Source organism: Peromyscus californicus, unplaced genomic scaffold, assembly GCF_007827085.1.
Source record: "Peromyscus californicus insignis strain IS unplaced genomic scaffold, ASM782708v3 Scaffold_14__1_contigs__length_90479793_seg_2, whole genome shotgun sequence".
Classification (NCBI taxonomy): domain Eukaryota; kingdom Metazoa; phylum Chordata; class Mammalia; order Rodentia; family Cricetidae; genus Peromyscus; species Peromyscus californicus.
The window spans coordinates 43,412,145-44,551,219 of NW_026294436.1; the positions used below are offsets into that span (position 1 = coordinate 43,412,145).

The following is a 1,139,075-nucleotide window of genomic DNA, read 5'->3' on the forward strand; positions in this document are numbered from 1 at the left end:
TTGAGTGTAAAAGACACATTGTTCTGTTCTCTTACGAGCGAATCTGTCTTTTGCTAGTCTTGTTGCATTGTACTGTGACTATGACAAATATTTTCTCAGTGGTTTGCTCTTCTCTCTCCCCTGTCCCTATCTCCTATCTTCTGTCTCTGGCTCCTCCCTTCTCTTCCTTCAAGGTTAAAAGCGAGACCAGAAGGAAGGAAAGAGGGGCCAGAATGATGATTTTCCCATCTTGGCTAAGGTTATATGCAAGTATTCTCCCCCAGAAAGTCAGTCTTTGTTACAGAGAATGTCTTAGGTACATTCCACTGGTTCTTTTCCAGACTAAGACTAACAGTTATGAGGATCATTCATGGATTTTCCCCCTGAGAACCTGGTGGGATGCTTTCAAATAAGCCTGAAAGACTGTTAAATATTATACTGGAATCTCCAGATCATTTTTACTCTCATTCTAGGCCACACTCAACTCAACAATTCCCTAGAGGCACCATTCAAATGTCGCTATCCGTTTGTGGCTTCAGAAGCCTCTGTTCCATGTGAACAGATCTCGAATGAGCCTCTGAGAACCAGGCTGTCTGTCCAGATATGGGGGTGGCAGTTTTGTCCTCTAATGGGTCCCAGAAAAGTCATCATTATTTCAGTCTGTCCAACTTATACTTGTTACAAGCCCGAGTGTGACAGTTTCCCAGCTTTTTACATGTTGGTCCTGAATTGGCAGTTCGTATTGCTGCTTTTCTTGTGTTATTATCTTAACTCTCACAATAAGGTAGTTATCTTCATTAAAGGGAGTGTGGGGGAAGCTGCTAATTTATTATCTCTCATTGTCAAATCCAGTTTTTTAAGTTAGTGTGCCAAAGAAGAAAAGAGTAGATTTTGACAACACTTTCTTCTATAATCATTGGTTTTATCTTCAGAATGACTATACGGATATTGTAAAATGATCTTAATTTTATTTGTTCTTCTACAAGCCAAGGAAGTAACAATCCCCAATCCCTTTTGGGGTGTAGCTGAAAACCAGAAGGTAAGCAAAATGATCTTCCTTGTTACTATTTGTCTCTCTTAGTCAGGGTTTCTATTGCTGCGCTGAAACACCATGACCAAAAAGCAAATTGGGAAGGGAAGGGTTTATTTGGCTTCCACTTCCACAGCACTGAAGAAAGTCAGGATAGGAACTTAAACAGGGCAGGATCCTAGAGGCAAGAGCCGATGCAGAGGCCACAGAAGGGTATCGCTTACTGGCTTTTTCACCATGGCTTGCTCAGTCTGCTTTCTTATAGAACCCAGGCCCACAAGCCAGGGATGGCATCACCCACGATGGGTAAGGCCATCCCCCATCAATCACTAACTATGAAAATGCCCTTCAGGCTTGCCTACAGTCTGATCTTGTGGAGGCATTCTTTTTCTTAATTGAGGTTCCCGTCTCTCTAATGACTCTAGCTTGTGTCTAGTTGACCTAAAACTATCCAGCATAGTGTCACAAAATTCAGATAATCATTTTATTAAATTATAATATTCATGTAAACAACACTACATGGTATACACACATATATGTGTATACATATATATGTATATAATGAAATGTACCAACAGAAGTAACTAAGTCAACCATGAGTCCATCACCAATTGAAAGAGCTAGGACATTACTGATACTGAGGCTAGAGAGTGGAGAGTAGGGTGAGAAGTTAGGTCAGGAAGGCCTTACACAAAGTTTGCAGAATACCTCGCAACATATTTCCCTGTTGGCAAAGAGGAAGGCTAGAATCCCCCAGCCTCTGCTGATTACCAATGGACACTGGTCCAGATGCAGAGGCCCATTAGAGTGTCTGCTTGTGACCTGAGGCTCATTATAATGCTGAAACACACACCCCTGGATGGAAATTTAAGAAACTAATGAGACATGATGCATGAAGTTGTATGTAGAGCTACATGTAACATATCATGTACAAGCAAGCCTGCACTATGTAAAAGACCCTAGAGACCGTGCTATTTGGTATGAACACCTTTTTTTTTTTTTCTCCTTAAACAACCTTTGCCATTTGAACTCCTAAAGTTTCTGCCTGGTTCCTCCCTTGAAAGTATCTTTTTCTAGTAGACTGTCCCTACTTCTATCCACGGGCATATCCAATTCCTTACTCCAGGAAACAGGAAGCCCACTCCAGGTGCCTGCCAAATTGGGCTGTCCACCAACAGCAATATTTTCTTGCTACTTTCAATCTTCAAGCAGATTAGGCTCTCAGGGATAACTACTTTCCTGAATTTGGGGCATTCATTTTACTCATTCTTTGAAAACATTTTCTATACATATTTCCATAAATAATAAAATCTTGGGTTCTGTCGGTTTGTTTGTTTTACTATAAAAGGACACTATGCTGTAAATACTCCTCTGGGCTTTGAAGTTATATACTGTCTGCATGCCAGTATCCTTCTCTGCAAAATGAGGCCAACAGTGATCCTTACCTCACTACCTACCTTACTGTGTACTTCCTTCCTTCCTTCCTTCCTTCCTTCCTTCCTTCCTTCCTTCCTTCCTTCCTTTCTATTTTTCTTTTCTTTTTTTTTTCAGAGTGGTGGTTAGTGGTTAGGTAGTTTCTCTGTAAAGCCAAGGCTGGCCTTGTACTTATCATCGTATGACCTTAGCCTCCATTTTTCTGGGATTACACACATGTACCACTTCACCTAGCTCTCACTGTATCCTTCTAAGACACATTTGTAACCATTTGTAAACCAGTAAGATCAGTACCTGACACACAGATGGTACAATATATAGTCACTAAGGAAATATATATGTACATCTTTATTTATTTATGACATTGATGCAGTTAGAGTTCACAACATATGTTTTACATACACTATAGGTAACTTTTATCATTGATTAGTGTTTGAAAAATATCCAACTGTTTGTTGTCATAAGTAATGTTACTTTAAATATTTTCCTCATATATTATCATATAGTTGTGCAAAAAGTTTCTCCAGAGAAGTTATACCAAAGGGGGGAATTTCCACATCATGGAGTTGGAGCATATTAAGCTAGAGAAAAACAGCACAAAAGTGAATAGACATATTAGTACCCCATTAGCATCCGAGGTCTTCACATTCCACACCCTTGCTACCACTTGTTATTGTTAAACTCAGTAGTTTTTTATTTCTCCAGATGGGATAAAATATGATTGACTTCTGGAACTTCTAATGGTGCTGGGCATTTTCACATGGCTTTTTTCTTCTGTTTCTGCCATTTGCCTAATTTTTGTTTGGCTATTAATTTATGCCAGGGTTTTTTTTCCCCTCATATATCTGCATATTACCTTTTGCTTGAAATAGAAGCCTTTATGGAGTGAGCATGTTAATATTTTTACATGCTCCAAGATCTTTGCCCATTATCAAAGAAAACTTTTGTAGAACAAATTATCATATTTTAAAATATTTATTATTTTACTTATTTACTTATTTTAACCATCTGAATCAAATCATAGTTTTCCCTATGCACATTGGTTTAGAGACATCCTCTAAAAATAGTCAACCCATCAGTGACCACCCCTACAAAAAGCAGCATTTCTCTCTCACACGGCAGCTAAAAACATCCTGTAGCTCGTTGGGTAGGCATGGGGCCTTTGAGGCCCTCCCTGGTCCATGCTGGAATTTTTAACCTGTTTGCTCTTGTGCAGGTAATAACAGCTATTGTGAGTTTATGAGTGCATAAATACTGTCTTCCGTTATGTCCAGAAGACAGTACTCACCAGCACTCCTCCCCATCCTCTGGCTCTGACGTTCGTTCTGCCCCTTCTTTCCACACATTCCCAGGAGCCTTTGTGGGTGGAGTGGGTGGGGCAAGTTGAGACAGATGTCCCACCCATGACTGAGCAAGCATTCATAGTCACTTACTCTCAGCATTTTGAAAAGTTGTGAGTCTTTGCATTAACCACTGCCCACTGCAGTAAGAACCTACTGTGACTAAAGTTGAGCGCCGCACGAGAACATGTACATAAACACAAACATTTAGAGGGCGTGTTTGACAACATGGCCATTTAGAGAAAACAGCAGTAGGTTCCTCCTCAGGGCCTATGGTTTCACTAGCCATGGACTTTGACCGAGTTTACAGTGCCAGGCATAAATTCCCTCCTGTGGAGCAGGCCTCAAAGCCAATCAAGAGAGCATTTGGTTACCCCACCAACAGTCTTACCACTGCTGCACTGGTGGGCACCTCTTGCCTGGCATGTTAGTATTGCACCATGCTGGGTCCAGTGCCGGATGAGGCCGGTGATACTGTTTCTCTGCCAGCAGCCTGGGTTGTACTTTCAGCACTTTGAAAGCTAGCCAGCAGGAGTGAGTTTTCCATCCAGCCCAAGGATGATTTCTCTATATTCTGCATCCAAAGTGTGTGGTGGCTTTAGCAATAGTGTTTTGTTTTGTTTTTTTCATTTGGTTATTGTGAACAACCCTAACAATCTCCCCCTCAGTTCCTTGCTTTGGCTAAAAGAAGCAGGAAAATATGAGCATAGTAAGATGTGGCTATATGACTTTTCTCAGTTTAAAATATAATTTTTTTTAAAGTACTGATCTATTATTTTGGTTTCACTACTTTCATAGGTAAGCAAGTTGATTGAATTTCTTAGTTTATGACGCCTAATATTTGTACATATGTATATGGTACATGGTAATTTTTTAATTTTCTTTTTATTTATTCTTTGTGTCTTTCACATCATGCATCTTGATCCCATTCATTTCCCTGTCCCTTTATATCTGCCCTCTGCCCTTGCAATCCTCCCCCCACCCCAAATAAAATAAAATTCAAGAGAAAAAAAGATAAACAAAAAGGAAAAAAATCTTGTCATGGAAGCTGTAGTGTGACACAGTGAGTCACACAGTAAACCCTTTTATCCATATATCTTTATTTGCAAGTGTTCATTGCAGAGAGTCATTGGTCTGGTTTGAGGCCTCTGGTTTCTGCTACACTATCGATGTTGGGCCCTCACTGGGACTCCTCTTGGATATCCTGTTGTTGTCCTGTGTCATGGAGATCCTTCAGCTTTGGGTCTGCAGGACTGGCCCCTTCAGGTACTCCTATATAACATGTACATGGATGGGGGTGGATGTTGGGATGGGCCAACTCATAGCCCTTGTTCTGGGCCTGGGTAGTTGCAGGGTTGGTCAGCCCACCAGCTCTCCCCTGTGCTCACCACCAGGGGGAGCTCTCCAGCACTGCCCTGGCTAGTTCACCCCTTGCAGCAATGAGCAAGGGGTGGGGCCAGTTCTTCTGTTTTCATGCCCTCAGGCTCGGCTCTCCCAAACTTACACCATCAGGGCCAGCTCTACTGTGTTGCCCAAGTGAGGTGCAGGGGTCACTCTCCTGTGAGCTACAGCTGGTGAGGGGCAGGAAGAGCTCTCCTGCTCTTATGACCTCAGGGCCAAGTCTCCCACCAGTCACAGGCAGCAGCAGGTGGGGGGCATCTCCCCCCCTCCCCCGCACCACCACCACCACCACCACCACCACATCTCAGATGAGAGGCGGGCCAGATCTCCCATGCTCAAGTTCTCTGGGCCAGTTCACCTGTACCCCCATCAATAGGGTCAGCTCTGCTGTGCTGCCCAGGCAAGGTGCAGGGCACACTTTCTTGAGTGCTGTAGCTGGTAAGGGGGAGGGTCAGCTCCTTCATGAGCCATAGGTAGCAGGGGCAAGGGGTGGAGGGTGTCTTTCCCTTGCCCTCACCACTGCAGGGTTATATTGTGATACATGTATACATTGTGTAATAATGGAAATAAAATAATTAGCATATCTGTCTTCTAAGGTGATCTCTAAATCATTCTTTTTTTTTCCAGAAATAAAACTAACCTCTGTTTGACATCATATCTGTACACATCCCTGAACTGATTTTCCTAATACTTTGTGGAAATATTCTAATAACATGCTTAATTTCTTTAATGGTTATAAGTCTTCTAGGGTTAGTCTCAAGTTATGTTTTCTATGTTTTTGACTGACGTAGCTAATTTTGGGTTGTGAGCCTAGTCATCAATGGCTGAGCCTTCTCTCCAGCCCTAACTTAGCTAATTTTTCAAAGTGCTTGTTAAGTTGCCCACATCCCTATATGGCTGTCTTCTAGCACCCACACAGACTATTCCTGCTCCACAGTAACGGAGATATTATACCAGTTGGAGTAAGAATACACAATCAGTGGTAAGAATCGTGAAATGCAGGGTGTGTTAGTTACTTTTCTTGTTGTTATAATAAAACAGCGGACAGAGTAGGGACAGAAGAGAAGCAAGACTTACTTTTGCTAACCATTTGGGAAGATAAAGTCCATCTGTCGGGGAAAACTTGGCAACAGGTGCACGAGCTGGCTTATCATGTTGCTTCCGCAGTCAGGAAGCAGAGAGTGGCTAGGAAATGGGGTCATGTTACAAAACAAGGCTCACCTTTGATAATCTGCTTGCGGGAAGGCCTGACCTCCTAAAGGCTCTAGGCTTTCTGAAGGAGTGCCCAGCCAGAGTCCAAGACATCAAACACAGGAGCCTATGGGGAACGTTTCACATTCAAACCACAATACAGAGCATCATTCTTTTCCCCCAACTCATTAAAAATCACAATGTTTTCTATAAAGGTACAGAGTAAAATAATAGAGGATCAAAGATAGCATAACAGGAGAAAAGAATTTCTCAAGCATGTCAGCGTTTCTCTGTGGGCTTCACTGGTGCCTTGAAGTCATCCTGAAACTGTAGCCTAGTGAGAGACTTCTGTTTCATAGTTCTGAAGAAAGGTTAAATTGTACCTTTTTATTTGTTTAAGAAATAGAAAAATGCACAATGCCATTTATAAATATTTCTGTGCAAAGAAGCTATAACAGGAAATTTAATATTTTTCTGAAAATCTAAGAGATATTTTTTTCTCTTCTATAGAGATTCTGAATGTTTTTTTATTGAGACTTGTCCAACTACCTTTCTACCAGTTTTTCTTTCTTTCTTTTTCTTTTTTTTTTTAACAAGAGAGCAAACACCCTAAAATCTGGCCGCTCTAAATAACAACTAGTATTTAGTTCACAATTGGTCTGGGATCAGCTGGAGAATTCCCGCTGGTCTCAACTGGCCTCATTCTTGCATCTAGAGTCAGCTGGCAGTTAATGTTTCAGCTTTGCTCAGATTGTCTGCCAGTCAGCTGGCCGTTGGAGGGGTGGGAAGCCATTTGTCTCTTGTCATCCATCAGGTTATTGACCTCTTTCATGCGGGTTCAGTTTAGCCAAGGGCAGTAAGAAAGGAAGCTGACAAGGCTCTCAAAGCCAGAGATCAGAACTCATACTGCTTCACTTTTGGCCTACACAAGTCATAAGACCATCCAGGTTCATGAGTAGGGAAATACCAGTGTGGGAGCAGTTGTAAAGTCTCATGTCCAGCTTGTCAACCTAGCAACCCAGCAGTGGTCTTCAGTACATCAGAGCAAGAATCTGCAGACCATCTGCCTATTGTCTTGGAATTCCTTAGCAGGGATCTTCAGTATGGCCTCTTCTGGCCTTATAAACCTTGGATCATGGTGCCACACTGAGGCTGGCTGTGATGCCAGATGTAGGTGTATGAGGGAACATTCAGACAAGAGATCCTGATCTAGACTCCTAGACTGATGACTCCTCAAGACTTCCTCTTGATTATGAGATGCAATTTGATCTGGGGCTACTTATTCTCTCTGTAGTTTGTGAATGTTTCTGGGTCCAGGGGAGAGCCAAAGGGGTGTGCTCAATGCATGAGCTCATTTCTCTGAACAGTTGTTGCATGCCATATGGCATGGTGAGGGTAGTGATGGGGAGAGGGAGTGTGAGAACAGACCCTCGACATTTCCAGGCTTGCTTGCATTGTGCCTTTTCAGAGTTCTCTCCTTTTGCTGCTCTGAGTAGCACCACATGGTGGAAATTGCAACTTATCACTTTTTGGGGTGTGATAACAGAGTCTTGGTTCTTTGAATAGAACAGTTTAATGTTAATTTTCATTCCAAGAGGGACCGTGTATGTATAGATGAGTGTGTGTGTGTGTGTGTGTGTGTGTGTGTGTGTGTGTGTGATATTTATGGTGTGTGTGATATTTATGTGAGAACTGAACAAGAGAAAAGGAGTGAGCAAGAGATTGACTCATTCTTTAGGGTGGAAAGAAGAACCTGCACAAGAGAAATGAATTCCACTTATTCTAAATCTAAAGGGACAACGGTATAAAGGAATTGTCCTTTCAGAACAGGGAGATGCATCCTAATCTGCAGTTAGATACAAGGTAGGAATGTGAGGGGGGAGGGCTAGAACCAGATTAAAATTCAGTCCCACAGCACTCAGGGACTGGATGAGTAGCAGGGAATCGGAGAAGAGGCAGTCCAGATGTCTTCCAAATCCCCTCTCCTCCTGCTTAGCTCCCTTTGCTCATGCTGGCTTTGTCTTTCTCTCCAGCTGAGTTCCTGGGGGACCCTCTCTGCATTTTCTCGGGCAGTGCACCCCCACGTGGTGGCTGGGTCTCAGGTAGCATTGGGCAAGTGCTGTCTTGTTTCTTATTTCTCCCCAACCCCTTCAATCTCACTCTTTTTTGCTTCCCCATTCTGCCTACATTGTGATTTTTCCCCCTGTCTTCTATAACACACTTCTAAATAAGCAAACAACAAAGAGGAGACAGAAGAAGTAGCAAACACTAAGCAATATTTTTGACAGTTTTTCCCTCTTGTTGGAGCATTAAGAATCTCGCTCTGGGCAATTCTGTTGTCGATAATGTATAAAGCAAGTTACACAGGTATGATCCTTGGCTCTAGAAATTTGATTCTTTGGAGATATGTGCTCCTTGTGTCTCTGCTAAATTCAGAGTAGCTTATGGGCAGTGCTTTATATTAGATTGAACTATATGAAATTGCCGATGCTCGATCATCGTTGACCTACAAAAATAGCAATTTCATATGGCTCAATCTATATTTTAAGCTATCCCGCTGACAAATATTTTTAATCAATTACTTTTTGGGGTAAAAGAGGACATTCTGCTGAGTCTAGATTAATTCCCCTTTGTCCATCTCGTTTCTACTATTGCAACAGTTCCCCTTCCAGATGGCTTCCTTGCTTCTGTCTGAAACCCGTTTTCTCTCCAATCAAGTGGCTGCCCTCATTAAAGTCTTCAGTGACTTTGCAGGATAAAGATGACAGCGTTTAGCTTGGCACTCTGGGCTTTTCCTGAGTGAGGCCCTGGTTCTTTTCTCTGCCTCTCATGTTGTGCCCTATCCGTCTGCAGTCACAGTTCCTCAAGCCAGGCTTGGCACATTCTAACTTTACCTGTTCTTCCTTCTTACAGGAATGTTTGTTCTTCACTCTCTCCTAGAGACCTTCACGATCTGGGGGCATCTCAACTTTAAAGTCACCTATTTTTATATTGGTTTCCTTGCCTTAGCCCATGTATATGGTTTCCCTAGATTCTCATTCTGCAGTCACTGTACAATTAGGAGAGCATTTTCCTATTGTATTATACTGACTTGTGAGTGTAGACCTGTTGAGTTGGCTTTCCCTCATGGCAGCAAAATACCTGAAATGACTTGCTTCCATGGACTTTTGGTCCTATTGCTTTGGGTCTCTACCAGCATGATGCATTATGCTGTGTGATCAAGGAGGATGGCGACTGAGATGCAAAGAGAGAGGAGAGAGTTAGTGGTTTCTCAGCATTCCCTTCAACTCCCCCAGATGACTTAGAATCCCCCACCAGATTCTACCTCTGTTTCTCCTACCTTTTAGTAGTACTGTGGGCTACAGACCAAGCCTTTGACCATGGGCTATTGGAGGTCACTTATCCACCCCTACTTCAGTCTACTTTGATAGCTTTGACTTCTCTAGATCCTTGGCCTGGTTTTAATGTTCTTTGGATCCACAGCATTACCTGGACCATGGTAACTGCTCCATTGTGGTTGGTTCAAATGATTCTCTGCCTGCAAAATTCACCAACATTTTCTTTTCCTATGCAGGACAGAATAAGAAAATTCAGAGGTAAAGCAATTAAAGCTAATGAGCTTCCAAGTACTCCATTTAAGGTTGGGAGGCAGGGAGAATATACACAGCAGAGTTTGTTTCCCCAAGCACATTTGCTGTCCCAGCTGTGGTTAGTTATTTTACAAAATATCAATGTATCTTTAATTCAACTACCATGCATATTGTTCACTTATTTTAAATGGAATTGGACACCATTCAGATTTAATTTTGAAACACGTCCTAACCCACCTCAGTTTAAATGTCCACTAATCAAATTAATATAATCCTCACAGTACCCTGAGGGAGTTCAACTAGTCAAGAATTTCCTGATTTCTGTAGGTTATGTAGTGATATTGTACCCTAATAAACTTGCCTGAGGATCGGAGGACTAGAATAGACATAGAGGCAAGACAGTGGTGGCACACACCCTTAATCCTGTCACTAGGGAGGCAGAAATCTGTCTGGATCTCTCTGAATTCAAGGCCACACTAGAAACAGAGCCAGGCAGTGGTGGCACACACCTTTAATCCCAGTACTGGGAAGCACACACACTTTTAATCCCAGGAAATGACCACAGGTGTGAGGAAACGGGAACTAAGGCAGTTCACCTAAGACCCATTCAGGTGAAGACTCAGAGGCTTTCAGTCTGAGGATTCGTGGAGTTGGTGAGGTAATAGGTGTTGGCTGTGGCTTGTTCTGCTTCTCTGATCTTTCAGCTTTCACCCCAATATCTGGTACTGGGTTTTTATTATTAAAAGACCATTTAAGATTTGAAAAACATGATGAAATTCTCACTTAGTTCTAAGAGACTAAAGTTGTTCAATTGAAATTCTTAGGAAGCTCAGGCCCCAAATGCTAAATTTCAGGCATGAACACAGTTTTGTTGACTTCTCAGGTAAGGAAGTTAGGTCTGTTTTACAGTTGGAAGGGTTCAGCTGCAGGAGAGGCCTAATCCAAAACAATCCTAGATCAGCTTCCCAGGCCCCTGCAGAGAGTACTTGAGTAACTCTGGGAGTAGATGCAGAGCAGGGAGAGGGTGCAGTTTCTTACTCAGCAGCTTTTTCTGAGGAGGCTGGGAGCCTGTGGGCCACACACACAGCTGGAGATGGGAGCTGCTGCTTTAGGCAGACCTGCAAGCGGCCACCGCCGGGCAGTGTGCTGGTGAGCTATGGCTCTGAGAAAACGCCGCTCTCTTCTCCTTCAGTGGCTCTGAGGCTGGAAGTGGGACAAGTGTCCCTGAAGGGGACTTGGGTGACTGCTCATTTTGTTCAGTGTTTTCCCATTCAGCCCCCGGGGTTGTTTTGAAAACACTGTATTCACACCATCATTGGATGGACTTTCTTTCTCACTCTGCTCAGCATTTGCCTCCATTTGGCTTCTCCTTCAAGTCCTCTGGGATGTCTTTTGGGGAAAGAGAAAAGGAGAAGATATTCAAAGTTACACTGGAGATTTCAACAGACTGGTCTATTGGGTTTGCTAAAGCACCTGCTCATCAGATAAGGTTACTCACAACCTCCAGGACCTGTTTGTATTTTTTAAGTATGCTTAGTAAAGTACATATAAGAGTTATACATTCTAAGCTTGCAGATGAGTGTAGTGGCATGTACATTATTTCTAACTATATGGGAGAAGGATCATTTGTGCCTTGAAATTTGATGCTAGCCTGAATAACATAGACAGACCTTGTTTCTCTCAATAGGTAGATGGATGAATTGACGAATAGGTAGATAGAAGATGGATGGATAGATAGATATTGGAGTTATAGGGATGTAAATTAATATATTTTCATGGCTTAATTGTATTTCTACTCATGAGAAAATTTGCTCTTGGGAAATCCAGATGAACTTGGGATTTCTTCTCTTAATTTTCTCCTTCTGAATTCTAGTTCACAGAAGTTTATGCAGCACAAACACTCTACAAGCTGGGATGTCTGGTCTTCGATCTTTGCTTTATTCCCCTGGCAGCCATTGGGAAGTATGCATTTTTGTGTTGTCTATAGAGAGATTTCCACTCAAATCACTCTGCTTCCTGTAGAAATGGACAGGTTTGCTAGATGTGGTGGTTCACACCTGTAATCCCAGCACTCAGGAGGCAGCAAGAGGATCATTACAGTTTGGGAATAGTTTGGTCCACGTAGTGAATATAAGACCAGGTAGAGATATGTGGACCTTGTCTTACAAAAATGCTCCATGTTCCTTGCATCTCCTGTGACGTGAAAAAAAAAATCCTTATTTTCCCAAAGACATTTCAGAGATGGGCAAACAGGGCCTTTGGTTTTTTGGTATAATGCTCCTGCTGCTGCCTCACTGGTCCTTATCTGGTCCACAAGCATGGATCCTCTCTGGTCTTAGAGTCTTAAAGTTTTCTGGAATTTCCATTATGCTTCATCTTAGAACCTGATGGAGAGCATAGGTAGGAGAGGGACTTTTTCTCACAGAACTCTTGACATCTAAGCCCATTTCTTCTTCTTTGATCTTCCCTCACTCCAGCTGCTACAACCTTTACCTGTCTACTGCAGGGTGGTCTTTGCCTTCTTGCTTTCCCTGAGCCTGTGTTTATGGTGAATAAACTTTAGCTTCAGAATCTTTCAAAACTTTTGCTTTTGATACTCACAAAACAGAAAAACAAGATTTTGAAACACAAAAGATCAAAAGATTTCTTCTCCAACGATTTTCTCTGGAAATCATTTCAAGATGTTATTTTGAGACTCAAAAAAACAATACTGACCTTTCATGCTTTGCTATAATGATATTCCCATAAGGTAATTGAATATTTCTACTAAATGGGAGAGGAAAGGGCAAAGAAGTTCTTAGGACCAGGGAGGAAACCACAGTTAATGTCTCAAATTGTCATGTTGCTGTTCTCGTATTAGGTTCTCTTTACATGTTGATGACAGATACCATGAAAAATTCTCTTCTAGATTCCACTTCCAAAATGACCTAGCAAACATTCTTACTGTTCTAATCAGGTACCTTCAAGAGAATGGAGTCCTGGTTTACCACTTGTAAATTGTGGGTACTGATGATATAGATGTGATTCACACTGTAGTAGATTCCTTTAACCTAACCTCAAAGACGATGCTAGAAGAAGCCAATGTTTCAAAAGGCTCATCACAATCCCACTCCTCACAGGAGCTTCACCACACCCACATGTAAACCTGACACCCAGAGTTGTTTAGTCTCTGGATTCTGTTCATCTGAATGAGGATAAGCCCCAAATATGTAAAAATCCACCAGGAAGAAGTAGAAAATGTCATTTTATATTTGCATTAATTCATCACAAAAAGATATGGAATCATAATAAGGAAGGTGGAGACAGAATCCAATTATCAGTGGGAGGTTTCGTCAAATAAGAGGACCAAGGATGGGATGGCTATGCCAATGCAATTTAAAGGGAGGGTCAATACATAAAGGTCAATGAGCAAAATTTAGAAAGGGAAAGCCAGAATAGAAACTTCTCCACAAAAGTCAAGGGACACATTTTTGAGAAGGAAGAAATAGCTAACAGTGCTAAGTACCTTAGACATGTCAAGCAAGTGAATGAAAGATAGAGTTACCTTAATTAAAAAAAGTCGATGAGGCCGGGCGGTGGTGGCGCACGCCTTTAATCCCAGCACTCGGGAGGCAGAGCCAGGCGGATCTCTGTGAGTTCGAGGCCAGCCTGGTCTCCAAAACGAGTACCAGGAAAGGCGCAAAGCTACACAGAGAAACCCTGTCTCGAAAAACCAAAAAAAAAAAAAAAAAAAAAAAGTCGATGAAATGATTCCTAATGATATTCTGCTATACTCATAGACTAGACCCTAACATAATCATTATCAGAGAAGCTTCATCCAACAACTGATAGGAGCAGATGCAGAGACCCTCAGGCAAACGTTAGGTGGAGCTCAGAGAATACCGTGGAGATGGGGAGGAAGGACTGTAGGAGTCAGAGGGGGCAAGGACACCATAAGAACATAGCTCACAGAATCAACTAACCAGGGCTCATAGGGACTCACAGAGACTCAACCAACAATCAGGGAACCTGTATGGGTCTGACCTAGATCTTCTGCATATATGTTATGATTGTGTAGCTTGATGATCTTATGGGACTCCTAACAGTGGGAGTAGGCTGTCTCTGACTCTTTTGTCTGCCTTTGGGACCCTTTACCTCTTACTGGGTTGCCTTGTTCAGCCTTGATATGAGAGTATGTGCCTAATCTTATTGTAACATGTTATGCCATGTTTGGTTGATATCTCTGGGAGGACTGCTCTTTTCTGAAGGGAAACAGAGGAGGAGTGGATCTGGGAAGAGGGAAGATGGGGGAGAAGGGCTAAGAAGAGAGGAGGGAGGCCTGAGAAGAGAGGAGGGAGGGAAAGCTCTGATCAGGATGTAGTCTATGACAGAAGAATAAATAAATAAATAAAAATTTAGTAATAAATGAATAAATAAAAAAGAACAGTGTCATTAGAACAACGATGTAAAGAATGTCACTGAGTAGTGATGAGTAGTAAAGTCAACCTATCCCGAAGTATGCTATGTATATAACTGCTAAAAGCAATACATTTTGAAAAGAGAGTTATACATTTGTCTGTGTGCATAACTAGCAAATGTGTGCCAGGTTTTAATACAGGTTGCTCTCCACGGCTTTGCATTTCTTTGTTTCCTCCAGATAGTCAAATGATGGCTTTGTTATAGGGCCACTTTCAGGACTGCCCACAAGACCATGGCAGTAATTTTGAGGACCTGTCTGTATTTCTGACTTGAGTGCAAATTCCTATGGTCACTTTTAATTCTTTCTCAGATGGACATCGAGATTCTAATGATCTACGATGATTCTCTTTATTAGAGTCACTTCATTGAGAGTGAGCCCTAGAGTGAAGGTTCAAATTCATCTTTCCATGGGTGCACACATAGCCTTCAAACAACAGAAAGCTATTCTTCATGATGGTGGCTCTCACTGAAGGACTCCTCATGGCTAGGAGAAGTTGCAACCATTCTTTAAGCTATTTCAGGAAAAGGATAGACAGAGACAGCGCTGTGATTAAATAGTTTGAACAGTCAATATCCTAGTTTCAGTAATCACCTGGTGACCTAATAAAAAACCCGAAGCTGAGGCTTCATCAAGGCCAGTGGATCTCATGACAGGGTATGTATATGAAGTTTGAGCAAGTCATTAACTTGAACATGGGAGGAAATGTATGTTTGTGTTTTGTGTGTGTGTATGTGTGTATGTATAAACTTACTAAACTAACTGAGGTTTTATGGTGACATTATTTTTAGAAATTTTTGTTTTTATTCCCATTGGCCAAAATACTTTTTTAGGTCTTCTATAAAATATCCTGGGATTTGGGGTCATGTTTCTGGACACAAAGGAGGGCCCTAGACTAGAATCTAGATATAGACTTTTGTATCAGTGCTGGTGGTGATGCCTCCTCCACCTGGAAATTTTGAATCACACCCAGTATTGGTTTTGACCCCCATTTGTTTGTTGGTGTTTTGCCCTAAAAAAAAAAATCACCATAAAGTGAAGTTTTACCTCAAATTACAGAAGAAGAATACAAATCTGACAAAAAGTGGTTGTGATGTGCATATAACATTCTTTAGCACAAATGCTTACCAGAAGTGTCTTTTATTGGCCACAAAGCATTTGAAAAGTGCTTTACATTTTATCACAATGCAATAATCCCGCTTTAGCTTTTCTTTTAAAAAGTCTGGCATAGCTTTACCTCCACTTGAACATCAAATTTATGTGTGTATATCCACCCTCATGCACTCTTTTATCTGTCTGGGGTTCCCAGAAGGTTCTCAGAGTTCAGGAGTGTAAGTATTGTAGGAGAGCATCACTTGCCTGCACCTGGAGTTTGCAGGGTGCTCCCTCCTGCCAGCTGCTCCTCTGCCTCCCCAGCAGTGTGCATCCCACTATTGAAGCACTTCTCACCTCAACGTCTGGGATTTGCTGACACGCTTACCCATCCTCCACCCTGACTACAAGTTTCACAGGACTGGTGAGTGATTCTTAGCAATTTTCATTGTCACTTTCACAAGCACCGTGATGGCACATAGTAGGTATTCACTGGGTGCTTACACAAATTGGATTTCTCTTTGGTTGCTACTTTCCATTCACCTGTCATTGCCAGAAAGAAATGTAGTATGGTTGTGGGGTGGTCATGGTGGTGTGTCTCAGCAGGGAATAAGGGAGAAGTTAAGGGCAAAGAGAATAAAATTACTTGGTCGTCTTTATAAATTGAATTGAGAAGGACATGAACTTTCTCCCTACCCTGAACTCCCTCTGTTCTTGCTGCCTGTACCACTCCTTTTAGTACTTAATTAGCATGTTGCCTTAAATTAAAGTTGCCCAGGATCATAGAAGGGTCTAATCTGCATAGTTACCTCAGGAATTCTGTAATACCACTGCAGGTTACATGGGGCCCTGTTTTTATGAAGTCTTGTAAGTCATGCAGGAGGCATGGATCGAGCAGAGAAAGAGAGGTCATGACAAACTCTTCCCTCCAAATCTTTGGGAAGGATCTCACGATGTTTAATATGTGGCACAAATGAGGGGAAAGTCAATGGACAGACTCCATCACAGTTCAAGGAGCTGCTGGTCAAGGTTTCCTGTGCATTGCTCTGTAATTTCAATCATTCTTTGTTTCCCAGCCCATCTCTGCGATCAATGCACTTGTTAATAGTTAGCAAGCAGCCCGGCCATGACACTAGGTGGGAAACTCTCTTTCTTATCTGGGAAAGGTGAGGTGAATTATCAAAGAGTGAGAGATGAGGCCAGGGCCTTGGGGAAGGAGGCTAAAGTTTGGAGAAAACCTTTCTTCATTAACTACTTAAGTCATTCTTGTACTTAGAGGGAGTTAGACACAGTATGGCCTTTTATAGCCTGCAGCCCAGTTGAGTGCTAGTGAGTTTTGAGTTAAGGGAATTCTAGAGACAGTGTCAGTTGGAAATGGCCTTTACAATTAGGTGGCAGTTTGTACTTAATCAATTCCTGTAATAAGCCTATAAGCCTTAAAACACCAAGTGAAGACATATTTTCAGGTAGCCATTTCGGCTCCAACCCAAAGCCTTAGCATCTGTCTGCTGTGGTGTTGTTGTGGTGATTATTGTCATGATCTCCCCCTGCCTTTTTCTGAACAAGTCACCCCGCCACCTGAGATATATATATATATATATATATATATATATATATATATATATATTCCTAATATAAATGGATATCCATTAAACAGTTCTTTTAATGGATACGTATAATTAACATACAAAACATTACCCTGCACCCATTTGGCAAGACGGTTATTGTAATGCAAATTGTTGCCTGGCACATCCTTGTTCTGTTTGGGTTTGCTTAGAGCCCCTCTTTTTCTCCTGCTCCTTGCTTTCCTCAGTCAGGTAGGGAGGAGGGCAGGATGATTTTCTGTTAGTGATGAGCAGACGGTCTTCAGCTTTTGGTTATTTGCGCTGCTACTTTTCAACATCCACATGTGTAATCAGCTTTGGTTTTACATTTGCCCAGTGTGAAGCCCATACAGGGTGGAGATATTGTTCACTGTTGCTGGGTGCCTAGGATTGTACCCAGAATACTGTGTGCCTCCTGCACACTGATTGGATGTCAGACTGAATTCAAGATTGCAGCTCTTTGATCTGGCTCCTCAAGTGTGTTTCATCATAATTCACATTGGTTGGAATTTATATTCCATTTTAATACCTCAACTTTTCTGGTCTTAGTATAAAGAAGGAGTTAGAATGGCTCTTAATGATAATCTATATTAACTTGACACCCTCTAACACTGGACAGACACAGCTCAGTAAGGGCTTCTTGCCAGGCATCAGGACGGGTGGTTGGTTTCCATTCTCTACAGGACTGTCATGTCTGATTCCCCCCAACCCCCAAGCATCATTCCATCATTCCTTTACCCTGCCCCCCAGGCTGTGGAATCCTTCTTAATACAATTGCCTCTGTATTGGTAGCATGGTAAGTAATTACTAGTCACTTAGTATAGCCTAAGGATCAAATTAAATTTGGGTCTATAGGGGTGGGAATTTGAATAGAGAGTAACTGTTTGTTTAATTGATGGTCCAAGGACCCATTTGACATGAGATGGAGCTGCTCAGAGTCAAAGGTCCTTATGGCTGAAAGATGGTCACTATACCTGTGTTGGGAAGTGGAAGATTTAACGGGCTCCAACTTTAGAAATAAAAAGAAGGAACAGAAATCAAATGTAGTTTTCAAATACCATTTTAAAAGGAAACCATAACTGTAGCCTGGAGACCAATGCTGTGTAAACTTTGAAGGATTTCTTCAGGTTTGTAACTTCCCTGTATTTATTGTCACTGCTGGTTTGGGGGCTGATTTTTTTCCCCTGTAGTTATTAGCAATAAACCCTTAAAATGAAAGGCTTCATAGTTACCTTGGGAAAACAAAAAAGAAGAGAGAGAGCCAGGCAGACTGATTCCCATACCACTGTCGGAGTTTTGGGACAAAACCATGTAGGTGATCAATAAAGTGAAGAGAAAAGAAAAGGGATGAAGAGGAGGTAACTGAAAGCCTGAAAATAGGCTCTGGGCTGAGCCATAGGAGGGCCGGTTGGCTGACAGGTGCCCAAGCATGCTCCCTGAACTAGAGGAAAGAACAAAGCCACTTGGGGGGGCGGGGCGGGGCTGCAAAGCTTAAGGTGCATGCTAGGGAAGCCCAGACAGGGAAAAAGAAGAGACAGGCCAAGCAGCAGGGAGACCATAGCTCTTCCTGTTCTAAGGCTGCCTCCAGTGCAGCTCAAAGGAGCTGCTTTCCCCTGAGGGCCAAGGACCTCCTGGTTGGAAAGCGAGCTCTTGGTTTCAATTCCAGGCATGAGCTTGTCTTCTTGAAATTGAGTTTAGATCACGTTTTAGCAAATGTCCTCCTATAGAGAAAGGTCTTCATATTAAAAAATCAAGTTCACGGGAGACAAGCTTGGTATTTCTAGTGGCATTTCTACCTGTCTCGACCAGAGAGAATCTTTATTCCATTTTCCGTCACTGCCTCGCCGTATTTCCTCATGCAGTTCAAACTGTTGTTTTAAACCTATGCAGCTCAAGAGGAGTGAGGCCTAACTGTTCCCAGAGGTCACCCTTGGTATTCTTTGTCCCCAGCTGGGTGTATGCACAATTAACACTGATCAGAACTGGAAAGGAAGGCTGGGGCAATGTGTTTATGTGGGGAAAGGAGGCTTGGGATTGGAAGATGCAAAAGTCATTGCTCCAAAACTTTCCCTTTTCCATGTGTTCAAATCTTTCCTGGGCTACAGATACATTGTGACAGGGCAAGACAGTGCAGAGGTTCCTCCGTCTTGTATTCATGCTGAGGCCATTTTAGGTTTTATTAGAATTTGATTTCCTTAATGGAGAATCCTATGAAAAATCACCCAATTCTGTTCTAAAAATCTGAGGTCAAGATGCCCCAGCTAACTTAACATGGCTGCAGTTAAACTGTTTGCTTGTGCAAACCTCCCCTTCCAGCTAACTGCTTATCTTAGCTTTTGTTAAACTGCTTACTTGCACAAAAACCTCCCTTCCCCTGCAGCTGCAGAGGAGATACCAGGATGTGGTTGTTGCCTTTAAATTCCTCTTGCTCTAAATGCTTGGGACTATGCTTGGGTCCCTTATACCTGAGTGAAGTCCCCGTTGGCTGAAATGAAGACTTTCAGTTGGCCATAGACTGCCTGAGTGGTCATCTCTGGTGGGCTCTCTGAGACAATGTATCAGATATGGTGAGGCTTCTTAGATGGTGAGGCTGAAAGTCTGTTATTACCCTGAAAGCATTTACAATGGTTCTTTTAAAAAGAAAAGAAATAAAATATCAAATCAGATTTATACATATTACTTAAATGCTAAAATATGCTTAAATACCTATTTACTAAAAAATGCTACCTAAGTATGCATTTGGTACATGAAATAAGTATGCAAAATGAGATTTTTCTTCTTCAAGTTAATCACTAGACATTTTCACATTTGCCATTTTTTTTTTGTTTTTGTTTATGGGTTTTGTGGTTACTTTGATTAGTACAACCACATTTTAACCTTGGATAGGTTGGCATTTACAAGCTGGTAACCAATGATGAGTTTCAAGTATTCATATTTTCCAAACTTTGTGATGGTTCTTGTATTTCTGTGAAGTGTCATAAACTGACAGGGACTGTAAAAGCAAGGATGAGTGTAGTGGATGTCTTTCCATGAGTGACACTTTAAAAATCTAGATACTGCTGCAGTAGTCCACCTTACTTCTTCATATAGTTGTCTTGTGATAGTTGCTTGTAAAAATAACTGTTCCTGATAACATTGAGGATAATAGCATGGGACTCCATGAAAGAGGTAAGTGTTCAATGTCTCCATCCCTTCATATTCTAATTTAAACCTTGTAAGAGCAGCTAAGACATTTGCACACTGATTAAGTGGAAAGGCAGTGTTTTGAAATAAACCCTGTTTGGTACAGAGCAGGCTATGTGTGGGAGGGAGTGGGAGAGACCCATGGAGAGATAGAGGGACAGTCAGGCCAATTTAGCAGAGATGGAGCCATGGCAAATTTGATGAAGCCTCTCTTAGAAGTAATTGTTGCTGTCGCTATGGAGCCCTCTGGAAAAATAACCAGAAGCTTCAAGAGAAATGAATTTCCCTCTTAGGCCCCTAAGTGAAGAATCCTCAAAATGAAGTTTTCCCTTTTCATTGGTGGGGAAAGAGAAGAGAAATAGAAAAGGGTAGGGAGGGAAAGAGGGAGAGGAAGAAAGAAAGAGGTAGAGAGTCAGAAAGGAGGGAGGGAGAGAGAGAGAGACAGAGAGAGAGAGAGAAAAGATAGAGTATGGGCTGGAAAACATGAGTGAGGGAAATAGAAAAGAGAGGCTCTTTGGCTTTCTTCCCCTAGGAATCTTGAGTGTCGAGGCCCACGGGCTAGAAGGGTCTCCCACAAGAGTCAGTGGGCACAGGGAATAGACACTGGAACTCAGATGGCCATGTATCTGGAGTGATTGTCTTCTCATTTTCTACGTGAGCGAGAATAGAGCACAGGACATCAGTCACAGTCAGAAGTACCTGTGCACGCTGCCACTGCTGCCTTTCTTATCTCCCCACTCTTAGCTCCCACCTTCTCTAAAAAAAAGCAGGTGTGTAGGTACAACTAGAATTTTGACCCACTCCTTTGATGCTGTATAATTTATTATCTTGTGTGTGTGTGTGTGTGTGTGTGTGTGTGTGTGTGTGTGTGTGCATGCTCATTGTTTTCTTTATAAACTAGTCCTGTATCGTATCTCATCTAGGTATTACTATTTCTTTCTCATGTTGACTTTGAACATTTACAAGCTCTACACATTCACTTAGCAAGAATTTATTGAGCAAGGACTATGGTTTTACATTAAAGCCTGCTTGTAAATCCTCCTCACTGGGGCTGAATAGCTGCTTGCTTAGAATGTCACCTGTTCTCAGAGTGACACTTGGGCAGTGTCTGCACTGCCGAAGAGTCTGAGGACCTCAGATATGGATGGGTGGTTCAGCTGCAGTCTAAAGTAGAGGGAGATCTCCAGTTTAAAGTAGAGAGAGATCTCTTGTTCTTTGTTTTGTTTTGCTTCTGGGAAGGTCCGTGGGGCCTACAGTATGACCTGGGCATACAGCATAGAAGCTCTATGCTGCCCAGCTGGGTAGATGGGCTCAGGAGGGAGAGAGCAGTTCTGCCTCTTCTTGGCTATGGTGCTGCTACAGTAAGAGTCCGTGGGAATAGGAACGCTTTCTCAGGCAATGCTTTCTCTTGCCCCTTTCCTTCTGTGCCTCTGCCTGGGATCAAGACTATGCCCTCCCTTCTGATAAAGGTAGAAGGGACACAATACAAGTTCCCTTCCTCCCTACAGGAGGCCTCTGTCCACACTGTAGTGGGGGAGTTTGGGAATAATGAGCCTGTACTGTAGAAAGGAAAACAGATTGCTTATCTGTGACTATTTGAGGATCTTCCTTTTTAATCATTGCTTCATTAGTTACTCTGTCTTGCTGATCTTATATTTCAGTTTCTGGCAGGTTGATCAGGAGGCTGTAGCTAAATCATCCATTGTCTGTGGGACACTGGCCACCCTGGGAAGCATGGCTATGCGTGAGAGCTCTTTGGTGACACTGGTTACTTTTCTACCCAGGTTGCAGCAGCCTGAAGTCCCACAGCTGCTGGTTACCACGTACGCCTGCCTCCCTTGGTTTCATTCTCAGAATGTCACAGTGACCAGCTTGCAGGTGGCATCCTGCTATAGATGCTGGCACAGATTCTCAAACATTATGCAGCCAGTACTGATTTTCTCCATTATTTGTTGACAATAATAGTTGCTTTGAACTCTCTCTCCCTCCTCTCTCCCGCCTTCCCCATGCATTGCCCTCCTTCAGAATCACTCAGATTCAGGGATAAGAGAAAGAAGCCCTTCATTTTATGGCCAATCCCAGGATTCTTTTATTTGGACTAAATCCTGCCATAAGCAGCAAGAGCGCTATGGACCCTGTAAAACTCCTTCCTCACTCACTGTGTCTCCAGGCTCGCATGCCCTCCCCCATCTTCCCCACTTCATGCCAAACACAAGCACAGCTTTCTATTCCATCTCTTTTACTGAACCTGTTAAATATCAAAGCTGTAAGACTCTACCAAAGTCAAATCTTGTAGAGTGCCACCCGAGAGACTACCAATCTCTAAGCACCCCGTTGTCCTTGCCTTTCCTGTGGCAATTCATCAGGAAGCAGCTTATTTCATAGGAAATAGATGAGTTTTTAGCAGTGCTGCAAATAGCATTTGTTGTCTGTGGAAATATGATTCTGGGATAAAGTTGAAAAGAATTGCTTAGGTTTTAAGGGTCTTGGTGCACTGCAAAGAATGAATACAATTTCCTAGGAAAAATGGTCCAACCAAATGAGTACTATTTAAGTCCAGAGGGGAGTGCTGTAGCCATGTGCAAAGGATGTCACTTCCCCTGTAGGGTAGGAGGGTCAGGAGCTGTAGGTGACTGAGATACAAAGATGCTTTTCTTTTTTAAGCACTGGGGGTTGAACCTAGGGCCTTTCATATAGCAGGGGAACAGTTTACCGCTGAACTACACTCCAAACCCTCTTATTACTGTTGATTTTGAGAGTCTCATTAAGATGCTTAGGATGGCCTTATACTCTCTCTGTAGTCCACACAAACCTTGAACTTGAGATCTAGCCTCAGCCTCACATGTAGCTAGGATTACAGGCTTGTACCACCAAGTCAGACTATATAGTATTCATCTCAGTACCTGGAGGTGCTAAATGTAACTGACACCTACTGGGTAGCTGTTATATCATGCAATGTTCTAACTATTATCCATGCTTTGTATCTGATACAGCCGTGTCATAGGGAAATATCACCATTATCTTGCCTTGCTATTGTATGCTTCTTAAACAAAATAAGTTTCTCATCCCACATTATACAGCTGGCAAGTACCAGAGCCAAATTTTGAATCCAGATAATATAGTTTCAGATTTTTATTTTTAACCTATGCTAATTCAATTGAATAACAGTACTTTTAGTACTTTTTTCATTTTACAAATAAAATATATTGTACACATGTGAGCTATATGACATGATGTTATAAGATACATATATGTTAAAATGTTTACTATAGTGGAACAAAATAACATATCCATCATTTTTCATAATTGTTTTTCCCATGCACAGACTCTGTGAAGCAAGAGCAGTTAACACCTACTCAATCAATACAATTTCTAACTAGAAAACACCATACCAACTGTAGTCCTCACATTATATAGTATCATTATATGTGTGTTTTTTTAAATTGAAAATGGGTCCTTTTATTATTTTTTCTTTATTCTTGAGGATCTCATATATATATATATATATATATATATGTTTATAAATATAAATACACACACATATGGAAACATGATTATATTCAACTTCATTCCAATTACTTCAACTTCTTTAAATACTCTCCAACTTCATGTCTTCTGTTTTATTTTTATTTATTTTTAAAAAAGATTTTGTTTTTATTTATGTATATGGGTGTGTCTGTGTGGGGAATATATGCACCTAAGTGCAGTGGCCTCAGAGGCCAGAAGAGGGCACCAAATCACTGGAGCTGGAGTTACAGGCTATTTTGAGCCCTGTGACTTGGTATCTGAACTTGGGTCCTCTAGAAGAGCAGTATAAATCCTCAACTGCTGAACAGCTCTTCAGCCCTCATTTTTTCTTTATTTTTTGAATAATGATTTGGCGAAAGAAAAAAAAATCATTCAAAAATAAAACCAATTAAATTTCATATGATGATTGAGTGAAGGATACAGGGAATAAAGATGCAGGTATTATCATCAAAGACTTTGACTTCATAGTACCAGGGAATACCAGGGTGGGAATTTTATAAGATACTGGAAAGATACTAATACATTCCTGACACACACACACACACACACACACACACACACACCATTTCTAAGATGTCAGAATCTCAGAGTAGCATGCAGCTTCTCTATTCCAACAACCTTGAACTGGTAGTCCTGTTATCTGTGCTGTGCCTCATGGTTACCCTCCACGTGTTACCTTGGCTCCATGGTTTGTAATGCATGCTCCTCTTTGGTCTGCAGACTAAACTTTTAACATTGTTTAAGGATCACCACCTCTCTATCATTTTCTCCAATCCCTGCTTTAGCCTTTGGATTCATAAGTAGCTGTCCTTTCACATTCCACTTTGTATTCAGCTTTACCATTTCCTATATAACTATTTGTTTATCATCTATTTCCTCCACTCAGTACTGAGCTTTTTATAGGCAAGGTCATATTTCACTGGCCTATGTGTCCACAATGCCAAGTCGAGTCATAAGTCCTGGCACAGCTCAGATGCACACTGGTACTTAAGATGCACACTGGTACTTAGTGGAGCTCCATCAGATTGGATGCTGCCGCACTTTGCTCCAGTATTCCAGGAGCTTCATGGGTCTGTGAGTATACAATGGGGACAGAATAATTGCAGGAGATGGGATGCCTGTACCTCTTACATTCCCTGACCACAAATCACTTACTCCATGGTAAGGTCAACTTGATTTAAAGGTACAGGACTGAGGAAGAGCACGTCATGAACTTGACTACATGATTCTCTTAACCGGTGTCAGCCCATTGAACTCTCCCTTCGGTGTCAACTCTTTTGCCAGTAAAACAGCTTACTCAGCTATTCAGAGGGCTCTGACTTGATCAGAAAACACTGGCAACATTTTGGCTCCAATCTGACTTTAAGCCTGTTAGAGATAATGCATTTTCTCAGGATTAGGTGGTGCAGAGTGGTATTAGAGAACCATCAGTTATGTTCGTGTCTTGGCTAGTAACAGCCAGAACTGGGAGCGTGCCAGCTTTCACCTCATTGCTAACAGACTCCTTAATTAACCTGTTAAATCAAGTGCACAATTCACTGTTGTTTTAGGAATGAGATGTATAATATGTGTACACACCTTTTCTTCCTTCATGCTTTTTATTTATTCTTTTGTATTTGTTCAGGCTACTATGTAGACACATTCTCCTGAGTTGAACATTATGTATTTTCAAAAGAAGTGAGGATTCAAGAAACATCCAATGTGTGGCTTGGTTTCTTTCTATTTGTGTGTGTGTGTGTGTGTGTGTGTGTGTGTGTGTGTGTGTGTGTGTGTGTGTGTGTGCAGGTATGAAAATATGTGCATGTGGATGTGCACAGAGGCAAGAAATTAACCTTGGGAATCTTCCTCAATCACGCTGTACTTTAGTTTTTGAGACAGGGTTGCTCACTGAATCTAGAGCTCATTGATTTCTGGCAAGCCTTAGGGCACCTCTTATCTCTGCCCACCACCCCCCAGCACTGGTTATAGATGTATATTGTCATGCTTAGTTTATTTATTTATTTTTTATATCTGAGTGTGGGGCTTCCAAACTCAGGTCCTCATGCTTGTGTGCCAAGCACTTTGCTCTAGGGGGTCTTCTTCTCAGTGCAGGCCTGGTTTTCATTATTAGACTTAGTATTGCTGCGTTTACCCTGTGATAATTGACTCTGTTCTCCTCTTAATATTCAAACATGTAAACTTACTTAATCAAAATGTCTCCTTGTCATGTTGTTTCTCTCATAGTCTATTTGTCAAGTTAAAGGCTGGACTAGCCATTTGGAGGTGGTTTCCTTCGCAAGGAGTCTCAGTGAGCCTGGAAGCCAATATCTCTCACACCACCTTTTGAGTTATGCAAATGCATGCTTCCTGTTTGTCACACCTGAAATCAATTTTGTACCTGTTTTTACCCCACATTTTGCACACAGTGCCACAAATTGCTGCTCCTCAGGAGACTAAGCCAAGGACGTTGTGTTCTACTCTCATGATGAAATGCAGATTTCCCATTGAACCTAATCAACCTTCATTTCAAAAGGTTGATAAGGGGGATACTTAAAAAATGCAGTTGGTGAGATTTATGGCACTGAAAAGAGTCCATTTCCAGAATATTCTCTGATTCTAAAGCTATAGAATTTTTATTTCATTGTGTGTTAAATTACGTTTTCATTCACTTCAAGTCTTTGCTTCTCAATTTTGTGTCCCTTGAAGAAAGACAAGCGTGTTGACAGTCACACTGATCTCTGTAACATTCTGTCCCAGGCAGAAAAGATATACAGTCTTCAGCTGCTCTTTTTCCATCAGTTGATTTTTGTACTGGCTGATGTAGCTGCGAGTTTTGCATGAGAAAGCATGGTCTCTTTCTAGTCAGGAAAGAGAAATAACATGGTTTGAGTTACTAATCATATGCCAGAGGCTTCCTGGATTTTAATGTATGTCAGATCACTTCCCTATGACTTTACTGGTTGGATGCTTTTGTCGCTTTCCCACAAATAAGGATGTCAGGACTCAGGTTTATAGGCTCCCCTCACCAAACATGAAAGGCAAAACTGGCATTCAAACCTGGACTTATCTCACCCTAAATCAGTTGTATTTTCCTTACTTGACAAAGCTCTTCCTTATAAGTCTTCATCCGTATGGGCCATCCTACAGGACTTAGAATATCCAAGACTCTTGCCTGCTTATTCTTCATGTGCCCTCAGAATCCCTCTCAACATAACACCAAGAAGACATTGTCAGTACATGATTGGAAGTTAACTGTTTCCATCTCTAAATCTTATCCAAAGCCTTCAATCATGGGCTTTGTTGCTGTAGTGTGAGGTCAGCTAGGGAAGTAGCTTTACTGAAGCAAAGACACTCATACAGAAACCTAAAGTTTGAATTCCAGTGACCTTGAGAAGCAAGGCTTCTGTCTGAAGCAGGTGTTAGTAATAAAACCAAGAGACCCCCAAACTATCATTGTCATCCAGCTTGCTTGAGTTCCACCTGGGAAGAGGTTCATTAACTGTAGAACCATTCTGGAAGTGTATACCAACACGATTTCTTTCCTGCTCTGATTCATTCATTCTTTCAGGTCATTTGAAACAATATGTCAATGTCACTTAATGACCCATGCATAATTCCATGCTTGTTCTCATATACTTTCCTAATGGTTCTCAATATCATCATGCCTTTGGCTACCTGCTCACCACCCACTTTTATCTTTCTAGATCATAAGAATATTTCCTGTTCACCTTCCCCTCCATCAGTTCTAGCACCTTGATTATAAATTATGTGCATCAGGTCTTTACCATCAAGGTGAGACTTGGTTCAAGAGTCAGGATGTCTTGAACTACAAATGACATGCATAGCTTGGATCCTGAAATCAAACAGTGTGGTTTGTCGAAAATATGGACAGATAAAACTACCCAGTGCCTTTCTCCTTCATACACACAGTTCTACAATATTTGGCAATCCACATCTGTGGAACAAGGATGCTTATGTACTATCCACAACCCAGCATAGTTATTGTCATTGATAATGTTAACAGCAAGGATTTTTGGCTTTTCTGCAATAGAGGATAGATTTGGTGTGGTAAAGTTAAGGATGCATCTCTAGAACCAAGAAGACTTGATTTGTAAAGTAAAAGAAGAGGCAAATTGAAGTTACTGAGGCAAGAGAAGACCTAAGCATTAACATGGGAAGTGGTGAGCAGTTTGGGTATGGTGCAGAAGGTGCTTTGGAGTATAGACGTGTCTAAAAGGAACATTTAAGAGATTAGTCATGAGATGTCATTTATGATACTGCACTGTCCCTTGTTGATGCCAACCTTTGCATTGGAGAGATTGGATTTCTTTGATGGACTTTGAAGAGGTAATGATTTCTCCATTCAGGATGGTTGGGCAGAAACCATTGGGGTAGGTAGGTTACATACAAGGTCTGTAGGGTCTGGGAAGATGACATTGAACATTTTCCTCTATTGCTCTTCACCTTGTTTTTTGAAATAGTGTCTTTCACTAAGCCTAGAGCTCATTGGTCAGACAAGACTAGCTAGCTAGTTAGTGAGTTCTAGCAACCCTCCTGTCTTTACCCAGTGCTGGATCATAAGGACACACCCCTGTACTTGCCTTTTACATCCATTTTGGGGAACCAAACTCAAGGCCTCATACTGGTGTGGCAGGTCCCTTACCAAGTGAGTCACTTCACCAACTCCTTCTTTAGAGCATTAGATCTTCAGATGTCTAATGGTTTAAGGCAACTCAACTGAGACACGTGGATCTGGTATCATCTTACAGTAAACAAGCAACTTAGAATTCAACTAGTACTATTGGATCATACCAAGAGCATCAAACATTCAGAGACACACCAGCAGGAAGTGTACTATCCATGTGGTCTTTGTGTTAGTCATATCTAAAAGTCTATAGACCAAAACAAGGAAACCATTGCAACCTTAGTGGGTCTTGACTTGTTTTATGCGATGGCATGGACTTTAAAATGCTCACATGAAAGCCCACTCATGGCCAGCAACACATCAGATCTAGGAGAAACTAAAAATGTCTTGCAGTCCCCTTTCTCAAGGATATATGACTCTTCTCCACTGAGACATAGTGATGGCTTGCCTCTGCATCAGTCTTATTTGAGATCTCCTACTTGTACATTGTACATATTCAGAATCTTCTAGCTTGTCTTTTTCTACCAAGGCCTTCATATCCAGTCTCTGAAAGCACAACTAAGCATCAGATCCCTTTGGAGGGGGAGGTGCACAAGTGTGTGTCATCCCTGTACCTTTATGGCCTACTATTTATTTTCCTGTGGGGTACTTTAATCCCAGGGAGTCTGTCTTTTAAGGAGTTTACCCTTGAGCTCTCCCCACCCCCAAGGGAGAGCTACTCACTCCCCTTGCACTTGGGAGAGATGGCCCTACCCCTCACCAAGGGTGTGGGAAAGCTGCCCCAGTGGCATGGGCCTAGGAGAGCTGGCTCTTCCTCTCACCTGAGGATGTGGTCCCCGTGGCCCAGACTGGCCAGCTCAGCTACCACCCAGACCCACATCCTGGGCCTTGGGTTGGCCCACCCAAATATCTACCCCATCTATAACCTGCTGTAGTGAGTGAAGGGACTGGTTGGAGGAGGGACAGAGGAGTAGTGAGGTATTTTTTAAAAATTAATTTTGGAGGACATGCTATAGGGGTGAAGGGTGGATGTGGAGGGACTGAGAGGTGAGTGGACTGGGCTGCATGATGTGAAATCAATAAAAAATATAGTTTTTAAGAGAAAGGTTTACCCTTGATTTGATACCCTTGCTGCCAAGATCATTTGCCTCAGGAGACTGAAACAGAAGCCACAGTTAACACTTCTGAAGTCTTTTCCCCCCATCCCCCAAGCACATTTGCCATGCGATTCTGATTATCCCTCTGCTTTGGGATGCTCCCAGCACTGAGTAGCGTTTCTTCCTCCCGTATTTATTCCTCAGTCATGGATTCTGATGCTCACACTTCTCTACCCTTGCTTGTTCCTCCTTGACTTCCGGAAAGGCTTGGCTGAGATTATGACGTCAGCCACTTCCTTTAGTTCAGGCCTCTCCTTTTTCACCATGACCTTGTGAGGCTAGGAGTATTTGCTGGCTCCAGTGCTCCCCTTCCTCTCTCAGCTTTGGTTTCTGGTTGAGACATGGATGATACTCAAATATTTAGCCAACAATATTAGCAGAGTCACCAGTGAAATCCTGAGGCTGACTGTAAACAGGCAGATGGACATGGCAGTATGTATTGGTACTGAATGTCAGTCCAACCCCATTAGCTATTTAAAAAATTATGCTTGAATAAATTTTTTTTTGTAAAGCCCTTGTTGTGGGCCATGAAGCCAGGAAGTTCTAGTCAATAAGATAACTTATTGACCAGACAAATCTTCTTCAGTTTCTAAACCCTGAGTCGGTAAATCTTACCAATGAGTATTATAAGCACTGACCAACATCTAAATCAGGGCTGGACTCAACAGTTTTGCATTTTTCCTCCCAGGTTCTCATTAATATGATTTTTTTTTTTGATCCTCACAGTTTCCTGGAAGAAAAATTGTATAAACTTTCTGTGTCTTCAGTACTGACATTCCAATCAGCAGTGATTGCTGGAACTGGCTCATACTGGCTCACACAGGCCCAAAAGAGCTGACTGTCCACATCGCTTTTCAACTCCATGCTCAGTGTCGCCATATTGCAAATTGAAATCGCCCATAGGAGGACTACTGCTTGTAGAAATTAGCTAATGTTGTAAATTATTTTTCTACAGAATGTGATGTTCAGCATTAACTGACATTATACTATATCCTTAGTTACCATGCAACAGTCCCTAGTGGTCTGTGGCATTGATGCTGACCTCTATTAAATTTATCTATACCCCCTTTTCCTATTGAAACACTTTAGTTATTCTTTCTTGTTCTTTAGACATTAATTTCATTTTTATTGGTTCTTGAGAACTTATAATTCATGTAATATATAAATTGGCCATATTTACACCCTCATCTATTTCCTCCCAAATCAATCCCCCATTCCCTACCCACCCAAATTTGTGTCTTCTTTTTGAAAAATAATAAATAGATAAACGTCTAGAAGCGGCTTCCCACTAGTTCTTCTATGAGTAGACAATCTTCAACTTGAAAAGGAATAGTTGCCTGGATAGACTTTCTCCTAAGGGAACTCTAAACTCTCCCCTGCTTGCTTTGTGTGACTTCTTTCAATTGGAACAACACTATTGCATCTAGTACAATTAAAATCTTCCCTCCCCTCCCCTCCCCTCCCCTTCCTTTTCCTCCTCTTCCTTCCCCTCCTGTGCCCTCTTCTCCACTTTTTCCTTCTCTTCCCCCCACCCCTGCTATGACTCTAACTCAGTGGCCTGCACATGCTAAGCATATGTTATACTGAGTTATTCTCCCAGTACCCTGTCTTTTTTCACTTGCTTTTTTTTTGCCATTTAGCCCAAGGTCATCTTTTTTCCCATCTTTTTCTGTCTGTTGGCTCAAGAATTTGTGTTTACATTTTTATGGATGTAGGAAAAGATCTAAGGAATGCTTTTTTCTTCTACAATTTCCAAGATGGTCATAAGACAATGCACATAGTTTTAAGACAAATTCAGTTTCTTTTCTGAGAAAATCTGATTTACTTGGATGATTCCAGATACAGGCCTTTTTAGCTTTTGAGACTGTAATAATAATTATTGAGATTAAAAAATAAAATTCCGCCGGGCGGTGGTGGCGCACGCCTTTAATCCCAGCACTCGGGAGGCAGAGCCAGGCGGATCTCTGTGAGTTCGAGGCCAGCCTGGGCTACCAAGTGAGTTCCAGGAAAGGCACAAAGCTACACAGAGAAACCCTGTCTCGAAAAACCAAAAAAAAAAAAAAATAAAAAAAAAAAAAAAATAAAAAAATAAAATTCCTTAACCTAAGAAGATACCCTATCTTCTATATAATTATATAATTAGAGTTCAAAAGTCCTTTAGGAAAAAAACCCACCATTCTTCTGTGGGTGAATATCCTTTCCAGATCTTTAAAAACTTATAATTTTGTTCAAAACTTATATAATAAATCTGGAGCCAACTGAATATCATGACCCAGGAGTGACCACTAGAGTCATAACAGGGTGTACAATGTAGGAGCCCCCTCACCCTAACCCCCCAGTAAATAGCATTCAAAATCACAAGAAAGAATGGACTCTCAGAATGTAATTTTCTTTCCTTTTATTCTTGTCTTTGGTTTAATCTTAAATACCATGTCTATGAGGATTTCTCTGATTCACTTGGCAGAGGGCTTGGTCTTTTCCTATACTCCGTTTTCATTGTGTTTTATTGCATATGCATTGCTTAATGATGGTTTCATTCTCCTGCAACACTAAGAAATAATGTTCTTGGACTGGGATATCTATTATTCTTCAGATCTCTAGGACAAAGGACAATGTCTATTGCGTAATTAGAACTTAATAATGCTTGATTAGTGATAGCATGCAGTATTCTAAGATTTATCTAGTTTGGATTAAGCAGTTACTTTTTTAGTATGACCTGGTTATAGCACAATAAAAATATGCTGCCATTGAGATTAGTTATTCGGTTGTCTTGTTCTTAATGACCCACAAATCTTCTTTGTCTTTTACAAGTAAGGATATGATAGTGGAAATATGTAAAATAACATTTTGCGTAGGTGGTCCAGTATCTTTTTGGTATAACAGGGTATCTGTGTTCTATGGTCAATGAAACATGCCTAGAATTTGAAGCCAGAGACCTCAATGTCTACTGTTAGCTGTATCGATTAGCATTGGTGAGCCTCTGTTCCCTTATCTATAAAATGACTTGATATTATCCATGTCAAGGAATTGATTTGATGATCAAACTGGAAATCTTAGAAGTGTTCATTCTCTAGTAGTCAATGTTTTGTGAATGCTTTCTCCTTGAGTCATCTGGACCATCCTGGGACACAGAGGAACTCAGCACACATATTATGAATCAACTGCCATTTCTCCTGTGACATTTCAGGGAAGTCGTCCTTTTCATCACAGAAGATTTAGCCTAGAAATGGCCATGCTTCATGGCTCAGCTTAAAGTAAGTATTTTTCAAATATATTTTGAAAGTTTGAAGGCCTATGATCTCACTAGTTTCCCTACCTCTAAGTCAGACTGCAGATGCTTTTTCCCCTTCAAATTCCCCTCTCAAAGAAAATACTTCAATCTCGTTCATGTGATTGTATAACTCAGAAATGTCTAAAGTGATAAGCTTCAAACTTGGCAGTATTCTTATTCTAGGGAAGAAAGAAAAATCAAGGAAAGTTTGAAGGAGAAATGTTTTACTGTATTTTTTTTCTTGTAGGGCTGTTATTTACATATTTTCATTCTCCTTGGAAATAACATCATTTTATTACCTAAGAAGACTTCAATATCCTTGTCTTATTGATATATGGGAAAGAGAGACATATTCTTGTTCTAATCATGGATGGTATGTGAAGCTTGTTTGAGTTCCCTAAGCAAGAAATGCTTTTCATCTTCTCTTAGAGCAATCTTATAGTCTGTGCCCAAGTCTAATATTGAAGCCATAGTATGGTGAGTACAAGAGGTGATTTTCTTTAGGTTATCTCTATATACATAGCCTGCTTTTTACCACAAATTAAATTCTAATGTCAGGCCTCCCTTTATCTAAATGGCCTTGCTTTTGTAGAAAGACAAATGGTAGTTATTAACTAAATATTTATGAATGAATAAATGTTGGAGGAGAGTAGATGGAGGTTGCGCCTGTGGGCAGGGTGAATGAAATTAACAACAGGGCTCTACGGTAGAATAAAGAGGGTGAAGCAGCCTTTGGGTTTTTTGGTAAGTATGGAGGATTAAAATCAGAGCCTTGCACATGCTAGGGACCCCTATACCACTGATTCATATCCCTAGCCTTATTTTCACTTTTTATTTTGAAACGGGTTTGATGAGTTACCCTGACTGGCCTTGAACTTACTCTGTAGTCTAGGTCCTTGAACTTGAAATCCTCCTGCCTCAATCTCTTGAACATCTGAGTGTATAGACCTATGCCACCAAGAGTACTTAGCTGTTACAATTTCATTAACCCATTTTATACCTAAAGGAAAGTGCATAACTCAATCCATGTTCATAAAAAAAAAGGGTTTAAGAGGCCACCTCTGAAATTATAAGCAAGGGGCTGGAGAAGTGGCTCAGTGACTAAGAGTACTTATTGCACTTGCAAAGGACCCGCGTGAGTTTGGTTCCCAGCACTCATACCATATCCCAGCATCTTACAACTGCTTATAACCCAAGTGCCAGGGTAACTGATGTCCTCTGGACCTGAAGGAACTTGAATGGATGTCATACATATAAACACCACACACACACACACATACACACACACACACACACACACACACACACACACACACACACACACACACATGTGTGCGTGCAAAAAGTAAACAAATATCTTTTTTTTAATGGACAAGAAGAAAGAAATGTTGGTGAAGAGAAGGCTAGACAAAGCCCATTGAATGGTAAGATGAAGAACAGAGACATAGATGCCCAGAGGACTGCAGCCAAGAATGATAAACAGGAGTGTGCAGGCTTAGCTGGCTGAGCTCTCTTTCAGAATGACTTCAAAACCCTTTGGCAGGTTTTCTGACCATGACTGACCTTCATGTTCTGAACAGAGATGAGACAATGGCCCAGGCAATCATCATGCCCCAAGTTACTCTTTTTAGGTCTTTTTAATCAGGAGTGATTCATATCTCGGAGGGAGAGAGAGAGAGAGAGAGAGAGAGAGAGAGAGAGAGAGAGAGAGAGAGAGAGAGAGAGAGAGAGAGAGAGAGAGAGAGAGAAAGAGAGAGAGAGAGAGAGAGATTCCATAGCCATATCTCCTTGATCATACTCTAATCACATCTGAGTGCAAATGCTAATCAGAATCAGGTCTCCTTAGTGCTCACCTGGGACACTTAGACACACACACACACACACACACACACACACACACACACACACACACACATCTACATGCACATAGGAGGGAGAGAAAGTGAGAGGCAGAGAGGCACACACATTTATACATATAGAGGGGGAGAAAGAATAAAGAAGAGAGATTTCAAAAATAGATATAGCAGTGATATTGCCAAAGATATAACTTAACAAGTTATGGAATCTTAGAATTGTACATATAAAGAACTCATAGTTGAAAAAGAGTATTGGGTCCTTGAGCTGCAAGTAACTTGCTGAAGTTATCTGAGCAGTAAAAAATGTCTTAAAAGGCTGCAATGGCATCAGAGAAGACTGTGCTCTGGGGAGTCTGAGAACATCCATTCTCTGTGTTCCCAGATGGTGCTAGCAGTAGTGTCATCTTTGTTGGACCCACAGGAGCCTGCATCAGGAGGCTGCACTCTGACACCATTTACAAGACTCTGCCACTTTCTGGGAGCCCTTCCCTTTGTGTCTTCTCTCATTTCTTCTCCTGCTGTTTGGAAAGGTGACTAAGAGTGTAGATTCTGGTGTTAAATGATCTGGTTTCGCCCCCAGTGCTTTCCTTATTAGACATACACAGTATATATTAGCGATATAGCCTATCACTCCCCCTCCACGGGAGAAACACCCTGAATCAGTATACCGCCTCTTGAGTGGAGATTTTCTTGACAGACTACCAGCAGGACGATGGCCAGCATACAAATTACCCATCTTTGGGTGAGATTTCTGTGTCATATCGTCAGCTGACTGCTCTTCGTATATGGAACAACCAAGGGATATTTCTCTTAGAAGTCTGTGAACAATTTTTATTAGCAGGGATGGTTAATGTGGCAAGTTGTATGACTGACAGGCCTGTGTTAGAAAGGATTAGTATGAGAGGATGCCTTATCTAATTAACTAAATCCATCTATCATGCTGCTATTAAAATCTCTGACCCTTCTTTCTTCCTCATTTAACTCATGTAATTACTTCAATTACACATGTCTTCAATTATTATAATTAAGTATTTTTATTTAAGACATTCTTTGGTGGCCTGAGAGTGGCATGATGATGTCTAAGTTTCTGTCCTGTCTTAATATGACAGGTTTTTTTTTTTTTTATAGTGATTCCTGTTAGTTCTAAGGGCACAAAACTGTCTTCTATGTTTACTGCAGTGTTCCCTGAATGTGATATGCATGCAACGTTAATTAAATAAAGGAGTCTTGGAGGAGAGAAATGGCCAGGCACAGAGTGATAACTGGGCATATTCTTTACAGGTCTTCCTTCAATGTTTAATGCCTAATTTTCTACTGTTTTAAGAGATAATACCCATAGCTGAATTTTCTCTAGTGTGTATTTCTCACTGGATCACATGAAGCCCCTGGAGCTCAGAGCAATGAGCTAATCCAAACCTTGAATAGGTAAGGGTTGAGGGATAGAGGTGTGTATGCTGAAAGTTGGAGTAACATATTGTAGGTACTCTGAAAAACTATCACCAAAGTTGGTCTGCTGTTTCCATGGATACCATCTTGGGTGCTCTGAGCTATCATTCCACAGCGGACTGAATCATGCGGAATGGGCTCAAATCCTAGGTCTGCCTTCTATTGCTATATATCCTTGAGTACTAGCTATTTAAACTCCTAGAGCCTCAGTTTACTCATTTTGAAATCACACAGCAGAGTTGGTTTGAGGATAATAATATTAATGGTTACTATATAATAAACATTTTCCTTTCATTATTCAATGCTACTCATTAATTCTCTTCCAGTATTCTGAGAAATAGGTTTTATTATCCCCCATTTAACAATGAGAAAACCAAGATGTATAGAAGCTAATTTGTCACAGGTAATCCAACTTGTACCAAATATAGGTAAGATTCAAATTCAAATTTGCTTTGAATTTTATTCCTGGGCTAGACAATTTATATTTAAAAAAGCCTTGCACATAAGCCTTTATTAAATTAAGCTATCAAGATTCCTTCTAAGTGTACAACCCCCTTGGAACGTTCTCATTCTCCCTATTTTTCTCGTCAGAGAGCTTCAAAAAGCCCTCCTTTCCACCACCCTCTCACACACTCACAAACTGCAGGCCCTATTAAGTGAAGTATGACAGCAGCCAATAGAAACAGATGCTTTCCAGAGAGTGTCCAGAAAAAAAAATAGCCAGTTTCCTAAGTCTGGGGGTCATTCAGGAGTCAACACACACGATACAGCAGTATGCACAGATCTCCAACATCTGAGGTTCTTTGCTCACGTGAATGCAGAGAAGTGAAGCATAAGAATACTGTTCCTGGTTACCACTGTGCATCGAAACCACCTATTCAAGCACTCTGGGTTATAGATATGAGAGATGCTATACAGAACCAAATTTAATTACGTCCTCTGGATCAAAGAAGTAATTACCCCCGGGGGAATAAAACTATTATACAAGAAGAAAGGGAAGAAGAAGGCAAACATTGAGAGAGGAAATAATTATTGTGAAGGAGATAGGCTGGAGCATGTTCCCTGTGTAACTGAGGCAAAGCGGATATGAAAAGCCATGCTTGTGTGTAGTGTATGCATCCAGTAGTCCTTGGTGACTCGTGTGTTCAGCAGATGGGGTGCTTAAATGTCTGCTTCTCCTAGGTCTTTGCTTTTATAACCTGCTTTTACCAGACCTATTTAAGGAGTCCGAGATAGTATTGCTGGCAGGGGAGTGAAGCACAATAAACCTATATTTAAAAAAACAATCTTCATTATCTTAACTCTCATATGTATTTCCTTGAGTACTGAATCTGCAGTCAAAGGCCACCTGCAGCTTTCTCCTAACATCAAAAGGGGTTTTTGACAGGGGTTGAGTTTCTGAAGATACACTTAGATATTGGGATAAGAATGAGTGCAACCAGAGACCTGGACCTGGATCCATATTTGTAATATCCCAGCTTGGTGGCTTCTAGGCCTTGTGAGGAGCTGGGCTCTTTTTAACCTTCTAATATCCTAACTCAGGTTAGTCTTCTGTGTATTAGGAAATCTATGTCCCAGTTAGCCAGGTATATTGGGCAAATAATTGAGCAGGGAAGGGTTTCAGGTGAGGAAATCTTACCTAAGGTCTTGGCTTCCTCATCGACTTCCATGTTCTAGGTGTTCTTTTTCCTCTCTAGCATGAGCTCTGGGCTCCATGTGGATGTGGCGTGATTTTGTTAGAGACTGGACCATTCTGCTAGGTGATCGGAGTGCACACCACGGATGCTCCTTACTATCTCCCTCCTCTCCTTCTTCCTCTGCTTTTCCATCTACCTTATCTTTTCTTCCTTTTCCTCCTCTGTCTTTAATGTTCTTCTTGATGGCACTTTTTTTTTTTTTTTGTGGTGAAGGGTGTGTGTGTGGGGGGAAGGGGCACGGGGCAGGCTGTCACTCTAGCCAGGTTGACCTAGAGCTTAAGTGCTGAGATTACAGGCGTGAGCTGCCATGCCTGGCTTGCTAGCATTTTAGTTCTTGTCTGTTCTATTTTCTCCACTTCATTTTTCACTTACTTTGTTTGTCTTCCTGTGTATTTCAAACCTAACCAGCTTTTGCAGTTCTGTCCCCAAAGTGTCTTCTTTCTGCCAAACCAATATTTTCCCCCTTTTCTAAGTGATATTATTTGCTTATCACCTTTTCAAAAGAACTTGCATCTTTAATGGTTTTAAATGCCTCCAGAGGACAGAATGGAGGTAAAAAAGCTATACTTTTCAATATACAGATGGGCTGACAGGAGGGGAAATAGAGCACAAAAGACTTGCCCCAGGGCACCAGACAAATTAGTCTAGGCTACCAATAGCCTACTCATCTCTGGATGGCTCTGCTGGCCCCTTTCACCAGGAGACAATTTTGTTAATAGTCTGAAAATTTACATGAAGCTTTGAGTTTATGTATGTATTGTTTTGTTGCTCCTTACCCCCTATAAATCTTTAATTATTTTGCTTTTTGAAGGCAAAAATAAATATTGTCCAAAGCCTTTTGCTGTAGGTCCTTAGCCACTAACCCCGCTCAGTAGCACTATAGGGCTGGCAGCAGAGCTATCACTGGCCAGTGCTCTGCAAGCCAGCCCCAGGGAAAGCTTTGATTCTAAGAGAAGCTGAGAACCAGTGCTGAGAACCAGACACAATAGCCAAGGAAGGAGTAGGCACAAGGCACAGACCTCCTGAAAGGTGCTTTGAAGTGTGTTGTGACCAGAACTGGTATCGAGACAGGAGAAAGGCAGCATGGGTAGTGAAAGAAAACAAAGATGAGTGAGGCAGGATGACAGAGATTGTTGGATAAAGGGACCAAGCTTAGAGGTGGGATGGACTTAGAAATACACTGTCTAGTCCCCTTTCAAAGCAGCTCCTGTTGCTACAGCTCTAGGGAGTGCCATGTACAGTCTTCAGTTCTCAGCCTACTTACAGTATGTATCAACCATAGAGAGGACTTTGCCTGGAGCTTTGCCTTCCTGAGTGTCCCGCATTGACAGGCTCAGCTCCTTTAGGCCAGCACAGCCTCATTCTGTTGGAAGATTTTCAACTCAGAGTACTTTGTGAGTTTGCTGAGCTAGTATCTGTGCTTGTACTTTAACTCAACTTCTCCCACCCTACCTACCCATGTTTGCTTATTTTACTTTCCAAAAGGAATTCACTAGTGAGCATCTTCCTCACAATCCCCCAAACAGTCTGCTTCCTGGAGAACTCAGATGGTAGCAGCTAGCCCCAGGATTGGTCCAATAAAGCAGAAATTGAGGTGGAATTTTGGAGCAAGATTGCTTACCACCCAATAGTACCCTATATTCATCAGAGCACAAACAGTCACTACAACGAGCAAAAGTTTAGCTTTTATACCAGGGTTAGATGGTATACCAGAGGAAGAAGATCTCATATCTCATGATGCTACATAGGATGTGAGAAATATGAAATTATAACTGGCATGAAAGCAGGAATGACCATTTGAGAAGAGGAATGGAACTAAAAACAGAGGGGCGTGTAGTGGGTAGCCATTCTAGCTTTGATCTGGAAGTTCCAACCCCCAGGAACAGTGGAAGAACACAGTATGGGGAGGACAAGTCAGAACAAAGTAAAATGACAAACATGTCTAAACACATCATGGTGAGGACTGGGGAGTATAACATGAATCTTAAAAGGTCTTATTAATTAAAAAAAACTCAGGGCCAAATATTGGAGTGAAAGTTGAAAGATTAGAGAAACAGAACAAGTCAGTCACGTTCTTATCTCTACAAAATCCTTAGCCTCAAGACAGAGACTTCCTGTTTACTTATGCCTTATATACCTTTCTGTGCCCTGCCATCTTACTTCCTTCCTAGTGCTGGGATTAAAGGCATGTGCTACCACACCTGGCTCTATTTCCCATGTGGTCTTGAACTCACAGAGATCTGGATGGATCTCTGCCTCCCAAAGCTAAGATTAAAGGCGTGTGCTACCACTGCCTGACCTCTATGTTTAATACAGTGTTTGGCTTTGTCCTCTGGTCCCCAGGCGAGCTTTATTGGGGTGCACAATATATCACCACAGGGGAGGTATCTCAGTGGGTAAAGTGCTTGCTATGTTCAGTCCTTAGCACCCGTGTAACATATCTACAAGTTCAGGGTTAGATGAGGAGGTGAAGGAATAGTAGTATCCCTAGAGTTTTCTGGCCAGCCAGTGTAGCTGAATTAATGAGACTCTTTATCAAAAAATTAGGTTGAGAGAGATTGAGAAATACACTACTATCAACCTCCACACATACATGGATGTGCACCTGCACACACATGTATATACATGCTTAAATGCACACACACTCACACATATACATACATCTCACACATATGCAAATGTCATGATGAAACCCATTACTTTTTATTCTAATTAAAAAATATATCCAAAGTAAATATATACCAAGGAAGGGGAAATAGAACATAAGGTTATAAAGAGGTAAGTGGAAGCTAGAATAGGAGGATTAAATAGGTAGAGGAAATGCAAGAGCAGGGTAAAGGAGGGAATATATGGAGGGATAAGTAAAAGTGTGCAAAGGTGCTTTAAAAGCCTTATATAAACCAACTACTCTAGAATTTAAATGGAGTCACCATGTAGTTGGGGGAGACAGTGCCTTAACTAGACGTCTTATATCACCAAGTAAAATATCCAGTGCCAAGAATGGGCTACATCATATTTAGTCATTGGCCAAAGGGGGTCCCATAAAAAGTGTCCACAAACACCAAAGAATATTTCAAAGGCTATTGGTTGCATTCCAAAACCTAATGATAAGGCCCTATTGCCAAAGATACCACTTACTTGTCATTGAATCCATGACATAAACTGGTGCCCAGACAGAAGCTTCACACCTACTGACTAACATTAATGGTGCTGAAAAGTACTTTGCATACTACCAGAAGAGCAAAAAGAATTATCATTATCACAGCTACAAACCCTAAAACATACAACAGCAACTTGCCTTCAAGATATACTGGTGTAATAGTGGCACTAATGTTATAGGAATAACCAAACACTTTTTACTTGGATTTAAGACCCACTTCTTGAGATGGAACTCATATCTGATGCTGCTAAAGTGACCAAGAACTGGAAACTAGATAGGTCATTGCCCTAGGGAAAAACCTCCCAATGTATATATATTTTGTTAAAGGAACATAGCAATAAAATGACTCCTACTGACATAGCTATATCCATATAACAGAGCATTGCTCAACCCTCATCAGAGACGCTTCTTTCAGTAGATGGGAGTTAGCACAGAGACCCACAACTGAACAATGTGTAGAGACTTTGGCATGCTCAGTCCTAAATGGGATGTATTTATCAAAAACTCTCTCCTCAAGGCTCAGAGATCTATGCAGAAGAAGAAGCAGAAAGACTCTAAGAGCCAGAGGTGGTAGATGACTCCAAGGAAACAATGTTTTCTAGATCAACAAGGTTGATACTCATACAAGCTCATAGAGACTGTGATAGAACATACAAGATCTGCACAAATTCAACCCAGACAAAATTCCAGTACAGAGAAGGATAAGTGAACACAAAGTCCTACCCGATTTGTGGGTGGGACTAAGAAGCTATTTGCAATTTATACCTGCTGAGAAAAGGAAAACAATTTCTTTTTCTAATGTAGTGTCCCTGGATATGTCAACCACTCTCCAGGGCAGGTCTCATGCCCAGGAATAGTTGGCTTACATAAAACAGAAGACAGACAGGTACATAATGTAATTAGTAAGCAATTGCAGCACCAAGCATGAAATTCCAAAACCTTTTTGACAGACCATAAGGGACTCTCTTTTTTTTTTTTTTTTGGTTTTTCGAGACAGGGTTTCTCTGTGTAGCTTTGCGCCTTTTCTGGGACTCACTTGGTAGCCCAGGCTGGCCTTGAACTCACAGAGATCCACCTGGCTCTGCCTCCCGAGTGCTGGGATTAAAGGCGTGCGCCACCACCGCCCGGCGGGACTCTCTTCTTTATTGGTGAAAAAAAATTTTTTTTCGAGACAGGCTTCTTATGTAGTGGAAAGACAAAGAAAGCTGTCAGGAGTAAACCAGCACCTCATTGTGAAGTAACTGAGCTCCTAAGAAAATTGAATTCTCAAACATGGTAAGCTGCCATGCTAAGTTATGAACTCTGGTTAGAAAAGAACATACAAGATAAGGATATTTAGGTTGGCACCACCAGCAATCTTGTTTGGATTTCTAAATTCATATGAACTCTTTTGACCTATACAAGTGGCTCACCTTGTGAAAAGTTAGCATACCTACATTCTTGCTTGAAGGAAATGTAGCATTCTTTTCTGGAAAACAACGTGCACTACCCCCCATTCACCCTTACCCCTTAGTATAGCTTCCATCTTACCTCCTGGCTATTATCTATAATAATACCTCCTGACTTATATCTAATAGCCAGAAAGTATGATAGGTCTGAAAAGGAAGGAACAAGCCTGGTGGGCAGAAACGGGTATGCTGAATAAAGTAGAGAAGAGGATTATGGGACCAGTGGTGCTTCCTCATGGGGACTGAAATACATGGTTGGATAAGTGAAGTTTTCTTGAATTTGGAGTATTCTTTTGACATGTAGGATTTAATGCTATGGAAAAGAGCTCACAGATATAGCAGACTTGTTAAAAAAAAAGATGACTTCTGGAACTATAGAAAAGTAGTAACCCACAGTATAAAAGTGGAATGCCAAATTTTCCAAAAGAGGAGACAGAGGAAATCAGTAAGAAAAGACATGGAGAAGTAGATACACTGAACTAGACACTAGAAAGACAGTGTGAAGACAAAATCTTGATAATTATGTTCCACAAGAAAAACCAGACAACGTGGAATTTATCAAGCTGTAAAGTAAGGAAAGCTGATGAGAGAGGGTTGCCAGTATAAGAAGTTTGGGGATGGCTGTTGCTTACAGGTCAAGGATAGGTGAAACCATCACCAAACAAAACTCACTGATAGCATTGGCTTGCCAAAGCAATCAAGGCCAGGTGTCAGCACTTAACAGTCAGGTACATGTAATTTTTATAGAGAGCAGCAAGTTCAAGGAATGGCAGCCAAGAAGATTGATCTTCAGAGTTCTGAACTGTTAAGAGATTGATATTCTTAGGGGGTTAAATAGATGTGCATCCAACACAGGTATTTTTCAACCTGTGTCACCAGAAGGAATCTGGGATGGAGCAACAGGAGGCTGAAGCAGTCACCCTGGAAGACATTCATTGTTCTTCACTCACTTTCTGTTCCTTAGGGTTTTTTTTTTAAATCCATAAATTCTTCATTAAAGAAAAGACAGGGCCTTGGAGATGGTAAGAAAAACTCTGCAATGCCACACCCGAGATGCATAGTAATGAGTATTCCAGTCCATCCCCAAAATGTTTGGTGATCTTCTGAGGGATGGCGTGAGGAGGTTATGTCCAAATATTTCAAAGGATGCAGAACGCAATGTGATAGGACTAACACTGATACTAAAAGATGTGAAGTGTATTGGTCATCTCTCCACAAAGATGGAAATATACTGGGCTTGGGTAAAACTATAGATTCTGATGAAGTCTGGGTTGTAGGTCGTTTGGGTCTTTCCCACAAAATAGAAATGAGCTAGATATACTTGAAAATTGCTGTAACCTCTACATGGGGGTTTTGTTCTGTCAGGACAAAGCATCTGTTATAGTGGATGGAGTCAAATATAAGGGTCTGACTTTGTTGCATCCCAGAGGGGAGAACAGAATTAGTGCTTCTGTCATAGATCTAAAGGAGTCAGGAGTAGTGGTCCACATCATACCTCTATTTTCTTAAAGAAACCCACAATCATCTCATAAATCCCACCAGATTGTAATCCCTGTTGCATTTCTTATGTCTGATGAGGTATTTACTTCTCAATAAGGTTGGCATGGCTTTGAGTATGTGATTTGACAAATCTGTAGTTTCTTAGCTTTGCTTGAAGTAGGGTAGAAACGGTTTGCCCTGGTATGAATTTGACAATATATATTTTTATTTTCTATCTCCCCTATGGCTATACTAACTTTTCTGTCTGCTGTCATAATATAGTCCAAAGTGATCTAGGTCTTTTAAGTATATCAAAGAACATCAAGTTGATATACAAAATCAAAGATGCTAGACTAATTAAATTGAGAAAAATGAGAAGTGACTAGCATCTTTGAGGCCTTGGTAAAATACATGCTCTCAGGAGGGTAGAGAGAAACTCCATGAAGATGTGGGGGCCTACAATGTCAGTAAATCCACAGGAGTCAAATAGCCAGAGCATTTTAGAATATTACCTTCAAATTAAGGACACATTATTGCCTCTTCTTCTTACTTCCCAAAGAAGGAAGAGAAGATCTATAGCCCTTTCAGGACCTAGAAGCAGATTTTTTTTTTCATGTCTGAAATTACTACTTCATCTCGTATATCAAATGATACAAAAGACTGTCTGGTTTGAATGGAGTTTAGAGCAAAAAAATGACTCTAGCAGATTTAGTATGACATTTTGGTTATCTGAAAAGTAGGTCTTAGGTGATAGGTAATCTTACTAACTTGATCAGATTGAAAAGACCTAGGAGATTAGGAAAGCTTTCCTCTGAATGTGGTTGCAGAAGGAATTAGCTCAGAGGAGAAGACCCCTGCCTTGAATGTAATGACACTATTCCATAGGTGGTGAGGGGTGAGCTTGGCCAAAAGAAGGAAAGGAGGAAGCCTGTGTACTCAATCGCCCTCTCACTCTATTTCTTTGCTTCCTGCCCACCATTAGGTAAGCTGCTCTACTACTCTGCTCCTGCTTTGGCAACCTGAAACCTCTAAAACAGTGAGCCAAAACACTCTTGTCCTTGCTTAAGTTGATTTCTTAAGGTATATTGTCCCAGCCTCTGAAATTCTGATTCATGCATAAGTGTAGACAGTGGGAGATGAGAGCCTCTGAAGTTTATGGCAAGCACCAACAGGAGAATTACAAGGTACTTTGCATGTTGAGCAAGACCAAGCTACCTACAGTAAGAACTAAACTTTTTCTGAAGCAACATCTGACATACTATTGGAACCTTGTAGAGACAGAATTGGCAGAGATCATGAAAGCACCAGTGATCATACCTCTAGACCTCATAAGAATGTTGATTTAATTGGGCTCATAAAATTATTAAGGTTGGGCAGACTCATATGATGCCAAGTAAATCAAAGATAATAGGCATATATAAATAATTTGTACAGGAACCCATTTCTGTAGCATCAATCCCACCTCTCAGTTCATATATGTAGACTTTGGGATAGCCTTACATTCAGCATGTATAAGATTAAACTGAATTTGCTTTAATAAAGGATCTGCTCTTTGTGTAGGTATATGCTGAAAATGGATATCAGGAGCATTACATGGTCACACATAGGTAGACATAAAAGACTGCCAAGAAAAAACTTCTTAATAAGTAGAATTAATGCCAAATGTAATCATAAACTATGTGTTGAGAGAAAAGTATCATGAGGTTGATCTGTGCAGATTTATAGGGAAGAAAATTACCTGGAGGACTTGTTAAGTATCTAAATAATAATATAAAAAAGTGAAGATAGAGACCAAGAAAATGTGGAGTTGAGGTATATGGGTGAGTGTGTAAGAGTGTACACAAAATTTGAAGACTTTCTAAAAAACATTAAATGATGTTAATACTTAACAAAGTATACTCATAATGGAATAAGTTCTAAATAACCAACAAACAAAGATAATTTGGTGAACTGATGTCAAAAAAAACTGCTTCGACAGGTGAGTGCAGTGCTGACATAATGGCCACATAATGAAATCATGGTTGTAGAGCAGAACCATGCATGGACCTGAAAGTTTAAACACAGGCTCTCATTTTCCAAGGCAGATAGAGCTACTTCTATCAGAAGCTACTTACAATGAAACCAAGGCTTAGCAGCACTTCCTAAGAAAACCAATCACACATTTAGTGAACAATGGACTATACTGAATTCATTTTGTTCTGGATGGGTGAGTCAATCAGACAAGAGTAAACTTTCCTTTCTTGCCTTTAGGACCTCAGCAAATACCACTGTCAGAGGCTTTACAACATTTAATCCATTGGTATATGCTGTGGGATGTTCTGTATGGCAAATGTGTTGCTGATTGGTCAATAAATAAAACACTGATTGGCCATTGGCTAGGCAGGAAGTATAGGCGGGACAAGGAGGAGAATAAAACTGGGAAGTGGAAGGCTGAGTCAGAGAGACGCTGCCAGCCGCCATGATGAGAAACAGCATGCGAAGGTGCCGGTAAGTCACGAGCCACATGGCAAGGTATAGATTTATAAAAGTGGATTAATTTAAGCTGTAAGAACAGTTAGCAAGAAGTCTGCCACAGCCATACAGTTTGTAAGCAATATAAGTCTCTGTGTTTACTTGGTTGGGTCTGAGCAGTTGTGGGACTGGCGGGTGGCAGAGATTTATCCTGACTGTGGGCCAGGCCGGAAAACTCTAGCTACAGGTATAGATCTTACATATCATCATATCACAGCAGGGGGTCCACTATATAGTAATAGAGACCCTATATGGTATTCTGTTCCCTAGTAGTAAGATATGTGAGTTTGTGGATCAAACAGGGAAAGGAGGAACTTGCCATTTATCATCATTCTAGGATCTGTATGTTTAGAGATTTTTGTTCCTAGATGGGACAGACTTTCATCAAATGATCCAGAAAGAGTCCTGCTGAAATATAAATTATAGTTAACCATCTGGGGACATAGAAACCCTAGTGTCTATCAGCAGGCAAAGAGAAGCATGATCTTGGCAGTATTTACCAAAATTTACCTAAGAGGAAATTCCATTGCTCTTACCCAAATATTGTAATTATCACACAGGTAATCTGTTCGATTTCTCCTCTTTCTGTTGCCTAGTTGTGATAGCAAATGGAAAAGCACAGAGAGCAGTCTAAAGAGCATGTGACCAGGAACTCAAATCACTGAAGGATGAGGATCCATGTCACACCACCAGGCCATCACTGGGAACAGCAGAGAAACAGCCTAAGAGTGAAGGGAATCAAGAAAGAATTGTGTAGCAGGAAGGTAATTAGTATTAGCTGTGCTTGTGAGATCAGATGCAATTATTCCTGTAACTAGAGTGAGGTAGCAGGGTACCTCAGGTGTAAAATTTAGGTCGACACCATCATGAGCATATGTGTGCTGACTGTGCATTTGCATACTCTTAAAGTTGAATATATATACCTTTGGTGCAAGGAAAGTGATTATGGTCTGTAACTCTATAGAACTACTTTTCTTAAGAGTTCTTTAGTTATTCCTTTCTGTTTTTTCCCTCTCTTTCCTCTTCCACTCACTCCTTTCCACTGTATCTAGACTTATACACACACTTGTCCTAGAAGCAAGTTGACCTCCCAGCAGATGTATAGGGCAGGCTACCTTGTCATGAACTTGGGCACAGCTCTGAGCTAAGCCTGTTTATGGGTAGAAGCTGTTTTTCATGGGCAGATCATGGAGCTCAGGGCATGAGCCAAGAAAAACCTTTATTGGCATCCTTATGCAAAGAATTGCCAATCTCTCTCACTTCGTGAACGTTGCTTATAGAATAATTCTCACTAGACATGTGATTAGAGAACCTGGAATCTATCCCTATGCTACTTCTAACCAAACTTGGTCAGCTTTCTTCTTACATTTAAGGTTTTTCTTTTTCCATCTAAGCAAAATCTTTTGAAAATTGAACTGGGAAAAATGTAAAAATAATCTGAGTTGACATTTTACTTTTTATTACTTTTATCATTCCAGTAAAATTGAAGAACTTACATAAGCTCGAGTATTGTCAGGTATACAAGGAGATGAGAGTACCCATGTGGATTATCTCCTAGTGGTTGTTAGAGACAAGGAAAGGGAGACTTTCTTAAACAAAACCATTATATAATTAAAGCGCTTATCATTTTCGGCTATTCTCCCTTCATTTTAAAGATATTTTATATTAAATTTTCTCTTGAGTGGTGGGAGCCATGTGACTACATCAGGGGACAAGGCCTGAGGATAGCATGAACAGCTCTCCTTGTGGCAAAGCCCTGGAGACCCTGACCCACTTGGCAAAGACCTGTGGATAGTTCTCTGCATGACTCTGGGCATGAGCCTGGGAGCATATGTGGTACCTGCTCCCCTTGCTTTCACCACACTAGCCATACTGCTGGCCTGAATGCGTCACAGTAGGTCATGAAGTTTAATATGACATATTTGCATGACTGTTCTGGAAACAATGATTTTAACCATGAAAGTCTTTGAGAAATGTTATTAAATAGATGATATCAAGAGTTAATAGGAACAGTCTAGCAACAGGGAATGAAGCAGAATCATAGAAACCCACATCCCCTCATTTCTAATATCTGTGCCAATACCCCAAGAAGTTAAGGGAAAAGGACACGAGAATAAGCTTAACAGTGCCAACTATTAGGAGTAAGTTTCCAATTTATGTTGCTTACAGGATAAAAGGAAAAACCTGATATATCCCCAGAGGAGACAGAGTAGATAGGGAAAGAAGGGAAAAGAGGCAAGGAGAAAACTGGTAATTATTGTACTCATTTTTAGAAACTTAGGAAGTTAAAATTGATTGTAAAACTGTTCATGCAAACCATTAAAACAGTTGTATAAATAAAGACAGCCCAGGCTATCCAAGGCCATTTGTTTGAACAACAACAGGTGGTCACAATTTCTTCATGGCGCCGACTTCACACATCCATATCAGGTCATCGAACCCATCTGGAGCAAGGCTTACAGCACTTGAGGTTTTGGAAAAATGAGATTTTGAAAGGGAAAAATGGAAGAGACAATTTGAGGAAAGTCACTTGTCAGGGGCAGGTCTGGTTATGTGTCTAAGTTGAAGGTAGAATTTACTGGATGAACCTAAGAAGTGGAGAGTATTGGTAACTGATGGTGACAATAAATTAATCACCTTGTAGATTCCAAGAGAGAGCTCTGGACCACAGTACGAAAGGGGAGTCAAGTGCAGACAACTGTTTCTATTTATCTATTCCATCTGTTCATTAACCAGCATTTGCTTTGTGTGTAAGATGGGAGTGTTGAATACAATGCAGCCTTACGGACTGTAACAGACACTGGCCTCAGAGTACCCATTTCAGCACAATGTGGCAAAGTCATGGGCAGGAGAAGAGCACAGGGGAGGAGCATCTATATTGGATTAGGAAGCTCAAAAAAGGTTTCTTGGAAGAGGTGATGCTTGAGCTGAATATAAAAAGATGAGTAAGTCTTAGATGACATGGGGGTGGGAACAGCATTTTCCTGGAAGAAGGAACAAAATGTACAAGGCTTGGATGCCTCAAGCAGCTTGTCACATTTGAAGGAACCACAAGTAGTTTCTAATAACTGTTTCAAAGATATGTGGGAAGGTCTGGAATGTGAAGAAGAGAGCTGTGTAGTAGTGGAGAGGACAGAGAAATAGGGGAGGGTATCACCAAAATATGTGACCTTGATTCTGACAGCCCTGCCATAGTGACATGGCTGGGACTGCATTTTACAAACTGGACAGGATTGACAGAAAAGAGTGAAGCCTGGAGACAGGAAGCTCACTTGGAGTCGAGCAACAGCAACAGAGCATGAACTAAGGCGGTGACCTGGCCATAGGGATGTAGGGAGTAGAGCTAACAGAATCTGCAGAAATCAACAGCATGGAGCTCTGTGGCTGGGTCTGGGGAATACTGGGATGGCAAGCCAGAATGCCTCTCTCAGAAACTGAAAAACACAGATCATTTGGGTTTGGTCACTGGCTGCTTCTCCTTAACCTTTTCTGTCCCCAACTGGGAGTATAGCTAGCTATCTGCTAATAGCCCAACAGCTTTCAGGTTTGAGGAGGGACATCAAGCATCATGCCCAACTCCATTCGGTTAGAGGACCTTTCCCACCATCAATCATGCCCTGCCTGTTATTTCCTCAAAGCAGCGGAGCTCATTACATCAGCCTTTCAGAGGGTGGGGGTGTCATTGCCCACTTCCTCCGCAAGGTCCCTGATGCCTCACCATGCCTCTGCACCAAAACAATGAGTGGTGACCATGAACAGCCTTCTCTACAGGGTCTTCTGAAGCGTCTGCCCCACCCCTGCCCCCAGAGCACATGCCATCTTCTGTCGGAAGTGACAGATGATATTTTGGTCTTGGGATTTCCTCTTAGGAACGCGTCTGTCACCTCTCCACTGTGTGATGAATGCATTCTAAAGAGCTTAAAGGCTGTTTGACTGAGGCTGAGGCAGCTATTTTAGGTTGAGAATTACTGACATCCAGGAACAATTTTTAAATAGGATTAAAAAAAAAGAGAGAGAGCGTTAGAAAGAGTTGCCTTGTTCCCTTTAACATAGCAACACTTGTGTGCTGCCTGGTGAGCATGGGTGGCACGGCACACTTCAAGACCCACAGCGTGACCTGTGCTTGATTACAAAATAGCCACAATTTCCTCCCCTCTCAGTATCCACGTTCCTGTAATGTGGCTTTGCCGTTCTTTCCATCAAGAGAAGACTCTTTTTTTCTCAAGTCCTGAGGAAATGGAATTTGAAAGGGAATGTGTTATTGGGGAGAAATAGTGACTTACTTGGCACAGCATTTAGGGAAAGGTCGGGGTGGGAGTTCTCTGAGCCAGGAGCAGAATGCACTGGCTCAACCTCAGAGATAAGCAGTGTTGGCTGATAAAATGCTGGGGAAGGAAATTAATTTTTTTTTTTTTTTTACAATTCTTCCCCAGGACCCCTCAAAATCTGAACGTGGCTATCTCTGCCCATTGTTCCATCCATTCACTCTAATTTGTGTCTCTTAGGCATTGGGAAAGTTGAAGGAGGTTGACAGGCCATACATTTGAGTACAAGGTAGCAATCCTGGCTGAGGTTAGCTGACCCTGTTCTAGCCTAGGCTAAAAGAATGACCGGAAAAAAATGATGAGTGAAATAAATGGTTATGTTTTAAACCCACAGGTCTTAGGGTGTTTGATTATACAGCAAAACCTAACTGGTGTGTGATCCAAATTTGAGAAGTAATTATTTTGGTCTGTGTTTCCCTAAGAACTTGCTAAAATGTTCCCTAAAAGTCGCCCTGAAGGTGCCAACATTTAGAGTTAAAATGCTGCATGTGCCAGAGTGTAGGGAGAAAATGCTAGGATCATTGCAGAATGCAAAACACCACTAAGGGTATTTAGTTTTCTAAAGGTATGCAAGGAAGACTAACACCCCAATAACCTTTGGAATTTAGCAACTTACAAATGAAATTAAAGATATTTCTTTATTTTTTATTGCCCTAGCTGATAACTGATTTTGTGAGTTTTCTGTTTACTTTTTAGTAAAATGTTTTGCTCATAAAATCCCTTTTCTTAGCTTATTTATCCTAGAAAAAAAATGACCTGTTTCTTCTTAGTAATCTATAAATTCTATATACTTTACCAAGAAGTGAACCATGGTACCCGACACAGTGAGAAACTTCCAATAGTTATTTTCGAGAATAATAATGTAAAATATAAGAGTAAGATTTAATTAACTATTATTATAAATTTAGTATGCACCAGGCATCATCTCTGGGATCAATGCTTAAAATCATATTCAATCACTTTATGCACTTATATGAGAGGTAGAAACCTCTCTCATTAGTGATTCTACTCATGAGGCAACTGAAGATCAGTGACCTCCCTAGCGCCTAGGGCCCAAGAGGCAGCCATAGTGTTTGTATTAGTGTTTTATGCTCCCTGTCATTACATGCTGCACTGGACTTGGACAGAACCCATACCTTACCATGACTGATCTCAGAGCAGGTATTCAGTGTGTCTGAATTTCAGGGTTTTTATTTTTAATCTATAAAAGAGATGATGATAAAGACCTGCAAAGCCGAGAACTGGAAAATGTTGTGGCATGTTACTGTCATTATAAATATGGAAATTCTCTGAGAAAGTCAGAGAGTACTTAGTGCACGGTGAGAGGTTTGCTTTTGCTCTCACAGAGACCAGTGGGGCAAGAAGGGAGATCCTGCATCCCTGGGGATCCCAGCATTCTTCTCTCCATCCTAAACTTGGTGGATGTTGTATGAGGATGTATGTTGAGAACAGTTCTGGATTCTGACCCACTAGACTGAGCCCCAGCCACTCCCCACCTCAGCAGGAGATCTCTTACCTGTAAGTTCAGGGACACTGAGTGATCTGTTGCTATATTTTGAGAGATGCTTAAACAGCAACAGGATGTTCGGTGAAGGATAGGTGGTAAAATGTCTGTGAGACTAAATGGTAGTCATTGAGTGAGAAGGATTTGGAACCCCACCAATGAGGCAAATGCACAGAGCAGGCTACAAATGCTCCCTATTTACTTTCTACAGAATGCAAACCTGCTTCAGATTCACAAAGGATATGTTGAATGTTTAGAGGCAATGGTATTTCCCTTTTAAACTTGGCATTAGAATTTTCCCTTGAGTGGTTCCAAGTAGTCAAAACTGTGCTGATCTGTGATATGCAGGCACACATACAGACCCAACTACATAGGAACACACAGGGACAAATACACACCTACCCACCACAGAAGATGTGCTTAAACAGCATTCCCCTATATTTTAAATGTTTCACAAATGTTGAAGAAGGAAAGAAAAGTCAATAAATAATATAAGGTAAAATGAATCCTTAACCTTTTAAAAAGGAAGAAAGGAAGATGTGTAAAATGTTGGCATCAGGTGCAGGGCTATTGATGAGTGCTGCCTCTGTAGTCCCATAAATCCTAGGTAACAAGACACAGATTACCAGCCATAAAGCATTTCATTCTCACATGGTGTCATTTCCATAAATACAGTATATAAAGAATGCAATGATGAGTGCTAACTCAGGTCACTGGGGAAAAGGCAAGCATCCATAAAGGAGCTTTTGTTGTCAGAGTGAGGTTTTAAAGCTTGTCTCAAAAGATGTTCCAAACTGCTATAATTATATATATATATATATATATATGAATAATTGCTTTTCCTTAGCATTTCCCCATCAGCAGGAATAAAGACTGCTGATCCTTGAGTTCAAACAGGCACCAACTATTCCACTTTCCCCCTCTCTGCTTCTTAAATGATGTCACTGAGATGCTTTTTACAGGGCTCCATCTGGCTTTGCTGGTATGCAGTCAGACTTGCTGGATGATTTTAGTCCTGGTCACCAAAGCCACCATCAGGCTAGACTGGTTAACTGAGAAAACTTCCGTTCATGCTTCATGCCTTTGACTGAGAGTAGACTCTTTTCTCCTCTGAGGAAAAGTATGGCAGGTCTTCTAAGCGTGTCTCTCTCTCTCTCTCTCTCTCTCTCGCTCGCTCGCTTTCTCTCTTTCTGTGTGCATGCATGTGTGTGTGTGTGTGTGTGTGTGTGTGTGTGTGTGTGTGTGTGTGTATGACTATGTGTACATAAGAAGGCCAGAGTTTTGGTATTAAGTGTCTCCCTTGATTGCTCTGTTCTTCACTATTGTTTTTAAACAGGGTCTCTCACTGAACCTAAAGATCACTGCTAGATCACTGCTTGGCTGCTAGACTGGCTGGTGGATGAGCCCCAAGGATCCTCCTGTCACCTCTTCTCCAGCCAGCAGTGAGATTACAGGTACCCGTCTGGCTTTTTATGTTAGTCCTGGAGATCTGAACTCAGGTCCTCATGATTGTGTAGCAAGTCCTCTACTGATATCCTGTCTCCCCAGGCTCCTTCTGAATCCATCATTTCTGAGTGATTTTTACCATCTCCCCCACTCCACCTCAGAAAGCTCCTAGTAGTATCACAATCTCCCCGGTTTTGTGGAATAATTCTTATCCTTAACAACCTTCTGGTTTTTTCTAACCTGGAAATGTGAAGGGGTGCGGAAATAGTTCACTTGTCTTACTTCTAGGAGGCTGGGCTATCTGCTGAGCCCCATGGACAGCTGCAGAATTGAGCACAGGACACAAAGAAATTCTTTCTGAGGAACAGACACATTAAACAAACAAACAAACAAAAAACCCACACAGGGCTGCTCTTTATAGGGGGGACTCATACCTGTGGTTAGGGAGGTCACAGGCCCTAGGGGTAAACTGCTATTGTTATTTTGCTAAATGATCATGGTGTTAACCTGCCTTCTAATGTTTATACTTCCACCCATGGAGCTGACTTCTCTCAGTTGGGTTAGAGGTGCTTCTTTTTGAAATGGGGTAGTGGTTTGTGTGGAGACTCCTGACTGTTCAACGTGCTGAAAATAAGCATCCGTGAGCACTCAGCTATAGATGAGGCATCTGTCTTAACCCTGCACCATCACAAAGGCTCAGGGAAATTAGGAAATGGGGGCAGAAGGAATGGAGGAGCCAGAGGATAGGGAGAAGCACTATGAAGTGCGTGTCTACTGGACATGACCTGAAGAAGACTTTCACAGTTCAATACGGTTGATCGTTCCAGCATGGGTGGGGAAGGTCTACTGAGGACTTACGGATAGCAGGGCATCTCTTGGTAGTTGATGGCTGCTGTGGGAAAGTCACTTTTCTTTGGTGGTGTGGTAGATTGCTCAAGCACCAGTGGATAGTTCTGCACCCATGAGTACATAGGCAGCACTAATTAGATGCAGCAGATTATATAGTTTTAAAAAGAAAGACATGAAGCTAAGAAAGAGCTGTGTTTCATGGGTATTGGGGAGGAGTTGAAAGCAGTGAGTGGAGAGTGGATATGTCAAGGTACATTATATATGTGTATGGAGTTTCCGAATAATAAATAAATACATTTTTTTTAACAGATTACGGGGATACCTAGGCAGTAAGAATGCCAGTAAACTGGGATTATACAAATTCATTCATTCATTCATTCATTCATTCATTCATTCATTCACTCATTTACTCATTAGTTTAATGGGCACATATCCCAGGATCTATACGGGGCCCTTGTGATACCTCAAAAATAAAATATATCTCTGCCCTCAGTGAACTTCAAAAATCTGATAGTGACTTGGGATTTGATTACATCTGAGCTTTCTATGGCAATATTTCAGGGACTCATTAAGGCGAAGAAAACAGGAATTAGTTACTCGAAGGAGGACAGATAAAATGAAGGATTGGAAAATGAGGACTGTTGGGAAGAGTTAGAGGAAGCACTATTATTTAGCTCAGAAGGGAAAGGCTGATGTGTGATGATTTAATAAGAGTATTTAAGTGGAAAGAGGATGGACTCCATTATGGTTCTACCATCCATGAATTTATCTAAGATTCTTTCTGAGCCAAATTATCTTTTTTTAGTCTGTGCTAGCTCCTGGAATAACGAGTCTCTTATGTGGACTTCCTGCTGTGTTAAATAGCATCCTTTTTTGTTTGTTCTGAAAATTCTCCCTCTAATCATATAGGGACTCCTCCTAATTCTGAATTGCCAGGGTTCAGTAAGGTGGTTCTTATATTATATCCTCTACCTGCACCCCACATGACTTTTCAAGCTTCATTTTTATCCCCTATCAAGCCTACCTAGTTTTCTGTTCTTGCCTCATAGAGAGGACTGTCAAACTTGTTATCAAATTAACTACACATTTCCTGGAGATTTTCCTGCCTCCACTGTGTCTTTTAAGAGATGTGCAAAATACAACAAATCAATCAACCAACACACTGTATTTCAGTGATTCTAAACACACACTGCCTTGCATTTTAACATCTCTAAAATCAAGATACTTTACTGTATGCAAGGGTTTCAGCACCTCAGCTAAGTAAGGAGGGCAGTAACGAAAAACTGTTGACGTGACTGCTCCATGGTATGGTTGAGGCTTTTATTGTAGCTATGAGAGAGAGAACAACCAGGGGCGTTTGGAGGAGTCAGAAGAAAGGAAGAAAGTCGACTGAACTTGGCCAGTAGGTTGGACACAGCCAGGGTTATCTGTGAGAAAGGGAAGAGTAGCAGGGGAAAGAGAGTAGAGAAAATAGGGTGAGAATAGCAGGAGGAGGGAAGAGTGTGATTAGCTGGCTTACGAGAAGGGTAAGGAGCTATGGGGATGGAAGGCTATGAGCTGGTGGGAGTTTGGGGTGGAGGAGGTGAGAAGAGCTAGGATGTGAGAGTGGACTATGAAGTGTGTCCCAGGTTCTTGTGATACTTGAGGGAGTCTGGAGGCCACATGCCCTTTAATATGCTGATAGGAACCACAGGTAGCCACATGTCCCTTCTGCTCAAGGTAAGAGAAATGACTCCTTTCAGTAGATGGAAACTGGTTTCACAAGTTCCTGAGGAATGCTGGCTTTTATTTAGCCATCAGACATTCTCCTATGGATCAGGTTGAGCTCATTTCTGGATATTTGGACTGATTTTTTGGAGTTTGGAGGATAAGAATTTCCTTTGGACCTGACTGATTGGTCTCATGATCAACTATAATAAAACAATGTGTTAAAATTTAATTTGTAGTATTTTTTTTCTTTGAGTTATGGAAAGCAAATGATGTGTATTCACCCTTCACTTTCAACTTCTTAAAATCCTGTGCTAATGTATCATTGGTCTTCTCTGGGGAGCAGCAGTTGCCAAAGTGTAATGATGGTTTATGAAATGATTGTGTGGATAGGGTGGAGTTTAGCTAGTTACTCAACACTACCTTTTCAGGCCCTTTGTATCCACCAACATTTTTGCTGTGTGCTGTGGGATGTTCTGTATGGCAAATGTGTTGCTGATTTGTCAATAAATAAAACACTGATTGGCCATTGGCTAGGCAGGAAGTGTAGGTGGGACAAGGAGGAGAATAAAGCTGGGAAGTGGAAGGCTGAGTCAGAGAGACACTGCCAGCCGCCACGATGAGAAACAGCATGGGAAGATGCGGTAAGCCACGAGCCATGTGGCAAGGTATAGATTAATGGAAATGGATTAATTTAAGCTGTAAGAACAGTTAGCAAGAAGCCTGCCACGGCCATACAGTTTGTAACTGTGTTTACTTGGTTGGGTCTGAGCGGCTGTGGGACTGGCAGGTGAGAGAGATTTGTCCTGACTGTGGACCAAGCAGGAAAACTCTAGCTACAGCTGTGTTAGAGGCTTCTCTCATATTTATGGACCTTGTTATAATATCATTTACTTATCAGTGCTTAAATGGTACCCAAACCTGGGGAAGAAGCAGTTATTATCTGACTTTGTTTCCTAACATTGTTCCTTAGCCAAATCCTCTAATGCTCCCCCTACCTCCAATGACTGGAAAATTCAATGAAAAAGGGGAAAACTCTATCCCATAGTCACCACTGGGTTTGAGGACAAAGGCTAAGACCATGTAGGAATGTACTCTGGGAAAAGAAATCTTGGAAAACAGCGTGAAATCATTATTATTATCATGTTGACCATGCCTCTTGAAATCTAACCCATTCTAGGGAACTGATTTTCAATGACCACACAGCTCTGTAATCGGAGCTTAATTGGAGGCAGAGCCTTGTTCAGCAAGCTTCTCTGCATGATTCTTCTTTCCATGGCAGATTGTATTTTACTTTGCATAATGAGGCAATCTTTCTATTTACTGATTATTTCTTTATGTAACTTGAACACTGAAAGAGAGTCACTCCCAAGACCTCAAACAAACTAATGAACATACTCCCAACTCCTAATGTGCAAAGCACTTCAGATGCTTTGCTTGCTTTCAGATGGAAGGCTTGCAAAATGTATGTCAGAGGTCATGTTTTACCAGAAGGCAAAGTTTACAATCAAGGCATTTTAGTTAGAAAGCAGAGAAAAAAGAAAACAAGTAATGCCTTCATGACAGATGTCTTGAGGGTATGAAACAGGGTGTGAACTTCTTAGAGTTGATCTAATAATAGCACCATAAACATTTGCATCCGGCTTTACAATTTCCTCTATTTTCTACTATTTGCTTCTCATCAGCACTATGATATGATATGAAGAAGTAGAACAGGTACCATCTGATCTTGTGTATGAGAAAAGCAATAATTGGGGGCACTTGTTCAAAATCACCCACCGTTAATCATTGGCAGAGCCAAGAATTGACTCAGGTAAGGCAGCCATGACAGGCCTGGTGCTGCAATCTCAGCTGCTCTACTTGGAGGCTGAGGTACAAAGACTGCAGGTTCAAGACCAGTCTGGAAAACTTAATGAGACCTTTCTGCAAATTAAAACAGTGAAAGAGGGAAGGACACAGCCTGGTAGTAGAGCACTCACCTAGGATGTGAAAGCCTTAGGTTCAATCCCCAGCACCAAAACAAGTCAAACATCTTGCTCCAGTTTCTTCAGATTATCGGAACCATTCCATTTGTATTGGTAGCATGGGCAGGGTGGACTTGTCCACTTTGATGGGGAACTTGGCCATGCAGAAATCCAGCTTTTCCCTATGTAACATCTCCTTGTTAGCTTTTGTACAGACATTATCTTTACAGATACTTTTTGTTATTTGGGTCTGTCAGTCTCTGCTATAGAATATGAGGTACACTTTTTGATTTTATATACAGAGGCTCTAGCATGCATCTGGGCATATGTTGGCATCTATCACGTTCATCAAATGAATGGATGAATAATAAAAGGTGCTCTAAATGACTGAATTTTCCAATCAACACCAAAGTTAACAGCATGAATGGTTATAAGTGAGCCCATTTAACTATGGCTTTTATTTCCCAAATAAGCCTGTGTTCAAGGTATTCATGGCATTATGGAGTATCAACCAAGAGTCCTGAATTTTACTTCCAGGAATAGCCTATCATCTGCGCTTAATTATATATTTACTATATTATAAACTATGGTTATCTCATTACAACTGCAGGCAAATTAAAAGGAATGCCAAATAGTACACCAGGGACCACTATAGTGATATGGTCTAGACTTCAGAATAGCAGCGACCATATTTATACTCGCCTTTCTTGGCTCAAGTACTTTTGTAATTCTTAATATTAACCCAAAGAACGTTCTAATTTTTCCAAATGTATGTAAGTACCTTTGGGAATTGGGTAAAACAAAAAGAAATACTGCATTCAATGTAGCATGGACCTTGTATGTGCAACAAATCTGGATTCCTCATCTGTCCATAAACCATCAACTGTAATGTTCAGTAAAGCTCTAGGAAAAATCTCTAGCTTTTTTCCTCAATAGAGTCATGTCCCTCTTGGACCTTTCGGTCGATGTGCTTGTTGAATTGACACATAGCGTATGTTTTAGTTAGCACTGACACTGACGTAAGTCAATATTACTTATCACTGACCTTGATCAATCCCCAGGGTAAGAGCTGCATGCATTGGTTTCCAACAGGTTGGATAGATATTGGCAGTAAACAATAAATTATAAATACAGGTCACCTGTCAGACAAGCCTAAATTCAGGATATCCGAACCAATAATAACTCCCTGGCTCATCTTTCCAAACTACTCCCTTTTCCAAGTGCATTACTTCCTTTTTTAAAAAATAAATTTTGTATTAACTTAAGAAACCACTCTTAACTCCCATATCACTATGTGATCCCTAACGCAGAGACACTTTTGGAATGTACCAACTTGTTTCTGCTTAAAAAATAAGAACAAAACCAAAAAAAGCTCTCTGGCCATCAAGGTATGTGAATGCATATTCACTTATGTAATATGTTAATAATTAGCTGAGCCAATAGTTGAACCCAGGTATTTTGGTCAATAAAAATGAAAGAAAATTTAAAAATTTTTGTTGTAATAAACAGGAATGAGAGCATCAGCTGTCTTTAGCATCAGTGTGTTTGAGAGGATCAAGTTCATCTAATCTAGTCATCCCATATCTTCTGAAATGAGAGGAAAGGAAGACTCAGGGAAGTGGCAAGGTTCACCCAAGGTCATGTACTTTCTTAGACAGAAATAAATGGTATCATTTTAATGGTGGAATCAGTTCCATCTGCTGATGCTAGAAAAGAGGAATGGTTGCTGTTATGGTTGGTTTTCGTGTTGACTTGATACCAATTAGAATCATCTGAGCAGGATCCTCACCTGAAGAACTGTCCTGATCACTTTGATTGGTGAAGGAAGGTCCACCCCAATTGTGGGTGGCACCCTCAGGTGGCAGCCCAGAAAAACAGAAGGGGGGATTCCAGAAAGAAGATTGTCTGCTTTTCTGCTGGCTTGGCCACTCTCTCGCTAACTGAATGGATTTACCCTGGACTTGCTGCCACTTCTGAATCAGCACTTTGAAACTTCTATTTTAGAGTAGGGACTACTAGCTCTCTAGCTTCCAGTATCAGAATGGGACTATTGATGTACCCTGTCTTATGGACTGAGTAACTATGGGTCGCCACTCCCCCACCTCCAGTGAGAGTCAACTATTCTGGGACTACTTCAACTGTTGAGATACCCAGTCTAAAGTTCTGGGTTCTCGGAGTCTCAGATGTGATTTGGTTATCATTATTTTAAAGTGTACATAATAAATTTGTGTGTGTGTGTGTGTGTGTGTGTGTGTGTGTGTGTGTGTGTGTGTGTATTCATTCCCTTGGTTTTTTTCCTCTAGAGAACCTTACTAAAACAGCAGAGTTTGTGCTTGTTTAGTGGGGATAAGGATGATATTTCTAATGTATCTAAAGGTGCTTTCTGAGTAGTATATCCTCAAGTTTTGGAAGCTGTGGGTTTGATTGCAAATATACAGCTTTCTGGAAACAAGGTAACCCTTGGAATCCCTACAGGGTCCTTGTCATCATAGAACGTGGTTGTCTCAGTGTGTTGCTTTGAGATGGTGAAGGAGGAAATGGGAAAACTGAGAGAGCAAGATCTTGGTGCACCTAGAATGTCAATCATGAGGGGTAGCAGATACCCGCTCCTCATTCCAGCTTCTCAAGTCTAGAAGAAGAATCCCTCTGCTTTATCTCATCTAATGTCCGATCTTAGAATGGAATAGTTTAGAAGAAAACACTGGTTTGTCGTGTTTTAGGAAAGTCTTCTTTTATTTTAGGTTAATTTCAGATGCCTTACTTGCTAGTCAGTATTTTTTATTTCTAAAAGCAGGTAGTATCTGTGGTAGGAAAAACAGGGATGCATTTCCAACATAACTTGGTTAAGTCCTGGGGTACACTTGAGAATTTAATGAAAAAAATTGTTTGCTCTATTATTAAAAAGTTGCAATAAGGAAAAGGTGGTAATATTTATTGTATTCATATCATAGGTCATCAGAAAAATTAAATTCCTGTTTCTTAGTTAAAGATGACTCTAATTTTTAGCTTTGGGGTCAGGGCACAGGTAGAGTATGTGTGGAGGAGATACACAAGAAAATTGGAGAGATATTCTTAAAAACTTTGGTTCATAAATGCCTAGCTCTAGTTTTCTCATATTCCCTCAGAGAGTTTGCCTCCCGTACTTCATGCTTCTGGAATGTTAGTTGTCTGGTTCACATCCTAAGCCCCTTTATAGTGCAATGTGTCACTGGGCTGGGCTTTATTATCACTGACCCTCTGAAGTTCCTTTATATATGTCTAGTGAGTTGGAGCAAAATTATCTTTGAAGTGCTAGAACTTTGTGCAACCAAGCACTATGTAAGGCTTACTTTAAAAGAAAATCCTAGCCTGCTGCCTTCAATGCAGTGCCTCTTCAAACTGTAATTGCTCTGAGGACCCAAAAGCATGGCCATGTTGAAAGGTTAGTCTGTGTCTGTGACAGAGCCAAGTCTTCTGCCTCAAACTCACCAAGAATTTGCTAGGGGGTTTCAATTCTAGAGGTGAATGTCTAGTAAATGATGAATGTCTAGTGTATGATTACCCTTTACTCTGGAGGTTGAGACTGGTTAGCTTTTAGAGCATGGGCTGTCTTAGTAGACATCCTATATATACATACATACACATATATAGGTATATATGTTTTTGAGGGAAAGTACAGTGAAGTGTGTAAGGGCTTGAACACTGAAACATGATTGCCTGGGTAGGAAATATGAACCACTACCCATCAGGCCTCTGACCTTTGCACAGGTTGTTTGTATTGCAAACTTCTGATCTATTGTCCATATAAATGAACTAAAATATCACTACCTTATATTCTATGACTTAGAGGGATGTTGGAATAATTAAATGCATTAACTTTTGTAAAGTATTAGAGTAACACCTGGTACATCGTAAGTTTTACAAAATGTTACACTTACAATTAATAATAAGTAGCGAAAAATGTCCAATAGCAATCTTGAGAAGGGATCAAAACAAAAGAATTCCCATTCTTTGTCAGTATGAATCCTGCTGTATTAAGTACAGTGGAAAAACAATCATTGGTTCAGAAACCATTCCTTATGGTGTTACCTTATTTCTCGTGCCATCCAGTTTGTTATCTGTAGGATAAAGCAGTGACATCTATTTCATAGAGTTGTTATGAGCTTTAAATAACACCATTGTTTGGCTTCAATCTGTCTATCTAAAGTTCATGTGTTAGAAACTCAACCACCAAATTCATATGTTGATGATATTTGGAGTTGAGGCCTTGGAAAGAATTAGTATTAAAAACTCATAAGGGTGAGATCATGATGTTATTATTGGATTTATAAGAAGAGAGAAAGGAACAAAAGTTAGCATGCTTCTTTTGTCTCACCATGTGATATCCTCTCCAATGCTAGAATACAGAAAAAAGGCCCTCGCCAGATGCTGTCCCCACGTAGTTTCATGAGTCAGAACTCTAGCTTGAAAATCAACATATAGGCAGGCATCATCTATTACTTAGAAATTTTTCAGTCCCAGATATTTTGTTACAGTGATGTGAAAACACTAAGATAGTTATGCAGAAGAAATAGTGTACCTGATACACAGTAGCAGGGGAAGGGAGGGGAGAGGGATCAATGTCTTCGCCTCCTTTATATTGCTGTGAAAAAACATCATGACCAGGATATCTTATAAAAGGAAGCATGTCATTTGGGGGATCATAGCTCCAGAGGGTTAGAGTCCATGACCATCATGGCAAGGAGCATGGCAGCAGGCAGGTAGCCATGGCACTGCAGAAGTAGCAGAACATTTACATCTGATCTACAAGCATGAGGCAGAGAGGGAGCTAACTGGGAGTGACACGGGCTTTGGAAACTTCAAATTCCACTCCCAGTGGCACACCCCTCCAACAAGGCAGTAACTCTTAACCCTTCCCAAACAACTCCACCAACTGGGGGTCAACCACTCAAATATAGGAGCCAATGGGGGCCATAAAGTTTAAACCACCACAATCAATACATGTCACTGTCCTTCCCCTCCCATCCCCAGCCAATCGGAGTCAGCTGGAAAAGAATAAAACTTTCTGCATCAGAGTTTACAGAAAAACAAAGGAAATTCATTTAGTTAATAATCTGAGGAGTGTTTATTGAGAACCTATAGCATGCTAAACATTTGGAATAGCATGGAGAATGGCTCTGTGAAATAACCTTGCACTGTGTGGGAATAAAACAGCTTTAGGGGACAGAGACTCTTACTTGGTATTCCAGAAGATTGAGTAGGGAACATTGGCAGCTATTGTCTCTTGAAAGAGGAGATCCAAGGAAAAATTTTTTGAGAAGGAAGTTGCCATTGGCTGCTTCTCTCTGCTTGGGTTGATCTGCCAAGCCCCATCATGCCCCTGCACCCAAGCTGCTGGTTCACTCCCTATGAGGAAGTAGACATCCAAGGGAACTGCCTGCTCTGATTGGGCTAATTTCACTGCCCCATCTGTCTTCATGGCTCAAGATCTCACATGTAGTTCCAGAACCCTTCAGAACTCAATATTAAATAGTGCTTCTCACTAAGAACTTATTGGCTGATTTAGTGAAATTTGCAAAGGTGGCTGCCTGCCAATGTGCTTTTGTGCTGATCAGAATCACGAAGTTCTTCCCTTGGGAGCTTAAAGTTTTACCTTGCCAAAGCTACCCAAACCCAATGAAGAATTTATGGGGAAAACAACCTAATCTGTGCAAAGAAGACCTGTGGCAGAATTGAGGAAGTCTGTGCTTGGAACTGGGTGAAATCTGGAATCAGGAGAAGAAAGCGGTTATCTCCAGAGTCAGGAAGCTGTTGGTTTCATCCACTTACTGACTGTCTGACTTGGAGGATGCCATCAAACCGTTCTGTATCTTTGTTTCTCAAACTGCAACATAGCGAAAATAACATTAACAACTTCGCCTAACTGAGTCTAATTCAGGTTGTCCTGAAAGTGTTCTAGGAGAGAGAAAAGTGTTGCTCCAGGATCATGAAAGGTGTGACAAGTGAGAAAAGTGCTATAGGCATGAAAATGGCAAAAAAGAGAAAGAAAATATGTTGTGAGTTTACTGAGGATCACTGTGTGCCATGCCCTTTGCTGTGTGCAGGGGAAAGCAGAGATGGAGAGAAAACAGAAAAGAGAAAGTATTAATTGCATATGTGAGTGCCAGACATTTCCCACACATTACCTAATTAAATCTCGACAAAATCCTGAAGAGAAGGAAGCTTACATGCTCCGTGGTTTGCAACTGAAGAAACAAACGGAGACTCCAAAGGTTTATATAGACAATAAAAGATAGGCTTGAAACTCAAGTGTCATCTAGCCTATTCCCCAAACTAACTCTCCATCCCTTCTTCAAAAGAAGAACAAGACCAAACTTTCTTCCAAGAAGCTCACAGTTCAGGATGAGAGTGGGCCTCCATTATGTAGATGCTGTGGCTTTCATAATTATATACTCTACTATGAAAATAGAACTTTCTGTACTTCCTTCTATCTGAGTTTACCTCGATTTTCAAATCTTATGTTCCATCAGTGGGAAGAATTTTGATCACACCTATTTAAGGTAAACACAGTGACCTCTACCATCTTCCTGCTCCCGTTTCTTTGGATGAATATAGGTTCAAGAAGCTTTCCTGTCTCTGCCATCAACACTTTCTGGACTATTTCTCATCGTTCTGACCTGTTCTTTCCTGCAAACCCATACATCTTTTGTATCTTTCTACATATGACAGGGGCCAACTGAGTAACAAAGGCCAAGATTTTTTCTGTATTTCCTTATTGCTCCATTGTCTCTCTTCTATAAACCTGCTTTGCAGCTACTAGTGATTTTACTCCTTAAAAGGGTCCAGTGAAATGGATTCAGGGCTTCTCTCTCTCTCTCTCTCTCTCTCTCTCTCTCTCTCTCTCTCTCTCTCTCTCTCTCTCTCTTTCTCTCTTTTTCCGGTTTTTTGAGACAGGTTTCTCTGTGTAGCTTTGTGCCTTTCCTGGATCTCGCTCTGTAGACCAGGCTGGCCTCGAACTCACAGAGATCCACCTGCCTCTGCCTCCGAGTGCTGGGATTAAAGGCGTGCGCCACCACCACAGGGCTGCTCTCTTTAACACAATTTAGGAGGCAGTTGCTGACCAACTCTTTGTTGCACCCCAATAAAAAAAAGCATGCTTTAAAAATAAAGTTTTCCTTTTCTCCTTTTACTCACAGGCAGTCTAAGTTCTAAGCACTAAGGTAATTTTCTGGTATTTCATCTGTGTCTGTCATGTCTTTGCTTTTGCTCATCTTGCTGAGAAGAAATACGCCCACTTGTATGTCCACTGCTCTTGTGAAGATTTGCATAGTACCCAGATGGTCCTAGCTCTATCCTACCATCATAAGTCTCATTCATGACATTCTCTTGAATAGCATTTTCTCATTAGTCACCTAACACACTGAAGCTCTTCAGGACAAGATTAGATTAATAACAAAGACGGATATAAACTATCAGCCTGTAAACTATGGAGTTAACCTGAAGCCAGAGACCTCCCCATGCACTTCAGAGATTTATTTTAATGTCATATCACAGTTACTAAGCAGCATTAAGTTTTTTCCTTGGTTTCCTATAGAGTCTTCAAGTTAAGAGCTTTGGATGCCTGGCACATATCATTGCCAGATACTTGGTGAATGCCTAATATATGTCTATTTTAAAGCAATCTAGTAGGCAATGGTTTGGGGACATCTGCCTGTGACAGCCTTGCTGTGGCCAGTTTCCTCTGTGGCCTGAAGTGGGTCTGGATCTCTAAAGTCCCTATGGGTGGCTGATGCAAGCATCAGTAGTGATCAGGGGGATAAGGGGCTGAGTCAGTGGCAGGCTGTACAATACTTCTCCCTTGATAATGGGAAGGCAATGCCCATCTTGGATATGCCTCTGCTTCTACAAGCGGTGGGAATACATAACTCTTGAAACTATGGCTCAACAGATTTTCAAATCTTTTCTCAAGGACCTAAATATTGAGAAACCATTTGATATCTGCTGAAGTGCCTAGGAAGAATGTGGGTGAAGTAGAGTCACTTTTCATTAGGCTTAGATGGAAAGCCCGACCACAGGACATGGACCTGGTATCTCATGTAGTTATAGCAACACAGACTTATGGTGCAGTTAATACTCACAGGATACAATTTGGCTAATTGGAGATAAGAGAGAACAACTCACATAAATTATACCTTCTCTCCCTCCCATGAAGTGATTAAAAATACTGCTTCTTTCCAACAGCATGGCCTATGGGGAGACCTCCCTAACAAGCATCAAAACCCAATGATTCTCTTATTGTTTTTTTTTTGTTTGTTTGTTTGTTTTTCGAGACAGGGTTTCTCTGTATAGCTTTGCGCCTTTCCTGGAACTCACTTTGGAGATCAGGCTGGCCTCGAACTCACAGAGATCCACCTGCCTCTGCCTCCCGAGTGCTGGGATTAAAGGCGTGCGCCACCACCGCCCGGCCAATGATTCTCTTTAAGGCTGGAGATGAAGCAGAACCCAGCTTAGAGATTCACCACTTCATATATTGCTTTTTATTCCTTTGTTGCCTTATGCCATGTATTTTTTTTAGGTGATTTGGAGGTAAATGAGAGTATGACATGAGTTAGGGAGGAAAATCATTCATCAAAAAAGTTTCTCTTTGCAAAAGACAGAGACTGTTACAGAAAACCATACCTGATCAAAATATAGAGAACAAGTGATTCTGTGTATCCCCAACTGGTACATCGACTGTACATTTTCTGCACCTAAGGCTCAGAGAACATCATGGAAGATGTGAAAAAAAATACTGGCAACTGCTTGGGAGAGTCAGGCTGCATGCTTCCACTCACAGACCTTAAGGCGGTGTGGGCTGTACTGAGCAGTACGGAGACAGCTGCAGGATGTGGTGAAGAAGAAAAGGCTTCTTGGAGAGAGGCTCGAGTCGCCTGAAAAGCAAATAAGACTAACCCCATCTCCCTCTTCCTAGACATATACCCTTGGTTGTGTTCTGTGATGAACATTAAGAATTCATAGGTCCCTGGAGGCACCCTACCCTACCTTACAGAGCAGGAAGATCATGATCAAAATTCTGAATGCTTCGTGTTACCAAGGAAAAGAGTCAAGACTGCTGCAGGCTCAAATATAGTCTGAGCCTTTAAGAAGCCCTACAACTTAGCTGTGTTGGCTTCTACCCTCTGGACTCTGTGCTAGGACCCTGATGTATAGTTGTAGGACTGTGCTGCTAAGTGCTCCAGCATACCTTGCATAGCTCCTTTACCCAAACTCAGAGTGAGAAATACACACACACACACACACACACACACACACACACACACACACACACGCACATGCTGAGAGAGAGAGAGAGAGAGAGAGAGAGAGAGAGAGAGAGAGAGAGAGAGAGAGAGAGAAAGATTCTCTGTGGTGCTGGACGTCGTTTTCATCCCCAGTTGGGCAGCAGGTGCCATCCATGGAGCAGACTACCATGGATTCAGTGGGCCAGGATTCATCTCTATCTTTTTCCCCAGCTGCTGAAACACTTCTTTGTAAGTGTGGCCAAGAGGCTAGATTGTTGCTGGTATGCAAGATAATAGGTTTGGTTGATGATCTACCACTTGTCATGTGTGGGAATGGGGAGAAACAAGAGTAAGAACTTGTGACCAAGTAGACCCTGTCATCAGACAGTTCACAGTCTAGTGGTGAGGAATGTTACTAGAACTGTTAGGAGATATGGCTTGCAGTAGCCAGGTGTGGTTGTATGCACCTGTAATGCCAGCACTTGAAAAATGGAAGCATGAGGATTGTAATTTCACAAAGATAAGAGTCAGGGAAGAAGGGTTTTGTTAAGTCACTTTATGTTTATTGTAGTGTCTAGTGATAGAGATAATTATAATTTAGAGAATAATACATACTCACTCATCCTTTCCATTAACTGGACAACTATAAATATAATGTATCAAAGCCTTCCCACTTGCCACATGTAACCAGTATCTTTAATTCTGGAAAATCTTGCCTTTCCAAATACAGAAAGATGGTTGATAGAGTATGATAGCAATGACCTAAAGACAGACATTCCTAAACAATAGAATGATTGCTGTTGTGTGATTGGACTGTGCTTTTTTATTTTCATTTTGTCTGAGGTTCATTTAACTTCTTTAATCTGAAGATTTAGAGTCTTAATAAAATTGAGAGAATTAAAAAAGAAAATAAAACAATATAATAAATGACTTTATGAGCACTGAGCAGAACGCTTAAAAACTAAAGACAAAAGGCTCTCTGGGAGGAGGCCAGGAAGTGACTCCCACACTTTTCCCTTGAAAAGCTTGGTTTTGTTTTGCCCACAGCACAGTTCAGGGACAGAAGAAGAAAATCAAATGGGATCTTCACTGTGAACAGATGAAGCAAATAGTAACTATTAACTATGTCCTGAGAGTTTTGACATTCCCTCATCTCAGGGTATGGAGTGGAAATGTTGGTCCTGGTTAAGTTACCATTGTTTGGTCAACTGTGATTCCTGTACTGAAAGGTACCAGGAAGTGAGCATAAGTGACTATGCTTGCACATCCAACAAAATCCAGACATAATAACCAGAAAAGGAGATATGTTTCTCTTTGAGTCCCTGTGAGGTTGTGGGGATCTTAGGGCATGCTATTCCTACAACAGTTTTAGGAGTATTACTATACCCTTGCCACAAAGGAGACAGAGAAGGCTCAGAGAATTTGGAAACATGTTTAATTGGTAAGTGGCAGAGTATTGCACCTGAGGCCAGGCCTTCTAGGGTATGAGCATGCTGGGGAACAGACAGCACAGGCTTGAAGCTGGAGCTGGAAAGTCAACCTTGATGTTCACCAGCCCTAAAGGAAGCCCTGGCAGGGCCATGAACAAAGCAGACTTCCATATGCAGCATCAGGATCTGGGTATGGATGAAAGGAAAGGCAGCATTCAGGCTTTCAGCTTGGAAAGAGTGAGAGTGCTTCAGGGATCAGAGCATCCCATGATAATATCCACTGCTTAGAGGCTGGTCCTGAGACAGACAGGTCTTAAGCCTGGCTTGACGCTGCCTGCTTGGCATGAACGAGTAAACTGGGAGAGAAGATGAAGTTAGAGTCTACAGATGATTCTCCTCTATGAAGGACTCCTACTCTTGGAGATAACACAAAATAATTTGATAAAATGCTGCAGCTTTAACATTGGAAATGGAGATTTTGGTGGAAGCTTGTCTTCAAGACAAGAAACAGAGAAGTGGAGATCCAAGTTAGGACAAGACCCAGGAATCTACCTGAAGATAAGGTGATGAGAAGGAATTGGGTCAATGATTAACTTGGTCTGGACTTAGAGATTCAAGGGAGTGTTTAATATGATTGGGGTAAGAGTTATGATTTATCTATAGCTAATTGATAAAATGAACCATTTATACCCTGAACTTGTAAGTATTGGTACAATGTGTAAAAACCAGTAACTCATATTAGTTCTATAGCACTGGTGGCATGATCAGGTGACTCCTTAGGGTGGGGAGAGCATTGTGATGTGGATTTTTCACTGAAGAGATGCACCTATAGAAAGGACAAGGCGTTCAGATGCAGAAGTGAGTTCTGCCTTCATTCTTTGTTGCTAGCGTTTTGCTAGCATTGGGGAACCTGTCCTAGGAGAGTGACCTAGTTATAGAAATCAGTTCCCCAGTGCTTTCTGTGGCTGCTCTTGTGCTCTCCCACTTGAGAAATTAGATGATTCTACCTCTTCCTTTACCCAGTAAACAGATAAAATACAGGAAGGCCATTCATGACATCATTTTTAAAAGCCCGAGCATAGGAGTTCACAACAGGATGACCCGATGGCTTCCGCACTCAGCCACATTAGCATCTGTCTTCCTTTAATGGTGGCAAAGCCAACTCGTAAAGAACAATACATCGTGGCCTGAGGGTGGGATTTTCAATTTTCTATGAAACATCTAACTCTCATCCAACTATCAGTTTCTTCCTGTTCCCTGGGCTGGAGATATTGGCTGACTGGAGGAGCGGTGTACTCCCGGGGTGGTGTGTAGAGCCGCCGTGCCGCCTTATTGAGCACCAGCCAGAGCCACAAGTCCTCACTCTGGCTCTTTACACATCTACCACCAGCATCAGGTTATATTAACAGGGGAGACAGCTTCCTAATGAAATATGGCCCTTAACTTCCTTTTATATTTGGTAATATCCTGAACTCTTTATCCAAATGAAGCATAAAGCACTTACAACTGTGTTTTGCCATTGCACTGACCGAGGAATATATTCATTTGCAGTAACATGGGATTCAATGGAGTGGAAAATAAGCTCTGAAAATTGCTCTTGCCACGAAATTGTATCAATAAATAGGAAAAGCCCATTTAGATTTCACTGACCAATCTCCCCCCTGTGACAGAAATTAATATGGCCAAGTGGTGTGTACTGAGGGGAAGAAGCAGAAGATGCCAGGGGCAGAGCTAGTCCTACGTCAAGGCCTGTCTGGTAGAACTTATTCTACTGTTCATGGAGCGGGTGAAGCTGTCTTTGTGTGAGCATGGGTAGGGGTGCAGGGAGTGTGAGGGAGGGGGTGGTGACACAGGAGGGGAGCTAGAAAGACACATTGATAGGTCATGGCTAGGCTCTCACTGCTCTGTATCGAAGTTGGCGCAGACTGAAACCTTTCCCCAGAGGCATGCAGCCCAAGATAAAAATAAAAAGCAGGCTCATATTGTACTTTGAGTCAGTGTGGCTTCCGGCTGTTAATTTCAATATACAATGCCATATTCTCATAATAAAATTCCAACAGATATATCTGAAAATAAGCCTGTGGCTGATCTGTGGGTTTTTTCCCCTCCTGTGGAGACGAATAAAACATCAAGTTCAGGTGTAAAGTAGTCAATTATGATGTTAGAAATCTGTAGAAACTACAAAGACTTGTGATTTATGATATGGGAATAAAGTTAAGCTAAGAAACGGGGCTGATGGTTTGTGTGTGCATGGTTTCAGGCAAAGTGAATGATCTGTCTGAAATCAGTGGCCAAGTTTGTAAAATGGACATACTGTTTGGCTGTGACGCTTGAAACTCAGAATTGTTTTGAATCAAATGAGGCTGTGTGGGTGGAAGTAATTGTGATGACATATAATGTCTTAGGTACTATTATCATTCTCCACCATTAAGTGCTGATGGTGGGAACTACTGTGAAAGTACAATTTACTACCAGAACTGCTTCCTTGGGGCTGGAGATGTGGCTCAGTGGGTAAGAGCATCTGCTGCATAAGCAGGAGGACCTGTGTTCAGATCCTGGCACACATACAAAATGGCTGCCTGGCTATGTATGTCTGTAACCCCAGCAACGTGGGGCACAGGGATCACTGTGGGTTTCTGGCTATCAACTTAGATCCAGGTTCAGATGAGAGATCCTGATTCAAAGAAATAAGGTTATAAGTGATAAAGCAGAATATCTGACATATTTAAGAGCACGCACACACACACACACACACACACACACACACACACACACACACACACACACACACACAGAGGGGGTGGGATATGAGTAGCTGGAGTCAGGACATTACCTGCCATGATGTACTAGGAGCCTCTGGACAGTTGACTCTGCATGTCTCTTCTTCACATGGTCAAATGAAATGACTGCATTGGAGTATCTCTAAAATTCCCTTCCAGCATCAGGTTTTGTGTGTCTTTGATCAAGGAGGCACCATAATAAAAAACTAAGTTGTTAAGGATGAAAGAACACATTGCCATTTAAAAACAGAGAGATCACAATTCTCTTGTGACCCGATGGGAAAGGACAAGGTCATGGAGGCAATTTTGGAGCTATCTTCAGAGAGCAAGAATCCCTAAGGCAAACTCATCTTTAGCTGAAATCACAGCACTTGTGCTGTATCTGAAACCTTCCAATTTCTCCTTTTTATTTCCCTTTTGAATCATCTATTCAATGTCAACAAAGCTTGTTAGAGGTAGTGGAGTCCTCTCCTGTCCAGCTACCCATGGAGATTGACAGGTCTTGGCAAAGATGTAAAAGCTGGTTTTCACGTGCCTGCCGCCATCCTCAAAGAATTTGGTTATGTTACCTCATCCCCTTGCCAAAAGAGGTGCCTTGGGGGATCTTGTTTTTTTATTGTGGACATGCAGAATAACAGCCAGAAGAGGATCATCCCAGGCCTGTTACTTGTTAGCTGAGCTCCTCCCTTGCCTTCTAAATGTTTGTCAAGAGCCCCTAACAAGTGGTAGCTCCATGTGGTGCTCAGCGCTCCATCTTATCTCTGTGTGTGCTCCTGTCAAACTGCCCCTTCTGCCCTGCAGGGTTTCTGCTGCTCTCATTAGTCAGAGTCTAGCAGATGATCACACAGACTTGTAGCAGGTGGAACATGGAAGGGAACATTGACTTGTCATCAGTGTCCCATTAGCAATGAGGGTAAAAAAAGGGTCTGTCTGTGTTCTGTAGCTCCAATTAGTTGCCAATTATTCTCTTGGAAAAAGTACATATCTCTAATCAGACTTTGAGAGAACTTTATCAGTGCAGTCAGTAGTGTTCACCACAATCTGGTGGTCAATGCTGAGACTCCCAACTTCACTTGCCTTGACTAAGATGCTCATGGTATCTCTAGAAGCCAGGCAATACACTAAATCAATGAATGAAATATATGAAAATATTCTTTGTAGAAACCCAAATGGCACAGACTAAAGCCTATTTACCACTGCTCGCCATCCCATGACCCTTCCCCAGAGAAAATATTATCAATAAGTTTTGTTTATAATAGTATGTAATAGGCTGAAGAGTGGCAATTTGGCTGAGGAGTCCTTGGGTACTTCCCTGACAGATTCTCCAAGACACCCTACTACTACCATCCTCTGTCTTCCTCTTCAAATTGTAGAAAGAAGAAGTGATCTTTTTGTTTAGGGAAAGGGTACTGTGGTTTCTCCCTTCCTATCTCCTAGTCATCCAGAAGAGGTACTTCAGCTTAACCCAGTATTTCTCTTTGAATCTGAAATGTCCCCTACAGGCTCAGGTTTTAAATGCCCAGTTCTTAGTCTGTGGTGGTGTTTTGTAGGTTGTGGAGTCTTTAAGAGGTAGGGCTTGGCAGGGACACGTGACTAAGTAGCAACAGGCCTTTAGAAGTTGTATTCACTCCTCATTCCAGTTTCTTCTTTTTGACACTGTTCTCTCCAGTGTGATCGGCAGCCTGCATACACACACTTCCTCTATTCTCTGGCTGTCTGCCCTATGTTCCCCACTAAGGATCTGAATTTCCGAAACTGTGAGCCAAAGTACACCTTTGCTCCCTTAAGTTGTTCTATCAGGTGTTTGGTCACAGTGACACAAAAGTGCATAACCCGGCAAAATGAGGAAAACTCCAACAAAGCTATATTTATATTTTGGGGGTGTCTGCAAAGAGGGGGAGATGGGCTTGCAATGCAGAAGCTGAGCATCTGTTTAGGGAGTAGATTGCTTTACTTAGGGTGCATTTATCAGGATGAGAAATAGATAAAGAAGGTGGAAATAAACTATTAATGTAGGCTTGAGGAAAACAGTTGAGTTTTCTGTGTCTTTTTTTTTTTTTTTTTTTTTGGTTTTTCAAGACAGGGTTTCTCTGTGTAGCTTTGCGCCTTTCCTGGATCTCACTCTGTAGACCAGGCTGGCCTCGAACTCACAGAGATCCGCCTGGCTCTGCCTCCCGAGTGCTGGGATTAAAGGCGTGCGCCACCACCGCCCGGCGAGTTTTCTGTGTCTTACATGGACGTAAAAGAAGGTAGCTTGAGCATTCTTGACCAATATGGCTGAACTCCAGGAAAGGAGACTCTTCCCTCAAGAGAATGTGGTTAGGGACTAGAGAGCTGGATCAGCTATTAAGAGTATTAGCTGCTCTTCCTGAGGCCTGGGTTTGATTTCTAGCACTCACATGGCAGCTCACAATCCTTTGTAACTTTGCACTGCATGGTGCACACACATACATACAGACAAAATACCCATGCACATAAAAATAAATACCTTTAAAAATAGAGTGTGGTTTTGATACCCTAGTGAGGTGAATCAGAAGGAACCAAATCAGAGCCTTTCATCTAGTTGAGAAAGAACCTACAGAAGAAAGGAGCCTGCTCTCTATGTCACATCAAACACCCGAAAGTGCCAGCAAACAAACGGCCCTCTTAATTAGGGTTTTTATTGCTGTGAAAAGACACCATGACCATGGCAACTCTTATAAGGAAAGCATTTAATTGTAGGGGGGCTTGCTTGCAGTTTCAGAAGTTCAGTCCATTATAATGGCAGAGAGCATGGTGGCATGCAGGCAGACATGGTACTCGAGGATTAGCTGAGAGTCCTACATCTTGCACGCAACAGGAAGTCAACGGAGACACTGGACAGTATCCTGAGCATAGGAAGCCTCAAAGCCTGCCCCAACAATGACACACTTCCTCCAACAAGGCCATACCCATTCCAACAAAGCCACACCTCCTAATAACCACTACCTGTGAGATTATGGAGGCCAATTACATTCAAACTACCCCATGCCCCAACAGTGCTAGTGCTCCAACTCTACCCTTATTCCAGTGCAGTAGAAGCAAGAATAAACAGAGAGAAGAGAAATAGAATAGCAGCGCCATCTCCCTCCTCAGTTCAAACTCTTCCAGCTGTGGTGATGCTGAACTAGGTGAGAAGGGAGGTTATGAGACTGTTGACCTAACCTGGGATAAATGGATAGGGCCAACCTGAGGGTTTAATGTGTGAGAGAATGTTTGGAAAGCTGTGCCTACGCCCTTTCATCCATAAGGCCTTCGAAAGGGAAATTAAATCAATAAAGGCACTGAATGAAAAGAAGTCAATTCTATATTTGTATCCCAATGAGTCAGACTTTTCAATAAACTAGTTATGTAAAGAAATCTATAGTTCTGTTTGTGTTGTTAACATTAATAATGTCATAATGTGTATATTATACTGTAACTGTTCCATCTTAGGAATGCTTATATGCCACTACACTTGGATTTTATTCTTGTTTATAACTGCTGCATAGTCTTCCACAGTCCTGTGTTTCTAGAGCACATTTAACCATTTTGTGATGATATGTTTTGAGTCATTGCAGAATAGCATAGATTGGGAAAGGGCACACGGGATAGAGTATAGTTCAAAGGAGAGCAGTGGTCTCTGAACTGATTGTGAACTTGTCTAGGACTCTAAATCCAGTGGGCTTTCTTGAGCTGGGCTATAAGAATTTGGAGATCAGAGAAAGCTGCAAAAAATGGCTTACAACTGTCGTCCTCATGTTCTCCCTTACTGCTCTCCAAAGTGCTGTCTTACTGAGCTGGAAGCAAAGCCATAGTTTGGGGTCAGCCCTCTGTTTCCAGATTAAGGGCTGGAATCTGTTCATTCTATTTTCTAAATGTTGGTTCTATGATAGTTAAACATAATATCAGGAAAGTATATTGAAAATCTGAACTGGAGACAAACTGAAAGATTAATTAAAACAATCTACTGCCTTACCAGTTAGATGTAATATTTCATATGCATTTGTCAAATACATACATTTTGACTTCTAATTTATATTTTTAAAGCAATATATTCTCAGAAGAGCAGGATATTTTGCTAGTGATACTTTGCCTCATTGCCAGTAATTACGGAACAGATGTAAGGGCATCCAAACAAATGTATGCAGTATTAAACATACAATGCTGCATGCAGAATATATTAATAATTTCACATTCTGCAGGACTCTCATTATCATGGTCAAATATCCATAAACTCATCTCAGAGTTTAGTGAGCTAATTGAATGAATTCCATTAGTTTACTGTTCCTTTACCCCCCCACCCCCGCCGCCCCTGCCCAACTTTTGAAATCAAGAGCATTCACTCGAAGGAACTCTCTGGATGGTACTCTTCTTCATTTTCTCCCTAGAATAGAAAATCCTGACATTGTCCTTTCTCTCATTATGAGTTTGAAAAGATCTCAATGGTTTTCTTGTTGTAGTTGATATCTTGTTTTACCTGCTTTCCAAACTCTTACTATTTTAAAGACAGTTGTTGTGCATTCTCAGCTGGTTCCATACTCTGGGTTCTCTTGCCTTGGCATCTCAATATTGGGATTTACTGTAAACTTTTAGCAACAAGTACCTCACAGCTATCTCTAAGCATGGGCACAGGATGGCTATGGCAGCATCAGTGTGCATTCCTAGTCAAGGTTGGCAGAAATAGTCACTCTACACATGCCTTTCTGATTTCTATTTTAGGCTCTGTTTTCAGGCATCAATCAAGTGCCATGGGATGGTTACAGAGTACTATACATATTCCTAAATGGCCCAATTCCCCCTGAAAATTTAGCAGCCAGATGAACCACCTACCAGAGATTTTCGTTTTAACTCAGAAGAAAAGTAATGGCGAATCCCTTTATGTATTTGACACATTTTATTAGGGATATTTCTAGAATCACAGAACCAGATGCATAAGAAGCTAGGCCCACAGAGTGCAGCCCCTTGCCTCAACAGGTGATGTCCCAAATAAATGGTTCTCTTTTCTTACTGTTTGTTTCAATAATAGAAAGCCTGTTCCTCATTCTGAACAGTACTAATACTTAATAACCCTCACTGTCTGGGTATTTTTCATTTAACAACTCCAAGAATTAGAGTTGGAATCTGTATATCTCCACAGTCCCTGGTCAAGTTTTTTCATTGTTTAAGTGGCTTCATTTGCTACATTTGAAGGTGCTATATATTTTTTAGACAAATAAGTTTGTGCTTTTATCATTTTGGTGGGTGTTTCTGTCAGTGCTTTCTGTAGATACTCTCAACCAGATCTAGAATGACTCCACCCCACCTTTGCTGTGGGCAGAATGGGACAAATGTTAAGAGAACCTTTATGGTTTCCTAAGAATAGGTATGTACTGAAAAGATAGATAGCCTCCTATGTAGCTGAGAGACCCCCATTGAGTACATATCTGTGACAGGAATGGGTGGTGTTTGCTTTGAGGTCCTATTTGTGTCCAGGAGAAATCAAATATAAACTTGAGTACCTTCCACAGGGTGAAGTCAGGGGTTCTGGAAATCTGCTGATGACTTTGGCCCTGGAGATACTGTTTCCTTCATTGCTCCAAAGCAAGCAGGGCTTACTCTGTGGTTACATCCTTTGTGATTCCAGCCACTTAAAGCTCTTCAAATCAACAACACATTCTGGAGGGCATGTGTGACCTATTGGGATAGGCTAAAATTCTTGGACATTTTATTCCATGGTGTCCCCCGCCAGTTCAACTGCAAAAAAAAAAAATAAGAAAGAAAGAAAGAAAGAAATCCTAGGATTGATACATGATAGGAGATCTAGGAGATCAGGTGTAGAGTTTGAGAGTCAGATGGACAACCCAGATTCCAACTCTTTGTTAACATAGAAAAACATGTATGGCTAGCATCAAAGACATTTGACCCCTCAGTATATGTTTCAGCAAAAGACAATGAGCATATAACCAGGCATCTGAAGGTGGCTGAAAGATCAGAAAAGAGGGCTTAAGCTTTTTAGGAGAAGTGTTTTATTCTATAAATGATTAGAATTTTAGAAGTGTTTTTCTACTGAGCTGAATTCATGTGCTGCTCAAGTCAATCATAGTTAAGATTTGCACCTGCAATGTCCCTCAGAGGTTCTGAAGTCTTGTTCTACAGCTGGTGGCACCATTCCAGAAGGTTGTTGACCCTTCAAATATGAGACCTAGCTAGTAGAACTGGCAAGTAAAGTTGGTAACTAGAGGTAGGTCTCAAAGATAACATGCTTCTTGTTCTGCCTCTAGTTCTCTGCCTCTCAAGCCACCAAGATGTAAACTAGCTATACCCCAAACTTTTTGCCATCATAAACCAAGTTGCCCTAGTTGATAAGCATTTCCCCATCACAAAGAACAGTTCTTCTGACCTGTGAGCCAATGTGTATCTTTTCTTCCTTCTAGTAATAGTTCTATTGAGCATTTGATCACAGTGGCAAGAAAAGTAATTATACAGACACATTACCTGTTATCAAGAGCTTGGGCTTGCCAGAGAAGACCTCTACAATGTATGATAGGTGATGTTTGACAATGCTATGAGGAGATGATCCAAACCAGGTGCTAACTGAGTAGAAGATCCAGTTAGGGAACAGGGGAGAAAAAGGAGGGCCTGGGAAAGATGTCCAAGTAAGAGTGAGTAAGAGTGAGAACCTCTGCTAGGGAGCTTTACGTTGTCCCATATGGTGGAACGTGTTAGTTCAAGGCCATGATAGGATGTGAGGCTGGATGGTTATGACGAAGGTCAGTTCTATTACAGGTGAATGTGAAGCTGAAGGCAATAGGAAACTACTGCAGAACAAAGACATCATTGATGGGTTATTTGAAAAGTCATCTGGGTAGCAGAAAGAGAGGTGTGAAACAGAATGAAGATAAAGTTGAAGGCAGAGTGATAATCTGAAGGATTATTGAAGTAACTATGAAATAGGTTGAGTGGTATGAACCCAAATGGCAACATGAGAAACAGAAAGAGAGGGGAGAGTTTGAAGCACATTATGGAGGAAGAATATATACAGCCTCACTGCTGCAGTTTAGGAGGAAGGGATTTAGAAAGCAAGAGTGCCAAAGTTATGGCTATTGAGAGAGGTGTCCTGTACACATTACATTTGTATCTAGATTATTAACTTTGAGATGTTTCTATCTATATACACACACAACTCTCTCTCTCTCTCTCTCTCTCTCTCTCTCTCTCTCTCTCTCTCTCTCTCTCTCTCTCTTGTGGTTGATATATTGTGCACCCCAATAAATTTATCTGGGGGTCAAAGAACAGAACAGCCATAATATTAAACATAGAGGTTAGGCAGTGGTAGCACACACCTTTAATCCTAGCATTCCAGAGGCAGCGATCCATCTGGATCTCTGTGAATTCAAAGTCACACTGGAAACATCCAGGCATGATGATACATCCCTTTAATCCCAGTAAGTGATAGCAGGGAGCAAAAGGGCATATAAGGCATGAGGACCAGGAACTAGAGCCTGGTTAAGCTTTTAGGCTTCTAGCAGCAGTTCAGCTGAGATCCATTTGGGTGAGGACTCAGAGGCTTCCAGTCTGAGGAAACAGGATCAGCTGAGGAATTGGCAAGATGAGGTGGCTGTGGCTTGTGCTGTTTCTCTGATCTTTCAGCGTTCACCCAAATTCCTGGCACTGGGTTTGTTTTTATTAATAAGACCTTTTAAGATTTGTGCTTCTGTGTGTGTGTGTGTGTGTGTGTGTGTGTGTGTGTGTGTGCATGTGTGTGCATGTGTGTGTACGTGCATGTGTGTGTGCGTGCATGCATGTGTGTGTATGTATAAAAAATGAAAGTTGAGTAGAAAATATGCAGAGAAACATTTAATATATACATATTACCCTTCTTCCACCCTCCAGCACAGATCTTCAGGTTCTAAGTCTAATGTCCAGCATTTGTGATATCTTTCTCTCCTGGACATTGGTGGATAAACACCCTGATGTTGTTACTCTGCTTTCTGCCTAGCCTGGATATTATGCCATCTCTCTATAGCTACATCATCCATTATTGCAGCCTCGACAATACTTCACAATCCATTTTGTTTTCAGAAAAAAATGTAGACAAATATTCTTTTTCTGGCAGCATAAACACATGCCTTAATTTGGGTTTTAGAAATGCTCACATACCAAAGTAAAATGAGGTTAAAGAAAAGCCCTTTCGCTGTATGTTGATGCCTCTGATGTGGCTTCAACAAGTGACAATTCCCTGTCTGGGTAGCAAATGTGGAGGTGGATTATTTTGCCTTTAATTTAGTTCCTTGACTACCAGAGCTCGAGTCTGATATTGTTGTCATTGTGTTGGCTTCCGCAGAACAGTCTGTACGTCTGTTCATGCCTGACCACTTGTGAATTGTTGTGAGTGTTTTTAGGATGGGTGTGCAGAGAAGGGGGGGCTTTTAAAACTTGATTTTCTAAGGCCTGACAACAGGGTAAATATTTTTAGATTTTGAAGAAACACAATTCAGAGCAGCAAGTAAGTGTGTCTTAGCGTTCTGAGGCATCCGGATGCTCTAAATGAGGCTGTTCTCAAGTGGCATCTGTGCCTGCCTCTCCTCCATGTCCCTGGTCCCCTTGGAGACACTGAGAGGGAAGATGAGGTTGGAAACAAATTGCTTGAAAATTTCTTCTTTTCTGAAAGAAAAACAAAAGTAGTGCTAGCAGGCCTCCCATTTGCAGATGCTGCCTAGTTGAGTTAAAGAATATTCTGACTATGGATATGTGCATCCTGGGGACTACATTTTGTATTTCTAAAATAGGACTCTATGGAGAAGCTGCCATGCTTCCAAAAACCTATTAGAATGGATAGGATCCAATTTGTGACCAGTTTAATGTTGTTTTATTTTTCATCTAATTTGAGACTCTGTGGGGTACAGATGCCTACCTGTGCCATATGTGCATAACTCAGGTCATCTGCACACGTGTGTGTTTGTTTCGTTGCCTTCGCTAGTGAAGACTGGATATGGTTTTGTCTGCATAGGTGGAGATGAGCTGACAAGATAGAGTTGCTGATGCACCCTGGACTTTTGTGACCTACCTCTGGCAAGTTTGTCTTTAGGGATATAGCTAGTGTACTTGTAATAAATGCTGCCAGTCAGAGTACTGTATTGTTTTGAATACTTTTCATCGAGATGCCAAAAATGTCAGAAAAAGGCAAGACCCAAGGCTAGGACCTGGAACTCAGGAGAGATGTTGCTGACTGGAAGTAGGTGGGAGGAAAAGGCAAAAACAATTCCTCAGTAGATATATAACAGCCAAAATGAATGCTGGGTAAGACATGTGACCTAGAAAGGAAGAACCTATGAACTCATTTTGGAGTTCTGGGGTGGGTGGGTATTATAAACAGAAATTAAATAGCTTTAAAAATTACTAAAAATTTGTGTTAAAAAGTGCCTGGTTTTGTTTTGTGCCTGAGCAGTCCACTGCATAATTCAGTGGCATCTTTAAACCAAAGCATGAGCTGATTAATACGGAACCAGCAGCCTAGCATTCCTGATGGTGTAAGGAGAAGTGGAAGTGGCAGGCAGCTTGCCAGGCATTGCCATCGCCAGGGGCGTTGATGCTATGTATCTGCATAAATTTTTGTCTAAGTTGGGGTAGCAACAGGTAACCAGGGATCTGAAAGCTAAGAGCACTTTCAGTGAATCACTGTATTTTCTGACATCTTTCGTGCACACACATAGCCTGAGAAAGAATTTTTTACTTTAAGTTGTGATAGTCTCTCTGTCTCTCTCTCTCTGTGTTTCTCTCTCTCTCTCTCACACACACACTCACACTCACACACACACACACTCACTCACACATACACACATTCTCTCTCTCACACACATTCACACACACACACACACACACACACACACACACACACTCACGCACGCACGCACGCGCACACACACACACACACCTGAAACTCATCTGGTTTTGTTGACATGTCAACTTCCCTGATAGTAGTACCTTCCAGAATGCACAGGTGCTGGGAAATAGGACTTGAAAACAAGGAAAGCAGAGAGAGAACAAGCAGAAGGGTGTTGCGGGCTCCCTTCTTCCTTTACAGATGGGTCAGCAGAGACTCAAAGACAAGTCTGACAGCAACTATTTAAGTAGTCAATGCAAATGTGAATGGAGTCACTGAGCAGAAGTTAGAACAGGGGAGTTGACCAGTATTTGCCATGTAGTACTCTGTCTATGTGAGAGACTCCAGATCTACAGGAAGTGTTAGTTCTCAAAACTAAATTATAGATCTGAATGCGTCTTGGCTCCGAATAAGCCCAGCATAGAAGGGGGGAATTATTTTTGCATCATTTAGACACAATTCTCCACAGATTTCTTGTGTCTCACAAGAAAAAGCATTGTTGATCCTCCTGACCATCTCTTCGATGTGGTTTTTCTGTACTACAGAGCCACAAACTAAGTCTGTCAGTGTCCCGTGGCGCCTACATTTTTTTGAAGTGCTATCTTTTGAGAATTAGGCTCAAGGAACCTGTGTAAAAGAAGGGTTCTCTGACTATTATATAAACTCTGAAAAATAAATTGTCCCTGTTTCTGACCCCAAAATCCAATGTTTTTTTTCCCCCAGTGTCTATTAAATTGTGGAAGGCTCATTTGTTGTGAGCATGTGAATGGGGTGAAGTCCTAGACTCATTATACATCCAGGTTTAGAAAGTGACTTAACTTTGTGAATAGTGATTTGAATTTCTAAGAAAGCCTCAGAGTATTTTTTTCTCAAAACTAAAGGTGTGTTTCTGTGTCACATAATGGTCCAACTGGGAGATGCTTTTAAACATTTGTTTGCTCTCACAGGGATGAAGAGCCCCTTCATTAGGTTAATCAGGTAGATTAATGCAAATGGTAGATCTCATTAATGGTCTTGATGTTTTACCCCTTTGGTCAAGGGGACATTAAAAGATGTAACTCAAACAGAGCCTTGAAAATGCTTGGTTGATTGGGGTTTTGCTTGTTCTCTATACCATCACTACAAAAAGAGCAGCCCCTGGCCCTGACCATATTCAACTTAGGTCAGTGACAATCAGCTGGCCAGGCATGTTAGGGCACTAGGCAAAGACTACCCAGACACTTCTGTTCAGCCCAGTCTCAATCAACCAAACACAATCGTTTTGGCTGGATAACTGCATATTGATGTTTTATGCTCTTAAGTTTTGTTACACAGCAATTGATAACTGTGAGCTTCCCAATTGAATATGCAGATTTCTTTTCTTTCTTTTTTCATTCTTACAGACTGGATAGCAGGACACTTAAAGTCAGCGTCTATGCTTCCTGACTTCACTCCTAAGCCTTAGAGCTCTACTAACTCCAATTTCATGTACTCAAGCTAGAAGCTTGCCGCTGTCCTTCCTTACTGTTCTTGTCTCTTTCCATCTTCCATATGTTGGCCAATTTATTAAAGACTGATGAGCTCTCATTCACTGACTAAGTGCTAGGAATATACAGATGAAAAACTCATAGAGATATACATGCAAGAAAAAATTGAGGTAGATGTAAGTACTAGTGAATATGTATACAGACTGAGTAGAACACAAGTAGATACAGATTTACCTGGGAGGCAAAGGCACAGGAGCTCACTTTCAGAGATGGCTTTAGGAGTATTGATAGGCACTGCCACACATATCCCCAAGCTTCCTTGCTGGTGCATTCAACATGCTCTTTTATATCCAGGAAAGATATTTTTACTATGTTCTAACCTTGCTAGGCATGAAGGGCTCTAAATACTAATTAAATTCAGTCCTTTCAAGAATTTTATACATTGAGCTTAATTACAGTAACTTGACAATTTCCCTGTTTGTAGCACAGCTATTTCTGAGAGGAGGTTCACTCTAGCCTAACATCAATACTATGGTATTATTGTGATTGATATCATCTCCTTCTCTCCTTTCCTTTTTCCTGAAAGGTTAGGATTCAGTCTTTGCTCCATTCCCCAGGATCTATTTCTGGTTCTTTGGCAAAGGCCATATACACCCACAGGCATTTCCACTCACCTTCAGGGCCAAGCCCTCCTGAGGGGCAATGTGTTTTTGTAAGTGGCCCCCTTAGAGGAGATGCTCACCCTCTAACCCACCTGCTCACCCTTTGCTCTTCTATTTTCATGAGTGCCTCATTGAAGAACGGATGTGAAGGGGATTCTCATATCAGAAGCATGTTTGCAGGCCTGGCCTCACCAGCTACCAAATGTGATGATTGACTTGGTATTGGTGCTACTGTCATCCACAGGCACAAGATCTTCCTTAAGCCTAGTTTAGATGGTTAATGTGATCTCATGAAAGACATATCAGAAAATTGTAGGAATAGAGAGACATATGTATAGCAATTGCAAACCAGAACCTTTGTAAAAGAATTTGATTTTCATCAGAGGGACTGGGGGACAGAAATGATGCTGACTAGAAGGCAAATCAGAGAGATAACTTGAGAAGCTTTCAAAAACCGTGCAAAAGGAATAAGTAAAAAAATGAGAGTGAGGATGAGGGATACTGAAGACAAAAGCTTTACAGACAATTAAAAATTTCACTTTTTGAAAAGTATCCCCCAAGATGGTAGCCAGTTGGGAACAGAAGATTTATTGAAAATATCACTTGGTTTAAGAAAAGCTCTCATACTGCAGTGACCAAAATTTCTTGCTTTTATGGGGAGCATTAATAAAACGATACCTATACGTACATATAATCAGACATGACTTTTGAATTATAAAGTTTTTAGAAGATCCTGTGAGTCCCCTGACAGCAGGAGGAAAATGAAGAGCTTGTTTACAGAGACATTAATGTTAGAATAGTGACAAATTTATTTTATTTCCTTGACTAAGAAACACTAGAGGACAATAGAATTAGATCTGAATTTGTGTAACTGTAAAAGGAAAGGATCTTATCTCAAATTTTATACCCAACCTAGCAATTATTCATTCCATATATATATATATATATTTGTAGAATGAATGGATTAGTATATACTGAAACACTGATTTTGAAAAAATTAATTGAAGTCACTCTGCAATGGAATAAGAAGTTTTTAATGCTGACATGGCGAAAACGTTACTAAAACATATACAGAACTCCATGCATGGGTAGATTTCCCATTTATGTTTTTGATTATGGTTAAGTGATCCAAAAATCTATTGACATGTAGCAGTTTTTAATTTTATTGAAGAAGGTGTAAGGTAGAACTTAGAGCTGGGGAGCTATTCTCCCAGTACTCAAACATTAACATCTTCATGTATAGGGTTGTTTTTCTTCCCTGAAAACCTAATAAATTCTCCTAGAGTGATTAAACATGAAATTATTCATCAAAAGTGTCTATCATGTCAGAGAAAAATATTGATCAAATTCAAAAAGGCAATAAAATAATGCTGTGAGGTCATGGTCAGCAAACACACACCAGAAATGTGCATATTGTGTTACTATAAAATATTTACTGAGTATTCACCAGTGTATTGGTCTTGGTTCCAATCCTAAGAAAATAATGATTATGTGTGAAACAGGTATGATATCTGCACTTACATAATTTATGCAGCAATTAACTAAACAAGCAAATTATATAATTAACATTTGTGATGGTGCTTAGTTGAAGAATAAGAATACCACTTGCTTTGAAAAGATGCTAAAGACATATGCTCAAAAAAAAGATCATTTTCAAAATGATCTTGAAGGATGTGGCATCGGTATTAAGATACTTGAGGGTCTTTTATGTTATAAATATTAGGCATCATTTTGTTTATTATAGGAGAATATAGCACAGGTGGGTAAAGGATGGAGAAAGGAAAATCTGTGTTCCAGGTAAAGGTGCTGATATACATATGGCAGGCAGAATGGCACAGAAAAGGTGAGCTGAGATAGAGAACAGAGTGTTCTAGTCTTTGAGATAATGAGTGCGAGATGTCCATCTGACATTCAGAGATGTCAAGTAAGTAGTTGAGGGTGTAATTCCTAAGGCCAGCAAGGCCAAAGGCACAAGTCTAATGTGTACTGAAGAACCAGCAGCATAGAGATGACATTTAAAACAATGAAGATTGCAATGAAGATTGATGATATCAAGGGAGAGAGTATGGAGAGAGAAAACTATCAGAACTTAGTCCTGAGCACAATACATGAGGCAAACAGCAGGAGAACACACACACACATACACACACACACACACACACACACACACACACACACACACACACAGGCACACTAGAAACACTTTTAGACATGTATTTTAGCATTCATTCAAGTTCCCTTTTGCTTGCATTGTTACAGGTCAAGGCCCAGAATTTAGCAGGAACAAGTATTGGATTGCCATTCTGAGACTGTGGGACTTTTAAGGGCCTGACTAGGAAAGCATCAACTGTTCCCTGCGAGAGCCAGTACCTTGATTTAGTAACATCGTGGCAGGAGGACTTGGCTCTAAACTTACTCTGCCAGCCATGTTTATGGCTGATAAGTGAAACACCAAATCCATTTGTGATGTGAACAAGGAACTGAGATCTAAAACTCGAAACTGCAAATGTCTAACATGATGATTTACTAGAAAGGCATCCTGTATCAGCATTGTTAGTTGGAAAAGCATCAGATCCTCCTACGATGTGATTAGTGTTTTGGGGTCCATGGCTTCTGGTTGGCTACCATTGACTGACTGAAGCCCTGGGCTATAGTCAGTTTCCATGGAGCTTTCCTGCACCCTTGCAAAAGTCTAAAACATGTTTATTTCTTAACTCTCAATTGACCTTCTGATTCCAAAAGATGGTGCCTGTGAGCCATATGCTGTTCTCACAAACCAAAGTCATTTTAAGTCTAAGAGCTGTGAGATTAATCACTGCAATCACTTTAAGAAATGTGGGTGAACAGTTAGTAATGGTCAGTTGATTAACTAAATCCCTATAGGCAGGTCATTTTTACCCAAGGCATAGAAAGAAGTACATTTGTGGTAACAGCTGAAAAGGGCATAGTGTCCAGTGCAAACAGCATAAACCATGTTGCTGCAACAGACCACAGTTTGAAAACTACTAACAACATTTGAAGTCTTACTCTAAGTCCTCCCTTAGTGAGTCTTGAAGAAGAGAATCATCCGGTATGCTTGTTCAGGTTCTAGTTCTGTGATAATTTTGTCGGTGAGATAGATACTAAGTGTCATAACTCATTGGAATTTCCCAAAAGGCATGTGAGTACGAAAAGCATTAGTGTTATCAGGATACACAAATCAGCAGCCATTTTCTCCCAGCACACCTAGTACCAAACTATAAGCTCAAATCAGTGACATATTAGCTGAGAAGTCATCACTGGTAAGACACTCACCAATGAACTTAGAATGTCCTAGGTGACCGTTATTTTGGAAGTATTCAAATTCAATTGTCATATATTCATATTTGTTATTGCATACATTGCATTCTTTGAAATGGAAGGGTTTCTCTTTTTCCTGAACATTTCCTTGCTGATTCTCTCACAGTTGGGCTTTTCAGAAACCTTGTTGAACCCATCACATCTATCAGTTCTAAACCTAGAGTTCTGCCATCTTAAATTTCACATATTTACTCTCAAGCACAGTGGCATGGTACCAGTTACTGGAAACAGATGGGAAGATGCCTGAGCTCTGAAGTTCAGTAGCATATAGGACGACATAAAAGGAATATGGGTTTCCTTGAAGCACATGGCGACCTGGACTAACAGTAATTGATTAGGAAACAGCAAGGAATGTAGAGTGATATTTTTCACTGTTCTTGGCATAGGATGTAGACAGGATTTTTAAGGAACACAGATTCACTGTTCATAGTTCTAGAGGTTGGCAAGTCCAAGATCAAAGGGCTGGTGTACTCTTATTTGGTAAGTGCCTTTCTCCTGGCCAGAGGTGATGCCTTCTTGCAGTATTCTCACAACGTCAAAATAACAAATGAATTCTTTGAGGTTTCTTTTTTAAGGGCATGGTGAGCTCTCTTGATCTAATCATCTCTCCAAAGCCCCTCCTCCAAACAGCACCACATTGCAAGGTATACCTCAATATGTAAAGAAGACACAAATATTCCATCTATAACATCACCTCAAGGAGATTGAGAGGAGTACAAACCAGAGACCTGGATGAAGTCTGTCATAGGAAGAGCAGTTAGAGCCTCACAACAGAGGGTTGCAGAGGGTGAGTTTATAATTAAAACAAAGAGAAAAAATAAAGTCTACATTCTGTAAAGTGCACTCTACCCTCTCCTGTATTTATTTCCCAGAACATTAGCTAGTCTGGAGAAGAATTGGGTAGTCTTTCTTGGAGAATTAAATGAATTCAGAGAAAAGGCTTGCAAACAACATCCATTTGGAACTATGAAGTAAAAATTTACTAGCAAGTATTGCATACATCATTACATATTATGTATGTGTATATGTATCACATATACATATGCATTTTATAATTATACACATATGACTTGTGTGTGTGTGTGTGTGTGTGTGTGTGTGTGTGTGTGTGTGTGTGTGTTGGTTAATATTGATTGTCAACTTGATTTAGAATCACCATGAAAACGAGTCTCTAGACATGGCTTTGAAAATTTCTAGAGTGGATTAAATGAATTGGAAAGACCTATCCTAAATGGGGGTGGTGTCATTTCATGTGTTGGGGTTCCAAACTGAATACAAAGGGGAAAATTATCTGAGCCTCAGTGTTTCATGCTCTCTGCTTTCTAACTTCAGACACCAGGCTCCTGTTGCCATCCATGTCTTCCCATCCATGAATAACCATACCCTGGAACTGTGAGCCAAAAAAACTCTCCTGTCTTCCTCTCCCTCTCCCTCCCCCCCACCCCCCCACCCCAGAATGACCACAGCAGAGTTCAAGAGGATTCAGAAGTTCTGATAGAAATGCAAATACGATCAGTGTGGATAAGATGACACACTGAGACACTGAGATGAGCAGCAGGGGAAGCTGCTGCTGTCTCTGTCAGGCCACTGAGAGCACCAAGTCTGAGAGCAAAGTGCAGAGTTGAGTCCAGCTGCCAATGCAAAAGGGTGAGAGCAGTCCAGAATGAGTGGATAGATGGATGGATGGATGGATGGATGGATGGATGGATGGATGGATGACAGGTCCAGACAGGAAATCAAGAGGACAGAAAGAGAAGAATACAAGTAGGTCATATTGACAGTGTGATCTAAGCTGAGTAGGGCCTGGGACAGTTGGCAGTTCTCTGCCTGTCAGTTTTTGATGCACAGTCTGGTGGTCAGGCAACAGCTTGAGGTCATTGCCACTGCAGTGTTAGGTGGCCTTTTCTTTATGGGGCACAGATATGGGGGTTGTATCCTTTCCTTAGTCTGATGTCTGATAAGTTATCAGACCCAGTTTTCCTAGAATGATTTTTAATAAACCTATGTGTTCTATAGTCCTAATTTACTCCAATAAACTTATAAGATGGCATTCTCTCTATTTTCAGGAGTAAATTACCCATCAGTCTGTGCTGCGTGGCTGGTGCTACATAGATGGTGCCATTCACAAAGCCACTCATGTGCTGAGTCATCTTTCATCCTCAAAATGGAGTCAAAAGTTGTTTATAAAATGGGGTCTCTCACATATAAAGATTTGGCACTAGGTCCACAAATATGAGAACATTCAGTGTTTATCTTTCCAGATCTGGGTTACCCTCACTTAGTATAACATTTTCTGGCACGATTCACTTGGCTTCTAAGGAGAGAGAATCAGTCTTCTTCAGGGATAGCACCCCTGATATGTTATCCGTCCCTAATGGTCAAGTCTAAACACATAAGCAGATAGGAAACACTAAATGACTCAGCAGTGTGTGTGTGTGTGTGTGTGTGTGTGTGTGTGTGTGTGTGTGTGTGTGTGTGTGTGTGTGTGTGTTTGCATGCATATGTGTGTGGCTTAACACTAATAATTAAAAGAGAAGAGATCAAGAATCTGGTTAGGATGAGAGAGAGAGGCACAGGAGGAATTGGAGGTGGGAAAAGGATAGAAATTATGTACATAAATGCAGTATTCATGTATAAAGTTCTCCATAAATGTTTAAAATATTGAGTCTCTCAGGGCAAGATAAACCCTGAGAAACCACTGTTTTATACAATATGGAATAATTTAGGGTAGAGCATCACCTGGTCTTAACCCCCCAAGTGATTACAACAGCAATAAGGACTTCAGTAGATTTCTTGGAAGTCTGGAGCTCAGACACTAAACGGGTGAGACTGCGCCTTGACTCAACCAGAGCTGTTTAATTGTACACAAACTCTTCCCTGGTCAAACCTAAAGCTCATGTTGCACTCCAAAGACAGACTTGGAGTCACTGGACCCCTTTATTTGTTCCTGTTCCCATTGTAGTCACATTAAATAAGTCATCTCTCTCTGGTTTTCATAATTGTTCATGTCATTATTATTTGGCATATTAAAGATGAGTAGCCAAGTCTAGCTTATGGAGGCTTCCAAAGCCTAGGCTTATTCCCCAAATATGTCAACACAATTTTAGTTCATGAAAACAATTCCCTCAAGAGGTAGAGATAAGGATGAGAATGACATGGTAAATGGGGGATACATGGGTTTGATAATTTTAAAATGTTTTAAAATTCATATGTGCATATGAATACCTACTTGTCTGAAGGTAGACCACATATGTGTAAATGCCCATGGAAGTCAGAAGAAGGCATTGAATCCCCTGCAACTGGAGTTACAGAAGGTTGTGAGCTACCAGTGTGGGTCCTGGGACCTGAACCTGGGTCCTCTGCAAGAACAGCAAGAGCTCTAGGCTACTAAGTCATCTCTCCAGACCCTTAAGAAATATTTTAAGATTCTAGATTGCAGGAGAGATAAGGCATAAGGCAAACTTCAGTCTTTGAAAATACAAGGATTCTGGAAACCTCACACGTACCAGCAACATATATATTTTGCTTAGAAAGTTGGAGAATTTTTTTTCTGTTACTTTGAAAATTCATGAATGGGGATGTTTGTGTGTGTGTGTGTGTGTGTGTGTGTGTGTGTGTGTGTGTATGTGTGTGTGTATTACTTATATAACACAAAATCTATGTATATGAATGCTAAAAATACTTTTATCTATGAAACAGAATGGGTGATTTTGATCATTAGACTTTCTGTACATTTCAAATTTTACATAATACTTTAATTTAAAATCTAGAGGAAAGTGTTATCATTCTGTCCATTCATTGATGGATTGATTGATTATTTTCTTTCAGATAATGGATATTTCTGAAGGGACAGATAGTCTACCAAATGAATGGTACTTTAACTAAGTTGGCATAATTTAAAACACTTTGCCTTTTGGGGAATGATTTTTGCCTTGGGGGATGAATGGTTGAACAGAATCTTGAAAAAAAATCATGCTATGTCTTCCCTTCTCTCTGCATAGTGCCCTCTGCTTGCTAATCTTGGTTCTCTCAGCCTGCCTCTCACTGTTTCCCAGGCTTGTCTCTCACTCCCTCAGGCTATTTTCAGTTCACCTCCTCCCACTGCCTGATCTAGTTTCATGTAAAGAACATGATTTCTAAGAGCCCTACTTCATCTTTCCTGGTTTCGCTGTACACTGGCCTGAATGCACATTGTCAAGGAATTATGTTACACCAACTGGAATGAAGTAAGTTATGAAGGGATTATTCTCTGTCTGGATACTTGAAAAATTAAAAGTAAACTGACTGCATTGTTCCTTCTGTAGGACTCTGCCCCAGTGCACTGGGACTCTAGCTTAACTATGGATCTCTGGCACCCACACTGGGTCTAGAATGAAATGGTCATGGATTAGAAACTCAGAACCCAGCTAATTGAGCAGCTTCAGGGAGTATCCCCTAAGCTCCAGTGTTCTGATTTGTAACAAAGGGCAGTAATATACACCTCACTAACATAAAGACTAGAAAAATGCCGCCCCAAATAGAAGAGGCATCCAGAAAATAGATATTTCCATTACTTTTTTCCATCTTGAGCTTCCTACTTCTTTTCTTCTGGTTTATTTTCCTAACTAGGAAATTATAATGCTCTTGTTGCAACATGGAGACAGCTCGCCTTCATCTCCACAGCTGTATCTCCACAGCTGTATGTAGGCTACATTCAGACACCGGCAGAGACAGAAATGGACGATTTCAACCGCCAGGGAAGGACAGCTGAGAACTGCTCTCTTAAGGAAAGCTTTCTCAATTAAAATGAACAAAATATAACAACCCGCTTATCTCTTACACCTCCCTGCATGATCTTAGTCATTTATTCTGACCCAGGTACTCCGAGAGCTAATTTTGATGTTCAGCCTTGTTTAAACCTTAAACAACCTGCTGAGATATTATCATCCCCATATCACAGAGAAGAAAAAATGAAGCTCGGAGAGTTTGCTCAAGGTCAAAGTACTGGTAAGCTTTCGAAGCAAGACTTGAAACTAAAAGACATTTGGGGACTCTATGCCTGACGGATGCGGAGTCACTTCCTTCAGTTTGGCTGTGGATCTCGTCTCTGTTGTCAGTAGAGGTGCAATAAGAAGTGCAGTGTGACGACGCTAATTAATCCTAACATTGATATGCTTTAGTTATTAGCCTTGTCCTCTTTGAAAAGGATTTCCTTCTTTTTGTTTCTTTTCTGTTGCCTTCCCTTTTATGATTTGTAATTCACACAAAAGAATCAAAATCATTTCTTTTCTTATCAAGATGAGAGTGGAATAAAACTAGATATCAATAGCAACAGAAACTGCACAAATACTCAGAGAACTGAACAATGCATTCTTGAACTGACAGCGGGTCTTTGAAGAAATAAGGGACAGCGTTCATTTTCTTTCCTTAGGAAAACCACTCTCTTCCAGGGACTCCATAGCGATCACACTTTGCACTGACCCAGGTCGGCTATCTCTTTCCCCGCCTCCATTTTTGTTTCATTAGACCATCCTTAGACCTGTTGTTGCTTCATGCCTCAGCTGGCTACCCAGGCCATTTCCACCCCTTTGGGATACCACCATGACATGTGCCACAGACCAAGTCCAACCTCTCCTCAGCTCCTCACCAGTTCTGTTGCTATCTTTCTAAGCTGTTTCTCCCAACTCATCTCCATTCATTTGTGACTCCCCACTAACCACAGTCTTCTCTCTTCAAGAACCCCACAGCCACCATACTTGGTGGGGACCCATGTAGGCTACCTGTTTTCTCATTCCCCTCCTCCATTCTGGTTTCTCAAGGGTACACTCAATCTTGCCATCTCAACCCTTCCTTCAGCCCATCTCTAGTCTCTTGAGACTCACTGTCATCTGTGGCCAGACCCAGGATGCCCCTGATTCTGCCTTTGCCACCTTTTTGGAGCTGGACCTGAACTCTGCTTGGGAGATTTCCAGAGTCAGTCAGCTTGACCCACCTGTTAACATGTCTCTCATCCCACCAATTGCACCCATCTGGAACTGCTTAAAGTCTAAGCTCAAGGAAGAAATTGGGATCAGGAACCAGCCAGAGTATGAACACTGAAGCCTAAAATGGTACTGAGACTGAGAGCCACGCATCCCTCTGCTGACCCACAACCTGTCCACACAGCAATCAAAGAACCTGATAACCACCCAACTGAGCTAAGACCAGATATCCACACAAAGAAACACCACAGACGTGATCATTTCAGGTCCTAGATCCCAGTGCAAACCACAAATATGAACAACCAAAACAATATGTTTCCTCTAGGAACCAGTGTACCTGTTGTAATATTCTCCAAAAAAAGCAATTTACCTGAAGCACAAGAAAAGGACTTCAAAATAGCAATTAATGAACATGTGACTCAATGATGACCATGAAAACACATTTGAATGAAACAATAAAACAAGTCAGCATTTAGGCTGCAGTTATAGTACCTCAAAAAGGAAAGTATATAGCTGTGAGTGCTTACATTAAAAAATAAGAGACACTGAAATAAACAACCTAATGATGCAACTCAAGGCTTTAGAAAAAAAAGAAGTCAAACTCCAAAACAGATGGAAAGAAATAATAACAATGAAACAGAAATTAATAAAGTGGAGGCTAAAAGCCAATTAAACTTTAGATTCTACACACACACACACACACACACACACACACACACACACACACACACGAAAGTTATAACCAATATACCTAAAGAATATAGACATAAAAATTCTCAATAAACTACAAAGAACATCAATTTCACTGCAGGGACCCATGGATGCAACCCAATAAGTGTAAGACAGTACGTAAATAGACTTCAGGGCAGAAATCACATTACTTCTCAACAGGTACAGAAAAGACTTTTGAGAAAATGAAACATCCCTTCAGGATAAAAGCCCTGACAAAAATAGGAATATGAGGACCATTTATTAGCACAGTAAAGAATGCATATATACATGCATATATATATATATATATATATATATATATATATATATATATATATATCTCCAGCTTTATAATAAATAAGGAAAATCTAGAATAATTACCTCTGAAATCAATAATAGGACAAGGGTTCTCACTCTTGGTGCTCATATTCAATACAGTGCTCAAGATCTTAGAGACATACAAGTAAGAAATAAAAGGTAAACAAATAGGAAAGGAAAGGGATTTATCCTTATTCACAAATGACTAATATACATGCTTAGAAGACCTAAAGATTCATACTTGTTACTTTTCTCAATGCTTTGACAAAATGCCTAACCAAACCAATTTATGAAAAAAATGTTTTATTTTGACACATGGTTTAGGGAATACTGTTCATCATGTTGGAGAAGACCTAGGGTATGAAGTGAGTGGGTGGGCATATCGTATACACACTCAGGAAGCAGAGAGACTGAATACTAGGGTTCCACTTGCTATCTCCTTTCTTTTTATTCAGTTCAGGACCCAAGCCAAGGAGATAGTACTGCTCACATTCATAGAGGACCTTAAATTAATCCTCTCTTTATGTCCTCTCAAAGATATGCTCAGAATTGTGTCTATTCAATGATTAAAAATTAAGTCCAGCAGGTGGATCTCTGTGAGTTTGAGGCCAACCTGGGCTATAGAGTGAGTTCCAGGAAAGGATCCAAAGCTACACAGAGAATCCATGTCTCAAACAAACAAACAAACAAACAAAAAATCAGGTCCAATTGACAATAAAATCCACCCCTTGTCTACTTGACACCCTAACTATAACTTTTTACCCTTTATCATGTCCAAAGGCTTATATCCATCTCATGATGCAAAACTCATTTAGATCAACTTTAAGAGTTTTAATAATCACAGGAAAATAAATGTAATTAGATATAATTATATTGAGTGAAACAAGACTGACTCAGAAAGACAATGTGCTTTCTCTCATATGCAGAATCTTATTTAAATCTATACATTTAAATCTATCTAGTGGTTTATCTATTATCTATCTATCATCTATCTATATATCAATTTGTCCATCCATTTGTCATCTATCTGTAGAACATGAAAGGTAAAAGGGGATTATGAGGAGTCAGAAATGGTCTAAAGGAACAGAAAATGTAAAGAATTTTAGATAAATATATCTTTATTTTAGTGGATTGGATTTTCTGAGGATTAGTAAGGACTCATGTGTCTAGTGGGCTGTGTACAAGGTACTGAAGACAAATGATGAGCTCACAGCCTTTGGTGGAAAGAGGGATGTAAATGCATGGTGACCAGGTCTTGTGTGAAGGAAGCATTGAGGAATACTCTTTCTTCTCAGTTGAGAATAGGTGTACTAAGTGAAAAGGAGGCATTTAGCATCAAGTATAAAACCCATCTCAAATTGACTTAAATAGTCAGGAAATGTAATCTCACAAAACATGGTAAGTAGAAGTTACGGTATAGCCAGAGCTCCACTCATCCCACTCTGCTTCTCCCAGCTCTGTCCCTTTTAATGGGCTGAATGTGACCTCATCATCCCTGGTGGATGCAAGACAATGGCCAGTAGCATGTTTCTCCTCTCCTTTGCTGACAGACTTCTGACCTTCCTGGAGGCTATTTCTGTACTTGCTGATATCCAGGATTGATCTGAGACCTGAGTATACAATTAGAACATTTTTCAGGCCAGACCCACTGGCAATGGTTAACAGAGGAGAGGCCTCTCATCTTCTTTTGGCTCATGGTGTGGAGATGCAGGGACTGGGACATGCCTTCTTTGGTGGCCTTTTAGTTTTAAGAATTTGAATTCTTCTGGATCTTATTTCTCCCAGTCCAATAGATCACTAAGGCTTTTTTTTCCAACTCTAGGGTGGGAATCTGCTATATAGAGTGGCAGAGGTGTCCTCTCATGGCATAGCATCAGGGGTGGATGCTCTCCATTCCTCATTAATTCATCCTTTCTGATAGGTTGTTCCTGACAGCATCAAAACATGCTATGTAAGGCTGAAGTGATGGCTTAGCAGTTGAGAACACTTGCTGCTCTTCTAGAGGACTCTAGTTCAGTTCCTAGCACCCATGTCTGACAGCACACAAACCCACCTGTAACTCCAGCTTCAAAGAATCTGACACCCATGGTCTCCTTGGCCAACTGTACTCATATGCACATACCCAGACAGACGTACAGGCACACACATATACCACATCACACAATAAAAAGAATAAAAGTAAAGACCTCTTTGATCCCTTTTGTTCTTCAGTTACCATTACATTCCATGCTTTTCTCAATTAGTGGCCCAAACTGTCTCTGAGTCTCTCTTTAACTCTCTCTCCTCACAGTGTTGTATGGGAACCACCTTGACAAAAGCGTCAGCAGCTTCAACCTGGTAAACACAGTGTTCATTCCTCAATCCTCACTTTGTACTTTCTCAGATCATTTGACACGTTTGGTCAATCTCCCCTTTTGAGATCCTCATTCCCCCAGATATTTTCCTCTGTAACTAGATACTCCTTGATTTCATAGGCTATATCCACATCCTTTAACTTCCTTCTAAGATTGACGTGTCCCAGGTCACTATCCTTGAGTCTCTCTCCTTCTCATCTAGTTTCATAGCTTTACATTTCATTCAGATCCTGAGGACTCAAGACTGTCCTCTTGTAGTCCTGAGTATCATCCCTGTATATCCAGGGACTGACAAGATGCCCCTGTGTGGCTGCATGTTAGGCAACATGCATATTTACCATGGCTTTATCAAATGGAGCAGGGCATGCTCCAAGGTGTGTATTTGTTACTTTTAGCTGCAGACAGTTGCTCTAATCAAGACTTGGCACCACAGCTGGCTTCCTTGCAGAAAGGCCTTCCTCCAGAGGCAGCTACCACAAGCACTTCAGCTATCTTTAACTCTGATCAACACCAGACATTTTGCTAATTAGCATGCTGAATCAAAACTGGGTTTCCATTTGTGAAATTAGTGGCTTGTTAATCAGCATAATGGATGTTAGAAATGGGCTTTTGTAGATTGAATTAGAGGTAACTAAGATATGGAGAAAATGTTTTTAAGGATATTACCTGCTCATATAAAAATAGGATATAAGAATCCCTCAAGGCCTATGGGGTTGGTGTAGGGATAGTATGTACAGCTTGTTCTGTTAAAGAACCCTCTTTCTAGCCAGCAGAGCAAAGCACGTCTGGCTAGCTGATGCTGCTTTGGGGACATTACCTTCTGCTGAGTGCAGCGGTTGGCACACCTGGCAGTACTGTGATTTGGGACAACATCAAGCTTCCAGAGCAGGTGTACATACTGCCCTGTTCCTCTGTGTTAAAGACATTATCTCTACATGTTTTGTAAGATCCGATCTGAGATTTGCTGTCATTAAAACTTGGTAATGAGTTTGTCTGGACAGTAACTGATCCACAAACTTAACTCCTTCCATGACTACTGTGGATCACAATGAGCCTAAGAGCGGTGCACTGTCAAACGAGCTACATCAGCTTTCAGAACAGTTCAAGCCTAGCCAAAATAGAACTCTTTATTTCCCCCATCACCCCCACTTCCGGGAAACCACTTATTCAGGCCTAAGTGTGGAAGTTTGCTTGTGTCCCTCTCTACAGCCGATGTACCAACAGTTTTGATCCCACCTTCAAAGAGTGTCCTCCATCTGTGCCCTTCCCCCCTGCCCACAGTCCACCTTTCATCTCTACCACTACAATAGCCTCCTGGCTGACCCTCCTATTTCCAGGTGCCTCTGGGCCGGTTCCTACAAAGATGCCAGAGAAAGTCTGTCTGAAGTATCAATGAGATCATGCCATTCTCCTTCTTTAATCCCTACGACATTTTCTATCACATTTAGAGGAAAATTTCAACGCTGTGCGCCATCCTCTGCAGCCTCCTACACTTGAGCCCTGACAACCCTCCAACCTCATTGTCTCCTGTTCTCTCATCTCAGTCTTGTAGGTTTATCTTCTGTTGGTTCCACTTTTCCAAACCCTTTCTTGCCTAAGGGCCTTTCCGACTGCTGTTCTCTCATGAGGACTGCTCTCTCCCATAGCCATCATATCCATATCCTGCATGCATGTGCCCCAAGAGAGGACATTCCTTCTAGCCACCCAGTCTAAGGAGCCCTCACCACTGCCGTTCTTTGTCCTCTGACCTGTTTCATTTTTCATAGCATGTGTTTTTGTGGAATCACACCACACCATCTTTTTATCTATTAAATATATTGTGGTCCATTTGCATGAGCGAACAAGAGCTCTCTGAAGTTAGAGACTTTACATTTATTGTGGATTGTATATCTCCAGAGAGGACAATGGTGTTCAGTCTATAGTTAATAAAAACTCTTTGATCTTATAGGAAGAAAGGCTCCAGTGTTCCATTCCATTTCTGTTTCTCCTGGAAATACTGTTCAAGCGGAGTGTGATTAGAAAGGCCATGGGTGGGTGGGATGTCCCTGTATGGACTTCTTTTATGCCTTCTTTCAGTCAGACCCTGAAACAGGTGGTGAGAATGCTGCTATTGGCAAATGAGGCACGACACTTGTCCCCAAAGGTCTTATTTATAAACCAGTCTGAGCGACAAGGATTTAATAACAAACAAATCATCATTAATTGCAAGTAAGAAGAAACAATATATAGAAAGGCAGAGAATGGCAAGGAAAAACCAAGTATGGTGGCTTGTGCTTGTACTAGGAGACTGAGGCAGGAGGATTGCCATAAGTTTGAGGCCAGACTGGGTTATATAATAGTCTAGTCTAGTTTAGGCTACAAACTGGGACTTTTTCAAAAAATTAAACAAAACAAAGCAAAAATATTAAAATCGTCACATGTTACAACTTGTTCTGGAGGTGGGATAGAAAGAGGAAGGGGTATGAGTGAGGTCAGAGTGAATGTGAGAGACAGGTGGGATGTCAGAGAAATGGTGAACGTTTGAACTAATGTCCTAGCCGGTGAGAGGAAAAATGGAGCCAGATTGGTGCTGTATTTTGATGGTAAGGTGGGGCAAGGTGAGTACAGCCAGAGCTGGATACATGAAAGCCCTGATCATATGTGTGATTTTGTCATAAACATTGAGAAGAGGGAGAAATGAGACTGTCACCCCGGTTCCTGGCTTTTGTAGCCGGCAAGGGAGTCTCGTTGCTTCCTAAGATGAAGAGAATTGTGAACACCACAATTTCAAGAGAAAAATGTACTTCTGATTTCAATTCCTGCCCAATAGCTACCGAACACTACATTAAGTAGACAGTTGGGTGTGCAAGGCTACAGGCATGGCCAGTCTGGATTACATCGCCAAGTTGTGATATGTTAGACTAGACGGAAGGCGGAGCATGGCAAAGAGGGGTGGAAAACGTGAATTGAACGAGGCCCCGGGGAAGCCCAGGAGTTTGGCTCCATTAGAAACAGACAGGATAAAGGGCAATAAGAAAATGGTGAGAGAAGAGGAAACTCAGGACACTGTGGTGTCCTGGGGGCTGTGGAAGAAAGTGATTGGAGTAGAAAGTTTGTCGGTCCGCTGGCGAGGCACTCAGAAAGGTGAGGAAGGAACAGCATCAATTGCATCTGGCAACATGAGGTTGTTAACTTTGACAACGGCTGCTTCTGATGAGTGATGGTGGCGGAAGTCAAGCAGCACTGGCTGAAGAGTAAATTGGAAATGTGGAAAGTGGAGACAGTTTGTGTAGAAAAACCTTTTAGGAAATCTGACTGTGGAGAGGAGCGGAAAAATTGTTGCAATAACTGGAGGTTTGTATGGGGTCAAGGGAGAACTTACCAGATTTTTTTTTTTTTTTTTTTTTTTTTGCCGATGGGAGATTATAGAATTTATTTGATTCTGATGGGACTGTTTCAGCTGAGTGGGAGAGGATACAAAGAAGAGAAAGGAAGGGTTGACTTTAAAAATCCATAGACAAGGGGCTCCAAAGCAGAAGTGAAGATTGATCGGCAGTTGGTAGGTGAGGTTTTGTTCTATGGAACTTAGAGTAGAAAGATCACATATTTTTCCTGTTCTATTGTGGAGACCCTGCAGTTGATCTCTGTGTACTGATATGATGTATTGTATCATCCATGTAGAATTTGGAAAGAGATGGGCCAAACCATGCTTTGCCCTCTTCTCCCATCTCCTGACTGCATGCTGAGGGCATGTGAAGAAGCTGGTAAAGAGTGAAACTTTGGGGGTATCCATCTGACCTTTGTGAGCATGGGTATGTTGTGGAATATCACTTTAACTGTGTAGAGGTGTGTTACATTTGTTTATGTTGTATTTGTTCAACGATGTAAAGATATGTTGCTTTGCCTGCCTAAGGCACCTGACTGGTCTAATAAAAACCTGAATGGCCAATAGCTAGGCAGTAGAGGGATAGGCTGGGCTGGTGGGCAGAGAGAATAAGTAGGAGGAGGAATCTAGGCTTAAGAGAGAAGAGAAAAGAGAGGGAGAATAAGAGAGAAAAAGAGGAAGATGCCCAGGGCCAACCAGCCAGGCAGCCACAAGACAGACAGATATGGAGTAGGACATACAGAATGAAAGAAATGTAAAAATCCCTGAGGCAAAACATAAATAAAGAGAAATAGGTTAAATTAAGCTATAAGAGCTAGCAAGAAATAAGCCTAAGCTTAAGGCTGAGCATTCATAATTAATAATAAGTCTCCATGTCATGATTTGGGAGCTGGTTGGCAGTCCAAAGTACCCTGTTACACTGGTGTTTCCTCCTACCGAAAGCCCATGAGGAAGGGCTTTGATATGTATTCTCTGGACAACTGGAGAAATTGAGCCAGTGTCTACCAGCAGGGGCTGAAGATGTCTACAGAGCAAAAGCAAAGGGCTGGACAGCTCCACTGAAAGTGGCCTACATTCCCCAAATCTACAGCATCAGAATACTCTTTTCCTTGCAACTGTACCTCACAAAAGGTAAAGGATTTCAGGAATCTTAGAAGGAATTTTTCCAGTAGGATACTTGGGTGAGATGAAGTACTCCAAGTTCTGTTGCTACGTCAGGGAACCATAAGTGTCCTGAGGGAGAGGATGTGTCTCACATGGAGGAACAACTAGTGGGAAGCCTCCAGGTGAGACACAAGAAACAACTTACCAAGCAACCCAGCAGGGACGGAGCTGCTTCCTTCTGACACACAGGTATCCCAGGGACCTGGTCTAAACTCACCAGGCAAAGAATACAGTAGCCCTTTTCTCATCATTCTTACAAGCATGGCCATAGAGGTGGCCATGAGCATCATTGATATGGTGATCAAGGAATGGGCAGGTTGACTATCTCACCCTCCTTCTTCCTTAGACCTGGACCTTAGTGAGTAGCCATCTGGAGAGTGGGTAGAGGCTTGGGGCATTTACATTGGATAAGAGATGGACACTTGGATAAAAAGCTGGTTTTGACTCTTAAATATTTGAAAAGTCAGATTTTTTTTTCCAGAAATGCATGGGAGTAACAGAAAAAAATAACATTAAGAGCAAGAATTATCCCTTGGTGGGAAAAGCAGCACCATATAGAAAGTGTGAAAGGAAAAGGAGCCTTGGTGAAGAAGGATAAAGTTGCTTTCAGCCTGCTCTTTTCTCTTTCTGGCTTCTTCAATAAAGTGGTTACAGTTGCATTGGTTTCTGTCTTAAAAGTTTGTGATGTTTGCACTGATGTAGGCCAAATAAAACGTGTGTATGACAATTTCTAAGCACTGCTGTGCTTCCCATTCTATCAGAGTTTAGAGTGGGTTTACACACTTAAAAGCATCTAAAACCCTAGCAGGTAGCAAAAATGAATGAAGCAGGTCCCATACAATGCAACAAAAAGAATGAAGATCAGAGAATGAATGCCTCTGAAACAGTTTAGAAACCTGCCTGGGTCTAACAAGACAAGCATGCAGACTACCAGCCTTGGGCTTTTGTGTTAGTTCAATTCTCTCCCACCCTGGGCCACAGCAAGTCCATATCCCAGTAAGAGTGACCTTGGGACAAGGATAGAGGACAAGGCAGTGTCATGTGTCCCTACCTTATACTAATACCAAGTCAATGTCATTTTCTAAAATGGTGTCTATTTCAAAAAGTCAAGAATCTAATTCCAGTTGTTTTTATTTATTTGTTTGTTTGTTTGTTTGTTGTGTGTGTGTGTGTGTGTGTGTGTGTGTGTGTGTGTGTTCTTGTGTGTAAGTGTGGGCACACACAAAGCAAAGGCAGCATGTATGTGGAGATCAGAGGACAAACCCTGGTGCTGATCTTTGCCTTTCCCTTTGCTTGTTTGTTTCTCTTATTGTTTACTGCTGCAGATGCCAAGGTGTATACCTTCCTACTTCTGGGGATTCTCCTGTTTCCACCTCTGAACTCACCATAGATGCTCTAGGAGTATAGATGTGAGCTACTGTGTCTGATATTGCATGGGTTCTTAGTATCTGAACTCAGGTCCTCATGCTTGTGGGGTAAATCGTTTAGTCGCTGAGAAAACTCCCTGTCTCCATATCATTTATAAGTTTGCTCAGGACTCTTGTTACAAATAAAAATGCATTAACCCATCCTCTTATCATTAGCTAGTGAGTAGTTGAGGGAGGAAACAGAGTATGTCTCAAAAACTCCTTTTTTTTTCTGTCCTTTACCCAATCCTGATAATGAAAGCTAACACAAGCCACAGCTTTATCAAGGAAAACACATTTTTAAAGGCCTCAGTTCAACTCGTTAAATGTTTTCTGAGTGCTCACTACATGCAAAGAAATTGAGAAGGTCAGTTTTGACCAGAAGAAACTGTACACTCCAGTGTATAATCTTGTCATTTGGAATTATGCCTGAGTAGCAATATGTGAGCCTCAAGCAAAATATCTTGTCGGCAAAACAAGAGCTCCCTCAACCTAAAACAAAACATATGAGAGGAATGTAAAAGCAGAATTTCAGAATGAGAAGAGTCATATGCTAGAGAAAAAGAAATGTACTTGTATTCAAAAAATGTTCACTCTACAAATGATTCCATAAAGGAGAACTTGAGATTCATGTCTTTATGGTACATCTGAAAGCACTCCAGTATCTTATGCTGAAAGCATCCTGAAAGACCGTCCATTCCACATCCCATACATGAAGCAGGTGCCTTCTTTATGGTAGGTATCTGTTCATGTGGTTCATCCCTACTGAAGCTTGGACATGCATGACTCTTTCCGCTGGGTTATGCTGCTACAAGTTGTTATAGTCCAGATCCATTTTGGTGTTTAAAATCTCAAAAGCTCTGTACTACTAGGCAAAGTTTAATGCAGTAGTTAGATGAGACACAGGACTGTGTGTGTTCATAACTGGGAATTAACCATGGCTATAACAGGAGAAAAACAAGAGAAGCTGGAATATAATGGGAAAAAAAAAAACTCAACCAAAACTTGAAAGTGAGAGTTTGTTTATCGTAGCAAGGCCAAAGCCATCACTAATAGACTCACGTGGGTCTGAGGGTGGGATCTGACACAGATGACTGGAATGGAATCAAAGAGGGGAGAACATTCAAAATACAAGAAAAATTTCAGGAAAACCCAAGAATAAAGCAAGGCCCTCACCTTAAAGGAAGGAGTCTACAGATGTGTCTAAGACAAGAGGATGGAGGCCTGGAGCAGCTAATAACTATCTCTCTGTCTTTTCCTGGGTCTGGCCTGATCTGGCTCATTTGTCTTCTGGTCACCAGGGTTAGTTTTCAGCATTCAGAAGAGATATGCAGACCAAGATTATCCTGTCTTCCTGGAAGAGAGTAGGAGGCCCCATCAGCAATAGGAAAAAAATATATTTTTTAACATAATTTTGCTTAAATGAAAATATTTCCTCTTCTTTAAGGATGTTTTCCTTTGGTTTGCATTATATGGTCTTCTCTCGGTGTGTACAATTCCATCAGTCATACTTTAAGGAGTTCTGCTTCCTCTTCACGTTTCTACATGTTAGAAATCCCCAAGGCCCAGTGTGAGGTCTCTTTTATTTCCTCCCATTCTCCAACCAACACCTCTCACCCATCCATGTTCTAAGGATTGCTCTTCTCTTGTTTCTTCAGCCATGACCTCTTCCCTGAGACCTGGCTTCTTATGTCTAATTCCTGCACAGTATAACAACTTCTGGGTCTGAAATAAATCAAAACCATTACTCTTAACCTGTCTGCTATCCACCATCTGCTCTTGTACCTCCTGAGCATCTCCCCTCCTAATAGAGGGCAGCACCATACATTGAACATTCATGCCAAAAGTCATACTTAATTCTCCATTTCCCTGCTTCCTTATTATCCACATCATGAAATCTTGCCATTTCTATTTATGAAATGTTTCTGTATATGCTTTTTTTCATCTACAATGTTATCACTTTACTTCAAGATATAATCCTTTTCCCTTTGTGATTTTCCATAGTGTTAACACCTCACATTCCATTCATTATAGAATGATATCTCATTTAGGAGCTGGGGAGAAGGCTCTCTTGGAAAACGCTTGTCCTAGAGAAAGAGACAAGAGGATCCCTTACTAGGCACTCTAGCCAATCTGTGAGGCACAGGTTCAGTGAGAGACCTAGTCTCAAAAACCTAAGATGGAGAGCTTTTGAGAAAGACTCCTGACAACAACTGTTGGCTTCCATGTTCACACACACACACACACACACACACACACACACACACACACACACACTCTTACACATATGCACACATACACAATGTACACAAACATATACACATGATCACACACATTTACACATATGCACGCATACACAATGTACACAAACATATACACATGAACACACACACACCAGTATAATTTAGATAATTCACTACTAGAATAATTCCTGCTTCTTCAGAAATTACACAGCAGTCTCCAATAACACTTCAAAGGAGTAGGCCCCTGGAGGCCTTGTGTAAATTTACTCTGTGTACCTAGCCGACTTTATCTGGCATGGCCTTCCCCATTCAATTTCCTTAGGCCAGGGTTCTTGCCTTACCATCCCAGGTTCACACCTGAGTTTTGGACTCTTTGCTTCACTTTTACACTGCACAAAAGTCTCTTGCTTAGATTTTTCTTGTCATCTTTAGGAAGTCTTTCTGGTCCCCATTCTAAAGAGTTCCTGCTGCCTTTGCGTACGTCTCCTTGGTCTCTGGGACTTTTTCTGCCTCTTTATGCTCCTCTCAGTGCTCGTCAGTACATAAAGTCATTTGTCTTGTTGATTATCTGTCTCCCCATCACTAAAACATGAACTGGGAGAGAAGAGGGAGGGACCTTATCTATCTTGTGCTTCATCAGATCTCCCTATCTAGAACAAAAGCTGCTAAACATGGGCATTTAACAATTATTTATTGAGTAAAGCTGAACTCTATTTGCATATAATTTCTACTCATTGATCTACTGTGGTTGTGTTCAGTAAGTCTATTATTTCTTTGGTATAATGGTCCCTAAGATATATGGATGAAGTGACTATTACACCAGTGTGTGTGTGTGTGTGTGTGTGTGTGTGTGTGTGTGTGTGTGTGTGTGTGTGTGTACATGCATGTGTCTATCTACAAGTATTTAAATTAATTCTCCTATGAGATATTTCCCAGATTCTTCACTATCCAGGTCACCTGCCCCTGGATAAACTCCAAAAGAAGTTTCTGCAGAGTTAATTCTAATAGCGTCTAAAAATAAGTAGAATGTCACCAAAAGTAGGTAGTGGAAAAACTACTTTCGGGCTGAGATTAACAGCCAACTCCTGCCTTGGTCAGAAGTGTTTTAATGTATTTCAGAATTTAAGGAATCTTAAAAGATTTTCTTTTCTCTTCTAGAGCAAGTAGTTCTCCCATACCTGCCAAGCAATCACCTTAACTATGCATTATTTACTTCTTGCTTACTACTTCCTGGCTCTGATATAAGAGATGTGAGCAAGGAAATAGGGATTCTGCGTGTATCTCCAGTACTAGTTTCTCCTCCAAACTTTAGATGTATCAATTTTCTTTACTCAGTGCCTTCAGACTTATCTCCTAGTCATCTTGAGCTCAGCACATATCCCAAACTGGCCTTTCTTCCTTTTGTCCCCAAGATTCTCATGGTTCCAGTAACTGTAAATGATGCATGGTCTATCTGTCTATCCAAGCTCCCAGTCATTTTATTTTCCTTTACTCCAATGATCACTTTGGATCTGTCTCACCCTTCTCTCATGATGCCTGAACAAGTCCTGGCATTCCACCCTGATGGTTAGATAGATGCTTCTTCTCATGAGCCCTTTCTTGTTCACTTGGGAATGGAGTCTTCACAGTGTTAGCACAGGCTTTAAGAGCCTCTAGGCTGGAATCATAAACTGGGATTCTCACTCAACACCTTGCTCCTCTCTAATCCATTCAAGAATGCAGTCACTGGATGACTCCAGCAGCATCTACCCTTCCTCAACCCCACTAACACCACTGCTCCCTAGCACTGACCCCTAACACCACACACATTTGTCCTCTGTGTCTTTTCCTTTCTTTCTTCCTGCCCTTTCCTTCACAACTTTCTTCATGGAGCCAGTGTTCACTTTCAAGGCCTAGAGGGTCAGCAGTTTCTCAGGGAGGCTTTCTGAACCCTCTGCCTAGGCTAAAGAAACCTCATTTCTCCTACGATGGCTCCCTGTGTGGTTCCCTGTGTAAACACCCAACATCATTTCTTTAAATTACTTGTCTGCAAGCTTCTAAAACACAGAAAATATCTCTTTATTTTCCCACCGTCTCCTAGCTGTGAGCCAAGAGGGTAGCATGTTTTAGCTATTCCATAAATGTTTGCTAGTCTTCAAGACTCATTATCGAAGCTGAAAGTTCAATCTACATGTGGTGATAGATTGAATAATATCAAAATATTCCTATGTGACAACATGAAAATGCCTATACTTTCTTGTCATTAAGTTCCTGAAGTTTTAAATCTTGAGTTGAGAAACGTCTCTAGCATAATTTCTCATGTGCCCACAGCAATGTGCAGAGGACTTAGTGTGGACTGAACTGCAATTATATGCTAGCTCTCAACTGTTTACTCCATGGTTAAACAGATACTAAATAAGATAGATGATAATACAGGTCTCCCAGGCCAAGGTAAACTTCCCATAGTGTCACACCTATAGTTAGTAAGTAGCAGAGACTCCTTCGTGCTATTGCTACCATAGGATATCCACTTGGAAGCAAGACTTGGGTCTTATTTATCCCCCAAATTGCCAGGTTTTTTTTTTTTTTTTTTTTTTGCTACAGTGTCCCACATAGCATGTGGCCTCCATAGATGTACACTGAGTGGAATTGAGGCTACGAAGTAGAGAGAAGCTACTTTGAGATGCCACTTTTATTTGTGCTAACCATGGAAAAGTGGGTAATGACCATTTTTTTTCTCTTTACCGCGGAACTCTTGTCAAACGCCTCTTTAAAAAGCAAGTGAAGATAATTGCAAGTCAGCTGTAAGTGCTGCCAAGATAGGACCTCCAAGAAGAGTGGGAAGACAAATGATATGCAGACTGCTACTGCGCAGCGTCTCTGGGATTCAAAATAAAGATCCAATTTGAAATTAAGATGAGCAAAGCCATCAAACACCTATAGTCATAGCACAAAGTATTGTCATCAAAGTCCCGGGAGAGACGAAGACACTTCCTCCATTTTCAGCCTCCCTGCTTGTCCTGTCAGTCTCCAGCTCCCAAGCTCTGTCTTTCCTCGAGGATAGTCCCTAAGCAAAGCACAGTGTCTCCACTACACTTTGTGTTCCAGTGCTAATCTTTTCCAAGTCATTCATTCATTTGGTCAAAAGGTAGCCATCAAATGCAAAGCATAAATGCGAAGTTGAAAAATTTGTGGCCAGTAATCCTTAGGAACTTTCCCATGGATTGTTGACAAGCACCTAAAGCACACAATGAGGATGTTAATCTAGAAAACACGACAAGCAATTAAACTGGGGAGAAAGTGATTCTGAGTTCAGAAGTTCTCATTTTCCCATAGTCTGCAGAGTGCTCTAAAGACCTCTGGAAATTTTATGTGTAGAGAATGAGTTAATTTACTCTCACCTTTGAGTAAGAGAGTCTCCCCATATTTTAGAAGAGATTATTGTGGGAAATACAACATAGAAAGAATTCCGAAACAACTAAAACCACATTTCTATACATAGCAAAGACAACTTGTGAGCATATGCCTCTGAAGGACTTGGAAACCAGGCCCACCATTACAGCCTTGCTATTGAAGGCAAAAGGAGTTCTTTTATTCTTGCAGTAAAATTAAAAAGGAGCTTCATATGAAACCAGAAGGCTGATTTCATTGATCCCTGTTACCTAAATGCTGACATTAGACAATTACTTAACTTCTCCTAGCCCCAGGTTCTCATCTGTAAAATAGGATTCTAAAATGTATCTCATGAAGTAATTATGAAGATTGAACAAAGTAAAAAGAAATTGTTGTTGTTTAATGCTATAATGAGCTTGTTTTTGCTTCCCTAAATTCATGTGCCAGAGACCTAGTCCCCAGTATACCAGTGTTGAAAAGTGATGAGACCTCTAGGAGTCAATTAGGTCATTGCAGGTCTAACCTAACAAAAGCCTATGGTTTTTGGGGAGCTCTGACCTTCTGGGACTGGATTGGTTTCCAGGAGAGCAGGGGGCTATGAGACAGCACCTCCCTTTTCTTATTCCCTTTCTTCCTCATGTGAGAGCCGTCACTCTAGTCCACAGTCCTATCTTCAATATTATGACAGTATATAATACTCATAGGATGCAGCCGTCTGCTTGAACTTCCCAGTCTTCAGAACAGCAGCTAAGTTGAGCATTTCTTCTTTGACTATGGCCACTATGGCAATAAAAATTAAAGTTGAATTTAAAGGAAGAAAAGAAATAGTCCAATATCAAATATTCTGTTGTAGCCGTGTAAAATGGACTAAGACATTTGGTACCAAAAACTCATTCAGTCTGGTTATCAATAAAACTCATTAAGATGCAGTGTTCAGAGATCTTCAGCATTGTTATTATTGCCAATTACTGATGATTGCATTGTGGAATGGAGGAAAATATCTATAGATCCTCAGCACAACTGTTCACGTGAAAGGCAAGGAAAGACCTGTGCTGCCTAAGCCCCTAGGGCTTCTCATAGCAAACAGCAAAAACACCTACTACCCACAGCAAATATTCTGGGACCTACTTTGGAGCATAATTATTTTTTTATCATCATCCTCTTCCCTGCTCTGAAGCATGATCTCTAGAAGGTGAGGCTTCCCTTCACAGCACCACAGCCCCCAGTAGAGGTTACACATATGGACCCAACAGGCCATGGCAGCCTTCTCTCCAAACCTAAGTGTGTTATCCTAAGTCTGGACCCAGCAGAATGCTAATTAACAAGCAATCTGGGTTCCTATATACTTATTTTCCTTTAATTTTTAAATTTTATTTTTTCTCTGTCTCTCTGTCTCTCTGTCTGTCTCTGTCTCATTCTCTCTCTCTGGATCTGCCAAGCGACAAAAGGAACCCCTCTATCATCAATCTTTCCTATGGCTCCTTTGCAGTTTCCTGGATAATTTTCTGAACTCAGGCTGGTTTTCCTCAGGTCTCAGCTCCAGGCCTTTGGTTCCTCTATCCTAAGTGCAAACTGCACCAGAGCTGCTCTGATGCCTCTTCTTTCTGGAGAAGAGCTCTTGGAAGGCAGGGGAATTAGTTCTGCTGTATTCTACCATGATAACAGCTGCTACAGGGTGAGGGGGGGCAGCTCCTTTCCCCTCACTTTTGTTAAGATAGTGATTCCCAGTCCAGGAGTCACATTTGGAATCTCAAATGCCTTTTCCCAATCCCTTCCAATGAAATCTGAAATTGTGGGAACAGGGACAAAGCCCGAGTCTGCTAAAATCCCCAAGTGACCCTAATATATAGATCTGCAGCGTTTGTGCATATGTCCCCATTCCTCTTTGTCACACCCTTGTTCTAATGAGTTCTCAATAGCTGAGCCGTCTTCTCTGTCCCCTGCCTGGAACAGCTAGCCTGCAGGAAGCCTACTAGTCTGCTAGCTAGACCTTAGGAGAAGTGTCTGAGCTGTGTGTCCCACAGTCCTCAAGTGCTCTCTGTCTGGGTAAGGGAACATGTTTAATGCTAGATTTCATCCTTAAAAAAAAATTCTTACTGAAGCCAAACCTCATTCTCCAGTAGTTGTTTTCAATAAGCAAGTTGACATTTATATCTCCATAGACCTGACACCCCTCCAGTTGATTTAGAGTTTGGATAGAGGGAGACTTATTATCTTCCCCAAACTCAACAGCATCCTTCTTGTGTGCCCAGGCCATGAGAGGGGCTCAGTAAATATTTGTTGAGTAATGAATTCCCAATCCACTTCATAGAATACCTTTTCTCTACTGCAGCCTCTCTCTCTCCCTGTCTCTCTTCCTTCACGGGCTACAGATGGTTTAAGTGTTGCAGTCCTTGTGAAGACTGAAAAAGCAGCCAGACAGATGTGTTGTTCATAGCTCCCTAGCCAGGCATAACTAAACATTTACATTTATTACCAATTAGAGGGGAAACAGACTGTAGTTTTATGCACTGTATGTGGTTGGATATATTTCTTTTTGAGATCTCACTAAAATTTTCAAAATGTATCATTGGATCTCAGTCTCTCACCAGCTTGAATCTCATTGGAAATGTCACTTATATGGAGGGCTACCAGTGACAGGGTAGATTTCTTTGTCATTCTTCTGCCTAAGCCCAGAATACCATGAAGGTGGGGGAAAATGTCACAGAAGGGAAATGAACCAAGTGCAATTGATTTGAACCCACTTCTCTCAGACTTTTAGCACATGAAGGATTGATGGAGTCATGGAGGGCTTTGCTGAAGGCTAGGCACAAAGATCTGTGAAGCTGTTGATGGAACTAGGTATACGGCAATGCATGTGAACACAGAGCTTTATTTTGCGAGGTCCTCTTTTCCATCCAAAGTAAAGAAGAATGCATAAAGTTAGTTCTAAAGTGACTTTGAAATCACTGACCCTGCACAGCATCAGATGCATGCTTTTTCATTTGCTGAGTTTCAATCACTCTTCTATACATCTGCCATGTAAACACTGACTCAGATTTATCAAAACAACAAAGAAAATGACTGGCTGAGGTTTAGACAACCTGAGTCCTGGCCCCAGATCTTGATAACTCAGTATCTTCCCCTGTAGAATCAGACCTCAGCTTTCAGAAATCTTTGACAAAGAACAATGAAATTTAATTAATGATTTATATATTGTATAAGGATTTCATCACATGGTTATTTATAGTTGAAACTATTTCAAAGCAACCTGAATGCTGACAATAGGGTACAGATTGATTAGTACATTGTAGAAAAACTAGATGAATCATACATAACCATACAAAAATCACAGCTTGGGGGGCTGGAGAGATTGCTCAATCATTAAGAGTACTTGTTGCTCTTGCAGAGGACCCATGTTCAGTCTCTAACACTCACATGACTGACAGCCATCTATAACTTCAGTTCCAGGGGATCCAATGGCCCCTTCTGACCTTTGTGGTCACCAAGCACACACATGCAGGCAAAATACTCATATACATAAAAAAATCTAAACAGAAAATGTGATTTAATCACAATGCAGTACCACTTCTCACTCATCATAGTAGATGAAATGGGCATCTATAATGGATGAAAACAAGCCCAAGTTAACAAGTGGTTGTGAGGATGTGGAGGAATCAGAACCATCACACACTGTTTGTTTGGATGGAAATGACCCAGCAGCCATGGAACAGCTTGGTCGTGCCTCCAAATGTTAAACAGGGAACCACTGCAGGATTCTACAGCCCCACTCTGGGTACACACTCACACAGACTGAAAGCAGGCACTCAAACATGTTCATACTTAAAAAGGAAGAAACAGCCCCAAGTCCACTAATGGGTGATTAGAGAAAAATGGTGGTATACACAAATGATGGAGTGCTCTTCAGCCATAAAGAATCAAGTTCTAACACTTGCAACAATGAAGAAGAAGCTCAAAAAGCATGCTAAGATAGCATTATCAGGCACGAGAGACCACATATTCTGTGATTTCATCACATGAAATACGTAGAATAAGTAAATGCAGAGATAGGATACAAATTGGTCATTTCTATCTGCTCAGTGGTGGTGGGGGGTGGGGGAGAGAATGAAGAAAGTCTGCTGAATAGATTTTGGGTTTTCTCTGAAAGTTACAGAATTGTTTGAAACTGGATAAAGATGGAGGCTGACAAAATCATGAATATATTAACTGCAACTGAATTGGTCACTTTAAAATGATTAATCTGATGCTATGTGAATTTCAATTTACAGTCTTTTCTTCTGTGTGGTTTTTAAAGGCTATTTATCTAAATAAGAAATTTCACAACCTGTACCTATTGTTACAAGCTGAACTCACCTTATAATCTGAATTGTATAAAATAAAAATGTGTGGCATCATATGCACATTCATTCTTATGCACACATGTATGAATTATTTATATGCATATTCATCATCCTCCCTTCCGAAAACACTGAACAGAACTTCTGAACTCTTACAATGATGTTACAGATTGTGAAATTCCATGATTTTTTTTTAAGGAAACACAGGTTAATTTTATAATATCAGGGGTGAAATAATTCTATTAAATAATAGGCCATAAGGGATCATGAGATGCAGATTAAATCTATAGGGCAGGCATGGTAGAAATTATCAGACATCAGGTGGGCAATACCAGAGCATAGAGACTATACAGTCAAAGCAGTTGCACAGCCCTCATCACACTGCTCATAGGTGAAGACTGCAGCCAACACAGAGTCATCACCAAACTCCATAGCCAGCTCCGATGGCTCCTTGAAGAATGAGACCTCCACCACACCACTCTTGGTTCCTCTGCAGACTCTGTCCATAGTACCTGCACCCCACAATCTAACAAATGCCTCCATCCTAGCTGACTTCCTGCCAGTTAAAATTGAATTGCTCAGTTTTGCCCTTCTTTCTTTTTAAAAAACAACATTCTTCATTTCATGTATTCCAGCAAGTGGCTTCCTGAAATGATCGTCTCCCGTTTGGCCTAGAGAGGCCTGAAGGTTTTGCTCTCCTTGACTCTACTTCCTTCTCCCACTTTCCACTCAATCAGTCTGACTGACTGAAAAACTGAGAGTTTAGAAGGAGAGTTTGATTTAATGTCTACCAGTCTGATCATCTGAAACTTCAATCACAGATATCTTTTATTTGTTTTTTTTTTTTGTATTTTATTTTTTAAGCATTTTATCATCTTTGGGGATTGATTTGCAGCCTCTGCCTTCATGGATCAAGAATACCCATGCTTTTCCTCACTATTTAGATGAGCAGATATCAAAATGACCTGGGTAATTCAAACATGTGTGCTGAAAGGATCATGAGGGAATTATTTCCACTAGTAGAAAGTCCCCAAAATGTGGAGGGAGCATGCTTCTGGATCTATAAGAAGTGCAAAGCCTCATTCAAGGTTTCCAACAAAGAGAAGATTCATAAAGAAAATAAACTCAGGTGCTGTTTCAGAAAAACTGTGAGTCAAATGCACAAAGTCACCCTGAGCAGACGATGCAGAAGGGTGAACAACAGAATACATAGATGTGATAGGCATTAACTGTTCTCACACCCAGGAAGGAGGAGGTTCTGAGAAATTTCAGGGACAGAATTCAGGGACATGTGCAAGCTGAGTTTTAAGAGGATGAAAGGTGAGCCATCTTAATCTGAAATAAGCACAGGCTCTATAAAGATAAGACAAAGGAGCTGGTCCCCTCTATCACTAAGAAGACTGAGGATCACAGCTCTTACATCTTCCTATAGAAAAGCATGGAATGAGAAATGGAGATGTTATCACAAGCCTGACTTAGGTGTCAGCTTCCTGGGTACCAAACTCAAACAAATAAACCTACCGTTATTGACCTGGATATAGTTGCACCTCAAATGAGCTCCACACAGAAGGATAGCCTGTGCCCTGCAAATGTCTCAGTATGTGTATTTTCTAAAGCTGGGAGCCAGTGCTTCTGGGTTAAAAGCATGTCTGGGGATTTTAGAAAAGACTGCCTCCCTATCTAAGTCCTCCCTTGGGTGAAAGCTTTGTGTTGAATTGTAAAGCTCTGAGCCCTCAATTGATAACCTGACACACTGATTACTGTTTTTCTGTCTCTTTCTTTGAAAGGACACTAATCCAGCCTCAGGGGAAATAAACAGCCCTGGGATTAAAGAACAAAAAGATACTCCCTCCTCTACCTTGACCTAGATGTCCAGAGGAGGTCAGCATGTGTCAGGATGCTGCTGTGCATCTCTTAGCCAGCAGGGCAGAGCACTGGCATGATTTTCCTGGTCCCACTCCAAAGCTGTTAGTGCTCACATGCATTGTTTTCTCTGGAAATTTTTTTTTGCCCTAAAATAATACCTTACAGTTGTCTGAATTCAATTGTGCTTTCCTGTGTCCAGCTTTAAGTCATCAAAAAGGAAAATAATAATAATGATCCCTTGGATCCAACACATGGGACCTAATTAGCTGCTCTATTGGCAAGTTTAGTTTACCAAGAGAAAGATTTAATGCATTCTAACTGATGTTCGTCCAGCATCATTTCTATGTGCAGGTTTGCAAGCACCTGTAAGAATGGCATTTTGAGAGCTTTAAGCAACATGAATATGGGCCTGTATTGTCACTTGCAGCATAACAGATGGTCTGCTTTGGTTGCATTACTCATAAATCTTCACTGATATATGGAATATCATTATCAGGTAAGGAGAAAGGACTCAGCGTCAGTCATGACAGTCTGGAATGGACATTGCCTCTGTGTTAACAAAACCTCCTACTTCCCATTATTTCTCTCAGTTAATAATGCCAGGATGTATTCCTCTCATGTGTTGTCTTTACATTTCAAATAATTAGCTAAGGGTAAAGAACAAGAAAGATATGAGATATTTGCCTGTTTCAAAGAGTGTTGGTATGAGAGGACAAATAAGTCTGCCCCACATAGGAACATGACACTCCACCCCACTCTTCACACAGTATGTGTTCTGTTTTGTTCTTAGTAGTTAGAATTGGTTTAATTTAGAGCTAAACACACACTGTCCCATTATGAACACCATGACCAGTGTTCTTAGATGGTTGGCTGGAATAAGAATGATATCACTAGAAGAAATAGCTGCTGTCAAATCCAGTATTATAGAGAACTGAGATCTAATATTGATAGTGTAGGAGCACCAGGGTGCATTCTAAAGAATCAGAAAACTTTGAGTTCTGTAAATGATACAGAAGACAAAGTCAATAAACAACATTGGATATATGCCTGGAGTCAAGGTGCTCCTAGGCTACATCTCAAAAGAAGAAGAGGAGGAGGAGGAGGAGGAGGAGGAGGAGGAGGAGGAGGAGGAGGAGAAGCAAACAAGCAAGGAAGAAAGAAAGAAAGAAAGGTAAGAAAAAGAGGGAAAGAAAAGGGGAAAAGGAGAAAAGAGGGAAAATAAAAAATATAATTAAGTAGTGAATGGGTGGGTGGGGGGCAAGGTACACTGCGAGTTAATGAAATCAGTTTCCAGAAATTAATAGGAGCAAAATTCAGGAGTGAGAATCAGGAGACAGAATTGGGAGCATAAAGGACGAAAAACAACAGGGACTCTGGCAAACAGGAACAAAGAGCTCCAAATAGTTCTGCTCCACCATGTCTTCTTTGTGCAGAGCTGTTTTTGATAGGAATGATCCAATCTGGCTACTTCTAAGTTTTAAAATAATTTTTATTTATTCTTTGTTTCCTCCATGTATATAACACATTTTTTTTATCAGAATTATTCCCCACTTCCCCCTCTTATCCCCCACTAAGTCCCTCTGGAAACTCCTTCCCGTAACTCCTCATTCCTACTTCCATGCCTTTTATTTTTTAAACCCACTGAGCACTATTAGGGTTGCTGGCATGTGTATGAGTGTGGGTTATTTACTGGATCCTGAGCAACTTACCAGTGGCTACACTTGTGAAGAAAAAGAATTCCTTCTTCCTCAGCAGCCATGAGCTGCTAATAAGTCTTCATCCAGGGCTAGAGCTCATGCCCCTCTTCCATGTGGAAATGTTGATGGCTGGATCTTTTGTAGGTCATGTGTAGGTAACCACATCTTTTGTGAGTTCATGAATGCAGGGTCTCTATCATGTCAGAAGACAACATTTCATAATACTCCTCTTCTTTCTCCAGCTCATACAATCTTCTCCCCTCTCTTCTGCAGTGCTTCCTGAGGTGTGGTTGGGGAGGTGATATAGATAGCCTGTCTAGAGCTGAGCACTTATTGTCACTTGGCCTCAGCATTTTGACAAGTTGTGAGTCTCTACCTTAACTGATGCCCAGGGCAAAAAGAAGCTTCTATGACAATGGAGCACCAATCTATGGATATAAGCATAAATATTTAGAAGTCATAAGGCAGTTTGACAATATTTAGCAAAACAACAGTAGTAAGTTCCCCCCTAGGACCTATGATTTCTCCAGCTCTGGGCTTTGACTGTATTTACAAGATGAGGCATGAACTCCCTCCTGTAATTAGGTTTCAAATCCAACTAGAAAGTAGTCTATTATCCTCTATAACATTCATACCACTATTGCACCATTGCACACACCTTGCCTATCAGGCTGGTATGTAGAATACAACGCTGGGTAAGACCATTGATGACTCTTCTCCTTTAGTGGTCTACATAGCATCTTTCCATACTATGAAGCCAGGAGTGAGGAAGTTTTCAGGTCAGTTGTAATTTAATTTCTCTGTGTCCTACAACCAGGGTTTATAGTGTGTTTGGTAGTCAAAGTTTTCTAGAGGAAGAAAATTGATTGATTGAATACACACACACACACACACACACACACACACACACACACACACACACACACCTATCTATTATCTATATATTTCTATCTTCCATCTATCTATCTATCTATCTATCTATCTATCTATCTATCTATCTATCTATCTATCATCTATCTATATGGATTTATTATTTATTAAATATGGAATACAGTTGAAAAAGTCTGACAACAGCTGCCTCCTGTACCCAAAAGCCCAAGAACTCATTAGTTGTTCAGTCCATGAGGCTGGCTTCCAAAACAGTTTCAGTTTTGCACCAAATGTTTGGAAAGTTCTTGGAGAACCATTGGTACTTAATACACACTGAAAATCCAGAAAAGCTGGTTCTAATATCCCCAAAGGAATCAACAGCAGCCACAGGGTAAATTAACTTGACAACAAGAGGGTAAGTTATACAATCTTCCTTCTTTCCTGTCTTTTTTTAAAATCTAAGATGCTACCTCCAAATGATGTTCCAAACATTTGGGGTGGACTTTCTCACATCAGTTAAGGCAATCAGGAGAATCCCCATATACACATCCACAAGCCAACCTACTATAGAAAATTTCTCAATGAGGCTTCCTGTTAAAAGGATTCTAAGTCATAAAAATGGCAACTTCCACCCATGCAGGGTACCTCCATTCAAACACCATCTTTAAATTATATTTTTAATTAGCTTACAAAGTAGTGGGTTTTCATAAGGCTTCCTCTAATCCTTAGTTTTAGTTAATTATCTTCCATACCCCTCTCTTGGCCTATCTGTTATTTATTTGTAATTAGAGGTACTGTGGCTACACTTGGTCCTATGAGCTGTTTGGGAAGGTTGTGGAACCATTAAGAGGTAGTGTCTTATGGAAGAAGTGAGTCACTTGGGGTGGGCCTTGAGGACTTATAGCCTCTCCCACTTCTTCTTTCTCCTCCTGACAGCAGATGCCATGTGACTGGGTGACCCCTGCTCCCACTGCCATGCCTTCCTCAATAGACTGGTCCTCTTGAACTGTAAGCCAGAACAAACCTTCCTTTAACGTGATTTAGTTGGTCGTTTTGTTGCCATCATGGGGGAAAGTAACTGGTAAAAGGGGCAACAGTGAAAGTCACAGTAGGGGATCATGGAAGTCACCCCTCCTTCATGGTCCATATTGGATACCAGGCCCCAGCATTCTTTTACAGAGCTGATGAGCATCCTAGAGTGGAAACAGAGAAGAGGAGACATTATCAAAATTCTTGGTACCTGCAGGAACTGAGAGGGTTAATTATGTCTTACCCTTATCTAAAGGATCTATGTAGATAAACAGTCTTATTAAATAAGAAACACAGACCCAAATGAAGAGTTAAAAGCCCAAGAGGTCAGAGCAGTAGCTAAGAGCTGAGACTTAAAACCGCCTTCTTACCCTTCCTGCCGCTGCTGTCCCTCCTCTCAGCAAGAGACCTACTTCTTATGTATCTGTCTTTTTATTGACTTTCTGTTCTGACTTCTTGTTGGTTGTAAACCCAACCACATGACCTCCTCGTCACTGCCTGTCTATACAGACTTCCTGGTCTTCTACGATTGGTATTGAGATTAAAGGCGTGTCTCTCCATGCTGGCTGTATCCTTGAACACACAGAGATCTTTTGTGATCGGGATTAAAGGTGTGCGCCACCACCGCCCACCTTCTGCTATGGCTTGCTATTAGCTCTGACCCCCAGGCAACTTTATTTATTAACATACAAATAAAATTACACTTCAGTACAAATGAATTATCACCATATTTCCCCTTTTCTATTTAAATAAAAAGAAAAAAGGAAAAAAGTTATTACTAATATAAGAAAAACTATATACAAAAGTACAATAACTATATAATAAATACATAAACAATGTCTAGTCCTTTTCCCATCCTAGGTAGAGTGAAAACTGAGCCTGATATTGTGACAGAATTATCCATATACATTCTGCAGGGCCAATGTAGACACAGCAGCATATATCAGGAGATTTCGTCTGCACTGTCCAGAGGGAAGCGCTGTGGCCCTCACAGGCCAGTGTTCAGAAGCCAGTGTTCACTCTGTCTGTCAGACCTTCTCCTCTTATCTCTCTCCTGCACAGCCTTGCTCTTTCTGCTGAGTCTTCACCCTGTTTCTCAAAAACTCTAAGTTTATATTCGAGTTTGAGCTTTATCATAATCTTATATCTTTCATCTTCTATGTTTTAATCTTACCTTGATAGCTCTGATCATTTTGTTTTCTAATCAGTTCTATTCTTCTGCCTCCTTTTTCTTTATTCCTGCCTATTTCTGAAACGGTACTTGAGATGTTAAGCCCCTGTTTTAACCCTTTCCTTGTCCAGTTCTTCTTAGTATCTGCAACTCATTTTAAAGCTTTCTGGCTGTGTGTTTATTTTCAACTCTGTTATTATTTTTAAAAGCTCTCTTTGATCTCCTGCTGTCTTTTTGTGTTTTAGTTGTCTTGATATTTGATATGCTGTGTCATGACTGAACAGCATGGAATACTGGAGGAATGGATACATAGTACAGGGAGAACCTATCTCCAAAGGGAAAATAGAGGTCTTCTCACACCCAGCTGCCCTATCTATATATGTTTTCCATTTCTCTCAATGGATTCCTTAGCTGGGTTGAAGATGAGTTTGCAAAGAATCTTGCTCCAGGAGACTTGGGAAATGACTTATGGGTAGAATCTCCCAAGAACCTGCGTCTTGCTGTTGAGACAGCCTGGTTTATTTTAGTGAGTGTTAGTTGGGGCTTACACTTCATGCATATGTTTGGAAAAGCTGTCTTTTGAAATATACACTCTCCAAAGTTTACATTGGTCTGTGACCAAATCATCCATCCAGTGTTCTTCCCTGGGCAGGTTGAATAAGGAGCAAAGAGGTATATCCCAAGAAGTTCAGGAGTCTGGCAGGCAGAGTGGAGAGGGCTGGGGAAGGGATCTGGTAGCTATATTTCTTTGCTTCTCTCCTTCCTGGAGGGGCTTGTGGGAAGAACCTATCTGAATATAAATATTGCAACCCCTCCTCTTTCCTTGTCATAAGAACCAAGAGATGCTGTCTATAGTAGAGATGATTATAGATATAGTTTCTTAATGGGACCAAATATACTCCTAGAGAGGTTCTTTTTATTCAAGCTTTTTTTTCAGGTCTACACTCCTCCAAGAGGCCTGCCAGAAGCTGTTGTCTCTGGGTCCATTCTTTTTAGTATTTGATAGATTTCACAGCTTTCACTACCTCCCAATCTCCTGAAATCTACAGAGTGTAATAACAGTATGGTTGAGGGTAGAAAGTTTTAATTCTCTGCTTGAATATTCAAGGGCAAACAGGATGATTGAATCCCCTAACAAGTACACACTAGTACTACCTTCTTGTCACCTAAGTCAGTGGAAGAGTGACATACCCAACCTGAGGGATACTATTTTTCTTTTAGTTTGACAACTGCAACACATCAAAATGGGATTCTCTCTAGCAGCAGCTGGTGGAATTTTAGTATCCATTATATGCAGACTTTAGCTATTGAGGTACAAGGAGGCCATGCAATGTGTGAAGTTTAATGTCTGTCTTTTGGGAACATTATAATATAGCTAGTAATACAAGAACTATGAATAAAATAGTAACACGATTCACAAGATCCTTGCCTCCCAATACACCCCCACTCTCTCCTTCATTTCACTGAAGAACCACTCATCCTCAAGAAATGCTTCTAGGTGACTTTATCTCAAGGCAATCTGCCCTTCCTGGATTAACTGTCCCCTTCACTGAAGTTGCAGCCTTTCTTGGCCATCATTTTTGTCTTTTGCAATTGCTTCTTATTCTACTTCCCTCATTAGATATCAAACAATTGAAGAAGAGAAATGTGGTAAGTTCCCTGCTTTATTGCCAGAGAGAGGGCATGGATGCTTAACAAATCTTTAATTAATGGCTCAGTGCACAATAGAGCTAACATATGTTACATGCTAAAAGCATAAAAGCTAATTCTGGAGGCATTTAAGAGGAAATAATGTGAATGCTTCCTGACCATGCAGTAGAACTGTGAAACTGGCAACCTTAGGTATCTGGTTTATACACTTCTACATTTCTTTCAGTATTATGTCATCATGGAAAGTATGGGGTGTCTTGATCATAGGAAGTTGATATGGGCTCACTAATGTTCCTCTAAAAGAGGCAGTGCTGGAGTTCTCTCTCGTCTGTATCTCTGTCTTTCTGTCTCTGTCCCTGTCTCTCTCTCTCTTTCTGCATATCTGTGTGTCAGTGTGACAGTAGAAGTTGACCAGTTGACTGTTTTCAGCCCATCTCTACTGCCGTTTCCTGAGAGCAACTTCAGACAGCTGCCTATGAGCAACAGACAGGAGCTAATTATCACAAATCCCCAGTTTATGTCTGGTGAAAGAGCCCTGACATACCTTCAGATATGTGTGTGGAAATATTGAGTGTCAGTGACATAGAGAAACCTTCATAAACAAACACAGTACAAAAGAGAAACAATAAAAACAGTCAGTGGACAGGTAGTTCAGACTGTATAAACAGAACACACTGAAGGGAGAGAGAGAAGTGCCGAGAGGTAGCAGGACTCAGTGAGCCACGGTACTAGTCTATGCATATTGCTTTTTAAAATTTTTTTTTTTTTTTTTTTTTTTTTTTTTGGTTTTTCGAGACAGGGTTTCTCTGTGTAGCTTTGCGCCTTTCCTGGAACTCGCTTTGGAGACCAGGCTGGCCTCGAACTCACAGAGATCCGCCTGGCTCTGCCTCCCGAGTGCTGGGATTAAAGGCATGCGCCACCACCGCCCGGCTTTAAAATTTTTTTATTTAAGAAAAAAATTTCACTCATTCTGTGTATCAACTACAGATCCCCCTCCCAGCCTTCCTCCCACTCCCCCCACACCCCACCTAGTCCAGTTAAAGAGAGGGAAGAGAGAATACATGAGCATGAGCAAGGAGGGGGCAGGTCAAGATCATGATGGGGAAGTCCACAGAGACAACTGAACCAAGCTCATGGGAATTCACAAACTTTAGACCAACAGCTGTGGAACCTGCTTGGGACCGGACTAGGCCCTCTGCATACGGGAGACAGTTGTGCAGTTTGGTCTGTTTGAGGGGCCCCTGGCAATGGGATCAGGATCTATCCATGGTGCATGAGCTGGCTTTTTGGAGCCCATTACCTATGGTGGGACGCCTTGCTCAGCCTTGATGCAGTGGGGAGGGGCTTGGTCCTGCCTCAACTGAATGTACCAGGCTTTGTTGACTCCCCATGGGAACCCTTACCCTTTTGGAGGAGGGCATATTACTTTTTATGATGAACTATATTGAAACACATGCCATGTAGGTCCTTTGGAATCTAAAACAAGCACTGCTATAGTTTGGGTGTTGAATGTCTCCTAGAAGCCCAGTGTAGAAGGCTTTGTCTCCAGAGTGATGCCCCTGGGAAGTGGTCGAACCTTCAAGGGAAGAGGCACTGCAGGAGGTCAGTCCTTGTGCCACTGAGGACTTGCCCTTGAAGGCCTATCCTCTTCCTCTTTTTTTTTTTTTTTTTTTTAAGCTATGAGGTTACAAGTCTGCTTCACAGTATACTCTCTGCCATTGCTAACAGGCACCCTCTCACTGGCCAGTCATGAACAGGAAACTAAAACCATGGGCCAGCATAAACCTTCTCTCTTGATAAGTTAATTCTCTCAAGCATCGCATGGTAATGACAGATACCTGTCTAGCATTGGCACACAATATGCTTACCTCTGAAAAAGAACCCGTTTGTGAATTTTCCACATGGAAAAGGGACAACAGGAGCATCTGGTGGGGCTCATGCTGAAGAAGACCCCAGGCAGAGTCCCAAGTAGAAGGACGTTTTAGTGTGTGTGTGGTGAAAAGGATTGAATGACCGCTTCTTGCATGTCAGGCAGCTGCTCTGACACTGAGCTATCCCTCAGCGTAAGATCTGGGTTTTGAGGAAGGCTGGGGACTGTGATTCTGTGGAATTAGGGAAGAGCTCAGGGGGAAGGCAGCTGTACTGTTTCCATCCCAGACTCATCCCCTAGGGACCTTTAGGAGCCATCAGTAGAAGGGGCACAGAATAAAAGCAGTGCATATGGCCTCCCTCCCAGCTGCTGGACCTTGGGAGAAATCACTTTACTTCTACCTTAGCTTATTCATCTTAAGAGGCTATTCCAGCCCTAATTGGCCTATGATTTTCAATAGTACGTTGATAAGAAAATGTGTAATGGAAGACATAAATTAATGATATGCTAAATTATACTATTGATGGCAATAATAGTTGAGATTTGTACATCGCTTTATACTTCTCGAAGTGTTTTTGCATGCATTATTTAATTTGATCCTTACTAAAGCCACTGAGATAAATATAATTAATTTATTCATATTTTATGAATGAGGAAACAGCGACTTAGAGCCTTGTCCCGAAGCCAGCAGGGGAGTATGTGGCACAGCAAACACTCAGCCCTCCCCCAGCATTCTTGGCTTCTTCGCTATGTGAAGACTTAAGGACTCATTTACTTATTATCAGCTCTGAATTCTTGTTGTATCTGAGACAGGATTAGAGTTTCTGTTACTCAGCTATTATTGTTCAGGACATTTCTTTAGTATGCAGTCTGTGGTGATGTATTGTGTACCCTAATAAAATTTGCCTGAAGATCACAGAACAGAACAAGCTACTAGATTAAACATAGAGGCCAGGCAGTGGTGGCATACACTTTTAATCCTAGCACTCCAGATGGATCTCTGTGAGTTCAAAGCCACCCTGAGACTCGGTCTAGGAGAGAAAACAGAGCCAGGCAGTGGTAGCACACACCTTTAATCCTAGTACTGGGAAGCACACATGCCTTTAATCCCAGGAAGTAATGGCTGGGTAGAGAAAGGTATATAAGGCATGAGGAGACAGGAACTAAGGGCTTTTCAGCTGAGGAACCCCTTTCGGCTAGAGGCCTTTTGGCTAGAAAGTCTTTTCAGACTGAGGAGTTGGTGAGGTAAGAGATGGTGGCTGTGGCATGTTTTGTCTCTCAGCATTTACCCTAATATCTGGTGCTGAGATTTTTTGTTAAAAGACCTATTAGAATTCGTGTTACAGAGGTCTACTCCTTCATCCTATATTAATGATTGCTCACCCACCATGTGCAAGCATACAGCCAAGCACAGGGATGAATACCATATGGATTTTACTAAGAACACAGTGTAAAGAAGCAAGAACCATATACAACAGATTGGCCTGTGATGGTTACTCTCAGCTGTCAGTTTGATGAGATCTAGAATCTCATGGCACCATCCTCTGAGCCTCGAGGTCCTAGACTGAATAAGAAGGAGAAAGTGAACTGAGAACAGGCATCACAGCTCTTCCGGATTCCTGAGTGGAGATGTGATGTGACCAGGCTCTTCAACACCCCATTGCCTTGAGTCCCCCACCATCATGGACTATAACTTTGATCTATGAGGCAAAAGGAATCTGTACCCTTTATCACGGTTTCTTATCATAGCACCAGGAAAAGAAACTAACACTTGCCAAGTCCTATCTCTGAAGCATAAAGGCAGGGATATTGTGAAATCTTAAGTGTCTGAGGCTGGCATCAGCTCTTTCTATTCCCATATCTAACCTCTGTCAAGCAGGCCAAAGACAATCCTGAGCCAAAGGCTCTAGCTTCATGGCACCGTACCCTCAGAATCAGAACACACCCTCCCCTATCAGCATCTATGGTGACTTAACTTTCCTTTTCTGCTCATTCACTGATTGTGTACTGCATGCATTTTATACGCGTCTTCTGCTGAAGCACTGTAATGGATACACAATCTTATCAAGCGAGTACCACAGGCAACATTTGTTATTCATTTGCAGCACTAGATCTCAACATGGTAGGCAGTCAATAAACATTTGTTTGATTGATTAAGATTCCCAGATGGAGAACCCACATGGTTGGGAGGTACCAGAATGAATCTCCTACAAGTTCTTCCATTAAACAAGGAAAAGCAAATTTAAGAGCACTGTCAGTACTTCCTTAGTGTTTCCATTTGATAAATGCAGCCAGTCTTCAGGCTTACCCTGTGTCCCCTCAGTAACAGGATCTTATGGCTTTAGCAACTGTGTGCCAAATGTCCCTGCCCACTGTTCTTGGGGTAAACGGAATAATTTGACTCTTTAAAGTTGTTTTGTGCAATATATCTAGATCCAGTGGAGAAGATGTTAAGGTGTAATTTTTTTTTAAAAAGATAGACATTCATTGTCGTTATTTTTACCTGCATCCTGTTTCTGGCTGTACGACTTCCTTCTAAAGGGGCCTTGGCACATATGTTGCTTGTGAGTGCCAGTTTTCCCATCTGTAAAATAATCCCATCCTTGATCCTCCACTCACTGGGGTGTTTGGAAGCCCAGAGAGATAATGTCTGTGCTGTGCATGCTGCGTCTGGACAAAAAGCATTGTACAAATAAAGGCACTACCTCCTATTTATAGTGTACACAGTATCAGAAGTGTGTTTTATGCCCTGTCCCCTTTCTTGTCGCTCCTAACCCCAAAGTCTCCCCTCTACTTGGACCCAGAAGCACAATGGTTCAGATATACCTGTAGTTGGATTAATTGCCCAGACCCCTGTGAAATCTCATCTAGTTTTGCAGCCTGCCTGTCTTTTAGGGCTTTTGCAGGCTCTTCTCTTTATTGAGAAAAAGACATCACTCGGAATGGCAATTCGTGGGCTCTTTTATTAGGTCAGCCTTTTCCTGAAGGGTCTCCTTGTCCCTTAAGCCATCTCCTCATCTGAAACTCACTTCACACTGTGATAGCTGGATGCGGAGACTCTCTTGCTCAGTTGCCTTGGCAACAATTTCTGTTTGCTTAGAGTGAAGTTTACTGCTTGGTTGTCATTGTTTCCCCCGCTGCCTCGTAGTCTAAGAGAGGCGAATAAACTCTGAGGATGAGGCAAAAGAAAGGCAATGATCCAGATTGACGAGAGGAGAATGGGAACGGAGCATAGGAAACCTCTGGGAAGGTTGTTGTTGGGTCTTTGGGACCTACAAAACAAATATATACATTAAGAAAGCTCTGAAAATCTAGACACAATTCTTCTATAATGATTGACAGGCAAGTAAGTAGAGATGTTGGCATGACAAACCACTCCCTATGAGTGACACAGTACCCAAGGACTACCCAGGCTCCTGGTGTCTCCTTAGCTAGGCCAAACAGCCACATCCAGCCCATTTCCCTTATCCTCAGTGAACATAGATGTTATGTAGTCACTGACATTTTCAGAGGACTCACAGCACATTCTGGAACAAACTGTCCCATGTGTTGTATGTATCATGTATATCCTTAAAGAGTCAACATGATTCAAATGACTTTGTGTAATTATAGTATGCTTTTATTTCTGTTTTTTTCCCCCTTTGGGTTTGAAAGATTGAAGTGTTCTGACCTCTTTCAACTCCTAGGCCACAATTCCTATACATGTGACTGTTTGTTCTTTGTGTTGCATTCCAGTATAACTCTCACCCCACAGTAAGAGAACTACAGTGGGATGATTTTGTTGGCACCTCAACTGCATTTCTAAAAGATTACATCATAGTTTTCCTTTGCCACTTCATTCATCAAGTCTTTGTTGGACTCTGATTATTTTTTGAGTGTTGTGATAGACACTAGGGTTCACTAGTGAAGAAAGCAATAGGCAATTTCTGCCTCATGGATGCTGGCTTCTCTTTGTCCTGTGGTCAATGTAGTGCTTACATGAGTGCTTCTCCTATTAGCAGAAATGAGATGGAGGCTACAGTTACCACATTCAAGCTTTACTATAAATCACCCTACTGTCAGATAGGGCCTTTAGAAGCCATTATATTCAACCATTCATTTAAAGTGCCAGTTTTTCTTTTAAACTTTCCTTAAGGTAGTCACTACCTGCCATTGATTCTTCAGCTGTCCCTTGTGATCTAGCAACAGCTTTACTTCCAGAACATTCTTCAAATCTACCCACCCACGTCTCTCACCTGTCTCACTCCATAATGGTCTCTTAGCTGTTCTTTCCACTTCCATTCTTTTCCCCTTTTCTAATCCATTCTCCACTCTACTGACAGAGTGATCTTTTAAAAATGCAAATTGGATGATGTCTTCTCCACTTAACACCCTCCAAAGGCTACTCTGCACTTGGATTAAACTCATAACTCTCCACCCTCTCCTATAAATCCCTGACAAGTTTTAGGCCCCTCCCACCTCTCCGGCCTCACTCCTTGACATCACAGAGACAAAAACGTTTGCTTATTCCCATCAATACTCCAACTACCACAAGCACACTAAGAACTAAGCTCCTTGGTAACCACCCTTTGTCCATTTTGTTAGCTTTTTCTTATAAAAGTATCTTGCAGAGTAGGCATGTGTAATCATTAATTGAATTTTTAAAAACTAACAGAGGTCGGGGGATGTAATGGTAGAGCACTTATGTAGTTTGTGCAAAGTCCCGGGTTCAATTCACAGTGCAGACAAAAAAAAATAATCAGCATCCTCTACCTCCTTGAATGAAAATCATCTGTACTATGAAGGTCTCTATTATACGTAGTATTTTAAGCATTTGTTTACAGTCTTTTGATGTTGTGCAAGTTTTCCTTTCCCTTCATAACTACTCACTAGTCTTGGTTCCGTCTCGTGACATTGACCCATCTCCTCCTGTTGTAAGCTCTTCAGTGCTGCATGGAGCTCTTACATCTCACCACTTCTGTTTCTAGGCGAGAACACACAATTCGTTTAACCATTTGACCTATGCTGGTTTTCAAATACTTTTCTCTCTTGCTTTCTTCTCTCTCAAAAAAACTACCTGTTTATCTAATTTCCTCTTAAAACATAATGATTGGTTTAGTTATATATCACAGCCGGCTAGGAAAGACAGGATGGGTCAATTAACAGAAAACATTTGGCTGGTGAGAAGAAAACTTGATCCAATGTTATAAAATGTTCATTGACCCCTTACATGAAACTAGTTTAATGCCTGACCAATTAAACCTAATTAAAGGCTCTGTTTGGCCAAGCCAAGAACACCTTCCCCTGGAGTGTATGGAATGAACCCATGTACATATTAGTGAGAGGAGTTTGCAATGGAGTCTGTGTTCTTGACTGTTCCTAGTGTGAGCTGGTGCTCAATAAATATGGCATCAAAAATAATTATAATAAAATTATGCAAAAATATAAGATCAGGTAATTAATGAAGAAGTATTTGAACTGTCAGTCGTGTCTTGAGCCCTAAAGGGAAAAAATAATAACCTGACAATATAAGTGAAATATGAGATCAACCAATTAATTAGCAGAATAATTTAATCTGATGCTCTGAAAGTAGGCCAATTAAAATGCACTGTTGCTATTTAACATTGATTAAGCAAGGTGCTAGATTCTGAACACAGTTTGAAAATAGACCTTATCCCTACCCGCAGGGAACTTAAAGCTAATTTGAGCAGCTGGATATAAAAGGACAAAGGAACAGAAGGTGTGGTGTTGATTCCTTTTCTGAAGCTCCTCTCTGAGGGCCCAAAAAGAGTAGGGAAGGGCTGTTCCCACCAGCGCTCCATTCCAACAACCTTCTCAGCTCATTTGTGAGCCTTGTCTCTCTCAACTTTACTAGAGGAGGATGGGTCAAGTAAAGGGAGAAGAAATGACTAGAAAAAGAAAAAAAAACTTTCCTGAAATATGAACTTTTTTACATTTGAGCTACTTAATGGGAAGGAAAATCCCAGTTATCATTAGTATCATCAATAATTTGTTAGGAATAATTCATCATTTGCAAATGAAACAACAATAACAATAATAAACACAAAACCAAGCAAAGCTGTCTTGCTTTCTAGCACACTTAAGGGAATGCCTGTACCCACTCTCAAACTTAATGATGATATAAGGATAACTCTCAATGTAGCCCATTAGCTGCTCATTTGGCTTGAAGGAATTCTGACCCCAGACATAAATAATAATAATAATTTAAATGTAGTTATAGTTTCAAAAAATGTTCCTTAACCTCTCACCAGCCTTCTCCTTGTGAAATAATTAAGTTTTGTGGTCTCTGTTTCATTACCCATGTTCTCAGTGCTTCCTGGCTTTTTGATCAATGTGCTGATGCCTTTGCTCTGTCCCTGAAAAGAACCCATGTTCACTAGAGTGAAATGCAAGAGAGAGACCTCCCTTTTTCTTCTGGATTTGATGTAAGCTGTTGGGATGACTTTTGAGCTATGTGGCTAAAAGTTTGAGTAGGCTGCATTGAGATCTCCTTTCTCTGTTCTTCAAAGGGACCCTTAGAGCTCATAAAGAAGATGCTAGGGAGAACTGATTCTTCTCAGGCACCAAGACATTTCACAAGAGACTTTAAAGTCTTAGGACAGTTAAACATCATGCTTTCATTAGTACACTTGGTCGTATAAAAGGCCAAGTTAAGGATGGAGAGGTGGCTCAGGTTCAGTTCTCAGCACACACATGATGGCTTATAACTGTCTATAATTCTAGCTCCATGGGATTTGATGTTCTCTTCTGGCCTCTGCCAGCACCAGGGAAGATAAGATACATATACATACATGTAAGAAAATACTTGTATACATAAGAAAGAAAATAACTTTTTTTAAATGACAAAATAGATTATCATTTGTCAAAACATATTGTGGGATGTACTGACACACTAGTGCTGGGTTTGGTAGTACACACCTGTAATCACAACATTAGGGAGGTTGAGGCATGAAGATCCTGAATTTGAGAGGTTAGTCTGAGCTACATAGTAAGAGACTGTCTCACAAAACTAAATAGAGTAAAATAAAATACTACTTCTGTTAATAATAAAATAATAAATTATTGTGTGTAAGCTCAAAAACACTGTTAAACTCATCTACCAAAACTATTATTTACTTCAAAGCAACATACAGCAATATTTGTCTTCTACTTGTGTGTCCACGAGTCTAGGTTTAGAAATGTATTTGCCTAAACCAACGACCCATCCTGTAGTTTGACTTGATGATGGCACTAATAAAAACTATGAGTGTGGTTGTTCTCCTTCTCCATGGAGGATGCCTTCCTTCTCAGCCCCTCGGTGGATGCTTTAAACTGCACTCTAAATATACTCCAGTGCAGTGCTTTGCCTATTTGTCTTACAGCATCGCCACATTGTACAGAGGGAGCTCCTCTGTCCTTCCAGGGTTTATGTCCTAATATGACCTTTGCAGCTCTATTGTGTTTGATCACTATTCAGTAAAAGAAGAGTGGGTTTGAACATAAGCATTCCAATAGCCATAGTAATAGATCTGACTACCATAACTGAGAATAAGTGACTAAAGAGTAGGGAACCAGTACAGTGTGGACATGGTAGACAAAGGGATGAGTTATTTCCTAGACTGGTAAAGTGGGATGATGTGAGATTTTTATCATGTTGGTCATAACAACCCTAAATTGAAAATGTATTGTTTCTTTTACAAATGTTCCATTTAATATTTTCAGACCTTATTTGACTATGTATACTTAAAACCATGATTAAAGAGTATCACTGTAATTAAGCTCTTACAAAGCTAAATTTTTCCTATGTGCATTATTTCCTTTTATTGTTGTGACCAAATCCATGACAAGAGCAACTGAAAAGTGGCAGAATTGATTTTGGCTTTCAGTTGGAGGGGATACGGTCTATCATGGAGGGGAAGCATGGCAGCAAAAGCATGGAGCAGCTGGTCACATGGCATCTAAAATCAGGAAGCAGACAGGAATGAATGCTGGTGCTCAGATTGCTTCCTCCTCATCTTTAATTAATAGTGTATAGGCACAGGTGAAGAGATGCACACATGTGTGAACACGTGCATGTGGAGGTGAGAGGTAGATATTGGGAGTCTTTATTCACTGACTTATTTGTTGAGATAGGGTCTCTCCCTGAACCTGGAGCTCACCAATTCATCAAGACTAGCTTACCACCAAACCTTAGAAATCCAGCCATCTCTAATTGCCCAGCACTGAGATTAAGGTACTTTTTGTGTCCATTCCAGACATCCTTAACTCAGCTCTTCATACCTGCACAGCAGGTACATTGCTGGCTTCACCAGCCCCTTGTTTGCTCTGTTGTTTTACTCAGTCCTTTACCCCAGCCAATGAAGGTTGCCACTCACATTCAAGGTTGATCTCCTTTCCAGGGATGTATTTCCTGGGTGATTATGATCCAGCCAAGTTGACAATGAAAACAAACCATCACACCATGTGTTATTTCACGAAATGCTCACAATCTACAGGGTCGGCCTTAAATTTACACTTTATAGTGATAAATTGAACCCCAAAAATTAAGTAACAAAGTAATTGGCTCAGGTCTGTTATGAACTTGCTGGCATGGTTCCTCTATCCTCTACTGTCTCCTTGGTGATAATGTCAGGGTATAAAGACTACAATGGTTGCTTGGACATCTTCCTAAAGTCACATTAGTCCACATAGCCCTTGTGTGCATGGGCTTTATCTTTCTTTTCACATATTGTATGTATTTATGATGTTATAACAATTTGCTGAAACTTGGGTATTAGTATTTCCATGGTGACCACTCTTCCCTGTCTGTGCTCACATCTGCACTGTCGTAATCACCTAATTAACTGGGTTTACATATTTACCATTTTGTATTATTTTCCTTGTCAACTCAGTCTGAATAACAGTGTGTGTCCCCCACCTCTTCTGGGAAAGAAGAAATATAGGGAACAATGGAGTAGGGTTTTTTTTTTTTTTTTGACAGTTGCAATGTATCACTTTCTTTGTCCTGAGGGCTAAAACAATATTTGAAATTGCAGCAAATTGGGATCCCTGGGCCAAATCAATCTTTCTCTGTAGAGCCTTCTCCTGTTTCTTAGAATTCCTTAGGGTCTCTCATTATTTAGTGTTGCTAATACAATGCCTGGTTCCTTCAAACATATAGCAATCTCTCTTGAACTCAGATCCGTAGCCCAGCAATTGTGGACCAAACAGCATTAGGGAAACTTACGTTGGTTAAATTTTTATTTACCACTTCTGATTTTAATATTTACTACTTCAGTAGGAAGATCTAAGGAACAAATGACAAGGAACGTGAATGTAATGTTCTCTGTCCCTTGGGCTAGGATGACGACATTGTTTTGAGATGTTAGTGAGGAAGTAGTTTTGCATACACTGACCAAGACCTTTTCTCTTGGGTTTAAACTTGGTTCCTTTGGCCATTTTAACCTGGGATTTTTTAGGGTTTGAAGACAAGGCCTGCTTAATTATCATGGCACAGCTGGTTACCCACAAGAGTCAGGTCAGAAACATGTCCTACTGACTCCTGCTCATCCTCTCTTGTTCTTCTCAGTATACTTACGCTCTGAGCTAAATGACTGAGCTCAACAACTTTAAAATGTAATATTCTTTCTAACTCTATCTATTCCTAACCTAAACAAATACCAGAGGGAGATAGGTGATGATCTAGAACAGCTGGCACATCTGTCCACAGAGCAGTTGATAGACAACTCAAGAGGAAAGGGCACCTGGCTTGAGGAAGAGCCAGGTGCATCATGCTGACTGCCATGGGCACACTCCTCCATGGTCTGGAGAGTTTGATAGTCAATGAAGCAGAGCAACATGGGAATTACTTCAATTATTCAAATAGATGACCCATTTTAGAACCCCCTTTGTACACAGAGTCCCAGCATTCACAAAGCAGGTCAATTGTTTAAATGGCCAAATTTCACCTGGTCTCATTAACATTTATTCTTGAAATGCATCTTCACCCAACTAATAGAATAGCTTAGTCTCTGCAAATGGAATTTGCTCCAAATGTGTAAGAGCCTCTAAGTAGTTTAAAAAGTTTAAAAACCTTATATATAGACTGTTGATTAGAGGTTCTAAAAAGTATATGTCAGCAGAGAGGGCCAATAAAATGTAGATAGGACAATTGACTGCAGCCTGACTCTGTCATTGATTATAATAGCTGTCCCCTTGTCAAGTTGGAGGTGGTTGGAGAAAGCTGTGGTGTAGTCTAGATTCTTTGGTGTGATAGTAGAGAAGGGGAAGACTCTAAGCTATATCTTTATCACTAGAACAATACATGAGGTTTAATGATGCTTTTATTATTAAGGAAGGCTTCATTATTCAAAAACCACGCTTGACCGTGTATTTGGGCCTTGATGTGGTCATTTGTCTCTGACTTTCTCTTCACCTTTTCACTCCTTCTTTCTGTAGCACTCACCCACCCACCTTCACAGCTTTCGTCCTAAATGTAATTTCATGAACAAAATTTGAAAATAACATGAAAACTGTTGATTGCCAAAGAAGGCAATTGCCTCTGCTTCTCTTATCTTAGAGTTATATTAATAAAACACCAATGAGCTTTTTCATCTTAAATAACTAGTGAGGAATGTGCAGATGTAAAGAAATTGATTCCATATCAGATAAGAATTAAAAAATGATCATACTACTATTATATTAAAATGTATGTAGTTTAAATATATATATATATATATAACATATATGATGCTTTTTATTTAAATGTACATTGTTTGGGAAACTTAGCTACATACTTTAAAAAATTGGATGCTAACTTTTAAAAGGCCTATAATGATAGTTCCTATGGTACATTTCAGAAGGTTAATTTTCTCCACAGACTGTGGTAATTTTAACAAGAATATCCTAATATGACTCAGATGCTCACAGACAACTTCCATGTATTGAAAATTGGGTCTGAAATAGGATTCTGGACTGTCATTTTCATAAATTAAATTAATGCTGTGCATGTAGTTCTGTTTTTAATCATTTTAAATCTGAATGAATAATAGAACCCCACTGAAATTTTTTTTCAGGGAAAAGACATTGCTTATCTTCATCTGATTGCTGCACTCCAGCCCTCAGGCTTCATCCAGGCGTCCTATCTTGGCAGTAGCCATATTGCTGTTCTTCCATAATGCATTTTCCTAAAGACAACAAAACCAAGCATAGAGATGGGATACAGGCTGGATGTTGCCATGTGGAAACATGTAATTGTCTGGAAAGTCTCATCTTGTTTTTTAAAACATCATAATTATTCTTTATAAAATGTTGGAAGCTTGCTTTTATACATCTTTATTAATATTTGAACTTTTAATAGAGGTCAAATACTTATTTGTCAGGTTTGGGCTGAGATCAAAGAACTACTAAGGTGGAAGATGAGTATCTCATGTTCTCCAAGATAGAACTGCCATCAGTCCCTATGTAAATCAAACAAGGGTGAATATAAAGAAGATAATATATCTTGAAGAAGACATTTATACCAGGTGAACTTTGAAGTCTTTGCTTTAACTTCATAGACTATTATTTCATTAAATAAAATGGCCAGAGGGCCTATAAAGTATATACATTGTGTCATCACCTCCTCAGGTAGCCTTCGCTAGGGAAATTGAATTCTTCATACCTTCTGGGTACATGTGCTTTTAGATGTATGGCCTCAAACAACACAAAACAAATTTCTATATTATGTGCATATATAATGTACATACTACACACATTAAATCAAACTCATACTTCCTTGTAGACTTCACATGATTTCTGCTTGACTATTCAATACAATTACTCTGGTATATTTTAAACAAGGTGTTTTTCCCCTTTTCTATTTTGGAAGGTCATTTATTTGGTTAACATCTCAAATAGTTTTGAAGCTTGTATAAAGCCCAAGGATCCTGTTAGGTAGCTTGTCAGACATTAGCCGGCTTGGAGACTGTGTAGGATGGACATCTCCCTCATACTAAGCTTTGGACCTCACCTCCTGTTTCCCTGGTAACACACTAATTTTAAGGAAAGAGGAGGAACCACAATTTCCTCTTTTTAAGTGAAATATGATGATAAAGGATAAAGAGGAGATTGTATTTTCCTCTTCTTTAGATTTTCAAACACCATATGAAGGGGAGGAGGGTGAAGGTGGTAAAGCTTTGTTGAAAACCATGGAGGAAGGCTGTTGTTTCCTGGTGAATCACAGCTGTTTTATAAGTTAATTTTTTCTGCAACTCTTTTAATCTATTCTGCTACATGATTTTTGGTTCAAAGAATGGTACCTGAGTTGTAACTCTGGCCCTAGGAAGAGATAGGGCATTCTAAACTGCCCAAAATACTGTATAAGATTACAAAAAAAAATGTTATCTCTTCCCCTAAGACTTATTCCAAAGGCATCTGTCAATCAAGTGGATCATTGACTGTTCCTCAGGAAAGTTTCCAGTTCCAGAAACATGATGGAGGGCCAGGGATACTGCCTGTGGCTAAAGGTGCCACCAATCCTGACTACCTGAGGACTCACACAGTGGAAGGAGAGAACCAACTCATGGAAGTTTTCTTTCCTCTGACCTCCAAACATGCATCATGGCCTGCAAGTAAGCGCACACACACACACACACACACACACACACACACACACACACACACACACACACACACACCTACCACCATCACCATCATCATCCAACCAATAATTGTAATTCAGGAAAACCTTTCAAAAAGAAACATGGTACATCTGATGCTATGTTAAGAAGATGAGAAGAATAACTATTCCCTTGGATGTGTGTGAGATACACACATCCACCAGAAGCCCCTCACTTGACAGTGGCTTTCAGACCCTTGCTGCCACACCAGGCTGCTCCCTGATGTAGAAAGAATAACATTTCTTGCCCCACTTTCTGACTCCTTTTTTTTTTTTCATATACTGGCCCAAATCCTAAGCCTGCTTGACCTGATAACTCCAGGCACTTTCTCTCTCTTTCTTGGAAAACACACTCTCTCCCACCACATATAAGCAACTGTTACAGACTTCTGCTGCTTAGCCAGCCTGCTTTCTAGACCTCTACCCCAGAAAGCATGACTTTGTCTTCCTCTTATCCATCCTCTTCCTCTGGGCAGCTCTACAGTCTCCAACCAACTTGTTCTGTTGTTTGTTTTTGCTCAAACTCTAATGTAATTGCCTCTGTGTTTTCTTCTGTCTGTTTTAAATTATTCTATCTATAAGACTAAGAGCCTATAAAAGAGACCCTGTGTTCTATGGCAAAAGATTTTATACACTAAGCCTAAAGGTTTCCATTTCTTTCCTATTAGAGGAGAGAAGTATTAATTATACTGATTGAAGCTGATCACTTCCTTTATGCCTTCAATATTAGCCCTGGGGCCCAGATGACAGGACCGAATCTGGTGAAAATGTAAAGTGAGAACACGATGCTTTGAATACCTCTGAGAAGTCATTTCTCAGAGGCAATCACACTTAAAACGAGCATCATGGGTGAATTGGAATCAACTAGATGTGAAGAGGTAGATAGAGTTGGCATCTCCAATAGGGAAACAGCTTTGGCAAAAAGCCAACTTTCTCTAAGATACTGTTCTGTGAAATATCCATACTTCCCTCAAAGACATTAGAGACTATGTTATTTTTTTGCCTCTTTTAAAATTGGTTTTTAGCTAAAATATAATTACCATTACTTCCCCCCTTTACTTTCCATACTCCAACCCATCCCATGCCCCCTTCACCTCATTCCCTTTTAAATTGATAGGACTATTTTACTTTATTATTGTTGTATATAAATATATATATATATACACATATATTTATAAATATATGAATACAACCTACTGAGTCTATTTAGTATAGCTTTTGTGTATATGATGTCAAGGATGATAACTTTCTATCAGATAACCATCTCTGGGCAAGGCTAATTCTCCCTCTCTCTCAGAAGTCGCTAGTTGTCTATAATTCTTTGTCTACTGGTGGGATCCCATGAGATTTCCACCTTCTGTGTTAGCATGTCCAAGTCTTCTGTGAGACAGTATTTCTTTCAAATGATGGGGAAGCTACATTCATGATACCTTGACAGATTGGCTGCCTAAACAAGATCTGAACAGTGATAGTATGGTGTTAATTTTAAGTGACAACTGAACTGGGCTTAGGATATGCATGGTTGTGAGGCATCATTTCTGGTTATACAGGCTGTTTCTGAATGGGATTAGCATTTGAATCCATGGACTGAGTACAAAATACTAACTGTCACCCAATGCATATGGGCACTGTCAATTGCCTGAGAACCTGGACAGACCAGAAAGGCATGTAAAGGCAGAATCCTTCCTCCATTCTAGAGCTGGGACATTTTTCCTCTGTCCCTTGAGTATTAGCACTCCTGCCTTTGAACTCCAGGACTTGCAATAGTGGCCCCTCAGGTTCTCAGGCTTTTGATTTATAGAGCTGAGTTTCTCTATTTGCCCCCTGTGGTTCTTTGGCCTTTGGACTTGGACAGAGCTAAGTTCAATTCTGTTTCTCTCACCTGTAGGTGACATATTATGGGACTTTCTTGCTTCCATAATCACATAGGCTGGTTTTCCTGATGAGTCTTTTCTCCTATGTTTATACCTGTATCTATATCAATCTCTAGTGATATCTATGACTATTTGTCTATTAATATTTGTTAGAACATCCATATTCTTTTCTTTTTTTTTTTTTTTTTTTTTTTTTTTTTTTTTGGTTTTTCGAGACAGGGTTTCTCTGTGTAGCTTTGCGCCTGTCCTGGAACTCACTTGGTAGCCCAGGCTGGCCTCGAACTCACAGAGATCTACCTGGCTCTGCCTCCCGAGTGCTGGGATTAAAGGCGTGCGCCACCACCGCCCGGCCCCATATTCTTTTCAATTGGTGTTTTTTTTCCATCTGGAGAACTTTAATGACTTTGGAGATGTTGGACCAATTTTTTCTTCCTAACCTCTTAGTTGTCTCTTTCCCACCTATTATTTATTCTTGTAAGCCACATGAAATTGGATGGCACCCTCTAAGGTCAGTCTTCTCTCATTCTTCTCCTTCTTTTTCTGTTCTTTTCTATAACTCCCAGGGCTTTTCAAGGCTTCTTCCCATCACTCTGTGTAGAGCTCTCTCCTCAACCTCCAGGGTCAAACTCTCTTCTAAACTCAATGTTGTTTCCCCCTTTAAATCCACTAAACTAAATATATCAGTTCTTCCAAGAAATTGGCACTTTGTTCTGCTCCTTATTAAGGTTGATACCAAAAGAGTTTTCTTGAGGGTCTTAAAATTTATGACTATAAAGCCATGCTTGAATTTTTTCTCACTTAACGAATCTCACTGATTGTCTCTCCTGTAAATACCTTTTGTCTTTCACTTCATTTTCACCGAAATGGCTTTAGAGCTCGTCTCTCAACCCCTGTTTTCACCACCACAGACTAAAATTACAGAGCGCTCTTAGTCAACCTCAGTACTCCTCTTGGAAGACATAAAGACACACGTTATCTGACAAATAAGGTTCCTAATGTTCAACTTTACTGGAGGCCTCTTACCACCCACTTTTCCAGTGTTAAAACAGATACTTTTATATGCACTTTGCCCCATTACAGTAGATTCATCTGCTGCTTTCCACAGATCCTCATGACTTTTGTGTTCCTCTTCTTTGACTAGAAGCCATTGGCTGCTCATTAAAAAAAAAAAAAAAAAAAAAAAAAAAAATCAGACCTCACCCTTTAAAGTCTGTACCTCAGGCTATCCATCCTTTGCAGAACCTCATCTTGGGTGGAGCTCCCTCCTCCATCATTCTACCTTCAACTCTGCATGTTGTTGAAAAGGAATTTTCCCTCTTTTGAATTTACACTTAATTTTTTAATTAGCCAACTTTTCTGTATTTCTATTTATAATCCCATGTCACTTTATCCATAGCTCTTAGGGTAATTACTGCACTTTGCATTGATTCCAGGGATGTTTCTTCATAAATATCTGGTGGATGAGTGAGCACAGCCTTTATAGATTTTCTTCCTCTAACAAGTGTGCTTTCATATCTCAAAGTCAATTGAAAGAATATTACACATGGGCTGAATTTATGTTTGCTTGCAACAAGTTATTTTAAAAGATAATTTGAAAGGGTGCTTATTTTTAGTGTGGAATTGCAATTCATTATATAACTATAAAAAGATAAATTAAACTGAAGGGTAGGATCATTTTTACGATATCTTCTTGGGGGATATCTGAGTCAAAATTTTGTATAATCAAGCAAAGGATATACCATAGTCAACTCATAGCAATGACAACAACAATAATAATTTAATAATTGTCTATTATTAAATTGGGGACCAAAAATATCCCAGACACTATTTCATAGAATATATACAGTCATTCTACTCTCACATTTTACAGTTGCAAATTGAGGTTCAGAGAGATTAACTTCAATTATGTAAGCACTCAGGCTTAATATTTAAAAATCATGCTTCAATTTTATTTCTCTAGATCAGAATGTACTTGCTAAAGTATTTCCAGTTATTCACACTTTGTGTGATTCCAGGAGCCTTTATTCTTCCTCTTGAACCTATTTGACTTTTGGACTGCCCACAATTTGACCTGTTTGTACAATCACTATGGAGCCTCAATGGTCCCCTTCCCAGACTTTGTGATGTTAGTTCCCAGAGAGCCTGGCATTTAACCGACCAGCCAGGGACTTCCGTCATGATGATTCACTATAGGCTACTGCCTAGCACTGTCTTCATGGGAAAGTACTGTGCTCTGCCTGAACCCAGTGAACTAGGTGTGGCTTTATTGTTATTGTTAATGTTGATTGATACAATTTAGATGAAAGAAAACAGTTGTTAGAAATCTGTCATTGTGTAGGACAAAATGTCTGCATTTACCTGTTGTAATAATGGAAATACCATTAGATTCACTTCTTGAAATTAGGGAAGAATGTGAGGTGCTCAGGAGCCATGTGAATACTTAGTGTCACAGTTTCCACATTTGTGTGATGGGTGGGAGGGGCAATAACTCCTCTTCTAAAGAATAATGTGAGGGTTGGAGAATATCCATGCCCAACAGGGGTTATCATTCTTATAATTAATATCACAAGGAATTTCTTTTCTAGGTCAGAAAGAAGTCTCGTACTACTGTAAAACACTAGCACAACCTGGATGGCTTAAAACCACACAGCTGGTTCTCATCCAGTACCTACGCCGACAACGTCACACTGCCTCCTGCTCTTCTGTCTGCGTGATTGTCCTTCTTCCTTCTTACAGGGACACTTGCCCTTAGATGTAGGGCCCAGTGGGACAGGTCAGAATGTTCTCCTCACCTCAGTGTCCTTCACGCAACTACATCTGCAAAGAGTTTCTTTCAAACCAAAGGGCATTGACAGGCTCTGAAGATTATAGTTGTGGACATGTTTGGAGAAGAAGCAAAATTCAGCCCAAAACTGTCCTGAAAGGTTGAATAAGCTTTGTTTTGAGCAGGTAGAATGTACAAAGCTTCAAGAATTACTGGTGGGATTGTGCAGTAATGACACTGACAGCCAGGGGGCAGAATATGAAACAAAAATAGATTCCAAAGTCAGGAGGTAGGCTGAGGCACTTAGAGAAACTGCCTGAAATAATGGCAGAGGCAGGAGACAGGAATGTGGAAAGAACTAGGTTCTACAGACAGCGTTGTCCCAATTCACAGTGCGAGACAGCAAAGACTACCTCCCTATGACCTATACAGATAAAATACTGGACCAGCTCCCGGGCTTTAAATTGATTCTAGGACAAACACAGTCTATCCAAATGTTTCGTTTGTGTTTCTTTTTATTATTACTATTGTTTGTTTTTTGTTTTTCTTGGAGCCTGTCCTAGAACTCATTTTGTAGACCAGGCTGACCCTGAACTCATAGAGATCCACCTGCCTCTACTTCCCGAGTGCTGGGATTAAAGGCATGTGTCACTATCGCCTGGCATGTTTCTTTTTAAAAATGGCAAATATTTAAAAAATGGTAGACATCAGAAGTGAGTATATCCCTCCCTGAATATCAGATGCAGCGTGCACTGGGCACCTAGTGTCTTACGCTAACAGTGGGTTTTAGGGTGAGTGACCAACGTTGGTTGGCTACAAATCCCCCCAGGTCGCACATTCCCCACATCATCTATTGTGCTGTGGCCTGGAGGCTGGCTGTCAGCAGCCTTTTGTCATCCTCTTACATTGCAGACTCCAGTGGAAGAGAACTGTTTGTGCCCATGTTTCTGTGAGTAGCATAATCTAGGTAAATGACATTTCCTTCACCTGATTGGGTTTTCTCACTCACATGACTGGCTTGAGCCCTTAGAATTTGACTTTTGTGACCTTGAATCAAAAGTTTAAGATCTCTGCACATCACTGTGGGGCAGATTATCTAGCTGCCAGAAGGAAAGGGTTGGGGAGTGGTATATTGTAGACAGAAGTAACCTGGGTCTGCCAAAACTCTTCCTGTGCCCATCTCCGCACATGGAACCATTCAGTTCCTGAATGTGTTATAGGACTCCAGGATTTAGAAGGCAGGGTTCTGGCCACGCTTCTGCCTCTGCTCTCATCTTCTTCAGTCTCCGGATTTCCACCCTCATCTTTGTCTACACTGCTTCAAAACATTCCACCCTTCGGTTCCTGTCACCAGGGCCCCTTCCTACAGGATTTGGCAGTATCCCTGTAGTACTTATGTTGGCAGCTTCCTGTCCTCCCAGACTGTCCTGCTCTCTCCTGCATGATGTGATTTAGTTCCACAGAGCCCTTTAAGGAAAGAGAACTGCAAAGGAAGAGAACTAGGGAGCTAGCTGTCTTCAATCTGCTTCCTCTCATAAGGGGTCTATGCTATTATTTTTTTCTGTTGTGATATGACAGTAATGGCCCATCTGAGAAGACAGTCTCTCTCTCAGTTGGAGCTTCCTCTGACATAGGAGAGAGTCATGTGCTCATTGGTCAGGGCCAAATGTGCCTGTGTTCTCTTCAGGGAAGCTGCCCACACCAATCCCCGCTGGTCTCTGACCTTACTGTGATATATATGTACATTGCTCTCCTCCTGGGAGTCTCGAAGGGTGCAGAGTGATGCTGCCCATCTCTCCTCCCCAACAATTTTTAAACTACCAAGGATTTAAAGCTCACTTGGGAGATCGATGAGCTGGATGAAAAAATGATAGTAGAGGAATAAGGTCTCACACAAGCATAGGATGCAGCTCTTATTTGTACTTAGGTCTCTATTTATGTTTATTTCTTGGAGTTCCTATTGGGTATCAAGCTAAGAGACTTGGTTTGTTTGCTTTTTAAATATACAGTCTACTGAAATCGGTCTTCCTTTGTATCTTCAGCTTGTGAAGTTCAAGTCAACAAACAGCCGCGGGCATTTTTTGTGGTGCCTTGGTGGCACTCACATTGTTTTACAACAACAAAGCCTGGATTAATGCCTGTGTTACAGTGAGGTACACAGGAGTCCTGCACAGCTCTGAGAGTGGGACAGAGGGATGACACCCGCAGAAGAAGGCAGAAGTTGACGCAGGGAAGGGTGAGGCTGGCAGGAAATGATATTCCCTCTGGTGATGGTGTCACTCCTAAGGCTTTGAAAGATACTAAGGACAGGGACTTTGGCCCTCCTTACCCACCCCCATCTCTCTTTCCCTCTCTTATTTTCGACATGACAGTCTCCCTATGTAGCTGATCACGGGCCTTAAACCCGTGATCCTCTTGCCTAAGCTTCCAGTGGTTGGGAATACAAACCCAGGACACAATGCCTATCTCCAGATTCCTCCTTCAAGAAATGGTCATTTCAAATTATACCCTGTTGTTCCTGGTTTTCTTGTTCTAGTCTGCATGTTAGTGAGGCCACAATTAACCCAACTGCTTGAACCAGAAGTTCAGATCCCTCCCAGTGACTGCTGTCTTCCTGTCTCCCCTGCTCCTCTAGTCATTTTTAAGAGTCAACTCTGTCCCCACTTCTGCCTACCCTGGCCTGCTTGCTTTTTCACAGACTCTTCCTGACTCTTCTCTGTCTCTAGCATTTCTCCTGTACAGCTCCCCTTTTTTTTCTGCTACAGTTGCCAATCTGATCCCATTATGAATCTCTCTGCTATCTTCAAAAATGACTTCCCAGCTTCCTACCAATCAAAATCCCAGTCTTTAGCTTGCACAATATATATTGTATCGTAACCTTTTCTACTCTATGACGTGTACAGTAGTCCTCTGTATCCACAGCCTTGCTTTTTCATGAGTTCAGTTATCTGCTACAACACATGATCTAAAACATTAACAAAAATTTCCCTGAAAACAAAAATCTAAAAGTTCTAAATTATCCTGGAGGTGAAGCCTGGCCCCACCCCAGCCAGTCTCACCCACTTACTCTTTGTCCAGAGTATCCACCTTGTATATGTTATCTGCCCCATAGCAGTTGAATCACATCATCAACGTCCAAATGTCTGATTTTTATGAAGTCTCACCTAAGTCTTTCCACTTGGTCCAGTGCAGGGTACTGCCCCTTGCCACAGCATTCCCAGATTCCTGCTAGCTGTCAATTACCTGTGCATTAACTATTTGCATACAACTGGGAAAATGAAGGACGCGTCAAGAGCTCATTTATTTTGTTTTCTCTTGTGTTCAACAGGTTGCCTGGAGCATAGTAGGCTTTCATCAGATGTGCTCATTCATCAAGAAAATATTTCCATGTCTTCTGTGGTAGGTAATAATTAAGGCCCTGGGGTGTAGAAGTGAAAAATTATGGGCAAAAATTCTCTCCACTCTTGAAGCTTACATTGTGGCTAAGGAGCCAGAGAATAAATGAGTTAAAATGTAAGGAAATTTCCCATGCTACACAGTGATAAATGCCAAGAGAGAGACAGAAGTCCACCCAGAGGAAAGGGTTGCAGAATATGTATGGAATGAATGAGCTGTTTCTTACCCTAGGGGGCATTATAAAATTCTAGGACAAGAAAAAAGAGGCAAAGCCTTAAGGTGAATAAATTTCAGAGAAATCCAGAGATCTAGACCCTACACATTAAAATTTTAAATTCAGTTTTGATCCACTCAGTGATATGGCATCATAAAAACCTATAGTCTATGACCAAAAAGTCCAAGCAGATGTTTACCTATAAAAAAGAAATGATTTTGCAAACTGATTTCATTGTGAAATTCTTGCATCTTATACCTGACTATTGGCATCTGAACCTGCACGTCGCTTTCTGTCTGCAGGGCTACATGTTTTGTCAGCTTTATTCTACTCTTTCGTGAACCCTTGGGACCTATTCATTATAGAATCTTTCTCCTGCCTCAAAGTCCTATAATCTGTTGTAGGGGTGAAAAAAGTAACTCAGGACACAGGTAACATGGCTTGTGTTGTGATTTTTTCCAGCATCAAATACACAGAATCACATACCTTTATATATTCTATTCACATGAAAACATACTCCCATTTATTCATAAACACACACCACCCTCACTTTATTCACATGCATACACATGCTCACTCATACACACTCACATATTCACTTCTCACATACATACTGTGGTGGTTTGAAAGAGAATGGCCCCCAAAGGGAGTGACACTATTAAGAGTTGTGGCCTTGTTAGAGGAAACATGTCACTGTGAGGGCAGGCTTTGAGGTCTCTTTTGCTCAAGCTTCCCTTGGTGAGACAGTCAGTCGACTTCCTGTTCCTGCAAGATGTGGCACTCTCAGCTCCAGCACCATGTCTGCCTGCACACTGCCATGCTCCCTGTCATGATGATAATGAACTGAACCTCTAAAACTGTAAGCAAGCTGCCCCAAATAAATGTTTTCTTTGTAAGAGTTGTGTGGTCATGGTGTCTCTTCATAGGACCAGCAAACGCTAACTAAGACACATACACTCATTTACTCATACACACTGTCACCCCTTCCCTTCATTCACGTACATATGCACTCTCATTCATTCATACCTTCACATATACTAGTATTGCACACACACACACACACACACACACACACACACACACACACACACTTACATGATCTCACACACGCATGCTGTCATTCATTCCTTGAGCAATAAATACTCTTGCTTTGACTCATTTTATTCAACAACATACTCAGAGTCATCCATACTCCCAATAACATGCTCTCATAAATTTCATGTGCAACTTGCTTGTTCTCATACACAATAACACACTCTTCCAATAGTGCCTCACTGATACCTGGTTCTGTGGTCAGACCTTTCAGAAGAACAACTGAGGCAGCCCCATCACAAAGCCAGTCTTTGCAACCATACTATCCTTCCTTGGACATTCTCGAAGGTAGTAACTTAAGGACTGATCTTGTCTCAAAGGGCAATTTATACAAAGTCACTTTTTTGTTTGCATCTGCTTTTGTTGCTTAGAAATCCAAGCCTTCTTCCTGTGTGAGCAACTGTGATAGGTTAAATTTTGCCAGCCACCCCCACAAAACTCACATACAGAAGTCCTAAGCCTGAATACCTCCAAATGTGGCTTTCTTTGGAAACGGGACCCTTAGAGAGATAGTTAGGGTAAAATAAGCTCATATAGAGTCTAATTCAATAAGAGTATTGTTCCCATAAGAGACCAGATCCTGCATGAGAAGCTACAGACGGTTGATGACTTCTGAACATTTGGGTCAGTTTTCTTTAGGGGTGCAGCTTTAGGACCATGTCTGAGTGGATGGCCTTATACCCAGAAGTATGAGGGCAGCACAGATTATACTAAATGGGTTATTTCAAAAAAGTGGGTAGGGGGACAAAAAAATGTAAAATGGGAAATATGGTGAGTTGGTGGGAGTGGATCTGAGTTGAGTTGGGGGGGTGCTTATGGGTTAATATGACCAAAATACATTCTATGACATTCTCAAAAAATTAGTAAAAATAAACAAACAAATAAATAAAATAAATGAGAGATGGAGAGAGTTGGGAGGAGGACCAGGACATAAAGAACATGTAAACCAAGGAACAGGGAAGAGGCCTTAGGAAGAAACAAACCTTACTAACTCCTTCCATTTTGATTTCTTGCCTCCCAAATAGGAAGAACATTTATTTATTTTGTTACACACACACACACACACACACACACACACACACACACACACACACACACACAAAAGTCTGTGATACTTTGTTATGGCTGCCTGATACAGCTGCCTGATGGCATGGCATTTCTTTCTCTTTTCTTAACTGTGGCTACTTGCTCTGTTTCACAGACCTCTTTCTCCCCCTCTCTCAAAGTATCCCTGCATTCTGCAACTATGGTGTCTCACAGTCACAGAACCCCCAGACGAGTGGTTCATAGGACATCTTTCCACTGTGACACTATAAAGACTTGACTCTGGAGAAAGACTCTGCTCTCTTACCTAGGGATGGCTCTGTTCTTCTTGGGTGGAGTATTCATTTCCAGGGTCACTCCTTCCTGCCTAGTCTCTGACCGAGAGGGAGTGAGCAACTCTTCAAGTCTAAGAGGGCAAGAGCTTGTCTTTACTCCCTCCCCCACCCCCACCCCTTTTTAGGAAGGGTTTTGCTGTGTAGCCAAGGGTGGCTTGGAGCTCACAGTCCTCCTCCTTTAAGCCTCTGGAGTGCTGAAACCACTCCTGACAAGAGAGTAGTCTCCTCCTCCTCCTCCTCCTCCTCCTCCTCCTCCTCCTCCTCCTTCTCCTCAACCTCATCCTCATCTTTTATCCTCCTCTCCTTCTCCTCCCCCTCCCCTTCTCCTCCCTCTCATTCTTTGATGCTAGAGGTTGAACCCAAAGCCCTGCACATGCTAGTCAAGGTGTGAGCCTCACCTCCAACCCAAGAGTTTTCTTGGTCCGACCAAGTGTCTTGTCTTTGATTACCTACTGAATCTTCACATTGTTAGAGGTTCTATTGTCTGGTCAAGTGAAAAATGAAATTACTCCAAATCAGAGAATTAATTAAAATAATTCTTACTATCATCTCCAGGATCAAAATGGGTTTGATAGGTAAGATTGTTTTGCTCCCTCTGTGTGAAAGAGCCTTTTTTTCCCCCTTTCCATTATTTTTAAGCCTCAGTAAGTAGAAAAGTAGCAGGGCATTTCTGAAGAGGGCTGGGAAATTAAAAAAGAATGATAATTCATTATTCAATAATCAACTTCAACCGTGAAAGCAGCACATTCTGCAGAGAACACAGGGCTGTGGGGGAAACACAAAGTCAGGCCCTGCCTAGATCACACCCTCTAGGGTGAATCCTCTCCGCAGAGACCTTATTAAGAGGAGCAAGATGGGGAGCCAGCATGGGGTACCACTGTTTGCAGCCTCTCTACCTTTGTACAGCACATTAACATGCAGAGTCCTTGTTTTATAAGCCTGTGCTCTCATCCCTCCAAACCCTACTCCCAGATTAAAAATTACTGTATAATCATCTGCCTGGAGGTTCCAGAATGGGGGCCCTCTCTGCTGGGACCTTCAAGTGCGGAGAAGGATGATGTCTTTGCAAGAGGACAAACATGGTGTCGCTTCTATGTGTGGCTTGTCCTTCCCTTGTACTCTCCTAGTAGGTAGACTTCTAAAACTGTCCCCTAGAGTCCCAGCCCCTGCTGTACACACACCTCTCCCAGTTACCCTAGGGAACATTATGAGGGTACAGTTGTGAGGGGATTTTCTGAGCATAGTTGAGTCGGCCAAATCAGTTGACTTGAAGGGAATATCCTGGCTGGGACTGACCACGTCCAGTGAGCCTGTAATTGAGACTGGACTCTTTCAGAAGATTTCAAAGTGAGAGGGAATTGAGGCCATGGAACATCTCCATGACTGGCATAGAAGATAGAGATCTTATGTGACAAGAAATATGAGTGCTTCTAGGTTCTAATAGTTCCAACTATAGCCTGCAAGGGAGCAGGAATCTCAGTCCTTCACTATAAAGAACTGAATTCTGCCACAACCATATGGACACAGAAGAAATGCCTGCAATCTAGATATGAATGCAGGCTGCCCAATACCTTGATTTTGGCTTGAGAAACTGAAGAAAGAACCTATCTCTGACATGTCTGGACTTGGGCCTACAAAACTATAAACTGATGACCAGGTTTCTTTCCTATCCGTTGAAGTTATTTTCTGTTTTGCTATAGTAAGATGGCAAAGCTTTTATGGATCCCTATAGCAGTCTGCAGAAGAGCTGGGCCTTACACATAATCTGTATGGCAAAGTGTTTCCTGGTGTACAGTTTTCCTCTGATTGACCCATGTTGAAAGCCCCTCGAGGGCATGGACCATGATGCTTTAGCTTTGAAATGAAGTACTATGGAGTGGGTAAGGGCACTGGAGTCAAATGGCATATCTGCTACCTTGGGCACTGCCATCTGTAACTTCAGTTTCTCTGTTTCTATGATAAAGCTAATGATATCTATGTCTTGAAATTGTTATGAGCATTAAGTGAAGCAATCAATATAAAGAATTTGGTACTGTGCTCTGTCACGGAGTACATGATGAAACAATTAGTATTTTCTTCTAGTCCACAAATACAGTGAGCAGCTACTTTGTGTGACTTGTGCCTGGCTAGGTTCTTTATGATCTAAAGGCCAATCATATCTTACCATCTAGTTCTTAACACACCCTGGGTAATACTCTTTTCATAGAAAAGTTTGGGGCCTGAGTGGTGAGAAGCACTAAGAAGTGAACTCTGAGCATATCTGGGCTGCATCTGGGTTCCCCAAGAGGCACCATTGGAGAATGAAAACTTTTTCTGCAGCCCCAAATACATCACAGAAACTCTCGCTACAAGAACAGGACAGAAGTAAGAATCATTCCAGATCTTGTCTGCTAGTGTGAACCATGGGTGATTAACTAAAATACATGTCTGAGGCAGGTGGAGGAGCTGGTTGCTATACACTTCCTATGCACCCCATATTATGGCTCTGTCAAATTCTCTGTTGCTGTTCAGCAAAAAACATCTCAGAATGAAGACCCTCAGGTCATCAAGACAATCTCTGAATATTTTATTGGTCAGGAATTGGTGCTGCCATGACTGTTCATTCTGCTGTGTTATTCTTACTGACCTTGGTGGTCTCCAGACAGCAGATGGGCTGGTCTGGAAATGGCCAAGACAGCTTTGCTTCACAGTCTGTCAAAAGTCAAGGCTACAGCCCAAGGCTCCTAGACATAGTGTTCCAGGAGACAAGGAAATAAAAATGGTCAATTTGTACCTGGACCCTCAGACTAATTTAATACCATTTCCCTTGTAGTGTATGAGACAAAACAATTATAAAGCCCACACAATCAAGAAGAGGGGTTGCAGACCCAATTCTCAATACAGAAGAATGCTGTATCATGTGTAATATCCCCCAGAGGCTAAGCACTGTTGGGAAATATGGTTGTGCTTTGGAGTCTTCAATAGCTAAGGTCTCCAGTCCGGACAGTTTTGGGGTGTCCTAGCATAGGACAATGCACCTTTTCTGTAACAGCACCAGTTCATGCCTGTCACATATACTTCCTTGTTTTGCTTACAGCCCATTAAAAATTTTACCAAGAATTCTTAGCTTGTTGGGAGGTAGTTTGCCGACTCTTGCTCTCAAATAATCTTCCATGACACACTGCCTACTCAAACTGTGATTATCTTGACAGTTTCTAAACTCCAACCTGGAAAGGACAAGGAAGTTACCAACTGTAATCTAGCTGTTCAAATAGATGTAAAAACTGAGGATTGGAGAGATTAAGACAGAAGTACCATAGCTAGTTATTGGTAGGCCCAAAGAGACCTCTAGGCTTCTTTCTTTTAGCCTATCTAGTCTTCCCCAGGGAAGAGCGCACCAGCTGGTTATTCACTATCAAATGGTCAGTCCTGAAAGCATCCATATAAGTAGCATTAAACAGACTGAGCGTTATGTTATATTTATGTATGTATATGTGTGTGTGTGTGTGTGTGTGTGTGTGTGTGTGTGTGTGTGTGTGTATGTGTGTGTGTAGGTAACAACAATTAATGAATAAAAGAGGCCATGAATTTGAAATAGAAGAAGAAAGCATATATATATGAGAGGGTTTTGGAGTTAGGAAAGGGAAGAGAAAAATGATGTAATTATAATATCAAAAAATAAGTAAATAGCTTAAAAAAGACTGTATTTTGAAATGCTGTTTCTCTAGTTAGAAGTACTATCCAGTGTTTGGGAGAATGAGTAAGTCATAGCAGGGGTGAAATACGCTTGGCCCCTCAGACCTCAGAGCACACATACCCTAGGCTGGCTGCTGTCCATATTGTAGATGGAGACCAATCCTGCTGCAGAGCTGTTTGGTTCTGTTTCTGGTCGCTGGAAAAACCGAGTACAGTCTGTTGCTCCTACTAGGACAGGTTACCAGAGCAGCAAATACATGGACCTTGTAAGGAAGGAAAGAGAGGTGGGGGGGTTACACGTGGATGTGCACAAGATGAGCTGGGATGCCAGTGCTTCCTACTAGGAAAAGCAATCAGAGCAGAGGGCAGTGGGATCACTTGTCATCCTAGCAGGTGGTGTTATGTAAGGAAGATGCTCCCTTCACTGAGGTTCTCAGGGCGCCTCTTATAGACTAGTAGTTTCTTATATACCCCATGCTTTCTCACGTCTTCATACCTTTATGTATGCTGTGTACGTTATGCCTTCTGTCTGGGGTACCCTCTTCTTGAGAAGCTTTTCTGGAAACTTTAAACATGACCTGCTCTGAGAAGATTGCCCAGGAATGTGAAGACACATGATCCAGGCTTTCTTTTGCTCACTTAAAAATATTACATTCATTTATTAATTGGTGTATTTTTATTTACATGTGTGTGCCACAGTGTAAGTGTGGAAGTCAGAAGACAACTTGCAGAAATCAATTATTTGCTACTGCTGTATGGAACTCAATGGCTGAACTCAGGTCAGTCCTGCTTGGCAGCAAGCGTCTTTACCACTGAGTCATCTCACCTGCCCACTTACTTATTTTTTTATTGTATGTAAATAATATGGCCTCAAACTTCCTAGTGTACTTGCTACAAGTAGTACCTATTTCTTTTATACACCTCTTTTTAATGTGTATTATCCAACTGTGTTATAATAGTTTATTTTGATGTCAATTCCTTGCTAAATTGGAGGCTACCTGATAGCTCAGATTCCAAAGCACAACAGTGTAAATGTTTAAATAAATGTTTGAGAAGGAATACATGGATTCATGAAAGGGAATATGCCTGCAGTAATCTATAGTATGTTCTTTCTGAAATTGGTGCAGGTGCTGGATGATTTTAACTACAACGTTTTCTTTATTACTGGCTCTGGTGAATTGGGATTAATTCAAATAGTAACCAAAATGAACTAAAAATATTTTCTTTGGGGACTTAAATGGTAACAACATTTCTTTACAGAGTTGGTTAGGCATAATGCTGCACATGGCTCCTCCCAAAGCCTTTCTTTTAAACTGTTATTTGAGTTGTATTCATACCCACTCTATCCTCAGGGTCCTGACCATATATTCTGGCTCTTTATAAAGGAAAATATATAAAGTCAGCAGTTGGCTTTTAATAATTTGGTTCATAAAACATTTGAGAACCTTTGCTTAATATATAATTCATACTTGGGAAAAATATAATCACCAGCTCTGGCCAGGATTCTCTTGGATGTGCCTTGGCAGCCCCAGTTACTGTTCATGTGACAGTTATTTGGTTCATTGTAACTGACACTATCTCATCATAATCTCTTTCCACATATCAAATTTTTCATATTGATTTCTGACTTTGGTCCATGTAATGCAAGCTTTTAGTAAATCCGCTCTGACCTTTTTCCAATTGTGATGCAGAGCAGGACAGCATTGTGGTTTTTCCAATAGTTCTCCTAGAATTGACCAATTGCTTAATGCTGATATAGATTCTGGTCTCCCAGAGGAAAGAGTTTTCTAGGCAAAAGCAGGATGTGCTGCTTGTCTGTCAGCAGGGAGAAAGGGTATCTGGAAATGGGTACAGCCCTCCAGAGCTGCCCATCACTGCAGCCATGCTGGTATGGTTAAAATGGCTAGTTACAAGGAGAGTACAGGGCTTGTGTTGGTATCAAAGTGAAACCCCATAGGGTGTCCAAACTTTAAGCAGAGTTCAGAATCCCACTTCTGGTTTCTTTGCAGGCTCATTGGGCAAGGAGCATGGGTGATGTGTGGAAGGACTACAGCAGAGCAGAAAAGGAGACTTTGCATCTCTTATTTGCAGTGCATCCCTTTTGATGGTTCTGTAGCTTTGGTTATTTAAGATCTAGTCTACGTTCTCTACCTGTTGGATTCAACAGTGGGAGGAGGTTATCCATGGGATATGGCATTAAATGAATAGACGGCTGCATTTTGGCAAATGTTCTGGCTGTAGAAACCCAAGAATTTCCACTAGAAACAAAGAAGCAGCATGCATTCTCATAAGAGTCCTATAATAAAGACAATAGCCTGGAATAAGGGTAACATTTAGGTTTTCTGTTATACTTGGACTTCACATCCTGATTTGGGACATATTCCCTCCTGACTTGAATCTCAGTGCTCTCTGTAAATTAGGGGTAATATGACACTTTTCTTGGCCTCATATATGTCATTTAACTCTGGTAAATGTTACAGCTGATTGAAGTCAGGGTTGACTACAGGCAAAATTAGACCCCATGCTATGTTCCTAGTCCACACTCTTGGGAGTCTACTTTCAATGTCATCTCTGTTTGTAGGAAAAATTGGAAAATAGAGATGCAGCCAGGCTCTGAGCACTTTGCTTGGTTTGAATGTTCCCCACAATTTGTGTGTTTGAATCCTAAATGCAAAGAGGGGGTGGGGAGATGTTTAGGCTACAAAGGTTCTAGTCACAAGAAAGAAGTAACACAATTCTACAAAGGATTTGGGGGAGTGACTTCTCTTTCTTTCTCACTTCATTGCTATTGTCCCTTCTACCACGTGCTGATCACAGTAAGAAAGTTTTGTCCAGATAGTATCACTTTGATCTGAAGCTCCTCAGCCTCTAGAACTGTAAAGCAAAATTCACTTTTTTATTATGAATTGCCTAGTGTCATGCATTCTGTCACAGCAGTGCAAAGACAGGCTAAGAAATCTCCCACTTCCAGTAGATTTTGTGAGATTCTTCAACAGGGAATTGGCATGGGGAATGAAGTGTGGTGTAAAGATGATGTCCTAAGTATATACTTAAAAGTATGTCTCATCGGGCTAAAACCAGGCCCTAGGAAAAATATTTTAACCCAAAGACATAGCCTTTGTTATGACATCAAGGTATAAATCTGTTCCAGCTGTTTTACAGGCACCTGCAGGTTCCTGGGGGAAGAGTTCTGCTACTGTATCAAGAAATTTGGCCTGTTGGAAACTAATGTCAGTCTCTAGAGCCCCTCTTTGACCCCATCCATCTTCAAGTCAATATTTTACAGGTCCACTCTTCCTGCCAGATGTGTGCCAAAGCCAACCCATAGGTGGCCCTTCAGATACGTCAGCCTCTGCACCAGCTCTGAGGACACAAACTGGGTGGGTACTGGCAGACTGACTTCACCCACATGTCCACTCATCAAAAGCTCTGTTATTTCTTAACTCTTGTTGACATCTTTACAGGATGGATGGAGGCACTCCCCACCTCCAGAGAAACAGTAGATGTGATGGCTCAGATACTCCTGGAACATATCATCCATCGATTTTGTGTGTCATCCCCCCCCACCCCCAGCCACCGCCAAGCTCCTGGGACATCAGTGCTAGTACCATCTCTCCAGACTCAAGCGGGCACTTATCCAGGATAAATGGACACATCTCCACTCCATTCTTACTGGCAATCTCCACTCTCCCCATGGCTAATCCTGTTCATAGGGCCAGTGATAATAACCTATTTTTTCTCCTAGCAACTTGCCTTCTCCGCTTCCTCAAAAACAGATTCCAGAGGTCTCCAAAATGGCAGTTAGCCGAATGCTTCTTCACCCACACTTCCCACCAAGCATGAACCCACAGACTCCCGACTCCCCTTCCTCATGTCGTCCCATGCCAACAAGAAGTAGCCAGACTTGAATCAGTGCCCATATATCCAAGAAGGTTGGGATATTCTATTGGAAGCTCCACTCCAGCTCCTTCCTCTCTCTCCAAACCCTGGCCCTCAGAAAGACAACCAAGTGGCAGTTTCTCCCCCAGAGCTGCTCAAGACCATGCCTACAGGGTATTTAAGCTCTGGTCCATAGACCTGCCGTATAATTCTCCTCGTCCCTTATCCCAAGATCACCCAGGAGTGCTTTGCTGAGATTAAACCTGGTTCTTTACCTTTTAAATCAGCTTGATTTGTCTTACTACATTGGTGGAGAAACCTAGTACAGGGGATTAAATACTTATCACGCAGAGGTAGTAGTTAGTACACATGCTTTTTTCAAAAGCTCATGTCACTAACTCATGCTACTCCCTCTGCAGATTCCAAAAGGGTGGACTCTGGTTATATTGTAGGAAAATGAAAAGAAGCGTGACCAGTGACACTAGTTATATGAAGGCTTTTCTCCATACCACTCCCTTCACTGGGACTGTATAAACAGAAAACAAGAAGCAGTTTCTTTGATGAGGGTACCCAGAAAGGCTTTTCCTCTGTGGCATTTTCAAGAGGAAAGACGAGAGGCTATCACTCTACATAACAACAAACATGGTAACCATATTAAGTGGAAGTCAGGCAGGAAAGAACGGAAAGGAAGAAGCTAGAAAAGGCATGTGGGGAGGAACTGGTTGACAGTAGCTGTCTATAGTACTCTAGAGATCAAGGGGACAGGGATCTGAGAGTGAAGCACAACTTTAAGTTTATGCCTCTGTTGTTTATGAGCTGAGAGTTTTTCCATTTTAAATGCATATACATGTAGGGCCATGTGAAAATTCAGCAAAATTTTAATATCAATGTTGATAAATAAAGTTTTGTGTTGTATCAGATCCATGCCCACTGGTTTTCCCCTGTGGAGCCTTTCATGCTATAGTGGCAGACTGAGCAATTGCATCACAGACCATATGGTCCCCAGAGACAAAAATGTTTACTGTGTATCTACCCTTCACTAACAGATTATCTACTGACCTCTGCTCTAGACAGCATCCCAAACATTGCTGTGTAAATCCCACTTAGCTTCTTAAACTTCTCCCAAGAGAAAGCACTTAGCAACTGTTTAAAACAACTTCTCTTTTCTGGTATGCCTAGGGCCACAGATACAAAAACAGGTGGAGAAAGACCCTCCCTGTTATTTCTCCAGCTCTGTTTTGCCCCTCAGCCACCTGCACAATCCCCGAGCATCTTATTGCTCCTTTTGGAAGCCAGCCTATGAGTTGAACTCAACATACATGAGCATCCATTTGAGCAATCACATGGGGACTGCATCCAAATTTTTGAAATATCACAGAAAAAAATGTTATATATGGAAATATGTGTGAAATGTGTTACAATGATTTCCATATCTCTCAAACTATAAGCAGAGCACAGCCATGTTTAGATAATTGAATGGGTATTAATCACAGTGTGATAATAACAAATGTTTCATATCACATGGCTTAGATAGACTGGCTGATTAATTATACCAGTGGAATACTTCTTCTATCACTGCATTGATCATTACTGTAGTTAACATAGCACATACCTCAGGAAGCACATACTAGGAATTCATAGATGCATATTTTACTCAATGGTATTTTTTCAATCCTGTTAGCATTTGCAAAATGACTATTGGACAAGAAACTAACATTAGCCAGACTAGAATTATCTTTATTCCCACTACTTTCCACCAACTAGATCCATTTTAATAAGGATCCTGTGTGAGCTTACATGTACACACACACACACACACACACACACACACACACACACACACATTTTTTTTTTTTTGGCAGTTTGCTTACTTCTACATGACTGGCTGAATCCTGATGTATTCCCCAAGGAACTTGTTACATAATCCAAAGTCAGGTTTTTAACTCAGGGGAATCTAGTTCAGTTGGGAGGACAGAAATTGAAAAGTGAGACACAGCAATAAAATAGTTATAAGACTGCCTCAAGAAACTTCCTGCAGGGGAGTGTGGGGGTGAGCATCTGGCCACTGACAGAGGGAGAGGTGTGAGCATTGTAGAAGGTAGAATGTAGGAAAGGAGAGACACAAAAATGCTTTTCTTGCATGAGAAAGGAAGATCTAGCAGCTTCAAGGTCAGAGAGAAGAAATGGCAAATAAATGCATTTGGAAAGAATGTGCATGGGGCAAAGAAAGGGTGCGGTGTAGCTGTGATTTGACGAACCTGTGATAATTGTGCGACTCTGGTTTCTCTGGCAAGTTGGAGTCTGAGAGAACCATTGCAAACGAGAGTGTGCGCAAGAAGGTGGGTAGGCGGTAGAGAAAGAGCCTGTGAAGGAACATTCAAGCAAAGGCAAGAGATAGAGCTGGGTTTGTATGCATGTGCTGTGTGGGTGTTGTGAAGGGAAGAAAACAGAAGGACAGGGCAACTGGGAAGGCCCTAATTGCTTGCTGCCTGTTTCTGTAACCTGACCATAGCATCGTTTCCCCATCAGGCTTTTTAATGGGCCGTTGAGGTGAGTGCGTGGCTCTGTGCCATGTCAGGAGTGATGGTATTGAGGTGGACAGCCCTGGGGCTCCGCTTCTCCCCTGCAGTTCATCATGTCTGAATTAAAAAGGGAATTGTTTGGACAAGCCTGTTAAGTGGATGTTTTTCCAGCATTAGGAGGAGAGCTTAAGGAGATCCCATTGGATGGAAACGGCATCTAAACCACCTCAGGCTGTGCTGGGAGGAAAATTTATGTAACAACATTCACATAGCATCTCTCCTTTGCTTCTTTGGTTTCCTGCATTCAGATTGGTCCAAGGCATCTGCCCAAACCTCTGCCTTGGTTGAACTCACCCTGCATTCCTCCTAAATTGCCCACAGTGTGCAAAGCCCCCCTGGGCATCTAATCAGAAGGTTCTGAGTGAGCATATGTTAGTGTGTGTGTGTGTGTGTGTGTGTGTGTGTGTGTGTGTGTGTGTACACAAATGTTTATGATGAAAATAGAGAAGTCTAGTTAATGAGATTTCTTAGCAGCAATCACTATGAGAAAGACTTTAAGAAAAAGAATATGTTCTAGGTTTAAAAATGTTTCATTTTTTTTCTAGTGTATTTAGGAACTACACCAAACCACAGGAATCTCAGCTCCTGGCCTAGAGATTCCCAGTTATTCCATCTCCAGTCTGTTTCCAGCTGAAAGCACCAGCCAAAAGAGAAGCATGGGGACTTGGCTATGCTTCCGTTTCACAGGAAACGGAAATAAACATTGAAGGTCTGTGAACTAGGAAGGAAAGAAGGAAGCTAGGAAAGGAGGTAAGACTAAGTTTCTCAACTGAGTTGGGCAAACTCCTGAGAATCTTTAATGACCCCGAGCCATCATTTGTGAGTGCGTCTGCACAGCCCAGCAGCAGCGAGGCCACAGGCAGCTGGAGAGGAATCTGCTCCACCAGTAGAGAGTATAGGGCCAAGGAGGAGAGCAGTCATTGTCATGGCCAAAAGCATCCCTGGGTTCTGCCTGCTCCATTAACTCTGCAGAGGGAGGGCTGCTGCCTCAGCCAGTGCAGGTGTGAACACTCAAGTCATTGCTCGGAAAATTGGGCCCTGGAGGCAGGAGTTGCCAGCTGCTCAGTGATGGGCTCCAGTGCACTCCAAGTTCAGGCTATGCCCAGCATCTTTACCTGCTCCCCTTTCCAGCAGTGTGCTCAGCACCCCGCTGCTTCCCCCTCCTTCCAATGCTTTGCAGTTTCCCACGTAATTTGCTTGTAACAAGCCCCATAAAGTTTCATCGCGCTTGCTAGGACTGCAGACCAGACGGACAAGTGGAATGAGCTCGTGTTTCTAGCAGTGAGGCATTAGGGTTCATGTGCATCCCAGAGGGAGCTGCCTGCCTGGGCTTTCTCAGGAATGGGAGGCAATCTGACAACCTTCAGACTTTCAAAGTAACGTGATAGCGGTGGGCTATATTGTCTTGTTCTTTGAAGTCTTACGGCTCACTCATCACTGGTGTTCCCCAGCTCTCAGTCCTAGTGCTGATGAATCACCAGAAAATAAAACTCCTGTTGTCACCTTATCCTCTTGAACTGTTGGGTCCTCCTCTTCCATCACTCTCTACCCTCCAAATCCCCTGCATCCTTCCCTTACTATGTTCACAATCTACCACCCCTTTCTTCTTTTCCTAGACTCTTATATCTCTTCTCCCACCTCCAGCATCCTTTGCACTTTGCTGTGTCTCTGCCGTACGGCTTATTGACTTGGCATCTCAGTACATAGGCAGATGGACAGAGACCTGCGCAGCAGAGCAGGCAATTTCCCAAGGTGAACTAAAAAGCTTTGCTCTTGATTCTTCCCATCTACCCAAGGTACTTATCAACGTAATAAATATGTGCAGCTCCATTATGTACTAATGTCTCGTTAGCACTGGGGCTATCTCTACTGAATTTCTTGGACTTCCTTACCACAACCATGATATTATTACTTCTTTTGACAAATAGTATGATTGATAATTTCACTTGGTGGCTTATTATGTAATTCCTCGTATATTCTTTTGAGCAAATGCCTCTCTATTGCCTACCTTCTCTGAATTGGTCATTATGTTAAGTGTTTGGGCTTTTAAAACATCTCATAGAGATGACAAAATCTCCGAGCTAGCCAGGCCCACATATGCTCATTGGCCAGCCCCAGGTTGTAGAGTTGTGAATGGACAGGAAGCTCATTTTTTTTTAATTGTTAGAACTAAGGCTTTTCCCTTGACATCTGGGGCTGTCTCAAAGTTCTCTGAGCTTTGGATCACCTAGGAAATCTAGACATAATGAGGTCTGGGTTCCTTTTCCGATGGTTTTTATTCCACTGATACAGTATGGCTTGGGCTCAAGATATTTTAAAACTTCCCCCAAATCATTCTAAGACACAGCAAAGGAGGATTCTCCAGGGTTCTTGAAAACTGTCTTCTGCTGTTCTGGCGGTTGCTTAAACATAAAGGAACCCTGATTCCTCTGTAATTCTGAACAACTGGGTTGCCTACATTTTCAATATAATCTGTAAAGCTTGACATAATGCTGTAGGCACCATCATTAGTACTTAACATTGAATAACCACGAGTAAAATTACTCAGAGCACAGTGTCCGAAATTGATGTCCAGGAAGACTAGGATAGGAATCCCCTTGTCCTCAGCAGTGGGTTTGAGCCATTGTCTTAGACAATTCCTAAAGACTGGATGTGGCAGAACATCTCTCCTTTAAGTTTCCAGTGACCTCCTTATGGTATTTTATTTTTTAAGTTTTATTTTCTAAGAGATTCTCTGCCCTAGGAAATTTCTCTCTCCATTTTAAAACTGTCTACTTGGTAAACTACACATAGGTACTAGCTTGCTTTTCAGAAGCCATCTGTCCTTTCAAAGCCAAATCCTAGAAGTCAGACTTTGCCAAGCAGCAAGCACTCCTTTGCCATGTCCAACCTCCCAGTCTATAGGCTCATACAGCAGCTCTCACAGCTTTCAAAGGGAGATGCGCAGCCATACTCCCCATCCATGCGGTGGCTGATATTTGCTCGAATGGATGCAAAGCCTCTGTCTTAGTTACTTTTCTATTGCTATGATAAGACACAGTGACCAAAGCCACTTAGAAAATAAAGTGTTTAATTTGGGGGCTTATGGTTTCAGATGGTTAAAGTCCAAGATGGTGGAGCAAAGGCATGGGGGCAGGAACAGCTGAGAGCTCACATCTTGATCCACAGGTATGAGGCAGAGAAAGAATACTGGGAATGGTACAAGTCTTTGGTGCTATTCTTTTTAAACCTCAAAGCCATCCTGATTGACACACCTCCTCCAACAAGGCAATACTCACTAATACTTCCCAAACAGTTTTATCAACTGGGGACCAAGTATTCAAACATATGAGCCTACATTGGGGGCCATTTTCATTCAAACCACCACAGCATCATTGGTAAGCAAAGCATCTCACTCCAAATATCTTGGATGTCAGAAAATGTAAAGTATATGAGCCCCACCTTTCAAAATGCAGTTTTGAGAAAAAGAGAATAATTAAGTGTGTGGTACATACACTTTTGAAATTGACCATCCATTTAACCACCCATCCAATGAATCAGTCAGTTAACGTCTACTAAGTACTTTTGTGTATAGGCTGATACCAAGAACAGAGATAAGTAAAGCCTCTGCTTGCAGGAGATTTCAATATAATGGGGGAGAAAGACCAGCTGGATGAATGGGTGGATGGACACATAGATGAATGGATGGATGGAGGGATGGATGGGTGGGTGGGTGGAAAATAATCCATACCTGTATGGGCCATTGTAATAGAGTACAGAGGAGAGGTTTCCTCCCAGTTGAGGAATAAGAAAAGAGATGACTAGGAAGTGTTTTGGAAAGAAATTGAGGTGACAAGTTAGGTTTGAGGCAGGACTGGCCAGGCAGGTGGGTACAGGAGATGCTATAGTGCTCCTACAGACATGCAGGGGGTGCGTTGGCTGCAGAGTGGGAGTCAGAAAAAACTTCATGGAACACCCAGAGAGGCTTGGGTTTAAGTTTGATTATTTCTCTCAGCCCTTGTCTCAGGGAAGCGACCGTCCAGCTTTGCTGACGGTCTTCTACCACTAGCCATTTGGGCTATGAGGATGGCTTCAAAACAATGGTCCAGACTCTAAGCCAAATGCCAAGTAATATGTTTCTATCTCCTTTAAAAGCATTCCTGTGTTGAGGGTTCAAAGATGTTGCCCCATATTTTTGAACTTGCCAATAATAACGGTAATAATAATACAAGTTGAATGTTACATACTCTTAGATAGCTGTTGTTACAGACTCACAAATACATTTTGTAAACAAGAAGGACTGCCCAGAAAAAAAGTAGAAAGAAAAGAAAACCTGTGTTCCCAGAGGCACCTGCCACCTGCCTGATTGACTCTCTTTGGATGTCAGAGATGATTATGGATGAAATGCCCCATATGGATTACTCTTTAAAATCCCAAGTTCTTCTTCCACATGTCCCTGCATCTCCAACAGCCATTTATTTTCCCATGTCTCTTTGCCATATGGGTATAAAACCCACAGGAGAAGTGGGCTCAGAAAAGACCCCACAGAATATACCCTATTTGCTTTTTTGACATCATTACAGGCACCTCCGGAATTGCTGAGTTTTGTGTGCTGTAGGGCTCTGGATGCCCACAAAGCTGATTTGCAGAGGCTCTGGGAATGTTGTGGCTCTTACCACCCACCTAGGATTAGACATTGCTGCCTGACTTCAGGATGGTTCTTTATAATGAGCACTCTGTTGAGAATTTTGGCAAGGTAAAAACTTGCTTATTATTCTGCGTAAGTTTTTACTAACGTGCCTTATGCCAAATACAATGGAAACTTCAGCCTCCATCACAATATGACCATTTCCATGTAGGAGATGAAAAGGGTGACTGAGGAGCTTTAAAGTTTGTGAATGAGAAGAACCAGGTTCACGAAAAGTGGCAATGACCTCCCAGACTCCCACTTCTCAGGACGGCAGGTAGAAGCATCCTATTTTCACAGGTGGGATATAAAAATCAGACAATTTCAATCATTTGCCCAAGAGTACAGAGGTTGGTAGTGGTGGTATGGCTTGCCACAGGTCTGTGCATGGGGCAGCCTCCTAATTAATATCTGAGGATTTGAAATTCCATGCAAAAATCTAGCTGGGAAGAGAGAGGGCCTCTCCTGATTAATTTGGGAGAGTGATTGATGAGGGATGTAAAGTTTGATAAAGGGACTGTTCAGTCACATTTGCAATGTGCTTTTCTTCCATATGAAGCCTGTGCCATCTCTTATCTCATAGGCTGGAAGGACCAGCAAAGTGAGCAGGGCAGAGTTTTGTGGAATTTCTTTTTTTTTTTTTTTTAGGTTAGGAAGCTGCAGCTAGGCAAGTCTCTTTAATGAATTAGTGATAGACTACCGGAAGAACCTAGGCTCCTGGCATCTCCATCAAAAGCCTTAACACTACATTTGTGCTTTGCAAGAGTCGACATGCTGCAAAAGCAATACAGATTGCCAGATGCCACCCCAAATCTACCATGCCAACATTTCTGAAAATAGGCGATGGGAACTAGATTTTGTACAAAACTGTCAAGTGATTTTTTTTTTCCTGGCAGTGTTTGTGATCACTGGTACTAACTTTGTGTATGTGGGTACTTCGATTTTGTGGGTTACAGGACCCACTTCCCCCTCCACAAATTTTCTCTAGTAAACTGGTATCTTCCAGTCTAAAATAATGCTCTAGAAGAGAGAATTGAAAATGCCCCTCGCTTTTTTCTCAGTTCTTCCAAGCTTCATTGTTAGGGAGTCATTTTGGTATCCATTTATAGCTTTTCTTAACTTTGATTTTTATTTATTTTCTTATCTTTAGTTATAAGAACGTATTATCAGCACCTCTCATGTACTAACATTCCCTGTAATTGAAAGGACTTTTATTTTTCTTCAGAATCCTGTAGGTAGAATTCTCTGTTCTCTTAGCATCATCACCAGGAAATTATTTTAGACTCCAGCAGTTCAGAGCTATCGACCCCAAGGATAACGTCACAGAGAAGTTCCAAAGATTCACTTTTTCCCCAACATGACATATTTTGAGTAAATAGTGGTAAAGATTCACATTGATTTCGCTGAAGAATGGAAGCGTCTATTTTCAACTTTCTCCCACTGCCCTACAACACAAAAATATCCCCTAACCTGAGAGTCGGCAAGCAAATGCTTTTGAGATCACTGGTCAGGATACACTGAGTATGCTAGTCAGTGGCATCATCAGCCTCTTTACCGGTTGGTGAGTGGAGACAGCTGCTTGTTCTAAGGAGAAAAGTTTGGTAGAAACCTCTTGCTTCCCCCACCTTTAACCCTTGCAAGGACAGACAGCCAGCAAAAGGGAAGAAGCTGCTCTTCTTTCTCTGGTCTTTATCGCCTCCCCTCAAAACAAATGCACGAACGACCTATGACTTTCGGGATTTTTCCAAATCCCTGGGGTTACTTCATTTTTGGACTGAGGCAATGCTTCATCTGTATATTTTCTCATGAGAAAACATCATAGAAATGTTCTGGAAAAGTCCAAATGAAACAATTGGGGAGATGTGAGGAGGCTTAAGAGAAAGGGAAGGAGATCTTTGACAGGTCTCTCTCCAGACACCTGGCTGGGCATCTTAAAAAGTCTGTAAATACGTAGCTAGACTAGATTTAATCTCCAACCAAATTCAGTTTTAAAAATGGTCAACAAAATAAGTTATGGGTTAGTATTTATTAACTTTTGGTTACCTCTGCCTCTCTCTGTTTCTCTTCTTTCTTTATGGCAGAAAAAAAAAAAAACCTAAAAACCTACACACTTGGAAATGGAAAAATCAAAATCAAAATCCAATAAAATCACTGAGGAAGGAACTAAAATGAAGTCACTTCTTTTCCCAGCCCTACATAAGACCTTCCACAAGGTAGAAGGACTCAAAATGACCTCAGCCAGAGTACAGACAAGCCCTGATGTGAGCACATGGGATCAGCACACAGAGGAAGTGTCTGTGGGCAAGAAATATGTGCAGGCATGGTGTTTTCTGACTGGTGGATGACAAGTTTGTCTGGACAGATTGCTGTAGATGTGAATAAGTGCCACATACAATAGAAGGTTTTGTTGCTGCTGCTGTTGTTCTTTCTAAAAGATCATTTTCTTACCCCAGGGATTGGGGCTGCCAGTGCATAAAATCTACAAAGAAAAACAAGCCATGCCCGGGAAAGATATCAATGGCCATACCTTCCTCTGGCCAAGAATATGAGAGCTATAAAGGAAGACAAGGCAGAGACAGCCAAGGCTGTTCTCTCATGGCCAGAAAACAAGTATGGTTTGCAGATGCCTTGGCCAGTGGCAGGCACTGGCTCGGAACCACCTGTATCTGTTTTGCCCGCACACACTCTCTGATGGCAATAATCAAATATTTCTTCTTCCACCCTTCCCTGCCTTTGAGCATGTAGACCAGGAGAGGGTTTAGGCACAGTTACTTATTGAACAGAGCACATGTTCCACCTACCATAGCAAGCCTCCTGAACTTGAAGATGTCCAAATATACCTTCAACCTCAAAAGTCCTCTTTGCAAACTACGATTAAATTCTCTTGACAGAAAGAGCTGGGTAATTCAAAGGCGGTTTCTTCAAAATAAGATATCAATCAAAATCATCTAATCCACATTGCCTAGACTTTCAAATTGTATCTGGAAAACATAAGGAGAGTTTGTGGATTCCTTAGATTGCAAATTGATGAGATATGATTCTCTTTATCCTCAATGTATGTGCGTATACGCATGTTTTAACAGAAATATGCTCAGGAGGCCTCCACAAAGGCTGACTGAAGAACGAGACATCTTTCTCAGCTGTCTCATTTCCATTTGAGGCATTCCTGCTTTTGCCTCATCTTTCTTCTTTACCTTCCTCATTCTTGTTCAGAATCTCACTCTCCCTGCTCAGACCTGACCTTTTCCATTCCCAAGTATTGATCTCACAAAGATTAACATTTTACCTGGGTTTCTTCAAGCCTATCTTGAAATAAAGTGTTGATGGCTGTCAATGGCAGTTTGTGATGTCCTTTCCAGATGGCATTTGCTATTGAGTAGCTTTTGCAAATGTTTATAATCTGTAGGGACATCAGTTTGGGGTGCCAAGTGTGGGTCTAAGCTCCAAAGGGCCTAAACTCCAGTCATGGGTAAGAGGTCTTGTTTCTACCACTCCTGAATAACAAGAATGCTTGAGCAGAAAGTGGTTCCTGTGTGTCATCTTTTCTTTCAAACCCAGTTCATCAATTGTGCCAGTGGTAACAGAGCTATGAATTCAGCTCATCACTATAGAGAATCTAAAGACTGTATTCCATTTCCTCCAAAATTCCCTCTGGTTCCAATGAGGTAAAAGTGGATCTGGACAGTCACAAAACAGGACAGATCCCACAGTGTTGCCCAGGCCAGAAGAGGTGAGTGTGGATGGCTATTCTGGAAGGCTAAGTCTGAAGTTAGCAAGACAAAAGGAAGGCCATTCTTGGCATGGAAAATGTGCTGAGCACAAGAAGAAACCCCAGCTAATCTACAGTTGTTGCTGTGAGCCATCTCTAAGTCCTAAATGAAAGGCAGCCTTCTGAATGTTGGTTTTGCCCTCTTAAGGTCCTACAATTATGTGGGGGAAATGCAGCTTGCCTAGTCACAGGTCAGGGGACAGTGTTAGTGGCATTAAAACCTGGTCCTTAGGTACTTCACCTGTAAATCTGGCCAAAATGGAAAATGACATGTTTTCAAGCACTTGGCATGGCCATAGTCAAGTGCTTAATCCTTGGTGGGTCAGATACCTTTGTGTGGGAGACCTGCTCCCACCTCCCCGCCCTTCCAAGGGTGCTCTTGAGTAGGGAGAAGTGAGAAATATTTAGATAGAAATATAGGGGAGAGAGACGGGTAAAAATATAGGATAGCCTCCGGAGGGCCTGGGTCAAAACCCACCAGCCCCTTCTGTCTCTGCTAAAGGGCTTTTAAAGGAATGCCAAGGGGTGGATCCAAAGACCTCCCCCTTGCTAGATCAAAGCATCCCGCATAGCACAGTCAAGTGCAGACCCTTCCAAAGGCCTGGTGACCACACAGGCGCGTGGTCAATCCACCCCCTTATGCAGCCCTGCTGTGTAAAGCAAGCTCCGATCTCACTGGGAAACCTCTGTGGACCCGATACCTTTGCCTGTTTTACTCTTGGGTTTGTATTCATCTTGGGACAACCCTTCTCATCTGGTCGTCAGAAACCTGAGCAAAAACACCAAAGGATTTTGAGAAGTCTGCCACCACCACCTTAAACAATGCTGAAGTGGAACAGTGGCCATTGTGGTAACAATCTCAGAGTTTTTGGTGCTGTATGGCATTCACCGCTAAGCGTTTGGTACAGTATGGCATTGACAGTTAAGGGCTTGGTGCAGTATGGCATTCACAGCTGTATGTCAGCAGCAGTGGTGAACTGCCTGGCTAAAACTCGAGATCCAGCCCTCCACCACAGAATTTGGGTGAGTTAATACAATATCCTCACTCCTTACTTTTAATTTTTATTTTAAAACTAGAAGTGTTTGGGCTAGAGGATGGCTCAGTGGTTAAAAGCACTAGGTGCTCATCCAGAGGACCCAGGTTCAGTTACCAGCATCCAAATGGCAGTTTATACTATCTGTAACTCAGTCCCAGGGGATCCATCACCCCCGCTGGCCTTTGTGGGTACTGCATGTATATGGTGTAGATAATATTAACAGGCCAAACACCCGTACAGGTAAGATAAATAAGGGGAAAAAAATTAAAAATTAGGGATGATGGGGACGACACTGTTCTCATGTGGCTCTTGTAAGGAATAAATAAGATAATGCATGTTTTAAAAGTTAGAGAAGTGTTCAGGTATGGTTTAAACATATATTAAATATCAAGCCACTATGATGGTCATGGTCACTGTTCATCCAGGACAGATCTAAAAGGAAACTAGTTAAGTATCATAATTTTACCAAAAAAAAAAAAAAAAAAAAAAATCTGAATTCTCAAGAAGTCACTTTTTGGAGGTTACTCACTAGTAAGGTGGGTCTTTGTAACTCAGATGTCAACTCACGAAGGAAACATTCATGTTTCTTTGGCTTATTTTTGAGAAAACATCTCGTGTAACCCAGAATGGCTTTACACTCACCATGTAGCTGAGGCTAGCGTTAAACAGCTGACCTGCCTGTCTCTGCCACCCAACTACTAAGATTACAGTTACTTGCCACCCCCGCCCAGGAACATTCCCATTCCGGTGTTGTCTCCTCCATTAGCATAGCACGTTTACTCATATCAACTCCAAACAGTTTTCAGGCCCGCCTCGGGAGTGTGGGCATTCCACGGGGAACAATTCTTGGTGAGTCCCGGAAAGAGGTGCTTGTGTAATATGATGAGGAAAGGGCTCACGGAGGGCACTTCCCCACAGTGAGCTGATGAATGGGAGGCCCTCGGTGCGGTGGCAAAGCAACGTTCCATTATTAACTTGGTGGTGTGTTAAATTAGCCATTTTTATGAGCAGCAGAGGGAGTTCCTTCAGGGGTAGCCGCACTCACTGTGTTCTAGGAGCCCAGGTCCCAACAGACTGTAAAAGGATGCCTGTTCCTCTTTGCTGGTTGGGAGCTAGTGACTTCAGAGGCCCACACTAGGTTGGCTGCATTTCTTCTCCTCGGAATGATTCAGTCTGGCCTTTAGGAAACAATGTGTCCTTATCTCAAGTGACTCCAAACCTCTGGTTCCTTCTCCTTTTCTCCTCTTCCTTAATTAGCCCACCTTCTACTTGGAGGTATCCTCTTGGCTGGTGTGTGTGCCTGTGGGGACATCGATTCCTTTAGAAATGCTGCTTTCCTGAAGCAAGATGGAGAAAAATATTTCAGTGGAATTCCACTATGGGAGATCGGTGTGTGTTGTCTGATAAATCATTGAGCCTGGTAGATGGGGTGGGAAATTTATGTTATACTAAATAAAAGCCTGAGGTTAGGGACAGAAGGGCTTGGGAAAATAGAGAAATGAAAGAATAACTTTAGGGAATTCTCAAGGGGGACCATAGTGAAACTGAGAAGAGTTACAACTAGCAAGAGCACTTGATGTGCTCTGCTGTAAGGTGTGTGGTGAAAACTTTGTTTGCCTTGTGGCGCTTCAGTAAAATATAGTAACAGAACTTTCTTAAAAACAAACAAACAAAAACACCGAATGGTCCGGTACTGACCTATAATCTGGTGAACTCAAAAAGACATTCTGCAATGGTTGGGGAGGAAAAGGGGAGGAGCAAGATCAGACAAAGATGTGCTGAGGCCCCTGGACCATGCTACTTCCCTTCAGTATCTACAGTGTTTGACCCTTTGCCGGACTGGTCCATCCTTAAGCATTCCTAATTTCAGAAGCATTTCTCTCTTTTCCTTTGACTCCATAGGTGTTATGGACCCAGTCATGCTCACCAAGTTCGTAAGTTGATGCCTTCATGCCTAATGTGATGTCGTTTTGAGTTAGAATCCCTTCCGCGGTCGTTAAGTTATGTGAGTTCATAAGGGCGGAACCATAGTCAAACAGGACTAGGAGGTCTTCTGGGTCTTTACTCGTACACTGAAAAGCCAAGCAAACGAATCGAAATCCAGTGAAGACAACCTGTGGGCTAAGAAGGGAGGCCCTACTGTAAACTGCCATGCCACCCTGCTCTCACTGGGAACTTGACCTTCCTGACTCCAGAACAGCAAGGGTGCACAAGTCTGTGATCAAGCCACCCAGTCCGTGGTGTTTCCATCTTGATAGCCCACATAGTAAAGTGTACTGCCTCATTAAAGGAACTCCCTCTTCCTCACAGTCAGGCAGATGAATTTTTCCTGGATATTTTTTTAACATAAGAATTCTGTCTGAGCCAGTGCCCACTAGCACTCGGGAGAGACAATTCCTTATGTAAACATGCTTGACTCGTGGAGAGAGCTGGTTTGCAAGTGGACCCCACATTTGCACCTGACAGAGGGCAATGGTGGACAGCAACCAGAAGAGGACAGATGAATGTAGGCCCAGGCAGCCCCAAATCCACAGAGCAGACTTCAGGAAAGGAGGATGTTGAGGGAAAGGGTAGCAGTTGCTTTCTCATGCTCATGACATGTGATCCCCAGCAGTGGTTGAATTGTCGCGGTCTCAGGTTGCTGAACTGTTTTACAGATCTTCTTTGTTACTTGGAATCTTTCACATTCAGAGAGAGCGTGGTCTCTCCTCGAAGATCCTTCACCTGATTAAGCCAGGATAATCCATCCAGGATAATTTTTCTTTTGATTAGCTGAAAATCAACTGATTTGGAACTTAAATTACATCTGTAAAATCCTTCACAGTAGTGCCTTGGCTAGTGTTTGATTGGATAATTGAGAGGTGTACATATATGACAAATGGCCGAAAATCCTCTGGATACTCTAGCACTCCTAAATTCATCTCCTTCACAGTCCTTTCTAGACAGGGGCATACCAGAAGGGGAATCTGGGGATTATCATTGGGGCTAGTCAACTTGACATACCACAAAGCCATCACACCATCAGATACTTCTGCTTTACTGACATGGTTTTATTCCATAAACTATCTGGAGTTGGCCTGTCAAACGCAGAGCAACAATAACAACACTCCCCCATGACACCCATATGTGTCAGAAAATCAAATCCTCTTTTTCTGTCTATCTTTGTTCTTCATGGGCTCATGTTTATCCAGTCACTCTGTCAGTCTTTGGTTCTGGTCACTGGAATGTCTAGAAAAGTGGGAAGGATCAAACTTTTTCTGTGTCTTACTTCGTTTGCTGTGATTCTTTTAAGTGTACTCTGGAACTGAATCTTTGCTCGACCGTCCATGTGGGAAGCTGGGGAAATCTCTTACTTGTCCAAGGCTCGTGCAATAATTTCCCCCAAAGGCTTGCTCTATGGACTCAATGAGCACCTGTAAAACAACCTATGTTACCAGCATGTCAAAAGAGTTTGATAATTGATGGTACATTCTAAAAAGTAGGGTTACTTTTGTTTGTTTGTTTGTTTGTGTGGGTGTGGACAGGTGTGGATGGAGGTCAGAGGACGACTTGTGGGAGCCAGTTCTCTCTTTCCACCTGCTGTTCCCTGGAATTGAACTCAGGTCGTCAGGCTTGGCAGAAAGCACCTCTGCCCTCTCAGCCATCTTACCAGCCCAGGGATGCTACATTTAGATTGTTAACAACATCAATATCATTCCCAGCACTTTCTCAAGCTCCTTAAAGATAATTCCAGAAATAGTTCTTTGCCCAGATCCAGAGTTACCCCAAATTAGAATTTGTATCAACTGATGTGCTCTTCACCCCAAGTTTCCAGCTATTTTAAGACATTTATTGAGGGAGGCTTCTGATATCTGCTCTTCATCATTTTCTCAGAAAGATTGCCTACAGCATTAGCAGCAGTGATGATAAATATAACAATGGTAAAAAACCCACAAAACCTCAATGGGTGCTAAAGAAACCAATGACAATCTGAACAGCAGGAGAGAAAGTTTCTTCTTACCAATTAATGGGAAGCCAAGTCTAATTTGCCACCCGAATGGCACTTTTGAACCTGTCAGGGAAAAAGGAAACCAGTGGTGCTTCATCTTGTCACTAGTCTTCGTGGGGACCGCTCTGCAAAGCAAATGAAAATAGCATTCATTAAAGTAAAAAATAGAAAGCCCATGTCAGCTCCTATGTTCTTAAATGGAAATAGAGTCCATCACTGCCAGCAAGAGGTGGTTCAAAGGGCCTTAGACCTGTGCACTCTGCAGATGCTGGAGAGTGAATGTTTTCATAAACTCTTCTGAAAAGTTTATACTGGAGTGCATGGGTTCCTCCTGTGACTTATGAGTCAAGAGCTATTAAAGACATCAGAAGAGTTTGTCTACTTCAGAGTTTTAAGCCTGAGAAAATGCTCTAAATTTGCAGGTAAATTCCAAGTAAAGAACATAAAGGTTTCCAAGCAAGACTTTCTTAGATCATCTAGAATAGCAATAAAAATATTCATACAAGCACATTCCCTTGTAAATATACACACAGAATCAAAAACAGAACAAAACAACTATATAAACTCCGTTTTAAATTTTTTTTTAATTATTTTTATTTTTTTAAGTGTATGTATGTTTTCTCTGCTTGTACATCTGTGAACCATATGTGTGCCTGTCGTGCCTGCAGAAGCCACAAAAGGGAGTTTGGTCCTCTGCCAGCTGGAGTTACAGAAGGTTGTGGGCTGCCATTGAACTGGGAACCATGCTGGGAGTTGAGCCTGGAGACTCCGGAAGAGCAGTAAGTGCTCTTAATCGCTGCCTCATCCCTCCAGTCCCCACAAACTCCTGCCTGAGAAGGTTTAGTTGAAGTCCTTAATTGTTTCAGGTTTTACTTACTTTGGTACTTTGCTTACAATTAGGGATGTAGTCACTGGATGGCAGTGTGTAGTGGCTAATCACAAAGTTAGAGAACAGGTGGAAGCTAAAGGAAGTGCTACATATACCTGAGAGGCCAGCATGGCAGAGGCAGAGGCAGGAGGCTGACTGTGAGTTTGAGACCAACTTTGGCTGTATAGCAAGACCTAGTCTCAAATACACATAAAATCGACAGACAAACAGACAGAGAGGGTATCTCATTTATTCAACTTATATTTTGCAGAACTTCTCATGTGTCTAGAACATTCCAAGGTGAAACAACTTGCATACTAGAACTTTTGCCTTAAGTGAAAATAAACATCTTTATTGCCACTTTCATATAGAAACCTTATGCTATCAACTTCTAATTTATTGATGATGCTCCTAATCAGAAAGAACAAGCTCTTATAGATCGTTTCTCACAAATTATGGTAATCTAATTCTCATCTTATCCTCATTCCTTGATTAAAATTACCTCCTTCCTTTGTTGGGAACGTTGATCCCTTCAGTGTGTGCTCTCTAGTGCTGGGACATTGCTTCAGCCTGTTTGCCTCAGGAGCCCCTCTGGGGACTTTTCTGTGCTTCCAGGGACCCAGGGAATTGTTTGTTTTCATCCCAGTTATTAGCATTCTACTTGGAATTGTGAGCTGTGGGACTGGACCTGCCATATGTCCTCTCTGTCTCTGTCCTCTCTTATTTCACCTTCAGCGCCATCTCAGATGAGCAGATGAGATTAATTAACCAGAGGCAAGGGTAATTCTTGGGCACTGAAGTGCTGAGAAATCCTCTTATCTCTGTGGGGATATGTCTTTTGAGGTCCAGTCTTAGTTTCTTTTTCTTGTTGCTTTAAGAAAATGCCTTGACAGAAGCAATTAAAGAGGAAATGGTTGATTTCAGCTCCCAGGGTCCATCAGTGTGGGGAAGTCACCATGGCGGGAACTCAATACAGCTGATTCTATCCCATTCATAGCCAAGGAGCAGAGACTTTTCACGCAATCCAGGAGTCAGCCCATGAAATGGTGCCACCCACAATGCCTGATGGTCCCACCTCAATTTAAGATAATCAGGATAATCCTCCACAGGCATGCCCAGAGGCCTTTCTCCCAGGTGACTGTAGATTCTGTCAAGTCAACAACAGTAAAGCAACCTCTCCCAGGATTTCAGTTAAAGAGCCTTTCTGCTCTGAAAACACCTGGAGCACGTGGTTCAGCAAGTTCTATTCTGAGGCGCTGAAGAAAGCAGTTGAAGAAAGGAGCTGGGTCATTGAAGAAAGAGTCCCCGAGTCTTGCCTACACATCCAGTTGTTTGTTTCTGTAGACCCAACCTGGTTTTGAAATAATGGGGCAGCTTTCATTTGTCATTTAATTCTCTGGGTCCCACTCTGCTCATTCTGAAATCTCTGTCTTTCTCTGCTGCAGGCTAGGATGACACCAAAAGAGCGACCGTCACATGACAGAGCCTTGAGACCACATCCCTGGTATTTACAGGAGCAGTCTCTGCCAGCCTCTTATCTCCCTCCGCAGAAGTCCTTCAAGTTTCTGCCTTTCTGATCAATACTTTATTTGTGATCAGTGAATCAGGTTGCCTCTAGCAACAGTGTCTACTGAAGCATACCATTAGGCATGCCTTCTCCTTTTAAGAATTGTTTTCCATAGCCTGTGCCTGTTACCACACAACACTCCGTGGTAACATTAATACTAAGAGGCTTAATGGGTACTAATAAATGAGAGACTGAAAGTGATTTTGCCAGGTACAGTTGTCCCTAGAGAGACATTTTATTGAATCTAAGCATCTTTTATGGGATTAATTCTCTCTCTGTCTCTCACTCTCTATCTCTCTGTCTGTCTGTCTTTGTCTCTGTGTGTGTGTAAGTGTATGTATGTGTGTGTGCAAATGCATACATCATGGATTTAATACATGAGACAATATTTATATTGTCTCTTTCTTTCTGTAATGTATAACATAATTGAACCTGTGCTCAGTTTCTAAGATAGAAGAATAAAATTAAAATTAAGACAAAATAAGGGAAGATGGTCTAGTGTATTTGTCTTGCTACATTTTTTCCTTTCTTTAGAAGTGAGGTGCATACTAACTCAACAGTAGTTGGGGGTTTTCCTAGCCTACCTGGGCATCACTAGATATAACATATGGGTCCATATGTGTAGTAAGTCAGAATATTCCACACTTCCTGCGTAAGTCACTGGGCTTCCGAGGTCCATCAAAGGAAGTTAGTGTATGGAGTCTAGAAAATGCTACTCAATTCTCTTCAGAAAGAAAGGCCAAAGAAAATGTTTCAAAGGAAGTATTTTCTAATTTCAAACACTATTTATATTAGATAGCTGCTTTATTTAATTTTATTTTTAAAGGCCCTTTACATTTCTCTCTTACATAACATGAATATAATATGAGCATGTATTCATATGTATATAGCCATATCTTTATTGATGAAAGGATATGGATATATTCTGAGAAATTCATCCTTAGAAATTTATGCAACTTTGTCTCTATGTAAGCAAAGCAGAGTGTACCTACTCAAGCCTAGGAAGTATAGGTCAGTCGCTCGGTGTGCTCAAGAACGCAGTGAGCATAAGATGTAGGACAAGTTTGCAGACTGTTTACAGAAAATGTTTCCCATAGAAACAGTATGAGCTAAAACAATGATGGAAGTACAGTGCAGTAAGCACATAAACCAATGACACAGTCATTTGTTATCATCGGCAAGCAATATATACTGTACACAGCCATATACATGATGTTTTCACATAACTGGCAATGCAATAAGATTCTTATGTGAAAATCATTACAAACACCTGAGTAGTTATGTTACAATGTTATGATGGCTATGATATAACTAGGTGACAGATGTTTTTCAGCTCCTTTGTAATCTTACAGGGTCACCGTAATATATTTGGCCCATTGTTGACTAAAAAGTCATTATACAGTGAATGGCTGGATGTGTATGAATGAGGCATCAAGGCAAATCATCCATGCACTTCAGACACAATTTTAGAAAAGCTGAAGAATGAACTCCCTTTAGTTTTTGTCTGTTTTGTTTTGTCCAAGAGTAATGTTGAACTACCCAGGGGTCACACAAGGACAGGTGACTTGGACAGAGTGTAAACTTTCATAGCGTTTCTAAGGATTTGCCTTGTCTCTTGTACTTGTCCTAGCTAGAACATCTAAGACAGAGTATCATTGAAATGTACAACCTCTTGAAAGCCCTTGCTTACTGTGATGTAATTTTATTTATAAAACTCTGAGAAACAGCATAGAATATCATATGACTGTAGGTAAAAACTCCTGGGTGGCCAACCAGACAGATGAGGTTATTTCTAACAAAATATAAATGTAATGTTTTAATGGGTTCATGTAGTGTTTTCATGACTTTTAAAGTCCTTCAAGGTATATCGATATTAACTTTTTTTTTTTTTGGTGTTTCAAGACAGGGTTTCTCTGTGTAGCTTTGCGCCTTTCCTGGAACTCACTTGGTAGACCAGGCTGGCCTCGAACTCACAGAGATCCACCTGGCTCTGCCTCCCGAGTGCTGGGATTAAAGGCGTGCGCCACCACCGCCCGGCGATATTAACTTTTTAATGCAAAATAAAGTCACAAAAGAAAAATGCTAATGAAAAATGATTTCCATATTGGAGGAGTTAAGAGACAGTGGTATAGATACCCTTGAGACAAAAAGATAGTGAGTTATAAAAACTAAAATTGATTGTAGATTGGGAGTGAAAAGGAAGTAATAAAATGGGAATGACCTGAGATAGATTTGAATGGACAAGACTGGGAACTAAAATGGTCACTGGGTTATAATAGACACCAGATTCAGTCTGCACTGAAGGCTATTACAGGATAGAGATAGGAGCGAGATGAAGTAAGTGTGCAGGGGGCAAGCATACCTGCTAGCCTGCAAATGGGAAGGCCCAGGGCTGTAAATATACTGTGATCAGGAGCTAACTGGTCAACAAGGGAACTAGGGCAAAATCAGCCTTTAAAGGAGTAATATTAATCGAGCCACTAGCAACAAAGCTATCCCATGCTTTAAAACCAGAACGAATCTCCTTCAGTAGAAAAAAAATGTTAACTTCATAAGTTGATCAAAATGTTTATGGAGGACTTACTGTGTATAAGATAGTATTATAGGTGCTGGATGACTATATTATAGTCAGGAACATGACAAAATCCTTATCTCTAAATGACATTCATTGTAGAGGGAAATACTACCCACGACTATGATACAGTAAACAGAGAACTGTATACAAGGATATATACCATGAGTAATTGCATAAGGATAACAAGTGGAGGATATAATTGGGAAAATACAGCAGAGATGGGCCTTATCTAGAGGGAGTGGTCAGGAAAGACCTCCCTGCAGAGGTCATATATGAATTGGGGATAGGATGGTAAGGACACATTGCAGAACTTCAAGGCAGGGGATGAGATCTACGAAGGCCCAGTGAAGGCAGATGTGGTGGCCCTAGGGTGTGAAGCAGTTTGGCATGTTCTAGAAACTGCTCATAGATAGCCTATGTGGACATGCAAATCATACTGATGCAGTATGAAAGATAACCTACAGTCAGAGATCAAAATGTCTGCTTTATTGCTGAGAGTCAACACAAACCACATTAAAGGACATGACAGAAGTCTTTGGGCAAGTGGGTTTGCCTCCCCAATGGGAGCTACTTCTGAAGTTTGGCAGCCATATGGAGAGGCAGTGAATGAATCCTCTCAGTGAGCAAACTGCCACTCAAAAGGAAATAAAGAAGAGACTGATCCACATACACTTACCTCCTTACTTCCAATCGAACCTGAAGTTCCCCCATCATGGGAGTCATTCTACTCCCCCAGGAACCTTCATTGGGAAACTTGAGGCCAAGACAGAAGGTAACTCCAAAATAGCTCCTTGGGTTTGTGCCTGGTTATGTGTTAGAAAAGGAAAGATCAGAAAGAATAGGAAAGATACAGCAGAGGGATGGAAGCCACCTTGGCTTTGATGGGAGAAATCGCCTACAATCCTTACCAGCACTTTTCCCCTTTGGATAGTGTCTTCATTACTGTTCTATTGCTGTGAGGAGCCATCATGACCAAAGCAACCTACAGAAGAAGAATTTAATTGGGGGCTTGCTTACACTTTCAGAAGGTTAGTTCATGAACATCTTGGCCAAGAGTGTGGAGGCAGGCAGGCATGGTGCTGGAGCAATTGCTGAGAGATCCCATCTGACCTGTAGTTTTCAGGCAGGGGTGGGGCACAGGCTGGGCCTGGAGTGGGCTTTTGAAACCTTAATGCCCACCCCCAGTGACAAACATCCTCACACAAGGCCACACCTATTCCAACAAGGCTATATCTCCTAATTCTTCCCAAACAGTTTCATTAACTGTGGACCAAGAATTCAAACATATGAGGGCCTTTCTTATTCAGACCACTACAGATGGACACAACAAACCGTATCCACCACTCATCAGTGATTGTGACAGAGATGGATGAAGTAGGGTCTGGGTCACAGTTAGACCAAATTGGATTTACAAGGGGAAACATCATCCACTCAGGGTTTAAGCTAGTGTCTCAGCAACTCCCTAGCATTCCTGTCTTCCATGTCAGTATGCAAACCTCAGCAGCTGATTTCTGTATCTACACCTCACATCTGACTCCATTACAGAAATGAAGATTTTGTTGTTGACTTCCCGAATCATAAGATTGAGAATGAAGTAGTTGTGGAGTTCAGACCAATGAGAAAAGTTACTTCACCTCCATTTCACTCTGAACCTTCCCTAAATAGTGTTGCTGCTGGGAAATAGCCTACACAGGAAGGAAAACAGTCCTGTTTAGGCTGAAAACAGCCCCTCATCCTTTGGGAAAGCATCTAGGCTCAGTCTAGTTTACACACAAAGAAACCTTGCTTGTCCTGTCGTCTCCATCCTCCAAGATCTATTACAGTGGCTTTTTTTTTGGATTGTGGCCAGCAGAAGTGGGATCACTCAGGCCAGACAAGCTCCAGCCCACTGACAGCTGGGTTTCAGTCCAGGCAGTCTAGGTACCATTCTCTGATAAGTGGTTGGGACTAGATCCTATTCTAAAGGAGCTGAATTTGTCCAGTTACAAACAATTGTTCAGGGGTTGGAAAAATAGCTCAGTGGTTAAGAGCACTAGCTGCTCTTCCAGAGGACACACGTTCTATTCCCAACATCCACAGGGTGGTTCACAACTATCTGTAGCTCTAACCCCAGGGTATCGGACACCCTTTCCTGGCCTCCCTGGGGGATCTGATGCCCTCTTCTGGATCTGCCAGCACCAGGCACTCAGAACATCCATACACATAAAGCAAATGAATAAATGATTTTTAAAGCACTGTTTAGTATACACTAGCTAATGCCTTCAGAAGATAATTATAATTCTTTTAAAATTTATTTCAATTTTGACAGGGTTTGCATAGTTCAAGAGATTCAAAAAGTCCTATGTATTTTGCAATGAAACCCTTAATACTCTATCCCAAACCTAGGTTCATATTCCCCAGAGGCAATCATGTTCAATTATTTTAATCTTTCCTTTGGCAGTTACCTCAATAATTTTAAATAACATGCTTGCACAGCTAGTTTTTCAATTTTAGGCATAATCTATTGATTACCCTACTAGCATTTGGCCATCTGATACACACACACACACACACACACACACACACACACACACACACATTTTCCTAGTCTCATTAATCACAATTTCTTTGGGGGTGACTGTGCCTTGTTTTTGTTATTTTGAGAGTGAATGTAATATGCTTACACTGATGGGTCACGGGGAATACTGTTTTGTTTTTCTAATTCAATTTTTCCATAAAGTTAGTTAATAATTTGCCTATTATTCTTTTCCTTCAGCCAAGAAACTTTCTAAGTCACCTGCTCTATGTTCTCAGCATATCTATGTCTCATTATTCATTCATAATACTGTACAGATACGAAATGTTTTCACTCTAGAAACTGGGATCTAGGATTTTTTCCTTAATATTTTTCTCTCCATGTATTTTCTGGTACTTTTTTTGGGGGTGGGTGGGTGTATTGTTCCTTCATATATATACATGTACATACATATGTTCTTTCTTTTTATATATATACATATATATTCTTTCTTAGTTTCTCTCTGTCTGAACTACCTTCTCACTCTCTTTTTTCAGGAGGATGTCATGTGTAATTGCAGTTTTTACTCTGAATGTTTCCTTTTCATAGTCTCTTTATTCTGGAGAAGGAAGGCTTGCATGGTGGCTGAGGTACATTCTGAGGGAACAGCTTGCTTTGGTAGGGACTACAGCATCAATACCTATCTCTCTCTGTGACATTCAACATTATACTTACCCCTCTGGAGCTCAGTTTTCCAACTGTGAAATGGGGATAATCGCTGTGCTCAGTTCATGCAGGCTTCTTCTGTGGTCTCCAATATTTTGATAGCACTCGGGGCAGAGCCTTGCATGGAGGAGTGGGCAGCCACATTAGCTGTGGTTGTTATGTAGGCAATATCTTCTTTCATCTTTCTGAAGATGATAATTGCGGGAGTTTCTCTTGAAAATATTTTTCTCTTTTCTTCTTTGTCCCTGTACTTTGGTTGTCTGTAGTTAGCTGTCTGTTTGGGGCTCTTTGTTCCGTGCTAAAGGTTTCTTGAAATAATTCATGCTAGAGTAAACAGTGAAAACTTTTTTTGTTGTTGTTGTTTTATTTTGTTGGAGGAAGGTTCTCACTCACATTCCAGGCTGCTTTGAACTCCCTGCAGGGCTGAGGCTGACCGTGAACCTGATTCTGCTGCCCATAACTCCCAAGCACTGCCCCCTATACTCCTCCCGAGTATGGACCACATTAGGTAACAGTGAGAAGTTAAAATAATGACTGGATGCTCTGTGTTTGCCCCTGGTTTACTGACAAATAGTTTTACTCAGGGTATTTCGCTTTGCATTTTGGTGTAGTGTCTCAATATTTATTGTAAATTTACTGCCTATGGATCGAACCTAGTCACCAGAGTTCTCTCACACGGAGGAGTGGGGCAGGGGCGGGAGATCCTTTGATTCAGAACATCAACCCCCACACAAACCCTCTGTTCAGCAGATGCTACCACTGCTCAATCTAGAGTTCTTCAGACACTTTCTGTCTGACTTTCTACCAGGGTTGAGGCTGGCAGCCATGACGGGAGGGCCTGAGGACTTCTATGCTTCGTATACACATTTAACAGATCTCTTTTTCAACTCCATCTGCACTCTCTTATTTAGAGGTATTTGGAGTCTAAATTGCTCAGACTTTTCTGGGCTTCTGAGGTACAGACCTGCTTACTTCTGGACTTTTCCCACTTCAGGCTTCAGTTGCTAAGTTCATTTCAAACATGCTCATCTGCTTCTAGCACCAGAATTCTGTGTCTATATTCCTCTTTCATTTTTAATTTGTTCTTAAAAATTCCTACTCTTTTGTTGTTGTTGTTGTTGGTGGTGGTGGTGGTGGATGTTTTGCTACCCATGGTCTAGGCCAAGTGCTTCCAGATTCATATCCTTTTATTTAAAAATTGAATTAAAGACTCACACAGATTGCAAAGTAATAAGGAAACTTTATTCAAAGCAAAACAATAGCACAGATCAGAAACAAATACATCGTTAAAAAGACAGTGAGCCACATAAGTGAGACTATCCAGTGGCCCTGGTTATTGCTTGGGGCTCCCTTTAATGAGGTTCAAGAGAATGAGGAGTTTCATTCTAAGGATACACTCCTAACATGGGTGTACCCATGAAGTGTGAGTAGTTCTCTGTTTTGATTGATAAGTTGGAATATGTAAGATTTTGCTTACTGTGTTTGTTTCTTCCCATCATTCATCTGGTTTAATCATATATGTGCCAAATTATGCATAGGTATAAGAAGGCAAATAGGAGATTCTCCCCATAAATTCAGTCAGAGTACACAGTTTGCCTCATTGTTGATAAACAAATAAACAATTTCAGGTTGGACTGGCACATCTCTTTTCTTTTTGGGATATGTTCTGAGACATGTTTGAATAGAAATAAGGGTGTTGTAGATGTATCCAACCTTCTTATTAAATAAGAAACACAGAACCAATGCAAAGAAGAAAGCCAAGAGGTCAGAGCTAAGAGCTAAAACCTTACCCTTCCTCCTGCGGTGGTCCTACCTCTCCGAACCAGAACTACCCCTGTGTTAAAGTCTTTATATAGAGTTCCTGTCCTGCCTTCTCATTGGTTGTAAACCCAACCACATGACCGCCTCCTCACGGCCTGTCTGTATAGGCCTCCAGGTTTTCCATGATTGGTATTAAGATTAAAGGCATGTGTATCCAATAATGGCTGTATCCCTGAACACACAGAGACTTACCCAGCTCTGCCTACCAAGTGCTGGAATTACAAGCATACGCTACCACTGCCCTGCTTTCCTATGGCTTGCTAATAGCTCTGACCCCCAGGCAACTTTATTTATTAACATACAAATAACATTTTTTTTTTTTTTTTTTTTTTTTTTTGGTTTTTCGAGACAGGGTTTCTCTGTGTAGCTTTGTGCCTTTCCTGGAACTCACTTGGTAGTCCAGGCTGGCCTCGAACTCACAGAGATCCGCCTGGCTCTGCCTCCCGAGTGCTGGGATTAAAGGCGTGCGCCACCACCGCCCGGCCAAATAACATTTTAATACAAATAAAATATCACCATAGGGTGTTGTCAAAGAATTGGTAGAGGTGTGATTTTTTTGTTTGTTTGTTTAAATCAGGTATACATACAGCCTAATACGGGAAGGGGTCCAAGGTTGCTAACAGATTGCTAGATGCAGTGTTTGGTTGGAGAGAGCTGCATGCACATACTACAAGCAGGTGATGGTTTAGGTCGCTAAGTCATTGTCAGAAGAGAGTATGTATAGAGACGATGCCCAGTGGAGCTCCATGTTGCTAATTTATTCCCTATGCTTGTCAGTCTCTTTTTGTTTGTTTGTTTGTTTTAGTTTTTGAAGCAGGAGCTTGCTGTGTAGCCTAGGCTAGCCTAGAGCTCACTGGGTAGATCTCGCTAGTCTCAAGCTTTTAGCAGGCCTCCTGGGTCAGGATCTCACGTGCAGGAGTTCCAGGCATGTGCTACCATCCTCAGTTTTTGTTTGTTTGTGCAGTGCTGAGGACTCAACCCAAGGCCTCCTGGGTGCTAGGTAAGCATGTTACCGAGCCACACCCAGCTGCACATAGGCAGCTTTCAAAGAAATCCCTTGTTGTATTGGTTAGGTTTTGTTTGTTTGTTTTTCTGTTTGTTTCTGTCAACTTGACACAAACTTTGGGAAGAAGGAACCTTAACTGAAGAATTATCATATGCCTGTAGGTTCTGTGGGGTGTTTTTTTGATTAAAGGCTGGTGAGAGAGAGAGAGCACCACACACTATGGGTCTTGCCACTTCTTGGCAGGTGGCCTTCGGTGGTATAAAAAAGCAGGCTGAGCAAGCCATGGGGAACAAGCCAGTAAGAACCATCCCTCCATGGCCTCTGCTTCAGCCTCTGATTCCTGTTTCCTGCTGTGCTTGAGTTCCTGCCCTGACTTCCCTCAGTGATGGACTGTGACATGAAGTGTAAGCCAAAGAAACCCTTTCCTCCTCCAGGTTGCATTTGGTCAGAATGTTTTATCGCAGCCATAGAAAGCAAACTGGGACAGTTGTCGCTTTTAGAGTCTTGGGGAGGTGCAGGATGTGCAGGTGCCTTTAATCTGCCACAGTTTACAGCATACTTCTCTCTGCATTTCCAGTACTTCTGAGTTCTCTGTGTGGTGAACCATAGATAATGGAGACCACAACCCAGATAATTAATAAAGAGAAAATCCTCTGGCAGGGTCATCAGGGGCCCGAGCTTGGGGCTAGAGGAGCACTTCCTTGATCTACCAGCAGGCTCTTAGTGTGTGACTGGCAGCCAGCGAGGCTCAGATGAGCCGTGTATTTTTCCAAGATACCCATCCATGGGCTGAATACTGTTGGGAAGTTGAATGTTATTTCATTTTCTCCCAGGTGGAAAATTCACATCTTGATGCTTTGTTTGAAGTCCAGGCATTATAAACTACAAGGCTCTATTCACACACAGGGTATGGTTGTATTTTAGTTACTCCTCCTTTGTGGCTCCCACACATATCAGTGTCCATCTATGTCATAGTATCAAACAGATAAGGGCTGGTTTGTATTTTTCTGGCCTTCTTCCACAGCTTCTAGGCAGACGTATTGCCCATCCTTTGGTACTGAAAGGAATATTGGTAATGGCACATAGTAGGTGTTCACTAAAATGTTAACAGAAGACACAGTGCTACCTGGCACTGGGAATGAACTCACTATCTTGACCTTTTTAGTTGTTAATTGTAGCCAGCTACATGCCACTAAGAAAAGCTGCTTCTATAGTTGTGATGATCCATTCTTTACAGGTTCTGCACAGCCATAAGCTGACAATTGCTACATATATGCATACAATTGCCTTACACAACCACAGGCAGACCTGAGAAATGATGCCCCACTAAGCTAGATTCTAAGTCCTATTACCATCTCTTGGGCCATATGTTTAGCAACTTATATTTAATAAATAGAGCAGCAGAATCCGATTATACTGGGCCCGGTGATGGTTCAACTCGATTGCCAGGGAAATAGAGTTAGAATCCTGAATTGTTTTTTATGAATTGCAATGGGCAATTGGAATGCTTGTTCCATATGGCACTGACTCTGTCTGTGGGCTACACAGCCCATTCCCCTTCAGATGGTCCCATTTGGGGTCAGTGATGATTGCAGGGAACAATGTGTGGAGGCAGGTGATCCCCAAGGGGGTCCATTAGATTTCAATTCTTTCCCCTCGATTGCTGCCCCACTGCAGACCAATGGGCTCTGGCACTGTTGGGCTAGCATGCTCACATTTTTAATCGACACACTGGTGTTTACAGGGCTGCCTCTATCTAGGGCTTTTGAAAGGCAGAAACAATGGTTGGAAGAGAATAAATGCCTCATATAAAGGTTAGTGGAGATTGTTTTCATGCTTCCAGAGGCAGAGGTGGGTTCTTTTATCTGCACCAGTTCACCTGCTTCCAGCTGTCATGGTTGCGAGGAGCATCCTCAAAGCTACTGTGTGCCCAGCCAGGCGGGAGGGGCGGCCCTTTGCTCAGCTTTCAGAGTGACATTTCCCCTCATCTGGCCACCCTGTCAACCCCTGAAAATACCCAAGAATACATCCTCTTTCCTCTTCTCTGTTCCCTGGGTAGTGTTTGCCATCCTCTGCTCCAGTGAGAGTAGGAGGCCCCCTCTCTGATCAGTTCATGGAAATTATAGAAACTTACTTAAAGCCGTTCCTTGTGGCTCACAGGTTCAGCCATTAAAAAGCAGCTCCCAGACTCTGGAGAAGAAGGTGGCCTGTATAAGCCTGAGGTCACTGAAAAAATAGACTCCATTTAGATCCCCAGAACAGACACACACCTCGAGCAATGCCCCTTGCTAAGGCTTTTGTGAATGCTTTTAGAGTCTGTTACAGGGAGCCTGGCTTTGGCACATTATGAATATCAATAGCTTCCCATGGCATTCTTCCTATCATAAAGCAGCGTTCATACAATATTCACCAGTGTGGTGGAGACAATGAGTCGGCTCCCTCTGCGGCTCCTTTCCCTTTCTTGTCATGAGGAATCAGCTCAGTGAGGAGCGTGGGCAGCCTAGCTTGAAGTAATTACTCCAAAGACCCGGGCTCCTGAGCCGGCCCTCGATGTTTTGTGGTTTGGGGCGTGTGCGTCACTGTGTATATGCATCACGTGTCTTTCATGGGTTCCTTCTAGAAATGTACTTTCTATCATAGGGTTGTCTTTCTATGTCACTTTCTGAGTTTCTTTTCCAAGAATTTGTAGCCAGAATAACCTACGAAAGGACTTCTAAAATGTCATTGTGACCTCTTTGTTCAATTACTAGGACATAAGGTCTGTTGCTGTCCAGAGTAAAGCCACACACCACCCAGCTCGGATTGACAAATGCCTAGAAGTCACAGAGCCTTTTTATTTAAAGATGAAGTTAAACTTCTTTGCTTGAGTGGTAAACTCTTAATGGCCTACATAAGGCAAAGGGCAATAAAGAAGACCAAAAGCTACTCTCTAGCTGCCCATTCACGTGAAAGAGAGGTGTACGGCACTAATAATAACCATAACAACGAGTAGATATTAGGGAAGAGAGCCTGGAAATGGGGATTGTAATAGTATGTGCCTCTCCCATTACTGTACTTCCATGTATGGCTCCAGCAGAACAAGGTGCAACGTCCCCGCCTAGATGGGAAGGCTGCTTGGCCCTTGTTCCTCTCCTATGTGGTCCTCAATTCTACACAGCTGCATGGTGAAGGTGGAGCCTCATGACAGGTGAAAGGAGGGGCAGAAGTCTCCTTCCCATCAACTCTTCTTGTCTCTTGGACTAATGGATGCATTACACCACTACAGTCAGGAGGCCATTGTCCAGGTCTTGGTCATTTTACACGAGCCGTCTGATGTATAAACTTCGTGTCCAGATGCATCTTATTCCCTGCAGAGAAGCCTGGAGGCATTTTAGTATGATTTAGCATGAAAAGATTTACAGATATATTTGGTAACATGGCAGTGGCCAGGACTAGCCACTGGAATTCCTGTTGATCACCAAATCAACTCATCCTGTAAATACAAGCACAATTTTCCAGTTTCCTCTTATTTCCCTTCATTGTATGCTTTCCAGCTTTCTTCTTTTGTTATCCACTGATTTTAGGAAAATGTGTTTTAAATACCCTCTCTGGTCTCAGTGATGCTACAGCATTGCCAAGATCGGCTTCTGTTTGGTCAGAACATTAACAGAGAGCATCTTTGTCCCAAGACCAACAGCGACAGCCCTAATAATTAGTAAAAAATTTCCCTTAGGCATCATTTTTCAAAGAGGATACATGTAAGTGAATTCTGTTTTGCTGTTAATAAGTCTTATGAGGGAAATACACTTGTGGCCAAACAAGTTTGGGGAATATTATGTTAAACAACTTCATTGTGTCTATTCCTAACCTGACTTCTCAATCTCACTATTTTTCACTTCCTGTGTCTGCTGTATGAAATATCAACAAGCTCATTGCTTAATGTGGAGCTGGAAATATGGTTAAAAAGCTTGCCCAGAGTGCACAGAGCCCTAAGTTCAGTCCCCACCACCACATAAGCCAAGCATGGTAACACATGCCTGTAATACCAGTATATGGAATGATTAGGAGAACCAAAAGTTCAAGATCATTCTCAGCTACATGAGACTAGCTTGGGATACATGAAATATTGTCTCAAAAAATAATTATTTTCTCACCATCAGGAAGGTCAGGAGGTTGAAACCAGCTTCATGGTTTTAAGTCAAGGTGTAGGCAGGGCTATGCTCTCTCAAGGAGCTCCAGAGAGCAGTCCATTCTTTGTTTTTTCCAAAGGAGAGGTAGTTTTGGTAGGTGTCAGCATTTTATAACATAGGGCCACATCATACTGACCTTCAAGGCCAGCACCTTTCCAACCTCTCTCTGTTGCCTCTTCTCATAGCTTCCCTTCTATCTGTATGAAAGATCCTTCTGCACATGGTTTGGATCAGAAATGTCCATCAAGTATTGATTCCTTGATGTAGTGGTGTTCTGGGGTGATTGGATCATGAGGGCTCTCACTTCATTGCTGTGATAATCCACTGATGGATTAATGTCTGAATGGACCATCTGGAGGTGATGGAAGCTCTAAGGTGGTGGGGTCTAGTTGAAGGAACTAGGTCACTGGGGTCATGCTCAATGATGAATGGAGGTTGATCAATCCACCTGCCCTTCTCCACATGGATCTGGGTTTTATTGCACTAGTAAAAGTGATACTTTTCTCTACTCTGGAGATGATACTACCAAGCTAAAATATCAAAAACTGTCAGAAATCTCACAGGATCATTTACACTACCTTTAATAGGTGAAGTATCTCTAAGGAATAGTAAAAATAGGATAATATTACTATGTCAAAAAATTGGATTTGCTTTCTGGCTCCCCTACATGTAAAGTAAGTAACCCCAGAGAAATAATTTAACTTTTACAAGAATCAGTTTCCCCATTTATGAAACAAGATATCAAGGATGCCTACCTCATTGCATTGTATGAATGATGCCTGCAAAGTGCTTTATTAAATGGAGAACATTATACAACCAACAAATTGGTGACAGATGGGTGTCTTTCTATTGAAAATCAAGTTGTTCATGCTCGGAACGGCCCAGAGAAACACACTTGAGCTTTCTTTCCCTCTACTATGCTGCCAAGTAGAGGTGTAGCACGTATCCATGAAGGTGCAGTGGGTGAACTCTCCTTGTCCAGCTCTCTGCTCTTCTTCTGGTATCTTCTTCTCACAGTCATAAGATCTTGGGCTGGAAGAATCCTGATCATGTCATCTAGACCAGGTCTCAAGTGTCCATCTAAGGCATAGCAGAGGGCAGCCAACATACAAAGGAGCTGAGTATTCATCAAACATGGTTGCTGGGCACCACGCTGGGGCTTCAGTGAGTCTGAGGTGGCACTACGGAGTCTACATTTTAACAGGATTTTCGGGGTTGTGTTATATAGCCGGTCCCTATACTGATCTAATTTCTCCTATCATCTTACACAGAGCTAATCACAGTGCATCACACCAAATGTTCTTTTTTTATTAAAACAAAACAATAAAACTCCTGGAATTCTTCACTGGAGAAGTGCTAGGTAGGAGCAGGGTGGTTATCCAAGATGGCTGTGGTTTCGAGAATCTTGTTTGAACGTCCGCTGCTTATACAAATATTTATGATGCACATACTTCTAATTTGCCGGTGTTCTTTCTCAGGAGATCTCTTGTCTTCACAGCCCCTCTCATTTAAAAACCTCTTTTCCTCCTTTTTCCTGGAGTCAGTGGGGATTGGAATGGCTGCCCTTTCTGCCTTATTGTTGGCTTTTTTTTCCCAAAGACTGTCTCAAAAGCTAGAAGAAAGGTTTTTCTTCCCTTAAGTATGAAGCACTGAACATCTCAAAATCATAAACCATGCAGTGGGGAGGGGCCTTAGGGTCCCCAGCACTCAGAAGTCCATGACAGCATCACCTGCCTTCCTCAATTGCAAATAAACAAAACCAGAGTCAAAAAACTCGGAATGATTTTCTGAATCATAAGGTGCCAGTCTTCATCTCCCATCTCCTTATTCCTTAAGTAATGTTTATTCAGAAAATCTTATTTTGAAATAATAGATGTAGATATATATGAGAGCAATGTTTTCCTACTTCAAAAATACCACCCTTCAAATATTCATCTGGCTAGCCTGAGGAATGGCCTGGTTTTGCTTTTTTTTTTTTGGCAGAGCCCATAATTACTTATTGACATCTGATATTCACCAGTGTACACTTATAAATGAATATCACAAAGCTCCAAAGGAAGCCAGCCAATAAGTACTAAGTGGCAGATGAGTAAAATGTTTACTCTCCTTTTTTTCTAGCTGCATTAGACCTCACTCTTTTCAGAGCCTCTTGCCTGAGTCCTGCCTCTCCTGTCTCACTGCATTCCTTTGTCAGTGATGTTCTTTCTGGTCCTCTGTCTCCAGAAGTTCCCACCTTGGCTGGAAGATAGGTCCCTGGACAGTTCTGAAAGCTACTCTGTGCTCTTCAGGAGTGTGGGTATAGCTGCTAGGCATCCTGCTGCCCCCTGTCCTCTTGAATTCTACTCATGTTATCCAATAGTGCTGGTGACCTATAGCAAGTCACCTGCTGTGTGTGGTGGACTCATATCTCTGATCTGGAGTCAGGAAACAGAGCTGAACACAGAGTTTAAGTCTTCACTGAAAGCAAAGTTCTACCCTGTCTTTATATGCTCTCCCCCCACCCGCTCCTCTCAATAAAGTTCTTGCTTTCTTTAACTCATACTTGTTTGGAAGTCAAAGAAGGGATGCGCGGCATCAGGGAAGGCCTCAGAGACAGCATATGGGGACTCCTGTTCTCAGAGAGATTATGAGAATAGAATTGACCCAGTCTTCATGAGAGCAAGGAAGAGGCAGAAAGGGCAGGATGGCCTCACTGTGTGTGTGTGTGTGTGTGTGTGTGTGTGTGTGTGTGTGTGTGTGTGTGTGCGTGTGTGCGTGTGTGTGTGTGTGTGTGTGTGTGTGTGTGTGTGTGTGTGTGTGTTCCAAACACGCAGAAAGTACTTTATTTGATGAGGTTGGTGGTCGATTTTATTCTTTCTCTTTTAAATTTCTGATATTTTCAAGACCAATAAATATCATGAATTTTCATTGCTTTGACTAAGAATATAATCATCACACCGGCCCCTTATGCTGTGAGTGGCTGGTTGTGAAGCTCAGAGGACCCCAAGGTATTAACTGTTTGAGTGATAAGAGGACACTGATGAGATGCAGGACATTCTTATTTTCTCTTCTCTACTCCGTTTCTGCTCTATCATCCAGGTAGTCCAAACAACTTGAAAAGTAGTATAGTTATCTGGTGTACAAATATTCAATGCCTAGGTCTGTCTCCCTGTTAATTCAAATTGCTCTCCTGCCTCTCTTCCTCCCAGCCCACTGCCATCCCCCATTGCCTCTCTTACCCCAGGAGACCCTGGATTAGAGAGCTTTGTGCTCTATTTGCAAAACCCTGAATGTGGGACTAGCCCAGCAGATCTGACACTTGGTGTTTGTCCCTAGAGCATTCAAAGGACATTTGCATATTTCCTGAGGAGGAGAGGGAGAGGAAGTCTCCAGTGTCAGCCGCCAGTCACCTCCACCCTTCCAGGATAACTGGAGTGGAAGGACAAGCCTCATTGTGTCTCAGCTTCAGATTTATTCTGAAGCTGGGAAATAGGGGTGGAAGGGGGAAAGCACAGGGCAAAGGGAAGACAGATGAATGGCTAATGGAGGCTGAAGCCACGGATTGAGAGAGAGTCCACACCGAACAGACAGACCTATGGGTTGATAGATTGAAGCAAAGATGTAAATAGGATAGTTTATTGAAGCTGTTTAGAGTCTCTCCTTGTTATCTCTCCATCTCTTGATCTATCTGTCTTCAGCAGGGACCGGTGAGAAAGAAGATGGATAACATGATTAGGACAGATAGGCCTAAGCTGGGACCGACAGCTTCTGGCATGCCAGACTCCAGGACAGTCAGAGCCTTGGGATGAGGACACATGCCAGGCATTTCCCTGGGGGGATTTCCTGCCTTTCCTGCGCTCCCGATGAAAGCCTGACTGGTATCAGGACAGAGATGATTGCTCGGGCATCAGAGAGCCGGTTCACCTGCCTCCCTGCTCCAGACCCCGCCTCTAACCAGCTGCAGCTGTGGTTGTTCAGCTCCCCATCCCCCCACCAGGGGGACAGCTGCCAATCTGAGAAGGAAGGAAGCCGGGAGAGCAGGGCCTGGTGCTGGCATATATTTTTATCTCAAAGACTTGTTTTAAATTCTAGTCAGGCTTCCAGTCTTGCAACAACAACAGGAGAAAGGAAGAGAAGGGAGGGAGGGAGGGAGAGAGAGAGAGAGAGAGAGAGAGAGAGAGAGAGAGAGAGAGAGAGAGAATGTTCCTGCTGTTCTTGAAGGCTGTCAGCTGTCAGGTCTGCTTAACTGACAACCTAGTCTCCAGATCCAGGAAGCCCAAAAGGATGTGAGAGGCAGAGAAGAGGGTCGTCTTGGGTTGGGAGGTTGTGACTGGTTACTACGCAGCTACACAGGGGGCTGCCCTCGGGATCCCAGCTGGGTTTAGACCCTGGAATAATTCAGCACACTTAAGGGGGGGCATACAGGGTATGCTGGGGCACATCCTCTGGGTAATGACTCATCCATCCTGGGTAAGAAGGGGCAACAGGGTAGAAAGTCTGCCATGCCATAGGGAGGTCAGAGTGACCTCCTTCCTCCGCTGGAATTGGAGAAACTCCTTATGGTTAGGGGGATGAAGAGAGATGTTCAGAGGCTTCCTGAACTTGAGTCAGGTGCAGTGGAACAAGGGATCCTGGCATTATCGCTTCTGCACTAAGACTTTGCAGTAGACGGAGACTAGCTAGCAGTCCCTTCAAGGAACAGTGAGTCTCACTCCTTCCATCCACACATGTTGACTTCCATGACCCGTTCCTTTCTCTCTTTCTACCTTCCCCCTGCTAGTCTGAGATTCCCAAGTCTGCAATTCTTATGACTTTTAAAATAAATAACCTTGCAGGACAATTTTGAGCACAAGTGGGAAGACAGCTGAGCTTAAAAGACCAGCCGCCACTACTCATCATGTGACCTTGAATCCAGTTTTCATTCCTTCCTTTCATGTGATCTTGCCTACTCAATCTTATCTCTCAGAAAGGAACAAAATCTTGATTCCAGAGATCAAGCAGAGCAGTGCATATGGAACCTAGAACAAATTACCCTTCTTGATTTCCCTTTATGTCTTTAACAGCCAGGACATGAAAAGATAACGCTTGAGTAGGTAGTCAGCAATTCTCACACAGAAGGAAGTCCAGGAACGAGGAAGCAGGAAAGTTTCTGTTTGCTTACAGACCACCTGGGCCCTACCACAGAACTACAGACTCAGAACCCCTCCCATGGGATCTGGGAATATACCTAGTAGCTCATGTCTCAAAATTGGTAAATTTTTACCTAACTGGAAAGATAGAGAGCACATAATGCTTTGTGATATTTTCAGATGTAGGTTGTATATCATTACTGAACTCCTGGTGTATAAGAGTGTCTGACGATCCAGGAGCTGAAGCACAGGATAAACTGAGTGTTCCCTTGTGAGTGGCAATATCAGCTTGTAGAGAGTATGTGGGTGCTGAAGACTCACTAATGAATACAGCATCATTCTTACCCCAAAAACAATGGCACAGGGATCATTTTCAGACATCGCTAAGTGCAGCCACAGACTTCTAGGCAGGACATTTTGTAACATGGAAGACCATCCAAAGAAGCAGAGCCTGAAGAGATAGGGTGAGTGAGACAAGCCAGGCATTTAAGACACGTAATTCAAGTTGGTATACTCTCCTCCTTAAGCTTTGCCTCGTAGTTCCTGGCCTGCTTCACCTAGAACCTGCTGGGAGAAGACAGATAAGAGAAAGGATTAGGGCAGGCTTTCAAAAGTTATCAGGTCTGAAGAGGTAGACAGGAGGTGCTTCTGGGTAATTCTCGAGGAGAAAGGCATTTCCATGAGATGGGAAACATAATTGAAGCAGGAGAACTAGAAACAATGTGTGCTCCAAGAATCACCCACACTGAGAGATGCCAAGAGCATAAAATTAAAAGGAGAGGATTGGGAGGTGTGGGGCTACAAGGAAGGAAATCTAGAAGAGCTTACTAGACCTGTTAAAGACTCTGGAACTTGTTCAGCTGGCTATGGGAAAGAGGAAGGTGACATGGACAACCAGTGCTCCAAACAGAACATATTGGTCAATCCCTGGACACCAGAAAATCTAATTCATTAGACATCGTGATTCACAAATGCAAGATCTGTGTGTAATTTTACAATTTGTAGTAGCCCCATTAAAAAAGGAAGAAGGATAAAATAGTTTTAATGGTATAGTTTTTGTTGAATACAACATATCTAAAATGCCTGCATTAAAAACATTTTAAATGTAATCAATATAACATGTAGCTTACTTATTGTCCTAAATCTTTAAAATCTATTGTGTTATTTATGATTACAGCATATTTTAATTGATCTTGTCACACTCATAAGTACCCAGTGGCCACTTGTGGCTAACAGCTATGACAATGAACACTCCATGGGTAAAAGAGAGAATTCAGAGGCTAAAATGGAGGCTGGTATACATACATAAATATAAATGGGTATGGTGTGTGTGTGTGTGTGTGTGTGTGTGTGTAGGAAAGGTGGTAAATTTCTAATCCAGGGTGTTGGTAATGGGAATAAAGAGAAGATGATACATACGCAAACGTCCAAGAATTTCTTAGATTCTTCATGTGTGAGATCAATAGACAACATTTCCCTTCTTGGTTGATGTGATGTTTCTTCGAGCTCATGTATAGGATATAGCTAATCTAGGCTAGCTGGGGCTGAGCATTTTGCAGCATTCCCTCTATTACCCATGCTGTTTGCTCTCCTTAGACATAGCTTACAGTCAGCTAGGATGAGGTAGTGTTTACAATGCTGAGATGGCACAGTGCAAGGCACAGACGATGGGCACTAAAGGGAGTGACGGGACAGCAGGTCCACTGCACATGCCTGAGTGACTCTTTTGATGCCAGGCACGTGAGGGGAGATGAGTACCTGACTGCCATAGGGAATGAGAGACAGTGAGAGGAGTCAGTCAGGAGAGGCAGAACAGAAGAATTGCTGACATTACAGGCAGCAGCCACTCTGACTATCAGCAGCCAGCAGTTGGCAGCAGCTCCAGATGATTGAGAGTCGAACAGTTTAATTGTAGGAGCATGAACATGTTGTGCCAGGCTGCCATGGCTAAGTGCAAGGATGTCTTCCCAGAGCCCACATTCCTTGATGGGCCCCTCCACTTGGGGAGTGCCCCCAGTCAAACTCCAGTGTTTGGATCAACAATTTCTATGTTTCTTGGAAGAAAAAACACCTGTGCGTTTTCAAGCAGATACAGGATAGAGCTTTGCAGAGTGTGTCGCTTAAACTGAAGAGAGAGGCTAGGAGCAGATGGGGAGGATGGATAAGTCACCCTCTGCTCCATGCAAACCCTTGTGGAGGATGGCCAAAGAATAACACAGAAGCAACATATCTTACTTGAGTCAAGGGTCTCTGATCACAAGAAGTTCTGCCCACCTCTTATGCTCACTAAGGTGACTTTCAAATGGAAATTTGTTTATTTTTGAAATGATTATTCTGGATGGCTGAAGTCACTGCATAGGTGCTGAGAAGCTAACAGGGTAATCAAGTAATCAGCGCCTGGAGCTGGTGAGAAGCAGAGCACTCGCTGGGTCCCTTGGGTTTCCTCTGACTCATTCATTTGCTGCCTCTGTGTTAGTATAAGCCACGTGCTGCACCAGGCTGCACCAGACAATCCTGGCAATCCACAGGAGTGACATTACAAGTGATGGTTTACACCACAGTCTGAGTGTTACAAGGATAGCTCTCTTCCAAGCAGAGATCCAAGGACCTTTATGCTTTCAATATCATGCCTTTGACCTTGACTGACATTCATTTCTTAGCTCCTTCGTGTCTTCCCCAGGAGAGCAGAGAGGACAGCATGTATGAGCATCCATGATGTAGGTTTGGAAGGGTCTGGAAAAGCACATTTGCTCAATTCCTTTGTCCAGAGTTCAGGCACATGGTTCTAGTGTACTAATAGAGATTTAGTGTATGCCAAAGAGAAAGGGAGAGTGTTCTGTTGAACCGTTGTCACCATCGTTCTCTTATTTTCTTTCTCCCTAGTGAGAAGGGGACAGACTTTCTGTCTTATGACCTGAACCCGGAGGTGAAAGTGTCAGGAGACTACAAGAGAGGGCGACATTAATTAGCAGATAATGTCCAAAAGTCCCAAAGTGATTAATCATCAGGACAATGTCATAATCAAACTTGTAATGTCAAGACAAAATTTTTCTTCTCTTTACTACAGACAAATTTAACCAGTTCGCCTCGTCAATAGCAGGGACAACTTCCATACTGCCAACAGAGCAGATTCGAGATTAATCTTACCAACATTATTTGCTACCAGGTTGTCCCTTAGGGCCCCTACTTGCTAGTTAAGTTTAAGGTGCCATTTAAAGTGGTACCACAGTAGAAGAGTGCCTTGTTTTTGCTTTCAGAAGTGACCCTGAGTATCCAGGATAAGCAGTGTTATCTGCAAAGTTACGAAGACTCTAGTGTCTGAGGAACAATGAAGCACAGGCAGTGATATTGGTGGGAGGATGATAGAAATGGATGTTGTATTCACCACTCTGACAAATACCCGAAAAAAACTTCAAAAGGGAGAACAATCTTGTATCTGGCTTATAGTTTTAGAACTTCAATCCATAGTCCCTTGGCCCTATCTCTTTAGCAGGAGCAGCTGATGCTTCTTCCCTTGTGGCAGCCAGGATGCAGACCTGGGGGTGTGTAAGAGACAGAGAGAGAAAGAGGGGGGAGGAGGGAGAGAGAAGAGAAGGGAGAGAGAGAGAGAGAAAGAGAGAGAGAGAGAGAGAGAGAGAGAGAGAGAGAGAGAAGAGAGAGAGGAGAAAAAGGATACAGAATAAAATACTCTCTTCAAAGCCATTTCTTCCAATGACCTACTTCAGCCAGGCCCAAACACATTTATGAAGTTAGTGGCTTTATAATCCAAATACCTCTCAATGGTGCTACCCCTAGGGTAGCCTTCCATACATGAGCCTGTTGAGAACTACTTCATATCCAAACCACTTAACTCCACCACTGGCTTCCCAAATGCTAATGTTAATCTCATAATCCAACAATGTGTTCAGGCCACATGCTGATTAGGTTGTTTGTTTGTTTGTTTTTGCAACTGGAAACAAACTTGAGTCATCTGGGAAGAGTCAATCTCAACTGAGGAATTGCCTTCATCAGATTTCTCCATAGGCATGTCTGTGGGGCATTTTCTTGATTGCTGATTGATAGAGGAGGGTCTTGGCCACTGTGGGTGGTGCCATCCCCAGGCAAATGGGCCTGGGTTGTATAAGAATGGTAGCTGAGCAAGCTAAAGGTAGGAAACCAGTAAACAGCATTCCTCCAAAGTCCATGTTTCAGGTCTTGCCTTGAGTTCCTGCCTTGGCTTCTCTTGATTGCGGACTAACTTGTAGGCCAAGTAAACCTGTCCTCTCTACGCTGCTTTTGGTCACAGTGTTTTATTACAGTAACAAAGAAGCAAAGTAGAACAGTCCATTTCCAAGACCCTGTATTCCTAACAGTTCCAACGTTGTTCAAAATGTCAAGTTCAGAGTCTTTTCTGAGTGTCAATTCAAACCCTTACCTGTAAGCTAAAAAAGGCAGGGGTGTTAAAAAAAAAAAGAAGGAGGAATTGGAACAAAATAAGACTGAACCTAGGATGATAAGCATTAAATCTTGTAGTTTCTGCAAAATTTGGAGCTTCCAAAGGCTTGGGCAATCTCATCTCTATAGCCTTGCTGGTGTTGCCTACACACATTTTCTCTTCTGGGCTGCCTCTATTCATTGCTTGTGATTTTCTACGGCAGATGTTCACTCTTTTTGGTATCTCTAACTTCCCAGGGTCTCTGGTACAGCATCCATTTCAGCCTTAGCTTCATATACAACCTACTTGGGAACTGCTCACAGGGAATCTGATTCTATGATGTGTTAACTGATCTCCAAGGTCATCCATTAAAACTGGGTATACGCCTCTGCAGCCTTGTCTCTCTTGCATTCTCTGTGCTTGAGAACCTAGCAACACGTGTGTGATGGCAGGGTTTGCTAGCAGCTCATGTGGTAGCTGGACCCATTTTGGCCCCTGAAACAGTAGTCTCTGAGCATGAACAACTGGGTATGGCGAAATGAATCCTGGGAGCACAGGTATCCTTGTGGTGCTACCTCTCAAGGTAAAGTCCTCCAAATTAGTATATGCTTTTACATCCTGGAGCCTATGATGACAGAAGGGTCTGGACAATTTCTGAGATGCTCTCAAGTCATATTCCCTACTGTCCTATTTTCCAGGGAATGCCTTATCCCCAAACCACAACAGACAATATGATCCATGTGTCTGTGGCAGTGTGCCAAAGGGTGCCCTCTCCATGCTTGACCCAAGCATTCCCTAGCTTCCTGGAAGATGAGCTGTTTACAGTTCATACTAGCTTCTTACTAGAAATTGCCCTCAGTCACAGTGAGCTGGCTCTTCCAAAGGCATGGCTCCATTTAGGGAGGCAGCCCTTACCAAGGACTGCCTGACTGATGGTATGAAAGGCCTTCATCTCATTTTGGGGTAGCTCTAAAGAGTCGGCCATTCAGGCTCCATCACTGACCACAGAGTCAGTTTACATCTTAGTTTAAAAGCTCTGCACAAGTCAATTTCTCCTGTAACCTAAACCTATCCTCCATGTGAATTTCTTTGCATGCAATTTCCATTTAAGAATTTCTTGATGCAAAAAGTGACTTTACCAACCTCATCATTAAAGTGGAATTTTGTACATGTGTCTATAGCTGGCTCTCCAGCATTGCAAGCATCACTGCTACAGTAAGTGGAGGAGAGTAGCCTTTGCATTATATCAATGCAGTTGTTAAATGCTAGGACATTATTGTGCCATCGTTAACATTTTACCAATGGTAGACTGATATGGATTATCCACATAGATGGTCTGAAACAGTGCTACTTGTGCCTGAAAGGCATATAAGAAATGGGAATTATCAATATGGAGTTTGGTGACTTTGTGAGCACCAATGATTTGTAAAAGATAAACAATGGCAGACTCAGATGATTCATTCCCATTACAAGGAAAAAAATGTGAAATCCAAGAGGCTTCCTTAGCAGGATTTAAGGAAACTCTAATCTACTGCAGCCAAATATCAAAGTAACAGTGAGCTAGGCTCAGGACCTAATCAGTAGAGTAGTGGGCCTTCAGATAGGATTGTATGCTTGGCCTCAGTAAGCCTCTTCTGCCAGGTACAGAACCCTAATAGAAAAAGACAAGATTTGAAATGGGGTTGCAGCTAAGAGATTTAATTGGCTGGGCTTTCACAAGTCCCCTCCACATCCTCTCTTCATTGTTGGAAGACAGTGGTAAACCACTTAAAGAGAGTGCAGAAGCCACACACTTTCCAAGCCAACTTCTGCCAGCTTCAGAATCTACTTAGATGTACTTTGCTGATAGTTAGTCAACAAGAAAGGCCAAATCCCAGGACAACCAGTCTAGCAGTGTGCTGATTCTGCTGTGGAATGAGCAGTCAAATACCAAAGAACCTGCAGGGCAGAGATATTGCTAGAAGCTGGTAGTATATGAGACCAAATGGAGTGATGGAGCAGGATGGGCAGAACACTAGGTTAGATAGTTAGGAGTTTCTTTATATAAGAGTAATCTCTTTGGATATGATTTGATACCATAATCAAGAGTCAGGAGATGCTACCAACAAGTCACTGGAAGGTATCTCAGAATCTTCAAAATATAAAGCCACATGAAGATGTACCAGTACTGCCACAGATGATGGTGACAGCAGAGAGCAAAAGGCTCCAAGAAGTTGAGCATATGAAATGTAGGACTAGAAACTTCACCACTAAAGATATTCTATGACAGAGTCTGAGTAAAGGGCATTCCCAGTGTCAAAGCAATGTGGAATGCACTGGAGAGGGGGACCAGCTCACTGGTGACTGTTCTCTTCAGAACAGAGCTGATGACAGAAGAGACTGATAATAGCAATTAGCCTGATTTGGGAACCCTCAAAATGAAGATGTAAAGATATAGGTGGTGGCACTTAATGCTCAGGATCAACAGGATTGTGGCTGTGGCAATGAAGCACAGTAAGTACAGATATTAGAGTGCATGAGATCTCAAAGAACATTTAAATGGAGCTGGTGCAGTGGTCCCCGACTTCCAGAGGCATCATTGGAGTTTGTTGTTTTCAGAGAAGTATTAGATGAGTAGTCAAAGGGAATACTTTACAGTCTGCAGAAGCAAGAGATGTCAAGAGTATATGAGAAGTCTAAACGAATCTCTCAAATTAAAGTCCATATAACTTTGTAAGGTGTCCAGAATTGTGTCAGTTTTTACCCCTAGGACCCTGAAGGCAGAAGGAGACACTGATTCCAAATAAAAAGAAATTGTGCAAGTCTGAAGCAATTGTAGTCAGATGAAAGTCCTCCAGGCCTTCAAAAGGCACAGCCCTTTTCTTAAGTGATAGCATTTGGGAAAAGGAATGCCAAGACTTCTGGAGGGTTGTCGGACATTGTGACAGAATTGATGCTAATACTCAACAAGAGAGCCAATCTACATAATGTCCTATAAGAATAGGGCCGTGTAGGGCTAAGGCATAAATGTAAACCTAGAATCTTATATCTGCCCCACAGTACATTCACTATAATTATCCTATCTGATTGTTCTCCCATCTGATTAGCATAATTGAATACTTACTGGAATTTGGTGAAAATCTTCACATTTGTTCTTCACCCTGTATGGTAACGTAATATAGAGATGTCATGGAAGGCACTGAGTCTTTGCTCCTACTCAAGCTAAGATAGTAAATAAAAAGTCATACCTGATGTATTTTTTTTTAATCTAGGGAAATGGTGGAGATTGGTGCTGATTGCAAAGATGTAAGGAATGCAAAGGTGAAGTTCCATTAAAGCTGGACCATACAAAAAGGGAGTGAATCACAGCAGAATGACTCACTACTTGAATGAATAGTGGCCCTAATTTCAGCTTCTGTGCCAGATGTTTTCACTAAAACAGATTAACGACAGACTCCAGGACATACCAACAGGTAGGCTGCTGAACAAATCCATCTCCATCATATCAGAGAGAAGGACCAGAAGTACTTCACATCCAGGTGAACAGTAGAAGAGTACGCAGCTATGCGAACTGGAAAAGAGTATACAGCTGTTACGGTAACAGTTTTTTCCCAGCCATAACATTGCTGAAAAGGCAATAGAGAGCCTGACATTCCATAGCACATCACATTGGTCCATTACTGACAATGCCATGCTAAGGGGACCATAATAATAAGTTACAAATGTTATAAGTCTTACCAAAATGTATATTCTCTAGAAGGTGGACAAGGGCTCTTCAGAGTCTCAGCACACTAATGATTTTTTTTTAGGAGTGCTAGAGCAACCCAGCACATCCCTTCCAACATAAACCACACAGGATTGTATCATATATCTCCCAATATGGATACAATAGCACAAAATAACAGTATTTTCAGATTCTGGGAGCCATGCTGAATATTATGTGCTAGACAATACTACTGTAACTGTTTTCTAATTAACACAAAAAGCAGGAGGCTGTAAGAATGGGAGGGAAGAGCTCAGTAGAATGACCAGGCTGTGGTGAAGTGGTCAGAAACTTTAAGCCACATAACCCAGGAGAACCAATAGTACTGAAGGCATCTGTGTTCACCGTATTTCTCATTGCTGTGCCAATACTCCAGACAAAGCAGCTGAAGGAAGGATTTATTGTGGCTCACAGTTTGAAGGTTCTGAGCATTGTCATTGGGCAAACTTGGCAGGAGTGTGAGGAAGCTAGCAAGTCACATGGAAGCAGAGAGGTGAATGCTGCTGCTGCTGCTCTATCCGCTTTCTCCTCTTCGTTTACAGAACTCCAGCCCGTGTAATGGTACCACTCATAACAGGGGTGTGTTTTCCTGCCTCAGTTACACTTGTCTGGAAAAGCTTGCAAAGATATGCCTAGAGATTTGCATCTTAAGTGATTCTAAATAGCATCAGGTTTACAATCAACACCTCACAGCATCTATAGTACGAAAAGATAAGTTTACTAGTTTGTTGTTGCTATGATAAATGCCATGGCCAAGAGCAACTTATGGAGGAAAAGGTTTATGTCATCTTATGCTTTATGTCTATCATTGAGGAAAACCAAAGCAGAAATTCAAGGCAAGACCCTGTTGCTTGGAACTAAAATAGAGACCACAATGGAATGCTACTGACTCTCTTGCTTACTTAATTTTCTTATATAACCCAGGACCACCATAGTGCTTAAGAGTGGCATCACCCTCAGTGATCTGAGCCCTCCTCCATCAGTTAGCAATCAAGAAAATGCTCTATAGATATTTCCACTAGCCAGTCTGCTAGAGGCAATTTCTCAATTGAGTTCCCTCTTTTCAGGTGTGAAGTTGACAAGCAAGATTAGCCATGACAATAATGCGTAGAGTTTATGTAAAATCCAATAGAAGAATTTCAGCGTAGAGCATTTGTCTTCTGGAGAAACCCCAAGCTCATAACAGAGAATAATGATCCATCAACTCTTAATGTGCTACTGGACCTTGGCAAACACAGAGCTTCTGGATATGAAACCATAAGCAACCTGAACTGCCCATTATTTGATGAGTTAGGTAAAAGTTACCAAATTATGAAGTGCACCAATCCATTCTAACATAGGAATGGTACATCCAAGATTGGGTGCAGTCAGGGCTAGACAAGCAGGTAACACAGAATTCCATATTATCTGTCATTAAAGTATTAACATTTTTTCCTGTAGATCTAATCAACAGCTTAATGAGAAGACTTTAATGCCTAACAAACAGAGAAGTAAAATGGTCAAGCTTTATTTATAAGGTGGTTTTGATGGCTAGTGATAAGTGATAAAACTTCTTTCTATTGGTCAAAGGTCTTATGTGGGGTATAATTGGTCGTCCACTTTGTGTAGAAAGAGCAGTGACCCAAGATAAAAATATAAGTGAATTTATCACACTTGTTAATACCCTGGCTTGTTAAGGACCTGGAAGAAGAATGATTCAATGATCAAAACACAAGAAATTCTGGGAAAGAGGCTTGTGGATGGAACGATGAAGTGCATAGGAAATGTCAAGATGTTTGAATTACATGTTAATGCTACCAAAGAGCATTTTCATAGAAGAGGCATTAAACCAATAGCCAAAATGACTTGGTCAGGTAAAGAAAGCCAATCTTTTTCACTGGTCACCTTGGTACAAGGAATATGTAGACCAAATAACCACAAATGCAAATATGGAAGTTGAGAACGGGTCTTATTTACTAAAATTGATCTAATCACTGCTGCCCTACAGTGCAGTTCTTTGGAGACAGCTAAGAAAATTGAAGTCGTGCAAAACCTTTGAACAAGCACCATGCATTATTGAGTATTCTCACAATCTTCTACATTAATGCTTGAAAACTTTTTTGTGTGTGTTCATCCAATACTGGCAGTGATTTATTTTTAGATGACAATCTGACCCCATAGTAAAATAATTTTCTCCTAGTAAATACTTCTAGTAAAAGCCTAAGAATAAAGAACTCCTAAACTACTCTGACTCAAGGATAAAAGCACATTAGCTAAAAATTGAATACCACAAAATAAAGAGGAGGGGAACACTGGCATGTACAAATGTGATATTGAATATATAAAATTATAGCACATACATATCTAAATGAACAAGAAATAGCAACTTCAACAAGGTTGCTTGACATAGATCAGCATACAAGAGTCAACTATAGTTCTGTACACAAACAAAATACCTGAACTGCCTTAATATTTTATACAAACTGATAAACTGAACCTAAAATGTATTTTGAAGTGTAAGTGACCAAGAGAATATCTAAAACATCCTTATATGGAAAACAAAGTCAGAGTCTTTAAACTTCTATATTTTAGAATGTACTAGACTGCTACAACAGTAACGAGTGTTCTACTGGCCTGAAGATAGACACATAGATCGATGAAGTAGAATTTATTATCCAGAAGTCAAGCCATATATTTATGCTGAGTCACTTTTGACATATGTGCCAGAAAATTCCATAGGAAAATTTTAATAAATGACATTAAGAAAACTGTAAATCTGCAAGCAAATAATGAAGTTGACTCCTAGCTCACACTGTGCACTGAAAGTATCCACAAATAGATCAGAAGGTTAAAATGGACAGTTAAAACTATATTCTTGGGGAAAAAAAAAACATAGGCACGTATTTTTGTGACCATGGATAAGGAACACATTTTCAGATATGAAGACAAATAATAATTTGATTGATAGGTAAATGGATTCCATCAAAATTTAAGACATTTGTTCTCTAAATAGCAGCATTAAGAAAACAAAACTCCAATTCATTTAATGAGGGAAAATATTTGTTAATCATGTGTCTGATAAAGGAATCATATGTGGAGTATATAAAGAGCCCTTACAGCTCATCAAATTAAAATGTACTTAATTGCCTTTTAAAGATGGGAAAAATGTTTGAGTGGACATGTCTTCAAAGAAGAAATACAAATGGTCAGTGAACACACATACACTCAGCATCATTCGTCATCAAGGAAATGCAAGTGAAACCTACAAAGAGATACCTCTTAATATCCATTGAGATGGCTGTAATCACGATACAGAAGCATGGCTTAGAAGGGATGTGTTTTAAGACTGTGAAAGGGTACAGCTGCTTTGAAACACAGTCTTACAGTTCCTCAAATTGCTAAACATGGAGTTACCATGGTATATACTCAGAAGAGCTGAAATTGTATGTTGACACAAAAACATGTACACAATGTTCTGGCAGAATTATTTGTTAATAACCCAAAATGCAGAAAGAACCTAAATACCTATAATCTGATGAATGAGTAAACAAAAATTGCTATAACCATTTAATGGACTATTATTTGATCTTACAAAGGAGTGACATTCTGATATGTGTTACAACATAGATAAACCTTGAAATTACTGCATTAACTGAAAGAAATCAGCCATAAAAGACAACGTTTTGTGTGAGTCCATTTACATGAAATTTTCAAAATAGGTAATTCCATTCAGGTAAAAGATAGATTAAAGGTTAATTACCTAGGGTTGGGATTGAGCAGGAGTAGTGAGGGGCTGCTTATGTGTATTGGTTGATCTTAATCAACTTGGTTAAATTAAGAAATTAGATTAGTAAAGCTCGAGTGTGGGTATGTCTATAGGGAGCTTCCAGGGAATATTAATTGAAGGGGAGAGAACTAGCCTTAATTGTGAGGCAAGCCACCTGTCTTGGTGAGCTTTAACTGTCAATTTGACACAACCTAGAATTATCTGGGAGGAGAATTATGTAGATCAGACTGGCCTGTGGGACACATCTGTAAGGAGATTGTCTTGAATTTTAATTGATGTGGGAGGGCCAATCTGACTGTGGGTGGTACCATTCCCTAGGCAGATGGTCCTGAACTATATAAGAAAGGTAGGTAAACATTTGCTTTCAGCAAGCAAGCTACATCTTCCGTGGTTCCAGCTGTACTTCCTGAGCTGTGAACTGAGTTCCTTGGTCAAGTGGTAATGTTGTGTGGAATAGCAAGTGGGTATGCTCTGAGTTCCTGCCTTAAGAGTTCCTGTCTTGACTCCCCTGAAAGACGGACAGTGACCTGAAATTGTAAGTCAAATACATTTTTTTCTCCCTCAAGGCTGCTTTTGGTTGGGGTATTTGTCACACTCTCAGCTATGGAAGTAGAATAATACCCAGGAACAAAGGAGGAAGGCAGTGAATGCAAGCAACTCCTTTGCTACCATGGGGTGAGCTACTCTGGCCTGTCATGTCCCCCTTGCCATGATAAACAGAAAACTTTTAAACCTTGAGCCAAAATTAATCTTTCTTCTCAGCTGATTTGCTCCTAGTATGTGAATAACTGCGAAACATTGCAGTGTTCAGAGTTTCTTCCTTGGGGGATAGAAATGTTCTGGAAGTAGTTGGTGATGATCTGTGTGGCACGAATTGTTAGAAGGTCTTATTAATAAAAACAAACTTGGTAGCCAGATGTTGTGGTGAACGCTGAAAAGTCAGAGAAACAGAACAGGCCACAGCTGACCTCACCTTGCCAACTTCTCAGCCGCTCCTGTGCCCTCAAACTGGAAGCCTCTGAGTCCTCAGCCGAATGAATCTCAGCTGAACTGCTGCTCAAAAGCCTAAAAGCTTAAGCAGCTCTAGTTCCTGGTCCTCACGCCTTATATACCTTTCTGTTTTCTGCCATCACTTCCTGGGATTAAAGACATGAGTCACCATGCCTGGCTATTTCCAGTGTGGCTTTGAACTCACAGAGATCCGGATGGATCTCTGCCTCCCCAGTGATAGGATTAAAGGCGTGTGTGCTACCATTTTCTGGCCTTTATATCTAGTGGCTGTTCTGTTTTTTGGGGAACACAATATCACCACAGATCTATGCACACCTTTTAAAATAAAAACTACAAAACTACACACCTCAAGAGGATGAACTCCATGAGGTACATGTTAATGAAGTTGTCCCTTTAAAAAGAATGAAATGAAGATATGGGTTCAGGAGCTTAGTCATGGAATGTAAATTCTCAGCAGACTTTTCATTGTGTTCATGAATATTTTCCAAGGCATATGCTGCCCCCATTGCCTAGTACATTTCTCTCTACCTTTCTGTCTACTGTATCTTATGCTTCCACTATAACTAGAATATAAACTCTGCCTCCCTCCTGTCTGTATCTAGGAACCTTATGGCAGAACTGCACCCTGGTTCCCCATCAAATAATTCAGCCAGGAATTGACTACAATTTGGTGCTTGCGAAGAGTGCACTTAAGATGCATCATTGGAAGGAGGCAGTCTAATGGACATGTTAATTAGCCATTCTCTTAGGGACTCCAAGCTCCATCATTGAAATAAGTTATATCATCAGAACAATGTCCCTGGGCCACATGACCTAGCTGGGCACAGACATTTTGGTGATGATTTATGTTGTAATAGTATATTCTCTGCTTTTAAATGGCTAATCTGTGTCTTCTGAAAACTGTAATAGAAGAGGTTGTCCATTATATTACCCAATGACCTTTATGTAAAAACCCAGATGATAAACCCCTCTTTATTTCCAGGAAGAAGTTTGCTTAGCAAGTGAGTCACGTGAGTCTTCCCTCAATTTGTTTTGTCCTTCCCCCTTCCTTCCCTCCAATAATAGATACCATCTAACCCAATAAAAACAAACCAAATACGTTGGGCATGTATTGTGAGTCTGTCAATCATATTTCATGTCAGTTGACTGGCCATCGCCATATCCTATGAATACACAGTTATTGCCCTTCTTTTATTTCTGGACAAAGTGAGGCTGGAAGAGAATGAACGACATGTCCTGTCTTGCACACCTTGTACAAGGTGCAGCTGGAACTGTCTGACTCTGGAAAGCAAGGTTCGTCCAGCTTCTGCCTTCCTGGAGCTGTGAGTTTCTCCCCGTCTCCCCGAGTTTCAGTCCCTCAGTCATCTGCAGACCTTTTGAATTAAGGAAGTGTACACACTAAATCCATGTTTGCTTTATTTCCCACAGCTCCTAGCTGAAAATGCTCAATAAATAATTTTGATTGATTCGTTCTTCCAAGTTCTGAGAGCCTTGAAAGAATGACCCTTCATAAATCTTGGTCGTTGTTTCTATTAATGATGCAAGAGTGGTAATCGTGCAGGTTGGAGCTGAGAAGGACAGAACTGAAAGTAAGAATAATTCATTTCATATTTTAGATTAGGTGCGTAGAAGGCTCTGGGTGCATTCTAAGGTCTGGGGGCCTCTGGGTGCTCGCACACTGCTGGTGTGAGTTTAATCATCTCGTGTGATGTATGTTTCCACAGAGTGATGGGTACTCCCTGGCGCCCTCCTCAGCAGATTGGCTCTGATGGGCTTGGAGTAAAGGCCTTTACTCAGTCACCATGACTCAGCCAGTCCTCGGGGCTGCTTATCTGTAAACACACATTCATAAAGCAAGTCAGCTTGGAGACCTGAGAAGTTTCATTTATTAAAGTTTCCTTTCTTTTTTATCACCCCCCTCCCCTCTGTCTCCTATTGGTGTATATAGGTCAGACATCTAGCCCTTAAATGGAGGAGAAATGAAGGGCCAAGAGAGCACCAAGATTTTCATCTGTAAGCTCTCTGTCTCAGAGCCAGAAGTGATGGATCCTTTTATTAGTCCCTGTATTTCCCCAGAGGCTTCTGTTTTAAATTCCTGAATACAGCAGGGAAAGGAGACACGCTTTCTGAAAGCATCCTTGGAAGTGTGGTTCCTGGAGCAGCAGCAGCAGCAGCATTGCCCTGGGAGTTTGGTAAAAATGCAGTCGGGGCCCACATCTTGTGAATCGGAATTTTCAGGTGGTGGTGGTGGGTTTTTTGTAGTTGTTGTTTTGTTTGAGACAGGGTTTCTCTGTGTAATAGTCCTAGCTGTCCTGGAACTCACTTTGTAGACAGGCTGGCCTTGAACTCACTGAGATCCTCCTGCCTCTGCCTTCCGAGTGCTGGGATTAAAGGTGTGCGCCACCACTGCCCAGCTCATACCACTTGAGTGTTCCTTGGTGAATGGCAGTGTACCAATGTGGTCCCTTCAGCTGGTGCTCTGCTACTGTATTTTCTGGTTTGTACTTCTAAAATGGGATCAGGTAAAATATCTGGTGATCTGGGGCACTGTTCCTGTAGTTATTAGAAGCATCACAACTATTTTATGAGTATTTCCTTAAGGGGGTAGTTTTTACTTTTTCTGTGTTCCCACAGTTCTCCATACACTTCTACTGGAGAGTGAACCACTCTTGTCTGAGTGTCCTATACCAATCCCCCGCATGCTCCACCTGATAAACATGTTTGTAGGGTCTTGATATCCTGGCAATTAATTCAGGGAGAACCTGTCAGTAATGAATAGACTAGACAGGATGGTTATGATTGAATTTTGGTGACTTGGGGGGGCATGTGTATTCTGAAAGTTGAAGAGGGTAGAGCAACCGAATGTTGGAAGGTGTGGTGGTTTGAAAGAAAATGGCCCCCAAAGGGAGCGGCACTATTAAAGGATGTGGCCTTGTTGGAGGAAGTGTGTCACTGTGGGGGTGGGCTTTGAGGTTTCCTATGCTCAGGATACTACCCAGCGAGTCAGCTGACTTCTTGTTCCCTGCAAGCCAAGATGTAGTCAGCACCGTGTCTGCCTGCATGATGTCATGCTCCACACCATGATGATAATGGATTGAACCTCTGAAACTGTAAGCGAGCCACCCCAATTAAGTGTTTTCTTTATAAGAGTTGCCCTGGTCAGTCCCAGAGAAGGTAGGTAACAAGGAGGACCCTGAGAGGGATGCATGGATCGCCCTGGGAAGGAGAAATAGATGAGATATCCTGGGTAAACCAGGGGCAAGGAGTGGGGTAGAGAGGATCAGGATAAGAACATGAGGGATTGGGATGGCCGAGTTGGGGGAGGGAGAACAATGAAAGGAATTTCTTGATAGAGGGCCCATTATGGGGTTAGGGAGAAACGTGGTGCCAGGGAAACTCCCAGGAATCCACAAGGTTGACTCCAGCTAAGACTGCTGGCAATAGTGGAGAGGGTACCTGAACTGGTCCTCTCCTTTAATCACATTGGTGATTACCCTAATTGTCATTGAAGAACCTTTATCCAGTAACTGATGGAAGCAGATGCAGAGATCCACAGACAAGCCCTGGGCCAAGCTCTGAGATTCCTGTTGAAGAGAGGGAGGAGGGATTGTACCAGCAAGGGGGGGTAAAGGTCATAATGGGGAAACCCACAGAGATAGCTGACCCCAGCTCATGGGAGCTCTAGACTGCCAGCTAGGGAGCCTGCATAGGACCAACCTAGGCCCTCAGCATGTGGGTGACAGTTATGTAGCTTGGTCTGTTTGTGGGTCCCCTAGCAGTGACACCAGGATCTGTCCCTGGTGCATGAGCTGGCTTTTAGAACCTATTCCCTATGGTGGGATGCCTCGCTCAGCCTTGATGCAGGGGGCAGGAACTTGGTCCTGCCTCAACTTGATATGCCATGCTTTGTTGACTCCCATGGGAGGCCTTACCCTTTCTTAGCAGTGGGTGAGAGAGGGTAGAAAAGAGGTGTTGGGAGGGAATGGGAGGAAAAGAGGGAGGGGAAACTGTGGTTGGTATGTAAAATAAATTACAAAATTTAATAATAGAAAAAAAAAGTTGCTGTGGTCATGGTGTCTATTCTCATCAATAAAAACCCTAAATAAGGCAGGAGAATGTTCGGGTAAAGAAAGTAGAGATGAGGCAGTTGAGTTGTAGACAAGAAGATGAAGGTCATTCAGACTGTAAATGTGGGTCGCAAGACGCAAATGCAGGTTGGCTTGACTCATGGGCTCCACAGTTGGCTGTGCTCACCGCTCTTCACACTGTCCAAGGATAACTTAGAAGGACCCTCAGAACCCACACAGAAAATCCAACTCCCTCTTCCAAGGGGGAGCAAACTGAACCCCACAGATGTAGAAAATCTTAGCGTAGTCACATGACTGACTGGTGGCAGAACCACCATTAAAAGCCAGAAGATAGTATGTGTAGTCCAAACAGACTACCAAGATTTTCCAGCCCATCTTTATTCCTTTGCATGTCTAATGCCTCATCTAGAGAGAATCAAGCTGTGTCAGGAGTGCAGGCTGCTTTGGTGTCATGGATGAGACACACAAAAAAACTTGGTGCTTATTTTTTCTTTTTTATTAAAACCAGCCTGCACCAAGAAGAGACACTTCATGTCTCTTCTTGGCTACTGCCCAGATCCAGTCCACAGTGCTAGTGGCAAACAATGCTTCTAGCCTTCAGAAGAAAAACATTATGTAGGTACCAGAACACTTTAGTGATATTCAAAATACGTAATTGATAATCAAGGCTAATAGGGGCTCACAGAAACTGAAGCAACAAACATGGACTGTGTATGGGTTGGAGCTAGATCCTCTGCACATACATTATGGTTGTGCAGCTTTGTATTCCTGTGGGACTGGGAGTGGGAGAGTCTCTGATTCTTTTGCCTGCACCTGGGACCTTTTTCCTCCTACTGGGTTGCCATGTCCAGCCATGAAACGATGGTTTGTGCCTAGTCTTATTGTATCTTATAGGCCGTGTTTGGTGGATATCCATGGGAGGCCTGCTTTTTTTTTTTTAAGGAAAACAGAATAAATTGATCTGGAGGAGGGAGAGTTGCGGGGGGCAGAGACTGGGAGAAGTAGATGGAGGGAAAACTGCTGTCAGGATACAATGTATGAGAGAAGAATAAAGGTTTAAGAAATCTGTATTAGATAGTTTACAGAAAATATAACTATCCAGAAATTAGAGGCAAGATATTGTGATTAAACACAGTGAGCTGATATGGCCATTAGGAGACTAGCAAGGCCATTGCTCTGTCTGTGTCCTTCATGGAAACATTTCTACTCCATGCATAGTGCTTCCTAGGGATAAAAACCTATTATTTATTTCTAGACTCAACAACGGGGAATAACACTGGGGTACTTCCATCTCTTAGGGATCTTCTCCTTGGAATAGTGTTTTCCTTTGTCTGTTTCCACACTCCCAGGTCCTGAACTGGGTCTTCCTCACCCCTGAGTCTTGGATGTCATTTACTGGCAGAGAGAAGCCAAGAAGGGAAAGACGAGACAGCTGTGTCTAGCTCTGCTGACAGATACAAACCAGGCAGGCTCTTTACTCTCCCCAGTTCCCTTAGCCTCTTTCTCTTTATATCAGCAGTGAATATATTAGGCTCTCTAGTCTCTACAAAACTCCCCATTCCAAGAGCACAGTCCTCTATCTTTCCATTGCTTAATTTGTAAGACTTACTTCTCCCAAGGGATATTTTAGCTTCCATGCAGAACATAATGGCAAAAGAAGACTTCTCTTAAAATTCAGGACAAGCCCACCTGATGAAATTAGAGACTTTAGGGCAGAACACCATGGAGGCAAACTATTCTGTCTACTTGAAAGGCAGCTCTGCTTATCATGAACCACTATTTTCATACTTTTGAAAAGAAGCCAAGGACAGGATCTGAACGATATGTGATACGCAATATTGTGAGTTCGTTTATGTTTTAGGCAGTTCATCACTGAGTACATTTATGGAGTACAGCATTATATTATTAGCAGCAGGTATTAAATATATTATTTAGTATTAGAGGTATTAGTCTCCAGCATTAGGGAAGATTAGCATTTGATGTATTAGTTCTTTGAGGTTACCATTAAGACTTGAATTCCTGACTGTTATTACCCAGTGCATGGCAGTAACTGAATTGTGATTTAGCTCTAATTCCGCAATGAGTTCACCAGCATTGACAACCCAGTACTAATGAGTGACAATCCTTTATTTGCAAATGTGTCTGAGAATAGGTGGCTCACATGTTTGGTGATCATAGAATTTACAGGTGAAGACTTCAACATGGGCATCCCTTTCTTAATGAGTTTCACAGCCTCGTTTTATGAAAAACTCTATGTTTAACTAAGTTTCAACCCTTTAAAGCTCCCTCATAAACAGTGGTTCTCAACCTTCCAAATGTTGCAACCCATTAATACAGTTCCTCGTGGTGTGGTGACCCCCAACTATGGAATTATTTCATTGTTATTCCATATCTGTAAATTTGCTACTGTTGCGAATCATAATGTAAATATATGAGATGCAGGATATCTGATGTGTGACTCCCAAAGGAGTTGTGATCCACAGGTTGAGAACCACTGCTCATAAGCGACCTTGCCACTAACTATGCTCCTTCCTTATTTCTTTCTGGCTTCTAGGAGCAAAATCTTTGGTCTGCTGCTTTAACCCGAGCTCTTCTACACTAGGCACTCCATGGTATTCCATCACAGTCCCAAAACAAATGATTAGGTAAAGTATTAAAATGTCTGCTATATTTTGTGTTCATCCAGTCCTCTATCATTGTTTCTTGCACCTGAGATCAAAGGGGCACATACAGAACTTTTAGAAGCACTTGATACACTCACCTTCACAGTTTAAAGCTTCCAGCAGGCAAGGAATGACATCTCTGTAATAGGTAAATACGTTCCTAAAACCATAACATCTCACAGTATCAGACTTCTTAGAAATTCTCAAGATATCCTTCCTCTCTCAAATCAGAACATCCTTTCCAGCAACAATGTAGCCCATTTTGATCTCTGATTCAGGGGCATAGAGCTGAGGTTACCTAACCCTCAGCACAATGGTGGGATTGATCCAAGTGGAACCTGTATCTCTGTGTGCTGATTCACTTCCTACAGAGGCAATCACGTCCCGCTGCTAGGGCTCCACACTGCTAACTTTATGCACAGTGGATTCCCAATTTCTCTCTTCCCACTCTGAGTTTTGCTATGCACAGCGGCTGACAGTTTGCCACATAAAAAGTGTGCCCGCAATTTATGAGTGGAAGTTTCTGTCCACCCACTCCTACAGCATGTAGACAGGATCATTTGGAGAGCTAAAAGCAGACTCCACTGTCTGCCTTACACTTCTCAAAGCCCATCTTCAGCATATATCAAAGTCTTCCTGACATTTGCAACCCTCTTCTCACCCAGAGTACCCTCCTCTGGTACTTCTCAGTTCTCCCATTGATGAAGATATCATCTGTTCCTTCTATTTCCCACAGCCGAGAAGCTTGGTATAAACCCCACTTAGCAAGCAATGGTTTGAACTAGGACTAGCTAGCCTATAGCTGTCTTCACCCTCAATCCTCCCAGCACGCTGGATTTAAAGCCTTCAGGGTAACTCGGGGCACTTACCTGCCATGGATTTGTTGCTGTTGTAATTGATTAAATGTAACATCAAATTCTTCTATATACAACAATGAACATAAAAGACTTTTGGGTAGATGGGGCCATTCTATCATTGCCTCCCATTTCATTCTCTACAAACCAAGATGTACCATAGCTACAGATAAAGATATTTAGTATTCCTGTGAGTTGCTCTGAGTAAAAATAGGGCTGCCATACTTACATATTGCACTTAGAACATGAAGCATGTGGACAGAGAAGTGGTTGTCTATATAATATACTGTTAAGTGATCCCTCACTGAGGTGAGGAGCACTAAGCTGAGAAGCATGTCTTGTCTGTCTAGTATGTGGGTTGGGGAAGTGGCAGACAGACTAGAGGAGACCAATGTCACATTTGTATCTTCATCAAGTTCCTTAAAGGGTGATCCCAGACCATAATATGTAGAATATGGGAGAGTCTCCTGCTGCCCATAGGAGCACTGATAACAGAGGCCCTCTCAGCAGGTTTCGGGAGTAAGACTGCAGCTTCTGGTAAGACCTTCCAGTCCTCTGACATGATGACATGATGATGGGATATTCTGGTGCAGGGCCTGTGCTGGCTCTCAAGAGTTCTGCTCCATTTCCATTTAATGTTTCTCCCTTCCTCCTCCTCCTTCTTCTCTCTCTCTCTCTCTCTCATACACACACACACACACACACACACACACACACACACACACACACACACACTTCATACCTGAGTTAACACAGGCACAAATTAACACATACATACACTAATGAACTAGCCTCCCGCATCAATGTACATGATCTGCGGACACTCCTCTCAGACACAGGATGATGATAATAATAATAATAATAAACATTCAGACAACCCAAGGAACTATATTTCTCATTTCTCTCTCATTTTCCCACTAAAAAGGGTCTTTAAAATGCATTAAATCAAGTAAAATTTTACTCAGAGATTCATATGACTGGAGCAGATTGACAAGAAAAAACAATCACAAAATAAATATTTTTTGTTTTGTTGTTTTTTAGAAAAGAACATTTCCATATACACTGTCTCTAACTTGACAAAACTGCTTCCTTGGACAGACAAGTGCTGTGGGAAGAGGGCGCCGGATGAGCTGGGAGGGGCTCTTGGAACAAGTCAAAACTCGGAAACTGGGGAGGCCAAGGAGGTGTGAGGGGTCTGGCGGGGAGGGGGAAGTGAGGAGTGAGCAAAGAGGCTGTGGCCTGCCCTTCCTGTTGGCTCCTCCGCCATAGCACTGTGCACACTTTCTAAGGAAGTGGCACCGGAAGCCACCAGCCCATGGCCTCCAGGGTGCAGGGAGGCAGTGTACAAAAAGTAAGAACCGATGCAGGGAGTCACACGACGACAACATTTTAAGAAATCTGGTTAAAAAGAATACAAAAGTGACTCCACAGAGGGGAGGTCTCCCGCCCCTCCCACGTGTGTCCCCTCTTGCTATCCTGGATGACAAGAATCACTTCGAAGAATTTTCCCTCCTTTCTTTCCTGGTGTAGCTGGTTCTTTATCTCTTCCTTGCCTCTTCTTCAAATGCATTCATTTTTGAGAGCACCAACTTGACAGATCTGAGGCTGCTGAGCTGTGGCCTCCCTGTGAGTGGGGGCGAGGGGGGGATTGTATGCACTTGTGCATGTGTGCAGTGGCTGTTTCATTGTCTCTCGCCTGCTTCAGTCCAAGCCTTGAGCTCCCATCTCCCAGGTGCTGAAAGTCTCAGAGAAGCATCCTGTTGGCACTGAGGTGAGGGCTCCGATTATCTTTGCACCCTGAATGTGTGGATCAACTTTCTGACCAGTGCTGGGGTAGTTCCCCCATTAGCTACAGAGTTTTCCTGTCTCATACTCCACAGGATTTGGCAGCTTGGAATTGAAAGCTCTCAGGGAGGATTGGATCCTGCCCACCTCATTGTTGGCCAGCTTGAGCCTGTGCCGGAGCAAGCAGGAGAAAAGGTCAAGCCGGACTTTGCCAGGTGGAGAGAGTTGGTTCACCCGGTCTCTGAGTTCAATGAGTTGTAAGAGTGCAGAGTCCTGGGAACCTTGAGTATATGGGTAGTCCAACTGTAGAATTAAGTCTCGGATAGCATCCGGATCAAAGGGCAGGCTGTAGCCAAAGACCTGCAAGGTGTTGATTTTCATGTAGCCCAAATTCTTGGAGGGATCAGTCATCTCCAGGGGCTCATAGTAGATTGTCTCATTGGAGCTGTCATCTAGGGATTTGATTCGGCTCCTTAGGTAAACATGGACTGTCTCAAAAAAAGTCTTCCATCTGTTCCCCAAAGTGATAGTCCAGTTTTGGCACTGGGCAGCTGCATCCACGTTAGTCCTTTCCCAGTCAGGAAAGTTGCCCTCATTTACAGGCATGAACCAGCTCTCAGAGTGGCTGCCCCCGAAGGGGTTGACGTAGATGGCCATGACAGGCTCCAGGGTGCTGTTCTTAGTGAGGCAGATCTGCAAGGACAAGGCCAACATCACGTGCACCAGTCCAGGCTTGTACTTGTTGCTCTTCAGAGTGAGCAGCATCCGCTTCCTCCAGGAAGGGTCAAACCAGCTGCCCAGACGCATGTCATTGCTGATAAAGATAGAGTGCACCTCAATGCGGCTGTCTCGCTTCTGCAGCAGGTACTTCAGCTCCAAGTCCTGCAGGTCTGTCTCCAACCCTAGAAAATTCTCCAGAGACTCAGCTACCTCTGGCCGGCACAGTCCCTGGGCCAGCACATAGCCAGGGTTACAGCTCCCACAGCGAGTACTATTGTCTGAAGCACAGTGGGCACATGCAGACCCTTCACCCAAGGCACATGGGATGGGGCCCTGGCAGGAAGATTGGTCATAGGGACAGGTGCAGCTGTGGCTCTGTTCTAGGAAGGTCCCAGAAAGGGTGCTTTCTCCACAGTAGAGAAGGGATTGGATTCGGTTCCACCAGAAAGACAGGGATCTTGAAGAGATCAAACAAAGGAGTGAGAGTCAAAGGAAGCTGTAGGCCACTGTCCTCCCTAAGAGTATCAGGGAACTGACTAGCAGATGGGAGCTGGGGGAGGCAATAAAAAGATCAAAGCCACAAGTTGGCTGAGAGGTGAAAACCCTGGTGCTCCACTTTGGACCAACTGAGTTAAACCTGGAACTCTATCTAGTGGACCAACCAGAGAGATATGACATCAGGCTTGTTCTGGAAACAGCCAGGCTAAATTTCTTTCAAGTCATTCCTCTTTTCAAAACTGGAGGCTTTTCAATGTCTTGAATCAAATCTATCTTTTTAGCCTTCCCTATAGCATAGCTCTTTAAACAGTTCGTATTCTTGCCAACTTCATGCCCACCTAAGGGTCTTTCCTTATTTCCTGCTTTATCCGTCTTAGAGGAAGACATGGAATTTTTGGGGGCTTACTTAAACTTTGGATTTCAACTCTTAGCTACCTCATTAAAATCGGCTGTTTCCAGTGTCTCCTTCAAAGGACAACTCCAGTAACTGTCTCATCACTATGTTCTGGTTTAATCCATGGCAACTGTATGTGTATGAACTTACTATGGCTTTATGGAGCCCTTATTGATAGCTGGTTTCCCTGGGAGGGCAGTGGGAACAGGGATCCTGTGCTGTCCACTAACACATTCTTAGGGAGTGAGCTTGTTTCTCGTTCATGATGGCATTTAATAATTAGTTGCTAAAATAAAATGCACCATCTTACTAACCCTGCTGGTCTGTCTTCTCCACTCCTGCTTCCTGCCCTCCCTGAGTTAGTGACATGGCTGGGCTGCTGTGAGGGTAGCTACACTTCTCAGGGTATTTGTCTCACCTACACAGTCCAGGCTTTCCTTTCTTTTCCTGCACAAGCTGTCCAAGACTTCCTTTTCTTAGGAGGTTTTTCTCTCTAGCCTCGGCCTCTTAGGAACTATCCTTTCTTATGTTTTTGTTCTTTTTTTTTAAATGTATGTCCTTTTGATTGGTGTTCTGCCCCCATTAATTTCAGTGGCTAATACAATCAGGATTTAAAATTTTGTATGTCTTTACATGTTTGCTAAATCTCTCCTTGTCAATGGTATCCTCTATAGCTAAACAGCAGGGCACGGAATATAGATCTAATACAATTTTAATGGCTGCATGTATGAATGAGTGAATAAATAAGTGGATTCCTATCACAGTACACTCCCACCCCATTAAGAGAGTCTAGGCCTCAGCTTTCTTCCCTCCCGTGACTCAGACAAGGGATGAGAGTCACTTGTTGGAAACAATCTAGTGTGTTTATTTCCCATCATTGGCAATTTGTAGATGAACTTGAACTCAACCTTCTTCCTCACTAGAAGACTTAGAAAACTGGAAAAGGGCAAGTGAGAAATCTGGTGTTACTAGAATAGTATTTGAATATACTCTAATTTGCATAAAAGTAACACAAGGTTCCCTTAACTTCTTCATACACAATTGATGATTGAAAGGGACAAGTAAAGAGGCCAAGGTCACAGAAACAGAGTGACTGAACGTGTCAGCACTTTCTATTCTTCCATGTCGGCCATAGTGTCTTTGGCCTCAGCAGCTATGACCAGGAAGTGCTGGGCTCTGGATCCGAACCCTGGATGCTCACCTCTCCTTGGGTAGGCGGAAACGAGGCTGCCGATGGCAGCGTTTGCAGAGATTGAAGAGGCGGCGGACAATCCGGTGCATCTTCTTTAACAGGACTTTCAAGCTGCCCCCCAGCTGCTGGTAGCGGTGCTGGACGTTAGTGTCCATGATCCAGTACTGGGAGATGGCTGTGGAGTTCAGGAATCGGTCACTGGGTAGCCTCTTCAGCAGGGCCTGGAATTCTTCTGTGGGCAAAAATACAGGATCTGAGCAGAAGCTATGTAGAGTCCTGGGAATACAGATCGATGGTTCCTTAGACCCTAGGGCCCCTCACAGTCACTGCATAAGAAAGAGACTTCCCATCCGTTGTACTAGTTTTTTAAATTACATATGGCTTTATTGGAAATTTACATATCATAAAATGTAGCTGCAGGGTTCTTTTTTTTAGAATTCATTCATTTTTAGATTTTTACTTGTGTGTGTGTGTGTGTGTGTGTGTGTGTGTGTGTGTGTGTGTGTGTGTGTGTGTGTGTGTGTGTGTGCTGTGTGTAGGTGCCCATAGAGACCAGAAAAAGGGGCAGATCTCCTAGAGCTATAATTAGAGGTGGTTGTGAATGACCCAACATGGTTGCAAGGAGCCAAATTTAGGTTCTCTGGAAGAGCAAAACATGCTCTTAACCACTGGGCCAGCTCTCCAGCCCCTGCTTCTGAGGTTTTGTTGTTGTTGTTCTTATTCCACTAAATCTTCGATTTTTCAAAACTGATCTGTCTGTCATTCCTCAAATGCCTGGAAGTTCCGCTTTGACTAACAGCCGTGGGATGTGCCTTTTCCTTTTTCCTCTCCAGGTGACTTACTCCTAGAGCAATCTTTTTTTCTCTAGTAACATATCCTGAGTACTGTTTCCCACATCTACTCCGCCCAGTTCATCTCCTCCCTGCCCCCTCCTATCCTGATCCACTCCCTTTCTGTCTCTCTTTGACCAAATTTCTTCCACAATACTCAGAGCACTCACCAGTGAAAGAGGTATACAAGCTCAGTGACGGGCAAATGTGGGCACAGAGAAGGTAGTGTAGCCAGCTCAGAAATCTTAGAAACATTTAGTCCCTGAGCCTCACCTCTCCCTCCACAGCCTACTCTCTGATTCTCTAAGATACTCTTGCTCTCCTGGGCTCCTGGTCACATAGGCGTTCTACCCTGTATCTAATATAGAAGCAACATCATGAGTACTTCCAAGCTCCAAGTATGAGTTCTTTTGAATGTCCTGGGTATGGTATGCTTTCTGAACTCATGCCCAAGTCCCTCTTCTCTGCTTTGCCTTGGGACCTGCCACCACCTAATCACCAGAGGTCTGTGACATTCTCATTTATTCACTTGTAGTATCTCATAGTGGTAAAAAACTAAAGTTGTATTATAAAACATATCCTACTACTGCTAACCCAAAGCATGGGGTTGGGATCTGGAACTTGATTCTTTTAATAGCTCCTTGCACCAACCTGTTGCTATCACACTCTTTTAAAGATGAGGATATCATAGCATTGAGGAACTGCATGGTTTAAACCAAGGAGGGAAAGTTGGTCAGTATAGGGCAAGAAGCAAAACTAACCCCTCAGACTCCAGGACCTAAGATGGCATTGATAATTAGCTATGTCAACAACAAACAACAGTTGGTTTGGTTTCCACTGGGTAACAAATAGACCATTCTATATATATTTCATCTATTCAGCAAATATTTATCATGTGCAAGCATTATGCTAGACACCATGAAACCAGAAGCCAGCAGGACAATGATATGTATGTTCTCAATGATTTTTATCTCAGCTAATTAAGTCCTTAACACATATATCTAAAGTTAGGCACTATGGTTATTTGCATGAAGAAAAAAAACACTACTTAAGACTCTTGGTGACGATACAATTATTCTTTCCTTAGACGTTCAAAAAAAGTAAGTTGGGATCCAAGTCAGATTTGTTCTCATGTTCTGGCCCCTCACAGCCTCTACTCTTCAGTGGGGGGGACGGGACACTTGGGATAGTTGTCTTGCTTACCTGACTCTTCAAACTGCCTGTTGTGAGTGGTCCAGGAGTCTTGGATCTGCAGCAAGCTGTCCTCCATGGCCTGGATGTCAGCATCAGGACAGTTGCATTCTGGGAAAGTGGGACTGCACCTGCACCAGCAGTCATTCTCCCTGCAGACAAGCTCACCCTCAGAGCTGCATGTGATGTAGCTAAGTGCTGCAGCCACGAAACGCTCCCGCAGGTGTTCGGGGAGCAGCACCTGCAGGCCTGGGGAAAGGATGAATCAAAGAATCACTGAGCAGAACCAGTGGGACTCAGTTTCTCACACCCAAGGCTACAGGAATCCAAACAGGGTTTTGCTGACTGGGCCTGAGAATGGTCACCTCAGGGTCTGATCCTGCTGAGCTGGTTGGGAGAGAGAGCTTTTCTAGCCCCCCTGACAGATGGGGGAGGATCTGAATATGCAGAGGAGGAGCATCAAAGCCCAAGGCTTAGCCAGACTCCTCACATCAGCCAAATTGAGGGAGCGTGCATATCATAAGAACAGGCTTATTGACTACACATCAGCATTTCTAGGAGAGAAACAGGAAGGTGTTTCAGATAAAATTAGAGCTTAAGGCCCTCCCGGGGGAGATAGCAAGACTTGCTCTCCTCCACTAGCCATCCTCCTTATAGTTTCACCAAAGTTGGCAGTAGGCATGCTCGGACATTTACTAAATGCTATCCTTCCTGGGCCTCCCATGCCAGCCTGGATAGCTGAAAATGTTCTGGTTATGAGTTAGGGATAGGCACTATAGGTTTACAGTGGCCAGGTACTAAATCAAGTACTTTCTAGATATAGTTGGTAGTGACTCTTCAGGGTAATCTCCATCCCAGAAGTGGTAGTGCTGTTTTATTTTGTTCCCTAAAACAAGCTGGGTTCACATTCCTCATGTTGTTGATGATGGATTCTGATCCTCCTATCTCTGCTCCACCAAGTGCTGGGATTATCAGTGTGTGTCACCACGCCTAATTTCATATTGAGATTTTTTTTTTAATGAGAAAATAAAAGCCAAAGGCTACAGAGACCCCCTCAAGTCACAGCCCTGGTGTCAATCACCACCCTTATTTTACCAGGTGATACTGCATACTTGGGAATGGTTGCCTATCTCAGTATAGTTTAACTCTTGGTTTTTTGGTCGTTATTGATTTTATTTTTGTTGTTTTGTTTTGTTTTTGTTTTTTTGAGACAGGGTTTTTCTGTGTAGTCCTGGCTGTCTTAGAACTTGCTTTGTAGTCCAGGCTGGCAGAAATCCACCTGCCGTTGCCTCTTGAGTGCTGGGATTAGAGGCACATGCCACCACTGCCCAGCTAATTTAATTCTTAGGAAAATATGAATGTAGGATGGTACACTGGGCCTCACGATGCATCAGACCATCAGGCCTGGATAGGCACTGGCTTTAAGCCACAGGTAAGACGGCTGTTGGAAACTTACAAAGGATGGAGAAGAGATAGGGAGTATGGATGGATTGAGTGTGGTTCAGATCTTCAGGAGCTCTTCCAGTAGTGATATTGTTAGACCTTCTGCCAGGAGAGTGAGGCATTGGACCCCCAAATGTGAGGATCCTCTTTTCTCAAATGTAGGCTTTTCATTTCCACATCCATGATTTTGTCCTTGGCAGAAAAATCAAAGAGCTCACAATGTGCGTCCCAGGCTCAGCCGACCTCACACTACACCTTAGATTTGTCAGCAGCTACGATATTTTCTGTTCTCACTTGAGGTCTACCTCCGACTCTTACTGGCTCCTAAATTTCCCTTTCTTGACTCTGTGTCCACCATGGCACTTGAAAGTCCCTCCTCAAAACACACACCCTATCCACATACCTCCTTTCAACACTTATTCTCTTCAAGTAGTCTCCTTCCCTCTCCCATTGCCTCCCTCCTCTTCACCAGAACATTTCCCATTGCTATAAAGTAAGTGCCCTGAGCAATGTCTGCGTGAGTGATGGGCTATAAAATTAAATGGCATAAACTATTCCAAATGAACCACCAGACATTTTGAACTTCACTCACTGCTAATTTCCAGACACAAATCCAGCTTGTATAGGGACATAGGAGAAGAGAGATATTAATTGTATTGAGTATCTATTAGTAGGTTTTTTACTTCTCTTACTGTATATTTGTTAATTCCTAAAGCAATATTGGTTGCCTCTGGCTCAGATTGCTTGAAATTTGTAATCGTAGATCCTGGGTGAGGGCTATTGATTTTTCTGATGCTGGGATAGTAATATCTTAAACAGAGGCCAAGTCAGTTAGCTCTTAGAAAAAATGAACTTTTTTACTGAATCAGTTTGCATAGCTCTTCCCTTAAAACATTTGAGGTACAGATGGGATTAATTATTTCTACTTGTCCCCCATTCTTTGGGACTACAACAGTGGCTTTTTTCTTTTTCTTTCTCTGCTTTGTCCATTGTCTCCAGTCCAAATGTTCCTCATCATTCCTCTTGTATGCTGCTCCTGGCTTTGAATTTCTCATGGAAAACCAGACTGGGAATTGGAAAGCAAGAGTTCCTCTTCTGTTGTGGTTGCAGATCAGTAGACCCAAAGTTTGAGCTAGAGTGAGCTCTATTAGTGAGCCCACAATTACTATGCGAAGGCCACTCATTTCTTAGTGTGCCTTTGATAACCAAAGCAATCACTGGCTGAGTCCTGGGTTTACAAGGCTGTGTGTCTGATCCCTACAGGATAATAACACAGGTTTGGAAAAGAAACACAATGGAAGTATTTAGGTGTCAAGTGTCATGGGTGTGGGGCAAATCCTCAGAAGTCCCCCCCCCAAAAAAAAACCTGATGGAAATTTGCTACACGCAGGTCCTAAGATTTGTGAAGATTCTTGTCTTAAGGACTTAGCTGAGGCAGGTAAGCATAAACTTAATAACCTGGGACTGTACTTGTTAGGAGCTGTGTACACACTTCTATTCAAAATACAATTGGCAGCCTAGGTCTTTTACCTGCGTGTGCTTTACACACACACCCTACTCCAAGAAATGCACCTGGAAAGTGTTAGCACCATAGAACCCTCACCTGCAAAGAGCTGCGTGCGTGCACACCCTGCTCTGAACAATGGAGCACATTCTCTTCCTCTTGACAACCATCAAAGTTGCATTCTATTCAATTGTGGTCCACTATGTCTGGGTATGAAGTGGCGGGAACAATGTGGCCTAGACTAGGCTTGAGCATAGGTTCAATAAGGTAAAACTGGGTCCCCAAGTGAACTTTTAGGGAGAATCCATTACTTACCATCCTATGCCTATGCATAATTGGCACACATCTGGTTAAAATGACATGCATTATGGGAAGGAACATTCACAGTAGAAAAAAAATGGTTAAGGAACTGGATCTATATATCAAAGTATAGAACCATCCAAACTATGCCCCTAGTAACCAGCTCCTCCTCCTCCTCTTGAACACCATAAAAGGAAGGCCACACAATAATCTGGGTCCTTGAGCACCTTCACTTAGGTAGCCTGCTGCCAGTTCTGGTAATTTCTGATCTATACTGTTGATTTGCTTTGGATAAAGTTACTTTGCTCATTTTGTAAAACATGAGTCCTTATTTCAGTACCATAAACAAGAGACCAAGAGCCTGGACACACCTTTCCCAGACCCTGACCCGTGATAACATATTCAAATGAAAGAATCAAATCTTTCCTTTCTCTTTAGGGATTTAGGTTTTCCACCAGTATGAAACCTTGCAGCTCCTTACCCAGTAACTGAACTTTGTTCTCTGGACTCTGAACCAGGACAGAGCTGACCGAGTCCAGATTGTCATAGTTGCTGCAGCCCAGTGGCCCAGTCCTGGTCTCTGTGACCTAGAGAAAAAGAGATAAGCTATAGACTCAGAAAACAAGAGGAAGGTTTCTCTTTGCCTTTTTCTTCTAACCATCCACTTGGAGACTCTCTGTCCTTTCTCTGAGCAAAGAACTGCATTTGTCTACACTGGGAATGCAAAGTGACTTAGTTTGCATGTTCTGGGTCAGTGAACATCATTTCTATGTGGTTGGTGGCAGAAGTTGCATGTGACTGAGAGAGCCTTCCAGAGGGGAGCAAACAAAATGTGTAACCAGGAAGTTGAATATGGAGTGAGACCTTCAAGTTGGCAGACACCAACTTGAAGGAGGCAAAGGGCCAGAGATGGTCCCTGTTAGCATGTGAGTGAGCCAGCTGCATCCACTTGATGGGGTGCTCACAGGTTTTGGAGATCCTAACTATGAAAAGCACTAGAGAAATATGAGGAGTTAGGAGTATTATTATTAGTATTAAACATTTCAGTCCACCTCAGTGCCGAGATGTCCTTAGAGAAAATCAGCTATGGGATTACTGCATATTTTAGTTAGTATATTAAATATACATAAACTCTTACAGCCATGTAATATTCCAAACACCATATTTTAAAATATTATAAAGTTGGCCCATCAGTTTTCTCTGATGTTTAAAGTATAAGATGAAAAATGGGAGACTTGAAATTCACTGAAATAATTATGTAGTAAGAATGATGGGGACCTGAGGCCCTTTCTTCTCAGGAGCTCCAAAGTCCTTGCCAACAATCCATCAACCAATCAAGGAGTATTTATTGAGCAGCCCCTGTTCAATTCCACACAATTCATCAAACATTGATAGAGTGCCTTTCTGGAGTTCTTCCGGGGTTCTACTGGCACTGCTGACCTTCTCTTGTAGCTCCAGGCACCTGTGCTTTGCAGCAGTCACATGGGCTGCAGTTCCACATGCTTTCCTGTGAGTATTTGATCCTCACCTGGTTCCCATGCTAGAGTCTCTACAGAGGTAAGCTCCTATTTATTTTGCTTGCCATGATGTCAATAGCGGCTAGCGCAGAGTCTGGAACATCGTAAGTAAGCAGTGAACCTGAGAATGTATGAGTAATGTGTTCTAGTCTTTTCAGGGAGATAGGCACAATGATATATGAGCTATATAATGAGTCATTCAAGGAGGCAGGTAGATTACAGATGACTGATAGACATGTGAATTGTGACCAAAGAATATGTCACAGGAAACACATCCCTAGGCAGACGGAAAACAAAAAGAACAGGGGAAATACCACTGACGATTGGGTTCTTTAAAGATAAGTAGGAAGTAGACAGTAGAGGAGTTATGGGAAATATATTTTAAGAAGAAAATCTCAAAAAGAAAGACATTGGGATCTACAGCACATGCTCCAAAGTACATAGGTACAAGCCCGGCCCCTTAAGGAACCCCAAATGCAGGGGACATCACAGAGGGACTCCTGTTTACCTAGGCTTAGAAAATGAATCAAGAATAAAGTTGTCAAGTGGGAGATGGAATGATACCACAAACCCTGGGCAAGGAGTCAGGACTGATCCTGGGAGCTTAAAACAGCCCTGAAAAGTGAGTAAGGATTCAAGGGATTCAATCACTTTCTAGACAATATTCTGAAGAGATCAGTTCACCTAAAATGCTAGTGATTTGCCCTCCTCAGAAGGCTAATACTGGGTGTGTGTGTGGGGGGAATCTAATGATTGGAAATTAGTATTGCTATCCATTAGGTCTCCCAAGTCTCACTCAGTACCTGTGGCTCCTCCCAGCACTCCTCACCCCGCCCTCTACCCTAAACTTCTCCTTCTATGTAATTCAGCCATTGTGGCTATGCACCCTCTTGGTCCATGCATTCTCTTGGCCTCTCGTTCTCCTGGGATGCTCAGGGCCTCTTGGTCCTCAGCTTCCCCCACCCCCTTTCTCTCTTTCCCTTGCTCTCTCCTCCCCATGACCTGGTTCAGTCTGCTGGTCTGGTTCAATCTGGGCTCTTTCAGATGCCATTAGCTGTTTTTTTTTTTTTTTTTTTTTTTCCCTCATATCTACAATAAACCTTCTCCTCAAACACCCAAGAGCTGTCATGTCCTCAATTTTTCATTCATTATCTTTCTATAAGAGATTAAGAAAACAAGGTCGCCGGGCGGTGGTGGCACAGGCCTTTAATCCCAGCACTCGGGAGGCAGATCCAGGCGGATCTCTGTGAGTTCGAGGCCAGCCTGGACTACCAAGTGAGTTCCAGGAAAGGCGCAAAGCTACACAGAGAAACCCTGTCTCGAAAAACCAAAAAAAAAAAAAAGAAAAGAAAACAAGGTCTAGGTAAGTTAAATGACCAACTCCTTATCATATATATTGCATCCCAGGGGGCCAGGATGAATTCAATATAGTCTTGCATTGCTTTATTCAGTTAGTATCAACTCACAGATGAATGTGACAGTTCCTGCCTGTATGGCACTTGTAGACTGGTAGAAATATGTTTCTAGAATTCCAGTGTTCTTATGGATCTTCTTGGGCTGGCCTCTCTTCCCATGTGGACACTATGTACTGAATACTTCCGACTGAGCAAGTGGTTGGCTAGTGATCAGACTAGACTGGGAAGACAGAGCCAGGCTTACGTCAAGGCCAAGTCTCCTCTTTGTGTAATACTCCCCATAAGAAGAGCCATGGCCGAGAATTAGCACAATGTAGTGGAACCTGTGAGAATGGGCCGGGCTGAATGGCAGGTACAAGGCGGTATGCTACAGTATTGAGAAACTAGCTTGTTCTTACCTCAAGCTGGCCACCCAAATACTGCTAAGCGTTACTCTGGATTTTTCATCTACCCACTCCTGAGGTGATGACTCACCAACTAGCTTCAGGCAGAGAATGAGATAACAAGTCGTGTGCAGGGAAGGGCAGGTCAGGAAATAGCCACAATCGAGGCGTTCCCGTTCTTTCTCTGACCCCCAAGCCTTTTTCCACCTAGCACTCGTCCATCAACTTCCCACCATCATCCCAACATCTCCATAGTGAGGCTGGCTGTAATCTTGTCATTTTTTTTTTTTCTCTTTCTGCTTGTCCCAATGTCAGTTCCACGAGAAGACCATCAGTCAGGAAGGTCGCTGGGAAGAAGAGCTCCCCTTTGTTGATTGCGATGCAGGATGAGAATGAAGAGGAAATACCTTGGTATCGTACCCATGTCCTGATAGAGGGGAGAGTGGCAAGCCAGATCGTCATGAGGAAGGATTGCTCAGACTTCATTAGATACCAAAGTCATAATTACTTTTATTTCTACCTGTTCTGACACCGTCTCTCTCCTCCCTGGATAGATAATGAGATAGGAAGAAGAAAGGTGCCTGTGAGGGGTCTTACGTAGATACTGTCAGACACTGACTTGGGTAAACAGTACAGGCTGATATGTAGCCCTGCTCCTACCCATGTGGTGAAAGCCCCTGTCTCTGAAGGGCAAGTCAACACAGTCTTGAAGCTTTCTCTGTAAAGGGGCAGGCGGCTCTGGGAGATTATTAAAAGGGCCCATAGAGGTAACAGAAAGTGCAGTTCACTCAGGCACACACATTTCAAAAAGTGCCTCAGATAAGCTCTCAGAAGGGGAACATAATTGTGTGCTAATTGGTCTGTTGACAGAGACCATCCTGCCTTCAGAAAGCCCTGATGTATCTCAGGTTCATTAGCGCAGCCAATTTTCCATAATACCAGACTGTGCAAACCGTCATCCAGTGAGCCTACCCTACTCCCCCTGCTCTCACTTCCAGATTGCTACTGCCCTACCTGGGGGGATACCTACAATGCTAACAGCAGAGGAAAATGGGCTTCTAATGGTGAGCAATAGGGCTGAGCATGAAGAGCACAGTGAAGATGTGTGTGCTTAAAAAGGCTTCAAAGTGAATTGCAGGCCACAGGCTGCTGCAGCTTTACCAAGTGTGTTTTAAGGATGGGCTGTGAGAAACTCCCTTTTGCCTAGGGTCTGGCTGTCTTCTGACTGGCTCTGTTCAGTTAGCTCACGGCTTTTCAGTTCCTCCTTACCAAGTCTTTCCATGTCCTTCTAGAAAGAGGTGAATTAGTACTATGAAAATGGCCCTATCTCTTCCTCGTGGTGCTGATTCCTTCTAGGAAATTACAGGTAGATATATAGGCATATAAGCTTTCATACTTTGCATGGTTTTCCTGTAGATTGTATTATCTGGTGTCACCCCAACACAATAGCAGAGTAGACAGGGGTGGCAATCATTATCTTTATCAACATGTGGGATCTGAGTGCAGTAACCAATTGGTAGAGATGCCAGACTTATTATCCAGAAGGCTTCCAGAGAATTCATGAGGTGCATATGTCCTTTGGTTGCCACAAAGAAAGAGGTCCGGAGGAGCTAGGGGGAAGAGTGGCTGTGGTTAGGGCATAATGGGTTGAAGGACCTGGAAATATTTCCATGTTTTAAAAACAGGGATAGTCATATTAGCTGAAAGTCCTGGGTCCAGGTGAGTTAAGTGGTTGGTAGCTCAGATTATGGAGGAGACAAATGGAGTTCAATGACGCCTCAAGGTCATAGACACAGCAAGCTTCGGGGCTGAAACTGATTCCCAAGTATCCTAGCTCCACTTGGTTTGCTTCCCTCTAAACTGTGTAGCCCCATTTCACCTCCCAAGCATTTTATTGAACATCCTGCCACATGCCAGATGCTGTAAAGGGACTTGGAGCTATGTGCGTGCGGTGGAGTCCCTTCTGCTTTAAGGCCTACTGTCGCAGTGGGTGTGAGGAGGAGGGAAACAGGCATGCAAACAGCCCGAACAGAAACGTGACAAATCCTATCTCGAAAGCGTGTGCTGATCAGGGCAAGCCTTACAACACAGAGTAACGTTTACTGGTTCCCAAAGGAACAGACCAGAGGGAGCAGGGCACCCGTTTCTCTACATTAATGCAAAGAAGTTACTAAGGAAGAGTAAAACGGAACCACAGGTTTCCTTAGAGAAACAACACAGGCGGATGTGCTAGAGGACTTTTCTTTCATGAAGGAAGAGCAGGTGAGCAGAGCCCTCACCCTCACCCCATTCATCCCCACCCAGTGGTATAGTAATGAATGAGATGGAGCCCAGCAAGGCTACTGCTAAGGCATGCTCAGTAGAAAGAGGCAGATGGCAAGCGCTACTGCACAGAGGATTGTTAGCTCTAAGGATGTGCTGCAGGGTGCACCCTGGCTATTGGACTATCCTATATGGGTCTATGAGTGCTAATCATTTAGAGAGAAGAGGTGGAATCTGTTGACAGCAATACTGATCAAACTTAGCGGGTGAGCGGAGCCGTGAGAAGGGATTCCAACACAGCCCTTTGATCCTTAGTCTAGCAGAATGTCCTTGAAATCCATACACCTCACTAACAACTGGGAAGGGCAGAGATGGGAGAAAATATGAAACCATCCCTTTTTTATGCATGGTTTTCTTGAGTTGTATCCTATGGGGAGAACCCATTGTACTCCCAGAAAAAACCCCAGGGCCATTGGTGCAGAGGGGACAGGATATTCATTTTGCAGTCAATGTGTCCTTGGAAGAGTTCCAAAAGAAGGCTTCCAGGGATAGTTGTCCCTCCTCTGAGGAGACAGGCAGTGGCTGGAGCCCTGGGACCCTCCATAGGCATTATAAGAGATGTGGCTTTGAATACTTACTGTCTTTCACTCCTCCATCAACCCACTGCAGCAACTCTAGGGACACTGCTGGGCATATGAGCTGAAAGTCAACTCTAAACCAGTTATGTTTTCTGAAGATAACAGAGTTATGTGAAGACCCAAACTATAAAAGGATTTGATTGTTGATAATTATAAAATTCAGCTAATTAATACCTAAGGATTAAGCCCATTCTTCTAGACATCAGGAACTAGGATTTGACCGTGAATGGGGCTGTGGTCCTTGCACTGATGGCAGATAAAACAAAGATAACCTTCAGTCAGGGCCAGTGGCAGCTCTGCAGCAAAGAGACGCTATTTTAAGTCAAATAACAGGATTCAGAAAAGTCTGATAAACAGAGAAAAGAACTCTCAAACAAAAGAAGTTGGATTATAAAGAAGGCTAAGATTTTTTTTTTTAAAGTGGAAACAAGTATCCAAACAAGAATCCAAAGGAGTATGCTGAGAGTATGACCAACCTTTCTCAAGCCACAGACGTCTGGAATAAATTTAGTACCTGACCTTACAGAACTCTTAACAAACCATCTTTATACTCAAATGCCTTAAATAGACTGCTGGTTCTTTCAACTAAATGTATGCATAGGTATTTGTATGTGTGTTAGGCAGATTTATCTAACACGTGCAAAATGGTTCAGAGACAGACAGATAGACTTCATTCATTTGTTTGTTCCTTCCTTCCCTCATTATTTGACATTTGTTTACTCACTACCCACAATGTGACAAGCTTTGTACTCTTCTAGGAAATGAAGGCTGAGTGAGACACAGTTTCTCCTATAAGGATCTCTTAGTTTTCTGTGTAAATAATTATGTTAGGAGCACCTATAGCTCAAATAACAAGCTCAGTAATGGAGGAATGTGCCTGGAACATTGAGAAGGAGCATTTAACTATGCTAGGAGTCAGGAAAAGCTTCACAGGAGTCACTTTTCTGAACTGAGCAAAGAAGGGAAGGAAGAGCCACTTGGGTCAATAGCCAGGCATTGGGAATACAATAGAAAGCAAGTCCTGGGAAGTGAGATGAGAGGATTGAGTGTTCTAATAACATCTGGTATTTGGGTATGCCTAGCTTACATGATGTGACTGGAGGGTAAAAGTGGATGGATGGGCAAAGAGAAAACTGTTTGAGATGAAACTAGAAAGATAGCAGGGGCAGATGGTCGATGATTTTGTTTTGTTAAGAACAATCAGCCTTTTCAAGCTCCAACCGTGTTAGGCTCCGGGCAATCTGTACATTTTCTTGTTAAATATCACAGAATTTCCTCAAGGTTGAAAACTCTTCTAGTTATTTAATAATTTCAGAGAGGGGGGAAATGAAGTTTAAAGAAGTTTGGTAACTTGTTCAATACCCAATCCACACACAGTGGTAGGACTCGGGTTCTTGGAGTGGAGCCTTCTTTCTTTCTGTTGCATACCACGGGCACCCTGCTCGGGTCCACAGGCTTGCTCTGTGTACAGTCTAGAGCCTTGAAATTAGGAGATACCAGAGTGGGTGCTCATGCTCACAGTACCAATGTAGAATAAATCAGGGAGAAGAGCTGAGAGAGGAGGATACAAAAGCATTATGAAAGAAAATCAGGTATGCGTTGACAAGGATTTGGATTAGGGGAACAGAATGGGGATAAGGGGGATACAGGGGCAGGGAATAATGACAGTGATGGATCAGTGAATCTAAGTTAGGGGGTAGGGGAATGGACTACTAGAAGGTAATGAGATCTTTGAATTGCCTTTCATTTCCTAGTAAGAATTTTGTGCTTCCTCTCCAAGTTTGACACAGCTCATAGGAAACTGAAGGATGACGGGAAATTCTTCAAAGTTCTAATATCTCGGTAAAACTCTCTCCAGGCTACTTAAAGTCCCTTTCTATCACTTTGAGTTGCATTAGATACCAGCTTCATAAGTGAACCTTTTCATTCTGCTAATGGAAACCCATCCTCTTCTCCCAAATGCTCCCTTCAAACACTGTACCCCTGTAATCTGCTGCTTTTTCTTCAGTTAATTTCCACCATGCTCCCTGTATGTTAAGACTAGTCCTCAGCACCATCTCTATAACCACAAGCTCTTCTTAGGAGCCCACTTCACCTGTTTTGATTTAACTACAGCTTCACTTCCCCAGGGATGTCGTTTCCTCTGCTGCCTTCTCTAGCGGTGGCTGTTTCTTTCTCACATCTCATACACTTGAGCACGGAAATGAGGCAGATCCCTTACTGCAATTCTTCCTTATTGTCCAGCTGTCTCTGGCTCCTGGAAGCCAGAATCATCCAACAATATGCCCCACTATGCCTGCTTGATATTTATTTTCTTGTTACACTTCTTGGCTCACTGAGGATTTATAGTAGTGGACTTCTTATTGTTACCACCTGTACCATTCCTACTGACTTCATCCATACACATCATCATTTAACCTTTTCTCCTCTTAGATATTTGGCTGCCTTACCTTGCCTCCTCATAGTTTAATCTCAGCTTAGTCACCACACCCATGCTATGTCCTAGACTTTATTGCAAGCTGCATTTCCTCTATTACTGCAATAAAAAACATCATATCATACTTCCTTCAGTCTCTTTCCTATAACACATCAGGTCTCAACCTGGGCTTCGAACAACCCTTTCAATGGGGGTTGCGTATCAGATATCCCGCATATCAGATATTTACAATACAATTCATAACCATAACAAAACTACAGTTATGAAGTAGCAAGAAAAATGGTTAGGGGATCACCACGATATGAGGGATTGTGTTGAATGTTCACAGCATTAGGAAGGCTGAGAACTGCTTATCTGACTTAGACTTTCAAACTTCGGATTTGACCTACTTTTTATAATCCTTAACTTCTTTCTTTGAATGATTGAATTAGAATACTGAATCTACAGTGTATTCCTTGGTAGATAATCTTAACTCCTTTGCCTTTTTCCTTTGCCTTGTCCACACATGCACCTTGATTAAATCCAACTTTCCATCTAGTGCATGCCTGCTGGTATGTGGAACCATGGATAGAGCTGATAAAATGCACCCAACTAGAGTGGCTCATCTCATGCTGTGCTTGTGATGACTATCATGTGGGCCTCTAGTGCTGCCCTGAAGTCTACTAGGTGTTTCCACTCAAATGACACTCCTTCCTTCCCCCTGTCACACATTTTTCCACAACAGTTTCTTCTTCCTGTCAGCCAAGGCCTTTGCTTCTTGTTTAGCTGAGGATACAGAACCCAATCAGATAAAAACAAAACAAAACAAAACAAAAAACAAAAACGCTTCTTCTGACTACCACATTCCACCATTCTTCAATAGGTGTCCTTACACATTCTGCATTGCCCCCTGACACAAAGAAAGGAGTGATTCTGTGTAAGGTCCATTTTTTCATTCCCACATGAAATGACAACATTTTCATTTTAGGATCATGCCCCAGAGATGATCTCCTCTCTCTACTGCTTCATCACTCTAGTGCTTTCTACCAAATTATTTTTTCCTATGTACCAGTAAACTATAATAGCTTTCATTATGAAAAACAAAACAAAACAAAACACTTTCTGGATCCCACCTCACTCTCCAAAAAGTACCTATTCTTCTGATTTCCTTTACAACAGAAACATGGTTCCTAGTCACAACCAGTGCTAACTGCCCATGTGAACACGTGTCTGTGCCAGATCAGGACTCCTTTCCTCAAGCCTTGGTGTTTACGTCCAATATCCTATTAGATTCTTTTCCTTGGATGCCTGTCCTTTCTAACAGGAAGTCAACCCAACATGTCCATATCCCAAACCAAACTCTTCCATTGTTCTCCCTGGCTCTGTACTCCCAATGTTATTCTTTTCAGTAAGAGGAAACACTATTCATTTGATTGCTCACATCAAATATCTTGCATCTAATTTTTCTTTCTTTCTTCTAGTCCATTACCTCATCCTGTAGGTTCTACCTCCCTACCATCAAACTGCATGTGCCACCATCTTCATCTGAGACACCATAATGTCCCACTGTGCCCACCACACTGCCCTTGGGCACTACACTGGTCTCTAACACCACCCTTTCCTGTCTCCATAATCAATAATGTGCTAGTGATCTGGCCCCTCAACTTCCATAGCTTTGTTTCTCATTTTACTACTTTGCTGACTCCATACCAGCTACACTTCCTTCCTTGGTACTTGGGCCCATACTGAGCACAGTTCCCCCTTTAAGGCATTTGTGCTTGCTCTCTAGAATACTTTTGCTCAAGATACACAAACCACCCAACTCAAGAAGGCTCCTCCTTAAGTGACATTCCTTCAGCCCCATCACACTCTGTCCTCTTACTTGGTTTCATATCTCATATCATTCACCATCATCTCACATTATCTTTGCATTTATTTGCAGGTACACTATTTGAACACAAACTTCATGACTGTAGAGATTTTATGTTGTGTTCTTGGCATCTACAATAGTATCTGGTATGTGCTGAGTACTCAAGAAATACTGAGTTAACTGATGAGTAAACAAAATTCCCCAGATGATACAAAAGTAGAGCATAACCTGGATGTCTATAGACCACTTTAATTTTATACTTAGAATTTTAAAACCCCAGAATTCCCAAAAGTGTCATTAGTTGTCCATTAATCATAGGACCCTTAGTAGAAATGTTCTACAGGTTAATTAGAGCAGGGAGGTTGGAGAGTGTAGCTATTAAAGTCACAGTAACTATGGATCCCTTAAAACATGCATGAGATCATGAGATTCTGTCATGTTCCTGCTAGAACTCTTCCCTTGCCTGCTGTTAACCTTCCTTTCTGTGGCCAGGCTAACCAGCTCCAGCCTACTTCAGAACCTTATCTTGTATCATGTCTTCAGAGTGTATCTACCTCTCTTCCCTCACAGGACTCTTCTCTGGCTTCAATGGGCACTAAGCTACTTCCTGACTTGGGGCATTAGCACTTAGCATTGTTTTTCTTTTTTAACTGAAATGGCCTTCCATAGTTCTACACAATCAGGCTTGTCATCACTCAGGTCTTAGCCTCACAGGATAAACCTTAAAGTGCCCTTCTTGACCAATCTAGGTAATACTAGATGCTCCCTCCCCACTCCTACCCTAGAAAACGTATACCTTGTCTTTAAATGGCTATCTGGAATCATCTTCTTTGACTGAGTAGTTCAACCCCACTAGAATGCAGTCACACATATCTTTGACAACAGCAGATCCGTCTGCTGCCTAGACGTTCCTTCAGAGGATGGGTGGTGTAACCATTTGTAAGGACAAACTGAGATGACACCAGAAAGCAACTGTTTCCCTTTGCTCAGTGTGGCCTGGCTGACCTGGAGCTAACTGAGGCTTTGGCTTCCCCTGTACCTTAATAGCCCCTGTGGCTATCTGGATATGGTGCAGTCGGCGCAGTGTGCTTTCTCTGTCAATGAAGTAGGAAGCCGCCAGCTGGTGCAGGGTTTCCAGGGACACAGCGGAGCTGTTCCCACTGCCCCCAACTACAGGGGTACCTCCTGATGTTTCTGCCTTTCTGCTCAGTTTCCTCTTGTCCACAAAAATGGTCAGGGACTCTTCTCCTATAACAAAAACATGAACTCATTAGTGAGGTTGTCAGCTCCAAAATGCCCGGCCATTATGAACCTGTTGCCCTCCAGCAGGGCACACGGAGCTAAAAGAGAACACTGCCCCCGCTGTGGGCCTCTCCCCATCATTTCCACTTCGAGAGCTCTCTCCTCAGACTGTGCACAGGGTCACCAGCCTCCCTGCCTGGGAGGCCCTCCTTTCTCTAGCTCTTAAAGCTTCCCAAAGCTACCCCTCAGCAGCGTCTCCATTTAACATCCTCTATTGATCTCCAACGCAGGCAATCTGCCTCCAAGGGGGAGACACAATTCTCCCCTCTCAAGTTGTTTATGAGAAGCACATGGCTATTATTGCTTCCAGGGAAAGGGCAAAAGCTTTGAGGTTCTGCCTTTCCCCTCACCATCAAACACTCACCACCTACCACATGCCGGCAGCCGGCCCCAACCCTGGGGGAGCTGCGTTTTGTCCCCTGCACACTTAACTAAATGTTATGATAAACCCTGCTTTCTTCTTCCCGTAGCTGGGAGAACTCTGTATCTTCAGGTCTTGTGATTCTGTCCAGAATCTCCGGCTCCATTATGCACAGCCCGGTCCCCACCCCGATCCTACCAGAGGGAGGTCCACCAAGTTGTTGGAATTGTGGTTTGGCTGGTCACCAATCTTCACAGTGAGGAAGTGTGTGTGTGTGTGTGGGGGGGGGGGGGGGTCAGTGACTCAATGAACATCTATCTATTTCTGTGCCTGTAGATCTGACATTTGCAGCCACAGTCAGGATTAAGAAGTAGAGAAGTCCCTGGGTTAAATGGCTAGTCAAAACAAAAGTAGGAGCGCCCCCTGCTGGTATATACTTATAGAAACCGGTGTGTCTCCCCCCCCCCCACAACCTCCTTACCCCGCACCCCCCTCCTGTCATGCTGCCACTTTCAAGAGAATAGAAATATTCTAGGGTGGTTTCGGGTGCAGAGAGAATACACTGTTCTCTGATGCACTAAGAAGAAAATATTTCTTGGGCAATAATAAGCCAAAAAGGAAAAAAAAAAAAAAGATGCAGGGAGAATGGTATTCAACAGATCATAAAAGTTATTTTCAGCAATGAAACAACCAGTTGGCTGGGGCTGAGAAGGCTGCTTACCTCCGAGAGTGGCAGAAAGTAAGAAATGAGTGCCGTACTTTTTGATGAGGTTTTCAGTAACCTGTTGCAGGTTGGGTCTCCTTCCGAGGAGGCGGATGTTACGGACAAACTCTGGGGCGAGAGGCAGGGGCAAACTGAAGAAGTCTTTCCTTTCTAGGGCCAAGTTGTTCACTTTCCATCGGGCAAACTCCCTGCAGGGAAAGCCACTGTGTTTCAGAACGAGAAATGTGAAGCCTGAAATAGATAAGGTCATTCCTCTGCTTGAGGCCTCCTCTCCTCAAGTCCCCTTCTCACAGGGCGGAGATTTCCAGTCTGAAAAGCTGACCTCCACCAGAGCCTCTCCCACCCAGCTTTCCCATTGGACAGTGGTAGCTCAGTGTCTTCCCAAGGCAATCGCCATGCCTCACAGAGAAGCAGAAAAAGCACATGCTGGGCACTGGGCAGTGATTTGCAGAGTGCTGATCCAGTCACAGCTATCACACATCCGGTGAGTTACATCATCCATCTCAGCTTCAGTAGCTCATTGCTAAAAACCGGAAGGCCGGCCTAGAAAGAACATTGTTTTAACGTTTGGGGCTCAGATCCCTTTATACTCTTGGAGATAATTACATTCCCCTCCTTGTTTATGCGGTTCATATCGATTGATACCACATCAGAAATTAAAACGGAGAAGATTAAAGTTATCTATCCAATATTGCGTTTGAAATTAACAGTAATAAATGTATTACATATAGCCAAATCAAAGCATTTTATGACAACAACTATATATATGTACTGAAACAAAACAAATTTGACAAGAAGATCACATTGTTTTGTGACTTTGTAAATCTTTCATATCTGCTTAACAGGATATTTCAATCTCATATTTATTTCTGCATTCAGTGTGTCATCATAATTGTGGACTCTTATGCTTGGGTCCACACTAAAGAAATGGTCATTTCTTAAAAGTTAATTATATAGCATGATATTTGAAGCCATATCAATAAACTTTGTACTCTACTGCATTGAAATCCAAAGTTTTTTTTTTATCATGTTTTGAACAGATCTTTTTATCCCGCATAATTGTGCAACAGTATGCATTGGCCATCCTGGACATACCTGATTCCACTGAGAAACGCCACTCTTTTAACGTCCTGGTACGTCATTGTATAGTACTAAAATATCAGACTAGTAAATACCACCACCAACTGCATCAGAAATACCTTTAGATATCAAGACGCTGACTAGCTCATAATAATGCATATAACTTTCATATGAAAACTGAAATTTTATTTTTGGTAATAAATAACATGTTTTCCTAGTTTTTATTTTTGCTAATAAATACCATCAGTTTAAAAGCTAGCTTGCTTTTTTTTTTTTTTTTGAGAAAATGTCTGCCAAACACTTAAGTCTAAATAACTATAGGTTGTCTGCTGTTCTTGCTTTCAAGAAAAATAGGGTTCTAGGAAAAGAGTTGCTTACTCAGCTTGTAGCACAACCACATATGTATTTTCCCCTGCGATCACCATAGTTCTTTAGGAGACTCAGTCATGCTCTGTGTATGCTTCCCATTTCATCACATGGAACCATGTATCCAAGGTCAATATTTAAGGCTATTAATAAATTGTAATGTTTTAGGACAGTCTTAAGTGAGCCTGGCATATTCTCTCTCTCCCTCTTTCTGTTTGTGTTTAGTTCATTTGTAGTATGAACAACACATGATTACCAGATTTGATTTGGGATGAGTATTTTCATTCTAATTAACTTATCAGTTTTCTTTGCCTCCCCCCTCCCCACATAAACACTTTCAGTGCAAATGTCACATGGGTCCTGGAAGGAACCAGGAAGACTGTATTTTAAGCTGCCTGTTTCAAAAGATGTCGGGTTTCTTTACAGACACATCCAGGATTTCATTCTTCATGATTTGCTCCTCACTGACACATTTGGATCTCAAAGGAGAAAGATTTCCAGGTGGAATCTTTGTCTTGAGCTGAAATTTAAATAACTGTAGGAAATAAGCTTTTCACCCTCACCTCCACCCTGTATTACACTGGTAAAAACCAGTTTTCCTGTCTTGGGAAACAGTAAGATGTAAAGTCTTCAAAGATCCCTCACCTATCCCAATCCTGCTCATTGTGAAAGTGCATAACCTTGGTCTAACCTTCCCTTCAAAACCAAGGCATTCCAATGATGGAGCTGTAGAAACAAAATGAGTAAAAATAAATAAATGAAAACCTATGCCTAATCTAAGCCTACAGGAGTCTCCCCACTGCATCTAACTCAAAGGGCACAGATATAAAGGAGGAGCATATGTCAAACATCACTAGCCAAACAAAGGAAAATGGTGACTAGTAATTCACGGTTTCAACTTAGTCTTTCAAATTTTTCATCGTGTGGCTTTATTTATCGAACTAGGCAAGTTAATAATAATATATCATCAGTTATTTCTTTTGTGCAGGAAATGCTAAACTTTAATTAAAGTACAGGGTATTTGTCAAAAGCATTTGCTATCCCAAATCCCACTGCAGGGTAAAGAACAGTTGCCTGATCTCATTTGTAGATGGCTGGATGGGACCCAGTATCCTCTCATTGGCTGGAGGATAATTACACTGATGAATCATAAAACCAGATTACTAAAAACAGAAACAAAATATAATCAAAAGAAAAGCCCTAGGGTCATCAAACCCAGCCTCTCTGCCTTGGGATGAGCTTCACGTAGACTTCATTAACTAATACTTTGTAACATGTTCTCTTCTTGCATTCAAGGATGAAGAGGAGACATTCTTCCATCCTCCATCACTTCTTACAATGGCCTAAGCCTATCGCTTTCTTGGCCATCTCATTCAGAAGGTTTCCTTCCATCAGTCTCTCTCCCATTCATGCCCTCAGACTTATTACCACCTAATATCATCTATTTTCCCTCCTTCTCCTCCCATTAGAACATAAACTCTGCCAGGGTAGGATTTTCTTCCCTGCTATTAACTATCTCCTGCAGAAGAACCATATTAACCATTCTTACAACAGAACAACAGTAGATATTTAGCACGGTTTTGTTGAGTAATTGAAGGAGACATTCTCCGTACCCTTTAATGTCATAGTTTTCCCAATCCACTAGTTTTCAAATTAATGGAAAATTGATTTAAAAATGGTTATAGGAAAATAACCTAGGAAGCAACAACCAATTAGTGATTGATCTGACATGAAGTGAAATGTTTAAAATGTGTGTATATCAGGGAGTTCAGTTTTGTTTATAAAAGTATGAGCATAATTTTGTGCATTTAAAAAATATAACTCAAGCCAGGCATGGTGGCATGTATCTGTGATCTTAATACTTAGGATACAGAGGCAGGAAGATTGTTGTACCAGCATGGTCTACGTAGGCCAGTCAGGGTTACATAGCTAGACCCTGTCTCAAATAACTAGTAAAACACTGCCAGCAAATTCTTTTGCTTCCTCCTTTTATACTGTCTGGGTCCTCATACACTGCCTGCTGCAGACATGGACAACTTCTCATGCCTGTCTACTGTCTACATTCAAAGCCTGGTACATGACAAAAATCTCTCAGTTGAGACTACTGTGTTTTACACTCATATGTTAATGATCAATGGTTCTATTCCTCTACAATGAATCTGGTAATTTCTACCACTCAATGTGTTAAAGATTGACCAAAGAAGCAACAAGCTTAGAGTTCTGTACTTTTGCTCAGTTTGACAGTAGCCTTGGAAATTCTGTTTAATGCAAGTCAGTATCTAAAGAATATTCACTTAAGCGAAGAAACTGAAGCTCAGAAAGCAAAGTAATTGCCTAATGTCACACTACTGAAAAGCATGTGTTCTTTTGTGCTGTTAGAAGTGGGGCAAAGTTTGAGTATCATCTGCCAATCTTCTCCAGATCATGAGATACACTGAGGCAGAAGAATTGCCATGGATTCCAGGGCAGGATAAGCTACAGCATCAGAGACTGTCTCAAAAAGATGGGAAAAACAGAGGAGAAGGAAAGGGGAGAGAAGGGAGGGAAGGAGAAGAGAGGGGAGAAAAGGAGAGAGGGAGAAGAAAAGAAGGAAGGAAGCAAGGGGAAGAAATATTCTCTAGAGTCCTGGGTGAGGCTGCCCAGAGCAGGGTAAATCAGAGAAACAAGCCCTGACGCCTTAGCACTTGCCCTGCTGTTCTGAGGACTGAGGAAACCTTTGACATATCTGTGATCCATTTGTAGCACACTCAGCTTCCAGCATGCACCTTGACTGAGAAAACCGTGAAACAAAGTTGCCATAGTTTACCTAAAGAAATACAACCAGCTGGTAGCAGAACCTGAGCAAAAAGATAGCACACTGACCTTCTCCAGGGACATGGTGACAATAGTAAGAACTGAAACCCAGAAATGTTAAGGGACTGACTTGGATGGAGTCACACAATTAGAGGGAGGCCACACTTAAACCTCAGTGACAGTGGTTAAGGTCAACACTACACTGCTTTTGACAATCTTGTCTTCCTTTGTGTCCCTGAAGTATGTGCTCACGGTACTCCAATCCTTTGAGAAAGTTAGCTGTCTTCTAACAAAAGCAGAGTTGTTACGCAGAACATTCCATTTATTTAATTATCTACACAAAACATGAATACACTATATATTCAATATGGTGTACCGTTTATACTATGGCAAAAATCTTTTTTGGGTTAAAGTGGTTTCATGATGCTCCTTTGTAGGAGAAGAAATTGAGAAGGAAATCAAGTTCCTATGCAAAGCATCATGGGAAGAATCATAGACAAAGACCTGACATGAGTCCAAGCTCCATGGATGCTCAGGAAATCGTAACACAGAACAATACATGACCTAGAAGAGTGTACTATCTTAGAAAGCATTTTATGAGCAAATAATAAAAAATAATGGCTAATATTTAATGAATTCTTACCATGTGCTAAGCATTCCAAGTATCTTACAAGGGTTATCTATAAGATATCCTTATAAGGAGGAAAACAAACTTATTTTCATCCTGTGGATAATGAAATGGAGGCAGGATCTTTGTATTTACCCAGCTGGTAACAGCCCGGAGGTGGCAGAATTAGAGTTGAAACATTGCTTGTTTTGACAGGACTTTGACCACTGTGATGTAGTAAGTACCTCTGCCTGAGAAAAGGCAAAGGAGAGGTTCTAAAATTGTGAGGGGAAGTGTGGAGGGTGGAGAAGGAAGAGAGGTTTGCTGGAGAAATAATGCATAATGTGGAGCATTTCACCTGCGAAGCCCACTGGATGAAGAATTCATAGAATGGGCCCACATTTCCAAAACAGGAAAAGCAAACAAAAGCCGAACCTGCTCCTGTCATTGTGCTCTGATGTATTGCTATGTCTTGGATGTGGCTTGGACCCATGGGTTGTTTTTTTTTTTTTTTTTTTTTTTTTTTTTTTTTTGGTTTTTCGAGACAGGGTTTCTCTGTGTAGCTTTGCGCCTCTCCTGGATCTCACTCTGTGGACCAGGCTGGCCTCGAACTCACAGAGATCCGCCTGGCTCTGCCTCCCGAGTGCTGGGATTAAAGGCGTGCGCCACCACCGCCCGGCTGTTTTTTTTTTTTTTTTTTTTTTTTTTTTTTTTTTTTTTTAACTTGATAGTCACTATGACAATGTTAAGAGGTAGTGGGAACTTTAAGATGTTGGGGGGAATGGAGGAGGGAGGGAAGGAGGGAGGGAGGGAGAGAGAGAGAATGAATTAAAACAATTTTCATGGGATTGTGATTAGTTTTCTTGGGAAGTCTATTATACAAAAGAATGTTCCTAGTTCCTGCCCCTTGACTGTCCCTTCTTGTTTTGTTCAGCGATCTCTCCCTTCAGGATTAAGTTCCACCATGATGGCATCCACCATACAACACAGCCACGTGATTCCTTAGCAGAGGCAAACTGCCAACAGCACCAACAGCACCATACCCTTTACCCTCCCTAACTGTGAACTCTATTAGCCTCTTTCCTTTGTAAAGTACCCAGCTGCAGATATTTTGTTATAGTAATGGAATACTGGATATTACAGGCATCAGCTTAGAATTAGGTGGTAACTACAGGAAGGTTCAGATTCCAAGGCTTCAAAAAAAAAAAAAAAGCACACATGTCTACTCCAGTCAGCCTCTTCCCAGACCTTGGGGACCTTCACTGACACAGAATAATTGGGGAACATCTGTGAAGGGAGGAGGAGCCAGACAGTAGTACTATAGGTTCTATATGCACACTTAGATGTGGGTTCTTCCAGCATCTAAAAACCTCAGAAGACAATACTGGAAGGCAGCCTAAGCTTTTCAAAGAGTAAGTGTTCATTGCCGATTTTTTATTTAGCAGGTTTTTTTTCCCCAGTAATAAAATAATCAAGGCTTTTTTTCCCCAAGAAAAGAGTGTTTTCTATATATCAATTATATTAACACACAGTGCCTCAATTAAGCCATCATCTTTGTTTCAATTAAGCCATCAAGTAAATCTCCATTTCAATTTAGCCATTTCTCCTAAAATCTTCTCCAACTGTGTTTGTTACATAGTAAACAGTCTGAGAAAGCAAACATTTCAAACAGTACTGTAGTCCTATGGAAAGTTTTTTAGACCAGCAGAGGCCACTGCAGAAAAGGTTCCTGGGTTGAGTCAAAGGATGAACAGACTTCTGGAAGGTAGACTTCAAGAAAAAGGCATTCATATGCATTTCAAAAGGGTGCTTTGGTAGATGGCTATCATCAATAGAAGCTCACTGTATTTCCCATCTCCCTCTAGTGCAATCAGGGCTACCTCCACGTAAACAATATCTGTCAAAGGATCAATTAATGTAAACACAAAATCAATAACTATAACTAAGATAAAAAACCTAAGAAAGGTGAATTCCAGACAGGAAGATGGAATCCAGTGTGTCATAACAGACACACATACCATACACAGCCATGTATTCAGACATGCTTAGGTATAAAGAAAAAGAGAGGTATTCTAAAGCTATCGCTATTCTTTTTGTCACAAACTGCTTCACACTAATGATCTAGATTGTCAATAAATGATGGCTGCTTCTTCCAGTTGTACAATGATGATGGTACATGAGGTTAGGGAAAGTTGACTCACACTCATGCCAAACTTCAAACAACAGAAGCCTCAGCAGGGATTTAGACTGAGTCAGCTCTGCATTTGAAATCAAAGGGAGTCTTCATTGATAATGTTAAATGGCTACAGGTTGTTCTAATTCAAAAACTGTAAATAGAAAGTGTTGTCTCCAAGTCATCACTGCCCTACTGCATTGTGCCCTGTGTAACACAAGGTCAACAATAAATCTGCCAGCAAGAGCTTCCCTGCAGGGTCTCACAGCATCTGAAGATGAAAGACTCAGAAAGAGCACAGCTGGGGTCTTCTACCCAGGTGCTGTTTCCACTTAAGCACCACTTTTCAGGCTTGTAAACTGAGAACATTGATCCAGCCCCATGAAGAGCCATTAATTATGAAGGTTTCCTACCTGTGAAGTCCTAAGGGAGAGGCATTTAAAAATAGAATATGCTAGATAGATAGGTGGGTAGTAACATAGATAGGTAGGTAGGTAGGTAGATAGATATAGATAGATAGATAGATAGATAGATAGATAGATAGATAGATAGATAGATAATAGATGCATACATACTATGTACATGCATACAAATAAAAAGATGGTAGATGACAGATGGAAGATAGGCAGATGATAGATGATAGATAGATAGATAGATAGATAGATAGATAGATAGATAGATAGATAGATGTTTACAAGTTGAAATCTAGTAATAATGAATAGTTTAAACTGTGGGTAGCTGAGACTTTATGCTAAGAGTTAGATTTTTTCTGCTACTGATTTTCTAAAGAATCTTTGTCTTTCCACCTTTATTGGGAAACCATGTTCATCACATTACCAAGGTCAATGATCCAGTTGTCATATGGAAAGCCACATTTCACATATTCTCAGCTTGCAGCTCTCCACATGTGCATTCACCATGACACCCCTGAAGGCTTGGCAGCATCCTATCATAGAGTCACTGCACCCCTGTGTGCTAGGAGCCATTTGTTCCTCCTGAGTTAGACTCCGGGAACCATTGCTGCTTCCAGCACAGTCAACCGATCATCACCTGCTCACTCAGGCGGCAGTTCTCAGAATAGGACTGGGACTCCCTAAGAGGTGGGGGAAGTGTTAAGACAGCCATAGAGCCCAGGATGCCTAGCACCAAGCACCATCTTGCAGCTTGAAAATGGCCCACACAAGTGGGCTGATACAATAAGCACTATTGCTTGTTTCCATTTTGGATCCTTCTAGTCTATTTTCAGTAATCTCTCTTTTGGGAGGTATCACCCAACTTTGATGCTCAAAGGGACTGCTATGTTGCAAGGGACTAAACTATCATTCCCCAAGTGGTTGCTATGGAATGGACCATGGCCATAAGAAAAAATATGGCTGGATTTCCTTGCAAAATGAAGAAAGACACAGAATAGGTTGCTGAACAAACTATTTAAGAATTTGGAACAATGGACAGACCTTAAGCTAAAACCATGAATGATTTTGTCATCTTCCTTGACTTTTCTTATTCTACTTAAAGTGTCAACCAATGACCTTTCAAAACATTTCTCACACCTCAACCAGTTCTGGATAAATGTAAATATTGGTTTCTCTGAGCTCACCTTTTTCTTAAAGAGATGTTTCTCTGTCTGCTCAGCTTAAGGCTTGCTGATTAGACAAAAGAGACTCAGTGAGAACCACAGAGTGCTGCCTCACTGATGTTCCTAGGGTTTCTGCATAAGGCCTTCTCTTGTTCCATGTCTCTTCAATGTCCTACATACCCAGGGTTCAGTCTGCCACACGAAAACATTATCATTTTCTTTTTTCATAGGACCACAGTTGTGAGCTCAGAAAACTCACAGGAATGTGGGTTGTTTTTCTTCTTTTACTCTTTGGGGGCCCACCATCCAGATCTCAAGTAATCACACAGAGGCTTATTCTTTCTTATGAATGTCTGACTTTAGCTTGGCTTATTTCTAGCCAACTTTTCTTAACTTAAACTATCCCATCTACCTTTTGCCTCTGGGCTTTTATCTTTCTCTATTCTTTATACCTTTCTTTACTCCTTACTCTGTGGCTTGCTGGATAGCTGAGTGGCTGGCCCCTTCCTTTCTCACTCCTTCATCTCTCCTCCCAGATTTCTCCTCCTATTTATTCTCTCTTCCTGACAGCCCTGCCTGCTCTTTCTCCTCCCTAGCTATTGGCCATTTCAGTTCTTTATTAGATCAATCAGAAATGTTTTAAACAGGCAAGGTAACAGAGCTTCACAGAATTAAACAAATGCAACATAAAACAATGTAACACATCTTTGTACCATTAAACAAATATTCCACAGCATAAACAAATGTAGCACATCTTCAGCTAATATTCCACAACACGAATGGTAAAAGCCAACATGGACATTGGGGGATTCCAGCTGTTCACCTCAGCTAAGAGAAACTGAGCTAAGAGACTAAGCTAAGAGAGTTTCAGATTCTCAAGCTTGATATTTTAGGGGAATCAAGATCTATAAGTGTTTTGGCTTCTATACAGAATGAAGTATTTCTAGACATATCACATCATCAAAAGATTTCTATCTCAATAACAGATTACTATAATGTTCTTGGTTATTAGAGTTTCTACTGCTATAATGAATGAGACATGATTAATCCAAGTCATAAAAAGAAATGATAATAACAACCATAATTTCTTATATGGGTATAGTGAAATCTTTTAGTATTTTTTTTAACTGCAAACAATTTTCATGCATGTTTAGCTAATTTATTATAAGGACCTTGGAGGGGATATTATTAATCAACTATTAACCTTTTACAAGTTAACAAGTAAGGACACTGGATACTGAGAGAAGTGACTGGCCCCCAGTCTCAGTCGATTAGCAGTTGAGTTTGACTAGCTTCCAGGTCATGCTACTAATGATTTTATTTCTTTGTCTGGTAGCTGGGCTCAAACTCAGGTTCCAAAACCCACCTTTGTCATAATTCTTAGATAATTCTACTTTGTTCACTATTTTGGATAGGAGGAATCCCAGACAAGAAAGCTTTCATTTTGACATCAATGGGTTAAATATGATCTCAGCCCCTACAACCTTCAAGGTACAGAAGCAGACATGAGGGTAGTACTTCCTTGATGTCCTAGTGCTCTGTCCTTCTCATTGTCTGGAAGAACTCAAGAAGCCTGGCTTGGAGGTAATTTAGCAGCCTGCTGTGTTCTCAAACAACGGCCCGTAAACAATGATTGGCCAATTTCATTCTAATCTTTTCAATTTTGCTCTAATTAAAATCAAGCTGCAGCTTTCAAACAGTTTAATTAAGGCTGATTGGAAGAGGTGGGGAGGGGAGAGTCAAGCTTAGATGAGGAGGAAGAGATCACTGTTTGGTGAGTCACACTGCCCTGTAGAGCTTAGGACCGTGAAGAGGGCACCAGAAGTGACGCGTCTGTGGAATCAATGTGAAATGCAATAGACTCCTTGCAATGAAGACCAGAAGGAACTGAAAAGGATATTGAGTGCTTTCCAGGAACAGAAAGCCCATCTTTGCCTTGGCCACTCAGCCTGCTCTTCTAAAGCTCATCTGTTCATCGGTAGAGAAAATGACCCTCCTCACCATGGTTCACTTCCTGTCCTGCTTGTTTACTCAGCAAGCAGACAGTCCATGCTATCCTTCTCCCCTGTAGACTTTTTCCTAGGCTTTCCATTTGCCATTTTACTTCAAGATAATTCCCACAGGCTGTAGTTCCTTCCAATACTCTGAAGTTTGCTCATTTTGAAACGAGGTAGGCCATCTGCTATTTAGGTGTATTTGCTTTTTATACAGGATACTTTTCTTTGACCAAGTATTCTTAGTTCCTATAAGAATATCCACATCTCTAGTCTTTTATGTTCAACTTTCACTTCTTGCACTCAACCTTATCAATGCATTTCTTTCTAAACACCATTAGGTCGATGTGTTCCAAGATAGTGAGAGTGCATTGGAGACAAGTAACAGTACACTGACTCTGTCATTAGTTTCATCACCATTCTCATGATCTTCATGAACATTGTCACGGGTCCAATCTTCATTGGCCCTCTACGCCACCAGTAATGGGAATGGAAATTTTATATATTTTAAAACCTTCATGGAGATCTTACAAATGTCAGTGTGGTAGACTAACTCTTCAATCTTGCCTATTTTAGGTCCTTGATATATGGCTTAGTAGAATCACTCACTTACCAGAGTAGACCTTGTTTCTCAACCCTGTATATTCAGAAGGTGGTTATATTACTTTGCTTTGGACAGAGGAATGAAGGCAGAAATGACTTTGTGACAATTCCTGGAAGATTCCTCAAGAACCATCTTTAGAAATGATACGTTCACCTCTTTCCCAGCTGTTCCTCTCTCCCCTTGAGGAAACAAACAGCCTCAGGGTATTCTTCTAGTTCTGTTCTTTTAGCTTTGGCCCTAAAATAAATACCACTAAGAGACAGACCTGATGACCCCTTGCCCATCTTCAGCATGAGGCAAAGCTTTTGCAGCCACCCCAAACACATGAGAACAAATGACCATTTAAACCTACTGAATATTGTTCTATTTTATATGTGTAATTGTGGCAATTGTTAAATAATACATATCAAGTGTTGCAGTTCTATTTCATATCTGAGCTAGCAGATGTGAATTTAAGTATCTTTATCAAAGATACACAGTTTACCATGTGGTGAAGTCTGTTCTTTCGGCTCTCTACCTTCCTGTTATTCCTTCACTTGACTACTGTATTTTTTCTAAAGATAAAGCATTATTGTCTAATAATATAACTGAGAAATAAGTTCTACTCTTATAAGTGAGTGATTCTACTAGCCATATCATTTGTGTATAATTTCTAAAGATAAAGCATTATTGTGTAGCTGGTGATTTTGTGATCAGTCAGCACCCTACATCTCCTTAAAGGCCTAGCTTCTCTGTCACAAGACACACGGAAGGAAGGCCACCTATAGCCTATATTTCTGAAGCTGACACTCAACTTAAATTTAGGACTTTGCATCCCACTTTCTTACATTCCAGCCTTTGTGGCAGAGATTAGAAAGTTGTTCTGTAGGCTGTTTCCATTTTCTGTCTTGGACTCACAGATGGTCAGGCCTCCCTGCTCTCTACACCCACAAAACAACGTTCTCTTCATGTTTAGCCATGTAACAGAATTTTAGACAATAGAAGATGAGCACAGGCCTAGGGGTGAAACTCCCATCTGATTCTTCATGTGTTCTCTTTCCTCACCTACTAGGATCCAGAAGAGGGCTGGACTTCAGGCCTCAAGGGATGGCAAGTAACTTAGGTCAAGAGAGTCTCAGTCCAGAATGAAGTCCTGAAGCAATCTGTTTTAATCCTTCCCATGAATTATATTATAGAGTAAATGAACAGAAAAGGGCAGAACATCATGTTGCCAAGATTTGTGGGACTCTTTGTTTCAGCACTTAGCCTGCTCTAATACTATCTAAATTATATCAGTCCGATGTTCCAACCAGGTGAAATATTATTAGATCATATTGTCAACCTGGTAAGGGTGTGTTTTCGTGACTTGTATTGTGTGTGTAGTCTGCATGGTCAAACAGCTGTGCCTCTAATTCTCAGCTCACCTGCTCTCTCTTCTAGCTTTTTGGATATACATGGTAAATGGCATTGGTCTTGCGGCACTGATGTGTAGGCTATTGGATCTTGTTGGGGAAGGTCTCCACAGTGAGAGCACCATCTCTGTGAAGGATTTATTTTAAACTGTCCTATAACTATAAAATCAAAAGATTAACTCAGGCTATAGTTAAAGAGAGTAGCACATAGATTTTAAGTGCTAAATTTGATTTATACAGGATTTTCATGTAGTAAAACAAGTTTGATAGACTGAGACTACCTCTCCTCTCTTTGCTCTTTCATTTTCTCCACATTTTCTGAGTAAAGCTCCCCACATTTTCTCCTTACACATTTATCTAGATTTACCACTCTGATATTTTCCATATTTACCTCCTTCACAAAAAATACTAATCATCTATCTTGAAGTACAACAGATCTATTTTTAGTAATCTCCAAGTAATTAAAGTATTGTTGTTCTACCAATTTCACTGTTGAGGAAATGAAGTTCAGACATGCCAAAGTCACTTATACAATGCTACACATCTATCAGAACCACAGCAGAAATTCAGGCAGCCTATTTGAGAGCCTTGAGTTTCAACCACTTCTGTAGGCTCCATCTAATTCAGTCCTACACAATCCAACTGCTACTGAATGGTTTTGTCCTCTTATTCTGTCTTTCTATGGTGTAGGCATGGGACTGAGACAGGAAGGTGCTATAAGACATGTTCTTTGCCCAAAAGATCCCACAGAGAATTGACAAACAAAGATAAGTAAGAACACAAAATAATAAGTTCTGCTGTAGAAATAGAGGAAGGAGATGGGGACTCTTGGGAGATGTCACCAACCCTCTGGCAAGAGTCAAAGTGGATTTGTTTGGAGGGTATGTAGGAACTCAGCAGGAAGATATGGAAAGGACTTTGCGACAGAGACACTAAAGACATGCTGTCAAATGAGCCTCCTGTGCCCGGGCAGATTTCAAGCTGTTCATTAAGACTGAAGCAATGGGAAGGAGAACTTAGTGGCCTAAGTTCAGTACTCATTGACTATTGGTAGAAGTAGGGAATAGATGGATTTGGACAGGAATTTTATAAGGAAAGAGATTTGAGATTTATCCTTTGGGTCAGAGGGACCAACTGACAAGATAGTGTTCAGATGAAGACAAAAATACAAGTGGTCAATGCTGAATCCAGGAGAAGAGAGAAGGCTGGACTTGAAGCCATATGGTTTGGACGGGGATAAGGTTAGAGCAGAGGTGGCAGACTCAGCAGCAGCATGGCTGCTCCTATCAGGAACGACCACAGGAGACACAGGAGTGTCGTAGGACAAGTTTTGTTCTGGTCATCACTTTATCACTGAGATCAAGCCCAGGTATGCAAAGCCAGAGCAAACTAGAGGTGGGTGGGATTCTTGGAGAAGCTGGAAAACAAAAGTCAGAACATTTTCCTTACATTTAACTTGAATGAAAACTATCTAGATTTTTTCCTCATTTCTCTACACATTTCCAACTCTGGCAGCTGTGATGCTTCAGCTCCTAAGGTATGATCCTGTGTCCTGCTGTGTGCCTGTGACCTAGAGCCAGTGCTGCTCACCAGAGAATGCTTCAAAGAAGAAAGGCCGGGGGTGGGGTGGGTGGTGGTGGTGGTTAGAAGCTTGAAGATGGGCAACTGGTCTGTGACAGTTCTTAAGAACTCCGAAAGTGAGCAAACAAGGGTAGTCCCTGGGAACCAGAATTGGTTTAAGGAGAGAATCTTGTCAAAGTAAATTCCATTTGTTTCCTTTAGGAAGAAAGATAAAACTCAGAGAGTTGGGGTAAAATAAACAAGGACAGCTTAGGAGAGGATGCCTGTGGGGAGAGGGAGGAGAAGGCAGGAACCTATGGGTGAGTGCTAAGAGCTATAAGAAGCACAGAGTCGGAATGACATAGGCTTATGCCAGAGAAGAGAAGGCAGAGTCAAGAGCAGTCAGTGACATTAAAGGGAGCAAAACAGATTTCATTTCGGAAAAATCTTCATAGTACCTGAGAGCTGAGGCAGGAGGATGACCATGAGTTTGAGTTTGAGCCGTGGCTTCATTGTGAGTTCCACTCAGCCTGGGCTGCAGTGTGGGAATCTCTCTGAGAAAGATAAAAGAAGGAAGAGAAGAGAATAGAAAAAGAATGAGAGAGGCGGGGGGGGGGGGGGAGAGAGAGAGAGAGAGAGAGAGAGAGAGAGAGAGAGAGAGAGAGAGGGGGGGGGGAGAGAGAGAGAGAGAGGGAAAAGGAAGAAAGGAAGGGAGGAAAGAAGGATGGGAGGAGGGGAGAGAGATCATCATAGCTTTTTTAAGCTTCTGCTCAATGGAAATGGGCTTCGGTAAATCCCTGTTCTGGGAACTGCTCCAGCCAAGCCGTTTAAACCACCATTGTGAGACTGTAGGGCTGGTTGTCTGTGTTAGTTGGGAAATGAGTGATTTTGGAGTTTCCTTCTAATTTAGACATCCAAGTATTTCTTGTTTCTTATGATGTGCCATTTCATGTCATCAGACTTCCTTGCACACCCAGATACTGTCTGTGCACATTTGGCTCCTCGTCTCAGACTCATAAGCCCCATGGTCTTCCCATCTAAGCTTCTGCTCTGGCTGTGACATTAAGCACCAGAATGCAAATGGCTCTACTTTAGAGCTTGCAGAAACCAAAAAAACATATTGTCAGCTTCCAGTCACATTTTTTTTTTCCTATGAAGTCACACACGCACATGACTTTTTCATGAACCAGGCCGACTTTGAAAGATTCTCACAGCCTCCTTCCTTGCCGCTCCATGCCCCCTTAATCCAATTCATAATTTAGAACAGACACAGAACCAGCAAGTAAGAGCTTGGCTTCCCTGCCAAAGTTTACCTCTGTTACTAATAAACCAATGATGTAGCCCATGGCAAGGGATCATTAGGTGTTTACATGCCTCTGTGGATCCACAAGAAGTCATTCCCCAAAGAACCTTCTTTCCTGTCCTTCCTTCGTCACTAGCACGGTCCCAGGTGAGGCCCGAGCTCTCCTGACACACTGGGAAAATGAGAATTCTCCCAGGCCCCAGGGTTGTAATGAAAGTTCTGCCAGCATCATTTTCTTCCCCTCAGAGCCTCCTACCCAGGGAGTGGGACTTTGTGTCCACTCTGATTCACTGACATGAAAAACTTGTCCGCTTTTTGTGGGAGGTGGGGGTGAAGAGGTCTATCTCTGGTTTGGAGGAGAGCCTGGTAGGAGTAGGGTGACAGAATCATGGTGCATTGGTCAAGAAACAGAGGAAGAAATGGCTGGACAGCCCTGAGAGATTCCTTCTTTTCTTCCCTAAGCATGCCTTGGCTAGGCCAGCTCTAATCTCCCACAGCAATGCCTACAGATTATGAAATAGGCACAGGACTCCCAGCCTAGGTCCCTTTCACTCTCTCATCTGAGAGCACAGGGTAGTGTGGAAGTGATGTCAAACAGGACTGTCTGAACACATACAGAGAACCTTGTCTGTCCCTATTTCAAAACAACAAAACAACAATAACCTTTTAAATTCAAATTTGCAAAATTTCCCAAACAAACTTTTACAAACTTGCAGTATTGTTAGTTTCTTTTGGCTTTATGTAGCTATCCCTTGAAATATGAGATGTTTCCAAATGGACATGTATATTTGTAAGTCAGTGTCTACCTGCTTCTAAAAGCTAGGGCCAGGGATTTACTCAAATTTACTTAACATTGAATTTTTATAAGCCATTGCCAGGCAAGAAATAAGATCTTGTATCTGGGAAATGACATTAAGTGTCCCTCCAGTAGAGGATCCGGTTCACAGAAATCCGATTTACACTGTATCCTGTGTGGAAAAACACAGTGGTGCAAAGCCCACACATACAGAATGTGCTGTGGGTACACTGTTTCAGGAAAACCCAGAGCAGCTTCCTCTTGCCCAGGGTTCCCCAGAGCCCGAGTGCAGATGGGGAATTCTGGTGGAAAGTTAGGATTGTAGGAACGTGAGGTAGGACAAGCCACCTTTCAGCCCCTTGAGACCTGTCTTCTGTATGTCAGGAATCTACTGGGATGCTAAAAGGAAGAGAAAGTACATGTAGATACGGTGGGGGCATCATTTCTCTGGGAATATTAAATACCCCTAGCTCAGATTATTTTTTTTTAACTGAACAATAGTCATTGAATAGTCAGGCTTCCTATGTTGGGGGCTGAGTACTGAATCTTCCTCCTGGTTGTGAAAGGAGCCTTTAAAGTTCAAGATCTTCACCCATTACATGGATGTACAAAGAGCACACCCTCACAGAATTCTTATTAGAAAATTTCTAAGTAATGTAGTGTGTTGAATGTTGGACTGGGGCAATGACTTGGTGGATAAAAGTGCCTGCTGCACAGTGTGAGGAACTGAATTCAGATCTCAGCACCCACAGAGAAATTCAGGTGTGGCTGCATGTGGCTGTGACCCCAGAGCTGGAGGGTGATGAAAACAGGAGGATTGTTGAGGGTTATTAACCACCACCATCACCAAAAAACAGTCATTTCCAGGTACCATGGGGGATTGTATCTCAAAGAATGAGGTGGAGAGCAAAGAGGATGCTCAATAACTCTGGCCACTGTGCAAGGGCACAAGGGTGTGTAAGCCCACACACAATGTGTACACATACATACATGTACACCACACATATGCATACACAAATGTTGAATGTTTATATTAGCTCTTATTTATGAATACCATTAATATTAGTTAAGAGAGGATTCCTTGCTTTCCTTCTCTATGTTAAAAACGGTGCTAAGCTAGAGATAGCTCGGTGATCAAGAGCACTTTCTGCTCTTGCAGAAGGAATGAGTTCGGTTCCCAGCACCCTTGTTGGATGGCACACAACTACCTGTAACTGCTGTTCTAGGGGATCTATGTCCTCTTATGGCCTCCACAGGCACACATGTGTATACACATATGCACAAGAAGAGAGAAAGAGAGAGCGTGAGAGAGAGAGAGAGAGAGAGAGAGAGAGAGAGAGAGAGAGAGAGAGAGAGAGAGAGAGAGAGGAGACAGACACACACAGAGACAGACGGAGACAGAGACAGAGGCAGAGACTCATACATATGCCTTTAAATTAAAAACAGATCTTTTAAAAATTAGAAATGAAATAATTCAACCACTTCTGGTTGTCCTTGCAGAACCAGCAATTTTCCTTGCCCCTCACTCATTTCTTCTCACAGTAAGATCAGGAGACTGGAGACATTCTCTTCTTTGGGGTGATTCTTCAGTAGTGTAGGCTGTACAGTGAGAACTCTGCTCACCAAAACCTCTTGTCTCTGAGACACTCCTGCCTCAGATAGTAGACAACCCTCTGGCTCGCTCCTCCTCCTCATAGTCTGCTCACTTACCCTCCTACATATGTCATCCATGGAGACTGGCTCCCTTTCCCTGAAGACTGGGTCAACCTGTCAGCTGAATAAGTAAGTTCTACTTGTCTTTAGCTTGGGGCAGGGATGGGAAGGTAGGGTTGATCACGCTGATGTCCAAACCTTGATCTGCAAACTTGCCTTCACCACCTTGTTGTATGTTCGACTGTTTCTGATCCTGCAGAGGGAGCTGGGTAACTGGCATTGGAGTCAAACTCTTCTCACAGGGCCTTTTACTGCACCGCAGGCCTGGGCCACGCCGAATGACTGTCATTTATTGGCCTTCCTGGAGGGCTGATCCTGAGGGACCTGGACTGTCCCCCAGCATTTGTGGAGTTAGCTCACTGAGATACTAAATAGGTGCCCGATGTTCAAAGGCCTTGCTATGGGCCACTCACTGTTCTGAGCTCTGTGTACTGAAATAATTTTCTTGTGGGAGATGTGGGAAGCTCTGAGATGGGGGAAATGCAGCAGATGCTGAATAAAGAAGCAAAAAATGAGAATCTCTGACCCAGAAAAAGCTCATCTCTTGAAGAGATGAAAAAAAAAGAGAGAGAAAAAGAGCACATGACTGACTAGCCAGTATTCCTGTCTACTTGTGTTCTGTGTCGTGACAGTTTCTGGAGGCAGTCTTCCTCACTGCTCTAGAGTATCTGTAAGTAACAATTCATTCATGAATAAAATTAATTATTTCTCGAAGCAAAAATTAATCCTCTTTTTCTCTGCCTGACTGACTCAAGGTCTTTCTACTAAATCTTGTCTGAAAACATAAGTGGTCTTGCTCTCCCTCCTTGGCCACCTTGGAGGCTTCCCTTCTTACTAGTCCTTGATTTCCACCTTGTTTGAGACAGGGTCTCTTGTTGATTCCCACCATAGACACCAGGCTACCTGGTCCAGGAGTTCCTGAGGGTTTTCTTGGCTCTGACTCCCGTGGAAGCTTTGATATGACAGAAATACTCACTGAGCCCGGCCGGCTTTATGTGTGTTTTGGGGATTCACAGTCAGGAGGTCCTCATACTTGTATGGCAAACACTGTACCACAGAGCTCTCCTCCCAAATCTCCCTTCATTTCTTGTACATTTTAATTTTTATATTTTCTCTCTACCCTTGCAATCTTGACTCAACCTGGATATGACCCTAAATGGGGTAAGAGTCATTGTATTCCGGAGGAACTTGGAGCTAGCATTCTAACTCAGTATCCATGAACCAGATCTCTCTACTAGACATTTGGTGTTGTCTTCCTCCTAGATTCTGAGGAGCTACATCTCAATGTGTTTTCCAGTGTATATTCTGTTACTCAAACTGCTCCTGATTCTCTAGAAATCATTAGCACCCTATTTCTCTGTCTTTATATCCTGTTATAGTGCCCAGAATGCTTTTGACAAGAGACACGCTGTAAGTATGTGGGTAAAGACCTCATGAGCAAATGCATGATGTGATAAGATTGTGTTCATCCATGTTTTTAAGTATAAATGATGCTAAACTTGCATTTGAGCCACTAGCATTCTAGAACTTTAAAGACCTGCTTACTATTTTCTCACCAGGTAAGTACTGAAAGTCTATTTTTTTCAAAGTAGAAACAGGAAGAATTTCATTTGGTGTTAACTTCCTTGAACACACAAATACTTTTAGTTTGTTTAACGCACCCCCAGTGTTGTAAAATGGCATGTCCCTACTTCTGAGAAATCTTTAAAATTGCACCCTATAAGAAATCAGTGACTAAAAGATACCTTGGACAGTTTTGGAGCAAAAAGATAAGAAGAGGAAGAGGAGGGGCATAGTCTTACATTGTCTTAGACATGTCTTACATAGTTGCCACATGGAGTTGGCTGCCTGAGTCCTAATTACTTGAACTACTCCAGTGTCTGTAACCCTACACCACCAGCTGTCCCTGAGAGATCCTACAGCCACCCATCAGGGCTTGTCCAAGTCTTAAACTTTACCAGCCCCTAAACCTATGTGTGCCAGATAATTTAACACTTTCCCCAAATGAACTCACCTAGAAATTCAGTCCAGTCGAAAACTGTGTCCCCTTATTTCACGGTTTGTTATTTCATGAAATCCAGTGAAATACCAAGCAGAGATGTCTCTCAAAAAATGCATGTTGAAAATACCAGCTGCTCTCCTCCAAACTGTAGGGGTTGTGTCCTTTATAACCTTGCCCCAAGAGAACAGTACACATTTTCATTTACTCCTTTATAGACCTCAAATATCAGGACTTCGTATAGGTGTGCTGTGCAGGTGTGGTAGGTTTTCACAACAGCGGACAGGAGTTTGCATGAGGAGAAGGACATGGCAAGGCTCAACTTCTAGATATTTCTGGAATAAAATTTCTTGATATACCAAAATGCCTTATGTTGGGTCTATAAGCTAGATTAACATTTATGTGGGAGTGGCTATACAGTTAGCCAGCCACCTCACACTCTTAGTTAATGCAGCTTCTAAACCATTTTGTTCAGTCTTTCCCGTGTCCTCATTCCACTAATCTGTGACTATGACTGCAAACTCATCATTGCCATATGCCTCCAAGTGTGATCATCTTTGGATCACAACACAGTTGATAGATATCTCTCTCCATCTTCTGTCTTAACAAGCTCCATGTAACCAAAATGTAAGCCCAGTAGTGATTTTGGAGATCAACCAGTTTACTTCGGTTCTGGTCTTCCTCCAGAAATTTCTTTCTTGCCTATCAGTGCTCCTGAGAACCATGGCTCCTTTGTGGAGTCCTGCAGCGGCATGATAACACAAGCTTTCTCTATCTCAGTTGCTGTAAGGAAGGCCTAAGAAATCACTGGGATTTACCTAAGCAGACTGGGGTTGCCTTTGGTTGCCATTTATTTATGTGGATTGTGATCTCTTAATTGGAGATGGTGCCTCTCCCAGGGTTCGCTGTTTATCCAAATCAGTATTTGTTAGTCGGAGCGACGTGGTCTGGATGATAAATCAGCTCTGGTGCCCCCTCCTGTGATTGAATCCACAGCTGCTCTCTGCCTCCTCACCTCCCCATCTCCCAGGAGGTGCCCACAGGCTGCTCTGAGGCCCTGCAGCTTTTTCTGCTTTTAAAGTTTTCTCTGAGCTGCTGCAACTATTCTTATGAGTTCATGTGCCTTGGTACTAATAACTCCTAAATTTAACCTCCCTCGAATGCTATTCTCTTTCACTTGTAACAGTTTCTGTTCATACTCTCTATTGCAGATGCACTGTGAGGGATGCTGGCTTCCCATGATACCATTTCTCCTCATCCATCCCGGTCTTCCTTTTGCTGGGTTTTGTTTTGGGTGTAAGGTCTTTGTATGCAGGCCCAAACTGGCTTTAAACTTGTGATCCTCCTGCCTCAGCCTCATGATGCTGGGATGACAGGATGTGCCAGCAGGCCAGGCTCTGCACCATGCTCATTCTTGTTCTCGAAGCTCCACACACACTCTGAGTTGACCAGTGCAGTGCTCCTTAAACTTCAAGGCCATGGTAGCTCATCAGAGATCCTGTTCAAATGCCAAAGACTCTGATTCTGTGGGTCTGGGGAGAGACTTGAAGGTCTCTTTTTAACAAACTGTCAGGAGATGCCAATGGGTCTAATCCACAGACCACAAACTCAAGAATGTACATCAAGTACTTGGTCCTTCCTGCCACCTTCTTTATATGCGACTTATTAGCAGATCTCACTTTGCATCCTATCCAATTCCAAACAGATTGTGTTTTCTCAGGGTTACCACTGTGCTTCCTGCGGGAACCTCCTCTGTCTTGTTAACTGTGGCCAGTCATCACATGCTCAGCCTCTGCCTCTGTGTACCCTGCATGAACTTGGTTTGGAGCTGTTTTTGAGTTTTCCCAGAATACAATGTTCTCATCTGTCAATGCAATTATTTGTTTAATGGCTTGTTTTGTTTTCATCTCAGACTTCCAACATAACCTCAGACCATTCCTTTCCAAAAAAGAATTAGGTGTGCAACAGAGGTAGTGAGGCCAACATTCTGGGGTCACATCTGCCTTTGCTTTTCTCCCAACCATCAGAGTATATTCACTGTTCTGTAGGATTCCCAACTTTTCCAATTTTAATGTATTTTTTCCTAGTTTTAAGTGTTTTATCATAGTGGTTTGGATTTTTTCCAATCCCATGATTATCTCTCTATTAAAACTTTAATACAAAAAGAAATTAAAAAAAAAAAAAAAACCAGACTGCTCATTACTTTGATTTGTAGAAGAGAGAGAATGGAACATTACTGCTAGAGTGTTTCGAGAAACCATATTTACATTTGCATCATCTCAATTTAGGGGCCTGATGAGGGTGTGCGTTATGATGAAGATGCACTTAGCAGTCAAAGGGAGTGGCATGGCTAGAGTAATGAGCAGGAGACTTCAAGCCAGGAGTCCGAGGGCTATTTCTGGCTGTGCCTGGCTACCTCTCTGACCTTGAACAACTCTACCTCAGTGCCCAAGACCCTAATAGGCTCTATCTGACTTGTAGCATGGCTGTGAGAGGTTATTATAGTGGGTCTATGAAGTGAATCAAGGGTAAGGGCAGTTGAGGGTCACAAATGGAACTGGAGACAGGATCTGTGTTCCTACAGCTTCTTCTAAGTAGCCTGTTGAGAGATAGTGTCTAAGAGGTGAGCTGATGACTCAGATCATGTTTCTATGGGAGAAACAAATGCTGAGAGGTTAGTCAATGGGATTTTAAAGCTTTTAGGTAAAATGCCAAGACCATCTTATTGTTCATTGGGGCTTAACCAGACAAGAGAAGCTCTTTTCCTACCAGCACCACACCCAGGGATCAGGGAGCTTGCAGTGGTCAGCCTCAGAGGACATGCCCAAGGACTGCTGCTCTGCTACCCTTGGCTGCTGCAGGAGCAAGAACTAAGCCCGTGACACTTCAAATTATGCCCAAAGTCACCTTGCTCCCTTCAGTAGTCCTTGTGGCCAGTAAGAGCATATGTGAGAAGCATCAACTGTTCTTCACTTGAGATCCTCTCTCCATAAAGAGCCAGACTGAGGGGAAAAGATTAACATGCTTTAAAACAACAAACAAAGGAATTCTCCCAGTCTAAATAGTTTCTGTATGCTAAGCCCTCAGCTGACATCATAACAATCATAGCTTTGGTTCTTTTCTCATCTTACCAATTTTTCCCAGAATAATATTTACTGAGAACAATCTAATATCAATAATTAATATTTATTAAACACTAGTCCAAGTGCCTTGTATCAACTAACTCATTTAACTATGCATCAGTCTTGAGATGGGCACTGTTATTGTCTTTACTTTACAAATAAGGACAATGGGAAATAAGGCCATTAGGTAGTTTGCCAAACATTATACAGCTGGTAAACTTCAGTTCCACAACTAGAACCCAGGGCATCTTGCTCTAGAGTCTTAACCCTTAAGCACCTATACCTATAGAAAGCCAATGTAGGGGAATGAGCAGCTTTCTCTGGAAGTCCAAGGATGGAGAGACTGAAATTATTCTGGAAGGACTGGCTGTCTCCTCAAATTGAGAGTTCACTCTGGTGGTTAACTAAGGACACATGGGATCAGGTGGGTTAACAGTGGGACCTTGTTGTGAAAGCATCCGCAGCTAGATGAGAAGGAAGGTCTTTTTCTTGTGGTTGAGGGAGTTGTCAAGTAACTCTGCACCTTGTATCCCAACCCCCTAAGAAAATCTTATTCTTTGCTATCAATTGATTCTCTCTTTATAGAGAGAGCACATATGGATACCACCTGATTTCTGTGTACCAAAAATCTTCCTTAAAAAATAAAATGAAAGACTCATTCTTCTGGAGACACAATAGTTTTCCACAAAATCTTTCTGATATTCTCTGTCAGCTGATTTTTTTTTCAGCCCCTTTGCATAGAAGGGGAGAAATTTGGGTATGACTCAGTATATCTTTTATCATTTTCCTGTGGCCTGCTTTAGTCAGCATAAGCAAGGTCCTGATTTGCCAGACGCAATTGCCATGGGATCCAAAAAGAAAAGGGACATAAAAGAATTCCCAATGGGATAATATAGAGTCCTACCAATATCTATAAAGGCAACATTTTTGCTTAATCACTGAAGGCAAATCTCCCAGAAGGCTCCTGGAGCAGTGGTGTGTGACCATTCTCCTGTAGCCCCACCAGAGGCACAAATCAGAAGGCTGCCTTCCTTTCAGAATGACTGGTTACTGTTTCCCCAAGTACAGGGTCATGTGCAATAAGTGACCCCAGAAAAACTGAACAGCACAGTGTAAGAGCTTGTCACATTAAATGATCAGAAAGCCATGACTACCTGATAGAGGGTGGATGGTGCAGAGGAGATGCGGGACACCCGCCATTGGCCAGTTCTGAGCTGCCGCCCAGGCCTTAACTGGCTGCTAATATATCCAGACTTGGGTCTGGGGCTTAGTGAGGGGCAAAGAATCTACCAAGAAGAGAAAAAGGAAGCAAACAAACAATGACTTAGCTCCTCTCTTCCCCATGGCTCTTTGAAGTTCATAGTGATATTAGGATTCCTAGCTTGACTTTGATTCCAATATACTTAATACAAATTATTTTTCTGAAGACAGTGCTTCTGTGAGACTTGAAAATACCTAATCACAGAAGGTATTAAATCTCATTTTATTGGACTGGAAGAAGTCTCTCTTAAAATGGAAGTTTTGGTTTTTTTTGTAAGATGGGTAAAGATGACCCTGCATTTGCCTTATAGAAAGTTTGTGGGGACATGTGCCTAGACTCTTACGTACTCATTGAACGTTGAGCGGGTGTTAGTTTAGCCAGCTGACCCTAAGTTATTCACCCTTTCCCTGAGTGATTCGGTGTGAATCTCTGCTATGTTCTTAGAAGAAATACAAGGACTAATCCCATTTAAGCAGGGGTATGAGCTGTAGTCTGTGGTGGTACTGTGTTCCCCAAAATATTGTGCACCCTAATAAACTTATCTGGGGTCAGAGACAGAACAGCCACTAGATACAAAGGCTAGAAAATGGTGGCACTCACACCTTTAATCCTAGCATTCCAGAGGCAGAAATCCCTCTGGATCTCTGTGAATTCAAGTCCACATTGGAAACAGCCAGGCATGGTGACACACGTTTTTAATCCCAAGAAGTGAGCCTTTAATCCCAGGGAGTGATGGCAGAAAGCAGAAAGATATATAAGGCATGAGGACCAGAAACTAGAAGCATTTTGGCTGGTTAAGCTTTTAGGCTTTGAGCAGCACAGTTCCGCTGAGATTCATTCTGGATGAGGACTGAGAGGCTTCCAGTCTGAGGAAACAGGATCAGCTGAGGAATTGGTGAGGTGAGGTAGCTGTGGCTTGTTCTGCTTCTCTGATCTTCCAGCATTCACCCCAATACCTGGACTCAGGTTTGATTTTATTAATAAGACCTTCTAAGATTCCTGCTACAGTAGTCTCTTCCAGAAGTGGGCTGGGCTAAGCACAATGTATAAATATGGCCAGCGAGGGGCATGGGAAGGTCTTTGGTATACCAGCCTCTCAGCTGTCTGATCTTGTCCCGTCTGTCTGTACCCAAGTTTGAGAGTTGTAAACCTTGTGATGTGGGCTCCATAAGTGTCTGTTCTCTTCTCTTCCTACACCATAATCCTCCTAAACCTTGTTTCTGATATCTCTTATTAACATAAACAGGTTGCAAAGTTACTGTAAATATTAAAAAATCTCAGGAAAATGGTATCAAACACCTCTAATTCTATTCTACAAACTCAGACTCTGGCATCTGACGATTTGGAAGTTAAACCTGTATGTTTGTTGCAAGTTGTACAACTCCTCTGGACCTCAGTTCCCATAGCACTAAAATTTTGGGGAAGGCTTAAAAGAGGGAGATGACCTTCTTAATTTAGGGAAAGGGCTGAGATGAGGGCTGATGAGATGCTGCCGTCAACAGAGGCTCTGATGACTTGAGACCCATCCTGGATCACACAAGGTGGCTGAGTCCTGAGATAGCTGTCCTCTATCTGCACATGGGCACCATGGGGTATGTGAGGCTAACCACACAGACACAGACACACGCAAGCACGCAAGCACGCATGCACGCACGCACGCACGCACGCACGCACGCATGCACGCACAGAGAGTCATAAAAATATAAACAAATTCATTAAGTGAAATTTTAAGTGCTAAGTCTGGCGAGAGATCCAAAGACTTTAAGTATGCTCATAGAACTAGAAACGCATATGCCCAAAATGTGAACACATGTCTGGATGCTAAAGAATGAGTGATTTTTGTGTTTCTGCTTCCCTTTTTTGTTCTTCCATGTTTTCTTCCTATTATTCTGCATTAAAACTGATCTAGAAGCTGAGCATGGTGGCACATGCCTTTCATCCCAGCCCTCAGGAGGCAGAGTTCGAAGCCAGCCTGATCTGCAAAGCGAGTTCTGGGACAGCCAAGGCTGTTACCCAGAGAAACCCTGTCTCGAAAAACCAAACAACAACAACAAACTAATTTAGAAAATAAATGCTTTTAAATAGAGAAAAAAAAATCAGTAGAGCTCCCAGATGGCTAATCATGCTTTTAATGCTGACAGGACCAGCAAAGAGAAAATGAGAGAGATGGAGGAGGGGCAAGGATACCAAAGGACAGAGGGAAATTTGAAACCAGAGATGTGCTCATGTGAGCCCTAGCCTTGCCTGGTCAGTAGAATGAGGAGCTTCCCACTTTTGCTGTCTAGCACCCAGGAATATGTGCTATTCCCACATCTTACGGACCAACTAGACACACCCATTTGCCTTTCATATGGGTTATTCCAAGAGATGAGCCTCTTCCCATGGCCAAAGCTAGCTGAGCATTTGGTGCTTCAAGGGTGAAGGTCGGTGACCCTAACCCTGCAGGCTCCGCAGACCCCCGAGGCAATAGGGAAACTTCCCTCTCGTCATTTGCATGGCTAAGTAATTACAACTCATAAAAGTCCCTAACCCATTAGTTAAAACAGGGCCCAGCATTTGACTCTGACCTCCTACTGCAACCGGGGCCACATGCTGTCTGCATGCCGCCTGATTTGTCCTCAATTTATAAGCAGAACAATCTATAAATAGAAACCCTTTTGCTAAGTCCCCAGGAGGCATCAGCAGGTTTTCTAGTTTGTATGTGTTTTCTTTCTTAAAAAAAAAAAAAAAAAGCAAGCAGGCTTATTTACCTGCCCGATGTTTCCATATTTCACCTCTAGTTCACCTGGCATGCTGATCAGTTTGAGCTTCAGGCTTATCATACCAGCTGGACACTGCCTACCTAGGCTGTGCCCTGTCGGAGACTCCACTCACCTGTAGATCCTGTACCTGGTGGTGAACCCCTGGCGGTAACGCTCCATGAAATCAGCATACTCCTGGGCACGGTGGAAGGGGCCTCGGTCTGTGAGCAGCCAGTCCAGGGGAGCCTGGCCAGCCGAGGAGGCATGCTGCTCCGGGATCACAGCGGCCACTGTGGCAGAGACAGCCAGTACCCACCCGGGCACGCCTAGAGCCAGCAGGACTGCCCATGGGGCGGCCTCCGGCCAAAGCCCTCTAAACCGAGAGTTGCGCTGCCACCTCATGCTTCTTCCAGGCGGTTAGTGTCTTCATTCTCTCGCCACACTCTCCCGCTCTGTGCTGCTCCTCCAGGGCTCCAAACTAGAAAAGTACAAAGAGAAATGTGAGGTGAGTATCGGGTCGTTTCCCGTCGGAGAGCATCATACACAAGTGGACAGTGAAATCCCCCTAGTCATGAGGCAACGCAACTGAGGCCCCAAGACATGGAGCTGGGCATTCAGTTATGTATGGTTTTATTTCTTTAAACACAAACATATGAAGAAACACCATGATAGCATCTTACAGATGAGAAAAGGGGCCTCAGGTTAAGACAGTGACGTATGTCCTCACAGCTATGAAGAAGAAAGAACAAAGTTTAGGCTCAGGGAATATGAATCCCAGCTCCATTCCTACCTGGGCTCACTAAGCATCATCCGTCCCACAAACATGTTCACCTATTTCTATGATTGCCTAATAGATCGAGTGCTGCCTTCTGAAGCTTGGCACTGAGCTCGGAGCAGCCTTATGCTTCAGATGGAGAATTGTGTGAGAGAAAAGTATTGTCCCCCCTGTGTTGCTCTATGGCTGAGAAAACGTGAGCAGATCACTCTCCTGTCTGGATGCAGTAGCTAATACTTTCCTGAGGTTGAGCATCCAATCTCTTCTGTTATTAAAGGTGGTACAGGGATGAAGTTGGAATAGGGGATAAGAGGAGATCCCCACACAAGGAGTCCATGGGAATCCTCCTCTCCTCACCAGGCAAGAGAGCCCCACACCAGGTAAGAGAGCCCCACAGGGGCCACTCTTTATCTCTTTCTTCCATCCCTCTAGCTCAGCTACAGAGAGCATGGAGCATGCCTATAGACATCTTTCTTGAAGGAGTGAATGAGTACATTCCCTGCTTTCTCTGGGTTGGAGGGAAGGTGCCAGCAAAAAGGATTCTTCTGTCTTTCTCCATTCCTGGCTACCTTGTGACTCATCACAGGCCTCTGATTTCCAGGGCCTGCACTTTTTCTAAGGACAACTAGTCACCTTTATCAACCTCTAGATGCAAGGAATCATTCCGTACTATGGGGTTTCCTGGAACTGCTGCTGTTTCTCCAATCTTTAATTTCTAGCATGTGCTGTTAGAGCTCTGGGCATGTCCCCCGCCAACACCACTTCAGTCTGTGCCAGAACAACTTCCAACGCCCAGCACCTGTAATTCATGGTCTGACAATTGTCTCTGACTGCCAAAGCCAAGAGATAGGATGCCTGGGGGTGAGGCAGATGTGATAATTCTCTGAACTTTCACTCCCCTGCAAGGACAGGCAGAGAGGGCTTCAGTCCTTCATGCTTCCTTCCAGAGTCACCCGAGGGGCACTCTGGGATGTGTCAACTCACTAATCCCGAGAACCTAAAAGGGGCTGCTGGGCATAAGTGTGAATCCTGATTTCCCAGCTCCAAAGTTACACTGTGCCTAAGACACAGAGGCCTCAGCATTGGTATAGGATGCTTTTTAGAGTCCCTGTATGTAAGGATGGAAGGGCAGAAGGAAACCTGAGAATCTGGGAACTGAGACAGCCCTTCCTCTCCCTGGCAGTTAGGGATTTGGAGCTGGATGCTGAGAGATACTTAGAAGCTGCCCCCTATTATTAAAGTTTCTTATGTAGGCATTATAATTATAAAGTTATATTATGGTAGGAACCAGAGGAGTTGAGCTAGAAAAATAGCCACAATGTAAACCTCCATTTGTCTTCTTGCCAAAGAATGATGTACTGTTTGGAGAGCCAGAGTAGGAGTGAGAGAGACTGTCCCCACTTAACTAGCCAAGTTGGGGTGCTGCAAGAATACTAACACACCCATCCCTTCAGATTGTAAAACACGACAACTTTCTCATAATTATAATAGCGATGCTAGTTCACAAAATTGGACAGGTTGATCAATGAAGTAAAAGAGTTCAGTATTAACACTTACACAGCAGTTAGTATATAAAACCAAAGCCATCACAGACTAATTGGATAAAAATGGCATATTTTATACATAACATTGAGAACTTAGTTCCAGATGGATTAAAAAGTTAACTATAAAAAAGCAGAACCATAGAAGTAAAATCCCCAAGTGGTTTTTTTTTTTTTTTTAAATAAGCTTGCGTTACCAGGAAGAAAAGTGATTTAAAGAGGAATCATCCTTGCATGTGGAGGGAGTAGACAATTTTTATACTGAAACAATTTGATGAGGATTCCCAAAATATTTCTCATTTAATCATTCCCATATTCATCCATTGAAGAAACGTAAATGAGAGCTCATAAGTGCCAGACATTATGCTAAGAACTGACAATGCATGAGCAGGTGTTTATTGCCTTACCTGAAACTCTACCATTAGTGATTTCTTCCTTTTACAAAATATTGCTGTGCTTTCTAAAGACGAATTGATGGAGGAGTAGAAAGTTGGCTCGTTTGGGAAACTGTGGTTCCTTGACAGAGGAGGTCAACACAATACACACAGTAAGGTAGAAATCCACAACCATGGGTGGAAAGACACATGGGGACCATGGTTCTAAAGTGACTTCCCCAAAGCCCTATGTATTTCTGTGTATGCCTTATGTAATTCTGTTCCCTTGAGTGTGGGCAGGGCCTGTGAGCGAGAGGGTCTATCAGGCTCATTAGTTGACGCTGAGTTAAAAACTGAAGAATGTAGAGGTTGAAAGTCCAGACAGTCGCTTAGATGATGACGGACACAACGAAAGACTTGTGGATAACTTTGAACAATATCCTAAGTGGGTCCAACCTAGTTGGGTGAGTCTTTAGAATAAAATAGTGGCACAAGCTGCCAAAACCACAGCAATCAGACATGCTGTGAGCTGCCCATGACAGCCATATAGTAAGGAGCCAAAAGTGGCATCTAGACTTGAGAGCAACCTCCAGCCAGCAGCTAGGAAGAAAGTGGGAACTTCTGTCATACAACTGTAAGGACTTGGTGTCTCACAAAGATCTATTTCCATGTCTGGCACATGGATTTCAGACTGGTAAAACCTGGAGCAAAAGATCAACTACCTTATGCCCAGGCTCTTGAGTCACAAAGGCTGTGAGCCAGGACTGTAGAGACAGCCCAGACAGTGAAGGACTTATCTTGTAAGTACAAGGACCTGAGTGATGTCCTTACAACCCACTTAAAACAGCCACACAGAAGCCCCAGATGCTATGGTGTATGCTTGTGATCACAGCACTGGGAGACACACAGATCCCTGAGGCTAGCTGGCAGGACAGCCTAGCCATGTTATGAATTCCTATGAAAAACTTTGTCTCAAGAGAAAAGAAAAAGAAAGAATGAAAAAAGAGGTGGAGGGTGCCCGACCTCTGTCCTCTGTACGCGTGCACATTCACGCAGTGGTGTGAGATAACCAATTTGTAGTACTTTAGACGATGCAAAGTTGGTTACACAGCAATGGGAAAACAAAGCAAGCACAAGACGCTACTGCAACTTCCACTAGGCTGCCAAGGGTCCGGTGCTCCGTGCTCCCTGGAGGAAACCAAGGCATTGTTCTGTGGGAGAAGAGGCCACCAGGCAGTTTCTAGAACAGAGTAATATTGGTCGTCTCTCCCAACTCTGCCCTTACACTATACCCGCCCTTGCCAAGTACACAGATTCAGCTAAGGCCATGTGCATCCTATCGACTGTATCATTAGTTCTTAAGCATATGTGCTGCATCAAATTTCATGTACTTCATCAAGGAATCCCTGTGAGATTGTGATAGGATGTAGCCTGGTCTAGCCACGTGGCCTCTTGACAAGAATGGCCTCTGTGCATCCTATGCCATGGTAGCCACCACCTCACCACCACCACCTCACCTGCCACATGAGGGTTTCCTAAGGACAGGTGGGCAACTACTGGAAAAACTATTTAAGAATCAGACTATGTTAAGCATGCTTCTCGTCATCACTGTTTGTAATTATGCCTTTTCAGAGCTCACAATGAGTTGGAACCTGCCTGTTACAGGAATATCAGCTTTGGAATCAAATGATTTTGATTGCTGGCCCATGTCTGCTGAGCGCAGCAAGAATGCCTGAATTCAGGGCTCGCCGTTTCTCAGAAAAACCTGGCCTGGGAATTACACACTTTCCGCTTCAGTGGTTTTCCTGGGGGATCTGAAGACATTTTGACTAAAAAGTCTCTTTTTAAGAAAGAAGATCCTTAAGCAGGTTTCAAAACTTCCCAAAAAACAAAACAAAACCCTAGAACCTGTTTCTTCACACACACACACACACACACACACACACACACACACACACACACACACACACAAAGACAAGATAATTGCTGTGTTGACAGTTGTATGAAAATCGGGCTTTTGAAGGGTAACAGCTTTTTGACCACTCCCTGTTTATTCTTCACAATAATATCACTGGAAATTTTGTAACAGCAATCTATCAAGTAAATCTTGACTGTCTAAATTCTCAGTGTCTGAGGCACCATTAATAAATAGTAAAATGTAACAATTAGTGTCTTTCCTATCATACTTCAAGTTTTTGCCTGTCCAAAAGCTGACTGTCTGAGCAGGCCTCCATGTTACCTGTGAGGACGGTGACCCAGGGGCCATGCTGGCCCCTTCATGAAAAGTGTTATGGATTTACCTGAGAAAACTGAATAATTTCCTTTGTCCTGCACACCTAAGGCCATTGTCACTCAGACAGATAAATTAGCTTTGCTTCAAAGGTACAAGTTGAACAACTTTTCCTGGCTGAGTACATAAGCTCAAATCTGTCCTTTAAGCCATGAATTAGATGGGTCATATTTCTGTCACTAGAGAAAATCCGGTTTAAGATGAGGCCCCATGAGCAGTGGGCAGGACAATCCTCAAAATGTAAGAATCATGCCACCACCACTCTTCGGTTACTACCCAGTCGAGAAGGTTTGGGTCTCTTTCGAGTTATCTTGTTTTCAGTCACCATATCTGCTTGGCGTTTCAGAATAACATGCAATTGTGATTCGTGGCATATGTTGCTAATGTAAAGTCTTGGCAAATGACGTTGATACAGAAAATGAATGAAAATTAGTGTGGGGCTGGAGGTATCACTCGGTGACTGAGCACTGGCCTGGAATGTGTGAGGCTCTGTGTTAAATCCTCAGCACTAAAAAGTAAACAGAAAGACAATTGCTGAAGGGGAGGGGTTGCATCCTGAAGGGGCCAAGTGTGTGGCTAAGTCATAGGTAGAAGGGTAGTATTCTGATGAATAAAGCTGTTAGTGTTAAATATGTTAATAAATACCATACAAATTAGCTAATATGTGGGTGATAACTGCTGCTTATGAAGCATGAATAATAAAATTACCTCTTTAAACGGAGGAGACGAGTGAGGCTGAGAGGGGCTCAGTGCCCTGTAAAAGGAGGCACGCTTCAGTTGCAGATCCAAGTCTGCCTCACTGTAACGGCACCAGTCCCATGACTTACAGCTCCAGAGAGCAGTTGTTTGTCACTTACAAGATAGTACCCTAGGCAAGGCATTTTCCTGGGGGAGCCTCACTTTAGCCATCAGTAAAATGATTTAGGAGGAAAAGACGATCCCCATAATCCTGCTCAACGTGGAAGTTCCATAATTCTATGCAAATGGAGGGGACACACGCACAAGGGAGCCGTGTTGTAGAAAGAGTAAGGCAGAGAGAGATGAGGTATGAAGCAGAAGATTTTGCCAGCCAGAGCAGTGACATTTCATGAAGTGATTAGTCAGTGACATTAAGTAAGTTTTCAAGTCATTTAAGTGGTTAATTGGCCAACTCTATTGAGGAGTTGTTTTCTTGAATAAATCTGAGGGTGTCAGTGCTAAAAAAAAAAAAATCACGGAAGTGTTGTTTGTTCTTGTCATCCACCACATGTTGATGCAAAACCTGTTTATCCTAGAAAGGAAGGGTAGACAGAAGTGACAGGATACTCCTGCAGCCAGGGCTGGAGGTTGGGATACTATTGGCTCCCACCAAGGACTGGGTCCTTCCCTCTGGCTGACCATTGCTGTTTTCCACAGAGGTTCAGCACAGCCCATAAAGGACCCTTGGCTGCACTTCACAGCACTCCAGTAGCTCCCAGCATCCCCTCATTTGAACCCAGGCAGATGTGACGTGTCTGTTGCCTCTTTCCTCCTGGGCTCCATGACACAACCTCCAGCTTCAGCCCCAGGACTGGCATGAACCAGGGAAGCTGCCTACATCCCCCATTAGTCAGATGACAACTTCCACCATGAAGGTGAAGATATCCTCACTTCACAAAATCAGGTCAACAATATTAATAACTATTTATGCAGAGAGGAGCTAATCATAATTACTGTTTACTAAATGCTCTTACATTAATTTGAGACCTTTAAGGGGAGGCTGAGAGAGGCAAAGGGGCTGTCTGGAGGACACTCCACAGAAAGCAGAATCAAAACTCAAACCCCAGATATTGTGACTCGGAGGCCTCTAACTCACCTCTCCTTAGTCTGCCTCACCCCTGTCTATCAGCAGCCAATTGGTTATAAGCAACGTCTACACACAAGAACTATACTTAGGGATGGGGAAAATCTGGTAGACACAGCAGACTCAGCCCTTCGCTTCACTAGCCAGGAACAAAACACAGGACTTGAGGATTGTGCACTGAGCTTTATAAGTGATCCACATTCTCAACACTCACATACACAGATCGTTTCAGTGACATTAGTCCTTGTAGGCATCATCCTCTTGGGGCCCCGAATTTATAAACTTCTCTCTGTGTTGTTTATGAAGGACAGAGTCATCTGTCACTTACTAAGGCTTCGTACTCCTCTACTGGGAGTCCTTGTCACTTTCCTTGGGCCAGATTAGCTAAATGACAGGCTGACCTACAGCCTCACATGATAAAACTGGGGTCAGAGAGTGTAGACCAGGAAGGTTCCTGGGCACCACATCCTCTCCTGAGGTCAGGAAGGCTCACCACAAGTGAAGGCATCACTGCTGATTCAGGGGATCTTCTAATGAACAGATGTACATTTTGAGCCTTTAATCTCTGTGCAGAACCGTTTCCTTCCTCCTCATTTAGGAAACCCTAGAAGTTTCTATAACCCCCTACAAACCAATCTGCCCTCTTCTTAGAGGGTCTGAGACCATTCCAAAGAGGAGTGGCTTCCAGAGCAGACTTTGAGAAAATAGAAGCTGGTCATGGCTGCATGCACCTTCCTCCCCAGCACTTGGAAGGCAGAGGCAGAGGCAGACAGATCTCTGTGAATCCGAGGCCATTTCTGGTTTACATAGGGAGTTCCAGGCCACCCAGGACTACATAATAAAACCCTGTCTCAAAAGACAAAAAGGATTGTAATATAGCAATGATACTTCATAGGGTTATGGAGATTTGGAGCTCTTAAAAATATTGCCTCTGGTGAGAGTTGTAGTGGTGGTAGTGGGGGGCGCTCACTTATTTTTTCTATTGTATCACAAGTTGTTAGTATGAGAAACAGTCCATATTTACCCCCTTCACTAAATATGGCTTTATTGTTGTTGTTGTTCATTTGCTACTTTTCTGGTTGTTTACAAGTGAGGAGACAGTACAGTAGGTCTAAACTTTGTGTCTGCATGAGCAGTTAGCTGTCGCTCAGATTCAGAGGTGTCCCTCCCACACTGCATCACAGAGCTTAGAGCAGAGGCCTTGAGCCTCCATCCGGGGAAGTGTTGCCCTCATTCTGACATCCCTGGAATCTGAAACTCTAGCTCTGTGCCCTGCCCCTGTGCCACTGCTGCCTGACTTCCCTGTCAATAATTGTTCATCATGCCTCTCAGACCCATTTCCTCCAAGAAGTTTCTTCAAGTGAGACTCAGTGCAGACTGCACACATGCTTAGCCTTTCTTCTGATCCACTGACTCTAAGCAGCCATGGGTAGCTATCCTGTGTGTATAAGGAGGATGTGCACTCGGGAGGCAGAGCCAGGCGGATCTCTGTGAGTTCGAGGCCAGCCTGGGCTACCAAGTGAGTTCCAGGAAAGGCGCAAAGCTACACAGAGAAACCCTGTCTCGAAAAACCAAAAAAAAAAAAAAGGAGGATGTGAGGAGTGTGATGAGTGGACTAGAACTACGGAAGGAAGTGCAGAAGGGAGGGAAATACTCGTCATTTATAATACATAGTATTTTAGCATGGGAACCCCTTCACATGGTTCAGCTGATGAAAATCCTATGGCTACAGGAGTGGAAAGAGTACCTCAAGGCTGGACTGTTTAGGGAAAAAAAAAAAAACGCAGGGCGAATGTTGAAAGCAGAGCTTGTTCTGTTTCTGCCTCAACTATTGTTAGAGGCGAAGTGACGTCTTCAAAGTCTACAGCCTGTGCGTCTCAGAGCTGTTACTAGAATCCCTCCATGTATGTTCGTATGTTGTTACTACGGACCAGGCATGGATCTAAACATGTGTCCTCCATTAGCTCATCCAAAGCTCACAAATCCCTGTAAAGGTTAATGCTGGTTCAGATGATCTCTGACCTAACAAAGGCACAAATGGCCGTGTTTGACTTTCCCATGGTGCTGGGCAGCTGCAGTGAGGGGCAGCTTCCACTCAGATTTGTGTTCATGCGAGGGAACCACCCATACTCCACCCTGAACTTAGCTGGCAAGTTGTGACGTTCCTTTATTAGGTAATAATATATTACATTCATTTTCAACGATTTCAATTTATGGCAGGCTTATCTGAACATAATTCCATCAGAAGTGTTACATACATTTTACAGAGGAGAGAGAGAATTCAGAAGCCCAGTAATGTTCTCCTTAGAAAATCCTAGTGCTCTCTTCTCAGTGCCTACAGACATAAAAGTTACGGACTCCATACAGGTGCTGTAGATGCAGGAGGCCAGTCTAGACATCTGTAGGTCAATGTCACTTAAAACAGTGCTCCGAGCCAAGGGATAATCTAAACTCTGTAAGGACAAAAGCAAAGGAACCTACCACTGCTCTTCCAGCTTGGCTACAAGTCCTCAATACCTCCTGCTTCTTTGAAGCTGCTGACTTCTCTTCAGATTGCCTCTCTGCATGGCCTCTGAAAAGGCAGTGGTAATTCACATAGGCTTTCTCAAAAACAGTGGCTCTCAACCTTCCTACTGCTGCGACCCCTTAACACAGTTCCTCATGTTGTGGTGACTCCCAACCACAAAATTATTTCACTGTGACTTTATAACTCTAATTCTGCCACTGTTATGAATTGTTATATAGATATCTGATATGCAATGCAGGATGTCTGATATGTGACCCATGTGAGGGCCACGACCCATAGGCTGAGAACCACTGCTCAAAAACCTTAAGGTCAACCTTAAGCTGAAGAGATTGGGCAGAGGTTAAGAACTCTTGCTACTCTTGCAGTCTCCAGATCTGGGTCTCAGCACACCATATCAGGTGATTCATAATTAGGAACCCAATGCACTCTAGTCTCTATGGGCACTGAATATACATGGTGCACAGTAACTCATGCATGCACATACACATATACATATGCATTAATAAAAATAATAAACTTGTCTTTCATACTTATTTCCCTAAGCCCAAATGAGCCTGTACCCACACTTTCCTGTCTCCCTGCTTCAAGTCCAATCTCAGCAAGGCTATGCAAGGAACAAGGGGCTTAGAATTCTTGCTGGGACCTGTGTCTCCAGCTATAAGTTCCTCTACTTCACATGCAGACAGACAGTCCGCCAAGAACTACCTACGTCCAGCCTCATTCTGAGCTTCACTGGGGTTTGTCGTTCTATATTCTGGCCAAGAGTTTAGGCTTCCTGTTGTCAAAACTCCTAGAACAATGCCTTTTGACTCCTCCCTCTAGGCATGTCCAACTACCTTCCCTAGTATCTGGTGTGTCTTAGCCACTCCACACTGCTGTCAACAGCTGATTGCATATTTCTAGGAGAAGTCTTCTCTGCACCCCCACTCCCTGTGCTTCATTCCACAAGTGCAGATCCCATTGCTTAAGCCCAGCTTGATTTTCAGCAGAGCTTCTGTATACACATAGAGTAGTTGGAGGTCTGCAAAGCCAAAATCAACTCCAGCCAGGCACACAGAAACCTCTCATCACTCTGCAGGCTGCAGTACTGAGGTGGGGCTGACTATCAACTCTCCCTTCTGACCTTCAGTCCTCCATGCGTCTCTTGCTATTGGCTTTCCGCCAGGCCTGTCATTGACTCTGAACTCTTAGCCCAGGACCTGCCCTACTTGGGCCTTGGCACTGACCAGAATGTAAAATGATAATGCCCTGAGCTGTGCCAAACAACACAGAGCTCTGAGATGTTAGAGATGCAGATGTGACCAGCAAACACATTGTTTCCGGAACTGTGTTTGTAAATATATGAGTTGCCTGACAGCTTGCAGAATTAAATATAGATGCTACATCACAAACTCGAGCTAAAATAAACTATATGCTGCTCAATGAATGTCAATAAGTACACCGAGAAAGAATCATTATCTTTTGGTAGCGTAGTCCAAGAAACCCATGTCTAAGTCCTTTCCCTCTTCCTTCCACCTTCTCTTTTATTCCCCCACCCACCACCTCAGCCATAACTCTTCACTCTTGCCTTCCTGATTGGTTCTGGTGTAAGGGGAGCTGTGGAGTAGGATGAGGAGACAAGGGGAATGCAATCAGTAAGGTTGTTGCAGAAGAAGTGAATGTGGTAGCAGGAATGACCTTGGGGATTTTCTAGGAAGGCTAGGGCCTTGCAGTTAACCTACTCAAGCTTCTGGCCTTGAGGTACCAAGTCTATAGCAATGTCCTGCTTACCCCTCGTAATTTGCCAACACTTATTAATGGGAAGTAGGTCTATCCACGCAGCAGTGTGAGTCCCATCTTTAGTTCTGGAGCCAAATAACTCTGCTTCCCTTAGATTGGTATTTACAGACAACCAGACCTTGTGTAGGAGCCCACCTGTTAGATTGGGAATGATAAGTTAACCTGAAACTGCTGTTCATACACTAAAATCAGTACCCTAGAAGAATTTCCAGGAGGTCTCATTCAGTAGTCAGCTGCAAAGGTTTATTGCTGTGCAATCTTGGGTGTGGGTGAAAAAAACAAAAACAAACAAACAAGCAAAAGCCATTTCTTTGCCCAGATCCCAGAAGACATTGCTCTAAGCATTGGATCAAAGTGAAGAGTGTTTTCCACTTAAGACAGCTTCTCTATTGTCCTGAGGATTTGTGGCAGCCATTTTGAATTTATGTAATTACTATGTTATTTCTATCTTATTTGTTGTGTTGTCCCTCAGTTTCTTAAAAAATAATTCGTGCGCGCGCGAGCACACACACACACACACACACACACACACACACACACAGGAACATGCACACTCTGTGTGCATTTGAGAGTAGGTGCACACATGCTGTGATGCATGTGTGGTAGTGGAGGTCACAGGACACCTCTGGGGACTCAGTTCTCTCCTTCTACCATGGGTTGGTTCGCAGGATCAGATTCAGGTCACTAGACTTGAACAGCAGGTGGGTGGTTTTTTTTTTTTTTTTTTTTTTACCATCTGAGCCATCTCAGTTCTTTAACACCAAGTTCTTTTCCCATCAAAATGTGAAAGGAAGACTTAGATACACTGCAGTGATTTGGGCACTGCCTAGTGGCCCTTGAGCAAAACTGTTAAGAGTCCCCAATGGAGAACTGAAGTAATTCTAAAGAAATTTAACTGGGTTCTGACTCAGACTGCTACAGCTTCCCTAAACTGTTGTGACAAGTGAAACCCTTTGTAAAATGTGGCAGTCATCTTCCAATTTCCTTCCCTTTAGAGAAGTTAAAGAAATATCGACCATCCATCCAACTCATGTTTCTTTATTTATAATTATTTCTTTTATCTTTTGAGATTGTAAGTGCATCATTTCCCCTTTCCCCCTCCTCCCTCCAAGCCCTTCCATATAATCCCTCCTTGCTCTTTTTCAAATTCATGGCCTCTTTTCGCTCAACTGTTAAAGGCTAGGCTCAAAACCAAATGATAATAAATGTTTTTTTTAATGAAGAGCGTTCCACTTAGGGAGAACGTAAACTGAAAGGAGAGAGAGGCAGTACGGGCCAGGAGGCAATGCTTCCAGTTCTTTGAGAGAAGGCTGCCAGGCCCTCACTGTACTTTTCTCCTGTCAAGTCCTATTGCCCTGAATCCTGTCAGGAAGCTTTTACACTGAGGACTTGGACCTCTTACAACTCTGTGCTACCCAAGATGATCGGTTTCTGAATAAGAACTAAGATTATCTTCTGACTTATTGTTAGTTATTTCTGTGAGTTTTGCCCCAAATCTCCGAAGAACTTTCATGAAGTAACTGATTAGGAATTTTAAATGTACAAAGATCACACTTCTCAACTCTGTTGAAAACAGAGTTAATGTAAGCCAAAGCCAGTCAACCGCTTGCTCGGGTGGTTCTCAGTTGAGGAGCAGGGTGGGAGTTTCCGTTCCTAGGGGCCTTGTCTTAAGTCTGCAGACATTTTGTTGTTGTTGTTGTTGTTGGACTAGATGGAGAGTGTGGGCCACATGCAGTGGGTTAAAAACCCTCATTTATCTCAATGAATTCTAATGAGCCTGAACTGAAGTATTTCTGAAAAATGCAAGGCCAACTTTTAAAGGAACTTTATTCCTGCATGTCCAGATCCTACTTTTTTATTAATTTTCAGGTCCTACTTTCTAATATACATATATAATGGTGTCCGTGTCTCCAAATTCCATGTTTCTCCCATTGCTTCCTTAGAGGCCTCTAGTTACCTGCTCAAAAGGTCCTCAATATCAACCACAAAGATAATGGAAAAATTCTACTTACTGTGCACTTACTGTCCACTAGGAACTGTGTGAAGCAATTTCTTTTCATCAAGGTATGATTAACCCTTGGGGAGAGTGAGCTGCTAAGACAGTGAGACAAGTTTTGTTTTTTGTTTTTCTGGTTTTTTTTTTTACAACTTACTTCCCTCCCTTTATCTTTCTTATTATCTTAAGTCAGTGTATCATTGGGCTGTGTGAGGACAAGGACAGCTCATAAAGGATCTATCAAAAGCCACAAGAGTATGGTTGAGTGAGGCAGAAGCCCAGTGGAGATAGCAACCTTATTACATATGGTGGCGGTGGGCTGGGGGGGGTGGGGTGGGGTCAGGGGTTGGGGTGAAATCTAAAACAGCTTGTACCAATGATAATGTTAATTTCCTGGGTTTTATTTTGTCTTATTTTATCTTTGAGACACACTGGTCTCAAATTTGCTATGTAGTTGAGGATGACCTTGAACTTTTGACCCTCTTTGCCTCTGCTTCCTGGGTGCTGGGAATTTCCCAGTTTGGATTGTACCATGGTTGTACAATAGGGGAAGCTGGCGGGGCGGGGAGGGGGGCGGGAGCACAGGAGAGCCCTATGTTCTTTCTAACTTTTCAATAAGTATAAACATTTTCTAAAATGGATTTTTAAAGATTAAGGCATATGTCTACATATACACACATGCACATTTGTTTCTCCCCCTTAGAACTTCCTACCACACTCACCGGTTCTAAGCTCCTGGTTTCTAAGTGCTGGTCTCCACTAAAATGGATTAGAGGTCCTTAGAGAAGTGAATGGTTACAGAACACGGCAGTTAACATATAAGAGGAACCTACAACATCTTTGTATGACAGAAATGGTGGTACGCTGGTAAATTTTTAAACAACTGGATCTGGAGGGAAAAAGCTATTATAACATTTGCCAGTTTTCATGAGGTAAATACTCTTCCCATGCTTGATTCCAAGCTACCAACCAGATATGAATGGCTCACACATTTCCTGAAAAATTTACTACAAATTCTCTTAAGCTCTGGCTCCAGCACAGCAGTGAGAAACAAATTCTCAAAGAATAATGAGCACATGTCAAAAGAACACAGAACTACCTTGAGAAGTCTGACCTCCAGGACCTCCAGGACAAGAAGAGTAGGATGCACTCCTGTGAATGAGGTATAAGGCCACTCTACCTCTCAATCATCTACTCATCTATCTTGTCAGCCAGTTTATATGTATAGACACAGATAGGTAGGTAGGTGGGAGATAGGATAATAGCAGATGAAGAGGAGAAACATTTTTCTTACATAACTTGCCAACTAACAGACGAAGAAAAAGTGACGGATGTAGAAAATCACTTAGCAATCATCCCAGTGACCATCCATTCAAGCAAGAAACAGGTCAGTGCTAAGCCAAAGTAATAAAAGTTGATCAGGTTGATGGTGAGATGTCTCATAATTTCAAAGTATCTCCCTCAGAATCCATACGTCAGCCATGATCACACTCCAGGGGGCAAATTTAACATTATCAGTAGTAAGACAAACACCTTGAGCTGCCAGATAGGAGTCAGTGAGATCACAGAACTACCATGGCATATCCTGACTACAATACCTTTATGAGGAATGTTTACACACTGTTCATCTTGCTGCTTTAAGCATAGAGACTTTGAATGGAGGGTGGTTCCACATGAGTGAAGGGATCAAAGGTCCTGACTCCTGACCTTCCACATCCATTTACTAGGTTAGTCCTCCTCACCTCCCTTAAATCATGGTGACCTCTGCTTCAGAACTTAGGAAGATAAATGTGGTACACAGCAGGGTGTCATCACTAGGCAAAACTTATGACTGAGAAGCCTCAGACAAATTTTAATTAGTTAGTTATTTTTATTATACAGGTCAGAACCAGGGGACAGGAAACATTGTTTCACAAATCTCTGTGACTTTAAACAAGTCTGAATTATTTTCAATTCTTTACTGTATTGATAATAAGAAGATGCACAGATCTCTTCCAGCTATCTTCACATATCTGCATGTCAGAATGAACCAAAACATTCCTGCAGAAGACTGGGCACTCTATAAAGGAAAATATCATAAATGAATTTATGTGAATAATTGTTACCAAATGCTGAACTTGTGGCTATTTTCTGTGATTTCGTGTATTCCCACATTTTCAGAGAAAATGCATTATGTTTTGTGATCAGAAACAAAGGACTTTTTACTAATTAAGAAAATAAAGAAGAGATGAGGATTAGGAAAGCTTGCCAATCCTCATTTTGTAGTCTGTAGCACTCTTGGCAAGATGTGGGGCTAGCTGTTCACATTGGAGAGCCTTGGCCACCAACCTGAGCAACTGGTCAGATCCTCTTCCATCTCAACCATCATAGCAACCTCACACCTGTTTGCTCTGCTTGTATGAAGCAGATCTGGGTTTAGTGTAAACAAACAGAAATACTCCATCACACTCATTCACAAATGTCTCTCCCTCGGCTATCACTGGGCCCCCACAGCCTTGATGTTCTGCCAACTCTTCAGCCCTGTGCTTACTCAGTCCTTGGCCAGGAGGCCCATGGGGATACCCAGGCAGATCCTGGAAATGACACTGGTGAGTCAGCGGGACATGGCTTCTGTTTCCTTCATCCATCCTTACTCTGCCCTAATGAGCTGCCCGGAGGCTGGAACTGCCCTCCTGACATCCCAGCTGGCGTGCTGGGCCTTGGGAGCAATTACACATAGGCCTTCTGTGCTTGCTGTCTCCGGAAATTTCAATTAAAGATGCTCTCAATTCTTTACTTTTTTTTCAAATGTCTTCACTCAGAACGCTCATTTCTGTGACAGGGCCACAGCATAAGGGGATATAGTTTCCTTGCACAACACTAAAAGGTATCACTCACTGTAGTCTATGCGAATGGCATTTGGTATTGTTGAGATGAACAGGACCTTTAAGTGCATATAAGGGGCTCAGCTACTTCCTATCTTTTGTCTCCCAGTCCTGAAAATGGTAACACAGCTGTTTCTTGGTGAAGTGGTGCATTTGCAAAGAAAAGGAAACAAACACATGATAAAGAAATAATAAAGGTAAATTTGTCTGACCATGTACATATCTGGATGCCATTAGTACACCCAATATTAGAGTCCCCTGAGGTAGCAGTTTGCTGGGATTTGAACCTGTGATGGTATAATGTAATAGTGGAGGAGGGTCCTGAGAGTAATATATGGTGTCCTGACTTCAGCCATAAGGTGCCATTTCTTTGAAGAGCAGTTATCAACATTTGGTGGGCAAACTGTTAGCCACTGGAGGGAGAGAATGGGGAGGAGCACTTGAGTAGACTTCTTAAAATACCTTGTCTTCCATTCTCATTTGTTGGGTTCCCTCCCAATACAGAACCACCCCTCTCTCCCCCTAGTTACCTCTGGATATTGTTCTTGATTTACACTTCTAGTAGTCTCCGCCACCCATCCTGCAATCCACAAGCATCATGAAGCTTGACTTCAGCGAAATCAGCAGCAACTTTCTCCTCACCCAACCCAGGAGCTGTTTTACTATCTGTACATAGTGTTTACTGGGAAATACTACTTACTCACTTGGGAATTTGGGGCACTAGGCATCATTCTTATTGCTTTAAATACAGTGGATCTTTAATACAATCAAAGGCATTGTTTTCTGAAGTTGTTTTCTTTCTATGATGAAATTGAGCTGCTCGGGGGTAGGTTAGTTACTGTGGGTATCAGTACTTTATAACAAGTGTGGACAGACCACCTAGACCAAGAACCCAGGTTGTAGCCTTTATTCTCCTCAGTCCACTTCCCCCAAGTCACCCTATGTCTCTGCAGCTCTTGGTATGGCTGCACCCTCCAGGCTGAATGTTCTCTCCTCTTATTTCTGTAGCTCTGCTTTCTCTTGCCTCTCTCTCCAAATTCAGCATCCTGATCCACTTGATAGCCTTATGTCTGTATTGGAAGTCTGTTCTAAATTAGTCCTGGGAATACCCCTGAGGGAGCAGAGAAAGTGAAGCACCCTAGAAAAAAAAAGGAATGTTGCAGAGAAACATCCCAGGAACAGGGACACACTATCTGCAAGCAACCCCTGAGATTCTAGATGCATAGACCAGGAAGGTACCTTGTTTCAGAGTCCAGCATATGGTTATAAGGAGTCAGTTTATGTAGCCAATTGATAGTGGATTTGGGATTATATTCTGCGCATATCTTCTTCACTATAGCACAAGGTTTCTTGCTCAAACACCATTTGCTCAAAAAACAAATTCTGATTTCTAACAAATACCAAGGGAGACTTATCACTCACATAGAACTTCCACATGCCCACACTCATGTACCTATGCCTTACAGCCATGTTTATTTCCAGTAACTTCCCCGTTTCCCCTTAAATGCTTCTGCATTTACCCTCCACAATCACCTTCTTTAGGTTCGAGGGTATCTCACAGTCTGTCCACACACGCTATTGTTTTCTTCTAGTCCTTAGCCACTTGGGCTCTTGGTAACATCTCTCTTCTTTAGGGGCTATTTGCAGCAGGATATGAAGGCCATTAGTCAATCAATAACTCTTTATTTAGAAAAAGGGTGGGGAGGTAGAAACCTGGGGTTTTTAATTCAGATCTAGCAACTCCTGGGGCATTATTGGGAGCAGTCTAAAAATAAGCCTTTGAAAAGCATGATGCTGCAACTGTTGGAACTTTATAGCTTCCTACCCATAAACAAGAGCAGCTTGCTGCGGGTGGGAGCGTTCACTAAATTCTCCTTCTCCGTGGTTGTTGTGTCTTCCTCTAACTCTCTAACATCACAGGTATTAACTATTGCTTTGGGCTCTTTGTTTCTTTTGTTCCTGCCTCTTTTCTCTTTTCTCCACATGTCTCTTAGATATGGATTGAATTTCCAACCATCTGTGTGTTTCTATCTGTCACACCAAATATATCCATCAGTGTATGAAGCCCTGTATTAAGTCAATGCAGGCACACCGGGCACCTGTAATATACTTTTTTTTCTCATCTGTTTATAAAAATGTTCCCTCAAGTGTCAGCATATGCCCAAAGTCCTTTGTGCTTCCTGCCAACTTTGGAGGACTTTATCATTGCTATTTTACTACCCTTGGCCCAGTTGTCTCCACACAGACATTGACACTGCTCTTCTGGCAAGTGTTGTGAGTGAGGCAAGGGTTATGACAACATAGCTTTAAGGCCAATGCTATGGCATCTGAAATAATGTAGGCAAGATTCAGTCATATGACATCAGGATCCTGCCTCTCCCTTCACCCAGCAGGGCTACAGTTATTTTGACTGTGAACATGAAGATCTGGCTACAAAGATGGTTGCTGACTGGTACTAGGGAAGGAAAAACATTAATCACATGACTTTCTATTTTCAAAGCATCTACTATTCATCATAACCCATTGCTGTTTAACAAATCACCCCAAGCTCCAACAGCTGGAAACAATAGGAAAGCCTTACTATCTTTTTCAAACAATTTTTGGAGTGAGGACTTCAGGAGGTCCTGGTTCTAGGTCTGTCTTGGGATTGTAGTCATGATGGGGTGTAGCCATCTGAAGATTTGGTTGGGAAGGAAGGATTAATGGATGAGGTGGCATGGGGTGTGCTGGTGCCGTTTGTTGGTAGAAGGCCTCCGTTCCTCTTCACATGGACATTTCCATCGGGCAGCTTGAGGATTCTCAGAAAATGGAATCTGGTTTCCCTCAGAGCAACGTGTCACCAGAAGCAGCACTGTGGAAGCTGAGGCGATGTTTAGGATCTAGCCTTGAAGTCGTACTCCATCGTTTCTGTTCCAGTTATTGGAGACTTCTTTCTCTTTGACAGCTGTCTGTCTGCAAAGGATGGGCATTCTGCCTCCGCTCTGTTATCCAAAAAACAGCACAGAAAGCTCCACCTCTGCTGTGCCGTGAAAGGTCTGCAGGGTAGCAACAGGAAGCCTCATTTGTCTGGTCCTGATTCTGTTGTAGATCTAGGTCACATTCTGTGCTTGTTCTTTTTGGAGATGAAGCTCATCTTTACTTGTGTCTCATTTCTTGGGTGCATCTCCAATGTAGAGATAAAGAAAGGGGTGGTATTTGTTCACTTCCAGCATTGCAAAATCTATTTATATTTTATTAAGTGATCTTTATAATAGGGGAAAGTTCAAAATAGCCTAAATGTCAAATAATAGATGACTTGAGCACATTATAGTATAGTCATTCGATTCAGTGCAATGCAATCATTTAAAGGTATTTTATTCAAGAATAGTCAATGATACAGAAAATCATTGAGGATATATGAATTTAAAGATACAGGTTATAAAACAGCATGTGTGCTATTATTATATTAAAAGTAATGTGTATGTAACAAATCTCTCACCACTAAAAGCTGTAAGTATGTTTAGAAAAGTACTCTTTTCTAAAGAAAGAAACACACACACACACACACACACACACACACACACACACACTTATCACTTGTAATTTTTATGATTGGTAAGTATATGAAATAATTAAAATTCCCTTTATCTCACTTAATCTGTTTCCTTCAAATTTCCAATATTTCACAGTCATTACCTTTGTTATGAGAAAAAAATTCGACATCTTTGTCTGAGGTTCAATTAAAAGTAGCTGGAGCTTCCTAACATGCATTATTAGGGAGGGAATCACACATTTTAGCAATTTCAGCTCAACTGTATGAGTTCATTTCCCATCATTGACTATCATCTCTATTTTGAAATTTCTTTTCTCTGTCTTCTCACCCCATACTTGCTGGTGTATGTGGGGGTGGGGAGGGGGTAGGCAGGGTGTCTGGTTTCTCTATGGCTACTTCTTGTAGCCTCATACTATATCAAATCAATAAATGTTGCTCTTCCTCAAAATTCAGCTCTTGTCACTCACTGTGAATTCTATCCTTAGGAGACATCTCTCACATCTATGGCTTCAGAATGCAATTAGAGTATATAAACACATGCCTTTAGCCCTGGCCTTTACTCTGTACTCAAATGAATTATGTGTTACTTGATTGCATGCATGAAGTGGACATCTCAAAAACATCCTCAAATTTACCATATCCCAACTCAGCGTCATGACGTCAAGTGATTTCTTGTCATGGTGAGGGGCAAAATAATCTTCTGATCTTACGGCTCTCAATCTTATGAATAGATTTGAACTATTTAGAAAGATTTTCAAGTATATTCTTTCTTGGACCCTCCCCCCTCAAACATTGTGGGTTTAAACATCCAGGATCGGGGTCTGGACTAAGTAAGTATCTGTTTAAAGTTCCCCCAATGTTTCTTCACAACTGACAATGTTGAGTGCCACTGATCCACTTATTCAACAAAAACCCATTAGTATTTCTGATATCTCCCTCTTGCCTGCCCCTTAAGTGCAACTCATCACCAAGGTCCATCAATTTTTAACTCTAAAACGTTGCTCACACATGTCTACATGTCTATATATACTTGTTCTACCTTATGCTGAACTTTCATTTCTCATCAAGACTTTGAGTGTGTTCTCTGCTCATCAGATCTGATCATGTCATCCTCCTTGCCCCTTCCGCCATTGATTCACTCTGAGGTGACTCCCCCCCCGCCCTGCAAATGGATTGACCCCATTTTAATTCCCTATCCTTGAGTAACGCATAGGAACTGTAACTTGCTTCTAAACAATGCAATATGGCACAGATAACAGATGTCACTTACAATTACATTACATACCATAAGGCTCCCTTTTAGCAGACTGGAGAGACAGAGACTCTCTTGCTTGCCTTGAAAAAGACAACAACTCTGCACTGAGTATCTGTGCTGAAGGTGATATAACTTGTAATTGCAAGTGGGCTCTAGGACCCAAGGGAAGCCTCTGGCTGATATTCCGGAAGAAGATGGAACCCTCAGACCTGTAACTAAAGGTTATAAATTCTTTCAATAACCTGAAAGAGCTTGGACATGATTCTTCCCTAGCCTTTCAGGAGTGAATGAAACCCAGCCCATACTTTGATCGCAGCCAGCCCTGTGAATGCCTGAGCAAAGATCTAGCTAAACCATGTGTAGACTCCTGACCCGTAGAAACTACAAGATAATTAATGTGTCTTGGTTCAAGTCACTAGAAGTGTGGTGATCTGTTATGCAGCTATAAGAAGTACAATCCCCACACCTATCCATCATCTAATGACTTCCCACCACTGTATACACATTTATAAAAACCATTACAATGAATCCAGAGTTATGAATGGCCTCCCACTTGCTTACTTCTCCAGCCTGATGCACTCTGCCTTGCTCTGCAAACCACCCACACAGATCTTCTTTAAGGGCCTCAGTCCTGACATTATCAATGTTCAGTTGTGTCATTTGTCTCTTACTCAACCCACGGCTCTTAGTCCCATCATCACTTATTTAAGAAAGCCTCCCTTGAATCTCTCTGTCAGGGTTAAATTCTCAATTATAGCCTTTGACAATATATCTCTTTTACTCGTGGAGCTTGTTCATTATGATTTTGCATATCTGTTTGGATCATTGTTCTGTCAAAATCTGTCTTCCCTACTACTCTGTGAGTTGCATAGAGGCTGCAACTTTGAGTGCTTTGGCTCATCATTTTATTCTTAGCCCTTTAACTGTTAAATAGTACATAAGAGATGCTCTAAATATTCCTTAAATCAGTGGAAAATCAGTTAGGTGTCATTCCTACTTCTTAGTACATATAAACTGGATCCCATCCCATCCTAGGACATCCCAATTAGAACAAGGTTGTATGGTTGATCTCCAGTTCAGAATCAAGCATGGAGTACCCCACATAGTCTAGATGTCAGTAAATACTTCTCCCATCAGACATTCAACACTTCCTGCTCTTCAAGCAAAGCATTATATAGTGGCAATTAATGAGGCAATTTTACATAGTTTATCTGATAGTAAAAGGGGGTTTATTTTGAGTCAACTTATAAGGGGTTGCTACACAATCTAGGAGAGGTGAGGTGCAGTCCTTTGTGGTTCTCTGGAGAACTCTGACTTGGTCTGCAGTCCAGCATCTAGCATCCAGGATCATGAGATAGCCAAGAGAGTGGGCATGTACACATTTCAGTTCTCAAGGGGTCCTATTCTTGGCCATGCCTGGGTCCCCTGCTGCCTACCAGGGGTGGTGCTTCAGGGGTGAAGCACAGACAACCATCCCTACAGCATTGCTAGTGATTATCAGCTATATGTGAAATGGCACATTACTACCTAGGCTACCAAGAGAACAATACAAAATCTTTGACTTCCAAAGACAAGTAAATTCATCTCACAGCCTCATGGGGAAACTGGAGAAGCATTCTACTTTCTCTTTTATTAAATAAACAGTCCTTTATAATACAACTGATGAATGTGAAATTGCCTGAAGAATCCTATTCAAGCCTATCCTAATTAAAAGAGACAGTAGGAGAAAATAAACCCATAGCCATATATGTATCATCATGAGTTTAGCTTTCTGTTTCTCTTGGATATCCAAGTTCTAGTCAATGTGGCACTGTAAATATCCTTTTTATCTCATACTTATTCCAAAAATGTTGAGTAATTGCTATTTGTTAAGCACTAATTAACTATATCTTTAATTTTATAGTGCTTAAATTTTAGTGGCGAGTACACAGAGAAAATGTATCACTAACTGAATTTGAATGCATCCAGTGGGAACAAGTGCCATGAAAGGTAATGCAGGGTAGGGGGACAGATGTCAATGGTAGAGGGTGCTCAAATACAAGTTGGATTTGAGCAAAGACTTGAAGCAAGTGAGGTAGAGTCCCAAGAGGGCATTTGGAGGATCAGAGCATGGCAACTCAAGGTAGGACGGAATGCAAATGGAACTGGCTCTGCTTATCTCAAGAAGAGCAGAGACCAGAACACCGAGAGGGGGAGATGGGGTAGATGAGGTCATTTACTTAGTGGTGACCAGAATTTTTCAAGTGGTGACCCTGTAGGAATTTAAACTTTGTGACTAATCTCACTGTGACATTGTATAATAGAAGGCTGTCTCTGGCTGTTATTTTGAGAGCAGATTCTAAGATGTCTGAGGTGAAAATAGAAACCAGTTGCTGGTTCAGAACCCTGGGTCAGCTAAAAGATGATGGTGTCTGGAACTGGCATGGCATCTGGGAAGATGGTAAAAGGGATTCACCACAGATGTTACACATTGAGCCACTGGTATCACTGGCACAGTGCTGAGGGTATAGCCAAAGAAAGTGGTGAGGGCATGCTCTAGAGTTAGGTGAATTGTTTTTTTTTTTTTTTTAGTAGACAATTTTTTTTTTATCACCCTGCTTTTATAGGATATGAAAAACTTCTCAGGACATGCCTGAATCTTAAATTTCTCAACCTAAATACAATTTTAAAATTAGAATGCTAAGAAGTTCTTTTCAGCCTGCCAATGTTAGCTGCCTTTTACATCTCTACTGAAGAATTCGGGGCAGGGCTTCATCTGTACCATGCTGGACTCCACCTGAATACAAAGGAGATCCACATCAGATGCTGCGCATTACTAAATATGGGGATGAATCCTTAAAATAGGCTCCATTCCAGTCGGCCTGGGCACTTGGGGAAGAAGGACTCAGCCCATTGCATCCCATCTCTGAGGCTTGAGCCTCAGAAGTAGATGATGAAACAGGTGTAGATAAGCACTCTCTATGCCATCTAGTGCTGGGTAAAGTTGCCCTTAGTAAGTCACACTAAAAGTGCTCCATGCAGGTGACCAAAGTTGGAAACCAAACCTACCACTCTACTGCAAATAGGTCACTGATTTTCCTCAAATCTGACCTACAATTGTTCTCCCTAAGAGAATTAGCATGCTGCTGAGTGTAGAAGTTTCTGACTACAGTGTTGGGGAGCAATAAGGCAGAATAAGGTGACAGACCTTCAACTATTGCCCCCCCTCAGACACACACACACACACACACACACACACACACACACACACACACACACATCCTCTTCCTTCAGTGAGCAAAACATCTCTAAGGATTATTTTTTCCCTTTCCTAAAATATTACCCCAGGGACAAAAATAGAATGCAACATCTATGTGAAGCCTGTTCATATGTTTGTGTAACTATGAGGCTCTACTTCTTATCAGAATGAGTAGGGAGCTATCAGATAGAAGGCATGCCTCAGAGGACAGAAAGTAAAAATAAAAATAGCCTTTCGTTCTTTTGTCTTTCATAAACCAAGAGTCCTAATTGCCAAATTCAAAGGGCATCTTGCAAGCCAACCCCCATCTTCCAGCAGCATGTGATGCTGATGCAACTCTTTTTTTTTCCTGAAACATATTCTTTCACCCAACAACTGTGGAATTGTTAGGGATGGGGAGAGATGCCTCTTCCCATACACCCCCTTGTCCCAGCCACAGCACAAGAATGGTCTTGGTTCTATTGCTCCTTAAGAAGAAGTAAGACTTGAACATAGGTAGAGCCAGCAGTCTAGGTTTCCTTCAGTAAGGGAGAAAGCAAACACAGGAAGCAAATGCACACTCCATTGTGGAAGGGCAGACACAGCTGAGAGGCAATGGCAAAGGGCTGCCTCCAGTAGTTTAAAACACTCAATCACTGGTATTTTGGAATGGCGGCCCAAGCAGACCAATACACATTTTCCTTGATTCTTTTTAAGGGCAGCTTTGCACAGCAGGAGACCAGCAGAGAGGATGACTGTTTGACACTGATTGGTCATAACCCAAGGGTAGGAAGAGAGGACACAATGGGAGAGGGGAGAGAGAGAACATGGATCTATCAGAAGCACCGAGCAACTAGAATGGGGAAGGAGGAGGAAGGACATGTGAGATGAGAGAGTGAGACATGAACTAAAGCTACCTTTCACCATGGCTGTCATTTCTCCTACCCTTCCCCCACTGTTGCGATGTTCTCCTCCCTGGAATAGGTAGAAACGTTCTTTACCCCAAGTTCAGTCTGTTAGAGTTACATTCATTAGATACAGGGATAATTTTAGAGATGTAGCTACCCACAAAGTTGAGAAGCTTACCAGTGAGAAGGGCAAGGATTCCTTGCCCTTGATCTTTACTGGAAGCTCTGTGGGAGTTGGCCATAACCTGCTGCAACTGACATTGTTGTTTTTCCCAGACTCCCATCCTTCCTTTTATTCAGTCAGTTTGGCTATTTCACACTCAGTTGCAACAACTCTTTATTTACCCTCCTCCTAGCCCTAACATTTGTTTTAACCCTGACTCACATGTGTCAGGAAGACCTGGAGAGACCATGAAGGGTAAAAGAAATGCTTCCTTGGGATCCAGGACTCTTCAGTGTCCTTTCTCTGGCTAACCTTTGTCTGCCATCTGCTTTCCTCTGTCCATCAATCATTTGGACAGGACTAGACACTAGCCTGGCATATTCGGATTTTCTCCCTTCTTCTCAAGGTTTGTGAAATCACACAGTATTCTCTGTGACCTATTCAGCAGTTTCTCCCAGTTTTACATTTCAGACTGAGGGCTGTGCTCACATCTGAGCTCCAGAGCTGCATGCACATGAACCAGCATTATTGAATTTGCTGAAAAATTAAATAGCACCGCATGCTCATTGCAATAAGTAAAACAATACAGAGGCTTAGGGGAGCTGTAATTATTTCTTCTCTCCATCTCTGATTTCACTAGTCTGAATAAGGAATGTTAAGCATTTAATAAGTGTCTTTAAGCAACCTGTTCCATGCACAGGAATGCGGATGTCTGCCTACATATAATATATATGTAAACAAGCCTATGCAAATTTCCATAGGCATCACAGTCCCAATGCATCTTAGATTTAGAACCAAACTTCTGTTACTTTAGTTCATTTTCTTTGCTTTGAACCTGGGATCACACAACAGCTTGGTAACTTATCAGTCTGTCTTCTCCTAAACAATATCATTGTATTCATACCCAGCTTTTACCCCTTATAGCTGTTGTTCTAAAATGCAAATACGATCTGTTTAAAAATCTTCATTGGCTTCATTGGCTCTTCATCATTCATCCAAAAAAGTTTAGACCCTTTTTCTGTTCATAAAAGGGCTTCAAAATCTAACTTCAATGTCTCTAGCTTTAGTTCGTGTCTCACTCTCTCATCTCACATGTCCTTCCTCCTCCTTCCCCATCCTAGTCACTCAGTGCTTCTGATAGATTCATGTTCTCTCTCTCTCCTCTCTCCTATTGTGTCCTCTCTTTCTTCCCTTGGGTTATGGCCAATCAGTGTCAAACAATCATCCTCTCTGCTGGTCTCCTGCTGGGCAAAGCTGCCCTTAAAAGAATCAAGGAAAATGTGTATTGGTCTGCTCAGGCCATCATTCCAAAATACCATAAACTGGGTGGTTTAAACAATAGAAATTATTTTTTCATGCATCTCATGATGAAGAAGTTCAAGGTCAGGATGCACTTGGTTTCTGAGAGTTTACTATTTGCAGAGGGCCACACATGGTATCTCCTTCATATCACACAGAGGGGATAAAATTGATTACTGTTTCTCTGTCTCTCTATCTTTCTGTCTATCTATCTGTCTGTCTATCTATCTATCTATCTATCTATCTACCTACCTACCTATCATCTGCCTATCTACCTACCTATCATCTATCTATCTATCTATCCATCTATCTATCATCTATCTATCTATCTATCTATCTATCTATCTATCTATCATCTACCTACCTACCTATCATCTCTGTCTATCTATCTTCTATCTATCTCCTCTCTATTAGATCATGACTCCACCTTTCTGATCTCACCATTAATTACCTCCCAAAGATCCTGTCTTCAAATACCTCCTGTGATAGTTATAATGTCAACCTGACAGGATCTAGAATCATCTGAAAGACAAAAACCTTCCAGCACATCTGTGAAGGAACTCCTGCGCTGGGTTAATTGAGGTGGGAATACCTGCTCTAAACATAAGTGGCATCATTCCAGGGCTGGGGTCCCAGACCGTTTGAAAAGGAGAAAGTGGGCTGAGTGTCAGCATTTATTTCTGCTTCCAGACTGAGGGCATGATATGACCAGCTGCCTCACCTTCCTGTTGCCATGGCAGGCTGTACCTTCAAAAAGTGAGTCAAAGTTGCTTCCTTCCTCATGTTGTTTTCTGACAGATATTGTATCATATCAACAAGAAAAGTAGCTAATATACCTCCCATTGTAGGGTAGAGCTCCAACATATGAACTGGTGGGGGAAGGGGAGGAATTAGGTCAATTCATTTCTTCTTTATCAGGGTTCCTTCTCCTCTCCCAGCACAGACTTTAAGAATGGATACTTGTAGCAGGAATCTTAAAAGTTCTTATTAATAAAATCAAACCTAAGGCCAGGGGTGAATGCTGGAAGATCAGAGAAGTAGAACAAGCCACAGCTTCCTCACTACGGCTGATCCTGTTTCCTCAGACTGGAAGCTTCTGAGTCCTCATCCAAAATGAATCTCAGCTGAAATGCTGCTCAAAAGTCTGAAAGCTTAACCAGCCAAATGCTTTCTAGTTCCTGGTCTTCACGCCTTATATATCTTTCTGCCTTCTGCCAACACTCCCTGGGATTAAAGGCTCACGTTTTGGGATTAAAGGCGTGTGTCACCATACCTGGCTGTTTCCAATGTGGTCTTGAACTCACAGAGATCCGGAGGGATTTCTGCCTCTGGAATGCTAGGATCAAAGGTGTGTACTACCACTGCCTAACCTCTATGTTTAATATTGTGGCTGTTCTGTCTCTGACCCCAGGTAAGTTTATTAGTGTGCACAATATTTTGGGGAACACAATACCACTACGGATACTCCAAGGCTCATTACTCTGGTTTGAATCCTCCTTCCACTGTTTTTAGTCCTTGAGTGATTTTGAGCAGATCAGTCTAACAATTTGCTTCAGCTTTGCTTTTTGAGGGGATTTCAACCACGTGTACACGTCACAAGCAATCTATGGCCTTATTACAATTCTGAAACCTACTCAAAGGCTGCCGAGTCAACAAGTCTGGGTTGAGGCCTGAGAATTTGCGTATCATGCAAGTTCCCAGGTGGTGGTGATGCTGTTGTTAGAGTTACCCACATTCAGAGAACCTCTTTCCTATAAGTAGATAGGAAAACACTAGCATCTATTTTATACATTTATCATTGGAATGGTTACATGGGTGTTGGGGCACAGTGCTCAGGACAGGGGCTGAGCTATTAATAATTGTATAGTGAGTGTTGGGTGTTATTATTAGTCTCTTCTTGGAAAAATGTTATTCATTTATTATCACTTACCTTAATTTCCAGCTTTCTGCAGCAGGCTTCTGACATTTCCTGGGAGAGTTTTCAGCCTCTTTCCTACTGCCTCCTTACCCTATAAATCTTACCAGTATAGTCATAACTTTGCATCTTATGTGCACGTTTGCATGTTTAACTGGCTGAGCCATAGGAGGAAATCTCCGTTTTTTTGTATTATATTTATGGAGAGGGGGCAGTAGTGAATGGTTGCCCAGTGAACATATGTTGAATGAATGAATAAGAGTACATGCAGGACTGGCTAGACTCATACTGATACCATGACTGTCATTTGGATTTTACCTAAATTCTAACATAAGATTTTCCCTTTTAAATTATGCCAGTACATAGGCCTGTCCTTAGACTAATCAATGAAGAATCCTCATGCCCAGGGCAGGAGCACTAGAAGTATCAAAGTTCCTTGGGTGACTTTAAAATGTATGTGTGAGGGAATACTGAGCCAGGGAAATGCAATCCACTAAAATGTGCATCCCATTCTACTTTATCAGTTGTCTGCTCTTGACCATGAATTTGTTTCTCTTATCCCACTATAAATTGCCAGCTTTGAGCAGTTTTGAAAAGGGGTAAATAGAGAAATTAGCATTTGTAGAGCACTTTACAGTTTTCAAAGCACTTTCATACTCAGTGTGTCATCAAAATCTTAAAATAACCCAGTAAGGAAGGTATCATTCTTTACAGATGCTGTGAGGCAGCAGCTCAGAGAGGGGGTCCGCCCAGCCCTTTTAAAAGAAGCAACAAATCAGCAAAATGCCATCTGCCAGGTTTTTGTGCTCTGGCCTCTCCGTGTTGACAATGCTACCTATGGGTCGTGGGTGTTCTTCTAGGACGTGGTCCCGGGGTGTTTTCCTTCACTTGGCTCTTGGCATGCCTGGCTCCATGGCTGGTCAATGACTTCTGTTTTGCCCTTTGGCATCCAAGATTGGCTTGGCTCTTTGCCAGCTGCTTTTCAGGAACCGATTCCCTCCTGCCTTGTGGGTGTTGGTGTTGCTTTGATTTCATTTTAAGCTTAGAGGAATTAAATTACTTGCTTACAGCCACAAAGCCAGTGAATGGCAGGCCTGGGATTCAGACCCAGATGGAGAGAGAAACAACACAAGGGGACCAAATGCCTGAGACAGAGTGGGTGCAGCAGAGGAAGAAAGACACTGAAAAGGAAAGGAGAGCAAAGGACTCGCGTGTCACCCCTTTCAAGCCTGCCTGGGGCCACCGCTGAGTTGTGGGCATAATCAGAAACAGTACTTTAGGAACTGCTCTAGAATTGGAACATCCGAAAGGAAAATCATCCCACAGGTACACTGTTTTATTCTAAGGCTAAGGCAATGACCCAATAATACTTTTGAAAGTGCCTCCAAAACCAGAAGCATATTCCTGTAAATATAATTAATGATAGAAAATATTTGTCCTTTGAGGGAATAATTTATGTTTCGATTAAATATCACTTGGGATCAAGCATGATGAGTATAAAAGGGGACAGTGAAGATGAAAAGTGCTTTTTTAGGAATGCTTTGGGCTGTAGAGTCCTCAGGGGAGCCAAGTACGCCACTTTAAAATTGTATACCCACAGACCTGTCTATATTTCTTGCCATGTAGTGTATTATCATTTGGTGTTTGATGAAACGACTTGTTGAATAAGTAGAAATTGTTTTTATGATGCCCATAAGGTGAATGCTTAAAAACAAACATTAAAAAAAAGTTCAAAACTACTTTTTGAATGTCTTTCGAGAGAGTGTCAAGTCCTTCAATGGCACTAGAAACTATTGCAAGGCCGTGTGTTACCAGGTAGTGCAAAGCATTGTGTGTGTGATTTGCATGCGTACACACATATTCACATCACACAAGTACACACACAGCATTGTCACCTTGCACTTCTACATTTTCTGTCCATATGTAAATATGCGTGAGATACTCATACATGTAAAGAAAGAGAATTAAATCTTCTTAGTCATGGGTAGCTGTTCAGGAAAAAGAGAAAAATGAAGACTTATTGAAATCAAAAGGAGACAGCAAGAGATTAGAATCACTGAGGGGTTAAATACAAGGTTTTGCCTGCAAATTGCAAATGCAACTCATCCCCATTACTGACACTAGGCAGATGAGTGATTCTTGTCTTTTTTAGTAATCTCATCCATTAAAACCAAACGTGTCCTTTTGAGGCTGAGTCTAGGACATCACACAGTCCTAGATCTAGACTTGGGTTCTCAGAAACACCTTACTGGAGAGAAGAACATCTTTATCTATCCCCCTTTGAATTGTAGATGAAAAAATGTGAAAGTGAAATATCCTACTTATGAGAGGAACTGGGACTAATAACATCTCACAGAAAAGCATTTTGGTATTGAATGGAATAGAAAATGTGCTTTCCTACATCATACTTAAAAATGATTTTGGGAAAAACACACATACAAAAATAAACATTAAGCTTCTTGTGCTCTTGTACATTGAATGATGATAAAAGATAGAATCTGTCATTGTTACTACCTTCTGTGTGGTACAAGTGATAATATATATATGCAAACATCTTGTAAGAATCATTAGCATCTTCTTCAAGCATCAATATTTTTTTCTAGTCTTAATTCCAGCATATCCATGGTAATAGAAACAGGGAGAAGTTGAGAGACATGGCCTGGGAAACAAGAGAGATGGGTTCTAGTTGCAACTTTCACCAATAATTAACTGTGTGGCCCTGAGCAAGTCATTCCTCTAAGCAAATTACTCTCTGAACTTCAATTCAATAAAATGAAGCTGAGTGAAATGAGTAGATGATGATGTAGTATGAGTAGATGTAGGAGTAGATATCTCTGTCTAAAACCCATGAGCTATATACAGTTTCATCATGGGATGGGAAAGACAAGTGTAAAGCCACATGATTCTGCAAAAACCCATGGTGGGTCTTGGTGAGGGTACCTGTTGGACATAGTAGACTTTGCTCTGTTGAGTTCTAACTGGGGGATACTTTAGTGGGCATGGGTCAGGTTCAGAAAAGGGCACTCATTTATTTCCTTCCTTATGTGAGGAGAGACAAATAAAAATTATGTTGAATCACCCAACAAGGGGAAAGTAAGAATTTCATGCAATTATATGGTTCCTGTGAAGGTTCTCCTAATTGAATTACTACAGACGCCTGTTGGGCATTCCTGGCCATGTCCCCTGTAATTCCATTAGTGTTACCTCTGTGTATACTATAAATGCCATTAACATAAGGCTGATATTTGTTTTCAATAAGATAACACAGATGATTCTGTCTAATTGCCTTTCTAATCCCTCCCCCTCACAGACTGCGAAATGGCTTGAAATTGCTCAAATCCAGTCATTTATTACTGCTGATCAAAACTGCTTTGGAAACACTACAGAGCTATTGGGGAGATTCAGGCCCTTCCCCTCACCCATGCTATGGCTTCAGTCTGAGGTTGATAAAATGAATCAATGGTATTAAAATCTCCATCACTTAGACAAACAAAGGAATTCTTATGGTCCCATTTCTTATGGTCCTGCAGACACAGCATATTATGCTTCACAGCCCAAGAAATTTTCTACCTACAAGGGTTCTCTGCCTGTGTAGGTAGCAGTTTGTTATTGTTGGGCATTTGCATCCAGTGCAATAGGTTCACCCTACAGCTCACACAACCTGGCCCCTATCTTTGTCCAAACCTTAGTTTTCCTTGAGTTATTAAATCTGAGTATTTCTAGATCTAGTTTTGTGTGTTGGTTTGTTTTTCAGGGAATTTCCTGATCTACTTTGTGTTTTCAATTACTTGATAACTCATTCATTTTTGCATGTAGGCTGAGCATGGTAAACCCTGGTCTATTTTGCCCTTGTTCATTGCTGCAATGAGACATTCCTGGGAAGGCCTGGGTAGAATAAGTTTTAAGTGTTCCTCAAATTTCATTTATTCATGTTCTCATACTCCACTACAAATAACCCAAAGTTGAACATAAGGTCTGGCCATTGGTCAGTGGTAAGTAATATAAGTTGAAAATCAGTTGTGTAAGGGATATGAGTGATGTTATTAATAAGACTAGAGCTAATATTGGTTCTTTTCCTTTCCAGAAACCAACACATACACACAGAAAATGCAGCAATGTGGGTAGGGAAGGATAAGTCAGACCGAGTTTGGGAACAGAAAACTTTTACAGTTGGTTTCTCTAGTGTCACCTTTATTTCTGCAAATAATTTCCTTTCAGAACAATACAGAATTTCAAGGTCCATTCATCCACCACAGAAAAATCCATTCATCTACATAGAAGTGGACCTCCACCTATACACTGAGAAGTAGGAGCTGTCAACTAAAAAGTCAGTGTTCCTTGTCTACACTGCAAAAATCCATCTTCAGGGAATTTCAAATCAGAGCAGTCTTAACTTTAGGAGTTTGGTGAAGATTCTGAGGATTCAAAGACAGGAAGTAATGAGAGGAAATGAAGTTTCCAGGAGACTCCAATTATGTCTGCTCATAGTAGAGCAATTATTGGCATAACCGCTCTATTGTGAATATGAACTCCACGCTCAAAAGTTGTTTCCCATTATTTTCATTACTCCAATTGATTGATGCCACTTTAAAACCTATTTGAAAGAAATATGGCCTTTCACTGTAATCTTTTATTCTTTAATGTAAGGTTAAAGCATGATATGTATTATGGAAAATGCAAGAAGAATGGCATATTTAATTTCTATAACACAGCAAGTAATTTGATATTTGTAAATAGATCTGATCATTGAGCATATGCAGCTTAAAATGTGAGGCTGAAAGTTTTCAAAGGTTTGCTGTGCCCAGTGTGGGTGTTTTGTGTATATATGAGGGGTAAAAGACATATGAATCATATGATCAAGATTTTGAAAGGGACTGATAGCACATTGAGTCCTATGGTGCTATTGTATTTTTTTCTCATTGTTGTATCTCCAAGGATTGTATGTAGTCTTAAATAATACATTCCCCTGAAGACTAGAAGTAAGGAGCAGAGTTGGTCACTAAAAAGCCTTCCCAGCCCAAGCTTGGTGACCCTTAGAAAATTCATCCCAGAAATAATCTTTGGGCAAATTATCACCTATTCCCTCAAGACACAAGTTTTGATAGGGCCTTTTAGCATTAAGACTTGGGGATTTATAAAGCAATGTTTTGTGAGTGAGAAGCCAATGGACACAGCAATGCTTTCCTGAGCAGGACAGTGGTTTCTGGATCCTAATCAATGACACTCCCAGAACCTTTTGAAGGTGTTGAAGTGATTCTCTTGGCTTAAAAGGGGGATGGTAAGTTTTAATGCATTAATTTAAGAAGCTATACTAAGAACAACTAGTATTTCTGAGCCAGGCAACAATGTGATACGCAGAATTACTTCATTTAATCCTTACTATAACACACAAGGAAGACAGGATGACTATGTTCTGTACATGAGGAGCCTTCAATCTCTTAAAATGACTCAGCCATGATTACAGAGCTAGTGAAGTTCAGGCCTTAAACCAGGCCATCTGACCTTAGAGTCTGTTCTTGTTAACTGTAGCTTTTCATCTGTCCCTATGCCTAGATCAGGTGGCATTCTGAGACCCCAAAGTTTGCTTCCCATTCTGTGGAATGAAGGCCTACCAGAGAAGAGGAATTAACAGAAGGGTTCATTCTGCCTATACTTGCTTCAAATGGGGATCTCCATGACTTACTTTACCAACTCCCTCCAGGGGAGAAAGGAGAGGAGTGTGCCAAAGCCTGCCAACCTTGGCAGATGGGATGTAGGCTGTTTTGGAGACGGGAAGAGGGAGATTTTTGCTGGCTGACAAAGAACGAGAGAGAGAGAGAGAGAGAGAGAGAGAGAGAGAGAGAGAGAGAGAGAGAGAGAGAGAGAGAGAGAGAGAGAACTGTGACACAAGCAGAAAGAGCGGCACTTGAAATATATGCGGAAGAGAAAAAGAAGGAAGGACAGAGACTTCTCAGCGACAGATGGGTAAATAGACTTGAAAAGACATTTTCTAAATGTCACATCACTTCAGTCTAGTGAGGGAAGACACAACTGGAAAGGAGAGGAACAAGATCCTTTCCATGGCGCTTTTGCAGCTTGTCAATAGAAAGGTTTGAGAGCTGTTGAAGGGGCGGAGTTAAGGACTCTACCTAGTTTCTGAAGGGAACCTGCCTTGGCGGTGCTAATTTGGAGACAGCCTAGTAAAACACAAGGGATGAGGACGTTGTCAGTAGGCTTCAGCTTTACCAAGTCCTATCCATTGTCAACTGAGTTCCAAGAAAGAGGATAATAAGGCATGATGGGATTTCTGTTCAGTGGGATCTCATGTAACACCTGTTACCAAACTCTAAGGACAATCCCAAATCTCATCTGAGAGCACACTGGTGATATGATTAGTGTCCTACATAGTATTCTTTTTTATTTTCCCTTCACAAGCCTATCTTAAATTATTTATGCACATGACTTAATGTTAAGATGGTTTATTCATGAGTTTGCCTTAGGAGACAGGAGATAGACAACCTGCTTTTGTTAGGGTCTCTCTAGAGAGTGACAGCTGTACAATGTGTTACTCCATCAGGCTCTTTCAGGACAAAACATCTCAATGTAGAGAGGCCTCTGTTTAAAATAATGATCAGTGTTCCCTAGTTCCCAAGTGGAGAAGCATTTATATTGAAGTGATTGCTGGAGGTAAAAGATCAAAAGATTCCTCAGCATCAGACAGGGCAGGGCTGTGTGCAGGTGGAACGATTAGTATCTCTGATTGTTTGGCTCTGTAACTAGCCTGAAGGCAATTTACCATCCTAGAGATAATTTGCTGCTGTTGACCGTAGTTCTTCTGTGGAAGAGCATGTCAGCCAAATGAACCATTCTGTCACCTCCCCGTGACAGTCAAGACACATGGGCTTGGCCCGAGGAGAGATGTCCTGGAATCAATGCTGGGACATTGGTTACTGACGGATGCAGTGACCTGAAGGGCTTTGTTGATCAACAGAGTTCACATTTCAGTTGACTGACTAGCAAAATGTTTTTGATATCATTTAAAAAAATCCAAATTTTCCTTCTTATTAGCTTCTTTCCTAATGGTCTTCCATGATTTCTTTGGATTTGAGGTTAAATCTACCTAGAACTATGGTTTCTTTTAAAGCCAAGTTTCAACTGCAATTTAGAACTACATGAAGACATTTGAAACTTTTTGTGAGTGTTAGGGCTGTCTAGAAAGATCATTTGTGTCTCTCACTCACCTTCCCACATTTTGCCCTTCTTCATTTCTGCCAGAACCCTCTGGAACTGCAGATTTCTCCACAGTTAGTGTGCACTTTGACTTGGGTTAGCTTTGTTGAAAATATCAAGCAAGCACAGCATAAAGAAGGTGAGTGTTCTGTAAAAGCATATGTGAGTGGGTAAGTTTTACTCTAAATGTATATACTGTATTTTTTACTTTTAAATAATAATTTCCAGGAAATACAGGTGGATTTACCTCCCGTAAACAATGAGTGACTTCTTAACCTGCACACAGCACCAAGTCGGGATCTCTGTGAGCAAACAGAGATGGAAGATACAATGCGTGCTTTAAGCTCTCAAGGAGCTTGTAGTGAGATAGAAGGAGAAAACTTCAGAAGGTAAGAGGCAGTATATGAGAGAAATAGACATCACAGACCATCATGGGACAGTTATTAGACAAAATCCACCAATTTCCCACTGTGTGGAATGTGGACAAGGCTGCATTAGAGAATTGTTTGACTATGTGCATGGTTACTAGATGATTGGAAGGATCTATACTTGGCTGAGCTAGGGGGAGGTCTTTGCTCCACTCCTTGGCATTCCTATAAATAGCCCTTTAGAAGAGATAGAAGGGGCCTGTGGATAAGATCCAGGACCTCCCAAGGCTATACTGGGTTTGTTCCTCTCCCCTCTATCCTTCTATCTAACTATTTCTCACTTCAGCCCTCCTCAGGAATACCCTGGGGGAGTGGAATGTGGGAGTGGGTCTCCCACAGTGGAAATTCAGATATTCACATGATTTCCAAACTTCTAGTCTTTGTACAAATGTCACCATTTTGAGAAACAACCTGAATATAGTAAAAACTTACAGTCCTCTTTAGAGCTCCAGGCGTTTCTGCAATGTTGTTGCCATGTTACCTTCTAACAACAAAAAAAAAAACCTTATGTATTACATGTTCTGTTCATTGTCTGTCTTCCTACCACCATTAAAATATAAGCTTCAACAGGGCATGAATTTTATTTTCATCTTTTTTGTTCATTTCTATTTTCCTAGCTCCTGGAACCTCAAAGGAACTCAGTATGTATTTGTTGTTTTCATTATACAAACTTGGATTGAACAATATAGAATGAATATGGCTATAGAGCTGAATAAGTCATGGTACTTGCTGTAAGGAACTTAGCAAATGATACTAACTACAAAGACAGTAATAACTACAAGGGTCATAGTTATTATTAATCAAACATGATCTAATCATGGTGCTGCACTTGCCACACCATCTAATTTAATTGTCACAATAACCCTCAGAGGAAGATGTTGTATCCACTTTATTAATGAGATAATGAAATCTTAGAATATATATATATTATTGGTTCCAGGAAATATGTATTATATTTATCACATATATAATCTATAATGTATGTTATTGGTCCAAGGTAACAGAATGATAGTGCTTTGTTGGAACTTCAACTTAAGAGTCTATTACTCCAGGATCCAAGGACTGATTTCTAATCTTTTAAAATTATTTAACCAAACATATATTAAAATAACAAAATGATTCTGCTAATCCACAAACATCCATCACTCATCTTCAACCAACAGTGATAAATCCATGGCTAGCCCAGCACCCAGAGTCCACAGTCTTCACCATTTAAAATGATGAATTATGGAGAATAGAAAATTGACCTTCCACCAGCAGAAAGAAGATAGGGCCATGCATGGGAGAGGTTAGGGAGCTCTTGTGAGGCTGAAGTTTCTTTCCCCTCTTTGTAAGCTGATGCTTTATGTTTCATAGAAAGCTGAGAGGAACAGCAAGTTCTACCTTCACTTTTAACTGAGTTCGGCACGTGTAAGTGAGTTTTTATCCAAAGGGAGATAGAATGAGAACTCATCTGGGTAAATGTGCCTGTTTAATTTGAGACAGAAGAAGCTTCTGCTTGGTTTCTTTAATGTCAGGGGACTCAGAGACCAGAGAAACAAGTTCACGGTGGGAGACAAAGTAGCCAGGACAAGATCACATGTCTCTAGTTGGGCTTTAGGAGTTGATAACTGATGGTGAGTCAGCCAAGTGGATGTGCTGTAAACAGCTTCTGTTAAAGTATGGATTCAACGTCCTGAGTGTGAAACTGTTGACACAGAGGAACCACATCACTTGAGTGTAACCATGGTGTGCTAGGAAGCCTGATTCCCCAAAGACTCAAGTACAACTGTTGAAACCTTTCTCTGAAACCCCATCATTGGCAATTTATTTCTATTTGCCATGGAGGAATACCCCCTGAAGTGACTGAGAATGTAGTAGGCAACAAGGGCCAGGTTACTGTTTTTTTTTTTTTTTTTTTTTTATCAAGGTGTCAGCAGGATGGCCAGATCGTCAACCCAGTTTGGGATTTCATAGGCATAAGATTCTGTACCTAATTGCTCTCCATGAATCATTCTTGTCAGGTTGTTTTACTGAGCATATTTTGTGTTTAAGTGCAGCAAAATCTTTTTGGGTTTTGATAGTCATTATAATAATTTCTCTGAGGAATGAAGGGCCATGATCACAGATTTTCACCTACAGAAGTTTGTCCAGAAAGACTGAAGCATCATGGTTCCTGGATAAGTCAGGTCTACCAGGACCTGTCACTCCTTGCTGGCCATAATTTCCAGGATCTTGCTTCCAGAAGAGCTGCCTGATAAAGCAGTTAACAGGATAGGCTTTCCAGAGAGAGCTCCCCATGTTCAAGTCCCACTGTGCCATTTGGTAACTTCATGATCATTAGCATACTATTAACCATTCAGGGTCTTAGTCTCCTCTCAGTAAAATGGGGATAACAAGAGAGTCTGACTCATAAGATTGTTCTGAGAATAAAGTGAGTTAATACATAATTAAAAAGAGAGAATGGTGCCTGCAAATATCAAATGCTTAGCAAATGATGACTGCTTTCACAAACACTTCTCCAGACTGTAGGCTATCCTCCATGGCTAGTGAATCTCCCAACTCCGCACTCACTCCTTAAAGTAATTGGAGTAATACAGCTGGCTTGCAATACCACTCTTGTCCTGTAAGAGTTCCCTACTCCCTATGGGCGATACTTTCCATATCAAATTCCTCAACATTTAAGAGGTGTTCAGCAATAAAATAAATGAAAGTTTTAAGATATACATACATGTATACATATATGTATGAACTATTTAGCTAAACATGTTCCTTTCTCATGGACAGCAAACCTCTCAGTGTATTTGGGACATAATGATGTTCCTCCAACCTTTCTAATCATAGAATCCTTCCCCCTATTTGACAACTATTAACCAATTGAGGGACACTCAGTCTATTAACCAGAATCTGGGTACAATTTTATTCAGTTAGTCTAAAATGGTGTTTTTCAATGTGTAGTCTTTACATCATGTGCGTGTTAAAATGTAGCTTTCTACATTTCAGGTAAGACCTAGAGAATCAGAGTCCTTGGGGAAGGCACTGGAGATGCTGCATTTTAATAAGCTCCCCGGGTGCACATTAAAATTTGAGAGCCACTGCCTTACAGGAAAACCTTCCCAAATTTTACACTTCTATAAATTTGAGGTTCTGAATATTGAATACCCTCTGTAGAAAGGACGCTTGGTGACTTTTCAGCAAGTCATACTTTCATAAAAATGGGTGTGGTGAGATAAATAGTGAGATCTGTGCAGTGTTTGTTTTGTTCTGTTAATTTTGTGAATAAAGAAGTCTTCCCAGTGACTGACAGTGTGCCAGGAAGGAGGGGCTAAGCTGATAGACAAGCCTCAACTCCTGCCTTCAGAGTGCTTTGTCTGTGACTGAGAAGGGAGGCACACACTGCTTATCCCCCCCCCCCCCCCCCCCCGCCCTTTATATCACTGTGGGGCATCGACTGTAGTCACCTTCGTGATCAGGTCCACCAGAGGACAAGGGACTTATTCTGGAAGGCAAGATGAGTCAGGAAAAATTTCTCTTCTACTTGGTCTAGTCACAAATGAACCATCAAGACATTGGCCTTGTTTGTTTTATGGTATCCTGAGGAGGGAGAGAGGGTGTGGTGGAGGACCAGAGTAAAGAGGCACACAAAGCAAAGGATATAAGGGCAAAAGGAAAGAAAATGTAATAACTAATGAGTTGTGGGAAGAAGGAAACCCGAGTGCTGATTCTGTTCAGTTTAAGGTGAGAAATAACAGGATTAGAATGTCAAACTGCTGAGTCCTGAAGACTTGACCATAAACCTCTAAGCTCTCTGCCTTGTTTTTTTTTTTTTTTTTCTGCACTCACTAATTAAATCATGTCTTGAAATATATAAAACGAAATAAAATAAAATGCTTTGAGTCCAGCAGACCAGACTGCACAGCATCAGCCCATAAGGGGCTGGGCTTCTTCTAACTGATGCACAGATTTATGAAGAACTGCTTACAGGAGGACCTCACAGCATATTTAAAGTAGTGTCTAGGAGCCAAACACTACATGGTTCCAACAAGAGAAATGACCAGGAAAAGCTCAGAAACCCAAATCAGGGGTTATAGCCACTTTCACGTCCCTTGTCCCTTTCATCATTTGCACCCCCTTTCCAGCTAATAGCTTTAAGAACTGTTCAATGTCTGGCACAGAAAGCTTGCTGTGTAGGTAGCTTCCTCTCTCTACTCACTCAGTTTATGAAAATACAGTGTCTGTGTTCCACTCTTGGTAGATGGCATTTTTATAGCCAAATGTCTGACTCAAGCACCTGAGGCCACCATGAGTCCATTTTCTGCGTCCCTCCTCACTCTTAGGCAGGGCAAGTTTGCCATAAACTGAGAATTTAACTGATGAAAGTCCCAGCAGATATTCTGGCCCCGCGCTCTTCTGTTGTTTGACTGCGCAAAATCTATCATTCCTCTATATGCATATGGCATGTGTCAACTGTTTTAAAATTAGCCAATTTTCCTAAGCATAAAAATGGATTTTTGTCATATCACATGAACCATATATCACAAAAACAAACCAGGTTTTGTTATGGCCTTTTTTTCCCTTTCCAAAATGCATTAAGTCTTTCTAACTCACTGCCAAATCCATTTCACTCACTGCATTTGTGAGATACATTTAAAGAAACCAAGCAGAGGGCAAAAAAAAAAAAAAATCTCATACAGTGCCATCATCTGGAAAGAAATCCAGTTCATTACCAAACCAACCACGCCTAGGAGGCTGGACTGCTGGTGAATCTTCTGAGTGATCAATAAATACAGCATTTGCATGCTGCTCTGCACTGGAAGCTTAAGATAGGGGGGAAATCATAAAAATAAAAGTAAGATTAGGAACAGAACTGTCACAGAGTGGGCATTCTTCAAACACTAGCCATTATAGGTGGTAATTCTGCAATATTTCATGCCCCCAAGCAATCCTGGGCTGTGAATTTTGCTACATCCATTTTATAGTTGCATGCACTGAGGCTTGTGTGGTAAAGTAAGTGGGCAAGAACACATGCCCTAACAGGCTGCCAAAGATGTGTACTCCATTTAGTGGTACCTGAGCCTCTCCTCTCAATGACTAAGGTCTTTCCCATGAATTAATGAAAACTCATTAAGCATCTAGGTTTATATATATATATATATATATATATATATATATATATATATATATATATATCTCGAGACACCACCAGCTTTCTTCTTCTGATGAGGGTTATATAGATAGGTGTTATCTTTAAGGAGTGTGCACTGGAGAAGGCCTCTGTTGAACAATTCTTTGCAAGCTTCTATACAATGCCTTCTAATATTGCTAGAAGTGGCTGTTATCCAGGCCACTGTCTATTCTGCACATTGAGGGGCTTGTAATATTTCTGAAAAGGGGGAAACATGGGACTTCCACTTGGATTAAAATCCGTGAATTTCTCTCTTGAAATGCTCCAGTGTTAATTGGGAGGGCAGCACATTAAAACATTATTAGTCATTAATACTTCACTACAAATGAGTTGATCAGGATACTGCGAGGTGTGAAGGGGCCCCAGGGAAACTATCTTCTTGATGGAGGTGGTAGGGAATTGCCGAAAGTGGCAGCCTCCGGGTTGCCAAGGGGCTCAGCAGGGGCTGAAAGAGATGCTGCCTATTGGGCACAAAGAAGCGTGGCTCAGAGAAGGGACCGGACCTAATCGGCTTAGTTCTGGACAGGATTGCTTCTACAAACGTAGCCAGCCTTTCCCACTCCTCTATACCCACGCACACACACGCACGCATGTGTGCCAGGCTATGCCTTGGGAGCTTACCAGAAGTGCACTTCATATAAGGCCAGCCACCTCTAGACAAGAACCTTCTCAGCTTGGAGGCCAGGCGGGGGGGCTTGTAACACAGGCTTTTGCCTCTAGGGGTCTCCAGAGCCCGGAGGCTTCAGGAGGATGCTGACCTTATTCTGTGATTCCTGAGTCTCAAATCCCAAAGGGCAAAGATTGTGGAAGAGGCACGGAGCTCAGGAAGCCTCTGAGGACCTATCACCCACAGGAACGCTGCTCATCACCTGCGCCCGTTCCTTGTCTGATAACATATTTATAGTATGCTAAGTGGCCGGATACAGCGAAGGGGAGGCAGAAATGAGCGGCCCCTGCAGTTGTTATCTACCGCCTAGGCGTTTCTATACCTCAAGGGAATTGGGAGGATTTCTCTGGATCCACACCCCACACTCTCAAAGTAACTCAACTCTCAAGGCTGAAGCTTCACTGGAGTCTGTGCTCGCAGCCAGACAACCTCCAGCTCAGGATGTTACACCCTGCACAAAGCCCCCAAGTGAGGAATGGAGGTGGATACCCTCAAACCATGGCTGCCACTGAGCCTTGACCCTGATGAACAGGCTACTTCTGAGCTAGAGGATCAAGAACAGAAAGGCCAAGGAAGGGGACCCACAGCATGGGTCTGTGAGGACAGGAAAGCCTTGTGAAAACAAAGAGGTGAAGCCCAACCTCACAACTGAAGCATGTTGGTCTCCACTAAGAAACTTTGAGTGAGGTAGGCTAACATTGTTTCCATCTGATATAGAATCTTCAGGGGTTAGTCAGACTTAATCCACTCTACCCACCCTTAATATCCCAACACTACCAGGCATGGTGGGGGGTGCCAGGCATACCTTTAATCTTAGCACTTGGGGAAGCCAAGACTTGGGAGAATCTCTTTGAGACCCACCCTAGTCTACTTTACAAATTCCAAGTCAGGCCAGCCATTATTACACACTGAGACCTCGTCTAAAAACAAACAGAAATTCCCAGTACCATTATTCTCCCACTGGCGAGATCTCAGATCAGTGTCAAGCAACTCTCCTTACTCGATTCTTCTCATTTTCAAATTGAGAACAGTGAAATGCACTCCACAGGGGGAAGGGGATTGGAATAAAAGGAGATTGCACATGTATCGTAGTCAGTGTCTGGTACAGTTCCTGGCACACAGCAGGTGTTTATTCATAGACACTGAATTTCATGCATTTTCAATCATTGAGAATAAGGGAGAGCAGTAATTTGTCCTAGTCTCACTGAATGTCACAGATGTGTCTGAGTTGGCAAAGGTCTTACATTTTATGATCAATTTTAATATGTCACCTATTATTTTAAACAAATGGCAAGTCTTGCTTTTTGAAAGATTTCTATAGTGCATGCTTCTCAGTGTGTTTTTCAAGGAGCTTTTAAAACTCCAAGGAGGTGCCTTGGGCAGAACTCTTGACTGAGGAAAGAAGCGTGGGATGATCCAGCTCCAGGCACCTAGGTCTGTTCCAACTAGAGCCTTCCACATGTATTGGCTGTATTAGGATTCTAGATGAAGGTTTATTAATGACAGTCTCTTGCTTTCCCAAAAGGTTAAAAATCTTGTGTAGTTCAGGAAACCTTTCCTCCAAGCCTAAGGATACTCATCTCTAACTTTGTTTTCAAAGCCTTGATCTTTTGAAAAACTGTAACACACCTGTATTCAGAAATGGTGACACTTGAAATTTTCAGCCTGCTGTACTAATTGCATGGGATGTGTAAAGCTTTGCACTAGAAACTCTTTTGGGTTTTTGTCTGGGTTTCTGTTTTGGTTTGTTTTGCCTGCTTTTGCACCCCCAAGTGTTCCCATTTAGGTTGTATTTTTACCATACATCAGCCCTGGTGGCCTGCTCCTAGGAATCCTTTCAGAGTCTAAGAATGCATGTATCCCACTCATGAAACATCAGCTCGGATATTTGAGTAGCTCCTCTTACTGTGACCACTGAGTCACCCTTTTCCTAGGACACAACGTGGGACAAGGATATATTGCAGAGTCTAATGTTTGAGCAAATGGCTTTTGCATCTGATAGATTTAGGATCAAGAATTCTGCCTCATCCAAACTGGGAGGACTTGGATGGGTTATTTAATCTCTGGGAACTTCAACTGCCTTATCAGTAAACAGAAAATAACCCATTTGAGATGGTTTGTCACATGATTAGAGGAGAAAGTGCCTGGAAAGCAATAGATTGGGAGTTGGTACTTGGGAATGATTCTTAGGGAATACCTGATTCACTGCCCTCAACAGAAGGTGAAGGCAGTATCAGCTCTCATTGGCTATGTCTGGGTCCCAACTTTGCCCTCCGTGGAAGCTAGCATTTTGCAAGCACTCATATTTGGAGACACAGAAACAGCAGCGACCATTTTCTGAATGCCTATTTTGAGGCAAGTACTTTGTGGATATTTTTCATTCATTGTCTCTAATACTCAGGAGATGTTATCGTTTCCATTTTGTTAGATGGAGATACTTGTAGCTTCATAGAAGTTATGTAAACAAGTTGATGTCACACAGCTGGCCAGTAACCAAAACAGGACTGAAGCTGGTCTGACCCAGAACTTGGTGGCCTCTCTTCTCCTGATGGCTCTCAGAGCTTCCCATCGTGAAAGTCAGAAAACCTGGTGCAGTAATTAGAACCTGAGTAGGTCCTTTGCACTTTACTGGATTTGGTCTGCAAAATAGGAATGGGACTCACTTCATAAGTTAAGAATAAAAATTAAGTGAGATATTACAACCCAGAATGAGCCTAGTACATTTTTTTTTACCATTTTAAGATGTATCTTAAAATAGTTATGAACCTGTTCCAGCTAAGTTTTACCTGCTCTCCAAATCGTTTCTTAAACTTTTAGTTATAAAAATGTCCCAAGGGGGGGGCAAGCAAATACATTGATATATGATGTGGATGTACCTGAAGACAGAAATCATGACCAGGCTGGCATTCAGCAATCTGTGAACATCTCATAAGCTGCCTTCCCCTCTGCATGCCCCTCCTTGATCAAATTCCCATTTCTCCCTCTAGTCCAATTCACTTTTCATCTCGTTAAAAAATAATTTGCGTTTTCCCTTTTGTGCACACCTCTGGGTTGTCTCTACCCTTTGCTGTGCCCGTCACTTTACTAAGGTTCTGAATGACACTTGGTTCACAGGAGATAAGTAAAATAAAATGGTTCATCAAAGCCATGGTGCGTGTGTGCATGTGTGTGTGTGTGTGCGTGTGCGTGTTCATGTGTCCTTTCTTTCTACCCTTGTCAAGAGCAGCAAGCTGTACACCTTATGAGCCATGTCTTCACCCTGAAGAACAAGAGGAACCAATGGGCTGGTGGAGGGGAGGTTGGAAGCATCTGGACTATTGGCTACTCCCAAGACTCCCTAGACTGAATCTGGCGCTTCCAGGGTGAGGGTTGAACCACATCAACAGGAACTTCAGGTACCCTTGTGCCCTCTTTGGATGCCCAGATTCACCCCTATTCTCCATCCAGATGCATCCCTATCTACCTTTCTCGGACAAGTCACACCTCAAATTAAATGCTACCTCTTATAAAAGTCCTTCCCTGAACACTACCCAGTCATGCTCTCCTACAATATCCTATTTTTTTTTCTTTTCTATTATCACTATCTGAAATTGTCCCATTTATTTGCTTGCTTGTATGATTATTTTTGAAGACCATACTGAAACCTATGGACTCAGGACCTAAACTGTGTGGAATGCGAGCTCCCAGACATACTAGCTGTTGTGACTTTGAACTAGTAGTTTTTTTCCCCCTCTCTCTCTTAAACATATTTATTTGTATGTTTTATTTATGTGTATGCATGTGTTTGCCTTTGCACATGTGTGTCATGTGTGTGCAGATGCTCAGAGAGGCCAGAAGGTGGTGTTAGACCATCTAGAGCTGGAGTTACAAGCAATTGTGAGCTGCCCAACAAGGGTGCTGGGAACTGAGCTCAGGCCCTCTGGAAGAATAGCACACACTCTTGACCACAGAGCCGTCTCTCTAACCCTAGTTGTTTCACTTCTCTGAAATTCCAGTTAATCTTATATAAGATAGAAAGGATGAAGTTAGTGTATAGGATCACTATGATAAGTAAACGAATTGATGCATAGAAAGTCTTCAATGCAGGACCTGACACATAAATGCTATGAAAGTGTTAGCCATTATCAGCAATGGCCATAAGAGCCATAGTGCTACATTTTTCCCTCCAGAATGGAAGCGCCCAGATGACAAGGCTTTGGTGACTTCTGGCCTCTGCTCAATCTCTTATGCTAGGGAGCAGGGCTTGTTTTCCAATAACATGCTCCCTGTATTCAGTACTTCCTAAGAACTGTGTCTTAGAACCCAATCTCAACCCCACTGCTCGAACCACATAAACAAATCATTACGTTGTTGTGAATATAGTGAAGGAGAAGATTTGAGCAAGAAGTGTAGGAGTATAGAGAAAGAGGCAATTAATTCTGTCCCAGAGTCTCTGGGAAGCCTTCGCAGAGGAGATAATGTTTACAGAGTCTTGAATCTCAGTAACCCCTCAGGAAGCAGAGACTAGGACAGCAGAGGGAGGCCGCTGCCGGAAAACACTGTGGTACAGCTAAGGGCCAGAGGGCCAAGGCGTCACTGCAGGCTGTGGTGCAAAGGCTTGGGGACACACAGAGGCTGAGGACCAGCTCACGGAGGAGCTCTGTTTGTCAGGCTAAGAAATTTGGATTTCATTCTGATGCTCGTGGGGAGCCACAGGAGAATTGCAATGAGAGGCGAGGCATAATCAAATTTACCATTTTGAAATATCACTCTGACTGCAAGGAGGAAGCAGACCTGGCTAGCCCTCCAGGCAGGAAACAGGGAGAGCAAATGTAGGAAGGTCCAGGCAAGAAGATAGGAGTGTCTGACTTCAGAGAATGGAAGGGAGGGGGCAGTGACAAGGAGTGCAAGGCTTCTAGAAATCACTAGAAACACCTTTTCCAGGGTTGCTGATTGGTTGGATGAGAGTGGGGAACAGTGGGAGAGAAAGTAAAGGGCCAGTATAATTCATCTTTTTGGTTTTGTTTTGGTTTGGTTATCTGTTGTTGTTGTGTGTTGTAGGTACATGTTAGTGTAGGGGTATGCAGGCCCAAGTGTTCAGATGCAGAGGCCCAGAACAGGATGTCTAATATCTTCCTGGATGGCTCCCTGCCTTGCTGCCTTGAGACAGGGTCTCTCACTCAACCAGAAGCTTGTCACTTCCGATGGGCTGGCTGGTGTGTGAGCCCTCCATATCTGCCCGTTTCCATTTCCCAATACTGCATTGACAGACACTTGCATCGATGCTGGGTTGGTTTGGGCTGTTTGTTTTTCACATGGGTGCTGGGGATTTGAACTCAGGTCCCCAAGTCTGCAAAGCAAGCTCTCTTACCCAATGAAGCATCTCCCTAGCCTTTGTTTTGTGAAGCAGACAGAGTCTTGCTAGTCTTGGCTGGCCTGGAGCTCACTGTGTGGAAGAGGTTGGTCTTGGATTTTCATTGCCCCTTCTGCTTTCTCTTCCTCCCCAGTGCCAGGATTACAGATGTGTTCCATTAAGCCCAACCTCACATTTCTTTATCGTGTCTCTGGAGGTGTGATTGTGTCATTTGCTGAAGCAGGTATTGGGGGAAAGAAATGACTACGAGTCTAGTTTGGGATACTCAAACCATGAGGGTATCAATTTGGAGATCTTTAGCAGGAAATGGGCATAATATTTGCTGAATGTCTACAATGTACTGGAGCTATATTTGGTACTCTGCCCTATTTCTCATTGAGAACTCAGAGAGGGAACACAGTTGTGCTTATAGGTGCTGAGACAAGCCTGTGAGAGGTAGTAATGCCTCTTTCTCGTGGTTCATATTTAAGAACTGCAAGCAAGACTGAATGAATAGCATATAAAGAGGAGGATTAGAAAATAGAGTCATAAGGGTCATTTGGAGATAGATCTTGGCAAACACAGGGGGGAGATAATAATTGCCCCTCAGGAGTGTTGTGTGAATCAGGTGAAATACAGCTTGGGAAAATATTTTCAAAAATGATAGAAGGCTAAGTAAATATCACAAGTTCTAGGCATGTCCAAACCTTATCTTATTTTTCCCAAACCTTATCTTAATGACTAACAATAATAGCATAATAATGATGAAGGGGTTATAGTATTCCAATCTGCAAATAACAAATAAAATTTGATCCTCCTGTCTTCCCATTTTAATTGATAATTTGGTAAATAATCTTTAAAACATAGTGGTGGCTCTTCTTTCTCCCTTCCACACTAAAACATGTCTGTTTTGAAAACTGAAAAACTCATGGGAAGGGAGGTCATATGGTAGTAGAGATAAGAGAGAAGGGGATGCTTTGGAAGGGACCCTGAAGGTCACTCGCTCAGTTAGTTCTACCAACATCACTTTAAAAGAAAAAAGGAAGAAAAAGGAAAAATGAAAAAGAAAATGGGTGAAACCATGAGGCCTCTCCCCAACTCACTCTGGGCATATGAGCTGAGAGCTGCATTGATTCGTAAATGCTTCCAGTGGGCTGAGTCACAGTTAGCTAGGTCCCTCCTCAAATAAATATAGGCCATGTAAGCTATTTGTGTTCCTTGCTTTTAAATTTCAGAAATCCATGCCCAGAGGCTCCCTCTGGGCTGCTCTTGACCTCACCCTCCACATTCTCTTTTTATGTCTCTGGCTCCTCCTGTCTCAAGCTTCGCCCTTTTTTTCTGCCATTAACCAGCCACTTCTCTGCAGGCCCTGGCCAGCACAGTCTAAAAGAAAGGCAACGTCTGGTACCTGTCTTAAAAACTCAAAAAGGAATGAGCAGAACTAACAGGAGGCTATTTAACCCAGCATATCATTTTAATCTAAGATAGGTGTAAAACTAGTGATCCTCTTACATTGCTTTCATGTGTGCATGTGGGGTGTTGTTTTTTTTTTTTTTTTCCTTTGAAACAGCATCTCCTATATCCCTTGCAGGCCTCTTACTCTCTGTACAGTTGAGGACGACCTTGAACTTCTCTTCTTCCTGCCTCCACCTCCTAAGTAGTAGGATTACCAGGTGTGCATCACCATGCCTGGTTTATGTGATGCCAGAGATAAATACCAGGACTTTGGGCATGCCAGGCAAGCACTGTTATCAACTGACTTACACACCTAGTCCCTTATATAGTTTTTTAAAAAGTAAATCTTTCCAATCCAAGGTGCATTTTATGATCCCAACACACATTTCCAGAGCTCCTGGGCTACCTGTCGAGTTCGTGGGTAGATTTTGCTTGTAATAGTTCCTCACTTTACAAAGTCTGGCAACTCAGGTGTTGTAGCATTGCAAGTGAGTTTTAGAAAAATAAATAATGGGACTGGATTAGCCATTGAAGATCGCCGGCCGTGGTTCTACCTCCCTCTGCCTAACAGAGTGATAATTTAAAGGGGACCAACCTGCACCAGCATGTTCAGAGAAGGCTAGCCCTCTGCAGCCTGCATAACTGAGCCTTCTGACCCTTCCCTCTGAAACAGAGCAGGGTTTCCTCCAAAACTATGAACCACACAGCATGTGCCCCCAAATGGCAGTGGATGCTTCTGCAAGCAAAGAGAGAAGATGCCCCGCTCTCAGCCCAGCTACATGGTCATTAGCGCAAGGGTGCTGGTAGACACAAGGATGACAGCATAGTTAAGGGTAGGAGCTTCAAGAGAGAGTTAATGTCTCTGAAGATCTGGTCCCCGATTGCACTCTTGGGCCAAAGTCCAAAAAGAGACTGGGCTCCTGGAGAATTTCCTCCAGACCTCACACAAGTCACGGTGCGAATTGTGGCAAGTCATCCTCTTCTCATGCCCAGTGGAAGCATTCTGTATTCTAGGAATGGAGCCATTCATGCAGTAACATGCAGCCTGCATGATGCTTCGAACCAAGAGAAGACCAAGATCGCTATGCAGCCAGTCCTTTCACAGGACCTATGCTCTCCCTGATCTTTGCTCTGGGAGAGAGGCTGATTCCTGGAGCAAGTGTGCCTAGCTAGCTGGCTGGAGCCTTCTCCTGGTAGAAAGCAGCAGCCTTAGACTTCCCTTGGTGCTGCCCAGGCTGACACTATGCCTCTCCCCTTCCTTGCTCTGCTGAACAATCACAGTACCTCGTGGTACAGCTGCGGGCAGTACCACTCCCCACCCCCTCCTGCTTTTTTGTGGTCTCCTCCTTTGTGACTGCTACAGCATATGTTTTATTAAAAGAGGAAGAGAAGAGGAGACAAGAGGTTATGTACATGGGCATGCTCAAGAATCTTAAGACTGAAAAATCTGCTCAATGCTAAATGCCTAAGGGCTTTGGCATTTTGCCGGCTCCAAGTAAACCCCAAGAGGAACATTTGGGTGGAGAAATAGGAAATGGAGGAAAATCAAAGCTCTCTCTTAAGATGTTCTGATTCTAAAATATAAGAAGATTTTTCTCATGTTCTCTTGAAATTTGCCTGCTTTCCCCACATCCTTGTTCAAATTTTCGGATATGAAGTGGATAGGATCTCTGTCATTGAGTAATGTTTTTCCTGTTGTGTGTGGATTACACCTGAGAGTGGGTATTAGGCCAGGTAACTTTTTTGATGCCTAATGAGATGCCCAGTATTTCAGAGACCTGTGATTGGGGCTTGGACCAACTTCTTCTGGGCCATACATGTTTAATGTAGTTAACCCAGATATATAGGATTTCCAGGCTGCAAGAGAAGTGGCCCCAAAGAATCGTGCAAACCATGACATTTCCAGCGTGTGCCACAGCAAGTTTCTCTATCAACTGGAACCCTTCATCTCCTCTGCCTACCCAAAAAGATTCCACCCCAACTCTCAAAGCTCAATTCTAATTCTCCTTTCTTGGAATACTGATAGCTCTTATTATCAGTGCAGATCAATGGCCGATTAATAAGGTCAGCCTTTTGACTTCTCTTGTATTGAGCTTCTGTTTAGAACTTACACCATCCATTTACCTTTGCCCAGATATAGGCCTATTTTCCCAAGTAGACTACAAAATCATGGAGGACAAAGTTTTCTAAGTCTTTTGTCCCTCACTACCCTGACATACTGACAGAGGAGGAACCCCAGGTCACACCACAGCTTCTCAGTCTTGTAAAGTATAAAGTAACCAAGTCATCGCTGAGATGAAACTATGCCTTCGAAGAAGCCCATAGGGCTGAGGCTGGTGAAGGAGCAATAAGACCCAGACCCATCCATGACATCCCCTACTGTTGTGTGACCGAGGTAAGACAGATCCCCTCCTGGCATGCTTTGCTCTTCCCTTTCCAAAAAGGAGGCCGAAACCCTGTAGCTCTACATCTTGGGGTAACCAAAGACAAATGAGACAATAAACCATGTGAGGATTAATTAGAGGACTTCTGTAAATCCTCCCAGCTCTTTAGGAAAGGAGGCCTTTATAAAATGTATGCTAAGACTTAATATTTAAGGGAAAGAATTGAACCTCCAGAAATAACACCACACTGTGTTTGTTCAAACACCAGCCAGGAACCTGAACACTGAACATTCCAGTCAGCAGAAAGTGCCCACACAGTACCTCCAGTCCCTTCAGATTACCTCTTGTTTGTGAGTGGAGAGGGATTCTGGAGCACCCTCTCGGAGGGATAGGTCTTAGGTGGTGCTCCCTAGGTGCTAGCCTGTACCTTGGGGAAGGGGATCAGGAGGAGCTGATGACGCAGGGATGTTCTGTGCCCTCTGGCTCTGCTCAGTAAACAACCTGTCAGGAGGCCAGATAGGAACACTCAGAAGGGGATGATCTTGAAGTCCAAGAAGAGAAGAATGTTTCCCAACCTCAAAAACAGGCCAACATAAGGAGGGTAGGGTCTGTCTGTCCTCCCCAGCTCTTCCTTCCTCAATCTTTCTTGTTTTCACACTGTAGCACACAACACTCCATTCTGGGAGAGGAAAACCAGCTCTATTTTTTTTTTCAGTGAGGAGAGAGAAGTAAGAGTCAAGAATCCTTCTGTCTTCCCCATGGCTGCAGCCAAGCTGTCAACCCCTTTAAAACCAGCTGCTTCCCAGCAGTGAAGCCTCTGGTCTGATGTTTGCACTCTTACCCTCAAACACAGCATCCTGGCTCTGCATCTTTTCAAATCATATCCTTCCTCACAGAAGCAAAGCATGCACCTTTTCCCAGAGTAGGTAGCAGCTATGGTGCTGGTAAGATAGGATCACTATGGCAGCATTGCTTGGTCATGCTCTCAATGCTACACAGCAACTCAGTCCAGGTGAGAAGGAACTCCAGAGGGTCATGTCATAAACAAATAACGTGCATACAGCTGTGTGAAATCAAGAGGGAAAGCACAAACTCCAGCATCACTTTAGCTGTTGCCTGATGTCATCAGACTGCCCCCCAGGGGATTTAGTAGAATTCTTTAGCTGCCTGGTTAATACTGGCATTGCATATCTTTTAAGAGTATGGGCATGGGGTAAGGAAAGGAAAGGTAACAGCATGCACATGTTTAGAAAAAATGTGGGGGAGAAATAATTGACTCATAGTATACATTTAATTCTTCTGGTTGGCCTAGGCTAACATATCACCATCCCTGTTGAATAAGGTCTGGATTATCTTTAATAATTGTTATTCTCTTAGCACATTTGTTCCTTTTCAGGGCAACCTGCTCCCAGGACAGGGGAAAGCACACATATGGTTCTTTACAGAGAGGTCTTCCCAATCATGTTACAGTGCATCCAGTTGATTGTTAGTTAATATTTGGTTTGAGTCTATATACCCTGGATAAATATGTACCATGCAGAAGGACTGCTTGGTGAAGAGAGAACTCCTCTGGACTAGCACAGCAGTGCCTAAGTTCATCCTCCTACTGGGCCGGAACACTCCAGGCATCCATGGCGTGGGCAGGGGCTCGGCACCATGCTTAGTGTTTCTGTGAGCACCAGCTCCCTGCATACAGCTGTGAAAACACACACACACACACACACACACACACACACACACACACACACACACACCACAGGCAGCATTCAACTGTGTATGAACAAGGAGCCAATCTGATAGAGGGTATCAGCAGACCTTTCCCTTCAACACAGCAACATTCCCCTCTTAGTGTCTCCAATCAATTAGGGCTTCTGCTATACCACCCAAGAGAGACTATGGGGTTCACTCTTAGGAATTATTTTTGTCCCTGGTTCCATGTTCATAGAAGAAACAGACTGCCTTCTCAATCGTGCCACTGGGCTTTATGAACATGTGAACAGAGATGTATTGTGCAACACAATATCAGGTCTTTAGCCCCCCCGCCCCAAACACAGTGAACCTCGTGCAGTTCTCTCCAGCATCAGCTAGGCAAGCAAAAGTCCTTGTCATCCTTGGCAATTATGGAGCCCGAACGAATTTTCCAAAGCTAATGGGAGTTGCACTAACTTTGAGGACTTAAACCAGGCAAACACAATATAGGTCAGGCAGAGTGCCCAAGCTCTGTGACAGCCATGCGACACCAGGAGGCAAAACCAGAGTCAGCTCAAACCCAAAGTCCACTGCTAAGCTCCACCTGACAGAAACTAGGGGATGGAATGGGGATTATTCCTTTTGCTTGCAATTGCCAGGCATCAGACAAGGGGGTTGAATGAGGACTCATCAAAATTACAGCGAAAGGGGATACAGAAAACCCACAACCCCCTGCACTGTTACCTTGAATCCTTGCAAAAGCCCTTCTTGCTGTATCAGCTGCTCCCCAAACCACCAAGGACTGCGAGGAGACTCCTAAAAGATGCCCGATTTCTGTGCAACATCTCCAGTGGCAGCCTTCCAAAGTTTTTACTTCATGATTTCTTGTGGCTCTTTCTCCTTTGGGGAAATGCAAAAGCCTCCCCCTCAGCTGGAGAGAGGGAACGGATGTCTCTTTTCAAATTCTCCAATTCTGGGCTTTGCTGTTGCCGCCGCCGCGGCGGCAGCGGTCAGACCACTTGCCTGCTGCTGCCTTGCCGCTGAGCAGCGAGCATCCCAGGCACCCACAGCATCTGTGAAGTGGGATCAGCGCTAGGCTGGGTCGCACGCGGCGTGGGAGAGGTGAGCAAAGTGGGAAGCCAACTGAGGAGTCCCCTGTCCCTCAACCGATGTGAAACCAAGATCTTGCCTTTTTTTTTTTTCCAACTCTAAAGAGACTCACCCGCCCTGTCATCCGAAATCTGTGCCTTGCACATGGGCAGAAACCGTTCCTTAGGCGTCTGGGATCCTTCGGCTGCCTGAGGACCTGCCGGTGTCCTCGGAGCGCTCGGCAGGTGCATTTCCCAAGTCCTCCCGAATCCGCCGAGCTCAGCGGAGGAACTGCGGGATGAGTCGCGAGTCGCTCGGCAGGCAGGCGGATTCCATCCTAAGGCTGCAGCCCGGCGTGTCCCCACTCCGACTCCGCGCTCTGTGCCTAACCAGTGTCACCTGCAGACTCAGACACCAGATGAGTGTCTTAAGATAACAATGCTGCCCTGCCTGCCTCTCTGGTTCTTTCTTATGCACGTAGGTTGGCCGCCAATAGGACTCTGCGCCACACTCCACACAGGCGCCCATTGGCTGGGCTGCCTGGCAGGGGGCGGGTTCTGAGGCCTACCGGCAATCTCCTTTGGCTAGCTGGAAGGCAGGGGTACCAGCTCTGTTAACCCTCCCAGCTTTGCAGCAGCGACTTTTTTTTTTCTTTTTCTTTTTTTTCCTCTTCTTTCTTTCTTTCTCCGCACCGCCCCCCCCCCCCCCGGCGAGGATAAGGAAGCGCTGGATAAATTCGCTGCTGCGTGTGGGATTGGGAATGAGGGTTAGAGAATGTCAAAAGGCTGAGGAACAGGACGTAGACGGGGAACTAATTACATTTTCTTCAATCTTCTGAGTTACAATAATCATTTGTCCCAGCCCATTTTGTTTGCTTGCTTAACCAGAACTCCCAGAGATAGGGTCCCATTTGATCCATTTCCCTTCGAATTTGAGGTTTCATTTGGTTGGTCTGTGCTTTTTAAGCCTCCTGAATTACTTAATTAGAAGTGGGCCCCCAAGTGAGAAATAGCGCGCGCGCCTACACACACACACACACACACACACACACACACACACACACACACACACACACACGCACATCAGAGCTACATGGAAAAGGGGAAGGCAAAAGACCGCAGGAGCCCATAAGATGGCTTGGCAGCAGAGAGTCTTAGAATCGCTGGACAGCTAAATTGAGATACCTCACGCCCCCACACCAGAACTGTTGGGACAACAGCACAGAGGAGAACTTGAGGATTCTGGGGAGACAGTTAAAATGCTCTGCGTCCAAAACAGAGAATTGTTTTGCCTGTGATGTTTTTCTTCTGTGTATCTCCTTTCACTCCAGTGAGTGTCAGGAAGAGGGACTCTTTTTAAAGGAAGACTAGAGAAAGGAGAACAGGACCAGCCTTGTTTCTGTGAAGCAGGTGCTGTTGCTGAGCCTGTGAATCGGGGGTGGCGGGGTGGGTGGGTGGGGGGGCTGAGCAAGGGAGAAAGGGAGGGAAAGGAGGAAAGAATGAGGGATAAAAATATTAACTTTGAGTTGAAGGGTGTGAATAATATATTTTTGATATTCTAATAGAAGTGTGAAGCTGAGATACATTCTACTTACTGGTGAACTACACTAAATTTTGGTAAGAGCAGGGTAGAGAGTCATTGTTGAAGAAACATCCACTTCAATAGAAGAGCTGGAGGCTGAAACTGTGGGGGGACTCCCATGAAGTCATGTGATGAGGAGGGCTATACAGAGAAGAATAGTGAGAAAGAGAGAGAAGTGTCTGGATTGAGTTTCCTTGAGTTAAGAGCGACATTACAGATCACTTTGCAAAGAATTAGAAAAAAAGAAGAGCTCAGAGGTTTAATGTGTGCTAAAGCAGTATATATCTGGGCTAGCTAAGAAGTGACCAGTGACCGTTAGCCGGATGTTCTGAAAGGGTGAGGAAAGCTGAGAAACTGCATCTTGCCTACAAACCTTCATTCCTATCACTCCTGAATTCCACTTGTTTCCTCCTCTGCATCCTATTCAAGTTATTCCTTCTTCATGCTGCAGATGTCTAAGCTATAACACAAGCCAGAGAGTGGTGGTCCCATGGAGTCCCCAGATCTTCAACTAGGATAAAATACCTTGGTAAAACGCTGAGAATTTAACTGCTTCTGTACTGCAGAGGTGGGGTTGTCCCCAAGATTTCTAGAGACAGAGGCCCACTGAACCTGTCCCAAGTAAGAACACCTTGGAGGTCAGGGTTCTTGTGATATAACTTGAGGAAGTGAGAAAATGGCTGAATGGGTAGAACAGAGGTAACTCATGTCGATGGAAAGAACAAAGGGTCAGGATCTCTGGGGGGGGGGGTGGTGAAAGGGGGTGGCTGCTTACTGATATCGTGAAAATAAAGGAACTTCGCTGTTTTCTTCTGTGGTGTCTTAAACCACCCAATGGTATTTTAATGATGAAAAATATACATTAAAAACTCGACATGAGTTCATCAGATGAATGTGTATGCGTTGATGCAACCCCTGTTCACATTTCCAACATGATAAGAAGCAAATGATTGCTCCTTCTTAGTCAAAATCTTATACACACCCAAAGAGAACTGCTATTCTAATACCCATTCCCAAAGAATGTTACTTGCTCTTAAATTTTGAATATATAGAATATTAGTGGTCTGAGCTTTATTTATTTCATTCATTATTGTGTCTTTGAGGCAGGAAGCTGATGACTATCTGAGTTGGTTCCATGCTTTAATCTATTACTATTAGTGAAACTGCTCATAATGTTCCCATGTTTATCTGTTGGTGCACACACACTATCTCATTTCTTCTGGATAAACATCAAGTAATATAAATCACTGAATTTACTTTTTACACCTACAATGGAGAAATTTATGTGGCAATGATTCAAAAGTGTATTTTCTGTCTGAAGAAGTTATATGTGTAGTGACAACGCTGAGGGTTATCACCATTAAACAACAACTAAATGTCTGAATGTATTAGATCCTTTGCATATATAATCTCATTTCTTTTTCACAAACACCATACAAATTATGTATTGTTATTATTATTATTATTATTTGTGTATTACTGTTATTGTTTAAATACTACAAATAAAAACATTGATTACAAGAAAATGAATTTAGTATCTGCACTGAATATGTATATGCGTGTGTGTGTGTGTGTGTGTGTGTGTGTGTGTGTGTGTGTGTGTGTGCGTGTGTACATGCTCAGTGAATGAGCTAAGAGAACAGGAAGTGATGGAATTTCTCACTTCCACAGAAAGCTGGAAGTTTATCTGAGGAGTTTGGACAACTTGAGGAATGAACACTGTATATCATGTGAACAGAAGGGCATGGGAGGAGTGAAAATGGGAACGAGGCTTTACTTTCATTGGTGTGTATATGTGTGAACACATATTTGGGGGAGATGGTGATCAGGGAATGAGATACGGCACAGTGAACAAGCAATCTAGGCGGATAAATAATGTAAGAAATGACTAATTCATTAAATTTCCAAGCCACAGAAATTTGTAGAAAAGCTACAATAGAAGGAAGAAAGAGTTCATGAATTTCTGGTAACAGGGGTGCTTGGGTACAGAACTGGCTGATAAGGAAAGCAATCAAAAAGGTATTACAAGAGTCAAGAAAAGAGGCCACTGACATTTAAATATAGAACAGTGGACCTCAGGAGAAAAGTCAGACTTACAACTAACAAAACTTGGTATTTTGTAGTTTTAAATAGTACAAATATTTGCTTGTATGCTATCTATGGCATGGGATGTGGATAGAGATGCTTGAGCTTATTCTATTCATAAAAAAAAATAAAGATGAACATGGTTCAGATTCTCCTCCAAAGGAGAGTATGAAGGCAGGCCTTGAAACACATCTGTTGTTTTGCTACAGCACATTCCTTTTACACAAAAGTGATGACTGAGACACACCCACATCCCCTTATCCCACTTAAATGTAAAGTGTTGTGCAGGAGATACTGTCTGGTTTCTATGAATTGCAGTTTCTATCCTCATCACTATGTGTACGGGAAACAAGTGTCTTGGCAAAATGTGTTGTCCTTTTGTTCCCATAGCCTCTATTGTTAAACTCTTCTGTGGAAATTGGCAACATAAAAGGAATCAAGATGTCAACATCCAACACTCCCAACTATAACATTTTAAGAAGACTCCATCATGACTTATGGGGAGCCAATCTGACGGTGCTTCACGTGTGCTTTCTAACACAACACTTGATCTTTTCAAAATTAAGAAGACTTAAAATTATAGTAGATTACATACTATTTAAAAGTAAGAGGGTTATTCTTTCTGCCCATGCTCTGATGGATGCCCAGGAAAAAGCAGGTAGTTGGTATTTGCTGAATGAATTGCTGTCATCTATGAAATATTCTTTGTGCTTCAGTTGCACATGTTTTTTTTTTAGATTGATCTCATCAAGCACTTGACTGTTCTGTTGGTCTTAGTTTCTTCATCTGTTAAATAAGCCATTGGGCTAAGAGATGATCTAATAGTTGCATGCCATTTCTCACATGCCAGGGCTACTCAGTTTCATGGCCTCACTTTATTCCATGGCAAATCATTTTGTTTATCTATGTCTCATGCTTTTCTCTATACTGGAGAAGAGGAAAAGAGTTCATGAGGTCTTTACATCCTTTAGCACTCTTAGGGGAGCAATGAAGATGACTGGAAAGCCCACTAGCTGATATATCCCTTTTCAGTACTTCGCAATGATATGTGCTAATATACCTAGGCATTAATTTTCAGATATGTCAAGTTTAAGAAAAGAACATTCATCAGTTCTTTTCTTTTTCTTTTTTCCTTCCATTCCTTAAATGTGACCTTAAACATTGATGGGTCAACTAGATTGAACTATTCAATTAGATTAATTTTTTAGAATGCATAGCACATATTTTTGTCTTTTAAAGGGCACATATTTGCATTTGTCAATAAATTACACCGGGTAGATTGGGACAGCAATTATTTCAAAGCTGGGGTCCTAAATGAGAAGGTGGTGAATTCCATTTCTAGAGTAGGAACTGAGCTAAGCACAGTCTTCCAGCCCCTGGTGTTTGAATCAGCACTGAAGAGGGGATGCTGGAAGAGCATACTTCTGAAGTAAGTCATTGCTTATCATGTGGAAATTCAGGCAAATATCAGATGCCAGCATTCCCAAAATTTCACCTATCTTATACAGTTTATGGCATACAGCATTTAATGGCATCGACCTGCTCTAGTGGAAGGAGAATTTATATGAACTCTGGGTGGTGGTGCTGTTGCTCCTAAAAATACTTAGTAGGGGTGTGTGTGTGGGGGGGGACTAAACATTTACCCTGTTCTTTTCTTGACAGAGTTTGGAACAATCTTGATCACAACCTGTGATATTCTTTTATTACTTTCCCCCTGATTAGGACACCTGAGAAACTATGGTTCTCACATATCCTTTCTGCTCTATTCTATTTATTACTGGATTTTCTGAAATTAAATGCTTAACGTTTCTTTGAGACAAGTCTGGTTTCCCTATCAATCACAGGATCTTCTTCATCTTTTTATTGTTTATTGTATATAACATTTGTGACAGAAACGATATGCGTAAGTTGCAAGTGAAAGTTCTCTTTTGCTCCACATTGACTTCCTTCTTTGTTGTTCATCTTTTTTTCAATTGCTCTATCTATATCAATATTGCAAATGTTATCTTTAAATTTTCTGTAGAGTCCATATTGGGTCAAAATGTATACATGTGCATTTTTCTCAACACCTTCTTAATCCAACAAACAAATCCAACTAAGAAGTTGTTTTTTTCAAAGAAGAAGAAAAAGAAGAGGAGGAGGAGGAGGAGGAGGAGGAGGAGGAGGAGGAGGAGGAGGAGGAAGAAGAAGAAGAAGAAGAAGAAGAAGAAGAAGAAGAAGAGAAGCCACACACACAAAACCCAAAAAGACGATGTACATTTTTATCTAGAATGACACCCCTCGCCTCCCTCCACCTGCTTTGAAGAAGAGCTCTTTAAGGTGTGTGCCAGTGTATGCCTTTTCCCGAGCCATTTGGATGATGCTGCCACAGGAGATATTTTTGCATTACAAAGACGCAGTTCTAAAAATGCAGAGCAGGTAGTTAATAACTAAGAGCCTGGGGGATGGAAAGGAGGAGAGAGGCAGGAGCATCATCAGCCAGCTGGGGGCTGACCTGATTCCCTAGAATCCCCAGCCCTCTTCCTCTTTCCTCCCAACATCCTTCCTTCCCTTTTTCTCGTCCCCCACACCCCCCTTTTCCCTTTCCCAGATAAGCAGCTCCGGGAAACAAAGAGCTGGGCTCTCCAGACCTCAGCGCTGGAACCTAGGGCTCTCTGAGAAGCATCTCATTTCGGGGACCAGGGCTCTCGAGCTCTGTGTCCCCTCCCCAACCTCCCCCCGCCTCCCTAGCTTGCTCGCTGCTCCCTCCCTGCTCGCTGCCTCCCCCACCATAGCAGCGCTGGGAGGAAGGCGGCCAGGGCTCAAGATGGCTTTAGCCGGGCTCTGCGCCCTGTTCGCCTGCTGCTGGGGGCCCGCTGCGGTGCTGGCCACAGCTGCCGGCGACGTGGATCCATCCAAGGAGCTGGAGTGCAAGCTCAAGAGCATCACGGTGTCGGCGCTGCCCTTCCTGCGCGAGAACGACCTGAGCATCATGCACAGTCCCTCGGCCTCCGAACCCAAGCTCCTCTTCTCTGTGCGCAATGACTTCCCGGGAGAAATGGTCGTGGTGGACGACCTAGAGAACACGGAGCTACCCTACTTCGTGCTGGGTGAGTCCCTGGAGAGGTCGTAGAGGCCGGAGGAGGCGCTGGACGGGTGCCCCCACCCCCCACTCGGCCCGCTCCACACATCCACTTGCTGCCGCCACCTCCCCTCCCCCACACTATCTCCCTGGATCCGCCCCACTGCTGGACCTCTCTACACACCCACTTGCAGGCCAGGCCGGCACTTTGGCTTTAGTGCACCTGATGTCTCCCCAAATCCAATCAATCTAGGGACCCGACCCCCCTTCTCAGCTGCCTTGCCCCAAAGGAACAGGTTGCTGGAGTGTCTCTGAAACCTTCCTTAGCCTTGAGCTGGGAGTTTTCATTCAGGAACACATCTGAACAGCGTCAGTTTCCAGCCCAACTCTTACAGGCCTCTCTCTCTGCTTGCAAGCCACATGCTTAGCTCTTTGCTTCACACCTTTGGGCACCCATACCCACCCATCGCCATCCCCAGGCCTTAGGAACAGGAATTCTGTGGTCACCTTGCCAGTATGTGCATGCCTCACTGCAAGAGCTGATCATCACTCATCCAGAGCTCTGACACCCTTCCTTCCAAACAAGTTTCTTATGTGACTGGAGTTCATCTTGGGAAGTTGTACCTCCATGCCTAAAGCTAACAACCTCCTTATCCAGGTACCTCCACATCCCCATGATGCTTTAAAGTCTCTTGTTTAAGGAAATGGCCCAAATGCGTAGCTCAACTATTTCTTTTGCTCTCCTCTGCTCTCTAAACTTCCTTGGGTAGGTATAGATATTCATGCACACAGGATGGCCTCCCTGGGCAAGAGGCTTTTCTGCCCTTTGTTTGCATCTCTCTGATCCCTTTCTCATAATTTTCCAAGAGTCACAAAATTCCTTCAGATAATGAATCTTGTGTCACTTTGACTCTCCCCTTTTTGTTTTCATTACCAGAATCTCGTAACATCTCTCTACTTCTCCATCTGAAGCTCCACGTCTCTCCATATTGCCCACACCCAACTGTGCAGTCCGTTTCTCCAAAAGAGAATGGACATAGTCTCACAACATGCTTCACATATTCTGATTTTGTTCAGGAGAGAAGTTAAGGATAACCAGAATTCAGTCTCTAGGTTGAGAGAGAGAGAGAGAGAGAGAGAGAGAGAGAGAGAGAGAGAGAGAGAGAGAGAAAGAGAGAGAAAGAGAATGTCCAGGATACCACTACATTTACTTAACATCCTACAAACTCAAACTCAAGTTCACTTTACATGAATGTAGTTCCCTGCTGGCCATGTGTAGGTTGAAGCCACAGGTGAAATTATAACCTCTTTCCCTGGTCTTCTTTCACAAAGATGCATCTTTATACCAAGAACATTTAGGGAGTAGGTGAGTAAACCCCCATTCCTGAACCACAATGGAAAAGTAATTTTAAAAATTGCCTGGTCCTATGAAAAGTTCATTTACAGTTCCTGGTGTGCAACTCAGTTAAACCCATTGAAGCCAACCTACACACTTGAATGGATTGTTTTATTTTTTTGCAAGAAAAATACCAATAACATAATAAAGACTGGGGGCTGGCTAGAAATAGGAACGGTGTGGCTGTGCTACTCATTACAGCATATAATTTGTTGAGTTATTCAGTGGATGTAAAGTTCATGTTGAAGTCATGCTGATGTGCAAATACAATCTGTTCGTCATGCTTTGTAAGAATGAATGTGGAGAATTATATGTTTCTAAAGAGGCTGTTTGGAGTTCTGCATGCAGTATTTACTGTGCATAAAGGTGGACATATGTGGATAAAAAGGGGAGTTGGGCTTGCAGGTTCTGAGAACTCCACTTCTCTTTTTGAAGAATCCCAAGGCAGGACCATATAATGTGGTATACCTATATGAGCTAGATGTCCAAAGCTCAGATGTTCAATAATGGGTTTTCTGTGTCTTTGTACAAAACTGTCCACTGCAGCACCCTGTTGGGGTTGCTATGGTAACCTACTGCACTAAGGCATTTGCACAGAGGCACAGGCACTTTCACTTCAGAATCAGAAAGTGCATGATTGTTCTCCAATCTCTCAGTCACCAAAATATGCTCAGAAACAGTGATTTGCTAGTGTCTGTCCCTTTTGGCCTGGAATTCTCAAAGGAGCAGCATATAAGTGAGCAGAAAGGGAGAGGAGTCCAAGGATACTTGTTCTTAAAGTTAACTTTTGTGGTCCTGAATGCTACAACTCAAGACTCATAGTGAGGGATGTAATAATCTGTGATAGATCTCTTCTCACACTTCTCTGGAAGCAAACCAGCTACCAGTCAGTAGTTCTGGGAATTTATGAAGCTCATATTTCTTAGCTCTCTTTGCTACTATCAGGACTCAGAAGTTAACTAAAACATGCCTGACCCAGGTGCTTTCTAGTCAACAGGAACACAGATACTTGTGTGTTTGGGTGTTGACAAACAGGAATGCTGAAGAAAGAGATGCTTCTGTGAGATGAGCAGGCTCCATGGAGCACAGACTTAGCAGTGCCTTGGCCAAAATCAGGTCCTGTCACTCCTGGAAAAAACTGAGAATAAACAACAAAAACAAATGTTGGCTTTCTTTTGCTCTGAGGATCAAGTAAGATTTTTCTCATTCTAAGCAAGGGTCTTCAAAAGTGATCTTGCTGCCAACTTTTCAAGCGTCTTATCCTTTCAAATCAGCTTCAGTTTTCAGGATTCCTTTAAAATTTTTCACATGCCTCCTTCTCCCTAGAGGGCTCTTTATCCTTCCCTTGCCCACAGCTGTTCAGTTGTATGAATGTTACACCCATGTTATTTTTTTGTGAAGCCTACCCTAACACCTCCACAGACCACTGTCATCTGGAACACTTTTGTGTCTGTTTGCAAAGACTAGAAAGAATATATATATATCTATATATAAATATATAGATATATATATATATAAATATATAGATATATGAATGAAATAAAGGCTTATTTGACTTGGCTTTGTCTAGGAGAACTGAAGGTATTTGAGGTCATGTGGAAAGATTAAGATGATAATGGTGACTGTGAATACATGGATATAGGAATGGCCTGGCTATGTATGGAGATTAGCCTATCTTGACTAGTGTGGACCCTCAATATGGAAATGGTGGGAATTGCATGTGGTTCTGGAGAGTAGGTCAAGGCTCTCCACATGTCAGGCAGGGAGAGCTGACTAGACACAGAGAGCAGTGACAAGTGACATGTGGCTCCAGAGACTATCTCAGCTATCATCCCTGTCCATTTTACTTGTAAGATAGTCTCATGAGGTAGGGTAGAAGGAATCCTTGTCTCCTGTTCTGTTCTGTGAGGTGGAAGTTGCAGACTGTGGTACAAGGGTAAGATGGCACTTTAAGTTATGTCTTCTTTGACTATCCAAAGCTTTGAATTGGAAAGTTTATATTCTGATCCTGTCATCTTTAGCTTTCCTGCCTTTCCACAAATATGAATTTCATTGTGAATGATTGTCTTCTCTATGGTACTTGTCAGGCAACTCCAAGCTAGATAACACCTCTGCTTTCAGGTGTGTTGTGAAGAATTTTAAAGAATTGCAAAGCAACTATAATTTATAACTGAAAATATTTGGGTATATAAGCCATATTATCCTCTTGAGAGAATTCAAAGGTTTACTAAATTAATATCTCAACTAAAATTCTTTTCTCAGCTTTCATAATGGCAAATATTCCTGCTTTGGGGGCATATTTGATCATGGGGTAGAGTTAATGTGAAGAGGGACATCCAGCTTTTCTGTGCTGTGAATAGGATGTGTTTATCATTCCCAATAGCATCTGAAGAGGGTGTTCTTCTGCTTCAAACATAACTCTTGAGTCTTTGTATATATAGACCTCAGTGAAGAGATAGCTTATCCTTACACCTCAGTGTTTTGCATTAGCTGCTGTGGATTTAATGGAAGAAAGTACACCTAAGGATAAATTAGTTAACCTGTAGAGATATAGCAAGGGCCCACATACAAGATGCTGCCAAAAGTGTCTGGAGCAGTCCAGTGTGGTGGTTAAAAAAACAGGCTATGAAGGCAGATCTGATATCAGCCTCTGGCTTGCTACCCTTTCCATCAACAGAGAAGAATGAAGATCATTGGAGATAAATAAATTGCTCAAGGTCTCATTGTTAATAATGGATTGATCTGTCACTTAAACTTAGGACAGGTATGACATTTAGGCTTTTCTTTATGCCTTTTGCTGTATGCTTTAATATTTTTTCAAGATCTATCCTTTTATACAGTTAGATAATGGCTTTCTGGCAATGAATAGAATAGAAAAAATATACTCACCTGCTGTTTTATACAGAGAAATCCTTTGTGTGCAAATGTCTCTTGAACAGCTTTATCCATTTAGTGTTTCCTCACACAAGCCTTAATGCTGAAGGTGAACTCCATCAAGAAACACCCTAGAAGTTTTATTTGGTTATGAAAGATTTGGGAATTCTTATTCATATTCCTGTTCCTTTACTACTTGGAGGAATTTTATGGCATCCAGAGGCATGATGAACCTGCTGGGTGATGATGATGATAATAATATGTTCAATATTCTGAGTGGTGCCCCCCTAGAAATGCCAACTGAGAATATGAGGGGAAGGGGACAATGAGACCCTGCAGAAACACTGTGTGTGGCTCCTGTAGGAAACTTCTGATTTTTGTTATATGGTCTTGTGCTTAGAATCCACTGTCAGAGTCCAGTGAGCTCTCCTGTAGTGAGCAACTGGCTTCATATTCAACACTGAACAGCATTTTTTCCTTACAGGTGGGCTTTGAGCTAACATGAAACAATTGAAGTACTTCAGCATCCCCAACTTCATTTCACAGATCTCTCCATCTTCCATTAAAAAGGGATCTTTAAAATGTATTTCCTGTATTTCTCTTGCTCTTCTATACAATGAACTTTAGGTTAACAGTGAACACATTTAAACAGAGTGGCGACCTCATCTGAGACATAGTGGGATGAATGATGGCAATCTTAAGCTGGAGTTTTCAGCACTTAAACAACACATACAAGCAGAGCGTACTAATTTATAGCATTGAGAGGGTTATTATTTACTGTTTCTCCACAGAAATGTAGATTTTTACATCAAAGAAGTTTTGAATGCAGGAATGATGAATTTTATGATGCTTCAAGTGTTCTTCAAGATGTGCTGATACAGCTTAAATTCAAGACATTGGAGCTCATGAAAGAAAAATAAATACCAGCTTAATTTCTTTATTCCTCTTTGGAGGGAAGATTGAGGTCTTTTTTTATAGAGCAAAGACATACATCCATATGCATGTACACACACACACACACACACACACACACACACACACACACATCCATATGCATGTACACACCCACACACATATCCATATGCATGTACACACATACCCACATACACATCCATATGCATGTACACACACACTCCCTCCCTTACTTCCTCCTTTTTTTCTTTGGTTCCACCCTCCCTTTCCTAGCTTTAAATATAATTAAACTTAAATGGCTAGGAATAACTCAGATAAAAGCCAGTTTATGAGGACAGAATTTGGTACATTTTCAGCAAAGACATGTCAAATCTTAATTTCTTCACTTTTATAACACATTCAGATAGATGGCCACACACTATAGAGAAGCTCTATTTTAAGCAAGTTTGTCACCCAGGACAAGTTAGCTTATGACAATTTCTAATGCAATGACATCTATCACCATATTACTTTTATTACAAATATGATGTACTTTAAAACTTTTATAAGAAAATCAGAATATCTCCATGGACCTTCATGAGGATTCTTTTAAAGGAAGAAAACTCAGAAAAATTAAGTTGTTGCAGATGGAAATCTGAATTGATACCGTAACTTTTGTAAAAGCAGGCTTGAAAATGTGCCGACCCAAAGATCCAGCCATTTCACTTCTAGCTATGTATCACACAACAAAGAAAGTCTTCAGTGTATACACAGGAATATTTGTAACACTGCTGTTGGTAGTAGCAAAACCTGGACACACCATGAGGAGAAGACTGAAAATAAACACGGTGACACATCCACCTAGTATGACGTGATCTAGCCACCCTGTGTAGGGATAGGTACAGATGTGGCCAAATGTTTATGCAAAGAAAGGACACAAAAGACAAAGTGAAGAATGGAGTCACCTCTAGTAGAAAATGTCTTAATGAGCAGGGGAAGAAGAAAGGGGAGCTTGAAGATGATGACAGGACTTGATTTGGGTCTTTGTTGTTGTTGTTTAGTTTTGAAAAACATGCTTCATTGTTTAGAACAATTTTAGATTCATCAACACTCAAACCCTGCTCCTGTTACCCTTTACGTTAGTATGGTGTTTTTGTCACAGTTGAAGAACCAGCTTTTGCCTTTCCACTCACGGGCCTATCCACAGCATTACATTGCATTTAGTTGTCCTGTTTCCTCAGGCTTCTCTTGCCAATGATAGGTTCTCAGATTTGTTCTTAATGACCTTGACAGTTTGAAGAATATTGCTCAGCTGTTTGTAAAATGTTCTCCCATTGGGATTGGTCTGGTCTTTGCCCAGTAATTAGAAGAGATGTGGGGTTTGAGAATGAAGGTATATCTTGTCATTTTTATTATACAGCATCAACCTGGCTGCTCACAGGTACTGTTGATCTTACTGTCCAATGAGGTTGTGCTGTGAGGTCTCCTCTGCAGAGGTTCACTTTTCTCCCCATTCCATACTCTATACCAGCAGAATACATTGCTCACAGACCACACTAAGCTACCCATGGTCCACTTATTTTATAGGCTTAGTGTCTGCATAAATTATTTAAAATCATCCTATATGAGAGAATTGTATTTTCTGTTTATTTATTTATTTAATTATTCACTCATAACAAGTGCACTCATAAATATATATTTTATACTCTAGGAAAGAAAATTTATTTTATATTTGGAGTTTTGTTGTTTTGTTTTGTTTTGAGACAGGGTTTTTCTGTGTAGTTTTGGTGCCTGTCCTGGATCTCACTCTATAGACCAGGCTGGCCTTGAACTCACAGAGATCCGCCTAGCTCTGCCTCCTGAGTGCTGAGATTAAAGGCATGCACCGCCGCTGGCCGGCAAATATATTAGGGGTTTTAATTCAATACTGTTGTATTGATTTTATTGCTCCAATTGCTTGTTCTAGCTTTGCCTAACAGGAGCTCTTTCAGTAGGCTCCTGTGTATTTCACATGTCCCTATTGGTGTGGAGCTGTGTTTTGAAGTTTCTCACTTTTAGTCTATGTAAGTTCTTCTAGCTTAATTTATCCACATGTTACACGCTCCTACCTGAAATAGTTCTGTTTCTAAGGTGCACTGATTCCTTGTTGGAAAATGGTGTTAGAAACCAAGATCTAGGCACCAGGAATTATTTTATGCATTGAGTAGGTATTGTTGCTTCTACTCTGCAACTGTCAGAACAAAGGAACAAAATGTGTATGCTGACTCACACATACATGTATTCATAGGGTTTCTGCATCTGTAGGTATACTAAGTTAAGCATCAGTTAGCACTGAGGACTCTAACTCTATTCCACTCTCCATATTATTAATGCATTAGTGAGTCTTTACCTTACTAACCCTCCTGATTATCTCACTTCAACAATGAAAAACCTGGCCCTGATCATCTGCCATCCAGTTATTCAAAATTTCAATTCCAGTGTGCAGTTTATAGTGGTCATTAGAACTTGCTTATCCACACCCCTGTGGGAAATGACTTTAGCAGCTAGAGTACAGCTTTGGATACAGTTTCTTTTGCTTTAGTCATAAACACTACTCATTTCCAAATTTGCGTGGGTCAGCACTTACCCCTCGCTGCCTTTGGTGAGACTGCTCACATATCTCTATTAGAGTTAGCATTTTTTGTCACATTCTTCAGCCTATCTTAGGGTCCTCAAACGTCCTAGATGATTTCTTTTATTTTAATTTTCTGCCATTAGAGTTGGCTCTTTGCACTCTATGTTACATGTTTTGTTAAATGTGCATGTGTTGGTGCCTCTCATGTTTCCCTTATGTGGTAATATATCCATGGTTATGGGGTTATAAAGATTAATTTGGTTATCCTACAAAATATCTCAACCTTGCTTCTTCCCATACTTACTTCCTTACTCTCAGACTCTGGGTGGAAAAGACAGGCTCTTCAGTCGAATCCAGGTGTATTTGTCTTCCGTGTCTTTCTTTGTCTCATAATTTTTCTTTGCATGTTCAGGAAGTTATCTTGATTCCTAGAGGTGTTGATATGTTTGATACACATATTTATTATCCTGCCAGGATTCTTGCCCTGATCCTGTGTGCTTACAACAGGGCCAATCAGGCAGTACTATTGTCTCCCAGTTTTGCCAGGAAACATTTGTGAGCTTTTTTTTTTTTTTTTTTTTTTTTTTTTTTAATGGCACCCATTCCCTTGATGTCTACCAACAGCATCCTTCTTGTAGATTTGTACTATCTGGCCAAAGTGGCCAAAGGAACAAGTCCATATTTGCTGAACATCTTAATGAACAGACATTGAGTGTCTCCTTTTTAAAAAATGTCTTCAGTTTGTCGAGAAGGTGGCTCTGGCCACCTTGTGGGATCAAGGGATTTGATTCAGCTCCTCAAATCTGTGTGCAAGCACCTCTATCTGCAAAGTCACTTTGCTGTCCCACAACTATCACTTACATTTTTATTTATTTATGTATTTATTTATAGAATGAGACCCATGTAGTTTGGGATGGTCTTGAATTTCTTTTTTTAAATATTTTACTTTTATTCCTTTAATTAAATACACATTTAATATAATAATGTTAATACAAAAGCATACTTGCTTGGCTTTAGAAAGCACATGGTATTTCTTATGTGTCTAATGTAAGTTTAGCTTTGGCTCCAGGAGCAGAGAGCACACACAATCAATAGAGTTGAAGTAACAACTACCCCACAGCTCACTCTCCAGGAGTGACCAAGGATGGGTGAACAACACCATTGGTGCTATAATGAGACACAGATTCACAGGTCCATAGAGGTGTTCCTTCTCAGGGACTAAGGTCACAAATCACTGTCTTTGCATTTCTCTGAACTTTCACTTGTCTTAATATTTCAGTTAATGTTTGTGTCACTTTGTTAGGTTGTTTTGATTATACAATTCTTGCAAGAGGAAGACAAAATGAGAAGAAGTTAAATGACCTGAGATCACAGAGTTAGTAAGGTTTGTAGGTAGAATTAGACCCACATCCGCAGATCTTCATCCCACACTTATATTTGAAAGTGGCTGACACTAGCTTCATCATCAGATAGCACAGAGGTACTTTTTGAGTTGTTGTCTATTTAGAATTTATATGTCAAAAGTACAGAGTGTATATATTGTCACAGGGTTATAAGATGAATTAAATAAGCTAACAGAGAAGAGTAATTTGCCCAGACCTAGTCAATAACAATAGATCAGCATTAGTTCTCATATCTATGTCTTCTCCCTGAATTGCTTTATGGTTATAGAGCTCTGGGTGGGTGTGTGAACATACAGACCAAGTAACCAGATTAATAACATCTGGTATCAGTTAAGCACTTACTATCAAGGTTCTATGCTAGGTCTTGAACTTCTTATACTCCTGCATCTACTTCATAAGATCTTGGACTATGGGTGTGCTTGACCGCTCCCCTTTCTTTTATGTACTCAGCACTAGGTTTATTAAGATTTATTTGTGCTGTGATAGATGATTATAGACCACTTTGGTCTAATTAGTGCCTTCTGAAATAATGCTATTTTTTCTTATGTATGTTTTATCCAGTTTGGTAATTCCTAATAGCATGTACCTCTTAAGAACTTCAAATACAGGTAGCACAATACAGCGACTAAATTTTAATTTTTAACTTTTAATTAGTTAACTCTCAATCAGGTTAATACATATACAACCTACCATATCCAGCAATGCATATACAGAACACTGGCACCATCATTCAAAGGATTACAAATGCCCTAAAACACTCCATTGTGGATATTGACCATATTTTACCAGCTTCTTAAATGGCTGACACCCAGGTTGTCTCCTATTGCCCACCACTAGACACAGTGTTGCAATTATCATCTTTGGGCATATTTCCTTAAGCACTTTTGGGGAAATTTGTGTGTCTGGTATATATACCAGGAGGAGAATTTCTGGTTCATAAAGATGATAAATATTTAGCAAGTTTGCACTTTAGTGGTTTATATCAGTCTGTACTCTCCTCATCAATATGTGAAGGTTTCTATACACGTCCCCTCTCCAGTTGTCCTTACATAGTTCTGAAATAGTTGTCAGTCTATTAGACTGGCATCTCATTGCTAGTCGGTTTTGTATGTTGTCAGTATTCAGATACTTGGTAGAACGCTGCTTTGTCTATAATGTGAATTATAAACATTTTACAGGATGTTGCATATTTTGTCTTTGATTATATTCATTTTGTTTGTTTGTTTTTGTGGAGATCTCATACAGCCTAGGCTGGCCTTTACCTACCAAGTTCTGGATTGATAAATGTGCACCACCATTGCAGATCTTATTTGTTCATTTTGTTGCTGGGTTTTCAGAAAGATTTGAAATTTATAAAATTAAAGTCAATAATTATTTCTTTTGGAGTCTATTCTTTTTCAATGTCTTAGCTGAGAATGTTTTCTATAGGTTAAGATTATAAAATGATTCATAAGTTTTCTTTTAATACATAATGGTTATTCTTTACATTTAAATATTTAATGGATATTGAGCTTATTCTGGTATTTAGTAAGACATATAGCCTTGTTTGGATGTGCTATGTGAATTAATCCCTATTGTTACTCAGATGTCTGTACCATTCCTTAAACAACCACAGATTTCCTTCTGATATGAGATGCCACCTTTACTATGTACTCATTTGATAATATATTTAGGTCTGATTCTGAAATTAGGTTAAATTGAATAAAAGTTAGCATATTACAGAAGAGTTGATTGTTTTTCCCTTTATAAATATTGTTTTTATAATTAAATGTTTTTTAGTATTTATAGAGCTAATGATAGGATTTTTCTCCTTGGATTTATTTGAAAAGTGAATTATATACATAGATTTCCTCATTTTGAACTGCTTTTGCATTTCTAAAACAGTCTTCACCTGGTAGTAATTAATTGCTCCTTGAATATGAAATTGAATTTTGTTTGATAATATTTCATGGAGAGTACATCGCACCACTATTTCTAAGTGAAGCTATTCTTAGGTTTTCTGACTGTATAGCCTTTGTCAGAATTTAGTATCAATTTTACATTTGCTCCATAAAAGTAATTGCTTCTTTTTTCTAGAACAATTTAAACAGCATTGAAATGATCTATGGTGCCTAAATCACCGCCTGGTGATAGGATGATTATAATGACCAAATTGTGAATTAATGACTTTGTTGGTGAGATAATGAACATGTAAGTAAGAGGTCTAAGCCAAAGGATGCTGGGATATATGAATGGGTCATAGCACTTCTTGGTTTGGATGAGAAATTATTAGCTGTAGCTTAAGAAGCAAGCAGTAGAAAGGGCAAGTCCAAAAGTAGGTCAAAGGATGTAAATAGATACTTTGGTGCCCATGTTTAAAGTGACAACACATAGTTGAAGGGACATGAGATTAAACATGTACACCCTAGCAGTACCTAGTGAAATTTGTTTTTAACTGCTTCTAGACTGCGGTATGATTGACACTTTATCTAGTTTCCTGGTGACTCTATTTTCACTATAATCTCTTTGCACAGAGCATCTTCTGGTACACTGAAAGTCTGCACACTGTCTGTGGTCCTGACTCTGGCTTTGGATTGCCTGCTTTCCCCCGGAGAGCTACTTTCTCTACATACAAATTCTCTTTGACTTATTCTTTAACCCATTCATTTTCTCTTCTGCTCTTTTCTGTGTTCCCCCTTTTCTCCTTTCTAGTATTTCCTGGTTGCCTAATATAGTGAATCTTGATTTTTAAATTGGCCTAGGAAATTAATAAAGCACACCTGAGTGTGTCTGTGTGTTTTCAAATGCTCACAGGATCATGGATCTTAAGGGCTATGACCTAATTAATGGTTTACTTTTTTGATGGGTTCAGAATTTAGATAGACTTTCAGGAGATCGTGGAACTGTTAAAGGCGGGGTCTAGTTGGAAGAAGTGGTTTGGTGGAGGTATGCAGTTGAAGGCTATATTTTGGCCATTTCTCCTTCTTATTATTTATTCGTCTTTGATTCCTGGCTTACACAAGGTGAACAGCTTTCATCCACCATATTTTCCTCCCTGATGTTTCTACCTTGCCATGGTCCTAAAGTGATGGAGTGAACTTTGTATTTAAACCTCTAAAATTGTGGCTGAAATAAGTCCTTTTTCAACTTGTTTCTCTCATATATTTGTCACAGGACCAAAACTATGACCAGCACAGTGGCTTTTTTTTTTTTTTATTCTAGCACTGACCTGGGCATAATCTAATGGAACATCATGCCAAATGGTGAAATGTGTCTCCTCTGAAATGTATCCCATGCTCATAGGATGGATGGCAACTTCCTTTGCCACTCCATTGCATCTTCCATAGCATGTATTCTCAGCATCAAGACCATGTATGGGCTCCAGAGTTCACTGAATATAAAGTGAATATATGAATATAAATTCTAGACACAGAGTTACTTCTAAAGTGAGATTTTTAAATGGGAATGATAGGCTAGCTTTCTGGCAAAAAAAAGGAGTCTGTGTAAAAGTAACTCAGAAGAGAAAAGCAAGCTTATGGCCCCTCAGGTGACAGTTCTAGGGTCAGTGGTTAAGTTTGGCAGGATTTTCTGCTTTATTCAATTGTTTAGAAGCCTAAGGTCCTTCTGTCCTATTCCTCTGCTATTCTGCAGGCCAGAATCCTCTTCCATGGCAAGGCAATTCAAAAGGATGCATGAATTTCCTGGAAGGGGAGGAGCAGAAGTTTTCAGGATAACACTTTTTTTTTTTTTTAAATTTAAGGAAATGAGGAAATGCTGCACACATCCTTTATACTTCCATACCACACCTGGAAATGCAGTGTTATCTAGGTGGCCACATACTAGACTTAACTCAAGAAAATGAAGGAAAGAGATGTGGAAAGGAAGGCATATCTATCTATCTATCTATCTATCTATCTATATATATATATATATATAGATATATATATATAGATATAGATATATATAGATATATAGATATATCTATATATATTTGTAAACACTGCATATAAGGAAACCTCTGAAATAAAGAAGCATCCCTTGGCACACACGCAATTCTGCTATCCTTCCAAAACAACACTTATTTTGGGGAGTTCACCCCTTCAGTTCCGTCACCTCCTGCCTTCCTCCTGCTGCGTTTTTCCGCACGCAGGCTGCTCACCAGTGTGTTTGACACTGGTCCTAGTTTTTCTTTCATCTGTCTCTTGCCTTTAGACAAGCTGTATTAGCTGTGTTGACCCAGATTAACAAGTATTTTCTGAAAGGATAAGGTGGTAAATATTTTCAATCTTAGGCCACTTGGTCTCAACTACTTAATAGACCCTTATAATGGAAAGGCATCCATAGATACTAGGTAAATATAATAGGTAAATGAATGACTGTGGCTATGTTCCACTAAAATTTTATTTAGAGAAGCCAGTAAAAGATGAGCAGCCTTTCATATAAACAGTACATCTAATGTCCCACTTTATAATTCCCTGATACCCCCTGTGCCACAGTCCCACCTTCAGACTTGCATTCTGTACACAGATGACTGTGGTCCCACTCTTCTGCTCCCTACATGTGTCTAACTCTGATATTGTCCCTACTTGGCACAATTTCTATTCCAACCTTTCTCATGCTCTCCTTCCACTCTGCCCCTCATTTGGTTCTTGGAAATTCACCAGTTTATTGACCACCTTGTATTTTCCATGTGCATTAGAGTGCTCTGACACTATCATTTCTTAATGTACAGTTTATCATTATATTCAATTGTATTGTTTTTGTAACTATAGAGCATCCAGCGCTCAAATGAGCAGATGAAAATCGTCTCCCAAAATCTATGTGCATTTTCTTCTAAGTCCAGAGCAAATGCTGAGGTTTGTATATGAATGTTCTTATTTGTATGGATTCCAGGCACTATAATTATCTGAGTTTTGAACTCCATTTGTTCCTGAAAGTTGCTTATTAATTTTTTATTGACCTTGATGAACTTCCTCTCACATTTCCCTAAGTGACTATTTCAGACTTTTGGTTAAATAATAAAGTTTCACCTTAGTTCCTACATTTTTACACTTGCCAAAATCTTGTCTCGTAACTTACCTAAAGTTCTGAGGCTATTAGGCATAAATGACCTCTGATTTCTCTCCAACTCCAACCTCTAAACGTATACATTCTGCTTTCATTATTATTTTCCCTCCAATTTCTAATACTTTCTAAGCAGATATCGAATCCCAGATGTAACTCCTGATTCTGACAATATAATCAGAAATAAAGGAGACATAACCATGTCACAAAGGCAAGAATTCCATCTAGGCTCTCACTGTTTCTGCCATTCCTCTCTTCTAGATTTCCACTCTTTTGCCTCAGTCCCTCCTTTCATCTTACAAATATCCTCAAGTCCCTTTATTCACCAGCCTGTGTGTGCTCCAGCACCGGTCCCCTAATGTCAAATCCAGCTCAGTCCTTCTATCCTCCCTCATCTTAGTAGCCCTTCACGCTGTTGCCCTCCCTTGAAGTGACGAGTATGGGCTTCATTGTCAGACTGATAATAAGATAATTGCAACAGCTCCAGGCATCACATCATGTGGGACAATGTTCAGAGGAAGAGTCAAGATTGATTTTGGTCATTCTCTCGACAGAAAGGAGGCTGCATTTTCCCAGCAGACCCGGGAAGCCACTCCTTGCTACTTTTTGGTCTAGTAAATAGAACAGTACTGTCTTGTGCGTCCTTGGACCAGTTTCTGTTCAGAAAGATACAGTAGTTAGTTGGCTCTGAAGAAAAATCAGGATCCATTCTGGAGCTGAAGTTAAACTATGAGGTAAAGGAGCTACCTCAAGGTCACCCCTCCAACTCTCTGACTTCTACTGCCAAATAGTGACCTATTGATCACATTTGTGTCTGAACCTTGAATTGCTTTCATTCTTCTGTGTGTGTGTGTGTGTGTGTGTGTGTGTGTGTGTGTGTGTGCGCACATGTGTTTGTGGTGTGTGAGTGTGAATGTGAATGTGTGTGAGTGTGTGTGTGTGTGGTGTGTGCACATGTGTTTGTGGTATGTGAGTGGGAATGTGTGTGAGTGTGTGTGTGTGTGTGTGTGTGTGTGGTGTTTGCACATGTATGTGTGTGATGTGTTAGTGCACGTGCATGTATGTGTGTATTGTGTATCTTAGGTGCAAACTGTAGCTAGAGTTTTCCTGCCTGGCCCACAGTCAGGACAAATCTCTCACCCGCCAGTCCCACAGCTGCTCAGACCCAACAAAGTAAACACACAGAGACTTATATTACTTATAAACTGTATGGCCATGGCAGGCTTCTTGCTAACTGTTCTTATAGTTTAAATTAACCCATTTCTATTAATCTATAAGTTGCCACGTGGCTTGTGGCTTACTGGTATCTTTTACATGTTGCTTGTCATGGCAGCGTCTGGCAGCGTCTCCTCAGCCTTCCTGTTCCAAGCATTTTCTTCTCTCCCTGTCCTGCCTATACTTCCTGCCTGGCTACTGGCCAATCAGTGTTTTATTTATTAACCAATCAGAGCAACACATTTAACATACAGAACATCCCACAGCAGCAAACTCTTTCTTAAAAATTTCTGAGGGTTCCTTGCTCTTCATATCATTCCATGTACATCTCTTTAGTAATATTCTAATTCTAAAATTATTGTCTTCTCTGTTTGACCACTCCATGAAGCTTCAAACTCCTTCAAGGAAGATAGTTTCTTGCCAAGCACAATGGTTCATAACTATGGTGCCAGTGCTACTCAAGGGTTGATAGTTCCAGGCCACCCCTGGTTTCACAGTGAGATACTGTTTCAAGACAAACACCCCACCAAACACATTTTTAACAATCTCAGCACCCAGCTCCTAGCATGGTGCTTGTGTGGTCTGAGCTAGGTCGGCACATATGATCTTGGTTCCACTGATCGTCACCAGACTAACTCCAGAGAGGCCCTATGTCTAGCTCATGGATTCTGAAAGGAATGTACTAGCCTCCCAGGGGTCTGTATGACCCCTTTCAGAAACTCTTTGAAGTGAAATTGTTTTATCATGGTGTTAAGATATCACTGGTCTTTTTTTTTTTTTTTTTTTTTTTTTTTAAACTGGGTTGATATTTACATTGACTGATGTTGTTGGAACCCATGGGAAAAGCTGTAGACACCTTAACAGAAGTAAGAACAATCACATCATCTGTCATTGCAGCCATTGTGTTTTTCACCATACTCACGAGTTATGTTTATAGATCCAGTGCTTACTTAGGGATGATCGAAGTGAAACAGTATAAACAATTTGTTTGTTAAATATTGACCCTTGTGTACATGTCCTCTGGTAGCCTTAAAATGGGAAATGGATATTTGCTACAAGCTGCAGTGTGATTGTCTGAATCACTATCTAAGCTACATGCTTTGGTCTTATCATACAGTTTTTATTTGAAGGAAAAATGGGCAAAAAATTTGTAGCTTTTCAAATGTATTTAGCAAAGTTTTGCTGTGGGATGTTCTGTATGCTGTGAAAATGTGTTGCTATGATTGGTTGATAAATAAAGTGCTGATTGGCCAGTAGCCAGGCAGGAAGTATAGGTGGGACAAAGAGAGACGAGAAGGCTGGGAAGTGGAAGGCTGAGTGAGGAGACGCTGCCAGCCACCACCGTGACAAGCAACATGTGGAGATGCCGGTGAACCACAAGCTATGTGGCAAGGCATAGATTAATAGAAATGGGTTAATTTAAGATAAGAAAACTAAATAGCAAGAAGCCTGCCACGGCCATACAGTTTATAAGTAATATAAGCGTCTGAGTGATTATTTTATAAGTGGGCTGTGGGACTGCGGGGGCCTGGCGGGACCTGGAGAGAAACTCCAGCTACAAAGTTTTCCTTAAAAATAGATAAAAAGGAGCTTGGTTAAATAACAAACACTAATAGTTTAGTTACCAGGCTAAGATTCAAGCTTTCAAGTGAACCATTTAGAATATTATAAAAACTTGTAAAGGCCACAGTGACATCACAGACTCCCAACGCCAAAAGACTTTCCTGATGAAGCCAGAAATAATAGAGTGAGAATTTTTGAAGCTGTAGCATGAAATGGGCTGACATTCAGAAAAATCTATATAGTATGTTCTGCTCTTTTCCAAGTATTGCTTTGAAAGCATGCATGAATAAGGAAAGTATCTTCAGATTTCAAAATTGACAGTGGATTTTATAAAGTGTGTTTAGAAATTCAACTTCTGTTTTCTGCTCCCACATAGCCCCTCACCACAAAAAAATTATTTTTTGAGCTTTGATGAAGTTATCAATGAAAAATAAACCTAATCATTTATGATTTCATATCTGTTTTAAGCAGGATGATCTTTATAAAATTCAACCAGAATAACTTGGTGCTGTGTTTAGTGCAGAAGCTGGGATGGGAACTCAGCTGACTTCTATTAAGACACCATTTCAAGATTTAAAAACATATGTTTTCATGTCTCTATATATGAGCATGTGTGTTTGGGTGCCTGTGCAGGGCAGAAAAGGGTACCAGATTCTTAGAGTTGTAGTTGCATGTGGTTTTGAGGTGTTTGGTGTGGGTGCTGGGAACTGAAGTCTAGTTTTCTTCAAGAACATCAGGAGTTCCCTCTCCAACTCCTAAGACAGCACTTAAAAGCTTTGCAAAAGTATTTTAGAAACTGATATTTTAACCAGGTTTTGTTTTATAAATACAATTACCTTTCATAGACTCCATGGGTAATGTTGGCATATAGCAGGGTTGCTATTATTTTTTAAATTGAGCAGTGAATTTTTTTTAACATATCTCAGTTTGGGCTTCAGATATGGTACACTTTGGTAGACACAGCCCACGTGAACAGGCACTCCTTGTGGGCTCTGTAAGATTAGGACTGAAAAGGGTTGGGGAGACCAAGAATGTGAGAACTACTGACCCAGTGCACAATGTATCTCAACTGGGGCTGACTCTCAAGCTTCAGGAAGGAGCCACTGCCTTATCAGAATGCTATAGCCCTTGGCTTACATCTCTAGTGTCACACTTCCCACCAGGACATGCACCAGGACATGACTGTGTGTGTGTGTTGGCATTTCCTAGCCTCTGAACCTGGTGTTCATGCCTGATTGGTACATAGAATCTGGTCAATGAACGGAAGAAAGACCAACAGACTGACTGACTGAATGTCCATGATCTCATTCTACCTCTAGTTCTGATCCTTTTTTTATTACTGAAGTGTAATGAATTTTCTGTGGTTCCTTTGTGGGGACAGAGTTTATGTCTTCTACTGACTAGATTTGCCATGCTTAGCTTAACCTCTTTCAGCCATGTGAGAATGTCTGTGGGACAGGAAGGAATGGTGATTGGTTAAGAATCTCAGCATTGGGAACTTAAAGGGGCTGTCAGAGGTATTTTTGTTTAGCCACTTTCTTTGGGACTTCGGGCATATAGTGAGCCTGGAAGGCACACTGTTATGGTTACCTAAAGGTCACCAGGGAGACCAGTTGAGAGACTGACATTTAAAGCAACCTGGGCTTATTTCCCTGGGGCCCTGATATTAAAAGAGATGGTGGTGATTATTGTTCTAGAGCTACTGGAAGAGTTTGAGCTATGCTAGGACAGGCACTCAAAATCCCAGACATTTGTACCTTCATTGATCACCAGAGAAACAGTGGGAGAACAGATTCTTCCAGTGCTAAATGTTAAACAATCTAGAGAGTAATCTGTCTTAAGTGTTGGGCCAGAGCTAAGCAAACCTGGAGACTGGACACTTGAGGATCTAAGGACTTAAAGATGTAAGGTGTTCTGAAGACCCTAGCCAAAGATTCCGAAACTTTTGAATGGCATACCTTTAGAAGTGATGAATAAATGACAGGTTTCCTTATCCCATCAGTTATTCCTAGAATAGGTGGAGAAGAGATTCTTTGCAAGTTCCCAATCTGTAACATCCTCAGATGGTACAGCATAGCCTTTGGGAAATACTTTTCTAGTCTGGATCATTTCTGTGGGAAGAGGCTGAAATCTCCCTGAGCCCCATCATTTCCATATATGTAGTGAGATGTTACTCTACTTCTCCCAGCATTTGAAGACTGTCACTTCTTGACTGGATCAGATTGTGAGATATGGGGATTGGAGTCCAGTCCAGTGAGCCAGCTCTAAAAAAATATGGAGCTCCATTTCCTCCTAGTCACTAAACTTGTTTCTGAGTTAGCTTTATGCATTCAGGTAAGGTGACATAGAGATCACATCCCAGAATTTCCTACGATGTCGTCAGCACAAGGTAGAAACTGAAAACACGGTGTCGCAATGAGCATGCTTTTCATCAGGACTTGATAGGGTTCTAGGTAAACCGTATGGTAAATGAATGGAAATTTTTACCTGTTTGAACTTGTTCACTATTAGGATTGCCTAGTAACTGCATCTTATTATTTTGAAGTGATGTTAGGCTTTCAGAAAGCTGCAAAACACCACAGAGCATCTTTATATATACCTATGTGTCCTTCATCCACCTTCTCCTCTAACATCTTGCCTAGTTGTTTTATTATAATAAAACTAAGTTGACACAGATATGAAAATACTTTAAATGGCACTTGGAGTGTCTTTTAAAAAATATAACATTTAAACATATGTTAGAAAATATATTTTAGAAAAACAATAGGCCCAGTTACTGGTAAAGCTGAGACATAAGGATGATTTCTTTGAAGCCAGCCTGGACCACATATTAAGGACCCTGACTCCAATTGAATAACCATATCAAGCCTACCATTTCATTGATTTGTGTGTGTGTGTGTGTGTGTGTGTGTGTGTGTGTGTGTGTGTGTGTGAGAGAGAGAGAGAGAGAGAGAGAGAGAGAGAGAGAGAGAGAGAGAGAGAGAGAGAGAGAGAGAGAGAGATTGGAATTCAGTTTAAGAAAAAAATAACTTAAAATATATTTTAATGGAAATGACTAATATTCAACATGGCTAAATTAAATTATGAAAGTATTATTTGAATGACTGGTATCTTGGAATCTTTTGTTGAAAGAGATGTATGATTTAAATATTTGAAGAACTTACTTCCTAACCCCTTTCTACCTTGGAAGCAGCTCCTTACGATGGATGCTTCCAGGATGATGACTTCCCAGAACAGGTCTTTTGCTTCAGGCTACCACTTGTAAGTGATTTGCATTCTCCATCCAATAGGTGGATGGTGGTCAGGCCTAGAATAATATCCCTGCACACGGCCATAGCAAATCTGACTTCCCTGTAATTCTCACATTACAATGTAGATTGATGATTATGGTGCTGATGATGGAAGTTAATGTTCTTCCAAAGACTAGACATTGACAACAACTTGGAAATGTTCATACTAGAGGGAGATTTGAGAGGGAAATGTAAATTATCCAGTTAATGGATTTTCCCCAATATAAATGCAAAAACTGCTTTAGTCTCCAGGTCACCATGTAAATCATGCTGCTGCATGGCAGTTTTACGTCCTCTGAGTTCTGTGCAGAGATGATTACTGAGAACACTGGAGCAGGATAGCTGTGTGAGAGCTGTAGATACTCACAGGGGCATGCAGAAGGCTGGGAGGACTCCTGTGTAAGTTGGAAGGGAATTTGCTGACATCCGTCTTCTGAAGTTCACTGTTTCTGTTCCCTCAAGGAGTCAAAATCACTTTAAATAATTTGTGGCTCAGCCATGTGAGGTTCCCTGCCTCAGAAATCTTGATTCACTGCGTGTGTCCTCACTGTTAGTGAGTGTGAGCTTGGTGAGACAAAGGGCTTCAGTCTCCCCAGTTTGATCGCCTCTAGAGAAGTCAGGAACTTACTAGGCTAAATAATGACTTAAAGATAGAGCAAAAAAAAAAAAATGATTTTGGGTAGTGTGGAGTAGGCTATGGGGATTGTTATTTTCTCCTCTTTCCTTGGTGAATTCCCTGTACAACACAGCCTCATGGCAATCCTCCTGCCCCACTGCTTCCCAAGTGCTGGGATTACAGGCACGAACCATCACTCCCAGCATGGTTATTATTATTATTATTTTCTTCTTAACCAGTGTTTGTTAATGAAAGTATCTCAGCCCACCCAACTTTCAGATGCTCTTAGAGTTTTCCTTTTATGTTTTTATGAGGAATCTTGATTGTGAAGAGTGGCGACGATGTATGAGGGGACCTTTGGCCAGTAGCTGCAATTTGCCAATCTTCTCGTGTTCCTTGTTTATATTGCCTTGATGTCCAGATCAAGCTACAGCATCTGGTGTCCTGAATTACTTTGCTTAGGTCTTGAGGTACCCAGGAGTAGCAGGATAAGTACAGTTTGCTTTCTGTATTTGTGGCCTTCACATCTGAGGTTCAATCCTAGATTGAAAACATATTGAACACACATGCACATACATATCTGTATCGAACACGTATAGACATTTTTCTTTGTCCTAGTCTTTAAACAATATGATATAACAGATATTTTAATGCCACTTGTATTGTTTTAGGCATTATAAGAAATCCAGAATAATTTGAAGCATATAGGAGGGTATGGGCAAGTTATATACAAATGCTATATCACTTTTTTAAGGAACTGAGCAACTTCAGATTATTGTCTCTGCCATGGGTTCTGGTACCAACCTCCACAGATGCTGATGGGCAACTATATGCAATTTTATAAACATCAGACCCATAAACCATAGCTAACTCAGTGTTCTGCTCTGGCTTTGGCTTGTTTATTTTTTTATTCTTCTTCTATTTGTTGGATTTGCCTATCATGTAACAACTGCTGGTACTACAGGCATAATTTTTAAAGTATGTAATAGCAAAAATATGATAGCAATTTGATTACAGAGCTTCATGCCGACCATCTTGTGTAGAATTTGAAAATTTCCTGGCAATTTGCAATTATTATTTTTATTGCCTCAAATAACAGTAAGCACAGAATAAATATGGCCAAAGGAGCCATCTTAGAGGATATCTCCATAGCCATTACAGCTGGGGTTCATAGAATAATGGTAATAGCAGTTTTTATATTCTGGTAAAGACCAATGCCCCCTAGATGCATGAGGGGCATTCATTCCTCCTGAGAGAGAAGGAAGGATATGTAGGAAGTACTTTATTTCATGTGGACTTTAATCTGACACTTAAGTACCCCCTTGGGCAATTTCATATAGTCATATGAGAAAGTGTAGCATATAGCTATGCCTTGGTTTTTGTGCCAAGGTGGCATTTGCAAAAAACACTTATTGTTAAGATCAAGTGTACCTAATGAGTATCACTTTTCTCTTCTAACTGACTTCAGAACTAATGAAAAGGCAGTGCCATGAGCCAGCAGGTGGAAGTGAACGCACCGCATTTATCTGATAAAGCTATGCCAGGATACAAGGCTTCAATATGGCCAAAAAGCTTGCTTAACATTTTGTCAAAATAAAATTCACCCCTACAAGTGTCAGGCCTCCTTGGAAACAGAGCTGGTGCTAACCCTTTACAAAGTGCAGAGGCAGAACAGAGAAGTATATCCCTCAGGAGCATAGACACTGAAACAGAGAGAGGAGCAGGAGGGTGCAGCCAGGACTGACTCATCTTCTTCCCCACAGCCACCAGTCAGATAGAGTTCTCTTCTTCCCATGATGAGCGCAAAGGTACAGAAGTCTGTGGTGATAGTAAGACTTCCAGGATAAGGAAGGCTCCTCACAGCCTCACTGCTCCCCCCTCCATGTGCAGGGTCCTATGCTAAGTGCACTAGGTCCATTACTTGCAGAACCACTACTACAATATTAGGAAGTAAGTGGTCTTATTATTATTATTATTATTATTGTGTGAACTAAGGCTTATATGGTAAGTAGTTCCACGAAGAACACACAGCTAAGGAAATAGTGAACAAAACTCAACTTGAATCTGCCTGACCCCCAAACCTCTGGCGTCCAGAGAATAATGTGTGATCCTATAGGTCTTTGGCTTATTAGCCTTTATTTCTCTTTTCCAAGTGATTGGATGTAATGCCCTGTCTTTATTTCACCATCTCCTTAAGAGGAAGACCCATATTGGCTTAGATGAGCTAACTCACAAAGAATAGACAGTAAATTACACTTAACCAACACACACGGTAGTGTACCCAACTGAATCCAAATGTGGATGAAGGGATAATCACTTACCATGTAGATAACAGAATGTGCCCAGGGGTCTGTCCAAACTATCCTTATCTGTGAACTGCTAGGTGACAGGTTAGCTTTTTTTCTTTTTCTTTTTTTTTTTTTTTTTTTGGTTTTTCAAGACAGGGTTTCTCTGTGTAGCTTTGCACCTTTCATGGAACTCACTCTGTAGACCAGGCTGGCCTCAAACTCACAGAGATCCGCCTGCCTCTGGCTCTCGAGTGCTAGGATTAAAGGCGTGTGCCACTACTGCCCGGCTTTTTTAGCTTTATTTTCTATAAAGTGGTAAATCAAGTCATACACTTAGAAGATTATTTCACTCATGTATGTATCCATAAAACATTGTATGATGTCTACTGTGTTCCAGGAAAGTCAGAGATAAATTAGCGGGATGTTCTGATGGGACAGATGATATTGGTCATATGGTTCAGGACCACAGGTCCTACATGTACCCATAAATCAAAGTCAGCAAGATTATAATGTTTGGGGAGCAATGGAGGCTTTCAAGAAAAGCCAGTTTTCATCACTGTAACATTCTTATTATAAAAACACATCCACTGTAGCAGTATTATGATGCTAGACTCCGCTCATTCATCCATCCATCCATCCATACGTTCTTGTATACATTTGATTCTCTTGTTCAGCTGCTATGGGTCTGCATTTTAATATTCTCTTTGGTTGGAACCTATTGGACACATTTTTTGAGGTCAAAGTGGTGGTGTTTGGGGGATATTTTCACTCATTTCATAGTGAAATGACTTACCTTTTAGGTGATAAGTAACCGTAATAAAGTAGTAGACCTGCTGCTGGACTTCTACTGTAATCTTCCACTTATAAAACTAGGACAGTAATTGCATCAGATAAATCTTGAAGCCCACCAGCACTCTGCATTTGATCCTAAGAGACTTTGTGACTTCCAGTGCTCTCAGTCACTGCCATGGATCTCTGCTGTATTAGAACTCTGTGGCACCCAAGACATCTCTGACTTGAGCTTCTGCTCAGGACCTGTCTGCTCTGGTCCTGACTTGCTTCACATCATGTCACTCTTTCTGGATCCTACAAAGTTCACAGTGAGTCCTTCTCTTTCATAAAGTCCCTTCCACCATAATAACTGCCCAGTCTTATCTAGGTATTTGTCACCCCTAAAGCCCACAGTTCTTGTTATTGAATTTTCATAGTTTTATAATACTTAGTTATTCATTTTGTCCCGAACTATACACCCGTGTACAGTAGATACTGTTTCTTAGGTGTCTTTTCTAAGAGAACTTGCTCCTGCCAGAGCCTAGAACAGTATTGTGCTCATCCCAGAAACTCAGAGGATAGTCATAGAATAAATGAATGAGATTCACGAAATCCTGAGCTCTGTCTTGTTAACTTGTACCAGAAACAGCTTTTCAGTGGACTGTTCTTACCTCCCTTGCTTTTCTGCATAGCAGGGAGGAAAGAACAAGGGCTTTAGTGTCAGAGAATCTGCAACTTATTTTAAGCAGCCAGAGCCACCTAACTTCCATGCAAAGCATTCTAACTTGAGTTGCTTCGTCTGCAAAGGAGAGATAGCACTTTGCCCATAAGACTGCAGGAAATTGTCTTTGCAGGAAGCTGGCACAGAGTTTGGCAGCAAGAACATGCCCCTTCTTGCTCCTCTTGGCCTCCACTCAGGCTTCCTCCTCTTCTCTGTCTCCTCTCAGGTAGTTCCCAAGTGCCCTTTCCTTTGCAGTTCAGTGATATCCTGATTAATGAAGGCTTTCTAAGGAAGCCCAGCTTGGTGCAAACAAACTCACAAAAACCCCCTCTAAATCTTCTGAAGCAGAGCTGTCCGGGTGCATTAGCATGACAAAACCTCCTCAGGACACAGCTATTTGTCCCAGTCCAGTTGAAGGTGGAGCCATGTTGGCTCAGCAAAATGACCAACTGTTCTAAATATATCTGGGGCTGCAGCCTCTTCTCTCTGTAGCCTTGTCTTTTCATTGCCTTGCCTCAGCAACCAGAGATTCCTCAGTGGCTTCTCCTCCACCCTCACCACAAAAAACTCGAGGATCTCATCTCATGAATGTTCTTCCACTCACAGACTGTGGTTGAATGCGAATGAGTTTTAGCCTGTGTAGTACCCACCCAGCAGGTATATTTTAAGTCTTTTATTTCTGTGGTGAAATAAGAAGATTTATCCCGTGATAAGTGATATCAGCATAGGAAACAGAGATTTTATAGGGCAGGGAAATTCTACAGCCCCAACCTGTTCACTCTAAAGCTGACCTTGAATGGAAGCCAGATTTATTTAGCCTTTTTAAGGTGAGAGGGTATATTAGCTCAGAAGGGCCATCTCTCTCTTCCTTAATGGCTGGATTCCTTCCTGCCTTGGGAATTGTTGACCTGGGCTTTGTTTCTGAAGCTTGTTTTGGTTGCTGAGAGGTGAAATGACGACTACCTTGTCATCAGTAGCCCCTTGCAGCCTTTGGAGGACTCTAGTCTTGTCATTGGTACCTGGAAGGCACCTTCTTCCATCCTGAGTGCTGGTCTCTTAACCTCACTCTAAATTTTATCCTCATCATTTTCTGTTCTAAGATCCATAGATGCATGCTTTATGTTTTCCAATATACTAGATGCTGTTTTAGTTAGCATTTCATTTATAGACTTTCCATCCTATGAAAATCACCATAAATCATAGCAAACAGAAAGGTGTATTGGAGAGAACATTAGATGCAGGAGACTCAGGTTGGTTCAGTTTGATTGCACAGCAATCACTGGTCCTAAATATTTTCTAGACATAGTGATGGGTATTTGTTATCCAAAGACAAGCCTAAGCCTTCACTGACCTTGATGATTTGTGCTCCAACTCTGACTCGGGGTGACTGTGACTTTGGGCAAGTCCATTTGTCTCTATGGACTTTGGATATAATGATGACACTGGAATGGGTCTGTCTCATGCTGGCCATTTATGGATCTATGTTTGACAGTCTTGCCTCTAGGAACTAGTCTTTCAAAGTAACATTTTTGTTATATAATAATTGTACCTATCAGGTATCTCTGAACTATTTTTTCTCTTTTGTCTCATACCATTTCCATCTTAGTTCACAATGTCGATGGCTGAGAAAAGGCCTGTGATTTTTCCATCAGGGGTGACATTCTAAAAAGGACCTATGATCTTTAGTAAGAGATGCTGCTGTATTAGAGGAAGCCTGTTCCACTTGGTTTCTCCTCTTTGCGATCACAGTTCCTTCAGTTCTGCTTTGAGTCTTCCTTCTTCTTCACCAATCCCTTGATTTGCATAGACTATCAACATGTCTTTGTTTATTTCACCAACCCATGCAATTATCAGTATTTGTGTTGTGAAGCCAAATCCTTGTAGCTCCAGCATCAGAGCTTAGATCAACAATTCCCAGGAATGGAAGACCCAGTCTATGCTTTCCAAGTTGCCAATGCCAGTACATTCTAACTTGAGGGGCAGCAGGTTGTCAATGGGGTGACTTTTTTGCCGCCCACTCTACAAGCAAGGAGTGTTTAGCAATGGTTAGAGACATATATTGTCACAAGTGTCTAATAGCTAGACCAGCAACAAAATGAACATCCTCAAATGCTCAGTGGCCACAATAAAGAATGATTAGGTCCAAAGCGTGAAATAGTGCCGAGGCTGGGAAATCCTGGTCTAAGCATTTCTGATACCCTCAAAATAAAATCCTAAATGTTCCTATCCATGCTCACAGGATGCAGCATAGTGTTGTATGCCAAGTGAAGAAAGAGGTTATTCATTATGATTTGACTAACTTCTGGGTAGGTGAAGATAGCAATCATGGTTCAGAACAGAATTCAGTTGTGTTGACATCTCACAGGCAAATCTAAGAAAATGAACGGAGAGGTCTGATGGAATCTACAGTGCTAGTTTATATGATACTTTGATACAGATAATATTCTATGGGGCTATTTAGGCAAACGTCATAAAAAACTTAGGAGCTGGAAGCTCTCTAGTTGAGCTAAGTTCAAAATAGGTTGTTCCACATGAGAAGAGCCACAAAGACTCTGGCAATGACTCGTGAGGCCTTGTATGACGGGGCTGCCTTAGGAGACAAGACTGAGCAGGCATAACACTAAAAGAAGATGGAACTGAATTTGGTGGCAAACTTCAGCTCTGACACATCTTCTTAACGGCAATGGTGATGCTTTCTTTGGAAGCCACTGAGTCTCACAGTCATTTTGGTTTATTTTATAATTCTCAAGTTAGAGCTGGAAATTCTCCATAAACTTTGGATGAAATATTCTAGAACAATGCTTGTAAAACTTTAATGTGCTATGAGTCACCTGGAGAGACTGTAAAAGAAGTACAGTCTCCTTAGGTACTTATGGGTGGGGTACCAAGATATAACATTTCTGACAAGCTGTAGGTGTTAGCTATGCCCTTGGGCCATGAGCATATCTTGCATGACAAAGTTTTCGAATGTTTAAGCTGGAAAGGATTTTTAAGGTCATTTAACCCAAGTCTGTATTTCATAAAGGGTGAATTGAGACTCAGCTGCAGTTACATGCAAAACATGGTGAGTTGACAGCCAGGCTTGGTTCAGTCTCTACCACCTCCCCATCCTCTATACCCCTCCATATTGCTCCGTGGCTTTTGGGAGTTTACACAGTGTTGATGGCCCTTGACTGTAGTACTTTCGAATTTTGTAGCTGAAGCAGGCCCTTTTCTCAAAGCTCCTGTCATTTGAATGTCAATAGCTACTGTGTGTGAGATGGTTCCCTGCCGTGTGGTACCTTTAAGAAATGAACTTGAGTAATGCCTGAGGATTGACTGGGTGGACCAAAGGCTGCTGGAAACTGGAGTTGGGCTACTGGTAGGATAATCAGGTGCCATCTTTGTTTGATGAATGAACCCCTTTGAAAGGGTCTCTAATCTTGGTTACAAATGATCCCAACACCCTTCTATCTGGCTTAGTGCGCTCTTGATGGAAGGAGATACACAGAGTTAATGGAAACTCACATTCCTCACTGCTGAGAAACAAGGCAACAAAGCAATAGTGTCCTGTGGCAGGAAGCACATCTACCTGCCTCCCTGCAACCCTGTGTTTAGCAAAAGTTCTTAGAATCCCATGAGCAACACTTCTTCAGTATTGCATTTGAAGACTACAAGGAAAAGGTGGAGGGAAAAAGAGGAGACCTGTGCCTTCATTACCTCAACCTCTTCATTATTAATCTGCTCCAGTGCCTTCCCTGGCCTCTTGTTCCTCATCAGATTATTGTTATAACTAACTTCTTACAGGATGGTTATTAATGCATTCTTGCCACTTCTTTGCATTCTGCAGCAACAGTCAGCAAGGTTATTTTTTAAAACTTAGGGAGAAAAATCAATATTTTAAGCTATAAAGACCCATTGTTTTCCACTGGAGTTTTCTTTGAAGATTTGTGCAGTCTTGAGACAATAAATTTCCTTCATATCCCTTTAAAGCATTAAATAGGATAGCTCTTCCTCTCATTGTCCCTTGACAAAGAGAGAAAAAGCAATTTAGTGTTTGCCCAAGTCACTCCCGTGTGTGTGTGTGTGTGTGTGTGTGTGTGTGTGTGTGTGTGTGTGTGTGTATGTGTGTGTGTGTGTGTGTGTGTGTGTGTGTGTGTGTGTGTGTGTGTGTGTGTGGCAGAGGGGGTGAGATGCGGGGTGGGGGTGATGTTGGCTCATAGCCAGAACAAAAATCCAGACCCCTTGTGATTCTTCACTACCAAGGTGAAGTTGCTTCCAGTAGTGTATTAGGCAGAGCTCCAGGGGTGGGAGACCGGTGTGCTCTAACAAGATCAGCACTGGAAGAGCTGATTAGGCCCCTGTGATGGAGCAGGAGTGGATAATGAGTGGTGCAGAGGTCAGCTAGGTGCTGCTTCTTTGTGGGCCCGTGTTTCAGAAGCAAGAAGGCACTCAGTGAAATGAAAACGTAACCCACTTAGTGTTGATGAAATGACATTCTTAACGTTTGCAATCCATTACTAATCTGCGCATCTCAGACTCCTTGGAAGCACAGAGGCCAGCTGCGTACAAGGCATGATGAATTCTGCAGGTGTTAGCACAGCAGATTGCAACTTGGGGACCCAGAGATCTGTGCCCTCTCTCCTGCTACTGTTATGTAAAATAAATAAAGGTATCCAGCACGCACTCCTTGAGTGACTAATATGCACAATCCATGGTCCTAGGTAAAGAGGTTCTGTCTTCTTGACATCTGATGTAAACATTAGCTAAATAAATCAGAGTGTGAAGGAATGTAAGAGTCAAGGCAGGTGCAACCTCCTTCTTCTCACAGAGAGTTCTTAAGCACAGTCTTAAGCAATTTAGATCTGTCCATGGATCTTGCTTTTTTTTTTTCTACTTCGAAAATAAAAATGAGCCAGACTTTTACAAGAATAACCTATGAACTCTCCCATTCCCATCCTTTCTCATCTATTTGGACACAAGGAGAAATGCTTACCTACAAATTAGGTAGATGTTTAAGTGGGAAATCATTCCATTAGCTGGGCGGTAGGTAATATAATAGCTTTAGTCTTTGATTTGATGGCATTAAATATGCAAGCATTATTAATGAAAAGGTATGGCCCCATCTCTGCCCTATCATTATGCTTTGGGCATTTTAATCCATCACTAGAAGGAGAGATGGAAGAAACAAAGTGGGATACTGGAATGCCATTCAAGCCCACCTGGAACAGGGACTTTGCATGTAAAAGAAAATCATTTCAACTTTTTAAAAATAAAAATCTCAAGTTTTCTAAAGCAACATGATGCTGTGGAAAGAGAAAAGCTTGGGCAGCATGTGCAGACAGAACTTGCTGTGAGCTCCATCACAGGAGATTGGTACCCATTTGCTCTGAGCCCAATTTTTCTTTTGACCACTGGAAATTGAGAAAGAACAATCTCACAGTCATTGCTTAGTATTTCTTCTTATTCTGATTATCCTTAGGTTACTGCTTGCCGACATTCTCGCAGAAACCTTAATTGGACAGGATCCACTAGGATAAGTTGTAACATCTGAGCATGACTCTGGGGTGTTAGAACCACTCTAAATGCTGTCTTTGAAAGGCTAGCTGAAACCACTTCTCTTGGAGAATCTTACCTAAGCTAAGCCCTCCAGAAAGGGAGACTACTATCATAGGACTATCATCCTTCTCTTTTTATCCCCTTCTCACTCTGGGTATGAATATCCATTAACACCCATGATTCTGCTTGAGAACTGCATGAGCAAATGTGTGATTCCAGGTCTTCAGTGAACAGCTTTGTTAGCTTTACACCTGCTAAACACTGGCACTCTGCTGAGCAAACTGTAGAGCATAGATCAAGGCAGGTACTAGGTAGCTTGCAAGGTAGGTACTAGGTGGCTTGCAGAGGATTATAGTGGATTCCTTTTTGTCATGATCTTTAGAGCCATTGCCTGCTAGGGCCCAGCATGCACTCAGGCCTTGGTGGATTCAGGAATACTGTTTCCAGACTACTATTGGGGTGATATGTTGAAATTGTGATCTCAATGCACAAATGAGAGCCTGATGCTGATCTGCAAGTATTGTCTCCTGAGGGGTAGGCTTAGGAGATATCGGGGTCAGCATGAAACATGCAGGGGTTAACCCAACAATCAAAGTCGTATGAGTGAAGCCCCAGAATAGGGGAAGCCAACTACCATCACTCCTATCTGGTGACTTTGTTTGCTTCTTAGCCATCCTTCTTGGTAATTATTGAGTGCAAACAGACGATTAGAAGATACTGGTGGAGAACTTGAAAGTGAAAAGTAGGACCCCACCCCACCACCGTGTGTAGTGTATGCATTTGTATATATATGTTCATATGCAGTATGCATGTATGTTTATGTATGCGTACATGCTTGTGGAAGCCAGAGGTTAATGCCATATGTCTTTATCATTCTCTATCACATATGTATATATATGTACATATATATGTGTCTATATATATATAAATCTCTACATATATGTATGTATGATATAATAATATGCATACATCTTCTCATTGAACCTGGAACTCATCAATTCAGCAAAAGTCACTAGGCAGCAAGCTCTAGGAATCCTACTGTGTGCTCCCCTGGCACTAGCATTGAAGGCATTGCACACTCGGCTTTTACACGGCCCTAGTAACCTGAACCCAAGTGCTCATGCTTGTGAGGCTTTCCAGCTGAGCCATCTCCTCAGCCTGGGTCTTCTCAGCCAAGAGAAGAATCACATTATCTATTTACGGGAAAAGAGTTGATCAGGTTGGGGTTTGCTTTTAATTACATGATTTTAGAAATTCAGTACTCTCCTACCTCCTAAAACTATAAAGATGATGTGGAGTCACAGTATTTGTACAGAAAATATAGGGGAAATATTCGTAAAATATTTTTCTTCTTTTACTATCAGTTTTAACTACTTGACGTATTATGGTATACAAAGATTAAAATATTTTTTTCTCATTTCAAATATTAATGCGGGCAAATCTCCATATTATCAGGACCTAAAAATAATGTCCCTTTGTGAACTCTGGAAAAGTGGAGCACAGGTACACACAACTTACTGCTAACTTCTCAGGGCTGCACAGAGTTAGGAAGCAACATAGTCTCCCAGAACTTATGAAGAAAATTTGCTTCACTGTACCTGTCCAATAGAATGAACAAATTTCCTCCAACATGTGAATGTGATGTTGTACTTAATCCTGCCATTTCTATGTCTTAGCAATTGTACCCAATGCTGTTATGAACATCTTTGGTGCGAACTTTTTTTTTTCTCTGAAATATCTGATTGTTTTCTTAGGATAGATTCCCAGAAGTACACTTACATACTCAATTTTAAAAAGTTATGATCATTATTTAAGTTCTTGGAACATATGCCCAAATGGCTTTCCAGAAAGGTAGTTTTAATTTATATTTCCAGAGAATTAGATGAACACATTTGGCTACACCAAAGGCAGACAGGGAACAAGCGTGGTAGCAAGGACCATTTACACAGCTCCATCCACCTGGGAGGACAGACAAGAAGAGCTTCTGGTGACTTGAGGGGAGGTATTTTTAATAGGGTCTGAAAAGTGAAGTGTGTCATGCACTTTAATTAAAAAATCCACTAAGTGCAAACTGTATCTCAGAATATAGGAAAAAAGCTTTAGGAAACTGAAAAGTAAAGCTTTCTCCTACTCCAGGGACCCAACAACCAGCAACTGCAAATCTCAGAGAGAATGCTGCATGCCAAGAGCTAACAGTAACCTTGTCTGCCTTCACCACTCAATGTCAAGCACTTTAACATGGACCAGGCTCACACCAAACTCTCTAGGTGACAGTAATCCCTGATTTAATTACCCTTGGCAGCATGAGATGGGCCTTAACAAGCTAGGGTCCCTAATGAGCTGCGTCCCAGCATTTTTGAGCCTTGACTTGAAGGGTGTGGTCCTTACCTTGGCTAACTCTGTTAGGTACATAAACCCTGCTTCCAGCTCAGAGGCTGCAGTACAAATGACAGGGCAGCATCCTGTGACCTGCAGTGGGATATTTCTGAGTCGAGAGCTGACACTGAAAATTCTGGCACTACATCATTGCAAAGAAGGAACCATAGAGACAGTTGAAGAGTGCCAGCGTGTCCTGCCCCCATCTCTGTATAGAGTGATCATTCTGGGGACATGGACTATTTTTGTTGTGGTGGTTTGAAAGTCCCTTATTAGCATCTCCTATGGCTGGAGTGAGGATGTATTTTCAACTGCTATGGAGTTAGTTGAGGGCTTAACCTTTTAATGAAGGTTACACAGGACTATGACAGCAATGTCTGGTTTCACCTCATTTAACTGAGGCAAGATTGCTCCATTGAGAAATCAGCTTGAATGGAAGGAGGAGCCACAGAAAAAGAAGATGTCAAAGAAATTTGAAAAATCAAGTGTACAAACAAGTTTCACCCTGAATGAGATTTTATTCACAAGTTTTGTGACCTTGAGACAAAGCAATTCACTTTTATGAGCCTGTTTCCTCTTCTGTGAAATTCAATGGTGAGACCACAGGGTCCTTGTTACTATTCAAAGATGAGTGTACAAGGTGTTCCACCACAGGCAATGGGTTCCAAAAAGCTACCTTGCACAGCCTTGATGCAGGGGAAGGGGTCTAGACCTGCCTCAGCTGAATGTGCCAGGCTTTGCTGACTCCCCGTGGGAGGTCATACCTTTTCGGAGGAGGGAATGGGGGGTGGGCTGGGGGGAGGCTGGGGGGAGCAGGAGGAGGGATGAGTGGGGGAATCCGTGGTTGGTATGTGGAATGAATAAAAAAAATTCTTAATAAAAAAACCCAAGATGAATGTACAAGTAGAGGATGTAGCATAGCTAATGCATAATGCATCCTTGTGAATCAGGAATGCGCATGCTCTCTCTCTCTCTCTCTCTCTCTCTCTCTCTCTCTCTCTCTCTCTCTCTCTCTCCCCGCCCCCGCGCCCCCTCCGTCCCTCTCCCCTTCCCTATCTTGTTGTTGCTGTTTTTCTCTTTCTTTTTGTTCTGATTAGCTTTTCTCTGTGGAACATATAGTTTGACTGCTTCCAGACCTGGAAGGCCATTCCCCCCTTCCAACAACTACTTTCCATATTTGATGGCACCCTCTGGTCTTGCAAAACCCATTCGTTCTCAAGACCTATTTCTATATGTTCCACATCCAAAGTCCTTCAACTGATTTTTAGGTTGACTTTGCAACATTCTTTACCTCTCCGTGCCTGACAATGTCCTAGATTTGGGTTCCTTATTTAGAGGTCACTCCAACTTGTATGAATGCAAAGCGTATATATGTTTCAGACTTATATTCTTGACCCTCACACATGTTTGCTGCGAATCTCAACACTGCCTAAAACTATTTAGGTTTGTTACTATGTTATGATTAATCCTACTGGGTCTGGGAATGTATCTCATTCAACAGAGTGCATTCCTAGTGTGTATGATGTCTTGAGTTTGGCCCCCAGAATTACATAAACCTGCCATGGTGACTTGTGAGAGGTAGCCTGGGACACATGAGAATTCATTGAGAGAGAGAGAGAGAGAGAGAGAGAGAGAGAGAGAGAGAGAGAGAGAGAGAGAGAGATTAATTTCACTATTTCTGAAATGTGGCATGATCCCTGAGTTATCTGAAGATGATATCATCCTTCTTAGAGTTCCCTGACACCTCTGACAACTTTGACAATCAGAGGCTTATTCTGCTTTCTTCTTAGATTAGTCACACTTCCTTTTTGATTATTTATCATATCCACATTTCATGTCGTGGTCTCCTCTTATCCCCAGAGCAGAGGAGCATAGTTGCTCTAGCTGGAGGTCAGTGCCCATCACAGACATCCCTGGCTCTGTCTGCTAGTGCTGCCAATTTTCATTCATTCCATAGAATGATGCAACTCTACCTTAGGTACTCCCAAAGGGGACTAGTTTTCTGAACTGTTCAGATTCCAAGGACCACAAACTGCTGAAATTACAGGAAAGAGAGATGGATGGGAGGAGTGTCAACGTCTCTCAGCTGTTTCTTCTAGATTGTGACTTGGGAGTCATCTACAGAACCTCATGTTTGGTGTGTATACCCCTGAAGAGTCATGCACCAACTTCAAAGACAGAAATGGGTGTTAGATCTTCAAACCAAGGAAAAGAATATTTTTAGGACTGTGCACTTGCTTGAAAGTAACTCACTCTTCTTTAAAAACAATATTATGTGGACAATTTGAGGATAACAACCTTAACTCTAATAATTTTTGGGTTCCTAGAATTTTGAGTCATTTAAACCAACATTAAATATGGTTTGCAATCTTTGAACTTAGCCACTAAAAGCCTACTACAAGGCATAAGATATGTCAGGGGCATGAGGAGAGAATCTGGGGAGAGCATAGCCTACGGAGCTAAGGCATAATCTCCAAAGAGGCTTATGGAAAATAGAGAAATGGAGACTCTTTTGTTTTCATTTTTATCCAATTCTTCCAAGTTTTGAATCCTCTTTAGAAATATGTTATTTGCTAAAATTTATCTAGTAGCAGATAAAATAATAAAATTATAGAAGTAAAAACGTATCTTTCCCACAGGGTTGTAATTAAGAAAAAAAAGAATCCCCTGAAAAAAATTTGCTATTATATTGAAGCCTACATTTGAATTATTATTATTTTATTAGCATGTGGTGACTGCTTTACTAGGGCATTACAAGCTACTATTTGTAGAGAAATCGTATCTCTCTAGCATAAAGGTCATTTTCCCTTGGTGCATAAGTTGACATGAAAAATTGCATCTACAGCTAACATTTATGTTTTGAATCATATGCGTACAGGATGCTGTTGACCTGACAAACTGTTTAAATAAATCATCAAAATGGGATGCCATCCATCCAGCACTTTTGAAGGAACTTGAAGTAGAATTGTAAAACCATAGGCCAAACACATCAGACACCCCAGGCTTGAGAAACTCAGTCATTTGATTGCTTGTGCAAGTGTGCAAGGCAGCCAAGGGTACAGAATGGCTCTCTGGACCTTCAGATCACTAATCACTCTTCAGTCCTTCTGTTTCAGGAGAGAGGTGAAGCGTTTACAAAAAGAAGGGCATTTGAATGTATGCGCATATAAAACCATACCCAGAGTGGACGGATCAGATAGTGGTTAGAGTCTGGGCTTCATACCCAGACAGATACAAAGGACGAGGCATGCAAGGACTCCGTGGTCATGTGGAAAGCCTGAGTGAGGGGAGAGGGCTGGGAAACACTATGGCATAGATGATGAACTGGTTTAGATGTTGAAGAGAATAAATGGGTACTTCTTGGAATAAGAATCATTAACCATGAGGTCTTATAGAAATCACCACTTCATATATTTTTAATTTAACATTTTAATATTTCTGTAGGATAGAGAGAACATAATGAAATTTCTTTAGTGTGCAATTGACATTAAACTCTTTTACATACAGTCATATCAAGCCAATAGAAATAAATTTTGTAACTGATAGAGAAAGTTAGATGAGAGTTGAAGGATACCTTCCTTAAAAAATAAAATAAAATAAAACTTCCCTTTTTACAATCAGATAAGCACTAGTTTTTTTTTCTGTCTGTTACAGTATTTACTCACACCTTGAAATATCTCATGGTTTATGCTCTTTATTTGGCATGAAGTATATGATGGCCTGAGACTGTTATTTATCCTTTGCCATGTGTTGATACCTTGAATCATCAGTAACACTGACACATTCCTGTTGGAATTGCAAGAACCAGAGTCCACTAGCTTCTCAACCAAATTTTGGTGACATTTTGATGTTTATTTTAGTTCAGATTTCTCAGAAAACAGAACTTGAGGCAAGACTTCACTTTCATTGCTACAACCCCAAGAGTGAAGAGAAACGCGTCCATAAGGGAAGAGCAGAAGTGTCACAGGAGCATAGCTAACCACAATGGCCACTGCTTCCGGATAGCATCAAGAAGACTGAGTGGTCACTTGGCATGCACAGTTACTCTGAAACACAGTGATCTTTAGAGAGGACTCCTGAGAGCTTTGGAGTAAAGAGAATGACATCGCTGGTCCTCAGCTCCCCTCCCTTCTTCCTGTTTCCCTTTGGTCCTTCATTATCTCCTCTGCTCTTCTGGGTCATACCATCTTCCCCTGCAGGCCCACTCAACAAGTCAGATCTTAAGCCCTAAAGCACAGTGCCTTGTCTGATCTGAAGATTTCAAGAGATATCGAGATATAAGTGTGTTAGACTTGGCAATGTAGGGGGCCTGTCACTCCCACAGAAGTGAACATTCCTAGGTACAAATGCCATGCTGGTTCATGTCAAGCGAATGGGAGCAAATAGTCTCAGAGATGGGTGTTAGGCCAAGGGAATGAGATAAGGCGTATAAGTAAGATGTATCTGAAGAGATACTGTTGACAGTTATGGTGGTGATGGCAGTGATGATGACAATGATTAGAAACAAGCAAGGAAGTAAATAAACAAACAAACAAACAAACACACAAAAATTCTACCAGTAAGAAATAGAGCCGCAGAAAAGGCCAATAAGAATCCACAAATGGGGGCTAGGGATGTATGTAGATCAGGTGGTATAGTTCTTGCCTAGTGTACACTAAGCCCTAGGTTCAATCCCCAGGACCGCATAAACCAAGGTTTTCTCTAATTCCGGTGCTTGTGAGGTAGAGAGATGAGAAGATCAGAAACTCAAGGTCATGTCCATCTACATTATGAGTTTAAGGCCAGCCTAAGCCATATGAAACTTTGTCTAATAAAAAAAATTAACAGATGGGAGAAAATTTTAACATAAGGATTGGATATAGACTTGCTTATAATAGCTTGGAGTATTAGAAATAAAAGGCACACATTAAAGCTTGAAGTAAAGAATTAGTTTAGGAGAAATGAAAGGGGTCCTTATTACTAAATACAGCAGGTAATAAACACCTGAAACATTACCCTTAGAGGTGATACTGGCAGAAAATACAAATTGGTTGAAGATTAATTTAGATATATTATATTTCATGGAGCCACTATCAGCTGCCATGGGAAAACTAAGAGTATTTAGGGGACCAGCCCTGACCTTTTAAGATTGAGGTCACAAAAGACCACAATGTCTGGCAGGTATGTGCTTGGTGTCGTTTGCGGTGACTGAATGTTGCTCTGAATTGATCATTGGTCTGAGCCAATATAGAGTGTTTTTGCATTCTTGTATTTATCATTAACACCCAGAGTGCTTTCAGAGCCCCCCACCGACCTCCCAGGGAGGGAGGGAACTGTGAATGAGTCAGAATTATTGTCACCACTTCTAGGTAAGCACCTGGCATTCCTAGGAAGGGATGATGTTCACATTAGGGACCACTCTGCCTCTGTCAATATTCAGTCTGTTAGCATTTAATTCTCCTCTGCAAACCAGGGAGGAATTAAATGGGCAATCAATCCACTTGATCTCTGCCTAGTCATTTGAAACACAAATATAAAATACATTAGTTTCATCACACTCGTTCTGAACTCTAGTTCGTTGCCTAAATTAATCTCTGTACTTGGATTCTCTTCTCTGTGTTGTTTATCCAATCCATCCTCTGAAAGACTTAGGCCAATTCCCATTTCTCCATAAAATCTTCTCTACCCACTTCATTCTTTGTGGCCCTTTGCTTCTTTAAATCATTTGCCATTTATTGTTTTTGCCATAAATATTCAGCTGTGTGCTGTCTTGAATTGCTTGCTAATTACTTTGTACATAGATGATGTCATCCTAACTCAATTTAAAACCCTGTTAGGAACAGGAGTGAGATCTCACAGCCTGCTCACACTCTCTCAACATTCAGTACCATGGCAGGCAGGCACTAAGTTGATGCTTGCTGAACACATTCTGAGTAATAAGCTTACATGGGACAGGAGCACATGGGCTGGCATCACCCAGGCATGGCATAACAGGCAGTACTCTGTAGTTCCAAGTGAAAATGCTTCCTCGTTGCTTTTGGATAATGAAAGCACTCCTTAATTTTCACCGAGAGTAATAAAAGTTATTGCGCCTTTTAGTGGTGCTAACTTAACTCCCTCTCCTCCTCCTCCTCTATCTAAACACGCTGGTGAATCCTAAAGACCTCTTAATTGATAATAAAGAAAACTTAATCTCCCACCTGATTTTTAAAAAGGCAATTTGCCAGCCTTATCTTTTTCCTTTGTTCCTCTGGACAGTGGCTTCTATGGTAGCTGTTAGCGAAACGCTTAAGGCAATTTATATCAGATACAGAAATTCATCATTGGTAAGTCAATCCTAACTAAAACCAAGGTGATACTGTCTTTCCCCAAAGCAATATAGGGGCATGCTCACACCCTCACCAAAGCTTTACTAGGGCTTCAGGGGCCTTTTTCTTCTTTTCCCTGGTGATAAATTTGAGCGAGGGGCTCATGTGTAGTAGGGTAACACAAGCAAGTATCTGTGGGAGAATAACTGGAGTCCTTTAGTCTCACATACACTGCTGAACTTCTCTCAACCTCAGTTTCACTATCCTCCCAATACTTCTTGTAAGGATGAAATGAAATGAAAATATTAATGGATGAAGTATTTGGGCAGATGAGACTAGTAGGTGTTTTGTTGACAGGTTTAGAATCCTAGCCAGTATTCTGAATTGGGGGCCTTGCTTCAAACTCATATTTTTGTCTAGCATGGAGAGGATGCTGAATTAGCACTCAGTGCTTCTTAAAAGGAGAACCCTAGTCCTTATGGTAGGAAGAGACAGGGCCTCAGTGGGGAAGCAGCTCCCAAAGCCATTCAATATTCAGATGTGTGCCTGAAAGGCTTCCTCGAAAACCTCTCTGTCAGAGAACAAGATTAAATGTCCTTAAATCAAACCCTTTATACAGCAGACCTGGCCCCTCCTAGGCAAGATGGAAATAGACTTAGCATTCTGGTGTTTCATTCTCTTTCCTTGCCTTGCTGATGAGCCACTGAATTCTGCTTCCTGCCTGAGGTTAGCTCACTGTCGATCCTGAGACGTCCCAAAAGCTTGGACCTGCCAATTCCTTGCTGTGCCCTTGGCCAAGATGTAATCAGTTCATAGAGCCAGGGTGGAGACGATGCAGTTTGAAGTCACAGCTGCTGCTTGTAGAGAATGTCTTCTCTTAAAAACTGAGGAGGCCAGCACAAAGAAGGAAGATGCCTGTATGCCCCTAAGGACCATTAGGGGTAGAGTAGGGAGCTGGGGTAGCCAACTTGTTCTGTCCATAGTCTGCAATCACCATCTTTGGGACCTTCAGTTAAGCTTGTGTGCTTTGCAGACTTGGTTGCCTGCCTCATCTGTGCAAAGGGAAAAAAAAATGTACCTGTCCTGCCTCCTCCACAGGCTCTGATGAAGGACATTTTTTTTTTTTTTTTTTTTTTACAGAAAATGATTCATAAAATGTGTTAGGTAGTTATCAGGCTTCACTTGTCATCATGGGGGGAAATAGTTCTTAGTTTTGTTTTCCATTACTGTGATAAAGCACCTGACAAAAGCAACTTCAGTGAGGAAGGGTCTAATTGGCTCGCAGTTCTAGGCTGTAGTTCATCATTGCAAGGAAATCAAAGTAGCAGGAACTTGAAGCAGAAAGTCACATTATATTCACAACCAAGAGCAGGAAGCTAGAAACTAATACATGCATGCTAGTACTTAGCCCCTATCTCCACTCTTCTTCCATTCAGAATCCCTAGGAGTGGTGTTACCCACAGTTGGCATGTCTTCCAATCTCAATTAACATAATCAAGATTCCCCTCCCCCGCCACAGACGTGCCCACAGTCAGGCTTATCTACACAATTCTTCATCAAAAATCCCTTCCCTGGTGATTACCGATTGTATCAAGTAGACAATTATAAGGAGTCATCACAAGGTCCAGTAAGACGGCTCAGTTTTTAAAGATACTTGGTGCCATGCCTGAAGTTCAATGCCTGGTACCTTCATGGCGGAAGGAGAGAACTGGCTACTGTAATTTATTCTCTAACCTCTACATGCATGCTATGGCTTACAGACACAGGCCTGTGACCTGCATATGCCCAGAACACACACCTACCCACAAGTATAAAAGCCAGGGCCATAACAATGCTCAATGTTATTGCTATTACTCCATGATATCCCTCCCCCTTTTCAATGTGTGCATGCATGTGTGAGGGTATGCATGTATGTATGTGTATATATGGAAGCCAGATGTAAACCTTGGATGTTATCCTCAGAAACACTGTCCACCTCCTTTGAATCAGAGTTTCTTACTGGCCTGGAGCTCACCAGTCAGGATAGATTAGCTGATCATTGTACCTAGGGTTACTCCTGTCTTTGCCTCCTCAACACTGAGACTGCACGAGTGTGCTACTGACCTAGCCTTTTCTGTAAGTACTGGGGATCCAACTGAAGTCCTCAGCTTTTGGGGCAAGCAATATACTGACTAAGATTACTCCTCAGCCCTCTCAATTGTTTTAGATAAACGCCTTGAGGGTTTTCTTTTGGGGGGGGGGAGGGGGGGGAAGGGACAAATTTCACCCGTATTTCTTGCTGACAGATGGAATGACAGTGTGCTATGCACTAGGGGGCTTCGCCTGGGACCACTAGTGATGAACGCATTTTAGGCAACATGCATTGGTTTCCTTGGCCCCTCCCTGAACCTTCACAGAGGGATGTGTTTCTTCACTCTTCACTCCTGACTGACAAGTGACATTGTGGTTAAGCCTGCCTGTGGCTACCGAGAGGGAGGCAGAAGCAGCTGTGCTGGGCATTCCCTGGAGGGTTGAGAGATGCCCTTGCCTCGGAGCTGGGGACAGGTACTTCAGTCAGAATGATCCCTAGAGAGAAAAAGATTGAGGGCTCCAGAAGGGGCAGTGCAGGAGTGTTTTGATCCTAGCTCACCATCTCAGGTGCTCCTTTCTCTCAGTCTTTTCCATAATTTATTGCAAGCAGTTGAGGAGACCTTTTGGATCCTGAACATTTCTGCCTCCAGTTCTTTGAAATAGGGAGGATGGTTCCCGTCACCTCCCTTTCGGGAAGGCAGTGAATCTGATGAGTTAGGTAATGTCTGGGCAGAGTGCTGTCCACTGTGAGGTAAGGAGTATAGAGTGGCCAGTTGTAAAAAAAAAAAAAAAAAAAAAAAAGGGCAGTGACGTAAGGAGTTGGGCCTCCAGGGTGGGTGTTAGTTCCAGGCTCTGAGCTGGTTTTGGTCTGTGGACCGATGCTAGGTGGGAGAAGGAGGAGAGAACGGGAGACTGATCTTACTCCTTCACAATGGCTTGCATGGAGCACCTTTGACCTTGCAAGTTCAGACTCTGCCCTGCTGCCACATTCCAGCGGCAGTCAAATGCATTGTTTGAGTTATCGTGGCTCAGCTCCAGTGTCCCCAGGTAGGGCAGCTAATCGGGTTGATGGGAAGCGACGACAGTTCTACTCTCTGCATTTTGTTGTGGGTGGCATCACGTTCTGCCTCTTGAAGAGCAGGGAAGACATGGCTCATGTCCCTTCTGATCCACGTCTCTTGTCTGCTCCCTTCTCTGGTCATCCATGTTAACCTATTGGGCTTTCTCTCTGTCACTCAGTAGCATCGGGTTTACCCTCACTGTTATCTCGTTGCATCTCATTTTTAAACTACTTTGGCAAGAGGAGAATGGGGTTTGGTAACTAACAGAAGGGTTCCCATCGATCTCTCTTTTAGCCCCATCACCCCAAAGTGCTCCAGGTGGCCATAGCGCTTTCTCCTTTCAGCGTTTATGCCTTCTGCCTGAGCCAAGAGATGAAGCTGCCAGTTCTGCACTAAGTGGGTCAGGAGGGCTTCTCTTTTCCTGCGTTTCCTCTCACCCTACCTACCACAGCCCCTGAATGGCATAGTGCCATCAGCTCAGCTGCCATCAGTGTTCCTGCAGCTCAGGCTCTTGGTCCTGGGAACGTCTATCCTTGGCTACACCTCTCTCCTGCAGCACCACAAATCTAAGATACTTGAGAAGAATGTGATGAATACCCTCCATGGTGATAGGTCTTCAGCGAATCATGAAACTTAATGTGAGAGCCCATGGAAGCTTAGAGGGGGAGAAGAGAGAGGTGCTAGGAATGTGACTTTCAGGGGTTACCTCTTGTGTGCACCCGGATGCTTTACCCCTAATGTTTACTCTAAACCTCATAAGGTGCAAAGGGGACACATAGTCATTATCTCTGTCCTTCATTTAAACAGAGAAACCTTGGGTTCTAGGATTGCAACTTTCCTAACAACACACAGTCATCAACAGACAGCTGTTTGTTCTAAAGTCACTTCTTTCCCATGAGATGAGGTTGTTTATTTGTTTGTTTGTTTGGTGTGTGTGTGTGTGTGTGTGTGTGTGTGTGTGTGTGTGTGTGTGTGTGTGTGTTTGTGTGTGCCCACTCTCAAGCCACCTTAAAGTTGCTCTGGGCCCATCCATCCATTTTTCCCTTCCAAGAAAACAGAAAATGGACTCTGTGTCTCTTGTTCAAGGTCACAGAGCTGGTAAGAGGAGCAAGGCTTTTTTTTATTCATTTATGCTGTGCCCTTCCTATAAAGCAACCAATACTTCCTGTCAGTCAGCCTTTATAGGATGCTGATGTTTGGTGACACTACCTCTGAGATTTTTAAAATGTGAAGCCTTTAATTGCCATCACAGAGTACACATGTGCCTCACATGATGTTTATAACAAGAAAATAGCAGCGGAAGCAGCAACCGACCAAATAAAACCAAACCTGACTAGTGGAGTGTTTAATTCATGTCATGGTTTCCCTGAGCTGAAAATATTCCACACAGTCTAAGCCACACACAATGGCATGAACAGAGGAAACAGTGGTGTTGGATGAGCTGAGCTCAATTCAGAAGAGGGGAGGAAAAACATCGATACAGATTCCCACTGGAAGGAAGGATTATGGGCCAGAGATGTTTCCATGAGGCATGGCCTGAGTGTCGCTCTCTGGTGGGCACCCCCTTGCCTGAATGTGCCACCTCAGTTTTTCCCACAGAATTCCAGCATTAATAGAATAGGAAAGCTGAGGCAAATACCGGCTTTGTCAGGAAGACTGAAACAGAGGCTGTGTGAGTGAGATAGGAAGTGTGAGAACTCATTACAGAGGAAAGTGCAGTCTTTCTTCAATGGAGGGCCCTCCTTGTGTCTGGGAGTCATGAATATTGCATCAAAAGAATAAGCTTATTTAAGAGAAGGGAAAAGAAACGCGGAAGCTGGGAGAATTAAATAACTCCGGGGAACTAGCCTCAGGAAAGGCTTTTCAGTTGATTGTGGAAGTGAGCTACTGTCAGGTTCTGCCCTGGAATTTTAGCTTTGTGTGAATCAAGATCAAGAGAACCCTCTTGGGATGCCTGAGGTCAGGAGAAAGCCTTTAGTGGTGATATGGTAGGCAGGGGTCCCCCAACCCAGTGGGGCTTCTCCATCAACCTCCTTACTTTTAATTTTTTTATGGTGTTTTTATGTAAAAGCTTGCCAGTGACTCAGGGAAGTTGGGGAATGCTTTCAGGGGAGTATTGTTGCAGCTTAGCATTTTAATATGGGTTCTCTTTGAATTAAAATGGACCTTGGTCCTGATAAATCCATGCTAAGTTGGAAGTATCATAATTTGAAAATACATTTAATACTCTGTCAGAGCAGCATAGGCTAGCAACACAATGCACAGTCCCTTTCCCTACGTGGAGGGAGAATCTACTGTTTCTCTTCATAATCTAAGGGCTGAGTGACAGCTGTGACTCACTGCTGGAACAGCATCACAGAGAGTTTTGTACCATCTATCACTAGCCTAGGGAAAGATGAGAATTCAAAATCCGAAGTATCATTGCCGTTGACTACATATTGTCTTCACACTATTATAAAATGAAAAAAAAAATCACAAGTTGAGCTTCTGTAAATTGGGGACAATTTGTGTTTGAATGAAACATCAAGCAGTCACTTAACAAGCGTGTTTTTTAGGGCCTGTCTAGTGTGAGTTCATACCCAGGAGCTTCACAGTGGCTGCCAGCCATGTGCTACTTTGCTGTTGCTTTTTGTGCAGAGTGGAGCAAATAACCACCAGCAAAACGTTGCTGCTGAGAATGAGGAAGAAGCAGTTACCCGCATTCTTTATCAGGCCCTGACACAGACCCTTTGGGAATTATGTAACGTGACACTTGTCTTTCATGTGGGGATATTTGGGTGCTTGCAATCTTCTTCCCAAACCTACTTTTGCCAGACTAAGTGGATGCCTTTGCCTACATGCAGTCATCAAGGAGAGGGAGGATGCTATGATGGTTAATATGGACTGTCATCTTTAAAGGGCTAAGAATCAGCCAGTTGACAAACCTCTAGGCGCGTCTCTAAGGGAGTTTCTCCACTGAGTTAAGGTAGGAAGGCTCAACCTCACCGTTCCATGGGCTGCAGTCCTGGCTTGAATTAAAAAGAGAAAGTAAGGTGAGCACCAGTGTTCATCACTCCCTTCCTGCTGAATGGAGGCACAGTGTAGCTGCCTCATAACCCTACTACCACATTATCCCTGCCCCAATGGACAATACCCTAAAACTGTGAGCTAAATAAACCCTTCCTTCCATAAATTGCTTGTGTGTGTGTGTGGGGGGGGTAATTAAGGCAGCACCAAGAAAAATAAGTAATACATATGTTATCAGGATATACTTGGGGCAGTTTGTGTGATGCTGAGAATGAGGTAAAGAGGAGGAAAGACTAATGTCACCAGCAGAACCAAAACCAAACAACAAAAAAGGCAAAAATGGAAAGGAAGAGTGGCTTGGGAGGAAAGAAAGAAGGAGGAGGAACCAAAATATCCTCTAAGTTTCTGCAGCTTCTTTTGAGTTGAGCAAGTCTCTTTAGCCAGAGCCTCCATCCAGAACCTTGTTACCATGGCAACCTGCTTGCAGCCTACAAGGCTGTGACAGCCTACTCTGGAGTTAGTGCTGCTGAACCAGAAAATGTTACAGGAGAAGTTCAGTTTCCTGGATTATTAACATTGAAAATATACACATAGAGTTCAGGAGTAACCTGTGAATTCACTAGCAAATGTTTTTCTCCCTTGGTATTAAACATAGATTCTGTGCATTTATTAAGTATCTACCAGACATCAGCAATGTGTAGTTTCTGGGGATCCAGGAGTGCATATAACAGAGTCCTTGGCACTCATGAAGGTATGTCTGCAGTGGAGTTTTGATGAAATAACCCCAGGCAAAGGACCAAGGCCCCATACCCTCAGATCTCACTGCAGTGGATTTGTGCAGTGCAGTGAACACAGAGGAGGGTGTAGCTGACTCTCTTAGGGTATTAGGAAGTCTTCCCAGGAAAGATGACACTTGAGCACTAACAAAGACGAATGAGTAGGAGTTTTCAAGGTGGAGACTATAAGGAGAGAGATACCCCATTATGCATTTTGTTCCTGCTATGTTTGCGTTTTCTCTACCCAGCACACTTGGCTCTCTCTGCAGTCTTTACACCCGGTTCTTGAAGGCTCTGCCTTAAGTAGTACTCTGTTCACTTGATTTCAGGTTTGTGGACTGATAGCACTTGCCAAGCCTTAGTGGGCCTTGACCACTACACCTGCTTTGGAGCCAAATGCATTTCTAACATGGAGTGGAAATGTAATTTTTAACATGATGTTAGGGGCACCAGAGAGTGGTCAGAACTGATTTTTAAAGACAGCTTGTAATTAAATATTTTAAAAAAGACTCTTGTTTGGAATACTTCCTCCTTAAAAATTTCACACCATTCATCTGCCTTTCCATGAACTGACTTTTTAAAAGAGAGAGACACTTCCCCTGAACTCCCCGCTTCCATCATGCTCCAAAGGATGCAGTGATTTACATCCTGACACCAAGAATATAAAGATAAATGACTTCATTGAGAGCACTGGAGAGCAAGGCCCACCTCTGAAATGTTCCACAGAGCCCCCTAGGATCAATGCCAGTCATCTGTAAAATCTCCATGCATATTAATTGGTGATAATTGAAAAATAACACCCATCATCCTTAAAGAAGAAAATCGTTGAAACTGCGTGAGCACTTTTATGCAGACTATATTTTTATCACTTAGATCCACGAAATACTCAGACTGTCGACATCACAACCAACACCATTACTAATATAGTATTGATAAAGCTATAGATACTTAGTCATTCGTTCATTCATCCATTCATTCTTTCATTCATTCGACAGCTATATTGAACTGTGGTAGACATGAAGATAAAGAGCCAATTCTATTCTCGAGACTCTTATAAATGACTGTATACAGAAGAAAGGTCAGAGATGCATGGATAAGCATGACACAAAGCAGAGTGATTGTTGGGTTAACTGAACATGTGGTAGGGACACAGAGAAGAAGCCATTCAATGTGATGGGTGCCCGTGAAAGAAAAACCGTACAGAAGAAATAATGCATAGAATTAATAAATGCACAGAAGGAATACATTGCGTAGAATTTCAAAGAACAATAAGCTTTCCTCAGGTATAGAGGGAAGGACAAAGCAGACTAAGGCAACTGCTGGGACAAAGGCTGGGGTGGGGTGGGGTGCCTTAGAGAGGCCTGGGGAATGGTGAAGGTCCAGTGAGGGCTACAGCAGGCATTTATTTTGGGAGAATCTTAATGCCATGCTAAGCAATTTGCACTTTACTTGGAGCTGGGAGATGTTCAAAGTTGTTTAAAGAAGGAGTTGGTATGATTATGGTTACTTATTGTCTGCATGCTCCCACTAAAGTGTAATTTTTGTAGTTGGGGGTTTTTGCCTACTTCATTCACTTCTGTATCTCAGCTTACCCCAGTAACTAGCACACGGTAGATTTTAATAGATAACAACTGAATGGGATTCCAGTGGGGCTTTAGAGTCGATTTCCGGTGATGATGTGAGAGTAAGGAATCAGGAAGACTATCAAGGGAGAAAGCTATCACAGTAGCTCAAGAGATTGCCTGAAGGTGGAGGTAGAGGTGACTGAAGACAGGAAAAGAAGATGTATGGACAAAAGGACAGCAACGTGTGCTGGAGTGCCTAGGTCCCTGAGTATATATGGGCTGAGTTTCCAATATGCTACTTTTTCTCATGAAAGTGACAAGTCCCTGGCTGCCACGGACCCAAGACAGTGCCAAGGTGGAGCTGCCCCTTAGAGGGCGAAATAGAAGGGGTACTGAGAGGTCGAAGGTGGCTTTGCTTTGAGAAAGTCTAATTTGGGAAATTCATTTGGATACTTACTTAAAGGGGAAATTGAGGAGGTCTCCTTCCTGTGCTTCACTGAGATTGAAAGCCTGAGTTCAGGATGTGGGAGTTATTAGTAATCATTAAGATGAGGGGAGTGGGGGTGGGGTGAGTGTCCTGGGGGGGGGGTAAATGGCAAGAGTACAAGGTCAGAAGAGAGAATCTGGGTAAGGCATGCATTTAATGGTAAACAACACCGAAGCTCGAGAAATGATAGGTGCGCTGGCTAGTCTACATCAACTAGCTTTGGTCATGGTGTTTCAACATGGTAATAGTAACCATAACTAAGACAATAGGAAAATCAGGGTTAAAGTTGGTACCTCAGTGGATCAAAGGAGGAGTTTTCTCATTGAAGATCTTACCGGCAGGATTCAATTCAGTCAGAAGTAAGACAGGGTGAGGGCTGTGAGAACCACGGGGTTGGGAGGCATCTCTTACCAGTAGTGTCAGTGGAATGACAGAGGCAGAAAACATGAGAAGTTACAAGTGTTGGATGAGAGAAAAGAACATATTGTGGGCTATTTTACTTTTAAAGAAACCTGGAAAAGACAGAGGGAGAATTAACTCAAGGGAGATTACAGTTGAAAGGTATAAACTATTTCACATTTCGTGGGGGGAAAAAGTATGTTTGTGAGATAACAGGCAGTGATTGCACAAAGACTAATGATACACTCAGTTCTTCTGTACTAGAGAAAACAGCGTTTGATGATGAGAAAAGGGGTCCTAGATGAAACTCTCCCTTTTATCTGCATAAGATAATACATCCAGGAACATTTTATACACAGTGTCACACACGGTCAATCAAGATGGTATCCAGTCTCACTACCAATGACCATTCTTGCAGCTTCATTTTTGCCTGCTGTAATGCTATGGGGTCACAGAGGTAGCAAGAGTATGATATATATGCACCTGTTTCACCATTTGTCCTGGGGTGGCTGTGCAGCCCCAAGCAAGGTGAAGTCGTATCAGAAAGGGGGGGGGGGGTTCTAAAATTCATGTTTTATGAAAATGTTTGGGATCCTAGATGTTCAGGTCCATTAACAGGTGACTGGAACTTCTACATAGTTCTCCAGAATGTATTCATGAAAATTCATCGTATATACTGTTTACCATATTAAAAATGAGGTAAGTGTAGCAAAATGTTAAGGGGAAATCGAAGCTACACTCTCTGTGTAGTGCAGTGCAAGTTTTATAGATTAAAGGCCACACAGAGATACCCACATAGAAGAAAAGAAAGAATGCTGTGCCCCAGGAACTCTGAGAGTAGTTTCCTATGGTGGTAAGATTATAAAATATTGTGATTTGTTCTTTGATTTTCTACGTATTTGCCAAGTGTATATAATAATTCATATTATCTTCATCATCATAAAACAGTAAAATTGCCCATATATCTCTCATATTGGTCTTTCTAGTAAGTAGAGTTTGGGGGCCTACTTTTCTAACTCCTTGGTGGTGGAGTAGGGGTGGGGGCGTCTGTATTTGCAGCCAAATCCCAGAATTGCCTGTGAGAACCATTTTTTTTTTCTAGGTGCCTCCCTAAGCTGAGGCGGGTGATGGTGTGTCCCTCATCAGTTAGGCAAAGGAGGGATTGCCCTCTTTCTGCTCTTTCTCCTCTCCTTTCTCTTCTTTCCCTTCTTCCTGCTCTCACTGCCTCGGCTCCTGACTCCTGACCCTTTCCTCCTTCTTTCTCTGGCTGGCGTTGCTTCTCCTGATGCTCAATTGTGCCTTTGATGCATACTCACGGGAGGAAGGAAAGAAAGCTCTAGAGAAGTTCTGTGTATCATTAGTAAAAGGCACCAAGAACTAAGACAGGCAAAGCTGTTATTTTTGACTGTTCCAAATCTTGATTTGATCTTAAAATCCATTTTAAAACATTATATCTTTATGGTAATGAAAGTGTTGTGTATCTTGACCAGGGTGATGCATACACACACACACACACACACACACACACACACACACACACACTCACACACACAGAGAGAGAGAGACACACACACACACACACACAGAGAGAGAGAGAGAGAGAGAGAGAGAGAGAGAGAGAGAGAGAGAGAGAGAGAGAGAGAGAGAGAGAGAGAGAGGAGTCGTTAATAAAATGGGTGAGTTCTTGGTGTGTGTATCTCAGTTGTAATACTGGACTATAGTTTTACAAGATGGAGAAAGAAAACTGGGTAAAGGGTACTATACCCAGAAAACTGGGTAAAAGAATTCATGTTAATAAACTACTTCTGATAAATGCACATGAGTCCACTATACTTTTAAAACAAATGTTTAATTAAACACACACACACACCAAAAATCAAAACAAAAACAAAAACAAAAAACACGATCCATTCAGGTCATTTAAGAGCAATTGTCCATTTGGCTTTGATAGTAAAAATAAAGAATTTAAAAACATCTATCTATTAAGAAATTGTTATATATTAGGCACTATGTTAACTAGGTTCTTTGTACTTATTATTCCTTTTTAATCAATTTGTTGTCCTTATGATAGGTTTTATCATTACCCTTATTCGATAGACAAGGAAATGGAGGCTCAAAAAGTTAAAAAAAATTTACTGACACCCACCCAACTGGTAATTGTAGGATGAAGCTGAAGCCCAGGCAGCCTGACTCCAGAACATGCACATGTCAGCACATGATACTTCTGTGTGTTGTCACATGTCATGTTTGCCTTGAACGTATGTAGCTCTGATGGATACAGGTCTTTTTACTCCTCCTAGTTGTCATTAATCATATTGATCTTTAAAATTGTTTTAAATATGCTTTCTCTAGTTAATGAAGTGAATATCCTACTATGTAGAGATGGACATATTATTTTAGGAGGCCATGAGTACTTCATTAAATATAGTTTATGATTATAAATATACCATGTAGATATCTCTTAAGTCTATTCACATCTCACTGGCTTAATATTATTATTGTAGATAAACTCACCATTGTTATTACTATTTTCTTTTCTAAACTATAATTGTCCCTGCTTACATACTGTGTACATCTTCCTGTGAGTCATCTTTTACCTGCTCTGTATTTACAAGACTTACGCTCTTATTATGAGCAGTTGAACTTCCTTTTAGTGGGAGGCTCCTTCCCCACGCATTGTTTGTTGAAGTTAGGTAGGGCTTATCTACATGATCTATTCATCCAGAGCATGTGCTCTACCATTGGTGAATCTTGTGACCCAACTGAAACACAGAGAGGTCCGAGAACTACTAAGTTTACACAACTCGAGTTCTAGAACCAGGGGAGCAGGTGCGTGGGCATCATGTAGTGGGAACAGAGGAGAGACTGAAAAGATGAAGAGCAAAACAAGTGTGCTCCAGTCCTAGCGTGCCCAAAGGAAGCAAATGTTAACAAAGGAAGGCAAAGAGAATAACAAGAGTGAGGCCAGTGGGAAGACAACACTGGATGACACGTTCTCCATAGCTCTGGTCCTGTATGCTGCCCATGCTGCAGCTCTAGGATATGGACAGCAACACGTGCCGGCCGGTTGGCTTTGATTCCAGGTTGCTGGGAGACTTTAATCACATATCTTTGGATTTCTTAATAGAGGTGATATTTTTGGTTCTGGGGAGCAGTGTGGAAGCTGGAAAACACCTGAGATGTCTGTGTTCTGGATTGAAGCAAGCACAGTGGTTATGAGTTGCTGGCTCCCATGGTGAATTGACTGCCCTCATGCTGCTCCAAGCCTACACTCCTTGAGATACTGAGGCAGTTTGAAGGCAAGATGCTGAGCTCCTGCAGAGAGGGCTGGAGGGTCAGCAGGGCTGCTGACCTCATGCAGGACTGCTCGGCACATGCTAACATGTCTTTTCATGGAGGACTTTGTTCGGGGTTGGGAAAGAATTGGTTGGCTAGTTAAAGTTAGCGCTGCAAAGATGATCTTGCAGGCAAAATGAAAGAGAATCTTCACAACCTGTCACCGGGGAGAAAGGTCATTTCAGAGGGAGGAGCAGGAGATGATGTGGAAAGAAAATAATGAGAAGAGCACTGGCCATGATAACAGACTGACTCAAAGGAAGAAAAGAGAAAAAGATTGTTGGCTGCCCTGGGACTGTCTGAGCTGTGTGAAATGTACAGATAAAAGATAGCATGGGCATCTTATTAGAATTGGGGAGGTGTCTGCACTGCATGCTTCTCTTCCTTAACTCTCTTCTTAGACTAAACTCTTAAACTTGAGGGCTTTAGGGATGTGAGGAAAAGAAGAAAAAGAAGAAGAAGAAGAAGAAGAAGAAGAAGAAGAAGAAGAAGAAGAAGAAGAAGAAGAAGAAGAAGAGAGAGAGAGAGAGAGAGAGAGAGAGAGAGAGAGAGAGAGAGAGAGAGAGAGAGAGAGAGAGATGCCTATTTTAGAGGCAGCAAAATCCACACATTGTGGTAATATTGATTGGGAACAGGAAGCTCTATTTGAAATTGTTTCCCCCATCAGACATCATTACCCACTTTTGCCTGTGCGAGTGTCCCTGTCTTCTTGCTGCCTAGGTAGCAGCCACCCTACACAATATGGACTAGAATGCAGTGTCCTCATGGACCTCCTCCCTGGTCTCAACCAGGTGCTTGGAGGAGACATGGTAGGTAGGAGAGAGCAGTCCTGAAAACAGCTGGTGTGTGTGCTGTCAATGTACCCCCTCATTCTTTGATGAGATGAATTCTTTCCACAAAAGCCACTGTCAGCTGCAAAAACATGGTAACGAGTATTTTTTTTTCTGCTGAAATAAAGCAATTACTGCAGAGTACGCAAACACCTAAGTGACCCCAATGGCAACCAGAGCAATTTTCTCAGAAGCTGGTTTCCACTGAAATAGCACAGCATTCCCCAAAGCTGAATTACAGACCTACAGGCGGGTTTCTTGTCATCTAGAGAAGGAGGCTGTCTGATAACTTGGAGCAGGAGTGGAGGGGATCTGTGGGTAGGAAGATGGGGAAGGAGTGAGTCAAAGGCCAGATAGAGTACTGGAACATTACAAAGGATTCCAAAACACCTTTGCTTCAATCCCCTCCAAATGGCCAGCTCCTGCTCTTGCTGAGAACTGCTGAGCCCTATAGACTTCCTGAAAAGTGTGATCATGATCCCTTAAGGATATCTGTGACCTCTCTGGTCATAGGACAAAACAGATTTCCACCCTATAGAAAGTAGTTGTTTTGAAGTCCTTTGTGTGTCCAGCGCTTGTTCAAATGTTTGCAAAATTGAGATGGGGCTTGAGATAATATTCATGTGGTAGGTATGCCATGATGGCTACTCTTGACTGTCAACTTCCTTACACTTAGAAATGCCTAGGAGGGCTGGGGTTGTAGCTCAGTGAGTAGGTGCTCACCTATCATGCACAAAGCCCAGGCTTCAACCTCCAACACTAACTGCAACAACTAGACAAGGTGGCACTTGCCTGTAATCCCAGCCTTTAGTTGAGACAGAAAGATCAGAGGCTCAAGACCATCCAGTTCTACAGAGTGAGTTCAAGGCCAGCCTGAATTCCATGAGACCATATCTCAAAAGGAAAATCAAAACTAATGCCTGGGAGATTAATGAAGCACACCTTTGGGCTGTGACTGGGAGGGTGTCCTCAGTGACAGCTAGGTTCTGAGAATTCTGACCCTTTATGTATTCATAACATGACAGCTTTATTGGAAGACAGTAAATGCAGAGGATGGGACCTAGTTGGAGGAAGTAGATTACTAGGGGCACATCTTTGGTGGCCATATCATGCCTTGGTCTCTTCCCAGATCTCCTTTTCTGTAATTCCTGGCCATCACATCATAAACTGCCCTACCCTGTCCTTCCTGCCATGATGAATGGACACCTCTGAAACTCTGAGCCAAAATAAATAGTTGTTCCTTCCAAGTAATTTGTGCCACAGTTATCCAATGGTAACTAATGTATATACCAGGATTCCAAGATCAATCTAGACTTAAACCTTAGATCCATTACTTAGTAATGTCAATCAAAAATTCTCACTTTCCTGAGACTCAGTTTCTCTATTTTGACCTCATAAGATCATTGCTGAAATGAGAATTCCATTAGATAATGGACATCAAGGGCCAGGCAAAAAGAGAAGCTTAATAAATTTTAGTTTCTTTACCACTAAGTCATCTTGCTAGAGGACCTTTGAATAAAATACTCCACCCTGTCCCAAGAGAGCCAGCTTTTGTAGAAACCAGTGTTTTCAAGAGTTATTGAAGGGTTACACAGAATTCCACTTTGCTCAATCAACCTCACCTCTCTTAAACTCAACCAGGCTTTCAGAGCAATCTTTTTTTTAATCATGTCTACTTCATAATTAAAGGCAAGATACTGGCTTATTTCTTGGTCTGCTGAGCTCATATTAGGTATGCTGGAATCAGACCGTTTCCACTTTTTTTTTCTTCAAAACAGAACATGACCAACTCCCTGGACTGTGTGTTTGAAGGCCCCTGGATCCTGATTCCGGCTCTACTATTTACTAATGTGTGGTTGGAGGAGGGTAGTTGTACAACCTCTCTGACCCTTGGTTGTTTACTTGGAAAATGAAACTGATAAATCTGTCTTGTGAGTCACTAGGGATATTAAGTGAAAAGTATGAGGTTATGATGCATGTGCTAGGTGCTTCATACATACTTATTTGCTTCTCTCTTGCATCTAGAAAATAACTTCAAGCATTTCTTGGTATAATTAGATTAATATTTATTCTAGAATATCTTTGGATAATTCAGATTTGCATGGTTAAGACACACACATTATATTTGTCTTATACTCATTGACTTTAGAATTAAGGCTAATGTTATATCAGATACTCCAGCCAAGTATGCCAATGATATAAAGGTCTTCAAATGCATTTTAATGTGGTAACTGAAATGTTACCTACTTTTACACTTAGGAAGTCACTCTAACTTACACTTGTTTGATCTTTATGACTTCTTTCAAAGAACCCCTGGTAGATTTTCTTCTCTCTCTATGTCTTATTATGGCCTTTGGCCAAAAGTAATAAAATTCTGACCTAGTCGAATTCCTATTAATAATTCTTCCATATGTCACATGTAGTTAGTTTAGTTCATATTTATACATTACCTCTGAGTTTTCAAAAGAATATGCTTTAGTGAGAAGGGATCAAATACTACTGACTTTCTTAGAAGATTAAGTTAGGGCAGAATGTAAATGGGAGAGCAAACAACAAGTGGGTGAAAGAATAAGAAGCTAATATTTAGATATACAAGAGGAGGAAGGCCTGCAGCCTTGAGAGTCTTCACTGGGCTCTCTATTCTAACATATCACAAAAAGAGAGATGAGAGTTCTTCCCATTGCAGTAGTAACTCAGCAGAGACAACCTCACACTATTACGAGAGCCAAGAGAGATTGTCCCACCTGGCCTCTTCTTCTTGATGCATGCCTGCACCTCGTTCTACAGATGAGAACAATGTTAGAGAAGGAGACTCTGTGGTCTCTTGATTCCAGTCAGCATTCTAGTGTTTAACAATTTCTAATCAGAGGATGTGTCTTGAAATCTCATCTCAGCGCTGTTATTTCTTGTTCAACACTTAATTTTGTAGATATTACATTACCAAGGGCTGGATTTTAAATGAATCCTGGGGCATTCATGCAACTGATGTAGTGTGTTGTTCGCCTCTTTGAGTGTGTGTGGGGGGTGGTGTGAAAGTGTGATTTCTCTTTTTTTAAACCACTTTTAAGGTTTTATAAGATATGCCTCAAATATCTAACAGTTTGTCACAAAGTAACATCACTTATTTCATAAATCCTTTCCCAGTAAGCATTTATATTCATGTACTACTATTCCTTGGGCAAAAGTGTTTCCTACGTTTACCATCTAATTCCCACCTACTTTAAGTTGATTCTTTTTATTTGTCGTATCATGGTCGAAAGACCAATACTAATAATTGAATATGTTTCAGTTATCTCTATTCTTGATCTTAGTTTTTACCAAGTTGATGAGGCCTGACATCTGAACATGCACACATGCACACATGCACACACACACATGCAAATGCAAGCATATATATTTGTATGTATACAAGTATATGTGTATATACAATAAACACCTATATGTGTATGTCTGTTCTTTTTTCTTTCCCATCTGTTCTGTGGAAATGAATAACTACTACACACTCTATTGAACTCATTTCTATTTTTCTGTATGCTGTTCTGTCTTCCTTTTTTGTTTCATTTTCTTCCACAAAATTGGAGTTCTTTAGGGCTTGGACAAAAGCCCCTGCCTTTTATTCTGCCTGTTTTCTCTAGTCAATCTTATCAATTCCTTTGATTCTATTACTATCTAAATGCCTGCAACTGCTAAATGTACCTGAAATTCAGATGTTTTGTTGATCTTGGACACATATTTATATATGTGTTTTATATATGTGTTGTTCAGTATCATGGTACTATATTGGTTGCCCAGAGTCTGGGGAAGATACTACATCTGGTGTGGGATATCTGAGAGAAAAAAAATCTACGTACACTATGCTCTTATGTCTGTTAACCTTATTTCTCTAAGACAAAATTTTATCTATTCAGCTACAGCTCTGTCAGACATTCAGGACAAGAATAAATGTAGATACACCAAGCTCTTTATCCATCTACTATATTTCTCTGAGATGAAATCCTGTCTACATAGCTTCAGTTCCATCCTGACACTCAGTTCCTCTTTGTCCCCTCATTTACTGCCCTCTCATAGTCCTGCTAACGACTAAGCTCTTATGCTTCCAGCCTCATCTTCATCCTCTGTTTCTTTGCCCTCCATCTCTACTTGCTCTCTACTCTTGGCTCTGATGAATTCTACAAGAGTTCTGCCTTACCATCTACAAAATCTCTGTGTTCTTCCCTTCTCCCTGGTCATGCTATTCTGCCTCCTCTGTAGAACTCTGTTCCTTCTTTCCCTCATCAAGTTGGCTGGTTCTCTGCCTCCTCAGGAATGTTGATCTACCCTACCTTCCACCTTGATATGTAAAAATCTCTTTTGTTCTCAGTCAATTGCTCTGGACAGCCACTAGGCCTCAAGGCAAGGGCATGGTCTGACATTTTCTTCTCTTTTTTGTACCTTGGTTATTCCAACCATTATTCACAATGACCAAGAGTGGAAGAAGGAGCCCAAGTCCCCATCTTCTTAAGATGAACAGGCAAACAAAATGTGATTGTTACATACAATGGAATAGTATTCAATCTTAAGAAGAGAGTACTTCTGACACACACTGTGTATATGTCTGTGAAGATATGATGTCAAGTAAAGCAAACAAGTCCCTAGAGAACACAAACTATGAAATTCTACTTATATAAAGTAGGTTGGATAGAAAATGCATTGAATAAAATGTAGAATGTTGGTTGTTAGGGGAAAGAGTGTTTAATGGATACAGAGGGTCAGTTTGGGAAGATGAGACATATTCTAGTTGATAATGGTGATGGTTGTACAATGATGTGAATGTCCCGATTGCCACCAAATTGGACATAGCAGAAATCAGTGGCAAATTTTATGCTATGTACACTTTACTACAGTAAAAAAGAAAAGCTAGGGAATATGTTAAGAGATTGCACAGAATATAATCTGCCAAACCCAGAAAAGGAAACACTCAATGATAGGAATGCTCTGAAAGGTCAAAGGCCTGGAACAAGGCTACAGGAACAAAGAGACTTAAGAGATAAAAATGAATTTTAGAAAATAAATGAGAGATGCTACCTTTGACCCCAGTTCTCAAGTCAAAAGCCTCATTGTTGTATGTGAGCTTTTCTACCCTGTGTAGTCAGATATGTTTGAATGTTTACACTGCTAAAGGAACCCCCTGGGTCCTGATTTAGAAGAATAAGTTTGATAAGGGAGAAGCCATGTCTTCTGGCTGCAAGGAAGGTTTTACAAAGAAGGTAGGACTTTCTGAGGACTTTGAATGCTGGCTGGGTAAGGTAGAGTACTTGAGAATTGGTTGTTGGATATAAGACTGTATGAAGAGACCCAATGAGGTGTGGAGGGAATGGACTTGGTGGATGAGTAGTCATGGTAGGTGGGTAGCTGCAGGAAAACAACCTGTCTGATAGGTCTGGTCATGCTGACTACTCACCGCATTGGACCCTCTGGAGAGGCATGTGCCACAGGCCATCTGGTAAGGGCATTCTTTTGTTGTGTAGTTAAACTGCTGGGTATACATGAGATTGTGTGAGAAGAGAAAAGAGAAATGGTCAGACACATTCTGGAAGTTTCTAGAAATAGGAGTTTGCAAAGAGAAGGGAAAACTGAACAAACTGTTGACCATGAAACGAGCATAATTGAGAATTTTACTATTAAAAATAGAAAGAGCTGCTGAATCAGATAGCACAGGTTATAATGCCCCCTTTTAGGAAGCTGAGGCAGGAGGATTGCATGCTCAGTGTTAGCCTGGAGCTCTGAGTAAATTCAAGACCAGCCTCAACAGTTTGGTGAGCCCCTGCTTCAAAATTTGACAGAAGTCTGGAGATAGAGTTCACTGGTAGGGTGCTTGCCTAGCGCTCACAGTCCTGTATTCATTTCTCAATACTGCAAGCGAAACAAAACAAGTGATATATGATGATAGATAATCTGGATTGAAATTCAGTAGGGATCCCAATGTTGGAATTTAGGCTCACATAACCAATAAAAAGGGAACTTCAGGTTTAGAACATATTAGAATAGTCTCTTGGTCAAACTTATTGTAACTCTTTTGTGTGTGTGTGTGTGTGTGTGTGTGTGTGTGTGTGTGTGTGTGTGTGTGCGTTTCTTGGGTGTCTCCTCTCCAAAAACATGCTATTACATTTCACTCTCCTTTCATTCTTTGAACCTTTTTGTCTAAATCCATCAATCAGCATCCCTACAAATAGGTAATATACTCCTATTGTGTGTCATGGGGGAGTTTATGGAGGGATTATTAAAAAGGTATAGGAAATAACAGCACAATGTAAGGGATTAGGCAGAAGATGCTGCAGCCATCCTTAGGCCTGAGGGAGAAAAGGGGAGTAGTCACTGGAATATAAAGGAAGAAGGGGCTGTGTCCATCACTATGAGATATATCCAACCTGAGTCCTACCCACAAGAACTCCTACTCTGTTATTCAGTAACTCTCCTAAAACCTATTCAGAGTTAGGCAGGTACCCAGGGAGCTATGAAGAATTCATAGGCCAGCTTCCTTGAACTGATGTTAGATCTGGAGCAGCAAGTAGAATGCCCTTGGGGTTCCATGCAGGTCCCAGCTTGGCTGTTGCCACGTTCATCCTGAGCAGAATTGAAACTTTAACTTTCCATTTTCCTGATTTTATACTTAATATGCACTTATTCATTTAAATTTTTAAACAGAGTGTGTTTCATTGCTGGGCATGGCCTGCTTGTCTTAGCCTTAGCCATGGGTCATCTCTTAGAACCTCTCCATGAACAAACTCCTTCAGAAACAACCCATTCCCAATGCTGATTTGAGATCTGCAGCTCTGGGGAGATGCTTTACTTCTGACATGCTCCCAGGTGATGCCTATGCAGCTGGTCCAGGGGCTGCACTTGAAGAGCAAGGCCCTGAACTAGTTGAAAATGGTCATTAGATAAACTGCCAGCTGCCCCACATTAGATAGGTGAGGCCGTGGGAGAGCCCTGCTTTCTGCAGCAGGGCTGGCCATCTGCTACTTAATTATTTTTGGCTTCGCCATGAGATCCTAGAATTCAGGTGTGCTGTGTACTTCTCTGCGCCTCAAAATTTCTGCCTTCTATGTATGATTTCATGCTACTCTTCTCTCTGGACTTGTGAAGGAATGATGACTGCCAATTAGCATGATTATCTTCTAGGAACAGTATCCTCTACGTCCTGCTATCTGCCTCACTGTTACTGTCCTGTGTTTGAACATCATTTAGCTTGATGCTTACCTGAGCCAAACAACAAGCTGATGATGTTTTGGCCATCAGATCAGTGAGTTGCAGAAAGTGGGGAGTCTATAATCTTGGAGTGAGCTTCTCTTGAACAGAGTAGACTCACATTAGAGGAGTTCAATTAATGTATCAGTGTCCCTGTTGTTCAATAACAAAACTCTGGAATAACACAAAGTAAGTGACTATTTGACCAGGGATCTGACATCTGCAAATCATGGGGGAAGTCTACAGAAGGGAGGAGGAGCTTGCTTGTTCCTTGAAGCTGTGCCAGTCAGCTATGGCAGAACTCTGAAAGCCAGGGCCTGGGGACCTTACAGCTCAGCCTGGGAGAGAGACTGCCTTTGTGATGATCATAGATACCACTGCACATAGGGTCTATGGGCAGAGACCACAGTCTGGCCAGTGGGGTTGAGAATATTGGATGGTGAAGAAGAGAAGAAGAATGTAGCTGGTGAATTTTTGTCTTAAGGAGCTAAGAAGAACAACACTTAAGATTAGAGGAGTAGGAGAGATGGCTCAGTGGGTAAGAGGGCTTCTTGTTCAAGAATGAGGACCTGAGTTAGGATTCCAGTACCCACTTAAACCTGGTGTGCTTATGTGTGCTTCTAACCCCGGTGCTGCAGGAGATGGGTGCAGGAGGATCATGGGAATTTACTTGCTACCCCTAGCTCCAGGTTCAGTGAGTGACCCTGTCTCAAGGAATAAGGTAGAGAGCCATAGAACAGGATGCAGAACATCCTTCTCTGGCCTCTACTCCCCCACACAAGTGCAAATACCAGTAAAGACCTATGCGCGCGCACACACACACACACACACACACACACACACACACACACACACACACACACTCAGACACCCCTAAAAAGGAAGATAAAATGAAATAGTCCCTTTAACCTAAATAATACAAAAATCCTATTTATGGAGTGCTTACAATATGGCCAGTTCTCTCCACATATCCTTCAGATCATCACACCTTCTGTGAAAAATGGCATAATGATGAAGAGCACTGACTCTAAATAAGACTGTTTGGCTTAAATCTGGGTGTACAGATTCTGGAAACAGGGCCGGGAAGCTCTTGGTGGTACATTCTTTGTACAGTGAAGTGACTCAACAGTCTCATGGGGTGTCTTCACGAATAGAGTTGACAAATGAAAATTGCTGAGAACAATGCTAGAATATGCCACGTTTTCAATCACTGCTCACAATAATTATTATTATCATCTAATCAAGGTCTATTTCCTGCATAAATATGAGATTTACCCCACAAAGCTGTGTTGTTGTATCCAGCTTGGTGAAAATTTAGTTAACAATGGGATGACCGACTTCCTTATGCTGGGTGTATGTACATATCTTAACAGTACTGAAATACGTGCTGGATATTTTCCCATTATGTTCCCAGCATAATAAGCATCTGTCTTGAAAGGCATATGGGAAAAATGATCTAGGACTGTAAGGCAGAGTGATTCTTTCAGTACTCTGAGGGGAAAGCACAGTTAACGAGAAAAAAAATCCATGCTTTTAATGACACACCAAGACACTATGTTTGTGCACAATTCTCCTTAGAGAATGAGAAGAAACTAAGCCTTCTTAGGGAGCCATTTGTCCTTGAATCTGGAAGACATTTCAGGTGAGTTCTGTGAGTCTCAAAAGGTAATTATTACTGAGTATCCAGTGTTACATCAAGTATTGGCTAAATCCCATACAAGCATATTATTTAATCCTCTCTCAGTCTTTTGTGGTAGCTGAGTGTTGTCACATAATCCCCCATCAGTGAGGAAATGATGGGCCCAGCATTCCGAAGTGACTCACGTTTCAAGGGCAAATGGTGAAGCGGAGAGAGAACCATTGCTTTTCTCCCTAGCCAGTGCATCTCCATTTTGTCTGTGAGTCTGGGCTCAGCTAAGCAGTCATAGAATAATGCCATTGTGAAGAGAAGCTCATTGCCAAATGATACTTGATGAAAGGTTGTGGTGATCAAGAAGGGATAAAGATAATACCCAGGGAATTCCACCTGCACAGTTATAAGGCCTGGGTATCACCTCATCCAAATCTTTTCATCTGTAATATGAAGGAGGGTTTAGACCTCAAGGTCACCTGCACTTAGTGTCTAAGCCGAGACAAGAACCCCCTTCCAGACTAACATTCAAGTCTATTGCTTTCCCCAAAGTGTCATTGCTGTAGCTAGGACTGAAAGTCTATGGTAGTCTTTCAACAGGAAATAGTTAAACTGGGAAAATCATGCTTGATAATTATTGAAATCATTAATGGGTGCAGAGACACTGTTTGTTTGGTGAACATATGTGGAGAATATTAATCGCCAGCATATATTACTAGAACTCCTCCTTACAGACCTCTGCATCACAACATAAACATGCATAGCCCAAAAAAGCATGGTCTTGCCTTAATAGCATTATGAATAAATTATTAAGGCCTTTAATTTTCTGCAGGAATTTTTACTAGTTTTTTTAATCAATCCTTCTGTGGTCCTGTAATTAAAAAGAATGTGGCCGGGCGGTGGTGGCGCACGCCTTTAATCCCAGCACTCGGGAGGCAGAGCCAGGCGGATCTCTGTGAGTTCGAGGCCAGCCTGGGCTACCAAGTGAGTTCCAGGAGAGGCGCAAAGCTACACAGAGAAACCCTGTCTCGAAAAACCAAAAAAAAAAAAAAAAAAAAAAAAGAATGTGTAGCAGCTTTTCATCCAGAAAGTTAAGGAAATTAATAAAGAATGGTCACAATTTTAGACTAAAGTATATGTTCTGAGGACAGGGGTATAGCTTGGTTGGTAGAGTGTCTGTCTAATAGGCATGATGCCCTAGGTTTGATCTCTTGCCAATATAAAATCCACTGTGGCGGTATAAATCTGCAATCCCAGCACCCGAGAGGTAGAAACAGGAGGATCAAAAGTTTGAGAACATCCTGAGCTACGTGGTGAATTTGAGGACAGCCTGAGCTATATGTGACCTGCTTTAGAAATAGAGTAAGACAGAGGGACTAAGGGTAGAGAGGAAAGAATAAAGGAAGGGGAAAAAGTTCTGTTTATTGAGGGACTCCTGTTTTCTCAGAATGACTTTCAATGCAGCAAACGTTTCTATCTGTGTTGCTTCGTTATCTAACAAACTGCTGGGGCCACATGTGTTAGAACAACAGTGGGTACTGCCCATGCCGGGAAGAACCCTCTATCAGCCATATCTAACAGAACTCTGGTGCATGGTAGACCCTCCACAAATGCTTGTTGAGCGATGCTATGCTCAAGGACACACTCTGCAATTCCAAAGCAGCACCGTGGTTTGGATTTCCTATGGACTTGGCCCAAGGATCTGCTCAGAACTAGTATGCACTGTGAGTAACTGATGAGGGACAAGAGGACCCAGTTTAATGATCAAGGGCTCTCGTGTCAGCCAGACCTATATTTTAGTGATGGCTTTGTCTCCGGCTGTCTTAGGCAAGTTACTTTGTCACTGTGACCCTTGTTTCTTTAAAAATGATAATATGTGCTTTACAGGGTCTGGTTTGAGAAGTGTGTGATAAATATGTAAAACGACCTAACTCGGGGTCTGAGAGGCTGTCTTTATTATCCATTTCTGCTTGACACCAGATGGAAGCCTTGGAGTGGAGAGTCACAAGACTGTGTGCCAGCTATTAAGTTTGATTTATCTATTGTTTTTCTATATTTGCATAATCATTGGGTATCTTGGTAGCACGGTGTCTCTGATTCTCCATTCTCTGTTAAATTCAGTTTTAGGTCAGAGTCTCTCTGGCTGCTCTGTCACTACAGCCTCTCTCGAGTGTGGCTTTCAACAATTCTCCCCATGCTCCACTCTTCAAATCCTGTCAGAGAGACTCTGGAGGACAAATGTCTGTTTTGTCCCTGTGTGCACAAAATCAAGGCTGACTGTAGGTCTCCTTTACCTTGGCAAATTCACTGTAAGTTTTCTTTTCTTCTTAATTCTAGAGCCATTCAATGCCCAAATATAACATCACATTATCTGTTTGCCTTTGCATATCGTTATGGGTCAGAGAGTTATTCTCAGGCCTTCTCTGATAGGAGCTGTGAACAGGTGAGGCCTGCAAAGACCAAGGCCAGCTTTGTTCAGGATACTGATGATCACACGGGCCATCGATGTTTCATGGTGCTTTTTTACCAGTAAAGTTTTTAAAGACATGAGTGGGATCTTCTCATGAAGTCTCATGGCAGGTAGGTATTTTCTGTATTACGGGGAAACTGAGGGATGGGAAGCCAAATGCTTATTTTTAATTATTATTTTTATCTTATGTGTAGGGGTGTTTTGTCTATATGTATGTACATGCATCACATGCGTGCTTGGTGCCCTTGATGTTGGACCAAAGAGGTAATCAGACTTCCTGGGACTGGACTTACAGTTGGTTGTGAGCCACCAGGTGTGGGTACTAGAAATGAAACCCGGGTCCTCTGGAAAAACAGCCAGGGCTCTTGACTGCTGAGCCATCTCTCCAGCCCCTCAAACATTCAAGACACAGCAACAGCCATTGTTCTAGGTTCTAGGAATCATTCTAGTATGAATTCTGACCATCCAAAGTAGCACATGTGTTTTACAGTTTCTTTGATACCTTTTGGGAGCACAGATTGTTTGTTTTATTTTATTTTCTCCCTAACTAAATAAAGACTAGTTACATAGTGTTAAGAATGAAGAGTGGGGGCTTGAGAGGTGACTCACCTGCTTAGAATGATGCTTGCTCTTTCAGACGACCAGGGTTTGATTCTTCAGGGCTACTCACAACTATCTGTAACTTCAGACCCAGGGCATCTGATGCCTTTCTCTGGCCTCTGTGGACACCACACACATGTGGTGCACAGACATACATGCCAGCAAAATACCCATACACATAAAACAGATAATTAGAAAAAGAGAAGAGTGAAGAGTTATTCACCCTGTGTGGTGATATTTCGTTGTACCCTAATAAAATTTTCCTGAAGAGCAGAGGACAGAACAAGCCACTAGATTAAACATAGAGGCCAGGCAGTGGTGGCACACACTTTTAATCCTCTCACTCAGGAGGCAGAGATCCATCTGGATCTCTGTGAGTTCAAAGCCACCCTGGACGACATGAGATTGATTCAGTCTAGGAGAGAAACAGAGCCAGGCAGTGGTGGCACATGCCTTTAATCCCAGCACTTGAGATCTCATGACTTTGCTACCAGTATTTGGGAAGCACACAGGCCATTAATCCCAGCACTAGGAAGGTTGAGCAGAGAAAGGTATATAAGGTGTGAGGAGACAGGAACCAGAGACACTTTTGATTGAGGAGGTACTTTTGGCTGAATACTCAGAGGCTTTCAATCATAGGATTCGTGGAGATAGGATCTTGCCTTCCGTTCAGTCTGAGGATTTGGTAGTGGTGAGAAGTTTCTTTAGTGGCTTGTTCCTTTGTCTCTCTGGTCTTTCAGCATTTACCACAATATCTGGCCCAGGTTTTTTATTATAAGACCATTTAGGATTTGTGCAACACCCTTGGGTCTAAGAGAAGTCAGATATGTTAAAAGTAAACAACTATGGCCTGGTGTTGAAGGGCTTCCATAGAGCTCTCCTTAGAATATTGGCCTGAGTTGAGAACATGATCTGGTCCATTGATGACAAGTCTTTTACTTTTATACACACACTGGCTCAGCTGTTGAAAACTGTTGTTTGAGAAAGATGCTGTTTTGTTTTCTGTTGAGTAGGAAAACTCATAAAGTTTACTCATAAATAAAGTTGCAAAGAACCTGTTTTGGTGAATACCACTAACTTTGATAGGAAAGTGTGTGGCAGAGTTGAATAGCCCCCAACTCAGATTTCAATCCTTCTTCCCTTACTCAGTAACAGTATAACTTACTTAGTATAACTTATCCTGACTTTGTCTCTTGTTGCATAAACTGAGGCTACTAGTATATATCCCGGGAAACCATTGTGAAGATTATATAAATGTTTAACTGTGTATTAACTCTTAAGAGATATTTTAAAAGTCGATTCCCCTTCCTTTCTGCCTTTATTGAATCTCGAGGCAGATTTCTATGTTCTTTCAATAGACCTTACAAAGGACAAATACCAATTAGTCCATGGCCCCAAATGATGTATGTTCCTGAATGTCTCTGATTGCTCCTTATAATTAGTGGGACCTGTTTTAGGTACTGAACATTGCCAGCAATCAATTTGAAAATGACAGACATGAACCCACTCATTATCCTAATAGGTCCATTTTTAGTATATAAAAACTGAGACCCAATCTTGCCTTGGGGCACAAAGAAGTGAGCACCTTGGTTCCTGCATAAGAATGTGACATTAATACATTCTGTTCTCATTTATGGATTGGTGACCAGTTTCATAATCAAGGAGGACAGGAAAGGAAAAGCTGCCTATGGGGTTTTCAGTCTCTTCACCTTGGTGACAGGGTAGCTCTCCTACTAACTGATATCATTCCCTGTTATATTTCTATAGGAAACATTTTTAGGACTTCAATTTTTTAAAATGTCATGTGAAAACATTCATATAAATTCACACTTCATAAGCTTAGAGCTCAGTGGCTTTTACTAAAGGACTCAAGTCATGAAACCAAATCACTGGATCTAGTGAGATACCTGCCGACCTGAATTCCATGCCCAGAATGCAAATAAAGGTGGAAAGAGAGATCTAAGCAGCTTCACAAAGCTATCCTCTAATCTCTATATACATGCTTTCACATGCATGTCCACATGCACACATCATGCACACATCGTGCAAAGGACGATACATTTTCCTCCTCCTCCTTCTCCTCCTCCTCTTCCTCCTCCTCCTCCTCCTCCCCCTCCCCCTCCTCCTCCTCCTCCTCCCCCTCCTCCTCCTCCTCCTCTCCTTCTTCTTATCATTGTTTTAAGAAACAAGGGTATCAGTCTCTTTCCCCAAATCATTCTTGAGTTTTCTTCTAGGGACCACTTCCAAGGTACCCACTGACTAACTTTTACTACCGTGGATAATTTGATTAGGTTACAAGTTCATATTCAGTGCCAACTTTAGGGGGTTGGCTTCTTGGACCTCTGGCTTTTGTAGGACTGTGTTTGCTTCTGAGAATAGCTGTGCATGATCACTGTAGTGGTATCTCACTGTGTCCCCTATGACTGATGATCATTGTTTCCAACCTGGAGCTGTCATAACCAGTACTTCTGAGAATCTTTGAAAGTCTTTTGATTTAAAGTCTGAATACATTTAGTTAACTCTATACCAATAAGTGGTGTGTGGGGTTTGTGTGGAGACAAAGCTTTTCACAGACACTGCCATAAAACTCTCCAATTCTCAGACTTCACCATTTTAAATGAGAAAGTCCTGTTTGTAGTAACAACATGAAAGACCCCAAACTAAGTTTTCAACGGGAATTGACTCTTAAATTTAGACATGGAGGCACCTACTTCAAGTAGTCCTCTGTGTACCACTCAAATGGAGTTTCAATACCCACCTAGGTTCTATCCTTGTAGTTAGTATTCCTTAGCCAATGCTAGGACTTTTCTCTCCCAGACTCCTGAAGGCAAATTAACACCTATGGAAGTGTCAGCCTTTCTCTGGATGTCAAAGGCTCAGATTCTTCATTTTTGTGGTACAAAAATATCCATTTTTAAAAAATTGTCCAGCAGGGGATAAGGGTGACTGTGGAAGAATTCTTCTTATGCACAGTTTCTAAGCTACCTTTATCTTGCTTCTTCTGTTCTCAAAATGTATTACTAGGAGCTGTCACTTGCTTTAACTGTTTTAATGAGTGATATTTAGTTGCCCAAGGCTTATTTTAAACACAGTACATGGAGTAAATTTTTTAATGCAGAGAGAGATAGAAAGGAATGGATGTTCTGTCTTAACAAAGCACCACTGAATGCCAGCTAACTGACCTCATTTTTTCTGTTTCCAGTACAGTGAAATTTCATTATCGTCATCATCTGCCTTAACTAACTTTTATTATCTACCCATAAAGCACTGAAGGAGTCCACACCACAGTGCAGTGTAGTGGAACATGTGTTAGAATTAGAATTAGGTGCTTGGGAATGAGTCCTGCCTGATGATTAATTACTAACTCTGTGTATTAGTCAGGATTCTTTAGGAGAACAGAACTGATAGAATATATATATATACCTATCACTTATGTAGATCAGAGAGAGAGAGAGACAGAGACAGAGACACAGAGAGAGAGACATTCTAATAAATCCCATATTTAGATAAATCTCATATATATTTATTTATTTAAATAGCTTATAGACTGTGGTCTAGCTAGTCCAACAATGACTGTCTACCAATAGAAGTTCCAAGAATCCAGTAGTTGTTCAGTCCGCAAGGCTGGATATCTGCCTCAGCTGGTTTTCAGTATATGCCAGAATTCCCAAAAAGTAGGCTCTAATACCAGTGAAAGAGTGGACTTACCAGTGAGAGTGAGAACAAGGAGACAAAGAGAGCAAGCTTCTTTCTTCCATGTCCTTTATATAGGCTGCCAGCAGAAGGTGTGGCCCAGATTAAAGGTATATCTTCCCACCTCAAAAGATCCAGATTAAAAGTTGGTCTTCCCACTTCAAATGACTTAATCAAGAAAATAGTCCCTCACAGGTGTACCCAGCCACTTGGATTTTAGTTAATTTCAGATGTAGTCAAGTTGACAACCAAGAATAGTGATCACGCTCTTTATCCATGATGAGTTCAGTTTAGTTTAGTATTTATAACTTTACAAAGGAGAGGTTAAGTTTCTATTTTGATGTAAAAATCTTTTATTTTAAAATTTAAGCAGTTTAGACATGTCAAATAAGATTCATGTAATCAAATTTTCCTTGTATCTGAACATGTGATTCCCCCTTACAACTTATAAAGACAGATATAAATTTCTCTGAGTTTTATGACCTTCCTAAATAAACAAATGCGAATGTGCCTCCTAAGTGAATTAAGGCAAATGACAAAATGTCTCATACTTCCCTTGAGATTGGCCTTGCTCTATTTGTGAAAGGGAAAAGTGGAGGCATGGTAAGGAAAACCAGCTAGGCCAAAATATTGACTTTTAAAGACCTCAAATATATTCTTAGTTTTTCATTGTTAATATTAATGTTTATTCATTCAGAAAAAGCCATTAAGCAACCTCTATGTGTCAGGCACTTACATTAAGAAATACGGTAGCAGAAATCCTCAGAGTGACTGAAAACCTGTGGTTGTCACTGTGTCTAAAAGATACAACTGAACCAATATTGTATATGATTTTCCTTTTTCAAGCATCAACAAAAAAGGAAAATAGTATGTGTTCACTGTAGAAAATTTCAGACTTGATTTTTTAACAACCTGTAAAGATCATAAAATATAAACTAGAACTTTCAAGAAAGATTACATATTGATTTATTCTTTTGCCTGCCTGTTTTCCCAGGAATATAATTATATTGGAAAAACACTGGTAAGAAAGATGTTTTCAGAGGAAAAAGAGAGTACATAAAATCAGCTTTGGAGTTTCTCTGACATAACACTTCTTGTTTAATTTTTAATTATAGAAGCACAAGAGATTATATCAAATGTGCTGAAAATTGATGTTGCTTAATGAGAATGTATGTTCTTCCACAGTGAGCTGTATGATTCATAGATAAAGAAGGTCTTTTATGAAAGGGCAGTTGGTCCTACAGAGAGAGAAGCCTTCTGAGTTGAAGTGACTGCTACCAGTGGTTTTGATTTGTTGCCCAAAGTGCACTTACAACCTCATTTCTCATTCAGAGAAGTGATCTGGGTTCCTTGACCTCTAAGAACCTAAATCAGACTGGGTCACTTAAGTGATCAGGGATGAGTAGATAGGCAGTTAACAAGAGGTCATGGGAAGAATGCTCACCTTTACTTCCTTCAAGATCTATACAGGGATGACATTTCCTCATAGTGGGCCACGTGGAGCGAAGGAACGGAGAAGAATCCATTACAGGAGATTCCCAGCAATGATTTGATCTTAAATCACTGCTCTACCTTGTTCTCCTGTCTCTCTTCATTTCCTCTCTGGATCCCAGATTTTCCCCTTACTTCCTTTTTCCCAGACCCACTGCCTTATTCTTTAAGAACTGTCTCACACTTCCTGCCCAGTTTTGAAAAGCCACACCTACTGTGGATAGAGACTATGTATGTGACTGACCGCAGGGACTCCCCACAAGTCCCCGAGATGTAAATGTTCATAACTAAGAAGAGCTGACACACATCCTTGATACACTATGTCAGTCACTGTGTCATTTAATTTAATCTCCATATCAAACCTTTGTCATAAGTATATCTACTACTATGATGATTTTTTTTTTCTGCTCACAGCCTGCTGTCATGAACTACGTGAGGGTTTCCCACTTCTTGTTGTAAGTTACATGGTGGAAAGGGGGGAGGGCATCTTGTGTTAACCTTGTTCCCGTGTTCCCACCCTTGCAATTAAAATCTCCGACTGAAGTCCTGATACTACCATTGTTGAGTGAGTTTCAGTGTATGAATGAACTTGGGAGACATGAGCACCTACACCACTACAGTCTCTGTCTAGAAATGACCTGTAGAGGACCCAAATGTTGAAACCAGCTTTAGCTTTCTGGGATTCATTTGGTTAAATGGTCTCCAAATTGTCTTTCAAAGACAACATCTTTGAATATAAGAACATCTTAAGAATGTAAAAGGCCCTTTGTGGTGGACTAATCTTCAAGAAGGAACAAGGTATAAAAGCCCAGAGCTTTGTTCTTCTTCCAGAAGACTTGTTTTTTTTTTTTTTTTTGGGGGGGGGGCTATTTAGGTTCCCTTGTGATTCTCTACTAACTTCAAGACATACCACTATCCTAACGCTTCCCTGCCATGAACCTTTTTTTTTTTCCTGCAAAACAACAACAATAACAAAATCTTTAGGAATTTTGAAAAGGATCTAATCTACCATTTGGGGTAGTATAGCCATTTTAACAATGGAAAATCTTATGCTATATGTGCCTAGGCTCTTTCTCCATTTTGTCTTCAAAATATTACAAAGCTATAGTAATCAAAACAGTATGATGCAAGAAGATATGATATAGATCAATAGATCAGAAAAGGAAGGCCAGAAGTAAATTCATATTAGCTGATCAAATTTTTTCAACAAAGATGCCAGAAAGGTATAGGATAGTCAGATAATGGTGGTAGAAAACTGGATATACACTTGTAAATAGATTCTTAAGTTATATACAAAAATGAACTGAAGATAAGTTGAAAAGCAAATTGTAAGGCTTGCAACAAAATAACCTTCTGGTGGGGGATGGGCCAGAGGGGGAAACTTCATGCCGATGATGATAACTTCTTAGATATAACATCAAAAACTCAAACTAAACAGCTTATGTTCATCAAAGGAAAAATCAACAGTGTGAAGTTTATGGAATTGGGATACTTGTTGGTAAGCTACTAACTTGATAAAAGGCTACTGTAAAAATATTTCAGCATTTATATGTATATATACATATATATATGATATGTAAAGGGGTGTGTGCATGTGTGTGCGATAAGATTTCCTTATGTAGCACAAGCCTTGAACGTGTATCTTGAACTTCTGTGCTGAGGAGGTGGGGACAGGGAGATCCTGGGTCTTGCTGGCTGGCCAGTCTTTCTAAATTGGTGAATATTAGGTAAGGTACCCTGTCTCAAAAAAAAAATAAGAGTGATTGAAAAAGACAGCCAATATTGACCCCCAGCCTGCGTATACATGAATGTGTATCTCTCCACACACACATGCACAAAGTGGGAAGTAATGAAGAAGACACCCTACATTCATATATGGCATCTACCTGCATGAATACTAACACATATGGACATAAGAACAAGCACACATACATACATATACACAAGAAAATATGATCTAGTAATTCTATTTCTGGATGTTAATTTACTATTTCTTAACATTCATTTATCCTTTATGTTGGATGTTGAAGTGTGTGGAAGTCTCAGGTCAACCTGAGAGACCAGTTATCTTCTTCCACCATGTAAGTTCTGGGGACCCAACTCAGATCATCAGGCTGGGTAAGCTCGTTCACCTGCTCAATCATACTGCTGCACTATTTCTGGATATTTATTTTAAAAGTTGTAAATAGTTCCCTGAAAAAAATATCTGCACTCTCTTTTTCATTGTGTTGTTGTGTATAATGGCAAATCCAAGTAAGTGCTCACTGAATAGCAGTGGACAAAGAAAAATGTGGTCGATGAATGCAATGTGATATTATTTAGTCATGTGTCATAACATGGAGGAATCTTGAGGATCCTGCTAAAGGACTTTAAGTCAATCACAGAGGGCAAATACTGCATGAGTCTACTTATGTAACGTATCTAAAGTAGGTAAGTCACAGAAGCTGAAAGTGGAGTGATAGTTTTCTGAAGCTGGGAGAGAGACAAACAGAAAATTGCTCAGTGAATGCAAAGCCAACATCATGCAAGATGCAAAGGGACTGGAGGGTAATCTTCCATACAGCAATTGTACATACGGTTAAGAATTCTGTACAATAAGTTGGTAAGAAAGTAGAATACATGCTGTGTGGGGGGTTTTGTTACAATAAAAAAAGTGTGCCAGGCATGATGGTTCACACCTATAATCTCAACACTTTGGGAGGCAGAGACAGGGAGATCATGAGTTCTAGGTCAGCCTCAGCTACATCAGGAGACCTGTCTCAAAAACCAAACCAACCAAACAAACAAAAACAAACAAACAAACAAACAAAACAAAGAACAAAATAAAACCCCAAATCTGCAGCATTGAGAATTCGAGGAAAATCAGTCTTACGATTATGTAGATCTGGCCTGGGCAAGCCCAGGGCTGGCAGCTGGAGAATGAGCAATTGGATTATATTTGGGGATTGTTCAGGCATACAGGCATCTTCTCTTTATTTAAGATTGCCCTGTGCACATTTTTAGTGCATTGTGTCTCCCTAAGAGGCATCATGACACAGTGATTAAAGCCATAGTTTGGTATCAAATAGATCTGGGTTTGAGTCCTGGCTCCTCTGATTATGAATTGATAATTTTTTCTAGCTTTTCCAGGCTTTGATGGTCTCATTTTTGCAGTAAAGAAAAATATCCATCTCAACTGGAAAGATTAAATGGGATAACCTGTGTAGCAATCTTGGATGATAATGGTGATGGTTATTATTTATACATATGAAAGCAGTGCTAGTACTTGGGGCTGAAATGATTATGTTACAGGAGTTGCTTGTAATTTCAGGCAAGGACATTTCCATAAGACAACCTAGCTTGAGTATCAGTGTCAGTGCCAGTATTTGTATGTAGAGCTACATCAAAAGGTAAACCTTAAAATATAAACTTCAACTAAATGCAAAACTTAACAGTTGCAGGTACCCGTGTCTGTGTGTGTGCATGCGTGTGTGTGTGTGTGTGTGTGTGTGTGTGTGTGTGTGTGTGTGTGTGTGTGTGTGTTTGTGTGTGCGCATGCACACTGCTCCCCCATAATTCAAAATCATTTGTTTTATACAAATAAGAAAATACTAAACTTATGAAAAAGATTGAACTGTGTCCTTGACTTGGTTGACTTTTATTTAATCTTCAGAAGAAAATGTACTCCTCATGCCATTTTGTAACTCTTCCATGCCCTAGTCAAAAGTCGAAGGTCCCTTTGTAGTGCCTGTCGTAAGGGTTGTACAGGGTCTTTCCCTTGCCTCTATCATTGCTTTCTGGGCTGGCTCTTTGGCAAAGAGCAGTAGCACTTAGGACATTAGCTCTTTAGACAGTGGTTCTTTTCCTTCTGATCTACTAAATAAGAACAGTATAATTGCTTATGAAACTTGCAAGTCATAGAAGTTTGTAGCTCGAGTTTTCCTGCCTGGCCCACAGTCAGTATAAATCTCTCTCACCTGCCAGTCCCACAGCCGCTCAGACCCAACCAAGTAAACACAGAGACTTATATTGGTTACAAACTGTATGGCCGTGGCAGGCTTCTTGCTAACTGTTCTGACAGCTTAAATTAATCCATTTCTATTAATCTATACCTTGCCACATGGTTCATGGCTTACCGGCATTTTCACATGCTGTTTGTCATCGTGGTGGCTGGCAGTGTCTCTCTCACTCAGCCTTCCACTTCCCAGCTTTATTCTCCTCCTTGTCCCGCCTACACTTCCTGCCTAGCCAATGGCCAATCAGTGTTTTATTTATTGACTAATCAGCAACACATTTGCCATACAGAACATCCCACAGCAGAAGTTGGTAACAATAGTTTTGTTGGAAATAATAGATGATTTCATTCTTAAATCATCAGGAGAAGCCCTGCCTATGACATAAATGGCATTGTTTTGGTGACTCTAAGGTGACAGATGTCACATATAGTTTCTCGGCATTGAGGGTTAAAACAAATAACTTTTGGACTTTAGCAAGTTTGGCAAGGTCTTTCATAGTAGTATCCCAGACAGACACAATGGCAGGCAAAAGCAGCAGGTCTAGATAAGTAGATTCATAAGGGATTGCAATTTGAAAATGGATTCTACTTATATTTTTCATTTACTCAGTCAGTCAGTGAACAAATACTTAATCATACTTTAAGCATATGTCAGACCTTGTCGACTAGAAATGTACGAGTAACCAAAGAAGATGAAGCCGCTGCCTTCATGAGCTTCATAGTCTAGTGTCACACAGCTCTTTACTCAGCCCTGCTGGGTTCAACATCACTATGCCTGATTTCTGTAGCAGTTTATAAAGCCGCAGAAATAATGACAGTGTGCTATTAGCATAAGCACAGACATATACAAATGGAATAGAATTGGAAGTCCAGAAATAAACCTTACATTTATAGACAGTTCGTTTTTGACAGGAGTGCCAAGACAATTCAATGGGTGAAGAATAGTCTTTTCAAAAACTTGTTCTGGGACAACTACAAAATAGTCTACCATATACTAACCATGAAGTTGGATCCTTGCTTTATATGATGCATAAAAATAAATTTGAACAGATCAAATACCTATATACAAGAGATAAAATTATAAAAACTATCAGAAGAAAATATGGGTAAAATTTTCATGATCTTGGATTTGGCCATGAGTCCTGACTATGCCATCGAAAGTACAAACAAAAACAACAATAAATCCAAAAAGCACAGAATGCATTTTGTGTTGGCCAACTATTCCTGAGCATGCATCCTGCCTCGGGTTGTGGTTGTGCCACTCCATTGAAGAAAACTAATTTTCCTTCCCCAAGCATGAAGGGAATGGGAGCTGGGAGGAAGGAGTATTTTTTTAAATTTTATTTTAAAAATTGGGACAAAAACAAAATACACAAGTAACAAGAAAGGTCTAGACAAGTTTAGATTTCAACATTTGAGACATTTGTGTTTCAAAGACTACCACCAGGAAGTAAACATAAAACCCATGGAATATTAGAAAATATTTGTGAATCTTGTATCTATCTGATCAGGGGTTGGTGATATAAACAAAACATTCTTGCAATTTAATAACAAAAAGACAACTAATCCAATTAAAATTTGGGCAAAGATTTCAGTAACCATGTCTCAGTGGCAGAAAGTCAAATAATCAATAAGCACATAAAAAGATATTACAGGATTAATCTCAGAAAATGAAAACCCAAACCACTTCCCAGCTACCAGAGTTACTCCAATAAGAAATACAGACAGCCATAGGTCCTGTGGAAGATGAGCTGAACGAAAGTCCTCACACATGGGTAATGGAAAAACTGATTTGGAGAGCAGTCTGTCAGGTTTTCAAAAAGTTAAACAGAATGCTCACATGGCAAGCTATCTGGTACAGATATATTCCCCAAAGAACTAAAAACATTTGTTCACATGAAAAACATATATGGATTCATACATCTAGATCTAGACCTCTGACCTATATATGTGTATTTTACAAGTAGCAGCATTATTCTTCGTATAAGAAAGGGACACAATCTAAGCAACCATTAACAGTCAAAATATATTTAGAGTGTGCCATTATTACATCGAAAACCAAGTTCTAGTACATGCTGCAGAATGGATGTACCTTTAAAAACATTACACTAAATGAAAAGAAAACCAAGGGGCTACGTGTCATGTGATTATGAACCGTGCGTGCATAAAAGACAAACGTGCACACACAGAAAGTGAGTTAGTAGTTACCCAAGGATGGGTTGAGAGGAATGAAACTGTTAATGGGGATAAAGAAGAGAAAAATGGGAGGTTAACAGTGGGAGATTTGTACAACCTACAGAGAAACCAGAGCATTGTTCTGGAATTATACAGAAGTGACAGTTGCACCACGCTGTTTATCACCCAGTTGATTATACCTCTTATAACAGGAAATTGATAGCATGTGGTATGTCAATAAAAGGAGTGTGCATCAAACGCATAGGTGGCATGAAACTGGCAAAGGCAGTGTTTGCGTTGGATGCAAAGATGGAAGTCAGTGTGCAGAAGAAATTTGGCAGGTTGGAAAGATGGGTTGAATCTGACAGCATGAAATGTAGTCAGAATAAACATAGACTCCCAAAACTGCATTCAAGAAAAACAACTAATAACTACCCTGTAAAAATAGTTCCTGGCTTCAGTTTCCAGGGAGCCTGAAGAGAGTCAACAGCACATCACAGTCTGAAAGGTTAATGCAATGTTTGCAGCACTAGTAGAAGTAGAATTACTCCAATAAGGAATTAACAACAATTTAGGGAGGACTTAGTTGAGGGACACTCGGAATTATGAGGTCAATTCTAGTTGCTGTGTCGAGAAGCATCTAGATCAGTGGGTGAACCTAGTTCAAATGCATACTATGTTTGATTTTCTTTTAAGGTATATTTTTTCCCCTATTTGGGGGCATTTTTCTAGGGCACAGTCTTCCTCTCAGTTACTAGTCCTGTTACTCCTCTATGACCTCATTATAGTAGAACCAACTCACTCATGTGTGTTTTCTTCTTGCTGCTTATAAACGTTTAGTTTATTCCTTCCCCGCTGTCCCCCCACCAACTGCACCCTCTCTAGGAAGTGAAATCTTGTAAATGAATTGTTCAGGAGCTCCAAAGTGTGTGAAAGGATAAGGAACAATTGAATGAACTAGTTGTGTCTGGTCCTAGAAAGGTCTGAAGTCACAAGAGCTAACACCAAGTATTTGATGGTTCCCTGAAGCCTGGGAAAGGGATAATGAATATGAGATTTGGACATCGAGAACCCAGAGAAGGAGGTTCTGTGAGTCAATATGGAGAGGATTTCTACCTTGGTCTCCATGGCCCATCATCTTCTACCCAGGATGAAGAACCAGCTGAGTTTTGTTAGCACAGTGTTCATGGCCAGTTCTGTGGAATTAACACAAGGTGGATATAGTATATCTATGATCTTTCTAACATTTTCTAGTTTTGAGATTTCATCACAATCCTAACTATGTCAAGTGGTTTGGGTGGTCATTTATCCATTAGCTACAGCTACCCTAGCAGGGGCTGAACACATAATAACCTCCGGTAGATCTTGCCTTTTAGGATGCTTGCCTCTAAAAATGATACTAAGAATATCAGCAGCCAAGTGATATTTTTTAGAATTAATAATAAAAATTAACGATGCAGTGAACATTAGCTATTACTAGATATTTGATTAATGTTAGTGATCATTTATATTAGAGAAGAGAGCATGTAAATGTATACAGTAAACATCCATAGGAGATTACCAGAATTCTACTGTGTGTTTGTGTATATGTATATGTTACTAATTGTTGAATTTGTGAGCCCTATTGTCTTAGAAGATTATCATATGATGATTTGAGGATCATAGGCTAGAGGGTAGTTTAAGGCCAGACTGAGCTACATGAATAGATCCTGTCCATAAATATTGTTCTATTATTACATTTCTTAAAATAAGCATGTTGAAATTTTAGGAAAAAAAATATGTAATATAGCTCTTCACAGAATCATATCTCAATAAAGTGTAAGTTTTTTTCCAAGTAATTAAAGTGGTGTTTCTTTGCTGGTTGATATTACAAAACCACAAATTTATCCTTCTTACCTTCATGCTTTCTTACCATCACTGACAAGGACAGAGGCCACATTCAAGAAAGCTTGTGTCAAATGTCACAACTCTTCAAGCCCCTCCATATTTTCGGCTTATTCATCTGTTTCTCAAGATGAAGAGAAATGCCTCTGTTTTTACTTTTGTGAGATGAAGAACAAGAGAAAATTTGCTTGGGTGACAGGGATATGGCTAAGTTGGTAGAGTGTTTGCCTAGCATGACCTTGGGTTCAATCCCCATACCTCATAAAACTGGTTGTAATAGTACATGCTCATAATCCCATGGGGAGGTATGAGTGTCAGAAGTTCAAAGTCACCCATGGCTATATAGTGAGCCTGAGGCAAGTCTGGGCTATGTGAGACAGAGAGAGAGAAGGTGGGGAGAGAGGGAGGGACACAAAGACAGACGGGGGCGGGGTTGATACTTAGAGGTGAACAGTATTTGACTTTGGCAGCAGAAGTTGACCTTGTTCCTTGTCAGTGGCAGAAGTGGCAGGCAGACATCTCCATATGTTCTAGGAAGTAAGAAGCCTTCGGTTCTCTTCAGGTGCTTAAGCAGATTTCCCATCCAACTCTGTCAGATCCAAAGGGTTCAGATGCTTGGTCAAAATCCTGGCCTTTAGGCATATACTAAACTGAAACTGAGGCACGTGAGGTTGGCTTCTCATCACTCTTACCTGAGTAGATGATATAAAGAGATTAGGTGACGATACCACCTTAGAGGCACACAACTTCGTTAATCCAGAACTCTTTCCAAATACTCACCAAACCACAGGACCCAGAGCCCTGCTCTGCTGGTGCTGAAATGCAACCATCACCTGAAGGAAACAATACCCCATGTGAGCAAAACCACACTCAGAGACACCTGAAGTCCAAACTGCAGTGTGTGAGGTGAAAATGGAGGCTACCTCTAACAGCAGCAGCAGCAGCAGCAGCAGCAGCAGCAGCAGGGACACACTTTTGTCAGGAGAAATATAATTACCAGAGTAGGGGCTGGCCTCACAAGTGGGAATTAACACTCCCCAGTTCCTATAAACACCTTAGGCTCTCCAAATGCTTTCAGCAAGATTTTGAGTTTTATGTTTCCATCCAAAAGTTGGCTCAGTGTGAAGCATGGTTGAGGACTTGCAGACCACAGGGACACTGATTCATTGCAACAAGGAGAAAGGATTTACTAGTATTTCTGGAAAACCTAGGCAGCCTGAGGGCAGAGGTGGGGATTAGAGGAGATTCACAACGTATGAAGGTTGTAAAAGAGGCTGTGGTCACCTCTGAATAATAAATAATGTCCGGAGTCTTGCTGAAGGGGCAGAAATCAGCATATGGCTTGCAGAGTGCATTGCTGAGGATAGCTAGCTATTCATAGTCAGCATCACAGGTACGGACACTGCTTTTAGTTCCCAAGAGCTTTGCTGAAAGATGAGTTCTTTGTATAGTTATGGCTGCTGTGCAACTGTTATCAGGAGACTGAAAATGGAGGACAGGGAGCCTATGTAAATCACTTCTCCCTCCCTTGGTGCTGGGTTCTTCATAGGTGGCATGATGACACTGGACCAAGTAAAGATCTTTGCATATTATATTAGTCACTTTTTCATCACTCTGACCAAATATACAACAAGAAGCAACTTATGGGAATAAGGGTTTATGTTGGCTTTTGGTTTGAGGTTGTACAGACAGAGAGACATTGCCATCATGACAGAGTGTGGTGGGCATGACTGGTCATACTGCATCAGAAGAATCAAAGAAAGGTGAGTGTCATGCTTATCAGGCCTTCCCTTTTCTCCTTTTACTTACTCTGGACCACAGCCTATGAGATGGTGCCACCCACATTTAGGGTTGGTCTTCCAACTTAAGTTAAACTTCTTTGGAAATACCTTTCCAGACACACTCCATATGTCCCCAGGTAAAAATCCAGTCAAATTGATAATAAAGATTAACTTACACGAATTGTGTTCTCCAGGGTCCAAAGGATTCACCAATACTGTCCACTTGCCAGAAGGAATAGGAGAGGGTGGGAAATGATGGGACTTAAGGACCATTATCCCTGCTGGAATCAAAACAACTCTTCTTTTGTCTTTATCAACATAGTAAGCATTTCTCTAAGGTTTCTCTTGGGGATAGATGGAGGCTAGATTTTCTTGAGGATAGATAAGTTGAGGATAGATGCGTTTTAAGTTCTTTTGAACTATATTTTATGCCCTTGTAATAGCGTTCCAGCTAGACAAGTAGAAAACTCAGTGCATGCATATTAGTTACTATAAAGGTAGCTAACAACCATGTTCTTAAAATAATATGCTTTGTTCTTATTAAAATATTCTTCTGTAACTATATAAAATATCGAAATAAAATTTTTTAAAAAATTGAAATAATTCAGAATTCTACCTTTGAGTAGCATACTACAAGCATCAGCCACATGTTCTGCTATCTTCTATCCACATGATTTTATTTTTTAGCAAACTGAACTCATAGTTTACACATTTAAAAGTTTAAAAAATAGTTTTGACTTGACCAACTAAGTGGTACATCCCTCTAATTCCAGTACCTCTAATTCCAGGACCTTGGGTTGCAGGCCAGCCTGTAATATATGGTGAGACCCTGTCTGGAAACAAGCAAATGACTTAACTTTGCATTGTGAGTGCTTTGCCATGTTATTAAGTGTTCTTTGAAATTATGATGACTAATAGCTTATACTAACTATTCCATCATATGCCTACAGAATCAATTATCAATCTGTTCCATGCATCTAAATGAATTCCAACATTTGCTCATTCAACTTCAAGAGGAATATTCTTAGAATAATTCATCTCCATAGTATGTATGCGCCCCGTGTGTGTTTAAAGCTTAATTGTTGATATTGTTGTTGGATTAATTGGCTTGATGAGTTTTAGGGTGTTGTTGTTTTTCCTTCCTTTTCAAAACTTTGGTTTATGATCAAATCTAGTTGATAAGAGTAGAAAGAGAAGAAGTAGAGAGAGGGGCTGGCTAGATGGATTCAAAGCTACCAGATGGTGCCCAAAAAGGGACATGAAAGAAAGACAGATGCAGATAGACACAGAGACATGGAAGAGAGGGGATTCCTGCTGTTAGAAAAGATCAGGACCCTTTACAGTCCAATAATATTGAAGAAATCTTGTGTAATAACAAATTATTTAGTTAAAATTTTCATTTCTGAGAGCCATGAAATGCTGAAAATTGACTCTCTATCTCTACCTAGATAGCTAGATAGCTGGATGGAAGATAGATAGACAGATAGAAATAGATAGATAGATAGATAGATATAGGTATATATATATACATATAGATATAGATATAAATATAGATATATAGATATAGATATAGATATAGATATCCTCAAATAGTACTGTGAGTGGCTTGGATAAGAACTGCATGTGTGAAGTGTGGAAGTATACCTGAAGTTCTACTTGGTAGGTCAGGGAAGGAGAGTCACAAGTTCAAAGTCAGCCTATGAGAGAGAGAGAGAGAGAGAGAGAGAGAGAGAGAGAGAGAGAGAGAGAGAGAGAGAGAGAGAGAGAGAGAGAGAGAGAGAGAGAGAGAGAGAGAGAGAGAGAGAGAGAGAGAGAGAGAGATCCTGTCTCAAAAAAACAAAACAACATAGTAAAGAAAATCAGAACCTCATGAATAATAAATCTAACCCAATGGATTTGAACAAGTAGGGTCACTGAAGACGTAAGAAACGTTTGAAAACTGTGACCTTACTGTTGAAGAAAGAGAAGGAGAGAGCCAGGGAACCTCACATTTCTTTCATGCCTCCAGTATGTCTGGCACTGAGTGGCAGAGGCTCCTGGTCAGCCAGCTCTCACAGCTTTCCTGGGAGGCAGGGCTTTTCCTTTCTGCTTTCTCTGCACTTTGAAGGCTAGGAGTCTGAAGCTGAATCAGTTAAGTAATCCATCTAAGGATCATATGGCTATTAAGTGACAAAGTGGGATTCAGATTCATGCTGCATAGGTTCAGAAACTGTGATCTTATCAAAGGCTACGTGCTTCCACTCATCTGTATTTGAGTAAAAGGAGAGAGAAATGAGTTATTACCCAATAAGTGTGTGGTAAACCAGACAATAAGCAGAATACAAGGACCCTTGTCAGGTTTAAAAAGAGTAATGATGCCTCAGTCTCCAAGGCAGCATTTCATTTCTAAGGTCTACTCCAACACACATAACCAAGAACTTTTCCTTATTATCTCTGAGATGTCAAGAAGCATGAGAAATTCTTTTGTCCAAAAAAAGGCTCTATGAATAAGAGATGGAGGTCTAGAAATGATAATCAACTTGTTGAATTGTGGTGATATTGTGTCCCCCAACATATTGTGCACCCTAACTTATCTGGCATCAGAGAACAGAACAGCCATTAGATAGACATAGAGGCCAGGAAATAGTGACACACTTATTTTTAATCCTAGCATTCCAGAGGCAGAGATCCATCTGGATCTCTGTGAGTTCAAAGCTACACTGGAAACAGCCAGGCATGGCGACACACACCTTTAATCCTGGAAGTGATGGCAGGAAGCAGAAAGGTATATACAGTGCAAGGACCAGAAACTAGAGTCTCTTTTAAGCTTTTAGGCTTTTAACAGCAGTTCAGCTGCAATCCATTCGGATGAGGACTTGGAGGCTTCCAGTTTGAAGAAACAAGATTGGCTGAGAAGTTGGTGAGGTGAGGTTGGCTGTGGCTTGTTTTGTTTCTCTGATCTTTCAGCGTTCACCCCAATATCTGGCTCCAGGTTTGTTTTTATTAATAAGACCTTTTAAGATTCGTGTTACATTGAATATCGTATAGGTAGTTAGGAACAGTCATGCATTAAGAACCAGGATCATCTATACTCAAATAAGACACATATTTAAAACTTCTACCACACTCTTTGGCATAAACTCCCACCAGTCATTCAATAAATGCCATTCCACGTGCTGACCTTCTGTTATTCCTTCACCTCTCTGCATTCATCCCTCTGTTCATTCCTCCATTCATTTGCTGTGCTCAAGACACATTTTCAAGAAGCTCCCAACCCACTTAGACATTCACATTAACTTACAACAGTACTCTTCTGCCCACACACTATATTATCTGGGGCAGAAGCAAAGGCTAGTGGGCTTAGAATTGAATGCAAGGATGAAAACAGAAACTGAATTCACAGGCTCGAGTTTTGAACAGGTGGACAATTAATGAAAGGGGAAAAAAGGGAGAAAGATATAAGAGTTAAAATTGAGGTAGGATGTATTTTTGGAGAAGATGGCAGTGAGACTAACTTTTAGCATTATTTTATACCAAAGTGGAAGAAGCAGTGGAGAGGCCTGGATTAAAAGGCACCATAACAGTACAAATTCTTTGGAGGTGGCAAACAAGGAGAGCGTCAAGGGCACACAACACATGAGCTAAGTGTGGGCAAGAGCAGAGCCATTTCCTTCTGACACAGAAAGGATAGAAAAGGAAAAGCGAAGACATGAAGAGTCTTAAAATGCAGATATTAACAGAGCTCATCTTTTCTATAGGTGGAATTGGGTTGAGATAATAGATTTGATCCATGAAGACAGCACCTGGGAACAGAATGTGCAAATGGAGATTTTGGAAGAGGGAGAAAGTAGGGCTCATTGCAAGACACCTCTGGCTGAGGATTTCCACAAACCCTTGGTACTCTGTCTGGTGCGAGATGTAGGGACCAGGATTGTAGGGAAGCTTTATCTAGATCATGCTCTTGCCTTTGTTCAGTATGGCTGTTTGGCTTCCTTTCATCCCAGCTGGAGCTAGACCCCATGCATTTACAACCTGATGGGATTTCCTAAAGACAGCCACAATGAGAACTTAGCTTCCAGGCACTGGGGGCAGGAGCAGCATTGTGTTTAGAATCAGAGGCAATGTATGCAGTGTTCCAGAGGGAGGTGGGGCATTTGCAGGTGTTCTAAGAATTCTCAAAACTCAGCACTTTCCATCTTCACAGAAGGCAACACCAAAGGTATGGGCTTAAATGATGCAAGGGAAAACTAATTCTGAAAAAAAAAGATGACTATGTGAGTGAGTTAGTGTAAGTGTGTGCTGGAAAACAATTTAGAGGGGAGCGCAGAGAATCTGTCCTCAGAGTCCTCCAGTCTTTGTGGTGAGAGGCAGAAGTGCTTCCTGCAGGGTTTGATCCAGGTGGTGGGAGGATGTGCTTGTGTTCTATATTTAAACTATAGTCTTGGTGTCCTGACCTCAGGTGTTCCTCACTAAGCATAGTTGTCCACTTTGGGGGCAGGGCTGATAATGCAGGATTTGGGGGTAGTTTGTTGAAACCCACTGTCTTCCATGGGACAAACAGGAAGGTAAGGGATACCTCTTTCTTGCTTGATTCCTAAAGACTGGAAGGTACTTATTCCAGAGGTTAAAATCCTAATGCCTTGTCTCCATTTGGCACAGAGGATGCTCTAGTTGTTACACAGTTTCTTCCGATTTCTACTTCACCCTTGGAACCCTTGGTTTCTGATACCTAAAACCAACTCTTTCATTTTGAAAGATGAGATGAGGCATTTTTTTTCCTGAAAGCTCATGACTTGATTCCTATAGAGAGAAATTAATGATGCTTTGGAGCTTACAGATTCTCCCCCTTCAAAGTTGTTGAAAACTCTGAGGGCTGTCACATCCTCATATTGGGTAGTTTTAGGGAGAAGACAATAGCTGGCTAGTGTTGAATTTGTGTGTGATGAGCAGTGCATTTTATAGTCCGCCTAGACAACCAAAAACATATGGCCCTAGACTCACACAATAAGGAAAATATACTGATCCATGACTTGCTGCTGTCACCAGGTCACTAAACCTATTTCTCCAGATATAAAACGAGACTATCTTGCCTCTCGGTACAAATGTAATAAAATCTAGTAACGCTGCCATGAAAATAAGCACTGGCCCATAACCCAAGGGCTTAAGAAGTCAAGGCTAATGAGAAACTGGCAGTATACAGAAGCAAATTGAATTTCTTCTCCTTTATCTTGGGTTTAATACAAATTTAGATGTATTTTCACCGGAGACTATCCACATGTGGCTGATTGGAGGAGGGATGTAGAAAAGTAGGGAATATGCACTGATAAGTGGCATCCATGTAAAATGATAAAAAGGGATAGGGCCAATGAAAATGTTATGGTCCTAATAACTTCTGAGGTCTACTGGCAAGTAATGAGATACCAATACCTTAGGCACATTCTACAGCAGTAGAAGTCCCTCTGGCATTGAAAGGAAGCTAGGAGTATTTAATGCAAAGCCCTGGTGTTATTTTTCAGGTCTGTATCAGAAACATTTTCTCTGAACAACTGAGGTGTGGGAGGGAAGCCCTTGTTATGTGGCTCCTTTGAAGGTGTGAGAAAGGCCACGTCCTGGCACGGAGAGCGGCCCTGGTTCTCCTTTGCCTTTTCTTCTCCTGTAAAGTCTCCCTGCTGTACTCTTTGTGTGAGTGTCCTTATGACAGAAAGATCAAGGGGCCACTTCAGAGGAACTTAAGCTCCAAACTGCTTTTTCCAAAAATAATAAAGGTGGAAGAAAAGAGCTGTGCAAGTGAAAGCCCATACCAGATTTTTTTTTAAAGCATTGAATGAGACATTTTTAGGTGAATGGAACCATAAGAAAACAGAGTGCATCCTTTCCTTTAATCAAAGGATAAAATGAAGACCAGAGGAGCCTGTTCATAAAAGATCCTGTTGGTCCAGCTGTTATTCTTGGCCTCTAAATTTTACATAGTGCACATTTGTGGGCAAATTCATCTAGTCCCTTGGCTTCAACTCACATAACTTATGCACACCTCAAGATAAGAGTTTCACCATGCACTCTGATATATCCATTTAGATCCCCAGGGGAGAGTCTACCTTGAGGACCAACACGCAACTCAGTATCAACATATTCAAACTTCTACTTCTGAACCTGTGCTTCCTTGGTAGGTGGAAGGTAGAACTTATGCCCTTTTTCAGGTCAGATCCACATGCCTTCCCTTCCTGTCAGCACACATATCTTGACTTAATCTGCTGGTTCATCTCTTTCAAACACCTACCTTTACCCTCTACTTTCTATAGGCCAACACCATGCTCGATCTTAGCCTGACTCATTTGCACATTTGCACTCATATTTGGGGATATTTGTCACTGTGTTAAGGTGTGTCACTGTGATTGGAGTAGTAAAAAGCTGGACAGCCAATAGCTAGGCCGGAGGTATAGGCAGAACTTCCAGGCAGAGAGAGAGTGAGGAGGAAGAATCTAGGTGTGTGAAGAGACACAGAGAGGAAACAAGAGGTACAAGATTAAAGAGAGGTAATGCTACATGGTAGAATATAGATTAATAAAATAAAAATATGGGTTGATTTAAGTTATAAAAGCTAGTGGGACAAGCTTAAGCTAAGACCGAGCTTTCATAATTAATAATAAGTCCCCATGTCATTATTTGGGAGCTGGCTGGTGGGACAGAAAAAGGCTCATTACACACTCATTCATAACTTTTTCACGTACTTTACAAAAAAACCATTCCAGCCTCACTTTGAGTTTCCTTTCTTTAGGCACTAAAGTCAAGTTTCTTAGCACACATGGTCTCCTGTGTAATATGGCCTCCAGTGTGTATTCTGTCTTCACACAGCCTACCAAGTACTGTCTTGATGCTTCCAGAGGGCTTTGTTTTAACTTTAGCACAGTGGTTGTCCCTTAATCTGTTGCCATTTCAGCCAGCAATTGCGACTTCTTACCTGCCTGCTTCTCTGGCAGCAGCCCTGCTGCTCAGGCCACAGTCTGGTGGGAATTCTGTTCCCTCAGGCACTTGCTCTATCACTGCCACTAAAGGTAGATTTAACTAAATCTCTATCATTGTGTTTACAAGTAAGACTCAAGATTCAAAGGCTGGGGTGAAAACCTGCTAGCTCAGAGAGGTTTAGTAGCAATTAGCTAACCTTCTATCTTTGCTGGCATCTCCCCAAAAACATATCCTTCTGCTCCGCCGAAACAAAAACAGCCACATCACTCAAAACCCCTCCCTGTGACTTCTGGTGCATCTCTCTCTCTCTTCCAGATGCCCTCTGATGCTCTATGATTACTTTCTGTCAACCAGTTGTTAACCCAGCCTGCTAATCCAAGGTTAATTTTATAATGCAAGTGCAAACTTGGGGTTCACCCAATATTTCCCCCCTTTTGTCTAAATATAAAGGAAAGTTTTTAACTCTAGTAAGGATTACATTCACAATGTCCAGTCCATTTGTATTTGGCAAACACAGAAAAACTACTCTATTATCTATACTATCTTGGTGAGTCCAAAGTTTGGTACCTAACTCACTTTCGATCCTAATTTTTTTTTGGGGTTTTTTTTTTTTTTTTGAGACAGGGTTTCTCTGTGTAGCTTTGCACCTTTCTTGGAACTCACTTTGTAGACCAGGCTGGCAATGAACTCACAGAGATCCGCCTGGCTCTGCCTCCCAAGTGCTGGGATTAAAGGCGTGCACCATCACTGCCCAGCTCTATCGTAACTTTTATTACCAACCCAAAACCATCTTTTTTAGAATTCTAAAACATCTTCTTAAACAATTTAGTCTTTTATGTCCCTCAACATTATATGCTTTATACCTCTTCTGTGAGTTTCTCTTCTGAATTGGGTAACAAGGAAAACTATAACTGTAACTATCTCATATCCAACTCCATCACAGACCCAAGAAAGATATAATATTACCTGAATAAAAAGAGCAAACCACGCCGGGCGGTGGTGGCGCACGCCTTTAATCCCAGCACTCGGGAGGCAGAGCCAGGCGGATCTCTGTGAGTTCGAGGCCAGCCTGGGCTACCAAGTGAGTCCCAGGAAAGGCGCAAAGCTACACAGAGAAACCCTGTCTCGAAAAAACAAAAAAAAACAAAACAAAACAACAACAAAAAAGAGCAAACCACTTCCAAAAACTATAGAAATGATAAAAGCAGCTAGATAGTCACTCAAGGTTCCTCTGCAACATTGGAGTCCTATAGGCCTAGAATATCTGACAGATTTTTCTGTAAAGCAGAAATTTTGAAGTACTGTCCTTGTCTTGGCCAACTTCAGCAGTCACCTTCTTGTGTGTCCTACTCATCCAATTTGGACAGCATGCTGTCAGCTGTTGAGGCAAGGGTAGTTTCTTGCCTGGTGGCTAACTTTGCCACAATAAAAAAAAAAGCTCCAACCAGATGGTGGTGGTGCATGCCTTTAATCCCAGCACTCAGGAGGCAGAGCCAGGAGGATCTCCATGAGTTCGAGGCCAGCCTGGTCTACAGAGCGAGATCAAGGACAGGCACCAAAACTATGCAGAGAAACCCTGTCTCAAAAAACAAAACAAACAAACAAACAAAATCTCCATATGGAGGTTCTTTGATGCCCATCATCTTTTTGAAGTTAATTGGTGCTGCTGGAAGCAGATATGTCTCACTGTCATGAAAAGCCTTAGATTATTAAAACATCTTAAATGCCATATTCTGTAGGTTTCTGAAATGTTTGAGGACCACCTATCTATCTAAAATATATGTGCTGATCAATTTCATTATTACTTTGTGCTAGAGGGCCTGATAGGCCTGAATGGGAGCTGATATATGTTATACACAAAGGATGATTTCTTTTTCTGATTACTTATTGTAGTTAAACAAATAACAAAGTTAATTGTGAATCATCTGGAATAAGTTCAGCTGTTTCAATATGTAAAACAACTCTTTCTGCATATTGAGAGTCAGTAATTATATTAAGATATTCTGGAAAATCTAATAATAACATGAGAATAGCATATAATTCTGATTTCTGAATTGAATCATAAGGGCTTTGAGCCATTTTACTTAATTTTCCTGACTTATAACCTGCCTTTCCTGATTTATTTGTATCAGTATAGAATGTAGGGTCTCCAGAAATTGGTGTTCCCTTTATTATAGAAAGGAAAATCCAATAAATTCTTTTTATAAACTGAAGTCTTTTGCTTTTGAATGTTTGTTGCTAATCTCTCCCAAGAAATTACTGCAAGCTCTTTGCCAGTGTTCATTTTCTGCCCATAATGAGGCAGTTTCAGCATTAGTAAAGGGTACTACAATTTCTGCTAGGCCTACTCCTGCTAACTGATAAAGTCTCTATTTTCCTTTCAGAGTCAATTCAGAAAAGTTTTCTACACAGGTCTTCAATTTTTTACTCTGTTTATGTGGTTTAATAAAAAGTCCATTCCAAGATATTATCTTCTCTATGCATAAGAATTACTCTATGAGTAGAAGGTAAAATAACCAGAATACAATCAAACTCTGTATCTAAGTGATTCACATGTGCATCCTATAATTTCTTTTCTTCCAGAACCAATTCTCTCTCAGCCTCAGCTGATAGTTTTATTGAACTATTTAAGTCCTTATTACCTTGTAAGGTTTGAAATAAATTATTTAGTTCTTGAGTTGTTAATCCAGTTGTGTGTCACAGCCAGTTAATATCTCCCAGCAATGTTTGAAAATCATTGAGTTCATAATTGATCTCTCCTGATTTGTACTTTCTGTGGTTGAATTTTCTGTAAATTTATCTAATACCCTAAATAATATAACCTCCCCTTTGTGTTTTTTCAGGAACAATTTGTAATGCCCCACAAGGCAAAATGCTCTTTACTTCATCAAATGTTTTTTTCTAAAATATCTCTGTCTGATTCATCCAATTAAATATTATCCATATAATGGTAAATTATAGATTGAGTAAACTGTTTATGAATTAATTCTATTGCCATTGTACAAAATATTGACATAAGGTGGGGCTGTTTAATATTCCTTGCATAAGAATTTCCCAATGGTATGTTTTAACAGGGTGGGATTTTTTTTTAAGTAGTCACTGTGAAGGAAAATTTTTCTCTATCTTGTTCTTGTAGAGGTACAGTAAAAATCAGTCTTTTGAATCAATCACTGTAATAGACTATCTTTTAGGTAATAAAAGCAAGGGAATTCCAGGCTGTAAAGACCCTATTGGCTGAATCACCCTATTTACAGCTCTTAAATCTGTTACCATTTTCCATTTTCCAGATTTCTTTTAAATAACAAATCTAGGGGAGCTCCAAGGACTGGTCAGTTCTTCAATATGTTGAACATTTAACTGTTCCTGTATCAGCTGTTCTAATGCCTGTAACTTTTATGATATCAAAGGCCATTGTTCCACCCACACAGGTTTGATAGTTAACCATTTTAAAGATAGGTCTGTTGGTACCTTTGAAAGATTAGCAGCTGTTATGCCCTGTACCACCTGAACAGTCTGTAACTGTTCTTGATAATACCTTTTAATATTTTTCTCAGAAGCATACATTAGTTTACAGTTTGTTTCTGAGATTGGAGGAATGTTAATCTGTGTTTTCCATTGCTGCAACAAATCATGTCCCCATAAATTCATTTCTATGTTAGGCCCATAAGGTTTTTTTTCCTCTGGACCTATACACTTGACTCATTTTGCACTTTGTTTCACTGGAGATAAAGTTCCAATCCCTAGAAACTTAACATTTACCTCCTGAAGAAGTCAATCTGGATGCCAAGATTTTGGTGAGATTATTGTTACATCTGTACCTGTGTCTACCAAACCCTCAATTTCAATGCCTTTTATACTTTTAGTTTTGGTCTTTGATCATTTAGAGAAGCTTGCCCAAATACTTGTTTTATGGTCTCTTCTGAAAATTTTGTTTTATCTACTGGAGTTGTTATCTTAGTATTAGGTTCTTTAATTGCTCTGTGTAGAGGTTTCCCCAATGCTAACAGGGAATGATTGATCCAAATTTGACACTGGGGCCTGCAAGAAGCCTCCTAAGGCATTTCCCAATGACAAAAGATTACCTTTTCTTTCCCATGTTGAAATGCATTCATTGGTCCAATGCCAGCCTTTGCCATACTTCCTGTATATTCCAGAAAGCTGGGACTGTTTGTTTGGATTATCTCTAGAAAAAACATTATTTCTAGGAACACCTTGCTTACAATCCCTTTTCATATGATCCACTTTTTCCTAATTAAAACATCTGACCTTTTGATTTTTCTTAAAATTTTTAGAAATTACTTCTCCTATCCAAGTATTATCATTAGTGTGAGATCCAATATCAGCTGTATTTCAGATTCATTCATCTATAGGTGCTTATCTTGTATGTAAAGGCCTAATCGCCCCTTTGAATACTGAATTAACATTTTTAAAAGCCAAAGATTCAATTAATATTTGTCTCACTTCTGAATCTGATATTATTCTATTTATAGCTGAATTCAATCTTTGAAAAAAAAATCAGTGAAGGCTTCTTTGGGGCCTTGTATAATTTTAGTAAATGAGTCAGTCCTCTTTCCTGATTCTTCAACCCTGTCCCAAGCATTCAAAGCTGCTCTATGGAACAGAACCAAGATGTAATTGTCAAATATAGAATGTCTTTGCAAATCAGCATACTGGCCCTCACCGAGGAGCTGGTCTTGGGAAATTTCAATACCTCTAGTCCTACTTTATTGTTCTATGACACTAGCTTCCTCTCTCCACCATGTTTTCCACTGTAACCAAGGACCAGATTCCAATATTGCTGTAACTCAATCTTTCCAATTCTATAGAGTAATTCTATCCTAGTTGCCCATGAATTTAACATCTGCTTCACAAAGGGTGAATGGATACCATATGAAATTAATACTTCCTTAAATCTCTTCAAATCTAACATTTCTACAGGATTCCAATTAATATATGCATAGCCTTGGGGATGCCTATCACCTGGTAGTCATTCTTGTATAGTAACTGGATAAATTAGGTTGGTTTTCTAATAACCTTAGACCATGCCTCTTCAGTTTCATAATGTAGTGGTGTGGTAGGTTCTGCTCTAAATTCTTCTGTCTGTGTTAGAGTAATTTTCTTACTTTGTTAGTAGGTCTTTCTAAAGCTTGTATCTTATCAATAGTAAGTCTTTCTAAGGCTTGTATCTTATCAGTCAAATTATCATATTTGGCACATCTTTTTTTAAGGAAAAAATATTAATTACCAAACTGATAATAATTACAATTGACATTATGTCAATCACAACTAAGCCATTTATCCACTCATTAAAATTTTCCAATTTCAAACCATTTATAGTAGCACTATACAGGGTCCTAGTACACAGCATTGTGATGTTCCTATTCTTAATGTGGGATTTTTTTCTTTTTAATATTATTTAACTCTCTTCTAAAGGACTTCCCAAGTATCTCACCAAATCTGCTAACTTCTCAGTTTGTTGTTGGTGTCAGTGTCAACCTCAAGCCCCTCTGTTGTTGGTTGTTTTTATTTTTATTTTTTTTACTCTTTTCTCTTTAGTATTTGGGGGGCCCACCACCCAGCTCCCAAATAAATCACACAGAGTCTTATTCTTTTTTATAAATGCCCAGTCTTAGCTTGACATCTTTCTAGCCAGCTATTCTTAATGTAAATTATCCTGTCTATCTTTTGTCTCTGGGCTTTTACCTTTCTCTATTTCGGTATACCTTTCATTACTTCTTACTCCGTGGCTTGCTGTGTATTTGAGGGAGGGGCTGGCCCCTGATGTCCTCCTCTCCTTCTCCTCTTTTTGATCCTTGAATTATTTTTGTCTCTCTTTTTCTCCTATTTATTCTTTCCACCTGCCAGCCCCACCTATCCTTCCTCCTGCCTTGCTATTGGCCATTCAGTTCTTTATTAGACCAATCAGGTGTTTTAGACAGACAAAGGAACACAGCTGCACAGAGTTAAACAAATGCAACATAAAAGCATGCATCACATCTTTGCATCATTAAACAAATGTTCCACAGCATAAACAAATGTAACTCATCTTAAAAAAATATATTCCACAACACCCCTTCTGCAATTTCCAAGTGAAAGCCTGCTTTCTGGAGTCACAGCAAGTGGCAGCCAACTCTTGTGAGTGCTCATGTGGATAGGCTCAGGCAGCAACTGTGGCAGAGCCAGCTGTAGTGACCTCTCTGTCCATGTGGCCATGCTATGGGTTAAAGCACCAAATGTTGTTTTAACTTTAGCACAGTGGTTGAACCTTAATCTATTGCCATTTCAGCCAGCAATTGTGACTCCACGGTTACCTGCTTGCTTCTCTGGCAGCAGCCTGCCTACTCAGGCTGCAGTCTGGTGGAATTCTGTTCCCTCAAGCATGGGCTCTGTTGCTGCCACTAAAAATAGTTTTAACTATATCTCTATCATTCTGTTTACAAATAAGACTCAAGATTCAAAGGCTGGGGTGAAAACCTGCTTGCTCAGAGAGGTTATGTAGCAACTAGCTAACCTTCTCTCCTTGCTAGCATCTCCAAAAAGCACATCCTTCTGCTCCGCCAAAACAAAAACAGCCACACCACTCAAAATCCCTCACTAGTACTTCTGGTGCATCTCTCTGTCTCTTCCAGATGCTCTCTGATGTTCTATGATTAGTTTCTGTCAACTAGTTGCTACCTCAGCCTCCTGACATAAAGTTATTTTATTTTAATTAATTAATGCAATTGCAAACCTGGGGTTCACAGTGTGATCAAATATCCCCCAACAGAGGGGAGTACTACTCTTAATACATGGCTATGTGTCTTAGCCAAGAATGTGGCTAGAGTGCCTTCACCCACAATATACTAGTATGAACTGATTTTCTCCTCGCTTCTTGCAAATAACACATCTTTTTAAAGCCTTCTTGATGTCCTTTTCTTAGGAGAAATTGATCACCCTCCCCTTCTACTCTTCCTCCATTCTGTGCATTTATAATGAAGTTTTTTACTTGCTCACTTTTAAATATAAATTCTTTCTGGACAGACTTATCATGTCTGCAACTGTCAACTTTGGTATAAAATAGGATTCAAAAAGAAATATTTTTAAAGCAATGAATGAATGAATGAAAGTTCACACAGCACTTCAGTAGCCAAGCAAGAGCTCATCTCTGTTCCAACTCACATTTTTGCATCTTATGCTACCTGAGAAAGTCCATTTGTTACTGCCTTTTTTGTTTGTTTGTTTTTTAAAATATATCCTATTCTCAGAGTGAAATCTTAGCATTCATAAGAACATTAAGAGTAAGAATGGTACCCCAGTATGTAGAATTTATTATTTCTGTCTTCTGGCTCAATTATATTTAGTTTTCCAAAGACAAATACAGAAAAGAAACACACATATTGAATAATTGTTGTGTGCCTCAAACAGGGTCTCATTTTATTCTCATGAAGCCTTTTGAGGTGTGTGTCATTATCTATAGTTTACAAATGAAGCATCAGAGGCTCCCAGATTAGCTAAGTGGCCTAGACTCACAGGGCCAGCAAACACCAGGTTTCAGAATCTAACCACGTCTGTCTGACTCTTAAGCTTGTCCTCTTTCCCCTTCACTGAACTTCCTTCCTGGTTTCCCTAGGGACACAGAACAGAATTACGGACATAAAACTTCTCAAGAAATTTCACAAAAGACAGTAGTCTGTAACTTGGACTAAAAGAGGTAGAATCTGTGAACTCTAGCCTGAATCCTGAAGTGTGGTGTGGTTTTGAGGAAGAAAATTAACTTCTTTTTTTTTTCTTTTTATTACCAAATATGGCATGCTCAGGTTCTTTTCATAAATTAATGAAAAGTCACCATACTCAAGGCTGTGCCATTTGCTATAGAAATTACCATCTCTTAAAGTATGGTTAATTCTACAAGAAACAAGTATCAGTCTAAAGGAAATAAGGAAATTGGCCTAATCAAAATCAAACAGTTGGTAAATATTTGATTCTCATTTTATGTAAATTTAAAAAGTTTTTGCTGATGTGTTTAAGTCTATCTTCATGTTTAGTAGTAGCGAAAAAGCATTGAGGAATGAAGAGATGTTTTGGCGGTCCTGGGGGAGAGAGAGAGGAAGCATGAGTACAACATTTGATGAGCCAAATTGATTTTTCCCTTAGTTTAATAACTAAAAAAAAAAGACATCTTTTTGCTCGAGCATTGAATACATAGCTTTCAAGGCATTCGTTGGATTGCAGCAGTTACTGACTGTTGACAGAACTTAAAATTTGATGGTCCTTTATACGGCACAGAGCATCTAAAATTGAATACACTGGACACAACAATTGAAAAAAATATGCAAAGTAGAATAAAATCCTAGAACATACGAACTATATTGCCAGGGTTGGTTTCTTTTTGTTTGTTTGTTTTGTTTTTGTTGTTTGCTTTTCTTTTTTCCTGCATCTTAAGAAGCATTGCAACAGAAAGATACTTCGTTTAGGAATTCTTTCTCTTGATTGCTTCTGAGTGAATGCTTCATGTAACATTGAAGAAAATATTTGTTACATTTTAAAATATGACAACAATTAAACAGGGGTATGAAATTATACTATGGAACATCTGCAAAATGGTGAAAGAATCTCTAAGTCTTTTGTAGTACTTATGTCCTCAAGTTTAATGATGCCTGGGATATTGGATTAGATCTCCAGGTACCCTCAAACCATGCTTGATGAAGTAGCAGAAAAAAACATAGAGATGGGGGACATTGAAGGACACATGGGAGAGTGGAGATTGAGATTGACATTTTTTTCCCTTAAATTTGCAATGCTTCTTCCTAAGCAGAGTCCCAGATGTTTGAATTTTTAAAAAATTATAAAAAGAATTAACTTCAATACCTACTGGCTAAATTCTTAAAGGAGGAAATTTTGTTTAAAAACTTTTAGAATAACCCTTAGGATTGAGCAATGACAAATCTAAGAGACATGTAACATGGCCCAGGGCCTGACCTCACTGATGGCTCCACACCCTATGCCTTTTCCTGAGACCTGGGGAAGGGTCACCATTTTCTGTTCTCCAATACTCTCCCAGACATTCAATATAGTCCCTTGTTTTATGTGCAACCTAACCTCTGCACACCTAATATGATTTAGCCCTGCTTTCATTTCCTGAATCTTTGGGCTGTTTTTTCTTCCTGGATCTCATGTTCAATGCTGCCAGCTTCTCTGTCCCTGCAGGTGCAGACAAATTAGCATAAAGAGTAACTTGCAAAATTGAAGAACAGCAAATTTGATTTCAAAAGCCATTTCAGATTGAGGTCCATTTGGTGGCATTAGGAGCAAAACTAATAAACAAACCAGATTTTTTTTCCCCTACTCAAATTGATTTTTTTTTACATGACAGTATCCCTTTAGGAATAGAATATTTTATCAAGTTCTGATTTTAGCTGTCAGGTACCATGGTTTCTTTTGTCTCTTTTCTCATTATTGCTGACTGTTAAGTTGTATGGATTGGCAAAGGACAATCTTTTCTTTAATAATAAAAAAGAATGTTTTGGCTTTCCAGTATTATTACCGTCTGCTAGCTTTTATGACCTTACAGATGTGGCATATTGTGGTATGATATTTTCACTGACATGAGTCCCATTTTACAGATTGAAAAAATTGTAAAGGAACATCAGGGCCATACCTATACTTTAAAAGATACAACTGTAAATAGATCTGGAATCTGACTTTCTGTCTAACAATCTAAGCAAACTATTTAAGTAACTTACATAGAGTTACAAGTATTTATCAGTTATTTGGATTGGGAGATTCCTCTGCAAACTCAGAATTAAGAGGATTCTCCTGGGCTTGTGTTCAAAGGGCATTTCTCAGCTCTGTCCAGACAGTGCTGGGTAAGTGCTGGGCCTGTGTTAGGACTGTGCTGGACCTGTGTCTGGCCTGTGTTGGACCCATGCTGGGCCTGTGCTGGGTCCCTGCTAGACCTGTGCTAGGCCTGTGTTAGGCCTGTCTAGACCTGTGCTGGGTCCCTGCTGGGCTTTATTGATTCTATGCTGGGCCTATATTTGTCCTGTTTTGGGTTTGTCCTGGTATATACTGGGCATATGCTGGGCATGTACTGGATCTGTGCTGAACCTTTACTGGGTCTATACTGGGTAGGTACTGGGCCTTTGTTGAGCCTGTCCTGGGCCTGTGGTGGGCCTGTACTGGGCCTGTACTGGGCATGTAGTGGGAAATACTGTGCCTGTACTGGGGTTGTACTAGGCCTGTACTAAGGCTGTGCAGAGCCTGTGCTGGGCCTATACTGGACCTATACTGGGCCTGTGCTGGGCCTGTGTAGCAGTCTTTTTCTTGGGTGCAATCAACCAGCTCCCAAATCATGATACAGAGACTTATTATTAATTATGAGTGCTTGGCCTTATCTTATGCTTGTCCCAATAGCTCTTATAACATTCTTTAACATGTTTCTCTTTATCTACATTTTGTCTCGGGGCTTTTTTAACCTTTCTTTCATTCTGTATGTCCTACTCCATGTCTGTTTGTCTGGCAGCTGCCTGGCTGGCCCCAGATGTCTCTTTCTCTTTCTCTCTCATTCTCTTCTTCTCTCTTGAGCCTAAATTCTTCCACTTACTTATTCTCTCTGCCTGTAATCCCTGCCTATTCCTCTCCTGCCTAGCTATTGGCCATTCAGCTTTTTATTAGAACAATCAAGTGTCTTAGGCAGACAAAGCAACACATCTTTATATCATTAAACAAAGGCAGCATAAACAAATGTAACACATCTTTGCCTAGCTAAACAAATATTCCACAACATTTCCCCCTTTTTTTGTTTAAATAAAGAAAAACATGTTTAAACTTTAACAAAGTAAAACTACCTACAATGGAACAGTTATCAAGTAATAATTACATTTACAATATCCAGTCCAATTGTATTTGGCAAATTCAGAGAAAATACTGCATTATTTATCCTATCTTAGTGAGTCCAAAATTTTGTACCTAATTTACCATCAATTATAACTAAGGAAATCTGCCAATGTAACTAGCTAGACTTCAAATCCATCAAGGACCCCAGAAGGATATATTACCTGAGTAAACAGAAAATGTAGAACAAGCAATTTCCAAAACTATAGAAATGACAGAGACATCTGGCTGCCTGGACAGTCACCCAAGGTTTCTCTGTGATGTTGGGGCATCTATCTTCAGCCTCAGGCATGGAATATCCGGAAGACATTTTACGGAGCAGGAATTTTGAAGGACTGTCTCACCTTACCTTGGCAAAACTTGGCAGTCTTTTTCCTTTGTGTCCTGATTGTCCAGTTTGCACAGTGTAATTTCAGTAGTCAAGACAAAGACTGTTTCTTGCCCAAATGGCTAGCTTTTCCACATTGAAAGCAAACTCCATATGGAGTACTTCAATGCCCATCATCCTTTTATGAAGTAGATTGGTGCTACCAGGAGCAGATGTGTCTCACTGTCATGAAAAGCCGTATGTTTCAAAACATTTAATTGCTATATTTTGTAAGTCTTTGAAGAATTTGAAGATCACCTATCTATCTAAAATATATCTGTGTTTAATTTGAAAACATAACTAACATAACTATAAGTTTGATTACTATAATTGACTAAATACTAACCTGCATTTATTAATTATACTTTACATTTTTAAATGAGCTACATAAGCACAATACCCCAAACAACAGTACAAACATACATACAGCACAACAAAAATAACTTTAAATTTGTATCAATATACCAAAATCCACATCAACATAAAATATCTGAAGTTAATAGTTATCTTTTTACCCTATATTCCTACATCCCTACTTATGACAAAATCCATAATCCACTGAATGACCAAAAAACACCTACCCCACCTCTTGGGAATGCAGGTGCTGTGTTCTCTAGACTGCTTTTTGTTGTCTGAGGATGGCAGCGTCTTTATGAGACCCTGAGAAAACTGAGATAATGGTCAAGTCTTGAGAAAACTGGTTGGAACATTTGTCGTCTAGTCTCAGAACTGTTCCCATGCAGAGAGATCAGTATATACATCACCTGTCTTCTAGTTGTTCTTGTTTTTGTTTTCGGCTTGTCTCTGTATTTCTATAGCCAACATTTTCAGGAGGTCTCCCCCCATTCAAACCTGATCTCTATTAACCTTGAAGAAATCTTGTTTCCTGTAGAAACAAAAGCATAACCTCTTCCCCAATGCAATACATTTTCTGAATTCCACTTTAAAGTTAAAGCATCTCTAAAGTATCTAGAATTGTATAATTCAGCAATTTCCTTTATAATCTAGTGTCTCTCAACAGCTATTGTTTGCTTATCAGCATTCAAAAACTTCAAAGTCAACACACCATACAGAATCCAAACTCCCGATGTATTTCCCATCTTTATGTGGCTTATTCTTTTTATATTACTTTATTCTCTCTTTAAAGACTTTATTATTTAAAAGCTATTTACTTTTTTCTATAATTGTTTATACCCATTTTTTCTTAAGCCGATGCACATTTTAAACACAATGTAACCTGATTAGGAAGGGTCCCCCCCCACCCCAATCTGGACCTGTCTTTTCTTCAGGTCTCTAGCCTTTTCTGATCACATGAGCCAAACCTTAAACTGCTAAGCTATAGCCACTTAGCTCTTACAACTGGTTCTGCCTTGCTCAGGTCTGTGAAAGCCAAGCTTTATGACCCATGACCCTGGCTGTGAGTTGCATTCAATGGGAGGCTGCATCTAACTGCCCCAGCTCCAGGAATCTGGTGCCCTGAACTGTGGCAGGCATTTTTACTTAGCTTACTGTTTCTACTTAGTATACTGGCTACTCAAATGCTCACTGTATTGCAAAGCCTCTTAAAGGAGACACATCCATTTTTTCCTTTCTTTTTCTTTTCTCTCCCCCCCCCCCCCCCCCCCCCCCGGCCTTTTTTTCAGGCTCTATGTGGAAAAACTCAGGCCCCATGTTGGGCACCATTTGTAGCAGACTTTTTCTTGTGGGCCACCAACCAGCTCCCAAATCTTGACACAGAGACTTATTAATTATGAATGCTTGGCCTTAGCTTTTGCTTGTCCCACTAGCTCTTATAATTTATTTTAACCTGTTTCTCTTCATTTGCATTTTGCCTTGGAGCTTTTTTGTCTTTTTTCATTCTGTATATCCTACTCCATCTACTCCATGTTTATCTGTCTGGCAGCTGCCTGGCTAGCCCCAGGTGTCTCCCTCTCTTTCTTCCTCATTCTCTTCTCATTCATCTCAAGCCTAGATTCTTCTTACTACTTATTCCTTCTGCCTTCCAGTCCCAGATATTCCTCTACTGCCTAGATGTTGACCATTCAGCTTTTTAATAGACCAAACATGTGGCTTAGGCAGGCAAAGCAACACATCCTTACGTTATTAAACAAATGCAGCATAAACAAATGTAACACATCTTTGCCTAGTTAAACAAATACTCCACAACAGGCCTCTCCTGTGCTTGTGCTAGGCCTGTAATAGGCCTGTTTTGCACTTGCAGTGGGCCTATTCTAAGCCTTTACCAGGTCTGTCTATGCTGGGCCTGTCCCTGTGCAGAGCCTGTGCTGGTACTATGTTGGGCTTATGTCAGGCCTTTGCTAGGCTTGTATTGGGCCTGTACTGGACCTATGGTGGGCCTGTACTGTGCCTGTGCTTGGCCTGTTCTGGGTCTCTGCTGGGCCTATACTGGGTCTATGCTGGACCTGTATTCATTTTTTTTCTTGATCTGTATGGCCTGGTGGTGGCTGTTATTAACATATGTATTGAGGAGAACATTCCACATATTCAAAAGGGTCCATATTACACTGGGGTGGATCCTATGATTTCAAGGCAGCAACTCGTATGTGTTTCTGGTTGCTTAGAATCTTTGTGCAATGCACATATTCTGTTTGAGATGTTGAACACACAGGAATGAAGACACAGGTGCCAAGTGCCTGCTAAGTTTCCAAGCAGTGGGACTGTGAAGTGTAGTTGGTAGTTTTTGTTTTTGTTTTTGTCATGATTCTTTGGAGGCCCACCACCCAACTCTAAAATAAATGCTCAAACAGAGACTTATTCTTACTTATGAGTGCCCAGCTTTAGCTTGGCTTGTTTCTAGCCAGATTTTCTTAACTTAATTATCCCATCTCCCTTTTGACTCTGGGCTTTTATATTTCTCTATTCTATAGACCTTTCTTTACTTCTTACTCCATGACTTGCTGTGGCTAGCTGGGTGAATGGCCCCTGAAGTCCTCCTCTCCTTTTCTCTTGCTCCCTCTTCTCTCTTCTTCTATTTATACTCTCTGCATGCCAGTCCGCCTATCCTTCTCCTGCATAGCTATTGGCTGTGCAGCTCTTTATTAGGCCAATCAGGTGTTTTATAGGGCAAAGTAACAAATCTTTGCAGAGTTAAACAAATGCAACATAAAGGAATGCAACACATCTTTGCATCATTAAACAAATATTCCCCAGCACAAAAGAATGTAACAACTCTTGAACTAATATTCTACAATAGTGGAAGCTCTGTAACAGACCGTGGGGTAGTCCCTTGCTGAACTACTGTCCTCCAATCCTCCCACATACCCACTTCTCCTCTCTCTGCCTTCTTACTACCATTTCCCTTTATGCCCTGTGGTTTTTCTCTCCATCAGCACTCTTGCTTACTCATTTTTTTCTATTTCCTCATCTCTCCAGCTTTAAGTGGCCCTTATGGCCCAGACTCCCCATCTGTGCTTTTACTATGCATCTCTGTGAGCTCTGCTTCTGCTGATTTATGCTTGATTTGTTCCATATTCCCTATTTCAAATTCCTAAGAGTGAGAATCTGATTAGCTCATCTTTTTGTGCCCAGACATGCAGCAGGTCACGGCACCATCTGTAGTTAGGTTATCCTTGAGTGAGGCATCCACCACAGAGGGGTCAGAGAAAGGGCTCAGCAAAGACTGGCCATCAGAGGAGGGGACATCTCTCACTGCAAAGACATTGGACATGCATGAGAATAGACTCATCCAGTGCAGGATCCTACTTATCTTTTCCTAAAGCCTGCTAACCCTTCCCCATACTGAAGTCATCTGGCAGTCTACAAGGAATGACTGGAAATTAATTTCTAGGAACTGAAATGCTTCAAGGTCAGAAAAGGAAAAATCATTAAAGTGACCATGACTGCTGGATGCTGTGTTCAGAGCTTTGCATTTATTACTTCATTTCCTCCTCACAACCATCTTATAAAACAAATATTATAATCTTTAGTTGGTTTAAGCAACATAGAATGGCCAAGCAAAAACAATTTGAAGTAGAAACGTTGGTGTTTAAGGCAGGTCTTTCTTACTCTTACAAAGTATACTCCCCCGGCAACTATTATCTTATACTAACATTGTCTTCACCTGTGTGGAATTTGATTGGCATTGGAGTTGCAATGGTCTACCACTGCAAGACAGTGTTGGGATGGTAGGAATCATTTTGTGGTTGTAAAGGCTTATCCATGTGGCTGAAGTTTTCCTGTGTCCTGCCCAGTCTGGCAGCTGCTTAGATCCAAATAAACACATAGAGGATTTTATTAATTATAACTGCTCTGCCACTAGCTCAGACTTATTGCTGAGTAGCTCTTACATTTAAATTAACCCATAATTCTTATTTATGTTTAGCCACATGGCTTGGTACCTTTTCTCAGTTCTGCTTCATCATCTTGCTTCCTCTGTGTCTGGCTGGTGACTCCTGACTAAGCCTTCCTCTTCCCAGAATTCTCCTTGTCTGCTTATCCCACCTATACTTCCTGCCTGGCTACTGGCCAATCAACATTTTATTTATCAACCAATCAGAACAACACACATTCACAGCATACAGAATGACATTCCATAGCACTTCCCCTTTTCTGTTTAATCAAAAAAGAAGGTCTTAACTTTAACATAGTAAAATTATATATAACAAAAGAATTATCAAGCAAGAATTACAGTTACAGTATCTAGTCTGTTTATATTTGGTAAATTCAAAGAAAATATTCTATTTATCCTATATTTGTGAGTCTAAGGTTTTATATCTAACTTATCTTTTATCATAACCAAGGAAAATTGTAACTATTTAGTCTTCAACTACATGACAGACCCGAGAAGGAACATAATAATACCTGAGAAAACAGGAGATGGACACAAGCAACTTTTGGGAATCTTGCTAGAGTAGACAGAGACAGCTGCCTGCCTAGACAGTCTCCTGGAGTTTCTCAATATTGTTGGGGCATCCTTTTTCAGCCTAGAGTTTTTCAGTTACTTCTTGTGTCCTGTAGAATATCTGGCGCTCTCTTCTACAAAGCAGGAACCTGAAGAACCATTTCACTTTGCAAAGTTCAGTGGTCACCTTCCTATGGTTCCTGCATGTCCAGTTCATATAACATATTATCAACAGTTCAGGCAAGAGCAGTTTCTTGCCCAAAATGGCTATTTTTGCCAAGAAAATAAACTCCATATGGAGTGTCTTTGATGCCCATCTTCCTCTTTGAAGTAAATCAGTGCTGTCAGGAGCAGACGTGTACCATTGTCTAGGAAAATCTAACTTTTTAAAATGTTTTAAATGCCATATTCTGTAGGTCTTTGAAGTGTTTGAAGATTACCTACCTAATTGAAATATATCTATGTATACCTAGAAAACTTAACCAACATGACTATAAGTTTGATTATCATAGATGACTAATTATTAATATGTACTTTTTAAATTATACATTACAATTTCAAATGAATTGCACAAACAAAATACTTTGAACAAGAGTAGACATATGCATAAAGTATAATAAAATTAACTTTAAATTTATATCAATAAACTAAAATCCATAGCAATGTAAAACATCTTTAAACAAGTTGTTGCTCTTTAAAAGTAGATTCAATAAACTACCCTTTCATCCTATCATATCTATATCCTATATTTCTATATCATATCTACACCCATGGCAAAGGGCACTTCGATGTCAACATTATGGAGGTGTGGTGCCTCCATGAAGTGGCTGCATCCTTAGTTGAAGTGAACAATATTCCATTCAGAAGCCTTCCGTGACTTGTATTAACACAGATCCATCATTAATATGACAGATATGCACACCTGCAGACTTAATTGCTTCAATTTTCTCGAGTCACTGATAGGTTTATGGCCTGCCTCAATTCCAGTAAAACTAAAGCAATCTAGATTGAGGGCAGGTGGGGGGAATCTCACTCCAATCAATCTCCTGAGCAGAGTCAGTCTCCAGTCTGATGGCAGGCTTTCTTTCTAGACAGGATAATTAAAGTAGCAGAGCCAGCTACTTTTAAAATCCCTTCATCTTGGTTTTATCATCAGTAGCACAACCTAAGGAAACTTGAGACAGGAAGTAGCTTTCCCTCTCTCTTCCTTCCAGCAACTGGCCTTCTTCATGGAAAAGGTACACTGATTCTTTCTGGTTGCATCTCTCCAGACTGACACAGTGCACCCTTTGTGGGTTATTTCTGTGTGTGCATGAGAGAGAGAGAAAGAAGAGAGAGAGAGAGAGAGAGAGAGAGAGAGAGAGAGAGAGAGAGAGAGAGAGAGAGAGAGAGCGCTATTGCAGTTTGGGGATCTATCACTTAAGAAGGAAAGCCCCCCGCAAAAAAGGGAAAACTAATACTTATATTAGAAGCTTTATTCTCCCACATCTGGTAAATCCAACAATAACACAGAGTGGGCTGCTGGTTTTTCCTAAAATGTCTGAGGAAAGCCCTATCCAAGGAAGCAAAGCTTCCTGGGGAGTGTTTTAAATGAATGGACCCTTTTAGAACAGCATTTAAAATTACCAAGTACTTAAATCTATTAAGTTACTAGATTACTATACATGAAACAATGGGCATTAAGTAGAAATTAATTAACAACAGTGTTTATCACTTCTAGGCATGTAAGAAATCTTCTCAAGATATGAACAAATGATGCCAGTCATAACCTCTAACATTCTTTTATTTTTGTGAATAAGGGAAATGACAAAAGTAACTGATGGGATATATTTTCTCAATTTTTATTGAAGAATCCATGAAATTTTAACAATGGTGTTACCTTCTGACATTGAAGGATATATAGAAGTAATCATTAGTCCTAAGAATCTCCCAAATCAAACTATAAGATAAAATAGTTAAATTACTAGTGCTGCATAAAATCCACTCATGAATCTCAAAGGGTTTCAGAGGTGAATGTGGGAGAGGTAAAGAGTTCATCTTTTACAGCAGATGACCCTGCCTGCCTCTATTGGTAGCAGACCATTGAAATTGATAATGCAGTATGAAATCCATAAACACTTGAAACCCAATCAAGATGAGCATGAGTGCAAGGAATAGGGTTTGAAAGGGTGCTACTGGTGGGAATTTGTGTGTACCACACACACACTCATCAAAGGGGTCTACTTAGGTTTTCAAAATTATGCCTTTAAAATACCTCTTCCTTAAATAATAAGTTAGTGATTGTCTTAGTTTCTTTTCTCATTGCTCTGACAAGATACTCTACAAAAGCAACTTAGGGAAGAAGGTTTTACCTGGCTCATAGTTGGAGAATACAGTCCATTGTAGCAAGTCCTTTTTCATACCACCAGCTTCTCAATAATGACACAGAGAATTATTATTAATTATGAAAGCTTGGCCTTAACTTAGGTTTGTTCTCAATTAGCTCTTATAACTTAAATTAACCCATTTATATTAATCTACATTCTGCCACATGACATTACCTCGTATCCATACTGCCCATCCTGCTTCCTCTGTGTCTGGCTTGCCACTCTACCTTTCTTCTTCACAGAGTTCTCTCTGTCCCCGAATGTCCCACCTATCCTCTTCCTGCCTAACTATTGGCCATTCAGCTCCTTATTAAACTAATTATAAGGCACCTTGGAAAAGACACATCTTCACAGTGTAAACAAATATTCCACAACAGTCCATCATGGCCAGTCACAAGTATATGAGGCAGGCAGTCACATTGCATCTGCTCTGAAGACTCAGAGAGGGCAATGCTGGTACTCAGCTGTCTAAATGTCTTCCCATGTATTCTATCAGATGTTGCCACCAACCTTCACAGGGAGCCTTTCTTTCCTCGTGTAAACTCTTCTGGAAACCAGAGAATGTCTCTTAGGTAATGACAAATGCAGTTGGCAGTGGAGACTAACCATCACAATTCTGTATCTATTGGGCATGGTACTTCAGTTTTGAAAACAATTTAACTGCCAATCCTTAGCAATGACTTGATGATACTTTGTATATTAAAATGTCAAGTTTGTGGAGACAGAGTGTGAAACTATCAGACACATCTATCTATGCGAGAAGGAAGAGAATAGTAGGTGGTATTTCATGATTCTCTCATGTGATCATCATTAACGTAACACTCTCATGGACGAAGGCTTCCCGGAATATTGAAGTGAAAAAGCTCTCTGCCATACCACTGATGACTTGGGAACATTATCTAGAGTTCATTAAAACCAAGGTCTGAAAACATCAACTCAGTGTCCAAAAAGGGAAAACAAAATACCAGTATGAAGGATGTGGAAAACACAGTAGTATTCTGCATTTTAGAAACCATATTGACTGTTGGCTACCCCAGGAATAAAGCAAGTTATTCTTGTCAGCAATTTTAAGTGATAATATCACTGACTAATGTGACTAATATTTCTCATATTTATAAGCTTTTCTGTGTGCATATTCATTTACTAGCACTCTGAAGCATATTACTGCCATTCTTTAAAGATAGAGAAACTGAGGCATGATGACTTCAGAGATTCTACATGTAGAAGCCTTACCTCAGACTCTGCTTTTCCATTATTAGAATCCTTCCTACTTCTGCAGCTTCTACTTCTGCCTTCTTCTACTTCAGGGCTACATCTGACAAACAGATAAAGTGTGTAAAGCAAGCTGCTGCGGTCATAGGAAGCAGTTTAGCTCAATGGAACTTGAGCCCCAAATATAACTCACACTTCTAACAGCCAAGCATGGGCAACATCAATATGAACAGAAAGATTAAGAGGAGAATGTGACAGGGTTTATTACAGAAGGTGACCTTGCCCTCCCTGTGGTCAACTGATAGATGTCAAAACTCATTTGGAACCCAAGAAAGGTGGGTTTGGGGAAGATGAAAGGAAGTATACCTCCATTCAGCAGGTATTATTCTTAGGGAACTCATTTCCCAAGGTGGAGTATAATCAAGAGAGAGAGAGAGAGAGAGAGAGAGAGAGAGAGAGAGAGAGAGAGAGAGAGAGAGAGAGAGAGAGAGAGGTGTGGTAAACAAACCAAAAAGACACAGGGCACTTGATGAATGAAAGAGGCAGTGTTGCTGAGAAGCGGAGCTTGACCTCAGCTTCGAGGCTGAAATGAGGGAAGACAAGTACATGTAGAGGCAGAAAACTGCCTTCCCGCTCTGTGCCTTTTGTCCGTAGACTGGGAAGGAGACGGAGAAGCTGTCAATGCTGTATAGTTGCCCCTCAGTTCTCATCTCTGTGTCCTGTCTTGAACCTAATGATCCACTCATCTTAGCCGTCTTTCTTTTGTTCACTCTGTCTTATTTGATGAAATTTGCTGCTGTTTTCCTTTAAAGTGTACTCTTACACCATAGAAACAGAAAACTCGACACTTTGCGCTTTTAGCCTATCAAACTTAAATGGCATAGTTTTGAGAACAGCCTCAGATGAATGGAAAAGGGCGCTCAGGAAATGTTTATGGAAATGTAAGCATATTCAAACACACACACAGCAGATAGTGACCAGGACTATCTGGGGGTGGAAGAACAAAGTGTGTCTGAGAAACAGAGCCACTGCTGAATGCAGCATGGCACAAAGGCATCTGTGACAGTGGGAACCAGTTGGGTGAAGGCAAACTTCCTTTCATGTGCACTAAACTCATTCTTCTTGGATTTCAAATGTGGTTTTGAGTCTTATCAGCCAAATATTTGGAGAGCAATCTAACACGTACTTTATGCAATCAACAGGGGTCATATTGCTCTCTTGATATCCTTGTATCAGAGGCTCACTCGTATCTCCTCGATTAAAATACATCGTTCTTGTCATAGCCAGCATTTCCCACTGCCAGGTCCATAATGGTTATTTTATTGTGGAGTGCTTGGAGAAAGAGGTTGCTGAGATTAGGCTGTACCCACTCTAGGTTACTTCTCATTGTAGAAAACAGTGGCATTCTGGAGGAGCTTTGCCCTGAGAGACTCCATTTAAAAACATATTTATTCTTTATTCCTTGTACCTGTACAAATGGAAGTCAGAGGACAACTTTTGGGAGGTGATTTGCTCATTCCATCATGGTTGTTTCCGGGATAGAACTCAAGTAGCCAAGCTTGACAGTGGGTTAGTCACTCAGCCTTCTCACCCATTCAAGGCTTCATTCTTTTTACAGGGTGGGAGAAGGCTTTTATTATAGACACCAGAGAGAGAATATTCAGATGCCTTTGGGGGAAGTCCAAAGCAGCCACTGCTACCTCTCTGGGGCAGAGAGGAGAGGGGCAGACTGGCAAGAGCCAGAGCTGTCATCTCCAGGGAAGAGATAGAACAGCAGGAACAAGGACAAACCTTGTGGATTATAAAGAAAAACTGGTAACTGCAGGGTAAGGGAGGAAATCCTGTGAACTGGAACAACTGGGAAGTTTAGGATAGCAGAGGAGGGGACTTGTTGGCCTGTAGCTTTGGTTTGCACCATAGGTACCTGTCAGTAGGGGAGCTGATCTTCCTGACAGACAGAAACCCATTTCACAGGAATGATGGGAGTAAGCAGCAGCAGCAGCAGTCTGTCTGCTCGTGGGGCAAGCGCTCCAGCTGGGTTTTAAAGTATCTTATCTAAATACTCTGAGTGACTCTCCCTGCATCTGCATCCATCTCTTGCCTAGGCCTTGTAGTAAGGCATCTTTAGAACACTTTGGACTCTGCTCCAACCTTTTTAACCTTTGTAGTCATTCTGTAACCTACATGTATATGTTTATGTATAGAGAGATCTTTGCTGTGTGATATATAATGTGTGATCTGAGAGTTAACTTTAGTAGTTGAGATTGGAATATAGGAATCTGCCTTGGTCAGCTATGAAGGAACATTGAGACTACTGGTAAACCACAGCCAATTAAAAACATTGTAACTCAAAACTTTATTGTTACTCAATAGTTTCTGACTTGGAAATACGCAAAAGTGTCTGTGTGTGTTTCTGACATAGGGCCTCAGAATTAAAGCAGTAAACCTGGAAAGAGAACCAATAAGGAAGGGATGTGTGTCTTTGCCAGCTGAGCACCACCCCATTCACAGACCAGGTGGCCTTGAGTCCTTCTAAATCATCCCAGGAAATACTAGACATCCAGATCAAAGATTTCCATGGGGATATGTCTATCAGGTCATTTAGAGGTCATCTTGACCTTTTTCTCTAAGAGGCACTTACAGAAATCAGCCTGCAGAACTGGGCCAAGACAATGTCAAGAGTCTTTAGAACAGAAACTGGAAGCATGGACCAAGCAGATTTGATCCTCCACAGGGGCCAGGCATGGTGAAATTACATCAGATTGGCATGTCATTTGTATACTAGTTTGAATGGATTAATAGCAAAATTTCTATCCCAGCTCTGTAGCCTCAACCTTTCAAATGTTTGCCTGTGTGTTTACTATTGATGTATGTCTTCTGGATATCTAATTATTATTTTTTTTTCTGAAGTGCAAGAACCAAGCATATGGTTTCAAGGGTAAATATGCACTGTTTTGGTAGACAGTTCAATTGAATGGGTAAGGTGCTGTGCTGTGAGTGGGAAGACAAGATTCCAGTTCTGTTCATTCCATCTCATTAACTCTCTCCTTTGAAATGGTTGAGCCCCCTCTTTGGATTTCTGGTTTCTAGTTCTATGAAGCCCACCCCTCAGGGCTGATCAACTTATAAAGAGGGCCTTATAAGAAGGGCTTTGCAAATTACAAGACATGGAGCTGAGTCTTCATTGCTTTCCCTTGATCCTTCACTCTCTCAATGAATAAATAACACAATGATGGCACCTAATACAATGACAACATCTCATCTTAACTTTGGAGTAGCTTCGGTCCCAGGTGTCAAGACGGCAAGTGGAGATGATAGGAAGGTAACACTGGAGAACTGTGGAGTGAGAAGAGGCTTTCAAGCTAGTTTATCCCCACCTTTCCGTAGGAGACAATGGTGCAGAGAGGAGAGCCTTGAGAAGCAAATGTGCCCAAGCTGTGGGTACCAACAGGCGGCACTCATGCTCAGGGATGGAAGCTCACGTGACTGTGGGAATGAGATGGAATCCCTCATTTCCAAGGAGAAGATGAGAATGGAATGTCCCACTTGAGTGTAAAGGTTCTTGGGATTTACAGAAGGAGGAGATCAGGCCAATAAGTCTACAGAGTAGGACCTAGTGTAACACCGAAGAAGGCTCCACTGTTACTTTAATAGAGCCCCATTTTTTTGTCTGTTCCTACCACTGTCATGCTTCATTCATCTGGGTGGACATGCCCTTATTTTTATTTTATTTTATTTTGAGACAAGGTCTCACCATGTAGCTGTGGTTGGCCTAGATCTCACTATGCAGACCAGGTTAGCTTCAAAGTCACAGAGATCTGCCTGTCTCTGCCTGCCGAGAGCTGGGACTAAAAGCAGGCACATCTATACCCAGAAGGACCTGCACAACTTAATTCAGGACCATGCTGTCGAGTCCATGACTTTCAGTTCCCTGAAAGCTGATCTTACATGCCAGTCTTCAGTGGGTGCTGATACCAGAGCATCCCTAGGTGGAAGTCCAATCACTGGATCTTAAAGCAGTGATAGTATTATTTGACTTCTGTCAGACACACAGAAACAATGTTCACTTTGCTAAATAGCACTTCCGGGAATGCACCATTGTGACCCGGCCTATGTTCCCTGGCTGGAACTAAAGTTATTCATGGATTTACAGTTTTGGGATTTATTAAGACTGTGAAGACCCTAGGACCATTTGAAGGTACTGCTTGCCTAATTCTGTCAAAGCTTATTGCTCAATTTTAGTATTTATGTGAATGGCACCAATAATCACAACAACTATGATGATGCTGGTCTTTGTTGTCTGTTAAAATGCCAGAAATTGCTAAGCAACCAGTTTCTTGTATCCTGAAACTGGGATTTTTAAAGCAAGGACCAGAAGGTATGATATTGAACAGTGGCCTTAAGACCAAGAGACCTAGGTTTCCCTTTCTCCCCATTCTAGTGTGTACTAACTGAGTAATCCTGGTCAAGTAGGTTAACTTCTCTGGAACGCAAGTTCTTTAAGTGTAAAGTAGGGAGATAATAGTCCTACACTGAAGGGTCATTGAGGTTTAAGCACTTATGAATACTGAGAGCTGCTCAGCACAGCCAACACCTGAGAGGCAGTTCATCACTTGTGGAGTTGAGTCATGGACAGTCAGAACAGAACTCTAATTGAACAAAGACTAATTAGAAGTGGAAATGAATCAAGACAACTTAGGCAAGCAAGACACCTTTCTACACACTACTTACAGACAATTTTGCATCCTCAACTCCCTTTTTCCATGCACCTTTTTTATAAAAAAAAAGAGCTTTTCCCCCCCATTTATTTATTATCCCAGCTACAGTTTTTCTCCCCTTCTCCTCCCAGTCCTTCCCCCTAAACCCCCTTCTGTCCCCACCCCAATCCACTCTTCCATTTCTGTTCAGCCTAGGGCAGGTCTCCCATGGACATCAACAAGACATGGCGTATCAAGTTGCAGTAAGACTAAGCACCTCCCTATTTATTAAGGCTGGACAAGGCAACCTAGTGTGAGGAGTAGGATCCCAAAAGTCAGCAACAGAGTCAGAGACAGCCCCTGTTCCCACTGTTAGGAGTCCCACAAAAAGACCAAGCAACACAACTGTAACATATATGCAGAGTGCCTAGGTCAATCCCATGCAGGCTCCCTGGTTGTTTCTGGGAGCCCCTATGAGGCCAGGTTAGTTGATTCTTGTAGTGTCCTTGACCCCTCTGGCTCCTACAATCTTTTCTCGCCCTCCTCTGCAGGATTCCCTGAACTCCGCCTAGTGTTTGGTTGTGGGTCTGCATCTGTTTCCATCAGTTGCTGGATGAAACCTCTAGAGCAATAGAGACTCACAACTTTGAAACAATCCGTGATATGAGAATTACAGCAGACACTGAAGCCCTTGTTAGCAGATCAGCAGCATCAGAGAGAGGGCTTCCAGTCCACAGAGCTCTTGGTGGGGTCTAGTGGGGAGTTTCCTTATAATTACCTTGCAACAAGTGTTCTGGGTTTCTAAAACCCAGGTGTCCATATTGCTCCCAGTGCCACACAGCAGAGGAGCAAGCCCCCACCCCAAGACCTGTAAAGCTCAAATTAGAATTCCAGTGGAGAAAACCTCAGACTTCAAATGACTTATTCTTCCCACAATGTACGAAACGATCTATAAATACATATTTTAACATCATGGAATTTAAATATTATTACACATCTTACTTGATGTCAGATTTTGTTAAATGCATGTCGTTATCTCAATTTACAAAGGTCAGCCATGTGGCAGTGGAGAATAGAACTAGATGTAAGTTTTTTAAAAAAACCCTTTTACCAGTACATCTGCAGCTCAGATAACCCGGTCCTTTTCAAAGAGCTTTGGGCTTTTTTTTTTCTCCCTTTCAAATGAGACTTTAATGAGTATCATGTGGATAAACTCTCTGCCGAGGTTTGAAAAGATCCAGAGAAACACTGTGGTAGGAACAAGTAAACCATTTTGGATGAAATCACAAGCCATTTGAATGCTTCCCATCTCTCTGGTTGTGTCAGAACCTTTTGGCTGCATCTTTCCCCCCGACAGGAATGTTTTCGTCTCCACAGCTAGGTAAATAGAACGTGTGTGAGGTTGCTCGATTGCTATTCATGCCAGCACCGAGTAGCATAGAGTGACCTACTTCCAGCAGCATCCATAGAAAGCTTCATTGCTTCCCATGGAGGCTGATTTAAAAAGCCACCCTCAGCTTCCCACAGCTCCTACCCACAGCTGCCCTCTGAGTTTCTACTCTGTGGACTACCCAGGCCCCTATTTTCTTCTTTTTTTCATGCTTACTCCCTGTGCTGATTCATTTTATCCCACCTTTGTCCATTCCTGGAAAAGAAATGGGTGGGTGGGCAGCTTTAAAGGAAACTAACATCTTGGAATTTTGGAGTATAGCGTTTTCAGAGAATACCAGTTAGGGGTGTTAAGACAGGTCAGGTGATGTTTTAGCTAGACTCTCCTTATATATACCTAATGGACTGAAGGTTAGTAGTTGACTGGAAGCCGTTTGGAAGTATTTGTGTGTGAAAGAGTCCCCATAAGGGATCCTAGACTGAAATTAGACACTTCAGCCAACCCCTACTCTATAGAAAGATAGACTGAATGACACACAACTAAGCCGAAGGCCTAGAAGAAGGCCTAATTTAAAAATCTCTGGAGATTATTGTCCAGTTGACATGCAGAAATATGCTTAGCCTGCACCTGATTTGGGGTCTGACTATCATCAAGTGTCATGCTCGATTTTGTGACATCAATGAGAGGTCAGAACTAGAGAGATTTTGGAGACTTCCAACCCGTCCCTTGAGGACAAGGCATAGGAGTGCCAGAGAGGGCCACAGACTTCCTTCCATACCCCTGTTTAGTACTCTGTGTACCTTGTGATTCCACTTTTCATCACCAGGTCAGTGATGTACTGAGACCTTAGTTTATGTCATGCAGGGTGAATGCCCCAAAGCCGAGGACATAGACATTCAATCACCCTTCGTCAAGTCATGGGTGAATTCTCTACTCCAAATCTCAGCAAATCAAGAGGGTTCTGGTTACCCGAGAAGAGAAACTCCTGTGCTTCTGATGGTGGCTGTTTGGCGTTTTAAGCTGTCTTGATCTGCAGCTTTGCTCCTGATAGTTCTGTAGCCATCGATGAAGTTTGTTTGGATGAAGAGGACCAAGAACAGCATGGTAGAAAACAGCTCCATGGTGCCAGTGAGTTGAATGCAGAAACCACACTAAGAGCCACATTCCTAACTGGTCTATGAACGTCTTCACAAAAGAATTTTCTGGCTCTGCGATCTCACATTTTGTCCACTTAGCTAGGCATTAGCAGGCACACACTCCAGGCAATGCATCAGCACTCCTGGCATCGATGCTGGCTGAATTCAGGCCCAGCAGAGCGAGCTGTCTTCTATGGTTCTCACTCTGGGATGTGGGATCATTCCATTTCAGAACTCCAAAGCAGATGGGCCCTGTGGTGAGAGGTGCAGCGCCTCAGCCAACTCAGCCCAAGGCTGGTGTCTGGCTGGTCTCATTTCCTCACGTCTCTTAACTTTGTCCTTTCTCTCTACTTCCTTCTCCTCTGTCTGCCCGTCATCTTCCTTCACAGATGGCCAAGACACTAATGTGCTGCTGTCATTATGTTTATGAAACAAGTTGAGGTCTTTAGAGGCTGCTGTTCCTGAGACATTAAAGACTGGTGTCACGTTTGATACCAGGGTGGAGATTTGCAGGATAATTAGTGATCCCTGGCTGTTATTAACCCCTGACTTAAGCAGGTTATTTTCTTACAAAGGTGTTGAAAGTTAATACCACTGTTAATAGTTTCAGTCAGAAGACCATAATGAAACCATGTGGAAAACTAGACCCACCATCAATATCTTTCAAGCTCTGAAAGTAGGGAATGGAAATGGAAAGTTAAAAAAAATGAAAGAAGACTAAAATGAAGTAGATTAGTTCTGTCACAGGCCCAGCTTTTGCAACATTTTTGATAGTCACTCCCAGACAAGACACAATTGTTACACTTTGGTTTAGCTGGTTGGTCTAACCCTATTAATGATCTGAGTTCAATAATTCGTATTTTATTTTTATTTTATTTTAGTGTGTGTGTGTGTGTGTGTGTGTGTGTGTGTGTGTGTGTGTGTGTGTGTGTATACATATGTGGAGGTGAGACATTGGATTTTTTTTTTCCTATCAAACTCTGCCTATTCCCCGGAGACAGTCTTACTGACCTGAAGCAGAGTGGATTTTTTGTTGTTGTTTTGATGTTTGTTGTTGTTTGTTAGTTTTTTTGTTTGGCTGGGTTTTTTTTGTTTCTTTTGGGGGATGTTTTTGTTTGGTTGGTTTGTTTTGTTTTTTTGGTAGGTTGGTGGTGATTAAGCCTTTGTGATCCTACAGTTTCTATACTCCCCTAGTGCCAGGGTTACAGGCCTGTGCCCACGCTAACTTTTTATAGTGGTGCTGGGGATTTGAACTCAGCACCACTGTTGATGCTTACGCAGCAAGTGCTGGGACCTACTGCATCATCTTCCCCCCAAATCAATCTTTAATACACAAGGAAACTCACAATGGCCACTGGGATAGTGTATAGTGGAGGTGGAGTTCAGTTTTATTTTCAGAGATGTTCTCTTTTACATGAAATTATTCCACAAATAATATAAAGCTATTTATAATATCACACTTATAATTAAATAATATAAAGCTATTTATAATATCACACTTATAACCAATAAATCACAATAACTCAGAGATCCCCTTATTCTCTACCAGCAAGGACCCTGCTTAGTAGTGCATTTTACTGTTCCTTCAGTGGAGCTAACTCTTTTCTAACTCTGTTCTTGAGGGAGTCCCTCAGAAAGCATTTTAGATTTGGTTTGGAGAAAAGATTGTGTTCAGATGAAAATAAGTTTGAAAATCTAAGCAAGGCCTTTCAACGGGAAGAATGGCCACCAGAGGGTGTCAACATCAACCTTGGAAGATCACAGGATCAGTTCTGCAGGTACCCTCAGCATGAGGCCAAGCATGGACAAGTAAATGCTACCTCCTGCCTTGACCTGGGAAGCACAGTACCTCATTACTACTCAGCTGAACTCAGCTTGAAACTCGGGTTTGCTAGCAGTGAAAAGGGGTCCCAAGATGCCCAGACTCCTCTAACATACTCTAAGCAATTCACTGAATTAAATGATCCTTGAGAAGTTTCCCAATTAAATCCATACTCCAATTGGAATTGTCTAGTTCATTGAAGGAGGGCATGGCAGATCTGGTGCTTGGAAGGAAATTCTGATATTGACTTGATGTTTCTTAACAACTCAGATCAGATTCTCTCAGCATGAAGATATGCACAAATAAGGGAAAAGGCATGTGGATAGTAAGGGCATGTTGTAATTCAGGTAGAACAATTTTTGCAGCAAAGTTTTGAGTGTCCTGAAGTAACCCCACAAAGAGACTACAAACTCCCAGCCCACAAACTATCATTAGAACAATGACTAAGACTAATTAAAAGTGATATCATCTCACTCTATCTTTTCCAACCCAAGCTTTTCTCTTCTAGGATGTTCCCTGCCCAACGTCCCACCAGTGCGGCTCTCTGGGGCGTGAAACTCCAATGTTCTCTCTTAGAAACCAGATATATGCAACAGCATGATGAGGATCTTCCTCAATAGACTGGGGTAGAGCGTGAAGTTGGGTCTATATCTTGGAGTCTATGCCCATATCTTCTCAACCCAGGGTGGAACGTAGGTCAGACCCAAGAAGAGGTCTGACATTATCTGTGATGTCAAACTTATGCTTTCTGGAGACAGACCATATGATTATCAAAGTTACAAAGGAGTCTTGAAGTTCATCTGCATGATTGCGTCTTCCCAGAGATGAGGAAGGGAGATTATTCAAAGTTCCTCAGATCATGCCTAGGCCTCCTGAGTTCCACTTCTCTATTTAGTCACTGAAGAATGCAGAATCAGAGCTGCAGTGACACATAGATCTGGTATATCAGCCATTCTCATTCTGAGTCTTACTGATCATTAGCTTGGCTCATGCTTCTGCCTAATAGAATTGTGAATGACTTTCCCCTAGATGTGAACTCCTTAAGATAGCATTCAAGACTCTTACAAGTGCCATTTATCTGGATTCTGAGAGTAGGTCCTCTGTGGTTCTTCTACATATCCCACACCCCTGCAGCTTAACCAGACCTCCTGTGATTCTGACAATGTGCATCATCCTTCTGTTCCTTTGCACATACTATGGTCTTCAGCTGGGATTGTGTCTCCAGCATTTTCCACCATTTTACTACTTCCCATCAGTGTTTGCACAGCCAAGTTTCACCTGACACTCAGCATGGCTGTCACTTAGCCCTGGCCACATCTGAAGTTTCTTGCTCCATGAGAGTAGACGTGCATAGTTAATTTCCAACTGTGACAAACCTAGTGTGATCCTGGAATATTTGTTGTATATAAAAAGGAGCAGCACTCTGCTTTCTTTGTATTGCAGGGTTTGGGGAGGTACTAAAGATGTGAGGTTTGTAGAAGCAAGGCTAGACATGGGAAGAGCTGGGACAGCCCTCCCTTTCTGGAGACCTCAGCCCTACTGTGTGCTGAAAGGATCAGTGCTTGTGACAACTGTGGCACCCATAACATCTGGAAATAACCACAGAGGCCCTATTGGAATTTCTTTTTTTTTTCAGTAAATTGCTGTAAAGGTCCTGAGTGAGCCTCAGTGCCAATCCTCTGTGGCTTGGTTTGGAGTATCATTGTTATCACCTCCCCAATTTGATCCTTGGAGTCTCAGGACTGGCTTGAATTACAGTTCTTCTTATTGAGATAGTGGCATTCACACCAACATGTTTACATTAACATTCCAAGCTCAGGTCTCAGTCTTGTTGGTGAAGAAGTTGGCAGGGCATTTACTATGTCCTGTGTCGTCTTTCATCCGTTAATCAGGCCAGATATAGCATAAGTATAAATATGTTGTTAGTTTAGCATTTGAGCTCTTTTGTGTCAGATCCTATGAGGAGAGGGAAAAAAGCCAAGGAAGAAGCTATCATTGTGTAATTATCTTGAAACTAAGAATTGATGAATGCCCATGGCAGACATGATGCCCTCTTTCCTTCACCTCTTGCCCTCTACAGTTAGCCAAGTCTGTGCAGAATTACGATATCACCAATCACAGGGATGGCAATGAATAATCCACAGAAGGATTGAGAGAGTTAGCCTGGAAGCCACTGCCAGACTCTGTGTGCTAATCCCATTGCCCTGTAGAGCACTTTTTCAGGGTCCTCACGGCACCTCCTCTTTCCTTGGTACCTCCATGCCTAGTGCCGTGGAAAGCAACACCTGCCTCCTCATTGAAACATAGTAGTTGCTCATAGATAAAGTGAGCTGATGAAGATGTTCTAGAATTAGACAGTGGGTGATGGTTATACAACATGATGAATGCACAAAATCACACCAAATTAAAAGGTGACTTTATGGCATTTAGATTGCATTTCAATTTAAAAAATATGTCATGTGATACTAAGATCTGGAACAAAAGACTAGCTCATAAAAGCTAGCTCTAAGCTCATAAAAGACCACATGACCTTCTTACTTTAGCTCTCTCTCTCTCTCTCTCTCTCTCTCTCTCTCTCTCTCTCTCTCTCTCTCTTCTCTCCATATTCTGAGGTCATGCTGTCGGCTTTTGTGAAAAGAGTAGAGGGCATCTAATGGTTCATCTGCCCCTGTCCCTGTTCTGTGTCAGGTTCATTGACTTTGGTCCAGGCATTTCCCTGTCTTTGCTTGCATGGTTAAAGCAGAGGTAATGAGTCTGACCTGCTTGATGAAGATCTGCTGGGAAACAAAATCTAGTTTGTGAAGTAATTTAAAGGGACAGGTGCTATGTCCTTCTGAATAGTTACAGAAGGGGCTGAGTGGTACCCAGACATGTATGGAATAAATCTTAGACTGGGTGGAGATGGTTCTGAAAAGAAGCTGGGCTTGATTATGCCATCAAATCACTACTAGGAACTGGAATGCTGATGATTTTTATCTCTGCTGAGATGGATACAGAGTTTGGTTCCTAGTGCTGTGGTGGAACAAGGGCTTAGGAGGATGCATTTCCAGGGGAGGGTGCATTTTTAGGAGTCTTCTAGTATGTTGATGGATGAGAAGGTATGATGGGTGCCTGTAGGATATACAGCCATGTGCCCAGAAGATCCAGTAATTATTGGGCCTGCACTCAATTTGTTTGACTCCTGCTGCTTTAAATGCTTACCTTCAGACAGGTATCTAAGGATGTTTCCTCACTTCAGAATGTGGAAGACTCTTTAGAGGAATGGTGGATGTGGGAAGCCAGGGTCACCATTACATGAAGCAAATACAGAGGTGCCTTCTGAAAACCAGGTCTGAAATGCAAATCTTCCCTTCTCAGTCTCTTTACTTTCTGAAGCTCTCTGGATTCTAGGCCAATCACATGCAAGATCACAGATGATACACCAACCTAACAGATGACAGTACCTTGTAGGCAATAGAAAAGAAGGGCTAAGCATAAAAGGGGATACTTTGTTGGTGGCTCTGCCTCATAATCTCATGTTTACTCTTCTCCCTGGTGAATGTGATGTTCAATGAGTGAGGCCATCATACCAGTGTCTTTCAGGGTTAGGCCAATGACTTGTGTTCCATATAGAAGAACCTCAGTGACCTACAGAGAAGACCAATGGATATGTATGTCTGTTCCTCCATCTTATCCTCATTCGTTAGTTGCCTAATCATCCCTTTCCCTTCCCCACTTACCATGAAGCAACTATTTCCTCAGTGAAGACCACTTTCTTATGATCCTGTATGCTTTACTGAGGTCAGTTTCTCCTGTCACGGTCCTACAGGATTCATTATGCATATTCGGTCATGGTGGGCTGCTTTAAAACACTGTGAATGTCCCTGAGTGTCTAGCAGAGGGCCTGGTGCCCAGTGCATGCCCAGTGTGTGTCTATTAAATGAGTGGCTAAATCAATAAATAATATCAGCTCTTCCATAAATAGTGAAGGATAATTATAAATTCCATAAATATTGAAAATTGCTTTCCTCCTTGTGGTTGTGATGCTTGATGAGAATATATTCTAAATGTGTCTATTAAATCTTTTTTATATCTATGGAATTTTTTTTGGCTAAAGGTAATAAATTTTGAGAGAAAAAGCATGCCTTTTAAAAATGAAATTTTATAAAGTAATGATTTGTTAAAGTATGTATTGCAGAACACTGGTCCCCCTTTGAGGTTGTAATAGTTGTTAAAGGAAACATGGTATGAAGGCTAAACAAAGTCCTAGAAAAGATGGATTAATCAGTTTTCTCTGCTATGGAATGCCCCAGGACTCTGATGTGATATTGCTTAGGAATAAGGGAAAAGAGGGTATATCCCCAGGGTGTTTCTGCAGCAGCACCATAGCCTGTACTATAGTGCAAAAGGCAAAATTGTTTTTTGGGTATTTTTCTATTGATAATAGTCTAGCTCTTATCTAAATCCCTGAAAAACAAGTGAATCTTTATACCTGTGACCAGGGTCCAATTCACACCAATTTCTTCACACAACACATCTGCTTTGCAAAACTAAAAGAGGAAAGCAAAAAAGAATTAAAACATTTCTTTTCCTGTTATGACAAGTTATCAGACATCTCCAGTGGACTACGCAGTCCATGAGTATGGCTTCACAAACAGGCTGACAGCCCCCAATGGCTCTTCAGTAACCTCCCAGGACTGCTCCATAAATGCTGGTTCTCTGTACGGTAATTACCAACTCTCTCCTTGGTAGATTCACTGGCACCTAGGAGTAATTGCTGAGGAACTCATACGTTCAGATTTACAAGGTGCAAACAACCTTATATTTACCCCGGGGGGTTATCAGGTATTCAAACTGTACGATGTAAAGGGTGCTATGGATCACAGAACAAGAGGAGGAACTTGAATTTTCACCTCAGTATTTTTCTTACTAGGTGAGAGCCTGGCTCACTAGATTTATCATAGAAAGACCTGTGAGGGATAATTCTCCTCTTCTCTAGATCTGTTGTCTTTCTTGAGTTTTATAAGCAGCAATATGTCTGACCTAACTGTAGTCAGAATCCTTTGTTGTCTGCAGAAAGAATTGGCTTGTTGGTACTAGAAAACCAGAAATATGGAATCTTGGTCCAGTCCGAAATCTCACCCTGTGACTTCGGTGGTTTTCCTCTAGAGATCTCAGGGAACACGGAAGACATCCCTCTGGTGCGCTGGAGGCAGCAATGGCTGGAGAACGGTACTTTGCTTTTTCACATCCATCACCAAGATGGCGCTCCAAGTCTCCCTGGGCAAGACCCAACTGAAGAACCCCAACATGAGTCAGCAGAAGAGGAACTGAGGATCCTCCACATCTCAGTCATGGTAAGAGCAGGCTAGCCACAGCCTTCCAGCCTCACATAGCTCGTGTTTACCTTGATATTAAGAGCCTTGATGCCAGCACTATATTCGCCAGTTTTTTGCTGTGATAACAAAATATCTTAGGTGACTCCTTATGAAGAAGCCCACAGTTCTGGAGGTCAGGGGCAGGATATCTGTATCAGTTCCACTCTGGTGAGGACCCTCTCAGGTATATCACATCATGACAGATGGCTATGGCAGAGCCAGGTGTGGAAGAGGTCACATCCTAAACAGAAAGCCAGAGAGGTACTACAGTTCCCTCCCAGGGTATTCTGCTGATCAATCTAAGGACTTTCCAGAGGCTCCACCCCTTATAGGTTCTACACCACCTTCCAGTAGTGCCATTCTAGAGACCATGCTGACAACCTAAGAGCCTTTCAGGGAGAGGGGACATTTAATCCATTGCAATAGGCATAATAACTGTATAAAATCCAAATCCATGAAGATCACTGAACATGGTGATATGTAAACTTCTCATTTGTGGAGAATGCATCCACATGTGCTGTGAAAGTTGCAGCTATTTCTACAGCATCATTTCCCAACTATTCCTCCTAAGAACATACCCGGATGTAGAGTAGCTTTTTCAAATCTGAGGTAGTAACAGAATGTCTTAGAAAGGAATTATTCAGTTAATATATTGGAATATTTTAGAGTACTTACTCCATGAAGGTTTGTTGAATGACTGAATCTCCCATCTGCTTGCTACTACCAAATCTTGTGTCCTTTTCTCCCAACCAGGAAAAATCAGCACCCTGGTTTTCTCTTATCCCACAGCAAAGCCAATAGACGCTCTACAGCCCAGTTTTAAAACTTCACCATCATCATCCTATCTATATGGAAATCTGAAGCCTCAAGAACATGATAAATTTCTTCTTAAAGTTCTAGGAACCTATATTTAAGAATATCACTGAAAAATGAATGCTATAATGACATCTGTGAGGGGTGAGGGGTTTGGGGTAGTATTTTGTTTCCTGGTAAATACTTAGCGATAGAACAATGTATTCACATGGCTGATGCATTGCATATATTTGTGGAACAAATGTGTATATTTTCAGTGGAGACAGAAAATTCCTATTTCATTTGAAATTAATGTATTGGTGAGTCCATGAATTATCTATTTATAAGAACTCCTGAGAAGAGGTTGACACTTTACTGATTGCCCATGGGCTGAGTATATGGCCACCTCACTGTTAATATGTTCACACTGGCCCAGCCTAGGTCTTGGTCTAACTTTAATTCATTTCTTACTCTGGTATCATTACACATTATTTAGTTCTACCCAGCACCGTGTTAGCCTGACACAGTGCAGAGAGCAGGGTTATTTCTGCATATTTTGTTATTGATGTCACTCAGGAAGAAAACAGTGCATTTTATATAGCATGAAAATCTTCATTATCCAAAATTTAGGATGAAAACTTTCCCCATAAAACACCTGGCACATCTATATTAACTTAGTCATTAAAACAGGCACTTGCCTAGACCCAGTGCCTATACATCTGAATGAACCTTTGTACAAAAGTTAAAGTAGCCACGAAGCTTCACTTTGGAGTTTATACTTTCATCATCAATTATGTTTTTATGCACATATCCACCAGAAAACAAAGAAGAAATCCATGATAGAGTTAAAACTAGAAAAGCAAATAGCTTCATATCCTGTTTTTATAACTCATCAACCTGCGTTCTGTCCATCATAAGTTCTTTTCAATAAAGTGATTTTGATTTTTTGAAATATTGGTTTAAATTCACTCAAAATATAAACCTTTTGTTTCTTCTTCAGTCAGTGTCTTCATAGATAACTGGCATGATAGGTTACCTTCATGGACATAGGCACTTTGTTTAAACTACAGGATAGAGAAAGAGTTCTTGGACAGGAAATGAGAAGCTCCCATATCCAAGTAAGGCCATAAATGAAGTGGGGAAAGAAAACTGATCTGCTCACAATTAAAATTAATCAGTCCACCCACAGGGGACAGTACTTGTGGACCCTTAGTCAAGCTCTGTTCTGTCCCAGGGATGGTTACCTTCTTCAGTGTGGGTTATGACTTCCAGAGAGTGGTGAGATCAAGCAGGCAAATCCAGTTACCTGGGGCTAGCTCACCTTCACATTGATAATACTATTTTCTTCCAACAACCCATCTACCCCGACTTGTGTTCATAAGTGATTTTAGTTCTGTTTGCTGTTTGATTCAAAATCATCACAAAGGACTTGTCTTTGTTATACCAAAATCTGAAAAAATGCCAAGTAAAGAGAACCATATAAAACTCCAAGGATGAACATTGGGTGTGATTATGGCAGAACAACAGTCCCTGACTACCAGAGATTAAGGCAGAAGCTCTGTGAGAAGGGATATTTGGCAGGGGGAAAGGATATAGGGTAAAGAACTGGCCCTAGAAGCTGCGTCACATTAGTCAGTGCAGCAAGGACCTACCATCCATCTTTAGAATGAAGTGTTCTAGCAAGTTCTCCAGAATGCACACACATGTGTGTGCATGCATGTTCGTCAGTGGCTTTAAAGATAGAAAAATACTGATCAAGAATGCCACAGGGGGTTAGGTAATGCATTGTGCTAGGGCAAAACCTATGAGACACACTACACAGTTAATGTCTCTGCTGAGAGCCCCGAGTTGGGATTCTAGCTGACAGTGGAATGAAGAGGCAACAGCATCAGCCTCAGAGCTAGCTTTAGAATCTTTTTAATGGTAAGTTTCTAATTACCCAGCAATTTTCCAAATAAAATGGGTATTTCTTTTCAGCTTTCTTTTAGTTTACGATATTTCATTTTTAGCCAGGCTGCAGGAGGTAGAGGTTGAAAAGGTATATGCGAAGGATGAGGATGGCAAGTGATGTGTTGCCTCTATCTTGGCCTTCTGGATGTGGTCAGACCTCATCTCCATGAATACTTAGAAAGTCATTAACCTCAGCCAGCGAGTGGGATTTCAGAGTGAGCAGACCATAGCTGCCTTCCGGTCCATCCTTGTTGAAAATGGCTCATCAGTGGAGCCTGCAGCACACCTGTCCTGCTCACTCTTCTCCCATTCCCACTCCACACACCACACACCCACACATGCTACCTTGCCATCCTCAGGCTGCTTCTCCAGAAGCAGTTTCAAAGCCTGAACTTGAGGATCTGCCCTCAGCTCAGAAATCAAGCCTGAGGGTATCCTGTTTGAAGATGTCATTCTGAGAGTCTCTCATGGCCTCTTCTGAAGAGACTCGGGGATTGGTAGACTGTATTTGATTCACTTTTTACCATATCCTTTAGAGGTAATGTAGGCAGCTTATTTGAGGCATCTGGAGCAGCAGTCTGAAAAATGTCAGAAGATAGTAAAACCCTTTGACTAGTAGTAGTCTTGGGCAGTGATGTGCACATGCATGCTATCACCCCAGCTCTTATAAAATAACAATAGCAGGGCTATTTTTCTATGAACTCTAATGATCAATAATGATGCACTTGTCAGATAGGTTCAAAATAAAATCGTTTGAAAAAAAAACTTAAGATTATTATCAAAACATGAACATGACCCACTTTTTCTCTCCCACCAAGAAGTATATTCAAAAGCTTGAAAAGTAATCCTAAATATTTCCAGTGTGAGCAGAGAGAATGAACGGTATTGTGAAAACCTGGTTTACATTTCACCAATTTATTCACACTTTTCCTCAGGTGTGCTCCCTTCACACAGGGACTAGTGTTTATTTCATATTTTTCTTTCACTACATTTCTTTTTAAACACACCATGTGAGGAATGATAGAATGACTAATAAAGGCACCTTTTTGTATCCTTCTGAGGTGACAGGAAGAGAATGTGAAAGCTCTCTCTCCCACTGTGCCCTGTCCAAATCTGTCATCAGCAAAATCAGGGCCTTGTGCAAAACCAATACTCCAGCTGGGTGCTTGGCAATTTCAAACTTGGAAAAAGCTTTCTTTTTTTTTTTCAATCACATCCCAAAATTTTTGAATTAGTTTTTCAAAAGAGCCACCATTTCTTCCTTGCGTAAAATAATTGGATTTTCCTCCTGAAATCTTACGTTATTGCTTTGAGGGTCAAAGGATATATTTTAACCTCCTGCATGATTCAAACTGGCTGAAGAGATTTATTCCAAAATTTACAGCATAATTGACACTTAGAACCCTGACAGTACAGAAGCATATTCTTTTGCAAACTCCTGAACAAGTGATAGCAGAATTGATGAATCGAAACTGACTGTGAATCTTAAACCAAGAGTAAAAAACCTCTCAGCAACAAGGCAAATTGTTTATTCCACAGAAGACTAAATTTTGACACGATTTATATCAGATAGTCAGAAACTGTGCAAATTTAAATTTCTACATGGTACTTTTGCTAATTTACCATAGGATGCCCATTTTTCTCCTTCGAGTATGTAGGAAGAATCTAACAGTGCATAATAGAATGTAAATGTATTACCTCTGTAGTTCATGGTTGTAATTAAAGACAGCAATGTTAATAAGTTTCCTAAATGGACAGCAGCTAGCCTTCAGTTTTGTCTGTCTGTCTGTCTCGTTTTTATTGTAATAACTCCTACTGCTAGAGAATATCTTTTGCACATTAGCCTTCTTGGACACAATTTATAATTTTGTGGAGGGGATGTCTTTGAGTTTCTGTGTCCTTCTGAGTATTCTGTGGACAAGCCCATAAGTCAGGGCTAAGCGCTGTCCAGGACCACTGGCCCCAGGTGTGTAAAGCCAGCATCTTTAGGCACCTGCAGCCTCTGCCTGTCATAATTCCCATCCTTAAGCTCTCTGCTCCCGGGAGCTTCTTTTAACTTGAGGTGAAAAATTCTCTTTTGAGAAAAATGTAAATATCGAAACTTGAGGACAACAGAGACTACTGGTGCTGCTAGAAATTTCTAGAGTTTATTAAGAGGAGAAGGAAATTTAAGGAAGGTCCATTCCAGTTAGTCCAAGCCTTCCCGACGCCATCCGTGGGTGGATCCAGTTTACAGGGCTGCACAACAGCATTGTCCTGAAAGTCCTCATCCTCGCTCTTACTGTTCTTCTCAAGGTCAGTCCAGTTACTCAACCATCATGTATCACTTTGCTTGGAGCTGGATTTCATTCATTCCTAGAGCACAGGCACTTAGGACATAGGAGGGTGGTCTCAAACGTGGAAGTCATTGCTATCAGGACCCTCAGGTACTAAATAAGTGGGCATGAGAGACAGGACTGGGTGCTTTTTTTCAGAACCTTTTGCCTTCAGCAAATTTACTATAAAAATTCATTAGCAAATTCATGAATCAAGGTCATTTCTGCAGGTTTATGGTCAGCCAATATTATTTGTGTCACTCAAATCAGGAGGCCCTAATTTAGCAAGGCCGATCCTTTGATCTTCCAGAAGGAAATGGAAAAGCTTAGGTATGTGCTATACCGTCAGGAAGAAAAGGACTGGAATAATAAGTCAAAATCACAACGGTCAGATCCTGATTCATTTGATTGCCATTCAAGGCTTTTGTCATGTGACTGGGCTGACTGACTGGCCATATCTGCATCTGTCAATGGCATCACTAGTTGTTTTCCCTTCCGTTAACAAAATGGCAGGCAGTTTCTAAAGTAATCAACAAGCTCTCTAAAACAAATGTCTTTGCTCTGTTTGTTTGGAAGACGGTTATGCAAAAATCTAGTGGCACCAGGGTTCACAGAGAACGATGGATGCCCAGGCTTTAGTAGGGTTTGTCTTACAGACCTCCCTCACCTGTCACTGTGGAATGGCTTGTCGGCCTAGAAGCACTGGGCTCAAGTATGTGGAGTTCTTTTGCAGATTCAGTGGCTCATTCTGCCTGTCCCTACACAGGACCTTTCTGTGTCCCTGTACTGTCAGAGCTGGGCTACAGTATAAACCTGTTCTTGATTTAGAGCTGGAGACACAGGCTTCTAATGCTGATTTTACCACTTCAGGTAAAATTTACTGACCTTTCTGGAAGCTTCATTGTTTCATCTGTAAGATGAATGCGTTGGTGAGGCTTTCTAACGTTAGAGAATGGAGCTTCACTTAGGCTCTATCTGTGACAGAGTTTCGCTGCAGGACTTCATATGGAGATGTGAGAGACAACACTCTCCTGATTTTTTTTTAAAAAACTAGATTTTCAAAAGACAAATTTCCATGGAGGGAGGCTGGAAGGTTGCTTTCAGCTTCTGGGGTCACAGCCCGGCTCCTTCACACCCCTTTCTACTCTTTTGTTCTATGAGTTACTGTCTTTGTCAGGTCCACTCTCTGTTTCATTTTTCTACATTCTGATGATTTTATATGTTTGAAGTGTCCTTTACTCGTCAAGTCACCTCATTGGTGACCTCTCCAGTTTTTCCAACTTCATTCCCACTGTTTCTGTTTTTCTTTTCTCTAATTCTAGCTCCTGGGGGTGGGAGTAGGCAGATCTAACCAGTTATCATAGTTCCTCTTTGTTCGAAGGTTTCATGTCATGTTAACCCATAAGTAGATGTAAGCCTGATCTTCCCTGTTGGCTGTGGTTAAGGAGGAGTGGGTGTAGTGACACATTCCTGCTCCTGGCACAGCTTGGAACCATAAGTGTGTGTGTGTGTGTGTGTGTGTGTGTGTGTGTGTGTGTGTGTGTGTGTATGTGTGTGTGTAGAGGCTGAACAACAATGCTTTCACTGTTTATTTATTTGGCATGATAAGCACCCTAAGATCTAACTTGAAGAGCTGTGAGGGGAGGGAGTCAAAAGATAACAGAGGCACCATCAACCACCACTAACCATCATCATCACCACCACAGTCTTCAAAATCTGAATTTGCATTTGCTACATGCCAGGTATTATTTTAAGCGCTTTCCATGTGTAAATATTTATTTTCTATTCTTTTCACAACACAAATTTTAACTGTCTGGTTTACCAGAAGAGGTGAGTAAGGAATAGGCTGGTTAAGTGTCTTACCTGACTTCAACAGCTATTAATTTACTGATCCAGAGTTTGAATCTGGGTAGTTGGTAGAATCTAGGCTGTACATGAGCGCGTGCATGTCTTTGTTGGTGTGTGCATTTGTGTGTGTGGATTAAAGCATACACATAGACAGCATGCATGTGGAGGTGAGTAGACAACCTTAGCACCTTAGTGTTCACCATCCTCCTTGTTTGAGACAGAGTCTATTTTTTGTTTTTCTGCAGATATACAGGCTAGCAGGACCACATGCTTCTGGAAAGCCTTTGTCTTGGTCTCACATGATCCACTAGGAGCACAGACATTTGTGCTATGTACCCAACTTTTGCATGGAAACTGGGGATTCCAACTCAGGTCCTCATATTTGTGAGGCAGACACTTTTTACCCAAGGAACATATCACTAGCCTTAGAGTATATATTCGTAGAAGAATCCAATTCAGCTCTGTCCTAATGGAAGTGATCAAGTGATCAACCTGTATTTAGTACTTAAATGTGTTCATTATCAGCTTGTGTTGTTTTGTGGTCCTTTGTTACTCTGGCATATTGAGTCTATGAGCACTAGGACCCACTGGCATGGGAGAACACAGCTTTCTGAGGCTATACCAGGCAGCTGACCCCAGAAGCTCAGATTCTGTTCAGCTCCACTGAACCCACCTGCTAACCTTGGCTCCCACTGCACTGCCTCCCAGCTGGATTTGGGCTTCTTGGCAGGGAAAGAAGAGGTTAGTTGGGGAATTCCAACTCTGAAATTGTTAAAGTTGTGTAGCGATAGACTCAGGCATCTCCATATACATATAATTTCATACGTTTGTGGGGAAGTTTGGGGAATCAGAAAGATATCTTCCTACCCGTTGCTGACCTGCCATAGATTTAAACATATCATTGACTCATCTAATTTCAATACTGATTTTTTCACTTAATAATATTTTTGAGGCTTCAGACTTTTTTAGATACTAAGTAGATAGAAATTGAATGTGGCAAGGTCTTGCTTTCAAAGAACTTGAATCATTTTATTAATACTTGATGTTTGCGGGTGGCCCTTGGCAAAACTGACAGCCAAGTGAACTTTTCATTGTTTGTGTCTTCTTTCAGTTTTGCTGTATGTCCTAAACTTTAATGATACGCACCAGCTTCCCCATCTTTCCAGACACTAAGAAAAACAACAAACAGGCTGAATTTTCACAAAGATTTTGCTGCCTTTTAATCATCTGATGTGATATTCTATTCAGAAATTTAGCTCATTTGATGTAGAAACTGTATTTTTGAGTATTTAGTTTCCCCAAATCCCTGAAGATCCTTTTGAGAGCAGAAGTTGTAATCTTTATGGTGTTTAAGTCAATCTTCATGGACTGAAGCACTTACTGCTCTTCCAGAGGATCCCGGTTTGGTTCACACCATGCATATGGATACCTACAACCACCAATAACTTCAGTTCCAGGTGATCCAATGTTCTCTGCCTTTCTGGGGCACCTATATACCTATGCTGTACATAAACTCACCCAGGCACACACACATACTCATAAAGTAAGTAAACTTGAAAGCCAATGTTCAAAGTAATAAAGTTATTGCTTACTAAGCCCTTTTATCCCATCCACAGAACTCCACAAGATCATTTTTATGTCCAACACCAATAATTTTCTGTAGAAATTTTGTGAAATAGGTGAAAATGTCTCCATGTTCCCGATGTGAACACTGAGACTTAGGTAAAAGCCACATACACCATGAGAAGTGAAGCCAAGATCCAAGGCGCTTATATCCAGAGTCATTGTTGCTGCAAGATTCCTTGGGTGGGTAGCTTCAGGGTCACCTGGCATGTCCAGGTTTGCAAAGTGCAAGGTAGTCTTATTTCTTTTGGCTAGCACAGCAGAAATCCTATACTTGATGAAGATTAGGGTGATACATAAGGCACTGAGCAAATTGCCATCGTAGTATGATCTCTGAGTTGCTTCAAAAGGTGAAAAGCTGCTTCTGACAGTAAGATTCAGGCTTCAAACCAAGACTGAGGTTGGCTATGAGAAAACATTGGTCCTTGAGAAGCCTAAGGCTTGTAAGTTCTACAGCACTGGATTTCAGTGATGTAGTTTACTCCAAGGGCTTCACTATCGGAGAGGCTGATTCAAATCATAATTCTATTACTTGCTAGATTTTCTAGTGACATTGTTGAAATTGCTTTATCTCTTTAAACTCTCTTTAGGACAGGGATAGTAATAGATCTTTCTCAAGGGAGCTGTTGGATGATTACATAGGGGATTCTTATAAAGTACTTCCTACAGTACCAGGACTATTGGAAGTGCCCAGTAATCAGTTAGGTAAACTCTTGGCATACTGTGTAAACTGCCTGTAACAATTCTGTGTGCAAGTTGTTACCTAAGAGGCCACTACCTCAGGGAGCCTTAAATGCAGCTGAGTTCATAGCAACCCCCTCCAGAAATCCTGGAGGATCTGTGCTTAGGGAAAAGATTGAGGCAATTATGGCCATGAAAGCAACAGAATTGGTCTACTACAAACTATGGCATGTGTTCATGAACATCCAGGCCCTGATAGGCCTCCGTTTCATTGTTTACAAGGTTTCCTAGCAGGTATCCTATGGTTTATACTAATAATCCTATCTCCAACTTCTTGGTAACTACTTCATTAGTGTACTTGATTTTTAATCAAGCCAAGTGATGTCATTATGGGAATTCCTTTTCTGCCCAGGTATCCATGCATGCAAAGATTGTTATTCCTTCCACTCATAATCAGGAGAAGAAGACATAGAATGATGGGCAAAACTCATGGCTAACATTGTGGAAAAATTCACAGATTTTGATTCTTGATACTGTTGTCTCTCTCCAGAAAATACTGCTGCTTCATCTTACTTAGCCATCAATCAATCAATTTGAGGATTTTCTTACAAACTTGAAGTAGCCTTTAAATCTGAAATCCACACCTTTGGGCTCTCACTAGAGACATAATAGACTTGAATATAGAAAATGGAGCCAGCTATAAATCTACAGAGAGAACTCTTGCAGGGACAAATATTACCTAACTACGAGTCTGTAGAGGGCAGCTGGTAAGCCTTTTAAGCTTTGCAGGCATGTTAGCTCTGTTTCAACTGCTCAACTCTTGCCAAAGTACTTCCCAAACTATCATATGTAATATATAAATGTATTGGCATGACTATTTTCCAACAAAACTTTATTTACAAAAGCAAGCAGTGGGCCACATTAGGACTACAGGCTATATAGTGTGTGAGTTTGATCAAACAAGTTCTCATCTCGTCTTTAGAACCTTAAGAGACAAAAATCTAACAACCTGTGGGATAAGTGCTAAAGTCCCATCTTAAGTGTGAAAAATGACAACTCACTAGTTTAGTCAACTCCCCATAAATTTATTATAATTATTACTTAAGGCATAGATTATTCTTGTGAGAAACTGAAGGCCATGTAGTATTCATAAATTCAGATGAACTCCAAAGCACATTACGTATTCCTGTGAGATGTTGATGGGTTTAGTCAAGACACAATGTTGGTGAGAACAGTACAATAATGTAAGCAGGATATTCATTATATGACCAATACAATAATATAAGCAGGATATTCATTATGTTCTATTTTTCTTCTCTGTAAGGGTGATGGTTCCTGCTTGGTTTCAACTTTGGTGCACTCAGTTGACATTTATGAAATGTCAGGATATGTGAAAACACTCCTTTGTAGCAAAACACATAAGTGTATAACAATGAAAGTAGAACTGTGCCACCAAACACAGTGTAATGATGAAGTTGACTTATGTGGGGAATGGTACAGGATGCTTTCAAAACCTACTGGTTTCTTGCATCCCCGCTGAGGCTCAGGGTGAACAAAGGCTTTCACACCTTGCCTTATAACATCAACTTTTCAGTATCGGCTGACGTTCACTAGACTTCTTGCTTTTCCGAGAGGATGATGTCAGTAGCCCCTCCTGAAGTCATGGAGAGATCTGGTAAGGGCAGGTACTTTTAGCTGCTGCCATGCTATTTCTGATTCCTTCCATCCTGATACCTCTACCACTGCGAATGGCACCCTTGAATAGCCAGAGATGAGTCAAGTTGCTGACTAACTTGGGATGAATCAGATGTCGATTTGTTGATGTTGTACTGGGGCTGACAGAACAAAGCACTTCATTGAGTAGTATTTGGAACCTGCTAGTTCTCGTTGTCTTGGGGTCCCAGTGCCTGCATTTGGGACTTTTATAACTACTTGGTGTGGCCTGTTGTATAAATTCTGCTACCCAAATATCATAAAGAAGACAGAGCTAGATGAGAGGTGTGCATGGATGTGGTGCCAGATACAAAAGAATTTAGCATTCATTTTCATCTGGGCTGCATCTTATCTAAGGAAGCTGATGAAAGGCTTCGGGACTCAGGCATATGAATATGTGGGATTTGTAAGAGTGGACATGTCAGAATCTGGCATTTGCTGGCTTTAGACACATTCTTACAGAGTGACGTAAGCTGTCATATAGAACAAAACTGGAAGGATTCTGTATCCCAACAGTGATGTCAAGGCAGCCATCTTTTATTCACTTTCTTTTTTCTAAATGTCATACAGTTTACATATCCAAGTCACCAGCCCTGGATTTCAGATGGCCATGTTTGTCCTAGTCCTTCTCAGTGTTCTATGGCTGAGAGCCAAACATCAACATTTGAGGCCTACAACCATGTGAAGCCTGTTCCTTCTCCTTGGACTCCACCTAAGGTGGGGAGAGAGCAATATCACCCCATCCTGAGTGGGGTTATACTTTCAGCTTCTGCAGCAGAGTTACATGAATGTAGACCCAGCTCTTCTGGCATAGCCTGTATTAGACCTGAATGACCTCAGTGATAAGGAGAAACAGGTAGATGTGACAAGAAGCTTGAGGTTAAGATAAGATAATCCAACTCAGGGGCTAGAGTCCTCTTTTTTTCACCATCCCCCCCCCAAACTTTAGGCAGGCCCCTCTGAGTTTTCACTTGAAAATGTAAACTTTGACTGAAATAAACATTCTGAAAACTCGAAGTTTTTTTAATGCCATATTTTAATGTATTCTGTATTAGCATTTTCCAAGTATTTTAATTTAAATTGACTGATATTTCTAGCTTAAGTTTATTTCATTCTTTATCTGAGATGAAAATACCAAAAAAAGCACAGGTTTAATGGTCTAGTTAATAATTTCAATGCAGGCTAAAAATAATATTTCATAACACCAATGATGAAATTAAAATGTTTTTCACTTTTGCCAGATAATGCTGTACTAGGAACACACAGGCAGCCTTTGTGCTCTGCCTTGGGAATCTCAGGTTAGGTGACCTTGCTAGTAGCCTTGGGCTATCACATGCTGGTAGTATGAAAGTGAAGGACGTGTGGGACACAGAAGTCCCTGGTTGGCATACTTGAAAGTAATCTATGAAGAAACTTTCATTCCCTGCAGCAACATGGCTGTCCTTTTTTCCATTCATGAACATGAAGCAATAGTCTGTAGGGGAACAGCAAATGGCGGGGTTGTGCGGCTATGGGTTAGGTGGAATGGAAAACCTTCCATCTGGGAGGAAGGTACTTCTTTCCACTGTCTTGGGGAGAAGCTTGGTGACTGTGATTTTTTCCCCATTGCATAGTGGAGTCTCTTGGCGAGTGTCAGCTCCTCACAGTCCCTCAACTGTCTCCCTAGAAGTACCTCCAACTTTTCTGGCAGGAAGTACTCTGGATGGAGCAACCCCAGGACCCCACAAAGAAATGGGCTATGGGGAAAGCTCCTGGTCCCAGTGTTAGGGGACCAGGTAAACAGGGAAATCTCATGGGAGGTGGTGATCTTCAGAAGTAAAAGGGGATAATTTGGGAATGTGGACTCAGACTTGTGGAATAATGTACCTGGAAGGAAGCTTCCAGATACCCTATGGGGTTAGGGGGTGGCTCTGGTTTTCAGAGCGAATTCTGGAGAAGGCAGGCAAAGAAGGTCAGTCATGCATTCTAGGTGGGTGTAGTTTTCTCTCTGAGCAACAGGACATGGTATCTCTTCTTCCTACTCCTTGCCTCCACTCTGGTCTCCAGACATCGCAAGATTCTTTGCCTCTTTGATCAAACTTGATATTGCTGTTTATTTTCACCTCATGCCATATAATGGAAAAAGGAAGAAGAAGAAGAAGAAGAAGAAGAAGAAGAAGAAGAAGAAGAAGAAGAAGAAGAAGAAGAAGAAGAAGAAGAAGAAGAAGAGAGCCTTTAAGCTACTCTGAAGTACTCTAAGCATGTCCTAATGTCTGGTTTCTGCATTCAGAAATTTTTTGTAAGGACTATCTTACCAAGTTAGTATCATCCCAGGTGACTAGAGTTATAGAGAAAGAACAGCCCAAAAGAAAAAGACAGTTGTTTCATTTGAAAATCATCTACACAAATAAATAGTGCCTGTCCATTATTCAAGGACTACTTGCTATTTATGTTTTATCAACCAGGATTCCCCTTTCTGTGCTCACTGACTTCCTGACCACGTGCTCATCATAATGGAGCCTCCTGTACTGCCCACCTTTCACCAAGCTTATCATATTTTCCAGATGTCTCTAGAGAGAATCTAAAATCTCTCCCAGACCCCTCATCTTCCCCCACTAGGCCAAGGCAAGAGCATTTGTGTCCTTCCTCTGACCTGTTTTTAAAATGTCTCTCTCATCACCATCGGTTCATAAAACCCACCTCAAACTATGTTCTTTCTGCTCAGAAAGCTGAGGTCCCAGGTGCCCAACCTTTCACAGCCTGACAGCATCCTTCATACCCCCTTTTTACTCTTTGCCCTAGCCACCCTAAGCAGCTCACCCCTGCTTCCTGGACCCCCTGGCTGTTTAATACTTCCATGTTTTAACCAGCCATGCCCCTTGGCTCACAATGGTTTTGTTCCTGAGTGGGGTCACCTCTTCTCATTCTTTAAAATTCCTCTTCACCTCTTGACTCACTCTAGGAAACTGTCCCTAGCTCTCCTTTCCTCTGTGCTGTGTTCAGTCACTATACATTTCCTCACTGCCATTATCTGTGCGTGAAGATATCTCCCCTGAGAGGGCACCCCTCCCTGCGAGGCTTCATACATTCCTGTATCCTAATTGAGCACCCGGCCTCCTGGCAAGAGACCACAAAGGACTTTGGGAAAGAACACACAGTTGTGTGAGAAAGGCTGAGCAGGTCTGACAAATAGCTAAAATTCAGAGAAACTGGATTGCTGAATGACTCGGAGCTGGTGACCAGCCAGTGACTCCTCCTTCAGGGCACGTGTGGCTCCTTTTCTTCACTACATTCACGGGACTAGAACCTTAAGTAAAGACTGTTATTCACACCTGAAGTGGGTTGCCATGAGGCCATCATATCTCCTCCATATTGCACTTATAATGTATTTCATATGTAAATAAGCATATTGTTATCATCATAATTGAGTACATGAATAATTTGTTTCATATGATAGCTGCATACACATATTTTAGTTGATACAGAGAAAAGTGACTAAAAGATTTTTCAGAGTGATAATTCCAGTTCTGAGTTTCAGGAGGTATACTGTAAGTCCTGGGGTGAAACCGCATGATGTTATGTATTAAAGAGGCTCCCCCAGATTCTGGAAGTCTGGAGAGGTCCTTGTACAGCCTTTGGGAGAAAAGCAACTGTCCCTTGTTTTCTTGTCTTCTGTGGCTGTTTTCACACTTCTGCAGTCTACAGCCATGGTATCATGATACCTGCTATGTCCCCATCAATTGTTAAGATGTGGAAAGTGCATTTGAGCCTAATAATAAGTAAAGTGCTGGAATTTGTGACTGGCTTCCTTTTCCCATTAAAGCAGAGTCGAAGTTATAAATGACCTATAATAAGGCAGTTCCCACTCAACTCACATTCTGCTATGCTTTCTTGACTGAGAAAGAGAGAAAATATAGTGTTATAGCTGGTACAGAGTGCATGGAACCTTCAGTGTGGCTGTGAGGGCTACCTAGCTCATGACCCTCATCTGTCACAGTATAGTGGCAGAGAAAACTGCTGGTCCTGATAGCATTCGGTCCTCTGCAAGCCAGATTTACTCCCTCTGACTCCAGAATGGAGCTAGCAAGAATGCTTCTGTCCTCTCTCCAGTCACTGTAGAAACAGAAGCATGAGTGTATGTAATTTTACAGAAATAAATACACATGGTGTACAGATTTGAAAAATGAGAATTAGAGCTTCAGTTTCCAAGAAAAAGGTCCCTTTTTTTTTAACACTCTCCATTTTATAAAACATGTGATACAGGCTGCCATGGATAATTAGGTGCTAAATAGATGTTAAAAAATTTGATGACAAATTTCTTTGACCTCCCTGGTGATGAGACTATTCATACAGAGCCCCATGGACTGAGGCAGGAACAGTAAGATCTGACTATGAGTCAATTAATTTTACCAGGAAAAATTGTGTCGACTGAGCTGAGCCCTAAGCCATCTCACAACTTCTTGCTAAAGGCACCAAAATGCATGTGCCAGAGTGAGGTTGGAGAAAGAAAAGGTATGGTGCTTTCTGAAAACACAGCCCTCTTCCTGAACTGAACAGTGGATCCATGCACCTGCTGTTTGAACATGTTGTAGGTGAGAAAACTCTCACCCTCTTCTAGCTGGCTCCTTCCCAGGAGGAGGTGTAGCCCCCAGGAGGAGGTGTAGCCAAGTTTGTGGCCCAGTGAGCCAGCCCAAGGGCCAGCCAGCTCCTAGACACAGAGACAGGTGCCCAGATGAGCTGACAAATGGTGTGAGAGTAAAGCTGCTTGTGTTTCCTCAACCTCGCCGAGCCGGTGGGGATCAGTTATCCAACAGTTGTACTCATGAGGGGCCTGCTCTGTGCTGGACACTCTTTTAAAACAAGGGTTCTAGAAGGTATTTCAAATGTAGTTCCTGCAGGCTGGTCGAGTCAGCACTGGGATGTAAGGAACCCAAAATTATGGATTCAGGATTAATTAATACCAGAGTATACTTCAGGAGTTGGAAAATAACATTCCAAGGAGGAGAAGGACTTGTGCTTGGTCTTAGAAGAGTGGGAGGGGCTTAGACAAATAGGAGGGAAGGGTTTGGTTACAAAATCATGCTAGGAAATGTCAGGGCAGAGAAAGAGCCAAGGCTCAGAGATAGGCATATAGATATTGAGCCTAGACCCTATTATTCTCTGTCTCTCTCTCTGTCTCTCTCTCTGTCTCTCTCTCTGTCTCTCTCTCTGTCTCTCTGTCTCTCTCTCTCTCTCTCTCTCTCTCTCTGTTACACACACACACACATACACACACACACACACAGAGAGAGAGAGAGAGAGAGAGAGAGAGAGAGAGAGAGAGAGAGAGAGAGAGAGAATAGAGCATATTGTGTTAAGAATTAAAAAGAATAAGCCACAACTATTTTTTAAAAAAAGCAGGAAACTGAAGATTTATGAACAGTGTGATCTAAATTAAAATTAATTCATAATGACCCTACACATTGGCTGGGAATGGTGAGCCCAGGGTCGCCTGCCCCAGACACAGAATTAGACATTAGCCTGGCAGATGAGGTTGGTCTCATCAGTTGCCTTGGAAGCAAGAGTCTCTGCTGTTCTTTCTATCATGTGATCATCTCTGGCTGGATCAGGCTGACCCACAGATTTGCTCTGCATGATTGAGTCACTGATCAGTAAATTAAAATCTGACAAACAATGGCACAGTTGAGCCTTTTGTGACCTCCCATGAGGGAGAGGGGGAAGAACCAGGGCTCAGCTTCAAGCTTCCCTTTGCCCTGGCCCATCTTTAGCTGGTAAGCATCAGGCTTGTGCCCAAGGTCCTGATGTATGTAGCAGGCATCTGGCTGGGAACAAAGTGAGCCTCAGTCAGCTGGTGAAGAAAAGAAGCTTCTGTGACAAGCTCTCTACCTCACTCCATCACCGTCCCACCCCATCCTAAAAATCCAAGTACAAGAGAGGAAGCCTGAAAAGCAAAAGAACAAAGTTGGCAGCATGTGGCAGGGGTGGGTGGGACACCAGGGAAGGAGGAGGCATGGCAGGGCAGTTGGGGATTTAGTTTTTGTTGTTATTTTTTCACATTAATGATGAGAAGGATTTGAAGACTTGGTTAATGACTTTGCCAGCCCAAAAAAAAAAAAAATGTAATTAGCTGAGGAAAATACGCTGCTGATGTTGGAGCTGGTGGTTTAACGAAGCCTGCCCTAATGAGGGTGTCAGGCTCTCATTCCGATTGCCTTTACAAACCAGGCCTCTTCTCCAGAGTTTGTGCTTGATTAGCTCCAGAGAAAAACTGAACATAACACATTCTTTAAAGAGAGAAAAAGGAACCATGCCAGTTAGTGCATGGCCCTGGAGAGGCAGCTTTTCCTGTCAACCTTACCTCTTGCCTCCTCCTCTCATGCTTAGGACCTTTGGCAAGGAGCGAAGGCTTGGAAGGGATCTTGGCACAAAATTCTGAACGTGCTTGGGTATCAGCATCTCCCCTAAACCGTAAACTCCCTCTCTCCTACCTTTGTTGCAGTCTTCAGCTCTATTACACATCTTTCTTGGAAGCCAGGACTGAGCCACAGCTGGACTGTTAAGAGGTATATGACAGTAAATATTCATTGTTTTCTGTTGGGTTTGGATTGGAACTGGAGGCTCGTGATTAAAATTTAGAGTGTTCTGGGTCAAATGACTTACCAATTGGAAACACCTCAAAGCCAGCAGTTAATAGTTTGTGTTGGGAGTGAGCATGGTTATCAACTGGAACTGTACTGGTTAGTTTTTATTGTCAAGTTGACGCAACCCACAGTTACCCAAGAAGAAGGAATTTCCATTGAGGAATTGCCCAGACCAGATTGGCCTGGGCCATGTCTGTGAGAAATCATTGTGATTGCTGATTAAAATGGGAAGGCTCAGCCAACTGTGGGAGAAACTATTTCTCAAGCAGGTGGTCCTGGGCTGAATACACCAAGCTAACTAGCATCAAACCACAGAACAAGCCAGTAAGCATCATTTCTCAATGATATCTGCTCCAGTTCCCACCTGAGCTCTTGGCCTGACTTTTCTCCATGATAAACTGTGATCTGGAAGTGTGCACCAGGGTTCTTTAGGTCGTGGTCATGGTGCTTATCATAGCAAATGAAAGTAAACTATAAGAGGATTCTAATGCAAAATGTGACATTGAGGGTTTTGCTTTTATCTTCTGTGTCTTCATGTCTTGGTCAGAATTTGGGGGCTGGGGAGGGTGTCTGACAATAAATGTAATTCCTAGTTTCCATCCATCTCTATTGTGCTGTAATGCTATGTAACTGTTTACTGTTTCACATAGGTCTCTACTTGCAGGATAAGAATTTACAGACAATAAAAGAGTCTCAAGTCTTCGTGCATGTATATTATGCTCTCAAGGAAGTGGCTATGCCTTTCTATCCTTAGATTTTGAAGAAAGTTTATGGGAGGCCAGCTGGGAGACCAGCTTCTGCATTTCACCCTAGGGTACTTGAGGAGTGAAGGATAAGAGATTCAGATAGAAGGATGGAGGGGAGAGAGACAAGTAGAAACACAGGATAGCCTCGGGAGGGCCTGGATCATTATCCACCAGCCCCTTCTGTCTCTTCTAAAGGGCTATTTATAGGAATGCCAAGGGGTGGAGCAAAAGACCTCCCCCTTAGCTTAGCCAAGTGTAGACCCTTCCAATCACCTAGAAACTATGCACATGGTCCAGCAATCCTCTAATGCAGCCCTGCTGGGTAAAGCAAGTTCAGCTCTCACTAGGAAACTAGGGCTTCCACAAGAGTTTCTCTCTCTCTCTCTCTCTCTCTCTCTCTCTCTCTCTCTCTCTCTCTCTCTCTCTCTCCATGTATATACATATATATATATATATATATATATGTATGTATACACACACACGTGTGTGTGTGTGTGTGTGTGTGTGTGTGTGTGTGAGAGAGAGAGAGAGAGAGAGAGAGAGAGAGAGAGAGAGAGAGAGAGAGCATGGATGTGCACAGCATGGATACTGAGATCAGAAGACAACTTTGGGTGTTGATCCTTAAGTGCTTCTCTATTGGGTTTGAAACAGCAAGTCCCATTGGCCAGGAACTTCTCCATGGCACCAGGATAGCTGACATATGGGTTTCTTGGGATCTACCTGTCACACATGTGGGTTTCTTGGGGTCTATCTACCTGTCAGACATGTGGGTTTCTTGGGATCTATCTGACAGACATGTGGGTTTCTTGGGGTCTACCTGACAGACATGTGGGTTTCCAGGGATCCTGCTCTCTTCTTTAGCTGCCTTGCCATATCTGAGACTGTAGACATTACCTACTACATCCAGCTTTTTTTTTGGTGGGTTCTAGGCATCTGAATTTAAGTCCTATTGCTTGGGAAGTGAGCACTTTTCTGACTGAGCTATCTCCCCAGCCCACTGATCACGCATTGAAAACATCTGTCTCAGAACTCTTGACATCAATCTCCTCCCTCTATGTAAAGTGACTACTTTTGGCACAATTGAATTATTTCTCTAAGTTATGTATTTATTCAGCCCAATGATCAAACTTCACTGAAGGATACAGTGACATTTTGTGCAGGTAATATTGATAAAACCAAGTATTGCCATATGGAGATCCTAGCTTACATAGCCCCAAAGATTAGATGTCAAGACAAGATAGTCAAGGGCTCAATTTAGAGAGGATAAAGAGAGAATTGGATGACTAGGGCACTGGATATCATGGCAGGCCTTTGCTCTTCTACAAGGTCCTATAGCTATATGGCTAAGGTCAGTGGTTAGGTATTGATTTGACTTTGTATCTCTAGACAAACTTATAGAAATTACTTAACTCTTTTAATCTTCTGTTTCCTCATTTGAAAATAAAAGCAATAATTTTTAGTTATATTTGTGGGCAATATTCAATGAAATAGTGAGTGTATTAGGCATTGTGTCTGGCACATGGTAAGACTTTAACAAATACTGTAGTTACTATTAACTCCCCATCTCCATCATCAATAGTATGGGAAGACAACAGTATGTTCTTGTAATCACAAAGCAAAACAGAAGCCCAAAGAAGAAGGAAGTACACTCAGTAGAGTTGTAATAAAAAGATGACAAGTATAAGAAAGGGTTTGTCCTTGAGAATGTCATGAAATAACATCAGCTATGTAGACTCATCACTCTTCTATGTAATTGAAGAATCTTTAATGAGAGAAGAATAAGGGCAAAGGGATCTGAATATCTAATGAGGCCCTGGCACAGCAGACCTCATAGATCCATGATGATCAAGTTGTACCCTACATGTGGTTCATGAAAATGACCTAGGCTGTACCCCATGTTAAAGGCCTTCCACCTACACCTTGTCTAGCTTCTCTGAGAAGCACAGTTTTGAAGGGTCCACCTGATTTTTCATCTTAGAACAAAACAGATCTTTGAAGTTATAACTGGTTTATATAGTGACACTAAAGATTATAGACCAAATTCATGGAAATCTAACTTCTGTTCTCAGCTCATGGTGTCACAGGCTGTTTCCTTCTGAAGTCACTGAGATCCTCAGGTATGCTTCGCATATGGTCTGCCTCAATGACTGGGTTTTAAAGCTACTGATCATTTTTTCTCAGTCCAGCTGTTGCCCATAGAGCCACCAACTTTCTTAAGACTTCCTTTCTCCCCCTTGGCCTGAGCTGCCTCACTTTTGAAGAGACAGAAGAAAAATCTCAATTCCATCTGATTGAAAAAAAAGAAGAACTCCAATGGTCATTAGCAAAAAATATCCACTGCTTCTTCTGTTACTTGTTTAATAATTCCTTTAATGTTAGGTACTAATGGAGCAGATTATTATCATGATTTTATTTAATCAAGATCATCTACTGCATGAAACAAGGAGGAAAGAGGAAAGGAGCATAGCCAAGAATAGGCATTGGGCATTAGCCAGCTGGAGATGTTTATTTATTGGCTTCATGCTTGGCTAGTGAAGTTTTGAAGGGCTGGTGCTCATAGCCCAGGGAGAAAGCCTGTCTCACGCTGTTCTGCCCATGGGTTGCTGAGACAGCGACCTGGAGTGCTTTTGCTTCTATGTGGGTCCTTTAATCTCCCAGATTGGCTGTCATGCATAATACACACATTTATGCATGGGTGTGCACACATAGCCACACAAATGGGTTCTATGAAGATCTGTCCTTTTAATACCTGACACTGATTAGGGGTCGTGTCCATAATGGCTTCCTCAATTGCATCATCTCTCATAAAATTGTTGAGTTTAAATCCAGAGGGATGTCAGGACCTAAGCTCGGCCTGATTCCTCACTGCCCGTCTAGATATCTAGACCTGTCATTGGAATGAGGGAATCCACTGAGGTGGCCTTGGACCTAAAAACAAGAGCCATGGTAAACTACTGCTCTGCCATCCTGTTGCACTCAGTACCACTCACCTTAGCATTCTCATTAAGGCAAAGACAGGTAACTGGAGCTATTAAGGATCAGAGAGCAGTTTCATAAGGTATGCATCCCCTTGTGTCACAGTGTGGCAGTAAAGTCAGGGGTCTGAGTCAAGAAAACTCTCAAGAACCAAAAAAAAGGATTCTCTAAAAAAAGAATTCAAAGCAGGATACCCCTAAATAGCCCACCTGACTCCAGCACACTAGCCTCCAGCTACTGTCCCTGTTGGCTCCAGAATCTCATTAGATCAAACTCATGAGTCTCATAGAGGAGTTAAAGACAAACATTCCAGAGTCAAGAGGAAAGACAGTGATCAAAGCTAACTGTCTTGAAACTTTTAGACCTAAGAAAAAATAAAATGAAGGAAATAAGTCAGAAGCTATAATGTTGAGTTGCCTTAGAGAAAACCTGCTCATAATCTCACTGGATTGAAGGGGGCCTTAAGGGTCACCCTGCCTACCTAAAAAATCTCTTCATGTCAGAGTTGGTCTTTCGTTTATGGGTGGTTGCTATTCTCTATCTTGACCAGGCAAATAGCATTTTAATGAGGCAGGACCCTCAGAACATTCCATTTCTTCCCTGAGCACTGGCTACTTGGGACTAGAAGTGTGAGTAAGGGAATCTGGGGGTCTCAAGGCAGCCAGCAACAGCAAAAGCATACTCCATTTAGAGACTAGCCAGGTGTGGTGAGGCTTCCTCCTGCCAGTGAGTTGCACAATTCATGTCAGAGGACTCAGAACACATACTGAGGCCTCTTAATTAATATGGTGGCCCATGGCAACTGGAAAGCATTTCCAGAAGATTAAAAGCCCCAGAAAGGCCCCAAGAGAAGGCAGTGTTCCTAATAACTTATAAATTGAAGTTGCTACTTAATATGTTTAAAGTGTTTCACTTGTCTTCCACTCGGGAAGGAAATAGGCAAGGCATAATGGATTTCTACTCACCAACCACCACAGGAGAGAAAATCTGTCAGAGAAGATAACCAAGGGGGTTTCTTTCTAGTTTAGGTGGCTTCCTCTGTTCAGAAAAGGGATTCTCAAGGTCAAGAATATGTTACCACAATCTTAATGGCATAATTTGACTTCAAAGATCTGACTTACCTTTGGGAAGGGAGATGTCTGTCAGTGCTAAATGGAGTCGATGGTTGCTTCTGAACCAAATCCATTATGTCCTTGGTCTGTGGTTTTGGCTTAATGTTCAGGAAGACATTACTACGTTCTTTCTACCTTTACCCTACCAGCTTGGCATTGTTTCCAGTTTGGCATGGGTCATGATTACAATCGTCAACAATTGATGACAAGAATTGTACATTTCCTTTAGCTATCCCATGCTGTAGAGGCAGGCAAGTATTAGGTTCAATGAGGCCATGAAGTTTACAGAATGTTGCACAGTTGGGTAGAATTGTTATTTTATTGGTAACTATATTAGTTTATTTTCTTGTTGCTGTGGTCAAATGGCTGACAAGAAGCAACTAAAGGGAAGAAGGCTTAATTTTGGCTTAAATTTCAAGGGGTACAGCCTCCCATGGTAGAAAAGCCATGGCAGCAGAAGCTTGAAGCAAGTGGTCACATTGTATCAGGGGATGTGTGTCGGGGGGATGGGGGGAGAGTAGAGAGGGTGGGGGATATCATTGTTAGTACTTAGCTTGCATCCCCAGACCATAAGGTGGTTGCCATTCACATTCAGGTTTGGTCTTCCTTCCCCAGTTAAACCTTTCTCAAAACACCCGCATAGACACCCTCAGAGGTGTGTTTCCATGGTGATTCTAAACCCACTCAAGTTAACAAATTAGTTTCATCATCGTAGAGATCTTCACGCTAGTAATTTAGGCCAGTTTTCTAGTTGACTAACAAATCACAAGATCAGAAAGGTCTTGAAGCCATCTATCTATCTATCTATCTATCTATCTATCTATCTATCTATCTATCTATCTATCTATATATCTGTCTGTCTGTCTGTCTATCTATCTGTCTGTCTATCTATCTGTCTGTCTATCATCTATCTATCTATCAATCTATATTTATCTATCTATATCTATCTACCTATCAATCTATTTTCTATCTACATATCTATCTATGTATGTATCTATCTATCATCTGTCATATCATTTATTTGTCTATCATCTAACTATTCCATCTACTTATTATATGTCTGTCTGTCTGTCTATCATCTATGCCATTCATTCTTTATCCTTGGAAGTCTGATTCTGGATTTGAATGACTAGATGCCCCAAAAAAAGCCAAAGTCAGATATGAGTTATTGTTGTCTTATAAGAGTCTTGGCCTTGTCTTCAGGCACTGTTAAGGAAAAGTAGGAAACTAAATGTGCCTATTTAATTCTTAATTTTTTGTCACTATTGAATTCCTTTAGGGGTATAATTTGAATTCTGTGTGTCCAGTTGCCTCGAGGGATAATTAATGATGTCTCAGATTCATTCTCCTGTTACTCCTCCACTGAGCTTTGAAATGCTAGCTGATTGATTGGCCACAGTCTCTTGACAGATGGTCACTGGAAACAAAATCTCAGCTTTTCCACTTTTCTGCCAATGGTTCACACAGCCCAGGTGATGCCCTAAAACTTCTGTGACATTTAATAGATCCAGACTCTTTTATTCTATGATTTATTGATCGTGTGACACTGATCAGGGAAGGGTTTCACCAGCCCCCAGGTTACTAAGAGCCTCATTTCTTGTACAACATATCTTTACCCATTGCTGTTCCTTTTGTTCCAAAAAGCACTAGCTGTTTTTAGTACCAACAACCAGCCTGACTTTTATGCTTGCATTTACTTTGGTTAGTTTGATTTTGTTCCCTGACTAAAATGTAAACTCCATTAGATTAGAAGCCCTACCTGTGTTATTTCTTTAACAGTAATAACGGAAACCAGTAGAAACACACATCCCCAAAGCAGGTCTGGTAAACACTCATTGAATAGCTTAATAACAAATAAATGAGTCTCATAGGTAGTCAGCTTGTATGAATTTAGCTTGTAGGCACATAGATGTCTATATTGCATTGTACTCAAAGTTGATGAGCCCTGTCTTCCTCTCCTCTCTTCTCTCCCTCTCCTTCTCCCCTTCTCTCTCTGTCTCTCTGTCTCTGTCTCTGTCTCTCTCTTGATTTCTCTCTCTCTCTCTTTCACACGTGTGCTCGGCTCGCTCTCCTTCCTTTCACTTGTTCCTTCATTCTACAAGCAGTTATTGACTTTCTGCTTTATGCCAGGTACTAAAATCAACATTGGAGCTATAAGAGATATGTCAGACATGAGCATGACTTTCGTTAAGACTATACTCTATTAGAAGAGATGGAAAAGCCAGTTAAAGTCAAAAGTACTTGTGGTTAGTGTGGAAAGGTCTATGTACAGAACATTGAGGCTTGGAAGGATTCCATGGAAGCCAAGATGCTGAACCGACTTTGAAGAATCAGCTAAGTTGGGAGGCATGACGCAAGACCTAGGGTGAGAACCCGGGGGGCAGGGGAGGCTTCTGGTTAAAGCATGTGGTTAGGACGAACTCAAAACGGAGAGCTGACAAAAATTTTTCTGACCCTGGGTAATTACCATCAATGTTACAGAAAACACTGTTATAAAAATTATAAACTATACAAATTATCTGACAAACTTCATGTTTCTCAGGTGAGTACCATATATGTCAATTTCATTATAAAATAAAGGTTGTTTTCATTTGTTTGATCTCTATTAAAGCCAGTAGAAATGATTTATTGATTTTTAAAAGAAAAATGTGTTTTAAAATGCCACTTTTTTGCAAGGGATTTGTGAATAGTTGTGGAGTCTTCATATAGTTCCAGTACAATTGTATTTACAAAATGTTAACCATTTTGAGAAAAATCAATAAAATAGTCAGAAAACTCATGCAAAGATGAATAAGAGCAAAATAATGCTATACCATGAAGTTGGTTGTTACTTATTTTTAATGTTCACATTTTGCAACTTGTTGCTCATCACCTGAATATAGATGTATCTTAAAGTTTTGTTTTGGGTTTTCAATGCCATAAAACCTGGAGCTAAGACAAACACACTGTGACCAGAGCGATGCAGTCCAGAACACAAAGTTTGCCAACAACTCCTGCACTTGCCCTGAATCAGCCAGGTTGAACAGTGTGTTCTTGCCCAGACTGGAGGCAGGAGTCTGTCTGGACTCAGATGCCAGAGGGTGTTTGTTCCTCACAATAAACTTTTGTTTGCAGGAAGATAATAACCTTCTTCCTGCCTTTCTTCCTCACTTGGTCAGCAGGAAGTCCCCAGATGCCCTTGACCTAAGATCTGGGCCATTTTCATATGCCACCTCTTTTAGAGTCTTTGAAAGAAATATCCTAAGACATCTGTGACTTTCAGGTGTAAACTTTTCTATGAAGGTAGGAGAGCTAAAAATAATAGATATTCCAATGAACTGGGCTTGTATGAGAATATAATTGTAACTGAATATGCCAGTGGACTTTCAAGTTCTCACTGTAGAATGACAGTTTATTTAGCTTTCTAGACATATGCCTTATTCTAATATAACAATAAGTCTTTTTTATTATGAAGGGGCTTTACACTTCTACTTAGCAACTGACCATAGAATAAAGTACCTATGTACTTCAGAGGAATTTATACATAGTGAGCTTATTATTATCACAAAATCTCATTATTAGGTAACAATTGCATATAAATATTGCATAACACTACATCTTGCATATTATTGTTTACATAATCATCCACAATTAATTGATAAGTCACAGCAAAGTGTTGTGACATTTGTCACCAATTTGAATCATGGGAGCAAAGAATCCATATAGAAGAACTTGAGGTCTGAGAATCCTCTCCCCTATACTTGGGGCAAACTGCCCCTGGTGGCTGGAGCTTATTACTGGCAACTGGTTACTAGAGAGCTGAGGTCACCAGTAGTCACTGTCTCTCCGCAGAGGAGACATTCTACTGAAGCAAGATTAGAGATACTACATAGACAGGTTTAGACAGATTAAAACCTTGTTTTCTAGCGTTCTACATGTTATATGTTTTAGAGAAACAAACACAAGACATCTTTGGTTGAATGTCTGCGCTCTAGTATATGGTCAGTTAATTGTACATGAACCTAAAAAATGGCCTCATGAGAAAACTATTGAGAGGATCTGGCATCACCCCCTCAGCTCCTTCAATGTTTTGATTCTCTGGACGTTGGCTTTCTCATCAGATGAAGGGATCAGACCTAGAGATTTTCAGTGGGTCGCTAAGTGGAAAGACAACATTTATTTCTTTGTTAAAATTCAGCTAAATTTGACGATCTAATAGCATCTTGCTGGCATGTAGTGATACATACTATGAATAATGTTATTTAAACATGGAGAAAATAAAATGTGAGAGAGCTGAGAGTTTGTTGTTTATTTGTGTTTCTACCAACTAATCTTGGATCTGGGTTCTTAGTAGTTTCTTGGGAAACAGTCCTTTGTGACAATGTTCATCTGACCTCTGGCCAGCTAGATGTAGACGCTGGCTAGTTTCTTTTTTTCAATTTGTGAAGTAAGGATGGATCTAGGTACCCGCATGATCCCATTCTATCCTTTGGATTTGTGAGGAGTCAGAGAGAGCTTGAGTGTCTATGGGCAAGCTCATGATGACTAAAGAATAATGGTCTGTAAACTCTGAGGCTGCAGTCTGGGAAGATGGACTCTATGGATACCACAGTAGATAAAGAAAGAGCTTGCTGCACGAGCATGAAAACCTGAGTTCATCCCCAGCACCCACATAAAATTCAGGCACTGTGGTTCTCTACGGTGAAATTCTGTAACCCAACCCAGCACAGGACAGGGCAGAGACAGGTGCATCCTGGGGGTTAGCTGGCCAGTCTAGCAGAAACAGGAGCTTCAGGTCCAGTGACAGATCCTATCTCAAAAATAAGGTGACTACCAATAAAGGAAGACACCCAACATTGACTAATGGCCTCCGCACATGCATGCCCACCATTCATACACCCTGCTCCCACATACAAAAAACATAGGCTCTGAATTAGTCACTGGGGCTCTATCCCAATCCTTCTAATAACACGTGTGACCTTGAACAAATTATTTGACTTCTATGCCTCATTTTTTTCAAACAACAGTGGGGAAACTCTGCCTCTTAGAGTTAAAACTGTAGAGTATTTTGAACAACTGTCTGACACATAGCAAACACCCATTAATGAACAGCTGCTATTGTTTTATTTTTGTGTGATATGGGCAATGAATCTATGGGCTGGATTTTACTGTAACCCTGTTGTGACCATCTGTATGCATAATTAGTGAGGAAGGGTGGAGGGGCTCCGAAGGAACCCTGTGTGAGCGAGAAAGATGGTGTTTAAACCATTCCTCGGGGATTGATGTTTATGTCGCTCTTATGGCTCTTTAGGGAATAAAATTACCTCTGGCTTTCAGTGGCCTAATTCAATGTCTGACAACTTCTCTCGGTCGGGAAGTTATTCCTTCTGTGTGGCTTAATTACCTATTGTTACAGCTTCAGTTTGGGGTGAGAGAAAGGATAGCCCATCTGATTGTGCCATGAATATGATTGACGGCTCTGCTGAAAGCTACTGGTTCATACACAGATGCTTATTGTCTGTGGATTACTTCAGGACTTGGTTCTATATAGTTGAGTGCAGTGTCCTCCAGGCATGGTTCTACTGTGTCTGAGATTCCTTAGTATGGACTACAGAGCAGGTAGCAGTTAGAAGGACCTAGAATACTTGAACTTCTACCCTGCACAACCAGAACGTGTTTACTCTCTCGGTATTTGCAGGAGAGATTGCACCAGAAGAATGTATTCTCAAGATAAAGTAAGAAAAAATTTGCAAAGCAGAAAGTTGTGTCCCCAGAAAGCCTCATGTCTTGGTGTGTCACTTAGCAGCTGACTCTACGGCATGTTTCTCTACCTCCTCATGTGGCCTGTTTGAACATGGTCGTAGTGTGTTCATATGTATGCTTATATGCATATATGTATTCAGAAGGAGGGAAATGTAGGATAGCCAAGAAGATTTACTGGGAGACTGTATTCATAAATCCAGAACGTCATCATTGTGAAACTGGAAGAAGGGGGAGCTTTTAATTTGTTTGGGAGAATGTTCTTGAGCCATCTTCATGTGGGTGGGCCCAGTGGGAAACGATAGGGACTTTTTAGCTCTATCATATACAGTAGGTTGGCAGTGACTAGAGCTAAAGTCAGGAGGGGAGCCTTTTGGCACACCTTGGCCTAATGAAGTAGATTTGAAGAGCTGTTAACCAAAATAAAGGGATGAGCTTGACTGGGCACCCAAAGGTTTATGCCTGCGGAGTGCTGTAGAGGAGAGAGCATGGCAGACTCCCTTCACCTCTCCAAACCCTAGTGTGGCCTTGTCGCGATCACAAGCTTGTTCAACCACACTGAGCACTGTATGCTCATCTCCAGCAGACAGCTAGTGCTGTCCTGACTTGTAAGGACTGGCCTCTGAGGTAGTGACCTCTGGAATTTTGAAAGTTCATCAGGAAACTCCTCCACCAGCCTCACTCTAGGATATGGTATCAGCCCTTTCCTCCATGAAAGCAAAACAAAACTGTTCCTGCCACCCAAGACATGTGCTAAACAGTGGGATTTCTTCCCACAGTTGGTGCTCCACTCTGATGGATGTAAATGTGTCAATGGTTTTCCCTGATGGGCCAGTTATTCTGGTGGAGACAGTTAAGGACACTCTGAGCAGAATCTTGATGGTGTGTGCTGTATTTGTGCTGCACACATTAACATCATGACTTAGCCTAATTCTTAGCAACCACCATGAGCAGTTTAGTGGCGACTTCTCCTTTGTACAGACAAGAAATCTGAGTTTTAGAGTTGATAGGACTCATTGATTCATAGATCCAGTGTTAGGATCCATCTAAGATTGATTGTTTTGATATGAGATGAAACTTGATGCCACCCCAGGCTGGCCACTAAAAAGAAAGCCCCAAATCAGCCTTATGTGTAGCTCATTTACCTTAAAAAGCAAACCCTTTTCCCCACTTCTGCAACTGAAAACCCCAAATCACAATCTTCCCTAGCCTCTGTCTCAAATATTTGCTAAGCCAGAAGCAACTAGATTCCTTGAAATGATGCACTAAGCGCACATAGTTTCATTTCTCTCCCTTGTTGAACACCAGTGTCAACAGAGTGTCCCTTGGTTGCTGAGTGATGCTTACTACAAGTGCTCAGCACATTGGGTTGCATGAATTAATGAATGAGTGATGAATGGCGTTAGCAGATGAAGCAATGACACTGTAGAGCACTTATCTTTCTTTGTGCAAATACCTGATGTCCTGTCTTTCCAGGGTGGCATGATTGCTCTGTTGCTATCCATCTTGTGCCTGGTGATGATCCTGTACACTCGCAGGCGCTGGTGCAAACGTCGCCGGGTCCCCCAACCCCAGAAGAGTGCCAGTGCAGAGGCAGCCAATGAGATTCACTATATTCCATCTGTGCTGATTGGCGGCCATGGGCGAGAAAGCTTGCGCAATGCCCGTGTGCAGGGCCACAACTCCAGTGGCACCCTGAGCATCCGGGAGACGCCCATCCTGGATGGCTATGAGTATGACATCACAGACCTACGTCACCACCTGCAGAGAGAGTGTATGAATGGAGGGGAGGACTTTGCCAGTCAGGTCACCCGCACCTTGGACTCCCTACAGGGCTGCAATGAGAAGTCTGGGATGGACCTCACACCAGGTAAGAATGGGAGAAGGGATGGGCACATTTAGTCCTTGCTCAGATAGGCCAAATTGTAGCTAGCCAACAGCTGTTGTGTAGCAAAATGTATTGATGCCTTTCCTCAGGTGGGCAAAAATAACCTTTTTCGTGGACTCCATCCCAACTGAGGAGCTATTAGCAGTTAATGGCTCCTGGGAGAAGAAGAGTCAGTTTTCTTCATGAGTGTGAGCCCTGGTAGGTTGCTATGTTCCAGTGGACAGTCCTACACCCATGTAATACAGGCAAGCACCAACTGGACTTAGTCGGATATTAAAAAAAAATCTCTATGAAGAGGACATTAAGATGACATTAAGTGTGTGAGAGGATATAGGGGGAGTAAGAATGGGACATGAGGGGTGGGTTTGATCAAAATACATTATATACGTTTATGAGATTCTCAGACTTGACAAAAACAGCAACCTGTTTTCTGAGATAACTGGTTTTCTAATCCAAAGAATAAGAAGCACAGTATTAGTGTAAGTTGACTCCCTTTCCACTTCCACCCAGCACTGGGAGCAGAGAAATGCCTTTGCATGTAGTAGAAGTGGAGTTGAACCTTTTAGTGTATGCCAGGCAGCCCCCTAGGAAGTGAGGTTGTGGCTTGGGAAACCAACCTAGCTTGACTTCTTTGTGTGTCACGTATTTGCACAGGCAGCTCAGTTCTTTAGTGACATGGAGGGTCCTCAGCTACCCATTTTTTGTTCGGTTGGATTTTTGTTTTGTTTTGTTTTTCTCTCTGCCTCCTAAGGTGTGGGCCTTGTATCTTCTAATTACATCTCCTTGCCCCTGCTTCTGTGGTCTCTACACAGGATGCATTTTTTTTCAAAGAAAGTGGAAGAATGTAATCAAAGCATCAGCTCTTAGATGCTAGACATATCTATAGAGACAGTGGATAGAAGAGCCTTGGCTCCAATCCAGCAGAACAGGATCAGGGTCACAAACATGCAGAGAGGGAGGAGCTGCTCTTTTATCATAGCCCACCTCTCTCTCTTTTCAAACTGATATGAATAAGTACATCTTGAAAGGGAGCGCCTCAACAGTCATCCTTCAAGGCACTGCCCAGTACCTTCCTCTTTGAGGAAGACACATTTGATACTGCATACTGCTAAAGATGCACAGACTTTGGGTGAGGCTGCAAAGGTTAAAATCACACAGCGGGAAATGGAAATTCTATTTGGCATCTAGAAGACGACTTTTATCAGTAATCATTTCCTAATACGATTTCAAGTCTGAGAACCTCAAGGTCTGAGAACTTTGAAGTCTGAGAATAGGAAGGAGGATTCTCCAACATGTATCATATTCCCCATAGTGCTGGTCATAGTACCAAGGCCATGGAATAGATGTAGGGAACTTCGGGGTTCAAACCCAAACTCCTTTTAGGGAGCAGACAGATCACACAAATGAGTGCAGGAGCTAGGGTTCAGTCAACAGGCAATGGTGAAGGCTGTCATGAAAGAGAGGCCACCTTCTGTCTGAAGCACATAGATTCTATTTCTGCTAAAATCCTGTGCTGGCCAGAAGGAAAAAAACCTGCATTCTGCATTTAGCCAAAGGCTGGTAAGCAGTGACATTATCAATGCGGAATTAGCTAAATTGGATTTTCAATTGTAATCCTCTTACCTCACTCCTCCCGTAACTTTGTAGCCCCTAGAAAGCAGAGAGGAGTGTCATAGTTTCCACCAGCTTTTCACTTTATATGTTCCTCATTTCAATGCCCTGGACCCATCTACTCAGCTCATGTAGATTTTCTCACTTTCCTTCGTCTGTTCTCTTAAGTGTTCTTTTTTTTCCCTTTTGTCTCGACTTTTCCTTATATAGGAAGTGACAATGCCAAGCTGTCCCTGATGAACAAGTATAAAGATAATATCATAGCCACGAGCCCCGTGGATTCCAACCACCAGCAAGCCACTCTGCTCTCCCACACCTCCAGTAGCCAGAGAAAGAGGATCAGCAACAAAGCAAGAGGTAGCCATGTCTAGTTCTAAGTCTCGAAGATGGGTTCCAGAATGTGGGTAGAGGCAGGGTCATTAAACCAACTACACATGCTGTCATACAAAGCTACAAACGCATAGTCTTCTGGAGGCCAGATAAAAGCTATTCACCCCCAAATTTAAGAGTGATTAAGTACCTTCATGGACATGAATAGTTCCTAGGAACTAATTGAACAAGTGTGCAAAGATGTGTATAAATGGCTGTTTACCACATTTAAACAAGCTAAAAAATTGGAAATGGTTTAGATGCCTACCGACAGGGAATTGGTTAACTATCTGACACATCTGCTTAATGTCCAGTGACTTAGCATGCAGTCATTTAAAACGATCGTATAGATCTTTATTTGTTAATATGGAAGGTTGCCTGCCCGTCTATTCGGTGGGGAAAATGAGGTTATAATGAAGGTATGGCACAATTTCATTTTAAAGGGAGATTAAAAACCGTTTACCTGTTTCAGTATCAGAAAAGGACAGAGGGCATATACATCAAATGATCGAAGAATTTGTCTATGTTTTAGAGGGCTTGAAGGACATGTCCCCGCACATATGGCTATCTACCTTATTTATTCTTTTTGTATATATGTATATATTCTGGAATCAGTAAAAACTCAGAAATATAATGTCTTTCCTGCTCTGATGTAATTCTGGCCTCCTATTGACCTGAACGGAACATTTCCCTTGTTTTCTTCTCCACACCTGACTTCTGCTGACCTCTCTGACAAGCAGACATCAGACAAGTCCCTCATCATGGAGTCATTTTCTATATGGGGGACAGAGTGCTATCAAGTGCTCTCATAAATGTTTGCTTCTCCAACAAACCTAGAAAAGCCCTGGCCCCTCAGCTACCTCTCCCAGACTGCCCATCAGCCACTCTTATTTTTATTGATTTTCCAATTAGGCCTCACCCTATGATTCCATATCAGGTCAACTGAAAATGTCTACTCTGATTCTTTATTCATTTCAGCTGGTTCCGCCTTCTTGAACCCTGAAGGGGACTCTGGCACTGAGGCAGAAAATGACCCACAGCTGACCTTTTACACTGACCCCTCTCGGAGCCGGAGGCGCAGTCGAGGTAGGAATGATAGGAAGGAGTGTAAGCGTGGTGTCGGTGGGGAAGGTGGGGGCACAGAGGGCTCTGTGCACTGGAGTCAGCTTCACCAGGAAGAATGCTTGGACCGCAGCTGTTGCTTCCTCCCAGGAAGAAAGAAGAGCCTAGAGTTCAGTGAGAGCGAGAATCATCTCTCCCAGATAATGGCACTCTCAAACAAGTTTCCAAGTTGTTTGAAAGGCTGTTTCTTGGTCAGAAGACTCTCAATTCCCTTCTGGAAGACTCAGCAGTCATACTTTGCTATTCAGCCAAATGAAGTGGATGAAGTTGGTTAAATGAATAATATATATACTCCTCATCAACTCAGCTGCATTGGTCTTGGGGTTGAAGTAGGCTGGGATACGAGGGCGTAGCTGGTAAGTTATCTAGGAGTTGAGAATACGTAGTTTTCTTTGGCCTTTAAGTCTTGAGATCTGAGCCTCCAGACTCATTTCTCCTGGCACGGTTTAAGAAACTGATCTGTTCTTCGAATTGACACAGCTGTGCTTCGTGCAGCCTGTGTATGTACTGCTGCAGGCTCATCCTTAGTGACTTCAGATCCTGGTGCTGTAGGCACCACTGTCCACGATTTTCCTGGTGTTGCCATTACCTCTGAGGGAGCTCTCCAGCCAAACACCAATGACCTCCAGCATCGACTCACTGTGTGGTGCTGCGTAAGGACAGAGTTCCTCCTCTGAGCATTGGTTCCCATGCATGTTAAATGACTTACTAATAACTCATAATAAGGCTTCTGTGAGGATTACGTCCTTTATTTGTTTTGGCAACTGATAAAGTATAATCACCATTGCTACTTTCAGATCTTTCCCATTGTAGTCTGCAGTTTTTACAGAACCCCATCTTGGAATATGTTGAGCAGACACCCCTTGAGATACTGTGGAGGGCATATGAATGGGACAACTGTGTCATTCTGTATTCCAGTGTCTGTAGGCTTCCCGGTCTTTAGCATTTGAATTTTTCTTGCCATTGCTTTTTTTTTTTTTTTTTTTCTGAAGAGCCAGTGGAGCTCTTAATTGTCTAAATGTAAATGTTTCATTTTTCCTCAAGTGAGAATGTGGAGATGACAGTATCTCCCTCTCCCTTGATCCTCAAAACATTTTGTAAAACAGATACACAATCTAGGTTGTACCAAAGCAGGTTGTGTCTTGTTTTAATAAAGTCTTATTTGAGAAAACCTCTGTTAGTGAGTTAGTTGCTTTACAGCATAAAATTATTTGTTTCTTTAAATTACAAGCCCCTGAAATGCGTCAGCTGTCTACTGCTATTAACTAAACTGTAAATGGCTCAGGGGTGGAGCATTCCTAATTATTTTTTCAAAGTGCCTACTAAAGGATTTTGGCTATCATGTATGTGTGTAAGTGTCTGCTTAATTGGACTGGATACATCAATCAGATCAGCAAAAACATCTTACAACCTACCTCCAAGGGGTCAGCCTCCATGATAGGTAGTGGGAACATGAAAACATGGCACAATGATAAGGTTCCATCTAATAATATAAATAAATAAAACAAGTACTCAGAAGCGATAATACTTAATTCTACATGGCAGCAGTAGGAGGCAATAAAGAAGAATTAGAACTGAAGTATAGGCAATGTATAGAATGCCTTGAAAAAGAAGTCTTGGGTAAGAACATTTCAGTAGAGGAATGGAGTACATAAAAAGCTCTGAGGACTCCAAGAAATGTGGTTGTCAAGGAAGTGAGGGAGATGGCAGCTCTAGTCAGGATATAAACATAAATACACAGGGACAGGAGGGATGAAGCCAGAGAATAAGCTAACTACCAAGGCACAAACTTGCCATGCTGTTGCAATTGCACTTGCTTCTGTAAATAAACAGGAAACCACTGGAAAATTTGAAGGCAGGCAGGGATGCTAGATTGTGGGTTGATGATGCACACAGAGGAAAGGGACAAAAAAATATCAGTTTCGAGTTATTGCAATCCCAGGAGAGCAGTGGCAAGTGCCTGCAAACAGTGATGACATTGTGTGATAAGAGCTGTAGCAGCAGGGTGCAGTGAGGGCTAGAGGAACAAGGGGGAGTGAGAATCTGTTCTTGAAGGTTTCAGGAAGTATTTTCCAGAAGCTATTGTTTGAGCTGAATCTTGAAGAGTAGGTGTGGACCAGGATGACAAGGTGACAAAATGGCCTTCTGCGAGGGAGGAGATAATATGTGCAAAGTCACTGGCGTGGAAGCAATGGTCTCGTGAGAAAGCTGAAAAATCGTTTACTACAGAAAAGTCTACGGTGCATGTTTGTGGGTTATATAGGAAAGAAAGCTAAAAGATCAGCAGAATCCAGGAAGTACACGGTTGTGACTAGATAGGTCTTAGCTCTATTGTGTTAGCTCCTCAGTTGTGCTATGTGGAGGCCTCCTCTTGAGGCAGTAGAGATGCTAGCTGAGAGCCAAGGGGTGTGTCTGTGAGGGCGAGACTGGTATTCCCAGAGTCCTAATGTAAGATGAGAGAATGGAGGTGAAATTTTAAACAAAATGAAAACAAAGAAACAAACAAAAAAACAAGCCCACATAATTAAAGTCCTTGGTGGTAAGAAAGTGTGTCTTGTGAACAAGCCGGGAGAGAGCTGGACATAATGGAGTTGTTTGAATTGAGAAACTGTCCAATGACAGAACTATATCCTGGATAATGGAAATAGGACGGAAAGCTGGGTTTTGAGAAAGGTGACAGCTGTAGTTTGGCTTATGTGGTATTTTAGTGCCAGAAGGTGTTCTGTTGGGGGATCTGCTACAGAGGCTGGGCTGGGTTGATTTCTAAGTGTGAGGAAATGGACCAGTGTGAATAGTACCTCTCCTACTTGCAAGAACCAGAGGCAACTGGCAGCCTCTGCATCTCGTCCTCCTAACAACCCTCCCTACAGTCCCTCGGGAGACCCCACACACTGATAGGTGGGTGGTCATGGGCCCCGAACTCATCACTGTGTTTCCTGAGAGCAGTAGTTCCCAAAGCTCTATCCTTTATAGAGGGTTGGTCCTGGACGTACTCTGCAGCCTTTTATAACAGCTACTTCATGATGCCTCGATTGTTATTCAATGATATGAGCCATGTAGAACTCTGAGCACAGATGCCTGACACATAATGACCATTTTGTAAGTGTTAGCTGTCACAATTAGGGTCATCTCTTTGAGACTTATTTCCCTCTTCTGCAAAGTCGATAGTCACTCTGCAGGCTCACAGGTGTATTATGAACAGACAAGTATTTAAAAGGAAATAATGTACAGAGATGCTTAGCACAGTTTCCTCCCGTAACTGGACTTACATTACTATTAATAATAAATATTAACATAAATAAAATTCCAGAAGACCTATACGTTTTTTTGCCTTGCTTTCTTACCCTCCCACATGTATCCCGCCTCCATGTGAAAGATCCCTCTGCTTACCACCACTTCATCCAAAAGCAACAGGAAATTCAGCCCTCCAAATGAGCAAAGCAAGCTCTTCCTTTACCATTCCTTCCCAAGGTGTCTGAACTGAGGGGAGGATTCTGGTGTGACAGCCTCATCTGCTCACCCATAGGACAAGTGCAAGCTCTTTTAGTAGGGGAAGCTCCTCCTGAAAGCCTGGGTTTACATTGTGGGAGCATGGCCTTAGAGCGCCCTCTGCCAACAGTAATGGGACTGCATGATGGGGATTCAACAATTTTGCCTCCAAGAGTTTGGAACTCAGCTAGGGAAGGAGAGGGAGAGGTGTCCCCTTTGTGACCTCTTGTGAACGTGACCCAGTCAAACCTTAGAGAATCTGCACTCAGCTCACCACTACTGCCCTTGAGGGTCCCCAGCTGGCCAAGTTCACTTCTACTTCAACAGGTGATGTCCCCAGGGAGGCTTCCTGAGGTCGCATAGTAGAGATGTTTTCTGATCCCCATGGGTTAGGTCTGTCAGACACCTCCCTTGTTTGCCAGCAGAAGGCCAAGTCAGACAGTCAGTGCCTGGATTTTCACCACTGTGTCTTGTCTTTGCCTTGATTTCAGTGGGCTCGCCCCGAAGTCCTGTGAATAAGACCACCTTGACCCTGATCAGCATCACCAGCTGCGTGATTGGCCTCGTGTGCTCCTCTCATGTCAGCTGCCCTCTCGTCGTCAAAATCACCCTACACGTCCCTGAGCACCTGATCGCTGATGGTGAGCTCATTCTGCCAAGAATGTGGCTGCTTCTTCAGTGATAGGCAGTTTTCAGGCTGGGCAAAAAACAGAAAAGGCAAGGGTCACTATCGTGGGGAGGAGAGATGTGCCCAAAAAAGTAGGAAAGAGGTTACAGTTAGATTGTCCACAGATGATCTAAGAAATTGAGCTAATAATAAACTGGATGGATTATCTCCATTTCTCTATGACCATTCTCTGTTTGTAAATAAAAAATGCAAAGCACACAGGCTATAGGTGGGCGGACATCTTGGTCCTTTAGTATTTGAGGAAGGAAAAGCTAAACGGGACAGTAGAGGTGTTTAAGGATCAGCCATGGTTTGCCCAGGTGAGAGATTGCTAACTGTGTTAATTTGCCATAAACCTAGACCTCAAAAGCAATACTTTACTTTTATCCAGGAGAACCCCAATATAATGAGGGAGTACCAAAAGTACCGAGAGCCCATGAATCATTTAAGCCTACAGCACCTAATTGACTTGTAATGTCTGTTCTCTGGGTAGCTGCAAGGCTGGAAACAGGTGGGGAATGTTCACAGCATTAGGGGACCTGCTATTTCATGGCAAGCAAAGACAAGCAGTGAGTGGGTCCCTGTTACCTGAGCCAGTGCCAATGCCTTGTGGCTAGGTCTGATGGAGCCATGCCATGATCACCACAGAGCTATTCTGTCCCTCTCTCCCTTAGGAACACCCCAGCAATATGGAATATGGCAGGGCAGTAGAGGATGATATAGCTGGGAGGTTTAATGTTCCTGGCCTCACAGCAGTCATTGTGATCGCAGAATCTCCATCTGCCGATGCCTTGCACTAGTATTAATGGTCGGCTAGGACTGTGGAGTGTAATGATCCTGGATTAGGGTGTGCTCTGTCTCTGGTGACTTGTGCTCGTGTATTGTATGTGCATCCGCAGACATGTTTCTTCTCTGTCACCCTGTAGGTAGCCGCTTCATCCTTTTGGAGGGGAGCCAGCTGGATGCCAGTGACTGGCTGAACCCTGCCCAAGTGATTCTCTTCTCTCAGCAGAACTCCAGTGGGCCCTGGGCCATGGACCTCTGTGCCCGGCGGCTCCTGGACCCTTGTGAACACCAATGTGACCCCGAAACTGGTAGGCAGGAGCACCGGGAAGCGGGTAACTGTCAGAGAGAGCATGCCTTTTGCAATCACTCCCTTGAAATTCATATCATTTCTCCCAATTTCATTGTCCACTTTCCTTTTCAAGCATAGACCACCTATGGATATCACCATGTGGTTGAGCCACTGAGCATAAAAATATGCAATAGTCTGGCAGGAGCCTGGACAAGATCTTAATTGCAGCCTTACTCTGGAAAGGCCGGTTTGGAATAACCTCCATAGCCCATTTTGTCATTATCTAGCTACTGGGGCTAGCCATTTTATAATTGCAAAATTAATTCATGTTTATTATAAAAAATAGTATAGAGGAAAATGATAATCATCCATATTTCTGTCTCCTAGATAAATCACTCCAAAACTTTTTATGTCCTTTCTTTCCATTGCTAGTCTATGCATATTTTTTAAAAAGATTTCCTGGAAGCATAGGAAGTCTAGTTGAGTTTTCCTGAATTTGTTTCCTTAATATTCTATCATAAGAATTTTCCATACGCATAATCCTCAGTAACATTTTAATGGTCATTTGCTGTTGCATTGTACATCTGTATCATAGCTCATTTAAACAGTCTCATTACTTTGAATTTAGAAAGCTCTAAATTTTTTATTTTTATAGCTACTATTAAAACAAACCTCTCCACAAAGAAATGTAGGGCACATGGGAATTTATTTTTCTTCCGAATCTTAGAGATGGATCACTGCACAAAGGATGTAGACATGTTTAAGTGTGTTACTCCATCAAGCAAGACAAAGGTAGCTCCAAGTAAGGCCCAGATCCAGGTGGTGTGAAGCGGGGCTGCTGCCTTACCCCTAGAGCACTGAGTGCTCAGAAGCATGGGTTTCTATGCCAAATAAGTTTATATTTTGGTGGCAGGAAAAGTGTTTACTTTTCTTGTTATCATGGCAGACTATCTAACAGAAACAACTTAGAGAAAGGATCTATTTTGGCTCATGGTTAAAGGAAACACAGTCCATCATGACAGGGAAGGCATGGTATATGGGGTTTTACCTATGATGGTGGAAAGTGTTGGCATGGCTTATTATGTATTTATGACCAGGAACCAGAGGGCTCTAGCTGAAAGTAGAGCTAGCCTGGAACCTTTAAACCTTACCTCTACTCCTATGACCTTATACCTGCCAGCTAAACCTCATGTCCAAAAGTTTCCACAGCCTTCCACCAGCTGGGGACCAAGTATTCAAACACATAAGCCTATAGACAACATTTCACATTCAAGTCATAACAAGAGGGTCATATACAGTAACCTCTACACAAAGACCATTTTCAGGAGCTAGAGTACACGGGTGGAATCTTCCCAGAGAAGCTGAGTAGTACTATAGAATAAAGGAAGGAGTTGTGAACCAAACCCTCAAGATCTTTGTCCATCATGTGTAACTCCAAAGAGAGAGGCGGGGTCTCCAGCAAGGCCTTTTTACAGACGTGGCTTTGTGATATACAATGCGCATTTTGTTATACTTCAGTATTAAATCTCTTTAAGAAAGTAGCAGGTAACTGTGGCGTCTAAAGTTCATGTTCTTAGGTTTTAAACTTATTTTACGTGGGCCCGTGACAGAGATTCTAGGTCCCCATATGGAGGAGAAAGTACAGCACTTTCAACATCTGATGTCTAAGACGGTGCTTACTTGCTGCCCCTCCTACGCTGTCAGGCAAACACCAAACCAAACAGATGGGCTCTGCACCATGCCCAAAAGCTAGTGTGCTTGGAAGAAATTAAAAAGGGCTCATCTCCGAGGTGGGAACTCTCCATGTAGCAGAGCTGGTCTTTGATATCCTCGTTCTCCAGCTGGTTAGGATTAGGAGGATTTGGGACAATCTTAGCTGTTAACCTCACTTCTGAGAGCGACAAGATCTCCAGAGGATCTTACATGCTTCCTCTTTGTCTTGAAAGAAAATAAAGGGCTTACAATTACACATGGAAAGGAGAGGACTAGGTGTTCTACACTTGGGAGGGTTAGACATGAGCTGCCTTATTACTTTACTTAATGTTTGATTATCTGGGCCTGTTTTAACCAAAGTTCCATAGATACCTATAAAGAGAGTTTGTCTTTAACCTATCATGAAATCAGAGCAGAAATAAGGTTGTCAAAGGTAACATGATTTGTCCAGGTATGCCCAATCCAACACATTTGTCACTCAACTCTTTAGGAGGCAATCTGTACTGAGCATTCCTGTTGAGTGTGCCAAGAAGCTGGTTGTCTCTACAAAAGTCTTCTTGTCTACTATTCAGTCCCTTCCAGATGTCTAATTTCTAATCCTTCCTGCAAATGACTTTGGGAAGCCCCTCCCCTGCAAATGGTTTCCTGGTATCTATGATAACTAATGAATTTCCAACTAGAATGTCACAAGGGATACCAAAAATAAGAACCCAAGCCCTGCAACAGAACTAAGGTACATCTTCATTTGGTGTGGCAGCTGAGAAATGATGCTGTGGAGCCTTTCATTTTCATTAATGCTGGAATTGGAAACCCCCCCTCCCGTGCTGCTTCTCTCTGCACATGGATGATGTGGTCATCCCACACGCTCATCACTAAGAAACTTTATCGCCTCCCACACTCCATCCTAGAGTCTTTCTCCAAAGAGCTGAGTGTGGGAATTGGCTTCAAGTCAAGTCGACGTTATTTTTTGCAATCCTCCAGCTAGCTTACTTGGAAATGTCAGAGTGTTGGGACATGTGCTTTCCCAGTCGAGCTGAGGGGTCTGCCCATATGGATTCATAGGGCTGTGCAAATGCACTTGTGTATTTTTTCACGCAGACACACGTACCCATAAACACACAAGCACACAAACACAGATGCTCAGGCACTGAGAAGGAGCAGCCTTTGGTGCCTGGAGCACTCCTTAGGCAGCCTTCCTAAAAGTGTCCCAAAGCTATGTGTGTATTTACACATCATCTGCACAGGACTCCACAATACCAGGTGTAAGAGACAGAAACATGGACTCACTCCACCAGATGCCCACATCCTCTGTTCCACAGTCTATAGATGTGTGATGTTGCATGGTAAAAGAAAGTGAAATGGTGTCTAGAATTGAGGTTGCCTAACAACTATTGTTACAAAAGTAAGATTCTCCTAGATTATCTGGATGGCCCAAATTCAATGACAATACTTCTCAAATGTTGAAGGGAGAACAGGTCAAAGTACCACGATGAAAGCATGATTCATCATGGTATTGTATACTTTGAAGATGAAGGACCAGTCATGAACCAGGCGAGCAGGCAGCCTTCAACAGGGGGGAAAGTAAGGAAGCAGATTCTCACTTATAGCCTCTAGAAAGGAGCATAGCTCTGTAGAGACTTACTCTGTAGGCACTTTGATCCTAGCCCCATAGAATCCATATTGGTCTCCTCTGGCCTATAAAGGCATGACACAATGAATTGATATTGCTTTAGACACTTGAGTTTGAGATTGGCTACAAATACACCAAAGGACCAAAGAGCTAAAGGAGAGAAATGTATTGTATTCCCTCTTCCTATGCCACCATCATAATCTCAGGACTCCAAAAGATGTATGAGGTCCTATAAAGGAACCAGGGCTATAGGAAACTTGTTGGTTTATTTCAGTTCCAGTCTTCCCCTCTGCTTACATTTGGACATCATGTTACCTATGAGGAGTGTAGTTCAGAGACCAGCCTGGGCAATATTAAATTGTCACCAGTAAATGTTCTTATAATCATCTGAACTCCTCAGACCTTCTGGTTATGCGTGGGTATGCTTGAGAAAGGAGAGACAAGACATTTGTATTGCCACTTGCAGTCTCTGCCGAGCACTGTGATCGTCTTCTAGCAGGTATCAACTTGTGAGGAGTCAGTCCTAGTACCCGGCTATGGGAAGATTTAGGATGGTTTTAAGTTCAGACTGCTGATGACTTTGCCCAACAGACTGTGGTCGATCTCCCCACTGCTTTGTAATGACAGGTGGAAAATTTTGGCAAAACATCATGCTGGGTAGTGTTTATCAAGAGCTCATCATGTTATTATCACTGAGCTTAGACAATCAAAGCTCCCTCACAGCCCTACAAAGTAGACAGTATTTTTATTTCCACTTCAGAGAGATGTTGACAAACTGGCTTAACCACAGGCTAGTTAATAGTCCAGCTGGACTGTAAGCTCAGGATGCATGATATACCAAAATTCATATGTCTGGTCATTTTGTGATGTTTCTCCTCCTGTTGCCTTTCCGGAAGGAAACCTAGATGGTAAGCTTAGGATTATTCTCTTTCCTCATGGGTGGCTGTTGAAAGCCTCAGTTTCTGATGAGGCCTCTTGCCAACTGCCAATCTTCTTGTCTACGCTGCCAGACTGGCCACTCAGGATCATCTCTGGTTGAGTTGGGATAATCACAAAGCATTAAGGCTGTGTAGCTTAGTGTCTACTGGATCCTGCCATAGGCTGACTTTCCCTGTGATTTCTAAGGGGAACGCTTTGTGGTTGCTTGTTTTCATTTGTTTCTGGTGGCAGACTACCTAGTTGCACAGACTTTTCTCTCTACTCATTCCAAGCCTCTGTTCTGCCATATGAGCAGCAGCAGAGCCCTTAGACACCTGCTTCATTTCTCATTTCTCAGCCACATCAATTCTGGCCACAGCCTCCATTGACTTTTTCAAGCTATGCAGCTTTTTTTTTTTTTTGTCTGCAACGACCACAGGCTTCCATGAAAACTCAAACTTGAATGTTTTAATATCTATCTAGTATGTTCTTCCCCAAACCCTATTTTCCCAGATGTTTCTATGGCCAACACAAGCAGGTCAAAATGTATCAACCTGCTGAGGGGCATGGACCAGGTTTCTAGACACTTCAACCTCAACCTCTTTGCTTGCTCTGAGCCATTGCATGCCTCTCTCTCTGCACTCCATCTCTCTGTCTCTGTCATTGGGCATTTTTTTAACCCAGCTAATCAGGAGAGCTCAGTCCCTGTTTTGTTGCTGTAACCTAGATTGCATACTCACTCCCAATTCACTTCTGTAATTCCATTAAAGCCTTCTTCCTTCGGGGTGAACTTTAGCATGTTCCCTGGCTTCTCCTTCAGAGTTTCATGGGGATCATTCAACCTGGGCCTGCCTCTTTTCTGCTAACTCCCACTGGTAGGGAATTATTAGACAGTTTGGTGTTATCCACATCCAGACAAACATTTCTCTTTTTAGACAAGGGACAGCCAGTCCTCTTTAATAAAAGCCAACCACTACTTGAAGCAGTGTGATGACTCAGGTTTTACAATGAAACAAACTTTTGGTGAGCCCAGTCGAACCCAAGGAACCCTAGCTTCAAGGTCTTTCTTAATCCTTAGATGAGATTTGTGACTGTAGAATGGGAAGTGAGCAAATGTTCTGTCTATTCACTATGAAAGGTGACTTATCCTCAAGGTACCAAGCACAAGTAGGTATGGAGGTCGCTATCCCTTGCACCAACATCTTGCCGTGGGCTTTCTTCCCTAACAGTGTGATCCACAGAATAGCTCCTGCAGCAACTGTGACATGTTACACTTTCCAGGCTGGGCACTTCTCCGTGGCCATGACATGTCTTTCTGTTGGATTCCTATGTACACCACCACAGAGTCAGCGCCTCATGTGTTCTCTGCCATCTGTCACAGCAGATGCGGAGACTGTAACACTTCGGCTTAGGAGGGCATCCAACACCCTTGTGGGGTCTTTAAAATTCACAGCTAACAGTCGGAGTCTGTGCTTACACGAAACCCCTCTTAAAGTCAAGATTTAGCAGTTGGTTTCCATAGTAACTTTCCTCATCAAATCTGAACTCCTTACAGCATAGATGGCCAAACTGGTTTGAGGGGGAATAAAGAAGAGGGAAGTTTGGTGGATTCCAGAAATGAGGATCTGTTGAGAGGCAGATTTTGGATATCCCCAAACTCTAGCCTGGCATGTTTGAAAATTCCCGATTCTCTGACTTTGGGTGGCATATGCCATTATATGGGGAAAAGCTTTATCTGTTGCCAGCAGTGTGTCCCCACATGGTAATAAGTGATGGAAGCTTCATGTGGAGATAATGACCAGGAAGGCAATTTGAGAAGGTAAATGCATTGTACAAATGGTAGGTATTTACGTCATTAGGAAAATAGGTCTCTGCTTGAACTCAGAGTTGTTACTGAATTTATTTTTACATGTTTTGTGGTAACCAGATATCACATGTAGAAGAAGCTACTCTTTAATTGTTAATCCTTAGTCCTAGACAAGCTATCCAGCTGAGGCTATTCTTGTTTTGTGTTTTTTGTTTTTGAGTCAGAGTCTCAGATAGCCTAGGCTGGCCTTAAAGTCACTCTGTAGCTGAGGATGGATCTTGAGCTTTTGATCCTTCTGTTTCTACTTTTGCAGTGCTGGGATTACAGGCATTCTCTACCATGTCGAGTTTGTGTGGTGCCAGGGACGGAACACGAGGTCTTGTGCATGCTGAGCAAGTACTCTACCAATGAGCTACAGCCCCAGCTCAAGTTGAGACCACTCTAGGAATCAGAATGCTGTGCTTGACACTCTCCTATGATTACATCCTGTTTCTTAGCATCCTATTCATGTCTAATTGGTAACAAGGACAATCAGAAGAGTATATTTCCCACAGGAAAAGATATTTTTGAGCATTTAACTCATTATTTGGCTTAGATATCTTTGTATTTGGGAGTATTAATATCAATAAATTTTCTTTTTTTCCATTTTGTGTACTATGATATATCCTGTGTATGCACATCTATACAGGTATGTCTCTGGGTGTTCATGCAGAGTCTGGAGACCCACTTCAGCTGTCTTCTTTTATTGCTGTCTATACCTTTTTTCTTTTCATTGACACAGGGTCTCTAGCTTAATCTGGAGTTTATCCCTTCTGGGAGAGTTCTCTAATCTCACCTGTCTCCATCTCAAGAGCTAGGGTTACAAGTACACACTGCTATGGCTGACTTTTATAAGGATGCCGAGGATTCAAGGGCAGGTCCTTATACTTGAGCAATAAACACTGATAAGATAAAAAAAAAAAAAGGGTAGAAAGTGAATTGGGTACATTTTATACTCACCAAAATAGGCTAAGTAATGGAGTTTTTGTCTGAATCTGTCAAATGTTAATGAACTAGACATTATTAATGAATGTAATTCTTGACTGTATATATTGTATATCCTTATTGTACTTACTGTATGTAGTTTTTTATATTAGTTACAACGTTATTTTATAATTTTAGACAAAAAGGAGGAAATGTGGTTGATACATTGTGCACCCTAATAAAGCTTTCCTGGGGATCAAAGAACAGAACAGCCATGAGATTAGACATAGAGGCCAGAAAGTGGTGGCACATACAACTCTAATCCTATCACTTGGGAGGCAGAGATCCATCTAGATCTCTGTGAGTTCAAGGCCACACTGGAAACAGAGCCAGGCAGTGGGGACACACACCTTTAATCCCAGGACTTGAGATCTCATTACTTTGCTTGGGAAGGACACCAGCCTTTAATATCAGAAAGTGATGGCAAGAAGCAGCAAGATATATAAGGAGTGAGGACCAGGAACAAGAGACTTTTAAGCAGTTCAACTGGGAACCTCAGGGGTGAGGACTCAAAAGCTTTCAGTCTGAAGATTTATGGAAACAGGATTGGCTGAGGAGTTGTCAAAGTGAGGTTGGCTATGTCTTGTTCTGCTTCTCTGATCCCTAGGAAAGCTTTATTAGGGTGCATAATATATCAATCACCAAACACTTTACCACTGAGCCATATTCTCAGGTTAGACATTTTAATGATTTAACTTTAAACCATAATTTGATAGTTAATGTTGATTGTCAACTTTACAAGATCTAGAATCATGGAAGAAACAAGCCTCTGAGTATATCTAGAGGGGATTATTTAGATTGGGATAATTGAGGTGAGGAAACCTGTCCAATAATATAACAGGTACTGTTCCATGGGCTAGAGTCCTGGGTTGTATACAAAGGATAAAGCCAGCTGAGTACCGGCATTCATTGTCCTTTGCTTCTTGATTGTAGACACAAACTTCCTGCCACTGTGATGGACTGTACGGATGAACCAAAATCACCCACAAATTGCTTTGCCTACTATTTGTCACAACACAGGACAAGTCATTAATGGCCACAGTATCTATGGAAAGTCCACCTGCTTGAGGAGATCAACCTTATCCTTACCCTGTATACTTTATATTGTGCTTTCTTTGGAATTCTGAAGGCCTAAAGCCTTATTCTCCTTTTACTTTACCCTAGAACCTGCTTTTTAAATCTTATTTATCTTTCCTTTTATCAAAAAGTGGCCATCATTGGCAGATTTTACCACCAGCCACTTAATTTCAAACCCTATTTTCTGACATTCCACTTTAAATCTCCATGGTCATTTGTAGCTATAACCCAGTACCAGTGAAGGTAATAAATTTGGACCTAAAGTGGATTAGTAGGTTCCGATATAGCTTGTGATAGTAAAATCCGAATTTGCCATACAAAAAATAATGTACTGATCTCTAATACTCCTTAGATTTATCTAACACTAAGAAGTTACCCATTTCACTACCCCCACCATTACATTGAGTTCAGTGTTTTAGGATGGAGATTAAGTGACTATTATTTGGTACAGAAGCCCTGAGAGACAATCGCCTAGACGCAAATCTTTAAATTCATGAGCTAAATTCTTAAACAAAAACTGCCTTGCTCACACTCTTTACACTCTTCTCCTCTAACTATCAGATGCATTCTCTCCATTTTTATAAAGTTTTATCTTTATAAAGAGGAAATAACATTTAAAGCTGTTATTCTATTTATAACCATCTTAAGTTTCTCTCCCTTGGGAGAGAAATAAACTGGATGTGTATTGTCTCCTCAGGATTTGGCACCTTTGTAAATTTGTTATTTACTAATTTCAGGAAATCACACCTTGTTATTTCACTGGTTATAAATTAAATAACCAGCCATTGAAAGATGAAGAGCAAATGTTTTAGTGCAAAATGTTACAGTGGCTCAGAGACCAAGTAGCATCATATATGAAGGCAGCCACATTAGGAAGCAACAGCTACTGTCCTCAGGATTGGTGCTCAACAGAACAATGGGTGCTAATCCTTTAGAAAGTCTCAAGTTTGCGTTTGCGTCTTAACTGGATGAATGCTGTGCAACCCTGCCTTGGAAAGGGTGAAACCCACAAATAGGTAATCCTGTATGCAATCTCAGATGGTTATTGGACCTCTAAGTATGCAAAAATAAAACTAACAACAACAACAAACTCCCATAAAACTAATGATGAGGAAGAGCAGGAAGATTCTGAACAATGCAGGGTGTAGGTGATGCTGGTTTACTGGCTTTAAAAGATAATTAGATCTTTTCACTAGAAAATGTATTTCCTAAAAAACAGAAGAGAAGGTTGCAACCTCCCTTAAATGCTGTGGCAGTTCCGTGGACTTACAGCATGGCATGATGATAGTGTCTCAAGTGACAGAGTCATAAGTTCAAGTACTAACTGTCATTTTTAAGAAACTGACAGTTCTCATAACTTGTCCAAGTTTTGGCTTCCCTTATCAGCATAATATAGTAACAATACTTAGGTTTCAGATTCTTAGAAATGCTTGAATATTTTGCACGTGCAGACTTTAAACATTTACCCATCACTTGCTAATAATTGCCATGTTATTGAGAAAATGAACATAAAAATGTCCTCTTTCTCAAAGTCATCATGGTCTTTGTGCATACAATGCCTACACACTAAGTGTTTTGCAGATGTTAGGATCTCTCAATGTGTAAAATCTTCATGCACTGGAAAATGGGGAGATGCCTTCATGAGGACAGTGAAGAGGGCCATGTGTAACAACAGTGGGATATATTGTATCATTTATGCTATTAATGGAGTCAAGATTTAATCTATCATTTCACCTTAACTTTCTCAAATACTGACATGATAGTTGATGGACTTGTCTTTCTCTTTTCCCCCTACCCTGATCCTAAGGGGAATGTCTGTGCTACGAAGGCTACATGAAGGATCCTGTCCACAAGCACCTTTGCATTCGGAATGAATGGGGAACAAACCAGGGGTAAGTGAGATAACAAGTTGGCAGTTTCTATGTTACTGCTTTCTCATGCAGACATGATGGGAGCAACTGTGCAAAAGGAGTAGAATTCATGGGTGGTTGAATTCTGAGTAGTCTGTAGTAAAAATGTCACTGTGCCTTTCCATAGTCATGTCATGCCAATGACGTCCATGCCGTATTTTCCTCCATTTATGAGTCAGGAGATGATGCCTCTGACTTGCCGCCCTGCAGCCTCCAGCTGGGATCTGAAAATGAAGCTGCCTTTCTCTTCCTTTCCATTCCACCTCCATCCATGAGAATTTCCCAGGTGGTTTTGTTGGAGACATGTGAAACCACACAGATTCTGCTGTAGCTCTCTCGGAGTTTGATGAGTCCTTTGAGAGACTAACAGGCATCAAAACATGTTGCCACCAGCACTGTCAGTGGGTGTGACATACGAGACTCAGGGAAGTGCTCTGTGCTGAGGAAGAGTATCTGTGCCAGATCCCCAGTTACCATTTCTTTTCGTGACTTATTTTCTTGCAACTACATGTGACTGGGGGGAAAGTAGCTACTTTATCAATTGCTTATTATTATGTTCTTACATTTTTGAATGGTTTTATTGTAATAAAACATACATAACATAAATTTACCATGTGCATAGGTTTTGAGTCTATGATACAATTAAATGAAGTAATCATATATCATTAAGGAAACATCACCACTGTGTGTCTTGTATTGTGACTTTTAAAAACAATTTTTGTGTCTTGTTTTGAATTCTGAGAGCTTGCTTCCTGCATTGGGCAAATGGTGGGAAGGATCAATAAATGCTAGCTAATAATAGCAATCAATGGACTCGGGAGAATCAGAAGGAAATCAAAGCAAAACTTGTTGGTAAGTGATTTCCTAGACTGCAAAGTATATCTGTGTTTGCAGCCTGACAAAGTAAAAAAAAAAAATGTCATTTCTGACATTGACACAGAGATTCTCACTCCTGGGTCCATGATCAGCCCCCTCTACGTGATTCTGATGAGACCAAACTTAGACTATTCAGTGTAGTTCTGGACTTTCGAAGCAATAAATATGGTGACAAATGGGTGATAGTTTGGAGACGAGCAATAAAAATGATTGAGGAGCCCGAGGGAGTGATTTATGATAAGGGGAGAGAAGAACTCAACTCAGGTGACTTAGCCAGCTGATGACTAGTCAAGGTTTGATAGATGCCCATAGACATGGAAGAGGGCAAATGTTCTGGAACGGGTTGAAGTTGAGGGATAAGAACAAGAGTAAAGGAAGTTAGGAAACTGAAGTCTGAGTCACGGGTCAGAAAAGTTAGGGAAGTGAAAACACCATGAAACTCTTGTGTTGGTGAGAATGAAGAACGGCTTGATCTGAATGGACTTTGAGCTTTCCTCAGATAGGCAGTCCACAGATGTTAAAGAAAAGTGTTTGGTGAGGAGAGTAGAGGACTGGCTAATAGACGGCAGGTGAGGTGTGAATACAGAATGACATTCACTATTTAAGTTCCTCATTGTTCCCTGACTCTCACTGCTGCTGAGCTGTTTGCACAGTTGTGGTGGCGCCAGCCCTTTAGCTTAAGTGATGGCTGAGAGTCTCAGCTGACCACAATCCCTGTTGAGTAAAATGTTGTAAAAGGTGATGGATAACCACCTCTCTATCTCATAGCCTGCAATCTTGCCACTGAAGAAAACAACTACGAAATATCATTTCACGTTTGCTCTAAATGATCCAGCCTAGCCCTCTGTAGTGATTGGATTTGGTGGTTAATCGCTCAAGTCTCCACATCCCTCCTAGCCTTGCAGACATAGCGTGAGAGGATGGCCTGACTTCACTTGGTAATTGCAAAGCTTTTGTTATTCCCTATGGCTGGATGTAGAGACAGTCTTAGGATGCAGACAAGAGCCTCGGGGGAAATGTTAGAGGTCCCAGCACTGGTGTCATTTTGTCAAGATAGACCAAAGCTCTGAGCTGCAGACTGAGACCGACGAGAACATTAGCCCCAGGAAATAGACAAAGACACCTAATCTGTCATTTCCATCTCTAATTTCCATTATTCTGTGATCGTCACTGTCTATGAGGTCTCATTGTGGACACTAATAAAATCATAGAACAACTATTAGGAGGAGAGAGAGGAGCGAGTATCTTGTGGACATTGGAACAGGAATGATAAGCAGCTTGAGTTTATATTTATAAAACAATGCCAGACAAATGGATGCATTTTTCCTCCTGAAATAAAAAGATAAGTGAAAAGTAGAAGATGCAATGCATCATGATTTAAATCAGGGTACCGAACTAATGCCATGTTTCTTTAGATGATTTTCCCAAAATTAATGGAGATTGGTTTGACTGTAAAGAATGCCACTTGAATTGAAAACTGACAGATTTCTAAGTAATGATACATATTGGAGTGTTATGGAAAATCAATGGTAAACCTTATTTTCCTGGAATTTGTATTTAATGCTCTAGACAGTAAAGGTGAGCAGCCCATATATGGGGTACTGACATTTCCCTCCAAACATTCTGATATGGTCTACATTAAGACTGCAGTCGGTTCATTCCAGGCAGAAAAGCCAAGTCCAGGTCTGGTAATAGTTAAAATCTTTTGTGAGAAATTAAGATTGATATACCAAGAAAAAGCGACACAAAAGTATTTGGTGACTTTCAGACAAGGAAGAAAATTGATCAAAGACAGTCATACAGAAAGTTACAAATGGATGCTTCTGTGAGGCAGAGAAGTTGCATCTGAAACTTCATAGAGCTGCTGCCTGCCTCTAACTCATACAGTCGTGTGTGTGTGTGTGTGTGTGTGTGTGTGTGTGTGTGTGTGTGTGTGTGTGTGTGTGGTTTCTGCTTGTGTCTGTAATAAATATGTAGTGTCTGTATGATTGTACAGTGTGTGAGTATGTGTGCACGAATGAGACAGTTAGTTTATAGAACGGCTCTCTCACCACTCTTCTATCATTTGCTCTTCAATTCATTCATGTTTTAGGCAAATGTTCACCCCATTACTCTTTGGGTGAAGAACACACATAGCTGCTATGCCTAAGAACAAGGTGGAGTTTCTGTTCTGGGAGAACTAATAGTCCACATAGGAAGATGGGTACACAATGAGCAATTACAATGAGTTCTGAGACCTACCAAAAGAAAGATTTTGAGCAAAGGTCAGTACTTATGAGAGCATACTTAAGGGGTGGCTTAGGTAAGGCTGAGGAACTGGAAAAGAGTTTCATGGAGAAGACAGATTTTTTTTTTTTTAGCTGTTCTATTTAGCAGGTAGAGACATGAGGAGCATGGGTCTCCAGATAAGTAGCTCAATTTAGTTTACAAATGTTTTGCATAGGGCCAGAAGAAAAAGCTGAAATGGGTAGAAGCTAGCTCTCAAAGAAGGCTTGCTTACTGATGCTTTGAGTACTAAAACCCATTTACAGGACCCTAGAACTGTTAATAGAGGGTGGGTCCTTAAAGAAGTTTGTGTATCCTCTTCCTCCATAAGTAATTTGGGAACCCTCTATAATGAACTCAAGTAATTGTTCAAACACACACACACACACACACACACACACACACACACACACACACACACACACACACTCACATATGCAATGGAGTTTTCTAGATTTTATTTATCTAGATTCTTCAAGTAAAATATATTCCTGAAATTATCCTATAGACAAACAGGAAAGACTATCCAAGAATTAGAAAGCCTAAGTCTAAAGTCTATTAAAGACTTGCATTGCAGTAATTCTGGTGCCTCAGTCTTGCCAGCAATGCCCAGGAGAAAGCAAGCAAGTTGTGACACTCATGTATTGATCTGCACAGTAAAGCCAGCTGCTCCAACTCACACAGGGGAAGAGGTCCAGGTGAAAGATTAAAAAATAGTAGAATTCACTGCATAAGAAAAAAATTTTCACTAAAAATAAAAATTAGTTTCAGGACTATGTAAGGAAAGTTGTGGATGACAGATTTTTTAATGGGTCATTCAAAGAACATGGAATGTTTGAGGTTACCTCCTTGGCCTTTGATGCTGGCAACAAAATTGAGCATTCCCTATCCCTGACACTCTGTATTAGCCAATTGCCAGGGAGAGAGCCTGGAGTTGGAGTATCCTAACCAGTGCACGGACGGTTGCTGTGTCTTCTCTGTCTTTCCAGGTAATTCCTTACCCTCCCATCACTGGGGCTGCATGGCACAGCCAGCGCCCCTTAGAGTCTGCACTTGATATTTGTTTGCCAGAACAGCAAAGACAAATTGAAAATGTTCACAGATGAGAAATGAAAACAATAAATGAGGTTGGAAGAAGCAAGAGAGATTGATTTACACGAGAATATCAGAGGAGAAAAGAGACACCGAATTTATTTAGATACTTCGGAGTTATTAAGAAAGACCATAATAATGGCTTTTTGTTAAATTAAAAGTGTACTCAAGGGCCTCTAGATACATCTTTCAGAATACCACAATTAGATTAAATTCATGCTTTTGGAGACTCCTGGTAAATAATAGTCTGATTACTTATTCTGGCATCTCAGCTGCAGAGGGCAACACCAAGGAGATTCTCCAATAGAGAAATATAAACTATAACTGGGCTTCGACGCTGAAGGGTAAAGACAGAGTGATAACTCATGAGATGGGGTGAGGCCTGCTGAGAGAAATGAGCAGGTGTTTTCCTGAGAATTTAAAAGCTGTTGTCAGGAACAACCCTGCTCGCAGAGCGCCTCCTCTCCTCATGGCTGCCCAGGGAGATGACACCTTTCACAGGACATTCTCAGATACTGACTCACTAACTTATACATGCTCCACACTGCCTGAAGATGGCCTTGTCATTGTCCCAGGTGCTTAAGTTCTTCTGTTTCTACAACGTCTCCATTCTTATTTACCCAGTGGTTTAGGCAGGGAATCCAATCTGATATGGGTCAATGTCCCATACAAATCCATAAAATCCAGTGTGTGTGTGTGTGTGTGTGTGTGTGTGTGTGTGTGTGTGTGTGTGTGTGTGTGTATACTTGTATGGGTACATTGTATGTGCATATATACATGTGTGTACATGCATGTGAAGGCCAAAGATTGACATTAAGTTTCTTCCATAATTGCTTCTCCACATTATTGGTTGAGATAGGATCTCTCACTGGATGAAGGTCACCAACTGGCTTGCCACCAAGTCCTAGGGATCCATCCATCTCCACTTCCCCAAAGCTGGGATTACAGACGTGCTCCCTTTAGCTCAGCCTTTTCTATAGGTTCCAGGGAGCTGAACTCAGGTCCTCAAGCCACCGGTGAGTCATATCCTAAAGCGTTTGTCAAAACCTCTTCTATACAATAGGCCACTGTGTAGCTGTAAGTCCATCCGGGTTTGGGGCTAAGTCTGAACTTCTTTGACCAGCTATGAAACTCTTTGCAAATGACTTAGGTGCTGGGCGGTGGTGGCACATGCCTTTAATCCCAGCACTCTAGAGGCAGAGGCAGGAGGATCTTTGTGAGTTCGAGGCCAGCCTGGTCTACAGAGCGAGATCCAGAAAAGGTGCAAAGCTACACAGAGAAACCTTGTCTCGAAAAAACCAAAAAAAAAAAAAAAAAAAAAAAAAAAAAATGGAAATGACTTAGGTAAGAGTTATAGACCTCTGTAACACAACATGTCCTAAATTGGGGGAACCTATTTCTAGCTCACAGTCTGGCCTTTTTTACCCTACTCCCCTGCTTATTTCTGTCACTGAGGTCATTCACTTTCCCCCAACCCTCCAGATAAACCACACAGCAAGGCCACCAGCTGTGGCCTTATCTTCAGTAACCCCCCTCCGCCCCATCCACCTCATCTTCTGTGCCCAGTTCCTGTCACTGCCATGCCATTCACAAATGGGATTATCTTCCCATTAGCTCCTCACCCCCCATCTCTAATCGTTGTCCCTAATTCCTAACAGATTTCAATGAATTGATTTGCCCATTTATTTGTTTTTCTTTTTTGTCCCTTCCCCTCTCTTTTTGTTTGGCTTTGTCTTATCTCTCCCCTCTGTCTGCCCCTCTTCCTCCAGAGTCAAAAGCAATGTTGCTGTCATTTTCCTCCTGTTTCAGTGTGGGAACAGTAGAGGGAGGCTCTTGGAATGAAGCCCAATTCTCCTGGTCCTGTCTCTTCAGAAGCCGGCTGCAACCTGATTCCACTGCAAATCCACAGACCACCCCCTCCCTGAATGAGCAAGCCAGAACTTGAAACTGGCCTATACATGCCAGGATCTTCTCTAAGGTTTAGTCGGCCTCTTCCCAGACCCACCAGATGGTTTGGCAAACTCTGGACCTCACTCTTAGGGATTTTCTCAAGTGAAAACACATTTTATTTGACTAATTTCTATGAAAACTGTATGGCCAGTCACCTGACTGTATGGGAGGCACTTTGTCCTCTGCAGATAGACTCACCTAGCCTATGTTTTCCAAGGCATGACCCCTGTGTGACAAACAGTATGTGTGTCTAACCTGCACACAGGCCCTTGTTGAGCTACCGCTGATTCTTGGGTTATTTTGGATAAAACCCTTGACTCCCTTCTTAGGAGCAAAACTTCATAATCCTCTTGGTCACTTGTGGATGACCTAAGAGCAAGCTATGCCCAAGTGAGTTGCTCCTGCACACCAGTGCAGTCCATGGAGCAACAATTCATATGTTGTTTTGGAACCCCATTTCTGACTTTGTCATTTGGTGATTTCAATTTCATTGGACTTGGAGAGGGCCCTGAGTCTGTAGCATATCTCTGTTGTTTTGGTTTGGTTTTTAATAGGGATGTGGTGTGTGTGTGTGTGTGTGTGTGTGTGTGTGTGTGTGTGTGTGTGTGTGTGTGCACGCTCATGTATAAATATGGGTACACATGACTTTGTATATGGAGACCAGAGGACAACCTAGGGTGTCATCCTCAAGAATACAGTCCACCCCTTTGAGGCAAGATCTCTCATTGGCCTGGAACTCTCCAATTAGGCTAGACTGACTGGTCAGCAAACCCCAGGGATACTCTGGTCTCTGTTCTCCACGTGCTGGAATTACAAGCACGAGCCATCACAGCCAACATTTTCACGTGGCTTCTGGGAATCAAACTCAGATTCTCAAGCTTGCAAGGCTATACTTTATCAACTGTGAGTTGTCTGCTCAGCCTCTGATGCTGAGCTTGATGCTGTCCCTCAAATGACACGGAAGTACAGACAAACTTAAGAAAACTTCATAAGCAAACGGCTCCCAGGCCCTCTGGTGAACAGGGGCATCCTCTTACCAGTATTTCACTCTCTTCCAGAGAAAATAAGGGTGGGCTTATAGAATAGTGACTTAAAAGTCATTTTCATTTACTGATTGGGAAATGGAGAGCCACGGAGGTGGAAAAAAACTTATCTTAGACCACATAATTGGTGGCCAAGCAGTATAGTAACAACTGACTATTGGAGATAAATCAATTGGATAAATATTTAAGAGAGAGGAATGAAAAGTGTGTAATATTCTGAGAGTCAGTTATTAGCTCTAAGTGGGTGGCAGGCTTGCTTGTATTCATTCCCCTTCCCAGGGCAAGTAAACTAATCTTTATCACAGGCTCTCCCCATTTGAGTGACAGGCGTCCACCTACAGTGCTGCCCACCCTCCACAGGAGGGGTAACACTCTACCAGACTTCTGTCTCTGCCTAGTCCAGTCAAAGCACCATGAGACTTATTTTAAACAGTGCCGGAGGCGGGAATACTCATATTTCCTCCAACATGACCACCAGGGTGAAAAAAAATCAACCTCAATTTACCCTCCCATCTGCTCAAGAATGGAAGATAAATTGTTTCAATTTTATAGAAATGAATGTTTTATGTCTTGCCTATGCTTTCCAGAGAGTGTCCTGAATTCATATATTCTATTGAATGCATGGATGTTTTCCACTAAAAATGCTCCCTGCCCCCTCAGTTTCCTTGGGTTCCAGTTTCAGAATACTAGGCGGGTGAAAGCTGAGATTTTTCTACCCTTTGGGGATTTGAGCTATTTATCATTTTTTTAATCAATAGAAAAAGAAATTCACTCTTATGCTTATTATCTTATGCTTAGAGAAAACCACCATTACCATTTATGTGTATTTCCTCCAATTTCCTTTTCTGTGCATCAAAAGTTCTTGCTTCCACCTCCTTCCATCTGCATATATTTGTTTTTTTCTCATAGTTTAACAACGAATATGCCTAACCTTTATAATCACAAAAAGCAGGGAAGATACACAGCAGATCATTACAAGTATCCCTGCAGTGCATTATTTTTCTCAAAATTTTCCATATGGTAGTTAGTCTTGATGTCTAATGGAAAATTCTCAGTTTTAACCTGTTATTGTGAGCTAGAAGAAAGAAATGGTTTTTAAGTCTAGCATTCAGGCCAAGTCTTTAGTACACATACCTCTGTAAATCGGTATAATAACAGCAAGTAATGTCTTACACATTCACTATAATATTTAGTATAGTATTACAGTATCAGTGTCCCCAAATACTGAGCAATTCTTTATGCAATGCTGATTAAGTTTTATCATTCGTTGCATGTAAGACTGAATACCATGCTGAATAATTTTTACAACTGTATCACTATGAGATGCTGCAGAGATGGCTTAGTGGGGAAGAGCACTATCTTAGCAAGCACAAGAACCTGAGTTCAAATTCCAGCACTTATAAGACACCTGGGCATGGCTATGTGTGTCTAGCACTATGGAGAATACAAATTGTAATTGGACATTTCCTGTCCTAACTACCCATTCCCAAATAACCAACTCAGAGACCGAATATGAATTAAAAATGCTAGACCATAGCTCAGGCTTGTTACTAGCAAACTCTTACACTTAAATTAACCCATATTTCTATTTATGCTTTGGCATGTGGCTCATAGCTTGTTACCTCATTTTCTACACATCCTGCTTGCCCGGAGGCTGGCTAGCTTGTGTCTCCTGGACTTTCCTGACTTTTCCTTTCTTCCTCCCATCATTCTCTCTGTGTCAAGCTGTCTCACCCAATCTCTTCTTGCCCTACTATTGGCCAATCAGTTTTTTATTAATAATGAGCATAATCCACAGCTACAAACAGAATCTTTGAGGCTTACTGGCTGCCATACTATCTCTAGGTTCAGTGAGAGAGAGTAACAGAGCAGGACACAAACATCATTCTCTGGCCTCAATGAGCACCTGCACACATTCCTGTATATACAAAACATACACACACACACACACACACACACACACACACACACACACACACACACACCTTCCCAAAATAGGAATAAACTCTGTGTGTGTGTGTGTGTGTGTGTGTGTGTGTGTGTGTGTGTGTGTGTGTTATGTATCTTAACCAAAATCCTACAAACTGAGCGTTTTTTTTTTAAGAGATGGGCAATTAGTGATGTTTAAAACACCTACAATTTCTGTGAAAGCAATTTCCATAAAAGTAATCTTAAGGTTTATTCTTCCTAGACAAGTATTTTAGATTCTTGTTCAATCATTCATGCTATAATTATTTTCCTAAGCTTTAGATGTTATATATAATTTCAAAAATTAGAAAGTAAACATTTTGTCACAGCATAGCTAGTTTTGTGCTGAATCTTTTGTTTTGCTTCATATAAAGGAAGTGCATATGACAGAAAAAAAATCTTTAAAAAAACAAGAGCAGCAAAAATTAAAAGAATTCAGGTCACCTAAAGTTTCATCCCCTGCAGTAAAGCAGTAAATATGCACATGTGCACGCGCACACACACACACCACACACCTCAAAACATATGTGTGTGTGTGTGTGTGTATGTGTGTGTGTGTGTGTGTGTGTGTGTGTGTGTGTGTGTGTTATGATTTAAAACTCAGTAGTACATTGGTCAGCATCACAGAGGGATGAACAGAACTCCTTGAACTCTGATGCCAACATCTAGGTTGTTTTCATTATACCACAGTGGAGTTCAATAACTGGAATCACCTTTTCCTACCCAAGTAGTCTCCTTCCCACCTAGTGGCTACTTTTATTGTTTTATTAACAAATAAGAAATCAAGATTTAACTCCATTGGTGGTCTCAGAGCAACAATACAAACAAATCTCCTTCAACTCCTAGTTTATTAATCTTTCCACAGGGTTTCCCACACTGAGATTAGTGTGTTGGCTTAGGAAATTCAGCCAGTGACAAGCTTGCCACTCATGGTTGACTTTTGGATTTAAGACCTTTGCATTCTGTAGTGTCCAGACTTCTGTTGTAGATGACTGTAAAATGACAGCACAAACAGCTACACAAAACCCGAGGTTACATAAGCCCAATTAGCTCTATAGTTGCAAGTCTCCCATGAGGCTTCCAGGCGCTAGTTCTCAGAATGGCGTCATCCGTCCATCCATGCTGATGTACAGCAGGGACTCTTCACTCTATAACCATGTGAAAATACTGACTTTAAGAGGAGTCAGGGTTCATTACTGTGAGATGGTCACCAGATGGTCAACTCTGGGAAATGCCTGCCTGAAGTTGAGTTGACATTACCAGTGAACAATAATACTTCACATGCTTGCTATTAAAGCATTTCTGTCCTCTGCCCTCCAGGTCCAGAAGCAACACTTGTGATGATCAGATTCACAGTAACAAACTGGCCTCTACATGATCCTTTTAGTCAGCCTTCTAAGTGCTTGTATTCATTACTTTTCTTGTGGTGGTGGCAAAATATCGAACAGAAGCAACTCCAGAAAGGTTTATTTTGGTTCCCCATTGTAGTGGGGAACATAAGAGCATAAGGTGGCTGGTCACATTGCATCCACAGTTGGCAAGCAGAGAGAGAGGAATGCTTGTGCTCAGCTAGCTTTCTCTTGTTGAGGCATCTTGGGACCCCAGCCCATGGGACGGGACCACCCTCATCCAAGATGGTCTTCCCACCTCAGTTAACTAGGTCTCAAAATCCCTCAATTATATGTTCATCTGCTAGGTCATCCTAGATCGTGTGAAGTTGGCCGTCAATTTTACTAACACACCACTAGATGAGATTTAATTCTTACTTCCAAACTTTAAGGTAAGGTTTGTGTCCACATTTTACAGGCAAGAATATAAACTCTCATTCCCTACAGAAGACTGTGTTTGGTCAAGCACTTCAAGGGCAGTTGCTCCCCAGAGGCTCGAGATGAAAGCAGGGACGAGGCTGAAATTTAGCTTTAGATTTCTGAGGACAGAGACTTCAAGAGTTGAGACTAGTTTAAAACAGTAAGTATGTGTTCTGAGTTGAGAATCTTTCAGAATGGTGTAGCGTCCTACAGAGGATAACAAGTCACTAGAGGGACCTTGCTGGAGGCCTAAGCACAGTAAGTGCCATTGGCTTCTGCCCAATTCAGGTAAAATGGCACTTCAGCTAGATTTATACTGAGGGGCCCTAGGCTGTGATTGTCTGTGGGGACAGGCATTTGTTGCTGAGTATTTCTGTGCTATTGTTAGTGGAAAATCGTGGCCAGCATTCAGCCACAGTGACTCATCTTAGCAGAGTGCTTGCACCACATATAGCAGGACTCCATCCAGAGGTCCACAGTTGCCCACCTCCTGACACAAATAAGAGTGAATGGAGCACTTGGATAGGTCTTTGCTGTGGGCAAATTTCATAGCCCTTGCCCAGTGAGTCATGAGTGAGTAATATATTGTTCATATCTGAAAGACAGGCTTACCCATTTTACCCATGCTACCTGACTTAGGGACCAGGTCATCTGGGACATATTCAGAAGTTTTTCTCTCAGGCATAGTCTTGGATATTCTTAACAGATTCCACTCAATTTTGCTCAAATTATTTCCTGTTACCTAACAAACTGCACTACTTAGGTTAATGTTTACCCACCCATTTTATTATTTTACTTTAGGTGCTGGGCATTAAATTCAGAACCTCTCGCAGGCTAGGCAAGCACCCTACCACTGAGCACCATCCACAGCCCTCACCTGTTTACATTTAACCTTTATGAGACATAGTATAACATAATGGAAGAGGCAGAGTATGACAGACATAAGCTCAAATCTTTCTTTTACTTAAAAAGACCTTTGCTTTTGGCTAATGTTATGACTTTTACAAGCTTTGATTTCATTGTAATTAACAATAAAATAATAGTATCTGTTTAATAAAATTATCATAAGGATTATTGAGAAAACCTAAAGAAGATGTGTTGTATTCAGTGGTATTTTAAGCTTGTAAGTTCTGTATCAGTACACAGTGTGTGTCCTCACCAATCTTGTTTAGCATCAGTTGTGACCCAATTTGTCCTCCTATGATCTTTCACCAAATGGTGCAATTTTCATGTCAGTTTGGTAGGGGAGTCTAGCCGAACCTACCACCAGAATGTAAATTACACCACAGGAAAAGCAGTGTCGCCTGTGTCCTTTCACTCTCATATCTGCACATACTGTCAGCATCATAGTGGGAACTCAGTCAATATCTGTCAAATAAGTGAAAAGGTGTGCCCATCTTAAGAAATCCTTCCTGGGCTGGTGTCTGATTGAGGATTATCAAGTTTTCATGTGGTTTGGGAAAGACATAATCAGACCTCTGTTTTCTAAAGGTAGCTACAGGTCTTATATAAAACCTTATTAAATTTGAGCTTCTCTCATGGAAGTGGTGAGTCACATACCTAATTTTAGGCATGAGAGCAGGAGTGTATCAGCTGGATCACTGACAAATCTAGAAGCTTCGAGTCAGAAGTCCACCTCAAGGTCACATTATCCATTGTGCCACTCTGCATAGACGCCCCCCCCCCTTGCAGTCTATGGAGCAGATGGGCTTCCAAACACTGTTTGAACATTGTTAGTGACAGCCACAATGGGATTTGATGAGGCAGCTCACTCTACTGTTGCAATGTGGATTCTTAAACAGATCTTTGGGCTGAATAAAAATGTGTTTCCGCGTGACTTTCACCCGTGTGGTCAGTTCTGTCCTTTCGAAGAGGAGTGACTGCCTTCCTCCTGTGCCCCGCTGCTAATTGCTATGGTAGCTTGATGCAGATTACAAAACTGTGCTGAACGTTTGTACAGTGTAGGGTGGATGCCTGAGAAAAAATAACATCGTCAGGTGTGGGCTGACTGGATCTTAATTTTTCTGATGTTTCAGATCATTGTGTACAGATAAATGTTTCCAGACTTTTCCCCTCAAAATGCTTAAATCTTCCAACTATTCTCTCTCTTTCTCCCCTCCTGTGTGTGTGTGTGTGTGTGTGTGTGTGTGTGTGTGTGTGTGTGTACATGTGTGTGAAATGTATAAGGTATACATGTGTATGTGGAGGCTAGAGTTCTGAATCACATGTTTTCCTCAGTCATTCTCCACCTTAGTTTTTTGAGTCAGAGTCTCTCACTGAGCCTGAAGTTCACTAATTCTGCTAGGCTGAGTCGAGCTAGTGAACTTCAGGGATCTGCCTGTCTCTGCGTCACCTGGGATAAGGTTATAGATGTACACTGGCTTTAAAACAAATCAGTTAGATTAGTTAGCAGTATGTTTTTATTTTCTTTTTTAATTATAATTTTTAGCTTTTGAAATTATATTATAATTACAGTATCCCATCTTACATTTCCTATCCAACCCTTCCTATGTGACACCCCCCACCTTGCTCTCTCTCAAATTAATGAAATTCATGGTTTCTTTTTCTTTAATCAGCATATATAAATAAATATATATATATATATATATATATATATATATATATAGTTTATGTCTATCTGTTCCTAAATATATAAGTACAGCCCATATACTATTACTTATATGTATATATTTTTAGGACTGATAATTGGTATTGGATAACCAATAGAGGGATTCTTCCCAGAAGAAATGATTTCTCAGCATTCCTTCATTGCCTGGAGCTCTTTGTCTAGGCTTGAGGTCACCAATTGGGGTTTTCCTGCTAGGTCCTGGGAGTGTTTGGATTTGGAGAAAAAAAAAATCACATGATGAAAAGGTAGACTTTAACATGGAGAACTAAACTGCTTCAGACATCAGCAAAGTACATTTGAAGAAATCATTGCAGTGTCCCATGGTCCATACAAGTGAGGAAGAGAGACCACATGTCAGGTACATCCTTCTAAGTGATGAACTATTCTAGTTGTTATGTCTGACACCTAGTTTAGGCAGTAACAGGCCATGTTTACTAAGTGCTTTCTTGGTCACAGGCATTATTTAAAGTGCTTATGGATATGCACACCAGTTCCTCAGCAAATTTTGGGGGTGAGGAAGGCAGGACACAAGGGGACGCATACCTTCCATGAGATCCCACGGCAAGAGTAGAAGGAGGTGGGAGGACCTCAGAAGTCTGGTCACAGGCTCTCTGTGAGGTCTGGGGATGACTATGACCACCATAGAAGTATTCAGATAGGTCTCCCGAAGCAGTTCCCCTCAAAGTAGACCCAGCATCCTTTGCAGCCCTACGGAACCATGTGTTCATGCCAGACTTCTCTGGGACATTTCTTCACTTCTAGTTCCCTTATTCTACCTTTTTTTGCAAGGCCAGCCCAAATAACTGCTCCACCATAAAACCTTCCCAGATCCCCATTTGGAAGCTACCTCCAACTTTGGTTGATTCAGGCTTGTGACTTTCTTGTGCCACTTTGTGTCCTGTACTATCTTGTCTTGACACCCTGTTAATTAATAAGGCTTTTGGAACAAGGGTGCATTTTTGAGCATCTTTCTCAGCTATACACAATGGGTGTCCAATAAAAAATTAAATAATGGCTTCTAGTGAGTTTTCTAATATTATGAGATATGGAGTCACAGGATAGATGTTTATGTGAGGGTCATGAAGTGGGGACTGTCTTGACTTTGCTTGTAACACATCACTTCTACTAGGGATTTCTTCTTTGCTATCCACCCTTTAATGACCCAGAAGCCCTCTGTGATCTAGTTCATTTCAGAGACAGGAAGTTTTAGTTTCTATAGAACTGTGCCAGAGGAACCTAAGAGGTAAGACTCTACAGATCATCTGGGTCCAATTCCCGGCTCTACCCCTTGTTAACTACCTCCTTCCCTTGAGCAAATCCCTGAGCTCTCTGCATCTTCACTTCCTCTCCTATGAAGTAGAGTCATTCATTAATAGTAACTATTTCAGAGGCCCAGTTAGAAATGAAGTCATCACTCAGTCTTCACAGATGACTGGCTCCAGTAACCCCTCCTACACTCAAAATCCAGGAAGGTTTGTGCCCCTGTGACGTTTGCATTTGACCTATGAGCATCTTCCTGGATTCTTTAAATTACCCCTAGCTTACTTCTAGGAACCAAATACATTGTAAACACTCAGTAAACAGTTCTGTGCTGTGTCGCTCAGGAAACAATGAGAAGGAAATGTCTCCACGGGTTCAGTACAGGTGCAATTCTTCTCAGGTTGGAGAACCTGGAGGCTGGCTGTAAATGACAGAATCATGGAAGGCAAGGGCATAGGCTCCTGGAGATGGTTGGTAACACCAGTGAAAATACAATTAGACAGTTCTTTTTTTCAGAACAAAGGACTCTAGCTAGCAACAGACATAACACTTGCTAGGGAAACGGTTTTTAAGAAGAGAGGCCTTACTTCCACTGTTCAAAACCTTTGAACTCCAGCCACTGCTTAGCAGTCCACAGGCAGCCTGGGTTTTATTTAGTTTGGTTTTTGACTTTTGTTTTCCCCTCTGCTAGCTTCAAAGATACTCCTGTTCTTCAAAAGCCTTGTCTTACTCTTGCCCGAATTGTGCTTTGCACTGGGCAGGGGAGGGTGTTGTTGGACACAATATCCTAAACTTGGGCCTCTTGCCTAATTACACTGCAGTCAGATGTTCCACGGAAGCCCCCAGCATGGCAGATGCCCTCTTTGAAGTCATTAGTCTTCACAGCAGGGAAGGCGCATCATCAAAGACTCTGTTTCCCAGCACTCCCTGCTGCACCCTTGTGCACTAGAGGATTGGGGGAGGGGAAGGAGAGGAGCCTATACATGCATTAAGTCTACTGTTTTCTGGGTCCTGATTCACAAATCCTTTGAACTGAAGCTCAGGGAGAAGATGATGATGTTATCTCAGGATTTCTCCCCATCCTTGCTATCTTCAACCAATTTAGAAAATAAATTTACAATGGCCTGGAATATAAAATGTAGAGCATGATTGGAGTTTGAGTTGGTAACCTAAGGCACTATGAGATAGGGGTTAACAAGAAAAATAAATGTTTCTGAGGATATAGATACTGAAAATATAATTGATAATCACTATAAGCTGTAAAGCTGAAAAATAACTGCTCTCTCTCTCTCTCTCTCTCTCTCTCTGTGTGTGTGTGTGTGTGTGTGTGTGTGTGTGAATAAGAGGATTAGTAGGGCCCTAGTTTGCTTTTTGCTTTTGTCTTTGTTGTTATTGTGTTATTGTTGTTTTGTTTGTTCTTGTTCCTGGTGTTTTTCTTTTTTGGTTTGTTTGTTTGCTGATATATATATATATATATATATATATATATATATATATATATATATATATTACTTTGAGTTTTACTTTTTATTTATTGAGGACATCGGAAACATCTTTATTTCGAATCTGTTTCTTGAGCCCCCTTTGAAACTATTTAGCTAATGTGAATAAAATAATGTTTATCAAGCCAGCCTACCCTGATCTTTCTTTGGAAGACCCATGGTCACACTCCATTATAGAATTCTTAAGGGAAAGAGACTGGCATAGAGTCCAGGTCTCTGAGATGCCCTCTTGAAGTTTGCCATCGAGCACCCCCAGATCTCCCCTTGTGTTCATTCTGTGGACCTCTCACGCATGCGCATAAACTGATCTATATGACCACAACTGTCCAGGAAGGAGCTTTATCTCTCCTTGTGTCATTTGACAGGCTAATCTGGCTCCCACATCCTTAATTATTTCCCATGTCCTTCCCCTGCAGCCACCAAAAGGATTTATCATTAAGATCTACCCATTTCACACTCTGCCTCAGACTCATCAGTTGTCTTTGTGGCCCTACAGAAAAGCAATGAGAAGCTGTCAAAGATGAGTTACAAGCGCTCTCTGTCCAAGTTTCTGTCAAGCCCTCCATCCCTTTTACTCCAATCACTCTCTGCCTGAGATGAGATGTCAGTGAGGCTTTTGCAGAGGCTGCATGTACACCATGCTATGTCCATGTCTCTATTACTTCTGTCTGCAGATGTGTATTGTTTTGGAAGCATTCTCTTATACTCTTCATCTGGATAACCAAGCATCTTATTAGTGTTTAAGTCTATATTGATGTGGCTCTTTCTGCAATGCTCACCAATGCTATCCAGTCTTGAAGAATCCCTCTGCCTTTCCTGCTATCCTGCTATACACAGTAGCAGATATGTTATTGGTTTCAAATGATAATTACAATAATCTGCTAACTATAATCATCCGTGTGTCTATCTCCTCATGCCCCTGCTATACCAAATTGCAAGTTCAGGTTTATGTCATTTTCATTTTTATAACTCTGTGGTGTTTGCTGTCACATTCATTACTACTAAGCACCAAATGACTGTTCATGGAGTGAATAAATGAATGGTTGCACTTGAGGTTAAGCATGCAAGTTCTAGCAAACCTCTACATGATACCTAGTGTTTAATCTCTTTTGTCTCCTAAGGAGAAATCAGTGTTTTATTATTCAGTCACTTAAAAAACCCTTACTGGCATCTCAGGTATTGTCTTAGGTACCTGGGAGAAAAGGATGAATAATAACAACTAGCCATCATTCAGGGCTTATGGTATATGGTAGACCTTGTACAAAGCTCTTAATTCACTTAGTCTCTATAACAAACTTATAAGTAGGTACTGTCAAGGTCCATCTGCAATTTGTAACTGGATAAATTATTCTCAATTAATATTGGAGATACATCCCAATAAATTTATCATATGCTGAAAATGCCATAGGTCAAAATGTATTTAGTCTGGTGTGGTGGCTCACACATATAAACCCAATACTTAGGAGAATGAAGTGGGAATTTTTTGAATGCAGAGTAAGCCTGGACTACATAGTTAAATCCTGCAAACCCCTCCGTCCCTCATCCAAATATTTACTTAACAGACAAGAACCTATGAACTTAGTTGCTTAGCATTGGAGAGTATTACTGAGTCACCTGGCAACTGTGTGGCTTGACTGGGAACTGTGACTTTGTCCAACATCACTAGAGAAAATAATATTTGGCATTACTAACCAGATAAAAATCCAAAACTCAAAATTCAAAGTATAATTTCTACTAGTTGCATGTAATATCAGCCCCCTCTACATAAACTCATGTGCACTATTAACCATTCTTAAGTGTAAAATTACCTGTGTGAGGCTGTCTTCCCTTAAGGACCCTAGAAACAACTTATAGATGAAGATGTAATCCAAGAGCAATGTGGGTGAAGGGGCAAGGCAGCTGTGATTGGCCAGAAGGAAAATCAAAAGCAAGGTCATCACCTATTTACCTAGCTAAAGCATTGTATGAAGACCATTTTGGATATATGCTATATAATATACAAAGGCTCTTAAATGCATTTTTGTGTACAGCAAAATAGCATAGAATAGGTCATTTGCAAGCAATAGAAGTTGACTTAGCTCTGGAGTCTGTGAAGTCCAAAGGTATTAGCATTGGGCAATGGCTACATGTGCCATGACAGGGGAGCAGGCAACCACAAATAAGACAGCACAGATAAGGCAACTCACTTTTATAGCAATCCCGCTCTAGAGCAGTGGCTATCAACCTGTGGGTTGTGACATCCTTGGGGAGTCAAACAATCCTTTCACAGGGGTCACCTAAGACCATCAGAAAACATGGATATTTACATTATGATTCATAACAGTAGCAAAATTAGTTACGAAGTAGCAATGAAAATAATTTTATGGCCACAACTTGAGAAACTATATTAAAGGAAGGCTGAGAACCAGTGCTCTAGAGATAACTTACCCATTTCTGAGATAACATTCATCCATAAGTCAAATATGTTTAGGTAGATAGACTCTTAATATTTTTAAGACAGTGATTAAATTTCAGCAGAATTTTAAAGGGGACATTCCAAACCACAGCAAGCCATCACTGGTCCCCTCAAACTTGTGTTTTTCTCACATACAAAGCAGATTCATTTCACCTGATAGCCCCAAATTTTCAATTCATCCCAACATAAAGTTTAAAGTCCAAAGTGCAGAGTTTCATCTAAGCTAGATGTAGATAACACATAAGCATGATTCATCCTGAAGCACATTCCTGCTAGCTGTGAGCCTATGATTTCAAACTTTCTGCTTCCAGAATGCAGTGGCAGGATAGGAACAGAGTAGCCATTTATATTCCAAAAGAAAGCAATAGGCAAGAAAATAGGGGTAACTGGTCCCAAGGAATCCCAAAACCTAACAGGGAAAACATTGAGTTTAAAGCAGAAAGGTATTCTTCAACCCCATGTTTTACAACAGGACACACTGGACTTGACTCCCAACCCTCTCACTCTTCTGTCTTTATGTCTAAGACCTATTTCTCTAGGGTTGAAGTCTCATTCCTGTGGCTGTCCTAGGCTGACACTTCATGCTCATAACTTTGCCATTCTAGGGTTTTTAGTGTGGCATCATCTCAATAGTTTCACTATGCAGGAGCTTCTTGCAATCTTTGGCAAGTGTTTGTCTGGACATCCTCCTCATTAGCATCCTTTGGATCTTACCCAGGATAACTATGCTCTTCTAGCTCTTACATTCTGGAAACCTGAAGACCTATGAAGATGTGGACTTTGCCAAGGTTTGCCAGTTCTACCTTCTAGATCAACAGCCAGAGTGATACAGGTTAGTTTGTACCTGGGGTCAGTTAAGATGTGACTTAGGAACACTGTGCTAGATTGGAGAGCACAGGCCCCAGGAGGCTCCAGGCATTGAGCCCATAGAAGGTCTCTAGATTTTCTCTCCAGAAACCATTCTACCCTTCTAGATCTCTGGGCCTGTTAGACAGTGGAGGGAGTGGGGGGTTGGTGCTTTAATCTCTTTTTCCTATGGTCGTCCTTCATTTGGGGGCAGGTCTGCAGCACCAGTATTTTTTCCCATACATATTTTTTTTTTTTTTTACCCATAGAAAGTCAGGTTCCAAATTTCCTAATCTAATTTTAATTGTACACCTTTAAATCATCTCTCTGTTCTTGATCTCATTATATGTGTCTAAAGTAACCATGTTAACATAGCAGTTTGAATGCCTGAGGAACCACGTATCCTGATTCATCACTCCTGAGTTTTGCTTTCCATAAAGCTCCATATGGGACATAGACAGAACTTTATCAAGTTCTTTGCAATTGTGTAACAAAGATGGCTTTTACTTCATCTTTTGATAGCTCACCCCCAGCCCCCTGCAGAGACTTTGTTATGTTTGGGTGTAGTTGACTCCATAGAGGTTCATGTGCTTGGAATTTTACCCCATTGTTGCAGTGTTAAGTAGTGAAATCTTAAGAGGCGGGAACTGTTGCAAGACGGTCAGGTCATAAGGAAAGGGATCTTGCTGGTGTTACAGACTGACTACGACCTGGAAAGAGTAGGCTGTCATAGAGTGAGGCACCCATGCATGTTGTCTCTTCTGGACTAGTGCACATCTCATAAGAATGGCCTTCACTGTCTCTATCAACAATCCAGTCACAACTATTGAGGAACCTCCAAATGACTTTACTGTAGCTTTGATCTTCTGAGTCCTCCTTCATCAGAATCACTCTTTTTTTTTTTTTTTTTTTCGTTTTTCGAGACAGGGTTTCTCTGTGTAGCTTTGCACCTTTCCTGGGACTCGCTTGGTAGCCCAGGCTGGCCTCGAACTCACAGAGATCCACCTGGCTCTGCCTCCCGAGTGCTGGGATTAAAGGCGTGCGCCACCACCGCCCGGCCAGAATCACTCTTAATGCTGCAGTCATGCAAATATAAGGTTGCTCTGTGTAGTCCTTACAATTCATCTATGCTTTTCACATTGTCAATTTCCAAAGGCACTTATTTCAAATGTTTGCTATATCAACACCTGTTCTATTCTTAGTCAATTTCCCCCTGCCTTGACAATACCATAGACTAGGTCATTTATAAACCAGAGAAGGTTTTTTTAGTTCTGGAGCTGAGAAGTCTAAAAGCATATGCTAGCATCTGGTGAGGGACTCTATACTGTGGCATAACACAGAAGAAAGGACAAGTGACCACATATGCTTCAGAGACAGAAAAACGAAGCCAAATCATATTTATAAGAAATCTTCTTGTGAAAACTTACCCACTCCTATGAGAACATAAATGACCTTCATTACCTAAGCCAGTGGTTCTCAACCCCATGGGTCGAGACCCCCTTGGCAAATCTCTGTCTCTACAAATATTTACATTACAGTTCATAACAGTAGGCAAATTACAACTATTAAGTGGCAATGAAAATAATGTTATGGTTGGGGGGTCATCGCAACATGAAGAACTATATTGAGGGTTCACAGTATTATGAAGGTTGAGAACCACTGACCTAAGTAAGCTCGTCTACAGGCACTACCTCTTATAACCATCACAAAGGTAATTGCATTTCAATTTGAGTTTTGTAGGGAGTAGGGAAGTCAAGGTACAAGGCTTGTGGAAATCTGGACTTCTGAACAGTCCATGTTTGGTGAAGGGTTGGCAGGAATGGGGATTTATTTATTTATTTTTTTCCTTGCCAGTCTCCTAATTTCACAGGAGTTGTTAACTCAATTCCCATGCATATCAGAGTGCATGAAGCTGAGTTGTGTGCTCTCTCTCTCTCTCTGTCTCTCTCTCTCTCTCCTTCTCTGTCTCTCTCTCTCTTTGTCTCCCTGGCTCTGTTTTTCTTCTCTCTGTGTCTCTTTATCTCTTTATATCTCTCTCTTTCCTACACACTCATACACAGAGACCCATACACTCAAACACAAACACACACATGCACATACACACACACACACACACACACACACACGCACACACACACACCTCACATGTACATGAGTCACTGATAGGGATCAGTCTCAAGTGAGGAATCGATGATGAAATCCACAGTTGTCACAGATCCAGGTGTAATATGCATAAAGTACAAGGTTTATGAAAGGGGTACAAGGAAGTTAGAAGCTAGCTTTTAAATATGTGAAACCAATGAATGGGTGAGTTGAGATGAATAAATTAATATGATAAACACCTGAACAGTGACATATATATATATATATATATATATATATATATATATATATATGAATGAATAGAACACAGTGCTCTTGCTGCACCCCACATACAATTAATAGAACCCTAATACAGATGGGACAAAGGCTCACCCTGTGGCAAATGGGATCTAATAAAGCCCCCTGCAGCTTAGCTTAGGCCACTTGAGAGTGCATCTGTAGCACAGATACAGCTAAACGTTGTAGAAGACGGATTTCTGGAAAGAGAATGTCCCTGGAACAGCTACAAGATGCAGGGTGGGGGAAACGGAGCTTTGGATACAGATCATCCTGTTCCCAGTCACCTCTAACTCATCCCACAGAGCTTTCCCAGAATACTCGTTTCTGTTCTCCTGTCGCCACTGTCACAGTTTAAAAGACTCTTCCCTGGAGCACGGCAGCACTTACACATGACCACATGACCACATGACGAGAGCTCAGGCCAGTATTCTTGTCGGTCTTCCCACAGGACTCCAAATGTCTTACGGACATGGTCTGTTCCTTCTTGGTTCTGTGCTATGCATGTGATATAGACTTCCTGGTTGGTTGTAGACAACAAGTGCTTGTATTAGTCACCTGCAGTTACTGTAACAAAAGCTTAGGCTGGATGTGGTGGCTTATCCTTATAATTTGACACAGGAAGCAGAAGGAGGAGGATTACCAGGAAAGAAACCATGGCCAGCCTGGGCTACAGAGATACCTGCCTAAAACAAAATAAATAAATAAATAAATAAATAAAACCAACAACAACAACAACAAACCCATTCCTGCCCACCATCTTAGCGAACATTGAGGAAGGGAAGAGAGGTTAGAAAGACTGTAAGATCCAAAGGTTGGGAGGAATGATGTCAAACTGTCTTCTGGACACTGTTGTACTCATGAACTTCCAGCAACTGTGGTTGTCTGCACAAAATGACAACATCCCATCATGGAGAGAGGTGATCACAATGACCTAGGCCTAGATGAGGATAACTGTCAATTAAAGGTTGCTGGAGTAGAGATTGCCAGTTTTCTTCAGGGAAGTGGCCCCTGGTAGGTGGCCCATGCTACAGTGGGTAGCCCTACCCCCAGGAGCTTTGAACAGCACTCATTGGATTCAATGAATTTTTCAAAAGGAGGAAATGAAGGAGACATGGCTGCAGGTGATCTAGAAGGAATCCAAGGAGGAGTGGGTGTAGATATGATCTAAATGCATTATTGAACATACATCAGAAATTATTTGTTCACAGTTGAAGAGGCTACAAGGCGCAGGGTGGAGTGTGCTTCAGTTAGCCATGGCTGACTTTCAGGTGGACACACTCTCTTTGTCTTTATACAGTAAAAGGAGCTCCGGGACCACCCTTCCTCTTCTTATAAGGACACCAGTCCTGCTGAGTAAGAGTTCCACCCTCTATTCCTCTTTCATTTTAGCCACCTCTTTAAAAGCCTTCACTCTAGCTTGTCACAAAGGGATTTAGGGCTTCAGCATCTGGATTTCAGGTGAGGTACAATTCTTCCCACATCCGTGCTGGGTAAGCATTAAATCAGAATGAATGACAGAGCTGATGTCTGTAGTCTCAGGACCTCACTGCGCTCTTCTGAAGGGAAGAGTAGCAGGGGTCTCTTTATCCTTCTGAGACACTCCCCCTTTAGCAGCCTCCACCCAAGTAACACTCAGCAAGGACTGCAGATCTCATCTCAGGAGAGATGGCAAATCCCAAGAGGGAGGGAAGGAGGCAGGTGTTTCTCTTGTTCTCTGAGTATGTACAAACCAGTGGAGGGCTTTCCAATCTTCATCTAGCCTGCTTCTTCAGGGCAGGAGGCACACTGGACCCATGGTGGCAGTTTCTAATGAGATTCAAGGCAAAATTCTCACTCAAAATGGTTATCTTTGGAATTTTTGATATATATAAATAAACACACCCACTATGTATAAACACTATATATCTAAACACACACTATATAAACACTATATATAAAAACACACTATATATAAATATATAAACACAATATACCACAAATTAAATATATAAACACACTATATTTATATATATGAAATATACAAATAAAATATATACACATTACATACACACACATATACACACATACACACACATATACACACATACACACACACATACACACACACACACACACACCCATTCAAGGCAGGGTGGCAGCCAGGACTTGACTTCTAAATTTTTCCTGTGTCCTTCAGACCCATATTTTTAACACTATGGGGAAGGAAATTAATCTGGATGAGATCAACTTTAATTCTGTTCTTTAGGTCCAGCTCACATGCTAGGAAATATCACCATTAGTAGCAGAAATAGCTGTCATTTGTTGGAGGCCTACCTACTCTGTCCTTAGAGGGAATTTTACCCATACTTTGCTTAAATTAGTGGTTCTCAACTTGTGGGTCATGACCCTATGGGAGGTCGAAGGACCCTATCACAGGTGTCACCTATGACCACCAAAAAGCACAGATATTTACATTACGATTCATAACAGCAGCAAAATTACAGTTATGAAGTAGCAATGAAAATAATTTTATGCTTGGGGGTCATCACAACATGGGGACCTGTATTAAAGAGTCACAGCGTTAGGAAGGTGGAGAACCACTGTCTTATATCATGCCCTACACATGGGCCACAATTGCCATTTTATAGGACCATTGTGAAGTATTTTATATTATCAAGCAAACAGCAGTGTGTGTCAGATGCTATATAGGCTACTTTGAATTTATGGCTATTGCTTTTTCCTAATGGCTACCAAGTTGTAGATATAAATACTAACTCTGTAGTAAATGAAACTTGTAGCTATTTTCTTCAGCCTAAGGAAGCTGTGAAAACCCGGGAGTCACCTTGGAGAATCTCTTTTTACTTTTTCTTGAGGCTCCCCTACGAAGGTGAGCATTATCTCCAGAGCTTGCCTCTGGGGATGCCACCATCAGAAGGTCAAATAAATTACTACATGGCTTAGAAGCACCTGAAGCCAAGACTTGAGCTCAAGGCTGGGAGGCTCTGAAACCCATCCCCCCGTGTGCTGCTCTCCGGCAGACTTAAGGGAGATCAGGTCTTAAGACTGTCAGAGCTAAAACAGGCTTCCCACTAATCCAGCTGGTCACACAGCTGATTAATGCTGAATTATCTGGGATCAGGTCCCCTGATGCCTGCTTGTGCATTTATTTCCTCTTCAATGAACTTTTTCTTCCCAGCTTTGGACAACCACTCATAATGGCTTCTACAGCTTTCACAGTCAGATGCAGAAGGAACGTATTTTATTACCTGAAGTGCAGAAAAATGAGGGACATTGGGGAAGAGGAGCAAAACTAATTCTAGGGGGGGGCAGGTATTAGTTTACAGGGAGAGACGAAAAGAACAAACACAGGGTATACAATTTGGTGAGCATACTTACATGAGATATGTCCATGCTCTAGTAACATCCATATGATAACAATGTCATGAGACAGGGCAGAAAAATTATTGAAGTAGATATAAGATGATGTGGGAAGTATGGATGTCATACACATCTCTGCATTGCCTGAATGATGGACAAGGTCCTGTGTAACATACCTAGGGATGAGGGATAGGAATAGCTGATCTCTGGGCATTTACCTAAGTCATTCCTGTAGGCTGCTTTTATAGTTCTTTAACCACCCAGTTCTTCATAGTCTTCTTTCCTCTCTTCTGTATTTATTATGACCTCTCCAACCTCCTTTCTATTTTTTCCCCTCTGTATTTTTTTTTCTGCCACCACCTCCTCACACTCACACTTGGCTTCCCTTATCCCTCTGATTGTTCTTCCCCATCTTCCTCTTCCTCCGGGTCCTTCTTGGTACCTGGTATACTGCATGCTGCTGTTCTTCCTCTCCTCCCTCCAAAAGAGAAGATGAAATTTGCTGCTCTGACAAAGAGAACAAAAGCTGAAAGTCCCTGCCAAAGTTACAAGGACAGCATTTTCTCTTTTTAGGGGATTTTAATTTTAAAATGAAAAAAAAAAATCCAACCTCCTCCTCCTCCTCTTCCTCCTCCTCCTCCTCCTCCTCCTCCTCTTCCTCCTCCTCCTCCCCCCAACCAACCCCTGCTGCGCTTGCACTGCTGTGAGCCTCAGGGGAAGGCTGGGAGCATCCACGGAGGGACAGCCAGATAAAAAGCTGCTCCTTGGTTCAGATCATTTCTGCACTCGTGTTCCCTCCCATCTTCGGCTCCTTTTGACTGTGTTTGTCGGAGATCCAGGCAGAAAATGGTAGCATTAGCATTTTTAATAAAGGAAACTGGAGGAAAGGGAGGCAGCTCAAGAAAGCTGAAGGAGGGAAGGAAGCCCAAATCCACTGACAGTCAACACTCCCTTTTAGAGCCAGAGAGAGCTCAAGGTGGGGGCAGGGGGAGGCAAGCAAGAGAAGCAGGAGTTTACAAAAAGTATTCAGGCTGATATAATTGGAGCTTTGAGCACAGGCAGAAACAGTTGGGAGGTGGGAAATTGCTGTGCTGGATTGAGTTTGGCTCAACTTGATACTGAGGCCCAGCATTGTGAAATGTTTTCTAATTTAGCCCATTTTCTCTGTCTTCCTGGAATGAGCCATTATTCGTCCATTACTGGCAAAAATTATGGTCCAGGCTAACCCCTTCCTTTCTTTTCTCCTCTTCCTCTTCTCTGTGCTCTCCATAGGAAAGCAGAAGAAATACACTGGAGGCAGGGGGCCACGTGTGCCCTTCATTTAAAAAGAGAAAGTGACCCTCGGAGACCTGGTGTGACTGGCATTCTCTTCCCCTTCCACTTTCCAGAGGATGCGAATGCAAAACTTTAATGGAGTTGCTAGGTTTGCGTTTTGTGTGTTTGGCCATTGTACCTCTGCAGGATGAAGCTTAATTGGCTCTTTCCCTACCACCGAAAGAGACGGAAAAATATCACCAAGTGGAGGTTACTGTTCTTCAAAGAAAGTGGCAGTGATTAGATCTAATGCCTTTGACAGCTGGATAAAAAGTTGCTAAATAAGAATAAATTGAATGTCTAAGCCTAGAGTCATTCAGAAAGTAACACAAACCATAAACACCAAAATGAACCATCTTGTCACACACAGTATTCTTCTTCCATCACACTTAATAACCCTATGTGAGTCAAAATAGTGGCAAATGTATTTCACTTCCTTAAACTCAGCTCTGTAAAAGATCAGGATAAGTCAAAACTGGGTGAATGGTGAATACTCTTTTTTTTCCCCCTTTGACCTGGGTTTCAGCCTATTAAATACTTAAGACCTCTTCCCTGGTGCAGTGTCAACCGGGTAATTGCAGACATCTCACACATTTAGACTTGATGCTAATCCCATTGTGCAAAGCCTGCAGCTTTAAGGAGATAGTGGCTGTCACAGCCAGTGTTCCTTACATGTGGAACTGATCATTTTAGACTCATTTGAACAGACAATAGAACGTGCACGTCTGTATAAATACTTAGTTCCATTGGGCCTATGCCTCCTAATACTGAATGTTGATGTCTTTTATCAGAGAGCTATTCCGTCTGCCCTTGTTCTTGCTTAAATCAAAATACCCTTTTTAAAAATAAGGAGCAACAAATAGCTCTTAAGGTTCCGTCAAGAAATACCACCTCTGAGCATAGGATCCAAAAGTAGAATTAATATCGGTTGGATACTTTGAAACACATTTCAGTTTGGATAGGGTGTGGGTTTAGACCCAGAGCCAAGTTTCTTTGAAGGAGTGAGAAATTCATTTGGAAGTTTCTTTGTTACTATATCTAGGGCTACAGATGTATCCCCCCCCACGTCCCCTGCATTTTTATTAATTTGCATATATACCTTGACCTCCTTCCATTCTCACAGTAATACAAGTCTACACATTTGAGGATCAGAGAAGTACCTGTTTTCAGTGAGATTCTCTACATTTCCTTTCTCCTCCTGGGGCTTTGCAGGGTCACTGCTTTACTTCCATTATGAGACTACATCATTTCCCCCATGCTCTCCTCCGTCCCAGAGTCTTGACTCTAGTCCATATGCTTGTTTCCAAAGTGTGATCTGCAACCATCTCTTCTCTTCTTGTTTTCATGCCACCATCTCTAACTGCCTCTGGATATCTGTTCATGGCTTTGCTATAAGCATCTAAAATTAACCCTGTCCAGAATAGAACATGAAGCCTACTCCCACATGGGTATGGGAGTAGGGTATGGGTCTGCTCTAACTCTCAGATGGGAAATTTGGGGACAAGTCTCCATATTACCCTACCCACCTTCTCAATCAAATACCTACTTTAATCACTAGATCCAAGTCAATCATACTGGAAATGTCTCCGGAAGCTAGTTGCTTCTTTTCTTTGCAAAGCTGGTGCCCCCTCCCTGCCCCAAGAGAATAATCCAATGTCTTCAGACACTAGTAAAGTCTTTCTAATTACCCTTATGGTCATTGCACACACCTCTGAAAGAGAGGAAGGAAGAAGGAAGCAAGGGGATCCCATCTGGGAGGTGTAGATGGTTATGGCAGGGCAGAGTACTGTGCGGAGCTGTGGAATGTGCTTGGCTTCTTCAGGGAAGGTGCTATGATCGTGCTGTGGGTTCTCACAGGAGAGGAAAGAGGGCAAGGAGAGGAAAAGGAAAAGGTCTTGGGTTGTACCAAATAGAAAATGGGAAGCTGTAAAGAGCAGCATGTGAGGTAGGTGATGACAGGACAGTAGGAATGGCATTAGATGGATATCTGCTGAATACTGGCCTCAGGCCCAATCTGACCTCCCATCTGTTTTTATAAAGTTTTACTGTTAACACACTGATACCCTCTCATTTAGGTATTATCTGTAGGCTGCTTCCTTGCTACAGTGTCAAAGTCATATAGTTACAATGCACATTACAGGACCTACAAAGCTAAATGCATTTATTGTAGAACTTTTAACAGAAAAAGCTTGACACCCCCTGTATCACATGAGAACCTCTAAATCTCAGAACTATTGCCATCTGTTGTGGGGCTCTCTTGTCTTTAGTAGGATGTATTCTAATGCTCCGACATTCATCCACTATATATATGTAGCAACCAGCACTCAAGCTGTGATAGTCAAAAGTGTCTACAGGCTTCCCAAGTCAGGAAAAGCCTAATACTAACCCTTGTATGATGGCAGGCACACACACACACACACACACACACACACACACACACACACACACACACTGTGGACTTCTACATTGATAGGAATCTGTTGCTACAGGGTATGGCAGGCATCATGATAACAGCAAACATATCCACGGTGCTACCTATGTGCCTGCCACTGGGGGTCATATTTCATGCTTTAATGTCTTCAATTTTGTCCGCAATCCTATGAGGTAGACTGCCCCATCATCCCTCCACAATGAGGTTAAGATGTAAGATTTCTCTCAAGATCAGCTAGCCAATGTGTCAAATCTATGTGCTGAACTCAGTCTGGCTTTCTACCTAACATATGTGCCCATGAAACTCTTGTGAGTGACAAGAAAAGGGATTTGATGTGCTTTTGATGGCACAGTGGGTATGAAGCTGTGGAAAATAAGACACTGTGGGCTAACCACTTCTCCCCATTTCAGAACCATTTTTGTTTTACTCTAACCACAGAGAGCGAGAGAATCTCTTTAGGTGCTACTTATTAACCCCTTCATCCCTGTCCTCTATCTGTCAGACATATTATAGCTTGGGTTGCCAAGATGGCTGCTTGTCTCTGTGCTAATGTTGTTTATTGATTTACCAAAATTTAAAAGTAGTGACTTCTAATGCCTCTCTCTACCATGAAGTGATTAGAACTCTTCCCTGGCATGGAGCCAACTTAATTTTCTATCTGGACTTAACATCACTTCTGGCATCTTCCTGGTTAGTTTGTGCCCAGCAAGTGCACATGTTGTGAAGAGAATTAAGTGCAAGATGAATTTGGAAAACATCCATAAAGGGAGACACGCCTTTAATGGGAATCAACTTCAGGGGCAGCCCTGTCAGGGCTCAGCCACCATCTCAACAGACCTGTTTTTCAGCATCCTCTGTTCACAGCCTTCTGAACTTATCAGGGTTTTCATGTGAACAGCAGGGGTGGTTGGTCGCCTCTGTAGCAAGAAAATGCCCCCATTTCTCCCATTCAGAAAAGAACCTGGACAGGAGAGAGTGTAACAACAAAATAGCAAGGACTAGAGGTTGTGGTTTGAAAGTCAATTTACCCACTTAGTAGCGAGCAAGGATCCAGTAGAGTGAGTGGGGCCAGAAGGACAGACTAGAATCTTAACACATGCCCAGGTAGAAGGTTTTCAGCACTGGACACAGGAAGCAGGTGTGGCTGAGGGACTGAAGACTGCACCCTGTTGTGGAATATTATTCAGCTACGCAAAGATGTGTTACCTTGGTTTATGCTGCAGAATATTACTTTAACTGTGTAAAGGTGTGCTACTTTTGTTTATGCTGCATTTATTTAATGACATAAGGATGTGTGTTTAATTATGTAGAGATGTGTTGTGTTTGTTTCGCTTTGCCTGCCTAAGGCACCTGATTATTCTAATAAAAAGCTGAATGGCCAATAGCTAGGCAGGAGAGGGACAGGTGGGACTGGCAGGCAGAGAGAATACATAAGAGGAGGGATCTGGACTCTAAAGAAGAACAGGAGAGAAGAAGAAGGAGAGAATGAGGGAGAAAGAAAGGGAGATGGTTGGGGCTAGCCAGGCAGCCGCTAGAAACACACTGGAGGGAGCAGAAAAGTAAGATATATATATATATAAAGAAAGAAAGAAGGTAAAACACCCTGAGGCAGAGGAACAGGTGAATTTGAATTAAAAGAGCTAGCCAGAAAACAACCTAAGTTAGGCCGAGCATTCACAACTAATGAGAAGTCTCCGTGTCATGATTTGGGAGTTGGTTGATGGACCCAAAGAAAAACCTGGTACAACTCACCTGTTGCTTTGGCTAAAGCACCAAGGCATTTCCTTTGTAGCAATAAGCCACAAAGGGGAATAATGGAAGCACAGTCCTGTTGTTGAGGCCTTCTGATCCACTCATTCTAGGCCAGAGTCCTTGTTTGATCAGCCTGACTTCCTTAAGGGTACAGTGACTGCCAAGAGCAGAGAACAGAGAAAAGGAATACCACACTGTAGTGCCCTTGAGGACTGGAAACCTGGGAAATGAGGGTGGGTGTGGGGAGAGGCACATAGCAGAGTAGTGAGTGGGTATGGGGCTAAGGTTGTAGCAGTGCTGAAAGAGATAGATGGAGCGGAGACAGAACAAAGAGAGGGTGGAGACACATGCTGAGCTGGCACAGGTAAGTGGAGATGGATCTGTTCTTCTCTGGAATTTTCTTGTCCTGGCATAAGCTGCACATGCTATCTAGACCTTGTTTGGCCAGAGAGAAGGGGACATGAAAGCGATCTTTTGATATAATCAGAACAGGCAAGTCTCCCCTGGGATGGACAGGTGTTTGCAGAAAAAAATCCCACTGGGTTTGAAGTAGAAGATGAGTCCTTACAGGAAAAAGAGGCAGCGAGCTGCTTCTTCACATTACCTAAAAGCAGGGTGTGAGGATGGATGAAAGCGGTATGGGCGAAGGTGGTGAGTCAAGCTTCTGGGGCAGACTTGCATAGGAGCAGTTACTGTGAAGAGTTCAATCAAGAGCATGTTCTGTAGGGAGCAACAGGCACAGATTAGGCACTGAGAGAGCAGAGGCCATAACTGGTACCATGGTGTGTGGGAGGGGTGCGGGGGGGGGTGTGAGATCTTGGAGCTAGGATGGACCCTTAGAATTGTTTCAAATGGAGCCAAATGATTGGAACTTTTTCTCCCATATTGACTTTTCATTGAATGTGAACTTCTCTGATATGCAGGCCACTGTTGGGCTAAGCAACTCTCTTCTGTTAAATACAAGCCCCAGAGATGGCTTGGCAGTATTCAGTCTACTGTCACACTCCTAGTCTGAGAATACAGAGAACACCGAGGGTGTGTCTGTGTGGTATCCCAGAGTACAAGAACAGAATGGTCTGGTAAGAATGTGGGTATTCTCATTGCTACTTGGCCTAAGTGCCAAACTTTGGAGGCATGTGAGTCTCATCTGGCTGCAGCTAAGGGCATGTTATACAGACTCAATAGAATCTGTGTGCACAGAAAAGGGCTGAGGAGAAGGTGTCATAGAGGCTTGTGTGAATCTCACTTGGAATGTCTGATCAATCATAGACTTCTTGATATAAGTCTAGGGAATTCAGTGACAGGCTGGAGAGTGCACAGATAAGAGTGACCAGAGGTTGGTTAGTTATAGGAAAGTACTTGGAGACGTGTAGACTAGAGAAGAAGTAGAAGGAACATATTCAAACAAATGTAGTAAGAGCACGAGGCTTGCTCTGCTTTGCCCCAGAAAGAAAGGCTGAAGCATATGAGAATGGAGCATATTTCATTTGAAATGTTTTCACATGAGCCAGGCGTAGTGACGCACACTTGTAATCCCAGCCCTGTCTCAAAGAAAAGAAAGAAAGAATGCTAAACACCATAACACTATCTCAAAATAGAATGCTTTGCACCAGGAGGCAAAAAGTGTCCCAAATCCTTCGGCACTTGAGAAGGAAGCTCACAATAGATGCACGTGGCAGTGGGTATGTCATGAGAAATGCGTGAGATACGTCCAACCTGGTGACAGTGAGACACGACATTGTCATCTGTAAAGTTCATGCTTGAGAACCACACATTTGGATTACAGAAAAGATCACGAAAAGTCTTACAATATTTTAAGCAAGCTTCTGATTTTATGTCAGGTTGCATCTGTAGCTGTCCTTGGCTGCATGCAGCCCACGGGCTGCATGTTGGACATGCCCATCAGGAGTCTAAGCCTTAGCATTGTCTGATTTCATAGAGAAGTCCAGTCTGTCCTTGGAGACTAGAATCATCTCATTATTCCTCCCCACCAAAGTCCAGTCTCTGAACTTTTTCAGTGTGATGGCACCCTGACTACCTTATAAAGCAACAACTTTGCTTTCCGGTGGTTGTAACAGAGGCAAAGTGTCTCCATCCCCTTATCCTCAGAGTGATGCTTACCATCCCCTGTCACTTTAATGAGAGAGCAAGGAAATCAAAAGTCAAACAGTGCAGAATGGCACTTTCGAACTGTTCCATTCTTGTTACTGTCTGTCCTGAACAATTACAGCCTCTGCTTTTTGTTCCTGGCTACTGCACCAGGTGTGGAGGGAGAACAAGTCCCTGTGTTGGAGGATGCTAAAAACCTGAAGAAATGGCAAAGCACTCACGGTGTTATGAAGCGGGAGGACCGGCTCTGTCGCCGTCTCTTTCTCTGTCTTGCCTCTGGCTGGGCTGGTACAATTGCTGGACTTCCTGAAGTCTCCACTCTCAGTCAGTCAGCTTGACAGAATGGATTAGGCTCCAGCCAGAACATTCTCCAGCAGCACAATCCAGCAGTGCCAGTCCCAGCAGCTGTCATTTGTACAAGTGAAATTGAGACTGGTGGGAGATACGTGAGGGACAGCCACGGGGATCTGAAACCTTTTGTTAGTCTAGAAGCCTGAAGCTGCCCACCACTGTGCCCAAGTCTAAGGTCAGAGTGAATACTTTCTACGTTTCAGAGAGAGAGAGAGAGAGAGAGAGAGAGAGAGAGAGAGAGACTGAGCACTACACAGGGATACTGTGGTGTGAAAAGCAGAAAACAAATTTTGACTGATTGCCTTCAAGGGAAAAAAAAGTCTCTACAAGGAAACATCCCCAAACCCCCAGACAAAAAAGTTATAGACGAGAACAACTAAGTAATGGGATTAATCCACAAATTCTATTTAATGAGCAAAGAAATTTATTCAGGGGTGAACTCACAACCACAGGAGATTTATCGTAGGGTCCAGGAAAGTTGAGCTATGTCCCATGCTGATCTGCCTGGTCCAAGGTCTCAGCATCTAAAACCATGAGGTAGGGAAGAGATAGCCGCCTACATGCATCTCAGGTCTTAAGAGTCCCTGAGTGGCCACGCCCCAGGGGCATGTATCTCAAGGTCATAGGCAGATGTAACAGTTACAGCTGCCTCACTAGGGGCAGTGCTTCAGGGCATGGCTCAAACAGCCACTACAACTAAGTATGTGTGAGCTTTAACTATGTTTGTGAACATCCTTCAAAGGAAAGATAAGGGCAGTGAGTGCAGAATGAGTTAATGCTGCCAAAAGGATTAAGTGGAATAAAAATGTGTTTACAAATATACCAGGGAAAAGGCAGCACTTGGGAAAAATAGGCCCATAAATAAGTAAAAGGGATTGAAATCTGCTGCAAGGCTAACAAGACCAAGAGTCCGAATTATGTTTTCCTATCTGTCTTTTACATGAAAAATAACAAGAAGACACCAGTTGTGATTTTTAGGAGGAAATCTCCAACTGCAGCCAGAGTCCAATGGGAATGACAGGGACAATGCATGGAGTCTTCAGGACTCTCCACAACTCTCTGGTGGGCGGGGCTGAATCCTGAACTTGGCTTGCGTGCTGTTCACTGACCTGCCTCCTGCCATCCTGTCCAGCCTTTCCCCAGGCCCTAGTCTTCCAGGGCCCTCATACATCTGTCCTATTTACCCATATACCTTAGCTAACCTGATCCCATTGTCAATCATTCTCAAGCTCTTTCCCTGAGGGTTATGGAGCCCCCCTTTTATCATTAGAACTTACACCTCAGCATCATCATTACTGTCTTCCTTCCCATTGGGAACCCTGGGCAAGTCCAATCTGTTTTCTGGTCTAGCCTCCTTTGGGGAACCCCACCTCAGTGATCCCCTGTGGATTTCTTTACTTTCCATTTCTTCACCCTCACTGCATGCTCCCCATTATTTAATTCCCTGGTATTGCATAAATGCATGCCTAAGTATTCACCCCATGAACCATGCATTCTTCAAGGCCCAGGCCTCACCTCTCCATGTACATCTGGTTCCATGCTTTGGAGTTGATTGACTATTCTCAATTTCACCTTAAAATCTTGAGGAAATAAAAATAAGTCCATGTCTATGCCTCTTCTAGGACACACTAAGTCAGACATTTCCAGGTGTTTCAGGATCCCAGGTAGTTCAGGTAGCCAGTGATTAGTTGTTAAAACCACTAACACCACGATCCTTAAAATACCCTCCTATACCAGCAGGGTCAGCAGTGCTGCAGAACTTACCAGAAATGCAGGTTCTTCAGCTTCCTTCAAACCTACTGACTCAGAAGTTCTGAGGTGGGAGCCCCAAATTTACATTTTAATAAGCCCTTCGGGTGATCTGGATACATGCTGAAATTAGAAATCCACTGCTTGACTAGAGCCTTGCCAAGAAGCCATCACTGAATTGAAGTATTCGTCCCAATTCCTCTGACCCTTACCGATCAGGGCCTCATTATAAGAATTAATGCCATTAATAAAGCCACACTTTTGGAATCTTGCTGTCTGTCTTCTTCCAGTGTCTTTCTACACAAGCCCCACATAAGTCACAGGGCTTTTCCGTGTCTAAGGAAATTCAGAGGCACTGTCACATGTGTATCCTACCACTGAGCCTCAGGGTATGGCCAGGACAAAGTTCCTTACATGATCATATGGTGCATGCTCAGTCCTCTCCCATTGCTCAGCTCACTTGTCCTTTCAAGTCACACCTTTGTTAGATGCTTCTTTTGTTGTTATTATTCCTTTGATTTTTTTTAGATTACAATTTAAGACCCTTTTGATTTACCACTGTAGACAAATTTCTAAACAGTCTTATTAAATAAGAAACACAGAGCCAAATACAGGGGTAAAAGCCGTAGAGATCAGAGAAATAGGAATAGCCACCAGCTAACCTTAGCTCACCACGCCGCCATAGCTTCCCAAGAGAACAAGATTTTTCCTGTTTAACCTGCGCCTTTATTGCCTTGTTGTTCTGCCTTCTCATTGGCTGTTAGCCCAGCCACCTCACTTCGTCATCACTGCCTATCTGTGTGACCTCCAGGTCTCTATGGTTGGTACTGGGATTAAAGGCTCATGTCACCACGCTTGGCTGTGTCCTTGAACACACAGAGTCTCTGCCTACCATGTGAATGGATTAAGGGCGTGAGCTACCACTGCATGACTTTTGTTTTGTTTATGGCTGGCTATGTCCTCTGATCTCCAGGCAAACTTTATTTATTAACATACAAATAAAATATCACCCCATTTCAGCACAAATAAAATATCACCACATACCACAACATAAGCCCAGATGTTCACTTTCTGCCTCTCACCAGCTCCTTGCTACCCAGCTTAAAAAAAAAAAAATCCAAACTGAACTCTATCAGAAACCTGAACTCTTAATTCAAACATGTTGCCCCTTTGAATCCCCCAGCATAGTGAACCAAGCCATTACACCGTCAGGCTCCTCCCTCTTCCCCACTCCCAGGTGTAATCCATCACCATCCTATAGATTCTATTTCCTCAACTCAACATCAAGCTGAGTTGAACTGCCTCTCTCCTTCATCTCTGCTCCCCCTCTTAAGGCCCCCTGGAGTCTCCCAACAGCTCCTCTCTCTACTTCTCAACCACACTTCTTTTTGCCACTATTTTACAACTGCTACTTTTCACCAAACAAATCTAACTCCCTGTGCTTGAACCACAAGCTCTGCTTCCTACCTCTGGCCCCATCTTGAGGGCGAACATCCTGGCTGTTGGTGAACAGCAGAACCTGTTGGCTAAATCTCTGTAACTACCTATAATGCTTTCTCCGTATCTATAGAGCGTCCACCCAACACACTTGGGACAAATCAACTGAAACTTATCATTCAATTTTGGAATTCTTATACTTTCTCTGCAAAACATTCTGTGACCCTGTTCCCAGTGATGCTTTTCTCCTTTGTAGCCATAACATCCCAAGCATCTCTCCACTTAGTACACTTTACTATGTATGTGAACCCTCTGAGGTTTCTGTGATAAAGTGCCACAAACCAAGTAGCTTAAAACAACAGAAATATTTTGTAGTGGAAGAGCCATGCTACCTCATGAAAGGTTCCTTTTACTTCTCCCAGCTTCTTGGGTTCCAGGCACTCTTTTGCCTTAAGGCTTCCTCATTTTAGTCCTTCCCTTCATCTTTACATTGCTCAACAAACCTCCCTATGTGTGTCCATGTCTTTATACATAGTACCAAGTTCTTATATGGAACTAGGGCTCACTTTATACTGATCTGGCTATCTCTTGACCAATCATATCCACAAGAGATCTTATTTCCAAGTAAGCTCATGTTCTGAGCTCTACTGGGTATACAAACTTCAGTACAGTACACCTTTCAGCTTTGAAACCCTGGAAATCTCTATGACCTCCCAAGACTCTGTTTGCTCCATTCCACCTTCCCCAAACTCCACACTTGGACATTCTTTCTCAATGTCCACCATCTCCACTTTCAATTCTCTGACTCCATTGCTCCCTCAAGCAGCCCAGACCATGTGAAAAGCTATCTCTAAAGTGTATTTATGGTACTTCCCCCCGCCTAAATCTTTGTTCCCTTTATCATCTGCTCCCTCTGTCTGGCATATCTCAAGCCTTGTCTGGAGTGGCTTTCTTCTTGCTGCTCTGCTCTGGAACTTTCTAGAGCTAAGCAGACTCCATAGAAGAGTCATGAATACTCTAAGTCCATGTAGAGGCTTACACCAGTGTTACTGTGTTATTTCTTGCCATGTGGCAAAAAGCCTTTCCTGTCCCTCTGGCATTGTGTCATATTCCTGTTCTTCATCTTCCCCTAGTCTCAGATCTAACAGTCTGCCCTGAGATCCTTCATCTTCTTTTCATCTTTGGCTCTCTTTCACTTCATCTTCCCCTACTCTAGTATGTGTTCAGGGTAATAGTTCTACTCGCCAGCTGGCCTCTTCAACTTTCTAATTTCTGTAGTCTCACCCCTAGCCAGCCATTTTTATATCTTCTGTTATACCCAGTCATCTTCTAATCATTTCCCAAATGTCAAAGAAGCCCTTGATCAGTTAACATTTTCCTGATTTACTTTCATTGCCTAAACTTCCTAAGGAAAATGTACCATATAATGGTTTTGTCTTTATAATCAGTTTCTTGATGAATCTGTGGATGCTGGAGTTAGAATGGTTGTCTTAAACTTTAAACTCAAATTGTAATTTCTTTTCTTTTTATTCCATACTTTATATTCATAAAAATGCTCTAATATCACACACTTAATTTACAATCACTCAAATAATTAATTGTAGTTTTTCTTTCTGTATTCTCTCCTTACCCACTCCAAGGGCTTTGACTATGTACTAAGTTTTACTGCAGGCCACAGACACATTGATGGATAAGGTACTGGGGTACCTATACTGCAATGATTAAGAATATTCTGGCTGGTCTTGTGTGTCAACTTGACACAAGCTAGAGTTATCAGGGAGGAAGGAGCCTCAGTTGAGGAAACGCCTCTGTGACATCAAGCTGTAAGGCATGTTCTCAATTAGTGATCAGTGGGAGAGGGCCCATCCCATGATACCACAGGGTGGTATCATCCCTGTTCTGGTGGCCCTGGGATCTATAAGAAAGCAGAATGAGCAAGTCAGGAGAAGCAAGCCAGTAAGCAGCACCCCTCCATGGCCTCTGCACCAGCTCTTGCCTTCAGGACCCTGCCCTGTTTGAGTGCCTGTCCTGACTTCTTTTAATCATGAACAGCAGTATGAAAGTGTAAGCCAAATAAACTCTTTCCCCTTCAACTTGCTATTTGGTCATGGTGTTTGGATGTATCAATAGAAACCCCGACTAAGACAATGGTGGAATCACTAGAGCAAACAAACGAAAGTAAAAATACCATAAGGACTTACGGTCAAAAGTACAGCGAGGTGCATAGACAGAGGAGTTGGGAGAAAAAAGCTGACTTGGAAGTTTGGGAGCCAGGAAGGTGAGTGGTGAGATATACCAGCCATGTGGCAACTTATAGATTAATAGAAATGGGTTAATTTAAGATAAAAGAAGTAGATAACAAGAAGCCTGCCACGGCCATACAGTTTATAAGTAATATAAGCGTCTGAATGATTATTTTATATGTGGGTTGTGGGACTGCGGGGGCTTGGCGGGACCTGGAGAGAAGCTCTCCAGCTACAAATATCAGCCAGGCCAGCAGGGATGACAGGAGCTTTCCAAGTTTGGAAGGTGCTGGAGAAGGACAACATGAGTCCCTCTAGGAACTGTCAGCTACCATGGTAGGAGGTAAAGGCAAGAGGTGAGATTAGCCGGTGGGCAGGATGACATCATACAGGAACCCAAATGGTCTGGGTATGGATTTAAAGACGGAAAGTTATGCAGTCTCCCAGCCCAGAGCTTAGTCTTTGCCTTATCACAGAGGCTCTTCTTTACTGACCATGCTCCTTTCAAGCACCTTCCTCTGGAACTATGGGCTTAACTTGTGGCAGAATCATTGACATGGTCCTTTTATCTCTGAACCCAGAAGTCACCTTAAACTATGCCTTATTCCTCAACTACTGCTTTGAGCAATCACTGAGAGACTATGCTCTGGGAGACAATGTCTCTTTCAGAGTCACATCTACCACCAATTTCATCCATCTTTTACATCTTGTTTGTGAAATGTCAGCTATTACTTTATCTCAGAATTGTTCTAATCCATGCGTCCTGCTGTTTCAGATACAAAGTCCTGATGTTACTACTCCTTTGCTCAGAATCTATCACGGCTCTCTACTTGCCACAAAAGTAGAGATTCACTTTCTGGTACCATCACCATATGCCTCTGTGATTTATTTCCCCACCTATGAACGGCCCTTACCTTACATTGCAGATGACAGTCCCCTTTGTTGCTTCTGGTGTCCCTTCATGTCCACCTGTCCCATGCCTTTGTCCTCACTGTTCCTTCTGCCACAAGTCTTCTCTCCCCTCTGCACCACAAACACCTAGATTCAGCTCATTCTCCAAAGTGTATCTAAACTGGCTCTTCCTGCATGTCTTTTTTTCTATGACCTTTGAACTGGATATAATCTTTTCTTCCTCTGGGCCAATTTGTTTCCATTTCACTTGGAGTATCTCATTCTTCCAAGGATCTAGGTGCTATTCTAACCCCATTAACCTACCAGTTTCCAAATTTCCTCTGTTCTTTTGCTGAATAGGGTGGCAGGAATTCTCAAACATTACAGAAAGGGCTCTGGCTCCCAAGAGTTTGGACTAGAACCCTGGCTCTATCACATTAGCTGCAAGTTTGGGCTAATGTAATTTAGCTTTTCTCAGCCTTACTTTCACCATATATTAAGTGGGACCAATACAGTAGCTGTTCTCTATGGTTCTTAATGAGAGTTGATATAATAAGTGTAAAGCACTTGCTCAGTGATTATTAGTTAATATACAATAAATTGTGGCTTTTACTTCTTCAATCATAACAATTGAAAAACTAAATGCCATGGTTTGTTTACTTGTCATCTTTATCCCATTGGACCATGATCCAGGACAAGGACCCAGCCTTTTATCTGTGTCCCAGACTTTCTATAGTGGCTGTTCATCAGAGGTGCATAATAGATGCTTGGGGAATGATTTAGTACATTAATGAAGTCCTTGATGGCAAAGAATGTCTATTAATCATTTCAAAGTCCCTTAACAGTGTTTAGCAAAGTGTTTTTTTTATGTGGCAATTGGTTAATTAATATTTTCAAGTAAATAAATAAATGAATAAATGGATGAGCAGTTCAATTAAAAGCAAAACTTGCTAAATGTATGTTGAATTGAAATAGATTGGTAGATAGGGGAGGGTTTTGGGAAAATAGTAAAATACAAATTGGGTTTCTTGATGGATATTTTATTCCTCTCTGGCTTATTTACATGATTGATCACAGAAACACAGTGATCTGTGCCTCCCACTGTAAATTCTGTGCCCTTATTCATCTCCCTTCTCTTGAGTTAGTACTATTTACTCACCTAACTTCCCACAGGAACTTAATGTGTGCATCTTTGCTGAAGTAGAAAGCCCCAGGTCTGTGGCTTCTCTTGTACTAGGAGGTCACATTCTGCCACGGTAGATGTTGAACCATTTTACTTGGATGGCAGTGAGTTTATGCAGATCCATTGCCAAGTTCTTATCTTGTTCATTTGTGATTAAAGTTGGATGTCAGGGACACACAGCAGGCTATGTAGAGAAAGCGAGACTAACAAGCTTTTAGGAAGATTGAACTTGAGACCCTGGTTACATTAGCCCAGAGTACAAACCTATTAAGCCTCTAGATGCAGAATCCATGGAGAAAAGGTGGGAAAATTTTAATTCAGAAAATGACAATTCTACTTCAGTTATTGTCCTGAAATTTCTACTTATTCATTCATTTAATCTTCTTATAGTTCCATGAGAAATAGTCTTTGATTATTATCATCTTTCCACAAAAAACGGGAGTCCCGGAAGGGTTAAGTATATTACTTGTGTCAGCTTTGTGTGGCTGGCAAACTAACTGGCAAGGTACTCAAACCTAGACCTTGGGCTTGAATAGAGATTGTCTGACTCCAGAGTCCCAGACAATGCAGGGACTATGGCAAGACTGTTTAGGGTTGGCTTGTCTGAATGACTGCGGGCCTAGTGGAGAACTTCAAGGGGCCTGCACTCAGCTGGCTGTGCTCTGTCTTAGTGCTTTCTTATCTGCAGGACTTGCTGGGGGGTAAGAGAGAAAAGTACAGCAGTTCTAAGTCACACCAGTTATTTGGCTTCCAAACCCCACAAGAAATGTTGTATCTGTGCAATATGAGTAATATGACTTCTTTGATTGTGCATGTGGCTTGAGTCAAATCTGCATGGCTGTATGTAAACACCTGTACTTGTGAATGTGTTCATACATATAGAACAACATTAATTTTGTGTAATGCTGTGTGATGGTTTGAACGAGAATGGCCCCCATAGGCTCATCTATTTGAATGCTTGGTCATTAAGGAGTGACATTACTTGACAGGGATTATGAGGTGTGGCCTTGTTAGAGAAAGTGTATCACTAGAGGGTAGTAGGCTTTGGGGTTTCAAACTCTCAAGCCAGGCTCAGTGTCTCTCTCATTCCTACTTCCTGATGATCTGGATGTAGAACTTTCAGCTCTTCCAGCACTATGCCTGCCTGCATGCTGCTATGCTTCCTGTCATGCTGATAATGGGTCTCTGCAACTGTAAGCCAGCCCCAATTAAATGCTTTCCTTATTAAGAGTTGCTGTGATCATGGTGTCTCTTCACAGCAATAGAACATTGACTAAGACATACTGTATTGATGGAAATGTTGATCTACAGAAATCAAAATGACTGACAGGTTTTATAAAAATAAATTTATATCACATATGACAGCAATGAGATTTGAGATATCTTAGTTTATCAATAAAGAACTCAATATGCTCTATTCCTCAATATCATTCATCATTCAATATCATATAAATGGATTTCATTGAATTCTTGGGATGCATTACAATTTCTGCTTCAATGGCAGTCATATTTTATAAAACGCCGAATTCATCTATAAAGGTTGGATTGGCTGATAGATCAGTAATTCTCTGCAGTGTATGTTTCAGAATCATCTGCTTCACTTTCCAAAAATATTTATATCTGGCCCAACCCTAGATGTGTAGAATGAGAGAACCCAAAATTTAGAATCATTCTGGTCATATCAGGGGTAAATCTGATGCACCCTAAAGTTTGTGAAATGTTTTGCTAAGGTCACTTTTGAGTTTTGTAGCAATAATGGAGACTCAGTGTCCATGTGGGGGGCAGAATTATTTAAAGAGGAACAGAGAAACAAGTGATTCTAATACTATGTGTGCCATCTGAACTTGCCCTAGAAAATACAGGCCAAGGAAAAGGGGAGTCTTCCTGCGGACTGAAGATAACTTCTGTTCCAATGGATGGTCTCCATATAGAGATCCAGGCCAAAGGTTATCCAGAATTCCTGGATTTAGATCCAAGACTCATAGTTATACATTTTCTCCAATAGCTCTCATTCCATGGTGATGAGATAAAGAGAACAGGCCATGACAGAAAGTGGAGCATGTGGTATGTGATATCCCTCACCTCTGCCCCTGACTAGCCATACAACCTTAGGCAACTGACTGAACCTTACCAGGTCTGCTTACCTCTGCAGTTTGAGCATAACGGCTGCATATCTGAGGTGCTTGCTTTGTAGGAGGCTATGAGATTTACATGGATGCCTCTGAGTGTGGTGCTTGCCTGACACATGATAAGTGTTCAATAAATAGCAGTTACTATTACCAGCCTCTTCTGACTCATTCAAGATTTTTTTCTCCTTTTGCTCTAAAAAATCCTGAATCCCAAAATATTCAGGAGAACTTGAGGCCAACTCTTCCTATCTGAGGACACATGAACTCTGCCTCTGCCTTCTATGATGCTTCTTAACTCAAAGACCATGTAGAGTCTCTACCTATAAGTCAGGTGCCAGGAATCAAAGTGGAGTTCACTTCCTATATTCTCCAACTTGCTCTTTTACACAAAAAAGAAGCCATGTGTGAATTTTATAAAGGAGAGAAAGAGGTGGCTCAGTGGTTAAGAGCACTGACTGATGTTCCAGAGGACCCAGGTTCAGTTCCCAGGCTGTCTGGCATCTGATCATGCCAGGATAAAATAAAAAAAAAATAAAGTAAAATAAAAGGAAGGTATCATCTGACCCCTCTCTCCTCTCTTTTAAGAGGTCATGTACAACCAACCGCAAGAAGCGCCACCTTCTTCAAGTTATATAGCCTAAGGTCATACGTGGAGCAAATACCACTACATATATTTTTGTTTATTGCTACTTTGGTGATGGGGGGTGTGGGGGTCAAAGTTGTGTCCCAGAATCCTAAAAGCTAAGGGGAAAAGTACATTTTCTTCACTGTTGCATTTTCAGAATCCTTTCATATACTTGTAAAAATTTCCGCATGTAAAACCTCATTTTAAGGGGTGGAAGAGAGCTCAGTGGGCAAGGTGTTTGCCGTGTGAGGTTGAGGATCTGAAATCAAATCCCCAGAACCCACACAAAAGCCTGAAGCATAGCAGGAACATCTGTGATCCCAGTGCTTCTGTGGGGAGAAGGACATGGAGACAGCTTTCCAGAAGCTTCTGGGTGGACTAACCTTGTGCATTCATCAGTGAACAGGTGAACAAAAGGCACCTTGCCTCAAACAACGTGGAAGATGAGGACCGACTCCTGAGAATGTCCTCTTATTCCTGTATTAGTGTTGTGACATGTGTGCCCGTGGTCACACACATAGCACACATGCACACACAACATTCACACAGTACAAAGATTAAAATTTCCATTGTAACATTTAGAACCACCATTTTAACACCATTTTAACCATAATAGTTAAAATGTATTTATCCCAGGGTTATGGGACGTTAGTTGCACATCTTTGAAAGAAAGCATTTCACTGTGTGCTGTTGATGACATAAGTGCTCTTATAGAGGAGACAATCAAATCACACACAGGCAGGAATGTGGCAGTTTCTCACTGCTCTATCTTTAAATAAAATAATTTATGTAAAGCATATTCATATTCACACATAAAATATAGAATGAAAACTACTGCAAAAAGTTGAATTAAAATTAAATCCAAGATTCTTAATGATTTGAAATTTATTTATGCATACTTCATTCAACAATATCAAGGGTACGTATGAAAAAAGTGGGGGCTCTCTGGTGCTCTTTTTTTTTTTTTGCTGGATGCCATAAGATCTGAAGAGAGTTTGGAGTATAGATTCCATGTAGGTCTTCTGCCTTACAGTTCATTGCCTGTACGATGCCAAGGGTGGTCGGATACACCTTGTAGTCGGAAACATAAGCTTCCCATGCCTCCTTATCATCAGGAGGCCAAGCAATAGTCACAGAACAGGCAATGGGCAGATGTGATGGGGGAAGTTTTAAATCAGATTGCTTTTTTTCTTGGTTGTGTTGAAAGAGGATATTAGCTAAAGGATAAAGGGGCAGGTGTCAGAGGTGCCAGGAGAAAGAAGTATTAAATAGTGGTTTAGAGAGAGGGAGAGTGAATGGACAAAAGAAATGTAACTTGACCAGTGGAAGTTAGAACACACTTGAAGTTAGTAGGCAGGGATTTACAACGAAACTAACACTATGGTTGCCAGCTGCCTTCTCTTGTGTGACACTGAATGGAGCCACGTGGTCATGGGTTTTAACCAGTGTTGAAGTATTCCAGAAAAGTATGTGGAAGCAGTGCAGGGGTGTGGGGACTGAGGTCAACATGATAAGGGATTATTATAGTAATTAATGACAGAATTTAATCTTAATTTATGAAAAGAGAGTATATGAGGTGGGTGGAGGTCAAGGAAATGGTGGTTGGATGGACTTTCTATCTCAGGACAATAGAATATTGTCAGACATTAGAAATGAGGCAAGAAGGTGAACGATGAGGGTTGGAAATTGGGATTCTTGAATTCAAAACCAGTGGTGGGTTTCAAATATTAGCAAGTGAGGGCATGATTGTGGAATGAAGGAAAGAGACAAGATCATTAGAGAAGTGTCTTGAACATTGTCCTAGTTAGGATTTCTATTTCTGTGATGACACAGCATGACCAAAAGCATCTCGAGGAGGAAAGGGTTTATTTGGCTTACATATCCACATCATAGTCCCTTCATTGAAGGAAGTCAAGACAGCAACTCAAACAAGGCTGGAATCTGGAAGCAGGAGCTGATGCAGAGGCCATTGGAGGGATGTTGCTTTCTGGCTTGCTCAACATACCTTGCTCAGCCTGCTTTCTTGTGGAACCCAGGACCAGCAGCCCAGGGGTGGCATCACCAACCATAGGCTGGGGCCGCTTCAACAATTACTAATTAAGAAAATCCTCTACAGACTTGCCTGCATCCTAGTCTTGTGGAGGTATTTCCTCAACTGAGACTCCTTACTCTCTGATGACTCTAGCTTGTGTCAAGTTCACATAAAGCTAGCCAGCACAAGCATTGAAAGGACCATTTTAGTGGATACTGAAATAACTAAAAATGATAGAAACCTTGGCAACGACAAAGATCCAGACTGTGAAGGGTGATGGGGAGGGAGGTGGTGTGGCTGTGGCATGACAATAGCAAGGTGGAGAAATGGGTAGAATGGCTTGATGATATGAAGTAATGGACTCTCTAAAGTCATAAGTTAACAGTTGGAGAAACCTGGCTACAAAACTGCTCAGTCTAGCTCCTGAGCCCAACTCATAACTACTTGGCCAGTTACTGATAACCATGTTATTTTACATATCAAAACTACTAATCAATGTATTTACCTATGAGTAAATGGCTTGAACAATGGCTGCAATCTCACGAACACTTAATTTTACCGCCCATGAGATTTGCATGTTATAAGATAACAAGTTTATAAAATATACCATCATCACAATTTATTTTTATATATGACATTAGAAATGCATTCTCTATTCTCTAAAAGGAAATGTGAATTATAATGGATCGCAAATAGTATTATTAAGTTTATTCTATGTGTCATAAGCTGTACTAAAGATGTGCTCCTTGGCAATCAAGCACTAATGTGTCCCACACAACTGGATTTCTTGCTAAGACAGTAAGTAAGGTTTTATCCACATATTTTATTTTATCCATCAAAATATTCTAACACTCACTAAATTCAACAGCCATTGTATTTGCCAACCTTGCTGACTAGTACCATAAATCCATGACTACTAGCCTCAAATGGGCTCTGAAATTGTCCATTGATTGACATCTGCAGATTTTATAGATGGTTATACTAGGTTGTGAAAATCAAGTGACTTACTGAAGACATACAGTTCAATGACTCTCTCACCCAGGACTAAAGCCAGGTCTGTCCAACCCTCAATCACTTGTGTGATGCAGTGACTACAAAGGACATACCAGTTATCATGACCTTTACAGATGGTGAGGGGGATATGTTACCTGAATACTTAATATATTTATTATTGTTCTAGATTCTGTGAGGAAAAGAGCTTGAATTTTAGGATGGCATTCTTAAGCTAAACTTAAATAGTATACAATATGCTGCATAGTGTTAGTTATTTACAACATACAATAATGACAGTGGGAAATGTACTATTTACTAGTTCAAGCATTATTAGTACTACCTAATGGTATAAATTAAGAGTAATATAAATTGGGGAAAGGCAGAATCTAGGTAGAAAAGTATCTGCAAAGACCCTGAGGCCATAAGGTATCACATATATACTTTGGTCACTAGTAACCATTATTATGCTTATTACTTTGGATAAAGACACTCATTTACCCACCATACGCTTTTGATGCCTTCTACAATAAAGTTCATCACCTGATATTCTGGCCAAAGGCTGTGATCTCTGCTTCCAGTGCCCTATTCAATAGGAAATCTGAGTTAGCACTTGGGCATATAAAGGACCCTCATGTAGAACACAGCAGTCCCTTTTTGCAAAGAGAGAGCCGGTAGGAAGAGAATTTTCAGCACCACACATAGCAGGGTGGTCATACTGGGTTTTTCTTATTCATTGAATTCCTAGTTGCACAGTGGAGGAAATGTCAAAGTAACCAGAAATAAGGCCAAACAGCAAGTCAAGTCCACAGCTGACTCATCTATGGCCTGATACATCCTTAGGACTAGGGGTAAAATCCTTAGGTCTGGGGGCGGGAAGAGAGAGTTGTGAACAGAAGTTGAAAGCTGAGAAATTGTCGGTGCATAGAGAAGACTGAATAGGCTGTGGCTATTACTTAATACATAAACAGAAAAAGAAAGCCAATGATGGGTTGCTAATGTTTTCTGATTGTGTAGTTGCATGTGAACCCTTCTGGCTGCCATGCCACTGTTCCAGTGAGTTTTGTGGTGGCTCACATCCTGCTTCTGTCTGAAACAATGGCTCCAAGACAGTTGCTGAGTTGGCCTGGGTGAGCCTACATGGAGGCCATCTGAGGCTGCTCATATGGAAGGAGAAGGTTTTATGGCCTTGATTTATCAGAATAAAAAGCATGTAACAAGTAAAAACAAACAAGCAAACAAAAGCTATTTTCTGACTTTGGATTCTGCCTATTTTCCTGACCCAAGACAGTGCAGGTGTATTGCCCAGTGCAGCACAGAGAATAATAGAGCCTGCAGATCCAAGAGGAGACAAGAGACTGAGAGCTCCTTCTATGGCAGATCCCTGTACCACATGTGGCCTGACATTGCCTGTAAGATGGTCCAGGGCCCTCTCCATACAGCTAGCTCTGGCCTGGTCTACCCCACCCAGCAGTGATGGCCAGTCCTGCTGGAGGCACCAGAACAGTAAAAGCTGAGGTGAAAATCTCTGGTTTGATTAACAGTGTCTACCGTCTCCCAGCTTTAACCTTGAAGAAACCAGTGTGACTTGTAACCTGCTTAGATGCTTCTGTGTCCTGGCCCACAATCTGATTGAGAGACCTAGGATTTATCAAGCCATTATTCCATGGTTATTGCTTTGCTAATGATGGAGAGGACATATTCTCTTCTGAGGTCCGGGCCTGTGGAGACTTGAGCTGGGGCTGCTGAAGGCATCCACCCTATCCTCTAGCCATGTGGAGAAGACAAAGCTCATGGTGTGAGCAGCAAAGAAAGGAGCAGGACATTTCTAACAGCCTGTAGACCTGGCTTCTAAACTCAAGAGAAAGCTCCGCTCTGAGCTTGAATAGGTTTCCTTGTGTGTGGTGGTACTGTGTTCCCCAAAATAATGTGCACTTTAATAAACTTATCCGGGGTCAGAGAACAGAACAGCCACAATATTAAACATAGAGGTTAGGAAGTGGTAGCACATATCTTTAATCCTAGCATTCCAGAGGCAGAGATCTGCTTGGATCTCTATGTGTTCAAGGATACAGCCAAGCGTGGTGACTCACGCCTTTAATCCCAGGAAGTAATGGCAGGAGGCAGAAAGGTATTTAAAGGTGAGGACGAGGAACTATAGCCTGGTTAAGCTTTTAGGCTTTGAGTGGCACAGTTCAGCTGAGAGGCATCCAGTCTGAGGAAACAGGATCAGCTGAGGAATTGGCGAGGTGAGGAGGCTGTGGCTTGTTCTGTCTCTCTGATCTTCCAGCATTCACCCCAATATCTGGGTTTGTTTTTATAATAAGACCCTTTAGGATTCGTGCTCCACTTGTGTTGGGGCCAGAACATTTTTCTTTCTTAACTTGATTCAAGGAGTTCTAATAACAGAAACCTTTCCATTTGGGGTTGGTCCCAGCTTTTCGGCTTCAGAGTATTTTTGGTGCTTTTATATCTACTTCCTCTTTACTTCCTGCTATTCCCGAATCATGATGTAGCCACCCCAGTGCTGTGAGCCAAAGCTCCCCACCATTTTTTCAGGCCCTGCCAAACACACAGCCTTCTCTTCTCTGGATGGCCCAGCCAGCATGAAGCCTGCTTCCTGTAACTCCACCCCTCTTCCCTGTTAACACTCTTGACTATTTATCTAAGCGAATATGTGTTTCTTCAGAAAGACTGCAGAGTCCTCGGAGGGCAAAAATCTTCTTATTCCAATTCCTGTTGCTTAGTACCGCAGTTAACACACAATAGACCTCCAGAAATATTTGGTAAATGATTCAAATTAGAATCCCCATCTTTGGCAGATCATCCCTGATTAACAGGGAGAAAATAAATGTTTCTTTTTATTCCTTTGCTAGTGCGATCAGCAACTCCCTGAATTCTCTAGGGATTTTATGATGTTCTCTTCCCTGTGTCTTGGCGATGAGTGTCAATACTGAACAGTTAGCTCCTCTGGGGGATGGGGGGCTTGGTTTGCCCATGCTCACAACTGTCTCCTCTCCTGCAAATTCAAATGTGTCTGAGTTATAGCCTGTGTGGGCAATGCATTGTACCGCGCGGGGCAAGACACACCTTCCTATATGACAGTGGTTTCCAACCTTCCTAAGGCTGCGACCCTTTCATATAGTTCCTCATCTTGTGGTGACCCCCTATCCATGAAGTTATTTTGTTGCTACTTCATAACTGTAATTTTGAGACTGTTATAAATCATAATGTAAATATCTGATATACAGAATAACTGAAATGTGACTCGACTGGGGTCACGACCCACATGTTGAGAACCATTGCTCTATCGACATTAAGAAATCACTCATTATAAGATTTATATTTGATCCAGGCAATTAGCAAATTTAACATATTTAATAACAGATTCTATGACACTCATTAAATGCTAGGCACTGTTCTGAGCACATAATTATATGAACTAGTTCCTAATCATAACAACCTTACCAGGCAGACACAGTTACTGCCGTTGGCCTGATTTCATAGATGAGGACATAAAGATACAGAATGGTTAAGGAACTTGCCCAAGGTCATTATAGGTATTGTTGGTGTCCTGTAATTCAAATCAAGCAGACTCACTCCAGAATCTATGTTCCAATTGCTCTGCCCTCCTGCCTATAAATGTGAGGGGGGAATCTATACACTGAATATCTGAGCCCTCCCTACATGAATTGCTTTTGCTTTTGAGTTAATCAAGAGCTGGAGGCCTCTTCTGCTTTCACAGAGATGCATGCAGATGTCTGCGTACGTGTCTCCAAGCTTGCTGATTCATTGACTGTGTCTTGAAGACAGAAGTGTGTATGTCTAAGTCATCCTATGCAATTCATATTCACATTGTAATCAGTCCAGTCCTGCCATTTGCCTCCTCAAAATGTATTTTCAAACAACCTAGGAACCATGGCAAGAATTTACTCCAGTTCCACAGTGTACCAGTTTTGAACCTAGAGATGACTTGAAGGCAAAATGTATGTTATTTAAAATTATTAAACAATATTAAGTGAATATGATACTGCCCCCAAAGAAAAAAATGAAATAGCATGTCTCTTTATTTTTAATTGACTAGTTTAGGATCAGCTGGGTCTTTTTCTCCTCATAAATTTGGTATTTTATCGAACTGGTTCATATTTTGTAGTGCTCAGGAGACATCACTTACTATTCAGACAAACAGAAGCAAATTCAAATGCTATTCTGCATCCATCTATGATGAAAGGAACAAACACATAGATAACATCTGGTGGGGGAGCTGTTGCTTTGATGTGGGGGCTATTCATTTTGCAGTGTTTGGATACTTTTGAAGCCTTGAATATTTCTAAATTGAATTCTAGGAAGAAAGTATTTATAAATAGTAAGCATAAAAATGAGCACATATGTACTGTCTTAACCCTTATACAATCCTAATAGACCACATTTCCTCTTGCTGCAAAGCACAGGCTCTCCAGCAGCTTTAATAGTTTAGCTGGTTAGGTTAAGTTGATGATTCTCAATTTGATTTAGTCCAACACCCCATCTGATAACAACCATTTAAAAATCTCTTATACTGTTCATAAATAATATGAGCTGTGCATACAAAATTTCCGCAAGTAAATAGAATGCTTTAGTAGTAATTAAGTGAGAAATAGCAAAGTAATTTATAGTGGCATAATAACTGTTTTTAACATGTAAATATTGTATTACAGCACAAAAAAGTGCCACTACAGACATTTGTACATAATGCAATTTACTTAATGGAAGACATAATGAATATGTGATATATAATAAGAGCAATGGAGTCTGATAAAGATATGCTATATTGCATCTGGTGTAATGGTACCCTACAGTAATCCTAATGTTTCAGAGGCAGAGGCAGGAGAATCAAGACATTGAAGCTACCCACAGCTATGAAGTGAGTTTGAGACCAGCCTGCACCTCATTAGACCCTATCTTGAAAAAAAACAAAACAAAATAAACTCAAACCAGTATATGTTGTGTTGATGAATCAATGATTATACAATGTATAATTTCCCCTCAATCTGCATAATAGCTACACACCTGAAATGGATCTCATATTAAAACAGTGCTAGCTACTTTGTGTTTATGTGTTAATGGAGTTAACATTTGGGCTCAGATTTATAAACAGTTTTAAACACTTGAACAAAATGGCCATATGACACTCAAAAGCTTGCAGGACATGGGGACATTTTATGTTGTGCAGCACAATCTTGGGCACTGCAGTAGTCCAGACATTCTGTCCCTTTACATGCCAGTGCTGTTCAACTATCAATGTGTCATTCAAGAACAATCCTTCACATTTCCCCCAATTCTGTCTCCTGGATGATAAGCCTTGCACTGGCAACCATAGAGTTAATGATTAGTATTATATTTAGCACCAAATAATAATTATAACATATTCTCTGACTTTTTGTGCCTCTCAGGAAACAAAGGAATAGCCAAAATAAATGCTCAGTAATTGGATTAATTATGAGACTATTCCATAATTATGCTTCATAATTGAAAGACTAAGCCCACCCAGTGTACACAAGAGCTCAATACTTAACCCAAGTTCTAGGCTTTACTAAGACTTGTTGGAATGAATAGGTCATTCGGGATTTCCATGGCTGAGCTATCAAAAAGATACACATTGTTTAAAAGAGATCTCTTTCTATTTTCTAGAATGCTTGCCACTACCCAGATGTTTACTGGCAGGGTGGAGCTGATAATGACTTGAAAAGAACTAATTGCTTCTGTTTGTATGAGGGTCATTAAAAATGTTTGGATACATCTGGAATATCTCAAACACGAAGGACCCTCACATCATTTTGAGTAGGGAGAGGAAACAGTGGAGAGTCTGACCTATGACCTTTGACCTAAAATTTGCTTAATCTTCTTGAGGGTCTGTAAAGTTGCTGTTATTAACTCATTATTTTTTATGTATTTATTTATTTAGCCAGTGAAGAGGTGGAGTCAGCAAGGCAAACTATCCATCTTACTCAAACAACTGGCTCAGTAGCAGGACAGGCTTTGAATATGGAAATATTCAAAGAACTTGGCTTTTTAAATATATCATGCCCCCATCTTTCTTAAGTAAGGCAAATATAGGTTTCTGTGAATGTACAACAGAAAGATTGTAAATCGTGCCTGAGTCCTATCTTACTCTATGTAGCAACAATGTCATGTTCTACAATTTCTGCTTTCTTGGTACTTCAGTGATTTGTTTTTTGTTTTTTTTTTTAATACTAACTTTGTTCTTGGTCCCTTTCCTGGGTTCAAAGTTGTACATGAGCTCACATTTATGAGCTTCTTGAGGGCAAGGAATATGTACTCTTCTTCTTTGGGTCCTTAGGACCTAGCACAGTACCTGACATGAAGAGAGTGTTTGTAGAGTGGACTTTAATTGAATGATGTTTCTCATTTTAGGCCTTGGCCTTACACAATATTTCAACGAGGCTTTGACCTGGTTTTGGGAGAGCAGCCCTCTGATAAAATATTCAGGTAAGTTCACATCCAAGGATGCGCTTGTGTATGTCTATAAGCTCAGTGCTCCACCTCCCATTGAACATTTCCATTGTTAAACATGGGACACATTTGGACTCGTTCTGTCTACTTAGAACAAAAAGTACTTGACCCAAATCATACCCGGTGGCAGCATGGAGGGCTGTGAAGTCAGAGAGATTCTGTTTGGGTCCAATTTCATTCCTTGCCAGCCCAGTGAGCTTCAGTAATGGGCTTAAACTCTCCAAGCCTCCAGGTCCCCCATTTGTTAAATGGGGCTGTATCGCATGCCTGGCTGGATTATTGTGAGGGATATATGAGATAATACAGGGAAAGTCCCCAGCACAAAATCTGGCACAGAACAGGCAATTAATGTCAGTTTCTGCCTCTCCACTTTACATCTAATTTGCACCTTCCTCATAGAGTCTTGAGTTGTTCAAAATTAATCTCTCCCACCCCTGCCTTCCTCCATTCTAAACTCTACCTTATTATTATTTTCTTTTATCTATTACCCTCTTGATCAAATCTGATGATTCTAGTCCCTCCCAATTTCTACCTGCATATCTGGAAATAGCACATATTACGAAGACTCACAAGCGAAGGGAGAATTTGGGTGCCAGCCATGAACTATTGAATTTTCATAAAATTTAATTCACACCAGGCCTTTTCTGGAACACAAGCTTATTTCCAATCTAAGATCTTATTGTTCATTCCTGTAGTCAGTTTGTTCTTCACTTAACATACATTTACCACGTACCTACTTAGAGCCGGAGGTTGTGCTTGACCTGGCATATGGTCTTTGTCTTCTTCCATGAGCAAGCCCACTTTTGGAGGAAGTGAACAGACCTTCACAGGTGGATATTGTCAAAGAATGAGCTCAATTACTACATGCCATTGCTGGAAAGACGGTGAGTGGTGGATGTAGCACAAATCCTAATGGGTCTTAATAATACAAACCTGGAGCCAGATATTGGAGTAAATACTGAAAGATCAGAGAGACAAAGGAGCAAGCCACAGCCATGTATCTTTCCTTGACAACTCCTCAGCCTGAAAGAGGCTGAGCTCCTGTCTCCTCCCGCCCTATATTCCTCTCTCCACCCGACCATATCACTTCCTGTCTCCACCTCCCTAGTGCTGTAATTAAAGGCATGAGATCCCAAGTGCTGGGATCAAAGGTGTGTGCCACTACTGCCTGGTTCTGCTTTTCTTTCAGACTGGATCAATCTTGTGTAGCCCACTGTGGCTTGAACTCACAGAGATCCGTCTGCCTCTGCCTCCCGAGTGCTATGATTAAAGGTGCGTGCCGCCACTGCCTGGCCTCTATGGCTAACTAGTGGCTTAGCTCCACACTCTGATCTTCAGGCAAGCCTTATTTGTTATTCACAAACAAATTATCACCACGGAGGACAGGTGGAGCGCTTGCTTCCTTGTTACGGTAGTCGTGCAGCTGGCTGAGGCTCACTTATTTCTACCTTCTCTAGCCCTTTATCAGTCACACCTAACTTTGGTGTTGATTTTTGCCCCTGCTTTCACCCTCTTGAGCCCATTACCACATGCAAATTGTGTCATCCCTCCTCATGACTTAGGATGGGCACAGCTATAGTTCACATTTACATGACCTCTTCTTTGAATGGCCTCTACTGGCCCTTCAGTCTCCTGAGTGTCTCTCCCAGGGCAGGATGGGTCAAGTTAATGATGCCGGCTACCGGCTGCATTTGAATACTTCCATTCAAAGAGAAATCAGCAATATTCCTTATACTTAAATTTTCTAACAATGGTTTTTCATTTGGATGACTTTTCCCAATTTTCTCATTGTTCAACTGCCAGGACCATTGAAGGTTAAAAAAAAAAAAGTGACAGGAAATCATGAGAGGTTTCATTGATTAACATAAATAAGGTCTCTGTTTCCTACAAATTGTAAATTAATAGTAAAAAACAAAGGTTTTAGTCAAATCTCTATAAGAGAAGAACTTGCAAATGAAAATATGTTTCATTTCTACAAGCATCAATTTTTTTTCAAACCTGTTGGCTGCCAAATGGATGTGACAGCCACACACTACTAGAGAGGGGAGCAGGTGTGTGGTTTTAATCCATGACTTCACTGCCTCAGGAGCCAGTGGGGTGATCAATATGTTATTAGCAAGTTTGGTTCCTAACACAGCAATAACTCTTTTCTCAAATGAATACGATGGGTTGTGCTTCGCTTATCTGGGGCACTGTTAAATTAAAACCGTTTTGGCATCTAAGTCAACCGTTTACCAGTGGAAACTCTGAGAAAAGTGTGATCTGGTCAGTGACGAAAATTGCTTATTATTTGTTGTTATACTGATTCATGATTTTTATCATAATCAATTCCAAGTCTGCATATTTCTCTAACATATGAAATAGAGTTTAAATTCAGGCAGTCAAATCTTTCCACCACTGAATGTTGACATTCCACTATTAAATAAGTTGCTCTTCTCCTACGGAGTTTTCCATTCTTAGTCAAATCTATCTTCTACTCTCTCCAATTCAATGTAGCCACTATTTTCTCATACTCTATCATTTCTATCATTCAGCAAGATTGCATCTTTTACTCCTAATATAAACATTGAACATTTCCATTGTCCAGACCAGGTCTCCACATCTGTCATCTCTTGAACATTCATTATTACAAAGCACTGTTTCAGATGCTGTAGGTATGACCTTGATAGGCTTGACAAAGAAAGTGTTTAGACTTGCCCAAGAGGTGGTCTTTTATCCCTGGCCCTATGTGCTAATGGACCAAAGCACCTGTCACAAACCAATTTATTCAAAAGTACTGGGAGTTGTACCCAGGGAATGAATACTTTCTAAAGACATCATGGTAAATTTCATCTACAGCCATGATTGATAAACACTGATATACAGCTTCTGTACTGTTTCACAATAAATGACTATAGTAGTTAATTGTCAATTAATTTACCTTAGACTTATTTTTAACATGGCTATTTGCTTCTGAATAAGATGGTTACTTTCTTGAAGAAAGAGCTTTATGGATTTGACACAATTTTGAACATGTAGTAGGCCTTTGGCAGGTATATATAGGCAGTTATTTTAGGTATCTCCCAAGCTCTTGAAATCAGACAAGGAAAGGCTATGGATAGTGAACCCAACTTTGAAAGTCATCAATCCCAAGCTAGATGCAAGAGGGCCCTGGTTCACTCAGCTGTGTTTTTACACCAAAGATATTCTCATGGTGCTTCATTGTGAAGATCCATCCATTCCACTGAACTCTCTGGTGCCAAGAACTAGGTTAGAGTCTCTATAACCTTCCCTTCAAGTGTGTACCTTCATGCCTGAGAATAACACCTTGTCCTAGATGAAACTGGCCTGGGGAAGGGTAAAGATGCCAGGTCAAGAGCTATTATGTTTCCCTACATTCTATTTTGCACCAAATGAGGGAGTCCACAGGCATACTCTGTCCAACACTGGCTAATGAGTGTTTGCCTCTGGACAGAAATTTCTAGCTGGGTTTCAAAAGCATAAAACTGAGTCCTCAAAAGAAGTGGTCACCACCAGCTGTCTCTAGTGAAACCCCAACGTGGGAATGCATTCCAGATGCTCACTCAGCTTCCTTTGGGTGGTGTTTTTAAAGTCATCCCTGCCAAATTTGCATGAATGAGGGACAGATGAGATTTCAGGACACAGCTTTTTTTCTAACAGCTTAGACTATATTTGGTTTTTGGAGTTGTTCAGTAGATTTTGTGGATGAAAGAAAGTTTTAGAATTTCATAGGCACCAGCCATCATGGACTGTCAAGCTGCTGGGATGCGTATCTGACCACCTCCATCTTTCTTTTCTACAAAGAGTTGACCTTTGGGAGGTCACTGACCTCCTTATGGTATTAAATGGTGTGTTTGTAAAATGGAGCCAAAGAACTCACTGGAGAAGGCCGTCATGATAAATGAGTAGCTCCGCCAAGTGCCTGCCTTTCTGAGAGTTCTCAGTAAGTGTTAGTTTCATTCCACATCTAACTGGGCTTCCCTTATGGGGTTTCACCTTGACTCTACCACAGACTGGAGGAGACCACATTGCTTTGCTTGTTGACTAAAAGAGCAATTCATCTTCTGCTTCTCATGGAAACTATGTCTTGGTCTCCGACTCAAAGGTTAGCTCACATCCTGTTTACCATGAAGGATTAGCTTCATCAATGTATTCCGTAAATTTGCACCTCATGGGTTTGTCACCCAGATGCCATTGAAAATGAAGGAACAAGTGGGCTGGAGAGATGGCTCAGTGGTTAAAAGCACTGGCTGCTCTTCCCGAGGTCCTGAGTTCAATTCCCAGCCACCACATGGTGGCTCACAGCCATCCTTAATGAGGTTTGGTGCCCTCTTCTGGCAGAACACTGTATATGAAATAAATAAATAAATCTTAAAAAAAAGAAAATGAAGGAACAAAATATTATATTAATTAATAACTACTTATTGAGTGACATCCTTAGTCTGTTGTGTTAAATGCCCTCTGCTACCCAAGAATGCATATTCTCCTTAGTGATGATGAACCCATGAATGAAAAAGACATGTACAATTCAATACATGAATTGCAGCAGAGATTATGTAATGTGGAAAGCAGAGAGTCACTTGCTTGGCCTGAGTATTGAAAACGAAGCTTGTGGGAGAACCTTCTGGAAGGATCTGTGACTGTAAATGAGTGTTTAAGTGAGTCAGTTGAGGTGAATAGGAGATAAAATCCAGAAAGAAATAATAGTAGAAGCAAGAGTAAAGTGATGAAAGGTGTCGAAGGGTGCTAGGAACTACAATCATATGATATGGAAGAAACAGAAGGATGAAGCAGAGTTGGGAGTCAGAAGAAGCTAGAGATGTCATCCGAGTGTCACCTTCAGAACTTCGAACTTTGTATTCACAGGAATATGCCAAAGAGTTTCAGCTGGGTCATGTCATAGATGGCTTTTTCGTAGGAACACTGTGAAATGGCTGGGCAGGAACCCCACTTTTCCATGAAAATAATTAGCCATCACAAATGTACTAGAACTACCAAATATTTCCTAAAACCTGTTATATTATCCAAGTAAAAGTATAATTTTAAGCAAAATAGAAAGCAAAGGTCAATGTCCGATGAGCCACAGAATCCTGATGCCATTCAAACTTGTGGTTGTTCTGAAATGGTGCATGTTAATGTTGCCCTTGTTCAAGCTGACTAGTATGAGTGACTACCTCAAGAATGTCCTTTATGACATCATACAAATGCCTGAAGGTTATTGTTGTGGGATATTTGTACACTGTGTGAAGATACATTGTTGTAATTGGTTTAATAAAGAGCTAAATGGTCAACAGTTAGGCAGGAAGAAGTTAGGTGGGATTTCCAAGGACAGAGAGTACTTTGGGAGAAGAGGGGTGAGGAGACGTCAGGAGATGCAGAGAAAGCAGGATGTGCAGGAGGAGAAGAAACAGCCACGAGACATGTGGCAGAATGTAGATTAATATAAATGAGTTAATTTAAGTTATAAGAGCTAGTTAGGAACAAGCCTAAGCTAAGGCCGAACTTTCATAATTAAAAAAAGTCTCTGTGTCATTATTTGGGAACTGCCAGAACAGAGAAAGACTCATTACATACTTTTCTTATACCCAGTACCAGCTGTTCAAGTGCTTGTCTGTACAGCAGGGCCTCTTAAAAGAGCCATGACTCTGTATGACTTGAGCCTACCTGAAAGTCTACTTATTTTCCCAGATCCTATGTGGATATTTGAGCCCCATGTTGGACACCATATGTAATGATTTTTGCACACCCCCGCCCCACCAAGTCATAGCTTGCCTACTACCTCACATTCCTAGATGCAGGAAGATCTGAAAGTCTTTTGCAGAATGAGAAATACCTTAGAGCATCTCCAGAAATTCAGATGATTCAGAACAGTAGAGGACTAAGAAACAGAGAAGAGATGGGAGAAATATCTACCAAATCAGGCCATATCCCACTTCTACAGAGATGTACCACTCTCCTAGAATCCCTTGTGGTGATGCTGGAACCTGCCTTCTCTTTCAGCAACTCTAATGGCAAGGACTGTCATGTAGGTCATGGGAAGAAACCACATAGTTGGGCATCCCCAATCTGTAGATCTGCTCTGTGGCCAGCATTCTGGGGCTGGCTACACACTTCATAAACAAATTATAAGGCACCAGTCTGCTTTCCTAACATCTCGGGCAACCCAGAGAGAGAAGAGAAGACTGTGTGGGCTAGAGGAGAGAGGAACAAGACTTGAAATGCGGCTGTGACCAGCGTGCTGATGGCACCGGCACAGCGTTCTACTTAATTGCACATATCCTTCCATTGTTCCTCCCTCCACAGCAGGTTGGGAGGAGACACTAGGCTGCCACCGCCTTGTGCTATTCCACCCACATTGGCTTTTATCCCTTACACTATTTTTTTTTTACTGTGAATACAGAGCATTTTAATGTCTTTGAGATGAAATGAATGAATAAATAAACAAATAATCTCTCCTGGTTTCCTTAAGCTCTCCCTTGAAATGCTGATTGATTCTTTTATTCCTTTTAGCTCTTGTTATAAGAATAAATAAAAAAAAAAGTCTTCCCTGCATCCCATGGGTTATCGTTGTCAGTTCAGGGTGTGGGCATGAGTTCAGAAAATAAATCTGGGCCTGTTTTGTTCATTTGTTCTCATTTATCTGTCTCTCTCTTCTCACCCCTGGAGGCCCCTGACTTCAGTCACTTCTATTCCTGTTATACAGAAAGGAGAAAACGAAAGCTTCCTGTCTTTTCCACTTCTGGGCTCCCCCAGGCAGGGAGAAACCCTGGCTTCCACTGCAGCATACAGCCACAGGATGAGGATGGGGGTGGCCAGTATCCCTTCTCAACTAAACTGCTTCCAATTTTCATATGACTTAACACAAAGGAGGCCCAGCTTCAAACCTGGAAAATCTGAAGCTCACTTTTTATGACTTGATAAAAGCCACTTCTGATATCTAGTGAATGGGCACCATAATCAGATCTTCTGCTCTTTGGCCCCATGACTGGGCTGAGGCCTCTCTGTCTTCCTCTGACTCGGTCCTGCTGCCCATGCTAGACTATTTCAACCGTTTCACCTGTCTGAAGAGAATTGCAAGGGATGGGGAGGATGGGACAGGAGCGAGTAATGACCACATTCCAGATGCTCTGGTATAATTCCTATGTTACATCATAACTCCTTTGTGTGGGGGTCCCTGTAGTCACCTGGTGTGTGGGTACCTGCAGAGTCTTCAGGAAGGCTGAAGAGGAGGCAGCTAGCGACAGAATGCTAGTGGGCAGGTATGCTCAGCTGTAACCACCCGGTGTGTGTGTCCACGCAGATTTACCTACACTCTCGGAGAAGGCATGTGGTTGCCCCTCAGCAAGAGCTTTGTGATTCCACCAGCTGAACTGGCAATCAATCCGTCCGCAAAGTGTAAGACCGACATGACTGTGATGGAAGATGCTGTGGAGGTCAGGTGAGGCCCGGGGGAGGGGGCATACAGCAAGTTCAAGTTGGCAAACTGCCTTCAAATTCCCCATATACACAGTGAGGATCTGATATTTATTTGGGTCAATATTGCATAACCCTGGGCTCCTTCACTGGAAGAGGACATAAAATTAGAGTTTGTAAGCACTTCCCACAAACCTCAAGGACTGACAGGCAATAAAATGTTAATATCCTTGCCTACATTCATATCTCCTTCTTTGACCAGGCATTATAACATTGGCTCATTTCCCAGATATGGTGAATGCCCATGATTTGTTAGCTCAGGGCTTTAAATGTGGCTAATCTTCAATTTTTCATGGAAGAGGGAGACCAGAAAAAGCAGACCAGGTTGGAACATGGAATGTAAGAACACTTGTTGCTTTTGGAATCCCTTGATTCCTCCATTGCTTCTTCATACAGAGAGGAGCTGATGACATCATCATCCTTTGACAGCCTGGAAGTCCTCTTAGACTCCTTTGGGCCAGTGCGTGACTGCAGCAAAGATAACGGAGGCTGCAGTAAGAATTTCCGCTGCATTTCAGACCGCAAGTTGGACTCTACTGGTTGCGTGGTATGTCAGTTCTTCTATCCTATAGGTTACTGTCTGGGGTGGGGGTGACATGTGATGTAATCATACAGAAGAAGGTATGTGTGGTAGCTGGCTGTGGCCACCATCTAGTCTAAATTAAGACTTTTTCTCTTGATAGGAATGAGGAGTTTATCAGTCCATCAAGAAGTACCCACAGAGCACTACCAGGTTTTCTAGACCTTCCCAGAGAAACTTCCATAGATTTGAATAGTGGAGTCTTCCCAGTCTTATAAGATAGCTGGTAGGAGCTATTTGAAAGCTAATGAATTGCTCCAACAAATGACGTTGGCTCCAAGCCTAATAGGAAATTTTAGGAGAAACCCACCCACAGCTAGGAAAGTGAAAAGAGTAAGTTATGCTCGAAATGGTAGAGAAAAACATGAACAAAAATGGCATCGGGGATGAGAGAGACGGCTCAGTTGTTAAAGACTAAGGCTGACAGCAGAAAAGCATGGGGTTCTCAGCACCCATGCTTACCTCTCCAGCTTCCTCTCTAGAGGCAGGCATCTATGAGAGTTGGAGGAAGACCTTGTCTACATAATGAGTTCTAGGCCAGCCAGGGCTACACAGACCCTATATATTGTGATCAGTTGGCGCTTAGATCAAGGAAATCATGCTTCTCTAAGAAGTGGGTTTCTGCTTTGTTTTGCTTTTTATTTTCAGATCTATAGACTTAGCTGGTTTTAAAAAAGGTGATTTTGTTAACCAGTAAGACTTTGGGGGCTAGGCTGTCCTATGCTAGCTCCCAGGTTAGAGAAGTGAAAATGGTTCTGGACCAGGAAGGTACATGGAGGCAGGAGTTGATGGGGCCACCAGGGCTGGTTCCTTTATGTTTGCCATTGCTGTTCCCACTAACACAATCATCTGTTTTTAGTCCTACATTCTTTAGAAGTTTAGAGGGAAGAATCATGAAATATTTAGGGGGTAGAGGGGCTTGGTCAGGGAAGGATGGCAGGGAAGATGTTCAAAGTGAGAACAGAAGAGGTAGGGAACATTCACTGAGACACAGTCTGCACTATTGGCTTGGGGGAAAGGACTGGGAACTTCCAGCCCTAGAGGGGAGTATGGTGCCCCATTTAACTTCCCATTCTGACAGCCGTAATGTAGGAGGGGACCCTGAGCATGGGAAAGCTGTGAGGATGCTGAGCCAACCCCATCTTTCACCCTCCTTCTTGCCCAGCTCTGAGCATCTGTTCCATTCAGGGATCTGTTAGGTGTCAATGATGAATGTCTATCTGGTGTCCAGGGTGTCATCTCCAAGCTGGTACCAACTAAGCTGCAGCTGGGAGGGGTCTGGCTTACATCAGAAACAAGTGGACATGAAGAAAGGCAAAGGAAAGATAAAGCTGCATGGCAGATAGGAGGATCTGGCAGATACCCAAAGAGGGCAAAGAAGAACAGGGAGAATCTCGGGGAAATACAAAGGAAAGCACTTGTTAGTGCATGGCTTCCACAGGCAGCCAGGAGGTGAGCTGATGCCCTTCCATGCTCTCCTCCTTTGGCCAGTTCCACACACCTGAATTTCCCAGGAGACAATTTCACTGTTCAAATGAGCTCCAAGATGAGGTACTTTGTTTTTCTCTTTTACTATCCAGCATGCTTCTCTTTACCCTGATTTCAACCTTTCATTCCTTATTATTTTCTGGGGTCATTTTAAGTACTGAAACCTGGGCGTGCACCTATGTGATCCTCTCTTGCCCACCCTTGTTAGCCACCTAAACGTGGTTTGAATATTCATACGCAAGAATTGACTCCCTCATTCTTGCTACTTCGTCTTATGAGGACCCTGCCTCCAGGGTAGGAGTTGCCTGTCAGGTGCCTTCTCTTGGCCATCCTTGGCCTTTAACTTGGCATGTAGCTGTGCTGATGGAGTCCTACAGTTTCCACATTGTAATCTGTGAGACGGAGCTAGCAGGAATAGCTCTGATGAATATGCATTTGCAGAATTGGATCCACTGCAGAAAGTCACCCAGTTATACCAGCACTGTATTAGCATAATTCTTTGAAGTCACTACTCCACGTGGCTCCTAGAGGGAAAGGGGCCAGGCCAATTGGCAGACACATCCCATTCACTGTTTCTCATTGGCTATGAAGCAAATAATCCCTAAGCAGAAGGGTAGAGTATGTGAAAGCTCATACATGTCATTACAAGCCTTGTGATCCTACTGAAAAGATGACTAGCGATCTGACTTTGAACCTGACCTGACTCTACTGTGCATTTGTATTATCTCACTGTCCTGATGTGTTAGCAGAGTGGTCCTTCATCTGGAGGTGGGCCAGAGGCAAAGATAATCCATACACACTACAATTTGAGAATTGACCCACCTCTGCATATAGACCTTATTTTCAGACTTTTGTGTGTTGAATGGAAAGACTTCCCAAGAAAGACATATGCTTATGAAAAGAGAAAAGCATGAGAAATGAGAGCATGCTGGACCTTCAAGAACCAGGGAAGGAGTCAGAGATAGGGACTTTGAAGAAGCTGCAACTGCATGTTTTCTAATTTAACCCAAGCCAGACAGGCAGGATTCATGTTACATCCATACCCTCTGCTCAAAGAATTCTAGAATGAATTCTTTCTAGGAAGGCTCTTTCAATCATGCATCAACTCCTGGGGGGGGGGGTTATTGCCTCCAGTTAATTACCCCATTGTTTATATAGTCTCCAAGGACAGGAAACAAATACCTGTGAAAGCCAGAATCTTGTGCAAACCTCAACACACCATTACAAAACTGCAACTGCTCTCCAACAACCAGGGACTGGGAAAAGCTTCCAGAGGATTCCCAGAGCATAAGGCTGCCACCCACTACTAATGGCCAGACCTCACTCACTGTCCTTAAAGTCTCCTCCATCAGACATTTTCATATTGTTGCTGGAACAAACCACACTGATTTTAGTGGCTTAAAGCTATACACATGTATTATATTGCAATTCTACATGCAAATCCAGGATGGGCTTCTCACTGGGCTGAAATTCAGGAATGGTCAGGGCTATATTCCTTTCTGGAGGTCCTGGAGAGAACCAATTCCTTTACCTTTTTCAGCTTCTGGATTCCATACACTTTTCTCAGTTCAGGGCTCTGAACTAACTAAAACCAGAGATACTGTATTTTTCTAACCATTATTCTGTAGCTTATTTCTTTTCCATTCTGTGTTCCTCCTCCACTTTTAACACTCCTGTGCTTACATCAAGCCAATCTAAATAATTCCAGATAATCCTCTCATCTAAAGATCCTTGATTTAATCTTATCTGTAAAGTCTTTTTGTCCATGTAGGGTTAGATATGCTCTTACATTTCTATGAATGTATTACAGACAAATTTGGATGAACCATCCATGAGTAATGGCAGTGGGAATTGAATAGACTTAGCAAATAGAACACCACACCCCCACCCAAACCCAGTTTTCATGAAGGCTTCCTCATCAACTATTATTGTGCTTGTGTGTGTGTGGGGGGGGATGCATTTGTGCCCTCATGTGGAGGCCAGAGGGAAACATCAATTGCCTTTCTTCATCACTTTCTACCTTATTCTTTAAGATGAGATCTCTCACTAAACCTAGATCTGAAGAATTCAGTGAGACAACTGTAGATGTATCCAACCTTCCCATCAAACAATAAACACAGAACCAATGCAAAGAAGAAAGCCAAGAGGTCAGAGCCAAGAGCCAAAACCTTACCCTTCCTCCTGCAGTGGTCCTACCTCTCCGAACCAGAGCTACCCCTGTGTTAAAGTCTTTATATAGAGTTCCTGTCCTGCCTTCTCATTGGTTGTAAACCCAACCACATGACCGCCTCCTCACAGCCTGTCTGTATAGGCCTCCAGGTTTTCCATGATTGGTATTAATATTAAAGGCATGTGTATCCAATAATGGCTGTATCCCTGAACACACAGAGACTTACCCAGCTCTGCCTACTAAGTGCTGGAATTACAAGCGTACGCTACCACTGCCCTGCTTTCCTATGGCTTGCTAATAGCTCTGACCCCCGGGCAACTTTATTTATTAACATACAAATAACATTTTAATACAAATAAAATATCACCATAGACAACCTTGCTAAAAGCCACAAAGCCCCAGAGATCCTTATGTGTATATCTCCCTGGTGCTGAGATTACAGGCATTCATACAGACCAGGCTTGTACTTCTATGGGTGTCGGGAATGTGAACTCACATCCTCATGCTTGAGCAGCAATCACTTCACTGACTGATCCATCTTGCCAACCCCCCTCACTCTTATCAAGCCCACCTACTAAGGTTCAACATAAAATGTGTCCTGAAAGTTAGAAGACTACTGCCGCTGCTATACCAAAAGTAAAGAAAATAGGAAATCCCACGTTTCTTCCTCAGCTATACGCTCACACTCATGCTGAAAATGGCCAACAAATGCTTTTGCTTTGTAAGAGATTGAAATACACTAGAGAAGTAGACGGTGGACATGAAAGGAGCAGGATTAACAGCCCTGCATCCTGTGTGTGAGACACATGACCTTCCCTGCCTGGCCATTATGCTCAGTGACCCCGATTCCCTTCCTCCACCTGCTGTCCACCACGTTTTCCCATAACATGTGTCATTTTTACCTTTGCTAGAGCACAGATGTGCAGGGACCATTAGGGATGAGCATCTCTCCCATCTGTAGGACAATAAGTAAATTAACACACTTCAGAGATTTCCAGAGAAATTGGGGCAGGCAACCACAACAGCCTGAAATATAAATTTAACTCTATCACACTCTTCCCCTTGGGAGAATTCCTGCATATCTTGGACCAGTATGTCAAAGCCCATCAAGAAATTGTGGAAATCATCACTTGCAAAATGAATGAGATTGCCACGTAGTAAAAAAGAACCTATTTCCAGTAGAAAATGTGGTCACATGCCTTATGAATCATCCAAGTAAGGTGAGGCAAGCTCAGCTGCTGAAATCTGTCCCTCTTCTCCCCGGGGACGCAAATAAGCTCATGTGTCCATCACTCATACCCATCTGCCAACAGAGTATCTACTTTGTAATCTGGAACTGAGATATGTGGTCTCCAATTTAGTCTCCTAAGTAATTAATCAACCAAAACTCATTGGTAGAAAAAGAGGGGGAAAGATGGAAAAGAAAGGGATTTGAATGGGAAAATCACTTTAATCTCATTAGCAAATTATGCCTTAGACTAGTAATGAGTCAAGAAGCCATGAACATCTCATGAAAGATGATTAACCTTGTGTATTTTAGGGGTCACTGAAATATGAGCTCATTTATTAGATCTTCCTGGTGGGGGAGGGCTATGGTTATAATAAATGGAGTTTTCTTTTTAAGTCTGTAGTTCATAAAGTCCCTGGGATTGCTGAATATAACCTATGCAAAGTGGGGTTAATATATGACCTTGGGGCTCTCTCCTGGGCAAATGGTTCTCATTCAATGACCAAATGGAAAGATTACCCACAGCCAGAAGGAGAGAATACCCAAGTCTTGCCAGCAGAAAATATTTCTATAGACAAGGGCTTCTCAGACCCCATGGCTAGAGCTGCACTTACTTCCAGAAGCAGGACCACAGCTGATTGTATCCTCTCTTTATAGTCAGGTCAAGAATGTGAGGAAAACTGAAATTTGAATGTATTAACAGAGGGAAGACACATGAAAAACCAAATTTATTCCATGGATGATTGAATGATTAGTTCCCTAGGGAATGGGTGCTCTGGATACCAAGAGCTATAAGGAAATCTCAGTTTTTCATTTCAACATTTTTTCCTGGAAATATTTCTAAAATGCTCTGAACTGCTGCCCAAGTTAGTTACAGTACAATAAAGATAATTGCATCTTTCTCAGTGACTGAGGATCTTGTTTTGCCTTCAAGGTCATCACTCTAGACAGCCTGCAGTGTTTTGTTCTAAAATAGTTCCACTAATAACATGGTGTGTGTGTGTGTGTGTGTGTGTGTGTGTGTGTGTGTGTGTGTGTGTGTGTGTGTGTGTAAAGAGGGACACACAAAAAACATTAGGCTAAACCTATAAGTCCATAATTGATCTAAGAATATGCTTCAGAAATGGCTCAAAATAGTCAAACAGCAAATCTACAGGGTGGCTTACACTGTTGATGCATTGCTTTTCTTTCTTCCAAGGAATCCAGATTTGATCACAGGTGCACAATGACATGTCAGAAACACACACAAGCTTTGGAGTCAGACAGATCCAGGCCCAACGTTTGTTTCTGCCATTTCCTACCATAGTGGCCTTAAACAAGTTTGTTTTTCTGAGTTACCTAAAAATGGAGAAGATACAGTGTACCTGGGTTATTAGAACTGCTGAAAATACACATAAATAAAAATGGACTACAAAAAGAATTGCCTAATTCATTATAGCTATGGTTATTAATTTAGCTTTACTTATAAGAAAAAAAATCTAATGTGGACAAAATAGCTAATGTTGTCTTCTCTCCAAATCTTTTAAGAGAATCTAAACATCAGGTGGTCCACTTAGGAGCAGCCATGGTCATCTAGGCATGATGGGCCAGGCAAGATGGAAATATGCTAGGACGTGGAATTCCAGAACAAAGCCTGCTCCTGTTTCATTCAGCGAAGTCTTTGTCAAAAGTTGTGCATGATGGAGCGCTCTGAAAAAAAGCAGGTGGCTGAGAAGCTAGGGAGTCCTGGCTGGGGACTGATAGAGCTATCTGGTGTGAGGGTTGAAATTATGCTAAGCAGTATTGGCAGGACAACTGGCTTTATCTCTGCTTGATGGATTCTAACAAGCTTTATAAAAGGGGGGATGGGGAGGGGGGACAACTCCTGGCCACCAATACAAGACATTTAATTCCAATAACACTTTGTGTTTCCATATCCAAATCATGCCTGGGCAGCCACATGGTGCCTAAGCCAGCCTCCTCTGGTGACACATCTGGCCTAACAGCTGGGTGGCCGAGGAGCTTGATGGGGGTGGGCAACAAATCGTGGGGTGCAATCCTTAGCATCTTCATTTGCTTGTTTGCCATCATAACCGTTATGGGGAACATCTGGGTGTACACAGCAGGGGGCAGCCCTTGGAATTGGCTTTAAATACTGCCACCTTCCAGCTTTCCATCTGCCTTCTTGGGAAGAGGAGATGGACCAAGCTGGGGGCCTGGCGGGTCTTAGGGGGGCCATTCGTTTAGGAAATTGCAGATTTGGTGTCAGTAAACAGTGCATATCCTGCTGTGATAGTTGACTGGGGAAAGAGGAGGGAGAAGAGGTGGCTTTTCAGAGACACATCAGCCAAGCACTAAGCTCTGTACTAAGCCAAGGTGCCTGGCAGAAGAGCGAGAGGACAAGCCAGACAGTGGAGAGTGAAAGGAGACAGGATAGATGATAGATAAATTGATAGATGATAGATATATGATTGATAGGTGATTGATTGATAGGTAGGTAGATAGATAGATAGATAGATAGAGAGAGAGAGAGAGAGATAGATAGATAGATAGATAGAGAGAGAGAGAGAGATATATAGATCGATAGATAGATAAAACAAAACAAAATATAGTTATTAAAATCCTGAGTGTTGGAATCAAATCTAGACATGCTCTCAGCTCTGCCCCACTCCAGCTGCTCGAGCCTGGCCTTCATGTATGCCTTCTGCCCAGCCTGTTATAATCAGTGTTTTAATATTAATGCATAACATCTTCACACAGGCACAAGGATCCAGGTGGCAAAAATTAAAATAAAATCTAAAAAAATTAAAAATAGAATTTTAGAGATTCTAGTGCAATATCAGGGGTTCCTTTGTCCTTGAATGAGGATACCACAGGAAATTACGAGAGAAAATAGTGTAGGCTCAGTTTTCAGTAAATAGGTCTGTCACTCAAGAGCCTGAGTGTGACATAGGAGATGATGGAGCCACTGAATTAGGATGCCACAGACAATCTGCCAGGGATTCAAATGTGGACCTGCTTGAAACAGCTATGATTCTAGAAGTTAAACACTCTGTGCCTTGTTTCCTCATATGGGTCACACTTCTCACCTCATGGGCTGTTCTGAGGGTCCGTGTCTTAGTCAGGGATTTTTATTACTGTGAAGAGACACCATGACCAGGGCAACACTTATAAAGAAACATTTACGGGGTGGGGGGGTGGGGTTTCTCACTTACAGTTTCAGAGGTTCAGTCTATTATCATCATGGCAAGGAACATGGCAGCATGCAGGCAGATGTAGTGCTAGAGCTGAGAGCCCTACATCTTGATTGAGAGGCAACAGGAAGTTGACTGATTGTCACATTGAAGCTTGAGAAAAGAGACCTTAAAGCCTGTCCCCACAGTGACACACTTCCTCCAACAAGGCCACACCTCCTAATAGTGCCACTCCCTTTGGGGGCCATTTTCTTTCAAACCACCACAGTTGGATTAGACAATGAGGTAGGCCGCTTGCTGGGGTCTGTGAAAGTGTTGCTGGGGCTCACCTTGTTCCATGATCTTTCCCGGAATCTGAGAGTTTTATGATTTCCTCCTTTGCCATTACCCTTGGGAAGTTGACTGAGGACAACTGGGGCAGAAGAATGAATGTTTCACATTAAACTAGCTGGCCAAACCCAAGCAGAGCACCCATGGGTGCTCATGTACTAGGTGCTGTCGGCTGTGTAGCTTCCAAGGGGTGTCTTTGAGACAGCAAGTTGATCAGGCCAGGATTTTCCACTGTGAGGGGCATCACACTCCTCTCCAAGGCTACAGGAGAAGTCTCTTCCCACCCTCAGACTGGCATCCCTGGCTCACTCCATTTCTCCAATGTTGCCAACAGGTACCAACCTTGATAAAGTGCCCTTTTAATGTGGAGTTCAAACAGCATCATGGCTCTGCCTAGTCCCCAGGAATCCCTGCTTAATACATTTTATTTCTGGCCCATCACTTCCCCTCTTCTGCCAGCCTGAGGTCCAATTAGGAAGCAGCATTCTTCTCTTGCTCTGTCTTCCCACATAGCTCCATGCCAGGCTACTCAGAGCCAGAGGCTTAATGCAAATGTGTGCGAGTTGTGCCCAGAGAGAAGCAGAAAGATGTTTAAAAAAGAAAGAAAGAAAAAAAGGTTCTTTGCTTTTAAAAGGATGCAAAAAGGCAAAAGGAAATCCATGGATTATTTGCCAGGGGTAATAGTTTCACATGGAGTGTGTCAGTGGCTGCACTTGGGTCTTCTTTTTACCCACTGGTGTGGATGCTTTCTGGTTGTGCCAGTGCCCTTCGGGACTCAGCCCTATGAAGGACAGCTCAGGCTGCTATGACCGCCACATTGGAGTGGACTGTTCAGATGGTTTCAACGGCGGCTGCGAACAGCTGTGTCTCCAGCAGATGGCGCCTTTTCCAGATGACCCCACCTTGTACAACATCCTCATGTTTTGCGGGTGAGTGAGCAACCATGAGGTTGCTGGGCCAAGGGACTTTTAGTGCTGAAACCTTAGGAGGTCCTTGTTAATGGACTGGTCATTCCCTAGGCTCTAAGGAGAGAGCTGGTAGAACAGGATGAGCACTTTGATAGTCTAACATAGAGGAACCTTATGGCAAGTCTAATCCAGAGGCTACAGAAGTGCAGCCTCTGGCTTACCTGAAAGGAAAAATTAACTGCATGGTTTACATAAATCATTGCCCAATTAAGCCAGGGTGTTCCAAGCGTTGCCTTTGAGGAACTATGTTAATGATGTATTTTGGGACAGACACTATTCCCATGGTCCAAAACTTGAGAAAGACTATGTGAAACTACCAGAGTATCAAAGAAGAGAAGGAGAAAGAAATGCAAACTTCAAATTCTGCTCCCAGAGTCCCTGCAGTTTGCACAGCCCTCCCTCCTTCTGCAAAGTTATTAGTTCCCCCCAGTCTATGCTCTTCCTGTGATCAGCTCTCTCCCCCACCCATGTGAGGGAACAGGGTGGGCAATGCCACGCCATTTCACAGGTGAGAAAAGGAATGTCCAGGGAGGTGAACGATCTCCCACAAGACTGGAAAGTTAGTAAATGAGAAAATTAGGAGCAGAATTCAGGCCCTTCTGACTTTTTAAAAGCTCTGCAGTTTTCTCAAAATTTAAATTTGTATCACTGAGTGAAATTATATTTAAAGCCATTTTCATGCTATATTTATCAAGTAAATAGAGATTTAGCCAATTCTGCTATGCCCAGAGATTGCTTATCTATCCTTTTCTCCCTTCCTACCCCCCGCTGCTTCTGCCTCCCACTCTCCCACCCCACCCTGTTGCTGCAAGTCAGTTGGGGTGCTCACACACCACACTGACCACTAGGCTGCTGAAGAAAGTAGCATTTAGGTTCGTGTCTTCAAGAATCTCACCATCTAATAATCTTGCAATGGAAATCAATGTTTAAAGTCATAAAACTATGTTAGGAGCTTGCTAAAAGCTGGTGCCTGCTGAGTAACCATGAAAAGATTTCCAGTGCACTTGTACTGTTAGTTTATTGTATTTTATCTCATTTCTTTGCAATTGAGCAATTTTCGTATTTAGTTTCTTATAAAATCCCATTCCATAAATAGAAGCTTGCTCTAAATTTTAATGTTCTCTGTAATGTGACCATTAAGGTTGACCCACTTCAATTAATGGAAGCAGACTCAGCCAGAGTTACATCCTTTTTATTTACTGTATGTACATTTCATCACCCGCTTGTGCAGAGACCCTAGTTAGGTGTTAGATACAACAGGAACAGCAGGATGACCAGCCTAATCTCCCCTCTCAAAAAAGTGTGCTGTGTAATACTTGGACAGAAGAATGAGAAATGGAGCCATATGGAAGAGACAGGCAGGTATCAAGATGTTTAAAGTAGACTGAAATGAAACCAGTCAGCTTTAACCCCCATCACCCAAACTCTAGTTTATATGGCTAGAGGAAGGAGCCATTTCAAGGTCTTGTCCCAGACCTCCTCTGAGTCATGGAGTCAGTTCTTTGTGGGCCTTGAATCATGCTGGTTCCCTGAAAAAAAAAAAGCCATGATTTCTCACTGGACTTTCTTTCTGGTTTCAGTTGGAAACAGGCACATGTTGATTAGTCTTACCCAAGGCACTATATATAGTCTTTCAGATATGTCCTGATTTGAGGTTTTTGTACACGGAGCAAATCACATGCACAATTCAAATGCTCTATTCACACCTGTTCACACAACTGTATAAATGGGAAATGGGGAGAATTAGCAGTTCAGGTTGTTTGCCCATGGTCCTCATTCGCACCTCTGCTAATAATAACAGCACCATTTAGCCAGCACTAGCTGTACTTTCAGGATGGTGTAAGTTTTATATGTTGAATATATAAATTAATTTCCTCAACACTCTAGTGCAACAGCTACCACTCCCACCCTTCCTGCAGTTTTGGAAATGAAACCTCACAAGGGTTGAAGCAGCTGGCCCAGAGTTACAGTTAAGGACAGCATTAATGTTGTTACAGTATTATGTCTACTTTTAAAAACTATGATCCTTTGGGCCTCTATAAAGGACTGAAGCTTTTAACCTATCACAGTTACTACAGATAATGATCATTGATGTGTTCAGTATCATAATCATCTTAAAATTTTAAATTTGTTCTATTTCTAAGGAAGGAACGAAATATTTTTTAAAAAACAATGGCAACCTTATTAAAGAATTAAGTCTTACTTGAGTTAATAAGTGTATCTTACTCATAAAATAACTACAAATAAAGTCCGATTAATGACTTATGAGTCACTGACCCATGGTTACCAAATTAGTATTACTTTCCCATTGGAGCAACACAATGCGGAAAGCAGTGAGGAGGCGATTGTTGGTTTATGGAACACACAGGACTCACACTGTGCCCTGGCATCTATTTAGTTCAGGATGTCAGCGCTGAGTGGAGGGGAGTTTGTATGAGCTGGTGGTTTGTTTGTATGGACTCAAACAGAGCACAGCTAGAAGATCACAAATCTTCCTCATTTCTTAGTTGACTTACCACAAGACCAGATTTGAGAGTTATTAATTTCTTAAGCACACTATTACTCTTTTGCTGCCTAATTACCCTACAAACAAATGCGGAAGCTCCACAGAATATTCGTGAGAAAAATGCTGGCATATCTTATATTTAAGTATGTTAACTCACTTATAAGCTGATCTCCTCTAATCCTTAACTTTAGAAATCAGAGGGCTAGGATAGGTGGAGTCCAAAAAGACTTACCGCTTAAGGAAAAATAAACATTCGATGTGGTCATGATGAAAAGTGCCTCAATTTATAGATGTATGAAGCTGAGTTTTAAGAGACCTAAATCAAAAGGTTTATTCCTAGTTTGAGGTCATCCAACATTTCTCCACAGGCATTGATCCCAATTTATTGTGTTGATTTGCCCTGATGACTCATTGACGAATAACTTCTTATCTTGAGTTCTCTATCCTGTTAGGTGTATTGAAGACTACAAGCTTGGGGTGGATGGACGGTCTTGTCAACTTGTCACAGAGACCTGCCCAGAGGGAGGTGACTGTGCAGAAAGCAGAGAGGTCCCTATGAACCAGACTCTCTTTGGGGAAATGTTCTTTGGTTACAACAACCAGTCCAAAGAAGTAGCTGCTGGGCAGGTGCTAAAAGGAACATTCAGGTGAACGTCATATGCACAGAGCTGACTTTTCAGGGGTGTTGTGTAGCTTCTGCTCTGAAGAGCCTTACTTATTGTTACATGAAGTTGTATATCTTAGATCAGAGTGATTGTGAGATACCTAAAGGGACAGATTGTGTTCTTGCCCATAATCCTGTTCAAGTCTACACTCTTCATTCAAGAATCCAAGAAGCATGCTGGGTGTATGGTAAAACCTTAAACAAAATCTTACCTTCAAGATTTCACATTGAAGCCACACCAAAATGTTCAAGTTCTATTTTACCTCCAAATCTTAAGACCTGGCTTGTGAACAGCATCTCTCAGAGTGTGTTCAAAGGATTCTTGGACATCACCAAAACTCTTCAGGGAGTACTTAGGTCCTACCTATTCAAAAGCCAAATTTCTTTCATATAATTCAAGTAAAATAACATGTTGAGATAAGTTGGATTCAACTGAGAATTCAGTTGTCTTCTACTAAGTCAGACATTTAAAAATATAAAATAATGCCATTGCCCTTTTTCCCATAATACAGGTTGATATTGAATGTGTTTATTGGTACTCTAATAGTAATTTTTAAAATTTTCTCTTTTAATTTCTAACATGGTAAATATTGACATTTATGATCATGGCCAAATATTTGTGACATTTAATTATTTTGAAGATTAAAAGCACCTCTGTGGACAAAACATTTTGAACCATTTGTTTAGAAACTCTATGAGAGATTCTCCATTTGACCCTTACACTTGTTCTTCCTTGGGCTATTTGAATTTACTTAGAAGCCATGGGAATATGCTTTCCATGAGATGATGATGATGATTATGACAGTGGTGATGTCAGTTTTCTAACATAAAACACAACTTGATAGCAATCTAATGTATGCTCGTAGAAACAAATTGGAGGCAAATTTTCAAGGTACTTCTTGTATTCAGCTCCCGTTTCTGTCATGGACAAGAAACTTTACAAGTATTTTATATTTTTAACAATGGAATTGGTTTTCCAGGGCAATAAGTGTGGTATCAGAATTGGTCTTGTGATAGCCAGAGTATTCTCTGTATTCTACAAATGTAACTGAGAGCATTGGCATCTTGTAGAGATGGAGTCAGAGGGGACACCTGGGGTGGAGGGAAACATTCTCTACCCTGCCCATAGACTTCTTCAGCTGATTCACCTCTCATTTCTATGCCCCCTTTACCTCCCTTATTCACGTGACTAACTCATGTCATGTGTACCAAATGTTTCTCAAGGTGAGGCATGACTTTTGGACCAGAAAGATGTTTTACACTGTATGTTGAAATATGGACTGCATGCTGAAGAGTACTGTGGACAGGCAGAAAATGAACATTTGCTCTGTTTCTAGACAAAACAACTTTGCTCGTGGTTTAGACCAGCAACTGCCAGATGGTCTTGTGGTTGCCACTGTCCCACTGGAGAATCAGTGTCTAGAGGAAATCTCAGAGCCCACCCCTGACCCTGACTTCCTGACTGGTAAGTGTGCCTTCATTTATACAGCCAAACCCAGGTAGATATCCAGAATTTCTTAAAATCATGGCACTCACTTGACCATGGTCATTTTTGTTCCCAAAGTCAGTCATTTCATTCAAACATGATAAATGATCTGTTATAAAAATCAAACATTATTAGGATTAATTATCAGTAAAATTGTCAATATTCTCATATAATTATTACAAAATGGCTGTGATAATATATTTTTCTTGCTAAATTTTATAGAAATTCTTCAAGGGGTGGGGGAAAATGCCACAGTGGATGTATATACATTCAGAGGCTTTGGTATGTAGGTCATAGAGGCAGAGAGAAGATGGAGTATATCTATCCCCTGAACATGCATTAATAGTGTGGTCCCTGCGTAGAAGTTCTGGAGCAGTGAGATAAGACAGAGACTGACAGAGTTTTGTTATCCAGTGACCCTGTGTTTGAATCCAGCTCTGTTGTGTGAAGGCCTCTTGATCCCTCATCATGTGAAGGGGAAAATAAATCCTGCCCCTCTATTCTTCAATCCCACAGTTCCTTCTCTTGGTCTATATGATACAGAGATGTAACTTCATTAGCGGAGGCAGGGCCCATAGGGTGGGCTGTTTCTTTCTGGGCCTTGGCTTCTGGGTAGATCCTCTTTGAGCTAAGAAGGGGCTTGAGGTGCTCCATGAACTGTAGAAATCAGTAACTTGGGATTTGGCATCATTTGCTAGAACAATATGCTTGAGCTCAATTTCATTGGTTATGCTTGTTTCTTCATTATCCCTCCACCTTATTCATTCTGTCTTCCTTATTCTATCCTTTCTGCCTCCTTTCCTCCATTTTTTAATGAATGGCTGAGCATAAGCCTTCAGGAGATACCAGGGATTAGAAGTGGTTCTTCCCGAGGCAATGAAGCATAGTAATTATTAGCGTGGGCTCCAGAGCCTGGCAGCTGGGATCTGCTCCTTACTCGTCTAAGTTCAGGACAAGTTATTTAAGTCCTCTGTGCCACTGTGTCTTTCACCTTTAAAAATGTGTATTATAACACCATCTTCCCCATAGAATTGATATGAGAGACTAACACTAACGAAAGTGATTCTTAACACACCGTGGCATGTGTGGTTGTTAACTAAATAAATAGACCAATGAGAAGTACTGTTCAGCATGTACAGCCTGTGGCTGCATGTGGTGGGAAGTGTAGCCTAGCACAAAATGGTAAGCTTACTTATAACCCAATGAAATATTTTGTTGATTTTTTTGCTTACTTTCTTTCTTTTCGGTACTCCATTTCTTGAGCTTGAGTTTTGTGGATGATTACATTGTTTCTCAACAGTGTCATATCTCAGTATCAAAAAAGGTGCCTATGCCTCCTTTGTGTCTTCTCTATAGTAGGGAAGGAAGCAGCATAAAGTAATAATAAAAAATAGATACATTCCAGGCCTTCCAGGAATCTCTTCAAAATCAAAAATCAGTTGTCTGTGGAAAACTGACTCCACACACACACATACACACAGTATTAACATGTAGACTCTGAAGTGCTTCCTAAAAAACATAGGTCTCTAGCATCACTTCCATTTTGTTTACTGAGAAACACTCCGCTCTCTTTCTCTGTCTCTCTGTCTCTGTCTCTGTCTCTTTCTCTCTGTGTATGTGTGTGTGTGGTGTACTTATAAAGGAGGCTTGGGGGCTGGCGCCTACAAACAAGGCAAGTTCCATGCTTCTAATGAGCTGCTTGTTTAAAGACCCACTAGTTCCCCCCCACACACACAATGCATTTATGGTTCATTTTGGAAGGGAATATTGTCCTGCAATTACCAGGCTAAGAGGATGCCTAGCTCAGCCTAGGATGATGCCAGCAGCTTTTCAGAAACAGTGAGTGGGATAGAACTGAGATGTCAGAAGCACCTGTACTTGAATTCACATCTTTGAAATAAGGAAATGCTTCAAATTACATTCTTAGTCACAACAGAATTATATTTACCCTTGTGTTCCTGGACCTCTCTTCATGGGACTTAATGTTAAAAATGACAAGCTGAGGTCCTTCTGATCTTCATGGCTCCCAGGCAAAGTGAATGCTTCCTGACCTGGTGGCTTTTCTATCTGCTTTTAACCTATTTTGGTTAAGCAGAGCTAGTTAGTCCAAGGGCATGTCTCTCTGTGATATAAGCAAAGAGTAAACTCTCATGTTTTTAACACAAAATAACTAGAAGGATTGAAAAAAGACATGACTGACCAAATGCCTTCCATATTCTCCGGCCAGTTCTGGCAACACTTTCGTGATAACTTCCCATGCAGTGACACAGTGACTCTTGCCTACTGTCACACTGTGTTGTTATGGGCCATAATCCTCACAAACCTATAAGCTTGGAGGGTTTTAGAGCTAAAGTGATCTTCAGAATCTTCTGTCTCAGCATTTCTAAGCATGTTTTGTGCTTTGTTTTTTCATGGAAAATCCAAGTTCTATTCCTAAACCGGTTCTGACCTCAAATATGTTCAGGAAAACTGCATGTAGCACGCTCCTCGCAGTAACTCACGTCACCTTAGTATTAGAAAGCCTGCAGGCAAGAAATCCCTTTTACTTTATTTAACCCAGCAATTCCCAATCCTATTTAACTAGAGAATCCTTTGCACACAGACCATCTGGCAGAATTATTAAATAACACTCTGGAAATACTGATTTATAAATCTTCATTGGCTTCTTCAGAATAACAGTTAAACTCCAAGCTTCTCAGGTCATTCCATTGTTACAGGCTGCATGGAAATAAAGGAAGGCCAGCCAAATGAAAACAGGTAACAGCTATTTATTCTGGGCTTGCGATAGCAAGGAACATAACAGCTATCATTTGCGTTTTGGCACAGTCTCAAAGATAGAGAGAAAAGTGGAAAATCTTCATGAGAAAGGAGAAGGTTACAGGTATGATTGCCAGCTGTTGACATGGGGATACTGTAGGTAAGCTAACTGGAACCTCTACCATTGGCTAGGGGGATGTATTAGATACTCAGTCATTAATAAGATCCCAGGTGTTTGGATGAAGTTGCTATGGGAACAGTTGTTAGGCTTCTTGGGCAGTGTGCTAGGGAGGGTCTGACTTTCCACACACTGACTTGTGGGTTTTAGGTTGACTTCTTGGATGGGTTAGTAGAGACAATGGGATGGGATAGTTTTCCAAGCAGTTGCTATAGATTTGGGGTAGAATTCTGCTTCTGGATTGTTCTGTCTTCTGTCCATTTGTATATACTCTTTCATTTTCCCTCCCCTCCCTTCTTCTGTCTTTTTCTTCTAGTCCCTTCTCTCTCCTCCCCTTCTCTTTACAGATTATACACAGGTATGTTCATTAACTATGTCCTGAAGCATAGGTTAAAAATATAAAATAAAAAAACAATATCTATTCTCAAAAAAACATAGCCAGAGACATTTTGTTTGGGGGAAAAAATCCATTTGGTGTAAATGTGTTCCAAAATGATAATAAAATAAACCTGACTGCCTGTCAAGGACACACTGAGAAAGAAACATGACTCAGCTAGAAATTATGTACTTTATCCTTCCTTTGTAAGTAAGGGAAGAATTATCTGTAAGTAGGTATAGGCAGACACTTTCCAAGCCTTAACCGTTACATAACCACTTTTCAGACTGCCATGGAGCCCAAGCATAGCCGCTGGAAGTGTGTTTGGCTGTTCAATACCCAAGTCTAGGTAACTCATCCTGGGTAGAGGTGAGATAGAATCATGCCTATCTCCAAACACCCATACCTACTACTTATTCTTACGTTCTTCATGTTGTTCTGGAATAAAGTCTACAAAGTTACAGCAATGTGTCAGTTAATAAATGTCAAGTTTGCACATGTATGGGTGATGAGAGAGAGAGAGAGAAAGAGAGAGAGAGAGAGAGAGAGAGAGAGAGAGAGAGAGACAGACAGACAGAGACAGAGACAGAGACAGAGACAGAGACAGACAGAAAGAGGAAAGATGATAATGTCACAGGGAGATGCATGCACATGCTGCTTTGTTTCCCCCCAAAGGGTTTTATACTCCTAATTTTCTTCTGCTCTCACCCCTGCCTGTGTAGTAACTGGGATAAATGCCCTCAGCCCCACTTTTCAGGTATGAAAACAGAAACCCTGCATTGCTTGCCTGAAGTCATATATATAGTTATTTGAAATCGCAGAAGTGAAAAGGAAACCAAAAGATATTTCAGCCAGGCCCACGGTTTTGCAGATTAAACATCCAGGAAACACAATGTCCCATAGCTAGGTAGCCAGAGAGAGCTTACTTGGGTTGTGAGAAGGAAAAGCGACAGATGTTAAAGTACTTACTCTTCTTCTGAAACTTTCAGCTGTAGCAACACTAGCCCTGGAGCCCAGGTCTCCTGGTTTCTTGTCTACTTTTTGTCCAACTAGGACACCATCCAATTAAAGGGATCCACCCCATGTGTTGAAGATCTTTATATTAGACTTGGTGTGTTTTATAAATAGACATTTTCAGATAGCGACAGAGTGGATGCGCTGCTGTGGACACTGTATTGGCATGGCTCTGCACTGCACACAGGTTTTCTGTGCTAATGAATAGTTCCTTTAAGATAATTAAGTCTTACATTTGTAAAGTCTGAATTTCATTTGTGTGTCTCTGAAGTCAACATGAAGGTGGAAAGCCAAAGTATGCAGTCATATGACTGTCATCACAAAGCTTCATACCTTGAAAGATGAACATTTGAATGAAAACACCAAAAACCTTTCCTTCATTTCATGAAACTTCTCTTTGATTACCTGAGATAAAATTTAAGCAATCACTTCACTTAAGCCACCTTTCTTGACCTTTCTTATTTTTACCTTACCAATAATTATTCCCATATGATTCACGCAGAAATGGAAATTTGGTAATTACTCACCTAATTTGATCAGAGTTGACAAGTAGCTAATTAATCCTGCCCACTCATCACTCAGTTTAGTTATTAAGTTAGTTGATTTAGATGGAAGAGGCAAGAGCCAAAAGGGCTGAAGATTTGACATGTATGTCTGTTTCATTGCCATATTTGTGAACACATTGTGTACATCCTGTACAATGTATATACACTTCCTGTGTGTACTTGTGTATGTGTACATATATGTACATGAATAAGTGCACATATACATTTCTGTGGCATACACACACACACACACATATACACACACACACATATAGTTAGGCACAGAAATAAAGCTAAAGTTGTGTTTTTACAAACTTGGGAAGTCTTTATTTTATTTCCTATGACATAATTATTTATATATTTAATAAATGACAATTTATTAAAAAGCCTACTTTAAAAAATACTCTGATCGCACTGGATAACCCCAGGGGGGAAAATGATATGTTCATTGATCTCAGCCTTGCCTCTTCTATAGTATAAGATAGCCCTTACAATTCATTCTGTGCTTAGAAAAGCATGATATATTTATAGAATTGGCTGGAATTCAAATAGGGGAGCTCTTTCAGCTCTTAAGGAAGAGCAGGCCATTGATACTGTGTAAAGGCCCTAAGGAGGCATAGTTGAGAGAACCTTGGGCAACAGACTTAGCTTCTCACAACCTGGATTTTCTCATAGGTAAAGGTGCACCTTAAATGGATATCCTATTACCTGGCACATAGGTGGCACTCGATATTTGGCTGTCACTACCTTTTAATAACTTAGTTACCCTGACAGTGTCCCTTCTGGTAAAGGAGAAATAAGCATTATCAGCCTCAGAATAATTAAAGTGTAAATACCAAATATAAATCAGTTAAATGAGACAGAAAAATCAATGTTACAGATACGTGAGCTGAGTCAATTACTGCAAATATTAAAGAGACTAAAAGCCAGGCATTACAGTAAGTCTAGAGTTGAATATAGATTTATTGTCTAGATATTACAATAAAATGAGTAAGGAGCCTGGTTCTGGGTTCAGGCACATCTGGAACCCCACCCTATCTTACCTAGTCTCTTGGGGACTTTGTAGAAACACTCAGGGTCTCCGGGTCTTCATTTGGCAGGTGCAGATGATAACACCTATAGCACAAGGATCAAATGGCTTAACATATGCAAAGTGCTTAGCAAAATGCCAGGCAGAGAGCAAGAGTTCAATAGATATGGTTGTTAAGACTATCCTTCTACAGAGTCTCTTCATCAAAGAGCACTTCCTAATTTCCTCACCAATACATCCTTAGCTTAATTGAACTGGGTCATGCTTTTCAACTTGGGACTTGTGAGTCAGCCTCACAAGCTGACCTTTGTCTCCTCTGTCCCCAGGGATGGTGAACTTCAGTGAAGTGTCTGGATACCCCGTGCTGCAGCACTGGAAGGTTCGGTCTGTGATGTTCCACATCAAACTCAACCAAGCAGCTGTCTCTCAGGGTGAGCATCCACTACAGCAAGCCCCCACCTCTGTCTCTCCCTAGGCCTGGGAATTCTTTTCCAAAGGGATCATTCAGCTCAGTATTGCAGAAGCAGCCTAGCACACAGCCACTGCATGAGAGACACAGCCCAGGCACTCAGATTCACTCTTCAGGGCAAACGGATAGGATGAGATTCTTTTCTAAGCACAGAATGAATTGTAAGGGGTATCTTATACTCTAGAAGAGGCAAGGAGGAGATCAGTGAAAATATCATTTTTCCCCTGGGGTTATCCAGTGTGATCAGAGTATTTTTTTAAGTAGGCTTTTACTAAATTGTTGGAATAGACATGTGAAAGAAGTAAAACATGATTAAAAGATTTTGTGTGATGACCTGAAGAAAAGGGAGCTAGAAGGAGAGAAAAAGGAAGAAAAAAAAAGAAACAACATATTTCCTAAACAGCAAATGAAATAGAGAGCAACAGGGAAATATGTCTTTAACTATATGTAGTAATGTATGTTATATGGAATGCAATGATATGTGAAAATACATTTATATTTTAATAATTTAAGGAGTGGTGACTTCTAAGCTTATTTAGGGTCTTAGAGTCAGCAAACAGGAAGTGCAGTCTCAGGGTCAAAGAAGGAAAATAATTGGCCATAGGAATTGTGATGAAAAAATGAAGGCTATACTAAAAACAAAAAAAAAAAAAATACTGCTTCATGAATTGGAAAAGATTAGCAATCTAGAACGTTCTTATTGGAGACAACATTAGAACACACCTGTTAGAACATTTTAACAGGGTACAACAGATCTCAAAACTTTGACTTTTTATTTGATGGATTTCTTGGGAAGAAGGGATTGGAATGAGGATTATACTGAAGGAAACCTCAAATGCGGATTATGTAGAAAACGAAGTCAGTCTTCACTCTCAAAAACCATAGCAACAGAAACTACTCAGCCCACATACTCAGTTTGTACCTAACACAGATGTTGGGCATTACATGGGTAATCACTCATGTGTTTCTGCTCCCAGAGGCCTCTCAAAGTGACATGAAGTTTTCCCAAGTGATGTGGACCTTGGTACTTAACATCTCATGGTTGGGTTAGACTCCACCTTGCCCCAAGGGGACACAAATGTTTAGAAAGGAGGGCTGAATAGAGCTGGTCAGATGAAGTATTAGTCTGAAAGTTTACTACAGACGATTTTCTCCCACGAGTCTTAAAGAACGACAGAAACCATGAAGAGATTTGGCTCAGATGAAGAGTGAGGAGGCATACAGGGTCCTTCTTCCACTCATCACTTCCCTGTTCCTTTACCTTTGGTTTTTCTAAAATAAAATTGCAAGCATTGTTTCCATGACCTTTCTTACCCCTTTCCTTTCATTATTTTTTCATTACCCATTTCTTAGTTAAAATCTTCTATAAATAGTTTTGGTTCCTGTATTCCTTAGTTTCCTTAGAGTTAGGACAGAATATCTAACACACTTAACTTAAGGAAGGAAGCATTTACTTTGGCTCACTGCCATGTTAGAGAAAGCATGGTGGCAGGATTAGGAAGCAGAGAGAGATGAATGCTGGTGTTCAACTTGCTTTCTTTTTGTATTCTGTCCAGCACTCCAGCCCATGGAATGGTACCACCCAGAGTTAGGACGTGTCTTCCCACCTGTTTCAGTTTATTTTTCCATTGCTGTGATAAAACACCATGACCAAAAGCAACTCCAGGAGGAAAGAGTTTATTTTAGTTTATCTTACACTTCCCCATTAACAGTTCATCACTGAAGGAAGTCGAAACAGGAACTCCAGGGAGGAATGGAAGCAGAAGCCATAGAGGAATGCTACTTACTAGCTTGCTCCTTGATGGCTTTCTCATAATGTTTTCTTATAAAACTCAAGCCCACCTGCCTAGACTTGACACTTACCCACAGTGGGCTGGGTAATACCAAATCAATCATTAATCAAGAAAATGCCCAATAGACTTGCCTATAGGCAAATCTTATGGAGACATTTGCTCAATTAATATTCTTTCTTCTTCAGTATATCTAGGTTTGTGTCAAGTTGACAAAAACCAACCAGGACACACCTCAACTAACCTAATCTAGAAACTTCTTCACAGACATGCTCAGAAGTTCATTACCTAGACAACTCTAGATGCTATCAAGTTGACAATCAGTATTAGCTACCACAGTCTCTACCCACAGAATAATTTTTATTCTATGACCTTGTGCTTCACACACAACCACATTCACACAACACATATACTATAAAACAATACTTTATCTTATGATGTGAAATGTTCCTTGCTTGTATTTATGTTTCTATTTTAGACTATGATATTCTCTTTCTATTTTTAAAATGCTATTAATTAAACTGACTAAACGGATTCAATGTCATGAACTGCCGTTTTAGGGGACACAAAACCATTTACCTAATAGTTGCAGGAGTCAGGATTTGCATTCATATGCTTAACTTGCATAAAATTAACAACACAACCAACATACTTGAAAAGATACCCATTTAGGAGCAGGAACATTTACTTCAGTTAAACAGAAATGCACGATATTCCTAGCTGGCTCTCGAACATCACATCAGGTCACACAGTATTTGGGACTAAGTTGCCTAGGAATCCATGTACCTAACTGGTGAGTGCCCATCCTTACTTACTCTTGGGTGACGTTCTTCTATAGCCTTCAGCAATGCTCTCCACTCCTTGGACGGAGCTACATCTCGGGCAGATTTTGTGGCCTTGTTGGATCAGTTTGGTAACCATTACATCCAGGAAGCTATCTATGGCTTTGAGGAATCCTGCTCTATATGGTACCCAAACAAACAAGTCCAGCGGCGGCTCTGGCTGGAATATGAAGACATCAGTAAAGGTGAGTGGCTTGCTCCGTGGCAAATTCTACACCTGTGCAAGTACTATCTGCCCACCAGCAATCTCTATGGCCAAACATAAAGGCTCCATAGGAAAAGGATTAATTCAGATTTCCCCCAATTCTGTGTGCTTATATATAAATTTTCTAAGGTCAGGTTGCTAAAATCAAGTCTGGGTATTAGACGATGCAGGATGGGATCACAACTATATGTTCACTTCATTAGTTACTATAGAGAGGCCACTAAAGGTTGACAGCTGCCATCCATTCTGCTGCTATAAAATAGGAGGGAAGGAGAATGTTCCAGTCCATTTACCCACAGCAGCACCAACATACTGCTTCTTAACCCCTCACAGGAATGAGGGGTTAACATACTAAGTCCCTTCTCATTCCATCTTGCACTAACTATATTTAGGTTTATTTTCCATTTTCCATATTGATTTGTGTTTTGAAAAACTATCTTAAGTGTTGAGTGACAAACTTAAAAATAAGTCCTTGTCCCCACTATCTGAACAGAAAGTGGCTGACCAAGTACAATATCCTGAAAATTTTAAAAATCTTCTGAAGTCACTTTGTTGTACAGTAGTGGTACAGTCGTGAGTATTTATAATCATATCAAGCCTGATTTAGCATTGCTAATCTTGGACTTCCTCCTGAGCTGATCTGCATGGTATTCTAATGAGAGCTAGTTGTGGATGTGTGAGCTGCTAACGGGAAGTCTTGAATTGACACAACGAAATTTAAGAAATGGGACATCTTACCAGACATGAATCAAAACTTCCTTTGAGACTAGAGCCCCTCTTCTATCAACAGTATTAGCAAAGGGGTAATTATGTCTGTGGCCTGAGTGTTCTTATTTCTGTGAGCTCCATATAAACCCACATTTGCCTTATTTAACAGGGTGCAGAAGTAGAATGGCTTCTCTTCTGGCTGGCTCCTTTCTTCCAGGACCAAGAGATTAATCCCTGGGCCCCAGTGGCTGTAGGAATATTCCCGTAAGCCAGAGTTCTCCAAAGTCATAGAGAACCTCAGGCTTCTCAAACTTTGGAATCTGAACAATATTCTGAATCCAATTTGCCAAGAGAACAGTGTAATCTAAGTGAATGTAGATAAGATCAGTTCCAGCTGGCAAAGCTCCCTGAAGTCTCTATTCCAGAGCCCAGGGACTGAATCACAAGGCTGAATCCTCTGCTCTTCCTGCTTGCCAGGGGCTCAGTGATTGCCAAGGCCTGGGATTTCTGGGAGATGAACATTTGACCTTTCTCCAAGCTCCTGACTCTACATGATGCTTCTCTCCAGGCACTGTACTGTCCTCAAAGAGAAACACTGAGCCCCGTAGGGAAATTGGTCAAAGCTTTGGCATTGCACCCTGTTTCCCTTGATAGGAAAGCCTTTCTTGCCACTCAGGACCCAGCTTTGCCACAATCCAACTGTTGACCTGAGTTCTCAGAAATATAATATATGCAACTTCCTGCTTGCTGTTTACATGAAAAATATTCAATTATTTTAGTTTACTTCAGCTATGCCTGACTTGTAAGAAGTTATGAGTGACCACTGCCCATGTTCACCCTGAAGCACCCTCCCACCCCCATTCTTGAGACTTCTGTGTAACCTACAGGATTTATCTGTTTTGTTGTTAGTCTGGGTTCTTAATTTTAAATTTGGGCATTGATCTCCCTTTACTCTAAAGCACAACCATTTGTTGCCATTCCTGTTACTGCTCCTGTTTCTTGTAGTTGTTGCCAGTGGTGGTGGTGGTGGAGGTAACTGGTGTAAAAGCCCTTCTGGTATGGACTTTTATGTGGATATCATTGTAGGCATGCAGCATTAGATCCATATGAATGATGAAAACTTAGAGATGCATGTTTTAGGCCAGATCTTTAGAGGGCAGCTCTCCATACATTAGTTTTTACTTCGCACGATAACATTTTGGAATAAATATCTCTGCACAAATCATTTGGAAACCTGTGGGGGGGAAATACTTCCACTTCTTATATCTAAAATTAGACTCGATCACTTTCTTTGTCTTTCTTCTTCATTTCTTTTTTCACAAAAACGAACACAATTATAAATAGAATTTTCCAATAGCCTTTGTTCCTGTATATAAATCTCTGAAGATACTTGGGTCTCCTTTCATCAGCCTTTGCCCTTGAACCCAGAAAATAGAAAGTTCTCCCACTTCAGACAAACCTCTCCGTCTATGCTTTGGCTCTTAACTGTCTTGGTTTACCTTACCTCTTGCTTATTATGTCCTTTTGAATCTTTATAATCTCTTCAGCCACTGGATTCTCTCTTTCCCAATGCTGAATCTTCGAAAACTCATCTTTTCATTAATGTGAGCCTTTTACCACTGTTTACTTTAAACACATTCTCAATAAATTTCTTAGGAGTTTTTATGTCATTTCTCTGCTTCCTCTCATTGACTTCATTTCACTCTTCCAATTGCTTTTTAGCAGCACTAGAGGAGGAGAAAATCAAGGACTTTTTAATCAGAGTGTCGCTAGCATTTATTCTATGACCACTCCATCTAGCCTACTATAGACTTTTTATCATCATGTCACTCCTTAAAAACTGTCTCTTCCCATGATATTCCCATTGCTGTTCTGTTCCTAGTCTATTCCTATGTCCTTATCCTTTATTTTTATCCACTTTGTCCTTACCCCTTTAAATGAATCATTTACATATAGAATAATGATGCAAAGCTTTCATTTTGGGGGGAAGATTTATTTTAATATCTTTCTTTCTGTGTGTGTGTGGCGGGGGGACACACATGTGTGGCAGTACCCAAAGAGGCAAGGAGAGGGCGTCAAATCCTCTAGAGCTGGAGTTACTGGTGGTTGTGAGCCATCAGATTTGGATGCTCTTCTGGAAGAGCAAAAATTGCTCTTAACCACTGAGCCATCTTTCTAGCCTCCTTTCTTCTTTAGTATTACTTCCTTTTTCACCAATATTGGGTGATTTCCATCTGAATCCTCAACTACCTCCCCAGAAGCTTACCTTTCCTCCCAGAATCAGGACTTCATTGCCACTAAGTATTCAAGATTTCTACATGCAACTTCTCCAGACACTCCAGGGATCAACACCTGGCTTCCCTGTAGCCACTAGATTCTGAAGCCATGTATGACATAAAATTTAAAATGGAGGGTCTTGGTACTTCTCATCCCTTGCATTGAACCACTGTGAACTTTTGAGCTCTTCCCCACTTAGATATTTTCTCAACATGGGCCTCCTCTTTCACATTTCCTCAAGGCTGAGTTTACAATATCAATTGCTATTGCAATGATTCAAATCAGAGAAAGTAAAAGGGAAAGTGAGAGAGAGAGAGAGAGAGAGAGAGAGAGAGAGAGAGAGAGAGAGAGAGAGAGGCTGGTATATAGTGTGCTGTGATAGATAGCAGGAGTTAAGTCCTGATATATGCTGCACAGTAGGGTGAATATAGTTAACTATAATGTTATCATATTCTGAACAGCTAGAAGAGAACATTTGGGTGTATTCATCATGAATAAGTGTTCAAAATTTAAGGTGATGGATATACTAATCACCTTGCTTTGATTATTACATTGAACATAGATCATGCATATATATATATATGCATATATATATATCAGTCAACATATCATGCTGTACCCATAAATCTGTACAGTTATTATATCAATAAGAACACACCATTTAAATGGTTTCCTCCCGCAACTCCTTTGCTTCTGTTTCCTGCCATTTCACTGCATTCTAAAATTCACCATCTGTTACCTTTTAAAAATGCAATTTAATGGCATTGCTCCTCAGCTTGAAGCCGTATGCTTATTCGTTCCTGCTGTCTCAGCATGAAAAAATGCAGCTTCACTCTCTGTATCAGTTTCCTGTGGCTGCTGTAACAAATTACACAGTCTTGACATCTTAAAATAAATTCACATTCTTCTAGTTCTGGAAGTCAGCAGTCTAGATCCAGTCTCAGTGGGCTGAAGCCCTCAAGGTTGACTTCTGGAAGAGAGAGTAAGAGCTTCCTGGGATTCAGGTTCTCCCTGGATTGACATTGAAGCTCTTCAGACTTCTGAGCCTTGAATCTTGTAGCTATCCATCTACCCAACCTTGACCACCATTATGGATCTCCCTCCTCCTCAGCAAGAATGAACTAGAGTGATACCATTTTCACGAGACCTTCTGACTCCAGGTACAGTTCTTGGAAGCCTGCTTTCCACTTCCATCATGCTTTGTGGATTCTTTGCAGCATTCTTCACATTCCCCTGAGTATCTCCCTGAGTATCTCCCACAACAATGGCCTTGGCAGCACTAACTATATTTCTATTTTTAATTTCAAGTGTATTTATTTAAAACATTCAAAGTTCATAAAACAGTATAAAATGGAAAGCAAATCCTTTCCCCGACTCTTACTTCCTAGTGCTCTACTCAGCAGAGGCAAGAAGACAGTCATTACTACTGGTTTACTATCTGTAGCAGGCTTTCTTTTCAGCCACCAACTAGCTCCCAAATCATGACTTGGAGACTTATTATTAGTTGTGAATGCTTGCCATTATCTTATGCTTGTCCCACTAGCTCTTATAATTCAAATTAACCTGTTTCTCTTCATCTACATTTTTGCCCTTGGGGCTTTTTAACCTTTCCTTCTTTCTGTATATCCTACTCCATGTCTTGCTGGCTGGCAGCAGCCAGGCTGCCTTGCTCCAGCTGTCTCCCTTTCTTTCTCCCTTATTCTCTTTTCCTTTCTCTAGATTCTTCCTCGTATTTATTCTCTTTGTCTGCCAGCCCCACATATTCCTCTACTGCCTAGCTGTTGGCCATTCAGCTTTTTATTAGACCAATCAGGTACCTTAGGTAGGCAAGGTGAAACAGTGCCACATCTTTACATAATTAAAGAAATGCAGCATCAAAAATGTAATACATCTTTGCCTCGTTAAAGTAATATTCCACAACAACTGCTCATACATCTGGAGTTTCTATTCCTCACCATTATAAATGGACAAATTGTAGACGAGATAAAGGATCTAGTCTATATATATATATATATATATATATATATATATATATATATATATGTGTGTGTGTGTGTGTCTATATGTAATGTATGTATCCAAACACACATACACATAAATATACATATAATGTCCTTTAACTCTTTTCTTTCTGTATATCTATATCTATATACATATGGATACATATGCAGAGGGATATATATATATATATATATATATATATATATATATATATATATCCACACACATACACATGGAACTAATACATAGAGAAAATATGTATGTAATCTCAAAATGACTTTATATAGAAGAACAAATTGTCTGGCTGTTTGTTCCAAGATTGATTAGTGATAAGTATAAAATAATTTTGTTGTTTTATACTGAGAACTTCCATATTTCTTTTTCTACTTCTATAATAAATTCTTCTAAAGATTAAAACATATTTTCTGAATAGTTTATGTTCTCTTGTTCTCATAAAATAAACCTACAAAAGCAAAAACCACAATGTTTCTACGCATAGCTCAGCTTTGGCATGGCTGTAATCTCAGCATATGGGAAGTAGAAATGGGAGGATTGGAGGTTCAAGGTCATCCCCAGCTACACAGCAAGTTTAAAGCCAGCCTAAATTATGTGAGACTCTGAATGAAAAACATAAAATAATGCCTCCCCCCCAAACATAAAAGGGATAAGGAAAAAACCCTGAACACTGGCCAGAAGTCTGGGAGGAAATACAAAGCATTATAAGTATATTTTATTAGTTTCTAAGTCCTTGTCTCCAAGAGTGTGTCTGGTATACAATTAGCGCCCACATATTGATTAAAGAATGAGCTTTTTACCTTCCCTCACTTCAGAAGAAAGAGAAAAAAAAGCTATAGATCTGTAAACCTCAGAAAAGTGATCAAGAAACAGTGATCCTTCCTCAAATAAGTCTTGCACAGACTTAGCCTTAATCTCCCACTCGCACACTAAGCACAGCTCCTTCCTTTCTTTTATTTTTTAATGCTCCATTCAGGAGCAGGTTCCCCCAGGCCTTTCTTTCCTTTTCCAATATCACTCGCATTGTGACTTGAGACCCGACCTTTGGCCATTGCCTTCCTGACCAATGCTTTTGCTGTGTGTGAGCAGGGGCAGCTAGGCTGGTGAATCGTAATAAGCAAGGTTTTCCTCCCTGCTGTGACTGCTAGTCCACAATGCCCATTGCTATCTATTCAATGGCTTCCTTCTGCGGGAAGAAGCTAAGCAAGGTGCCTGTCTTCATTTTCCTCTGAGAGCTTGTCCCATCCTGTGATCTCTAGTTCTAAGCCATCAGCAGTGAGATCAGAGGTAAAGAAGGGAGTGATGTGGCATCATAGTCCCGACCACTTAGAATCCAGCTTTTCCATATTCCACTGCTTTGTGTTTGTGTGGACTCTTGGTCTTGGACAGATTTAGCTGGTCCCTTTCCCAGGATAGTAGACAGACCTCTGCTACAACTGTCACAAAAACAACCACTGCATCAGCAATTAGCCTTTAGTACTGGTCAGCTGAGATCTAGGCTCATGTATTTTAGCCTGGTATGGTTTTCAGGCTAACTTCCCAGATCACAATTCATGCCTTCAAAATGTGGCCAAGTTAAAGAGACACAAACTTACATAAATCGGATGAAAAGTAATCATTAAATTTTCTGCAATGTTTTGTTTTATGACCCTTGGGTTGCAAACCAGCTCCAAAGGCTCTTTCTGTATATATTTGCAACAACAAAGTTAGTACTCAAGTAGCAAAGCAATTATGGCATATGGCTATTTTCTCTAAATGATTCATTTAGTCATTCAGCAAACATTTGCTAAGGGTCTGTTACTTGTAAAGCCCTAGAGTAAGCTGAGAAGGGACCAGGAGAATTATGCTCTTCTATGGCATCCAAAGGTTTGAAGAAGGAGCTGCCAGAGCTAAGCATGGCTATACCATAGGCAGAACTCTTGCAAGAGGCTCTATGCTTTCCTAAACATATGTGTGAGCATCTAGTTTGAAGCTTAGGGTTCCTAGGTTCTGATGCAATGAGTCCAGAATAAACTGAATTTATAGGTTAAAGGAGGAAGATAGCAAGAATAATATTCCCAATAGTGATTAGTTTGAATGCTTGTTCTAAGCCAGATAATGTGCTATGCACATAACGTAGCTTTCCTCATTTAATTTTCTAGCAGACAGGTCACTTAAGCCCCACCATCCCCAGTATGTAGGAAGAAGACCTTGCAGAGTTTCAGTAATTTGCATGTGTTCCCAGAATCAATGAGTAGCAAGTCAGGATTAGAAGGGATGCCTATAGGGTTAGGGAGATAGTTGAGCTAGTAAAGCACTTTCAAACAAGCATGAGGACCAGAGTTCATTCCCCAGAACCCACATTAAAAATATAAAGAATAAATAAAGAAGTAAGAGCAAGTTGGATTGGGCAGTGGTGGCGCACGCCTTTAATCCCAGCACTTGGGAGGCAGAGCCAGGTGGATCTCTGTGATTTTAAGGCCAGCCTGGTCTACAGAGTGAGATCCAGGACAGGAACCAAAACTACACAGAGAAACCCTGTCTCGAAAAACCAGAGAGAGAGAGAGAGAGAGAGAGAGAGAGAGAGAGAGAGAGAGCAAGTTGTGATGGCACATGTTTGTAATCTCAGTGCTAAAGAGGATGAACAACAGAGCTCTACAGCTTGCTGGTCAACTAGACTAACTAACCTACCTCAGAAGACAAGGAAAATGACACTTAAGGAAAGACATCCAAAGTTGACCTCTGGCTCCAAGACACATATATATGTGTACACATACCACACACACACACACACACACACACACACACACACACACACACACACACACACACACACACACAGCTAGAATCACACAGAATCCTTTACTCATTGACATATACTGGAAATGACTTCATGCATGTTACCTAAAAGTACACAACACAAAAACGATTTAAGGTAGGATCAGGAGGTCACTGAAGCCAGAACACTGGTCTAAGATCAGCCCACCAGGGTGGGATGTCCAGCACTGTTAGACACATGGTAGATGCAGCCGTTCCCTTCCAATTTTCTGAATTTGGGTAGTTTGTTGCAGACGTTTATTTTTCCATCATGATCTCTAGTACTAGCAGTCCCCCAACCCCAGCAATGATTCTCAAAATTTAATGTGCACATGCATTGCATAGGATCTCACTAAAATGGAAAGTGACTCGGTAAGTCTAGATGGGACCTCAGATGCTACATTTCCAGCGTGCTCCCAGATGTTACCAAAGCTGTTCATCCCAGGAACACATTGTGTATACTTTCTCAAAGATCAACAGGCAGAATGTTCTCTCACCATCCTATGCAGCAGACTTTCAGCACTGCTACCCTCCAGGGTTCTCTCCTGGTATCCTTTCTACAAAGGAGCAGTGTAAGCTAGAGGGCTAACCTTGAGAGTTTACTCTGACTAAGCCATTGGTTATTGGGCTTGTGTGCAGAAGCAGCTGGTGTACAACACTGGACTGTATTAAGCACTCTGACGTGGAAGGGAACTAGAAATATACAACAGTCAGGATAAAAGGTGTTCAGGTTTTTTTTTTTTTTTTTTTTTTTTTTTGGTTTTTCGAGACAGGGTTTCTCTGTGTAGCTTTGCGCCTTTCCTGGAACTCACTTGGCAGCCCAGACTGGCCTCGAACTCACAGAGATCCACCTGGCTCTGCCTCCCGAGTGCTGGGATTAAAGGCGTGCGCCACCACCGCCCGGCTCGGTGTTCAGTTTTGTTCTATAGGCAACACCAACTTCATCCTACTATCTTAAGAAAACTATGTAGATTGCTTGAAACAACACTTAAGAGAGGTGGTCTTTTTTTCCATCTGGGAACCACAAACTGTCAAAGAGTTTCATATTTTAACCTGGGTAGTATTTTGGTTGATAGGATTACTCTGGTGTCTACATGTGGCAACAGAGAAGCAGCATAATTCTCAGACAGCCTTGTAGATGATTTGCTGTCATATTAGTTACTAATCTCACACTGTGACTGAATATGTGGCAAAGACAGCTTAAGGGAGGGTTTATTTTGTCTCCAAGTTTCAGATGATGCTATCTGCATGGTAGGGGAGGTGTAGTGGCAGGTGCAGGAAGCGCCAGTCACACTGTGTCCATAGTCAGGAAGCAGAAGAGGGATCAGTGCTGGTGCCCAATTCACTTCTTCTTATTACGTTTGCTACCCCAGCCAACAGAATGCTACCACACACATTTAGAGTGAGCTTTTCCATCCTGGCTAACCTAATCTAGATGACTCCTCACAGACACACCCAGTATATATATATATATATATATATATATATATATATATATATATATATATATATATATATATATATATATTTGTAATGCCTTTAAACTGACGATCAAGATTACTTACTAGAGTTGTATTCTGGGTTATTTTCAGTTTCTATAAATATGTAAACTTTGTTTTTGCAGCTTGATTGATTACTTCTTAAGAACTGGTTCTGGGTTTAGCATTTTATTTCTTCAATAGCTTCTCTCTCTTTGGACATTGGTCTAGGTGTTGTATATACAATGAATGATGCAGAAAAATAATCTACCATTTTGGAATTTGTGTCCTAGAGAGGAGAGAAAATGAGCAAGCAGCAACTTAATGAAAACAATGGTTTCACACAGAAATATACACTATGAAGAAACTACAAGCAGCTGATATACTAGAGGTTGGTTAGAAAATTGGTGATAGCTGAAGTTGGCAGTGATGATGATGAGGGGTGATTTTAAGTTGAAACCTGAAAGATAAGATGGAGCTGGCCCTGTAATGACTCACGTGCAAGAGCCGGAGAGATGGCTGAATGGTTAGGAGAACTTGCTCCTCTTGGAGAGGAACAGTTTCCTTCCCAGCACCGACATGGGGCCTCAACCATCTGTAACTCCAGTTCCAGGGAATCCATTGCTCTCCCTTGGTTTCTGGGGACACTGCAGGAACATGGTGCACAGACCTATGTGCAGGAAAGGCATTCATGCACATAAAAAATTTAAAAGATTTTTAAAGACTTGAGGGCAAAATAATCTAGGCAGATGCAACCACAGTCATCTATAGCCTTCCTCCTTTATTCCCATAGCTCCTAGAATAATGTAGTGCATATAGGAGAGTAATCATTAATATTAATTGTCAATATGACAAGATCTAAAATCCTCCAGAATTAAACCTCTAGGCATATCAGTGAGGTAATTTCTAGATTAGAAGACCCACTCTAAATGAGGGAGTGCATTTCTACTGGTCGGGGTTCTAGATTGACTAGAAAGTGGGAAGCAAGCTGAGCATCCACTTTTATTTCATCTGCTTTTATTTCTCTCTGCTTTCTGACTGTGAGGCAGCGATCAGTCACCCCAGGGTTACTGATCCATGACCTCTCTACCACAATGTACTGCACCCTCAAACTGTGAGCCAAGCAGAACTTCCTTTGTGAAGTTGCTTTTGTCATGTGGTTTTTGTCTCAGCAGCACGTAAAGTAACTAACACAAGGAGATAACTGAACAATATCAATATTGGGCTGTGAAACAGCAGAACTATGAAGAGGAGAGAGGGCTGGATTCTGGAATGCAATATGAAGAGAAGAAACTCTGCTTATGGCCAAGCTTATTCTATTCACTAGATTCAGCAATATAAAATGTGGAAAATTTGTTTGCTCCATTTAATATTATCCAACATATTCCACCGAGCTAGAAATATAGACCCAGAAGAAAAATGCATATGGCTAGAAACTTAACAATACAAGGCACCTATTTACCTGGCTTTTTGTCTTGATTAAGTTTTGGGATGAATTCTTTAATTAATTACCTCTACAGGGATTATGTGAGAGGAAAAAGAAATCACGAGATAAAATGTGATTTAGGAGGAGATTGCATCAAACAGCAGAACCTGAACTTGGCATCTGGGTTTTTCACATCTCTGTGAGATGAGCACTGGCTCTTCAGCCTGACATGCTCATCTTCCTCTATAGCAACATGTGGTGGTGAGGAGCCCTGGAACGGGACACAGAACCGGGTTCTTTTGTCTTGGCTGAGCTATTAGCCAGCCAGCTTGACCTTGAGGAAATTACCTAACCCTCTTCAAAATAATTTTCTTGTCTCTATAATAACAAACTTGAAATTAGATTACACTTAAGAGTTTCTTCTACTTCTAATGTTCTGTGACTCTATAAACTCGGCAAATGATTTCTATTTCTGATAACATAATGCAACATTTAATAATGCCTGACTCAAGGCTAAATAGGTTAATTCAACAGATACTGCAATAGGAGTTTAATGGAGTTGCTTGCAGCAAAGGTTTAGTGTCTGACAGAATTACATCAGATATTTTATTGCATGTGGCTGTTGCGATGTTGGCTTACTGGCGGCAGGACTCAGTCTCCGTGTCTGTGAGATAGGGGTATTAAGATATGTTACAAGGTAGTAGAAGGAATGAATTTACATTCCATATGTAAAGCAAAATATCTGGTGTTTTGTGTTTGCTGCACCAAGGCTTAGATTATTACTATTCCTTCTGTCGTTCTTATCATCATTTTCCTGAAACATGACGTTCGTCTCCCTGCTTTTGAACAAAATAGCCACTGATAAAAACTGCTAAAGGGACTTCAGTAAAACCCTACCTTTTCTTCCTCCAAACAGATGATGTGTATTTCACAAGTGACAAATCCCCTACGAACCAGACTCCTGGGAAGGTGGATCAAACCTGTATCTCACAGGAGAAGGTCTTTTTAGAGGAAGGGGTGTAAACACTGGCTCCCTGTGGAAAAGGATGCTCAGGGAAGCCCTGTGAGGAGCAGCAGGGGAGGCTGCCGCCTTTTAAGTGCTTGGGAACTGTCAGAGCATCCTCCTAGCAAAAACAGCTGGGGAATGTTCAGAGGCAGGAACCGTCCCTTTTGAAACAAACAAACAAACAAAGTTTGTATTTGTTGTTTTTAATTAGCATACAAAGTAATGGATTTTGTTCTGGCATTTTTATTCATTCTTTGTTCTTTAGTCTTTTCTTCTTGCTTCCTCTTTGTGCCCCTCCCGGCATCCTACTGGTTCCTTCCTCCCTCCGTCTACTGGGCATTTATCATGTCATATATTTTCTGTCACCTTCTCCTCCTTAAGGTTTCTCTTTCCCCTTCTATGGTCCCATTTCCAGCATTATGGCACACTCCCCCATATATACATATACAAAAACTAAAACCTAGGGCATACATGAGAGAAAACACATAGTATTCATCTTTCTGAGTCTAGCTTATTTTTCTTGACATAATGATTTCTAGTTCCATTTGCTTCCCTGCCCATGTCGTGACTACATTTTTTTTCTAGATGAATAAACTTCCATTGTATATATGTACTCAGTTTTCTTCATTCAGCTGTTTGTTGATAGGCATCTAGGTTGGTTCTATTTCTTGGCTATTGTGAAGAAAGCAATAAACGTGGATATAGAAGTAGCTCTGTGGTAGGACACAAAGTCCTTCGGGGATATAACCAAGAGAAGTAGAGCTGGATTATATAGTGAGGTTCTGCTTTAAAATGTTTGAGAGATTCCCATACTGGTGGCTACACAGCTTCCATTCCCAGTGTCAGTGGATGATGCTTCTCTCCCCACATCCTCACCAGCACTAACTGCCCCTTGCTGTCTTGGCGGTTGCCATCTTGATGTGATTGCGATGGAATCTCAGTGTAGTGTTTTTTCTTCCCTGCTGGCTAAGAATCCTCCCCTTTTCCCCCCTGGGATTCACAATGTATTGGCTAGTTCCACAGAGTACACACAAATACAAGACAAGGTTTTGCTGTGTTCCAGAGGTGAGACCCCAGCCCTGTTACCACCCCAGTTGAAGCATCCATGGATACTGGCAGTTAAAAGATCACTTATTAGTCACTATCTAGTTTTGTTCAGCTTGTGTATTTTTCTCATTCCATTTGAAATACTATTTTAGAGGAATATTTTTTTTATTCTGAAAAGCATCTGGAAGTCCATGCTTGCTAGAAGGTGGGGCCCTGTCTCTACAGCTCTAAATTCTCCCCCTCCTCAGCCCCATGTGTTGCAATATGCCACTGTATGAGCAGTGTTTAGCAATCACTCAAGCAGTCATTTCCTTGAATGAATACTTGTATAAATTGTCTCCTCCTCCTCCTCCTCCTCCTCCTCCTCCTCCTCCTCCTCCTCCTCCTTATTCTTCCTTTTCTAAGAAAACTGGCAGGATATTGAAAGATCATCTCCAAATACCTCCCCAGCCCTAGCCCTGTTCTTCCACATTCCAGAGTCAGCCTGATCCAAGAGCCCACCCTCCTCTCAGACCTCCAGCTCGTCATCACATATGCGAGTTGGTGTGGTGATGGGAGGGCTGGGTGGATAATGTCCTGTGTAAATTTGGCATTAAAAGAGCAGGCTTGATGTCAAAATGGACTCATCTAATATGATTCAAGATTCGAAGTAATCATCAAGGACAGGTCAGATTCACTTTTGACCCTCAAATTGTGATTGCTGTTTGGGGCTACCAGTCAGTATTGTAGGAATTCCACAGTAAGTTTTTCTTTTGCCATTCTCCACATCATTTTATTTTTTGTAATTACTATTTAACTTTGTGCTTTGAGACAGGCTTTCTCTGTGTAACCCAGACTGGCTCCTGTCTTCTTACTCTGGTCTTACAGGTCCTATGATGTCAAGGTCACATGTTATAATGCCCGGATCATATAGCTTTTCTTTTGTAAAGTGAATGTAAAGATTTGCTCCAAAGGGGAAAAGGGAATAAGTGTTAGGTGCAATATGGCACAACTTGTATTTAAACAGAAACATGTCAGACATGAAAATATACTGAGGAAAGTCAACAAATAACTGATCCTCTTCCCTGTAAGCTCACATTAGTGGGGTCACCTGCCATTTCTGGTAAGCTCTTAGTTTATGTTCTTTGGCTAGCAGAGACAGAATTTTCTTTAATCTTTTTATTATTATTAATTTATTTATTTTACATCTCAACCAAAACCCCCTCCCTCCTTCCCTCCCACTCTATCCCCCCTCCTCCCTTTCACTCCTCCCAATCCACCCCTCCTCCATAAACCCTCAGAAAGGGGCAGGCCTCCCATGAGCTTCAGGATAGCATAGCATATCAATCTGCCATTAGACCAAGTACCTCCCCCTGTATTCAGGCTGGACAAGGCAATCCAGCCTGAGGAATAGGTTCCCAAGAGCCAGCCACAGCACCTCGAACAGCCCTGCTCCCATTGCCAGGAATCCCACAAGGAGACCAAGCTACATAACTGTCACATATATGTAGAGGGCCCAGGTCAGTCCCATGCAGGCTCCCCAGTTGTTGGTTCAGACTGTGAGTTCCCATGAGCCAGGCTAGTGGTTTCTGTGGGTTTTTCCTGTGATGTTCCTGATCCCCCTGTTTCCTACAATCCCTCCTCCCTCTCCTTAGCAGGACCCCCCAGAGTTTTCTTAAATCTTACAGAACACTTTGGAAGTAGGTTCCATTAACAGCGGAGGGCTGGAAGTTGGCACAGAACACACCCAGGCACTAAATTCTCAGAACTAAGGTAATTTATTACCCTAGAGGGACAAGTGGGGAGTAGGGTGCCTCTGGACCAGGCAAAGACAGGAGCAGGTGTTTCTGCAGGAGTGGTTTTTTAAGGAGAAAAAGGTCTGTGCTAGGATGGGTTGATAAGTCCTGACTGGATGTTTTAGCCAATGGAGCCAAATAATTAATTTTGATTGCTGGACCTTGGTGTTTTGATAGCTGGACCTTGAAGTTTTAGTCAAGCATAACAGAGTAGCCAAATAAGGGACTAGACCTTGGGGGCCAGCTTTAGGGATGTAATCTAAAGTTTTAGCAAGAGAGAGGGAAAGGGAGAAGAAAAGGGAGAGGGAAAGGGAGAGGGCAAGACCTGTCAGCAATGTTTGCCATGCTTGGGCCTGTTACAGAGCCCTTCAAACAGAAGATACAATTTAAAATAAAGGAACTGAAAAACACATAAGAAAAAAATAGTGTTTAGGAAATTATTTTTTAAAAATGCAGGTAAGTGATTTTTTTAAAAAAAAAAAAAAAAAAGAAAGTTAGAGACATCATTGTCAAACCTGGTCCCAGTAGGCAGTCAGTAACTGTTTGAAATATAGATTGTTCATGTTACAGCAGCCAAAGGTCCCTGATACCCTCTTTCATCTCTGTTTCTGGTAGGGGTGGTTTTCTAATCACATCCACTTCCCTCCTTAAACTCTCCCTACAGGGAACATTGAGAGTAAACTTAACAGCTGTCTAGTCATTATCTCCAGGAAGGAGCCTGTGGTTCTGTCCAAGGATCCCACAGAAAAAGCAAGGAGAGTTGAAGGAAGGTTTGGAACACACTCCCTGATGAGTGGGTACCTTGTCCGCCAGCCTGGTTTACCACATGCATGCCTTAATGAAGATGGCTGCCCTTGGTGAGACAGACAACGGGAGAGCATGGGAGCATGTGTGGAAGGTTTGAGTGAAGGAAACTAACATGCATTTCAAGAGAGTGTACCTGTTGGAGCAGCTCTGGCCATCCTGAGACATATAGACATCAGGCTGCCCTCCGGCTCAAGTTAGGATTCAGCAGAGCTCAAACCTCAGAACACTGAGGGCAGTTTCGCTGGTACCCTGTTAAAGCATGATGTAATTAAAAAGGAGCAGACAGCTCCACTAAGTCAAATTACCATGCAAAACCCGCTAGGGTGCTTGGCCCAGGCAGGGCAAGTATTCATTCCGTTGACTTAGAATTTATGAATCTTCAATTTAGAGCAACTGGGGAAAAAAATTAGTTGGGGAGCTGATTCTTTTTTTTATTTTAAGGGAAGGCAAACATGAAGAAAAAGAAAGGCAGAAACATGTAGCTCTCCAGCTCAATTTTTCAAAAGTTCTGCCTGTCAAAGCGTGTGTTTTGGAGGTTAAATGGGAGTGCCAGCTACAGAGGAAAACAGTCTGAGTGGGGAAGCTGACAGTGACACTCCCTTGGCATTTTTCTCCTTCTGGGGGTTCTTATGGTCTCACGCCACAGAAGGGGCTTATATGTCACCCTGTCGTCACTCTCGATGTGCCTCCACTGCCAAGCTGGTGGCCATGCTCCTGCCTGTCAGTCTGTCGATGACTGTGGTAATTGGCTCTGTGGATGTTGATGTGTTGAGGGCCTTTAGGCTTTATGCATTTTTGTTCAGTCTCTTTCGCTCCTTTTCTTAGAGAACAGGTATTGTCCCTCTCCCTGCAGCTCCCCCGCCCCCAGGTGTTACCATAGATCCAGTTCACAGTGGGTTCACGCTGGGTATTGGCCACAGAAACTAGATGAGGATAATCAGAAACAGCTCTCTGAATCCTTCTGCAGAGCTATGCTGAAAGAAAGGGGTAGATCCTCTAAAATGTCTTCAGTAGCTTCCCCAAGGGTCATCAGTATATTTGGGTTCATACAGATTATGCACCCTGTACTTGTCGGGCTGGCAGAGGTCACTGGTGATCCACAGATACACAAAACAATAAATAACAGTAAAAAAAATGGAATTGGCCTTTCTTTTCATATTTTATTTTGAAGTCCTTGAGTGAACAGTTACCGAGTGTCTAATCTTTTATTGACTAGTTGCTGAGTCTGTAACTTATGGCTGCTGAGCAAACAGCATTGCATAAGAGAAGCCATCATTACTCTGGTGGAGATAGAGGCCCTGGAAGAAACACATTGCCAAGAAGTAAATAAACAGCAGAAGATTATGAGTTGTGAATGAGCTGTGGGGGTAATGAATAAGGTGAGGCTGCCCACATGAGAAAATATCAGGAAAGGCTCAGCTGAATAATTAATTGCACATGCCAAGCTGTGTAGAATAAGCTAGGTAGGGGAAAGGCACCCATGGGAGCAGGGGTGGGGGGCAGTGGTTTACAATGATCAGCGGGAACTCTTGAGGTAGGATAGGGGAAGGTGAGCAATGGAATAGTGGCCTGGCTTGGGAGGGTGGAATGGTTGAGGATGGACAGACAGACCTAGCCCCAACTAGAACATTAGGTAGGAGGTCATGTGGATGTCTCCAGATCTCTACTGCATTAGATAAAATGGCTCAAGAGAACCAGTGCTGGCACAGGGACATTGTGAGTGGCTCACAGTCGTACCCGGCAGTGGACGGAGACAGCAAAAAAGAGATCTAGGTTTACTTTTAAGAAAGTAGCTGTTAGAGAAACTTGGTGATACGATGAATTTGGGGGGAAGGAGCAAGAGGAAAGGAACCAAAAAATCGTCTCTGCATATTTGTGTAAGTAACTGATTATCGGGAAGAACCACTTTCCTAACTGGGAATGATGGGAGCCAGCGCGAGGAGAGGGCTAGGATGAAAGACCTCCAGGGAGACCTGCCAGGCTTGCGTGGCTACAGAGACGTCCAAATGTAGAGGTAAAACAAACAGTAGAGAGGCAAGTTTGGAACTCAGAGGGGAGGTCAGAGCTACAAATACAAACCTGTGTTGTCTGAAGCCTTGGGGATCAATGACCCAGCCAGAGAGAAAGACCGTAGAGCCAGGACTCAACTCTAGCGTGCCCCTGGCTAGAGGTCAAGTGGGAAAAGTGGGTGGGCAGCGAAGGGGACTGTAGATTGGAGGCCGGGAAGCAGAGGTATGTGGGTGACTGTGTTAACGAAGGGTATGTGCAGCTATGTCCTGTCCTACTGAGAATGGTAATAAAACTGCCAGGCAGACTGGACTGCCTGTCATAAGAGAACCATAAATTTGGTCCCATAACTGTGAAAGCCCTAAGATGTGATTATAATGAAATACATATGCAGAAAATTGAAATTATTAGTGTTTTTCACATCTCCTGCATGTCTTGCCACTTTATGATGTGAGGAAGCCAGTTACATCTTAAGATCCTGCCCGGGGAAGAGCTTATGTAAATGGCATTCACTCACAAAGGTGCAGTTTTGATTAGAACTCCTGAAGGGCGGGAGAGCAGAGCTCTGTCCTGAGATCTCACAAGGGTGAGTGGGTTATCCCCCATCCTATGCACACTGGCCGAGGAGCCACTTCCCAGGCAGACCTAGTGCGTTTGTACTGTGACTCTGCCCTCTTCTTCCACCAGCAGCCTAGCATCCCCAGCTGTAGAAGGGAGGCACCAAGGCCCACGGGTGGAGACCCCAGCTTGTGGTTACACAGAGAGTGGAGCTGAAACTGGACCCAAGTCTGGGTTACCATCCTAGTCTCAACGGAGCACCCATGTGTTTCCACCTCTGCCCCAGGCATGCGTATTGCCTAGGCATTTCTCCTCATTCCGGGATCTGCCCGGATGCTGCTCCCCTGTCAGGAGGATGCCAGGTCAGTCAGGACCATTTGCTTGGCAGTCCTATTGTTGCTGGGTAATAGTAAGATGATAACAGAAGGAAAGACAGTCTTTACTCTGCTCACATCTCACCTTGTCATCTCACTCTTGCATTCCGCAAACACCTATACCAAGTGTGGGTGGGGGCCCAGACCTGCGTGAAATGCTGGGGTGCGGGTGCACTGATAAATAAAAGATAGGCAACCACCTTTAAGTTGTTCACAGTCGCTAGGTAGTGACCAATCAACAAGAAGTGCCAGTGACGGGAGAGGGCTGCTACCAGTGTGAAAACAGGAAACTCAACCAGCAGGGTCTGATCTAGACTGGGTCAAGGTGGAGAAGAACAGACATTGCCTGGACTGAGTGATGGGGATGAAGGGACTTTAATGTTGTCAGCACCAGGAAGGGCGTCTAAACTGAATCCAAGTCCGGACTGGCTTGTGAAACCAGGGTGTGAAGAAGCCCAGTCTACATGGAACAGCCAGAGCCAGAAGTGAAGTCCAGGGCCCAGGTTTAAGGGCCAGCCAGCAACAACTTCTTATCTGATCTTTGTCTTTCACTTATTTCTAAGTTACAGAAAGATTTCAGCAGGAACACTTGGAATCTGAGTGTGCTTTAGCAAGGTACAACTAATAACACCCTGGGGTATGACTGGAGGTTGAGGAACCATTGAAGAAGCTAAGCATCCAAGAACATTTGGAGTAGACCTGGTAGGAACTACTGAGGGTTAGGATAGGTCAAGGGCAAAGAAATGGACTGTGGATGTAACAGTAGTGGAGGGAATGCTGTCAGGTTGTGAAGCTCTCTGGGTCTGGAGGGCAATGATGTGGGGAACCATAGCAGAGCATAACATAGGGAATTACCCAGGAAGACATAAATGAAACCCACCATAAGCCCTGCAGAACTTCCCAAACTGTCATTTGGTAAGACTGCAAAGACGTTAAGCTGACTGACATGATTTTCTGGATAGCAGAATTGTGTTCTATGACAGCTTCCTTCTGGATGCAGAAGAGGTTGGTAATGATGAAGGCAGTGGACTAGTTAGTTTTCTCAACTGACCCAGAAGTAGAATTGTCTGAGAGGAAATCCTAGACTGAGGATCAGATTGTGTGGTGATATATTGTGTACCCTAATAAACTTACTTGAGGATCAGAGGACAGAGCCAGCCACTAGCTTAGACATAGAGGTCAGGCAGTGGTGGCACATACTTTTAATCCCCTCACTCAGGAGACAGAAATCCCTCTGGATCTCTGTGAGTTCAAGGCCACACTGGAAACAGAGCCAGGCAGTGGTGGCACACACTTTTAATTCCAGTACTGGGAAGCACACTCCTTTAATTCCAGAAAGTGATGTCTGTGCAGAGAAAGGTATATGAGGCATAAGGAAACAGAAACTCCCTCTCTTTAGGCTGAGGGTTTTATAGAGATAAGAACTAGTAGCTGGCTGTTCTGCTTCTCTGATCTTTCAGCTTTCACCCTGATACCTGGATCTAGTTTTTTTTTTTTTTTATTAAAACACCATTTAATATTCAAACAACAAGACTGTCCTATACGTATGTCCTGATTATTAATTTATGCAGGAAAGTCTAGACCACTGTGGGTATATCATCCTTAAACAGGGTGTCCTGGACTGTGCAAGAAGCTAGATAAACATGAGCCTGCCCGAGAGACAGATGGAGACAGAGAGAAAGAGAAAGAGAGAGAGAGAGAGAACCAGCAAGCAACTTTACTATGTGATTTCTGCCTCCAAGGTTCATGACTCCAGGTTCCTGCCTTGACTTCCTTCAATGATGGATTGCGACCTTGAATTTTAAGCCAAAGCAAACCTTTATCCCTGAGTTGCTTTTGATTAGTTTTTTATCATAGCAACAGAGAAGGACCTGGAACAGACAGCAATCTCACCATCTGGGTTGGGGGTGGCTGGGGGAGGTCATCTTTCCTGGTTTCTTGAGCTTCAGGCACATCTTCTTGAGATAGATGGAAGAAACAGGAAGCTGCTGTACTCACCTATATCCTAATCTCAATAGCTACCAGTGCTGTGGCAATAATTCCAAGCAGAAATACCTTGAACCTAGCCTGTGTCTCTATTCTAACACATCATTGAACCCTAGGCAGACTCATCTGATCTAGGGCATGGGAAAAGATCAGCAGGATTGTTTTGAAAACTCTGGCTTCCAGTATCAGTTTACTGCACCCACTGTAGTAAAAATTCTAGTGCCCCTCCCCACACCATTTGGGTAGAGATGAATCGGGGTGTGGGTGAGACATTGAGAATGAGTAAGGGAAAATCCAGGTTTGTAGAGTGTACCAACTCTTCCCTGCAGCAGCCAGCAGTCATGTTTGATTCTTGCTATTCTGAGCATATGTTTCCTTGTTATCTTTTAATTGGTTTTTATTCTAAATTTGACACTAAACGGTTCTTGATGGTAGCAACTGTGAGAACTAGCCTGGTGCATGTCAATTCCAGGGACGTATAAGACATCAGGACCTTTCCCATGCCCCCCTTCTCCTCCCCACATCACACCAGCCTGCATTAGGAAGCAGGAGATTGCTCATTGTGCCCTTTCCTGCCTGTGTTGTCATGTTTATAGATGTCAGATTCTAGGGAACAAAGGGAGGGGAGTAATCTAAAATCCGAATGATACCACTGGAAGCCATGTAGAACCACAGGTGAATGCCAATAGATTGGAAGCTGGTATCAGCAGGCTCACAGTACGTGAAATCCAGCATCCCAGGCAAGGAATTCAGAAAGTGGTGAAAACAACTCAGAAAAATTGAGTAATCAGATGTTCTGGAATCAGCCATGAAAGTCTGATACTGAAAATCTTGTACAACTGTAATGTGGGGGCAAGTGGTAAGCTGGGGCGCAGGAGCTGTAGTTAGATTCTTAGTGTCTGGATAATCTTCAAACAAAGGGTCAACCCCCATGATCCTCAAAATATTTATCTACAAAATGGAATAATGAAACTACTGTATCTGGAATGGTTACGAGGTCAGTAGAGCCCTGGGCCATGGTAGGTTCTGAATAATGAGGCGATTGGGACTTTTCTGAATTGGGTTTCATAATACACCAGTTCAACAAGACGTTTTTCGAGAGTTGAGTTCAATGTCTAAATTATTTTTACCTAACACCAACTGCATGTTATATTTCCTCCTATGAGATTTTAATAATATGAGGATTTTAAAGGCTTTTAAAAGATTTATAAGATTCGAAGATTTATAAGCTTAACTTTGACACAGGCTGCCTCACCATCCTAAGGCAGGGAAACCTTGTTTGCCTCTTTCTTGTTTTGAATAATGCTTTTAAGGTATTTTAGACAAAAGAACCTTCTGACGTTGTGTAAACAAAAGTTCTGTAAACCGACTTCAAAACATTCTGAGGCTTTGTTGTTATTTAGCCTCTAAGTAAGTGGCATCTATCACTCTTCAGCTATGGTATGGAATCCTCTTGTTTCCCCTGAAACAGGTCCTTGGTTTGCTTTCCATCTGTTGCCACAACCACTAGGCTAGTCCAGACTCCAGAACTCTCAGCCTGGTGGCTGCCCTTGTCTGCTGACTGGGTTCTCATTCACCCACACCTTCATGGGCTGACATCACGGTGCTGCTGCATCTCTTAGCTTCTTCAGCCTCCGTGCCCAACTTGCTTAGCTTCTGGCAAGTGCTTTTCCCCACGAACTGTAGCTTCAAGCCCTGCATTACCGGGCTGGTTCTTCAGCAGCCTGTCTCATGGTTCATCATGCAACTTCAATGTTTGTTCTTTTCTGGGTAGCATGCCTGTGTCACAGAGTTAAACTAGTAACTTCTGTGGCATTGCTTCTCTTCGTGTTTTTAATCTTACTTCCCTCTGTGAGGATACACTCTGCCCTAACAACCTAGGGAGCCCCCACTCACTCTACAAAACGTGATCCTCCATTAATCCCTGAGGGCTGTCCAGCCCTCACTCACTCTCTTCTTCCTTACAACTCAGTGGCTACCATATAATTTAGCATTGGTTACATACTCTGGGGTCACACCTGGGCACAAGTTTGACTATTTCAACACTGAAGGTTCAAGTAGAGAATTGACAGTGATGTATTTTGTGGGGAGAGTACAAAATCCCTATACCCCTCTATGCTCTTGAAGGGATACCCTTCTCTCTGATACTTAGATGGACTCAGCTAGGACACCCATATTTACTTCTGATAAGGTTTTGAGGCCAATTACCAAATTCCTGTTCTTTGTCTCATAAATGATTGGCTGTGCTGCTTGAATTGTCAACCAGTAGGAATGAAATGCTTGTTAATTAAAATTTGGTTTAGCTTCTCTTTATCCTCTAGGCTCTGGCCTATTCTCTGGATGAGCTATACCAGAGAGCAAGCTGGCCTCAGACCTTCTATCCAATCATAACATTTCCAAATATCATATGGTTTCTAGCTTTTACTTCTCTCTATAAAAGAAAAACATCTGAGCCGGGCGGTGGTGGCGCACGCCTTTAATCCCAGCACTCGGGAGGCAGAGCCAGGCGGATCTCTGTGAGTTCGAGGCCAGCCTGGTCTACAGCGCGAGATCCAGGAAAGGCGCAAAGCTACACAGAGAAACCCTGTCTCGAAAAACCAAAAAAAAAAAAAAAAAAAAAAAAAAAAAAGAAAAACATCTTTCCATATCACTTGAGCAACTTGCAGACCCCGTCTCACTATGAAAATGGTTCTTTTTCCTATATAATAACAGTATCCCTACCACTTTTACCTTGGCAATAATCCTTCTGAATAAATCTCTGACTATTAGTCCAAAACTATTTTTTATTTGATAGAATACACACTGGGACATAGAAAATATTTAATAAAGAGAAGCTGGTATTGTTTTGTTATTCTGTGTTTGTTAGTCTTGTATCCTAAGTAGATTATAAATTCTTTGAGGAGAGGTAACTTACTGTCTGTACTCCCCACAGGGTCTAGCGCAGAGCTGGACACAGGGTTGATCTTGAATAGCTCTGTACTAACTGATGAGTCTGTCAGTATCATCAAAAAGCTGAGGGCTCAAGGTGAGCCTACATTTGTGAAAAGCCCACAGACAGTTGAAAGGATAGTTTAGCTCTGTTCGGAGAAAAAAAATGATCCAAGAAGGCTGGAGACCACCACTGGGTAATCATACCAGATGATGGAGAGAACATGGCGATTTCTGGTTTTCCTCCATCTCCCTTAGTACATGAGATTGATTTTAAACAAGAGAAAGTAAGGAAGCCATGCAAGAGGGAATTGTGGCTCAGAAGGAGAGACAAAGAGTGAAGTTAGTGACTTAGACAATCCTATCTCTGAGCATATTCATCACCTGCAGGGGCAGACAACCTTCCACATACAGTTTCTCACCTACCACAGGAGATGGAAGAATTTGGAACATATACTGGAAACCTACTTTTCCCCCTTCAAATGTGGAGAAATGTAATATTCTGGAAATAAAAGTTATTGAGTGTTATATCCATCCCTAGCATGACTTGTTAAAGAGAGAACATGATGAACACAGGATTCCAAAATGACACTAATAAGCGAGAACTACTACAGCAAAACTCCTATTCTTAGTTAGAAGAACTTCTAGATTTCAAAATGCCTCTGGAAAAAAAAAACATTCATTGTACCATCTACATGTATCCCTGACCATCAGAAGGAGGCAATGTGGCCCAGTGGTTTGTGCAAAGCCTTTGAAACCTTCCTAAGATTTACCTGGAAGTCTGGAAAATGGAAATGATAATACCTGTCTCATAGAGAAAGTATAAGAATTGAGTGAGATTAGGTATAATAAAGCCTTTCTTTGTAGTAAAACGCCAGCCGAGGAGAGGGTGATGGCAAACTATGACCCATAGGCAGGTCTGGCCTGCCGCTTCTTTTTAAATGGCCATGGGCTAAGAACAGAATCTGCATTTTTTGAAAGTTGTAAAATAAAAATTAAAAAGGGAACAAACTGGGCAATGTGGAAACTATGAGGTTATAGTATCTGTAAGGATTTATTGGAACAAACATGTTCTTTTGAATAATGTCTGTACCTGGTTTTGTAGTACATGGATACTGTGGGGTTGTTACCACCCAGACCAAGCAGCCCACAAAGCCTAAAGCATTTTCAGAATAGTCCTTTATAGAAAGTCTGTCACCTCATGCCACAGATCGCAAAAAGTCTGTCCTAAAGAATGATAATATCCCTTGAAGCCTGTCCCAGAAACCGTTCCTCAAGGGTCGTCTCTCACTCTAACCGCTCTGATGGAATCTGCCCCTTACACAATCATTTTTAAAAATGGCATTTATATTTTGTGTGTATGTCTTAGCTCTTCTGGGAGATAAGACATCCTTTGAACGTGGGGATTACATATAATTCATTTTGGGATATTCAGAAGAGCCACACAGCACCTTGTAAATAGACATTCAATAACTTTGTATTTGCTCTATTGAATTGAGTTGAGTTCCATTTTGGGTCTTGTGACTTTTGCCTAATGTCACGAAACTTTTTGATAGAAAGCAAGTCCTAGGAGGCCGACAAAAGAATAACAAGAAGGACCTAAGTGATGTATGCATGGGGAAAGAAAGACTGTGGATCGAGATGGAGTCTTAACTGGAAAGCCCTAGCAACATTTAAGTTCTTTCTGTCTGATGTGCCTCTGGAACTTGGAAATATTATGAGTTTTCTCAGCAACCCTTTGAAGAGCGCCCAGTTCTTCTAGCTCTCTTAACACCATTTAATTTGCTGGCACTAGGGTATTTTGCTGGGGACATGTGTATACACCACCCAGGATCAGGCATTGCATTGTGTATGTTTGTTTGACACCACAGCATAGTAAAGACAGTATCTGAATAGTTCTGTAGTAGGCTCGTTACTGTAAGAATGAAAGTTAAATGCAAGATCCTATGGCTGAAAGCTTTCATGATTTATGATTTGAGTGTACTTCTCTGTAGGTTTCTGATTCAGTTGTAGGCAGGATCAAGATATCTCTCGGGTTTTACTAATACCTAGAAGAGCCGACATTTTTTCATTTTTTCTGTGAAAACAAAAGATAATCTAGAAATCTGAACAGTCCCTTAGTGCTGACAGTTAAGAATTATGAATAGTTATTTAGTATACAGAATGTATGTCCTTAAAGGCTGCCATTTATACACTATCCACCCTGAGTACACTCCATCTAACCATGGTTACATTTCAGGGAGAATCCTTTGTAACTGCAAAGAATGAGTTTGAGGATCAGGGCTTAATCTCATTTTACTAGTACAGTATTTTTATTTGAGATAAAGTTCAGCATGGCCAATAGTCTCTTTTCTCCACACTTCTTCACTTTAATGTTGATTAATAGACAATCTCTAGAGATATTGGTTGCCAGTTTTGCAGGTTCCCTGGGGAACAAAAGCCCCTTGTCACTCGGAACAAACACACCCTCAATAGGGCTGCCTGAGAGGACACCATTAGTCAGGTCAGCAATGCTTTGATTGTAGTTCTCTCCCCCTCCTCCTCCTCCTCTTCCTCTTTCTTTTCCTCCTCCTCCTTCTCCCCTTCCTCCCCTCTTCTTCTTCCTCCTCCTTCCCTTCTTCCTCCTCCTCGTTTTCCTTTTTCTCCTCTCTCTCTGTATCTCTCTGCATCTCTGTTGTGGTGTGTGGTACATGAACGTATGTGTGGGCAGGTACACATGTCTGTGTTCGTGCCTGCTGAGGCCACATGACAATATCACAGCCATATTCATTTGAGACAGGGTATTCTCACTGAGCCTGACCTAACTGGTGGCCAGCAAGCACCAGAGATCCCTTGGTCTCTTTCCCCTATGATGCTTGTGCTATAGGTGAACATAGGTGGCCAAACTCTGTTTTCTATGTGGTTGCTGAAATCTGAACTCAAGACCTCATGCTTGTCCAGCAAATACTCTGATGCCCTGATCCACATTTTATTTTATGTTATGTATTCAAATTTGCCTGGAAGCCCATAATCACAACATCCCACATTCCACACCATCCTTCCCTTCCTTTGTCCCCATCCTATGTGGATACAGGGGTTCTCTGTCTCTGGTAGGGAAGCCAGGAATAGCTGGGCCCATAGTCTAGCTCTAATACCTCCTATCATTACAGGCGCACAGCTGGATTCTCCAAATACATTTCTGAGGTCAGATTGTAGAGTCTTTACCCAATTCTAGTTTCACTCTGTGGCTCCAACTTGGTTTCCTCTCAGTGTGGGGACTTTTTACAACATTATTATATAAGAACTGACATCAGAGACACCCTCTCAATCCTACCTGGAGATTAAGTTCAAAGACCCCAGAATGTCTGGCCTCCTCAGAAACCATGGCCTTCCATGTTTATTGATCCTGGGAGCTTCTGCTGAAGGACAGAGCTATGTGTCTTTCTGTCTGTCTGACTCCATGTACATTTGCTGCCTTGGTTATTGCTGCTCCTTGGTCAATCTTCTTTCAAGGCTGTTAGATGTACAAGGAAAAACATTGGTTCTTTTTTTCATTACCATAATAAAACCATCTTGTTGGACCGAATGATAATTTTTCCTTCAGACATCTGAATGAGAAGAGCTAATACTGCGCTCTGTTGACATGTGCTCACACTGGAGCCAAGTTAGGAAGAGAACCTGTGTCGTCATCTGCCCCTCCTTTTGTTGTCTGTGTTCATCTAATTGGATGGCTGTATGTGGGGGTGCTGCCTTCTCTCATTTCTCCATTAGAACTCTTCCTTCTTAGCTCTCTCTCTCTCTCTCTCTCTCTCTCTCTCTCTCTCTCTCTCTCTCTCCCCCCCCCCTCCATTCCTTTCCCTCAGACAAGATGTCACTATGTAGCCCAGACTCTCATCACACTCCATATGTTGCCGAGACTGGCCTTGAACCTGAGATCCTTCTGCCTCAACCTCTGAGTGCTTGGATTGCAGGCATGCACTCTATACCTGGCACCAGAGTGTCTTCTTCATGAGAAGATGAATTTATGTCATTGAATGAGTGGATTTCTTCTTTGGCCAGGAATCTAGAACACTTCTGACTTAATTTGTAGCTGATTGGGACAGACAGTACAGCATTTGTCTTATAAAATCCAAGAAGCAAATTAACTCTGGTCTATGACACAGTGACAGAGCCTGCTGCTTGTGACAGTAACCTGTTCTGATATCCAGATCCAGCACAACCTCCTGGTTGGGGAGAACCTTTGGTTACTTCTGGAACAGTTCAGGCCAAGGTCATCAGAGTCGAAATGAGTAGCTCTGAAACTTGCCCTCTTACACATATTGGGGTTCTGCATAAATGCTTAAAGAACAGCTCCATAAACAATGGAATTTTTTATTTTCATCAAACAATAATCTGCTGAAAGTCTAATAATCTCTATCCCATAATTTAACCCTTTTATTTATTATAAGTGTTTATAAGAATTTCTAAAGGAATTCTGGCAATATTTAATAAAATACTACCCTTGTCTGGAGTGACAGATCTCAACATGTTACCTGAAGCCTGCCTCAGTCATCACCCAAGAGGTGCCTGATAAAATGCAAGTTCCCAACTCTACTAATTTGCAAAACGTGAGCTTAATTTTAGCGTTTAAAGAGACCTGGAACACATTCTGAAATGCCCAAAGTGCTCTGACACCCCTGGCGAGTGGTTCACCATCTTCTACACAAATACTATGTCTGCTTAAGAGCTTGCAGTCTCCAGGGCTGTCCATCCTACTTTGTACAAACTGAAATATTATTACAAAAGTCATTCTTCAAGGAGTTTGGTATCTTCCTTTAGCCCATCTCCCCCAGCGAGAAAGATTTCAGTTCTTCGCTCTGTATACACCAAAGTGCCTCCTACTACTCTGCTACAAGCTCTCATATCGATGTCATGTTCCTGTCCACTCTAGAGACACTGTAAAATGAGCTTTATTTCCTTAAGCATCTGGCATTTTTCTCACAAGCCCTGAGAACCATTTCTGGCACCAAGCAGGTACTCAGTGAAATCCAAAGCACAATAAACTCACCTCACCCTGGTTTCCTGCCTCAGGACTGAATTCTGTTCTCTGGAAATACACAGAAAACATGTAATCTCATTTCTAGGAAACAACCCATCAGATGCCTAGAGAAAGGATGCTAAGCTTCACTGTATCCGCTAAACCTATCTCCTTCAGCTGTTGTTCATGGGACCATATCTCCCAGTGTCTTGCAATTCTGTCTCCCCCAGGGCGAATGTGACTCTGCCCTCAGCCCAATAAAAGCTGAGCTAACTCCTAATGTATATTGTCATGGCACCATGGCCTCCATCATCTCCATCACCACGTCCTCTTGATATGCCATCATACCCATCTGCTGGCTTAGCATCCATGCAGTCCACATAATTAGCCTCCTTGTCTCATACCATTTGGCTGCTTCCACCATTTACATGTGGTGCTGAAGACCAGTATGAGGCTCTTGAGTCTCTCTGCTGGTTTGGCTTATAGCCCTGCCTGAGTAAAGCCGTATCTCATAATGAGAACTTCGTTAAGGCTGAGAGGCAGACACAGGGACCAGAGGACACGAGAACAGAGGGCGCAGGTCACCCAGAGGTGAAAAGAGCCTGGTCCACTCAGCACTTTTTAGAACTCAAGAGATGAGGACCAAGAGGTGAGAGGATTGTGCGGAATCCCAAATTACCGCCAAGAGTCACAGTGTGTTGGAGCTCCTGGCTCCAGCAGGCAAGGAAGCAGCATAAATTTCAGCGAAGCAGAGCTAACTGGTAACGGACTTTAAGTTCTGTCATATATAGTTAATTTGCAGAATAAATTGGTCAGGGCAGCAAAAGGATTTAACATCCAAATTCATTTGAAAAACAGAAGCTAGATGAGTATCCAGAGGAAAATGGAGACCGTTACAACATTCCCTTGCTGGTTAGAGTAGTATTATTATTGAATAATATTTTTATTAAAAATTTCTAGACCATTTGGTAGTTAAGGATATTTATAACCAGCCTTTGCAGCATCTTGGTGAAGCTTTGACTATCACACCATGAACCTGAGTTCACTCTGGAGACCCCCACCTGCACGTAACTCATATTAGCTGTCCTCACCCAGCCATACTCCACATATACCACGTGCAGCCACATTCTTAGAATGTGGAGCCAGGGCAATCCATGCTACTGCATCAGGATTGTCCTCTTTCAGAGCTCTCCACAAGTCCCCTGCCCCGTGTTCCTGTCCAGGTTTAAAGACAGACAGAGAGGCAGAGGCACACACAGGAGGAGTCAGGGAGGGATCAAGAGGCAGGGATCCTCCAAAGTGCAGCCAGCATCATGAAGAAGCAGCTTCTGGACTGCTGAGCTGGAGAGCCAAAGGCACACGCAGCTCCCCGGCCAGAGAATAACGCTGTGGTGCGGGTAAAGGAAAGCATCATTAATTCCATTCTGTGGATGGGTGGAGCCTCAACATCGGCTGAGGTGGAAGCTGAGACTAGAGGCTCTCTTCAGCGGCAGGATTCTGATCCTTCCTGCTTCTCTGGGTCATGTTTTTTCTTCCATCCCCTGCTCTGGGCTATTCTTCTGACAGTTTTCTTGGCTCTTCCTTGCGGAGGATCCAGAAATTGGGAAAGAGCTTTCCCTGGGAGTGTTACAGGGGTGTGTCCTTGTTTTCTCTGCTCATCCTCCCATATGAGAGAAACAGGGATAGACAGTCTACGTCTGTACCTCCAGACAAGTGTATGGGAGGCTCTCTCCCGGTAGCCTGCTGAACATGCCTACCCATTCACTTGTCTTCCTGTTAATGGAGATTTGAAAATAGCAAATCCCGCAGGTGTTCCTCATTTTCGCCTCTCTCTGAGCCCTGTCTCTCTCCCCCTCTCTCTCACCCATGCCACTCTGCCTGTGGTGAAACAGCAGGGATAATCCAGCCCAGCTCTGCACATCCTGAAGGCTGTGACTCTGAATTTCTATGTCAGGTTTATTTTGACATTGACAAGGAGCTGTATGCAGCTGCTGCTGGGCAGTGGGAGGCTGAAGGAGTCGGAAAGTGTTGTTTCCTTTTTCCAATGCTTGTGAGCCCAGAGAGAGGAAGCCAAGGGGTGGCCACTGCCCAAACGGTCAGCAAATGAAACCTCACTAGCTCTTCTTTACAGGACTTACCTTACAGTGTTAAAAGCGGAAACACAGTGGTGGGTTGACTAGAATCCATGCCTACCTGGGACCTCATCATGCTAACTGATTTGAAAATAGTCTTTGCAAGAGGAATTACACTAAGGTGACATGATCGTAAACTCAATTTCGATCCTACATCCAATGGCTAGTATATAAGAGGAAGAAGCAGATTTGGTCACAGAATAACAGAGAAAAGAGTCATGTGACAACCAAGGCTAAGACTGGAGTGACAACTTTGTAAGTCCGGGACTGCCAACAAGCGCTGGGATCTTCTGGGAGTTAGGAAGAAGCAGTGGTGGCCATTTCTCTAGAACCTTCAGAGGGAGCATGGCTCTGACTGTACCTTCAGTTTTCACCTTTCTCCTCCAGAACTCAAGTGGCCGTTTATAAACACAGCTTACAAAACTGAGAGTCAGAGCCCGGTGAGAGCAAACCTGGGTGATCAGCTCTGACTTGCATAAAAGGCACTTAGAAATGAGACTATGAGAGGCAACTGAAAAGCAGCATCATATGACCCTGAAGTTTCCATTTCTAGCAACTCACAGTGCACACATGAAAGTCCTCTTAGAATCCAGCTAAGACCGAGATGTTTCTCTCTGAGCATCGTACTGGACTCTGTGGACAAGCACTGGGCGTGTCCCTTCTGTGGAAGTGAGACTGAGCCACAAATCCAAGTGCAGTTGAGCATCTCTCCTGTGTCTGCCTGTACAAGCTTCCAGTAGAGCTACTTCCAGGAGGGAGGGATGAGGGGGGGAAAGTGGGAAGGGAATGAAAGAGAGGAAGAAAGAAACACTGTTTCAGGGGGTTCTGGGTCTGAATGACTGTGGTTTCAGCCCAATCTCCCACTTCCCATCCTCACGTGGGCATTTAGCAAACCCTTTTGGATGATCTGGTTAAGACTCAGATTCTCTGGCGTTGCTCTTGTGGTCAATCTTAGTGAAAGTTTCAACTATCGTTTGAGGGTTTTAGACAGAGGATAGACATAATTCCTGTTGCTTCTTTCTATTCCTGCGCATTTGCCGACTGGGACACTTTCAAGCGGGGGGTGGGGGGCACTGGTCCTGCACCATGACAATGCAGCACAGCAGCCAGCAGCTCCTTGCACACTGGGGACTAAGAGTGCAGCTGAGTCGGGGCGTTTATCTGTGCAGCAAAGTCTTTAGGGCTTCCCAGTGAGTCTTGGATTTGAGCCTTCCTCCTCCTGAGCTGCATGGACTGTGAAGAGATGATCTCCAGGAATTCTCAAAGAGTTGCTGACAGCTGAGTTAGCTTCACTTTTATTTCTTCACACAAAGGTTGCGACTTTAAAAGGAGGGTGCAGATGGGTCAGAGATTCCTCTGAAAGGCCGCTTTGGTGTTTGTATTATAGTTCTTTGGTAGATTCAGATTCCATAAAATTTCATTGACTGAACTTTGAACCCAATGTCATTGTCATTGACCAAACGAGGTATATGGAGTGCTTGATGAATTTAGACCAATGATTGTTGAATTCACTGTTCCCATGCCAAGGCTGATGAACAGCTTTTGGTGAAGAATATGTACTGTACCTACACCAAATTTCCATTTAACGTGAACCTAATTAGCCAGGGACCTCAAGCAGACACTTATTTGTTAGGAAACAAGCCTATGGGGAGGGGATTATTTTAAGAAAGTATAACATTGCGTTATCTATCAATTTTTAAAAGCCATTGGGGCATCGATGCCATTTTATTTCTGTCTCTTCCAACGTTCAAATCTGCATAGTCATAATTGATGAACAAAATCATCACCTGGAGGCACCTCGGGGAAAGGTTTAATTCTGTTTGGTAGGCAATGCTTTATGAGGCAGGCAGGAAATTGGAACACTGCATTTTTAGAAAAGAAAAATGTCAACAAGGACTGCAGAAAAAGTAAGCATTTTCTTCTGGTTAAGTGTCAATTAAACAAAAATCCACCCTTCCAGAAGACATCTTCCCTTGGATAGCCCATCTGTTGGCACTTTTCGAGGTGGTCAGTGGGAATCTAATGATAGTCACTCCACCACGCCCTTGGGTGCTGCTCTCCAGGGACTGGCTGCATGATCCAATGATAGCAAAGACCTGCTATTTCTAGAAATTTCCTAAAGAAATGCCAAAGGACAAAGTCTAAAATGTTCAATGACGTTAATGTTAGAACAAAAGAAAGCATATACCCTGAAGACAGGATCTTTTTAGGATTCATTTGTAGGAAAGGACAAGAATATAAACTGTTCTTGTTGGGATTGTTTTCTGAATACATTGGTCAGATGGGAACCAATGCTCTCCATTATTTAATTCCACAAGAAGAAGAAGATTGCTTACTTGGAGCTACTGGGTGTTGATGGATGTGAGGCTGAGAACCTGGAGTGGCCTCTGTGTGCAGGCTGAGACTGGGACAACTGTAGAAAGTGCAGGTTTCCAGGTAGCTCCCTTCCTTATGACAGCTCTTGGAGTCCAGCTCTCTCTCTCTCTCTTTGCAGGTGAAGCACATGTGAGGCCCAAGGCCCAGTCTGACTGGAATGACTCTGTTCCCCAGATCTACCCAGAACTCCCTTCCCCTCCCACATTAGCATTTTCCTTTCCTTCTAGTTCCTGGGTACATTCTGCTAGCCTAGGCCATCAGTCCTGTTCTTTTTGCTACTTTAAGGCATTATTTAAAATAACTTCCCCAGATTTTCTAACCACAGAGAACCACTGTCCTTCAGCACCAGAGCTGGCTGTTCTGGATATTCCCTTTCTCTAATTGAAATCCTCACCTCCCCAGTAATTAATTATTGGGGATAATTAATAATCCATAATTAATTATGGATGTGCATGGATACAGTTTGAAATTTTGCAGAATGAAATTTCTACGCAATTTACCCAAGTCTTTGGAACAAAGTTGTCTCTAAACAATTCTTTTTACCTAAAAGTAGTAGCAACCACTCTATTTCAGACAAATCTAGAACATTTCAAAAGAACCTAGGACAGCAGTGCTCCAAGTTAATTAAGACTCAGCTGTCTAGTTAGCACTTGAAGAAGACAGGGTATAACCACTTTATATATAATCCATCATAAAAGTTTATTATTCAACAAACACTCTTGTCATTCAATAAATACTTTTTGTAATGAGTTGTTGAATGGGTTACATATTGAGTATTATGGGATATTGTGCCGGAGAGTAAAGTATAACTTTGCCCTTCATGGCACTCAGCGTGTGAGGGTGATGGAGCAGGCAGAGCAAGGTAAGTGGACAAGCATGGTCAGAGTACGTAAATGGAGAGTGCACTCACTTTGTCCTGAGGACGGCTCAAGATGGACTTTGTGATTTGCAGATTTGTTTGTTTTTGTTTTGTTTTGTTTGTGTTTTGAAACAGATTCTTGAAATCATCACGTAGCCAAGGATGACTCTGAACTTCCAATCTTCCTGCCTCTGACTCCCAGGTGCTGGTATTACAGGCAAGGTTCACTGTACTCAGTTGCATTGTAGGTTTATTGGTGAGGAATCAATCAGTGTGGACATTTCTACTTTATACACAAGGAATTCTAGACTCTAGAAGGCTATGAAACCTGCCCTAAATCATACAGCTGATAAGAGGTAAAGTAAAAACCCAACCCAGGCAATTTAAGGAGTAGATTTTTAAACTGCCAATTCCCTTATGTGGTATTGAACATGGAAAAGAGGCTATGAGTTGGGAAGAGAGTGTAAATAAATGTTTGGGAGGGTTGAGAGGGAACAAGGGAGGGAAGGGGGGTCAGTGAAGTATAGGGAATTTGAGTCAGGCTGTTTGAGTGGCTGGGGAATCAACTGTCCCCTCTGCTGAGCTGGGATGTTCAAGATAAGAAAGAGGCTGCTGAAAGACTGTGAAGGAGATGGTGACCACAATTAGGAGAACCCTGTCATGTAATGTGTACAAGTCGATGTCCTGACAGGTATGTAAGGCTTTGCTACTTATGGGAGAGACCTTGGCTAGAGTGACAGGGTCAGCTGCAAGCGCAGTAATGCTTTGAATTTTCTACTTGATTCTTGGAGAACTTAGTAGGAGACAGGAGAGCTGTTTGGCAGATGCGTTGCTTCTACTCTTTAAGCTTGACATTTTGTGATCATTCACACCTATGCTTGGAGCTTAGGATAATTGCCACAGGATACACAAAGAATGAAGATATAGATATAGATGCTGGTGATAGATCTAGATACAGATAGATAGACAAATACAGATGATAAGAAAATAACTAGGCAAAGGAACTTCAAAGGTGAGAAAGAAATGGTTGCTGACTACAGGCAACTATTATCTCACATCTGGTACAGTAGTTAGTGCTCGATGTATGTGCTCTACCTCCTTTCACCAAGTTAGGATTTGAGTCTCAGAATATGTGATCATGGTGTGACTACAGGGTTCAGTTCAAGTCCCAACTGGCTTTAGACTCTTTCCAAAGATACTCAACACTCAAGGAGACCGACTGGAACCTATTTTAGGGTTGTAAATGGCATTGCCGGTTGGATTCCTATGCTTGGAAGACATGAGATGAGGGAGATGTGGATTAGATAACCTGGAATCACAGTAGGTAGGGGTGAAGGTTGGGGTGGGTCCTGGCATCCTGGCTGTGGGTAGGCAGACTTCCGGTGCATCTTGCTGAGCTGTGCGTCCTTTGCCCATGTCAACCTTCTTTCTGCGCATCCCAAGCTATCCCCCAAAGCTGTGATCTGATTAGTTTGCATTTGATTTCTTTGCTGCCTAATGAACTGCCTGTGTAGTTCTAGCTGTGATGTCATTAGCATCTCATTGCCTTGGGCACCAACTCAGGAGAGAGATTTTTAAGCAGTCCTCAGAATCCTACAGGAATTGTACCAATTTACCTCATAACAAGCAATTCACCTTTGCGACCTGTCAATTCGCACAAGCAGAGCAGAACCTGCATGAGAATGGGTTGGTCACTTTCATCAACTTAATGTGTCCCTGAATTTAGGTGGGTCAATATGTACATGCCTAAGGCCATGGGCACATACACAGTGAGATTCTGAGCATTAAGGATGCCAATATTCTCATACCATGATATTCTATTGGGGAAACTCATCCACTGTGTGCTGGAGGATACAGATTTAGCCTAAAGCAAATGGCACTTATTTATAGCAAACTGTATTTGCAAAATGCTTTGCAGTTTTAGGGTTGTTAACTACATTCCAGGTTGAATATCACTCTACTTGTAAGAAAGCTAAGTGTCACAGCTAAACATGAGGACCTTCCTGGGAGCAGGTGGTGAGGGGTCACACAGGTACGATTTGTCAAAGGACACATTTGCCAATCAGCATCTTCCAAGACCTTAATTGTAGATTGTGTCTTTTGTTCAAATGCTGTGTGTTTACTGAAATATATATTTCTTTTCCTAAGAAGCATTATAGTGCTTCAGATTCCAGGAGTGTCTCTACCTAGGTGCCAGGGGATAGAGAGAATTGCCAAGGACTGTAATAGGAGCAGCCCAATAGAAAGAGGAGACCACTGGGCCATAGGAAATAAAGTGGCTTTCCCTCTTCCCACCTTTCTACCAACAAAGAGCAGACTCTCCTGAAGAGTTTAGGATCTGAACTATTCATACACTTGCAGTCAATGGTGGCACTCTCTTTGGGGTAAGGGAGATTTATGTGGGCTTTCACCAATGGACTCCATCATTTTAAGGAGTATTTCCCAATTGTATCTTTAACTGCACATAGAAAATGCATTTTCTCTTTGAAAAATCTCTCTCACACACATGTCTATTCTTGGCTGGAGATTGAATAGATGGCTTTTGGGAACTCACTGTTCATTGCTTCTGTATAAATCCAGCCCTCTCTCTAGACAGCTCCATCTCATGTGAGCATGGGGCCAGCAAGATACATCGGCCTTGACTTCCACCGGGGACCTTGTATGTGGACCTGATTTGAGGGGGGAAAGATGGAGAATAAGGTCCTGAATTAAAAAAGGCAAAAACAGACAAACAAACAAACAAAACGAGAGCATTTGAGGGCATCTCTCCTCATTTCCTACATCCTTGTCTCAGCCATCCTCTGTAATCTCCAATCCTGCCAAGTACGGAGAGTGGATAGGTATTGACAGGGATTCACTGCGTCTTGATTTTAATTGGCATTGCCAGAAGACAGCAGCAAGGGGAGCAGCCCCTCATGTTTACAGCAATTACGAGCTTTAATGATGGCGAGCTGGAGGGCAGGGAAGTTAACTCCTTAACAGGGCACGCCGTTACAGTGCCCCCTGGTGGTTATTTTGGTACAATTCCTCTAGATAGTGACCTAGGAAAGTTCGCTTAAAGAGGAAAAGAAATGTCTTGATATATTACTTCCCTTTTTAAGTAACTTTTACTCAAAATTAAGGATATTTGGGGAAGTTTCTTTTTAAATTTTCTCTTGTGAGTTTTCTTTCAATTATCCTGTCATTATCGCCTGTTTCGCCTTAAGCTATAAGTTATATAATTTGTAATCGTTTTGCTTCTTAGTTTTTTTATTGTGTGTTAGGAAAAAGGAGCCATAAAATTGTTGAGATACCTACACCATACTTAGGGTTCTGAAATTTTATTTTCCGTGGTGCAGTCTTACAGTGCAGAAGGTAATCATTTTAGATCGGTTACCGCCATCTAGTGGTAGATTTCCAAGCATACAAAAGGATTCTCAACAAAGGAGAGTTGTGGCTTGCTAAGGAAATGCCTCTGCTGATAATGTGATTAAAAGCCACAGATGAAAAGGCTCTCAGCCTCATAAAGACTTTTCACAGACATCAGATACTGCCCAAAGATCCTACTCCACCTCCATTGACTTTGACCTGGTCATTCTCCAGTCTGAAGAAGACAGGGGGTCAGATCTTGGCTGGTCTGTGGTCCTTCAAATATTCCTAGTCATCCCTTCTCAGCCTAAGACAAAGTGCAGAACCATGACTGAGCTTCAGAAGCCGAACTATGTATAAAGGTGAGCCTGTGGGTGAAGTGATTTGGGGTTGGTTAGTCCTAGCTCTGGTTGATGTCATCGTCCTTGACTTTTGCTGTGTGTGCAGTTGTCCAGTTCTACAATCCAGGAGGTACTGGAGCTCAGTCCTGGTTCTATGATTAAATAAAATGCAAATGTTAAATAGACTGTTGCCCATAGTTGCTGAGCATGTCCTTTGCCTTCACACACAGGAGGACTCCTGGGTCAAGAGTGGTGGGTAAAAGTGTCTCATCCATGCAATGATGTAATTCGTTTGTGAATCAACAGCATTGAGAACCCCACCATGTCCCCACATGGGCCCATGTTACACAGCAGATAAGAGAGGGAATGGAGGAGCTCCCTACACCCCAGAAGGGAGAACATTTGTTTTTCTAAGTCAGTGAGTCATATCTCCAAATCATCTCCTGGAACCATTTTGCAAAGCTTTTCAACTAGTTCACTGTGTGTCCCATCAAGTACAACATTCTTAATGCATCCACAGGAGACCAGAACATTCTATGTGTCCCTACCATCTCCAAAGGCACAGCAGTCTCTCCAAAATCATTTCCTGCTTGAAACACCAACTTTCAGAAATAGCTTAAGAAAACTGGAGGGTTCTGTCCACAGACTCCTCTATAGATAATGAGTTAAATGGGTAATCATGAGGACTGAAGGAAGAAAGGACACATGGGGCTTTTGTGTGGGGGGAACAAACAATTATTCTCTACTAGGCATTTCTCATGTTTGTCCCCAAAAATAGATCAAGAGTTTGTGTAGCTAACCTCTATGCAGCAAACAACAATGAAAATCTTTTTGAAAAAGCCAAACTTCCCTCTGCATGCTCAACACATGAGCTAATTAGACAGCTGAGAAATGCTGATTTTGCTCTATGACCTAAATACCTTGGATTGAGATATTATTGGGTTCAAACACAAAAATCTCACAAAGGTATTTGTGACCTTGATGATATTGTCCTTCCCCGATATGTAGAAATGGGTATAATGGTAGGCTCTCTGTAATAGTAAAAAGAGACCTTGAATCAACCCCAGTGTCATGGGAGGACTCCTTAAATCTCAGTTGGAATTATAACTGGTGATGGGTGCTTTGAGTATGTTAGAAACTATATGTGTGTTTTCAAAACATTTTGTCATTCATTCATTTAACAATGCTAGAGGTAGGTGGTAGGAAGAAGCCAAGGCATAGAACGTTCACTGTTGCTGTCATCTGAATTCTTGGCAATGGACATACCACAGACACATCCCTCTGAGTGAATCAGTGGAGCCAACGATTCTCAGAAAAGAAACAACCCATTCTCATACTCGAAAGGCCATTTCCAACTCTGTATGTCACCGGGAAGATGCGGGCCCCCAATTAAGTGGAATGACAAAATCACAATTTTACCCCCTCGGTGGCACTCTTTAACTTCTCAGTGTTAGACCTCAGAATTCAGGAGCCACCGAGTCACGGCAGTCCTTGCTCTCTGGCCCCCCTCACTGTTTCTTTTTCCTTTGTGTCTGGCAGGCAACTCCCCATCTGATGAGTCGGAGGAGCGGGAAAGAGATCCCAAGGTGCTGACATTCCCAGAATACATCGCTAGCCTGTCAGACTCTGGCACCAAGCGTATGGCAGCTGGAGTCCGAATGGAGTGCCAGAGCAAGGGACGATGTCCCTCATCTTGTCCTTTGTGTCACGTGACGTCCAGCCCTGAAACCCCTGCTGAGCCAGTTCTGCTTGAAGTGACCAGAGCATCCCCCATCTATGAACTGGTGACCAATAATCAGACCCAGAGGGTAAGAGGGCTGAGATACTTGGCTCCGGAAGGTACCAAAATCAGAGAACTTGCTCCACAGTGCGATCGAGGGCGGAGAATCCTTTTGTTCAGCTAAGAGCAGCACCTAGTGTGTTTAGATTTGCATGTTTGTATATTAAGTCGCATCGAATCAATGCATTCCATAATACCCACAGCAATGTGATTCAGGAAGCACAACCGAGCACTTTGTAGAGTCTGCGCAAAGAAGACCGGAAGGAGATAGGTAGAGAGGCACGTGGTTTGCAATCACCGAAGTCGTTGTCATACCCTTTCCAAAGGGGGCATAGTTATAAGGAGGGCAATCAATCATCTCTATGTCCCACTTGACGCGATGGGCTGGCTCCCCTGTAACACGAATGTTAAATGGTCTTTAAATAAAAAACCCGGTACCAGACATTGGGGTGAAAGCTGAAAGATCAGAGAAGCAGAGCAAGCCACGGCCACTACCTCTTACCTCACCGATTCCTCAGCCTGAAAGGCCTCAGCCGATAGGCCTCTAGCCCAGTGAGCTTCCTCAGCCAAAAAGGCTTTAGTTCCTGTCTCCTCACACCTTATATACCTTTCTCTGCCCAACACATTACTTACTTCCTAGTGCTGGGGTTAATGGCATGTGTGCTTCCCACATACTGGGATTAAAGGTGTGAGATCTCAAGTGCTGGGATTAAAGGTGTGTGTCACCACTGTCAGGTTCTGGTTTCTCCCTTAGACTGAGTCAATCTCATATAGTTCAGGATGGCTTTGAACTCGCAGAGATCCAGACAGGGTAGGAGGAGCATAGACAGGGACAGCTCATTCTCTAGCCCCCTTGCCTCCTCTAATGTACCGAATAGAGTAAGCAAACCCCCACCCACAAAGACACCAGCCATTCCAAACTTGAACTAGAGAAGCTCCAAGTGTGAGGTTCCTGAGCGTTATCTGCAAGGCAGCTGGGAGTGAGCTGCAGCAGTGAACTGCTTGCCTGACTGCGAGGGATGCCCGTCCAGGTGGGGTGATAATTGCTTCCTTTTCTCTCTTTGAAGAGACACCTGGTGTGTCGCAGTTGGTTTCTTAGGTGTTGCTCAGACCCACAGGAGGGATTATGCCTGTGTGTTTCTCTCATCTACCCACCTCTTCCGTAGATATTTCAATGAGTGTTTGAAAATACAGGTTTTTTTCACGGGAACAAAAATGGTTCCTGCTGGCCTACAGATTCATCCTGAATCTGAAAGAGATGGTTATGGGATTGTGGCAAGAGGACTGGGAGAGAGAGAGGGACTTGAAGAAAGAAGGAATGGCTTGTTTCACGGGACACCCAAAGGTGTGCTGATGTCACCGGACACCCAAAGGTGTGCTGATGTCACTGGACACCAAAGGTGTGCTGCTGTCACTGGACACCAAAGGTGTGCTGCTGTCACTGGACACCAAAGGTGTGCTGCTGTCACTGGACACCAAAGGTGTGCTGCTGTCACTGGACACCAAAGGTGTGCTGGTGCTGACACAGCGGCTGCCCTACCCTTGTCCACCTAACATGGTACTCCCTCAGGGTGCTGTGGCTGATGACCGAACACTTCCTGTGTCATCTGTCTGGGTACAGTGGGGTCTGGGCTTAGCAGGGGCGTCCTATGAATTAGGTGCACAAAGCTACAGAAGAGAGAAGAGCTCGGGGGGAGACAAGGGACTTGGGGGCTATCAGTGAAAACCAGGATGCCTAAGGAAGTTCAACTTTAGGAGCCCCATTTTCCCTGTACCAGGTTTCACAGAGGGGTGGGAAGGCACTGTCCAGCTGGCCCTGTGTTAAACACTTTAGTTTCTAAATGCTGACAAGCTAGTCTAAGATGGAGTTTTCTCACTATCAGGAGAGTCTCCTTTTTTCTTCGTGTGACACATTGTACCTTTGTCATCCCCTCTGTAACTCTTGTTTTTCCTCCTAATTTTCACGTTCCACCAGAGAATATAGACAGGGGAGATGTTGGACAGGGGCTCAGCATGACGCCGGTGACCCTGTGTTGGTTTTCACCTTCCCCTCCAATGTGTGGGTTCATTTTCTATTGATCCTCTGTGTTCTATTGTTCTTTTGTTGGACTAGATAACCTCGGATGCCATACTTCAATGAAACCTTTGATTATGATAAACAAATAGGTTAAACTATTTAAACAACCCAGCAAACCTTAGGTCATTACTTTATATCTCAAATCCATACTACTTATGCCCCCCATCTCATTAAATGGCACCAGTGTCCCGGTCATCCTCTGTATCTTTTCCATCATCAAAAGCAACAGGTATATCCTGTATCTGTTCTCTTATCTGGAACCCCTGTCACAACCTAACTCTTGACTGTTATATCAAACAATTTATTGCAGCCATTTCCTTGTTGGCCCTTTTAATAAAACACCTGAAATTACTGTACAATATGGACTTCTGGCCATATTGCATCAAGGTAACTTAACAGTTCTTCAGCTTGAGCACAATTTAGAGTTCTTAGCACATTACAAAGCAGCTCATGATCCAGTCTGTCTTCACTTAAACGGTTAGGTTGTTAGTAGTACATACCAAAATTTAACTTTTGTGCTTCCTCAAACACAGTGCATTTTCTTTCATGAATTCAGCCTTTCAGACTTCCAAGTCTCTGTACCAAGAATGTACTCTGTCCCATTTAGGCCACTGGAAAACTCCCGCTATCATGCCATGGTTCAGATCAAACACCACTAGCTCTCAAGGTCCCCTCCTTTGTGTTCCTGGGCCAACTCAGAGTCCTTCATGGAACCCCCACTGCATGTGTACATTTCTTACAGCATGCATCTCCTGTGGTCATAGTTGTTTGGTTATTTACCTCGCTCTAGACTGTGCTTTCTCTTCTACAGAATGCCTGGGTTGGTGCATAGTTGATGCTTTGCTAAATAAATAAATGAACGAATGGATAAATGAACGAAATATTCTGTTGATAAACCTGAATTGAAAATGCACATTTTTCTTCTTTAATAAAAACAACAGCCAGCATTGGATTTTTTTCTAGACTCTATTAAATATATTAACAAGTATGGATTCCCCAGGAAGTGCATGGAAGAGCAAATTGCAGGTATTTAGAAAAGTGGGATTTCCATTTCTCTTCCTTTTCAAGGAAGTCCAAGGGGTTTCATTTTGAGTCTTCTTTTCTATTGTATATTAGCCAGCTTTCATCACTGTGACAAAATACTGGATATACTCAACTTAAAAGAAAGGAATATCTTTCAGTTCTTCAGATTTCAGTCCACAGTTGCCCAGCCCTGTTGCTATGGGCCTGTGGTGAGGTAGATCGTGATAGTACGGGTGCATGGCATAGGAACCTTCTCACCTCATGGCAGCTGGAAAGCAAAGAGAATTAAGACTATTCTAAGACTAATATATAACCTCCAAAAGCAAGTCCTGGGACCTAAGTCTTCTTTCTAGAGCTTACTTGCTGGTGCCATTAAGTTATGTATCAACCAGTATACTAATATATGGATGAAATTAGTGTCTTCTTCACTTCTCAGTGGTATCAACACCTTGGACCAAGCCTCCTGGACAGGACATTTCATATCCAAACCACAACATACCCTCATCCAACCTATTGCAGTTAGATGCAGCCCAGGATTCGGAGAGTAGGAAGTCTCGTGGAATGCTGTGGATCAAAGGTGGAGAGTTAAAACTTTTGAAGAAATGACATTTAAAATAATTATATCATGTGTACCTTGCCATACTTTCTATATTAAAATCTGATCATGTTCCATGTTTAAAACATTATACTGGTTTATCATTGTTCTTGAGATGGAACCTCTCCTTACAGACCATCTGTAACCAAGTCCTATCTCTCCAGCACTTGCAAAGAACTTCTTTGCCCTAACTGTGTCTCTTATAGACAGATTGGTATTTCTAGTTGGTTTTAGACATCCAGTCTTCTTAATGCTAGATTTTCTACTTATACTACTATATTAGCCAGCTTTCATCACTGTGACAAAATACTGGATATACTCAACTTAAAAGAAAGGAATATCTTTCAGTTCTTCAGATTTCAGTCCACAGTTGCCCAGCCCTGTTGCTATGGGCCTGTGGTGAGGTAGATCGTGATAGTACGGGTGCATGGCATAGGAACCTTTTTCTACTTATACTACTACAATTTTTGTGATCAAATAACTTTAAAAAAATAAAATCATTGATATGTATAAATACAATTTCATGTGTCTCACTGTGACATTTCCATACAAGCTTACATTGTACTTAATTACATTCAGTCTCCATGCTGCCTCCTTTCCCTCCCTCCCCCACCACCTTTGCCCCTTTCCCTTCGCTTAACATTTCCTCTTGTGTTTTCAGGTCACTTCTCTCGGCCTTTCCATGTATGAGAGAAGCCATACACCCGTGTCTTCATCTCGTTTATTTCATGTCACATGTTCTCCTCCAGTTCCATCCACTTCCCCCAAATGAAGGATTCCACTTGTTTGCAGCTGCCTGCTGCTCTGTGCATCCGCAGGGTCCCACCTTTTCATTCAGATCCCTCAACACAATTGTGGAATTCGGATATTTACATGAATCCAGTTTGCTTGTTTATTAGCTGGCTGCAGCATTTATGCAGACCTGGGCCATATGTCTCTTCTTCTGCGTCATTGCACCCTTCATGCTTAGCACAGGAAATGGCCCCTTGTAGATGGTTATCAAACAGTTGTTGACTGAAGACACCGTCAAACAGAAGGCACAGCTTTACTTTTATTCTGTCTGTCTCAAAGAGTTTGTTTTCCTAGTTTTAAAATGTTCACCTTTTGATTTGAATTTCAGTCAGAAAAGCATAAAGTGAGTGACTTGCTGGTGGATTCAATGTTAATTAAGCATACACATTGGGAGGAGCCTGGGATGTCCAGTGAGCCATGCCAAACTCAGTCCCTGGCACTGCCTCATTCACTACCCATGACCCTGAGCAAGTACCTAATTATCACTCCCAGAGTCCTTCACTGTAATTCATCTATTCAAGAGTTAGTATCCAAAGGGGCCTGATTAATTAGAAACTATACACCTCAATTATGATTGGGAATCAGTTCTTGCTTCTTAAAGACTCTCAGTCTGCAAAGGAAGTCAGTTGACCCTTGTTCCAGTTCATAACCTTAAGTAACCAATGCTAAACTCTGAAAGAACGAGACGCAGCTAACTGACTCTTTGTATAGATATTTGTGGAGTCATATCCCTTTCTTTCTCCCCTTCCTTTTTTCTCCTCTCCATCCATTTCCTTTCCCAACGTCCTTCTTGTGCTTGTGATTTTTTTAGTCTGATTTTTCAGTCTACAGTGGAGGCTCCTCCCCCCTCCCCATAACTTACCAGTGTAGACAAGAGGCACTGGAACAGAGATGAGAAAATCATAAGAAAGCCGAGACTGAAACTGTGGAGTGCCTCCAAGATGCAGCTCTGAGCTCAGCTGACCTGGAAACTTCACCCTTGGATTATCTGAGTTGAGGGAGCAAGGACCCTCTGAGAGGCCATCATTAGCTCAGGGTCTGCTCTCTCTCCAGAGAATTGCCCCTGTCTTAAGTGCTGTTGCCTCTTTGGTCTGATTTTAACTTTGGTTTTTTTTTTTTTGGTTTCTTTATTTTTTGTTGTTGTTGTTGTTTTTTATTCCACAGCAAACATCTCCATGAACTTCTTTATGTGAAGAACTATGCAAGACTGTAGTTTTTATGAGATTCTACGTAAGACTCAACCCTGTCATTCAAAAACAATAATGCGTATCAGGTGTGAAGCATATAGTATGTCACTTGGCATAGATTGTTTCATGTAATTGTCACAACATCCCTACTAGGAAAGGGATATTTTTTATCAGCGAGTTTATGTAACTTGTCCAAGGTCACAGACAATGATTGACAAAGCTGAGGTTCTCAGCCACAGAAGACTGATGTAGACTCAGAATTTAGCCTTTGTATTACATAGCTTCTCCTATTCATAGTCTAAGGAAGATACTTAATGCCTAACTACAGCCCAAAGCAGAAACACATACATATTCAAAGTGGATCACAAAGCAGGCTGAGAAACCATGAAGGACGAGAGCAGGATGAACAGGGCAGGCATTTGAAGAAGGGCAAAGCACCTTTGAGTAGAGAGAAGTATAGCAAAGACAGGCCACCCAGAGCTGTGTGGTAAGATGTCACTGTTACTAGAGCCCACAGTATGAGGTGTGATAGAATGCAATGAGGGGGAGGGGGAGGGTGGAAACTGACTTTCTTTCAAAGTGAAACCTATTTATGTATTTACTTATCTATCTATCTATCTATCTATCTATCTATTTTGAGACAGGATTTCTAGCCAGGACAGGCCTCAAACTCGTATCTAACTGACCTCTAATTTCTGATCCTCCTGGCTCCAAGTGCTGGGATTATAGGCATGTGTCACCACATTTGGTTTATAAGGTGACAACTCTTAACTGTATAGAGATGAACTATTACACTAAAGAGAGAGGGACACCCCAGGTGTCCTACAGGGCTGTTATTATCCTAGATTCCATCTTCTGTGACACAGTTTCAGATTAAAGAATGGTGACATTATGTTGATACAGCCTTTTCTCTGAAAGAGATCTAAAATCACATAGAACCTTGATGCTAGGTCTCTTGCTAATGGCCAGCCAGCCATGGTTCCCCAATACTTACCCTTTGCTTTTTCGTTCAGCTCTTACAGGAAGCCACCATGAGCTCTCTCTGGTGTTCGGGGACTGGAGATGTCATCGAGGACTGGTGTCGATGTGACTCTACTGCTTTTGGAGCTGACGGACTCCCTACCTGTGCGCCCCTCCCACAGCCTGTGTATGGTTCCTTTCCATGCCCCTCTCCTGCATGTATGCCTCGGCATCATTATGCAAAAATAGAATTGAGTAGATATTAGTCTCACTGTAATAGCCTGAGTGCTGGGAATTGGAAAGAAGAATGTGGTACAGTTCCCACCACTGGGAACTTTCCGTATAATAGAAGGAGCAGGCACACAAGCTGTTTCATGTCACAAGTAGTGTGACAAATCTTCACATTTTTAAAATGTGAAGAGCTGTTCATTGAACCTGTGTTTGGGCGACAATAAAGACTTTATGGAGCAAATAGCAATTAAACATCTTCCATATGGAGGACAAAGCAAGACAGTATGGTTAGAAGGTCGCACAAGTAGCGGTATCATTGCTACAGGGGAACTTAGAGGTCTATAGTGAGGGCTTAATAAGACTAACAACACCACCATGTCTCAAAGACTTCCTGGGTGCCAGACACTACATGGAGTAGGTAAACACTCTCATCGCCACACCATCAATTAATGGACAAGGAGATGACTTCAAGAGGATTGAATTTTTCCAAAGTTACAGAGCAAGAAGAAGATCATGGCTGAGAGCAACTGTAATACCAGAGAGCATGAAATTGAAATGATTTTGGGTAGAACCAACAGGGCAAGATGACTGTTAACTGTGAGGATGAACCATAGCTGAGAAGGGCCCTATCAGGAGGTGTGCAGAGTTGAAGAGACAGCCAATCCCATTTGAGCTTGTCCTTGAGCTATCGAGGGATAATTGTGTAAATAATTCAGTAGGCAGAGAGACAGGTAGAGCTCTGTGAAAGAAATAAAACCTAGAGATAACAAGATTTCAATCAATCTCAGAAAAATGGTAGACAGAGTCACAGCTTTGAAGATGGGTGCTCTGTAAGCGACGCACACTGTGAAGGGTGGAGGCCTGGGATGGACATGAGGGAATGTCTGTATTGAAGGGACGACGGCATGAGGTGCTTCAGAGGTGGCTAAGAATGAACACATCCAAATTCCTAACCCTTCATGGGAATCTTAAATAGAACTGGCCAAGATGAGGAGCCAAGGGCCAATGTAGGAATTCAGGTTGTCCTATAATAAAGTGTCTTCCTCAGTGGTTAAGGCACAAAATGTTATTTCTGTGAAATAGTGCTGGTAGGACGAGGTGGTGGGCATCACATGACCCCATAGGTTCATAAGGCCAGAAAAGCCCAAAGTGAGTCTATTGGTGAAATTATTAAGGCCACTCCACGTAGTTAAAAGGAGATTTATTTAATGGTGTAACTTACAAGTTAAGGGATAGGTAGGTCTCGGGGTCTGGGGAAGGTGTATCGCAGTCCAGCGGTGTTCTCTGGAGCTCTGCTTGGCCCACCTTCACTGTCCAAGGTCCCGGAACAGAGTGAGAGTGCAGCCCATCCAGATCTCAGGTCCCCAGGCACCTCCCTTGGCCCTGCCTTGTAGGCGTGACAGTTGCCAAAGTCTCAATGGGGGTTGGAACTTCCAGATCAAAGCTGGAATGGCTACCCACTACATGAGTCAAGACCTGTGGTAGTTACAAAGAACACTGGACTGTAGGCAGGAATCTCCTGGTGGAGGCTGTCCTCTGACCTGTCCACAAGGTAGGGTAGAGACAGAACTGAGGAAAAGGGTAATGCTTACCAACAGAGCATCAGTGGAAGCCAGTTTATTCTCTATGTAGGTACCTTTAAATACTCTAGCCATTGGCTTCTTGCTCCATGGAGTCAATACTCGAATCTCTGAATCAAAATATTTATTTTGATTAGTAAAAGCCATTTAAACGCAACAGGTAAGAAAGCTACCCGATAACATGGAAATCATGGAATGGAGGGAGACAAGATCGAGCCATGATGTCCTAAGGCTTCTTTCATCTCTAAACATGCATTAACTAATTGTGATAATTAAATATCAAGCTGAGCTGGGTGTTGTACATGGGAAATGTCTATTAAAACTGCCCTTTTCTCGTCAGCAACAGATCTTAATTTTTTGCACTTTAATTGGTAGTTGAAAATAGTAATGTACTGTACTTTTACATAAGCCCACGTAAATCATACACACTTCTATTTCTCAACAGGGGCTGGCCTTGGTTCCTATTTTCACAGAATCTGAGTTCTCAGAAAGCTTAGTTACTAACTTAAGCCTCCTAATGTTCTTTTTCTTCAAAATAGCATTCTGCATATGACTCTAATTAATGAATTTGTCAATATCCGCACTGTTTTGGGTCTCTTCCATCCTAATGTCATATGCAAACTATGCACTCCTTCATAGTAGCCACTAGCAGATGACCATGTGTTTCCTATTATTTTCCTACTAGTTGAACTGCTTCCTGTTCCCCAAACAGCATCCCGTGATTTCATGCTAAAGTTTTTATCACATTCATAATTGTGTGTTTCTGATACTTATTAAATTGCAGAAAAGATGGACTGGCATGGGTTTGTGTACCACTGCACAACCTTGTAATGAACAAACCCCATGAACAGATTTGTTGAGTTGAAACTGGACGTTTCAGGTTGCTTGATGTGATCCAGCTCTGCTCTTTCATCCTTTGGTCTTGAGACCATGAGAGGCACCTTGTGAGCTGGGTAGAAGGGGGGAAGGCCAGGGCTGCAGACAGTTCTGAGATGGAGGGACCAAGGACAAGGCCATGGGTGAATGCTAGGGATATTGTGAGAGAGGGAGACTAGAGTGAGCACAGCCTGGGAGACTCTACACTTGAGTGGTCTGGAGAGAAACGAGGAATTGGAAGCAGGAAGGCAACATGAGCCATATACAAGAAGTCAGAACAAGGAAGCAAACTGACAGCATTTGAGCAGTCAGGAGAGCCACAATGGTGAGCATCAGCGTTGGCAACTGACTCTCTCCAATGTGCAGGAGGTGTGAGATAGCAGGGCAAAGCAGTGGTTAAGAGACAACTTGAAAAGAATGAAGCAGCTGTGAACTGAAAATCGAGACAAATTGGGACTGAAACAGGAGCCAGGGTTCAGAGGCACCCAAAAGGATACACAGAAACTGATGCCAGGTCCTAAGCAGGAGTCTCAGGACATCACCCCAAAGAGAATAGCCCATGGCCAACTTTCTCCTTTTAGCCTTTCTGCTAAGATGAGCCTCTCTGAGGTTCAGTCAGCAGGTGGACTGGAGAAGGAGACATATCAGAAGGAGGAGGGGGGTCAGGGCCCGCCAGATCCTGGTGGTTATGGAACTTAAACTAACTGTGCCTTTATTAATGCAAGATTCTCTTGGATGCCACGTTCAGTGGGCTTTGAAGTGCACATTGCACAATATTTGCTTAGTATTCCTCAAGAGAAAAGCCAGAAATTATATTTCAAAATATATAAAAGAGACCCATCAGTAAAGCCCAACTCCCAAACACATGTACTATGTAGACAACCATTGATCTTCACTCCTTTACTTATTTATTCATTCACAAGATTCAAATATAAACTGCGTAAGTCTTTGGGAACTTTAGAATCTAGTGAGAGAGACGAATACTCCGAGAGAGTCTGTACTGTGGCAATTGAGACGGTAACTAAAGAGTGATTCAGGTTCCACTGGGTTCCCATTTCATGTTCCCTCTTTTCTGCTGTCAGGCTGAGACTTTCCACAGTACATGAACCCAGCAGCACCCTTGTGGTCCTGGAGTGGGAGCATTCAGAACCACCAATTGGAGTGCAGATTGTAGATTACCTGATCCGTCAAGAGAAAGTCACTGACCGGATGGACCACTCCAAAGTCGAGACAGGTGAGCACAGTCTCCATCCCCTGGGCTAGTCTTGTTCTAAGGTAGTAAAAGGAAAAGAAAAAAGGAATGCTCTTCCTCGTGCCATTGCTCCAGGCTCCCAGTGTTTTAGAGCAGCACATGGAAGAATGGAAAAGTAATAGCTAATGCTCTTCTAGGCAGCAGCCATCTAGTCCATTTAGAGTTTTTGCATGGTGAGCATCTGACAGTCTTGTTTTGATTTTGCTTTTCTTTTATTTATAAAAGAGGTGTCCATTTCATTGCCTCTAGGCACAGTCACAGGCAACAACAACACAGTACACTAGTTATCCTAGCCCACAATTAAGAAACAATTCTCTGCTAACCACGGCCATGATTACAGAAAAAAAAATTCCTTTGCTAATAACCCCCTCTAGGCAAAGGCATGTGCAAACAGATGCTCTTGATCCATGTCTTGTCCTAAAGCAAACTGACTTTTGTCAAGTCCTGAGAGAAAAGGGGAGCCTCACATGAATGGAAATAACCCACAGAAATAAAAGTCTCATGCCTTACTATTCTACTACCTGCCCATAGAGAAAAGTCAACATAAACAAACCCAAGACTTTCACATAAATATGGTCCTCTTTGGGGATGAAGATACCCATAATCTAAGAGCATCTAGTGAACTTGGTGATGAGGTTTGGAGAAACATCTTTGGGGCATGGAAAGCTCTCCATTGCTGTTTCTGAGGCTCTTCCCTTGGTAAGTACAGGTACTGCTAAGGTATGTTAGGGCCCAGGGACCTGCACATCTGTTCTCTCACTGCCAAGGTGTTTCATGGAAAAAGTTCACAGATGTGGCCTGTACATTTTGCCTTAGTAGTCCTTGAGCTGACTCTGGACAAATGACTCTCGGCTGACTGGCTAACAGTGAAACGGTTAGAAAAAAAACATTTCCTCCAAGATCTCCTTCATCCACTAGGAACTGAAGGGGTTTCAGCAAGTTCTCATAGCATTGCCCTTGCTTGGGCATCACTGTGTTTCATACTTTTCCCATTCTCTTTCATTTATGCAGAAACAGTGCTGAGCTTTGTAGACGACATCATCTCTGGAGCAAAGGCTCCATGTGCCATGCCGTCTCAGGTGCCAGACAAGCAGCTCACCACCATTTCTCTCATCATCCGATGCCTGGAACCTGACACCATTTACATGTAAGTAGCACAGACCTTAATGATTCCTTACCCAGAAAGTCCTGGGATATTTGCTGGCCCCCCTCTGTTACCTGAGTTCTGTCAGAGACTTGGAAAGAGATGTTTTAGTCTCTGTAGTCATATCTCAGTAGGCATTATGGAGAAACTTCCTGAAGAAGTCTTGTCATCAAAGGGTTTACAATCTACAGAGGACATAGATAAACAGATAATTATAAACCAAGGCAGAGTGGATTACGTGTTACTTAGAAAGGCCAGGGACATGTTGGAAAGAAAGAAGGAAGTAGTTTTTCTAAGTAGAGTTGGTGTCTAGATTCTAAATTTGGTTGTATAGAATCCGTCCAATAGCTACTGTGAAGTGGGAAAGGCAGGTTAGAAAGCCCCAGAGCAAAGGTAGAGAGGCATGAAGGGAGGCAGTGGGTGGTCCGACAGGTCTGAAGCAGATGGTGAGTGAAAAGAAAGCGGAAGAAAATGAGCCTGGGAGACTGGAGTGAACGCTGTGTGTCAGAGAAAAGCTTTTTTTTTTTTTAAGAAAGGAGGACAACGCCAAGAACTATGTGTTAGAAAGCTATCTCTAGTGGCTCTGAAATAATTTATAGAGTTTAGATGCTCGTCAGCATTTTTCTTCAAAGAAAATATAGTGAATTATATCACCATGCTTGGAACATCCCTATGTTCTTTGTGAACTCTTCCCATCCCTTCCTGTGCTCTGGGAACAACTGTAAAATATTTGTGAGCAGATACATAAAAGATGCCAAAAGAGGAGATTCAGTGATAGAATCTAAGTCATGATGGAAACATTCAGGGTCTAACGCAGAATTCATAGTGATACAGTTTGGAAGCTTTTTGACCCCCTCAGTATGAAAAACATCTAACAGTTTACAGATGAGGTCACAGGCATAGAGTCAAGGTTTCCAGAATAAATCATCTCCACTTCCACTCTTAAAGGAGTTAGTTCAAAGATGCGAAGAACTAGAAATCTGAGTGCCATTGATTGTGATAAACTTAGATATTTAGCCGTGCGTCTTTCAAATAGAAAGAAGAGATGTCACTCAGGGCTGTTAAGTAAAACACATAAAGACAAATGATACCTGAGAATCTGGAATGGATGCACACACAAGGATGACAATTCCAATACCATAGACTATCTGTCTGCTCTGGACAAGGATGCTGTGATCCATACCAGCTCTCTTGATAGTGGCCCTTCAGAGTAAGGGCTCATGACAAAGGAACACAGATCTGGGACTGAAGGCCAGCAACCTGCTTTTAAAAGTCTCATAATGTGACTCATATGATCATTTATAATGGGGGTGCACTAACACCTATGGGTACATCCTACCTGTTAATTAGGAAGTTAGAAGTTCTAGTGGAGCAAGAGGTAAGCAATGCTCTCCTTCAGAAAGACGCTTACCAAGTCTAGAACCTTCCTCAAGTTGGCCTGATTTGGCTTTGTTTTCTGGTCAAAGACCTAAGGGTTAGGATTTTCTCCCACATTCAACATTCTTTGTGATCTAGTGTCCACTTCCTGTGTTTTGTAAATCACCTACTTCCTGTCAGTGTTGATTACAGGATTGGGAGAGACACACAGGGATAAAGGGCAGCCAGTTTCCACTAGGTGGCAGTGCAGATCGCTGGAAAAAGCTAGCTGAAACTCAGCTGTAACTTCCTAACACCCAGTGGGACCAGCTCTTGCTCTAGCAAGATGATGATCCTAGATCCTGGCAAAATAACCTGGAGTGGCCTGAACACAAGACCCAGTGTGTGGGGGAAAGAGTGATGTGGGCTAGAAGCCACAATATTCCTCTTTGTTGAGGAGCAAGGAATACTTGTACCTCCATCCCTGGCACAAAGAAAGCATCCAGAAAGCCTGGTTTTGCGCCTAACCATAAAGCAACTTCAAATAGGACCCTTAGCTTCTCTGCACTTGATTTTTCTTACCTACAAATTAAGAAGAAGGTACCCATCATTTATGGAGAGCTGGCCCTGTGTGACTAGACTTATTCCTATTTTATAGCTGAAGAAACTGAGGCTCAGTAGAATTGAATAACTTCCCTGAGAACCACACAGTAGGGATGTAAATAATGGTTAGGAATTGATACGGGGTTTGTTTACTTTTTTTCATCACACTGGGTCTTTTGTCCAGGCCACCCCACTTTATTCTGCCAGGATCTAGGAACATTATCCTGCATGGTCCGCACTGGGGATTATGAAGCTGCATCTGAACTTCAGCTTTCTCTGTCATATATTTCATTTAATGCCACTTGAGAAGCGTTCCGACAATGGACCCCGTGGCACAAACCCAGTTAAGAACCCCTTAAAGTATCTAGGAGCCAACATCTTCACTTTAGAGTGGGGAGGGGATCACCGTCCGCTCTCACTCCCCTCTCACCACGCCGCTAGCTGGCAGGAGAGCCCTGCATTTCTGAGCACATTACAGCAGCTGGTAGAGGAAGGTGTCTGAAGCAGAGGATTAGCATAGCCACCACTTGCGGCAGGAGGAAAGCGAGAAGCAGCAGGCGATGTAGCCAGCCCCTGACAGGCTTACGGTCTTCCTTAGCATTCGGCTCCAGGCCTTTAAGGGCCAGGCCTGGGGCCTGAGCCAGTCTGTGTCAGTTCCCACGCACACATGCCTCCACCGTGTCATCACCGCGTCGCTAACTACGCACTGAAAGGTCCCAGCCTGCGACTGGGGAGAGAGCCCAGAAGCGTTGGAAGCAGCAGTAAACGGACTTACACATGAGCCCTCTGGATCTGGAGCGAGGCTTATCTCCTCTGTCAATAATTCCAGCTAACCCTCTTGCTGTCTTATGAGAGGGCTACGGCCGACGGGATGAAAACGCTAACAACAAACAGAGAAGGCCTTCCCGAAATGGTAGCACGTGGCATTTCCACATGAAAATGTGGAAAGTGCTCCCCAGCCTTCAGTAGTCAAATACCCTAGTTTATCTCCACCACCCCCCAGGGGTGGGGGATAGAATGGGGCAGAGGAGGGAAGGACTGGGAGTGTGGGACACAGGGGAAGCTGGGCCTGCTGAGGAATAGTTCTTAAGGTCAAGTTCTGTCTGCACTTGGAAGATTGTGTGAGGCATTTCCTTTCCTAATATCTGCCTTGTATTAAAAATAAAATGTGCTACTAAATAATCAGAGCTTAGCAGCTTGCATTTCATACTAACTGCCTTTCAAAGTATGTGAGACTAAATGCAAACAGGGGCATCTTTGTCCCAGCTCGGGATCTGATACAATGTAGCTGGAACTTACAGCAAGACAAGATAGGAAGGAGAGCTGCCTGGAGTGTAGGCTAGTGGGAGGTTGGTGACTGACTCCATCCCAGGAACTGAAAGACAGGCTCCATCTGTCGGTCAATTTGGTACTGAAGGAATAGGATATCATAGTCCAGAGAAACTTAAGGATTAAGGGTCCGGGATTAAATTATGATGGGCTGCAAACAGTGTCTCCAGCCATGGAGCTGAGGTTGGTGCCTTCAGCTTCAGCTTACTGGCAGGTGGCAGTGGGAGACACGCTGGAGCCTAAGCTGAAGTTGTAGGGCTGAAGGAAAAAGATCTGCTACCTATGAGCACTAGAGCAACAGGGCTACACCTGTAAGCCAAGACCATGCCCAAGCCAGCCTGGAGCGTCAGCCTGCAAAGCCCCGACCTTTGCATCTGCTGGTTCCCCCGACAACAGCTGCTAGAAGTGACAGACTCTGTAACAGAGAGCAAACCTTGGAGCCCAAGAAGAAGAAAAATAGATCCCACTCCCTGCAAAGGGGTCTCAGATCCCCAAAGTATAGATTTGTTCTATACTGAATCCCAGCTTAACACACTATTAGGGGTCACAAAGAACGTGACTTAACATGGGAATCACACACCATGAGGTGTAAGTGCATGGGGGTAGCCCATGGTACCTCTAGGTCTACCCCTCAGAACCTTAGCTGAATGTGCTCTGAGACTGGGTTAACAAATTGGACTCAGAAATGGATCTGTTTCCAAAAGTTCCGGTGTACCAGCTACAGGTTCTGGGGGTCTGGGGAACCATTCTAGAAATACGGCCAAGAAGCTGATGAGGCACACAGAGCCAAATGAGAGAACATATGGCTGCCAGGGCTAGGGTGCAGATAAGGAGTGTCAGTGCAGCCCCATGCCCTCCCCGGGAAGGCATGGCAAGAGAAGGGTGGCAAGATGTTTGGTTTGGAATCGGGGTGCACATGGTAGGGGAGGGCTGTTGGCGGTGGCGCTACTGGGGAAGGCCATTGAGCAGGGCTTAGGAGCAGGGCATAAGGTAAACATGGTGGGGTGGTCTGAACCCTCACTGTTGATAAGAAAGAAAGCTGAATGGTTGGCCCTGGCCCAATAGCTGAGAAGCCCTTAGGCACCCAACAGCTATGATCTACCCCATGCCCTTTGGATTTAAGCAGGTTGTCACATTTTAGGTCTTACTAGACCAGGCGTCTTGATAGGGTGAAGCCTGCCTATGTGAGGACCCCATGACATTGGCATGAGTTGAGGGAGGAAGAGAAGGGCACATGGCCTCTCTGGGCATTCAGGTCCTCACTCTGACAATCCTTTGTGCTTCTGTGTGAGGAAGGAAGAGTGGGCATGAGATCATCTCTCTTTTGAACACCATTTTTTGGGGGAAGAATAATTAAGTAGTATAATAAATAAATAATTTGAGAAGAAAGAAAAGAAAAAACAACACGAGTCACCTGGAAGTCTCAAGGCTTGGGAAAGCACGGGTTTCTAGTCCCTGTATCAGATTGAGTAGGTCTGAGCTGGGTCTGAGAATTTTCAGTAATGGGCCTGAGATTGCATGTGGATTGAAGTGGCCTGGGGATTCCATGTGGAGATGAAGTGTCCCTCACTATGATGCTTTCCATCAGACAGCCCTCAAGACAGCATATCCCAACCACTGACCACAGGAAGCAGTCAGAGGCTTCATGCCACTGCTTTCCAACAAGAGTGCTAGATGGGAGCAGTAAGTGTCCCGACCTGCTATTCAGACAAAGCTGGGCCTCCAGACACAGCACTCAGCCCCAACCGCCAGACATGTCCTCTCTAGTAATGCTACCTTCGTACCTCTCTGCCAGGTTCACCCTCTGGGGAGTCGACAACACAGGGCGACGCTCCAGGCCAAGTGATGTGATCGTGAAGACCCCGTGTCCTGTGGTGGATGATGGCAAAGCCCAAGGTAAGGGACGCTGAAGTTAGCAATGCCTACACATGATGGCCCAACCATCTATCCTTGCCATGCTGAGGAACCAGTAACCAAAGGAGTGGACAGCATGACCTGGAGTTTGACAGGAAGGAAGAATCCAGGCTCAAGGTAGAACCTTGGGCTTTCTGTCAGTACCATTGGGCCTGTGCACTCTGACAGAAGGTTTCACTGTATTCTGTTATCCCATACAATTATCTCAAAAGACAGGAGTCAACAACAGACATTGATAAAGTCCCCAGGAATGTAGGGGCTTAGGTCCATGCAAAAGATCCTGTCATCTCTGGCCTCACAGATGGATCACTTGCTCTCTTTGGGATTTGTACATCTGAAGGTTTGTTCTGAGCTAAGGCAAACAAAGCTGCAGACTTGGAATTGATCAGTTATCAGCGCCTCCTTCGATGCACCCAAGTCTCTAACTCCATACTTTGAGGTTATTATGCATCAGTTCTTCAATGTAAGCTCCCTCACTGGCACTGGTCCTGGTCCACTAGGAAGTTTTTCCTCAACCATCATCCAGCACACATGAGATGTTCCCTGGATGGTCTGGGCATCATCCCCTGCTCTAAAGTTTTCACATCTCTGAAGCCAGAATTCTTAAGTTACGCTTCCCACTTCTACAGGGCTCCAGCACCAATGAAGGTGTTACTGTAAGGCCCTAACATCTATTAGGCAGAACTGAAATTGAAGTCTTTTTTTCAGCAGAGACATTGAATACTTTGGTTACGCAGATTCCAGTCATGGACAGAACATGGCTAAGCTAATTTTCTGATGCCCCTCATTATCTTACATATAGTTCTTGGTTATGAACATATCATTTTAACCAAGAGGGACATAGTCCCAGAATGCTGCAGGGTGACACCATGATGAAAATCACTGGAGAGGAGTGATCTAGACCTACGTTACTTCATCTGTTTTTTGAAGATCAAGCAAGCGGGATTTTATTGGAAAGTAAAATGACAGTTCCCTGCAGTAGGGATGGGGTCCCTAAAATGGGCTGCCCACCTAGCTCTGCTTTAATTAAAACCATCGATCTTTTAGCACAGTACAACTTTGGAAAATATTTTCATAGTTAATCATATTGGCATGTCATAGGCACAGTATTTTCAAAGACATCTGACTGTAATAAAATACGCTCTAATAACAATCCCTTAATGGACTGCCATTCTTCTTATGGCATGAATATTTAAAAGGTCTGTTGGGACCTAAGTGGGTGACCCTGTCTATTTCTTCAGCACCTACTTGCCAACTCTCCACTACCCTATCAGTCTCTTCGTTCTGGCCATACTGCCTTCCTCAATTCCCCTTTGACAGGTCTCTCTCACTTTTATTATAGGGTCATTGCATATGTTAGGCCCTGTTACTTCAAATGCTCTGTACCTTTCCAAATGACTAACTCATCTCAGCATGAAAAAGTAGATCAAGTGTCTCTTCCTCACAGGAGAAGAGGTCAAGAACCACTGTTACGTGCCCTCACAGTACTGTGTTTCTGGCCTTCAGAATATTTAAGTTTTTATAATGATGTGCACAGTGTCTTTTGACCTCACCAGCCAGTGAGTGTCATGAAGGCCTGAGTCAAGTCTCCTTTTCTGCTCTGTGTGTCCTTAATATCTAGAAGGCAGTATACTTGACTGACAGCTCACATAAGAACTTAGCTGGAACCAACAGCCTAAATTCAAATTCCTGATCCACCATCTACTTACTTGATCTTGAACAGGTTACTTTATCCCATGCCTCAGTTTACTCATATATGGAATGAGGAAAATGGTAACCCCAATATGAAGGGTCTAGTGAGAATTGAATGAAATCATTAACTTAAACTAGTAAAAGCAAAATGGTGCTTGGTACATAGTAAATATTAAGTAGATGTGTTAGGAACAAGTTATTATTAACCAAGCAGAAAGCCTGCCTTCTGATAGAAACTCAATATTCTATGTATGAAGCAATGAACACAACACTGCCCTCATTTTACATATGATGAAATTGAAATTCAGAGTAAAGTAAATAAGGTGCCTGAGGTTACAAAGAACCTAATGGAAACCACACACAGAGCCCGTATTTGACCCCAATGCCCATTTATTTTTATAGTGTTTCCAGGACAAATGGAGAGTGTTTCTAGGTGAAAGATTCAACAGGACGTTGTCTCTGCAAACTGGTGAGGAAAGGGACTACTGCAAAAGAGATAGCAAGAATTCTCCCTTTTAGGGCTATGTGCAATGGGATACAATGGAAGAACAGAAACCACACATATGAGGCAGGTGTACTGCTCGCTAGTGGGAGAGGCTGGCTTACAGGATCTGAGCCTTGGAGGTCTCTTAAGCTCCATGAAAGTAAAGAAAGACAGGGTCTGGATCACACACCTCAAATGTGAGTCTGTCTAGGGGGATCTGTAGCACCTCCAGGTACTGTTTGTGAAAGTTCCTTTCTTTTTTTTTTTTTTTTTTTTTTTTTTTTTGGTTTTTCGAGACAGGGTTTCTCTGTGTAGCTTTGTGCCTCTCCTGGAACTCACTTGGTAGCCCAGGCTGGCCTCGAACTCACAGAGATCCGCCTGGCTCTGCCTCCCGAGTGCTGGGATTAAAGGCGTGCACCACCACCGCCCGGCTGAAAGTTCCTTTCTATCTGGTGTTCACTGGTGTCTTTGGAGAGACGAAAGCTACTGTGGAGCTGCTGGGTGAGTAGAAAGCAGCAAGGAGGAGATTAGCAGAGGAAATGATGTCTTGATAATGTCTACAGGACATGTGGTAGAGAGCAGCTCTTTCTCTGGAGAGCTCCTGTCTGTCAGTTCTAGTACAGGAGGTTTGAATGGGTTCTCTACCTGCTTTCGCTTCCTAATAAAAGAACTGGAGACACAAGAAGACAATTTAGTGCAGAGAGGATAAAATCACAATCTCAGGTCCTGTTATCCTTCAGCTAGGAAGGAGTCCTGCACAGAGCAAGTCTGGAGATTAATGAGTTAGACTAATTGAGGGCATCCTTGCAAATTAATACAGTTCTACCAAAGAAAAATCCCATATGCTTTGTCTCCCTCAAATCCAGATGGTGATCATAAATATAGCCCATTTGGGTCTGAGCTTAAATCTAAGGACAGATAGGAATTTGACTCAGTGTGATGTCAGCTCCCAGATACTATCCCTCATGTGAGCATTTATCTAAAGCTAGTGAGATACATTCTAAGAAGAATTTTACCATGTCATAACACTACAGCCACTATGTAAGTATGTTTCTGCTGCCTTTTTACTGAAACCAGCCTCCTGGAGCTGAAGAAAGCATATATTAGTAATAAGATAAACCTTTTCATCTAGAAGGTTGAGTCATGAGGTCCTGCAAGTTCACCGTGGAATCTCACCAAGGGAAGGCTAGTTCTTATCCTTTGTTCCTTCAGCAGCTGAGCACCTTTCTTGATGCGACCCAAATGCATCCATTCCTTTATTTCATTCTCCCACAGGTGTGTTTGGATCTTGGTATTAGTCACTGAATAGACATTTATCAGATGCTAGCATTGGACTCAGAATCAATTGTCAAGAATTTTGTAATCAATTTCATGGATTTATTAGCTCATCCAACAAATATTTAGTACTTACTGAATATCTGTCCTAGGCATCAGGAGCAAAAATACTGTACCTTTATAACTATATCAGCAGGGGCCAAAGATAACAGCAACAAAATAATAAAATGCATATTTCAAATGATGCTGCCTGTCATGGAGATAATAAATGGGGCATGGTAGAAAATGGGCAGAGGTCAGAATTTGGGAAAGTAAGTGGAGGAGGAAGCCACACAAATATCTTTGCAAAGATCATTTCAGAAAGTAGCAGGGTAGAACTTGATGATGTTTGAAGACAAAGAAGGCTTGTGATTCCACATGCTTGGAAAAAAATGTGAAGGGCACTGATGGGCAGGAGTTCCCAGGGGTTCTGGGCATATTTAGTAATGTCTAATTATTGGTAGGAAAGGACTGTATCTGGCATTGTGATAGGATGCCCTAGAGGACTTGGGACAGAAGAGTGACATCATTACTAGATGTTTTAGAGGTCATTCTCACAGCTGTGGTAAGAACAGACCCAGAACATTCTAAAGTGGAAATGGAAGGCTATGGCAATCGATAAGCGATGGGGCTGCTGTTCATACCAGGGCAGCTATTGGACAGTTGTGAAGAGGTGATCTGAGCCTCGGTATGCGGACAGAAGAACAAACGCATTTATTTCTCAATAGGTTAAATGTGGAGCCTCTGGTTGAATGGTGTGTCATTTGTCCAGGAAAATTCCAGAAACATGGATGTGCAAAGATATGGTAGAAGAAAAGGGACTAAAAGAAGAAGAAACCTAACTCGAGGTGGTTGGGATCTCCAGTAGAGAAGGAAATGGGTTGAGGGGAAGCCTGTAGTGAATGGAGGAGCCAAAGCACTCAGGTGTTTGTTTGTTTGTTCCATCAAAGGATGATTGAGCACCAACATAAAATGCAGAAATTGTGAAATGAGGTTGTGTTGTGTTCGTAGTATGTGTTTTTAAGATTTGCTCTTTCAAAAGTGGAGCAGTTCTCAGGGACAATGATTGGCAGCTGAATGTCTTAAGGGGGCCTCTTCCATGAGGGGCAAAGCCACCCTTCATGGAAGTGGCAAAGAGGTGAATCAGAGACAAGGTTCTTCAGGGGATATAAGGGAGTGTTCAGGGAGTGAATGGGAGGAAATTTAAACTAAGCGAGTTTTGAAAATGAAGGCTTCTCAATATATGTGAGAGAGAAGGGATTGCTTCAGTTGGCTGTGAGGGACTGGAGGGCCATTCTCTTCAAGGACGTGGAAGAAGAATCAACATGTCCTGGAGAAGGCATAAAATAAGAAAACACAGAAATAAGGAGATAAGGAGGAGTATGTGCCCAAGTTGGGGGCAAAGTGAGAGTTGTTGCTTTGTGATAACTCTGGCCCCAGCGTAACATAAGGAAAGGTTCGAAAGAATGGGTTAGTGTACAGCATTGGTCTTCAAAATGTGGTGCCTAGATTAACCACATTGACATTACCCTGGATCTTGTCAGAAATGGGTGTTCTCAGTCTCCAAATCGGACACTCCAGTGGGAAACAGCAGCCATGTCTGGGGTAATGATGCTTCCCATGTGAGGATCACTGGTAGACTGGAAGCACAGGGCAGTTTGATTGGAAAGCATATCCAGAACTGGAGAGAGAAGAAGGGACCTTGCAACACGGGTAGTGCTAAGGACAAAGATACCAGGCCATTTGAGATTGTTTATCTTGTGTTCCCATGTGGAATTACATCATTCATTATTTCAGTGTGCGGCTGGGGTTTGTAGGTGGCTTCTGAGAAATGCTAAGTGATGAATTAGGATCTCTTGTCTGGGGGGACATTTTCTACAAAGCCAAGAAGACCATCAATCAAAGCTACAGATGTTTTCCACTGTTCCTAATTCAGATAAAAAGAGCAGCTATTACTGGGGGTCTAGAAAACTCACTTGTGGCTCTGAAGTTACTACCTCATTTTAATCATGCTGTTTTCCCCAGTCTCCTGGGATGCCGTGTTTTGCATCTTCTTTCTTTGCATCAAGAGAAACATGATCTATTGAGAAATCGGCAGTAGAAGCAAAAACACTATCTTTCCCTCCTTTCCCTTCATTCACCTGTTTCCATATGCACCTGCTCATTTCGTGCCCACTGTAATCTGAGAACCTTGGTGCTTGGACTTCTGGTCCCTGTGAATTCTTCAAAAGATGTTACACAGCTCATGCCCGCTCCTTCTCAGTATCTAACCCCAGTGCCCAACATGTCATGGAGATCCGGTGCAGACAACCCACTTAAGATAGCAAAGTCCTTCTCAATATTTCCATCCTTCCCATTCATACATTATTTCCTCACCTCCTAACACACTGCATTCCCCTTGTTTACATTCCATTGCTCACTTGACTATCTCCGATCACAACACTGCAAATACAGAGTGAGGATTTTTGTCAGATTCTTTCAGTTATGTGATTCCCAAGCACAGAAACATTCCAGGAATCACTAAGCATTCACTGATAATTTTATAAAATCGATGAATAAGTATAAAGTTACTGTGAGCAGATATTATACTAAATCAAAGTTTTGCATTCAGTAAACCTTTTATTCTCATGATAATCTTGGGAAGTGTATATCACTATCCATTATGGGAAAGACAGGAAAACTAAGGCCCAAAAGGGTTAAGTAATGTATCTAAGGCCAATACACAGGAACCTGAGTCTATTCAAAACTCTGATGGCTGCTCTTAGCCATACCTTTCAGTCTAACGGCTGCAGCCCAGCCCTGTTATTTTATCCCACTGTCCAAAAGATCTCAGATCCCTCCTAGTAACTCAGCCTCCCTTTTTTGCAATGAGGCTGTGTTGACAGTCTCCTTGACATCTTCTCACCTGCAATTTACTTGTTTCTAACTCATGTATATTAAAGAGAGGGGGGGACTTGAATTTGTCATGGATAACTGAAAACTTCTGTGAAGCTCAAAGCTAATAAAGTAATAATTTAAAATACCTGGCATTCTTTGAGTTGGTGAATTCTTGCAATCTATAACAGCTAATTGAAGTAAAATGTCTCAAAAATTTAATTAATAAAAAAAAAAGAATTGTTAAGGGAAAAGAGAAATCTCCATTCCCTCAGTGGAGATAGGAGGAGGCAGATGTGGTCATACTTTGGGAGCTGAAGCATGGGTCTTTCTGAGTATAAGATCCTGTTTACTGACAGGCTTGTAATCTTACCCTTCAGTTAGATTATCTTGGTTTTAGCAGATTTGTGGTGGAACTTGGTTTTGCCCACAGGATGCAGATATTGGCTTGTTCAACTAAAAATGACTAACTATTATGTTATGAGAGTGATTGGATGCACCAAGAATCACCACCTCTGTCGTGGCCATTTCTCAACAGTAAACAAGTAGAATCTGGAATCTGACACATTATCTCCCACTGCAAGAAACATTGTTTGGCATCCCTGCATCAGTCAGAGAGGAATTCCAAATCACCCCATCTAAGCTGCAATCTGAGCACCAATGGTTTTCCTTTCCTACCCATTCTTGTCTCAGCAAAACACCCCCTGCCTTCCAACCAATACAAAGCAGTCATCAGAACTGGCCCTCTGTTTCCTTCTCTCCTAACTCCAGAAAAGACAGCCCCCACTCCCCGGCATACTTACAAGGGCTCCCCGCCCACATGTGCTCTATTGGAGACAGTTATCCCAAGATTCTGCCTCTTCCACCTTAAACTGTTTCTATGCTACTGATGACTGAGCATTGATGCAAAGAAGCCACAGGAAACACAGTTTAGAAGCTTCCCTGCAGCCCACAATAGCAATGTGACCTCGAGTTGGTAACCTCTAGCCTTGTCTGTCTCTTAATCTCATTTGTTGTGGGACGGATATGCATAAATCTGCAGTGAGGGGTGTGAGGATGTAAAGTTCTTAACCCATGACATGATTAAACCTTTCATAATAATGAGATATCATGAGATTTTAGTTTCTAAATTATTGTCTTCTTTATCTAAAAATCCCATTATAGCTGCCTGAGAATTTTAACAGCCTAAAAATCTAAATGGATTTCTGAAGGAGAGTCATGTGTAATGCAGCTGAATGTGTTGTCTGTAAGTTTCATTTCTAGGATTCGTGTAAACCAGCTTGGAGAGGGATCTCTTAGAAACCCTGCTGCCAAGTGGATTCAAGCTACACTCAAACTTATGAACTCCATTCTTTTAGCTAATAATTTCTGATCAGCCCTTTTGTCTGGTACAATACAGCTTCTGAGGATATCAAGGAAGTAAGGTCTAGCTCCTGTCCCCAAAATAATCAGTGTGATGTGGAGGCCAGCATTCGTTCCACCCACAAAACCCTCAGGTGGATCTGTCATTTACCAGTATTCTTAAATTCCCTTGGTAGTAGCACAAGGAGTCTTGTACTGGGATTGGTTAGTGGAGTCAAGTAGGCATAATTCTAATTTCCTCACCCAGGAACTCAATTTCTTCAACTCCAGAATTAACACACCCAAGGGAAAGCATTGCTCACTGCTCACTAGATGTTAGCTCTCGGATGTTTAGGCGGGACATGCAAAAAGCATCTCTTTTCTGATAGTTGTAATGAGAAAACATGTAATGATAAAATTCCTTCAGTTATGAAACAAAAAAAAGTCAAGACTATACAAGCTGTTACTGCTTTACCACATCACCAAACTCAGTCTTAGCCATGGAAACCTTTGAGGCGGAAATATCACAGATAAATCTTACTGAATGATTACTCATTTAGGATTGGGTAGTGATCTAGTTTGAGTTTCTAGATGTATACCGATCCCCATGTTACCTTTATGTCGGGCCTGCATGGTTCCAGCGAATGTTCTGCGTTCCAATGTCAGTGCCTCTCCTAATTCTTCTCATGGTTCAGAAGTATTACCTGGTGATGCCTCACTTTATCTGTGAGCCAAAGCCTGCCACCTGTGGCCTAGGCTTCTCTGATGCTCTTTAGAGAACCACTTGGTACCCAGATAAATGCTACCTACAGGTGTAAGTTTGTCATGTCGGTGTCTCATGAGAGCAAACTTGAGCCAGTGTTATATGGAAGCAAACTTGGACCAATCTCTAATGAGAGCTGAACATAAACTCTTTATTTCTCCCACTGTATGGCCCAGTAGTGATCCAGCAACTTCATAATCCTCTACTGCAAAATACAGCATTCAGGTTCATAGGAAGGCATTACCAGCTTCCTAATATAATCCTTTATATTTCCTCTCATTTCTTGCCTCATTGCCCTTTATCCCCAGCCTTACTTCTCTGGGATTACACTTTCCAATGAAGCATGAATATATGAGCTTTTGCCTCAGGTTATGTATTTTTTTTTTTAGAAAACCTTGGTAAGACAAAGAGTATTGCAGCTGAAATTGACCTTAGAGATGTAGTCAAAGGCATCTAATTTATTAAAGAAAAAACTGAAACCCAGTGGCACAGAGGTGGAGTGAGTTACACAAATCAATCTCACACTTTAGGGTCAGTGTTTTAAAATATCAACATGCACACATAAATAAAATGCATGTTTTTATTTACTGGCACACATACTGCACATACGTTGCATATAATTATACATATATAATTGATGGCTGAATGTTATGTAATATTTTAATCAGTTTAATATCAGACCACATATACCACAGTGGTCCCATGAGACTATAATGGAGCCACAAATTTCCTATGCACAGTAATGCTATAGCAGTCATGATGTAAGAGCAGAGTGCGTTCACACAGCCTTGTAGTGCTGATAGAAACAAATCTGCTGTGTTGCCATGTGTTAACACACATGACTGTGTGCACCGACTAATATTGATCATGATAATAAACAACTATCACTGGTTTGTGTATTTACTATTCTACACATATAATTATTTCAGACTGCACTCTACTTAGAAAATACCTTATTGTAAATAGTATAAACAAATATAAATAAAGCAGCAGCTGTGTAGAAATCTGTGTCTACCATGTCTCCTGATTGAGTCCTTTCTCTTGTTACTGTTTTAATCTTGTAGTGTTCACGATTCTAGAAGCAACAGGTTATGCCTTGAGTATATCACACGCCCTATATATAAGTAGACTGTGCCATCTAGATTTGTGTTGGTGTACTTTATACAATCTCTGCCTGGAGTTGAAATCACCTAATGATGCATTTCGCCAAGCACAACTGGACTTGCCTTTTCTTCCCCCTCAGAAATAGCAGACAAGATCTACAACCTCTTCAATGGCTACACCAGTGGAAAGGAGCAGCAGACTGCCTACAACACCCTTCTGGATCTGGGTTCCCCCACTTTGCATCGAGTCCTCTACCACTATAACCAGCACTATGAGAGTTTCGGGGAGTTCACCTGGCGGTGTGAGGATGAATTAGGACCCAGGTACTCAACGAACTGTGCAATTCTCTTTTAAACACTTATGGTGTCTGGTGTCTCTGTGCTGTGTTACTCTTTCATGGATGTTGCAGAGACTCCCTGAGAGATCTTAGATACTCAGAGAACTAAGTGCCATGCTGTACACAGCCCAGGCCATGTAGAAGGTTGAAGGTTTGGAATAAGCTCTTTTAAAGCAGTTGAGTCATGAATTCACATCCTGAACTCTGAAAATAAGCCTTTGCTCCTGATCTTGAGCTCACTAATACAGAATTCCAAATGCTAAATTTACAAGGAATGAAACCTCAGTCTTGTGAAAGGAAAGTAAAAGTTTTATTAAGGGGGTCATCAGAAAACATCTAGTGCACATGAATGCTATCTCTGTGAGGCACACTTTGGCATGTTCTTTCAAGATGGTATCAGAGAAGATGAGGCCTCCATTAAGGTGACATGATATGTGCCTACTTACTCCTGACCCAATCCTGTCACTTCCTAATACACAATCCATACTGTTTTCAGGTTGTAGAGCTCAGATAGAATTCCTGGAAAGCAGGCAATGAGGAATGTGCAGAGATATCACTTTCTGTTTTAGACCACTTATTATGACCGTATATTGAGATAGCAGGCTTTCCTGGAAATTCTGGAATTCTTAGATGTAATAAAGAGATGTGTTGCATAAAATTTAGAACCACAAATTATTCAAGAACTTATGAAAAATGAAAATAGGGCAAGGAAGGGCTGTGAGAATGGGAAAAGAGAGTGGAAGCCAAAGAGAAGGGAGGACAGGGTGTGGTGGAAGGCAGAGGACAGAAGGAGATGGGGGGAGGGGGAAAGAAAAGGAAGGTGGAAGGGAGTCAGGGAGAGGAGGCAAAATGAGGGAAATTGGTTCTGTAGTATTGAAAGGACCAAGCAGATGCCATGACAGGCTGTCAATCTTCTCTTGGAGATCAGGCCTTAATTTCAGTTTCCTGAGACTTGAGCAAGCAGTTTCCTGGAGGGCCATGAACAAAAGACCTGGCAGTAGCTCCCTTTCTGCATGTACTCTGACCGCTCAAGGTTCAGTCAATTGTTTACTGTCTGGGACCCCTCACCAAGTTAGAACTATGTGCGTGTGTCAATTACAGAGCCTGGGCCACTGAGTCAGTCTCCACAGTCAATAGATGCTAGGCCAGCCAGCCTCCATGGGAGCTCAAGGATAGAGCCTGGGACTTATCCAGGCCTGCCCAAAAATGATAACTGTAACCCCCAACTAGTAAATTCAAAGCTTACATAACCTCACCCAATCATATGACACAAAGGCTTGTACCACCCTGCTTGTGGTTTTTCCCTTTAAAAAAACTCCTCATTCTGAGAGCTCAGGGCCATCCTCCTCTACCCACTGTGCTGGAGTGTTGGACACAGATTAAGCCTGACTTGCTTGTAATCAATAAACCCCTGTGTGTTTTGCATTGGATATCAGCTGTGGTGGTCTTGCTCCGGGGTCTTGCAACATGGACACAACAGTATCCCTGCCCAACCCCTATCTCAGCTCTTAAGCCATTCTTACACTTTAGTCAAGAGGTAAAGCACAGTGTTCCCCAGAAGTCATCCCATCCCATTCATCTAACATCTGAGGACACTCACCTCAGTAGTTATAAATTTTCCCAGAAGACCGTTGTTCAGGATATTTCCCCTGTATTTCCTTCTTGTGTGTGTGTGTGTGTGTGTGTGTATGTGTGTGTGTGTGTGTGTGTGTGTGTATGTGTGTGTGTGTGTGTGTGTGTGTGTGTGTGTGTGTGTGTAAAAGTATGTACAGTGTGCAGATACACACATGTGTAGGTGTAGTTGGAGGCCAAAGGTCAACTTGGGCATTGCCCACCTGTCTCTACTTCTATGGGTCTGGGATTGCAATCTCAGCCTGCCCCAGCACACTGGTCTCTGAGGATTGCGCTCACATCTGCATGGCAAGCACTTTTTTTCACTGAGCCATGCTTCCAAGCTCTACTTTATTATTTTTGGAGGAAGTAGAAAATTCAGAGTATTCTTTCTGAAATAAAATGATTATTTGTATAAAGTCAGGCAGGATCTTGCTACACCCTGTAAGTTTTACCTGTAACTTCCAAGGAATAATAGACTTTGAACAAACAAAGCCACTGCTGTGGATTTAAGGGAAATACGTAGGGGGCAGTTAATCTGTCTTGTCTTAGTATTTTTAAGAAATAAATCCCGGCTCAGGATGTAAATAAATATTAAAGAATGTCCTTTCTACTCGACACCCTCTCTCTCCCCCGACCAGGTTATTGCTCACACCTGATAGATTCTCTAACCACCACCTCTCCGTCTACTCCTTCCTTTCCTTCTGCTCCTAGCGCCCCCTTTCCTCCCTTCCCTTCTTTTATCTGAGATTTATTGAGTATACACACACAGTTCTTTGCTAGGGAGCATAAATGCCACAATTTGAATAGCACTAACATTGCATATTTCATTGTTACTTCTGAGGGCATTTGAATCTTGAAAATTTCTCTTTTGTGACTCAAGACTCAGAAGGAAAATTGGTTAATGCAGAAAGTGAGCAGGGGAGGAAATGGGGTTGCCACTGTGGAGCACAGCCCGCTGTTGACTGTGCACTCTCTTCTCCACACTCTCCTCCCAGGGGCTCTCATGGGTAATACTGGTCTTTCACAAATACATAGTAGAAAACATTGTGTTATTCCATTAGTCCATGGAAACAAAGTCTTGGTTTTTAATGTCATGAATCTCAGGGAGAGCCACAGGAAAGGAAAAGTCCACTGCCTTGAGGGACATCAACTCACTCCCGGTTTAATTGTGAGAATGAATAAAAATGGGTCTGTGGGTACACACTTCCTGTTAGCAAACAGAAAGGATTCCCACAGTTCTGTTAGATCCAATTCTATTAAAACCTGAGGCTTCCAGACTGAGCTGAGGTTGCAGACACTCCGAGGACAACAGTGTTGCACCATTGCTAACAAAGAAGGCTGTTGACTCTGAGATGGTCAAGGGCAGACCCCAAGTAATTATTATTTAAAGAACAATCAGTGAGCAATGAAAACAGCAACAAAGACTCCATAGACTAATTCAATTCACTCTTTTGAAAGGCTACTGGGTTGTGCTCTGTCTGTTTCTGGAAGATGATGAGATGTTGTCCTCATTCCTTCTTCTGACCGCCCCCATCCCCAGCTTCTTCCAACTGCTCAGAATACTAGCTTATGACAAGACACAATGGAAGGATTAAGAGGAGAGGGCCACCAAAGCCCGGAATGGTGATGACTGTCAGAAAACCTGCCTGGCCAGACTCCAGAAGCTGATAAAGAAAGTACAAATCAACCTTCTGAGAGACTATTCAGTCAGCTGGTAGAGTGTTCCTTTGAGTTCCTCCAACCTACTATCATTGGAGAAAATCCAACTTCTTTCCAGTGAGGTCACACTGCTCTCAGCCCCTTGACTTTGCTGCTTGAAGCTTGACATCTTTACTCCAAAATCAACTTCACCCTCCTTTTTTCTGTAATTCTAGGAGTACAGTGATATCACTCCCCTCCCCGGCCCCCTGACAACACACTCATTGCCCAGATGAAGAGGAATTGAATGTAGTTATTCTTCTTTGAAATGTTTATTACAAATGAAATGCAGAAAAATTCCCATTTGTGTAAGGAGTTCTTTGTTAAAGCAGAAAAGAGATAATTCTTTGCACGAGTTTTCCAGCTTAGCAGTTAGCTAACCCTGCAAGGAGTTCTGTTCTGCAAGCTTTCTCGACAGCATTCTGAGCCTTCCATGAGCTTGCTCTAATAGGAGAATCATCTTCATGGCTCTCTGGCCACTTACATCTTTGAATAGAAAAGAAACACAACCAACTGAGGGACTCCCTTGTCCTAGATGCTTAGAGAGAAAGCCAACAACACAACCTGAGAACTGGCTTCCAGACGTCCTTTATCTCTGACACCGGAAAAAGGACCCAGCAGTCGTCCCAGTACTAACCATTTCACCAGGCTGTGTGCCAGAGGATCCCATATGCTAAGGAATCAGTGTTTTCAAATGTGTGTGTTTCTGGGCAACCTCGCTCTCCTCTCCCTCTTTTCCAGAGATCCTCGACGGCTCAGTTTCCCCCTCATCTGTTCCCTTCTCCTTGCTTGTTTTTGCAACTGGTGTTTAGTAGCAACAGCAATGGCCTTGTGGCTTTATGAAGGAGACAAAGAAGTGGAGCATGAGCTCCCCTGAAGGTTAATTAGGTGTTGTGTGCACCTGGGAGTCTGCTCTGTCCAAAATATGCTCCCGTGTCAATGCAAGCCAGAGCCGCATTGTCCTCAGGCTTATTGTACTATAATTACCTGAGCACAGGCATAATTGGTTACATCAGATACCCCTTTCATTCCATTATATTGACTGTTTTTTTTAATCAATTCAAATATCGCCTTGAAAGGGGAAATACTCATGCAAGTACATTACTTGTCATTTAGTGATGATAAATTACTGGCTTTATAGAACATTGGTTTGATTTCTTTCAATACTACAGACCCCATGATTTAAAAAGGTATATGTGCCCACTAAAATATTAGTTATTTATTTTCTCAGTTTATTTTTTTCTGGCTGCATCTGTTACTTCCATTTCCTATTTGTGCCTGCATCACTTTGCATGCCCATGCCATGTACTCATTCATTCATTGGACAGACAAGCATGAAGGATCTGCTGTGCTAAATAGAAAAGATAGTATGGTCAGCTCTACCCTCTTAAAATCAGGAGTCTTGATCTGGTAGTCATTTTTTTTTTCTGGCCTTCTCTTCTTGGTTTGTTTGTTCGTTTTCTGACAAAAGCGTTCTTTTCTGTTTGATCTGCAGGAAAGCAGGTCTCATCCTTTCCCAGCTTGGAGATCTGAGCAGCTGGTGCAATGGACTACTTCAGGAGCCCAAAATAAGCTTGAGGCGTGGTGCCCTCAAGTACCTGGGCTGCCGCTACAGTGAGATCAAGCCCTATGGACTGGACTGGTCAGAGCTCAGTCGGGACCTCAGGAAGACGTGTGAGGAACAGACCTTGAGTGTCCCCTACAATGACTATGGGGACAGCAAAGACATCTAACACCATGGGGCAAGGGAGTAGCTGCCAAAATAAAACAGGAGAGAAGAGGGGAACAACTGGGTTGGTTTGTGGATTTTTAGACATTTTTTTAATGGGACATCCAAAGCTCCACAGGTACCTTCTAAACCAGGAAGAAAGTGACCCTTGCTCCCTGCAGGCCTTGTCCAGTGTCATAATCTCCATCTGCATGATCAGTCAGCCTGACAGCCAGTAGCCTCATGCAGCACCGTTTTGTTTCCTTAGAAGATTACCTTGAAACTCACTCTGGTATTCATTTGCTTCATTCACTTTTTTTCCTTCAAGAAATTCACCAGGATGCTCAAGAGCTCTAACCTGCTTCCTACGAAAGGTCAAAGGTGGAGGTGCTCCTGTTAATGGGTTCCCACTGGCACCTCGGTACAGAAATGAACACGCAAATCTTCACCTGCCTTATGCCCCCGCTCCGGCATTTCTTAGGAAGCAGTGGGATGCTGGGAGTCAAGGCATGTGCTGAAGAAGATGAAGAGATGGCCCAGGTCTGTTTCCCACGGGTTTTCACCCAGACTCCTTTGTTGCTATTTCCACACCTCACGGGTGAACCCAGGTTCCGTTATGGGTCCAGTGGGTCTTATAGAGTTTTAGGTCTTCCCTCCTCCATGTTAAGCCAGGACTAGAATTTATGGTAGATTTCCGTCCTTTCTTCTAAACAAAATGATCTTTGAGAGGCAGTGAGGTATCACCTGTAAAATATAGCTCCAGAGAGGGCTACCTGCAAGACTACTTAGCAGACCCTGCTGCAGGGAATAAGAGGAGTTTGTTTTAAAATATTCATGCACTCCCAGACAACCAACAGAGATCTAAGAACCTTGATTCTGTTTAGTCCTGGGTCCCTTACTCTGGACAGAAAGGACTTGGTTTGATGTTTGATCTAATCAACAAATGAGACTCTTTCTTGTCAGTGTTTCAGTGAACTAAGGCTATTATCAATCTGAAAGGCACTTCTCTCCCTGTACAAATTTTCTTAATTATATTGTAAATTTTGACAGTCCTTTCTCTGAGGTCAGTCATCAGGATTCTGCCATTGTCACCACCTGCCCACCCAGCTCTGCCAGCTAGTAGGAGTAGCAGAGGCTCTGGATAGACCAGAACAACCAGCGATCACATGTAAGGACTGAGGCTCCATTTGCACTCAGTGCCCAAGAATGGCATGGTGACCCAGCTAACCAGAAGGCTAGCCTTTCAGAAACAACATCATGGGGCCAGGTTGACTAGTGATGACCCAATGTGCATTCAGCCAGCGTGCCTTGACTGGCACTCTTCATATGGAAACACATGACACAGGTCTGGAAGGCTCTATAGCACAGTCACTGAGCCTTATTCATGTTTCCCAATTGATTATTTGCTGTGTGATGGGCACTACTGTAAACACTTAAACATTCTCAACCCCCTGAAGAAAGTTCTATTCTTATCTAACTTTTAGTGATGAGCAAACAAAGGCAGGGAGGTGACTCAATGTTCCCCAGGTCCCTCATATACTATATGCCCTGAGCTACAGGATGAGCTCAATGTCTCCAGAATACAGGACTTTACCCACTCTGTGTTGCCTAAAGCAAGCACTAAGCTCCACAGAGAAACTGTCCAGAGCTTCACCTTCCTAAGGAACCATGTACAGAATGCCCACCATGCAATGGAAAGGGAAAGAACCAAAGTACACCCATAGCCTTTGGAATAAGGGCACATTTGGTACCCTCAGTACTGCAGCACACCGGCTTCCCCAGGGATGAGTGGGGAGAACATTGAAGTGCAGGCTGGTCTTATTCCTCCTTTGCTTCTTTCCAGAGAAATATTGGAAGGCTTATCTTGCACATTTTGCCTCACAGATTCCCTAATTTTCAGAACAAAACACAGCTGAAAACTTGACTGTCTCCCTATGGCTAGTGTAGGGGCTTAAGTGAACGGGCATCCAAGGGCAGGCTGTTCACCACTGCCAGATAAGGGAATGCTATGGGCCAGTACGACAGGGTGTGTACATCTCCTTACTGCTGTTTTATTTTCTTTCCCTCCTTCTATTCAACTCTATGAAGAAAATGGTGTTTTGATTTTGAGCAGAAGGATATTGAGACTGCCAATGTCTTTCAGCCCTGTTGGAGATAGGAGATCATAGGCTCAGGAGGGAAGACAAGGGGTGGTGTTAGGATCACTACTCTGTTACCTCCTTTTCTGTTTTATGCCAGGCACACTCTCCTCCTCTCTTCTATCCTTATGCCCTGCTCTCCAAAGTCCTTCCACCTCCTACATATCTCCTTTGTCATCCATCTTTTTCTCCCCCCTCACTTACCCTTGATTGCCTTATTCTTTCAGTATGCTCTTGTGTTCTCCACTCTTCAGATGTGTGTCCATGTATGCACACCCTCACTACATACACAACTCCTATGACTGCTGCAATGTCATTTGGAGTTTAAAAGTCCAACATGCATGGGCTGGGGGTAGTCTTGAGATGGTTGTACACGTGACTGGAAGACTTTTACCCTCAGAGAGAGAAGGATCACACCCTGCCAATGATTCTCAGTTCTTGGCTGGAGGAACTGTCTAGAAAGGCTAATGCGATTGAGCCAGTATTAAACCTCATTTCCAAGCTGCCAAACAGGTCTTAAGGGAGCCACTTCTGTCCACCTAAACACCTCCAGTTCTGTGTCAAACTGAGACCTCTAATGTTTCCTCTTGAACATACACAAACCACTGTATAGCATCAGATCCTTAACTGAGTGTGCAATTGTTTCTCTTGAAGTTTGGTCCATTTGCTATTTTTAATTAATTGCACTCCTTGATATTCAAATGTTCTATTAAAAAAATTAAGTGTGAAAAACACTCCACTACTGTAGAAGGAAGAGATGGTATAATGTGACCAACTTCAACTATAACAGTGTTGTTTAAGAGAATTATTGTACGATTATGAGAAATGAAGTAATCGAGTAAATAATAAACAAAGCTGTCAGTGAGTGTCAAGTGTGTGGATATTGCCTCATGTCATCCCATAAACTGAGTGATCACAGCGATCTACTGGTGAGTCAAAAATTTAAATGTTACCATTGATATTCCAAATACCTAGGCTCTGAAGCCATCATCTTAACTAGAAAATAAAATGGTTTCCACGGCCAATTATAAGCTTACTTTTACATGGTAGTGATTTTCATCTTCTTTTCCCTCCTCCAAGTAAGCAATGAGTGGAATGCCTTTGCAGCATATTTGCTGTGTTCCAGACATAGTCATAAGCTTTCTCCCTGTCAAAGGACAGCCCTCCACATTGGACCTATCCCTAAAGGGGGAGATAGACTGATATAAAGCGGAAGATGAGAGGAGAGGCACTGGAGTTAAGAGAAAAAGGTTGCAAAAGGCTATCCCAAATCCATTCTTGTGTTTAGTAAAGTCATTTGGGATTTGCTGGATGTTATGAAACACCTCCTGGTGGGTAGGCTCAAATGCTTAATCTCTTTTTTTCACTCTACAGTGTGACTTTAGTTGTTTCTCATCTGCCACCCAAACATATGATTCACTTTAAATTCGTCAATTATCGGAGGTTAAGAGTCTGGGCTTAATATATCCTCTGAAAAGCAATGATCAAAGTCCTAGGCCCTGCCTGGGCAGGGATGATTAAAAGAAGACACAGACTGCAGCAGTTTTTTATTTCGGCCACAAACTCTTCCACACCCCTTCCATCTAGAAGTACATTCTTCTTTCTCTTCCCTGAGTCTGGGCAGGTTTATGACTGTTTTGATCTAGAGGTTATAATGGAAGTGACAGCTTGTGACTTCTACATCAGAGTCACAAGACTTTGGGATTTCGGCCTCCTCTGGAACTCTTGCTCTTGGAGCAGTCAGCAATCACACAAGAAATCCAAGACTTGGAGCTGGAGTGATGGCTCAGCAGCTAAGAGAGCTTTCTCTTCTCACAGAGGACCTGGGCTCAGGTTCCAGCACCCACCTATCAGCTTTTAACCATCCATAACTGCAGTTCCAGGGGATCTAACACCCCTTCTGGCCTGTGCAGGTACTAGGCACACTTATAAATATATTCAGACAAAGCCTTCTTACACACATAGTAAAGATAAATAAATTACTTTTAAAAGTGAAAGAAGTCCAAGGCTGCCACGCTTCCCTCTACCCTGTGATGAGGAGGTTGTATGCTAGCTCTTTGGTACATGGTACCCACCAGGACAATTCTGTAGAGAACACACAAGTGTGGTAGCCTGGTACCTTCAAGGCTAGTCCCCCCCACCAATTGCACAGAACCACTAACCTCTGTCAAAGTGATAAGGAAAGTAAGAATCCCCTCATCAAGCCTGCCTAGAATTCTTGACACTCATCCCAGTTATATACGACAGCGAAATGGTTGTGACTAAAAGGAGTGAAATGAGCACTAACATGTCTGTTCCATCTGCTCAGTGACCAGCATACAGGTAAGACTACCCTGGCTGTAAATTCATCTCAGAAAGGAGAGGAAGCCAAGGCATGTAACACGAATTGGTCTTAATAATAAAATTCCAAAGTCAAATATCAAGGTAAGTGCTGAAAGATTAAAGAAGCAGAGCAGCGGCCACTAAAGAGACTTCTTACCTCTTGGAATCCTCAGACAGAAAGGGCTGAGTTGAGCTCCTGTCTCCACATCACCTTATCACTTCCTCTCTCTGCCCAGCTATATCACTTCCTGTTTCCACCTCCCAAGTGCTGGGGTTAAAGGTGTGTGCCTCCCAAGTACTGGGATCAAAGGCATGTGCCACCACTGCCTGACCTCTAGTGGCTAGCTCCTCACTCTGATCTCCAGGCAAGCTTTATTTGTTAGAGCACAAACAAAATATCACCACACAGGTATGACTGTGTAAGGAGGATGTTCTTCTCACTGATGAAGACTACTCACCATGGAAGGACTACAGAAAGAAAAATGGATACTGTTACCCCAGGGTTTCCAAGAGAGCAAGCTTCAAAGCACACATGGTAACACTGTAAGAGAGGAGACACTATTATAGGGCCAGAAAATGAGAGACAAGACTCCAACAAGGAGTGTGAAAAAGCGCTAGATGAAAAGGGTACTTTAGGTTATTTTGTTTGTATGTCCTTTTTGTATTTGGAACTTCATGGAAATGGATGTGCCAGCCCACACTTCCTATGTGCCTGGTCCTATGCTAAACTCTTAACTGCATAACATCTTTCAATCTTCATCACAAATCTAAAATTAATACTTAAGAAAGAGAAAGCAAGCAGCTACATAGACGTTTAACCATCTCTACCAATGCCTACATGACTCTGATTTTGATATTGTACTCCTTTACAGATTACATTCTTATTTCATTAATTTCTCCTGCCATTGAAATCATTGCCTGCCTGCCCTATGCCAGGCAAGATGAGTGGTTGTAGCTGATCCCATGAAAACCATTAGAAAAACAGTTCAGTTGCGAATAAATGATGCTTTACGCTAAGTTAGGCATCTCTATCACCTGCTTCCAAGGATCGAGAACACTGGGGAAGAGGGGGCTGAAAGAATGTGAGAGCCAAAGAATGGGGAGGTGTGCAGCAAACAGTCATTCTCTGTATATAACATAGCAATTCACTTGTGAACTCCGTGCAGTGGTGGTTCTCTGTGGCATAGGACTTGCACAAGACTAGACCCATCAACATTTCATTACAGATGGGGCAGGGTCCCACATGTGGCCTCACTCTTCTGTGAGATCCTGGTGACAGCTTCATTGATGATTGCTGAGGAGTCATTTTCTTCAGTGATGTAGTACTGATAAGTTCCCCGTGGTCTAGTACATAATCGCCCGAACACCTAGACATGTGCAAGCAACACTTATTAAAGTCCCTGACTCACACACTAAATGAAGACATGAAGGTAGGAGAGGACTCTTGTTGGTGAGAAGAAAGGTGGGAGATGCAGGGTGATGAGAGAGGAATGGAGAGTGAAATGACTAAAATTCAGTGTGTGTGTGTGTGTGTGTGTGTGTGTAAGTGTCAAGATTTCAAAAGAAAAAAAAAAGAAAGAATTTCAGGAGTTATAGCCTATTTTTACAATCTGACTACTTCCTGTTCGGTTTCTTTTTAGTTTTTTTTGTTTGTTTGTTTTTTCACATGAGAGTAATACAAAGCTACAGGATTTTTATTCTAACTCTGTGTGTATCTTTGTGGGTGTTTTGACTCTATTTCCTTCCCATGCATCCAGAGTCCTGTCAATACTTGGGAGAGATCTCAGGGGATAAAGGCCTTCAGGATAGCAGAGGTTGAGACACAGACCCAGAATCAACTACCAACCCTGTTTCCACCTTGAACTCCTATAATATTACCATTCCATATGGACCAATTAGTTAGTAGTTCCATTTCAAATAAAGCCTCAGCATTGTATGGAAATTACTCTCAGTTCATGTGGGAATCTGGGACTTGGTTCACATCTGTACTAATGCAAATTGAGAAAATAAATAGACGTCTTGTTCTGGAGTTTTGCAACATGGAGGCTGCAATTAGCTGTTTTCCTGACAGATGGACAGGTTTTGACATCACATTTCTTCACCAACACTGACTTTTGTTAGTGTCTATGATAAACCGGCCCACATGGGGTAGAAATTAGTGTAATTCACTCCTTACTACCTTTCCTCGGAAGAGAACCCCAGCCGTACTCTGTGCCTAATAAGTAAGGGCAAGTTCCTTTGTTTCGAATGATTAAAATGTCAAGGGACCCTGAGGCTGTTGTCCAGTCACACTGCTTTCTGACTTGTTCTCTAGACAGGAAACATCCTCAAACCATGCCCTTGTGGCATCTCAGGACTCAACTTCACATGGACGAAACTAAGGTCAGACAAGGCTCATTTGGACACCATGGCTGGACCTTCTCTGCTCTATTCTTCATCCACAGTGGACTCTTAGTAATGACATTGCTAGACACTCTTATCTGCAGGCCTCCACCGGGACATGGGATGTATTGTAGAAGCTTAGAGGACAGGCAGAGGCACAAACCTCAGGTGCTTCTCCTCCCTCTACCCTGGATGGTGTCTCCAGAACCTCTTCAGTGTCTCCATCTCCTCCATGTGTTCCCTGTGTCTGCAAAGTTGGAGCTTCTCTGGACGTTGCCATACCTAAGGTTGTCTTACCATTCCTTACATTCCCTTTCCACTAGTTCAGTCTTTCTAGTTGGTGTCACAGTTCAGACTTCCTCTATGAAAATACCTAACACAATTTCTGTTTCCTTGCTTGGGTCTTAACTATTGCCCACTTTATTGAAAGATAATTTTTGTTTTTTGTTTTTTGTTTTTCGAGACAGGGTTTCTCTGTGTAGCTTTGTGCCTTTCCTGGATCTCGCTCTGTAGACCAGGCTGGCCTCGAACTCACAGAGATCCATCCGCCTGGCTCTGCCTCCCGAGTGCTGGGATTAAAGGCGTGCACCACTGCCGCCTGGCTGAAAGATAATTATTTACATAGTATTTGACATAAGACTTTTGAAAGTTCTAGAGTTCTTGGAGTCAATCTTGAAGATTGAGTTTGGATAACAAAATAATTTAGATTTAGGTCAACTCTAAAACAGATTTCAGGGATGACAAAGAAGTTTGCAGTTCAGTGCTGAATCTGATCAAGAGTTTGATTGGACATCTGAACTGCTTCCTGAACAGTGAACGTGAAGTGCATGCCGATTGTGAATCAGTACCTGGTCAGGAAAGGTGAAGTCTATCAGTGTCTGGGAAGAGCATAGAAATGGTAAGTCAGGGGATGTGTGTCATGCAATTGCCTATCCTAGTTACAGGAATGGAATAGGCAAAGATTAGGTAAAACTGTAAATACCCAGGGAAATCGACTACATGTGAATCATATTTTGTAAATGTCTTATGACAAAGCTCAAGTGAACACAAGCTCATTGTTCATTGATAATGGAAACAGAATGACAGCAAATAACTCACTTCTGAGATCTTTTGGTCTCATTGATACATGATTAAAGTCCCCAAATTCTACTTAGGTTTTCTGTTTGGTTGTCTTTGTTTGTTTTGAGGCGGGGTCGTACTCTGCAGCTATGGCTGTAGTAGAACTCATTATGTGGACCAGGCTGGCCTCAAACTTGCAGAGATCTGCCTGCCTCTGCCCCTTGAGTGCTAGGAATAAAGGTGTGTACCACCATGCCTGGCTTACTTAGGTTTTTCTAAACTGCCACTTTCATTTCTAAAACTGAACTTTAAGGCATATGAATAGTATGATTTTACTATCATAAATATCACAAAACAAAGCATTTCAAAGCCTCCATTTTTGATTAGTGAGCAATGCATCAGTTAAACTCCGGTTTAGGTCTCAATAGTAAGTATTTGGTGTAAGAAATTAGTTCAGGTCGATCTTCAGGTCTCGGGCAGGGAGGATCTAGCGGGCAGGGGAGACTGGATCAAGCACATGGCGTCTCAGTGGCAGGGCATGACGGCCTCCACGCGCAGACGATCACTCCTAAAGGAGGAACATCTAGAGAAGGCGGTGACTCGGTCTGCTGAGGGGCATCAGGAGACGGGTCCCCTGGGCTCCCTGTGCAGACAGTTCCAAAGGAGGCTGCCACTGAGAGCCGTCAGCCTCAACCTCGGGACTGGCCCCTCCTGGAAACCCCAGAGCCAGAGCAGCAGCATCTTCAGGCTTCAGCTCACTCAGCCAAAAGCGCCTTGGGTGCTATATCCCAGAGAATCCAGGAGTCCTGCCAAAGTGGCACCAGGTGGCTGATGGGAACACAGGTGAAATTGAGGAAAAAACGAGGAGTCCAGAAGGACAGAGGGTCCTCACCACCCAGTCTGAGCCAGAAGAACACTCGGCTGTATAGGGCCAACCGGGATGCCAGAGTCAGGGGACATCGGCACCTCTCTGGCCAGATGGGTCCACATGCCCATCGACGTCAGCGGCTAAGGAGGGAGGCTGCCCTCCGGAGCCCCTGTTCCCCCGCAGACCCTCTCTGCTCTCCCAGTGAGTCTGACAGTGACCTAGAGCCCGTGGGGGCTGGAATCCAGCATCTTCAGAAGCTGTCACAAAAACTGGACAAAGCCATCAAGGCCGAAGAGAGTGGTGACATGACTGTCTTATTCGTGAATGAGGACAGTAGGCATCCTACAGGAAACAGGCCCTGTCCAGCCACCAAGCCATCAGGATGTCCGTGACACCCACTCCATGAACTTCCAGAGGAGGCACTGGGCTCATCAGCATCCCCAGGCCACTGCTAACAAGGACTTGACTAACAGGGGATCCAGAAGCCTTCTATTTCAGCCATATCTGGGCCCATTGATAACCACTGGCCACAGCCCAAGAGTGATTTAGGAGGACCGTGAAGAGGTGATGGGAACTGCCCATGCTCTCCAGGAGGACTCATACAGCACCCTGTTCTCTAGCCTCACTGAGGCCCACACATATTAGGAATGTACCTGAAGATGCTAGACAGTTCTGAACCTTGTAACTAGGACCAAGGCCCTGCAGGAGTCATCCCATGAAACCACCCCCTTTATTCCCAGTGCAGAGATTCTTGGGGACTACTTTTACCCCTGATCCCACAGGGCCCCATAGAAAGAAAGGAGATATTTGTAGACTGCAAGCCTGAGCTCTTGGGGCCTACTTATCAGCTCAGTGTGGGGAACTGGGGTGTGCAGGAAGGGGAACACTGTTCAAGACCAGTTTCTGCTCTTTGTAAATTATTTAGGAAATCTACTATGTCAATTTATTAGAAAGATACCAGTGTGTCAGTTTCTAGATCACATTGCTTTTTCATAATTAAAATCTCGCTTTTGACAAAAAAAAGAAATTAGTTCAAATATATTACATAGAGAAAAGCAAAGCAGAGATATTAGAGACCCTGAGAGAGTTCATGAGTGTCCACAATAACTACAGGAACCAGCATTATCCCTTATTCTGGAAACCAAGGGTCGGTGTGGACATCTCAGAAACCAGAACCCCTAAGGAAGAAAGACATTTCATTAGTGCTGGAACTCCTCTTGGGAATGATGAGGCTGATTCATTAAGAATGCAAATACTAGGGACTGAATATATTGCTGCCTCCATGGTAAAAACCCTTGGTGAGGTAAGCTGACTGGGGCAGCTAGCTAACAGGGAGGATCAATCCCTTTCCCTCCCCTTCCTTCCATTGTCCCCCTCTGGTGTACTTACTGACAAAAACCTAACCTGGGACTGACTAACAAAAAGGAATTAAAGCTTGCAGCATTTCAACAGCAGCAGCATGGAGAGCGAGAAGATGAGTCCTGACACCATGGCTTACCAACTTCTATAGGCAACGTGCAGATTGCACAAGACAACACCTCTGAAAGTACTTGGCACAATGCTGGAAGCCTGCCAAGTGCTCAACAGTTTTGGTGCTTTGGGGCCCCTTTCAACATTTCTCAGACTTCAAAATGGTTCATAATTTCCTGGGTGTCTTCCCTTGACAACATAGTTGGGCAGCAATAAAAATATGTTCCAATTTCACATTATGTATCCCTTTTATGTGCCAAAGGTCCTGTTCAAATTTTGACATTGAACATCCATGATGAGGTTTTACCATGTTACACCAATCATCTTTTTAAAAAGTAATTTTTGAGATTATAATATAATTACATCATTTCTTCCTTCCCTCCAAAACTTCCCATTTACCCGACTCTGGCTCTCTTTCAATTTCATGACCTCTTTTTCTTTAACTATTGTTACATGTGTATGTGCACACATGCTGTGTGTGCGTGCGTGCGTGTGTGTGTGTGTGTGTGTGTGTGTGTGTGTGTGTGTGTGTGTCTGTGTGTGTGTGGTGTGTAAATATATATCCCTAAATATAAAAAGTATCTTCTCATCTTTTGTTGCTGAAGATTCTATTGTGCTTAATTACAGCTGATATTCATTGATCATCCATCAATTATCAGCACCATAGAAGCACTTTTCATGGCTTCTCTTGTCTCACTGCCAACATGCAACCACAGCTATCTATAGTTTATGTATGAGATCAATTAGAATGGTAAGTTACTCTTCCAGTGTAACAGAGTTGCTAACTGCATCGCCCTGCGGTGCTGCCTTGGGTTCACTTGTATGTATCCTTCCCTTCTGTACTTGTTCAATGTGATGAGATTGGGTCAAATTAACAGTGAACTTTGATTGAACTGAGTGTTTTGTTTGGTTGGTTTTGTTTAGGAAGTGTGGGAGACACATAGTTTTATATGCAGCAAAACTTGTAGTCTTCTTCCGAAAGATGAACCAAATGTGATGTAATCATCTTTCTAACTTTCTGTCTTCCTGTTTCCCTAGGTCTTTAGCACAGTGCATTACTGCCATGGAGAAGGGTTAATAGTGAGGCATTGTCAAGGCTCTTGGTAATAGTGTTTATTGAAAATGGAGAACTCCAGAACCCCTCTTGTCTCTGATCTCACTGAGTTTGGACCTGTTCTAACCTAAGAGTTGAGGTACATGTGCCATCCGTCCTCTCCAACCTGGTCATATTTGCACACAAACCATCCAGCTGCTTGGAGGTCTATTCACTAATGGAGCAAAAATAGTCTAGCACATCCATTTTGATATCTTACGTGTACATCACGATGATCTTTGACTACAGCCCAGCTGCACTTCAGACCTCCAACCTTCCAAAAAGTCTTGCTCTCAGGCATTGGACTGGGAAAGACCCTTTGATCCTCATCCTGTACCCTCTGTGTCCCTTGGCAACTAATAAGGGATTGAAGGACTCCTACAACAGAGGTGTTGGTGATGGAGCTGACTGGAGTGAAGCAAGGAGGGGGGACACAAAGGAAGGGTGTTTGGTTGCTATGGAAAAGCAGCAAACACTTGGAGGAAGAGGGTGTGGCCCAGGACTTAATGAAGTGCCATTGGGTTTGAGCAGTGACTGGAATGTCTGAGCTGAGCTGTACTCCTTGCCACAGAGCTCAGGGCCAGGCCACCAGCAGGAACTGCCTGTACCTCTCTGGAATGCTCAAGATGAAGACAGGAGTGGAAAAGGCAAGCAGGCCTCCCAGGTGTGGATTTCTCTACTGCTTGCCACAGAAGGGAGGCCTCCCCAAAGAAATCTGGAAAACTCTTCAAAGAGCCAGTAAAGAATTGATGGATAAGTTATTTCTTTCCCCCAAAACTCTGAATCTGACAATCTTCAGATTATGAGAAGACACTTTGAAAGTCTTTTCCTGCACAAATCCACCTCCATTAATAGCTTTGCTTCCTGCCCTCTGGGAGACTGTATTCCCACAGTGAGAACAGAACTGCCATCTCAAGGCCCTCGCCGTTTGATTGAAAAGATTTGTATTATCAGTGGGAACATAGATGGTACTGGTTTGAAATATTCAGAAAAGGCAAGGCTACAAATACAGTGAATGGCTAAAGCTGGCATGATGTAGAGAACTTGAAGAATAGAAGAAAGGCTCACAATCAAGGTCAGGACATATATCAGAAATCCAGCGGTCAGATGAAGCATTTGGCAGCTAGGAGGTGCATGGAAAACCTAAGGAGAACGAAACAGTGAAGTTGCCGTGTACATATGCACATTCGTGCATGAGTCTGAGAATAGCTATGAGCAGAATCCAACCTCACTATCTTTTCAGCTCTTGCCACCTCATGTTTCTTTTCTACACTCAACCCTTCCCCATCTGGTTTCATCTAACCCTAAGCTTTGAGATCTTGTAAAAGCTACAGCATGAATGGAAACTCACAATCAAGATGACATCTTGAATACATCTGAAATGCTCTTCAGAGGGTGCAGGATACCTCCTTGAAACAAAGGACAGAAATTGCTTCTTTAAAAAGTATGAACAAATATCTCTTGTCAATAAGCATTCATTGAATCGCAGCTATAGCAGGGGAAAGGAACTTATACACTTTATGTGCCAGATGCAATTCAGAGTTTTTTTTTATATATAATCTATTTGAATGTCCACAACAGACCAACAAACTTACATTCATCCTTCACTTGGTGCATGAGCACCAGAAGTGTCAGTCACCTTGTTTAGGCCTTCCCTAGCTAGGAGGACAAACAAGGTCTTCATTCTGAAGTCTCTTCTCTATGAATGAGCATACTTGAATTCAGGATACCTACTGAATATTGCTTTTATGGAGTCAAGGACCAAAAAGTACAGATGCCTTGGCAACAGTGGAGACATTTATACCTAGAGAAATTTCTGCTGCTCTTTCTGCCCTCCTTGCTGCTCTTCACTTCCTGATGTCAGTTGTTTAACCTCAAAAGTATCCATGAGCAAGGGTTGTTCACTAATGGATGCTGTCCAGAAAAAGTGATGGAGCAGGCTCTGACACTGAAGTGCCCCTCTGAGATACCCTGTCAATTACATTATCTTCCTGACATATTTTTTTTATAAAAATTGTTCCTCATGTGATACTTGGACTTAAGATCACATTCTAATGATTTAAACTGGGACCTCAAACTGGAGCATGCCACAGATTTTAGATGGAGTCAAACTTAAAACACAGCCCCAAATTCATAGAACACTGAATTGTATGCCATTTATATGTACATTAAAGAGGCAAAGATAATCTCAATTAGTTTATTAGAGTAACATACACTGTAGGAAAACTAAGTACAAGAAAGTAAAAATCTAGCTACTCACCACACCTACCACTCTACTAGTGTGTTTCTATTTGTACTGGGGACATTTCTGTTCACCTACGGTGATACACACATGCATGACCACAATTTGTTAAGCTGTCAGGTTGCTTCTTAGACCATGAATCTTGCCAGATCAACAGTTGCTGATTCTTTCCCCATGTCCTGTGGGCTACACGTTTATATCTGAGTTTAACATGTATTTGTGTTACCTGGGTCAAAGCATGCCTCCATGTTATAACAAATGATGACCCCTCAACTCAAAGGTAATTGAGTTACTGAGCGGTGAGTCATCTCCATACTATGTGGTTAAGGCACACAGTGTTCTGTGTTAGCCTTGTGCTAACATCACTGTTTGAGCTATTGTTAAAGAGCCAGTCAAGCATATGGCTCAAATTTACTCCGCCCTACTCATGCCAACCCCAAATATGCAAACAACATATCTGATTTTCCTTTGGTCTCACATCCATAAAATGAGGGTTGGTGATAGATTCAGCACAGTCCAGTGTTCTACTGGTCAGGACACCACAGAGGCAAATCCAGAGATCCTCAAATGAATGACATAGTATTTCTAGAGCTGCTAGGTAGAGGTGTGAGATTCATGCTACTCAAGACTGCTTATGCCTAGTCCAGGAGGTAAATATATTTGGAAATTTACTGTTGCTAACTGAAATTTGAAGTAGAGGTCTCTGACACTGGTTTGCTTTTACTCTAATGGAAAGATTTATATTTCAAATTCTCACGAAGACATCAAAAAGCTTAGTGAATCTCTAACTTCACCAGCCACCAAAGAGTTCACAGTTGAGTAGTGGGGAAAAGCCAAGAGCACATCTAAAAAAAAAAAGTATCAGTCAAATATATTGATTATTTAGAGGGCAGGAAGGGACCATGGAAACAAAAATCTCATCAGATGGGGGTGTGCTGATTGTCTTGTTGTTGTCACCAATTTGTCACACACAAAAGTCATCTAGAAGAAAGGAATCTCAGTTGAGAAAATGCCCTTGTAGGCTACTTTTTGATTAATTGTTGACATAGGGGTTATCATTCCTAGGCAGGTAGGCCTGGGTTGTATAGAAAATCAAGTTGAGTGTGCCATGGACAGCAAGCCAGTAAGGAGAATTGGTCCATGGTCTCTGCTTCGGTGATTGTCTCCAGTTTCCTCCCATGAGCTCCTGCCCTGACTTCCTTCATGGTGGACTGTAAGCTTTAAGATAAAATAAACCGTGTCCTCCTCAAGTTGCTTTTGGGTCAGGTTTTTTCTAATGACATGGAAAGCACCCAGGACAAGGGAGATGAGGTAAGGCTTCACGGACGAAGGCTCGTGAGAAACAGCCGACGAAGGGGACACAGGGAAGAGAGGCAAGTGAGTCTGGCTGAGGGAAGGGCTGAGCACTTCAGTGCAAAGTCCAGGCACCGATGAAGTATCTGGTCAAAAGGGCCACAGAGTGTTTGTTCAGAAGCAGTGGGAGCTCGGGGTGAAAGGTCAGCTGTGATGTGAGACTAATTTAGCTTTACAGAGAGATAGCCTGAGGCAATGGACTAGTTTCCCTGAGCCACAGTGACTCCCCTGAGGCCGTATTTTAAGAGCGCTAATATGGACTGGGGCGTGTCCCTGAATGAAACGTCTGGAGAAGGAGCAGGAGAGTGGAACTTGCAGATGTCACCATGTCCGTTCAAGAGGTGATGCCAGTGCAAAGCCAGCATGAGAGTAGGTCAGGTGAAAAGAAAGATGACAGATGGGAAAGGAAGTAGAGATACTTTATTATGTATAGGCATGGCTTGTGTGTAAGTATGGGGAAACACTAGAGGGGGGAAATTCACTCTGAGTAAAATCCAGATTCGTTCTCACAGCTGAGGGGATGCTCTGGACCCACTTCCACCTTTCTATGCCACTTACTTCTCTGACCTTATCCTCATCCCTCCTTGTGCTCCAACCTGGCTGGCTTCAGTTTTCTTCTTTACACAGAGGAAGTTCTCTCCCACCGAATGCCTGCTGTTTCCTGTGCTCAGCTGGCTCATTGTCCCTTTAGTATTTATTTGGCCTGATCATTCACTTCTTTTACATCTCCAAGAGGCATTCATGTACCCTCGCCCTAGCCCTGGCCACTCATTACCCTCTTGCCACACTTTACTGTCTTCACGGTGTTCTTCCTCTGAATGGAATGGCTGCTCTTTGGTGATGAACTCCCACTGCTACTGGCCAAATACTCCATGCTTCTGTTGACAGGATACCTCATCAGTGCCGGGAACTTCCACTGTTGTGCTCAGCCTATTCCCTCATCTGGACTCCGTTCTCTCTGCCTCCACATACTTATCTCCCCAACTGCTTCTCATGAGTTCCATTTCAGGAAAATCTGTCTCATCCTCTTATTTGACAAGATGTGCTGTTTCGATGATCTTTTCCTGTTATCCCTCTAAATAATGCTGTCTCCTTCAGCTGCTTGATAAGTTCCTTGAGGACAGAAACTTGATCCCTATGTGTTTTTCTTTTCCTCACCAATTTATCCTAGTGCCCAGTACATCACCGATATTCAACAAAAACACACTGTGGTAGTTTGAAAGAAAATGGCCTCTAAAGGGAATGGCACTGTTAGGAGGTGTGGCCTTGTTGGAGTAGGTGTGTTCTTGTTGGAGGAAGTATGTCACTGTGGAGGCTGGCTTTGAAGTCTCATATATGCTCAAGCCTTGCCCAGTATCTTTGGTTCACTTCCTGTTACCCGAAAGAACTCTCAGCTACCTATCCAGTACCATGTTTGCCTATATGCCATGCCCTCATCACCATAATGATAATGGACTGAACCTCTGAACTGTAAGCAAGATACCAAAATTAAATGTTTTCATTTATAAGAGTTGTCATGGTCATGGTGTCTCTTCACAGCAACAGAAAAAACCCTAAGACATAAGATGGTACCAGGAGTGGAGTATTGCTAGAATAGGCCTGACCATATTTTTGTTTGGAATAATATGGACTTTGGTGCTTTGGGTTAGGAAAGCACAGTGGAATGCTTTAAGTACTGCTTAATGGACCATACTAGTAGTAGGAATATGGAAGACAATGGTGCTGAGAATTATTTGAACTGTTGGGGGCTGGCTCAAGAGAGATTTGTATGTTACCTAGAGATTGTTCTTGTGATATTTTGGTGAAGAAGTGGCTGCCTTTTGTCCTTATCTAAAGAGTCTGCCTGAGGCTAAAGTGAAGAGTTTTGGATTAATTCTGTTGGCAGAGGAAATCTCAAAACAGCCTAGTTTAGACTCTGATGTGCAGTTATTAGTGGTAACTTGACTGAAGATTTATAATGAAAAGGAGCAAGCTGAGCAGGGTAAATTACAAAATGTAAAATTTAAGGAGAAAAGGAGCATCAGGAAATGGAGTGGAGCTAAGTACTGTGTTTAGGGAGATAAACAGATTAAGAAATAGAATAAATGGAGTGGTGACCTCAGGGCAAGATCCCATCCTGCTAAATTTCCAACTTGTAAAGAGGAATTAAAGAAAAGCTTAGAGCCAGGTGTGGTGGTGCATGCCTTTAATCTCAGCACTCCAAAGGCAGAGGCTGGAGGATCTCTGAGTTTGAGGCCAACTTGGTCTACAGAGCAAGTTCAAGGATAGCCAAGCTCAGTCAGTGAAGGTAACCATGAAAAATAGAAAGCTAGTGATGATGTAATTAAACAGGGGGGGGGGGGTATGTTCCAGCCCCAGCAAGCAGCAGAACTTGGAAGCTTCAGCCACATGGTTCTGACTTTTGAGTCAAGGATTGACCAAGGAAAGCTGCTGAGGCCAGGCCTGTATCAGAAGTGTCCCTGAATACAGGCCTAGAGAGGCCATTGTGTGAAACTGTGACATTGAAACCTGCATTGTGTTGGAGAACTCAAGATGTTGGAGATGCCAGGATGATGGGATACTTGCTGAGGAAAGCTGCTAACAGGGAGTAGAACCAGTCCTACAGTAAACAAAGCTGAAAGGAGTTGGAGATCTAAAGAGTGCTTTGACGTCAGACATGGAGATGCAGAGTTTGATGTTTGCTCTACTGGTTTTCGGTCTTGCTTTGATCCAGTATTTTCTCCCTAAGCTCCCTTCCCTAAGTTTTGGAATAGTAATGTATATCCTGTGCCATTATATGTTGGAAGTATGTGATCTGCTTTTTTGATTTTACAAGAGATTACAGTTAAGAGATTGAAAGAATCTCAGAAGAGACTTTGAACTTTAGACTTTTAAATAAGTTTGAGACTATTATAGACTATGGGTTTTTGTAGTGGGACTGAATGCATTTTTGCACTATGATATCATTCAAGCCTTTGGGGGTCAGGGAGTAGAACATGGTGGTTTGAAAGAAAATGCCCTCCAAAGGGAGTGGCACTAATGGGAGGTGTGGCCTTGTGGAAGTAGGTGTGGCCTTGTTGGAAGAAGTGTGTCACTGTGGAGGTGGGATTTGAAGATTCCTTTATGCTCAAGCCATACCCAGTAAGTCAGTCTATTTCCTGTTGCCTGTATATAAATATATAAAACTCTCAGCTCCTTCTCCAGCACTGTCTGCCTGCATGCTGCCATGTCCCACCGTGATGATAATGGACTGAACCTCTGAACTGTAAGTGAGCCACCAGAATTAAATGTTTTCTTTTATAAGAATTGCCCTGGTCATGGTGTCTCATCACAGCAATAGAAACACTAAGTATGACATACACTGAATATAACAATGATATTCTCAGCAATGTTGTATGCACTGATTCCTGTAAGCCAGAGAAGACTATAATATGAAATGCACAGTACTGGTAGTGGCTTTCTAATACTCAGAATGAGGTAGGACAAACTCTGAAACTCTGAAGGAAATGCCATAGTGAAGAGTATGGTCTTTGGGGTTACTTTTGGGTATGAGAACCCACAAAACTGAACACTGCTTTATCTGTGTGATTTCTAAGGAAATGGAGTGTTTTAGAATAGCAAGGTTTGTTAATATACATACTGTAGAAACAGACTACTGGGGCCAGTTCTGGTTATGCCAATTGCTAGTTGGACAACATTGGTCTTTCTGTATCTCTCTGAGTAGTTCTCATGTCTTATTTATGTTAAGTGTTTTCATTACTCATCTGATGCTTCTGTCTCCTTATCTAGTAAAAATTGTATAAAGGTGTTATAGAAAGGATAACTTAGCATAGGATCTGTTTTTGCTTTTTAGTTTATCATTGGAGGCTTATTGTAGTTGATATATTTCATTTTCCAAAACTATAAGTATATATATATATATATATATATATATATATATATATATATATATATATATATATACCTATCTGTGTCCAAAAATCCTTACATCAGTCATGAGATGTAAGTAACATGATTTAAAACCTCATGCCCAGGGCTTGGATGTAACTCAGTGACACTCTCCTAACAGATATGAGGTGTTGAGTTCAGTCTCTAGGACCGTGCTGGATAGTTTTATGTCAACTTAACACATGCTAAAGTCATCTGAGATGAAGGAATTTCAATTAAGAATATGCCTCCACAAGATCAGGTTGTAGGCAAGCCTACAAGGTATTTTCGCAATTAGTGATACCTAGTGGGGAGAGCGCAGCTCATGGTGAGTGGTGCTATGCCTGGTCCTGGGTTCTATAAGAAAGCAGTCTGAGCACACCATGGAAGCAAGCCAGTAAGTTGAACTCCTCCATGGCCTCTGCATCAGCTCCTGCCTCCAAGTTCCAACCCTGCTTGAGTTCCTGTCCTGATTTCAGTAATGGACTATGATATGGAAATGTAAGCCAAATAAGCCCTTCCTTCCTAACCTGCTTTTGGTCATGATGCTTCATCTTAGCAATAGAAACTCTAACCAACACAGGTACTGTAAAAAATAAAACAAAACAGCACATAAGGAATATATTTAAAAAGCAAGTGAAATAATATGTGTAACATTCTACAATTATATATTCCTGCAAGGTATCGAGTAGGTACATACTTAGCTGTTCACATTTAAATGATTGGCATAAAGTAACATACAAGATAAATTTCTTCTGTCTCATTAGTTATATTTCATATACTAGATAGCAAGATGTGTGTGGTGGCTGATGCACTGAGCAACTCAAATATAGAACATTATGAAAGTCCACACTGGACAGTGTAATTGTTTTTTTTGGACAGGGTAATTTTATAAAATACATATATTAAATGATTCAATCACTTGCCTTTTGAAGAAAATTATGAGCATTTTGCATAACGAATGCAATTTTCTAGGTAGATTCCATTTGAATTTATAAATAGACTTCTCCAACTCCTAAGAATTTCCCCTTAGCTTGTTTTCTTCTTCTCAGTGCTAAGCTTCACCACGATTACCCTACAAATCCAATTTGCTTCTCCCTGGATCAGTGAGCTAGAACATCTCCTGGCCCAACTATTTGGGAGTCACCATATGCTCTCACTCTCCTAAGCATATAACTAATGATGCCACATATCCCAGCAGCCCTCTAATGTCAGACTCACAGGGTGCTTGAGGATTTGAAGGTCTTTAGAACCACACAGAGCCAGTTTCCTGAGCTTCTGTGCATTCCAAATTCTGAGACAGTAGACTACACTCATCATCTCTGACACACACTCCTTAATCCCTGCCTTCCTGGCACTGAAAGTATTGGGCATTTAGCAAACTGATGCTCAGAAAGAGTCAGCAACTAGATGTTTATCTAGTGAGTGTCAGAGCCAGAATTCATATGACGGTTGGCCAGGCTTTCCATCTTTGCAGGACATAAGAAAAGCATCTTTGTCCCCAGCATCTCAAGGACAGAATCCCAGTTAAATGGAGAAGATACAAGCAGTGTTCCCCAGTGAAGACCACTTGGATATTTTGCATGGGTATTGATTGATCACCATCAGAGTCAATACTTTGAAGTCATTTGTGTAATCACAATTTGGCTGGGCCTTTAAAAAACATTCAGCCTTATATAAATTGTGGTATCAGGGCATTTCTAGTTTTGACAGAGTTTCTGTGAGATTTAAATATGTTACTTGTATGTTTAGAAACACTTAAAGGCAATTAGATGTAGATAACAGGTTACCTAGTGGAGAGAAAAGAAAAGGCAGATTGATACATGGTGGGTAGTGATTACAATGTTAACATTCTCTCTTTATTTGTTTTTATTTGTATTCAAATAAGTGACTTTTATGTGGACAAGGACAAGAAGGAAGCTCGACTGTATTAAATTATCCTTAGAAGAAAATTTGATTGGAAAAACATTAGCAAATTGCAGTTCCTCAGAACTACCTTGCAGAGCTTAGAAGTTTTTAAAATATGCATTGGAAACATTCCACAGATTAGAATGGAAGATTATTTTTTTTCAAGAATGTGCTCCCACCATTGTCACACCAGTTCCTATTAGCAATTAGCAATGTCACCTGAAGATGGAGGAACAGGATCAGAAAAAAAACAAAAACAAAAAACAAAAAACAAAAACGATCATCAGTGAGGAAGTTAATGAAGCAGATCAGGGTACTGATCACCAGACTGGATCCTATAGGTAAAATGTAAACTTGATGGACTGGAGAATAAAGATCTACTCTCTAAATCAAGCTTGTCTTTGTGTAGTAGAAATATACAAGACACATATAGAAAGTTTATTGGTACAGATCATTATGAATACATGATCCTTTAAAAATTATCAGGGAGTGGGAATCAGTGGTATTCTTTAAAAAAATTTTTTTTGTACAATATATTGTAATTATATTCTTCCCCCCCACTCCAACTCTTCCCAGATGCTCTTCTCATCCCTACCCACCCAATTTGGTGCTCTTTCTCCCCTTTCTCTGTCTCCCTCGGTCTCTCGCTGTCTCTCAAACAAAATATGAAAATCAATGAAGTGACCTAAAAATAAATGTGATATAGGGGCTGGGAAGACAACTCGGTCTATTAAATGCTTCTCTTGCCAGCACAAGGGCCTGAGATTCATCCTCCAGGAATGGTGGTGCACATTTGTAATCCCAGCACTGGGGAAATGGAGATAAGTGAGTGGATCCCTGGGACTGACTGAGCAGAAAGTAGCCTAACCCATTGGCAAGTTCCAGGTCAGTGAGAGACCCGGTCTTAAGAGAAAAAGGTGGATAGTGCTGGATGAATAGTATCCAAGGCCGACCTCTGGTTTCCACATGCACATACATACATATATACCAACATATATATGTGTATTCACACACGTGAATATGTGTGTGTTTCTGGGAACACACACACACACACACACACACACACACACACACACACACACACACACACAGTGACTGAACACCAAGTCCAGAGACTCACTGAAGCAATTTCAAAGTGTAAAGCATTCCGCTCACCTTTTTCCACCCCCAGAGCGTTCATCACCTGCATGGCCTGAACGGAAAAGAAGGTCTCTTAGCCCAGGGCTCTCAGCTTATGGATGGATGACTCATTATGTCTTTTCAATTTGTCAGTCAATGAAAACCAGAGCTCTAAAGTTTCTGTCCAGGACTTTCCTTAGGGAAACTATTAAGAAGAATGTGGCCTTGCCAGACGTTTCTGTCCAGCTGTCCAAACTGGCATGTTCAAGGGCATCTGCTTACACTCAAGACCTGGCATGAGGAGAGGGTCCAGGGAGGGTACTCAGGGAGGATTTCCTACCATTTGACATGGACAGCAGTAGGAGAGAAAAAGACTAGGGAAACCACAGTGAGTACCTTCAAACACAAACAGATGAAAAGCTGTGAACTTTCCTATTGCAGTAGAGTCTGGGCTCATTCTTGGGTCTACTGAGTTACATATAGCATAACAGAAAACACATTACATCTAAGAGCAAAAACCAAAACAAAACAAAACTTGGAGTCTTATTTCCAACGTGCACCTTAGTATACATACTTCACATTTCTAATCTCTCCATCATGCAATTCCCTCACTTGGAAAATAGCAAAAGCAAAAGTGATCTCACCCATCACCCATAGTTAGCTAAAAATCACAGGAAGGCACTTTGCAAGTCATTGCAAAAAATGCCAGGTAATAATTCCTTTTATTATGAAATACTTATTTCTAACCACAAACCTCTTCCCCACAATCCAAGCTTATGCTTCCAGCTATCTTTTCCTCCTGTCTTCCCAAGTGTCTGGTAGGTGGGACGAGCTATCTGTCTGGCCTTCCCAGCTGTGCCTGGTATGACCAGAGAATTTGGCCTATCGGTCCCAGGTGCAGAAGTCTCTTCCAGGTTGCTGATCACAGTCTTTATGTGAAATTTCTAACTAAACTATCTGTCTGGCCATCAAGCAACGTTTATAAAAGGAGCAAATTAAAATTCTTGTTCCCAAACTTGCTCTCCTAATTCCCCTTTTCTCTCAGAGATGGTAGTGTCACGGGAGGTCACGGTGACACCTCTGACATTTCATCACCCCCCTTTTCTTTATTAATTGCTATTTATTTCCTTCTTACACCCAGTATCCCCCAAACCAGGCTTGAAGCTAGTTTAGACATGGGATCTAGAAGAACTTGCTTCTCCAGACTGGTGGCTGGTGTTCTCATCGGCGAAGAGAGAATATGTGATTTCCAGACTTCTCCCCCATGAGAATTAAATAAGATTGTGCTTAAATAAGTGCCTGGTACATATTAATTTAGTTCCATCTTTCAGCTAAGTCGGTTGCCTCACTGATGTCCAATAATGGACAGTCCTTCCCATCACTATCCCCATATCTTCACCTCTGTTCTCTCCTCACTCCTGTGCTTCTGCCTATCAAATCACATGCAACCTTTACCAACCAGCCTTCAAAGGCCACCTCCTGTTAGTATCCAGAGGCGATGGTTATCACTTCTGAAATGTAAATGATTCTTTTACAGTGTTTCACAGCTCACAAGGCACTTGGCATAACAGTCACACACTCCACCTTTGTAAATGTCATCTCTTCTGGTAGGCTTTCATGTTTATCTCTCTTTCATAACCTATTTATATAACAAATAGTTTTCAAGTGACTGAAGGGTATGATCAGCCAATAAGGGAAATGTGGATCTGGTACAGGCCAATGAAAAGTGACTCAGAAATAATGAAATCATTTAAACAAAGAATAAGACACCAAACACACTTCATATTTTGTGTGCTGATTTTTTAATGAACATTTTATAATCTTATAAAATAACTGGTTGTAGCTGTTTTACATTACAATACAGTAGATCAGCTCCTTTCACTGTGTTTCAATCAAACTAACCCCTTGGGTACTAACTGACACACTCAATAGAGATCACACGGAATAGATGAAGTGTCAAGACCAATGTCTTGTAATGTTGGAAAAGGAAGGGAAGAACCAAGGAGACTCTTTACTCGCTGCTTTCTTTGCCAGTATCTTCACATTGTCCTTGCTGACCTCTCTCCTGTATCTGTGATTGAAGGCTGCCATGCTAACTATTGAAGTCAGCCACCCCTGGGCCATGTGGACCTCAGAACTCTAGTTACTAGGAACAAGAAGAAACAGAGAAGTGACTCTAGAACAAAGGAACAGACAGGAGCCTCTGTGAAGGGCCCTGGATGACATTATGGATGTGTAAGAGAGACAAAAATGCAGACAATCTCATGGGGACAAAAGTGAGTTGTCCCTGGGATCTATGGTCATTTTCTTTATTAGGGACTTGAGTTACTCCAAACACTGGGACCCAGGGACAAAGTCTAGACAAGACTGCTGCCGCTGTCTCTAGCTGATTATGGCTAAGTGGCCTTCAGGCTGAGGAGCTTTTTATACACCACAGAAACTGTTCTCTTGCCTTCCCAGGGCAAAGTGAATGTTGCCAAGAAGGAACAAAGTATCTTAAAATGAAGTATGGGATGGAAATGTTCTCTCTGTTACTCTTAATGGACTTAACAAAGAAGCTGAGCATGGACACACATTGGGGAGCACTGTGTACTTGTGAGTATTCATGGGGGACACAGCCTCTCCGCACTGAGTTGTGCCCAAGATAACTATTACCCTGTCTCTGTCTCTGTCTCCTCTGTCCCGATTGCCCAAGGCATCCTAGAATTTGGACGTTTTTCCAAGAAAAGGATTTTATAGTGTGTGTGTGTGTGTGTGTGTGTGTGTGTGTGTGTGTGTGTGTGTGTGTGTGTGTTTAGTAGAGAATCTAAACTTTTCTATTGTTCTTTCTATTTTAAACTTATCAGGATCCAGAAATACATATGAATTGTCTCTCTTGACTCAGGGCACGAAGTGTGCCTCAGACAGTCAACAGTATTTAAGCAACTGTTTACCATATAGCTAAGAACAGAGGCAACAATGGAATTTTGGATGGACAAACTCTGTTGTTCCATGTCTCAGTGACTTCCTTGTCCTCACTCCACTTGCCCATAGGTAAGGATGTGTATATTGCCATATCCACAGTCATTACATAATATTGCTCTTAACGTGTACAGTAGGAGTGGTATGCTGATGATGGTCAATAATGTTTCCTTTCTCCTTTGATAGATTAGTTGCTTCATGGATAATGAAGAATAGGGAGAACAAAAGGAGAGGCTATGGAGATACTGGAAGTGGCTCTGAGTTTTGCCTGGTCTCAGTTTCCACTGAAGAAAAAAATTAGGGGAGACAGAGCTCAGAGCCTTCGTAAGAGGACAAGACCCTTGCTAAACAGGGGAGATGAATCACTTACTGTCTTTCTAGGTCTGATCCAGAAACTGTTGTAAGAAAACACACTTAGAACAGACTCCACGGGAAAGTGTGAGCCTAAGATGGATGGAAACAGAAGAGCTAATGGAACTTTTTTGTATGTAGTCCATATAGCTATTGAACAAAAAATGGCAAAGACAAAATGGACCCTAAATTGCTGAAATTCTTCTTTCTCCCCACAGAGTGTCACCCTCGCTCCACATGTTTCCCAAGCTTGCTTGCTAGGTCACAAACTTTATGCGATGCCACTTGAGTAAGATTTATCTCATTGCTCACAGGATCACCGGGTCTTCCTTTGGAGACTTGGAACAGGCTACTCATTTCATCCTCTTATCCTCAAACCTGTTTTAATATTGACCTCTCACCTCTCTGACAGTCTTTGGCTTTTCCATTCCTCTCTATTCTTTTATCTCTTTTCACCTTTACCCTCTTGAATTTCCAAAGCTTTTTTTTTTTCTCAGAAAATCAACAGTTGGTGATGTGACTGTGAATGATGGCCAGACTTTGGGACATCCAATGAGGAGAGACACCAACTGGCCAAGTATGAAGAGGGTGAAAGTTCCCGTAAGCCTGCTGTTCGGAGGAGCCCCAGTAGAGACTTTTTGGCTGGCTGGCTGACAGCTACCCTTGGACTAGGCACATGGAGAAGTGGAAAAGACCCTGGACTTCACCAACTCTGAGTTCTGAGAAGTGGAGAAGTTTGTATGTTCCTTTTGAGCGATACTTAGAAACCATTGTCTAGTTGTACTAGACCTACTGCCAAATGGGTTCCCTTTTGTAACTTTCCATGCCTCTTGCTCTTAGCACGCCAAATCTATCTCCTTTCAGTAGGCCCAGATCCCAGGTCATAAAGTGATGATCAGCTGACAGTCTAGGATCCAGAATTACATCTACTCTCTCCTCTGCCTATCCAACCTGTCAATTCCTATCAGTAGAAGGAGGGCAAAAGAACCTTTCTTTCTGTCTTTGAAGCTTCAGTATCCATCTGGACATGAACTTCACAGCAGCATGTGTGGAATAATGGATAATTTTTAGCTTGGTAAACAGCAAAATATATAATATATTTATATAATTATGTTTAAATACTTATAAAGACATAGCTAACTTCATTATTTAAGAAAGACTACACAAAAGAAAGGCAAAGGGCCACTTTAGAGCCAATGAGCCGTGCAAGATGACAGTCCATCTGAAATGGGGATTAACAGAGTGTCCCTGGCAGCTCATCTTCTAATATTTTGATGTTGTTTTACACCTCGGGTGGGGCTGAGACCCTGACAGTGTGCAGAGTGGAGAAGAGAGCAGGAGTAAGGAAAGGGTGGAGTGGAGCACAAATGTGGAAGAGGGTCCTGTCTGCCACGTTTCTCCTTCCGTTTCTAATCGATTGTCTTCTTACAGAAACTTTTGCCTAGAATTCCTCCCTATGTGGGCTATGTAGTGCATGAATTGGCACCTACAAATATTCTCTTGCATTTCTTACAGGCTCTCTGTTCTAGGCTCTCCTTCGGCCATGGGACCTGTATTGTTCATTCACCCTTTGCATCCTGCTGCGGGAGCCTCTCTCTCTTAGTCTGCCGCCAGGGCAGAGGAGGGTGGGCTCTGGTCCTAGAGTTACTGATTTTCTTCTGCCTTAGGATCTCGACAGGTGCATTCATCCAGGTCACAGTCAGCAGCAAATGGAATGACCTAGGGGAATGAACAGGAAGTTGAAATCATTTGTGTTTTTGTGCCAAGCTTTTCACTTTTCAGCTGGCTTTAATTTTCTTCACTTGGTCCTACAAGAAGCATAGATTGGGGGTTCACATCATAGACCTGTAATTAATACTGGCTCCTCTTACTATACACTATGTCACTTTAGGCAAGGTAGTCCTTCATTGCTTCCCTTTCTTCATCTATAAGGTAAGAAGACATCAGTTCCACCTTCCAGAGAACATCTGTGTTCTTGGATTAAATGGATGGTAAAACGCATTTATACCTTGCTGTACACCTATAACTATTGTTGGAATAACTCCTAACATTACTGACAATGTCTAGTATGATTGTTTCTGTTGCTGTTGTAATCTTGGTAGCTAGAGAGATGAATGTTAGCACATCTCCTTCTGAGGAAGACTACAACTGACTTAACTCAGAGCAATGGCTGCCACACAGGAAGCTTAGAATCCCTAAATGTTCCATATTTCTGACTTTTGGGACAGTGGGATGGTCTATGTCATCTTCATATGCATGGCTCTTTTACTTTCTTGAGCCTAAGATATACTTCAGGTGGTGAGACATTGCATCTCCCTACCTACTTTGTGTGACTGTTATCTCACTTCTATGTAATTATCCCTCTCCCATTTCAGAGATGACACAGAAAAAGTTGCTTTTTTTTTTCCTGCTTGTATTATTATCGAGAGATAAGCAATTCCTTCGGAGTGTCTATAATTAGAATCAAAGACAATGGGCACTGTTGAGACTCAAGAGTGGTAAATATTCTACCTTTGGGGTACTCATGATTAAATGAGATAAATACAAATGTCACATATTAGTGTAAATATGATGAAGGGATGGGTTTAGAAATTGCACAATTAGATTAGAGAAAGGGTAAGATTATTTGCACATATGAAATAAAATATGATGTAGTAGTCAATAAAGAAGTGAAATGACGTGCATGCCTTTATAATCTCAGTTTTTTTGTATGCTGGCCAGAGGCACTAAAATTCATAGACAAATCCCAGGTTTGCAGAATATGAAATGGAGAGAGAGTTAAATGACTTCTTCCTATGTGGCCATAACTTCCTGTATATAGATAGAGTCCTTGAGTAGCTATTTCCACAAGTAAGTTAGAAAATAGCTGCCTGATCTGATCTCTGATTTATGTCAAAGTTCATGATTTGTTTCTCTTAGCTCAAGATTGATTAGTTATCAGAGGAAGAGAAGCCCAAATTGTTTGGTGATGTGTTGAGTCCTTAAGTACTCCATGTTGTCACCTCATTCATATGAAATGCTGAAGATAGTGCCTGGCACATAGTAAGTGATCAGAGAGGGTCAGAAATTGTATGTGGTACTCTAGTATGTATAGAGCTGATCATGGCTTTATTGTGGAGATAATACAGAGAAGGAAATAACATGAGCATATCTCCAATTCATTGAATTTGCCAACTAGCTTCAAATATCCCCCCGAGCACTTGCATTTTTACTCATAATACTGTAAAATTTCAGCTCAGACATAAGGTGCTAATCTATCAATTTAATGGAGCCAAGAATAACAGGGACAAAGGGTATCAGATAAAGTCATGCTGCAGATCTGATCCAGCGAGTGGTCCAGGTAGCTATTGTAAATACATTTGTACTTACAATAGATCAAAGATAAGTAATAACTAGGGAGTTTTTCATTGGTAGTCTAGAACCTTCAAGGGAAGGAAGACGGTTTTTTGATCTGGGCAACGACAAGCTGGCAGGAGACTTTCAGCAACAAAAGCCATTGTTGTCCTAACGGGTCACTGTATTGGTAATTTAGTAAGCTGTACTCACCACCTCTTCTCCTCATCACGTAATCTCCTAATCACTTCAGAAACTCCAGTGCTTACTCATTGTAGTTCCCACTTAATAACTGTGCCGTGAAGGAGAGCTAGCCAAAGCCCCCCTAATTTCTGGAGCCACACAGCCTTCCCGCCCATCCCAGGTATCCCACTTACCTTCTTGGAAGATAGTGTGGAAGAGCAGCAGTCTCCTCCATCGTAGTGGCAATAGGCCCGGTTATTGATAGTATCACACCAACCATCTGCTTGGAAAGGCTGTGAAGAGATGGAGTCAGTGTCCTGTGTAGCTCCATGGGCCCCATCATTTCCCCTCCCCCCACTTACCTCTAATTAACTCCAGCCCAATTCACAAGATACCCAAAAGACTGTACAAGAGCACTCAAAAGGCAGAACACATCTCAAGAAGTTGAAAAGCCTTGAGAAAAGAGCTTTATGCCCAAGGCACTGTCTAATTTCCTGTCTAGCACCTGCTTCTGGCCTAGTCTAAGGTCTGTTTCTATCATCAAACTTTTTTATCAGTTACTTTAGCTTTCTTGTAATAATCTTTACAGTATGCATATTATACTTTCACATTTTAATTCTGTTAATTATTTTTTAAGCCTGTGTATTGAGCAATGTTGGCTTTATGAGTGAGAAAACAGAAATGCAAATAGATGATAAGATTCTCCCAGATCACATAGCCAGGATCAGGCAGAGCTAGGCATCATTTGTCACATATCTTGCCTTTATGATACTTCTCTTCATCTTTTTGCCCTTCTCCAAAGCCTGGCACTTCTACCCTAGAAGTCCTCAGATTCTATGATGACCTATAAGTTGTCTGTCCAAGGTGAAAGTGGTCCTAGGTTAAGGACACCAGGGTTGAAACAAAAAATATTTCCACATGTAAAGCTAGCTACCTGATGCAGAACAGCTAGATACAGCATTTGAGCAGAGAGAGTTGAACTGTTTCCATACACTCCTGTTACTGCTGTCAGTTAACAGGAACCAAAATGGGAAATGGGCCCAGACTAGATCAGAGTTAATGGACTGTTTCACCCCCAAAGGGAATATGTGATAAGAACAGCTACAGGCAGTTAAAAAACACTTCAGCCAACCAATACATTGCTGCTCCAAAGAGCTACCTCTTGAAGGAAATAGACCACACAGCATCCAAGAGGCTCTATCAGCCAGTTTACCTCCTCTGTAACCCTGACTTACCCTCTCTAGCGCATGCCCAAATGTAAACCCTTAGGAAACATCTCATGGTCAAGCTCTTTGGATTACAGAACTTTGGTGTTCTGAGACCACCTATCAGTTACATGTGAAGATCATTTCACTTCTCCTACCCTCCTTGAATGTCAATTATGAAGACTATTCCATAGTCCACCATGCATTGATAAAATAGATCACTCAGTTCAGTAATGGCCATGAAATAATGTTCAGCAATTGAGTTACATCAGAACAAGCTCATCCCTCGTCCAAGGCATTACTTCAGTGTTTTGATTTATTCTATGGGGTCCGGAGGTCATCTGAACATCTCATTCCAGATGTATACTCGTTCACCAATCACTGAAAAGATGCTGCTTATAGGGTAGACCTTAACTACAGTCACACAGCTGTGTAGCAATGTCAGCTGAGAGCAGGAAGGGACATGAATTCTGTTTGCAACACAGGCCTCTCTAGGAGAAAAAAAAAAACCCAAAGATTCAGAGGTGAACTTTTGTCTTTCACATTAGAGTCAGTTACTTTGGCTCCAGAAAACATGAGATGACTACATGATCAGGCATGGGGGACCAGTTCCATCTTTTAAGATCCCTCAGTCTCCTCTTCCTTTTTCAAGTGTTTAGAGAATAATTGGCCTAATACTAAGATCTGTTACTCTGCCTCCAACCTTGACTAATTAATTGGCGAAACTTGGTGAGCTCCTTTTTTACTGTCTATATTATTTTTATAGTTATAAAAACTCATGAATATCTCTACTTCTCCTGCACATATTAGTGTGCTCTTCAGAATGGAGGGAATGGTAAGTTTGACAATGTTTTCCTTAAAAAAAACAGCTTATACCTTGTGTATGCATGTTTGTATATGTATATGTGTGTCAGTGAATGTATACATGTGTGTGCATGCTTGTGGAGGCAAGAGGACAACTTTAGGTGTCATTTCACAAGTTCCATTCATGTTTTTGTTGTTTTGGGATGAGGTCTAAACATTACCAAGTAGACTAGGCCAGAGAACCTTAGAGATCTGTTTCTGCCTCCCCAGCACTAGGATTGAAAGCATGTACCACAAAACCCAGGTTAGTTTTTGTTGTTGTTTGCTTGTTTTTTGACATGGGTTCAGGGATCAAACTCAGGTCCTTATGCTTGTAAAGTAAGACTATTGCAAACAGAGCCATTTCCCCATCTCCAATCTACACTTTTGAATGGTTTTAGAAAAGAATTCTAGGTAACTGTTCTTTATAACATCTTTACCATGGGTGGCTTCTCATCTCAGGAACATAAGAGAATCCACCATGAAGCAGTCACAGCCTAGATGACCTTCTTTAGGTCTCACTGGTCTTCTCTTGCAATGATTCCCCAAATGATTTCTAAAAGTCGTTTGACTTTAACTCCTAAAGGGTCATGGGGAGAGGGAGGAATTTTTGAAAAGGGGGAAGAAATATAGAGAAATTTTGGAAAGACTCGAGGGTTTAATATACTATATACTTATTAGAATTAATTGTTTCTCCTGTAATGTGCCAACCACTCCACCCTCAACAGAGTCTCCTATGGCAACATGTGCGTGGGAAGATTGACAGTTTGAATCCAAAGCTACAAAGGAAAGAGTGGGAAAGGAAAAATGACAAAATCGATCCAAAGTATGAAAGCATTCAAACAGTCACAGCAGTTGAAGATGTTAGACTCAGTACACTACTCCTCTTTTAAGACTACTTCCAAAGAGAGGGTGCTGGATGTTTTGGTCCTGTGTATAAGGGTACATTTCCCTACCCATATGTGCACTTCATTTACGCCATAAAGTATCCCATGTAAGTGTGTTTTTTAAGCACTTGAAGCTCATTTTGTAGAGGTCATTTTTTGATTCTCATTTTAACTATGCAGACAAAGAAAAAAATCTATAAAATACAGCTACTTATACAACATAAAGTCATCAGTATGAACATTATTTCTTCTCAATGTTCAGGAAGATTCATTTCTTTACTAAATATGCTTTCTCTGGCACATACACATGCCTTTCAGTTGTTACTTAGCATTGAGACAGAAATCCAAGCCTGGAGATCATAGCTAAAGTAAATCCTCAAGTCAAAGACTGTCTGAGTTGTTCTTCTTATGATGCAGTCCCTTTATGTTATCCAATTTTGATTGTTGCAGAAAGGCTTATCTTGTTGGCCTCTTGGTGGTAGCTGGATTGCGAGAAGGTATGGTGATCAGATAAATAATGAATAAGAGTATACTTGGAACACACACACCAGTCTATTCTGTCTGTATAGCTTTGGAATCTTCACTAAATACAATTTGTTCTTTTTTTTTTTTTTTTTTTTTGGTTTTTCGAGACAGGGTTTCTCTGTGTAGCTTTGCGCCTTTTCCTGGAACTCACTTGGTAGCCCAGGCTGGCCTCGAACTCACAGAGATCCACCTGGCTCTGCCTCCCGAGTGCTGGGATTAAAGGCGTGCGCCACCACCGCCCGGCTCAATTTGTTCTTAATAAGTGCTATTATTACAGGAGACTCCTTGTAAACAGAATGAGTTATTATTACTATTGTGTCCAATGACATTTATTGTTTTGCAGCTCTTCCCCCAAAAGATTGAGCCACAGAGATGGTGGTCCTATCTGTCATCTGTGGCTGTAGTCATTCAGCCAACCAGTCAACATTCTTGATTCTATACCTATATTTGTAGGATTCGCTTTCTCTCTCTCTCTCTCTCTCTCTCTCACACACACACACACACACACACACACACACACATATATATATATATATATATGCAGGGACACATATATATGTACATATATGTATGTATGTATGTGTGTGTGTGTGTGTATATATATATATATATATATATATATATATATATATATATATATATATATATATGGTGAAAACATGGCTCCCCCTCTGAAGAAGGTCACTGTTAGTAGTCTCAGTTTGATGGGCTAGCCCAGTGCTGGCATCAAAATGTGGATGAGAAATGACTTGATTCAGATTTAGGTTGGGAGTTGGGGATTTAGCTCAGTGGTAGAATACTTGCCTAGCAAGCACAAGGCCCTGGGTTTGGTCTTCAGCTCTGGGGGAAAAAGGATTCAGATTTAGGGATGAGAGAATCTACCTGGGGGGGCTTCTGCTACATCCTCTGTGGAGAATAACGTAGGACTAGACATTTCTGCAGGGAGGAGGAGTCTGAAAGAGCTGTGAAAGGGGAAGAAAGATAACAATAGGAGAGGCCTCAGTCAGCTTGCCACAGAACCCACCCTCAAGAGAGTTCCACAAACTTTGATTGATAGGCTGGCAACACAACCTTTGTGTGAGCAAGAGCAAGAATTGTTTTCTTCTGCAGCTTGCAATAGAAATTAAGACCACAACTATGTTCTAGGAAGGCAGTTCCTACCACCATCCTCCTGTTCTGCTAATATAAAGGTTGGGCTCTCAACCATAAGGGACTCTCCCTCTGGGAATCTTGGGGGCAGAAATTCCTATTTGATTACAGGGATGACTTAAACCAGGAGTAGACATTAAAGTTTGGCCTGATGCCGAGCACTCTATTCTCTCCCTTGTCATTTCTGAACAAGCCTTCCTGTTACTCAGACGAGAAATCAGAGCACATCAATTTGTTCACATTCATTAGGATGTGTCAGGACTCCAAAGATGCCTCTTTCCAGAGAAGCTATGATGAGACTGAGCTCCATACAGTAGACTGACCTGTAGACCAAATTGCCCCATTCTCTGGATCTTCAATAATGATGGCATTTTGCCTGTCTTCATTCTAAGCCTCACCTTGTACTATGTGGTTTCAACGCTTGTATGTTCCCAGATCATGTTAAAATACAATTGCTATTAAAACAATGTTGAGATGTGAGACTTTTAAGATGGAATTGGGCCATGGGAGAGTTGTCCTCACAAATGGATAAATGCTAGTGTCTCAGCAGAGAGCTCCTTGTAAAAGGGGAGATTGCCTTGGCTGCTTTCTCTTCCCTTAACCACCCTGTCTCCCTCCTTCCCTCATTCATGCCTCACCTTCCATCATTAGATGATAATTTGACCTTAAATATCACAGACTCCAGAAATGGGAGTATGAATTTATATTCATTAGAAATTATCCAGGTTTAAGTAGTCTCTTTTAACAGCACCAAAAGATCAAGACACCCCAACTATGTCTGCTGTATCTGTAAAGCCTAGGTTTTACATGAGGATATAAAATGGGGAATTCCATTACAAATCTCCCCTTAGAATCATATAGACAAAACTTGGGAGGCCTTTGATACCTTTTGTGGATGTATATTGCCAGAACTCTACTTGTTTTTCAATAAGATAATCCATAATGAATATTGGCAATGAATGATAAAGACCAAGTGTGAGAATATGAATTAGTGGAGTCATAGAAAATAGTATGAGCTTCCTGTACCTAATATAATCTAGCAACCCCTCTGTTGGGTCCATGTTGAAAGGAATGGTGAAAAGGCTTTTAGTTTAGTTTAGTTTAGTTTTGTTTTGTTTTTAATAAGGGCCATAGAAACGGGAAACCTTAGGGATAGATGTAGACTTAAAAGCTACTTACTGTTAAATGTGCACCTTACAAATGAAATGGAGACTCAAAAAGTGAACTGTGGTCTGGTGAGGTGGTTTAGTCAGTAATGTGCTTGATATGCAATCATACGATCTGAGTTTGGTTACCAGCACCCACAGGAAAAGCCAAATGATGTCTCATAGCATAATCCCAGTGCTAAGGAGATCCACCTAAGAATCTAGAAGTTGCTGCCCAGCGAGTCTACTTGAAATAAGGAGCTTATGGCTCAGTGAGAGACCATGTCTCAAAAAACAATTGGAGAGTAACTGAGGAAGACATTGAACATCAATTGATGGCCTCTGCATACAATTGCACACATGTGCACATGTACCCACATACAAGCAAGCACACACACATACATTCATACATACACAAGTGAGCTACCTTATTTTCAAGGCTAGTTCCTGGCAGTTCTGAGAACAGAGGCTAGATTTTGTGGTTCCTGATCAGTTGATCTCTCTCTTTCACTCTCAGATCATTTTATCATCTTTTAATTTATTGGAAATGAAAGGAAATTTAGTTTCCTTTCATGTCTCTACAAAAGGAGCTGAGGTATACACTGGTATAAAATAAACACAGTAGCCCAGCCCAGGGAGGAAGAAAGAGTCACACATATAAGTTTCCATGGGCTCCCATGTTCTTGCCTCGCATTGTTTCTCAGCCATAGACCAAGGTTTATCCCAAATAAGTGTCCTAGCACTTTAGTTCCCCTGAGACTTGACACTTGCTGGATCCACTTTTCCTGTAGATTGCTGTCCCGAGGAAGAATCACCCATGTGTTCCAATCATATCAACAAAAGCATTGCATTCTGGGCTTCATGGTGCTAAATCTAGTCACTTTGATGTACACTGTAGTTGTCGGAGGTAATAAGAAAAGGAAGGTATTCTTTTCTTCTAGATCTCACCCCTTGGTGTGAGAAAAGGCTATAGGCATGTCATAGCTGTGGGGTTATAATACTCTTGGAAATGTGATATTAAAATGAATATCTTAGATATTTCTAGCTATATCTTCCTCTGCAATGTCTAATCTGGCTTTCTGAATCCACAGTTCCTTCTGCCTTAGAGCTACTATGACATGTACATCATAAAACTTTATACACTGAATGTTTGGGCAATGGCCCAGGATCTTATAACCTTTCTAGTCCCCAGACTCTAATTCAGTCTAGACAGAATATTTTCTCAACAAATAAATTAGTATGATGATTACTGTGTTTAAAAATGAAAGGCTAACTCCATTTGCATGTTTTCTGACAGGATCCCTCCTCTTCACTATTCCTCTACTGATAGGACATTGGGTAGATATGTTGCTTTATGAGAACCACATCACTTACATGTGCATATTTATATATTTCTAGTACATATTTGTATATTTCTAGTATGTATTTATATATTCCTATTATATATTAGAGTATTGATATGCACCAATTTCTGCAGGTTAGAAGTCAAATACAGAATGTGGAAATTCTCTCTGTATAAAATGAAAATGGAGGGGTGCTGTGGATATTGCTCTGTATGCTGTGAAGGTGTTGCTCTGATTGATTGATAAATAAAATGCTGATTGGCCAGTAGCCAGGCAGGAAGTATAGTGTAGGCAGGCTAAGGAGAGAGGAGAATTCTGGGAAGTGGAAGGCTGAGTCAGGAGATGCTGCCAGCTGCCGCCACCATGAGAAGTAAGATGTAAAGAACTGGTAAGCCACAAGCCATGTGGCAACTTATAGATTAATAGAAATGGGTTAATTTAAGATATAAAAACTAGATCGCAAGAAGCCTACCACGGCCATACGGTTTATAAGTAATATGAGTCTCTGTGTGTTTACTTGGCTCTAGGTGGCTGCAGGCCCTGGTGGGACTGGAGAAATCTCCAGCTACAGAGGAGCAATTAGAAGGGGTGGGAGGTGTAAGTGAGGCAGGATAATGAGGAAAAAGAAATGTGGTGGAGGAGCCAAACTTAAGTGTGTAAGAAAATGTAACAATCAAAACTTTAAAGAAAACAATCAAAGCATTGTCCCATTTTCACAGCTAAGATTTTAAGGAAGGAAGAAAAATTCTCCAGGGAACAAAAGAGAAAGAGAATACTAGAACAGAAAGACAGTAAATCATGAACATCTTAGGGGTGACTGCAAATCAGTAATCAATGGGGTAGGAATATGGGACTAAATCATAGGTCTTTGCAAAGTGTGGAGGAATAACTGACACTGTGGGTACTTTGATAAGAATGCTCATGAAGACTGGAAAGAATGGCACAGGCATAAGCTAACATTGTATGGGTAATGTGGCTTACTAGGAAGACTAGGAGTCTGGTCCTACTTATTAGTTTTGAAGACTTCATAACTCAGACCCAAACTTCTGCTAAATTCATGAATAACTAAGATGCCAAGAACCTGCTGGGTTTTCAGCTTAAAGGAGCATCACCTGGAAGACCAGGGCTCAATTCTATAGTCAGTAAGTAAGAAGCAGTTGCAAGAAAATCATGAACACATATGTACATTCTGTTGGCTATCAGAGGGACACTGACATGGGCTCTAGTCATTTAGTCTGTAGTCTTTGCAGGACTAGGGAGTGGATCTAGGGTTAGGAAACTGCTATATCCGATACCCTTTTTTCTGATGGTCTTGCTAAGTGTTCAATAGTGTGCTTGAACTCACTCAGCAGCCTTATTCAGCCACTCCAATGACTGGGATCATAGGTCTGTGTCACCATGCCTGGCTTGGGGTCTAGTCTTATAGTCTACAATGTATCAATGGTTGCTGTGTAGTTTTATGGACACTGTGTAGGACCTCAAACTTCTCCTTGTGAAATCTACCAGACCTCCAGAGAAGGTAAATATGCCCTTTTACAAGGACTGAAAGAAAGCTTTAATATAATCTGTTCACTTATACCTGACATCAGGAACAAGACTACTTCTGATAAGTGTCTAAGAAAGCAATATCCATTGAAAAAAAGTAGTTGAAATAGAAAAGGAAAATCAAGCAAAATTAGGTCACATGACTTCCTTTTCTATAGTGTTTCATCTCCTTCAAAGGACCCAGAGCTCTAGCACTCTTATCTCAGAAAACATAAAGACTATGGAGCCTGCACGAAGATTAAGAGCACAGATACCATGTTACATAAATGCTTGTTCAGAGTCCTGCTTTGCTCACACCACCTCCCCTACCTTTCTACATTCTTCACAAGTCACTTTGCTATAAGCAATAGCATCCTTGCTTGTACACAGAATGCCAGTGCCCACCTCACACAGTACTCTATGGAGTAGATGAACAAATGGAGCCAGAATGATGAAGACAGTGTTTGACCCACAGCAAACACTCAGTTGCTCAGTTTCATGGATGCAAGAGAGGCAACCACTATAGGCCTCAGAGGCTGGTGAATGAGTTTTCTGCATCAAGGTCCTGGTAAACAAAACCTCAAGATTCTGCTACCAACACCTTTAGGACAAACCCCAGTGGTTCCTGTCTTTGACGGTCTCCTGCCCACTCACCTTCATTACATACAGAAGGATCTGAGCTGTGAGGGAGCAAGGATCAAGTATATAGGAAATGAGGACAGAACATGTAAAACCCAAAGAGGAAAGCTTGCCTGGGCTCTAAAAAATCCTCAAAACATAATGGTAACCTTGGTATCTCGGTCACCACAGGTTCCTCTTCTCTAGCAGTAAGGATGATGCCTTGAGACATCAGAAACAAAATGGGGAAAGACAACCTTAACTGGGAGGGAAGGCAGAAGAGCAGAAAACAAAACTGCCCAACTCATTAGTTCATAAAGGCTTTTCTGAAGAAGACCCATGCAAGTCAACATTCATTAAACATTGACTTCATCTGATGGGTGGGTGCTGATGTGCTAGACACCAGGTTGATTGTGGGAGCCCACCAAGGTTTCCTAGTGAGATCTGAGTTTGCTTTACACAGCAGGGCTGCGTAAGAGGATGGATTGACCACATGCATGGTTACCAGGTGTTTGGAAGGGTCTGCACTTGACTGTGCTAGGAGGAGGTCTTTTGCTCCACCCCTTGGCATTTCTATAAATAGCCCTTTAGAAAAGACAGAAGGGGCTGGTGGGTTTTGATCCAGGCCCTCTAGAGGCTATCCTGTGTTTCTATGTGTCTCTCTCCCCCTCTATATTTCTATCTAAATACTTCTCACTTCTCCCTACTCAAGAGTACCCTGAGGAAAAAAGTGGGGGTGGCTCCCCCCACAGTTGATGTAAGAGAATGGAGGGCTCAGGTGGAGCACACTGGTGGAGCAATCATTTAGCATGATGGAGGCTTTGGTTTGATCCCCCACAACCCAGGAGGAGGATGATAAATAAATAGAGAGCAGAGTAACATGGACGTACCCCTGCTTGTGTGATCCCCATAGAACTGGATTCTTCTGTGTTCAAGGTCTGTACTTCTGACCTTGGATGAGCTGAGGAGGGGCCTGGGAAGTCCCTAAACAAATCAGTGTTCTTTTCAAGAGGGAAGCCAAATTCCATGCAGCAATAAATGTTAGGAGACCTTGTAGGCCACTTGTCTCACTTCAGTTGTGAAAACAAGAAAACCCTGAACAGGAATGGCCCTTCCAGGCCTGTTTCAGTATTCATTTTTGTAGAATTTTGAACTTAAACTTGGGTTGTATCACTAACATAAGTACTCTTGACCCAAGCAAAGTCGACTGCTTGGCACCAGCCTTTACTAAACAGCACATGAGATATTATATCATCAAGAAGGAAGGACACAGTTGATGTGCAACCAGATTTCAGGGCACACCTGATAGAAATCTAGAGCACTGGGTTATGTGGTATCAGCTACACCAGAGAAAGGGAGTCACAGTGAAGATAAGGTGCTGATGGAGAAAAACTTTGTTGGTATTTTTTTTTTATTGTTTTGGGACATGGAATTGGGTTCAGATGCCTAGATTAGCCAAGGAGTAGTTCTGAGTGATGGTGGGGTGTGCAGGTGGCATGGAGTTAGCTGGAAATGGAGAACTTGGGACTCCCAGAGTCTGCAAGTATATGTCACATGGTTTGGTGATAGATAGAAGTCAGAGAATATTTTATCCTCAGGTGATGCCTCTAGGTGGGAAGAGGGTCACCTTCATGTCCACACCCAACTAACAGTAGCCACTACCATGGCTCTCAACAGGAAGGTTGGATGAAAAGTTTGCAGGAGTGCTGAGGTTTGGACAGGACTTTAGGGAGGGATGTGTAGCTCTGTCTGTACCTCGGAGGCAGTTGGAGCTCAATAAATGATTTTCTGGCCTAGATATATGTGTACTCTGACTGAATCCTCCATGCCTTTCATGTCTTCCCCACCCTCAACTCTAACTCTGCCCACCCCATCTATTCCTGCCTTGGGGTAAGCAAAAGCCACCAAAGCTGGATCACCTTCCATGGAGAGGGGAAACTGGGTAGAGAGACGATTGGTGTGTCTGGATATGGATACTTCATATGCCTTGAGGCTTTTCTTACAGTGAACTGGAAGGGACCATGAAGAGGTGGCCTGGGGCTAGAAAGGACTTGACTACCACAGGCATAGGCTTGCTCACAATAGACTCTTTAAGATAACAGACTAAATGACTCAGAGGAAATAGCAGAATTTTAGGCCACTCTGAGCATCATGCTAAGTGGGATAGGACCTTCAGGTGCCTTCCCTAGGTCACCTCAATAGGTGGTTACTCTCTCAATTCCTCCTCTCTGTGTCTCCATCAGCTGCCCTGCCAGGCCATTCCCTCTACGAATGGAACATTCCGTGCTCAGTTTGCAAGCTTTGCAGGCTTGCATTCTGGTGGAAGGTGAGGACAGGAAAGAAAAAGAAGTAGATCGACCTCTGGGGTAGAGGTCAAAATCCTTCAGAGATGAGAAAGGAAGGCACAGCATGGGACCCTAGACTCTAGGGCCGAGAGGGTCTGGGCAGGCTGTTGAGGTTCAGTGTAGCTCGGGAGCTTATTTCCCCTTGTGCCTCTGGCTTCCAGCTCCTTGGATAGACTTCAGCTCATGGGAGGTAGAGTCAGGCTGAGCTGACCGCCAGAATGTTCCACCACAGCTCCAACACGGGTACTCATCCCTGCCCCCTACCATACACACACGCATGCCAAGCAGCTCGGCATTTCTTGGCTCCCCACATCGGCCCGTGGAAGATGACTGGGAATGCAGACTGTGGGAGGAAATGACAATATTCATTGTTTGGATTAAATATTATTCTTGGCCCTCCTGCTGTTTGCTGAGTGTCTTATTTTTTTAATCCCCATTCTCTCTCATTCTGTTCTTCTTCTCCTCTGTCTGTCCCCCCTTTCTCTCCCTCTCTCCCTCGGCAGTTAAGCCCATGAAGAAAAGTTTTGAGGGAAAAGTGGAGACTCCTAAGATGGAAGCTATTTAGCGAAACCACAGTAGGTGAGAAAAGCTTGTCAAGGCAGTGGTTCACTCTGAATGGGACTCCACTTAGTTTTCTCTGAGTTTTTCCAGGTGTGAGTCAGAACTCACAGAACTTATTTTCTCTCTTTTGTATATATGCTGTATACGCACGAGTAAACGAATGTGTATATGTAAATGCATGTACTCATATACACAAACACATCTATGGTACACATATATGATACAGCACAGCTATTCCCTCTCACATCTGTGAGACACATGCTATATAATTCCTAACATATAATTATGATACAGATATATAACATATACACCCATACACACATGTATAATTCTTCTAGAAGCCTCAGGCACAAATGAACAAAACTAAAGGTCAAACTATCCTTATAAAACACAAAGATCTTCTCTACAAGCCAAAGGCTATTTTTAAATTTTATGTGGTGCACACTGTGTACTCTAAGCTGTATGCACACGAATCCTTATTATAACCAAATATGACTGATGGCACTATGACACATATTTTAAAGTCGAAAAGTTTTAAGGACTAGAATTGTCAGAGAATGTGATTGAAAACAGCACACAGAGACACTGTCTAAGGTACAGGCCTGTCAGGTTCATAGTACTCCAGTCCTATGATCATCTTGTCTAAACACTCTTCACTCTGTTCCTCACTTTCTCATAGCTAGTCCAGTCCCTCAGCAAAGCCATCAATAATGGTAGCCATCTTCTGTTTTAGAAAAGACCAATGTCACAGAAATACATAAGAAATATATCTTAGAAGATATTGAATGTCTGGCTGGAGAGATGGTTCAGCAGTTAATAGTGCTTCCTCCTCTTGTAAAGGCCCTGGATTCAGTTCCCAGCACCTACACCAGGATTCTCACAATTTGTAACTCCAATTCTTGATAATCAGCTGCCTTGTTCTAGCCTCTTTGGCCACTGCACACACAGGGTGCATGTATAGACAGGTAGGTATACATACATACACCTAAATACAAATATAAATATAAATTTTAAACTCCAAAAAGATACTGAATGCCAAAACATTTATTATGAGCAAGCTAGAATCCTGACACATCTGATTTATATATATTTGGTGTGTCTCCAATATACAGGGTATCATAGCATGTTTTACATATAATGAAGTTATTGTGTTAAGGAGGCTCTTGTTGCTGGAGGGTATAATAAGGCAGAATACAGGAATCATCTGAGACAACAGAAAAGAAATTAGAAGCAAATAAGGAAATTCCCTGAGTAATTAATAGCACCATAAATAAGAGCTTCAACAACACAAAAAGGTGGGAGATGGTGTATTTAAAAAGGGTTTTATGGAGTAGATGGGTTTAGACTTAATCTTTGCAGAATTAATAAGATTTGAGCAGAGAATTAAAGAGAATAATCCCAGTAGGAAAACTAAAGATCGGCCAAGATTTGAGATGGAAAAAAATAAAAAAAGAAAAGAAAAGATGTATCTGTGGTTTTCTGCTTCAAGAATTAATGATCCAAGTTTGGAACTAGGTCCAAATCTCTATCCAGAGGAATTTGGTCCATATCCTGAAGACAATAGGGAACAATTGAAGGGCTTTCTGAGCAGAAGAACATGACAAAAGCTATACTTTATAGGGTGGATCTGAGGACAATACGGAGAGTGTTTGGGAGAGAGCTTGGGCCACAAAGATCTGGGAGAAGTTCAGCCCGAACAGCCGGAGCTGAGAGGGCCAGAACTAAATGCTTGTAATGTAGAATAGATAAAAGCCAGCAGAAGTGGTGTGATGAGGGGACATTGCCAGCAATAGCAGAGTGCTTAGATTTGAGGAGAAGATTGGTGGAGATAAAGGTTTATAACATTCTGACTATTTGAATCACGATATGTTTTTCTTAAACAATTTGCTCACTGAAAGCCCAGCTAGAAAGAATCCTCCTCGCCACCCTCCAGGGACTGAGTCATGGGACTCACAGAACAATCAGGCAGCCAAGCCTGTACTCACTGACAATGAGAAGCTGTATACATGTTACTTTCCCATGTAAACATGGGTCTAGAGGGGCCCAGAACACTTTCTGTTCAGCCCCATCTCTGCCAGGCTTTCTCCATAACTTAAACACAGCTACTTTATGACCTCCTGGGAATATCCAGGTCCAGTTGAGTTGGGGAATGGCAAGAGGGATGGGTCATGTTTATTCTAGAACATTTTCTTGCCAACGCTCTTGTTTCTTTTAGCTCAGTCTAGTTTTTAAGTTCTTGTGTCTCTGAACAATTCAATTTGTGGGGCTGATTATTGTGGTTCTCATCCTCAACCTGTCACGCCATCCTGGGTTGTCAGCCGGCTGTTCTGTTCTCTGTTAATTGGTCAGTCTATCCCATTTCACTTTCACCCATATGGAACCTATTCTCTGTGAAAGTATCTTGTTTACATTCTCTTTATCTACGGGATGCTTGTCTGTGTATCTTATCCACTCATCCACTGATCAATCGCATCTGTTTCACTCCATGTTTTTTAGTCTCTGAGCACTGCTAGGCAGAGTTCCTTGACCTGCCTCCTCTGTCTGGTCTTCCTTGGCCTTAGAGCTTGCAAAGCCCAGGGAGCTGGCCTAACAGGCGGTGGTCAGTACCCCACACTCACCTCTTAGTTCCCTTCTCCGCCCTACTTTATGTCGTGTACTTGTTTCTGTGGTTTTAATCTTTTTAACCAGTTCAGTTCTACATTTGCTAGCTCTGGAGCATTGGGAAGCTAACTACATGGTCAGCCACCCATTTCCTCATTCATAAAGCAGCAATGTCTATAAAAAAGTAATAATTCCTTATCATGTGCACCTGACATTCAATACAATCAATAATATTATTAGTGTATAACTTGGGACAAGCAGCTCTTTTTGTTTGTTGTTATTCCCTGAGCACACAACGATTCTGGAAACTGAATCCTGATAGTTCCCTGGCATAGAGAACAGTCATACACACCCTGGGGTGGCTTCTAGACAACTTATCACTCTTCCTGTCTCTTTATATTCTGTAGTACAAGGATCTTACCACTTACCTTGGCAACAGTGCAGTAGAAAAACAATATAGAATATGGCCTCAGTACTAGCAAGACACCTCAAAAATCTAATATACCCAGTTACATAGCCTGCGCACTCTACTGTTGAGTGTGGAGGTTCAGCTGCAGTGTGTCAAAGTTTATCCAGTCACTTATCATTTCCTCCCCCATCCCCACCTCCATTGCATTGACCCCTCTGAAGACCCTCATCTTCCTACCATGGTATCTGTATATGCTCCACTTCTAGAAAGCAGCTGACGCCCTGGGAACCAAAGACTACAAGGTATCTGCAACTAAATAAAATACAAGATGATCCATACCAAGAAGTGAATATTTACAAAAGAAATGAGAACAAGCATAGCCTTCTCAGAATAGCCCAGTGGAGCTAAAGATCTATTTAAAAATTGGAAACCCAATTTTAACTTGCTCCTGTGTGTGTGTGTGTGTGTGTGTGTGTGTGTGTGTGTGTGTGTGTGTGTGTGAGAGAGAGAGAGAGAGAGAGAGAGAGAGAGAGAGAGAGAGAGACCATGAACTAAAACATGAATTATTTAGTCAATTTATTAAAATATTTACTGATCCATCAGCCCTTCCATATTTCTAGCACTTCTCTCTAAAAAGAGGATGCATGAAGAGGTATAAAAGGAGGGGACAGGGAAGATGGTTCAGTGGGTAAGAATGCTTGCTGCATGAGCATGCGGACCTGAGTTGGAATCCTTAGCACTCATGTAGAAATCTAGATGTGGTCACAAGAGCCTGTAACCCCATTGCTATGAGGTGCAGAGGCAGGAGGATGGTGGAGTTTGGTGGGGTTCCTAATGGTTCCCTGCCTATAGTAGCCTTAAGACAGGTAGCTTCATGTTCAGCAAGAAACACTGTTTCAAAGAAATGAGGTGGAGAATGATAGAGTAAGATACTGACCTCCACGTATATGCACATACAGCTAAACATATACCATATACATATCACAGAGAGAGAAGGGAGGGAAGGAGGGAGAGGGAGAGGGAGAGAGAGGTGAAGAAGAGGACATACAGGAAGTAAGTCTCAAAGGTAAAAACAACCTGCACTTTATGATATTGGGTTCAAAGTTTGTCTGGACAGATCAGGCACCAGGATGGGCACAGAGTACATGATACCAGAGCAGATAAGAGACGAACAGCACAGGAAGGCTGTCGGAACTCACATTTTAGCTACAGTGTCCTCAAGGTCACAGGAGGCTCCAAAGATAGAGATCATTCTCAAAAATCAAATAGCATTTCAGACATGCATCACCAAGTTTAATATTTCCCACATTAGAAGACTTTGGTTGAATCTAATCTCATTTTTAATTAGTCCTCATATCACCTGGTGAGGCAGATTAATATGCTCATCCATATTCCACTGATGGGGAAAATGAAACCAAAGGCCATGCCCCAAGGTCACTTGGGGAATGAGCAATCGAGGTGAAAATTAAACATTCCAGCAGCAAGACAGAGGACATTAGAGAGCAGACTTCATCATGTGGTCCAAGGTTCTTCACGTCTGCATAGTGCCGCCTCCATTTACTATCAGGTTTCTGTAATTTAAAACCAAAATGCTAATTCTAGTTCAGAACCCCAATATCCCACATTTAGTAAATAGGGAAATTTACCCAAAACTGACAAGAACAGCTAGCTAAAATGGGTATTATGTAGTCAAAAGTGAATACTAACATTTATCAAAATTGATATTAAGTTCAATTGTAACTATAGAAGATTATCCATGCATCTTACCCTCTAAAAGCTGACTTAACTGAATGTTCAAAGTAGATACAGAAATAAAAATCACATGTCTCCAACTGAATAGGTAGGAGCCAGGACTTTCTGTTCTCCTTCAGCCAGTCAAAACTAAAACCGATTACAGTAGAGCCTGTATTACAGTATTATGTGGTGTGGGCTCTAGGGTGCCTATCAATAACTAGTATTGCAGACACTCAGTTCTCTTTGGTAAAATGATGTAGTATTTGCACATCTGCACATATTTTCTTGCATACTTTAAATCATCACTATTTTATTTACAATTCCTAATAAATTACAAATGATCTGTAAGTAGTTGTTATGCTGTATTGTTTAATGACTCAGGACAAGAAAAAAGCCAGTACATGCTAATTACAGATGAAGGATTTTGTGGAGTGTTTTCTATGCACAGTTAGTTGAATCCAGGTTGTGAAGCTCATGGGTATGGATGATCAATGGCAATGATTTATTAGAAAGGCTATCTAAGACTGAAAATAAGACAACACTGGGACAACGGGGGTGGGGAGTGGGAAGGCAGAGGGTGAAGGGGTGTGGGGGTGAGGTCAGGGGGGATGCAAGTCAATGGTGGACCTTTACACCAATTATTAAAACCTTTAATCAGGTTAAAGTGGCATGTAGGAGATCATTGCAACTAACAAATTGATTCTTAGAAACAACACTATGTCCTTCATGTAAAAGAAGCCACATTAGCTCAGAATGCACCTAGAGAGATGATTAAGTGTTTGAAGGACTTGAGAGTTCTGCTCTTCACACACAAATTTGACCAGATTTAAATATATACAAAACCATAGAGCTTGTAAGAAGCATGGTGTCAAACATCACTATCAGTGTGGACAAAGAAGGAACCATACACATGGAGAACTTAGAAAAGAACTTTGGCCTGGCTGAGTTCTACCAAGAGAAAGCAGATTGAAAAAAAATGGCTCAGATTTCCCAAAAGAAATGTTCTTCAATGTTCCCTTTATGTGACCAAAGGGGATAAAGGGAAGGGAGGGGCTTCCAAGACAGCAAGGCTGGAGCCAAGAGCCACGAAGAATAATCCACATCCACTGGATGCTACACCAGGGAACGATCACAAGTTACTACCAAAGGAGCCATCCCTGCTCTCACAGCACAGGCCTTTTGTAACTTCTGCTCGGCAGATTTCAGAATTGCTATGGATCAGTGACTTTTATATGAGTCTCATTACTCCCCTTGAATGGGAATGTTTATTGCGTTTGTCTCCTTTCTGCTCCACTTTGTGCCTAGGGTGAGTGAGATGTGGAGAGTCTGTGATTTTACTATGTGGCACTCCAGATTAAGAAAAGTTACACCACAACCTGCTATAAATTTCAGGCTCAGAATTCAAACCTGATGGTCAGCTTTTACTATGTCTTGGGATGCAGTGCACTGTGTAGAAAATGTTAATCAATGATTTTGACAAGGAAAACTGACTACAGTTCTTTTCATTTTCCATATTTGTCATGACCCCACGGTTAGCAGAGTCTAATTCCTCCTCCTGTCTTTTGGCCTAAGCATGTGATTTATTTAAATGGATGAAAGATGAATGTATGTGACACAATGCCCTCAACAAAACATTTTAACTGGGTTAGCAGCACTCCCTTTCCTTCCCGAGATATTTCAGATTATGAAGGTAGCTGCTGAACCTGAAGCCCTAACATCTGGGTCCCTGAGGAAGAGACCTAAGGCAAAGCCACATTATCCAACCTTCAGGAGCATAAGCAAGAATGGCATTTTGTTACTAAGACACGGATATTAGTGGATTACTTGCTATGCAACTTTTTAACAGAAAATCACTCTGTGTCATTTCCTGTCAGCTCTTTGAATTCCCATATGCTCCAATGTACCCTTTAGATCCATTTCAAATGGTTTCTGTTTGCTAGACCTTCATCAAATGACTGAGTGAATTCTTTGCTTTGTTCTCCACGCTCCTACACAACTTGTCTTATCTTTTTTGTATTACCTCTTGGCTAGCAATCTGATTTTCAAAAATCTCCATTGGATTCATTGTGCTGAGAAATTGTAAGTCTCTTTGGTAATCTCAGCGCATAGTGTGCACTCATAAAATAGCAGAGGGATAAAATTAATAAATGCTTTTGAAGGGGGTGACCATAGTTTTGTTACCACAGAAAGAAGGCTATGCTGTACTACAAATCTTAGTCATTGAGAAGGGGGACAAAAAACTTGGATATTGTAAAATGGCGTGAGATTCATACAGAAAAAAAGGCAGAAAAAAATCTTTGGTATGTGTGCTGGAATTTGGAGCCCTGCTTTCTGTAGCTAAACTTAGAGAGGTGGGAAGATCATTCCCATGCATGAAGCCTTGTACATTCCTGGGTTAGAACATGTTTTCTTTGGGAGTTGTTGTGGTTCCTTTCTTTCTTTCTTTCTCTTCTTTTCTTTTCTTTTTTTTCTTTTTTTCCAGCATTGGAAGCATTGGATGTTTACAATAACAACAACAACAATAAAAGCACATGTCTGGCCCAGTATGAATCAGGGGAGATTTTATAAATGTAATGGGAGGTAGGGAGTGGAGAAAGAGGGTGGGGGCAGAGGGAGGGGGGAAGAAAGAAAAACCATAGTTGCCAGGAGTTGAAGTGAAGAAAATGCCATGTGTGCCACGTGGCTGGCACTGTGGGTAGTGACATCTGTTCTCCATGAGGATCCCCAGGCTGCGCAGCTGTGTGTACATGTGCGCATGTAAGGAAACACTAAGTCCTGTGCTGGAGGAAACCTGCTGCTGGCTCTGGCCTCACTAGTTTGAAATGCTGTCTCAGTGGCAGCCTCTCACCATGGGTTATATCTCCAGGAGACTTAGTCTTGTAAAGTATATTGGAGGCTAAGATGGGCTGTGGAAAACACGCCTGAGAGAAGCCATGGGGACTTCTGACACATTAAAATCTTTCCCCTGCTAAGTTTGCATGGGCTGATCTTAAATAGGAGTAAAAAGGATGTATAAGGTTGAAGAGATGGTAGAGGACAGACTGGAAAAATAATGACTCAGGGTCACTAGGCTAGAGGTTTTGCAACATGCCAGGCAACAAGCCTATGTTTGCAACGTTGATGCATAGTTTTTTATTGGGTTTGGATGAGCTTTCAGAGCCTCATGTTCCTCTTCTGATTACTCTGTTCAGGGAAATGCAAGCAAAGCAAAGAGCAGGTATCCTCTACAGACAGAGGCACTCTTCGAGGCAGCTGCTAAAGAAAGGCAAGCTCTAGCTGCTGGGCAGGGGCTGAGGGGCTGCTGGGAAGCTTCAGATTTGAGTTGTTATCCCCCTTAATCAAAGACTTAATACTCAAATGTGCGCCTGCACATGGAAAGGTAGAGCCAAAGAAATATGTGAGTGGTTCAAAGCCGCTGGCCTGAAAGAAACCAGGCTGAGTTAGAAGAGCCCCATGGGGCATGTTTCTCTATTCTATCTGTGCGTGTCTTCTAACATGCACCTTGCTTTCTTGGTGGTACTTACCACTAGGTAGCACATAGAATATGTCACCTGCAGGGTTGCTAGTCTCTCCACTTGAGCTTGCTTCAGAAGGCTTTTCATTCATGGATGGTGACTATTGTGACAATCTTCTACATATGTGCAGTGTTTTAATAAATATCTACAAACACTTTCACAAATGTGTATTTCATTTAAGAGTCAAAAGAATTTTATACGTCAAGGAAGGGAGATTTTTGTCTTCTTTCTGAGCTAAATAACTTTATGGGGCCAGGAAAAGAAAGGCATTATGTGGGCCTCAGTCCTCTTTCTCTAGTGCACAAATAGCCTTCCAAGAGATGAAAGGACACTGGGAGTCCCAATTTCATCTAACCCCAAAGTCACAGTACAGGAAGATGCTGACCATAGGCTTAACAAAAAGAATTCTGTGGAAGATTCTCTTAAATGAGTCACAAAGTTGAGGGATTCTTGGTAATTTTCTCATTTATGTATGAGTAATGTGTTCCTTTTACTAAAATTGTCAAACTACATTTTAATCCTCATCCAACCGTTATTTCCATCTTCAATCCATGATGCTCTTAACTTCTCTTAACTCATTCACTGAAAAATGATGAGTATGTACTATATGCCATTCTCTATATCACTGTCATAAGAACTCAATGTTTGACAGTGACTACAATAAACATTTACTCCCAAGAGTTTCTACTGGAGAAAGGAAGAGAGGAAAACATAAATATATACTAAATGAGGAAGCAATAGTTCTACTAAGAAATGGTGGCCAGGTAAAGGAATCAAGAGTGCTACATGGTAGGGAATGGGTAGTTAAAGACAGAAGGAGAACAATTGTGACTTTTAGTCAAACGATCAGAAAGACAATACTTGGAGGGAAATGCAAGTCACTCCAAAAACACCCAATTTTCCTCTAGAAATATGAAAATCTTGGAGGTTACTTTTTATTGTCATCTTGACACAATCCAGATGCACCTTGGGAAGGGAACCTCAATAGTAGAACTGCTTCCATCATATCAGCCTATAGCCATGTCTGTAAAAGACTGTCTTGATCAATGATTGATATGGACTCAGCCCACTGTGCGTGGCATCATCCTTAGATAGGTGGACTTGGGCTATATAACAAAGATAGCTGAACATGAGCCAGAGAACAAGCCAGTAAGCAGTGTTTCTCTATGGCTTCTGCTTTAGTTGCTATTTGAGTTCCTTCTTTGATTTCCCTTGATGATGGACTGTGACCTGAATGTGAGAACAAAATAAACCCTTTCCCCTCTAAGCTGCTTCCATTTATGGTGTTATCACAGCAATAGAAAGCAAATTTAAATAGGGGTGGGGAGGATTATCTGTGAATTTGTTTATATTTTCATAATATATTCTGGAGACTGCTTAAAACACGTTGTTGGTTGGCAGATGTAAGAGTGAGACCAGCCAGGAAGCGTTGCACTAATGGAGATCATAATGATGGTTTACACCAGGGTGGTAGAGGTGGTGAGAATAAGAGGGTTATTTTGTAGATATATTAATATCATAATTAATATATTAATTAGTATAGTGGGTCCTTAGGTTCTCAACCATACCATCATCAAAGCCAATAATATTCCCAGTTCCTCTTGTCAAAAGTCTTCTCACAGACACCATTTTTCTCATTCAGATCACCACCACTTGTGTTTTGGGAAGTGATGTTTGTTTTTATTTGCTTCATTCTCTTTTTTTATTTGTCCATTTATTGTTTCCCCTGAACTCTGCTGTTACCAGACTTTTTTAGATTTCAGGCAATGCAAAAACCTAAGGTTCTCTTATTAACATTCAACTTGTTTATCCATTCTACTGCATTTAACATTAGTCCCATGTATGATCCCCCAAAATTCCCATCCCCCCTTTTTTATGAAGACTACCTCTCTAAAAATATTCTATATCTTTGATCTGTTTTTCTTCCTACATTCTTCTTTTATATTGCTTTTGCCTCTCTGGCCTTGTTCCCTCTCCTCTCCTCACTCACATTCCTTGCATGAGCTCATCTTCTATCTGCTGTCAATTACCATTCTGACTTTCTGTATCTCTCAGCATAAATCAATGTGTTCAGAACTTCGGATTTGTATTTCAAATTTTCCTGAACTCATTCTGAGCTCAAGCCATTCTCTTCTGTAAGTCTGCTTCCTTTTCTTTACAGAGATTAATAGCATTAACTCCCTATGCACCTGGGAGTTGTATTGCTTCTTTCTATCTGTATTTCTGATGTCCAATCTTGACCCTCATCATCTATCTCTTGAAATAGTCTTTTAACCCTTTCATGTGTTACCTTTGTTTTTATCCCCATGAGCTTTATATCTAGTAATGTGTCACATCTGATCTTGTCATTTCTTGCTGGGAAAGTGTGTGAGATTCTACTACATTTTTAGAGTAAAGTCTGTATCTCAAGACCCTTCCTAGAGCTGGAGAGATGACTCAGCGGTTAGGAGCACTGGCTGCTCTTCCAGAGGTCCTGAGTTCAGTTCCCAGCATGGTGGCTCACAGCCATCCGTAATGAAATCTGGTGCCCTCTTCTGGCCTGCAGGCACACATACAGACAGAACATTGTATCCATAATAAATAAATATTTAAAAACAAAACAAAACAAACAAAAAAACCTTTCTAACTTGGTCCCTGTCTCTTTGGTTGTTCATGAGCCTCCATATGTACAGAGTCTAGTAAATCTATGAATATCTCATGCATTTTCAGACCCTAGTGCTTCCCACTCCTATTCTTTTGCTGCCTATGGGCTTTGCGCTTTGTCTCCTACTGGAGAAAATGTCATATCCTTCCAAGCTCCTTGCAAGTGGCAATTGCTAAGAACCCTTCCCCAAGAACCTGCTTGTGGCTTGATCTACAGCTACAGTGACATTCCCTCCTGCTCTGGGGAACTTTGGACATACTGCTGCCTGAGGGTGAGTAGTGATTCTGAGTAGGTAGGGTCTTGACTTGTTTATCCTTATGTCCTTAGGGTCTAATACCCTACACAGACAATACATTTCCCTTGAGTAGTCAGTGCTCCTTATTTAAAGTTTATTCTGGAGTTACTCGACTTGAACAGATTTCTGCTTGGTTCTAGGCAGAAATAAGAATTTAGAAGTGAAAGAGAAGAGAAATAACAAATACCGGGCACTCTCTCTGCTAGTTGCCTCTTCTTCAATCCTACGGGCATCAGCTCTTCTGAAGGGGAGAGTTACAGTTTAGTGGTCACTAAGCATCTGCTATATCAAGGTTTGTAACTGAAAATATGAGAAGAACTAAAATAGTTTTCAAATATGTTCCTTCCAGAAGCCTCACTAAAATGATAGTAAAGGAATAACAAAGTACAAACTCTCGAGGAAAAAAAAAAGAACTACAAAGACATTGGGAGATGATAGTGAACTTAACATTTAGGAAACTGGAAAAGAAATGGATAGTTAATAACAGGTTCAAGAAAGCAGGAAGATAAACGTTCAGGATTCCATGAGCCCCAGAAAGTTCAGGTGCCTGCAAAAGCAGGAAAATGCATGTGCATGCTCATGACCTGTTGAAGCAGGGACATTCATGTGCGTGGTCACATGTATACGCGATGGTGTCTGAGCTAACTGCCTCCTTTTAATAGGAACTCTGCACTGGGCTAAGTCAAGTAAGCAAACTTAGTAAAAGAAGAAGTAAACTTTGAGTGTGGTGCAGAAGAAATTAATGAGAAACAGGAAAAAAAAAAAACCTGATAGGGAAGCCTCAGGGAGAGAGGTAGAGGTCAGGGATCAAGGGGCCAGGCACCAGTAGTCTTCCAAACCAGCCTGGGAATACTAGCATCTTTTCAAACTTAGTCCATGTATTTCTTCTATAAAATTAAAATTAGTCAAAATGTGAGAAATAAGTATGGCTAATATGGTTGAAGCTGAGATTGAAATATATTAGTTAGGATTTGAAATATGTATTCTTTGTACTACAAGTACTATTTATTGCAACTTGTAAACATACATTCACAGCTTAGGAGTGCCATCTTTTTTTCTATTTTTTGTCTCCACTTCACTGCTGGGTTAGTCAAAAGAGAAGTTACATAAACACATGTATAACTATATGGAATTTATATACTTAAAATAATTTATATATTAAAAATAAAGTATGAGAAACTTAATAGGCTTCACAGTGGGACTTATTTATTATAATAAATATTTAATAAAATGTCCAACATAAAGATGTCTATTTTATTAGGGCAAGCTAGAAAGTCAGTTACATGAATTTTCTGGAAAAACATAATATGATCATTAAATTAAAGGGTTATGCCAATTACAAATGATAGTAAATTTTGAAATGATCAATATGTCCTAGGATAATTTCAATGACTGTGTTTGTGCCTTCGTGAGAATTCATTTGCTAGATGTTTTAAGGCACAACTCTTCACATAGCAAAGTCCCAGTGGAAACAAGAGAAGACAGAGCTATTTGTAGACAAATGGTCCTTACTGTTAATTCTTCAAACATCAGAATAATCTTTCAGAAGCAGCAGAACACTATGGCAGGTAAAAGAGAAGAAGACAGCATTTCTGTTGATGACCATTTGACAGATGAGGACTCTCAATCATCTGCTAATCTAGAGAGAGGTTCTGACCTTTCCTAATGCTGCGACCCTTTAACACAGTTCCTTGTGTTATGGTGACCCCCAACCATAACATTATTTTCGTTGCTGCTTCACAACTGTAATTTTGTACTGTTGTGAATGATAATGTAAGTATCCAATGTGCAGGATACATGATATGCCACCCCTAAAGGTCATGACTCATCGGTTGAGAACCAGCATGTTAATCTGTAACCCTGGTTTAGAAGTTGAAGGGCAATAGAGAAAAAGTATAGAGTACATTAGACAAAGGGTGCAGTGAGAGCCAAAAAGCAGGAAAGTCCATGCTGCAAAGAGAATGAGCTGAGTGAGAAAGTGGCCCACCCAAGAGGCCCAGGGACAAAAGAAGCCAAGCACAGCCCAGTAGAAAGCCCACCAGGCTGGCAGAACATGGCTCTGGGAGAGTTTTAGACAAGCGTAAACTCTCGTGCGTGTTGTTAATCTAAATGAGGTTTTACAATTTGCAAGGTTGTGCTTTTAATGTTTTACTCTTTAAAAGGCAGAGAGAAAACAACAACAACAATGGTTTTAGCTTTCAAAGTGAAAACCTAGTCCTAATTAACGTTTGGAGTCTGATTTTCGGAGATTCCAGCTAGGGACTCTGAAGTTGAGCCCTGAACCGAATGGGACTCGGGACAAGCCCAAAGACATGCCTGGATTTTTCAGGCTGGTGCAGATATTGCACAAAACTGGCGTAGAAACTCACAAACAAATCTCTTGAGGGGATTGGAATTTGGCAGCTAGTAAGCCTGGAAGACAGCTCCAGCTTAAGCTAATTTCCAATTCCTCTCTGGATTTTAACACGTCTAACACATCTTTAGATTTAGAGCTGCGAGGACCTACAGTATTCCAACCAGAAAGTAGTGGCTGTCACCGGCTTCTAGGACACTGCCTTCCCAATCCAGACGATCATTTTATAATTCCCTTCCTCCTGTAGAGTCTAACAGACTTAGCAACAATTCAAACGAAGCCCAGAGGATGTGTCTTCAGAGAAAGGGGAATGATTAGTGTATTTGGTTTTGAACAGCCAAAAAAAATGGCAAAGAGAAATTTTAATTGCTGGTTATTACTTAAATAACAACATATAAATAAAGGGGAAATATGAGATGTTAACTTCATCATCATGCAGTGTGGCTGTCCTAAAATTGGAGTAAAGCACCTGATCTTGTATCATAAATACAATTTATTTTTCTCTTTTTAATGAGGAATTCATCAAGACAGACTCCAGTGAGATCGCTCTATGAAAGATCAGGAGCAATTCCATGTGTCCTTTTCTAAGTCCCTAATGGGCTGTTTTAATACTAACAAGCCTTTGGCATTTGTTAAGAGTAATTTGTGCTACTGGTGATGAAAAGCACATTACTAAAGAACAGTAATAGGGATAAATCTTAGAGATAGGAACACTTGAGATAGGGGAAACAGTTGAACAGGTTTCTCTACAAAGCCCAGGGAAATAGAAACGAGAGACTTTGGGCTATAGAAGAGTACTTAGCATTGATATATCTTCCAAGCTACCACAGTTCTACTTTTATTTTTCCACACTGTACCAGAGGACCTTAGATCTGAGTGTATCACCTGGGGTGTTTGGTAGGAGTGACTTCTAGACCTTGGCTCCAGTCTTTCTGAACAAGGCTTCCTGAGACACTAACAAGCTCCCAGATAAGGTTGCTGCCATCACGTTCCCTGTGCATCTTGGAGTCCTTCATCTAGATAAGTGGTTCTCAACCTTCCTAATGCTGCAACCCATTAATACAGTTCCTCATGTTGTGGTGACCCAATCACAACATTATTTTTGTTGCTACTTCATAACTGTAATTTTGCTACTGTTTGAATCTTAATGTGAGTATCTAATACGCAGAATATCTGATATTCGACCCCCAAAGGGGCCTTGAACCACAGGTTGAGAACTGTTAATCTAGAGAGAAAACTCTCTTCTTACTCTCCTAGTGGTGAGTCTAAGCCTGCTCCCACTTCTGCTGCCTTAAAAAGTGTGGGTCCCCCACTGCAGCCCCGGCACTTACCCTTTTAGAACAGAGTCTTTACATTTACAATTACACTGACAAGGAGGGTTTAGCTACCCACAGTGGAGCCTCACATGCTCAAACAGGGAGAACTGGCACACACACACACACACACACACACACACACACACACACACACATGCCTCATCTGATCCTAGAAAACAGGAAGACAGCAGTCTAACAAGGCACATAACCTTTCTAGCAAAAGAGCCCACAGGATGGAAAAGCCCATGATTCATCTCAGACAGGCTAACCTGTTTTTCCCCTTCTACCTCCTCTAAGGGTCTCTTTTCTGTGTTTATATAAAGGTATTGTGTTCTCCCAAATAAAACACAGCCCCTAAACTTGTGCTCATTAGTCAAATTTCAGCTACTTTCTACCTATCATGGTAGCAAATCTTCCTATGCTTCCTTCCTAAGCAAGGAAAAAAAAATAGTGCAATAAAAATTCTGTTTTCCCGCCACTCTTTCTACCTTGTGGACTGCACATTGGTCCATGTGTCCCATGGAGTTAAAGCACTGCACAGTCCCCAAGAGTGATCAAGAAGCCCAAATACCAGGCACAGCTAACAGGAGCACCATCTGGAATATAAATAATAAAAGAGAAGAAGAGCGAAGTCCAAGACAACCGGGGAGAAAGAATCTGAGGAACGGGGTGGCAGATGGGATGAATTAGTGATGGAAGCATTGTTGGTATTCACTACTAAAGGCGCGAAAGCAATACCACCTCCCACCTACATTGCAGTAATGCAGCCACTCCGATGAAGCGCGGTTTGTCCCCAGGGTCTTGTTTTTCCACTCCTAATTCCCTCTTACATAAATTCCTATAGAGAATACATTTAGGTAGTGACAGGTAAAAATATCTCACCGGCTATTTAAAAAAAAATCACAGATATAGTTACATTTAAGCCACAGAGCGCTAGATTTACAGAGGAATGGAATACCAAGCCATCTTTGGTGTTTGAGACAGGAGAAAATAATTCACCCTGTCAAAAAGAGGAGAAATATAGGCCTTTAAAACTCTGGAAAGACTAGCGTGCCTTTTAAACACTTCTCTTTATAACCTTGTATAAAGGTTAACACTTCCAGCTTGTTCCTGGACAGATATGCTTTAAAAGTTCACTCAGTATTTATATCCATTATTTCTGTTCTTTTAGGCTCTCATGGGGGATGACTATTAATTTTTCTCTACGTGAAATATTTAATGAATGAAAGTATTTATTGCATTAGTCGTTTTTCCCCTCAGTCTAAGCTTAAAGATAACCCACTCATTTGGATTTTCCCTCAAAGGTATCGATAGCTAGATTTTTTTTTTAAGCCATTCTTGTTACCGTTGATATGATCTGTATTTTCTGATAGTTCTGGCGGCCACACCTAAAGAGGAACTAAAATCAGACCAGTGGTAAGAAAATGATAAAATAAGATTCTCAGTTCTCTGCTTTCACTCACACTTGAGTGGTTTCTTTAAGAATAGAGGTATCCTGCTCTCTACCCCAAGATAAGCCATAGTATTTTGGGAGAAGGATTTTTTTCTTGTTGTTTTAAGACAACTATTATTTTCAAGCAATTCAGCCCTTTCTGACTTTTAAGTATTGTAGTCTGGATACTTTCTGCCAATGTTTTTGAGTTCTAATCCTGACCCTTTTCTACTGTATTTTGGGTGATTTCTTCATTTGTTCAAAACTCCCAGAAGATAGATCCTTTTATTCTAAGATGTAAGCTAAATACATCTACCATCATATGCTCATGAATGAACTAGCCTGACCCTGTGCTTCCTGCATATAGCTGGTAGAGGTACCCGGGGTGTTTTGTCAAAAACAAATTCTTGGATAGCATGCCAAAACTGATATTAATAAAAAGAATCAGAACCTTAGAGTCTCCATTTTAAAACAATTATTCCCATGTAACCTTAAGTATGCTTTTAAAGGAGCTCCCAAATGAATCCATTGCCTATGAAGTATCTGGAGAGGAGACATGGCTACACATCCTGCCTGTTGCACTATGTGCCCGCCCCGACCCCCCACCCCCCCCACACACACACCTTCAGCACAATTTCCAGTGGTGATGCTATGGCACACTTCTTAGACTGAAACAATATATCTGCTAATTTGAAAAAATGGCTTTTTTGTCTTTCTCTGACCAATCACTTTGTCATGGAATATGACATCAGTCAAGGAGACCATGTTACCTATAAATATAGGACTTGGAAAAATTTGTTCTAGAACTTTTTGTAGTCAGAAAATCAAACATGCAAATGTGTAGGTATTTTTGGTCAATCCAATCCCTCTTTCCCTTTTTTAAATTTTTATTTATTTATTTTTGTTGTTGTTGTTTTGTTTTTTTGAGACAGGGTTTCTCTGTTTAGCTTTGCGCCTTTCCTGGAACTCACTTGGTAGTCCATGCTGGCCTCGAACTCACAGAGATCCGCCTGGCTCTGCCTCCTGAGTGCTGGGATTAAAGGCGTGCGCCACCACCGCCCGGCCCGCTTTCCCTTTTAAAGTGGTGTACACCATCAGGTTTTCCTTCTACTCTTCTGATAGCCTCTCATTCCTTAAGTATATTACCCCAGAGTCTTAGTAACTCTAAAGTCCAAAGAGTTTAAAAATATTCCACTCCTGATGGAGTTTTCCTTCATCAATTCCCCTTCTGCTCCGGCCCAGCCTTCTCTTTCTCTGGGCTGTCTCCCAGAGGACTGACTCAATCTTTTCCAACTTAAGACTCACAAGTGGTGGCTCTACCTCCATTCCCTTCTTCAGAAGAGCACCAAATAATACCAGGTCAGTGTACAGAAAAGACAATGTGAAAGTGAGCAGAGCACACTCCTCTGGACTTGGGGACTTGGGGACTTGGAGATGGCTTGAAGCTTAGACCTACTGGCTACACATGAAATAATTAGCTAAGTGGTATAGTGGGCATTTACAAGGGCAAGAATAAGAATTTATATAAGAAAGGCCAGTTAAGGTTCAGAGAGATGTTTTGGAACACCAAACAACTTTCAAAGGCTTTAGAATACCCCCAAGAACATTAATTGAGCACAGTTACCCATAGTTACCTGTAGTATCATTCCTTAGGGAGTATCATGACTAACATCATTTGGCAGCTTATACAATTCCTTACCATTGTTCATTTCACCCAAAAGAGAGTTGGACAGATGCAGTGCATAGCTAACAGGTGTGGTCAGAATTTACACTTAATTTTCTTGTGTGTGTGTGTGTGTGTATGTGTGTGTGTGTGTGTGTGTGTGTGTGTGTGTGTTGCCCTGATACACATGCTAAGGTCAGAGGACAATCTATGGTATAGGTTTTTGCCTTCCCCTGGCTTGAGGCAGGGTCTCTTTGCTGTTCACAATTGTACACATCAGGAGAGAAGACCCATAAGCCTCCAGAGAGTCTTATTCCTCTGCCTCTCATCACCACAGGGGCACTGGAATTCCTAACACCTGCTTTCATGTCCAGCTTTATATGGATTCTGGGATTGGAACTGAAACCTCACATTTACATGACAAATGCTTACCCAATGAATGATCTCCTCAGCCCCACATGTAATTATTCAAAATAAAAACAAAACAAAACAGAAGTATAACTCTACAGAAGCAGCAAAGACTTCAAGATCAGATATTATTCTAGTCTGGAGACTGAAGAACAGGATGACCTTACACAGATACACAGGTCACAGCCAATGCAAAGCCAAGGGGTAAATCGATTAGTCAGTTGAAATCAAGTTAAATTCATTAAGTCAAGTTTAATGAAGGACATGAATAAATTCTGTGGGAAAGTAATATGTAAGTATGGGTTTTTATCTGCACATGCATTTCTAGAGAGCTGTTCATTTAAGTGACAGGTTCTCAGCCTGTAGGTCACTATCCCTTTGGAGGTATGAATGACCCTTTCACAGGAGTTGCATATCAGATATTAACATGACAAATCATAACAGTAGCAAAATTACAGTTATGAAGTAGCAATGAAATAATTTTATGGTTGGGGTCACAATAACATAAAGAACTCTATTAAAAGGTCACACTATGGTGGTATTTTATTTGTACTGAAATGTGATTTTAATTGTATATTAATAAATAAAGCTGCCTGGGGGTCAGAGCTATTAGAGCCATAGCAAGAGTGTGGCGGTGATGGCGCACACCTTTAATCCCAGCACTTGGTAGACAGAGCTAGGTAGATCTCTGTGTGTAAAAGGATACAGCCAGCATTGGAGACACACACCTTTAATCTCAATCCCAACCATAGAAGACCTGGAAGTCTCTACAGACAGGCAGTGACGAGGCAGTCATGTGTTTGGGTTTACAACCAATGAGAAGGCAGAACACAAAGACTATATAAAGACAAACACATAGGAAGTAGGCCCCTTTTTGGAGAGCTCTCTTGGCTGAAGAAGATCCTTGAAGCAGGAAGGGTAAGGCTCTTAGCTCTGACCTCATGGCTGTCTTCTCTGAATCGGCTCTGTGTTTCTTATTTAATAAGACAGTTGGTTACATCTACATTTTCCTACCATGCACGCTCGACCTGCCATATGGTGGGAATGAGGCCTCTGCAAGTGGCACATTAAGCTGCATGGTGGATTTAGCTTTTGCTAGTACAAAACAAAAAAAGAGGATTCTGGGCTACATGCTGCCTTGATAAAAGCATAGACCCAAGATGGCTCCCAGAGCTGGCGGAAAACGTACCACCACCATGTTGGGAAGCTGAAGTGGGCGGAGCCAGCAGCCACAGCACCATTTCAGTCTTAGAAGGCTGCAGTTTAAAGCAATAGGCTCAAGGTAATATAAAAAATAAGCCACGAAAAGATGGCTACCATGCAGAGAATCTGGATTATGTTCTCTTTGATATTCATAACCGAAGAAAAACATTTGATTGCAAAAGCTGTTGAGTTATGCCAAAATGTATATATATTTTTTTTTTTTTTTTTTTTTTTTTTTTGGTTTTTCGAGACAGGGTTTCTCTGTGCAGCTTTGCGCCTTTCCTGGGACTCGCTTGGTAGCCCAGGCTGGCCTCGAACTCGCAGAGATCCACCTGGCTCTGCCTCCCGAGTGCTGGGATTAAAGGCGTGCGCCACCACCGCCCGGCCAAAATGTATATTTTAAAGGTACCTTGACTTCAAAATTTGGATGTAAGGATACGTTGCTTTGGAAAGGAGGCTCTGCTTTTGTTTCCACAGAAAGCCAGAGGCTATGGATTTGTTCCAGATTAAGATACATCAGGTTTGGCCAGCCAAGACCCCCTGAAAGTTCTCTGATGACACAAAGGCCCAGATGATCCAACATCCAGAATTGTTTCAAGGCAACTGGCTCAGATGATACACCCTCACGGACTACTCCATAATCGTAAAATTTTCTTTCTGTCCCCATAAGATACAGCACCCCCCTCCAGCAGGAAGTGGTAAGAGAAGCTATGCCCAAATTCCCAAGTATACCAAACTAGCTTTGGAGATGTGTAAAAGTTAAAACCTTCCTCTTTTTTTAAAAAAAAAAGCGGGGGGGAAGAGCTGTGGGATGGTCTGTATGTCAAATGTGTTGCTCTGATTGGTCAATTAATAAAACACTGATTGGCCAGTGGCAAGACAGGAAGTATAGGCGGGACTAACAGAGAGGAGAAAGGAGAGAACAGGAAGGTGGAGGAGACACTGCCAGCTGCCATGATGACAAACAGCATGTGAAGATGCCGGTAAGCCATGAGCCACGTGGCAAGGTATAGATTTATAGAAATGGATTAATTTAAGCTGTAAGAACAGTTAGCAAGAAGCCTGCCATGGCCATACAGTTTGTAAGCAATATAAGTCTCTGTGTTTACTTGGTTGGGTCTGAGTGGCTGTGGGACTGGTGGGTGAGAGAGATTTGCCCTGACTGTGGGCCAGGCAGGAAAACTCTAGCTACATCACATCATTAAAGAGGTTGAGAATCACTGATTTAAGTGGACCTAAGATTGTAAACTCAGGCAGAACTGAGAAAATAGCCCTTTATGAAAGAAAAAGAAAGAAGTGGGTAAAAGAAAATGAGGAAAAGAGATGTGGAGGGAGAGGGATGGAAGTAAAGGGGAGATGGAAGGAGGGATGGGATTTGTTTGAAACATTTATATTACCTGATATCACAAAATTCAAGGGTGGAATGAAGACTCACTTCAATTTATTACTTTACAGTGTGAGAAAAACCATTTTTTGTCATTCTGTTTCTCTCTTTCTTGCTCCAGACCACCCATTTCCCTCTCCATTCTCTCTTTATGCTACACGGAATTTTATTGAGCAAGAATTTGACAGAACAAACATTATTTTCCTACACAGTTATCATAGAATATTTGTATGGAGTGACCTTACAAGCAGTGAATAAATTGATTCATATTTTCAACCAATAAATTGAGTTCCAGCTACTCCAGACATTGTGTTGAGTAGCTAATGCACAACAATGCAGAAAACAGAGTTTTCAACTTTCAGGTAGCCACAATGTGCAAGATCCCCAGGAAACCAACATTTCCCCTAAGGCCATAAGGGGTAGAAAGAGGTATCAGAGCAGTTACATACCTTATCTGGGATTAGGGGGTGGGGGTGATAAGTGATAAAAAGAGGTATCAGAGCAGTTACATACCTTATCTGGGATGGAGGGTAGGGGTGATAAGTAGGTGCTGGGTATTAAATAACCCAAGTAAAAGAAGTTCTTGGGAAACACACTGAAGGATCTGCATTAGTTAACATGATGCACAGGCTCATCACATTGGTACTGTTGACATGTAGGGCCTCGCTGTATTCCCCTGTGGCCTGTCCTAGGCACAATGGGAAGGTTAACAGCATCCTGGGCTTCTACCCGTTAGATACCAGTAGCTCCCTCCAACAACCTAAATTATCTTTGGACATTGCCAAATGGTGAGGTGTGGGGTATAAAATTGATCTCAGCTTAAAATCCCTGGTTTAGGGAAACATAAGCTGGGTCAGGAATGCAGCTAAATATATAGGAAAGTACCAGGTATGAAATAATATGGGATGATACTGTTATATCTGAAGATGAAAAGTGGAGATTTTTGTTTGTTTGTTTGGTTGTTTTTTTTGTTTTTTGTTTTGTTTTGTTTTGGTGACAGGGTCTCTCTATGTAGTCCTGGCTGTCGTAGAGCTCCCTATGTAGATCAGGCTGTTCTTGAACTCACAGAGACCCTCTGGCTTTTACCTTCCAAATACCGGCACAAGGCACGTGCCACCACACCAGGCATGGGCAGCGTTTATTATGTGTATTCCATCACCCATGGCTTCTCATTTATCTTCACAACTACTTTACAATAGATGTTACATGAAAACTATTTTGACAAATCCTATTAGGCCTCAATTGAGGGTAGTGAGGCACAAAGGCAACAGCATTTGTCCAGAGTCATCCAGCAAGTGGAACAAATATCTAATCCCCAAAGTGAACCCAGAGTGCAAAGCCCATGCACATTTTAGAATACCATATGACATAAAACCTTTCACGTCTGAGGTACAGAATTCACACAGGGACTAGAACAGACATGTGTCTGCGAGAGAAAGGCCTGTTGACTAGACACCTGCTCATTACAGACAGAAGTGTGAAAATGATAGGGACTTCCTAGGACAGTTTTGGAAAAAGTGGACAATAGAAGAATACTGTAGTAGCAGTGTAGAATGTGAAGGCAGTTGTTGGGCACAGGTCTGGGAAGCAGGAGAACAATTAGGAATCTACTGTATTAGCTCATTTGAGAAAACTGATTAGACTCCAGTTAAGAGGACAAGTGGAAGGATAAAGAAGGAGAGTGACTCACAGAATGATCTGACAACAAGCTGATCTAATAACTGATTGGATATAATGGCCACTGTCCCTAAGTGATTTGTGATTTATACATCTCCATGGCTCTCTATGGGAGCATCCTGTTTTCCTTTGCTTACCTTTTTCTCAGCTTCAGGGTTCATATCTAATTATGTTACAATCATACGAACAGAATTGTCTCTAATTTAGGCTTTGCTCGCTGAGCAAATATTAATGGGGTAGCTAACACATTGCAAACAATAACACCACCATAAGAATGCATTATGCGTCAGGCACAGCACATAGGATTTTATGAATAGTCAATAACACCCTGAAATTACTTTGGTGTTCACGTGCTACTTCAGATCAAGACTCTGAAGTTCAAACTACTAGCTGACCCAGAAATTAAATCTAGAGTTACCTGATTTCTAAACGTTTCCTCTAGCCAGCTTGCCATTTCTTGTTCATTTATAACTCATGAAATGAAATATAAAAACAAGAAACAATTTAGGTCAAGAAGGCCAAATGCATGAAGCAACTAGAGAAATAGAATTTGAAGATGAGCAAACTTGGGCTACAGATCTGCAGTGCACTTGCCTCCTACTGGATATAGTGTGAATACAAGTCATAAGGAGATGGAGTGGCTTTGATAGCTTTTGTTGGTTGGTTGGTTGGTTGGTTGGTTGGTTGTTTTAGAGGAATTCCTGAAGGTGCCTCTTAAGAACGTGAGAAGCACAGAATGGTAGAGAATGGATGACAAGAGTACTGTGGAACAGGAGAGAGAAGTGATGGAAATAAGTTACTTTGTTGGCACTGATACACTACAGGCTGGAGACAATGAGGCGATGGGATGAGGCTGCTGCTTTGAGTCACTAGGAGAAAAATGCATGAGGCACACTTGTACAAGGCTGAGCGGCTCCAGGGGGACAGTTCAGATCAATATTTAGTACTGGATTGAAAAATGGAATTCCATCTAGATTATGGGTCACAATGTATTTAATTTCAGTACAGATTATACACTGTGCTTTGCAAAATTTCTCATCTAGCCAGCCCTCTGTTTCTTGACTCTGGGTCTGTTTTCCCTCTATTTGCCTCTGATGCTAACATGTTTAGTTTTTTTCCAGTAAAGTGTTAAGAACTGGCCAAGTTGCATCAGGAACTGGCCAGTTTCACCATCTCTTCTTTCTTCCTGGTCCCCACCTCCCCTCTCTGTATCTCTCACTGCTTGTGTCTCCAGGGACATTCTTCTTCCTCTCCTCTGCTGTCTCTCTTCCTTCCTATGGGTCCTGCTGACTCTGCTTTTCTCTGCTTTTCCCTCCTCTCTTTACATGGTCTTTCTTCTCTCTTGTCTTGGTTGAAAGAATAAAAACCAATGGCCAGTTTTCTAAGCCTCTCCTAACCCAGAGAACCTGGAAATAAGAGTATAGACTATTCAGAGTAGTGTAGGGTAATCAGAATGTAAATAACATATAGAATTAAGTCTGAGGCTGAGATGTCTTGGGAAAGAACTTGCTGTGTAAGCATAAGCAATTGAATACAGACAGATCCCTAGCACCCATTAAAAAGCCATGTGTGGCAACATGCACCTGTAATCCAGGAGGCAAAGAGAGGTGGATCCCTGAAGCTGATTAGCTAGACAGTGTAATCAACTAACTTGAGGTTCAGTAAGAGACCCTGTCTCCAAAAGTAACATGGAAAGTTATTGAGGAAGACATCAATATTACTCTCTGTCCTGCATCTACATGTGTAGCCAGATGCGTGTGAGTACACACATATATCACCCCCAGCACACACACATACACGCGCACACATATGGGGGTGGGGAAGAGAATGTCATTATTTTGGGTAAAGAAAGCTTCAACATGGGGATGCCCAGACAAGTGATTTTCTAGCCTTCTCCCAGGGGTTGAGATAGTGGGTGTTAGGATTCCACAGTGGCCTTCAGAATCCCTTGCTGATTGCTGGTCCCCTGTGCACTTTGCAATGCAGTGGGTGTAGAGTGGACCTAAGAAGATGCAGGCTACTGAGTCCCCAGGTGATGACAAAGCTATTCATCAGGGGTCACACAGAACCACTGAACTGTCAATCAGAGGGTCTGGGTTTCCCAGTGGGTGAGGGAAAACAAGCAGGGAGAAGAGAGCTTTACTTCTTGTGGCATCCTCAAAGAGAACGTAGCTACCTAAGAAGCTCTGGCTAATAGGTCAATCTAGAGGGTATGCTGGGGTACAGGCCAGGGTAAAGGACAAGCGTGGAAAGCTCTGTATTGTAACCTTCTGGAAAGCACTGAAGCCAGCCCAGCTCCAAGCCCTGACATCCACCCTCGTACTTGTGATGATGCGTAGAAACAGCAGAAGGGAACTCTCAGGATCTGTTTGATCTCTGTCCAGCTCCCTAAGCCCTCTGTCTGTTTATCTCCCTCTTTCCCTGGCCTCCTCTCTCCCCATCACCCCCTGCCCAGTGGATGATTCACTGCCTCCCCTTGCTTCCCCACCCCACCCCACCACCATCTGTTTTTCTAATGATGGCAGAAGATGAGCTGTTCTGTTGGCCCCGCACCACAATACAGCACACTCCACGCTAGCATGAGCCTTCCTGCATCCTCAGAATGCTATTTTATGGGTATCTTTTCTCCACCAAGTTTTCTCCTTTCTCTTAAACCGCACCCTTTCCCTTTCCCTGGCCTCATGTGGATCCCAGTTTCCCAGAATTAGATCAAGAGACTCTGAGATACAGATTAGAAGATTAACACGCATGCCTGCATGCAGGTTGGGTGTGCTTGAAGGGACTGTTGGAAATCAATGGCAGTTAAAGGCGCTCTCTTTAGTACACTCCAAGGAGCCAAAAATATCTGGGCAGTGCTGCAAAGTGGCTTATTAACTTCCAAAGAGAGATTTGGATGAATAAATCTGCAGTGACTTGTAGGGAGTGGAGAAAGCCCTGAGTGAGTGAAGTCCGGAGTGAATGTGTGCTGCTGATATGGCCACGGCCACTAAGATGGGGTAGCAAAGCCTTTCAGGGAGAATGAAGTGTAAGTGTTAACTGTGTCTAGAAAATGTGCACCCCGGCTTTCTCTCCCCTGCTCCCCTACAGAGGCTGCTCCTACTGAGATTAGCTAAACCTGTCCCCTTGATCCAGCTGTGTATCATAAACTCTGCCTCCTTGTTCAGTTGAAATAACCCCACCTCTTTATTGAACCCTATATAATAAACATGCTGAGTTTCTCAGTGTCCTGTAGCTTTTCCATCAGAGATCCTTACCCATCTGATGCCAATTTTTTTGTGCATCCATGTATCTGCCTGTCTGTCTGTTTGTCTGTCTGTCTGTTTTTTCTTCATCCTTTCTCCACCTCAGTCAGGACCTTCCCTGCAGTCAGTCATGCTGGACAGGGCAGTGCCTAGACTATTTGTTCTTGTCACTGGCTGTTCCCAGGATTGGAGGGTTTACCTAAATGGGCTATGTATGTATGCTCCTTCTCAGTGTCAGAGGGTTCTTAGGTCACTCTCTAGGCAATGCTCTGATTCATTCTAGACTCTTCTTTGTTAGGTTAAAAAGTCATTGTACCAGAAGTGACCACTGACAGGGGGACCCACTGCAGGAAGAGGAAGATGGGATTTCTTGATATAGTAAAGATCTAGGTCAGACCACTCAATGGTGGAATATAGGTGTACCTAGAAGGCTGCTTAGACACTTGTATGACCTTGCAGTTGATGCAAAGGAGGGAAGCCTCATAAAAGGGACCCCAGGAAGAAGTAAACCACATGCTGACTGGAGTGATAACTGCTCTGTTATTCAAGTCTAGCTAATTGTGGCTGAACCCTCTAGATATTCTTGTTTTGTGAGGGGAAAAAAGCTTTACACAAAGATTTTTATATTTATTTTAATTTGTAATATGTATATGTATGATATTATGTAAGTACATATGAATCTCAATTATCATCCAAGCCTGGTGATTCCTGCCTACAAATAACCCTGGCATTCAGGAGGCTGAGGCAGAAGGGTTACCATAAGGTCTAGTCTGGGCTATTGTGGCTGGAGTATAATACTCTGTCTGCATAAATACATACACACACACACAATCTCAATTTTAAATATTGACATATACACACACATACACACACACACACACACACACACACACACACACACACACACACACACACACCAAAGTTGTTTTAAGCACTGTGCTGGCTGAACAAAATTGTCTATAGTAAAATCCTTATTTAACTAATTCCAACCAAGGCCTAGTTACAGAATCCCAAAGCCATAAATAATTCTGGCTTGCCTTTTGAGTGACTGAAGATTTTACTAAAATAAAACTGAGTTCAGAAATCCTAACTTCTGTAAGTTTGGGATTGGGAGGCAGCTACATTTAAGAAACTAAATGAGGAAAAGAGGGATCAGGAGGAACAGGGTCTTGCATTGGAGCGACTCACATTACTTGAAGCTCTCCACATGGCTTGGGGAAGTCAAGCTCACATACCTCACATGACTGGATGCAGTAGACCAGGGAGGGATCTGGGTGCCACTGACGCCGGCCGGTACACACAATGCTCTAAAACAGAAATACAGGAAACAGAGACATTAATTAGGTCTATGGGAGAAACGGTCAGTTCCATGTTTGCCCCAGCAGTCATCTCTAGTGCTTTGAAGGCAAGAGTCTCTCCGTGTGCCTGGCCAGCACCTAGTCTGTCTTATGGAAGCCACTAATCCTGCTGGGTAGTGTGAAGGCAGAAACTCTCCAAGTTGGAACTTTGTGCCACCTTCCTCTTTCCCTGGGAGATCACACTTTTCAGAGGGCTGAAGGTATTATTTAAAAAGGCAGTCACAACTCAATGAATATGATCTGTTCTTAAGCAGAATACCAAAATTTTAAGTAATTTCTAAGAAATTATTACATGGCTGTGTCAGAAGAGCCGTAACTTAAAAAAAAAATTGTTTTTGACAGAGAGTCTTATACCACAGCCAAGGCTAATCTGGAACACACTATGTAGCACAGATTGACTTAAAAATCACCACAGTAACCTGGCCTTGGTCTCCAAATGACTCCGATTATATGAACTACCATACTCAACTTGTACCATGGGTTTTTCAGGCTAACACATATGGCTGTAGGAGAAGTCTTTAAATATAACTGAACACAATGAAAAGACCAAGAAAATAAAGTTCCTGGTCTCTCTGTGGACTGTATTAATGACTGTATTAATTAAAGTTGTATTGATGTTAAAGGATCTTTGATTGAATCTTAAGTTCAAATTTTTAAGGCTCAAATTTAAAAGGAATAAAACTGTGAAATACTAATCTCATAAAAGCTACAAACTTGTTGTAAACTGTTAAAGACACTAATGACATGCCAGTTAATGATCAAATTCTTTAATATGCTCAGAACTGTGCTTATAGTTGTGCTAAGGACAAATGCAATTTATTTACAGGAACAAGCTTTTGCCTTCTGTGTATGTTGTCAAGGTTAAGCCTGAAGCAAGTAATTAAAAACAGGTAAACTTTTTTTTTTTAAAATCAGGTATTCCACTTGGACTTGCTTTGAGTGTCATGACACTGATCACTACCACCAAGGACCCTGCCCAAAGTGGACACTGTTGGGTTGACTGCCCTACTCTGCCCCTTTAAGGTAGGCCAGAACCCCAAGTTTCTCCGCCACAGAAAAGTCTCTCAGATCTTATGGGTCTGGCAGCTGAAGGCTGATGCTAAGCTATGCGGCAGCTGAGGGCAAACTGTCTCTGTCCTCAACAAACCCATTGAGATCACCATGGAAGATTCCAGGCTGGCTGTCCAGGTAGCAAGTGAGTCTCTGTTGTTTTAATAGATACAGAAGCCACTTAGTCTACAATTCCTACTCAAATGTATTATTTTCAAGCTCTGTGATGCCATTGATGGGGAGTCTCACCTTGGAGACCCTCGATTAAGAGTCTAGCAGTCTTGCCCACTCCTACACCCAAGGCTACCCTGCCCAGTCAGTCCCTTCATATCCAGAAAGTTTCCTTTCGCCTTCAGAACAGTAAGGCTTTTTAGTAACCTTGAGTGCAAAGGATGAACATGTTACTTGCTGATTAGACAAATTTTAAAACTTTTTAAAAGCTTAAATTACCTGAGTCTCTTAAATGAAAAGGCTTTAAGACTAAGACAAAATTACCTGTCAGTCTGAATTGATTTCATATTCAAAAACCAGGCCTTGGTTTTCATAGAGCTACAGGGTCTCCTACTGAGATGGTAAACTCATAGACAGGTTCACCTTGCTGGCAGGCCTCCTACTGTGACAGATATACTCACACACAGGTTTCCCTTTTTTCCTCAAGTTGGTAGACCTCCTGCCCAGAAAAGACAAACTCACAGACAAGTGTCAATGGAAGCGAACTCAAGCTATCATGCTGGTGTTAGTGATTGAAAAACTGCTTTTTACTCTTCCTTTACTTAAAAGAATGTGCTTTTCAATGACTGCTCTCAATAATCAACCACCTATGTCTCATGGTGAATGATTGGATGCTTCCAGATGAAAGGAAAACTAAAACCTTAAGGTTTATGTCCATTGCAGAGGTCTAAGGAAGTGATTTAAGGTGTGTAAATGCAAGTTGTGAAGGTCTGAGGGAGTGATGTAAAGCATGTGAAAAATGAGACTTAAAGATGACACATATGATGTTAAGACTTCAAAACTTCAGGGTCTAATACTCATAAATGGAGGTCTGGTAAGCTATTAATCTAGCCTTGGTAAAGCAATGACTATTATTATTGTCCCAGGCTTGAGATTGTAAATTTCCTTTGGTAGTTTTCTAAATATAGACTTAAAAGTGCTTCTCATGGTGCTAGAAATAGCTCTACCCAATGTGTATCTATCCTCCGGACAGAGGAAAGAGTTTAGCTGCTTTTATTCCAGAACCATCTTTTGGACCCTTAAGCTCTCCTTGTTCTCTTTGCTGCCAGGAAACTTCTGTCCTGTGACAAATGAATGTCTATACTTGTATCATGTTGATAACTTCTCAGGCTTTGTTTTGTTGCAGCTCAAAGGCCTGAGTCTACCCCAGCTGTTTGCAGACACTTGATAACTACTTTTCTACAATGAGAACTTCAGTGCAGGTTACACTGATGCTAATGCCTTCTGTTTCTAGTCTATACCTTTCCCAGCAGATTCACTCATCTGACAGATACCATCCAGGAATCATCTATGGCCCTGCAAACTGCTCCAAAATGAGCTCATCTTGCTAGCCCCAGGTGGTCCTGCAAAATCAGCAAGCCCTGGACTTTTGAAAGCTGATGTAAATCAGTCACTGATGTAGACCTGTTCAGTCAATGGGGTTGATCCCTGTTTCTTCAGCTTCCTGGGCCACCAAAATGTCCCTCTTCATATAACCTCCACTTCCACCCCCACCCCACCTCTGCGAAGCAGCTACAGAAGAGACCAGTAGCAGCTTATCAACAAAAGGCTGGGATGTTAGGTCTCAGGCAGTACATATACCCAGAAATAGCTCAAGCTGGACTATAGGATTTCTGGGGCTTAGATAGAGCGAAGGTTCCTCAGGAACTTGAAATGTATTCCCATCTATCAAAAGGAGTCATTTCCCTGCCTCTGGCAAAAGGGGACATACGTTTCTCCATGTACATATACCTATGGCAGCTATCAGAGTATCAAGGTCTATGCTAGCATCCAGGTGCCTCCAGTCCCTAGTCACAAATACCCGTTATACATTTCAAAGTCCCTACACTAGTCTCCTGGCCCTTCTCACCTCCCCCACGGGCCTGAACTATGCTAACCCCAAGAAACTCTGCTTGTTTTTATAGTGGCAAGGTTTTGCCACTCTGTCCCCACTATTGAGTCCCTCTATCCTCCCTTCCCTGACAGAGAGCCCTAGCCAGCCCAGTTTGCTTCTTACTCTTCCAGAGGACTCTGGATATTTTCTTTCTCTTATCCATAATAAAAACCTCCCACTTAACCATGGAGTGGAGCTTTCTTTACTGAGCCCCTCACATACACCTCTCTTTCCCAACTTTCCTAGAAGAGAAATAAACAGAACAAATCTTCACATATGTTAGGTATTTACAACTAAGTACTGCAATATGTACTGTAAGATGGTGACCTGGCTTCAGTTATCATTATAATAAAATGGAATTATCAAACTAATATAAAAAGTGGACAGGAGCATAAGCTGACCTGCTGACATATAAAACATAAGCAGACCCCATTAAAGTTTTCTTAGTGGAAATTTGCTATTTAAAGCATCGTATTTGCTCATTGTCTCCAGTTAACAGTAGTGCAAAAACACAAAGGTGCTCTCTTGTAAAGCAAATGACACTTCATTCTTTCTTACAGTATCTGCTCTGGTCATTTACTCAGTTCAGACCAAATGTATAAAAAACTTGCTTATTACAAGCCATATGCCCAGCAAGCAAGAGTATCTGCTTGCGAAATGGTCAACCTCTTCGATAGAATGTCAGTTTCCCTACCTAAGGGATCTCAGCCTGGATAAGCTCTTGTAGCCTTGACAACCTGAACTTGCCAGAATATTCTGAACAGACTGGATCACCCTCACTTATATCCTTCCCTAGACTTTATAAATGCAGGGATTTTGGTCTTCTCACATTCCCAAATTTCTACAATATATTATAAAAGGCACAAAAAAAGATAAAGGAATAGAATTTATCTTTATTTTCAAGTCTGTTCTTCTTAAGCCCATTTCTCCTATTATTCCCAATATATTTTGAAAGTTTTGTATTTTCATGTAATTTTACTAGAAAGTGATTTCATGTTGGCAGATATAGAAGACATGAAAGGATGCAGACCCCTCCCTCCTTCTGTTCCTCCAATTGTCCCCATTCTTCCTTCCTATTTCTAGCTGTTTTTTCAACAGATATATTCTGCACACACACATACATGCATGTGTGTATGTTATTTCCTCACAGTGTTTGTAGAATTCTATAACCTTTACTTCACACTATACTTGTTGTGTATAGTGCTGTTTTATGAATGGTTTTTAACTGCACTCTGTTTATTTTCTAGTTTGGGGGATGTTGCATTTTCTAGAATGCTGGGAGCTACAGTTCTTGGGAGGAATAACCAGCCACGTGTTCACTCCTCTAAACAAGTTTGTTTGAACTAACTACCAGATGTGCTTGGTCACATGTAGGTGGGAGGTACATAGGCAGGAAATACTTTCCCCTGATTGGACCTGTTGGGAAATGCAGAGAATTATGTCTTTTTAAAAAGCCCCACAAAATGTGACTCATGGCTATTTCCTGGGAATCCTAGAATGGACCTGACCAGAGTTCATCCTGGTCAGTATTTAATTAAAGCTGACTTCACATGTCTCAAAATTGTGGAACTGGTCTTTCTCTCATAAATCTGAGGATTAACAAGTACTCCATTGCTGGAGTGCACTTTTAACTTATTTAACCTAACCCATATAGAGAGTCAATTCTGTTATTTTCATTCCTTTTGCTATAACTAACTATATGTAAAATCCTTTCATATGTGCAAATGTAAGATAAATTCATCATAGTGAGATTGACAATACTCACTGATCTTTAAATGCTAATTCAGTTTTCAGAGTAGCTCAGACTGCCATACCTCCTTAATCTGTGTAAGTTGCTAAAAGTGGGTGGTATGTCTGTTGTACTCATCCTAGATGCCATATCCTTGAGAAAAGGGGCTGGTCTCCCTGTTCTATTACTTTATGTTGACTTCCAGGTAGATGACACTTTATAAGCACTGGCCAGCTGCTAACTGCAATGCTGGGCCCACAGGTTTCTCCTGAATCTTCTGGTCTATGAAAGTCATCTATCCCACAAACACAGCCCTTACCTATAAGGACATGCCTGTGTTATAGGATGAGTAAAACTACTGGTCATTGATAAAAAGACAATTGCAAGTGTTTTTCAAAACTATGCATACTTGGGAAACCAAAAGGAAGTGAATCACTCCCTTGGATTGTCCTTTGATGGTACAATGATGTGTCATAGAGGCATGTACAGAGCAATTCTATACTTTATTCAGGGTCATGTACATATGTCGCATTGAGAAAGTTGTCACAAACTTGGATGGTGGCAGAATTTATAGATATAATAATATGATGTGATTAGCAGTCCATTTTGTCAATTAACTATTCCTGACTAAAAACAAAAACAAACAAACAAAAAACTTGGGCAATTTTCTGTTATAGCCTAAGGTTGGCCAAGTTAAGTCTTATGACTTTCATTTATTTATCTATTTTTTTAATGTGTATGAATATTCTATCTGCATGTATGCCTGCATGCCAGATCCTATTATAGATGATTGTGAGCCGCCATGTGGTTGCTGGGAATTGAACTCAGGACCTCTGGAAGAGTAGCCAGTCCTCTTAACTGCTGAGCTATCTCTCCAGGACCAAAATCTTGTGACTCTTAACAAAAAGTCACCAGGCAATAGCATTCATACAGCTTTATGAACATTGTAATATGCCTTAATGGTTCCACTCACATCTCCTTCCCTTTCTCCTGTTCTTCCTCCCTCCCCCTTCCTCCTTTTCTTTTCTCATTTTCTTTTTCTCTTTTTTTGTCTTCTTTTATTTCCTTAGTTTTAAAATGTTCCAATCAAGAACAAAATTGTCAACTTTTTTATTATTATTGATTAAAACTTAGAGCTTTTTCCTTTTGGAAAGCTCAAAACAAATCCCTGGCAATTCATGCTCACCATCATTTACTATTGTTTACCAGTTCAGCTGAAAAGTTGACTGTAAGCAGCATCAGAGTTAAGAGTAAGAATTGTGATGCATGTTAAAACATAAAAAGTAGTAAATTCAGAATAGGTATTGCCAATAGAAAGAAAGTAATTATATTGGAGGGGCCTGAGCACATGAAGAGTCTGTATTGATTTGTACTCTGAAAGCAACAAAATTTTAAAAGATTCAATGAAGGTGGGCAGAAGAAATGAAACTTCTCTATTTATTATTCTGTGTAGATTATCCATGGATGTAACATGCACATTTGTAATTTGCCAAAAATATTCCAGAAAGTAAGAAAATCAAATTCGCTTCTTGCCGGGAGCTCTCACTTGTAGCTTGAGTTTTCCTGCCTGGCCCACGGTCAGGGCAAATCTCTCTCACCTGCCAGTCCCACAGCCGCTCAGACCCGACCAAGTAAACACAGAGACTTACATTGGTTCCAAGCTGTATGGCCGTGGCAGGCTTCTTGCTAACTGTTCTTACAGCTTAAATTAATCCATTTCCATTAATCTATACCTTGCCACGTGGCTCGTGACTTACCGGCATCTTCACATGCTGTTTGTCATTGTGGTAGCTGGCAGTATCTCTCTGACTCAGCCTTCCACTTCCCAGCTTTATTCTCCTCCTTGTCCCGCCTACACTTCCTGCCTAGCCAATGGCCAATCAGTGTTTTACTTATTGACTAATTAGCAACACATTTGCCATACAGAACATCCCACAGCACTCACTTACCTCTCGAACTCACTGTTTCCCTCCTGAATCATGTCCCTCTTGTATCCCAAGTATGCATAGCTTTGAAAAACACTTGCAATTCTTTTTATCAATGACCAGTAGTTTTACTCATCTTATAAGACAAGCAGGCCCTTGCTTGGTAAGGGCTGTGTTTGTGGGATAGATGACTTTCATAGACCAGAAGATTCAGGAGAAGCCTGTGGGCCCAGCATTGCAGTTAGCAGCTGGCCAGTGCTTATAAAGTGTCACCTGCCTGGAAGTCAACATAAAGTAATAGAACAGGGAGACCAGCCCCTTTTCTCAAGGATTTGGCATCTAGGATGAGTACAACAGACATACCACCCACTTTTAGCAACTTACACAGATTAAGGAGGTATGGCAGTCTGAGCTACTCTGAAAACTGAATTAGCATTTAATGATCAGTGAGTATTGTCAATCTCACTATGATGAATTTATCTTACATTTGCACATATGAAAGGATTTTATGTATAGTTAGTTATAGCAAAAGGAACGAAAATAACAGAATTGACTATCCTTATGGGTTAGATTAAACAGCAAGGAGTGAATGACAGTAACAAGGGAGGGTGTGATAATGTGCTGAGAGGTCAGAGCTCTTGCACCTCTTCATTTTCCCCTCTTTCTCGTTTGCTTTAAACTATTCTGTTTCCTAAAAGAACCACCGGTCCTTTCAGGACTAATTTGGGAAAGCATATCAAAATAAAAATGAAAGGCTTTGACCTCACTGAGCTGGGGAGCTGATGTGGATTGCATATAGTCTTCAGGTTCTTCCAAATGGATCCCTTGGGGAAGTCTCACGAGCTTGCACCTGACTGATTCATAATTATGATCATACTTTAAAGACAGAGGGGAAAGCATTGATCAGTTGGTGAAGCCGGAATTTATGAGATAAAATAATGGTGGAGGGGGGTGAGAGGTGATGGCAGATGCCTCGTTCTTTGAAAGAAATCACTTTCAAATACAATTTAGGGAAACTCGGTTCCAGGCAAAGAACTGCTGCATTGTGTTAAAAACAAATCTCGTTGTAAAATGAGTTTCTGAAAGACCACATCTTTCCAAGTTAAAATATGGATTTCCTCATTTTAAAGTCAAGCTATCACAAACTATTCTCATGAAAGAGCAGATGAAGATAGTCATAAACTCTTAGCCTCACCCTTAAACAGGGCTTCAGAATAAACAAACCTTTGAGAAGGGTCTTGGTAGAGCCCTCTATTTCTCAGGTTCTTTGCTTTCCTGTAACCACTCTGTTCATTCTATGATCATAGAGGATATGACACTTGGATGAAGGGTGAGGGGTCTACCCTTTGTACTCAGTGTGATGTTGGGGTTAGTATGACAAATGAAAGAAAATGAGAGAAATCAAGAGAAGAAAACATGGAGACTTGAAAATGGCAACATTCCCCTTGTCTGGAGAAGTGTGTCCTACACTCTCAGCAGCTTAGAGATGCTGGACTCTCAGGAAGTGAAGTCTAGATGTCAGCAGACAGCAGACAGAGCCATTTCTGGGCGTCAGGGCATGAAATATGGTATGAACCAACCCTGCCTCAGCACACAGCACCCTGTCTTTCATTATTGTCATATCCCACTACCTGGTCACCATGTCAAAGACCCAGAATGTGCACCTGGTCACCATGTCAAAGACCCAGAATGTACACCTGGTCACCTCATCTCAGACCCAGAATGTACACCTGGTCACCACATCAAAGACCCAGAATGTGCACCTGGTCACCCCATCTAAGACCCAGAATGTGCACCTGGGAATTTTATACTCTGACCTGCTGTCTCCTACAGGAAACATGTTCTTGTAAAACTGAAACAGTATAGCATATGCACGCACGCACGCACAGGTGTGTGTGTGTGTGTGTGTGTGTGTGTGTGTTTTATCACTTTGTCCTTCTCCACACCACAAGAGCTTTTAAGAAAATGCTTCCTTAGTCAAAGGTGGTACAACAGGAAATATGAAACAGGCATTAATTCTCTACTTCTCTCAGTGCAGTTTGTAAAGGACAAAAAAAAGAGCAAATGATCCAGACATTTATCTACACACACACACACACACACACACACACACACACACACACACACACACAAGCAAACCATACAACAATGTTTTTTATTCCATGGAGCTAAGTGGTACAATTTTTACAGAGCTGGAGGAGATTTTAAAAGGGTAAAATTTACATTAAATACATAAAAATATCACTTAAACTTAAGACTTATGTGATGGAATCTGTGCTGAGTGTTTCATATGTGTTATTATTTTTTAACTTTATAAGAACACTGCAAGATAAGTAGTATTTTCTTACCCTGAAAGGAGAATGCCCAGAGACTCTGAGAGCAAACCACTTTCCTCTCTCTTTATGTCAGTTGTTTCTTAGAGGTATTTTCATCAAAACCTCCAGGCAATCTAGATCTTAGGAAATTGTTTCTCTAATAAAATGTATGATGTTCTAAATCTCAGCCATCATTTGCAAGAATAAAAACCAATTGGTCCTCTAGAGAAGGATAAATAAACTATAGACATCTGAAAGCATATTTCACTGTTCTTTAAAAGCAAAACAAAACACGAAATTCTGTCACACACAAAGAAAAGTAGTGTTATAAGGGAAATATCTCTCTTTAAATGATTTTCCTTCAGATTTCATGAAAAGGGAAGGAAATGTGGAGATTAGTGTTTTTCATGATTGAAAAGAATGGCATATTTTCTGTTTGACAGGAAGACTATCCTAAGTAGACAGCTGGAGGGAAAAAAGACTGTTGTGGGTATGGTAATACAGATACTGTCACACAATTTGGAGTCAAGAGAAGTATTCAAGCCTGGTATACAGAGTGAGTTGCAGGATAGCCAGGACTGTCACACAGAGGAACCTTATCTTGAAAAAATAAAATAAAATAAAAAAGAACATTGCTTAAACATTTTCTTCACTTCATTTCTTGACAACTGTGAAATTTTGGACAGATTATCTAGCAATGCCTATGTATATGTAAAGTAGAGATAATAAAGTCTTTCTAAGCTTATTCATTTGTGATGAGATTCAAATTATATATAGAAACATATTTACATATATAATTACATATATGTAGTTACATAGATATATATAATCTGAATTATATATATATGTGTGTGTGTGTGTGTGTGTGTGTGTGTGTGTGTGTGTGTGTGTGTGTAGCAGTGAACACACACAGGAGTTTGGAGACAAGGTATTATTCAAATATAAGCTATCACACCTGTTACAAAGAAGAAAGTGCTATTCTAACAATTCTTTACTCATACAACCAATATTGTTAAGATGCTTAAGAGCACCAGGCACTGAACAGGGCATTGGGCACACAAATATGAACAAAATGATTGGACCACTGTAAGTAAACAACGATCCACCTAAAGCACAGATGAAGAAAGGGAGGCTTCAACAAGACAGAGCAAATGGTCCCCTGCTCTGCAAAGAGTCTGTCTCTGTAATAGTGTCCTGGATTCTTCTGGAGGACAGGGACACCAGATTGCTGGGTAGACAGGTTAGTTGCTACCTCTCAGGCATTCCCAAAGAACTTCTGCCATTAGCCAAACCATTCCTCACACTGCATTATACAATGTTTCTGAACTCCAAACGAGCATCTTTCACATCAAAATAAAGCCAAAAGCAAATAGCAATCTAGTAGTAAACCTAACAGTAAATACCACATCAGGTAATCTATTAAAATTAACAGTAAATACCACATCAGGGCCCAAGCCAGTGAGGTAGAGAAGAAAGTTAAGAATGATTTATGAACAAAATGTATAGATCCAGAATCCATGTTTTAGTGAATTTCTAGAAAGAAGCTTACAAGGATTTGATTGAACAGTCTAATAAAGCAGCTGTATCCCATTCCACTCTCATTCTAAGAAACTACAACTCACAACAAAATATTCTCCATTCAACTCTTGATTTTTCTTTTGGTTTCTTTTATTCATTTTACAAATAACAATTGAACACTTAGTACTTCCTAGACACCTAAGCCTATAAAGTCACCTTTGAGAACCTAAGTATATAACAATGAACAAAAAAGATATTATCTCTCAGTTTATTCCAATTATAGAAATATATATGTAAAAATATATAATGTCTGCTATTAATTTCCAAGGAGAAAAAAATAAAAAAGGAATATACCAGAAAAATGAGCTAAAATTTCAGACATAATGGCCAAAGAGGGCCTTCATAACATTTGAGTCTACTTGGGAAAGAAGTAGAGATGGAAACAATGCAGATGTGAAGGTGAACATTGTGGGCAGAAGGAACCACCTGGGCCAAGGTCCTGAGACGCAGATCATTATGGCCTCGGAAGATAGGCCAGAGGAGGCCACAGTTGACAAGGCAGTGATCTAAGAAATGTATATGAGAGACAGAGTCAGGAGGGTGAACATGATCCTTGGAGAAAAGAGGATATAGCTCCGAGGGTACGGGTTTTAGAAGAATCGGATGAGGGGTGCAGAAATGGATGAGCATTCTAATGGGGATGTCATCTGGAGCACCTAGGAGGAACGTGCAAGCTCAGGCTCAGAGGATAGTGGCCATGAAGATGGTGACTATTTTATTCTGTTGGCATCAGTCTCTAGTGTGGGAGGGTCTAGGGAGAAAAGAGGCTGAGGAGAGAGGAGGACGGCTCTCCCTCACACGGACACTAAGATATGAGCGGTGAGGGAAATGGAGACCGCTGAGCCTTCTGGACAGCAGTGATGTCAAGGGAGGACCAGTTTCGAGTGGGAGAGAAAGTAAATGGAGTTCCCAGAGAAGAGGCCAGAGGTATAACCAACGTTGCTGATGAGTTCAAAGAGCAGAGGGCCCAGGGGAAGAATTTCAGGGTTTAGAAAGAGGGGGGCACGGGAGCGTGAAACCTGTTCTCACCCTGTCAACTATCCACCTTCTCCCTGTGTGCAGTTCACTTGGACCTTTACTCTGTGGCCTTCCTTCTTCCTTCTTTTATTGTCATGCTTCCTCGGTTTATCCTAACGTTTCCTGTCTTGTTACATTATTCATTTTCTTCCCTGTTGCTTATGCCTCTGAGCCTTCTTCCTATCTTCCCTCTTAATTTTTTTTTCTAGCCACTTTTCTCATTTTCTTATTTAATAGCTTGTCCTTGATCATGGGAATCATTCACAGGGACGTTTGGTAGCAGGATATTTGGAGAGCCTCTAAAATTCCTCCAGGAGATGTCCTGCCAGTTGAGTCTTGGTTGGCAGCCTTGCATCTACAACACACAAAACTGACCCTTTCCTCACCTGGACTTTGACAGGTTCCATCCAGTGCTCCAAAGTGTCAGCAGTCACATTCTCCGGTAGCGTCACAGGATCACTAGGGGGGACGACACATGACGGGTAACACACTGCACCTGAAGGAATGGAAATTTATAGCAGAGACATGGACTTCCCAGATCACACTCTTTTTCAATGCTTGTTTAATTTACACTAAGTAGTCTACACTAGAAACTATAACACCATGGTAGTTATAGGCAGGGCTGCCTTCCACCTCTTGAGTACCTGTAGGGACACTGTTATGTAAGGTGATCAAGAACCACTGTGGCAAACTAACTCTCTCCCTCTCCCTTCCTCCATGTGCCACCTCTGCTGCCTGGTCCATTACATTCTCTCCTCAAGAATTGATATATCACTGAGTCATTCAACAATTAAATGATGAATTCTGGTTTAGCAGACAGCCACATCCCCAAATTAGGGCTCCAGCTAATCAAATTCTATATTGATTGATAGATGCCATTTAAGTATATTTAATATCATTCTGGTCTCCCAATAACATACTGATAGCACCTGTTACCTTGTAGCCTTAATAACTGGGGTTGAGGAAATGCAGATGTTATTATATTACCTCAGGGCCTAACCTATCCTGTCAGCTGGCATGCTGAAGGTCATTACATGCACAACCAAGAAACTTATTTGAGTAAAGGAGGAAATGGCCAAAATAAGAAGCAGAGATTTTGGTCTCTCGAAGGAAAATCTTGCTCTGTTTGTTTACATGGGAGACCCAAGTGCCTCCTCAAAGCCTAGTCAGATAAAACTCATTCTTGGGGTTCTCTTTCCTATAAATTATGTAGTCTCTAGCTTTCTTTTCATTTCTCATTGTCTATGTCTGTGTCTTTAGGCAAATAATATCTTTTTTTTTTAAGTTTTTTGAGAGAGGGTTTCTCTGTGTAGCTTTGTGCCTTTCCTGAACTCACTCTGTAGAACAGGCTGGCCTCGAACTCACAAAGATCCACCTGCCTCTGCCTCCCGAGTGCTGGGATTAAAGGCGTGCGACACCACCACCTGGCGGCAAATAATATCTTATTTTTAGAAGCCTATATATGTATAATATTTTACGTAGAAATCAGAAGTTTTGAGGGTGAGAATCTGATCATGAAACACTATTGAAGAGACATCTGAGATCACTGATAATCTATGTCTATTTGTACTATGATTAGCACAAGACATCATAGTACAATAATACTTGGAACATAGTGAAGGATCAATTCAGAAATGACTGAGGTTTCCAATTAATTCATATTATGCACATTTACATTAGATAGGTTAGACTCTTCTAAAAAATGTTCAAGCCTGTGTAATTCAGAACTTAGATGCAATCTCATAAGGTTTCACATTATAAATCTTTTCTGTGATGCATAGGGCCAATTTGGGCAAAGTTGAGTCAACCTTACTCTAAGTCAGCTCTGGTCACAAACAACTTTAACTGCAATTACTTGAATAAGTGCATGCCCACAGGCTCTGGAACCCAGTCCTCTGTAGAGAAAGACTGAAGAACAACAGGAGTGAGTACCATCTCAAATAACCCTTCCCACAACAGAGTAGGAGCCCAGTACCATGGGGTGGGATGCAGCTGTTCATTCCTTTTAGAGCTATAAATCCAGCCACAGACCCATGCACTCTGGGTCTCAAAGCAAAGGAGGTACCATGAGCAGGTGCCCCATGCTTACCAATCCCATGTCCCTGTCCACACTTGTACTCCACAGAATTCAGCTCTGAAGGGGGTGGCGGGCATTCCCCTTGCAGGTTTTCACACAACTTGAATTCCTGGGTCCATAGACCCTCTTTAGTGCAGATGATGGGAGTCTAGAATTTCAAAGATAAAGAACACCGCTATTGTTATTTTGTTAATTTCATTGTAAGGGGGAAAGTGGTTTGATTACTGACAATACCCTTTAACTGCTGGAACTTGGACTAAACAATGATTAAAATAATATGCAGAGTTCAAATGGCAAAAGAAGGTGGAGAAGGAAGAAGAGAAGAAAAAGAAGGAATGGAGGAAGGAATAAAGGAAGGATGAGTGAAACATCCAGGGACAACCCAAGAAAATGTCTTGCTGTTTCCATGTGAAGGAATCATGAACAATTTCCCCATTCATGAAACCTTTAACCATTGTATTCTCCTATAGCAATGAGAATATAATAAAGTACTGACCAGAGCCACATATTCTGTGCTATTTTGAGAAAATATCCACAGATGGTGTTGTTTTACACTGATTCGTGCACATAATCACACCAGTGTTGCTTGTGGCAAATACTGAATTTTTTTCAAGGTGGGTTTTATGTAGTGAAAGTAATTAATAATTTTCCTAAAGGTATGTTTTTGCCTCTCTACTGAAATGCACATATTATCACTGTTTTAATCCTATTTGAAGTCTGTTCCCTTTCTCCACATGTCTGCTGCCTGGTAAAACTCTTAGTTCACCACGGCCCCCACTACCATTAATCAATGTATACTCTACCTGGATGGAACACAGAGAAAATTAATACCTATAAACCCCAAGGGGAGAAATACAGATCTATCAATAATTCTGCCTTTGTCAGGCAAACTCCATGCTTTCTTAACTAGCCAGTTCACACAGGCACATCTGATGTCTTCAGACCTCATTTTGTGGCCTATTCTTCTCACATCTGTTCTGCCCTATTACCTTGTGTTAAAGTCATGCCAAGGGAGCAGTGAAGGCCATTGATCTTTGCCTCCAAAGTCTACTCGACTTCCTGTCTCATGTATGTGTCTGTGATACTTGAAAAGTGTCTAAAACAAAACTGTGTTTAGTCATACAACCATGATAAGACTGTGGTTTTCAGTTCAGACTTGTGCCAGAATCCTGGGGAGGGTAATAGTCCAACAACACTTTAATAAGCTTTGCTGAACAACTTGTGTTTTTGTTTGGGACTTCGTTCTGCTATAAAAGAAATCACAACTCCTGCATTCCTGCTCATTAGGTCAATGCACTCATGAGAGCTGACTGCATTGCCAAATCAGGATCTGAGACGAGCTTGAAATGTACCCCGGTACCCAGTACCCTTCTCACTAGTTTCTTCTCCTCATCTCAAAGAAAATTGAATTTGGAAGGGAATGCTCTAAAACATTAACTCCCTATGGAATAATCTCAGTGCCTCTCATTAGAAGCCAGCTGCGTAAGGACCTGCCTGCTAGATTTCTTTCTGTTTACTTCTTCCCAGCATTCATGTCATGGCCATGATCATGCAGCTGAGAGCACACAGTCTCATCCCAATGAAGTTCACAAGGTCTACCTTACCCTTTCCATTTCCTGGTTACAGTTGAGCACACATTGGCTGTCCAACTTGAAGCCATCTGTACATTCATACATGCCTTCAAACACAGGAGAAGGAGGCTCACACACCACGGGGATGCAGCTCCTTTGTTCCCAGGTTCCATCATCCAGGCATTGTATCTTCAGGAACTTACTAATGAGACATGGAACCAAACAGGCCATCAGAGAAGACAGGATCCTCAGAAACATATGATAAAAATTAGCAAAGGAGGCCAGTGACAGCATAGCTCAGGGGGTAAAGGTGCCAAGCCTGACTTGAATGCCTGGAACATACATGGTGGAAGGAGAGAACTGACCCCCACACATGCCATGTCATATGTACAGGACAATACACACAGACACATACACATACATGAAATAAAAAGGGCAGGACAATTGGTTCTATTTAGCCAAATGTCCCATTGTGGGTTATTAAATTAAAGCTAGTGGTGTTTATAGATTAACAGTGGTAGGAGGTCTTGTATGTTTGACTTACTACTCCCAAGAGAGTTGATAAATAGCATAGCAACTAGACTATTTATGGGCAAAGTCTCATGTCTAAGCCCCATGAGAGATACCATCTACTTCAGAGTACAGCAGAGTTGTCATACACTCCGGGGATGAATCAGATATAACTTGAAGATCACCTGTTCTGTAGTGATATGTTTGCTGAATTTGTTGGTACTCATTGCTTCCTTGAGGAAACAGAGTTCAGCAATGCACTGTTCTAAAACAGAGATTCACCTGACCTTCAAAGGACAGTCTCTTCCCTGAGATCACTACAGCTGCTTTGTTTGTTTACAAGTTCATTTTTCCTTGGAATGGGTTCATACCTTTCATCAAATCCATGAGCAGATATGACTCAATACTGTCCTGGAAGAACTGCCCCTCCATCTCATGCCCAGACATGGCCCCTGACCAGAGCCTGTGCTTGAGATGGACAGGAATCAAAGCACCAGAGTTCTTGTTACTGCAGATTCCATTCCACTCCCCTCTGACTCACTACAATCAGAAGGTGCTTTCCAGCTTGGCTGGTTCAGCATACCCACTTCTGATTCACAAAACTCATGGTTACAGATAAGCTTGTAATTCAAAATAGAAATAATCCTTTGGCCCCTGGCTCTCTCCACTGTGTAGATGGTGGCTTTAAATTACCATCAGCTTTCTTTCTTTTATGATTGTGTGTGTGTGTGTGTGTGTGTGTGTGTGTGTGTGTGTGTGTGTGTGTGTGTGATGAGTATGTTTTGAGACAGGGTCTCATGTAATCCAAGCTGGCCTTTGAGCATCTGAGGGTGACCCTGAACTCCTGGGTCATCTTACCAACACTTCCCAACTGCCTGGGGTTACAGGCTTGCGCTACATGCCCAGAACATTAAAATGACATTCTCTAATGACATGATGTCACTTTAATATTAAGATATGTGCACCATTTCGTGCATTTCGTGTATTCTTTTAACCAATAATCATAAAGTGCCTTCTGTGTGCTTGCAATATTCTTCCATTTTCTATCAGAGAAACATGGATCACCCTGGTATATGCAAAAATCAGTTTTCCCCACTGGGTTGGAAATGTACAGAAGGCAACAGTTATGTCATTTTCTTGTTTTCAGTTTTTAGGAAGCAGTATTTAGCCTATATTTGGAACTAAATAAATACTTGATTTTTAAATTACTGAGTTGCAATGAACAACAGCAGTGACATTGCAAGACATATAACAAATCAACTAACTTATCTTAACTCTCAGAATAAAATTGTGCTTTTATCCCCCACTTTATAGATAAAGGGACACACAGTGATGTCAAGCTCCTGTCCCAGGATCTTACGTCAAAGGATGCACTTGCTTTCAAACAATTTGAATAATGTATTTTAATGCTATCTCCTTAGAAGGTTGCATTCTGCACAAGGATCTTACTAGCACAGGTTAGCTGTGTTCCTTGTGGAACTCTATGCAAATGAAAGAGCATGCTATGTATTATTTAATCCACGGATTCTTCCCCACAAACACGCTACTTAAAGATGGCTTCCAAAATTGTTTTCTAGCAAAGTGTTTGCTTTTCATTTTACTGTAATGAGGCTCCTTTGAAATCTGCCTTAAGTTCAGTGTTTTACTCTTCCTTTGCTCTGTAGATTTTAAATCCCCCAGTGGATTTCTCCCCTCCCTTCCACAGTTGAGACCCTTTCCATAGCTCTGGTGAACTGACATTTCCCAAATGGAGAGATCCAGCAACATCACTGACACCAGGGAGGTAAAGCTGTACAATCCTTGCCTGTCAGCATGGTTGCAAAGGAAAACCCTTGCTTGGCCAGGATGATAATATTTTTACTTCATGTGGTATTTTTCTCTGAATTGGTTGAAATACTTCGGCCATGGAAACAGTCTCCCCTTCCCTTGCCCAGAGTGAGGAATCATTCAAGAATGTAGAGTTCATGTGTTTCCTTGCCAGTTTAATAACCTCAGAGGTGAGAGCAGACAGATTCAACTTGGATTGGGAAGAGTGAGTTGGGGTGTTTGGGGTTGTAGCCTTACACTGTAACAGAACCTGTACTGCAAATCAGCATCAATAAGAGATGGGGGCTGATGTATAGGAGCAAGAGAAGAAGCACAGTAGAGAGTGAGGTCGCTGGACTGGGCATGCCTGAGCGGAGGCTGGGAGCATCCTCGTTTCCTAGGCAACTGGGGTCCTTTCCTAACAGTCCTTTCCTACACTTCTCCTGGTCTTGTGAATTCTCCTTCCATGTGTTTCTTTTCCTTTGGAAAGCAGATGATTTTACATGGCTGTATTTATTCCTTTTCTCATTGCTGTGACCAAGCATCTGACAAAGAGAAACCTAAAAGAGAAAGAATCTGACTCCCAGTTCAAAGGAATATAGTCTGTCATGGCAGGGAAGGTGTGGACATGGGACCAACACTGTTCATGGCACATACATTGCCAAAGATCAGTAAGTAGAGGAATGCAATGCTGCTGGCTTTTTCTTTTCCTCTTTCTCTTCAATCCCAGTCTCCATCCCATGGGATGGTGCCATTCACATCAAGGAGTGTTTTTCCCTCAGCCCTTTCCTCAGTTAAACTTCTCTGGAAATACGCATAGATATTTGCAAAGCTGTGCCTCATGAATGCCTTATGTGTTTCTTTTTTTTTTCATTTGTATCTTTGAGGTATATTTATTCCTAAGTTGACAGGTGGTTTCAGTATTTTTTTGAAGTTTATAAAGTTTTATTATTTTCTTGATTATGACAAAGTTTTATTTTATTTTTTATTATTTTTTAAATTTTATAATTAATTTAATTTTACATATCAGCTATGGATTCCCCTGTCCTCCTTCCTCCTGCTCCCTCCTCCCTCCTCCCAATCCATCTCCCATTCCCACCTCCTCCAGGGCAAGGACTCCCCTGGGTATTCAGCTCAGCCTGGTAGATTCAGTCCAGGTAGGTCCAGTCCCAGCCTCCCTTCACCCAGGCTGAGCAAAGTGTCCCAGCATAGGCCCCAGGCTCCAAAAAGCCAACTCATGCACTAAGGACAGGTCCCGGTCCCACTGCCTGGAGGCCTCCCAAACAGTTCAAGCTCATTGACTGTCTCACTTATCCAGAGGGCCTGATCCAGTTCCATGGGGCTCCTCAGCTATTGGTTCATAGTTCATGAGTTTCTTAATCCAACCAAGTAGACCACAGAAGTGAACCATTACAACAACCATCTCCTGGGTTTTTGTTTGTTTGTTTTTCAGGTCCTGTACCTCTACACCAGATGATACTGTTTATACCTCACCTTCAGACTACTTTCAGAGCATTGAACAGGTTCTCCTGTACCCAGTAGTGTGGGGGTGCTTCGATCTGCTGACCATGCTTATGTGTGGACTCACAGTTAATGGCCTGAGTCTTCACAGTCATGGTAAGGAGCTTGTGTGCCATGGGACTCTTCTGGCCATTTGCTACATTCCAAAGACACCATGATTATATCAGAAAATAAGAATGCCTTGGATTAGTTCTAGTTCCGTGAAACTTGGCTTCTTTCTAAGGCCTTTCTGAGGGAGACTGAAGCTTAAAACATTCCACCTACTCTACTTTATTCAGTTACTATTGTGGACAAAAATGATTGTTCCTTCTCCGACTCCCCAGTTTGAAGTAAAATTTTAATCCTCATTGTGATTGTGTTAGGAGGGAAGATATTGGAGGGATAATTAAGTCATAAGATGGTACCCTCATGATGGGACTAGTGCCTTTAGATAAAGGGGCACAAAAGCTTGCCTGCCTTGTCTACACTCTTTTCTATGAGGACACAGCAGAAAGGAGAGCATTTGCACACTGGGAAGCATGTTTTCAGAGAAGACATCTACCAATGTTCTCATCAAGAACTGGGAGGCATGAATGCCAGTTATTTGAGCCACTCAGTCTACAGTACTATTACTGCAATTCCCAAGACTGAGGCATATCTGTAGCATGATCTGGATCTCCCACTTGTGATAGCTGCTGCTGAGTATCTCCTGATTTGGGGATGTCTCAGACTGACCTCTCACTCTTATAGGATTATTCCTGAAAAAAAAATAGCTTTATTCCTAATGGCCCACTTCCTTCAGACAGTATGTGTAAACCAGGAACCAAGAAACTCTTTGAAGTCATGGTATGAATGGATTTGCATTTCAAGGAATAATGGCAGTAGACATTGAACTAAACCATACAGACAGATGCTTCCCAAGACATAGTACAAGGCTTCTTTGAAAGCTCATTCCACTTCCTTTTGCATAACACATTCTTCTCAAATCTATCCACTCTGTTTTTTCTTCATCACAGTGGGTTAAAGAAGGTAAAGGTGTTGCCTTTTATAGGAAACTAATACTAGTGACCAAGTAGATGACTTTCACAATATCATATAATAAAGAAGTTACCCACTAAAGCCAGAGTAGATCCTGAAGTTTTCAAGATAGAATACAACACCCCGACCATTGAACAAATGGGTTTCAGATGAAATTTGTAGAGCAACTTATCACAATCAAGTAAGAGTTCTTTTGAAAACCTAGATTATCCAGCCTACTGAACCAAATCTCCTGGCCTAAGACATCATCTTCCTTCTCTCTCTGCTTTCCCTCTTTGCTTCTGTTCCTTTGTTCCTACAGTGCTTTGGATCAAACCTGGAGCCTTCTGTATGTTAAGCAATTACTCTATCATTGAACTAGATGTCTGAACCTGAACTCTATATTTTAAAAATCTGCCTTTTTTATATTTAAGGAGGTTGGCAAATGCCTACAATTTCTTCTCTATCTCATGCTAGTAAAAGTAAGCCATAGATTCTGGAAAAAAGAGAGTAAGATCATCCACCTAAGAAGCCTGCAGCCCTCCCATCTGGTCTCGGCTGAGAACCCAGCTTTTTGGCAAGGGTTACTAGCCGGATGATCTTGCTCTCTATCCCTTACTTTGTAAATGACATCATGAGGAGCTGGGGTTAGGCTAAGGTTTGTATTTATTTTCTTTCTAACTTCTCCAGACAAATCGCCACAATTTCCAAGTTGAAAGGTGCCTCTTCCCAATTTCCAGAGCTTGTGGTACCCACCTACTGTTGAAAACCCAGCTGTGCCTTTTCTCCTCCTTACATCCGTGCCAGAAATAAAGAGCTTGTAATCAAAACTTGGCTGCACGTTTGATTGATGTTGCTCGAGGCACACACGAGTCTACCCCATTTTTCTATCACCACTGAAGGCTTTTCAAAAGTCATATTTATGTTCCCTTAGAGAAAAATAAGAGTATGGTTTCTGGATCCAAGAGAACTGTAATGTCTTTGCCAATCGAGGGCATTTGGTGTCTACAGAGGGAAGTCCCTCAGGAATAATAACATTAACAATAAAAGGTATTGAGGGGTGAAGAACTAGACATGTGGTCTTTGTACATGGTATAGACTCTTAATCCTTAGTTCTTGGTTTCCACATTTCTGCACGTACTCCCCCTCAGATATCCTCAGCACAATGAATGACATCACCATCTACTTTGGTGCTCCAACTTGAAACATAGGAGACATCATTGGTTACACTCTCTCAATCTTATCCTTTTCCCAACCCCATCTGGTCTCACACAATTCATCAGCAAGCCCTGTGAGTTCCTCCTTGCAGGTATTCCTGGAGCTTGTCCCAGTACCTCAGCATCTCTGTAACCCCAAAGCTGTTCTTGTATAACGCCACTCTCTTACTTTCCAGCTAGATGACGTTCCACTTTTCTGTACCCTTTCATACCCGGTCAGCAAGTACTAATTAGAGGAAATTTCCATAAAAATGAATAAATCACATTGTATCATTCCCTGTGTAGAGCATTTCATTTGTTTTTGGCTACAAAACAAAAATATTTAAATTCATTAAAGTCCAAATACTTCATGTTAGCCTGCAAGGTCCTGTATTACACGACTCCATTTTCTTGGATACCATTCACCACCGCAGTTACGTTTTTAAATGCACTCTGTCTGTTCTGGGATGAGGATTACAAGTACAGCATAAGCTCATCCTTGCCACGGGGACTTGGATGAGGATTACAAGTACAGCATAAGCTCATCCCTGCCACGGGGACTTGGATGAGGATTACAAGTACAGCATAAGCTCATCCCTGCCACGGGGACTTGGATGAGGATTACAAGTACAGCATAAGCTCATCCCTGCCACGGGGACTTAGAAGCCATTCTTCCTGATTGCAGTGCTCTTCTTTTACCTGGATCCATCTCTTCCTTCCTATCTAGGAAGAATTTTTATCACCAAGAGAGCCCTCTGTCACCTTAAGAACCAGTGTCCTTGCTGCCTTCCCAGAGCACATGCTCTGTAATTATCTTGCTTTTTTTTCTATTTGTTTATTATTATACTTGCTTCTGTTATGCCTGTTTACTCCTACCTGGGCCTTATTTACCATGATATCTTCAGTACCCAGTCTGGCTCATAGTAGGTGTCAATAGGTTTTTGTTCAGTGGATGTGTGAATATTTATTTTATAGCTGAGCTACCATTAGAAATTCTACTGATTTGCTTGGTGTCATCACACTGACCAGTGTATTGTGATGACCTGACGCTAATGCCCATATTGCAGTATAGAGGTGCCTGTAGTCCTGCAAAGGAGCAGAGAAAGGAACTAATTCCTCACTTGTGTATTTGCCTTTAACCTAAGAAATGTCAGCGAGGAAGGAAACCACATTGTTTCTATTACAGATAAGTAGCCCAAAGTATTAATTGGTTAAGTTTTTTGCATGATACATGCTCAGTTTCCAAACTGAATTACATAAACTAGACTCTCTCTTCAGAATACTCTGGGTCTTGACTGCCCACAGTGTGGTACCTAGAACAGCAGTATTACAATTAGAATCTGGGAGCTTGTTAGTAATAAAGACAAAGATATATTCCAGATTGACTCAATAAGAACCTAAAGTTCTCCGAGCTATCCCCATGCATTTTAAAGGTGGAGAAGGGAAGATCTAGGCTACTTTAAGAAACACAGTCTTCCACCTCACCCCACCCCAAAGAATATCAGCAGTTTCAAACTCCACACTAGTTTTGATTTTAACAAACTGCAGACCTAACTTCTCAAGCCAATACCCTAAAAGGAGAGTGGGCAGACTTCAGCTGTGACCAGTTCACAGCTGATCATAGTTACTCTGTGCTGTGTAATATCAGACCTCCAGATGTCCTGTCCCAGACAAGAAATAGAATCAGCAGTATCATCCACTTAGATGTATTGGCTTTGGCAAGTTTCTTCTCTGAGTAAGAAACAAACGAAAGTGTCACTTATAAAATACTCCCAGGTAAAGTGGAGCCTCTGTCAGGATGAAGAGCATGCTAATGTCTGGATGTGTATGAACTGTTTATCCAGTGTCATGCCCGACTCTGTGCTTCTGTCTTTGGATACTTTGTTGCTAATAGTTTAGGTCCCCAGCTGGTAGGTGCAGGAACACCCTCTCCCTGGGCCTGAGCTCTTCAGACTTATAATTACTTCTCAAACCTTTCTCACTAGCTCACCCACAGCATTTCTAATTTTTAAGTTCAATGGTACTTAATCTGTTTTGTTATGTTTCTGGCCCACTTCGCTACATCTGATGGAATTTCTCATACAGAACACACTTGGGTTACTTCCCAAAACCTGAGATGTCTCATGCAATTTAAATCTAAATGCACACAATTATTACAGTTACTCAGATTCCTAATATCTCTTCCCATTGGTATATGTTTGAAGAACTAGAAATCACACGGAGAGGCAAGGATTATCAGAACCTAAAACATGGAAACATTTAGTAGGAACCTCTGGTCTTTACCATTTTTGCATCATCTACCTGTATGTCCATTTCCACATTCATTGAACAATTATTTATTAAGCATCAAATATATATAATATTTTAAGATTAAGCATTATATGTGTGTGTGTGTGTGTGTGTGTGTATGTGTGTGTGTGTGTGTTGTTTGTTTGTTACATCAGGTCCCACAGCTTGGAAGACAAATATAAGTATGGTAATAATGCCAGAACACTAATTTACAGGAGCCTTGTCTTGCTCACTGTTCTATTGCTGTGAAGAGACCATGACCAAGGCAACTCTTACAAAAAGAATCATTTAATTGGGGGCTGGCTTACAGTTTCAGAAGCTGAGTCCATTATCATCATGGTAGGGAGCATGGCAGCATACAGACAGGCATTGGAGCAGTATCTGAGACCTTCACATTCTGGTCCAGAGAGAGAGACAGACAGACAGACAGATAGACTGACTGACTGACTAGACCTTGTGTGGGTGTTTGAAACCTCAAAGCCCACCCCTAGTGACACATTTCCTCCAACAAGGCCACAACTCCGAATCCTTCAACTCCTATATAAAAGTTCCACTCTCTAGTATATAAGCATTCAAATACATGAGCCTATGGTGCCATTCTTATTAAAATTTACTCAAACTAACAGCCTAGGAGGGAGCTACCAGGAGACATGAAGTATATAAGGAAAGGAATGCTTTGAGGTAGGTTTGTTTGGTCAAGAAAGAGAATAATAGGTAGACTAAAGAAACATGCATGTAAGATTTAAGAAGTATTGAAGGAGAGAATCTACTACCATTAATTTACCAAACCAGCATAATCCCTAACAACAATATATAAACAGGTAAGTGCAGTCTTCACCCATCATCAAGGAAACTTCCTTTGCAACAAATGGAGACCACTACAGAAAACCACAACCAACCAAAATACAGAGTTGTATGCCCACTATTCCACCCCTAACCCTTACGGAACATTGCAGAAGAAAGACTGAAAAGATTGTAAGAGCCAGAGGAACAGGGAATTTGCTATGAGATTGTATCTACCGGTAATACCAGAAGCTACACTCATAAAGTCTCACCAGCATGACTGTTCAAATGTGAGCTGAACAATAAGAACATGCCAAATGGGATAGAAAAAAGCCCACGAGGTATCAACTCTACACAAAGAACTCTAGGCAATGGAGGAATACTGGGGATGGGAAAGGTGGCCTTCCCCAGGGAAGAGCAAAGAGCACATCAAATAGTTGCCCAGTGCCAAACAGTCAGCGCTGAAAACATCTACAGGTAGTGTTATAGGGACTGATCAGGTTCTATTCGGAGTGTGTGTGTGTGTGTGTGTGTGTGTGTGTGTATGTGTGTGTGTGTGTGTGTGTGTGTGTGTGTGTGTGTGTGTGTGTGTGATGCAATAACAATTAGTGAAAAAAGAAGCCATCCATTTGAAAAAGATTAATGAAGAGTATACAGGAGTATTTGGAGGGAGAAAAAGGAAGGAAGAAATGTAATTAAATTATCTCAAAGTAAAAAATCCCAGAGTTATAAAAAATGAATAGTCAGTGATCTTGGCCAGTCATAAGAGAATTATGAAGTATGCCCCTTTCTGTCTCTGTCTCTGTCTCTCTGTCTCTCTCTCTCTATTTCTTTCCATGCATACAAACATACATACACACATAAATACATATAGATATAGATAAGTATCTTTCTCTTTCCCTCCTGTTATAGTGAGGAGTCAGCTAATGGGGAAAGCCTGGTGTGAATCCAAGAAGACATTTTTTTTTTTCAGAAAAGATAAAAAAAACTGTATATACTCAATTTTGAGGACAGTTTATCTCCTTTGCTACAAATTATTTTCCCATCTTTAAAAGTTTCAGTACAAAATACTCTTCAGACTCTTCCCAGTATCTTTACAGCCCTGCTTCTGTCAGTCTGTCTGTCCAACTACAGACAGGGTTGACAGTAAGTACTTACATTAAGTAAGGACTTTCAATCTTTCAATACATGCCCACACTTTTGTCTGGGGCTTCACCCAATGAACCACTTTCTGCCACTGTTGTTCTTTCAGAAAGCAAAGGGCTTTCTACAGTCCCTTGCCTAGAAACCAGGGCAACAATAAGATCTCAGTTACTAATGTGTAACTAGAGTGTCTGGGAAGCCATAGGTACCTGTTGATTGGAAAGTGTACAGAAAAGCCTCTGCATGCCATTCTCCTGGTGTATTGTACCTTGATATGGATGAGAGGAGTGAGCTAGTTAACACTTTCTATGTCAGATTCTTCCATGTGAAAAGCAAGAGTTGGAATGCATTGAGACGGGAGACTACTTCCTGAACAGAACAGCAATAGCACAGTCACGAAGACCACCAATTAATAAATGGGACCTCATGAAACTCAAAAGCTTCTGTAGGGCAAAGGACACTGACGTTAGAACAAAACGGCAGCCTACAGAATGGGAAAAGATTTTCACCAACTCCACATCTGACAGAGGGCTAATATCAAAAATATATAATAAATAAATATATATGAAATAAAAAAACCTAGACATCAACAATCCAAATAATCCAATTCTTAAAATGAGGTATAGATTTAAATAGAGAATTCTTAGCAGAAGAATCTCAAGTGGCTGAAAGACATTTAAGGAATTGCTCAACATCCTTAGTCATCAGGGAAACGTAAATCAAAATGACTTTGAGATTCCATCTGACACCTGTCAGAATGGCTGATATCAAAAACACAAGTGACAGCTCATACTGGTGAGGATGTGGAACAAAGGGAACACTCCTCCATTGCTGGTGGAAGTGTAAACTTGTACAGCCACTTTGAAAACCAATGTGGAGTTTCCTCAGAAAAATGGGACTCGATCTACCTCAAGATCCAGCTATACCACTCATGGGCATATACCCAAAGGATGCTATGTTCTACCAAAAAACACTTGCTCAACTATGTTCATAGCAGCTTTATTCGTAATAACCAGAAACTGGAAACAACCTAGATGTTCCTCAACCGAAGAATGGATAATGTGGTATATTTACATAATTACTCAGCTGTTTAAAAAAAAAAGACATCTTGAAATTTGCAGGCAAATGGATGGAGCTAGAAAAAAATCATCCTGAGTGAGGTAGCTCAGTCCCAGAAAGACAAACATGGTATGTACTCACTTACAAGTGGATATTAGCAGTTAGTTATAGGATAGTCATGCTACAATCCACAGTCTCAGAGAGGCTAAATAACAAGGAGAGCCCACTGGGAAGGGGAAATAGAATTTATTTGCAGGTGGACTGGGCACATGTGGGGATAGAAACAGGAGGGATGGGGGTAGAGGGAGAGAGCACTGGGAGAGACAACTTGAATGGAGGGCATTTGGAGGCCAATGTGGAAACCTAGTGCAATGGAAACTCCCTAGAATCTATGAGGGTGACCCTAGCGAAGAGTCCTAGTAATGGGGGATACAGAGCCTGAACCCAACATCTTCTGTAACCAGGTATAGTTTCCAGTAGAGGGATTGGAACATCAACCCAGTCACAAAACCTACAATTTGTCCTGTTTATGAGATGTGCTGAGGTAATAGTGGCACAGAATTTGTGGGAGTGGCCAATCAATGACTTATCCAACTTGAGGCCCATGCCATGAGAGGGACCCCATGCCTGACCATTGCATGAATGGCCAGGAACCAAAGACTGGACAGCCCAGAGACCTAGGACAGAACCAAACATGACTGACAAAAAAAAAGTCAATGAAATGATTCTTAATGATATTTTGCTATACTCATAGACTAGAGCCTAGCCCAATCATCATCAGAGCGGCTTTATCTAGCAACTGATGGAAACAGATGCAGAGACCCACAACCAAACATTAGGCAGAACCAAGGAAGAAGGGGAAGAATGATTATAGAAACCAGAGGGGTCAAGGACACCCTAAAAATGTGGCTCACAGAATCAACTAAGCAGGACTCAAGTAGGGGTTCACAGAGCCTAAAGGGATAATCAGAGATCATGTATGGGGCTGGGCTAGGTCCTCTGCTTATACATTATGGTTGTGTAGCTGGATTTTCTTGTGGGACTCCTAACAGTGTTAATGGGGTTATCTCTGACTCTTTTGATTGCTCTTGGGAACCCTTCCCTCCTACTGGGTTGCCTCATCCAGTCTTGATATGAGGGTATGCACTTAGTCTTATTGTAACTTGTTATGCCGTATTCAATTAATATTCCTGGGAGGCCTGCTCTATTCTGAAGGGAAACAGAGGGGGAGTGGATCTCGGGGGAGAGGAGAGATGGGGAAAGGTACTAGGAGGAGTAGAGAGAGGTGAAAATGGTCGGGATGTGATATATGAGAGAATTTAAAAAAAAAAAAAGCAAGAGTGGGACAATTCAGTCACAGTGACCTCCAAGACATATGTGTAGTGACTGCACTGGATGATCATTACCATTAAGTGTGACAGAACGACTCGAAACAGGCTGTAGAAGCAGATGACTAGCATTAAAACTGAAGCGTTGGCTCTTTTTGCCTCTCTTGTTCTCAGTTTTCATAGTTGAAAAAACAGAGAAGATCACACATTTCTTTCATTATTATAAGAAACCATTATTATAAGTAACACAATGAGTAGTATCTACTCACTAAATGGCTGAAATGACTAGTAAGTACTGATGACCTAAGTGTGTGTATATGTGTGAGATGTTAACATTCCACTCAGTCAGTACTCTAACTGGACTTAATTCTTCATATTGCTGACCCACCCAGAATCCCCCAGGGGAGCATTCATGAATCAGTCTGGCCTGCCCTGACCCCATTGTTAAAGAACAAGGCAAGGTCACTACCAAAATGCTCACCCACCCAAGAGTTACTAGAGCCAGAAATGCAGTCAGGACGAGCCAAAGGCAGATGAGAAACAACAATGGGGTATGAAGTCGCATGTTGCTAAAAGTCTTACTGCTTTATCCATTAAAAGTAAGCATTGTTTACATTTAATTTTTTTCAATTAATACAGAAATTGGCAGTTGACACAGAGCAGCAAATTTTACAGTAAGATGCTCCATTGTTTGGAAATGAAGGTCACAGGGACATTTTTGAGTCCGGTGTTCTAAGTAAAGGCCCAAGAACCCACTGCCAGCCCTGTAAAGCCTGAGGTAGGTGTTGGCCTGTGCCCAGGTGTGTATTTGAGTGGCCAAAGCTTGCAGAGGCTCAGTCATATTGAAGCCAAAAGAAGCTGTAATGAATTAGTTTAAGGCTCACACGGTACTACAATGGCAAGAGAATTGAGGACTCCAAGGATAAACTTTGAATGTATTTACTATAAACACTAATTATAAAGCCAGGCAGAGTCTTAATGGAAAGAAAACAAATTTCTATGTCTTACAGATGCATGAGTATACAGAGAGATTACAGTGCTGTTCTTACTTGGGTTACAGATAGTACAGACACACACAGTTATAACCTCGTCACGTGTGTATGCAATGTTATGACATAGTGTTTATACGTCAGATAGATTACTGTTTTGAAAAGTTATAAATCCAGTATATTTCAGGAATTGTAATATTGTTTCACTTCACATTGGCAGTTCATTAGTCACATCTTCCTACCACATCCCATGGTAGAATAAAATCAGTTGAAATTCAATCTATTGTTCAAAAAGATGTAGAGAGTCAAATGAAAATCAAGGTAAGACCTCCATGAGGGCCTTGGCCCTTCTTCTTCCACACCAGACTGGCATAATATGCCTATGCTAATTTTGAAGTCTGTTCAGCTCTCTATTGCTATTTTATTTCCACTTACTTTCTCTCACATATAATTTTATTGTTTTGTGGTCCACTTTTATGTCAGCATGGTGAAGTGGGATGATATGAAGCCTGTGGAGAAGGCTCCAATTAAGGGAGTCGGGGGAGTGTATATTTTTAGTTCAAAAATCTTTGTTTTGGTGTGCATTTCTTTTACAGATCGGAAAATGTACTTTTCCTTCATCTGGCTACTGAAGAACTATCCTTGAATGACATTTCCAATTTTTTTGGTCTCTAGGTTGTTTTTCAGGGATATGGAAACTATAGAAGGAAGAGAATGGTCATTGAATAAAAAAACTATATCTGAGAATATTCATTGCTAAAAAATAGTATTCCCATTTTACACATCAGCAGGGTGTGTTACTCAGCAAGAGTTACTGTGTTAGGGGAAGCCAGGATGTTGGTGGTAGTAGTGATAACAATGATGATGATAGGTGGTAGAAATAATGGTGACAGTGAAGATGATGGCCATGATGGTAGTCACGATGGTGACAATGGTGGTAGTGGTAATGGTGGTGGTAGTGGTAATAGTGGTGGCCGTAGTAATGATAGTAATGGTCAATTCAGTGGTGACAGGACAAATAGTGAAGCTGGTGGTAGCAGTGATGATGAGTATAAATAGCAAAAGCCATGGCTGAGCCAAGAAAATACAACCAGAAATTGTGTTCAGTTTTTATGTTTAATCATTTAATCTTTACAGGACTTTCCAGTGCTCCTATTCACTCTATCTTGTGAATTAGAATGGGGATAGTTTATTCTAACAATAGTAGAGTGGTGACATGTCTAAGTTAAAAAAACAATAAGCAAGCGGAGTTGCCATTCAAGATCAAGTCTCACTAAACCCACACCCTAAGCCATGAGATAAAACTTGACTACAGAAACATCTTTTAGTCTTTTCGACTCAATCATCTTCTTTAGCACTTTTAGGGTTCTCACAAGTCTATAAATCTAAAGAGGAAAAAATCCTAGTATTCTGTTTTCAAATGAAATCTACATCTAGTCCTATGGGTTGTGAATGAAGAATGATTAACGAAACCCAGTTAACAATGACTAGAAACTTCGGTTGTTCATTCAGACTAAGTTTGTTGGGAATTACTGTAAGATTCCCCAAAATATTTTCTACTAAATCCATGTAGCACAGTGCTTGTGTTTATAACAAACCTTGACATTTTGGTGTTAACAATTTATACATTACTTTTCAATGGCAGTATACCAAAGTCTTGGTCCTTCATATCTGTTCCATCGATACAGGAAATAGAATGCAAACTTTTAGCACTAGAAATCATTTAAAAGTTTATTTTACAAATGAGGAAAAGGAGACCAGAAAAATGAAATTCTTTACTCTTGATCAAAAGTATTATTAGTCCAGAGTATAACCCTTGGTGTTAAGATGACTTTAATCTCAATATGGCCATTTATTGGCCAGATGATCAAAGGTAACACCTAACTTTCAGTCTATTTCCTTTTTGTAATGGGTGATAATAATATACAACATACACATATAATAGATAATAGATAATATATGTAATGTATATATATATATATCAATTTATATACTACTTTAACACAAGACATTGTACTAGAATATCATTAATAATAAAATATATTATTTTCATGAGAAATACATGGAGTGAAGTAGCCAAAATTCTTAGTGCTCATAGCACATAACAAGGAATCATTATCACCTCCATGGTTCTCATCCAAACAACAGAAGAGTACCCTGGACTTCAGCTGTTTCATTTTATGCTATACAAAGCAGTTTTTCTTTGTATATAGAGAAGGGTCAAATATGTACTTTGTGTCCACCCCTCCACGCCCACCCCAGGCTCTTCCCACAAGTCAAACTAGACAAAGCACAATTGAAGGTGTTTACTACCACCCAATGAAAGTAATCACAATGTGAAGCCTACAGTTTTGATCGTCAGTTTATAGAACATTTTGTGTGTGTGTACTTTGAAAAAGTTGATGTCATAAGAAGTACTAGCATAGGACAGCTATTTACAATTCCTTTGAAAACAACTGACTTCTGTACTACTTTATGGATGGTATATTGATGAATGATTTATAAGAGAGACTACAAAGCAAAGTCATAAGGCCAGGATAATTTAGAATTAAATTAATTAGGGTCCCTAATGAGGTTAACTTAACCTTCACACATAAAGACAGCATGTCATGAGAGAAAAGCACCCATGGGAGTAAAAGAGAATGGAGAATATAATATGGTCTTTGGGTAAAATATAACTCAACACATTTATTTTAGCTTTCTTGGAAGTCAGGTTAATGAAATAGCAGAGTAGTGATTAATGGTGGTATGTAGGTGGAAGAAATGTCTAGACACAGATGAAAAGAGATTCAAGTTGTGTGGATTATTTGAAGGGATGATAAGTCCTAAAACTTTGTAATCATCACTGGTTTATGGGGTTACAATTCGGTTTGTATTTCCTCTATTATCTTTAAAAATAGATAATACACAAAACTATATGCAAAAATATATGCCATGTAAAGAGTCAATACACTATTACTTTTAAATACAGGTTGTTTATTAACTTACTTGTTGCCAAAATTTCAGTGTGCATATTGTCCCAACAAGGGCAAAGTTGCTCCTAGATCAGTGCATGATGAACAGCAAAGGAACTCAAGGAAATTTTCAAGATGTTAGTGCCTGGATCACACCCCCTAGAAATTCTGGTATATAGATGTGCCTTGACTTAAGTGGAGGCAAATCTTAATAAACCCATTGTACATACTGTAGGTCAAAAGTCGTATAACACACTGTTGTTAATAACATGCTGTTGGTTGATTGACTAGCTAGCACAAGACACCACAGAGTCCTAAGTGCTGTGCAGGCTTCAGGGTCCACCAGCATCACGGGGGCAGAGAGATGTGCAGATTTTAAATGATTTGTTATAGGCTCTCCGTTGTGTAGTTAGGAATCAGGGATGTAGATGGGATATTCCAGTGGCTGCATCCCTAGATATTTGGCTTGTGGAATGCTTATAGGCATCAAGGGAAGAGTTTGTAGTAGGAGGTATGAGTCTGGGAATTGTCAACATGTGACCTCAATCAAGGTTATAGACTGAAAAACTTCAACCCTGACAAGTATGCAGATCAAGAAAGAAAGTAGGGGACGGGAGAGTTGGCTAAGTGGTTAAGAACACTTACTACTCTTGCAGAGGACTCTGATTTGGTTCCCTGTACCCACACTGGTTGATTCACATTCTACTGTAACTCCAAATCTAGGGAATCTGAGTATGTTCTGACGTCTGTACCAGTAGTAACTGCATGCAAGTGGTAAACATAAACTCATGTGGCCTCTCACACATACACATAAATAAAAATAAATAAACAACTCTTCCTTTAAAAGAAGAAAAGAGAACTCAGGGGAAAATGGCCATTGGAGAATCATGCAGAGGGAAGAAAGTGGGAAGGAAATTGAGAAGAGGCAGAAAGAAAAAGAAAAACTGGGGCAGGAGGTCAAAGAGCTGACGAGGAGAGGTTTCAGGGAGCAGTATGTATCTACAGTGTCCTAACATGAAGTCTGTTGGATCTTTAGAAGTGTTTAATGTGTTTTCTGTGTTGCTTTTATTTTTATTTTTTATTTTAGCTTTTGTCTTATGTTTCTTTGCTTTTTGTAGAACTAATGTAATGTAGCTCAGGCGGCCCTTGAACTTGCTATGTAGCTAAGGATGGCTTTGAACTCCTGGTCATCCGGCCTTCACCTCCCAAGTACTGGAGATTTCAAGAATGTGCTATTATCCACGGCTTTTGATTCTGTCTTTAAGGTGTCACTGCCTGGGTATAGTGCCTGGGTCTTTATTATTAAATAAAGAGGCACAGAGCAGGCGGAATAGGATGAAACTATGGCAGGGAGTTCAGAAGGCAAAGTCAGCACTTAGACTTCATTTCTCTTGCAACAACAAATCTCAGAAAAATCAAGAAGGGAATGCATTCAGCTGAAAATTTTATAGCTGTTTTCCTTCTTCAAACAAACAAACAAACAACAACAACAAAACCAGCCTAGCACTTAAGAGATTGAGTTGAGGCAAGAGGATTGCTCTGAATTTAAAGCAAGTCTGGGAAGTGGAAGGCTGAGTCAGAGAGACACTACCAGCTGCTGCCATGACAGGCAAGATGTAAGGTACTGACCAGTAAGCCACGAGCCTTGTGGCAAATTATAGACTAATAGATGTGGGTTAATTTAAGATAGAAGAACTAGATAACAAGAAGCCTGCCACGGCCATACAGTTTGTAAGCAATATAAGTCTCTGTGTGTTTTCTTGGTTGGGTCTGAGTGGCTGCGGGACTTGGCGGGATCCGGAGAAAAGGGTGAGAGAGATTTGTCCTGACCATGGCCCAGGTAGGAAAACTCCAGCTACAAGCAAGCCTGGGCTGCAGAGTAAGACCCTGTCTCAAAAACCCAAAGTAAAATAAATAAATAAGAAGAAATGTGAAGCAACACCTTGCATAGCATATGCATTGAACTTCATAAGTTATAGAACACTTTCAATATACTGTCCAAATTTTATAACCCAAACAATCGCAGAGAAATGATGATTCCCCTCCCTACTGTGAATATAAAACTGAAGACACGTGGATATATAGACTAGATTGCTCATTACCATGCCAACAGGTTGCAAATCTGAGTCCTCAAGCAGCTCTGCCCCCGCCCCCCACATACACACACATACACTGTTTCATACAATTCCATAAAATCAGTTTGTGCTTGTTTTCCTGGAACTGTCTTCCCTGCCTGCTTTCCTCAGTTCCTTCCCCTCTGAAGGGTATGTCCTAAGAAGAATTTTGGGACCCCATCGGTCCAGCTTTGGGCTTTTTCCACACAAGTGAAAACGAGGCAGACATAGTTCACTGGGCAAACACAAGCCACAAGCGACAGAGATTTATGCTCAACTTGCAAACTTCTGATTACCAATTTGTTGCCTGCTCTATAAACAGGTGTAAACGAAGATTTAATCAGTTTACACAGCATGGTAAATAATTTAATCTCTCCTGAGCACAGTGCTTGAAAACGTAAATTTTCAAGACCAAACTGATGGTGACAGTATGATGCAAGTGTCCAGTTTCTTAGCCAGAAAAATTGCACCCACAAATGGCTCTCAAGTGCTCCTGCTCAGGGACAGGAATGTGAGAGGGGGGCTGAAAACCCAGAATCCCCAGTGGAAATCTCATTTTCCCAATATAAAGCTTAGCTACGAGCTCAGAGAAATGATTGTTGCCCCTCTACCATTAGCTCTCCCATCCTAAATGCCCTGTTCTTTCTTCTCCACCCTAAATGTCTGTCATCTCTTCACCTGTCACTCATCCCTGAGCACTTTGCCCCGCCTTTCTCCTGCCACCCTCCAATAAGGTTCATGGAAGAAAATACAGAATGATGAAAATAACAATGGAGATCGCTAAAGGTGTTGTATTCAATTTTAAAAATAGCTTATTAAGTCTGTGTAATACATACTCATTCAATAAGCCCCTTCATCAGTTCTATCAGGTGGGTGTTTATTATTATCCCATTTTCCAGTAAAGAAAACTAAGGCAGAGAAAGAAACCTTCCACATACTACACATGTAATAAACACCCCAGGGCTCAGTCAGGCACATCTCTATGAGCCTCAGTTTGAGTTATACTAATGAAATTGTGCTAGCATTGAGCTGGACTCAGACAACCTAAATAATATTTAGGAGGTTCATCATTTTAATTCTAAGGGTTTTCCCCCAAATACACCTGCATGAGACTATGGAATCTCTCATGGGAAACAATGCCTTCATAAGAAACACCTGGACTCCTGCCTGTCATGACTGAAGAGTATGTCTGTGCAGGTATAAAGAAGTTATACAGAAAAGCAAACACAATAAACAGCGGGTATCCTAGGAAGAAATGATCTGCAATTTGCCATTAGGGAACAGGAGCATGGTGCAAGGTAAGGAAACTATGAGACCAAATACATGAACACTTACTTCCTGCCTTGAATCCCTGCACTCTCCATCACATAGTAGCCTGGTTTGCATTCATATTTGCAGATGGTGCCCACATCGTGGTTGCCTTCTAGGCAATGTGGCAGGAGCAAATTTGCATTTGGAATAACTGGAGGAGCATCACATTCCAACTTGCAGTAGACTTCAGGGAGAGACCAGAGTCCATCTTCAAGACAAGTCAGCCACGGGCTCAGTCCTGACTCCAGGAAAGAGAATCACATGATGCTCAGAACAGAGACACACAGACAAAGAACAAAAACCTAGGCAACAAACAAATATACTGGCTTTCTTCAAGTCCCATTATTCTTTGTTGAGCAGTGTCTCTAAAATTTCCCATCAAATGCTGATCCTGTATGTTCGTACTCTACAGATCTCGGTGAGGTCTCACATGCCATAACATCACATAAAGATTCCGTAATCTTAATGAAAGAAGAGCTACCAATCAAATCATTGCCTTTCTTCCTACCTACAAGTAGCAAATATACATCAGTAATAGTATTATGGGTAGTATTAAAATAATGACAGTTTGCACTTTAATAGTGATTATATACCAGGTACTATTCTAAGTTTCTGCTTGTGCAAACACATGTAAATTCCAAACAGCAAACAACTGATCAAATAGATTCTGGCTAGCCTCTATCAGGCAGATAAGAAAATGGAGTCTGTCCAAAAGCAGAGTCTGTATTTGAGATAGGTGGTTTGGATACAGAGTTCCAAGCTTTAATACCATACCATGTGACTCTCTGTAATCTGGTTTCTCCCAATGTAAACTAGGACTGCCAGCATTAACATCACTAGCCTGCCAACCTACTAAACCACATCTCAGAGTAAGACTGAGGAATCTGCATAGGCAATGAGTCATTGTGTAACATACTGAAGGCTGAGAAGTATAGATAAAGAGCAAGGTGTGGTAGTCAGTTAGAGCCAGGTCCAGCACCCCTTCTTCTCAAATAGCAACACAGCCAAGGATACATTATGTAACTGTGCTCTCCTAATTTATAAAATAAAACAAAACATATCTAATGCAGAATGTCTATGCATATTAAAACTTAATAGCATGCACCTCAGTTGTTAATATTATCAGGACAATTGTGCTAATTGGCCTTATTCAGAGAATGCATATAAAAACAAGAAACAAAGACTAAGTTTCATTCATTATTAATGACACCTTAATCCAAGACATCTCTATACGTGTTTCGGGAACAAAAATTAGTGATATGTGAGGGGATATTGTGTTGTCGCAAGAGGGTATCAGAGAACAGCAATTTCGAAGCATCCATGGGTGAAAAATAGTACAAAAGTACCCACCCCTAAAGAGTGAGGGAATGAAGGGAGCTCACATTCACTTCCCCAGTTGGCCATACAATACCTTGGAGCTTGGCTGGTGGGACACATGAGATGGAGCAGCGTTTCAGAAAGTCAGTACCCTCCAAGCAGGAGAAGTTTGCATAATTCACCAAGGATGAATCAGGAACACCACAGTCAAGGCGAGTACAGCTCACATCCTTGTCCCAGTGGCCAGAGGAGCAAGTGAGGAGAATCCCTTTCTGGAAACAGAGAACGTACTTCTGTCAAAGTCATATATAATATCTATCATATTGGCTTCCCGACTTGGGTAGCATCTCAGTGGTCATTTGTGCAACCATTCTGCCTTTGTCCTTTCCTATGATGCACTGCTTGGGGAGGATGCTGATGGAGGGAGGCTGTGTGTACCAGGGAGGCACTAGGGCACTGCCCTTCCAAGCCATGCCTTCAGGCTGCTCTTTCCTTGCTCTGACCTATCTATTTTCAATCTCTGTCCAACCTGCTCTGGGCCCAGGATCTCAAGCCTCCTACTTGGGCATGCATGTCTACTCTAGGACCTGGGGACAGACTGGAGAGGACAAGAGAAAAGGAAGTCCTGGGTGCGTATTCTCTCTGTTCCCTCCTGAAGGGATGGCTGCAGACTGACTCATCCAGTGACATCTACCTTGTTCTGATCTTAGATCCCATAGGATCTGCTGTTCCACAGAGCCAATCTTTCAGGCTTAAGGGTGAGAACAGAGCCCCATTACTCTGGGCTATTATACATCAAGCAGCAATTCCTTAGATACTACCTACATCTTTTTCAGAAGTCTGCTTATAAACTTCTCTTAAATTACCTACTTTGGAGCAAGGTGCTGTGAATTCAACACTAGATTAGGTTAGAGAGTGAGGTCCGCTCTCAAAAACTCAAAGTAAAATAAATAAGAAATAAGAGGTAACACCTAGCATAGGGTTTGTATTGAATTTTGTAACTGATAAAAATACTTTTCGTATACTGTTTAGCTTTCATACTCAAAACAATCCTTTCTATTTTGGATACAAACACTAAGACACATAGATGTTGACTAGATTGCTCACTACCATGCAAATAAGTTACGTGGTATCTACTTCCTACTGGCACCCTTATTAATAAACATACTGATAATGCTACTAAAAATAATTACCTGTGTCAAGAATGATGAGTAGTACCTAAGAGAGTTAATACACACAGGAGCTTCTATCCAACCTGTAGAAAATGGGAGTGAGTCTAGCCATGTTCCTAAACTTGCCATTTCAGTGGGCAGGTCTAGAGTACATTGCCATTAAATAAATGAGAAAATATGCATGGAGTACCCAGAAGGGCCTGGTCCTGTACTAAACTAGATGCTTCCCACGGGCTAAAAGTTTATGAGTGGAGCAAATCACCGAATCAGTGGCTAAGAAAACAAAAGGAAAAAAATCAAGTTGGCAGGTGCCAGCACTATATTTTAATTTGGTTTAATATGGTCCGACAGCCTTCTCTAATGGTTAGAGAGAATACAACATAAAGAATATAAATTAGAAATAAGAGAAATAAAAAAAAACATTCCAGAAGAAAGCAATAACTCTGAGGAATGAAAGCCTATCATCAGGCATGAGTGGGGAGGGCAACACCCGAGGAGCCAGGAAGAGGGACTGCCATCTTCAGGCAGAAAGAGCTTGACATAGGTACAGGGCTTGAAAGATCATTGGGACTTTTGAGCAGCTCAGGGGAGATGGGAGAAGAAGGCATCCAGCCAGGTATGAGATGAGCTGCACTTACTGACTGTGAAACTCATGGCTTATTTGAGGAAAACAAGCATCTGGCCATGGGGCTAAAGATCAAAGACAGACAGGAGAGTCTCTATGATGAAACTGCAGGCATCCCATCAGGTGACCACACTGGCACACAAGCCAAAGGTCCAATGACCGCTGAAGGCACCTATCACCCCTGACACTACATCTTAGCATAGTGCTTTTCTCTGCTTTCCAGTGTGTCCCTGTTGCCAGCCAGAAGGATCCAAGTCAAAGCCAGACACATTTTTCTATTTAGCTTCAGTTCTCATGTCAACAGAAAGCAAATATCCCCACTGTCTTGTGATCATGAGCTGGGATTGTACAATTTCCTGCATGGGGCCAGAGTCGGGTGACAGTGGCTGGTCAGCTGAAGGGCGCCATTGCTTACTCCACCATGTGTTTGGCAAGTGTGATCCCCCATCCTCCTTCTAACCAGGTTCTTCTCACACTTAGCACAGTTGGGAGGTCTGGTTCAAACTGCAGCAAACCACTAATCATTTAAAGACTGTCTCTAAACTCCATGTGTAATGCCTGGCTTTTCTCTTGGCTTTTTTGGGTATTGACCATTTTGTTTTAAATTTGTCCAACTTTAATGCATGACAAATATAGTCTTTCTTCTCTGCTTATCCTAACCTACCACACACGTGTAGAAATAACTCAAGTTATTTGTTGAGTATTCATATGTATTCAGCATGAAGTATCTTTGCCTGAGTTAAGAACAGAAGATAGAGGATCTTTCTAGATCAGGAATTTGATTCTTCCAGCTTCACTAAAGCTGTTTCTGTCTAGGTGATTTCATGAAACTTTCTCAAATTCATAATTATGTCTTTAAATTCTGACCATGTCTAAGCAAGTGAAATTCTTCCATAGGTTCACAAACTGTTAAGAAATCAATTGGCACAAAACTGAAACATTTCCATTTCTCAAACAATTAATGCCTAACCAGTAATGGTGTGCCTATTCTTTTTCCATGATCATGTATCTTTCCGGCTCTCTCTTTGAGCACAATTGTAGTTTACCTTGTATACAATTCCACTATCTCATAATGCGATTGTTTTCAAAGGGTTCATTTGTGCTAGAAATTCCCCTGTCCAGGGCTGTAAGCTTTCTTAAGAGGAGATGGGAAACCAAGCCCTTAGTAAGAGAGAGATTATCTTGTTCTTAATATAAGGAGCTTAGTAATGAGAGCACACAATGCCTATCATTCCACTAGAAGCTTATAAATAATGCTCATCAACCATTGCAATAACTCAACAAGTTAAATACTTCTGTATGGAATATCTACAAATGCAGAAACAAATATAAAGGGATTATTTTAACTTGTTTGTTCTTACTGTGGAACACCTAAAAGATAATGTAGGCAAAAACTTTGCCTAGATCTGTCTCTTGAGCTATGTTCTTCACTAATACATTCTACTACCCCAGGCTACCCCAAATCCTGGAAATGGTGCAGTTGAAATTTGGGGTGGGGATTAAAAATGGGAAAATTCAGTACCATGATACAACCCCTGCCTTGGTTGCAGATTTAATGTTTTGGGGTGCAATTTGGTTATATTCTTCCAACAATCTCGAAAGGGAATCAGAGAAGCAGGAGGCTGACAGTGAACCTCAGACAAGTTAACAGCAATCTGTTTTCATCAGCCTCCAACTCACCTGCATGGTCCTGAGGTACTGCCCACTGCTGGTCTGAAGGACGTACCCCTTTTGACAAGTGATAGAACACTTCATGTAACCTGGGCCACTGGAGGTACAATTCACCATGTCTGCATGATCAAGTATCAATGGTGTACATCTTTCCTGTTCACATGGTCGTTGGGCACAGCTGGGGATGACAAAATTGGAATATCTTAGGGCAAGCCTAAATGGCAGCAATATACATCTCTGAACAATATACCTAAACCACAGAAAGATTTTCTTCATATCCTAAATGTAACTCATCACTTTCTCCCCTTCCTGAGAACTACGAGGCATGATAAACTTAAACCAGGACAGCTAACTTTCTGCAGCCCTTCTAAGAGAATCATTAGTGATAGGATGAAGTAGAAAATGGATTCCCAATGTTGTAGATAATCTCAGAAACCAATAGATCAAAGAATGATGCTTGCAACATTAAACAGCAATATTTCTAGGTCCCAAGCAATCAGAATAGACTCAAGACAAATCTCAAAAAAGTTCCTGGAGACCCGTGGTTTCATCAGGCATTGGCCCTTTGGATAACCGATCACAAGGAAGTCCCAGAGGGCCTGTGTGAAGAGGTTGAGTATCTGAGATCACAGACTGGTTGATATGAAAACACTTTGGCTATGGGTCCATATTACTGAAGAGCAGCAAAGGTAAAGGAAACCTACCAGTATGAACTGAATCTCCATCACATGCCAGACATTAGACCAGGGACTTTCTAAGATATCGCCTTAGCATAGAATTGCTTCTTGGACCAGTAGCTAGAGAGATACAGAAACTCCCCAAGGTTCAAGGACATTATAGAGCCTGGACTATGATAGCAGCAATGATGCAATAGGTAGTGGGGCAAGAAGAGTATAGCCTCCAGACACAGAGGAAACACAGCATTTAACTAAAGCGTTAGCACCAGACTTCAGTCCTGGTTATTCATTTAATACTTATGATACAGAGTCAATAATCCACACCCTGATGTTTTAGTCCCTTCCTTCATAGGAGAAGATTTATAGGGTACACACTTTACAAGGTTGATACTGTTCCCAGGCTAGCCCCTTTGCTGTCCTACTGCCAAAGAGCTAACCCCATCTCAGTATCTATTTCCTATCAGGCGCCTTTCTTTTTTGTTTCTCTCACTTCCACGCCTTTTTCAGTTTAATGAAATTTCTAAAATGCCTTCCTTCTCCAAGAAGCAACCTTCCCTCATTTACCTTCTTCCTTCAAATCTCTTAGTGAAAGTATAAAAATAACTCCCTCCTAACAATTAATTTAATCTTGTTATATATGTGTTTTCTTGTTCTTAAATCATTACTCATTCAATTACCCATAAGACAGTGATTATCTAATTATGTTCTTAATCTCACAACAGCAGTATGAACTTCTTGAAGAGAAATACTTCTTCCTGTTCAATTTTAAATCACCATATTCTTGGCTATAGTAGACACAATACAAGCTTGCTTAATTAAATTGGTTCTTATTTCAGATAGCAAAACTAGTCAATGTTACTAAAATGGAAAAATGTGTTAAATCACATGAAAGAAAATTATCCTACAATGATTCAACCATCCTGCCCCAATAATTCATTCATCAATAAACACAAATTGTAAGAGGCCCCAAGACCTTAGCATAACTTATGTCATGATAGAGAAACCATTCTGACCAGCACGTAGACCCCTAATACCTGCTAAAACGGAGACAAAGACTTATTCATCAAAGACCTAGTCCATAGCACCAGTATCATGAAAAATTCCTAAATGATTAACTTTACTTTTTGGTTTCTGTAGTTTCACTTCTCACTAACTTTTCTTGCTAACAAAAGTGTGTCAACTAGGATGTGGTTTTTTTTTTGTTTGTTTGTTTTATGTTTTTTTGGGTTTTTTTTTTTTTGTACATGAAAGACAAAGAATGGTAAGTTTCGGGGCTGTATGATTTGAGCAAGTTCCCCATGTAGCCACCAGCTGGTAAAACAGACTTCCTATTCAACAAGAGTATCTGTGTGTCTGTGATCCAGTGGAATTTTCTTACAACGAAAGGACATATGCTTTTCAAGATGTCAAACTAAGCACTGGTGGTATAACAAAGATGGCATCTTTAAAGAACTCAGTCTAGTGAGAGAGACTAACAACATATTTTCTTACTCTTGGTACTCTTGCCAGTGGTGATCATCATTAGAGAAAGTAGCTATCATTCATCACCAATGATGTGCTCTCCTTGCCCTTGGTTTGTATTAGGGGTCAATGACTTTATCAAAAAATTGGACAACAGTATAAGAATGTAGACAATGAAGTGCTGTCAAATAGGTACATAGGTCCTACTGTAATTGAGACTTGGTTTAAAAAGCAGTAGCCCCTCAAAAGGTGGATTTGATCTAACTGTGATAAATGGACATCCCTGATGGATGGGGTTTAAACACTGTTCCAGTGACACTCTCATTTCTTTTGTCCATGCCTGAGAGGTAGAGTGCAGAGGAAGTGGAGATGCATGATGTGAAGGGGTGTTTTGGCTTGTCTTATCTCATAGTTATCCTCTATGATGATGTAATATCCATATGGCCCATTGAAAGAAAGGAGAAATATAAGGGGAGGAAAAAGCAGGATTGTTAATGAGTCAGTGTGAATTCCCCAGATCCAATGCTGACCAGAGGGTATACAATATAAGGAATGAGGCTGTTTCTGAGTCTTTACTCAATATCTGGATAAGGTAGTCAAAACTTGACTGTCCTTGGAATGAGATCAGAATACTTCCTTTATAATACCAAAGAACTTCAAATCTGTAAATGCTACATGTCATTCATCTCCAAACCACTGTATCTTCTTCAGCATGTTCAGCAGTAAGAACTAGAAAAGGGTCTTTAACTCTCTGGTTCATGTCAGTTGATTGTCAAGGAACTTGTACAAAAGAGCACATGCTATTTATGGTGACTTTATCTGATGAGCCCATGTCATCATGAAGGACAAGCACATGCTGAGACAGGCTTCTTTCCATCAATATGGCTAGGACCACATCTATTGGTGTCATGAGCATCTATCTAACATCAGGAGTATATCCAGCGTTGACAGCAGAGCAGAAAACAAGACACAAAAGGGAAAGGTGTCATGAAGTAAGACCACAACCCGAGGGGTGGTGGGGAGCAAACCCAACCTGTTTATGAAGTGAGAAACGGTTTCATGGCAGCTGCTGCAAATTCTTTCACTAGCTTATATTTCCATTTACTTCCTCTTAAAAGAATTTGGTTTGTGAAGACGGTGTTTGTCAGGTCGTTAGCTTCTGATGGCATCTGGTACCAATTGTGGACTTGACTCCCTTGTGCCCCAGCCCCAAACCCTCTTTGGTGTTTCTCTTCCACTACAAACATTGCCTCCTGAGTGAGTTTGTTGTGTTCGCTATTATCACACCTTGTTACACTCTTCTTTCTCCTAAAGTGACCTCAGTGCTCGTAGCATGAAGACAGTGCTAATAGCTCAAATAGTTGATCTCAAAACTTCTCAAATACTTTCTCCCGTTGATCTCTGGAAAAAGTTAATGAAGGCGGCAAAAGTGATGCTTTGCAATGTAGTGAGGGTGGGAAGGCAAGAGGAGATATTTATCTTGGTTTAACATACAAGGAAACTAAAGCTGTTTGGAGACTGGCTAGAGGCCACACATGGAGTCAGAGGAAAATCCTCATCTCCTAGGCCTCTCTCCTAGGCCAGCTTCGACCATGAGGCCTAGATATGAGGATGCTTTTCTGCTGCTGTCTGTTCAATCAGGAAAGAGCAGCATTAACTACATGAACCAAAGAGTTCCTTACCAGGGTAATATGCATCCACATAGAATATTTATTAGTTCATTTGAGTTTTGAATGGTAGTTTTCAAAAGGTGGTAAATCAAGGCAGCAATGTTTGTTCAGGTGCTGTCTGCAAAATCCACCAAGTGGGTTTCCCCTTTGGCAACATCTCCTTTCTTTCTCAACTACTTTTTCAGATCTCTCTGTACCTCATCACAGTGTCTGCTCAGACAGGAATATGATGAGATCAGTCAAATGTAACTCACAGAGTTCTAAGTCAAAGGACTGAATTTTCATGACTGAATTTCAAACCAGTGGGTCCTTAAAAATCACACCATGGACATGACCACCGACCTATTATTCTAGTTTTATTTTATTGTTTTTTTCTTTTCCTCTCCATTTTCTGAGAAGCCACCACATCTTTCTTTCGGTTCTCATTCCAAAAACCACTATGCTGCAGGGGCTGAAGCTAAGGCATGGAATTCAGAAATCCCTGTTAAAAACCATTTTAACCCCAGGCTGTCTTCTGTTGTAGGAATTAACTCCAGAGCCCTCCACACTCAGTCCTAACCATCTCCTACTATATGACTTCTCCTCGGGTGATTGGACATGCCAATGATGCCCACAGGTGAGAAACCCCTGCTACCATGATTCCATAAAAGATTGGTCCCCTGCTCTATGCCGCAGGCTCTCAACCATAGCTATGTCACAGGCTCACTTAAATAGCTTTTAAAACGTGTCTATTTCCACCCCTTATCGCCTGAGGGATTTTATTTTTCCAGTGGCATGATGCAAGAATTAGTGATAGTTTCAAGTTCCAAATGGTTATTTGGTTTGGTTTGATTTCTGAGGCAGAGTCTCATTTTGTAGCCTAGGTAGGATTTGACTTAAAATCTTTATGAGCCTCCTGCCTCTTCATCTCTATGCTGAGATTACAAGTATGTGCCACCATGGGCAGCTGGTTCAAAGTCTTTACTACCCCCAGGAGTGGATCCTATCCCTGTAAAGGTCTGGATATATATAGCCTGACAGGAATATCAATAAATTGATAGTATTGATAGAGGCCTAGACTATGTGAAAGCAAAACTAACTCCAAAAAGAGAAATAGATTTCACTGCTAAATCATTATGTTTTAATACATTAAACCCAAATTATCACATAGAAGCCTCAGAGTAGGCCAAAAGCATAAAGTATTTTCCAGCTCTGACAAAAATTTGAATACATTTGAAGAAGGAAAATAAAACATGTGCTACTCATTATGAATTCATGACTTCTTCAGAGATAATTTTATCATTACATTGATTTGACCTTAAGGAATGACTAAGATGTGGAAGGGTTAAATAAATGTCCTGGGGTGTTATTTCTGAGGCTTTGTAGACAAAATACAGGGAAATGGAGCAATGTGGAGAAAGCATGGGGGAAATCACGATTTCTTCCATCACCGTGAAGTGTGAATAACATTTGGTATGTCTGAATCTCTCCCACTCTGACCAGCAGATTTAGAGAAATGTGTCTTACAGAGAATCAACATCTGTCCCCAAAGACAACTTTAGAAGTGACAAAGAGGTTGAGGTTGAGACCAGAGGACAGACATCATTCTCTGCAGGTAGAGTAGCCAGACCCACGGACAAGCTTGCCATGAGCTGTATGTATCCCCATAGGATGCCAAAGCAGATACCACTTGTTAGTTTTTCAGTTCTTGAGGACACTGGAGGAATGTTGTCCTTGTTTCCAAGGCCAGGTCTACACTGTGAAAGCCAGATAGTTCCTGATAAATGAGGAAGTCATGGCTGTTCTACCTTCTGTGGCCACACAGCATTGATTCAGTGTCCTACTGAGGCTCTGGCTCACCTTGAAAGAGTCAATCAGAGTGTGAACCAAACCCCTGGTTCCCTCATATTGAGTTGAGGAAAGTTTGTGTGCTAACCTTGGGATGACATATACCAACTACTGAAGAAGAACTAGGTGTTGCTAAAACTGAAATGGATCTGAAAGATAAATGAACCCAAATCTCTCATTGTAGAGATGGGGAAACTGAACCCAAAAGGAAAGGTGCGTATGATATTCCAGGACTTCCTGCAGCCCTAGTTTTATAATAGAAGACAAAAGAAGCAGTTAATTAATATTTGTCCAAACTCAAAAGCAGGGTGACCTCAGCTCATGAATTTTCCTAAAGTCAATATCCTACCCTCTCTGAGGCATCCAGAAGAGTTAGACCACAATGTTTTTCTTTTCCTAGAATCAACATTGGAAGAAACTGTCAGGTATCCATATTACACTTTTCAAGAAAGAGCCTTGAATGATAGAGATAGCAGTAGGCCCTGTCATCCGGGTTCTGAGCTTGGTTTGTCCTGCTGACATCTGTGACCTTGGATAAGTCTCTTAACCATTCTGGCTTTCCATTGGAAAATTTGTAAAATAACAGGGTTGAAATAGGTTCTACCAAAAGCCCTGCCAGCTTTAGCATGGTATTTAATTTCACAGATGAGGTGATGGTGGTATTGGGGTGGGAGTCCAGAAAACTCAGGAACAGACAGGATGTGGTAGGGAATGCAAGAAAGAGCTTGTCATAATCTTTCTTGCCCAGAAGAAATCTTGTGCTTAAGTTCCACTTTTTAAGTTGTTTAGTTAAACAACCTATTACAGTGTCTTTATTCAAGAGTGCCATTGACTAAACAGCAATTCCAGAGCACTCCCAAGAGGAGCTCATTTAAGGTTAACTAGCAAAAGAGGATCAGATGCCCCTCCACTCTGCTTTACTGATTATTACTGAAATAAGAGGGTATAGGCTAAGAAGGAATGTATGCCTGGGATTTGGCAGCAAACAGGGGTAGAATGTATGGAAAGGATTGGTAGAGACAAGGTCTTCATTCATCTTCCCACTACCATCTGCAAAAATGAAAATAACAATAGCAGTCACTCTTAGAGGGATGTGGGTTCCCAACCTATGTCCTTCTCACCTCTGGCTTCATTTGTTTTCGGGCATCGGAACCAGGTTAAATGCAGAATAGATTTCTAACAGCCTTCTCAGGAAAACTATTTCTGCTGCTTTGAAGTGTTTTACGGCAGGATCATACCAACTGGAAAGGGGAAATTGATTCAAGTTCCTGGTCCCTGAAGATTCTCATTTGAACAAAATAGCAATCTTGGTAGAAGTTCTACTTATTTCATCACATGACAGAAAAATGACTAGTTACTGCACCCTGCAGACTTCCCCCATTCCTGTATTCTGAGAAAGAGAAGTTTGTCTGTGACCCTTTAGGTCTCAACACTAATTTTGGCTCTCCATTTTAGTCCGCTAGTCCCGCCAGACCGAGTCATTGCTTCCTAGAATGTGACCTATTTGTAAGATTAGAAGTAGACTCCGGTGGCCCCAGCACTTGGTAATTCATTTTATTCATTTCTAATTCTGGGCACAGATTTTACCATGTCTTGCCGTAACACCAGAAGTCCCATCCAAATGCCCCTGTCCTTCTAAAAAGAAACAGATTTGCATCAAACAGCCAAAAGTGTTCCCTTTCAAAAGCCCTGTCTCACCAAGTTTGAAAATTCACGATTTTCATGTGGATTATAAAATATGAAGAATACCAAAGAAAGAGTCAAAATAATCTAATTACTGACTAACATGCAGACCGCATGCTAGCACCTGCCCATCTGAAATAGCCACAGGATTTCTAACTACATCCCCTGACAATCTCCAAAGGCTGTATGTAGCTCTCTCCACAGGGGGCATTTCCTAATGAGGCATGATTTACTCGAGTTCTGCAAGTGATTGCTTTGTTGATGCCTGCCCTGCCCACAATCTGCCCTTGGATAGCAACTAAACTATTTACCCAGGAGTGACAGTCTTCCTGTCATATTCACAGGGTGAGCTTGGGAATTGTGACACATGTGAAACTAAGTGAAGAATGACTACTGACCATGTCACTATGAAGCTACAAGACAAGGAGACACAAGCAGCTTAGCTTGGCTGTCACCCAGGTATAAACTCTGGGCAAATGGAGACCTAATACCTCGCATGGGTCCTCAGAAAGAAGCAGAACACAAACCATGTGCTGAGCACTTCCAGACTCCTGCTCTTCCGCTTCCACACTTCCTACAGTCTACAACAGAAGCTTCCTACATCATCTCAGAACTGCTAGTCTTTTATTGACATCACATTTGGACTACTCCTTTCTGGTTTTTTTCCTTTTAGAACTGCTGAGCTTTGCAATACTAATAACTCACTTGTTTGTGAAGGGAAAAAAGGAATGGGTTGGTCCTGAAATCATGTAGTAAAGCTAGATGCTGCTGCCCAACATAAAAGGCCTCGGTCTACACATTGGATTTGCTGCCGCTTCTGCATTCAGACCTTCTAGACCTCTATGACTATGGCTGAGCAAAAATCCGCACAGGGTCAGAGGATCATTCCAACCAGAGCTTATGCACCAATGCGTCAATAGTGTCTGCCTATTTGGCAGGCTGCAAAGTCTACAGAACTCTAGAAATGTCCACTTGCTTTTGCTCTCTGCACTTTCTCCACAGCTGCCATAAAAACAAACCATACTAAAGAGACGAGGGCTGAGGAAAGCGCTGAGGCATTGGTGACATTTTCAGTTCATTCCCTGTTTGCCACACTCTTCTAATTGTTTTTCATCTTTCAGCAAAACTTACAAACGCCTACACTAAATGATGCTTCAGCAGCAGGGCTCTGCCCAATATTTTGCATTAGCAGGGTCCATAGGAGAATGTCTGTGGTATAAAACATGCTCACTTCTAGCATAGGGTTGTTTTCTATTTTAAAGAGACCTTTGGGGATTGTCGGGACTTCATGAAAATAATCCCTAATGGCAGAATCTAAGACACCATGATGAGGCACTACAAACTTTATTTCAAAGGCACTGCTTTGAAATCAGGCAATTCTTGGTGTTCAGTTCCGGCCTTGGTATCCCTTTCCTACAAGATACATGTGGATCAGATCCTAGCTTTCCATTGAAAGCTGTCATCTAAATTATCCTTAGACTATACCCCATTAACAATAATCTCTACATGGTTGTGTTTTAATTTAATAAAAGCTATTCAAAAGTAGTCTTATCTACATGTTAAGAAGCTCCCAAATGAGAACCATGTACATGACCTTTTACTTTTTTCTCTATAGTTCCATTAGGAAAGACAGTCCAAGGGACTCAAATGGCCCACTGTGGCTCCCAGTACAGACTGCTATCCACCCAGCCATTTCTCATTGTCCAGGAGACCCAGCATCTTCTTTGTTGGGTTTCCATCCTTCCCTCTTATTTTATGGGCAAATCATTCTGGGAAAAGAAAGTTAGGCAAGAAATCTAGGGAACAATTGAGTGGATATAATTCTTTCCTTGCTCAAAAGAAACTGGGCAGAAACAAAAACAAATTCAACGTTAATTTGCTAAACTGCTTTGGGGAAGAAGATAATCAAATGAGTAGAAATGTAATACATATTTCATTTCTATAGTGCCTTTCCCAGCAGTAAAGGAGATCATTTCCCATCACCCTAGAGCACTAAAAGGGAAGCCTCTGCTAAAACCAAAAGATGAGGAGCCAAGGAACAAGCAAACAATTGAGCTTCAGCCCCCAAGCAAAGGGGGAAAGAGGAGCCCTCTGTTTCATGCAGCTATCAGGAGGGAGAGAATATGCAGTTTCTTCAGAGATGAGCAGAGAAAGGACAGGCACAGTGAGGTATTGGGATCTGATTCAGCCTAAGGATGAGAGGCAGAGGCTGGTATTTCAAATCTCAGCTCTCAGTAATTGAAAGACACTAGAGACTGATAGAGAGCAGCCGTGAGGGTTCCAGGGGACAAGGAAGCATGAAGCAGCATGACAAATGAGAGAGCTAGAGGGATCCTCCTAAGACTAAAACCTGCTTACTGCAGGGATGGAAAATGTGACGGTCCTGAGTTCAGCTTTGGCTGCCTGGCCTTGGATGAGGACGCTGAGGCCCTATGAATCAGCCCATGTTCTACCAGTAAACTACTACAAAGCCAAGAAGAAATATTTCTACACCTGAGCCCCTGCACCCCCTAAGTAGAAAACATAGCCACTTCCTCTGAAAATTCTCCATGCATCATTGAACTCATAGAGACAAGGTCTACATAAAAACTGCTTTCCTTTCTTCTGGTCTTTTCCCTCCCATCCTAGATCCTATGTCTATGGTGCATTCTCCATGAAAAAGGGACAATGGCACGTAGATAATCCTTCTATGACTTATATCACTGCAATCAGTAGGTATATCTTTTTGAGACTAGCATTTTAGAATAAAGGCATCTCTTGTGTCATTATCATGGAGATGCCCCTGAAAGGGGATCTGAAGAGGCTGGACAACCGGTGAATGGGTTGGCAATGGTTTTAATTCTCCATGTTTCCAGAGTTCATGAATACAAATAGAAAGTCATACCATTTGGTGGTAGGTGTTTGTTACTTTATCTCCTTGATTCTTTATTTTACAGACCCTACCTCAAGAGACAATAACCAAAAGGTACAAGACTACACAAAGGTAGTGAAGGGGGCTCATGTAGTCTATGTGTACATAAAGTAAGAGGTCTCTAGTTGGATCCTGAGGCAATCAAACCAAATCAAATATGCATTATTTCCCTCCTTTGTCTTTTCTTTAAAATTATCTGATTCACAAGAGACTGTAGAATGCTCAGCCCTAAATAGGATTTATATACCACACCTCCTCCTCCCGAGGTTCAGAGATCATTGCAGAAAAGGGGGTGGAAAGAACTTAAGAGCCAGAGGTTGTGGGGAACTACAAGCAAACAGTATCTTCTGGATACAACAGGGCAGCTGCACACATGATAGCATACATAAGACACATATATGCATGCCCAATACAGACCAAATCTCAGCATAGAGATGGGAGTTAGCCATGAAGTCTTACTAGTCAAGGAACTATTGTCAATTGTTAGCTTCTGGGAGAGGGAGCAATGGGTTACTCTAAGAATATAATCTCCAGTAAGTTGTCCATACTCCAGTGGAAGGCCACTTATCCAAGAATATTTAGGCAGCACAAACTGGTCTTGATAGGGCTTAAAACAAAAGAACACAAAGTTGGGTGGATAGGGAAGAGGCAATGGATCTGAAGAGGGTTACAGGTGGGGAATGAATATGATCAAAACACATACGAAATTCCAAAAACTAAGCCCAATAAAATATTTTTGAAAAATCTGATTCTCTTTGTTACATGAGTATGCTTAGGATATAATGGCAAAGTTATGAATTATGTAAATGTATGTGAGCATTTTCACAATAAATATACACTATTTAGATACTTGACTCTAATTGATATGTACATATGACCATAATAAAAATGTTCTAACATGGAAGATAAACTCACAGTATAAGAACTGTAACCTTGAAGCAGAATCACATTTCTGTATAATGTCTACATTATTTCCTTGACTTAAATGTTCCATGTTCAATCCCAATTTGCATTAATAAAAAATACTGATTCACAGCAAAAAGAAAATGGCAAAGGAGACAATCTAGGGGTGATACTGGTCTTTCTAACAATATTTATTGTTGAGTAAAAACTAAGGTATATGTTTACAAAATTAAACATGTGTTTGGACATATAAAAACTAATGTGTATGTTTACAAAATTAAACATGTGTTTGGACATATAAAAACTAATGTGTATGTTTACAAAATTAAACATGTGTTTGGACATATAAAAACTAATGTGTATGTTTACAAAATTAAACATGTGGGGTTGGGGATTTAGCTCAGTGGTAGAGCGCTGGGTTCGGTCCTCAGCTCTGGAAAAAAAAAATTAAGCATGTGTTTGGACATATGATCCAGAAATTGCCTGCCTTGGTAAATACACAAAAGCGTTAAAGACTTACAGCCACACAAAAGCATGTAGTAGATATTTATAGCAGCTTCCTTCATAAATGTCAATACTTCGAAGCAAATAAGATGTCCTTTAACTGGCACACAGGAATAAGACGGGGAGGCCTTCTCTGGCCTCCAAACACTCACACAGACATATGCACCTGCCTGCATACAATCACATACTATACACACACACACGTATACACACACACACACACACACACACACACACACACACACACACAGAGACAGAGACAGAGAGACAGAGAGAGTCAATTAATTAAATTTTTCAAGAGAATAAACCCCAATATAATCTACAGCATCTGGGCAATGTGGGTTCATCAGTTGTGACAAACGGACTATTCTGATGATAGCTGGGGACAATGGGGAATATTATGCCTATGTGGGGGCTAGGGACATACTGAAAATCTTTGTACATGCTTTTCAACTTTGTTGTGAACCTAAAACTAATCTAAAATAATATCTTTTAATATTGTCAATGCTCTTCTGAAAGGCACAATTATTTAAACAGTTAAATCATTTTTAAATTAGTTTTATAGTTCAGTGCACATTACATTAACCTTTTCTGAAAGATTTCTTTGCATAAATGTGAAACACTTTCATCCATCATTATGAAAAGAATAAAAACAAAGATATAATTTAAAAAATAACCAAAAACTTTTCTATGTTTGAATTTTTATATAACTTCATTATTTTCCAGGGGTGGGGGGAAGCCTGATATCGCTGATTCAATTTCACTTTGATGAATATGTTAACACTCCCATTCACGCTATAGAGAAAAGTGGCTCTGGAGGCTGAGAAACAGAGAGAAATGAGCTTGTAAATAAATTTCTGGACAGGGGCCATTTATAAAATAGATCTGTTATTATCAGCCAGAAGAGTTGATAGAAATGTACCAATGAGTGGGCAGCTCAGACAATCCACCTACAACTAGGGAATGTGTATGGCAAGAACTCTCCTTTCAAGTCACTGCTCTTCCGAAATGCTTACTCTTTTTCTTCCTGCATGCTAACACCTCACGCAGTCCTTTGACCTAAACAGTCCAACAGACAGAAATCGCATGGCTGTCACATGTGGCTCTGTCAGGGTGCTCAACACTTCTATACTTAGAATTCTAGTACCTAGAAGCATATTGCCTAGCCCAGGTTAACCCTGTTATGGGTGTTGTTCCTGCCTTCTGGATCCATGCTCTTGTGGAGGCCTCTCAGCAGGGATGTTGTTGGGACTAGTGACTGTCTTCTAACCTCCTAACAAGATGACACTTCTGTTATTATGTCAGCATGATGTCAGTATGGTTGGGATCTCTCTCTCTCTCTCTCTCTCTCTCTCTCTCTCTCTCTCTCTCTCTCTCTCTCTCCTCTCTCTCCCCTTCTTCCCCTTTCTCTCCTCCTCTCTCTTCCCCTCTCTCTCAGCCCTCTCTGTGTCTCCCTGTCTCTTTATCTCTCTGTGTTTCCGTTTGTGTGTGTGTGTGATTGTAAGTGTGTATGTGTGTGTGTGTGTGTATGCAGTGCATGATGAATGTCCAGGTGTGCACATCTGTGTGTATGCATTGCATCATGAATGTCAAGGGGTGCACACTTGTGTGTGTGTGTGTGTGTGTGTGTGTGTGTGTGTGTGTGTGTGTGTGTGCATTGCATGGACATGAATGTCCAGGTATGTACACCTGTGGGGGGGTGTAAGTGTGTGTGTGTGTGTGTGTGTGTGTGTGTGTGTGTGTGTGTGTGTGCACTGCATGATGAATGTCCAGGTTGCACACCTGTGCATGGGGAGGTGAGAGTTAATTTGGGTTGTCATCCTCTAGTACTCTCTGCCTTATTGCCTTAAGACAAACTCTTTCACTGAACCAGAAGCTTGCCACTTTGTCCAGGCTGGCTGTCCAAGAGACTCTTGAGATCTACCTCCAATGTCTCTACCCACAATGTTGAGGTTGCAGGCACATGAACCCATACCTGATATTTTACATGGGTGCTGGGGATTCAAACTCAGGTCCTCATGATTGCAAAGTAAGCTCTCTTACACACTGGACCATCTCCCAAGCCCTTTAAGGTCTTATTACTGACACACAGTTATTTATTTATTTATTTATTTTTGGTTTTTCGAGACAGGGTTTCTCTGTGTAGCTTTGCGCCTTTCCTGGAACTCGTTTTGGAGATCAGGCTGGCCTTGAACTCACAAAGATCCGCCTGCCTCTGCCTCCTGAGTGCTGGGATTAAAGGCGTGCGCCACCACCGCCCGGCTGACACACAGTTATTACTGAGACTGTTTCACACTAGTTTTGAAGAAACAGATGCCAAGTATGAGCTGCCCCATGTGGTGCCACATGTGATGACTTTGTGACAAGGAAGTAGAACACACAGAGGCCCCCATCTGACAGTGCTTTGGGATCAGCTGCCAACTATGTGAAACACTGGTATTACCTTCCCCTGTTAAGTCTACTGATAAGAACCTATTCCTGGCTGATATCCCATCATAGCCTCCAAGAGAAGTTGTCTAGACATGGTCTAGACATCTAACTCACAGAAACTGTGAGGTTACCAATACACCAGCATAAATTGTGGTCATAATAGTGTAGACAGCAATGGGAAACTGACACATAAACTGGGCTTCTGAAGCTACACTTTCTCTTCCTCGATTTCCTGCACATTTTATAAAAAAAGAATGGGGCGTTCTTCCTCAGATTTTCTCTTCTTTAAGAAGGTAGGTTCTTTTTTCTTGGGCCAGAATGCTATAGGGCTTGGGTCTGTAGCTAGAGTTTTCCTGCCTGGCCCACAGTCAGGACAAATCTCTCTCACCTGCCAGTCCCACAGCCGTTCAGACCCAACCAAGTAAACACAGAGACTTATATTGCTTACAAACTGTATGGCCACACCAGGCTTCTTGCTAACTGTTCTTACAGCTTAAATTAATCCATTTCTATACATCTATACCTTGCCACATGGCTCGTGGCTTACCAGCATCTTCACATGCTGCTAGTCATGGCAGAAGCTGGCAGTGTCTCTGACTCAGCCTTCCACTTCCCAGAATTCTTCTCCTCCTTGTCCCGCCTATACTTCCTCCTGCCTGACTACTGGCCAATCAGTGTTTTATTTACTAACCAATCAGAGCAAAACATTTGCCATACAGAACATCCCACAGCACGGGTTAAAACTTCCCTTTTCCCAGGAACCTTCAGTTCCCTGGAGGTTACCTGTAAAATGTCCCTGATCTGGATTACACAGTCACTTAACTCCCCACAAAGCCCAAAGGACCTTTATATCTTTCGACCTCCTCTTTAGTGGCCTCCATTGCATGGTGCCATCATTGACATTACACCACTTCTTCAAAATAATGTGCCGTTATTTCAATGCATCCAAAGTACAGGTCCTCTTTGATTATTCTGAGGCCCATGGAATTCCAGTCACACTAATTCAAATATGCTTTGAAGGAGGGCAGCAGTTTTCTTGAAAATTATTAGAAAAAATTGGTCATTCTTCTCAGTAAATCTTTCCTTATTAGAAATGAATTACATAGATCTTAGTCTTAGCTTTGCTGATCTGAAATAAGGTCTTCATATGACATGTACTTCAATTTTCAATGGAAAAATGATTTCTGTCACATTTTTGACCACTAAAATATTTTGGAACATGACTATTCTATCTCTTTGTATATTTGCACATGCATGTACATACATATTGCCCAGAATGAACACACACACACCCCATCATAAAAAGGAATTCAATTTACAGAATGATTCACATTAAGCTTTTCAGAAAGTTGCTTGAAGCAACAGTTACTCTTTTAATTGGAATATGGCAATAGACATACATATACACATATACAAGCATTCATCATATCAGTCCCAAGCTATTACACAAAACAATATTCCAGTTTCTAAAATGACAAAAAAGGATTACAACATAAATACCTGTTTATCTATTACTTATTATCTATCATTCATATGCTAGATAGACAAGAAATAGAAGAAATAACTCAGGTTCCCACATGCATATTTCCTTGAAAAAATAAAGACCTGATTCAATTTTACACTAGAATACTTGCTCTTGATAAGTGATAGATTAAGAGAAATCTCAGTGCTCACTATGATTTTGTCAGTATCTATTACCTGTTTTCTATATTACTCAGAATGTGTACTTTTTTTGAGACATTGTTTCTCTGGATAGCATCAGCTATCAGGGAACTCGCTTTGTAGATGACCAGGTTGGTCTCAAACTCAGAGATCCGCCTGCCTCTGCCTCCCAAGTGCTGGGATTAAAGGTGTGCACCACCACCTCCAGTCTTAGAATGTGTACTCTTAATACTAAATAAGCTAATGGGGTTTCAATTCTTTATATTTGCCTTGGATTTACAATGAAAACATCAAAAGATTAAAATTTATGCTTCTAGTTAGCTCAATCTACTTAGAAGTTGCATTGAAAATGGTCATCATGGCCGGGCGGTGGTGGTGCATGCCTTTAATCCCAGCACTCAGGAGGCAGAGCCAGGCGGATCTCTGTGAGTTCGAGGCCAGCCTGAGCTACCAAGTGAGTTCCAGGAAAGGTGCAAAACTACACAGAGAAACCCTGCCTTGAAAAACCAACAAAACAAAACAAAAAAAAAATGGTCATCATATTAAAGTCAGAAACCTAAAGGGAAATATTTCTCAAAAAAATATAGAGAGTCGGTTTTTTTTCATTTGTTTGTTTGTTTTGCTTTTTGTTTGTTGTTTTTGTGGTTCTTTGACATGCCCTTTTCTGCCAGTTGTTACTGTATCCCTGCTCAATTGCAAACCCATGCTTCATGGCCCTACTTTGTGATACCAGGCCTGGACTGTGAATATTCTCTTTTCCTAGCAAGCATGACATGATGTTTTCTTCAGCAGAGAACACTAAAACATAGTGCAGGATGAAGGGACGTACCTCTTTCCTACTGCTTGATATCCTCTCTCTAATCCCACTGTGCTCTATGGGTAGCAATGTGTGGGACAGCCCAGAGTGCTTGACACACAGGAAGTTACAGTAATACTCTGCACACCTCAGCTAGCTTCCTACAACATTCCATGGACCCCAGTGGATTTTTTCCCACCAAGATCTGTCATTTCTCAGGGGTGGCCTTCCAGAATTTCAAAACAATCTTGATGTTACCTTTCCAACAACTCTTAGTTAGTCCTCAGGTTGCAGTTTGGCAAAACAAAAACAAAAACAAAAACAAAAACAAAAAAACTACCTGCCTTCCCCAATACTAGTGTGTAATATAGGGAAGTTCCTGGTTGCCAGATCTATCCTGTAGAATTTTAGGCAGCTTCTCTGAATCCTTTGTACTCCAGCTCTATCTTCTGCCACGAGAAGCCAATCTTAGCTTTGAATAGGGACCCTTTCCCAAACTTGTTACTACTTTCTTGGATACCCTGCCACCAGTCATAAAATTGCTCCATTTACCCAGAGTTCTTCTTATCCCTCAGGGGTTAGTAACTATGTTAAACGGTCCCTGTTTGGATTACTACATCCTGGATGGACCCTAACTGACACAGAATGATACCAGTCACAGCACTAGAAGACAGATTCACAAAGATGCAACTTAGGGATTGGCTTCATTGTCCCCCCAGGCTCCAGTGTTGTGCTGAGCACCTTGTTAATGGGAATGCAGTGTGATGGTGTGAATGCTGATGTCCCACATAGGTTCCTGCATTTGAACACTTGGTCCCCTATTGGTGACAGTGCTTGGGGAGGTTAAGAAGGTATGGCCTTGTTGAAGGAAGTATGCCATTGGGAATGGGCGTTGAGAGTTTAAAGACTCATACCACTTGTAGTTCATTCTTTTATTTCATGCTTATGGTTCAAGATGTGAGCTCCCAGCATCCTGGTCTTGTTGACATGACTGCCACTTGTTGCTATGCTTCCAATCCATCATCATGGACTTTTTTTTGGTTTTTTTTTTTTTTTTTTTTTTTTTTTTTTTTTTTTTTTTTTTTTTTTTGGTTTTTTGAGACAAGGTTTCTCTGTGTAGCTTTGGTGCCTGTCCTGGATCTCACTCTGTAGCCCAGGCTGGCCTCACAGAGATACTCCTGCTTCTGCCTCCCAAGTGCTGGGATTAAAAGCATGCTCCACCATAGCCTGGCTCATCATCATAGACGTTTATCCCTCTGGAACCATAAGCCAATGAAAAACCCTCAGTTCTTTTTTCCTTGTCCATGGTGTTTTATCACAACAACCGGTAAGTAACAAATATATACTCCATGGCATGAAATGGCATCACAGTACTCCAAGCCTTCACTGTGGTAAAACATCAACCCAAATCAGTGTTTTAAGGACCTAAGTGGATGCTGTATGTAGGAATCCTAGGCAACTGTGACAAGGCATGTCACAACAGCAAAAGAAAAGAGGCACAGTGAACTCAGAAGGAGAAACCCCTTCCTCGTACACTCAAAAAACATGGTGCCAATTGGCAAAAGATAAATACCAACAAAATCCAGATGTGATTTTACAGTTCAAGCAATGAGAGTAGATATAGAGAGGAGAATCAGCAGATTTGGTAACCACCGTACCTTCAAGGATGATAATGACAAAAATAAAAATAAAGGTGGGGAATGCTGAGACAGACTCCGTCTGTGCTGCTCCCACTTGGAGTCACCTTGTCCTACAAACTCTACCAATACTGCTTTCAGTTATGCAACAAGATACTATAATGCATTTGTCAGCTTCCTGCTGAAATATCAACAATACAGGAAAATGTGAAAGTTGGGTTGATGACACCAAAGAAAACCAGAATCATCGGGCATTTCTTCTTGGTTAAGAATGAACTGGAATTCAATTCAGAAACATCATTGTCAGTCAAAGCATATATTCCTTGTTTTGTTGTTTTGTTTTTTAGTGTAGAGGTGAACAAGAACTAGACTAAAGGAAAGAAACAGACATGTCTTCATTCCTTTGCATTTTCCTCCCTACTGAAAGAGGTGAAGAGAGCTAAAGATACAGCTCAGTGCCAGGTCACTTGATTAACATGAGCTAGGCTCTGGTTCAATGCCAAGCACCACAAAAACATATAAAATAGACCAGAAAAGGTAAAAGAGTTAAACAAGTCATCTTTTCTTTCTTACCTGCCCTGCCCTAAAGACCAGATAACTGAGTACTGCTTTCTCTTCATCAGAGATCTGTTCTTTGCCCATTATCCACATCAACACCACCCTCTACTTACTCAGGTCAAAACTCCAGGTAGTGAAGTTCAAACACATCAGAGTAAATGGAGGCACTAAACCACTGGCCAAAGCCTTTGAATGCTGGGGATAAATGGTCTGAAGGCAAAATTCTATAGCATCCTAAGCTACTAGAGACTTAAGTTCAGCAGATGATTTTTCAGAATAAAATCTTGGCATGCTTTGACATGGTACTACTGTCTTTGTAAACAGTACAATGAAGCAATGAGCCCTGGGCTTATTGGCAGTGAAGATAAAGAAAGGTTGAAAATGAAAGAGAGACAAATATTTATCAAACAAATGCAAACAAAATGAAAACAGGAACGGAAATTTTAATTCCAGACAAAGTAGATTTCAAAGCCAAAAGCAGAAGAAGCAAAAGGTTTGGCAGGAGGTAGGGGCTTAACAAAGACCAAACGGTCCTAAGAAGCCACACACCTAATTATGAAACATCCAATTAGAGAGTGCAAACATTGCTGGAAGTCAAGGAAAACAGAGAGAAGGGCAGTTGTTTAGAAGATTTGTACTAACTTCTCACCTAATGTAGGACAAGAAGAGAGAGAGAACCCAGGCAAGCTGAAGGGAGAGTACAAAGGCTGCAGAGAGATAAACAGTCAGGACTTTCAAGCTGCCATCAATGTCAACCCATGTCTTGGGAAATGGGGTGGTATGTTTATCTCCAGAAGTTCAGCATTGGGGATCCTGTGGATATGCTGTCATGCAGGATCAGAGGGGTTGCAATCAATTTTTCTACTGTATCCAGGTTACTAGAAGAACAAATGACCCACTGTAGAAGTGCCATGCTCAACAGCAATTCCTGGCTATTGATAAATTCTCCTAGTGCTCACCTTGTGAATTTCCAAAGTCTTGATCTTTGACATTTTAATCCACTCACATAGACAGCATATCAATGCCAAATCCCTTTATATGAACAAAAAGATGGTTTTGTTTCCCATAGTTATTGACACAGTCCAAAGACTGTTGGGGTCCATCTGATTCCTATGCATGTGATAGGTTACCTGAGACTTTTCTCTAAAGTAAAGAGAGTTGGGAAGAGAGTGAGAACAAGAATAGTCTGAGTGCTTACTGACGGTCATGGCCCAAACAAAGAAGGCTGTAGCTAAGCTTCAAGACTTATGGGCTCCTGATGTGTAGAGTAGGATGGAAGCATCAGAATCTGGAAAGCCATCACAAGGTGAAATGGGACTAAGAGACATCAAGTCAACTGGTACTCCCTCCCTGACCCTTGCAGCTTCCTTCCTTCCTTCCTTCCTTCCTTCCTTCCTTCCTTCCTTCCTTCCTTCCTTCCTTCCTTCCTTCCTTCTTTGCCTTCTAAACCTTTACATTATCTAAAGCATTCCCAATGCTTTAATTCTTCATTGGATTTATACTAGATTTTACCTCAACCTAGAATCATGTAGACAGCTTTATAGTGGATTTTTTTTTTAACTTGGGTGCCTGGTAGACATGACAGACTTAACATGACCCGACCCTAAAACTTTGGGGTCTTTTCCCAGCTCTGTCTATGACCTTGACTTCTACTCTAAATAAACAGTACAACTGTTCACCTAGAAAAAAAAAGTGGTCCATATGTCTTCATTTCAAATATTCATTCTTCTGCCTCCACTTTCCCACTGCTGGGATTACAGGTCTGTGCTACCATGTCTTGCATATACAGTGCTAGGGATAAAACTTGGACTCATTGATGCTAGAACAGCACTCTTCTGGGTAGACTACATTCCACATCCACCCTCTTGTTGATTCTTTAAGAACACAAAAAGAATATGCTTTGCTTTTCAATGATGTTTCTTAATTTAGCTCCACTGCACATTTTGCAATTAGAGTCTCAGTGCTAAACTTGAGTTTTCATTTTGATAAGAGTTTTTATGGCGTTGTTTTTGCTTTTGTTTTTCTGTACTGTTGGTATTTCAGTGGGATGCACAGATAAAGATTACTTTTTACAAAGAAAAAATACTAAATGTCACCATTGAGCCAGACTTTGTTTGGCTTTCAGCTGAGATTCTATGCATCAATCGAGTTGAATAAAGTTGCTGGGCGGTGGTGGCGCACGCCTTTAATCCCAGCACTCGGGAGGCAGAGCTAGGCGGATCTCTGTGAGTTCGAGGCCAGCCTGGGCTACCAAGTGAGTTCCAGGAAAGGTACAAAGCTACACAGAGAAACCCTGTTTCAAAAAACAAAAAACAAAAACAAAACAAAAAAATAAAGTTATAGTATTATAGGAGAGACAGGTTGTGGGTCATTAATAGTTAAATACAAAATGGATAACATATATTACTAGGCATCTCTCAGCTCTCTCTTATGCATGTAAGTATTAATGGAATTTAGGTCATAAGAAGTAAGAAGAAGGTATCCAGAAATTCTTTACATGATACTTAGAATTTGAGGTTTTCATGTTATGGGCTATCTATACATACAACAATGATTGATGTAATACTGCCACCAAAAACTTCGATTTTATAAGTGCATAAGAATTCACATTTAAAATATATTCATGATTAAAATACATGAGACTCTTTAGGTTTCCTGTGTATAAAAATTGACTATATTGTACTGACTGTGAAGGGAAAGCCAATTTTCATGGCTCCTGTCAGTCACATGTGGTTTGGAAATGTTTATGCATTCCAGATGTACTCAGTGTAAACTGGAGAATCATATCCTATTTCCACTGGCTTGCATGCATGCATATAAAACTTGTTTTTCTCACAGTGCCACATGAGAATACATGGAGAACTAGCCTCAGTGATCACAATTAATTAACTTCCTTCTTGAACTTTCACAGCTATGATGCTGAGAGCAAGTCTGGTCCTTCATGTTTACAGAGGCTGTAACTTCTGCTTTGTTGCTTTTCTTGTTCAATTCTGTTCCACAGAGCATTAAAAACAAACTGTTGTGTAACATAAGTTTCTCAGACCTACTATGTATCAGGTCCTCTGCTAGGGACTAACAAATACTCAGCAGGACTTTCACTGCAGGGAGGCCAGAGTTCGATGTGAAAGAACACTCAGTAAACAAATTATTACCACACAATTCAGTAGTCACCTTGGTCCAGCTTGTGTTATATATTATGACCTATGGAAACAATGAAGAAATTTGACAGAGCTTCACAGGATGGGCGTCCTGATGACAAGGTTTGAGATGAGGTTTGAGATGACAAGGACTGGACAGCATTCAAAGAGTAGGAACAGTATGTGCACAGACTCTTGAGAAAACATGATTCAAGGACCTGAGAAAAATTCTGTCTAGCTTAAAGCCAGACAAAGAGCCAATACAGAAAATAATTTGAAAATGTACGAGAAAGATGTGATGACTATGAAAGACTATGATATTTTAAGAGTATGCATTTTGTGTTAAGGTTTGAAGGCATCTTCTCATTAAGAAGACATAGAAATCATGAATGAGCTACCTAATGATACAATTTCCAATATCCAGACTGTCTCTCACTGTGTTATGCTTCCTGACACTTAACACAATACCTGGAGTCTAGTTAATGCTCAATTAACACAAGCCACAATCACTGCAAGTAATACATAGCCTCTCGGATGTCCCCATGGATCTGTGACATTTATACAGACCCTCTCCCTGATTACCAGCTAGACTAGTTGACTAAGTTTTAGTGAATAAAGTATGTTAGAAGTAGTGAGCTGTCACTCCCAACATTAGGTTATAAAAATTGTGGCTTTCTCTTAGGAAATTTTAGAAGTAGTCATCATCTCTGGACCTCTTTTTCTCTTGGATCATTAGCTACCATGTCTAAGACACTCAAACAGTTTATGAAGTGTCTTACGTGCAGCAAACTGAGTAACACTTACACAAGACTGCCCACTGTTCATATCCATTGGGGGTATATCTTCTGAGGCTACCAGTCACCATAGTAATGGACTTTGAAGTGATTTCCCCAACTTCCTTTGAACCTTCAGGTAACTGTAGCCTTGGCCAACAGCTCAATCACACTCTTATAAGAGAGCCTAAGCTTAAAGCACCTCTCTGAAGTACAACTAGACTTATCATCCACAGAAACCATGTCATATCAAAATGTTGAATCACTACATTTTGGTATGGCTTGCTATACAGCAGTAGAAAAACAGTATATTTGTTGTGGAACAATCTTTTTGTACACTATGAATATATATTACTCTCATTGGCTAATAAGAAGCTGATTTGTCAATAGCTGGGCAGGAAAGGATTGAGTATGAGCCAGACTAGGAGAATGCTTAGTAGAGGAAGGGTGGAGTCAGAGGAGTTGCCAGGAGACTCAGAAGGAACAAGACAAGCTGGAGGACAGGTAAAGCAAGGAACCATGTGGAAATACATAGATTAATAGAAATGGGTTAATTTAAATTGTAAGAGATAGTTTGTAATAAGCCTGAGCTACTGGCTGAGCATTTGGAATTACTATTAGCTTCAGTGTGTTTATTTGGGAACTGGCAGGTGGGAGAGAAACGTCTGACTACATATAGTACTATCTATTAGTAGATAATCAAACACAGGCCCAAGCATGGCAAATGGGGCACTAAGAGGTTTTGCCCTTTACCCTTCTTTCCCTTGCTAAAAGCCTTTAGATTACATTCCTAAAGCTAGGCCCCAAGGTCCATTCCTTTATTTGGTCACTGACTTATTCCTGAGACAAAACACTGAGATCCAACAATCAACTTTCATTATTTGGCTAGCATGTTCAATAAGGATTTGCCAACTCACTCTAGCACAGACTTCTCCCTTTTCTCCTTAAAAACCCACTCCTGGAAAAACAAACATACACACACTTGCAGCTCTATCCTGCTGCTGCTGCTGCTTACTGTTGGCCTTTGCATCTTCCTTACCCTGTTTGCACGCCCCCCCTTACCCCACCCCCCGACACCATCCTGGGGAGGAGGGGGTAATAAATCTCCTTTGTGCTAAGAACTTGGTGTTTGGGTGTGCCCTGACCAAGGGGCTAACCTCCATTACAGGTTCTGTACAAGATGATGGGGCATTGCTTGGAACCCCAGCTTTTGTGATTAGGTTCTGGTCACCTAGCAGGTGGTTCCACCTCCCACTCTAAGGAAATGAATTTGTTACCCTTTGGTTCCACTAATCTATTAGACCATTGATAGAATCATTCTATCCTGACTGCATCATAGATTGTTTAATTCAGTGTCCCCTACCTCCAAAAGTAGGGATAGGAATACTTTGAAGTATAACCCTTCTTCTAGCTGCTGTAAGGAATCCAGAGGCCCTCATCTCTCCAGATGATGAAAATCACAAATGTCCGCAGAAAGGCACATGGAGCTAATAGATTCCCAATGTCCATATGTGACCCCAAATGATTATGTGAAATGCCGCCTTAGGAAGTAATTCTTAGATTTGCTGAATACACTTTCCAGGTGGGAACAAGTGGATAAATATAGATTGCTTAGGGAACATTGATTTTTTGGCACAAAACTTTTGGCAGTTCATATAACAATGTTGATTTGAAGTCAATGACTTTATATGTAAAAAAGATGTTAAGACCTTGTGAAGATGTTAAATATTTACCCCAAAAAATTATACTCAACAAAGGAAAGAAACAAATATCTGAAAAACCCAAATTTGACTTCTATTTGTTAGTCTTTGCTTGATTCTTAGGACTTCTGTGGTGATATGGTGTTGTACTCTAATAAAATTCGCCTGAAGATCAGAGGACAGAGCCAGTCACAGAGTTAAACATAAAGGTCAGGCAGTGGTGGCACACACCTTTAATCGTAGCACTCGGGAGACAGAGATCCATCTGGATCTCTGTGAGTTCAAGACCACATTGGGCTACATAAGATTGATCCAGTCTTGGAGAGAAACAGATCTAGGCAATGGTGGCACGCACCTTTAATCTCAGTATTTAGGAAGAACACACACCATCAATCCCAGCACTAGGAAAGTTGAGATAGGAGTGAAATGGCTGGGCATATAAGGCATGAGGAGACAGGAACTAGAGGCCCTTTCAGCTGAGGACTCAGGAGTATTCAGTCTGAGGATTCTTAGAGACAGGATCTTGCCTTCCTTTCAGCCTGAGGATTTGGTAGATGTGAGAAGTGGCTATGGCTTGTTTTCGCTGATCTTTCAGCATTTACCCCAATATCTGGCTCCAGGTTTTTATTATAAGACCATTTAGGATTCGTGCAACAGACTTTTTGGCAGTTCTTAAATCTGTCTTTTCAGTTAATGATTAAGCAGCCACTGTATAACACTATGAGCCTAAATAGTAGCAGTACATTACAGTCACAGTGGAGGTGGGAGGCGGGGGGGGGGGGGAATTATCTCTGTACCTGTGTCCCTGATGATTTTTCTCTGAAATGCAGTTTCTGGGAGCTGAAGAACTGGTGTGGGAGGATGTCCTTAGAGCCACTGCTGAGATGCCCACCAATGGGGATGAAAAATTCAGCAGCATGGAAGAAGTGTGGTGGGGGTAGACATTCGCCTGATGGCTCACATTGATAACCAGTGGATTATGATGACATGACAGTTCATAGGTTCCTGAGGAGAAATAAGGTCGTGAACACTATTCTGAGCCATTAAGTTAGAACCACGTAGAACCTGTTTATCTTCTCTATAGCTATGTAACATGCAAGACCACAAACATTTTCAGAGGTCAACATCCAACTGACTCCTCAGTCTATTGAAATAACTCCTAGTAGCTCTAAAGAAGTAATTCTCAACTCACCAAGAGAGTGGTTGCTCCCACTGGTATCAACCAGGTAGAGGGTCACTGTTGGCCGCTGATGCTCCCCAGGGGCCAGGCCATCAGATGCCAAGAAAAGGAAAAGTGCCACTGCCACTCCTGGTCTATCGAAACACACCTAGGTACAAGCACACACAGTAGGAGCAATTATTTTCACAGACAATCGAGGCATGTGTCTGTCTTCTCTCTCTATCATTCCCCAGAAGTTCTTCTTTGAAAGTAAGAGCTTTGTTCTCCTCTGCAATGGAAAACATGGAGTAAGCACAGCAGCATCCAAGGTGACAGCATGATGAGGTGGCGGAGATGGAAAATCATGGGTAGCTGCTGAGCATCCTTTCTCCAAACTGTGGTAGGATCACTGTTTTATTCACTACAACTTGTTTTTGCTTGTTTATTTTTGATTTTATTCTTTATTTCTGACATTTAACATGTAAAAAAATTACTATTCATCTTGTGTATGCCTGGAATAGTTTTTATTTTATATTATGGATGCTTTCTGTAACATGCTGAATGTGCTCCTTTCAGTAAAAACTCAAAATCTGATCATTTTTTAACAACTTAATTCTATTTTTTCAGTTCTTTTTTTAAATAATTTTTTATTAAAAAAAAGATTTTCTTTCCTTTTACATACCAACCTATTACCCCTCCCTCCTCTTCTTCAACTCCCCCCACTTTCCCCCATCCCTCCTCATAGAGGGTAAGGCCTCCATTGGGTAGTCAACACAGGTTGTTATACCAAGTGGGGACTAGACCTAGACCTGCATCAAGGATGAGTAAGGCATTGCACCATAGGGAATGGGGTCTAAAAAGCCAGTTTGTGTACCCAGGATAAGTCCTGGTCCCATTGCCAGGAGACCCACAAACTTTGAGAGAGGTTGTCATGTAGATCAGGCCACACTGAAATTCACTATTTACCCAAGGGTGATATTGAACTCCGGATTGTCTTGCTTCCACGATTCAAATAATGGAGTTACATGCACGAAACACCATGCCCGGTTTGGAGCTGTCTTTTTAAATTTCTCAAGAAAGCATTGGTAGAGATAATAATCCTCTATGTACTAATCAATACAACTTCTACACTAAAGTGAGAGAAGTAGACAAGATGACCAATGACCCAGCATCAGTAAACAAGCTAATTTCTTCTGCTCTGTCCCAAGATGAGACTAGGTATCCCTAGTTATTCTCCAGGCTCCCTGCCTCCTACCTACTTCCTCAGAACTTCTCATTTACCAGGTAAACTGTGACTTTGGAGAGAGGCTGTGGTGTTTTGAATGAGAATGGCACCATAGGCTCATATATTTGAATGCTTATTTACCGGAGAATGGAACTTCTTGAAAAGATTAGAAAGATTAGGAGGTGTGGCACTGTTAGAGGAAATGTGACACTGGGGGTGGGCTTTGAGATTTTTAAAAAGCCCAAGCCAGGCCCAGGCCCAGTCTCTTTCCTCCCCCAACCCCATCCCTCACCTCCCTCTCTCTCTCTCTCTCTCTCTCTCTCTCTCTCTCTCTCTCTCTCTCTCTCTCTCTCTGCCTGGGGAATCAGGATGTAACTCTCAGCTACTTCTCCAGCACCGTGCCTGCCTGCCACCATGCTCTACACCACGAAGATAATGGACTAAGCATCTGAAACTGTAAGGCCCAATTAAATGCTTTCTTTGATAAGAGTTGCCTTGGTCATGGTGTCTCTTCACAGCAATAGACAACTAAGGCAGTGGACTAAGACAGCCGCTATCACACAACCTGTTGTCTTTGAGGTTAAAACATGGCAAACTTCTTGTGCAACTTCCTTTGTGTCTCAAGCTTAAGTATCTGCCCCTTGCTTGAAACAAGCCAACTCTGAAGCAAGAAAAATTCAGTAGTATATATGTCATATTCTGAGGTGACAGATTCCACAATAGCCTTTCAGAGTAAACTATGAAAACTTTGTCCCTGGGAATCTTTTAAGAGGAAATAAAACATATTAAAGGTTCAGGGATGAACTATAGACATTCACTAGCCACTGCTAAGAATTCAGATTGTATGCTTCTTTTCCACACTGGACTTATTTAATATAGTAATTGTACTATTGTTTTATTTCATATACCTGAGCATCACTTCTAATTTTCATTGAGAATGACCCTTAAATTTTCCTGCTGTGATGTGGATGTTACAATCTTAGTATCTAGACCTAACAAAGTTTGCTGTGCATTTAAAAATATTAATTTTAATTTTTGAGATTATATTATCAATACTATACATGAATTCTCCCTTTTCTTTTCTCCCTCCAAACATTCTCATATGCTCCTCCTAGCTATTTTTCAAATTCATGGCCTCTTTTTTCATATATATATATATATATATATATATATATATATATATATATGCTGGCATATATACATACATACGTATATATGTCAGATTCTATAATAGCATCGTAGTCATTGTTTTATATATCTATATCTATATGTGTGTGTGTGTGTGTACCACCTGCTCAGTCTGTGTAATGTTACTTGTATGTATGTCTTCAGGGATGACTGTTGTGGCTTTTTCTTGGGTTCTAAACATGCTGTAGTTCCAGCATAGAACACAGCATATCTAATTGCAGGGCCCTCCTCTGTAGTGGGGAGAAGACTAAAAACATGTTTTCCATTTTAACAAGAATTCTTTTTTGTGGACAGACTCAGGTTTCCCGATTCCTGGCAGCTTGCTTATAGTGTCTCCTAGCACTTCTGCCTTAATTAGAGCGAGTTTACAATTCTCAGTGGTCAAGGCAGCACAGCTCTCCCTTCGTCCTTCCCACCTTTGTGGGAAATTCCAGGTTCACTCTTTCCACAGTGTCTCCCCTACTCTCTTTTCATTTCCCTTCTTTGAAGTAATAAATATTCCTTTATAACTTCAAAAACATCCAGTCACATAGGTTACAGCTTCTAAAATGAAAATCAAGTCTTCTATCCTTGGATGGCCAAGGGCTAGACATAAAACCATCCGAAGGAAACCAAGAGTCTAGCTCAAAAAGCACTTGACCCCAGTAGCAAATGACATCAAAGCCTCCTGGGACCTCCCCATAGCCTCTTCCTTTCCATGTACCACAACAGAGACCTGAGACTGGAAGACAGCTCATTTCCTGAGCCAGAAACAAGAAGCTCTCAGAACTGAGGAGTGAGGTAGCTTCAGCAAAACACAGGGCACCTCAGTCTTCCACCCATTCCAAACTAAGTAGCAGTGGTAGGATTTATGGTGGGTGTGGGCTTTTCTGTCCTGAGGGTCCATACCCAAACCTTCTTATGTAGTTTGCGTCTCTTGACAACATAGACTTCTGTTCTGTGGCAGCTGGAATACCAAATCACCATGAAGCTTCAAGCCTGTTCTAATGACAGTGCCTCTGTGTCATGCTCTGTAGGGAGAGGTTACAGCAGGACTTTCAGGCCACAGCTGAAGCAGGGAAACCACAGGTGAGACTTATAAGGGGCACACAAGCTACAGAACTGTTGGGTTAGAGACGCAGAAAAACAGATTTGATCAGCTCATGGGTGGCTGTGTCTTAGGCATTTCCCCTCAGAGACGCAGGGAAGATTGGTGAGTTTAATTCTTTATCTTGAGATTATCTCACAGCAGCAACTAGAAGCATAAAAAGCATATGTTTTATCTCACAACTATTTGTATCTCAGGAGCAGAGATTCAGCCTGAATCTCCACATATGTGCATGATCAACCCGAGTTCACATAAGGAGAAATCAAGATTGACTCTTTGGAGAGAGAGAGAGAGAGAGACAGAGAGAGAGAGAGAGAGACAGAGACAGAGACAGAGACAGAGAGAGAAAGACAGAGACAGAGAACCTGGCAAATGCCCTATGTTTGCCTCTTGGACATATCTTTGCTAGCTATATAAACATAAGCAATCTACCTCTGTCTGAAGCTGGGATCCCTCATTCCCACAGCTAGCAATAGAGATATTACTCATATCACATGGATATTAGGTAGATTAGGTGAAATCAAACAAAAGCAGACAAGATAATACCTATGAACATTAAGGACTCCATGTTCAACCATTCTTATTTCCCCCAAAGAAATACACCTTATCCAGTTTTGTACAATAGGAACAAAAACAGAAAGAATAAAAATTTAAAGTTTTATATATATATATAATATATATTATATTATATTTATATATATTATATTTTAGTATACAGAAAATTATGCTCTTCTAAAATGTACTGTACAGTCCATGGCCTGGCGGTGGTGGTTGTGCACACCTTTAATCCCAGCACTAGGGAGGTAGAGGCAGGTGGGTCTCTGTGAGTTTGAGGCCAGCCTGGTCTCCAAAGTGAGTTCCAGGAAAGGTGCAAATTTACACAGAGAAACCCTGTCTCGAAAAACAAAACAAAAAAAAATGTACAGTCCAAAAATATTCCATGTGCTTTTATAAATTGACTCATGGGAATGTAAATTGGTTCTCCATGTTTAGGTTCCATAGACACTGTCAATATTTGAGTTCTTGATAGATTCTGCATAGATTCCCAAGTCGTCCACAAGCACCATAAAACTAATTGAACTTGGCTCTTATAAGGATGAAGAGCTACAGCTAAATTCCAGAAAGAGGATGGCATCTTTCAGAAATGCAAACAATTCTGAAGTCTAAAGAACACTTTCAAGGTAGAGGAATATCAAAAGAATTTGCCATAAAGAAATTTGAAACAAAGAGAAAACAAAGCAGATACACAGACAGATACGACAATGGCGGATTGGCTAGAAGATAGATGATACATGAATTCAATAGACGGATGATGAAGAGTGAAGAGAGAGATGGAAGAGCAAGACAGAGAAAAGACTGAGACAGGTTTATAACAGATAGAGAAAGTAGATGTTGATGAGAGGGAGAGACAGAGAGATAACATAGCTGTGTTTTATTCAATGACTATATATGAACTCCCAAATTAAACCCTAATCACTGTCCACTGAAGAAGAGTTAAGATTGAGAGAGAGAGACCATCTCTAATGAGAATTGTAGAACCCGTCTCTAGACTGCCTGCCTAGTCTGGACACAATGTACACTCAAATCAAATGTTTCAACATACAGGTCACCCTTTGTGGTGGTCACTATACCACAGACTTAAAAAGAACCATGTTTAAAATGCTCTTGGTTAATTCCTGACTTTTCCCCACACCATTTCATCTTCACTCATCTAAGGCACTTCTCCAGAGGGAAAATGGATGCCTTGGGTGAGAAGAAAGCAGGCAGGCATTGTCTGCTGTTAGTAGAGCGTGAGGACATGTTTTCTGGAGTCCTCACCAAACTCAGCAGGCTTTTATTCCTACAGGAGATTTTTAACATGGCATCTTCAGTACATGTGGAACTGGAAACAAGGCTTTGCCCCAGGTAAATGGTACACAGGAAGATGGTAGCTTTCTCAATTTTCCATTCTATATTACTTTAGAGGTTCACATATTTCTAATTTTAGATAAGCAGGACATTATAGATTCTCCCCCAAATGTATTGATCTTTGGGACTCCCTGTCCACCTGTGAAGTCAAGTGAACACAAAAAGCTTCATACAGTTTTAGGTGTGAGAGAGGCATCTTTAAAAGCCACCTGTAGTTTAACCAGGCCCACCCAGACTCCGAATACAATTATTTTTACTACTGGCTAAACCATGTGTGCTTCTGTAGGTGAAAAATCATCAAATGTTCAAGACTTCTGGTGAGGCAGTCTAATAATTTTGTCACCAGAAGCTTTGACAAGGTAGAAATTAACTTTAAGTTGCAAAGGATCTTTCCTGAAGTTTATATCTAATAGAAAAAGGGGCTTATTTGGAGACTAAACTCCAGACAGTAAGTTTTCTGGGTTGTCTCCAGATTTAGAATTTGACTCAAAATAATAGGACCTTTGAGCCTGTTACACGCCCTTCTCATGTCTAGGCTCCTGTTCCTCTTGGTATTGATCAGAATTTAGATGATGTCCTGCTTTATTTATTCCTCTATGGTACCATAAAGACTATAACCACTGAGAATTTATGCAATGCCTTTTCTATATGAGTCAGAGCAACTTATCATTATGTGTAATTACTCTCATGTCTCCCACAATTCATGGTTAGACTTTCAAAAATGTAAGCTTTGGCAAGTCAGTAGAAGAAACTAGGACCTACTCAGATGACCAGAGCAATGCCGTCTAGATCATTTTCTCAAGTTCATTTTAGACAAGGCCAAGTCTGCAAAGGCTCTGCTAGATGAGTTTATGAGACTTCAAAAGACGAGAAGGAAGGGACAGAACCACATCTGCAGTCGTAGCTGCTGTGGTATGTCTCCCACATCACCCCTTCGATGACTGTGGCACTCAGTACAAAGCAATGTCTCTCTAGAAATTGCCCTTTTGGTGACCTCCTCATACAGGGCCATGCCACGTTCTTAGAGTGTGTGTGTGTGGGGGGGGGGAGGATGTCAAGTAACATTTGGTAATACTGAGTAATAGAGTGAGATTACTCTGAAGTGCCTTTTCCCAAATTCCCCTGATTCTGACACAATTTTCCCACCACTCCCACTGACTAATCCTAGTTCTTTTACTCCCTACTCACTGACACCAACAATAGCTCTCAGCAAACTTTCTGCATATAGATTTTCAGCTCAGATCCTGAATCCCGGGGAACACTCCACGAAAGATAAAGCCTGAAAACAAGGAAAGATGTTATGGAATCCAGATAGAAACAGTCCTTATGGAATCCAGATAGAGATGGTCCTCTTAGAAACCCGAAATAAGAGAGGGAATGGGAGCATGGCCCAGGTGGCAAGTGTCCACTCTTCATTAGAAACAATGGATGCCCCAGATGTTTATGGAGCTTAGAGTTTGTGAAGTTACTCTCCTTTGACAAGCAAATGTTTCCATATAAAATCAGTTGCATTCTAGATTAGTAACAATCAAATAGGAAAGGGGAAATAAAGCTTTGCCCTCAAGGGATAAACTGGAAGGGAAGTTCCCTTTTAGTGCACTAGGTTAGCTTTTGAAGGAAACAAAATCATATACACACCGTCATCTTTGCTCTTTCAGGATTCCTAAGGCATGCAAAAATCCACATGGTAGTGTTCCTAGCAACTGAACATTTTCTTCTGAAGATAATTACTTTTTATAAGTTTCCATTATGCATAGAGAAATAATCCCAATGCACTTCAGAAAATTGCCTGTCCTGTTAAGCATAAAATGTTGTTAACGAGTTTCCACTTGATAAATTGGAGGTAGATTTGAATCATTTTGAACATCTACCATTTTACTCAATGGTGAGATAACAATCCTCTGTAGCAGTGATTTTCAAACTTCAACGTGCATGCAAACTGCCAAGGACCTTGCTAAAATGCAAATTCTCAGTTAGTAGAACTGAGGTTCCACATTTCCGACAAGGCTACTTGGAGCAGACATACTTCTTAGGTTGAGGCTTTGGAGATACCCATTAATGGCCCTGCCCTCACCTTGGCCATTAGTAGTCCATAATTGTACTATCATTCATCCTATTTGCTTATCTCCTTTAAAAACTATTCATTATCAAGTTTACATGTAAATGCAAAGTTGGAAGCAATCATGTATACACCTCATTTAAAAGAAATTTCAAAAGAAACCTGATGCCCAGAAAGATGACATGTTTACAAAAGTTACTTGCTGGGTCAAGTAATAACAGAAGTTACAATATCATTCTTTGTATTGTTTGTCTTCTTCCAATTTCTAAAGCACCTACCAATTTTTTGCTCTACTTCTAGTTTAGACTAAAAAGTCAGATCACTAGTAAATAGTCTCACCATCTCACATAGGATCTCGTGAGCTTTACTCTAACCAAACACTCAAAGTAGTGATCAGTCCCAGTACCTTACATACATGTACTTTTTACTTTTGGTCAAGCAATGGGATGTGGACAGCTTCTAGGATAGTTGAAATATTTTCCAAATACCTGATGAACATCTGACTGGCTTTAAAAAATGTTGAAGAGCTGTCAGGCTTAGTGAACCCAACAAGGATATAGAATGTCTGCTTAACTTTAAATATCTGACACATAATAACTTTTTGTTTTAGTGTGCCCAGACAATACGTGAAAATATTCATGTTAAGTATTGGTCGCTGTTTATCTAAAACCTAAATTCAACTAGAGACTTCATTTTTTCCCCTGGAGCCACGTATTAGAAACACAGATGCCCGGGCTGGAGAGATGGCTCAGAGGTTAAGAACACTGGCTATTCTTCCAGAGGTCCTGAGTTCAATTCCCAGCACCCATGTGGTGACTCACAACCATCTGTAATGAAATCTGGTGCCCTCTTCTGGCTTGCAGGGATACATGCAAACAGAACGCTGTATACATAATAAATAAATAAATCTTAAAAAAAAAAAAAAGAAAGAAAACCATAGATGCCCTTGACCAGGCTTGTCTGTAGTGACTGTTTCACAATACATCAAAAGATTTCAGTGTACTCTGCAAATATAGGCATATTGTATTTGTTATTAACTTAAAAATAAGAATTTATCAAATTGAAATTAAAGAATGTGCTATAAGCAGAACAAAAAAATCAAGAGAAAAAAAAACAAGTAATCAGGAACACAAAACCAAAGTAAGAAGGATGAAAGAATTTTGTAGATATTTGTGTACCTAAAGAGAGAAAACTAAGAATAATTGACCTCTTTGACAAACTAATGCAGAGTACAAATTCTTATTATGGACTGGCACTTAATTCTTAAATGAATAAAAACTTGCCATTTAAGTGTTTACTAATAAAATATAGGGCCAAAGGGAGGAGAAAAAAACACCCTCTATTAATATCCCAGTTGGCACAATAAAAAGTTGTTATGTTCTGAAAAATCAATGGTGTAAACAAACACAATTATATAAAAAAAAATCTAAGGTTATAAAAACAAACCATAAAGGATTACAAAATGCTCAGAATCAAATGGTAACAAGAGGTCTATACGTCAAGGTTTATGAGACACAATCAAAGTAGTAATTATAAATAGAAAGAAAAGTTACTCACCACCAAAAATAATGAACCAAGCTAGGCATTGGGAGGCAAAAGGAGAAACGTCGGTGTAAATCCAGAGAACCAAGGCAAAAAAAAGTGATAGCGAGAAAGGAAGAAGCCAGCGAAGTAGAAAAAAGAATCATAGAGAGTTGAAGGAGACCGAGTACTGCTCCTGAAGACACCAGTAGGGTGGACAAATCTCACAGGTAAGGAAGACAACGTTCAAAAACACGTATCATTAAAGATATGATAAGTAGCTAGAAATGGAGACACAATGAGAGCCCATTGTGAACAGGAATCAGCATTACATTTAAATATGTAGAATAAATCGATAATTTCCCACAAACACCCAATAGTCCAAAGCTAGAAAAGAAATAGAAACATGGAACAGATTTTTAAAACTCAAACAAAAATTCAAATCACAATTAAAAGTCTTCCCTCAAATAAACCCTGAATTGAAGTGTTTGTTTGTTTTTGTTTTTGTTTTTGTTTTTAGGTATGCTCTGTTGAATTTTGAGGGAAGAGATAATCCTAGTTTTACATGAGAGGTTTCCAAACATAAAAAATGGGAAAAATCATATTACCACTTTCATGAGGAATTAGAAAACTGTATATCCAAAAGGAAATATATAAATGAATTCCATATAAAAATCTAAATACCAAAGTCAAAAGTAAAATCTGCCAGTAAAATGCAATAGTACACTTAAAATGTCATGTAAAACCAACATCTAAGGTCACTTCACTGACTCATGCATTACCTAGGTGTTGGTATACAATTGGTGTCATGTTATAAAACAAGACAAGAATAAACACTTCAATGGATACTATTAGAGAAATTAATTGATGTGTCACATTTCTATAAAAGTAGTATGAATCATATACTATATGCAAAAAAAAATCCAAGTATGCTAAAAGGCAAAAGTCTAAAAGGCAAAACTAAAACTCTAACATAAGAAAATTAAAAATATCATTCTAACCACAGGGAGAAAAATGAATGAATTCCCCTATTCTGTGAATTAAAAAGAAAAAGAATACTAAAGGATCAGCCATTATTTCATAAAGGGATGGTATACCTCACTATAGTAAGAAAAAAAATGTAAAACATGACGAAAATAGGAAATCATTTTATTCCGCTGACTAAACTTGGGTGACTGAGAAGTCCAGGCCCCAGCAAGAGTGTGTGACAACAGGATTCATTCACACCATCTGGTAACTGCTCAGCACAGACTGAAGCATGTGTTGACATGTTTGCTAACATCCTTTGGCATATTCCTGAACCTCCTGGTCCATTCACCTATCTGCCTCTTCATTTTTAAAATCACTACAACTGACATGCTTTGCTATTTGAAAAAAACAAAAACAAAACCAAAAAAACCATGAAATTCAGCGTTGTAATTCTTTACTGAAGATCTTGTTGGTTTTGGTTTTTGTTTCTGTTTAAATGGGGATTACATGAACTTTCAAGACACAGACTGAGATTCACCTGAGAGTCTCCCTCCCTGCAGGCCAAGTCCACACTCATTTGGTGAAGCCCTTATTGTACTATTTGGTAGCACTTCCTCACATGGTCTTGCCCTGTCTTTTTTCATATTTACACTAACTATTCTGTCACCTCCACTTCATAAAAGAATTAGATATTTTCTTCAATCATACCTTTTATTGGTAGCTGTTTAAATTCAGGAACACACTCATTTCTTCTTAATCTCGTACAAACTGATACCACATGAAATGATGTTTAGGTTGTTCTCAGGCATTGATTCAATTTGTGAGAAAATAAAATTTACTTCCTCCGTGTTTTTCATTTAGCTTCTTTCATATCTCATGAAGTATAGGGAAAATTCTAACTTCGCTGAATTCATGTCTAGAGAAGAAAAACTAATAATGTTCTAGTAGAAAATACTGGGTCATTTTCTATTCCACTTATTTTTGCTTTTTATATTTATTTTGGTTTAACTTGTCATTTCTCTAATGACATAAGAAAAGAACTTTGTTTACTGACTTTATATCTTTTAATAGCATATAGATTTTTAAAGATGTAAATTCCCCTAAAAGCATGCTTTAACTTCAAGCACAAACCTCCACATAGTTGTCAGTATCATTCCACTCAAAATGTTTATTAATCTCCATCATAAAGCCTTCTTTGACCTACAGATTAGATTTTGAGGGTTTTTTTTTTAATGATTTTGCTTTTGGTTTTGGTTTTGTTTATTGACACAGAATCTCCTTTAACTTAAACTGACCTGACACGAAGTTGCTCAAACTGATCAGTAATTTATAGCAATCCTCCTGTGTCTGTCTCCTGATTGCTGGGATTATGCGTGTTAGACAACATGTCTGGCTGACTACAGATTATTTAGTAATATTATTTAATTGCAAAAACAACTGTAGATTTTAAAGGTAATTTGTTATTCCCTTTCAGCTTAGTATTATTGAGGTAAAAAAATTCTCTGTATGATTTTAATCATAAATGTATTGAGACTTGTTTTATGGTGCTCTAGTTTGGTGAATACTATATACTATTTTCAGTTATTGAATGCAATGTTTCTACAAATATCAATTAGATTAAGATATTTAATAATCATTTTGAAATCTTATATGTTTGTCCTGATTCGTTTTAATCTACTTATTGTATAAATTATTAAGGAAGTGGATGATGAAAATTTCATCTGTAATTGTGAATTATAATTATGGCAGTTTCTCCATTAGGTCTGTCAAATTCTCAAATCATTCACTTAGAGGATAAAATTTTAAGTACTTAATTTTCTCACAAGGTTGCCAGTTGTTTTCATAAATTGACCATTTATTATTTTTCTGGTTACTGTATTTTGAAGTCCATTCTATCAGATATTATCACAGTACATAATTATTTTGTGCTCATAATTTCCATAGTATATAATTTTTTACCCTTTTATTTTCAATCTCCTTGTTTTTACTTTTAACATGTATGCTTTGTCAACAGTATATGGTCTAAAAATTATGATCTGTATTTCATGGCTCTCTGAAACAATTTCTACTTAATAAAAGAAATGATTTAGCTGGATTTAAGCCCATCATCTTGGCTTTTGTTTTGGATAAATCTTGTGGTTCTTGATTTCTCTTCCTCTGCCTTCTTGTTGGAGAATTAAGTAATTTTTATTCCATTTAGTCTTTTGACATTTTACCTCCAGCTACTTGTATATATGTGTGCTTTTGCGATTGATCTACAGCTTATCATGTGCATCTCTAACTTGCTCCAGTCTTCATTCAAATAACCTCACTATCTCAAGGACAGTGTAAGGATCTTTAGTGGCATTTTCCATTCCCCATTGCTTCATTTTTTGTGATAACACAGGACGCTTCCTGTGAAGCTATCACTGATATTGTCCAGCTTCTCTTTTCACCCATTCATACTCCCTCCCCTGCTGATTGCTAAGCCACTCTTTAATAAATATCCTGAATACTGAATTCCATCTTGGAATTTGCTTTCTAGAGAAAGCATATGGATATATACCACATCGAAGGATAGCTATGAATTTTTTTCCACCATTGGAAATCTCCTTTGCTGTGATTTTTCACTCAGACTACAGCCAGGCAGTCTTTTCAGTCTTTGCAAGACGAAATGCTTGCCTCCATCTCCGGAGTCTGCCACCTCTTCTTTGTCAGTACATCAGAAGTCACAATCCTCCTTGTCCACTTTTGTCCCGTGTCCTCAGTCTATCAAATGCTCCCACGTGGTAAGCTCTAACATCCCATTATCACTTTTGCAATCACCAAACATTTTTGAACAGCACAAGGAGGCTTTGGTCTCAGTGTGTGATGCATGTCCAGGAGTACCCATTGCCTCTGCCCACAAGGTCTATACAGTTCATAGGACAGACAAATATTTACACAGAAATAGAACAGTGAAGGATGCAGACACTATGGAAGACAGGTGCACTGAGGAGCAAGTGTGATTGTGGTATCTAGGGCTTGGGAGCAGAATTCATGAAAGACTCAGATTTGTAACCAAAACAATCCTTGAGTTAAATTTTCAGAGGGAATTATGTATTTACTAGGGAGACAAAGAGGAAGAAAATGATAACCCTTCTATCTGGAAATTATAGATATATGAAAATCCTGGCATGTTCCTACACTGAAAGCATTCTGTTACAACTAAAAAGAGTAAAGCTGTGTGTGCATGTGTGTGGGGAGATATGGAAGGTGAGAAAAATAGGAAAATTCAGCTTTATCTCACAAACTAATATTTATGATAATAAAAAGAAACTAAGCTAAATGTCCTGTGTTGAATCAGGACATTTCAAGTCCATGCTGTATTTTATTGAATTTGTAGCACATGTTTTATGATACTCTGTTTCCACAATATCAGTGTAAACACTACCACTGCCATATATGTAACTTCAGGCTGAAAATGGTAATTTATTCATCTTCAAGTTCTCCCAAAATACAAATGCATTGCTCATATGGAGCAGTGTTTATTAAGTAGACTTAAAAGTGGATGCTGGATGGGAGAATATGGCTTAGTCATGAAAGCATTTGCTGTACAAGCATGAGGTCTTGAGTTCAGATCCCCAGGACCTATGTGAAAATCTGGGTGTGGCAGTGCACATCTGTAAAGCACTGGGGAAAGAGAGACAGGAGAATCCTTGGAGCTCATTGGCCAGCAAGAAGCCTAGCAGAACTGGTGAGCTCAGGTTTAGTTAGTGACACTCTATAAAAAAATAATAATGTGAAGAGTGACTGAGGACATGCTGACACCAACATATGGTCTCCACATACATAAGCACATGTGTGCATGTGCACTTACATATATGAGCATACACATAAACATGTAGACACACACAATCATACACCATGCATTTTGTCATGATGTGTAAGACTTTTAACCTTGATTGTCAATTTGCTTGGGTTGAGAAACTTAGGTTAAAGCAGACCAATGCATACAGCTGTGAGGATCTTTCCACCAAGGACTGACTGGAGAAAACAGACTTGCCCTGAATTTGGATGCCATCAACCCAATTGCTGGGTCACTGAGGATATAAAGGACAGAACAGGAGGAAGCTGGTATCATAGACATTCCCCCTCTGCTTCCCGTCTCTGTGTGAACTGTTCTACCACGCCCTCCCTCGGCTCCAAGATGAACCAAAAGCTCTCAATCTAGAAACAAAATTAACCCTTCTTCCATTAAGCTGTTTACATCAGGCATTTTGTCATAGTAACAAAAGTCTAACTAACACAGTGCTGAAATAAGATAAACAATCACGGATATCTTTAGTACTAACTTAGAAACATGGTGTAGAGCAGGGGTTAGCACATTATGGTCCATGGGCCAATCCTGACCCAGTTCCTATTTCCATATGACTGTGATCTAAGATACATATTTTTTCAAATAGCTGAGAATAAAAATAAATATAGTATGAAAAGTATATAAAATTTGAAGTTCTGTTTTCAAAAATACAATTTATATACATACATTTACATACTTTCTACCTTCATACTAATAGCCATGTTAGACAGTTATGATATGGGTTGTGTGGCCAATAAACCTAAAATATTTTATAACTGGTTCTTCATAGAAAATGTGTAGGAAGGACCATAGCCTTTGGCATGTGCTGGATTTGAATTTTAATCTTCTCTATGCTTTTACTAGTTATATCATTGAAATGTTTAACATCTCTGAATTTTAAAATAATCATTTTAAAGTGTGTAAAGTAAATACTATGTGGAACAGAATACATTGCAACAAGTGTGTTTTTCTCTGTTCCCATGGTATTAGGGATACTCATTTGAAATCTAATCAATTAAATACATATTGCATGTTCTTAGGGACTCATGTTCAGTGTTTAGCTAGTTGATACCAAACAAAGAAAAGAAAGAAATTGTGGTTAACGGGCTTTAGGCTTGTGCAGAAAGAATTTCCAGGCAGTGGTCCATAATTTACAACTGATGTGGGAGACCCTGGTATTTAAAATACTGTGAACATGTGCTGGTTTCTGTTAGGACTGCTAACCAGTCCAGCCTAAGTGAGATCATTTCAAACTGGAGACCGTTTAGAATCATAGACACCAACAGGAATATATGATTTTGCACATGGTGACTCGCCCCCTGGGAATCAAGCAAGCAGTTATTGAGTGTCTACATCTCAAATGGTCTCATTTGTTTCCTACATTACTTATATTCAAAGTACTTTCTTGAGGAAACCATGCCTTCTGGGACTCACCTTCTCATGTGCGTAAGTTTACAAAAAGCACTGAATGAATCCTCTCACCCAGATTCACTGATCCATAGTCTTTCACACACGTAGAAGAAACACAACAAAACAAGGGAGGGCACTTTCCTTCCATCTCCACCTGTGGTTTTGCTTTCTTCCTCCTGTTGCTCTGCTCTACATATTTCCAGTGCTCAGCTCTGGGTTTGGCATACTACAGGTGCTTCATAAATGCTGACAGAATGAGCAACAGATTTGGGGGGGGGGTCATGAGATTATTGCCAAGACATGAGAATATGAGCTTCCTGATTACCATTTTATTCCTTAGTGGTGAGCACTTCAAAGCCTGGATGCTTCCTCCATCTGCGAAACAGAGGAACGTCTCTCCTGTCACTCACAGAGATTTGTAAGGATACCAGTAAAAAGCTTAAGAATATGCATTTTGTAAACCAAAGATGACTTTAAAATGTGCTTTTTGTTGTAAATAATAAAAGACTTATACTATATGCTCTGTAAGAAAATTCTTCTGTTCCTGTTCTACTGGTTGAAGATTAGAATAAAGAAGAGCAAGAGAATGTTACCTCAGTAAAATTGGCTAAAATGACAGAACTTTTATTTTGGCAAGCAGCATGTGAGTGAATAAAACAATTTGGAAATACGTTTTCAAAACTAATGTTTTTCAGTACTGTTGTTTTTCACTCATGCAATAAATTTGTCTCTGATTCACTGCATACAAATCATATCTGTGTATCAAATCAAGATTAAATTATATTAAAATGAAGAGTAAAGGGCCAGAAATTCTGCTGTGCTTATAAAATACTTTGTTTAATATAGCTTATTTTCAAATATAATTTATTTGGTACCATATAGGTTCATGAAATCGAGTTTTATAGCACACTTTACACACTAATGTAAACTTTGATTAGATTTGCTCTAATATGAAGGCTCTTCTTTTAAATTTCTTGTTGAGCAGGATTAGTATACAAACCTAGACTACAAGAGGTGGTTAACTGATGGGTATTAGGAAAGTTTCAGGTTGAGATTTCTGCTTATGGATATAATTGAGTAGCTTACAGTCAAACAAGAAGTTTGCTCTAGCAGGAAGATTTTAAAAATACAAATTAAGTAAGATAGAGAAGATGATGATGATGATGATGATGATGATGATGATGATTGATGATGATGATGATGATTGATGATGGTGATTGATGATGATGATGATGATGATGATGATTGATGATGATGATGATGGTGATTGATGATGATGATGCTCGAGAACAAGCAAATCTGTCAGGACTGACGAGCTCAATATCTCAAAAGGAAAACAATCCCATTAAAAGGAACTGGACATGTGTCTCCAAAATGTTTTTTACTATACAAAGCGGTGCAAAGTAAGAGTGGAAGTGAAGCAAAGACTGGCCAGAAACAAGGCTCAAACCCTGAAGGGGTCCTTGGCAGGCGTACACTGCTGAGTACATGGAATGGAAGCTGGAGGCCTTCAAGGTAGAGGGCCCGGTTCAAGCTTTGCATGGGGAATTTCTTAGAACAACAAAGAGAGCTGAAAAGGTGGACTGGGGCTCACAGAAATAAGAACAGAGGTAATAGTCTTTAAAAGTGCTTACTTAATTGAGGAAATATTTCCCAAGTCTTTATACCTGTCCCAATAAAGCTGTCTTGACATGAAGATAATGTCAGCCAGTATCTCTACAAGGTGTTCAGTGTCTGATGTTCTGTCAATGCTTCATTCATTATGACAGGAGAGAGAAGACAGTGAGTGAAAAGAGCAAAGATTGACAACATAAAACAGTTCAGGTCACTAAGAAACTGACGGGATCAAAAGCACATTAAAGTGAGTCTGATAAGTGTGTTTTAAAATACACTGTAAACAGGAGTACTTCAAAGAAAATAGGAATATACAGGGATTAAATAAGTATTACTAGATATAAAAAAGACACACTTTTTAGTTAAGAAGATAATTTATAAGAAAGATGTAGGAATTTGAAGATATATCACGGCAATTCCCAACAGGCATAGTTCACATATCTACGAAACATGGCCATAAAATTAGTTTAACTGAAACTACTGACTCACCAATATGACCCAAATCAAGTTGATACAATATATTAATAGCAACTGAGTAAAGATTTCATTGCCAGTCTTGCTGCAACAACCAATCTCCACACAAGCAATGGGTTTGAATTCTGACCAGTAAACTAATCCCATCACTGCTAAAGTCATATGGTTTTAATGTGGCTTAATAATGTGAATCTCTTAGTGACCAGAACTATTTTATATTGATGATCTGTTCACTTTTCACTCACTGCCTGAATGAAGCTTTGATCTGGGTTACAAAGACAACAGTACACATGTTGTGATTTCAACTTGTTCCCCAGTGATAAATACATGTGAAAATCTGACCAAATGGATAATCAAAAGAAGAAAGTTAACCAGATGAAAATGCATCGAAGAAAAATGATAATGCGGAGAATGAAATCCGGTTAGTGGATAATGGTGTGGTGGAAGAAGTAACCAGCTCTAAGAATTGTGGTAATTCAAAAGTCCAGCCATGCAGGGAGAAGACCTCAGTGAAGAGGAAGTTGTCACCGGAAGTAGGGAATGTAGTTTTGACAAAAAGAACAAGACTTCCTAGAAGAATCAATATAAAGGAAAAAGTTCATGTTAAAGGAACTCTCGGGGGTGTTTAATGTACATCAAAAGAATGAAGAAGAATTGTCAGGAGTTAGTCTATGGTTATCAATATAAGCAAGGCATAAAAAATTCACTAAGTCATAAAAATGCTAGTTCTGTCATATAAGTCACATAAGAAAAAGGTAAGCAAAGGGAAAATTGCCTTGGTATCTTTGGGACTTTTGCAAAGAAATGTAACACGTTGATCCTCTATACTGCCAATGTTTTAAGTAATAGTGAACTAAAGAGTCAAAAGGAAGCTGTTATTTTTACTTTCCCACATATGCATAACTAAACTGTAAGAGCATTTGAAGTGACAAGAAATGTCTTAGGGGTCATGAAACAATTATAATCTCCTTATTGATTATTGCTTACTTTATATAGTCATTCTGTGATCTCACAATACCGTATGAAGTGAGGACTGCCTCGGTTGGGGGGGTACAAAAGTCAATTATCAAAACATTTTAAGTTACCAGAAAAAGAAACACAAGTTAAAAGCATAATTGTAGTTCAGTTGTTGAACACTTGTCTAGAATTTTCACAGCCCTGAAAATAAACAATAAAAATGAAGAAAATAATAAAGAATGAAAGTGTACCTTTCTTTGGTTTGTTTATGGAATGATAAATAAAAAGTTAGGAAAATGATAAACCCTAGTAAGACTGAACAAACTTAACAGCTGATTATAAAATTCATATAAAATTTAAAGGATAATAATCAAGATAGCTAATATATTCTGAAAGAAAATGGAGAATCTTTAAGACTTCCACTATGGGATTTTAAGATTGATTAAAATATTTAGTTCAGAAAAGTGTACTAATATTCCAAAAATATGTGATCTAGTAGAACAAAATGCAGAATTAATAAATAAAATACAGATTTAATACACAAGTCAACATACACATACTGCTGCTGGTTTCTGACAAAGGTACCAGGCAGCAGAGTGGGTCCAAGTTTGATTAGATTGGTTCTAGATCTACTGAACATCCACAGGGCAGAGATTGTGAGCGTCTACCTCACATAATACATATGAAACCTTGGTATCCCTTACCAGCACTGCATAAGTTGGATGTGGTGGTGCAGACCGATCATCCCAGCACTCAGGAGGTGGAGTAGGAGGATCAGGAGCTCAAGGTCATCCTCGGTGGCATAGAGTTTGAGGACAGCCTGGGCAGCATGGAGTCCTATCTCAAGTAGCAAAAACAGTCAAAAATTGTGCAAAAGAAATCTGTGTCAACAGAAGTAAAACTACTAGGTATGTTTGTGGTGAAACAGACAAGAGCTGTAAGAGAACTTTGTGATGGTTATTAAATGCCCTATTCCTTGATTTCTGTGGTATTAGGGTATGTGAGCTATCCATTTCTAATTTTGCATGTTTTGGTGCGTGTTAATTTTCTAGAGTGATTACTCACATAGAAGTCTAAACTTCAAAGAAAGATGAAAATAAATTTAAGCTATATATACTTTGAGATAACAGAAGGAATAATTCTAATAAATCAGTCAAATGTCCAATTTTACCCATACACATGTACATATGTGCATCCCTATTTACAGGCTTTACAAATAGACATTTGGCTCACTTACTTCAAGCCAAATCTCTTTGTCCTTCTGCAGGTTATCTTCAGACTGTTCACTGCCTTCATCCTGGGCTCTCTTCAAACTGAAGGCACAGGGAAACCATCCAAGAGAGAGATGACTCGAGGATGAATCTGGATGATGTGAAGCACAAATCTGAAAAGCAATTTCAATCCTAAATTAAGTATGGAGTGCAGGAGGTACATAAAATCAGGAGCTCTCTAGCACAAAGCCTACTTTCCTCTCTTATCCCTAATGATCACACTGTTAGATACAGAATGCAGAAGTTAGAATGAAAAAAAAAACTAATTCATGTAACCCTCAAGATGTATCTTCCTAGGGTAGAAAACACACAGGACAACTTTCTCTCCACTGTCAGCCCAAAGAATCATTCTGGCACACTTCAGATGACTGATCTAAGGATTCACTTTGCAAGTCTTTCCAGGGTGATGGTTAGATCTTATCAATCAGCATCAACTGGTCCAAGAGGGAGGCTACTGAATCAGACAGGCAGGGAGTGCTTGGCTGGGTAGAAATTCCAAGAAGCAGAACTTCAGGAAATGTCTCCTACTTCACTTAGAGAAGACATTCAGGCTAGACTAAAAGCCACTTCAGAGAGCTGTCATGAACTCAGAATTGCCAACTTTCCTGGCTTTTGCCACTGGGCACCAGAACTCGAAGGAGAAGGATGCCAAGACTTGGCAAAGAGAGTGTGGCAGAAGAGGCTAGTTGCCTCATTGTATCTTCTTGCCCATCACCTTTTCATTAACGAACATCAACTTTGTTCCAAGTTATCCAGTTATGTAAATGTTCATTTCCTCAATGTTTCCCACATAAAGGGGTGATTAAATAGACCATGAGATATGGGTGATAATCTACAGTGTAGAGCTTCCAGAAAATTTGCAATTTTCCCAATAAACATGAGCAAACACTCAGCTGGCATGCACAAACTTCCCTTTGACTTGCTTTCTTCTTCCTCTCTTAACAGCTGATAGCAAGGTTCTGGGAGCATTTACTGACTGTGCAAGACCCTGAGTTCAATCCCCAGTAAAACACACACACACACACACACACACACACACACACACACACACACACACACACACACACTTACTTCATGCTCACAGGAGCAACAGCCATGTTAGTAGCAACAAAAAGAAAACTACAAACTAAGAATGGAAGTGCTGGGATCCAGACACCTGCATCCTTGATGAGACGCCTGAGACAGGCACCTCAAGTAGCTTCCTCTATCCACTCAGAAATGCCTTCTCAAAGTGGGAGTTTAAAATACAGTATTTCATCCTGGCCTGCAATACCCAGAGGGCTACCTTTTGCTTCTGTAGACATTTTGCCCATTGTTACAGTGGATGGAAGAGTCTATTTGGCAATGAAAGCATCTGGAATGGCACCCAAAGAGCCAACTTCCCTTTATCTTGTCTTTAATATTCAACCTCAATTCAATAGTGTCATTAATATAGCCTCTTAAAGTCTTCCCAAGATCTCCCACTATGTAGGCAGATAGTCAGGGGAAAGGATTCACTTGATTTAATAACTAACTCTAGCATTTCCTCAATACTAATTTAAATCAAATCATACTTTTACATATATATTATGTATATATATGTAAATTATAATATATATATATATTAACTCTACACTGGCCTGTTAGATGCAAAAGATAGTAGCAAATAAAGGCCCAAAGTTGGTAAGTGACTTGTCCGTTGTCACGTAATAACAGTAATACTAAAGGATCCATCTGTCTAATTCAGCCTTTCTGTTTTCTTTTCTTTTTTTTTTTTTCTGGAGCTGAAGACCAAACCCAGGGCCTTGCACTTGCTAGGCAAGTGCTCTAACACTGAGCTAAATCCCCAACCCCAACTTTCTGTTTTCTTATTGCTGCTTTTTATCCTTTTACACTAAATTCTCCAAGACATAGAGCCTAAATGTAGTTTATAACAGCTATGTTAAACTGTTCTTGAATATGCCTTGAGTTACTGGATAAAAGTTGTTGAAGTCAAGTAATGTTCAGGTGAGTTATAGGATTGTATGATTAATCTCAAAGCTTTTCAGCTAATGTTATCTTGTTCTAATCTCAGTGAGGGCAAAATTGGATGCTAACATCTTTAATAAAGTTCAAGCCCCCTAAGCATCTATGGCCAGCCATGACTCCAATCATCTGACATAACTTACCATTGAATGAGGTTCTCCTGTTACCAGGGAAACAGGACACTTCTTCTTGTCTTCATGGTAGGAATAAGCCTGAGTAGCCCACTGGTCCAAGTGTCCTTCAGGAGTATGGAGGCCACAGTCTATGATGCTGTTTTCCTTCTCAAAAGGTTCACAAATCCCATCTCCCTCATACCTGTAGCAAAGGCTTGGCTCCCCTGCCAAGAAATATGTATAACATTTAATGGACTTTTTTTTATGTATCTTATGTTGCAAGCAATTCTTCTCCAGCCTACTGAAGATAATCTTGTGATGACCAGGGAGCACAGTACCCACCAAAAACACTAACCATCACACCCTTGGAGAAGAGGGATCACTCTTTATGAGGGAAGAAGCAAAATCTAATAAAGTTATAGGAAATATTGGGTTTGGGAGAGAAGGATAAAGAGGGAAATGCACTATAAACTGGTGGTAGGAAGAAAGTTGATTCTATCTTGTTGGTATTGTTTTTTTCTAATGAGACAGAGTCCTAGGTAGCCCAGGCTGGCACTGAACTCCTGATCCTCTTGCCTCTTGAGTATTAGAATTACAGGCATGTGCTACCATGCCCAGCCAAGATATTTTAGGTAAATCTGAATGAGACATGGAGTACATTAGAAATACAAAGGACATAGAAAAAAGCAGAAATCAAATTTAAATAAATAGTATAATATAGATGCATTTGAATCTCCTTCATAGTTTTTTTTAAATGTTCAATTATTTAAGGGGATTCTTTACCAAATTTTTTTACAATTATTCTTGCCACTGAGATGTTTTTCTCTGAGCACATAACTCCTCAAACTGTGAGAAAATGTGTTGCAAAGACTCCAGGTCTTACAGACATCGGTTCTCTCAGCTTAGGACAACCATGAGGTTTTTAGTTTTCTTGTTATTATTATTGCTTGTTTTATACATGAGAAATACAAGTCTAAATAAGTTTGTGTGGCTTGAAAAGTGACTCTCACAATCTTTGGGGCTTTGTTTGAGTGAGACCTACACAATATAGACCCATTCCTCCCTCAGCCTTGTACCCTGTACCACCTCATCCTGAAGCAGAGCAGACAAACAAGACAGGAATATTTGGGGGAAACTGTTGATGGTGGAAGATGAATTTAAATGTACGGGGGAAGTTCCATGCTTCCAAGCAGGGCAGTTCCTACTAGGTGGACTGTACTGCTTCTTTGTAAACTGGCTTCCTTCAGTGTGGGAAGCTGAAATATACTTATAAAACCATCTATGAAGTTCTACCAAAATGTAGGACAATTAGTGTCAATAGCACAACCCAATTTCCCATTTCTACTTAAAGTAGCAGGACACTGAAATAGAACAAAACAAATCCACACTATTCATCACTGACTCAGTAAAACCATTGCTAAGATTTATCATTATTATAGCATGCTTTTTCATTTTTTTTCTTCTTCACAGAAATTCCACAGAGATATTCTGGTAGTTTGTCAGATGCTCACCAACATACAGTTACTATGTTCCTTAGTAATTGCCTCATATGTAAGACCCTTCTGTGGTAAAATCTACTTCTGCATGCCAGTGTAAGCCACCCTCTACAGGACATGGTTCTAAGCCCATTTAAGGCTTTCATCTGTACTCTATCAAATTTATGGCACCTTTACCCTCTCTTCCAGCATATGTACACTTGAAGCAAGAGTCCCAGAAGAGCAAGCTGTCTGTCTCTCTCTGTCTTTGTTATTATTTATGACAATTATATGCATAGATAATATATTTTCTATCTATAACTCAGGGGCTGCTCCTTCTTGTTTCTTGTTTTTTTTTCTTTTAACCACAAAATAAAAAAAAAAAAACATTATGTCTTTTGCAATTCCATAAGAAAATAATAGACCACTTTAAAATCACATTTCCAATGGTTCTTTCCAATCTAATTTTTTGAAAAGCAATGGAGTAAAATCATAGACTTAGCATATGATAAATGTATTCATTGAAAAAGATGGCTAATAGTGGAATATACCACATCAATTTAACCCAGTCAATAACTTAAACATCAGCTTAAATATAGCATTTAAGTATAGTTACAGTAATTGAGATATAGTTTGACTGGAGTTAAAGCCTAGAAAATATGAGTCAAAGGATCAAATGTGATAGAAACAACATGTGTGCTGTTCTTGAGTTAAATGAGACTTGAGCTGCATTGGAGATGGCACAGTGTCCAGAGAATGTGTGTTTATTTTCAGTATGTGACCACTATGTGGCTACCAAGAAGAAATGATACAAACAGAGGTGACATTAACAAATACTTGTGCACAAAAGAGGGGGGTGATTGGTTCAGTGCACTCCACACAGCCAGACCACATCTGGGCTATTGGATTCCTTTCTGGGCATTGACCAGACAAAGCGTGCCAGGTTGGAGTAAATAGGAAAGGTCTGGAAACCTAATCACATGAGGGGATGTTTGGATTGGAAAGGAGAATAGTGAAGAGGCATTTCAAATATCTGAATGGTAGTCAAATAAAACAGGAAAAAATGTATCCTCTGGAGCTTCGGAGTAAGAAAACTCACTTGATTGAATATAAGGAAAGTTTCAGGGCAGGCTTGGCAGGGGCCTTGTATGCCTCTAGATGAGTTGGTAAGATGGTCTGAGACTCAGTCTACAAACTGAAAACTAGGAGGGAGAAAATTTTAACAAATAAGACCATTGTTAAATAGAATTGAGTACATTTTTTCATTGCCAGAATTATGTAAGGAAAAGCTGCATGCCTGTATGTCAGGATTTTGTAGAAGTGACTTCTCTGAAAGCAAAGCTGGACTCTAGTCCACTCCTAGTCTGTACTCCTAGAAGGGAAAGGTACCCCACAAGCACTAAATACAAAACATTATACTACTTAATACACGGTACACCATGGACTGTTGTTTGGATGGGTGGGTAGCTAAACAGACAGATAGGTGATACTAAGTTTCTCTGGCTCAGCTTTGGCTCTGGAGAGCAGAAGCATCTGTATGTGTTATGTCATATTGAGTCCATAATAAGTTTTATACATTGTAATATGCTACATTGTCTTAAGAGCCAAGGACACGCACTGATACTTAAAACGACTTTGATGTGGGGTTCTACTCTAGACAACCATGACAATGTATGGGAAGGGAAGTAGTTTGCCTCTGAGGAAAACTGTTCACGATACGTTCATCATAACTAGGGGGAATATTGTGTGCTACCTCTCAATGCTAAGGGTTTAGATATGACATCATCTAGTTATAACTGATTACCACTCATTCCCCAGGACAGAAAATACCAGGACCGTCTGCTGGCCTCTATGATCTCATCTATTAAACATAGACATCAAGAGATAGCTTGCTTCTCCTCTGGCTTAGAACACTCCCTGACCTTAATTTTTATGTAGCATCTACATTATTGTTCTGCTTATCTGGCATTTTGGCATATGTGTGAGGACTCAAGAGAATGTCCTGGTACCATCAAGGAGGGGACCAGTACAATCTGTCTAGTATGAAATTCTAGATCTGCACTCCTTTGGCTCAATTTCTAACTAGCACTTTCAGGTAAATAAGCAAAAAGAAATCTTTTAAGCCTTTTGTGCCTCCATTTAGTTTCTTAAAGGTTTAAGTGAAAATTTAATTACTATATATGTAGTATTTGGTAGTACTGTTTTAATTATCAATAAGCTGCAGGACACTAAGAATTCACAAAACAATACAGTTATATCTCTAAAAGTAAGACACAATCCTCCTAGACTCACCCACACAATTGAAGCCTTCTTCTAGTTTACATGCTCTTGAGCACCCATCTCCACTCAACAGGTCTCCATCATCGCACATTTCCCCCATACTCCTAGAAATACACAGTTAGACACCCATAAAATGACCTTTCTCATTCAGCTACCATTACTTCATTTAAATTCCTCCTTATGCTTTAAAAATTAAAAGCTGTAAAAAATAACAATTTATAAGAAATATTCAAAAATAAATATTTAAAGTAGATGTGAGTTTAGCAAAATGGTAGATTAGCATGGTCAGTAGGTTGTAGGAATCCCTAGAAACCAAGTGTATTATGGCATAGAAACGTCTGGGAGAGCCTTGTGGGAGGCCAGAAGTGTGCCTGGCAAGATCTTCTCCAGCCCTGTGATAAATGAGGTCTTAGAAGTAGCCAATTTGTAGCTTTCAATTTTGCTTAATTTATTTATTAGCTATAGTAATTTACAAAAACAGTAGCTTTATAATATGCTAATAACTAATTACAGGAAATAGAAATCAAGAAAGTGACCCCATTTATAATGCAAATTATAAAACATGGATGAAAGAAATTGACTAAGACAACACACATACAAACTTACACACACAAACATTCACATACACACACATACAAAGGGTTAATATGTAATCTTGAAACCCCATTCCTGGGCATCATTCAAAATAACTAAGAGATGAGACCACCTAAGTGTCAATCAGCTGATGGATGGAGAAAAATAATGTGACACATATCCTGTAGAGTACTATCCAGCCTCAAAGGAAACTAGAATTCAGTCTTTGGGGACAGCATAGATGGGGCTGGAAATCATTATGTTGAGTAAAAATTAAATAGGCACATAAAGGAAGTATCCTGCAATCTTGCTCATATTGGGGATGCATGAAGTTGATCTCATACACCTTGAAAGTGGAATGATGGTTAACAGAGATTGAGGAGGGCAGAGAAAAGGGAGTGATGGGGAAAGGTTCATTGATATGTTCTGAATTACAATTACATAGGAGCAAGTCCTGGTGTGCTTTTGCTCAATGGACTGACTAAAAAAAAATACGTGTAGTGTACTCATGAAGCTGGAAAAGAGAATTTGAAATATTTTTACTGGAAGAAAGTGATATATGAAGAGATGGATATGTTTGACCTGTTTAAATATTATATCAAAACCATCACATGGTTTTGCATTTTTAATGTTTTTACTTAAAAGCATTTAATAAATTTAATTAAAAACCATTGACAATTTTAAACAGTAGCTGATTTTCCTGAAGACAGAGGCACACAATACTCTGAAAACACATAGAATATTCCAAGTCAGCCTTGGATACAAAGACAGATCCTTGCTCACAAACAAAGCAATCAAAACAGGAATAGCTAATTGGTGAGAAGGCCTGCCCATCTGTGTCATTTTATGATTTTTTTTATCATTTTACATTAAATCATTTTCCTTTATGCAGGTTAAGTTATAAAAGTCAGATTTTGCAGAGTTAAATCTCCTGTTTATATGTAACTAGGAGATTCAAGAAGCGCCCTTATGGCTGTCTTAAACAATGGCACAGCCAAGGTTCAAGTCACTGTCCTTACTTCCTACTACCACCTAGTGGCAGATACCATATATTACAGGGAAAAAAGAAAAAGTCATCTTTGAACCTTAGTTGATGACTAAATGTAGGTCAAGACAGGTAAGTTAGTCTACAGTGAGATTTCTTTCATAAAGCATGTTATGAGAACAAAATAGAAAAAACTTAAATCAAAACTTCTGTGGAAAAAGTAAGATTTGGCTATTGTAAAATGGCTTTGGCTTACAGTTTTTCCTCCTTTACTTTTCAGTATGTCCAATAGCTCCATATATAAAGAAATTTGGAATTCTAAAAGGTTGTCAGACCAAGATTATCACAAATAGCTCCAGCCATTATTCAAAGGTCACTATGGGGATGGATTAAAGATGAATTAAGATGAGAATGCTTATAAATAAATTAAAACTATGGTACAGACGCAAAAGCACAGTAATCATATTTTAAGTTGTAAGACAGAACTGAGTACAGGAATGAAAACATAGGAAAAGTATAGTTGAAGAAATTATGAGGGGATGGTAATGTGGCTGAGTAATGGAACACTAGCCCAGTTTATGGAAAGCCTGCTTTTAATCCCCAGAACTGAAAAAAAAAAGTTTAAAAAAACTTCACATTCTTTCTCTTCCCAAACTAACTCATATATACATCTATGTCACAGATTTTTGAATGATCTTTTTAAGACTTATTTATTTCGAACTTATATGTATGTTTTTGCCAGGTTGTATAACTGTGTACCTTTTACCCATAGAGGCCTGAAGAGAGTGTCAGATCCCCTGGAACTGAAGCTGTGGACAGATATGAGCCCACTTACAGGTTCTGGGACTTGAACTCAGGTCGTCTGGAAGAGTATCTAGTGCTCTTAACCACTGAGCCATCTCTCTAGCCCCTTCATGTTCTTTTCATACTAAGGCAATATGGTTTGTCAGAGACGGCCCCAGGCACCTAATCTACTGTGTGATATTCAGGAAATATTTCCAAGGCTCATTCCTAGTTTACTCATGTATGGAGAAAGGACTGGTCTACATGAGCAGTTCTCAACCTGTGGGCCACGACCTCTTTGGGGGGTCTAACAATCTTTTCACAGGCGTCACCTAGGAACATTGGAAAACACAGATATTGACATTATTTTTTTTTACTACAGTAGCAAATTACCGTTATGAAGTAGCAACAAAAACAATTTTATGATTGGGGGTCACCACAACATGAGGAATGATATTAAATGGTCGCAACATCAGGAAAGTTGAGAACCAGTGGTCTACACCAATGTTTCCCTGTCTGAGTTCTAGGTCATAACCTTGGAAAGAGGCAACTTTACAATTTTATTTTGAAGACAATTTAAACAATTAGCATAATCATATTGCATATCATTTTGTGCAGTGCTGCCCAATAGAAATCTAATGAGAGTCATACATACAATTTTGAAATTTCTAGTAGTCACTTAAAAAGTAAAAATAATAGATAAAGTTAGCTATAATAACTGTATTTCATCAAAATGTGGGTACTTAAGACATTACCATTTGAATTTTTAATCAATGTAAAATGATTGATAAGACATGTAACATTCCTTTTGTATCCCAAACACTTGAAGTCTACTGCATTTAAAATTCATTTTCACTTACATCTCACTTCAAATACTTCACCTTTACTTCAATTTTATATTTGTAGTTGAAAAAGTCAATTCATCTATCCAAGTTATCTCAAACTTTCAAGCTATTCTTAAAGGTTTTCCAACAACTAAATTGAGTTTCAGTTTTAGAAATAAATTGCCTTAAATTAAATTAAAATAAATATTGCACATCTTAGTTGCATTCACCACATTTTTGAAGTCTCAAGTGCCACATGGTTCAAATGGTAGGTGGACAGCATGTATTGTGAAAATCAACTTCTGAATAAGCGCTGCTCCAAATTTCAGGGCCCTCCCTAGTGCTTAGCTTGATAGTCTTTTATCTGGAATCAAGTGGGTTAAACCACTTGCATGACTCCCTTTGCCTTGTGTATTGGGGTGCTCCAAGCTGAAGCAAAGCTGGGATTCAGAAGTGTCTTCCCCTGGACAACAGTACTGATTGGGCAGCCGAAGAATGCAAACAGGAGCTCTTGGCATGGGACTTTGTGAGACCCAGAAGCAGAGAACTGCTGCCTCTAGTTAAGCTGCTTCAAGGGACAGGAGTAAATATGGCTACCAAATTAGGAAGACGGTCCTGCAATACACTCTGCTATATATTCCCAGGCAAATGAGGCTAAGGCCTCATGGGAGCCACAATTGGAGAATGGCACAAGAAGAGAGCTAGCATACTGAGGATGAGCTGGGGAGGAGCAAGGACGAACAAGTGAGATTTACCTATTTAAGTGATTTCTGTTGTATTCATATGGGAAATAATACGTAGTGTTTGTACTTTAGTGCGATGGAATAGGATTAGACCATAGCCTGAGGATCTCAGCAGACCAAGATAAACAATGTTCAGTGATCATTAGTCAGATAGAATCCTACAAAAGGATATAGAATTCAGTATATATTTTCCTGGTCTGAGAAATTAAAAAATTGGCCATCTTAATAAGATGCAGAATTTGGCAATGCATCATACTTTGCCTCCCAGATCCCCACTCCCAGCAGCTTTATATAAGTGTAGGTGAGATGAGTATGAAGGATAAGTTAGATGAGGATTGACCAACTGGTCTGGGTTTCCTAGGACTGGATATGTGTCAGTACTGAACTTGGACAACTTCCAAACCAGATGAATTTGCTCCCCAGTCTGATAACACAAGCCAATAGGAAGAAGATCACAGGATGTTAAGGAACCAAAGGAATCATTATATCTCTCCCTTGGTAATGCTTACAGAAAATTATACAATAAGTGGAGTAACTCTCTTCCCACCAATCACATCCACTTTGTAAAAACTGAACAAGCAGACACTGGTCTAAATTATATCCTCTGGGCTGGAGAGATGGCTCAGCCGTTAAAGGCTAGGCTCACAACCAAAAATATAAATTATATCCTCCATCATTATTTAACTGTCATCTACATTAATTCCTTCCCTACCTCACTGTGCTGCAGTTCCTCACTGGCACCTTAAGGGGGCCCCAGAGAGTCAGCCCAATCCGGGGACCATGTTGACTAAAAGTGGATTCCCTTCAAACTATGCAGAGGTGCCAGCGACCCCTCAAAACCCCAGATTTTGGAATTTCTACATGAGACATATGCAGTCCCTTGCTTCTACACATTTTTAAGTTAACTTAAGCTCAAATAGAGGGTTACGCCTCTTTGAGCAGTTGAGCACAACCCAGCTCACGTTGTCTTGCATACACGTGACTTACCTTGCCACCTTCCCATCTCCACAGTAATGGCCTCCGTGAATGTGGCTCAGAGGAGGTGAAGCCTCTCCAAGTTCCCCTCCAGCTTCAGCTTGAACTTGGTACTGATACATCTGCCCGGGTGTGACCTCCCTGTGGAAACCAATGAGTTTGTGACGATCACATCCACAAAGTAGCGTGCCCTGGGTCCTTTGCGGTTAGTTCACATGAGTTTAAGGGAACAATTATGTGAAACAAAATGTGAAACATGCCAGTTGACTGAAACAAAGATCAGGACTCAATTCTACGAGCATCCTCATGTTTGTGTAGATATTTATCTCTATTGGCCCCATATGTTCTCCACTTGTAAATGTATTAGTAAGTGCTTGGTGAGTTAACACTTAAGGTAACAGTCCTTGAGAATGTAGTAGGATGGTGTGTAGTGTTTTTAACCAAGATAATATACAGCAACTTTTGAAAAATCTGTAATCTATATTTTTAAAGTACTCAAACTAAGTGAGGTCTAGAATTTCAGTCAAGCCTATTCTTGGATTTGTAGATCATGGTTTCCTTAAAAGAGAATTCTTGCATTGAAAAGACTGGAACAAATATTTCATAGAAGTAAGAACACAAGAATACAGTTCATTACTACATGGAAGATAAAAATTCCCAGGTAGAGACACATTAAATTGGTCTTTATCCCCAAATACCAAGAATGGAGTTGGTAAGTTGACCTGAGAGATGGAAGGAATTTATCAGACTCTCTGGTCCCTGGTATATTGATTAAGTGGGAAGCATTGAGACAAGACATTTATTTGGTAGGAAAAGGGCTCCTGAATGGGGCTGCTGGTTTCAAAGATAAATTCTGCCTTGTCTTAATTTTGTCCAGTGCTTGTCCTGATTAGAAAAGTACCAACCAAGTCAAGATAGGATGCAAGTATTTAGGAGAACACGATCTCAAAGAATTATTGGGACTGCCATGAGTGGCCAGTGTAAATCTCCTGCCAAGATTCTCTTTTCTTTAACGGACTCTTTAAAGCAACCACAGAGCCACCACCCCACAATCTGACATAGCAACCAGCAAACAGGAAATTTGGGGCTTCCAAAATACCTTTAAAATTGTCTGTATTGGCTTTTAGGTATTTTAATAGGAAAGACACCTAAATATTAAAGACTCTTAAATTTCCAAATTAGTTTTCCCTTTTGAGAAAGGAACCCTCTCCTGGGAGCGCCAGGTGCTGTTTCTAAAGCAAATTCAATTTTATCCCAGTCAATGCCGGCAGTTGGTTTCCTTTTGGGGTGGTTTCTTCTTGTCCAGCCATGCTTAAAAGTCTTACATGGCTCTGTGGCTGGGAAAAGGATTAGATGGAAATATTATTGTGCATTTACTCTTCTTATGGAGAAAACATAGCAGCAGGTACCTCAGGCCTCCCATGAGCTGAGTGAGTCTGTGAAAGGTAGTATTCTACTGAGGGAAAAAGATGGAGTCAATTGGAAATGGGGTTTGAATCCCGAAACTACCATCTACTAGTTCAGCAACTGAGTGTAGGGCAAGCTTAGTTTTCTATCTATAAAACAGGATATTACTGACCTTAAACATTTATATGTGAATATCATTATATAACAAACACTGTATCAACTGCTTGGCTACAGCTGCTAAATCATGTTAATTTTTCTTTCTAATCTACCTCATGATCTGCATTCTATGTGTATTTATTTTTTAACCACTTTTCAATCTTCTGATGGCAAATATGAGAACAACCATGGAAAGAAGAATGTATTGGAGCTCAAACTGGACATTTTGAAGTTTTATAGCTAGGTTTTATAGCTGTGGTGGGTTGCCAAATGCCTACCTCAGCCAAGATGTACACCTCTAAGGTTTGTGTGACAGCTGTCTCTCCTTTTGAAGAAAGGCAGTTTATTATTTGAATCTGAAACTTTTCATGTAACTTCATGGAACAGTATCAAGAGTAATTTCCATCAGAGACTTGAAAATTACAAGTGATGGGGAATTTGCCCTTCCTGTTTCAAGGAACTCTCCTAGAAACAGCCATTCACCCATGAGAAGTAGCCCATAGCTGGGCTTGAGTGGTCATGAGGAAAAGGGTCCTCACATCCCCAGCCACACCAGCTGTCTCAGCTAGGGCCCCAATATGTGTATGATGCTACCCTGGGATCAAGCAAGCAATCCAGAGGAAATCACCCAGCCCATGCATAAAATAATGAAATAAAGTTTGCTATTGTAATTTGATCATTTCTAATATGGCAAAAATCATCTAATGGAACCCACTCTGATCAAACTTTATTGTACCCTGTTATGCCCTCCAGTCAGTCTCTAAGAAGACTCTCAAGCGGGGGGACTTGCCTTTGACTATAGCAGCATCTAAGGCAGACATTAAATTCTGACCCTTGCCCTTGTCTCTAACACGGAGCATACTGTGCCAGGAACACAGAAGAACTCACTAAATGTCAAAGGAAAGACACTAAATAAAATAAGTGAAAACTAGAAACAAAAGAAAGAAGAAATGAAGAGGGGGAATAAGAAAAGGAAGGAAAAGTGAACATACATATGGATGAATCATGAAGCTGTGTTTAACATCTGAGAGACTTGTGACCTTTTAGTGTAGCTATGGAAGAATTGGCTATAACTTGAAAATCATGGAAGTTATGCTAGATTATTGGAAAGCTACAAGAAGGAATCCAAAACAACACTGCTTCAAGACAGAAAAATCTTATTCTGATCAACTTTAGTATCAATTCAACTCACTCAACTAAAAGACCTCATACACTAACTTCTCCATCATCATAATGATGACATTAGCAGTCAAGGCATATGTTTTCTCTTTTCTGGGAAATAATTTTCTTCAAAAGCATAGCAGAATATTAAAAAGTAGAAGCAGAGACAACCAAAGTGCAACAAAGTTCCGGAAGTCCCATGATTTGGAAGATTCTGTTGACCAACTTACATGTCTGTGAACTTCCTGTGCGGGTGTGTCACCACCATGGGCAAGCCACTGGGAAAAGGAGGCTCCCGGAGTATCTGATAACTCACAGGCCTGCATCCAGAGCACAAGGAACTATGGGGCCGAGAAGTCAGGAGAGCAGCATCAATTTCCATTCGTTCATCCAAGGTGTAGACTTTGACTCCCAAGACTTTCCCATCCACGTGGAGTTTGATGGTAAGTGGTGTGTCACAAAAAGTGTTTAAGGGACCAAGGTGTACAGATTCCTTGAGTTCTAGCAAGATCTCTATGTCAAAGAGTGCCCGGGAGGAATTCACGGAGAGGTAAGTGACCCAGAGTGTGAGGGTATCAGCTTGGACTGGGTGTTGGAAAAGCAGCTCTAAGCTACAGCCTTCTTCTGGGCAGGGCACAGTCATATTCATGTGGTACATGTGGAGCTCAGGACTCCAAGCCTGCAAGCTAGGCTCACAGGGCTGGTCCACATCAGGAGGCCCTGGGGAAATGAGAGAAAAGATGCATCAGGAACCACCATTAAAAGAATGAGAAAGAGCAGCAGCCCATATCAGCAGACAGAGGATGAAGGAGACTTCAGAGTTCTTACAGAAAGCCCATCAATTTGTGGATTATCTCTTAAGTGTTCTCTTTTGAAAAGATTCATATATGACTAGTCCTGTCAATCATCTCCATCCAGCTTTCTCCTTGAGGCTCTATCATTTGAATAACTAACTAGGAGCCCAAGGTGACATCAGGTAGTCATTGTAGAAGACTCATACATCATTATTGTTCTGTTTTCTTGTCACAATCAGAACTGAAAATTAATTCAAATAGACTGTTTCTAATATACCTTTCTCGGTAGTTTTGTGGATCTTAATACCTACAAAGCAGGGGGTAGGGGTTATTCAGAAGATGATGATTAGGTAGGTATCAAAAATGATGGTGAAGAGCCAGGCATAATGGCACTCTCCTTTAATCCCAGAACTTGGGAGGCAGAGGCAAGTGGATCTCTGAATTCAAGGCCATCCTGGTCTACAGAACTATTTCCAGTACAGCTAGGGCTACACAAAGAAACCCTGTCTTGACAAAAGTAACAATAACAACAAACAAAAACAACAAGCCCCAATCAATCAGCCAAACAAAAACTGGGGAAGACAGAAGTCAGCTCTTCTTGGAGAAGGGCTAGAAGACATGTCCACAGCATTTTCTGCACTGGCACTGAAAAGGCTCATGTTGAAATTTGTCTTCTAGATCCTGATATACATATGTGAGTGAGGATGTGACTGTTAGAGGACTTAGGGGAGGGACAGGAAATGAAATAACAAAAAACATCTTCTCCCTACTAGAGCCTAGCTTAGATCACATTCAAAGCACAACCAGTACCAGTGATTAATAGACTCATAAAATAGTGTAGATGAGAACGATCCGTGTGGAACACCTAGTCCACCCTGCCCCCACCCAAACTTGCTCAGCCAGCACATGAGTGTTCTTTGCAATGTGTTCTCTATTACTCTCCTGATATAGAGGAGTAAACACTTAGCTTACACCATCATGCACCAAAGCTGCTTCAGAGATGAGTAGACATGTGCAACATTTCTGGCCCTAGTTCACACTGAGGTAACCCTTGAGAAGGGCTGACTTCTCGATACCTTTGTGTTAAATCTTTACATCCTCACAGCCATGGGACTATCACATTATACCAACATAGGACATGCAGAAGCACCAGCAGTGTTTCCAAGACCCTGGAAAGATTCAGCAAACCCTCCCTCACCCACGTGCAAAAAAACCACCAACATACACCACTGCTTCATCCATTACTCATGCTCAGTAGCCACTAAAATATTAGTCAAAAATCCATGGTACTTTACCCACAGCCTCCTCTGGAGTCCAGTAACCGGAAGAGTCACACACCCGCCCAGAGGAAGCCTTGTATACATACTGACGGAATGTTCCATCTTCAGTACAGGCACCACACGTACTGCCAGGGGCCCTGGGAAGAGGAAGCATGAAGAAGGAAGTGTCCTTATGTTGAATAGGGTAAAGAAGCCAGGAAGACTCTGGGAAGAAGGGTGTCACTGGAAAATCAGGCCCAGGGGGACAAGTGGGCACATTTATCTTGGCAACTCATGTCCTTCTTCTGAAGTCCTCATCTTTGCCAAATTCACAAGACATGAGAAACCTCAAAGTCAGGAAAGAGAAAAGTTTAACAAAGTCCTGAAGAAGTCTGTGAGATGCAAGATTCTTGTCCTAGAATCATTAAACAAGAAATAAGCATATTTTCCTGAACCAACATAGAACCCCTTTCTATAGTAATTAAGTGTCAGAAAGGCACAGGATACACATACCTGGCCACTAAAACAATGATTTTCAGAGAGAAGTCACTATCTATATGTTCTGATTCTTTTAATGCCCTACTTTCACTTACATGCATAAACTAGAGTGTGGAGGGTAACACCCCTTGATTCGACATCACCTGTAGCAATGGATCATACTTTCCTATCAGCTCTGGGTGATAAGCACTAGCTCCAGCCTTACCTCCTGCAGTTCCTTCATAAACTTTATATTTCTAGCCCAAGTTCCACCATGCTATGGGCCAAATTCTCCATGCTCTTCACATCACTGCATAAAGCACATGTCCTTACAACAATCTTATAGGCTATTCAAGCATCCTCGCTTAGCACTCTTACTTCACTTACTCAGATATGGTCTTTGCAGGAGGTGCTTAGCCTTCTTCCTCTGAGAGTCCAGCTCCTGCTTCTCTGTACACACTTTCTAGTTGGCCCCTTTCTCAGGCTACTGCTGTGTGTGCACTGCAAATTTACAGTCATTCTCTTTTGACTCCTAGGCCTATGAGTGTATCTGGGTCTGCTTAGGTCTCCTTGTGTTTGTAAGAATTAGCACATGACTGGCTTCAGCAGTCCCTCTGTAAATGTCTGTCCTGTAGCTGTCTGTGAGATAATTCAGTCTATGAAGAGGTTTTTACAAGCGTCACATTTGGAGTAACTGGAACGTGCAAAGATAACAATACTGAGTAACAAGGCCAACTGCTTTCTGAGAGTTGTCTCTCATACTTGGAATGTTTTCAGAAGCCCGGTTGTGAACAACATATTTGAAATGTTAGCCTAAAATCAAGGCAGCATACCAACAGAACATATGAATAGCAGGTTAGTACCTTATAACACACTAGTAAAACCATATTATTACACAACGGCAATAATAATGACATTAAGCACCTTACATAACCTGGCCTTGTGTTTTACACAACCTCCTTCTAACCCTTGTGATGACACCATGCTTACAAATGAGAAAATTGGGGTTCAGGAAGCTTTAAGTCAGTTGCCCAAAGTCACAAGTTTCTTAATTCCTTTGAGCAAGTTCCCAAATATCACCTAGTGTTCAGTATTTTGGCAACTAAAGGGTGTAGTTCTGAGCCACCCTTTGACTCCATCAGTACTCTTCCTAACGTGGACACAATTCCAAACCACATTTCCCTGATGCACTTGCCCTTCCGGGGCTGCTCCAGAGTGCGTAGCTGGGGCTCCTCTCTGACACACGGATTCCAAATACCTACAAGGGTGGAGTAAACATAACTCTAGGCGTGACACAAATTGCTGGGCATGTGACGTGAGTCTCTCCAACACACGTGCTGGGAGGCCTCAAGACTAGCCCACCTAGCTGAGCAAAGGAAGCAAACTGCAGTCTTTTCTGCCAACAGACTCTCAGCAAGCCAGTTCTGATGTCTGCTTTATCGTAACATTTGTACCAGAGAGAGAATTGAAAGATTAAATTGTTTACACGTGTTACATAAACTGATGTAAAACTCGGGTTTGCATGTACCCACACAGGACAGTGCTGCCAGAGCTACACAAGGTCACACTTGCAGGAAGATGGTTCTTGTACACATTGCATAGATGTGTGCTGAGTCACCAAAGGAGCCATGGGAACCTGGGTGCTGATAACAATGCAAAGTACTTTGTAGGGCTGTGAGTGCTAAATGATGTCATGACTAAGTGTGAGTCAAAGAATGAAGATTTCAAGCAACTGAGTATCGCTTTGAAAAATAATTCACTGGCTTTATTGTATCCTCATCTCTCCTTAGCTGCCTCCAACCCCAGGCTTTCATTAAATCCAAAGAGTATGAGGACATGCTCCAGGGCCATTGGTCCCTTAGCTGGACCCGGATAGCCACAGTGAAGTGTTGTACACAAAGGAGTCACTGTCCTATGGCCCTGCACCTGAGTGTGTGGACGGCACAAAGTGGACCCAATGGGGTATTTTTAAAAATAGTAAAGGCCACAAATTTGGGGATATGGAAAGGGGAGGATGGATCCGGGAGGAGTCAGAGGGAGGAGTTGGGGTGAATATGGTCAAATTTCATTATATGAAGTTCTTGAAGAATTAGTCAAATAGTATATTAAGAAAAATAAGAGTAGATGTCTGCCTGCTAAATGAGAAAGAAAGCTCAAAATCCAAAGCATTCATCTATTCTGATCTATTCTGTGCTCCTCATTTCTGAATCCCCCATCCCCTAACCCCCCGAATCACCTCTTGTGGGGTCTTGAGCCAGCCCTGTGTGTTTCTTACTCACAGGGAGGAGTGGTGCCTGCTGTGAGGACTGCATGAGACAGGTGAAGTCAGATGTCTCTCAGAGTCTTCCACATAACAGGATTTAAAAAAAAAAAATGCTTCCCTGTTATTCAGCATCTGGGTGTAGGCTTCCGAGAACCAAGTCTGCATGGGCCCAAGGAGCCTTTTCAGTTAAATCATATGCCTCATTGCTACATCAGATCTCTCTCCTTCTTCTCTCTCTCTCTCTCTCTCTCTCTCTCTCTCTCTCTCTCTCTCTCTCTCTCGCCCTCTCTAAGCTTTTTATAAAGAATTCCTTGAGATTCAGTTCTATAAGTAAGCAAAGGAAAATGACAGCTGACTTCAGGTACTGTGATTGTCTTCAATGAGTATGGATTAAGTAAGTGTCTACTATGGCAGTCTCAGAAACAAAAATAAAAATATAAAACACTAGTTGCCAGTAGAGGGGGCAAGTAAGAACAGACAGTAACAATCCCAGATTGTGGCCATGAGGCAGAACACAGCGTTCAGTGGCAGACAGAGACAGTACTGGAAATGCTGAGTTGAGTTTGTAGACTCCCACACTTTCTCTTTGCACCCTGGAACTGACTAAAGGAACATGGTCTGCTTCCCTTTCCCCAGTCACCGCTGGCCAAGGAGAAAGCCTTACCCTGCAGAGGAACAGCTGGCTAAGACAGATGGGCCATGCTTTGCCAGTTCTGCCAGGCCATCCTTGTGTGAAATAAGCACACACGATGAACCTCTGACTCTCGTGAGACACCCTTAGCACTGCTAAGGAGCTGAGCCCAGAGCAGACTCACGAGGTGTCCCTGGACAGCTATGTACACATTTACATCACAATCAGGGTCCTCCTCAGTTCATTTTCTTCCCCTCTTTTAAAATGATTCAAAGACAGTGGAGTACCTCTCTCACCTGTCATACACAACTCCACTGATAGGAGGCAGCCAGTGGATAGTGAGGGACTTGTTGGTTTGCCCGATAACCATGGGAGGGATGGGAATGGGGGTGGGCTTTCTGCTTTCACTCCATTGCTGGTATACGAGGTCCAAATAGCAATGCATCCGGGCTACTTGATTGGGGGTGAAGCTGTCAGTGCACTCATCATCTGTGGAGACAAAAAAGGATGTGAAGGCTGAACCTGCACCGTTGCCTAAAGGCAAGGCAAAGAGCTCACTCCATTCTCACTATGACTAGCACCCTACATCTCGCATTTACGAGACTCAGAAAACATTAGACTCAGTAAAGGAATTCATTCTTCTCCAGAAAGAAAGCCAGATGTGGGAGAAGAAAAGCAGAGACATAGAACTTGCTTCCCACAGAAGCTGTCTCATTACTATATTCTTGGATTGTCCTAGGGTGAGACTCTAGTCATGAAGTCACAGGATTGTCCTAAGACAATGATTCTCAACTTTCCTAATGCCGCAACCCTTTAATACAATTCCTCATGTCGTGGTGACCCCCAACCATAATTTTTTCATTGCTGCTCTATAACTGTAATTTTACTACTGTTATGAATCATAATGTAAATATCTGATAAGCAGGATATCTGTATGCTACCAACCAACAGGTTGAGAACTACTGTCCCAAACTGATGGTTGCATACTAAGCACACCACAAGATGGCAGTGTTTCAGCAGAGGGTCTCCTTGCCTGTGTTCAGAATTACCTACATCTGCCACATACCCTGTGTCCATGCCCAAGGAAAATGAGTATTCACTCGCGATGCTCAGTGGAGAGGAAGCTGAAATTTCAAGGAAACTTAAGGGATGGGAATGATGGCCCCAATCTTTCTTTCAGAGACAGCAAAAATCACTATGTTCATTATACATTTCATGAGGTTGAAAAGGAGTGATCTTCATTTCAAGCACTTTTCTATTTAAAGTAGACCAAAAGCCACCACATCTGTTTCTCAACATTGCCTCTGCCACACTTTAAGGTGGTACCTAAGGAGCCTCTACTCCGACACTCTGCATCTCCAAGGCCACCTCATCCTGGCTAAGGGAGACAGAGGTGTTGGTGCTTATGAATTCAATTCATTCTTCACAACAATGAAATTTGGAGGAGGGAAATATCTTAAGAGACCACAGGCAGAACCAGCTAGCTCATTGTTCATTCGTACCATCAAAGCCATGAGCAGGAGCTGGTAGTTTGCCTTTAGTAAAACATGGAACTAAGAATTAACCTTCGTTCACCATTGGAGTAGGTGATCAAATCAAATTAGTTGTCAATTTTAATTATAATTATGCCCATCATTAGAAGAATACTTAGTGTTACTCTTTGCCAGAAACAAGAAAGGTCTGATACACAGGTGAGATGGATGATCCAGGAGATGTCCCAAAAGAGGACAAGGCCACACAATACAGTTTTCCTCAGGGCCAACAAAGCACCATTTTTTTAAAAAAAAATTAAATAGTATCATTTTGGGCACAGTGCATGAACAATAAGCTAGGAATCAATGTTGTGCTGGAAGAAGAGAATATGATTTCTTACACAGTATAAGGTAAAAGGTTTCTAGTACCTCAATTAATCAAGTCAGTTTGTTAACTATCTGTAAAAGTACTGAAGAGACATCTTCACCCAGCGACCTGTCATTTATCACTATCAGACTAGACCATCTTCAGAGGAAATGCCTCAATGAGAATCATCATGTTGTAAAACCTGAAGAGATCACAAGAGGATTTTTAATTTTGTCCCATTTTAACTATACATGATAGGAATCACTTTCAAGCTCTAAATGGAAGAGAATCCAGTCAACAAGACCCTGTAATACCTCAGCATTTCATCAAATACTTCAAACACATGGAAAATAAAGGACTATCCAACACAAAATACACTCTGTGCCATGAACCTCCCTGGTTCCCTTTAACTACATACTCCCTACCAATTCCCAAAGACACTTAAGTGACCTTAAGAGAAAACAAAAGCATTGAGGTTGTGGTGATACCTGTGTAGCTCATGTAGTTTCTGAATGGAGCCCCTGGGAAGTGGGTGAGGCCACAGGTGTCGTTAGCTGGCTCTGGGTCCCGACACAGCTTACTCTTGGGTGTAGGAGCAGTGTCGGCACACAGGTCTCCTGTCTCCATGGATGGCACTGTCTCTCTACAGGGGTCATCACAGGATTCTCTTTCACTGACTCCTTTGAATACATGGTAGAGTCCCAAGACATGTCCCACCTCATGGATCATAATGTTGGTGTGGCCAGGCATGCCATAATAGGCTGGGTTGAGGACGACACCACCTGTAATGGAAGGTTTGGAAAACCTCTTTGAAAAAGAGACGAATAGCAGTCTTCCTTAGTCATTCTTTGACAAAACCCCCAATAGTCCATCTCAGCCTCTACAAACATAGTCTATAACTAACTTGGTGGTATCTAATAATGTTCTTCCCTCTTTGTACAGACAGCCATAGAACTAACCAGTTAATATTTCTCTAATATCCGTCATGGGTCATTATAGACCTAGTGACCAGACATATCTGTATGAGAGGGACAAGATCTTCAGCTCTAGATGTACATTAAATCATCAAAAGGAGTAAAAAACAAAGTTATAAATGCTAACCTCAACAAATAAATATAAATATTTCCGAGTAGAGTTCACACATCAGTATTTTAAAAGCTGGGGTAGAGAGCCATTACTATGGGCAGAAGCACATGAAGTTGGAACTCAGGGAGAAGCAGCCAGAAAGGTACCTAGCTCTTCCACATTCTAGCTGTCATTAGCCATATGGTCTCCTACAACTCAGCTTTACTCCCTGCAAAGCAGGGATGTTAACACTAACATCGATGTACTTTAGATAAAATAAATTAAAAGTGTTTAACACACTTCAGCTGTTTAATAAATGAGTTAAGAGATTTACTTTTTCCACAACTGTCCACAAATGTAAAACAACCTACCATGAAATGCTCAGCCCCATGTGATACAGTTATAACAATACCTAAGGCTCAGGGAACATCTCAGAAGAAAGAACAGAAAAACTGTATTAGCCAGAGGACCTGAACAGCTACTGCAATATTGTGTCTTCTATATAGGCCAGGGAAGCTGCACCCATGAAATCTCAACATTATGGTTGCCTAAACAAGACCTGCAAAATGATAACACCAGTTGACAGGCCAACACAGGTTAGGAAAATTTCATGGAGCATTACCCCAGACAGAAAGATATAGGCAAGTAATAACTTCTCAGAGAATGGGAATCCATCTTCCCCAGGGATGAGTCTTCTAATTGGTTATTCAATACTAACTAATCAGGCCTGATAACATAGGAACAACAATAAATGAAGTCAAATGGGTGTATTTATATTTTTACATGTATGTATGTATACATACAAAAATAATAATTAAAGACAAAAATAGGGGTGAGAGATAAAGGGTGGATCTTAGAAGAGGCAGAGTGTGGTTGGGAATAAATAAGATAAAAATCTCATTATCTGAGATTCTCAAAGAATTATTAAAATATTACATTTTTTGAAGAATGTTGAATCTGAGTTTACCTCTCCTACTCTCAAGAAGCTAGCAATACATCCCACTCACCCCACCCTACTTCTACAGGACACCAAGGCAGGTGTTTCAGAGAACAGGAAATCACACTGCATTGGGTTTAGGTAAGAAGACTGCTAAGTGGCCTAACTTCTGCCTGCCTTCCTTATTCAAGCTCACTCCCTTCTTCCTTCTTTTTCCCATCACTAAAACACTTGACTGGGCTTCATTCCTTAGGCCTCAAAGTTGTCAGACAAGACTAAACATAATGTCCAGTGACTGAGAAAAAAATATCGAAAGACCTGGGTCAGCCTCCCAGGGTTGAGAGTCACCCTTTGCTAGTCTCAGACCAGCCCTGGTATCATGTCAGTGTAATTTCAAGACTTGCTTTGCCCCCAACAACCAAGTTCTCCCTATCCTGATGTTCTCCTAGAGATGGCCAGTGTTCTAGAAATGCAGCCCGGCTTTTCTTTTGCCATATTCGGCAAAGGGTAAGTATTGAACTATGTAGATGGCAGTGGGGTCAATAAATGACAGATTCAGGAGAAACCGAAGCAACAGTGTGAAGGGATGGGGACAGTTTTAAAAATACTAATGTTTTTCCTAAGCTTCATTATCTTTCTTTCAGTTGCTGTCATGTAAGAATGCCAGAGTCTCGTGCATATCTTACCTCACTAGGAGGTAAACAACAGAACTCTGAAAGCAAGGAAGTAGGAGGTTCTTTCCTGGGTCTGTGCCATCTGAGTCTTGAAGGGACTGTGGTTTTGCCAGTATGACAAATTAACTAAAGACCATCAGCTTTACCTTCACACTACCAACATACCCACTACCACATCAGCCTAGAGAAGACCTGTAAGTTGAAGGAAAGAACATAAAAGATAAGTGATGGGGACTTGTAAATGGCAGTGGGCCCAATAAAGTTGATCACCCTGTCTTTTGAGCATCAAAATTTAAGGCAGGTTTATCTGATAGCAGATGGATTTTTCCTCCTCTAGAGGTGAATTTCTGAGTAAGTGTCCCAGTTCTAGACAAGAGTGGCTGGATAGAAAGAAAGTGAGGCTAAGTGGGAGTAGGAGTGACACAAAGTGACAGTGACCCCATGAGTGTGACCCTGTGATGAGAATGGTGGTTATTTCGGGTGGTCAGCCTCACCTGGTGACTAAGAACAAAACAGATCGTGGTCCCTCTGTAGTCAGGATGTATGAACCATTACTCTGGCTAGATGAAGTCCCAAGTAAAATGAGACTCACCTGAGTAAATTTCTACTATTCACTAACGTGGGCATTCAAAACAGAAATTAAGGCTAATCGTGGAATACATTTATATTTGCTGCATGTTTGCATGTATACATTGTGTACATTGTTTACACATACATGTGTACATTGCATGTGTAATCGTGAAATACATTTATATTTGCTGAATGTTTGCATGTATACATTGTGTACATTGTTTACACATACATATGTACATTGCATGTGTAAACATGGAATACATTATATTTGCTGAATGTTAGCATGTATACATTGTGTACATTGTTTACACATACATGTGCACATTGCATGTGTAAACGTGGAATACATTTATATTTGCTGAATGTTTGCATGTATACATTGTGTACATTGTTTACACATACATGTGTACATTGCATGTGTAAATGTGGAATACATTTATATTTGTTGCATATTTGCCTCTGTACATTGAGAACTGAACTCAATACAGGGCTGGTACAATCAAACTTCAAATATGGCACAGAATGAATGGAACTCTCTGCACTTAGCAACTGGTGACCATGTGTGGCACAGCTGTTCCTTCATGGACTTGCAGGGGGAATACAGATGTGCCTACTTAGAAGGCCTTTCAGCTTTGATTATGAGGAACAAGCTAAAACAGCAAGGCAGAGCTGTTGTGTGGTCTTGGGGATGCTGCAGAGGAAGAAAAGAGAGAGAGAAGTTGCTGATGAAAAGACAGATCTCAGTTGTGGAAAGTCAAGCTGCCAGAGTGATGTTATGTTCCCAAGTTCTCACTGGTTTTCCCCAGACCCAACACTAGATCGCCGAAGTAGCTCATGGCAAAAAGAATGATTCCCAAAGCCATTTCATTGAAAAAGAAACTTAGCAATTGGGGTAAAGGGCACTGGTTGAAATGACTTTTAAATGTTTCTGTAAAACTTTTAGGGCTGAATGTTATATGATCTCCTTTATAATAAATCAGGGAGATCAGGACTGGTCTGTATGTGTCTATATAATTATTTCCAGTTACTGGCTACCATACACTTCCCCAAAACATATTCTCCACAACAAAGAAAAAAATTTGTAAAACAAGCAATACAACTGATAATTAAACATGCTAAATTATAGTAATATTTACTACCCATCCACATGCATAAGAACTGATCTTGGTGTGTGGAACCACATTTATCTCATTGAAATAAAATTTTCTGTGTATTTTTGTTCATTAATGATTAAGCAATGTAATTTTTTTATCCAACTGTAGAAAGTAATCCTTTGAAATGACAATTAAACCAGAAAGAAATGCTCAACACTTCATAATTTAAGTGAGTTATCAGTGCTGCATTGCTTGCTACTAGTTGAATTTATGGATTAAGTTTTTTCGTGTTACTCTAAGAGCATGTGAAGAAGCACAGATGTTTTTGTAAATCTTTGTGGGGACACAAAAGGAAAAGATACATCTGGGGAGTACTGGCTGGAGCCATGCAGAGTTCATCCCACCTCCGAGCATGGTCAGGCTTTACCAGCTGTCCATCAAGGCATCTCTCAGTTTTTCACTGTGGGGTATTCTGCCAAGGTCTGCCAAGGTCTGCCAAGGTCTGCCAAGCAAACGCCAGCCTTATCTGTCCTTTGACGCTCACTTCAGGTGTCAGCTGTCTGGGAATACCACCCATGATGCTTTGGGAAGCATTTGGCACTTTCTCTCAAAGGTCCTGTCAAGAGGGCTAGACCTCTGTGTTGCTTTATGACACAATGGCAAAAACATGTGTGACATGTCTATCTCCCACTGGTGCTGTGCTTTATTCTGTCCTTGTATTCTTCTAGGTCTGTATTGCCAGATAACAGATTCACCAATTGGTCTTTGAATGAATGCATGCATGCACCCATGAATGAGTGAAGGGTTGTGATTATGATATTAGTGACTTATAGATGTATTGGCTTACCATTTAGTCAAATATTCTGTCTTTGAATCCATTATTTTAATGCATATATTATTTATAAAAGTTCCTTACCTCCATTAGCATAGACTTAGAAAAACAAAATCATACTGGACGGGAGAAATAGTGTTGATGGCAAAGCAGGATGAAGCTTGGGGTTTCCATAGAGTGAAAGTCGTTGGTCATTGAGACTGCATTTGGTTTTCCAATGTTAAGGCTGGTGTGCTTAAGTGTGGGCCACTGAGATCACCTTAAACATGATAAGCTGTTGCACACTGATCCAAACATAATCCTACCTAGACTCTTAGGAAGGTTGTCCAGAAAATCCACAACATCTTCCTCTATCATGACATACCAGCTGTCTGTACTGGTATTTTCTTTTTAAATCATAATTATGATTGAATAAGAAACAATAAATATATACACAAGCAATTTCATACTTATTTCAGAGCTGTGAGCTGGTCAGCCCGTCTCCTGAGAAGCACATTAAAAACCACATTGCAGGAGAGCACTCTCATTCCTTAAAAGTTTTAAGAACAAAATATAAATATCCATAGCTGCTTCTGCAACATATGGCGAGCCAAAATTTCAGGAGATAAATTATAAACATTTCTTGTATCATTACATGGAAATGTAATTCCTCCACTAACTTATTACCTGTCCCTCTGTGTTGTGGAATATTATTTTAACGGTGTAAAGGTACATTTTTTTCTACTGCTTTTGTTAACGATGCAAAGATGTGTTACATTTGTTTGATTAAATAAAATTAACCTGGGGTCAGGAGGCTGAGTCAGCAATTAGCTGACAGGAAGAAGGAAGTGGTAGGGAGGAACCATGTGTAGCTAGAGTTCTTAAGGGAGGGGGGCTGATCAGAAGAACGCCCCCCCCCTTTTTTTCGGGAGACCTGAGCTAGGAGAGAAGGTTAGCTACTTGCTATTCAGTCTCTCTACCAGCAGAATTTCACATCAACCTTTGAATCCTGAGTTCTAGAGAAGGATAGAGATTTAGATAAAGTTTGTGATAGAGCCGGTGCCTGAGGCCGGGCTGTAGCCCATGTGGTGTGGTCTAACCGATGCTGGTAGCTGCAGAAATTGGAATTGCCAATTCGGACAGAAGTTGCTTAAGGGGCAGCCACTGTCTTTAAAGTAAAACACCACCTCTGTCTGGGAGCATCCACAGCACACCTACTGAATGCACACTTTTCTCCTTATGTGTAGACATTACAGACCAAATCCTACTCCTGTGTGTATGCATGCGCATGTGCAGTTCTCTGTAAGTATAATATATGAATATAATTATATAACTACTAGCACACTCAAAATGTAGGCCCAGCCCATTATTAAAACCTTCCTTCTTGCTGGGCATAGTAGCACATGCCTTTAATCCCAGTACCAGGAACTCTCTCTGAACTCAGAAATCCACCTGCCTCTGCCTCCCAAGTGCTGGGATTAAAGGCATGTGCCACCACCTAGCAGAGTATTCTTATATTCATAAGAAATTTGCAAATGATTTAGGGTGGCTATGTCATTCTCAGTTTTCCACTAGCAAGTATGACAGACGCAGCAGCTTTTCTAGACCCTCACTAGCATGTAGTATTGCTATGGTAGGTCTTTCAGATAGGAGTGTAGTTATAGCTCACTGTCTTAACTTGCATTTCTCTAGTAGTTAATGAGGTGAAACTTTGTTTCTTGTGATTATTCTTTATCTCTGCATTCTTCTTACACAATCTTTGCTCATATCTAACTGAAATGTCTAACTTTTCTCTTACTACTGAGGTTGGAGAATTTGTGTGTTCTAAATAGAAGCCGTTTTCCAGATGTGTGCTTTTTATTATTTTATACAAGCCTGTGGTTTCTTTGTGCATCTCAACAGACTCTTTGTCAGCAAATGGTTTTTATATTGCTGGTGAGTTTTTATTTTCCTAAACCATGCTTTCGCTATCTTATATATGCACTTTTTGCTTAGCCCTGTCCCAAAATTTTTTGCCTATATTTTCTACTAGGTGTTTTATACTTTCATTTTCCACACTTAAGTCTATGCTTTGTTTTGACTTAATTTCGCTATCCGTTGCAAAGTTCAGACTGAGGTTCATTATCTGTTGCCTGTGGGTATGCAACTGCTCCAAAACCATTAGTTGAAAATAACCATTGATTGTTCAAGCTATGTGGAAGCTATCTGCAGTTCTGGCTGGTGTGGAACTCACTGTGGAGGCCATGCTGGCCTTGAACTCACAGAGATCTGTCTGCCTTGCTTTGCTTATTGAGTGCTGGGATTAGAGGTGTGCACTATCATGCCCAGCCCACCTCTTTTATTTTTTTTATGATAGAATAGATTCCTTTTCTGTCATTGTTTTTACTGATGAGTTTGTCTTTTTAGGAACTTATCGATCCACTTCCCCCCGTGACTTGTTTTCTCTCTTCTAAACCTTTAGCTCTGTTCATTTTTTTCTAATGGAAATATATTTTCAACAAATTTGTTTCTTGTCTTGATTTTAACACTTGTGCCCTTCTTTGAGTTTAATACGCTATTTGTTGCTGACTTGATATGCAGACTTCCTTCTTTTCTATAAAGCTGTAAGGTTCCCTTGCTTGTGTCTCCTTATGCATGACAATTTTTGTATAACATGTTGTTATAATCATTTAAAATAGCTTCCTGTTTCCACTATAATTTGGCCTATGGTTAATTAGAAGTATATTGCTTAATTTCTAAATACTCAGGGGGTTCCTCATTTTTATTGTCTTATTATTTGATTTCCAGCTTATTTACAATGAGATGAGAGAGAAAAGTTTTATGACTTCCATCCTCTGAAATTACTCTGTGGTCATGAACTCCTTTGATAACTTTCCATGCCATATGAAAAGAACGTGTGTTCTGCTCTGTGTAAAGACACAGATTGATTCTGCTAATTGAGTCAAATTTTTAATCATATCTCTCAAATCTCTATATGTCTACTGAATGTTTACTTGTCATATCTTTTCTGAGAAAATTATTTAAAACTACCAGCTATGACTGTGTCTGTTTATATATATATGAGTATGTTTTTTCAAGGCATGTGAATGGTTGTGTCCAAATTCATCACCATTACATCTTCTAATTGAATTTACTCTTTTATAAAACGAGCTTTATTTGTTTCTGATACTCCGCCTAACAGTGTACTTCATATGATGTTAGAAAGCTGTTTTCCTTTGGATTAGTATTTGCATGGTATTTGTTTTACTTCCCTGTACTTTCACTTTAACCATTTGTATTCTTAGATTTAACATTGGTCTCTTATGAACATCAGGTAACAGGGTTTATTGTGAGTTTGACAACCTTTTAGTCTGACCTGGGGCCAAAAGTCCATTTAATGTTAATGTAATCACTATATTAGGTTTTCTTCTTCAGAGTTTCTTTTGTTTAGATTTTTTTAATTGCATGTGTGTGTGTGTATGTGTGTGTGTGTGTGTGTGTCTGTGTGTGTGTGTGTCTGTGTGTGTGTGTGTGTGTCTGTGTGTGTGTGTGTGTGTGTGTGTGTAGATATTTGCACATGAGTATGGGTACCCACAGCATCTAGAAGAGGGTGTCAGAATCCCAGGAACTGGAGTTACAGGCTGTTGAGAGAACACGAAGTAGGTGCTGGGAACTGAACCTGGGTCCTCTGCAATGGAGCAGTATGCACTCTTAACCACTGAGCCAGCGCTCCAGCCTCAGTTGGTTACTGTCTTACTAATCAATCAATCTTTAGACATAAAAGAATCTAAGGATGACAACGTGGCTTTTAATGTTGTGAAATCAGTGCTTTTTCTCAACAGAGGAAAACGGAGATCTTTAAATGCTTTCATTTCCTGTCCCTTTTTTGTCTTTTGTAATATTTTTGTTACATTTTGATTCTACATATGAATAAAGCTAAAGGCATTGCTGTATGCTTTTGATATTTTCACTCTCTAGCATCATCAGTTACTTTCTATCTCTCTGTCTCTAACCAAGATTGTTTTCTTCTTGCTTCCTAACCTTTTCCAGGATGTCTTTCAGCACTCATATACATTATCTCTGATTTTATTTGTCTGAGAATATTTTATATTTTTCCTTTTCAAATGATATTTTTGTCAAATTTAGAACTTTAAGTTAACAACTATTTTCTTTAACATTTAAAAGATATCATGATGCCAATATTTCATGCTGTATGATCTTATATTGATGAGATACAATATTGTCTTATTATCATACTTTTCAGATAACAAATCTTTTTTCCACTGTCTGACTTGAAGATTTTTCACTTTGTCTTTGGTTTATATCACTTTGCCATGGTCCAGACATAATCTTCTTGAACCTATTTTGTTCAGAGTTTATAAAATGTATTTGATCTGCGAATTGGTAAATTTTGTCAGTTTGAAAGGTGGTCAGATATTATCTCTTTGAATACTATTTCTATTACAATTTCTTTCTGTTCTTCTAGTACTCCAATTTCATTAGCAATTTTAATTAAATAATCTAACCAATTAAATATTTCTCAAGATGTTTTCTTATCTTTTCACCATTTTCCTCTCTGAGTTTCAATTTATAGAATTTCTTTTAGGGCTTTAATTCTTTATCATTGGTTTTCTACTAACTTTTAAATTTGAATTACTAGTACTACTTTTCTAAAATTTTCACTTGATGATTTCCTATAGATCCCAGTTCTCCTAAACAACTCCCAAGCTTTTATGCATTTTTACACATTGGTCAATTATGTATATTAGCACAGTGTCTAAAAACTCTAATATCTAAATAATTTATGTGTCATATTGTCTTGTTTTTGTTGTTGAATTGGTTTTGTTTTACATCATTTGACTGTATTTCCTGAAAATATCAAGTGATTTTAGATTGACTGCTGGATACTATACATAAAATTGTGTAGGGTGCTCCTGACGGTATTGACGGTAATATATAGAAGGCATTTTCCTTTGGTTTCCACTTAGTACATAGGCAGGAGGATTTCCTGTAAATACCAGTTGAGAGTGTTTCTGGTTGGATTTTAAGCCCATTATAAAGCAGCCCACTCTGCCCTGGTGTATAATGTCTTTAGTAATCCTCTCCTTGATAGGATAGCAACTTCATTTTCTTCCTTTCCCTTCTCTTATGTGACTTTCGAAATCCCTGTTCCACTTTTTTAATCTCTTAGAAGTCATTTTGGACTTGCTTTCTAGGCTTTGGCTCTGAGAATGAATACTTAAATAATTAGCAAATATTCAGGCCCACTTCTGTGCTTTCCATGTCCCTGGGTCTTGGGCCTGAACTCTGTCTCACTGGTGAGTCTGAAGGAAACTAGATCTGATGTCATCAAGCAGCTAATGTATGAGCAGTTTATCTACTTTTGTATTACTGAATGAATATTGACTCTTTTTTCATATCTAATAAAATTAGAAGATATTCAATAATCTACTCCATCTCAACAACTCTTGTCAAATGGCCAAATTTATTCCCATAAAGAACAGAAGAATGACTTTTTAAGATTTGAGATTGAGACCCAGCAGCTGCTGCCTGTACCTTGCTGCCAGAGCCCTTCACACATCTACCAGAAAGGTGACCCTTGGTGATTAGAAAGGTACTGCCCCACAGCGCTTTGCATCCTCTTAGCTACTGTTGTTTTGATGAAGCAATTCAAATCATCCAAACTCACTATTGATTGGATTATTTGACTAGGACTCTCTAGTCCATCCATTGTCACTAGGAAGGTTACAATGATTTACACTGGCTTTCATGGAGAACATAGTACCATGAACACAGTTTACTTAGTCACCCTGGAAATGTGTGACTGAAAGCTGTCTGAATTTCCTAGGGTCTCCTTAAGTGTCTGAGCTAAGCAAGAGACCCACCTGCTTCATAGTACAGTACTACCAAACAGATTTTGCACTTTGGCCACCTGAGTGATATTTTTCCCTTTAGGCCCCTCTAAGACTTAAAAATGGATCCAGCAAATTGGACCTCACCTGGACAATTTATTTGCATGCAGGGTTATATGGCTGTTGTTTAGGGGTTTTGTTGTTGTTTTCTTTCTTTTTTTTTGAGTAGGGATCTCACTCTGCAGCTCAAGGTAATCTTGAAGAAGTGATAATTCATATTTCTTGTCTCAACATCCATGCCTGGCATTATACATATGAACCATGACAATGAGCCCTCTTTTTTTTCCCCTGTAGTTAGCTCTTTGGCAGTTCTATACATGTGTATGCTACATTCTGGCTACTTTCTCCCTCATACCCTTTTTAAAATCCCTCAGATCCCTATTAGTCCCACCAACTACCTGTTCCTTTCCCAGATTCATGAATGTTTTGTGATCCATTTATCTTAATCATAGTTACCTATGTGATCACTGGATTATGACTACCCATTGGAGCCTGGTTGTATCACCTGTGAATATACAACTGAAGGCAATGACTCCCCTTTCCCTGAATCTATCTAACAGTGAGAGATAGGGTCCCCCAAGTCTTTCTTCTAGACTTGTCTGGCTGATGATGAGCCCATTCATATTCAGACCCAGTGCAGCCATCAGTAACTGTTGAAAGTTCATGAATGCAATATGATCTTTCTTTTACTGTTTATTTTGTGATACAATTTCAGTAAGTAGCCCAGGCTTGCCCTTGAAATGTGATCATTTAGAACCAACATCCTTAGTAGCTAAGATTAAAGGCCTATGCCACCAGGACTGGCCTGTGTCTAGATTACAGGGTCAGTTTAGAACATTCTGGGTGTTTGATCTACTACCTCTTAGTTTTTACTTGGAAACCTTTTTTAGACTCCCCGGAGCCATTCTCAATCTAAAGCAGTTAATTCGTTGACTACATATTTCTCGCCTCCCCCTCCAAACTTGCTTTCACAAACTCTTCTCAAATATCCTTGCTTTTATCTATCACAGTTTGTTTCACTTACCCAAGTGACTGACAGCTTCTTTGTCCCAAGGCCACGTGGCAGCACCCGCAAGGTCTTCCCGGACTGAGCTGGCGAAGTAGACATTGAGGAAATGAGTGCTGTTGAGCTGCAAGGCCTCCTTTAGCTCCTTCACACTCATGTATGCCCTGGGGAGCAAGCATAAAGAGAGACCATCATGCCAAAGGGCAGATAATGGCTCAGCCAGATCTGATTATCATCATGGTATTTCCAGTTGCCAAAGACTTTTGGAAAGGTAGAGAGGCAAGAGACATGCCTATCAGGAAGTCTAGGAAAAGACCCCAGTATACATCTGAGATATTTTTTCCATTAAGTAAAAATCCTACTGCTTTGAAAAACCACAATATCGGCAGGAAGTCTCTATGTTAATGTTATTCTCATTTCTTCATTTTTTTTCTGAAATTATTTCTTCAAGATCAACCCACTGATGTTAATAATTCTTTGCTTTGAGAATCATGCCCTGGATGGTGAAGAAAGCCTTCAACCTCTCAGCTTTTTATAGGTGTCTTCATACTCCCTTGTCCTTATGATGGCAGGAAGTTCAGTTATATGTGTTTCATCACATGTCTATAGCAACCATTATTTTTTAAAGGAAAAGGTGACTAGGAAACAAGTTGTAAGAAGCAAAAGTTAAAAGAATTTTGAGAGTAGAAGACATCATAAATCTCCTGTAAATGATAGTGAGCATTAATTTCCTTTTTGTATCCCTTAATCCATATATAATCCCCCTCTCTACTCCTATTTCTTTATGATAATAGTGGGTTGTCTGACTGATACCCACGCTGGATAGTTTTATTTCAATCTTACAAAAGCTAGAGGAAGGAACCTCAATTGAGAAAACGCTTCCATAAGATCCAGCTGTAGCCTTGCAGAGGTGGTGCATGCCTTTAATCCCAGCACTCGGGAGGCAGAGTCGGGCAGATCTCTGTGAGTTTGAGGCCAGCCTGGTCTACAGAGTGAGATCCAGGACAGGCACCAAAACTACATGGAGAAATCCTGTCTTGAAAAACAAAAACAAAACAAAACAAACAAACAAAAAGATCCAGCTGTAGGCAACATTGTATAGCATTTTCTTAATTAGTGGTTGATGGGAGAGGGTCTAGCCCACTGTGGGTGGTGCAATCTCTGGGTTCATGATTCTTGGTTCTATAAGAAAGTGGGCTGAGCAAGCATGAGAAACAAGCCAGTAAGCAGCATTCCTCCATGGCTTCTGCATCAGCTCCTGCCTCCAGGTTCCTGCTTTGAGTTCCTGTCCTGACTGCATGTGACAATGAGCTGTGATATGGAAGTATAAGCAAACTAAATTCTTTCCTCCCTAAGTTGATTCTGGTTTTGGTGTTTCATCACAGCACTAAAAAACCTAACTAAGAAACTGCCTTCAAATCACTAAACAATATTATGTATGAACTTACACAAAGAATTGAAGGTCTGTTAAAACATGACTCCCAAAACATCATAGATTATTGATGTAGCCCTTAGTTGCCTCTCTGGAGTTGAATGTGGTCCCCTATTGCTGAAGGCACCACACACTTAGGACACACAACTCAGAAGACTACAGAGCTGAATCTTCCCTGAAAGCCTCTTTCTTCTGGTCTAGCTTCCATGGTTCCAGAAAATACTATGCAAGCTGCCAAGGAAGAGAAGCAATTAAACCAATGATTCTCAACCTTCCTAATGCTGTGACCCTTCAATACAGTTCTTCATGTTGTGGTGACCCCAACCATAAAATTGCTTTTGTTGCTCCTTCATAACTGTAATTTTGTTACTGTTATCAATTGTAATATAAATATTTATGTTTTCTGATGGTCTTAGTTGATCCCCATGAAAGGATCATCCAACCTGCAATGGGGTCATGACCCACAGGTTGAGAGTCACTGAATGAAATAGCCCTACCAAGCTGCGACACTGCAGCAATTACTAACATGACAAGATATGCATAAAAGTACAAGAAGTGCCACTTATGTATAAGTGGCCACCAATTGCTGTCTAATTGGACTTAAGGGGGAAAATTATCCCTGGTGCTGGAAATTTAGTTAGCTTCCTGGGGCTAGCAAGTTCATAGATCTTAGAAAAGAATCTACTACTGCCAATTTCTAGACTATCAAAACTCCTAACAGCATTCTAAATCTTGTCCTTTTACCCATAGATAAGTATAGGTATCATCTCTGTCAAAGAAACTCCTCTTTATAGCAAATGGAGACCATCACAAAAAAACCCACAAGTGATCACAATACAGAGATTAATGGATGGGGTGGGGCAGCTCCAAGGTGTACATGTACATCACAACTCCTGCATCTATGACTCAGGGGAATTACAGAGGAGAGGAATGGAAAGACTTTAAGAGCCAGAGAAAAAGGGAGTTTATTGTGATAGTGTGTCCTCTAGAAATGTCAGAGAAGCTGCAAACATGAAGTCTTACCAATATGGCTGATTAAACATGACCTGAACAAGGATAATACCAATAGACATGTCAACATGGACAGGGTTCAGGGGTGAGGGATAGGGATGGACAGAAGCCCACTTGGCCCCAACCATATATAAGAAACTTATAAGAAACTACAGGCAATTTAGGATGGCTGAGAGCAAGAGAAATAGTCTTCCTCAGGGAAAGGCACACCAATCCAATACCAAATGGTCAGATCTGAAAACATACATACAAGTAACATTATACAGAGTGAGCATGCTGTAATTACGTAATTTAAGAAGGAGCAACTAAGCCAGAACTCAGTAGTTCTTAAACTTAATAAGTACTTCCTACAGTGGTCATGTTGTGCCATCCCTAATAGAGGAGAAGCTAAAGCCAGCTCTTCACAGCTAAAGCCAGACACACATAGGTTTTAAATTTCCTTTAGGATCATGTTTCATGGCTTCTCTTCTACTAGACCAGACATAGGCACTGAAAACTCCCAACTCACACTAGGACAGCATGCCTCTTCTTCTTTTGCTTACACAGCTTCCCAGCCATGCTGCTCACTCCATTTATTTAACCCATGTGTAGAATGTGCTGGCAAGGGATGCCCAGGAAATGGAAATCCCAAGAGAGACAATTTTTGTGTTTCTTGGAACAGAACTAAAACAAGGAATGGAAGCAAAGAAAAAAGTTGTGCTGTAGACCTTAAGATGCTTTGGAGAAAGGGGTTTTTAAATAGTACTTTTACTCCCTTGTAATATCTTGGAAAAATAGTTTTCGGCCACAAAAAATCATCCAAGCTCCGTGAGGTGCTGTTGGATGTGATCAGAGGGATATTCCTTCAGCTGCTTTCCTGGAGACGCAATGTTTTGGGTTCTTGCCTGGTTTTCCCTGGACTTAGTCATATTCCCTTTGTTTTTCTTGTTTATTAAAATAATTGCATTATGTTTTTCCTGATGGTTGGGGTGATGATGACATCATGTAGATCTTTCATGTGGAAATGTTTCAATAACTGAGGGTGTGGAAGAAGAGAAAAAAACTAGAAAAGGAGTGGGATGGGTAGGATTAAAGACAGCCTACAAGAAGAACAGGGTACCCAGGATAAAGCTCTAGCTCTATTCCTTTTTGGGGGTTCCAATTAAAACTGGGACAGGGTACTTTAACAATTTGCTCTCTTTTTTACTTATTCACTTTGCCTAAATTCCCCTGTTCCTGACATGACTTCCTTGGGCTATCTGTGTGTTGCTGGCTTCTATGTCTTCCATTTGCCAGACTTGGCCACCACCCATCTGTCCTCTCTCAACCCAGCAGTTCTGTTCATTTCTCCTGAGCATCCTCCAAAAGGCCTCCTCCCACTCCAGCAGCAGCATCAGGACCTGGTTGTACTCATCTCCCTTTCTTTCTTGCCCAGTTCTTTCCCCTATCACAAATTACTCTTCCAGATGAGAATGTGGATGTCATGCTAGTGGAGAATGGAGTGTGGCTGCTCAGATTTCTGCACTCCACAGAAATATAGATAGAGGTCAGTAAGTCTAAGGGGGGATAAATTTTCAAAATCTAGAGACAGTTGGAAACAGCCCCTAATTGAATTGATAAGAGAAACATTCATTTTGTTGGAAAAGACTGTTGTCCTGATTTATATCTAAACCAAAGATGGTCAAAGTGTGAAAGTCAGTGTGCCTGTTTCCTATGTACAACGGCTTGTCTTCTGTAACATTTACAGCATTTTAAATGTTACTCAGAGCTAATGAAGATAAATGTCTTAGCTTCTGGACTAACTAAAGTACCCATGACTTGGCTCAGATTTAAGGATGTATCACTGGATGTAGTTCATAAATTCAAGGCTGAACTTCTTACTACAGAAATGATTTACTACGAGATAGATGATATTGGTGGTCAGGGTTGTCTAAGAGACTCCCACAACATTGTAGACTATTGCTGTTGTCTTTGGTTACTGCCCAGAGGTTGAAGATAAAATATCATGTACTTCAAACACAGGACCCAGAGCATCCATGCTGGATCTGACCTAAAAGCCTACTCCCTAAGGACTGACTTTCACAATACTAGAAGGTGCCATGTAAACATCAAAGGAAGAGAAGAAAACCAGTGGTTTTACCCAGTTACATGCTTTTGAACTACACCAATGACCAGCATATCACAATATCCCTAAGGGTGCATTAGTGGCATGAGTACCTTGGTAGTAACCAATAACTCTCCAGTTAGACTTAAGGCTCACTCAACAACAAGAAAATCATGTCTGGTACTAGATACCTAGCAAACTCCCTGGGGCTAGTGGTTAGGGATCTTGGAGGAAAACCTATAAATAACCAATTTACTAAACCAGCATAATTCCTAACTACATTTGAAATATTTACCCTTACACCCACAGATAAATATGGGTCTCACCCCTCATCAAAGGATCTTCTTTTTGCAACAGATGGAGACCATTACAGAGAACCACAAAGAACCAAAATGCAGAGAAAAAGTGATCATGTGGTACCCAGCCTACAACTCCTGCACTTAAGGCTTGATGATGATAGCAGAAGAGGAGGCTGGAAGATTGTAAGAGGCAGAGGATCAGGGGATTTGTTTTGAGATTGTATCTAGAAATGTCAGAGAAGCAGCATCCATGAAGTGACATCAGTATGGCTGCCTCAGCAAAACCTAAATATGGATGACACCAATAGACACGCTAACATGGAAGGAGAAAATTTCATGGGGCCCCAAGCCTAGTCAAAGAACTAGAGGCAACAACAAAAGGCTGAAAGCAGGAGAAATAGACTTTCCCAGGGATGACACCCCACCACACACACACACACACGCACGCACGCACGCACGCACGCATACTGGTTATCTGATGCCAAATGGTCAACCCTGAAATCATATACCTACAAGAAATTTTATACAGACTGAGGAAATTTTATTTATATACTTAGGAGTATATATGATAGGAACACACACATATATATATATATGTTATATATTAGGAATACATACGTGTACATATATTTTTTACTTATATATCAACAATTAACGAAAAGAGGCCGTGAGTTTGAGAGGGAGGCAGAGAAATGGGAGGGCTAAAAAGGAGGGAAGGGAAGTGGGAAAGTGATAGAGTTATACAATTATATTTTAATTTAAAACATTTTAAAAGAGAAAAATGAATTTAATATTTGAGAGAAGGTAAAATGGTGTACATAATTGTAAGAAAATACAGAAGATTCATTAAACCAATCTGAACTGTGCATTAAAAAGGATGAACTGCATTTGCTTGCTCGGTTTCTGCCAGCATCTACCTTTACTTGCATTCTCCATGCTCTAGATAAAGATATCTCACAGGTGAGGTAGAGCATACCAGTAATCCTGGCTCTTGATCAGCAGAGGCAGGAGAATCTTAAGTTTGAGGCCTGCCTAGGCTACATACAGTATGAGAAACTAGCATGCTGAGTAGCAAGATATGAAGATATGACAGACAACTGCTCACTGTGGAACCCACAGTCACTCTTCCCACAGTCAATGTGAATATCTCTGGAGGAGGAGTACTGTACAGAGGAAGAGAGTCTCCTTCCCAGAATGAAACACAAATGTCCCCAAGGACTCTCAGCCAATTCTCTTTGAGAAAGAACTTGTGCAAATCTGGGATTTGGGGATATAGATAAGTCTAAACCTTCGTACCATCCAGCTTTCTCCTGGGACATAACAGGCCCTCAAAATATCAATTAACATTTTCCCAGCAAACCAGCACAATTGCAGTGAGTTTTCTCTCCTATCAAGTTTCTCCTGTTCTTAGGTACCCATCATGCCAACCACACCCTTTTCTCTTTCGTTCATGACCCCATCTCCTGCTACTCCACAATCAGAAAGGATGACAGCATCTGGCTCAATCTTCCCTTCATCTCAGCTCCTCTTCATGTTAGGAAATGTCAACATTTATGTGAAACATCCACAGAAAATAAGGAATAATTCTTGACTTCCTCACCCCTCATGGCATACACTCCATTCTCCTTTGGGTATGCTTTCTCATTACCTCCTTTTCTTAGATTAACTTTAAAAAAATATACTGCCGGGCAGTGGTGGCGCACGCCTTTAATCCCAGCACTCGGGAGGCAGAGCCAGGCGGATCTCTGTGAGTTCGAGGCCAGCCTGGGCTACCAAGTGAGTTCCAGGAGAGGCGCAAAGCTACACAGAGAAACCCTGTCTCGAAAAACCAAAAAAAAAAAAAAAAAATACTGTTAGTCTCGAATAGATCATTCACTTCTCTATACTTTCATTTGTTTATAAATGTCCCCTCTCTAAGATTATTTATAATCTTCAATACTCCACCTTGTCCTAATATAGCCAACCTTTTATTCTTTAGACTTAGTAGTTGATCATACCTCTTTCTTTGATAATAGAAGGGAGGCTACTCATCATGAAATCCATCACATTGCGCCCATAACCACACTTCAGTTTATTTCCTTCATCACTTCTGTTTATTCTTTCCTTTGGTCCCACAGGATGAGGTTTGGTGAGTAAACTATAACTAACACCCTTTTTTCCCTTCTTCCTTTCCAATTCAAATTTCCTGAAAGTTATTTATTCATCTTCCATTCACCCATGCACCCCCTAATCCAATTATAAACTGTCTCTCATTTATATCACATTATCAGAACTGCATTTTTTAAAGTTGTCAATGACATCTTCATTTCCTCTCCACAACACTGAAAATGAATCTAGCCACTGTGGTCTTGGAACCCCTTGTATCATTTTATATTATTAGCTACTTCTGCTTTAAGCTCTCTACTTCCTTTACTTGATAGCAATGCATTTTCCCCAATGTCGTCCTCTGACCAATCCCCTCCCTGTCTCCATGGTGGGTTCCTCTTCCTGCTTCTAATCCTCCCCAATTATTCTGCCCATACTTTACTCACTCCCCATGTTATCCCTGGGAACTCTTTACTCTTAAGCTTTCAAACACCATCAGTGTTAGGATGATTCTCACATTCTCTGTTTAGCTGCTCGTACATTTTTCCCCAAGGTTATAGCAAGATGTCCCTCTAGCAAGCAGGCATCTAGACTTAGTTTACCCACAGACATCTTGGAAGCAGCATATCAATGTGGAAAGTAGCCCTTTAAGAGTGAAAAAGAAATAAATGTATCTGAAATAGCAGAGCATCTAGCAAAACTAAGGATGGTTTTTCTCTGTGTGTGGATTTGCCAGAAGGTTACATTTTGGGTTATAAACAAAAGACATGGGTAATCTGGTTTAATGGTGCCTCAAAATTCTTGCCCTACTCTCAGTATCAGATAATATATATATTATAAAATTTATAATTTATATGAGTATGAGCGAGAGCACTGTGCCATGTGCTGGTACAGAGACAGGCAGAGGCCAAACAAAAAGCAAAAAACAAAAACATATTCACACACACACACACACACACACACACACACACACACACACACACACACACAAAGTGAGCATTTGGCAAATCACAGGTAGGATTTGCCATTCCACAAAACAAGAATCTTGGGTCACTTGCCATAATAGATACTGGGAAAGGCTTGTATTTCCTCAGCATCCAACATCAGCAGGCATAACAAGCCATTTTTTAAGACTGCTGCCTAGCCAGCTTTGAGGCATCTCTAGAGGCAAAGATTCTTCCCTGCAGGTCTCATTCTGAGAAGCCATGGCAAGTTAGGGAACTGACCTCTGAATTCATGAAGAGCACTTCTAACAAGAAGTGTAAAACCCTATGTCAGAACAACACATTCCACACAGCGGAAAGCTTTGACCCACAGACCCAAGTGAGTCTCATTAGCTCCCAGATGAGGAATACACAGTGGCAAGTGCTTAAACATACCAGGGCAGTTACTGACATCCTTTTCCAGTACCTAGAGGCGAAAGTCACCTCAAGCTGTAATACTCACAACCCAGCCCATGAACTACACCCTGTGTTTGTAGGGCAAACCTCAAGATCAACACAAAATATCTGCTCTCCTTGGAAGACAATCTGAACTCATACACACACAAGTGACCACACAGGTAGTGTGCACCTGTACATATGTGAATCTATATAGATATTTATGTAGATAGTCTGTGTCTGCTCATACTTGCAAGATTGCCATGCAGAGATAGTCTGGAACTTCACGCACACTGTGACCAAATAGAGACATCTATACACCTATGCACAAATGAGGTGATTTGGGTGTGAAATGCCTCCATCAGGGAACATGTTTGAGGACTTGGGATCCAGCTGGTGGCACTGTTTTGGAAAGTTGTAGAACCTTTAGTAGGTGGAGTCTTGAAAGAATTAGATCACTGGGGTCAGGAATTTAAGTTTTATAGCTCAGCTCCACTTCTTTTTCACTCTCTGCTTCCAGATTTCTGATGCATTATGACTCTCAGGCTCCTGTTCCTTCCACCATGCTTTCCTGCTGGAACTATAAATAAAAGCTAGCTCTTTCTTAAATCACTTCTTGTTGCGGGTTTGATCACAGCAATGAGAGAAGTAACTAATACAACACACGAGAAACATCATGGAGACATTCTGGTCCTGTGCACATGTGAGAGACTGCCATCCAGTTTTTACCCACTCATATACAAGTAATCACATACAGATATCTACACTTACGCACACATGAGTGACCTCATGGAGACACTCTGCACTTGTAAATATGCAAGTGACCACATAGAGGCAGGCTATTTTTTCTGTGTATGTTTAAATGACATTAGAGACAATTAGAACTTGTGTATACATGATTGCGTACATAGAGACAGTCTGTGCCAATGCTCACATGAATGACTACAAAGTCTTCAGCTTTATACACACAAGGACCTGCATAGAAACAGCAGTCTGTACCTACACACTAATGACACTGCCACAGAGACAGCCTGTATTTATACACATGTAAGTGGCTGCATAAAGACAGTCTATACCTATTAACACTGGAGTGACCTCATAGAGACAATCTGTCCCTGTGTGCATGTGAATGACCTCACTGATGTCTAGGTACACACCAGCAACCATTTAGAGACAGTCTGTCCCTGTGGATATGCTAATGACCTCATAGAGACAGTCTATACCTGTGCACAGGTAAGTGACATCCACAGACAATCTGCCTTTTCACATTTGCTAGTGAGCTCATAGATGTAGTCTGCACTAGCAAACTGAACAGGTAGCTCTCAAAGGATAAAGTGAAAATAGCCAGTAAACATAAAAATACTCAATGTTTTTAACCAGAAGTGAAATAAAAATTAAAACATTGAAGGCTGGGAGGTTGCTCAGTCAGTAAAGTGCTTGCCTCAAATCATAGGGACCTGAGTTCAATTTCCAGAACTCATATGAAATAAAACTGGTACAGTAGTATATGATTGCAATCCTAGCACTTGATAGGCAGAAACAGGGGGGTTCTTGGCCAGCCAGCCATGCCTACAGGAGATAGACTCCTCCTAGAAGCCATAGGTGCCAAATAAAAAGCTCAGTACCAAGTGTGACATATCCCCCACCCCTCCAGTTCTTGGTAAGGGTGTCCTAGAGACCCTCAAAGCAATACCGATTATTACCATTGCTCTTGGTTGCTGTAATAACTTGTTGATAAGACACCACATAATATCATCAGGGTCATACTCCTTCCCCATCCCCAAAGGCCCAGAGAATATTAAAGAGTAGTGGGCAGAAATACTGTAAATTTAGAGGTCAGGAAGGAACAGGACAAAATGCATTTGCAACTTGGTAATGCCATGTTTTGGTTGATATCCCTGGGAGGCCGGCCTTCTTCTGAAGGGAAATGGAAGAGGAGTGGATATGGGAGAAAGGGGAGGTGGGGGGTGCACTGGGAGGAGAGGGGAAGAGAGGAAACTGTGGTTGGGATGTAACATATGAAAAATAAATAAATAAATAAATAAATAAATAAATAAACAAACAAACAAACAAATAAATAAATAAATAAATTGTATGCATGCACGAAATTCTCAAATGAATAGTAAAAATAATTAAAATCTAAGAAACAATAAAGTGGTATAATAACTTGATTTCTGTTTCTCCCTAAATAAAAAGATCTGGTAATACAGGATGATTGCATTTCTCTGATGGAAGAAACTGACAATATTTACAATAGTCAAGGCTTGTAAAACTAGACTCGATTTCTAGTACAATACATTTCAAACGAGGAGGTATGATTCCAGTGCCTAGGACTCTACAGGATAAAGTAGCTCCCTGAGAGTGGAAGGGCAAATCTTAAAAAACAATTTAGTCTTAGATCATCCCAACAAAGCTAGAAAGAACATTAAAATATCAAAAGAAAAATAAAGAGTCGAGTGTTAGGGAACTCCTGGACTAAATTTAATAAGAACTACATATAGACTTTGGAAAGGAAGAGCTCATAAAACTATAAAAGAAAATTAGGTAAAAAAAAATAAAGCCAGGAACTAGTATAAACATGAAAAATATGCAGAGTAATAAATTTTAAATTTCTCATTCCTCAGACTATTAATTAAAAATGCAAAAAAAAATACAATGAGAAAGCAAAAACATGGAAGAATATCCTGAACTCTTGGAAGTATTCTTTGTTACCAACTTGAACCATCATTGAAGTATATTCAAAATCCATTAACCTGACATCCATGTATTTGCTTCTAACAATAACAATAGTCTCAAATAATTTGGCCCCAAATATATGCAATATACTCCCTACATAATTTCTCATGTAAAGCTCACAATAACTTTATGAGGTCAGCAAAATCATTTCACTTTACAGATAAGAAATATATTAAGATAAGGCTTATGGAAATTTAATGTCACCCCAAAACTACACATTTGGAAGAAAATTTTAAATGAGAATGTCTCTTACTATAAAACATGTTCTCTTCTGTTTTTAAATTGCTTTTATTATTATCTGTGAGTCACTCGCTCTGCTAGGTCCTGATGATGAAATCTATAATACATTATAATATAATATGTAAAGTATATATTATACTTTCAAGAAGTCTAATATACTAAGACAAGCATGTAAACAAATCACTAAAATGCACAGGAATTGGCACCATATTCAGAATGCACACACAATTTCATGGAGGAGTGGAGGATGAAGCAAAGTTTGCTTGGAGAGTGGGACGTCAGTAGAAGGGTAGAAGGTGCTCCATGCTGCGAATTAGCTTGTGCTTGTCTCCATCAATCTACTCCTAGTGTGTCCTACTCTTCTATAGAACATAAACAATACATTTTGTACTTGTCTGTTCTGCTTTTATGAAGGGATGTCAATGTGGTGCAGATTCCACCAATCATCATGTTGGAAGGAAAGCTGGAAGGAAAGCAGGAGATGAAGACTCTCTCTGCCTGCAAATATTCAGAACAACAGTGTTCTGGCATCTTCTATTAATAGCATGGTACCTGAGATGCAAGTTTTAAGACAAATACTCTTTGCTGCATGGATCTAGCTGACATAACACAACTTGTTGATGTCAGGAGTGACTTCTTAAGTTTTTTACAGCAGCTGGAGAGTGTGTCCTTGGAACAAATACTGAAGCAGATATCCGGGATGCCGGTCCTCACTCTCTGTGTCAGGAACAGCATCTCTGTGCATAGACCAGTTCCCACAGATCCTAAAGCATTGATTTACCTGATGCCACGCCTTAAGTCCAGCACCTCATGCTTTTCAAAAATGTTCTAAGTGACTCCGTTTTTCTGTTTAATTCCTTGTTGATGTTGCTGCTGCTGCTGAAATAGTTACAATGGTTTCTCTTTTCTATAATCTTCACTAACTCAGAGGTGGTATTCCAGCTAATTTGCTCTCAAGGTAGAAAAGTCAGAGGAGACATATTCAGGTCCCATGGTCACATGACAAAAGGAAACTAGAAGTTCTAGTTAGTTTAAGAAATAGTACAACCCCTACATTTTAATGAATTAGTTTACAGAATCATGAAAAATTGTTCCCTAACATCCAAAAGGACCAACTGTATTGCCTATGTAATCAACACTACTCTTTGATGCTGATGGAGTGGAAGACTGCAAAATATTTCAGCTTCCAGTTGCCAGAAAAGGAAAGACTTAGATGTTACTAATCAGAGAAGAAAATGTCAGTTTTGAGAAATGTTTTCATAATATTGTTAAATATATGTGTTTTCTTACACAAAAGAAAAGTGATTCCTGGGATCAACATACCTACGCTGGACAGGAAAACAATCCTTCATGTTTCTTTCATTTCTTTGGTTGTTTTGGTTTTTGTTGGATTTCTGAAGCAAGCAAATTCTTTAGGGGATATTAGATCTTAGGTCTAGAGGGCATTGTGCTGGCTAATTTAAGGTCAATTTGATACAAATTAGAAGAGGGAATATCAACTGAGAAAATACCCCCACCACATTGGCCTATGGGAAAGCCTGTGGTGATATTGTGTTCCCCAGTATATTGTGAACTCTAATAAACTTATCTGGGGTCAGAGAACAGAACAGCCACTAAATATAGAGGCCAGAAAATGGTGGCACACATGCCTTGCTTGGAGAGTGGGACGTCAGTAGAAGGGTAGAAGGTGCTCCATGCTGCGAGCATTCTGGAGGCAGAGATCCATCCAGATCTCTGTGAGTTCAAAGCACTGGAAACAGCCAGGCATGGCGACACACACCTTTAATCCCAGGAAGTGATAGCAGGAAGCAGAAAGGTATATAAGGCGTGAGGACCAGGAACTAGAGCCTGGTTAATCTTTTATGCTTTTAGCAGCAGTTCAGCTGAGATCCATTTGGATGAGGACACAGAGGCTTCCAGTTCGAGGATACAAGATCAGCTGAGAAGTTGGCGAGGTGAGGTCAGCTGTGGTTTGTGTTCTGTTTCTCTGTTCTTTGAGCATTCACCCCAATACCTGGCTCCGGGTTTGTTTTGATTAATAAACCCTTTTAGGATTCGTGCTACAAAAGCCTGTGTTACATTTTCTTAATTGCTTATTGATATGTGAGGGCCCAGCACAGTGGGCAGTGCCATCACTGGACTGGCGGTCTTGGGTGTTATTAAGAAAGCAGGCTGAGCAACCATGGAGAGCAAGTCATTAAGCAGCACTCCAGCTTGGCTTCTGCTTCAGTTCCTGCCTCCAGGTTCCTGCCCTGACTTCCAGGACTATAATGTGGAAGTGTAAGGAAATAAGTATTTTCTGTCCCAAGTTGCTTTTTGTCATCATGGGTCTTTTGTTGTTTTGTTTTGTTTTGTTTTTGGTTGGTTGGTTGGTCAGTCGGTTGGTTGGTTTTTGGAAACAGAGTTCAGGGTTTATCTGTGGAAGAGCTCTGGCTATTCTGAAACTTGCTCTGTAGACCAGGCTGGCCTCAAACTCACAGAGACACACCCGCCTCTGCCTCCAGGGTGCTGGGATTAAAGGCGTGCACCACCATTGTGTGGCTCTTGTCACCATGTTTTGTCACAGCTTTAGAAACCCTAACTAAGACAGGATTTGGTAAATGTCTCATGAGATCTGTATAAACATGAAGCAAACTGTGACTAATTATAGATTTATAACCACTTGTTACCAAATATTTGGGCAACCCTATGAGGAGACAGTTTTCTTCTCCCCAGAGAATACAGCAGCTACGTATCATCTTAGAAGCTTAAAATACTCCTCACTGGACAATAAATATGATGTCATTATTTGGAAGTAGACTTCCTAGATACCAGAACTGTGAAAAATAATTTTCTCTATCATCTTTTCATAAATTACCCAGTCCCGGCATTTTGTTTAGCAGCACAAATGGATTATTTGTACAATGTAATCACATTTAAATATAAGTGCACATACATGCTAATACAGATAATGTATTTCTAGAAGAAAATAAAATATATGGTAGGGCTTGAAGTAATATTCTTTGCATATGTGTATATTTTATTTTTTAATGTTAAGCAGTTTTCTAAATGTTTCTCTAAAACCAATAACATGAGGTAATAAAAATAAATAAAATATTGTATTTTGTGTATGTGGAGTGTGTGTGTGTGTGTGTGTGTGTGTGTGTGTGTGTGTGTGTATGTGTGTGTGTGTGCTGGTTCATGTATGTGTATGTGCACATATGCCGGTGCATTTATGTGTTGGATGTGTGTACATTCTTTTATTACCTGGACAGAGCTCTCAGAAGGCAAGCATCATGCCTTTCTCAATGAAACAATTTAGAAAATTATTTTCAATAGTAGCCAATGGCACGTAAATACTAGATGACAGCATTATGATATAGATGACCTTAAAATGGAAAATAGAGAATGTTCCATCCCTTCTCCCACTCCCAAGGTCACAGATATCATCCAGCTGTAAAATAGCCTCAAAACCGCAGGGTTCAGTTAAATTTCAGAAAGTTTGAACTTTCAGAGTAATCTGGTAGGACCTGCTCCCTCTGGTAGACAACAAGGGATAAGTACATGCAGAGACACTTCCCATTTCTGTCTTTAACAACTGTTTCTGTGGTGACTAAAGGAAGAAACACTCTACACTGATAAACTTTTGGGTCTGGACAGGAATGGGCAGTGTAATTCCACAGACCTTATGCTGGATTTAAAAATATGAAGCTTTCCCCAGGAGAAACAGTCCTTGTGGGTAACTGGATCGGGCACAATGCATTCCAGATAATGATGAAAACCCATGCAGTCATTTGATATTTTATTCATTTTCTGTGTCATTTTTTTTCCTCCTCCTAAAGCTCTGTTCTCTGTGTAGAGCATCTGAAAAGCGTTTCTTCAAATCCTATTTTCTAGCAAATCATTATTCTATAAGTACATCACACACACCCTTACATACAGACACATATATGCTTCCTGGGAGTCAGATCTTTTTAGAATATACATGTCAAATTAAACTCTCAACTTCCATTTTTACTGAAACAGCAGAACCAAATGGGCTCCATAGGAAAACCAATGACCAAAACTAACTTATACATTAACTTGATATATCAGGCAACATGCTCCTTAATTCAGAAGGAATTTATTGAACTACTAAATATGAGATGTTATGTTCACTAGCCAGGACCCAACACTGAACAAGTCAGCATATCTACCTTCATAGATTGGGTCCTGATAGCAAAGCCACCAAGGACAAAGGCTTAGCAGATGCTGCGGTAGGAAAAGTAACCAATGCTCATAGGATGGCAAGAGCAGGATCATCTCAACAAGGATTGGGGGGGGTTAGCAAGGCCTTCCCAGAATTGACATCTACATGAAGACCTGGCAGATGAAAAAAGTGTCTTAGAGTAGGGCACGCCAAGGGAAGAAGTGGTGGCCATTGTATGAAGGCCTGGGGAAAGGAGAGGAATTAACTAGTAAGAGTTATGAGGAACTGGAAAGACTGATGCTAAAATGACTGACAGCACTCACATCCTAGAGGTCTTGCACATCATATTACAATGTTTATTGCTTTGGGGGGAAAGAGAGCTGGCTCAATGGTTAAGAGTACCATCTGCTCTTCCAGAGGACCTGGGTTCAATTCCCAGCACCCACATGGCAGCTCCATCTGCTCTTCCAGAGGACCTGGGTTCAATTCCCAGCACCCACATGGCAGCTCACACCTCTCTGTAACTCCAGTTCCAGGGCTTCTAACACCCTCACACAGACATACATGCAGGCAAAACACCAGTGAACACAAAATAGGACTGAGATTGCCTTTTAGAAAGACCACCCTTGAGAAAAATACAGAGAATGAGTTCAAAGATGCAAAACATGAAGCAATGTAGATAGTGAATAGGTTGTGGTTGGTTTTGAGGTGGATTCATAAAACAGAACCAACAGAAACTGGTAACTGATTAGGTGAGGCAACGTGAGAAGGTGAGATTCTTAATGATTCCCAAAGGTTGCTGTGGTGGCACTATATGCTAAGTCAGGAACATCCAAGTTCATGGCCAGCCCTGACTACACAGTGAGACTTAGTTAAAAATATTTCTCCCCAAGTTTATATTTGAATACCTCTGTCACACAGAAGCTCCAAATTCAGAGACAGTTTGAGGACCCTGAGGTGATCAAATTAGAAATATGTAGAGAAATAAATATATATATATTTATATAGAGAGAAATATATAGAGAGAAATATATATATATATATATATATATATGGCTCTGAATGTCTAAAATATTCATAAATTTAGAGAACATTAAAAATTAAGTGACAATGAAAGGTATGAAATGAAAGAAGTAGTCATCACTGCCTTCCTAATGGCTAGATACTCAGTGCAGCACATGTTTAGGGAATTAGGAGAGGCAGAGACTGAGACAGAGAGAGACAAAAAGGAGAGAGAGATCGATTTTTAAAAAAATTCTCTGAATCATGAAATCTGAAAATCAATAAAGAAGCAGAAGCAATGTTATTTTTTTCTGTGTTTAAAATATCATGTTAACCTTTGAATTACACATGATGGAACATAGAAGGGAAATCTTTTAAAAAATGTAAAAGACCCCAGTCTGATTGAAAGAAAGGTGTACAGGATGAGTAAAGAAGACATAGGATGATTGCTGTAGAATAGTGGATTTTTGAGACTAGGGAGAAGTTGGCAGAGAGGCCTGAGGCTGAGCAAAGAGGAGGCAGGAAGGCATCCAGCAGTGCTGGCTTCTTCAGTGGGGAGAGAGAAGATCATTCCAAATGTTCTTGGCAGTTGCCGTAAAAGAAGAACAGAAAAGTGTCTATCAGGAGGAGAAGTAAGGAGACGATTGGTAACGTTGACAAAAGTAATTTCAGAACAATTGAGACCAAAACCAGAGTGTGGTTGGTTACAGAGTAGTGGGGGAGGAGATATGCTGAAGGAAGTGGCTGGCACAGATGAGACTCTGACCATGAAGGAAGATGCCGAGGAGGGGAGGGAGAGATAAACCAGGAAAGAGGGGAGGATGGAAAGTTACTATCATAGACTTAGGCATGACGACATTGCTTGGAGAGAAAGAAGCCAGAAAGCCTGAGGATGAGGAATGACAACAGAACAGAGATAATTGAGATGTGACACAGAAGCCAGGAAGTGAGACCTACCTTACACAGGTAGGTAATGTTGGTGTACAACACACCCAGAGGCCCCCATCCCCCGTTCCTCTGAGTGCCAATGGCTAACAGTTGAACTGTCTTTGGAGAATTCCCTGAGCTGCAACTGGATCACAGGAGATGTTTGCCTCCTCCCAGAAGCAGCTGATAGCCAATGACTCACTAACAGAAGGGGACAAAAAGCCAATCTCTTTGCCCCAGACTTAGGCTCAATCCCTGGTGCAATTCATGCTTCTGAACAACCAGAGACTGGCGAGGTTAGATCCCAAGTGAAATTGCATCCTTGCTTGGGCTCTTGCCATGGCTTATCCCATTGCCTTCACTGCTATGTGGTAAAAAGAACCCCTCAGTAAATCATATGAGCCGAAAGCCCTGACTCAGGCTCCACATGTTGGACACAGAAGAACACGTGTCATGTCCATGCGCTAGAGGAGGAGGGGGAAGGGAGGGTGGATAGAGATGGTTTTGAGAGCCTATGGTATTATAGAGGAAATGCTCCTCTGGTTTAGGCTGCAACCTTAATGGAGTAGAAGGTGAGGGATCTCCTATGGGCGAGGAGTGAGGTGAGAGGCATAAAGATCTCAGTTTTAAAAGGTGTGAAACACTGTTACAGGAGAATAAGGCAGAGGAAAGAGCTTACAGAGGATACAAGAGGATTAACTGGCTAAGAGCAGAGGGGATTCGGGAATTAATAACCCCATGCTCACATCGCCGTTTATAAGTTCTGCTTGAAAGCAGCTGAGAACTCATGTCATTAATAGCTGTACCACTCAGAGACACTCATTGCCACTGAGCCCTGTTATGATTTAAATCTGAAATATCCCTAGTGGGCTCATGGGTTGAACACTCAGTCCCCAGCTTGTAGAACTCTTTGGAATCTTTAGGAGATGGGGTCTGACTGGCAAAAATCGGTCACTAAGGGAAGGCCTTTGAAGGATAAGCCAGTCTTTCTCTGCTCTCCTCGTCCAAATCATGTGAACAGCCACCATCGCCTTGTGTCCCTGCTGCCATGGAGAGAGGTACTCCATCATACCTTCCTCACCACAGTGGTCTGAAATCTCACTGAGGCTGTGAGCAAAATTACTCCCATGAAGACACAGCCCACCACTACTCCCACGAAGACCCACCCCACCATTACTCCCATGAAGACCCACCCCACCATTACTCCCATGAAGACCCACCCCACCATTACTCCCATGAAGACCCACCCCATCATTACTCTCATGAAGACCCACCCCACCATTACTCTCATGAAGACCCACCCCACCATTACTCCCATGAAGACCCACCCCACCATTACTCTCATGAAGACCCACCCCACCATTACTCCCACGAAGACCCACCCCACCATTACTCCCATGAAGACTCACCCCACCATTACTCTCATGAAGACCCACCCCACCATTACTCTCATGAAGACCCACCCCACCATTACTCTCATGAAGACTCACCCCATTACTCTCATGAAGACTCACCCCACCATTACTCTCATGAAGACCCACCCCACCATTACTCCCACAAAGACCCACCCCACCATTACTCTCATGAAGACCCACCCCACTATTACTCTCATGAAGACCCACCCCACCATTACTCCCACAAAGACCCACCCCACCATTACTCCCACAAAGACCCACCCCACCATTACTGTCATGAAGACCCACCCCATAACTACTCTTATGAAGACCCACCCCACCATTACTCTCATGAAGACTCACCCCATTATTCTCATGAAGACCCACCCCATTACTCTCATGAAGACACGCCCCACTATTACTCCCACACTCACCCCACCATTACGCTCATGAAGACAGCCCACCTTTATTGTATATCTAATTCAAGCCCTAGAAGAGAATGGTCCTAAACTCATTCCTCCCTTGCTGTTCACCAAATCCATTAAGCTCTATATTCTGAACAAATCTAGAATTTCTACTCCCAGCCATTCTCTCTACTGTTTCAAACTATCACACCTACTTCCACAACTTTGTTGCTGGCCCTTTTCCAATCTCTGTCAATTCTCTTCTATTTCCCTCATGGAAAGATAATCAACTCATTTTTATTCTTAAAATATGTCCAATAGTATTTGGGACAGAGTCAAATGACTTAAAATGTCAGGACCTTGCGATTTCTGAGCCCATGCTCATGTTTAGCTTCATCCCTGGTCATTATTCCTTCTATGCCCCACACTATAGCTCAATTCTTATACTACAGTCACTCCCAATTCAGTAAAATTGAACACATGTTTCTGCTGTGGGATGTTCTATATTGCAAATGTGTTGCTGATTAGTCAATAAATAAAACACTGATTGGCCATTGGCTAGCCAGGAAGTGTAGGCGGGACAAGGAAAGAACAGGAAGCTGGGTAGAGAGACACTGCCAGCCGCCATCAGGACAAGGAAGATGTAAAGTACCGGTAAGCCACAAGCCACGTGGCAAGGTATAGATTAATAGAAATGGATTAATTTAAGCTGTAAGAACAGTTAGCAAGAAGCCTGCCACGGCCATACAGTTTGAAACCAATATAAGTCTCTGTGTTTACTTGGTCGGGTCTGAGCAGTTGTGGGACTGGCGGGTGGCAGAGATTTATCCTGACTGTGGGCCAGGCAGGAAAACATTAGCAACAAATGGCGTCCAACGTGGTGGCAAGAGTTTCCACCTAAAACCTGAGAAAAAAGATTCTAAAACGGAGCTAAAAACAGTTCCTAATTTTCTCTCTCAAATGAGCGGCAGCCTGCCGGTTTGAGCTACTGGCGGGTTCCTGGCGTGCGCGCTCGACCTGCAGTATGGCGGAATGAGGCCTCTGCAAATGGCACATTAAGCTGTGTGGTGGATTTGGCCTTTGCTAGTACAAAACAAAAAAAAAAGAGGTTTCTGGGCTACATGCTGCTTTGATAGAAGCATAGACCCACTATTTCTGAGAGTTGATGGCTCCCAGAGCTGGCGAAAAACGTATCACTGCCATGTTGGGAAGCTGAAGTGGGCGGAGCCAGCAGTGCCAGCGCTGTTTCAGGCTTAGAAGGCTGCAGTTCAAAGCAATAGGCTCAAGCTAATATAAAAAAATAAGCAACGTAAAGATGGCTACCACACAAAGAATCTGGATTATGTTCTCTTTGATATTTGTAACTACAGAAAAACATTTGATTACAAAAGCTGTTAAGTTATGCCAAAATGTATATTTTAAAGGTACCTTGACTTCAAAATTTGGATGTAAGGATATGTTGCTTTGGAAAGGAGGCTCTGCTTTTGTTTCCACAGAAAGCCAGAGGCTATGGATTTGTTCCAGATTAAGATACATCAGGTTTGACCAGCCATGACCACCTGAAAGGTCTCCGATGACACCATGGCCCAGATGATTCAACATCCAGAACCGTTTCAAGGCAACTGGCTCAGACGATACACCCTCATGGACTACTCCATAACCCTAAATTATTCTTTGTGTCCCCATAAGATACAGCGCCCCCCTCCAGCAGGAAGTAGTAAGAGAAGCTACGCCCAAATTCCCAAATTATATGTAATTTTACTTTGTTAAGGTTAAAACCTTCCTTTTTAAAAAAGAAAAGGGGAAGTGCTGTGGGATGTTCTGTATTGCAAATGTGTTGCTGATTAGTCAATAAATAAAACACTGATTGGCCATTGGCTAGGCAGGAAGTGTAGGCGGGACAAGGAGAGAACAGGAAGCTGGGTAGAGAGACACTGCCAGCCGCCATCAGGACAAGGAAGATGTAAAGTACCGGTAAGCCACAAGCCACGTGGCAAGGTATAGATTAATAGAAATGGATTAATTTAAGCTGTAAGAACAGTTAGCAAGAAGCCTGCCACGGCCACACAGTTTGAAACCAATATAAGTCTCTGTGTTTACTTGGTCGGGTCTGAGCAGTTGTGGGACTGGCGGGTGGCAGAGATTTATCCTGACTGTGGGCCAGGCAGGAAAACATTAGCAACATGTTTCCTATTCCTAGGTTGCTGGGGTTTGATGAGGTTTTTCTTCTAACTTTTTATTTGTCAAAAGTTAGTGTAAGACTGGAAGGATGGATCATCAGGTAAAAGTGCTTGCTACCAATAGTAATGAGCTGAGTTCAATCCCCAGAACCTACATGACAGAAAGAGAGAACCAATTCACACAAGTTGTTCTTTGGTGTCCATGCATATGCAACACACACACACACACACACACACACACACACACACACACACACGTTATTAAATAATAGATAAATAAATAAAGGGTTTTTTTTGTTTGTTTGTTTTGTTTTTAGAGTTAGTATAGATGTCATCTCTTTCCAGGAAAGTCTCTTTGACATCAGCTCCAAATTCTACATCTACATTTGGTTACAGTCCCTGGTAACCACTTAGTATGCCAAGCCCCTCCAGAACAGTACTTATCACACTGAATGGGTGACTCAAGACACCTTTCTCTAAACACAGCACATCTTGCCTAATTATAGACTATGTGTTTCTCAATAATGAGTCCTTAAAAGGGATTACAATAGTCCCACTGCAGTATGTATGGACTATAACTCAGAAAGTAATCGTTTTACATCTATATTTGACCCCCTTTGCCATAACAATTAGAGCAGAGATGAGAAAATGGGTATTTAAGAAGATACTCATCACTCAGATATGCAGGGACAAGTCCTTTTGGCTGTAAGATGAAAAACACAAAGATATGGTACTTAAAGCTTGTTGGGGTCTTACAACTTCCCCAGAAGTTTCTTGAACCAACAACAGACATTCATTTGTCACTGTCATTAAGGGACAAAGGACCCTCCACTTCACTTTCTTCCCTGCTAAGTTCTTCTAGGTCCATGGAGTCTGTGGAGACACTGAGTACCCGTGTTGCCTGGTGGCTGGGGACATTTTTATTTGCCGTTTGCACTGTCATTTGTAAACTCCAACTCTTGCAGAGCCTTTCTACAGCCTGGTAGCCACCAAAACAACTCTATCCACCTGAAAGTTGTAAGTGCTGTGGTGGCCAGGGCAAGAGGAGTCTGCAGTCACATACCGAGGCACCCACCACAGCCTGCCCACTCAGTCCCCTCTCCCTGGCTTGTCTCTTCTCTGAGAGCTGGGGTCCAGAAAGCACACCTTCTAGCCATTCTTTTCTATTTCCTCTTCCAGAAGGGCAGGGTCCACACTCTACTAAAAAGTGCGTTTCCTCTCTTCAACCCTTTTCTCTCTACTGCCCTGACTCTAGTGTTGTGAAGCCATCTGAGGATCATTTGCTGGCTGAGCGATCATACACAGACTATGGCCTTGTGATGACTCAGGCTCTTGCGGTCTCCCTGTGTTTACCATGGGTATTCGATTCCAGCTGGATTTCCCTTTCCCCTGGAAACCTACGGCTAAGCTATTTCTCCATTTTTCTCCTTTCATGCCACATACCCTTTCACCACCAATGTACTCTAAAAGAAGTGTGTGTGTGTGTGTTTGTCTTGACAAGGAGAGTGAAAACTGTGGTCCAAAGGCAGTCTGTGGCTACCTTTGGTATAGCCTGTAATAAAAATGATTTTTATATCCTGCAGAGTTGTAAAAAAAAAAAAAAAAAGAAACAAGGAAAAAATGCAAGAGATAATGTTTTATGTGACCCACAAACCCATAAATCCTAAATATTTATTATCTAGCCATGTATAAAAAAATTACAGAATTGGGCTCTACATTGAGGTATGAGTCTTTGAGCATGGATCTAGATTCAGTCAGATAGGATTCACAGTCTAGCTCTGCTACTTTGAGCTCTGTGACCTAGATACATCTGTCCCACAAAATATAAGTCCTAAATGATGTGAGCAAAATGGCACATTATGTAAAGCACTTGATGTGCACCTAAGAAAGAGAGAGTAAATAGTAGTTCTCTCTGTTAATTTTTAATTGAGTGAGGCCTAACACATTTTTATGTGTATATGAAAAAACACAATACCCCATAAAGTCAAGGCATTTCCAGACCAATAGGTGAACCAAGTCACTTAACCACCCTGTGACTGTATTTCTTGCAAGCAAAAAAAAAGGGGGGGGGACAGTGCCGTAGCGATGGTTCTTTCTATATTAGAGGTAAGAAAATGGTCTTGTATATGGTTTCAGAACATCATGGTGAGAGGAGTAATCAAAAGTAATTTTCTTTTTCTTTTGTCGTTTTGTTTTGGTATTTGAAACAGGGTCTCACTCTCTAACCCTGACTGGTATAAATGTAATAGCATTCCTTCTGTCTCAGCTCCCAAGTACTGGGATTAGAGGCATGAGCCACCGTGTCTGCCACAATTTTCTTTCCAACATAAGAGCCATCCTTTCCCTTCCATATTCATGATCACCACTAATCCAAACTCCATGACAGAAGCTCATCTGCTTTACCTACTCATTGATGTCATCTCCATCCCTGTCACCCCAATGCCACTGACATGTTTATTCCTTACCAGTCTATAGCAGTGATCTCCTGTCTTCTTGCCCATGGCTTAATCTTCCTCAAGCTCTTACATTTACCTGCAGAAATGATCCAGCTAAGCCTTGAATCTGACCAAGTAGGGTCTTGTTTACAAACATATCACTTGTCCCTCTCTCCCTCAGGCTTCTGCTTCGAGAAACATCAAATGGTTTATAGTCGTCCTCCCAAATACAACTATGTTGATGAGTAAAGCTATCTCTTGACTTCTGTTGACCTTCCCACATAGCTCCTTCAATTTTTGTTATAAAAGTTCTATATGCCTATCATCAACAATTTAGAATACACAAGAGTATTTTTAAAGGCTTGTTCCCACATTCTAAACCCTTGGAGATTATTATTTCTGACATTTGATAATTTTTTTATGGTTTACTGTCTATATTGCACAGAATAATTTATATGATTAGACATGTTACTTCTTTGAATCTAGATTTGCTGATATTTTACCATGTTCTTATTCACATGAGTTGTTTTAACTCAGCCAAATATGTAATCAATTATCCATGGCAATTATTATCTTTCAACAAGCCAAACGGCATAGAATCATAACAATAATACCTTCTTTGGACTTGTTTTTTTCTGATACAGACTCTCATTTATGTTGTCCCAATTGGTCTGCAATTCACTATGTAGACCAAATTGAACTCAAATTCAGAGATCTGACTGCCTCAGCCTCTGCTCCTAAATTCTGGGATTAAAGGTGGGCACCATCATGACCAGCAATATCTATTTTTTAAGGCAAGGTTTTGTCTTCTAGAATCATTCAGAGCCATTCTTGTAGAAGAAAGGATGACTTAGGTTCTTCCCAGAAAAATGGAGCATTCGTGGATGAAAAGGAAATTCTGGGGTTAGGAAATCTTTCTGCGTCACAATTTTGTCTGCATTTGCTTGTGGATTTTTTTTAAAAAAAGTATTGATTTGGTTACAGATTCAAGAGGCCATTCTGGGAGTCATAGGAGCACTTGAGCTGGCTCTGATGTAAAACTGTTCCTCCATCACGGCCCTCCTTCAGCTTCCAGTTCACCTGCATATATGCTCAGGTGAATCTCATTCCCATCACCGAGAGCCTAAACATCAGCACAGAGATGAGATTACTCAGTTTTATGAAAAATAAATTTCTTAAGATTCGTCTCCTGAAACAAATGAAGAGGATACATTCCCTGCCTTACTACAAATATAGATCATTGCAAATTCTGAGACCTCTGGGCTAAAAAAAATCTGAAAATACCTTTAGATTTTTAAGGGCACAATGTGAGTGTTGATAAATAGTTTAGCTCTGAACTTAAATGACCTGAGTCTCTCTGGGCTTTGCCTTTTTCTCCTTTAATGACTTTGGGGCATTATATAATATCTAATAATCAGTTTCATGATTAGTTAAATGATGATGGTTCTTTTTTTAAAAGTGAACATAAAATAATCTTAAGTAATGTGCATGATCAAGGGGTCAGTGAGATGGTTCAGTGGTAAAGGAACCTGCTGCCATCCTGTTGACCTGAGTTTGATCCCTGGGATTGACATGGTGGAAGGAGAGAACCAATTCCTACAAGTTGTCCTATATCCTCCACATGCCTGCCTTGACACGTGTCCCCCACCCTACCCCCACAGACCCCATCCACACCTCCACACAATAAATAAAACACAATGAAAGCCTATAAAGGAAACATAATCCTAGTGCCATCTTTCTACAACTGACAGATGAGATGAGATCATGTATAGTAAGCACATGACAACACACCAAATACATAGAAAATAACTGCTAAACCTAGTCTTATCAAACACACCAGACAATGCCAATTATAAATTATAAATCAATTTATATTGATTTAAAATCCAGTGATACAGTATTTTCACAATCTGATCTAAACACAGGATCAGCCTTCTTTTCAAATGCTGTGGGAAGAAGGAAGAAAGCAGAAAGGAAAAACGGACAGAAGACAGAACATATTACTATTTCTTTATTGTTTTCAAAAGCCCAAGGAAAATGCATTATTTTAGAAGAAAAGCTCTTTTTTATGGCACAAAGTGAGAAAATTGGATTTGGGTTGTCGTATCTAGTCTTTGCTGTATAACTTCACAGGTGAAGGGCTAGGATGTACAGACTGAGGCAATGGGCCTGCAGGGAAGCTCCTGGGCCATGTTTTTCCGTAGGAGTATCCTGGGGCCGAATTTAGGCTTTGTTGTCTTCTACTGTTCTAGCCTGTCTGCATTTGGAATGAAATGTGGGGTCAAGCAGTAATAACTAACAGAAAATAGAAACATACAGGAGAAAGGATGAGTGAGTTCATCCTAGTTTTTTAACCTGGCCCTTCTCCCAAGGACACTCTTGACAAGGTAAACAGAAGAGTGGATGAGTCCTTTGTTTAGCCTCTTTCTTTATTTTAAAAAAATAAAAGACATAGCATTTCCAACTCCAGGATCTTTTAGCTAAGTATTTGACATTCAGCCTTTTCTATTTGTCTCTCCTACACTTACACACACACACACACACACACACACACACACACACACACACACACACACATACACACACACACTTTCTTAGAACCCAGGTTTATTTTTAGGCTAAAGAGATTGGATGCCCCAGATCAATGCTCCTTGCTTCTGAGAAGACATTCTAAAACAGCTTCCTCGCCAGATATAAAAAGGTGGTTGTATTATTTATTAGAGGAATTTTCAGAAAGCTCTTATTGCTTTTTAACCAGAAAGAGAAAAAAAGAAAGAAAAGAATCTTGTTCAGATCCAACACTGCACTTGGCACCTGGGAACTCGGCAAGGTCTATAGTTTCCTAGCTCCCCAGCCTGTTTGTCTGCAGTGTGCCATGTTGGAGGGTTCAAGGTCACTGGCATGAAATCTCTCTTCCCTACAAAAGTACAATCCTTTTCCCTTAAATAATTGGGAAGACTGAGAAAAAAAAACAAAAACCCTCAAAATAATACATTCATTTAATGTCTCTAATGGTTCTACTGGGGCATGCCAATGAAAATTGTTTCAGAGAACCTTAAAAAAAAAAATCCACCAAATCTCTACCCATTACCTCCTGTTCCCTGCCACTCAAAGCTCTGTTTTCTCTCTCTCTCTCTCTCTCTCTCTCTCTCTCTCTCTCTCTCTCTCTCTCTCTCTCTCTCTCTGTCTCTCTCTCTCTGTCTCTGTCTCTGTCTCTCTCTCTCTCTCTCTCTCTCTCTCTCTCTCTCTCTCTCTCTCTCTCTCTGTCTCTCTACATTTTAGCTTTTTCCAAGAGGAATATGTAAATATCCAAACAATATTCTCTCTCCAATATGTATTACCTATGGGGTTTAGATATGTATTTAGTTTTTATGAATATGGTGAACATATTTTTAATCTAAAAGTCAGGACATACATTTACTGTATTATGGTACTTTATAAAAAGTAGGATCACTTATTTGAAAACATGCATGCTCTGAAAAGTCAATCTCCATTACTAAAGATACAGGCATACTTGAATTTGCATTTCAATTTCTCTCAAAATAATAATAGGGGGGATTCAGTATTTTCTAGCAGTGGGCAGGGCACTTGGGAAGACAATGAGATTTCTGAGATACTAAAAAGAAAAGTTACTCACTCCAAAAATAATTAACAAGTTACCGCACCCTCTCTTTTCCCAGGAAAAAAAGGGTCATGGTGACCTTCGGGAGCAGACCTAAAGCAGAGGTTGAAGATTCAGGAGAAAAAAAGAGAAAATTGGAGAGCAAAAAAGGGGGGGGGGACCAGAAGATAAGTTGAGAAAAGAATCAAAGTATACTAAAAGAACAGAAATTGAATGTACCCAGTAAGACAAAGTCATCAATTACTGACTCAAGAGACAATATTTTCTACCAAGACCACTCTTATTAACCTTTGTCTAAGAAACAGCTAAAACCAGAATCAGAGCCCATTTCTCCTCAATTTCCTTCAAAAAATATAAATGTTGTCATTGTGGGGTTTTTTCTTCTGATTTTTTTTTTTTTTTTTTTGAGACAGGATCTCACTATGTAAACCTGGATAACCTATATTTCTCTGTGTTGACCAAACTTGCCTCAAACTCATAGAGATCCTTCTGCCTCTGCCTCCTGAGTGCTGAGGTTGCAGTTGTGTGGCCCATACTGGGCCCTGTATGAATCTTAAGAATATAAGAGTCTCCTGGTTCTACTACAATGTACATGCCATACAAAGCAACTGGGTTAGCACAATCCCCAGCTCAGGACCATCTTCATGCAAGCACTATGACCTCATGGAACCTGTCTCACTGATTCATGACTGTCAAGGTAGGGAAAGAACAGGTATTTGCTTTTCGTTGTTTTATGTTGGTTTCTATACTGTTGAAAATGAGGGGTCTCAAGCATGACAGAAGCTTGGGCCTGAATCATCAGCTCAAATCCAGCTTGACCCTTTAATCCATCCTGCAGCTTATTACAGATTTTTTTTTAAAGAATTAATTGCTAGTCTTGTCAATCTCTTAAAATTCAAACATGTCTCTTTCATTGCCTAGTAACTAGACATAAAATCTTCAGCTTGATGTCAAGGACTATGAATGATCTTTTCTTCTACCTTCAGCAAGTGCTCTGAACTAATGGGCATAACTTCCTATGGAAAATTTCCGCAAGGTCCATTCATGCAGTTCTTACCACCTGTCATCCCAGAGCACCTCCAGCTTTACCATTAACTAATGGCTTTTCACCTCCTTCAGAAGTAAAACTTAATTCCTACTTCCTCATCCCAGTTACACTACCCCTACAATGAAGTCACTTCCCTCATTTTAAACACATAACTATATTACCTTATTCAGTGTTGGCACTTGTGACTAGCTTCCCAACTACACTGTGAGTTCATTGCATACATGTTTTAAAGCACTTTGGCTCCCACAAAGAAGTTAAGTTCTGAAAGGCTAGAGTTCAAAATGTTATTGTTTCATAAATGAATGAACCAAGGTCTCTATGTGCCAGAAATATGTCACTTATTAAACCAGATATTTCCAACATTTCCATCACAAGCATCTCTGAGGTGGTTAAAAATAAATTGAGTAGCGTTCAGAGACAAGCATTTTTAAAGCTGATGTGGTTGCTAACTGTTCTGATAGACAACGAAACCTGCAAGGCAACAATCCACAAAACTATCATGGAAACAACTTGACTTGGTGATCTTAAATGATCCCAAACTGGCTCAAGCCCTAAGTAAAAAATCAGTCCAATAATTCAACAGAATTTCCCATCAGCTAACCATGTTAACAAAATCAAAATTGTTTGCCCAAAGTACTCCCATCCCAGACTTTCTATCCAATTGGTTACTCTACAGTGACTGACAGATTTTAGCCAACCTTTTTAAGAAAACATTAGCTCAGAGAGATTTGACAGATGTTTCAATTTAGAGGTTATCCAAGTCCAATGCTTAAATCTAGCCCTGGCTTCCTGCACTGGTAGCTGGGCAACCTTAATCTAAGCCGCTTTCGCTCACAAACCTCAGTTTCTCTCATTCGGAAGCAAGTCCAAACCCAAAGTCAATACTTCTTAGAATCCTCAAATAATCACTACAAAAGGAAAAAGGTCCAAGACAGTCTCTGTTAATTTACGAATGTCATTTCACTGTTGTGCTTGTTGATAGAGTCCATTTCAAAACTTTAATAATCTGGTGTGTTCACAGAAAGCCATTGGATATAGATGTCACAGAGGGGTGAGAGAGAATGAAGACACAGATGCCTCATACTATTTATTATGATTCTTTGGTTTCAGAATAGATGACAAACTTCATCTGGCATTCCAGGATCCACAGATTCTGGGTCTCCAGGATTCATTCCTGGTAGTGTTAGGTTAACTCAGGGCATTTGGCAGTACCATGAGAGGTGCTGTGAGTAACATCAGTTTTGCAACTTCATTTGTCATATAATTAAATTATTATATAATGAAAACTATGTACCACACAATAAAATGTTCATTCTCATACTGCGGTACAGTATACTTAGGCATAAAACAACCACAAGGGAAGATTGGAAATGACATGAAAAGGTCAGTCTTAAAATTATTTTAATTCATTTAGAAAAAAAACAATAAAAAGAAGAACAAACCCAGGAAGAATTAATTTCCAAACCAAAGGGACTAAGGAAAGTTGAGTGAAAAACAGGAAATTAAGGGAGAAGAAAACAAATATTGAGTCAGGGAAACAGAAAGAGAGAGAATCTTAAAGATGGGACTGTTGATACAATTTCTCCCTGTGAATTGTACAAAGTTGTCAGTTGAGAATCATTAACATCTGCTACTATTCTAAGCCGACTAGTCAGACCTGAGAACACACAGTATCACTTGGACACCCTGGATTTTTGAGGGTAACTATAGGGAAATGTTTTCAAACACTGCGTCTGACTCAGAATTAAGTTATGAAATAAATTTAGTGGGTTGCTAAGCAACTTGTGTTTTTAAAAAGAACACATAAAGTACAAGAATATGTCATGAGCTGTTATGTATTGTCTGCAGAGACATTTGGGTCACTCGTATCCTTAAGTACATATATACACATACTGCGTTTACATGAAAAATGTTTTATAACTGAGAGTTGGGTTTGTTTGTTTGTTTTTTAAGATTGAAAGCTTTTGCGTCCAAGAACAAGTTTTCTTCTTAAATTCTTTCTTCTTAGACTACTCCTTGTTTTCTGACTGGCTTCAAACACATGACAGTGTCCCAAAGTTTGGTTCTTGAGTAGAAAATAGGAAATTTCTATCTCTGTACTGCATCTTTTTCTGCCTCAAACACCTGTTGTCAGCTATGTGCAGGAGAATGGCCCATTATCATTTCCAAAATCAACATATCTAGAGCAAAAATCACCATGGTCTGATTCCTATGCAATGCTTTCAGTAAATTAAGCTCCAAAATCTACAGTTTCTTCAAATTTCAAATGTGGGTGGCAGTGTCATCTTACAATAAATACAGTAATGTATATTTACTATAATAGCTATTGGTACTTGTAAGTTATTTAAGGACAATTAACAGTGCCCTACCCTCTGAAGCCAAATTCTTCACCATGGTCCCAAATTTTTAATAGATGTGATACTTCTCTGGGACCCAAATTCTTGTAATAATTCTGTAATCTATGATCCTTCTTGAGCCCCTGTAACTCACTTCACCCTTTTAATCTTATCAGATCCAGCTTGTTCCAAAACCTCTTTGCCCTTCATCCTCTCCAAAGCTGGCATCATTTCATTCCGAGACTCAGCCACCACTGCAGCTTCCATTTATGGACCAAAGCTAGGAGACTGCCAGTAGCTCATTCACCCCAAATGTCACTGCTGTTCTCCAAGAGTCCTCTGGTAGCTAGCCAGGAACCTGGGGCAAGTGACTCACCTCTCTATGCATCAGTGCCTTTGTGTGTAAAAGTAGAAATCGTGTATGTTCTTAATGTACTGTGAAGATTAATGTAAAGCACTTAGGCCAAGGCCTAGCACAAACTGAGTGCTCAACACTGTCTTTCCTTGTTTCCTTTCTCTGTCTTCTTCCTTCTCATCTTCCTCTTGTGTCATCTCTTAGCTTGTCTTCTTTTCATCCTCATCTTCTTATTCCCTATCTTCATCTCATCAGGTAGCATCAGCAATGCTGTCTCACAATATTGTTTATTGATTATTTTATTTTTATGTGTATGGGTATTTTGTCAGCATGTGTGTGTACTATGTGTGCACAGTGCCCAAGGAGGCCAGAACAGGGCATTAAAACACCAGAACTAAGGTTACGGACTTTGTGAGTCACCATGTCTGTACTGGGAATTGAACTCGAGTTCTTTGGGAGAGCAACCAATGCACTTAAGCACTGAGCCATCTCTGCAGCATCCCTTCCTCCATGTATTGCTTTTATACCATCTCCTATAGACCAGTTACTTTTAAATTTTATGCTAGCATCACTCAGAATCTGTGAAGCCACATAGGACTTTGCAGGAAGGAAAAGGTGGGCTGAGAGGTATGTCTTCAGACCACTTGTTTTGTCTCCACCAAGGAAGCTTTAGGAGTCATGTATGAAATTGATTCATTAAGCAAAATAGCTCCATTGCCATGATGACATTTTAACTACCATTTCCTCTACCTGTGGACCACGACAATGCTGTCAGCTTTCCTTCTTTCATCACCTTTGACACCATATATCATGCTGGTCAGTCCTACTGCTTTTTATTTGGTTCTCTGGTTCTCATTGCATAGTGTGTCTTACAAAACTTTAAAAGGGAATCAATCCCAGCATTCACTTGTCTTCCTGGTTTCCTGAGAATTGTTGTAATACACACACACACACACACACACACACACACACACACACACACACACACAGAGAGAGAGAGAGAGAGAGAGAGAGAGAGACAGAGACAGACAGACAGACAGACAGACAGAGAGAAACACAGAGAGAGATTTCAAAAATTCATACTCCCACAGAGAGGCAGAGAGTGTCATTACTAAGTTTCAGTCTTCAACCTCAACTGAAAGTTCCTTGGTTCCTAGTTGTCCAGCAACCCAACATGTTTCAAATAATCTCTTTCCTCCACTTACCTTACTATTAAAAATTCTCCCTTCCTCCCTCAACTGTCTACCAAGTCAAGTCCCACTCAACCCTAACTGATTTGCTTCCTAACTCAGTGAGAAAATTGGAGTGACAGGACACTTCCTGAAGCATGCTCCGTTCCAAGTACAGGCACTCCAGTGACAGGACACTTCCTGAAGCATGCTCCTTTCCGGGTACAGGCACTCCAGTGACAGGACACTTCCTGAAGCATGCTCCTTTCCAGGTACAGGCACTCCAGTGACAGGACACTTCCTGAAGCATGCTCCTTTCCGGGTACAGGCACTCCCGTGACATGGCACTTCCTGAAGCATGCTCCTTTCCGGGTACAGGCACTCCCGTGACATGGCACTTCCTGAAGCATGCTCCTTTCCGGGTAGAGGCACTCCAGCTTTGTCCTGTCTGCCATTGTTTGTACTTCCCTCCTTCTCTCACCTAGGCCATGAATCCCTTCACTTGCCATTCATCACAATTTCCCTGTAGTCTCACTCATCCTCATTCTTACATTTCAACACTTCCATATATATTCTCTTGGTTCTCTTCCTGTGTAAATGTGGTGAGACTTCCTTTGTTGTAAAGAAACACTGCCTTAGGCCTTAACTCCCCCCTCTCCCAGCCACTTTTCAGACAAGAGTCTTGAAAGATTTTTATCACATTTTCTCTCCTCAAACAACTGTCATCTATATTTCACCCTCCTACCTCCATAAAAATTTCTATCGTATTACTCCATGTTCCCAAATGCTGACAGACAGGGTTCTGTCTTTCTTCTAGCAGACCTCTCTACTGGACCTCTCTACTGCACTAAGTGACTTGCCCCATATCCTCTTTTCCTTCAGTTTTCTGAGATACATGGCATATACTGAAAAAGTCCCTCATATCAAGGTACAAATCAATATTTTTAATATATTCATGACCAATATTTAGTTATCCCCATAGACAACAGGGAACATTTTGCTTTCAGCTGTTATCCTGTTCCCCTCATACTCCACAGTTTTAAGATATTACAAATCTACTTTCCATTTCCATCTGCCCATTCTGGGCATTAATATAAATGGAACCATTCAATGTGGATTTGGTATAAGTTTGTTGTAGAATAATTAAAGATGTGTTACACTTGTTTATGCTGTGGAATATGACCTTGACTGTATAAAGATGTGTTACATTTGTTTGTGCTGCATTGGTTTAATGATGTAAGGATGTAGCTATGTAATGATTGCTGCATTTATTTCACCTTGCCTGTCTAAGGCACCTGATTGGCCTAATAAAAAGCTGAACAGCTAAAAGTTAGGCAGGAAAGGAATAGGTGGGGCTGGCAGGCAGAGAGAATAAATAGAAGGAGAAACCTTGGCTTGAAGAGAAAGAGAAAAGAAGGAGAAGAAAATGAGGGGAAAAGAGAGGGACATGCCTGGGGCCAGCCAGCCAGCCAGCAGCCAGCAGATACAGAAGAAACAGAAAAAGCAGGACATACAGAAAAAAAAGGGTAAAAAGCCCTGTTATGAGATAGCCCTTCTGTATTCTGTGAATATGTTTTATTACCATTGGTTACTAAAGAAGCTGCTTTGGCCTATAGCAAGGCAGAATAGGGCCTGGTGGGAAATCCAAGCAGAGATATGGGGAGAAGAAGCGTGGAGTTGAGAGGCAGATGCCAGCCAGATGCCAAGGAGCAAGATATATTAGAGTACAGGTACAGCCACAAGACATGTGGTAAAACATAGATCAATAGAAATGGGTTAATTTAAGTTGTAAGAGCAAGTTAGTAATAAGCCTGACCAATTGGCCAAACAGTTTGTAATTGATATTAAGCCTCTGAGTGATCATTTTAAAAGTGACTGTGGGACCAGGTGGGACAAAAAAAGCCTCTGTTTACATATGGTGCTTCAATTGTGGGGCTGGAATTTCCACATAAGACCTAACAAAGCTTAAAAAGGGAATCTAAGACACACAAAAATGAAGTCAAGAGCAGCTTCATAGTTCATGTCTCTCATTGTGGGCTGTGGTACAGAACCATGTCCCCTGGCTATGGCAGGCTTCAGCTGCAGCATGGCAGACTCCTGAGGTCTCTCACAGGTCATGGTACAAAGAGGCTTCTCTCAGCCACTGTCTGTGGACTTGAGAGCACAGCCAAGGGCTTAAGAACACAACTGTACACGCTACTGCTTCCCAGAGCTGAGACAGTGAGTGCCATTCTCGCTGGTACCTCTGACACAAGACTAGATGCTCAGAGAAACAAGAGGTTGGAGCCAACTGCTATGCACCAGCACCATTCACTAAGGTAAGCAGTACAAACAGCTAGCATAGCAATTTTAGATCCATCTCATATGATCAAAAAACAATACAGATATACAGTAGGACACATTCAGACAAAAAGGCCTCTAAATGGGTCACAGTGTATTTGATAAATGTGTGTAGGCTTGGGAGAGAGAGGATAAAGGATAGACACAGTCAGATTAATAGTAATTTAAAGATAATAAAATGAGGCCCTTAAAAAAGGAATAGAGTGCCGGGCGGTGGTGGCGCACGCCTTTAATCCCAGCACTCGGGAGGCAGAGCCAGGCGGATCTGTGAGTTCGAGGCCAGCCTGGACTACCAAGTGAGTTCCAGGAAAGGCACAAAGCTACACAGAGAGACCCTGTCTCGAAAAACCAAAAAAAAAAAAAAAAAAAAAAAAAAAGGAATAGAGTAATAAAAAATTATAATAAGCCACATAAAGATGGAAAATATACAGATTCTGGATTATGTATATTATTGCATTTTCTTTGAATTTTTTGACTGTTAATGAGCTAACTGCTGAGAGATGTTTGATTGTGGGAGTTGCTAAGTTAAACCAACATATATATTTTAAAAACATCTTGACTTCAAATTTTGTGTGTAAAGATATGTTGCTTTGGAAAAGAGGGTCTAGGGGTTGGGGATTTAGCTCAGTGGTAGAGTGCTTGCCTAGCAAGCGCAGGGCTCTGGGTTCGGTCCTCAGCTCAAAAAAAAAAAAAAAAAAAAAAAAGAAAAGAAAAGAGGTTCTGCCTTTGTTTCCACAAAAGATGAGAAGCTATGGATTCCTTCCAGACTAATACAGTTTGATTAAGGAAGACCCCCCTGAGAGATTCTTTACTTCTAAAATTTGAAGACAATGGATGCTATGGATTTTCTTCCATCTCTGTTATTTTCCAAAGCATCTCTCTTCCAACTCATCATTTAACTGTCTGATGTTAACATTCAATAGGTTTTCCCTGAAGAACACATCCAGATCTACAATATCAATCAACTCTTACAAATTTCTTCATGACTCCAAACCCACACATGGATTCTTCAGGTTTGAAACCACATATTCAACTTTATTCTGGACCTTTGAAACTGGATATTTTTCTGAGCATTTCAAATTCAGGTAGTTCGAAATTGATTTCTTCCATGTGCCCACTTCCATACTTCTACCAATTATGGGAAATTGTATTTAACATGTCATTATGTAGAGCATATACACTAGGAGTCTCTTCCTTTACTTCTTACCCATTTTCTTCCAGCCCCTAAGCCTGTACAGTTCTCAAGGCTCTTCAAATACCAGACTCCCTTTTTTGCCCCTTATGTTGCTATTGCTTTTCAATAGTTTAAACATTTGTCATTTCTTCTATTAATTACCAAGTTATCTCTACAAAATCTCTTGTAACCTTGTCTCCACATTTCTATAGAATGCTAATCTTATCATACCATCTATTTAAGTAATCCCTACTGCCCCCCTTACCTGCTTAACACATAACGTTCTTATTTATCTTTGTTTAAGTCTCTAGGATTGTCAGTAACTTTCCCTTAAATACACCCTGTGCTCCAGCTTCACATTTTGACTGACACTTAGCACCTGTGAGCCTCTTATTCTCTTATTCTGCCTAATATATATATGTATATATATATATATATATATATATATATATATATACTCACACACACAATATTGCTAAACAACTCTCATTGCTCACATTTACTATCTACTGAAGATTGTCCTCACTTTGCTGTCTAACATACATAACTCTCATTTGCAAAATCTAGCTACAGATCAGTGACACTGGGAGAACCCACCTCCCAGTTAACCTTGTGTCCCTGAGGTCCTGGCACATTAGTCTACTTCTTATCTCTGAAGATGTTTTGATAATCCTACATCTTTCATTATCCACAAAGCCTTCTTTCCTCTTCTTCCTAGTGTACTCTTGAAACCCATCCAGGCACTTTCTCAATATAATCTAAGTATTATATTGTGATACTAGGCACACTAAAAAAAATTACTGCTAGTTCCAGTGGGTTTTCCTTTTTTCTTTCTTTCTTTCTTTCTTTCTTTCTTTCTTTCTTTCTTTCTTTCTTTCTTTCTTTCTTTCTTCCTATGCCTGAGAATGATAGATGTCCAATACACACTTGCTTGAATAGAGAATAAATTGATGAAAGCCCATGTTATAAGACTACCATATGCCACAGACTTGATCACTGGCCTTGTACCTGCATCATTATCCATATGCTCCTTCTCTTAGTCACTAGTGAATACCCTGAACCCACGCAGAATTCTAGCCCAGCCTAATTCACATACAGACTCCTTCAGGCTCTGAAATTCTAAACCCATCTTGATGTCTGAGGCTCTGACAGACCCATCTGTTGCCTTCGCCACCCACCAACCTGTATATTTGGTATCTCTATACACCAAAATTTTCCATCACCACTGTGGTCACCCACACTGGATACTCCATTACTTAATATCTCAAACTGTCACTGAATGACAAAAGTTATATTATTATATTTTCTTTTAGTGGGGCAAAAATTATGACTTGCTGAAATTAGAAAAACAATGTTCTAACTATGAAATTTCAGATGTTATCCATCTGATGGGAGCTACCTTTTGACTTACTAAGTTTTTCTTGACAACTCCAAAATCATCCCACCTGTGTGAACGCCTATAGCCACCTACTCCAGAGGAAGCTGGCTGTGATCCTGTGTCTAGCCTCCTGTTAACATCAGAGGGAATTTTTGAAGAACATGCTTCTCTCTGGGAAAAGCCCTAAACCACAACAGATGGGGGTCGGGTTAGTCTGTTTACAACAATTCTTGATTGATTTTTTTTTCCTTTGCCGGTGAAGGCCTTAAGTTTTATGGGCAGCATAAATCACAGCTTCAGCCTGGGATTTCATATTCAGCTCTTAACGTAAAAGGCCTGTCAGATGTAATACATCTTGATACAGAAAGGAAAATTGAATTTTATCTGTAAGCAAAGCCCTTTAAAAATAGGAGATTGCGAATCTTTATTCAACACTAGGAGACAGTTTAAATTCAGGATGATAAACCAAATGAAAAGGCAAATGCAGAAATATATTTTTAAAAGAAAGTTTAAAGCCCAGCCTACATAGGCCCATCGTATCTATTTCTATTTTGCTTGGGTTTATCAGCCAGGGATAAATCTGTCCTTGCTTATGGTTAAGAGATAGCAAAATTCTATAGTCATAAATAGTACGTAATAAAATATCTACATACAACAGGATTTAGTTTCCTATTTCATCATATTTCTCCATTACATTCAATTAGTCAGTTGCCTCAATTAGAGTAGAATTCATATCATACACCTTTAGTATCACTCCCAGTGCCTTCCTGCTCCTGGAACAAAAGGGCAAACATAAGGACAATAATGCCTTACCAATTAAATGCCATCCATTCAAAAGTTTCTATAGTCAGTCTGCCATGCATCCACCCAAGGAGAATTCTGAACGGGGAAATCTCTAAGACATGAGGATTTCTGAGTCATTGAATTTTTCATTATTAGATTACTCCCTTGCATATACTCCCAATCTTTTTCTGCTCTTCTTTCTTTCTATTCCCTTGTCAAAACCCCAAATCTAGTTAAATCAAGTTTGTTTGGAGACTATCCACACTCATGTAGTTTGTTTGAAAACTGTACATACTCATGTAGCTTATGGTGACCAGAGAAAAACATAAATATTCTGTCTGGACTCAAATTAACACATAGTGCTTAGTCTTAAGTAGCTCCCTTGGCTATCCAGATCTTCTTCCTTCCCCCAGGTCAGTTCATTTCTCATCTGCCTTTGTGACCATTTCACATTTCCATTTTGTTCTTCATTCTCCCTCACAGCCTTGCTCTCAGAAAGGAAACCGAGAGGAATATTCAGACAAGCCCTTACAGCTAGACGTAACCTTCCGGTCCCACTAGACACATGAGCCTCTGTTCTGTTTCTCCTTCTATGTGAATGAACTGGATAACCTCCCAAACTAGCCTCTGTGGTATTCTAAACCTCTACTCTATCACCTAGCTTAGGATAGCTCTCAGCAGATCCTCCCAAGCCTGATTAAATTGTAAAATGACAGGTTCTGACTTCAAAAGAAATCTTGAGTATTCCTTTATAAGAAAAGATCTAGTATATACCAAACAATTGACTTTTAATAGGCTGGGAAGATGGCTCAGGCAGTAAACTGCTTACTGCACAATCATGAAGACATGATTCGGATCCCTCTTAGAATCGCATAAAAAAGCCAAGTGGCCAGCATGATGCATACCTGTGAAAGAAAGTGTAGAATCAGAGATAGACAGATGCTTGAAGTTCGTGGGCCAGCCAGCCTAACTAAATGGATAGGTTTCAGAGTGATCTTGTCTCAAGAAATAGAGGAAGATATATATGTATGATCATGCATGTGCATGCACACACTTATTATGTAAATATATATGTATTAAATAAGGTTATAAAATGTTTCACTATAGCTTTTTCAATCATCCTTACCATTATTTATCTCTCCTTGTTCAATTTCTCTATGTTGCTCTCTCTCCCTTCCAGTTAGAATCACCTTGTCTTTTTTCCATTTGCCCCTTTTAGAGTATCTGTGTCCTATCATTGATCTCCCTGGAGATCTTTCTTTCCCCCTCTTCCCATGGCCCCTTTCTACTTTCCTGACTTCTGCAATTATTACACACTATATGCATACATTGAGAGATTCAGTGCCAGGCATGGTAGCACATGCCTTTAATCCAGCACTTGGGAAGCAAAGGCAGGCAGAGCTCTGTGAGTTCAAGGCCAGTCTGGTCTACAAAGCAAGGTCCAGCACAGCTAGGGCTGTTACATAGAGAAACCCTGTCTCCAAAAAAAAAAAAAAATGGAGCTAGAATCCCCAAATAAGAGACAACACAGAGTTCTTATCTTTCTGGATCTATGTTACCTCATTCAGTATAATAATTTCCAATTACCTGCAAATTTTATGATTTCATTATAAATTTCATTTTCTTTACAGCTGAATAGAACTCCATTATAAATATGTGTTGTAGAATATTAAGATGTGTTACATTTGTTTATGCTGTGGAACATTTGTTTAATGATGCAAAGATGTATTGCATCTTTTATGTTGCATTTGTTTAACTCTGTGAAGCTGTGTTACTTTGCCTGTCTAAAATATCTGATTGGTCTAATAAAGAGCAGAATGGCCAATAGGAAGGCAGAAGAAAGGATAGTTGGGGCTGACAGGTAGAAAGAATAAATAGGAGGAGAAATCTTGGGAGAGATCAAGGAGCAAGAAAAAGAGAAGAAGAGGAGGACATCAGGGCCCAGTCACCCAGCTACACAGCCAGATGTAGAATAAGAAGGAAAGAAAAGATATACTGAAACAGAGAAAGGTAAAAACCCAGACGCAAAACATAGATGGGATAATTTAAGCTAAGAAAAGCTGACTAGAAACAGGCATAAGCCTCTATGTGATTTATCTGGGAGCTGGGTGGCGGGCCCCCAAAGAGCCAAAAGAACAAAGAGCAAAGAGTAAAAAAACAACTACACATATATATATATATCACATTTCATTATCCGTTTATCAGTTGAAGGCCATATAGGTTGTTTACATTTCCTGGCTATTATGAATACAGCAACAATGAACATGGTTGAACAAGTGTCTCTGTAGTATACAGTTATGCCTCAGACTATCCATGGCTGGATTGGCCATGGGTTCTAGAAAAGAACTTACTACTGCCATTTTCCTAAACCAATACAATTTCTAACAGCATTCTAAATACTTACCCTTATATCCACTAAAATGTGTAGCTCTCAACTTCTTTTTGCAGTAGATGGAGACAATTACAGAGATTCACAACTAGGTGAAATACACAAAACAACCTAGCCATTGGGTTCCCAGTCCCAACTGTTACATAGGCAACACAACCCTTATACCTAAGGATCAGGAAAAATCACAGAAAAGCAAGGCTAAAAGACTTATGAGAGCCAGAAAAAATAGGACATGTGCTGTGAGATGGTGTCCTTCACATATGACCTGAAGCTGGACCCATGAAATCTCAAAAATATGGTCATCTAAACAACACTTACATAATCACAGGACCAGGAGACATGCCAAGAGGGGTGGGAGCAACCTCACAAGGCCTACTAGGCAAAGAGCTCTAAGTCATCAATGGCTGTGAGGGAAGGCAAATCCACCTTTCTCCAGAATGACCTTCTGTTAAGTTGTTCAATATCAAGTGATCATCCTAAATGCATGTACATGCAAGTAACACTAAAGGGATTCAGTAGGTTGCATACATACACATATATAACAATAATAACTTTCAAAGAAGAGGTCATGGGTTTGAGCTGGAGTTAGGGGAACACATGAAGAGCTGGGAGCAGAAGGATGGGTGGAAATGATGCAACAGTAATCATATATGAAATTTTCCAAAAATATTAAAACTTTAAATGAAAAAAAGTAGGTAGAAATCAATCAAGGAAAGACATACATGCTGGCCTTTGGCCTCCACATGCAAGTCCACATATATGCAGGTGCACCTGAATGCACACATTCACAGACTCATTGTAACAAGCACATATACTTACAATCACACACACACACACACACACACACACACATACACACACACACACACACACACACACAATCCCACTTTAAAATAAAAATAGGAAAGTAAAAAATAAAAATAATTTATTTTAAAATAATAGAAGTAACACCTATATCTTGATTTTTTTTTTAGAATTACATCTAAACAGAATTTTGTGTATAGACACCAACCACATTAAATCAGAACCTAGATTTAGTGCTAAGATCTTTAGTTTGGGAGCAGAGACCTAGGTCTATTCATGTTTTCTTGGGCAATTCATTGAGTTCTTCTGTCTTGAATTGGAAACATAAAATCTTTACTCTCCTATCTAGTTCTCAGACTCTTATCTAAAAGACTGTTCTCTTAGTCCACATTTTAAGGTATGATAAGTTGATAAGTTAATGAAACTATTTTCATAACTGGTTTACTGATAGCATTTTCTATTTGATTCCAAATCAGAGCTCACATTTGAACATAGTCAGAGATCAAATCTATAGCTGAAGTTTGTTGAGTAATTAACAAGAAACTGTACCACTTTGAAAGCAGAGGGCCTGGAAAGAATACTGACAATCTTTGTTTTGATTCCAGTGTCCTAAATTTGAATATGCACCACTGATCACTAAAGGGCCTGGAACAATGGAAGGTCACAGGAGGAGAAGCAGGTATGATCTGCCGCTAGGCATACACATAATCTTACTGTCCAAAAATAAGAAAAAAATATTAGGAGGAGGCGGAGGAGAGAAAGAAAGGAAGGGAGGGAGGGAGAGAGGGATGGAGGGGGGACGACAGAGAGCGAGAGAGAGAGAGAGAGAGAGAGAGAGAGAGAGAGAGAGAGAGAGAGAGAGAGAGAGAGAGATCTTCTTCTCTGGGAACCTGGTCCAGAAAGTGAAGCTTCTCCTCATTCTCCTCAGCCTGAACTGTATGGACATGAAGTTCCAGATGTCCTTCCTTATTCTCAGTCTTGTGACAGAGTCACTTGTCTCCATTCCTTTAATGCAAAGTCAGTTCAGGCATAATTCCACTGATAGAAATTTCTAAAGTGTTGAACAAATTTTAAACTAACCACATACTAAATAATTGCCATGATAAATCAAAGCATAAAATAAATAACCACACTGAACACTTGCTTTATTAGTTTGACGCTCCCGAAAGAGGAATACAAAGCTCGTTAGAAATTCTTACCCCACCAGTAGAAGACAAGCACACTCTCCTGTCATCTAAGTGGCAGAAATGTAGAAAAATCTCAAAGTAAATTAGCACAATAAGATAAGAAGATAAGACATACAGAGATGTTTTATTTAAACAAGGTACAAAGTCAGACAAATATAAAGATGTCAGGAATAATTGCAAAGGGGGTAAAATGAAAAAGAAAGTGAAGATATGGTTAGTGGAAAATTAGACGCACTGGAAAAGGAAGCAAAACTCAGAGAAAGGAACCCATTTGGCTTTCCTGGGGCTCAGATATTGTTCTAGATTGTAGTATGTGATATATTCTGTACCTAATAAACTTGCCCGAGGATCAGAGGACAGAGCCAGCCACTAGATTAGACAGAGGCCAGACAGTGGTGGCACACACCTTTAATCCTATCACTTGGGAGGCAGAACTGGATTTCTGTGAGTTCAAGGCCACACTGGAAGAAAAGCCAGGCAGTGGTGGCACATACCTTTAATCCCAGTACTGGGAAGCACATATACCTTTAATCCCAGGAAGTGATGTCTGGGCAGAGAAAGGTACATAAGGCATGAGGAAACAGGAGCTCACTCTCTTTAGGCTGAGGATTTCGTAGAAGTAAGAACTAGTGGCTGGCTGCTCTGCTTCTCTGATCTTTCAACTTTCACCCTCATATCTGGCTCTGGGATTTTTTATTAAAAGACCATTTAAGATTTGAACAATGTGAGAAATGAATGTCATAGTTGTGTTTTTTCTTTAAGTAAACAGAAGTATTTTAAGTACTCTTCTCTATGTATGACATTTTTTTCTTTTTCTTTTTCTTTCTCTTTTATTGAGGGGAAGGAAGAGAAGGGGCAGAAACCAGTCCCTGGGGATGAGAGGGAAGGAAGGAAGGAAGGAAGGAAGGAAGGAAGGGAGGGAGGGAGGGAGGGAGGGAGGGAGGGAGGGAGGGAGGGAGGGAGGGAGAGAGAGAGAGAGAGAGAGAGAGAGAGAGAGAGAGAGAGAGAAGAGGGGAGGGAAGGGGAGGAGAAAGGACAGGAGAGGGCAGAGGGAAGAGGGGAGAGGAGAGAGAACGGGGAGCAGGGAGAGCTGTATGACATTTTTAATAAGAAAAAAAGGTAAATCAATACTAGCTCTGGTTTGAAATAAACACAATGTATTGTACTTTTCAATTTGGAAGAACAGTGAGATTTTAAAAATGGAATAGAGAATTATAGCAATTACAAACTGCATCTCTACCAACTAGTGTACTGTGTTCTCATACAAGTGATAGGAGAATATGTGAGAGAGAAAAGGGTATGTTTTTTTTTTTTGAGTATTTAACTGACTTTTGTTACAGTCTGCATTTATTGAACATTTACTACATCCAAGACAAAATAGTTAGCATGAGTCTAAAGTGTACAGTCTCACGGTAGAAAATGAATGTCTCTCCAATTTGACAAAGTGATGAACCTTTTCCACTCCTCCTAGGGTAGATTCTGGATTCTTCTCCTGTTTGTCTCTTATCTCTAGATTTCAAGCCAACTACCTAGATAGGAGTTAACTTGGTAGGCTTCAGACCTTTCACTTAGGAGAGTGTGGAATAAACAGTGCTTCAGATTCTGTGTGCAGCAGGTTATGGTGAGCCCTGGCAGTGTACCCCATGTGATACTGACTGAATCTATTCAACACTGCCTGGTGCTTGTGCTAGCCTTGAGTTCTGCCTGCAGCTCCTCTACTGACCCACTTCACCTCCTGAAGATCCTTCTGTCTGTCCTCATAGAAGCTCATCCTGAAGTCTGGTAAGTGGCTCAGCTTCTGTTCTGAAGAATTCTCATCTTTTTCACTTTTCTCCTGAAGAGTGCTCATAGGCTTTTTCCCTATAATCTCCCCAAATCATGTCATTATAATAAATATAAACAATAGGGATATCTAAAGAATGATATAAACACACACCCAGGCATGATGGTGCAATCTTGGCTACTTGGTAGGCTAAAAGAGGATATTTCCAGGCTGGGGTGCAGAATGAAACTCTGTCTCAAACTCTTATAAAAGAAAAAGAAAAAGTTTGTAAATCAGTGGTAGAGTGCCTGCCTAGCATGTGTGGGGCCCTGGGTTCAATCCCCAATATGGAGAAAGACAAAACGGCAAAGGAAGTTTTGAGAGGGCGGTTGAAGGAATCATTACAACCAGTTTTTTAATTTACCGAGAAGGAAAAAGAGTTCAGCAAGAAGAAACAACTTCTTCGAAAGCATAAATATAAAAACGAAGCCCAAGACATTCAGGAAACAATGAGTTTTGTGTATTCAGTGGATGATGAAAGATGAGAGTAGAGTGGTAGATAAGAGGAAAATAGAGACTAAGTCCTTTGCTAATAAAAATGTGTGAAAGTTGGCATGCTTTTAAAGTATTCTGGATATAAAAATGATGAAGTAACCAGCCAGAAACAAAGCAACGCGTTCTGTCATTTGGGAATTAGTGTGGGTTCATTCACCCCCACAATTTACAAGGCTTGGTTTCCAAGGAATTCTGAGGTTCTTTAGCATGACCATGATCAGCCACACCATGGCCTTGGTTGGGAGCCAGAACAGGTGACGCACTCACCCAAATGCACAGTGATTAGGTGGGCTAAGGTCACAAAGAAAAGGAAGCAGCTATGGGCAAATGTATTTAATTTGCATTAAAAACAAACAGATCCTTTGGGAAAACTCCCTAGACTTATTTGGGCTCATTTCTATTTCTCTGAGTTCAGGACAGATGTCTCTCCTGTCATCTGTAGAAAAGGCAGCTGGTCAGTGAGAGAGGTCCTCAACACAGGCAGTCCCAGGTGAAATAAGGACTAGCTGATTTTTTGGCCCAACCATTATGAAGTTTGGCTGGAGCCCTTCCTGGCACTGCTGGAGTTTACAATGTTCACTTCAATGGCCTCTTGACTGCCAAACCTCTTCACTGCCCAGCAATCCCTGTGGCCAACAGTGAATCATCAGAGACACGCAGGGACCTGTTCACCTCTCTGAATTAGAGGCACACTGACTCAACCAGCTGAAATAACTGTTCAGAATAGAATGAAAGGGGGAAGCATATTGAGGCAGAAAGTAGGAATAAATCTGGTAATCCTTGGGATGAAAGTAGAATTGTTATAATTATATTTTCAGGATCAAAATACTGAGAGCTATTAATTTAGTCAATGACTTCCCTAACCATTGACTCTGATCTTAATGTTTGTGTTTCTCCAAAATTCCTGTGTTGAAATGTCATCCCAGCATCATAGCAAGAAGAAGACATGGGGGTCCTTGGAAAGTGAGTCACGGGGGTTCTGTCTTCCTCTGTATTCCACCATGAATGCATTAGATACCCTTCTAAATAGAATGCTCATAATCTGTACATTCCTACTACCCAAGGGTAGAGAAGAAACCATAAATGAGAACCATGACCAGACATTGAATGTGCTAGCATCTTGATCTTACTTACTCTGATCTCTAGAATTGTGAGCAATAAATATCTGGTAGTTACTAATTTTTTCAAATCTATTGTATTATTTTATAACAGCCCAAATGAACTAAGATACCACTTTCCCTCATTTCTCTTAATCTTAAATTAGTATATCTGGAGTTTATGAAAATAGCAGGATTCTCTGAATTATACCAACTATACCAACAAGCTGGACCAACTCTTCATACTTCAGCTGTGTTCAAGTCACCATCCCAACGACTAATGAAACCTTGTCTTTCTATGACTCAACATCATAATAATGATGATAATGAGAATTGCTTCAAAAAGGTAAAGGAAGGTAGCTGGTAAGTGAGTTCTAGAAGTAATTACTAGCCTAAACCAATCATACTCAGGTCCATAGATTCATTAGAAATCACTTTTGGTCTCCTTAGATCACATTATTTACATATATACTTTAGAATATTTTATTTAGCAAACTTACTGAGTACCTACCTCCGGAGAATCAGGGTATACTCTGTCTAAAATCACCTCATGTCCCAAAAGTAGTACAAGTTGGAAATAAACCATAGTTACTCCACCCTCAAGAACTTTGTAAACAGTCCTTCCTCAACTCGAGTATAAGCCTAAATCCCTGGGCTATCAGTGAGAACACTACAAGGGCTTTCTCCTGTTTGCTTGCTCCATCCTGACTCTATCAACCCCTTCAATCATGAAAGAAAAGGATGACTGTGGAGTGCTTTAAGTGTGTGTGTAACTAACTAACAAGAACACTCTGGAGGTGTTGTCAAGTGATGACAAACATGAACGAAAGCTCGAGCTGAACACACTTAACGATTTGTAAAATTAAGTGCAAACTTAACTTTAAAAAGGGGCTCTTAATTATTATCTTTTAAGAGAACAGAAAGAGAGTAGTTTCCTGGCATGATGAGGTGGTGTGTTTACTAGAGGCAGTTACTACAACAGACAGCCCATTGACTCGGCTCAACTCCTTGGTAATAGAGCAGGTGCCTCATGGGAATTGCCTGAGCCAAAGGGCGGGGGGGCAGGAATCATTGCTATCAACTCTTCCTTTGTAGCCCTTTGAATAGTATTTTAATCTTTACTCAAGAAATTCACTCATGAATAACAAGGAATACTGGATTTTGTCTCATTTTTTTTCCAGGTTGTTTTTAATACAAGTCTCAGTGTGGTAAATTACTTGCAAGATGGATTACTTGCAAATGTGGATATGTGTTACAGCAAAGAAAAGTGTCAGTCATTCTAGACACCAGGTTAGGGAGCCAGGGTAGAAATGGGAATGCCTTATAACATCAGTTCTGGCCATTCGGCAGAGTGTCTCTGTGTTCATTAATGTGCCCAAGGCCTCATCTTGGATTCTTAATGAATCTACCATCTTTCTTGATGTTTGGCTTGCCTCCATCCATTGTGACACAGCTTGTTAGGCCTTTTTTTAACTAATAAAACAACTACTCACTCAGGATATTTTGCAAGACCTCAAAAAGCTTTCAATCAAAAATTACCAGATGTACTTAACATCAGAGAATAGATTCGGTTGCTAACATTTCCATGAAGCAACATTTCTCCCTGTTGCGAAGAAACTCTTAATGCATTCATTCTTCAGCAGCTCCTCTTGCATACACTTAAGAGCTACTGTCATCTACCTGTGCCCTTCCAGCTACAGCTCTTCTGTGGAATCTCTCTACCTTGTCATCTTTGGTGTTTCTGTATACAGAGGCATATTGTGCCTTTGCCCGTAAAGTACATGAAGATGGTATTTTGAGTTTAGTAGAGAAATACAGAGGATAAATTAGGTAACAATTATCGTAAGACAATATAAGTGAATCCTATTTGTAGTTAGTCTTTTCTAAGAATGTTTGCTTACAGAGTAAACTTCTGTAAATTGAGTCTCCCTTTCAGTGTCTCCACACTGACGTCTGTTGCCTAGAGAAAATTGACAAGGCTGACACTACCTTGAAATCTCAAAAATGAGTTGGATAAACCCATATCTAAGAGCAACATCCTATCAAAAGTAGCATTAACATAAATATGGCAATAAAAATCTTCTAGGAATATATGCTAAACCCACCCCATTGCGAGGATTAGCAGGAATCATTCCTTTGAGTAAACTGGTCCTCTGTATAACCTGACACGTATTGGATAATATGGCTCCTCTTTGGGAAAGATCATAAAGTATTAGTACCCACTGGCTATGTCTCTCTGTTGGGAAACAACAGATTCCACTATTTTTAAAAATGGTTTGCCAAGCCATTTCTTGTGCTAAGTTACCTATCATACTAGCTATAATTGACTGGATTAGGAAGTGGTTTGTGCTTTCCCTATCCACTGCAAAGAAAAGTTGTTTGTTCCCCAAGTCAGCTACTCCTTCATGGGCCACATCTATGGCCACCAGAATCACCCATTGTGCTTTCCCCGGGACTCGTTACCCAGGTTGACAGGCAGTTCTGGGCCTAATTGTTATCCTGAATCAGTCTTCACATGTTCTTCTAATAGTCTTGCTTATTTTCCTCCTTCTCTAGGACCATCTACTCCATTAAAAAATTATAGTATGTAAAATTGGTACACTAGAGAAGCAGGAGGCCACATGGGGCAAGGTGGATGCTAAGAAAGTCATGGTTCACGACTTTTCTGAGTCTCACAAATGGCTTTGAGATGATAGAGTTAAGCAGAGGCACATATGAAATTAAGCCACTGAAATAGAGAGTTACATCTAGGGATTTGGCCTCAGGTCAAACACCTTAGGTGGTTAGGTACTGTCAGAAATCAACAAAAGGGAGATGACCTAGCTCTGGGTCTTGAGGTAACTTCATGATTGATAAAGGAAAATGAAATGGGCAAAATAGATGTGCCCCGGGGTCCTTCTGTGAGAGTTTGCCATCTCAATCCAAGTAGGCTATTGTATCTTCTAGGATTCACCTAGAATTTTTCAACTTAGCCCTCAGAGGTTTCTAGCAGCTGTTTTCAGAATCACTCTCTTGTACAACAGTCAATTATATACAGGAAGACAAATTAGAAAGTGGGTAGTGTGCATAACATCTACGTTCCTCGAGTTCCTACCTTGTCAATAACTCCATGCCTAGCAGCACATGCTCAAAACAATTGCTTGTTTTATCAGAATTATCCAGGTGAAGTTCCTGCCAGCATTCCATACGTCTGTATCCACCCCTAGTCCTTCCATCCAGTCTCACAGAATGATGTACACATACTTCAGCTCACGTCTGCAATTCCTGCCTGAAATTGAAACCCCTCCCACTTCTTTCCACAGAAGGGCTAGTCTCCTGATTATCAATTGTTCCTGAAAACTGTCCCAGTATAAAAATATGCCAACTGTTTTCTGAGAGGTTATGGACACAGAGTATCCTTTTGCTGTGTTTACATGCAGACTACAAATTGTTTTTTTTAATTGATTTTTGAACAAAGGTTTTGTTGAAAATGCCTTCCAATACACTAGGCTGCTTTCTCTATGTAGCCCCAGGGAAAATTTCTGCCCAAGGTGGTTCTCTGTGCCAGCTGTTCTCTTGAGCAGTTCTGTGTTTCCATTTCTTAAGACGGGGAAAACAATGAATTTATCCTACCTTCCACTCTGTGTGAGCTTTGAGAAAGTCAGAGCCAACTCTAGCATCCTAATGTTTGTGAATCATTTAGCATCATGTAGTCTTTTTAATCTGTCTTTGTCTCCCCCCAGTTCCCTTCTTCCTGCCCATGCTTCTTGGTTTATTTCTTTGTGGTACTAGAACATAAATCCAGAGCCTCATACATGCCAGGCAAGCACTCTATCACTGAGGTGCATCCCCAGCCCTTATGATTCTTATTTTAAAATGTAGCATCATATAAAATATTTAAAAACTGCTTTAAGTTGAACCTGCAATAAGGTGTGATGTAATCGATACCTAATGAGTAAAAATTTCTTCCAGAGATGCCCCCCTTATTGAGAAATATGCATGCAAAATACTTAAGGTTAAAACCATAGAAATGAAATCCAAATATGTAAGGTAAAACTAAGATGAGCACTAGCATGTGTCTTAGAGGGGTCATTCTATATTAGTTTAAATTTCACTACTGTCCACTGAAACACTATCATTCACTGTAATTGCATTGAAACCCTGTGATAGCTTCCCAGGAAGATCACTAGTGCATATACCATCTTTAGTCTACATGCCTATCCTAACTACCTGTGATAACTTAGAGTGCCCAAAAGAAGAGTAGGTGACATCTATTTTCTGACTAATGATCTATGATCATATAGAAAGTAGCAGAATAATAGAATTAGGGATGATGATGCCTTTTCATTGCATTTAAATTTATAAAATGGAGTAGATCAAACCATTGAACAGAATAATTAGCTATAATTACAAAACACATTTAACTAAATGTCCTAGATTGCACACAGAGTCAGTTTGAGCAGTTGCCCTAATATTACTCTATGAATGCCACATAATGTTGCCACAATTTTATAGTTGATGATTAGGTCACTGGGTGTGCAGCAGTTATTCTGATTATATATTTTAGTTACACTGAATGCCTTTTTAAACTTTTGCTCTCCCCTATGCCCTTTATTAGGCTCTCCTTTCTGGTCTCTATTCATCGTTCAAGAACAACACAAATTTTATCTCATTTCAAGGTGAGTCTTTACAGCTGGGAAGCACTGAACACTAAATGATTCTTGGAATGAACATTGTGATGACTGTGTGTAGAGTTAAATTGGGATTGAAGAGAGATGGGAAGCAAAAAGACATCATTAATTACCATAGAAATTCCGACCTAGGAACCTACTGGTGATCAGAGGGAGCCCTTGACCTTACTCAGATCTGTAGTTGTATGCACTTATGTCTGTCCCATATGAACAGGAAAGGGTCATATCTGTAGTGTCTTCTCTAATGTCTAAATCATAATGGGCATTCAGTAATATTTGTCATCATAAAATGTATGAATTAATGGGATGGAATGAATAGCTGGAATTAAAGAAATGGAAAAGAGGCCATTGTGACTCTTCTTAAAAGTCCTTTTATACTGGCTCCCCAAACCAAGAAAGAAGGACACTAAGATCCATAGTTGAAGGAGACCAGGGTCATTTTGCCATCTTGATTATCACCACTCTCCCTCAAGCCTTGGATATGTTTCAAGCCGTTGATGTTCCTCATAAAACCTGCTGCCCAGAACTGGGTACAGACTCCAGACAGACCCTGACCATGAGTTGCCTAGAGGGAGCAACTCTTCCAGTAATCTGGATACTTTAATCTTAACAGAGCCTAGGACTGTTGGCGTATTTTTAGTGTCACGTCAGACTTTTACACACACACAGTTATTTTCACATCCATGGCTACATAGATCTCTGCTGTCTTGACTTAGACATTTTTATAGCCTAAGCTCTTAAGTTCATTATGCACATCTCCATGATGCTGTGCTGAGCCCATTTGATTGGTTTAGAATAATTCTGAATCCCTCTCTCTATCTTTTCTCATTGCTCTGACCTCCATCCCTTACCACACTTGGCAATATCCATGTGGAAATTCTCACTTGTACCAAATATAGCACACACTCACAGGCTTTCCTGAACAGTAACATTTTTTACAACCATGATGGAAAGGAGATACTCATTGTGTTTGGCTTTTCACTTTTACATTCAGTCTTTGAGGACACAGATAGGGCATGGATACTCCATGACTTGGGCTAAGTAAGGTATCCTGACTTCTGGTTCGTAATGAATGTCTAATATGTCATAAGACATGATCCCTGTCAAATTCCACACTGTGATGAGTAGCTTCTTCATATTTATTTTTCAGTTACCCAGTTGATGCCTTTTTGAGGATATCTACCTCCTCTAACCTCACCATGCAATAGTTCATCAAACATTTTTCATATGTGAAATAATCACAATTTATAGGACAACCTTAACAAGCATTTTTCTTACTTGAATTTCACAATATTACTTTGCATTAGACAGGACAATTAAGTACTTCTTTGCACACCCTCCACTAATATGCTGCTGCTTTGTGGGACTACCACTCAAACTCTATCAGTGATCCCCCAGCTACTGGAGAAGGCAGCTACAACCTACCCTGTGTTCCCATCAGCACTACATGGCCTCTCCTTACCAGCACATTTCTGCTTAGCTCATTCTATTCCAGTCCTACCAGCTCCTTCCTTCTCCTTTTGCCTGGAATAATCTCAGAGACTCCAGGGGGTTCACAGCCTGACTTGTTTCAGATATTTGCTCAAACACTGTCTTTTCAGTAAGGCACCCAACAGACTGCCTCTATGCTGCTTCCATAGCAAGCATTTTCTATCTCCCTAATAAGGAATGTCTTGCCCCGGATCTTAACATGTACACACAGCATGTACACAATTGTTTATTTACTGACTGTCTCCCCTCACACTAGACTAGACGCTTCAAGAAGGAAGAGGACTCACTATCCATGATGTTTAGAAAGCCTACAACAATTCCTGACTAGGAGGAGGTATTCAGCAAACATTTGTTGGACATAAATTAATGGGAATGCAGATTAGCACACAATTAAATTGTATGTCCAGACAAGAATGAGGACTGGGAGCCAAATCTTTTCATGTCTGATGTTCCAGTTCTTTCTATTGTGACACAATACTTTTTCTAGACATTTTCAACCTATCACACTTCCTACCCAAAAACTGACTAATGCACCTTAATGTCTTCAGCCCCACTGGTCTACCACATTCAGCCTACATGCTGCCCCTGGGTATATTTCCTGAAGAATTATTCAAATAACTAGTGACTTAAGACATTCCTTTTTTGTTTAAAAAAAGAGGGTGGAGGTGATTTGAAAACACAAAACCTTAGTACTATCTCCTTTGAAAAAAGCCACAATTAATCAATAGTACAAAAAATAAATTTTCAATGTATTGTCAAGATGGAAGGAAATTAAAGGGATGTCCAAGACTACATAAAGTAAAAGTGAAATACAAAAGGGAAGGAGGGTGCTGAGCTATATAAAAACCTTTAAAAAAAAAAAAAGGAAATTAATTAAAGGTAACATTTTTAGCTTCCTGGAGGAATCTGGAATTCCAGGTACCCACAAAGTTCAATTTGATAGCATTATAGACTCTTGGATACAGCACAAAATAAAATGTAGGGTTTATCAAAGTAAGATATTTGATAAGAAAGACTCACATAAAATCGAGAACTCCCAAAGACTACATTTTCAATAGAGTCCCTAAGAATGAAAAAGTCCCACTTTATTAAGAGGTTCAAAACAAACTTTGTGTTCCTTGGTTGTGACCCAATAAACAAGGATAAAATACCCCCTGAAAATTTGTATCTACAGACTAGTTTACTGAGATTTTCATCTCTATTCTAATACCCTGTAGTCTTCCAAAAAAATGGTCTGTGTTGATAGATTTTGAAATGGTTTTACATTGCCAGGTCCATAATAGAACTGCCAAAAGTAAATGGGTATATTTCCAATGTAAGAAAATGGGTTTACAATAAAAATATTCACAGAGCAGTATGAAGAAACAAAACCCATGAAGAAGAGTAAGCAAAAACAACAAAAACCCGATCAGATTGTGAAAACATGAGAAGAAATAGGCGTAACATTTTAATTGGCCCTTTTGAGATAAGGTATAAATTCATATATAAGCTATATTACCAAACAACCCTGTATGTGCTTTACCTACTTTCCATTGATTATAGCATCCTGAAAAATCATAATGCAAAAGTCTCAACCACAGGGCCTGAGTTCCATCCCTAGAACCCACCCATGTAAGGGTAAAAGGAGAGAAAGTCCTCCACAGTTATCCTCTGATTTCCTCTTGGATGCTTTGACATACACACCCACACCCCTTTGGTGTACGCACACACACACACACACACACACACACACACACACACACACACACACACACAAATATAAATACACGAATAAGCAAATAGTATTTTTAAGAAAGAAAGCTAGCCAGACCTGAAGGAAGAAACAAATAGACTATACACCCAACCACATTTACTCAAATCCAGTGAAGACACTGAAACATTTAGGGTAACCAGACAGAGAAGCTGGATATCAGGATACATGCCTATAATTCAGGCAGAGACAAGAGGATTATTAACTGGAGGTTAACCTGGGCCACATAAGGAGACTTTGTCTCAAAAACAAAGGGAAGACCTAGAGAGAGAGAAAAACAGAAACTGTGGGTAAGAGCTACAGGAGGGGAGGGTGAGTAATTGAGATGTAGATCCAGGAGAATTGTGAGGATGTATTTGAATAGCTGTAGTTTAGAATGTCCCTGAAAGGTGATGACATCCGTGCTCAGATTCAATGATAGTAAACCTCAAGTACAATAAAAAAAAAAATGAAAATCACATCAAACATATCATAGTAAAATTATAGAGTATCAAAGAGACAAATTTTCTCAAAAAAAAAAACAGCTGGAATGAAAAAGCAGAATAAACACAAATCAATAACAATTAGTTGATTTTGTAAGATTAATAGGAGTTGGAAAGTGATACCTTAATAAGAGTAAACAGTCAATCTGAGGGTATATACCTAACAAAGGTATCTTTGAAAAAGTTTGATAAGGATGCTTTGTGGAAACAATAATCTTAAAGCTAGAAAACATTTAATAAAGGAAATTCCTAATGATGTTTTCCAGATAAAAAAAAAAAATGATCTCATGGCAACAAGATGGCTCAAAGGATAGAGGTGCTTATGGCATAAGCCTGATGACCTGAGAATCAACTCCACAAAGTTGTCCTCTGACCTCCACATGTGCATGCGCTGTAGCATGTGTACCTACATAACACACAAAACAATAAAAATTAATATGTTTGAAAATGTTTTCTCTAAAGGAAAATATGTAACTCAAGATTGATGGTGACTGCTCAAACGGATACATAATAAACCAGAGGTTTCCGTCTCTATACATTTTCTACGGCTCCAAATTGTTTCTTGTGCAACTCCCTAAGCCAAACTTCTAACAGCTGCTAGGGCTATAACTTTTTCAATGTCTGCCTTTCTCTCTCTTATCTATGAAACTGCCCTTCCTAACATCTCTTTTCACAGTGACCTCATTATGTTTATACATGACAATATGCTTCTTGATTTATATCTTGGCCCTTCCATAATATCTCCTACATTCTACTCTTCATATCTTAAAAAACTCACTTCTTGCATAAAGTCCTTCTATTGTGATTTCCATTCCCTTTCCTTCATTTCCTTATATACATTCTCTGTAAGAATTATATAATTAAATTAATGCATACTCATTATTTCCTGCTGTTAGGGACATGACCCACCATTATAGCATTGTCTGTGAAGCCAGCTGGGTTCCTGTTCTGTCACTCCATGGTGACAGTTGCCTCACTGTATAAAGCTCATTTTTATATAGAAAATGTGGGGAAATTAAATATTTAATCCTTAAACGCTGCCACCATAATTAAATACAATAATCAATATAAAATTTAGTTCTGTTCCTAGAATAAAATTAATGATTTTACATTCTAATCACGGGGTTCTGAGAACACAACTGGTATGAATGTTCTATGGGTACCACAGACAACCAGAAAACCTAAGCAAAACCAATAAAAATGTCTGTGCTTATCCGAAATAAAAGATAGTGAAGCAGCTGACTCCGCCTAGAATGTCCTGGAGCCCTAAGCAGCCTTCCCAGTTATTTTGTCTTTTGGTCATAATTTATAGAAACCAAGGCTGACAGAGATCTATGACTTTTGCCTCACACATCAAAGTGAGTTGGGTCAACTCTCATTGACTATCTGAAGAATTTGAACTAAAATATTTCGAAAAATTGAAGCAATTAGTAGTAAGAAATTAATCTAAAAGAAAAGGTCCAATTAGGTACAGTAGGAACCACAGCAAACTGATTAATGTAAAGTTGTAATGAGGCAGAAACTATGGTAACCTAGTAAGTAGATTGCTACCGAGACGTAAGCATGCTCAGTGGTGAGGTGTCTGGGCAAAATGCTGCTGGTGCAAATCATGACATCTCAGAACCTGTATTAGTCACCAAAATCTTCATGGACCCTATGCAACTGCACGATCAATCCAGTGTCTTTGGTTCGGTATATCACTGATTCTTAATCACAAGCCGTTAAAGGCTAGGCTCACAACCAAAAATATAAGCCTAAGATTTTTAAAAGGAATCTTGGCTAATCTATGAGGTCATTTCCAAGAGGTTCTATTTAGAACAGTTCTATGTATGCTGAATGCCTTGTATCTGCTATTGGAATCTACTCTCACTCACCTTCCCCTCCAAGGAGAATTCATCTCACTTCCTTATGCTGTAGTTGACTAATGTTTTCTCTGTTCATTAAAATGTATGTCTCATGCTTTTGGAGCATACTCGGACTCCAGTTAACCAAAATGAGTTAGTGAACAAAATCCCTTAAAGTCATTCTCTTCACAGGTATCTTTTAAGTTATTTTGTTTGCCTCTGAATGTGGCAATTCTATCAGTGATGAGATGAGTAGAAAAGATTAATGAAATTAATAAAACTCCTATCAACACAGAGTAATAGTCTTTGCCTTTGAATCTCTACTCCATTGTCATTTACCCTACATCGGCTTTTCATTTACTGTGTGTGTGTGTGTGTGTGTGTGTGTGTGTGTGTGTGTGTGTGTGTGCTAGTTTTATACATACACACACACACATATATACATATATATGTATAAATGTGACATATATCATATACATAGATAGATAGAATCACTTCATTTTTGCTATTCTAACCAAGTACTTCTTTTGTTCCAAGAACTATGAACAAAGAATCAAAAGTCTTGTGTAAGAGACAGGCAACAAGGGATAATTACAGTATACTATGATGAATATACAGTAGGACAAATGTTTATAGTAAATATTTTAGACATTGTGGGCCATCTGGTCTCTGTTGTAACTATACAACTTTGCCACATGAAAGCAGTCCATAGACAATATACAAACAAGTGGGTATGGCTGTGTTCCAATAGAGCTTTATTTATGTAATCATAGTTGGCCAAATTTAGTTCAGTGATCATAGTTTGCCAACCACTGTACTAGAGTAAGAACATGACTTTTCAACAATTATTTATTGACTATTTAGTTTGTTCTTTTTCTGTTCTAGGTTCTAGGGCACAATAGCAACCCAACCACGTAAAAATCCCTTCGTTCATAGAATTCACATTCCACTGGAGAAGATCGACATTAAGGAAAATGAACCAAATAACAGGCTAGTGATAAATTCTAAAAAGAAAACTCAAACAGGAAACAGCAACAAAACCAGGAAAACTCAAGGGAGTGTGTGAAGATTTATATGGGGCCACCAAAGAAGACCTCACCTGAAGGTGACTTTGAAAAATTACCAGAAAAAAAAGTGTGTACACGGTAACCATGAATAAATCTGGAGAAGAGCATTCCAGAGGAATGAAAGCCACCAGAAAGACCCTGCAGAAGGAGTGTAACCAGCAGGTCCAAGGACAGGGAGACAGACAGTGTGGCTGGGATTCATTTGGGTGGTAGGTACAGAAAGAAGTAAAGCCACTAATGTGACAGTGTGAGGTCAGGAAGGTCCCACAGAGCACAGTGACTTTGTTCCTTAACCTTGACTCCCTGTGAGCTGAGGGGCTACTGTAGAAGGATCACATGATCTGAATTATGACCTCGGGATTACTCTGCTGTGTTAAAAATAGACCTTGGGTAAAAGATAGAGCAAGAACAAAAAACACAAGACCAGTTTGGAAGCCTTTGCCACAACTGAAGGGAAATATGAAATGGCCAGGAGCTGGGCATCAGCACTGAATAGATGAGAAATAATGAAAGTACAATTAAAAAGATCATATTCCAGGACAAGGAATGTCCCAGGAATGAGGAAGCGGTAGTCTTAAGAAGTCAAGCCTAGGTGAGAATTAGTTATCAAAGTGTGGAGCTTGAGACATCAGCTCTACAACCATTAGACAAAAGCCCTAGAAAAGAAGGAAAAGAAAGTATGCAGCACAGAAAACCAGTTGGTCAGCAGCTTTCTCCAGGGAGAGGTTCAGAGATTAAACAGCCTTAGACAGAGCTCTGGAGCAAAAACAGCTCTGTACTCCATCCATCCCCAATCTATATTTCTGACACCATGAGATCAAGGGTCTGGATTAGGAGAAAACAAGATTTATATATATATATATATATTATATATATATAAATGTCTCTACAGTAAGGTACAGACAAGGTTTCTAGAGAAAGAAGGAAAATGTAAGTAAGCAGCTGTCTTTCGGGTTCTTTATGCTTAAATTCTAGGAAGAGATCTTGAAATGACATCAGATCAGCTGAGAGAAAGAGGCATCTGGCCAAGGGACCAGAGCTACACCCCAACTCCTAGGAAAACACCCAACTACCTTGAACGACTGGATGCAGTTGGAGACTTGGGGTCTCCCAGTGTTTTTCCTAAGAGGAAATATTTGTAGCCCAGACAGACCACATGGCTCATTCACAAGTCTGTCTATTGAGCCAAGAAATAACCACAAAGGGAGAAAAACAGTCTCTCTGCGCACACCTGGAGAGAAAAATGCACTTAGCCAGGTGAACAGAAAAGCCCCATCTTTACTCTAAGACAATATTTATTGCAACTGTGGAAAACTGGCCTGCAGGAGAGTAAACAGGAGTGGTTTCTGTTTCCAGGTAAGTTGCCCGAGCTTATCTTTGCGTTCTCTAGTTCTCATGAGTAGGAGAAAGTGAGCCATCCCTTCAGTTTGTGCAATTCAAACGTGGTGAAGTGGGAAGACTGAGGGACTTTTCTGTTCAGTTTTAAAGCCTTCCCTCCATTTCTTCTCTCCCTGCCCTCTTCTACCCCCTTACACTTATTTTCCCCTGATTTTTTTTTTTTTTTTTTTTTTTTTGGCTTCAGGGAACTTTGAATCTTGACTTCAAAAGAAACCTATAATGAAGCCTGCCTGATGTTTAACAGACCCATCACTGCAGGAGCCCAGTTCCACCATTCCTTTGGCTCCAAAGCCACAGTGTGTGGGTGAGCAAATCCTAGTGAAGTCCCAGCATCCAAGCTAGCGTAGCACCAGCTTCTCCACCCCTTCCCTTTGATACCATATACATTAGCCCTCCCGACCCAAGATGCACCATTCCCATGGTACAATGTGCAAACCCCATGCGCTCTGCCCTGACCCTGCTGGGACCTCTCAGCCCACATACTAGCCTTCCATGTACAGTCCTTTACCCTTGAACAAAACTCAAGGAATGGAGCAGGGAACAGGGTTGTGAGCACAAGCTGTGTTTGCCTGCCACAGGCTTCAGAACACAAATGGCACATTTCCCACTGCCTGCTTCCTAGCAAGGTCTAACACTGAGGGATCAAATGCTTGCCTCAACAGGGCTCAGCCTTTTGCTTTTATTCGACGATTATCCTCCTTGCCAACCGTAGTAAGAATCTGAGACACAGAATCAGAAAAGGAAACAAGCACACAGTTCCACATTGGGCTGGATACTTAATCCAACTCTTCTGAAAAAGAGTAAATCAGATAGAAAGCAGGTGCAGAAGCAGAGAAATGTTAGGAAGGAAAATAATAATAACAATGACCAAAGGGAACTGAAAGATTCAAAGGGAACTGGGAAGGCCAGGGAAGCCAAGTTTACCTTTGGGCACAGGGATGTCCTTGGCTTAGCTCCCTAAGTAAATGGTCAGTGATATTTGTGATTGTACTGATGTGTACATTCAACCCCCTTCTCTCCTACACCTCTTGAGGACTCTCTAAAGACAACTAGTAAGTAGTAGTGGATATCTGGCTTATGCAGCCTGCCCTAGCCACAAGCCATGTTCCTCTATCTCAGTAATTCTGATCCACTGGCTGGGTAATGTATCTATAACTCATATCTCCTCTGACCAGTCCCAAGCCCTATAAATGATTTCCTTTGATAGCCCCATCTGGGCTACAGATGTTCAACGCGGGATTCCATGGGCTCTCTCCTCCTCCCAGAGTCTTTGAGAAAGGAACTACTTTGGCCTACATTTCTGATTTCTTAATGGGAGTGGTGGGAAAGTTGAATAGGATTTGGAAAGCAAAAACAATCATCACACATCAATCAACAATTACTAATGAATGTTGCTCTGTAATCTATCTATAGATCTGAGCCCATTCTCCCACTACCTCCCCCTAAACTGTAAGTTCTTGAGTACATGGACTCTATGCCTGGCATACTCACTTGCTCAATAAGTGTCTGGCAAAGCATTTGTTGAAGTTGGATCCTTTAGGAGTCACAAAATAATGGAACTGTGAGATTGAGCTCTATGATTTAATTGTGATAATAAGAGTGTTATACATGGCTAATTTAGTTCAGAAGTGGACACTCGCTTTACCAACTCCAAGAACCCCATAGAAACCCAGAGATCAGGGTCTCTTAGGAATCCAAAGTCTTTCAAGTAATCCAAGCCATGGCAAAGAAAGGCACTTTACAGGCCATGTTCTGTTTTTCATGCTTCAGCCTGTATTTAAATTTAGAGAATTTAGATAAAAAATTTTAAGCCCTCCAGTAAGTTGCTGGCACTGTCCTTTATGCATTCCTTTGGTTTTCCTTCTGCTTAGTTTAATGTTTCTGACATACCATAAGAACCTGACAAAGGATTGTGTCTCAGTTCTTTCCTGAACAGTAAAAATAATTCAGTGTTTTAATAACAAAAATTTAGCACAAAGAACATAAGATTAAAAAATAAACAAAAACTTCACACATGGAATAAGTATAAAGGGATTGAAAGAGAGAGAAGGGAAGTTTGGGAATAATTAAACATAGAGATTTTAAGGTATGTTCCCTACTATGTGAACAAGCACTAGATATTTTAAACAAATCACCAATGTGAAGAAAAGAGACAAGAAGTTTTTTAGTCTTATTTTCATAAAACATAAACGAACCTTACAACTTTAAATAAAAAGGGTTGACTAAAAAACGATAGTGCAATGGTTAACAACAGCACACACTACTTTCCCATTGAACCCAAGCTTGGTTCCCAGACCCATATTGGGCAGTTCATAACTGCTTCTAACTCTAACTCCAGGAGATCCAGTGCCTCTAGCCTCCACAGATATCTGCACATATATGCACATACTCATACACAGACACACACACACACACAACAGACACAAAATTTAAAATAATAAAACCAGATATTTAAACAACTAAAACCTTAAATAAAGTAAACATTAAAACTAGAAGATTTTTTAAAATTTATCTTAAAACTTTCAAGTTGTCAAAAGAAATAGAAGATAATTGCTTCTCAGTCTTTGAGCTAAGATCAAGTATAATATATGTTGTATAATATTGTTTAAGATATGTAACATTTTTATGCTGTGGAACATTTGTTTAATGATGCACAGGTAGGTTGCATTCTTTTGTTTTACATTTGTTTAACTCTGTGAAGCTGTGTTACTTTGCCTGTCTAAAACACCTGATTGGTCTAATAAAGCTGGACAGCCAATAGCAAGGCAGAAGAAAGGATAGGCAGGACTGGCAGGCAGAGAGAATAAAAAGGAGAACTCTGAGAAGAGAAGACTGAGGAGTGAGAAGAAAGGAAAGGAGGAAATCAGGGGCCAGCTACACAACAAGTCACAGAGTAAGAAGTAAAGAAAGTTAAAAACCCAGAGGCAAAAGGTAGACAGGATAATTTAAGTTAACAAAAGCTGCCTAGAAACAAGCCAAGCTAAGACTGAGCATTTATAAGAAAGAATAAGTCTCTGTGTATTAATTTGGGATCTGGGTGGTGGGCCCCCAAAGAGTAAAGACTAAAGAGTTAAAAAAAAAACTACAAATATATATTCTTAATATGGTAGTATCTGATGGGTCCTCTAGTGTAGGACAATATAGTAAATATAGAGAGCTAGGAGGTGGAGTAGGAGCTTGCTGCATCCAATTCATTCATCTATCTGGTATTGCAATACCTCCAGAATAGTGCACCCCGCTGGGTTGCACTGAAGAATTAGAAGACAAAATTAAAGAAATATAGTGGACAAAAAAACCCAAATAACATAAAAAAAAAAACCTAAGAAAAAAAAAGTCAACGAATAGATCAGAAGATACATAGCCAGGTGTCTGAGGGAAAAAAAATAGAATAGAGAAGTATCAAAGTAATCATTTCAAGAAAAATTTTATATAAATAATATAAGGAGAATAAATATTTAAATTTAAAGAACCATCTAGATGCTCAAAAAATAAAATATTTTTGGTTGTGAGCCTAGCCTTTAACGGCTGAGCCATCTCTCCAGCCCTCAAAAAATAAAATAAAAACAATAAGCCTTGTCTATGGAGGTGATTGCTAGGAGAGGAAAATTAACTAAATACTGCTGCCTGTTCTGTTTAACACTGGAACATGGAGAAGTATTAGGGGATTACTGTTCCTCATTTAATACAATTTGATACTTTGAATGTGAAGATTTGGGGCTAGGGAGACAGCTCGGTCCACAGAGTGCTTTTATTGCAAGCTCAAGGATTGGAATTAAGTCTCCAGAGCCCATGTTTAAAAAACAACCATCACACCTAGTAGTGCATGCCTGTAATCTGAGAGCTGGGGTGTGTGGAAATAGATGGATCCCCAGGGCTCACTGGACCCACACCCAAATCTATCCAGCACACTCCAGGCCAATGAGAGTCTATGTCTCAGGAGTACCTGAGAATAACCTAAAGTTGTCCTGTGGCCTCCACATGCATTCACATGCATGCATGCACCTAAACATATGTGCATTCACACAAACACATGTATGCACATGAGTGCACACACACTGTGATTTAAATATTTTTAACAATCAAAAATGTTCAAATATTTGAGACTGGAAGTTTTGCTTAGTGGTAGGGCTTGTGCTTAGCATGATCAAGGCACTGGATTTAGTGCTACTATTCCTAAGAGTATAAATATCTCCTTTAGTTATACAATGCAAATATTGTATGTGGGCATCACAGGTCTGGATAATAAATGGAATGAGATATGTTTCCATAGCAACTCTGAGACAGGGAGAGGAATAAGTTATAAAGACTCAGATATGGGTGATGCTGCCAAAATTCAAAAAGCTAAAGGAACATTCTGAAGATAACGTTGCCCAGGCACCTTAAAAGACTGTTGCTGTAACTTAGAAGAGGGTCCCTGGTGTGGGTTGAATCTGATGTGTCATCTCACATGGTAAAGCACTAGTTACTAACTGAGAGAACTTTTGGAAGTGTTGGATCATGAGAGGAGAACTCTGAGTTCATCAATGATTAGCCTGCTGATAGAATCCTGATTTAATGTCATTATTGGGATGTAGTAGAGACTTAAGGGGTGAGGGTTACTGAAGGTGGTAAGTCACCGGCACATGTTGTTAAAGAGCCAGTCTTGTCTCCTGGCACCTCCCAGCCTTCTTCTGCTTCCTAGCTATGATGAAGTAGCCTCTTTCCTCTACTGTGTGTAGAGTCTCACCATAGGTCCCGATACATAAACTGAAACGTCTGAGATGATAAGCCCAGAAGAGATATATCTTTCCTCTTTTAAATCCCTTCCCTCAGGTATCTGTCACAGCAACCAAAAGTCTGACCAACAAGTGCTTCAAAGGTCAGGGTAGTGTTACAGGAAGTGATAGAACACTGAGGAGGTCAAGTCTAGTGGAAGGTTCTTGAATCACCAGGAATGTACTCTCAGCAGGAACTGCAGGACCCTGGCCTCTTCCTCCTCTTCTCTTGCTTCCTAAAGCATGAATCAAACACTTTGCTCCTGCCACAATGGACAGCTTTACCCATCAGGCCTTCCTGGACTGGGACTAGTACATCCAGAAAATGGGCCCAAATCAGCTCACTTCAAGTATGTCATTTGATTGACAAGAATTTGACTAACTCTCCAACTCCCAAACTTGGGACAGTGACTTTTTCAAAGAGCTGTCTGAGGAATCTTGTGTTTCTTCTTGGAGATTCCTTAGGCTCCTCTGGTCTAAGTCCTTGAGCTGGTCTATGTCTTCTCTGCCCTGCTCATGTCCTCCAGTAGTTTGTAGGAACTCTGCTCCACAGACCTTGAACTCTGTGAGGGTTGTACCTTATTAGGCATTTCCAGGCCCTTAATTACCTCACACACCTAGTGCTTCCTAAAAGCCCAGTAAAGCCTAGGAGGGAAGAACGTTTTATTTGGGGACTGTGTGAACCCTCTTTTGTCTCCTGGAATCAAAGAGTAATGCAGTGTTAGCAATGTATGGTGTAAGAAAAGCGCCCAAGACCCCAGTTCCTTACCTCTTGGGTGAGTCAGGGTCAAAGCAAGTCTTGCGGACATCAGTCACTTCAGGATCGCAGCAGTCCCCATCATCAAAATCATTCAGCATGTTGTTGCACGCCACATGACAGAGTCCATCCCTGCGATTCCAGGAGTAGCAGCGACCCTGCAGGCGGCAATCGCCCCCATCGTAGCCGGTGAGTGGATGCTCACACTCAGGGTCACAGTGGTCATTGCCAATCTTGCTGGGCTCACAATTAACGAGCACTACCCGGTGGCGCAGGGTGGAGTTGTGGACTTGGTGGACATTCAGCTGCCAGCTGATATTGTAGCGGCTGAAGGCCTCATTCAGTGCCTGGTGCTGCCGGCGGATCTGATCATCACTCACAATGGGACGCAGGCCCTCATCATCACAGATGTTGACCACCTGGTAGCGGATCACTTTCTCTCCCCGAAGAGGCCCATGCTCATTGTACTGGGAGATCAGTTCCACATTGTCACAAACTGTTTGCCCACAAGGTGGGGGCTGCAAAGGTGACAGAATCTCAGGCTGTGACTCAGAGTCCTGGAGAACCTCCAGCCGGGGATATGTCTCATCTCTAAAGGGGGCCCACTGTTCCTTTAGAGGGTTGAAAGCGGCTGTCAGGATCAGGGTGGTCAACTCATCCACTCCACTTGGATGCTGGGGACTGTGCTGGAGGTGGGTTTGTGAGAGGGCAGTCGACCAGATGATCAGCGTGCCCAGATATCCACGGAAATAATGCCCATCCTCGGAGCTGTCCCCTCCCAGGAGTAGGGAGCGGCAGGATGCCATGAAAGGGCTATTCAGTGGACCAGACTGGTCAGGACTTCTAGCCACTCGAGCGCCATCCACATACAGAGCTATATGCTGTCCGTCGTAAGTGGCTGCTACATGAGTCCATGTGCCTGGCTGGTATCGGCTGTGGCCAGTCACAATAGTAGCTTTCTTCACCCGGTCAGTGCGGAGAGAAAAGAAGAATCGAGCATCTCTCCTGCCCTTGTCCTTCCCTGAGTGGATCCCCAGGGCCCAGCCCTTGTCATTGGCTGTGTGGGAGCAGTTATCAAACACACCTGGGAAAGAAGGGAGAATTGAAGGGAGAAAGACCAGATACAAAGAGGGTGGAGAAAGGGAGAGGAAAGGCCATGTCAATAGCAAGAATGTAGCTTCCAGTTCCCCACATTGGCTGCCTGTCCACACTCCTGTATCAGATATTCTGACAGTGTCTATCCACCAAAAAAAAAAAAAAAAAAAAAAAGAGAGAGAGAGAGAGAGAAGATTCCACCCAATTTAGCTCATTCTGGTATTTTAAAATAACCAAGGTAAAAGCCAGCGAGTAAACATCCAACATAAATGATGATTTGATTACCCTTCTCTGTAAATGTCCTCCATGCTATGGACTCTGAGGACCTCCTTCCCTACGCTGGCACTAGAGGCTTTCATTTCCTCAAAAGCCTCGAGGGCAGCCATAGTTTCTGAGACCAAGTGGCCATCATTCGTTTTCTCTTTTGAACCCTGAAATGATGTTTCTCATGAGGAAAATAAGGAACTTGTAACACCCACATACCACTCCTAGCCCACTGCCCTTCTAGTACAACTTTAACAACAGAGAACAGCTGTTCCCCAGACAATGCAACATAACATTGGTCCCGTGGGCCCATCCTCAAAACTGAGAAAGTCAGTTAGGAGAATGGCCATTTTCTATCCCATGATTCCTATCACAGAACACAAACAGGACCCCCAAATAAATGAGATCCCTGCATGCATTGCCCTGCTGCCTGGCTCAGAGCAAGCACTGGACCAATAAATCCATTTGAATAACGGCAGGGACACCTGTGGATACTAACTCTGAAAATGGGGCAGCAAGAAGCATGTTAGGGATATAGTGTCTGCAGAATCAGAGATGGAAAGGAACCCTCAGGCAACTCTTACGATTCATAATAGTTGCAAAATTACAATTATGGAGAGCACCAAAAATAGTTTTATGGTTGGGGTCAGCACACCATGAGGAACTGTATTAAAGGGTCGCAGTATTAGGAAGTCTGAGAACCACTGCCCTAAGGAACATCTTTATTAGTAAACTACAGGAAAGCATTACACTTCCATGGAAACTCTCAGTATGATAAATATGTTCTGTATTGATGAATGATTGATATAGAGTCTTAGGATCTGCTCCCTGAGAATAAAATAAGAGTTGTTCTCCCCTGGACTGTTAGACAATCATTTTATCTATTTCCTGAATTCCTCTATAATCTAAGCCAACAATATTTACTTATGAATAGTATAGATTTATTAGCAAAAGGCTTCTCATTCTTTTTCTCTTTTATTAATTCCTGGAGAAATTGATACAATATCTTTTTATCTTATTTATCCCTTCCTCCAGCTCCTCTCAGAACACCTCTTCTCCATCTGCCCATTGTATCCTCATTTAAAAAAGACACAAAACCAAAAACCATGGAGTCCAGTTTCGGAGAGCATGCTTTCTTTAAGACTTCCTTCTTGTGGCAAGCCAATAGCTATATTCCCATAAATGGCAGAATATCTTCTCTTGTCCCTGACATAAAATAACTTGAAATTTAAGAGGCAAAAATATTTTAAACAATACAGTGCCTTGTCAACTAAGTAATTCAACTTTGAATGGGTAATGATTGCTACAATGCAATTCCAATTTGACAGTACTATTTGGGGGATTTTTAATTTTTTTTGCTTTTTTTCTGTTTTTTTTTTCTGTTGTTTTCCCATTAAGAGAGTTTAAGAACTACTTCTTCAAAATACTTGTGTCAGGTGGGTTTTCATAAAGAAGACAAACCTACTATGATCAATACTAAGTTCCCTGCTTCATATTTTCTCCTAGCTTCATGTTTTAAAAAGTACAGTACTATCTTCATTATGTAAAACCTCTGACCTATGAACAAAAGTGCTACAATATTTAATGAGTATCATAGAGTCACTGATAGCTCAGCTATATGCTGATTTTTAAAAAAAAGCATTTGAAAGTCTATTATAAACGGCTACACACACAGGTATGTGTATAGAATTAGAGCATAGATATTTTAAATAATTTTTAATAAATTATTAACTAAATCCAGTTGCAGTTCTTGAAAACTTTAATTTACTGCCCTTAGAACCTTATTTGATCAACAGCATAGTAATTATTTCTACTTAGTTGTCTCACAGGAAGCTATAAAGTTTTCAAGTTACTAATTTTCAGTGTTTGCTAATTTCTGTAGTGTAAATTACACCCATGGCGCTAATTTTAGGCTGCTAATATGATGTCACTGCACATGGTATTGGGAAGAGAGGTCCACATTTGGCTCTGCTAAACTGGTAGGAGCCAGTTCCAAGAGCTCCAGACTAAAAAGGAACGCCGATCTAAGCAGCCAAATGTCTCCCCCTCTTTTCCTCTGACTAAAGTAGACTCAGCTGTGTTGCAGATGATACAGATGACTTTCTGTAGTTTGAAAGGGGTAAATATTGCCTCCCTTCCAGGTCTTGAGTATTTGGATGTCTACCTGTGCACCAGTAGTACCTGTGAATAAAATCTGTCCAATCCAAGCCGGCTCTTTATCACCTGTTAATTATAAGCTGAAACTACAGGGCAGCCTGGCACAGCTCCCCGTGTGCCCTTAGGAAAGACTCTCAGCCCTGCTCACTTGACCCCACCAAGCAGAAACAAGATAAATTTTGTTTCACAGGGGAAAAAATGACAGAATCACCATGTTGAGGACACGTCTCTTTCTTCTCCGTCTAGCACAGAGGCTGACAGAATCAACATGTTCTGAGCCAACACAGTATACGTGGTAAAACTCAGAGCTTGTGCAAGAGTGGGATTTTATAACTTTGGATGTACATGTGATAGAAACAAACACATTATAACTGGTGTTTATTCATCAAAGCCACATTCTTGGGAAGAACAGAGGGACCAGATCATGAATATGATTTATTAAGTCACTCAGCAACAAAATGAACTCTGATAGCCCATGGTTAGAAAAATCAGATCGAGTGATGTAATTCAAAGGATGGTGGTCGGATTGAAGCCAAACACTTGAATCACATCCTCTTAAAGCTTAGATAATAATTTTCCAGCACTTCCTTCCAATTGCTCTCTCATATATTGATGTTTACTAAATTTACACTTGGTTAAATACCTTGTGTTATATTAAAACTGAGGGTTCAAGGGAGTAAAAGTAAATTCAGGGAGTATATCTATATCTTGTTCATTGTATTTGTGTTCTCAGCTCCCAAAGCCATATTTAGAAGCCATGGTGATCTTAACAGATCATATACTCAAGTATGTCTTCAAGAAAAAAATAATAAAGCATTTGTATCCAATTCTCTACTGTTATTAATTACTAGCATTTGGAATTAATAGAGTTATTTACCCTCAGGGAAAATGTCCTTCTCTCAGACTAGAATATCCCCAGGGCAATATGAACAATTCTAATAAAATGTGAGCCTCAAAGCTAGAGTGTTGTGAATAACCTGTTAGTGGGGAAATTTGAAGTGTGGTCCCTGTGTAGACATCACCCTGATTCTTTCAATTTTATGAGTTCTTTCTTTATGCTTAGAAGATCTGCTCCTTATGCCAAGATGAAATAAAAGGAACTTGAGCTATCTTTTACTGAGGCTTTGCTGTGTTCTAACCATGGCTCGTATACCATCCCTCTTAATGTACCACGAATGTATGGGCTGAATTGAAATATTCTTCCCTGAAGACCAAAAGCTGAGCATTGAAAGATGGGGAAAGTGATTCACAGTCTCACATCTAACAAGTGCCAAAAGCAAAGATCAAAACCAAGTCTATTCAACCACAAAAAGCCCATAGTCCTTCTACTACAGTAAAATACTTCAAATCATTTTCAAAAAATGTTCCTGCCCAGGAGCAAAAAGAACAACATGGGCTAGTGAATGTGACATTAATAGATTCATGGACTGCCTTTTTTTCTGTGCCACCTGGGAAAATGCACAGGCCCAAAGACACATCTAGAAATAGTTTGGAGGAGAAAACCAGTGACTAGCAGGTCATTGGCCAGAGCTTGTGTTGACAGGTAGCCCTGCTGAATATTTGATCACACATATATATCAAGCCCACCTGTGATATATAACAGTTACCAAGTCTTAAAGATCCAAGGCCAAGGAGGCTTGTTCTGCTGAATCCAGAACTGTGGCCACAGAGAAGAGGGTTGAGGAAAGGTATCACAAATAACAGGAAAGTGACTTCAGGACAGTGGCTTCCATTATTTCACAGTTAAATGTGCAATAGGCCAAAGAGGAGCCCAGACTTGAAAAGAACAATGAAAAGGGGACCCTGCCTCTGGGAACTGTATCCACCTCTCTACTGCTGGTGGTTCACTCCCTTCTCCACCAATCTGCCTTCTCCCTCTTGGAATCTTCTGTCAGTTGGCTTTGGCTGGAAGGAGTCTTCTGACCATAAGACAAGATAATAAAGTGAGAATTCCACACTGGCCCTCATATCACAATGAGGAAGAAAACTGTTACCTAGGAATTATAAATGTCAATCAAAAAAAGAAAGGAAGAAAGAAAGAAAGAAAGAAAGAAAGAAAGAAAGAAAGAAAGAAAGAAAGAAAGAAAGAAAGAGAAAAGTAACCTGCTAACTTTCAGGAAGCCATTGTCTTTCAAATTCTTACTTTACAACAATAACCAAGGTAGCATCCTGTGCCCTTTTCTTCCATACAACAGAAAGACTATCTGTATTTCAGGAACATTAAGCCAACTTTTTCAGTGTTGAGACAAATGAAGAAGCTGTGTCCCTTGTTGTGAGGCTACGTAGGTCCAATGCTGAGGAAGAAGCTCTGCTCCATTCTCCTGGATCTCCCCAGTTAAGCATACCCCAAAGACATGCTGTTTTCCTAACAACATTCCCACTATAGTCCCAGAACCACAAATGGAGTTATATCTGTCACATTATCTGAAATATCTCCCATCTATTGGGAGGTCCTTCAAAAATTACCTTAAGTTTCATCTAGTCTGGGAAGTCCTTGATCTTGACCATCCTCCTGGAAGTGGACAGCCTGCTAAGTCGTGTGATGCTACTGTCTTTAACCTATTCATCTAGGCCATTTGGGACTTCACTGATAAGAAGGGGTTTTAGCTTAGATATCCAAATTTCACCACAGGATCAAGAATTGATGGGTTTTTGTTCCTTCAACGCATCTACTCTGCTACTAAAATCTGTGTTGTGAGAGTCCTGACTGGCAGATACAACATTCCCACCAGACCTTGGGGACCCCAATAACCCTGAAGTTACGTAGGAAGGAACAGGGAACCAGAAGAAAGAGCTCAGGTATGCCCCTTGCTGTACAACTAGTTGTTGACTTTCCCCAGTATGATAGATGTGCTTTTCCCCAGCCATTTTATAATGAGCTACTTTCTTCTAGAGAGTCCACAATTGGATGACAGCATGATGATGAAACTCGTTGAGAGCTTTTCTTAGGCAGAGCCCTCCTCCCCTGGAGGCTTCATGCATGGCAGATTCTCCTAGATGAGTTCACTTAACAACAAGCTAGAGTGGCAGGGGGAAAGGTTAAGGTCTGGGCAGAAATGATGCTCTTGGCAAAGACAGAGCTGAAGAACCTAACTTCCAAGAAATCCCCATGGCAGAGTTTTGCCCTGTACCTCTGGGGGATTAAAATCAGGATGGACAGTCCTACTTCTCAGAGAAGCTTCATCAGCTTCCAGGAAGGTGAGGCTTCTATCAACAAAACAGACGAGTCATACAGAGTGTCATCAACTCTGGTAACTGCAAAAACATGCCGTATGGCGCAAGTCTGTTTTTAGGAGGAAAATGGAAAAAAGCACGGGGGATATATGGGGGGGGCCAGGTTAGGTCATGGTCATAAATCAGTCTGATAGAAGGCAAGGTCGTTTCTCGGGGTATTATGCCTGGGTCTGCCCCACACATGTAGATGATGCCTTCTGCAGAACTACTTAACACCCATCACTCTTCCCCTCACCACACACACACACAGCAGAGAGTGTGGAAGGGTTAAAAAGGACAAGAAGGACCAGGAAGAAGGCCATCCATCAAAGAACAGTCAGCTGGCCAATACAGGACTGTGTGAACAGGAAGATGGGTAGAAAGTAAAATAGAGGAAGCCCGAGGAGGTATTTTCCAGCTGCTCCGGATAACTTTCTTTCAAGACAGGATCAGGCACAGCTCTTCATCTCTAAGTCCAACGGTTTACAAATTACAGCACAGAGTTGGGGAAAGTCCCCTGGGGACCATCTCACTAGCATCTTTCCAGCAAACATTTCAGCCTCTCTTTACAGAGCACTTTTCACTTTAGTCACGCTCTCATCACAGGCATGGATGAGAGAAGTCAGGAAGGGTGATTTCACTGACTCTCCACAGGCCACCCAGGCATACAGTGGGAGTCCACCCAGGCAGGTTTGCACAGCAAGGACAAGGTTGCTTTGGAATTGCCTAAGAGAGCAGGAAAGTAAACAGTGATGGCATGGAATACTAGAACCTAAAGAAGGGCACAGCCTCAGAAAAGGGGGTTCAAATGGAATCCTAGGGAACGTAGTAAGCGTGGGTTCTGGTACTGTGTGCATACAGGTTAGCTACTCTTGGGGTTAATCTTGTGACGGAATGGAGATAGGGCAACTCGTGGAGCTGAATCAAAATCACAGGCTCTGCATACTGCCTAGTATCTACAGGCTGAAACTAGATCTAGACACATGGAGATTTTGCCTCCGTGGAACTCAAGCAATACCTGAAACTGTGCCTTCCAACAGACTTGCAGGCAAAGCAGGAGAAAAAAGATGAAGCACATTAGCAGTCAAGAACGATCAGCAGTCAGGGGTATATCCATGGCTAAGGTCATTATTTTAGCACATGGAGGTCCATTTCTTCAACAACCTTACCAGCTCCCTGAGAGCTGACAACCCTGCCTTATCGTTCCCCTGATTCCCATTGCATCAAGGCCAGCATCTTGCCCATGGTAGGAGTAAGTAAGTCATTACTGGCTTGGATCCACAGGAGGTTTTTAGCAGAGTTGTCAAGGGCATCCTCCCAAGTGAAAACATGTCACACAACAACTCTGTTTTCCCTAATAAAAAAAAAAAAGTATTTAATCTTTGCCCCTCTACAACTCACTCCCACAGAGGGAGTAGCTACTAATCTGACCTAGCAGGGCTCTGTCCCCAAAGCCTGTGCCTATGAGGCAAATCGGCTCTCACCTCCTCTCACATTAACTACTGGAGACAACCAAGAGTCAAAAGCCCTCCTCACCCTTGTCGCCTCTAACTCATCTGGGCAACTTCCTCCAGACTCAGTACTTTGCCAGATGTCATCAATCATCTCAGTATATTTGAGCAATACTAAATTATTTTTCCTCACAGGAGGAAATAATGGAAGTTTAATAAGTATTGCAATGTTCCTTACGCGTAGTCTTTGCTACCAAGGAAGGTCTGGGGGAGGAGGAAAAGGAAGTCTCCTGAGTAATTTAAAACCTGGGGAATTCTGTTTACTTGCTTATTTATTGATCTGTTTATTTACTGGCATGTCATTTGAATCACTTACAGTTGCCTTTCAGAACAAACAGGATGAAAGTTCCTGAGCCTTGGTGAGCTATGCTGATCCTGTAGCTGAGCTAGTCAGTGGCCCGAGGCTGACTGCAAAGGGTTAACACAGTGAGCCTCTATAGTGTGAGGAGGGGTGGAACAGCCTGCTGTTTCTCATCATCAGAAGCAGGAAGCTGTCCACAGCTTGCCTTCCCATCAAGCTGGTCTCTCACCTTAACAAACATGGGAAGGCCAGCAGTACAATGGAAGAACAGAAATCCTCAAATGCAGAAGGCAAGAGACGAGAATTCTGAGGGAGGCAAAGCTGTATACTGGAATAGGGCAAATAGTCATCGTCACAGGATACCATGGCCTCCGGAGGCCCTTAGTTCTCAGACACACAGTGGCTCCCTTAACACCAAGTATTCCCCCTTCTCCACCTTCCTCCACCTCTCCACGAACTAACATCATTTCTAATGCCTGAGAAGCAGCTCCAATTCCAATTTCCTATTGTTTCATTCCTCCATTGAGTAAATGACTTTAGAAGCCTCTCAGACATTGGTTTAGCATTTCCTTTTAGGAGGGTCAGTTTCCAGAATCAATACCACCCTAGGAAGTGTTCCAATAGTAGTCCATACATCCTCAGTAGTCCTGCAGTACTCAGAAGTCGGAAGTTAAACCGAGCTTGGAGGAGAGACTTTTGCCTTGAAAATAGCCTACCACTTCTTGGTCAGATGACAACAGACTTCCCCCAGCGAGTTTTCTTAAAATGGTACACTATATTGCTCTTTTAACGTAACTCATTTGCCCAGTAGCTGCTATAGTCATTCAGTTACGCACACTACCTGGGCTCATGTAGTAACACCTAAATGTTCATGCCTCTGCTGCATAGGCACAAGTCACCTAAGAGGCCTCTGTTTTCAAGGAACAAAGCACAGGGAGACAGCCCCGTCAGGGACCACACACCCGAAGGTTATGCCTGTCAGAACTAAATGGTCGTAGTGGCTTTGTGCAGTTGTCTGACAGTGTCAGCGAGCCAGAACTTATGTCCTCAAATTGAACCCAGGTAGGCTGCAGAGGCCTGTGTTCAAGGAGTATTCTCTTAGTCCAGACCTCAGGGGAAACCCCTGCCTGAAACTATGTTCACTGTTTGGTCTCTGAGAAGAAGAAAGGACAAAGGAAAATATGTGATCTGATGGAGTTGATAGTTAGGGTTAAATAAGGACTAGAATCATTAAAAAATGATCCTATCTTACTGAAAAAAATCTTCCTAAATTCTTTTCTTCTACTTTCCAATGAGAAATGTAAATTAAACAGAAGCAGCCAGAAAGAGCTGAAATAAAACCAAATTAGAAGCTAAGAAACTTGGGAGTGTATCCCCAGGCTCCCTCCTTTGACTCTAGGAATGTCTTTCCCGATGTGTGCCTCACTAGGCTGCTGTATGCTCAGACAAATGTCGGAATCTTCATCTCGCTCATTCTCCCAGCTGGCTCTCACTACCCACACCTGAGAGTGTGGCTATAGAAAGAGGGAAGAATTGGGTTGTTCCATGTGTGATGGCCTTTGGTGACTGGATTCCTTTTGCAGTCTCATCTTGTCATTGTGTCCTTCTATTTGCCTAAAAGGCAGAGTAAGCAGATCATTAGTTTGCTAAGGATACTAGTTACCTAGGATTCAGGTAATTAAGGTTTCACTGCAAATAACTCCATGAATGGTACGACATGGATGGGCAAGCAACAAGTGTTCAAGCCTGCGGACTTTTTAGGCACTAGCAGGGGTAAGGAAGGCCAGGAGGATGAGAAGCACAAGTCAGGCAGACCCAGAGAACCCAGCTAGCAGAGTGCTGTGCACCACCAAAGGGGAAACAGCCACTGGCATGGGTCAATGACTTCCTGTGTAGTCGGCATAACTCCAGATTCATGATTTGTTTAGTGTATTCACTATTCTTAGAGCAAATACGCGATTGTTCCAATTTTACAGATAAGGGATTTCACATTGCTAGTAAGAGCTGGAAGCTAGAAGTCCAGACCCTACAGCTGCCACTGCTTCCCATCAATTAGAGGTAACAAACTTCACTGGAGGAGGAGTCGTAGGCAGGACATTTAGTGGGAGGAATAGTCTACACAGAGGCGAAGAGCAGGTAGACCACATGAAGAGGAAAGAAAAAACTCCCTGATAGCCTAGAATTCTGAGATACAGTTCCTATTGAGTAGTCAGAAGAGGCCAAGCTCTATGTGTACAAGGTCCAGAATATTCTCTATCTACTCATTCCAACAAGGTACCTACTCTGTCCCAGGATTTGCCATGGGGTTGGGTGACACAGGAATGACTGAGATCCAGAAATGTCTAGAGATGCTAATGAGAGACCAGGAGGCTCATCTGTTGAGCAGACCTGCTGGGACTATGACTTGGAACTCTGAGGAATACTGCAGGCTAATAGAAGGCAGGGTCAGGAAGAGGCATGTTGGAAGAACTGCCAGGAACAGAAGGGAACAGCTGCCTCCCTTTTCAGGGCCTGTGTTTCAGCCACACACTGCCATATAACACTGCTCATTTCCTAGAAATGCTGAAAGCACAGAGTCAAAGAGGCAAAGAGGGTGAGGCTACCATTTCAGGCCTCTCCTCGTCATGGCCTACCCCTGGTTGAGTTCAGGCCAATCATATCCTATGCTCTGTCCAAAAGCCCATTAAGACCACCACACCCAAGGAGGGAATCTTGCCCCAAATTACCTCTATCCTCAGGATCTATGCCATGGGCTGGATTATAAGGATTATAGGGATATTCTCTTATACAATTATTTCAAATTATTAATGGGCCTTGAAACAAACAATGTCTAAGATAGACCGTCGCTACGGTCCTTGTTTATAATTATTCTGTGTGAAGTAGGAGGTTTAAGAAAAAACAGTTATTGAATGCCTACTTTGTGTTAAATAAATATCTGTTGAATAAATGAACTAGTAAGTGAGCAAATGAAGAAAAACAAACTGAGCTAGGAACTGCCTATAAGTCTACATTACATTAAATTAAAATGATTTCAAAGTCAGACAGAGTAGCTCAGCCTGTGTGGATGGGACCTTCATGGACTCAGAGAATAAAAGAGGAAGAGTGATTTGTGAGAGAACAGGGTGCCTCTGAGGCAGGAGATCTCAGACTCAGACTTCAGCTCTGTCTACAGCAGGTGGGTGACCTTGGTTCTGTGAAGGCTGACTGTGCGGATCTTCAGGTCTGTGGGCTCTAGTTATATGCCCCCAAGCAGGGTCCTATTTCTTTCTGAGTTCTCCACTTTCCGTTTCCCTCTTCAAGTTGTCTTGAGGAACACTTGAGTTGAAATGTCTAAACTGACGGCTGCAGTGAGTGCATGGCACAAAGTCAGCATTACGAAAGTTGCCAAGGAAACATCACTATGAAAATCCCTTGCAATAATTGAGCCCACATTTGCACACTTTACATTTCTATTTATCTATCGTCCATTATTTCCCTGCATCTGCGCTCTCTCACTTTAGATTACTAGTTCTTTAACATTTTTCTCTGAGTATTGGACCTCTAGTAACACAAAATGAAATCTCCCTTAATTTGTATTTCCTCCTGACAGCATCCTTCCTCGACTTCCTACTGTGTGTCTTCATTCTCCCTCCCCTCATCAAGGATTCCACTAACCAGGATGTCTCTCCGATCCAACTCGAGTGAAACAGATTGCCCTAAACTAATCTATGACTCCCACCTGCCAAGTCCAAAGTCCCCACCTCAGACCTGGTGGCTTTCTTGGCACCCTGTGCCATCTGACATTATCCTCCCCTTTCCCCCTACTTCTACCACCTGCCAGTCCTGACTCCACTTCTCAATCATCCATATCAAGCTAGTCATGCCCATGAAAGGTTATAATCATTTATAAGAAGCCTTCCACCAGACTGTGAGCATCTTGTAGGCACAGCCCTTAGTCTTAATTCTCTAACAGAGGGCATAATGTCTGATACTTCACCTAGTAGAAGTTCAATGAATGTTGAACAGATGAAAGAATGAACATATATAATACCAAACTACTTTCATAACCTTCCCAGGACGTACAACAAACACTTGAATGAAAGAAGGAAAACGTTAAGTTAGTGTCTAAAAGATGGAGTGCCTGACCGATGCTTAAGCTCTGTGACTCCACCTCTGGTCAGGCAGCTGGACTTCCAAACTAGCAATGATCCACAACTACTGTCCTTGCTGTCCCAACTGGTTGTCATGGCAATGCTTCAACTTCAAAATGCTCGGAAGCTTTGCCTACCAGTTGCTATATTGTATATTTGAGAAGAACCACTTTTCTCTGCCAGTGACTTCTGAGTCATAGAGAAAACTGTTTTTGTTTGCCCTGAGTTTTATTTCCTGGCTGTTTTCTTTCTTTTTAAGTAAGATTATTTTAAAGCAGGTAGTAAACACAGGAAGGGAAGAACGCTGTTATTTGGGGGACACATAGTTGGCAAGGAAATATGCTCTCTGGAACGTACAAGAGTGAGGGTGTGTGTGATGTGAACAGAAACAAATCTGATGGGACCCTAGAGTAACCTGACTCCATGTCCTCAAGGGCAGAAGCTTGAGATTTATGTACTTATTTGTGACATCAGGAACTCAAGCTCCTGAACATACGGGGTGTATGGGCTCAGGACCCAAATGAAGGTGTTGCCTGCTTCTTAATAAATGCCAAATAAGGTGTTTATTTGGCCTCTGCAAGGCCTGAACTAAAACAGGAAAGAGAGAGAGCCAGACCTCCTGGCATACACATTCTGAATGAATCAGATGGCCAGCTCCAGAGGAACAAGAAAATGTGAATAAGGAAGAAGGAGGGAGGTGAGGAAGGTAGAAAGCAGGAGGTGAGGAAGTAACACATGTGGCTGCCTCCAGGCAAACGGTTGAATTTGCTTGCTCTGCCAAAGGTAATTCCTACTTTACAGCTCTGTCTCTGTCCCTCTTAGCAACCTGTGCTCCATGCTAGAAAGGATACCCAAAGGCCTCTGGGGTTTTCATCTTGTCCTTGAGGAGTGAGAGAGATCATACCTCACAGAGGACAGGCACTGAGAGCCCACCATATCACCTGAATTCAGAAGCCTCGCTCACTGTGTTGTGAGTCTGAAATCAAACGGTCCTACAGGAGCCTTTCCCCTGGTTGGGGGAATGAAGAGAGGAAAGGCAATAGCAAATGTCAGGTATTAAAGCAGGAGGAGTGAGGCGATGGCATGATCACCCTGTCATGTTCAAAGGAACTCCATGTGCCTCCAACACTACACTAGATGGCGAGACAACTCCAAAGTCTAGTTGCAAGTCAGATGCCGAGCCCTGACCAGACTGGGTTCAAGCACCCAGCTAGCACAAAACCAGGAGAATTTGTAAGGGAGCACTGTGAACTGTATCTTCCTACTTTCTCTCCTTTGTGATGCTTCAGAATCTAACGCCCTGTGATTCCTGGGTGGCTTAGTGTTCCCCATAAGCCTGTTGCTCAGAGTTTACCTACCAGGTGGAACACAATAGAAGTGATGAATTATCACAGATCATGAGGAATAAGGAAACAAGGCCAGAAGAAGTATAGACGAAGCATGGCCTTCCAGAAGAATCCTCTACACTAAAGCACTGCAAACAATTACTGAGGAGCAAAGCCCAGCATGACACTTGCTTTGATAAAGTTTTATTGGAACACAGCCTACCAATGTGGTTGTGCATCATCTGTGGCGATGTGCACTTACTAGCAACAGAGTTTAGGAGTTGCATCATGAGCTGTATGGCCTACAAAGTCTGAAATATTTAGCATCTGGTCTTTCTCGGAAAAGGTCTGCCATGCACTACTCTCACCAATGTGGAGTTTCCTTTAACAGTTCACAGCAGCAGCAACACTAAAGGAACTTGTTAGACATGCAGAATCCCAAGTTTCCCCAGATAAACAAAATCCAACTCTGCATTTGCATAGCAGAGTATAAGAGTAGATGCCAAAACAGGGTTAAATATGCAAAGATTTTGTTAGATGAAAACAACTTTGAGAGAAAATCTAGAAGGAGCTAGAAAAGGCTGGGGGAGCCACTGACCTATGGTGTTAGCCTGACCCTGGGGGAAGGAGAAAAGAAAGAAAGAAGCCATCTAAGAGTGTTCTGGAATGCCTTTGATGATACCTGGACCAGAACCAACTGTGTGAGGATCTAGTCTTCCCTATCCTTGCCACTTCAGTGAGGAGGGGTGGTCTCCTTACAAACATAGTCCTGGGTCAAAGAACTCACCATGTTGGATCCCTGCAAAACATACTCCCTTCAAATCTGCTTCTAGGTGCATCTCAACTGACCTCTGTGCACACTGAAGTCCAAGAATCAAGGCTCTAGAGCAGTTATTGGCACACTTCCCACTTGGGTGATGAAGGGCCTGACCATACATATTTTAGGCTTTTGGGGCTGTACAGTCTCTGTCACAACCGCTAACCCCTGCCGTTCACCATGGAAGCAGCCACAGAGAACACATAATCAAATGAGTGTGGTGTGCCTGATCAAACTTCATTTATGAAAACAGCTTCAATTTTGGAGATGATGTGGCTCATAGGCCATAAGATGCCAGCCCTTGCTCTAGGGTTATAGATTAAACTCCCTTAAAGTAATTCAAACTTCTGCTCATATGGGGCAGGACAGATAAGAGGGGCATAGTGCTCCTATTGAAGGCAAGTGGGCTACCTTGTACTCAGCCATTTCCTTCAGATACTCTCTAGATACTCTGTAGGCAGCAACAGCAGAACTTTAAAGCTAGTGCCCTGAATCCCCACAAAAAGCCTCCAGTTCCAGAAAGTTCTTCTCAGTCCAATGGGAATCCAATTGTCTAAACTTCGAGTTTGTTCTACAAACATAATTTATAGAATTATGTGATTCTGACATTGCAGTAGGTATTTGGGAATGACAAATATGAGTTGGATATGCGTATTGCTTCTAGGGGATGGTCAATTGATAGAAATAAGAGCCATGTGCTGTGGGATAATGCTCTTGTACATCATAACAATTTGTCACTTGAATTGGTTTAATAAAATGCTGATTGGCCAGTAGCCAGACAGGAAGTATAGGCTGTGCAACCAGACTAGGAGAATTCTGGGGAGAGGAAGGGTGGAGTCAGGAGTCACCAGCCAGATGCAGAGAAATCAAGGTAAGAATGTCAAAATGAGAAAAGGTACCAAGCCACATGACCAAACATAGATGAGAATCATGGATGAATTTAAGTGTAAGATCTAGTTAGTAATAAGCCTGAGCTGCCAGTCAAGCATTTATAAGTAATATTAAGCTCTGAGTCAATTATTTGGGAAGCAGCTGCTGGGTATTTGGGAACAGATAGGCAAGAGAGAAACTTCTGCCTACATCCATGCCTGACCAATAAGGCAAGAAGCAATGTGCAGTCCAGGAAAGCATGCAAGAGGGTCTATAGAAGGAGATGAGACAGAAAGAAGGGGAGAGAGGGAGAGAAGGAGGGGGAGTAACCACTCCACCCAGATCACCAGGGAGGCTCTAGGGACGAGGGTAGCAGGGTGGGCTGTCAAAAGGTGATCATGACAGGTCAGATTTACCTCTCAAACCAGAAGCATTCACATGCTTCTCCCCAGGAGAGCCATAAAAATCTCACAATGAAAACTTCAATGCAAAGATGTTAAGTCACAACTATCAGGGCATATGTTTCCTTCCTACAAACAATTCATGCATCTTCCTGTCACTAGAGAGGGCAGGGTACCCCAGGAGACATTGCGGGCCCTCACATGAATGACTCTGTGCCAGAAACAGGGTCATGACAACTTTACTGGAAATTTGAGTTCTAATCCAGAAGTTGGATGTGAGAGGAGCAGGATGACTCCCCAGGGTCTGAGGAGGACAAACACCTGACTTGACCATTACTGCCTGTAGGGATGCAATCAAAGGGTGTAACAGAGACCCCTGTCTGCAGGGGAGCTCTGGGAAAGGTACAGACGCTGCTCCTTCCCTGTGTGAGTCTGCAGAATCAAGGTGGCCTCCTTGGACTCTTCCCATCTCTGCCCCCATGCCTTCTGCAAAGCTTTGCATTCCCTATGATCAAGAACTCTTTACCCTAAAACCTCATTCTATACACGTTACTCACACAGAAAAGCTAGCAAGAGGTTCTGAACAGTGACCCAATGTCGGTAGTGTCTGGCTGTCAGGAAACCCAGATAAGTATGTACATTTTTCTATGAAGTAAGCACAGATCTCATGAGATATTCAATAAGGTTTATGGCTCAGAAAAATAAAATAAATGTTTTTAGCACCATTGCCCAATTGATCTGAAATAGTGCCGCTCAAATTGAAAGATCAGATGAAACTTTTTAATGAAATAAATGGATCCAGTTGGGCTTTTAAGTCTACCATTTTTATCTTAAGATCACATTTTGAAGAAAAAAAAAGCTACAGCCATTCCTGTTTTATAGATTATCAAATTAAATTCATGAGGAATTCATGTTAGTATCTCTGCTAAGGAAAAATTAGAATTAAATTAGAAATTAATTTAATTTGCATGTCTCCTGCTAAATACCTTTCATGTCACTGGTGAGTATACAAGTCCCACAGCCAAGTCTTGTGTCCAGCAGTTTATCTACATGACTTATTTAAAACGCTTAACTCTTCAGGGTGTCTCCTTATTTGCCTTTTGTTTGAGAGTTTTTTCCAACTTTATTTGAAATGGAATCATATATATGTAATCATACTTTTCCTTTGATTTTCAATTTGAGAAAAGCATAGCTCAGAGAGGAAAAAAAAAAAGCTGCCGTTGCATGTCAAAGAAAGATTCAATTCCAAGTCTATCTGTCCCCAGGCTCTACACTGGGACATGTTGCAAATCTTGGACACTCAGAGGACCAAAACTTGCCTTCATGTCAAGGACAGTTTTTCAGACATCTGTGTATTCCCCTCAATGACTTGCCACACATTGCATGGCAAGGCACTCAATAAATATTTGTTGGATTAAGAATTCTGGGCTTGGGCTCCAACCTACCATGGACTCAATGACTCAGTGTCCTGTAGCTCAGAGCTGCAGGTGGTTACTCAGCTGGACGACTTCAGGGATCATTTGAAATCAATTATGGGTGTGCAGGTCCCTATTAAAATGTTCTCTTTTGTGTATGTTAGGGTTGAAGGAGAGGAAAGGAAGTTGAAGAGGTAGTGAAGGCTCAGATGGCTTCAGAGTTAGGCACTGGACCTTAAGGAATCCACACTAGAAAAGGACAGAAGATGGCTTATTCAACCACTAAATTTTAATGGCCCAGCCTAATGGGCTCCTAACCTCAGGCTACTCCGAGCTTGCCCATAGCCTCAATGTGCCAGACCTTTAACTGGCTACCTTTGTGAAGAACCCCACCATGGAGCAGTCTGCTCTCTGATGCTCCAGGTCAGCTCCAGCTGTGGGAAATAGGCAACTTCAAAAGGTCTACCTTTCAGAAAGCCCAGAGGATGGGGGGTGGGGGGTGAGGGGTGTCCTCAACACGTGACGGTTGCACGCTCTGCATGCCCTCAACCCTCAAGAAAAGCATTCTTGCAGCTCATTCTGGAGTCTGACTTATTTCAGAAGAATGCGGGAACTCAGAGGGCCGGGAGAAGGTAATTCTAGCTGATTTTGTTTTCTTCACTTCTTGCTAGAACTACAAGTTAGTCACTACTCTCAAAAAGCTGCTTAAGCTATTCCAGACAGGCCTTTCCACACACACACAAAAAAAGACTTATATGAAGTGGACCCCGAGGGATGCCTACCAACAACATTTTGGGAGAAGGTGATTAAATTACAGCCCAGAGGCTGGGACAGGACAGCCCTCAAGGAAATGAGAGACATTCCCCACTTTGTGGCTTCCGGGACTCCGGTGCATGAGACAACACTGCCACCTAGTGCCCTGTGATGGAACGATTCCCCAAGGCTCCACAACTGTGGGTAGGGGCTTCTTATGCAGTGACTGGTGTTGAGTAATTATGTGAGGTCTCTGCTGAGGAGAAAATACCCCAAGCATGGTAGGTAGAGGACTTAGAAGCTGGTTTGAGTTAAACAGGCGGAACCTGAGGAGGTCTGAAAGCTGTTGGCAGAGTGAGAGCCAAGTCTTGCAGCATGTTGGCCCACCCTCAGAGGAACAGCAGAAGTGAAGCTACAGGATTGTGTGCATCTCCCAGCAACTTAATTCTACATTGTCATTCTGTGTAACTCAAGTTCCACCACACCAGGACCAAATAGTGACCAGCTGGAGGGCTCATGCCAGTGGGAAAAAGGAAGATGGGTTGTTGAGAGATGTGAGTGAACTCATTAAAAAGTAGAGGCTCTTATTACTGACAATTTGACTTGGTAACCTCATGGTCCTTAGTGAAATAACAGCAGCTAAGACAATGGGGGAGGCATAGATGCTAAGTTCTCAGCAGGCCACTTGCTAAGATCAGAGAATAGAGCCCTTATTATCAGCCCCTGCCTCCCACAGGCTTTTACCCTAAATCATCCCTTGATAATTTGGACCATGCACAAGTCTGAAGAAAGACAGAGGATGGAACACAGGAAAGACAGTCCTGGTTGTCCTCTACCCTCCACCTTTTAGAAGCAGACCTAAAAAGGGAAGTCCCAGAACACCACAGGAGCCACTTAGATTTGAGGAAAAAGAAATCTTAGAAGCTAAATTACTGAAGATTTCCTCCCCAATTCTTCATGCTTTGAGAGGCTAAGAGGGTTCCAATGGGCTCTGGAAGAATCTGAATGTGTACTGTGGCAGTATGGAGACAGTCACTGGTGATAGACAGGCAGGGCAGGGAGGCACATGGAGATGAGGATAAGTGTGCCAGAGGTGAGGCAAAGGATTCTGGAACTGTAGTCTAATCATGACATCACTCTCCTTGAAGAGTGTGAGACAGGACTAGAAAGGAAACTGCGGAGGTCAGGTGCCATGTTCCTGTTTTTCAGGATTGGACTTTAATAACCCCAAGCAATAGTCCGTCGTCCCCCCCCCCCCCCGAGCCTCCCACATATATTCCTTTTGGATTCTCTCACTCTTCACAGCCAGGGAACTGATCCCAGGTCTCTATGTTTCTACTGCAGAAGGAAGCCTAGTCAGAGCCATGGGCCTCAATCTAGACTGCAAGCATGCAGTCTCCCTGGCAGATGGGCACTAGGAAGCCAGACTAGGCAGCAAGAAGATGTCATCTGGGGGAAACTGTGAAGCTGCCAGCTCCGATCAGATAATCATCTCATTATTTCTTCCATTTTGGCCCCAGAATAAGGATTTCCTTCTATTCTCTCTCTGCCCCCACCTAGCTTACAGCCTGGCCCCTTCTCTCACCCCCTCTCCCACCCAAAACTAAAATAAAGCAAAGCCACATGACTGGAGAGTGCTCAGTGTCTGGGAATCCCAGATTCCAAATAAGAAATCGCAGCCAAAGAGGGGGAGACAGAGTGTCCACAAGGATGTTCCACGACACCCCACTGGAGGAGGCTCCTTCCCTCCAGATTTTTTTTTTTTTTTTTTTTTTTTTTTTTTTGCCTAGTCTGCAACTCATTTGGAGGCACTCGGCAACCTGAGTGGGTTTTGTTTGTTTGTTTGTTTGTTTGTTTGTTTGTTGTTTTGTTTTGTCTTGTTTGAGGAGTTAGCAAGTGATTCAGTAATTCTGGCATTTTTTCCCCTAGCCTATCCCTGACATGACTCTCCATGCCTCAGTTTCTCCATCAATGGAATGGGACCAACAGACATGAAAGGGGGGTTGACTAATCCAAATTGGTGCCATTCTTTTTTTTTTTTTTCTGATAAGCATTTGATTAGTTTTTATCTAGGGTAGGCACTAACTGCTCTCACTGTGACACTCTCATGCACACATATTATTATCCTTTATGCTTATTTTTCACACTCTTCCTTGGTGGAGTGCCTAAAAGAATAACAAGATAGCAAAAGATAAAAGATACAGTCAAATCCCTTCCTCACCCCTTGCCAGAAATCAACCTCTCCAGATAAGAAAGGGGGAGGGACACGACTCCAAACGCATCTCTTTTCTTTGTTTTTCTAGGTGTTTCTCTAGTAATCAAAATAAACACAGGTAACAAGCCCAAGCCAGTGCCGCTAGTTAATATTATAGAGTTGGACATGGTAAATAAGCTTTTATAGTTAGGTCTTCACAACAGCCAGGGCTGGAAGTGAGGACCCTGGCCTGTAAGTGCCCATCTTTTCCAGGAGATCTGTTGGGGTGAAGTGAAGGGGACCCTAGGATGTGGAACAGATGCTACCTTTCTTCCTAGTTCCAGGGCAGCAGCCTTGTTCCCTTGCTGTTTGGACCCAACTGGGCATTACTCACTGCTACCATCCTTGCACTCCCATCAGCTTCCAGAGGTGCCTGGGTATCCCAGGCTAGACTGTGAGAAGCAGGCTGTGACTCCCCTTCCTCCTTGGCAAAGAATCCAAGTCCGTTCCCTTTAACAAGGGAAAAGAGCTAAGCTGAGGTCTCCTAAGTGCAAGCACAATGTATAGAACTCCAAGAGATCGATAGCAGTAATGATGTTGTGGGTAGGAGTCATCTTTCCTTTGATGGTGCCTGCTGCGGTACTTCGGCTCTGAGAAACAAGCCCCACACCCACACATCCCCTCTGGCCAAGCCTTCCTAGCTTTTCTGCTTTATTCTGTACCCCTTTTTCGTTCTCTGTGTCTACCCACAACTGAAATGGAGCTGGCCACACACCCCCGGGACCTGAGAAAGCCCAGGAGTAGAGTGGGACATTACCTGCGATGATGGCTGGGTTGCTCTGTCCTCCCTCTGGTCTCACCCAGGCTTCCACAGTGAACGCCTCCCTGGGACTCTCAGCCAGCACTTCTGGACGCAGCAGCAGCCGCTCCCTCTTCCCAGAGAAGTACAGTACAGGCAATCTTCCTTGGAGGTTAAAGGTCTCTGCGCCCCAGGCAGAGCCCCCTCCACCATTTTGGATGGTGCCCTCCAATGGACTGTCACTATCTCCGTGCTTAAGGGAGTTCTTAGGCCAGAGCTGGAAATCTAGAGGGGCATTCTGGGAGTCTCTGGTCACATCTTCTGCCTGCCTCTTCAGCACTTGGCGAGGAAGCCTAGACCTGGCCTGGCCCTTCCTCTGGGTCTCTGCTGTGGGTCTTTTCTGGTATGCAAAGGTGGTGATGGTGGAGGCAGCCGTTTCTGAGCTTTCCCGAGTCACAGACTCACCTAGCGCCTCCTTGGATCCTCCGTTGCCAACATAAGTGTCATCATCTCTCAGCAGCTCTGATTGCCCAATAGGACCATCCCCTACCCACAGGGCAGCTGGCTGCTCAGGCTCCCTCCTCACTCCTGCTGGCTTCTCCGGCAGGTCTCGCAGAACCATACTCGGAGCCTGTCTCTCCATGCCTGGAGGACTCCATCCTGCATTCTGGGTTCGCTTCTTCGCCACAGCATAGGGCCTCGGGTAGCTTCCGGGTCGGCTTGGGTAGACCCCAAAGAGATGATGCTGAGGAGCAGTTCTGGGTCTTCGAATCTTGGTCCCCAGCCAACAACGTTCCCCTTCCAACAGCACCTGGGTCAGTTGTCCCCTCTGGGCCAGAAATTTCTTGCGTGTCCAGCCCAGCTCCGAGTTGGTGGTACTGAATGCCCACCCAGCCAGGACCACCAGGCTGACTCTCAGGACCTTCCAGCACATCATACCTCCCTCAACTTGCTCCTCAGAACCAGAGGTCAGCTTCTGGATACCACACAAGAATGATGGGGAGAAGAGGAAAACGAAAACAAAAACAAAAACAAACAAACAAAAAAAAAAACAGCAGTGGATTTGAAATCACCAGGGAAACTGATTCACAAACGAAACTTTTTCAAGGAGCCCCAAGAATATGTCCCACCTGGCTACCTGTCATAGAAATTCAGCCAGCTCCCTGTAGCTTCTATTCCTCCTGCTGCAGGGCTTCTCTCAGCCTTCTCCCCTGACCTCTCTTCTTGCTTGATTTCAGTCCTTCAGAATGAAGTTAACTGTTCTTACTTTGAATTTCCTCCCAGAGACCTCAGGTTTCCTTTTCTTCCTTCAGGAACTCCTCTCCTCACTGATACTAGAAGAGTATGTATGACGTAAGCCAAATTCTCTCCAAAACACAGCACCCTAGCTGGTCATTCAAAATAATCTTATTCGCTAATGTTCTCCTCTGCCTCTTCTTTCTTCCCTAAGAGTCAGATTCCCCTTTTAGAGCCCATCGCCCAAAATATGTTCAACTTAAAGCAAATTGCTAGGGGAAAAAAAAAAACTTTTAGACTGAGACACAATTTGATTCTTGTTATCTAAAAATGCAATAAAGTCTGGGGGCATAAAAATCTATGCTGGTACTTAACTTCCACTCTTCAGAGGTCCTCAGCCAGGTGTCCATACAGCTTCCAGTCTGCCTGAGTAGGTGAGCGCTCCCTCAGCGTGGCGCTCAGGGTTGTTGACTATTGAAGAGAGTTTTTTATCCCGTCCAACTTGTTGGTATGCTGCAAGTCTCTGTAAAGTTCTCTAGCTGCCAGTCTGCTGCTCTCTTGACCAAATGAGACTGGGAGCCCTTGATTTCACCTTCTGGGAGCCTGGTGGGTCTCTGGAAAGATGGATAAAAAGAGCAGCATAAACCACATATATGTCAAGGGACCCGTTCCCTCCGGTCTCTCCTGCTCCCCTTCTCTCCCTCTCTCCCTCTCTCTCTGCCTGTAATTATCTCCCTGGGTTTTTTTTTTTTGTTTGAATTTAAAGACAATGATGATGTCAAAGCTAATAAGTTTGGTGCATCACTCCACCTACTCCCTGTCCCCTCCTTCCTCCTGAGCCTCCCCCACCCCCACCTCTCTGAGGCACAGGGGACAGATGCTCCTCTTGGTTTCCCTAGTAAACATCTCTGGCTTTCTCTCTCAGCAGCTGCAGCCTACACAATCAATAGAAAACAATCAATACTGTTTGGGAGCGTGCCTTTCTATGTGTAGCTTCTCTCTCTTTCTTCTCTCTCTCTCTCTCTCTCTCTCTCTCTCTCTCTCTCTCTCTCTCTCTCTCACACACACACACACACACACACACACACACACACACACACACACACTTTGAATGGACCTGGTCAATAAACACACACTAGTCTTTTGGGGACTGTTCACATTTCTTTCTTTTGATTTATCACAAGCCTCCTATATTTTTTTCTTATTTTACCCTATCATTTCAGATTTAAAAGGACAATACCAAAATTCACTTCCTATTGGACACTGGAGGAAAGGAGAAATCAATTACCCTGCCTTGAGAAGCATTAAATGGAAATGCCATGTACTCCTAGCATAGAGACAGTCTTTTTTTCTCTCAGAAGTTTCTCAGCCTAAAGTTAGTAAAAGTCACCATATGTTGAGTGAACAAATAAACAAATGAGGTGCTCAAAATAAGTAATTTACACAAATGAACAGCTAAACTGAGGCAGCTAATTTTTAATTGATTTGAAATGAATGGGCAAGATGGGGAAGTGAGTACTGTGAGTTTAACCTCTGCACTGTTTGCCTAGGTATTAGATGCCAGCTTTCTCGTGGGGTTTCCATCCCTTGCAGGAACATGCATGTACATAGAACACACGGACAGACACATGGACACATGCAGAGAACAGTTCTGAAATCCAGACAGAGGCATGCTGGGCCACAGGTAGTATAAAATAGGTACAAATATGCATTGAATTCTTCTTTCAAGCAATAAGAAAAATCACTTACACTTTTAAAATCACTGCTTCTGTTGCTCATATCTAAATCACACAGCCCACATGCTCTGGAGTAAGACCATGGTGCTTCCTTCACCCTGGGTCTCCTTATCTTTCTGAACTCCTTTACTCCAGCTGAGCCCTGACCTAGCTGCTTTAAAGATGTTGTGTCCTGTGCACCCCATCCCACGTGCACCCTGCTTCCCCATGTAGCATGGACTAGAGCCTCAAAGCAAGTCCCCAAGGAAGCTCTCAGTGCAGGCACGTGGATGTTGCTGAGCTGATACCCCTCGGTCCTCCACTGACTGTCCCTTCTCTTTTACCCCTTCCCTAGCTCCCTTCACTTTTCTGACTCAGTTTTCCCCCCTTGAAGCAGATCAAGAATAGAAATTGAGACTGGGGGCGGGCATGGAGAAAGCCAGAAAAGCAGAGGAGAGGAGGAGGGAGGGAGCCAGGGAGCCAAGGAGGAAAAAGAGACAGAGACAGAGAAAGAGGGAGGGGGGAGAGGGAGGGAGGGAGAGAGAATATCAGGAAGAGGTGGCTTAGCTTAAGAGAAAAAGAAGATAATCAGGGAAGAAAAGAAGTCACCCCCCCCCTTACCCCCTTGCCACCCCAAGGACCCTCAGAAAAACATCTCCTACCATTCATTTCAGGAAGGAGGATAGCACACCATGGGAGGGTTCCGCCTGCTTTTCTCCCCCTTTGAGTGTGTGGGTGATCTTGCATCCCCTATAGGACTCTCCTGGCTCTCAGCTGCTGGTAATCCATTCATAAGGTTTCAAGAGGCAACACAAAACTCAAGCCTCCCGTTCAGTTTCTCTCCTCTTCATTCCTTTGCTCACCACTCTCCTTCAGCTCTTGGCAGTCCAAAGTTTAAAAAAAAATGTTGAACCATTTCTGTGTTTTCCTCCTGTTGTAACTTTGGCTGTGACATCATAACCCTGCCCACCAACACCCCACCTCTCTCCCTTTCCATCCCCCCTCATCAGCCCCATGCCCCCAAACACTTGCCCCCACCCACAAAGAAGAAGGTCTCCTGTCAGCTCCAATGTGTGAAAACACAAAGCTCCTGGAAGGTGCCCCCTTCTTTCCCTCGGTGCCCCTCCTGCTTCCCCCTCCCTGCCTTACCCACCGCTCAGCCCGGCTCTCCAGGCTTTTAACAATGATCCCATCTGTTTGACATGTGCGGAAAGGTGGGCTGGATTCAAATAATCTGTCAAGTGAATCGGATCAAAAACACAGCAACCCCCTCCTCAATTCCATCACACACGCACACACACACACACACACACACACACACACACACACACACACACACACACACACCGACACTCAGACCCCAAGTCGGAGCAAAAGTGTGAGAGAGGTCAGACTTACACAGCACCCACCCTTGATGCCAGGGAGACAGGCACCAAACATGCCAAGGGAAAGCCCAGATTTATACATATATAAATTCTGTTGCTTATTTGTTTATGAGAGACACCCACACCCCAAGTCTTCAACCCCTCTCCCTCAAACCCTGCCACTCCGCAAAGTGCACAGATTTGAAAGCTGGTAGAATCTGTTTTGAAATCTCCAACGAGAGGGTTTTTCCCCCCTTTTTTTTTTACTCCAAAGCACTATCTGTGGCGATCAGACTCAGGCAGGGTTGCCAGCAAATGCAGGAGGCCCCTTCTAGGGTACAGGCTTTCAAACCAGCGAAGCTAGAGGGAATGAATTTAAGGACACACAGCAGGAGCTGGCTGAATTCATTTTATTTTGACGGGGTAGTTGGGGGAGGAATACCATTTCTGAAATGCCCAAGGAATGAAGGGAGAGGATATGGATTTCTTAAACAGTTCTTGCAAGAGGAGCGGTGTCTTGGTCTGCAGGTAAATCTAGAAGGCAGGGAATTGGAGCTGTATAAAGGAGGAGTAGGGCAGAGAGGGAGAGCAGGGAAAGAGGAAGAAAGGAAAGGGAGGAGAGCAAGGAGAGGGGATGGGGAGATGGGGAAGGAAAGAGGGGAGACAGGGTGATAGGCAGTGAGGGGGCCCGAGGAAAGAGGAAAGGGAGGGAGGGAGGACAGCAAGGGGGAGGGAAGGGAGGAAGATGAGGAGGAAGGGAGGCAGAAGGGGCAAAGAGTGAACTGGAAGAGGGAAGGCAGGAGAGGAGGAATCTGGGAAAATGAAGGACTGAGAGAGAAGTGGGGGACACAGGAGGGGAGGATGGAACAGGGGAGGAGGAAAGTGGGGGGGGGGGGGTGAGGACATGAAATACGGAGACCAGAAAGGCTGTTAGATACATGCTGGGTAAACACAGCAAGATCACAGGGCAGGTGAAGAAAGCCACCGGAAAATGGGGCCGAGAAAACAAAGGACACACAGTGGAGGGACGGGACACATTTTTAAAAACCAGAGTCCAACACTGTCTCCTTAAAGAAGCCCTTCTTCCCCACTCCTGCTGACAATTTCTCCTCCTCCTTTGCCACCCACCTCACCTTCTCTTCCTTCACCTTTGTGGTCCTAGCATACCATCCCCCTGGAAAATTCATGAGTAAAATCCTAACACCCACCCTCAAAAAAAAAAAAAAAAAGAAAAGAAAAAGAAAAAAAAAAACAAACGAACTAAACACCTTTAGAAATTCCTCTCTTTGTTTTATCCACTAAAGGTTCTGGGTCGTCTTATCTAGATTGGGCTGTGTGTGGCCCTCTATACTTCATTTTGACACAAATTATTTCCTTCAGACGGCAGGGGAGCCTTGCCTGTATTCACTGCCACAGTGGGGCTGGTCTGTTCCCATCAGTAGTGTCATCATTAATATTAGGAGGCTCTGAGCAGAGAGAAGAGCCGGTCTATGCTGGCATTCAGACTATTGAGAGAGAGAGAGAGAGAGAGAGAGAGAGAGAGAGAGAGAGAGAGAGAGAGAGACCCTTAATATGGTCAGTGATCCTCTTTGACTTCCTAATTCCAAAATCTGAGGGAAAGGCTCATCTGGGAGGCAGCCAAGGAGCGTAGTAATAAAAGCCTCCTAGAGCACAACCAAATGCAGCGTCTATATATAGGAACTGGGTCTGTTTTAGCTACTTGCAGTCTAAAATGACACCCGGAAACAAACATTTCAGCAATATGTTTATTGGAATCCTATTCAGCTGGTCCTGGAAAGAGTGAGCGTCTCTGAAAGACTTCACTAGAAGGTTCAAAATTGTTGCTTTCTGCTCCTTTGGCTTTGATGCTCAGAGCTGGGAGTCAGTGGCACTCCCCTTCACAGGGCAGCATGAGCTTCTGACAGGGTGACTTACTAGGAGGCCCTCTTTCTCCCAGATGAGTTAAAGGCACACACTTAGTAGCAGGGTCATGTGTAGCACCTAGCACCCCTACCCACCTCTATTGCTGTTTTTCTCCCATCTGTGCCCCTGTCTACATCCGACTTACTCATCTACCAGGCAAATACGATCAAACCAGAAGGGAGAATCAAAGACTGGCTTCTCGCCACCATGCTTCATATCTAGGTAAATGTACCTAGGCAATGCCTTTTGGTCATACATGTTCTATAGTTCAGAATTGCACAGCACTTAGAAAGGAATGCAAAGCTGGTTCTCGCTCCCCTCCCTGTACCTTCTGAGCCAAGAGAAGCCCCATCTTCTCATAGAACTGTGTGGTACCCTGTATGCTAAATAATCCTATCCCACCACCACCACCATACAATGACTTACAAAGTATCAGTGATGTCCATGATCTTGTTTTGAAAATTGCCTTCATGCAAATAGATCAAGAAACTTCACACATAGGTTATCTTTCCCAGCATCCTCAGGAAGTAGTATGACAGGGGCAGCATGCCAGAGGTCTATATCCTCCAGTGAGAGTTCCTATTGGACAAGTGTTCTTGGTAGCATTTGAGCCTTGGAACCGGTTTCTAGGGCCTGTTAGGTGATGGAGACTCTGAAAGTAATGCTGGGTATTTCTCAATTCACCAGACAAAGGCTTTACATGGTTTTTGCTGCCAATAGACCTGCCTTTTCATCCTCAAACAGGTGATGGCCTAACAAGAATTATGACACTTGAAAACTGGCTTTTCTTTCGACCTAACACCTAACATGTGTGTGCATTCTTTCTTCCTACCCACTTTATGCCCATTTTACATATTAGGACTCCAAGGATGAAAGAGGCTGAGCCACAAATGCGCAGACTGTAAGAACACATCCAGGACAAATCACAATTATATTATGCCAAGTGAAAGAAGCCAGACTCAATGGGCTATGGACACTGTATGATGATTCTAGAAGGCAAGACTCGGGAGACAGAGTACAGGGAAGTGGTTGCCAGGCTGAGGGATAGGGAGAGGGGAATACAAAGGCCACAAAGCAGTTGTGAGTCAAGGAGCTCTTCTCTATCTTGAACGCAGTGATGAAGCATAAGTGTATGCATTAATTAACACTCAAAGCACATGCACTAAAAAGGCTAATATATCTAAGTTACACCTCAATAATGGGAGGGGAAATGGAGCAGGTGGTAGAATCTCTGTTCTCTGGACACCCTACATGTGGCAAAGACCAAAAGAGAGGGGGGCATGCTTTAGTCACACGCAGGGGCCCTCCTTTGCCTGAACTCCTCCTGGCATTCTGACACAGACTCCACAGGAACCCTGTAAAAGCAGACTGCTTAGAACAGATATCTAACTTATCTGACAGCTTCATCACCCCAGAGATTCAATAAGCCAAATAACCAAATTCCAAATGAGCACCATCCAATGACTGTGGCCCTGCTCTGCCATATAATAGCTGCCTAGCCTTAGACACGTTAATGAGCTAGGAACTATCTGTTTTAAGAGATTGGAGGAAAAGACCAGTAAGTCCCTACTAGCTCACACCTAAGATCCTGGAGTTTTTCAACCCAATATTTTTCTAAGTTCCTGTCTCCCCAGTTATATGTGTGAATTATATATGTATGTATGTATGTACGTGTGTGTGTGTGTGTGTGTGTGTGTGTGTGTGTGTGTGTGTGAGAGAGAGAGAGAGAGAGAGAGAGAGAGTGCCCAGTTCCTAAAAAATATTTCAGATACCACCTAAAGGTACATCAGCAGTGAGCATCTACAGCATTTATTTTGGTCCTTAAAGAAAGAAGTATGTTCAAATAGAATTGCATTAAGAGTATAATATGTGTAAATGGGGATAGCATGTAGAGAGTTTCAGTGATTAGCTACTTAAGAAGTTCTGTGCATATATGTCATTGTCCCATATTTACCAGATCAAGCATTAAAGTGAGAGCATTTGTTATTAAAATATTTAAATAGGAAAAGTTTTTTAATTTGGTACTGTACCTCAATATAAAATTTTGATAAATTCACAAATATGATAATAGTATTAACAATAATAAAAGCTAATATTTATTATTAAAATGTATCAGGCACTGTTTGGATTTACATATATGTGTGTGTCAATTAATTTAATCTTCACAGCACTTTTGCAAGGTAAGTGCTGCTATCTCCATTTTCAAATGAAGACTAACAGCATTTACTGAGCATATACTACTTGTTCAATGTAACATTATTATAGATCTACTATGCAGCGTGCATAAATTATCTCATTTAATTGACCAACCAATTACTAAGGTACTTATTTGGTAACTTTTCCTGGAGAGATATAAACGAAAATCTACTCACCCCATATCATCAATAGAATAAAGTACCAGTTCCATCCAGGTCCACCATGCTAACCCAATGAGTTTACTGGGTGTAGTTACAGTAGCATGGGTGACTGGAAAGAAGCTACATCATTTCATTCCAGCCAGCCTTCTACCTCCCATAAACTCTAGCACCCATCAAGATTTGTGCAGCTAGGAGCTGGAAAGAATACAGGTTAGAATCTCAGGTGAGAAGCTTTGGTGACCCTCACACACACTTCTAAAAAGGAATGTTTAATTTGGTACTGTACCTAAATTCTAAATGTTGGTACTTTCATCAAGAAAAAAGTTCTCTTGCTGTTACCACAGACTGCAGTCAGAGGTTTCTCTCCCACCCACCAGTTCCTAAATAACTGACTCAGAGACTGAATATGAATTATATGTGCTCTGCCAATAACTCAGGCTTGTTACTAGTTAGCTCTTACACTTACATTAACCCATATTTCTATTTATGCTTTGCCAAATGGAGGTACCTTTTGCAAGGTACCAGCATGGCATATTCATTTCCTGCTCCCCCTGCATCTGGGTGGTGACCCTCACTCTTCCCTTCTCCTTCACATCATCCTTAGTTTGGTGATCCCACCTATACTTCCTGCCTGGCTACTAGTCAATCAACATTTTATTAAACCAATTCAAGTGACAAATCTTTACAGTGTACAAGAGGATTATTCCACAGCATTTCCCCCTTTTTTCTCTAATTAAAAAGGAAGGTTTTAGCTTTAGCATGGTAAGATTATATTCAACAAAAACAGTTATCAAGTAAGAATTACAGTTACAATATCCAGTTTACTTATATTTGGCAAAATTAGAGAAAATATTATCTATCTTATCTTTGTGAGTACAAAATTTTATACCTAATTTATCTTTTATCATAACTAAAGAAAACTGTAACTATAACTATCTAGCCTTCAACTCCATCAAAGACCCCAGAAGGGTGAAATGTTACCTAACAACAGGGACATCTTGCTGCCTGGACAATCACCCAAAGTTCCTTTGTAACACTGGGGTATCCAACTCTGGCCTACAGGCCTCTAGCATATCTGACAAACTTTCCTGTGAAGCAGGGAATTTTGAATGACTGTCCTTCCTTGTCTAGGCAAAGTTTGACAGTCACCTTTCTTGCATCCTGCTGGTCCAATTTGGACAGTAACTGTAATTGAGGCCAGGGCAGTTTCTTTGCCCACATGGCTAGCTTTTGCCATAAAGAAAGCAAACTCAATATGGAGTTTCTTCAATGTCCAACATCCTCTTTGAAGTAAATGGTGCTTCCAGGAACAGATGTGTCTCACTGTTCAGTTAAGTCTAAGTTCTTAAAACATTTTAAATGCTGTATTCTGTAGGTCTTTGAGTTTTTGAAGATTGCCTATCTATCTGAAATATATCTCTGTATAACCTTGAAAACATACCTAACATGACTGTAAGTTTGTTACTATAAACAACTATTAATCTGTATTTCTTAATTATAGTTTACATTTTTAAATGAGCTACATAAATATAACACCCTAAACAAGAGTAGAAATATACATACAGTATAACAAAATTAACTTTAAACTTGTGTCAAATAACCCAAAATCCATACCAATGTAAAATATGGAAGATTAATAGTTGTTTTATGGATTAAAGTAGATTCAATAATCTACTCTTTCATCCTATCATTTCTATATCCCCCTTTTTCTTTTCAGAACAAGATCCCTGATTCTAATCTTCATTGTTTAGCTTTTTCCCGACCATTATCCATAATGACTTGTAACCAACCCCCCTAAACTATGACAAACATTCATAAATTGTTTTGGGGAATGTGGGTATAGCCCTCTGGACTACTTCTTGTTGACTAGGGACTCAAGTAATCCTTGTGGGATTCTGAGGAAATTAAGGATTATGGTCAAATCCTGACTGGAGTATTCTGTGGGGCTGGATCATCTCAGCCAACAGCCTTGAAGCCGTTCTGGATGCAAAACTTAGAAGAAACTGCAACAGGGGTGCTCTGAAATGTTGGATCATCTGAGTCATCTGTTCCCATCAGAGATTTCTCAGGGGATCTTCTTCAGTCAAACCTGATTTTTCTTAACTCAGAATGAATCCAGAGCCTCTCACTTACTGTGGAAATAAAAGCAGAACCTCTTTCCCAAAGTAACATATCTTTTGACTTAAATTTTGAAGTTAAGATATTTTTTAAATATATAGGTTGGTTCAATCTAGCAGCTGTCATAATCAAATGTCTCTCAGCAGTTATTTGCTCATTAACAGTCAAAAAAATCTAAAGACAATACAATAATGCACATAATCCAGACTCTCTGTGTATTTCCCATCTTTACGTGGCTTATTATATTTTTTATTACTCTATTTCTTTTTTAAGGATTTTCTCTACCCTTTCTCTTTTCTCTCCTAAGCCTATGTATATTTTTATGCACATTGCAACTGGTTTAGAGGTTTTTCAATTGTTGTTATTGTTTTTTTTAATCTGAATCTGTCTTTAGTGCATATCTCTATCTTTTACTGACCACATGAGTCTTTAAATTGCTAAGTGGTGTGGCTAGGGCCAAAGCAGCAGCTTTGGTGGCTGATTCTGCCCCATTCCTTGGTTCTGAGAGCCTAGCTTTATGGCAGAGGTACTGGCAGGAGCCACGTTTACCACCTCAACCCTGGGAAGTTTCTGGGTCCACACTGCCACCGAGTAGTGTGCCACTCATTGCCCATAAACCCCATTTAAGTGTTTGGTAGCAGGGCCTCTGTAAAGAGCCACAGTTTTTGCCAATAACACTGAGTCAGGAAACTGTCTCTTAAAGGAGTCATGTCTCTGCTAGTCAGTAATGATGAGTCAGAAAGCTGACTCTTAAAGGAGCATTGTCCCTGCTAGCTGCCACTAGAGATGAATCAGAAAGCCATCTCTTAAAGGAGCTGCCCCCTCTGCTAGCTGCCAGCAAACAGAGCTCACTGGAGTTGAGCTGAGTTTGACTCCATTTTTGTGTGTTTAGAATCCTTTTTTAAGCTTTGTCGAGTCTTATGTAGAAATTTCGGCCACACATTGGAACACCATATGTAGTGGGACGCTTCTCTTCCACCCACCAGCTCCCAAGTAACCAACTCAGAGGCTGAATATGAATTATAAATGCATGACCAATAGCTCAGGCTTGGTACTAGCTAGCTCTTTCACTCACATTAACCCATATTTCTATTTATGCTTTGCCAAAAATGGAGGTACCTTTATCAGCATAGCATGTTCATCTCCTGCTCCCTCTACAACTGGCTGACGACCCTCAATCCATCCTTCTTCTTCTCATCATCTTTAGTTTGGTTGCCCGACCTATACTTCCTGCCTGGCTACTGCCCAATCAGCATTTTATTAAGCCAAATCAAGCGACAGATCTTTACAATGTACAAGAGGATTATTCCACAGCAATAAACCCAACTGTCACTGTGTTGTTTTATATAATTTATTGTCATGACTTCAGGGATATCACAGAAATCTCTGTCCCATGACAGCCATTGTCACATTGTGCCTGGAGGAAATAGCTTTACAACAGTTCCACTATGACCCCTGCTTCTGGATGGGAAATCCCAGGCCTATGAATTAAAGCAACTGAGCTATCTACCTTAAGAGAATTCCCTATCTGAGAGCCTTCACTCTTAATCACCATTTTGCATCATCTTTTCACAAAGGGCATAAGTGCACATGAATTGTCACTTCACTCCTAACATGACAAAACCAGGCTATTCTTCATAAGAACATCCCAGTAATTTCTCTAGAGTAATGGAAATATCAAACGATAGGCATGTGTTTTGCAGGGTTCTCTAAAGGACCAGAGCTGATAGAATGAATATACAGATTAAAAAGGAATTTATTAGCCCTGTTTACAGAATGTGGTTCAAGTAGTCTAACAATGGCTATCTCACTGTCTCCCAACAGAAAGGCCTAGAATGTGATAGTTGTTCAGTCCACGAGGCTGGATGTTAGTACAGTCCTAATCTAGCCCCAGAGTCCTGGGTGATTTCTGGAGAGCTGCTGATTTTCAGTCTATGTTGGAATCCTGAAGAAGTTAGATTTAACACAAGCTGCAGCAGTAAGATGGATGAGCTTGCCAGAGAGGGTGAAGGCAAGCAGGCAAAAGCAAAGCTTCTTTCTTCCATGTTCTTTTCTTTGGGTGGCCCCCAGAAAGTGTGGTCCACATTTAGGGTGGGTCTTCCTGCTTTAAATCATCTGGTCAGGAAAGTCCCTCATCGGAACGTCCAGCAGCTTGGATTTTAGTTGATTCCAGATGTGGTTGAGTTGACAAACGAGATAAAGCACCACAGCATAGATATGGAATCTTCCTATGAGGGTAGAAACAAATTCATGAGGGCAACAATACACTCTAGCACTGTTTATTGATTGACATGAGGCCAAGAGTGAAAATAACCTGCAAAGGTTTTGTGCAGTCCCCAAGTGGTTTCTGTGTGAATAACAATAGGTATAGTGCACAGGCATTTGGGAACACAAGCCCATACAGAGCAGGGTCTTTGCAAGTGACTTGCATGACCTAGCTGACATAAAGCTTCCACCTCATCAAAATTGAGTGCTAACATCTATCATACAGATAGTTCAACAAGTGATGAAATATTATATATAAACCGCATTACACTAGGCTGGCCATTGAGAAGTACAGAAGGAATAAGTAGTAGTAAGTAGTAGTAATAAGTAGTAATAAGTAGTAATAAGCCACTAACTTTGTTACTCACTGCCACATGTCATCTAAAGGTTCAGAATATTTTGGCATTGGGGGGGAAGGGGCTGGGAGGAGCAGAGGGAGTGGAAACTGAAGTCAGGATGTAAAATGAATAGATAGATAGATAGATAGATAGATAGATAGATAGATAGATAGATAGAATATTTTGGCTCACTATTTTGATAAATTTTGACCCAGTGATTTCTTTCAAATTCTGTACTTTTGTTCCTCTGTAACAAATTGGCCCCACATTAGCTTTTTCAAAAAAGCATTAGATATTAAAGTTTACTGATTAGTTAATTAATACATATAGCAAGCACTATCCCCTTAATAGATTTCAAGAACCAAATTTACCAAGCCACTTTCTTTAATCAGGTTCTATCAATGTTGTTAAAACACTTTCATTATTTTATGTTTTCATGTTCATTTTACTGAAATCAAGTCTTACCCAGGTTAGTTTTTAGCATTCATTTGGCTAAAAGAAAAGGTTAATCTACAGATCAGCTTTGGTCAACGTGAGACTTACCAATTCTAGCTTCCATCACTGTGGGTTTTACTTTATGGTAGTTATTGTTATTGTCAACTTTCCTAGAAAAAAATTTAACAAATGTAAATTTGACCATCTAACTTTACTCCTTATGAGATTTACATATGATTATTTTGTAGGCGGTATTTGCTACAAGTTGGGTGAATTTTGTCTCTCTGATCTTCAAGCCAGTGTTCTTTTAATGTCCATGAAACATCACTGGACAAAGAAAAGTAAGTCTCCTGTTTGATCATTAAAATAAATAAATGAATGAATAAATAAATAACAGGGCTTCTAAATTCAACTGCCTAATCTACCCATAACCATCCCCACTTTAATAAACCACATTGAGTAAAACAACTCTTAAGCAAATACCTTATCAATCTCCTATCTCTGCCTTGCTTCTTCACATTGCTACTTTTCACTACTTTGAGAAGTATGGTTAAGAGAATGCAAAGAATTTACAGCTCCATGGGGAAAGCAGAACCAGATAGAGCTCAGTACCTAAGACACAGTAGCTCCAGATGGTGGGTGTTGACTCAAGGCCCTAGGTCCTCACCATCTGGCCTCCACTTCCTTTTATATCCTTGGAGTCCTCAGCCTTTAGCTGCAGCGTGGAAGGAAAGAGGTGGCCCGATTCTTAACCACTTCAGCTTGGAAGTGACATAGATTACACTTCTTTGGGAACAAATAACAACATTACCTGGAAATCAAAGAGCTGAAAGTGAAATTCCTGTTTGGCCACAGCTTAGTTACAGTTCTGCCCATGGAAGAGTAGTGAAACTCTGTGATGATCAATGTCTAGCACAGGAGACATGCTCGCTGTTGCCATTCTGTCAGGATGTGGCTCTGGGGATGGAAAGAGAACGGAGAGGAAGACCTGACTGGACACAGGGTCCAATCGACTTTAGACAGTTTCTCAAGTGAGTCAAAATTGAGAACCACCAAAATGTTAGGATTCTGGGTCCACAGAAAGTTTCCAAACACAAGAAACACAGCTGATGTTGGAAAGTGGAGCCTAATAAAAATGAACAACATTAAAAAGTCATATGGAAATCTGATACAAAAATTTTAAAATACATAAAATGAACAGAGGTACATTGTACTCATGGATAAGCTGTTCTCAGAAGCCATAGGATTTGATATTAAATAAAAAATGCCAGCATCAGGCGTGGGCTACTTTTTTATGATTGGATATTTAGGGGGTTCTCTGAGGATCCCAAAAAAATATAGGCAACTGGCATTGCTCTTGGTTCACAAGAACTAGATGGCGAGAACCTATTGCAGAATATATTATATGTTCTGGACACAGAGCATCAAGTGGACCTGGGGTGGAAACATCTTCCCTGTTGGCTAGCCCTCAGAGTTCTGGAAGGTGCAATGTAGGCTGCTGGGAGAAAACTATCAACAGCAGCCTCACTCGGCCATGGACCCTGATGCAACATTACTGACTGGCCAATCAGGAAGTGTCCACAGGTGCAATAGCGACATAATTGGTATAAACGTAACCAATCCCTTTCTGATTGGATTCATCACGTGCATCCACAGGAGGAAGTAATCCAGGTATGATACTGTAAACCTGGTTGGAAGTCAATGGCTAAGAGGTCATAGGTCTTATTAGGGAAGGTATCAGTGTTGCTTTGCTAAATGAGCATGATGTACCCATCAAATTGCCTACTGGATAACTATGTTTATGCCTGTAAATCAGTGCTGTTGTCAACTTTGGTGAGACAGTTGATTTTTGCAGTGGTAATGGTAACGACAGAGGCTCAAACTGCTCAAAGTGATGATAGTAATGGTGGTTAAATGCTCAGTCATTAGTGCAACACCTGTATTACCCTTTCCAAAGCTCGGGGGATTTCACAGAAGATGGGCTATAAAGACTATCAAGAGCCAGAGGGGAATGGTATACATCACTGACTTCTGGGCATGACATGCTCTTTGCACTCTCAAACTCACAAGACCCCACCTCTCCTTGAGGATTTATACACAGTAAATGGATGTTAGAGAAGGAGAGGCATTTTCTTTAGTGGTGTGGTCACAGGTGATGTATCCAACTGTAAACAATCCTTCACCAATGTTCCTGTAAACAACTCTAGTGAAACTCATTGGGCTATTCAAAAACAAATCTAAAAGACATAAGAGTAGGAAGGGTTGGGAAGAGGGAAGGGATCAGCGGGAGTGGGAGCTGACAAGAGGGATTAATAAGGTCAATATGATCAAAACACATTATATACATGTGTGAATGTGTCATTATGAAAAGAAGAAAAGAAAATGAAAGAAAAAAGAGACAGGTGGGAAATATTCAAAAAGTAGTACAGGCATTTTTCTATGCACAATATTGGTCTTTCATTTAAGGGCTAATAAAGTATTGAGCATACATTATTTAGATCATAGCCAGAAACTCTCCAAACATAGGTTGATGGAAGTATGTGGTGTGGATGACTAAAATACCAGGGATATTTTCATCAATGGTCTGACTTTACAAAATGGAAAACAACTCTTCATAAAAATCTATGATCAAATCAGAAGAGAGTTTTGTTGTAATAACGTACTAACTGAATATTTCAGAAATGTGAAAAATACAAAACATACTTCGCTTGAAATTTCTATTTAAAATAGAATTGGCACCTAGGCATAGTCATTAAAAAGAGTTTTACACCTGCACTTATGTCTGGAAGGATACTCATGATGCATGAGTATCAGTCAGAGTGCAGGAAAACTCATTTGATGAAATGACCCATGAACTACAGGAATATATAACATCCCCAGAAACTACCAATGACCATAACACCAAAACATTCCTTACTGCTTCTCAAAAAATCCTCAGGGGCAGTCCTTCCTCCTTGGAGAACCACTCGTCTACACTAAGGCAAAAATGTCAAGTGTGTTTTTTTGGTTGGACTTCCATCCTTGTAAGACAGACCTTAGACCAGTTTGAGTTACAACTTTTTAAGACTTAGGTGTAAAAGCTACTGGTAGTTGTTTCAGTAGCAATTTTATCTGAAATTGTGAAGCTTGCTCTTTTCCTAGACTAGTGATGCATAGCATTAGTGATACATACAACTTGTAGACTAGTGATACATACACAGTATTAGTGACACATACAACTTGTAGACTAGTGATACACAGTATTAGTGATACATACAACTTGCTCTTGATGTTGGCCTGTGCCATTGAGAACATGATCACAAAGACAAACAGCAAACATTCTATAGAAGACTAAGTAGCTAAAAAGATGATGTAGGGTTATAATTTGACTATATTTTTGTTGGTTTTGGATAATTTGTTATGTGTATTAGTTACTGGGCCTTTGTTGTATTTGTACTTTATGTATACTTTCTCCCAGTATGTAGCCTCTGAGTTTATCCTAAATCAGATCTTCAACAGTGGAAAAGTTTTTAAATTGATAAATAAAAGATTTTTAGTTGAGTTTTAAAAAGATGTGTTGTTTGTTCGCAGACAGGCATCACTATGGAGCCCACAGGGGCTTTAAACTTGCAGTCCTGCTGCCTCAGTCTCCCAAAAGCTTGGATGATAGGCATGTGCCTCCTTGTGAGCTTAGAGCAGATATATTTAATGCACTCTTACTTGTTATCTTGTTGTAAGTAAAGAAATATCTGTATCTGTTCTTGAGGTACTGCCCAAATCCACACTCAGAAAATAACGAGGATTCTAGCCAGTTTTTAATGGTTCATGGTCATAGGGATGAACTACATAAGGCCCAATAGTGTTTGGACTGTGTGTGTCTGGTGTACCCACAAGGATGTCCAGAACATCTTTCTACCAAGTGGTCATCTTTCTAGTGTCATCTAGAAAGCTCATTCTTATTAAGTGGCATTTTATTCCATTATTCTGAATTTCCTCTGGATAGATACTGTTCTGGCTAGTTCATGTCAATGTGACACAAGCTATAGTTATCTGGTAGGAGGGAACCTCAACAGGGAAAATGCCTCCATAAGATGAGCTGTAGGCAAGCTTGTAGAGCATTTTCTTATTTAGTGATTTGTGGGGAGGCCCAGTCCATTGTACATTGTGCCATCCCTGGGCTGGTGGTCCTGGGTTCTATAAGAAGGCAGGCTGAGCAAGCCTCCAGAACCTGTGCATTAGCTCCTACCTTCAGGCTCCTGTCCTTTTTGAGTTCCTGTCCTGACTTCCTTTGATGATGAATAGAGATGTGTAAGTACAAGCAAAATAAACTCTTTCATCCTCAACTTGCTTTTGGTCATAGTGTTTCATCACAGCAGTCTTAACCCTAACTAGAACAGAAAGAAATTATAGCTATCAAAACTCAAATCATGTTAGCCCTCATGCCAAGTAGGTAGATGTCAATTAAAAGAGCCATGGCTAACACAGGCTCCGAGCAGTTCCTAAGCTAAGCAGAAAGACCTGAGAAGCCGTGATGGTGGTGGTTGCTGCTGGATACAGGTATTTTCCACATAACCCCAGATATACTTTGCTGATGGTGTTTGGGTTTTCACTTCCCTTGGCCTGAACTGGATGAGTCCTCTGCCCTGGCCATGTGGCTCAGATTTCAGAGTACATGCTGAGCCTATCTTAATCACTATTTCAGCAACATCTTGAAGTCTCAACTAGGTCTTCAGTGAAGAGCTGGGTCTTACAATGACCTTTCTTCTCCTCCGGGAAATAAAGCACAACACAATCTAAGATAATCTTGGTACTCTCATCACAGTAGAGTAGGAGCAGTGACATACAAAATCTCCCCCAGACTGATTCATGTACTTATTTGGGAGAAAAGTATGAACATGAATGAACTGTAAAATGTTGTTATTGCCTTGTCAAAAATCTGAATGAAATACCACCAGATGCCAAGAACAAAGCACCAAACACTCCACACAATGATTAGGGTTTCCCAGACAGACCAACTGCTTTTGAACAGGCTGTTGTTCAATGTTTCTCTTTTGAAAATTTTTTAAATTAAAATATAATTACATAATTGTCTTGCTCCCTTTGTACTTACAACCCCTTTCGTGCCTCCTACCTCCCTCACAAATCCATGGTCTTTTTTTGTTTCATTACTGTTGTGACATATACATATAAAAACACAAATATATAAATACAACCTGCTGAGTCTATTTAGTGTTGCTTATCCATATATATATATAGCTAACCATATAGCCTTATCCATATAATGTATAGGGCTAACCACTCAGTATTAGACAACCAATTAGAGATTCATTGGGGAAATTCAAGGGGAAAAGAATAATTCCCCCTTTCTCAGCAGTTGTTGATTTCCTATAGCTTTTTCTCTATTGATGAGGCTGTAAGACGAATTGCTAAACGGTCTTATTAATAAAAACCCAGAGCCAGATATTAGGGTGAAAGCCGAGAGATCAGAGGAATAGGACAAGCCACAGTCAACCTCACTTCACCAACTCCTCAGCCTCCAAAGAGACCTGCTTCCTGTACACCCACACTTATATGCCTTTCTGTCTCTGCCATCTCACTTCCTCTCTCCGCCCAGCTACATCACTTCCTCTTTCTGCCCAGCTCTGTCACTTCCTGTCTGTCTGTACAGACCTCCATGGTTAGTGCTGGAATTAAAGGTATGTGCCACTGTGCCTGGCTCTGTTCCCAGTGTGGCCTTGAACTCACAGAGATCCATATGGGTCTCTGCCTCCAAAATGCTAGGATTAAAGATGTGTGCTATCATTGCCTGACTTCTACGTTTAATATTTTGGCTGGCTTTTTCCTCTGGTCCTCAGATAAGCTTTATTGAGGTACACAGATAAAATACCATCACGTGAGGTCTTGTGAGATTTTCCCCTTCTATGTTAGTATATCTATGGGTGTGGTTCTGTTCAAGTTCCATGGCTGTAACTTCCCTGTCATTTCTAGGACACACAATAATGGCAGCAGATTTCCTGGTCCTCTGACTCTTACAGTTTTTCTGCCTCCTTTTCCGTGATGTTCCATGAGCCTTGGGTATTGTAGTTGTATCCATAGAGTGGGATAACCCACAATCAGATGTTCTCTACATTTTGACCAGTTGTGGTTTTCTGTAATGATCTCCATCTGCTGCCAAGAGCAGGTTCTTTGATGAGAGGTAAGAGCCACACTTAATCTGTTGGTGTAAGAATAAGTATTTAGAATGCAATGAAGAACTGTACTGGTGGGGTTGGGGATTTAGCTCAGTGGTAGAGCACTTGCCTAGCAAGCACAAGGCCCTGGGTTTGGTCCTCAGCTCCGAAAAAAAAAAATGAATTATACTGGTTTAGGACAGTGTCAATAATAGCTTGTCTTTTAAGATCCATGACCTCACTAGACACTGGTAGTTTACTGTTTCTAGAATCAGACATGCTTTCCCTCCTGCTGGACTAGTTTTAAGTTTAAGTCCAGCTAGACAGCTGTTGGTTACCAAGATAGAAATGCCAGTGTTGAACCCTTAAAGATATTTTTTCATGCTGGTCATTACTATGGTTCATAGAAATCACTGCTGACTAGGACTATTGACTGCTCTCCTTCCTTGGCAGCTTGTATAACACCTTCCAATACTGTGAGATGGCTTTCAGGGTGGAGACTTTCATGTTAGATTGAACTTGAATCCTGTGTTCAAAGCATGTGGTGTCTTCAGCAAAGTTGACTTAGATTCAACTTCTGAGGGGCAACCAGTGAAAAGGAAATAATCTATATTGGTTTGGGGTTCTCTTGAAATCCCCTGAGAATAAGGTTTTAATTAAATCTATGAGATTTCAAGAGAAAGGCATATGTAAAGAATGAATGGCACTTTACTCATGTTTTAGTATGACATATATTACAATGTCTTCCTAGTGACCCTGCAAGCCAGCTGAGGGTAGAGACTGTTAGTATCTGTGTATTCCTAGAAAGTTCAGTTATTGTTGGGGGTGTAGGCTAAGTCAGGAAGACACTGCTTGCCACTGCCACCATGAGAAGCAAGATATAAAGATACTGGTAAGCCACGAGCCACGTGGCAAAGTATAGATCTATAGAAATTGATTAATTTAAAATGTAAGAGCTAGTCAATAGTTAGCCTGAGATAATGGCTGAGCAATTTTAATTAATATGAGCTTCTGAGTGATTATTTTATAAGTGGGCTGTGGAACTGTGGGGGTTTGGTGGACCCGGAGACAAACTTTCCAGCTATCAGTTATAGAACCAGAGAAAACATTCTTATAGCGAGAAAATAATTTTAAAGAGAAGCAAATCACTTTTCCTTTGCTCATTCTCCTGTTGAAGAGCCTGGGAACCTTTCCCAGAAGACTGCAATCTGGATCTGAGGGCAGACATGCAGACCATGGGTTATGCCACGTAGATTTCCAATAGACTTATAAGAGAGAAAAGGCAACTATTTAAACACCAAATGGCTATCTGTTCTTTATTTCCCCTTCTAACATCAGGTTCAACCAAGACCTCACCTGAAAGAAAACATGGTCACATCCAAAGTGTTCTATAACTTCCTGCCCAGCATGGGACTCCTGACAATGGAGCAGGCCCTAGACAGAAACCCAATAGATTGGCAGGCAGGAAATCTGATATTCAAAACCTCCCATTATTTCTGTGGGAAACAGTAACATGTACTATCCAGGGCACAAACCTATCCATAAGCCCAAAGCATGCCATCCATAAGCATTAAGAAAAACCCAATGGCATTCAACTAGAGTCATAACTTGTAGTATGGAGTCATCTCTTCCCAGATATCTTCCTTGTGTATGAATATGGGCTGTTTGAGTGCATGTAACTTACTCATTCATCTTTGTGCCCCTAAAGCCTAGCACAGAGCTTGAGCAACAAACAGAAGCTACATAAACATTTATGGAACTGAAGAGACCTAGAATCCACGTGTAAGAGATCTGCTGTGCTACAGAACAGGGCACCATGATCCGAGCTTTACTGTGCTTCCTTTTACTTGTCTTAAACTTACTCTCAGCAGTCTCATTACCACTCCGGTGCCCTGAGCCCCACTCATGACCTACACTCTATACAAACCATGGCAGACTCATAAGTCAACTGAAGTAACATAAGCATGAGCCATGTCAATTCCAAGGTTGGGATGGTCTCCATCTGCCTAGTAGAAAGAGCATCCCAGTATTAGAACTGAAAGGATTTGGTGAGAAGCTTTTCTAGAAGGGCGAGAAAGACCTTTTCTGGACACCTGGTAAACTTGAATCCCAGTTGTATTCATCAGTGCATGAGCCCGGGGCCCAGCCAAAGCATTAGCATGGAAGTGAAAGGAAGAAGACTCAGAGATGACTGAAGTGGCCTCAAGAATCTGAGGGATAATCCATAAAGGTTATGTCCACAGTCGTAATTTTAGCAAAGTTTTGGATCTGTGACGCCAAGCAAAAACAGACTGTGGGACTTTAGAACCAGAATCTCAGCTGGACTCTCTTATGAGTCTGCCTTTCAAAGATCTGTGAATGAAGAGCTGGCAACAAGGTTTATAGGTGGCTGGCATTAGTGAAAAGTTGTCCGATGATGTGGTTAAGGGACTTTGGAAAGAGAGTCCCTGAATGTGGATTCTGCGGAGGGAATTTGGGCCACCATGTGTGGCAAAGCACAAGGGGTGATACTGAGAAAAGCAAAGTGATTCACAAAAGGAATGGGGAGAGGCTGTAAGTTTCCTTTCACCTCTCATCTCTAAGAGAAATAACTAGGGTTTGTTCAGAGAGAAATATACCCGGCTTTGGGTTCAGAAAGAAATGTGTGTTCAAACACAGGCCTAAGTGTGGAAGAGACATCTAGAGCCTGGCGTTGCCACTTACTGTGGGAGCCCGTTCTCGGGTTCCTCGTGGCTTTACCCAGCAGGCCTGCATAGAGGATGATTAGGACCACAGGCCTGAGTGCAGGTGTCTGAGATGGTCTGCACTTGGCTGTGCTGGGGGAGGAGGTCTTTTGCTCCACCCCTTGGCATCTCTATAAATACCCTGGGGCAGAGACAGTCAGGGCCCGTTGGAATAGGTTCCAGGTCCTCTCGAGGCTATCCTTTATTTTCTATCTGTTTATCTCCATGATATTCTCCGCAATAAATCCTTCTATCTAATATTTCCTGCTGCTCGCACTCAAGAAAACTCTGGGGAACTGTGGGGGTGGTTGGGTAAACGCCCCACAACTTACTATCGTTGTGACTTTGGACAAATGTTTCTACCTTCCTAAGATATGATTTTACTTGGCCTCACATGCTTCAGAAAGGATTAAATAAGATGAAGAGTGAAAAGCCTGGTATTCACTCTGGACACTTAGCACAAGCTGGTGCCCTGTGAATAGTGGGTTCTAGGGATCTTCCCACTCTAAAGGATATGTGGATCAAGGAGGGAGGGAGAAGCAGTCCTGCTACCCTCTCTGATGTGTGTGAATCAAAGGAGGGGAAGGTGAGAAACACTGAGACCAAACCAATATCTGAGACACTAGGTCACTAAGGTGAGATGATAAATATGAAGAACTGAGGCAAGTCTCTCTCAAAACTTCAGGAGGAAAGGAAAGAAAGAAGGTACTAGAAATAAAGGAAACTGAGGAAGAGAGAAAATGGGCATAATTCAGATATTACTTTAACCATGTAAAGATGTATTGCTTTTATTTATGCTGCATTTGTTTAATTATGTTAAAAAAGTATTGCTGTTTCACCTGGCCTGCCTAAGGCACCTGATTGGTCTAATAAAAACTTAAATGTCCAATAGCTAGGCAGAGGAGGGACAGGCAGGGCTGGTTGGCAGAGAGAAAAAGGGAGCCAGCCAGCCATACTCAGAGGAAGCAGGAAAGCAGGAAGGAGAGTACATAGACGAGATAAACAGTGGGACAACACATAGATTAATAGAAATGGGTTAATTTAAGTTAAAAAAAAATGAACTAGCTAGAGACAAGCCTAAACTAAGGCCAAGCATTCATAACTAATAAGTCTCCATCTCATGATTTGGGGGCTGGGAATTCAAGAAAGCCTGCTACATTTGGTGTTTCAACATTGGGCCTGAATTCCCACATAGGGCCTGATAAAACCGAAGAAAGAAAGAAAGAAAGAAAGAAAGAAAGAAAGAAAGAAAGAAAGAGAAAGAAAGAACAGATATGGTACCTTTAAGAGGCTCTGCTGTATAGGGGGCACTTGAGTAGCCAACACACTAAGTAGAAACAGCAAGTGAAGTAAAAACACATGCCACAGTGTGGGCACCAACTTCCTAGAACTAGAATAGTTGAATGCAGCTCCCAGTTAAACACAGATCTTGGCCAGGCCTAAAGGCTTAAGGCTTGGCTCTCATGGACAGAGGAAGGGATGGAGCCATCCACCAGAACTACACCAAAGGTCCAAGCTAATACTTAGCAGGTTAAGGTTTGGCTCATGCTTCAGAAAAGGCTAAAGACATACAGCAAAGACAGGTCCAGAGGGGAAAAAACCTCTAAACATGTTACAGTGTATTTAAAGATGTGTAGGCTTAAGAAAGAAAAGAAAATGGGTATAGACAGTCATAGAAAAAATATTTTATAAATGATAAAGTACAGTCTTTAAAGAGAGTAAAATAACATAAAAGAAAAAAGCCACATAAAGATGGGAAATACACAAGGATGTATGCAATCCTGTATGATGTGCTAACTGAATTTTTTGAATGCTGATGAGTGAATGACAGCTGCTGAGAGACATTGAATTGCAAAAGGGACTGCTGAATTTTAGGGATGTCTTAACTTTAAAATGGAAGTCAGAAAATGTATTGTGTTGGGGGAGAGGTTATGCTTTCTTTCCACAGGAAATGAAAGTCTGTGGATTCCTTCAAGGTTAATGGAGATCAGGTTTGATAGAGAAAGATCTCCTGAAAACCTTGGCTACAGACATAAGGAAATAAACCAAGCAAAACTACAAGATAGATGATGCATATACTGATTCCTCTATATGGGAACAATTCTGAGGCTGGACAACAAATGTTACAACTAGTTTTACCAGGATTTGATCATTATCTCAATTTTCTTAGGGTCTCCTAAAGATGCTGTCACCCTCAGACAATAGGAAGCAGTCTAAAGAACACAACAAACACCCACATTCCCAAGAGGTTGGGATAGGTGGTTTTTGGTCATTCAGTGGGTTATGGATGTTAGACATTGTTTAGAGGATATAGAAATATAGGATAAAAAGACAACTATTAACCTCAAATATTTTATATTGGTAATAATTTTGGTATATTGATACAAATTTAAAGTTATTTCTGTTATATATATATATATATATATATATATATATATATATATATGTTTCTATTCTTGTTTGAGGTATTATGATTACGTAGCTCATTTAAATATGTAATGTAGAATTTAAAATATAGGTTAGTAGTTAATCATCTAAAATAATCAAACTTGTAGTTATGTTGAGTATGTTTTCAAGGTTAAACAGATATATTTTAGACAGGTGATCTTCAAATGCTTCAGGAAACTACAGACTAGGGCATTTAAGATGTTTAATAATCTAGGGCTTTTCATGACAGTGAGACATGTCTGCTCCTAGCAGCACTAATCTACTTCATAAAAAGATGATGGGCATTGAAGAACCTCCATATGAAGTCTGCTTCCATTGTGGCAAAGTTAACCATTTGAGCAAGAAACTGTCCTTGTCTCAACTGCTGACAGTATGCCATATAAACTGGACACACAGGACACAAAGGAAAAAGACTACTTTGCAATAACAAGGTGGGATAGTCCTTCAAAATTCCTGCTTCACAGAAAAGTCTGCCAGATTTTCTAGACCTGTAGGCTGAAGATGGATGCCCCAATGTTGCAGAGTCACCTTGGGTGACTGTCTAGGCGGCCAGATATCTCTATCATTTCTATAGTTTTGGAAGTGGCTTGCCCTGTATTTCCTGTGTATTTAGGTAGTATTATATCCTTTTGGGGTCTTTGACAGAGTTGAAGACTAGGTAGTTATAGTTACAGTTTTCCTTAGTCATGTTAGTAGGTAAATTAGGTACAAAACTTTGAACTTACCAAGACAGAATAGCTAATGCAGTATTTTCTCTGAATTTGCCAAATGCAAATGGATTGGATATTGTAAATGTAATTCTTTCTTGATAATTGTTCTTATTGTATATAGTTTTACTTAGACAAAAAAGGGAGAAATGTTATAGAATATTACTTTTGCTACATAAAGTTATGTTACCTTTGTTTATGTTGCAGAATATTACTTTAACTATGTAAAGATGTGTTGCTTTTGTTTACACTGCATTTGTTTAACTATGTAAAGATGCGTTGCTGTTTCACCTTGCCTGCCTAAGGTACCTGATTGATCTAATAAAAAGCTGAATGGTCAATAGCTAGGCAGTAGAGGGATAGGCATGACTGGCAGGCAGAGAGAATAAGTAGGAGTTGGAATCTAGGCTTGAGACAGAACAAGGGAGAAAGATAGAGATGCCACTGGCTAGCTAGCCAAGCAGCCACCAGCTAGTCAGACAAGGAGGAAGCAGGGAAATAAGACATACAAAATAAAGGAAATGTACAAAGCTCTGAGGTGAAGAGAAACAGGTTAAAATAAGTTATAAGAGCTAGTGGGGCCGGGCGGCGGTGGTGGCGCACGCCTTTAATCCCAGCACTCAGGAGGCAGAGCCAGGTGGGTCTCTGTGAATTCGAGGCCAGCCTGGTCTACAGAGTGAGATCCAGGACAGGCACCAAAACTACATGGAGAAACCCTGTCTCGAAAAACCAAAAAAAAAAAAAAAAGAAAGAAAGAAAAGAACTAGTGGAACAAGCCTAAACTAAGGTCATGCATTCATAACTAATAATAAGTCTCCATATCATGATTTAGGGGCTGGTGGTCTGAAAAGTCTGCTACACAGGCAGGCATCAGGCTCAGCAGAATTGTTAGACTCACAACATGGAACTCAGACAGGCAGAACAACTCATAGAACTTGGGGTTAGATTATACAGGCTTGAGAAGAAGAGAAGGAGATGGAGAGGTCCAGCCAGTGGTTAAAAGGCAGGAAGAGCCAAGTCAAATTATGAGTTTACAACAAGATTAAAGTCTCAGCTGTCACAGCATTAACAACCAAAGACATCTCCTCTAAGATAAGGCTGCTTACTATGCAGACAGGCCAGGTTCTCAGACATACAGTACAGAAAGTAGCAGAGAGAACTCTTGATTAAGATATCTCACCAGGCAGTGTTGGCACATGCCTTTAATCCCAGCACTCAGGAGGCAGAGCCAAGCAGATCTCTGTGAGTTTGAGGCCAGTCTGAGCTACCAAGTGAGTTCCAGGAAAGGTGCAAAGCTACACAGAGAAACCCTGTCTCGAAAAGAACCAAAAAAAAAAAAAAAAAAAATCTCAGGACTTTCACTGGGAAGTTGGAGAGTAGTTTGTTCTACACTTAAAAGTAAATGAAGTACTTACATCTTTCACAGATTAATTTTGCTTATTGATTTATTGGTGTCAGGGAAAGAAACTGCACGTGTACGTGGGTGCGTGCACCCACGTACACACACACACACACACACACACACACACACACACACACACACACACATCTTTGTCTTGTTAGCAAAATGCCAACAGATGACCTTTTAAGCACTAAACAAAGAACTTGATACATGGTTAAGGTGAAATGCATTATCCAGTCAGTATACCGGTATCTGCTGTGTCTAATAGACATGTAGTAGTTGTGAAATGAAGCAGAATATGGAATTTATTAAGTTCCTCCCACATTCAAGTAACTCACATAAAATGTATGCCAGATGAAGCGACTGGAGTCACTCAAGTCCCAAGAGAACCACTAACAGAAGATGAAGAGATACGGTACTGATGACAACACACGAGTACATTCACTTGTCCATTACCTTATAGAGGAAATGAATGGGAGAGTTAGCCAGTGGGAACCTAGCGAGTCAATACCAGGGAGCAGAAATAAATCTATACCTAATACTATGAGTAAAGGAAGAATTCAATTTCAAATACAATTGTTTTCATTGTAATTGAAACAATTCAATTACAAAATTGTTTCTACAGTATGCTCACCACCATTATTGCCAACACCAAGAAACCTGTAAAGAAGTATCTTTTTAGGACAAAACACTCCGTGAAAATTCCTGCTCCACTTCAGTGGGACTGTGCAGGCAAACAGTGTTTCATTGAGGCTAGAGGCATGGGCATGAGCAAGACCACGTGTACAGCATTGATTCTCAAGCTGGTGGAGAAGCACCAAGCGACACTCCCCTGTGTCTCCATGAACCAGAGGAAAAGAAATGACCTGTGACTGCCAAAAGGGGTGCAAAGCATGAAAAAGCAAGGGAGGGCACACCAGACAATGGGGATAAATGGCATCGAGTTCAGAACTATGGGACATTGCATATACAAAGGGAAGAACAGACCCCAGTTAGTGCACCAAACAAATCAGTAAGAAGAGGAAAATCACGGTCACCTGACTAGGGCTGCAAACAAAAGAAAAGATGTAGAAGAAAATACTGAAATACCAAAATGTCATTCAAAGCAGCTGCTGGAGAAGAGGACCCAGTTTGGGTTGTCCCACTTCACCTATTAAGCTGGGACAAAGCAGCGAATCAATATAGGGAGAAACACTTCAATCAAACAGCATTTCTGAGAAGAGCAGAAACTGTGGGAAGTAGTATATCTACCAACACCGAAGACGACTCCTACTTTGACTAAACAGGCACCAGCCCTGAGAGCTACACTAACCCCCCAGAGGAGTTGACTGGGCAGATCACGAGCACACTCAGCACAGACCGTGAAGTGCTGGCTGAGGAGCAGAGCAGCCTGAGCCCTGGTAAGGTGTTAATATCCAATTTCAAAATTAAATGCAAGCAAGGATGTGGTACCTTTCAACCCTCGGACACTGAAATCCCTGGATATAAGGCTTGACCACCTGGCACGTACAGAACACTGGCACTAGCAGAATGAGCTATGTGAGAGAGCATCACTGTTCTTGGCAGAGAGAAAGCTCATTGCTGCTCAGGAATTCAATTACAGAGGGAAGATGGATTAGACACAACTTATTCTGAACTGAATGGATCAAACTCTAGAAAGATAAGAAGCTTGTCTATCTGCCAAGTTAGCTGCTAAAACCAACTCTGATAGGAGAACTTACTTTATTTCAGGAAAGCAAGAAATACCGGCAGAAGTTGTAGTGCTTTTAATTTTTATTCTGTTTGGTGTTACTACTTTTCATTATTTTTTAGTTCTTATGCTAGGTCAGGCTTTGCGATTGTGCTGTCACTTTTACTGACCCTTTCATTCTTTCCATACCTTCATCAGTACAAACACTTTTACTCTCATCCCAACTCTTCTTTTTCCCTTTCCTCATTCCCTCATTCCTTTAAGAATTCTTCATTGTAAGGTCTTTATCTCTACTAATATTTAAATTTCATTCATCGTAACAGTAGCCTAGATCTTTTGTTCCCTAGCCTTATCGGAGATGTAATTAAAGTGCCCATTTTCTTTTTACTGTATCTTAGAACCTTGCTGGGTTTGTTTCCAGGCTATTATCAACTCCCCTCTAAGCAGTAGTGCGGAATATAAGCCAAAGAGAGGACTACTCACTAAAGGACTGATATAAAATAAAACAAAGGGAAAACCAAAAAATAAAAGTGAAAGATACATCCAGTCTAACACACACAAAATCACAACATAGAAACACACACACAAAAAAAATGAATGTGCAAACCCCTGTAACACATCCCAAGTCCCATATTTCTCCAATAACTGAAAACAAAAATAATAAAATAACTGAAATGTCAGAAAAGAAATTCAAAATCCTGCTTTAAAAAAAGTCCACTAACTTTAAAAAAAAGTCTGAAACAAGTATATGAATGAAATAAGGAAATCAGTTCAGAACCTCGATTATTTAAAAAGTCAGCAGAATTGAGGAGAAATGTAACAACACAGAGGAAGGATTTTGCAAGGAAACGAAGATTCTGACAAAGAAAAATCTTGGAAACAAAGCTACCCCACCAAGTAAAAGACACAGTGGGAAGCATGACTGACAGACTGAATGAAGAAGAAAAAAAAGATACCAGCTATAGAAGACAAGGCTGAGGAACCATTGCATTTAGAGAACAATAAAAAAAAAATAATGAAACATGACCTTGACAATCAATAACTCTGTAACATAATGAAGAAACAAACCCAAATAATCCATGCAGTGAAAGATATGGATAAGGATCAAAATAAATAAATAAACAACTAAATACAAAGAAAAAATGTCAATGAAATTACAGAAGAAAAATCTCGTAAATCTATATAAAAATAAGAACATACAAATATGAGTCATTTAGAACCTCAAAAAGATATACCAGAAAGAGAACCTCTCCAACACACACCATTGTTAAATGATTTTATATATATATCAAAGTGACAGCAGATCTCTCAGTTGATACTATAAATGCTGGGAAAGGATGGAATTATATATTTCAATCCTACATATAAATAACTACCAGACACAATCATTATGTCTAAGAAATATGCATTTTTTAATTTATGGATAATTAAAGACCTCCTAGGATGAGCACAAACTAAACTAATTCATGACCACAAGCCCAGTATTACAGAATATACCTTAAGGAACTCTACTCACAGAAAGGAAAGATAAACAGAACATAAGAGTAGAAGAAAAACTAAGTCTCAAGAACTGAATGGATTAATAAATGAAAACTAAGAAAGAATCAAGTATGTCTGACACAGGATATCAGGTAGATCTCATAAGATAAATAGGGGATAAAGAAAAAACAGAGTATGAGAACAAACAAAGGAAACAATCAATAGAATTTTAAGAACCAGAAAAATATCACTAAAATACAGCCTTAAATGTTAATAGTCTAAACTCCCCAATTAAAAGGGGCCCAACCCTAGACAAAGAACTACAGACAACTAAGGAATGCTGAGAGCAGGAAGAACAGTCTTCCCCAGGAAAGAGCACATCAACTGCTTATCCAACACCAAAGGGTCAGCCTTGAAATCATGTACTTACAAGTAAAATTACGACTGAGCAGGTTGTATTTATAAATCTCACTATGTATGTAACATTATATAGTGTGTGTATATGTAACAATAATTTAAGAAAAATAATTCATGAATTTGAGAGAGAGAAAGGAGTGTACATGGGAAGGATTGAAAGAAGGTGTCTTAGTTAAGGTTTCTATTGCTGCGACAAAACATTATGACCAAACAACAAGTTGGGAAGGAAAGAGTTTATTTGGCTTATACTTCAGCATTGCTGTTCATCACTGAAGGAAGTCAGGACAGGAACTCAAACAGGGCACGATCCTGGAGACAGGAGTTGATGCAGAGGCCATGGAGGGGAGCTGCTTACTGGCTTGCTTCCCATGGCTTGCTCAGCCCACCTTCTTATAGAACCCAGGACCAGCATGTGCTGAGTCTTCCCCCAATGATCACTAAATGGGAAAACGCCTTACAGCTGAATCTCAAGGAGGCATTTCCTTATCTAAGGCTCCCTCCTCTAGCTTGTGTCAAGTTGACAAACAAAACCAACCAGTATAGAAAGGAAAGAAAAGGAAGGAAGGAAAGAAGGAAGGAAGGAAGGAAGGAAGGAAGGAAGGAAGGAAGGAAGGAAGGAAGGAAAGTTTAGATGTAACCAACGGTCTTATCAAATAAGAAACACAGAGCCAATTCAGAGAAGAAAACCAAGAGGTCAGAGCTAAGAGCCTCACCCTTCCTGATTCAGGGATCCTCTCCAGCCAAGAGAGCTCTCCGAAAAGGACCTACTTCCTGTGTGTCTGTCTTTAAAGTCTTCTTGTTCTGCCTTGTCATTGGTTGTAAACCCAAACATGTGACTGCCTCGTCACTGCCTGAATGTACCGCCCTCCAGGTCCTTAAAGGCGTGCGCCACCGCCGCCATGCACTTGCTATGACTCTAATAGCTCTGACCCCCAGACAACTTTATTTATTAACATACAATTAAAATCACATTTCAGTACAAGTAAAATACCACCACAGGAAAGGGAGAAGGGAATTATATAATTACATTTTAATTTCAAAAAAAATAAAAATAATATTTTTAGCAAGTGGACTAGCTGATTGGATTAAAACACAAGATCCTGGTATTTGTTGCTTGCAAGAGAAATATATATCTTACTGAAAAAGAAACAGATTAAAAGTCAAAGAATGGAATACTATATACCAAAAAATTTGAAGCAGGAAAAAAGAAACAATAGCCATTTTTTATATCTGACAAACCAAAGGTCAAGCCAAAATTAGTCCAAGGGAAAGGAGTATTACTTAACAATAATAAAGAAAACAGTTCATCAAGAAAATATAATACTTATGAATATATACTCACCAAATGTTTATATATCTAGTTTCATAAACTTAATACTACTGGAGATAAATGGTCATATAGGTCCAGACTCAATAACAGTGGGACAATTCAATATTCCACACCTATCAATTGACAGATTATCCAGTGAAAAAAAATTAACAAAGAAATGTCAGGTTTAAACTAGCTCATCAATAAAATGTATTTAACAAATACTAACAAAAAATTCTACTCAATGGCTGCAGAATACTACATATTATTCTCAAAATGTGGAATTCTTCAAAATATCCTACAGTCTGGGTCACAAATCATATCTAAAGAAATAGAAAAGACTATAAGTAACATCTTATATTTTATGCTATCATAATGGAATAAAACTAGAAGTCGGTGACAAGAGAAGCCACAAAAACTATACAAACACAGAGGAGTAAGTAATACACTCAAGTAATTAGGGGTTCACTGGGGGAACCATGGAAAAAAATAAAATGGCTTCTAGAATTAAATGAAGACAACAACACAGCTCATGATGACCTTTGGGAGCCAAAGCAAGTCTAAGGGGAGACATCAGAGCTTGGGAGGCCTGCATCTAAAAATCAGGGAAAGCACATATAAATGACCTAATGGTGCACTTCAAGATCTTAGAAATATGAGAAAACTTGGAATTAGCAGACAGAAATAAGTAAAAGATATCAAAATAGAAATTAATAAAATGGATATTACATTAATAATACAAAATAATCAAGAAACAAAAGTTGGTTCTTTTAAAAGATAAAGAAACAAAGTAGAAAGATAGAAATTAATAAAATTAAAGATGAAAAGTACATCATCACTGATGTTAATGAAAGTCAGGTGATCATTTGGGAATAATTTAAAGACCTATATTCCAATAAACTTAGAAATCTAGAAGAAATGGAAAAAATTCTCAAAACATAAAGACTTACTCATATCAAAACAGGAGTATGTAGACAGTTTAAATAGGCTAATGAGCAATGAAATTGAACCAAGAATGAAAAGTCTGCCAACTCAAATAAGCCTAGGGCCAAATGAACTCACTGATCAATACTACAAGATACTTAATATCAATACTCCCTAAATTATTCCATAAAATATAAAGAAAAGGAAAACTAATAAATTCATTTTATGAAGTCAATATTCTCCTGATATCAAAACTGGGTAAGAATACAACAATAAAATAAACTTATTGTCTTACTTTCTTTCTATTGCTGTAACAAACACAATAACAACAACAACAAAAACCTTGGGAGGAAATGCTTTATATCATCCTACAGCTGAGGGAAGCCAAGGCAAGAACTGAAACATAGTCCGCAGAGGACACAATTTATGGTTTATCCTCCACAGCTTGCTTAGCTTGCTTTCACCCATCACCCAGAACTACATGCCCAGAAGTCAGACCACAGTGAGATGGGCCTTCCAACATAAATCATTAATCAAGTAAATGTAGCCACAGGTTTGTCTATTGGCCAATCTAATGTAGTCATTTCCTCAACTGAAGTTCCCTCTTCCCAGATGTCCCTGGCTTGTCTTAATTTGAAAACAACAACAATATGCCTGATGTGGCATGTTTTCTTTTTGAAAAAAGAAAAATGTCCTTAAACTTCCATTTGAGCGAATTCTTAAATTATTTTGTTAGTGAGACTAAGAACCCCCAAGAAGGGACACTGATTTCCTCTGTATCACCCAATGACCACGACAGGACCCTCCCCCTCAAATTACAGCAACATATACAAATCTAGGTGCTTCATATAGTGTGTGGGGTGGAGGGGGCGCAAAACAGCTTGACCACACAGCTGCCATGACAGGCTTAGAGGCCCAGACACAGCTGCATGACATGTTTACTGGCAGGCAACACCCTGATCCTGGAAAAGCCATAGGCTGACACCACCCAGGGATCCACCCAGGGATGGGCCAGCATCTAAGGGGAAGAATCTGACATCTTAAACATTCCAATTGTCAGGTAAGACAGTATTGTACTTGCATAAAAACGTTCGGGTAGATCAATGGAATAGAATAGAAAACACAGAAATAAGTCCACAAGTCTACAGCTATCCCACTGATTTGTGATAAAGGTGGAAAAAAAGGACAATTTTGTAGAAGAGACACTCTTCAACACAAGATGCTAGGAAACCTTGATAAATATGTGTATAAGAATGAAAGTAGATGCCTAGTGCCCTGACAAAAATTCAATTCAAGATGGATCAAAGCCCTTAATGTAAAACTCAATAGTGTGAAGTGGTCAAGGGAAAATAAGCTAAGGTATAGCCATAGGCCTTTTCCTTCTGAAAAGCCCTTCCAAGGCTCAGGAAATCACAGCAAGAACTGAAAAAACAGGATTAGTGAAATTTTAAAACGTCTGTGCAGCAAAGGAAATTATCATTCTACAATAGGACAAAACCTTTGCCAACTATGCATCTTTAGGGGACCAGTATCTATAATGTATTGGCTTTTAACTCAACAAACTAAACACCCAAACCCCAAATAACCCCATGAACAAATAGATTAGATTAAATGATCAGACATTTCTCAAATATAAAGCAGAAATGGCCAATAAATATATGGGAAAAATATTCAAGGTCCTTAGCAATCAAGGACCCAGAGGCTTCAACTCACCCTAGTCAGAATGGGTATCATTTTTCAAATGCTACAATAAGACAAAACCTTTGTAGGTAGGTAGATGAATGAGGAATCATTCTACTGTTGTTGGAAATGTATACAAACACAGCCACTATAGAAATCAGTGTGGAATTTCCTCAAAACAAAATAAAATTAAAAACAGAACTATCATACGATCTATATAATCACTCCTAGGAATATACCCAAATGAATCTAAGTCAGCCAACCACACAGCCATTTGTGCATTCATGTTTGTTACAGTACTCAGAATAACCAAGTTATGGGTAAGGTCTGTGTGTCCATCAGAGCATAAATGGATAAAGAAAATGTGGCATGCATGCACAATGGAGTTTTATTCAGTCACAAAAGAGAGCAAAATTATTTTTTCAATTATTTTTTAGTTGGCTTTTAAAGTAATAGGTTTCCTTGTGGCATTTTTACCCATGCATCATTTTGGTCTATTCTCCTCCTCTTTCTCACTCTGTCCCATTTAACTGACCTCTTTGCCAGCAGTAACCTTTGAACCCCAATATCCCTCTTCTCATTACTCTCTCATGGTTCTGTTGTCTCACTATGCTTGTCCTTTAAAGGTTTGTTTGGCTTTCTTTGGTTGGTTGATTATTTGTTTGTTTGTTTGTTTGTTTGTTTGTTTTTCCCCTGTCTCAGGGCCCTCTTTCTGGTTTTCTGGACTTTATCTACAAATTACACCTACCTAGAGACATGTAAGTAGAAGCTAGAACCTGCTTGTCAAAGAGAACATGATATTTGCCTTTTTCAACCTAGGATGTCTTGCTTAACATGTTTTCCAATTCTATGCATTTCCCTGAAAATTTCCTAATTTAATTTTTCTTTACAGACAAATAAATTCCATTGTTGTACACTGAATTTTCATCATCCACTCATCTACTGATGAACATCTACGCTGTTTCATTTCCTTGCTCTTGTAAATAGAGCAGTCATAAACATGGATGTGCAAATATTTCTTTAGTACTTAGAGTCCTTTGGGCATGTGCCCGGGAGTGTTATAGCTACATCACGTTGAGACGCCTCCACACTGACTTCCATCGTTGCTGCACTAACTCCTACCAACAGTGGGTAAACGATCCCTTCCCCACTCCTTACTGCCACTTGTCACTTCTTTTCTTTAGGGTAGCCATTTTTACTTGAGTGAGATCAATGATGGCTAGAACACTTTTTAAACTATTTATTGGTGATTCATTTTTTATTCCTTTTAATAAAAGTTCAGTTCATTGGTCCATTTATTTATTAATTGATAGTTTAGAGGATTAGAGGTATGTACATTTTACCGTTTTTTATGTATTCTAGATGTTACCCCTTTGTCTGTAGTAAAATTTTCTCCCATTCTGTAAGCTTTGTATTTATTCTGATAATAGTTTCTTTTGCTGTGAGTCTTTTAATTTCATATAATTCTGTTTGTCAATTTCTGATATAATTCCCCAAACTACTAGGGTTCCACTTATAAATTTCTTGTCTATGCATATATCCAGAAGTATTTCCCTATATTTTCCTTTAGTAGTTTCAATGTTTTCAATTTTAAGTTAGTGTTTCTAACTTAGTTTAAATTGACTTTTGTACAGGGTAAAGAGATATGCATCTAATTCCATTCTTTACAGGGCGTATTTTTTATACTCTTCTCTATTGCACTCCATTGATCTACATATCTCTTTTTGTGCCAACACTATGCTTGGTCACTATTGTACTTGGTACAGTATGAGGCCAGGAAATGTAATTCTCTGACTATGTTTTTTGCTTAGATTTGCTTTGTCTATCCATGGACTTCTGTATGTAAATAAAATTTTTGTATTTTTTTTCTGGTTCTCAGTTTGCAAGATTTGGTTTGTTTGTTTGGAGTTTTGCATCTATGTTTATCAATGAAATAGGTCTATAGTTTTCTTTCTTGTGTCTTTATTCTGTTTTTATATCAGCATCATACTGTCTTTACAGAATGCATTTAGTAGTGTTACTTTTTTTAAGAGCATGAAATTATCTCATTTGCAGGAAAATGAATGAAATTGGTGATCACCATACTAACAAACTAAGCCAAACTCTCAAAGACAAATATTGCATGCTTTTCCTCATATTGTTATGCCAAGATCATGGGGATGCCCAAAAGACCACCATGGAGACCAAATCCAATATGTAAAAGCAAAGAGCCTTTATTTCAAGCTCAAGCTTGGTCCCTCTGTCTGTCTGACACACCAGTGAGAGCAGAGAGCCCTGGGCCCAGGTAGGGTAGGGTTTTTATCATAGCAGAGGTTGGGATGAGGGGATTTCCAGGGTTCAGGATCCTGATTGGCTGACATTTGTCTAGGGGTATCTGTAAAAGGGAAATAGGTATATGCTAGGCTCAGAGAGGCCTGGCAATCTTATCTAAAAAAAAAAAATCTTACCTGACAATTGGAATGTTTGGGATGTCAAGTTCTTCCCCTTAGATGCTAGCCCATCTCTGGGTGGATCCCTGGGTAGGGTCAGCCTATGGCTCTTCCTGGATCAGGGTGTTGCCTGCCAGTAAGCTTGTCATGCAGCTGTGTCTGGGCCTCTAAGCCTGTCATGGCAGCTGTGTAGTCAAGCTGTTTTGGGTCCCCCACTATATTAGGCACCTAGATTTGTATATGTTGCTGTAATTTGAGGGGGAGGGTCCCATCGTGGTCATTGGATGATACAAAGGTAATCAATGTCCCTTCTTGGGGGTTCTTAGTCTCACTAACAAAATAATTTAAGAATTCATTCAAATGGAAGTTTAAGGACATTTTTTTTTTTAAAGAAAACATCCCACATCAGGAGTGCTGTATAGAAGCTCAGAGTTGCCTGAAGGAGGAGAATGGGATGGAGAAGGGAAAAAGCTATACCATTTAAAACAGCATGGATGTCAGACTCAAGCTGACTAGCAGACACATGCAGGTAGAGGACCTTTAGGCAAAGATTAAGAAAACCCAAAATGTTGGGGAAACACAGAGAATTAAGGAATGCATGCTTAGGGAAAGGAAGATAGAAAGAAAAAAAGAAAAAATTATTCTAAATAATTCAGAAAAGCAGACAGACTTGCCAAGCTGCTTGTCTGTGGCCCAGTAAGCTACTGCAGTAAGGGCAAGATTCTGGGAAGGAGAAATACAGTGTCTCATTAGAGGACCAATTCTTCTACCTATCTCTTTAGTATAGCTTAAGATGAGTCTACCTTCTTTCCTTGGCCAAGTGCTTGATCCTGCCCATTTAGAATGTTAGGTCTCCATTCAGGCCAGAGATTCTATTCTCTTGACAAGAATGAGTTTTTCTAAATGGATCTTTATTGCTACTGTAACATAAATATACACAAATATATGATATTGAAGATCCCAGGAATAAAAAATTGTAAGCCTGCACATTCTGGGGAGATGGGAGCTGACAGCCAGCAGCCACTATAGCCAAATTGTTAACTTTTAACAATTGGCCCCTGCCTTACAGCTGACAACCATGAACCAAGGTTAACCTTTAACAGCTGCTTCTACGTGACTTCCTGCCTTATATTCCTTTAATCTTTAACTGTTGCTTCTACATGATCTTCTGCCTTGCATTGTCTTGCATTCTTTCCACCTAAGGGGAAAGCAGCTGTGTCAAGACAGCTTCAGGCTTTTGCAAATACCTTAAACTAACACGCTGTAAGCAAAAATTGTAAATCTTAAAATGTAATGTGACTCTAAGCCTAACCTCAAGATTGTAAAAATCTCTTTGATCCATACCTGATGCTTAATTTTCACTATAAAAAGAGGCTCAAAACCTGCCCCCCCCCCCCATTGTCACAGTGTCAGAAGCCTGAACTCTGACTGTGGCCCTGGTGAGCTGGAAGTTTCTTTTTGTCCTGTGGTGTCTGGAATAAAGTTTGCTTCTGTTAAAAGACATTGCTGGTCTGTTCCCCATTATTTACACATCACCAGGACCCAACAATATGAAAGTAGAATGGAGACTATGTAGGAAGAGGAAAAGAACAAAGAGGAAGGACACTAGGAAGCAGTAACATAATAGGTAAATGTAGTCAAAGTACATGAGACACATGAATGAAAATGTCATTATATATCCATCACTTTGTACAATGAACATACACTAATGGAAAATTAAAACAAAATACCCTTGTTAATATTCTGACCCACCCCTTGGGGCTACCCTGTGTCCTGATGTAGAAGTCTATACTTAAGGGAAAATTCTGCCCCTCCCTTCTCTCTCTTCTGATTTCCTCCCATGAGATGTGTACCTCTCAAACCCCTTGCCCTTCTCTCTATTTCTCTCTCTTTCCCTCTTTCTCTCTTTCCCCTCTCTCTAACCCCCCACCAAATAAAACTCTTCACTGAGCACTGTCTGAATAGCATCTCTCTGTCTCTCATCCACCGTGGGGAACCTTAGCTCTACTTACCAGGACCTCCCCTATACAAAGAAAAGAAGGAATCTAGGTTGCAACACACACACATGACATGAACCTCATGTCGACCATTGTTGCTTGACAAAGTTCCGGCATTTCGACTTTGCAGATCACAATTCTCCAGTATCCTTTTGCTTTCATGACTTTTGCTGTTATGCCTTTCCCTTTGGGAAATTTTGTGTGGGCTTTGGTGAAGGATAAAAATGTGTACAATGGTATCCTCTTTAAACAAAATAATTTCCCACCCCTGTGGAATCATATAGCATGATAACTGCACACTTCCATACAAGTTAACACCAAGCTGCTAGAAAATTTAGATAAGTAACTTATGCTTGATAAATCAGGTATATGATAATCAAGATTTATAAATTCCTAAGGGCTATTAAGGTCACAGTATTGTTTGTCTAGCTTTGTCCTTGCTCAATTTAAGCTTTAGCTATTTGGGTAAACCAAGGCATACAAAATCTGCAATATTCTATAATGGAGTGTCTGATCCCCCCAATAAAGTCCTTTTCCTAAGGTCAGGCATTTAGACAAGTCTCCATTTCCTAGGGGGCTTGAAGAAAGTTCCTGCTTGCTAAAAAGGGAGACAAATTCTTAACTCTGGCAAGAGGAACTTGTGGCCCTTTATTAACATATGACTGGTCAAGGTCAATACTAGCTTCTTCAACCCCTGACCTGAAGCCATCCCAGCTCACCTGCCCCCTTTCTCCCATTTAATCCTATGTGCTACTGCAGAGTTTAAAAGGTGTATACTTTTTTCAGTAAATGCATGGGCAGGGAGGAACTTGCCTGACTCCGTTTTGAAGGCTGGAGCCATTCTGCTGTATTTTTAAAAATAAGTTTCTATTTACTCTGAGAGTTGAGTTGCTCTCTGTTTCCTGAAACCTGACCTTCCCCAACCCACGATTTTGATTTGTTTTCGAGAATACCTTTACCCTTCCTGGCCCCTCCCTAATCACATGGTGACCACGTGATTTTTTTTTAAGTTTTTTTTTTTTTTTAAATTTCCTTATTGCCGAATTGTTCCTTTTGTAAAACTACTCATGATTTTACTCCTCAAAAGGGGCCCAAGAGATGGATTCTGGGCTGCTCTCTTTTTTTTTTTTTTTCTTTTTTTGGTTTTTCGAGACAGGGTTTCTCTGTGTAGCTTTGCGCCTTTCCTGGAACTCACTTGGTAGCCCAGGCTGGCCTCGAACTCACAGCGATCCGCCTGGCTCTGCCTCCCGAGTGCTGGGATTAAAGGCGTGTGCCACCACTGCCCGGCAGGGCTGCTCTCTTTAACCCTACTTAGGAGGCAGTTGTTGGCCAGCTCTTGATTGCACCCCAATAAAAAAAATGAAGTTTGCTTCAAATTTGGCTCAAATTCTGGTAGTGGTCTTATTCTTGTAGTCAAGATTAACAGCAGTCATCCCAATTCTCCCTCAGATACACAACACTCCAAACATCCTCTTTGGGACCTGGACCCCACTGAAGCTGGTTTCCAGCACACACACACACACACACACACACACACACACACACACGCACGCACGCACGCATGCACGCACGCATGCACGCACGCACGCACGCACACACACGCACGCACACACACACTTTTCTTAAATATATGCTCCCACTAAGCCTGTCACTATCTATGAAATCAGGGTGGTCACTAGTGTTAATATTCTGACCCACCCCTTGGGGCCACCCTGTGTCCTGACATAGATGCCTATTCTTAAAGGAAAACTTCCGCCCCTTCCTTTTCTCTTCTGCATTTCCTCCCAGGAGGTGCAAACCCTCCCCCCCCCCTTCTTTCTCTCTCTCTCCTATCTTTCTCTTCATCTCTCTATTATAATAAACTCTCCATGTGGATGCAGCGTCTGGATTGTGAATTACTGGCCGTCGCTGCCATGGCATGCATCTGCCCAGCATGGTCCCTTGCATGAGAGGAATATCCTGGAGGGGGGGGGGCAGGGAGGCTACGTAATATATAATAATTCATAACATTGGGCACCAAAATATGCCTATATACATGATGCCTTGTTTGCTGTCTATTGAAAGCATTTACAGGCTTATGTATTCTTTCTCTTGGTCCTGTGCCTAGGTTAGTCTGCTGTAGGAAAAGGACTAGGAATAGATGAGTGATACCAGTCACCATGACTGAGGGCTTTCTGGATCAGTCACTGTTAACCAAATCACCGACAAGTTAGTAAATCTCATCCAGATAATCAGGGTTGCTAGGCCAACTTGTAGCTGACCTCAGCATCTTGAACTGGTCCAGCCAAGATCAGCAAAGTCCAGTGTTCCAGTGTCTCACTATAAAGGATTTGTTCGATGTAAAATCCTTGTGTAGGCTTAGTAGCATTATTGTATCAGTTGATAGTGGGGAATGCTATTATGGATGTCATCATTATCATTATTACCATTATAATCATCATTATTTTAAAGAACACAAAAAGGCTTACTCAAGTCTTACCTAGCCATCCATACTGAAGCATCTTCTCCACCTATTTTTTCCCAGAGAAAGGAAAGAAAGGAAGAGACAAAGTGAGCGACCCTTCAGAAAGTTTTGCTTTGTTTTTCTGACAGATTGTTGTTAATGATGTTTTTATTTTCCTTGTGGGTAGTGACACTGTGACAGTGTAACCTCACAGGCAGTCACAATGAATTGTTAATTAGTTTAATTAGTGAAGAATCCTCCCATCAACTTTGAATCTAGCTTTCTGTGTTCTCACAGGGATTTTAGGTATGAGCCCCTAACAAAGCATTTATGGGAGACCCTGTCAAAAATCAAAGATGTGAGAAGGAATGTGTCCCCAGGGCTTCCTGCCTTTGCTTTCAAATATTAACAGGATCTGTGTATTCCTTGCCAGGTACTGTGGCAAGTTCTATATTGCAGCAGGATTGCATTGCATGTTGGCATTGAAAAAAAAAAAAAAACCCAAAAGGCGTAAACTAGCTTTCAACAACATATGAGAGAACCCAGAGAAATAACATAAACTCTACCCAAGCCATGGGTTAGTACCATGACGGCTGGGAATAAAACCCAAGCCACTGTGATACATTCTCACGACTGCTACAGATGCTGTAGCCACCCCTCATAACTGGTATGCTTTCCCCCAACTCCCTGTACAAGCTTGCTCTTAAAAGAAACCCAGTGCTTACTAGCTCAAACACCTCTTAAGGTCACTGGGTTTCTTTCCTCAGGTTGCTTGCTTGCTTGCTGTGTCTATATCCTAGAAGTAGTTTCAAGAAGAGTAAAGGAAGCCAGGTTGAAGTTTTCTAGTTTGTGAGAAATGAATCAAGAATTCAGAAAAATTGGGCAGAAAAATGAGCTTCCTGTATATCGTGTGTGTGTGTGTGTGTGTGTGTGTGTGTGTGTGTGTGTGTGTGCGCGCGCGCGCGCGCGCGGGTCAGGGGAGGCCAGAAGACAATCTAAGCTGTTATCTTCAGAAACTATTAACATCCTCTGAGACAGAGTCTCTTATTGACCTGGAGCTTATCAAGGAGGTTAAACTGGATGGCCAGACAACCCCAGTGACCCACCTGTCTGTACCACATCAGTGCAGGGATTTGAAGCATGGCCCCACACCCAGGATTTCTACATGGGTTCTGGGGATTGATTGCATGTCTTCGTGTTTGCAAAGCTAATGCTTCACTGAGTGAACTCTCTCCCCAGCCTTTGGCATCTTGTTCTTTCCTTCTTGTTGCTCTGCCCCCTCAGATCATCCTTCTGCCTCATGGTTGGAGGTGGCTGCTTGAGCCACAACTGTCAAACCCCTCTTTTAGCCAATAGTGTGGAGAGAAAGGGAAGGAGCCATGCCTCTTTCACTTGTGAACACTTCTGTCATGTATTGTTCTTTTTTTTTTTTTTCATTTCCTTCTCCACATGCTTCTCTACGTGATGGCTAGCCGATTAATTCCTCTCCACACTCTAGTCTCATGTTACAGCTCCCTCTGATTCTTGACAGAGACTGGAGCATGAGAGACAGGAGACAAGACCCATTGGCATCTTCTTGTACCCATTTGTATCAAGATATTTAATAATTATCAAAGAACAATCCTTATTTAATCCAGAGTCTCAGAGCACATGATTCCCATCCGAATTATTCGCTAAGCATCTCCGCTCTTTTTTTCCAAATCCTCCCGATACCACATGTTGATGTGTTTGCGGTTCAACCACTTGCCTACAACAAATTTTCACAAGTCTCAGTTTACCAGTTCAGCATGACTACCCATGAAGGGGGAGAGCTCTGATTTGCCCAAGAACAGACCTCTTATATACTCAAATTCAGATAACTCATGGTTGGTGTTAAAACGGGCTAGCCTGCACTTAGTATTCCCCAGTAAAATGATGCCCTTCTGAAAGTAAGCTTACTCTGTTTAAATCATCACCCATCTCATGTGTGTGAGGTTTTGCTTCTAACCCTTTTCTCTTATCTATAGACAACCCTACAATCACATTATGTTCCTTCCCAGTTTTAAGCAGCACCTCAGTGTTTATTCCAACCTCGGCAGCTCTGAGAAGCTGTCTAGATGAGACTGTGAGAGGCTATGGATCATCCAGCTTGTGGGAGTGATCAGCAGCAGAAGTGAGCGAGTATCACTGGCCCCAGAGAAGACGCAGGACTCAGCAGTCAGCCTAGATTCCAACATTAGGGTCCAAGGACATAGACCAAGAGCCCATGAGCATCAAAGCCTGGGGCTGTCGGGCAAGGTGGTCCCACAGCTCAGGATAATCTTGGCAAATACTATTCTCTGCTGCTTCTGTAAACAGTACCTTCTAGATCAAAGTTACCCAACACAAATGTAATCTAAGCCCTGAGTGTAACTTAAGGAAACTGGTAAAATAAATCTTAATACTAGGTTTAAGGTGCTAAAACATATAATTGAAATTTTTATATAAACTCATCTTAATATTTCATCATTTCAAAATGTAAGTTAGCATTTTTAATTACTCATGAGATAATTTGTATATTCATTTTTATCTACTAGTTCTGTGGAATCTGGTGTGTGTTTTATACTTTTAGGAAGCCAGTACTGACACTAGCTGTGTTTCCAAGTTCAATAGCCACATGCAAACAGTGTGTTAGGTAGCACAGAACAGGATGCTTCCTGTACCAGGTACGGACCACAGAGCAGCACCATCAGTCACGCCTGGCATCTTGTTGGACTTGTCAAATCTCAAGGAGTTCCTTCGATCATACTCTTCCTTTTTAAAAAGATTTTTAAACAATGGGCACATTCAAGTTTGAGGCAAGCTCTGGTAGGTAAAGGCAGAGGACCCTTGGGAGAAAATTTTAAATGACAAATGTTGATGGAAGTATAAATTTGGCTGCAGAAGTGGCACCAGAGAATGCAAAATGGCTTCACTTTTCTCTGGCTGTTGGTTCAAAAATGGTTAAAAAAAAAAAAAAGACAAAAGGCAACAGCATCACAGTTTGAATACCAAATTACTCTAAGTGGAATAGTCTCAACACCACTTCAGTAGCTGACTGAGGAGTCCAATGCCTTGGGCTCAGCTTGATGAAATGTGTTGAGATGCTGGTTGCTATGACCTAGCCCTTTGCCAAGCAGAGGCTCTGGACAGAGCCACAGGGAAGGTTTCAAAAAGAACCACTGCCCATCTTTGCAGTCTGCCAAGGGACATAAAGTCCTCACCATCTGACTCATATCTTTGGACCTAAGCAATATTTCCTGAAAATATTTCCCTGAAAACATGCAAAACTGATCCTTGGAGAGGGTGACTAATGTAGGCTTACCAGCACCATATTGAAATTTTATTTGTAGGCCACATGCACAAAGAATGGAATGGAGAACAAGAGTTTCGACAGAAATAGCAAAAGGTTGGATGTCTGAAGAAAGCAAAAGTAGGCCTGAGGGTAAACCAGGGGGAGGGATAAGAAAGGGGATAACAGGAAGGCATAACCATGAACTTCTCATCATCCTGAACCGTCTACAGGATTGTCAAGACGTCTACATGGATGCGTTCTTTTCTTGGGGGATGCTAGCACAACAGAGAAGCTTCTAATCCAGTTGTATCTAGAGAGGGGATGCTGATGTGTGTGGAATTGAAAGATTACATTTGTATATTCTGTGTCTTGAATGAGGTGGTGATACTGCGTAGGTCCACTGCCATGTGGGTGGAGGAAGCTGGATGGCCTTTCAGGATCCTGCCCTGATTACCGATGAGTAGCCAGGTTATGCACGTAGGACTTCCTCTAGTACACTTTGTCACCCATGAACAGAAGGAGAATCAAACAAACACTGTTTGAGCAGGTGCCCTTTCCCGAATGAAATTGCGTGTGTTGTTTTTAATATCTCTCGTCCATCTGCTTTGGTTGTTTCCTCTGGCCCAGATTGCAAGGCTCTGTCACATTACCTGGGCACAGATTTGACCATGCAGTCACCTTCGCAGAGATGCAGGGACGTGCTTGGCTTCCCTAATACACAAAGCCAGGAAGTATAAATAGAAATGTTGCTTTTATTTGTAGACTTAATGCTTATGGGGAAGCTGGCTCAGAGGCATAAAAGCTTACCTCTTCCAACTCACTGAACTTGGGGCCATAATTCTTGCAGTTCAGAAAATTAAATAGAGGTCAGCAATTTATGCCTAAGGTACCGGAGGTAGAGAGAAGGAGAAGGGCTATTAAACCCAGCAAATGTGCTTATGTGTTTTCAATTTTCTCTTGTTGTTTCTGCCGGGGTCTTCCACAATCAAATTGCTGCTGCTTTATGGGCTGAAAAACCTCAGAGTGAGAGACAGCTTTTCTTCAGCTTTGCTGCCAAAATGTCAGGCCAGACCTGGAGCTCCAGGCAGCTTTTACAACAGGAATTCTCTAAGGAGCTCAGTTCCTAAGATATAGATTTGCTACTGGCAAGAGACGCCATCAGCCAGGGCCCAAATGTACCAGGGGCCAACACAGGCCCACTGTGTGTTCCATCACAAGGTGGTAAGGATTGTTCAGTTCGACTTTATAGTTGTACATATTAACTAATCTCTCTACTAGTGATATTTCACTGGGGAAAGAAGATCTGAAGATTAAGAAGGAACACTAACAGCTAGATTCTCTCATCAAGAGTCAGATACTGATGACTATGCATCAGAGACCTCAGCATATCATTGTAAGGGGTCCCACAAAGGCTAGGGACAGCTAAGTTACTCTCCCTCACCAAGATTATGCAATGGCCAGTTTCCTTGAGAAACGTAATTGAAAACCTAGGCATTGTGGTAAAACTTAAAATGGGTAGATACCACTCTCAGGAAATGTTGGCAATGTACCTAGGATAGATTTTCAATAAATATTGATTGACTCCATGATGATAATTCCAGGATTGTAGCCCTCTTTATGACAGGTAAATATTTTAAACACCTAGTGCCCGGACAACCTTTTCTCAGATCTCACCTTTTGGACAGCATCATGTGTCTGTCAGCCTTAGCCTTTGATACAATACACTGAAAACCACTGAGGATCCCACAGGAGACAGCTGGACACCCTTACATCAAGATTAATGGATAGCTACTAGAAGTAGGTAGAATCCAAGTTGGACCTGCTTCCCCGCCCCCTGTTAAGAACTGTGTTGGTGTCAATACTCTTGCTTATATCAAAAGAACTCCATACTTGCTTGGCAAACAATTCAATACAAATTAGAACACTTAGTTCCAGTTTGGTCTGGAGGCCTCATGTAGACAGAGCTAAAACTTTGGTTGTTCTGTAAGAACCACCAAAGTAGCCTGAGATATTAGGCCAAATGGGATTTGCATGTGGTCAGAAAACTGAGTCTCCCAATTGGAAGCCAGTATAAATGTATGAAAGTGGCAAGGAAAAGAAATGGGGGGGGGGGGGGGGGAATGCATACCCTTCCTTAACCCACTACAATTTTGAGTCCTTGTTCTTGATCCATTTTCCATATCAATGAAATGCCAGTCTATGAGAATCCCGTGAAATACACTTCTCTAATATAGAATAGTGTAATTTTTCAGCTCATACAGTTTACAAAGAAATGAAGATCCAGAAACTTTAAATGGCTTTTTCAAGACCACAAAGTAGTTTCCTGGAACTCTCCATTTCTCAGTCTCAGCCTCTTTCTACCACACGATTTAAGGGTAAATGGGCATCTTCAACGTATTTTCCAAGACGTGAACATGCATTCACTAATTTAGAGGAGAGGCCTTGTTTTATTGTCAACTTACCAAGAATTTTAAATGTATACTCAAGGGTTCTCTAGGTATTCTACACCTAGACTTTTTTTTTTCTTTTGGTGCTGGGGATCAAATCCATGTGTTCTACCACTGAGCTACACCCCAAGCCACCATTAGATTTCAAAATTCTGATGCCAGTTTCTTGATCCAGGTCAGTAAACCAGGATCTGTAGATGATATGATGGTGAGCTTAATATTTTCTGTGTGTGTGTGTGTGTGTATGTGTGTGTGTGTGTGTGTGTGTGTGTGTGTGTGTGTGTGTGTGTGTGACTCTTACTGTATTTCTTATGGGCCTTGCCCTGTTGAACATGTTATGTGGGTTACCATAGTTTACTATGTCTTTCCTAAGATTCAGACATGTCTGAAGCTTCACAGATCCCCTATCTTCTAAATTCAGACAGAGTCTGAGGTTCAAAGAAAAAATGAAATTTTAATTCTTTTACTTAAGATTATGATTGATAGTCCTAGCCATTCCAAGTCACTGGGGGGTTTGTGACTCCCAAGTCAAGGGTGCAGAAGCAGGGGCCCTAAGACATCTGACTCATGTCAGGTAGTCTCTGACTAGGACTCAACCGTAAGTCTTACCATTATTTATGGAGGTATCACATGTCCTCTTGCAGAATAAGAAAAAGAAGTTTCTAGAATATGTGTGAAGTAATATGGCTGAGGTTATTTAGCCAGTCCCAGTGCATCTAGCTTTGAAATTGCTCCATGCCATTAGTATTACTTTTCCTGGCATCAAAGGAAATATTAGAGATGAAACTAAATAGACATGGCACAGATGGCAGAAATCTGGCATAATACTTTGGGATGGGATAGGGGTCAGGGAGAAGCAACATGGATGAAGATGCAGACTAAAAAAAGGTAAGCAATCATCTTGAAGGATTTAGGAGGGAAAAAAAACCCAAAAGGCTAGTAGTGGATCACCATGCCAAGAAATGATCCATAGTCTGAAAACAGAACTAACCACAAAACCATTTTTTCTCCAGGTATTTTATTAGGCAGAGAATGCCATGCCAGGCACATTTGTAAGGGGTATGTATGGTAGAGAGGCAGAGCTGGCCTCTCTCTGAGTACTTGCCCCACAAACACTCTCCGGACCAGGAGGTCTCCTCTTCCCACCACCATTCTCCCCTCCAGCTCAAGACAGAAGGTGCCCTGCAACCCTATGTAACTGCCATCCCAAGCAGCCAAGAGGTCAGATCCAGAACATGGTCTCTGGTTGCCTCCGTCCATTACCAGGAGGCTGGAAGGAGAGCCATGAGGGAGCCATTAAGCCACAGCGATCTATGTACCTGGCTGAAAGTAAAAGAGATTGGGCTCTGACTCCGAAGATTTTTCAGGCACACTCAGGCTGCTTGCTGAACGCTTTTACTGCTGGTTTCCATGATTCTCCTCAAATGCATGCCAACAAATTAGCTTTTGCCCCATCTCCAAATCACAGCCTAAAGAGAAACTAAAATTCTTCTTTCACCCCTTAATCCTCTTCACTGCAAACCAACAAATATTTATAGAGCACCTACTATGCATTTTCCTGTGCTATGTTAACTTAGAAGCTATAAAATAAAGTGTATGATCTGTTTTCTCCCATGAGGAACCCGGAAACTCAGTAAACAGAATTGAGTTATGGTGGCAGTAACTGAAAATGGAATATATTTATTTATATTCAGTCCACCAGAAGAAGGAAGGATCAAGAAAGACACTGTGAAGACTTTAGGATGACAAGTGTGATGGATGGTTAATTTAGTTATCAATTTGACTAGATCAAGACTCAGCTGGGAGACTAGTACAGCACACCTGTTGGTGTATCCATGACGACCTTTCCCAAGAAGCTTAGATCATGAAAGTTCTCCTCTAACCAATGATTTAATTTGTTGATAAATTATTGGGATATAATGGAACTGTGGAGGTGGGGCCTGATTGGAAGAAGTAGGTCACCTTTAAAGGGTCTCTGCTGTCCCTGGATCCTTCCTAAATTTCTCTCACCTTTCTGTTTCCCATCCATTGTCAGGTAAGAAGTGCCTTCCACGTGTTCCCAGCACCATGACATTCTGTCTCACTATGGGGCCAGAAACAGAGCTAAATGACCATAGACTAGACCTTCTGAATGCATGAGTTAAAACGTCCACCTTGAGTTACTTATTGGGTAATTTGTTACAGCAAACAGTGACTGGCTAGCACAGCAGTCTTCATGGGGTGTGTGGAGAAGAGCAAATTACAGGGAGAAAACAGTAAAAGTAGAAATGTGTGAAGTATCCCCACTTGGCCAAGCATGAGCAACATGAAGGACATCACAAAATTTAAGTCTGAAATCTGAAGGGCTTTGAATGTCGTATTGAAACTTTCAGTCTGGAGGGAAGAGAAACTAAGTGTAGATCAATTTAGTTAATCAGATGAAATATGAATGAAGAAGCAAGTGTCCAAATATACCTGAATGGACAAATCGTTTTTCTTTTTTAATTTTTATTTAAATTTTTTTCATAAAGCATATTTTATTATATTTCCCCTCCTCTAACTCCTCACAGATCTTACCCACCCCCCTACCCACCCAGTTTCATGCTCCCTCTCTCTCCATTTCTCTTGTCTCTCTCTTTTGCTCTCTCACAAAAACAAACAAACAAACAAATGAACAAAAATAAACAAAAACCCAATGGAGTCCACTTTGTATTGGCCAACTAGTCCTGGGCCTGGAGCTTTACCTGGACTGTGGTTGGTCTACCCAGGGACACACCATTGGAGAAAACTGACTTTCCCTTTGCCAGCAGGCATAAACTGTAAAGAGCTTCTGTCTTAGTTGGGGTTTCGATTGCTGCAACGAAACACCATGACCAAAGAGCACATTGGGGATGAAAGGGTTTAGTTGGCTTACACTCAGCATTGTGTTTGTCTCTGAAGGAAGTTGGGACAGGAACTCAAAACAAGGCAGGATCGCAGAAGCAGGAGCTGATACAGAGGCCAAGGAGGGGTGCTGCTTACTAACTTGCTTCCTATGGCTTGCTCAGCCACTTTCTTATAGAACTCATGACCACCAGCCCAGGGATGACACCACCCACCATGGGTTGGACCCTCTCCCATTGATCACTAAATGAGAAAATGCCTTACAGCTGGATCTCATCAAGGCATTTCCTCAACTGAGGCTCCTTCCTCTGATGACTCTAGCTTGTGTCAAGCTGATACACAAAACCAGCCAGTACAGCTTCTCAGTTAGGGATGGGACTTCATGTCCACCTCTCCTTCCCAATGCTGGCTAGGACTTTGTCTGGTTTGAACCTGTGCAGAACCTGTGTGTACTACTGCCACAGTCTCTATGAATTCATATGTGCATCAGGCCTATTCTGTCTGGAAGACACTATTTCCTTGGAATCATCCACCACCTCTGGCTCTTACAATCTTTCTGCTTCTTCCTCCACAGAGTTCCCTGAGCCTTGAAGGGAGGGGTTTGATGAAGACATCCTATTTAGGACTGCTGAATCCTCCAAAGTCTTTCACTCTCTGCGCATTGTCCAATTGTAGGTCCCTGTGTTGATTCTTGTTTGCTTGGTTTGTTTGAGACAGAGTTTCTCTGTTTAACAGCCCTAGCTATCCTGGAACTATCTTTGTAGACCAGGCTGGTCTCAAACTCACAGAAATCCACCTGCCTCTGCCTGCCGAGTGCTGGGATTAAAGTCACACACCGCCACCACCCGCCCTGTTTTAATTCTTATCTACTGTAAGACATTAGTCTGATGGGGGCTGAGCAGTGCACTAACAGTATGTGATGAGCATGTTCCTTTAGCAAAATTGCAGTAGAAGGTTTTTCCCTAGGCCCATTACCAATCTTGTCTCAGGAACTTGGCTATTTTAGCAGTGTCAGGTTCCATCTCACTGAGTGGCCCTTAAATCCAGTCAAAATGTGGTTGGTTACTCCTACAACAACAAGTCATTTTCCTTTCAATTATTTGTGCCTCCTAAGAGAAATAAAAACTAACACTAAGAGTAAAGAGACCTACATTAGAGTCCTGCATTTATTTAGATGTGAACCTTTGGACTAGTCCACAAACAGAAATCTGTTTACCTCCTTGGGTATGAGAAATGCTCCATTGTCCTCTTTTAACAAAATGGATTAGCTCTGGCTCTGGACCTTCACCAAAAAGCAAGATGTGTGTTCTCTGTTACGTTTAGAAGTGAAAGAGGCCAGTGGTTGAGCTACTCTCCACAAAAATGATTGAATTTGTTGGGATGTTGCAGTTCTGCAAATATGGGGAGAGCTTCTGCCTTAGTTTTCTGTCCATTGCTGTGATAAGCACCATGACCCAAAGCAAGCAGGGGGAAGAAAAGACTGATTTTGTTACTATCACATCACAGGGAAGTCTTGGAGGAACTTAAGACAGGTAGGACTGAAGCGGAAACCACATGGGAACACCGCCTTGCATTCCTGCTCACATTCAGCCAGCTTTCTTTCCCTTTTTAGATTATTTTTCTCTTTCATGTGTATGAGTATTTTTGCCTGCATGCATGTCTGTGCACCACAAGCATGCCTTGTGCCCATAGAGGCAAGAAGAGTATGTCAAATCCCCTGAAACTGTAGTTACACACAGTGACCCACCATATGGGTGTTGGGTATTGAACCTGAGTCCTCTGGAAAAGCAGCCAATGCCCTTAATCATGAGCCATTTCTCCAGCCCTCAGCCCTAGCTTTCTTATACAACTCCGGACCACCTTCCCAGGGGTGGCACCTCCCATGATGGACTGAGCTCTTCCATGTCAATCATTAATTAAGACAGTGCCCCACAGATATGCGCACAGGCCAATCCGACTGAAGCAATTTTTCAATTAAGTTCCCCTCTTTAGTTTGTATCTTGTTGACAAAAGCTGACAGGTGCAGGCTCTGTCCCCTAGGTTGCTTCAGGTAACCTAGTTCTTTAACATTTTAGTCTTCATGAGCCATTCAAATATGAAAGTCTCTGCTTCCCCAAGGCCAGGCACAGAACTGTGATTTTTTTCACAGTGGATCTTCAGGAGAGTAGCCACTTTTCTGAGTTCATTCAGGGCTCATGTTTCTGAGATGAAATGAAACTATGCATGTAAAAGCAGGAAGGCCCAGGAATCAACTGAATAAGTTGGCCACCTATGCCGCAAGAAGCAACAAGAACTAAATAACCTAAAAATTACCCAGCTGAAAACAATCTTGATAAAAGTCAATTTCCTCATGCCCAATGTGTGGGTAATGGTACAAACCTCACAGAATCACAGTCTCAAATGAGTGCATCAGTGCTCTCACATACAACCTACAACAGAGTTCTTGACTCAGTGGAGCCAGAGTGGCATCTTCCAGCTTTTCAGACTTGCTACTTGAAGGTACAAACCATTCCTCTTTGATACTTCAGCTTCTGCTAAATTCTAACTACGTTTCTGAAAAGCATTTGTATTGAAAATGCTCTATGGAGTTCTTTTATACATGCCGTCTCGTGTTTTCCCATCTCACAATGGAAGAATTTCTAGCAAGATAAGCGATTAGTTTAGGTCACACAGTTAGGTAAACAGAGATGAGTTCATTGCTTTCAATTCTAAACATGCTGGTATTAAGTATCCTGCATCTTCCCCCCTGCCAGTTACTGTGAAAGACTTCTTCCCAGGCTCTCAAATCAAAAGCAAGCATTACAGATGCTGAAGCTGTGGAAGAAAGACAGGGCAACGTCATTGGTCAGAAGAGGCTCGCCGTTACAGAAAATCACCTAGAAATTTCAGCTTCTTAATTAATCAGTAAAAGTTCTTGGTAGAAGACTCTCTCAAAAGGATCCATACGATCTTCGGGAACCTTCTCACTCCATACAAATTCCCATTCCATGTTGCTCTTCCATCTTGTGGATCTCTTTCATCTACTGTATTTAGCCTGTAGATGAGAAAAAGAACAACATAAAACATTACACGGGAACTTCTTAAGCAACTAAGCTTGGAAGGACATTGTGGGATCACTTTTTCCATGATCTATTCCAGTCATGTGTCCATGCCTAGCTACAAAAATGCTGGTAAACATAATGCAACTGTGCCCATGAGGACATGGTAATGGAGTTTGAGAATATATAGACAGCACATTTGACTCCTGTTGAATGCGAATTTCATGTGGAAATGGTCATAGATGAAAGAATAGAGGTAAAAATTGGCAGATTAGTAGGATTCTTTTCAGACATGAAGAGGTTGAGAAGACACCAGACAAAAGAGCATTGCTGCCAGGATGATGGGATTGTTTTATTGACCTTGCTGCACTGGAACCCCTTTAACAAGAGAGTTCATGTCTCACTCATATTTTACTATCTTGGGTTCATATTAAAGTCTTCGCTCTCAAAATTAAAAAGAGATAGATGTATTTATAAATAAAACAGACAACTCACCAACTCTTTTCATTTCACTTAGAAATGAAAAAAAAAAACAGCCATTTTGAGCCCAGATCATTTTGTTGTTGTTGTTGTTAGAAATTTCCCAAATATCAGGGTCTTGCCAAAGAAGATAAATAACATTCAACTAGTGTTGAATCCAGCTTAAGATGTACAAAGAGGCTCAAGCCGTCAGTCTCAAGTTTGTAATATTTTATTAGGGGCAGAGAAAACCTAATTGTCTCTTGACTCCCAGATGAGTCTAACTTTCAGTGTGATGAATAATTAAGAGAAATGTAGCAACAACCAAAGAGAGTGGTTCTGTCTGGATTAGAGAGTAGACACCTACTGATGGATGAGGAAATAGGGGTGGGGAAGTGGAAAGAGGCTGCTGTTAGTCAAGATAACAGTGGCGGTAGACTCTGCTATGCTTAGATTTCACAAAACAATGCCAAGGACCATCAGCCAACTCAGTAACTCCCCAGAACAGTTTCATTTGCTTATGCCTTGAATAAGATATCTGGAGGTGGTGATTCACTAAGAGCTACCCACGGAGAGACAGCTATACAACTGGACAGCCATAGGAATAGGAAGTTCACATATGGGAGAAGCTTTGCCTTGTGGGCTGGTCACAGTGGAAGAGACAGACACTTCATGTCAAGGCATGATGTTGTTGCATTTGAGCCTATAAAGCTGCCCACCTATGCCGTTGGTTTACCAGAGCCTTCAAGGAATCTCTGTCTCCACATCTAGCAAAAGTGACTGATGTGGGGTGGAGGCCTGTGCTGGAAAAATCAAATACTCTCTCCTCCTCATGGGGACAGGGTAGAAGAGATAGTGTGAAATTACACACACACACACACACACACACACACACACACACACACACACACACAAGGACATCCAGCAGGGATGTTTACATTCTCTACATGGAAGAGAGAACAGGTCTGCTACTGAGTCAGGTCAGGCCCGGCTTTGTTGTGTGTGATTTTGGTTTTCCTCTTCACTTATTCAGCACACACACATATACACATACACACATGAGAGAGAAAGATTGGGGGGTCAGAGACATACTAGGCATCTCTGTAAGAAGCTATAACGAGTTGAGTTGGGTAGAATTAAGACACACCACCTGGCAGTGGTGGCGCACACCTTTAATACCAGCACTTGGGAGGCAGAGACATGTGGATCTCTGTGAGTTCAAGGCCAGCCTGGTCCACAAATCAAGTTCTAGGACAACCAGAACTGTTACACAGAGAAACCCTGTCTTAAAAAACCAAAAAGAAAGAGAGAGAGAGAGAGAGAGAGAGAAGGAGGGAGGGAGGGAGGGAGGGATTAAGGGAGGAAGGGAGGAAGGAAGAAAGAAAGAAAGAAATTAAGACATTAAGACACTACAATGTTATTGCTGTATCAGCCAGCAGTTTAATTGTTCTTGGACAGGAACTGTCCTGAGTAACCTGCCTCATACACTGCTTAAGATGGAATAAAAGACACTAAGCATAATAAATAGACCATTGTTCTTTGGAGAAAACAAGAGAAATGCATTTATTTCTTTATGTAATACTGAAAGAGAAGAGCTGTGACCCAGGACGAGGCTCAGCTGAGAGCTGCTTAGTTATTGTTTATGAAAATGCCTCAGCACTAAGGCCATTAAAAACATTTTGAAAAGGAGGATAGTTTTAGGTTCAATTTGAAGTTCATTTTTGCTATCACTTTAAATCTTGGCCAAACTTCCTCCCTGAATCCCCTAACCACACAGATCACTACTTTTACATCCAGAACTTATGGGAACTAAAGGAAGGTTTCAGGTTTGTGTTTAAGTTGATATTTGAAGCAATGAGACCATCTTGTAAAGACAGAAGGCAAGAATTTGGATCTAGGGCAAATAAGGAGAAAATAAATACTCTAGACCTGGAAATCTTGGGGGGGAGGTCTTTCACAGAATATAAACTGGAGGTTCAAATACATCCCATCTGAATTGCAAGAGGAAGAGATGCTATCTCTAATAATCCTGGGAGCGCCCACTTGCATGAGTCAGTCTTCTGTAGCTCATGCCTGCTCATTAGCAGCTCATCTCAGGGTCTCATTTTCACTCCCATCAGTGTCTGAAAGTTTCTTCTGACATTTCCTGGGATCCTTCTTGTATTCCAGAATACAAGCTAACAACCACCTCTGGATGGCCTCCTCTTCTTCCTTCCATACTTGTCCTGTGAAAGTGACCTTGCTATTGCCCCCTGCACTGACTATTAGTTCAAGTATAGTTTTCAAAAGATGCCTCCCCTTCCTGTCCAAAGTGTCAAGCCAGCTAAACTGTGTGTTCCAAAATGTGAAGATTCTAGACATTTTAATTATCTATCACTGTATAACAAAATTTCTCAAAATGTAATGATTTAAAGTGACAGTTATTTCTCACGATCTTTTATGTTGACTATTTCTTTACTTTATTTGGTATTGTCAGGTCCAAAAGAAACTCCAATTCCCCAACTCCAAATATCCAGAAATGAGCTCAACCTGACCTGTAGGAGGATTCTAGTGGTTAGATAAAAGCTAGCATTCCTAAGGAACTTGTAAAGCCTGTTGCCCTCTACCAAAAGTAGTCATTTCCCTTACCCGCAGCAGAAGGGATATATGGCTGTCTGTGGCACTTATCAGCATATCAAAGCTCACGGGGTATCACAAATACCTGTTACACATGTCAAAGTCCATGCTAGCATCCCAGCCCTTCTCACCTCTTCCTCAACCCCAAACTTCCTCCAGTTCGTGGGTTTCCCCACCCTCAACTACTCTGTCTCCTTATAATCTTGCTGTTCCTGCTATGTTCTCTCTCTCTCTCTCTCCTGTTTCTCTCACCTTGTTTTCTCTATTCTCTATCCCCTGCTATTCTCCTGTCTCACACAGATAATCTTGGTCATGTCCAATCTGCTGACCATGTTCAGTCTACTTCTTTCTTTGTCTGCTCTGGACTCTTCCAGATGCCTCTGGCTGCTCTGTCTCTCATATCTAGAGTAAAAACCTTCCCCTTAACCATTCCATGGAGTGGTCATGTTGTCAGTTTATACAGGTATCAAATATGGCACTAGAAGAATCAGCATGGCCTTGGTCACAGTGGGTGATAGTACTGACCAGCTAGCTGTAAGCTCAATTAGGGTTTTTGGCTTGGGTTTTACTATGTGGTTTCTTGGGCTTCCTCACAGTATGGTAACCCAGAGGGAACAATGCAAGAAAGGCAAAATCAGAAGGTCTCTGGCTTAAAAGATATAAAAAGTGTAATACATTATACTACTTGCCGCAGACTATTGGTGAAAGAAAGCATATGTATGCATGAATGCTTTCCTACACTGAATGGCAGGGCATATCTCTACTGCCAGTCCCTTGCAAAGAGAAGGTCTTAGGAGAACCACTTGGTGTGTTTCCATTGGCAACTCTCTAAACCTTCAAAACAAGTCCAGGAGCGTCTGGTTACAGGACCAGCCCGCCAAATCAACCTTCCCTGCCAAGCAGTCTCCTTCCCAAACTCTCTTGCTTTTCCGTTCCCCACATTTCCTGTGACTACCACATTTATCACTCATGTGTCTCTTTGAAACTCTGACTTCATTGGCTCACACCGAAAAGCATGAGTTCACCATAAGCAGAAAGGTAAGCGTGTGCCCTCTTTGACAAAAGGCAATGACTCATCTCTGCTACCTATCCAACAATGAGCCCTATGTGACAAGATCTTCAGCGTCTGAAATAGCCATATATTCTTGAAAGCTGTCCAGGTCTAATCCTAGACCAACAGTCCTGCTCTTGGGATATGTAGCTTAACTAAATGAACTAGATACATTTTAGAGAGTCAAGTTTTCCAACTGAACTTAATTGAAGCAGCTCTAGAATTTTCTGGTAATTTTGAGATATAAGAGAGTAAAACCTTTTCTCCAGATGTAATTTCATACTCAGAAAACCTTATATGCATCTAAGACTAGTAAGTGGTCTAGAGATGTGGCAATTAGGAGACAGAATTAGATGAAGAAGAATGAAATATTTCCAAATTCCACCTTGCCCTAATCTAGAGTAAGACAGACAGCATTTAGGCGGCAAATGCATGAATTTTTTCCTGACCCCTCTCCCAGTGACCACATTCTAACCTCGCTAGCTGCTGAGACCTTGTCTAAGGGGAGAGTCATTGATTGAGCAAGTTGAATGAGAGATAAGATATAGCTGTCTTGTGCCAAGCTTCATTTCCATTCTTTATAGAAGAGCCAAAGGGATAAGGAAAGAATCTCTCCCTGGTGCAGCTCCCAGCCAACTATTGGCCATCAGCTTGGCTATCTGGTTATGGATATTACAAAGCAAAAGATACAGTCAGCAAGTAAGAGTGGCTCATGATAAATCACCATCTTGGCTTGTATCGATTAATTGCAATTCATTATCCAGACAGGTGATGGGCATTCATGTTGCCCCCACTCTCGGGAGATTATCAGCAGGGAAATCTTACAAACGCCTCAGCAAGTAAACAAGAGAAACTCAAGAAACTGAATGGTATGCTGTTAAATGTTTTGTTTTGTTTTTTTAATTGGGGTTTCCTATCATTTCATGAAGATGCAAGTTTCTAGTTCAAACTACCCTGGACCTTACTCTGGAAGATTCAAAAGCAAAATCCATGTCCTCCAACCTTCTTTCTTTTATCCCTCTCCCTGTCCCAATCTTTTTGTTCAATTCATGTGCAGGTTCCTTCTTCTCCAGAAGTCTGCACTGATACCATAGCTCATTGATGGCCATTTGTTCCCTGTGTACTTGGAGGATGGCACCTCCCCCATGATGTTGAAGTTACTTGTGTATGTGTTTCTCAGGATGAGAAGCCTGAATGGACAGACTTGTGTCTTGTGCTACTTTAAGTCATGTCTAGCACATGGAAGGCACTGAGCCCACATTGAACTGAACTGAATGGATAATTAATACACTGTTATATTATTTAGCATCTTCTTTACTCTTCTCCAGGTTCCCGAGAGTGGTAGAACTGTAGTTCAGTTTGCCATTGAAACCTTATGAGGAGGTATAGTGTTTGCTTACATCTCCCTCTGGGAAGAAATTTTAGCAAAACTAAGTCATCCACATTATCTACTGAGGCAGATTTCTATGAACTGAGTATTCATTCTGGGACACAGTCTCACTACTGGGTGGGATCAACTTATGCCTTCCCCTTACTAATTCTTTATATACATACTTCTACACAATGCAAGCAGTGTAGATTACAGATGAGTTCTGGTCTTATTAGTCTTGAAAACTTCCACCATAGAGCTTTTCTAAACCATAAATACCCTGGATGGATATCAAAGGCTTAGAATTAGCTTTAAGTGCACTTAAAAAGATGGTTTTCTGCTTATAATCTTTCCATAGTTGCCAATGTCAAACTTCAAGGGCAGGGTACGCTCTGGAGTCTTCAAGTGAGTCTCCTTTTTCCATCTTACAAGTTTTCCAAAATTGAAGATGATTATACAAGGTATTGAAGTCTGGTTGATGTTTCCCTTTGATCCAGTGGACACTATCACTTGTTCACATGTGAGCAGAACATTTTGACCCAGCTCATAGATGCTCCCATGATTATATAAGGAATGAACACTATGTGGTGCTCCTAATTTCCTCAAGTGAATATATAAACTTAGAAATGTAGCCAGATACCTTAGGGAAGTCTCCAGATTGGGAATCGTGAGGTCATTAAAACACCCTAAAATACTTGATAAAAAAAAATGTGGTACTAGGATAGGTGAGTAGTCAGAAAGCTAAACAGAACATCAATACTTCCCTACTCCTACTTCTGGTTCTCTAGTAGAAGAACTGAGCTAGTTACTAAGTTCTGTTTTGTCCTATGAGTCTAGCAATCCACAACCAACTATCCACCTTGCGCGCACTCCCTGGCATCCTCTTGAGAGGTCATGTAGATGAATTTCTAAATGGTCTCATTAAATAAAACACACAAAGCCAAACATAGGGGTGAAAGCTTTAGAGAAATCAGGGAAATAGGAAAAGCCCCCAGGCAACCTTACCTCACCAACTCTGCAGTTTCCAAATGTGAGCTACTTCCTGTCTACCCATGCCTTTATATACCTTGCTCTTCTGCCCTCTCATTGGCTCTTAGCCCAGCTACCTCACTTCTTTGTCACTGTCTGTCTGTACAGACCTCCAGGTCTCTGTGGTTGGTACTGGGATTAAAGGCGTGTGTCACTTGACTCTGTTCCCTAGTATGGCCTTGAACACAGAGAGACCCTGCCTGCTAAGTGATCGGATTAAGGATGTGTGCTGCCTGACTTTGTTTACTTAAAATGGCTGGCCTCTCCCTCCCCCCCCATCTCCTGGCAAGCTTTATTTATCACAGCACAAATAAAGTATCACCACAAGGTCATTTCAAGGTGACTCTAGCCCTACTGAGGTCTGTTCTCTTCAATTTTATTTCTTGGTTACCCTGGAATTTTCAGCTCTTCTTGATTTATAGCTCCTTCCACCCTGGTGACCAGTCACCCTTCAACTTTTAAATGTTTTCTTCGTGTTAACAAGTACCAAAGAAAGGCACCTGACTTCCTCATTTCCTGTGGTGAGTGATTCGGAAGTGACCCGAAAAGTCAATGCAGCTTCCCCACTCACCAACCTGGAGAAAGGGAGCCCCTGGCTCGGCCTGGCTCAGTCATCTGTTTGTAATAGAATCAGTCCTCACATTAGCCCCAAGCTGTAGTTCCACAGCCTGAGATGAATTGTGCCAGCCATTCCCGAACACCTCTGACCTAAGAAGAGCTGTCATGGATATCTCATCCTTTGATAGTTTTCTTTTAATATTTATAAACACAGAAGTATTTTTCTCTCCTCCACTTGAAATGTATATATTCACTCATTAAAAGGCATTGACGTTGCTGAGGTAATGGCCTGTCGACAGATTTATAGTAGGAGCTATCTCACTGCCTGCGGGCCTGTGCATTTTAATATAATTAAAAGGCTTCTGTTTGGAATCTTAGCTAATTAATATTCATGCTTTGCTCCTTCCACCTGCCTCTCCCTATTTGCTGTCTTTTAGCAGATTGATCGTGGCCCAATTAATGCCACCACCAGTCAAAGCAAGGCAGGAAGGGGGCAGAAAGTAGAAATGCCACCATAGCACTGTCTTTTTAATGAAAGAACATTTTAACTAATGGAAGTCTTTCCCTAGTTTTTGAGAACAGTTGAGGAAGAGGCTCTATGGGTATGCGGATTTGGTAAGATTAGAGAAATTGAACAAAGAATATACCTTAAATCAGTCACATTTTGAAATTGTGCTAATCTTAAAGAAGTTCTCAAGTTGAACTTGTGCAGGAAACATAGAACAAAAACTTGAAATGCCAGGGAATGGATACGTTTTAAAGAAATAAAGCTGAAAGCAGCAGTCACTATTCAGTGGCTAAGAAAAAATTATTTACAAAATTGAATGTGGTCTACCTACATGGAGCCTTTGAAAACCAATCAGATTTCTAGAACTAGGTCACATGGTCATTGTTACTCATTCCTACTATTCTACCAAAATACCAAAGACTGAACAATTGAGAAAGAACAAAAATACACTTCACCCAGTTCTTCAGGCTAGGAAATCCAAGATCAGGGTAGTACTAGACCTGGTGCCTGGTGAGGTTGTACCCTCTGCTTCCATGATGGTGCCTTGCTGCTACATCCCCTAGAGTGGTCAAATGTCCTCACATGGCTGAAAAGACAGTAGAGCTCAACAGGCTACTTCAAGCCCTTTCTAATTCCATTCATGAGATCAGGATCTCAGGGTCTCATCATCTGGAAAGACCCCACTATTTTGTTTGTTGTTTCCAGAACTCAATCTGTATCCCAGGCTAACCTAGAACTCACTGTGTGACCCAGGCTGGCTTGGAACTCATGGCAATCCTTCAGTTTCAGCTTCCCTAATGTTGGGATTACAGACATGGTCCACCTCCCACCTAAGGGCTCACACCTAATACTAATATTTGAAGATTGGATTTCAATATGAATTTTGGAGAGATGCAAACATTGAAACCATATCAGTCATTGATTCTCTGCCTCCAAATGGAAAACGTTTTCCCTTAAAAAGAAAATGCTAAGGAGAGAGGGGGTGGGATGATGAGGGCACCTTCAATTAAACTGCCTTTATGTATGTGACAGTCTGCTACAAAGTGGGGAGCTGAGCTCTCTTTGAGTTCCAGGGACAAAATGGGAATCTGGGAATCATTTTTATAAAGACACTTGACACTCAATAGCTTGTTGAGGGGTGCGGTTCTAAATGGAGGAAAAGAGGAAAAGCCTTTGGGGCTCTGCTGTCCACCTGAAGTGTTCTTTCTAGGTTCAAGTATCTTAAGAGCACATTGGGAACTAGGAGCATTAGAGAAAGTCATCAAAAGAGTCTCTCTCATCTAGCCAGTTCACTTTGGTCAGCGTGTACTGCAACTTTGGGTATCATCCATAGAATAGAAGCAGTAGACCTCCTTTCACAGACTCTTGTAAGGACTAAATCAAATCCCTGAAGTGCAAGCCTCAATAAACACTAAATCCATTCACTGTGGAACAAAATTCAGAAGCCACAGCTAGTCTGTGGCTCAGTAGAGAATACTATTTTTCAGAAAAAAAGAAAGACAGGATGACGTAGAATTCACTTCCTTTGCCACAAAAATCAGTAACAAGTCAGGGAATAAAAAAGCTTAAATGGATTTTATTCCATCTCTAATCCTGTCTCACCTAGCACACTGAGTATTAATAATGGAACAAAAAAGAGTTTACAGAAGCCAGATAAAAATAAACCAGCTAGCACCGGATTTATGGGACAGGTGCGTACTTTGTCCTAGCAATGAGTCACTGGCTTAGGATCCGCTCAGGTTCAGCAGGAAGTGAATGGACCAGCCTCAGCTTAATAGTTCTCCCATCATCTCTGCTGCTGCTGCTCCATTGGGAGCTTCAGGCTCTTCATTTTTGAAGAGTCTTACTGATTAGTCTTCCTGGATGAGATCATGTAGGGACTGCATTGATGACCCATCCACACAGAATGCTCTTTTAATTTTCCAATTAACAAATTCTCACTCATCTTTGAGACCAGTTCAAGTGTCCTTCCTTCTGGGAACTCATCCCTATCATGCTAGTCAGAAATGAAGACTCTGTATTTAGATCCTATGTTATTACTGTTCCCAAATCCTTCTTTCCCAGTGATAATGATGATGATATTTGCTAGCAGCTACTGAATAAATGGAACTAGTAAGAAAATTTTAACCCTTTCATTTTATTTATTTTTTAAATACATGATAGTGGGTTACACAAGATCATTTTCACTCAGGCATATAAATGAACCCTCTCATTTAAATGAGCAAACTGGGGTAAGATTATAGAAAAGTTTGTGGAGTTGTTGATCAGGTAATAGAAGAAGCTCAGATCTCTCAACTTCATTAGATTGTGATTTCCTGTCTTAACACTGAAAACTGTACTTTATATTTTGATACATATCTCATTAAGTGAGAAGGAGGGAGGTAGAGAAGAGGTGGGTAAGAAAAAAGGAAGAACTAGATAAGAGCTTTAAAATTAAATCATAAAAGAAGATGATATTATTCAAAAATTTAGGAAAAGTTTATTCAATAATTTTATTCAACTGGCTATAGAAGATAAGTGAGAAAAACAAGTGAAGCAGAAGTCTGTTTGGGTAAGGGTTCTCTACCAGAGGGGGCAGACAGAATCAGCTCATACAATTGCATAGGCAAACTACACCCAAGACAATGATATAAGGTTCTGTCCTTCACATAATGTGTAACTATAGAAAATGGATTTTTCCTTCTTGTCAAAATTCACTTGTCTCTTGCAAAATGCCTAGTGAGACTGTGTAGCTGGAGTTTTCTCCAGTCCCTCTCAGGCCCACAGCCGTTCAGACCCAAGTAAACACACAGAGACATATTACTTATAAACTATATGGCCGTGGCAGTCTTCTTGTTATCTAGTTCTTATATCGTAAATTAACCCATTTCTATTAATCTATAAGTTGCCAAATGGCTTGTGGCTTACTGGTACTTTATCTCTTGCTTCTCAGGGCAGCAGTGGCTGGCAGCGTCTCCTGACTCAGCCTTCCCATTCCCAGAATTCTCCTCTCTGCTTGTCCCACCTATACTATACTTCCTGCCTGGCTACTGGCCAATCAGCACTTTATTTATCAAACAAATCAGAGCAACACGTTCACAACATACAGAGTGATCAATATCCACAGCAAGACTGAAACTTGTTCTAAAATTTAAAACAGTGTTTTATGAACTGGTATTGTACCTATGTATCTCTTTTGTTAAGATACCCAGAGGTTGGAATATGAATAGATAAAGATATTTTAAAACATTTTCAGTCACTTTAATCAACTGCAGTATATCTCAGTGTTAAATTATATATTAACGTACAATGCCTTAGTTTGGATTCCCAGCACAAAAAAAAATGGAGATATTATTTGAATTAATTTTATTGAACAATGATTTCCACACACTAAAATGCTCATTTTAAGTTTGTAATTTAACATTTTTTACAAAAAAAAACTAAATGCAGGCTGAATATCACTAATCTCAAAGTTTCAAATCCGACTTTCTTCAAAATCTGAAACTTTTCCAACAGACACATACTATAAGCTTAAAAAAAACAAAAAACAAAAACAAACCTAGGAAAGAACATTTTGAATAGGATTCTGTTTGCTCAGGAAGAAGGCCAACTATTGACAAACAGGACCTCATAAAACTGAAAAGTTTCTTCAAAACTAAGAAAACGATCAGTCAAATGAAGAACAACCCACAGGGTGGGAAAGATTCTTTGCCAGTTATACTTCTGGTGGAGGATTAATTAATATCTAGAATATACAAAGAACTGAAGAAACAAATAATCTACTTTTTTTTAAGTGGGCTATGAATCTGAACAGAGAGTTTTCAAATGAAGAAATAAAATGGCTAAGAAATATCTCAAAAATATGTCCATAATCCTTAACAATTACAGAAATCCAAAATAAAACAATTTTGAGATTTCATCTGACCCTGGTCAGAATGACTAAGATCAACAAAATAACCAACAACAAAGGCTAGCCAAGATATGGGAAAGCTGGGCCCTCATTCACTTTCGTGAGATTGCAAACAACTTCAACCACTCCAGAAATCAATGTGGAGAATTTCAAAAGGGAAAAAATAAATCTACAATATGACCCAACTATACTACTCCTTGGCCTTACCCAAAGGATTCAACATTTTCCACAGGTATTTGCTCTATTCACAATAGCTAGGAAATGACAACAACATAAATGACCTTCAAATGATGAATGGACAATGAAAATGTGTCGCATATATACACTGGAATATTATTCATCTGTAAGGAAAAATGAAATTGTGAAAATTATAGTTAAATGAATGGAATTAATATGTGTGGGGGAGGAGTGATTAACCTAGACCCAGATGTTCTCTTGCATCTGTGATTCATAGTTTCAAATGTTCAGATTTGAGTATATAACTTGGAATAACCACAGAAATCAGAAAAATAAAAGGACACCATGGGTAGAAAGAGTGTAAGAGAGGAGAATAGCCTGGTACAGGTGGTATGAAAGGGGAAATAATGTTATAAGAAAAACGTGAAAAATCAGACTTACGTTTCTTCTCTGCAGCTTCCTGGTAGCATTAACAATTGCTGGAAAGCACTGGGCTGAGCTACCTAAACTTGGAGGTCTTTTCTTAACACTAGAATGTCTGCTCAGAAGACAGTGTGGAATTCAGAAAGCACTGTCTCATTTCAGAGTCCAGTGTAAGATTCTCAGTGTGACCAGACAGAAGTTTTAGAACTAAGGAGGTCAAAGCAGAACCACATTTAGTGAGCCTAAGAAGAACATCATCAAGAAAAATGGGCCCCATGTGGCAGAGAAGAGTAGAGCTTGGCATGCTTCCTGCAAAGTCTGGAGTGAATGGTTTTATGTAGATCTGGGGCTAGTGGGAGTGAGGCAATCTCTTTGTGCACAAAATTTATGGGGACCTCAAAAACATCCATCAAGATAAGCAATATTTTAACACATTAAAATATTTAATTCAGCCGGGCAGTGGTGGCGCACGCCTTTAATCCCAGCACTCAGAAGGCAGAGGCAGGTGGATCTCTGTGAGTTCGAGGCAAGCCTGGTCGACAGAGAGTTCCAGGAGAGGCTCCAAAGCTACACAGAGAAACGCTGTCTTGAAAAACCAAAAAAAAAAAAAAAAATTAATTCAACAAGTAATGTATGATGAGTGAATGTCAACAATTTAAACAAAGATATCTTACCCTGAACTTTCATGATCCATTTAGCTCTAATTTTGACCCTGGTTCCAATGAAATTTTGTAGAAACAGAAAAACAAACAACAAAAATCCCTATGCCTGACCTCATAGGACAGTTGCAGTTAGAATACAGATCACTAAACATATTCCATAAAATTTCCTTCTGGCTAAGTGCATATGATACACATGAAACAACCATGAATTACATGATTACACTTGGGTTGTAACCTCAAGATGTCTCAGCACATACAAACATACCAAAATCTCAAATAAAAAAAATTCTGAAATACCTGTGGGCCCAAGCAGTTTAAGTTAAAGAATCCTTAAGTCTATATATCTACATAGATACTAGTGTAGTCAACACTACAGCACAATTTCTCTCTCCCTGAAAATTATTCATGCTCATGTTAGGCAGTTGCTTTACCTCTTCTTCCAGATGGTTGATGACCTATATTTTCTGTTATAGATGTGTTTTATCTGGTCTTCACGTTCTTATAATGAAATAGCAATGAGTGGATTCCTATACGCCTGGTTCCTTCCACTTCAATGCCTTTAGGTTTGTTTAAGTTAGGGTTTCTATTGCTACAACAAAATACTATGACCAAAAGAAACTTGGGGAAGAAACTTACAGTCTACCATGGAGGGAAGTAAGAACACGAACCTGGAGCTAGGAATTGAAGCAGAAGCCATGGAGGAGTGCTGCTTACTGATTTGCTCCAAATGACTTGGCCAGTCCGCTTTCTTGCAGCACCCAAGACCACCAGCCCAAGAGTGGCAGCGGCCCACAGTGAACTGGACTCTCCCATATCCATCATCAATAAAGTAAATGCACCATAGGTTTGATTTAATGGGTTGAGGAAGAAGGAGTAAGGTGACTAGAAACACAGTTCACAAGGAAAGGAGCTGTTTTGTTAAATATATTTACATTCTGACTATTCTTCAGGTTGCTTCCCTGAAGAATGTGATTATCTGTCAACCATTTTACCAATGATGTGCCATTGTGTTGTAAAGAATAAACACAGGGTTTCTCTGCATACCAGAGATCTAAAGATTTAACCAATAGTGAACACTTCACAGCCATATCAAGAAGTCTTCAAAGTTTCCAGAGAGCACCCTAATAGCAGTAATTTACTTGTTTTCATCTTGCATAGAGAAGCTTAGCTCTTAAGCTTTGTATTCATATGTGCTATTCCTCCTCCACTGTGTGTCAATTCCCTACCTCTACTTCTCCTCAATAAACAGAATAAAACTAAAAGAAACTATTCCATCTCCTAATCTAAAGAGGCATTGTATAACAAGACGCATCTCTGTACTGCAGCCCACCATGAGCGGCATGAATTAGGAAGCTGCTCTTGGCTCCATTTTAGACCTTTTTCAAAGCTTTCTCAGGTTTTGCTGTGGGATGTTCTGTATGGCAAATGTGTTGCTCTGATTGGTCAATAAATAAATCACTGATTGGCCAGTGGCCAGGCAGGAAGTATAGGCAGGAGAAGGAGGAGAATAAAGTTGGGAAGTGGAAGGCTGAGTCAGAGAGACACTGCCAGCCGCCATGATGACAAACAGCATGTGAAGATGCCGGTAAGCCACGAGCCACGTGGCAAGGTATAGATTTATAGAAATGGATTAATTTAAGCTGTAAGAAAAGTTAGCAAGAAGTCTGCCACGGCCATACAGTTTGTAACCAATATAAGTCTCTGTGTTTGCTTGGTCGGGTCTGAGCGGCTGTAGGACTGGCAGGTGAGAGAGATTTGTCCTGACTGTGGACCAGGCAGGAAAACTCTAGGTACAGTTTTGGGTGGAAATCTTGCTACCACATTGAGCGCCAAATGTAGGTAGAAGTTTCTCAGTCCTGCCCAGCACTGTGGTCCCCTGGCCCTGTGGTCTGCAGCTGCTTATAAATAATCATTCAGAGGCTTATATTAATTATAAACTGTATGGCCTATGGGTCAGGCTTCTTGCTAGCTAGCTCTTAAAACTTAAATCAACCCATTTCTATTAAGTTGCCACATGGCTGTGGTGTTACTGGTCTGCTGGCATCTTGTTGCTCCTCCAGTGGCATGTTGGCGTCTCTATGACTCCGCCCTTCTTCTCTCTGTATTTCTGCTTGGATTTCCCGACTGGCTGTAAGCTTTCTTGCCGTAGGACAAGACAGCTTTATTTATCAACCAATCAGAGCAACACATATTCATAGCATACAGAAAGACATCCCATAGCACATCTCTTCCCTGTGCATGAAAGCATAGAGAACATTCTGGAATGCCAAAAGCCAATTTCTTGTTCAAACTTGACAATGAAACAAATACTACTTTCTCCAAACTTCTCAATCGTGCTGCTGAAGTTGCAGCCTCATTACTGAAAAGTAAATTGACTCACACCCTGTAATGCTGAACATGCTGTCTAAGAGTTCTTGAGTTCTGAGGGCCAGAAAGTTTCAGTTATGCCTATGTATGTTTTAAATCTTTGATACTGAGCATCTCTTGAGACTCCTAGTAACAAGGGAGACAAAAGATTGGCCACCCAAATATACCCACATCCTTCCCATGAAATCTGCCAATGTGCTGTATTATAGGACAAATTACAAAAGCAAATTAGGGTATGTGGGAATTAGAGTTACAAATGGAATTAGCATGGATGATTAGTTGACCTCAAAAAGGAGAGATTCCCCCTGAAATAGCCAAGTCAGCCCAATGTCATCAAAGTGTTCTCTAAAGTGGAAATGGGAAGCAAAAGTGGAGTCACTGTCAGGGTTGTGAAATATGAGACAGACTTGACTAGCCACTGCTGGCTGTGAAACTGGACAAGGAACACCAGCCAAGGAATGTGAGCAGCCTCTAGAAGCTGGAATCACTAAAACCACTGATTCTTCCCTAAAGCCTCCAGAAGTAACATGGCCATCCCAAATCTTAATTTTTAACCCAGGTTAGACCAGCAAGAACTGTGTCAGACTTCTGGCCTATAGAATAATGATGTAATAACTTTGTGTTCCTTTAACTTACTAAATTGAAAGTAGCTAACCTCAACAGCAATAAGAAAGTACATAGTCAGTTCAGACACCAGTGTTTAACTGTATAGAACAGTGGAATCTCATGCTTAGGACATAAATCCCTTCTATTAGGAGGCCTGGGAGAGAAACTTGGGACGTGGACTATACAAGAAGTTTTCATTGGTTACTTGTTCCACTGCTGTGATAAAATATCTGAGGACAGTCACTCAAGGAAAGAAGTTTGTTTTGGCTCATAGTCTGAGGGTCCATCATGGTGGGGAAGGCTTACCAGCAAAAGTGGCTGAAGCTGTCAGAGTAAGAGTGTGAAGGATTGTGAAGGAGTGTGAAGGAGTGGAAGTAATCAATCACTGTGCATCTTGCCACAAAGCAAAGAGCAACAAATCTAGCTTGATTTCTCTTGATTTCCTCTTGATGCAGTCTCAGACCTCAGCCATAGGATAGTACCACCTCCATTCAAGAAACTATTCAATAGTTACACCTAGCTCCAGGAGATCCACCAATCGGTAGTGTTTTGATTCAATGTGAGGTAAACGGTTTAAAAAATAATCAATTTAGTTTGTGATGTCATGCACAAGCATTCTATATCACTAGCCCACTATTACCTGACAAGATGGAAATATTGCCTTAATACTTCCCTGACACTACCTGAAATATAGGGAAATATTCTCTTTCACTTGCAAGTTTGACCAAAGACATTATTTGTTTTAGAGAAGTAAAGACACTTTTAAGAAAAATGCACCTAAGCTTAGTTGGCACCACCCAACAATACAAATCCTTAGAAAAATGAATCCATAATTGATCATTCCAATTCATTAATTATTTCCAGGAAGGGAGTTCTGGATAGATAGTCTATTAGAATGAGAATATAACTAACCCATCTCCATTGTCATGACTATATAATAGTTAGCTGCACTGCATCAAATACCACATATAGATGCCACTAATATCTCTTTTTTATTCATTAAAAAATAGGTTTTGCTTTTATTATAATACATGAATACCCATTATATATAGTCTCTTAGAGTATATACATACAATATTTTGTGCAAGCTTTTGTTTTTTCTTCTATTATGTTTACTGTTATCTATAAAAACACATATATTTGTTTTTGAAGAAACAAAAATGGTATTAATTATATTTATGTTACTGAATAATTTTTATAACATGATTAAGATGTTTGTTAAGTTTACATTTGAAATTTTCATAGTTTCACTTTTATTACATTTAGCTTTACAAAAAAAAAGGGGGGGGCGGTGGTGCCACTAATATCTCTTAAATTTAAAGACACATGGGCTGTAACATTTTCTGAGGCATCTCCACTCTGTTCCAATGGCCTAGAATAAATTGACCTCTGAAAGGATGGTAGAGCCAGCTGACATGTCTTAAAATCAGAAGCTTGGAAAAAAACTGAAAAATAAAACTTCCAAGGCTTTTCTTCTTTCTTAATAGTTTGTCCCTAAGATCAATAATCAGCATGGGTCCTGCTTTTATTTTTTTAAGAAAGCTACACAAAGACTGAACAGAGAAGTACCCTAGAAGTTACATCGTTACATTAGTTTGTGTTGGTCACTTTTTCCCTGCTGAACCCACAGGAGATTGTCTTTTATTAGCAACTTTAAAGTTGAACCACAAAGCATTAATTTCATAAATGAGATGTTGGCGTCACTATCACAAAAGGTTCAGAAAGAGGCTGAAGAGTGCAGCATCACCATGGCGACCTGCTGTGATGGACGCACCCAAGGGCAATGGACCACAGGAAAGCCATTAGAAAGCTCTCCTCTGGAGACACGTTGTCGGTTTTTACTCAACCACTTAGGGATGATCAGGGCCACAAAGTCAAGGAAGCAATCACTCTTCTCAGACTATTGCAAAGAATGACATGCAGTCTCCCAGCTCTTCTACAGTCAATCATGTGGGTGTAACCTTGAAAAGAGCTTTCCCATTTTTGACTGGAAAATTACAATAGCAAGATGTAAATGTGGGATATAGCAGCTCATTGTTGGCCTGTTTGCTTCCATATTAAGTTTCGACGGGTTTGCTTTTATTTTTCCAGTTTTTGTTTGTTCGTTTTTTTGTCCTTTACTTCATCAGTTTAAATGGGAAGAGTTTGAATTTGGGGTGTGTGAGAAAGTAGACTGAGGGATGGGAATGGGAATGAAGTGGGATAGGACAACTTCACCTAGAGGAGTTGTATGGTAATAATAAATTTCTTTACTAAAAGCCATTCTTTGTATATTTATCTTCACCTTTCAAAAATCATAGGAATTGAATATTAAGGAGGATAGTGAAAAATTAGACGATATCTACTAGCAGCCACTAACTTTTAACAAACAGTAAAAAATTCAGAAGAGATGTTCCCACTGACTCTGAGAATTTGCCTTCAAGTTTCAATTTCTGTGCTTTTAGCTCTGAGGTTGAGTGTGTTTGTGTTGTCTTTTTATATGTACATGCCATGGTTTACAATTGGAAGCAAGGGAAGTTGATGAAAGCTAGTTAATGGTAACCCAGCTGTATCCTAGGTACTAATATATTAAAGAAAAACCAATTTGCTCAGACTATAAGACAAGTAAAACATATATTAGTATTTGAAATGAGCTACTTCAGGATGATTTCTCAAGGACATACAAGGCAGATATGCCGGGCATTTGCCTATATGTACGGCATTAACAGTAACCATGTATAGATTTACTATGTACGTTATCACATACATAGATTTGGGGAAATTGGTACTGACTAATTCTGATAAGAACTTGTAATGGTTAATTTATTGGATGACAACATAATGCATCTTTAAACTCATTCAGAAATTTTCTAAATTTGTGTTGTTAGTCAAAAGAGATTTGTGGTAAAGAGGCCTAATTGCAGCTACTATCTTACAACAATAAGAAGCATGAAAATCAGATGTGAAGTGTTAACTGGTTATGTATATTTGTATATACATACAGGGATGTTTAACTTTTAGAACTTTAGAACTGTTATGTTGAAAAGATTTTAGTAATAAATTGTATCAGAAACTGAAAAAATATGTATTTTTTCTTTTGTTTAGGAACAAAAAAATTTCTAATTTTGTTGTTCTTAAAGGCTCTTTTTTTACTTTTGAAATATAAATACCTGGAAATAGAACATATGTAGAAAAGAATTCACATTTCAGGGATGGAAAAGGAAAGAGAAAATAACTAGAAGAATGATTATTTTTACTGAATTAATTAAGGTTCAAACTTCTACATATATTTGCGTATTTCTACATGTGAATTTTTTCAAAATATCACCTCTACTTTGACTTAAATATGTTTATTTGTTCATGTGAATCTAAATACAAATACTCACTTAGGAGTCTTGTTTCTTATTAAATTACAAAGAGCTGTAAATGTTTCAAACCTAGAGCAGGGTGTTCTCATTTATTATTGAAAGAACACGGTGATCTCCAGATACATACATACACAGAGAAAGACATCAGAAATCAGGTCCAGGGAAATGTTGCAAGCAGTTGTTCAGTTACCACAAGCTAGGAGAGGGACAGTGACCTGCTCACAAACCCAAAAGGTCACTGACCACACAATAAATTAAAACACGAGTTGACAATTGTCCAGAAAGCAAGGACTATGATAAGGCCAGCCTTCAGCGAGCTTCATTCCTTACAATGGGTCTCTTTTGGCCAGCCTCAGATCACTTTGTGTGACTATGAGACAAGAGAGCTTGTGGTGGCTGCAATCTACCATGGTCTTCCCTCTCAAAGCACAAGCAGATCTGAGATAAATATCAAGCTTGGGCATCACACATATACTCCATAGAAATAGAGAATGGAGCAATGAAACCAGCCTGTCCTTTTCATTGTGAGAACACATTGAATGTCTCCTAGTCCCAGGACTCCAAACCACTTACTTATAATGTATGCAATGAACTTCCACTCAGACTAGTCAAGCTTCTTAGAATAAGTTTGATGCAGAACCTTGAACAGAGATTGAAGCCTTTATTATCTACTCTCAGACTGGTAACCTACCCCAAGATTCCAGTCTGTTAAGTCAAACCAGCCTTTGCTGTTAACTTACTGTCCATTAAAAGCAAGGATTAGAAAAACGTAATTTCAGTCACTTCGGTATATAACGGTTTTCCAAAAGTATGTAACCCTGAACTAATTGCTATGGACTAGAAACCAAAGGAAGTTCATGACCCACCCTAGTGAGGGCAAGTTTCCCAATTGGCTACATGGCCATTTTTCCTGTGAGGTGGGCACATCACCTTAGAGGATCCCAATATGCCTACTAGGATTTTCTTGGTTGCCATCGGGGTGAAGGCAATATATATTAGCATAAGAAAAAATAATTAAAAAGAAAAAAGAGCGAACAAGGCAAGGAAGAAGGGTGAGAGGAAGGAAGGATTGGGAAAGAAGGGGAAAGGAAACTAAACACAGATGCAGTCTCCTCTAAAGCAGGGGATCAGTCTATGTGAGAGGCACCAAGGACTCATAGATGCCACTTGTCCTGTTTCCGTGTGACTATTCCACTTCTCTCTTTGTGACATTTATCACTGACTCGCATCTAGCAAGCGGGGGGGATTCAGATTTATGTCCTGAATCCTCACCATCTCAGAAACAACACTTGCACATTCTGATTAGAAGAGTCGTGTGGAAGACCTGGAAAGACAGTTCAGTGGACAACAGTTATTGCTTCTTTTTTAAAGGAGCCAAGTTCAGTTCCCAGCATTCTCAAGGCAGCTTATAACCATCTGTAACTCCAGTTCCACGGGATCCGATACCCTCTTCTGACCTCCATGGGCATGCATACATCCATGTAGGCAAAGCAATCACACAGTAAAGTAAAAGTAAATAAATAACTTTTATTTATTTAGTAAACAAAGTAAAAGTAAATAAATCTTTAGAAAGAGGAAGGGAGGGAGGGAGGGAGGGAGGGAGGGAGGGAGGGAGGGAGGACAGAAAAAGGAAGGAAGGAAGGAAGGAAGGAAGGAAGGAAGGAAGGAAGGAAGGAAGGAAGGAAATGGATAAAGACTAACTGCTTGGGCTTGTAACAGGTACCCACTCGGGAATGAATCACCACAGTCAAGGAGAGAAGGTCTCAAAAGCAGCAAACAGCTCCTAGAGAAGGGCAAATTAGGAAGCAAGGGGGGTGCTCAGAAAAATGAAGGATGCTATATAGACAGACTAGAAAATACCCACCGTCTCCACTCTACGTACACGGTTCTCCAGATTCAGAAAGCACTCATAGGACTTAAAAATTGCCAAGAATAATAGAAGTCCATGCTTTCAACTCTGTCAATTCTGAATCCATTGTTTGAATAGACACCTAGAGGGTTAAGTGGTTCAGAGTGCTTGCTGAGTAATCATGAGGCCCAGAGTTCAGACCCCAGCACCCACGTAACAAGCTGACCAGCCCACAATCACAATGCCAGCTTCTAGGGATCTGCTGCCCTCTTCTAAATGAATAACACATGCATCAATTAATTAACTAAGTTATTTTCAAAGGGGTCTAGACAAATTAACAATGTCCAGAGGAGAGAGAGTACTAGAAGGAATAGAAACCTATCTTTAACAAAAAATAGCAACTAAAGACAAGGTAGAATTCAAGCATCGAAAAATCTTTTGCGTCAAAGATAAAGCGTATTTGTTCTAAACTGTCTATTTCTAGGGTACAACTGTAAATAAATACCTGTAAGTCTTAGGAAGACAGCATAAGGGAGTGAAGCTCCTGGATGACAGGAAAACAATACTTCATGCCTGACAGCCAATGGCCAGTGACATTTGTTCACAGGATGTGGACATCTCTGGGGAGCGCAGGGCTGTGGAGAGCTGGAGAGCTTGCGCTTCCTGCAAAGGAAGTGGCCCCACCCAGGTCTGAGGAAGCGCTGCCTTGTGGGAACCCCAGTGCAGCCTCTTGAGCTCCTCTTGTTCAGTGAGAGCCAGAAACTCTTATTTTTATGCAAAATCTCTGAGCTTCTTCAATGTTGCCTTATTAATTTTAAAAAAATGCCGCATGGGCCAAGCAAAACACAGTTTTGGAAGGGCTCTCCATAGGGTCCAAGTTTCTGTTCTAGAATAAAACTGAAGCTAGTGGTACAAGTTCTTGATCACATTTCCCCCCCTTGGGTGTGTGTGTGTGTGTGTGTGTGTGTGTGTGTGTGTGTGTGTGTGTGTGTATGTGTGTATATGTGTGTATGTGTGTATGTGTGTGTATGTGTGTATATGTATGTATATGTGTATGTATGTGTGTATGTGTATGTGTGTATGTGTGTGTATGCGTGTATGTATGTGTGTATGTGTGTATGAGTATATATGTGTGTGTGTGTGTGTGTGTGTGTGTGTGTGTGTGTGTGTTTATGTGTATGTAATTAGCACTCTTCAGTCATGATCTAGCAGATACTTTCTGAGATAGCGAGTGTGCTACTGGTAGAGGCCAGAGTCTAGAAGCCAACAGTTATCATTACGGGATGTTGTAGAGAATGAAGACATACCTGTTGACTCTGAAATTTTTGAAATAAGCTCAAAATATACTAGGCTCTGAAAGAGCTTCTAATGTAGTAGGAGATGACATGTGAAAACAGTAAAACCTAAATGAAATTTTAACAATAATGAAAGTAAAACAGCACAGTACTTTTAAGTACAGGCATGAACACATTAAATGTCGTGTGTCCTGTCAATAGAATGAGAGGTTAATTGACACAAATCCAAATTCTTCAGGGTAGGGGTGGGGAGTGGGTGCTCCTGGCCTTTGTTTAGCTATATTTGGAGTGAAGGGAGCATAGTGTAGAGGGTTAACCCCTCGGCTCCGATCTTTGCTGTTATTCACAAGTCTTATGACTGAAGGGAGGACATACTCTTCAATTCCCAAACAACTTGATTTGTCACCTTGGAAATCCAAAAAGGTTAAAACAGTATTCCTCGGCCGGGCACACGCCTTTAATCCCAGCACTCGGGAGGCAGAGCCAGGCAAACTCTATGAGTTCGAGGCCAGCCTGGGCTACCAAGTGAGTTCCAGGAAAGGCATAAAGCTACACAGAGAAACCCTGTCTCGGAAAAAAAAAATATTATTCCTCACTATCCCTTCCTCTCATGCTTACTTTGCTTACTTTCTTGATTTCTTCATATCTGCCAAACAATAAAGTCTGATTTTCTCTAAGTAAAGGCACATTTGCCCACCACCAGGAGGGTTCTGTGAGATAACCTTGTAAGCAAGGAGCTCTGAAAAAAAAAAAAAAAAAAAAAAAAAACACTTGCCACCCAAGTGTAGAAGGATAGAATAAGGATTCCCACTGAAATCAAAGGCCATGAGGTGCACAGAACAAGATAAGGTCTGTTGCTGAGTCTCCTGCCCTGGGCGACATGAAGACCAAACCAAAACTCAGACATTCCTCCACAGAGACTGAGATCAAAGACAGTCTCTTTGCATTGTTGCCTGTAGCACTTTGGACAAAGAGAAAAGATTTCATCTTCTGGTTACAACATCTTCTGATTACAGATGTGTCCTTGAACATCTGAGTGAAGTCAACAGTTCTGTATCTAATCACATGCATTCACCAAACTCTATGATAACGTCAAAGATATTCTTGTAAAGGGAAAGGCAAGCAAGACCTAGAATAAAAATGAGTCTTGAAGCAGATGGGATTGATGGCTTGTACTTGGATCCCAGGAGGGATGAAGTAGGATTGCTACAAGTTCCAAGCTAGCCTAGTCTACAGAGGGGCTCTGCCACAAAAACAAGCAGTTGTGAAATCTCCCTAACATTGTCAGTGCATAGCCTGAATATATTTAATTTAAAAAGAATATAAAAGATAAAGAAGGGAAAGAATGACTGAAGAGAAGTTCACTGAAGGGGACAATTAGTGCTCAGTGTAACCCTTGTTCATTTGTTTAAATGAGGTATGTATAGAATTCATGTCCCTCACTGCTGAAAAGTGTCCACAGTAAAATGCTTGTTTAGTCTGGGAAGTTAGTATATTGTTTCCTATATTAGAAAAACCGTCTGACTGGGGGCAGGGCAGGGGGTGAGGGGGTGAGGGGGCGGGCGTCTTGCGCAGATAATGAGGACCATGCAAACAGCTCTCCACAGGGTCTTATAGCAAGGCTTTCCTTTCTCAGTGTGACTGCTCAGCTATCAATAAACATGATTTGACTTATGACTAATTAATGACAAATAATACATACATTTGAACTAAGAGGCAGCTTAGCAGGGTGAATAGCAGCCCCTCATCTTGAGCCAGATGGCCAGGATTCAAACCCCAGACCCACAGCTTCCAGCTGGTAAGCGCCTTTACTCCACTACCATCTCATCTACAGAAGAAGCAGCCCATGCAGAAGCTCTTGGTGAGGATGGGTTAATTTAATAGGCAGTGCCTGCACGTGGGTAGCTCTGTGTAACTGAGCTATCCTCTTCTGTCTACTAGACACCCATCCTCTTCTGTCTACTAGAATTACTTCCCCCAGCAGACATTCACTAAACAGCTTCCTCTGTGCAGACATGGGGTTCTTGCAGTGTTTACCACAGCAGTGGCAGGAAGCTGACTTCCTTCCGGGTAGCCAGTGCATCCTCAAGAGCAAAGTCCAAATTGAATGGAAATAATCAAGGCAGATCTCCTTCCCCTAATAAATGTGTAATTTACAGAGTGAGGAGGCTTTACGGAGAGGCACCCCAAAATCTAAAGTTTGCTGTTACCCACTCAGGTAGCTTGGATACTTCTACTTTAAATGTGTTTCTGTCTCGCATTTCTGTAGTAGTTGGTGTTTCTCATTTGTGTTTGGGGTTAAGGCTTAGTTCCCCAAGAGGAGAGAGGAAGTTAAGAATGAGGAGACCATGTTATCAGAAGGCCGGTGGGACAGGGCTTCGAAGTAAGCATTGTGCCAGCTCTCATATGTCCATAGCCCAGGCCAAAATCTGCCCTCAGCTATGCATGTACAGCTCCCATTGACGTCAGTAAGAACTGTGCTCATGTAACAGAAGGCAGAAGTTTGGCTCTTTGATTTTAATAGAATTAAATGCCAAACGTTTTGCTGATGCAGGTTGCAAATTTAAATCCCCAAGGGTTAGAAAAGAAATGCAACAGAATACTGTTCTGTTGGCAATCTCATCTGTTGCACAGGCCATGTAATTAAGTGAATACCAAATTTCTCAAGCCTGACTTGGAAGCCCTTAACACTCTTGTGCCTGTGTGCTGTGTGTGGGCCTCCCATGGCAGAAAGATCTTTAAATGTGATTCCAAGATTTATTCTGGAGCGTCAGATACAATTCTAACACGCAACCCAGGTTTCTTGTCAGTTGTAGAATTCTGTTTCTAGTAAGGACATTCATTCACAATGATGCTAACATGAGCTCATGGTGCCAAGCAGACTCCACACCCCAGCTTAGATGATTGGCCCATTAACGTAATGAAATCAAGGGCTTAGTATTCTTATAGGACTTGGCTTTGGTTTCTGTCTAATTTATGTTCAGACATATCCATAGCTTTGTCTTAATATTTGTGTGGTTTCTAAAACTCTAATTTAATTTTGTGCAATGATGCTCACAATTGGGTCTCCCAGACCTGAGCATCTGCTACTAAAATTCTGGGTAGTGAAACACAAGCCAATTGCAATATTGAGTCAGGCCAATGACAAAAAAGAAAAAGTATTGTCCCAACTGAGATGAAACATCTTGTTTCTGGCTCCTTAATCAGCTGTTCAGACTTCTCTGTTTTGGATCTAGATCTCCGAGGTGTTTGGAGCTTAGACAGATGGATGCCTCATCATGACTTACACTGTCAGCCTCCCTGCAGGTGACAAGGCCTACTGGAACCTTCTGAGACGTGTGTCATTTCTCACTTATCCTTAAGAAGAACTGGGTTGTATTAGCAGTAAATTTGGGAATAAGAACAAAACATATTTAATCTAGTCCTCCTCTGTTCCTCCTCATTCTATAGGGATGACCCTGACTTCAGAAAACAGGGATTCATCTCTGCTTCTACATCATGGATTTTACCCAAAGAAGGAAAATAATATTGCCTATAACTGGGAGTTGGGGAATCTATTTTGTTCAAGAGATCAATGTCCATGAATTTGACATATCTACACCATCTTGGGGGCTTTAGAGGCAGTAAAACTGATGTCTTGCTACCTATTGGCCCCAACATTTTAATGAGTTGAGGTTGGGCAAGCAGTCATCAGCTTATGCTTGAAATAAGATTAAAACAAAACAAAACAAAACAAAAACAAAAAACCAGTATGAGAGCATCTAGAAATAGACAGAGACTAACAGCAGATGGGAGTGGTTTAAAAGTGGTCACCCTTGAAAACTGGGAGTGGAGGTACGATGGAGCAGGACAGAGGGTCACTGTCCTCTAACTCAGGGTTGAGGCTTGTTTTGATAGTCACTAAACAATTCATGATTTTCCACTTCACTGTATTATGGAACTATACACATCAGAGGAATGACTTCTTTCTTACCCAGTGTTTTTCAACTGACAGTAACAATTGGTTGTTACATCATAAAATCAAATTATTTAGTGTAACAATCTTTCTTAATGAAGCACGTTGATAAATAAGATAAAGTAGATCAGAAGGCATAGGTTCCGGCTTCCACAGAAAATACTTCCTATTGTGGGTTCATCATAAAAATTTTTGAAGTCTGTATTGTTTTTGAATATACTGCTCAAACTTCAATTTGAAATTCAATCCCTGTAACTACACATAATACCTACTCTGTCTACCAAGCCAAGTAGTTATAAAAGAGATCATGCAAAAAAAAAAAAAAAAAAAAAAAAAAAAGCTTTGAAAACCATAAGGTTCAAGTCATGCTTACCTCATTGCCATGATTAATTTTATTACTACTGTGATGACATGAGACGCATCCAAGCTATCAGATGTTCAACTCTACACAGCTCTTCAACATCAAAGAAAGCCAGCTCCATCCAACCTCTATTCTTCTGGGAGATCATTCAGGCTTCTAAGCAAAGAAATTCTGAACTGGTAATACCTTAGCACTGCTGGAAAGGTAATGATTATAACACATCATAGAGTTATATAAACCAGAATCCAGATTTAGCTTCGCCACTGAGAGTATGATTTGAGGAAAGTTAATTAATTTCTCTCAGCCTCAGAATATCCCCACTATTGTCTTCAAAAACAACTATTATTGTTGTAGTCTCTGCAAATATAAAAGGAAAAAAGTCCTCACCTTTCTTGGAGAACCTGTAGTGCCATCAGGAGATAGAAATCTTGCCTTGGCTGAGAGGGAGAAGGGACAAGAAAGATTGTGTCTAAGGAACTCTTCACACCCTATGTGAGGCCGTGGGAGATCTGCATCTAATCGCTGTATGGAATGTTCTCAGAGCACTGCCAACTCTGCTCTCTTGCTATAAAGACATTTGTCCTTTACAAATCCTCACACCTTGCAATTTCCCAGTCATGTGACCCACTGGCACCGGGACACAGTCCTCCATTATTGGTGTCCAGGAGCATCGTGTGTGAAGAGACTATATTCAAATGTGTTAGGAAAGTGCTAGGTTGAGAGGACAGAAGACCTCTGATCATTTCCAGTTCTGTCTCCATCTCAAGGAAGCTTTGCTAAGTCATTTCATCTCTCTATACTTATTTGCCTCCCTCAATAAAAATCAAAGCAGAAAAGTGTGCAGTAGGTACAACTGTCTCTATTTTCATCTAGAATGTGTAATGGCAGGAATGAAAACAGTGAGAACCCTAAAGTCTGGGTAGACTATGGGGTCCTGCCAAAGATGTGACTATAAACCATGATAGTCAGTGGTCTGCTTCCTTCAAACTTGTCTCATCACACTTCAGGGTCTTTGCTAACACTGAACCATGATGGAGCCAACTGATTCCTTGTTCCTACAGGCTTCTTTGAGCTCTGGCAACTTCAGAGAAACATGAAACCTAATGATTCATGGACTCTGAATGACTAATAGAGGATTTCTGCATCCCTGGACAGAGAATATGAACACATGTGAAATATTTGGAAAAATACATAGCAATAAACAAGTACCAGATTATGTCACACAGACAATGGGTTGTCTTGATAATGACTCTATCTGTACCATAGAAATACGATTGGGGATAGTTTCTTTGAGAAGATGGAGATGTTTTCTAAAACTCCCTATAACCAGAAGATGAATCTTGTTCCCCAGAATAACCCAGATACCTCCATCATCAAGCCATCTGACAACTAAAGAGCTACCATTAAGTCTACCACTCCTTTGAGTTGATGCTTCTCATTTTTTACTAGAGGCTCTGTGAGGGCAAACACATTCACCATAAAATGAATTCATTTATCAAACCCTTCGTATGATAGTAGATGGACCCTGCATCCTCAGGTTCCATCAGAGATCACAGCAGAGGAAGACTGTCATCAGTAGAAGAGGAGGACCAAAGGAAAAGGACCAGACACTCGAAGGACGTACTCTAAAAGTAATACAACCTAAGCAATGCCTATCCTGGCAGTAAGCACACCCTTTCTCCTACAGTGTGGCCAGCCCAGCTACCATGATGCAACACCAAGAAGGAGCTATCACCTAAAACCATTCTTAAATTTACTTAATTATTCTGGCAAATATTTGTTGAATATATGTATGTGCTAGGTCCTGTGATACAATCTTTAGATAAGTGGCTGAATGAAAAGAATCAGTCTCTGCTTTTGAGGAATTAGTAGTTTAATTAAAGAAAAAAATATACACGAACTGATATGAGTCATTTAATGCCATAGATGTTATGATCAATGCAAGGTTCAGATTATAAACAGGGCAGCAATGGACTTGAGGCTTGGCCAACTTCTGACACTGAAATATATTTTAAATAGTGATATATATTTAGACTACAAAGAAAATATGTCTAATATAATCTGGCCTCGGTGGAAAAAATAGACAGCAATGCTGATACATACAGTAAGAGACCTTTCCCCACATCTGTGGTTTTTGCCATGGGACCTCAAAAGATGTAGAAGCACTGCCAATCTTAGGTATTTACCTGCCAAATGTGTCACCAGCCTTTAGGAGATCCAAGGGGATCAATATGGTAACATCTCCAAAGTATGTTAATTCTGAGTGAAAGCTACTTTCTATAAAGTATTCATAAAGGATATTTGGCTCAAGGCTCAGGAGATGACAGCCCTTGGGATGCATCAATATGCATTAGAATCCCATATGTTCCAGAAAGGGTGAGGTTAATACCACTGTTATTTGAACTCAAATCCCTTCCCATGGCTGATTATGAAATCAATTAACCTGCTTAGGACATGGTATTTTTAATGACAGAGAATAAAATGGAACAGATTAGAAATATTAGAATATGTTACCCATAGTGATGGTGATCATCGCTTTGTGAAACCAATATTTCTATTACATTTGTGATTCTGGATGGTTGTGTTTCTAAGTGTGCACACATCACACAAACACATCTAATCACAATGTAAAATGTTACCACCTTGCCCAGAGGAAAGTATTGAGATTCAGAGAAGTAAACAACACTTGTCCAGATATATACAGTTTATCAGAATTAGAGCTAGACTGGAACTTGGTGTTTTAGCTAAAACCAGAATCAAATTTCCCACCTTGATGTTTTCTCCAAATCTTAGCATAATTCACACTGGACCCTCATGAGGAGGAAGGGGATGATAGAAGGTGGAAGTAAAATAGGTGAGGAGGGAGAGTGCAGTGGTTTGACTAAAAATGGCTGCCACTGGGTCAGTATTTGAATGTTTAGTCATTACATACCACTTGAGGAGGATTAGGAGGTGTGGCCTTGTTGGAGGAAGTGTATCACTGGGAGTGGGTTTTGAGATTTCAAAAGCCCAAGGTAGGCCCAGTGTCTTTCTCTTCCTGATGCCTGCAGATCCAGACATAGAACTCTCAGCCAGCTATTCCTCCAGCACCATGTCTGCCTACACACCACCATGCTCCCAATCATGATAACAATAGACTAAACCTCTGAACCTGTAAGCAAGCCCCAGTTAAATGCTTTCCTTTATAAGAGTTGCTATGGTCATGGTGTCTCTTCACAGCAATAGAATACTGATTAAGACAGAGAGGATAAAGGAGATGAAACTTGACGTCTCCTTTACAGCCATACTAGACTTCTCCTGACCTAAAACAACCATGTTCCATTTACAAGAGTAGAAATAATTGGTTCTATTTATGAAGTGCTTAGCATAAACTTCATACCATGCTATGAGCTTCACATCTTTGCCCTGTATAGAGTAGACAGTCGTATCATCCCAAGTGTCCAGGCAAGGAAACAACCTCAGAATTAGGTAATGATTCAAAATCACAAAGCTATTCCAGGGCTGAGTTAAACTTGAACTCAAATATAATTATAAAATCACTCCTTTAAAGTCTTCATCATAACTCTGTCTCCAGAGGCTCCCATATTTTGACCATGTTTCCTCCATATGTACTTTTCTTAATTTTATAAATATTATAAACTAATATGTATACAGATAAATACTTCTATATCTATTACATACATATATGTATGGAGAGCTGATAGATATAAAAGCTCTAGCTTTCATGCCCTACAATTCAATTCACATATTATAGGATAAAACTATACATTTATGATAACATAAATGTGACCATTTATGTCTAAATTTATACTCTCCTGTTCTATTTAAGTATCAGAGAAGATCTACAAAGTTTGCTGTTTCTAGGAAATGAGGATGGTCTGGGTACATTTCTATCCATATACGATAACTGGAGAAAGAGCACTATGGCATGATGTTGAAAAGAATGAAGGCAATAATAACATAGGAATTAGTATCTCCAAAGATGTTTCTACTGATCATTCTAAAATAGGAGTGAAAAGCAGCACCATCCACTTTTTCTACACATTTGCCTAAACCAACCCCATTGCTTCTATTGACTTGAGAAGTGAACTCTTTTATTTAGTATGTGTGTGTGTGTGTGTGTGTGTGTGTGTGTGTGTGTGTGTGTGTGTGTGTGTTAATGCATGAGGGTCAGAGGACAACTTTAGATGTTGGTCCTTGCATCCATGTTTGAGGCCAGATCTCTTTATTGCTTGTCCCTACAATACCAGGCTAGCTGGGCAGCAAGCTTCAGGGAACTCTCTTTTGTCTCTTCCTTCCATCTCACTGTAGGAGCACTGGAATTCTAGAGGCACTCTCCTGTACCTGGCTGAACATGAGCTCTGGGGATCCCAATTCAAGTCCTCTGTTTAAATGAAATGAGCCATTTCCCAAGCTCAAAAAGTAGAGTCTTCGCCGGGCGGTGGTGGCGCACGCCTTTAATCCCAGCACTCGGGAGGCAGAGCCAGGCGGATCTCTGTGAGTTCGAGGCCAGCCTGGGCTACCAAGTGAGTTCCAGGAAAGGCGCAAAGCTACACAGAGAAACCCTGTCTCGAAAAACCAAAAAAAAAAAAAAAAAAAAGTAGAGTCTTCTATTTCAGTTTGGAATATCGAGGCTGTATACCACCATTCTTGCCCCCATATATTTCATCCCCACTCCTCTCTCCCTTCTATAACTCCCCTGTGTTATTTACACATATCTAACCCCCACTTGGATCTGAAACTCTGTGGGAGCAGGAATATGTTCCCTTGACAATGCAATCTGTACCAGGTCCTAGGACCAGCTCGTACAAGTACTTGTACTTCATAAGTGCTTATTAGAGCCGAAATGATGAACTCCTGCAGAAAGAACCCAGCCTAATCATCTCACCAGGCCTGGCTGCTGAAGTACTGAGCAGGCTCCGCTCATTCTGCGACCACTGGCCCTAGCCACAGTCACCCTGAGGGTTGTTTCTCACTTGTTTCTTTATGTTCCTGTGTGCTTTGACACAATTGGAGTTAGAGGAACTGAAAACAAATAATGAAAATTGGAAGCGATAAACAGTTCTCGTTTCTAGGATGTCCCATAATTAGATCTCTAATCGTTGCTCATAATTCTTGTTTTAGAAACTCACCAACCTGCTTCTTGGTTGGATTCTGGCTACCCGGTATGGCTGTCAAGGGCAAAGTGCACAGCTGCAGAGATATCAGCCTAGCCATCAGTTCTTTCCAAAGTCAGGACTGTGTGGTAATGAAGCAGCCTGGAGATGGGAGTCAGTGATGGGGAGACTTGGAAGTTGTAGGCTTTCTGAATACTTCCAGTGTTGGTCGGAGCCCTCCGCAAAGGGAATGCACTTCAAAATGATCTACATAAATATTCCTCACTAAAATAATATTTAACTTCCATTGATTTCCCTCCCATTTCTACAACTTCCCACAATGCATCACCCCTGCAATCTCCAAACTGCTTCCCTTTGCTCAATCACCTCTCAAAACTTGATTACCCTTTGCATAGAAGCTCCCAAGTCGTCTTTGAAAGTTAACCTTTCTCTGAAGTTCCAAGAAAATAGAATGTCATCAACAATGAAAACTCTATACCTTTTCTAAGAAATGTAAAAGTAAATGCCTGATATCACAAATGCTGTCACGGGAATGAAGAGCACCTTTGGTGGACTTCTGAGTAACAGAGAAAGAGAGACTGGAAGATAGTAACAGAATATACCAGAAATATGGGGCAACAACAAATGATGTACATAATGGGAATATCAGAAGGAGAAGAAAAAGAGTGAAGAACAGGAAACACATTTAATCAAATAATACTGAAAACATCTCCAAACTGCTTTCAGATGCCAAACCACAGATCGAGGAAGGTCAAGAAACAAACACTAAGCAGAATGAAAGTCAGAAAAGCTAGAGTTATGGGTATCATTTACAAACTATAGAAAATCAAAGCCATTTTTAAAAATTCCTGAAAGAAACTGGGGGAAGGAATGCTTTCTGTCCAGAGAATTGTATCCAACATTTCAGAGAAACTGGACACATTAAGAAGACGGTGGGGTGAACCATTTAAAGTATTGAGTCAAAATGGCCAAAGTAAAGGCAATACCACAATCCAGGTGACAGGTAACCGTGGCTGAGAGCAGAAAGGAGAGCATGGCTGCTGGTCAGTTCTGGACACAACATATTCTGTGTGTAGAACCAATGTAATTGCTGCCAGGTGAAATGTAGAGTAGGACCAGAGCTCGACTGCAGTGCTTGAGCAGCCAGAGCTAAAGGTAAAGCCAAAGGTAGAGCTACGGTTGCTGACAAGTGGGTTTGGTTTGGCACCCCTGACTGAGGACTGACAAGGTGGGAGGCCTTTGCCTCAGCAGCCCTCATGGGCCAGCTGCAGCCCATACCCTTCAGAGTCTGCTCATGTCTGTCAATTTTCTTCACCACTGGCAGCCTTCCCTCGCCTAGGGCAGCCTGGGCTCCTTTAGAGAGATCTAAACCTCAGCTGGAGCTGGGGAAGGGTTCCTTCCTTGTTCATTCCCCTCAGCCCCAGACATAGTAGCTGTTTGCTCATTTATTACTTCTCCGTCCTTTGGAGTCCTCTTTTACCCTCTCTCTTAACCACTTTTGACTATTGCACAAGTGCGCTAATAAGAACAATACACTGGCATACAACAATGCTTTGTATTGTATGTTTTCTGCTCAAATCACTGGTGTGGTTTCTGATTGGTCCCTAATTGATCCAACCAGGGAGAGTAAAAAGAGCCAGCAAAGGGACAGTTAGTGGGGCAGACAGGCAAAGGGGTCTGGGAGAATTCAATCCAAAAAGCAAAAATGTCGCAGGGTGGCAGGAATGGCCCCTGTGACAAGTGGTATTGCCCATCATATAAAAGGAAGAGGAAGAATTGACTACTGTATTCAGCAATATGGAGGACATTTGGTAACCTTAAAAGGTCCTATGTCAGCATTAGCATCCCATCACCATGGTATGGATGCCTTGATTTTCCTTAAGATGTCACCCATCCTCTTCTCTCATTACATAGAATTGGGATAGATCTGGCCTCAGAGCTTTATGCGACACCTAAGCTTGGCCAGAATGCTGCACCCACTGGTCCCTGGGATTTAGAGGTTGAACATATAATACCCATTGGCTCAGTAAGATTTGTACTTAAGATTTTGCCGGGGCATCAGGAAATGGAAATCCTTTCCCATTGGACAGAAAGCTGAGGTGATGCTGGTAGTCACCTTGCTACCTCTGAATAGAACTTTCCTGAAGAGAGCAGAGCCAGGTGAAACCAGAGCCGTGTGACGTTTGTGCAAGCCCATGAAGCTAGTTTGGCCTGAAGCTGTCTCTGGGTTCTTTATAACCTGAGATGATCAACTCTTAGTTTTGTTTCATGCCAATCAAAATTCAATGTTCTTCACTTACAACCATGGATCAGGATATAACATGGGTTGGTGACTATGAAGTGTAAAATAATTGACAAATTACGTGACTTGCCAAGTCTCCACGACAAAGCTACATGCCAGTCCTCCCAACTCTGACTGACAGCTCCTTCTCCTATTGGACCCTCCTCTAATAAATCCAGCCACATTTGTATGACAGCTCCTACACACATCCCTTTTAAAGTTGTCTTACGGAATTGAGGAAAGAAAGGATTGGGACTAGAAGAATTTTCTGGATTGTGTTGACTGGTTTTTCTCTGTCCATGTGATATGACACATTAATAGTGAAGAAATGACAATTTCTACATCCTCAGGCAATTGCACTATTGTATAGTAAAAAAAAAAATCCTTATTCTTATCTTAGGAAAACAAAAAAGGCATATCCACCCTGGTTCAGAGTCTGAATAACCTAAATTGTCATCTTAATTCCTCATTTAGCCCCAAGTACTATAATGAAAATTGATTTGTCCTTCCTTAGTTCAGCTAAAAACAAAAAGCTAATTGGACAACTAGTCACTCCAGCACTGGGTAGCTGGGGAATTCAGCCTCCTCAGTGAGTCACAAATACATGTAAAACCTTATTTGCCTTCTGGAAACCTTTCTCTGGCCACACTGGATGTCCCTGGTTAGATATAAATTTAGATCCCTGTGAGTTGAAAAGGGACTCTGCCTCAATGCTACCACATGGCACCACCTCAGAACAATGTATGAGCCCAAAAAATCAGGAAGATGGCATGACTACTTCTGAAAATGTGGGGAGTGTGTGTGTGGGTGTGTGTGTGTGTGTGTGTGTGTGTGTGTGTGTGTGTGTGTGTATTTTAAAATCTCAGTGCTTAAACCAACCAATGAAATATTTATGAGGTCTAAAGTAGTGGGCAAGCTAACGACCTTCTTATGGGAATATCAATATTCTTGGAGCCAGTCTTAATCCAATATTCAGAAAGCTTCTCTTCCCCCTTCATCACGTTGGGTTCGGATTTATTTTCAGAAACCCTCCACCCTTTCATAAGCCTTCCCTATTAATGGGGTAGGTGGTGGTCGATGTGCCAAGGACAGAGTAAGGAAACAAGAAGAGGGTAGTGTGGGGTGTAGTGGGGCGCAGAGAGGGGTACTCTCCCAGACAGTTGCAGGTACAGCCAGCAGAGCTGTGTGCTGCCGCTGCTCTAGGAAGTTCGAGAATGTGTGCCCCATGTGTGACTGTCTTGCTGTTTTCATCTGCTCTACAATTCCACGTGTGTACATAGGATTTTCCTTCCTGGCAAGAGCCTGAGTGAGGAGTAAGACGAGCGAGGAGAGGTCCTAACCAGTGTCATGGAAGGAAATTGCTACTGGAGAAAAATATTTCCCTTCATCCATTCTTTGTTGAATCTGGGTGTTCTTCACAACTGTGTGAAGAGGGCAGGATGAGTGTCCTCAGAGACAGACCCAGGTCCAATGCTACACAATGTCCCCCTTGCCCACCAGGCCCCTCAAGTGTTGTGTGATCTTAACGCTTCACTCAAGCTTCCGTACTTTGCTGCTCACCATCCAGAGACCTGCCTATAAGGTGGAATGGAATTCTACATTCTCCCTCCCTTCCTCAGCCTCTCAGTTCAGACTGCCAAAAATGGGGCCAGTTCAGAGGGTGGTTTCCTGATGTGGGTACCAGTCCCTCAGGACTGAAATAAAGCCTGCCAACTCATTCCAGGTCTGCCCGCCCAGGAGCCATGCAGCAGCCCTCTCCCCAGGGCTGCTCTGTGTTCCCAAAGTACAGTCTGCCCTTTTGGGTGCCCCAGGAGCCTGGGAGGCATAGAGACTTCTTGGAGACATTGCACAGGGCAGTACTGCCAAGCTAAGCTGGAAACTAAGGAGGCCCAGTTACAGGTTGAGAGAGCTAGGTGTGGGCAGTACAACTGGGGAGACAGCTGCCTACTTCATGTTCCTCCCTCGTCTGCTGGCATCTCTCCAGCAGAAACTGGTGGGCACCAGCTCCAGACGTTAGGCCTCAGAGATTGTCTGTCTGCTGCAAATCCTACCTTATGTCCAGGGCAAGACAGGCAAGGGGCCCTAGCCACAGACACTTTCCTGGGTTTTTCTCCTCTACAAGCTAAATCTTCAAATCCAAACCTAGGAAAATAGTTTTTAACTTTCTATGTTTTACGAGAGATGTTCTATAAATGTATGGGAAACAGCAATGAGTACCGATCAGGCCACTGTATTCATCTTGCATGACGAGACTTCCTAACCGCTGTACGCTGAGAAGGAAGCACCTATCTATGACAGAGTCAGGTATTCAGACCTTCTCTACAGAATCCTCAGCCATACTAGGTCCTGAACAACTTAAGTGAACCAACAGTAAATGAAAAAGTACAAGGAATGAAGAGGACATCTGTCACACTTTGCTGAGCTAGTCCACTCCATCCTAGGGTTGCTCCTAGCAGTCAGTACCTCAATTCCTATTTGCTCATCTCTTATCTCACGTGTTGCTAAAGGACTCTTGTTTGTTAGTCTGACAAGGACAGAGTCTGCTGTGCCATTATCTCCACAACTGCAAAGGCCAAAGCATGGCCACCACGTCTCTTTGTTATGACTCCAGTGAGTCCTTAGGAGATGCTACGCAACACCATTCATGTACCAAAACCAGCTGGTTCTGACCGAGGTGGTTCTAAGGCTGCTGTCCTGGAATATGCATTGTGCTTGAATTAGTTTGCTATCTGTGTGATCTGTGGAAAATTACTAGTCCTCTCAGAGTCTCACATGCCTTTATCCTCAAAATGATGACCGCAATGGTACCTCTCCCATAGATTGCTATAATTGAGTTGTTATGTTTAAATGTTTTGCAAAACATAGTAAGAGTTACAGTTGTTAGCTAATAAATACTGCTACTGTAATTAGCATTACCAATGCCTCCAAAATGAAGCTGAAGAGAGTCCTTCAAGTCTTCACACAGAAAAAATATCATTATCAGTTGAGAAATGTGAAGATAATTGGAGCATCCAGCATAATGTTGAAGCCTTCTATACTTTAGATCTCATCTTATCCCAACTTGATTCCACCCCACCAAAGAAAGGGTCAGCAAAGCCCAACTCTTGTGACATACATAGGTAAGTTGTCATATAAACATGCTTGTGTATAATGTGATATAAATACGCAATTACTAGTGAAGGACATGGTCCTTCTCTAAGACCAGCTTTGGGAAGAGGGACCGATTCAACAAAGATTCAGCAAAATGATTCTTTATGTTGAACCCATATGGCAGTGTGAGCATGGAGAAGAAGGGCCAGTCTGCACAATTACCACTGCAGCAATACTGGAGGTTAAGCTAAGCTTCGTGTCCACTCCACCTCAGAACTAACGGAGGGAAAAATAAGCTCACTGTGTGGACCTGCATGTGGGACGCAAGGTGACTCAGAAAACCACACGAAGGGTGTAAGGCACCCTGCCAAAACTTTATGCTCTTCGCTTTCATCTTCATGACATCCCTATTGGTATTTTTCTCCATGTTTTGCTAATCAAGCAACTGAAGCAAAAAAGTTAAGGAACTTGACCAAAAGGAAACATTAGTTGCTTTTCTCATCACTATGACCAAATACCTGACAAGAAGCACCTTACGGGAGGGGAGATGTGTTCTGCTTGTGATCTCGAAGGACAGTCCATTGTGAAGGGGAACATCTGGCAGCAGGGACATGTGGCTGCTTGTTCACATCTCCACAGACTAGAATGCTAAGATGGAATAGGAAACAGGACTGGGTCGGAAACCTCAGGCCCATCTCCCAGAAGGTCCTTCATCCAAAGTTTCCACATCCCAGAAGAGCACTACCAGATGGGGACTGTGCTCAAACGCATCAGCCAGGAACAGACATCTTACACCTAAACCATGATGGAACACACTAGCAATTAGCAGAGCTGGGACCGTAATGAGCTCTATTTAACTCCTGCATGGAGCTCCTCAAGTAATCTTAGCTGGCTGACCGGTGAATGCTGAGGATCTGCCTGTGTCCACCTCCCACTCCCCCAGATTTATAAAATATCTTTTAAAGTTATAGCATCAAATAGCCACAGCGCCTCAGAAAATCCAATATTCCACTAACTTTGGAAAATTATATCTGTGTACTTAGCCTAGTGATTTCTCTACGCCACGGGTTCCAATTTGGTATCTCAAAAGAGATAATTCAGCGTTTTGCCCTTGGTTTGTTTGCATGGTTTGGTTTGTTTGCATGGTTTTTGAGACAAGGTCTCATGCAGCCCAGGCTGTCTTTAAGCTTCCTATATAGCTAAGGCTGGGCTTGAGCTCCGGATCCTCCAGCACCCGCACACCCAGCCCTTTAACGTTTTATTTCTCTAATTGTTCAAACTTTCCAAATTACGTGGCTGTGACTCTTTCTATCCTCCCCAAACCATCTCCTTCTCCCATCCCCCAAAGGACAACATGAAAGAACATGCTAAAATCGTGGCTCTCTATTAAAAGAAAGGAAAGATGTTGGGTTATTTTCTTAGCCAAACAAAGATATTATTGGGTGGCCCTTTGCAACCATTTACCTTGTCTGGTGGGATTTTTTAGAAAGTAAATATAGCTGACAAATTTGTTCCCTGTTCCCATTCTGAAAGGACAGGAAACTCCCTAGCCAGGGTTATTTCTGGATATCAGGTGGACCACGGGGCATGACAGCACGTGGGTGGTTCTCTGTTCACCTAAAGACGTAACCATCTCCCTGCAGTGCAGGTCTTTCTCCTGTAAGGATGCTCTGAGGCCAGTAACAACGGATGCTGGGCCAAGCACTGAAAATCTGGGCTTTTCATTTTCAGTAACACTCCATTAAAAACTCCTCACCTATACTAGGCTTTTGGTTATTTTTGAGCCAACTCATACACACGCATATGTAATCATTCATTCATTCATTCAACAAATATTTATTGAGCACCTACTCGATGCCAGCCCAGAGCTAATGACAGTGTGGCTTTCTCATCATATGAAACGTCTTGTGCATTTTTAAAATGAGTCATGTGCCACAGGAAAAAAATCTTATGGCGTGCTCTTCATGCACTGCATTTTATATAGTTTTATTCTGTGATAGTTTTCAAGATGGAAAATACAGAAAAGAAAACAAAACTTCTTTCAATACTATCAAAGAAGCATGACTCTTGTTTTCATTAGATCATATTTTCTTCCTCATATTTCTATATTTAGAGTTATAGCTTCGTGATCACACTGCACATTGGATTTTCTGTCTTGCTTGTTTTACTGATTATTAACACAAAACGTGTTGTTTCCCACGATAAAATCTTGAGTCTTGACAGCACAGTGGTTCGCACAGCAATGACAGGTCAGAGTACTTCCTATAGCAGTAAGATGTTTACTCTTCCTGTTTACTTCAATACGAGGTTCATAAACATATGCGCTCTACTTACCTCAGAATATCCATGCACGGATTTATTCCCAGGAAACATCTAAACAGCCTACTCACTGTTCACTAATCAATCAAAAATCAAAAGGAGGTTGCAGGCACAGCTTAAGCTCAAACTAGGTAACTAATCTCCCCACGTTAGTCTCTCCAGACGGAGTCCATTAAACATGGGACATAATCAGAAGTAGAGAAAAACAAAACCAGATTCACCAATGGGCAAAAGTCCTTAACCAATGCTTTCAAAGAAGTTGCACAGATAGAGAAGTGCACGAAAAGAGGCTAGCTAGGTGCCTCTAGGTGAGGAATCACAGGCTAAAACATCAGTGAGACCCGGCTGCCTGTCTGTTAGAATAGCCAAGACATGAGACACAGACAGCACCGAGTGCCGAAGGAGACTGCAGCAACGGGAACTCTCATTCATCGCGAGTGGGGACTCAATGGTATGGGCACTTTGAAAAACATAGTTTGGCAGTTTCTTACAGAAGTAAATACGTTTACTATATATTCTAGCAATTGGTGTTTACTCAAAAGCATTGAAAACATGTCCAGACAAAAACCTGCACATATATATATATATATGTAGTAATGCTGAAATTCAGAGAAAAGCAAAATGTATTTCAGTAAGCAGATGGATAAATTAATCTGTAGTATAACCAGACAGTGGAATATTGTGTTTCTCTAAAAACATGCAGAGTAGAGTTAAATCCATGTTATTAAGTTAAATAAACCAATCTGGAGAAAAAAAACTATTATTTTATTATTATAATCCAACATTCTTATGTAGTCAAAACTATGGAGACAGGAAAATATCAATGGTTGCCAGGAATTGAGGGGTTAAAAAAGATAAATTTGTGTGGCTAGAATAGTTTGAAAAGATTAGGGAAACTATTCTGTATGATACTGTAATGGTAGACACACACCAAGCATTTGTCAATACCTGGAGATTATGCAGCCCCTTTGAGCCCTGACTGATGATGCCATGTCAGTGAAGCCTCTTCCATTCCCTGATAGTGACAGAAGCAGTGTATGGAAAATCTTGTACCTTCTACTCAATATTGCTGTAAATCGAAAACTGTTCTAAAAAGAAAGTTTACTTAAAAACAGAGGCAAATCCAGAGCAATTTGAAAAGTTGAAGGTAATTACTGCTGAGCGTAGCAGAGCATGTCTGTAATGCCAGCATGGAGTGGAAAGTGGGGACTGAGGTAAGAAGATGGCTAGTTCAAAGTCAAGGGTGGGCCATAGAGCAAGACCTTGAAAAAAAAAGTAACTGTTAGTAATCCCACCAGGGATGCCAGTGCTGGTATTTTTCTAAGCCTGTTGTGTTTATAAAAGGTCTGTACTGTAAGTTTTTTAGTAGAAGTATGAAAGTGAGGTCATGAGATAAATTATCTTTAAATATTGAGAGGTATTTTCTAACTCTCTGCACTGGCAACTTAGAAACAATGATCAACAGAGTAAATATGAATGTATTTTGTGTCTAGAAAGTAGTTTTAAAATAGCACTTCCCGCCGGGCGGTGGTGGCGCACGCCTTTAATCCCAGCACTTGGGAGGCAGAGCCAGGCGGATCTCTGTGAGTTCGAGGCCAGCCTGGGCTACCAAGTGAGTTCCAGGAAAAAGGCACAAAGCTACACAGAGAAACCCTGTCTCGAAAAACCAAAAAAAAAAAAAAAAAAAAAAAAAAAAAAAAATAGCACTTCCCATTCAAAGAACTAAAGATTTATTTCTGAACAAGAAATGGCAGATTCTAGGTATGAAGCAAGAAATACATATGGTAAGCCTCAAATGTTGTCATTTCAGACAATAAGAAAGCTACAATTCATGCTAAAGTCATGTCAAAAGGATCCACATGCCAGTGAAAGAGACTCAAAGATGGAGACAGAGACTGGGGAGATGGATTTGTGAAGTGCATCCCACACAAGCATGGGACCTGAGTTTGGATTTCCAGAATCCATGTAAAATGCACAGTGTAGTAGTAGGTATCTGTAACCCCAGGCCTGGGAGAGTGGAGACAGGAAGATACCTGGCCAGTCTAATTGAACATATGGACTTCAGGTTCAGTGAGGAACCCCTGTCTCAAAGAAAGAGGGGGAGAAGGAAAGAGAGAGAGAGAGAGAGAGAGAGAGAGAGAGAGAGGGAGGGAGGGAGGGAGGGAGGGAGGGAGGGAGGGAGGGAGGAAGGAAGGAAGGAAGGAAGGAAGGAGAGAGGAAGAGGCAGAGAGAGAAAGGAAGAAAGAAAAAAAGAGAGAGAAAGGAAGGAAAGGAGAAAGGAGGGGGTGAGAGGGAGAGAGAGAGAAAGGAAGAAAGAGAGACGGGGGAGGAAGGAAGGAAGGAAGGAAGGAAGGAAGGAAGGAAGGAAGGAAGGAAGGAAGGGGAGTGACTGAAGAAGGACACCTGAGTCAACCTCTGGTCTCAATACATACATAAACATGCACCCACCTGCACATATATGTGCATACAACCACATGAACATATAATACACCATACATACACAGCACACCACACACACACAAGAGATGACACTCACTAAGATGTGTAATGGTGGCCAGAAGGTCATGAAACATCAAACATGTTGAACAGATATGTTTATACAAGGATAGACAATAATTAAAATAATTGGTGGAGAATGATGGGGAATATTCATTACTTTGAAAACAAAAATAACCTTGATTTACTGTGGCTTTCCTTTCAAAATTTAAACACTGATTAATAGAATAACAGATGAGAAGTGTGGTTTGATAGAAACTCTCAGCTAATAAATGAATGTATTAATATAGAATTATATATTCCCAGAACTGAGGAGATGTCTCAGTCAGTAAAGTGCTTGTCATGTAAGTATGAGGACCTGAGTTCAGATCCAAAACGCCCATGTGGTCATGTTTGTCTGTAATCCCAGCACTGAGAATACAGAGGCAGGAGGACCCCTGAGGCTTGCTGACCAATCAACCTAGCCAAATCAGCAAGTTTGAGATTCAGTGATAGACTCTGTCTCAAAAGAACAAAGAAGATATCCAACATTGACCTCTGGCCTCTACAGGTACACATACACTGTTGTGGAATATTAATTTAAGATGTGTTACATTTGTTAATGCTGTGGAACATTTGCTTTAATGATGCAAAGATGTGCCACAATCTTTTATGGTGCATTTGTTAACTCTGTGAAGCTGTGTTACTGGGCCTGTCTATAACACCTGACTGGTTTAATAAAGAGCTGAATGGCCAATAGCAAGGCAGGAGAAAGGACAGGCGGGGCTGGCAGGCAGAGAGAGTAAATGGAAGGAGAAATCTGGAAGGGAGGAGCAAGAGAACAATGAGAGGAGGATGCCAGGGGCCAGCCACCCAGCTACACAGCCAGCCATAGAGTAAGAAGTTAAAAAGAAAAATGGATACAGAAACAGAGCAAGGTAAAAGCCCAGAGGCAAAGGGTAGATGGAATAATTTAACTTAAGAAAATCTGGCTAGGCTGGAGAGATGACTCAGCAGTTAAGGGCACTGACTGCTCTTCCAGAGGACCCAGGTTCAATTCTCATCATCCACATGGCAGCTCACACCTGTCTGTAACTCCAGCTCCAGGGGACCTGACACCCATGGCAAAACACCAATGCACATAAAATAAAAATAAATAGATTTTTTTTAAAAAAGAAAGAAAAGTTGACCAGAAACAAATCAAGCTAAGGCCAGGCATTCCTAAGAAAGAGTAAGACTCCATGTGTGGATTTATTTGGGAGCTGGGTGGCAGGCCCCCCAAAAAAGTAAAAAAGTCAAAAGATTAAAAAACAACCAACAACATATATATGTATATGCAAACATACACACAAACATATATATCATAAATCCAAACAAGATTTCAATTTTTTAAAGAGTTACAGTATTCTACAACCCACAAGAAACTAGTGGATCTAGGCAAAGAGCACCAGCAGCTGCCAAGACTGAAGAGAAAGATGACATCATTGTGTGTCCCCCACGCCTCTCCCGTGCTCCACCTGTAGTCTGATGAGAGGACTGATCCTGAGTCTCTTCAAGCCTAGACTCCTGCTACTGGTTCACTAGAAATAAAGAGTGTCAGTGTCGGGAAATGTGTTGAACCACACCAGGAATTGCACTCAGCAACACCAGACTGCAGAAAATGTTACATCGAATCCATTCTTTTGCAAGCTAAATTATACAAAAATTATGGGGCAGAAACTATAGGTTTAAAGAAATCTTAAAGATATGTCAAAGATTTAAGAACAGACAAAACCAATTACATTATTTAAGGCTGCCACTTGGATGGTAAAAACACAAAAATAAATAGAAATGATTTCTACATGAATCAGTACAACAATTCACAAGGAGGGAGGCTACTGAAAAGGTTCACAGAGGGCTTCACCAGGTTCACAGAGGGCTTAACTAGGTTTACAGAGGGCTCCTGACTTGCCTGATAAGCTCTGTGACACCCTGGGTGATAGTATCTAAAGAGGCTTGAAAATTAAACATACAAGAGGGACAGGGAGGGGGGGTGAGAGAGGGAGGGAGGGAGGGGGGAGAGACAGAGACAGACACAGAGGGGGGGCACAGAGAGAGAGAGAGAGAAACAGAGAGAGAATTGGAGAAGGTTTAGGAAGGTGGTTAAGCCTGAACAGGGTCTCAAAAGATAGGACAAAGGAGGGTTGGGAATGAAAATCAAAGTGGCGCAGAGGTAAGATGTCCTACAGAAGCCAGCTGGGCTACACTAGTTGGGAGTACCTCAGATCCCTCTGGCTAAGCCAATCAAGTTCAACATCCATCATCACCTTCTTCCACATAACTGACTTCCCACTGTTCACACGGATTCTCGCTGGGCCAAGTAACAGTCACTTCCTTTCCCATGTTCTTCATGTTAAACCGTAATCCCCACCCGCAAAGGAGCGCTATATTCACAAGCTATCTGTCAGCAAAAGCCGAAGACCTAGACCCTAGAGTCTATGCCCCCTCATATTCTGAGGAGGTGCTATTTAACTCGAGAAGCCCATGGGGACTTGGAACTAAACCACAGGGCCAACTCTTCCTCTCTTTCAATCCAAAGTTTAAAAAAAAAATCAACTGACCCAAAGCAGTGGTCCCCAGATTAGAAACCAGATCCAGCCTCGATTAGAGAAGACGCCACTTGGAGAAGGCTGGCGCAAGGCTGATAAGTGCAAAATATTCTTGGAATTGTGTTGTTTTAAACATGATCGTGTTTTCATTTCACATTTTTTTTTGTTACTTCTTGTCCATTTATATCGGAGGTTGAATATTCCTCCAAATTTCTTTTTCGTTGTCTTTGGGGACATGGAGTTTTTCTTCAGGCAAGTACTGCTTTCTCAATTCAGATCTATTGGCTCTCTCTAGGAAGGCTCCATGTTGCCTGGCCTCAGCCTCCTTTCTCCTCATGGGCCAGCCTCCCGTAAGCATTTACTTTGTCTAAAAGCTGACTTCTTAAACTATGAGTTGCAATAGTAACTGAACATTGGTAATGAAAACTTTGGCAGCAGAAGGTTTTGCAATATGCAACAACCAAAAGTTAATTCAAAATCGAATACGTGTTTCTGGAAACCCTCTCCCATGTTGCATGAAGTGACTTCCATGCAGCCTTGGTTCATGCTCCCTGTTCTCTCTTTGCACATACAGTCACTCCACACATCACCAAGCAATCTGCCTGAAACAGACACAAGGCTCTTGCTTCTTATGAATGGCAATATTTTCACTATGCATTTTTAAAATTTGTACATACTAAGTTTTCCATTCTTATACAAACATAGTATTTTAATTGTGGAAAGGATTTTTAATATCTTCCTGCCATCATTCCTTAGCCTATGTGAAGTTAGTATATCTTTAGATCATATTGTATTAGACTGTTTAATTGTTTTTAATTGCTGTTGGAATTGCTGATTTGAGTTTGATTAAAAATTCATTAAGTAAATTTTGGCTTGGACATGGGCAGAATTTCTAACATTTTCTGAAATGGCTCTAAAACACATTTCTGCCATGTTCTACCACATATTTATATGAAATTAATGATTATAAATCAAACTAGTGTAGCCCAGCTGGCTTCTGTAGGACATCTTACCTCTGCGCCACTTTGATTTTCATTCCCAACCCTCCTTTGTCCTATCTTTTGAGACAGAATTTTGATTTATAATCAGAATTAATGATTATAAATCAAAATATTGACCAGCTCTGTGAACCTACAAGGATGCTCTATGTTTTGCATAATCAAATATTAAACTGCAATTTAATTCTTTATGTAAAAATAATCATATGTATGCATCTTCTTAGTATACTTGATTTGTCATCAATAAATGGCAGAATTATATGTATCCCAAAAATTGTCCTAAAATAAACTCTTCTATGATTTATTGTCAATAAATGTTTAACTTGTATACTATTTTATGCACCTAAGTACCATAGAGGGAGACATCATGGAGATAGGGAGAAACTAGGTATTAGGAAAGTTCCCAAGAATCTCCAAGGATGACTCTAGCTTAGACTACTAGCAATAGTGCAGAGGATGCCTGAACTGGCTTACCCCAGTATCATATTCTAACTGTCATCATAGAGCGTTCATCCAGTAACTGATGGAAGCAGATGGCAGAGACCCACAGCCAAACACCAGGCCAAGCTCCAGGAGTCCAGTTGAAGAGAGAGAAGAGGGATTCTATGAGCAAGGGCATCAAGATTATAATGGGGAAGCCTACAGAGACAACCAAACCAAACTAGTGGGAACTCATGAGCTTTAGACCAACAGCTGTGAAGCCTCCATGGGACTGGACTAGGCCCTCTGCATAGTGATACAGTTATGTAGCATGATCTGCTTAAGGGGTCAGAATCCATCCCTGGTACATGAGCAGGCTTTTTGGAGCCCACTACCTATGATGGGACAGCTAACACAGCCTTGAGGCAGGGGGAGGGGCTTGGACCTACCTCTACTAAATATACCAGGCTCTGCTGACTCCCCATGGGAGGCCTTACCTTCTTGTAGGAAGGAATGGGGTTGGGGGGAGGCTGAGGGGGTGGGAGAAGAGAAGAAGGGGATCTTTGACTGGTATGTAAAATGAATAAAAATACTTTCTTAATAAAAAAAAAAGTTCTCAAGTTAAATGGGTGGTGCTGTTTCCCTTCATCACAGTGACTGGGCTGTAAACTACTAAGATACTAAGGCCATAGCCTGGGGGGAATTGTGATCCCCCAGACCATGGCTCTGTTACTGCCACTAAAGGTGGCTTTAACTAAATCTCTATCATTCTAAGAAAACTTGAGATTCAAAGGCTAGGGTGAAAAGCTGCGAGCTCGGAGAGTTAGAGTAGCAACCATCTAACTTCCTCTCTTAGCTGGCATCCGGGAAGCCACTCTTCTTCCACACCGCCCCAACTAAAAGAACCCAAGCCACACTCCTCCCTGCTACTTCCTGTCAGCTAGTTGCTAACCCTCCTCTCTGAGCCCAGGTTAATTTTATTTAATTAATGCAAATGCAACACATCTTTACATAGTTAAACAAATATTCCTCAACAGTGTGGTGAGTGGAAAGAGTTTAAAAAGCCCTGATGTAGAGCATATACCTCTGGCCTTCCTGCTTTGGATATAGAAAGGGCAGGAACAAAGTGTCCTTGGACAGAAACGCCATCCCTGGGAATCTGAAGAAAGGAGGGGATAGGTGAGACATTTCACGCCTTATTTGTAGCTTCACTGGCAGAAAATGAATAGAAACATATGAACACCCAGGCTAAGGGAGAAGTCAGCACAAACTGGTAAATCACAGCTCCCAGGCTCCTTACTTAACCCTGTGGTTGTGTGAGGTTCCTGGCAGCCCAGATCTCTCCATTGAGCCAGGATATTAGTGTTAGGGCAAATGAATATATTTTTATTTACTCACTACTGTGAATTTCAGTTAACATTTGTTTGACAGAATTTAAAATTTCAGCTGTGTTGCCCATCAGAAAAAGTCCCATCGTGTTTTCAGGGCAGCATTTTGGAGGATAAAGTCCATCCATTAAAGCCATAGCATTTCTATCCTGTAGCCATCAGCTTCCTTCACAAAGGTGTGAAAGAAGGGTCAACACACAGCAGGGACTGAGCCACCACGTGCTCACAGACCTGTAGTGTATCGTGCAGGCTGTGTCAGGGTTTCTGTGGCATCCCAGGTTACAGCCCTTCCTGCATTAGTTACTTTGAGACAAAGGAGCAAGAAGCAGCTGGAGTTTGGAGAGGTTTGTCTCAGCCAGAAGTCTGAGAGGGCACAGCCAGCCTGGCAGGGCTTGGGGGCAGTTCATCTGTGGTGGGTAAGGTTGAGACAGCTAGTTACAGGAGGCAAGGCCCAGGCCAGAAGGGGGACCAGACCACACAACCCTCTAACCATACCCTTCAGTCCTAAGATGAGACCAAGGTCTTTGTATCCCAAAGATTCTCCAACCTCTAAAAACAGTGTGAACAACTAAAGATTAAATATTCAGACACATGAGCCTGTTGAGGACAGTTCGCATTCAAACCGTAACAAACTTGGACATCTTGGGGGATGTGTGAAGTATCTTGGGGCTGTTCTGTGTATGAGAGGTGAGAGGAGTGGCTAGTTTTAAGATGTCCAGGGCATTTTGTTCAAAGTATATCCTCGCATGTAGTAGCATTTGGACCAGTTCCCAAGGAATAGTACAATTGGGGCTAAAGAGATGGCTCAGAGGCTAAGAGTACTTGCTGCTCTTACAGAGAACTGGAGTTCAGTACACAGTACCTACTCTGTCTTTTTGTGGGTTGTCCCTTTAAACTTCCATTTGCTTAGGTGAGCAGAGCCTTTTAGTTCATTGTCATCCTGTGCGTCTATTTCTGCTGTTGTATCTATTATTGCCTAGACTTCTAAATCCTTATCTAGAAAGTCACTGTCAGAAACGGTGTCACAGGGCTTTTTCCTATGATTTCTTCTACTAATTTTATAGCTTCCAGTCTTACATTTTGTTGTGAGAATTTTTGCCCTGGGGCCAGATAGACTAGGCGACCTCTACTCCTCACCCCTGCAAAGTTCAATTCCACCAAAGTTCATCTGTGGGAACCAATGAGTTTCTTAGGGCTACTTTCAAAGCCGTGGGTGAGGGGTTACAGGCAGGAGCATAGGTGACCTTAAGCTGGCCACACTAGAAGGTCTTGCACACAGCAGGGATGATGGCTTTCCCCATAGCTATAACTGTTTTTATTCATGCTGAGTTTTTTGTATGAAGTATAAGAAAAGAATCTAGTTAGTTCTCAAATGGATGCTCAGTTTCCTAAAATGATTTATTAAAGACACTTTCTTTCCTCATGTCTTTGGTTCCTTTGCTGAAAATCAATTCACTGTAAATATTTGGGTTTCTTTTTCATTTTTTGTCCTGTTCTCTTGACTGATTTAAGTGTGCCTGTTTTAAAGCCAGTATCATATTACTTTGATTACAAGTGTTTTATAACACATTTTGAAATCAAGTAGTGTGATTCTTTGCTTTATTGAACATTATTTCAGGTATTTGGGATCAATTCTGGTTCTGTGCAAATTGTAAAATTGACTATATCTATGAAGAATCATACTGAAATTTTGATAGGAACTGTGTTGTATCTGTAGATAGCCTTGAGATGTACAAACATTTTTTTAACATTAATTCTTGCAGTTCATAAGCATGGAAGTCTTCAATTTTGTGTATCTTCAATTTTTTTTCATTGATGTTTGAGATCAGAATGTAGAAGAGAGTTTACAGTCTTATGTTTATGTTACCATTATTCATAATAGCTAAGATATGAAATCATCCTATGTCCATCAATAAACGAATGACCTACCGGTGGTGGTGGCATTTGCCTTTAATACCAGCACTAGGGAGACAGAGGCAGTCAGATCTCTGAATTCAGGACCAATCTGGTCTACAGAGTAAGTTTCAGGATGGTCAGGATTACACAGAGAAACCCTGCCTTAAAATAAAATAAAATGATGACCAAGGACAATCTGATATAGATATATATAGAGAGAGATAGACAATGAAATGTAGCTTTAAAAAGCAAAGAAATTCTGTCATTTTCAACAACATGCAGGGAATAGCAGAACATTTCGCTAAGTGAAATAAGCCAGATGCAAAAGGACACTTGCTACATGATCTCATTCATAGGCTTAATCTGAAAAAAGTTGAACTTGAAGAAATAGAGATGAGTCAAGTTGTTTTCCAAGACTGAATTACAGCAAAGGGGTAGGAAAATGGAAGCTGTTGATCAAAGGCTACAATGTTTCGGTTGCACTGGAAGATTGGATTTTAGCTATCTATTGCACTGTGTGGTGACCACAGTTAATAATGAAATATTATATATTTCAAAATTTCTAAAATATATTTTTAACACTTCCACCACATAAAAATGATAAATTGGTGAAGTGATGAATATTTTGATTAGCATGACTGAATGATTCTCTAATGTATACACAGATCAAAACATCTCATAATCCCCCCACAAATACACACAATTATATGTCAATTAAAAAGAAAATAGAATAAAGGCTTTGGGAGAAACAACTGAGAATGGAGATTTTAGAGAAAACCCACAGATTTTTGGGTTGGCTCCAGGGTGGCTGGGCCTCAGCAATACCTCAGAAATGTAGAACACAATATAGGATTTCTAAACAAAACACATGAGCCTAACACCAAAATTTCACTGTACGGTCCCCAATTAGAGATGTCCTTAGCTCTGCAAGCTATTTTTCTCACTGTGTGATGTAAGGACTGTTGGCTTCCCAAATCACTACTCCCCTTTGCATGGATCTGAACTTTATTTAGCCTGTGCTGCAGCAGATAAGTGGGGCCATTTCCAGTGACAAATCACAAACCTCGTTTTTGCTGTCTTTATTTGGAAGGCCTTGAGGGCCCTCTCCTGTGCAGAGGCTCATGCAGAGGCACACTTCATCTTTGAGTATTTTCTGGTTTCTACAGCACCTATAAACTTCCTTCTCTGACCCCTAGGATAATTACATGGGGTCCTTTGTATCCTACCAGTTGGAACTTAACCTCATTTGGTCTCACATAGCACACGATTAATGGGATAACTTGCTTGACCTAGGAATGCCTGAACGTTCCCAGAAGTAGTACACATTGTACTAGAATTTCCAGGGCCTCGATTAGTCACACAACATAACTTGGTATTTTACTACTAGCAGCAGAGAAGCAGAATCAAAATGGATGTTACCCAGTAAGTTGAACCTCTTTCCAAATACATGAATCCCATTTCTGACTGATGGCTTCAGTCCTTGCAGCAATCCTAGCCACAGGACTTGCCTGCTCTTTGTTGTAAATCATTCCCATAATAGGGCCACACCAAACTTCTATATAAAGCTTTTTATGAAGAAAATAATTCTCCAATGAACTCACAGTTAGAATGGTCATTAGCACAGGCTAAGGGTGGAGGTAGAAATGAATGGAAAGAGGAGATCTTTGTCAGCACTCACAAAGTCAAACTTAGAAGGAGGAAGTTCTGGTGTTTTATTACACAGTACAGTGACCACAGTTAACAACAATGAACATTTTTATGTTGTATGAAACTTCATATATTGTGTGTTTAAGAATAGCTTCCAGATCATTCTTAATGCTCTCATCACCCAAAAGTATTTGAGGTGATAGCTAGGCTAATTTGTTCATTGTCCAATGCATATATGGAGATTTATGAATGAAGCCTTCTCACTGCTAATGAAAGCAGTGTCTGAATCATTTGGAAGATGACTTGCTTATGTTGTCATTTCCCACAACCTTTAACCAACACTTCTGCTTGTTGAAATTTATCCTAAGAAAATGATGAAAGAAGCAGACAAAATTTTATACATAAGGCTATTTATCCAGGTGATATTGAACATAGAAAATAATGGAGACAAATGCATCCAAAAGAAATAAAATAAGAAACTATATCATGATATACTCTTGTAATTTTAAGTGAAAAAGCAAGTTTATAAAAATTCATGTGCATTTGTATTTGTAGTAGTTTGAAAGAAAATGGCCCCCAAAGGAGGTATGGCCTTGTTGGAGGAAGTGTGCACTGTTGGTGTGGTCTTTGAGGTCTTTTTCTCAAGCATCCCTCAGTGTGACAGTCAGTTGACTTCCTGTTGCCTGCAAGCCAAAATGTAGCACTCTCACCTCCAGCACCACATCTGCCTGCACTCTGCCGTGCTCTCCACCATGATAATAGTTATCGAAATTTCCTAGGGGGCCTTCCCTGAGGAGATTTCTCACAGAGTCCTGGGGAAAAATGCTGCAAACAGCAGGGGTAATCTGAGGGAATGAATTTAAGTACACCAGGCTCTTTCATCCATCCATCTTATTCCTCTGAGATAAAATTCTATTTACACAGCTTCAATTCTGTTCTCGTACTTAGCTGCTCTCTGTCCCTTCACCTCCTGTCCCCTCACAGTCCTAGTTCTAACTAAGCTCTTTCCATCTTGACCTCATCTTCAAGCCTCCATCTGTCCTTCCATCCATTTTCATTCTCTTCCACCTCTTGGGGAACCGGCCTATATCCTAACAGCAGTAACTCTTCCCATCCAAAAGCCAGGCCTTCAAGGTCCTCATCATAGCCATGATAGTCAGCTTCATTTACAACCCAAAAGGAAAGTGAATAAAGGAGGTGGGGGTCAGATAAGGGCTGGAATAAATCAGAAAGGGAATTTATGTGCTCAAAATATATTCTTATAAGTGGTTAGGTGAAACGTTACAAGTCTATCATAAATGTGCTCAAACTACAATCTTACAGGTAGGTAGGTAAAAGAGTCTATAAGTCATTAAAATGTAACTGCCTCTCTATTTCTATGTCACTGTATACTGGCAGGGTGGGGTAAATCTGCTTGGAGCTAAGAAACCTGCCTCATAGCTACACTGCACCTGGTATGCAAAAAAAAAAAAAAAAAAAAAAAAAAAAAACCTCTTTGTTCTGAGTCAGTTACTCTGGAATGCTATTTGGGTTGTGAGAAAAAGAAGGGTCTGAGCTTCATTTGCACAAGAAACAAAGCTATGTCTAGGAGACTGGTGGTGTCTCCTTAAGGGTGTTTACCTTAATTTGGGACACAGCAGGTGGTCTGTTTGCCATTTTGGCCTAGAATGCTTGAGTAGAATTTCAGGTGAAATACACTATTAAAAGTTCTTGGGGAAGTTATGAGTGGACACAAAATTCATAGCAGAAGACAGCTGATATATTGAAAGCCGAATAACAACAAATACTCCTTGAGGTTTGGCTTAATCCTCTGAAAGAGTTCCTTGATTCTTCCAGATATAGCTTTGTCATAATCAGCTGAATTTCTACTTCATGTTTCTGCTGTGGCTCCTAGCAGATAATGGATTGAATCTCTGAAATTGTAAGTGAGCTCCCACAATTAAATGTTTTCCTTATAAGAGTTGCCATGGTCATGGTGTCTCTGCACAGCAATAAAACCCCAAACTAAACAGTATTCTAATTTTGTTTTAAAATGTAAATATAAATAGTGAAAATTGAAAGCAATTTTGGATTCTTCCATGCTGAGATAAGCACTGAATATGGGTGATATAGAAGAGTGGCACATGTGAGTGACCCATGTGAGTGGTACATGTGTTTCTACATATTCCTAATTTTCTTTAGTATTTTCAAAACAAGAAAATTATCTGTGTAATTTGTGATGCATTACAGTGAACTAGTTATAATGAAACTTCTAAGCTCCCAGCTAGTTGACTGTACAGAAAGTTAGCTCCAGCATCTGGGATATTCTTTAGGCAGGAAGCTGGTACAAGCCAGGGCAAGATTTTATTTAGGAAAATGCTGTGCTAGGCTGGGTAGATGGACCAGTAGTTAAGAACACTTGTATTATTCCTGTTCTGTTCACAATGCCCACAGTGGACAGTCCACTACTGCTGGTAACTCAAGCTCCAAGTATCCAATACCTTCTTCTAGCCTCCATGTAGGCCTCATCATCAGATGCACTGAGCTCATATGCATAGATCCACACTCATACATGTACATATATACAAAATTAAAAAACAGAATTTTTAAAGAAAAAGGCTGGTGTCTTTTCATCTTTGTAACTCCTGCACCTAATCCAGAGAGGAGGTAGTAATTTGTGGGACCCAATGCAGAAGGAAAACTCAGAATTCCTTGCTCTGGATGTATGACAAATTTCACATATCATCCTCTGTTACTACAGAAACCCCACGTCCCTAAGGCTGGCACTGAGCCCCCACACTGAAGTGCTCAATACATATTTATTGCACAAAAAGAAATGATAAGTAGATAGGAAGGTTACCAAATATAAGTTTCCCCATTTTGTCTATTGGCCAAGCCAGATTTTACAAGATTTGAAGTGGGAGGGCATAAAAACAAAAATTGCTCTTCTTCCAATAAGACAGCTGGCTCTGCCTAGGGTATCCTCCCTTTTGGGCATTCCTCCCCAACCTACTTCTCCTCTTATAGTCCTCTAAGCTCAGTGGTAGAGTTCTGCCTGCCTGTCCTTCCTTTCTCTCACCCCACACATCCGTCCTCGGTGCTGCCTCTGCCTGTAGTGCCAGCCAAGCAGACACTGAGCATGAGAAGGTGTCTGCAGAGGATGTAAATAACCTCATCCTACTCCCTCCTCAGACTTCCGGCTCAGGCCTGGCTAGGGCCAGGAGAACTGACTGCCTGCTTATGGTGGTATTTTATTTGTACTGAAATGTGATTTTAATTGTATGTTAACAAATAAAGTTGCCTGGGGGTCAGAGCTATTAGAGCCATAGCAAAAGCTGGGTGGTGGTGGCGCACGCCTTTAATCCCAGTACTTGGTAGTCAGAGCTAGGTAGATCTCTGTGTGGTCAAGGATACATCCAGCATTGGAGACACACGTCTTTAATCTCAATACCATAGAAGACCTGGAGGGCTGTACAACCGACAGTGACGAGGCATTCATGTGGTTGGTTTTACAACCAATGAGAAGGCAGAACAGAAAGTCTATATACAGAAAAACAGACAGGAAGTAGCTCTCTTTTGGAGAGGTCTCTTGACTGAAGAGGATTGCTGCAGCAGGAGGGTAAGGCTCTTAGCTCTGATCTCTTGGCTTTCTTCTTTGCATTGGTTCTGTGTTTCTTATTTAATAAGATGGTCAGTTACATTTACACCTGCTCACAGAAGCCACCCCACCGGAGCGTTAGAGGAAACAAGGCAGCAAAGAACGTCATTGTGAAGCAAAGATGATTTGCCGCAATGCATTTACCTGGAGAAGCAGTGCTTCAGGAGTATTGGATGGGGAGTATGATGCCCAGGAAGGTAGCCTGCCTCAGTTCTGCTACATTTAAGCCTGATGATGATGAAAGAACACAAGAAACCTAATATCCCCTCACACAAGCCAAGTTAGGGAAGTCTGATATCTCCTCTATTGGTAGGCACATTGTAATGCACAGAGCATTTTGCTCCTTTTAAACCTCTGTCACATGTCACATCCTTTGTGGCCCTCATAAGGACTTACAATGCATGGCAGGATGGTATTAAAACTCCACTTTATAGTTTAGGAGACTGAATGACTGACGTAAGGTCAGAATTTTAGCTAATGTTGGGCCTGAGACACGAGCTCAAGTTCCCTGAGTTTGATCCAGTGCCTCTTTGTACATTGCTGGGGTTGAGGCTGGATCTTGACAGTTTCCAAGTAATGGTGGTCCACTAAAGATGGGGATGTAAACAGGAAGGAAGGAGGGATGCAGACAACTCTAAGGAATTGAATTTCTGAGCACTTTTTCCATTCATGATTAAGATAAATAGCATGCCATTAGCTTGAACAAGAGTAGAACTAGTTGCTTCTATTTGGAATAAAAGGTGATTTTGTATATTTTTGCTTAATTTTAATATTTTCTGGTCACATAATATTTTAGTACTGGGGATTGAACTCAAGGTCTCACACACATTAGGCAAGCATTCTCCCATTGAGCTATGCCCCCAGCCCACCCATAGGGACACCTTGCAAACCAGATATCAAAGCAGTACTTAAAAACAGAAATGTTACGATTGTTGTCTGTCCTTCTCACAAGCACACCACAAATACAAACACAGAAAACTGGAATCGAGGAGCCCTTGTTCTCAGCTTTGTCTCCAGGCCACAGGTATCATGGTGATGGCAGATCCAGTGCCATTTATTGGAGGAAGGGAGGTGGGGCAGAAAGGTAGAGATATTTCATCACCACCTCACTGCATTTTTCAAAGTTATGATGTTCTTCTCTTCTGTAGTTAGAATCAACTGGTGCTCACTAGCAGTCACTGGGATGTTGGGAGTGTCCTAGAATGCCACCATTGGGGTTCTTTTTCTTTCTTTCTCCTCTCTTTCATCATGAGGTACACAGTTGTTCCCCACCATACACTCCCCTAAAATGAGCTGCCTCACTAGGAACCTTTAAAACAACAGGGACAACTGATCATGAGTTGCAATCTCCAAAGCTACGAGCCAAATGACTCCTTCTCTGTAAGCCAGTCGTCTGGGGTAATTTACACAAAGTTGGCCAGCACCCTTGACAATAATGCATTTTCATCATCAAAATGAATGTGCTCCTGGGTTAATATGCTATCTGTCCTAATTCTGGCCCCTTAGAGGGCTCTTCTGTCACTCACCATATGAGGAAGATTGCTGTCATCCTTCACTTCTCAGAGTCAATTCTATCTTTTCCGCCAAAACTTTCTGTGAATGAGGGTGATAAGGAGACAGAGGTCATGGAGTCAGATCAACAAAGGCAGCAGCTAAGAAACACAATTGTAAATTCGTGTCTAGAATTCATCATGTCGTTTGTAGGGTCACTCACCCAGAAAGGTGGTATGGACAGAGCCTACGCAAGAGCCGAGAGCTGGCGTGTCTCAGGCTCAGTTACCCACCTTGGAGCTGGAGTCAAAAAAGGGTGGGTGTGTCTGGCCCAACAAGGCCAAACAACCACCCCAACACAAGCACTTCCTGAGATTAATGAAGCATAGAAAAGAATAACACCTCAAACCATTAACCCCAACCATCCATAAAGCCTCAGGAATTGCATAGCAGAGTGCCTGTTCCTGCTGTATTAAGGTGAAAATGTATTTTTTAAAAGTCTATGGACTTTCCATCATGCACAGAAGTATCACTGGTGCCCAGTGGGCCTTTCCACAGACTGAGTACCTCAGTTCAGTCTAGAACATTCCTTCCTTTCTTGTCAGCTGCCTTCTCTTGTGCCTTTGCTCCTAAACTGAGAGACAGAGACAGAGACAGAGAGACAGAGATGCAGAGAGACAGAGAGAGAGACAGAGAGAATATCCCAACCACTTTGTAAGAATCATGGCCAGAGGCAGGTATGCTATAAGGGTTTAATGGGCAGCAAGATGGGAAGGGAATCTTAGGAAAGAAGACCAAGGTACAAGAATCCTAACGCACTACTTTGACGTTAAAACTCCAGGGGGGAAAAATGCAATTATTATTTGACAAGGGGGAAGTTCCTGGATCATTTTAGGACATCATCAGCTCTGATGCAAATGGTTTAGCACAGTCAATGAACCCGGCAGAGCCTTGGGCAATGGAATCCAGTACAGGTATTCTTGGTAGAAGCAGGAGAGGTCACTAATGATGGGGACACAAGGGTGAAAGGAGTGAGGAGACATGGGGTCATAGCTGGAGTGGGGGAGACATCAGGTGGTTAGCCAAGAAACACGAAGGGCCGGAGTGGGAAGGAAATCCTGAGTCTCTGATGTCTTTACCACATGAGTACTTTCTCCTAGAACACACACAGCTAGGGGTAGTTAAAGACAAACAGAGGCCAGAAGAAAAGGCAAAGTAGAGAAGGAAGGAATGAAGGTCAAGGGGTTTAGCAAGAAGAACAGAAGATTTGCTTTTGGCAGACACTGGACATTGAAGTTCTTGGGGGCCCCACCAACTATTAGATTACCCTTTGGTAAAATAAATATCTCCTCAATGACTCAACTTCTCTCCTGACACAGTTCTCTCTTGAGGTCAGAAAGTCACTGTGGGGAATAAAGAGTTAATATTTGAATATCTCAAGGAGACTCTGGAGATAATGGTTCTATTCTCAGTGTGAGGGATTTCCATTATAAGAAATTCTGTAGATTGACAAAACTAAATGGCCCCTACATCATACAACCATAATCCTCTTCAGTGTACAAAAGTCCAAAAATAAAGACCAGATGTCTTCAAATTGCTGACGCTGTTTGAGCTGGTTCCACCCGCTCACAATGATTGCTAAACCAAGCTTCCCTGGACGCAGGGTTGAGGATTTCCATCATTGCATTATTGGCTTTTTGGCCACAATTTTCTCGTTCATGTATACGAGCATCCTTCTGGCCTCCTTGGGTCTGGGATGGAGTTTTCCACTCCTCACAGGATGCTTCTGCAGAAGCTTTTAGGGCCCTCCCTGCAGCCTCTTCCAACACAGAAGAGGTAGCGGCTCATTAGCAGCTGTTTAGCACAGGGAGGCCTCCACTGTGACTTGCTTGGATTCTGGTTCCCCCATCAAAACTTTGTGGGGGATTCTTCCCCAGGCCAGCTCTCCCAGCAACCATCTCACCCCACCCCTAAAACCCTGATCTGTGCTTGAAGCCCACAGCTTTGTATCCACAGGCTGCATGGTGGTTGCCTCATTTCCTTCTGATCCACCCTCTGTGTCTCTTCCTCTATTAGGTTTCAAACACTGTTATTGGTGCTAACGTGTTTACTGGCTTATTCTTGTGTCTCTCTCCCCTGTGTTTGCCCTGCTAATTCTTTGTTATTCTCTCCCTTTCAACTCTCGCAGGTCATACACTGATGTCAGTACATCAGGAGGTTTTAGTGAAAAAAAATTATAATGCAGCTAATTCAAATGGGGGTTCTTTGGCATAGAGTTGATTTTTGGTTTTTAGTAATGTGGAGTTTTTGTTTTGCTTTGGTTTAGTCTGGACTGGGTTGGGTTTTGAGACAAGATTTCACTATTTAGCTGAGGCTGGTCTGGAATTCAAGATCCCCCTGTCTTGGCCCTTTGAGTGCTGGAATTACAGGCATGGACCATCCCTCTTGGCTTGAGCGACTAATTCAACAAAAGGAAGAGGTCTGGGAGTGTATTTCAATGATGGAGGCCTGTCCGGCATGTGCAAGGCCCTGGGTTTAGCTTCCAGAACCACAAAATGTGAATGTGTACATGTGAGTGTGTATGTGAATGTGTGTGTGTGTGTATTCAATTATGCAACACTATGATTCAGGTATGAAGACATGTGTAGAGATACAGTGAACACCTTCCTGAATACATCCTTAGGACATTCTGATCATATTTTCCAAATATTTGACCTTTATCCTACTTGTATGTTCACAGGATTTACTTCACGATGAAAAAAAAAAAAAAAAAGATCATATGGTAACAGCTGTGATCTGGAGAGACTTATGTGTCCTCTAAGAATATATTTAATTTGGGTTCAAAAACCAGAAAGAAGTGTTAGATATGATTGGAATACCTCTTTAAGTCACACCTGGAGCAGACACATTACAGTTTACATAAGCTAATGAGGACAGCTCAAGCTTGCACAATCCTGAATATTTTAGGAAATCCCAAACTGAAGGTTATTATAAAGACAGAAGCACTGGTTTTAAGCCAAAAATTTTAAATAATAGAAAACTGATTTTAAACAACTTGTTTGCTTTATAAACTAAAATAGAAATTGCTCCTTGTCTGATTGCAGAAGCAAAAGCACCAACTTCACCTTGCCTTACTTCTCCAAGGGTGGTTTACAAACGAGACAAAAATCCCACTCTTCTTCCAAAAGAGAGTCCATTGGAAGTATCATCATGGCAGTTCAGGAGCTTTGGGTTCTTGCTACTCCCAGGTAGGAGGAGACTGGCATTATGCATAGGATTTACCCACACACATCACATCAACATGTCCTAAACATCTCATGTTCCTGACAATTTGATCCTCAGAGGCACTTTTAAAAGTTTTATCTCAATTGTAATTTTTAAACTGAGATAGAGTTGGGTTGATTATATTCTTTGCTTGATAACTCATTGTCACTGTCGTTCGTTCTTCACAAGGTTCTGTGAAACAGTTTATTGGTGTGTATCCATTATACGCAGCATTGGGTTCTCTTTTTAACTGATCCCACTTCCATTTACCCCGGCCCCTCTATCTTTATCCCCCTCCCTCCTATCTAAATCCCCTTGTTAATGTGTCTGATATGTAGCTTGAGTTTTCCTGCCTGGCCCACAGTCAGGACAAATCTCTCTCACCTGCCAGTCCCACAGCCTCTCAGACCCGACCAAGTAAACACAGAGACTTATATTGCTTACAAACTGTATGGCCGTGGCAGGCTTCTTGCTAACTGTTCTTACAGCTTAAATTAATCCATTTCCATTAATCTATACCTTGCCACATGACTCGTGGCTTACCGGCATCTTCACATGCTGTTTCTCATCATGGCGGCTTGCAGTGTCTCTCTGACTCAGCCTTCCACTTCCCAGCTTTATTCTCCTCCTTGTCCTGCCTACACTTTCTGCCTAGCCAATGGCCAATCAGTGTTTTATTTATTGACTAATCAGCAACACATTTGCCATACAGAACATCCCACAGCACTGATATATTGGTATGATTTGTTTATATGTGTCTGAGTATGCAATTGTCATTAAAAATAGTAATACAGTGTATGTTCATGCTTTTGATGTACTGAAATGATGCTGTACTGGGCATTTCATTATGAACTTCCTTTTTTTACTTCCTTCTCTCTTCTCTCTTTCTTTCTATGTTCATGTCTCTAATCATCTGCCTCCATGAACAATGCTCCTGTGATTACCATGTATATGTCCCTTCTGATTATATATGGAATACTCATCTGGGGTATGCCCTCATACCTGGGGCTCCCAGGCTATACATAGTGCTTACTACAGACATCTATTTAGCTAGCTACTGCAAGATTATTCTCTGGAATGGGTACACTGAGGTGTGTTTCACCAGCAGAGAACAAGAGTTCTATCTAATACTTCCTAGTTCTCACCAGCATGTCTTAGAGTAGTGGGGATAAAACACAGGGTCTTGCACACACTAAGCAACCACTCTGTCACTGAATTAAGTCCTCAGCCCTTCTCTTACTATTTATAACTTTTTTCATTCTAATCAGTGCAAACAATATTTCATTGTTATTTTCATTTGATTTCTTAATTTGATTGAATTTTCACATACTTGCAGGTCATTTAATATGCTCTGTGAATTGCTTATTTCCACTTATAGTCATTTTTTATTGAGATATCAATCACTAATTACTGTTTTATAGTCAGTCTATTGACTTGATCTACTTTCACTGAAAAGGAATCCTACTTTGGGCTGTAACTAAATACCTAGGCTGTAACTAAATACCTAGGCTGGTTGCTGTATGGATTGTACTTCAAACAGCCTCACTCACTCCAAACTCGCAAATTTGTTCTTTTCCCATAGCTTTTATGGTCCATTTATGTTTAATTCTTCTAGAATGTTATTAATTTCTTCTAAGAAGCTATTTTTTCTCTGTATTATACCAATTTTCCTAAGCGATATTTACATAACCCATTGACTTATATTTGTGGCACAACACTATCTTATCTGAGGTGAGATCTACAGACAAACATGAGTCTACTTTTAATTCTTTTATACAATTACATGGAATTATTCTCTTATTCATTTCGTGTTATGTAGTTCCACTACTGTGTATGCTTGTGGTTTTGTGGTCATGATTTTCTGTCTGATAGAGTGACTCTCCTTGAATCATCTTCTTTTCAAGTTTGGCATAGCAGTTTCAGAACTTTTTTTTTTTTAATCCTTATAAATTGTATAATTCAAAAAAAAAAAAAAAAATGCCGGGCGGTGGTGGCGCACGCCTTTAATCCCAGCACTCGGGAGGCAGAGCCAGGCGGATCTGTTCGAGGCCAGCCTGGGCTACCAAGTGAGTTCTAGGAAAAGGCGCAAAGCTACACAGAGAAACCCTGTCTCGAAAAACCAAAAAAAATAAAAAATAAAAAAAAAATAAATTGTATAATTCCCTCTGGGTAACAGCTACAGTTCCGTGACCTTGAGAGACCACATGACTTTATTCCTTTCCCTCTTGTATGCATATGCCCCCTAACTAACCCTTTATACACACTAACCCTTTATGTCAATTATTTTTGTGTTTGATTTAATAAGAAGCCCAGCTGTAAGCATTGTAAGTAAATACTCTTAATGCAGCAGCAAGCAGTCAGATGATGCCATCAAGAGTTTTCCTCCTCTTGGGACTACTTTCCTTAGCATCAACATCCATCTCACCCAGATGTTCTCTAGGAACAAGTCTCTGGCAGTATCTTACTTTCTAGCAACCTACACAGAAAGACGCTGCTCCTCCTGTATCAGATCCAGATAGCGACCCATATCTCACCTGGATACCTTGTCCTAACCTGAAGCATATCATTCCAGAGACAATGCAAATGACCAGCCTATAGAGGATTCTGCCAAATAGGCCCTGTGTCTGTTTCCCTGCCTAACCCTTGACCAGCCAGTCCCTGTCTGACAACATGGGCTAATGGGCAAGGAATCACTTGTGGAAAAAAATTGGAATTCCATCTCCGGAAGAGAGATCAAATGCAGAGTGAGTTAGCTATCCAACTGTGACAACACATTGCACTTCCTTCCACCTGGATCCTCCCATAGAACAAAGGCTCCAGGAGGGGAGACTGTGTGACTCTTCATCTTTGGTACCCCCATTTCTAACCAAGTGCAGTATGTAGAGGGCATCCATGAAATATTTACTGTATGTGGTTAAGGGAACAGGTGTAAGGATGTTCATAGACTGCTAGATTTCATGAAATCGAAGAGGAAAGAGAGGCTGCAGAGACGGCTTGGAGGACAAAGCATGTGTTTTGTAAGCGTGAGGACCAGACTTTGGATCCCAGGAACCCACATGAAATCTGCTGCCTGTAATCTCAGTACTTTAGCCATGAAAATAGAGGGTCCTCGGGCCAAGTGGCTAATGAAGCCAGCCAGAATTTACCAACTCTGGGCTCAGTGAGAAACCCTGCCTCAATAAATAAAGTAGAGAGTCATTGGGAAAGACACCTGATCGCAACTTTTTGTTTCCATATGCATACACACAAACACACGCACACACACACACACACACACACACACACACACACACACACACACGTACGCACATTTAAACATACACATAACATACATACACATTTAAAAAGGGGAAAGGGGGTCAGAGAGATGGCTCTGCTGTTGAGAGCACTCACTGCTCTTGCGGATGACCCAGATTGGTTTCCTAGAACCCACGTGGTGGCTCACAACCATCTGTAACACTAGGGCCAAAAGATTCGAGCACCCTCCCTTGACCTCTTGGGCAGCAGGCATATGTGCAGTACACATATGTCCATACAGGCAAAATATTCAGACACATAAAATAAAAACAAATAAATATTTTTCAAAGGAAAGAAGAAACAGCATCATCATACATGTTACATTAGGATTTAATAAGCAAAGACATCAATCAATCTCAGAAATGGGGTCAAAATTTCTCTGTCACATGAACATAAAATAACTGAGTTAATTCTACCACCTTTCCCAATATCCTGGACTCCTGCACTAGTGGTATCAATAATTAAGAGTTTTAGAGTCTAACAGATCTAGTTCCTGTCTTAACTCTGGTATCTATTAGCTATGATAACATGGCTCATTGGATGTCTGAGAGCCACAATTTCATTTCCAATCCATAGGGATTAAAATACAGTTTGTAGAGTTTTTATAATAATTAAAAATTAACTGTATAAAGATTTCAGCCTACATTCCTGAAGTCCCAAGTACTAAGGAAGCTGAGGCAGGATTGTGACTTCAAGGTCAGTCTGGACAATACAATGAAACCCTGGCTCAGATACAAACACTTTAGCAGCAGGTACTGATTAATCTGCCATAATGGGCCAGGCAAGGTGTTTGAACTCTAAAGAAACAAAACAAGCAAGGTGTCTTCTCTCAAGTTTCTCAGAATCTTGCAGGAAGTAGAAATTATTTGGAAAACATTAACACTAAATCTGGTAAGCATAATACATGGTTAAGGAGGTAGAGAATGTTACATATACTGCAACACTTAACTAGTCCACGATGAGCAGGGAAAGCATCCCAAAGATTACAATTTTTTTTATATAAAACTAAACAAATGATTAAGAATTAGCAAAACTGAAGGTGGGCATGTTTTAAAAGGAGTCAATTTCAGACAGAGAATTGGGTAGTAGATGCCTCAAAACTGAGAAAGAACATGGCAGATTCATAATAAGCAATTTTTACTGGTTCTTAATAATTCATAAGAACATATATTCTGAGACTGGAGAGATAGCTCAGTAATTGAGGTGCTCTTCCAGAGGCCTGGAGTTCAGTTCCTAATACCAAGTACAGCTTCAGGGGATCCAATACCCTTTTCTGACCTCCATGAGATCATGTGACACACACACACGCACACGCACACGAATTAAAAAAATCAAATAAATATTTTTTGAATAATACATATTCCATGACATTCTAGATGGAAGAGTACACTTTATTTAGTCTTAAATGATCCTTCAAATCATAGGCTGCTACAGTCTAGATCCATGAAACTTGTTAAGACTCTCAGTTCTAATGGGAATTAGGGAACCAATGAGATCCAGGATGAGGGTGTGACCTTCCATTATGATGAGGAAGTTGATATAATGACCTTCAGAGGCATTTTCAGGGAAAAGTAGGCATTCATAAGAAAAAAGGAGGGGCAACAAGGGTAGAGGAGCAAATGGGGACATGGAATGGATTTGGATTTTTTGTTTTTGTTTTCTTATTTTGGCTGATGATTCTAACTTAATTATTAGAGATTTTATACTTACAGTGAGTTATACCATATAACGCAAATATGTGAAAGTGTTATGTATTAGTTTATCAGTTTTTAACAAAAGAGAAGTATACATTTTCATATATTATGCATCAGTAAGAAAGGGCTTTTTGTTTTTGTTTTTTAAGACAAGTATGATGGCACAAGTCTATAATCCTAGAAATAAGAGGATCAGGAGTTCAAGGCCATCCTCAGTTACATAGTAAGTATGAAACCAGTCTGGGTTGTACAAGATTCTGTCTTTAAAATCCACTTTTAAAAAAAGCAATTTTTCTTGCAAAAAAAAATTAATGTTCACCTTCTTCATACTCAATGGACTTATAACAAAGTCATCTAAAATAAATTAAACTTACAATATTTTTCTGGGAAATATGACATGATTAAGACAAGCACATTGGCTGGGATGGTGACCTCACGCTTGGTGTCACCATCACAACTTGAGTAAACCCTCTTCCTGGTGGTATGCAAGTGAGATGTGTGAGTATATCATCTACAGAGACTTTAAAAACATGGATTCTTAGACTCCAACCCTCCTCCAGTAATACCTTCCTGGTCAGGATCTTTATGAATGAGATCTGGATCTCCCCATGGTGTCATCTCTTTGCCTTTCTCTCCTACTACTCTTCCCTGGATCCCATTATCCCATGTTGGCCTCTTTACCATTTGTATCACTTTACCTATCTCCATGTAACTTCATGACCTAAACTGAAGAATCTTTACTATTTTATTTTTTCTGTAGGCACAGCTTCCCTGTATAGTATCTGGCATATGCAAGGTAACCAATAATTGTATGTTGGATGTAGTGATTTGTGGTGGCATCACAATATTTCCTAGTAAAACCTTGAATTCATATTGGAATTGCTTCACTTTATATAAAATCACACATGCAAATATATATGTATGTGTGTATATGCATGATTTTGTGTGTGATATGTATATGCATATGCATGTATATATGTATATATGTGTGTACATGATTTTATACATATATGTATATATGTATAAATATATGTCATATATATGATACATATATATATGATTTTGTATATATGATCTAACCATTGTATCTCTTCTCATCCTAAATTCAACCACTATCCAGAAAAGTTTTACTTTACTCTGGATGGGGCAAGAAGGCCTGGATTTTCAGACGGGCCTCTCTGAAAAAGACCTGGAAGTGAGGGGTCTTACACAGTGATTTATTAAAGAAGTGATCTCAAGAGAAAAATGGTAAGGAAATAAGGTAAGCAAAACTGAGAATTGTAATATTCAAGGGTGAGATTGGGAAAAGTCTAGCCTAGACCTCACTCCTCAGAATGGCCAGGACTCTAGCTTTTAACTCACAAATTACCCATCAACTAAATGAACATAGGCTAAGCACTGGGAGTGAATGAGAGACCATCCCTTAGAAGAAGTGATGTGAGTCATTAGAGACACACAGATCATAAGGGTCCGCTGGTGAAACAATCTGGAAGGATTTCAGTGTCTACTCTAAGAAGTAAGCCTCTGGTATGAGCCAGATATAGAATAGGATAGACTGGAATTGCCATGGTATCACCTTGAGTCCTTACCCCACCAAAAACGAATCAATGACATAATCCCAGCATAGGGCTCTCTGTTAACCAATGAGAAGAATGCACTTTCCTACGATCATACACCAGTCTATTCAGTGTCTCAGCCAACCTGACTTATGTGTCCTAGCAGGATCTGTGTTTTCACTGTTATTTTACCCTATAAAGTATGTTTATTCTTTCAGTTGAGAAACTACATGGTTATGCTGTGGGATGTTCTGCATGTTAAACGTGTTGCTCTGATTGGTTAATAAATAAAACACTGATTGGCCAGTAGCCAGGCAGGAAGTATAGGTGGGACAAGGAGAGAAGAGAATTCTGGGAACAGGAAGGCTGAGTCAGGGAGGTGCTGCCATCCACCACCATGAGAAGATGTTAAGATACTGGTAAGCCACAAGCCATGTGGCGACTTATAGATTAATAGAAATGGGTTAATTTAAGATATAAGAACAGTTAGCAAGAAGCCTGCCATGGCCACACAGTTTGTAAGCAATGTAAGTCTCTGTGTGTTTACTTGGTTGGGTCTGAGCGGCTGTGGGACTGGCAGGTGAGAAAGATTTGTCCTGACTGTGAGCCAGGCAGGAAAACTCTAGCTACATGGTCAAACCAGTAATCACTGATAGAAAGGGAAATGGTTACCCCACCACCACCAGTGTCTCTAGCATTATAAATATCCAGTAAATATCTGTTTAATTAATGAAGAAATAATTACCATACAATGTCCAAGGTATGGCCTTGGTGTAGGAATTGTGCCACTGGGGTGGACTTTGAGGTTTCAAAAGCCCTGCCAGGCCCAGTCTCTCTCCCTCTCTGCTTGCCAGATCAAGATGTAGCTCTCAACTACTGCTCCAGCACCATGCTTGGCCGCCATGCTCGCTGCCATGATGACAATGGACTGACCCTCTAAAACTGTAAGCAAACCCCCCATTAAAAGCTTTTAAAAAAATAAGAGTTGTCATGATCATGGTGTCTCTTCATAGCAATAGAATAGTGGCTAAGACAGCGTAGAATTTATTTTGACCATATTCACACCTCCTCCTTCTTTCAGTTCCCCCGGGTTCCTCAACCTTGTTCCAACTTTATGATCTTTTTCTTTTTAATTTTTAAAAAAAAAATTGTGCTGTTCATAATAGCCAGAACCTGGAAACAACCTAGATGTCCCTCAACATTGGTACATTTACACAATGGAGTATTACACAGTGGTAAAAAAACAAAAAACAATGCCATCATGAAATGTGTAGGCAAATGGATGGAACTAGAAAAAAATCATCCTGAGTGAGGTAACCCAGACCCAGAAAGACAAACACGAACCTACATCCAGTGATTGATGGAAGCAGATGCAGAGACCCACAGCCAAGCACTTGGCCAAGCTCCTGGAGTTCAGTTGAAGGAGAAGGGATTATAAGAGCAAGGGGAATCACAACTATGATGGGAAAAACCACAGAGATAGCAGACCCAAGCTAGTGGGAGCCCACAATCACTGGACTGACAGCTGGGGAACCTTCATGGGACCACATTAGGCCTCTGAATGAGGGTGACAGTTGTGCAACTTGATGTGCTTGTGGGTCCCCTGTCAATGGGACCAGGACTCATCCCAAGTGCATGAACTGGCTTTTTTAGAGCTCATTCCCTATGGTGCCATGCCTACTCAGCCTTAATGCAGCGGGGAAGGTTTGGGCCTGCCCCAACTTGGTAAGCCATCCTGTGTTGAATACCTAAGAGAGGCCTTACCCACTATGAGGAGTGGGTGGGGGTGGGATGGGGAGAGGTAGGGGGAAAGCAGGAGAAGAGGAGAGAGGGGGAACAGTGGTTGGTATGTAAAAGGAAAAAAACTTTAAATAAGTGAACCTTAAAAAAAACAAATAAAAATAAAAATTTGTGTATGTATGTGTGACTGTGGGTATGTAAAAACCATGGTCAAAGGACAGCTCTCTGGACTCAGTTCTCTACCTCAACCTGGTAACCAGGACTTGAATGCAGGTCATCAGCCTTGTGCAGCAAGCACCTCTACCCACTGAGCAGCATCTCTCCAACCCCAAAAGTATTTCCAATAGAGAGAGAGAGAGAACAAGAATCTCTCTTCACCAAGGAGAAAGAGAAAATGCATGGAGATAAAAATTCAGCCCAAACCCCTCTTGTTGCAAAATGTAGATCCCTCTCATCTGGCTCTACCTGGGTGACAACCTGAAGCAGATACCTGCCAGCTCCTCTCTCCCATTGGTCCACAAGAGCACACCTCCAGCCTTCTGCTCATGCATGGGCAAAAGGGCACAGCCCAGCTGAGGAGAAGCAGTGTTAACCAATGGGAATGCTTAAACTTTTAGCTTTAGCTTTTGTACTTTTTGAATTTTTTTATTTGGATTGTGTGGAAAGGTTTACTGTGAACTAGCCACAAGCTCCAACAAGTAATAGCAAAACTTTCCCTAGGTAACAACATTTCCTAGGTTGGAGTTTGAAGAGCAATCACATAGTAAAACGAAATTAACCAGTCTTTCATTTATTTTCTTTCTTTACCAATGTATAACACATATGCAGAAAAGTGCCTGAGTCTGTAGAGCTTAATGAATTTTCACAAACTAAATAAGCAAACTGAGTCTAATTGGCACAGCAGGAGGTTTCCTGGTGTTCTTGTCTAATAGCTGCACACATACACACACACACACACACCCCAAGAGTAAAACTCCACTGACTTCTAACATTATAGATTAGTTTAGCCTGTTTTTGTCTTTCAGATGAATGGACTCACACTGTGTGAATTCTTTTGTGCTTGCCTCCATTTGCGCAACATTATTTGTTGAGATTCATCCGTGTCATTGCATTTAGTTGTAAATCATTTACTCTAATTGCTGTATATTATTCCATTGTGTAAAAATGCCGTGATTTATTTACCCTTTCTACTGTCAAGGAGCATGAGTGTTGTTTCCAGGATTTGGCTATTATGAAAAATACTACTGTAAACATTTTTGTGCCTGTGTTTGGTGTGTTTCTTTGAGATATATACCTAGAAGTTCAAATAATTCTCGGTCATAGTGTGAGCATATATTCCACTGCAGGAGATAAATCTAAGCACCTCAGTGCTATCACAGCTGATCCTTACCCCTTGCACTTTTTGCCTGTGATTTTCCAACCTCCAACCTTGGCCATATTAATAAGAAACTTGTATAGAACTACCTAGTTTCACCCTAGTCCTTTACTGACCACTGTTCCCTCCCTGAATTATATTAATTTCTTGAAGTCTCCAGAATTATTTTCACTCCTGTAGATATTCTGAACAAATCATCTTCATTCCAGAGAGGTTTTTTCAAAGGGCAAATTTGGGACATTTCCACTCTGTGATTTAGAGTCCTGGGATAGATAGTTGATAGGACTTCAACCCAGATTTGGTTTTGGTAGGAGTTGGTTTCCACAAAGTCAAAAGCAGCTACAAAGGGGCCTTTGCAAGAGATGGAGAATGGATCAACACTCCCCCACTTTCCACACACACCACAGCAGAAGTCCCAGGAGGCCCATTAGAATGGAGATTGGCTGGTACCCCTTACATCCTACTGAGAAGACTTCTTGACAGTCTCTAAGCAGAGTGTAAATCATAGCTCTGCTGGGCTTTGAAAATCTATCTTTTGTTGCTAATCTCTCTGTTCTAAGGGGGTGGGTGAGAGATGGAGAAATCCTAGAACACTTTGCAAGTCCACAAACAACTTCCAGACAATGGTTCCTACCCTTGCCAAAGTTGTGGTTCAGTTTTTTAACAAGCTCATTGGGATGAATTCTTTTTTACTGTACTTTACTGAATAGTTCCTTGAAGTTACTGTTGGGTACCTCAGGGTGGAGTCCCCAAACTTCAGCATTCTTTTAAAGGAAAAAGGACAGTCGGCCTGCCCCTGGCTTCAGCAAGGTGCCCCTGGCTTGGAAGTAGCATCCATATACAGGGCCTAACTGAGAAGCCTTCCTTAGATAGGTAAACAAGATCTTTTTTTTTTTTTTTTTTTTTTTTTTTTTTGGTTTTTCGAGACAGGGTTTCTCTGTGTAGCTTTGCGCCTTTCCTGGGACTCACTTGGTAGTCCAGGCTGGCCTCGAACTCACAGAGATCCGCCTGGCTCTGCCTCCCGAGTGCTGGGATTAAAGGCATGCACCACCACCGCCCGGCCAAGATCTTTTTTTAAACTGAAGTTCCCACAGTGAAACAGGAAGTCTTAGGCTTAAATCAAGGCCCTCCCAAAGCTCCTACATCACAAATTTGATTAGTTTTCTCATGAACATGGAGTTCAAAGTGGGGGGGGGGAGCCCTTTGACCTATCAAAACTGACACTTCTGAACACCATCGTTTCCTTTACACTAGTCTGATAAAAATGCACTTACAAGATTTTTATTCTAGGGCCATGTTTTCAGTTCTCCTAAGACTCATCAGGTGGGTATGTTTGTGAGCGATTTTCTGAAAGGAGTTTTATTCACAGACAGAGGGAGAAGAGACATAGTAAAGTCAAAACAAAGCAACAAAACAACAACAATAAACAAACAAATAATAAAAACAAACAACAAAAATAGCCCTTTCACAAAACAGTAACACCAAATGGAAGCTTTATAGAAACATACTAGACTTAACGCTTGCTGTTCCCCACCCTTCACCATAGTAACACTTTATTATAGTTATTATTCTGTTATTATATTAAGCTAATGCAATTAGCCTCTTTCTTGGTTCCTCCTGCCTTCCAAAACTAATTTAAACTCCTTGCCTTCCCTGTTGTTAACCAGAACAATAATTAGAGAGAGGGCCTGTTTAAACTCTTGCCCATCCCAACTCTGTTTATCTTTAAGAATAGAATGTTTATAGCTCACAGACCTTAGTGGCACCTGTAAAATACAAAATGGCCACCAAAATGACCTCAATTAGGCCACAGACCCCACTTCAATGCCATTTACATGCTAAGTGACATATACCTCAGTGTCGACAATTGATAATTGCCATGATGTGACCTATAAGCAGAAGGAACTATGAAGGAAAAAAAAGAGGCAGCACCATATTTCTTTCAAAATCTCCAGCTATCCCTAGAAAACATATGCCTGGTCTTCCTCTGAGTCAGCATATTTCCCTTCCCTGTCCCATCATTTCTTTCTCCTAGATTTGTGGCTTAACCACCCCAACAGGCGGGCAAGCTGATTAGTTGATTTTCAAGCCTGAACTCCACTTTTCATTCTCTGGAATGGAATTCAGGAATTCACACTTAACTTGGTTTTTACTCCCTGTTTTTTGGTTTTTGGTGGGGTTTTTTTGTTTTTTTTTTTTGTTGTTGTTTTTTTGACACCAACGATGAACAGGAAAAGATCCCTTTGGTGGGGTTTCTTTCCTATGGCAGCAGGTAGAGAAGAGACGTCATTTACTATAATACTCTTCATTCAATCCTAAGAACATTTTCTTTCTTGTTGTAATTTCCTCTCCTAAATATTTCTTCTACTTGAATTAAGTATATTTTATTTGTACCTTGCTTTGATGTATTTTATGTCCTCTCATGCCTTGTCTGAAAATCAAATAGTCTGTTGCCTAAATGTCAGCTTCCTATATGTATATAGTTCCTGTCCATGAATCATCCTCCAGAATATTGGTCCTGGGTCTCCTCCTGGTCTCTTGGAGAACAGGGACTAAATGCATGACCCAGCATCATGAAGAGGACACAAAGTTCCCTTAAAACTCAAATGTGGTAGAAATATGTTATATATACCAAAAAGAATCTGGAAAGATTCATTATAGTTTCATAGCACAGCCTTACTTAAAGATTTTTCCAGCTCATTTTCTCTGTTCACAATAAAAGCATAAGGGCTACGTATTGTTTACATGTTCTTGTAAACAATTACAAAAGCAGGTAAAATAAGTTGACCAACCAGCCACCTGAAAAATTAAAGCTCATGTCACCAACCCTCCTGAGCTGGACTCTATTTATAACAAAAACTCTTTAATGCAATAGGCACATTCCATGAATATTTCATATTACCACAAAATATGATAGTATACACTACAATGTATGCTTTACAAAGGCATCTAAAAAATGTAAGTTCTTGAACATTACAACAATGCTTCAAGGAGGTGAAGAAACAATAGCAAGGTTGTTTCATAACAGAGGAGAAGAGGCAGATCCTTATGTGGACCATGCTAGGCTACTGGATTCTAGCTGGTATTTCTTTTCCATGCTTCTTAAAAGAGGAATTAAATAAATATATACAGGTGTGTTTATTAAATAAGCCTGCCATAGCATCTGGAATTATATCATTAGATATGTCATTAGATATATATCCCTTAAAGTTAAATATTGTACTCTTAAATATAAAATGTAAAGCTGTGAGAATTAACTATGAAGTAAATAGTGGAGGTCATCTTTTATGGCATGCAAACGAAGAAACTTGATCCCGAATCAGATGTTTGTTGAAATACTGGGGGAAACAATACCCTTAAAGAACAAGGCGTATGTCCTGTCTTTGTGACTTGCTAATCTGTGATCTTGAACAAATGACCTTATACAACAGCTTCCTCATCTGTACAGGAGTTAAAACATCCAAATGATAAAAAGGATTGAAACTATAAGGCTAGTGGGATCTAGAAACTATGAAACTGTTATTTAAATCATGAAGGCTTTTTGATATTTCCATACTTCAAGGAGCAGCTTATAGGAAAAAAAAAAAGTGAGAGTATTGAAGAAAGTGAACAAAAACAACTAAAAACTCAACTCAATGAAATAAAGCATATTTCCTATTGTGGTGGTTTGAATGAGAATGGCCCCCATAGGCTCATATATTTGGATACTTGGTCTCCAGTTGATAGATATATTTAGAAAGGATTAGGAGCCGTGGCCTTTTTGAAGAAGTTGTGTCACTGGGAGTGGGCTTTGTCATTCCCAGTGAGCTCTTTGCTTTTTGTTTATGGAGTGAGATGTGAGCTCTCAGCTCCTACTCCAATATTGTGCTTGCTTGCATGCTGCCATGCTCACCACCATCACAGTCATGGACTCACCCTCTGAAACCATAAGCCATCAATAAACTTTCTTCTGTAAACTGCCTCGGCCCTGGTGTTTCATCACAACAGAAAAGTAACCAATTGACATTGACCAATGCAAATTAAACTTTTTCAAAGATACAAACTTCATGGATAAATTTGGGAAACCAAAGAAATGTTTGGTCAGTTGCTGAGTGAGAGCTGAGTCTAGATCCAAAACTCTTTTGTAAATATTCACAGCCCCTCTTCCTGCCCCCTACTGCTTGGATATCCCATGCTGCCCAAATCAGTCTTCAAATTCCTTCATTCGGGTTGTTTTGGCAGGTCTTAATAAAAAAAGAAATGAAACCAAAAGAGGAGGAAGAATTTATTCTACCTCATTGTCACCTAAGTGGATCCAGTTTCCCCTTCTTCCTAAAATTCTGTCACACACACACACACACACACACACACATACACGGCCCCCCGACCCCCCCCCCCCCCCCCCCCCCCCCCCCGCTCTCTAGTTCCTTTTGCTTGTGTTGTACATATACAGGCAAAAGGAACTATGGAGAAGGCGTAAGTGGGAGTTGGATAATTCAGGTCATGGAGACAATAGGTTCTTTCAAGAAAGAGAAAGAAATCCTTAAAAAAAAAAAAAAAAAAAAAAAAAAAGAGCCTGATTTAAGAGTCTGTACAATGACACACAACTAGAATCCCTTCATTTAAACATAAACAGATGTATAATGTCCACCAGTCCTCCAATACAATAATGAAGCCCAAGTACCTAAAGGCAGAATGTGGCTGAATGTTCATGAGAAATTTTATTTTAAAAACCCTATTATTCAAAGGGCTATAGTAAAGATAATCAAATTCAAATTCTTTCAATTAAAGAACATGTATTTTATGTCTCCTCAGAGCCCAGACATGCAGGAAGTGCCAGGGTATTCACAGAAGTAGGAGACCTGGGCACTGGAGGAGCTCACTGGCTAGTAGAAGAAGACAAGATAACAGAAAATTTATAGTATTGTAGGGAAGGAGAAAGGGGTGGGAGGAAAGGACTTCGGAAAGAAAAGAATAAAAGGGAAATAGCTAATGAAAGGGTATCATGGGGGAAAAAATGCCTAAATCTACATGAGGAATTCTAGAATGGTTTTAGTGTATGACATGAAGATAATAATAATTAATAGTGATATTAGTGATGATCATTATTATTGTAGATAAATCCGAGATGATACAATAATATGAATAACTTAGATAAAATACATCAAATGATCCCTTCTGAAGTTACATTCTTCTTGTATGATGGGAGATGCCAGAAACAGGTCATGAAAATTTTGTTCAGTGATTTTTCAGTAACAGGAAAGTCACTGTAAACAGGACCTGATGAAATTGCAAGGTAGCCAAACTGTACCTTGCTAGTAATTTAACTTCCATGGGTTTGTATATTTTTAAAGAGACATTTAAAGCAAGAGAATACTAGAACTAGAAGATACAAGGGTGGACATGTAGCTGAACACCCCACTCCTTTCTAACACACACCCCTCTGCTCCCTGTGAACCCCGTTGATTGTCAACTTGAAGGCCAAATCTATGTTTCCTTTATTTTATAACACTAGACCTTACAATATACCAAACAAGAATCATGTGTTTAATAATGTTTTCTGGGAGAAAAAACTAAATGACAATTCATCCATTTCCTTTATTGTAAAGACAGAAACTGAGGCCATGGGTTTCGTAGCACTAAAAGTAAAACAAAATTTATTAGTAGTAATACAAAGATATAAGCCAGGTCTTAGAATCTTGGTCATCATATCCTAGTGCACCCTAGCAATTCGTTCTCAACCAATGGAATGAGTGCAGAAGAATGGGTGGGGTTTTTTGTTTGTTTTTTGTTTTGGGGGGTTTTTTGTTTGTTTTTTGTTGTTTTTTGGTTTGGGGTTTTTTTTTGTTTCTGTTTTGTTTTGTTTTTTTGGTTTTTCAAGACAGAGTTTCTCTGTGTAGCTTTGCGCTTTTCCTAGAACTCACTCTGTAGCCCAGGCTGGCCTTGAACTCACAGAGATCCACCTGGCTCTCCCTCCCAAGTGCTGGGATTAAAGGCGTGCGCTACCGCCCAGCCAGAAGAATGTTTTAAATACATTGTTTTCTCACAGCTTTCCCTTGGGTACACCAACTACAAATACATGCCGAAAGAACAGAACTCAGAAATTTGAAACATCATTTTAAGACAATTTTAGATGTTGATGATTACTGAAACCCTCAGTAATACCTCTGACATTGTCCCAAGATTCTCTTTTTAAAAACTCTCTCTCTCTCTCTCTCTCTCTCTCTCTCTCTCTCTCTCTCTCTCTCTCTCTCTCTCTCTCTCTCTCTCTCTCCCTGAGTGTGTGTGTGTGTGTGTGTGTGTGTGTGTATGTGTGTGTGTATGTGTGTGTGTGTTTGCCTATGTACAGGTGCATGTTCACATGCACACATTTGGAAACCAGAGGTCAACTTCGGATGTCATTTCTCAGGTACCATCTGTATTTATTTACTTATTTGTTTGTTTGTTTGTTTGTTTATCTATCTATTTATTTATTTATCTGTTTGGCTGTTTGTTTTTGAGACAAGGTCTCCCTCTGGCCTGAACCTTGTTGATTCTGTTAGGCTGGTCGACCACTGAGCCTCTGAGATCTGCCTATCTCTGTTCCCTCTGCACTGGCATTACAAACATTCTATTTTAGCACAACAATACTGTTCATTATCCTTCAAGTCATACCTAAGTGACACTTCTCCACTGAACTGGTGAGCAGCTCCAGTCCACACAGAACAGCTTAGCCCACTGATTTATTCATTCCTTCAGGCAGTAGAGGGTCTTCTTCTTGGGCTGGTATTGTTTTTATTAATGTGTATTTTTCATTTAAGTTATTATTACTACTGGTGTGTGGGTGTGTGTGTAATGTGTAGTGGGTATATGCACATGCCACAGCATATGTATGTCCAAGGACAACTTCATGGAATCAGTTTTCTCTTTCCACCTTTTTGTGGGTCTGGGGATAAAACTCAAATCACCAGGCTGCTGCAGCAAGGGCTTCTACCCACTGAACCATCCCACTGGCCCTATTGCTACGTATCTTGTACTGTGGTGTTGACAGTGTTGGTGATAATTTTTATTTTCTGATTGGTTTTCATCACAGTTGATTACATTTGACAGTAAGGACTGTGTACAGAAAGGTAAGGTGGTGTGTGCATCAAGCTTCCAAGAGTTTTATGAAGAAATTAAATCAAATAACGGTACGTGCGCCCTCCAGAGTCTGTCTTCTAATCTCCATAGAGCAGGGGTGTTACTCTCCTTTTACCAATAAGAAAAGCAAACCCACATTATCTAGCTAACAAATGGTGCAGCTGGGACTCCAGTCCATGATTTCAGGCTCTACGTTGACTTGAAATTTTGCCTGACAAGAAGAAGGACAGAAGTTGACCCGCAAAATCCATCACACACCAATTCAATTCTCCTTGTGAGTGAGCAGGAGTACTAGACTCAAGAAAACTATTTTTGAAAATAGATTATTTTGTTTCAGACTCACTCTTCACATACAGATACCATCTTAAATGTGGAAAAGTGTAGATCTTAGTCATTCATGGCTTAGTAAGAAGAGAAAAGAACTAACAGTAATTTAAAAGCAAGTAGACCAAACAATTAGAAAAATATTTTAAGTTAAGTTTGTGTGGAAATAGAGTCAGAAAAAATAAAGCCATGAGTATGCCTTAGAAGGTTCTAGAATTCATTTGTCAGGATTTTCTTTAACATTAAATTATAAGTACACATTACTGGAAACTCAATGCTTCCAACTATGGCTATACCTTCTAGAGCAATGGTTCTCAACCCTAATGTTGTGATTCTTTAATGCAATTCCTCATGTTTTGGTGACCCCAACCATAAAATTATTTTCAATGTTACTCCACAACCATAATTTTGCTACCATTATGAATCGTAATGTGAATATCTGTTTTCTGATGGTCTTAGGCGACCCCTGTGAAAGGGTTGTTCAACCTCCTAAGGGGTTGTGACCCACAGGTTGAGAACCATTGTTCTAGAGTCTGCAACTGGCCACAGAGGTGCACAGTATTAAAGGCAAAGCAGCCGGGCGGTGGTGGCGCACGCCTTTAATCCCAGCACTTGGGAGGCAGAGCCAGGCGGATCTCTGTGAGTTCGAGGCCAGCCTGGGCTACAGAGTGAGATCCAGGAAAGGCACAAAGCTACACAGAGAAACCCTGTCTCAAAAAACCAAAATAAATAAATGAATAAATAAATAAATAAATAAATAAATAAAGGCAAAGCAATACTTTACCAGGAACACTGACCTGAGGTATTGGGCTTCAACGATTTTCTTTTCTTTTTATTTTATTTTATTTATGTATTATGCATACAGTGTTCTGCCTGCATCCCTGCAGGCCAGAAGAGAGTACCAGATTTCATTACAGATAGTTGTAAACCATCATGTGGCTGCTGGGAACTGAACTCAGGACCTCTGGAAGAACAGGCAGTGCTCTTAACCTCTGAGCCATCTCTCCAGCCCCGGGCTTCAACAATTTTCAGCACTTGATTTTTTAGTTCTGAAAATGTGAATTTGTATTTGAATCTTAAAGTTATTCCACTGGTGTCTTCTGGTGATCCATTTGTGAACACACAATCTGTATTTCCACCCAATAAGCAAACATTCTGCAAGGAACTTGTCCCAGCAAAACTCATTTCTTTTTAATTCATCAGAGATATCAAAGCATCAATTATCCAGCAAACAATCAGCAACTGGCATTAGAAAAAAACAAATCTACATGTGACCTAAGTGAACATTTTTTAATCAATCAAACATAATCTCCCAATTATATCCAGAGAACATTAATAATACAATCTCATTGTTTTAATTTATTATTTATGATTTAATTACCAGGTAGATATAGATACATATGTAATATACAAAATGAAACAGGGAGATTAAGGTAGAAACTATGGCTCGTCCTTTGAGGGAATTCATTCATTTAATAGGAGACATTAGGTAGCTTTGGGAGAAACTATAAAACAAGTAAATGCATCGTGAGAAATGTCACAGCACTTTAATAGTCATTTGCTCCTATTTGCTATAATCAGATTGCCTCCAGCCAAGTGAAAAATACCACTCTTAAGTCTTGACTGAATTAGTGGTGACATTAATATCTGCTTGCTTGGAAACAGCAAAAATCTCCTAAGAGGTCAATCAATGTTGTTGGGGCCAGAGAAATGAATGGCTCAGCAGTTAAGAGCACATGTTGCTCTTGCACAGGACCCAGGTTCAGTTCTCAGCACGCACACGGTGACTCAACCTTCTATACCTTTTGTTCCAAGAGATCTGATGCCTTCTTTTAACCTCCACAGACACCAGACATGCACCTGATACACATATATACAAAAAAAGTTTTTGTAAAAAAGAAAAAAAAAAAAAGTTTGAGAGAATCAACATTCTTTCCATGATCTGTTTGTTATCCCCTCCTGCTTTGGCTAGATTATTTTCTTCTTGGTTTTCCTTTGCTACATTTTTTAGTTTCATTTCTGTGATAAAATATTCTGATGAAAAGTAATGAATGGAAGAAATGGTTTCTTTTAGCTCGAATTCCACGTTCTAATCCATCATGATGAGGAAGTCAATTCAACAGATATTCACTGTGTTGGGTAGTTTTATGTCACTTCGACACAAACTAAAGCCATCTGAAAGGAGGAAATCTCAGTTAAGAAAATATCTCCATAAAATGGAGCTATGGGCAAGACTATAGGGAAATTTCTTAATTAGTGATTGATGGGGAAGATCCATCTCATTGTAAGTGGTGCTATTCCTGGGCTGGTGGTCTATAAGAAAGCAGGCTGAGCAAGCCATGGGAAGCAAGCAAGTAAGCAGCACTCCTCCATGGCCTCTGCATCCAGGATCCTCCCCTGTTTGAGTTCCTGTCCTGACTCCTTTTGATGATGAACTGTGATGCAGAAGTGTAAGCCAAATAAACCCTTTCCTCCCCAACTTGCTTTAGTCATAGTGTTTCATCACAGCAATAGTAACCCAAACTAAGACACTCACATGCACAGCCAAGAGAGAATAAATGCATGCATAGTTAGTACTCAACTAGCATATTTTTTTACTTGCATACCCTTTAGGGTACCTGCCTACAGAATGGTATCTCTCACCGTAGACTGGCTCAAGAAGGCTGGCTCTTCCTACATCAATTGAAGGAACAAAGACAGTCACCCACAGATATGCCCATAATCCACCCTGCTCTAGACAATCCTTCATTGAGACTCTCTTTTAAAATGATTCTGGATATCAACTTGAAGATCAGAACTAACCATCACACTATCACATTCCTCTGTCTTTTTCTCTTTTCTCTTCTCTCCCTCCCATCTCCTTTCTATTTCTGTCAAGCTTTTAGGCCCTCAGTTGTGCCTAACCTGTGATATCCGACTTCCTGGAATTTCTTCCCCTTTGACTGTATTTACGCACTGCCTTACCATGGCACTGACAGACTGTTAAATGGCCTTTTGAATCCTGGTCCTCCTTTTGAATTCCCTGGGCCTGAGATCTGATCATTCTTGGAATTAGCTCTGTCATAAGCTTTCTCAGTCATACTTAATTCCTAAGGCAAAGACCTAAAAAAACTAATTGCAATAGAAACAAGTTTAGGATTCTATAAGAATTATAAGAAATAATAAATTTGATCCAATTGTTTACACAGAAATAACAGAACTAGATTATCAATCTGTCAGTAAAATGTGTGAGTTATAAGAACATCTTGGAAGGAGGATTCATCTGCACTGAACCATGAGAAGGATCAAAATTACCAAATATTACACCCAAATAATAAAAATGTGTGTTATGATATAAAAGCTGCTATTTTCTAAGACTCTCATTTTTCAAGGTCTAATATAGCATGAAATCAAATACCTAGCTGCATGAATAGCTGCATGACTAAGAACATGACCAGCTACATTTTGTATTCATTAAAAGAAAATCATCTGATCTTCCTTGTTAGGGAGTCCTCCAGCCTCATGTAACCAAGTCATGATTGTTCATCATATACTTTGAAGAACTCCCAGTGATGGAGCAGAAGATATAAAAATAAAACAGAGATCTCTACCTCAAGAAGCTTCCTGGCTGGTGAGAGGACAGACATGAAAAGGTGACTGCAATCCACGGTGATGAATGTCATGATAGAGGCAAGCTTCGGATTCTGTGGGAACCCGCAGAAATAAGGAAAGGAACTGGATATCTATATAAGTGAGCGAGCATAGATAGCCAGATGTTAACATGTATCAATGCATGGAGATACAACCAAAGGGAAGCAGAAAAGGTAAACAATGGGTAAACCGCAAAGGTTGTTATCTGTTCCAACGCAAAGTTTGGAAGGGACCCTGAAGCAGCTGTGAGTCAGTGTAGTATACTAAGTGGCAATATTATAATATTCATTTAGAAAAACATCACTTTGGCAACAAAGAGTGATTGAAAGGGTAAACTAAGCAATAGAAAAAGTCCCTATGCATCTGCCATGGAGGAGCATGGCAGAACTGCACAACCCAAGTCCAGGGCCACACCAAATGCTGAGAGCAAGAAGGAGAAATCATACCATAGAACAGAAACAAATTGAGTCACAACCTCTGATCAAATTAAGGTCACCCCTACCTCTCAACTGCATGTGACTCCCAGGAATACAGGTTATAACATTCGTAGTTCTAAGGTCCTACCAGGCCAGGCATTGTACGAGTTTTCATTTCTCTGACTCCTGTTAACATGTTGACTGGACAGTTGCTGGCTAATATTTGTCCCATGCTCACAGAATAACTTTGGTCGTGTGTTCCACTTGTATCACTAAGCTGAAGCTTGTTGAAATAACATACAACTACAGAGATGAAGACTACAAATGATAAGGGTCTAAAGTTTATGCTCTAAGCCAAGGCAGACAAGGTGTGCAAAGGGAACAGACTGGAGTGGCATTTAAAAAAAACACTGGTTGGAGCCATAGATAGTGGAAATGAAAGAAAGCTGAGTTTACTGTACTAGTTCTCTTCATGAGATCACCTCTAAATGGAGACCATGGTAGCAACCTTCTAATTGATCAATTGCTAGAAGCAAAAAGATAAAGTACTTTCTTCAGAAGACTTTAGATGGGTAACACTGATCCTCTTTCATCTGAGACAATTACTTGATGCTCATTTTCCTGTAGTAGTAGTGTAGTAGTAGTAGTAGTAGTAGTAGTAGTAGTAGTAGTAGTAGTAGTAATAATAATAATAATAATAATAATAATGGAGGGTCCCAGATGCCATTACACAGCTTTTTTCACCCTTTCTATCTTTGGCTTTATACTCTATTTTAAAGCACTCACATCATGCCTTGACAATATTTGACCCTATAAAATAAGTACTCACATCACCAAATTCCTGTGATATGCATAATGGATTTACAATACACTCATTGTTGGGTTTTGCGTTTTGATGCTGAGTTCAGAAATTTAGTACATCAAGGTAGTAAGTCTATTAAATAGTGTTACAGACCAACTATATTCTCCCAATATTATCTGTGCACAAAGTGAACATTACAATTGCTACTAAAACTATTTCAGGGGGGCCTTACTGGATAGGATTCTTGTGAGGCATTTTGATTAATCCAAGGCAGACTATGATGGAAAATTCGTTACTGGGCTTCAGAGGTCATATGAAGAAATGCATATGTCTCAACCCTGGAAAAGAATCATCTACATTCCAACAGCAAACTGTTTTGGAAATGTCATCCCTCAGAGGAGTTCATGCCAAACCCAATTAAAGTCATGGTAATAAAGAGTGTAGAAAGACAATGTAACTAGCTAGAAAGAACCATGAAGTGTTAGAACTAATCTAGTCTAACTCCTCTGTTTATAGCTGAGGAAACTGGTGTCCAAGATCTAAAGCTACAGATTTTTTTCAGCATTAATGGAACTGTCCCTCAATCTCCTGACCACAGGTTCATCCACCTCCCCACTAGCATTATCACTTCATGGAACTGTGAAGTTGTATACATAAATGCTTTTTGGCTGAGATTCAGATATGTTTCCATTGGAATTAGACATCCTCCTGTCCAGGGGTCATCTGTGTGCACCATGCTATTAAGGGTAACTGCAGTGGAATGTTTGTAGACACTTAGATAAGAATCTAGCTGCATCCCCTTAGTGGTATGGGGCCCCTAGACCCCCAGGGAAAGGACTTGAACTGAATCCATAATTGAAGTCTAGACAAATACAGACATTTCTGACAGATTGGGGAAGTCTCAAGGGAAGCCTTGCTCTAAAAAGCTGCAACCAAGCCACCAAAGGAAAAGTTTCTCTAAGTGGGATGGAGTCAGAAAGGACAGAATTAGAACTGAGAACTGATTGTAGGAAAGGGAGCAGTTATTCTGGGTATAATATGAGGCTATCTTTAAAACACCATCCATCTACCCCAACCAACCTCCAGGGATGTTTATATATTCAGGGCAGAAGGGAGTTGCTTAACAACAAATACATGAAAGAAATGAATCTCTCAAATATACCTGCATTCCTGAGGAGAAAATGACCTCCAACAAGGGCCAGATGGTAACCAGGGAAGACTTTACTACCTGAGAGCCAAGCAGTTCGGTTAAGAGACCTCTCTGTAGGTACAAGGCATGAGAAGGGGAGCATGATTGCCCACAAGCACAACCCTCAGAGAACAAGGATGGGCAGAGATAGAGAATGTCTTTGGCCAATAAGAAAAACAATGCTGTCAAAGGGAGTGGAGGGTGCAAACAGATCTGTTGTAGAATATTATTTTAAGAAGTTACACTTGTTTCTGCTGTGGAACATTTGTTAAATGATGCAAGGATGTATTGTATTCTTGCATGTTGCATTTGCTTAATTTTCTGAAGCTGTGTTACTGTGCCTGTCTAAAACACCTAGTTTGTCTAATAAAGAGCTGAACAGCCAATAGTGAGGCAAGAGAAAGGACAGTCAGGGCTGGCAGGCAGAGAGAATAAATAGGAGGAGAAATCTGGGAAGAAAGATGAAGGAGCAAGAAAAGGAGGAGGACTCCAGGGGCCAGACACCCAGCTACACAACAAGCCACAGAGTAAGAAGTAAAGAAAGGTATATAGAATTGAGAAAGATAAAAGCCCAGAGGCAAAAGGTAGATGAGATAATTAGTTAGGAAAAGCTGGCTAGAAACAAGCCAAGCTAAGGCCAGACATTCATAAAAAAGAATAAACCTCCATGTGATTTATTTGGGAACTGGCTGGCAGGCCCCCAAAAGACCAAAGAGCCAAAGAGTAAAAACAACCAACTACCCAGATCACTCACTCTGCCAAGGCCTTTGTGACTAGTGTTATAGCCATATGCAATGAGAAGATACATCTACAATAGAGTGCGGCCGTGCCCTGGGATTTCAACAGCAAAGCAAAGCTGGGAATGCACAGTATACTTTAACTTAAGGCCTAAGGATGGCAGCTGGAGTAGACAGGCTAACTCACTGTAGGATCTTTCCTCCCTGTTGTATTATATTCACTACACAGTTTGTTTCATACTAGAAAAAAAAGTGTGTGTGTGTGTGTGTGTATGTGTGCATGTGCAAGGTGTGTAAAAACAAGACTTCTTAGATAACTTAGACACGGGGAGCCCGCTACAGATCATGCTTAAACAAATCTACGCAAATGTAAACAACACAGACCAGAGAGATCAGTCTTTGACAAGTCCTATCAAAGTCCTTATCTTATAAAAAAAAAATATGGAACTGCAATGTTTTTCCAGAGCTGTCCCAAATTAATACAAGAGGATAAGTTTTGCACCCTTATGTCAACCATGTGGACTCTTTCCAGAAAGAAATGTCAATGTGGTTGAGATGATATTTAGGAGAGAAGAATCTTTGGCAAAAGACTTCACTATCAGTAGCCAACTCCTAACAACCGGAACAGTGAGGACTTTAGTCCTCAAAGAAGGATGGAGTCTAAGTACCAAAATGCGTACCATGATCTGCTAAATAAATAAATAAAATTGTCATTCCCTGAATGACAGGGAAGCTACACCCATAATATCTCAACAATATGGCTGCCAAAAAAAAGACTTAAATAAGGACATCATCAAAAGACATGGGTAGGGGGAAATTTCTTAGGACCCTATCTGTAGACAAAGATTTGCAGGCAACTAAGGACTACTAAGAAAGGGAGAATAAGTCTTCCCCAAGGTTGAGCCTCCTAATTGGATATATAATACCATGTGGTCAGTCCTTAAATCGTACACATACAAACACAATAAATAGACTCAGCACGGCATGTGTGTGTGTGTGTGTGTGTGTGTGTGTGTGTGTGTGTGTGTGTGTGTATGCTTGTGTGTTCAAAGAAAAAGAAGCTGTCTTAGGGGTTCCATTGCTATGATGAAACACCTTCAGAAGGAAAGGGTTTATTTTACCTTATGCTTTATAAGCCCATCACTAAGGGAAGCCAGGATAGGTACTTAGGGTAGGACCTGGAGGCAGGAACTACAGCAGAAGCCATGGAGGAGCATCACTTACTGTCTTGTTCTTTATGTCTTGTTCAGCCTGCTTTCTTAAAGCTTCCAGGACTACCAACCCATGGGTGGCTCTGCCCACAGTGATCTGAGCCCTCTCACATCAATCATCAATCAAAATAATGCTACACAGGGGTTGCCTACCAGCCAATTTGGTGGGGGCATTTTCTCAATTGAAATTCCTTCTTCCCAAATGACTCTGGCTTGTGTCAACTTGACATAAAACTAGCTGGAATTTGAATTTGAATTTGAATTTAAGACGGAATAAGAACAGAATTAGTGTAGATGGATTTTTCCTTGGGCCACCAGCTCACAAAAACAACACAGAAACTTATTGTAAATTATGACACCTTGGCCGATAGCTTAGGCTTGTTTCTAGCTAGCTTTTATAACTTAAATTAACCCATTTCTATTAACTTATGTGCTGCTCCAAGGCTCATATACCTCATCTATGTACTGTCCATCCTGCTTTCCTGCTTCGTCAGTGTCTCCTCAAGTCTCTACCCTCCTTCTTCCCAGTGTCTTCTGTGCCTGGAAATCCTGCTTAGCTATTGGCCATTCAGCTTTTTATTAAATCATTCAGACTGACACATCTTCACAGTGTACAAAAAGATTATTCCACAACATAGAATTTGAATTTGAGAGGGAATAAGGCAGAAAAGAACATGGAAGAGGTTAGAGGGAGGAAATGGGGGAGGTGATGTAATTATATTTTAGTTAAAATCATTAAGAAAAAGTATATCATTAGAAAATTATTGCTGGGTGGCGGTGGCGCACGCCTTTAATCCCAGCACTCAGGAGGCAGAGCCAGCAGGATCTTTGTGAATTCGAGGCCAGCCTGGTCTACAGAGCAAGATCCAGGACAGGCACCAAAACTATACAGTAAAACCCTGTCTCGAAAAAACCAACAAAAAAAAAAAAAAGGAAAAGGAAATTATTTATGGATCTTCATTTTCAAAATAAATGTCTTCAGTATTTTTTCACAACAGACCCTGTCATTTTCCACGGACTACTATAGCTGTCAATGTTACCATTAAAATGTGACATCTAAAGGCCAACTCATCTTCCACCTGTGATCATAGGGAACCTTTGGTCAGAATTCAATACTTCTTTAGGCAGGGTAAGATTGCAATGTTGTTTTTCATTCAGAGCACTATTGGCCTACCCTTGCACTCAGATCCATCTAAAACTCTAATTATTGCCTCTTGAACTAACATAGTCAACATTTTAAAAGATTTTTTATTTTATTTTACACATATGAGTGTTTTGCTTGAATGTATGCATGTGCACTGCATGCAAGTTTGGTACCTGTAGAGGCAAAATGGGAGCCTTTTGGAACTGGAATTACAGAACTGGAACTCCTTGGAACTGGAATTAAGATTATGAGCAGCTGTGTGGGTACTAGGAACTGAGCCCAGGTCCTCCACAAGAACTGTAAGTACTCTTAAGACCTGAGTCATATCTTCACATGCAAGACAGTTAACCTTCAAAACTTAACTGTACAGCCAGTTCCTGCACACCTTGCAACATGGTCTATCCTGATGTACAGGATACAGCTCCCATACTTCATCAAAGAAACTTCTCTTTGCAACAGAGACCATTACAGAAACCATAACTAATCAAAATGCAAAAACCAAGTGATCATGTGGTGGCCAGCCCCAACTAATAAATCTGCAACACAACTCCTGCCTCAAAGGCTCAGAGACTGCTGGAGGCCATGGGAGTACACAGCAGGTAACAATGAGTATTCAACAGGTTGACCTACCAAATGAACAATTCTCTGATGGGGAGTCCCACTTGGCAAAGCAGTGGGGTCACTGACTGTAAATGACTGGTTGTTTCTGTCTGTAATTTTTCTCATGTGCCGCTACATTTCTTCCCTAAAAGCAACTATGGGTATTCTCCCCACTGCTTGTGTGCTTATCTCATGAAAGTATTCCTTCTATTGGGCACATATATAGCTGTTGATGGTCAGGAAGATGATTTCTGCTTAAGCCATATCATTCTGATGAATAGAAATAATACTAGGATATTTTTCAGAAACTCAGTTTAACATAGGAAAATTCTGAGCTATGATGGCAGCCTTTTACACATTTTGCTAAGACCTCAGAGCAAATCCAAATAGACTAAGTTGCCCCTGGAGACGATTTGCTCAAGGACAAATTCCCAGGTGTCTGTTGAACCAATGTCAGGCTGACAACATTAAGACATACCTTTCCTGCAGCAACTGACTTTCTGCACGTACTCCCAATGATACAAGGATCAAGGCTCTCCCAAACTAAGTGTTTATTGTTGAAGTCCTGAATTTCAATGTCATTCTCTGTCTGGGAACCCCAACCACTCAGGCTATATGCATGGTCAAGCGTTACTCACTGGCTGGTCAGTGTGACATCTCTAGCCTGAGAAAAACTGTGTGACTTATCATATGTTAAGAGAATGGGTCGGACCCTGAAAATGTAACATATAATTGTCCAGAGTTTGGCTACTGAAGCGTGTGTGTGCTGAGAGGGAGATGTAACTGAATGTGCAGAGAGAGAAGTGTGAGAGACATGTGAAGAGATGTAGCTGAGTGGGTTGAGAGATATGGAAGATGTAGTTAGTTGTATAGAAGAGAGATGTGCATGTAGGAGAGATGTATATGAAGGCAGAGATGTGACTGTATGGTGAAACGGCTGTGTAAATGAGATGTATAACTGTGGCTGTGTGGACATTTGTAACTGTGTGGAGATAAGGAAGATGAAGTTGTCTAGAAAAGAGATGTAACTTTGTAAAAGAGGTATATGGCTTTGCGGGAAATGTATGGAGAATGTCACAGTGTGGAAAGTAACCATGTGGAGACAGATTTTCCGAAAGATTTTTCAAGATGAAGTAAAAAAGAAAGTTACCATCAGAAAGTGTATGATTCCCTATTTTCCCCTCAGATAGGGAAAGTCTAGCCCTCACCGCATTCATGGATTTTTTTTTTGCATACCCTGGAAAGACCATCACAGATCAGGGAGTGGAAAGACTCTAAGAGCTAAAGGAACAGGAAGTCTACCATGAGATCATATCTCCTAGAAATTTCTGGGAAGCTAAAATCATATTTCCTAGAAATTTCTGGGAAGCTAAAATCACGAAGTCTCAAAAATGCAACTGCCGAGACAAGACCTGAGTGAGGATGACATCAGCAGGCATGGTAACATGGAAGGGGGAACTCCCACTGGGCCCTAACCCTAGACAAAGAACTGCAGGTAACTAAGGAATGCTGAAATGGTCTTCCTGAGGGAAAAGACCCCCACTGGTTTTCCAATACCAAGTCATACTTCATGTCAGTTCTGAAATCATACAAGTTACATTATACAGACTAAACAGATTATATTTATATACTTTGTGGAGTGTGTGTGTGTGTGTGTGTGTGTGTGTGTGTGTGTGTAACAACAATAAAGAAAAAGAGGTCATAAGTTTGTCAGCGAGCAAGAATACCCCCTGGGAGGGGTTGGAGGAAGGAAAGGAAAATGATCATATAATTATATTTTAATTAAAAATATTTTAATTAGCTGGGGGAGGTGATGGTGCTTGCCTTTAATCCCAGCACTCAAGAGGCAGACAAATCTCTGAGTGTGAGACCAGCCTGATCTACAGAGTGAGTTACAGAACAGCCAGGGCTACACAGAGAAATCCTGTCTGGGAAAAAAAAAAACAAAATAAAACAAACAACAACAACTAAAAAAAAACCAAATTAATAAAAAAAATTAGCCTTAAAAGTTTAATTGCGTATTTTCTCCTATTTTTATTACATTTTATTTTATTCATTTTATCTCACTCTTCCAATTTGTCAAAAGTCTTCAAATTTCCATTTTATCTTCTAGTGTATTAGATACTCTCTCTTTGTTCATTCTGAAAATTTTAGGAGTATTTTTCTGTGTCTTCTTTCCAAGTCAATAATTAAAATGTTGAAGTCACAGAGATAGGACCAGAGCCAGAAACCAGTGCTACATCTTTGCAGATCCCTCTTCAAATTGTCAAAAAACCTCTTAAACATTTTTTTTAGTGTGCCTATTGTAGCAACAATTAAGTTTTTAATTGTTGAATGAAGTCTTCCTTCATTCAACCTGGACCTCTTGTCAACAAAAACATTGTGAGAATTTCATGTGTAAGAAAGAAGTCGGACTAGGACTCTGAATTTTCCCAATTCTAGTATCAGCCATGCTGCATGATATTGGATAATATAATTCATCTTTCTTGTCTTCCTCTGTTTGCTAATAGATACAGAATTCCAACTATATGTCCTTAAAGATCTCTACCAGCTCTAAAACTACACAATATCTTGAAATCTTTTTGAAATATAATACTTCTAATATTAGTACAGTACCAGAGTCCAAATAGGTTGGATTTGACCTGATTTTTTAACCAGTGAACTTGTGCTGGCTCTTAGAAAAAAATAGTAGCATGTGTCTTAGTTAGGGTTTCGATTGCTGTGAAGAGACACCGTGATCATGGCAAATCTTATAAAGAAAAATATTTAATTGGGGCTTGCTTACAGTTTCAAAGGTTTATTCCATAATCCTCATGGTAGGAAACATTTCGGTGTGCAGGCAGACATGGTGCTGGGGAAGGAGCTGAGAGTTCTACATCTTGATCAGCAGGCAGCAGGAAGTGAACTGGCTATAACTTCACCTCAAATCTCACCCCCTAGTGTATAGCTCCTACAACAAGGACACACCTCCTAATAGTACCACTCCCAATGGGTCTATGGGGAACATTTTCTTTCAAACCACCACAGCATGCTTTTTGAAACCCCTAAAGCTATTTGTTTAATAATTCATTCTAAAATGTTATAACTATAGCTCCTCTGGTGGGCAAAAGGAAATCTGCTTTTGATCTGAGATGTGGCTGAGCCACCACAGGTTAAGGTACTACTTACCCTCCATGCTTTAACATGGGCATGGACAGACCTGTCCTAGTCAGCTATGAGAATCATCATTGAAGTTTCTCTTCTGTAATTTATGAAATTCCTATTTCCATTACAAAATAAGGTATGGCCCTTCTTTGAGTTTTGACAATGCTCTATGCTATCTATGGTTTGAAAATGTTCCCTGAAGTTCATGTGTTGCAAATTTGATCCACAATGTACTGGTGTTGGCAAGTGGGGCCTGATGACAGATGATTAGGTTATGAGGGAAGTGAACAGATTTTTTTTTTTTTTTAGATTTAGGGTTTTTCTTTCTTTCTTTCTTTCTTTCTTTCTTTCTTTCTTTCTTTTTCTTTTTTGGTTTTTCAAGACAAGTTTTCTCTATGTAGTTTTGGTGCCTGCCCTGGATCTCGCTCTTTAGATTTTTTTCTTCATTTTTATGTACATGTGTTTGTGTGAATTTATGTCAGGTATGTGTAGTGCTCTCAAGAGCTGAGCCATCTCTCAAGTCCCATAAGTAGATTCTTATCATCATCACAGAAGATTTGCTATGAAAAGGTAGAGTCTCTCTGTCTCCTCCCTCTCATCATATGATAGATTCTGCCATGTTATGGCACATCAAGAAGGCCTTCACTAGATGCGGGGCTACTGAATTTTGACTTCCCAGCCCCCAGGACAATGAGCCAATCAATTTCTGCTCATTTAAAATTACTCAATTCCCAATATCAGGTTACAGAGTAAAAATGGACTAAGACATTTTGCTTTGTCATTTAAAAAAAATTATTTAGTAGCAGCAGTAACATGCACATACTTCCAAATTCTGTCACTGTTCATGTTTTATTTCCTCTTGGTCTAAAGATAAGTAGTTTCAAAGCAAGTGAGTACTCCCTTGCTTTTATTTACTCTTACATTTAGTTCTTCATTTCATTAATAAATTTCTAACAGTAATAAAGAAGCTAAACAGATCTTTATAATCACCAACAATTATTGTTAATAATAACAAATATTGTTCATATTGTCTTGTCTACTCTTAAACAATTCAACAATCTTTTAGATTTTTTTTTTTTTGTTCCCCTCCCCACTATGTTTCTTTCCGTCCTCATTTTACCTTTTTTGTTTTACTCCTTGGTGATATGGTGGTTTTTATTATTGTTGTTGTTGTTATCATTATCATCATCATCATCATTATTATGATCATCATCATCATTATTATTATTATTTAACTTCATTTCCTTATTGACTCTTTGGGAATTTCACATCATGGACTCCAATTCTGTTCACCTCCCAGTCCCCCATATTCTCACCTCACTTCTGCAGTGCCCCCCCAAAAGAAAATTTTAAAAAATCAAAACAAAACAAACCAAAACAAGCAAACAAACAACTCCCCCCCCCAAATCTCTTCACTTCCCCATTTTTCCCGCCTCTCCAACCCCACTCATTCTTCCTAGTTGCATTTAGAGCCGCCATGTGTCACATAGTATACCCTTTTATCTAAGCAACTGTACTTTGGAAAGTTCACTGCAATGAGTCATTGGTCTGGTTCAAGGTCTCTCGCCTCTGGCACACCATCCTCCCTGGATCCTCACCGAAATTCCTCTCAGGTATCTGGCTGAGCTACCTCCAGGCCGCTGAGTCAAGGAGATTCCTGTGGATATCATTCCACAAGACAAGTCCCTTCACACTCTCCAGATGGTCCTAGATGGGGCAGATGTTAGGGTAGGCCAACCCGAGGCCCAGCTGTGGACCTGGGTGACAGCTGAGCTGGTCATTCCAGGCCACTGGGCCGCCCCCTTCAGGCGATGGGCAGAGCCAGCTCCCCTAAACCCATGCCAGATATGATGGTTTTTTGATGGGTTAAATAATCTGTATAAGGAGAGGGATATCATCTTTGCAGAAGCCACAGGGTAAAGCATAGATGCTGCTAGACAGATGGTGAAGAAAAATAAAAAGAAGAAGAAGAAGAAGAAGAAGAAGAAGAAGAAGAAGAAGAAGAAGAAGAAGAAGAAGAAGAAGAAAACAGCTCTAAGCTAATAAACTGGTACCAAGGGACTGTTTGAGAAGGACATTTCCAAGTCCTCAGGAAACAGCCATAAGATTAAACACAGAGACTCTGAGCTTTAGAGGACAGACCACAAATAAAATGTGACTACCAGAAATTAAATTAATTTAGTGCTCACAGAATAATAAGCATTTAAAGCAATTAAAACAGCCAGTTTAATGTTTCATTATATCTTTTCTTTGAGACTTTTATTCATGAGGACATAAAAATAGTAACATTATGTGGCTTTTTTAAAAATAAAGATGGCCTAATGTAAATAAAAACCACTAGACTGTACAAACAAGTGTTATATCCTAAACTCTCTATTACTCATATCTAGATTGGAGGCTGGCCTAATTTACTTCCAACATGCTCTATGAATGATTTACAGAAACTGTACAAGAAACAGGCACTGCTTGTAGATTTGATTTCCTCCAGAGCAAGCCTACTTCCTTGTAAGTTATTCAGCAATGAAACTGTCCCCACGAAAAAAGTTAACTGTCATTGCATTTAAGTTTATGACTTGGATTAGACTACACCTAAAGCCGTTGTCCAAGACAAGAAGGCAATGGAACCAAAAGAAATCATTGAAACCTTAAAAATTGTCTTTTCACCCTTGCCTTATTTATTTCTTAAAGTTTCACAATTACAACCATTTTGTCAAAATCCTGGGTATCATTTTTCATTCTGGCACTAGCTGCCAGAAATTAGAGAGTTTGGGTACAATACCAAATTTTTAAACTTTTAAGTAACTCTAGATTATTTTTTATGAGCCATACAGAGAGTAAAGGGTCATAATACTTTATTCTAAAATCTCCAGATTTCAAACTATTTTCTTTAAACCAGAGGGGAACACTGTAAAGGGTAACGAGATATGCTTGATACAGGAGCTGTGTTTTATACTGATTTTTATTATTCTGATCCAAAGTAAGATAAATGATGTTATTAATTAATCTAAAAATGTTTTACAAGCAACCCATAAGATCAATAGTATAAATAATTGTATACGTTCATCATGTTTTTGTTTTTTTTGTTTTGTTTTGCTTTGCTTTTGGCTTTTGGCTTTTTGAGATGTAACTCTGGCTCCTCTGGAATGCACTATGTAGACCAAGCTGGTCTGGAATTCACTGATGTCTTCCCTTCCCCCTTGCCTCCTGCCTCACCCTGGCCCCAACCTATGCTATAGCAGTGAACTTAAAGGCATGCAACACCACACCCAGCATCATTTTCAATACTCACTAGGCATATTTCAAACTTGTACAGAAGGACCTGGATTTCAAAACCTGAGTGTCTGAAAGAACAGAAGCATTATTGGGCAATGAAAAGGTGCTTCCTTCTGTCAAACTACAGCTTTGGGGAGCTGTAATAGATGGTACAATGGTCAATCTTCATCAACTCACTGGGATTCAGAAACACTATGGAAACAAATCTCTGGGCATGTCTGTGAGGGATACCCTGAAGTGGGAAGGCACAGCCTAAGAGTGAGTGGGTAGTACCATTCCCTGGGCTGGGATCCCAGACTGAGTAAAAAGGGAGAGAGCAAGCCTAAGCATCAGTGTTTACCTTTTCCTTTGCTTCCTGACTGTGGCACAGTGTGACCGGCCTCCTCCTGCTGCCATTCCAGCTCTACTGTGGTGAACTGTATCCCCTGGAACTGCAAGCCAAATAAAACCTTCCTTTCCTAAGTTGTTTTTGTTGTGTATCTGATTCTAATAATGAGAAAAATAAGTAACACATGAGGTTTTTTGGAACCAAAGAAACGTACACTCATTAATTAAGAATAGAGACAAACTTTTTTCTATGTGATTAAGAATAACTATTAAAGAGAAAGAAAGAAAGAAAGAAAGAAAGAAAGAAAGAAAGGAAGGAAGGAAGGAAGGAAGGAAGGAAGGAAGGAAGGAAGGAAGGAAGAAAGAAAGAAAGAAAGAAAGAAAGAAAGAAAGAAAGAAAGAAAGAAAGAAAGAAAGGAAGGAAGGAAGGAAGAAAGGAAGGAAGAAAGAAAGAAACCTAGAACTGGTGCTAACTTTTTTTCGAGACAGGGTTTCCCTGTGTAGTTTTGGAGCCTGGCCTGGAACTCACTCTGTAGCCCAGACTGGCCTCAAACTCACAGAGATCTGCCTGGCGCTGCCTCCCAAGTGCTGGGATTAAAGGCATGCACCACCGCCACCTGGCTGAACTAATGCTAACTTAGTGGTGAAAACCTCAGAACTTTTCCACAAGATTGGGAACAAGGCAAGATGTAGCCACTTACCTCTGCTTTTTACCATCATGCTAGAAGGACCTGGCTAATTTTAAAAGATATTTAAAGGAAATGAAATGTATATTGATTGGTAATTTAAAACTTAAACTACCTTTGCAAATGACATTATAGTCTACGTAGAAATCAGAAAGAATTGACAAAGAAGAAGTAGAAGTAGCTGCTGCTGCTGCTGGACCTAGTGAGTGATTATAGCAAGGCTGCAAGGTTAGTCCTAGACTTTGAAGTGTGAAACACTATCCCATTTATATCAGTACCTAAAAATTTAATTCCTGAATATATATGTATTTATTTTTCTCATATATGTTATATATGATATATGAGAAACATTATAAAATCCTAATTAAAGAAGAATGAAGCCACAAGAAGATATTGCACATTCATGGTCAAAAAGACTCTATATTATCAAGGTGTCACTTCTTTCTTACCTTATTTATACATTTAATACAACTCCCTTCAAAATTAAAGCAAGTTATTCTGTAGATATCAATGTGAAAGACTTGTCTAAATTTAGATGGCACTGCAAAGGACTCCAAATAGCCAACAGAATATTAAAAGGAAGATTGACACCACCCAACTCAAGATTTACTGTGAAGTTATAGTGATGGAGATAATATGGTACTGGTGGAAGAATAATCAGATAGATCCATGTAACTACAGCCAGCTGATCATTGGCAAAGGAGATAGGAAACTGATGCATTTGATGGATTTAGGGGTTGAAGAGAGTCAGTTTTTATGGTGATATTTTATTTGTATTAAAATGTTATTTGTATGTTAATAAATAAAGTTGCCTGGGGGTCAGAGCTATTAGCAAGCCATAGGAAAGCAGGGCAGTGGTGGCGTACTCTTGTAATCCCAGCACTTGGTAGGCAGAGCTGGGTAAGTCTCTGTGTGTTCAGGGATACAGCCATTATTGGATACACATGCCTTTAATCAATACCAATCATGGAAAACCTGGAGGCCTATACAGACAGGCCGTGAGGAGGCGGCCATGTGGTTGGGTTTACAACCAATGAGAAGGCAGAACAGGAACTCTATATAAAGACTTTAACACAGGGGTAGCTCTGGTTCGGAGAGGTAGGACCACCGCAGGAGGAAGGGTAAGGTTTTAGCTCTTAGCTCTGACCTCTTGGCTTTCTTCTTTGCATTGGTTCTGTGTTTCTTATTTAATAAGAAGGTTGGTTACATCTACAAGTTTTCTTTAAGGGTGTGGTCCCTAGTAGGTTGACCATGCTCCAGTGGATGCCCCACACTTATGAGTATATAGGACTCAAATTGGACTTGGTGGGTTAAAAAAAAAAAAAAAAGAACTACTATCACTTAAGGACACAAAATTGGTAGAGGTATGGGGTGGATCTGGGAGGAGTTGGGGAAAGGAGTAAAAGGTCAATATAGTCAAAATTTGTTGTATAGCATTCATAAATACTTTAAAACATTATATTTTAATAAATTATCTTAACCAGTTGTAGTGGCTCACACCTCTAATTACTGCACCCAAGTAGCCAAGGCAGGAGGATTGCCCATCACTTTAAAGACAATTTGAGCTCTAGATTGGTCTTGGCTATAGAGCAAGAACCTATCTCAAACAAAAGAAAGTTTAAAAGAAAGCCTTTAAAAGAACTGATGTTTGAGTAAGTAACTCTCAAATTAAACAGAAAATGAATCCAAACACAAGCTTCACACCTTTTACAAGCATAAACTCAAAAAGGTACTACAGACCTACATACAAATACTAAACTACGATGCTACAAGATAACATAGGAAGAAACACAGATCACTTAGATACAGTGATGAGTTACAGATGAATGAAAGAATTAAAAGCTGGATTTCATTAAAATTAACTTCTTTACTCTGCAAAAAATACTTCCAAAAAAAAAAAAGAAAGAAAAGATAAGTCAGACTAGGAGTATTTTACAATTCCTTATAAAAATAAATACTATGGGTCTGGTGAGATAGTAAAGTATTTGCAACACAACTGGTCTCCAGTAGGCACAATGGGTAAGTAAACTGTGGCATATCCATACCACAGAGCATTATTTGGTGCTTAAAAGATAAGAACTATGAAGCCATGAAGAGACATGGAGTAAATTTCAAATGCATTTTGCTAAACGAAAGAAGCCACAGGAAAGACCTTAAGTACCTCATGGCTTTAGCCTTGCAACAGTCCAGTACGAACAAATCCATGGTTACCATGGAATAGGCTAAAAGAAGGGACATGAGTAATCAGAGCACAAAAGAATCTGTGGCATTATAGTTTCATGATGGATATACGTCATCATGAACTTGCCCAATCCCACAGAGTGCATCAGCAGTGAGCCTTAATTTAAATACTTGAGATAAAAATACAATACTATATAGGTTCATCAATTACAACAAATGTACCACTCTGAAGAGACTGTGAACAATGGATGATACAGTTTGAATATGTTTTCAAAAAAACCACGTGTTGTAATCTTAACCTCCAGTGCAAACAGGGTTGTGAAACAACTAAGAAATGAGATTGTGAATAGATTACTGCCACCATAGCAGTAAGCAAGAGCTTATTTATTATCACTACAGTGGTCACGACAACAGGTGCCCACTCTCTGTCTCTACCTGTCTGTCTGTCTCTGTGTCTCCGCCTCTGTCTGTTTCTCTATCTCTGTCTGTCTCTCTGTCTCTGTCTGTCTCTTTGTCTCTGTCTCTCTCTCTCCCTCCCTATACCCCTTCCTCCCCCATCTCTTTTCTCCTTCTCCCTCCTACTTCCACTATGGCATGATGCATCAAGAATGCCATCACCAGATGCTAGCCCTTTGATCCTGAACTTCTAACATCCAGAACTACCAGAAGAAGTAAATTTTTCTGCTAATTATGCGTTAGCCTGTCTGGAGCATTCTGTAACCACAGCACAAAATGGACAAAGACAATATAAGAGGGCATATCATGTGGAGGTAGGAAACAGGGAGCTCTATCCTTTACAATATGACTGCAACCCAGTATAATTTACTTATATCAAGACCTTTAAGTGCATCTGCAAAGTCCATTTCATCATGGGACATAAGATAAGCATAGGCTCCTGGAATTAGAATGAAGGCACATTGGGGGATAGGAATATTATTCTATCTACCACACACCTCTAAACAAGTTCTCATGGACAAATACACCATAAAATCAAGTGATTAAAAAATAGTCACACACACAAAGTTAGAGAAAAATGAGGCAGCTGCAGAGACAGGGTAAAAGCATCAGTCCCTGCAAAGCCTGTGTGGTGCAGGATCTAACAGACGAAAACAGCAGGGCGTCTAAGAGCGAGGAGCACAACTCTCCAGAAGCGGCCCACACACAAATTCCAGTCCCAGAAACTCGCTGGGAACAGTGATGGAGCAGCTTGAGAACAGGAGCTGAGCTAGAACGGCTCAGCAAGCACAAGCAGAGCAGGACAGGGACGAAGGAGCCAGTTCTCACGGGCTAAAAACCTACTGAAACTGAATGCCTGACAAAGAGGAGACACCGCTTAGAGCCTATTCAAGGAAAACAGGACAAGGAAATTGAAGCCAGAGGAGTGCAGCTGTAAGGGAGGAAGAGCTCACGAAGTATAAGGCCATCTATTAGTCACTTCGTGAAAACAACAGGACAGGAAGCTTGTGAGCCAAGATGTTTGAAAAGGCGACTCAACCCAGCCCACCATTCTGAAAATACCCACAAACAAGGATTGTGGTCCAATTCCATAAAATGTTATACTTTTTAAAAAAAGGAAATAAAGAGTAGAATAAAATCCTTCAAGCAACAAAAGCTCTCTAAAAGGTCATGCCTATGAAACACAAGAAAACTATAACCTAATATTTCTAAATGAGCTCGAAATCAATTAAGACAATAATGGCAGCATTATGAGAAAGGCATATATCATAATTACTGGCCTTAAAGAAGAGAACATAGAAATCAGAAAAGGATTAAAAATGAAAGAATTTATAATTTCAGTAATTAATACTACTGCATCTCAAGATGGGCAGAAAGTGCCCCTTGAGTTCTCATCTGAATATTAATCACAGAACCAAAGCAAGTACTGCCCAAAAGAGACAGAAGCCTCTTGGGGGAATAGTTCTTGGGGCTCCTGGGGCATAGCTCAGATTCTCACTAGCCAACATGGAGAATTTAACACATCAGAAATTTAGTATTGCACTCAAAAGATTTTTGTCATGGGATTGGAGAAAAATCAACTCTATGATAAATGTTGCTCTGTTTCTACAAAGTAAACAAATAAAAATGAGATGAGATCAAACTGTTCTGAAGAAATTAAGTTGAGTCACAGAACAAGAGTTAATACCATTTATAGTTATATGAAATTACTCACTATACAAAAAATATTAACACTGTATCTGCCATCCCTTCAAATTTTCTAGGAAAATATAAGAAAGAAATGTAACCCAGGATAAGGGGGGAAATAAGGTAAACCTGACCCAACAATTATAGAGAATGAATAAAGACACTAAAGTAATTACTACCCAAGGCTGTGTCAGAATGATATTATACAGGCTTATAGAGACAATTGTTTGGGTATCCATAATTATTGAGAAGTTTACAAACCAATTACTAAATATAGTCATCTTTTAAAAACTAAATAAACATGCAATATATTTAAAGGAAAGGTACTATATACTAAGACTCATCATTTACTGGTTATTTTTTGCTTTATTTTAGTATAACCTGTGTTCCTGGGGTTTTTCATGGTTATTCTATTACAAGATGAAGATCCAATATAATAATATGTGCTGCCATTGTGCATCTCTTCCCAATATGCATTTATTGATGGCATGTTGGTAGTTTAAAAATAGTTACCAATGGATCACCTGAAATAAATATGATAAATCAAGGTTATATTTTTTATTCCCAGAGAGGGTGACCATAAACATTTTCTAGCACACTAAAAATTGTAATATTCTCTTTGCTCATGAAACTAAAGGAAACATGGAATATGTTAAGTGGAGATGTAGAAAATCTAAAATATATAGCTTCTAGAGATAAAATGTGAGCAAAAGACTGAACTAGATGGATTTAAAAATGAACTTCACAGAAAAGATGAGTGAGCTAGAAAACCAAGCACTAGAAATTAGCCAAAATAAAGCACATAGAGAAGAGACTTTCAAACCAGTGTCCAGGGGCTGTTTTCATAATATGCGTGCAATTAAAGTCCCCAGGTAACATAAAAGAAAGAAATACTTTTGAAATTAAATAAAGAGAAGAAATGCTATTGAATAATCATCAATAATCTGCCCAGATTGGTTAGAAATGAAAACTGCAGATCATAGAATCTCAATGATTCCAAGTACATGAAAAAGTAAGAAAACTACATAAAAGTATAAGATAAAGATATTGTTTAATGATGGAAGTAGATGCAGAGATCCATAGCCAAGCACCGGTCTCAGCTCTGGGAGTCCAGTTGAAGAGAAGGAAGGGGGATTATATGAGGGGAGGGGGTTGGGGGGTGGATCATGATAGGGAAATCTACAGAGACCACTGAACCAAGCTCATGGAAATTCACAAACTTTAGACCAAGAGCTGTGGAGCCTGCATGGGACTGGACTAGGCCTTCTGTATACAGGAGGCAGTTGTGCAGCTTGGTCTGTTTGAGGGGCCCCTGACAGTGGGATCAGGATCTATCCCTGGTGCATGAGCTGGCTTTTTGGAGCCCATTACCTATGGTGGGATGCCTTGCTCAACCTTGATGCAGTGTGGGGGAGGGGGGAGTGCCTGGGTCCGACGTCAACTGAATGCACCAGGCTTTGTTGACTCTCCATGGAAGGCCTTACCCTTTTGAAGAAGGATGAGTCAGGGAATCTGTGGTTGATATGTAAAACAAATTTTAAAAAAATGTCTTAAATTTAAAAAAAAAGAAAGAAATTTGTGTTTGTGTCTCTCATGTAGGCTGCAGCACAGAGATGCTTTGGCATTTGAGCTTGAGCACAGCATGGTGATTCCTACTGCCATACACAGAGGCATCTCCAAGCCATGCAGCTTTTGCTAGTACAGACAAAAAAAAGTTTCTGGGCTACATGCTGCTTGATGGAGGCATAGACCCACTGCTTCCCAGAGTTGACAGTGAGCATGGCTCCCAATGCTGGCAATAAATGTACCTCCTCCATGCTGAAATTCTAGCGGGGGGGGGGGGGGGGGAGTAGCTGGAGATTTCCTGCCTGGCCTCTTGTTACTGGTACCTTACATCTCGATTTTCATCACGGCGGCTAGCAGTGGCTCTGTCTACCCTGCAAGACTCCCGAAAGTTGCTTGCATCCTTCTCCTATTTCTCAGGTAATGTTATATTCTTCTGAGGTCTTTGATGTAGTTGAAGACTAGTTATAATTTTCCTTAGTTATGATAAAAGATAAGTTAGATATGAAACCTTAGACTCACAAATATAAGATAGATAGGATATCTTCTTTAATATTGTAACTGTAATTCTTGCTTGATAATTGTTTTGTTATATATAATTTTACTATGTGAAAGTTAAAACCTTCCTTTTTGGAAAAAAAGGAAAAGGGGAAGTGCTGTGGAAATTGCTCTGTATAAATAAAATGCTGATTGGCCAGTAGCCAGGCAGGAAGTGTAGGCAGGACAAGAAGAGAAAAGAATTCTGGGAAGTGGAAGGCTGAGGCAGAGAGACGCTACCAGCCGCCACCATGACAAGTGAGATGTAAGGTACCAGTTAGCCACGAGCCATGTGGCAACTTATAGATTAACAGAAATGGGTTAATTTAAGATAGAAGAACAGTTAGCAAGAAGCCTGCCATGGCCATATAGTTTGTAAACAATATAAGTCTCTGTGTGTTTACTTGGTTGAGTCTGAGCGACTGTGGGACCAGCGGGTGAGAGAGATTTGTCCTGACTGTGGACCAGGCAGGAATTCTCTGGCTACAGTGGAGCCAGCAGCCAGGGCTGCCATTTCTGTCCTAATCATGCTGCAGTTTAAAGCAATGATTAGAAAATGATTACAGATACACAATAAAACAGATTCAGATGGAACAAAAAAAACCTCTAAATGGTTTACAGTGTGTGTAAAATATGCATAGGCTTGGGAGAGTAAAGAGAAGGTCTAGACAGTCATAAAAAAGAAATATATAGTTTTCAAATAGTAAAATAAGGTCCTTTGAAAGGGGAGTAAAGTAATATAAACAAAATAAGCCACATAAAGTTGGAAAATACACAGAGAGTCTAGATTATGTATATTGTGTTTTCTTTAACTTTTTTGACTGTTAATGAGCTAACTGCAGAAAGACATTTGATTATAAAGGCTGCTAAGTTAAACAAATATAAATACATATTTTAAAGGTATCTTGATTTCAAAATTTGCATCTAAGGATATGTTGCTTTGGAAAGGCTGCTCTGCTTTTGTTTCCATAGGAAGCAAGAGGCTATAAATTTGTTCCAGGTTAAAATGGATCAGATTTGATCAAGCGAGACCTCCTGAACCTTGACAGATGGTATCTATCAACAAAGGTTATAATGGGTCTTCCCAGGACTTTACCATTATCTCAAATTTTCTCAGAATCCCCACAAGATTGCCAGCACCCCCAATCAGCAGGAAGTGGTATGAAAAGTTATGTCCAAATTCCCAAAATATTGTTCATAAGTATTTATTTTTATTTAAAGGGGGTTGATTATAAATGTAATCTCTTTCAAAATAAGAAAAAGGGATATAGATATGATAGGATAAAAGGGTAGATTATTGAATCTACTTTTTTTTAATTTATTTTAATTTATTTTGCAATACAATTCAGTTCTACATATCAGCCACGGATTCCCTTGTTCTCCCCCCTCCCATCCCCCTCACCTTCCCCCCAACCCCCCCCCATTCCCATCTCCTCCAGGGCAAAGCCTTCCCCACAGACTGAGGTCAACCTGGTAGACTCAGTCCAGGTAGGTCTAGTCCCCTCCTCCCAGGCCGAGCCAAACAATCCTGCATAGGCCCCAGGTTTCAAACAGCCAACTCATGCAATGAGCACAAGATCTGGTCCCACTGCCTGGATGCCTCCCAAACAGATCAAGCCAATCAACTGTCTCACCCATTCGGAGGGCCTGATCCAGTGGGGACCCCTAAGCCATTGGTTCATAGTTCATGTGTTTCCATTCATTTGGCTATTTGTCCCTGTGCTTTATCCAACCTTGGTCTCAACAATTCTCGCTCATATAAACCCTCCTCATTCTCGCTAATTGGACTCCCAGAGATCCACCCGGGGCCTAGTCATGGATCTCTGCATCCAGATCCCTCAGTAGTTGGATGAGGTTTCTAGCACAACAATTAGGGTGTTTGGCCATCCCATCACCAGAGTAGGTCAGTTCAGGCTGTCTCTCGACCATTGCCAGCAGTCTGTTGTGTGGGTATCTTTGTGGATTTCTGTGGGCCTCTCTAGCACTTTGCTTCTTCCTATTCTCATGTGGTCTTCATTTACCATGGTCTCCTATTCCTTGTTCTCCCTCTCTGTTGTTGATCCAGCTGGGATCTCCCGCTCCCCCAAGCTCTCTTTCCCTCAACCCTCGCCTTTCATTACCCCCACTCATGACCAGGCTGTTCATGTAGATCTCATTCCATTTCTCTGTCATTGGGCGATCCCTGTGTCTTTCTTGGGGTCCTGTTTTCCAGGTAGCCTCCCTGGTGATGTGAGTAGCAGACAAGTCATCCTTATTTCATGTCTAGTATCCTGCTATGAGTGAGTACATACCATGTTTGTCTTTCTGAGTCTGGGTTACCTCACTCAGGATGATTTTTTCTAGATCCATCCATTTGTCTGCAAACCTCATGATGCCATTGTTTTTCTCTGCTGAGTAGTATTCCATTGTGTATATGTACCACATTTTGTTTATCCATTCTTCAGTTGAAGGGCATCTGGGTTGTTTCCATGTTCTGGCTATTACAAACAATGCTGATATGAACATAGCTGAACAAGTGCTCTTATGGTGTGGTTGAGCATTTCTTGGGTATATGCCCAAGAGTGGTATAGCTGGATCTTGGGGGAGATTGATTCCCAATTTTCTAAGAAAGCGCCATATTGATTTCCAAAGTGGTTGTACAAGCTTGCATTCCCACCAACAGTGGAGGAGAGTTCCCCTAGCTCCACATCCTCTCCAGCATAAGGTGTCTTCAGTGTTTTTGATCTTAGCCATTCTGACAGGCGTAAGGTGGTATCTCAGAGTTGTTTTGATTTGCATTTTCCTGATGATTAGGGATGTTGAGCAATTCCTTAAATGTCTTTCGGCCATTTGAGTTTCCTCTGTTGAGAATTCTCTGTTTAGTTCTATAGCCCATTTCTTAATTGGACTATTGGGCATTTTGATGTCTAATTTCTTGAATTCCTTATATATTCTGGATATCAATCCTCTGTCAGATGTGGGGTTGGTGAAGATCTTTTCCCATTCTGTAGGCTGTCGCTTTGCCTTGTTGACCGTATCCTTTGCTCTACAAAAGCTTCTCAGTTTCAAGAGGTCCCATTGATTGATTGTTTCTCTCAGAGTCTGTGCTACTGGTGTTCTATTTAGGAAGTAGTCTCCTATGCCAATGCGTTCAAGACTACTTCCTACTTTCTCTTCTAGCAGGTTCAGAGTAGCTGGATTTATGTTGAGGTCCTTGATCCACTTGGACTTAAGTTTTGTGCACGGTGATAGATATGGATCTATTTGCAGCCTTCTACATGTTGATATCCAGTTTTGCCAGCACCATTTGTTGAAGATGCTTTCTTTTTTCCATTGTGCACTTTTGGCTTCTTTGTCAAAAATTATATGTTCATAGGTGTGCGGATTAATGTCAGGGTCTTCAATTCGATTCCATTGGTCCACATGTCGGTTTTTATGCCAGTACCAAGCTGTTTTTATTACTGTAGCTCTATAGTAGAGCTTGAAGTCAGGGATCGTGATGCCTCCAGAAGTTGTGTTATTGTACAGGATTCCTTTGGCTATCCTGGGTTTTTTGTTTTTCCATATGAAGTTGAGTATTATTCTTTCCAGGTCTGTGAAGAATTGTGTTGGTATTTTGATGGGGATTGCATTGAATCTGTAGATTGCTTTTGGTAAGATTGCCATTTTTACTATGTTAGTCCTGCCTATCCATGAGCATTGGAGATCTTTCCATTTTCTGACATCTTCTTCAATTTCTTTTTTCAGGGACTTAAAGTTCTTGTCATGTAGGTCCTTCACTTGCTTGGTTAGTGTTACCCCAAGGTATTTTATGTCATTTGTGGCTATAGTAAAGGGTGATGTATCTCTGATTTCCTTCTCCGCTTCTTTGTCCATTGTATATAGGAGGGCTACTGATTTTTTTGAGTTGATCTTGTATCCTGCTATGTTGCTGAAGGTGTTTATAAGCTGTATCAGTTCCTTGGTGGAATCTTTGGGGTCGCTCAAGTATACTATCATGTCATCTGCAAATAGGGAAAGCTTGACTTCTTCCTTTCCAATTTGTATCCCCTTAATCTCCTTATGTTGTCTTATTGCTCTGGCTAGAACTTCAAGTACTATATTGAATAAGTATGGGGAGAGTGGACAGCCTTGCCTCATTCCTGATTTTAGTGGAATTGCTTTGAGTTTCTCTCCATTTAATTTGATGTTGGCTGTTGGCTTGCTGTAAATTGCCTTTATTATGTTTAGGTATGTTCCCTGTATTCCTGATCGCTCCAATACCTTTATCATGAAGGGGTGTTGGATTTTGTCAAATGCCTTTTCTGCATCCAGTGAGATGATCATATGGTTTTTTTCTTTGAGTTTGTTTATATGGTGTATTACATTGACGGACTTTCGTATGTTGAACCACCCTTGCATCCCTGGAATGAATCCTACTTGATCATGGTGGATAATTGTTTTGATGTGTTCTTGGAGTCTGTTTGCCAGTATTTTATTGAGTATTTTTGCATCAATGTTCATGAGGGAGATCGGTCTGTAGTTCTCTTTCTTTGTTGTATCCTTGATTGGTTTAGGAATTAGGGTAATTGTAGCCTTGTAGAAGGAGTTTGGTAATGTTCCTTCTGTTTCTATTGTGTGGAACAATTTAGAGAGTATTGGTATTAACTCTTCTTTGAAGATCTGGTAGAATTCTGCGCTGAAACCATCTGGTCCTGGGCTTTTTTTGGTTGGGAGACTTTTAATGACTCTTTCTATTTCGTTAGGGGTTATTGGACTATTTAAATAGTTTATCTGGTCTTGATTTAACTTAGGTATGTGGTACCTATCCAGAAAGTTATCCATTTCTTTTAGGTTTTCCAGTTTTGTCGAATAGAGGTTTTTGAAGTATGACCTGATGATTCTCTGGATTTCCTCAATGTCTGTTGTTATGTCCCCCTTTTCATTTCTGATTTTGTTGATTTGGATGCTCTCTCTCTGTCTTTTGGTTAGTTTGGATAAGGGCTTGTCTATCTTGTTGATTTTCTCAAAGAACCAACTCTTTGTTTCATTAATTTTTTGTATTGTTCTCTTTGTTTCTATTTTATTGATTTCAGCTCTCACTTTGATAATTTCCTGGCATCTATTTTTCCTGGGAGACTGTGCTTCTTCTTGTTCTAGAGCTTTCAGGTATGCTGTTAAGTCTCTAGTGTGAGATTTCTCCAACTTATTTATGTGGGCATTTAGTGCTATGAGTTTCCCTCTTAGTACTGCTTTCATAGTGTCCCATAAATTTGGATATGTGGTGTCTTCATTTTCATTGATCTCTAGGAAGTCTTTAATTTCTTTCTTTATTTCTTCCTTAACCCATTGGTGATTCAGTTGGGTATTATTCAGTTTCCATGAGATTGCAGGTTTTCTGTAGTTTTTGTTGTTGTTGAAATCCAACTTTAGACCATGGTGGTCTGATAGAACACAGGAGGTTATTCCAATTGTTTTGTATCTGTTTAGATTTGTTTTGTGGCCAAGTATGTGGTCAATTTTAGAGAAGGTTCCATGGGGTGCTGAGAAGAAGGTATATTCTTTTTTGTTAGGATGGAATGTTCTGTAGATATCGATTAAGTCCATTTGAGTCATGACATCAGTTAAGTCCTTTATTTCTCTGTTAAGTTTCAATTTGGGAGATCTGTCCAGTGGTGAAAGTGGGGTGTTGAGGTCTCCCACTATTAATGTGTGGGGTTTTATATGTGATTTAAGCTTTAGTAATGTTTCTTTTACATATGTGGGTGCCCTTGTGTTTGGGGCATAAATATTCAGAATTGAGACTTCATCTTGGTGGATCTTTCCTGTGATGAGTATGTAATGCCCTTCTTGATCTCTTTTGATTGATTTTAGTTTGAAGTCTATTTTGCTGGATATCAGGATGGCTACACCCGCTTGTTTCTTAAGACCGTTTGATTGGAAAGTCTTTTCCCAGCCTTTTATTTTTAGGTAGTGTCTATCTTTGAATTTGAGATGTGTTTCTTGTATGCAGCAGAAAGATGGGTCCTGCTTTCGTATCCATTCTGTAAGCCTATGTCTTTTTATAGGTGAATTAAGTCCATTGATATTGAGGGAAATTAATGACCAGTGATTGTTCATTCCTGTTATTTTTTGGTGGTGATGTGTGGGTACTTCTATACATTGGGGTTTACTGCTGTGGCTTTATCTGTTGCCTGTGTTTTCGAGGGTGTATATGACTTCCTTAGGTTGGAATTTTCCTTCTAGTGCTTTCTGTAGGGCTGGGTTTGTGGATAAGTATTGTTTAAATCTGGCTTTGTCATGGAATGTCTTGTTCACTCCATCTATGGTGATTGAAAGTTTTGCTGGGTATATTAGTCTAGGCTGACATCCATGGTCTCTTAGTGTCTGCATTACATCTGTCCAGGTTCTTCTGGCTTTCAAAGTCTCCATTGAGAAATCGGGTGTTATTCTGATGGGTTTGCCTTTATATGTCACTTGGCCTTTTTCCTTTGCTGCTTTTAATATTCTTTCTTTATTCTGTACGTTTAGTTGTTTAACTATTATGTGGCGAGGGGACTTTTTTGGGGGGTCTAGTCTGTTTGGTGTTCTATAAGCTTCTTGTATCTTCATAGGCATTTCCTTCTTTAGGTTGGGAAAGTTTTCTTCTATGATCTTGTTGAATATATTTTCTGTGTCCTTGAGTTGGTATTCTTCTCCTTCTTCGACCCCTATTATTCTTAGGTTTGGTCTTTTCATGGTGTCCCAAATTTCTTGGACATTTTGGTTCATGACTTTGTTGGCTTTAGTGTTTTCTTTGACTGATGAATGTATTTCTTCTACTGTATCTTCAACGCTAGAGATCCTCTCTCCCATCTCTTGCATTCCGTTGATTATACTTGCATCTGAAGTTCCCAATCGTTTTCTCAGATTTTCTATTTCCAGCATTCCCTCTGTTTGTGTCTTCTTCATTTTTTCTATTTCCCTTTTCAGGTCTTGGACTGTTTCCTTCATTTGTTTCATTGATTTTTCTTGATTTTCTCTCAGTATTTTATTGTTTTCTTCCAGGACTTTATTGATTTCTTCTAATTTGTTTGCCCTTTCCTCTAGTTGTTTACAGCGATCTTCACATTTTTTTGTCTTTTCCTCTACACAAGCCTCTAGCTTCTTCATGATGTCATTCATAAGGCTGTTTTCTTCTGCTTCTTCCAATTTCTGATGTTCAGGTCTAGGTGTTGGAGGAGGGCTAGGGCCTGGTGATGCTATATTGCTATTCATTTTGTTGTATATGTTTCTGCCTTGACGTCTGCCCATCTCCTTGTGGTTCATTCTTGGCCTTATCCGCACACTTGGTTCAGACAGACCAGAGTTCCAAAAGGGAAGTCTGGAGCAAGATGGGAGCAGTGTTCCAAAAGGGAAGTCCAGAGCAAGATGGGAGCTGGGGGCCGGCCTCTAAGTCTCAGGAAGAGGCTTGGGGCTCAGGCAGATGGGCGTGGGGGCAGGGCGTGGAGACTGCAGGGTCTGCCAGGGGTCTTGGAGAAGGGGATCCTTCCCTGTGCGGCTAGCAGGGAACCTGCCCGGTGGCCAGAACCTGGGGCCACGTTGGGCAGGTCTTCCCTGGAGTGGCTGGTGCCCAGGGATGGGGTCTGGGGCAAGGAAGCTTGAATCTACTTTTAAAAAGCAACAACTTGTTTGAAATATTTTATATCGCTATAGATTTTAATTTATTGATACAAATTTAAAGTTAATTTTGTTATACTGTATGTATATTTCTACTCTTATTTAAGGTATTATGTTTATGCAACTCATTTAAAATTGTAATATATAACTAAGAAATGCAGATGAATAGTCATTTATGATAATCAAACTTATAATCATGTTAGTTAAGTTTTTAGGTATACAAATGTATAGTTCAATTAGGTAGGTAATCTTCAAACACTTCAAAGATGTACAGAATATGGCATTAAAAATGTTTTAAGAATTTAGAGTTTTCTGAACATTGAGACATGTCTGCTCCTGCCCATACCAATCTACTTCACAAAAGATGATGGGCATTGAAGAAACGTCATATGGAGTTTATCTTCTTCTTGACAAAACTGGCCATTTGGGCAAGAAACTACTCTTGCCTGTACTGCTTGACAATAAGTTATATAAACTGTATATGCAGGACCCATAAGAAAGTGACCACTGAACTTTGTCAAGTCAAGGTGAGAGCATCCTTCAGGTTCCTGCTTCACAGAAGAAACTACCAGACATTCTGCAGAACACAGAAGAAAGTGACTGATGAACTTTCCCAATAGGTAAGACAATACTTCAAATTTCCTACTTCATTAAAATGTCTAACAGAGACTCTAGGCCTGTAGGCTGAAGATGGATGCTCCAAGGTTGCAGAGGAACTTTGTGTGACTGTCCAAGCAGCCAGATGTCTTTGTCATTTCTAGAATTTTGGAAGTTGCTTACAACGTACTTCCTGTTTACTTAGATAATATTATATCCTTCTTGGGTCTTTGATGGAGTTGAAGACTAGATAGTTATAATTATAGTCTTCCTTAGTTATGATAAAAAGGCAAATCAGATATAAAACTTTAGACTCACAAATACAGGATAGATGATAGAATTTTTTTTAATTTTACCAAATACAAATAGACTAGATATTGTAACTGTAATTCTTGCTTGATAACTGTTTTATTATATATAATTTTACTATGTTAAAGTTAAAGCCTTCCTTTTTGATTAAGCAGAAAAGGAAAAGTCCTGTGGGATGTCTTTCTGTAGGCTGTGAATATATGTTGTTCCCATTGGTTAATAAATAAGCTGCTTTTGGCCTATGGCAAGGCAGCTTAGGGGCAGGCAGGATATCCAAGTGGAGATACAAAAAAAGAGACAGGCCAGAAAAGGAGATGCCAGTCCACCACCTAAGGAGCAACAAGATGCCAGCAGACCAGTAATGCCACAGTCATGTGGCAATACATAGATCAATAGAAATGGGTTAATTTAAGATGAAAGAGCTAGCTAGCAAGATGCCTGAGCCATAGATCATACAGTTTGTAATCAATATAAGCCTCTATGTGTTTACTTGAGACTGAGAGGCTGTGGGGCTGGGTGGGACACAGGAAAACTTCTGTCCACAAATAATGAAATAATAAAAATGATAATCAACTGATTTTTGACAAAGAAGCCAAAAATGTACAATGGAAAAAAGAAAGCATCTTCAACAAATGGTGCTGGCATAACTGGATGTCAACATGTAGAAGACTACAAATAGATCCATGTCTATTGCCATGTACAAAACTCAAGTCCAAGTGGATCAAAGACCTCAACATAAATCCAGTTACATTGAACTTGATAGAAGAGAAAGTAGGAAGTAGTCTTGAACATATTGGCACAGGAGACCACTTCCTAAATATAACACCAGTAGCACAGGAACTGAGAGCAACAATTAATAAATGGGACCTCCTAAAACTGAGAAACTTTTATAGGGCAAAGGACATGATCAATAAGACAAAATGACAGCCTACAGAATGGGAAAAGATCTTCACCAATCCCACATCTGACAGAGGGTGGATCTCTAAAATATATAAAGAATTCAAGAAACTAGACATGAAAATATTGAACAATCCAATTAAAAAATGGGCTACAGAGCTAAACAGAGAATTTTCAACAGAAGAATCTCAAATGGCCCAAAGTCATTTAAGGAATTTCTCAACATCCTTAGATATCAGGGAAATGCAAATCAAAATGACTCTGAGATACCATCTTACACCTGTCAGAATGGCTAAGATCAAAAATACTGAAGATAGCTTATATTGGAGAGGATGTGGAGCAAGGGAAACACTCCTCCACTGTTGGTGGGAATGAAAACTTTGGAAATCAGTATGGCAGTTTCTCAGAAAATTGGGAATCAATCTTCCTCAAGACCCAGGTATACCACTCTTGGGCATATACACAAGGAATGCTCAATCATACCACAAGGACACATGATCAAATATGTTCATAGCAGCATTATTCGTAATAGCCAGAACTTGGAAATAACCTAGATGCCCCTCAACCAAAAAATGGATAAAAAAAAATGTAACTCATGTATACAATGGAGTACTACTCAGCAGTAAAAAACAGTATCACGAAATTTTCAGGCAAATGGATGGACCTAGAAAATATCACCCTGAGTGAGATAACCCAGACTCAAAAGGACAAACATGGTATGTACTCACTCATACTAGATGTAAAGCAAAGGATAACCAGACTGCAACCCACAACTCTAGGGAGACTAGCAAGCAAGGAGGACCCTAGGACGGATGCATGGATTGCCCAGCAAAGGAGAAATAGATGAGATCTACATGAGCAAACTGGGGGTGAGGAAGGTAATGGAGGGCAAGAGATTGGGGATGAGAACATAAGGGAATGGGAGTTTTAAGCTGGAGCAGGGACAGAGTGGGAGAGCAAGGATAAAAAATACCATGATAAATGAAGACATCATGGGAATAGGGAGCAACAAAGTGTTAGGGAAGTTCCCAGAAATCCATAAAGGTGACCCCACCTTAGACTACTGGCAATAGTGGAGAGGGTACTTGATCTGGCCTACTCTGGTGATCAGATTGGTGAATACCCTAACTCAACTTAGAGCCTTCATCCAGTAACTGATGGAAGCAGATGCAGAGATCCATGGCAAAAAAATACCATGATAAATGAAGACATTATGGGAATAGGGAGCAACAAAGTGTTAGGGAAGTTCCCAGGAATCCATAAAGATGACCCCACCTTAGACTACTGGCAATAGTGGAGAGGGTGCTTGAACTGGCCTACTCTGGTGATCAGATTGGTGAATACCCTAACTCATCATAGAGCCTTCATCCAGTAACTGATGGAAGCAGATGCAGAGATCCATGGCTGGGGGCCAGGTCGAGCTCCAGGAGTCAAGTTAATGAGAGAGAGGAAGGATTCTATGAGCGTGGGACATCAAGATCATGACGGCAAAATGTACAGAGATGGCCAGCCAAACAAGTGGAAATACATGAACTGTAGACCAATAGGTGTAGAGCCCCCATGGGACTGGACTAGGCCCTCTAGATAGGCAAGACAGTCATTTAGCTTGAACTGTTTAGGAAGACCCCAGGCAGTGGGATCAGGATCCATTCCTGGTGCATGAGCCAGCTCTTTAGAGCCCAGTGCCTATGGTGGGACAACTTGTGAAGCCTTGGTGCAGGGAAGAGGGGCTTGGACCTTCCTCGACTGAATGTACCAGGCTCTGCTGACTCCCCATGGGAGACCTTGCCTTGGAGGAGGTGGGAATGGGGGGTGTGTTGGGGGGAAGGCTGGGGGGTGGGAGGAGGGAGGAGAGGGGCATCTGTGGTTGGTATGTAAAGTGAATAGAAAATTTAATAAAATTTTAAAAAAATGATCATCAAAAATAAATTAATAAGTAAGTAAATGTAGTAAAAATACAGACTTTTTAAAGAAATTAGAATATTAGAGATGGTAATCATTTGAGCAAATATTAAATGTTACCTTTAACCTTATTTAAATTCTCTTAAAATGTCATTGAAGATTTAAGTTTAAATAGTATATCATAAAACTTATAACATATACAGAAGTAAAATATGTAAAAATAATAGCAAAATTCTCTAGAAGAGGATAGAAATATATAGTTATGATGTTCTTACAGTGTGTAAATTATGATATGGTTTCATTTGAAGGTAAATAGTTATAATTTAAAGGCATGTCCCATAAGTATGAACCAGTCTCAAAGGAAGAAAAGGGATGGGACATAAAAAGAAAAAGGGAGAAAAAAAGAATAGAAAAGAAACAGAAAAGCAGGATTGTGAATAAGAAACTATCAAGGAAGATTAAATATAATCATAAACCACAACCAATGCAAAGGATGGCAGAAAAGGAAACTGTGGTGGTATTGTGTTCCCCAAAATATTGTGCACCCTAATAAACTTATCTGGGGTCAGAGACAAAACAGCCACTAGACACAAAGGCTAGAAAATGGTGGCACTCACACCTTTAATCCTAACACTCCAGAGGTAGAAATCCCTCTGGATCTCTGTGAGTTTAAGGCCACATTGGAAACAGCCAGGCATGGTGACACATGCCTTTAATCCCAGAAAGCGAGCCTTTAATCCCAGGGAGTGGTGGTAGAAAGCAGAAAGGTATATAAGGCGTGAGTACCAGAAACTAGAAGCATTTGGCTGGTTAAGCTTTTAGGTTTTGAGCAGCACAGTTCAGCTGAGAGCCATTCGGATATGAGGACACAGAGGCTTCCAGTCTGAGGAAACAAGATAAGCTGAAAAGTTTGCCAGGTGAGGTTAGCTGTGGCTTGTTCTGTCTCTCTGATCTTCCAGTGTTCACTCCAATACTTGGCTCTGGGTTTGTTTTATTAATAAAGACTCTTTAAGATTCCTGCTACAGGAAATAAAAATCTTATTGAACAAACAAACAACACACAACAAGACATCAGTTCATACCCAACTACCTCAGTAATCACAATAATGAGCTATATAAATAACCCAAAGTAGAGACAAATATTATCAATTTGATTTAAAAATTCAGACCCAAACGTTCAAAACAAAAGGAATTTGTTTTAAGTGCAAAAACACTAGTAAAGTTAAAAATGAAAGGATTAAGCAGGGGAGCAGGAAATAGGAGAAGCTAATATTGATCAAAAGAAACCTGGAATGGCTACATTATTATCACACAATGTTGTTTCAGAGGAGTAAAGCTCATTTCAGTCATTAAGAGATCATTTTATCAAATGGGTACAACAATTTAAATGATTATGTTAATAAGACAGCTTTAAAATAAACATGACAAAAGCTGTAGAACCACAAAACAGGCAGAGATTTTAACACCCATGTCTTAATGATGGATTTAACATACAAAAAGAAAATCCACAGTTCTATGATAGCCTCAAATAAAATCTGAGTCAACCTGACCTAATTGACCTTTAGAAGATGCTCTAATCAGGGTAGAGAGATGGCTCTGTAGTTGAAAGGATTCTCTGTTCTTGAGAAGTGCCAGATTATATTCCCAGCACCCACACAGCAGCTTGCAACCCTCTGTAACTCCAGTTCTAGGGGCTCTGACACTCTCTTCCAGCCTCTGCAGGAACCAAGCATGCATGTAGTGAATAGCTACACATGCAGTTGAAACATCCATGGACATGCAATAAAGATTTTTTTAATAAAGGGAAGACACTTCAGCCAGCTCCACATATGTTCTATGTATATCCAGTGGTACATACAATATTTACATATATTCAAACCTAAGTTTAATGAACTTAAGAGGTTTTCAATCATACAAAGTATGCATGAAACCACAACAGAAATAAATTAGAAGTGAAACACAGAAACTATGTAACAGAAAACTATATAACAGAAAATATATCTAGACAAACTATGAACTAAAGAAATTGAAAAGAAACTTAAGGTGTATTTGAGCTTTGTAATAGTGGAAGAAACTTTAAGTTTATGAGATGCAGCTAAGCAGAGATACTTTTATAGAAATAAATACCTTCATAAATATTATAAAATATCAAAGTTTAGATTAAATGATCTCATTTTCCAGTTCAGCCTGTCATACTGTAAGAAAAAGAACAAACCCATTCTACTAATAACACAAAAATAATAAAAAATGGAATGAAAACTACTAAAATATATAGGAGAAAAGTAATTATTTAATAAAAAGAAAAGTAGTGCAAGATAATAAGTAAAATTTACAAACCTTTAGTCAGACTGTTAAATAAAATAAGAATGAAGTGGGAAAAATGACCAATGTTAGAAGCGAGAGAGATGACATCACTGCAGGTCTGTAGACACAGAGATAGTGAGGTATGTATGAATAACTTAGGAGCAGTACGTTTCACAGAATAGATTTCACAGAGTACTTTCTTGAAAAGCACAAACTTAAGGTTCATTCAACAAGAAATTAAAAAATTGAATAGATGTCTTAATTTTTAAAGTTGTCTTCACAACTTTTGTAGATATTTTTCATTAATTCTTTGAGAATTTTTATAATATCTTTTGATCATATCCACCTCTCCACAAACTTATCCAACATGTAACTCCCCTTCTCTATCCACCCAAGTTTGTGCTCTCTTTTTTCTCCTTTTCTCCAATAGAAGGTCACACTTTCTAGAATACATGGGCAGAACAAATTGGAGTTAATGGGTGTTTTTTTAAAAAAAGGCATATGCCTATAGAGGAAAGTGTCTCTGTGTCCTGGCCCATCCCTCCATCTGGACAAATCTCTCCCACCCTTAGTCCAGCGGCTGCTTATAAAATAATCACTCAGAGGCTTAATATTAATTACAAACTGTATGGCCTATGACTTAAGCTTCTTGCTAGCTAGCTCTTTCATATTAAATTAACCCATTTCTATAAATCTATATATCACCACGTGGCCATGGCATCACCAGTCTGCGGACATCTTGTTGCTACTTCAGTAGTGGGCTTGAGTCTTTCCCAGTTCTGCCCTTCTTCTCTCCCTGTCTCTGCTTGGACTTCTTGCCTGGTTGTAAGCTTTCTTGCCATAGGCCAAACAGTTTTATTTGTTATGTAATGGGAGTTACACATATACACAACATACAGAAAGACATCCCACAGCATATGCCAATTTAATTGTTTTGTTTTTTGAGACAAGATTTCTCTGTGTAACACTTATGGCTCACTTTTTAGACCAGGCTGGCCTCTAACTCACAGAGATCCTCCTGCCTCTGGGATTAAATGTGTGAGCCACCAATTGGCATCCAGCTGCCAATTTAAAATTTTAATCTGTACTTTAAAAATCTTTTCATTGAGGAAATTCCAGCCCACATGCTTTACTGATAGATTGTAGCAGGCTTTCTCAGACTGCCAGCCCCCAAATCATGACATGGAAACATTATTAGTTATGAATGCTCGGCCTTATCTTGTGCTTGTCCCACTAGCTCTTATAACTTAATTTAACCTATTTCTTTTCATCTACATTTTGCCTCAGGGCTTTTAACCTTTCTTTCATTCTGTATTGTGATGACATTTTATTTGTGATCTAACAAATAAAGTTTGCTTGAAGATCAGAGTGTGGAGCTAAGCCACTAGTCAGCCATAGAGGCCAGGCAGTGGTAGCACACACCTTTAATTCCAACACTCAGGAGACAGAGGCAGATGAATCTCTATGAGTTCAAGGCCACCCTAGGCTACACAAGATTGATCCAGTCTAAAAGAGAAACAGAGCCAGGCATTGATGGCACACACCTTGATCTCAGTTCTTAGGATCTCATGCCTTTAATCCCAGCACTAGGGAGGTGTAGACAGGAAATGATATGGTTGAGTGGAAAGAGGAATATAAAGTGGGAGGAGACAGGAGCTTGGATCCCTTTCAGGCTGAGGATTCCATAGATGTAAGAAGTTTCTCTAGTGACTGGCTGCTCAGCTTCTCTAATCTTTCAGCATTTACCCCAATATCTAGCTCCAGGTTTTTATTATTAAGACCAGTTAGGATTCATGCTACACTGTATGTCCTACTTTCCTGCTTCCTCTGTGTCTGTCGGTCTGTCTGGCAGCTGCCTGACTGGCTGATGCAGGGCATCTCCCTCTCTTCTTCCCTCATTCTCTTCTCTTGAGGCTAGATTTCTCCTCCTCCTCCTTATTCTCTCTGCCCACCAAACCCACCTATCCTTCTACTGCCTAGCTATTGACCATTCAGCTTTTCATTAGACCAATCACATGCCTTAGGCAGGCAAGGTAAAACAAATGCAACACATTTTTACATAGTTAAACAAGTGCATAATAAACAAATGTAACACATCTTTACATAGTTAAAGTAATATTCCACAACAATAAATTCCATCAAACACTTAAGAAAAAGATAACACTAATTTTATACAAACTCCTCCAGGAAACAGTATAGGAAAAGATATTCCTGTTTTATTGAATGAGACCCAGTCTACTCTGATTCTGCACATAGACAAAACCATTTTTTGGAGGGTAAATTATATACAAATGTCCATCAAGAGCACACATGCACAAACATTTATCAAATTGAATTTCACAAAATAAAAAGAACATTACATGACTCCAAGTGTAAGGTTGACTTAGTGTTTGAAAACCAATCAATGTAACTTACCATGCTAATAAACTAATATAGAAAAACTGTATGTTATTTCAAGAGGCAGAAAAAGTATCTGATGAAATTCAAAAAATCACTCTTGATAAAATGATCAGTAAAGGAGAAACAGAAGGAACCTTCTTCAAAATGAGACTATGTCTCCGAAAACCCACAGCCACCATACTGCTCCAGAGTGAGAGAATGAAAGCATGCTCCTTTAAAATTAGGAATGAAGCAAGGATGTAGATCCTCACTAAATGAAAAAAAGAAAGAAAGAGAAAAAGAAAGGACATGACTGTTCCTAGGTATGGTGGAGGAGAAAGGTTATTGTAGATATGTGGGAGAGCATAGTCAGAGGCAGGGACATCTGCAAGAGTTCAGAGTGGACTTGACCAGGCTGAGTTGGGCCATGTGGGGAGAGGGAAAGGGGAAGGCAGAAGGGAAAGAGGGGAACCAGGTACAGCACCCAGGAGGCCAGAGGTTGTTGGTGGGGAGCAGGTTAACCAAAATGTCTGGATTACATAGGGAAGAGCCTCTGGGGGAAGGGCAGCCCAGCCCCTGGGCTGGAGAGTTCAGGGTAGAGAGCAGGGTATGTTGCAGTCATACCCTGTATCAGGTAGGTAGGAACTGAGGTCTGCTTTGATATGTTAAATAGGCACCTCAGCTTTTTGTCTTGGGTTTGAAATTTAATACTCACCACTTGGTGCAACATCATATTAGAATTCCTGGACATTTCAATTAGACAAGAAAACAATAAAGTATGCCCACTTTAGAAAGGAAAAATGAATTTATTCACCAATAATTATAATAAAATTCTAACTTTAAAAATACATAGCAAAATAGATTCATACAATAGATTTGTAAAGCAAGCAGAAAAATGGAGAGATAAATCATAGTTTTCAGAATTAATTACATGGAAGAATGTTGTGGAATGGAGATATTCAGGACTTCTCTAAATATGTCTTATTTTATGGATTTAACTTTGGGATCATGCACATAGTTGCAAGAAATTTCAAAAACTCATTTCCAAAAATGTTAAAAGAAAATGAAATTAAAAACCTAAATATGTATCTAGCTAGTCACATAACCACATGGAGGGGAGGACCAAAGGAGCTTCAGAAATAGAATGCAAATACACTGTCGGTGGAAAGGTTGGTGGGATTGCTCTGGCTGGCAGGGCTGTGTTATGGGATAGGGCAAATGAGTGACTATGTGATAGTCAGTCATTCCTATTGCAATCTAAACATTCTCAGAAATATTTAAAGAATTGAACTTCCTACAGCCACATAACTCAAGGGAATCCAATCATTGTCATTCAAATGTTAAAGAAATGCCAAGATTGGTTAGTCTGGAGCACTAGGGAACATTAAGTTACATTTGGCTTCTAAGGAAATGTGAATTTAATATCTTTGGAAGTTTGTTTTTTGTTTTGTTTTGGGTTTTTTTGGGGGGGAAATGGAATATTACTTGAAATAAGAGATTACTTGTATGTCCATTGAAAAGTTAAGTCCCACTTCTTTTAGTTGTATACAGCTTAACAATAAAAGACTAGTTGAAGTTAAAAATAGTGTAGTAGAGGGCCAGGAACATGAATCCTGTTCAAGCATTGGCTCAGTTAAGTCTGATTGTCCTGAGCACTAATAAATTGTATAATCCCTAGGAGTGTTCCAGCTCTACCACAGTTCAAGTAAGGGTGTAAACTACCACCAATAGGCCACTCTTACATTTCAGTGGTTTGATTAGTAAATAGACCAATGCAAATTTCTAACTTCACTAGAAAGATGTATAAGATACAATATAATATATATTAATTAATTATATCCCCAAACTCTAGAACCAGACTAGTACAGAACACTGGCACCAGTATGTTTATCTAGAAGAAAATGTAATGGAGACTATATCATTAGAGAGAATAACTACAATAAAAATCTCGGGCCTGGAATGCCTTAGCAATACCAATTTACCACAAGAGTCCAACATTGAAGACCATGCTTGCCAGACATGGAATTCCTGAAAGGATTATCTTTGACAATGAGCAGCAGTGGTGCTCCAAAGAATTTCTACATGTTGCCAAAAACACGAAATGTTTGAATACTGCCTCGTCAGTCCACATGACCACAGAGACAGCCCCTAGCAAAGGAGCAGTGGTGAAGAGTCAAAGAATGAAACTCTCAAACACATTGGACCAAACTGAGACTAGGGATAAAGGCCCCTGCCTCAGCGTCAGACTATTTGGAGCAAGGAATGCTTTGTGGGCAGCTTTCACTTCTCCTCCCCAGTTATTATAGCCTCAGCATCTTCCCCAGCACTATCATCTATGCATGGAATGTGGAGGCTCACTGCAGTGAGTCTCCCCTCACACAAATACTGGAAAACTGAACACAAACAGAAACAATAAGAGACTCACACAACCTTTGGTCTGCATTGATTCTATGCTTGACACCAAACATTGAAACAGAAGTCACTCCTGATGGCGTCCATTTATTTTTAAGGTAGTACCACCCATATTTTCCCCAAGAATATCCTAGAAAGAGAACTTGTAAAATTTGTTCAACCATAATTGAGACTCTAATGTGGACCTAGATTTGTGTTGATGAGGCATAGTCCTGCCTCAGACATTTCTGCCTCAGATTTCTGCAAGAGACAGAAATCATTGAAGCTGGAGGCCAGCAATACATTTGACTCCCACAAGTAGGTCCTGGAAAAATATCCAGGAATCAAGGCACATTGTTGACTCATCTCTAAGTTTCTGTAGACCCTGTTCCTTCTCTCTACCTGACTCACAGCAAATGATGGCTGCTGGGGATTTCCCCTGGAGCTGCCCTCTCCAGATCCCACCCAAAGAAAGCCTGCCAAGCGGCAGCTCCACCCTCGGAGGGTATTTAAGCTCTGGCCCAAAGACTTTCCCTTGTGCTCTCCTCCTCTGCCTTTCCGAGGGTCACCCGGGAGTTACTTCTCTCTGCTTATTAAGCCTGGATTTTTTAATTGGGCTTGATTGGTTTATTGCTTCCGTGGAGGATATCCAATAACCAGGGCTCCAATACTTGTCAATAGCTGTTTGTGGAAGCATAACCCCAAGGGATCTCCACATCCTGAACTAGTAACTCCTTGTATCTGGAGGACTGAGTATGTGATAGACCCTGTAATTCACAGCTAACTGAGAATACAAAAAAAACATAGTAATATATACCTTCCAAGATTAGGTTAAAAAGAAGAGCCTTGCAATCAGTGTTGTCTTTTATTTAATCTAACTGAAAGCAGCTTCAATACTGTGACTTGAACCATTGGAGACACCTATACAGCAAGGAACTGATGAGGCCTCCAAGCAACTTCTGGTAAGGAACTGAAGGCTTCTCTTCAGTAGTCCATCAAGAACTGAATCTGTCAACAAGGGCAGCGAGCTTGACAATGGATTGTGCCTCAACCAAGCTTTCTGATGAGATGAGGCACTAGCCAAAATGTGTTGGCAGGCTTGTGAAAGACCTTGAAACAGAGATAGCTAACTAAGCAACATTCAGATTCTGTACCCACAAAAATTACAGCAGTGTTTGTTATTAAAAATCATTAAGTTCTAGGATAATTTTATGTGCCAATAACTAATACAGCTAACTATAATAAATACCTAAAATGTGGGCGTGACTTTGGAACTGGGCAGTGGATAGAGATCAAAAGAGTTCAGAAGACCATGAGAGCAAGCCTAAATTGCTCTAAGTGTATTTTTAGGAGAAATCTGGATTTGGATAAACCTCCTGATGAAGGCGTAAAAAAGGAAGTTAGGAACAGCGCATTATCTGTAAAACCAATGTTTTCTTACTCGAGCTAAGGAAAGAATGTTAGAGGAGAGTGGTTAAGTATCAAGGCCACCGCACCTCGGCACACTATGATTTAACACTGTCAGCTTAAGAGCATCTCATTCTCCTCCTTGCTAGTGAAGTTTTCTGCCCAGTAGATAATACATTCAACCAGAGCAATGGCTCCAGTGAGTGACATATGTACAGGCAAATAGCGTAGGTGACGGCAGAGAGTGCGAAGCTTTGGTAAAAAGAGGTGATGAAAACTGGAAGTGTTCTAGAAGAAACTTCATTCACAAAGAGATAGCCAGCTCTGAGGAGATGGCTCAGTGGCTAATAGCATTTGCAGTGCAAGCCTGGTTGGTGACCTGAGCTCGATTCTCAGAACCTACATAAAAAGCCAGGTGCCGTGGTGGTGAGCATCTGTAATCCTAGTATCCCTACAGCAAGAAGGGAGGACAGGAAGTCAGCTGGGAGCTTGCAAGCCAGATAGCCTGAAGCAAGCAACACAGAAACAAGAGAAATTCAGCCTTAACAAGGCAGAAGGAGAGAAGCAGCTTCCCGAAAGTTTTCTGACCCCAACACATGCAATGCCTTCATTAAAACACCGTAAATAAAGAATAAGATAGTCTGATTACTTATCACTCTCATTCATACCTGGGGTTTTGAGAGTAAGATTTAAAAACCAGAGAGACTTTCCAAGACTAGGGCTTGCAGTCTGTCACCGAAGCAAGCTGAGAATCCACTGAGGCTTTCCTGGTTTTGTGACACCCACAGCAGATCAAAGCTGAACAGGGGGAAAGCCGCACATACTTCACACGTTAGCTGCATTACCCTGTTCGTCACTGAAACGTCACTGGAGCATGTCTCTCCCAGTGCTTTGCTGTAACCCTATCTTCTTACACCCTGGACACCCCAAGCAACACTAGCAACAGCTCCTGCCTATTGTATCCTAGTGAAGGCCTGGTCAAGGCCCAAGGACTGAGATAAGCATGGTTGGTACACAGCTTCACTTAATCATCATATAATGTGGACACTACTAATCTCTTTAGCCTGCAGATGAGGAAATTCATTTGAGGCTGAGAAATATTTACAAAACCTACCCAAGGAAACATAGCTGGAAGATGAAAGCAATGGACTTTCAGCTAACTTCAAAGTCCATGACCACGTTATGAGAAAGACTTTGATGGAATTTCTTTTGCTAAGAACTGATACCACTATACTAATAGCTTTGTTTACAATATCTCATTAGATTTCCAGGACAGTCCCTAAGGTAGGTTTCCATTTTGCAAAGGAATCTGATTGAATGCAGTGATCACCAGGCTATTGTGTCTGTTTACCCTCCAGCTGAAATCAAGCACTATTTAAGTCATCAGCATGTGCAAAATGAATGCTTAATAAGAACAAGCTTTGTAGACAATGTGTCTTATGATGACCATAATTGGTGAACAATGTACAAATATCATACAGGGGATCCCTGTTTTTGCAAATACTGAACTCATGGCAAGCTTTTTTTTTTTTCCTTCTTCATTTCAGAGGTAAAAAGAAACCTCTCCCCATTCTCTACCTATTTACACAGTCGCTAGAGAAGTCAATGCATGTTTCAGACAAGAACAGGGCAGAAATGCGGCTGCCTGGGTGCAGTAGAAGGTGAAAACTAGCGTACAGACTATTGTGTTTATGCTTTTCTATGTTGACATCTGAGGTGATTATTCTTGTCTGTGTTTACATGTTCCATTCATCTGTTTCAACCAGACAGACTTTTATTAATATTATTGATGGTCTCCATAACAACAAGCATGTAAATACACTTTGACTATGAAATTATGACAAGTATTTGGTTGATCACAGTCCGTAAATTGCATCAGTGGGATGATCCCCAGGGGTGAAAGGAAATGAAACAGGACATCACCAAGGGATGCTTGCTTTGATCTCATTAGGGAAATTTACATGGCAACTACTCCTGAAAAGTTCCTTTTTCAGGGCTTCCTCTGGAATTTGGGAGCTGTTTGACCTTTGGAGAAAAGCCAGGAACCAGAAGACTCCTCCTAAACTATAATTAGCATTTTGAGCTCACATCCTGTATCTCCATTCTGCTTTTCCTCCTAACCCTAGTCTCTACAACTCTCAGGATGTTAATGAAACAAAGTCAAATACTGAAAGTTGGGTGAACTTCCTCTACTGCTTTCAAACATGGCTTCTTAGTCGACATTCTTTTGGATGGAAGATATATGTTAAATTTTATCCTGGATATTATATAATGAAGAAAAGAAAAAAGATGGTAAATATGAAAGACACATGGTGGAATCTTTGCCAGTGAAGAATCTGAGTTCCTGTTTAAAGTAGATAGTATCTGAGGGGCTCCTCAAGAGCTGGGATTCTTAATTTGAAACCTAGGAAAGTTCAGGACAAACTATTTTATAATATGAATATGGGAAACTCAATTCACCTAAATATACTTCATTTCTCACAACTATAAAATAATTTATTAAGAGTTTGAACTCTCTTGCCTTAATCCATAATCAATAGAAGGAAGTGAACAAAATCTTTTTTCAAAAACAGAGATGTCAGTGGTATTTGACCTTAGAACACTGACTCCAGAGAGACAGGAAATGTAGCCCCCTTGGCTAAACACCCAAACATTCATGACCTCAACTGCTCAGCTTCTGCCTAGAGACCCCTGCCTTTTCGAGGCAATGGCATACCATTTAACAAATTGGTTCCCTAAATGTGTCTAAGTGATTCCCAGGACATAGCTTACACACTGGAAATAGCTTCAATCCATACTGAACAAGCAATTTTACAACTCCCAGTACACAGCTACATGTTTAGGACAAGATATGATCAGTAAAACACTTTTATTATGAGGATTACAATCTCAACAAAGTGAAGACACCAGATGGAAGTATTCCATCCAATGTATCAATTGAGAAAGGAGTGAGAAAAGTCAAGAAAGGACACTATAGTTATAATTATTCATTCAGTCATTCCTCTTCCAGTAACAGATGAGCCGTCGTTGGGTTTTAAGTCATCCATTATTTATTCTCTCTCTCAAGAGAGAAAGAGACGTGGAGTGCTACAAGAATTACAGATCAGTGCAGAGTGGGGAAAGGGGCTGGACTCAAATTTCACCCTTCCCCCACACTGAATAAAAATGGAAGGAAGAAGCAGCAATCATCTCCTCCTTCAAAGTAGCAAAGGCGATGAGAGAGAGGAGGGATTCTGTAGGCAGGGGAAGTCGAGATCATGATGGGAAGACATGCAGAGATGACAGGCCACATCAGTGGAAGTCCATGAACTGTAGACTAGTGGCTGAGCCCCCATGGGACTGGACTAGGCCCTCTGGATATGGAAGATGGTTGTTTGGCTCAAACTGTTTGGGGGACACCCAGGCAGGGGGATTGGGATCCGTCCCTGGTGCATGGGCAGGCTTTTGGGAGCCCAGTGCCTACGGTGTGACGCCTTGCACAGCCTTGGTGCAGTGGGGAGGGGCTTGGACCTGCCTAGGCTCTGCTGACTCCCCATGGGAGACTTTGATTTGGGGGATATGGGGATGTGGGGTGGCTTGGGAAGGAGGGCTGGGGGTGGGTGGGATCTGTGGGTGGTATGTAGAATGAGTAGAAAATTTCTTAATAAAGAAAAAAAAAGTAGCAAAGGCAGTGCTACAGTCACACAATTCAGTTCAGCCCAGCTACCAAGGCCAAAGGCACTCCACCCAAGGTGCTGTTGGAGTTTACGATCTTCATGCACAGGAGGCCAAGAGAACAGCTGCGAAGTGATGAGATTACAGATAACCCATCACTTTGTTTTCTGTGTTCAGGAAGGCATGTGACTCAAGTTGAATTGTGTCCCCAATAAAATATGTTGAAGTCTTAACCTCCAGGCCCTCGTGACCTCACTTGAAAATAGTACCTTCATAGATGTAACCAAATTAAGACAAAGACATTCTGGATTAACGTGGGCCCTGATCCAGTAACTGCTGTCCTTATAAGAAGAGGAAATTTAGACAGAGTCACGCAAGAACATTGTGTGATGACAAACACTGAGATTAGAATGATGCATCTGAAAGCCAAGGAATGCCAAGAATTACTGGCAACCAGAGGAGCTGGGAGACTAGCTTGGAACACACACTCTTTCAAGAAGAACCGATCTGTCCAACACCTTGACTTCCAGCTTTTGGCCTCCAAACCTGTTAGGTTGTTAAAACCACTGGTTATGGCATTCTATTCCAGCTACCCTAGGACACTAACACCGTGAGCGAAGGTCTGTCCTTGGCAGAATAACGAGGAGGTACTGCTGGACTTCTGGGACCGCAGTGCTGTCTCCTTACTGCCCTCACCTCGTCTAGATTGCTTCCATGCCTATCATTCATTCTCCACACCTCTACCAAAGATTTAAGCTAAAATTCTGGTGCTTCAGTGGCTACCCATAGCTTCTTCAAGCTGGAAGCAGACCTGCAGAGTGCTGCCAGCTGGGGACACACTCTATCTTCACAACTTCCTCTCCTATATCACTCGCTGTACTCATTGTCTCTTAAAACCACTTTTTTAAACAAAGTTTATTGGTGATCTCACAAAAAACAAAAAAAAAAAAAAAGATCTTGGCCAATGTAAAACCTCCACCTAAATACCACCTCCATAAGAAGCCTTCTTTCCCCTATATTGTGAGGGAAATGTTGTCTGGTCTTGGACTTTTGGCACACGGACCCAAATATTCCTAGAATTTTTTCTGATAAAAAAAAGTCTTTGTTATGCTAATGATATGCTTCATAGTAAATTTCTACTTGATGAGGAAGGCCAGCAACTTTTGGCACACTGACCCAAGTATTCTTAGAATTTTTCTGATAAGAAAGTCTTTGTTATGCTAATGATACGAGTCATAGTAAATCTCTACTTGATGAGGAAGGCCAGCAGAAGGGAGTTGGGGCTTTTGTCCACTAGGCTAGGAATAGAACTTGAGATAAAACTCAGTCACATCATCAATGATTTAATGAGTCACGCTTACAAAAATCTTATTTAAAAAAAAAACTATTGAATTATTGGCTACTGATAGAATCTGAGAGATGGAGAGTCATTGTCTTCAGTTGTATATCCACTGGTGACTCCACCAAGCTCCAGGGCATAGGTATAGACCCATGAAAATACAGAGTCTTTATTAAACTCAGTGAGTCACGAGCAAAAAAAGGGAACAACCATGAATGTGGGGAAAAATTATAAGGAAGAGGGGGAAAATGAGAGGAGTGAGATGGAGATAAGAGGAGATGGGGTGGAAAAAAGAGGTGGGTGGTAAGAGTAATTTTGTCAAAGAATAAAGTTGATTAACTAAAACAACAACAACAAAACCCTGGACACAGAGGTTCATAGAGCTCCTGGTTACTGCATGCATTTAAGTGTGTATTAGTTAGTTGTCTGGTTGCTGAAACAAAATATGTAACAAAAGCAACTTAAGGAAGGAAAACTTCACTTTGGCTCACAGTTCTAAAGGATAAAATCAATCCTGGAAGGAAAGTTACATAGGGAGGCTCATGGTCATATTGTATCCATGGTCAAAAAGCAGAGATCAGTCAATGCTCATACTTAGCTGGCTTTCTCCTTTTAACTGAGTCTGGGACCCAGCCCATGGAATGATGTTTCGCAAATTTAGGATAGGGTCTTCCCATCTCAATTAGCCTTGTCTTCATTATCCTACAAAGACATGGCCAGAAATATGTTCTATAGTAATTATAAATCCCATCATGTTGGCAATCAAGATTACATCACAATGTTCCAGAAGGGTGTAGTATATACTGACTCCACCAGAACCAGATATCAAAGCCCTGTACTTCTCAACTTTTACCCCAAGCACACCCTTTATAATAATATAGTATTCTAAATATAGTACTGTCATAAATTCTACAACTTGTTTCAATAAAATATCAAACTTGAGGAATTGTAGAGACTCCAAAATTTATAGATAGTTGAAGAATGGATGCACAGATGATCTAGGGACCCACAGAATACAGCTAAACCAGAGGAAAGAGCAATTTCATAGGAGATTAATCTTGGCTGAGAAACTTCCAGGTTCAAGGGGTGAACCTACTACTCATTTTACTACATGGACATAGTATCAAACTGCCCTGTAAATTTGTTTCTGACTATTAATATATTAGTGCAACTCTCAGACTTCATCAGAGAAGTTTCTTTGTGCAGTGGATGGTGGTTAACATAACTCACAACTAGTTTAAAGTGCAGAGAATAAGTGTCAGTGGAGTGCTTATCTGCAAATGGGACATCTATATAACACTCTTCCCCAAGACTCAGAGAAGAGGCAACAACAACAACAAAACAAACAAACAAAACAAAACAAAAAGTAAGAACTAAAAGTCCAAGAGGACTGGGCCTAAGCAGTGTCTTCTGAACATAACAGGACCACTTCACTCATGAACACACAGCAGCTATAGTTACCTGCATAAGACCTGTATAAGATCCAGCCAGTCAACATTATAGCATGGAATGGGAAGGGGTTCATGAGTCCCAACCCCTAACTGAGGAGCTGTTGACAGTTGATAGTTTCTGGGGAAGAGAGAGTCAGTTTTCTTTAAGGGTGTGGCTCCTGATAGTTGACTATACTCCAGTGGATGGGCTCACACCTAGGTTACATGGATAGCACAAATTTACACCAGTGAGTTATCTTTTTAAAGACATGAAATTGGGAGGGATAAGAGACATGAGGGTCTATGAGAGGTTAAGGGTGAATATAATCAAAATATATTGCATAAAATTCTCAAAGAATTAATTAAAAAAATTTTAAAAGAGGATTAATCCTTTACCTTACCAGTCTCATAACTAGATGGGCTTTAAAGCAGAACAGCCCCTGATTCCTACTGTTTACCTCTCCTACAGCTGGTATAGGATTCTGTGTATTATTTTTGCCACAAGAATCCTCCCCAACAATTAGCCAGTGCTATGTGAGTGTGATTAATCTTTTCTTTTCTTCAATGGCAGGGTCAGCATTTGACCCCATCCTGGCCACTGGCAGTTTCCTACCTCCTCTAGTTGCTTTAGGATTAGGCAAATGTTTCCAGTCAATCCAATGAGATTGGTTGAAAAAAAAAAACAAACAAATGAACCTCTTTACATTAGGGTCGTTAAACTGATAAGGTGTAAAATCACAGGTACTTGATTTTGCTTTAGAATTCTGTTGAGGATAGGCTGTCAACAGAAAGGAAGAAGAGCTGAAAAGTATTGCCCCATTGAATAAACTTATTGAAACTCTAAATTCTAAACACAGTTCTGTTTAAAACCAGACATGGCTTCTAAGCTGAGTCATAGTGATCAGTAAATTCTCTCTTATGAGGGACATGGTCTGAGTTAAATCTTCTGTCATTTGAAATCAAGGGAATCCTGACAGTAGTCCATTTTCCAAAGCATCCCATGGCTCTCATTTCTATCATCACACTCTAATTGTTGACTTGTCACAACCTCTAGACTGTGAGCTTAGAATAGTGACTATGTGTCATGAACATGCAATGTCTACCATGGGCACATGTTGGTCCCCAGCTACTGGAGCTATTTAGGGATGTAATGGAAAAATTTTTGAGGTGGGGCCTAGCTAGAAGAAGTGGGTCATTTTGGGTTGTATCACTGAGATAAAGCTTGCTCTGGCTCTTTTGTGTATTTCTCTTTCTCTTCCTACTCTACTTCCTGTCCTTCATGAGTTGTGTGTCTTCTACCTCTAGATAGAAGTACCATTTCCATGCTGTTCTGCCCAAACACACAGGGCCAAGCAACTAAACCTGTGAAGCCATGAACCCAAATAAATCCTTCCTCCTTTAAGTTGTTTGTGCCAGGTATTTGATCACAGTGACTATAAAATGAACACACTGTTGCACTTGTTTTGATGTCTGCAGTGTCTACCTCAGTACCTAGAATAGTAGTTTCTAGTACAGATTTTCTGAACAAAGGTTGCATAGCTAACCTTCCTTTTTCATACATGTTCATTTCTTCTTTTATGACCTTTAACCTCTCTCAGTTTTACACCCAAAATAATCTCATTTACAGATAACACAAAAAAAGCAAGTCTACAAGTTGAAGGGATCAATTGTAGTTCTGGTTCTGGTTGTTTGTTTGTTTGTCCCAAATACGTAGCTTAAGTTGGTTTGTGTAATTTATTTTTGGCCTTAGTTTCTTCATATGTAAAGTATTATCTAAAGATCCTCTAAAGAAAAGCTTTGATGACTTTATTCCCTACTAAATTATTAACTCTAAGCTAAGGGTCTTTGTTGAGCTTTTCTTGGAACTATTGCAGAGGGTTTCTGAAGAATGAAGAAACCTTAAGATTAAAAAGATGAAGTTACAAAGGTGGATGGAGTAAGCTATACAAAGATAAACTTAATGGATGTGCCCACTTCAGTGGCTCTGTATCACACCATCCTTGAGATGTCCTACTGAAATTACTCTTGGAGAGATACAGGACAGGAATAACTGCAAAGATGAAATGTCTGTTCAATATAGATGCTATCCCCTCTTGAATTCAAATCATAAGAACTAAACCACAAACCAGAACTTGCCTCAAATCCACCTACTAGTTAAATATCTGATTCCAAGGCATAGATACTGTGGTCCAAGTCCCAAAGAAAAGTATCTGTTATAAGGAAAAGATGCTAGAACCCAATGAAGAGTGAGGCCATGTCTCCTGACTCTTACCAAACAACAATAAGACCTAGACCTACTATTCACCTGGCAGATTGTCACAGGCCTTTATTTTCATATCAGCAACATCATTTTATCCTAACTATACAATCTGAAGTTATTTTTATTGTAGGTCAAATACTCCTCAAGTGAAAAGCTATGGCAGACCTTCAAGAGAGAAGCCACTAAAAAGAACATATGTAATGAATGTGGGGTCTCCAGTATTCACTTGTCCACTCAGACTGAGTCCTGTTATAGTATAAAGACAGTAAACATTGGCTGGAAGAGGAACACTTTTGCTCCAGCCAAAGTCAAGGCCATGCCTGGAACAGCAGAGAGAGGTAGAATAGAGAGTTGTTGCTGTGGAATAGAATGCTTGTTTAACTAACTTAAGATGTGTTATGTTTGTTTGTGTTGCAGAATAATTGTTTAACTATGTAAAGATGTGTTGCTTTTGTTTATACTGCATTTGTTTAACTATGTAAAGATGCGTTGCTATTTCACCTCACCTGCCTAAGGCACCTGATTGGTCTAAATAAAAAACTGAACAGCCAATAGCTAGGTAGAGGAGGGATAGGTGGGGCTGGCAGGCAGACAGAGTCAGTAGGGGGATGAATCTAGACTGGAGAGAGAATGAGGGAGAAAGACAGGGAGATGCTTAGGGCCAGCCAGCCAGGCAGCTGTCAGTCAGTCAGACACAGAGGAAGCAAGAAAGTAGGACACACAGAATGAAAGAAAGGTAAAAAGCCTGAGGCAAAATGTCAATGAAGAGAAACAGGTTAATATAAGTTATAAGAGCTAGTGGGACAAGCCGAAAGTAAGGCCAAACATTATAATATAATTAATAATAAGTCTCCATGTCATTATTTTGGAACTGGCTGGCAGAACAGAGAAAGCTTGCTACAAGTTGTGTCAGTTATTTAGACCCTAGATGATCCAGCTATCCTCTGTAGTGTCCAAAGCTGGCTGTAAAGATGAGAAGAAAAACAAGAGCAAGGGAGATTTTCTTTTTCATAATTTCTGGGTCAAATCCCATTTTCTGAAAAGCAACAAATGATACTGACAGGAGGTTTCCAGGGATCATTGTAAGGCAGAGGCCAAATGGAAGACTGTTGATGAGAAAATAACTCTACAACACTGCAGGGAGCAAAGTCTGGTCTCCATAAAAGTTCTCCATCATCCAGGACTTTAGATGTTCCACCTGACCCAATTAGATTCCAAATGTTTTCCAACAAACGTTAGTATCAGGAATGGGTTAACTTTTGTGCATTGATGGTCAATGGGATCTGTTATTCCTCAAAGCATTGTAGGCTATTGTCAATACATTTAGTTTCCTACAGAACGTGATGGTAAGATCCCATTTCTGAGGATATCACACACTGGACTCACAGAACACAGAGAAATCAAGCTGGTATTTGCTTCATCCTCAAGAGCTCGCTTTCACCATGCTGGAAGATGATATCCACACTATTATATGGGAAGAGTAACCATATTCTCACCCAGCTGTAATGGTGCAAACTACAATAATGACTGGCCAGACAGTGCAATGGTGGCACAAACATTATGTGAGCAACCAACCACTTTCCAATTGGATCTAAGACCTACTTATGAGATGGAACCTATTCCTGGGTTAACATATAAGTTAACATAACAGCCAAGAATATGAAGCTAGATTGGTCATAGGCCCCAGAAGAGAACCTAATACTATTATTCTGCTAAATGGACATAGCATTAAAGTGACTTATAATGACTTAATGCTATAGTTGTAGTACAGTGTATTTCTCAACCCACAAGCTTCTTGTAGTAGATGACAGCTAGTGCAGAGATCCTCAACTGGTTAATGTGCAGACAATAAGAGACTGTGGAGTACTCAGCCCTAAATGGGACATAAGTATCACACCTGTTCCCTTCAAGACTCCAGGAACTTCACAGAGGAGAGGGCAGGAAGATTTTAAGAACCAGAGTTGAAATATGACTTCAAGAAAACAATATTTTCTGAACACAATGGGACAGGTGCCCATATGAACTCACAGCAGTTATGACAGCATAACTACACAAGATGTGTGCAAGGTAAGATAGACAACACCCCAGCATGGAGCAAGGGAGCTAGATACAAAACCCCACCAGTATCTGAAGAGCCATTGGTATTTTATAGCTGCTGGAAGAAGAAGAGTCAACTTTCCTTAATGATGGGGCCCCTGGTAGGTTGATCAGGGTAGACCCCACTCCCAGGAATAGTTGGACAGCACAAACTTGATACAAAGAAGGAGGAGAAGGAAGAGGAGGAGTAAATAAATAAGAAAGAAAAAAAGAAAGAAAGAAAAAAAGAAAGAAAGGAAGGAAGGAAGGAAGAAGAGAGGGAGGAGGGAGGGAGGGAGGAAAGGAAGGAAGGAAGGAAGCAAAGAAGGAAGGAAGGAAGGAAGGAAGGAAGGAAGGAAGGAAGGAAGGAAGGAAGGAAGGAAGGGAAAAAGAAAGCTAGGTCAAAGTTGAGGGTGAGTGGGGAAAGGATGGATTTGCCAGGAGTTGGGGGAGGAAGAATGTGATCAAAATACATTTTAAAATTCTCAAAGAATTAATAAAATTATTTTTAAAAGAATTCTAGCCCTTTGGCTTTAAGGTCTAATATTTTTTCTTTTCTTTTTTTCTTTTTTCTTTTCTTTTCTTTTTCTTTTCTTTCTTTTTTTTTTTTTTTTTGTGAAGGTGTTCCCAGGAACAGAGGCATGCTGAATGCTGCAGACCTAGGGCTCTGACTTGAGCTTTTCTTCTTGTATTTACACTGTCCCTAGATGATCTTTGCTAGTATTATGAATTTTAATGTCACTATACTAGCTAGTCTTACGTCAACTTGACACACAAACTAGAGTTATCTGAAAGGAAGGAACCTCAACTGAGAAAATGACTCCATAAGATCTAGCCATAAAGCATTTTCTTAATTATTGATTGACGGGGAAGGGCCCAGCCTATTATAGATGGTTCCATCCCTGGGTTGGTGGTCCTGGGTTCTATAAGAAAGCAGCCTGAGAAAGCAAGAAGGAACAAGCCAGTAAGCAACAACCCTCCATAGCATCAGCATTAGCTACTGCCTCCAGGTTCCTGCCCTGCTTGAGTCCCTGTCCTGACTTTCTTTGGTGGTGAACAGCAATATGGAAGCCAAATAAACCCTTCCCTCCCCAAGTTGCTTTGGTCATGGTGTTTCATTACAGCAATAGAAACCCTAAGACAGTCACTAATATGTTGATGATGACTTGTCTATATGTCTCCATCTCTTTTTTTTCCCTCCAGAAACTCTTCATTTTAGAAAACGTTGGTAAAACTGTCATAATTATTGAATACTGGTCAATATGAGCTGCTTTAATCACGAGATGAATGAGGTCCTGTCCTTTGCAGAAATAACTTTGGTAATAGAAGGAAGCCAGGAAAAAAGGCACAAAACAAGAAAGAGTAGTAATGAATGAACATGTTCAGCAAAAGAAAAGTTATGCTAATAAATTTCAAAAAAACAACCTACGAGCTATCACAGTGAAATACACATATAAAACCCTTTCAGAGCAACACCAACAAAATGACTCAGAATCATTTGTGGGCAATCCCTATAGTTTATGAAAGACAGTTTTCACTAGAATCACAGGACATCCTTCTTTCCCCTCCAAATATCAGAGAGACCTTGCTTCTGTACTGTTTGGATCTCTTTCTTTCTTCCTACATCTAGTATAAACGGAGATTATTTCAGATATGCTTCTCTGACGCAGCTTTGTGGAGCTATGTCGTCATCGCGCTTTGCAGACATTAGTCCAAGACAGCTCAGCTCTTGACACAGCTGCCTCCTGCCTCAGAGGAAAGAATCTCAGGGATAGGAACTCCTTAGCAGCACCTGCACTGGGGAAAAAGACTTATCCAATTTTTCTTGAGGTAAGAGCACCCTCTGGTGGTAGATGCATGCCCTGTGATCTGACAGCTCCATCTCAAACTAGACTCAATTCCCAAATCTTCCCAGATGGAACCTATTTCAAGATCTCTCTTGGTAGCAAAATGATCCACTAAACTCTAACTTATAAGGTAAAGCTTTGTGCTACTGTTAACTCACAAGTGAATTTGATATAATTACCTTTCTGAACCATTTTTACTTAAAATAGGAAAACAACGCTAAATTTGGGATCAAATGAAAATATCTGCTGTTTAGTTAAAGCAAGATTAAAGCATTATATTAATTAAAGCAAGATATCCGCCGGGCGGTGGTGGCGCACGCCTTTAATCCCAGCACTCGGGAGGCAGAGGCAGGCGGATCTCTGTGAGTTCGAGGCCAGCCTGGGCTACCAAGTGAGTCCCAGGAAAGGCGCAAAGCTACACAGAGAAACCCTATCTCGAAAAACCAAAAAGAAAAAAAAAAAAAAAAAAGCAAGATATCCCATTGTGGTTTGCCAGTCACATACACATCTCAGATCCAAGGACAAAGTTCTTCATTTTATATATATTATATTATACTGTACTGTGCTGCATTATATACCTGGTGACCTGTTTATGTTTTGTATATTACACTGTGAAATCTATAAGTTTGGGGCAGACATCTGCCTTTGAACTTCGTGGAGTCATCTGTGACTCCATGTCCATGTTATCTATTACAGATCTCTGCCTGTGAACTCTTTCCCAAAACTATCGTCCAGAGACCTTTGTTCATAAAGCCATTTCCCAGCTTTGGGCTCAAGGACAACTTCTCATGACTTTGATTAGGAATCTACAAAGCCCAAAGGTGACATGAACACACATATCTTCCACAGAATGGCCAGAGTCTACCTGGTTTCCTTCTATGGCCTTCATTCTGGTATCTAAAGGTAGCTGGCTTTATGTCTTCTCCTTCATGTATGAAGTAATGCCTGCTCAGGATATGGCTTTTTATTGTCTGGTCCCTGTCTAGCTCTCCTACTTAATCCTATACTATACATCCTATATATGGATTGCCTGTGCACAAAGCAAACTCATGGCTCCTTCTTAGACTCAGACACTGCACACCAGCATCAGCGTTTTGTTCTTTCCTTCCCACCTCAAAGCATAGGATCAAGATATTTCTCCCTATGAAACTCTATGACTGTCACTGTCATAAAATCTATTGCATTATATTCCAAATGCCTTTTACTTGTAGCTCTTCCTCCATTGCCTAAGATAATACTTGGCATTTGGAAGACACTCAGTATAACTTAGTGAATAAACACTGACTTCTGTGTCACCAAATTCAAAGGTCATCTTTTGGTTGAATCTTTCTTGATTTCTCAGTAGCACTGGTCAGCTGTTACCTTCTGCTTGCCTGGCTTTCATAACACCACACACACCTGATTTTCTCTCAGTTTGGTCTCCTCTGCCAGAATTCTATATACTGCAGTGCCCAGGGTGTTGAGTTTAAGCTCTCCCTAGTCTTGTGGATTTAAATGTCACCAATATGTTAATGACTACTACTCTGTGTATCTCTGGCTCTTATTTTTCCCCCAAATCCTAGACTCACATAATAGATAACTGAAATATTGTGTCACATATTGTTATTGTCTAAATGTTAGTGTCCAGCTAAAATTCATGTGTTGGAATCTAATGGCCAAAATGATAGTACGAAGAATTCGATCTTCTGTAAAGTGATGAAGTCGTAGGGGCTCTGTTCTCATGAAAGACATTAGTGCCCTTAAAAATAAAGATTAAAAAAAACTTCTTGCTTCCATCATATGAAGATGCTGAAAGTGTCATCTTTGAAGCAGAGCAAGGCCTTGTCATTATTTGGCACTTGACCTTTGCATTGGATTTCTCCCATCCAAGTACTAACCAGGCCCAACCCTGCTTAGCTTCCGAGATCAGATGAAATCGGCATTGGATTTCTCAATCTCCAGAACTTCGAGAAGGAAATCTATGATGTTTATAAATTAATACTCAAAGGTATTTTGTTATAGCATTCTCTCAAAGACTAAGGCACATGCGGATCAGTATCCTCTATTTCCCACTCCCAATTTACTCTTTTTTCTTTCTTTTCATTTTTTATAAACAGCCTCCAAATCCACCCAGATGTTCATGCAAAATTCAACAAATTATCCTCAAGCTTTTCTCTTTTATTTTCTAATTCCATCCCCATACCCTGCTAATTCCATTTACCAACGTCACAATCCTCATCCCTCCTTTGTACCTCCATGACTGTTGCTTCTACCTAAGCCATCACAGCTCCACTATGTCCTAGTCAGCCTTTAATCCTGCTCTTTCTCCCTCCCATTTCCTGTCTGTGCAACACCCAGAATATACTTACAAAGGCATGAGTAATAAAAGATGGGAGTATTCACTTTGATCACTCCATGTGGTGCACTTCACGTTTGCCTGTATGACATTATTCATTTAAAATTAATAAATACTTTGGTTTAGAGACCATATGAAATCCCACTTCTCACCCCATGATTTAATTTTTTATTTATTATTTGGAATTTCCATACATGTATACAATGTATCTAAATAATATCTATCCCTCACTCTCTCCCCCTGGAAATTCCCCAAGGACTCCTTACTACATTTCCCTGACAATTTAAAGCCCTCTTTTTATATTTACTCATTTATTTAACCAACTGTGTCCAGTTAATGCTACCTGCATGCACATAGGCATGGGGGGAAGCAACCACTGGACACATTCCTTTAAAAAAAAAAAGTGGCTCTCCCTCCTCAAGAATCCACTAACCGCCAATAGCTCTTCAGGTAAGAGTGGGGCTCAGGAGACCCTCCCTGATGTATAATGGAATTTTGATCTGGCTTGATTTTATTCAGGTCTTGTATAAGTAATCCTAACTGATGTGAGTTCATGTATGCAAACTGCTATGCTATGTACAAAGGACAGCATTTCACAGTGCTCCACTCCATCCTCCATCTCTTACATTCTTTCTGCACTCTTGTCTTTTACATTTCTGAGCTTTGTGGTGGTGGTAGGGAATGGTATAGATGTCCCATCTGCAGCTGAACACTTAGAGCCATTTATTCTCAGCAATGTCTCTCTGTGTTAACCACTACCCACTGCAACAAGAAGCATCTCTGACCAAGTTTGGAAGCAGCATGAAGCTACAGATATCAACATAAATGTTGAGAGGGTAGTTTGACAACATGGCCACTTTGAAAATTAACATCAAATAGGTTTTCCTCAAGGGCCTATGACTTCCCTGACTAGGGTTTTTGACCATGTTTACAGTATCAAACATGAATTTTCTCCTATGGAGCAGGCCTCAAATCCAATGAAGAGAGTGGTTGGTTAACCCGTAAACAGTCTTGCCACTACTGTATCATTTGGTACTTCTTGCCTGGGAGGTCAGTACTGTATCACCAAGATAAGGGCATTTATTTTCCCTCCAGGCAGCCTCCATAGCACCTTCCAGCATGGTGGAAGCTAGCCAGCTGGGGCAGTGGCTTGTCATTCAAGTTTGATTTCTCTGTGTTCTGCTATCAAAGTATTTGATGTCTGTATCTTAGGGTCTTAGCTTCTAGTCATGATTGGCAACCATCTGATAGTCTATCTAGTCAGCTTGCTCTGGGGATCCTCTTTCTCTGCCTTCCAAGCACTGGGATCACAGGTAGCTGCACTGCTTTCTCACTATTTATGTAAGTGCTTGGGATCTGAACTCTAGTGCTCATGCTTATATAGCAAACACTGAGCCATCTCTCCAGCCTCTTTGCCCCATTTTTACACATTAGCTTCAGCATTATGTTTCTTGTCTAAATCAGTTATTCTTCTCATGGAGGCCAATGACAATTGTTAAAACCGTCTTTCCTTCTATGTTTACTATTAAGCTTGCTTGTACAAGGAAGAATCTTTGTTTCTCCCTTTTGACTTTTTTGTGTATCCATGGGGACTCAACAATTTCTGATTCATTCAGTAGGTTAGAATCTATCATTATTATGGTTTATTTTGAGGCCTAACTTGTTCTAGATTTTGTCTTTGTTTTCTATGTCATTCTTTGAGAATTTTTTTTCTTTCTAACACACACACATACAAAAATTAAAAAAACCCTGCTCTTGGTTCATTTTCCCCTTTTGCTGATACTGCCCTAGAATCATCATTTCTTCAAAAGGAAGGTGATATTTAGAAATCAAGATCAGGGATAAAGGATGCTGGGGAATTGCTGTTTCCATTCCACTGAGCAGAACTAGAACACATATTATGTGTGTAAGTTACCATACATATGTAAACAAATGCTGCCTCATACATATACAATCATACAAACTTACCAAGACCTCTAACTCCCACTCAATCCTAGCCCCACCCATTTCTGTAAATTTTTTATCCCTTCTATAACAGTGAACAAAACAAAACAAACAAACAAACAAACCCACTTTATCAGACTCTCATTTTGAGCCTCCTGAACTGTTCAGGTATGACTCCCTCTGGTCAGAACTCTCTGATACACCTTGTGCCTGTCTACCACTCCTGTTTTGTGTTCTCACTCATGTCCCCATATTTGAATTTCCTGAACAATTCTTGTTCTAATTTTTACCTTACTAGATATAAAGGTATTTCTACCCACAGACAGAGTTTTGTGTATGGTGTGTCCTCAGTACGTATTTGTTGAGTGCATGACTATATATATATATATATATATATATATATATATATATGCTGTGCATGCAGGATTCTAGAGCTAGTATTAGTTGGGCAATAGGGGAAGAAGGAGGGATGGCAAGTGACTATTAGTCAACATGAACATAGCTCCTGAAATCTAAATTCCAGGAGGGTGACTAGGGCTATTCTTCCATGAGTCTATCTTTACACAAGTATTGTGACAAAAAACATTTCCAGAGAAGAAAATGATATCTCAATGAAAAAGAAATTAGACAAAGAAAAGAAAGGCCAGGAGTAGTGGTGCACATATATAACCCCAGTGTTTGGGAGACTACAGTAGCAGGATCATAAACTCAAGGTCAGCTGAAGCTACACAGTGAGAATCAGTTGGAAAAAAAAAAAGGGAAGAGAGGTGTGAGGGAAAAGGGTAGATGGGGGAGAGAGAGAGAGAGAGAGAGAGAGAGAGAGAGAGAGAGAGAGAGAGAGAGAGAGAGAAAGAAGAAGAAAAAGAAGAAGGGGAAAGAAAAAGAGGAGGAAAAGGAAGAGGGGGAGGAGGATGAAGAAGAGGAGGAGGAGAGCAGGAGGGAGGGAGGAAGGAAGGAAAGGAAGGAAGGAAGGAATAAAAGACAAAAGAAAAGAAAAAGAGAGAAAGAAAAGAGGAAAAAAGAGAAAAAGGCCTAAGCCAGAGTGAAAATGAAAAAGAACAAACTGAAAACAGCCATAGTAGCTCAACCAATGAGTGGCCCTGCCAGCTACCTTAGACGATAGTCAAGCAGACCTTATCTTTGAAAGCAAAGACACACTCATGACCAGAGAAATTTAAAATTCCTGATAACAAAACCATAACCTGTTGAATATGACAAGAACTTAGTTATCAGACATGGCTGCTTTTATCCTCCTAGCAAGAGGAATGAGTGATCACTCTTGGTAGTTATATAAATTATGAAAACTTCCAGGAACTGCAGGCAATAAGAAGGGTGGTGTTAGTGGCAATACAGTACGTGTGAAACAAGGATAAAGTTCAACCATTCAGCAACTTTGAGACCCTGGTATTCCAGAATCCTTGCAAACAACTACTGTACCCATGGCTCCAGTTTGAGGAACACTGAATCTATTGAAAGTACTGTATTAATCCAAAAGCTATTATTCAACACACTTTAGAAAAGCTGATCTTTGCTTTATTATTAAACTGTCTGCATGATTTCCAAGGGACCTAATGGAGAGTTGTGCAATACTGCACAGTGCTAACAACTATGAATTGGTTCCTGAGTCTCAGGAAAAAGCCATGATCTATTGTGACTCATTTGTGTCTAGTTATTTCTTCATCCAGATGTGGGTTGCAGTGTTGATGTAAAGCATTGCCAGTTTCTAAGGTATGAATATTCCTACCATGATGAACTTCAAGATATTATTATAAAGTGTCAAGAGAGTCAGTTTTTGTGAGTTGGCGCAAGCAATCTCCAGTCATGTCCAGCCCATCATTGTTTGTAAACTGATCATTGTTCTTGACCTTTTTTGTTCAAAATATATATTACAAAATTGCTAGTGTATGCTAAGAGTCATAATCAAGCTTGTTTTCTGTTTGCTTTTAGACAGACAATAAAAGGCATATATCTCCTCTTCCTATTTCATAATTTGTCTCTATGTATAAAATAATTTTTGTATTGTACAGTATAATGCCATCTCTGCTGATTAGCAAAGATGATTTCTTTCCCAGCTGAGAAAGCTGCATTTGCCATGGTGGTATTCTACCCCTTTTACATTATACTTATCATATAAATTAATATCATATGCCAAAATTATCTGATTCTTAGTGTCCAATATTCTATTTGATATATTTAACTGAAAGGCATTCACTTGTACTCTTTTAATGCTCCTTAAGTATTCTTTTATGTCATGCTCAATAATCTTAGAAAACAATGTGTTTCATAGTTTTAGATGTGATAGATTAATGTGTAATTAAAGGTTTCTCAAGAATTGCTTTTAGCAATTATTCTTAGAATCAACATTTTTCTTTAAATTATACATATGTGTGTATTGGATGTATTTGACAGTGAAAAGGCCAGACCTTCATGTTCATGTGCAATAAAATCCTGTGTGTGTGTGTGTGTGTGTGTGTGTGTGTGTGTGTGTGCGCGCGCACATGCCAGATGGTGTTGCTAAATTCATGAAGAAAAAGTTCTTAAAACTAGTATAAAAGAGAATCATGAACAATCTTATATATGAGTATCCCTGACATTTTAAATGTTTTATAATTTTTAAAGAACTTTTAAAGTGCTTTTTGTCTTCTTGTAGTCTTTTGCCAATATGTCCTTGATTTCTAAGGTGAAATGTTCTCTGCTTCCATGGTCCACAATCTTGGCAAAAAAATCATCTAAAATAACACTAAGAAAATACTGCAAACTTAAATTGAACGGAAAAACGGAGGAAAAAATGAATCAGATAACTATTTATTTTAAACCTGGCTTTAATGCCACAGGATCTATCATATTTAAGGAGAAAATTGTAAATGAATATTTAAATTTGTCTAAAATAGCATGAATTGATTCATCATACACAAAAGAATGACCTAACTGGGCGATGCACATAGTTTATTGACATAGCAAAACGAGAACAATTTGGGAATGTAGCATAGACTCCTAGAATATGCTTAGATTATGGTTGTGCTAGTATTATCAACTTGACAAAATCTAGACTCACCTGGGAAATTGGCTTCTGGGCATCCATTTGGGGTGTTGTCTTGATTACATTAATTGGGGTAAGAAGACTTGCTTACTGTAGATGACACTATTCTCTAGACAGAGGATCCTGAACCATATAAGAGTGGATAAAGTGAACTTGTACATTTGCTGGTCTCTTCTTACTATGTATGCAATGGATAAGCTGCTTCAAGTTCCTGCCACTGTCAAACCTCTGCCATGATAGTCTATAACCTGGAACTGTGAGCTGAATAAACATCTTCACCTTTAAATTGCTTTTTTTAAGGTATTTTATTATAGCAACAGAAAAGAAACTAAGACAACAGAATAAATGATAGAGTTCACACTAATCTGTGCACACTAATCTCCTAAATTGTCCTGTGGCAAAGTAGAGGGTCATGAACAAAGGAAAGAGATGGGTGTAAGGTGACTCTACCGCAAACTACAGAGGCAAAAACAAAACAAAACAAAAACAGAAACTGCTGCCCAGAATTCTCTGAGGTGGAGTCATGGCCAGCAAAGACTGCAGCTAGCTTTTCAAAGCCAAGTTTACCACACAGCATTGTAACTAACCAACAGTACTATGGTATCTGTCTTTAAGACAGTTGCCTAATTTGAATGGTAGTTTTAAAACAAATATTCTCAGAGAATCCGGTATAGGTAAAATGATTCAGAGAGGCACATAAACTTTCCTTGCTTTCCGTGATAATAAGGTATTGCTGAGAAGATAATTTCATTTTTAAAATAATGAACCATAATAAGATATAAATGGAGTTTCAGAAAAGGTAAGTCAGTTCTGACAGTGTTTGAGAACATGAAAGCAGATCTGAGTCTTGAAGGGCAGCTGGACAGGATGGGGTGGGGTCAAGGAAAGACACTGAGGCAAATAGGAGCAACTGTGTAAGGAAGGGGTCGAACTGGGCCCTTCAGGGAACTTTAAGTCAACCAGAGATAGGCAATAGACTTATTTTTCAACCAATGGTGAAACACAGATAGCAAAAAAGTGTTGAAGGGTTACCTCTTTCTCTGCCTGCCTCAGCATAAAAGCCGTGGTCATATCTTCATGGAAAAGAGAATCGTGGATAAAAATAAAAACAAGTTATGGAAAAGGTAGAAAAGCTTCTAGCTATTTCTAATCAACATTATAGAAAGGAGAGAATATTGGAAACTGCATTCCACTTGACAGGCCAGTTAACAAGAGAGAGCCCTGAGCGGGAAAAAGGGTCAAAGAGTGATGGTTATGACATCAACAGCAAGCATTTATCATGTCTACACTATTCCAGGAATCATGTCTTATCTGCATTATTTCATTTACCCTCACAGAAACCTCAAGCTATTTATTATTAGACAGAACCATTGGTAACAAATACAACAAAACCAATTCAAAATAGCTTAGCAACAAAGAGAATTGTGTCACAAAACTGAAAAGCCCAGGAGTAGATATTCCTGGCTGCAGAAAAGGAATCAAATGATATTACCAGGATTCTGTCATTGTTTTCATTTCTCAGCTCTATTTTGCTCTAGCTGTTGGCTGCATTCAGACAGTCACTCTTGGCATAGGTAGAGAAATGAACTACTGGAGGCTTCAAGCCTTCATGCTTCCCATGATAGGTCAAATGCAATATTTGCCATTGTTCTCTTGTCTCTGCTTGCTTTCCTTGCTCTTCCCCTTGCCTTTTCCCAGTCACAGAAGGGTTCTTAATGGACCTACTATGTTCAATACAGCACAGTCAGGCAAGATACTCTGAGGGCCAAGCATGAGTCATGACTCATTCCTTTTCACCACAGGTAAGTAGGTAGTGGACTGGCAGACTTGCAGGCACCATAAGAGCTCTCAGTGGAAAGCAAGCTGCCAGGAATGTCTATTCCAGGGAAATACCAACATTATCCCTATTTAGCAGGGAGAAAATTAAAACCTGACAGGGTTAGAACTGAAACCAAGGTTTGGAAGAAAATGGTGCATTGTTAAGCCAATGGGTGCTATGCTGAGAAGCTTCTGGAAAAACTAGGCCTGAGCTTTACTGAAACAATTCAGAATCTGGGGAACAAGGCCCGAGGAAGGTATTTTTTAATATCCTTAGGTAATTATCACATCAGCCAGTCTTGAGAAACCTTCTCCTAAGGACTGGGATCCTGCTAATAATAACTTCAGGCTATATAAAGTCTTGCCAGACCCTTACCTTCCAATTCATAATGCTGAACTGATCACTCCCCTTCTATGCCTCCCTCACTCATCTGCACATGGTCCCATCTTGATGGCTGAAGTCTCTGGTGTACAGCTAGACACAATAAACATTTGATACATATTGGTTAAACTTAATTGGTATCTCTCTGGGTTTTTTATACAACCCTTGCTAGAATAAAAGGCTCATAGGGAAAACACTGAAACTATTTCTTGTAGTATAGTAGCAGCGACACTGCCATGGAGACAGGAGGAGGTTGGATGGCACTCCACTGTCCACAATTCTGAATAATAATAATAATAATTAAAAAATAGAAATGGGGGTAGGGGTGCTCAGGAGGTAAGATTACTATGCAGCATAAATGACTTTTCCAATTAACATAACCCTTCAAGCCAGCTCTTCAGCTTCTATTCTGCCAAGTTCCTTAATTATGACATCCCTAGTCCCCAATTAAAAGCTAATTAAGCCTGTCAGCATCTTCCCAGAATATTAACTATTTTTATTCTTTAAGAAGTGAAGCTTTATTAAATCGAAGCTCTTTGTGGAAAAGCAGTATATTTTACAGGCTTCTTGATCTCTTGCTTCCTTTCGCTACATCACATGAAATAATACCTTTAATCTGAACAAAAGTTGTTTACCTGTATGTCACCCAAAGAACTGTGATTAAAGGCTTCTGGGAGGAATGCACCAACATGGTAGCTATTGCTTTTGCATGCTTTGGTTAATTCCTGTTCTTTCCTACATAACAGGTGATGCTCCCAGGCATTAATACTCCTCCTGACCCCACATGCTTCATCTCTGTTTAAATATGGAAGTAGGTAAAGGGTAACTAAGTTTTCCTATTTAGCTAGCTCTTTCTCCCAGAAATTGTCCATTTTCAGCTACCCTGGGAATTCCCTTTACACTACACCTTACCTGACACTAAGCCCCATCCTGGCATGGGTCAGACTTGTAAATGTTTATGAGCCAGTCTGCTACAGCCCACTGGCACAAACCCAGAGCATCTGTTGTTTCTATGCCCTTCTCCTGACATTCAGTGCCCACTCCCTGCTGGACTTTGGCATTTTTTTCCTGTTCAGAAGGTTTCTAGGCATTCTGTGTCTGAAAAAATCACCCAATCTACAGTCTGCCAGTGAGTTTGCTTCCAGAAAAACAGCTGGTCACTAAACTGTGTTGCAGCAACTCAGCTGGGCTGATAGACCAAGGAAACATTTGCTAAAATGGTCCTTTCTGTGAACTCCAAAGGGTGGTTAGCACTTACATTCCTTTTTTAAATCATAGGTGTTTTTTTCACCCAGTTATTGTTCATTTACATTTTCAGTAACCATCAAAGAAAATAAAAAATCTAATTAGAATCTGGGAGAAGCTTTCTCCTGAGCCAGGAGGTAAGGTTTCCCTCATGAATGTGATGCTCAGCTCCTTATTCTCCCCAACCCTCCACCACTATTGCTACTGGCACCACTCTAGGATTTCTGACTTGATGATATGGAAATCTCTTGCTTTCTTTGCTTATTAATTCTTTAAGGGCCAATGTATTTCATCTTTGTTTATCAGACAGTTTTATACGTTCATAAAATGCCAAAAAGGGAACCCAATCCACTGTTTCTAGCAGTGCCTCGTGGGTAAATGTACATGAATATAAACATGTCTTCCTACTTGCTCGCTGTACTATAACCCTGCCCACATCCTAGAGTGCCTTAAGGCAGGCATTGGACCTCCAGATGCAAGAAGGAAAAATGCAAGGGCTTGTTTGCTCACCATTCCTTTTCATACCTTTCTTCTTCCGTTCAGTTTTCTTTCTTCTGAATCATATTCTCCAGTATTTCTTTCAGCAAGTACCTATTGTTCTTAATTCTTTCTGTTATTTTGTCTGAATGTGTCTTACTTGGTTTTTGCTTTGAAGTGTGATTTGTTGTTGAGAGAGTTTATCTGGCTATAGGAGTTAGGTTGATAAAGACTTCCTTGTAGAACTTGACCAGCCTACCTCCTAATGTCTAGCATTATCTCTTCAAAGGTCTTCAACCAGCACAGCCCGCTGGTGCGCACCTTTAACTCAAGTACTCAGGGTGCAGAGGCAAATGGACGTCTGTGAATTTGAGGCTAACCTCTGTTGTATTGAGTTCCAGGCCAGCCAGAGCTATCCAGTTGAGACCTTGTCTCAAATTCTAAAACATCTTAAAGTCTTCAGCCAGCCAAACCATTTTCTTCCTTGCTAGTAACTTGTGCTATTTCTAAAGTTACTTTCACTATACTTTAACTTTGACCTTCTGTAGCTTCACTAAAAAATGTCTACATGTAGATTTATTTTACTTATTCTGTCAAGAAACTTGTGCTTCTCTTGTGTTAGGACTCGGTTTGTTTTGTTGTTTTTTTGTTTTTTGGTGTTTTTTTTTTTTTTTGCTTGTTTGTTTTAAATGATGCTGGACTGCCATCTTGAAAATTACCTCTCCATCATTTTCTTTTTTCTTTTTTGATGAAATTCATAGTAGATGTTTCAGCTTCTCATAGCCTCAGTATCTCAGGATGTTTCATATTTTCCAATATTTTAATTCTTTGAAGTGCTTTCCAAATAATTATATAGATTCATTTTCTAGTTCAGCTTCTGTCTTAGCTACAGCTAATGTTTAATTTACCAATTAATTTCAATGTCTATATGATTCATTTTTAAAAGTCCAGGTCCATTACTTTTTTCTTTTATTGAAAACAGATTTTTTTTCATACACTATAGTCTGATTATTGTTCCCCCTCCCTCAACTTTTCCCAGTTCCTCCCTGCCTCCCCTTCCATCCACATCTAGGTCTTTCTGTCTCTCATTAGAAAACAAACAGGCATCTAAGGAATAATAATAAAATAAGATAAAACAAAACAAACAAGCCCAAATAGGATAGGACAAAGCAAATAAACAAACCAAGGGACAAAAAGAGCCAAAGAAAAAGCGCAGGAAACATAGTCAGATGCTGAGAGACACACATGATTGCACACACAGGAATCCCACAAAAACACAAAACTGGAAGCCATAATATACATGCAAAGGATCTGTAAGGTTAACAAAAAAACATTTAACACAACATTATGAGACAAAGCTCCTCTGAAGATGCCACTGAATTCATTTTTTGAGTCTATTGCTGGGCATGGAGCCTACCCTCAAGAGTGGTTTGTGTCCCCAGTGAGACTCATTTGGAGAAAACTAATCTTTCATTTGTAAGTGGTTATCCATTGGAGCTAGTTTCTGAGTTAGGGGTGGAGGCTTGTGTTCATTTCTCCTCTCAGTGCTCGAACCCCATCTGGTGCCGACCCTTGCCGAACCTGTGCAAGTTGCCACAGTCTCTGTGAGTTCATATGTACACCAGTCCTGCTGTGTTAAGAAGGTTTTGTTTCCTTTGTGTCTTCCATCCCCTCTGGCTCTTAAACTCTTCTGCAGAGTTCCCTGAGACCTAAAGGGAGGGATTCGATAGTAACATTCCATTTAGGACTAAGTGATACAGGTTTTTTCATCTCTATGTGTTGTCTGTCTGTGGGTCTCTGTATTTGTTACTATGTGCCGCAGGAGGAAGCTTCTCTGACGATGGCTGAGTAAGACAGTGATCTATGAATATAGCAGAATGTCATTGGAGTCATTTTATTCCTGTGCTTATCAGAACAGTAGCATTTGGTTTTCCCCTAAGTCTCTGGCCTATCTCATCTTAGGTTCTTGGCCACTCAAACAGTGTCAGGTATGAGTTCCATTTCATGGAGGTGCTAGATAGGCACCAGCTCGACTTCCCTGTGTTCAGTGAGTTATGTAGGTGTTGTCTTCAGCAATAGGGCCTTACCATCAGTTTCTGGAGGGAAACCAATAGCCTTGGCAATAGTGTGGGTTGTTTGGGGGTTCCCATGGGACCCTTTTGGCTACCAAGTTAATTAGATGTAAGCCATTCCTGGTGCCAGAAGTTTCATTTGGCTTCTAGTTGATTACTTTTAAATATTATATTGATTTTCAGAATCATATGTATCATGATTTTCTTTCGTCTTTCATGTCATTTTAAGTTTATGCATATATGCACAGATATGATAGTCCTCATTTGGTATGCTGTTGTAGTAAATTGTTTCTCTGGTGTTTTACAGTTTTGGAGTGTGAGCACTTCTTTACTCTCAGCTTGATCCACGGCAATCTTTTATGTCCTAGGTAGATGTGTCCTTCCGAAGATGTTTTGCATTTTCTTCTTGAGTTGTAAGACCTGGTGTCACTTGTACACTATCTTCTTCCTCTAATATTTTCCAACTAATCATTTGTTTTTATAAGGTTTTTGTCCTCTTCAAAAGATTAGTCCCTCTTCTCATATTACAAACTGTTAAACAACGATGTTCTTTTCCTTTCAAAATCAGTCTATAGAAACCATACAGCACTAACCGCTTCTTCTTCTTCTTCTTGCAGACAACAGATCAATCCTAGGGGAACATGAAGAAGCAAGAGAAAATACAATCAAAGGAAGCAAATAAATCTCTATTAACCAAACAAAAGGAAATAGAAATCTTTAAATTGTCTGAAAAAGAATCCACCTTAATCATCACAGATTGGTGATATTACAATTGACACCATGGAAATACAAGGAATTTAAGGGGATATTATAAATAATTATACACCAACAAACTGAATAACACAAAAGAAATAGATAAATTCTAGACATGTATAACATAGCACTACTGAGTCATGAAGAAATAGAAATTATATACAGATCAATATAAAATGTCTTCCATCCAGAATCAGATGACTTCACTGTTGAATTCTAAAACTACTACTAATTAAACATTAGAAAACTCATCCAAGAAACTAAGAAGAGAAAATACTTCTAAACTCATTTTATTGGGTCAGTATTACCCTAATGCTAAAGCCAGACACAGATACTTTAAAAATGTTTTTAAGCATAGAACAACATTCCTGTTGCATAGATGGAGAAGTCCTCAATAAAATACTAGCGAACCAGACTCAACAACACATTGAAAAGGTCAACTGAGATTTCTCTTAGGAAGGCAGAATGGCTCAATATATACAAATCTAAAAATATGACAAACCACATTAGCAGAATGAAAGACAGATTTGATCATCTCATAGCACATGACAACATTCAACACATTCTTATGATAAAATTTCTAAACAAATTTACTATAGAGGGAATGTCTCACAATACAATAAAAGCCATATATGACACACCCACAGCTAACAATGTACTCAATTATGCAAAGTTGAGAGCTTTTTCTCTAAGACTAAGACAAAAATGCCCACTCACACCACTTCTATCAGCAAAAGACTAGAAGAACAATTAGGCAAGAAAATAAAAATTAAAGCATCCAAATGGGAAAGAATGTAAACTTTTCTGTTTGCAGGTAATAGGAAATCCTAACACTCCATCACAAATTTTAGAATGAATAAATGAAATCAGTAAAGTTGTAGGATACAAAATCAAAATAAAAAACCCAGCAATATTTCTATACACTAACAAGCCCCAAAAGGGAAACTATGAAGACAATCTATTCATAAAACCTACAAAAATTAAGAGTCTTAGAAATAAGAAAATTAGCATAAAGGTGAAGGACCTATGTGTTAGAAACCATAAACACTAAGGAAAAGAACATAAATAAATGTAAAAAAATTCTGTGTTCATGCCTAAAAGAACTAATACTGTTAAAATTTCTGTACTATTCAAAATGATCTGCTTCAGTTATCTGCCACTGGTTCCTGGGTTCCCCTTTGCTCTTACAAATGCAATTTTGTTTTGTCTCCCTCAAATTTCTTAGTGATTAAAAGCAGATTCTAGCACTTTGGAGACACTGAATCAAACCTTAATGTTTTCATTTGACAAAAAGAATACATTCAACAGCATGTAGCTGAAAATCAAATAAAAGTGGTTTAAGTAATAAGAGTGTTTATTCTTTCCCACAGAAGTCCTGAGATGAATGACTAATCCAGTTAGGTACTTCCATCTGTCTATTCTGCCATCCTTGGAATGTTCATTGGTTTTTCTCTTTCTCTTTTGCCTGGTGTCTTCCACTGCTCCACAGAACACAACTTCACAACACTGCAGCCTGAGACAAGAGAAGGGAAAAATGTCCTCTTAAGACATTTCCTAAGTAACAATAAGGAAGATGGTGGATTAGGAATCTCATGACTTGAACTCCAAGAAAGAACAGAGACAGGGTAAAACTCAGTGAACTCTTTGGCTGCCAGAAACAAGCTCTGTAAAGCAAATTAGTAAACCCTGGGAATATCTACAGGGAAGCAGGCAAGAGAGCCCAGCATCCAAACCCAGCTGCAAGTCCTTTCGACTCAGCGCTACATGGCCAAACCAAGTTATTCAAACTGCAAAGGGAGTGCAGCTCCTCCCAGACACTGGACCCCTGAGAAGGGGAAGTGTAGCTGGAGCTTTCCTGCCTGGTCCACAGTCAGGACAAATCTCTCTCTCTCACCTGCTAGTCCCACAGCCGCTCAAACCCGACCAAGTAAACACAGAGACTTATATTACTTACAAACTGTATGGCCGTGGCAAGCTTCTTGCTAACTGTTCTTACAGCTTAAATTAATCCATTTCCATTAATCTATACCTTGCCACATGGCTCATGGCTTACTGGCATCTTCACATGCTGTTTCTCATCATGGCGGCTGGCAGTGTCTCTCTCACTCAGCCTTCCACTCCCAGTTTTTTCTCCTCCTTGTCCCGCCTATACTTCCTGCCTGGCCACTGACCAATCAGTGATTTATTTATTGACCAATCAGCAACACACTTGACATACAGACCATCCCACAGCACTTCCCCTTTTCTTTTCTTAAAAAGGAAGGTTTTAACCTTTACACATCTCCAAAGTCAGCTTGGTATATTTGGGAATTTGGGCGTAGCTTCTCTTACTACTTCCTGCTGGAGGGGGGAGCTGTATCTTCTGGGGAAACAAAGAAAATTTTAGGATCATGGAGTAGTCCGTGAGGCTGTATCATCTGAGCCAGTTGCCTTGAAACCATTCTGGATGTTGGATCATCTGGGCCTTGGTGTCACCTTTCAGGGGGTCTTGGCTGGTCAAACCTGATGTATCTTAATCTGGAACAAATCCATAGCCTCTGGCTTTCTGTGGGAACAAAAGCAGAATCTCCTTTCCAAAGCAACAGGGAAGGAGGGGTGGAGATAGGGAGTAGAATACATATGATGTGAAAGTAAAGAGGGGCAATACTGGGGATTACAGGGTTAAGTGGCATGAGGTTAAAAAAAAAATGAGTAAGGCACAGATTCACCAAAACTAAAGATATATGAAAAAAAGTTTTATAGAAAACAGTACTCTGTAAGCTAATGGGGGGAGCAATCCTGCAAGTGAATTTTTTTTTAAAAAAAGAGCAAAAATAATCTTTCAAGCCAGGCCTGCCAATACTAGTCTGTAATCCTTGCTACTCAAAGGGCAGAGATAGAAAGATCACAAGTTCAAGGCCACATGCACAACTTAGCATGATCCTGTCTCCAAATAAAAATGCAAACAAGTAGCCATCCTGTGCTTCAGGACACAATCAATTACTTGGCAAAAGCACAGATATCACCATGTTTGAATCTGACAAACCAGAAGTCACTCCCTCTTACAGAAAGAAAACTTGATCCCCCAGAGTACAAAACAGTAGGGTTCCTCTTGGGAAAAAAAAAGAGTAACTGTTGGATTGGTGAGCATTGTCTTACAACTCTGGCTGTGAGCGCTCAGAGAGATGAGTCTCTTTCAGTAGTTTCTTTATCTAATACATATGGATAACTACAGTTGTGCCATATAGATTTGTGAGCATAAATACGATCATTCCTGAACAGTATTTGCCATCATGCATTGCCCCCAAATTAACTATTATCTAGACATCTAATTTTCAATGGTGTACTTTCTGTATCTCTCCTAACTCACCTCTTCATGCTGCTAAAACGTTTTATAACATCTTTGCATAATTGGGAGCTTTTTTTTTTTCTTCAAGGGAACAAACTGAGTTTCTCCTTGTCTGCAGTTCTACAGCCTTTTAACCAACTTACTTGAGGAAAACTACAAAAGTAAACTCAAAGCTATCTTAAGAGACTGACAAATACTAAAAATAATGGGAAAATTACTATAACTCTAGCTGGAAATCATCTTACTCCATTTGAAACTCCAAACATAATATTTATTTTTCCTATAATCCATTATAAACCCACATTTGGCTAGTCCACCATGACCTTCACTCCTTGCTATGTCTAGTAAGCCATGCCTCTTCCAATTCTTTTTTCATCACTCCTTTATCTTCTGGTGGTTGATCTGTAATAATTATTTACATTGTGCCCCATACAAGTAAAAGATATCTTTCAAATAACTTCCTAAGATATCTGTGAAGCATATTGCTTTGGGTAGTATGAACATCTTAATATAAATTTTCACTACTTTGATTGATAATACGATCTTTGTGTTTAAGTATCAGTCACAGAAATAACACAATAAATGCTACTAAATTATGTATGCATAGTTTTATATCATTTAAAGTGTTGCTTAGGTATCTTACAGATGATGTAAATATATATATATATACACACACACACACACACACACATATATATATATATATATATATATATATATCACTAAGAATTTTAGAGGCTTTATGTTCTTTTGGTATTTTATGACTATTTCTTCAAACAGTTACTCAGGGAAGTTCTATTCATGTCATCCGTGTAAATAGAATTATGCTGGACATTGCAAAGAACCCCGTCTGAGAATCAAGTGATCCAAGTTCTAGCCTGCAGACTGCTGATAGACTGAGGCCCCTTCAGATCTCTGTGAGTTCAAGGCCAGCTGGCAATTCTTGTGTTCTCTCTGAACTTCTGTCTTCATTCCCAACACAACCTTTGAAGCTCTAATATTCCAAGCATGAATGGCACTCCCAATTTCAGTTGCATCCTGGGATTTTATGGTACTGTCACTATGTCATGCTCACATGATATCCAGTCTGGTGAAGTACCTGCAGTGCTCTTTCCACACACAGGCGAGCTCCTCCCAGGGACAGACATCTGCATAGGGCCCGGGTTGTGACCCTGGTGAACTGTGGCAGTGCAGCCTGCTTTTTGTGCATCAGAAGAACACTGTGGAAGTGACAGCACCACCACCTATTTGGAAATGAATGATGGAAGCATCACGGCATTTCTAATTATCAAACAATGTGGAGTCCAAAGCATCATTTAGAAATCCTCTCTCCACATACCTATCAGTTTTCAGTTAAGAAAACACTGCTAAAGCAGGCTGAAGACAGATGAGATGGGCTCAGGTCTGAGACAGGAAACATGCTGTGAAAGCATACTATGCTATCCAAATATACCACAGTGTCAGTATCAGGGGTTCAGCAGTCATACAAATGAAAATATAGAGTAACAATCATATGTCCACAAGCTTTAGTGTCTACAAACAATTTACACCTCTGTTATTTCTGAGCCTCACAACACAGAAAGCTGACACTTGGAAGGGTTAAGTGGCTTGCTCAATGTCAGTTAATGAGATTGTGAAAGAGCCATCCCTAAACACCAGCTTCACTGATTTCCGGACTCAGTCTTGCCTCCCATTAAAGAGTCCATTTACCAAGAAATGAAGCAGAGAAGTGTATCTTCACACAGCCTCTGGCTGTGTGATGATCAGTGTGGAAAGGGTTAATCCAGTCGGCAATGTCCTCCCAGCTAGCCACGTAGCCACATGTTCTAATCTAATATTAACACAATAATTAAGTTTATTTTTAGGAAATTCCTAAACAAGAAATCAGCCACCAAAATGATCTCTCTCTCTCTCTCTCTCTCTCTCTCTCTCTCTCTCTCTCTCTCTCTCTCTCTCTCTCTCTCTCCCTCCCTCCCTCCCTCCCTCCCTCTCCCTCTCCCTCTCCCTCTCCCTCTCCCTCTCCCTCTCCCTCTCCCTCTCCCTCTCCCTCTCCCTCTCTCTCCCTCCCTCTGTCCCTCCCTCCTTCCCTCTCTCTCTTGCTGTCCATCTCCCTCTCTCCTCTCCTCTCCTCCTGGACTCCCTGAAATAACTCATTACTCTTCCGTTTTCTGTAGCTACAAAGGGATAAAAGAGATCAGAAAATACAGAAGGGAAGACATTTACTTTGGTAGAGGTGGAAGTCCAGAAGCTGGAAGTCCAAGCTTAAGTGGCCATTTGGATGGCAAGTCGGGACATGATAGGAAGGGGCACGGGCACATGGGCTCATGCAGAAGAGGGAAAACACTTGGACTTGTCTTCACACTGCAACAGCCTGCTCTGTAGTAACTAATCTGTCCCTTAAGAAAAAGATGAATCCTTCTTAAAGCCCCAGACAGCTCTTACAGTTCCCACTGCCTCTGGATACTGTTGCAGTGGGACTAATGTCCAAACACATGAATTCCTGGAGACATAAATACTCAAACCATACTAACTATACATATAATATTAATACCAAGTAATGTGAACGGGTGGTTCACAGACAAATCACCAGATGAAGAACCTTTTCTGGGAGGGGTTGGGGGAGGAAGAGGGTCTTACTTTGTAACTCTGGCTTGCCTGGAACTTGCTATGTAGACCAAGCAGCCCTCAAACTCACAGAGATCCTCGTGTTTTTTGCCTAAGTGCCAAAATTAAAAGAATGTACCACTATACCCAGCCTATGGGCCATTTTGATACATTTTCCACTATGTAATATTAATATTTTTATACTGACAGCAAAGAATCTTAGTGTAATGGCTGATGAATTATGTTGGCTCAATGGTGATATGAAAAGTTCAAATCAGGTTTCCTTTACCAGCTGCATAACCACGAGACACAGTCCTCGTTTACATAATCAAGATAAAACTGTATCACTATACATCAAAAGGTTAAGAGAATTAAACTTAAACATTGTTATAGTGATAAAGGGCTTAAAATTGTACCCAGCCCAGAGAAGACTGACAGTAACCACTAGGAGTTCCTATTTATACAATGAATATCACATTGTCATCTTTTCACACATGAAAAACAGAGATTCCTGGAGGTCAGTGATTCTCCAGAAGCCAAAGACTTTAAGCTTTGTGTCCATTGAAATCAATTAAAGGGTACATGGTGTCAGGCTGAGATCAAAAGCAGGAAGCAAGGGTAGGAGGGAGCAGAGAACAGGCGAGCTGGCTGGGAAGGGCTTCTGAAGAGAAGACAGCACTAGGTTGGACGTTGCAGCTCCACATGTCCACAGTATTTATTAAGAGAGCTCTCTGCTACAGCCGCTTACCTCAAGGGGCTTGGCTCTACCCTAAAGTCCAACACATAGAGAAGGAGCAATTAAATCAAAGATACTTTAGGTCCATTATTAAGGCAGCTTAAGCATAAGGCCTGTTAGACCTTTATCTCTACCATTTTCAGAGCATGGCAATCATATGGACATGATTTTCTGGAGAGGCTTGGTGGCCCATGCCTTTAATCCCAGCACTTGGGAGGCAGAAGCAGGTGGATATTGAAGGAGACCCCACACACAGTAGGGGCTCCCTCCCAGACCCCATATTAGACACAAACCACACCCAAACACCTGTTTTCACAGAGAGATCCTTTATTAAGGGGGGGCAGGGGTTAAAGTGGCTGCTTTCTGACTCAGGCAGAAAACAGTAGCAAATGAACTTGCAGGTATAATGTTTAAGAAGAAAAAAAAATGGGAGGCCTGTGTTAGGATGGGCTCGGATGCTGTGGTATATTTTGATTGGGTACTTTCATTAGGTGAACCAACGAGGGCTTTTGATGGCTGAACTTTGGTAGTCAGCCTCAGGAAGGAGCCTGGCACAAGAAAGTGTCCAAATAAGGGACCAGACCTTGGTGGCTAGCTTTAGGGATGGAATCCATGGTTTACAAGGGAGAGGGAAGGGAGAAGGGCAAGACCTGCCAGTGTCATCTTTGCCAGGCCCAGGCCTGCTAGAGCCCTTCAGATCTCTGTGAGTTCAAGGCCAGCCTGGTGTACATTGCAAGCTCCAGGACAGCCAGGACTACATAGAAAGACCCCATCTCAACAAACAAAAGGAAGGAAGGAAGGAAGGAAGGAAGGAAGGAAGGAAGGAAGGAAGGAAGGAAGGAAGGAAGGAAGGAAGGAAAGGATATTCCCAGCTGGTCATAAGAAAGCATTCAACTCATTTATAAGAAAGGACCAGTTGTTATTGTTGTCACTGCTATTTTCATTTCCAAGCCATTCTGAAAAGATGAATTCCTAATTCATTGATACAAGTCACTAACCACTGGCTTACACTTTACCATGTAAGTTGCAATGACCATGTCCCTCATTCTGATTCCTTTTCTTTTTTCTTTCTTTCTTTTTTTTTTTTTTCAACAGGGTTTCTCTAAGTAGTTTTGGTGTCTGTCCTGGAACTCACTCTGTAGACCAGGCTGACCTCGAACTCACAGAGATCTGCCTGCCTCTGCCTCCCATGAATCCCTTTTCTTATTGCTTCAAAGCACTGTGGATGATTGACACATACTACCTTGAGTTTTTTTGTTTTTTGTTTTTTGTTTTTTTTTAACATGACTGGTATAAATACAGGCACATTAATTTATTTCACAGAGGCTCAGATGCAGTCATAAGATTAATATGGAGGCCCAACTGGTTAACAAAGATGAAGACTTTTTGTTGTTGTTGCTCCATTGTATCATCCACAAGATATCTGTTTCTCTCCCTAACATGTAATCTCCTAGCCAGATGTCCCCTACCCCAGAAACCACTTCTTCATTCAACATTATCCAAGGCAGGGAGAGGAAGGAGAAGGAACTTTCTCCTCTCATGATTCTGCCTGCATTCAGTGAAGGCCGAATTGTCTTCAGCTTTGCCAGAGACCTCCAAATTCAATTACAGCCAGATCACATGCTGGTCCCTGCACCAAACACACAGAGCAGAACAGGATTGCTCTGGCTCCAGGAATGAGGTCAAGAGCTTCACCACCTGGAAAAGCAAGGGTTTCTCAAGGGAGAGTGAATGCTGGTTATTGAGTAAGGCAAGTGTTTACTACAAAAGTTCTGACCAGAGGCTTAAGAAGTTTGTGCTCAGAAAGAATGTGGTATTCTTCAACGACAATAAAGATTACCCTCAAATTTTTTGATATGATATGTATTTCTTATCCACTAGAAATTTTTGGAATCCAGATACCACCAAAAGTCAAATGACCCATCCAGTACTCCTTAGCGTTTCTTAACTTTATAAATCTTCTTTAAAATGTGCTTTTCCCAGAGCACACCAGTCAGCTGTCCAACACCAAGTGGTCAGCCCTGGAAACACATACAAGTAACATTATACAGACTGAGCAGGTCATATTTAGAAACATTTATGTACATACCTGGACTTATATGTGTGTAACAACAATTAATTTTTAAAAAGCCATGAGTTTGAAAGAGAGCAAAAAGGGGTATGGGAGGGTTTGGATGGAGGAAAGGGAAAGGGGAAATGATGTAATTATAATATAATCTCAAAAGAAAAGAAAAAATAAATATTATAGCCAAGTTTTTAAAAATAAAACTTTCTTATGAATGTTTTATGGGGATTTAAAAAAATTTCTTTCTTTATCCTTCAAGTATTTCATGCATGCTTACAATATATTTTAATGATGATTATTGTGAGGATTTTTGCAGACACAGCATTAAAAACTCAGTTTGGGCAAGTAGCGAACCTCACAGACGTTATCTTATTGTTATCAGTAAGTGGTCATGGGGACTGATTTGAGTTTTATGCAACACAGGACCACTGTTAGAAAACCGGGAAGTTTTGAGAACTCGAAGATGTCAAAGGCAGTTTCTGGGATTTGTTTCACATAAATGTACAGCCAGAGAGTGAGCTTACAGAGTGAAATGTCATGGTCCTTTCATGGAACTTCTAAGGAAAGAATTAAAGCTACGTCAGAGTCCAGGAATTCCCAAGAAGTAGTGGAAAGTCTCAGGTCCTTCAGTCTTGATCCCCCAACTCACTTTGGGGGTCAATTTGAAGAAACTTTGATAAGCTCTCAAGGAATGTGATCTGTCATCAAGGTGAAACTGAGCTGCCTGCCTGGCAAAGAGCCATTCTAAAAAGCAAAAGACTAGATTGACCCAGAAGGCCTTTACAGAAACAAAAGGGAGTTCCTACAGCCATCGGAAAATACTGCAGTGAGTCATCATACACAAAAATACAGAGGAAATGCTTACCACAAGCTGGGGGACCAGAGTCCCCCATCACTGAGGTCTATGGTTCACAGAAGCTGGTACCTAAACAAGTTGTTGTTGTTGATGATGTTGTTGCTGCTGATGTTGTTGTTGATATTGTCATTGTTCTTCTTCTTCTCCTTCTCCTCCTCCTTCTTTTTCTTCTTCTACCTAGTCCTCTTCTTCCTCCTCCTCTACCCACGCCACCACCTGTAAGCACTCTCCCCCTGAGTTATATCCCAAACCCCAATGCTAGAACTTCTAGAAGGCAATGCTAAGAACTTCCCATGGAAGGCAGCTATGCTTACCACTATACCACCAACGGGGTTGAGAAGGAAATCAGATATACATCACCCTTTACAATAGCCACAAATGATATAAAATACCTTGGGGTAACTCTAACTAAGCAAGCGAAGGACCTGCATTACAAGAATGTTAAGTTCCTGAAAAAATAAATTGAAGAAGATGTCAGAAAATGGAAAGATCTCCAATGCTCATGGATAGGTAGGATTAACATAGTAAAAATGGCAATCTTACCAAAAGCAATCTACAGATTCAATGCAATCCCCATCAAAATCCCAACACAATTCTTCACAGACCTGGAAAGAACAATACTCAACTTCACATGGAAAAACAAAAATCCCAGAATAGCCAAAAGAATCCCGTACAATAAAACAACCTCTGGAGGCATCACAATCCCTGACTTCAAGCTCTATTATAGATCTACAGTAATAAAAACAGCTTGGTACAGGCATAAAAACCAACATGTTGACCAATGGAATCAAATTGAAGACCCAGACATTAATCCGCACACCTATGAACATATAATTTTTAACAAAGAAGCCAAAACTGTACAGTGGAAAAAAGAAAGCGTCTTCAACAAATGGTGCTGGCATAACTGGATGTCAACATGTAGAAGGCTGCAAATAGATCCATATCTGTCACCATGCACAAAACTTAAGTCCAAATGGATCAAAGACCTCAACATAAATCCAGTTACTCTGAAACTGATAGAAAAGAAAGTAGGAAGTAGTCTTGAACACATTGGCACTGTAGATCACTTCCTAAATATAACACCAGTAGCACAGACACTGAGAGAAACAGTTAATCAATGGGACCTCTTGAAACTGAGAAGCTTTTGTAGAGCAAAGGACACAGTCAACAAAACAAAGCGATAGCCTACAGAATGGGAAAAGGTCTTTACCAACCCCACATCTGACAGAGGGCTGATATCCAGAATATATAAAGAACTCAAGAAATTAGACATCAAAATGCCCAACAGTCCAATTAAGAAATGGCCTATAGAGCTAAACAGAGAATTCTCAACAGAGGAAGTTCAAATGACTGAAAGACATTTAAGGAATTGCTCAACATCCCTAAACATCAGGGAAATGCAAATCAAAATGACTCTGAGATACCATCTTATACCCATCAGAATGGCTAAGACCAAAAACACTTAAGATAGCTTATGCTGGAGAGGATGTAGAGCAAGGGGAACTCTCCTCCACTGTTGGTGGGAATGCAAGCTTGTACAGCCACTTTGGAAATCAATATGGCGCTTTCTTAGAAAATTGGGAATCAATCTCCCCCAAGACCCAGCTATACCACTTTTGGGCATATATCCAAGGAATGCTCAATCATACCACAAGGGCACATGCTCAGCTATATTCATAGCAGCATTGTTTGTAATAGCCAGAACCTGGGAACAACCTAGATGCCCTTCAACTGCAGGATGGATAAATAAAATGTGGTTCATATACACAATGGAGTACTACTCAGCAGAGAAAAACAATGACATCATGAGGTTTGCAGGCAAATGGATGGATCTAGAAAAAAATCACCCTGAGTGGGGTAACCCAGACTCAGAAAGATAAACATGGTATGTACTCACTCATAGGTGGATACTAGATATAAAGCAAAGGATGACTAGACTGCTACTCACAACTCCAGGGAGGCTACCTAATAAAGAGGACCCAAAGAAAGACACAGGGATCGCCCAATGACAGAGAAATGGATGAGATCTACATGAGAAAACTGGATGTGAGGGGGGGTAATGAAGGGCAAGGGTCAGGGGAAAGAGAGCTTAGGGGAGCAGGATCAAGAACAGAGAGGGAGAACAAGGAAAGAGATACCATGATAAATGAAGACCCCATGGGAATAGGAAGACGCAAAGTGCTAGAGAGGTCCCCAGAAATCCACAAAGATACCTTCACAATAGACTACTGGCAGTGGTCGAGAGAAAACCCGAACTGACCTACGCTGGTGATCAGATGGCCAAACATTCTGTCATGATAAAACTCTCATCCAGTGACTGATGGAAGCAGATGCAGAGGTCCACAGCCAAGCCCCAGGTAGAGCTCCAGGAGTCCAACCAGCGAGAGAGAGGAAGGATTATATGATCAAGAGATATTGAGACCATGATTGGAAAAAGCACAGGGACAAATAGCCAAACTAGTGGAAACACATGAACTATGAACCAATAGCTGAGGAGCCCCCATAGAACTAGATCAGGCCCTCTGAATAAGTGAGACAGTCAATTAGCTTGAACTATTTAGGAGGTTCCCAGGCAGTAGGACCAGGACCTGTCCTTACTGCATGAACTGGCTTTTTTGAGCCTAGGGCCTATGCTGGGACACTTTGCTCAGCCTCGGTGAAGGGAGGAGGGGACTGGACCTGCCTCAACTGAATCTACCAGGCTAAGCTGAATCCCCAGGGGAGTCCTTGCCTTGGAGGAGGTGGGAATGGGGGGTGGATTGGGGGGAGGGCAGAGGAGGGGGAGGAGGGAGGACAGGGGAATCTGTGGCTGATATGTAAAATTAAATTAATTATAAAATTTAAGGACTGGAGAGATGGCTCAGAGGATAAGAGCACTGACTGCTCTTCCAGAGGTCCTGAGTTCAATTCCCAGCAACCACATGGTGACTCACAACCATCTGTAATGAGATCTGGTGCCCTCTTCTGGCCTGCAGTCATACATACTGTATACATAATAAATAAATAAATATTTAAAAAAATAATAAAATTTAAGAAAAAAAGAACTTCCCATGGAACTGCTGTTGGTTCACTCTTCAAGGCTGCAAATCCTATGTCTATCTGGATAGGCTCATTACTCAGAAGTATATCCCTCTTTATCATTAATTCAAGGGGTCAAAACAGCAGTCACTGAAAATGACACTGTCCAAGAACAGAACCACATGAGTTTGTAGTAGAGGACTTAGATTTTCACTATGAATTTCAATGCTATGACTTTGAATTGATCCTTTCAATGCTTTGGGGTTTGGACGATCAATGAGTTAACATATGTGAAAACTTTTATACCACATAATATTCCAGAGAAATTAAAAATGATGTTGTCATCATTTATTTTTCAGGACATCCCTCCATCAACAGAACCATTAACGAATTTTCACAAAGAAATCTGATGGGAATATAGCCCCAGAAAATCTGGATGTGAACACAAGCCAGTTTGGGAAATATTTAAAAGGAACACAAATGAAAGGAAGAAATTGGAGAATAAAAGTTAGCTTAATGCATAGAATAAGATTCAAACTTGAGATGGTAAATCCCAGGGCGTCTACATAAATGTGAAAGCTTCATCAGTGGAATATGTTGAAATCCTATTTCATTTCAAACAAACAACAAAAACACCTGAAATGAATTTGCAGAGGAAAATCTAAACATAGAATGCCTATGCTTTATATTCCATCAACATAGTCCCTTCTCAAGTTCTTCCAGAAAATAAGGCTGCAGCAGGATTTCAGCAGCAGGGTGAGGACCCATCACAAGATGAAGTCACAGCTGTGTTGAGTTGGGACACCCTTTTGACACACACAGAGTGATGCTTGCCAGGCAGCCATGCCCTTCTGGCCGTCACCACCAGTCTCCTGGATTTCCTGCAAACAGCAGAGCAGAGGAAACATCTCTTTGCCTCCCTTGCCTTGGGCACTGTCTCCTGTTTTGGCCACTCATGGTGCTTCTGACAGGCTCCATATGACTCTCCACTCTAACTTTCCACTGCTCTGACATCTGGGATTCCAAATCATTCCGTGTACTGTCAACAGAGTCTTCCTTTAAAGAGGAGGAACCAGTCAAAAAGTGAAAGAAACCAAATCCTATCTAAGAGGAAACAGAGAAACTGGCTTGTTTTTGAAACAGAGCTTTCCATGCCCCGTGTGTTGATGCTATAATTAGAATGTGTGTTGTAGAGAGGGTGTTACGATCACCCTCTAAGAATCTTGTTTTTGTAATGCTGAATATCACATATGATATTAATTTGGGGAAAGCAGAAAACAGGAAAGCAGCCACAGCACACAGAACTGTGCAGTGTGGTGCTATAGGGCTTGAGAAACAAGAAAAATAGCTTTTAAAAAAATATCTGTGAGTGTTTTCAAGCATGAACGTGATAAAACTGATCAGCTCAAGTGCACATTAACTCTTGCCTAGACAATTGCAATGGACTGAATTGATTCTCTAGCTTCTCTGTGTTTTCCTCCACTGAGCCAGTCTCTGGAACAACTGCTTAGACTCCTAAGTCTGATCATGCCTTTTCCCTGATCAAAACCATACTGTAGACCTCTCATCACCTGGGAACTAAGTCCTGCCCTAAAACTTGGTATCCAGAACTCACTCAATCAATTTTGCAGATGACACTTCCTCCCAGAAAGTGTTAGAAAGTGCTGAGTGACAATTCTTAGTGATCCCCGTGACAAAGAGCAGTACTAACTTTTAAAAGGCTGAAATCAGGGAAATATACCCTCTAAAATGACAAAAATCCACCACTCAAAATATCAGTAGCATACTCATTAGGAAACGGCCTTCATTTTCCAATTCAGTTTGTATTCCTTCTTCTCCTATGCAACACACCAGCTTCTCTGGCTAGTCTCATTTCTAACCTCCATGTCTGTGTTCACCCTAAACTCTGAGTTGAAATGACATTCTCAAATCACCGATTCTTTCTGTCCTCAGTCTTTCAAAGTAGAATAAATGACATCTGTCCTCCTGTCAATATTAATTTCTCCCAATTTCACAGTCTTAAGTCACCTTGTTTAGTCTTCATCTCTAATACTTACTGCATTTTTATTATCCTATTATTCTTTACTATCAAATAACATATTACTTAAGAGTAGCTTTACATATATGTGGTAGTTTGAATAAGAATGCCCCCCCCAAGACTCATATATTTCAATGCTAAAGGAGTGACATTAAAAGGCATGGCCTTGTTGGAGTAGGTGTGGCCATGTTAGAGGAAGTGTGTCACTCACTGTGGGTGGACTTGGAGGTTTCAGAAGCTCAAGCCAGGCCCAGTGTCTCACTGTCTTCTTGCTGCCTGCTGATCCAGATGTAGAACTCTCAGCTCCTTCTCTAGCACCATGTCTGCCTGGCACCACCATGCTTCCCACCATGATCTTTAATGGACTAAACCTGTGAACTGTAAGCCAGCCCCAATTAAATGTTTTTTTTTTTATTTATAAGACCTGCTGTGGTCATGGTGTCTCATCACAGCAATAAAAACCCTAAGACAACATCCCAATACCAACCTTTCTTTTAATGCTTTGTATTTTATAGATTTGTGAATTTGATTTAATTCTTCTTGTTGTTGTTCTATTGACACAGAGGCTCTCTTCAAACTCTCCAAGCTCCTGCTTCAGCTTCCCAACTTCTAGGATTACAGATGTGCACTATCATGCTCAACTTAAACTCTTACCTGTAAAAGATCTTTTTCTGTTAAATATATGCAATGCATCCCACTTTTTAAAAAGACTTAGTGAATTAAAAGTCTTAGTGAATATAAAGTCTTATTTTATGTTATTCATAGGCAAATTTTTGTTTGAATCAAAGGATTTTTAAAAGGATGGATTTTTGATCCTAACAGGGCTAAACCCTTTCAAGAGAAACAGCCAAAAATCATTAGTTTTCCACAAGTCAAAAAAAAATGGGAAAATGTAATTTTTTTGGTGTTACCCAGTGAAAACTTTGTATACAAGTAACTTCCCAAGTGATTAAACTTTACAAATGTCACTTGAATTTAATTCAACTTTCAAAAAAATCTTTTTAAGTCACCTTTGGACTGGGATGAAACATGGAAAATTTCAACTCAAAGTAAGTTTTTTTTTTCTTTCTTTTTTTCTAGGAAGTTGAGAGCAAAAGAAAACAAGTATTGGCGGGAGCATTTTTGCCACCTCTGCAGTAGGATGGGTCACTGCCAGCCATACTTGTTGATGAGATATCTGGCAAGGATCCTGTTTGTAGAAATATAGTCGGTGACTTGACTTTGCTGGAGATTTCATCTGTAAAGATTTTCTTTTCCAGTTACAAAATTCTCCCAAGAGGGACATTGCTGCCTTTTGGAAACCTGTGAAATATTGGCAAGTCTTGCCCTGTTTCCCATGGAAACTTGTGCTTGGATAGAATTACAGTGTATGACCTGGTGCAAGCATAGATGGATGTTTGATGCCTGCTATTTTCTCCTCACATTGAGTTGGAAATTATAAATCACAGGACCAGATGAAATAACTTTGATCTTTCCAGTTTGTTCATTCATCGTGGCATAATATACCTGCACAGAGTTGAAAATACACTGGCAGATGACAGAACACATGCCATGATTAAGATTTATGTATTCAGTTCTGATTAATCTACGTAAGTTTCCTGAAAAGGGGAGAAGACTTACTTTAGGCATGGAGGTCTGAATGTCTGTGTAACTGTTATTTTCTTGTTAAAGAGATCTAAAATATCACATAGCTTTGAGATAGCATTGACAGGTTTGTTTGTGTTTTGTTTTTATAAAAGAAATCAAATAGCTCTGCCTGCATGCAGATATTATCTGCTTTCTTGAACATAACTCATAGAGCATCTGGCTCAAGATTTGTGAAAGATTTTCTTTTATGTCTTTGGGAAATAGTTGATAGTCCAGTTCAGGACCTCATCACTGCTTGCCTGGTCAGTGCAGTAGTTTCTAACTATCTTCAACCACAACTCTCATGTCACATCCTCAGTACATTTACCACACTCCTCCTGGCACTGTCATTCAAAAACAGATCTGATCATGCCAATCTATTAACACTCCTCAAAGGTATTACACAAGATTTTAGGGAAAAGTGTTAAATTAGAATGTCATTCTAAGTTCTCTCCCAGCCATACCTCTTGCATCATACTACCCTTACTCTCTTTCCCAGATTCACTATAACATATGTGCCTCTTTGAGTTATCTGCCTTGAATTTACTTCTCCTGGGCATGCAGCAGTCTTTAGAATTCCTTTCCATATTTTGAACTTATGCACCTTCAGCTCCTGGGTCATTTTCTCCAGAAACAATCTATCTAGCCACATTTAGGAAAAGTAACCTTTGTAAGTGTTCTAGTAACACAGCTAGTAGCCATCACGTATCAACTCTTCATTGCCTATACTTTCTGCTGTCATAAATGTTCCAAAAGACAACTTTCTTGACTATATTTCCTATCCTGACAAAAGTAAACTAAGGAAGGAAGGGTTCATTTTGGCTCCACTTTGTGATAAACCCCACAGTGGCAGGGGATTCAAGGAAGCAGGAGCTTACAGTAGGTGGTCACATTGCATCTGCAGTCAGAAACAAGAGTGATGAATGCTTCTGCAAAGTTTTCTTCCTCCTTTTTATATAGTCAAGATCGTAGCCTAGACAATGGCACTGTCCACAGTGGGCAGATCCTTTCACTTCAGTTAACCTTATTAAGATAATCCACCACAGACATGCCCAAAGGCCAGACAATTCTACATTATATCAAGTTAACAATTGAGGTTCACCATTACAACTATTTTATCTGGAACTGTTCTCTCTCTCTCTCTCTCTCTCTCTCTCTCTCTCTCTCTCTCTCTCTCTCTCTGCTGGGGGGGAACAAGAAGGTAACCTGGTTATCCTTCAAACACCATTCATCTTTGTTTGGTTGACTGATTGATTTGAGATAAGATTTCACTATATAGCTTTGGCTGACCTGAAAATTGCTATATAGATCAGGCTGGCTTCAAACTCAGAGATCTATCTGCCTCTACCTCCCAAGTGCTAGGATTAAAGATATGTTCCACCAAGTCAGCAACTGGTATATTCTTTAAGCATAGTCTCTCACTGCCCTGAGGCTTACTTATTTAGGCTAGGCTGATTGGCCAGAAAACCCTGGAGATCCATCTGTGTCTCCCATAGTCCTGGAATAACAAACACACACCACCATGCCTTGGTTTATATGTGTGTTGCGAGGATTGAACTCAAATCTTCATGCTTACATAGGCAAGCACTTTATTAATGGAACTGTCTCCCCAGATCCCATTTCTGCAGCTTAAAAATACCCTCTCAGTAGAAAATATTCAATAAAATTTGATCAAATAAAAGGATGCCAATGACTTGGAATCATTTTTCCCTCTCTATAATTTTTGGACAGCAAAGTAGATTTCAGAACCAAGTTGAATTCAAGGAAAGCTTTGGACAAGCTACACAGAATTGAAGAATGATGCAAATCATTCATAACTTAGTATTAGTTGACTCTAGAAGTCATCATCTGTAGATGTAACCAACCATCTTATTAAATAAGAAGCACAGAGCCAATGCAAAGACGAAAGCCAAGAGATCAGAGCTAAGAGCCTTACCCGTCTGCTGCACCTAGCCTCTTCAGCCAAGAAACCTCTCTGAAAGAGACCTACTTCCTGTCTGTTTGTCTTTATATAGACTTTCTGTTCTGCCTTCTCATTGGTTGTAAAACCAACCGCATGCTGCCTCATCACTGCCTGCCTGTACAGACCTCCAGGTCTTCTATGGTATTGAGATTAAAGGCGTGTGTCTCCAATGCTGGCTGTATCCTTGAACACACAGAGATCTACCTAGCTCTGCCTACCAAGTTCTGGGATTAAAGGTTTGCGCCACCACCGCCCAGCTTTTGCTATGGCTCTAATAGCTCTGACCCCCGGGCAACTTTATTTATTAACATACAATTAAAATCACATTTCAGTACAAATAAAATACCACCATAATCATCCTTTCAACTTGTGTAACCCTTTGCACTCCATACATTTACTAAATAACCCACAGCATCAAATAAAAATGTCAGCCTTAGTTTGTGACCAATAAATCTGCCTCCAGAAAGAGAGCTTGGGGGAGTGGGAGATCCCAGCTGGATCAACAACAGAGAGGGAGAACAAGGAATAGGAGACCATGGTAAATGAAGACCACATGAGAATAGGAAGAAGCAAAGTACTAGAGAGGCCCACAGAAATCCACAAAGATACCCACACAACAGACTGCTGGCAATGGTCGAGAGACAGCCCGAACTGACCTACTCTGGTGATGGGATGACCAAACACCCTAATTGTCGTGCTAGAAACCTCATCCAACTACTGAGGGATCTGGAAGCAGAGATCCATGACTAGGCCCCGGGTGGATCTCTGGGAGTCCAATTAGCGAGAATGAGGAGGGTTTATATGAGCGAGAATTGTTGAGACCAAGGTTGGATAAAGCACAGGGACAAATAGCCAAACGAATGGAAACACATGAACTATGAACCAATGGCTGAGGGGTCACCAACTGGATCAGGCCCTCTGAATGGGTGAGACAGTTGATTGGCTTGATCTGTTTGGGAGGCATCCAGGCAGTGGGACCAGGTCCTGTGCTCATTGCATGAGTTGGCTGTTTGAAACCTGGGGCCTATGCAGGATCGCTTGGCTAGGCCTGGGAGGAGGAGACTGGACCTACCTGGACTGAGTCTACCAGGTTGATCTCAGTCCGCGGGGAAGGCTTTGCCCTGGAGGAGGTGGGAATGGGGGGTGGGCTGGGGGGAAGGTGAGGGTGGCGGGAGGGGGGAGAACAAGGGAATCCGTGACAGATATGTAGAACTGAATTGTATTGCAAAATAAAAATTAAAAAATAAATAAATAAATAAAAAATAAATAAATCTGCCTCCAGTTGCCTCACAAGGCTGGTGATTTTGAGAGCACAATAATTTTAACTCACTTTGATACAAAAAAATTAGCAAATTTGTTTTGTAAAATAGTTGTTAACATGAGTCAGGCATGGATTTACATTCTCTGTTATGAAAGAAACTGAATCCAGGGTTCAAGAATTATCTTTATGGACAGAGTTTAAGAGTTGTCACTGTTTCTTCTCTTCTTGATTCTGCAATAGTACTTCAAAGAGCTCAGCCAGTGTTTCGTTCTGATGGCATAAAACCTGGCTTGGGTTTGATATCTGACATCTTCCACCCCAGCTTTCATAGATGGAGTCAGTATTTAAAATCAGTGTTCTATGCAGAAACAAACTCAGCAGAGTGTAAGAGACTTTATAGCCACAGAATCCTCCCCACACCAGCACAGGGGATGTGTGTCAATGTTCAACCAGTGCTAAACTGCCTTAACCAACAGGAGACACCAGAGAATAAGCCTGTGACAGTGAAGAGGTTACCCACTGACAAGAATCCACACTGCCCAGTGGACTTCTCTTTCTGTCAGGGTCAGTTTGATGTTCAATTGTAGTAAAACTTGCCTACTTTTTTACTTCAAAAAGAAACCTTATTCCCTTTTCTGTATTTTACAGGATAAATTTCATCTCCTCTCACCATTTATATTTAAGGCCTTAATTCCCAATGTGGTTCTAGTTGAAGATATGATACTCTAAGGATTAAATTAATGAGATGGTAAGGATGGTGCTATGGATACTGATCCAATAAACTTAGTATAGTTATAAGGAATACCAGAGAGATCCACCAGAGTAACACACATACACACACAAACATGCACACAGCCATAGCCCAAGGAAAGAAAACATGAGCCAAGATGTGGCCCTCTATAATCCAGGAAGAAGCTGAGTATTTGAGTTCTTGCCTTGGCTTCCCTCAGTGATGGATTGTGATTGTCAAATATAAAACAAATTAACTCTTCCTTTCCTGTTACTTTTGCTCAAGATATTTTTTCACAGCAACAAAAATCCTAAAATACTTTGGTCTATGTGCTTCACTGTACTTATCACTACCTGAAGTTATATAATTGATCTGTTCACCATTTGTCCTTTGCTTCTCAGAGTGTAGGTCCAACAAGAACAAACTTTTTTTTTCTTTTATAGTGCAGGGCCCCAGGGTCTAGAACAGTGTTTGTCAAATACCTGGTGTTTTATAAATATTTATGAAATGAATGAACTGTTTCACATAAATTGCTGAGCTTTATTGCCTCTGTGGGATGGCCTTTGAAGTTTCCTCCACCCAAAATACCTTTACTCTCCCCAACTATGCATCTTCATGGTCCAGCTGCAATGCGCAGCATTAAGGCCTTAGCTTGAGTTGTCAGTAGAACACTTAAGCTCCCTTTCTACATAGGAAGATATTTAAGGACAGACTCACCAGTTAATGTGTTTACAGACAGACAGACACACACACACCACTTAATGAATATCTATTACTTTCATAAATGAGACCAATGCACCACTCAAGTTCAATAAGCAATTTCACCCTATCCTCAGTTTAACAAGGAAAGGGGTCTATCATTTGGATAGTGGCATGGAATAGCAGGAGAAATGCACAAATTACAAGTGTTCAACACACACAGAAGTAGCTAGAGTTGCAAAATTGCAGACTCTCTGACGCATATTCCAATTGTTAGCTAATATTAACTTGTTAGAGTGTAAGTACAGGCTGAGATCTGATTTCATCATATTAAGCCCACTTTAATAGTTTCTGGGACATAGCTAAGACTCCATGAGGTGTTCTAAAGGGAATTTGGAAAAAGAGGACAGAAAGAACAAAAGCCGGAGTCTTCCCAGTCATCAGTAAACACTTTCAGACCCCTCTGTCTCTGACTATATGTCAGGCTGACCTCTGCTATGCCTGCCTGGGGATTCAAGCCTGAGCAATCAAACACAGTTTGTGGAAGCAGGAGGAGAGATGCTTTTGTGCAGCTCTTCAGCTGAAGGGTTCCAGGTCAGTCATTCTATTCCCACTCTGTTTTCCCCCAAGCACCAAATTCCCCTTTCTCATCCCAGTCTCTGAACACATTCACTATCCAGTGACTTATTCAGTAATGCATACATTCTAAAATTCTCTTGGCTTATAATGACAACAAATTGGATTATAAAAGCGTTAACGGTTAATCTCGGGCTTTTTCATGTGCAGTCAAACTTTTCTTTAGTACCACCTGTTCCCAAATAATGACATGGAAACTTCTTATTTGTTATGAAAGCTTGGCCTTAGCTTAAGCTTGTTCCCAACTAGCTCTTATAACTTAAATTAACCTGTTTATATTAATCTACATTCTGCCTCATGGCTCAATACGTCTCCTCATACTATACATCTGACTTGTTCTGCATCTTGCTGGCGAACTCCCTCTAGCCTCAGATTCTTCCTGGAGTTTCTCTCTCTCCCTGGAAGTCCCACCTATCCTCTCCTGCATAGCTATTGGCCATTCAGCTCTGTAGTAAACCAATCAGAAGGTGCCTTGGCAGAGACACATCTTCACAGTGTACAAAAAGATTATTCAACAACATCCCTCTGTGTAAGAGTTAATCTGTAGTCAGGAGAGAGACAGGCTTGTGCACTGACACAGTTGTTTTCTATGGATGCTGAGTATGACTACCTCCAAATACTGTTTAGAAAACCCTATCCAAATGGAACAGAAGTTAAAAACAAATGGAGAACACAAATATAGGCTTCTTGTAACCTCAATCCCCACTCAAAGCACACAGGTGTAAAGTATTTTGCTTGGTACCAGTGAATTCAACATAAATATTTAGTGTGGATTACTTAGTAATATTTAGCCCTTGCTATATTTAGTGTTTCATTAGCACTTACTATGTGTCAGGAACTGCTAGAAGTCTTTTTTACATATGAATCATGTAAAGTTACAGGAGCATGAAGTGGAAGGCACCCAAATGGGAAAATCTTACTAATCCAAGAGGGTGCTGCCAACATTAACCTGCAGGAGCTGGCAGGTGCTGTAAGACCGACATTAGCAAGCTGAGAATGGTTCCTGCACTGACACTTGAAGAAGTCATTCCATGACCCCCAACATAGGAAGCCACCAAAGACCATCTAGAAAAAGTTATACACCGGAGTGGACAAATCAAATTCCTAGAAACTGTAGTAAATACTACAATTATGGGTTTCCTTCAGTTGTATTTAAGAGGCAGCTAAGCATGCATTTCCCAGAGGAAAAGGCAGTGGCAAGCAAGTAGAGAGATGAGAAACACCAAGAAAGATTGCAATTAGGCATCACTGAACTAAAGTTGCAGCAATTGCAAAAGTGCCAGAGGTGTTTTGAAGAAAGCATTATTCTTTCAAAGTCATTCATCTCTTAGGAATAATGCCTATACTCATGGCCACCATAACACCCCTCAGACACTGTAAGGTGCTATAATCAGTAAATGACAGAGTGAATCTCTACCACTGAACCTTTTCTTCAGTGGTTCTCAACTTCACTGCGACCCTTTAATACAGTACCTCATGTGGTGACTCTTAACCATAAATAATTTCATTGCTATTTCATAACTATAATTTGCTACTGTTATGAATTGTAATGTAAATATCTGATATGCAAGATAGCTGATATATGACTTTTGTAAAAGGGTTGTTAAACCCCCAAAAAGGTTTTGACCCACGGGTTGAGAACCACTGGCTTTCTTTTCTTTTCTTTTCTTTTTTTAAAATTATTTCTTATTTGTTCACTTTTTCTTTCTTTCTCCCCATTGAAGCAATGTATGTGATAATGATGAACAGTCTATAAAACAGTGTTGTGTTAGGCAGCCATGGCCTAGATTGATGAATCCCACCATATGATGCTATTCACTTAGTAGAATCAGCCAACATTATGGAAAATTCAAGGAGTCAATTCTAGGAGATTATGACTTGAAAACCAAATGCTTTGAGCTTAATAAAGCCACAGAAGTGAATATTATTAAGTAAATAAATTTCAACTATTTCAGCAGCAGAAAAGGTTACAGTTGTCACTATAATTTTCACTGATAATAATTAATGACGAGAAACAAGTAACAAATGCTTATGTAAGCAATCAAGATAACAAATGAAAGGAACTGCTGGCCCTATAGCATACAGATTTAATATTACAGTCAATAAGATAGTCACATGAAATGCACATTTCTCATCTTTTCAGTTACTTAATAGTTCACATAAGTGATATGTATAGCCCTAATCCAAAGCCCTGTTTTTCACACTAGAACCATAATTTCATTAG

General features: G+C 41.2%; 3 protein-coding genes, 1 long non-coding RNA gene and 1 pseudogene across 8 annotated transcripts; 2 read left to right on the forward strand and 3 right to left on the reverse strand.

Annotated features, from left to right (window-relative positions):
* Positions 1-211,192: 211,192 nt before the first annotated feature.
* On the reverse strand, positions 211,193-314,213 carry Brinp2 (BMP/retinoic acid inducible neural specific 2). Of its 3 annotated transcripts, none has more exons than XM_052737323.1 (8): positions 313,888-314,213; positions 260,214-260,558; positions 232,999-233,189; positions 231,654-231,862; positions 220,595-220,700; positions 216,879-217,115; positions 214,855-215,077; positions 211,193-213,218 (listed from the first exon to the last, which is right to left on the reverse strand). In XM_052737323.1, the coding sequence occupies exons 2-8, from the start codon at positions 260,480-260,482 to the stop codon at positions 212,102-212,104; spliced, it is 2,352 nt and encodes a 783-aa protein (XP_052593283.1). In that variant the 5' UTR covers positions 260,483-260,558; positions 313,888-314,213; the 3' UTR covers positions 211,193-212,101. The 3 variants fall into 3 exon arrangements, with proteins under 3 accessions (XP_052593283.1, XP_052593282.1, XP_052593285.1); XM_052737322.1 differs by lacking the exon at positions 313,888-314,213 and adding an exon at positions 313,410-313,881; XM_052737325.1 differs by lacking the exons at positions 220,595-220,700; positions 231,654-231,862; positions 232,999-233,189; positions 260,214-260,558; positions 313,888-314,213 and adding an exon at positions 218,323-220,511.
* A 5,523-nt stretch (positions 314,214-319,736) lies between these two features.
* On the forward strand, positions 319,737-647,611 carry Astn1 (astrotactin 1). Of its 2 annotated transcripts, none has more exons than XM_052737326.1 (23): positions 319,737-320,509; positions 440,656-440,843; positions 470,456-470,849; positions 472,689-472,835; positions 473,826-473,933; positions 477,950-478,099; positions 479,052-479,243; positions 489,176-489,260; positions 542,362-542,436; positions 549,761-549,898; positions 550,330-550,480; positions 559,665-559,831; positions 562,829-563,023; positions 564,378-564,505; positions 570,753-570,857; positions 573,524-573,712; positions 612,513-612,781; positions 619,441-619,574; positions 623,157-623,308; positions 624,338-624,473; positions 629,554-629,654; positions 639,384-639,567; positions 644,389-647,611. In XM_052737326.1, the coding sequence occupies exons 1-23, from the start codon at positions 320,227-320,229 to the stop codon at positions 644,624-644,626; spliced, it is 3,909 nt and encodes a 1,302-aa protein (XP_052593286.1). In that variant the 5' UTR covers positions 319,737-320,226; the 3' UTR covers positions 644,627-647,611. The 2 variants fall into 2 exon arrangements, with proteins under 2 accessions (XP_052593286.1, XP_052593287.1); XM_052737327.1 differs by having other exon boundaries at positions 319,740-320,509; positions 479,052-479,219.
* On the reverse strand, positions 505,670-515,306 carry LOC128109849 (uncharacterized). 2 transcript variants are annotated; one of them, XR_008217937.1, is made up of 3 exons: positions 515,154-515,306; positions 514,730-514,887; positions 505,670-513,160 (listed from the first exon to the last, which is right to left on the reverse strand). It is a non-coding gene; the product is annotated as an uncharacterized LOC128109849 (long non-coding RNA). The 2 variants fall into 2 exon arrangements; XR_008217938.1 differs by having other exon boundaries at positions 515,086-515,306.
* A 113-nt stretch (positions 647,612-647,724) lies between the features above and the next one.
* Positions 647,725-661,544, forward strand: LOC128109848 (protein PIMREG-like; annotated as a pseudogene).
* Positions 661,545-666,401: 4,857 nt separating this feature from the next.
* Pappa2 (pappalysin 2) lies at positions 666,402-919,642 on the reverse strand. Its single transcript, XM_052737329.1, has 23 exons — positions 919,445-919,642; positions 915,850-917,681; positions 894,599-895,670; positions 830,618-830,763; positions 819,037-819,330; positions 817,006-817,198; positions 813,375-813,496; positions 811,516-812,005; positions 808,574-808,702; positions 803,691-803,782; positions 799,954-800,147; positions 797,773-797,919; positions 778,340-778,475; positions 777,945-778,152; positions 752,828-752,996; positions 749,445-749,622; positions 748,058-748,271; positions 728,068-728,236; positions 726,476-726,611; positions 724,773-724,882; positions 712,546-712,617; positions 673,484-673,582; positions 666,402-671,492 (listed from the first exon to the last, which is right to left on the reverse strand). Exons 2-23 carry the CDS (start codon positions 916,766-916,768, stop codon positions 671,418-671,420), a joined length of 5,364 nt encoding a protein of 1,787 aa, XP_052593289.1. The 5' UTR covers positions 916,769-917,681; positions 919,445-919,642; the 3' UTR covers positions 666,402-671,417.
* Between the last annotated feature and the right edge of the window lie 219,433 nt (positions 919,643-1,139,075).

Excerpts from the sequence above, each read along its gene's own strand:
- Brinp2 (XM_052737323.1), bottom strand. The coding sequence starts at position 260,482 with ATGAGGTGGCAGCGCAACTCTCGGTTTAGAGGGCTTTGGCCGGAGGCC. Across the intron at positions 231,863-232,998 it reads ACTTTCTGCCACTCTCGGAG|GAGAAGAGTCCCTGACCATT; the intron begins GTAAGCAGCCTT and ends TTTTTGTTATAG. Across the intron at positions 220,701-231,653 it reads TAGCCACAGGGGCTATTAAG|GTCACAGAGACCAGGACTGG; the intron begins GTACAGGGGAAG and ends CTTTTTCTCTAG.
- Astn1 (XM_052737326.1), top strand. The coding sequence starts at position 320,227 with ATGGCTTTAGCCGGGCTCTGCGCCCTGTTCGCCTGCTGCTGGGGGCCC. Across the intron at positions 489,261-542,361 it reads GAATGGGGAACAAACCAGGG|GCCTTGGCCTTACACAATAT; the intron begins GTAAGTGAGATA and ends TTCTCATTTTAG. Across the intron at positions 624,474-629,553 it reads GAACCTGACACCATTTACAT|GTTCACCCTCTGGGGAGTCG; the intron begins GTAAGTAGCACA and ends CCTCTCTGCCAG.
- Pappa2 (XM_052737329.1), bottom strand. The coding sequence starts at position 916,768 with ATGATGTGCTGGAAGGTCCTGAGAGTCAGCCTGGTGGTCCTGGCTGGG. Across the intron at positions 812,006-813,374 it reads GACTCCAGAGGAGGCTGTGG|GGCCTCCTGATGTGGACCAG; the intron begins GTAAAGTACCAT and ends TCATTTCCCCAG. Across the intron at positions 728,237-748,057 it reads GCAGGGATTCAAGGCAGGAA|TAAGTTCCTGAAGATACAAT; the intron begins GTAAGTGTTCAT and ends ATGTCTCATTAG.